At 44.9% G+C, this 1153433-nt stretch overlaps 3 protein-coding genes and 1 pseudogene across 6 annotated transcripts; 2 read left to right on the forward strand and 2 right to left on the reverse strand.

Annotated features, from left to right (window-relative positions):
* Positions 1-24058: 24058 nt before the first annotated feature.
* GJA3 (gap junction protein alpha 3) lies at positions 24059-678724 on the reverse strand. 2 transcript variants are annotated; one of them, XM_085621555.1, is made up of 5 exons: positions 678591-678724; positions 327816-327857; positions 168439-168554; positions 132533-132646; positions 24059-29627 (listed from the first exon to the last, which is right to left on the reverse strand). In XM_085621555.1, exon 5 carries the CDS (start codon positions 29608-29610, stop codon positions 28309-28311), a length of 1302 nt encoding a protein of 433 aa, XP_085477681.1. In that variant the 5' UTR covers positions 29611-29627; positions 132533-132646; positions 168439-168554; positions 327816-327857; positions 678591-678724; the 3' UTR covers positions 24059-28308. The 2 variants fall into 2 exon arrangements, with proteins under 2 accessions (XP_085477681.1, XP_085477682.1); XM_085621556.1 differs by lacking the exons at positions 327816-327857; positions 678591-678724 and adding an exon at positions 327760-327805.
* On the forward strand, positions 466417-865807 carry LOC146802009 (gap junction beta-2 protein-like). 3 transcript variants are annotated; one of them, XM_085621559.1, is made up of 3 exons: positions 466417-466736; positions 551696-551863; positions 864293-865807. In XM_085621559.1, the coding sequence occupies exon 3, from the start codon at positions 864311-864313 to the stop codon at positions 865049-865051; it is 741 nt and encodes a 246-aa protein (XP_085477685.1). In that variant the 5' UTR covers positions 466417-466736; positions 551696-551863; positions 864293-864310; the 3' UTR covers positions 865052-865807. The 3 variants fall into 3 exon arrangements, with proteins under 3 accessions (XP_085477685.1, XP_085477684.1, XP_085477683.1); XM_085621558.1 differs by lacking the exons at positions 466417-466736; positions 551696-551863 and adding an exon at positions 829506-829720; XM_085621557.1 differs by lacking the exons at positions 466417-466736; positions 551696-551863 and adding an exon at positions 847798-847890.
* Positions 865808-902355: 36548 nt separating this feature from the next.
* On the forward strand, positions 902356-913308 carry LOC146802010 (uncharacterized). The gene is made up of 4 exons (XM_085623725.1): positions 902356-902848; positions 908265-910215; positions 912569-912660; positions 913177-913308. The coding sequence occupies exons 1-4, from the start codon at positions 902816-902818 to the stop codon at positions 913306-913308; spliced, it is 2208 nt and encodes a 735-aa protein (XP_085479851.1). The 5' UTR covers positions 902356-902815.
* Positions 913309-962400: 49092 nt separating this feature from the next.
* Positions 962401-1037281, reverse strand: LOC146802011 (uncharacterized; annotated as a pseudogene).
* Between the last annotated feature and the right edge of the window lie 116152 nt (positions 1037282-1153433).

Consider the following 1153433-nt stretch of genomic DNA (forward strand, 5'->3'; position numbering starts at 1 on the left):
GGAGCTGGTCCTGGAACTCCCTGTGTAGTCTGGGAAGACCATGATCCAGTTGTTCTGAAACTGCAGTGGGCCCTTTGCCCTGGCCGCCCCGAGGATGGCATCTCTGTCCTGGAAATGAAGGACCCTCAGGACAATGGGTCGGGCAGGGGCCTCAGGTGGGGATCTGGGAGCCAAGGAGTGGTGAGCCCGTTCAACAGCAAACCAGGGCGATAAGGCCTCCTTGGGCATCCAGGAGCGCACCCAAGTTTCCACAAATGTGTTGACATGTCCTTGCTCCACTCCCTCGGGAAATCCTAAAAGGCGTAAGTTGTTTCTCCTCGACCTGTTTTCGGTGTCCTCAGCCCTTTGGTGAAGCTCTGAGGTCCGGGTCAGAAGTTGGGCCACTTGGGTCTTAATTTGGCCGATGGCATCTTCTGCCGTGGAGATGCGGGATTCCGCCTCTGTGATGCACGCCGTGGCATTGCGCAGGTCCTAGCCACATCCACCCACACCTGGCCAATTTTGTTTTCCACAGAGGCCTGTGATGTGCTGATCGCCTGAAAAATGGTGGAGAGATCACCTCTGGCGGCGCCAGGTGCTTTAGGTGTCCCATTTCCAGGATCCCGGTCTAATGTGGTGAATTGGCCCATTTTGGTTTGGGTTGGGGGGGCAAGGTTCTGCGGGGCGCGATTTCTGCTCATCGCCGCCAGGAGTATATCCTGTCCAGCACCAGCAGGGGGTGAGCAACGGTCTTGCAGAGGAAGGGGGAGGGGGTCTCAGACACCCAGGCAGTCAATGCTCAGGTCCGGGCACCCAAGACCACCCCAGAGGCCCCCAGGAGAAGCAAGACCCAGTCGGTGCCCCGGGTCCACCCCCAAGGCCGGGTGGAGTGTTCCAGCGGGGGGCGACCTGTCCATGCCAATTGCCAGCCCCCAAAACAGTCCCCCAGCGCGCCCCCAAGTCCGGCTGAGATGACCTCACTCCCTAGAGAGTGATTTAAGGCAATTGGGGGGGTCAGGAAGGAGCCGAGGTCCATGTTGGGTTCCGCCTCTGACATGGGCCGATCGGAGCAGATGGGGCCTCCACCTATTCTTCCGCCGAATCCAAGGAAGCACCCCCTGGCAGGGAGCGGGGCGTGGAAGGGAGCAGATTTGATGCAACCAAGAAGGAAGGAAGGGGGTGGAGATGCTGAAATTTAACCTCCGCGCTGCCACCCGACGTGATGGCCAATCACAACCCCCGGGCCCCACCAACCAGGGTTGTCACTGGGGGGCAACAAGGGAATCATGCACGTCTTTGGGCCCAAACCTCCTGGTAGTGATAGTTGGGCTGTCACTCCCACGTGGATTATAGCGGCGTGTGGGATCAGGCCCAGGGCAGCTCAGACAATTGAGCCAAGGGAGGCTCCACACGGGGCACCCGGCAGCCCAGGAGACAGGTCAGTGGCCGGCAGGAACTTGGAGGAGCAGGCCCAGCATTAGTAGGGGGGAGAGCTCGGGGGGATGGTGAAGGAAGGGGGGGCAGGGGCACCAGGTCACCCCATCGCCCCACCACCCAACATGGTGGCCGATCCCCCCAAGCCCCACTCCGGGGAGGTTAGGGGGTCCACCCCCATGATCACACCACAAGCAGGGGTCTCTCTCCCACAGCAGCCAAAGTCCCAGGGGCACAACCGGGGCCCCAGATAAGCCCCGGGTCCACTCACCGCCACCCGATCCAGTAGCCGGGATCAACACGGCCCCAGGTCGCCGGGTCCCACCAGCCGCATCCAGGCACAGGGTGTAGATTGAAGAGAAGCTGGGCCAAAGAAGGCATTTTGCCCCAGACACACCAGCCCCAGCCAGTCCGGAGGTCATCCCCGCTCGTGCAGCAGCAGTAATCAGGGGGCAGGCCCCTCAGGGCTATGTCTGTGGGCCTACGTATGCCCCACCAGGAGACGGCGGCCCACACTCCCAGCAGGCCCAATCACTCCCAGGAGGAGGGCGGAAGGAGTCCAAGCCTCGGCGGTCCAGACGCCCAGCGGAGAGCCCCAGGTCCCCTGAGACCGCCCCACCGCTGCCCGAGCACGGCAGCTGGCTCGGCCGAGCAAGGCGGGACAGGGGCCAAGCCACAGCACCGCCGCGGTCCACAGCTACAATAGGGTCCGAGTCCGGGGCAGAGGGAAGCCGGAGATGGCGACAAGGTCTCCCGGGAGGGTGCCGCTCCACAGGGTCTAAGGCGGGTCTCAGCAGGCCGGGCCGCGGTCCATCGATTAGTGCCGTCTGGAAGGCCAAGCCGGCCCAGCACTCTGGGTCAGAGGGACCCTGGATCTCCAGGGGAGGGGGATGATGCCCAATAGCAGTGCACAGCTACCCGACAATGGCAGCCGAGTACGGTGGCCCCCCAGGTGCCGCGGGCACCCCACTGAGCAGCCGATGTATGCAGGCCGCCAGGCGGAGTCAGCATGCAGCTGGGCCCCTCCCGGCACCCCGCACGTGGGAGGCAGGCCCCATGCCACCGTCAGAGCACCACGGCAGCGCCGCCACCCCGGTGAGGTGCGTGCCAGGTCACAAGCCATGCTGGGAAGCAGGTGGGTGCACTCACTGCTCCGAGGTGGCCCGGGGAACCCAGGAGGATTACCGGGTCTCGGACCGTCCGATGTCCCACCAGGGTGCCACAATCTTAGCTGGGCCGGGCCTGGGGATGAAGAAGGCCAGAACACGCCAGCAGGGGCCCCAAGCAGCTGACGAGTGGGACCGGAGCACAGCCAGAGGGCCGCAGAGTCGCTACTGGTCAAAGGAGAGTTTCAGAAACAGCAGGTAATGGGCGGATGGAGGTGGATGACGGAGGGAGGTCTGGAGCATTCTTAGAGTGCGACCGCCATCTTGACGCCTCAAGCCACGTCCCCCAGAACTATTGTTTTTATTACATATGTTTGCGTACCAGTACCTAGACAGGTAGGATGTTAGAATTAGATTGTCGCCCAGTCGGATGAGGAGTGGGTGTTATATTCCATATAGGTACCCCAATATAGGCCCAGGTAACATCACAACCTTTCACCTATATTCGTCTCTACATTACGTACATAACGGCTGCTAGGACTGACCCTATACCTAGTTACAGTACTCCTTACAGAACTTGGGGTTTTCCCTGAACAATAGCCTCATAAATTATGCATGAGAATTCTGGATTCTCAGAAGCTCAGCAGGACTATCATCTCCTGCATAATAACTATGTACAAGGTTCATTCCAGACATTATCCTAAGTCCAACAGTGGCACAGCAAAGTAGAACCCCTGGGGATTGCTTCAGGTATATAAACATCACATCTTGCTGAGATAGAGAGAGGACACAACTTCCATGCCGACACAGTGACGCGTGACGGTGAGATTCCTGAATGCAGACACTCCAGCTCGCAGTGGTCTGAAAATCCCTTGCAGGGTGTCCAACTTGAGACCAAGACGGGGTCCCACAGTCTTTCACTTCAGGTCAGGGGGTTAACATTATCCTAGAGGGATTATTGGTGTTAACACCTACACACATGCTAGGGACACTTAGGTAAATATAGTTAGGATTGCATCGTAGGAGTACGCTTTTTATTGTCATGTATTTTATATACTTGCCTGTATTCATGATTATAGCAAAATGGTAGAGATCTACCATCCTTTCACATTTCTAGTGCTTCTATACATTTATAAGTGTTAGTGTCTGATGATTGTTTCAGCACACCGATTTTACACTAGAATGACGAATGTTCAATAAATACCTATTGAAAACATCCATATTGTTTATTCTGTGTACATCTCTGAGACTAAGTGAGCATGAGTGACTGAGCGAAACGCATTGCACTGTTTCCACGATTCTGAGGGATCAGGGTTGTCATGTTCGATAGTTGCCAACAACTATTCTCTCATTGATAAGAGGAGATTCTAGTGGCACTGTGAGCTAGCTGGTATACAGGCCAACATACTCTGTGGGGGTGTCTGGAATCAGTTCAGACACTAAGGGGCCTATTAGGATGGTGGGTGGTTTGCCCCCACCGGGTCGGTGGTAGCCACCGCCGGCCCGGAAGGGGCGAACCACATGCAATCCACACCAGAAAGACCCCCCGCCATATTAGGATGGCTGGGGGTCCGCGGCGGACGGAAAGACCGTCCGCTGCTTTTCCGCCATGTATAATATGGTGGCAGTGTCTGCATGACACCCCCATCCATAATATGATGCGGGCGGAGATCAGTCTTTCCATGGCGGTGTTGCTGCCATGGAAAGGCTTGCGGTCTTTGCTGTTGGGGGCCCGTAGTGGGCCCCCAGGGTGTTGGGCGGGTAGGGGGTACACATAGGGGGTATCTATGATTACCCCCTGCAATTGCATGCACAAGGTGGCAGGCACTGCGCGGTGCCTGTCACGTTGTGCATGCAAATGCACAACATGCATTTTTAACATTGCGGCCGGTTCCTTTTACAGCACCGCCCGCCGCATTGTTAAAAATGCGGGATGTGCCCGCCAGTGTGGCGGGCGCATCCTAATTGGAATGGCAGGACTGCCGCGACATGGGCGGGGGGTCCCGTGCCCCGATGCGGTGCCCGCCATCGTAATAGGCCCCTAAGCCTGCAGTGTATGTTGTCTAAATGCACCGACCTTTATAGATTTATAAGAACTACATGACAGCATTAAACTCTTATAAAATTAGAATACTTTCTACTATAGTTGATAAATTAGCCACCAGTACATCTGGAGGATTTTCTATTGTAGATATTGATATGATTTCATTAAGATCGATGGTGATGCAAAATCAATTTGCCCTTGACAATCCTTCTAACGAAGGAGGGCGGCGTATGTAAGTTGTTAAAGATCCAATAATGTTGCACCTACATACTGGATAAGAGCAGAAATTTACAAAACTACATCAAACACAGGACTGACTAAGACAAAGACTTGAAAGGGTAAAAATCTGATAGTGCCTGGGAAATAATAGGAAAGGGATTGTCAACTGTTAGCAGCTTTTTGGGTAACTTAAGTAATGGTCTAGTGATTTCTATCTTGAGGGCATTCGTGGCGATTTGTTTGTGCATAATATTGATGATATTGTCTAACAAACTCTTTAGGTATAAAAAGAATACAAAAACAAAAGTTGATGGACAGAATGCAGAACAATGTCATACATTCACCCTAGTACAGAGATCTGGGCCTAAATCCATAGTTTTTTTGCTCACAATGCCATTACAGTTTGAACCCAGCCATATGCAAATCAGTCTTGACTCTGTCCCTCATGGGAACAGTCCAGCCCGAACTGCCAAGCCAGGTCCTCTCTGGACTGAAAACAAGCATCCTAGGACCGGTTTTGGGGTTTCACCCCTCATCAGCCAGGATAGCTTGATTGAGTGGCATGGAGAGCATGGGACCCAAGTCTGGGCATACCCGTCCCACTCAGGGTGCCAAATGCAAACACAAAAGATGATGGACAGAATGTAGAACAATGACATACATAAAAAGAATATACAGGGAGTGAAAAGAACTAGATCTGATCCTGAACTAGAAGACAAACAATGTAAATACTTTGATGAAATGAAAGTTCTGGAAGAGTCCAAAAGAAAAAGGCTGAAGACAACAAAACTGTAATTTGTGAGGATCTGATGTGGATAACTGTGATGGCTTGATTCGCCATCAGAAGGGGGCTTGGTACAGCGTAAAAGCTGATTATTCTTTACACGATACAAAAACTGATTTGACAACAAAACTCTAATATGCACTTTGCACACGTTCAGAAAAAGTCAGCATTGAAACTGAGAAAAGTTGAAGTACCAGCACTGTAAAAGTGAGCTTGGATATGTAGAAATAGCAGGATTATTAAAATAGTGAATTTAGCATGTTTATTAACTGATTACCTTATATTAGTAACAAAGTCGTTATGAAAAACTTAATGATGAAACTTTGTATCTTTATCATCTTCATTGTAATATCCCATAACCAAATGAAAAGCGGTGCAAATGATTTATGCAATGTGCTTTATGACTTAAACCTTCAGTATAAGTGCTTGACATTATTAGGGTATTAGATTTCTAAAACCTTTTTTTCTAATGACTATCCTACCACACACTGATCAACAGACACCACCAGATTGGAATCCAAGGACAGCCCTCACATGGCTTGTATCCTAACTCACAGGAAAAATTCAGATGGCAATCCTCCGTCCCTACTACTCGTTACCTAAAACCATCACCTGCGGTGTACCTCAAGGGTCATGCCTCAGACCAACCCTCTTCAGCATGTACATGACACCCCTGGCCAACATCGTCAAAAGCCACAGACTCAACATCATCTCCTATGCCAATGACATCCAACTCGTCCTCTCCCTGGTAAAGAACCCAACAACCACCAAGCACAAGTTCTAAAGATGCATGAAAGACATGGTCATCTGAATGAACAACAACTGTCTCAAACTCAACACCGACAAGACAGAAGTACTCATCTTGGGGAAAGACAAGGGCACCCTCAGGATCATGGAATGGTTGCCACCTGAGTTGGGCCCAAACCCCAAACCCACTGAACACGCCAGCAACCTCAGCATCCCTGACAGCCAGCTATCTATGAAGAAGTAGGTCAGCACTATCTCCTCCGCTTGCTTTCTCACCCTCCGTATGCTCAGGAAGGTCTTCAGATGGCTCCCACCCAACACCAGGTGAAAAGTCACACAGGCACTCGTCACCAGCAGACTCGACCATGGCAGCTCCCTCTATGTAAGAATCACCATCCAACTCAGGAGGAAGCTCCAGACTATTCAAAAGACAGCAGCCAGACTTATCCTTGACATCCCCAGATGGATGCACATCACCCCTCACCTTAAGAAACTCCACTGGCTTCCAGTCACAAAAAATATGCCAATCCAAGCAGCTCACCCACACTTACAAGGCACTGAATAACGAAGGACTGGCATACCTCAACAAACAAGGGAATATCCACCAACCTACCTGGAAATTCTGTTCCAAATCCCTCTCCCTAGCAGCCACCTGGTGCATCAGCTGGATGAACAGTGTAGGCTGTGCCTAATCCCAACTGGCGGCTAATGCCTGGAACAACCTCCCCCTGCACCATCGCTCCAGCAGTTCAGGAAAAACCTCAAGATCTGGATGTTCAACCAGTAGGAAAGCAAGCAGCATGTTCTCCCAGCGCCTCGATACCCTCACTGGTAATGCAGCCGCGCTCTAGAAATCATGATTGATTGATTGACTTTTATGAATAGTTTGCATGTAGGTACTTTTAATAGTTTTGGTAGTAGGCCATAATTAGAGTTGAACATTTATGTGTAATAATCACTGACAAACGTTACAAAAATTTCCATATATGATATGTTTGATTTATTTAGTTATGCTTGGACCTAATTATAAGTTTATTTTACTAAATAAGTAATGTTAACTATACAATGCATTGAATTGCATTTTTCTTAGGCTGCATTATTTCCTAGCCTGGTGTAATGGACTTTTGTTACATTTCCTCAAATGTTGCTTTATCTGTTCTGTTTATGCAATGCTCTTTAATCAATAAAACACTTTTTCCAGTACTTCATTGTATGTGAATTGGTGAGAACTTGATCTCTCTACAGTCTATAAAGAGAAAAAAAATAAATAAGCTCTCTGTCAACTAACCTGTGAGGACAGAATTGGCATGAGCAACATAGGAAAATATGTTGGAGTATCAATCTTGTACCTGGTGAACAGATACGTGGTCACATGATGGTCAGACCACAACTGATGTCCCAAATGGACGATTTGGAGTACAAAAAGTAGACTTTCCATTTTTCCTTCTCTTCCATTGCCGACTGTTTGCCAGACCATCCTTCCATGCTCTTGTCTTTTTCATTATGCTGATGAACTTGCCTGCTGGACTATTTGAGCTGTCTGGTGAGAGACCAGACCTGAACTTTCCTGATTATTGCTCCATTCCCCGTTACCATGCCAATGGAATTTTCCTCAGTGTACTCTAAATTGATCACTTTGCCCATGCTAAGAGAATTCTTTTGAACCATCCTCCTGCCTTTGCTGGTGGTAGTAAACCCTAACCTTAACAATAGATTTACTTTGACTTCATCTGTGGTTTTATTCTATGTGCTGTAAGACTCATAACTGAATTGCTTGAAATGTTGCTTATATTAATTGATTTTGGATCTTTAATACAATAACCAAAGTATCTAAAATTGTCTGAGTCTTTAGTTGTGTCGTAATGTTCTTTCTGCTAAAACTGTGCTTACAACTATCTGATTTCAAATGCATGATAGGGAGAGTTATAAATTATTTTCAGAACATCAGGATCTTTGCTCTTGTTCTGAGTAGCCACAGCGAAGCTTCTGGTTTGTATAATTCTTGTCAGATGGAACTTCTTTAGAAGGTTGGGTTTTCCAATTGCAATATTCACATTTTATAGCATGATTCTGAGAGTAATGTACTCAAACATAATCTCTAATTTGTGAGTTGGCTACCAATTATTGGCACTCATTGGGTGACCAACAGTTCACCACCCTGATTTTTCACCCCTCACTACGATGAAGAAAGGTCCTTTTGAGGACCAATGCCTCTGTAATTAAAGTATAGAATATGAGAGAAGTTAGTATATTAATTGTGTCAGCCTAGTGATTGAAAACTAAAGAAGATTCCGCTGCAACAGCGTCTTCCATATCAGAAGGGGGAGCCTGCAAGTTATAGAGCAATTGATGCGGCAGTGAATATCGCAAAAGGGGATGCAGTCCGCATCCAGGCTCACCACTTCTGCAGGTAAGCAGGAGCCCAGACGAGAAAATCCACCATCTTGGCTCTCTCAGCCATGCCCCCAGCTACATTCTGATTTAGAGGAAGATTGAGGTGTACACATCAGATTCATGTTAAAATGTAAGGAACAAGAAATCTTATACTTCAACTTTTAATTTTGAATTTTTCTGCAAGCAACAATGTTTGCTATTGTTTGTGTAGTTCAGCACACTGAACTGGGTTAATTTGGCTTATTTAGTTGCAGAGGGAGAAATTCTTTGGACTGAATGTCTATTGAGGTTAGATTCAACAGCTGTGATATTGATTGAAAATGCTTCATTATGTCATCGTGATTTAGAATATTGTGTCAACCTTGAGATCAGTATTCTGGGGAAAAAGAGTTTGTTTTTTTCCTTCCCATCCCTTGCACCTTGTCGAATCAAAAACTACTCCTTGATCCTTAAGCTTAAAAAGTATATTGGAATTTTGTAAATTAGAATGGTCCTATGTTTCCGTTAAATGACTGTGTTGTGGGTAATGCTGTGTTATTTAACGGATGAGGCAGCAACTCACTTATACAACAAGGGCAGTAACTTGTTATAGTTGATGAAGTTTCACAGTGCTCTCAACGCCTCTATTGAGTTCCATTTGTTTGTCTAACTGTGAGTTATAATGATTGTGTCGCTTGGGGGCCTATTACCTATTTCCGAGTTGGACGTGCAAGAGTTTGTGATGACTAACACTGGTGACACAATCTTTTCCTGGATTATTCCTCAATATCCTTTTAGTCCTGAGCAAGTTTTGCTGTCGCTAACTTGTTTTTGAAAATCAGACACGGTTTATGTTGAGTCTGGTTTCTTGCGCTCAGAATAACCTTCATATTCATTGCCTTCCTTTGCTTTTTCCCTTGTCTTTTTGACATAGCCTTTAGAAACTAGATTGAGAGTCATGTGGCTCAGTGTTGTTAAGTGTACTGTTAGGGGTTGTCAAATCTGGGAAGTCATCCCCTTTTCCCTGCGGTGCATTACCATTTGTAGGTGTTGTCTAATTGGGAGTCATGCTACAATCTGTAGTGACAGCGTTTGTCTCTTTTAGTTGCTGGAACCATGTCGCTTAGCTAGGTTCTTCATACCTTACAGTTGTTGTGTTATTTGTATTGACGTTGATAATTTCATGGTTCAAATTATGTGACCAACTATCTTTACAAACATAGCAAGGTTCACTAAGATTGTTTTTTATTTCAGTTAATTGAAAGTTGAGATGGTTGGAAGAGTACTTACCTTATTAATCACAGGCGAGCACCAGCACTGGATTTCATGCACTTCTGTCTCTTTCTGTACACACTTTATAAGGTTGTTTAGATCAGCCAGATATGTGTCTGTTTCAGAGATGAATACTGCTCACATATCTACTAGGTGGTCCAGTTTTGACAAATAATTCAAGGCATCAACTGCTGATTGAAAAGATGTTTGCAGTACTACCGATGTATCAGATACGGGGCTCATTTCATTTTTTATATTACTATTGTTGGTGAAGCTGTTTTTGTAAGCCCAATTGCTACTATGGACTTCTAAGTCAGTTGTATCTGTGGGTACCTCAGGGTTTGATTTTATTTGCATGGCCTCTGATCTGCAGGATTGTTACTGAATAAAACACTTTAGATATATCTGTTTGCATTTTGTAAGTATTGGGACATTTGAAGAACGGGCAGTTTATCAATAATGTGGTCAAGTCATCTTTAGCCATTGCATGACATAGGGCTTTTTGCTCCCTTGACTCATTTGACTTGATAATTAAATGTAGATTTGACTGTGAGGGTGTACTACAATGTTTGAATGATTTCCTAAGGAACTCCCCAGGTGGGCTGCAGCTGTTTGATTGTACGACATTTCCCCAAATTTTGTTTGCACTGTTTGACTCATGTTGTTTTGTTTCTTGCTGAAGATTGTGAGGGACTGATCCCCACTCCATTCCTTCTCAGCTAGCTCCATAAATGCTAAGTCTCTGAGGTCAAGAACACCAACATTTTTTGCACAGATGTTGGACTCTCCAAATCAATTGTTGGGCTTGCTAGGGGTAGCAGATTATTTTCCTTTAACGTACATGAGTCAACGCTCCTTCCTGGTGAGTTGATGTTTTTGCCCTCATTGTTGATGAAGGGCTTATCTTTTATTGTTGGTGTCATTGGAGGGGGCAGCCATGTAATTAATTTATTTTTGAGGTAAGGGAGGGCCAGAGTCAATAAAAAAGCTAAACTGTTGGTGGGCCTTCAATGTTTCTTTGGAACATGTGCCCAGGGGGGATATTAACATCCGCCCTTCCTGAACAGCTTTTATTTTGTTGTATTTTGATGGGTTGTCCTTTGATTTGTCTGAGGAAGGACACTAGTTTGCCCAGATCTCAATATTCCTTAGTTTTATTTTTCTTATTGGGATGGTTTAGCTGGCCTCTATTAGTGTGCATGTGTGACTGTCTGCTAGATTCGTCTTATTACCGGCCCTAAACGCCCTGTGGCCGGTGGAAGCTCGGTGCCTCCTAACATCCCTTCCAATATCCTCTGTGTCTCTAAGAGGGCTCTTCAACCTCCTTCTTATGTAAGTCAGATATGTGAGCTAATTGGGCTAATGAAGCCAATACTAGCTCGAATTTCAGTGCCCAGGCAGATTTTAGTCGGCGGGCTCAAAGCTTAAGCTAAGAAAGGCCCCTTCCTCCTCTTGGAAATGGCAGACACAGGGACACCAAGTGAGCTCCAACTAGCAGATCTCGGTGTGTATCTTAATGGGCACAGTGGTGTGAGGTGGTCAGAAGCAATCTGCCATGCCTCCTGGGAGTTGTGCTAGGTGGAGAAGCCAAGAGCACAAGCTTCACCAGAACCTGGTGCCACCCTGACTGCTTCCATGCAACACTGCCTGCACTCCCTCCAAGCGCTACTCAACTCACCTCCGCATCTAGTTCCCCCTTCTTGCTCCTCTGTTGGTTGAAAATGCTGCAAACCAGACCGCCAGTGCAGTGCTGCTTTTTTACAGAGACAAAGGCACATGTACTGCCACTGGCTATGACACAGGCTTAAGGTTCATGAAACTAGAGCTGACCTGAGACCCCTGACCCTGCCAACAAGTGTCCATGGCACAGCACTCCTTTCCTGCCCTCTCCTCTCCTCTTCGAGTGTCTTTCTGCATCTACGTTGGTGCTTACTGCATGGTAATCTCGAGAATTGATGCAATGGAACCTGTATGGATGGAAGCATCCAAGTGCTTTCAGGTATGAACCAGGAATATTGGCATTGTCAGTCCAGCTTGATACAATGGCCTCTGCCACTAAGCTTAGATTTTCTTTTTCAGACACCAGTGATCATCTTATGAGTGTGGCTCTTTCTAAGTTCTAAAAAAACTTTCTTAACATTATGATTTTTGATTTATGTTCTTTTTTTTCATGTTTCTTGAAAAATACAAAATACTAGATAAAATAAGATAGGATGTTTTACATGTACGACACCATGTTTTGAAGTGAGCATACCGAGCTGTTGTATTACAGAATTAGAAGGTGGACCTTGAAAAGCCCCTGTGTTTAACAGCAGCAATATGGTGCTTCTTTTTTTTTCCAAATACTTTATTCAGACAATCAAGTCCATTAAAGGGCGAAGGCCATAAAAAGGGACTAAAAAGTAAATTAATTACATACATTTAGCTGTATTATGTTAAAAAAGTGATCGCCAAGTAGCAGCTTCTCAATCGTACAGATTCAAACAATTTATGTACGAGAGATGGTGTAGAACACATTTTATTTTTGATTAAAAAAACATATATTTAAAATGTATCTTTTCGATAGCGTATAAAATAGAAAGTTTTCACTCTTAAGGATAGATTACATTGCCTCTTTTCCCGTGCGATGGAAACAGGCCAAACTGGTACCCCTTCTCAAGAAACCCTCGCTGGACCCTTTGGTTCCAGCCAATTATCGGCCTATTTCTCTTTTACCAGCCCTGGCCAAGGTTTGTGAGAAGGTGGTTTTTCGGCAGCTTGAGACCTTTGCTGAAACATCGGGTGCTTTACACCCGGCCCAATCTGGGTTTAGAACTGCCTATAGCACACAGACCGCTCTGGTGGAGATGTCGGAAGCATTCAGGAAGTGCCTGGATGGGGCGGCAGGGCGGCCTTGATTTTACTGGACCTCTCTGCCGCCTTCGATACGGTGCCACACCAGCTTCTCCTTGCCCGGCTACCATCTATCGGCGTTGCCGGTCCGGCATGGGTGTGGGTCAAATCCTTCCTGGATGGTCGCATGCAGCAGGTCTGCATGGCTCCTTTTTCATCCTCTGTCAGGAAACGCTCTACGGGGGTTCCTCAGGGCTCTACTCTGAGCCCTCTTCTTTTTAATATATATCTGACCCCTTTGATTTATCTGGCAGAGGAGCTGGGAGCAAAAATAATAGCGTATGCGGACGATACCCAGTTGCTATTTACCTGGAGGGGCTTGGATCTGGACACTAACATCGCCCAGATGTGCCTAGCGTCCGTATTTCACTGGCTTGCACAGGATTGATTGATTGATTGATTGATAAAAATTTATATTGCGCAAAACAATAACCCGCAGATATCAAGGCGCCTAAGAATACGATCAAAAATTGAAGCAAAGGAGGAGGAGCCTAGCGCGCAACCAAGATGGCCGCGTAGGTGCGAGGCTCCCGAGGACCTCCGTGACCTCCTACATAAATCCTGAAAATATCCTGTCCTAGATAAGGGGACTGTGTTGGTGAGCCCGAGCTGAGGTGTCACCCGTTTTCCGCTTCCAAATTGGACCTCGGACACCGGCGGGAGCACCGATTGAGGTTTGCGGCCTTCTCCACGCCGGCCCCCCGGACTGGAGTTGCGGGGCGATCCGGAGACAAAGTGATCAACAGCGGCGGGCAGGACTGGGCGACTCGCGTGCCCCGCACTTTCACTTTCGCTTTTGCACCCTCCTTGCTGTGTAGGCGAGGTTGGGTTGCGGGGCGGTGTGCGGTGGTGTGGCCTCGTTGGGGTGCCCTGCTGGCCCGCCGGCTGTGATCCGTCCTGCGGACCTGTGGCTGCCCCCCCCCGGAGCCCGTGAACTGGTTTGTCGGCCTTTTCCGAGGTGATTGGCACGATTTGGGGACTGAAACCATGTCCACAAAGCAAGATGGCGACCGGGCAAAGGTGAAATCTACCCGCCGTGGCGCAGCCCATCAGTCCAACAGCATGGACCGCTACACCCTCCAGAAGGGATCTCCCGAGGTGCCGCGTAGGTCCCCTGAGGACCCGACTGATGCTCCTGCGCTGCCCGCGGATCTGACCCTGCGAGATGTCATGGGCGCTATCGCCGAGATGAAGGCCTCGGTGGACCAGCGCTTTGACACACTGGCGCAAAAGATTGACTCGGTCCACGTGGATGTTGGCCTGGTGAGGGCTGATTTATCCAAGACCAATGACCGGGTCGATTCTTTGGCCCACACCACCTCGGGCCTTACAGCGGACGTGGCGGCCCTCCAAAAGGAGGTGCGCCGGCTTGGTCAGGCGAGCGCCCTGATGGATCGTCGACTGGAGGATTCCGAGGGTCGGGCCCGGAGGAACAACGTTCGCATTGTCGGGGTGCCGGAGGGACGTGAGGAGGCGGCGGCGGACCTGTTTGTGGAGGACCTGATTCTCACCCATCTCCAGCCCCGGGGGCTGAGTAAATTCTTTGCGGTGGAACGTGCCCACAGGGTTCCCGGAGGAAGACCTAAGGCCGGAGCCCCTCCGAGGCCTCTCATTGCCCGGATTTTCAACTTTCGGGACAGAGACGCTATCCTTCAGACTTCTAGGCAACAAGGACCGGTCAGACTTGGCAATATGGACGTAAACTTCTATCCTGATTTCACCCCAGCGGTCCAGAAGCAGAGACTGAGCTTTCTCGGAGTCAAACGTCGTCTACGGGACTTGAACCTCAAGTATGCGATGCTTTTTCCAGCTAAGTTGCGGGTGGAGGTGGATGGCCGCACGCACTTTTTTGATCGTCCCGAGGCGGCCGGGGACTGGTTGGACTCCTTGCCCGGGGATCGGGGCCGGGGGGGTGGGGGGGGGCGCGGTTGGAGGGGAGGGCTCGCCGGATCAGGACTGAGGGATTAATAGTAGGCCTCGCTCTGGACAACATTGCCGTCATTTTTGACTGTTCGTTAAGTCTCCCTCCTGTGGAGGTGGTACGGGGTCTCTCGGGGGCTCTCCCTCCTCCTCTGGGGGACTAGTTAGTTTAATCATTCATGGGGCGACAGGCACACTGCACTTTGGGGGGGCTGTTTGGGCTCATGCAGGGGTGCAGGGAGAGGGGAGTTCTGTTGGGATGGGTGGGTTGGGGTGGGGTGTTGTTCGTTTTTACCGCAAGGCAAACCCTTTATTGTATTGGTGTTTTTAAGGTGCTCTCGGGGGGGACGAATGATGGCTTCTGTATGTGATGGGGGGTAGGGACCTGACTTTATTGTCCTGGAACGTTAACGGACTGGGGGATAGGATTAAGCGAGGTGTGGTCCTGCAGTATCTGAAACGACTTTCGCCAGATGTGGTCTTTCTGCAGGAGACACACCTTATTGGTAATTCCTTTTGTGCCATGAATCGGCGTGGCTATCGCTTGGTGGCCCACTCGGGCTTCACGTCGGGCTCACGGGGGGTGGGCATCATGGTGAAGAACTCGCTCCCGTTGGAAATAGACGAGGTGCGCCATGATGAGAGGGGACGCTACACTGTCTTAGTGGGGAGAATGGAGGGTAAAGTAGTTGTCTTTGTATCAGTGTACGTCCCACCGGGGTTACAGTCTACGACTTTTGCAGACTTAGGGCGCCTCCTCCTTGACCTTCCGGGGGGGCTTCTGGTGGTTGGGGGGGACTTCAATGCGGTGGTTTCTGGGACCGTGGATCGTCACCCCCCTAGGGACCTCCCCCGGGCGCAGGCGTGGCTGTCCGGCTTCTTAGATACACTGGGATTGGTGGACTGCTGGCGCTTAAAACATCCCACGCAGCTGCAGTACACTTTCCACTCGGGTGCCCATGGTAGCCTCTCACGGCTTGATTATGTCCTTGTCCCTGCGGCCTATGTTGGGAGGGTAGGAGAGGTGCGCCATTTGGCGCGGGGTATTTCAGATCACTCCCCGCTCCTGTTGCAGGTTGATGTCTTCCCGAGGGGGGAGGGCAGGGTAGCTCCAATCAATGCCTGGTACCTGCGCGACCCCACTATTCGCGCTGATTTAATTAAATCCTTGCAGCGGTATTTCGATGAGAATGTGGGGTCCGTCCCTTCGGCTATCTCCCTGTGGGAAGCCTTCAAAACAGTTCTTAGAGGGGAGGCCCTCTCCTTTATTTCCCATGCCCGGAGGCGCGAGCAGGAGGAGGTGACCCGGGTGGAGGCCGAAATCGCTGAATTGGAAGGTGATCTAGAGGGTGGGGTTACGGACGCTGCACTACATGTCCTACAACTTAAGCAGGCGGCCTACAGGGCCCTCGTCACGGAGGCGGCCAGGGGCCTCTATAGAGAGCAACAGGGGCGACTGTATGATGTGGGTGATAAGGCTGGTAAATTGCTTGCATGGTTGGATAAAAAGGAGAGAGCGAGTCGTGTGGTCCCGCTGATTGAGAGGATGGATGGTGTGCGTGTCACCGAGCCAGAAGACATTGTCTCTTGTTTCGCGGATTATTTCCGCGAGGTGTATTCCCCGGTTTCTCCCTGCTCGGAGGAGGATTCCCATGCCCTGCTTAGGGATATCGCGCTGCCTTCCCTTTCGGTGGAAGACAGGGTGTCGTTAGATGCCGCTCCTACTTCCGACGAAATTGCCCTCGCCATACGCTCGGTCGCATCCGGCAAGGCCATGGGCCCGAACGGCATCCCTATCGAGTTGTATAAGCTGCGACCGGATGTACTGGCACCCCACCTCCGTGCGATGTTCCTGGCGGCCCATTCGCTGGGCTCCCTCCCGCCGGACCAACGTCTGGCTACAATCCTGGTGATCCACAAGGAAGGGAGACCTCGAGACCGGGTTACATCCTACCGGCCTATCTCGCTCTTGAATGCGGAGCCCAAAATCCTCGCCAAGGTGCTAGCCAACCGGCTGGTCGGCGTGGTGGGCAATTTGGTCCACCAAGACCAGTCCGGCTTTATTCCCCATCGCAACACGGCCCTTAATCTGCGGCGCTTGCACGGGGTGCTCGCGCGTGTCCCGTTTGTGCGGGAGCCGGCCATATTGGCGTCCTTAGACGCCACCATGGCGTTCGACACGCTCGAGTGGCCATACATCTGGGCTATGCCGGCGAAGTTTGGATTTGGCCCGGGGTTCATCAGCTGGGTCAAATTGTTGTACTCGGGCCCATTGGCGCAGGTGGTGGTGAATGGCAGAGTATCGGTCCCATTCGAGCTGGGACGGGGCACGCGACAGGGCTGTCCCTTGTCGCCGCTCCTGTTCGCGCTGGCCTTGGAACCCCTGGCGGAGTGGCTGCGGTGGCACCCTTCCATCCGTGGTCTCCGTTGGACCCCCGAGTATGAGGACCGTGTGTCCCTATACGCTGATGATATCCTTTTGTACCTAGCCTCCCCGCGTAAATCACTGATTGTCCTGGTTGATGTTTTGCGCTCATTCGGCCGCAACTCAGGCCTTGTCATCAACTGGGCTAAATCGTGTGTGTATGTGCTTTCCGGGGAGGCTCCCGTCCTCCCGCGGGGCTGTCCGATCCAGATTGCCTCACAGGGGTTTCGGTACCTGGGGGTTTACATTACTCTGGACCCGGAGGCCCGCTACGAGCGGAATTTGCTTCCCCCCCTCCAGCGCTTGAAGGAGGACGTCGAGCGCTGGCGGCGCCTGCCGCTTTCGCCGCTCGGCCGGGCGGCATTGTTTAAGATGATGTCGTTGCCACGCTTCCTGTACGCTCTCCAGAATACTATGGATTTAGTCCCGGCGCGCTACTTCCGTGAGGTGGAGAGTCTACAGCGCCGCCTGTTCTGGGACGGGAGGCCGCGTATTGCCCTGGCGAAGTTGACGCTCCCATGGTACGACGGGGGGATTGCCCTCCCGGATATTAAACGGTATTACTGGGCCTCCCAGCTAGCTGCAATTAATCATGGCCTTTACGGGCCCGCCTTAAACCCGGCATTTGAAATGGACAAGATGCTCCTGCCTGGTGGCGACTATAATCGAGCGCTCTACTCTGGCGCGCCCGGACCCCGCCTGACGGGACCTACGCGTGTCATGGTACGAGTATGGCACGCGGCTAACGCAGCTATGGGGTGGAAGGACCGTTTGACCCGGGCATCACCGTTGTACGCGTCTGAGAGATTGGGCTCCCTGTGGACCTCGAAGGGCTTCGAGAAGTGGGACACGATCGGCATCAGTAAAGTGGGGGACCTCTGGACGAGGGGGGGATTTAAAACATTCGAGACGCTGCAGACGGAGTTTCAGCTGCAGGGCAGCGAATTCTTTCGGTACTTGCAGGTCCGTCACGCGCTGGGCTCAGTCTTCCCAGACGTCGCCTCCATCCCGGAGTCTTCCCCCCTGGAGGATAGAGTGCTGGATGGCCACGTTCCGGACAGCACGATCTCCCTTATTTACAAAAAATTGATTAATGATCGCTCGGGCTTGCTGACTGGCCTCCGCGAGGCTTGGGTTGCCGACGGGCTGGAGTTGGACGACGAGGACTGGATTTCCGCGGTGGCCTCTCCGAAGGAGGTGGCCATACCGGCTCGTCTTCGCTTCGTCCAGCTTAAGATACTCCATCGGGTTTACATGACGGGGCCAAGGCTTCTGCGTGTGGGCTATGCTGAGGATGGGTTGTGTAAGCGTGGGTGTGGTGCTTTGGCGACTTTTTTGCATATTTTGTGGGAATGCCCGAAGGTGGAGCGATTCTGGCGTGGTGTGCATGAGGTCCTGCGAGTGGTTACGCATGTCGCGCTGCTGCCTGAAGTGAGGAGATGCCTGCTGAATGTGTGGGAACCAACTGACTACTCGGTTCCGCAGACGCGATGGGTGACTCTGGGATATATGATAGCTAAGCGTGACATTGCTCAACTGTGGGGATCCCAGAGGCCCCCGGCGGTGTCGGCCTGGAAAGAACACATGGATTGGTGCATGTTCCGAGAAAAGGTGGTGTATGTGGCGAGGGGTAAGCCTGGGGCATGGGTGAAAGTATGGGGCCCCTGGAACGCCTACCGCGGGGGTATCTGCGCGCCACCACTGCTGCCTGCGGCCTCACCAGCCCCGTCCCCTTAGTTGACTCCTTTCCATGGCCCCGAGCACGGAGTTCCCCCAGTCCTCGATCTGTTCCCCTTCCCCTCTTTAGACTCCTGTGGATGGCTTGGGTCCCCCATTCGGGGAGCACGTGCTGTTACTTTCGATTGCGGGTTGCCTTGCGGGTGTGGTTTTTGTGTTGTTTGTATAAAATGAAACCGGATTGTGGGGTCAGAGTGATGTGGCCCACGACGCTGATACCTCCTGATTTTGCTTCTCTGCAACGCCAAGTGTTTTTGTACGTATGTCATATGCTCCTGTCATTCTAGCGGCCGGCCGGAAGGTTGTAGGCCCATACTTGTATATTCTTGAGATTGCAATAAACGGTTTCAACAAAAAAAAAAAAAAAATTTAAGCAAACATCCTTACATATAGGCCTGCCGAAAGAGGCAAGTTTTAAGGGCACTACGGAACTTCTGCAGGGAGGGCAAGGATCTGAGGTCAAGAGGTAGATCATTCCACCATTTGGGGGCCAGAGTGGAAAAGGCCCTGCCACCCCATTTAGCTCTTCGTATACGGGGAGCTATAAGAAGCAATTTCCCGGCGGAACGCAAGTTCCTTCCAGGAGTGTAAAGGGAAATGATAGATCCGACTCCTGAATCGCTATTTTTGGCAAAGGCTCTATATGTCATACATAGGATTTTGAACCGTATTCGGAGTTCTACCGGTAACCAATGCAGCGTTTTCCTAGCCTCCATGGCCGAAGAGCGTCTGGGGATATCCAGAACAAATCTGGCTGTGGCATTTTGAACTACCTGTAAGCGTTGCAGGAGGCTCCTGTTTAGCCCCGCATACAGCGCATTACAGTAGTCCAAACGTGAACCAATGAGTGCGACAGCAATTTGCTTTCTGGCCTGCAAGGAAAGGTATTTCCTAATCCTTCGAAGAATGTGGATCAGACCCCAGCAGGTGGAGATGGTCCTACTCACCTGTTTGTTCATATCAAGGGCAGGGTCTATCAGCACCCCGAGATTCTTAGCAGATGTAGTGGGGGAAGGACACATTCCCAACGAGTCAGGCCACCAATTGGCTGACCAGATGTTTTCTTTCCCTCCAAACACCATCACCTCAGTCTTCTCCCCATTCAGTTTAAGGGAGTTCTGAATCATCCAATGGCCAACCGCCTCCATACAAGATCTAAACTTGGAGGCGGTTTGCACATCTGAATGGGAGAGAGAGACGAGTATTTGGGTGTCATCTGCATAAGAGACTACCTCCATCCCGAACGTTCTTATTAGTCTGGCTAGAGGGGTTACGTAGATGTTAAATAGGGTCGGGCTAAGCGCCGACCCTTGGGGGACCCCACATAGCACAGGACGGGATGGAGATAAGAACTCCCCCAGCTTGACTCTTTGTTCCCTCCCATCAAGGAAAGAAGTCAATAGATCTAGAGCTGCGTCCTTCACCCCTACATCCCTCAGGCGTGATGTAAGAACTGAGGGGGAGAGGGTATCGAAGGCCGCAGTTAGGTCAAGTAGGACCAGGAGGGTGGTCTGGCCCCCATCGACTGTCGTGCGGATTTTATCAAGCACGATGGTAAGGGCTGACTCGGTACTGTGTTCCCTCCTGAATCCATGTTGGGAGGGGTCCAGGGAGCCCGAACTCTCCACAAAGACAGCGAGATGCTTGTTAAGGTGTGCCTCAAGCATCTTCGCTGGAGCCGGGAGCAGCGAAATTGGACGGAAATTTTTTAAGACTTCCGGATCGAGAGAGGCCTTCTTTAACAGGGGTTTCACCACTGCCTTCTTCCACTCCAGAGGGAAGATGCCATCTCTGATGGCAAGATTCATTATTTCTAGCAGCGGTGGTAGAAGGGTCTCCCTACACTGCTTGATGATTTTCAGAGGGCATGTATCCAGGGGCGAGCCGGACTTGGTCTTATCAAGCAAGATCTCCAGATCATGCAAGGCCAGCGGGGGAAAGGAATCCAGGGTGCACAGTGGGGAGATGTCATATTCAGTAAAGGTCATATTCATCTCAGCCCAAGCGGTGGGCACACTGATAGACGCTCTTTGTTCCTCAAGACCCAAATGGATATCGTGTATTTTGGTATGGAAAAAAGAGGCAATCTTATCACATAGGTCTTGGGATGGAGTAACAGGATCAGGGGTTTGCAGGTTGACTAAAGAGTCAACGATTTTAAAGAGCTCCTTCGGCGAAGAGAGCGAGGTTGTCAGGGCTACAAAGTAGTCTTGTTTGGCATGCATGATCGCCGTCTTATATTTCCTGACGAGGAGTTTGTGAACTTCCTTGTTCTTAAGGTCCCAGCTAGCATGCCAAAGCCTCTCCTTCCTCCTCACTTCTTGGCGGAGGAGTCTAAGGGAGTCAGAGAACCATGGGGCAGATGGTCTCTTTCTGGCTCGGCGGCGGGTCTGTACTGGGGCCAATTCATTCAGGGCCTCCCTGGTAACCTGTTCGAAATGGCCAACTGCGGACTGTACACTACCCGACCCTATGTTGGAAAGGCTAGCAGCCCAGGGCGCAAAGGAGTCGCTGCTAATGTTTCTAAAGTTTCTAGCAGTTTCCATTACGTGATTCTCTGTTTTACAAACACTCACCCTATGGTATTCCAAGCAAAAAGGAACTGCAAGATGATCCGACCAGGAAAGATACACCGGGTCTTTGATGGTCAAACGAAGATCATTTGAAAAAATGCCATCTAATGTGTGGCCTGCGCGATGGGTGGCCCTGCTGACTCGCTGCGTGAGTCCACAGGACGCCAGGGTCTCAATAAGGCTTGATGTATCAGGTAGGTCAAGCCGTTCTAAATGAAAATTAAAATCACCCAGAATGGAAAGATTTTCTTGACCAAAGTAGGGTTCCAAGGACTGAAAAAGGTTGTGCGTAAAATCGGCCCTCGAGCCTGGAGGTCGATATATTAGGATTCCATTAAGAACGGGACATTGCGCTTCCTTTATAGTAAAATAAAGAGCTTGAAAGCAATCCGGGAAATCAGATATAGGTACAGTATGACATTGAAGGCCCATTTGAAGTGCAATGAGGACAAGTCGGAGGTTCTCCTGTACGGCCAGTTTCCTCCGCCCTTCAGACAATCTCTGTGGCCCCCAGATTCCCCTTGTCCTAACTCTGAGGGAGGCCCGGCAAAAAACTTAGGGGTGTGGTTCGGCGAGGATCTCCGGTTCGCTGATCATGTTAAAAAGCTCACCGGAGTCTGCTTTGGCACACTCAAGGCCTTAAGAAGGTTCTTTCCTTTACTCCCTAGAGAGGCTAAAGAGACTGTAGCCCGTGCCTTGATTCTCTCCCACCTCGACTATGCCAATGCATTGTTCATTGGCATTCCTGGGTATTTGCAGAAAAAACTGCAAACTATACAGAATGCCGTAGCCAGACTCCTGTTCAACATCTCTAGGAGATCTAGTGTTCGGCAGCATTTACGGGATCTGCAATGGCTGCCTGTAGCCCAGCGGGTACAATGTAAGGCCCTTACCCTTTTGCACAGGGCCCTCCATGGCCAAGGCCCTGTGTATCTCAGGAGACGTTTTGCCCAATTGATCCCTGCGGTCTGCCTCTCTACGTCGGATGACTATTCCGCTATTTCGCAGATCACGTTTGGGGGGCCAGTCTCTTTCTGTAAAAACAGCAGTTGCCTGGAATGCTCGCCCCTCGGATCTACAGCACATTCAAGACTGCTGTCTTTTTAAAAAACTTTTAAAGACGCATCTGTTCAGTCAGCTCTTCTAAATGGCTCTTGCTTGCTCCACCCCCAGCTCACTCTCGCGCCAGGACACTCTAGAGTATTTGTGCACGCTACAAGCTCTTTATAACATTCCTTAAGGTGATCATGACGTGAGAGTCAATGCACTTTCCTGAAGCAGCCATATAATTTAAGCACATCATTAATAAACTGAGAATAAAAATATTTTGCAGTATGAAAATATAAATGGCCAGAGCAGCAATATAGTCTAAAATTGGTTTGTATCCTGTGTACAGAATCCAAAAGAAAGGATGACTTATTATGTTGAATGCCTTTATGTCTATTATTGTGTCTGGCCTTTTGTAAAGCCAGCTGAATTCAAGTACCCTATGCGTGCTACATAGTATCCCATTGCTTATTTGGGTAAGAGTATGTACATTTCGATAATCAAGTCACCCTTGCTTTAGCTTGAACTATTTGTTGCCCGCATTATTAGGATTAGATTTTTTCATCAAGATTCACTTTTTCCAGCAGAGTGGGCAGCAAGGTACTTGATTTTCATTTTACTTTCTCTCCAAGAATGCAGGAAACATGTACCTCATGCAGCACAAGCTTGATGGACTAACTACTGCTATTTAGTGCCTCATGCCACTTCCCCAGTATCAGTGGGTTGCAGGTGCCTTAGCAGCCTTTACAGCTGATACACAAGTGTCTCTCACATGCAGCTATGCTGTTGAGAACGGTGAGATGTACATTGTCGAGATAAGGACTCACATGTGCACTGTGATGCCAGTGAACATTTTTAGGTTTGAGTGAGTCTATGGTACATTGTGTGCAAGCAGCAAAATTTAGGTTGTAGACCATGCAATAAAAGAACTCCCATTCAGTGGTAAAATATTTCACACATTAAATGGCCACTTTCACTCCGATATAAATTTCTATTTACATTATGTTCAATTCATTAAGTGTTTTATGCACAACTGCATCTTGCAACAATCTTGGAAATATTCTTCAATAACTCTAAAAAAATACTTTGTTCCGAGCAATCACGGTGAAACATTTATTTTACATTGTAGCTCTTCTGGTGTGTTGTATTCATTAAAAAACAAAATTGTGCTTTTCTGTACATGTAGATTCTAAAGCACAATATACAAATATTTTATAATTAATTGATGCATCATTTTATTTATTTTATCATTAATATACTGTGCTATCCCTTCACAATTTCAGTTGTACTTTCGGGACATTGTTGATTATGGTTTTACCCTATTTCCTCCTAATAATAGTTATACATAGATTTTGTTTGGGATGAGCAGCGTATGCTAACATTTGTGCCAAACTCACCATTAAATGTAAGAGGCAAAAATACAGTACAAAAATTTTATTCAGTAACAGTTTGTAAACATTTGAGGTAAATTAACATTTACATCAACTTGTCCTTACAGAATTTTTAAACACAAGGCACTTAGTTGAAGACAGTATGCTGATGTTTGTGTATATACATCACTGGCTAACCAGAACTCTCAACTTCTATTGTTAAAATATGCAATGGGAGAATAGCAACCCTCTGTGTAACACAAACCTCTGAGTTATGATTAGCTTTAATACAAGTTTTTTGATTGTGAGAATTTCTGTAAATGAGAAACATTTATCTCAGGAACATTTTAATTAACTAACTTTTTCATCTAAACACAACTAGCTTAGCTGCTTATGTAATCATTTTTTTCAAAAAATGTAAAATTTTCTCAGTTCATTTAACACTTAGTGTTCTTTACACGCATTCCATTTGACGTTTAACCTTAATAACTATATCTCAGCTAATTACCAACATAACATCCAAACACAAAAAAATAAAAAGTGTGATAAAATGGTGCCTGGTTTGTGATCAGTTCATAAAAATAGGCCTTTTCGTATTGTATTCTGTAAGCATGTGTGCAATCTAAGCCCTTCATTTTAGCTTCTGTTACCCTACATCTAAAATCCAATCAAAGTAAAAAGTTTTCTAGTGGTACAGCACTAGATGTGAAACAAACCAGTATTTTATTAAAAATCATTTTGGTGTCATCAGTCTGTTAAGGATTTGTTTTGTCATTTGCTTTTAAAAGTGAATGTAAACTGGAAAATATCAGTTACACTATGCCATGACATTCCACAAAAAGATCTGCAGCAAATGAAACATATTTGAAGGAAAACAACCCATTTATTTTTCTATGCTAAAGGATTGCGTAAATATGAATAATTAGTTAATGAGAAAAGACTTAACACCTGATAAAGAAGATGTCTTCATTTTCGTCCCTGGTTCATTTCTTGTTCGAAAAATAAACATGGCATTGTAAAATTACTGTCAAGTCCTGTTTTAAAACAATGCCACATTAAAATGTTGTGCTAAAACTTAGAACTATTTCAACATACATCAATTATTGGAAGAACTGTTTGCAATTGTAAAAATGATTGGAAAATAGTGTCATTATAAAGAAATTATTCAAAGTGCATCTCTTTCACAATTTGTTTTAGATAGTTATCATTTTGCCTAGGTGAACAAGTCATTTAAAGATTCAAACTAAAATAATTTTTTCAATATTGTCCAAATGTTTTAAAATAGTAACTTTCAAATGCAAATTTAGTGGTTTGCATTTTCTGACGATTGTGCAAAACAACTAAGTGAAACTTTAATATCTGTCATTGCATATAGTCAATGTTTTTACCCTGACAAATATTGGTTCTTTGTTAACCAGAATTATTTATACTGGGTTTAGTGCCCATTGAAGTGAATAGTTGTTGTTTCTCCACTTTGCGACAGCCGATCAAGTCAAAAATATATGATTATGGCTTCTAAGATCTGAAACCATGAATATATGATAATTGTGCTACGCAACCAACTATTAGAATGTGTTGGATGTGTTCATGACTGGTTGACAAGTAAAAGGTGAACTAAGAAACAACTAGGAAACTGGATTGTTCTTGGCTTGAACTTGACACTTTCAAATATAATTTGGTCCTGGATGCAGGAGTAAACAGTGGGTTTTGTTTGCTTCTGAAAGAGCAGTTGGTTTGATTGTGATATCAAGGATAGATCATGTACATTCTAGAGGTAAGGACAAGGGCCATTGTACCCCAAGTGATCTGGCCTAAGTTTCAGCTGTGTGAACTTTGATTATAGGATTTTGTTTGTTTAACTGTTGGATTAAGGTTTGTGGAGTGGATAATGGGGCCAACTTGGGTCCAACTCCTTACTGAAAAAACCTTGTGTCTTTAGACAATCTTCCTTTGCTGAACCAGGGGTCAAATGAATGTTTTCAGGGTGGGTTTGACATAGTTCTTGTTTTTCATCTTAGTTCATAGTCTCATCAGCTAGTTTTCCACTTGTGTAGCCTATAAATTCAGGGGAGCCATATATTTGTATATATTTTATTCAGCTGTACTCAGTGATTTTCATGTGGTATGAGAAGGACATCAGTGTGAATTAACATTTAGGAATAAATAACCTTAATCACTGAATTTATTGTGGAGATCAAATTAGGTTAGACTCTAAAAAAGGACATCACAATTCTTTATTTTGGTGCTTTTCAGAGGATATGAAACAGCTAATCAGTACTGAACCATATTGAAGTAGAGAAAATCCACAACTAGCCCTCCAGGAAATCCTTATTGCCAACCTTTTCAATTTATGTTATTTCAATTGGACCACATTAAACAAACTCTTATTTGTTCCTGCAAGCTCATCCTGGAATTGCTTGGACCTTTCTCTTTCTCAGGTAACACATTCACGAGCAAAGATGGACATAGATGTACTTACATGATATTATTTATGTGGAATTTATATTTTTTTATTTATGTTTTGTTATGTGTTTATTGCCTAAGCCTTCTTCAGTTGAACCATGCAGCTTGATATACATACTTCAGTGAGCCCCGATCTGGAGAATGCAAAATATTGACAAAACATGTTTGACAATTAAAGGCAATTGTTGTGCTGGGACAGAAACTTCAACATGTTTCTTTCCTATATGACAATAATGGTGCAGACAGACCCACATTTCATCTCTAAACCCATTTTATATTTGGGAATTTCATTTTATGCAGATTTACGATGCATTAGTAATTGTTTTTTTAGAATCACAGTATTGAAGACTATTCCTTGTGTTGTTATCTGCTATAGACTTCATTATGAAAATGGTATTGCTGTTAAACTGGTCATGTGGTAAAATAATGATTACCAAGATATACAGACTCTGAATTTTTTCGCTGGACTTTGTCGACTGGCAATAACTTTGTCTTTACTATTTTGCATTTACAAAATGCAATGTACAAATTAGCTGATAAAATAATAAATAGTCACTATTCACTTCTTAAGGCATGGTCTAAAGTTCGAAAACATGTATTTTTGTATAATATTGCAGTTTAGACTGTGAATTGCATTCACTGATAGAATTCCAAAGTACTGTTATCATAACTACATTATTGCTGCTTCTAAATCTGCTTAACATGTTTAATATTTGGATTTGGATTTGGCATGTATCATTTATAATTCATTAGATGACTACTTTCCAGAAGCAGCATATCTGGAAAATTGGTATTCCATTACAGTTAATGTCTGAATACAGTATATGATATTGTGTCATTTGATTGATACAACAGTAACTTCCACTGCACATTCCTTTTCTTACATTTCATTATGAGATTAAGAACATGAGTAAACTGTGTAGTTTTAAGTAGTTTTATATTGATGAATTACAATCATCTTAGGAGTGGTGTAACAAAAATTGAGGAGGCCCCACTTGCAAAGTACATGAAAGGGGCTCACCACTCTCCGAACCTAGTCAGGATCTCTCAGGCTAGAGGCCCGCCACTTGTGCACAGTACCGCACTTGGGCCCCCTGGTTCTCTGGGGCCCCCCGCACCTCTGCGGATGCAGGGGCCAGTGGTATACCACTGCATCTAGGAATCTGATATTGCAGTAGGAAATGCAGTCTACAGTACATTTCTACTTGTGGTACTATAATCTATCTGTAAAACTATCTGGCTATTGCATACTCCTTGTTTGAGTAATATTTCTGCTTAAAATCATAATTGCCTTAATCCAACATGTTTCCTCCTGTGTAATTAGGCTTCTGAAAAATAATGAGGGAATTCCTTTTTTGACCCCCGTGCAATTTCAGTGGTCATTAAAAAAATTAATGTTCTTTTAAAGGTGGAAACATATTCAATGTAATTGGATTAAGGTGTTTGTTTAAAGGTCAGGAAAATAACCACTTTACTTCAGTGAGAAAGCCTTCTTCAATATCTCAAGACACAGTATGCACCATTGCTTAACTTTAAATGAATAACTAACTCCTTTTTTATCTTATTAGATTATGCCACATGTTGCCTGCCACAACTATTCAGTTGTGCCACACTGTCAACAAGCGAACATTTTTTAAACACTAGTGGTACATTTCTTTGTATGACACTTTATTTATTGCAATAGTACTTACATGCTGGTAGCCCTCTGAGTAAGTGCCCCTGAATGGTCAAATCAGTCTGAATAGTGTGCTGTCCGATAGAACTCTCTAGGTGTTTGAACAGCAAAGGTAACATATCTAAAACTGATCTCCCACATATTTCCTGGCATGACATCTTCTTTTCAATTTTCTGTTTATATTGTGTTTTCCAGTATTCCCATTGTGTTTTTTATTTTAATATATCTGGCCGCAACAGGATCATAAGCTATACTGCCAAGTCATCTGACCGTGCTCTACTGCCACCGGATTTGCTAACTCTGCTTAATCGCCGTGTATCTAAGATCACCGGCGGCTCATGCATCTCCACCTTAGTGGTCACTGGTCCATTTTCCATCTCTAACTTCCCACTCAGACTGCTGCTGCTCCCACTGCTGACAATCCCCATGGTCAGGCCACTGCTTTCTTTTCGCAAGCTGCTGAAGGCATTAGTAGAGGCACTGACTGAAGAGGTGCTTGTGGTGTATGTAGAACCAGGTTTTCTCTCCCGTGTTTGTTTCTCAGCTGCCATGTTAACCCAGTTCTGCTCATCTTCCAGTGCTTGGTGGTGACCACAGCCACCATAGTAAGAAGTATGGAGATGCTTCTCCACAAGTGGTGACATTTTGAAATCTGGTGGAGGGGCTCTGGAGAATGCTGGGTGTATCATAGCAGAAGGCACAGCTGCAGGGGAGCAAGAGGCCTCAGTATAGTAGGGTGGATATCCCATGGCCAGATGAGCAACTCGAGGGGGTGGTGACACTGGTGCGCTATTATTAAAGGCCTGGTCAGGGATGTACTGGTTAGTCATGCCCTGCTTGAGTTTTTTCCACCCTAGGTGATAAATCTCTAACATGTTGAGCAAAAGAGACACACAAGCCACTACAAGCATAAATATAATAAATATTGTCTTTTCAGTAGGCCTGGAAATGAAACAGTCCACAATATTTGGGCATGGCCACCTGTTACACCTATACAGGGGCTTTAACTCAAAACCATAAAGGAAGTACTGTCCTACAATAAACCCAACTTCAAACAAAGTTTTGAAAATTATATTAAAAACATAAGTGCGTAAGAGGGCTCCTCCTATCCTGATTTTTCCTCTTTCATCTCTGATAGGAGGCTTTTCTTTCTTTTCACCTCCCTTTTTGGAGAGGAGCTCTTTTTCCTCACTGTCTTTCATGCATTTCCTGAGTTCTTCCTCCTTCTCTTTTTTCTTCTCTTCCATTCGAACAATGTGTAGAACATGGCCCAAGTAAATAAGAGTGGGAGTGGATACAAAGATAATCTGAAGTACCCAAAAACGGATATGGGAGATGGGAAAGGCTTTGTCATAACAAACATTTTCACAACCAGGTTGTTGGGTGTTGCAAGTAAAGTCCGACTGTTCATCTCCCCAGACTTCTTCTGCTGCAGCTCCTAGGACCAGAATCCTGAATATAAAAAGTACGGTCAGCCAAACCTTGCCAATAACTGTAGAGTGTTCTTGTGCATTCTCCAATAGCCTCCCCAGAAAGCTCCAGTCACCCATTATTCCTGGAGACTAGTCTAAAATATAAATAAGGACACAAGAAAGAGTGAGAAATGAATACATAACACAATACATTTAGACTCTTACAATCATTGTTTGGTTGCTCTGTAAACATGCATCACATTATCTTCAAACAGAAATGTAAAACTGTTAATTTATGCTTAGCATATGTGGTGTCAATAATATCCCATTGTTAAACTCAGTACACAGGCATTTCATTACAGTGTAGTTATAAGTGTGAGGGGTAAGTAATACTGTGCTCCTCTAGTGACACTGGATATTTTTGTAGATAGGCTTTCTGTGCAACATGACACTGCCATGAGCTGTGCCCAAGGAAAGAGGGTCCCTCATTTTGAGATTTGACTTGAAGCACTTGCCTAGCATATATACTACAGAAGGTCTACTGAACGACTAAACCCCAGATAATCCAGATTGAATTGATCACAAAACCATCCACTATAGGAATACCGATGTTCTGAGCTCTATGTATCTTCAAACCCTCTCTTAAATTAAACAAACACAAATCTCCAGCAGACCATTAACAAACCTGTCAAAAACAATCTCCCTTGGAACTGCTAAGTGTCCATCTACGTTTTGGTTGAAAACCGTGTGTTGGGTATTAAACCTATCAGAAACAGCACAAACAACAATAAGGGTGAAAAGCCATAAACATTCCAAACCATTGTACTGACAATATTTAACCACTAGTAAAGGATTAAGGGTTTGGAGAAAAATGTTAGGCTCTCACAAAAGCGTGATGGTATGAACAGACTGGAAGTCCACAAAATAAAATGAGTATCTGCTATAAACACAAATCCTAACTACTTCATTGCCCAGTGGTCCCTAGAGACAAATAACCCAGGCCCCATCTTTGGTGGTACACTCAGACCATTATCAATTTCCCTCCCACCTTCCCATTGTTTACATTCTTAGGAAACAGCTTCTGATGCAAAATTACCAACATCAAATCTTAATTTATAGCTAACAGATTAACCTCATCTCATAATCTCTTCATGGTATGTTGATTTGTTCTTCTTTCAGAGAAATTGATACATTTACGGTAATCAGTATCATATCCTCATCTAACATTCGGCATTTCATGAGGATTCCATATCAAGCAAGTTCACATCAAAATGTGCGGTAATTCTTGTCAAAACAGTACAAGCATAACCAATGCCTCTCTGTGTACATACAGAGTTGTATCACAACACAAGAAGGCTCAAGCTACATTTTTATTGTAAAATCAAAGCTAAAACACAATAAACATGGTACTCATCTAAGTACAAAAGGACATTAGCAAACATAACCTTCTTCAAAGCTTCCAGTCTGGGTTTTGGTTGAAGAGTAGAATGGAGGAAGCAACCTTGGTTATCTGATAGAGGCTTCTACCCAAGGATTCCTTACCTTAGAATTATCCTCAGGCGTCAGACTGAATCTGGAAACTTTTCAAGAAGTACCTTTGCCTGTCGATACGTGTCGCCGCTCGGCTCAGCGTCTGTGACATGCGTGCCGTAAATGATATGTGTGGTACATTTATAGGTGCCACCCCTGTGTGCTGACATCAGCTCTTTTCTTTCCGTGCCAGTCAGCGTAGATCCAGAGAGAACTACCTCTAGTTACTTTTTGACTGACTTTGTCTCAGCATTTTGTAGAACCCTTTTTGAGACAATGTCTCCTGGTGTACTAGTGATGTCCCCTAAAATAACAGCAGGTTTCAACCCCTGTTGTGCCTGTCACAGGCAGATGTCTGGGACAGACCCACACTTGGTTTGGCTGTGGTGCATGGTTCCAAGGACTGCAAGGACTGCTGCACCATGCACCCAAAGGCGGTGAAGGAGCGCTCCCTCAAACTCCTTGCCACCCAACGTCAGATGATCCTGCGACAATCAAGATGCCAGTCATGTCGAAGGTCCTAGGACTGCTGAGGGTGCCGCTGTTGACGCTTGTCATTATGGTCATAGTCTTCGCTAGGTAAGTCTCACAAAAATAAGAACTACAAGAAGTTGAAGTGGTCTTCACCTTCAACATGCTGATCCAAGTCCTAGGACTAGGCACGGGAACGACAACACAAGTTGAGGCCTCACTTCCACATTTCCACTTGGGAGCCTGTACCTGGGTCTTCCCCACACCCCCCAGAGCTGGAAAACCCCACCCAACTCACAGAGTTCTATGAGACCATGCATCTCATATTTGGACAACTCTACTCCTCCGGATCGCCAACGGGCCTCATGGGTTTGGAGGTAGTCCCCAATGGGTTTACTCTAGGTGCAAGTTGGGCCCCTTGGATCTGGTGTCAGATACAGAGCGGCTCTGCCCATGAGGCTGGGACCTTCTACGGTATGGAGCCGGATCAACGTAACACAATGATGACTTCAGCTGGCACCAGACTCTCCGAGTCAGAGCCAGTGCCTTTTTCTTTTGATAGACCTGGAGAGGGAGACTACAGGAGGGATCTCAAGACCCTTTTGGCTACCCTAACCCCCTTGATGAACCTGAGAACAACAAGTACGAGCAACTGGCAGACACCAGTGGTTTGGGCAACACCAGACACTGGCTTGGTTTTGATCCCACGGTGGCTATGGAGGAAAGGGCCTCTTTTGTGATGATTGAGGGTATGTGCGACTGTGGTCCAGGACCTTCAGCTGCCCTCAGTGGCGGTCAAGACTAATGTCTTGGCAAAGGTGCTTCTACATGGAGTCTTCCCCCTTTAACCACTCCTCCCATTCAATAAAGCCTTATAGACATCATGCTTATGATCTGGTCCAAGCCCTTTACAGGGGCTCCTATGCACAGGACTATTGCACACTACCATCACCCTACTCTTTGGAATCCCAGTTTCCTCACCACCACCCCACTGTGGAGAACTTGGTGGCCCAAGTCTCTACCTCTGTGGTCAACCCTGTCACATTGCCTTCCATTCCACTGGATAGGGAATCCAAAAGTCTGGGCACCTATGACAAGAGGATGTTCTCTTCCGCCAACCTAGCACTGAGGTTGGTGAACGCTGTCTTTTGGACCAATACACCCACACTGTTTGTTATTCGGTGTGCTGCCCATGGTCTTTGAGGAGGCCCAGTTCATACTGTCACAGGCAATTGCAGATGGCAGAGACACAGCAAAGTTCACCATCTGCTGTGGACGGTACATGGTTGACTCACTAGGTAGAGCAATTGTGTTGTCAGTGGGACTAAGACACCATGCCTGGTTGAAAACCACTGACGTGTAGTGGATGTCCAAGCTTCCCTTATGTACATGCCCTTCGATGGCTCCCGCCTATTTGGTGAAAAGGCAGACTCAGTGCTGGAGCGCGTTAAGGGCAGCTGGGCCACTGCCAGGTCCTTGGACCTCTCTACCACCCCCAGCTGACCCCACTCTGTCTTTTGCGCCTTCTGTCGCAATGGTAGGGGCTATCAACTTCGACCTTTTATTGTCAGCCACCAATGCCAACATGCTTCCCAGACTTTTCGTAGCCATGAACGTGTGACCACCAGCCAGAGGTCTGCGTAGTCCACCACTCTCCTAGCAGCCACAGCCTCCAAACCCCTTTAGCTTTCCCTCATATCATCACGGGCACCCAGCCGGTGGCAGGATCCTCCATCACCTGTCTCACTGGTAGTCCTTTACATGGGACAAGTTGGTACTCCAAATCATCCAGCAGGGTTACTCTATTCATTTTTTGGAAACACCGACAACTATGCCACCTTGTTATGACCAGCTGATGGAGGACCACTTCTCCTTATGATGTTAGGAAGTACAGGCTCTTATGACTAAAGGAGCCATCATAGGATCCTGGCATCAGAAGTAGGCCATGGATGCTATTCCCAACTTTCTAGGGCCCAAAAAGGGTGGTGAACACTACCACATTTTAAAACTACAACTTCTCAACTTCTTCCTGAAGAAGGAGAAGATCAAAATGCTCACAGTAGCTCAGGTCCTGTCTGCCAATAATACGGGTGATTGCATGGTAGTACTTACACGTCCCTGTCCTGCCTGCCTACAGGTGTTGCCAGCAGTTGACAGGGAATCACACGCATTATCAGTTTTCTGTGCTCCCTTTCCGCTTTACCAGTATCTTTCAGGCGTTCACCAAGGTGATAGCGGTAGCTGCAGTACATCTGCGGATATGAGGGGTTCCAGTCTTACCTTACTTCGATAACTGGCTGTTAAAGGCGGGCTCGCCCTAAGCAGTCATCTCCCACCTCCAGACTGCGGTAAACCTCCTATAGTAGCTGGGGTTCACTATCACAGTTTCAAAGTCACACCTGGCTCCCTCCCAGATGCTCCTTTTCATCAGAGCTGTTCTGGACACAGTGCAGCTTGGGGCCTATCATCCCGAACTGCAAGTCCAGAATGTTCATGTTAAGATTCTGATATTTCAGCCTCTATCCTGGATTTCGGTGAGAGGTCTGAGGTTGTTGGGCCTCATGGCTTCCTGCTGCCTCTTGCTGGTGACACATGCCCATTGGCATATGCGGGCTCAGCAGTGGGACCTAAAACCCAGTGAGCACAGCATCAGGGAAATCTCTCCAGCCTGGCCCAGATCTCGAAGCAAAGTGCAAAAGATCTGCAGTGGTGGCGGACGAATCTCGATTGGGTGAGAAGCAGATTCCTCTTCCGTCCCCAGCTAACTATAGTGGTGGGCGCGTCACTTCTGGGCTGGATTGGCCATCTGGGAGAGGTGAAGATCAGAGGCCTCTGATCTCTGGCAGATTTTCAGCTTCACATCAACTTGGAGTTGCGAGCGATCCAACTAGCGTTGAAAGCCTTTCTTCCTTCTGTCAAGGGAAGGCTCGTTCAGTGTTCACAGACAACACCACAGCCATGTGATATGGCAACAAATAGGGAAGGGTGGGAATGTGAACCCTATGTCAAGAGGCCCTGCATCTCTGGAAATGGCTGGAACGTACGGGCATTTTCCTGATGGTTTAACACCTGGCGGGCTCTCTGAAAACTAGAGCATACAAACTCAGCTGTCGATGCCTAGCTGATCAGGATCAGTGTCTCCATCCATAGGTGGTGCAAGGTCTCTTCCATGACTAGGGAGAACCTTGGTTAGATCTGTTCATCACCACAGAGGACATGCAATGTCAGCAATTCTGTGCACTGAAGTTTCCAAGGCGACTCTTGTTCAGAGACGCTTTTTGTCTCGAGTGGAACTCAGGCCTCCGACACTCCTTTACTCCAATACCACCTTGCCGAAAGTTCTCAAGAAGATCAGGCAGGACCTGTCTTAAGTTATTCTTGTGGCACCTGATTGGGCACAAAGAGTTTGGTATCACAAACTCTTTAGCATGAGCATAAGTCCTCCCATCAAGCTGCTTCTTTAAGAGGATCTTCTGTTGTAGCAGTATCACAGGGTATTGCATGCGCGACCTTCATGCTTGGAGATTGAGCAGTGACAGTTGACATCTGTTGACCTTCCTCCCAAAGTCTGCAATGTTATTTCTCGCAGCCAGGCGCCCCTCCATCAATACACCTGCATTTGGACACATTTGTGACATGGTGTGTATCCGAGAATATTGACCTTTTGTCAGCACCATTATCTCAGGTTTTACTGTTCATTTTTCTCTGGCCCAGCAGGGATCTGATTTGGGCACTGTTCAAGGTTAGTTGTCAGCCATTTTGGCTTTCTTGCGGTTGCAGGACCGAACTTCTTTGTTTAAGTAACCCATTTCCTAAGGGGACTCCAACATCTGTTTCCACCATGACCATTTATTATGCCCCAATGGGACCACATTGTTTACTCACCATCAAAATGGCTTTTCTGGTGGTGATAACTTCAGCCATGAGCGCTAGCGAGCTACAAGCACTTTCCTTGCACCCATCGTACATGACATTCTACCCAGACAAACTGCTTCTGACAAACTTTTTCTCATGAAAGTGGTGACACCTTTTCATGTTGGTCAACATATCACCTTGCCTACCTTGTTTGCCCCCACTCACCCTTCCAAAGAAGAGAAGAGACTCCACCAACTGGACCCAAAAAAAACATTGTCATTCAACATTGGTCATACCAGAGTTCCGGATGGATGATCAACTTTTCATTGGGTATGTCGGGCGCAGAAAGGAAAAGCTGCACAGAAATGGACAATCGAATTGGCCAAGAAGAAACACCCTGAGGGCTTGTGTGCTCATTTCACTAGTGCCAGAGCTGTAACCACTGCATTAGCTCATGGAGTCCCTGTTCTGGACATGTCAGACAGCAACATGGGCATCCCTGCACATGTTTACCAAACACTACTGCCTGGACAGTCAAGGCTGTCATTACGTCCATGTTGCCCGTCTTGTCCTCAGGGACTACTAGGTCTAAATCTGTTCTCAGACCCACCCCCGGAGAGTTATTACTTACCTTGATAATGCCTCACCTGGTAGAGACATTATCTAGCCGCAGATTCCTTACTGGCCCTTCCATCCTCCCCGCTCTGCAACCAGATTTCTCCACACAGGGCACCCTTATCAGCTCTTTAGTGCTCTACACAAGTACATCATCAACCTTTGTGGCTCTGCGGTTCTGGCGTAAGAAGGTCACGAAAGCTAACTGATGGCTGGGGTGGTGTCTATGTAGGCACTGCGCATTTAACTTTCTGCACAGATGACGCCGGTGTGAAGCCGAACAAAGCCACCTACTGGCACCCATAGTTACTGCTCGAAATTTTTCCAGATTCTGTCTGACGCTTGGGGATAATTATAAGGTAAGGAATCTGCAGCTAGATAGAGTGTCTACCAAATAAGACGTTACCGAAGGTAAGTAACTTGTTCAATAATACCCTACTTCTGAATTAGCTCAACAAAGTCAATAAGTGGTAGGGTCAATGAATCACCCCCCCCCTTATTTGTCATGTAGCCCCACAAATATATACATACATGGTGCACACTCTATTAGTATCTGCCACGCCTGGATACCTCTGCCATGCAGACCCGAAAACTATATAAAGGTAATGGTGCATCCAGAATTGGACCAATATCGAAAAGAAAAAAGTCCAATTAAATCATCCAATTTGCTGTGTTTATTTTTTATTTTTATATTCGAAAATACGTGTGTGTTTTCATATTCCAAATGTTATAGCTTCAGCCAATGCATTTTGTCCACAACAGTGCACTTCTTCAGGGCTTTCAGATTCTATTGACAAAGATCAATTAAGTTTCTCAAGGACAGCGATTCAAGCCCCTTTTGTAGTTTCAATCCGAGAGTCCAATTCCTCAGTGGGAAATTTCAAGATAAAAGTCATATGCCTAGACCTCATATCCAGGATATGAGGTCTAGGCATGCCGCTTTTGTCTTGAAATCGCTGCCCTTGAGAAATAAAATGCATTGGCTGAGGCTGTAACATTTGGAATATAAAAACACAAGAGTATATTGGAATTAAAACATAAGGAAGAAACACAGCAAATTGGATGATCTGATTGGACTTTTTTCTTTTCGATATTGTTCTAAATTTGGGTGCACCACTACATTTGTATAATACCTTGCTTCAGATTCAGCCTGACCTCTGAGCAATATTTGGTACTGTTAATCATTAGATGCTTCTACAGGGACTCAGCATGCACATAGAATAGGTAGGATGTTCTGCAGTGTTTCTTTTCCTTCCTTAAATGAAGAGTTTAATATATTCTGATGGATTGTTTGAGACCCTCTTCACTTCTATTCATGTGGAGAATTATCGTGTTGGTCAACACTGTCTTTCTCAATTGTCAATCTGCCTGTGTAAACACATGGAATGTTTTTGAAGATCCTGATTTGTGAAATGTTTAAATAAATTCTTTGTAAGGTTATTTTCATATTTTTTCATCATCCGGTTGTTTGGTTGTTTTTAAAGCAAATTCTATTGAATTTTATAACAAGATTAATATTTGTTTTAAGAATCTACTTTTTTCCTTCAAAGCAGATGCTGTTGAATATTATAACAAGTTTTAACACTTGCAACACATGTGGTAATGCAAGTAGTTATTATTCAGAACTCCATCACTCATCTACAGGTGAAGTGCACTTCAACACCAACCAGTCACAGCTAGGTTGACCACATAAGATGAACTCACATCCCAAATAATGTTTTTGGCTGTGACTATGTTGGTGAACATTTTTGTTGTTTTGCCCCTCATTTTGTGGAATAAATATTTGAGGAGGGAGAGGAGGAAGAGAGAGAGTTTACAGACAAAGCGTCAACATCTTTGGCATGTCCAGGGAAGCAGTCATTGCCAGATACCGCTTCTCACCTGACGTAATCCTAGACATAATTGCATACTGAGAGCAGGAGCTTGATTCACCCACAGCCCGCTCTTACACTATCCCTGCCTATGTCAGAATACTGGCTGTACTCTATTTCATGACCACTTGATCTTTCCAGAGTGTCACTTCTGACAAAGTTGAAATCTCACAGGCAAGCCAATCTCGATGCTTACATCTTGTACTGAGATATATCAGCAGAAGAGTGGACAATCTCCATATCACACTCGCGGGTGACAAAACAAAGGGTGGTAAGGGAATTTTATGTCTTTGTCCACTTCCCTTGTATGCTAGGTGCCATTGACTGCACCCACGTGGCACATAAGCAACCTGACCAGACAGCACACCTTTTTCACAACAGACACCACAGGCACTCTATCAATGTGCAAGCTGTCTTTAATGCCGTGGACTGCTCCACTGATGTCTACACTTCCTTTCTGGAAGCACAGACAACATTTACATCTTCTGGCAGTCACATCTCGCGAATCACTTGGGTGCTGGGGTTTTCTTTGACGTGTAACAACACCTCATACTAAGGCTATGGTTGTATGATGGAACAATACAGGGAAATACTCTGCATGCCTTTTTTTAGATCGCATATGCTTTTACAACGTATGCCTTTACCACAATTGTTATATATATATATATATATATATATATATATATATATATATATATATATATATATTACCTACTGGCGGTCGCCAGTAGGTAGTTATAGTTAGGACCCTGTTTCCATAGGAAATCCGCAACATTCTATTTGGAATAACTTTGGCGCCGGTCGACGAATCCTCGCGAAATTTTCAAAACTAATGGGGCGCTACGCTCCGCTCCTACCCTGAAAGTCTCGGGGGGATTCGTCAAGCGAGGGCTGAGAAAAAAGGGGGGTCCCAAAACGCGTTTTCCCCATGCATTTTTCCATAGGACCTTTAGACACAGCTACAGCCCGAACGGCTGAACAGAATTACTTGTAATTTGGCAGAGAGGTAGTCCTCAGGTCAAGGAAGTGCCTTTTGTAGGTCTGGTGTAAATCTGTTCAGTAGTTCCTGAGAAAATAGCATTTAAATCAATATATATATCTGTAAGCGCGCTCCGTGCGCTTACCGTAAGCTTACCGTACGCGAGCTCAAATCTGATTGGTTGTCACATGACTGTAAACATTCGAATCGGACGAAATCAGGAAGTGTCGGCCGCCATTTCGTGTGTTTCACACAGAAAAAAAAAGGGAGATAACGTGAAAAGGGGGCAAGGAAGAGAGTTACAGACCCCCTAACATTTGAAAGGGGGTCAAAGAAGGACACAAAAGTACGAAAAAAACATTTATTAATTTTAAAAAAAAATCGCGGGGTACGCGTACGGTAAGCTTACCGTACGCGTACGGTAGAAAAAAAAAATAAAAAAAGAAATAAAATTCAGATTTAAGTGTTTAGATATTAGGGGGCTCTAAAAAGAGCAGTTGTGTTTTTGAAGTGATTTTTTAGTGGTACCTATAAGTAAGTACCGACGCAGAGTCTAAGGTTCAAGAGGAAGACTCTGTTCCCTTCATCAGTGAAGTGTACACCATCTCCTCTATAAATGTCTTGCATGTCGTAACGCAAGTTGTTGTGGTAAATGGAACCCATACCATAGTCTCGGAGGAAAGCAGAAACAGATTTGTTGACGTGCTTTCTTGCTTTGTCAATCTGCGGACAAAAATGATTGGACCAGTTCCATTTTTGCCTTTGGCATATGTTAGAATACGCAAAGGCAGTTTTAGGGAAAAGTGAAAACAGTTGTGCAAAGGTCTCCTTCATAAGCATTTCCAGACCTACCCCAGTCAAAGTGCCTAGGTCATTGCCACCACAGTGCACTATTATGAGGTCAGGGTGTTGGATTTGCATGAAGGATTTCACCAATGGCATCAATTGGTGCCACTTTAACCCTCTCTGACCAATCCATTTAATGTCTACATTTGGCAAAGCAAGGTCTCTCACCATACCTGTTTTCTCTGCATACTTTTCACTCCAGAAGACATAGCTGTGCCCTACAATCCACACTGTGAACATCTTCAAAGGAGATCTGGATGCACTCAGGAGGTGTATTTCAGTAGAATGGGAAAAAGAAATTAAAGACAGTTTGGAAATGGAGGCATACATATTTTTTTTAAATAAAAAGAACTCATTGGCTGTTTCATACCATTCTACACTAAAAACTAGGCTGTATGTGTCAATTTATAGAAGCATGTTTTGTATTGGTACAGAAAAATGTGTTACCAAAGAACATTACTATGGATTTGCTGTTAGGTTAGAAAAGTCAAGCACTCTTGCTCTTTGGAAATGAAACATTGTGTGGTGAACTTCTGACCTGACTTCACACAGCAGTGTTCCATGAGCTGTTGCTATGGTAGCAGGCAGAAGTCAAGTTGGGGGAAGGGTACTAGGCAGAAGTCAAGTTGGGGGAAGGGTACTTTTGGAAAAGGGTTGGTTTTCAACCAATAGAAATGTGTGATTACATTTGAAAAAAAGGGGGAAGCACTGAGATTTGAAATTAACATGTATATGTGTGGAAAAAGAGAGGGAAACATTGCCATTATCTGGTTCTGCTGAGAGGAGAGAGGTGTACAGAACAGAGATCCTGGCTCTGATAATCTGCTGTTTGAGTGCCACATTTCTTTCACAACTAACTAATTTTAAAGGTCAGTTATGAGTTTGAGAGGGGATGTATGTGGTAAATTAAGAAATGAATAATAGAATTGGAATTCCTTTTGTTGAAGTTGTGTTTATCATTTTGTGTTTTGGGAGAAATTTAAATGTAAGGAACATGTAAAATATTATGGACTATGTTTTTACCATAAATTAAGGTGTACTGGTATAAATGAGGAATACTTTTAGGGTTTGAGGTTGCAGTCAGTAATGCAAATACATTCAGCATCACTAAGGCTGGTTGCCCTTGCTGGAGTGTAGTCATTCACCCAGGTTACACATGTTCCTGGTCTCAAAAAGCTGTTTGGACATGTGCTGTTTTCAGAATCTGAAAAGTGGATTGAAAATGTGTTAGACTGTAAAAGTACTTATCACTTGTCAAAAAAAGAGTAGTAAGTGTGCTTTCAAATTGGCAAAGAAATTTCGTTTTCTGACTAATATCAAACCATGACTCTGTGTGCAAAGAGGAATTATAGACAGAGATTTATTGCGTATTACTCTGGTAATTTTACATTTGCATTAGTAGGAAAGGGGCAGCTATTTTTCTGCAGAAGCAGACTCTTAGCACACACCCAGCTGCTTATCTTGTAGAATCATGCAAAGTATTCACAACCGAGTGGGGTTTGAGGTTGCAGTCAGAAATGCAAATACATTCAGCATCACTAAGGCTGGTTGCCCTTGCTGGAGTGTAGTCATTCACCCAGGTTACACATGTTCCTGGTCTCAAAAAGCTGTTTGGACATGTGCTGTTTTCAGAATCTGAAAAGTGGATTGAAAATGTGTCAGACTGTAAAAGTACTTATCATTTGTCAAAAAAAGAGTAGTAAGTGTGCTTTCAAATTGGCAAAGAAATTTCGTTTTCTGACTAATATCAAACCATGACTCTGTGTGCAAAGAGGAATTATAGACAGAGATTTATTGCGTATTACTCTGGTAATTTTACATTTGCATTAGTAGGAAAGGGGCAGCTATTTTTCTTCAGAAGCAGACTCTTAGCACACACCCAGCTGCTTATCTTGTAGAATCATGCATAGTATTCACAACCGAGTGGGGTTTGAGGTTGCAGTCAGTAATGCAAATACATTCAGCATCACTAAGGCTGGTTGCCCTTGCTGGAGTGTAGTCATTCACCCAGGTTACACATGTTCCTGGTCTCAAAAAGCTGTTTGGACATGTGCTGTTTTCAGAATCAGAAAAGTGGATTGAAAATGTGTCAGACTGTAAAAGTACTTATCACTTGTCAAAAAAAGAGTAGTAAGTGTGCTTTCAAATTGGCAAAGAAATTTCGTTTTCTGACTAATATCAAACCATGACTCTGGGGCCGATTACGATCTTGGAAAAACCCGGTACAAACCGTGGGTCGGAGCTTTTTCTCCGTCCGACTCGTACCGGGTTGTAAAACTTTACAAACATGCAATTACGATTCGTTCGGAAACACCATTCCCGTACGATTCGGAAAAAAGACCAACCGACAGAAAAATACATACAAATGTGATCTGGGACACCGCGGACGTGACGTCCGGACGGAGTTAGGCATGTTTTTACGTACCAGCAATTACGATTCGCACCGACTGCAGTCTGGATGGGAAAATTTTTACGGCACCTAAAAAGTGCCGGAAAAGCTAAGTACGCAGCGATGAGAGCTGATTAGGGGGCCCGGTACGCGCCGTACCCCCCCGCCCCCCGTATGTACAGAGCGTACCCCCACCCCCATATGTACGGAGCGTACCCCCACCCCCATATGTACGGAGCGTACCCCCCAGCCCCCCGTATGTATGGAGCGTACCCCCGTACCCCCCGTATGTACGGAGCGTACCCCCCAGCCCCCCGTATGTACGGAGCGTACCCCCGTACCCCCCAGCCCCCCGTATGTACGGAGCGTACCCCCACTCCCGTGTACGGAGCGTACCCCCACATGTACGGAGCGTACCCCCCAGCCCCCCGTATGTACGGAGCGTACCCCCGTACCCCCCGTATGTACGGAGCGTACCCCCGTACCCCCCAGCCCCCCGTATGTACGGAGCGTACCCCCACCCCCGTATGTACGGTGCGGACGTAGCGCTGGGGGTCCGCACCGTACATATGGGGGTGGGGGTACGCTCCGTACATACGGGGGGCTGGGGGGTACGCTCCGTACATATGGGGGTGGGGGTACGCTCCGTACATACGGGGGGCTGGGGGTACGGCGCGCCCATCCGCGGGGGGGCTGGGGGTACGGCGCGAACATACGGGGGGCGGGAGGGGGGGGGTACGGCGCGTACCAGGCACTTGTTTGGACATCTCCATGGTTGCTATGGGAGTTCGCTCCGGACGGTCTTTTTTCCATACAGTTGTACAATGGGACGGATGGGATGGATCGTAATTGCGCATTGGGACTTCAGTTTTCCCATTTGTACGTAAAAATGTCCGGGGACGTGTCGGAGACTTTTCCCGACCCGAGGACGTGTGGGGGAATTTTCCCAATGCGATTTGTATGGACTTTTTCCCATACGAATCGTAATGGCAGTTTGTACGGCGCTTTTACCATTTGTACGGAAAAAATTCCAGATTCAATTCGGTTGGGGACATTTTTTCCAGGATCCTAATCGGCACCTCTGTGTGCAAAGAGGAATTATAGACAGAGATTTATTGCGTATTACTCTGGTAATTTTACATTGGCATTAGTAGGAAAGAGGCAGCTATTTGTCTGCAGAAGCAGACTCTTAGCACACACCCAGCTGCTTATCTTGTAGAATCATGCATAGTATTCACAACCGTGTGGGGTTTGAGGTTGCAGTCAGTAATGCAAATACATTCAGCATCACTAAGGCTGGTTGCCCTTGCTGGAGTGTAGTCATTCACCCAGGTTACACATGTTCCTGGTCTCAAAAAGCTGTTTGGACATGTGCTGTTTTCAGAATCTGAAAAGTGGATTGAAAATGTGTCAGACTGTAAAAGTACTTATCACTTGTCAAAAAAAGAGTAGTAAGTGTGCTTTCAAATTGGCAAAGAAATTTCGTTTTCTGACTAATATCAAACCATGACTCTGTGTGCAAAGAGGAATTATAGACAGAGATTTATTGCGTATTACTCTGGTAATTTTACATTTGCATTAGTAGGAAAGGGACAGCTATTTTTCTGCAGAAGCAGACTCTTAGCACACACCCAGCTGCTTATCTTGTAGAATCATGCACAGTATTCACAACCGAGTGGGGTTTGAGGTTGCAGTCAGTAATGCAAATACATTCAGCATCACTAAGGCTGGTTGCCCTTGCTGGAGTGTAGTCATTCACCCAGGTTACACATGTTCCTGGTCTCAAAAAGCTGTTTGGACATGTGCTGTTTTCAGAATCTGAAAAGTGGATTGAAAATGTGTCAGACTGTAAAAGTACTTATCACTTGTCAAAAAAAGAGTAGTAAGTGTGCTTTCAAATTGGCAAAGAAATTTCGTTTTCTGACTAATATCAAACCATGACTCTGTGTGCAAAGAGGAATTATAGACAGAGATTTATTGCGTATTACTCTGGTAATTTTACATTTGCATTAGTAGGAAGGGGGCAGCTATTTTTCTGCAGAAGCAGACTCTTAGCACACACCCAGCTGCTTATCCTGTAGAATCATGCATAGTATTTACAACCGAGTGGGGTTTGAGGTTGCAGTCAGTAATGCAAATACATTCAGCATCACTAAGGCTGGTTGCCCTTGCTGGAGTGTAGTCAGTCACCCAGGTTACACATGTTCCTGGTCTCAAAAAGCTGTTAGGACATGTGCTGTTTTCAGAATCTGAAAAGTGGATTGAAAATGTGTCAGACTGTAAAAGTACTTATCACTTGTCAAAAAAAGAGTAGTAAGTGTGCATTCAAATTGGCAAAGAAATTTCGTTTTCTGACTAATATCAAACCATGACTCTGTGTGCACACAGGAATTGTTTTTAGATATTTAATTTGTGATGGTGTTATTGTGATTTTCACTTGTAGGAAAGGGGTACATAGTATTTTAAGATTTGAAAAGATCATAAAAAATATAGTAATATATTTAAATAAAATAAAGGATTTTTTTTTAGTTTTTTTCAGATATTGATGAAGAGCAGTGAACAAAATTTAAGATGCCTACAAAATCCAGACTAAGGAAAAACCACAAAAAAAATCTATATTTGAAGACAACTGGAGGACCTAAGTTAGTTGGAGATGCTCATGTTGGGAAAAAGAGAAAGTCTTCTGGTAAGCAGACAAAAGATTTTTTAAACAATATCTTCAAAAAAAGGAAAAATGTACAAAATGTCTGTACTGGAAAGAATGTTTTAAATAGAAAACAACAGGAAAACATTGAGCATTTAGTTAATGCAAATATACCTTCAGAAACAATAAAGATTAACTTAAAAAGAAAAACAGCGTTTAAAGAGATTCGTAGAAAAATGTTTCAGAGAAGAGTTATGTCCAATTTAATAAAGGATGTGAAGAAATATAAGAAAAAAGCTAAATTTTATAAGAGAAAAAAAGAAATTGAAGCCATTGTAGCAAAGGCATTAGAATTAAAAAGGAAACTATTCATTTTAATTTTGAACAGGATGCGTACATTAGCTAAAATGGTCAATGTACTGAAATCACAAAGCAAAAGGAAAAGACTAGTGAAAAGAACAAACTTTTGAAAAATGTTTTTAGGAGAATGGATGCATAGTTCAAGTAGTGAACCTTTTTTTAATGAAGAGAGTTATCTTCAAAGTAATAGTTTGCTGCATGCAGTTGACACCAGAGGTCGTGCTTATGAAGTGAAAAATGGTTGTATAATGGAGAAGGAGAAAATGGTTCCAAGAGATGAGGAACAAGTGATGGCGGATGAGGCTATGGGGAGACGTCCTAAAGCCCCAGTTTATACTTGGAATTGTAGTAGTATTTGCACTGTGTGTCAGGAATCTATTGATAAATTTCGTGAGTTTCTAAGAGAATATAGTAAAAAAAGTGTTAAACAGAAGATTAAGGTGCTTCAAAGTCTAGATCCATGCAGAGTTAGAGAGAATACTGGTTTGCAGGGACATTCTCTGGCTTGTCTATCTAGAAAAGTGTGTAAAAGTGTTTTTCATCATTTTAGGATGCTGGCTGTTCATCATACTGAAATGAGAAAGTTTGTGAGACGATTGTATTTTGCTAAAAGTCCAGCAATAAAGTTAGATGAATTGAATAGGGCGCTGTTCCGTGGATCGGTATCAGATGTAGAGAAGGTTACTGATGAAATTCAGTTTTGGTACTTTGGTCCAGAACAAGAAAGTGCAGAAAAGGACACAGTAAATGAGGAAGAAGTGGAAGAGAATGTAGAACCCTCTGTAAGTAAGGAATTTATTGATCACATTACAAAATTTGCAATAATCTCTAATGAAAGACCAAATAATACTTGTATTTGTTGCCGCAGAACTCATTATAAAAAACAAACCAGGAATGTTGATCTCTACAGAAAAAGTGAAAATGAAGATAATTATAAGTGGAAGGATTTTGCCACATATATATTTCTTGAAAATTGTTTTGATTTGGGTGAAGATCAGCGTATTTGTCAATACTGTTATAATAAGTTAGAAGAAAATAGAATGCCGACCAGAGCTGTACATAATAATTTAGAATTGTATGCTATTCCTGCCGAACTTTCTGAATTAAATACATATGAGTCTATACTTATTCAATGTGTTCATCCGTTCCAGACCATAGTACGTATGGACCCCAAAACTGGTAAATTACCTCCTTCAGATTTACTGAGAGGTTTAAAAGGTAGAGTGGTGTATTTGCCCTTGGATTTGAAAAACAATATGGAAACTATTGATGCAGATACTTTGGAAACTGAACCATTAGTTATTCTGGTTAATGGTGTACCTACAAAGAATAAGAAGATTTGGCAGGAGCTGGTAGATGTACGGAAAGTACAAAGAGCAAATTTGTATTTGAAAAGGAATAACAAATGGTATGAATCAATTTATATAGAAGAAGAAGAAGAAGATTTACAAGAAGACACAGAAACACCAACTGGACAAATTGAAAAAGTGGACAAGTCAAAGGAAAAAGAAATTTATGAACATTTTAGCATACATCCTCTTCATTCAAAAGAAGTTATGGGAGACACTATTGATCTGTTTCAGATGAAGAAAGCAAAAGGAACTCCCGTGAGTGTATGGGAGGAGAGCTTGGAAGCTCGATGTTTTCCCCAGCTGTTTCCTACAGGAAAAGGAGGATGATACGATGAACGTCCAGAACAGATTCCAGCTTCTGAGTATCGGACTACAAGACTATATGCAGAAGATCCAAGATTTCGACAAAGTATTCCTTATTTGTTCCATCTTTTATTTGAAAGCGACTTGTCTGCATTGTCTTATGCAGTAAATCACATTTTAAAAAGTGGAGTACATTTACAAAATGTGTCTGCTAAGGATTTTATGGAGAAAGTGCAGCACCGAGATGATCATTTGGAAACACAACTGATCAATCTGATGGCTTGTCAGCGTGGGACAAATGAATATTGGTACCGACGCCATGGTGAATTAAAATGCATGTTACGGAATTTAGGAACACCAACATGGTTCCTTACCCTAAGCTGTGCTGAGTACGCTTGGGATGATTTACTGGATTTTCTACGAGAGGCAAATTCAAACATTAAAAACATCGAATACAAGACAGCAGGAGAACTGTGCTCTTTGGATCCGGTTAATGTTTGCAGATATTTCAATCATAGATTTGAGGCTATGATGTCCTTCATCTGCAGTAAAAAAAATCCACCTCTTGGAGAAGTTGTGGATTTCTTTTGGAGAAAAGAGTACCAGGCAAGAGGTGCTCCTCATATTCATATGCTGTTGTGGATCAAGGATGCCCCAAAGTTTGGAACAGATACTGATGAAGCAGTGTATCTTTCATTGAAGAATATGCAACATGTGCTATACCAAAATGCACAGAAGAGAAAAAGTTAAAAGAGCAAGTTTTACATTTCCAAAGTCATCGGTGTGGAAAATACTGTCGACGGAAGTACAAGACAAAAGATAAATTCTACACTAAATGTCGATTTGGATTTCCTAGACCTGTTCTTTCAAAAGGAAGAGTAAATAGTTTTATGTCAGCTGTGAGACATACTATTACAAGAAAATCACCTAAGAATACCTACAACCTACAAAGAAAAGAAGAATCAAAAAATATAAATGACTACAACCCAGTCATTTTATCCATGTGGAATGCTAACATGGATATACAGTATGTAGCTGACAATTCCATTGCTGTTGCTCGATATGTAACGTCTTACATTACTAAATCAAAAAAAACTGAATTGAAAGAAATGTGGGAAGAGATTTCTCACGAGAAGACTGTCAGTAAGAAGCTGTACAGTTTCAGTTTAAAGATGTTATCGCATCGAGAAATTGGATCCTACGAATGTTCAGATAGGTTATCTTCTGCAAGTCTCTACTCAAAATCAAGAAGAATAATTTGGGCAAGTTTATGCCTTGCAGCAATGAGAAATCGGGTACTGAAATCTGTTGGAGAAATTGAATATTTGGCCGAGAATGACCCAGAAAGTACAGATATTTTGAAATCAAACATGTTGGACACATATTACCCAAAGAGAAGTGTTCATCTAGAGAACATGTGTCTCTATGAAGTGCTGCAGAACTACATTTATTCACGGAAAGCCGCAGAAGACATCAACAATGGAAAATATAAAGTCATTGGTGAGGAAGGATGTTTGGTGAAGCAAACAAAAGGAAGTTTGATTAATCACAGGAAGCTCAGTGGCGAAACTACTGACAAAAAGGAATTTTACTACTTGGCTCTTTTACAGCTGTTTAAACCATGGCGTTCAGAGGACGAACTACTGGGAGAATTTCAAAGCTATGAAGATTCCTTTAATGCTTGCAAAGACAGCATAGAATGCAGTACTTTCACAAATTATGTGCAAATGTTAAATGAAAAAATTGAACAGGAAACTACAATTGCAGCTGAAGTAGCTAGAGACAGTTCTCAAGACAGCCAAAGTTCTGGAAGACTCAGTCAAGATCCCCTAGGACAACCAATCGTTGAAAATGAAGCTGCAATAGCAATGACTGAAGTGGAAACGGCTATGAATCAAGCTCAAGAAGAATTTATAGACTTACCAAATTTGGAAAGACAACTGAATGAAGAGCGGCAACAAATTTATGAAGAGATCAGAAACAAAATTGATCACGGATTACTACATGAAAAAAAAGAGTGCTCATGCACATCATTTCAACCAATCAGGATGTATGTAAGCGGACAAGAATTGCGAATATCTATAATGAGGATGTAGAGAGGAGAAAAAATAAGAGGAGGGATGTAATTGCAAGCAAAAAGAAAAAGGAAAATGTTGAAGAGGTTGTAGGTTGTCATTTTGAAAATAGCTCTGGTGTCAACTGCTACGCTAATGTAGTGCTGAATGTTGTATTTTATCTGGAAAGTTTGCAAGAGCAGATAATAGTAAATCAGAGAAAAAGATTCTGTTCTGAGTTGAGTCTCCTTTTTGAAAAGCTGAGTAATGATAAAACTAAAATAGAAAGTGCTACTGAAATTAGAAAACTTTTAGATGTATGTTCAGGACGAACACAGTTTTCTCAAAATGTACAGCAAGACGCACAGGAATTCTTGATGTATTTTCTTCAGGTACTGGAAGAAGAAGGGGTACACATTGAAAATATGTTTGGTCTCTCTTATAAATGGGAACATAGTTGTGAAAACTGTTTCAATACATGTGGCTCTAATGTTGATTCTGAAAGGTTTATTTATTTAACATTGCCAGAGAGTAAAACAGTCACTTTTGCTAAATTAGTTAAAGATGCTAATCATAGCATGGAATGCAGTGAGTGTAAATCTGATATGTTTTCAACGTTAATTTTAAAGGAATACGGACAGTATGTAATTTTAATGATGCAACGATGTAGAGCTGATGGTTCAAAATTGGATACTTTAATAAAGAAGTTTATAGGACAGCAATTATCAATTTCAGGAAAAACTTTTGTAACAGTTGCAATAATTTTCCATGAAGGACCTACTGTAACTTCAGGACATTACACAGTTTATCTTAAATGTGAAAAAGGCTGGACACTGTGTAATGATTCCCAATTGATTTTCAAGCAACGTTTGCCTTTTGATTTAGCAAATTCCTATCTAATCTTCCTGAAACCTAAATTTTAGAGAGAATTTGCAAGATCTGTACAAAACAATTTTACCATTTTATTGGATTACCATTGGAATTTTCAAATAAAAAGATTTTTCAAATTACCATTTGGCCTAAAGGAAAGGTAACCAATTGTATTGTGGACTTATTTAATTCCTAATGAATCTTTCGGAAACCAAAAATTTAGAGAGAATCGGTAACATCTGTACAATTTAAATTTTGGAATTTTATTGGATTACCATTGGAAATTTAATCCAAAAAGATTTTTAAAATTACCATTTGGCCTAAAGGAAAGGTAACCAATTGTATTGTGGACTTATTTAATTACTAATTAATCTTTTGGAAACCAACATTTTAGAGAAAATCGGTAACATCTGTACAATTTAAATTTTGGAATTTTATTGGATTACCATTGGAAATTTAATCAAAAAAGAATTTTAAAATTACCATTTGGCCTAAAGGAAAGGTAACCAGATGTATTGTGGAGTTATTTGAGATGTATTATTTTTGTGATTATGCTTCTGTAACAAAATTGTCAGACGGTATTTTAAAGAAAAAGTTTTTGTTATTAGATGATATTTTTTTTGAATATTTTGCATTTCTATAATGTTATGTTTAAGTGAAAAGAGATTCTGGGCTTTTTTAAAACAATCTTTGAGATTGTTATTTTTTTTTTGCCCGCTGTTAAGTGATGAATGCAATTGCTTTCACGATTTATAGTGAGATGCAATATATTCTGAAAACAGCAAAAAAATGGCAAAAAATTGTTTTTGGAAAATATGTAAATACGTGTACTGTATTATATAATGTTTTATTAAATATTAATACTTTTTTCTTTTTTTTCAGATTGAGAAAGAAAATTATCGAAAAAAAAACATTTTTACAAGCAATTTCAATTAAATATAAATTGATAATAAAATTGTTGGGTTGGTCAGGTAAGTCAGAAATTAGATGGTCCCTTTCTTCCACTTCTCCTCAAACAGATTTTCTGTATTTCGTTATTAATCCCTCAAAGACCTTGTAATGTGGTAATTGTTTTTTAGTGTTTTTTAAAAAAAAAAAAAAAAATACGCTTACCGTACGCGTACGGTAAAAAAAAAAAAGTTTTTAAGAAAAAATTAAAAAAAGTTGAGAGGTAAGGTTGGCTCTTAAAAGAGCCGTTGTGTTCATGCAGGGACAGAGGAAAGGAAGAATGGGAATATTAGCTGGTAGGACAAATGTGCTGGTCTATTTTGTTGTTAATTAGGGGAACACTGGTCTCCCTATGAACAATTAGACCATGGCAATTTGAGCACCGCATTGTAACCCTCACAAATCGATGGTTAGTTTCCACAGGATCAGAAAAAGGTGAATCTGCCCCCACAGATGAAGGGCTCAGCTGAGCTGCCGAAGATGGACTCGGCTGAGCTGCTGTGGATGTGCTTGGTCGACTTACTGAAGGGTTTCCTCCAGTATGTCGAGCATGTGTCCTAGGGTGTACATCCTCAAGGTGTCGTAACATAGTGTGATTCCCGAAGGAATACTTCTTGTTAGGATTACCTCTAGAAAGTACACGCTGGCACAACTTGCAAGTCACTAAAGCAGCATTCACTTTTTTCTCACCCTCAGGAAAAGTATAATACTCCCATATAAAAGAGCTCTTCTGTTTCCTCCTTCTCTGCCTGATGGTGGTGCTGCTAGCCTCACTCTCAGAAGTGGAGTGCTGGTCTGCCATCGTATCCCAAAGACAACTCAGCTCCTTCTCCTAAGGGATCACAGGCAGAAATGAGGGGAATGAGTGTGGTGTAGGAGAGTTCTAGAACTGAAACTACTTTAAACCAATCAAAAGTTTTGTTTCTTGATCACATGACCCACCGTGCACGTACGTTACGCTTACGGAGCGCTTACGGAGCGCTTACGGTAAAAGTACGCATGCGCGTATAAAAGACACGCGCACGTGCGCATGCGCATAACAAGCACGCCGCAACACTTCCGCGTAACGTGCGCGTGTAGCGTATGCGCTTACGCGCCGCGTACGCAGTACGCACGGCTACGTAAATTGCGTAACCATACGCAAAAAGAGTAGAAATATTATGTACATTACGCAAACCGTACGCTTACCGTAAGCTTACCGTACGCGCACGTAAAAAAAAAAAAAAAAAAAAATTGGAAAAAAAGAATCACTATGTTATAGTAATATATCTTTCCTGTTTGGTAAAAAAAAAATGAGAAAAAATAATATATTGCAGAATTTTTTAAAATTAAGCATAGTGTTTTTAGAGAATATAAAGTAAAAAAAAACAATTTAAAAAACCTTGCAAATAAAAAAAAAAAATCACACGTTTAAAATAAGAATTTGTATTAAAAAAACCATACAAAATCACTGAAAAAAACATGTGTTTCACACACGTTATAGGTAAGAATTAGCATTTAAAAAACCATACAAATTCACTGAAAAAACCATGGGTTTCACACACGTTATAGTTAGGAATTAGCATTTAAAAAACCTTGCAAATTCAGTGAAAAAACCATGGGTTTCACACACGTTATAGTTAGGAATTAGCATTTAAAAAACCTTGCAAATTCAGTGAAAAAACCATAGGTTTCACACACGTTATAGTTAGCTGGACATTTCACTCGTAAAAAACCAATGAAATTCCCCCGTTATAGTTAGTTAAGCTAACTATAACTCGCGCATCCGCAATCCACTGCTGATGACGTCACATATTACATCACTCATGACATGGTCAGTGACATCACTCATGACATCACTGATGACATCTCAAATGACATCACTGATGTCATGCACAGGGGTATGTCGGGTGCATACAACGTTATGCAAGGCGTGATCCGCATCGTTAGGCGATAGCACTCCTATGCCACCCAAAAGGGCTGTTAGTAGTCGCCTGCAATGTCAAACAGGGAAGGAACAATTGCTGAACCGACTGATTGCTCCTGTCTGCAACTCCGAGCTCGGTTGCGTTAAGTTGCACCCAGCACCCCTTCGTTGGCCGTTGCAGTTTGGACAGGGTCATCCTTTGTATTCTTTTGTTCTACACTAGGCCCCCTAACATTGCATTCAGCATCTGGAATCTGCAGCAGGGGATATAGATTGGCACATTTGTGAAGAACTATAGGAGCTGTAGCAGCATCACCATTTTGGAGGGGGCCAACCGGCCCTGCCCTTTGAGGGAGAGGAAGCACCAGAAGGCAATCTGGGTTTGCAAGAAATAAATTGCCATCAATTAGATCTTGCGTTGTATGGTAAATATTTATGGCCAAATATTTGAAAATGTACAGTTCCTACCTTATGGTATGAGTGCCTACCACAGCAGTATGTGGGGGACTGTCTGGGTGCAAGGGGGACAGGCAAGTCTTAGACTAGTTGGCCCTAAGGCGGCTTTTAACTCATCCAGGATCTTGGCGATCTCGCCCACACCGTCCCTAACATCCTTTATATTCATGAGGATGTCATCGCGTACAGGAAGACTGCATGGATCTCACCATCAAACAGCATGCACCATTGGGTACAAAACTGCTGAAGGAGCTGCAGCAGGGGCTCCATTGCCAAAAAGAATAGCAAAGGAGAGAGGAGACATCCCTGGCACATGCCTCTGCTAATTGGGAAGGGGCTGGAAATTACGCTGCTGATTTTTACCCTTACTGATGGTTCAGTGCAAAGAAGTTTGATCAACCAGAATAGCCTATCCCGAATGCCCACCGTCTGCAAGACTGCAAACATAAAGTTCCAATCAAGTGTGTGAACCACTTTTTTGAGGCCGAGGACTAGGCAAACTGGGTCTGGCCAGTGCACTGGGGTGTCCTCTAATATTCTATGCAGCCGACAGATGTTGAGGGTCGTAGACTGGCCCAGTATGAACCATCTGGTCAGGGTGGACCAAAGCTGGCAGGTGCTCTAGCACTCGTACTGCCGGTGCCTTACTAAGGATTTTATAATTACTACCCATCATAGACAGCGGCCTGTAGGAAGAAACATCTGATGGATCCCGCCCTGACTTTGGAATCGACACCAGCAGGACCTCCAACATGGATGAAGGGAGCTGACAATCAGAAAGAGTGGGGGTGTACAATTCGCCAGTTCAGCAGGTTGTCAAATGTTTTATAGAATTCTATATTCAAGCCATCTAAGCCTGAGGTTTTGCAAGTGGGGGAGTCCGGTATGGCATCCCAAATTCCTTGCTTCAATATCAAGCTGTTCAGGGCTTCTCATTGGTTCAAGGGTGTAGTGAAGACAGGGTTCTGCTTGCACACATTGCTATGTTAGCATAAGCGTATTAGAAGTTAAACGCCATCTTTCCACTTTGCCGCTTTTTGCAGACAACACTACATGTAACTGTTATTGTAAGTTAAACTGCTTGCTTTACTTCACATGAGAACGGTCTTGTTTTTCACATCCCTAGACTTACACCGCGACCTCAGTCTGCACACTGTGTGCAGAAGCCTTCAAGGTCAAATAACAATGTATGCTGTTGATTCAGGTTGATCGGCCCACGCTCTAGACACAACACACACACAGCTGCAAATATCTGAAACTCGGGTGCCTTTAATATTGCATTGCATGCATGATTCTGGCACTTGGAGAAAACCTTTCCATCTACAGAGAGTGTTGCTGATCTTGTGATGTGGTTCACCTCAACTGATCTTGGAGGTATGGGGTTCCCCGTTCAAACCTAGAGACCTTCTATTATTATAAAACCTAGCTCCTAGCCAGGGGAGGGTGGTACACAAGGCGCTATAAGACCTGTTTCCACTATCACTATAACATGTTTTCTCCCTTTGTGTTTTCTGGAATTGTAACAATGCTGATTGTATTATTTCTAATCATCTGCCTGCTTATGTTAGCCTAAATACTGCATCTTAGAGCACGTAGTTAAAAATAAACATTTTAAACTTTTCCGTGTTTCTGATTACTCATGTTGTGGACTGGTATGAGACTACAAACGAAAGAGTGTTCTTGATTCCCACCATTCCTGAGAGTACCCCAAGTTGCTTGTTCTGGGTTGTCTAATCATTGGTAGCTTCGCTGTAGTACGGAGAACGAATGAGACACTGATGCTAGTCAGATAGGGATTCTGGGTACTCGGGTGAGTTTTTTGGCGATAGGATGTGTGGCTGTAGAGGGCCTGGTAGTGTGCACAGAAGACTCTGTCTAACGCTTCTGGGTGGTAGCCAACGTGCCAAGGCAATCTGGGACTGTGATCACCGACGCTGTGTCTGATGCTCCCCTTAGCAACCACACCAGTAGGTGCCCTGGCTTTTCTCCCGACATCTGCCTTTTGGCTTGGTGAGTCTTGTGGTCAAGGCATCTCAACAACTCAATCACTTGGGCATTGCGTGTTCTGATTTCAACCAAATCAGCCCAGGCATTGTTGATCCACATCACGCCCTACTCAAGACCTTGTGAGTTCCTGAGTGAGCGTGCCCCTCACCCCTATTAGTGTGTGTATTCAGTGTCCCTGGACCATGGTTTTTAATGCACCCCACTCCGCCATGCATGTGGAGGCTGTGTCACTGTTTTCCACTGTAAAGTTAATTAGTATTTCATGGACGGAATCGCGGAACACAGGGGCCTCGAGAGCCACAGGTTGTGAGCACTAGGTGGGCACTGGTATGGTGAGATCCCCCCCCCACTTGACTTGCCACAACATTGGGTTATGATCAGACTGAGAGCCTTATTATGAGTTTGGCGGTCCGGCCACCAAAAGACCAGGCCCGCGACTGCTGGGAGACTGCCACATTACGAGTTTCCCGAGGGTCCGGCAGTGTGGCTTCAGCAGTGGCAAATGTATTTACCTATATATTGATGCCTGTGTGTACATTCCGACACCATATGTGGCAAATGCATACATATGCATGATATATGTGGAAAAATACCACCTACCCATTGACAGAGACCGAACCATATGTAGGCAGTCCTGGTAATGGGTACATGGTATCAAAGCACTTATCTGTATTTCGCGGAAGATGGGGTCATATTCCTTGGGGTGAAGATGCTCCTCAGTAAGGGGGAACTGGAGAAAGGAGACCACGATGAAATCTCCTGGGAAGGACTGGAAAGGGGTGAGTATGCACCCCAAATCCCTTGTCTCCTCCGACAATAAGGTGGCGGTCTGACCACTGTGATCTGCTTGTTGGGAAGCCAACTTGTAATACTAATGGCAGTGTTGCACCTCTGTACTGCGACCCCGGCGGTCAGCGGGGTACCGGCGAGCCAACTGCGGTCTTTGGAAAGGCAATCTGCACAACTCCTAATATGGGGGATGTCTCACTGCTGTCAGACTGCCTAGCTTGTCATAAGCGCCTGAGTCTTCCCCAAGTACTCCGCCTTCACCATCTTGAGATGGGTGGCAGGGTGACAGAGGAAGGGATCTAATTGAACATTAAGGTTGTGCGGTGGAAAATAAAAGGAGTACTCCCTGGTGGCTGGGTGCAGGGCTCACCAACTATCCACTAAGACCAGTGTGTAAGCCATTGTGACAAGTATGATGCAGCATGCACGGTGGAGGACTGGGGAAGAGAAGAATCCAGGGTAGGGCATTTAAAGAACAAAGTCGCTATTTCTCGCTATGAATATCTCCTAAATCTTTTTTAGGACTGAACCTCTTCAATATGGATAATGAACACTAAAGTCTCTCGCCAAACACAGGCAATAAGCGCAATATCTATTTTGTAAAGAACAACAGTAACAAACATGAGAAGGTAATAAAAATACATTATTGCACCCCTTGACGTTTGAAAAACATTAGCGTTAAATTATAACTACTGCCTCTAGTTTTAACATCAATTTCCTGCATCTGATTCCTCAGGCACAGTATGGTGGAACGAGGATTATAACTGGTATTTCGGAGTAGGACATATTTAGTATCTGTGCCTCCAGCAAGAATAAGATTTTAGAAAGTAATCAACTTCATCCAATAGTGGGTGGATATAGAGGTATGCGATCACTATGGGAACTAGACTGCATACATGCACTATCGCTAAAGCATGACATTGGCATGCTACACATTTATTTTTGTGCCTGTTCACATCTGATGGGATATAAGGTGAATCACAGTACGCAACCATCTTGTCCAACACTTTTTGAATGCTTCTTCCTCTTTTTGTCTATTCTGACATAATTTCCATTCCTTAGATTTCATTGAAGAAGGTCATTTCTGTTGCACAGTAACAAAATTAGTGTGGCTATCTTGAATTTTGTGAATATGATCAGCCTGGCCAACTATAAAAAAAAATTACATTGTTAACAGATATCCCCATAGCAGTTCATGTGATACCATCGCAGTTGGTCCTGAGTAAGGTGGGGTTTATACATCTTATCCACCAAAACGATCGTAGAGCGAACTCCATAACTCTAACTTACAACATGGCAATGGTTGAACAGATAAATACTTTCCAGTTGTTATTTTAAAAAGTGATTGAAAAAAATGGTTGGAAAAAATCATGAATGCCATAAGTGTGGGAACGAATGTGGGTGCATATGAAGAATGAGTGGTTTGGCTCATGTGGGGGCAGATCCTGGTTATGATTTACTATAAAAAATCTTTTTATGAGATAATTAACATAGAGATCAAATTGCTTGTATCTTAAAGATTGAAAAGATGGTATACGTACATAAATTGAAATATATTGTTGTATAGCACTGTATATATTGTATCTAATTTTCTATGGTTTCAATTATAGTATAATATATAAAAGAAAATATAATTTCAAAAGAAAAAGAAATTCATAGTATAAACAAAATGGGGAACAAATAAATTTAAATTAAAATGATACAAGGAACAAAACGTGTAATTGAATAAATCTTGTATATTGTGGCCAGTGTAGGGAGCCAATCTAGGCCCCAAGGAAAGTAACACAGGTCAGGTGGGACAGTTTTCTCCAAACAAATGTATTAAACAGGGCAGGTGAAACCATTGGGTCAAAAGTGAGGATATGTGTGCCCAACAGTCACCAAATATAGACATTCCCAATAGTATTTCCATCCCGTCCATCCCCCCTCCACATAACGCCCCTCCGGGTCCCTCTCAATTGTAGTGCTCTCAAATGGCAATGACGGTCGCATCCCCTAACATAGCCCAAGTTGGCGTGCAAAAACATTTCTCCCACCAGCGTTTTTGAAATTTCAGGTCTTTCCCTAACGCTAGGTGAGTTTCTTGCAAGAAGGCCACATGTGTCCCACTCCTCATGAGGTATTGATGAATAGAGTGATGCCTTCCCGATTGTTCCCAATCCCCGGATACTCTTTGTGAGAAATGTTAGTTTTGGCATCTTGTAGCCAAGAACAGGGGGAAAATAAGGGCCGCAAGTCCACTCTCCCCAGGCATGCTGCAAGAAAGTTACGATGAGGGGCTCAATTATAACAACAAAATAGTTCCCAAAATCCCAACCCCAGAGCAACATCTGGCTGCCCAAACAGTTAACGTTATTCTGAAACTTCAAAGCAACAGTCATAGGGCCAGATCTACGGCGTGATTTTGCATGCACAAACGGCTTTACGAACCCGTTTGGCATTCTTAATCCCTGTTGGCCATGTACAGTTCCTAAATAGCGAGTAGCAATTTATTTGTGACTCACTATTTAGGAATTGCAAGTTGCAATTAGGAAGGGGCATTCCTTTCCTAGTTACGCCCGCAATGTTTTGTGTGAATGTTTTGTGGGGGTGTGGCTTGAAAGCTGATGATGGCGGACACGTGAGCCCGGAGCTCTGCGCTAGCCCCGCCAGTCCTCCGTTTCAAAGCGGGAATCCGGCCCGAGCCCTGGGCCCCATGAGCGGGGGCTGGTCCCTTTGAGCGCTGGGGGCTTTTGATACCCCCCTAGTCACCTGCATACGATCGCTGATTGGGGGACCCAGAAGACGAGGCGGGCCGGCTGCGGCGACCCCAAGATGGCGGCAAGTGCTGGAGCGAAGCTCCGTGGGGTGACTGGAGGAGGCATCGCAGCACTGCTCCCTGCTGGGCGGCTGTGGTGTCAACTGAGAGTGGTCGGCTCCCGCGGACCCCCGTACGGTCGGCTTGTGGCTAAGACGGAGACGGCGCTGCCACCGGTGAGTAGGAGTGCTGGGTGCGTGGCATCGGCCCCCGGACCGGCTGAGACCGCCATGCTGTGCGAACAGCGGACGCTCTGAGGGGCTGTGCGGAGAGCGGATGGTGCACAGTCTGGCTGCAGCATGGAGCCGGCGCCTGGGAAGTGGCGGCGTGTGCGATGACCATGGACTGCGTTGGAGGTTGTGGTTCCGTCTCTGGAAATTACTCACCACGTTGACTGGTACTCCTGTGGCTGTGCTGTGGGCAGGACGATGAGGCCCCCGCGATGGCCGTGTGAGTTGGGAGGACACCGCTGAAGACAGTGTGGTGAGGGAGCCCGAAGCCTGCTGGTTCCCGCCCTGCACCAGGAAGAGGTGGTGAGACGCCCCCGGGAGCTGCCTCGGTGTATTTCTGTGGCTGCGCGCAGCGGAGTTGGTGCTGGTACCAGGCAGTGCAGAGAAAGCGCTGGGGTGACGCTTGTGGTGTTTCCGCCGGTCCTGAGGTGGCCGGGATGGCTTGATCCGTTGCAGACGCCGGAGAGTCCGCAGGGGGACACCTGCCAGTGGGGGCCTGTCAGGGCCGACCAGACTCTGGAGTGGTGGATACCTCCGACACTGGCGGAGGCACCGTGCCCGCCCAGAGAGAGAAGGACCCGGTCGAGGGTGGCCACGCCTGGGTTCCCCGACATGGGCAAGCCGAAGCGGAGGCAAGCTGGACCCCCGCTGGACCTGGAGTCCACTGTACCGGAGACTGCTGTGAAGGATCTGGGGGAAAGTCCAGTGGAGGTCCCAGTCCAACAACAATTGGCCACAATCCTGTAGGCCATTGTAGACACTAAGGCGACATTGCACCAGGACATTAGTACTGTGGCGGTGGGCTTGGGCCTGCTGTGTGCCGAACATGCCAAGCTTGCAGACAGAGTGACTCAGTCAGAGGCGGACCTTGCAGTACTGGCCCCTGCCCACCACAAGTTATCAGCTCAGGTTGGCAAGCTGGCGAGTAAGGTCTCTACCCTGGAGAAGAGGGCTGAAGATGCGGAAGGGCGTAATAGACTGAACAATGTGAGGGTGGTGGGCCTTCCGGAAGGAGTGGAGGGGCAGGATATGGTCACCCACTTAGAGTCCTGTCTGAGAGATGTTGTGGCGCCCCTGGGCCTCTCTCCTTTTTACACCTTGGAGAGGGTCCACCGGGTGCCTACCCGCCCGCTGGCACCAGGCCATCCTCTGCGAGCGGTGGTGGCTAGGCAGCTTCATTTTCGAGATTGGGACCTGTTATTGAGGAAGGCCCGCTCCAATGGTCCCTTTACAGTTGAGAACAGTAAAGTCTCCCTCTTTCCCGACTACACCCTGGAGGTGCAACGTTGTCGCTCTTCCTTTCTGGAGGTGAAAAAGGCATTGCGTGAGGAAGGCATCCAGTACTCTTTGGTGTTTCCTGCCCGGCTCAAGATCATGCTGGACGGGAAAACATTCTTCTGTGAGTACCCGCAACATGCCTGGGACTGGATTGAGTCGTATAAAACAGGAGGTGCCCCCAAGCTGCGTACTGCACGTCAGGTGTCCGGATCGGAACATCCGGGGAAGAGACTGAGACGCCGGAAGAACCGAAGGGAGTCCAAACGTCCAAGTCTGCCTCAGACGTCAATGGTGAGGGTGGAGGCGCTGGCGGCCGAGGCACACATGCTGCGGGGAGCGGGCTCTTCCTCGGAGAAGGACCCAGAGGCAAAATATGCAGTGGAAGGAATTGACTCTGATGCGTCACGGGGCATGAATGACGCTATGCCGATAGTGACTGCACAGACGGCGGACAAACTGGTGAACTGAAGTGACCCGGGGGGATCTCTCTGTCTCCCTTCTTCTGTCCTCCTCCCCTACCCATCTCGATACTCGCCTCAGTCTTCTCAGGTTCTCTGGATAGGATTGCCTATGATGTTGTTTTCCCTCATTATAGATGTTTGAGGGGGGGGTTCTTGGGTGGATGCACCAGGGGGAGGGCTGGAGCGGCCCTTCGAGGCTGCAATGGTGGGAAGACTGACCTCTTATATAACCGCCTTTTCTTTATTTTGGGCACACTGCGCCCCTCTGTAGGTCCTAGGGCCGTTTGCCTTGGACCTTTCCGCTTTGGTATAGGATACCACCAGGCACGTAGCTATTGACATAGTGTGTAAGTTTGGGCAGCAGACAGTTGTCAGGCCGCTCGATGGGGAGTTCGTTTGTTGGGGTTGTTGTTTCATGCCGGGGGGTCCGGGGGAGTTCTGTGTCAGGTGCTGGGATGGTGGGGACACACTTTGACTTCTCGTGGCAGGGTCTGATGGTCGCCTTGGTGTGTTTAAATTCATGACTTGGAACATCAGGGGGATGGGGTAGCCCTCTAAGCGATACAATATCTTGAATTACTTAAAGCGGCGAGGGGTACATGTGGTCTTGCTGCAGGAAACCCATCTGACACAGACGGAGGTTGATCGCTTGAGGCGTAGATGGGGGGGGTCAACTCTTTGCCACTGAATACTCGGCGTTCTCACGAGGAACCTTGATGTGGGTTAGACCGGGGGTGCCCTTTTGGCTCATCCGGAAGGTGATTGATCCAGAGGGGAGGTATGTGGTCCTTAATGGCGTTTTGAAGGGCAAGGAGGTTACCATAGGTAGTATATATGCCCCGAATCGGGACTAGTTATTCTTTCTGGAATGGCTTTCCGGTGTGCTGGCGAGCTTCTCCCATGAGAATCTAATTTTGGGAGGTGACTTCATTTGTGTGTGTGAAGTACAGTGGGATAGATCTACACTCCCGCTGCGGGTAACCACGGCAGCCTCTATGGCTAGAGGGCTTCGGGCTGGGCCTCCAGCTGGGATAGTCATGATGTCTGGTGTCTCCACCATGCCGACAGCAGGGAGTACTCTTATTACTCTCATCTTTACGATCTACACACGCGCATTGACATGTTCTTCTGTTCTTCCGCTTTGTTCCCCCTGTTATCCGGAGCTGAATACCTCGGCAGGGCCCTTTCAGACCACAGTCCCCAGCTCCTGGGTTTCTCCCCGGTCCCCGAGAAGGCCCCGATACCGCGGTGGCGACTGGACTCTTCTCTGTTAGAGGATGATGGGTTCTGTCAAGTGCTCTCTGCGGCTTTGAGTGACTATTTCTTAAATAATTAGGACACCACCAGTTCGCCTCTGGTGGAGTGGGAGGCATTTCAGGTGGTGACTAGGGGCCACTGCCTAGGTCAGACTGTGGGCACTCGGCGTTTGGTGACCCGGGAGTTGGAGGATTTGGGATCACGAATTTTGGCCAAAGACAGGAAAGCTGCTGAGCAGGTTGGAGTCCACGGGCAGTTAGCTAAAGTGAAAAGCCTGTATAGCGCCACATGGGACAGACTGAGAGTGATGGATCTTAACACGTACCAGGCTTCACAACACACAGGGGGGGGGGGCAGGGCTGGGAAGCTTTAGGCCTGGTTAATTAACTCCAATAGCAGAGGTGCGCCAATTATGAGCGTTACGTATTTACATGGTCGCACGCTTTCCTCCCCGAGGGCTATTAATGACGCATTTAGGGAATATTACAGAATGCTTTATGATTTCCCTGGGTTGCCCCACGAAGAAGCATTGCGGATGTATTTGGCTGACCAACCTTTGACACAACTGGATCGGGCCTCCAGGAACCCGCTAGGCCTTCCCTTTCGTGCAGGCGAAATTAGAGCAGCGATCCGGGATATAGCCCGTGGGAGGATGCCTGGGCCCGACGGTCTACCGGCTGAGTTTTACAGCACCTATATAGACATATTGGCTCCACAGTTTGAACGCGTCTATGCCTCTGCATTTCAGGCCAAGCAGTTACCGCCCACGCTGCGTGAGGCGTTAGTTATTCCTTTGCCCAAGACTACGACTGTGCACGCTCCCTTGACCGAATTACGACCTCTCTCCATGTTAAACATGGATTTCAAAATTATGAGTAAGGCACTGGCCCTGAGACTCCTCCCCCACGTGCGGCGGCTGGTCTACGTTGATCAAAACGGTGTATTCCCTTGTACTCAACGTCCAATAACCTCAGGAGGTTGTAACATGTCATGTTTCACCCGGACTTGCGGGGTTACCCTGAGGCAGTGGTGGTGACGATTGATATTGAGAAAGCGTTTGACTCCCTCCGCTGGGACTTTTTATTGGCTGTCATGGGTGCGATGCAATTGGGAGAGGACTGGTTGCAGTGGGTCCGTCTCCTCTATGGTAAACCCACTGCCAGGGTGCGCACAGGAACAACGGTTTCGGCTTCCTATCCTATATACAGAGGGACCAGGCAGGGGTGTCCCCTGTCGCCATTGCTCTTTGCTCTGGCAATAGAGCCTCTGGCGGTGTGGATCTGCAGAGAGGAAGCAGATCTGGGGATACCCCTAGACGGGGCGCACCACATTGTCTCGCTATACGCGGATGATGTATTGATCTACCTCCTAGATGGAACGCAGGGGGTCTGCCCTTACTTAGCCATTCTGGATGAGTTTGCCTCCTATTCGGGCCTCAGAGTGAATGGGAGGAAAATCTTTTTGTTCCCGCTGCACCCCACTATGGACCGACCCTTGCCGACCACCTTAGAATGGGCACCTGTGTCGGTCAAATATTTGGGGATACAGGTATACCATACCCAGGTTGACTTGTTCGAGGGCAAGCTCGGATGTGCTCTGCGGGCGATTCGGGGGCACGTGGCCTTTTGGCGCACTCTTAAGTTGCCGATTAGGCCGAGAGTGGCGTTATCCAAAATGGCGTTCCTGCCCAGTCTATTGTATTATTTCGTCAACCTCCCAGTACTGATACTGGGATCGTGGTTTAAACTGCTGGACGGACTCTTGAGAGACTTGGTATGGGATGGCGGCTGCAATAGGGTGTCATTGCAGACCTTGCGGCTTCCGCTTGTGGATGGAGGACTGGGGGCCCCCGATTATGAAGCCTACTACCTCGCGGCACAGCTACAGTGGCTAGCCAGATGGCTGCATGGCAGCAATTTGGGTACGTGGCCTCTTCCCGCGGGTGCTGTACGGACTACGCTTCTTCCCAGGATTCTCAACAGGCGTCAGACGCTTCAACGCATGGGTACGCTGCTCTCGGTGGCAGTAAAATGCTGGTATAGGTGCACGGCGCGCTCCCGATATAGATTGCTCTATGCCCCTCGCCTCCTGCTCATATGTATCCCCCAGGCAGGAATGGGCCCACCTCTGTCGCGGAGTCAGTTGGTCGGTTGGGAGGAGGCAGGTGTGCTGACGATTGGTGATTGCTACAGGGACAAATAACTACTCCCCCTGGACGACTTTTTAGATTATCATGAGCTCCCGGCGGGGTAGTTCTTAAACTACCACAAAGTGAGAGGAGCGGTGCGGGAACTGTGGGGGGATGGCACAGAGGAACCTGAGACCCACCCGGCCTTGGATCATCTTGACCTACACCTCAAGATCACTTCACACCAATACAATAGGTATTCAAACTTAAACAAAACCGAACAAACAATAAAAAGGATGCATCTTTTTTTCAACTAAATTGGTGGTCCACATTCCACAAGCATCCAAGGGCTCTTGGAGATTAGTCCCACTCATTGTCATCTTGAGCATCAAGGAGAGTGTGGCTTGACAAATGTTGCAGACTACAGGCACATTGACAATGAAACCATCTGAACAGTGGGTGATTGGGACAGAAGACTCTATCCTGATCCACCATCTGTGCACTTGCATTGCGATTGCTTCACCAAAAGTGGAGGGGGCACACCATCCTTTTCCTCCACACTGCGGGGTGGTTAGTGAAACGAAACTTACCACCTCTATACGTACGGTCAGTTCTTCCAATACTTTGTCGGCATACACTGTGTGGAATGTACTCCCTGTGATTGCATAGCTGTTGTGCTAAATAGAATTTTGAAACATAGATTTCTGTGTATTACTGTACTATTGTTTTATATATATGTACGACAAAGTATTTAGCAATGTATTTTATAGACTAATATCGATGTTGTTTTATTAGTTGGAAGTAGCCATTAGCCTCCATTATGCTTGCTAAATTTTATGGCTCTAGTAGGCCTAGAAACCATTGTTTTTGTGGTTGTACATTTGCACATTTCGGTAAAACATACTTTGTTTCCAGTCCTGGCAGTTGGTAGCAGGTTTTTGGGAGCAAAATGAGCTCCGAATTATATTCATTAATGAAATCTTCTACTCAAGGATGTCTTGCACTTCCTTTGAGAGAAAATCCTTCAATCAGCTCATTAAATATGTTTTTGCTGAAAGTGACAAGTTTCTGACATGTGATTAGGTTCCAAATACTTGTATTGAGAGAAAACCTATATAAACTGTCCTAAATGTTATGTATTTTGGCATTGTGCTCCCACTGTCCCTTTTCTAATGAATGCTCTGGTCATTTGAAATGACAAGTGTCGTTTAATTATTTTGGTTTGCTGCTTGCTCTTTGTATTACACGCTAGTTAGATTTTGGGATTCCTGATGAGTTGTGTTTTATCTTGCCTTAATGCACAACCATATGTATCGCTAGTGACATATTCTGGCATTGTGTGCAACAAGACCACACCAAAAAAATTATGGGGGGGGGGGGTCTTTTTCAGACAAGCTGTAAGTCCAGCACCTGTTTCCGCAGCCATAAGAGCATCTTCCGCAACACTCCTGTTTCTAGTAGCCTGTTTACCTGCGGGCTTCCTCATCATGAATGCCACACACAGCAGCTACACTGTTGATGACTCTTGTCAGTGCAATAATTCCCAGCAATTTATTTTTTTAATAAATATATTTATTTTTATTATTTTATGCAACTCCCGCCTTCAAAGTCATACAGGCCAGTCGGAGGGAAGTCAGTACATAACGTGCCCAACAGTACAGCCTTAACCAAAACAAGTAATACAAGAAAGACCTCGACATGGAACCCACCAGGGCATTAGCTATCACCTTGGTCAGTGAGCTATGAACCATACATGCTGTTATGTTTTGTAGCACAGAGTCTCCACTTTTACACCATCTTCTCAGCTGCAGCGCAATTTCCCATGCCATGTCTTCAATCTATCAATTGGGGAAGAGAAGCCTCTCGCCATGAGTGGGCAATGTCTCTTTTGGTGATTAAGAACCTAAGGCCCAGAAGTATCTTCTGGTTTCTGGAGTCTACCCATCCACCCATTTTTCCAAATAGGGCCACTTTAGGGCCTGGCACTGTAGGATGTTCAAACACCTATGCTGGCATTATAAATTATCTGCCAACATCCCCAAATCAAATGACAGCCCTAAACGTACATTGCTGTGGTGCGCAGCAGGAACGATAGGAAGTTTTGGACTTGCCCATCTTCCACAGTGTCCTAGGGCCATAGTAGACCCTACGGAAAATATCATAGTATAAGGTTGAGGTTAGCGGCGATAGCCGGAACTCTAACTGCCATTTTGCCTTCCTTCCACTCACCGTCATCTAGTTCTCCTACGTTGCTAGTGCCAGCGGCTTTGAGTTTTATAAGTGGATCAGGAATATTCACCATTAGGGACCGGTACATCCTGGAGGTCAGCGTGCACCTCAGGGGTTTTACCAGTAATTTTGCCTCAAGGGGATTAAACTCCGGGGCCTACTCCAATTCCACAGTATGCATCGCCAGGGCATCGCAAAGTTGAAAATACCGGTAAAATTGGGAATTATATCATTAGAATTCATCACTTAGTTGCTGGTAGGATTTTATGTGACCCAGAAGAATATATACTGTTAGTTCGCATGCGTTACATCGCATGCTTTTACAACAGCAATAGCCTTACCCAACAAATCTTATATTTCTCTTGAAACTAGGAGAACCTTTTTCTTGTGAAAAATTGTAATTCAACATGATAATGTTTGGTATAGACCCTGGGGGGGAGTTAATAAGGAGTTTCAAACAAGTTACACAAATTTGACTTGGCAAGTAGCTTTTTACAGAAGTCTACTCACATAGAAACGAGGTCTTGGAAATGACAGGGGTATTATGGTGTAGCACACTTACATGGAGTTAGCTAATGAGATGTGGGTACAATCAAATAAAGGTTCCTACATTTAAGATTATATGGTTTATGAAATTAAAACAACCACTAAAAGTCATAGAATGTACGCATATATAGTGAGAGGTTGCACATTTTGGGGCCGATGGCGATGGTGGGCCTGAAAGCCTCCAACCTCTAGGAGGAAACTTTCCGTCTGCGGTCGGAGGCTTTCCGACTCACATGGTCGGTTTGTGGTCCGACCATCCGAATACGATGTCGGAGGTCTGAATGTAAACTAGCCGGTCATTCCGACTCAGTTCCCGGAGTCTTCCTGCTGGTCAGAAGTGCACTGCAATCCCCTATGGATGGCCTTTCTGCTGTCGGAATTACAATCTCTGTTTCCCACGGCCTTTCCATGCCGGCCTGTCCGCCACATAAAGGTTGTCGGAAAGCAACTTTGGAGGCCACTAGCAGGGCCCCCTTGCCACTGTGGCCTGGTGGTTGAGGGGGTACCTAGGGTATCCCCATGTAAAACCCTGAACTGTGTGAGAGGCACCATGAGGTGCCTGCCACAGGGTTCAAGGTTTTACACACACAATCATTTCTCTATAAGAGCCTGTATTACAGCTGGTTTACGGCCGTAACACAAGCTCCTATAGAGAAAAGTGAATATGCGACCGAACAGTGTTTGGTCGCATCGTAATCAGGTGGTCGGAATCACCGACCAGAGGTCGGACAGTCCCGAGACCGAGACAGTGTCGGTCAGAGGCAACTCTGTCCAACATCGTAATAAGCCCCTCAGTGTTACTTCAAGAAACCCACGTAACCACAGGAGAAGCCCTTAAACTACACACAAGATGTAAGGGCACCTGTTCTCAACATCTTGTCCTTATATCGAAGGAGCCCCTAATATGGGTGAGGTCTTATTTGTTGCATAGGGAGCACATATATTTGAAGAGTAGATGTATAGTGATGGAATGTTGATTACATGATTACATGTTTAACTACTGGCAAGTGTATGAATATGTACACCTCACAAATATTTTCTGGATGGGGTCTCGGCAAGTATGATCAAGTCCCTTTGATATGGGTCAGGCACTTTAACTGTGTGTTGAGGGCATCATTTGATTGATCACACCTACCAGGTCAGGAAACGCTGTAAGCTAAAACAGCTTGGAGATGTGTCAGATGGGCGTGGGGTTAGACCACACCAGACGCTTGGAGGGTGGCTAGTCCTCTTAGTCCGGTCTCAAGGGAATTATCATTCTGTTTCCATATACATGACAGATACATTGGATTGGACATTTATTTCACATGCAACAGCTAGCTGGTCTGTTCATGTATCGTAAATACCTGGCAAGAACAATCTGTGACAACAGCCCAGTGAGACTGGTTTTGCAAGGGAAAGGGGCTTCACACATATATACTAACATGGAGGCTGCTGCTAACAGTGCTGAAAGAGATGCCATTTATGAGTAGAGTGAATAATGCAATAGTAAATTATTTCAGGGAAGACACCAACACCATGAGAGATGACTCGGTGGAGTGGGGAACCTTTATAATGTGTATCAGACGTACATGAATGCAAACTTCCTTTCAGGTGCTTTAAATGCTCACTAGAATTAGAAAATAAAATGCAGAAGCCTGAAACCAGTGGGGTACCAAATGCCACAATGAGAAAGGAATTGCTTGAAATCAAGTCCACTTCAAAGGCTGAACTAGAGATATTGAGAGTCTATTTGACATAAGGGAGTACTCAGCTGGCCAACATATTGAAGGAGATAAAATAGGTCATCAGATTGTCTTGGACAACTAGTCAAGGTTGAGGACAAAATGTTTACCATTGCAATAAGAGGCTACAGAGAGTGATTGTCCCCTCAAAGAATGACCTCAACTTAGTATTGCTAAAATATTATTAATTTTAAAATAAAACACAACATGTAGGTCTAACGTATGTTTAATGTACAAATAGCCAACACACAAGCAAGTTAATAAGTGACAATTATCATTTCAACAGTCCAGAGCACCCACTCAAATCAAGGTAGAGCATACAATGCTAAAATGTACACATTTCTAGTACATTTTACCCTTTTATATCAATACAAGTAAATGGAAACAAGAACATGTAATAGAAACAGTTATTCAACAAAATAAACTAATGAGAAGGAAGCAGGGTCTTCTCATGAGAAAAACATGAGAATTCATTGAAAGGCAGATAGTGATATATAAAAAACTGCTGAACACACTACTTTCTGAAAATCACAGTGTTCAATGCCAACATTCAAAATAACACATTCATCACTGCAAGTGAATCCTTATATGATAGCTGTGTGAATACAGAGGCAAATCTAGGCTTCAGAAATGCTGCTGTGACTAAAAAGAGGCACTGAAAATACCTACAAATGTGAATGGTATAGAAATGCAATTAAAGACTATTCTGATGGAAAAGAACTGGATAGTGACCGCTATGGACTGTATTTTATGACATGCGTAGCGCTATGCTAGCTCCGCAATTACTGAAACTTTATAATGAAGCCAAAGAAAGAAAAATACCGAATGCAAAGTAGTACTAGTGGTACACCCAAAAAATTATAAAAGTCTGCTAAATTATACTTTGTTTAGCTCACTGTATTTGCTTGGTTTAGATGATAAAATACTGGGGAAAATATTGGCGCCTCAATTGCAACTTGTTTTACTGAACCACATCTACATAACAATTTTGTGGTGGTCCCAAGTAGTTGCAAAAAACCTGTTCAACTCCTTGAGTTTGAATTTTCTATATATGGTATTAGAAGTGCAATGCAGTCTCAAGCTACCCCAGGAAATGTGAAACAGTGAGCACAACTATACCTGAGCTCTTATAACCCCTTCAGTGGCGGTGCATCCATGAGGGCGCTGGGCCGTTGACCCACAAGCCGCGCCCGCAGCTCCCTCAGCCAATCCTGGTGCTGCTGGAGCAGCGTCAGTATTGGCTTAGAGGGGTTGCCGCCAGTGACGCAGCTGTTCCTGTTTAGAAGAAGTTGAAGGCGCCAACGCGGGACCCCGGCCCAGGAGCAGAGGCGGTGCAGACTCGGTCAGGTAAGTTTTCAGTTTTCTTTTTATTTAATTTTAAAGTCCCCTGTTTGAGTAACTGTTGGCTGATCACAGTATCAGATGAAAGGCTAATTGCCATCAATTTCTTCCTAGTAAACTCAAAAATTTACTTCGGTCCACTCCACGCCTGTGAGCCTGTTAGTGGAATCGTGCTTTACAGCGTGAGCCACTTTATTCATAGCCTTACGTTTTTAATCCTATTTCTCTGAGCCTCTATTACATCAAAAGGTCAAATGGTGCTAGACTTGCCAATTTCAACAGTACCCTTTACTGGAAGATAGGCAGAGGTGAAAGAGGGAAATTATTGAATAACAAGGCAAAACAGCGGTGCAGATTTCTTTATTTCTTTCCTTTGTTCGTCCAATGCTTGATCTGTGTCGATTCATTGTCACTTTTGTAGTTTTTCAATGAAGCGTGTGAATCGCTTGCACTACCAGTGCCAGTAAGTAAACGCACTGACTTTCTGTATGTTGAACAATGTTGTAGGTGGGCTGCAACCCAAATACTGGAAGCGTATTATGTAATTTATATAACAAAATGTTCAGTAAATGCTGCTTTTGTGCCAAGGGCCTTGCGTGTCACAACATTCAAGTATGACTTGCGCAGTATTCAGAGCTCTGTGTTTACTGTCTGCTTACGTAGTTGTGATTTAAGCAAACATCAGCGGTGCAGGCGTGGGTGACCCCTGGCTGGGGAGACAGACACAGAATTAATGCTTCTGCCGCTTTAGTTACCATGTTGTGTTTGTCTGCTACAGATGAAAGCATCTCTCCGTTCACAGGGCATCTGAAAGGAGTTTTCATTGCAAAAGGCTGTTAGGTGGTTGGGTGTGGGTTCGACACCACCTTCTTCCTACACACTGCATGTGCCTCTTGGTAGAGAATTGTACCCAGCCCTGCAGTGGCGTCAAAATGCACTTTATCATGAAGAGTTAGCTGCCGAATCTTCAGATTGCTTATGTGCAACATATTCATAGTGTCATTTCCACAGTACTTGCGTCAAATCATACAAGTGGCTCACTACAGTAACTGTTTAACATATTTAAGGCAGTAAGCTATGGGGCAGGTTTTGATGTGTTTAAATATTTCATCACTGGACTTTCACAATTGCTTTATAAACCTTTCTTTCTCAAATGTGGCTTAAAATGTACCATTTGCCACTGGTTTCTTGAACGTTTTCTCCCCAACACAAAATAACACTTATACCCAACCTTTACGCTTACCACTTTCAAATGTCACCAGCCGCCACTGAACCCCTTAACTACTGATGATTTTCCACCGTCAGTGCTGGGCCCTTTTTTGATATTTACAGTACTTCACGCTTATGTCTCTATAACTTTTTTGCCACATAAGGTATCCATGCCAAGTTTGCATTCTTTTTCCAACATCCTGGGGATTCTAAAGGTACCCATGGTTTGAAGGTTTCCCTAGAGAGTGCCAAGAATATAGCCAAAATATAATTATCTTTTATGATTGTTGGAAAAAAGTACTGTACGCGAATTTGGGTCCGGAATCTGCTGCCACACAGAGAAACCTATCAGACCTAGTAATTTCTGAAAATTAGACATCCATGATGTGGAAATGACAGTAATAATTTTACTAGGTAAGGAATTTTTTGTGATACTTTTATATAATTAGTGTTGTTTAGGTACTATTGGCCTGATTATGATGGCGATCGGACTTTCGTCCAACCGTCATTATGTTGGGAATGGGACCGCCCGACTAGATGCAGTCCTGCCATATGGATTACGATGCGACTGCCTTCAAGACGGTCGCAATGTGTATGTTTTGTATTGTGGCGTATGCTGAGGGCTTCAAGCACATGCCACAGTACAAAAAATATACAATTTGCATATCCCTGCACCGTATGGCAAGCACCATATGTAGGGGGCACCCAGGACCTAAGACTAAGAGCAAGGGGAAAGAGGCACACGCTAGCAGCCCCCAAAGTCCCTTTCTGCCTGCCTTTTCATGGCGGGTTAACTGCCATGAAATGGCTGGCGGAAAGGGACAGTGTAATCCCTACGACGGTGCCTCATCAATCACCACCACTGTTGTAGGTATTCAAGTCCATCAGACGCACTGACGGGCTCCTTGAGCCAGTCAGATTCAAAGCGGTCGGTCTCTCAGATCATCAACCATCCGCTGCCATTGTAATATGGCAGGCGGATCTCAATGGTCTGATGACGGTGGGACCGCCACTGACGAGCTGACAGTGGCGGTCCCGAAGGCATCTTAATCAGGCCCTTAGTTTTATTTTTTATTGTTATAATAGCGATATTTTGTTGTTGTTATTATAGTTATCCATATTTCTGTTTTGTGTACTGTGTTTTATCGGGGTGGTGATATTTATTGTTTCTTTATTTTTGATTTCAATTTTTGGGTATTTTAGATATTTCTGTTGGTGATATTTTTGTAGTTGATATTGTTTTCTCTTTTTAAGAATAGGATCACAATATTCAGATGATATTTGTGGAGTTTGACATTGGTTTCTTCTGTATTATGCCATACAACCTCACAGTGCAGGGGACATGAACAGTTTGTCTACCACACTGTGCAGCAAATCCCTCAGGTGTCTTTTAAAAATAATTTCACAACACGAGAGAAGAGACGATCAAGATGCACCATGTCCTGGATATTCCAAGAACAGTGTCAAAAATACTGATTGACTCAAATATTGTGCCATAAATATCATGCTGTCAAAAAATGTTTAGGACAGAATATTGAAGGTAAGAATATCACTTTTTTTTTTTTTGTAAACATATTTTATTCGTCAAATACACATTTAGCGAAGCTCTATGACCCAGAGACTTCCGCAACAGCAAAATTACGCATACCTTCTTTGACATTTTTCTCATGAAATAACTAATAAAAAATACAGAAGAGAAATGCAGAACAAAGGCAGTCCCCCCACTTAAAGGAACATAAAACCATCCCCACCCTCCCACCCATCGCACCGCCCAGTTAGTCAAGGCTGCAAATCCGTACACAGCTACAATTCTGTCTTCACCATACACCATGTCTCTAAGGCCCTGCGGCGCCCGGCAATCAAGTGTTACATGTTCCCCACCAATAGGGAGGAGATGGTCCGCCCATACAGAAATCCAGTCCAGCCTTCCAAACAGGTATTGAGGGTGCGGCCGTCGCCTTCCATGCCGTTGCTACATCCCTCTTAGCAAGAGTAAAACCCAGAAGCATCAGATGGCGCTTATAGACATTGCCCCCTATATCATCCAGCACATATAGGAGCACCAATTTAGGGGACCGTGGAAGATCCCAACCCAGAACCTCCGAAAGACATGACAATACCCCCCGCCAGAACCTAGTTAAGGCTGGGCAGTCCCACACCGTGTGTAGCTTCGTCACGCAGACAGCGGAGGCAGTGTGGAGAAGCCACTAGGCCCGCCTTATACAATCGGGCTCTGGTAAAATACGCTCTGTGGAGGTATTTAAACTGGATGAGTCGAAGGCTCACGGCGATAGCCGCCACACGCGGAGAGGCCAGGGCCTCCGTCCAGTCCTCCTCCTCTAGCTGACCTACATCTTCCTCCCATGCCGCACGGAGACGCTGCAGAGACGGGGAGCAGTGGGTCAGCAAGGATTGGTATATTTGCGAAATTTTATGGTCTCGCAAGTCCCCCATGAACACCTTCGCCTCAAGCGGGCTAACATCGTCCAACTCCTCCAGACCCACCAGCTTGGGAGAGAGGGCATGTCGGAACTGCAAGTATTTAAAGAATTGGGTGCGCGGCATGTGAAAGTCCGCCTGTAGCTCCTGGAAGGATTTCAAAATAGGCCCCCTCATGACACCCCCCAACGTTGAGATTCCTATCGCATCCCAGTCCTGGAAGCCCGACAAGGTCGCCAATTGTGGCAGGCCACCATTTCTCCACAAGGGCGTCTCCCCAGTGAGGCTATTCCACCAACCCATCCTCCGCAGTGCCTGTCGCCAGATCTGAAAGACCACTTGCGTCACGCTCGGTAAAGAGCGCCGCAAAGGCGCAGAGTAGAGGAGTGTATGCAGAGAGTGATCTCCCATTAAGCGGCGCTCAAGGCTATACGCTGGATCCGCCCTGTCGCCGTACCACCATTCATTCAGGACCAGCAGGTGGGAGGCCATATAGTACGAGAGAATGTCGGAGGTGGCGAGTCCCCCGCAATACGAGGTTTTAAAACATGTATGAAGAGCCACCCTCAACACCCCTCCGTCCCAGAGAAACTGGCCCAGTATGGCATTGACTTGGCAAAACCAACCCGAGGGAATAGGATATGGATGATTTTGTAGCTGATAAAGCAGTCGAGGAAGGGCAACCATCTTGAAGATGGCCGAACGACCATGTATGGATAGAGGCATGTGAGACCAAGTCCGAATATCATCCCGCACCCTGTTCCACACCGGCACCAGGTTTTGTTCCCAAGAGGTCGACCGAGCGTCTGACAGGAACACCCCCAAATATTTCAGCCCCCCACTTGCCACCTGCACCGCGGAGGCCCCAGCACCCGGATCTGCCCCAGGACCCAGAGGGTAGACTTACGCTCGTTCATATACAAGCCCGTAGTCTCCCCAAATACCTGCGGGCCAGTTCTATCCAGTTGCGTAAGAAAGAATAGCACGTCGTCTGCGTATAAGGCAATTCGGTCGGCCAGGCCAGTGGCCCATTCAAACCCTGACACCTGCACGTCGACACGCACCCACGCAGCAAAGAATATCACTTTTGTAAGTATTTTTATATATTTTTTTAAAATACAGTTGTACATATCTTTTTATAATTATTTTGTTGAATTTCATTAGTTTATAAGTATGTTTAATTATTTTGTAGTCCAGTTTCTTTTTTTTTTTTTTACAAGATCTGTAAAGATTTATTTTTTTGCTACTTTTATTGGCGGGCATTTGTGTTTGTCAGGAAATAGGGTGGGAAGAGTTATAGTGTTTATTTTATAATTGATTATAAACAGATTATGTATTTTATATCTTTTTATTTGCTAATATAATTAATATTTAGGTACATTGTTGTTATTTTTTATTTCATAAATGTAGATAAATGAGTTTGTAAATTATTTATTTGCTTAACATTTTTTGTATATTCGGTGTGTTTTGCATCTAATTAATTTTATAGTTTTATGATTTTTTTCAAGTGTGTGTTATTAATTCTTTACTACAAATGTTTTAAGTTGTTTTAAGTTGTTTTTGCAGAGGCTGGAATCTTAGGGTAATAGGGTGCATTTGCTTTTTAATTAATTATTATATAATTATAAAATGTTCAAAATATTATATGTTTCTTTTTTATATTATATATATTTTTTCTTTTTAAACGTATGAGTGGGAATAGTAAATCTAAGCTTTACATAGTAGAACACTTTCTCTACTGTTTCTTACTCTGCAGTGGAAATAGTACTTCTGTCCCTCCCAAGTCCAGCACTTCAAGCATTGTGTTTGCGCTGGAGAGGCTAATATGAAGTTTGAACCCTCTAAAGTCTACCACTTTGCCTAGTGTTGCTCAGGTTTGACTATGTATGGCCTCATCAAAATCCCATAATTTCTCTACTGTTGCTTATTTTGGAGTAAGAACAGTAAATCCGGCACCTCCAAAGTCCAACATTGTTCCTACTATTGTTTTCGTTGTAGTGGGAATAGTAAATCTGACCTCATTAAAGTCCAACACTTTCCCTACTGTTGCTTATGGTAGAGTTGGAATAGTGCTTCTGGCCTTCCAAAGTCATATGAAAAGAAGACATACAAACTTAGGGCCTGAGTACGATTGTGGCAGTCCGACTGCCGGATCACCGCAGTAGCAGTCGGGAGAACGCCGCTAGGCCAGCAGTATCGCGACTACTGGATTTCGATTATACTGCCGGGCCGATAGTTTGCTGGCGGTGGTCTTGAGGCGGTGGCATACTTTGGCTTAAAGTGAGCCCAAAGGCAATGCCGCCATACTGCAGCACCGTGTGCTCACTATTGGCAGGCACCATGTCATGTATGATACACACTGTGCGCATGACAGTGCAGGCATAGGGGGGCACAATTAGGTTTTTAAAATGTTTTTGTAAACATGCATTATTTGCTGAGGAAAATTATTTTATATCCCTCTTATTATTTAGTACTGTGTACTTAACTATTTGGCAAGTTTCTTTATATTTGAGAATGTAGATTTTATGATCATGTCGTTGCACTCATGAAAAAGCAACAGAAGTCACAACACACGTGTTGGCTATGCCACTATTAGGAGACTGTGCGACTATTCATATTTGCTTTGCTGTTCTACTTTTGTAACTGATATGTTGTCATATTAGTTTTTATTTGTCTTCTTACAAGATTAATATTGTTTGTCATGTGTATGTCAATTAGAAATGTAAACAAACGTTTGATATGAATACATTTGTATACATTGAACTCAAAAAGTAATCACATTATGGATTTTTATTTTGGTGCCTTCCATACTTGTTAGTGATATCGTATTTTTTATAATATTGATATCATATGTATATTTTTTATGTATTATTTATTTTAATGTCAACATAGTAATGGTTATAATTCAATATAATTACCTATTTAACCCCTTCCATGCTCATGACGGAACGATTCCGTCATGAGCATCGGTTGAGCTGTGCTCATGACGGAACCGTTCCGTCATGGCCCCGCCCGCGCTCGAACCCTTCAGCACCGCGGGGGAATCCGCGCAGCGCTGAAGGGGTTAATGATGATATTGTTGTTTTCTTTACTTTTGTAGTTGACAATGTTGTACTTTACATAGAAAATATGTAAAGCCAATATTTTTGTCCTCAATATTTTTTTCACCAATACTTTTGTCTGTGGCAATCTGTCATACTACTGCATGTTGGTCTGCATTTTGTCAACACTTCCCACCCCTTAGGCCCCAACAATCTTTCTCACCCCCTTCCAGGGGAAAGATTGAAGAATGTTCCCACAATATCCCCCAGAGGGCAGAGAACCCTCTGGATGCCAGTGATTTTTTTTTTAAAACATGGTTGTGGACAATACATTCCCCACCCCTAAAGCTCCTACATTGTTTCAGGCCCCATGGGGCCAGGAGCATTCTAATGGCAAGCAAGAGGAGATTTGAATTTTCTGGGGCGTAGTTTTGATATATGGGCAAAGTTCCGCAATATGCAGGGATCAACACCCTGCACCCTCATGTGTGAATGTTTTAACAGAATAGTGCTTTGTAGCTTTTGCTTTCTTAAACATAACTTTTTTGTTGTTTTATATAGTGTGTAATTGGCCCAAGTGCATTGGAGTTATTTACATGAGCACTAGATTTTATTAAAAACGTCAGATTCTTTTTTGGGGGAAAGGGGTGTTTTTTTGGGCACAAAGGTATTAGTTGGCTTATTTACAAACTGCATTTTGCAGTATATTTAGCAGTTTTAGAACAGTATTACTAAAGTACTGCAACACGTTGTTCACAAATATACAAGTGTAAATTTCCACCTCCATCTCTCCTGTCTTTTGTATGGGGACATTCTCAGGAATGTACGTTTTCTATTTGGGGTCTAATTACGAGTTCCTTGTAATTTTCCGACCCATCTAAACACCTGTATATGCATGGGTTGCAATTGCAAGTGTGAAGGAATTTAACATCTAATAAATATCGGATGTGTTAAAAAAATGACCCTTCATTAAATTTCGGCAGGTCAAATCTGCTTAAATTTAACAGGCGGAAAAATACGGCATTTACCGTTGCATGTGGATTTTGGTGAATTAAATATAAAAATCCACATGTTTTCCCCCATAGGGTCATAATAGCTGCTATTTATCGCACCCGATGAATAACAAACCCATAGTATTGTTATTTATCGGGAGCGATAAATAACACCTAACTTCGTAATCAGAGCTTAGTAGTAAATGTGGGGCGGACTGGGGAAGTGGCTGGAAAAGGGGGCATATTTACTATTAAGGGGCCGATTCCGATACGGGTCGGAAAGCACTCTGACCGAGTCGGATCCAGAGTGTTTTCCGACCGAGCCGGACCCCTACAGTCCGACTGAGCGAGTACGATGCGCACGTATGCTGTCGGACTCGGTTCGGTCGGACTCCCATAGAAGTCAATGGGAGCCAGTTGTACGACGCGTACATGTGCTCCCATTGACTGAATGGGTATGTCTCGAACAGTTGGTACGCGTCGGTGCCATTCGCACCGTACATGCCTGTGTTGGGGAGACCCATAGGTCTTCCACTGTGTCCGAGTCGTAGGGCTGCAGGTGTTAGGGGGTCCGACTGGACCCCCGAAGTCCGACTCCAGGAGCTTTTGCAAGCCGGACACTCCGGCTCGCACAGGCTGTCCGCGTGCATTGTACTGGCTCGGTTGTAAATCGCATCCATTGCACGCCATGGTTAGCTTCCGACCGAGACGTATGGAGCGGTTTGGACCCGGAAACGACTCGGTCGGTGAATCTCACGTAGCTCGCATCGTACTTGCTCGCTCGTACAGCTGTACGAGTCGGCCGGAAAACACGCGTACGGCTCGTATTTTTCCGGCCGGATCGCGTTCGGTGCCCTTCCGACCCGGATCGGAATCAGCCCCTAAATGGGACGGGCTTAATAAGGAGTAAGGTGGGGTTAAGGGAGGATTACGGAGGGGCTTAGGGAGAGACATGCACTCACCCACAAAAAAGAAGCCTATTGCCATTCACAAACTGCACTTCTAAAGTTACTACAGACAAAATGGGACCCAAAACAGTAGTAAATTACTATAGCACAGAACTGGAGTAAGTCCAGCACCATACGTGGTCAGTCGCTGGTACTGCAACGTCTCCCATGGAAAATAATGGAGGTAGGGGCTTAAAACAAAACTCGATAGGAAATAATGTTAAATTCAATCACATTATTTGAAACAGTTAGACATTTTAATAAATATAATTTGAGGTTAGAAAGATCTATAAATAATAGATATTTGTTAATTAATTATATAATAGTTTAGTAACTTTTTAATGTAAAAATCAACATAACATAAAAGTTTATTGAATATTTTTAGGTATTTCATCTATTTACATTAATTAAAGATTTGATTCAACTGAATAATTCTGTAGCATTTTGTTTTTGTTCCATATGTGAAATATATTAAATGAATTGACATGAAGATGTAACATAAAAATATTCTTACTATTTTTTCAGAATTAAATAAACTAGTTTACTTTTCCCTCCGTATATATACCATTGGAAGACTACAAAATGCAATCAGAGATCTCCATATTAAAAAGGATAGGGAAAAGTAAAAAAACATTTTAGAATCTTGGAAAAAAGTTTTACAAATATTTTGTTTAATATTATTGTAAATTTTATATATTTGTTTTAAATGTATAACACAAGCAAGAAATGATGCAGAACTATTATCTTAATTTTGAACAAAATCTTTCATGAATTTAAATGCATAAAAGTTTGGGCTGCTGAGCTTGGCCGCGCAGCGAAATGGCTGCTCGCTAGAGAGACTCCGCCAGCTAAGCACATAATCCGGCAATCGTCCTAAACCCACTGGACTTTAACACCATCAAAAGTGGGTGCCCACATGCTAGAAGAGACCGTGCACCCGCAAATCTTTGGCGGAGTATACGGAAGCTGATCCCGCAGGAATCGCGGCGAGTGGTGCGCTGGATCTCTGGAGCTGAGAGGTGTCATCTTGCTCTACAGAGTGTCGCCGTGAAGAGGCGCCCTGACCCCCAGCCTAACTGTGGTCAAAGAAACCCTGTGAGTCCCAACTGGGCCATCCTGTGGCGACGCTGAACTGCGGCCCTGGGAAGGGAAAGGAACTGCTGAGGCCTGATGGCCGACCTGAGCAATGCCTGGCCAACCCACGATGTGAGGAGGCCGGGACGAAGATACGGGGACAGGCCTCTGCCCTGGGCCTCCGCTCCTTCTGCGTTGCTGGCGGGGGGCTCGCTCTCGGCCTCCTACCCCCTTCACCAGAAAAGAAAGACTACGACAGCCCCCATCCATCGGACCAGTAGCCAGTGGGGTGGGTTAGGGCTGCACTCGGCCTTGCCTGTGGGCGTGGGGGAGATTACAGAGACCCTCTGCAACAGACGCATTGATTGCCATTGGGAGGTCGAAACAAAGAAAACACTGTTGCAGGTGCTTACAACACGCCACTTGTGAGGACTTGGCAAGTTAATAGTGAGTGGCCCGGTGACAATGAGAGGGAAGTCGGCCTGTTAAGCAGCTCCCTACTAGTAACAACACACTACCATTTGTGCACCTCCTTTGCAATGATAAAGGGGTCCCAGCCCCCAACTCTCTCCTGCCTTTAGCTCTCCTGACTTTTAAGGCTGTAAAAATATGACACACAAGCAGGCCCCAAGTAAACATGAAAGAACTCATGACAATATACAGAGGAAGAGCATCAGAAAATTAGCACTATGTGGCTAGCTGAACTGAAACCCGACAGGCCCCAACCTAGACCCGCTGATTCAACGCCTTCGTGTTATCTCGCATACAGTTGAAAGTAGACCTGGCATAGACATTGAAGTGGTACGGCAGATTATTATAAATTGCAACAGAGCGACCAATCATTATAGATGCACCTGGCATCTGGAGCATTATAAAACACTCTGGTCGCAGCTGCCCAGCACCGGGAAGCACCCCTGGGACATAATGGGCAAGCACGACATGCACCAATCAAAAATCTGATTTGAAAGTAAATCAACGCGCTTAATAGGAACAGACCAATCACAGGGACAAACTATGGACCCCCTCAAAGAAGAACAGAATCAAGAGCAAGACCTCAATCAATGCTTGCGGATGTCAAATCAAGCAGTTTAGATCAGCTAGAAACTCGAGTCTCAGACATGGATGACAACTAAGCAACAACCAAAGAGCAACTATTGAAAATGGACAGGGTCCTAGCTGTTATCAAGCCCAAAAATGAAGAGCTTAATGCTCGCTCTAGGCAGAACAACCTTCGCATCCTAGATGTACCAGAATCCACCGCCATTGATAACATGGAGAACTTTATTAGCAACATGCTCAAAGACCTATTTGACGAGCATCTGTCCCCGGTATATCTGAAAGAAACACGTTAGTTAGATTCCTTACCTTAGAATATCCCCAGGCGTCAGGCTGGATCCGGAAAGACTTTTTGACTAAACTTTTTGAACTTTTTTGGTTCCTCTTTCGAGTCGACCTCGACTCCTAGTGCCAGTAGGGATCCCCGGTTTCAAGCCGTGCGACGCCTGTCACCGCCTGATGTCAGTCACGGATCACCACCGTTGGGGTGTCTACTGCCTTGGGGCCGACCATGATGCCGAGTCGTGCCTTGACTGCTGGGCCTTGACCTCGAAGGCTAGGCGGGAGCGGTCCCGCAAGCTGCTCGAGATCCGGCAGTCGGCTTCGCGCCGCTCAAGGTCCCAGTCGAGGAGGAGGTTGAGGGACCGGTCGCGGAGCCGCAGCCATCACCGCTCGTCGGGATCGAAGTCCTCGCATTCCGGTAAGTCGAGGCACAGTAAGAAAAAGTCAGAGGCGACATTGCTCTTCTCCCATCTCCCCTCGCCGGTCACACAACTCGGCTGAGGGTTTGGGTGGCACCACCCGCACGGCTCCGTTGGAGCCGCAGGTTGTCGCATCCAGCCCCATACCCTCCGGTCCCTGGGCCTAATGCGACTCCGGGCGAGATCCGAGACTTCCTCGTGGCTATGAGGAGTCTCGCTCTGCCGGCGAGGCCTGCCGGCACGCCTGCGGGCCCCGCAGGTTCAACTGGGAGGCCTAGCAAGCCGGCGGGTCCGGCCCCGGCGCCGTCGTCGACTTTGGTCCCAACGCCGCAGGCCCCCGTGGGATCCAGACCTGGATCCCGGTCGACACCGGTTGACCTTACGACCCCTCCGCCGGCGCCGACACCTTTGGTGCCGCCCCCGGCGCCCCCGTGGGATCCAGGCCTGGATCCCGGTCGACACCGGTTGACCTTACGACCCCTCCGCCGGCGCCGACACCTTTGGTGCCGCCCCCGGCGCCGTCTTCGGACGATGTCGTCCCCAGGTTCAGCCCCGGTCCGGGTCCGGCGTCGGCGCGGCGCCGATGGATGAGCAATTCATCTACCGCCCGGCTCCGACCTTTCAGCCTGTCTACCAGTAGTCGGATGATGGGGACCACTGGGAGGGGTCTGAGAACCCTCCGGCACAGCAGTGCCAGTTATCTCAGGACTGGGCAGAAGAGCTGGGGGATGCCAGTGGTCTCGACACCTCCCCTGACACTGGCTTCATCTCTCCTCCCTCTGTGGCTACGGAGGAGGGTGCTACCTATTGTGTGGTGCTGCGCAGGGGTGCCGAAGCCCTTCATCTGGAGCTCCCTGCAGTGGCCGTGAGGACTAACCTCCTCACTGAAGTGCTTCAACCGCCAGTTAACTCCTTGGAGCCTCTACTGCAGTTCAGTGAAGCACTGACTGACGTTCTGATGGGCACCTGGTCCAAGCCCTCCACTGTCACTCCTGTGGACCGGCGCCACCGCCCTGCACCGGGCGACCCCAGCTTTTTGTCGGTGCACCCCACCCCTGAGAGCCTGGTTATCCAGGCCTCTACATCCCAGACCGCCTTACCATCTGCTCCCCCGGATCGGGAATCCAAAAGATTGGTTACAGTTTGGAAAGAAGCTGTTTTCCTCCCTCAGTTTGGGGTTGCGGTCTATCAACACCGCATGCCTTTTGGACCGTTACACCCAATCCTTGTGGGATACGGTGGCGGACGTGCTGCCCCAGTGTCCGGAGGAGGCCAGGACACGGCTCGCCCAGGCTCTTGCTGAGGGCCGGGATGCAGCACGGTACTCGATTCGATGTGGGCTTGACACCATGGTCTCGCTAGGTAGGGCGATTGCGACGACGGTGGCGATTCATCGCCACGCCTGGCTGAGATCCACAAATTTCTCCGGGGATGTCCAGAGCACCCTCATGGACATGCCCTTCGATGGCCGCCGCCTCTTTGGCGACAAAGCGGATAGTGCGCTAGAGCGCTTTAAGGACTCCAGGGCTACGGCCAAGTCCTTGGGCCTCTCGGCCCCACGCCCGCAAACTTCCGCTTTTCGCCCCTTTCGTGACCAAGGAAGAGGCGCCCCCACACGTCCGTCTAGCCACAGGCCGCAGAAGCAGTCTCAACATGGTCGCGGACGTGGATTCCGCCGAGGCGGAGCAGGGAGACAGAGAGCCGGTCAGCCCACATCTGCCCCAGCAGCATCTGCTTCAAAGCCTTCCTAGTCCAACCTTTCAGGTCCATTCCACGTCAGTGGGAGGCAGGGTTCGCCATCACCTGCTCCACTGGCGTAACACCACGTCGGACAGGTGGGTGCTGCAAATTGTCCGAAGGGGCTACTCCCTCCCCTTCGAGGCGACCCCTCCAGCCATGCTACTTCTGCAGGAGGAAGTTGCGGCCCTCTTGGCCAAGGGGGCCATCGAGCACGTTCCTGGCCCAAAAGTAGGTCGGGGTTGTTATTCCCACTACTTTCTGGTTCCCAAGAACGGCAAAGGGGGCCTACGCCCTATCTTGGACCTCAGGAGCGTCAACGCCTTCCTCCGGAAGGAGAACTTCAAGATGCTCACCTTAGCTCCGGTTCTGGCTGCCCTAGACCCTGGAGACTGGATGGTAGCGTTGGACTTGCAGGATGCATATTTCCACATCCCCATCCTGCCGGCCCACTGGCGTTACCTGCAGTTCACGGTAGGCCACGAGCACTTTCAGTTTACCGTGCTCCCCTTCGGCCTCACCAGTGCCCCTCGGGTGTTCACAAAAGTGATGGCGGTGGTCGCAGCTCATCTGCACAGATTAGGGGTTCCAGTCTTCCCCTATCTCGACGACTGGTTGTTGAAGGCGGGCTCGCCCCAGGCAGTCTTCTCCCACCTCTAGACTATGGCCGACCTCCTGCATTTGCTGGGGTTCTCCATCAACGTGCCAAAGTCGCATCTGAGTCCCTCCCAGAAGATTCCTTTTCATCAGAGCGCTTCTGGACACGGCGCAGTTTCGAGTCTATCCTCCGGAACAGCGGGTTCTGGATATTCAGGCTCTGATTCCGATCTTTCAGCCCTTATCCCGAGTTTCGGTTAGGTTGGTGGTGCGGCTGGTGGGTCTGATGGCCTTCTGCATCCTGCTGGTACATGATGCCATGTGGCGGATGCGGACTCTGCAGTGGGACCTGAAGTTCCAGTGGGCTCAACATCGGGGCAACCTGTCCGACCACGTCCTGATCTCGGAGGGCACTGCAAGGCAGTTGCAGTGGTGGCTCACGGACGGCAATTGGGTCAGTGGCAGATCCCTCTCCCTACACCAACCGGAGCACGTAGTGGTGACGGATGCGTCCCTCCTGGGATGGGGGGCCAAATAGGAGAGGCGGAGATCCGAGGCCTCTGGTCTTCGGCGGAGTCCGGGCTCCATATCAACCTATTGGAGCTGCGGGCGATCCAGCTTGCACTGAAGGCATTCCTTCCCTCTGTTCGGGGAAGTGTAGTGCAGGTGTTCACAGACAACACCACCTCTATATGGTATTGCAACAAACAGGGCGGGGTGGGTCATGGACCCTTTGTCAGGAGGCTTAGTGCCTCTGGACATGGCTGGAACATCAGGGCATCACCCTGGTGGTTCAACACCTGGCGGGCTCTCTGAACGCCAGGGCGGACAAACTCAGCCGCCGGTGTATGATGGATCACGAATGGCATCTGAACTCGGACGTGGCACAAGGCCTCTTTCGGCAGTGGGGAGAGCCTTGGTTAGATCTATTCGCCACCGAAGAGAACGCGCATTGTCATCAGTTCTGCGCGTTGGAATTTCCAAGGCGGCACTCGCTCGGAGACGCTTTTCGTCGCGAGTGGAGTTGCGGTCTGTTGTATGCCTTTCCGCCTATACCACTTCTGCCCAGAGTGCTAAAGAAGATCAGGCGCGACCGGGCCCAAGTCATCCTTGTGGCTCCGGATTGGGCATGAAGATACTGGTATCCCGAGCTACTCAGTCTGTCAATCAATCCCCCGATTCGACTGCCTCTTCAGGAGGACCTTCTGTCGCAGCAGCATGGGGACGGTCCTCCACCCGAACTTGTCCAGCCTCCACCTCCATGCGTGGAGATTGAGCGGCGACAGTTGATGCCATTTGACTTGCTTCCTGAAGTCTGTGATGTCATTCTGGCAGCCAGGCGTCCCTCCACTAAAACGGTATATGCCTGCCGGTGGAACAAATTTGTGGCATGGTGCACAGCAAAGGCTGTGGATCCCCTTCCCACCCCTCTTTCAGAAGTTCTCTTCTTTCTTCTTTCCCTGACCCCGCGGGGCTCTGCTCTGGGCACCCTCAAGGGATATCTTTCAGCTGTTTCTGCTTTCTAACGGCTTCCGGATCAGCCTTCTCTTTTCAAGTCCCCTGTTGTTGCTAGATTCTTTAAAGGCATTACTCATATGTTTCCTCCTGTCTCTTTCGTAATGCCTCAGTGGGACTTGAACCTGGTGTTAACCTATCTGATGTGCGCTCCTTTTGAGCCACTTCATAATTGTCCTCTTTGTCTTGTGACTCTTAAGACTGCTTTCCTGGTTGCCATCACCTCTGCTTGACGGGTGAGTGAGCTCCAGGCTCTTTCTTCTAAGCCTCCTTTCCTCTCTGTTCATCCGGACATGGTTGTTCTCAGGACTCGTCCTTCCTTTCTTCCTAAGGTGGTAACTGCCTTTTACATCGGCCAGTCTGTCACATTGCCCACCTTCTTTCCGCCTCCGCATCCCCCGAAAGAGGAAGAGAGGCTCCACCGTCTGGACCCAAAACGTGCGCTCTCCTTCTATCTGGACTGCAGTTCCGGGTGGACGACCAACTCTTCGTTGGCTATGAGGGCGCTAAGAAGGTGCGGGCGGTGCACAAGCGGACCATCTCTCGGTGGGTCATTTTGTGCATTGAGGCTTGTTACTCCTTGGCTAAGAAAGAACCTCCTGTGGGGCTGAGGGCCCATTCCACTCGGGCCACAGCGGCTACTACTGCCCTGGGACGGGGGAGTCCCTCTGCAGGAAATTTGTCAGGCAGCAACGTGGGCCTCACTGCACATGTTTGCCAAGCATTACTGCCTGGACAGCCAAGTCCGGAGAGATGGCTTCTTTGGCCGTTCCGTTCTCCAGGACTTCCTGGTGTGATCTTAGTTCGCAGACCCACCACCGGGGTTGGTATTGCTGGGGTAGCTATTCTAAGGTAAGGAATCTAACTAACGTGTTTCTTTCAGATGAAGAAGTTACTTACCTTTGGTAACGATATATCTGTAAGAAACGTTAGTTAGATTCCTTACCGCCCCACCCATCACCCCCGCTCTGCGAACTGACATCTAGGGTTAAGATCATCCCTTTCAGGACCCTAGATTCTTGGCACCAGTGTCGGTTTCTTGCATGGCTCTGCGTTCCTGGCGCTGAAAGCTGTGTACAAGAACTGACGTCAGCGCGCGAGGGCGGCGTCTAAGTACTCTGACGACGTCATCCCGGCGATCATGACGCCGACGACGGACGCGGAGCCGCAGACGACGCCTAGCGACACGCAAGGTTATTACTGACGAAAAATCTTTCCGGATCCAGCCTGACACCTGGGGATATTCTAAGCTAAGGAATCTAACTAACTAATGTTTCTTACAGATATATCGTTACCGAAGGTAAGTAACTTGTTCTTATAGTCAAGTGGGCGCATAGATGCCTCGCACGCAGACCGCCTGCGGGCGCACCAGCTCAGCCAATTATTGCACGCCTAGACACAGTGCTGCGCCAGGCGAGAGAAAGAGGAAACATGCAATATGGAGGCAATATTGTCTCCTTCTACCCGGAATTTACCATCGCAGTCCAGGCAGCCCAAAAGGACTCCCAACTTGTCAAAAAACTCCTGCAACAAGCTAATGTCAACTATGCCCTCCTGTATCCAGTGAAAATGCACGTGATGTATGATGGCAAAACCCATCACTTTACAACTGAAAAACCTGTACTCAGTTTCGCCAAAAGTATCCTTGAAGGGACCCGGAAAAACCCCCCAGGATCATCTGGAGGATCGCAAATGGATGGCAACGATTAGGAATATTTTCTCTTGATTTCCCAAAACAAAACATGGGAGTCCTCCTTCGATACACAGAAGCAGATGGAGACCTCCCTATGCCTCAAGACCAGCTCTGCTACAGACTAAGAACTTGTTACATTGAACTTTGACTAACTGGCCAGATCACCTTGGCGTCAATTACTGCTTCAGTCACCCAGCCTTACCCAGTCTGGGGTGTACGCCGGCTCACCTCTGCCCTCTGGGATGAGTCCCAGACGATGGACACTACATGTTTTTGATGAGGGGAAGGGAGGGGGAGGGAAGGGGATACGCAACCAAGTTTGGGGGCTGGAGTGGGTGGGGGTAAGTTTTGGGTTTGTTATATGTTTCCGTTTCCTCTATTAGGATGCACTCACACCTTAGAGCAGGCCCCTATTCTGCTTTTCCCTGTATCTTTTCCAGCTGCTAAATCAGTGCGAGCACAGAGCATAGACATCTGCTCCCTAGACATTAGAACCTTCATACGTCACTACTGGACAGGGATATCTGGATCATACGTCGCCATTGCTTGGCTAACAACATTAATATATCTTCCCCCAACACAGTCCCCTGACTACAAATATTAGATGCTTAATATGGAATGTTAGAGGGCTTAATCACGCACAAAAAGCCCGTAAAATAAAACAAAAATATATATATTAAATTTAACAAATTTATTTTTGGAATTTTAAATGTAAAAAATACATTTTCACGTAAAGTATTGTTTAGAATGCACTATTACTCATGATGTATAGAATTAATTAAAATATTTTAATCATATTTTAGTATCAATTTCTATTATGTTAATTTTTAACTCAAAAAGTGTATTAAAATATTTTATAATTAAATAATAAATATGTATTACTTAGTTACTCAAAAGTGTAAGAGTAAATTATGTATGTAAATTAACGATAAGAATAATTTACCTTTGTGAATAGCCATCAGTGATTTTAAACTTGGTGCCCTAGTTCCAAAGTCAGCAAATCTGGCCATTTGCCCACATTTCCTGTGCTCATGTAATTCCTAAGTGCTTTTGAAAAGAATGTTTCCAACACTCTGGAGTTTAAACTCCACAAAAAGCTGCAGACCATTCAGAACTCGGTGGCCAGAATCACTCTGAACCTTGATTGCCGTACTCATATCACACACACCTGAAGGAGCTCTTCTTGCTCCCCATACACAAATGAGCACATTTCAAACTCCTCACCCACACTCTCAAGGCCCTACTTAACACTAGACAAGCATACCTCAACAATAGCATCCGCTTTAACAAACCTTCCAGATCCCTCTGCTTGTCTAGACCCCTACCCTTGCATACGGAAAACCAAATCCAGCAGTTGAGCCTTCTTCTACGTTGCTACTAAAGCGTGCAGAGACCTGCAGCTATATATAAGAGCCTCGACAATTCTTGAAATGCGCTAGAAGCTGAACACCTGACTTTTTGAGTAGTCCCACTAGGTCCTCGATTTGGTTAAAATCACACCTACTGAGCACCAGGATACCATCCCAGGTGATAATGCTTTCTACAAAACCGCTTACCATGCCATACCATAGCATAACATAACATAACCCAGCGTATTTCATTGTCAAGTGCACAATTATCCTGCCAGAGTTGCCTCACTTTTTATTATGCACAGAAAAACACAAAGATTCATGTACCTAGTTTAACTAATACCTCAACCCCATTCTTCAGACCACAAGTTTTCTTTCACTACTGCAAATGTCACATTTTTGCAATTAAAAGATGCACTTATATTGCTTCATGCTTCATTTTCCACTCACCATGGACTGATTGAAGATTTGTGTTACTCGCCCTGCCGTTCTCCTTCCCTCACAGGTTTGTTACCCCAGGTGACGGTTTTGTAGCCGACAACCAAGCATTGTTGTAATGCCAACATCGTGTCGTGGGTATTAAAAGCCCGCCTTCCATTTCCACCTGCTGCCTGACAATGAATGAGGGATGGGAATATTTAAAACACAGACGATAGTGACTATTTGCAATGAGGCATTGAAAAAGGCGATAATCGCTGAAACGCGTCTGCCTGAATAAAATGAAGATTTGAAAAAACGCTGTGTGCTCCATGTTCCTCTCTGAGTAGGGGATTTGGTGGATACAATTTTCGTGATAGCCACACACATGAAGGAGGCACCCGCCCGCAAGTTGTTCAGCAGTGGTGTGACATTTGATGGAAAAGTAATTTAATGCTGCTAGAACTGCCGCCGACCGCCGGGAATGTAAAATACCCACGACACGAAGTCGGCATTACAACAATGCTTGGTTTTCGGCTACAAAACCGTCACCTGGGGTAACAAACCTGTGAGGGAAGGAGAATGGCAGGGCGAGTAACACACATTTTCAATCGGTCCAGGGTGAGTGGAAAGGTTCTCACTTCAGGAGGTCTGAAACCTGTCTATGGTGGTTGGATGGTCGAGACCAGTCAGTCATCACATTAGTAATCTAGTAGTCAATTGGTTTTCCAGGGACCCCACAAAGGTACCCTCTGTGTGCATTTATTAATAAATCCAGCACTGACATCAGCGTGGGTTTATTTAGACAAGGTGGTACCAAACAACTTGGGGTGCGGAGAAGCCGTCATGTAGCTGGGGAAGTCATAATCACGAGTGTCCAGCCCATGCACTTGTCATGGCTGCCCTGTGCACTGTGATATCTGAGGGTGAATTTAGATACCACGGGAGCACATCCAATCAGGCAGATATCCCAACATATGGGTATAGTGACCCCTGCCTTTGGGCTTTAAAGCCTGCCATAGGGGTGACTTACCTATACCACATGCAGTGTTTTTCTGGTATGGCACACAGGGATGTGTGCCATGTCGGCTCTTTGGTTTTCTCCACACCAAGGCACGCAGGCTGCGATGGTAGTTTTCAGGAGCTTGGTGAGGAGACCCTTATGGTGGCACAATCTGTGCGGTAGCCCTTAGGGACCTTCTTTAGCTCCAATACCCTAGGTACCAGGGGTACCATCTACTAGGGGCTTGCCAACTGTGTAACAATCATACAATTTAGGGAAAGAACACTGGTGCTGGGGACCTGGTTAGCAGTCAGAGTTGCACCAGATACTAGGCAAAAAGTGGGGGTAACCATATCAAAAGGAGCACTTTCCTACAAGGTTTTAATGCAGAGGATGATCCACATTGAAAGAGTTCTTTTCTGCACTGCTTTGCCTTTCTTGGCACCACAGTACCCTATGAAGAGATGGCCGTCGAGTGTCCTTGGTGCAGTCTAGGTAATACCTACCCTCCTAGGATCCCTTCCGACTGACTGGGAGAGGGAGTCCAGTCTAAATGGCAGCTTGAGTGTGGGATATGTGGATAAGCGCAGAAGGTCTGCATACCACACCTTTCATGTCCAATGTAGGGGAATGAGAATGACTAGGTCCTGGTCTTGGCATACTTTTCTCAGAAACCGTGGATTCCAGAATATGAGAGGGAATTCATAGGGCAGCAGAAAAATCCATTGCAACTGAAGATCGTATACCAGTGTTCCACTCAACTGAACAGAAACACTGGCATGAAACATTGCCCAAGGAGGTGAACAGGTCCCCGGGAGGAGTTACCACGAGGCATAGATATGCTGGACTACCTCTGGTAGAATTTGCCACGCATGATTGGAAAGATAATGCTGATATAAGCTGTTGGCTGGAATATTCAGAGACCCCAGTAGGTGAATTTGGAGGTTTATCAGATGCCTTGGCAATGTGCATAAGATTACAGTCTCAACGTGTCCAAAGATGAGGACCTACCCCCCTTGCGTGTTGACATGCCACATTTACTATCATGTTCTCCATCAAGATCTGGACAGACCGACCTTGGATGGATGCGACGAAGGCCTTGAGCGCCTGCCAAATTTCCCACAGTTCCAACATATTGATGTGAAGAACATCATCTTCTGAAGGCCCAAGACCTCTAATCTCCAGTTACTGGAGGCATCTGTCACTACCATTGGAGGGGAAGTGAAGGCCCTTCAGAAGCTGATGTGTGCCTCATTCCCTCACGGAACCACTTCCCCGCAGCGCTGGAAGATCATGATCAAGTGCTAAGGGACTTCCCTGTACTGTAGCCACTGCCTGTAGATGCAGCACTGCAGGGCCCTCATATGCCAGCATGCATGTGTTTATAGGAGAATTAAGGAAGCTAGCAGCCTGAGAGATCTCAGGATCCTCAGGACGGGAACCATCCTGCCTTCCTGGATGTCGACAGTCCTCTGAGATGGAAGAACACCACCTCTGGTCACCCAGCTTTGATCAAACAGTTGCCCAAGTATGGAAACACAGAGATGCCCAAACTTCTGATGTGGGCCGCAATCACTGCCATCACCTTCCTGAAGACTAGAGGTGCTGATTTTACGCCAAAAGGGAGTACTGCAAACTAGTAATGTGCAGAGCCCACCACAAACTACAAATCCTTCAGATGCTACCATAGGATGGGATGTGGAAACATGCCTCCTGCAAGTTGAGTGACACCATACAGTCTCCAGCTTCCGACGCCAGTAACACTTGGGCTAGGATCAGCATCTTTAACTTCTCCTTTGTGAAGAAGTTCAACTGCCTGAGGACCAGGATTGTACACAGCTCTCCATTCTTTTTGGGCAAAAAGGAAATAACGAAAATAACATCCTGGTTCTTTATCCTGCTCTGGTACCAACTCCACAGCACCTTTCTGCAGGAGTGCTTCCATTTTTTGCTGAAGGATGGCAAGATGGCCCAGGGAGGGGGAGGAAACTGATGATAAGATGAAGGGTGTAACCTCTTCCCACTATTTGAAGGACCCACTGGTCCAAAGTAATGACTTTTAAGGCCAGCAGAGAGGAGGACACTCGCCCACTCACAGGCTCCATGTGGGTCTGGGGTAGAGAGCTAAGGCTGGTTTCCAGGGATAACATGAGAGGAGGATGAGGAGGCATCTTCCTGGATGGATCCATGGCCTTTCCCTTTGGTTCTACCCCTGTACTGGTGGATCAGTAGTTTTTTAAATTGCTGTGACTGCGGCTAGTTAGAGTGTCCTTTTCAAAAGGAGAACCCCCTATAGAATCCCAGGAAGCAATGCCTCTGTGGTTCAGTTTGTCGAGGTTGAGAATCTGGCCCTTTCCTTGCTGACTTTAAAGTGTTTGAGGTCCGCATTGGCTTTGTCTCCAAATATTCAAGCACAGTTGAATGGTAGATCCATTAGATTGGACTGCGCGTCACTGAAGAATCCTAACATCTTGAGCAACAAATGGAGATCAAAGAGGCCATTGCTGTATCCACAGAGTTTGCTGTGTCGAGTCCTGATTTAATGATGTTTCTGGAGGCATTCTGTACATCCCTTATAGCCTTCTGAAATTGTTCCCTCATTGCTTTCAGGACTTGTGGTGTAATGAGCTGGGCTATGTCCCATAGAGCATGTGAATAGCGTACCAGCAGACAGCTATCATTTAAAGATTTTAGCACCACACTGGCACAGGAGATCTTTTCTCTCTATCTTTCCATGGACTCCCTGTCCAACGGGATGGTCGGGAATATGCCTTGCATCTGGCCCAAGATACAGGGTGCCTGGACCACTAGACCCTCTGGTGAAGGATGAGCCAAGAGAAAAAACGGGTCTCCTGGATCTGGGCAATACCGTCTGGTAACTGGCTGATTAGCCACTGGTGCAGATGAAGGCTTCTCCCAGGCCGCCAGGGCTGGCTCCATCAAGGTCTGATTGCAGAGATGTAGAGTTTTCAAAGTCAAGCTGAGGGGATCAGCGCCTACATGAGGATCTTAGTTTTGATGTCCACTGACTGCAATTGTAGTTTCAGCACCTCTACTGCCTTTCTGACCACTGAGTGGAATGAGGCAACTTCCACAGCGGGAGGTCCTTTTGGAAACTTCATCTCTATCTCTGGAGACGTATCCAGACCACTAGCTGATGACAATCCTGGAACTTCATAGGGATTTGCTCCCTCGCCATCTTCTTGAGCGTAAAGATTCAGGTGATCGGAGTCCAAACCAAACAGGTTGTGGATCCGTTGCCTGTATTCCTCTTCTTCCAGTAGTCTTTGAGGCTCCCTTGCAGACCTTTTATGAAGGGGGTTTCATAGGTGGAGGAGGTAGTGCTAACAGCCCTGGCTGTGAGTCCGGATATGGCTCTGATGATGGTGGTGGTGGTATCAGTGGTGGCCATAGTATTGTAGATGAACAGAGTAGTTGTGCACTAGGGTGGTGGCTGGAGCCGGCACCAGAGCACCTGTTCTTGTGCCAAATGGTACCATTGGCATAAACATGGGAAATTCATACAGTGTTCTAGGTCCCAAGGGTACTCCAAATGGGTTTGAGGCCCTAGCAAAGATGCCAAATATTGCAAAGATGAATGCTCTGAGGTCTGTAGCTGATGTCAGAAACTCCTGGAAAGAAAGCTGTGAAGTCAGACAACCTGGAAAACACACAGACAACGCCGATTGCACCAACACTGCTGGTGTGGGTGACTCGAGGGCCAGTTCCTGCTGCAGGATGATACATTATTCAATAGGAAGATTGTTACTACAGGTAAGTATTTTTTTCTGTTCCCTCCCCCCCCCAAAAAGTCTTCTGTCCAGGGAGAAATAGGGACTGTGAGAGATTGTGTTGTTGGTTGACTAGAGTGTTAGCCTTGGTCAAGCAAAAGCCACAGTCCCTCACATTGTGAACCACAAAAAGTCACTAAATTAGCCTGTGCTTAGCCTTGGCTAGCTTGGCACAAAAAGCAGTCAGGCTTAACTTAAAGGCAATGTGTAAAGTATTTAGGCAGCACACAAAAAGTAATAAGGTGAAACCACAAGAAACATCACTCACAAATTCAGAAAAATATGTGAATTTTAATAAATTATTTGACATCAAAACAACAAAAATCCAATCAGTAGAACGAGAGTTATACATTTGTAAGTTTTTTTCATAAAAACTAGTGCCTAGAAGATCAAAGCGCCAACCGCAGACATTCAGTCGTGCGAAACCTGGTCAAAGTGGAGAAATATTGCCAACAGCAATGGAGCGTGGGTCAGATACAAGAAATTGATTGGGCCCGTTCAGGGCTGAACTTCGGACGTAGAAGAAATTCTTGAAAAATGTTTTCTGAGAAGGTAAAGATCAGCAGGGCAAGGATGCAGTCGGTGTCTAAGGAGGGATTGTCATAATTGGGGGGAGGGGCACTGGACGAAATCACAGTGAATATTTATCTTTTTGGGAATTTGTAAATCTCCAGTGGGACGAGGCAGGAGGCTATAGTTGAAGAGAGTTTCAGGAGGCCAAATACCCTTTTGGTGAAGGACTGCTGAACAGGATTTGCTGCTGTGGAGAAGGTGGTGGAAACTACTAGTTTCCTGAAAGCTCCATGTTGTAATGGGAGGCAAGGGTTTCTCTATGTTAGGGATGATGTAAAGGGCTTGGGGTCTGAAATGGATCTGCCTAGGTAATCAGACAAGGAGAACCTTGGGCAAAGGTGTACTGAACATACAATTCAATCAAAGCGTATATATAAATCATGTGGATAGGTTTGGTAAGCATATAGCGTAAGCCCATGGTTATGCTGTCTCCAGGCGTCTATCAATGTCCAGTACGGGAGTCCGTCAGTGACTTAGCATTGCCTACCATGGGGCGTGAGGAAGTGGACAGTGGGAACTATTGGGTGTGGTGTCTGCATTGAAGTCTCCTCCCATTACCCATGGGAGGTGTGTGCATGCTACAGTATGCCCCGATACGTGGGCCAGGAAAGCAGGTTGAAAACTATTTGGGGCATAGATACTACCAATATCAGCTTGCATGCCCTCAACCAGAACAAACCTATTCTCCGGGTCTAAGACTGGCTTCACCTAGAACAAGACTCCAGCTGGCACCTAAATCAATGCCACTCTGACAAATGCAGAGTAAGTAGTGGAAAAGATTTGCCTCTGTCATCTTTTCAGGAGTTGAGAACCCTCTGTGTCCTTGGTGTGTGTCTCATGGAGAAACGCTTGATGAGTCCTCTACGCTTGAAAACAGAGTGTATCGCATAGCACTGGCACACACCATGCAAAATGGTTGACCACTTTATCTTGTACAGTAAGGTAGGCCTGCTATTCAAGGAGATTATGTAGGCACTTAACATATTTTAATATCCTTTTGATATCTTTTTTTGATTTCTTCCTTGGTCACTAACTTAATTTTTACTTTTATTAATCATCAACCTTAAGTATAAACCACATTGGCATAAAGGATATCAAGGCCGCCAGTTAGCTATACAGAAGAATCAAAATTTCAGGGTACACTAACCTTTGTACTTGAAATCCAATGTAGCGCTGCTCTCTTCCGTCTCTCACCACCTCCACCAGTGACCACATACATAGGGATATGAGGGCCAGCAGTAGAAACGGGGAAAGGGGAATGATACAAGAGAGAATGCAGAGACTCAGTACACCACCACTCTGACTCATCACTTCTGCTGTTGACAGATGTTTGCAGGATGTAGTGGATATCTACAAGACAGGAGATATCTTATGTAACTTGCCTTACTGTAATATTTAATAGACATACCTTAGAAGTATCTCTGTGTAACTAACTCTCTGTGCTTTTACTCAAAACCTATAAGGCCTGAAAACTAAACACTCATTAGTAGCTCAAATATACGTACCCTAGCACTTCTTCCTATGACTTTCCTAATGACCTCAATCTTTGTCACTGTACGCTCTCTTGTGGAAGGTGAGTCATAGTTTCTACTTGATTTCTGTGGAACTGTAAAGTAACCAGCAATGTTAATATTCTATTGTTCTCTAGTAGTAGAAATTAGGTGTGATATTCATAAATAAATGTGCAATATAGTTAAGCTTAAGAATCTATTGTGTTCCATCACAGGAATATATACTATATTAAAGTATCTCAAAACAGAGTAGGGGTCCAAGGGATGAAGTTTAAAGACTCTAATAGTTTTGAAATCCCCAAATCAATAATATAATACACAAAGAAAACTATGAGTCTAGTAACGTTAGAGACCTACAATGGTGTAATGGTAATGCTAAATGAGGTGAAAAAGTGAGTTCATATATATATGTGAATATGGTTCCCATCATCCACATAACGTGGTTGGCTTCATCATCTGGGACACCGGGACTTATTTGAGAACCATCTTCTACTTGACAAATGTAGATATTGGTCTCGTAAGTGTCCCAGACCTCTTGGTGGTATCGTGTTTGAATGGTGATGAAGAAAAAGGTGTTTCAATAGTAGTTGTTGAGGATGATGACTGCAGTGCAAAAGAAAGTGCTAGTGAGCAAGTGCTGTTTAAAAATTGTCTATCAAGGCACAAGAGAAACTTTAATAGGACGCTACCTTGATGGCAATGATTAAAAACAGTGCTACAACAGTTTCAACAAATAACTGTGATGGAAATGGTCTACATGTTTCAGCTGTCGGATATGAGTAATCCTAGCTTTCGTCAGGACCAATTAAGCTACTGCATAAGTAATTAGTGCCAGAGTAACCAGAAATAATTAGTGCCAGAGTAACTAAAAAAGTATGAAATACAACCTGAACCCAATTTGTGGGACAAGAAGATCCGTGGGGAGTGGTTTTATTTCATTGACCTACACGGATAAAGACAAAAATAAACACACAACAACAAAGCATAACCATTGATATCATGATTATGTGAGGTCAAAAACAATGCATCCAGAGAGAAATATCAAGTATGCTAATACTCTTGATGTATCCTGGACAACTATAAGTTTGTCCTAGTTAGTACAATTGTTTAATGAAGTTCTCAGCACTTACCCAATTAGTAGTGGGTGTGCGCCTCACCTCACCTGGCAACTGCTCAGGTTATGGAGGCACCGCTCTGTAAAGATAATAAGAGGGTTCAACATTATCTACCCCTTTTGGTGGGTTATTGCATAAAAAACTATCATAAGCACCGCGTGAAGTTAAAACCATGCCGGAAAATCACTGTAAACCTTCCGATTACGAAACAGTAAGTACGGAGTAACATTCGTTTAACCTCCTGTTATGTCAGATGGGTGTTTATTAGAGTGAGCTACACATACTGTTAGATGATTGTGTTCCAATGCGTTAGAAAAGCTCATTATCTCACCCGTTTGTAGTCAGACTAATGGACATATAATGATACAGGCTGTTGACATACATGAATATAAAGGGTGAAATCATGTAGTTTTTAAATAGAAGACCACGACATATCGTCATTTAGTCCATAGCAGTCACTTTTGAGTTGGAACACCCATTTCTGTTCTTTAAGATTTCACCCTTTATATTCATGTATGTCAACAGCCTGTATCATTATATGTCCATTTACTGTCATTCACTAGTTACGATTTCTATTTCACACGCAACAACGTGATGAACAATGACAAAACCGCCAGTCTATTAAGGACATTGTATACTGGGGCTAAGAACAAGATACAGCGTAAACCCCTCTCGCTGCAAACCCCATAAACGAGGATCAAGACTGCCTCTTTTCCAAGCAGATCTAGGTATGATAGATTGCGCAACCCGTTCTGTAGTCCTCTTTCTCCCTAAGGAGACTACAGTTCCCAGAGTCCTTAAGGTTACGGCGTGACGCGATCCATCTGAGCCCGAAAACCGACGCACACTTGGTTTCCCGGGCAACCCAGACCATTCTTCATTTATACTAGGAGCTCTCAACACGCCGGTTACCTCTCCCTCGAGCTCAGCATTGGCAAGAGGTACCGACGGATAGGTGAGCGCAATCACCATCATTCTACTTTACTATTTTGTCTAGTTCGGAGTATGAAATATTTTTCGTTTTTCTGTCTGACTACAAACGGGTGAGATAATGAGCTTTTCTAACGCATTGGAACACAATCATCTAACAGTATGTGTAGCTCACTCTAATAGACAGTTCACCCATCTGACATAACAGGAGGTTATACGAATGTTACTCCGTACTTACTGTTTCGTAATCGGAAGGCTTACGGTGATTTTCCGGCATGGTTTTAACTTCACGCGGTGCTTATGATAGTTTTTTATGCAATAACCCACCAAAAGGGGTAGATAATGTTGAACCCTCTTATTATCTTTACAGAGCGGTGCCTCCATAACCTGAGCAGTTGCCAGGTGAGGTGAGGCGCACACCCACTACTAATTGGGTAAGTGCTGCGAACTTCATTTAACAATTGTACTAACTAGGACAAACTTATAGTTGTCCAGGATACATCAAGAGTATTAGCATACTTGATATTTCTCTCTGGATGCATTGTTTTTGACCTCACATAATCATGATATCAATGGTTATGCTTTGTTGTTGTGTGTTTATTTTTGTCTTTATCTGTGTAGGTCAATGAAATAAAACCACTCCCCACGGATCTTCTTGTCCCACAAATTGGGTTCAGGTTGTATTTCATACTTTTTTAGTTACTCTGGCACTAATTATTTCTGGTTACTCTGGCACTAATTACTTATGCAGTAGCTTAATTGGTCCTGACGAAAGCTAGGATTACTCATATCCGACAGCTGAAACATGTAGACCATTTCCATCACAGTTATTTGTTGAAACTGTTGTAGCACTGTTTTTAATCATTGCCATCAAGGTAGCGTCCTATTAAAGTTTCTCTTGTGCCTTGATAGACAATTTTTAAACAGCACTTGCTCACTAGCACTTTCTTTTGCACTGCAGTCATCATCCTCAACAACTACTATTGAAACACCTTTTTCTTCATCACCATTCAAACACGATACCACCAAGAGGTCTGGGACACTTACGAGACCAATATCTACATTTGTCAAGTAGAAGATGGTTCTCAAATAAGTCCCGGTTTCCCAGATGATGAAGCCAACCACGTTATGTGGATGATGGGAACCATATTCATATATATATGAACTCACTTTTTCACCTCATTTAGCATTACCATTACACCATTGTAGGCCATCACAGGAATAACCTTAGTAAAAGGTAACAACCACCAGTCGTAGAAGAGTTCATATAAATGTTAAAAAAATAGTTCTGAGCTCGATTTTATCAACAACATGACCTTTTCAATACTTCTTAGTGTTCCCAAAATCCATCAACATAAATGCATAGGCAGCTGTGTGTCTTAGCAAGGAAATCTGAGATGCATGTTGCGAGATCCAGGCTGTAGCAGCATTGTATCACCATTGCCTACTACAGATGCCATGGGCCACAAGGCGAAGTTGCACCCAGATGCCCAAGATGGCCCCCATCTCTACAGAAGTTGTTATAGGTTAATGGCCTACTGGGAATTTGTAGTTCCTTTGTGTTCTGGGTACATATTCAGCATCAGTCAAACCAGCCTGACACTTTGTGATGACTGACAGCCTTTTCTTCCCTGAAAGAAAGAAGCATGAGTGGGTAGGAGGTATCGCTACTCTGTGCTCTAACCATAAAATGCAGTTATTAGTTTCTCCGTCCCAGTTCCTGACACAATATTATCTTCAATTGTTTATTTTTCATTACACACAAATATTCTAAACAATTTTTGGTATACAAAAAATTGGGATTTGTGTATATATTTTATTGGATTTCACTTTTTAAATGTATGTAAATACATAACACATTTAAACTTATTCTACAAGATACCACTTCAACTAGCAGTTTTCTTGCTCAATGCAAGGCCAGTTCCTATTTTGTTTGGCATCAACCTTGTCTACAGTTTTTGGGCAGGATACACTTATCGTCTTCATCAGTTGGTCTGTCAAAACTGACTATCATTAGAATCAATTATCAGTTATTTTATGTAGTCTCCTATCAATTTTGATGCCTCTTCCTTTGCTAGCATAAATCTGTTTTACAAAACCGAAATACAAAGTTTCATGGTTTACATTTTTTTTTTCTTCTCATGCATCAATTTTGATTGTTCATTTCAGTTATTTTCTATTTTCCTAATTTTACAATGCACTTCCTCAAAATCATATTCTTTAAATCACCCCCTTTATAGTCTAAGGACTGCATTGGGCTTCATCATATTTTTGCTATTTTTAAGGTCCTTGTAGCTCCACAAAATTTGACCTCTTCCCAATTTCTCAACAGGACAATCCACACTCCGGTTTGTATTGGCTTGTTTAACAAAGTGGGGCACTTTACATCCAGCCTCTCTATTCTCAAAGGTGGACCTTTAACCAATTATTGATAAAGTGTTTTTTAAGTTTTGTATCGGCCCAAAAGTGTTTCATCTTTCTTGCATTAAGGCATTTCATTGTGCATTATGTACATCAATTGTTCCCAACCTGTGATCTGGGGATCCCTGGGGTGAGCTGGGTGGTCACAAAGCCTCCTCGGGGGGTCCCCTGACTACATAGAAAATTTAAAAATATTAACATATTAATAGTGTATATAAATAAAGAAGTTAAATGTAAAATAATTTTTTTTATACATACTGTATATGTGACGGAATTTAAAATTGGAGGTAAAAAACGTTATTAGTATCCTCAGATTGATTCGTGGGAGCAGTGCAGGTGCATCAAACAGAATATAGTATAGCCAATGAGTGGCCTCAATTGAATTGAATAAATCTCCAACCATTCTATATTAAAATGCCTTTTTTTAAATGTATATTTTTATTTATTTTATTTAAAAGGTTTGTGCAGCGCAAACAAGACGTACACGGGTATCAGAGCTCTTCACATTTAGGATAATAAGGATACAGTTGAGGGAAAAGAACATTCATTACAAATATGAGTATAGAATGGCAACGCTGGCTACCCAGGTGTACAGCAATGTATTAAACAATCATGGCATCATAAGAGCGGACATGGAAATGAGCAGTAGAGCCAAGGCTCTTTAGGGCAGAAACTTGTTCATTAGTATTTTTTTCATTTCCTTTTTGAAAGAAGCAGTGGATGAGATTCGACGGACTTCCAATGGAAGCAAATTCTAGATCAACGGGGCAATGCCTGAGAAAGCTCTGTGACTCGTTCTTTTCTTGTGGAAGAGCTGTGGTTTCAGAAGCAATAAACTTGCACTTCGCTATGATCTGCAACCCCTGATAATTCTAGCTTTTTATCCAAATTAATGGGGGTCTTGAAATGTGTTTGTGAATTCAATAAAATGTATCATCATTTGTGTATTTGTTTGATAAATGCTTTTTTTCTGTATATTTTGTGTATTGTTTTCCTTTTAAATCATCGACAATGCTTAGGCCAGGGTCCACGGCTTCCAGTAATGACTCAGTGGGGGGGTCCCTAGATTCCAATAATGATTCAGTGGGGGTTGCTTGCTTCCAGTAATGATGAAGTGGGGTCCCCAGAAGTCAAAAGGTTGGGAACCACTGAGGTACATGATTCACCTATTGAGTGCTTCCATTGCACTGCACGGACTGTCAAGAACCTTTTCACTGCAATGGAGGCACATATTTGACTTCAATATTGTTGCACCACACCGAGCCCTGCTCCACCTGCAGCCTAGCCACCTGCAACTATCTTTGCGAGGGTTTTGATTGTTGCTTTTGCCATGGACTCCTGTAAATTTAAAAGCAGGCATGCTGTGGGACATGGCTTGCCAAGCATGGTAATACAAGTTAAACATCAGTGTCTTGTGGGGGTAAGGGTTGGTGTCCTAGGCATGTTTGAAATCATTCAGCATGCATCTATTCTCACTTCCTACACAAATGTATCCATATGCAAACCCAAAGATAGGCAGTCGTAGCTCTGCTGACCGTGTTTGATGTGAGCATTTTCCACAAATAAGGTGTATACAGCAAATATTTAAGATTTCTTTAATCCTAAAAAGAGTGTAGTCTGAATTTGTGAATGTGAAGCAAGTCGTATGACAGTAATATTTATTTTAACTGAAATATATAATGTATATTTCTTGTGGAAGTTGTGAATGCATCTCATAGCATTGTTTGTAGTTGAAAAGGGTATGGCGGTTAGGCAGTGGCACAGTAGCGTAGCCAATTGAAATTAATCCAATCCCACTGCCATTGGGCCTGTGCAGTGGCTCCGTGTGAGTGGAGAATAGGCCTCTCGCTCTCTCTCGCTCTCTCTCCCTCTCGCTCTCTCTCTCTCTCTCTCTCTCTCTCTCTCTCTCTCTCTCTCTCTCTCTCTCTCTCTCTCTCTCTCTCGATGCAGTAGTACCAGTGAGTGGCAGGCACCACCTCGCTGCTGCAGTAGCTTTCAAGATACAGAGAACCGTAGTGCCTTGTGGAGGGCTAGCTTAAGTCCATCCCTCACTCCCAGATACAGCACTGAATGCTCTGTTAGACCACAATGACATGCCACTTTTCGGCCATGGTCTCTCATACACCAGCCCGCCATGAAGTAGATTATCTAGGACAGTGCACCTTGTCGAAGGGGTGCTGATGAAACTGCGCGTTGCTCCCAGCCCTACAGGTTAGATGGGTGAATACTCTGAACCAAGGTGAGAAAAAGGTTGAAAAGATGCTGTGTTTCTGTCGTTCCTACTAACAACTGACCTTGCTGTTTAATTTGGGTAAAATACCAGCAGAATGAGCAATTTTAGTCAAATAATATAATTAATCTGGTCACCCTGTAAAGTTAGCAGGAAACCTCTCTAATCCTTTGTTGATGTGTTTCAGAATTGTTTCTGTGATGATTTGTTAACAGCTTAAATCTCTGCTGCAATCGATCACTGAGACCTTACTTGGTGATAAGAAATTTAGTTTACTCTCAGGGGATCTCCATTGAAAATCATAAGCACTGAATTGTCCCGCCCTCCTGCAGTTCTTTCAAAGTCACATCCACTTCACCTGAAAGGCCAAGATACATACATGTTACATTTTGCAGCCCTAAAACAGGCTATGTTGCCAATCTTGGTGAATTACTTTAAAACCTAGAAGGAAAAAAGGGTCATACCCTTAAAAATTACTTAAGTAAAATGAAAAGTGAGCTTTTAAAAACACTTTTTTTTCTTCTTTATAAATGTAGATATTGGGTAAAAAAAAAAAGCAATGAAGCTGTATAGGCTACTGCTATGAAAACAATGAGACTAGGACACTGCATCTTTAAGAGCCTCTTGACCTCCAGTGTCCCATCATTCCCTGCGGGTGGCAGTATGCTGCAGGTCTTTTTTCTGGCTCCTGCTGATAGGATCCTGGAGCAGAGCTCTGCCTTTAAATCTTTTTTTTACCAAAATGTTTCATCTGTAAGTGAAAGTGGTTTGGCTCTGAGTCCCTCCTGCCGCCATCGTTTTTGTGGATCTTTCTGTTTTTGACCATCTTTCTCCTGCTTTCCCCTCGGGGAACCTGTCCTCCCTTCTTACGATCATGCCCCTGGTGCTGATTGGAATCCCGGGTTCTCAACCACTCATCAGCTATCTCCCACGCTCTCTGGGGCTTAGAGTCCACTAGGTACTGGTGTAAGTTCTCTTGTGAACAATGAGTCAGGATGTGCTCTTTCAACAATAAATTGTACAGCCACTCAAAAGTGCTCACTTGGTTACCACTAATCCAGCCCTATAGTGGCTTAACTGAGATGTCCACAAAGACCACCCAGGACGGCGTGTTAACTTTCTGGGTGTCCCTGAGCCTCTGGAGTCAGTCCAAATTTCTTGAATAAACATCGCTTCATATGGGAGTAACATTTTGCCTAACCCCCTTTAGGGTCAGAAGCCTATCCCTATCCTGGCTACTGGGATCAGTTCCCACAGGAGTGAACCCCAATACTTAGAGCAGACTTCTCTCATCTCAAGGGCCCTCTCAAATGGGGTAAGCCATTCGTCCAAATCATCTCCCTCGGTGCACATGGGAACTATGCCTATGGAAAGCCTGGAATTAAACCCAGCACCCTTGGGCATCTCAGCATTTTCTTCATTATTGCTACCACCATTTCTTTTCATTTTCGCATCCTCCCACTTATCTCTAGCTAGTTCTAACTTCTTCTCTTTCAGGGCTATAGAAGCTAACTGATCTTCAAGCTCCCACTCTCTAATAGACATCGGGGGGGGGGGCTTTTACAGGGAAACTTGCCTGCTCCCCATTAGCTGGAAGTATGATCCCAGGGCTAGAAGAAATGGAAATGTTATCATCATCCACCTCCTGGAGGTGGTTGGAGGGGTCACCCTCCCCTTCCTTCTCTGAAGCTGTCTGTGCCCAGGCCTTATTAGGTAGCCCCTCGGACCTACACTGAATCCTTAGCTCAGGCACAGGTTTGTTCAGTTTAGCCAGCTCCATGGTATCCCCAGTTTTGGGTCACAAAAGCTTTACAATTCTGATGGATACATCTGCCAGTGGATTCCTCACCTTGTGAATATCCCCTGCGCCAGCAACATTCGGAAACTTTTGAAGCACTCCACGCCGACGAGGACGACGTCACAGAGGCATCGCTCCGCTTGTGGCTCCGCTGACGTCACTGGATCCATAAGAAGACCTCGTCGGCGTGATGACATCAGTTCCCTTTTTTCCGCGCCGTCGACGCTAAGGGTTTTCTGAGACTCTCCGTAGCTTTGGCTAGTTACTTTGTTTTTCTGCTGGTGTCTCTCTTTCTTCTTGCTTCCTGTTAGAAAATGTCGACTAAGAAGTCCGGATTCAAGCCGTGCAGGGAGTGCGGTAAGCACATGTCCATCATGGATCCGCACGAGGACTGTCTCTGGTGCCTGCCGTCGGATCATGACGTCGAGGGATGCTCTTGCTGCCGCAAGATGAGTACAATAGCTTTGAAGGAAAGAGAGGCCAAGTTGTTTATTGCCAGAATGAAAAAGGAGAAGAGAGGTCGCAGAAGATCCAGATCCAGATCGAGGTCAAGGTCGACATCGGCGTCGACGTCGGGGCATGCTTCGAAGTCCAAGAAGCACAAAAAGAAGAAGAGGCATGGTTCTTGACATCGTTCGGCTAGAGAAGCGGCTCCGAGATCGACCTCACCTTCTCGACGTCGTAAGGACTTTGTGTCTCCTTCTCCTGTCTCTGTTCCTGCCTCTCCTGTTGGCCTGACCTCGCCTGCGGCTTCACCGGAGCACTCTCCGGCTCTGGCTCCATCTCCGACGCCGGCTCATTCTCCGGCTCCAGTTGAGGAAGATCCGGCTCCTGATGAGTTTTCGACTCCGCTGGCTCCACCGTACCGAGTCTGGTTATGCCACAGTCTGAGCCATATCCTCCCTTTCCAGGCCCGGGTCAAGATCCAACGCATTATTTAAATGCGATGTATGGGGTCTTCACTAGAGCGATGTACCCCTCTGTTGCGCCTTCGGGTCCCATGGGTCCAATGGCTTTCAACTTGGAAATTCCTCAAGCCTACGCTCAGGCTCCTTTTATGCCTTTTTTCCCGGCGACGCCGTCTTGGCATTTCCCGGCGCCGAGGACATCGACGCCGCTTCCATCTTCACCGGCTCCGGCTCGACCTCGTTCGACTCCGGCTGCTCCTCTGGGTCCGGGTTCGACACCGGCTCCGGTGCCGTCGGAGTTGATTTTGGCGCTACCGATGCCTGTTTTGAGGGTTTGATCCAGTAGAGAAGCTCAAAGAGTCCTTTGGGTTCTAGATCTTGTAGGAAATGGGTACGCCCTTCCCTTTCGGGAATTTCCTCTGAATTACCCTCCTTGCCAAGGTGCTTGCTCGGAAGACCATCTTCTTCTCCTGCAGGAGGACGTGCTAACGTTAATAAAAAAAGGTGCGATACTGGTCGTTCCAGAGCAGGAAAGGGGTCAGGGATGCTACTCCCGGTATTTCCTGATTCGAAAGAAGGATGGCAGGCTGTGTCCAATCCTGGACCTCAGAATCTTGAATCTTTTTCTGAAGCAAGACAAGTTCAAGATGCTTACCCTTGCGCAGGTTCTTCAAGCGCTGCAACAGGAGGACTGGATGGTGTCGATCGACTTTCAGGATGCGTATTTCCACATTCCCATCCTGAAGTCGCACAGGAAGTATCTCCGTTTTACGGTAGGGTCACAACATTATCAGTTTGCGGTCCTTCCGTTGGGTCTTACTACTGCACCTCGAGTCTTCACCAAGGTGATGGCAGTGGTGGCAGCCCATCTCAGAAGGTCGGGGATTCCAGTTTTCCCCTATCTGGACGACTGGCTGATCAAAGCGAAGTCGCCAGACAAGGTGCTTCATCATCTGCAAGTTACAACCCATCTGTTGTACAAATTGGGTTGCTCGATAAATGTGCCCAAATCTCACCTGGTGCCCTCTCAGTGCAACTTGTTCGGGCATTCCCACCTCCACAAAGGATTCTCGACATACAGGAAATGATTCCCTTGTTTTACAATGGTGCGGTCGTTCCAGTCCTGAAGGTCCTTCGTCTGCTCGGTCTGTTTGCTTCCTGCATTCTGTTGGTCAGCCATGCACGCTGGCACATGAGGGCCCTCCAGTGTGCCTCCACAGGCAGTGGTATCCGCACAAGGGAGATATCAGGGAGTCTGTGAGGATCTCCAGAGAAGCTGCGGCAGATCTGTCTTGGTGGAGTGTGGAGGGCAATCTGTCTCAAGGAAAGCCTTTCCATCTTCCTCCATCGGTGGCCACGGTGATAACGGATGCATCCACTTTAGGGTGGGGTGCTCATCTGGGGGATCTGGTGATCAAGGGTCTTTGGTCTCCAGGGGAAAGGTTATTTCACATCAACCTTTTGGAGTTGTGGGCGATACGTTTGGCACTCAAGGCCTTCCTCCCTTCCCTTCGCGGTCAGTCGGTTCAAGTCTTGACAGACAACACTACCGCGATGTGGTATGTCAACAAGCAGGGAGGAGTGGGATCGCATTGTCTCTGCAGAGAGGCTCTGCGTCTCTGGTCCTGGGCTCAGGAGCAACAGATTTGTCTGATGGCAAATCATCTGGCCGGAGTTCTGAACGTGCGTGTAGACAGTCTCAGTCGGCAGTTCTCCGCCGACCACGAGTGGAGGCTCCATCCAGAGTTGGTTCGTCACATCTTTTGGACGTGGGGAACTCCTCGGGTGGACCTGTTTGCCTCTCACGAACGCTCACTGCCCGTCATTCTGCAGTCTCCAGTTTCCGACGCAGGTAGCGTTGGGGGACGCGTTTCAGTTGAGTTGGAGCTCACAACTCCTTTACGCGTTTCCTCCCATACCCTTGATTCCTCGGGTTCTGAGGAAGATTCGCCAAGACCGGGCCCAAGTCATATTGATCACCCCGGATTGGCCAAGAAGGGTGTGGTACACAGATCTTCTCCACCTCTCCTCGTGCCCACCGCTCCGTCTCCCTCTGAGGGCAGATCTCCTCTCGCAGTCGGAAGGGGCAGGTTCTACACCCCCACCTCCAGAGCTTACACCTCCATGCCTGGAGATTGAATGGGGAAAACTGAATTCTTTTTCTGTCCCGCCTGACGTTATTTTGTCTGCCAGACGTCATTCCACCAAATCTGTCTATTCTTATAGGTGGTCTAAATTTTGTTATTTGGTGTGGAGAGAAGTCTATTGATCCTTTTGAGGGCTCGTTTATCCAACATCCTTCAGTTTGCTCTTTCTCTTGCTCAGCAAGGCTTTGCTGTAGCTACTGTGAAGGGATATCTATCGGCTTTGTCGGCTTTCCTTTGCTTACCAGATCAGCCGTCATTGTTTAAGTCACCTATTGTTTTACGATTCCTTAAGGGCCTTACTAATAAGTTTCCGCCTACTCCTTTTATTGTGCCTCAATGAGACTTAAATCTTGTCTTAACTTACCTGATGGGTTCTCCTTTTGAGCCTTTGCACAAGTGTCCCTTAAGGCTGTTATTTTTTAAAACTGTCTTTCTCGTTGCCATTACCTCGGCAAGGAGGGTAAGTGAGCTTCAAGCTCTGAGTTCAAAACCCCTGTTTTTGACCATTCATGCTGATAGAATGGTACTCAGGACCAGGGCTGCTTTGCTGCCTAAGGTGGTAACTCCTTTCCATCTGGGGCAATCCATTACCCTTCCTACCTTCTATCCTCCCCCTTCCAAGGAGGAGGAGCAGCTTCACCGCTTGGACCCTAAGAGGGCGGTGAGCTTCTACCTCGATAGGACTAAGGACTTTCGAGTGGATGACCAGCTCTTTGTGGGCTTTGTTGACTGCAGGAAAGGCAGAGCGGTGCACAAGCGCACCCTTTCCAGATGGATTGTCTTGTGCATCAAGATATGTTACTCTTTGGCTAGTAAGGAACCTCCAGAGGGCTCATTCTCTTAGGGCTAAGTCTTCTACTTCTGCCTTGTCTAGAGGTGTTCCTGTGGAGGACATTTGTAGGGCGGCAACTTGGGCCTCCCTCCACACTTTCGCGAAGCATTACTGTTTGGATTCCGAGGTGAGGAGGGACGGACACTTTGCTCATTCCGTCCTTCAGGACTTTCTGGTATAGAAAGGTGGACACCCTCTTCCGGGAGTGGGACTGCTGTGGGAATCTTTTCACAAGGTGAAGAATCTACTGGCAGATGTATTCATCAGAAGTACAAGTTACTTACCTTCGGTAACGCTTTTTCTGGTGGATACAGTATCTGCCTGTGGATTCCTCACTTACCCACCCGCCTCCTCGTTGTCCACACTTGTATACCTACAATACTGTTGATGTTTCAAAATTGTATTTGTTACTGTCAAAGGCAGTGTGTTATTTCTTTGCCTTCCTATATTATCTTCACACTGTGTGTGTTGTTTTGTATATTATGTACTGTGTATACTGTATATATATTGCTGTCAGTCCGTCCGTGTGCCTCGAAGGCACGGAAAAAAGGGCAGAACTGACGTCATCACGCCGACAAGGTCTTCTTATGGATCCAGTGACATCAGCGGAGACGCGAGCGGACCCATGCCTTTGTGACGTCGTTCTCGTCCTCTTCGGCGTGGAGAGCTACAAAAGTTTCCGAATTTTGCTGGCTATTCACAAGGTGAGGAATCCACAGGCAGATACTGTATCCACCAGAAAAAGCGTTACTGAAGGTAAGTAACTTTTTGATCAGCAATAGAACACATTTTGAAAAATCTGAAAGATGGAATTAAAAAAAAGTGCAAATTACAAAAATTCTAAACTCAACAGTTTTTTAAGACAATTTAGCTGATTTCTATAGTTCGTAACCTACTTTACTGTGTGGTGTAATTTAAACACAAGCCTGTATCCACAGCCTGTATCCACACCGCTGAACACCAGTTATGTTGGAGGATGGATAATTGGTAGGGGTAAGAATATCACCTACCACTAGCAATAAGGCAACGCCACAATATAAGGTCCAAACAAGGTCTCAATACATTAGCTCCTGGCTCAACCCTTGGTAGCCACCTACGAACAGGCAGGCTTAACTCTGGAGAGAGGTCTGTAAAGCATTTAAATACACCAACAGATTAAATAAGTAAGAAACAATGCAAAATAAAAATCCCACACCGATTTATAAAAATAGTAAATATTTGTATTGTTAAAATGACACCAACATGACAAAAACCCAATATAGGGAACCAAAGATATGAATTTTCAAACATTAACCATTTTATAGTGCTAAAACCATATAGCACCAACCTTGGACATCTGGTCGTGGTTGACCGGGGCAAAGTCAAAGTTTGAGGCTGACCTCAGTGGAGCCCTGGTCATATACACTATGCGGGAGGCCCTGGTCAAAAGTTTGCCTCAGACTTAGAAACTTTGCTGGAGGATTTTCTCTCAACGTGGTGTGGGCCCCTCCAGCTGACCAATTTCGATGCAATGTCATTAGATTGCTTTTCTACGAGGCACAGTTCAAATCCTGGAAGTGTGGAGCTCCAGAGCTTTCAGCCGGATATGCATGAAATCCGTCGCGGTTGAAGGTAGTCGGCTGCACTCTCAACATCGGGCTGGTCCACGTATGAACCTTTTTCAAAAAGTGCTCCAAACTTCTCTAAATTTCTAGAACTTCTTCATGAAGTTTCTCTTGAGTATTCAAAGTGTCCCAAACATAAATCCAAGGGTCTAGAAGCTCTGAGATCGTCCTCGGAAGTTCGGGCTACAGTTCCCACAATGCACCTGGCCAAATCCTTAAAAGTCCATGGGATGAAATCCTGACTGGGGACTTCTTGAGGGAGATAGTTCAGGGAAGCTCTGTTAACCTGCTGCTTTCAGGGAGACCACTCCTTAATCCTTTTTGAAGCAAGGCAAAGTCTCAGAACTGTAGTTCCAAGAGTGCAACAGTAGCAGTCCTTCCAGGAGAAATCCTGTGTGATGCAGACAAAGGTTCCTGCAGGGCAATACTTAATCTTGTAGTTTCAGTCAGCAAATTTGAGTTGCTATGCACATATTTATTCAATGATCTAGGGGCGACAATCAGGGGGAAATCCCTGTCCAATGATGTGCCCGGTGCCAGCCAAAAGAATGACAGCCTCCTCCAAAGTGTGGCATATTCTTGTCCCACAAAACACTGCACCATAACATTCAAGATGGAGGTTTTCTCTGCTGTGTAGTAGGAGCTGGCTAAACCAACGTACTAATGAGGACCATTTTCATTAACATCCCCCCCCCCCCCCCACCTCACCTCCTGTAAATTCCATTCTATGGCCTGCTATGTGGCTTGGGTTACAAGAAGAGGGAGTAGGCCTGGCTGGCATTCCTTACTGTCCTTCTCTCTTTGAAGCTCAGTTTGATTTACCCAGGCGTCGACCAGGCCTGTACTTTGCAGCTGCAGAGCACTCCCCATTAGATAACCTCTGCTCTATGCTGCCTCTTATCACCTCATCAAAGCAGCTGGGTAAGACTGCAGGAAAGGCTGCTTAATGGCTGGATTTGGGCTCACAAAAAAGAAAGTCCTATAACTTCTTTTCTATACAAGTTATGATAACGTCCACAGTGGCAAGTTGTTGGATTTATCATTGCCCATCTTTTAAGCCTTTGAATGACAATTTGAGCCCTATACTTATATCAAATATTCCAATGTTAGCCTATGGAGCTAATAATCTACAATAAGGGAAAACAAAATTGGCAGTTATCCCCCCACCAGGGCATATAAAAAAAATTATAATGTCCCTGCCCCTGGGGCTCCTAGGGGTGACCTTAGGGGTGACTTATATGTAAAAATAAAGTAGATTACAACTTTGGAAGTACCTTTAATTCCAAAGTCGAAATTGCATGTAATTTACTTTTTAAAGACAGTCTGTAAAGCAGAGCTGCCTTTGAAAATGACAGTAGGCACATAGTGATGCACACTACAATGCAGGAAATCTATTAGGCCTCTAAACCCCCCTGCTCTATTATATACTAGGGATTGATAGGTAGTTTGAAGTCCCCCCTGCCCAATTATTTTTTACCCTGGGGCTAATAGGGTCTGTCATTGCCAATAATAATTATACCTAATTATCTTATACATTGTTCATCAGAGCACTGGCCCTGGGCCTGGTTAGCAGAGCCCAGGGCACAGTCAGACTCAGTTAACATCAGTATCAGTAAAAACATGGGGATAAACGGGGCCAAAAAGGATGACTTTCTCACACCGCCTTCAGAAGAAATACAAGTCTCTGGATCAGAATCCATCTTTTCTATGTGCGGATCCTGTTCCAGAATCAGTTATAGTCTCTGTAGCCCATATTGCATGCTACAGCCCCTTCATCCACTATTCCTACTTTCAAGGAGAGTAAAAAATTGGATAAGGTTGAAAGAAAGGTATGTGGTACTTCCACTCTCACAATGAAAGTGGATATGTCTTCTGTAAAAATATGAAAGATCTTTATGGGATTCGGTCCAACAATTCATAGAGCATCTACCAAGAGACAGATGTCAAAACTTCCAGGAGGCTTGATGGTGTCAAATCAAATCATCAGTGCTGCAGCTTCAGATCACCTGGAACTTATGGATATTGTCATGGCTTAGCTTTCCATCATTCATTGTAGCTTAGGCTTACAGGAAGAACAGCACCGTATTTTAAACCTCTCTTTTTCAGGAAATGCATTGTGTGGCTCTCATGCTGATTATGAGATTTCTCGCATGAAGATGGACCTGGAAACCCTTTGAGCTGTTGGACTGGAGAAAAGAAGGGATTATAGATGGCACTTCCATAGACTTTATGACCGCTGGTACTACTATCAAAGAGTTCAAGCCTCTCATTGGCTTCAAGAGCATCAACAACAACAGCAACAGCAGAAGCAGTCACACAGACCTCAACAGCACAGATATCAGTCAAGAGCCAGAGATCAAGGTCAGTAACTATCTGCCCAAACCAGCAAGCCAACTACTGGAGGCAACCAAAGTGTCCAATCTACCCCCTCTTCTGTTATCTACTCCAGTAAGTGAAAGCTTGACATCTTTCCTACAAGAGTGGCAAAGAATAACCACCGACAAATGGGTTCTGAATATTTTTGAGCATGAATATTGTCTTGGATTCAAGTGTCCAGCACCATCTATTCCAGTGAAGAAACCATCTCTATTCTGGTGGGAAAAACTGAAACAAGAAGTTTCCAATCTCTTGCAAAAACATGTGGTGGAAAAGGTACCTTCTCACTTGAAAGGAATGGGAATTTATTCTTGTTACTTTCTTGTGAAAAAAAGAATACAGACCCATTTCAGGCCTCAAGAAAGCAAAAAAGTGGGTTTGTTATGTTTCATATAGGTACCCCAATATGGGCTTGGGTATTCACCTAACCTTTCACCTATTTTCTCCCCTACCATTACACTACATACCGGTTCTTGGGACTGACCATTTACCTAGTTACAGTACTGCTTTCAGGACGTAGGCTTTTCCCTGGAAACTAGCCTCATCCCTTATGCATGATGACTCATGGAAACTCAGCAGGACTACCATCTCCTGCATAATAACTATGTATAAGGGTCATTCCTTCCGTCATCCTAAATCTTACATGACACAGAAAGGTAGAACCCCTGAGGGTACCATTTTGGGTATATAAACACCATATCTTACTAGGGTAAAGCAGAGGAGAAAAGGACTTCCATGCTGACATATTGATGCGAGATGCTGAGGCTCCTGAACGCAGACACTCCAGTTCGCAGTGGTCTCATATCCCTCGCGGATTGTCCATCTCGAGACCAAGATGGGATCCCACAGTCTCTCGCTTCAGGTAATGGGGTTGATTTTATTCTAGAGGGATTCTTGTCTCTACACCGACATACATGCTAGGTACACTTAGATACATCTAGTTAGGGTTGCATCGTAGGAGTACGCATTTTTTTTAGTCATGTATTTTTATACCTGCCTGTATTCATTGTTTTAGCACTATGGTAGAAATCTACCATCCTTTTACTCTGTTGGTGCTTATAATCATTTATATCAGTTTCTGTCTAATGGGTGTTTCAGCACACCTATTTTACATTAAAATGACACTGGTTCAATAAATGCTTATTGAAAAACGTCCCTACCGTTTATTCTGTGTATCTCTCTGAGACAAAGTCAGCATGAGTGACTGAGTGAAAGGTATCGCACTGTTTCCACGATCCTGAGGGATCAGGGTTGTCATGTTCGATAGTTACCAAGAACTATTCTCTCCTTGGTAAGAGAGGTTTCTACTGGCACTGTGGGGTAGCTGGTTTACAGGCGAAATACTTGGTGGGAATCTCTCGAATCAGTCTAAACACCAATCCCACAGTCTATATTGTCTAAACACACTGATCCTATATAGGTTCATAGGAACTACACAACATGGTGCCCAATGTGGTACCACCATCGTTGGTTTGGTACTTATTGAGCGGTCAAATCTGAGTAGTTCAGTTGTGCTGTTCTCAGAGACCCCTACTCACATTTTCCCAGAGACGTCTGGAGTGGGAAGGGAACTATCCGCCACAGCGGAGTAGGCATATCCTACGTATTGGCTGTAGGTTTATCAAGCTTGATGGATAAACCGTTCCTATTGTGCATAAAACCTTATCTCAGTGTCCTTGAAACTTTTTCTTTCTTCAAAATAAGGGCTGATGAAGACGCCTTAGCTCCTGCACAACGTGCTGCAGCTAGGGAGGAAAAACAGGAAGGGGAAATAAACATTTCAGAAAATGTTATAACTGCCCTTACTCTAAAACTAGCAAACTATGGAGTCACAGCTAGGGGTGGTACAGTAACATTTGTGATTGAGGCACACAAATCATATAGAACAGAGGTATTCTATTCATAGATTAAATTTCCACAAGCAGACGCACAATCACATACATTTCATTCTTACTTTGAAGATGAAACACCAAATGAATACTGTCCATATGAGGACATTGAAGTTCCTCTCACCTACCAGGATCACATAAACTGGTTTAAAGGCGCCCTCCCACACACAAAAAAAAAGTGAGACTCGGTCCGCTTAGAAGAGATGGAGCTGCTTGGCCAACCTTGCGGCTTACACATTGCATCCAGACATTGACACAATACCAGTAGCAGACTTATGTCCACTTCATAAAGAAATAATAAAACTTTATAGAAACCTGACAGTTCGCAATGAGAACACTCACACTTCAGCCCACAAGGGTGACACAAACAGGACAAATTCAGGGATCTAGAACTAAAATAACACCACAAACGCTACATGCAGTTATGGGTAAAATGCCCACTAGGTGTGAGCAAAAGTCATTCTGCATAGCTCAGAAAATAACACATCTAGAGGCAGTATTTCCACACAAAAGCCCTCCAGAAAAAACACAGAATTCTAACAATCTGTTTGCCAATGGGAATAGCTCCCCAGATAGAGAATTGTACCACTTGGGGTACAGTGTTTGCTACTATATATACCAGGACTCATGGGATCCCTTCATTAGCAGTAAGGCCAGATGTATTAAGACAAATACAGAATGAGTATGGAGCAGAGCCTGCTTTGAATTTAGGCATGAAATGATTAGGAAATTATGCCAAGTATCAGCTATCATATTAGCTAACATTAAAGGGGATGCTGCAGCAGTGGCAATATGCCAACACCTGACACATTTCACTCCTTTACAACAGTAACATGAATTACCTAAGATTATTGTAGACACCTATGCCGAATTAGGTAGAAATAGTCTGGGAGCTAGAGCAACAAAACCTCAAATAATGGGTGGTCCTGAAAATGATAACACGAAGCAAGCACCCAATTCTCCCAAGAAGAAATGGGATAATAACAATTAAAAACAAAAGAATAGAGAGAATAGATCTCAATCCAGGGGTGGGCCTCCTCAACAGGAGCTCTCCGAAAGGAGGTACAAATTTAGGAATAGAGATAACATTAAAAAAACCTGATAGGTATCAGGATACTGATACACATTCCTCGCGTTCCTTTCAGGGTTCATCAAAAAACTCTGAGAGGGAAAGGACAGTCAGAACACAAATGAGAAGAGCATACAAAGTCCAGAGACACGCAACACTCTTCAGACTACTGCTCCAAAAAAGAAGAAAAACAAAAATCAAATGTCCAATTTAAAAAGAAGAAAGTAGCAGGTCTTCAAGTTAGACATGCCCAGAATTCTGAGGACTCAACTTCTGAATGGGGAATGAGCTCTAATGATGCTAGACAGCGCAGCAGAAGTAACAATAGCTCGCCAGAACCTGATGGAATTTCTGTTGACAGCGGAGGTGAATGAGCATATCACAGTGGAAACACCTGATACAAGTGTCCAACATAGGTTGCATGAAATATCACTTGAGATGGAGGGGGACAAATACAGAGAAGTTAAAGGTCTCTTTTGGAAGACACTGACTCACGTATATGACATCCTTTCTGCTGAAAAAGATTGGCCGCCTGAAATTGTTATGGATGTTACTGTCTTTTTCTGACTTTGTTCCAATATACTTAAAACACACACATGCGCAGAAGTGGGCGGTAGCCCTTGCTCCGGCCTTGTATCGCAATCATGTTGGGTGGGATGCCGAGTCACCTCACCATATCATTCCAGTAAAAACTACTCCAACTCCACAGAGAAAGTACTCAATAAAACAAGAAGCAAAAAAACAGGCCAAGGTGATCTTAGATCAACTTGAATACCAGGGTGTAGTTGAAAGTTGCACCTCTTCAATGAATAATCCTTTGTTTCCTGTAATGAAACACGATAATTCATACCGTTTAGTTTTAGACTACAGACATCTGAACACATGCACTAAAATGTTTGCAGTACAGAATGCACACAGTGCCGCATTAATGAATAACATTGTGCGGAAAAAATACAAAACAACATTAGATATTTCAAATGGATTTTTCTGCCAAAATATAGTGCTTGGAAGCAGATATTTGACAGCATTCTCAGTGCTAAGTTCTCAGCATCAATTTTGTTGACTCCCCCAAGGGTATGAGAATAGCCCTGGGTTGTTCTCCGCTAGGGTAACGGAATTATTTCAGAATTTGAAGAGGCATTGTCCTATGTAGAAGATATTTATCTGACAGATGATGACTTGAAGGATCACTTGACGAGGGTGAGTAACATCATTTTGTGGTTCGCATCTGAGGGCTTTAACTTTAACTTAAAAAAATCAAAAATAGCCCACCTCATTGTCCTATTCTTGGGATATGAATTATCAAATGAAGGTAAAAGTCTAGCAGCTAACTTTTTAGAAAAGTGTGCTCTGCTCCAACCTCCTAAATCTTTGAAGAACTTACAATCGATATTGGGTTTTAAAATTTTGGCTGTACATACATTTTAGATTATGTAGAAAAAGTAAAACCTTTCTACAACTTAATACAACCTGATTTTTCAGTTAGGCATTGGACACAGGAACACACAGATATCCTTTGTACCCTACAAACTGACATGATAGCTTAAAAATACTTGCAGACACTCGTGAATGTCTGCAACCTGGTGATCTATGTTATAGCTGGTCAGTCTGGGTACACTATCCTAACCTTCAATGAAGGAGAAACAGTACCCATAGCATACAAATTACACTTGTACACAGACGCTAAAATGCGTTTTGCTTCAACAGAAAACATTCTGACAGCCATACAGGCTGCTGAAGTGCGAGAAAGAACACTGGCTCAGGAGAAGCAAATTATTGTTGTGACTCCGGTACCAGCCTTAGAGGCTACTACAAAGACAAGCGTTCCGAATGCGAACGCCTTACATCCGAGATGGATACAATGGGATAATTCTCTCACTGCATCAAATGTAGAATACAGATACGAGCCAAGTCTAAAAACGCAAGCATTCCTGCAATATGAACAAGAATATCCCCTACCAAATGAAATTATGCCTCTAGATCAATATGAATACATAATTTGCACTGACGGATCTGCACGACCGGCCATAGGAAGTAAACAACAATACAGAGCCACATGTGCGATTGTTAAGGATCGGATGGAGGATGGCAAGTTCCATCCAAGCTGTACAAAGACTCAGTCTCTAGGAGACTGCACAACTCTTCTACTGGCACTGATGAATACGGATCAAGAATTCCTTTCAGTCATACAATGAATATCTTCACTATTGGGGACAAAATGGGTTCAAAGACTCAAAAGGTGGCACAATTAAGCACAAAATGCTATGAGAACAGGGCGCTGAGTTGAAAAACGAACTACCAAGACCTCATGTGATACACACGCTGAGTCATCAACGTGAAGGGGTTCACGTTGAAGGGAATTCATTGGCTGATGAAGAAGAGAAGGGGGTAGTACGAACTGCATCCGTAGCTGCAATCACTCATTCTAAAACGAGAATAGACGGACAGATAATGGTAGCTGTCATTGTTTCACGCAAAGACAATAAAGCATTGCCGAAAGGTTTTCCACTCAAGTACTCCTACAAGATATATGCAAATAACGTTCGATTTGCTCAGATTCCTGGAGTGGGATATAGAGTAATACCAAACATGGATAGCAGATTAGGCATAATTTTAGCTGCACACGAAGGACTTGGTACTGCGCACGCAGGAGTGTCTGCAACAGTTTCTTTATTGAAACAACGCTATTAGTGGCCAGGGTTAACAAAGCAGACCAAAGACTATGTCTTAAAGTGCGACATCTGTCAACAGATGAAGGGCTCCACCACAATACTTCCAGCCCAGATACCATTATTGATATCAGACAGACCTCTTGCATGTGTCTATTTGGACCGCTGCGGCCCCTTATAATCTGATGGGGCTTACAAGTACATAATGGTGGCAGTGGATTCCTGCTTGAGATTCCTATGGGTATGGCCAGATTTGCAAGTCTTTATAGGGACATACACAGTTGGCACATTACATTCTGACTGGGACAGGTACAGACTAATTTGCATGTAGCCTGGTTCTGAGCTGGGATGGTGCAGTGAGCTAAAAAACGGTGATGGATTAAAACCATGATCTCTTGACTTGGTAAGAGTATTCGCCATCATTCAGAAACTCTGTCCATCACCACCCCCTTTTTCCCAAATCGATTTTATCCACACTCAGTGTGGGAGGGTATGCTCAGACGTGAGTCCCTTGCTCATTGCACCATCAGGATTCAGGCAAGCTGGGCCGACGAAGGCTGTGATGCCAGAAACCGGTCCCCGGAAGCTTGTTTCCTTCCCAGTATAAGAATTGGCTTGGTAGTTTGGTTTGCCCTGTTCCCATCATGCACTGGGACAGGTACAGACTAATTTGCATGTAGCCTGGTTCTGAGCTGGGATGGTGCAGTGAGCTAAAAAACGGTGATGGATTAAAACCATGATCTCTTGACTTGGTAAGAGTATTCTGCATCATTCAGAAACTCTGTCCATCACCACCCCCTTTTTCCCAAATCGATTCCTATGGGTAGGCCAGATTTTCAAGTCTTTATAGGGACATACACAGTTGGCACATTACATTCTGACTGTGGGCCAGCATTTAGCTCTAGGGCTTACAAGGAGGCCATGGGAAATTTAGGTGTAGCATTGCGGTACTCCTCTCCGTGCCATCCCGAGGGAAATTCAGTTTTGGAGAGGAAAAACCTGGACTTAAAGCAATCATTAACAGCTAGAGAATTAGGCGCGGGTGGAAGTTGGGTCAGTCACTTATATGGGGTAGAGAGGGCCTTAAATAACATGCCAAGAAGCTCTCTAGAGGTTTCACTCCTTATGAGGTCCCATTTGGGACTAGAATGTGGGCACCTGATCTCGATTGTGAAGGCACAGTGGCAGATGTAAAACCTTTTGACATTAATAAACGTTTGGCTGTTTTACAGGAACTGAATGAATCAAGGGCACTAAAAAGCAATGTCCAAGTGAAAAGGTCTGCCACTGAGGAAGTCAAGTCAGTCACGGTAAGACCTGTCTTGATTCCAAAAGTCAGGGATCTGGTCAGGGAAAAGATAACGGACAAAAAATTATTTGGGCCATCATACAGAAAGCCTGTACTTGTCCTGGCTGTTGAAAGAACAGGAACTGTTGCCTCTTGCCGGAAAAAATGAGGAATATTCTTCTCCATTGATCTGATAAAACCACACTATGTGGCCAGTACTGAATAGTAGGCCTTGTGGGCTCCTGGGTAGCTGACGCCATCCAATCACAGGAAGTTCAGACGGAAAGGCTCATAACGTTTAAACAGTCTCCCATACAGAATGATGGACTATGCAACAATGCCATGGAACTCGTTCCCCTTTAAAAAGGAACACAAAATCAAAATGAAAGACAAATTTCAATTCAACCTAACACTGATGTCTAAATAAACATGCCTCAACAAGAGCCATCTACAAGTTCAACAAAACCTGCTGAGCTATCAAAAATAGATTAAACTGTATCTGGCTATTTTATCGACTTTTATACTTTTTTGTTGGATATAAGTGAACCTGAAACAACGCCAGCCCCAATATCTCGTAAACAACAAATCAAAGACTTCTTTACATTTCTTAAAAAGACTTACCAGGTGTCACCTTGGATGGAACTTTGGATAAGCACAGGTATACTTTTTTTTTCTTTTCTAGATAAGCTTAGTAACTGTCTTATGCCTATTTGTTAATGGAACTTATCTCCGCCAAAGCTCTGCAGCATCAAAAGTATACTTGATCCTGAAACCTCATGTCTCGCTACATTGTGAACAAATAGACTTGTCATCAGTGAACATTACAGCAGTGCCTATACCTGATGGTATAGTATGGGGGCAAGGTTGATAATGATATATTTGGCCCGACCGAACTTTAAAAAATACCTCATTTATTTAAAATTTCCTTAAATGATGCCATTACCTCCAGTACATTTTCCGATGATCGGGATTTTGAAACTATAAATAACATGTTGTCTGATTTAGAACAATCCGCTGCATTTTCTAGCAATGAAATGTTAGAAGACACATCAGACTTTAACACAATGTATTGTTATCAACATTATGGTCATCATTTTCTACACAAATTGAGCACCCCAGGAATGTTTTCACATATCACCAATGGGAACATTGCCCTACACCACCGAAATTTTCATATTTTTCAGGGTTCAATGTTTCAGACCCGTCCTCATATTACTATAAGGTTACACCTACATCCGCACAGAAAAATATGCTAACCAACACCAAACATATTTACTCGGCTTCCTTTATTATCCAAATGTCTGAACAGGGTTTTGACTTATGGAAGGAAACTATAGACTTAAAGTCAGTCTGGGGTTCTAGGAATTGGCAAGTCCAGGGAACAGAAGCACTATTTAGACCATGCCTCATTCCTCAGCAGATGATATTTCTAAATGAAACTGTGCAACAGACTTCCTGTCTTGGCATAGCCAAGAATAAGGACTTGAACACACCTCGGATTCCTACACCAGCACATACCGAGGGAAATATTACATCAGATGAAGGGGCAACAATAGATTACATTTTACAATACAATAGATCAGACCCCAGTTGGAAGGGATGGTTGGTTTGGCCCACAGACACTAAAAGATGTTAAGAAAGATACAGGGGTATCACTGAAGGGTTCAGTATCCATAGGCCAGACCCACGCTATGTAGAAAGAGAACACCTGGGGTGGTGACATCATACAGTATTGGGAAGTTATGCCTCAATTGGCTAAAGACCTCAACACTGCCACAGGTGAAACAACACTTATCCTTACTGACAGAGGATGTGGACCTACTGGATTTTTTACTAGGTCCAAGACAGCCTTGTCAAAAACATTTCTATCCATTGGGTCTGGAACTACTGCTACGCTGTTTGTGACCTGAGAGTCTACTATATTTTGTAGGGACGGGTTTGCTTTTCTACACAGTCCGGCCTCTGTATCTGGTGGGTTGATTTTATATTGATGATTCAATTTACAGCTTGGTCACTGATATTATCTCACTGCTTTTCTTATTGAGACATGTGCCTTCTATTTCCTTGGCCTCTGTTTCTCTTCTTGCTTTGTTTTCAATAAACAGACGTTACAACAAAAACATTTCTATTATGCTGTCTGTAATAAAATGTGGAAAATCTTCCAACAGGAAGCAGCTGAGAGATTACAAGATCTAGATAGGATTAACCTAGAAAAGGTGTTAGCCATAGTTGACGATGACATGACTACATTAACTTCCAGGATTCATTCATTGGGCAACATTGTATCTTCTGCAATTTACGTACTAGAACAAGATTTGTCCATACTACAGCACGGGCAATAGCAATTATGTTCTATTATGTTATTAAGCTGGATGCTGCAATCATTGCGCGCAGGTGATGTGCCTTGCCGTTTTATCAACAGTACGTCATTGTTTTCTGCATGCAATGTAACAGAAAAACAGATGAAAATGGCACAAAGGGGAGCAAAATAAACAATGCTGGGTATTGAAAAACTGGACAGTTGACCTTTTACTGTGGCAGAATCACCATCCACAAAATGGTTAATCCATGGCCATATAACATTACCGGTCGCAACTTTCCAGTTTCAGTATTGCCTAGAACAACAACAGGCCGGCAGATATGAAGAAATGGGTAGGTAATTCAGCAAGGAATCTTGAGAATTACCTTACAGATTTTGATGCAGGAGTGAGGGTCTTGAAGTGCTTCTAAGAGGTACAAACTGTGAGAACACTTTAAGTGGCTCTCTCAAATGCCAGGATATTCTGATACTCGGGGCCTGCAACAGTTCAGTTGTGAACCAATCCTGTCATTTGAGGGGTACCCCAGCAGCCATGATTACCCTGGTATTCAAGCTACTTTCAAATGGGAGTTACTTGGTGCTTAACAATTAAGGTTGTTGTGGGATGCTTCCGGGTATCGCATATCTAGTCACAGTGAGCTCCAGGGTTCCTTGCTGTATGCAAGTATTGTTTCCACAGACACACATAGTCAGGGAGGCGCTGCTATGGCCTTCGTTGAATGTTTCCTTTATACGGTTTGATACTCTGAGCAGAATGAAAGCCATGCTTTTACAGAAAACCGTGCCCTTAACCTTCGCCCGGGAGACTTTTGATCTCCAAGTAGCAAGGTCCTTGGCAGATATACAGGCACTCATACGTACAAACTGCCCCTTTGATTTCGCAGAAATGGTAAATCGTATCTTTAACATGTCTGATACGACGGGTATAGTACACCTATTTAAGACCATAGGTTCGGGACTATTAAGCACCTTTCAGACAGTCCTCGGAGTTATAGCAAACTTTATAAATTCTGTATTCCAAAGCATTTTTGGAAGACTTCCGCTGATCCTGTTCTAATAGCAGGTATCCTGATTGTAATTTTGCTGCTACGCAATGGACGTCCCAGTCACCAAGGAGATGGAAACAGTTTTCCTGGGGCGTAAATACCGTGATCGCATGGTATAACATCTGGGCACACCTTGCCTACCAGAACTGAGCGCCTCTTGGTTCCTGTCATTTAGACCAGTCTGGATGGACTGCATCCTACCTGTTCTCCGATGCCTTATCTGCGGAGACGAATGCGTGTTGAATCTGTCTGACACTTCCATCAGTTGCACAACCGGACGTTGGTCCCGATAACGGCCCATGTTCTGCAGTGTCCCCAGCGTATTCCAATGTTGAGGGCGGCATTCTTAGAGCCTCCACAGGAACTCTGCTCATGTTGGAATGGATACCTGCTCCTCCACTGACACCCAGGCCTTGGATGGCGCACAGGCTGCCCAAGCATCGGCTGCAGGCAGTACGGAAGATCATCTGTGCTCAATTGATGTGATCGGTGAGGTGTTACAAGGGTCGTTGTCTGCGAAGGCAGGCAACAGTGATGTTGCATCTACAAGCCAGGACACATAAACATGGACTCATCTTGTGCTGGGAAAAATTTGGCTTTTTCTTTTTTGAAAATAAACTCAAATTGGAACTCCAAAACTAATTGATACTTTTTGTGACCTGCATGGCTTTCCGATGCTTGTAGTGGTTTCGAAATATATATATGGACACATTAGAGTTATTGCTTGAGTGATAATTTTCCTTTTTTAACATCTTTTTGAATTCTTAATGTTTTTAGCAAAACTATTGTTTTACTATAGTTGCTTGCGTACCAGTGCCTGGACAGCCTAGTAGTCTGTTAGAATTTAATTATGTCATCCGTTTGGATAAGGAGTGGGTGTTATATTCCATGTAGGTACCCCTATATAGGCTCAGGTAACATCATAACCTTTCACCTATACTCTCCCCTACATTACACACAGAACGGTTCTTGGGGACTTACCTTTTACCTAGATACGACACTGCACACCGAACGCAGGATTTTACCTTGGAAGTTCAGCAGGACTACCATCTCCTGTATAATAACTATGTATAAAGTTAATTCCTGATGTCATCCTAAGTTCGATAAGTGGCAGAGCATGGTAGAACCCCTGGGAGACCCTTGAGTATATAAACATCACATCTTGCTGAGACAGCCAGAGGAGACCAGGATTTCCCTGCCAACACACACTGACGTGAGATGCTGAGGTTCCTGCATGCAGATAATCCAGCTCGCAGTGGTCTAACATCCCTTGCTGGGTGTCCAGCTCGAGACCAAGACGGGGTCCCACAGTCTCACTTCAAGTAATGGAGTTGACTTTATCCTAGAAGGATTCTTGGCTTAACACCTACATACATGCTAGGTACACTTGGGTAGATCTAGTTAGGGTAGCATCATAGGAGTAAGCATTTTATTGTAATGTATTTTATATACTTGCCTGTATTAATGATTATAGCAAAATGGTAGAAATCTACCATCCTTTTACTTTTCTAGTGCTTTTAATCATCTGTTACTGTCTAATGATTGGTTCAGCACACCTCTTTTGCACTAGAATAACAATTGTTCAATAAATACTTATTGGAAAAACGTCCATACCGTTTATTCTGTGTATCTCCCTAAGACTGAGCACGAGTGACTGAGCGAAAAGTAGTACACTGTTTCCACGGTCCTGTGAGATCAGGGTTGTCATGTTCGATAGTTGCCAAGGACTATTCTCACCTTGGTAAGAGGAGTTTCTAGTGGCACTGTGAGCTAGCTGGTATACAGGACAACATATCCAGTGGGGGTGTCTTGAATCAGTCTGGACACCAAACCCGCAGTGTATGTTGTCCAAATGTGCAGATCCTGTATAGGTTTGATAGCAACTACACGACAGTTCCATAGTTGCCAAGAACTATTCTCTCCTTGGTAAGATGGGTTTCTAGTGCCACCGTGAGCTAGCTGGAATACAAGTGAACATAGTCGGTGGGGGTGTCTGGAATCAGTTTAAACACCAATCCCACAGTCTATGTTGTCTAAAGAAGCAGATCCTATATAGGTGTATACGAACTACACAACAGGTTAGCAAAGAAGAATTTAGGATGTTGGCTCTTCATCAGATCTACCCTCAATTCCAGGGGGATTTGTTATGCTTGGATGCCTATTTTCACATCTTGATAGCCAAGAAACATGGAAAACTCCTAAGCTTTATTGCAGAAAAGACCACAAGTGTGCATCACAAACTTTCTCCAAATGTATGGCCGTCGTAGCAGCCCACCACAGGAAAATGAAAATCTTAGTCTATCCATATTCAGACGATTGGCTCATCAAGGCATCTTCCTTTTAGCAAGCCAGTCATCATTATCATCTAGCCGTCATGTCTCTCAATCGACTGGGTTTACACGTGAATCACAATAAATCTATCTCAAATCCTGTGCAATCCCCTAACTACCTGGGTGCGATTCCATACTCAGTACACACAAAAAAGCTTCATTTGGAGGAGAGATTATTATCCTTCAGAAATGTTGTAATCTGAAGAAAAAATCCCATCCAACAGCGAGGCACGTCTCTTTCCTCCTGGGTTCAATGGCGTCAGGCATCGTTCTGGTCCCAAATACATGCCTCTATATGCTGCATCTCCAACAATGTCTGGAAGATCATTGGGATCAGCTCTCGGGAAGATGGAAAGACACAATGACATTAGCCACTCATGCAATACACTCACAAAAATGGTGGTGTCGCTCAGAGTTTTTACTCAGAGGAATGAATTTTCACCACGACACCCTGACCCAAATAATAGTGGCTGATGACTCCCTAACAGGTTGGGGTGCTCACATGGACCATCTACAGATAAAAGGCATGTGGTCTCAAAAGGAAGAGTCTTACCACATCAACCTTTAAAAGCTGAGGGCAGTTCATCTAGCCTTGAAGGCTTTTCTCATGCCATTCAGACTAACTTGTTCCTTGTTCAGACGGATATTACAACTACCATGCATTATTTGAACAAGCGGGTGGAATGCGATCCAAACCTCTGCCCCTGGATGCAAGAGCAGTCTGGAAGTAGCTCATTCCCAGAGATCTCAAAATTACAGCGGTCTATCTACCAGGAACCCAGAATGCTCAAGCAGACACACTCAGCAGAATCATTCAATAAAATCACAAATGGGTAATACATTACTCCATTCTTCACAGCATCTTTTCCGATTGGGTATTTCCCCAAATAGATCTTTTTGCAGGTGGAGAAATCAAGAAATGCCCAAGCTTCGCCTCGCGGTTCTACTAACCAGTCACACTGTGGAATGCCCCATGGATTGACTGTTCAGGCAAATTTCTTTACGCCTTACCTCAGATCCCTATTCTGCAAACAGTGAGCATCAAGCTGTCACACTTGAAGGCCAGGATTATCCTCATTGCTCCAGAGTGACCCTGACAGTGGGATATCTCCTTTAGTGTCCACACAGGAAGCTGGTGTGTAGACCGGATCTTCTTCAGAAGCCAGATTCAACACTCCAACTTTCACTTGGTGAACTTGACTGCATGACTGCTGAACTCATACTATATAGTCACCAAAACCTCCCTCAGCAATGCATGGTTGTGCTGAGAGAAGCCAAAAGACCATACACTAAAGATTCTTATTCTTTCATGTGGAAGACTATCTGCATCTGGCGTTCTCAGAACAATTTCAATCCTCTTACGTGTCAAGAAGAGACTGTTCTTCCAAGCTCCTACATCTGGTTAAAGCAAAACTGCAATTCTCCTCTATTCATTGCCCAGCAAACACTGACCGAAAATGCCCTTCACAATGTCCTTTTTCAGAATGCCTGTAGTTAAGGAAGTAAAAAGCAATATCCTCCTCTCAGGAGACCCTTTCCTCCATAGGAGTTGAATATTGTAATTTCTTTCTTTATGAGTCCTTCCTTTCATAAGGCTTCTCTCAAACACTTACTGTAGAAAGCTTCCTTCTAGGTAGCCATCACTTCCACTCATAGAATTAGTGAGATAGAGGCCCTACTTTCACATGAGCCATACACAGTATTCCATAGCAACAGGGCAATGATGAAGCCCCATTCCCAATTCCTTCCCGAAGTAGTCTAGGATTTCCATTTCAATGAGACTATTAAGGGCCAGATGTGGGTGGCTAAATACCGGTCGGTAACGTCGAAATTCGCAGAATTTCAGCGTTACGACTGGTATTTAGCCATGTGCAATGTAGGTAACACCGAACGCTATTGCAAATAAGGAATCGGTAAAAATAAGGGAAACCAGTTACCGATTCCTTAATTTGCGATTAGCAGACACCGAAACCTCTAAATACCGAATCGGTAAATAAGAAATCCTTAAATAATCGCAAATCCGATGTACCAAAAATCGCTAATACCGAATTTTCGAATTTTCGGTATTGAGGAGTCGCTAATTACCACTGACTCAAAGCAGGTGGTAATCAGGTGCACTGCATTTAAACAGCCCCAAAATGCAACAGTGTGAACACAATGGCGGCCCTCTACGTCATTGCAAGGCGGCTACGTTTGCAAGCAGCAGGACTGAGGATCGGGAGACGGAAGGAGCGTGTGTATAGACTGCGCGTTAAACTCTTCCAACTGACTGAGGCATAAATCCATGAGAGGTACAGGCTAGACCCCCAAACCATCCTAGATACGGGACCTGCACCCCCTCCTGGAGCATCAGACACCAAGGGCGCACGCTATACCAACACATGTGCAGGTGGTCTGTAGCCTGCACCTACTTGCATCAGGAAGTTACAAGGGGGTGATAGCTGTGGCAGGTGGTGTGTCACAGAGTTGCCTGTCCCGTTTCTTCAACTCTTTCTTGAATGCCATGATGCAAAGAATGCGTCACTACATATGCTTCACCAGCACACATGTGGAACTGCAGAAGACAAAGCTAGATTTCTATCAAAAGACACAGTTCCCACATGTAATAGGGTGCATTGATGGGACACACATACCAATCTGCCCACCTGCAGCCACAGAGTATATATACCTGAACCGCAAATCTACGCATTCCATCAACCTGCAGGTGATATGCGATGCGGCCCACATCATCACTGACATTGTGGCCAAATTTCCAGGGAGTACCCATGACTCCTACATATTCAGGAACAGTGGGATCTACACACGTCTGGCTGGGGGTGAATTTGGAGAAGGATACCTGCTAGGTAAATCAACGTAACACACCCTGATGTATACCTTGGATGAATGTGTTGGTGGCTCATATTAATGGCACTTCCTTTCTCACTTAGGTGACAGCGCATATGCCATGCGGGCATTTATCCTGACTCCATACCTCAACCCATCCACACCAAGTGAGAGAAGATACAATGTGGCACATAAAAGCACGCGCAACGTTGTGGAGCGCACCTTCGGACTCTTAAAAAGCAGGTTCCGCTGCCTCCACAAAAGTGGAGGTGCAAGTCAGTACCGCCCCATCATCTGCTGTAAAATAATAGCAACATGTGCCATGCTGCATAACCTTGCCACAAAGAAAGGAACAGCAGTGGAACTAACTGACTCTGAGGACGAGGATGAGGACTGTGCACAGCCAGAGCACAGCGCAGCAGGTGTGGCAGCAGCACCAGATGGGAGACACAGACGGGCAGAGATAACACGCAACTATTTCTGAGTAAGTAAGGAGAGACAGCCAGTTACTGTAAGTGAGTGACGGTGTTTAATTGTCATAGCACACCACCACAACATGAAGGGCTTCACATGCCTGGCCTAGTTTCAATTCAGATTACAAAACCAAAAAGGATTACATCACTCATTTTGGTAAACAATGTGATGGCTGGCATTTCTTCCTGCGCCCACACACAGCACTGCTGCATTCCTTGGGCACACTGTCCTGAATGGCACTGTGTCCTGTGGCAGCGCTGTGATGTTCGCTGCGCCTCCTGGACTCCGTTATAGGGGGCGTGATGCTACTGCGGCTAGTAGCCTCTTCACTATCCCCCCATCACCTGTAGTGGCAACCTGGTTTGTCTGTAGCACTTCTAGTGCACTGGTCACTGTGACCAGCCCCCTTGCCACGTCACGGCTGCAGTGGGCCATCTCCTCCTGCATGGCCACCGAGCGCCTGCAGAGCAGAGAGGTGGCAGTGGGGAGGCGGTTCACTGCCTTGGTGTAGTTGTCAAGTTTTTGCCTCTCCCTGCGCCTGGCCAAACGGTCCTCATCCAATTTGCTGCACAGCAGCCTCACTGCCTCGAACATGTCCCTCATGCCCCTAGCCACAGTATTGTTCATGCTACTGATGCCCTTCTCGATTTGCAGCATGTGCCCATTCATTTGTACCATCTGCCGCTGGACTGACCTTATCGCTTTGCCTTGCAGGTGCTGCACCATGAGCATGTTCCCCTCAAGACTGGCAAACACACTCTGATCCTCGCCCTGTGAACCTGAACTGGCTGCCCTTGCCCAGCGGTGTCTGGCACCTGTGTGGGGGCGCTCGGTGGGGGACTGTGAGCCTGCACTGTTGGCATCCTCAGCCACCGTGTACTGTTGGACACCTCCATCTGCTAGAGGCTGGCCACTGCATGCCTCCTGGCTCTCGGTGCTAGTGGCGTTGATGGTGGCAGTGGTGGTGGTGGTGGTGGTGGTGGTGGTGGTGGTGGTGGTGGGGTGGTGGGGTGGTGGGGTGGTGGGCCCTGCAGGCGACAGGACCTCCTCCTCCTGTGCCCTCTTTCTCCTGGGTGCCTTTCCTGTGCTCCCCTCCGCAGCCCTGCGCGATGGCTCGCCTGTGGAGACAGAATGTACATTTGCTCACTTATCTGGCAGCATTTGTGTAATAATAAATGTCATGCCTGCCAATCAAACTGCCTGTCCTCTGCTTGCTAATTGCTGATGTGTGTCACATGCCTTTGTGTTCTGTGGACTGACTGTTCTGACATGTGTTAGTTCTGACTACATCTCGCATAATGCATTGCTGGTTTTTAGTAACACATGTACTGGAGTGGGATTCACAATGCCTCATTGGGGATTGGGGTTAGGGAGTGGTGGCACAGCATGCAGTGCATGCATCTTACCTTGTTTGTTGCCAGCTCTGGCTGAGCTGTCTGCTTCCCCAATCCCACTCACACTCTCCGGCTGGAGGGTGGACTCGACCAGGAGATCCAGGGCAGTTGGTGCAGGTGCTGTGTTCATCCCTCCACCTGTCAGGTTGGTTTGTTTCTTCCTCTCTGCCAGCCTCTCTATTGCACGCTTCCTCAGGTCATACCAGCGTTTTTTGAGTTCCTCAATGGAGTGCTGGGTTACTCCAATGGCATTGATCTTTTCTTGGATGACCAGCCATATCTGCCTCTTCTGGGATTCAGGCACGTGCAGAGACTGTTTCCCAAAAAGTTTGTCGTGGTCCTTTGTGACATCTTCAATAAGGACCTCCAGCTCCCTCTCACTGAATTTATGTTTTCACTTGCGTTCAGCTGCCTCCTTCTCCCTCTCTTGGTTGTATATATTTGCTCAGTGTTGTGAGCAAAAAGTTGTAAGAGTTGCTCCAGGCTTGTTTGCTGTGCTCCCTGCCTCTCAAACAGCTTCATGATCAGTACAGCTGCATGGGTGTGGCCACTCCCCGGTTGTGAGGTGATGAGGAAGCACAGGATTGGCTGATTCGACAATTACCGATTTTTTTTTTTTTAAATTAACGATTCGCTAATTACCGAATCGGTATTAAGGAATTGGTGATACCGATTCGGTAATGGGGAATCGGTAATTATTTTTACCGATTCATTCTAAATTACTTATTTTTTCGGATTGTTACTGATTCGGTAATTTTTACCGATTTTTAACAGACATCTGAAATACCGAGTTCTTAATAGCGAATCGGTAAAATTTGCTATTAAGGACTCGATATTTCAGAATTACCTACATCTGGCCCATAATTACTTAATTTTTTTCAGAATTCTTCTTCTCCTGGTGAGAGATCTCTCAATACTCTTGAGGTTAGGAGGGTTTTAAAGTTCTCTCTTGATAGAACAAAGTCTTTAAGAAAGTTGAAACTACTTTTTGTATACAATGGTACTTTACAGACTATATATGCCACTTCTAAACAGTCCTTGTCTAAATGGATTGTCTCCTACATAATCCTTTCTTATCAGAAGGCTAACAAAACCTTGCCTGGTAAATCTAGAACCCATTCCACCAGGGGCCAGACAGCTATTGCAGCATTAATTAGAAAAATCCCACTTGCCGAGATTTGCAAAGATGCAACTTGGAGATCAGTTCACACATTTACAAGACATTATTGACTTGATTTGGATGCTAAGGCTGATACTCAAGTAGGAAAAGCCTTTCCAAGGAACTTATTTGCCTGATTGTAATATTCCTTTTTCATTTCCTCCCTTGCAGACTTATTGGGAATGAGCTTGCTAATCTATTCAGTGTTTATGGTTATCAATGGAGATCCCCTGAGAGAGAAGGGATTGTTTCTTATCTGTAATCTGAGTCTCTCTCAGGGGACTCTCCATTAAAATCATAAGCAACCATGCCTCCTCCCCGAAGAAAGAGCAAAAAGTATGAATTATTCTATACTGCTCATTCGCTCATCAAAAATAACTGAGCGAACTGCCACCTTCAACGCATGATGGGACACTGAGGGTCAAGAGGCCCATTAAGGAAGAGTGCCCTGTTTTCATTTTTTACAATGCTCCAGCCTATACAGTTACATTGCTTTGTATTACCTGATCTCTTACTTTAAAGAAGTAAAAACATTTGTGAAGGATGTTTTCAGAGATCGCTTTTAATTTTACTTAAGTGACTTTTAAGGATATGCTTCATTTTGTCTTCTATATTTTAAAGCAATTCATTAAAATTGGCAATATAGACTGTTTTATGGATGCAAAAATGAACATGGATGTCACATATGTCTTTCTGAAGTAAGATGAAGTGGATGTGACTTTGAAAGAACTGCTCCGGGGACTCCGCACGTGGGGAGGACTATTCAGTGCATATTATTTTAATGGAGATTCTCCTTAGAGTGAACTAGGATTACGAGTAAGAAACCATTTCTTCCTAGGTATGGTTGAACTGTTAAAAGTGTGTGTTGTCAAATACTTCTAGTATACTCTGTATGAAAAAAATACCTTACCTCGTGATAATATTTGTTGTTTTCTTTAACCTAGTATGACATGGTATGACTATTATAACTTCAATATATATGCTTGATTGAAAAAACTGGAGCTTCTTAAGATCACATTGGTGAATTAGTTTCCTTCCTTAGTCCTGCCGCTTTCTGTGGCATTAACACTCTAAGCTAAAAGATCTGACCAATAACCAAAAGTGGCTCTTCATTGATTGGTGAGTTTGTGTGTGTGCGCTCATGTGGCTGGTTCAGCAAGTGAACACAATATTGGTCAATGGGTGGAATCATGGATAATTCCTTCCAAACCTGTCACTTATTCATCTGTACATGTACTCAGTCAGTCACACTTGTATTTATGTATCCATTCACCCACCCATTGACTCATTCATGCATTCACCCACTTGTCTCTTCACAATACCATCTACACAAACTTGCCAATCAACGGAGAAGCACAATTAGTTAGAAGCCAGACCTTTTGGCATTGTCAATGCTTGTGTTAGGATTGAAAGAAGAGGCACGTGAAAAACCTCTTTCCTCCATGATTTTTTAATGCTGTTCAGCTGGTGGCTGTCTACACTTTTTTTTAAATTTCTAGTTCCATTGAACTCCCTTTCCCATTATCCTGTTCTTCCAAACTTCAGCAGCACGCTACTTTTTTGTTTTACTTTTGAACTAAAGCGATTTTTAGGTCAGCAAACCCATCACAGCCAGCACCCTTGCTTATCATGCAGACAAGCTCACCATCTCTGGTGGTTCTTGGGGCATCCGTAGCCTGGACACCATCAGACTGCAGACTAAGACATGTAAAAAAGAAAATAATGACAACGGACCTTTTCCATCTATGCACTCAGGATCTAGAACAACATCACTGTATCCATCAGAACCGCCCCAACGCTGCTCTAAATTATGAACCTTTAAAATGCTCACCTCTTTAAAAAGCACTACATTACAATGCATTAACTTTCCACAGCTCAATCTCTGCTCTGATTACTCACGAACCTTAATGCCCTTGAGTACGTACAGTATTCTGCTTCTTTTCGGCTAGGTTTGCGCTATATAAATACCATAGACATACATACATACAAAATGCAATTTTTATATGAATGTTCTTTAAGTTGAAATATTTTCAGTGTAAAAGCCTCCATTCTGGGACAAGCATTTCAACAATCACAACTGGGAATGTTTTGCTTTCTCTTCGTTATTATACATTTACAGAGTAACAATAGTGGTATGTTAGCAGCGTATGACGTTGCCAATAACACACACAGGCCTGACTCTTTCCCCACTCCCAACACTTCACTATGTCCAACGGTTCTGTCTCTGCTTTTTTTTTAAAGCTAGACACACTAGAAGCTAGAATGTTATGCATGGTGCTGACACACAGAGATTACAGACTGGTATCTGAATTACCAATGCCAGCATCACTTTTGTTCAGGAACCATGTATCAGTTACCTGTGTCTCTGGTTGGCCGTGGATACCGTTTTCATTGATTTACGTTGCACGACCTTTTTTGGATGAAGTCCATTCCTTCCTTTCCTCCTTTTCTGATCCTTGATCCAGACTAGCCTATGGTGAAAAAAGGAAGTTCATTGTTTATTGAGGAGGTGATATGTGGGATCTAATGTGTAAGAAATTCACTATGGCGTTAGCTACTAAAGTGTTACCTGGAATAGTCTTGCTACCTATGCCTGAGCAACATCCTAATATGTTCAGATTATTGGAGGGACACCTTTTGAGAAAATACAGACATGCCAACAGTCCTTTGTCATATTCTATACTCCAATAAAGACAAGATTCAACAAATGTTGCCATCACAAAGAAGCATTTGATATTTATTTTTCAAAGGAAATTAGTACTGTCCCTCCAAAATGATGATTTTGAGTCTGCTACTTATATAACCAAAATGATATATAGTTAAATGGTTGAAATAACAACAAAGCACTTGCTAGGAACTCAGTGTGAAACAAAGGTTGTTTTGAGGCCTAGAATATTTTAAAAAAGGGCCTTTAAAGAATTACAAACTTTGATGTTAAGAGGGAGTGCTGAGAATGCAACTTCAGGGCGCCGTCCTCGCTTAAAACGAACGTTTCATTCATGATCATTGAGTAGTGAGTATGATATTTCCGAAACCTAGCAGCGAATCTAACTAGCAGCGAATCTCCTATTTTCGGAACAGTTACTGATTCCCTTCTCTTTTGTCCACTTTGTATGACCTTGAGAGTTCACCTGACTCTATGGGCCCAATTTATATATTGGCGGCATGCCAATACAAATGTCCGCCTAGCCACGGCAGAGACTACTATGTCTGCTGTGGCCAAACTTCTCCCACGACCCTAGGTAATAATGGCCATCTTAGAATTGGCTACATATTCGCCTACCCAATTTGGATGGACAGATATAGAGAAGTTTTTTACTGTTCCTTCCCGCCAGGTTTTACAGTAAAATCTTTATAATGCTACCCCTGCCATGAGAAAACGCCCCCATGGCAAGGAGAGCATCATATATTTACTTTTCAAAAGGAAAATCCTATTTCGGGAATTTCTTCTTAAAAAGACAAAACAATTACTCTGTGCTACAGGGCTGAGTCCTGCTGCTGCAGAATCGTAGCTCCTAATATGCATTTGGCAGGAACCGCTAACACAGAGGTTCCTGGCAATGCATGCTTGGTGACCATTTATAAATTAGGTGGGCGGACTACCCTCCATGGGGATGGAGTAATTTACTCCGTCCCAATGGCACGGAGTAATTTACTCCATCTCCATGGCAGAATGGCTGGCTGCTCGCCTAAATTTAAATCAGATTCTAAAACATAGTTCATGGCCCTTAACAATACGTGCCCCCACGGATGATGAAATACTGAAAAAGATCAATTGGAATTGGCAGGTGGGTTTACTATAGTTGGTGTGTGCTATTATAAGATCCTGCACAATGCACCTTCTCCTTAAGGGTTGATTGGCAGTGGTTTTTTCAGATCCAAGTGAAGGATACAAATGAATGAGTACTAAGGACACCATCTCTATGGCTCACATACAATGTCACAAAACAGGTATCTAAATATTTTCTTCAATGCAGGACTCCAATAGTGCAAGTGTGTAGCCAACATTGCCTGAATAGGCAAGAAAGGCTAATTATAATAAATGTCCTGGTGCTGTTGTGCTTTTAGAAGGTACCAGTGCCTGGCAGGCATGATTTATTGGACAAATCATTGTAGACTATTAAGGTGTCATGGTGCAGTACGGGATTTTGTTGTTAATTATCCACTTCATCAATTTGTGGTTAAAAATATAACCATATAAACTTTGAGACATCCATAAAAATCAATTGACCGCTGACAAAGGTTGTCAGTACCCTTTAATATAACAAGAATAATCAGATGATCTATACTGTTAATTAGATAACACCTGATATTCTTTAAAAAGGTTATAATGATTGGTATTTTGCCACAACCATAAGCTCTTGTAAAATAGTATGATCATATAACACATAGCTTAAATAATGGAACTGTCTGATGCTGGTTTGGACTGTCGAATACATTTGCTATGTTGTTAGTCCCACAATGTTTGATGCACACATTGCAAATACTCTTCAGCCTGCACAAATACCCTTGAGATACACAGTACCCAAGTAACAGACCAAATCACCAGATGTCTTACATTTTCTCTATCCCTCGCAGGGAGTATCCGCCTTATCAAAACGATAATTATTCCTTGCTTACTCTATCTCTGTCTCAACGTTCCATTATACCTCAACAAAACGTTCTTCCACACAGCAAAAACACAATTGAAGCACTTGACACCAGACATATATGGGACCCGTTCAGGTGCTACCTCGCACTGCAATCTGAGAAACCTGTAGCAACGCCAGCGATTCTGGATGAACCCTACCACAAGTAGGCAAAACAAGCACAAAATATGAGTTGCAAAGGCAATAAGCATCTATCTTTAGCTGTTAATTCCCCCAGTCATGGTTAAAAACACAGTGCCTTGTTTAGACCATATTAAGTAGAACGGCCAAAATTCTACTTAATATGGTCTAAACATGGCACTGTGTTTTTAACCATGAGTGCAGGCATTGATCATAAAAGACAAGTGCTGATTGTCTTTGCAAATCAGTTTGGGCCAGATGTATGATGGTTTTTGCATGCTCAAACGGGTTTGCGAACCCGTTTGCGCATGCAAAAGCCATTAGGGGTATGTAAATAGCGATCCGCAATTTATTTGTGACTCGCTATTTTGTTATTGCGAGTCACAATTAGGAAGGGGGCGTTCCCTTCCTAATAGCAAGTGCAACCCCATGTACAAATGTTTTGTGGCCGTATTTGATGGCGCAAAACTCTTGCAAATTACCACCCTCTTCAAGAAGGTGATAATGGGGTCGCAAAAGGTAAGGGGTCCCCAGGGGACCCTTTCTCCTTTGCAAACGCAGGGGGAAACATTTTTTAAGGGCAGGCTGTGGTCCCAGGGACCACTGCCTGCCCTTAAAAAATGAAACAAAAATGTTTCATTTCTTTTTTTTAAATGCATCCCGTTTTCCTTTATTTAAAAGCAGTCCCAGACATGGTGGTCTGTTGAGCCCAGCAGGCCACCATACCTGGGAGTGCATGCCATTCCGAATGGGGTCGCAAATTGCAAGAGGTTCATTAATATTCATGAGCTTCTGATAAGAAGTAGGACGGACACAGTAGAAGGTTCCAAGAAGTAGTCTTTATTGTAGGGGTACAGAGAGCCGGCCCAGCTGGCACAGCCAAGGCACAAGCGGAACTGCCACACAGAGAACACTCAGAGCAGGATGCTTGACAACACTCCAGGTGACATCACTAAGTTCTCACTTAGCTCTGCCAGCATCACATCACCACACCTCCCCCCTTTTAACAAAATAATTCTAAAATAACGAGAAAGGGGGAAGGGGTACAGAAAGGAAAAAAGGGTGTAGAAATAGAGAAGCAATGTGATGAACAAACATAGGAGCTTACACAAAATCTCGTAATCTGCTTGGTCTAACAAGGACCCTGGTGCTCTTCCTTACACCATCCCCCCAAAACATTTTTGTCAGCTTTGACAGTTTCAGAGGGAACACATGGGTCTTTAGCAACAGAAGAGGTGCTCCACCAGTTTCCATTCGACAATTTTACAGCATTCTTGCGCATCTCTACAATCTACTGAGAATCCAAAAACTTAGAGAGGCCTTTTCTGACCGAGATTTTTTATTCTAAGCCAGTCCCCGACCCAGAGTCTGTGGGTTTCCATCCTGACAGAAGGTTCATGAGAATCCCACATACACCTCATGTCAAAACCTTGGTGGAAGGACTTAACCATCCAAAAAGGGTAAACTTGTGAAGATGCTTTTCTGCCCCTCATAAGTTCGAAAGACCAAACTAGGTCTTTCACAGCTTGAAAAATACAAGACCTGGACCTGAAAGCTGCCTGGACGCACTCTACCACAACTCTATTGAATCTTCCTGCCTTGCCATTCCTTTGTGGGTGGTAACGAGAGGTTCTGGTGTGCTTGATGCTGCAGGAGCGCAGAAACAAATCCATCTCCTGCGAGATGAATTGGACACCGTTGTCTGTAAGAATCTCCTCAGGATAACCCTCCCTGAGGAAAATCTTATTCAAGCAATTGATGACACTCTTGGAGTTTGGGACACTGATGGGCTCAAGTTCAACCCACCTGGACAGATGATCGATGAGGACTAGAAAGTATCTTGAGTTAGCAGGAAGAACATGGAAAAGTCCAAGAAAATCCATACCCAACTTCTGCCAGGCTCTTCCAGGTGGGGGCACGGGAGATTCAACAACACCTTCAAGGACCAGAACCTTGTCACTGGCATTGCAACGTGGACACTTTTTACCAATTCATCAATTTGGGTGTCCATTCTAGGCCACCAGAAATCGGTTCTGACATTTGTTTTAGTAATTGTAGCACTAAGATGACCTGAATGAGCAGCTAAGACAAATTTCTCTCTGTAACACATGGGAGGTAGAAGTTTGTCGACTACTTTTCCGTCCTCCACCGAAAGCTCATTGCTGACTTTCCAGAACATCTGTAGTTCAGGGGACAGGCACTTCTCTTTCGGCCAGCCTTTCTTGATCAGCAAAGCAAGTTCTTTGAGTACAGCATCCTTATCAACTTCCATCACCCAATCTTCCTCTGCAAAGGACAAGCAATCTTGATTGATGCATGCTAGAAACATGCCTCTACTTCATTCTCCCAGTCCTGCTCTTCTGTGTCAGAAATGGGGACTCTAGACAAGCAGTCTGCTCTGCTATTCTTTGCCACAGGAATGTATTTCATACTAAAAGTGTATTCCAGGAGTTTTGTAGACAACCTGGCCAAGCGAACAGTGGTTCGTTTACCATTTTTCCCAGATAAGATGTCAATTAAGGGCCGATGGTCAGTCTTGAGAACAAAGGATCTGCCCCACAAGTATGATTTAAATTTTTAAACACTCCAGATGCAAGCCAGGAGCTCTTTTTCGACGACGGAGTATTTCGGTTCAACAGGACGAAGAGTCCCTGAGGCAAAACCCACTGTGTGCTCTCTTCCCTCAGCATACTGCGATAGGACAGCTCCCACACCATACTCACAGGCATCAACTGTGACAACAGTTTGCTTTCCCTCCACAAAGGCTTGCAGAGCGTGAGCTTTAACAGTGTGGTCATCAATGGACTGGAAACCTTTATCACATTCTTCTGACCATGTATAAGTTGCCCCTTTCTTAAGTAGTGCTCTGAAACACTGGTAGGTTTAGCAAAGTCCTTCATGAACTTGGCATAAAACTCACAAAGGCCAAGGAAGGACATAAGTTGTTCCTTGTTTTGAGGAGCGGGCGCCTCTACAATACTCTTGATTAAGCCTGGTCGGGGTTTTATGCCATGTTCTGAGATGATGTGACCTAAATATTCAATTTCTTTTACTTTGAAGGTGCACTTGCTTTTCTGTAAAGTAACTCCTCTGCTCTCTAGCACACTAAAAACTTGATCAATGACTAAATCATGTTTGACTTCAGTTTCGGTGAAGATGAGAATGTCGTCTTGAAAGACCACAACATGGGGGTTATGATGAAACATTTCGGTCATGAGTCTCTGAAAGACAGCGGCCACCAAGGCCAGACCAAAGGGTAGCCGGCAGAACTGGAAAACACCATCAGGGGTAACAAAGGCTGCAAGGTGTCTGGACTGAGGATACAGCTCGACTTGATGGTAGGCGGCCTTGAGGTCCAGTTTGCTATACCATGAAGAGGACCCTACTTTTGCGATGAGATCCTCAATGCGTGCAAGGGGAAAACCATCAACCCAGATGGCTTTGTTGAGGCTCCTCAAGTTGACACACATCCTCAAGTCCCCAGACCTTTTCTTGGCCAAAACAATGGGGAAAGCCAGAGGGTGGACTCAACTCTTTCAATTATACCTTGGTCGCACAATGTTTGTAAATGTTTGGAAAGATCACCTCTAATGCTTAAAGGAACATTGCGTAACCTATGTTTGACGGGATTAGCATGTTCTTTAACTTTGATGAAGTGTTGAAAATTAGTGATCTTGCCAAGACAGTCCTCAAATATTTTGCTGAACTTGTGCTCCCAACGATTGGTCATTTGAGTACTAGACAGAGAGTTGATGTCTTTAGTGGAAGTGATGTGACTTTGACCAGGTTGTTTGTCAATGAAAACAGGGTTAGCCAGACCAGGTTTTATGGTCAACCCAAACTTGGCCTGATGGAGAAGACCGAGGACATTGATCCCCCTTTTTGCCACATACACCTCTCCTTTGATAGCTTCCCCTAGGACGCTGATGCTAGCCCAGAAATAGCCCAACAATTCAATCCTACTACCTTCGAAGGCCACAGTGAGTACATCAGGTGGTAACAAGTTCTTATCACCCCAAAACCTGAGATACTTATCTTGGGACACAATAGTAATGCGTGCTTCCGTATCGACAAGAAGTTGAATGGGATTGGTTTCGATGATGACATCAATTTCAGGGTCAGGAATATGTGGCGTGTCCTGCCTCTCATTGCAGTCCTTGACCACTATGACATATTCCTGAGACGTGACATCGTCATCATATAGACCGCCGATCTCATTGAGGACACACCTTACACTTCTTCTTCCGCCACCCATGCAAACTCTGGCAAAATGGCCCATTTTGCCACATTGACCACATTGATGGTTAATAGCCGGACAGTTTTTAAAAGATGAAACATGCAGAGATGAACCACACCTATAACAGCTGATTCTAGAATTGGACGGTCTACTTTGCATGAAACTTCTCCCACCTCTAGGCATAGTAGGTCTTCTGGTATTGTCTCGTGTGACAACTGGAGGTTTGGCGGAGACAGCGCCTGAAATAGAAGTGTTAGACAAAGCAGTTTCAAGTTGCTTGGCATCGTCTATTAAACTTTCAATACATCTGTCAATATCAACTGCTTTGTCTAAAGTGGGATCCTTACAGGTAAGTAGTTTCTCTTGTATTGTCTTACAATAGCGTCTAGCGACAAGTTGATCTCGCACGAGTTGAGAGGTGAAGTTGTAAAATTCACATTTTGAGGCTAAGACTTTTAATGCCGTGATGAAAGTATCTATGTTTTCAGTAGATTTCTGCATCCTTGTGAAGAACTTGTATCTGTGCACTACAATGTTCTTAGTTTTAGTAAAATACTTGTCCAATTGAGCTACTGCTACATCAAATTCGTCAGGGTCCTCACCTTCGGGTGGATCATAGGGAGGTAAGTGGTCAAAAATATTTTGAGCCTCGATCCCTAAATGATAATACATGAGGTTCTTTTTACTTTCAGGTCTGAACCTTTGGCCATCTATGGCACCTAAGAACGCCTTAAAAGATCTGATCCGTAGCTTCCATTCCAGCGGTGGTTCTCCTGGTTCCTGTAGAAAAGGCGCTCGGCGGTAATGTTCTGCATTGCGGCTGAATACCTGTGGAATAAAACGGTTACAAGCAGAGAGAGATTGCAGGAAAAGGTCAGCAAAGCAAGGAAAGAAAAAGAAAAGTAGTAGAAGACAGAACAATGAGAAAGAAAAAAGAATGAAAAAGAAAATAAATCTGGCGTCTTGCAGTTCACCAACTTTTAAGTAAGAGTGACTTTGTCTTGCGCAGAATAAGAAAACTTCTTTCTCCTGTAGTAATAATTGGAAACAGGAAGAAGGTGTGTGTGTGTATCACAGGTGTGACACACAAGAAAAATTCCACATTGAATGTTCTCTTCGTCCAATAGGTGGCAGGTTTGGTGAATAGCATTGGAGTTTAAGAAGATTCCACCCAGCCAATCAAAAAGAGTCAGCAATGTCCTTTCTGCCTGCTCGGTATGTAATGGCGTGGGGCCAAGTGGTTGAAGAATAATGAGCAGGCTTGACAAGCAAAGATGAGTGCTGTGCGTATCAGCGTGATGTACGAAGTAGGAGGTATGCGAATATGAGAGGACTTGCTGTGTGTGTCAGCACGTGTAAACAATGCCTTGTCAGGAATACGGAGTTTCGTAGTAGAAATCGGTTGCTTAGCAACGGAATGCTCAGGGTGCATGCTGGCGGCTTGAGGGAGTAGGTGCGCGAGTCGATGAAGCCAAAAATGCAAATTGATAAAGGTTGGAACACACAGGCAGCTCGTGAGGGTGCGCATGAAAGAAATTTGATGCCGGCAAAGCTGCGCGAGGGAGATTTAATGTCAGTAATACTCCAGTTGAAGTCAAAGTTTATATTGCTTCCCGCTCTCCTTCCAGAGTACATGGAGCTCAAAGGCAGCGCAGGTAGAGCAGAATAGCAGTGTTGTAAAGAGCCCCAGCAGGCTTGAATGGGGAGCGAGCAAAGGGCAGGAAGCTGAGCGCAGCACAGGCACTTAAAGTATGTAATAGAAACGGGCACGGCTCTCTGTACATGTACGCGCAAATGTGCCACAGTTGAGCTGGAGTAGCGAAGGGTACCTGATGCTCAGAGCACTCACAACAGGAAACAAAGGCAGCCGTGGGTTGGCAGCAGAGTGGCATCTCGTCTTCTGTGACCACTGATAAAAAGTAGGACGGACGCAGCAGAAGGTTCCCGGAAGTAGTCTTTATTGTAGGGGTACAGACAGCCGTCCCAGCTGGCACAGCCAACGCACAAGCAGTAACTGCCACACAAAGAAGACTCAGAGCAGGATGCTTGCCAACACTCCAGGTGACATCACTAAGTTCTCACTGAGCTCTGCCAGCATCACATCACCACAGCCTCTCTATTTGCGACCCCATTGGGAATCGCTAACAGTGTGTTATACACTGTTGCACATCTAAAATAGCGCCTCGCAAGTTGCGAGTCGCAAAAGACTTGCAATTTGCAAGCCGTTATTTTGGTTGTCGTACATCTGGCCCTTTTAACTTTTTCTTGTAAGGAAGAAGCTTCTCATCCCTCTTTGGGGACCTCATGGGGGGAGTGTTAAGATGTGTTGTGTACACAATACAGGTAGATTGATTACAACACACACACAACATTCTTCTAAAATTGTTTGGGTGTTGGTTCCTTCCCATACATACAAGAGGTGCCGATAATGATATAGTGAGCAAATTGGCGAGAACCTGCCAGTCGCTCCCTGGTGGTTGCTTACGTGAGGCACTCCCTATGTTTTCTTCTGAGGGTGTTCTATAACTGCACTCTGTATACCCCTCGGCGCCGGCCCTTTCGCATTTAGACTAATCCTCCACTTTGATAGCCTGAGGGAGATGGTTGCTTTCTTTTCTATTCATTATTTCAAAGAGACAGAGGCGGTTCGCAGTGTGTAGCCAATTAGATTTCCCTTTGAGGCCACAAAGTGTGATGGATTTGAGTGAATGTTAAGGAGTATATGGTTGTTCAAATTAACTACTGGTATCCTAAATAGCCTATGCCATAGATTAGAAAAATTACCGAAAATGACTACTTTTGTTTTTTGAGCATTTATAATAAGCTCATTTCTTTCGTTATAATTATTGAGGGCATCTAGGCCCCTTTGTAGCCCGATTTGTGTGTGGTCCATTACCACTAAGTCATCTGTGTATTGTAATATTTGCAGTTTGTTGGTTCCAATTTTAGGAGTTACCAAACTGGCATTGTGAAGATTCTTCCCCAGGCCAGCGGTGTATAGGTTAAACAATGTGGGGGCAAGTACACATCCCTGTTTTAGTCCGCGGTTTGTCAAGCACTTCTTCGTTGTGGTATTGTCTACTAACTTCACTTTAATCTAGGTATTACTGTATAATGAGATAATGGCATTGAGGAGACCTACTGGGATATGCCAGTTACGCAATTTGACCCAAAGCTTATGTTGGGGCACCCCATCGAAGGCAGCTGAATAGTCAACAAAGCATGCAAAGACTGGTTTATTGTTTTTGCCGTTTGCTTGCTGGCTTAGATACGACATGGCCACAATGTTATCAGTTGTGGAGTAACCTTTACGAAATCCGTTCTGGTAGGGGTGGAGGATTTCGTTCTCTTTAATCCATCTATTTAATTCATTCAGTAAGTTGCTGGCATAGGCTTTTCCTTCAATGTCCAAGAGGGCGATTAATCTGTAGTTTTTTGGGTCTGTGTTGTCTCCTCTCTTGAAAATTGGGTGTAAAAATGACCCTCGCCATGAATGAGGCACCTTTGCTTTCAGTCGACATTCGATGAAAAGTTCTGATAAAACTTTTCCCCAATATACTGCATCTTCTCTAAAGATAGCTCCTGGAAGACCATTGAGCCCGGCGCCCCGTCTTTCTTATATTTTTTATTACTTGTTTGACTGCGGTACAGTCTTGTTCTTTACCCAGGCATTCCACTGGGGTCTCCTCGTCTCTATTTGCACTAGTTGACGGACAAATCTCAGAGCTTTCAGGGTCTGTGGAGCCTGCTTTTTCGATATAGATTATCGCGACGTGTCTCAACCATGCATCTGCGTGTACAGAGTTACGCCTGTCTACTTTACCTTTCTCCAGGCTGGCTATGAATTGCCAAAGCTGACGTTGTCATGCCATAGATTATGATACAACCGGCCATTAGACTTAAAATTAGATTCCATAGGAGGTATGCTCCATAAGTTTGGTGAATCCTTCATTGGATCTGGTAATAATAACCCGTAGTCTAGAACACTGTACCAGTCATGTGTTAACAATAACTCAACATCTGTTTTTAATGGTATTTGAGTTTTGAGATGTTTTAGTAGGGCACTTTGAAGAGAGAGCTTCTGAAGGGTATCAGGCGGGATATAGATGTTGGATACCAGAAGTGATTTGAAGTTTACGTGTCCAATAAATTGGAGTTCAGTTAAGTGCTTATTGCCTTTACAACTCATTTTTACCTTTTTCTTGTAAGAAGGAAGCTTCTCCTCCCTCTTTGGGGACCTCAAGGAGGGAGTGTTGAGATGTGTTGTATACACAATACCAGTAGATAGATTACAACATGCACGCAACATACTTCCAAACTTGTTTTGGTGTTGGTTCTTTCACATACATAGGAGGGGTACAGATGATGATATAGTGAGGACATTGGCGGGAACCTGCCAGTCGCTCCCTGGTGGTTTGTTAGGTGAGGCAATCCCTATGTTTTCTTCCAAGGGTGTTCTATAACTGTACTCTATATACCCCTCGGCACCGGCCCTTTCTCAGTTCTCTTTTTTACTCTTTTTTTACAATACAAACACACACACACACACACACACACACACACACACACACACACACACACACACACACACACACACACACACACACACACACACACACACACACACACACACACACACACACACACACACACACACACACACACACACACACACACACACACACACACACACACACACACACACACACACACACACACACACACACGGATGTCTTTTTAGATGTGCACTCGAGGCAGCCCTATCTTAGATATACCTGAAAGCCATATAAAAAGGATTTGATGTGTGTGTGTCATAGTGTACAATATAATATTGCATATGTGGCAAGGAGTGGCGGGAACAGAGGCTTAGTGGTAGGAGGAGGAAGATGTTAAAACTACTAAAACTATCTCATAATGATGTTATAACACTGCAGGAGGAGGAGCTTAGCGCGCATCCAAGATGGTCGCATGAGCACAGGGCTCCCCGGACCCTCGCCACTCCTCGCAGTTTATCCTGATGATATCCTGATTTCTTGGACGGGCTTTTGAAGGTGAACCTAGACTGAGTCCATAATTCTTTCCAGAATTTGAATCGGACTTGGGCGACCGAAATTACAGCACTTTGAACTTTTGAGGCCCATCTCGAGGCCGTGCCGGGGCGTAGTTGAACAACAACGGCATTGGGACCTCACCAGTGGCCGTATCCCCACTTTCGGGTTCGCTTTCGGTTTCTGGCATGGTCTGATTGAGGGTCTGTTTCGCTCGGCCGGGGACCAATCCAGCCTCCTTCTGGTGTCATCGCTGCCTTCTCCTTACGGCGTACTGGGTCAATTCGCGACTCTCTCCGGACCCCACGAGCCAGCTTCTTGGCCGGTTGGTGCCCGACCGGCCGGCGGCCATTTTCACTTGGTCCTGTGGGCCCCTCCGGGGTGCATCTTCCACCATGACGGGCAGGGGTGAACCCGAGAAGCGGAAGACCAAGACGTCTCTTCGTGGGGGACAGTTCCAGACAAATGTTATGGACCGCTATACTCAAGCAAAAGGATCCCCCGGGCCCTCCAGCAGTACCCCGGAGGATGCCAGAGAAGGCCCATCTACCCCTGCTGACTTGTCCCTGCAGGACATTATGGGCGCCATCACCAGCATGAAAGAGACCATCGGCCAGCAGTATGAGGCCCTGGCTCTTAAAATTGACACGGTCGCCATCGATGTCACTTTAATCAGGGCTGACCTGTCTAAAACTAACAAGAAGGTGAAGTCACTGGATTTGAAGACCTCCAGCCTCACGGCCGATGTGTCGGAACTTCGAACAGACCTTGGCGCTTTGAAATCGGCCAACGACTTGATGTCCCATCGGTTGGATGATTTTGAGAATAGGGCAAGACGCAACAACATCCGCGTCATAGGTGTTCCGGAGAATCCCGAGATTCGTTCTGTTGACCTCCTGGTCGAAGATTTAATCCTTACCCATCTTGCCCCTTCTGGACTCAGCAAGTTCTTCGCTGTGGAGCGTGCACATCGTGTCCCGGGCGGTAAGCCCAAGCCTGGCGCTCCCCCGAGGCCTATCATCGCCAAACTTTTCCATTCCAGGGACCGTGATGCGATTTTGCAGGCCTCGAGGGTGCACGGCCCGGTGAAATTCGAAAACTCCTCTGTCAATTTTTTCCCGGACTTCACTCAACTTGTTCAGAGACAGAGGATGGGCTTTCAGGGGTTTAGCGACGTCTTCGGGACCTGGGCTTGAAGTATGCGATGCTTTTCCCTACCAGGCTTCGAGTGGAACATGAGGAACGGACCTTCTTTTTCGAACGACCGGATAATGTGAGTGACTGGTTGGATTCCATGCCTGGTCGGGGCGATCGAACGGGGCACCCTGGCGGTGCCGAGGGTGGTGAGCCTCCACAGAAGTGACTCTTCGGTCCCTAACCTTGATAATCGGACATTGCTCAGTTGGGTTCTTCCTCTCTTGTATATTTTGTCCTATAGTAGATCGCGTCTGGGTGGCGGGTGGAGACGGGCCTCTCTCCTCCTCCGGGGTCTTTTTGTAGAATGGGATTGTTAGGGCGACAGGCACACTGCATTTTGGGGTGGTTTTATAGTTTGCAGGGGTGCAGGGTGGGGGGAGTTGTAACGGGTTTTGGTTGGGGTGTTTGTGTTTGTGTTTTCTTTTCTCAAGGCGGCATATTGGTTCTTTCTTTGTTTCAGGTGTCCTGCTCTCTGTGGGGAGACTCCTGCTACTTTTGTGGGGATGGGGGGTAGTGGGTTGAGGTTGATAACTTGGAACGTCAATGGATTGGGGGATCGTATCAAACGGGGTGTTGTACTGCAATATTTGTGTCGTTTGACTCCTGATGTTGTACTCCTGCAGGAGACGCATTTGGTCGGCAATGTGTGTCATGCGATGAATAGGTGGGGATACCGATTGGTTGCACACTCCGGGTTCACCACCGGTTCCAGGGGGGTCGGTATTCCTGTCCGGTCATCCCTCCCACTAGAGATTGATAATGTCATCCTTGACGACAGAGGACGTTATGCCGCCCTAACTGGAAGGTGGGAGGGTAAGACCCTTTCCTTAGTCACGATATATGTTCCCCCAGGCCTCCAGACTTCCACTGTCTCTGATGTTGGTCGGATGTTGCTGGAACTCCCCGATAGTCTTCTCTTCATGGGTGGGGACTTTCACTCTGTGCTATCCGGCGATCTGGATCGTCACCCCCCCCCCCAGGGCCCTTCCCGTTTCCCAATCATGGCTCGTGGGTTCTTGGACACCTTTGGTCTGGTGGATTGCTGGAGGTTGATGCACCCGACGTAATGTCAATACACCTTCCACTCCAGGGCACATGGGAGTCTCTCCAGGCTTGATTATTTCCTCATGCCCGCGGCCCAGTCCACCCACGTTGGGGAGGTTCGACACTTGGCCCGGGGCATTTCAGATCACTCCCCTGTGTGGCTGCTTTTCGATACGGGGACGCAAGCCACGGGGCGGATCGCCCCTATTAACCCTTGGCATCTCCGCAACCCCAAGACTCGCGACAGCCTCATTAAGTCGCTCGACTACTACTTCCTGGAGAACGAGGGGTCTGTCTTGTCCTCAGTGTCCCTGTGGGAAGCCTTTAAAACTGTTATTCGTGGACAGGCCCTCTCTTTAATAGCTGAGACCAAGAAAGCTAGGAATGGGGAGGTCGTGAGGCTGGAGGCTGAAATACTGGAGTTGGAGGCTGAACTAGACTCGGGTGTCACTCAGGATGGGCTCCATGCCCTTGGCTTGAAACAGTTTGAATACAAATCCCTTGTCACTGATGCCGCCAAGACACTGTACAGGGAACAGCAAGGTAGACTGTATGATGTTGGAGATAAGGCGGGTAAACTGATTGCTTGGCTTGATAAGAAGGAGCGAGTGAAACGCGTGGTCCCTGTGCTTCAGAATTCCGACGGTGTGCGTGTGACTGACCCTGGCGAGATTGTGGAGTGTTTTGCTGACTATTTTCGTGTGATCTACTCCCCGGTGTCCGACAGAGATGAGGCTGACTCTTGTTCCTTGTTGAGGGATATTGCGCTGCCTTGCCTGTCTGAAGAGGATCGAGAGTGCATGGAGGCGTCGTTGTCAGCCGACGAGATTGCCGCCGCGATTCGTTCCCTTCGCACTGGTAAGGCTATGGGCCCCAATGGATTGCCCATTGAATTGTACAAATTGTGCCCGGATAAAGTCGCGCCGTTTCTCCGTGATATGTTTTTGGAGTCGCGTGAGCTTGGTTCCCTCCCTAGTGACCAGCGTCTGGCCACCATAGTTGTGATTCCCAAGGAGGGCAAGCCTCGTGATCGTTGTGCCTCATACAGGCCCATTTCCCTACTCAACGCTGAACCGAAGATTCTCGCCAAGGTCCTTGCTAATCGCTTACTCGCTGTTATCTGTGACTTGATTCATCCGGATCAGTCCGGTTTCATTTCGCACCGGAACACTGCTCTCAACCTGCGGCGTTTGCATGGCGTTCTCGCCAGGGCGGAGTTTCTTTCCGAGCCGGCCATCTTGGCTTCCTTGGACGCCACGATGGCCTTTGATACGATAGAATGGCCATACCTCTGGGCCACACTGGCGAAGTTCGGTTTCGGGGCGGGATTTATTAGTTGGGTGAGACTTTTATATACGGATCCGCTAGTTCAGGTTGTTGTCAATGGGAGGGTGTCCCAGCCCTTCGCTCTCGGGAGGGGTACTAGGCAGGGGTGTCCGCTGTCCCCCTGCTCTTTGCTCTTGCTTTAGAACCGCTCGCAGCCTGGCTCCGATGGGAACCGTCGATAAGGGGCATTCAGTGGGCCCCTGGCTTTGAGGACCGAGTCTCGTTGTACGCCGACGATATTCTTTTGAACCTCACCTCCCCGCGTGAATCCCTTAATGTCCTTTTTGACGTCCTCACTTCTTTCGGGAAAAACTCTGGGCTGACCATTAATTGGTCCAAATCTTGTGTGTATGTTATTTCCGGTGGCCTTCCCCCCCCTGCCGAATAGGTTTCCCATTCAAATTTCGCAATCCGGTTTCAAGTACTTGGGTCTACGTATCGGTGGACCCGGCGGTCCGCCATGAGCATAATCTCCTTCCTCCTCTCCGGCGATTGAAGTTGGATGTGGCTCGCTGGCGTAGGTTGCCGTTGTCGCCACTCTGTCGAGCGGCGCTTTTTAAAATGATGTCCCTGCCCCGATTTCTCTACGCACTCCAGAACTCCTTTGATATTATTCCGGCGGCCTACTTCCGGGAGGTGGAGGGTTTACAGAGGAGACTTATTTGGGATGGTCGCGCTCGTATTGCTCTCGCAAAACTGACTCTCCCCTGGTATGACGGGGGCATTGCGCTCCCCGACATCAGGAGGTACTATTGGGCCTCCCAGCTGTCCGCTATCAACCATGCTACGTATGCACCTGGTCCAAATCCGGCTTTCGAGATGGATAAATATCAGTTGCCTGGTGGCAACTTCAACATAGCGCTCTATTCTCGGGCGGCAGGGAGGAACCTAATGGGACCCACTAAGATTGCAGTACGTGTGTGGATGGATGCCAATGTGGCCATGCGTTGGAATGATCGCCTGACACGAGCGACCCCCTTGTTTGCGTCGGACGGATTGGGATGCCTCTGGACAACGAAAGGTTTTGAGAACTGGGATATGATTGGCATTAGCAGAGTGGGTGATCTCTGGGTGAAAGGTGCGGTCAAATCCTTTGCGGTGCTTCAGAGTGAGTATGAGTTGAGTGAGAGGGAGTTCTTCAGGTATGTACAGGTTCGCCACGCTTTGCTGTCGGTCTTTGGGGCTGGTACCACGATCCCCGCAGCTTCCCCACTCGAGGACCGTATGCTTGATGGTCATCTGCCCGATAGTACGATTTCTTTAATTTATAAGAAGTTAATCAATAATCGGGCAGACCTCCTTGTGCATCTTCGGGAGGCCTGGACCGGATACGGGTTGGAGTTGGACGACGAGGACTGGCAGTCTGCACTGTCCTCCCCGAAAGAGGTCGCTATTCCGGCCCGTCTCCGTCTTGTCCAGCTTAAAATTCTTCACCGTGTTTATGTGACGGGTCCTCGTTTGGTTGTGATGGGTTTTTCTTCAGATGGGCTGTGTAAGCGCGGCTGTGGATTGAGCGCCACCTTCCTTCATATCCTTTGGGAGTGTCGCGAGGTTGCGGTTTATTGGCGCCGTGTGCATGCGGTAATGGAAGATGTCACTGGGGTCGCTCTGTTGCCTGAGGCTCGTCGATGTTTGCTGAATGTATGGGAGCCTACTGATTACAACGTTGCCCAGGCCCGGTGGGCGGCACTTGGGAACATGATTGCAAAGAGGGATATCGCGCAGCTTTGGGGTTCCCGACGGCCTCCCACCGTGTCAGTGTGGAAGGAGAACATGGACTCGTGTATGTTTAGAGAGAAGACGGTATATCTGGTTCGGGGCAAGCCTGGGGCGTGGGGTAAAATTTGGGGTCAGTGGAACGCCTACCGAGGTAACATTTGTACGCCCCCTTTTGAAGATACTTCTGACATTTCTCTGTCCCCCTGATCCTGGGGTTCCCGGAATACTGTACTCATTATGCTGATGGTTCTGACTTCCCCGCTGCCTCCCCCCGGGTTATCTTTATTGACCTCCTGATTCTTTACCTGGTATGGTGGGGTCCCCCCGTCGGCGCTTGACACCGTCTAGACTGTTTCTCGCCTTGAGTTTTGTTTTTTGTTCGTTCTTTCTTTTTTGTTTCTTTTTAAATTAAAAAATATCTGTATCCTGCCTAACTTCTGAGTTGCCGAGAATAACCTTTGTACTCCTGCTGCGCCTTTGGGGATCAGTCGCTGCTCTGTGACGCTACGTAATTGACATGCATATACTATCGGCCGGACCTGGTGGTTGTAGGCCCATGTTTGTACTGCTGATTTTCCGCACAATAAAGTTTTTCAAAAACAAAAAAAAAAAAAAAAAACACTGCAGGAGACAGATTTATGGCGTGAAGAATGGGATGGGGTTCTCAAAAGAAAAGTGGATCACCCATTTTTCATGCACCAACCAAACTTGCAATGTAAAATGTGTGGCAGTTATATTTAAATGCTCTGCACAAATCAGGCTGGAAAGCACCATTGCAGACCCAGGGGGTAGATGGCTAATTTGCAGCGTGAAGATGCATAATACAGGTTACGCATTTGTAGGATATTTTGGGCACAATATTGATGATCCATCTCCAAACTTGGATATATATCTCCATAGCCTCGAAATAAAGTACCATATAATAATAGGGAGAGATTTTAATATGCTACTAGACCTAAATAAATCCACATCTAGACCAACAGTGAAATCAATAAAAATGAGAGGGAGTACACATCAATTAATGACGAACTTGGGTCCGGTGGACATCTGGAGGTTAAAGGTGAGTCAGAAAAGCGAGTATACTTTTCAGAATAAAAAATATTCTCTCTCCTGTAGAATTGATTTCTTCTTAACAGATGTTAAACTAAATAAAAATATTAGCTGGGTATCACATCAACCAATACATTTATCTGACCATGCTGCTGTAAAACTAGGGATCTCCCTCAAAAACTCCCACTCCCAGACCAGCTGGACCCTAGATAGAACCTCTAGTAGGGGGGGTCATTATGATAGCGGATGGCCCGCCACCACCAGCCGTGCGGTGGCGGGCCTTCCGCCATCGAACCGTGATTTTCCCCCACCACATTATGATGGCGGGGGATCCAGACTGCCACCGTGGCGGACGCAAAGACCATCCGCCACGGAATCGTTCCAATTGCCTGGCGGAGCGGTCTGCACCCATAAAATGGTGGCGGTGCTTAGCAGATACCGTCTGCCTAATTAGGATGCTGTCTTCAGCCAGCCTTTCCGTGGTGGGTAAACTGCCATTGAAAGGCTGGCGAGGATTGGCTTTGAGGGCCCATTGTGGGCCCCCCTTGCGTTTGGGGGTGGTGTTTGTGTACGAGGAGGGTACCCATGGTAACCCCCTACATTTCACTGCACCAAGTGGCAGGCACCGTGTGGTGCCTGCCACATGGCGCAGTGAAATACAGAACATGCACTTTTAAAATTGCGGCGGGTGATGCATTCAGCAGCACCCGCTGCAATGTTAAAGTGCAAAATGTGACTGCCATGGTGGCGGTCGCATCCTAATTGGATGTGAGGAGCCGCCGCATGCATGGCAGGCGGTCTGGATTCCCACCACGATGGCGGGCAGACTCAGGTCCGCCCGCCATCGTAATGATCCCCAAGGTGAGCTGGATGTTATGAATGCCCTGAAGGCCAACAAGGTAGAGTTTTTAAAGTTAAATGAACCGTCAACCCCCATACATATTGTCTGGGATGCATATAAAGCCTACATTCGTGAAAGATTAATTAGTCTTGCAGCGCACAAAGGAAAAGAGGGCAAGAACAAACTTATACAATATGAATTGAGAATGAAGGAAATCCAGGAGGATCTAACAAAGTGTCTGCAGGCCACTACAATTGCAGCACATCATAGTAAACTAAGGGAGGCTAAATAAACTTTATTAGAATATTTTGAGGGGAATGTGCAGAATAGGTAGAATGCTAGCAAGTTAGCACACTATGAATATGAAGAAGGGTGTGGGAAATTGTTAGCCTGAAAAACGAGGCAAGATAATATCAGGAACGAAATTAAGAGGTAGTAAATAGTGTGACCAAAGGGCGATGTACTGAAGATCTGACGATTGGAGAGGCCTTCCTGGGCTTCTTCCAAGATTTATACACCAATGATACAACAGAAATCAGGGAGTGGATTCAACAAGATAATCTGCCTAGCTTGGGAATAGATCAGCAAGCATCTCTTAATCAGGAAATCACCATAATGGATACTGATAAGATCATTAAAACCTTACAAAACAGGAAAGCTCCTAGCTCGGATGGTTTGCCCAACAAGTTGTACAAGGTCTTAAGGGAAGAACTCACAACTTTCCTTATAAAGCGACTGAATACATCTTCCCCTCCCCCCCTCATGGAATGAGGCAATTATAACACTAATACTCAAACCTGACACAGATCCTTAAACATGTGAGGCATATAGACCAATATCCCTGCTTAATTCATATTATAAAATATATACCCAATTACTTGCCAAAAGACTAGATAAGGTTCTAGGTGATATTATACACGAGAATCAAAAAGGCTTCATGAAGCGAAGACAGCTCTCAGAGCTAACTCACGATTTGGTTTGTGCGATTGATGTGGCGATGGCCTCTGGAAGTTAGTTGGCCCTACTTATATGAAGTTATGGACCAAAATCAGGGGGAATTTTATTAGGGCAATTAAAAGTATCTATCACGCACCTATGGCAAGGATATTGGTCAATGGCTCACTAACTCCATGCTTTTCCATAAGTAGAGGTACAAGGCAAGGTTGCCCTATTTTGCCCCTGTTATTTAACTAATACTTGGAGCCACTGGCTAAAAGAATAAGAGCAGAACAAAGAATTTTACCCTTCCACTATTTAGACTGGACTAAAAAAAGAAGCACTGTATGCGGACGTTTCGATAATCTACACAAGCGATTTCAAAACCTCACTGGCTGTAATAATGGAAGTAGCAGATCATTTTGGGATGCTTAGTTAATGAGGAGAAGACCGAGATTATGTCATGGAATCTTTTGGGAAAATCAGAAATTAGGGTGCCGATTCCAATCCTGGAAAAACCGGGTACGAACCGTCGGTCGGAGGGTTTTCTCCGTCCGACTCGTACCCGGTTGTAACACTTTACAAATATGCAAGTACGATTCGCACGGAAATACTATTTCCGTACGAATCGTACAAAACACCGACCGACGAAAATAAACATACAAATGTGATCCGGGAAAGCGCCGACGGGACGCATGCAGCCTGCGTTTCACGAACCAGGAAGTACGAATCAAACCCACAGCAGTCCGGACGGCAATATTTTTACGGCACCCAAAAAGTGCCGGGAAAGCGAAGTACGCGCGAAACGACCAGATTAGGGGGCCCGGTACGCGCCAAACCCTCCCCCAGCCCCCGTAAGTACGCGCTGTACCCCCCCAGCCCCCGTAAGTACGCGCCGAACCCCCCCAGCCCCCGTAAGTACGCGCCGAACCCCCACCTGTGTATGTACACCAGTGTACGTACGAGTCGTACCCCCACCTGTGTATGTACACCAGTGTGCGTACTTACCGTACCCCCATCTGTGTATGTACACCAGTGTACGTACGCACCGTACCCCCACCCGTGTATGTACGGTGCCGTACGCGCTGGGGGTTCGCGCCGTACATACACGGGTGGAGGTACGGTGCGTACGTACACTGGTGTACATACACAGGTGGGGGTACGGTGCGTATGTACACTGGTGTACATACACAGGTGGGGGTACGACTCGTACGTCCACTGGTGTACATACACAGGTGGGGGTACGGTACGTTCGTACACTGGTGTACATACACAGGTGGGGGTACGACTCGTACGTACACTGGTGTACATACACAGGTGGGGGTACGGTGCGTACGTACACTGGTGTACATACACAGGTGGGGGTACGACTCGTACGTACACTGGTGTACATACACAGGTGGGGGTACGGTGCGTACGTGCACTGGTGTACATACACAGGTGGGGGTACGGTGCGTACACAGGTGGGGGTACGGTGCGTACTTACGGGGGCTGGGGGGGTTCGGCGCGTACTTACGGGGCTGGGGGGGGGTTTGGCGCGTATGCGGGCACATGTCTCCATGGTTGCAATGGGAGTTTGGTCCGTACGGTGCTTTTTCCATACGGTTGTAACATCGGACGCACGGGACGGATCGTACTTGCGCGCTCGGACTTCACTTTTCACATTTGTACGTAAAATCGTCCGGGGATGTGTCGGACACTTTTTCTGACCCGAGGACGTGTGGGGAAATTTTCCCAATGCGATTCGTATGGACTTTTTCCGATACGAATCGTACTTGGCAGATTGTACGCTACTTGTACGATTCGTACGGTAAAAAGACCGGATACGAGTCGTACGGGGAGAATTTTTCCAGGATCCGAATCGGCACCTAGATATTTGGGAATTCAAGTGGTTATGGACCTGGACGAAATGGCATACATCAATTTTAATAGACTTAGGATAAAAACCAAAAGACTTTTACTTTTAGGAAGAACCAACATAGTAAAAATTACGATTCTTCCAAAATTCACTTTAACTTTTAACACCCTTCCTCTACACTTTAAACCAGAATGGTTTAAAAATTTACAGGGAGAACTCAGTAGCTTTATTTGGAGGAATAAGAGTGTAAGAAATGCATGGAAAAACTCCGGGAAAAAAAGTAGATGGTGGAATAGCGCTCCCGGATTTCCAGCACTGCAAGTGGGCCTTCGCCTTGAAAAATGTAAGGAGATTGTTGATGGACATCCATGTCACCTCAGCACACCTCTAGGGTACCTAGGGTGCCCCCCCATGGGGTGCCTGCCACTGGGTGCAGGGTTTTAGACACCCCCACATTTCTTCATGGGAGCCTGTATTGCAGCTGGTTTACAGCCGCAACACAAGCTCCCATAGAGAAATGGGAGTATCGTAATCAGGCGGTCAGAACTGCCGTCTTGAGGTCGGTGTAGTCTTGAGTGCGAGATAGTGTCGTTCGGAGACATCGTAATAAGCACCAGAGCATTTAAAGAACAAAATATTTTAATTAAAAATGAAAAACTCAAACAAAGTAAAAATGGTGAATTTGCTAAAAATAAATAAAATATTAAAAACGTTAATAATTATAAATATTATAATTTAAATAACAAAAACATATGAATTAGTTTAAACAATATAAAGTAATCTACAATTTTTTTTAAATTCATACATATACTATACCCACTTCAAATTATAAATAGTAGACAAAGTTTCAAACTCAGGAGGTGTCAAATTTACAAATCCCACTTCAGTCAATGGAACAGTGAGTAAAGTGTTGGATGTCGGAGGAGAAACATGTACTATTCCCACTGCAATGAGTGGATCAGTAGGGAACGTGTTGGATTGCGGAGGGGAACCATTTATTGTTCCCACTCCAGTCAGTGCAACGGTAGGGAAAGTAATGGATTATGGGTGGGGGAAATGTAGTATTCCCACTCCAGTCATATTATAAATTAATACAAATATTATTTTTATCAAAATATCAAAATCTATTATCAAAATATTGAGAACTAATAAATACAATATTATTTACAATTAAAGGCATAACACAATTAACACATACATTAATAATAAATTACAATAAACATTTCTTTTACTCTTTTTAATTTCGTAATTACTGACATAACTTTCTACTCTAAACCGCTATAAGCTACACACCATGCATCTAAAATGTATATTTAAATGTACAATATTTGCACATTTTATATAATTATCAATTACATTTTATTGCTAATTAGCTACTAATAAAACTATTACATTTAATTACCTTTCCACCCTTTATCCATACAAAACAAATGACCCACACCTAATAAATAAATTACACAAATATAATTAAATAAGTTACATAATTAATAATCAATTAAACAATTAAATTTACAAATCAACTAAGAATAAATTAATTATAATTAATTAACTTTCTACTCTTAAGCCCTGCAAATACAACTCACACATGTAACCTAAACAATATTTGCATTACATATTTACATAATTATCATTTAAACAATTATTACAAATGAATAATATTCATTAATTATTATAATGTCCTACATATCCTCTACCATACAAAAACTACAAAACACCCCAAACAAAAATATATTAGACAATTTACATAATTTACTATCAATTAAATATTTATTTATAATAATAAATATTCTAATTACTTTCTACCCTACACCCATAAAACAAAAAAATGACAACCTGCACGTTAAATTAAAAAATATATTTACACAGTTAACATAAATATTTATCAATTAAATGATTATAAATACATGAAAATCAATTAATATTACATTACAGCTAATTATTTCCCACCCTATACTTCTACAAAACACAGAACCCACACCTCAAACTTAAAAAAAAAATATATATATATATACTTTGTACATAAATAAGTATCATTGAAATAATTAATAATTGAAAATGAATTATGAATTAATTATAATGAATTTACTTCCCACCCCATCCCCCTACAAAACCCACAACCCCTATCTTAAACTTAAAAACAAAAAAAATTAATTATGCAATTAACATAAATAATTATCAATTAAATAATCTATAATAATTTCAAAATATTTATTAAATATTTATAATTAATTTACTTCCCACCCTATACCCCTACAAAACCCACAACCCACACATAAGTAAAAATATATAACTGTACAATTAACAAATAATTATCAATTAAATAATTAATGTTAATTAAAAATGCATTAATTATTTTTAATGTATTTACTTCCCACCCTATTCTTCTATAAAACCTACAACCCAAAAATAACAAAAAATGATTACATTAAATTAAAAAAAAATATTATTAATTTACAAACCATTGAGGGTAAGAGACCACATTGATTGATTGTTACAAAACATATTGGTTAATGTTAATTAAAAATGCATTAATTATTTTTAATGTATTTACTTCCCACCCTATTCTCCTATAAAACCTACAACCCAAAAATAACAAAAAATGATTACATTAAATTAAAAAAAACTATTATTAATTTACAAACCATTGAGGGTAAGAGACCACATTGATTGATTGTTACAAAACATATTGGTGGGTACTCCATTGAGCTCAGGCCTTGTTCTTTTGCTTGGAGCAATTTGTCTCTTCTACTTTTTCAGCTATAAATTCTTTATCTGGCCCGGACTCTTGGACATAGTACTTTTCAGTTTGGTCGCCAAATGGCTCTCAGGACAATTATTATTGTCATGCAAAGCAGAAAAGTGCTGAAATCATTCTACAGCTCCCACTCTGTGGTCTAGGTTCATAGGCAGGCCAGTGTGTCCCCATTTAACTGTCTTCTAGCATTTCCTGGAGCAATTTTCCCTCCGTGCTTGTAGCATCTATTCAAATACATTATACTGGAGCTGCTGCTTCTTTTATTTAGTTAAGCTTTTGTAAGACATTGGTGTATTCGTTGATGGAAGCGAGAACCCACCTCAAATAATAAACACAATCCTTGTCAGTGTGAACCACAAAAGTCACTAATAAACCGGTGCTTAACCCTTTGGTAGCTTAGTACAGAGCAGTTAGGCTTAACTTAGAGTCAAAGTAGAAAGTAGTCATGCAGTACTCAATCAGTAATAAAGTAAAAACACAACGAAAGAAAAATCCCAAACCCATTTAGAAAATGCAGTACATTTTAATACACAAACCACACAAAAATTCAATCAGTAGAACTGGAGTTAGGAATTTTTAAAGTTTAAAGATCAAAATAGCACCAAAAAGCATTCAGTGCCAACTGCAGTTGCAGACGGACACTTTTCGTGCTTTCACCCTGTAAAGACGTCTGCCTTCAAACTCAGTCATTTGTTTGGAGCTCTGCTTGTTCCAGCAGGGCAAGGCTTCAGGCTGTAGCTGAAGTGGGCTCCACGAGGCCAGGCAATAGATCTGGGAGGTACCACTGGATCGGATTTGCTGCTGTGAACAGCCAAGCTACCCGGGCCTTTGGGGATGGCACACCAGCAGAGGTCAGAGTAGGGTCCTGGGCAGGTCCAGTTGAAACTAGTCAGCTGGGAATGTGAGAAAGAGCATGTTGTTGTGAGCCTCTTACAGCTTGGAGCTGGGGGCAAATGAGAGGTCAGTCTTATGACCCTTGGCGTCCACTTCTTTGTCCTGGGTGCAAGAAGAACAGGTCCAGTGTTCAAGATTTTTCTAAGGTCACAAACAGAAGGTCCAGACCACTTCTGTTCGTCTACAGGCCTGGAAGTGACCTGAAGAGGGTACTACTGGTGGCTCATTTATACCGAGTGTCAGCCTGTAGGTGGGGGAAACTCCTGGCCACTCAATCTGTGGGACAAAAGTTCCCAGAGGTCACCCTTCCCACTTTTGCAGTACTTCCTGTGTATTTTACTGTAAACTATTCTACAATAGCCTACCACCTAAATCCAACATGGCAGAATATTTCTACTGATGGTAAGAGCTCCCTATGCACACTCAGATGTGTGGCTATGACAATGGGCTATCCTTCCTTGTGGCCCCTCCAAACAAGTTCAGAGTCATCCGTCTACCTGAACACTGGGTTTGGAGCCAACGGACTTGGAAGAGAATGGGAGGCAGGCCTGGGCGTGAGCTACATTTGCCTGTGGCAGGGTAGGCACTGTTTGAGGCTCAGGAAGGGGCTGGCACAACCCCAAAGGCCATCCCGCTGAAGGAAGAAAAACACCTTGTCACACCCAAGCATTTTGTCTACTGTCTGTGAGCAATACACATCACACCATGGGGGGAGCCATTTACCAGTCAGGTGATACTGGCCACAGGCAGAAAGGCACCTTTGGACTTGGGCAGGAAAATGACAACTTTCTAATAGTGTAATTTTATAAATATTAATATAAAATCTGACTTTACATTGAGGGCCTCATCATGATGTCTGTCGGACTCCTATTGATTTTAATGGGAGCCTCTGTTCCGACCGAAAACACTGGCTCCCATTGAAATAAGGGGTGGGTGCGGAAAACCTTGCACCCAGTGGCAGGCACCCCATGCTGCCTGCCACACTGTGCATGGTTGTATAAAGAGGACCCATGGGTCCAACTGGAAGCCTCCGGGTGAAGGGGGGGGCTTGCTACGGGCCCCCAATGTCAATTTCCAACAGCTGTTTTGTGTCGGACAGACCGATTCAGAACGGCTGTTGGAATTCGACATCGTAATCGACGGTCGGAAATGTGGTCCATTGAGCTATACGATTCAGCTCCAACCGACTCGGACTCTCCGAATGACAGTCAGAACCGATTCGTAATGACTAACCGGTTACCTTGTATCGTAATCGGTCAGTCAGATATGTTTCTGAGTCTGTCGGAAACATGGGTTCCGACACAGGTTTGGGCAAACTGAGTGCCATTCGGAGCCATTTCCGACCACATCGTAATCAGCCCCTGAGTTGTATTTACCACTAAAATTGTAACAACTTTGGAGGTTTTTCATTGTTATAAGATGTAAAACATTAAATATGCATGTCCTTCTTTTAAAATACCATGCACCCTGCCTGGTGAAGTATACGGGTTCCATTACGTTTGTCTGCCCGCCACCGTAAGGGAGTCAGGGACCGACCGCCAAAGTCGTTTCGGTCCCGCCATGTAAATTAGAATGCGCCCGCCACACTGGCGGGCGCATCCTGACCCCTTTACATTGCGGGTGGATCTGCAGACCCACTCGCAGTGTAAATGGACTGTGCACCGCATTGCCATGCACTACATGGCAAGCACCACGTGGTGCCTGCCACACAGTGCATGGCAATGAGGGGGGTACCATAGGTACCCCCATGTGCACCCCCCAACATTCTGGGGGTCGCTACAGGCCCCCAACAGCAAAGACCGCCAGCCTTTCCATGGCGGCAACACCGCCATGGAAAGGCTCATTACCGCACTTATCATAATATGGATGGCGGTGTCTCACAGACACCGCCTCCATGTTATGGCCTTTTTCCGCCCGGCGGACGGTCTTTCCGTCTGCCGGACGGTCTTTCCGTCCACGGAGGGCCCCCCGCCATTGTAATGTGGCGGGGGCGGATGGGAGGCGGGCGGTGTATTCCGGCGGGCGGATCGCCACGGCCATGTGGGCGGTGGCGATCCGCCCGCCATTATAATCGACCCCTAAGTGCCTACCTTAGAGGTGATTTACAGATATTGGCAGAAACTTTGTTTTGCTAGCTCAAAATGGCAAAACTACACATGCAGGCTGCGGGGCCGGATTGGAGAAATTGTTTACAGAGCTACAGGGGTGGGTTGCATAATGAGTGTTGCAGCTCACTGGTAGCATTTATTTTACAGGCCCTGGGTGCATGTAGTACCATATGCTAGGGGCTTATAAGTAAATAAATTGTGCCAATAAGATGTATGCCAATTTACCTATGTATGGAAGTGGGACCACAAGCAGTTTGTCTCTGGTTTGCAGAGGTAAAGATGGTCCTCTCCACAAGCTGTTATATTCTGTCCCCAGTTGTTTAAAATTCATGTCCCTATGGAGGATTAATGCCTCAGTCTTAGAGCTGATAAACGTGATTTTTTTTATCTCATGACAGTCCTCGCTCTTAGATCCATAAGCATTCAGTGAAGGAGCATTTATTGAGTTTATGTTTGGAGTTCCATTTTTGTATCTGAAGTCGGGATTGACTGGCTTCCATCCGATTGCTCTCCAGCTAGGCCTCAGCGCTAGATAGTTATCCAGTTATCCAGATAATAATCATGACTATTAGGCATGGGCTCAAAGTGGGTGATAGCAATGTAGCATGGAGCATGGAGATGGTCATGATTGCTTTCCACTCTTGGGTGACTGTACTTGTTTTATAAACAGTTCGAAGAATCCAGCCAATAAAGATATTAATATCATAAATAAGGCTACTCCAATGACTTGTCCTGTACGTGTTATTGGCTGGGATGTCAGAAGATGTACACCCTATCAGGCTCCTTAGACCACAGGATGCCAACCATGTGGTAAGATGTACCCTTTCAGTAGTGGCCTCCTTGATTAGTTCTGGGATTTCCCAGGCAGAATTCCTGACAATTCCCCAAACTTCGATTATATATGCTAATTAGCAGGAGGGACTTAGGGAAAGAAGTACTGTCCTTTGGATATCTACCGATCCTGTTTGAAGTTCTTCTACAGATCACAAAAGCATGGTGCTCACCCACGCAAATAAACCACCCAATGGATGCCCGGCTGCGTGCCTAATTGCAGGAACAGTAAAACTCTTGAACCCACACCTAAATGCATACTCAGTCGCCCATGTTTCCTGGAAATGGAAAGTACATGGTTATCAATAAATTGGCCCCATACAGGGTCAATAAGTTTTGACTTGATCCTGGCAATGTTCCAGCTGACGATAGAGGCAGTGTGCTGGTATTAGCTGACATGGGGAGTAAAAGTCCCTAGTGCAGCCAATGGCTGGTGAACAATGCAGGTGGCAAGTCTGCGTCCCCAGATTGATTCGCTTCGAGGAGCGTGTCTGCTTACTTCCCCCATCTGTGAAAAGGGCTGCTTTTCCCATGCTCTTCCTGTCTCTGCTTGCCCTATCCCAGAGAAGGAGCGAGTTGTGAGCCAGGAGATGGATGGAGGATCCAGGAGCTACTCTGTTGTTATCCCCTCTTTTCCCGTCATCAAGCGCCTCTGCCCCCTGCCAGTCACCCGGTGTGTGTGGGCGGGTCTGGCATGGATTACCCCCACAAGGCCTCAACACCCCTTTTCCCCTAACACACTGATGCCAGCACAGGGGCAGGAAGCCCGTAGCATGTTGGGCAAGAACTACAAGAGGACTGAGGTTAGCTGCTGCATTATAATTTTAATCTTCGGCTTTAATGTCATTTTCTGCGTAAGTTCGGTTTTTTGTGTGTTTACGCCCTGTGGTGTTGCAAGCATTCTATTTGGACTTGTGAGTACCCAGGGGTTCCCGACCAGATCCCTTCTCGGATGTTCAGCAGCTGTCCATAAATCAGAAGCACTTCCCATCCTTTCCCTAATCCCACTTGCCTCCTTTGGGTTTCAGTGGCCCCCTGCAATGCAAATTGATTGTTTGCTGCTGAGCAGCTTAGTTTTCGAAAAGGTGACTCTAATCATCATCTTGGGGGTCTGTGGATGATGATGTGCTGGTACCCCCCTGGGAACGCCAAAGAACCGCCCGTCAGACAAGGAGAATACTCCTGATCTGGTAGGCGGTTCGTATATGGGTTTGGCAGTGCTGGGCGGTTCCACTCCAGCACGACTAAACTCATAATAAGTCCCTTAGGCTAACATTTATTCTCTGAGCCATAGAAGACTCTTGACCAAGGATAAGAAATGCTGACCCCTTCCTACGGGTTTTTCTCTTGCCTTGTTCTAATTTCCTTTATTTTTTAGATTCTTTAGATTTTTAGAACCATCCTTTAGCTAGAACTCTACTTTAGGTGATGCAGATTTATCCATGTATAGACAACAAAACTTGTGACTCTTTTCTAAGCATCAAATTCTTCTTTTGGTCTTTTGTATTACTGGGATTGAATTGCTTGTTTGCCTAATATTGGTCTGTCTCAATTTTGTCCATAGGTTTGGCCTGCCTGTTGCTGTTTTGTACTTATATAGCTTGATGTTGAGTCATGTATTTGAATTTCTAATAAACTTTTTTAACCCTAGCTACCAATTCCTGGTCATCATCGTGTAGCCAAATGGGTTGCACTGTTAATTGAATATTATTTATGTCAATGCTAACTCCCATCAACTCTCATTCAGACAAAAAGGTCCATTGGAGGACCAATGTTAAGCAAGTGGGCCCAGAAAATGCTGTATCATATACAATGTACTTTAGGAAGGGCATACTTTTCCTATAGCTTTTAGTCCGCTAAATAGTGTCACAGCATTTGCTTTCCCCCTGAACTATGCACTGTACAGTGGCTTCATCTAATTGGCTTATTTAACTTTCCAATAGAGTCATGGTGGTTAGTGGGGAAAATACACAAGAAGAATAGAAGTAAAATATTATATGTGGATTGCATTGGGTACTTATATTAAACACTTGCACAACTGAAGTGTATGGCTCCAAAGAGCACAATCGTGCTCTGGCTGGATTACAGCTTAAACGTATTGCAGTATAGCATGGCAAGGAAAATCGTTTTTGCCATGTAGAAGAACCTGCTTTTATAAGTTAACTAAGTCATTCCTAAAGTGTGCCTTTTAAGCCCACATGACTGAATGCTTAACATATAAAACTGGGACATTCAAGATATTATGGAAAAGTATCTCTCGGCAGCGACCAGTTGTAAAAAGTTGTTTGTCTCTGGGTAAGTAGAGCTACATATTCCACAAACAGGCCTAATTACCAGTAAAAGCCTCTGTATTTCATCTTCACCTGGGACAAAGCTAAAACTTTCTTTCAAGTTTATTTTCCAAATCTAGTTTATTGGTCAACATATATTTTTTGATAACTGTAGTGGAAAAGCAATTCTACAAAAACCCTCATTTTCCTGCCTTAGAATAATACTGGTTTAGAACTAAATTGCTAAGAGGCCCTGCTCCAGAGACTGAATACATATTGCTGGTTGGCTGTTGTCAACTCTCCACCTGCAGGTAATGATGCAGACTCCAGCAGCAGGAAGACTTGAGTGGTATTAACTGACTTCTCAGCAGGGATTAGACCTCTGAGAAGGGGACACTAGTTGGCACTTTCACAGTTCTTCTTTTTGAAGTGAAGATCTCAAATGAGGATGTTAGGAGCTGAAACCATTCCTGTTATTCTGGCACCTGCCTCAATTCTAGAAGAAAAAAGCCCCAAAGACTCATGATCCTTGCTAGTACTCAGGGACTGGAACTGCTTTCCTGGAGGCAAGTGGTTGTCCTTCTGTTTCTGTTACAGGGACACAAAAGGCAGAATGCTCCTTGGCATCAAGAAGGGGCAACTGACCACTGTGGACAGATCCCTGAGTGTAGAGAGACCTGGTACCTCAAAGGCTGCCCTGGGAACTTTTTCAGTAATATCTTTAAAAAAAAAATCTTTATTTGATTTTCTTTGTTTCATACACAATGCATCAAACACTGCAAAAAGGCACACACATGCACCCAACGGTAACTATTAAACCCGTTCAGATAAAGCAGGCAGCAGCATGACATTTCCATGGATAGGAGGTAATTACAACAGTGGTTACAGCAACGCCCCTACATATAATGCAACATTCTTTTTGTCAAGGCAGTCACAACTCTCGATGGGAGGTGTATGTTGTAATGTCTCTACACCTCCCCCCAAACCTTGTGAAATTTGCGTAGGCACCCCCTGCTCTCGTATGTGACCATCATGACTGACATATATAGATCCATCCCTCTGTTCCATTCCTGCAATATTGAGGCTTCAGGTGCACCAGTACCATGCCACGTCTCACTTGGACAACACCAGACACATTTTTAAGCAAAAGCAGACATATTGGACTTAATATTTGTTCTACCTCCAGTGGTTTGAGACATTATTTGGAGGCTTACCTATGGAGGGTGCACGCTTGGCCGGCAAAATATCTGGGTTTCTCCTGCTCAAAGCTTTTGTTCCACAGAAAAAGAAAAGGCTTCAGCTGAACCTCACACTAAAGGAATCTCTGGCCTTGTGGAGCCCTGTCTGGCTATAGCTTCCAGCCTTGTGCTGTTGAATGATTTAAAAAACACAATAAGGGGCTTATTCTAGAGGGAAAACCTTGGAGCAGCGAACAGGCATCTGCATCAACAAAATTCTACTTAATCCTGCTCAAAGATTTTTCAACAAAGCTCAAAGATTCACTGTAATCTTGACTATGATAAATTAGACTTAGAGGAACCCTTGCTGTCTTCCACATTCTGCTTTGCCCTGTTAGAGGACTTGAGAAATGGTCCTAAGATAAAAACTTTGAGCAAAGTGACATTTGCCCTATCATGGTGGACCTTAAATCGTGAATAAATCATTATCAACTTTGACCTGTTACTTTTAAATGATACTTCAAGTTTTTATGGTGTGTTTTGTATTCAAACTCAAAAATATCATATATCCAGTTTCCATTACTTAGCATGCATTTCTCTAGGCAATTACCCTCTGCTTGTGCTACATTTTCTGGGGGTTGAGCAGAGATTCTCTAAAATCTGTGTGGGGACCTAACGAGCTATGGAGCTCATTATGATAGCGGAAGGACCGTCCCTGCCATCAGTTTGTCTAATCTGCTGACACCTCTTGAAGCAGCCGTCTTAAAAGTGTCACTGGTGCGGTGCCGGCCTCATCTCTGCTATAAGACAGAGCAGTTAATGTGCCTTAATTGTGTATCATCAAAATATTAATTTCATGTTCTGCCAATTAAATGTCCCTCTTTAGTGTTACGTGGCGGGGCCTTGGGCCTGGCAGTGCATTCGTCCTCTAAGAGTACGACGGAAGGTTTGTTGGGGCAAGAGCAGGGGTGGGTGTGTTCACTCAAGCCACATGTTGTATTTGTAGCCATTCTGCGTGCAAAATACATACAGGAGCAAAACCGTTCCCTTTCTTTCAAATTCAAGGGCTTCTCCGAGCATTGGAGCTTGTATGTGTGATATCGAAAAGACTTTTTACAGCAATCCATTTTATTCATTAAAAGAAAACTGCAGGAACTTAGGGGCATATCGGCAACAACCAGCGATAATTATCGCTAAGCGCACTTAGCGCTAGGATAATTATCGTCAGCTAACGTGGATTTTTATCGCTGAGATAGCGTGCTATTAGCAACGCTTATCTCAAAAGCGATAAAAATCCTAGCGCTAACTGCCTAACGTGAGATTATCGCTGGAAACCCAGCGATAATGTCACGAAATGTGGCGTTAGCTTGTTGAAAGGGCCCCACAAACTTAGCCATGATATCCACCTTCTATTGGCTATCATTGCTAAGTCAGTCCTGAAGCAGGTGTAAGGAAAGTAGCGATAACAGGGGTTATCGCTACTTTTCTTGCCGCTATGTTTCATAGCGTGGGGCTTGATAGGAGAAATGTCGCTTAGCGACATTTCTCCTGTCATGTCAGGTCAGGAACGCCCACTTTGCATCTCATTAGAGATGCAAAGCTGGGCGTTAAGAATTCGTGCACTAAGGCAAGGTTTCACGTGTTAGCGTGACCTTGCTAATTAGGCGATAAAATTATAGCCGCAAAAGCGGCGATAATTTTCTATCGCCGCCTTGTAAATATGCCCCTTAGTTTACAAAGTCATGAGTATGCATCGCTTGTTAGTAAAGATACTTGGATGTATGACAAGCAGCCGAATATATTTGCATGATTAGCGTTCAGTTGACTCCTTTAATCTGTCGGAAATGTTCAATTAAGGAACCGGGATAATCAAAGTTAGGTATTGCAACGTAAAAAGAGAGGAACAGTGAGGAATGCTATGAAATAAGCAATGAAAAAGTCAAAAGGTCTGGCTTTCTGTAAAGAAATATACTTGTTACTAAGCTTGCATCTAATTTAAATCATTTCTGGCATTTCGCTTAATTCTTTTTATGTGAAATTCCATGCAAATCATGCCATTACGCCACACAGCATCATCGGGGGTCACATGTGTAACAAGCATTTGCAATGCAATAGGTCTCGCATTTGCGAGAGTTTAAGCTATTAGCATTGTAAATGAAAATGCCTTTTATTTATGTTTTAAAGACCAAAACATAAATAAAAGGCATTGACATTTACAATGCCAATAGCTCAAACTCACGTAAATGCGAGACCTATTGCATTGCAAATGCTTGTTGCCAAGTGTAAGCCTTACCTGTACATGCCTTTATTTACCACAGAAATGTAAGTATTATGCAGATAAGTATGAACCATTTTATGTAAAGAGAAAGGGTTTATACTTACCTGTGAAATACTACCATTTGCGTAGTAAAGGCATGCGTGACAAAGGCATAAGCATGCTAAAAAATTGTGTTGTAATAAAAATGAGTAGTAATGGCACTTGCTTTGTAATTCCCGTGTTGTAATGACACGCGTGGTATTGGAATTCATTGCATCGCCATACATCCCTCACAGAAACCTGCTTTTACTTTCTATGCGCTGGATTATTCAACTTGGAGAATGCTCAGCCAAACTGCATATCAAGACTGAGACCTCGCGCCTCCTAGCTATCAATTCAGCTTCCTTATGCAATATTGAAAGCAACTGCTAAATTCACAGCAGTGACCTCTGAGTGATTTAATCTTAACACATATGTGTGGCCATGTTACAAATGCCATGTTTCACGAAGATGTATGTGCCATGCTTCCACTTTACGGGTAAAGCACAGCAATGATCACGACATGGTGTAAAGGGCACGAATGAGTGTAGCAGAATCAGCATACCGGAGTTTCATAGCAGTGTGTCAACAGTAAGAGCGCATGTGTGTGCACTAGTGAAAGATAGTTGCGTCTCAAGTGATGTTCTTTCTAAACATTTAGTAATATTGATATTGAATATAAGTGCAAAGAAACTGCGGAAGTCACCCCACATAATTTAAAAGCCCAAACTACTGCAGCTCCATTAGTCTGGGCAGGTTTCGGGTAAGCAGCGGCGGCTCCTCCGCTAAGGTGGAGGCGCAACGCCCCACTGCTTCAACTGCAAGCTGAATACAAAAAGCAAAATGATAATAACGTTCCGTTATTATCATTCTGTTTTTTGTATTCAGTTAGAAGTTGAAGCCAGGGTAGGGTTCCCCACGTCACTGGAAGGAGGAGTGGTGGCTACACCTTAAGTGCGCATGACAGTTTGGCTGGCCGGCCAAACTGCCTTGCGCACTTTGCATGTTCTCCACCCAGGCTGTATTACAGCTTGGGTGGAGAAGATGCCAAGCCTCCCAGTCCCTGTCTGAGTGCTGTGGGCAGTGTCATGATTGGCCAGAGGATTCTGAGAGGCTGTGTGCTTCCTGGTGCAGAGAGGAGGACGGAGAAGGGGTGGCGGCGGTCGGCAGTACTAAGGTAAGTGCTTTTAAAAAATAGGACGTTTTTTACTCCTCTCACTCCTCGTCCCACCACCCCATTTGCTACTGGGTAAGTGTGCTGCCGGTGCATGGGAGGTTGGGGTCAGAAAATGCCTTCACAAAGGCAAACATGATGATGCATAAGTGCAGAGTAACGTCAAAAACCAGTAGAAGAGCCAGTTCATCGTATTCTAAAATCAACTGCATGTGGGTGAGAGGATTTGGTTGCCTACTTGCAATGGAGAATGGTCAAGTCATGTTAGCATGTAGATTGTGGCTTTGTTCAGAATGGAAGGCACTGGTGAGAGATTGAGTATCAAATGAATACACATGGTACCACAAATAGACAACGGAAGCTCTCCATCTGAAGCAAAAACAAATCATATGTAAAACAATACAAAATTCATGCTCACATGAATATAGTTAGGTTTCAGCAAAGCATAGGCCTACTGCCTGCACCATAAGTTAGTGGGACTGGTCCAGTAAATGTAGTGTCTGTATTCCGAACCACTGGATTAACCTTGCAATGGGCACAGCATGCTCTACATTCTAGCCTCCCCTTTGTGGGGTAGTGGTTTGCCCCCCGGATGGGAACCTGGACTGCTGTCCCCTGTCTAGGCTAGAGTGTAATATGTGAATGTGGCCAAAAATATATTTGACAGAGATGGGACTAGTGGGGAGGGAGTGATAAGTGACACTGACAGACACAGGCCAGTAAAGATCATACCTAGTTAGGCTGGCTTGAGAGCTGTCAATTTTCTGTGAAATTCACCAGCTTGCCCTCATCGTCAATCGCGTGACAGGGATCTGAGAAGACAGCTTGAACATTGCTCTTGAACCTTCCTGAATGTGCAGTGATGGAGACAAAAAAAATGGACACAGCTCATGAGTGACAGAGTATCATTTTAATGCTGTTCAAATTGCAGTTCAAATGTAGGCAATCTCAAAATACATTAGCGTGGCCTCCTATTTGTCCAGACTTTGGGGACACCACAGTTTACGTTGCAGAATAATTGTTTTAGGGCATGTGCTTGGGTGTGTAGTAAGTTTTGACAAACTTTCAGAACATGGATGAATGCGTTGGACGAGTGACCTTCAATTATACATGAAAAATGACCAGTGGATTCTAAATGGGTACATTCCAGCTCTTTGGTAGGACCACAGTGTTCATATCAGAAAGGAGGCCAGGTTTGCCTTGGGAGGTTCAGCAGACCAACATAGGATTATGGTAGTTAAAAATCACAAAATGTTTACGTTCTTTAGCTCCTTGCCACATTGTAAAGGCTGGGTTGCCTTGAAGCAACAACGCTCAAAGAAACAACTGTCGTTTCTTGCATTATGTTACTATTTTCTTGCATTGTGATTTTATTTCATGGCATTTTGTGGGCGGAGCCCGTGTTATAGCAGTTCCATGAATTCCCTTTCCAAAAATGTTTTTGCGCTACAAACCCCTAAGATTGCAGTGGCGGCATTTATAAGTATGTGAAGTGGTGCTACAGGACTACTTCTTCATGTGCGCCTAACTTACTTCATCAACTGGTCCAGAAATGTTGAACTCTCTGCTAATAAAAGAGCACAGAGGGAGCAGTTGCTTCTATTCTCTTCACATCCCATTTTAGATATGAGGGGTCCAGTTCGCAAAGGCATTTAAAAGGCTGCGTGAAGTAGGACTGGTAATACTTACATTCCGTCACATACTCGTACTCATGCATGTCTTTGGGAATTGGACCAATACATTGGCAGCCCTGCTCATTCATGATCTGAAAGGGCCACTGGAAGAGCAGACTGGACTACATTCTGACGGGGAGGATGAATTTGGGGAGAAGGATTAGTTCCCAGTTTGCAGAATGGCCTATCATCTAAGGAGTTCTTTGGGCCGAACTGGGGAAGTGTATGAAGCAAACTATAGATGCAGGATTAAATGGGATGACTGATTTATTCAAAGTGACTATCAGAGGTTTATTAAAGCAATTTATTCTTCATTAGAAATGTCTATGTTTAGTGACAACACTCTTACTCTGCTCTCTATGATGCAGTGTTCTCCTGTCTGAAGGAGTTATCTAAACCCTTTAGCACTACTTAAGTGGTGTTAAAGGGATGCAACAATGAAGACTGCCGTGCCACTGAAACCAGGTTCATTCAAATAGCAAAGTCGACTGTTCCATAAGGAAAATAAATCTTTGAGGTCCTACAATAGGAAAAGCTGTTGAACCTAGTAAGTAATTGTAATTGTTGGGGAGTCTGACATTCTGTTTCTTGAATTACAAGGCTGATTCTCATGTCACACCCAGCGACGACTCCTCCGCAATGGTGAAGGAGCGTTGCCCCACTCCCTGGTCAGAGCCAGTAAATGAAAAATAAAACGATACACTAGCATCATTTTATTATTAATTTGCCGGCTCTGAGCCAGCGCTTTAGGGAGGGCCAGGCCGAGGCATGGGAGAGGGGACGAGGAGTGCTATGTGCTTGGTGCACATATGTGTTTGGCCAGCCGTCTCAGGCCGGTCAAACACACATGCACACTTAGGTTTATCTAACGCAGATGCATTGAACAGCCGGGCCAGAGAAACCCCACAGACTCCCTGGTCTGAGCGGAGTGTCTTTCCAGCCTGCTCAGGCCAATTCCTCTACTGCTCTGCAGCACAGGGATTGGATGGGAGTCTGTTCCAGAGGCTGACCAGTTAGAGGACAGGAGACGCGGTGCAATGCAAGAGGTGGCCGGCGGCTTCCAGTAAATGTCTTATTTTATATATATTATTACTAACACCCCCGGATGACCCCCCTGTGATCCCCCTCCCACTATCCCCATCCTTGCGCTCCCCCTATCACGTTGCCTCCAACCGCCGCACCAACATTTGTTTGTAGCAGCCGCCTCTGGTCACACCAACAACAATAATTGTTTGGTCATTTTCTTAGGTGGTACTAGCGCATACATTAAGTCAAACAAATCTCAGAGTTAGTGCATGTCCTGCAGAGAGCAGACCTTCAAAACATAGGGCAGTAATTGTCTCTTCTAGTTTCCAAGCATTGCTTCTAGCAGATTTTTCGATTTAGTGTGAGTGCTATGAACATAGAAAAGAAATGTGCAAATGTCTTCTATCAGCTCAGCTCAAAGAATGGGATCATGATGTGTCTCATGGTTAATGATCTTTACTCGGTTGAAATAATAGCATTGAAGAAAGTGAGGGTCGCCCTAACAATGTGCAAATGCAAGCAAACTGTATTTGTGAATGCTTTTTTCCTTGAATTACAACATTAAAACCAGATCTAGTAGCTTTGATAAAGCATGTTATATTTTAAATCAGCTTGGTTGTTTGCTCTTGTTTATATGTATACACATGTTTAAAACCGTATGTGTACACCTGCGTACGACTTGCAGACTAAGGGCCTGATTATGAGTACGGTGGTCTTCGGACAGCCAGACTGTCGTTGGCGGTCCAAATGCTGCCTGCTCGGCAGTCTGACCACCTGATTACGAGGAGTGCAGTCGGACTGCTACAAGACCATTGCCACTGCCAAGAACTCGGGATGCCATGGCGTTGCGGAAAGCAGCGATCTATGAAGGCGGTGCCAATGCTGGCACTGCTGTGGTGATCATGACCTGCCTTTACACTGACCTTTTCATGGCGGGGACCCCGCCATGATAAGGTCAGTGGAAAGGCAGGAAATAGGGCCCCAGGGCATTTTAGCCCATTGGGAAGTGGCTGTGGCATATGTTGTGCCCCCCTATGCCAGCACTGTTGTGCCCGCACTGTGTGCCATGCATGACATGGTGCATGGCAACAATGAGCCCGACATGGAAGTGGCTCTGCATTGTGGCGCCATGTGCTTCAGGCTCTCTTTCTGAGCTGCAGCATGACGCCCCCACAACACACTGCCGGCCCGGCAGTAGCGTCCTAATACAGTCGTCGGGTTGCCAAACTCATAATCAGGGCCTAAGACATTAAAAAACCCTGCTTCATTGAAAAAACAAAGCAACATGGATTAATTTCTGAATACAAGGCAAATATGAGATAAATAATTTAAAACATGATTATTCGGTGGTCTTTGAGATGTAAAATAGCCCTTCGTGAATTACAATGCAAATACTTCCTAGAAGGCATAATGATACATATGATAGCCAGAAGGATGAGGTGAGACACAATTTCTCCTTTGGCTGCATCCAAAGCATATTCTATGCATGTTTTAAAGATTGGTAAATATACGCCTAGTAAACACCTGCCCTGTCAACCCACACCTTAAAAGGGAACTCTACTGTGATGGATTAAGCGGGGAAAATATTGCTACAGTATTGCTTGCTGAGCTCCAAATTAAACAGATCCTTGTTCTTTGTCAGGCTGAGTCTGGCATAGGTTTAAGAAGTGTAGAAACAGCCTTGTGTCTAACAGTGTTAATTATAAATACTTATTTCTTGGGGTGTATTTAATACCTATCTGAATCAGACAACTGATTATGCTATCTTACGCCGGTACATTTGTGCACGTCTCTGATTGCGAGAAGTAGCACATTTAAACTCGGTCTATTGAATATTTGCATGTTTATCTCATTGAGCCACCCTAAGTGCAAAGGGCATGCCTAGAGTCCAAGGATTTCTGTTTCAGTGTACTCTAGTTCTACCTCAATGATGAAGCACACAAGATTGGTTTACCTCTGTTCCTTTTCTGAGGAAAAACGGTTGTTGCAGGGCTAAGGTTTCTTTTCACATGGATGACCCCAGTCTCTATTGCCAGCTTGAGCTAAGGAGACAATGGACGATAGTGTGGCACGAAAATGTGGTTGACATTACTTTAATATTCCACTAAACCCTTTTTTGTTTTTCTAAAATGGTAATAACTGTGGTCACTGTTGTTTTCCCTGCCATGGTGGGACTTGTTGTAGCAGTTGTTGTACTTACTGTGATGCTAGCTGTTGTTGCTGCTGTGTTTTTCTGTTGTGGCATCACAGCTCCTCTCCATCACAGATCACAAGCTATTCCACGGGAATTAAAAACCTGGCTATTTGATCATCTATAACGGTCTTTCATCTGACCTTCAGCTCCAGAGGTGGAGAGGTGTGGCTCACTGGTTAGAGGCGGCAGACCCGTAAGCAGAGAATCGGCCAGGGACCAGGGTTCAATTCCCAACGCGGCAGGGTCGTGGACCAGGGTCAAAACGGACTCGATAATTCTCGCCTCGGTACCTACTCTAACCAGGAACACACTCGGCAACTCTGGGCATTAAGCTTGCCTCATCTCTACAACGGCCCCCCACAGATGCCGGGGATGCCTGGTTTCACCTTGGAGATACCCAGAAAGGGACCATCTCACAGGGATAGCCAGGACGGGTTCCCCAGCGGTCTACAGCGCCGGGACGCCCCATTGCTGGGGCAGCTGTGCGCTTTACAAGTCTACAACAACAACAACAACAGTGGAGTTTTACGCTAGTGCCATGAGACCTCCGGGTGATATGTGGCTCAATAAATCTCTCTGACTTGACTTGGCTGCTGTTGTTGCCCTAGCTGTGGTTGCAGTTGTGGTCAATACTGTTGTCACTGCCTTTCTCGTATCAGTTGCTGTCTGTCTTATGGTCATAGCTGTGGTTACTACTGTGGTACCTTCTGTGGTTAGTGCTGTTATGATAGCTGTTGTTTCTGCGGTGGTCCCTGTTGTTATGGCAGCTGTTGTCTCTGCAGTAGTTCCTGATGTGGTTACATGTGTCTTCTCTGTTGGGGCCTTGCTTTTGTGGCAGCTGTGTTGTTGATGTTGTCCCTGTCATGGTAGCACTGTGGTCTTTTTTGTGAATACAGTGTGATTAATATTGTTTTTTCTACCTAAGTGGCAGCTCTTGTTGCCGCTGTTGTCTTTGAAATGGTTGCAGCAGTAGACTTTTCTGTAGTTCCTGCATTGATTACAGTTGTGGTTACTGCTGTTGTCCTTGATGTGGTGAAACTACTTTAGCTGCTGTTATCAGTGCCGCGGTGGAAAACTGTGGTCACAATTTTAGTCCCTGCTGTGGTGGAAGCTATTGTAACTGCTGTGAAAAAAGAAAAGAACATTGTAGCATGAAAGGGCTGTTCCTCTACCTAAATGGCTCACTTGGATACAGCCACGCCTGCTTAGGTAAACAAGCTTTTGTTGGAGGACTATATTTTGTTGACATTAGCTTGACATTATCCATTTAAACTTCTTAAAAATCTTTAGAATCTTTGTTTATCTCAAAGAGACCATTCATTTTGTTTTTTTAGAACGTGATATACGTTTTCACATTTAGTCTGTTCGTGCTCAAATAGGCTAAGGATTTATCATGCCTCCAAACCTATTTTTGAAAAGTTCCACATTTATTAATTTTTTCTGAACACATTCAGGCATATTCATAGAGGCCTGTTGAAGAACCTAATGAAGTACTTGTGTAGTACGCTTTTAGCCTACTCTTTACCTACTCTTACATGCTTTTGAATTGGCCGTAAAACTTAAAAAAATCTTAATGGAAATAAAGTAGACATTTTCAGAGAACATTCCTATAGAATTATTACAAATACAAAGGACTTTGCCATCTTTGCACTTTTACTAGTTGGAGTTTGACGTTCTGGTACAATTTACTTAGGCATGAAGTAGTCAATAAAAAAGTACTCCAATAGCTCAGCTTCGAATACTCATAAATGCTTTGTGCATCAGCTCCAGTACGTTTACCAACAGCTGATGCAGCCTTTTGCTGCTTGGAACATGGCTTGTTTACACATGTAGCATCGAGAACTGTCCACAGGGATAAAGATTTTCTTCTATGTTGTGAAGCAAAAACAGCAATAAAGCCTAACTTCAGCAGAGTAGCAATGAAGGACAGCTGCTCCTATTCGGTCTGCCCGACATGAAACGGCTGTCCCCATTCACCCTGAGGTGTCCGGTTGGGGTCAGTGGGGGTACCCAAGAGACCCCCTGTTACACCATGCAAAGTGTGGCAGGCACCATGGGGTGGCCGCCACAGGCTGCAAGGTTTTCCACAACCACCCCTTTTTTCAATGAGAGCCTGTGTTCTCGTTCTGAACACAGGCTCTCATTGAAGTCAATGCGAGTCTGAACAAATGATGTTGGGAAGCATCGTAATCTGTCGGTCGGATTCGCAGAACCCAATTTGGTCGGAAATGATTCTGAAACTGATTGGGTCGAAAGAGTTTCCAAACGACACCGTAATCGGCCCCCAAGAAGGAAAAGTACATTCCTACTGGCATCATCTTTATTCAATTTCCCCAAAGTCCCAGCAATGCACAGAGTGTATGGATTGTAAGGGTACTTGGAGTACCACAATTACACAGCAGCAGCAGCAGCATCGATGGTGAGTGATCAGTGCAAGCGAATGCATATTTGTGCACTGACCCTGTAGTATTTTCATTCAGTTGCGTGACCTCAGAAGCGAGTACTTTAATTTTGAAATGTTCCGTTCAGATGTGGGCTGCCCTCTTCTATGTGGGTTATAGCGGTCTACTACCACAGTTGATGGTGCAAGTTTGACATTATCTAAAGTAAGTGTTAACATGAGCAGTTTGATTTTAGTTTGTGATGGAGCCATAATGTGTCTGGCAATTGGTTCCTCTTTTGGAGTTAGTAGTTTACCTGGACGCATCTCAATAGCACATATAGTGACGTGCACAGTGGAATTTCAGTAAAACTGCACCCTGCGGTGCACTTCAAATATGCAGATTGTTAATTATTTAATCAGGAATCAGGCATATCAATTCTCGAACTAATAAATATAGATAAGATGAGCAAATTCATATGAAGTGTCTAATTTAGAGTTTGCCCTATCCCATTTGCCCTGTCACAGCTGCCATAGGATATATTGAAGTTGAAAGAAGGAGAATGGGATATCCATCATGTTTGAGACAAAGTCACCCAAATGCCAGACTCTAAATCATGCCTTTAGTTTCCTATAAGAGCAACAAAAACACTACCTTACCCAGCTGCCACAGCAGTGCTAGAAGTAAGATAAAATCAAATGTAGAGAGGTGTCTCTAAAAGAGGCATGGCCTAATTATGAATATTTTCCAAGAAGCGTGGTCTATGTAATTCGGGGTGTGCCTTTAAAACTTGCAAATTCAGTCAAGTACTTCGAACAGTGTGCCACCTGAGCAGTATTTGGTTTCCTCTCTGAGGTTTCTGTTATTTCATCTAGACATGTATACAAGAATGGACATAAGCCTGAAGCAAGACAGACGATTAACTTTGCAAATGTTTGTTAGAACTATCAAATTAAAGAGTGACAGCAATGACTTTGATGTGAATAATTGATTGATTCGACAAAGTTTTCTAGAAGGGGCAGTGCTCTTCAAAGGAGCTTAATCAGCCCTGTTCACCCATTCACTCCACCTTCTTCTGAAATATCTCACTCTTTTGATCACCCTTTGGTTCCTCACTTCATGCTGAAATCTTTTTGTGCATATCTTGTACATCATCTCGTTCCTTTTTGGCATTGTTTTTTTACTCTCTGCTTCTGCACATGCCTATTTTCATCTCCTCCCACCAACCCCCCCACACACACACCCTACCACGCACCTGTGAGCACAACATTTCCTTTTCTTTTGGTGCTGTAACTATTTCGACATCTGTCTACCGTCTTCATAACCTTTCTCATAACCCCAAAATTACAAGTGGCACAAATGTGACGATCAATTTCTGCTCTCTGTATAGAGGCCAAGCATTGGATGTGCATGTAGTATGAACATCTTCATGGCCCACTGACAGACACTGAACAACTCACATTTCCTTCTGCCTCAGCTCCAAAGCAATCAAGCGCAATCATGAATACCCACCCACAACCTGAACTCACCAGACACCTAGGGATGTCTCTATTCACTATATATACTATATAAGAGTTGTATGTTGCACGTTTCATGAAAAATGTTACCAAGAAGCAACATTTGGAAAAACTAACATTTTTTTACGAACTGAAAAATAAATTGACACAAGTAAATGGTAAAAGGGACTGCTTCACAGAGATTAGTTGCCTGAAGTGGTTTTGCATTCATTGTTGAGAAATCTCTCCTTGTTTTTGTCTGTAACTTTAAGGACATGCATGTAGGACCCTATACCATGGGCCCCTAATGTTGGTTACAAGGACTAACCAGGTTACCTAAAAGCAAAGCTTTTTTCTAAACTTCTTTTTATTGGTTTTTGAAACACAAAAGTAAGCATACCAGACTCAGCACCAGAAAGGGCACAGGGCAATATAACACACATGCACAAATGATAACAGACTTTAAAATTCAATCAATCGATCAGAGGTCTTCTGGAGCGCTGCTTGTCACCCTCGGGGTCTCCAGCCTTGGTCATTTAAATCGACCTTGACAACAAACACTAGAGCACATTAAAGAGCAAGATTTCATATGACGTAAATAATCTCTGGAAGTAAGCCTTCGATTTGCCCCATATTCTGTTTTACTTTCCTGGACATCCTTGGCTTGCATGTATAGTCTTGTCAGCCAGAGCAAAATAGCCTAAACCATCAAGCCATTCAGCACTTGAAGGGGGCGGACCGCCTTCCAGTATCTAGCAATATCACATTTGACAATTCAATAACCCACATGTAATATCAATTTGTTTCCTCCTGACCGGTCCCAGCCATCAGTTAAATCAGGATAGTTCATTTGGGGTCCAAAAGAAAGCAGAAGCTCATCATCTCCTGCATTGTGGAGTGGACCTGTGCCCAGTACTGCTGAATCTGAGGGCATGTCCAAACCATGTGAAAGAAGGACCACCTCTCCCCATGGCACCTGGTGCAGATGTCTTCAGGGGGTGCAACAGAACATAAGCAGCAGCACGAGCAGCTGCACGTGCTTCCTAAATGTCCTCTTGCTGTAGGGTTTCCCCCCCTAAATTAGTCTTAATTAATCAATCGGGTGTAATCACGTGATTGTTGGTAATTCCAAAGAATTCCGTAGAAGTACTGGGATTACTCCAGTAAGAATAAAATAACCTCCATGCCTATAAATAACGACGAGCACCTAGAATTAACTATTCCTTTTTCTAATATTTATGATTCGTGTTCATTTCTGCTCATATGCCACTTGATATGGATAGGTGATAAATCTGATTGGAGATGCCATGGGGTTTTTTTTGTGGGGGATGGGTTTGAGGAAGCCATCAGGGGGGCAGGGCAGTTCATGCAATGCTTGGGTGCATATCATAAGCAACACTTTCTCTCTGGTTAAGAGTGGGTTCTTTAGGGTGGGGATCTCCACAAAGTTTGGTAGAACCCACAGAGGTGAGAAGGGTTATGTTCACTCACAGTACTCTCCCTTGCCCATTCCCCCCCTTGAACCAGTCTGATATCACCACTTGTTAAGGTCAGGAGTATTTCTATTTCCAATGTCGGAGTGGTAAGGGTACAGCCCAGAAGTTGGTGGAGGGAGCAGATCGGGTTGTTCAATGGCAAAAATGTATGATAAATATAGTTCTGTCAATTTAGTACCACTTGCCTCCCCTTTACACAATTAAGAGGTGTGGCAGAGGCAGGAATCCTGCCAAACCCATGGCACAATCCCCATTTTCTCCCCTCATTTTTTGTTAAATAATAAACTTCAGGTACTTTTGGATTATTTAGCTAGCCTCATTTCAATTATTTATCAGGTATTGTGGGTAGTTCATACATTTGCAGGGTAAGAACATTGCCGTACATTTCAGGTACTGCAATACATGTGATGCCCAGACGATCTAAGGCTCTTTGTTGTATTCCCAAGTTAGGCACAAATAACATTTTCAGCTGCGACCTTTGCACATATTTGCATGAACAACAGTGTTGGATTAGTTTCCCTGAAAACTAAACTTGTTTTCACATCTAGCTTCACACAACAATACCACAACGCCCTAAACATCATGTACAAGGTCTCATTTCTCACTATGTACAAATGCCATCTCTATCTTCATCTATGGGGTGATAGGGCTATTTACATATTCCTAACATCCCTAATCTATACGCACATCGCAAGGCTGCTTTCCATTATAAAAGATGAGCATCCCGAACAGATAAGCAAAGAAGGCACTTCTGCTGACACCAAGAGTCCTTTCATGCTGAGAACTCACCACGCTGCGGTCTGACATCTCGTGAGGGGTGTCCAGTTCATGACCAAGATGGGGTCCTCCATTCTATCCCATAAGGTCATGGGGCTGGATCGTCCCTTGGGGGAATTCTTGGCATTACACCTACACACACTCCAAGTTCACTTAGAGTAGGGTTCTCTTCATAGGAGAACACTCGTTTACTGCCTTGTTTTATATGCCTGCATATATACAGTGCTTTAGCACCATGGTAGAACTATATCGACTATTTACGCTGTTGATGCTTGTAATCACGTTTATCTGCGTCTGTCTAATAATCATTGCAGCACAAGTATTTTATGCAAGAATAACACTGGTTCTATAAATTTATTGAAAACTTTCCACCGTGTATTCTCTGTATATTTCTCTGAGAAGAAGTGAGCACGGGTGGCTGAGCGAAAGGATCTATACTGTTTCCACGATCCCTGAGGAGTCAGGGTTGTCATGTTCAGTAGTTGCCAGAAACCATTCACTCCCTGGTAGATCAGGGGGGCTTACAGTGGTACTGTGAGCTAGCTGGTCTATAGGCCAACATATCCTACGGGGCGGGGGTGCCCGGAATCGGTTTTGGCACCAAGCCCCTAGTTTATGTTGTCCACACAATGCACAGATCCTACGGATTAGTAGGAACTACACAACACTTGAATAGTGTTGGACTTTTCCTTTAGATTGATTGCTAAGGATGTTGCACGCAGCTTTAACTCTTGCCTTTCATGGTTCAATCCATTGTTCTATGGATGATAACTGATCAGTATCAAGATATCAAAAAGCAATACTGTGATATATGAGTATTGTGTCAAAATCATCATCAGCTCAAAAAAATAGTGGGACAGAATATAGGTAAGAATATTGTTTTTTATGTATTCATAATTTTTTTATAATAGCGTTTATAATAATGTTTTCTTTAATATAGTTTTATAAAATATAATTTTGAAATGAACTTAATATTTTAGTTATTTCTTATTATAAGGTATTCATATTCATATAATATTTTTTTTGTATCATTTGTAATTTTAAACTATTTATTACAAAAATAATGAGTACATTTAAATTTAGTAAGGTTAGGTGTGGATTAACGGGTGTGTAGGGGATTAAGATGGGAAGCTATTTTAAATATAATTTGTTTTTTAAATTACTTCTTTATGCTATGTTATTAATTGATAATTAATTATATAATGTATTTATTTGATTGGTTGTTATTTTAATTGTTTTAGTATACCTTGTAATTTCTAAGGGAATTGTTTTTTAATTTCTTTTATATTTCTTAATTTATTAGTGGGTTGTTGAGTTTATAGTAGATAAGGATAGGAAGTTATTTTAAAAATGAGTTTATAAATTATTTTATTCTAATTAGATTATTAGTGGATAAGTAAGTAGGTAAATCATTTAACTGATTGTTATTTTAATTATTAATTATTTATTGTTTTGTCCCTAATAAATTGTTCAATTCATTTAAATATACAGTGTTCAAAAATAGTTTTATATTTATTATTTTAATAATTAATTTCATAATAATGTTTAGTTTTTAACAACTATTTTTCATTAACTTTAAGTTATCTTTTGGTAACAAGCAGGGAAGTGTATTTATTTTAGATTTTTTTAAATCTATTTTTATTTATTTGTTAAAATTAATTTAAAATCTTTTTTTATTTTAGTCACGTTTAAATATTTTTCTTTTGTTTTATATTTAAATGTATTTTTTAAATAAAGTTTAGGAGTTGGAATACTAAAGCTAACCCCTCTCTAGTCCAACACTTTCTCGACAGTTTATCAGATTGGAGTCTCTCTCCAGTGCACAACATTTTCCCTGCTTTTGCTTAAATTGGAGTGGGAATCTTATAGTTCACCCCTCCAAAGTCCAATACTGTCTCTATTGTTTCCACAATTAAGTGGGTATAGTAAATCTAACCCCTACAAGATCCAAAACTTGTCCTTCCTTTGTTTACATTGAACAAGTAATTTCGATTTGACCCCTCCAAAGTCCAATACTTTCCCTAGTGTTGCTAAGATTGGAGTAGGAGTAGTAAATCTAACCTCTTCAAATTCTAACCCTTCCCCTCCTGTTGCTTAGATTGGGGTAGGAATAGTAAATAAAATCCATCCATAGTACAACACTTCCCCTACTGTTATTCAGATTGGAGTGGGGAAACAATGTAACCCCTACAGGGTCCAACATTTTACCTACTTTTACGTATGCTTTAGTGAGATTAGTAAAACAAATCGCTTTTATTTCAAACCTGTTGTCCAGATTGGAGTGGGAATAGTACATTTAACCCCTCAAAAGTCCAACACTTTCCCTACTGTTGCTCAGATTGGAGTGGGAAAAGTAAATCTAACCCCTTCAAAGTCCAACACTTTCGCTACTTTTGCTCAGATTGGATTGAGATTCTGAGTGTAACTCCTTCAAACTCCAATCCTTACTTTGTTTTTGCCTAGGTTTGTTTGGGAATCGTAGATCTAACTCCTCCAAAGTCCAAATGTATTTTATAATTGTTTTTATTTTTAAGATATATATATATATATATATATATATAAAAAGTTAAATATTTTCAGATTCCGCATATTCCGTTAATTATAAAATGTTAACTATATTACATACAACTTTTTACACCTTGTACCACCCCATTTTATTACAATTCTTATCAGACCATAGCCAAGCAGTCTGGATGGCACCCCATTCCTCAGAACCAAAGCCTCTTGAGTTTGGAGTCCCCCAGGGTTCGGCGCTGAGCCCCACATTGTTTAGTGTTTATATGGCACCTCTTGCTGGGCTAATTGAATCTGATGGCATGTAGGTTGTGTCCTATGCTAATGAAACACATATTATCCTCACCCTGGATAAAGTACGCCAAATTCTCTGAATAATTTCAAGACTTTTATTTCAGTTGTGTTTCTCTGCATGCGCCTGAGTAATCTTCAGTGTAATTCCAGCAGAACTGAGATTTAGTTATTTAGTTCTCCTCTCCGCTGTGGAATGTTAAATGCTGGCCCAGTCAGGTCCCTCCTCCTCCAGCCCCTTCCTCTATAGTGAGGAATCTTGGGTGTGAAATTTGATAACATGACTGCATTTGGGCTCAGGTTGATAGCATAATTGGCATTTGCAACAACCTTTTAAGTTCTCTTAAGAAACGTTTGTATCTATTACCCAAGCAGTTTCAGAAAATGGTAGTTCATGTGCTGATCACGTCCTGTCTGGACTATGCAAATATTCTGCTTTGAGGCCTGCCGGCTTACCAACTGAGAAGACTGCAGTTAGTGCAGAACATCTCAGCTTAGCTTTTATTGAAAATTTTGAAAATGAGTGACATCCAGTGGCATCTGAAAGAGCTTCACTGGCTTCCCATTAAAGAGAGAGAGTCCGGTTTAAAGGGCTCATGCTGACACACAGAGCCTTTTTCACCATAAAGGGACATGCCATCGGAGGAACAGGATCAGACCGTACATTCTGGTTCGATCTCTACGCTCCTCTGATGCTCTGTTGGCAGTGGTTCTGAGATCTAAGAGGAAAAAACGGGGTGGCTCCTCTTTCTTGTTTCTCATTGACTCTGCCTGGAATCCACTCCCTCTGCACCTTCAGGAGTTGAAGAAAGAACAGACCTTCAAATGCCTCCTTAAGACCCGGCTACTTGAAAGAGCTTTTGAATAATTATGTGTCGTTATGGATAATCAGTGAGCCATGTAGCGTGGGGGCACTCTCTGAGTAGCCGTGCGCGCTACAAACTCTATGATTGATTGATGATTAATTGATAATAATAAATGAACAAAACCACAGGAGTGCGAGTTATAGTTACTTGGGATAACTATGCAGACACACACACGAAGAGGAAGAGCACCCAAGCACATCCTCCTAAAACATCATCACCTGAAGGGATCCAGAAGATATTAGAGAGGTCACCTCACCCACAACTTACCCTAACATGTTTCATCATTAGCAACATCTCTATACTAGAGAGGGTAGGTACCACCACAGAGGCTCAACCTTTACAGGAGTTCTTAGATAAATTTTATGTGTCTACAGCAGGGATTCAGGTATAAAATAGAAATATCTAAGGGGATACCTTGGGAGTTCCCCTTACCAGTGGTTACCCTTGATATGATTAGAAAATGGTTTCAATGGATATCTGATGAGATTCAATGATTTATCAATTCACTCTTTATTGCCGACATGTTTAGACTGATATCCAAGCCCCAATGGCCTTCTTTAAGGCCTTAAAAGTCCCTACCTGGCTATTGCATATGTTCCATTCCTATTAATGAGGCATAAAGCTTTCATACCTGTCGTGGGTGATCCGATTTGGACACCTTCAGGTAACATAAACATAATGTGAAAAAGATTTGAAAAATGAATGACTTTTATAAACGCAATAAAGTTCTTTCACAACCTTGTAAATTCAGTCAATTATGATTGATGACGTATTCTCCCAAAATCACTTTCAGCATTCTTACCCCCACTCGTGGGGACTGCAAACTGGAAACCAAAGTGCATGTCTCTTGTGTCTCAGATCATACGGCAAAATACAAAATCCATGCAAGTGCATGCAAGTGAACAACTTAACTCATAACTTACTTCAGCACTGCTTACCCTCTTCATGAGTATTTTTAAACATCATGGTCATGATCGGAGGCACCTCCCCTGTAGTCACACACAATTTTTAGGGAGAATGGTATGTTAATGTCATCTTACTTCCAAATCATATGGTCTGATTGTGGAATCCCTGTTTTTGCAGTAAAAAGCATTAAGTGCCTCCTATTTATATTGCCACGTATGTTGTCAGAGGTCTAATATGTTGTAAGTATCTTTAAAACGTAACATGCAAATGGACAGAGACACAAGACAGTCATTTTAATTTTTTTTTTACATCTTTAGGTCTTTTAAAAAAAAAATTTCAGGCCATAAATTGCCATAGAACCAACCACAAGAGGTCCCTGCATGGAAGCAGTCTTCCGACCGCCCTTTTACAACTAAGGGGCTGATTACAATGTCGGTCGGAAAGCCTTCTCTTAGACTGCAACGGAACCCATCCACCTGACTTGGTCAGAAACAATTTCGATCGACCGATTACAATGCTCATGGTCGGAAGGGGAACCGTTCGGTCACTTCGAATCTATTCCAACCGGCACTTGGAGAATCTGAGTCGGTCGGAGACAATTTGTACAGCTTTATGGACAGCGTTTCCAACCGACCGATTACAATATCGGATTCTGACAGACTTTCTGAGTTGGTCTGTCCGACACGAAAAGGCTGTCGGAAACTGACTTTAGGGGCACCTAGCAGGCCCCCTTCATCCTGAGGCCTCTGGTTGGGGGCCATGGGGGTACCTAAGGGACCCCCTGTAAAACCATGCACTGTGTGGCAGGCACCATGGGGTGCCTGCAACAGGTTGCAAGGTTTTCCGCAGACACCCATTTTCCCCATAAGAGCCTGTGTTGTCGTTCGAAACACAGGCTCCCATTGGAGTCAATGGGAATCCGACTGAACAGTGTTCGGTCGCATCGTAATCGGTGGGGGGGAATCGGCCACCACGAGTCGGTTGGTCCTGATTCCGAGTCGGTGTCAGGAGGAGGAAACTCTGACCGACATCGTAATGAGGCCCTGAGGCGGTCGGACCACCATTGCACCGTCGCAACTGCCAAATATCAGAGAACCTTGGTGTTGGCGCAGTGGTCTGAGAGCTGCAATATGCTTGGTGGTGCCCTGAGGCAAGCATAATATGACTTTCCTCACTGCCAGTGGTTTCATGGAGAGCCTTCCTCCATGAAACTGCTGGCAGAGAGGAAGAAAGGGGGCCTCTGAGTTGTCTGTAGGAATATTGCACAACCTTAGAAAAACCTTGTGCATGACAAGACCTGTCTTCTCCACACATGTTCAACAGTTCTGCATGAGCCTGGCAGGGCTGCTATGTGTCAGTGATTAAAACATCTTTGGAAAAAATGTGAGACAGTTAATGGTTTATATAAAACATCTTGGATCACCCTTGTTAAATTCCAATTTCCAAGCCTTACCACTCTGGTAACCGACCCTAGTAAACCATATAAAGTGCCAATCAAAGCACAAACCCTAGTGGACGAGTTGGGGGAGGCAACTTTCAGCATGTACAGTAAACACTAGATAAGTGTAAGGCTGTGGCTGCAATATCTACAAACTCTAGCTTGTAAATAAATACAAATTCCCAAGCATTGCCCACCACCTGTGGGTACAGCAGAGAAGGTAAATAAGCATATAAAATGCATGTTTTTTTAATTTCACATTGCTTGCCTTAATTTAATATGGGCTGCGGGTTGTCCTTGGCAATTAGGTATTTTAATAACCAAATAAATAAAAAATTAGGATCCTGATTTGGACTTATTTGTCAGTGGAAGGCAACTACCTCATTTTGTCAATATTATACCAACAGTTTGACTATTACTTAATTAAATGGTGGGACCTACGCAGGAGTCCTGCCAAACTCATGGCAAAATCCCCATCATAGCTCCTATTAGCATATAGTCAGACACCTATCAGAATCACAGAGTAATTCAGAAAGTTTGTATCTGATATGGTGGGTGGTGGACAGGTGACAGTGACCCCACCAGCTCAGAGCTGATGGTAGCCTCCCTGGATTTCCATCTCTGAGCCTTGAGGAGTATGCTTTGTTCCCATGTTACCAGTTGCACATGTTTGGCAGGCTATTTAGAGTTCATCCTTATCAGAGCCATGGAGATGAATATCATATAGTATCATCTGCAAAAACACCATCACACATAGTGCTAGAGTTAGAGATGTAAAGATAACATAGTCAGCATAATCCTCTCTGACGATATCCACATCCTCTCCTTCGCTGAAGACTCGCAATTCATTCTCTCTCTCATGGAAAAGTCATCTAGTAACTGGATCAAGTCTCAACCTGCATGACAAAAATTACCCACTGGATGAAGACCAACTGTCTAAATCTGAACACTAACAAGATTTAAATTGTGATCTTCTGGAAGAACACATCACCGTGGGGCCCCACCTTGTGGCCAATTTAGCTAGGACCGATTCCCTCCCCACCACCTGTGCCAAGAACCTCAGGATCATGATCAACAGCAACACAACATAACCACCTGAAGTCAACACCATCACTGCTTCATGCTGCCATAACCTGAAGATGCTGAGTAAGATTTTCAAGTGGCTCCCACTCAGCACCAGGAAAACCATCATGCACGCCATGGTCACAAGCAAGCTGGACTACGGAAACAATCTCTATGTTGGGATTAACAAAAACTCACCAGAATGCTATAGACCATTCAGACCGCAGCAGCCAGAATCACTCTTAATCTCCCATGCTGCACTCACATCACATCAAACCTGAAAGAGCACAATCCAAACTCCTCACCCACAATCACACTATCAAGGGACTACATAATACCCTGCATATCTTAACAATGACATGCCTTAGGGAAAGCGGTGTTGGACTTCGAAGTCCAACGCTTTCCCTACTTTCGAGTAGACTGGAGTACGAAGAGTATATTATACCTCTCCAAAGTCCAACACCATGTTGTTGTAACAATATGAGTGGTAAAGGAATGCATGGTAATGACGCATTTGTGCCCGCGATGTAATGGCAAGCAGAGTATAGGCATGTGTGGTTCTGACATACAATTGTTTTCTACTTGCTCATGACAGTTGAGCTTAGTTATTATAATCAGGCGTGGTCATGTAGATCAATTTACAGGCAAAGATATTTATGTACCATAAAGTAATGGTAACAGAAAGATGTGCATGCAGACTTACAAAAATTAGAACTAATGTCTGCAATCAGAGGCAGACACCTAGAAAAGTGGAAGCATGAATGAAATATTTGTTGCTTTGCTTGCCAGATCATGGCACAAAATGCATTATGAATCTTTCTGTTCGGCAGCACAATAGAGTGAGTACTTTGAATGAATATAGGGTAGGCAGACCACAGCACCATGTAGGATAACTTCTAAGCATAAAATTAGTAATCCTAACTGCCCCCTACAACTTAGAATGTTCTACTTGTTTCATTGTGTAACTGGAGCTATCTGATAGAGACAGCTAGCTGCAGATTCCTTACTTTTGAACTTCCAGGCGTAAGGTTGGATCCAGAAGATTTTTCTTAGCAGTAGCCCTGCACGCCGGTAGGTGGCGCCAGTTGACTTTGCTTGATGTCGTCGGCGTCGTGTTAGATGTCGTCGTGACGTCCGCGTCGTCAATGTAACCACCACTCTGGCGCGCTGACGTCAGTTCATTTCAATACAGCGCTTCGAAGAGAGCTACCCCCTGACATTTTTTGTCATGTCAAGCAAGAAAACTTTGGGGTTCAAGCCGTGCGGTGCCTGTCACCACGCCAGGTTATCCACAGACCCTTATTTAGTTTGTCTTTGGTGCCTGGAGCTCGGCCACGACTCCAAGTCCTGCTCCGACTGTCAGGCCATGGCGCGCCGAAGGCTTTGAGGGAGCAGTCCCTAAAACTTCTCGCGGCCCGGCATCCTGCACCATGGAGGTTGTCTCGTCAGTCTCGATCCTGGTACAGGTCTCGGTTGAGAGGAAGGTCCAAGCACCACTCCGGTGAATCAAAGTCCTCTTTGTCAAAGTCGTCTAAGTCAGGTAAGAGGCACCACAAGAAGCCCAAGAAGTCGAGGCGTGCTTCGACTTCGCCCCACCCATCTTGTGACACGGCGGGGAAACTACAGGGTTTGAGGCCCTGCTCCATGGTTCTGGTGCCTTGGTCAGCTCCGCGTTTCCCTCCCTTTCTGGGGCCGGGAGTGATCCCCGCCCCGCTGAAAGAATTTTATGATGCCTTGTGTGACATATTTGGGTGGCCTGACCGTGAAGATGCGCCTTTGGGCCCCATAGGCTCAGATGACTGAGGGGCCCCCTTGGTTCCCATGTTGGTGGCTCCGGCTCCATGCCCTCCGAGTGGACCCGTTCCTGGGTCCTGACCGATGCTGGTCACAACTCCACAGCGACCTTCTCCGGCATTGCGTTCGGCACTGAGTGCCTCAGCGGTGCCTCCCTGATCGTCATTCCCATGACACGGAGCCGTACAGCTCCATGCCGTTCACCCTGCCCTATTCTGAAGGCTTAGGGATGGGGAAGAGGATGGGGGGGCAGGATACCTTAGAAATCCAGCACCAACAAGATGTGGAAAGGTACGAGGAACTGGGTGATGCCAGTGGTCTTGCCACCTCCCCAGACTCTGGCATGCTTTCCCCTCCTACCCAGGCTACGGAGGAAGGAGCATCTTTTGCAATGGTGGTGCGTAGGGTTGCGGAGGTCCTCGACCTACAGATTCCCCCGTGGCAGTCAAGAATAATGTCTTGACAGAGGTCCTGCAGCCTGGGGACTATACCTTGGAACCCCTACTGCCTTTCAATGAGGCCTTAACAGACGTCCCTCTGGGAACCTTGTCCAAACCCAGCACAGGGGCACCCGTGAATAAAACGATCACCCGTCTCCATCGCCCTGCACCAGCCGACCCATTTTTCCTCACCACCCACCCCTCAAAGCTTGGTGGTCCAGGCTTCCACTTCCCGTGGGACTTTCCCTTCCGTACCCCCGGACAGAGAATCCAAGAGACTGGAGAACTTCGGAAAGAGATCTCTTTCTTCTGCCAGTCTGGCATTGTGGTTGGTGAACAGTGCATGCCTTCTGGCCCGTTACTCCCATTTGATATGGGATACAGTTGCGCAGGTGCTGCCCAGAGTCTAGGAGGAGGACCAGGCTCTACTCTCCTAGGCTATCTCAGAAGGTCGAGACGCAGCTAAGTTCACCATCAGATGTGGCTTGGACACGACAGACTTGCTGGTGGTCGTTTGTCGCCATGTCTGGTTGAGAACGTCTGGTTTTTCAGTGGATGTCCAAGCTTACCTCATGGACATGCTCTTTGTTGGCTCCGTCTCTTCTGAGACAAGGCAGATGCTGTTCTTGAGCGCTTCAAAGACTGGCGGGCCATGGGCAATTCTGTAGGCCTAAATACCCTCCTCCACCGCAAAACCTTCCTAGTCCGGTCCCTCAGGATCCCTCTCGGACAGTTGGTGGCAGAGTAGGCCATCATATCCACAACTGATGAGAGATAACATCGGACAGGTGGGTATTGCAAATAGTCCTCCATCCATGCCTCCAGTATACAATCGGCTGACGGAGGATCACCTTGCCCTACACCATGAGGAAGTCAAGACTCTCTTGGCCAAGGAAGCTATAGAGAGGGTTCCCGGGCCAGACGTAGGCTGTGGCTGTTATTCCCACTACTTTCTGCTACCAAAGAAGGACAGAGGCCTTCGTCCTATCCTAGACCAGGTCCTGTCTGCTTCGGACCCAGTTGGACTTGCAGGAAGTCTGTTTTCACATCCCTGTCCTGCCTGCCCATCAGCGCAACCTGTGGTTTACGGTGAGCCATGAGCACTTTCAATTTGCAGTGCTACCTTTCGGCCTCGCATGCGCCCCTCGGGTGTTCAAAAAGGTGATGGCTTTAGTTGCAGCCCATCTGCAGAGATCTGGGTTTCCAGTCTTCCCCTATCTTGACGATTGGTTGTTGAAAGCGGGCTCGCCCCCAACAGTTGTCTCCTACCTCCATACTACGGCAAACCTCCTGCATTCACTGGGGTTCACGATCAATGTGCTGACGTCACACCTTACTCCCTCTCAGATGCTCCTTTTCATTGGAGCGGTTCTGGACACTGTGCAGTTTCAGGCCTATCTTCCCAAATGGCGAGTCCAGGATATTCAGGCTATGATACCGATGTTTCAGCCTCAATCCTGGATTTCGGTGAGAATGACTCCAAGGCTGTTGGGCCTCATGACCTCCTGCATCCTGCTAGTAACCCATGCACGGTGGCACATGCGAGCTCTGCAGTAGAACCTGAAGTTACAATGCGCCCAGCATCAAGGAAATCTCCCCAACCTAGTTCAGATTTCAGAGGGCACTGCGAGAGACCTCCAGTGGTGGCTAACAGACTGCAATTGGTTCAAGGGCAGACCCCTCTCCCTTGCCCACCCAGAACTCAGAGTAGTGATGGATGCATCTCTTCTGGAATGGGGCGGCCATCTGGGGGAGGTGGAGATCAAAGGACTCTGGTCTCCGGCAGAAGCCAAGCTCCATATCAATCTGTTGGAGCTTTGGGCGATCCGACTGGCACTGAAAGTCTTTTTGCCGTCAATAAAGGGAAGGCTTGAACAGGTGTTCATGGACAGCACTACTGCCATGTGGTACTGCAACAAACAGGGCGTAGTGGGGTTGTGGACTCTTTGTCAAAAGGCCCTGCATCTCTGGACATGGCTGGAACAACAGGGCATTTCCCTGGTGGTTCAACGCCTGGCCGGTTCTCTGAACACCAGGGCGGACGAGGTAAGACGAAGGTGTCTTGTGGATCGCGAATAGACTCCACCCAGAGGTTGCACAGGGTCTCCTTCTGCGGTGGGGAGAGCCTTGGGTTGATCTGTCTGCCTCCGAAGAGAACGGGCAATGTCAGCAGTTTGGAGTTTGCAAGACGGCTCTCGCTCGGCTACGCTTTTTGCTGTGAGTGGAGCTCAGGCCTCCTATACCCCATACCACTCCTGCCCAGGTGCTCAAGAAGATCAGGAGCGACAGGGCACAAGTTATTCTTGTGGCTCCCGACTGGGCATGGAGAGTTTGGTATCCCGAGCTTCTAGACATGAGCATCGATCCTCCGATCAGGCTGCCCCTTTGGGAGGATCTTCTGTTGCAGCAGCAGGGGAGGGTTCTCCACCCGAACCTGTTCACTCTCCTCCTCCTTGCGTGGAGATTGAATGACGACAGTTGACAGCTTTTGACCTCCCTCCCGAAGTCTGTGAGGTTATCTTGTCAGCCAGGCATCCTTCCACTAAATCGGTATATGCCTCCCGTTGGAACAAATTTTGTAAATATTGTACAGACCGGTCTATTGACCGCTTATCTGCTCCCTTATTTGAAGTCCTTCTGTTTATACTTTTTTTGGCCCAGCAGGGCTCTGCTCTGGGCACATTGAAGGGCTATCTTTCGGCCCTTTCTTCGGCTACCTGATCAGCCCTCTCTTTTTAAATCTCCTTTGGTGCAGAGATTCTTGAGGGGATTAACCCATTTGTTTCCTCCTTCACCTTTCATCATGTGACAGTGGGACCTTAGTTTGGTTCTCACCTTTCTGATGTATGCACCGTTTGAGCTGCTGCATAACTGCCCTCTATGGTTGCTCACCATCAAGACAGCTTTTTTATTGCAATAACCTCTGCCAGGAGTGTTTGTGAACTGCAGGCACTGTCTTCACAGCCTCCTTACCTGACGGACTTTCAGGACAAAGTGGTATTCCTGATTAGGGCATCTTTTCTGCCTAAAGTGGTAACACCCTTCCATCTGGGACAGTCGGTTACCCTGCTCAGCTTCTATGTACCCCTGCAACCTTCCAAGGAAGAGGAGCGTATCCTTCGTCTGGACCCAAAAAGAGCGTTATCGTTCTACCTTGATCGAACCAGAAAGTTCCGGGTGGATGACCAACTCTTTATAGGATACATGGGTGTAAAGAAAGGCCGTGCTGTGCAGAAGAGGACTATCGGGCACATGCATCAAGGAAGGCTTTTGCGATTCTTTAATTGTGATTATTAAGGAATCTCAATTAGGGAATCGCAAAAGCCTATGCATGTAGGAATCGCTATAAAAATTCCTATGTGCCTACAGGCCCATAGTAATGAATGGGAATTGCATGCGCAATTTGCTAGTACCAAATAGATACTCGCAAATTGCGCATGCAATTTCAAGGGTGCAAGGGTGCCAAAAGGACACCCTGTTGCACTCCAGAAATTGCATTGTGCACCCATGTTGCGCACACACATGCCCCAATGGCATGTGTGTGTAACCTGGAACTTTGAAAAATGCACTTTAGTGCATTTTTCAAAGTTTCCGCTAAATAACACTAGGTATATTTTTTCTGTAATTAGCGGCCCCTAATAGCGAAATCGCTATTTTAAGGGGCATCTTGTATTGCATTCAAGGCATCACAATTTGCGATTCCTTAGATGCAATTGCAATTTGCGATTTTTGCATTTGGGATGATGCATCCCAAATGCAAAAATACCGGTCGAAAGGGGCAGATTCTTCGAATCTGCGCGTTTGCGACCGTTCTTTTTGTTTGATGCATGGAGCCCTATATCCCGATGGGTTATCCTCTGTATAAAAATCTGTTAAACCTTGGCGAAGAAGGATCCCCCTGAAGGGCTTAGGGCCCATTCCACCAGGGCAAAAGCAGCCACCACGGCTCTCCAGTGTGGTGTTCCCGTTTCCGATATCTGCCAAGCCGCCATGTGCAACATTCCGTCCATCAATGGAGTCAAGCTATCCTGGCTGAAGAGGGGTGAAACCCCGAAATCGGTCCTAGGATGCTTGATTCCGGTCCAGGGAAGACATGGCTTGGCAGTTCGGGCTGGACTGTTCCCATGAGGCACAGGGTCAAGACTGATTTGCATATGACCATGTCTGAACTGGGGTGGCGTGGTGAGCAAAATAACGATGGATTAATCACAGATCTATGACTGGGGGTGAATGTTTTGCCAATGTGCAACATTCCGTCCATCATCTTGTGTGTTTTGCTGTCCGCCCTAAGTGGGAAGGGTATGCCCAGACGTGGGTCCCGTGCTCACTACGCCACTGGAGTCAAGCTATCCTGGCTGAAGAGGGGTGAAACCCCGAAACCGGTCCTAGGATGCTTGATTCCGGTCCAGGGAGACATGGCTTGGCAGTTCGGGCTGGAATGTTCCCATGAGGCACAGGGTCAAGACTGATTTGCATATGACCATGTCTGAACTGGGGTGGCGTGGTGAGCAAAATAACGATGGATTAAACCCAGATCTGTGACTGGGGGTGAATGTTTTGCCAATGTGCAACATTCCGTCCATCATCTTGTGTGTTTTGCCAAGTGGGCATCTCTGCACACGTTCGCCAGACACTACTGCCTGGATTCTCAGGTTCGCAGAGAAGGCCTGTTCAGTCTGTCTGTTTTGCAGGACTTTCTAGTCTAAGTCATTCCGCAGTCTCACCTCCGGGGATAGTATTGCTTGGGTATCTGTTCAAAGGTAAGGAATCTGCAGCTAGATGTCTCTATCAGATGGACAAGTTACTTACCTTTGTTTGCGCCTTATCTGGTATCGACATGATCTAGCTGCAGATTCCTTACCAACTCACCCATCCTCCCCGCACTGCAGAATTGGTTTTAGTGTCAGGGCTTTTCCCCTTCAGGGCCCTATCTGTTGATTTTTTACACCCCATGGCCAGTCATTTCATGGCTTCGCGCTTCTGGCATGGAAAGTCCTGAAAAGTACTGACGTCAGTGCGCCGGAGTGGCGGTTATATTGGCGACGCGTACGTCACAATGATGACGAACACGTCGCCAACAATGTCACGTGGATTCGACTGATGCCACCTACCGGTGCGCAGAGGTACTGCAAAGAAGAATCTTCCAGATCCAACCTGATGCCTGGAAGTTCAAAAGTAAGGAACCTGCAGCTAGATCATATCTCTACCGGATAAGGAGTTACCAAAGGTAAATAACTTGTCCAACGCTGCTATGAAGACATACATTTGTGTGATTTTCTGTTCAACAGTATACCTGCGAATGTCTAGATTACTTACAGGTAATCTTCATTACTCTGATTCTTCCTTCCTCGTCCCAGTACTTAAGTGATCAACAGAAACCCCATACAAAAGCTTTCTTTTAACGTAAAGCCATTAAAAAGAGAGCTTACCCCTCCTGCCTTAACATGCCGTACATGGTTGCTGAAAAGGACCGTTTCAGCAAGCACATAATTTTTACACCAAGTCAAAAGGCTAAGATCGCAATGGGAACCTCACGGTCGTAAGTACGGGGACGCAGAATAAAAACTGGAGCAATGAAGACTACTGGTAAGTAATCTAGACATCACCCCCTCATCTCCTTCCTCGTCCCATTCCTTCCTTGAAGAGGGTCTACCCAAGCAGCATGCCTTCGTTGTGACCAACACACCTCATAATAATACATACAAAAATCAACAAGCATTGGCATAGCCAATAGGTCTCACCTTTGGGACCTTATAAGTGTTTAGCCATGCAACAGTTGCATAACTAAATACTTATAAGGTCCCAAAAGCGAGACCTATTGGCTATGCCAAGCGGCTGTGCGGCCGCGAAAGTGATCGCGATCAAACATCAACGCGGCCGCGAAAGTGAAAGTACTTGCGTCAAGCGTGGCACGCGCGGCTGCGCACATACACTGTAGGTCTAGGCTGGCCTGGTAGCACTTTTTGGAGCCCTCTCAAAAAGTCTCGCCAGACCAGCGCATGTGCTGGGTCAGGCGAGACCTAAAAACCAGCCCTGCGTCCTGTTTTTATTACAGCATTAAACAATGAAGGATGTTCCAGTTAAAAAAACGCCTCAGTAGAGCCACTAGTGACAATGATACTCCCATAGCCGCAAGAGCTGCAAGTCTCATCAACAGGTAAGTGGAAAATAAACTTGAAGGCAGTATCAATAAGTCTATGATGTTGCTAATTTGTTTGTGAATCTGACCACCAGAATGAATTTATTTATTTTATTTTATAGAACTTATAATGCGCAACAGCTACCCGCAGTGGGTTTCCCGGCGCCAGGGATAGACTCAAGAAGAAAAGAAAACGCAATACTATGTCAGGACCAACTAAAACAGTAAAAAGGCTATAAAAAAAGCAGAGTCTTCAGTTTTTTCCGGAAACCAAACAAGTTGGCTTCCAGCTTAAGGGCAGTAGGCAGTGTGTTCCAAAATTTGGGGCCCAGATGGGAAAAGGACCGACCACCCGTTTTTACAAGTTTAAATCTTGGGACGACAAAATCGCAATTTGCCGAGGATCGCAGCAAACGGTTAGGTTTATAGGTTTGAACAAGACTCTTTAAATATTTTGGGGCCACGCCATGTTTGATCTTAAAAAGATAGCAGAGGGCCTTAAATTTTATGCGGCTAGGGATTCTCAACCAATGCAAATCGCGAAGAGCTTGTGCAGCCGAGGAACTCCGCGGTAGATTGCAGAGAAGTCGTGCCGCCGAGTTTTGTACCACCTGGAGTTTATTCAAGGTAGAAATGTCGGCACCAAGATAGAGAACATTACCGTAATCAAGGCGAGATATAACTAACGCCTGTACGACGGTTCTCTGAGTAGAGTGAGGAAGCATCCACAAAATTTTCTGAAGCCATCTTAAGATGGCAAAACAAGTAGAGGCAACCTTGGTGGCTTGCTGTCTCATGGATAACTTATCATCTATAAGAAAGCCAAGGTTACGAACTACAGAGACCGGTTGTGGAAGGGGTCCCATATCACTTGGCCAGTGCTGAGGGCCCCATAACTCTTTATTCTTTCCCAAAATGACGACCTCCGTCTTGTCGCCATTCAACTTAAGTAGATGCATTTGCATCCACTCGGCGACACGTGATAATCCGTTCTTCAGGACAGATTCACAATTGCCTTCGTTGCTGGAAAGGGAAAAAACAATCTGGGTGTCATCGGCGTATGAAAAGATTGTCAGCCCAGCGTCCTCTACGATGGTGGCCAGGGGTCTAACATAGATGTTGAATAGCAGAGGGCTAAGTATAGACCCCTGGGGAACGCCATGTGCCGATGAACAGATGGCCGAGGAGGCTTTCGCCGAAAAAACCTGAAAAGTGTGCTCACTCAAAAATGAGGCAATCCAGGCAAGTGCAGGGCCATCTACTTCTAGGGACCGGAGAGAGTTTAAAAGGATGGAATGGGACACGGTATCGAAGGCCGCACTCAAATCCAATAGGATGAGTGCGGATGTTTCCCCACGATCAATACCGTGCCGCAGCCTCTCCGTAACCCCAAGGAGAGCGGTCTCAGTAGAATAGTGAGCTCGGAAGCCAGATTGAGAAGGATGCAGAAATTCCGAACTTTCCACTAATTGGTTTAACTGAGAATTAACATGTCTTTCCAGCACCTTTGAAAAAAAAGGCAACAAGGATATGGGTCTAAAATTGGACAAGTTAGAAGTGTCCGCATCGGCCTTCTTTAAGAGGGGGACAACCATTGCGTGCTTCCATTCTGGTAACACATGAGACTCAGACAGGGAAGCATTAAGAAGTCTCATTAGAACCCGACGGGGTTCAAGATCCAATGACTTTAAAACTCTTGCTGGTATTAGATCAAGGGGGGATCCGGATCTGACACTGTTCAAACAAGTGAGGAAGGAGATATCATCAAACGGTTGCCAGTTGGTAACCTTCACCTGAGGGGAAGGTAATTCAGGCACAGCCAATTGCACCGGGTGAGGGTCCATTGCTTTCAAGGGGGAACCCATAGAATCATATATGCGTTCAATCTTGGCAATAAAATACTCGGCAATGGCTATACATTGATCTTCCTCCAAAGCTGGAGGGATCGGGACAGTGTCTGCTCCTGTTAGCTTTTTTACAACAGAAAAAAGAGTACGTGGGCAATTCTGTGCCTGCGTCACTGTACTCACAGTGTAAGTGGCACTGGCTTTTTTACATTGGGAATGATACCCCTTCAGGGCTTCTTTATATTCAGCCTTACAAGAAGCAGAGTAGGAATGCCTCCATTTCCTTTCAAGTGCCTTGCACTTGGCTCTTAAGATCTTCAGGTCTTCCGAGAACCAAGGTGCAGGGGGATGATGTAATCTAGTGCGCTTAGGTGTTAAAGGCAGTAAAGTAGTTATAGCACTAGTGAGCCAGCGAGATATTGCCATATTAAGCTCTGAAACAGAAGCATTGGTGTCGGGACAAGTATTGGAGAGGTACTGATTGAACTCTACAATATCAAGTTTTCCCCACTGATGAATCAAGCTGGGATCACTTCAAGACGCGCATGATTTTAAAAATCAGTTGCTTGAAAGTGATCTAACAAATGCCTAGTACATGTCTGAGATATCTGAGGCAAGAGCACCTGTCACTGAACCAGTTTACCAAAGAGCAATTCTCAAGTCATCTTCGAACGGTGCAAAAAACACTATCGAAAAGGGACATTGAAAATAAAAACACAGACGCTCGTTCACCATACATAGTTGTCAACAGCAATAAACACCCTACCTTTATTGAATGTTTCAGAATGATGTGCAGGTGTCATACAGATTTTTTGGAGCTTATCATTTGCCAAACTGGCTGTAAGGTGTGGGTGAGAAAAGGCAGTGAAGCCGGATAGTAGCAGTTTGCTGTCGCAAGTGAAACCACCGATAGTGTGTACAAGAAGAAAAGGTTTGTGATGATTGTTGTTGATATTAAAGGATAGGCATGGCGCGTGTGGGCCAGGGTTGACACACGTGGCTGCTCTGTGCATGAAGAAGTACTGCACTGAGCAGTGCGCGTGGGTCAGGCAAAGAATCATGAATATGTAATGTTTGTAAAGATTTGCAAACTTACAACAATTAGAGCCAATGCTTGGACTGGGAGACAGACATGCTTAGAAAAGCGGCAGCACAATGAAGCGTTTGTTCTATGTTTACTTTATAGGAAGCCAGATACTTTCAATTACAGAATACCAAAGTGGGCATCTCACTGAGCCAAAATCTACACAGAAGGCCCCTCTTCTGCAGCTCTGGGATGAGGGGTTGGTGGGAAGGATGAGGTGGAGCCCACCTGAAGAAGGACACGCTGCTTGCCTATTACTGAGGGCCTCGTTATGACTTTGGCAGTCTCGCAGCGGGCCGCCACGCCAGCGCCCAGCTGCGAGACCGCCAAAACCATCCACACACCACCCGCCAGATTATGAGTTTATTCGAGGTCTGGTGGGTTGTGCTTTGGCGGTCCCATGGAAGAGCCAAAGCACGTTCCTGCACGGCATGGACTGTGCAGCCCATGACGTGCAGGAACAGGGAGTGCATACATACAGGGGGGCACACCATGTGCCCCCTACATGCAACCCACGGCCCAGAGGCAACAGGGGGCCCTGTATGGCCCCCTTAGTTTCCTCACTGCCATCCTTTTCATGGCGGGCTCACCGCCAAAAAAGGAGGGTGGGGAGGAAACTTGTAATATGCTTGGCAGTGCCGCAGCAGCACCATCAGCATATTGCAGCTGGATCACCAGCGGCTGCGGTGGCCCAGTGGCGGACCGACTACCAAAGTTGTAATATGGCAGTCCGAACGCCAGTGCGGCATTGTCCGCATCACCACCGCCGCTGCACCGGTCCAATTGACTGCCGTAGTCGTAATTGGGCCTTATGTAACTTTGAGAATTATTTTAAAAAACACAAGTGGAAAGTGTGATTGATTGCATACATACATACATTTTTTTTTTTAAATGAAACTAAGGGTCTGATTTGCAAAATATTAGTAATTTGCAAACCTTTCGCTAAATGAATTGCGACCATTAAACTGACCTATTATGTGTTTGTGATCATTGGTTCGCTAACATTACATAGCATACCGAATATTTACAGATTTCTTATTTTGCTAATGGATTGTCCTATTCCCAAAAAGCGATTTGAAATTACAGATTTGCAAATTAAATATACAAAGTTTCGGATACTTCGAATAGTTGCTAAAACAGCAAATAGTATGTGTAAATGATCATTGAAACAGGTGATGACTAATGACAAGGTATTCACGTTTAGTTTATATTCATTGCGAACTTCCACAATGGCAGCATTTACATCATTAGAAATGGGATTTCTGAGTTGGAGCCTGCTTTTTTACAAAGATCAATCCATTACAGTGGGCCTATCCCTAGCCATATTTAAGTTTTACGTAGCCTTCACTTCTTTGCACCTGGTAGTTACCAGCACACAGTAGCAGTGTCTGTGGGATAGCTCAGTGTGCTCTAGCTAGAATAGTGCAGAACTTTCTAGTTGCCATGCTTTAAAACTTTCATGTGCATGTGATTTTCCAAATACCCACGCTGATTTACAAGCCACATAGGTAGCATTCTATTTTATTGCACATTTCCATAATGTAATTGGATGTGCAGATGAAACACATATCATCATGTGCCCACCGTCAGAGATAGGAATTGTAAATGTCTCAAGACTTATCACAGACATTGTAGGATGCTTTCAGCAAAGCACACCATTTATACATGTTAGACATTGTGCTTTATAAATATGGCTAGCTGAAGAAGAGTTTTGAAATTGCTGGTTGCTTGGTAAGTTCACACGTGTAACTAAAATATAAATAATTCTATGTAATTTAAAGTATGTTCGTACAGATGATTAAATATCTTAATTATTCTTACCGCTGGCAGTGCACATTTGGATACTAACATCTTACTTCAAATCAAGAGAGGAGTTACAATAATCCACACAAACACGCCCAATCTGTTATTGAAAGGACATTTGGATTACATAATGGATAGTTTTGATGTTTACAAAGAGCATAGGAGCACTGGAGTATGACCCGACAACATGTTGAAAAAATTGCAACAAGGAAAGGATCCATCAGGAATACTTTTAGATGATTCAGAAATGAGAGTCCAACTATGGGGACCTCCTAATCCAGGACATGATGCTTTCAGGGCTGCTGAAAGCCATGCATGCAGGACCGAGGTGCCGAACAATTAGTTTAGAGTTTAAAAAAAGGCAAAAACATTTTTGATATTTTAAATGTTTATTTATGTATTATCATTACATGTACACATACCATTTTTATACCGTACAAGAAAACAATATGTAATTTCTTGGGCTATCAAAATATTATTCTAAATGTTTTTCAACATACATGAATGTGGAACATTGTAAAACGTGGTTTCCTTTTTGAACTTCTAACATTTGACTTTTCAATTGGAAATGATGTTACAGATAACTCTCATTTTGAACTTTCATTTCTAGTTGTTCTACTAAGGCAAGGCTCAGGTGTAACACTTTCTTGTTGACCAATGTTAGATTTGTTAGAGTCTTTACTGTCTGAATTTCCTACAAAGTATGTGTGATTTGTGCTATAGCTCGGTCTACATGTATTCTTTGACGCACCATTTCTACATTCATATTAGAGCTATGTCTGCACATTGTAGTAATAGCAAATGTAGGCGCATGTCTTAGTGTTTTTGTCTGAACCTGTTTACCTGTGACTCTGCAGATATTGCCTGACATAAGTCTATCACTGCCTATTGTCTGACATAATAGCCTTTAATATATATTTGACAAGAATATGGTTTTCTGAACCTCCTTGAACCTCATTAATCTATCAGCTTTGCTCACAAGTGGTCCTGTATTGTTTTTTGTATTGTAAACAGATGTCGTGTGTACCAAGCGCTATATATCAATCAATCAATCAGGGGAATTGCAAGCGCACTGCTCACCTGTGAGGGTCTCTAGGCGCTGGGGGGGGGGATGGTAAGCAGCCCCGTTCAGTCAAAGAGCCAGGTCTTGAGCATCTTCCTGAAGATGTTCAGGGAGGGGGAGCATCTAATGTTGAGCGGGAGCTCGTTCCAGGTCTTGGCTGCGATGTAGGAGAAGGTTCTTCCACCTGTTCTGGCTCTGCGGATGCACAGGATTTCGGCGAGGTCGGTGGATCAGAAGTTTCTCTCGGGTATTTGGAGGGAGATTCTCTTGTTGAGGTATTGGGGTCCGGTGTTGTGGATGTAATTGTAGGCATGGATGAGTATCTTGAAAGTGACTCTCTTCTCTACGGGGAGCCAGTGGAGGTTCCGTAGGTGTTGGGTGGTGTGCTCATGTCGAGGAATGTCGAGGATGAGTCTGGCTGCGGTGTTCTGTATGGTCTGGAGCTTGTGGATCAGAGACTTGTTGATACCGGCGTAGAGGAATTTTTCTCTAGTCCAATCTGTTGAAGATGAGCGCGTGGGTGACGGCCTTCCTTGATTCATGGGGGATACACTTGAAGGTCTTTTGGAGGATTTGCAGGGTGTTGAAGCAGCTGGAGGCAACGGCATTGACCTGTCGGGTTATGGAGAGGGAGGAGATGAGTACGATGCCGAGTTTTCGGGCATGAGTCGTGGGTGTGGGGGGGCTGCCGAGTGCATTAGGCCACCAGGTCTTCTCCGAGTTGAGCTTCAGGCAGTTTCTGCTCATCCAGGATGCGACATCCTTCATTAGTTCCTGGAAGTTGAGTCTGGTGGTGATTGGGTCCTTGGTGAGGGAGAGGATGAGCTGGGTGTTGTCGGCGTAGGATACTATGCTGAGTCAGTGCTGTCTGACAATGGCGGCGAGGGGGGCCATGGAGATGTTGAAGAGCATGGGGCTGAGCGATGATCCTTGGGGCACTCTGCAGTTGATTTCCGTGGGTTCGGAGAGGAAGGGTGGAAGTCTCATTCTTTGGGTTTTGCCGGTGAGGAACGAGCGGATCCAGTCGAGGGCGATTCCTTGTATACCAGTGCTTTGGAGTCTGTCGTTGAGTGTGCAGTGGGACCGGTGTCTTGGAGTCTGTCGGTGAGTGTGCAGTGGGAGACGGTGTCTAATACTACAGAGAGGTCCAGTAGGATCAGGCCGCGGTGTGTCTTTGGTCGAGGAGGATGTGGATGTCATCTGTGGCGGCGAGTAGGGCGTTTTTAGCGGCTGTGGTTGCTGCGGAATCCGGATTGGGAGGGGTCGAGGATGGAGTTTTTTTCGATTAATTTGGTTAGTTGTGCATTGACGGTCTTCTCTTTGACTTTGGCCGTGAAGGGGAGGAGGGAGATTGGTCGGTAGTTCTTGAGGTCGGTGTAATAATGCATAACTGTTGTCTAGATCAGTTTGTAGCAGTTGTTGTTTTATGAATCTTGTGACAACACCAGTTACAATTGACAACACCAGTTACAATTGAAGTTGTAATAGGGACATTAGTAACTGGCAGCACTGCATCCATGTCTTACTGATTGCCATTTTCTCTGGTGCCGGGGCAAGTATCTAAGGGTCACAGGTTCTTCCCCATTAAGTCCTTTTATGTCTGTTGTTTCTTCAACTGTGTCTGTGTTTGCTAGGACGTTGGATCTGTTTGGGGAAACATGAGTGTCAGAAGTGTGTTGTTTCACAATGAATGTTAATACTTTTATCTAGATACTTAAAGTGTTAACATTTTAAAATGTAATGTTCAAAACAACTAAAATAATTTATTTTTGTCAGATGCCTCCGAAATTTTCATTGTGGCATAAAAAAACAAGTGGACTATATTACTCTGATTTTAAGATTCATGCAAATCCTGACGTAGATTATTTTATTGAATGTTTGTGATAATTTGAAAAATATCGAAGACTATTTTTGCTTTTCAATTTAAATAAACAAGTGATAAATACATACCTGTAGTTTTCTTTCTTGCAGCAGATGAGTCTATAGCTGAGTCTCCTGCTACTGTCTCAGGACGGAGAGTAGATTCAATCAGTTGCTCGAACGGTGAAGCAGTTTCCTCAAAGATGGGTCCAAACACAGTGGACTCCTTCCTTCTGGAGGCTAGTTTTTCTTTTTTTTCTCGGCCCAAGGTTGTACAACTTTTTTGTGATTTCTCCCACACTTCTGTCTGTCACCTCCACAACACTGATAAAAGTTTGGATTCTTCTTCTGATTTGTTTTTATGGTTTCAGGCACTATTAAAGACACATTTTTAGCCTTGCACTCTTCTAACAAGATGTCTTTGTCATTAAATGTTTTCTTCCTCTTCCTGGATAGCTGCTCCTGTGGCACTTGTGTTTTCATATTGTTGCCTTTAAACTAGGAATGTCTCATTCTTCCAGGCCCCCATTTCTGGTATTCTCCTAGGCTTTCCAACAATCTTTTTTAAACACTATCTGGATGTGTGATGTCATCATTCACTGCCATTGTTGTCGAATAGCAGGATTTTCTAATTCCGAGGAATCTCAAATTGCTGTTGGGTATTCATTATTTAGAAAGACTGAGCAATAAGAAATCGCTATTTTGAAATGGTTAACTTTCGTGCATACTATTCTGCAATTTAGAAATAACCATTCATTAAAACCGCAATTTCTCATTGCAAAGCATAATTCTGTACCTCAGACCTAAGATGTAGGTAGCAGTCCCACTCCAAGAAGTTGTTTGACATAATGTATTGTCAGCTTTCCCTTTAAAAAATATATTTTAGCTAAATCTTTCTGCTTCGTTAAGTGCTTTTGTCTTCAACTTCATCAGGACATAATTCATGAATTTGCCAGTGCACCAAGTGAAAAGGTAAGACGTATGCTGACATAAAGGGAGCACATGTTTCAAGTTAATCATTTGCATACTTTCCTATGTAAGCATTGATGTATGCTGGTCTTTGTAGTTTACAGTTTTGTTTGTATAACACTAGTTTTCTATCCACTTGGTTCACTGGTAGAATCAGGAGCTCTGCCCTGAAAAAGCCGAAGACTAAAGGGTGGCAGCTTCAAAAGGACTAGTGAAATGAGTAATAATGCTAATATATGAGAAGCTAGAAGGTCTGGCTTTTACACAGGTTGCAGTTCTGTTTCTTCCCTGGTGGTGACGAACTGAGAATCTTATGAAAAGGGGGAGTACGCGCGGCCACCAGACAAGATGGCTGTCTAGCCCGGGAGCTTCTCACGTCAGCAGATGATCGGAGCCATTTGGAGCCTGTTTTTTCACACATTTTACCACGAAAACAGGTGTTTTACACATCGGAAAGCAGGGTGAGTCTATAGAGCTGCTTCAATGGTATTTCAGTGATTTCCGTGACCTTTTTCAGGTTCTTTTTATTTTTCTCACTACAGTGGCCATTTTGTGCCTCTGGCTTCCTACTGAGGAGATTATCTGCTCCTGCCTTTCTTCTGATGTATTGACACAGGAGATTTTGCCATTTCATTCTGCTACCTTTAAGGATCTTTTTGGATGCTGTGTACTCCTTTGGCTTCCATGCTGTGACCTACATAACCTACATGTGGCTCACTAGGCTGAGGTAATTTTTTCTTCCATTCTTAATTCATCTGCGACGCTGTGCCTTTTCTGACATTGGAGGCTGGGATCTGTTGTTTTTGACCATTTTTCCTTCAATTTTTGGGGAGTAAAACTTCCATTTACGCTTTATGGGCAGACTAAAGAAACATAAGGCGTCACCTCTTCACCCGACCTCCTCTTCACAGAAATGAACGTCGTTCGTAAAATCTGCCAAACCAAAAATGTCATCCTCATCCTCTTATTCAGTTAAAAGCTCTTCAATAGCGGCCTCATTACTCACAAGAGAGTTAAGCAGGACCCCCCTCTCCTGAAAAATCTTCTTCTCCTATTTCTCTTGACCTGGTTCTTGAAGAAATTCAAGCACTCCGTCCCTTGTGGAGGAAACCAAAAGGGGCATTTAAACGTTGCATGACAACTGGTCTCAAATGGAATCCAGAGTCTCGGTTTTAGAATAACGTGGTAGTGTTGTGAACGATGAATCTTTGAAAATTGCAATACTGGAGAAGGAGGTGGCGGTATTAAAGGCTCATTCTGAAGACTTGGAAAATAGAAATAGAAGGAATAACCTCCGCCTTTATGGTCTTCAAGATAGATTGAAGGGAGCAGACCCTGTATCCTTTTTCACTTCTTTTTTGCTTCAGCTGGTGAACTTGCTTCCCTCGACACACTAGAATGTTGAGAGAGCGCATCATCTAGGTCCACGCCCTATCTCATTCCCCTCGTCATACAGACCCAGAGGTGTAATGTTTTTCCTGGAGTTTACTGATCTACTGAAAGTTCTCAACGCAGCGAAGGCCAAAAAGCAACTTCTATGGCAAGGTTGTAAAAAATTTATTTCCCAGGATGTTTCAAGAGCTACAGCTACCAGGTGGAAGGAGTTCCTAGATCTTCGTCCACAACTACGTTCTTTGGGAGCCCACTTTGATTTGTTTCATCCTTGCCTCTTTAAAGTAACATTCCAGAATAAAACCTCCTCCTTCGCTGCTCCTGCAGGGCTACGACAATTTCTTCATTTACATTCTCCCAGCTCAATGGAGACTTCAGCCGCTTCATCAAAATAATTGCTTATTCTGTCAAAAGGTCCTCCTCCTGCATAGTATCCTAGTTTTTTAATGCAGTGTCTCCTATGTATTAATAGGCTTGCTCTTTATGTTTCTTTATGACCATAGTGGTCTTCGCGATGATTGACTAACCTTCTTTTTCTTTTCAGGTTCCTTGATGTTCTATATCCAAGACTTTTACCTTGTTATGTTCTGTTTGTCTGTTGACTCATCTCCCTTGCTCTGCTGTCTTGCCTGGTGCTGTCGTCGACTCTTCCCCATTTGTTCATCTTCATCAGGTATGTGTTTACAGTCGTCATTGTTGACATGTACTGTCTCTCTTTTTCTGATCTTCTCTATTTTCGACCTCCCTTGTCTTCCCTCTGCCCTTATTTTTCTACCTTTTCTTCCTGATACCTCTTTTGATACCTTCATGTTTGATGTACCTTTTTCTCTTAAAAGACTGATACTGTTTATATATTAGTACTTGTTGTATTATTAAGAGTTGTTTCTTGGAACGTTAAAGGAGTAATTAATCCTATAAAGCGGCAGAGAATTTGATCTCATTTAGCTAAATATTCCCCTGACCTCGTTCTTCTTCAAGAAGTTCACTTTTCTGAACCAGAGGCCTTGAAGTTTAAATGAGGTTGGGTGGGTTCTGTTTTTGTTTCTCCTTCTTCAAGTAAGAAAAATTGTGTTATTCTTCTTTGTCATAAGAAATTAAAGTTGGTAACTGTTTTTCAAGACGTCGATCCTGAAGGCAGATGGCTTTTTGTAAAATTAATTATTAACAATGTTCCCTTAACTATTTGTAATATTTATGGTCCTACCCAAGCTGTCAATTCCTTTTGGCCCAATATTTCCCAAAAATGTACTCAATATGCTGATGATTTTTTTTCTGGGTGGTGATTGTAATCACACAATGGACCCCTTTATTGATCGCCAATCTACAGTTAAATGTATTCACCACAAAATGCATAAACATTTCCTTTACTTTATATCCCAGTGTCTTCTGGTGGACGCATGGAGAATCTGCAACCCTTGTAATAAAGAAATTTCTTTCTTTTCCCCTCCACATGGTTCTCTTTCTAGGTTGGACCATATCTTTCGTTCTAAATTACTCTCCCAAAATCGTATCGCTTCTTCTATCGAACCAATTGTAATCTCTGACCATACCCCTGTCATTACTGACCTCGATCTTCTCCCAGTGCATTCCAAATCCAATAGATGGAGATTCAACAATTCTCTCTTGCTCAATCCTGACTTTACATCTTTTTGACTTTCTCTGAGGATTTTTTTGAGGTTCATGTAGATCATACTATTTCTCCACAATTACTTTGGGACAGCTTCTGCTCGAGGTTATATCCTTGACTTAGTTTATCAGAGAAAGAGATTTCATCTTAAACAACATCAATCCCTTTTACTTGTTATCAAACGATTGGAACATCAATATTATTATTTTTCTGCCCCAGCTAATTTAAAAGATCTTGTTCATGCAAAATTAAAGTTTAACGAAATTTCCACAGACAATGCCTCTTCAATTCTACTTCGAAGTAGTGCCTGCTATTACGGTGGCCACAATAAAATGGGTAAGATCTTAGCTAATTATCTGAAAATCCATAAACAGTCCCATATTTTAGATTTTGTCAAAAATTATAAAGATCTTCCTTTTTTTAAAGACTCTGAAATTCAGGCAGAATTTTTTAAGTATCACCAATCTCTCTATACCCTGAATCGCCACCCCACCCTCTTTGATAAAAACGTATTTACAAAACTCTAAGATCTCCCTTAATACTCATAGAGACCTTTCATTTTGGAGGCTGACATTTCTAGATCTGATATCCTTCAGGCCCTTCAATCTCTTAAGAAAAATAAGTCCCCTGGCCTAGACGGATTCACGGTGGAATTTTTTCTCCATTTTTCCGAATCTTATTCTCCCTAAGCTGTTACATCTTATTCAAATTTAGTTCTACTGGTGGTTCCTTCCAAGAAGCTAGTATCTGTCTCATTCATAAATATGGGAAGGACCCGACTCCTTGTAAAAATTGCAGGCCTATTTCATTAGTCAATGTCGATGATAAAATGTTTGCCAAATTGCTTGCTTTAAGTCTCAACCCCCCCCCCCCCCCTTCCTTTAATGATTGGGAAGAAACAGTCGGGGAAGAACTACCTTGGACAATTCTAGATTATTCCTTAATGTTTTAAATAAGGCTTCTTCCCTTTCGCACCCTCTAGCAGCTTTAGCTATTGATGCCAAGAAAGCATTTGATCAAATTGTTTGGGCCCTCATGCTCATATGCCTAGCATGGCATGGGTTGGGTCCTCACTTTATCTCGTACGTTTTCTTACTCTATCAATCTCCCATGGCCTCCGTTTTACTTAATGGGAAGATTTCTAACTATTTTCTGTTGGCCCGTGGGGTCTGTCAGGGATGCCCTTTATCCTCTTTAATTATTTATATTAGCTTTGGAGCCTTTCCTCTCTCGTATTAGAAATAATGCTGATATCTGTGAATTTCAGTATGGAACTGATCATCTAAAGTTTTCTGCTTATGCTGATGACATACTTCTTTTCATCTCCTCGCCTGAATAGTCCATTCAAGCTCTTCTTCAGCAACTTGCTTCATTTTCATCAGTTTCGGATTATAGGATTAACTCTGGCAAAACCGAAGTTATGCCCCTTAATACGCTTACTTTTAGTAATTCTTTAGTTAACACAGAGTTTTATTGGAATACTTACAAAATGTAATATTTGGGCATCTGGTTTATCTCTTCCATTATTGCTTCGGTTTCAGCCAATGTTAAAATATGTCTAGATAAAGTTGACAAGCTCTTCTCTTCCTGGGATCCCCTATTCATCTCCTCGTGGGGTCGTTTGGACTCTATCAAAATGATGGTGTCACCCATAATTTTATTTACACTTTCAATGATCCCAGTTAATATGCCTGCTTTGTTCTTCAAGAAATTGGATTCTAAACTTTCTAGTTTCCTTTGTAATAACAAAAAAGCCAGAATCTCCCTAGCTTCTCTTATAAAGGGTAAACAAGATGGTGGAGTTAATTTTACCGACTTTCGGTTATACCAAAGAGCCTTCTGCCTCCGACAAGCCTCTGGATGGCTTTCTTTGACGCGATCCTCGTTCACTCCCTTATGGGTGGACATTGAATGTTCTTTTCTTTCTCCTTTTATCCCTCGTGAATTTATAGCCTTCTCAGCTAAAACCTCCATAACTTCCTCTTTCCTTTTTAAACGTAATTGTAATATTCTAAAATGAATTTACCACTCGCAGCCTGCAACTCGCGATTCATTTCATCATTCACCTCTCTGGTACAAAAAATGTATCCTTATTAACAACAAACCAATTTTTGGGAAAACTTGGAGACAAAGAGATATCATTTGGGTCAATGATCTATAAACTAATAATGATCCTCTACCCTTTTCACAATTCCAGCTGTTATTAAAATGTCCTCGCTCCTTTTTACCTAAATTTCTTCTTCTTATAAATATTCTTCTCGATGTTCAATTTTCTTTACCTGACACTCTCCCTTCTCCCTCTTCTCATTCCTCCCTTTCTTCAGTTCTCACCTCTGTTCCTAATGCTTCACCTATTTATTAACCTCTACGCTCTTTATCTTGATCCAAATCTAAGCTAGAATTGCAGTGGAACTGGATTTGGGATGTACCTGGACTTTCCCATTTTGGAATAAAACTAGGGACAAACTCTTTAAAACCTCAAGAACTGCCTCCACTTCCCAATCTTTATTTTTCCTCTATCACAGACTTTACTTCACCCGTCTCTGTTAGCACGATTCTTAATGAAATCCCCTCCCGATGGTTGGTCCTGTGATCACCAATCTGGCGACCTAATGCATATGTTGTTCCGTTGTTCTCCTATAACTTCCTTCCTTTACAAGACACATACATTTACATTTACATTTATAACTTCCTTCTGGGAAAATGTTTGGTCTCAATTATCCCTATTATTCCATCTAAATTGTCCTTTATCCCCCTTGACTCTCTTTTTGGGTAGTCTCCCTTAAGATATCCACTCACCACACAGTAATTTACGTTTGTTAGATCCTATGCTAGCTCTTGCCTGTCAACAGATTGTTATTAATTGGAAATGGGCTTCAAATAATTCTTATGTAGCCTGGTGGAATAATGTTGCTCATTATCATAGATTAGATACTGCCTGCTCCTCTATATTTTTTCCTTCTGCTAATAGAGTTTTATATTGGTTACCCTTGACCTCTTTTCTGGATGAGGTTGCTCATAAATCTCCCAGTTGTACTTCATCTGAACATTTTAAACCACTTTGCTTTTCTTTTTCTCTGTCATGAGTTCTAAATGTTGTTACTCCTCATTCAGATTTTTTTTATATTACACAATATTATGATGTCCTTTTTCTTATAGTTTTTAACTGCTGTTAACTTGGTCTTTCTGTCATGTATTCCCCTCCTTCCCCTTCCTCCCTCTACTCAGTATAGTTTCAAAATTGTTAAACAGCTTCAATTCTTATGCTTCTTATGATTCTTAGCTTATTGTTTTATCTATTTCTTGTAACTGTTTCTGGTTATGTCATTTTATTGTCTGCCTAATAAAGCTGCTTTACCTTTAAAAAAGAATCTTGTTTTTGTTGCAGGCTGCATTCTGTACAGCTAGCAGCTGTCGGACCTTGATGAGCTTGTTACTAGATCATGACGATGCTCCTATGTTGTTTTGAATAGCATGTTGTACGCTACCGGAGACGGTAGGAATTGATCTCAGTCATGCCACACTTTGGTCATTCTTGTTATTGCTTTCCTTGTTTTGGGGGGCCAAGTGGTGTGCTGCATATTACATACTTTGACAATGTTGACCACTGCTGTATACACTGTATTTTTGCATGACTAATGCTGCCTATTGCCTGGTGTTGTTGCTCTTTTCTCTTAGTTTTCAAATTAATAAAAGAGATCTAAGCAAAAAAAAGAATCTTATGAAGAGAATCCCATTGCTAGTGCTCCCACCTTGTCCATCCTTACTGTTGTCTCGCCTGCTTCTGCTCCAGAGACTAGAAGTCCCACTGCTTTTCAAATGGCTTTGGTTAACATTTCTCCCTCTGACCTCCTGGTTCTGGCCAATCACACTGGCTATGGCTTTTTACCTCCATATGTATGTTTTCAACTCTTCCGCTTTCCTCACTTTGAGGGGCATCTTCTGAGGGGTCTAAGGGGAGCTGTGGATGTTTGGTTCTCTGATCCCAAAATAACTCTTTGACTGCAAGACTTTGTGGGTGAAGCAGGTCATGATTGTGCTCCTGCTTCCAGACCTGCCAACCGGTCCAGAGTTTCAGCATCCTAGCTCATGGACCGGTGCTGTCACTGCAGTGTCTGCGCCGTAGTTCCTGAAAAACACCTGAAAGAAAAAAAAGACTTAGAAGGTCAGACAGGTACTGCACATGTGCTTGCTCTTGTTACCTACTTTGCACCCTGCTTTTGGTGACTTTAAGAATTGATCTTGAGCTCCAGCAATAACCTATGAACATGCGCACTTTTGGTGAGACGACCAGAGCAGATTTTGAGTAATCCTTAGTGCAGATTATTAAACATTCTGGTTGTAACACAGCCGTATCTGGGTTCAGCAAAAGGCAAGAATATAACCAAACTGAAGTAAAAGAGTGGAGAGTGAAGGCAGTGACAATGGCTGTGTTCCATTGCCTTACACAGAGTAAAGAAGGGGGACACAGAGGTCAACAGAGAATCTCTGTTTTTCAGTCATTTTGTGTCTGCTTCCACCCATGTGCATGTACCAATCACCACACTGTCACGGGGTGGCAACAGGTTCAGACTGGAGAGGGTACAGAAGATATGCATCACTCCTGTGGGACTTCAGGCGCTCTCCAGATTAGTACCCAGATCGACAAACAGGTTCCCTTCACAAGTACATTCTAACTCAAACCTGTGTGACAGATGCTTACCTTCTGGGATGAGGTGTGCCCTGTATCATCTTCAAACACAAGGAACATGACCAAGGAAAGAGAAGATTTGTCGGATCCACCCGCGACAACAAAATGCCATCCACCTCAATTTCAAGTCTCTACAACACTACAACTGTGCTTTATCTGAATAGCCAGATATAGGCAGGATCCAGAGCTCTGACTCTCGAAGAGAAGTGTATATGGAAATGTCTGAATGCCAAGAATTTGCATGTCACAGCACTTCACCTTCTTGCTGTTCAAAATGTAGAAATTCCCTTTCAATAGGTTCTTTCAAGGAAACCATGAATGGCTATGAAATGTGGCCCTGCTGCAAAACATCTTTTGTGAATGGGGTTCCCATAGATATGCTTATTAGCAAATATTGAAAATAAAATGACCAAACTGTGTCTCAATAATTTACTAATCATGGGTAATTGTGAACATGCATTTTAAAGACTGGTCCCGAATGTTTATTTATGCGCTTCCTCTGATACTTAATTTCAGCTGGTGTTATCAAATTTACCTACTCCAAGGTTCTGAAAATTATGAGCACTAGAATGGCCATGTCAATAGAGAGTCAATGAGCTTCTTCACATTTCAGAACATCCACACAGGAAATAGTTTGTTTGACAGATTTTACCAGCTTGTCAGTGAGTCTAATGCAGGACAACATGGAGATTTTGTAAAGAAGCCACACGCCCTTTAACCAAATCCTCATATGCTTTCAACTGGAAGAACTTCTGGATCTGTTCTAGTCAGATAGACAAAGAAACTTTACTTGAATGCTGCCTTTATTTCGTTAAAGTGGGACTACAGATCCTCCATAAATGTACCTCTCACAGCCATTAGCGCATATATAATGTGTCCCTTAGGCTCTTTCCTAAGAGAATGGTGAAGGGTGGTCAGACAAGATGGCCGACTAGACAAGTTTTCTGTCTGCTCCCGCTGTGGAGGTTTATATCCTTTATCATCCTATACCCACTAATGCTGATGCGGCACTGCTTTTGTCCTGACAACCTCCCCTGATGTTGGCATCCTTGTGGCGGCTCTGTTAATATCTACATTGAAGCTGCTGAGTGCTGCATGATGGAGCGCCTAAGCGGGCTGCGATTCTGGGTGGCAAAGAAGCCTGATCATTAGAAGACTGTGAATTGATGGGCTCAGTGTCGATCGACTTTGACAGAGGCCTGTGCGGGAGGAGGACTAGTCCTAAGGGAGAGGTGAGCAGGCAAGAGCAGGTGAGTGGGGCCAAGTTGGAGGCCTGCCCTGTGCCTACGGTATCCTAGCAATGAGGATGGGGGGCGCATTTTCTGTCCCCCCTGAGAGCTGGACACAGGCGGGAGGGTCCCCCAGAATCCCCTGCATTTGATATTTTTGAGGTGGCCTGCACAGAGAGTAACTGCGGGGATGCATTGGCCTGAAGATGAGCTGTGAGCTTAGACATTGCTGAGGAGCCTGAACTTGTTCCGTGTGCAGCAGCCGATTAAAGCAGCGGCCTGGAGGCCACACTGTGTGCAAAACTGATTCTGGGCCAAAAGATTGAAAAAATGTGTTGCTATCCCAAGGATTTGGGTGCTGTGGGGGTTGGAACTAGGGCATAGATGCTGTAAATGATGAGAGGAGACCCGCTGCCTCGTACGCGGCCTCAGGCTGGGGAGACTCTGGGGGCCTATGTGGACTACTGGATGCCCACTGAACGGATAGTCATCATACATGGCGCTAGAGGCAGTTTGGACCGGCTTTGGGCCCTTAAAGGGGGACCAGTGGCCCTCGGCTGGGTGCAACAATCTTTGGTGGCTGGGCCTCCTTTACTAGCCCAAGAAAGGAGGTAAGTATGGTGTTTTAAGCCAGACAAAATCAATCAAATTCTTGTAGAGCACAACTACTTACCCATAAGGGTCTCAAGGCACTGGGGGGGATAGCAGATCTGCGATTCAGTTGAAGAGCCCGGTCTTGAGGTCTTTCCTGAATTGAGGCAGTGATGGTGATTGCCTGAGGTGGAGAGGCAGGGTGTTCCAGGTCTTTGCAGCGAAGTAGGAAAAGGGTCGTCCTCCAGCTGTGGTCTTACGGATGGGTGGGACGGTGGCCCGAGCCAGCTGGGCAGAGCAGCGGTTTCTGGTCGGAATGTGGAGTGTGAGGTGTTGGTTAAGGTATGCAGGTTCTTCATCGTATAGAGCTTTGTAGGTTTGGATGAAGAGCTTGAAAGTGATCCTTTTGGTGACTGGGAGCCAGTGGAGGTCTTTCAGGTGATCAGTCATGTGGCTGCAGTGGAGGATGTTGAGGATGAGTCTGGTGGAGGCATTCCGAATGTTCTGAAGTTTTTCTAGGAGGTTCTGGCTGATGCCGGCGTAGAGTGCATTGCCATAGTGTAGTCTGCTGCTGATGAGAGCGTGGGTGATTGTCTTTCTGGATTCTGTGGGGATTCACTTGAAAGTTTTCTGGAGTAGGCATAGCATTTGGAAGCAGAATGATGAGAAGACATTGAATTGGCGGTTCATGGTGAGCGAGGATTCCAGGATGGTGCCGATGTTTTGTGCGTGGTCTGTGGGTGTGGGGGGAAGAGGCCACCAGAACTTGTAACAGGTGGAGTGGCTGGAGTCCAGGTTAAGGACTTCGGTCTTCTTCAAGTTGAACTTGAGGCAGCTGTCCTTCATCCAGGTGGCAACGACCTTCATCCTGTTCTGGAAGTTGCTCCTGGCGACAGTGGGTTCATTTGTGAGGGAGAAGATTAGCTGGGCGTCGTCCGCGTAGGAGATGATGTTGAGTCTGTGGTTCCTGACGATGACTGTGAGTGGGGCCATGTAGATGTTGAAGAAAATGGAGCTATGGATAGAGCCCTAGGGTACTCCGCATCTGATCTCTTTGGTTTCAGAGTAGAACGGTGGTAGTCTGACTACTGACAAGTTCATACATGGAGGGTTCTGTTCCCCGCTGGCAAGCTGAGAACATTGAGGCAACAGTGGCCCACTTGACCTTTAGGAAGTGTATTGCTACACACCAAAGCTGAGTAGAGAGGTGCTTCCCTCATCCAGCATTACTTATGCAGGACCTATCAAGTAAACAATACACAGGTTTCATATACTTCATTTAGTATCTTTTAACAGATTTTGCCTGCGAAACAAATACAGGTTGTCTTGGAGTTCAACGAAGGTTAACATATACAGCAAATTTTACCTTCATCCTTTGAATATTCAGACTCCAATTTTATCTACATATGAGCCTTTGCTCTAAAGGAATTAAGATTGAAAATCCTGACTGGGAGATATCGTTTTTCCTGATGAAGGTGGTTGTGAAATCCTAGAATCCACTGAAACGTGTTGATGCTTTATAATTAGACACACTAGATCTTTGGAACATTTGTTAAAACTAGAGAATTAAACCTAAAAGCATTCTGGAGTGGTGTCCTTTTAATGACATGATAAATTATCTAATGTATTCTCCCGCTATTTTTTTTGTCTGTTAACGATGTTAAAAAAAATCTTTGATTATCTTAATTTTATGTATGTATTGAATGATTTTTATGCTTTTTTTAAATGCTGAATATGTCTGTATTCTAATGATTTTTATATACATTGTGATTTTAATGAATTCACATTAAATTTTCTAGAGAAATTTAGTTGGTTCTGTGTATATATTTATACATTTTTATATTTGTATTTGTATTTTGTTGATATTGGTTTATCTTTAGTTTGTATGTATGATAGTTGAATTGCTAAGTTGCCCAAAAGGGGTTCTAGTTTTTGACTCTTGGTCTTATTGGTGCCCTACCCCTTTGGTCCAAAGGACTCCTCTCCTTTTTTGAGATATGCTTTTAATGTAGATCAAAAAATACTCGACCAAATTATAGCCAAACATTTATGCCGTCACCATCCAAAGCTGGTCCATTCTGACCAATCAGGATTTATCCCCCATAGAAACACTCTTTGTAATCTACGATAGATGGAACATGAATTTCTCTACTCTGTGTGGACCAGGATCCTTTTGCCCTTGTATTCCTACGTATAGAGCAGGCATCAACTTGGTGCGATGGGTGTATATGTGGCAGGTGTTTCATAGACAGGGACCCAAATTTGTTGCCTGGACAAAATTATTCTATGCTCAGATGTTAGTGCGTTTGTGTATGCGATGCCTGGTGTTTGAGATGTTCCAGCAACAGCAGGAAATCCGACAGGGGTACCCCTTTTCCCACTTATTGTTTGCCCTGACAGTAAAACCGGTGGCATGCAGGTTGAGACAGGTGTTACATGGCTGGAATATATATGTAGGGCAGACAACTCATGTCATACCATTTTGTACAGACGATGGCATGATATATTTAGGCCAACCATACATCTCGGCCCTAATCATGCTAAACGTGATGAAGGAATTTGGAGGGCTCTTGGGTTTACACGTTAATCGATTGAAATCAGTTTTGTTCCCACTGGGGCAGCTGAAGGGGATTGAGGCCGCTCATCTACCTGAATTGGGATTACCCTGAACAATTGGCAGTGTATGTCACCTCGGCTTACATGTGGAAAACAGATTGCAGCAGTGTCATGCTTCAAATATGGGACGCATTGTGGCTAATCATAGTCCATTCATTAAATTCTGGAATACCCTCAGGTTCTCCTTAATGGGAAAAATTGCCCAAATTGTGATGGTGGTGCTTCCCCATACCTTTTTGTACTGCAGGGCACCATGTAGAAGATGCCCCAGAGTGACATTCGGGAATTGGATAAGCTCTTAGTAGATCTACTATGGGCAGGGAAAAGATGCTGGGTGGAGTTCATCACACTGAAACTAGAATGGGATTAAGGTAGTATGGAAGTGCCAGTCCTAGAACCTTATTTTCTTGCTTCACACTTACAGCATGCAGTATGTTAGTTTGATGAACCCAATCAGAGAAAATCCTGTTGGCCAGCTGTGTGTGGGCCGGTTTGTAACTCTCCAGGAGGCCACAGAGATCTTTGGTCTGGGTACCTGCAGTATGCCAAAATAGCAGCCATGACGTGAGAATTATGGCTGAGTTTCCCTGATGCCCCTGAACCCACCCTGATGCTAGTTGCATTACTGTCACTGAAGGGTGATCAGAGACTCAAAACTCATTTATACACCGCGCTCCACAGGCAGATAGGCCCAAAACTCCCTTTAAGTTTGAGGGTACACAGCACTGGGTCTTTGAGTTCCCAATTACGGCCCTGGAGGGGGTTAGGATCCATGGGAGAGTGTAGGAAATCTCTACCAAGGCACAGTTTAAGCTCACTCAATATAATGTAGTGCATATCACATATCTCTCACCTGGACCGCTGCACACAACCTACCCTAACAGGAGTGTGAGCTGCACATGTTGCGGACACACAATTGTGGACTTCTTTAATGTCATGATGAACTGCCCCCAGATTGTTTGTTACTGGGACAAGGTACTGAGATACTTACAAAGAGCTGCGGGCTAGTCGATACCTAGGGAACTAAAACACTGCTTACTGTGTTTGGTGCCTGCTAGGGAAAATAGGAGCCTTAGCAGGAAATTTGCTTTCCTTGGACGGACTCTGGCCAAAAGAAGTATAGACATTCGGTGGCTGAGCTGGAATCCCCCCTGGACACAGACTGGCTGTGAGGCATAATTTAATGGGCTGGGTGGAGGAAGCACACATGAAGAAAGTCAGGTGTGACGTTAAGCTGACAACCTGCAGGCGTTGGATATCATGATCCATGACCTTGATAATGGAGACCCCACTGCCTCTGCGGTGATGGAGGTTGTGATTGCTATAGATACAGACTAGGTATAGCGCTCCAGTACTGGTGTTGGGTATAGCTGGCATATATGGGAGTTTGGATACTGTCGACCACAATGGTTAGCATGGAGGCTGAACAGCTGGGGATAATCTAAACTGTGTGATACATTCAGACAAGAGACTATGGAAAGAGCAGAGCATGGGGGAGGTGCAGGGCTTTTTTAATTTATTTTGTATGTACTTTGGTTTACTGGTTATATTATCTCCAAGGTATTTCATATTGTACGTTATAGGGGGCAAATGTTCAGGAACTCCACACAGCGATGCTGTATTTACTATGCAAACTATGTTGATAGATTTGGCTATGGTGGACAGTGTTTCTGTGCACACTCTGTATATGGTTACTACTAAATACCAATTAAAACAACCCAAAAAAAAACCTGTCCCTCAGAAATATATTTTTCCAAAAAGAGTGTTGTGTTTTCATGGCAATCAAACCATTTCTTTCAAAAGCCTTCCTCAGCAGAGAACTCTCTGTACATTAGTTATTAAAGCAGTTTTGAAGTTGTACCTAGACAAAACTAGGCAAATTAGGCACGTCTGATCATCTTTTAGTAAACAATAGACTTCCACAATTTTTGCGCTGTGGAAAGGTAAACAAAAGATCACCTCACAGGCATAATGTGCCTTCTACTAGAAGCAAACCAGCTACCACTAGGTTCCAGTCTTAAAACTTACAAAAACAGAAGGGGCTCCACATAGTTAGCTGGGATGTGAGGGGCATTCTGGACAAGTTAAAACGAGGTGCCATACTCCGCCAGGCCAAGCGATACACAAAGCAGATGTCCTACTGTTGCAGGAAACTCATTTGTAAGGCACTAAAACACCTTGTCTCTCTCTCTCTTTGGATATGCTCAGATCTTTCACTCGGTGTTTACTAGGGGTTCTCACGCGGTAACGATTTTAATCCATTGCAGAATCCCATTTGCCCATGCCAAGTCACGGCTAGATCCCCAGGGGAGGTACACAAAAGTGTCAGGCACAATATATGGGGAACAAAATATTCTTGGTAGTGTGTACTCCCCCCCCACCCCTCGCCTGAACCATTGTGGAGCGCCCAATGTCTGTCTGGGCAGAGATGCCCTATGGACTGACGGTGGTTGGGGGTGACTGGAATTATGTATTATGCCCAACCCGGGACAGGTGACACATGACTGGGAAACCAACGGCAATGTGAGAATCACAATTGCAGTTCTTGGTACATGGGATCGGTAGACACCTGGAGGAGGTTTCACCCGACTGACCAAGAATTCAAAACTACTTGACAGTTCATGATTCATTCTCCCGCTTGGACTGTTAGTGCCTTGGGCTGTCTCTATAGAATAACGAGAGGAGATATTGCCCATGGGCCTCTCAGATCACTCCCCTGTAGCGCTTGGGCTGTGGATAGGCCCTGAGCGCCCCTCATTCCGGTGGCGACTTTCAACATGGCACTTGCATGATAACCAAAATAGATCACATATGTAACAAGCTATCACAGACTATTTCGCATATAATACCGGAACGGTGCAACCTCCGGAGTCATTATGGGAAGCCATGACGCGAAACCTACGGTGAGTAGATATTTCCTTCTGTACAGCACAGCGTAAAAAGTGTTGGGAGAAGTTGATTCAGACTGAGGTCCAACTTATAAATCTAGAACAGAAGAGTAGGGAAAAGGAAAGGACCATGGCATGCTGTCAATTGTTCCTCATGCAGCAACTGTATGCTGGAGAGTTGTTGGATGAGACCAGATTGGTGTGGCTGGCCACCCGCAGCAGAATATATCAATGGGGAGATAAATCAAGTGCATTACTGCATTGTCTCTGTCAGCAGGCCTTACACCCACATACCATTCCTGGTGTCCATGGCCCAGAAGGCGGGATACTCTTTGACCCAGCTCAAATCGCAGCGAGCTTTGCCGAATACTTTGCAGAACTATATGCCCCTGTGGAGATCTTACCGGAAGCCACTATCCATTGTTTCTTAGATGGCCCCTGCAAGCTCTTTCTGCCATGGCGAGAGATGAACTGGACACCCCACTAACAACCGAAGAACTTGGGATTGCATTGACAGACCTACACTCTGGTAAAGCACCAGGTCCTAATGGTTTCCCGAGCAAGTTTTACAAAATATAATAATCCCATCTCGGGCCCACTCCCTTGCAGGGATCAATGCTGCCGTGGATACAGGGTGTCTTCCGCAGGACTGGAGACATGCCGAGGTAGTTGTATTCTTAAAACCGGGCAGACCTCCTGAGTATCATACATCATACCGCCAAATATCCCTACTAAACGTGGAGGCTAAATTATTTGCTAAATCCATTGCGAACCGCATTGTGACGTTTATAACTAACCCAGTACACCCCGATCAGGCAGGCTTCTTGCCTGGCCATGCTACGACACATAATATCTGTCACATACCCCAACACCATTGCGGCAGTGGGCCATCTTCTGCTCGCGGACATGGATAAAGCTTTTGACTCGCTTAGCTGGTCCTACCTCTTTGCGCTCCTGAGTTGACTGAACATCGGCCCACGTCTCCTTTCCTATATACAACTTCTATATACTGACCTCACAGCCTCGGATCGGGTGGCGAATTCTACCTCGGAGACCTTCTCCATTGGATGAGGGACCCGCCAGAGTTGTCCTCTTTCCCCGTACTTGTTCGTGCTCATGATGGAGCCGCTTGCGGCATTTGACAGGATCGATACTCAGGTCCATGGCTTCAAGTGGTCCAGGGAAAATTCTGACTGCATTGCACTATATGCGGACTGTTGGACTTGGCCCTTTTTGCAGGGTCATCCCTGAACTATTTTTTAGGACCTGTTGTTGGTGGTTTTATGACTCTGGGCACTTTACCACTGCTGATCCGTGCTAAAGTGCATATGCTCTCTTTTGTAAATTGTTGTAATGGATTAGTGACTCCATGGTTGGCTTATTTGATTTCCTTGTTATACCCTAGTACAGTGCACCATGTGTACCCAGGACCTGTAAATAAAATGCTGCTGGTGGGCTTGCAGCAATGGTTGTGCCACCCACAGAAGCAACTTGTAAAATATAGCTCAGGGCTGCCAGTCTGGGACTGCCATGTCGACTTGGCAAGTGCCCCCACTTGCCAGTCCCTAAACCTTCCCTTTTCTACATGTCAGTCACCCCTAAGGTAGGCCCAAGGGCAGGGTGCGTTGTATGTGAAAGGTAAGACATGCCCTGATGTGCGTGGCATGTCCTGATAGTGAATTACTGCCAATTTCGTTTTTCACTATTGCAAGGCTATCTGTTCCGATAGGCCGGAATGGGCAGTTTGATTATAACTCCTTATAATCATAACTGACCCTAGGAACAAGATAGGAAAATAAAGTTTAGTATGCCTGAACTAAGAATGTTAAAATACATCTTTTAGTGTGGGTGATATTTACATTCTGTGTTTGAAATACCAATTTTAGAAAGTAGGTATTTTCTTGCCTAACCATCCAGTATGCTTCTGCTAGGTTTGGGTATTCCATGCCTGGTTTGTGAGTGACAGGAGGCTTGAGAGGGTCTTTGCTCCAGCAGTCTGAGGGGTCAGGGTGGGGCTGAATAGGCCCTGCATTGAATAGAGAGTAGGGGGAGGATATTTCCCTTCACTTGCCTGAGCCCTCATAGAATAGAGAGTAGGGGAAGGAGCTTTCCTTTCAGCTACCTGGGCCAGGTCTGCTTGTAACAATGCTGTCTCCAAATCCTGCCAGGAAGCTGCACCAGGGAGGACATAACTGGTTTTGGCTAGGCACAGACACTCTCTGCCTTCAGAGAACAAAATATTTTGCAGTATGAATATTGGGGCCCAGACCCCAGAACTTTAGAGCACTTCTGGGAACCAAGACAAACCTTTGCCAAGGAGAGAAACCAAAGAAGCTGAAGGAGGAGACTGCCCCTGTGCTGTTTGCTGTTTGGGGTTGGCTGGCAGTGGTTACTTATTGCCAAGGAAAGAAGACAAGGTACTTTGTGTGTACTTTTACTATCTTGAGGAAGATCTCCAAGGGCTTGAAGCTGAGCTTGCCTCCTGTTCTGAAGTCTCAGGGACACAAAGACTTCACCACCAGCTCCCCCTGAATTTCCTTGCTGGGAATACCGGCAGTGAGGTGCCTGCTGTTGCTTTGGGGCCTCTGGAAACTGCGTGTCGCTGGGAGCTCGAAGCGCGAGGCGACGAAGAAGAAGCATGTCGCCACCATCGCAGTTGCCGTTGCATCGCCGAGGAAGCGTTTTGCATCACCGGAGAAGCATGCCGCGGGGCTTGTCGCGGCTCCAAGGTTCATCGACTTCACCGCACCAAATCGCATCAAAGATGCCATTTTGTCACATTGCACCGGATCATCGCATCACATCGAGGCACCATCTTGTCGCATCGTAACCGGAACGCAGTAAGAAACCGACACATCCCCTCCTCTCGGATGCATCACCTGTCCAAAGCAAGGAACCGACGCATCACCTTCCCTGCGACCCTTTTGTTTGTTTTGCGTGACGCATCCAAGGTACTTTGAGAGTAAAGTGTCGCATTTACCATCTACATTGAACTAAGCTATTTCTACCATCTAAAAGTCATATTTTTATTATTGTATTGTGGATTTTTGTCGTTTGGTCTTGTGTTAAGTCTATAAAGATTACTAATTTTTCTAAACTGGTGTGGTGTCAATTTGTAGTGTTTTCAATGTATTACTGTATTTGTTCACAAATGCTTTACACACTGCCTCTGAGATAAGCCTGCCTGCTCATGCCAAGCTACCAAGGGGGTGAGCAGGGGTTATTTTAGGAGTGTAGCCCCCTGACCCTGACTAGAAGCAAGGGCCCCTACTTGGTCAAAGGTACCTACCTCTGCCAACTAGAGACCTCCATTTCTAACACGAACGATGTATTGCTTTTTCTTACGTACCCCAACCAGACAGGACCGAGGTTACTTTGAATAATGCAGATCTTCGGCAAAACTTCGGGTTTATTTATGAACGCCCATAAGTTGCTCCTTTGGCTCTTACGAGGAGGAAGCAAACTGGGTGCTTGGTCTAGAGATGTGACGGTAGTTACAGAAGAATTTAAATATCTGAGGGTGTTCCTGTCGCCCCCCCAACCCGCTTTGTGGGACAAAAATCTGGCTCCGTTGTGTGTGCAGACAAAAGAACAGGTATGATCCTGGACTTATTTACCGTTATCCCATTTGGCCGATCAGCTATTTTTAAGATGGTATCTCTACCCGTCTATTGTACCAGCTGCAGAACCACCCATTTCCAATTTCAAACCACATGGTTCTGACAAATGAACATGATCATAGGTCAATATCTCGGGGGTGGGGGGGTCCGCCATGGTCACCCTGAGAACCTGCTTTCAACCACATATTGTGGGGTATGGATAACCTGGATATCCAGGCATACCATGTGCCATTGCACCTCCTTGTCCTTAACGACTGGTGGTACGGGGATAGACGAGGCCTGGCATACATAGCGGAGCGTTGGTTAATGGACGATACAACACTTCATACTTACCTGTGCTCAGGGCGGCACTATGAGCCCTACCGCCGGCGACGAGGGCGGTATTTGTGACATGGAGGCAGTCTCTGCGCCGGATAGGGTGGTGGGTCTGACTGACTAGAGAGACTCCCTTGTGGCATAATGGCCTCCTACCCCAGCTATCATTACTGACCAGTTTTAGAGGACGGGAAGACATTGATATATATCTACGCTGGGGGTGGTCCTGCAGGGTCAGACATTGAGATCATTTCAGGAGCTCCAGAGAGAATTCAACATGCCCCACACGCAGTCCTAGTCCGTTAAACGATGATGACTGGGCCGAGGCGCTGGCCTCCCTGCATGGCACGGCCATTGCTTCACACTTGCGGCTCATAAAATTTAAACAGCTCCATTGGGTTTACTTCACCAGGTGTAAGTTGCGGAGGACCGGCCTGGTAGAATCCCCATTATGCTTGCACTGTGGTACTACTGAGGGCAACTTAGTGAATACAATCTGGAAATGTACTGAACTTCTGACGTTCGGGAGAGGGGTAATGGTATGTCTCTTGGAGGTGCTGGGATGGGCAATTCCATTCTCGCCAAAACTAGCCCTACTACATGTCACAGGGGGAGTAGGGGGCAATAGCTATAAGCACCACCTACTATTCCTGGGTCTCACATTGGCGAAACATGATATAGATAAGGCGTGGAAGGCCTCATCTCCCCTGGTGGAGGTTTGGAGGAAAGGATTAGAATTCTGTATGGGTTTAGAGATACCTGTTTTCAAAGTGAGGGGATGCCCTCAGAAGCACCCCAAAATATGGAAGAGATCGGTGGAATATCGCGGTCTGTATCTCGAGCCCTTTACTCCTATCACAATAGATACAGAAGTATTGGGACAGTAGGGCTGTGGAAAGTCCTATTGTTGCATGAGTTCATGATAATTTGGTCGGGGTGGCAGGGGGCTGCTGACATCCGAGAATGTAATGTAGACATGGCACTATTTCTTCATCGTTTAACTGTCAGACTTTTTCTAATCATATTTTGTTTATTTTAGACACTATAAATGTCAATATCAGTGATGTAATTTTGGATTATACTGTTTCAACCAGAAACGCTGGCTATACCAGGATATTTACAGCTGTTGACACAATAAATTCTGTTTTGAAAAAATAAAATTACAAAAACGGGTACCTGGATGCCTGGGCATTCATTTAAAATGGATTACAAAGCAGTCTCCAAGTTGGCCAACCTTCTTTACAGAACCTATTGGGATTAGACTACTTTTTCTCATCCACCTTTATGAGGGATAGGCTTGCTAATTCAGTCACTGCTTATGACTCTTAAGGAAGATTCCCTTATGGGACAGGAGAAAGTTATGTCCCTTTAATCCTAGTTCTTATCCAAGGCAATCTTCATTAAAGTCAGATACTAGTTGAGCGTGCTTTCTTAAAGGAGCAGTGTCCGTTTTTCAGAACTGAAGGGTGCAACCAACTTACCTAAATGTCCCTGATTTTGTATCACCCTTTTGGTTTCAGGTTTGTGAAATAGCTTTTATTTAGTCACTATTTCCATTTAGGGATTTTTAATATAACGTATGTAAGGCTTTGTCCCTTTCTAGCTCGGCGTGGACTACACTGTGCTAATCCTATGCTTAAAAACTTTGCTAGAAAAATAGACATTTGAGGTGAGCAGGAATGTCACTGTTGTTGCAGGGTGCTCTATATTGGAGTTGCTCTCCACCTAAATTTGGGAACTAACCAGAGTTCTCTGCTTCCTATTTTGCATATATATATATATATATATATATATATATATATATACATGTATATATATATCATATTACTCCGTGTTGATCCTGGAATTCAACCTCCCAATACGGACATGGACCAATGATTCGGTTGCTAGATTAGTTTATTGCAATGCCGCCATAACATTTCGGCTCGTCCGAGCCTTGATCACATGACATCGTACAATCATTTGTGAACCATATTTAAAGTGACAGTTTCTTTCAAATTTGTTTCACGTGATTAGTGCATTCATAGACATAGACAAGTTGTTTCTAATATATAAAGTCTTGCAAGTGCTTAACTGCCTTATTTTGATTTTGCCATGATTTTGATTGACAATTTTCTGAACTCATTGTTGCCATATACAACCATCCTTCCTTAAACATTGTTGTAATTAATCTCTATTACATCATCATAGTTTACATTGTTTCTACAGATAATAGTTAGTGTTTTGGATGTCCTCCTAAGTACCCTGGTAGAGTTCCGTTCTCCTTAGTGTTTCAGTATGGATATATCTATTGCGTTCATTTCATGGATTTATGTGGTTGAATCCACTTTGTCCACTTCTGCTGATGGATATATATCAAATTTGTCAATTACTGTAGTGTCTATGTGTATTATTCTTAATGTTGTTATAAAATCATCGTGCTATGTATAAAAAATGTGATAATATAAAATAATCGGTTAAAATGTACTTGTGTAAGTTTCGATGGTTCACTTATATCGTGTCTTGTTACATATGGTCATTTTCATGTTATATGGTGAGTGCCCTACAATCCATCTTTGGTACAATCAATCAATATTATCTGGTTGCATATTCTTGTTTCCATGCTGTGGTTTGTGTAGTATGCATAATCCCATCAACTACAATATATTGCCAGTTAGTAAATACTAATATAAATATTTAAATACATCAATATATAAATACAGAGATATACACATAAATACATAAATAACTATAAATATATGTAAAAAACCTAACACCTGTCAACATTGTCTGTGTTGTTAAAATATTGTTTCAGAAGCAATTCACGAACAGAGTTTGATTTAATCTGTAGAGAGTAGGCTTCTGTGTTGCATCTCATTTCCATTAAAACCATGAAATCAGTGCTGTCGAATGTAAGTAGATCTCCTAGATCATATTATAACTCATCCTAAACAGGTGTGTAGATCTTCCATGGCATTTAGTCCTCCGGGGTTTTTGGAATCTAATTGTAGAATATATCTAGTTTCTAACTCACACAATTTAGATTCCCTGTCGCCACCTCGTCTGTTAGGTGATATTGCATCAACAACATAGTATCTTAATCCTCCATTGTTAGAGTTATGTTCCTCCCTAAAATGCCACGCAACCAGATATGTATTGTCCTGGTTGGTAATGGCGCGGAGATGTTGTAATATGCGCTTGTGTACTTGCAGTTTTGTACTGCCTACGCACTGGAGGCCGCAAGGGCACTCCAGCACGTATACCGCATATTCTGTTTTACAGGTGAGGAGTTTCATGATTTTGTATTCTCTATTGCTGAACGGGGTCTGGTAAGTCTTAGTATTGACCCGTGGTGACAGGCCCTATATGTAGTACATTTGTGAAACCCTTTATTGGTCGATAGCCAGTTGGTATTTGCTATGACTTCCGGGCTAGTGTTTACAAGTAGATCCCTCATAGAAGGTGGTCTGCTGTAGGTGATGGACACCCTCTGTGGTAACAGGGGTCCTGTCACCGGATTGTTCAGTACAAGTGGGCAATTTCTTTGGACAATTTTACTTAGACAATTGTTTTGTCTACTGTATCTCATATTGACCCTAAATTGGTCGGTCTCATCTTTTGTCTTCACTTTCTCTGATGTTGCTCGTGATTTCTGTACTTTCTCGCTTAACAACTCTTCTCTACTATGCAACTGTGACTTAGTAATTGCTTTATCGATGACTGATTCAGAGTATCCTCTCTCTTGGAATCTCAGTTTGCTGCTTTTTTGTGCCCTTCTCAGATCTTGTTCATTACTACAGATACGTCTGAGACACAGCATCTCGCTATATGGTATGCTATTTATGAGATGTTTTGGGTGTGAGCTGCACGCGTGTAGAGTCGAATAGCCTGATGTTTCCTTCCTATAGAGTCTAGTTTCTATTTTGTTGTGTATGTAAACCTGTGTATCCAAGAAATTCACTGATACTTGACTCATAGTGACCTTAAAGTGTAAGTTAATGTTATTATGGTTGATTTGTTTCACCAATTCCTCTGCATGTTCTTTACTGCCTTTCCATATAACAAACAAATCATCAATATAGCGCCGCCATACTATTACATTCTCTGCAAATATTTGTTCATAATCTCATTTGAGGACCAGCTACTCACAGCGGCCATATGTAAGCAGGCATAGCTGGGAGAAAAGCTGGCCCCCATGGCCAGACCTCGAACATTTCAATAAGCATCACATTATGATCACTATACTGTGATGGTCTTGTAGACAGATAATGTGACACCGTCTGAATTCCATCACAATGCCTGATGCTGGTATATAGTGCAGTTACATCAAGTATATACATATATATATTCACTGAAAAAACCAAAGGTTTCAGGGGCATTATAGTTAGGAATTGGTATTTAAAAAACCTTAGAAATTCACTGAAAAAACCATAGGTTTCAGGGGTGTTATAGTTAGCTCGACATTTCCCTCGTACAAAACCCTAGAAATTCCCCTGTTATAGTTAGTTCAGCTAACTATAACTCGCGCCCCCGCAATGCACTGCTGATGACGTCACATATTACATCACTCATGACATGGTCAGTGACATCACTGATGACACCTCAAATGACATCACTGATGACATCACTGATGACATCATCCATTGAGTATGTGTTTCTGAACAGTTTTATTATGTTAAATATATATAGGGAAAGGCCTGTTGAAAAATAAGTGGGTGTACAAGTGTGTGAATGGATGATTTTCTAGGTGCGTAACTGAGTCTATAAGTGAGTCATTAAATGTATCTTACTGCAGACTAGTGACTAAACTGTGTGAATGTCTGTATATGTCTGTGTGTTGGTGTATAAGTGGCTGCATGGTTTTGTGAATAGCTATATGAGTGTCTATATGGGTTATTGATTGGTTGTCTGAGTGTCTGTATGGGTGCCTGAGTGTTTGTGTGGGTAGGGTGTGTGTGACTCTGTGACTAGATGTGTGAGTGGGTGATTCAGTGGGTGCATGTTTTTAAGAGTGCATCTGTGATGGACTGTATGGTTGGGTGAGTGTATGTATGGGTTTGTTAGTGATTGAATGTATATCTCAGTTGTACATGTGTCAGTAACTACATATGTGAAACGCAGTGTATATGTGTGTAAGAGTATATAACTATCTATATGTGAGAGTGTGTGATTTGGGAGTGGCTGTATGCGCCATAGAGCAAGGATATCTGTGTCATGTGCTGTTTGTTTTTCTGCAGGAAGACACAGAATTTGTTAGTATTTTTATGAGTAAGTGAACTTGAGTGTTTTTAACTGTGTTGGTGAGTAGATTTTACTGTGATTAATTATTTGCATGACTGACTAGATGTGTCAGTATCTCAATGGATGATTGGCGGTGTGTGAGTGTCTATGTAGGTGTATAAATGCACAGAGTGACTGTAAGTATGAGTGACTGTACAGGTGAGTGAGTGGAGATGTATGTAGACCTAAAAGTCAATGAGTGGGTGAGTAGTTATTGGTATTGGAGTATCTATGGTTGTCAAAATGGCCGTCTGAAATTTTGAGTCGGTGTATCAAAGGTTAAATTAGGGTGTGAGAAGATGCACTAATTTATCAAATGGATGACGTCATGAGTGATGTCATTTGAGATGTCATCAGTGATGTCATCAGTGATGTCACTGACCATGTCATGAGTGATGTAATATGTGACGTCATCAGCAGGGATGTATGACGTTACAACGCACACTTTTACAACGCATGCACTTACAACGCATTTTTTACAACGCATAATCCATTACAACGCATGACATTACAACGCATGACACTACAACGCATTTTTAAAAAATACCTTTACAACGCATTGCCATTACAATGCATACTACCTTTACAACGCATACCATTACAACGCATTATATTAAATTACATTTAAGGTAAGTATTAGATAGTATAGGGGTAAAAATTACTATTCTAACTCCAGGGGGTGCAACAGTAGGGTAAGTGTTGGATAGTATAGGGGTAAAAATTACTAATCTAACTCCAGGGGGTGCAACAGTAGGGTAAGTGTTGGATAGTGTAGGGGTAAAAATTACTATTCTAACTCCAGGGGGTGCAACAGTAGGGTAAGTGTTGGATAGTATAGGGGTAAAAATTACTATTCTAACTCCAGGGGGTGCATCAGTAGGGTAAGTGTTGGATAGTATAGGGGTAAAAATTACTATTCTAACTCCAGGGGGTGCATCAGTAGGGTAAGTGTTGGATAGTATAGGGGTAAAAATTACTATTCTAACTCCAGGGGGTGCATCAGTAGGGTAAGTGTTGGATAGTATAAGGGTAAAAATTACTATTCTAACTCCAGGGGGTGCATCAGTAGGGTAAGTGTTGGATAGTATAGGGGTAAAAATTACTATTCTAACTCCAGGGGGTGCAACAGTAGGGTAAGTGTTGGATAGTGTAGTGTAATATTATGCGTTGTAATGGTATGCGTTGTAATGGTAGTATGCGTTGTAATGGAATGCGTTGTAAAGGTAGTTTTTAAAAATGCGTTGTAATGGTATGCGTTGTAATGTCATGCGTTGTAATGGATTATGCGTTGTAAAAAATGCGTTGTAAAGGTAGTGCGTTGTAAAAGTTGCGTTGTAAAGGTTGTTCCCCCATCAGCAGTGCATTGCGGGGGCGCGAGTTATAGTTAGCTGAACTAAGTATAACAGGGGAATTTCTAGGGTTTTGTACGAGGGAAATGTCCAGCTAACTATAACACCCCTGAAACCTATGGTTTTTTCAGTGAATTTCTAAGGTTTTTTTAAATGCCAATTCCTAACTATAACGCCCCTGAAACCTTTGGTTTTTTCAGTGAATTTCAAAGGTTTTTTAAATGTCAATTCCTAACTATAACGTGCATGAAACCTATGGTTTTTTCAGTGAATTTCAAAGGTTTTTTAAATGCTAATTCCTATCTATAACTTATATCTGAAGATATCATGAAAAGCATTCTTTTTTAAAAGTAGGGTGCACATTAGTTTTGTGGAAAAGCATCTTTGTGATTGGTTAAGAAAAAGCAGTTTCAACGTGGAGTGCATATCATAGGATAAAATTTGCTACTTGCATTTGGAAGGCACTGTTCGAACTTAAAACAATCGTCAACTTTTAACCTGCACGTGTCGTTAAATGTTCAAGAAAATGCTACAAAAAAATATTGTAAAGTTTTAAAAAATTTATGAACTTTTAACCTGCACGTATTGTAGAATGTTCTAGAAAGTGTGTTAAAAAAAACGGTTCATATGGAAAATTAAAAAGAAACCAATAGAGAAGTTTTGAAACCTAAAAGAATCAAGGAACTATTCTAATTTATTCTTTACATGTATTTATGTGTGCAGCAACAAAATTATAGACACAACAGCACTAGGAAAAGGAAGAAGCAGTGAGTGGGGCGAGGGGAGAGATGGGCAGAATGGCACACATGCACAATTAAGTACAACACACATATAGACTAACAATGCCCAAAATGAAACACGCCAACAAGGAGCACGAGGCACACAACCTGCCAACATCACACCACTGAACGAGCATAGAAGTGAAAACCACGCTGCATTCATACAGGATGTGTACAAAGGCCAGTCGTTGGTGTTGTGGGATGTCTGCGACCGTGGTCATCATGGATGAGATGCCCAGCATGTGGCACATGGTCGAGTTCACTGTGTGTTATGTTGCCAAACGGCTGCTCCTCCCTCCCACAAGCCCCCACACTTTTGTACGGTGAGCTGTTGTATCTCGTGCACTCGTACGGCACGCCATTGTAATGCCTATTTGTGCATGTCCTGCTACATTCCAACTACAACATCACAGTGCCGTTTGGACGTGGTGCATGCCACTTTACAACATCGACTGCTGCGGCTCTTGTAACAGGCCACACCAGAACGCAGAGACACACTTACCGCACTTCCTGTACACGGACATGTCCGAGACACCCCGTTCCCCTTGCCGGATAGGCACACCCCTGCACTGACCTGTGAACGACAGACCAGCACACGCCAGTTGTGCATGCAGGAGGATGTGTACATCCAGGCTCACTGCCAACGCTGCGGTGACAGCACACTATGATGCTGCAGGGCTCGTGCCTATCATGCTAAGACAATGACCACAGGGACACACATACTAAGATGTAGGTTTGGGGGGCATTGGCGGTCCTGGAGTTGTTGAGATGAGTCTTCTGGCCCTCATGGGTATCCCTGTATCATGCTCATAGACTCTATGGCACCTGTGGGTGTTCTGGTGTGGCTCTTGGCTGTGTTCCCTTTCATGGTGCAGGTAGTTGTCCTGGTTAACACCAGCAAAAAGCAGGTGTAAAATCCCTGGTGCTAACGTGTCTTATCGCCGGAATTTGTTTCGCATTGCAATTGGTGTGAAAGTTGTGATGTGATTTTTTTCGTGTGCACAACAATATACGAACTGAGCAGTGTATCTCGTCAAGATCCAGCACCTGACGCACTATTCCCAATCAATATAAATACAATGAGATTTCTTAATAGATTTTGTGTGTACACTGTAAGTGCAGCCAATACCTCAGTGCAATACAATACAGGATTTTAGTATTTAGAATAAATCGCAAAGGTGCACCTCGTGTCTTTTTGCACGGGAACGGCTACTCTCCATTTCATTTTCAGCACTTTAACGAAAGTAAAGTTGAGATAAATCTAACACACTATTCAGAAGTTGGTGCAAACTGCAGATATCACCAGTATTCCAGCGATAAGTGCCCCAAAATGTATCACCATGGTGGACTCCATCAAATAACAGTAATAAGAACAAGAAAGAGTCACACAGCAGTTAAGAGAACAGCCAAAAACATTATTAATTTTTTTTCCAAACTTTATTTTTTATAATAATACATATATAAACGATAAACTATTTCCAAACTTTATTTTTTATTAACATAAATATAAACAATAAACTAATAAACAAAATGTAACAACAATAATACAAAACAACAAGGCGGAACACTCCAGTGGGAACCACGGATGTCGACGACAGACCTGGAAAATCAGAAAGATTGTTAAAAAAAAAACAACATGGTATTATCAACAAAATACCACAAGAAACAAATCACAGATATATAAAATGTATACAGCTAACAAAATTTTATAAGTTTAACTTACAAAAACTGTAAATGTTGCTGATTTAAAATATTTACCGAATCTGAGGAATTTTTTTTGCAGAAGGCACCACGCCCACAAGGTTTTTCTTCAGTGGTGAAGAAATTTTTAACTTTTTCCAAGGGGCAAACAAAGACCAATGCCACCTTCTTAATTCGCAAGATTTGCCAAAGAGTTCTGTTATGAGGGGATCCTAACAAAAAATACTTGTGCGGCACAGCAAGTATGATGAAACACCTAAGGACCCTTCATCCAAACAATCTTGCACGAGAAGAGTGCAAACAGATGAGAAACACTCCTGTTCTGTATCTGTATAAAAGAATCACAAATAAATGTATATTAATAACTTTCAAATGTATACTATTCCATTACTGTAAAAACACATTTTATATAAAAACTGACTAAAACTATAGCCCTGAACCACAAGTGTGACGATCATTAAAACACTACATGCATAGTGCATACTACTTTGAAGCAGTTCATGCCCTAAAGCCTACCTCACTAAAAGTCTACATGCTAACTGACTAAATGATTACAGTACTATAAGGAGACGCACTGGGTGAGTGACAGGGTGTTTGCTAGAAGAGTATGAATACTAACTAGGGAATTGAAGGTGTGAAACACAACTGTGTAGGTGATTAGAGGACTGCATCCATACTGCATAGGCATTTAAAGCAGTCCATGTGCTAAGGCCTGGCTCACTGCATGACTACTTGGGTACTGACTGAATGATTAGAGTACAGCAAGGAGAGGCTTTTCGCACAGGGAATGGATTAGTACTTGGTACTGAATGGGTCACTAGAGGAGTGCAAAGGCAGTCACAAGTGCTGGACTGTATGGATACTGACTAGGAAATTGAAAGTGTGATAGACAAGTGTCTAGGTGGTTAGAAGACTGCATGCATAGTGCATAGGGGTTTGAAGCAGTCCATGTTCTAAGGCCTGGCTCAGTGTATGAATAGTTAGGCACTGACTGAATGATTAGAGTACTGCAAAGATAGTATCTTGGTGAATTTATAAGTGTTTGGGTTTTAGCTCAGGGAATGGATTAGTACATGGTGCTGAATGGGTCGCTAGAGGACTGCAAAGGGAGTGACAGGGTATTTCCTGGAAGTGTATGGATACTGACTAGGGAATTGAAGGTGTAAAAGACAAGTGTATAGTATGTTAGAACACTACATGCATACTGCATAGACATTTGAAGCAGTCTATTTGGTACTTAGAAACTGACTAAATAATCAGACTACTTCTATGACAGTGCTTAGGTAAAACTTTTAAATTTTCAGTTCTGCCACAGTGAACAGAATAGTACATGGTACTGCACCTTAATGTCAAACCCTGGCTCATTTTATCAATGCATAAGCAAAAACTAGCTTCTAATGCTACTAAAACTTGACAACATGAGAGGTTTTAAATTAGTTATCTGTCAGCAAATACACGATCTTACCAAATGCTTCTCTCACAGTGGTTCTCAAATGCACACAAACTCACAGTGTAATTCTAGATAACAACCACTATACCTAGGAGTTTACCAAAAATCATTCACTACTGTGGAAGTGGTAAGCGAACTGCACACAATCTTCATATTTCAGGACTGCACTTTTATGTCAAAGCCTGACTCATATAATCAAAGCATAAGCAAAGACTGGCTTCTAATGCTACTAAAACTTCACAACATGACCGGTTTTAAAACGGGTATATGTCAGCAAATACACGATGTTACCAAATGCTTCTCTCACAATCCTTACCCAAATGCACACAGACTCACAGTGTGATTTTAGACAAGCAACACTATCCTAGGAGTTTACCAAAACTCATTCACTACTCTGGAAGAGTTAATGGTACTGCACACAATCTACATATTTAAGTACACCACATCAGTGTCAAAGCATGACTCATTTAATCAACGCATAAGCAAAGACTGGATTCTAATCCTACTAAAATTCACAACATGACAGGTTTTAAAACAGTTATCTGTCAGCAAATACATGATGTTACCAAATGCTTCTCTCACAGTGATCCCAAATACACACTAACTCACAGTGTGATTCTAGACAAGCACCACTATCCCTATGAGTTTACCAAAACTCATTCACTACAGTGCAAGTGGTAAGGGAACTGCACACAATCTACATATTTCACAACTGCAATTTACTGTCAATGCCTGACTCATATAATGAAAGCATAAGCCATAACTGTCTTCTAATGCTACTAAAACTTGACAACATGACATGTTTTACAACACTTATCTGTCAGCAAATACACAATGTTACCAAACACTTCTCTCACAGTGGTTCCCAAATGCACACAGACTCACAGTGTGATTCTAGACAAACAACACTATCCCTAGGAGTTTACCAAAACTAATTCACTACAGTGGAAGTGGTAAAGGAACTGCACACAATCTACATATTTCACGACTACACTTTAATGTCAATGCCTGACTAATTTAATCAACGCATAAGCAAAGACTGGCTTCTAATGCTACTAAAACTTGACAACATGACAGGTTTTAAAACAGTTATCTGTCAGTAAATACATGATGTTACCAAATGCTTCTCTCACAATCCTTACCCAAAAACTCATTCACTAGTCTGGAAGAGTTAATGGTACTGATCACAGTCTACATATTTAAGTATAGCACATCAGTGTCAAAGCATGACTCATTTAATCAACGCATAACCAAAGACTGGATTCTAATGCTACTAAAACTTCACAACATGACAGGTTTTAAAAAAGTTATCTGTAAGCAAATACATGATATCACCAAATGCTTCTCTCACACTGATCCCAAATACAAACTAACTCACACTGTGATTCTAGACATGCACCACTATCCCTAGGAGTTTACCAAAACTCATTCACTACAGTGCAACTGGTAAGGGAACTGCACACAATCTACATATTTCATGACTGCACTTTTCTGTCAAAGCCTGACTCATTTAATCAAATCATAAGCCATAACTGTCTTCTAATGCTACTAAAACTTCACAACATGACAAGTTAAAACAGTTATCTGTCAGCAAATACACAATGTTACCAAATGCTTCTCTCACAGTGGTTCCCAAATGCACACAGACTCACTGTGGGATTCTAGACAAACAACACTATCCCTTGCACTATACCAAAACACATTTCTTCATCTAGAAGAAGTACTACATTTTAGTATAGAAACATAACATAACTCATTTCACAATTTCATAAACAATGACTGGTTTCTAATTCTACCAAAATATAAAAACTGCACAGTTATCTGTTTACAAACACATGAAAAACACAAATGCTTATCACAGAATGGTTTCTACATGCACACACATTGTAGAGAAAAAAAGTACTCCCTACACTTTAGCAGGAAAAATACATTAGTCTGATTAAAATCAAAATAGTCTACATACATCCCCTCACAATTAAATAACTCATCTTTCAAGTTCTTTTGTAGATTAAGAAGTATATCAATCACTCACCATATTTTCTTTTACAGAATCTCTGCACTGTGCACCTCTCAGCAAAAGCAAAGAATGAAAAAGTTTCCCTTTCATTTTCCACACATATACATGTAAACATCAAATCACAATCCTTCGCAAATAAACTCAAAAGCAAACACACATTTCTATTGGTTAAACACTTCAACCCTTTCCAACTGAAATACATTTCAACCCTTCCCCCAATCTGCCTTCTGCCTGTTACCATAGAAACAGGTCATGGAACACTGCACTGAGCTCACAGGTCACAAGTACAGCACACAATGTTCCTACACAAGACTGGAAGTGTGCTTGACTTTTCAACATATCAGCTTATCATATATAATGTTCCTTACAATCTGTTTTTGTTAACCAATAACAATCATACCTTTAATAAACAGAAATATACACCCTACCTTTCAGTGTAGAAAGTTGTCATACAACCAATGATTTCTTGTCGTTTTTAAAAAAACTTTGCCGTGGATCCGCGCACCCACCGCGAGAGAATCCGTGCATCCAACGCGATAGGATGCGCGCACCGTGCGCGCATTTCCCTGTGTTTTTTTTTTTTAAAAAGGGGGCCCCAGGGGGTCCTTCTGGGACCCCCTAAGCACCTCTAGAGGGTCAGAGTATTTCCACTCTGCCCCCTTTATATGTTTTACACACTTATTCCCCTTCAATCTTCAGCCTCGCTTCTACCGAGGCAGAAAATGGCCGCCAACAGTTCCTGGTTTCGAATGTAGAGAGACACTCGACAGCCAATTAGCATTCAGCGCGCGATCGGGAAGGTGCGTGCTCGGTTCGGGGAGGGTGCGCTTACGGTCCGCGGATCCTCCGCGGCCATAGATTTCACTAACTTTTTTACCCTAATTTTCTCAGGAACTACTGAACAGATTCACAGCATATATGCAAAAGGCATGAGTCCGAACTGAGGACTACCTCTTTGCCAAATTTGGTGTCATTCCGTTCAGCGGTTCGGGCTGTAGTTGCGACAACAGATCCTATGGGAAATTGCATGGGGAAAATGCGTTTTGGGACGCCCCTTTTTTCTCGGCCCCTGCTTGACGGATCACCGCAAAACTTTCAGGATAGGAGCGGAGCAGAGCTGGCCAAAAGTTTGGAAAATTTTGCGAGGATTCGTCAACCGGCGCCAACGTTATTCCAAATAGAATTTTGCGGATTTCCTATGGAAAATAGGTCCTAACTATAACTATCTACTGGCGACCGCCAGTAGATTATATATATATATATATATATATATATATATATCCAATCGAAAGCTGCACCAAAATTGAGGCACCACACATGTGCGTATTTTCAACCTTTTAATCCGGCAAGTTGCAGGGAAATCAGGCTCACCATCGCAGCGTTAGTCACCAAACATGTTTCGGGCTACCTTAGCCCTTGCTCACTGGTATCACTCTGGAGGCACAGCACGAAAGTTTTTCGCCGCGCTTGCAGCATTTGAAGTTAAGTCCCGCCCAGTGGGCGTGCCTCACAACGGCATGATGGTCTCTGTAGTTTTGTGCTGGTTAACATCCGTAGTGGGTATCACTGTGTCTCCCAATTGTTTCTTACAACCTCTAGTGGGTAACTGTGTATGTCGAGGCTGGGTCCCTGCTTGTAATCTCACCAGACATGGATACGCCATTCCATTGTGCGCTGATACAATTGTAGCGCACTGGAGCTGCTCGTCCGCAGCGGGGTGTCTCGCGACCTGGGCAAGGCCGCTATACATCCAATCGAAAGCTGCACCAAAATTGAGGCACCACACATGTGCGTATTTTCAACCTTTTAATCCGGCAAGTTGCAGGGAAATCAGGCTCACCATCGCAGCGTTAGTCACCAAACATGTTTCGGGCTACCTTAGCCCTTGCTCACTGGTATCACTCTGGAGGCACAGCACGAAAGTTTTTCGCCGCGCTTGCAGCATTTGAAGTTAAGTCCCGCCCAGTGGGCGTGCCTCACAACGGCATGATGGTCTCTGTAGTTTTGTGCTGGTTAACATCCGTAGTGGGTATCACTGTGTCTCCCAATTGTTTCTTACAACCTCTAGTGGGTAACTGTGTATGTCGAGGCTGGGTCCCTGCTTGTAATCTCACCAGACATGGATACGCCATTCCATTGTGCGCTGATACAATTGTAGCGCACTGGAGCTGCTCGTCCGCAGCGGGGTGTCTCGCGACCTGGGCAAGGCCGCTATACATCCAATCGAAAGCTGCACCAAAATTGAGGCACCACACATGTGCGTATTTTCAACCTTTTAATCCGGCAAGTTGCAGGGAAATCAGGCTCACCATCGCAGCGTTAGTCACCAAACATGTTTCGGGCTACCTTAGCCCTTGCTCACTGGTATCACTCTGGAGGCACAGCACGAAAGTTTTTCGCCGCGCTTGCAGCATTTGAAGTTAAGTCCCGCCCAGTGGGCGTGCCTCACAACGGCATGATGGTCTCTGTAGTTTTGTGCTGGTTAACATCCGTAGTGGGTATCACTGTGTCTCCCAATTGTTTCTTACAACCTCTAGTGGGTAACTGTGTATGTCGAGGCTGGGTCCCTGCTTGTAATCTCACCAGACATGGATACGCCATTCCATTGTGCGCTGATACAATTGTAGCGCACTGGAGCTGCTCGTCCGCAGCGGGGTGTCTCGCGACCTGGGCAAGGCCGCTATACATCCAATCGAAAGCTGCACCAAAATTGAGGCACCACACATGTGCGTATTTTCAACCTTTTAATCCGGTAAGTTGCAGGGAAATCAGGCTCACCATCGCAGCGTTAGTCACCAAACATGTTTCGGGCTACCTTAGCCCTTGCTCACTGGTATCACTCTGGAGGCACAGCACGAAAGTTTTTCGCCGCGCTTGCAGCATTTGAAGTTAAGTCCCGCCCAGTGGGCGTGCCTCACAACGGCATGATGGTCTCTGTAGTTTTGTGCTGGTTAACATCCGTAGTGGGTATCACTGTGTCTCCCAATTGTTTCTTACAACCTCTAGTGGGTAACTGTGTATGTCGAGGCTGGGTCCCTGCTTGTAATCTCACCAGACATGGATACGCCATTCCATTGTGCGCTGATACAATTGTAGCGCACTGGAGCTGCTCGTCCGCAGCGGGGTGTCTCGCGACCTGGGCAAGGCCGCTATACATCCAATCGAAAGCTGCACCAAAATTGAGGCACCACACATGTGCGTATTTTCAACCTTTTAATCCGGCAAGTTGCAGGGAAATCAGGCTCACCATCGCAGCGTTAGTCACCAAACATGTTTCGGGCTACCTTAGCCCTTGCTCACTGGTATCACTCTGGAGGCACAGCACGAAAGTTTTTCGCCGCGCTTGCAGCATTTGAAGTTAAGTCCCGCCCAGTGGGCGTGCCTCACAACGGCATGATGGTCTCTGTAGTTTTGTGCTGGTTAACATCCGTAGTGGGTATCACTGTGTCTCCCAATTGTTTCTTACAACCTCTAGTGGGTAACTGTGTATGTCGAGGCTGGGTCCCTGCTTGTAATCTCACCAGACATGGATACGCCATTCCATTGTGCGCTGATACAATTGTAGCGCACTGGAGCTGCTCGTCCGCAGCGGGGTGTCTCGCGACCTGGGCAAGGCCGCTATACATCCAATCGAAAGCTGCACCAAAATTGAGGCACCACACATGTGCGTATTTTCAACCTTTTAATCCGGCAAGTTGCAGGGAAATCAGGCTCACCATCGCAGCGTTAGTCACCAAACATGTTTCGGGCTACCTTAGCCCTTGCTCACTGGTATCACTCTGGAGGCACAGCACGAAAGTTTTTCGCCGCGCTTGCAGCATTTGAAGTTAAGTCCCGCCCAGTGGGCGTGCCTCACAACGGCATGATGGTCTCTGTAGTTTTGTGCTGGTTAACATCCGTAGTGGGTATCACTGTGTCTCCCAATTGTTTCTTACAACCTCTAGTGGGTAACTGTGTATGTCGAGGCTGGGTCCCTGCTTGTAATCTCACCAGACATGGATACGCCATTCCATTGTGCGCTGATACAATTGTAGCGCACTGGAGCTGCTCGTCCGCAGCGGGGTGTCTCGCGACCTGGGCAAGGCCGCTATACATCCAATCGAAAGCTGCACCAAAATTGAGGCACCACACATGTGCGTATTTTCAACCTTTTAATCCGGCAAGTTGCAGGGAAATCAGGCTCACCATCGCAGCGTTAGTCACCAAACATGTTTCGGGCTACCTTAGCCCTTGCTCACTGGTATCACTCTGGAGGCACAGCACGAAAGTTTTTCGCCGCGCTTGCAGCATTTGAAGTTAAGTCCCGCCCAGTGGGCGTGCCTCACAACGGCATGATGGTCTCTGTAGTTTTGTGCTGGTTAACATCCGTAGTGGGTATCACTGTGTCTCCCAATTGTTTCTTACAACCTCTAGTGGGTAACTGTGTATGTCGAGGCTGGGTCCCTGCTTGTAATCTCACCAGACATGGATACGCCATTCCATTGTGCGCTGATACAATTGTAGCGCACTGGAGCTGCTCGTCCGCAGCGGGGTGTCTCGCGACCTGGGCAAGGCCGCTATACATCCAATCGAAAGCTGCACCAAAATTGAGGCACCACACATGTGCGTATTTTCAACCTTTTAATCCGGCAAGTTGCAGGGAAATCAGGCTCACCATCGCAGCGTTAGTCACCAAACATGTTTCGGGCTACCTTAGCCCTTGCTCACTGGTATCACTCTGGAGGCACAGCACGAAAGTTTTTCGCCGCGCTTGCAGCATTTGAAGTTAAGTCCCGCCCAGTGGGCGTGCCTCACAACGGCATGATGGTCTCTGTAGTTTTGTGCTGGTTAACATCCGTAGTGGGTATCACTGTGTCTCCCAATTGTTTCTTACAACCTCTAGTGGGTAACTGTGTATGTCGAGGCTGGGTCCCTGCTTGTAATCTCACCAGACATGGATACGCCATTCCATTGTGCGCTGATACAATTGTAGCGCACTGGAGCTGCTCGTCCGCAGCGGGGTGTCTCGCGACCTGGGCAAGGCCGCTATACATCCAATCGAAAGCTGCACCAAAATTGAGGCACCACACATGTGCGTATTTTCAACCTTTTAATCCGGCAAGTTGCAGGGAAATCAGGCTCACCATCGCAGCGTTAGTCACCAAACATGTTTCGGGCTACCTTAGCCCTTGCTTTCTGTCAGGGAATTACTCGCTACATGGCAGCTAAGTGCACTGTGCTTCTTAAATGTTTTTACCGGAATGCAGCACAAGAAATTAAGATAAAGATTGGACTTTGACAATAATATAAGGATACTAATGCCAAATAAGATACTATGTCAAGCCAAGGTTGAAATTTGCATACAAGTGCATTCTTGGAATAGTGGTCTAAAGGAAAGGCCACGTGACCACTGGGGATTTAAAATCAACTCACCTGTGATCAAGGCGCGAGGCGCTGAAACGCGTAAGGACGTAAATGAGTTGTTAAGCTGCCATGTATTTCAGACACAATAAAGCTGTCAGCCTGAAAGGACGCCGAAGCTGTGGGTTCTTCTTTTTTCTTGTGTTGAACTAAACAGGATTCTCCATTCCTGCTTCGAACCTGCCCTGCAGAGTTGGGGGCCCTTCAAAGTGGAGATTTGTATATGCAACAAACGGAGGGGGCATGACTCGCTCTTTCACCACAGCAGTCGAAAAATGGACTTCCGTGACTATTTGCGTGGTTGAAGAGAAAGGGAGGAAGGAGGTTTTTACCTCTATCCAGCAGTCTTCGTGTCTTTCTGTCAGGGAATTACTCGCTACATGGCAGCTAAGTGCACTGTGCTTCTTAAATGTTTTTACCAGAATGCAGCACAAGAAATTAAGATAAAGATTGGACTTTGACAATAATATAAGGATACTAATGCCAAATAAGATACTATGTCAAGCCAAGGTTGAAATTTGCATACGAGTGCATTCTGGGAATAGTGGTCTAAAGGAAAGGCCACGTGACCACTGGGGATTTAAAATCAACTCACCTGTGATCAAGGCGCGAGGCGCTGAAACGCGTAAGGACGTAAATGAGTTGTTAAGCTGCCATGTATTTCAGACACAATAAAGCTGTCAGCCTGAAAGGACGCCGAAGCTGTGGGTTCTTCTTTTTATATATATATATATATATATATATATATATATATATATATATAGTTTTTTTTACACACTGCAAAAATTGTACAATATAACCTGCACGTAGGCTGTCTATTTTTTATAGAAAAGGGAACAAAAATATTTTCCTTGAGTGCTTAGAGTCCTTGTCAGAGTGTTTGTTCTCGGTCTCCTGCTCCAAGCTCATTGGTTTTCCTTTAAGCTCTTGGACAAGAAAACAAGAAGCATACTATACTGCTTTCTAAATTCCTGCTCCCTCTCCTGGTCCATCATACTTCTTTTGTTGCTAGCAGCATCCATCTAGAGTCAAGGATATACTCTGCCTCTGAGGGGCATCCCAGAAATATAACTTCAGACCGGCTGCCAAATTAGACTTCATTGCCTACAAGTGTGTGATGTGTGGGCGGAACCACAGCAATATCAAGATAGTCCAGAACACACAGTAAAAGTCGAAAAACATCACAACCAGATACAAGTTTCCTAGCAGTAGTGGACCTCCACAGGAATTGGAAGCTGGAACCTGGAACTCTCTTGATCAATCAGGGCTCTGCTCTCATGCTGTGAGAACAGTGCCCTGATAGGAGGGAGCAGCCTCACTTGGTGATCCACACTGCCCTGGAGGCCTGCACTGACTCTAACCCAGCTGTCCTAAGACAGCTGGGTTAGAGATGTTTAAAGTGCACATGTGTGGCTGGCCATCTCAAGACGGCCGTCCAAAAAGAAATGCACTCTTTAAACAGAAGTGCATAGACAGCCCACCCTCCTCCCTGCTGCTGTCACTCAGCAGCAACCCCACCCCCATCCTAAAGCTTGGTGCGGGGCGGGGATGAAAAATAAAATGGTAATAAATTACCATTTTATTTCTCAGGATATTTTGGGGGGATTTTAAGTGGGGTGACGCTCTTCTGCTCCAACGGAGGAGCCACTACTATTTCCTAGTATTTAATGCTATTCTCAATATCAACATCAACAACTGTCTGTTTTTTGTTGGCACACTTTAAAACTCAAAACTATAGTTTCATGGTGTTCCTGTGAGTATGTGTAAAGCATGCATCTTTTAATGACATTGGTAACAGTGGTGGCAAAAGCTTTTCACTGCTTCACAATAAAAAACGTTAAGTACTGCGGCCTTGCTATCCACACTTGAGTTAAAGCCAAAAAATGTTATATTTGTTTATTTGTTTTTCTCATGGATGACAATCCAAGCCATCTAGTGCCTCTAAATAATTTTCCAATGTTTCAGTATTCTCTTTTCATTTAATATAAGGTTCTACTAGTGCAGGAGGGAAATATCTCTTACACATTTGTATTCTTCTTCTCATTACTCAAAATATGGTTGTTTAAATAGACTTAAATGCAATTAATGCACTACACCTTAGCTTGGAATCCCATTGACTTTTGATCCTCCAAGTGACCTTCCATTGTCAGCTGATGTAAGGACATGCAGACATTCAGATATGATTGATCATATGGTTCACCCTCTGATGCCAAAACAGTTTTTCTGCTTCGGTTACTGTAAGTGCCTCTTTTTTACATGGTCAATTCCATTTTTTGCTGACTGGTATTGCAGGTTTTTTAACTCTGCACACACTTGGAACTGCTCTCCAGGACCCAGTGTATGTGATCTGACCCTTAAAATATTATAACATTTGATAACTCTTAATGAGCCTACTTGACTTTCTAATAAGTGCATAGTATATGCTGTAGGAAGATACACACATGGCATGGAAAAGGTAAATGCCATCTGTGGACTTCAGCACATGTTGGCAAAGAAAACATGACTTCAGGCCTACCTGGGTAGCCTGATTTCTGTAGCTGGTAAACCTGCAGGGAACCCTTTTGGACAGGAAAGAACCTTTTTTTTTTTAAATTAAATAAGTTACATCTAAGGAAGTCTTGTTTGCCCACATAGTAGGGTGTCCAGTATTTAAAAGTGGTTCATGTAAGAATTTAATGCTGGCATGTACCTTCAGTGACCAGCCCCCAAACACCCTTTCTACTATAAAGGGCTGTAGCTGGCCCACAAGAAAAAGTAAAGTTCAGATTAATATAACAAATCTGCTAACTTTGGTTTGGAGCAATCACTGGAATAATTCAAACACTATAGGCCAGATTCACAAAGGTAAATTTACACTTTTGTGTAAGTTTACTACATTTTGGTATTCACAAAGGTAAACTAAGACCAAAAGTCTAACTGTACTACTTTTCGGTGTTCACAAAGGTGTACTTAGACGAATTATCTAACTTTACTACTTTTCGGTATTCACAAAGGTTAGTTACTACTAGTAAAGTATAGGTCCAATTCACAAAAGTAAACTTAGATGTTTGGTCTAAATGGCTACATTTACGACTTTGCCAATTCACAAAGGGCATTTATGAGTACTATTATTATGCCCGCACTCGAGGTGGAGATCACTACGTTTAGACCAATTGTCTGAGTTTACCTTTGTGAATCTGGCCCTTAGGCTTTTGGTCTAAGTTTACATTTGTGAATACCGAAAAGTTGTAAAGTTAGACTTTTGGCCTAAGTTTGCCTTTGTGAATACCGAAAAGTAGTAAAATTAGACTTTTGGTCTAAGTTTAGCTTTGGTTTCTTTAAATACTGCTCCAGATATAAGGGCTCTACTATTAATGCCCTGTTTTTTTGTGAGATCCTTCTTTTTCCTGTGTTAGAATGTTGACCTGTTTTTGGATCCTTCATAGATTCACATGCTGGAATCATTCCCCGTTGCCGAAGTGGGAGTCCTACGGTACCATTATAAAGCAGTACATTGTCAAAAATGGCAATGAACAATCACTTTAATAGGGTATCCATATCCTTAGATTTTCTACCGCACTTTGTGTGAAGGGAGTCTCCCTGAGCTATACTCAGTTTACTTTCAAACCAGTATTGAAAAACCTATGTACTTCTACTGCCATATTTGAGCCATCTAAGAAAGGGCTTTTCAGTCCCTGTGCTACATGTAGGAAGAAAAGACTTCATGCTGAAGACCCCCACAAGGCCTGTATTTACTGCCTTTACTCTCAGCATAGGGTCAAAGACTATAAAATATGTAACACCTTTTCAACTAAATCCTTGAAGGATAGAGAAGAGAGGCTTCTTCTGTGGTTGCAAAAAACTAAATCTAAAAGCTCTCCCAGTTCTGAGGAAGACAGTGACACGTCTTCAACATCTCAAAGAAGGTCACATAAGAGGGAAAGGTCCCGTGATCAGGGTAATCCAGGGGAGTCCAGGAAGGTCCTAAAGAAGACGCACCATGAGTCTGTCAAGGACAGTTCTAAAAAGGAGAAAAAGGAGAAAATCTTCTCAAAAACTGCCATGAGTGAGCCCTCTTCACCATCTGTGAAGTCTGGAGCTCATCCTCCAAAGTCCTCATAAGAACCATCGACGACAAAGCCTAAAACCGATGTAAAAATCTCAACAACTACCATCTCACTGTTGAGAACACCATCCTCGACAACAATTACAATGTCGGCGTTGATAAAAGCAACATCAACAATACCTTCCATCTCACCGACTTAAAGGGGATGTTGAAAGATTACCATAAGAGGTTTCTAAGTGCACAAGAGCACCAGCACCAGCACAGGCAAGTGCTTCACCACTGTGTCCAAAAGACACCAAGGCCTACCCTCCACCCTTGACACCCAGGATGACTCCTGCATCAAACATCAGTCAAAGTCAAAGAGGATCCTGTAAGAAGGGGATAGAACATCTTCTGATATAATCGATTCCGCTATGAACATAACCTCAACTAGATTTTGGCAGCTAGCAGGGGACACAGTTTTAAGGCGGTAAGGTTGGCTGAAAGCAACATCTTTCCGGTTTGAGGTACAATCACAAATTCTTGACATGCCTTATAACAGAGAAGCCCTCTTTGGTAAACACATGTACTATGCCTTACAGGCCCTCGAGGAAGACACTGACACTGCAAAATCATTGTACACACTGCAGTTTCAGAAAGTGGCCTTTCTGGAAGCACATGGATGAGATTTTGCTTCATATTTGGGAGGATATCAATGCCTTTTGCAGTATCAGCTCTACCAGCAACAGTATAGGCCATCCAACCACGAGCAGCTCTATCGACCACCACCAGCAGTGGCCTATAATATGCAAGAAGACAGAGCCCCCCTGTGTTGAGACATCAGTCGCTAACAGTCACCTCCCTCTGGTGCCGGTTACCCCCAGTACTTCACAAGCTGTGAGTGCAAATATTTCCAAATTCTCCCACCAATGGTGGCAAGTAACATCAGACAGATGGGTATTGGACCTTACCACCCTGGAATATATCAACATTTAAAAATTAAACAAGTATCTATGAAAGCAATCCTTTCTCATGGTAACCCTTCCAGACATCCTGCATCTCCTCAACAATGGAGACTACATGAAAACCCTGGATAAACAGGATGCATACTTAAACATGCCCAAACATCCCAAACATTGCAAATTTCATTGTTTCACTGTAGTCGGCACTCACTAGCAGTTCAAGGTCCTCCCATTCAGCCTCAAGTCAGCTCCCCCTATTTTTACAAAATGCCTGCCTCCTGTGACAGCCTATCTGAGAAAAGATGGTTATCAGGTATTCCAGTACCTAAATTACTGGATAATTAAAGCATGTCAAGCATCAAAGGCCATGGAAGCTTGCCTAACATTGTTCCACAGATTAGGCCTCACTGTCAACCACCAAAAATCATCAACTCTTCCTTCCAAGAGAATAATATTCCTGGGAGCAGCTTTGGATACCAAGACAAAGCCTTTCTATCCCAGGACTGACAATGAGGACTCAAGGAGCTAGCTCTCAAACTATCGAGAAAAAAGTCAGTTTCAGTGGTTCTGTTCAATCACTCCTAGCTATGATGTCCTCGGTGATCAATCTGGTCCCTTTTGCATGCCTGAAAATGAGACCACTCCAGGAGGAGCTAGACAAACAATGGCTTCAAAGAGAAGGATCTTTCATTGAACTAGTGAAGATCACACCTACAACCATCTCTCAGATGTCCTCACGTACGTACATCAAATACCTTATTTTGTAATAACCACGGATGCCTCATTAGAGGGCTGGTGTTGGTCATCTGCAAGAACTACAAATCCAAGGAAAATGGTCTCCAGATCAGAAGAGTATGCGTCAGTGTTTGTTTTCACAGGCAATATTATCAGCATGCACTATGTGACAAACAAGGGGGCACAAGATTGCTAGCTCTCTCCAGGGACGCTCAGGAAATCTGGAGCTGGATAATGACGCACAGGATAACACTTCGGGCAGAACATGTTCCTGGAACAAGCAATCTCTTAGCAGGCACACTAAGCAGAACTCTGAACAGCTGTCACGAATGGGAGCTGGATCAGTTGGCGCTCAAGAGGACCTTCTCTCCATGGGAAAAGCCAGCACTAGATCTCTTTGGCAACAAGCAAGAAACACAAATGCCAGTTCTATGGAAGTTGGCATCCACATCAAGGGTCATGGGGTAATGTGCTTTCGATCAGATGTTAAGGGATCTATGCATGCGCTTTTCCCCCATACATTTTATCTTAAGGGTTCTCAGCAATATGAAAGCAGAGTGGTGTTGCATCATCCTGATAGTACCCAGATGGCACAGACAGCATTTGTTCATGGAGCTGCTCCTACAGTCAGAATAAACCACATTCACCTGGAGCCATCCTGAACATAGGCCAGGCCCTTCACCCAGACCCGACTTCTCTTCTCTTATGCGCATGGCTCCAGAATTCAATTAATTCACAGATGTGAATATTCCCCAGGACTGCAGAGACATTCTCTCAAAGGCAAGGACTGAGGCCACTATAAAAACATATAGATTGAAGTGGAAACGGTCTGTGGTGCCAGAAATTGAATGTACACCCCATTCAGACACCGCCTGAGCAAATACCTCCCGATGTCTAGCTCAGTCAGAATTAATACATGCGTCTAGTAAGGTACATCTCGCTACAGTATTGATATAGATGCTCATCAAATTCTCTGTCTTTGTGGTCAAACAGAATTATTAAACAATTTATTAAAGGAGTGTTCAGAGGTTTCTCTTCAGTGAGGGCTACTCCCCCTGAGTGGCAGCTAAATGTAGTGCTATCACAAGAAGCTATCAAATCATGAAGAGTCCATTTGAACCCATACACAGAGCAGACCTCAAGCTCCAGTCATGGAAGGACGCACTGCTATTGGTGTTAACATTAGCCAGAAGGGTGAGCTATATACAGGTTTTTAGAACTAAAGAACCTTTCTTATGCTGAACCTTTCTTATGCTTTACAGATGATTCAATAATTCTCAGGACTAATGAAACATTTATCTCCAAGGTCCCTCTGGATTTTCACCCTAATGAACCTATAATACTAAGAACTTTCTTTCCAAATACGCATTCACCAGCAGAAAGAACCTTACATACACTAGATGTCAAAAGATGTCTGAAATTCTATTTACATTGCACCAAGCATGTAAGGACTACAGACCAACTGTTGGTTTCATAGGGTAAGCCAGTAACAAGAGCAACCACCCTCGATGGATCACAGCTGCAATCCAGTTCTGTCATTACAAAGCTGGCAAGTCACTGGCTACCAAAATCAAGGCGCACTCAACCAGAGCAGTCTCCACCTCGGCTGCTTTGCTTGCTAGTGTCTAGAGAAGATATGTTGTGCTGTGAAATGGAAGAAAGTACATATATTCCCACAGCGTTATTGCCTAGAATCAGCGCACCGCAGTGATGCAGCTGTTGGACAAGTGGTGCTGAGCCATTTATTTCAATAGGGTATGCCACTTTTGGTTACATCTGTTTGCTTATGTACTTATACAGGTAATAATATATGGTTATATGTTTATTCACCTACATATGTATATTTCTCTGTATTTACATTTTATCCCAACCATCCGCTATTTGTACTATTGGCATACAAAGTGTACAAATACAATAACTGCTTGCTATTCTGATTCAAGCATGTGAATCTATGCAAAAATCCGATATTGGAGAAGAAAATGAGTTACTTATTTGTAACTGTAGTTCTCCAGTATTGGTATCTTTCATAGATTCATGTGCGACTCACCCACCTCCCTTTAGAGGTGCCCCTTATTGCTACGGGGTTTTCGTTCCCACTAGTGTTTGAAAATCTAAGGGACTCAGCCTCTCTTGGGAATGTTCTTAAGGGCGCTGTCACCTGATTGACTGGAGTTTGGTTCTTTTTTTTAAGGATATAGATAGGCTATTAAAGTGATTATTCATTCCCATTATGGCCTGTGATAATGTAAGGTACTACTTTATTGTGGTAAAGTGGGACTCCCACTTCGGCGATGGGGAATGATTCTAGTCTGTGAATCTATGAAAGAAACCAGTACTGGAGAACTACAGTTACAGGTAAGTAACTCATTTTCTTGCATTAAACAATTCATAGCCCCAGAATCGATTAAGGCACAAAGTTCGAACAAACTTTATGTGTAGAAAGGACAACCTTCATATAAAGTGTGATATTTTGTTATGCTAACGGAGGAGTTATAAATGATTCAGCCCAACCACAATAAAGGCACAGTTCCTCTTTGGGATTTTGTTTTTGAAAATTAAAAAAGATATTGAAAGCTTGCCAGACGGCACCATCATGTTGACAGAGATGTGGAGAACACTTCCAATACATTGACAGGAACCGCGATGGCAGTTCCTGCCAATGGTCAAAGATGTATGCTGGGCTAGCAGACAACTCTAAATTTGGAGCGCTGTTACTTCAAAATTTAAATCAGCCCCTTTGTTTCGTTAGTTCACAACAGCAAAATAATAGTTTCAAAGGCTCTGCAGCACTGAGGTGACTATAAACAATGTGAGTGAAGAGTATCTTGTACTGTGTGTACCTCAATGCACTGACTGGTGAGAATTTGTTGAAAGAGTGCAACTCTACTTTCTGAAACTGCTTATATAACCTCTTAGCCTCTTGAGGAGCAGGTGGCTGGCATCTGGGGCCTGGATGAAGCACCTGTAAGATGTTAGGGGCTTGCCCCTCCTGGCAGAAATTTTGCCTATTGAAATACTAGTGTCAAAGTCTATAAAGTAGTGGCTTCTCATCAAGACTCATGCAAAAACAAAAATTGTGAGTCAAGGCTACCTTGTCCTTTGTATATGATAATGCATTTCTTGGTGAGAACTGGAAGATGCCTGTGAACAGTGTGCAACTCCACCTCTCAAAATAGTTCTGGAATTCTAAAATTTGCTTTCGGCTGGAGACTTTTGCTGCTGTAAGTGAGAAAAACAGTTTTCTGACAGAAGGCATTTACCTAAAAAACTGAACTGTTTTAAGACCTTTTTTGGAGCCTTAGTTCGTTTCAGTGCAAAAGGAATGCACTGATGTACCCTAGTGCCCATTTTGAAAAACACTCCGAAAAGTTTGAGACCTCCATTGTTTTCTATAAACACTTTTTGGCTTTTCTTTGAAAATCCTTAACTGCTATACTACCTTAAAAATGCTTGCTGTTAGATTTAAGTGTAATCATTACTTTTATTTGTATTCCTTTTTTCTAAAATGATTTGGTAATTGTAGCTGGCAAAATGTTTGGCTTCATTGTGGTTTTGAAACTAATAAATAATTTAAACATATTTTCTGACGGGAAACTTTTGCTTTAAGCCAGATACCTGGGAAAAGGTCAGAATACTGCTTTAAACCCTTAATTTTTCTTCTTGGACCCTGAGTAATTCTTATTCTTTAAATTCGTCCACTGCTAACCCCACAATTAATAACCCAGTTTATCAGAGCAGCCAGTGGTGCACCAATTCTGCGTCTCCCCCTATTAAAGTGAGTCCAACGGAACCCACAATATACATCTTTGAGAAGCTATCATGGTGTGACAACATGGTGTTTCAGACCTGAATGGAACACCAGCAGACTAGTGCAGTTATGTGGTTATAATGTTCTTGGTGGCTATATCTGAGTAATGATCTCTCACAAGTGATACGCAGAGCTCTACAAATCCACCTTACATTGCATTACATATCTAGCTTTGGCCTCTGAAATCAAATGTCGTGCCCGCTTCAATGGCCAACTGCCTTTTCAACTTGTCGGCAACCAACATATGTGTAAATAATTGTGTTATTGGTTGAAGGCTGTTGAAGTCCAAGTCAGGCAGCAACCACAATCCTTGTTAGGGTGAACCATAAAAGTCACACAAAAACCTGTGCTTAACACCTCAGGTAGCTTGGCACAAAGCAGTCAGGCTTAACTAAGGGGCAAAGTAATTTTGCAATACACAAACATGAATACAGTGAAAATACAACACAAGAACAACTCAAACCCAATTTAGAAAAATAGAGTACATTTTAATGAATAAAATGAGACCAGAATGGCAATAATCCAATCAGTAGAACCAGAGATATTCAGTATATACTAATCAAACCATGTTCAGGGGAGTGAGCACAAACAATTTAGCACTGGTTAGCAGTGACAAAGTGTACAGAGTCCCAAGGCCAACAAAAAGCAAATTCAGCAGAAATTGGAGGTAAGTAGACAAAATGTTTGGGGGAAAACCACCCTAAGGCTGACATGTCGTTGCAAGAGCTTCATGGTAGCGGTCACTGCTGGCTGTTGCACGAAGTGCAGATCTCACGTTGCCATTCTTCACTGGTGGTCGCTTATCTGTAAATTAAATGTTCCAATTGGGTATAATTCAATTTTACCATGTTTTAGGGAGACTGCACTAGCACTTTAGCACGGTTAGCTGTGCTAGAGTTCACAGAGTCCTAAAGCTAATAAAAACGAGTTCAGAAAACAAGAGGTGTGAAGACAAAAGGTTTCGGGGAATACCAAGCCAAGGATGTCAGGTCTAACAATATGTATCACAGAATTGCTGTTGCTACTCTATATAACACTCCCTGTAAGAAATGCTTTATAAAAAATGTTTTAAACATTTTGGTGCCTCCTGTCGAACTGTATCACCCTGGATTCAAGTTTGAACCTGAGCACACACACAAGGTTTACAGCGAAGGGCGCCTTCAATAACCTGAAACTCCTCAACACAATTTAGACCTTCCTGCAAAAGCACACATAGAAAGAGGAACACCCAAAGAAAAAGGAAAAACAAGAAAGAAATTAAAACATTTCTTCTCATTACTCCAGCTGTGGGGAGGCATAAGGGTTTGGCAATGCCCCAAGTTTACATGGTTTTACAAATCTGGGGCAACGTCAAAATCTATGGGTGTTGCGGGAGAACTCCCAATGCAATGCTTATAGAACGTCTAGTTGACATAGTGTAAGGCAACGCAGCGACTTGTGCTGCTTTGTGTTACTCCTTATTTATGAGGCCATGCAAAGCCACGCGGGGTGACTTTGCGTTGCCTCATAGATATGATTGAGACGCGTGTGCCGCCAAAGCTTCCAAAAAGTGACGCTCCAGCAGCGCAAGCCTCTCATAGATCAGCCCCAAAATATTTTGTTAGTTTTTTAGGTCTTTCACCATTAGGTAGCTACATATAAAATAATGGGTAGCTTAAATGAAATATAAATTTAATCAATGGGAAATGCACTGTAGTACATTATGAAACCGCTTTTATTTAATGCACTGCAGAGGTCTGTGTGTAACCAGACAGACACAGAATTACATTTGGTTGAAGCAGTGGAGAATAGTGACTTGTGTTTTTTCAGTGCTATGAGGTCACAGCCTGTGACAGAAAGCACAGTGAATGTGTAAGTCGTTATTTTATACTTTCATTACATACATTATAATATAGACTGCTACAAACTGTGCAAATATTTCTAGGATAAAATGGAGCTTCCAAAATGTAGATTTGAGTAATATAAGACCATAAGTAATGTTTTTTATTTTTTTTGCATTCCTGTCTATTTAACACCTCCCCAGCGGTACTAAGCACTGTGCAAATACAGTTATGGTTAAAAGCATGCACTTCACAGCCAAGATGTTAACTTTTTGTGAGACGCCAGCATTCTCACTTAATACTTAAGAGAGCTTTTCAGTCATAATCTTAGGAGCAGTTTCTGTTGTGTACTCATACCTGTGGCTGTGACAGAAATGGTCAATTGACATGGCAAGGAGAGTGGGTGATACCATCACCCTTGAATTGTTCCAAGATGCAAGATTGTGCTCTCTGGTCGCTCCCCTTTAAACCCCGACTGATAATTCAGGTGATACGTAGTTAGCCAGGATCCAACACATCATTTTTGGTACAACTGCCATCCCTGATAGGGTGCTTGCCAAAAGACTCTAGCTGACTCTGTGTAATGCTTTTTCAGCATCCTGGTCAGAGCACGCTGCTTACTTGTGTTTCTTACATATCTTCTTTATCAGATGGGATATGCCTCACATTCTGTCATGTCCTTGCTCAGTTTTAGAAAAAACATCATAGCCGCTTCTTGAATGGACTCTGTGACTTCTCTGTCTTGAGCGAAGATGCTGCAAAGAGCAATCAAATGAGGTATAGAATGGAAACAGAGAGTATAATTTAGAGCAAGGTGGACAAATTACTAGGTGGTTAGAGAGCTGGAGGTACTGAATCTCACAAGCCAACCACATCCTACCTACCAAATCTAGAGTTTACCACCAGGTAGGAGGCCTCATTTTGCCAAAACAGCTCCCACAAGGCAGTAACCATTTCTGTAAAAACAAACAATGCCAGCAGGTCCACCACACCATGGCAAAAGAGGTTTCCTTTGGTAAAACATGGCAGGATTGTCACTGATGTATTGTGAGTTTATCCCAGCACTTATTTTATCGGATGAAAACCCTGAATAGATAATAACTGTTTCGAAGTCTTACAACTATGTCCGGGTGCTGGCTGAGCGACTCGGGTAAAGCAACTTTGCATATACACAAAATGAAATGTCAAGTAGAGTCTACAATCTACTCCCTGTGCAAATTACATGAGAAAATGCAAAGCTCAACGACCATCCCAATCAGAAAGGTGTTACAATCTAACATAAGGGTAATTGCGGGGTATGCACAGCAGGCATTCCCAGGCAAAATTAACACAGTGATGGAAAAAGCGCAATGCCGGGCGTACAAAAGCATATTTAAACTACCAAAATACACCCACAATAGCTGGATTCGCCTGGAGTTTGGCCTGGTGCAACAGAGCAAAGAATGCTTGTGTGTGCATGCAAAATATTATTATCAAGTACTCAAAGCTCCGGATGGAAGCCTGAAGAACATGCTAAAATCCATCTATGGAGGGCCATCTAACCCATGGCAGGTCTATATGCAGGAAGCAGCAGAAATGTTAGATTTGGCAACACAGAATTGGGGTCAAGAGGACTTAAACTACCCGGCTATCAAAAATGCAGTCAATAAACAATGCTCTCAATCGGCAAGAAAAATTGATCTAGCACTTTTTGAAAGTGGAGGTGGTCAATCTTGGCTGATTGCTACAAATCCCAGCCTTTCCTTCTCCAAGCATTGGTGAGAAAGGCCCTAAAAAACATTCAATGGGCCAGACTAGTGCCCCTCCCCATTAAAGAACTAAGAGGCCCTTTTCCCATTTGCAAATGGGCCGCTTCTCAGAATCGGCCCATTTGCGAACGGGAAAAGGCCTTATGGGATGTATCATCCCAAAAGGGCATCGCAAATTAGAGAATCTCAAAATTTCTCTATTTTGTGATTGCTTTTAAGCTGAGATTCCTTAAATGCGATGTAGAAAGCACCTAAGTTGTGCGAATTTGGCATAAGAAATTGCAAATTACCACCAACTGACAGTTGGTGGTAATTTGCTAATTCCTTGAAAAAAGCACTTTTTTGCTTTTTTCAAAGTGCCATGTGGCACACATACATGCCCTTGGGGCATGTATGTGCTCCACATGTGCACACATGCTCATTTCAGGGGTGCATCTGGGTGTCCTTATGACACCCTTGCAACCTTGAAATTGCATTCTCAATTTGCGATTCTCTAATTGGTAATCGCAAATAAAGAATGTCTTCCCATTCTTTCCTAAGGGCCTCTACACCTATAGGAATGAATGGGAAAGTATTCCTTAATTGCGAATCGCGATTTGCAAATTGCAAATTAAGGAATATTAAGGAATTGCAATTATTATTGTGATTCCTACATACATAGCATTTTGCGATTCCTTAATAGCAATTCGCTAAAAATCGCTATTAAGGAATCGCAAAAGGACTTGTTCATACATATGCCCCTTTATCCGGGGTGGAAATCCCTTGATCACTAAATCAGCTGTAGAATCTGCAATTTTTAAACAGACTCATTTCTACATTTGATATGCTGCTGTCCCGGCCTGTTACAGTCTTGTCAGAAGCTATTAAAGCCAATATGGCCACGCAATAGTGTTCGGACAGTGAAAGAAGCAGTCACGGTTCTATTTTCTTGCATTCTACCGAGCGATTTGGCTAGAGTCGGGAGATATATGGAGGATGTGCGTTCCAGACTTGTTAAAGAATAATATGCCGACAACCGTGAGAAAATAGACGTGTTGTGGACCGATTAAGGCACACTTCCGTCATAATGCTTCATACGCAATTATTCGCTTTTTAGCTTTTAACTTTAATCGTATTTTCCATGAAATGAAATTGGTTATAATCTTAAATGAATTCTTTTTAACGTTCTGATTTTAAATTCTTTTGTTACACTGCAAATGGTTTTAAGTAACTGTGCAATAAATAAATACACAGACTGCCCTGAATAGGGCTGCCCAGCTTGCTCCAGTCTTACAAGTGGATGTCCGTGGCTGTCAAAAGCTCCACTGTCAGAAGCATAGTATTCCCTCACCTCTAAATAAGGTGAGAGAACCAAGGGGTGTGTTGACGGGGCACTTCCCAATTTTTTGACAGATATCTTGGTTAGGTCAGACTCTAAATGATTTGTAGAGAATTGACATAATACATGTTTCTCTGTCTCTCAAAGCTTTAGAAGTGTAAATCCAGCATCTTTGCCCTATGGTTTATCTTGGGCCATTCCTAATACCTTGTTATTTCTTATTAAGAACAGTTTGTAAATGTTCACATAATTAGCAATTTTCCTTCTGCAGTGTCAGTCAGTCAGTCAGTCAGTCAGTCAATTGCTTTTATTCGATTAATAAAAATCAGAAAAAGACATAACAAACAGATGATCACATAAAATACAGGACAAAAGTTCATCAATTACAATAGTGATTATAAATAACATTATCGAGATTTAAGAGAGATTAAAATGAACATATTTCATAAGTTCAATTCAGAGTTAAAAAATCTAATAAAAATAAAAACACCAGAAGAAGAAACCACCAGTCCTTCACATCAAATCAATCATAATGGGACTTGGCCGTACGCTGACACGCTTCTTGTTTATGCGAACAGCCGCAACTAGAAAGCTTGCTACATAAAATGCAATGGTAATGCTGGGTAAAAGTTGCAAGAACAGGAGCGCTGGCCGCACTTGTAAGAAACCAGCCTCTTTTAGGATAGGTAACAGGTATTTTTTCCTAATCTGTGCATAGTGCTCGCAGAACATAATAAAATGTAGTGTGTCCTGAGTGGAGAAATTGTCACAATCACATGGGGTTGCATTTTCAGGGGTTGCCCATGTGGGAAAAAAACCAAGCACAAGATGTATCAGATTAAAACGGAATTTGATTAGGAGAGACCTGTGAAATGGACTGGATACAAAGGCCAAGTAGGGTTCAAGACCAGGAACAGTTATAAGTGCGTAATTCCTTCTAACTAATGGCTTTTTTAGTTCCAAGTCCTCCCGCCATAAATAGTGTGACTAATGCAGTCTTAATCCCCATAACATCCTTCTTATTAATACAATCAGGGGAATTAAATAGCTCTGGTCTGCCCACTGTTACCAGCGTCCGCTTAACGTATGCCAGCCAGGGAATTCTGTGGGCTCTATCCAAAGCAAGGCAATCCTTAAGTATCAGGTGGGTTAAAGAGATTTCCTGATTAAGCCAAGTTTTTAACCAACAAATAACAGGGGCCACTTTAATTAGGTCTGCAACATACCCCACGCCCAACTCTGAGTGTATCGTAAAGGTGGGTGTGGACTGAGGGACGGACAACAGAGATCTTAAAAACATATTCTCCACCCTCTGAATGGAGTCGATATTAGTATAACCCCAAATGGCAGAACCATAGGCGGCTATGGCCAAAGATTTAGCTTTATATACTTTCAAAATAGCCTCCATGGGGCGAGCTCCCAACCGTTTGGCAAAACCAAGTATAGCTGCGGCCGATCTTGCCACAGAGTTGCCTTTTAGTTTATGTTGCGGGCCCCATGTTCCTTTCTCATCAAAGATAACCCCTAAATAAGTAAAAATGGGGACCCTTTTTACCTCGTGTCCAAGGCAAAAGAAAGATTTGGATTTCTTTTTCCTACTGGCCTGACCAGTGATCATGACCTGAGACTTTTGGGTATTCATTTTCAGATCTAAAGAGGTCATGAAATCGCCAACAGAGGCCAGTAATCTATCGAGGGCCACACCTGAACGTGCCAGAAGCACGGCGTCGTCAGCGTATAGGAGAACTGGGATCCTAGTCTCTCCTACATGCGGAACGTCCGCCGCTAAATTGGCCAAAGCTGGGTCCAGAGCATTAATATACAGTGTGAAAAGGAGGGGTGCCAATATGCACCCCTGCCTAACACCCCTCTCTGACTTAAAGCAGCTGGTACACCTTCCTCCTTGGGTGACTCTCACCGAGGCTAATAAGCCGCGATGCAGGTCAGCCAAGAAACCAACCAGAGGGGGATCAACCCCCATATCCAGTAGGATTCTCCACAGCTTTGACCTGTTAACCAGATCAAAAGCTGAGGAGAGGTCCATAAAAGCCATGTACAAGGACCCCTCCTTTGCGATGGTGTATTTGCAAATAAGTAAATGAAGGTTTAAGCATTGATCCAGCGTGCTCCTGTTAGCCCTGAAGCCATATTGAGCATTGGATAATATGCCACTGCCCTCAAGCCACGTAGTCAACCTACCCAAGATGACTCTGCCCAAGATTTTAACAGCGGAGTCGATTAAAGAAATAGGCCTATAACAGGCCGGGGCACCCCTCTGTCCTTTTTTAAAAATTGGAATAATAATGGACTTAGCCCAAGACTCAGGGATGTTTTTATCTCTAGCGGCATTAAAAACATTTGTTAGTATTTTGGCCCAAAATTTAGGGGCAGACTTATATAAGTCTGCAGGGACACCATCTGGACCCGGAGCCTTGTTTTTGGATGTCTTGTGACTAGCTTTTTCCACCTCCTCCTCCCTAAAGGCCAAAACTAGGCCAACCTGGTTAAGAGGTAACATCCCATCTGAGTATCCAGGTGAGTATAGACTGTAAATTTTTTCAAAATGAGCTAACCACTGCTCGTCAGGAATACTACATTCCATAGCCTGGTTCTCACTACCGGAAAAGTATGGGTGATTAACCACTCCCTAGAATTTAGAGCTATCCCGCAGGGTTTCGGGTGACTGTAAGTTATTCCAAGCATCTTCCTTAATCTCATTTTTACGAGCTGTGATGGCCTGTTTATATTGTTTCCTCAAGGATACAATCAATGGTCTGTTTCTAGGTGTTTCGTTTAATGCCTTTAAAAGGGCAGAATGAGCCTTAGTACAATTAGTGTCAAACCATTTTTTGCCTATTTGAGCGCCCGAGTTGGTTTTTACCAAAAGGGCGTTATTTACTTGTAGGCAAATAGTGTTAAAGGCCTCAACTATCCTTGAGTTGGCATTAGCGTGGTCTAAACATATACCCACCTCCGTTTCAACCTTGGTCAGAACCTCTTGTAGGAAGGTGACCGGAGTCACTTTAGCCCATTTCAGTCTCCTACCCTGGTCTTTTAAGGTAAGGTCTGTGGTTCCTAAAATTTTTATATCTTTAAAAACCAGTGACCCTCCCGGGACAGCCTCTACTATCACGGGATTATGGTCACTGAAAACAGAGTCTTCTACCCTGTAATTTAAAACCGAAGACAAAATCAAAGAAGATAAAAATATGTAATCGATGACTGATCCTGAATCTATTCCTTTAAATGTAAAAGACCTCTGCCCTTCCATACAGCAGCCGGATTCAAAGAGGTTTGAGGAGGCCAAGAGGGTCTCCAAAGCCTCGCCTTGTTTAGTGTGTTCAAAGTGTGTGGGTGATGAATAGGGAGGTCCCCCATCATCTACCACAATACATCCCAGACTGCAAGGACGCTCTGAATTTATCCAGAACCACCCCTAAAGATTCTAGATGCTGGTTTGGACTGACACTATCTGAAGAATTATAAAAATTAATAAGTAGCAGAGTTGGAGAATTTACAACCGCTAGTTCTACGACTAGACAGTGATGGGAGCCTGATTCTAGCTGTTTTGCAGATCCTTTCAGATTCAGTGAGACCAAAAGTGCAAGGCCCCCTCTCGCCCTGCCCGCCAGGCTGGGTGTGGCTGGGATATAAAAATGGACATAACCGTCCAAAAAGAAGCTATTCGATGTATCCCAGGTTTCTTGTAATGCTATAATATCATGGGATATAGCATAGCCAGCCCATATCTCGTCCTTGCTTTTAGATCTAATGCCCGCGATATTCCAACTTAAGATTTTACATGTAGTCTTCATGCAAGACTTATGCGCCACTATGTCTACCTCCCCTCTACCCTTAAACCCACCTATAGGGATATTTGGTATGGGAGACTTAGTTGAAGACAACCCTTCTGGCGCCGGTCAAGCTAAGGCTACAGGAAAGCACAAGTTGTTGATAGAATCTGGGGAAAATGTGGCGGGCACTGGGTTGATTCCCAGTCTCGCCTGGTCTTGACCGGATCTTACAGATGTATTGGGAATAAAATTATAAAAATACCCCAAATCATGTACCCTTATTTTAAACCTATCACATACAAATGAGTGATCGCAAATATAACGCACTACGCGTCTATCCTCAAAGTTGATAATAATAGAGTCCCCTAGGACATCTTTGGGTCTAAGTTCCACCCAACTAACTCTTCTGGCAAAGAGAATCTTCCCGTCCAAATAGTTCGGTATCGGTATGTTTTTGTTTAGCCAGAAAACAACTTTGTTTTTGAGTTGTTGGTAAGATTCCACTGTGCCATCTTTAAGTACGGGGACACCGGTCAGAACAACAACGTAAGGGGTGGAGTCTGGAGGAAGATGAATGTGGACCTTGGTGAATTTGTTGGTTCTATCCCCAGAGTCCATTTTTGCTCCTTTATGCACACCCTTGCTTACGGTGTTAGTACTAGATATACCCCTTGGACTAGCCCTTTCCTGAGCAGCACCTTGATTGGTGGCATTGTCTTTGACCAGAATCCTGGGTGGGGCAACCCCAGAATTGGCCTTAGATGACGCCTCAGGGTCAGAAGGAGAAGGTGGCAGGACAGGAAAAGTGGAATTAGCCCTAATGGGGTTCTCACTGTCTTTAGTAACTAGTTTGATAACATTTTTCAGTGAACAAAAGTTATCCAAAATAGTTTGCTCAAGTCGTTCGACCTTTTCATTAACCACTTTTACCCTTTCCAGGAGTGGCAATAGTAGAGAACGGACCATTTGCTCGATCTGAGAGATCAGGTCGCTATAATGGGGCTGGTCCGAGGGCCTATTGGCAATCTTGCCCAAGGATGGATTATCAACAGCCTGAGCCTCACTCGTCACAGATGATAACTCTGTTGTAATGTTAGAATGCTTTGCCTGTCGCCCTCCCTGGGTCAGCCCATCTCTTTTCCTCTTAAGGTTAGCAGATTTAGCAACTTTTCTACTAGCCCTTGTCTGGGGGTAAGTGGAAGCAGGTTTAAGAATATTAGGAGCACTGCCTATTATAGGGGCAGCTACTCCCACAATAACGGTCGAGTCATCACGGGCCAATGATGTGATAGTGCTGTCCCCAGTATTCCCCCGCTGCACTAGATCACCTGAAACCTGCACTGCTAAGCTCTTAGGAGATTTCACTAATGCAAGTGTTCCCAAAGATGAGCGTCTAGCTTGAATCAATTCTGAGGATAGACGACGCTCAGTAATAGCTAATTCGTGTTCTAAAACTGAAACTGCTCAGGTAATAAAATGGTCAAGAGTACCAGACACAGACCCACCCCCACCGGTGCGCTTCCCCTTGCCCGCCATCATGTGCTGGGAGCACGCCAGTGGCAATGAAAACTCAAAGCAGTATCAGCAATGCAGGGAAACAAGGATACACGTATAGGTTAATAATTAACCTTTAAATTAATGGAAATTATAAGGCCACAGGCCTGCAGTGACTACACTACGTTTGTTCACATTCACTACCTTGGTAGGGTGAGAGGCTCTGATAACCAAAAATACATTCTTACGGTGTTTTTAAGAGACAAAATGTCCATGTGATGTAGGTGACCCTTCCTGATAATTGTTGGCTTTAAATCTTCTGTTGGTACGTGGTTGCCATTTCTCATTGCCAATGTTCTGTCAACACTTAACTCACTTGACCAAAGAACCAGTGGCTACCCTCTTTTATGGAAAGCCAACCATCTTGCAAGACAATCTTTACTAGATGTCATTTTTCATCTTGCTGGTCAGATCCTGCTAATTCCTTCTAAGACATCTCCCAAATGTCTGGATTTACTCACTAATGGATAGAAGATAATGACAATAATCTCTTTTTTATTGGGAACCTCACAGTGTGAAAAGGGCACTGGAAGTCTTGAGAGACTGCCAGCAGGACAATTATTTCTTTGGGGAACACATTTTACATCAAAGGTGTATCCTTGCTGCTTTAAGCATTAACAATTAGGGGCCGATTATTAGTCTGGCAGTCCTTGGACTGCCAGACTTGTGGTGGGGCGGGTGTGGTGGCTTTGCGACCACTGCATTATGACCCTAGTAGTCGCACTGCCCTGGGACTGCTGACACTGGCAGGGAACCGCCGTTTCTTGGTGGTGGTGCGGTGGTCCAGAGGCATCTATATGCTTGGCGGGACCGCCTTGGTCCCTGTTTTCATGGCGATTCCTCCTCCACAACATGTGCCCCCTGTTTGCATGCACAGAAGTTTCAGCATGGCATGGACTTTTCAGTCCATGCCGTGCTGGAACTTTTTTTGACGTTCCCATGGCGGTGCCTATAAAATAGAATGCCACAGGAATTGCCCACCAGTGATTAAAACAGTCATAATGCAACGGCCGGTTCTCACACAGGTTTGGCGGTGCGGCAGCAGGGCAGTCTCGCCGCTGCACCGTCAAACTCGTAATCAGCCCATTAGTGTGAGCCATGAATGATAGCTCACTACCTGGAGAAAGAATGTCTAACAAGTTATGGTCAGTTCTTAGAACAAATCTTCTACCCCAAAAATAATATTTAAAGTAGTTAGTGTCCCAACACATGCAAGAAGCTCCTTCTCAATAAAGGCATATCTACATTCTGTGGTGATTAGACTTATGAATACAATCCACCCATGATTACAAGTGATTATTGGGACAAAACTGCTCCGATACTAGAGGCACTAGCATCCACTCAAATGATGTATGATTTCCCAGATTCGGAAGGCTTAAAGTAAGCTGGATGTATTAATTATTTCACATTTGCAAATGCTTTCTGCACCACATTTATGAGTCTTGTGATGTACCTCTATTGGAGGGTTCATAATCTCAGCATTTTTTCAAATTCCCTACAGCATTCAAGTAATCATGCAAAGACAGTAATTACTTTTTGATATCAGGAGCCAGTGCAATCTTTATGGTTTGTACAAGAGATTTATTTGGTACAATACCTTCCTTCGAGATTGAATGACTCGAAGAGTCTACTTTAATTTGAAATGTAGAACATTTGTTAGCACACAGAACAAAACCATTTTCCAGTATGTAGAAATACACTTCTTTCAGTGCTTCAAAATGTGACTCAGAATCTTTGGTAATAACTTGAATGTGATTTTCGAGGAATCTGACGGAAGCATCAATATCTATGAAAATGTGGGACATAGGCTTTTGGAAGACCAAGGTAGATGGGACAAAGCTGAAAGGCATCCTTTTGAAACTAAATTTGCTAAGGGAGATAGTCAAGATAGTAGCGCTCTCTAGCATAGAAATTATTTTTATACCACCACACACAGCTATAATTTCTGGCACTTTTCTCTACAGAACTAATGGGCAATACTCAGTTTGAGGACCGAACATCTTTTGTGGTATGTCATGAAACTATGTCTTCAAACATCTGCTGAAGATCCTTCTTAACCCTTATAGGTCTTGGTTTTTGTTTTTGGCTTACTGGAAGAGAGCTATCTTCTAAGATGATCTTATATTAAAAACCTTGTTACTTTCCAAATTTGTTATTACAATTCTCAGCACACAATTCAACAATTGTGCTATGTTTAACAGTTTTGCATTTTAGTAAACCTTTTTCTGGAGAGATCAGGTTCAGCATTATTTGACGCCTGCATTGCCCCCTCCAACCTAGTAAACATACTTCTTTGAGGTCCACATATGTTACATATTTAACTGTATTTCAATTTCACCTCTGAAGCAAAATACTTGATAAACTCAATTATGACTTCCTGGAAAGAGACTGAAATTCAACCAGGGAATTACAATTCCTTTACATCTCCTAGCATCCTATAAAAAAGCTCTTCAGCTTTATGGTGTAGGCGGATCTAGATTTTACCTTGAACCCCAAATCTTTCCCTAATTTCAATATAATACACATGGATTTGCATGGATCATCTTCTTTTAAAATTATAGCCACACATCTTACAACTAAAATGGCATTTGTCAATTTACTATATTCCTCCTGAGTCTGCCGTTCACTGATCTGTGCTACCCTGGTTTTTTACTACTGTTATCCATGTTTCAATGGTCTGATGAAATAACCTTTGTTGCCACATGCCTTGTATTCCGCACAGTCTTGTTGTGCAGCCCAAAAACCCTTGAATGAGATGGCATCATAGAGAACATATTATTTTATTTTAATTTTCCTTATGTTTGCTAAGATCAAATTAAACACTATTAGTATTAATCTTACATACTTTGCAAGACTTTTTAACTTTTCTTTCTTATGCGGGAGACATTTTTTATACTTGTAAAAGAGAGGACAACTTTGCCTAAAGTAGAGTTTTACATTACTATTGATTTGGTGTTTATCTTCAACTGGAGTTACACTGACACAGCAAATCCGCTTTAGAACCAATGAATAGCTTCATCATAATTGTTCCAGTCTCCCACCCCCACTGTAGCGCTGAGTGAAAGTATCGCTGGGTGAAGTTCTGAAAATACATTGACCCTCTGAGCCCAGGCAGTGCAATTGAATTTTGGTATCCTCTTTGCATTATAACAGTTTCTGGGGAGCTTTAAACTGCTTGGTAATGTGTGCTACAGTAACAATGTTAAAGTACAGATAGACTGCATAAGGTAGTTGAAAATGTGTTGTGTCAAAAATAAATAATTTACAGTAAAATAGGTGTACTTTGCTGAAGACACAAAGGGCCTGATTCACAAAGGTAGACATATACTTTTGTGTAAGTTCACTATTTTTTTGGGAATTCACAAACTACGAGTTTAATTTTAGTAATAGTATTTTTATGATCGTATTTAAGGTGAAGACTCCACACATAAAATGATAGTCCTCTTTATAAGTCTCCACTGCAGTCCTAAAATTACTGTGGTTTATGAGTTTGTTGTCATTGCTGAGTTTGCAGAGCCTGGGGGAAGGGGTGATGGATGCACCACTGGCATACATAAAGAATCAGGGGCACAGTTAGTGCTGTTGGGGATCTGGAGTGAGACAAATGCTTCCTTTTACCAGAGACTCCTATTCAGCCATGCTTTCTTCTGGCTTAGAGGGAACTGGCCCACAAATGGGGCTCCACTGAGGTACGAGCGGTAAGAGATTAGGAAAGTGAAATTAATTTGTGTTATGCACAGAAGAAGGTAAACTATAAATGGAGAGGCTGCCTCAAAAAAGCTGGTAAAATATGGACTTGATAGGCAGGAGAGGACTAGTGCAGGTTGGCAAGAAACAGAAGACTTGGTGGAGTAGAGGGGCCAGGCACATGGTCATTCTGGGATAGTACATGGTATACATGAACCGTGGTTGAATATGGGGAGATGTAAACTCACCTCTGCCGTTAGGGGATTAGGGGCACAGGTAGAAGGATGGTGACCTCAGAGGGCGGGGAAGGAAACTATTTATTGGTGGAAAACATTGTCATGCTGTTTTTGAAAATCAATAAAATACGTAAAAAAGATGGCTGCTGAGAGTTCAAAATCTCACTCAGCACTGGAATCACACAAGATTTGGAACTCTGAGTCTGCTTCCATCACTGAACTACTCAAGACTCCTCATCAAAGTTGTACACTGATGTACTGTATACTTCTCTAAGTGCCTTAACCATGCCATAGGATCATTATACCCATGCCAAGCTTTGGTTTTAAGCTCAAAACTTGGTTTCTTGCACCATAAACAAGCCTGTGTCTGTTTAGCATCAAAACTAGCTTTATTTTGAATCTACATCCCCAACACACAGGCTCGGGTTCCATTTTGGATAATTAGTAGCGTGTCAACTCCTTCTCAACATGATAAGACAAACAAAGAGGTTTCTTTTGACTTTTGACTATGGCAGAAGCTCATGGGTGCAACACCCATCCCTGTGCCCTAAGAATCACTTAATAACCAGGGGCAATACACATCAATGTTCCCTGAAAATGACTTAGTAACTAGGTGCAACACCCATCCCTGTGCCCTAAAAACGAATCACTAACCGGGTGCAATACCCACCCATGGGCCCGAATAACCAATTAGTAACCTGGTGCAATACCAATACCTGTGTCCTAAACAGTCATTAGTAAACCGGTGCATCACTCATCACATACGCAAAAAAAATGGATTACCGGATTGAGGACCTAGCTAAGGTGGCGATTGACCCCAAGACAATTTTGAATTGGAAGGTCAAGTATTTCTGGAAAGAAAAAGCAAATGCTTTCTTGAGTCCCCTCACTCACCGGGGACATGCTTCATCATTGGGGTCCTCTCAATCCGCTGCGGATTGAGGCATGCTTCGACTTGCGAAATTACGTAGGAGCACTAAAAAACGACTATGTGTGGTGCAGTGTTTGGTGGAGTGGATAGGTAATCTAAAAATACCTGGCTAGTGGGCGAAATACTTTATTCCAGCTCCTAGTCGGTATGATAAAAACAGAGGCACTAGATAACAATGTAACCATAATGAGTTAAAAGTCTCTAGTGTTGGTCAACATGTTTCGAGCCTCCCCACGGCTCTTCGTCAGGACCACACAGGGGCCAGCCCTGTGCATTCCACTCCTAAGTGACCTAAAAAGTGAGGTAAATAAACAGTTAAGTGAGAAATGATGAGTGCACACCTACTGTGTATTCAATTTAATACATACGAATTTAATCAATTGATCGTAGTATCTGTAGGAGATAAAACAGAACAATGTTAGCCATACATCTCCCTGCCAGGGCACTGGCAGGTTTTTAACTTCATGCAACACACAGCGTCTAGAACACATTTTATACGAGTGAACTAACATCATAGTCGTCTGTTCCAAGGTGCCTTATTGGTTGAGAAAAACCAAACTTCTGTCATCACCTAAGGCGATTCTAAATATATGTATATAAGTGTATTTTAAAAGACAAAGACAAAGACATAGACACCACGTGACAGCACACATATAAACCACAAAAAGTTGCATTTTGCGCAATATACATACTTTAAATGAGATTAGCCCCATGGTCTGGAGGGGCTGAGGGGCTCGTATTCATACTCTGAAATGATGTTAGGGTATGATTAGAAAGGAAGACAGCAGAGATTCTCCATTCCATGATGGTTTGCCGCCAAACATTATATGTAGTGGCTGCCCTGTTCAGGGAGGAAAAGGGACACTTACTTGAGATCGAGCTTGCCTCAGCAGTTAATCACCCACTCGTGCCCCAGGAGACCGCATCTTAATGCGCCTCTCCTCAGGTACCGGGTTAAGTACTGTAACTTCCGCCTAGTCATCCGATGGATGCTAGAGCGGAAACCGGTAACAGGAAATGGCTGCCTGAGGGTGCAAGGGTGGCGTCCATACTGGAGTTGGTCCGTTCTAGAGATTCTTATAGGGAAAAAGCCTCTTTAGTGATTGTCCATAAGGGAAACGTTTGTCATAAATTATAAAGTTATATAGAGACTAATGTACCAAATCGTTTTGAAGTTTGGTACATTAGTCTCTTTATAACTTTATAATAATTGGCACAATTTTAGAGGCTGCCTCGTGAAATGTACCCCCTCCTCTCTACAGAGAGTGGATAGCCCAATAGAAGTAAAATGACTGGTTGACTTCAGCAATATGATGTGTGTTAGTTTTGAGGTTGTCACAAAGGCATGGGTGATAGGTGGCAAAGAAGTCAAATAATAGATCTTCATCTCAAAATGTAAGCAGTAATTACCATATTGAGACCCTCTTTTGTGTTTTTTGTTGAAAATGCCATATGAAATAAAGCCCAAGAGTCAGACGTATATTGATTAATTCCAGAGCTCACCTATAATATATGATCACCAGGTGCAAATAGTCTTCTTCACTATACATCTTTGCCTTATCACAACCCACTCAGAATAGATCTATCCACAAGCTGTTGAAGGTCCAGTATTTGAGTATGCTACAAGAAAAGCTTCAGTTTTCTTAAGGGCACCATATTCTTTGTTGCATAGTTTTACAACATACATTAGGATTTATGTAGCCTGCTTCGGCTTCTCACTGGAGTCACAAGTGTCAACTGGGCCAACTAGGCCAGGAGACTAACATTCAGCAATGTTGATTGTCTGACAGAGTCAGTGTAATGTAGCTCCTCTTGCACACATTGCTGCAGCTTAAGCTACAAGGGCCATCCCATATGTGGTCTCCTGTAGTTGTATTCTAACAATGTTGGTTGTGTCTTTCCAGTCTTTTCACATTCCCATATTCAAATGTATCACTCACGGTTTGCTGAACAGTACACAATGTGTGCTACCAGATGGTGGTGAAATGTCTTAATTAAAAGCATGCATCATGTTTTTAAGCCCAAGGAGTACTTTAATGTTTGACAATTACACAACTCTTATCAATTAATACAAATGATATGTTTACCCTGTGAAGTGGTATGGTAAATATGAAGGTAGACTGCCAGATGGACCCCATGCTACAGCTACATACTCAGAGGGTAGCAAGTACCAGCAGTTAAGAATTACCCTTTCAAGGTGAAGTAATGTACTGAGCCAAATTCTTGTAGCACTGCCGTACACATAAGAAATGTTTTGTCCTATCAGTACATTGAGAAACATTCTGAAATATGACTTTATGACAGTAGTGTGGTGCAATATTTACCACAGTGCTGTTGGTCACAGTGCAATTACTGCCTGCCACATATGAGGAACATCTCATTGTTACGCATAGCTTCCGTGAAAGCCAACAAAATCAAGAATACCAGATTCCAAAATGTGTTATTCAGTGCTTTTATGTCACCTCCATAGAGTCAAGCAGTGCCTCCTAGACTGGTATTCCAGTGAGTTTTCCATACTGGCATTCCCAATTTAGGAAGCAACAAAAAACTACATTGCAGTACCTAGATGAAGCAAGCATTGGCAATGCCAATAGGTCTGGCTTATGAATGAAAGTCATCAAAACACAAAGGGCTCGATTACAAGCCTGGCGGTCCGAGGACCACCTGACTCGTGGTGGCACAGTGGATCTAGCCACTGCCGTACTGGTGATCCGACCACCCCATTAGGAGTTGGCCAGTCAGAGTGCCCTGGGGCCACCGGCTCTGCCAGGGAACCGCCGTTCAGTGGTGTTGGCATGGTGGTCAGAGGCTCCCCTGTGCCTCAACCGCATTTGGATGCACATGGGGGGCATAAAATGTGCCCTCCTGTGTGCATTCTCGTATGTTATTGTGCGGCATGGACTTCCGAGTCCATTCCGGGCAGGAACCTTGTTATTGCGGTCCCATTGCAGTGCCTTTTTGAAAGGCACCGCAGATTTTAAAAGAGGCATCGCCATAGGACCGCCACCCTGCTGGACTAGTAAAATGTCATAATCTGGCGAGCGGGCGGTGGTGACCTTTGGCGGAGCAGTGGCACTGTGGTTTGCAGCGCCACACCACTGTTCCGCTAAAAAGTCATAATTGGGGCCAAAGAGGGCCAGAGGAGGTTTATAGACCTGCAGGGGTTGACTCCCAAACTTAGAACCAAAACCACAAAAGAAACGTCTTGGTCTACAAAGTGCGGATGAGTGCTAAGCGAGTGACCCTTTTAAAGGACGGTTTCCCTCACCCACCCAGAGGTGGCATGCTTCATCAAAGGGTAACTTCCACACATTATAATCCTAGTGATAAAGGGGGCTACAACTACCCTCTCTGAGAGGGAGGAGCTCAAAACTGTTTTCCTTGGTGAACAGAGGTATACTTAATACCTAAGGTGAGCGTGGTGTGATGAGGGGTGCAAAATAAAAATGGGTATGAAGTAAAACTAGTTCGAGGGTACGCAACAGACTTTATTAGGGAGTCCTTAGACAGCATTAAAACCAAGTTATAACAGGAGGGGGTTAAACCTGTCATAGAGTCAAGAACAGGTTGACATGTTTCAGCCTAGTAGCCTCATAAGAGGTGTGGCGTCCTTCTTCAGGACCTCATGAATGCTACTACAAAAGTGTGTGTAACCAGAGAATAATGTAAAACAAAAAAAATGTCTATATACAAAACCAGTGGTTGAAGTGTTAATCCACTCAATCAGGAGTCCTCTGGTAGGTATTGCCTGCAAATGTCAAGTAACATACCCCAAATTTACCTTGGCACAAAACTCAAGGTGGCATCAAGTCCTGTATGACCAGATTGGGGGGGGCGTGGATCACGCCAAGGCAGGTGTTTTTTTTTAATGAATGACAGTGCCTTTTGTGTGACTGATGAGTGTAGATAAATAAATCATCATACACACACTGTCACTCATCTTTGCACTCATTCATCAATACTCTGACTCGTCTTTTCATTCACCCTCTGGCACAGCCACAATAAAGCACATAAAGACTCAACAACATATGCAAAATAAATTAAAAGAAAACAAGAAGAAAAAAGAAAACATGCTGCTTACTAAACATGGCGGGCATATATTTGAAAAAACTAAACTAAACATATCAGTGGATGTCCAGCTTGTAAAGGTACTGTAAATAGTCTATTGTTGCTTTACAGTTCAAGCATGGTCGCCACATATAGAACCAAGGTGTTGGCCATCTTGGAATGGTAAAACAATGATATACTATGGATGAAAGCATTCTATAATGATCTCCTCGTTTAGAGGAAGTGGCCACATGGGATGTGGCTCATTGCAGGTGAAATCAGAAGGTGAAATCAGAAGCAAGCAACCCATAAGCACTACCATGAAAAGAGCGGTTGACAGGCAGCTCCTAATATGCTTGGAGATGCCTCAGCGGCACCGCCAGTATTAGTGCTCCTGACCACTGCGCGACCGCCACAGGATCGATGATCCCCGACGGTCACATTGGTCCTGTGTCAGTCCGACCTGGGCCCGCAGTGTGGCAGTGTAAGTAAAAGAGTACGTTTTAGTTTTAAATGTTGGACGGACAAGAGAGAGTGGTAGAAAATAGAGAATAATTTATACAAAATTGGAGGGATGAAGTGAAATTGAATGAGAGGTTTAGAGAGTGACATTCTAATACAAAACACACACACTTATAAAAGCAATACAATTGCAATTCACAAAATAAACATTTAAATCTAGAACAGTACTACAGCTGACAAACAAGGCTCACATGTACTTCATCTCACCCTTGGAGTAAATCAAGCACCACACATGGCCAACATCTGGTATTACAACACAACCTGAATAGAAATCAAGAGACAGAAATAGCACTAACACGCAGGTTAACATTTGAAATAAAACAAATTAAATACAATTATAAACAAAACTCTATTTACATTTTATTTTATTGTCATTGATAAATATTTTTATTTTAAACAATACAAAAAGTTATTATTTAAGATACATAACAATATTGATTTTTTTCATAGTTTGTTGCCATGATTGTGACACAGTACACACAAATTGTACTGTAGTGGGTAAGGTTGGGTAACTAACATTTCACATTAAAAATATTTAAATAGTTAAGAATGACAATGCATTAATATGTTAATTTGTAGTGTAGGCATGTTGTCCCTTGTTACTGTGGTAGTACTAGGTGAACAGAAGTTGGGGAAACATGTTTTGATTATTTTTAATTAACAATAATAATATTGATGATTATTAATATAAAATAAATATTTGTAACATTTCTGATTACTTTCTATAGGAATAGCTCCATCCTAGTGGCAGGCTCCTCAAGCAGATGGAAAGTTACCAATAGTAACTTTACACTTGTAAATTCAGTTGAAAGAACCTCCCCACCCCCTTCCCCCAATTTGAGGAGGAGGAGACTCGTAAATCTCCATTTAGATGTACATTTGGGTGAATTCCATCTATGAGGCTATTTACACCTAGTTGCAGGATCTACATGTACCTCTGTAAATAGGGTCCTTGTGTATAAGACCTACAGTTTTTGTGACTAGGAGGTAGACACAATTTTAGATTCATGCGATGTCATATTGTTAAGTATGCAAGTTATTAAGCTTGCAAGTATATCTCTGCGAATTTTGCCCAGGAAAGTTAGTAGAATACACTACCAGAGTTTAGAAAAGAACAGTTTGTGCCTAACTCACACAGGTGACTTTGCATATGTAGATCTACTTATGTATAGATCTACTCTGTTTTAGACCTGACACTATTGGGTGGTAATCCCCCAAACATTTAGCCTTCACCCCTCTTTTTTTGCTGAACTCATTTTGTTGGTTTTAGGACTCTGTGCACTTTACCATTGCAAAACAGTGCTAAAGTGCGTATGCTTTCCTCTTTAAACATGGTAAAATAGGCTTCGACCCAATAGGCAAATCTAATTTACTTATAAGTCCCTAATAAAGTGGTACTACAGGTACCAAGGGTCTGAATATTAAATGCTACTAGTGGGCATGCAGCACTTATTGTGCCACTCACTTAAGTAGCCCTTTAATCTTTTAACTGGCCTGCACCTCCATTTTTTTAATGCATGTACATCACACATAGGGTAGGCCCTGAACTGACCATAGTACAGCTTGCAGTGTATTTAAAAGTTGGACATATAATGTAACTTTTACGTGTCCTAGTAGTGAAATACTCCTAACTACTATGAGGCCTACCTATCCCATAGGATAACACTGGGTTACTTTATGACATTTTATAATTGATCATTTTTGTTTAGGAGCAGGTAGAAATATCATGTTTGGTGTCTGAGGAATTGTAATTTAAAATCCTCTTTAATGGTAAACGTCAGATTTTAAGTCACAATTCTAAAAATGCCACTTTTAGAAAGTAGGCATTTTCTTGTCCTAGGCATTTGGTGCCTACAACCTGTTTCCTGGGTCACATGGATAGGTGCAGTTGGCAGTTGGCCTTTGTGTATAGTCCCAGACAGTATCATAAAAAGAGGGTCTGGGTGTTTGCAGGATGAGCTATCCTGATTGAAGGAGGGTACCAAGGCTATCACCTGTCACTCTTGCATTTTAAAGACAGTGACTCAGCTCACACACAAAACACTTCACACTAGCCTGCTGTGCCCCAAACAGACTGGGATCAGGGCAGGTAAGTAGGACATTCCAGACACTTCTGTGAGGGGAAAACTCCAGAAGCTTTTCCCACTTCAAAGGGGCACTAGGTATAAAAATAGGGCCCTCAGTACAACTGTTCAAGACACTCCAGGACGTGGATATTACAGAAGAAACACTGCCCTGCTGCCCAAGGCCTGCCCTACTCTCAGAGAAGGACGATTGGGCCTGCACCCTTCATCCCAGGCTGATGTGACTGCAAGCATCAGCTGACTGATCTCCTGTACTGAACTACAGGGACACAACAAGCTCCAGATGTCTTCCTGCAACTGCCTAGCTGACCTGCTGCACTGGACCTGCCTGGACCTGCAACTGGACCTTCATGAGCCCTGCTGGTCTCTGCTGGAGTGAGTTCCTGATCCTCAAGAGGTGCCTCCCAGGTCCTGAATCCTTTGTGTGGCATCAGTTAAATGCCTCCTTGAAGAAAGTTTTTGACAGTTCTCAACCTAAGACAGCCTGTGTGCACCAAAGTCTTGCTGCCCATGCCGATCGCCAACTCTGAGCTCCAGTGAACCCGACTCTTCATGCTACAGCGGCAGGCAGCTATGACCAGTAACACGAAATTTGCACTTTGGGCTACAGCATTGACAGCCCACAGTGACTGCCAATGTAAAACTGCAGCAACAACCATCTGTGATGCACAATAGGAACTCCACACTACAGCAGTGACTATTTGCAACACCCAGCCTTAGGTTAACACTACAGCGATGACCATCCACAATGCTTCTCCCTGCTCCTCACGGCCTTCTTCACTTCAAACGGAACTCTTCTCACTGGTCTTTAGAAGGTAACTTCTTCAGCTGGACTTACCTGGTCCCTGTATCCGGCATCATGGTCGACCTGAACTTGTGACTTTCACGAGGTCACATGCATCTAGATAACATGAGAGGTGCTTTGTGCTTACCTTAAATATTCAAAATTGCATATCTCCTATTCTACTGGTTGGATTTTGTTGTTTTAGTGTCAAATAATATATTCGATCTTACTCTATGTTTCGATGTTGGTGTGGGATTTTTCTTGTATTTTCACTTTATTGTTGTTTGAGTGCTGCATAAATACTTTACATATTGCCTCGAAGTTAAGCCTGAATTGTTTTGTGCCAAGCGACCAGAGGGTTAAGCAGAGGTTAATTTAGTGACTTTTGTGGTTTACCCTGCCAAGGATTGTGGTTGTTACTTGAGAAAGGCTAATGCCCCCCTGAGCCAATAACATAATTTCTCACATACTCTTGCTGCTACATCTATGTCTACATCTCCATGCTTTCGCTATTGTCTGATTGGACATTTGCATGTAGATGTTGACTTAATAGTCTCCACTCCTCAAGTGGGTAAAAATCATATGACTAAATTTATGAGTGTAAAGGTCCTACTATTAGTTTGTAAGGATCTCTTTACCGGGCTGGAGATCTATATAGGAAAATATAGGAAAGCTTTTAATAGGCACCACCGTGGGAACGCCAAAGGACTGCCCCACCAGACCACGAGATTACTCGTAATCTGGCAGGCGGGTGGGGATTGAATTTAGTGGTCCAGGAGTGGGATGCTGGCATGGCGGCCCACTCAAGGACCAAGAAACTCGTAATCAGGCCCTTAATCCTATACTTACTTGTACATTGATCCCTAGGCGATGGTTTCCCTAGAGTGGGGTTGGGTCTCTGGTCTTAAGTGGCTGTGAGCGCCCAGCCATGCCTCTTGACTGTCTGCTTGGGAACAACATGAAGAATAGTATCTGGAAGGAGTTAGAGCTCTAGGCCTAAGCTGAAATGCTGGAATTACCTGAATTTGTACTAATGATCACACAGTCTGTCACAGCTTGTAAGGGGAGTCAAAAGGACCCAGAGCCTGAAAGAGTGGCCCAAGTACCTGCCAAGAAGAGAGGGGGCATGGGAAACAGCCTCTAAACTTCCCATGGTCTAGGAGGCTTCAAACTCTGAGGAGCTGGACCTAGTATCTACAGCGGAGGAGATATCTGCCCTGGGAGAACTGCCTGAGCTGATGGTGTTTGAACATAATATTGAGTTAAAAATATCAGAACTCAAAAAATTCAGAAAAAAATATTGTGGTGCAAAATCTCATGGTCCAAAATATTTTTTCATAATTAATATCGTTTTAAGAATATTATTTTTAATATAGTTTTCAGTAATGTAGTTGTAAAAAAAAATCAGATTATTGTAATTAGTTTTAGTTATATTATTTGTAGTTGTTAGTATTGTTGCTTGATTATTAATTGTTAATTAATTATGTAACTTATTGGTAATTATGTACATAGACTATTACCTATTTTTTTTTTAACTCTTTTTTATTAAAATTGTCAGTATAGCATGTATCAATAAAGACATTAATATAGACAATGAAGGCAATTAAAAGACACTGCTGCTCACAGCAAATAAAACAGTTGGGCATATTGTTCCCATTGGTAAACCCTCTATCTCTCTCCCCCATCTCTATTCATCAGTAATTGGATCTGAAGAAAGTCTTAACCATGGTGGGCCCGTTTCCGGAGCGGAGGGGGAAACACAAATATTACCCCTGTGTGTGTTCCATTTTCCCCATACTCGATCCCACTTCTTGGGACAGCCTCTATTCATGTAGACCTCTTTTTCTGCGACCATATACCAATCCATATCCCGCTCCCATTCCTCAAGGGCTGGCGGCTCAGGGACACCCCACCTACGGACAATGTTTCGTTTGGTAATTATAAAACCCATGGTAATCCGTGCTGGTAATGTCGGTGGCCTCCCACACATTGAGCAAACACAATTTGGGTGATGGGGTCATGGGGCCGACACTCACCTCGCACACTCCTGCAGTTACTGTGTTCCAGTATGTCTGGGTGATCGGGCATTCCCAGATTGTGTGGTAAAAGGTGCCAATCCCCCCACATCTCCTTCGACACTCTGCATCGCTACTTTGACCCCTCTTGACCAGTGAAATGTATGTTTTGTGGAGGACCTTTATTTGGATAAGCCTCAATGGTGATGATATGGCAACTTCTTGGGGAAGGCTAGGGCGTCTCGCCAATCCTCCTCCTCTAGGTCCAGACCAGCCTGCCAGCCCTCGAATAGGCGCCTCGGCGGATAAGGCGAATTGTTGGTTATTTTCGATAGGTGAGTGATATTATCTTTCAGTTTATGTGTTCCGCGAACAACCTGTCTTCCAGAGGTGAAGCCTCCGGTAAGTCACCTTCTCTCCGGAAAACTGCCTGCAAGGCATGATGTATTTGCAAATATCTGAATGCTTCCCCCGCGGACAACTCATATTCCTGTTGTAAGTCAGCAAATGCTAATATTTACCTCTTTTTACAAGGTCCCCTACTATTGACAGGCCAATAGTATCCCATTTTTCAAATCCTTTATATCTGCTTAACTTACCCAACATCTCCGCATGCCACAGGGGTCTATTCAGTGTCACTTCATTGTACCAGCCTAATTTTCTCATAACGGTGTGGCATAGAGCTACTGTGAGGGCCGTTTGGCCAGTGAGCTGTTGCTTATTCGGCTTCGTGTACAATGCCTCTCTGAATCCCCCATTACCCATCAGCCATTTATCCATGCGGCAAGCCAGCTCCTGCTGCACACCGTATATCAATTTCTTGATAATCGACAGGTGGGCAGCCCAGTAGTATACCCGCACATTTGGTAGGCCTATCCACCCATCATACCACCCCTAACCAGCTTAAGGGCTGCAATGCGGGGCAGTTTACCGTACCAGAGTAATGTTCTAACTTTACCATCTATCGCTTTAAAATATGTTTCAGGGACTCTATATGGCGTATTTTGTAGGATATATAGGAAACGGAGCAGAGCCATCATCTTGTATAAGGCCGCTTGCCCCAACAGGGATATCGGTAGTGCACGTCAGTGCTGGACATCGCCTTGTAGACGAGCCAGGGGGGCACAGAGATTTTGTTCATAGAAAGGTTTTGGATTGGCCGTCACGTATATTCCTAAATATTGAAAACCATCAGTCACAATGATTGCTCCACATTCTATTGGTAGAACCGGGGCGGGCGCGTGGAGCAGACATATCACCGATTTAGACCAATTAATGGTGTAGCCTGAGTACCTACCAAAATTGGAACAGATCTAGAGGACTCAGTTAATCGAGGATCGAGGGGACACCATGTACAACAAAATGTCGTCGGCGAAGAGTGAGATTCTATCTTCCCACCCGTTTGTCCACTTTAGTCCACTCATCAGGGGGATCCCTCATATCCAGCACGCGAGGGGCTCAAGAATCAACACAAATTTTATTGGAAAGGTCTTTGAAGTGTGCCCATTCACCACCACTTGTGCGAGTGGTTCTGTATATAAAAGTTGGATCCACTCAATATAGGTTTTCCCCAGACCCAAGAACACGAACATGTAGAGCCAATCTACAGTATCAAAGTCCATGCAGGCGTCCAAGGACAGTATGGCTGCATCTTCCTGAATCGTATCCTTCCTGGCGAGCACTCCGTTCAGTCGCCGCAGATTCAGTGCAGTATTTTGAACTGGCATAAATGCGCACTGATCTGGGTGTACAAGCCCAGCCACAACTGGGAGGAGTCGAGCCGCTAATATTTTGGCCAGAATTTTCACTTCTACATTGAGTAAGGATATGGGGCAGTATGAGGTGAGATCCTCAATCGGCTTTCCTTTTTTATGAAACACAGCTGTGGAGGCCACACATTGGTCTCTGCACAATATTCCCTCTTGTTTACTTTCAAGATACATGTTGAGCAGGTGGGGTGCCACTTTAGTGGCCATCATTTAAGGAGTTCTATTGGAAGGCCATTTGGCCCCATGGCCTTCCCAGCTTGTATGCTGAGTATAGCCGCTGTTATTTCCTCAGTCGTGAGGTCTGCGTCAAGTGCTTGTCGTTCTTCCGAGGTTAGTACTGGGACCCGTATGTCGGTCAGCAGTTCCCTTGACTCATCTACTGTGGCTGAGGCCATAGGGTTATATAGTTGTGTAAAATAGTCTGCAAAGCCCTCAGCTATGTCCTGCAGATCCCTCTTCCATACCCCATCCACATATCGCTGTAACCCAACGGTCAGCCCTATCTCGCCTGTCCAACCATGCGAGTTGTTTCCTCGCATGATCTACCAGTTTGTATTTTCTGTGAAGTTGCTCCCGATGTTTTTCTCTAGCTGCCTCAGTTGTTAACTCTCTGTATTCCTGTCTCTTGAGCTCCAATATATGATCAGCTGCCATGTCCTGGGTATGCGTGACTGCTTGCTCCCTAATTAGAATATCACGCTCTGATTCTGCTAGTTGTTTGCAGTTTTCATTCTTGTATCCCACAGTAAGGGATAGGGCCTGACCCTTTATCACTGCCTTGTAGGCCTCCCAGATGACTCGAGACGATTGGACCAACCCCATATTTTTGGAGAAATAGTGATCTGTGGCTTTCAAAAGGTTTGTTTTAATATGTGGGTTTTTAAGGCACCAGGGATTGATCGAGATTGTTCTACTAGTGGGGGTGGTACCAACCACATATAGGGCCAGTCTGGGGGCATGATCCAAAATGCCCCCAGCTAAGTTCCTAATCTCCTTGAAATAATGTGTCTTGTCAGCCAGTGTCAGGATATGGTCGATTTGAGATCTGCTGTTGTGTGCTGCTGTGTAGAAAGTTTATTGTCGTATTTGCGGATATGCCTCGCGCCATACATCGCCAAGCCCAGAGATGTCAGAAAATCTGCCATAGTGTTCCTAGGTCGTGGATTGTTCTTTGGTGGGTGTCTATCTAGTTTTTCGTTCAGAGTCATGTGGAGGTTCCCGCCAAACCCCAACTCACCCTCCAGCAGGTCTAATATCATCTTGTTCATATCTGGCAGGACCACGGTATGCAGTGCCGGCGGTATGTATACCGAGATGATATTTATGCGCCTGCCCTCCCAGGTGCCAGACAAAGCTGCAAAGTAGCCATATTCAGTCAGTGTGTGAGTGTGTCACAATGAATGGAAAACGTTTCCACATTAGTAGCCCCTCACCTCTGGACCAGAGTGTACTACTAATTTATATCCACATCTGTCAAGTGCCTTGCACGCATTTCTGACTAGATGGGTTTCCTGCAACAGAACACTATCTAGTGCCTGCCTCTTAAAGTATTGGAGCACCACCCCCCTTTTGAGTCCATCACCCAACCCGTTGACATTCCAAGAGAGCAGGTTAAATGCTGTCTCTGCACTTCCCACGACAGGAGTGTCAAACCAACACTGACGCTGTTTGGATCACTGGCATTGAGGCAATATTGTCAGAGACGGAGGGTGGTTGTGACATGACTGTGTTTGTAGTAGTTGCTGTGTTTGTGAGCTGCATTATCGTTGGTCCCAATGGGAAAGATCAGATACATATAAAAACGTGAACTGCAAGCTGATACCCGCACGGAGCATATAACAAAAACTAATAAAAACCCCAGTAACTTGCAAACTCTCCCACCCTGCCTCCCTGCAAGACAGACTTTGAATTACCCGTCACCTCAACATTGCCCTTCGCCCTCCCTTCCATGATTTGGGGGACCCTTTGTTCCACCCTCCCAGGCCCATTGTCAATGATTAACCATATTGCCTGGTGTCTGTGTGAAAGGTTCATTGTACATATACTCTGCCACACCTGCTGCCGGGCCTCCTGCCCTGTCACACCTCGCCCAGTATAAATCCATATCTTCAGTCGGGCCCAGTCTCAATCCGCCAGGCCATTCAGTCACTCTGTGTGACTGTAGAAAGAGTGGATCTGCGCCATGGTGGGTCCGTGGAGAGGCCATCCAAGTGCTACAATTTGCGGTGGGCAGACTATGTACCCAGCAATGGGTCTTTATCGATGAGATCCTCTGCTGCCTGACCAGGCACCATCTGTTTCTGAGTCTCTCCCCATTTGTCTCCTGTGCCTCACAGAATCTTACTCGCTGCCATCTGTCCAGCCACTCCCAGGCCACTTCTGGCTCTGTGAAGAGCCACTTTTTGCCCTCAAATATGAGGAGAGGGGCACAGAGTGCAGTTTGCAAAATCACATTTCTATCTCGGAAGTTAAAAGACATGTGCTAGTATTGGCCGGGGTGGCTGCCCAGGTTTAGGTCTCCCACCTGGTACTCAATGTGCCCTTTCATTGGAAAAATATTGGGAGAGGTTTTTAGGCTGCAGATGCTGTGTGATTAACTACTCCACAAATAAATTATTGGCAGGGCCCTCGGCTCTCTCAGGAACCTCCAGAATTCTGACATTGTTCCTTCGGGCCCTGCCTTCATAGTCATCCAGTGGTCTGCCAGGACCTTACTGGTAGGTTGCGGCTCACAAATCTGTAGTTCAAGGACCTTAGTGTTGGTGGTCAGGCCCTGAGTTACCTCCTCCACCTCTGTTACTTAGCCATCCATTTTCCGGAAGGTCAGCTCAGAGGAGGGAGATTTCCGTGGACACAGTGTCTATATGGGATTCAAGTGATGTACGCACAGCGGTGACCGCTTCTAGTATGTCTTGCAGTGTGGGGGTGCGCTGTTCTGCCGGCGCCCATTGCTATTCCTGCACCGTGTCAAGTTGAGCATTTGCCCCCTCTTGATTCTTGTGCCAGGAAAACTTGTCAAGCTTGGGCTGGTGCGAGCCACTGCCTCCCTTGCTCCCCAACATGGCCCAGAGTGTTGTGGTGGTTCCGGACCATGCCGCTATCCGGAGGGAGGGACCCAGGGGTCCCACCACCACCTGCCCAGGAAAACGTCCCACCGCCCTATCGGCTTACCCCCTCCGACTACCCCTGAGTCTTCACTAGTACTTTTGCCATTTAGGGAGCAACAGTTGTTTCAGGGCTAGCCAGTGATTGAGTGTCTGTATGGCTAATGTTGGAGCGTAATGACTGTCACTCACCGTTGGTTAGGGGAACTCTCCTGCTGGCCCCCTTTGGTTATACATAGTGCGGCCACATGAAGTCAGCACTGGGCCGCTCCATCGTTCAGAGCCGCCGCCATTGACACCCGCATTAGTGTCGCCACGAGGCGGCCGGCGGTTCCTTTTGCCTTCCTTCTTCACGCTTCCCTTTACTCCCAGAGCTGACGCTGCAGCACCACAGGGCAGGTTCCGGCCACGAGGTCCTGGCAGCAGCCACAGGTCCACAGGGATCAACAGGCATGATCCGGCAGCAGCAGTTCAGTACCCGCCGCTACTGCTCCCACGCCCGGTCGCTCTCCCCAGTCCGCGGCTCGTCAACCTGAACAGGCTGCACATCTCTGCGTGATCTGGGCATCTATACGGCTTACACTTCCTTGGTGATCCCGGCCACCGATATCCTCCTTCCCTGTTACGGCCAGGTATTGTCTCCGAGGCACGCATTATGTGACGGATTTTCGGGGCTAAAGAGATTGGAGCCGGAGCCGCATTAGTGCGTGGCCATCTTCTCCGGCAGTTGGCCATGCCCCCCATTACCTATTTATTTAAGCTATACATTAGTAGTGGGTTGTTGGGTTTGTAGGGGTATAGGGTGTGAATTTTATTAATTTTAAAAACACCTGGAAAATATTATTCATTCGTTTTTTTCAATTCTTAAACAATTATTCAATTTAGTGTTAATTATGCAAATACCTTAATACTGATTTACTTAAGTTATATTTTAGTTGTGGATTGCTGGGTTTGTAGGAGATTATGATGAGTAGTTAAATTAAATTAAATGTTTAAAATCTAAGTTTATACTTTGTAAAAATTATAAAAGCCTGTTTACCACTCCAGGCACAGTATTACAAAGCTGTAATACTGTGCCTGGAGTGGTTAAAGGCTTTTATCATTTTACAGCTCGGCGTGAATGGCACTATGCTAATCCTATGATTAAAGATTTTACTCTTGAAATGGCAGAAGACCATTTCTATCTCAGCATGGATTGCATTGTGCTAATCCTAAGCTTAAAAACCTTGATAGAAAAGCAGACATTTGAGGTGAGCAAATTGAGAGTGTCGCTGGTGGTATAGGGTGTTCTATACAGGAGCTGCTCTCCACCTAAACCTGAAAACTGCCCAGACGTCTCTGCTTCTTTTTTGCATATATATATATATATATATATATATATATATATATATATATATATATATATATATATTCACTGAAAAAACCATAGGTTTCACACATGTTATAGTTAGCTGGACATTTTACTGATAAAAAACCAATGAAATTCCCCCGTTATAGTTAGTGCAGGCAACTATAACTCACGCGACCGCAATCCTCTGCTGATGCTAATACTGTATTTAGACACTTATTTGCCCATGTCTTCTTCCATTAAATTTTAGCTATACATATATTACAAATATTTTTTTTTCATAAAGACACATATGTCATCAGCAGAGGATTGCGGTCGCGTGAGTTATAGTTGCCTGCACTAACTATAACGGGGGAATTTCATTGGTTTTTTATCAGTAAAATGTCCAGCTAACTATAACATGTGTGAAACCTATGGTTTTTTCAGTGAATTTGCAAGGTTTTTTAAATGCTAATTCCTAACTATAACGTGTGTGAAACCTATGGTTTTTTCAGTGAATTTGTACGTTTTTTAAAATGCTAAGTTACTTTACGCCATTCGTGGCGTGCGCGCCGAGTTAACGCAGTTCGTTCCGTGCGCGCACGGTGCGCTTCGCGCACCGTGCGCACACAGTGAGCACGCGGTGCGCTTCGCGCACCGCGCGCCCACTTTACGCAGTTAGTGCCGTGCACGCGCGGTGGTCACGCGGTGCGCTGTGCGCACCGCGTGTCCACGTTACGCGGGATGGGCCATGTACGCACGATGCGCTTCGCGCACCGTGCGCACATGGAGGACATATTATGCGCTTCGTTGTGAAAGGTAATCTTTTATATTTTCTGTTGTTAGATGTGCCTTCGGGCACCATTTGCAAACGGGGTGGGGATAGTGTGGATAGTTTTTTTTTTTTTATTCATTTTTACCGTACGCGTACGGTAAGCGTAATCGGCGATTTTTCGAAAAAAAATAAAATTGAATTTTTGGCCTTGGGGGTTCTTTGGGGACACCTTCATCAATGCTAGGTGGTTAGGAACTGAATACACTGCCCCTTTAGATGTTTTTTGCCTTTGTTTTTGCTGCCCCACTCAGAGTGCGAGAGAGAAAATGGCGGCCGCCGCTTCCTGGTTTCGACCGATTCGAATGTTTACTTAGATCTAACAGCCAATCAGAATCGCGCTTGCGCACGGCACCGTACGCGTACGGTAAGCTTATCGTAAGCGCACGGTAAGCGCACCGTAAGCTGCCACAGATATATATATTGATTTAAATGCTATTTTCTCAGGATCTACTGAACAGATTTACACCAAACCTACAAAAGGCACTTCCTTGACCTGAGGACTACCTCTCTGCCAAATTTCAAGTAACTCTGTTCAGCCGTTCGGGCTGTAGCTGTGTCTAAAGGTCCTATGGAAAAATGCATGGGAAAAACGTGTTTTGGGACCCCCCTATTTTCTCAGCCCCCGCTTGACGAATCCCCCCGAAACTTTCAGGGTAGGAGCGGAGCGTAGCGCCCCACCTATTTTGAAAATTTCGCGAGGATTCGTCGACCGGCGCCAAAGTTATTCCAAATAGAATGTTGCGGATTTCCTATGGAAACAGGGTCCTAACTATAAGTATCTACTGGCGACCGCCAGTAGATAATATATATATATATATATATATATATATATATATATCAACACAAAGCAAAAACACCCAACTTGGAGAGGCACGTACGTGAGTACTTCCTTTATTCTGTCAGGCAGCCTGGTCACAACCTCAATAAGCACAGAAATTCTGCATGCCATGCTTTCTCTTACGCGTTTCGGGAGTCTGCGCTCCCTTGCCCACAGGTGATGGCAATTGGGGGCACACAGCATACCGCAACTCTTAAATACACAGTAACATAAATCCCGCCTACATAGGTGTGTCAGCAAAGTGCATCCTGGTATAGAGAGTTCATTCAAATGCGGCCGTCTTGCTTCCCAATACAATACATTACCCTAATGGGTTGCTGTACCACACAGGGGCTGTTTTCAGGCTGTAATAACCCGTGACAGAAGACTCAGCATTCCGATTGCACTGTCCCAATGAACGTACCGGACCCGCTCATCTGCGGGAGGGCTCCTCCACGACCTGGGCAGGCCGCAATTAGTCTCAACACAAAGCAAATACACCCAACTTGGAGAGCCATGTACGTGAGTACTTCCTTTATTCTGTCAGGCAGCCTGGTCACAACCTCCATAAGCACAGAAATTCTGCATGCCATGCTTTCTCTTACGCGTTTTGGGAGTCTGCGCTTCCTTGCTCACAGGTGATGGCAATTGGGGGCACACAGCATACCGCAACTCTTAAATACACAGTTCTTGCAACATCTAAATCCAGGTCGGGCAGTGGTGCCCCCTCTCTCTCCTTCTGTGACATGATTGTGGCTAAGCTCATCTCTCAATGAGCGGCTTTTTCTAAAAGTAATCTGTGGATTACTCCCAAGATTTTTCTTCCGATTATCATCTGTCAGCAATACATGCAAATTTTTGTTGAAAATTCTACTCACTTCACTGGCCTGACCTGAAAACGTAGTTATAAATCGCATACATTCACTATTCTCGTCCTCTCTCCTGGGATGTAGAAGTTTGTTTCTTGTTACACTCTCTAACCTGGATATAGCCTCAGAGATGGTCTTCTCACTGTACCCCCGTTCCTTAAACCGTTTGCACATGATTTCCTCCTCACAATTATAAGCATCCCCTGTGCTGCAGTTTATTTTAGCGCGTAACAGTTCCCCATAGGGGATACTCTACGCAAGATTGCGTGGGTGTGAGCTATTGGTACTAAGAATGCTATTCCCAGCGGTCTTCTTACGAAACAATCTAGTTTCTAAGGTGTCACCTTTTACCTCTTGGTATACATCCAAAAATTCCATGGAGCTTTTACTGATATGTTCCGTGAAAAAAAGATTAAACATGTTCACATTCAGCTTGTCAATAAAACATCTAGCTGACTTTTCATCCCCACTCCAAATGAAAAAAATGTCATCAATGTATCACAGCCACAGAACTACACTGCTTTCAAATTCCGCCATTCACGAGGCCACCTGCTCCTCCTACCAGCCCATGAATAAATTTGCATAGCTGGGGGCGAAGCAGGTGCCCATCGCAGTGCCCTGTGACTGCCTGTAGATGGTATTATTGAAGATAAAAAAGTTATTGGTCAAACAAAATTCAATCATATTTGAAATCATCTGTGAGTGGTAAAGCAATGAGATAGAACGTGTTTTAAAAAACAATTGGAATTGCCTGGAGGCCTAACTCGTGTTGAGTACTTGTATACAAGCTACTGACATCGAGAGTAACTAAGGTGTAGTTGTTCTCCCAATGAATCCCATCAATGATGGTAAGAAAATGTGTAGTGTCCCTAAGGTAGGCAGGCAGTGCTACCATATACGGTCTAAGGTAGTGATCAATGAGCCTGGAAGTATTCTCCAGTATTAAACCTATAGAAGAAACTATGGGTCTCCCCGGGGGGTTCTGGGCATCTTTATGTAGTTTTGGGAGTAGGTAAAGGGGGTGTGCACATTGGAGGTAGTTGTACTCTTCCCAATCTAACAGTCCTTTGTCTCTCCATTCTACCAATTATTCCCTGTAAGTGGTGTTAGATCTTAATATTTCTGCCATGTTGGATTCTCTATAACATTTCCCATCACTCATTTGTCTTTCACCTTCCACAAAGTACTTGTGGTTGTCTAAAACCACCACATTACCACCCTTGTCCGACTGGCGGATTTCAATGCTATTGTCGGCTTTCAGGTTGTCTATGGCAGTTAACTGTTCTACGGTCAGGTTCTTTTTATTACATGGGATTTTTCTGTTTCTGATTTTGTTTAAATCTGTTAAAACTCCCTTTTCAAACACATCAATGGCTTCACATTGTACATTGGGAAGAAATACAGATTTCAGTTTAAACTCACTGCCCGGGTTAACCCCTAACTCTTCCCCACAAATCTAAGAATTAGGTAATACACTATCATCAGGTAGCTCATTGCCCCCCAGTGAACTCAACTGGCAGCAATATGCACTGGATTGATTGTGTATATTTGATACACGACACACTAGTGCTATATGCATTTAATGAACTTTGCACGTTATAAAATGGCCACCACAGTTTTTAACCTTGTACATACACTTGAGGGGGTTAGTCCATCTTCTAATGATTCATAGGAAGTGGATTTAACCATGTGTGTTGTTTGGCTTCTACGAGCGTGAGCAAGGTGTAAGCCGAAATGCGTTGTTTCTAGTCAGCCATTAAAAGACTTTGCAGTACGCTGAGGAGTCTGAGTGTTTCCTGTTATACACAGTGACTTTTGGAGAGAATATTAGGGATCTCCAATATCCCGACTCGGACCGCCCGTGACAGCCTGTTCTATTCCTACCGGAAATGGTGAAACGAGCTAATGCTGCGGCACCGATGTTTAAGACTTTTTTTTTTTTAATAAACTTTTTATTAACATTAAACCGCAGCAGTTACAGCAGTCACGACCACAGAGCAGTCTGTAAGTATACAAGGTACATGTAAGGGCACCGGGCAAAATCAACATCTCCTCAAGGGCAAATTCACACAGAGACCAGCCCACCCTAAAGCGCCATACAGACCACCCACCAACCCGCCCAATTCCCCGGGGCTCAAATCCACATAGTACATGATTAGGTGTTATCCAAGGCTCTGGGTTGTCCCTCCATTTCCAAGTTATCCAGTAGAGCCTGTCTCTCTCGCCGGAGTTCTACCGTGGGAGATATACAGATGCCCCCCGATACTTATTCCACCGTCCCCATTTATGGTCCCATTTTTGGGGGCACCCTCTACCTTTATAGACCGTTTTCTCCGCCACCATCGTGAAATCCATATCTTTGGCCCAAGCGCTCAAGGACGGCAAAGCGGCCACCCCCCATTTCTGGGCAATGTTTCTCTTAGCTAGGGCCCAACCCAGCGCCGCCCACTCCTGCTCCGCTTGGGTAAGGTCCGTGTCCTCCCACACGTTCAGGAGACAGAGCTGAAGGGAGGGGACTACCGACTTCCCGGTGGCCCGTGCCATCTGGCGGGTGACTTCCATCCAATAGTGTTGTATGGAGGGGCAGGCCCATAAAATATGTGTAAACGTGCCCACCTGAGAACAGTTACGGATGCATAGCTCGTTAGGACGTCGACCTAGTTTGCACAAGAGGACCGCATCAAAATATACACGGTGTAGAACCTTGAGTTGGACCAGGTGGATCCGCATCGACATCGCCACCTCCCGAGGGGAGGCCAGCGCATCTCGCCAAACCTCGTCAGACATCTCGCCCGCGTCTACCTCCCACCTAGCCCGTAGTTTCTCCATCGGGTCATCTCGGTTATTGATTAACTTTTTATAGGTTAGGAAGATCGCCCTGCAGTCCATGGGGTCGAGCAACAATCTATCTTCCAGGGGCGAGTAAGCAGGAAGGGGAGTCCCGGCGGGCAGGACACCGTCAATCGCATGGCTTATTTGTAAGTAACGGAACTGCTCTGAGGGAGCAAGTTGGTATTTGAGCTGTAGCTCAGTGAATGTCGCCTTCCTGCCCTTGGCCCACATGTCCCCCACTGTGGAGATGCCAATAAGGTCCCATTTATCAAACCCCGCGTAGGTGCTCAGCCGTCCCAGACAGTCCGGTTCCCATAACGGAGTGGCCTTAGTCAACCGCCCATGCCACCCCATTCGCTTCTGGAGAAGATGTCAAATCTCCACCGTTCTGGCCGTGGGTCCCGTCAGATCTAAGTTCTTCGGATTCGAGTATAGTGCCCTGTTATAGCCACCCTTACCCATGAGCCAGCGATCGGTTCGGAAGCTAGGGTCCTCCTGCGCCCCGAACACCCACTGATTGATTGCGATCAATTGAGTGGCCTGGTAATAGAGACGGAGGTCCGGCAGACCAATCCCACCATCGTACCAGCCCATTGTTAGTTTCTGCATTGCTATACGCGGCGTTCCGGTGTCCCATAGCAATCCCCGCAGCGCTGCATCGATTTTTAGGAAATAGGCCTCCGGGATCGGGGTGGGAGTATTCTGGAGGGCGTAGAGGAAACGGGGGAGCGCTAACATTTTGAAGAGGGCTGCCCGGCCGAGGAGTGTAAGGGGCAATGTTTTCCAATGGACCACATCAGATTTGAACCTCTGTAAAGGGCCCTCTAAATTGCGCTCATAGAATACTGCGGCGTCTAAGGTTATGAAGACTCCTAGATATTGGAAGCCCTGTAGCGCCACCGGTATGGCATACCCCCTGGGGCTAAGCGGTGGATCACCCCGGAGTGGGTACATCTGGGATTTGGACCAGTTGATCTGGTATCCCGAGTGGGCCCCAAATATATTAAAGATATGTAGTACCCTACGAAGCGAGCGCGCGGGGGAGGCCAAGTATAGTAAGACATCGTCCGCGTACAGCGAAATGCGGTCTTCATGATCAGCTATCCATTTGAGGCCCCGGATTTCGGGGTCATTTCGGATCCAGACCGCTAGGGGCTCCAACGCCAGGGCAAACAGGAGCGGTGACAGGGGGCAGCCCTGCCGTGTCCCACGACCCAGGGGGAAGGCGGCCGAGCAGTGGTTATTGACCTATACACAGGCCGTAGGCCTGGTGTATAGTAGTCGGATCCATCTCATCAACCGAGGGCCCACCCCCACCCGGGCCAAAACAGCGAATAGGTACTTCCATGCCACTGTGTCAAACGCCAACTTGGCATCCAGCGCTAGTAGCGTCGCATCTTCTTGAATTGTCGCCGCTCGACCCAGGGCGCCATGGACCCGGCGTAGATTGCGGGCGGTGTTGCGGCCCTGCATGAAGCCTGACTGGTCAGGATGGATCAAGGCCACGAGGTACGGAAGCAACCGGTTGGCCAGTACCTTAGCCAGAATTTTGGCCTCCACTGCGAACAAGGAAATGGGCCTGTATGATGTACAGTCGTCCGCTGGTTTGCCGGGTTTGCGGATTACCACAATCGTGGCCATACGGATTTCAGCCGGAAGAGTGCCGGTCTCATAGCACTCCTTATATAGATTGAGCAGATGGGGAGCCACCATCAGCGACATGCTTTTCATGAGTTCTATCGGGAGTCCATTGGGACCCATAGCCTTCCCAGAGCGCGTATCTCGGATGGCTAGCAGGACTTCTTCTAGCGAGATGTCCGACTCCAGCGTCTCCCGGTCTTGCTGGGAGAGACATTGTAGCTCAATGGTGGCCAGGAGGTCTGGCACCCAACCGGCCTGCGAGTCCTGCGGCGGGGTATAGATTCGTTCGTAGTACGTAGCAAAGGTCTCGGCTATGGTTTGGGGGTCGGTGATCACCGTCGCGTCCGGCCCTTTGATCGCACCCACCCAACGCGTCGCCATTTCTTTCCGCTCCAACCATGCCAGCAATTTACCCGTGCGTTCTCCCATCTCATAAATTCTGTGTTGGGCGGCGAGGGATCGGCAACTGGCCTCCTCATAGAGCAATTGTTTATAATCTCGTCTTTTCACTTCGAGTAAGTGTGGGGCGTCATGGGCCGGGGTGTGTGTGTTTCCTTGTTCGAGCTGAAGTATCTCCGCCTCGAGCTCACTAACCCTGCGCCGCCGTTCATTTTTGTGTCCCACCATCAACGACAGTGCCCTCCCTTTGATAACTGCCCCATAGGCCCCCCATAGTGTCACCGCCGAAGCTACCGACCCCTTGTTTTCTTTAAAATAGCACTCCGTATCGTGGCGCAGGGAGTCCCTAATGTGCGGGATTTTCAGCAACCATGGCTGAATCCGGATGGGGCCCGGTTGACGATCCAGGCTGGCCCCAAAAGAGGCTACGACCGGAGAATGATGGGAAATCCCCCGCGCCAGACCCGAGGAGTCAACAAAATGATGAATATCGTGCGCGAGCGTAAACAGGTAGTCCAACCGTGAGTGACTTCCGTGCACTCCGGAGTGAAAAGTGTAAAGCGTGTCTCGGGGGTGAGACCACCTCCAAACGTCCACCAAACCGAATGCAGCCGCGAACTTGCTCAGTTGCGTGCCCCTTTGTTCTCCCGCCCGGGGTGGGGTACGGTCCACCGTATCGTCCATCGTCAGGTAAAAGTCGCCGCCCATAATCACCGCGCCCTCCGGCAGGGTCAGCAGGATCTGCCCAACGTCCGCCAAGGTCTGGCGCTGCAGACCTGGCGGTGCATAAACCGAGATCAGGTTAAGGACCCTCCCTTCCCAGCTTCCCGAACAGATTACATATCTTCCCTGAGGCTCAGTGTAAGTGGTTCGTATCACAAATGGGCAGCCCTTTCTCAGGAGAATTCCCACCCCTCTAGAACCCGATGTGAAGCCAGAGTGGGCAACCATACGATATCCTTTTCGGTCTAGGGCACGACAGGCGTTGCCTATAAGGTGTGTCTCTTGGAGCAACCCGACGTCAATACGCTGGCGATGTATGTAGTGCTGCACTATGCTTCGCTTAATTTTATCGCCCAGTCCATTAACGTTCCAGGTCATTAGACTAAGTCTCTGAGCCATTACTGGTTGACCTTAGTATCTTCATTCCTGAGCAGCCGAAGTGAGCCCCGTATATGAGTACCATAGCAGTCACCCACAGTGACAACCCTCGCAGTCCCCCGCCCTTTCTCAGTGTGACTGAAATGAGACCTGACAACAATCGCTGAGCCGGCAGTGCCCTATGCTGGCCAAAGGTATCGTGCATAACTACTGTAGAAGAACAGTGCAAAACATCCCCCCTGTAAATACAATCCCACAACATACCCCACCCTCCCTGCTACCCTGCCGAACGGGGCTAGAACCCCCCGCAACCCCCAACTCGCAGAGTGCCTGTCGCCCCCCCAGAAACATTGAGAGGAAACGTGTGCTGCCCCACTCCCATCATGGTGGCTTAACTCTCACAGAGCCCCTTCTCGTGTCCCCAAACCCTACTCTCGCTAGGCCAAAAGGAGTCCCTGGGAGTTTATCCGGCTAGCCCTGGCCCTCCTCCACCCAGAAGTCCAGTGGCGTCTCGAGCGGAGCGGCTCACACCCCTCGGGCGTCCACCATGAAGGGCCCGCTGGCAGTCAGATCAGGGGAGTAGCCCAATTCCCACCACTCCAGCTCCTATACAAGGCCACCCGCCACCCCCAAGATAGCACACCGCCCCCTACACAGCCAATGTGGGAGCTGTGAGCTGTCCGTTAGGGTCCCAGTCCAGCTTACCAGGGTTCACAGTCAATGTTCCTCTACCTGGCCCATGGCCCCAGAATCAGAGCGTGAAGTGGAGCGCCTCTGCTGGCGCCAGTACGCAGCCGCATCCGCTGCCGAAGGTTTCTTCTTTCTCCTATTGTCTACGGTGCGCCACCCCTCCAGCCAGTCCCATGCATCCTCCGGGGGCAGGAAGAACCATGACTTGCCATCAGCCTCCACCCGGAGCTTGGCTGGGAACAACATGGCGTATTTGATATCGCTCTCGCGGAGTGCCTTCTTCACTTCGAGGAAGCTGCGACGTTGTTTCTGGACTTGCAAGGTAAAGTCTGGAAAGAACGTGATGTTACTATTCTCCACGGTGACAGGTGGCGCCGCCCTCGCCGTCTGAAGGATCACATCCCGATCCCGGTAGTTAAACACTCTGGCCAAGATAGGTCTGGGAGGGGCCCCGGGCCGCGGGCGACCCACCGGCACCCGATGGGCCCTCTCAATAGTAAAGCACTTGGAGAGTCCACGCGGCTGTAGGTGATTGAGGATCAAGTCTTCGACATAAAGGTCGACCGCCGGCCCCTCCACCCATTCCGGAACACCAATAATGCGTACATTGTTCCATCGCATTCTGCCTTCGTAGTCATCCAACTGTCGGGCAAGGCCTTCCTGGGAGGCGCGCAGGTCACTGACCTCTTGTTTGAGGCGGTCGGTTTTGCTTGACAGTTCCTTGGTAATAGTTTCTACTGTCCCCACCCGGTCGGCGATCTTCCGCACGTCCTCTCGAATCAGACCCACGTCAGTGGCCACGGTGTCGATTCGCTGCTCGAGGGACGTCTTGACTGCCGTTATTGCATCCAGCAGGTCTTTGTTAGATGGGCCAGGTTTCCCGTCCGAGGCCGGCATCTCAGCCCTGTCGCCGCTCGGCTGCTGGTGCCAGGCAAACTTCTCCAGCTTAGTCTGCGTCGTCGGTTTACTGTTCCGCCCAGGTGGCATGGCTACCCCGAGGTGGGCACACCCCCGCTAGAAGGCCCAGCCGCTATTCCCCCCCGCCTGCGGTGGACGCCTCCACCCGGCCTGTCGGTTTTCGCTGACTGTGCCCCCGTCGCCAGTGCACACCACCCGCGCCCGGGACCCCACTGGCGAACGTAGGGAGGGCCGGTCGCAACTCACACTGATCTCCGCTGCATCACGGTGGGACGAGCACGCTTCCGTCAGACCCGGCTTGTGCGGCTGTATCAATCCGGCCCAAGAACCCCCGCTGGGCCCACTGCCCGATATGTCCTGTGCTTTGGACGGACCTCCAGTCCCAGCAACTCTCACTCCACCAGATCCGGGGGCGTCAACTTCCAGCACCACCGCTTCAAGCGCCATACGCCATCATCGCCACTCTCCCCACCATGCCGACAGCAAGGCTTCTCTCTTACCGGCCACTCGGCGCTCAGCCCGTCGTCGCCAGAATCAGCTGCACCCGGGTCGTCGGGGCGTCGCCGCGTCCTCGTCCCCCCTGCTGGGGAGACCACCTGGCTCCACCGATCAAGCCCACTTCCCCGGGGAGGCGCCGCATCCAGAGCGGAATCGTAACAGGTGCCACCACAGTCTCACGTTAAAGGCGTCCCGCCCGGGTCTCACTCCTCACTCGGCAATGCCCCCGGAGCCGTCGGCTCCGGGGCCCGGAGCCGACGTGCAGAGAACGTCTTTTTCCCCACGCTGCAGGCTCGAATCTGGGCTCCACTGTCGCCGCCGCAACCGCCCTGCGCGGGACCCACCGCTATCACACCACTCCGCGAGCGTCCCCAGGTGTAGCGCCGGTCCTCAGACCTCACCTCCTCCGGGAGCTCCACAGTAGCCGGTCAGCAGGAGGGCACCTCAAAACCAGCCCCTTAGATGGTCCAGATGCCGCGTCTCAGTCCGCTCCGCCTCTCGCACCCCTAGGTCGCAGCCGCGGCCTCTCATACATGTCGTGACCGGGCGGGTCGAGGCAGTCAGCCGCGCGGCAGCACACCAGCCCACAGTGAGCGGAGCCCGGAGACCGCCCCACCTCCGATCGTCTCCAAACTTTGCCAGCAGGTCCGCGGGGGCCTCAGGGCCACCAACACCCTATTATCGCACGGGTTGGGGCTGCGGGGGACAAGTTATCCGGATATTTTCGGGAGTGGCGCTGCAGAGCTTCGCTACTGCGCGGCCATTCCCGTCAGCAGCAAGCCACGCCCCCCTCTGTTTAAGACTTTTGAACAGAACGCCTGAGGGTTACCAAGAGCGCTCATTGGTTGTTTAATAAGTGCGCGGCTCAACAACCGGTGTTCGGACGAAATATACGGGACACTGTGAGTGGGGAAGGAGGCTGGGGGATTCAATCTATGTCCTTTGGGGATAAAGTGCGCACGTCGTCGGAGGACGCAGAGGTGCTTTTGACTCCCTGAGTGCAAGTCCATCCCGGGTTTCCCTGCCGCTGGCAGTGCATCATGCAAGCTCAGGGGCTGGGAGCAGGGTACAAAGGAAGAGAACGAGATCTTCTTACCGGCATCAGCGTGATGCAGAGACGATCCTATTGACCAATGGCAACTGCTCTAGAAGCACGTAGAAAAGAAACTGCTGATAAATTATTTTTTGCACAGATAGGAGCCAGTGGAAGCGCTCTTACTCCTTCATCAAGTATTACTAATGAAATCAAATTACAAACTCTGTATAACACCTTGGAAAAATTGCATAAAAAAGAACTTTCCAAGTGGTGGGAGGCTGAATCACTTCAACGTTATATTGAGGTGAACTGAGTTCCTCGGGCCTTCGAATTTTTACCATCCCTACCTATGAGGAATCGTATCCAGATAATGACATGCTGGAGGAATGGTCAAATAACTCCTCAGCATGTTCTATAACTATGATGCGTATATTGGTAAAGTACGTACTCAAAGACAGAGCCAAATTGCTACTGGAAATTGAGAAGGTTCTCCTGGAGATCAGTCAAATGGTCTCTAAAGATGTATTGGAAGAACACATGAAGAACCTAATGATACGAATGGGGAAACTTGAGGATGAGATAACTGCCAAAAACAACGTAAATTCCTGCGTGATTTTAAGGATTATCAATCAGGTCGTACACTTACATTTCATAAAAAATATGACCATCTGTTTGCGAGTAAGACAGGAATGGCGGCTGCCGTACCAAGCATACCTGTAGCTGTAAGAGAAATCAGTGAGAGTGATATCTCCGATGGAAGTCTATTAGATGCATCAACTACGGCAGTTAATGGTTTGTTACTCGACCATACTGGCACATGGCTGAGACCACTTCGGTTGGAGTGAGTAACTTGAATATTGCTGACATTGAGATGCTACATGTTTTGAATTCACTGGGGGACAATGTGCTACCTGATGATAGTGTATTACCTAATTCTGAGATTTGTGGGGAAGAGTTAGGGGTCAACCCGGGCAGTGAGTTTAAACCGAAATCTGTGTTTCTTCCGAATGTACAATGTGAAGCCATTGATGTGTTTGAAAAGGGAGTTTTAACAGATTTAAACAAAATCAGATACAGAAAAATCCCATGTAATAAAAAGAACCTGACTGTAGAACAGTTAGCTTCCATAGACATCCTGAAAGCTGACAATAGCATTGTAATCCGCCAGTCAGGCAAGGGTGGGAATGTGGTGGTTTTAGACAAACACAAGTACTTGGCGGAAGGGAAAAGACAGATGAGTGATGGGAAATGTTATAGTGAATCCAAAATGGCGGAAATATTAAGATCTAACACCGCTTACAGGGAATTATTGGCAGAATGGAGGGACAAGGGACTGTTAGAGTGGGAAGATTACAACTACCCCCAATGTGCACACCCAAGGATCCCCATTTTTTACCTACTCCTGCAACTACATAAAGATACCCAGAACCCCCGGGGAGACCCATATTTCTTCTATAGGTTCATTACAGGAGAATACTTTCAGGTTCATTGACCACTACCTTAGACCATATGTGGTAGCCTTGCCTGCCTACCGTAGAGACACTACAAATTTTCTCACCATCATTGATGGGATTCATTGGGAGAACAATTACACCTTAGTTACTCTTGATGTCAGTAGCTTGTATAGCAAGTATTCAACACGAGTTAGGCGTCCAGGCAATTCGATTTTTTTTAAAACACGTTCTATTTCATTGCTTCACCACTCACAGATGATTTCTAAAATGATTGAATTTTATTTGACCAATAACTTTTTTATCTTCGATGATACCATCTACAGGGGACTGGGATGGGCACCTGCTTCGCCCCCAGCTCTGCAAAATTATTCATGGGCTGGTGGGAGGAGCAGGGGGCCTCGCAAATGGCGGAATTTGAAAGCAGTGTAGTCCTGTGGCTGCGATACATTGATGATATTTTTTTCATTTGGAGTAGGGATGAAAAGTCGGCTAAATATTTTATTGACAAGCTGAATGTGAACACGTTTAATCTTTTTTTCACGGAACATATCAGTAAAAGCTCCATGGAATTTTTGGATGTATACCAAGTAAAAGGTGACACCTTAGAAACTAGATTGTTTCGTAAAAAGACCGCTGGGAATAGCATCCTTAGTGCCAATAGCTCACACCCACGCAATCTTGTGTACAGTATCCCCTATGGGGAACTGTTACGCGCTAAAGGAAATTGCAGCACAGGGGATGCTTATAAATGTGAGGAGAATATCATGTGCAAACGGTTTAAGGAACGGGGGTACAGTGAGAAGACCATCTCTGAGGCTGTATCCAGGGTAGAGAATGTAACAAGAAATAAACTTCTACATCCCAGTAGAGAGGAAGAGAATAGTGAATGTATACGATTTATAACTACATTTTCAGGTCAGGCCAGTGAAGTGCGTAGAATTTTCAACAAACATTGGCATGTATTGCTGACAGATGATAATCTTAAGAAAAATCTTGGGAGTAATCCACAGATTTCCTTTCGAAAAAGCTGTTCATTGAGAGATGAGCTTAGACACAATCAAGTCACAGAAAGAGAGAGAGAGGGGGCACCACGGGCCGACCTGGATTTAGATGTTGCAAGAACTGTAAAGCATGCAAAGGAAGCATTGAGTGTGACAGACTGTTGCTACCTAACTCCAAGAGGAAGTTTGTGATTAGAAAAACATTAACGTGCAATACGGCATATTATATGTATGTTTTGAGTTGTCCGTGCAATAAATGGTATGTGGGGAGCACAATACATCGGGCTAAGAAACGGGAACTGGAGCACAAACGTGCAATAAGGAATAACAATAGGCAATACCCCGTAGCTCGTCATTTTCATGCCTGTCACCTCCAAGATGCAAATGCTGTCCGTATGGTTGTCATTGACTCTGACCATGGGAGTTAGAGGGGGCAAAAGGGAACTCTCACTAAGAAAGCTTGAATCACAGTATATTATCGACCTTGAAAGTATGTCACCTAAAGGTTTAAATTCAAGTGAGGAGCTGGCAATCCATCTGTATGACTAATAATATTGAACTAAATTTGTATATATTGTAGCAGTTTCCAATTTTAGTAATTTTAAATTATTTCATTTTTTAGGTGCGGGCACTTCACCTATCAACTGTTTAAAGAACCATGTGTGGCTAAATTAGTTTTGTGCATATGATGATGAATTCACTGGGACACTTTGGTTTGCAATAATCAAGATGTGATGTACATTAATGCCCACATCGGCTATACTGTTGGGTTATTATTCTAGCATATTATGTCTTAAAAGGTGTATCATGCATTGGCCCACTTGGGTGAGACTGTTATGATTGTGCTTTGTTGCAGAGTATAGATTGTTTTCTGTAATGCATTGCGTAGTTCCAGGAATTTGCACTGGACTTTTTTTCAATTATGGATTGTCACATCATGCCCACTGGGGCGAGACCGCCATAATTATGATGTTCTGCCAATGACAGATGGGTGTCTTAACCTGCAGCAATATGCACTGGATTGATTGTGTATATTTGATATACGACACACTAGTGCTATATGCATTTAATGAACTTTTAACGTTACAAAATGGCCACCACAGTTGTTAACCTTGTACATACACTTGAGGGGGTTATTTCATCTTCTAATGATTTGTAGGAAGTGGATTTAATCATGTGTGTTGTTTGGCTTCTACGAGTGTGAGCAAGGCGTAAGCTGAAACGCATCGTTTTTAGTCTGCCACTAAAAAAACTTTGCAGTACGCTGAGGAGTCCGAGGGTTCCCTGTTATACACAGTGACTTTTGGAGAGAATATTAGGGATCTCCGATATCCCAACTCGGACCGCCCTTGACAGCCTGTTCTATTCCTACCTGAAATGGTGAAACGAATATATATACAGCCGTGAGCAAGGTATTTTGAAATACCGAAACGCGTTGGTTGGTCTGTGCTTGCTGTCTAAAATTATTTAGGAAAAAATTAACCACTCAGATTATTACTGCTGGAGTGTGACCCTTGCATCTTCTTTACGAAGGACTTGTTGAATATATATATATATATACACACACACACACATATATATATAAGCAAAATATATAAATTATTATATATGTATATGTACAGATGTATTAATTTATATGTTTTTATAGTAATAAATACAAAATATATAATGTAAAATATTTTCATTTATTATGCTACACTATATATATATATATAAACATATATATATACAATTATAACACAAACACATATGTGTGTGTTTATATATATTTATGTAAATTACTAAATATTTGAGAAATGTATTTAAAAATTACATTGTTTTAAATTTATATTTTACATTTAAGATTCACTATTTTAAACTCTATATAAAAAAATCTATATTTTTATATTTTTGGACGATATTAGTGTCAACTACATTTTTTTCCAATATTGTGGTACTTACCATTATAAGCATAGAAACACAATATAATACAATATTTTTATCAACAATTTTGATACGACAATTTTACCATGATATTGTGTCATTGATCCAAGCTGACTGGGTGGCAAGCTGCAGGAAGACCATCTCAGGCAGAATTCTGCAAGCCACAGAGAGAGTTTCTTACTCTTGAGGGTCTTCAGCAACAGGCTGTAGCCCAGAAAGACGGAGATACCTCTAGTGATCATGACATTTATTCAGAGGATGGCCTCTTCAATAGGAAGGTTAAGCTGCCTGTGCTTGGGCTATCCACAGTGCTGATAATCCTACAATGCTTTTGGGTCTTCCTACTAGAGAGGCTCATAGGATTCACCTGGCAGGGCATCTGAGGCAGAACAATACATTTGAATACCTGGTCAACCCCTTCTATTGGCCCCAGATGAGGCTTAAGGTAGAAAAATTCTGCTTGTGTTGTGTGACTTGTCAGGCCAATTCAGGATAGAAATGCAAGGCTCCCCTCAGAAATGTTCCCACTAGTAAGAAACCCCTCTGAAATGGTAGGGTGGATATTGTCAGCCTCCTTGACGCTAAGACAGCCTTAGGGAACAGGTTTGTCCTGGTGTTGGTGAGGCAATCCACCTGACACCCTGAGGTCATACCCCTTAGGGCTATGAGTGTGTCCATGATAGCTAAAGCACTGATGGGAATATTTACTCGAGTGGGTATTCCCAAAGAGATAGTGTCAGACCTGGGGACATATTTCATGGAAGCTTACATGAAGTCCTTGTGGAATGAGTGTCGGGTTACCTGCAATTCCACCACATCCTACCATCCGCAGGCTAATGAGCTTGTTGAGAGGTTTAACAAGACCCTTATAGGTATGATAATGGGCCTTTCTGAGCATTTGAGTCGTAAGTAGGATGTCTCAAAACCATCCCTCTTTTTTACCTACAGCTATGTGCCAAAGTACGGAGTGGGCTCTAGCGCCTTTGAGCTTCTGTTCGGGCAGCTTGTTCTTCAGCCTTGTAGCAGTAGGGGAAATCACTGAAGAAACTTTGACGGGACACTGTAGATTACATGCTAGTCTTAAGGTGCAAGATGGGGCAATACATGACCAACATAAATTTGGAGGCAGGTCATTAAGTTATTAATTAGTGCTCTCCAACCCAAAATCCAGATTATGGTGGCCTGGAAGCCTCCGAAGACCCAGACCAGGTGAGAGTCTATTTGTCCAACTTTTTTCTATTACATTTTTCTGGGTACAATATCATAGAGACAACATACAAAGGATGTAACTAAACATGATAGCTAAGTGCTAATAATGGATACAGCTGCTAGAGCCATGGCTTAGGAAACAGCTCACAGAAAGTCTAATGTAACATTGACAACTGATTAGGTGAATAAATCATGTCCAGTACTCTATAGTTTTCTCCCAGCTCCCAACGAACAGTAAACAATAATTGATGCAGGAAGACATAACAAAAGAGGACTCATATAATGTGCCATGTAGAAGGGGTATTGGCTGGGCTAATGAAATAGGGACAAGCCAGTGGGCTGGGGAAGTGATCCCCAGGTTCACGGGGAGGATCAGAACTTAAAGAGATTTAGTGCTCTCATGCAGGTTGGGCAGGCAGTGAGCAGTAGGCCCTCTGAGCGAAAAGTGACCGGTGGCCCCCATTTATATTCAACATTTTTAGATGTATCTTGCAGAATGTCTGTCATCCGTTCCATCATTAATGCTTGCCAAATCCAGGTGAGCCATTGTGTAAGGGAGGGGCCTTCTCCCAGACAGCCGCCAAAGTTGTCTTGGCAGCTCCCAAGCAAAGCCACATAATGAAGCACTCACTTGAGGTTTGGCCTTTTAAGGAGTCGTCATGCAGCCCTTAAAGTGCAAAGCTGGGGGAAGATCGAATGGGATAGCCCAGTATAGTTTTAATTTGTGCCAAGATTTCAACTCAGAATGGTTGTATGATCTGGCAGTCCCACCATATGTGTCAGAAGTCTCCTAGTAGGAAAGTGGCTTGTGACGAGTTTGGGGTGTAGATCAAGCCAATTGTACACAGCCTACCAGTTATTGCCCCCTTCACCATCAATATTCGCCCCTGTTTGTTGGTTTTGCTGGGTAGAGGGTGGAAATTGAGGGAGGATTGAAATAAAAGGGCTACCCCGCAATGTTTAGTGGGTGCAGAGGACTGGTAAATGGCTGGATAGAGCTTGTGACAAAGCTGTGTTTCGGCACTATGTTTCATATGAGTTGTTTTAAGCCACTCTATAGCGTAACACCTATCAATAAGGTATTTCCATAGTTTTTGTCTTTTTGCCAGGGAATGAAGGCCCTTGAAATTCCAGGTTAATGTGTTCAATACCATTGTTGCGTTAAGTGTAAAGGTTGGAGGAATGGCACCGCCCCCTGACCTCCCTCATAGGTGTGTTAGTTGTCCCCATTAAAGCTCCGGCACCTCATCCCCCCCTGCATGTTACAAAAAGTCTCCAACATGGAACAGTAAATATGAAACAAAACAAACTGAGATGGGAACTGTGTTCCCCAACAGTCAAAAATGTGTCTAAATAACTGTAGGTGTGTGTGTGTGTGTGTGTGTGTGTGTGTGTGTGTGTGTGTGTGTGTGTGTGTGTGTGTGTGTGTGTGTGTGTGTGTGTGTGTGTGTGTGTGTGTGTGTGTGTGTGTGTGTGTGTGTGTGTGTGTGTGTGTGTGTGTGTGTGTGTGTGTGTGTGTGTGTGTGTGTGTGTGTGTGTGTGTGTGTGTGTGTGTGTGTGTGTGTGTGTGTGTGTGTGTGTGTGTGTGTAAGTCATGAACCACAGAAACCCTCATATTAAAGTAGCTAATGGTCTAGGTAACCAGCATAGGAGGGAGCATTAGTGAGATACTTAAGATACATTGAGCATCAGAGGTAATCCTCCGGAGAGTCCAGAATCGTATATCACAGTAACGAGCTTCCCCCATGATGGGGCCTACAGTACAAACTGGCAGTATACATCGTTAGTGACTAAGAGATACAACAATTACGAAACTCAAAGGTCCTCAAGTGTCTTTGCAAAGGTGAGTAGAAAATGACTACTTCAGCCGAGGGCGATTTTCTTACCCTGTCTCCAGGAATACCGCTGCTGGAGCCAAATTCCGTAGTCAATACCAGCTGGGAAGCTTGTGGACGAGGCTTCCGTTTGATCTGTTGAGTGCTCAAGAGCTGAGATCTTCAGTCTGAGCTGGGCCACCGCCTCTGGTAGATCAGTGAAGTGATGGAATTTTTTTATGGCAAGCCAGGCCAAATAGCTATGTCCAACTTTATTTAATGTTGTCTTGACATAGTTTATCGGTGATTGGCATGAACTGTTTTCTCAGAGCTAGGGTCGCTGGGGCTACATCTGGAAATACAAGACAAGACAAGACGCTCCCTTAAAAATCACCTCATTCAGTTACTTTGCTGCCTAGAAGATGGCCATCTTCATTTAGAAAGAGTGTAATTTCGCCAAGACATCTCGGGGTCCCTTCTTCTCACCCTGGGTCAGTAAACCTACTTTGTGGACCCATTCTAGCTTGACCTTAGTGTTCCCAGTCTCTAATAGTTCTGAAAACAGATGTGTCTAAGTCCGGACCCTTCGCTCCCTCCTCTAGGCCTCTCAGCCTGATGTTATTGCTTCGAGAGCGATTTACAAGGTACTCACATTTCAGAAGCGTAGCATGTAGATGTGCTTTAAGATGGCTGGTGGAGTTCTCCAGATGGTCTACCCGCTGGGTGAGCGTTTGGCAGGTAGTGTCCAGGTGAAGTGTCTGCATGCCGATGTAGTCCACGTCCTGTTGAAGAACAACTAATTTGGAGTTAATTTCAGATCAGAGGATGTCCAAAGAGGAGGTCAGATTGCTTTTTAGTTCTTCATACAATTCTTATTTGAAGTCCCAAAGGGAATACAGGAGATCCACTTTAGTCAAGGCCATGTCATCTTCTCTGTGCGGGGGTAAGCGAAAGGTCCGTGAGTCAGCTGGCTGAAAATAACTTGAGACCCTGTTTGTTTGAGATTTTTTGGGAGACATGTAGAGTGTGGTTGTTGATTGATAGACCCTGGCCTGGCACTCTGCTGGCAAGTCTATACCTATTACCTAGCAAGGGGGTGAGTAGTTGATGGGCCATGCGAACCCCCCAAGTCAGGTAAGAGTTTCAACAGCACGTATTCTCTTCAGTACCCACAGTATGATCTGAGTCACAGCTAGAAATAGTATTCAGTTTGAGCCAGTGGCTGGAGATACCTCTTGAAAGGTACTTGTAGCGCTCCAGGGCCATCTGTTCTACGAAAAGAGTGGAGGAGCCAACAGGGCCCGAAGGAAAGCCATCCCCTTGAAGAAGATATTATTTGCTGGTAGGCATTACTTTGTGGGGCAACATTCAGGATTCAGAAATTCATTTTGCCAGGACTTAATCGTGAGCTCAGGGGTGGCATAAAGCAGTAATAGTCGGATAAATCCAGCACCTTGATGGTGTCATGAGGTTGCTGCAATCTTGGAGGAGCACGGTAGGCCTAGTCTTTGCAGTTCCCAAGAAGCTCCAATGGGTGTCTCCAGGGCTCATCAGTCTCCCGCCAGTCTTGCCAGAAGCAGAAGCAAGCCCATAGAGGAATCAGCAGGCAGGAGCCAATGCAGTGGCTGATATGGGGAATTCAGGGCAGCTGGGCACTCCGCTGCAAAATCAGAGCTTCGATCACACTAGTATGCCTACTGGCCCGTCACTTCAAGGCTTGGCGAGACAGGCTGCCTCATTAATCTCTGGCCCCCTGGTAGGTTTGTGCTCACCGGTCTGCTTGGGTCACGTACTGAGTAAGGCCGCACAACAGTGTTTACAGGTCATGCCGCAGGCTATAGCTGGAACACGGGAAAGTTATTATACACTTTAGTCTATAACGTTTGACAAATATCGGCTACAGACTCCATTCGAAAACCTATTATATTTCATAAAAAATCCAATTTAATGGTAAAGTCAGATTTGTATTAAATCTACAGGAAATGTAACTTTTAGAGAGTTACTTTTACCCTGCCTGAAGCTGCTGGAGGCTAATTTGGAATAGCTCTCTAACAACTACTCAGCCTGTACTTGGCTTGAATTAGACGTGAAAGAGTTGTAAAAACTGATTCTAGAGCAAAGACAATGACCTGTGTATGGGGAGGTATTTACATTACTTCAAATTGGCCTGCCCTGTCAAAGCAAATGTTAGGTGACACCTGGAAAGGTCCTGGCATTTTTCCACGTAGTCAGACTGGCACCAAACCCAGTGGGAGCGAATATACCTAGAACTGTCCTTCCCAGAAGCATAGCCTGAGGAGTCCTAAAGCTGCGTAACACGGCACGGCACCTGAACTGGGCCCACTGCAATCCTCCACACCTGTGGGCTCGCGGATTTGCCTTTCTTGGTTTCCTTCGGAGTGGGCGCCCCTCCCGCTGCAGCACCTCTTGTTGTGAACCAGGGGTGGTGTCCTGCGGGGGAGGCTCTTGGGTGAATGCAAGCTGGAGGAGTCGTGGAGGGCCCCATGGATTGATTGGGATTCATGCAGCGCTTCTGGCCTCCTAAAGGGGTCAGTCTGCTTTATTACAAGCCTTAATTGAGAACGCTGGTGGGACTACTGATGCCAGGAAACACCAAGCCACTGCAGCCGAAGCGGGGGAGCAGCCAAAGTGGGAGAGCACCCCCTCTCTCCACCCGACCGACTGGCAGAGGAGTTGTTTGCTGTTTGTTGAATTTGACAGATGATTTTCCTCTGCTGGACAGATGGTGTTATGAGGGGGAGAAGCACAGCTGGATACCGGTTGATTGTTAGGCAATATGTGCCCGCAGCTGTAATCAGTGGCTGGTAGGAGACTTGTTACCTATTCTTAACTGTATCGTTTGCCATTTATTTCCAGTTGTATGTCTGTCTCATTGATCTACAATGTAGTGTTTGGATTAAGGCACTTATCATTTGCGGGCCTGGTATGGGGAAGCAGGGCCGCCGATATCCTTGATAAAGAGACTGAACTGGCGTAGGTTATCTCGCTCCTCCACATTGACCTACCCTTCTGAGCTGCTGGGTAGTGGTAACTGTTTCGTTTCTTTTGATGATAGTTCCATCGATCTGCCACTGATTTGGTAATGAATCCCTCCTCTAGTATATCACCTCCTGTGCTTCACTGCAAGAGAGCTCTCCTCAGCGCTCCTAAGGGTAGACCCCAGGGGGGAGTTTGTAAAAGGAGAAAATAGGAGGGAAAAGAAAGTCAGCTGCACTTGGTCAAAGTGCCCTAACAAATGAGGAAGCTTCACGCTCACCTTTTGTTACCTCAATAAAAAACTTTGTTCTTAAACATTTTAATAACGGAGCTCATCCATCATCGGAGGTGGGGATTAAGATACCCCATGAGTCACCAAGTACTTCGGATTTAGCAATAGACGTACTGTGCTCAGCAATGGAATAAATGCAAACAGTCAATAGAACTGAGTCTTCTATACAGGCTACAAGTGTGATTTCAAGTCGGGACCCAAGACTGTCTTCCTCACTTTGTTCAGATATCTCCTTATCATCATCAAGTTCCGAGGATTTTGATCTTTCGCAGAGGAACTGTAGAGAAGACTACCCGCACCGAACTATTCTTGCACCCTGCATGGCTCCTCTAGTAGGGGAGCCAAATTCAACTTTTGGATTCCAGGGAAGGTCAATACCAATCCAGCCTACCACCTCATCATCTTTGTTGGAAGTGATGCTATGTATGAAAACTACTCTACAAGGCATCCTGGAAGCATTGGTGTCGATAAGGACAAACCACATGGGCCAATCAAAAGTTCTGAAAGACATCACACATAAACTTCAACATTTAAAAAATAATACAGGCAAAATTATGATTATTAAACCACCGGCTGTAGTAAGGGTCGCCGAGCCTCGGGAGGCATTGGTACCTTTACAGGGGAAATTGAAGGTAAATTAGTTTTGAAAGGATCTGTTTATATTTCCAAATGACCTATGCTTGTAAGGAAAAAGTATCACTGTCTACATCCTTTTAAATTTACCTCAGGGTATAGCCATATACAGAGGGCAAGTACCCGGAAAAGATTATCTGGGTCTTATGCCCCACGTGCAGGTTACAAGAAGGTGCTGAGTATGAAGGGAATAGCAAGTAACAGTGCCTGCTATCAAGATCAATACTCGAGGCCCTTCGGTGGTAGAGTTATAGATGCATCCTCCTATAATAAGGCAAAACCAATTGTTCAATCTCGTCTTAAAGTTAGTCCGGATCCTATTGTTTCACCTTCGGCTGCTTGTCCCACCCCAAGAAATAAAGGCTCCACTCTAGCTCATAGTAAGGTGCCTAAGTTTCAGATTCAGAATAAAGCCTATAAAGAACTCCCTTCTGCGTTTGAATCTTTTCCCAGTTCACAACCAGGGTCTTCAGAGCTATTGTTGAATATTACTCACCGGGGGACAAAAGCAAAGAAACTTCGTACTTTGAACCGCTCACAAATGCTCCATATATTCCATCAAATTCCCTCCCTTTCAGGGATATCTTTGTTAGACTTCACTTCAGTTGGGTTTCAATATAGTGAACAAGGTAGAGAAGTGTCTACAGTTCCCTTTATCTCGCATTGTATTGCGCAGCTAGTGCTTAAGTCTGAGGATGACCTAGCTAAAGCAGGTCTGCAAGCTTTTTGTCCATTAAAAAGAGCCCTCCCCTACTTGTCCCCCAGTCGGCCGTACTTCCCTGCCACTTTAAATATACATGGCGGATTAACAGCCACCCAATGTGAGCGGTTTATCACTGGGAATACGCATGAAAGGCCCAACCGTATTCTGCAAAGCAGCCAGCCCCCCAATGATCTAAGAGTGGTTATAGTGAATAACAGACCACCTAAGCAACCTGAGCAATTAGTATGGGGTCAGGGTAATGGGTTCTCTCCCCTACAGAATTTCGTGGAGGATTGCGACTGGAACATTAGGCCCATTTCCCCCTAGAATGAGGAGTCCTCTCTAAACCTGAGAATCCTGAGCTGAAATATCCACGGGTTTAAACGTCTTAGGAACAGTGGTGAACTGGATGAAAAGCTAAAACCCTAAGATCTGATATTCCTTCAGGAGTCCTGACTGAGAGAGGACCAGACAGTAGAAGGTTCTATGGTACTGAATGCCAAAAGCCGGAATCAGGGTAAGGGGAGAGCATCTGCAGGTGTCCTGACACTAGTTTTCACTAAGGTAATTAAGAGATCAGTGGAGGTTATAAATGTGTCAAGTGGCATGCAATTCTCAGTGGTTGAATTGAGCTTGAGTAATACAATTCTTAGACACTTCCTTCTTATAAATGTATATATACATAAAGAAGATCATCTACAAATGAAAGGGTGGCTGGAAATATTTGAAGTTTCTTAGCAGCACCTCTTAGCAAAATACCGGGAAGCAGTCATTATAATGGCCAGAGATGTCAATGCTCGTCTTTTCCCAGAACAGCTGGACCTGCAGCTGGAGGAAGTCTTGAAATCTTATAACATTCTCCCAGCGCAGTTTCCTCCTGGTGTCTTCAAAAAGGAGTCCAAAGTTCTGAGTCAAAGGTTGGCAAATCATGGTCTGATTCATTTAAACTTACAATTTAAAAATTATTATCGCCAGCAGCAGCAACTTTCTAGCAGGACCAGTCCTCTGGCCCTATTGACTATATTTTTATGTCCTTTTGGCATTTCAATCTTTTTCAGATTTTTGAGGTGGCAAAGTATAAGGGTAGTGACCATTGGGCAACTACTGCAGTTCTTGACTTGTGCAAGCCAAGGTCCCCTGACAGGGTATCGCCTCTAGGAATGTCCTACCGCGTAGGCTCTCAACACGCTTGGAATCTAATCATCTCCAACAGTTAGCTACCCTCCAACTAGAGGAGAAGATTAATATCCCCCAAACTATGTTGATGATATCATTGTGTGGTACAATAAAATTGTATGCCAAACGTTGGGTTACATCACAGTAAACATAAGGGAGAAGGGTATGCGCACAAACCCTCGTCCCAATACGGGGACTAGGTTTGAGTCCACCTACCAAGAGCTGAAGCGATTGGTGAAACGGAAAGCCAGGAGCGGTAGGCGCCAGCCAGACTCTCTAGCCTCCCAGGAGCTGACTAAGGTTAAACTCCAATATAAATCTCTTGTGCAGGAGGAAAAAACTGCCTTCTACCACAATAAGTGGGAGGAGATGTAGGGAATTATCCTCTCCAAAAAATAGCAAACGTTTTGGGCTAAATTTAACAAGTTTAGTGCCCCAAATAAGGGTACTCTTGTTTGTGTGATCCCAGAAGAGCAATGGGCTACTTATTTGACAGACCTGTATAGGGGTTGGTCTGGTTCAGATAGATTCCAGAGATTTCCTAGGCTAAAACTCCCCATCACTTGGTTTTCAGTTAAGGAGGTGAAAGCTGTCATTGAGAGAGTAAAGCTCTTCCATGCTGCTGGACCCGATAATATCGCAGCAGTCATAATAAAGACAAATAATGTTTGGTGGGCCACAGTTTATTCCTCCCTGTTTAGCTGGATTGCCACGCCTGGCTTTTACCCTTCTGCTTGGAAGTGGGGCTACAGTAAAACCTAATTTTAAAAAAGGGAGTGGCAAAGACCCCAAACATAATAGCTTATTAGCCTCCTGGATATTTCACTGAAGATCTTCTCTAAGATTATTTTATCCAAACTAGAAGACTAGGCCCTTGAATCTAAGAAAATACCAAAAGAACATGGGGGTTTTCAGGAGGGTCACTCAACTATAGACCATTGTTTTGCATTATGGGCCATTATACGGAAGTCATTGAAGGTAAATCAAAGGCTGTGCTGTTGTTTTGTAGACTTCAGGACAGCTTTTCACTCTGTAGATAGAGATATCCTTTGGGGGAACCTTGTTGCCTGGGAGCTTCTGTTAAACCTCCTGAGTGTACTAATAATAAGATCTTTATTGCTTGATTACCAAAAATCAATGCAATTAAAACATATTCACAATCGAACAGTATATAAAAACCGTACCACAAATATTATTAACAATTTACCAATACATTCATAATTATACTATAAAACCAATCAAGTTCATCAAGCATCATACAACAAATTATAAAATCCGTCCGACATGGGCAAGATCATTGCATATTAAAGTGCAAACGTGCAATAGACATAGTTCCATTGTGCAAACCCATTTTAAAAGTGCATTTACTATAGCAGGATAGATCATTGCATTTTAAAGTGCAAACGTGTAGTTCCATTGTGCAAACTGTTTATGAAAGTGCATCAATAATTACTATAGCAGGATAACTTCAATTATTACAGTTCTAATTATTACCCTAGCAGCATAACCACTAAGTTCAAAAGAATACTAAACCGTGCAAATGGGCAGAATAAGAATACATTCAGAAATTCTCTTGAGGCCAAGGGATATAAATATAAAACATCTCAAACAGTCAATACCAAACATTTTCTGGCAGCAGCTAAAAATGTGATCAATTGGCAAAGCAACGGAAACCCAATCTTCAAAATAGGGGTTTAAAAAAGATACACCGCATTTTAAGCAATTTAGGACACACGCATACTATATGCAATAAAGATTCAAGTGGCCATCCGCAATGTCTACAATTGGTATCCGGCCACTGCTGAATCCAAGGCGGCGTGCCCTCTTTTGTTGTGTTTATTCCCATTCGTAAGTTTAAAATTGCATTTCTTATTTTTGCAGAGAAATGAATAGTCAGGTAAGGCTGAATGTGTAAAGACTGGTGTGAATTAATCACATACCATGCATGATTTTTTGCGGCAAGTGCATTCTTATCCATCATGAGAGATTCAGTTTTTTCAGGATTCATTTGTAATTGGGCATTTAAATTCATGAAGCGCAATTTGCAGGCCAATATTCCTTAGGCAAATTGAAATATAGAATCTCCAATTGGCAGCATAAGCAGATTTTGTGATTTCTAGCCAGGAGTTATTCGCTAGTGAAGTAGGGAGTGCATACATTTAAAAATAGCTCCTTGTGACACCAAACACTGCCTTTGGAGACCAAACTCCAGTCTTATTTCAGCTTGACCTACTGACCTGGGAATCCCAAAAGTTGATTATTAAGCCTTGACTACTAATAAATCCAGTAGCTTAGCATCTTTCCCTCTGGTAATGGGTGAGCCATATGAAAGGGATGCCTGTAGCTTGGCTTTCACGACTTTAAGAATATGTTCATAGGATTGACAATTTAATGATTTTTGCAAACATTTAAAAGCGTGAATTAAAGTCACAGTTTTCGCCCTTAGATCTTTAAAATGGTACTTAAAAGAGACTCTATTATCAAACACGACACCTAAATATCTATATGTTTTGACGGCTTCAAATGGCCCTGCTCTGGCCCTCCATGAATTAGACTTCTGTTTTGCTGGTCTAATTTTCATAATTTTAGTTTTTTAGCATTCAGTTCAAGGCCATTTATTTGTATGTAATCATCAAAGGAATTTATGAGTCTTTGTAGGCCAATAGGGGTTTGCTCAGAAGGATAGTATTATCAGCATATTGAAGGTAGCTAATTTGTACCTCTTCCACCTTTGGAGAATGGACGTTAGCAGAGTCCAAGTGCTGCAAAAGATCTGATAAAAATAAATAAAAAAGACAAGGAGCAAGAACACGATCTTGCTTTAATCCATTATATGTTCTAATTTTCTTTGATAGAGAGCTACCATCACCCAGCCTGACTTGAACCCAGGTATCTGTGTACAAAAGAGTTATAACCATTAACAGTTTCCCTGGAATATCCCAACCAACCAGTGTTTTCCATTATACATTTCGAGACACAAAATCAAAAGCTGCCTTTAGATCTGTAAACACAATATATACATTTTGTTTTTTAAGGACAGCTAGCTCTGCAAGTAAAGTAAGTGCCAATAGGTTGGTAGTGATAGATTGGCCCTTCCGAAAACCAGTTTGATTAAGCGGAATTATGCCTTGCAGCGTTGCCCATTTTTCCAATTCTCTCAGCAGACTTGAGGCAAACACCTTCGCATCAACATCAATTAACGGAATTAACCGATAATTAGCAGGATTGTCAACCGGACCACATTTATAAATAGGTTGCAGTATACTACCTTACCATGATGCCGGCACAGTTTTCAATGTCAATACTTCATTAAACAATTTGTTTAGATTCCAGCCCACATGTTGGGAAGCTTGTTAAATCTAGGGTTACACTTCACTAAAGAATTCAATGTTACTATCTGAAGATTATGGTCACTTTTGAGTCGAGGGATTTCCGTATATTCAGCCAATTTTGAGTTTAAGTTTTCTGGAATAAACGTGCAGTCAATAATTGACCTTTGTTTAGAATTTTTAAACGATGGAATAGACCTAGATTTTTCTTTTAACAAATTAAACCCAGCCGGGAACATTATATCACAACACTCTTTTGCATTTCCATTAGTCCTACCATTTACAGATTGAAAGGAAATCAGGTGCTGATTAAAATCACCAGAGACTATAAAACCGGCTTCAGGATGCCGGAATATTAATGTACTTAGGATATCCCACAAAAAAACAGCTGCGTAGTTTTATTTTTCATGGCACTTAGATATACATTAAGTATAACTAGGCTAAATTCTGTGTTACGTAACACAAGGCATTGTAACCAGTCCAGATCGAAGTCCAACACTTCAACTACTAAGTTTAGGTCAGCCGCAATGTAGCACGAGAGCCCACACTTTGCACGACCTGATTTATTGGTACGCACTGCCGGGAGACTATACTCATTAAACCCAAGCAGAGGTGCCGCTTGTTCTTGGCATGTTTCTTGAAATAATAGAATTGTAAAATAATTTGGAAGTAATATTGTATCTGGGTCAGACAGTAGATGGATCAGCCCATGCACATTCCATGAGCATAGTCTTAATTGCACAGCTTTATCAGCTGGAGCTAATAACATTCAATTTCCATCTCCTCGATGAGCATTCGCAAGAGTAGCTGGAAGCCAGGACTAATCCTTCACTCGCATGTTATTTTTAGGTAACTATTTGCAAATACGACCCCCTGATTGAGAATCAGTAATCAACATGCCTGTACGGCAAGATTGATTATCTGTCAGACCTGTTGTACTTCTACTGTACTGGATTTTGCTCATTACTTTCAGCCTTTATTCTTTCCACCCTAGGAGCCAAAACCTCTTAGTTCGTGGGATATTCTAAGGGGGTCCAATTCTCAACCTTCATACCACGTTGCATAAAATACACACTTGAACCTAAGATTTTATTCACAATTTCATTAGAGATCCAAGTTGTTATAGTGGACTCATGAAGAGAGTTGTATTGTATTTGTTTGAACTGCACAGACAACAGAGCAACGGTTTTAATAAATGATAAATCAGCAATTGTTTAGATTATTTTCAATATTAAACTTCGATTAAAACTCTCATGAGTACCCCGAGATTCATACAAGGGATGCAGTACTAATTTTACCCGGTTATTGGTACTATTGTTCATAAAGAGCTTAATGGGCCTGATTTGCTATCTTAAGCTAGATTGATATTTTTTTAATCTTTTAAGGATGTTAAACTCTGGGGGGCACTGGGCTTTATCATATCGACTGGACTTTCTTGTGTGGTATATGGACTACCTGGTCTTGGGATGGGAGCATAGTCTCTTTGTATAGTTGCAATTTAATCTCTGGTTGAGGATGACAATTTATTTCTCTACCTGCAGACCCCAGGGTCGGCTTATACTCACTCGAAATCTGGGGCTTGCTGTCATACCTATTTACTTCTTCATTTTTAATGCCTACAGTATCAGTCATCATAGTACTGGTGGCAGCAAGAACTTCTTTTTTTTCTACCATTTACAGATGCCTGACCCTCACTCCTCAAATCGGGGTTCAAATGCTTCAATAAATCAGAAGGAAATTCCATAGCTTCTTGTGCGGAGCCTTATCTGGGCATCCCTGATTAGCTTAATTAAAAATGGGATAACAACCCCTGGATTTTACTACTGTGGCTGCTGGAACAACTGACTTCTTGGCCTTATTCCGAGCCTTCCGCAACCTTTTTCTTGCCCTTTTAGATAGTGGAGGAGCATCAATGAAGCTATCTCCAGAGTTTAAACATAAGGAATTAACAACCTGGATTGTCTCGGTTTTCTAATTTCTTTGAGGAGCATGACATTCATCCATTCTTGTAGCTAAGCCCAGACAAACCTCTGGCTCCCCACCAGACTCCACTGGCACTCTAATATTATCGCGGGTCGCATCTCCCTGGGGTGGTTGCTGATTCATGTTCACACTAGGTACACCTACTCCCGGGTTGTTATAACAAATGGGGGTTTGTTCCCAATACGAATTCCCAACATTTTTTTTACTTTATCAACAAGTGATCCTACTATTGTCGAGAGGTCGTATACCTTATCTAAAATGGGAGAACTTGTGCATCTAATTACATGATTGTTAACCTCAATCTGAGCCTTTACCACCAAATTTGTCAACTTTTGCAATTTTTTATCAATTCCCGCCACATAAACTGCTAAAGTATTTAGAAGTGCCACCTGTATATCAAGCTTCTTTGATTGAAAGTTCAGTGCAGTTGTTATCGCATTCATTGTATTTAACAAATTGTGCAGCACTCCATCTGCTCTTTTATGTATAGCAGAACACTCATCAGGTATAGGTGAAACAATATATTTATCTAGGAACGAAAGGTCTGCAAAGTTCAGCAAATTATTTACTTGGGCAATATTCTGTAAACCATGTTCACTATTTATGGGTGTACTCTCTAAAGGGACTAAAATTGGATGTGCATCCAGTACCTGTTCACCAACACATAACCGTGAACTAAAAAGATTCAGACCAGTCTTATTGTTTGATAGTTCTGCTATAGATGATCCTAGACTCTCACATACTCTCTAGGTCCTGTTCTTAGGCGACCGAGATATAAAGGAGCTTTGGTTAGCTTGTAGTTCACCCAAACAGATAACAGAGGCATCGCTGTCATTTGAGAGCTTATTACATTCGGATATGACCCAAGGATTGTCTTCCATCTGGATTGCACAGTTCATTCTGGGCTGCAATGTAGTTTGGGTAGACAGCAAATTTACCTGACCAGCCTGACCAGCTTTTAAGGCATTGTGAACTTGAGCTTTAACTACAACTACATGGGAGTCCCCCCCTTCACATGGGGAATTTGTTACCACAGATGCATTTGAGGTGAAAGGCATAAAGGCAGCAAACTGTTTTCCACTTTCTCTCAGTTCATCCCTGTGAGATATAACGTCTTCATAAATTTCCTGGACTATAGATAGACATGTTTTTGAGTGCAGGCTTAGATGAAGGCACTGCGGTATCACATTGATCTTCACGTTGGGCATTGTCTTTCTTTTTAAAATAGTCCAATATGCAAGGCTGAGAAAAAATGGGTCAGACAGCCCCACCTCCCCCGACGGAAGTTTGATTGTAGATTTGACCCACAGCACTTAAAGCACCCCCCTGACTTGATGCTGGCCCATTTACTGCCCCAAAACCGGTCCTAGGATGTTTGTTTCCAGTCCAGGGAGGACCTAACCTGGCAGTTCGGGCTGGACTGTTCCCATTGAGCACAGGGTCAAGACTGATTTACAGATGGCTGGGTCCAAACTGGAATGGCATGGTGAGCAAAAAAATGATGAATTTAGGCCCAGATCTCTGTACTGGGGTGAATGAAAGAAATTGTTCTGCATTCTGTCCATCAATAGTTCTTTTTGCATTTGTCACCCCAAGTGGGACGGGTATGCTCAGACGTGAGTCCCGTGCTCTCCATGCCACTGGAATCAAGCTATCCTGGCTGAAGAGGGGTGAAACTCCAAAACCGGTCCTAGGATGCTTGTTTCCAGTCCAGGGAGGACCTGGCGTGGCAGTTCGGGCTGGACTGTTCCCATTGGGCACAGGGTCAAGACTGATTTGCATATGGCTGGGTCCAAACTGGAATGGCATGGTGAGCAAAAAAACGATGGATTTAGGCCCAGATCTCTGTACTGGGGTGAATGTATGACATTGTACTGCATTCTGTCCATCAATAGTTCTTTTTGCATTTGTCACCCCGAGTGGGACGGCTATGCTCAGACGTGAGTCCCATGCTCTCCATGCCACTGGAATCATGCTATCCTGGCTGAAGAGGGGTGAAACCCCGAAAAAGGTCCGAGGATGTTTATTTCCAGTCCAGGGAGGACCTGGCCTGGCAGTTCGGGCTGGACTGTTCCCATTGGACACAGAGTCAAGACTGATTTGCATATGGCTGGGTCCAAACTGGAATGGCATGGTGAACAAAAAAACGATGGATTTAGGCCCAGATCTCTGAACTGGGGTGAATGTATGACATTGTTCTGCATTCTGTCCATCAATAGTTCTTTTTGCATTTGTCACCCCGAGTGGGACGGGTATGCTCAGACGTGAGTCCCGTGCTCTCCATGCCACTGGAATCAAGCTATCCTGGCTGAAGAGGGGTGAAACCCCGAAACCGGTCCTAGGATGTTTGTTTCCAGTCCAGGGAGGACCTGGCCTGGCACTTCGGGCTCGACTGTTCCCATTGGGCACAGGGTCAAGACTGATTTGCATATGGCTGGGTCCAAACTGGAATGGCATGGTGAGCAAAAAAACGATGGATTTAGGCCCAGATCTCTGTACTGGGATGAATGTATGACATTGTTCTGCATTCTGTCCATCAATAGTTATTTTTCCATTTACTGCCCACAGATCCTCATGGTCCAATCATTTACCTGTGAGGTATCCTTTTGGGAACGAGTTAGAATTTTCGTTGCGGCTTTACGCCTCTTTTGTAGTTGATCTTGGATCAAAAGTTGCACTGGCCCCCTTGTGCGTCCTGACCTCATGATGTGAGCCTAAATACTCCGACGATAGCAACAGGGAGGCAGATATCTCAACAAATTCTTAGGGAACAACACCTCACATTTAGGTTTTTCTTAGAGCCCCTTTGCATCCTTTTTCTTTTCCCAAGAGTGTATGAATCCTGTGGACTGCTTACTAACAATCTGGCTGGCTGATTAGCTGCCCGGTCGACTTGCTGGTTGTTCCACTTGCTGCAGGTTTTTGCAGGTTATCTTTAACAAGTGGGGAACAGGACACACCCGCAGGCTACACCCAAAACCTAGTCGAGGCGCCTCCGCAGGATGCCTGTAGCTCACACTCAGCGACCGCCGACTATCAGCGGCCGCACTCGTCCACACACCCACACCCACACCCGGACCAGGAAATTGGTTATTGCGATGTGGTGTAGGCCATGGTAACCTCAGTCTCTCCTGGTCTCCCTCGGTCTGGTACCGGTCTGGTCCCAGATGGATAGATTACTATTGGTCTGTCCGAGGCCTGAGTCCGGATGCAGGGACAGATGAGTAGTGGACACGGGACACAGCCAACTTGCGTCACATCAGGGAGATCCAAGCAGGACCTTGAGGTTGTCGCAGATGTGTGCAGCTTTGGCGAGGGCTTTGAGTGGCGCTCACCCATCATACCCTCAAGGCGCACCCGTGTCTCCACGGGCCACTTCCGCAGGCAGCCTAGGACACACTTGTGCGGCCAACTACGGCCCACCACACTCACTCCCCCACCGTCACTGCCGATCCTGGACACTTCTGGCCGGCAATCATGGCCGGCTTCTGGCTGGTTTCTGGCCATTTGCCGGTTGTGCTGGCCATAAGGCCTGAAGAGCGTTGGCCTTATGGGGCCTTAAAGGCGCTCTCTAGGCTCTCGGTTTCTCAGGGGAGGACCAGACCCCACCGGAGCCTACCGCTCCTACCGAAATGCTGAATTGCTGAATTATCGAATTACAGCTGCGGCTTCCCTCCGGCTCCGGCTCTTTCCGCATCAAGACTGCGAGATGGCGTGACTCAGAAACAGGAAATGAGTGGTCTTGATTAACCCCGGGCAGAGTACTCCGCTCCGCCCGCGGAGTGTGCAAAGATTTGCCTTCTCCACATTCTGCGAAGAACGCGGAGAAGGCAAATTTCTGCACACTCCGCAGCGGAGCGGAGTTGGCCAGCCCCCACCTCCAGCCCCCCCTTATAACAAGTAATTGAACATTAATAAAAAATTTATTTTAAATCACTAACCTGTACTGCGGCGTCCCGGGCTGCCCTCCTCCTCTTCTTCGCCGTCTCGCTAATCCTTGTGAAAACTGCGCCCGTGCGCTTCTCACAAGAAATGCGCCTGCGTGCGCGCATGCACAGTTTTCACAAGGATTAACGAGACAACAGGGAAGAGGAGGAGGCCAGCCCGGGGACGCCGATGTATAGGTAAGTGGTTCTAAATGTATTTTTTATTAATGATTAATTGCTTGTTATAATAGGGAGAGGGGTGGCGTAGCGGATCGGATCGGAGGAGTTCCAGGGAATTTGTTTGCAACTCCGTGGACATCCGAGTAGCCCCCCTATGTACACTACGCCAAGGGTTAGTCTTGATGTATGTGAGTGAGTGGTTCAAAACTGAATGAATTAATCTTGAGTGTACTCCAATCCTTGCATTCTGATAATTGGGCTTAAGTGAAGCTAGACAAGTGTGGTCGATTATCCCAGAGAATCTCCATCAAGAATGGCCTTTGGCAAGAGTGCATTTTAGCTCCCATGCCTTTTAGTTTATTTTTAGCTGACCTTCCCGCCTTTATCTCCCAATCCAAGTCTTTTTCCCTCAAAGTTGGGAAACATCATGTTGACTGCTTGCTGTACGTAGATGATTTGGTTTTTCTGGACTGTACTCCGATTGGTCTGCAGAGGAAATTAGATGCTTTAGCAACTTATAGTAAGCAGAACCAGCTTTGGTTTTTGGAAAAAAAGTCAAGAAATTCAGTTGCCACTTAGATACACGGGAGGTGGAGCAAGTTGACCAATATAAATATCTGGGTCTGACTTTTAGGAGGAACCCGAACTCGGACTCGCATCAGGATGATATTAAGCCGAAGGCCCTATTGCAACTAAGTTGCCTATCAAGATTTTTTTTTTTTTTTTTTAAACCTTTACTACAATTTCGAAAAGAAACAAGTATGGGCCTACAACCAACAGGCCGGCCGCTAAACGCAGTGTAAACCTAGGCATGACTTAATATGTACATCAATGAGGCAACATAAGAGTTACTAAAGTGCTAATCATCGCAGTCAGCCAAAGCCGCAGTCCATAAACAAACAGGAAAGGTTTCATATTTTTTGGAAAACAGAAAACATCAAACACACAAGGCAGAGAAGGTTAATGGTAGGAACATGTGCTCCTCGTATCGAGGGAGTAAACCAACCCGGGTAGACAGAGGGGGGGGGGGAGGGGGGCAAGGCAAAAGCGACAAATTCGCATGTCGCAGGAGCATACAGGAATGCGGGGGCTAGGGAGACAGAGCGGGATCCATCTCACGCGTCAGGGGCGGGGCGCAAATACCTCCACGATAGGAGTTCCAGGGACCCCACACCTTAATCCACTTCCCAGGCTTGCCTCTCGCCACATACACCGTTTTCTCTCTAAACATACACCAGTCCATGTGTTCCTTCCACTCGGAGACCGTTGGCGGCCTCTGTGAGCCCCACAATTGTGCGATGTCACGCTTCGCTATCATATAGCCTAGAATCACCCATTGCGTCTGCGTCACATTATAATCAGTCGGTTCCCAGACATTCAGCAAGCATCTACGTGCCTCCGGCAACAAGGCAACATGCGTGACTTCCTCCAACACTGCATGCACTCTGCACCAAAACCGAGTCACCTCCGGACACTCCCACAAGATATGGAGAAAAGTCCCCAATAGCCCACAGCCTCGCTTACACAAACCATCCACCGAATACCCCATACGCATCAAACCAGGCCCCGTGACGTACACTCTATGCAGTATCTTAAGCTGGACGAACCGCAATCGGGCCGGGATAGGCACCTCTTTCGGGGAGGCCACCGCTGACACCCAATCCTCGTCGTCCAGCTCTATACCGTCGGCAATCCATGCCTCCCGCAACGAGGCCAGCAAACCCATTCGATCATTGATAAGCTTTTTATAAATCAACGAAATGGTGCTATCCAGCACATAGCCGTCCAATACTCTGTCTTCCAACGGGGAATGCTCCGGAATAGACGCCACGTCTGAAAACACGGAACACAAGGCATGATGAACTTGAACATACCGATAGTATTCCCTATCATTCAACTGGTATTCCGTTTTCAGCATCTCGAACGTCTTAAATTTCCCTTTCTTCCAGAGATCCCCTACTGTGCTGATACCAACCGTATCCCACTTCTCGTAGCCTTTCGTAGTATACAGACAGCCCAAACGCTGGGACGCATACAATGGCGTAGCCCGGGTCAAGCGATCCCTCCACCCCATCGCCGCATTTGCTGCATGCCACACCTGCACCGCGACCCGCGTCGGGCCCGTCAACCGCGCATCAAGGGATCTCGAGTATAGTGCTCGATTATAGTCTCCGCCTGGCAGTAGCAATTTGTCCATCTCAAAAGCCGGGTTCAAAGCAGGGCCATACATCCCGTGATTAACGGCAGCCAACTGGGAGGCCCAGTAATATCGCTTAATGTCAGGGAGGGCGACCCCCCCGTCATACCACGGTAGAGTCTGTTTGGCAAGAGCAATCCGCGGCCGCCCATCCCAAAACAATCGACGCTGGAGACACTCCACCTCCCGAAAATAACGGGCCGGCACTACGTCCATAGTGTTCTGCAGGGCGTACAAAAAGCGTGGTAGCGACATCATTTTGAACAATGCTGCCCGGCCAAGCGGCGAGAGCGGCAGCCGCCGCCAACCCGCCACATCCGCCCGTAGGCGCTGAAGGGGGGGGAGAAGATTCCGTTCATACCGGGCCACCGGATCCAGAGTTATAAAGATACCCAAATACGTGAACCCCGACTCCGCAATCCGGATAGGGCACCCCCGCGGAAGGGGGGGGCCTCCCTGGAGAGAACGTAGACACAAGACTTAGCCCAGTTAATTACCAATCCGGAATTGCGCCCAAAGGAGCTCAACACATCCACCAATACAATGAGCGATTTGCGCGGAGATGCAAGATACAAGAGGATATCGTCCGCATATAGGGAAACACGATCCTCGTATTCCGGCGTCCATCTAAGGCCACGTATCGAGGGGTGCCACCGCAACCATTCCGCAAGGGGCTCCAAACAAAGCGCAAAGAGAAGGGGCGACAGTGGACATCCCTGTCGGGTGCCCCTACCCAAAACAAAGGGAGCCGACACCCGTCCGTTGACCACTACCTGTGCCAGTGGGTTATCATAAACAAATTTCACCCAACCGATAAACCCCGGGCCAAACCCAAACTTCGCCAACGCCGCCCAGATGTATGGCCATTCCAAGGTGTCGAACGCCATGGTAGCGTCCAAGGACGCCAAGATGGCCGGTTCTCGAATGAATGGGGCGCGAGCAAGGACGCCATGCAATCGCCGCAGGTTCAAAGCGGTATTGCGATGGGGTATAAAACCGGATTGATCCTGATGAATCAGGTCGCCCACCACCCGGATCAGACGATTGGCCAGTACCTTGGCGAGGATTTTGGGCTCCGCGTTTAACAGAGAGATAGGCCTGTAAGAAGTACACCAATCCCGCGGCTTCCCTTCCTTATAGATAACAACAATAGTAGCAAGACGTTGGTCAGAAGGGAGGGAGCCCGCCGCCTGAGCCTCAAGGAACATGTCCCGGAGATACGGGGCGATCGCATCTGGACGCAGCTTATACAATTCAATAGGAAGTCCGTTAGGACCCATGGCCTTACCCGAGGCAATGGAGCGAATGGCCAAAGCAATCTCATCTGGCGATAGGGCCGCATCCATCAATACTTTATCCTCATCAGAGAGGGAAGGCAGAGTGATATCTCGAAGCAGCAGTCGAGAGTCTTCCTCTGATCGCTCTGAGACCGAAGAGTAGACCCCGTGAAAATACTCCGCAAAGCAATCAACAATGTCACCGGGGTCCGTCACACGCACACCATCCACCCTCTCAATCTCCGGCACCACTCGACTCGCTCTCTCCTTCTTATCCAACCAGGCAATCAACTTCCCGGCCTTATCACCCATATTGTACAACCGCCCCTGTTGCTCCCTGCTCATACTCTTAGCAGATTCAGTAACCAGCGCCTTATAGTCGGCCTGCTTAAGCTCCAGCACATGCAATCTGTCATCCGTAACACCTTGCTCCAAATCACTCTCCAACTCGGTGATCTCATTTTCTAGCCGAACAACCTCCTGCGCCTCGCATTTTTTGGTGTGGGAAATGAGAGATAGGGCCTGGCCCCGGAGCACCGTCTTAAAGGCCTCCCAAAGGGAGATGGCGGAAGACACCGACCCCACGTTATCATCAAAATAGTGTTCCAAAGACTTAACCAGGTCTGCACGAATCGTGGGGTTCCGGAGGTACCAGGGGTTGATCGGGGCCACCCTCCCCTCCGCCCCCAGGGATATATCTAGGTGTAGCAAAAGGGGGGAGTGATCAGATATACCGCGCGCCAAGTGTCGCACCTCTCCGATCATCCCCGCCTGGGCCGCAGGCACTAGCATATAGTCAAGCCTCGAAAGACTACCGTGGGCCCCGGAGTGGAAGGTATATTGCGCTTGTCCAGGGTGTTTCAACCGCCAGCAATCTATCAGTCCTAGAGTATCCAGAAAGCCCCCCAGCCAGTTCTGGGCCCGAGGGAGGTCCCTAGGGGGGTAACAATCCTCAACACCGGAAACCACCGCATTAAAGTCCCCCCCCCCAGTACCAACACCCCCCCCCGGGAGCCCAAGCAGCAGGCGCCTCAAATCAGCCAAATCAGCGTAGGTGGCCGTCTGCAGGCCTGGCGGCACGTAGACCGTGACCAGCGAAATCAATCTACCCCCCCACCTCCCCACCAGCGCGGTGTAGCGCCCTCTGTCGTCATGGAGCACCTCATCCACCACCAGCGGGAGAGAGGTCCTGACTAAGATGCCCACTCCCCTCGAGCCAGAGGTGAAACCAGAATGGGCCAGGAGGCGATATCCTCGTCTGTTCATGGCATGAAATGAGTTCCCTATGAGGTGCGTTTCCTGCAAGAACACTATGTCAGGCGAGATACGTTTCAGGAACTGCAGGACTACCCCCCGCTTAATCCTGTCCCCCAGCCCGTTCACATTCCAGGAAAGAAGTCTCAGTCCCCTACCCCCATCCCTCCCAGCACAAAATATCCCCCTCCCGGGGAGCACAATCATAATAGCATCGCATACTTGAACTCCATGTCTCTCAAGCGCCGTTTGATGGCCGAGAACCCCATCCGTTGCCTTTGAACCGCTTGTGTAAAGTCTGGGTAAAAGCTAACATTAGAGTTCTCAAATCGGAGTGGCCCAGCCACCCTCGACGCCTGCAGGATAGCGTCTCTATCCCGAAAATTAAAAAGTCGGGCAATGATAGGCCGCGGGGGGGGCACCCACCTTGGGCCCCCCCCCCCCGGAATCCTGTGGGCCCGTTCCACAGCGAAGAACTTGCTCAGCCCTTTGGGTGCTAGATGAGTCACCACCAGATCCTCCACAAAAAGATCCACAGCAGACTCCTCCGACCGTTCGGGCACGCCGATAATGCGGACGTTGTTCCGTCTGGCCCTGCCTTCGGAGTCCTCAAGGCGACGATCGGTCAGGTCACTGGCGAGCTGCAACCGCCGCACCGTTGTCTGCAAGGCGGCCACATCTACCGTTAGGCTCGACGCTGCTTGGGTCAATGAGTCGACCCGGTCATTGGTTTTCGACAGGTCCGCTCTGACCAAGGTGACATCGATCAGCACCGAGTCCAATTTGTTAGCCAGAGTGTCCAATTGCTGGTTCACAGTCACCTTCATCTCCTCAATGGCCCCCATGACATCCAACAGGGTCAATTCGGATGAGGCGCCCGAGGCCTCCTTGGGCGGCTCAGGCAACTTGCGCGATCCACTGGGGGATCCCTTTGGCTGTGCATAGCGGTCCATATTGTTGGCCTGGGAATAGGCTCCCCTCCGGGTAGATTTGGATTTCGATTTGTCGCCGTCTACTCTCGTCGTCATCGTCAGCGATCAGCAACGTCACCACCCTCCAGCACCCGGAGGAAGGCCAGGAGATCCGGTCCGCTAACTGAGAGAGGTCCGTTTACAGCTCAAGACTAGGCCTTGCACTCCGTACCCCGCGCAGCTCTCCCAATGTCCCACGCATCAGTTTCAGTGGCTCAACTCGAAACCGAAAGTGAAAGCACGGGGCCCGGGGCAAGCCCAGCCTGGCATGCTGCTGTTGTTCAATTCGCAGCCGGGCACCTCACCAACCCGAGTTCGGCACCAAGGCCGGAGAAGGTCACAAACTTCGGATCGCCAAAAAAACACGTTCCCGGAGTCCAATTTCGATTCGGAAAACGAGTGGCACCTTAGCGCAAGATCATAAACAGAAGCCCATCGAAAAAATCAGGATTATGACAGGATAGACGTGGGAGGTTGCGGAGGCCCTCGGGAGCCACAAGCCTACGCGGCCATCTTGGTTGCGCGCTAGGCTCCTCCTTCCCGCCTATCAAGATTTGATATTAGTTTTGGGGGTGCTTTCTCTTATTCCACTATTAAAAGCTTATGAAGGGAAGATTCCCCCGTTGGGTCTGTATGGGAGACAGTTCTTTTCCCTTGATCCAACATGTAAATGGGATAGATAAGAAGGGCACTTTGGAACATGCCTTAAGGAAAGAGTGTAAATTGCCGTCCTGGAACCTGATGGTCTTTACTCTGGCCCTAAGATATTTTGACACACTCTCTGATGATGATGAAGTGTACAAAGTTTCCAAATTGTGTTGGGTAGTGATCCAAGGTAGCGAAAGAAGGTGAGCAAAGGATGAAAGAACCAGATTAATTGCCCTTAGAAACCTGCATACAGATAGTGGTACAATTACATCCTGGTACCCCATCCCAGGCAAGCAGGTATTAAAAGAGTATGTTGCCTTGGCGTCGGAATCCAAAGACTTATTTTGCTGAGCAAGAAACAATCTATCAGCTTTTCACTTCCTACTGTGGGTCAGAATACTGTCTTTCCCTATTTGTTGCAGCTACCAGATCCAGGGTTGCGAAATGTAATATTAAGGGTAAGGGTGGGATGTACCCCAATCTACTCATCCCACCCAAACAGGGTCTGGGTCCAGGATAATAGTGGCCTCTGTCTCTGCCCCTTGAATGTAAAATGTTCCTTGCTGCATATATTAATGTACTGTATTTTTTATTCTGCAAATCGAATTAAGTTTTTAAGATGGGACTTCTTATTGATTTTAATTGTTAACTGTGTTTTTAAAATGTTTTATGGACAATTGTCTAAATAAACTTATTTTCTACCTACCTACCTAGAATCGGGTTTAAGTAACCACAGAGGTGGGAACTGCTCATTACCCTTGGGGTGGGCACAAAGGCTTTGCAGAAGGGGAGAAGGGTTTCCTCGGCTTGGATTTTGAAAGAAAAAGTCATGGTGGTACTGTTTCCAGTAGGGCAAACAGAAACACTGCAAAAGTTGGTAGGGTTGCCCCCAGGAACGTCATTGGTTAGAGAGTGCCCAGGAGTCACACCCATCCAATAGCTGGTTACAGACATAAATGTGGTACCTCAAGGCACCTCATCAGAACACATGTTTTTCCATTAGAGTATCAGAAGAGGACTGGACCTGCTGTCTGTGACCTGAGACAAAACGCTGAAAGACTGGACCTGCTCCCTCTTGCACCCCGGACAGTTGGCTGACCTCCGGTGTGCCTACAGGGACACAAGCTGCACGAGGTCTTTTTCCGAAAGTGTCCAGTTGACCAGTAGCATTTGGACCTGGACTGGACTTTGCTGTTGTCCTCTGCCTGACACCCTAAGAGCCTCTAAGTGCCTTCCCCATAGGTACTGGGGTCTTAGAAGTGTACCCAAAATCAACAGCATCCATCCTGTTCAAAGTCACAAAGAAAATAGGTTTAAACTTAAAGTTTAAAGAAAACTGTACATCCACTGGTAAAGTCTACTTGGACTCATAAGGAAATATTGTCAGGTTGCATGGAAAAGGTACATTAGGATTTAAACATAGGAAAAGCAGAAAACTCAGTAAAATACTGGTAGGCCAAAATTTAGGATCTACATGTGACATCACCTGTGGGATAAAAACATTGTGTACCCCCAGAAACGACTTAACGATTTGGTGGGTTGTTTACTGGTGCTGGCACTCGTCTGGCGCTAAGAACTTTTGTGCTATGCAGACAGGCTTTTTTAATGGTAAGTAAATCCATGCAATGCTTTATAGTGTTTTACACCACACTAGGGCACTGACAAAACTTTGATAAATAACCCCCATCATGTCTTCAACTAAGGACGGGGTGATATTGAGTGATGTGAGAGGATTTACCTAGGAAGGTCCAAAAATATTAGTTAAAGAAAGAGCAGGGAGATGAAGTTTCTTTTCGTCTAAATTCAATCAGAGGTATTGTTGGGACATATCAAATTGCATTTCATTCATAGAGGCAAAATTATGAAAGACTAATTCATCTGATATTTTAAGATAAAGCTGTGTGCTATTAGGCTATTAATGGTACATGATGCCATAATTCCACAATGGTTCACCTAGTGGAACTGTATAGGTATCACTAGGTAAAGTGGCACTACAAATGTTTTGAACTAGTTACCGCTCAAGGGTTTTTGCTTCATACCATGCTAGGCATAGCAACATAAATAATACAAGCGTTTTGACAAACCACAATAGAAAAAGTAGCGCAAATGTATAATTTCTAAGTGAGAAAGCTCATTCTGTGTGTAAAGAAAACATACTTGTTTTGTTTTTGTTTAGTTTTGACTTTGATGATAGAAGAGCAATGCTAGTAGGTACTAATGAATATGATTAACAATATTTAAAGCAAGAAAAACCAATGGGTCATCTTTAATATGCTAGCACACGCATACACAGGCATTCACTAATACTATTGCATGTTAACGCCAGGCCCATTGGCTTTACCAATGCTGGAGAAAAAGTAACAAAACTTTATTTTCTGTAAAGAGTGATTATAGGAGACAAAAAACTGAATGTGAAAAACAGGGTGATGATTGGGTACACTTTTCAGGTGTAATATAGTCCCTCATGCATTCCAATGGAAGCACTTCCTAGAGAGAGGAATGGTACACCAAACACCCAATAGTATGAGTTGAGATAGAACTAGGTTTTTTGTTGGCCCTCAAAGCCCACTGCAGGGGTCCTAATCAGAAAGGTAAATATAACTGTAGATATTTACTCACATGCATATTTACTACTACACCTATGTGCAACTCTACTCTTCTTTGCTTTTCACCATTTTGGAGTGTAAATTTACATCAATTTTTGCTCTGGGCCCCCAATCAAATTTTTTTAAGGTGCTCTCCCTCTACAGATTTATGGCAAGGATTGTGTAGCCTTTCTGAGATCATTTCAAGGGTACCTTTTCTTTAGCACATAATCCACACAAAATGGAAGAGTTATACAAGAACAAACGCATAAAACAATTACCAGAAAACACTGCTTCTCATAAATAGAGTTTTGTGAGCTCCTTTCACTTGCCGGTCTCAATGGAACTGCACATGGTGCACTAATCATAGTTGTGGTCCTGAGTAGAAGTCTGTCTCCTCTGCCTCCTTCACTCCTTCCCCTACATACCTAGCAATATTTCCAACCTTGAAACAGGCTTTATGTGCCTTTAAGAAAAAATAGTTCCTAAGTGTTGTCCCTCTCTTTGTAGCAATCAATGAATATGAGCCTAGATGCCTTATTTATAAAGGAAGACAGTCATAATTTTGATGATGTGGGCCCGTTACATCCATGGGCCCTGGTGCGAATGTACCTGCTTCGCTAATGATAGCTACTATGTGTAGCTATTCGCCACTTCTTTGCCAGCAGGCTGCCTCAACTGCCCTTTGTAAAAACGTGGGCACCCATCCTTCCTCAACATTCCTCTGATGCCCAAGCTAAGGTGTCTCCTCTGCTTCAAGTATATCCCTCACATTACTGAGAGGCTCGAATTAACACTGGCACAGCAAGGGTGCTCTGGGCCCCTAAACAAGCAAGGAAGGATAGAAAAACAGCTTTAATGGGGGTTTAGTTCACCACTGAAACCCATGGGCCCAAGTGCCACTGCACTAGCAGCACCTGCAGCACCATTGTAATCTACAGGTTGTCTCCTCTGCCCACTCCACAGGGCCATCACTCCTAAGCCTACGGCCCAAAACATGCTGCCTGTCCTTTACACATCTTGCACGTCTTTTGCTTTGTCCTTGTGCCCAGCTCAGAAAGGGTGACCTGGGCCCTTGTGCTAGGAGGAAAACTCTGTGTGTAACAGAGGTTGAAGTGGACAGGATCTACGGAGACTGACCTACCTGTGCTTTCTTCATTTGAAAAAAAGAGTTCCCGTACTTTTTGTTAAAAAAACAACCACCTCTGAACAGTTAATGAGTCTCTCGATAAAAGTTAAAGGGCTGAGGACTTTGGTCTCCTGTGCTGTTAAGCCTAGGGTGGGACAGAAACCTAAGGAAGAAATAGGCCTGCTCACCAGAGTGCCTGCTACCTGAAATAAAAGTAAATGTGTGCAATTGGTTAATCACCAAATGTAAAGGGTGCTAGGGAGTCAGTACAGGCTTTAATTGATGCAGCCACTTGACGTTGCACAGTAATAAAGATTTATTGTTTCTGGGAGGAAATGTAAGGGTGTTATCAGCTGAATTCCAAAATGGTTCCTTTTAATGGACATTTATCAAAATGTTGATGCTAGGCACAGTCTGATTACGAATTACTAAAACATATACTTTGAAAGCACTTGTTTTATCCTAAATGCAAAGGACCTTATTACAAGTTTGGCAGTGGCGGTCTGAGCGTGGAGAGCTTGGCGATTCAACTGCTGTGTTATGAGTTGGGCAGATTGGCTTTGCGAAAACTGCAGCTAGACTGCCGAGACCACCAGCCGACTGCCGGGCTCGTGGTCAGGGAAAGGCAGCAATACAGGGGAACTGCACCGCTATCCGTATTACAGGTTGCCTGTTCGACAAGCAGACCGTGGCAGTCTGACCGCCTGCTTCAAGGTGGCGGTGACGAAGGGTTCGGGGTGCGTACTCACCCCTTTCTTGTTTTTCCAGGCAGATTCCGACATGGATCCTTTACTCCAGAACCCCCCTTCACAGCAGGATCTTCACCCCTAGGATTATGACCCTGTTTGTGGCGATCTACAGGTGAACCCTGGTAATGGGTATATGGTATTTTTCCACATAAATCATGCATATGTGTTCATCCAACACATATTCAGACGAAAATGCATTCACAGGCATAGATATATGTAGTAAAAATATTCACCACCATTGCAAGATCTCTGTATCCACACCGCTGACACTGTGTCAACTCATAATATAGCGGTCTTAGGGACCACCAGCACTGTGGGCTACTGGCGGGGCCGAACGCTGTTCACTGGCGGTTGGACCGCCCAACTCGTAAAAAGTCCCTATATCATTTTGCTGCAGATTGTCTTATACTGTATTTAGTACAACTTTAAAATGATGACACATATTCACATTGCTTTGTGTCACAGGCTGGAACCTTGTAGCACTGTAAATACAGAAATCACTATTCCCCTTTGCACCAACTAGGATTCAATTCAGTGGCTATCTGATCGCACAAACAGACATCTGCAGTGATTGCATTAACCAATTTAGGTTTCATAATGTAAAAGTGAGCATTTCCCTCCAGTTAGCTCAATTTGCATTTCTTCTTCATCTATGGTGTGTTAATTGTTTTTTATGGAATTTCGAGAAATAAAATATACATATATATGACTGCACCACATCTTGATTCCCAACAAACTAATGCCCTTATGTACCAACACACTTCCCTATAGACAAAGAGGGGCTCATTAGGATGTCTGTCGGAGTCATTCTGACCGACATTCATAGTTTAAAGTCTGACCACCTAATTACAATGTAGGCGGTCGGAGTTTAAACTGGTCGGTCATTCCAGCTGGCTTCCGACAGGCTCATGGAGCCCGTCCGCCAGTTGGAAACTGCCACATAATCCCTTATGTACGGCGTTTCTGCTGAAGGGATTATGATACTGGTTTCCGACAGGCTTTCCATGTTGGGCTTTCCGACATGGAAAGCCCATCGGAAAGTGACTTAGGGGGCCCTTAGCAGGGTCCCCATCGCTCAGTGGCCTCGATTAGGGAATCCAGCTGCAGCACAATCTCCCATAGAAAAATGAGAGTTTGCGACCGTACCATGTGCGTTTGCATATTAATACAATGCTTGAAACTGCCGACCTACCATCAGTTGCCACACTGAAATGGTGATGCGCGGACTCAAGTCTGCCCAACATCGTAATTATTCATAAATCCATTTGTGTAAATCCATTTGAAGCTTTGGGTTCCAAACTCGATTCTCACACAATGTTTGTGGAAGATCACAAGCTTAAATCCAGGAAGCTAATCTGACCCCAATTACAACTGAGGTTGGTGCTATGTAAAATATGCAGAAATCGAGATAAGGCTAACAATGTGCTTGTTTATATTTTGCAAATCATCAAGAAATAGCCTGACCTTGTGGTATGTTCTTGCAATGAAAAGTAAATAAAAACCACAGCAATGCTGGCATGTACAGACAGAGACCAATAACTCAGAAAAAATTTAATTACTTGTCACAGAATAATTAGAACACATTCATGCCCTGGCACAGAGGATTCTAATGTAGCTTTATGCTCTTACTATCCTAAAAAAGAAAAGGAACATTAAAGAAAAATGATGGGTCACCGATTTTTTAAAATGGGACTTTTGAAGTGATGTTGATTTAAAATCACAACTTGTTTGAGGAACATTTCACAGAGATAAACGAGTTTTATCAAAAAGAAAGCGAGAATAAGAAAATGCAGTTATCAATGATTCTGAATGGGAAAACACAGACAAGACCAACTCCAGAAGCAACAAACAAGATACCAAAATATTAATGGAGATGGCAGAAAGTGCCTAGATTTCCGTGAGTTATTGATGCACAAACATAGACAGAGGATCGTTTAACCTAGTACAGTTGAAAGCGAAATAGAAAATATGCTTCAAGAGAAGACAGACGGCATGAATCCAAAAGGGCTGACTGCCTTTGCCAGCCTTACAGCCTATAGTATCCAAGTCAAATACTAAGACTATAGTTGAAGTACAAAAAAATTCAAAACAATGGAATAATTATTTAGCTAAATATTAGATTTTTCAATGTTCTCATAAAAATTGGATAATTGCCTTAATATAAGGAATTCATTTTTTAAATGTGTTCAAAAGGAAGCGTGACAGGCCTATTCCATTTCTATTGGCATTTAAATTACATAATTAATCTTTGCAATGCTTTATTTCATATTTCTATGCAAGCAACTGTTATCGCCGTGTGTTCTGTAGCTTAACATTCACATCATTTATTTCCAGAGAAGATACCTGTGAACAACTTTAGGGAGTGCCATTTAGTCTTATCTATGTCCCTAATCTCTATGTCTAGGGATCAGAGGCAATTTACTCATGGTCACATCACAGTTTCTCCTAGTACATGTGATCCACACATTATTTTTAACGTGGAGTTACTTTTTTTTGCAATTTTGGAAACTAGTTGGGTGATATTTCATGTTCTCTCTTTACGATGCACCATGCGCTAAATTTGAAATTATCTTTCTGAGAATGAGTTCACAATTTACACAAACCTTTCTGTTTCATAACTGAACAACTATTACATATTAACAAGCAGAAAACTCAAAGTTTCTCAAGTATACTTACACATTAACATTTCAAGTACAATTGCAATTTGTTTGATTGACGGTAATGTTACTTACTGCTCCTCCCATAAGGATACAGTGGTGTTCTTTCCTCTGGTGCTAGTGACAGAAAAAAATTATAATTACTTCCCCTTCAAATGTCTCACATAATCAGTTCAGCTATATTTACAGAACTTACAAGTGCATTAGCCATAAACAAGCAGTCTATGTGCATAGACGTAAATTAACCCAAATACCAGGGGTAGCGGAAGTGACATCACGCACACTTTGACAGCCGATGACTTCAAATGAAGTGATGTCACATGACCTTTGACCCAGATGACATCATACGAAGTGAGAACACTAGTGTTGTTTTAAAAAATATACAATAAGCTGAATATTTATAAAATAGCAAGAAAGGTACTAACAATGATAAAATGTAGTTATTTACCACCCATTATAATAACTAGGGAGCTGCTTTATGTTTTGGTGTATGCATATGTGTGTGTGTGTATTTGTGGAAATAAACAAAGGTCACAGGGGCATTATAGTTAGGCTCAGATTTAACTCGTACAAAACCAGAGAAATTCAGTTAGCTGAGTTACCTATAACTTATGCCCCCGCCATGCACTGCTTACAACCTCACATATTACTTCACTTATGACATGGTCAGTGACCTCACTGATGACACCTCAAATGCTATCACAGATGACATCACTGGTGACATCTCAAATAACATCACTGATGACATACTCCACAGAACCACTCACAAACCCACTCACACCCCATACAACCTCTCATATGCCCACTCACACACCCACACAACCACTCACATATGCATTCACAGACTCATAGCAGTATGCACATACCCACTCAATCCTCCATAGAGCCACCCACATACCCACTCACTCGTACAGTCAATCATACAACCATTCACTCACCCACACAGCCACTCATACAACCAGTCACTCATCCATACAGCCAGACACAGCCACACACTGACCCATACAACTACTCACACACCCACTTATTTACCTACACAGTCACTCACACACCCACTCACTCACCCATACAGCCTTTCAAACACAGCCACTCACTCATCCATGCAAGTACTCACACACCCACTCGCATACCCACACAACCACGTGCATATTCATTCACACTTCCAGACAAGCACTCTCATGTCTGCTGACTCACCCATATAGTCCTTCACAGAGACACTCACTCTCCAATACAACCACTCACACACCAACACACTTAACTAAACACTGACTGAAACAGCCACTCAGTCATCCACACAGCCATTTACATACCCAGTCAGCCATTCATAAATTCATACAGACACCCACTCACTCAACCAGTCACTCACACAGCCACTCTCTCACCCATAAAGCCACTGACACACCTACTCACTCAACACCATAGTCACTCACACGCCCACTCACCCACCCACCCACACAGCTACTCACATGTCTATGTTTACACCCATACAGCCACTTACACACCCATACAACCATTCACACACCCAAAATACCACTCACATACTCACTCACACACCCAAAACACCACTCAGATACCCACGCACACACCCATACAAACACTGATACAACCACTCAATCACCTACAGACCTAGTCAGAAATCCATGCACTCATGCCTACAGCCACTCACACACCCATACAGCCACTAACACACCCACCCACACAGAGATACAGTCACACACCCACTCAGATCACACATATTAGATATAGTATCACTCATTAATAGTACAACTAGTATACTAATCAAAATGTTGTAGTAGGTTAGTATATATGTTTAGTTCTCATAAACTCTTCAAAACACTCATTTGATGATGTCATCCATGATGCCATTTGAGATGTCATCAGTGATGTCATTGAGCATGACCACTGACCGCCTCTTGTGGGTTCCGGCATTGCTATGACAGATAGGAGGCTGCTGAAAGGCAGCTCACTGTCTGTCAAAGCAATGTTTCCATCAGCTTCTCTGCACGCATATTTGCGTGCAGAGAAACAGATGAAAACTCTGCTTTCTGCAAGCCGGTGCTGTCGACAGCACCAGTATGGTGGGAGCAGTCATCTGCGTGGACCAACTGCAGCGTTTGTTTTACCCCTGGGGAGGTGGTGGGCTGCGGGGAAAAGCACGGGCCCTCGCATTCATTTACATATGCCCTGGGGAGTTGGCAGTCCCTCGAGCTGCGTAAGGGCCCTATGGGGCCACCAGCATACATAATAAGAAGTGCCCTCAGGAGGTCATTACCCACAAATACAAAGGTGGAAATGCCTATTTGCGAATTCACATCTTAGCAGTTATTCAGCTGGAAAGTAATAATGGTGTATAGTACAATGTGGTGCTCTCAAAGCAATAAGTCTCCCTCCACCCTTCAAGAGACAAGAAAGAAACTCTAAGGAAAAAGATCTCCGTAGAGTTTACAAATGTTATGCACATATGCCGAAGCACACCAAATTTAGTCCATATTGTAATATAAGTAAGTGTCCAATATAATGAGCAGAGGAAGTCCGTAAGAAACTATTTTCTCTTTATTTTCTTCTCAAAATCCAATTACAAAACACACTGGCAGCTGACACGTGTTTCGTCCAAAGGACTTTTCTAGGCAAGTTGTTATATTAAGGGACTCCCGGTACCTTCAGAGGCAAAATATCGGTGGTAATAGTGTCAATGCCACGGTTTCTATGTGCTGAAAGGACCTGGGTATATGTGGGTAGAAGACCAATTCCTAGCACCTATCATATAGCCATTCCTCTGGCCATTCCTCGGACTTCCTCGACTCATTATATTGGACACTACCTATATTACAGTATGGACTAAATTTGGTGTGCCTCGGCATATGTGCATAGCCCTCAGGAGGTGACAGTCCCCGGGGCTTTCATAAGCCATAGGAGAGGGGCCATGTGCCTCCTCCTATTTTTATGATATGCCCCCGGGACATGGCCCACACTGGGTTATTTAAAAGCAAGTGCAGGAGCACCTGCATGCTTTTTAAAACGTTTTTGCCATGAATATTGCAATTTCACTGAAAGTTTTTATTATATTTCTTTTTTGGCCATGTTGGTGTCCCTCGGGGATCCCTGGACCAACTTTATGGGGTCAGGGTATTCCTACCCTGCCCCTTTTTCTTTTCTTGCTTTACATTTTTGTTTTAAGACTTTGTTGAAGCCGAGTCCCTATATGGCTGCCAACACTTTCTGGTAGAACTGTTAGCAGCCAATCAGAGCTCTGCATTTCCCTGCACGGGCTCGTCTTTTTTCGCGAAGTTGTCGCGGCTAGAGATATCACTAACTGTATTTTTTCACATTTCTCAAAAACTACTGAACGGATTTATACCAAGTAACAAATAGAACAATCTGCGTAACCAAATCTACCTTTCTAACAATTTTTGTGGAATTCCATCATGCAGGTCAGGCTGAAGTCATTTTGACCGGTCCTATTGGAATTAACATGGGAAACACACCCTTTTTTTAAGAGCATTTATCTCAGCCCCCACTTCACGAATTGCCCAGAGACTGTCCAACGATTCCAAAGTTATAGGTAAATCAAAAAGCGCTTTTCCTACTGGAAATATGGCCTTAACTATAACTACATACTGGCGACCATCAGTAGGTCAGCACGGGGTCTGCATTTCCCCAGCAAGAAATGCCTTGTCCAGGAGACTGGCTCCCTCTGGTGACTTGTTCATCGGTCCCCCCTCACCCCGAATATGTGCCTGGTTAGTAATCATTTTTATGTGTTGCCAGTCATTTAAGACATTATAAATTTAACCGTCAAGAGACTATCTACGCAATGATTTTCCCCAATGGTTTTATGTTTGGCCCATGCACCGTATTCATGACTGACAATGCGTATAAGTTGTCAACTTCCGCTAGTAGATGTTCGTCAGGATGCAATATGGGATTGGTAGTCCCGATGGGATTGGAGCACACTCTGGGAGCTTGACACTGAAGTCAATAGTCATTCACTGTATGTAATTGGCTCCCAAGGTGCCGTGGCCATTATCTTGTCCCTCTGCTACTGATGAACTGAACTGGGATCTCTGCATTTGCAGCATGGAAAGAGCGAACATTATTCCAACAGCAGAGGTCAGAGATCAAATACCGGCGGACTTTTTTTTAGCAGTTTGGAGGCATACTTTGCGTCTGAGGTTATATCTAATTGACATTTTAAAAGACATATATCAGCATGGTTTTTAATTAATGAACTAGATGTGGATTTTAATTTTCAGGAGATTCATTACGAGAGTATCGTGGTGCACATTTTATGTTATGTGTATTCCCAGTAAGGCGTGTGAGATGAAAGAATTTGTTTGCAAATCCATATACCCAAGCAATTAATACAATTGTAATTCATAGAAGTTGTTTATTTACATTATGCAATTTACATACCACTATTTGTTTTTATCTATGATTTCGTTGGTATTTATGTTTAGAGCGCTTTCAAATTCTGCATAGGGTTTATATTGGTAGTGCATGCTTGATAGTATGTTGTCTATGTCTACCAGTGCCTTAAGTGGGATAGACACTATATACACTGCCATTTGCAATGGCGCCAACCTGATTGACAAAGGCTTCCAGTAAGCTGAAACGCGTCACTCTCTTACCTCGAGGTTGAGGGTGACTTGAGACAATAAATGTTGCCGTATCCTGAGCAGCCTCGAGTCCGTGCCTTCTTCTGTAGTTTTCTATGTGGAAGCTGTTTATATATATATATATATATATATATATATATATATATATATATATATACACATACATATACATTTACATAGATAGATAGATAGATAGATAGATAGATAGATAGATAGATAGATAGATAGATAGATAGATAGATAGATAGATAGATTCACTGAAAAAAAAATAGGTTTCAGGCACGTTATATTTAGTTGGACATTTCACTCGTACAAAACCAAAGAAATTCGTCCGTTATAGTTAGTTCAGCTAACTATAACTCGCGCCTCCGCAATGCGCTGCTGATGACGTCACATATACATCATTCATGACATGGTCAGTGACATCACTGATGACATCTCAAATGACATCACTGATGACATCACTGATGACATCATCCAGTGACTGTGTGTTTCTATAAAGTTTAAATATATTTTATATATATATGTTAAGGTGTTTTGAAGAATGAGTGGGTGTATAAGTGTCTGGATGGAGAATTTAGTAGGAGAGTGACTGACTGTATAAGTGAGTGAATGAATGTGTCTTACTGAATGCATGGGTTAGTGACTAAACGGTGTGAATGTCTGTATCAGTCTGTCTGTCTGTTGTTGTGTAAGCTGCTGCAAGGGTTGGTGAGTAGCTACATGAGTGTCTATATAGGTTGATTGGTTGCCTGAGTGTTTGTATGGCTGCCTGAGTGTGGGTGGTGTGTGACTCTCTGCATAGATGTGTGAGTGGTTGATTCACTGGTTTTATGGGTGCAAGAGTGCATGTGAAAATAGTTGTATGGGTGGGTGAGTGTGTGTATGGGTGTGTTGGTGAGTGAATGGATGTCTCAGTGGTACATGTGCGAGTAACTACATATGTAAAAGGCAGTTTATGCGAGTAATGGTATATATAAATAACTATATGTAAGAGTCAGTGATTGTGAGAGTGGCTGCATGGATGAGTGTGTACTTGTATCAGTGATTCTATAAGAGAGTAATTATGTGTTAGTATCTGTATGAATAAGTGAGGTGGTGTCTGTATAAGTGAGTAAATGGAAGTATGATTGATTGTTTGCATGACTGACTAGGCGTGTGAGTAACTCTGGATGTGTGGTGGTGTGTGAGTGTCTGTGTAGGTGTACGAGTGCATAAGATAGTGTTGTATTGATGAGTGACTGCATGTATGAGTGACTGTATGGGTGAATGAGTGGATGTGTGTGTACACCTAGGAATCAGTCAGTGCGGATTTAGTAACTGTTATTGGTGTGTCTATTGTTTTGAAAATGGTAGTCTGTATTTTAGAGTGGGTGTATCAAAGGTTATATTAGGGTGTGAGGAGGTGCATCATATTTTCACGTGGATGATATCATCAGTGATGTCATTTGAGATGTCATCAGTAAAGCCATCAGTGATGTCACTGACCATGACATGAATGATGTAATATGTGACGTCATCAGCAGTGCATCGTGGGGGCGCGAGTTATAGTTTTCTGAACTAACTATAACGGCTGAATTTCTTTGGTTTTGTACGAGTGAAATGTTTAACTAACTATATCGTGCCTGAAACCTATGGTTTTTTCAGTGAATTTCAAAGGTTTTTTAAATGCTAATTTCTAACTATAACATATCAGTTTCATTTCCAGAGTGGTGGAGAAAGGTGAGCGTGGCCTTCTAAACACCTCTTAGCAATCCCACTGTGTGGAATTTACTGGAGGTAACAGGAGGAGTAGTTAGTCCCCAACGTCAACCTTGGGGGCCAACTACCCCTTTTATTACCACCAGTATGTCCCACACAGCAGGATTGCTAACTTCTTATGTCAGGCCCCGCCCCCTCCCTGCACCACTGTGCAAACACGCCCCCTAGCACATTGTAAATTGGGGGATTAAGTCCCCTTGAATCCTGAGGGTCCCTGGGGTCCAACTAGCCCACCAGATACTTCCAGTAAGCGCCACAGAGCTGCTTTACAGAGAGGTGGTCCGAGGCCATGCCCCTTTTTACACCTCTCTGCAACCCAGCTCTGTGGCGCTTACTGGAAGTATCTGGTGGGCTAGTTGGACCCCAGGGACCCTCAGGATTCAAGGGGAGTTAATTCCCCAACTTGCAACACGCCAGAGGGCTTCAGGAGGGGGGCCGCTCGGCCCCCCTCCCAACATGTGTGAAGCCCCGCGGAGGTGGTGGTACCCGGGGCCGGGGGTCCGCTATGGAACCCATATTTCAATATTAGGTGCCCCGGGGAGGTGGTGGTCCCCGGTGCAGTGTGAGGGGGGCTTGAGCCCCCCACACTAATTATTTTTTTTAGCTCTGGGGAGGTGGCGGTCCTCGGGGCTCAGGGGGGGGCCCCACCCATTTAGATAAATGCTCCGGGGAGGTGGCGCTCCCCGGAGAAGCGTGGGGGGGTTGGGACCCCCCACACATTTCTTTAGAAAGCCCTGGGGAGGTGGCGGTCCCCGGGGCTACGGGGGGGCTGTGTACCCCCCACATTTAATTTAATAAGGTGGTGGTCCCCGGGGCTGCGGGGCCCCCGCAACATAATTTATAAGTGCCCCCGGGACCTGGCCAACTCGGGGGCTTTTTGAAATTGAAGCACAGGCTCGTTTTTTTTATTTTTGGTCCGGATTCGTGCACCCAGCGCCAATTCGGCAGATTTTTTTTTTTTAAATGGTTTTTTTTGGCTGGCCTGAGCAGGCCCAGGGGGTCAGGGTATTTTTACCCGGCCCACTTTTCTTGTTTTTCATGCTTAATTCTCTGTTTTCTTGTGACTCGTTTTTATCGAGTCTCAAGATGGCTGCCAACACTTCCTGGTTTGGAGTGTTGCCAGCCAATTAAAATGAAGCGCGTGGTCGGGAGGAGTCGCAAACCCACCGAAGCCATAGATATGGATATTTCTATTTTTGATTTTCACAGCAACTACTGAACGGATTTGCACCATTTTACAAAAGGTGGCTTTCTGACCCAAGCACTACCTTTTTGCCAAATTTGAAGTCATTCCGTTCAGCAATTTGGGCTGTAGCCTTGCCTAAACTTTCCTATGGGAAAATGATTTTTTGACTCTTATTTTTTGCATTTCTCTGCAACTACTGAACGGATTTACACCATTTTAAAAAAAGGTCGCTTTCTGAACCAAGAGCTACTTTTCTACCAAATTTGGTGTGATTCCGTTCAGCAGTTCGGTCTGTAGCATGTCTCAAAATTTCCTATAGAAATGAACACACGAAAAACGCGTTTTGGGACCCCCTTTTTTTCTCAGCCCCCGCTTGACGAATCCCCCCCAAACGTTTAGGATAGGAGCTGACCTGGATAGAATTTTTTGGGGAGAATTTCCCGAAGATTCGTCAAACGACACCAAAGTTTTTAGCAAATCAAAAAATGCTTTTCCTATGGAAACTAGGTTCTAACTATAACTACCTACTGGTGACCGCCAGTAGGTAATATATATATATATATATATCACCTACTGGCAGTCGCCAGTAGGTAGTTATAGTTAGGACCTATTTTCCATAGGAAATCCGCAACATTCTATTTGGAATAACGTTGGCGTCGATTGATGAATCTTCGCGAAATTTTCCAAACTTTTGTCCAGCTCCGATCCGCTCCTGAAAATTTCACGATGATTCATCAAGCGGGGGCCGAGAAAAAAGGGGGGTCCCAAAACGCGTTTTTCCCATGCATTTTCCCAAAGGACCTGTTGACGCAGCTACAGCCCGAAGTGCTGAACGGAATTACACCAAATTTGGCAAAGAGGTAGTCCTCAGTTCAGACTTGTGCCTTTTGCTTAAATGGTGTAAATCCGTTCAGTAGTTCCTGAGAAAATCAAAAGTAAAATCACATATGTATCTGGGCGGAGCCTAACCACACATCTCATTGTGAGATCTGATTGGCTGTCAGCACTTCATCCAAGAAGTGTTGGCAGCCATCTTGGGTCCAATATACATGATAGCACCTCTTTAAAAAGCATTGCAGTTAATAGAAGGTTTTAAGACTTTAGTTACATTATAAATCATTTGTTGATGGTACCATACTCATTTTAGGAATTGTGGTGTGTTCTAAGGTGATTTTACCATGTAAAAAAGCCTTCTGCTGTGATATCATGAATCATGTTTGAGAGGTTTGGAAGGTGATCTATAAGCTAAACTGAGAGCATATTTTCTGTAAATTCACATTATCTTTCTCAGTCATGTGAGAATGAAGTCTGACATTCTCAGTAAAACATGTACATCCAACAAGGACAGAGACTGTCAGTTGATTCCTTTGTGTTCAACTGCAGCTTCCCAGAGTGTTCTAAAGAACAACTAGAGCGCTAACAGTCCTACTTATGACAAACGTATGGCACACCTGAAGCCATCTTGGTTGGAATAAAGTGGTAACTCTTAAAACATTTAATTTAAAAAGGAACAACATGAGGGGGTTCATTTTGCCATAGAATGTATGATTAGTGCTGCAGAATGAAAAATTAGGGCACATTTTGAGTGACTTTTCAAATCCTCTTCTATTTCATTAAAACAATTCTGAAATGCAGACTGAAACATGCACTTTCAATACCAGCAGCAGACTTCCCTGGTGAGCAGTAGTTTTACTGCAGTTATCTATTAAGCAACTAGAGTGCTAACATTCTGAATTTATGACAAAGGTGTGACACATCTGAATGCCTTCTTGATGGAATCAAAGTAAAAAACTGAAGGTATTTCCTACTGAGGAGACTGTAGTAAATGAGGAAATTAGGAAACTTGATAACAAATAAATCTCCCAAGATGGCCACCAGAGACAAAAGAGCCCAAGTGCACAAATATCACCCAGATGTAGCCCACATGTCGCCCAATGACAGAAGTGTGCAAAACACTTATTTTTTGTGTATTTGCAGTTTTATATAGTGCAGACTTGTCAGGTATTGGAGTGCTTTACATGAGCATTGCTGACATCACACAAGATTAAATTCATTTTGGTTGTAGACATGGGGAGATTAAGTGATTTGACCAGAATCGCAGAATGTTGAGCTGAAGCAGAAACTCCAACCTGGTTCCCCAGTTGCAAAGTCTGCAGCTCTGGAAGTAACACCACATCCTCTCCCCTAGGTGCAACATTTAATCAAGTGGTCAATTGGATCAAAAAACATAAAGATTACAAATAATTTAAAAGTTCTTTGTCGCTATTTGAAAACTCAGAAAATATGTCATCATTTTAGTTTTTTAGAGCACTAACCATAATTTTGATGCAAATAAGACCCTCTCATATATGTAATTTCTAAAGGAAATAGTCTAGGTATTACAGTTCTGATTACATCAAGATGACGTCAGGTGTTCCACACTTTTGTAATAAATATAGAATGTTAGCAATCTAGTTGTTCATTCAATCAACATTCATTGGGATACTGTTGAGAGGCAGAGGCCAGGGGCACGGACTCTGAAAATTTAAGGCAGGTAGGAGAATGCAGAGGCAACAATTTGACCACACTGGGCAGGCAGGAAGGGCAGTGGCACCACAACAGACTATGGAGGGCAGTGGAAAGGGGGGCAGGGGCAACAAACCAACAGTACAGGACTGGCAAGAGAGGCTGCGGCAATATAATAGACCATTGTGGGCAGAAGGAAGAGGCAGTGGTAGTACAACCATACATGCCAACAGACCCGTTTCAGCCAGGAAACGTCCAATGTTTTTAAGCTCAAATGGGCTTTATTTGATCTGTCTCCTGTCTACAATCTCCTCTTTTTCAAAGTAACTCAAAGGGGAAAATCAATACCCCAGTTTTTTTTCAAAATCTCCCTCTTACCAAGTTCAAAATGTTCGCAAGTATGGTACATTGGATCATGGTAGGCAGGAGGAATTGGGGTAGGGACATGGACTCGGATAACAGAGGACAGGAGGGACATGGAGAGGTGCACCAAACTGACCCTACAGAGCAGGCATCAGGGTTTGCAGCAGCACAATACACCACACAGCGCATGCGGGACGGGAGTGCAGCACAACAATACATAGAAAGCAATAGGGAGGGGACAGGACCATGCACATGGACAACAGAGAACAGAGGGGAAAGAGGCAATGGTAGCTAACTGACCATAATGTACAGACAGGAGAGAAAGCTGCAGCATAACAGACCATAAAGGGCAGGAGGGACGGATCATGGGCATTACAATGGAACAGACAAGATAGGAGGGAGGGAATAGGGGTCTGCACATGGAAACAGAGGGCTGGGGGCAAGGGGGCAGGGCAGGAGCAGCAAGATGACCATGGAGGTCAGGCAGGATGGGCACTAGAAACAAGACACACCATGGAGAGCAACAATGAAACTATGATGGCATACACACAGGCCATGGAGGGAAGGTGGGAGGGGGTCAGGGGCAGCTAGCTGACCACACAGGGAAGGTGGGAGGGGCCATGGCAGCACAGAAGACCATGTATGGCAAGCGGGAGGGTTAGTGGCAGCACAATGGCTATGATGGGCAAGAAGGAGGGTGCAGGGGCATGCACAAAGGACCATGGAGGATAGAAGGGAGGGTCAGGACCTGGGCACAGACAAGAGAGTTCAGGGGAAGGGGCCTCACAACAGACCGCGCGGGGCAGGCAGGAGAAGCAGTTGCAGCACAACAGACCAGGGAGGGCAGAAGGGTGTGGCAGTAAAATGGACCATGGAGGACAGGAGGAAGGGGATAGGGGCATGGCATGTGGACAGGCAGGGTGGAGGTGGCAGGGACAGGTTACAGTCATCTGACAATGCTAGGCAGGTGGGAGGAGAGCGGCAGCTCAACAGAACACTCAGAGTAGATAGGAGTGGCAGGTCCATGGAACATGGTGGGCAAAAAGGATGGAGCAGGGGCATGCACAAAGACATCGGATGGCAGGGGGAAGGAGAATAGGGGCAGAAAGCTATGCACAGAGGCTAAGCAGGAAGTCAATGATGGGCCATAGATTTGGGCAATGGAGGGCAGGAGGAGTGGACTGGTACATCATGCTAAATGGAGGGCAGTGGCAGCACATCAGACCATGCATGGCAGGAGGGAGTAGGCTAGTCCATGGATTCAGACAACAGAGGATAGGGAGGAGGTGGATGGGGCAGCAAGCTAACTGGTCAGAGAAGGTGGGTATTAGGGACTTTATTGTTTTTAAAATGTTTTTCTGTGCGAACTACTTAAAATATGAACAAGTATGCAGCATAATCTCACTTTTATTCAGGAAGTTGAGGATGTTTGTGACTGTGACTCTGGGCTCACTTGGCAGAAACACCCCCTGGCCCACCACCCCTTTCGCAAAATGTAATGCCCGTGAAAAGGGTAGGTGGACGCAGTGTTATATAGAACATAGTCCTGAGAGAACGATTGAAAATGAAAACTAGATATAGTATATGGTATAAACTATGCACCAAAAAGTGTGATATAAAATGAACCGGGGCGTGAAATATAATATGCAATACATTGTGCGCAATGACAGATTCATTGGAGAGCGCGAGATAGCACAGGCACTAGCGCGTGCTATGCGATATGCGCCTTGGAGTGTAATATGCACAGGGCAGTGTTGTGTAACCTAACTAGTCTCTAAAGTTTTAATATAAAATATGTGCTGGGGAGTGTAACGTTGCATATGCACTGTGACAAAGATATGGATCCCAGATTGTAATATGTATGGCATAGCGCTGTGCGTTATAACATAGGCATCGAGGAAGGCACGTTAGATGGGGCAATATAACCCATGCGATGGCAAGTGTGGCATGACATATTCACGGGGTGGTGTTACAGTGCACATGGGCTAGAGAGTGTCATAGCATACGCACTAGCTGGTGGAATACAACACAGAGGTGTGAGGCAATCGGCGGGCACTGGTGGGTGTAACACAGCATTGGGCTCAGCCAGGAGCACGCTGTGACTCTCAAGTGAGGTTCGTCTCCTCTCCAGAGAGTAAAATAAAAAGTATTACACTTCCGGTGGTGGATGTGTGTTTTATTAACCGTGAGGGGGGTTTCTTGCATAGTTTGCTCGAATCCCCTTTGAATGGCTTGGTGTGCCTGTATATTAAATGTGCCCGTCAATAGCTACCCATGTTTGTATAAATAAACGACAAGGGTGTCTACTTGGAGAGTATCCACCGACGGGGGCGCCGGGATTAGGCACGGTAGGGCGTCAGACACGTCAGAGCTTTACTAGCGGTGTAAATACATTCCATGTGGATTCATTCTATGCATAGTCGCCTTTTAATGAATATCACGCAAATCGTCATGGTGATAGGTACATACGGTTTGTCCAGCATGTCCTAGGTGTTTCTATAAATATATATTTTTTTAAAATAATAAAAAACAAAGGCCGGCCCCGAGGGATGGGGTCCCCGGGGCCATAAGTGGCCTGAGGAGGGGGGCAACGCAGCCCCCTCCTAAAGAATAAAAAAAAAAAAGACCATTACCCGGGGGTTGGGGTCCCCGGGGCCGATTAAGGCCTTGGGAGAGCCAAATATATTTTTTTCAACAACACAAATTAGGGTGCAGGCCCTAGGGGATGGGGTCCCCAGAGCCAGTAAATTAGAAAAAGAAGGGGGGCCACAACAGCCCTCCTCCTTAAAAAAATAAAATAAATAAAAGACCGGCATCGCGCTAGAGGCCACGCCCCCTCCTTGCAGCACTCTGCAAACGTGCCCCCTGGCCAGTTGTAAGTTGGGGAATTAATTCCGCTTCAATACTGAGGGTTCCTGAGGGCCAACTAGCCCAACAGGTATCTCCAGTATGTGCCAGGGAGCTGCGTTGCAGACAGGTGTTCTGAGGCCACGCCCCTTTTTACACCTCTATGCAACGCAGCTCTGTGGCGCTTACTTGGAGGTACCTAGTGGGCTAGTTTGACCCTAGGGACCCTTAGGATTCAAGGGGACTTAATCTCTCAACTTAGAACGGCCACAGGGCACGTTTACACAGTGGTGAAGGGAGAGGACGGGGCCTGAGGTGACGTGTGCAAACACGCCCTGTGGCGCGTTTTAAGTTGGGGAAATAATTCCCTTTCAATCCTGAGGGACCCTGGGGGCCAACTAGCCCACCAGGTGCTTTCAGTAAGCGCCACTGCTCTGCATGGCAGCGAGGTGGTGCAGGCCGTTCCCCCTTTTTTACACCTCTCTGCAATGGCACTTACTGGACGTACCTAGTGGGCTATTTTGCCCCTAGGGATCCTCAGGATTCAAGGGGACTTAATCTCCCAACTTAAAAAACAGCCACAGGGCGTGTTTACACAGTGGGGAAGGGAGGGGACGGGGCCTGAGTTGACGTGTGCAAACACGCCCTATGGTGCGTTTTAAGTTGGGGAAATAATTCCCCTTCAATCCTGAGGGCCCCTGGGGGCCAACTAGCCCACCAGGTGCTTCCAGTAAGCACCACTGCGCTGCGTTGCAGAGAGGTGGTCTAGGCCGTGCCCCTTTTTACATCTCTCTGCAACGCAGCTCTGTGGGTCTTACTGGAGGTACCTAGTGGTCTAGTTGGACCCTAGGGACCCTCAGGATTCAAGGGGACTTAATCTCCCAACTTAAAACGCCCACAGGGCGTGTTTACACAGTGGGGAAGTGAGGGGACGGGGCCTGAGGTGACGTGTGCAAACATGCCCTGTGGCGCGTTTTAAGAGGTCGTTTTAATCCCCTGCCCTATTATATACTAGGGGCTTACAGAGGAGGTCATGCTGATCACAGGGGGACCCCAACGCATAGTGTTCCCTAGTGTATGTAGGTGTTTTCACTATATTCTGAGTGTCTTTTAACATAGCACTGGCTCTAGGACTGGTTAGTCAGACTCAGTTACCACCAGTATCCGTCTGAAAAAGTTGAGGGTACAGGATGATTTTGCAACAAGGCTTCTTTCTGCTCTTCTGTTTGTTCTTTCTGCACGTTATCCTTCTTCCTGCCCTTTTCTTCGTCTTTGAGGACTTCTGTTGCTTCTTTGTGCATTTCTTTTTTTTCTTTCTGTGCGTTTTTTCTTCTTTCTTCACATATCCTATCTCTGTAGGCATAGTTAGAAATTAGCATTTAAAAAACCTTTGAAATTCACTGAAAAAACCATAGGTTTCAGGGGCGTTATAGTTAGCTGGACTTTTCACTCGTACAAAACCATTGAAATTCCACCGTTATAGTTAGTTCAGCTAACTATAACTCGCGCGCCCGCAATGCACTGCTGATGACGTCACATATTACTCATGACATGGTCAGTGACATCACTCATGACATCACTGATGACATCTCAAATGACATCACTGATGACATCATCCTTGTGATAGAGTGGCAGACCTCCTCTCCCCCTGATATAACCTTTGATAAACACATTAAAAAATAGAAACTAACATTTTCAAAACAATGGACATACCAATATCAGTTACAACAACCTATTCAGTAATTCTAAGATCCACATACACATCCACTCATTCACCAACAGTCCTATATAGTCACTCATACATGTACTCACTCATCATATGTACTCATACACCTATGCATCCTGTTACACAATGCCCCTCATCCATAGAGTTACTCACGCACATAGTCACTCATGCTAATAAAGAATCAAACATCCATTTACTTGCATATACAGTTATACACACACCACCACACTTCTACAGAAACCTACACATGCTTAGTCTTTTAAACAATCACTTATAGAAACACATACTTATTCATACAGCAACTCTTTCAATCTCTCACTCTCACATATACTCACTTATATACACCAATAGAAGTCACAGTAGTTTAAAACATATGTAGTTACTCATAAAGACACTATTGAGACAGTCATTCACTCACTAACACACCCATGCACACACTCATCCACCCATACAGTCCTGCACACATGCTGTCTTCAACACATACAAACAGTGAGTCACTCATTCATGCACCTATGCACTACGTAATACCCCCCACCGAACCATACAGACACTCAGACACTCATACTGATACTTAAAAAAACAACTAATAACCTATATAGACACTCACCAACCCATGCAGCCACTTATACACAAAGTGAGAGACTGATACAGATATTTCCATATTTAAACATTACTCACTAAGCCATGTATTCACTAAGATACACTTAATCAGTCAGTTATACAATCAATTTTTCAAAAACAAATCATCCATTTAGACACTTATATACCCATTTATTCTTCCATCGACCTTGACATATACATATATAAAACATATGTAATTTTCAGAAAAACACACATTCACTGGATGATGTCATCAGTGATGTCATGAGTGATGTCATGAGTGATGTCATGAGTGATGTCACTGACCATGTCATGAGTGATGTAATATGTGACGTCATCAGCAGTGCATTGCGGGTGCGCGAGTTATAGTTAGCTGAACTAACTATAACGGGGGAATTTCAAAGGTTTTGTACGAGTGAAAAGTCCAGCTAACTATAACGCCCCTGAAACCTATGGTTTTTTCTGTGAATTTCTAAGGTTTTTTAAATGCTAATTCCTAACTATAACGTGCCTGAAACCTATGGTTTTTTCAGTGAATATATATATACACACACACAAGAAAAATGCAAATAACCTTAACAATAAGGTCCAACATCTTTCCTACATAAAATAAAATACCGTTGGGTCTGATTCACAAAGATAAACTTACACTTTTGGTCTAACTTTACCTTCTTGAATTGGGCTCATTGTGCATAGATGTCCATGGTATTTAGAACTGTAGTGCATAGCTGCCTAAGTACTATTACATTGTTTGAGATTGTGTTCCACACTAAAAGTCAATATTTTTCAGATTTTTGCTTTTCTACAAGTTACTTAAAAGGACCTCTACTATATAGCCCTGACTGAATAGTACCTTTCAATGAGTGTTATTTCTTTGTGCTTTACTGAATCAGATTAAAAGCCCCATCTCCTTCTGATAGGGTTGTCACTTGACTGTTTTTCATGCCCAAGCCGGTCCATAAATTAGGATAAAAATTACTTAAAGTCTGTATTTGTTCTCTTTACCAATACATATTTAAAACAGTGGTAAATATATAGAAGAAAACACTTTAAAATGTGCTCAAGAATTTCCCTAATTATCCCAGACTGATATTTAAAGTAAACAACAAAAGAAAGGCCATGTTAAAACTAAAAAAAACATGATTTATAAAGATCGAGTTGAGTATCATGTCCGGGCCTTTGCAGGCTCTAAAAACATTAACATTTTGCCAGTATTTTTCTCTTGGAAAGGTGGAAACTCTATCTTCTAGACCTTGGGTACTTGCGAACATTTTCTTGGGGACAAACAGTTTGGTCTATGATGTAACTGGTGACCACATTGATGACAGCAAGGTGGAGGTTGGGCAGGGAGCTGCAGGGAGGGGACAGGGGGTTAGCGGTGAGTTGTGTGTAGGGGAAGCAAAACATATACATCTGGAGGCTAAATTGAACAATGTGAATGCAGAAAACCTGGAATTAATCCTGGCTTCCCCACTTTACCAAATTGTGTGATCAGAGAAATTGTTTTATTTTACTTTCCCTCTGCTTTTCTCATTATCACATATAAGAGGCCCTCAAATTCGAATGAATTCTTCTCAATGCACTGATATAATATGACGTACTAAGGTGAAGAGGTTCTGCATGTTAATTAAATACATTCTTTGAATTCTGAGAATACTTCGTCCTATTTTTACATGTCTGCTACAAGATGTCTTTAAAATTAAGGTGTTCCTTAAGTTAAGCGGTGCAAAACTCCCTAGCTACTTCCTTTCGTTAACACAAAATAAAGGTTTTCACCAATTTAACCTGTTTTTGTAACATATGTTTATTGTTAGTGCTGAATCGAGTAAACAGCAGCCCAGTGCTGATGTTGACCAGGGGGGCGCATGTAAAGGTCAAGAGGGACCAAAAAACACTGCACGACTACTGGGCATTGATGCCAACGAAATTTTGCCTCAAAAATAGCTCCTATCAAAAACTTTGAGCAGACCAAGCATCTTCCGCGCTGACATCATTGTAAATACAGCTATATCGATTTGTACACTCTGTTTAGGTCATACTCTGTTTGCACTGGTGGGCTGATGTATTCTTTGCCTTTCTTGGGACTACTGAATCTGAGGTGGGGCTTCTATGTATTCACAGAGATTTGTCTTCATTTACTTCATTTTTTTCTTTTCTTTCTTTTTCTATTGAAACATGTGTAACACAAATGCTAAATACAGACAAAACGCCCTTGTAATTATGATCACTCTTGTTCAGTCCACAGTTAGCATAAAAAGGACCTGAATACAATAGTGTCTGAAAATTCCTACTACTGTCCAAACCTCTGTATGAATTGTGCGGAGTTTATAGCAGCATGTAATTACTGGGTGCAGTAAAGTTGTCATTTTCCAATACATTTCGGCAAGTGAAAGCTGTCAGAATTTAATGAAGAGATAAGGCCCATCACTTACTGGGACACATGGATTTTGGTGTACTAGCACCAAAATCAGCATGATATTCCCCATTTGGGATTTATTTCACCCAACAAATTCCTAGCACAAGAGTACTGGATTTTACTGGATGTAATAAATTCTGACTACCCCATGAGGTAATTGTAATCAGGCCCAAAGAGTGCACCACAGGGACAGCCCCAATTGCTATTGGCTTTTTTTTTGTATCATTCACATATTTTGCCATCACACTGGGAAGTTATTGGGTGCATTGTGAGTTGCAATATTATTTATAACTTGTTTACGTGTGAGTGCACATTCAGATGGACCAGCACACGAGAGGGAAAGTAGTCCCGCATTTATTTGCCCAATTACATGAAAAGATGTATTGTTATCCTGTACGTGGTTCTTTTTAGGTACGGCTCTAGTTGTCAAGCAAGATATAATGCTAACACCACATTCTACACAACACTCACTATACAGCATGCAATACACAAAAAGGGGATTTGTGGGCATTTTTATTCAGCCATTGGCTGTAGCACAAGAGTTTGTGAATGTGTACATGTTTCAGCATTTAGAGCTTGCAGCATTGGCTGGACAAAAGTAGCTACTTTTTTCATTTAATTTGTATTTAAACTATGTAGTTTAAAAGGGCAGAAACCAACTCTTTTTTGGGGAACCTCCCTGTATGCAAACAGAAGGCATTGCAGGAGAATAGACCATCTCCTTCTGAGTTTCTCATGTAAACTCATAATCGTGACTTTCATGGTCTTGTTAAATCTTTGAACAAGGCCTTTTCTTGGGGAAGGTAGGAGGTAGTGAAATTATAAGTCACACCACAGTCATCCCGCATTGCTTTCAGATAGGCTGACATGAAGTGAGTGCCCCTATCTGAAATGTCCTGATTAGGGAACCCCACGCTGGTACAAATGCCAAGTAGAACTTTAGAAACTGCAGGGGCAGTGGCTGTGCTAAGGGTAGTGGCTTCTGGGTACCTGGTGGCATGGTCCACTACCACCAGGATAAACCTATGCCCAGAGGTAGTAAGTGGATCTAGGGGACCAACAACAACATTCCACATCCTCACCATAGTTAGTAGTATCAAGGGTGTCTTTGGCTTGTTACCTGCTTTGCTTGGCAAGTAACACAGGAACAACAGAACTCCTTAAAGGTTTCTGACATCTGGGGCCAGTACAAGTGGTTGACAAACCTCTACCAGGTTTTACTCTGCCCTGGATATCCAGTCAAGAGGATGTCATAGGCTAGGTTAAGGAGGAATTCTCTGTACTGCTGGGGGACCACCATTCTTCTGGTTGCCCCTGCTTTGGGGTCTCTTGCCTCACTGTACAGGATTCCATTCTCCCAGTCTACCTTATGGGTGCCACTGACATCATCTTTTTCTTGTTTGACAGCTAGGTGGGTCGAGTCTTTTGTCTCTGGCTTAAGTCCTCTCTGGAGGGACCACCTGCTCCTTGAAATTCTTCCTGGTCAGACCAGTCTTTCAAGTGAGCACCCTCTTGCTCAGAGACCAGGCCTTCCCCCTGGGGATTAGTCTTCTTCTGGTCCTGTGGGCTGGCGAAATTGGCCTTCTCAGGATTCCTACCTCTCCTCTTGGTACTAGGGAGTTGGGCCTTACTTTCAGGCTCCCCTACTCCCCGACTCTCTCTTAAGACCTTCTATGCTCTAAAGGAGATACAAAACCACTCAGAGTCTTTTTCTACTCTTCCGTCCAGGCAGAGGTTTCTAAGTCATTGCCATGCAGACACTCCACTGGGCTGGCAGGAGACACAGCTACTTTCATAGTGCCAGTAGTCCCTCCCCACTTAAAGTCTACCACAGCTATGATATGTCAGAGTAGACTATCTGATGCACTTCATCAGGAAAGATGTGACCTGGGGAAATCAGCTTGGCTATAACCATGGTGATGCTGGCACCTGTATCCCTCAAGGCCCATTGATTTTGGCCATTATCTGTACTTTACCAAACTGGCAGGCCAGTGAGCCAAAGGTTCAATTTCCTCCCCACCCAGAGAAACTAGTGTGGCTGCAGTATAACCACTGCAACTCCCAGGAACAACTTCCGCCCCAATCCGTACACTGGCAATTCCCTTGAAACTATCACCAGTGGGTGATTTCTTTGTGCATGCAGGATACGCTTTCTTGTGCCCTGGCTGTCTAAATCAGGTGTTTGTTATCAAATCAAATCAAATCAAATCAAATCAAATCAAATCAAATCAGGTGTTTGTTAAGCACGACTACTCACCTGTAAGGGTCTCAAGGGGCTGGGGGGTGGGGGTGGGGGGATTTGCAGGTTCCAGTCCATCAGGGGAGGGTCTGTCGAAGAGCCAGGTTTTGAGGTTTCTTGCGAAGATGGGGAGCGATGTTATCTGTCTGAGGTGGAGCGGAAGGTCGTTCCAGGCTCTGGCTGCGCAGAAGGAGCGGCCTCCCTATCTAGTCTTTTTGGTGTGGGGGACCACGGCGTAGGAGAGCTGGGCTGATCGTAGGGTCCTTTGGGGTGCGTGGAATTTGAGTCGGCTGTTCAGGTATGCTGGTCCGGTGTCGTGGAGGGCCTTGTGAGCGTGGGTTAGCATCTTGAAGGTGACTCTAGCTTCGATGGGGAGCTAGTGTAGTGTGCGCAGTGTCTTGGCAGGTTGAGGACCAGTCTTGCACCGGCGTTTTTGATGTTCTGTAGCTTGCGGGTGAGGTTTTTGTTTATTCCTCCATAGAGTGTGTTGCTATAGTCGAGCCTGCTGGTGACCAGTGCGTGAGTGACTGTCTTTCTGTGTTTGAGGGGGATCCATTTGAAGGTCTTACGCAGGAGGCAGAGGGTGTGGAAGCAGGAGGACGAGACGGAGTTGATCTGGCGGTCCATTTTGAGCTCTGAGTCTAGGATGATTCCCAGGTTGCGTGCGTGGTCTGTGGGGGTGGGTGGGCTTCCGAGGGTGGGGGGCCACCAGGTGTCGTTCCAGGCATCTGGGTTTGGGCCCATGATGAGTACGTCCGTTTTGTTGGTGTTTAGTTGTAGGCAGCTGTTTTTCATCCATTTGGCGACGGCTTCCATGCCTTCTCGAAAGTTGTGTCTGGCGGTGTTGGGTTCGTTGGATAGGGAGAGGATGAGTTGGGTGTCATCTGCGTATGACACAATACTGAGTCCGTAGGTTCTGACGATGGCGGCGAGCAGAGCCATGTAGACGTTGAAGAGCGTAGGGCTGAGGGAGGACTCCTGGGGGACTCCGCAGGTGGTAGGTGTAGGGTCCGAGAGGAAAGGGGGGAGTCTGACCCGCTGCGTTCTGCGGGAGAGGAAGGAGCGGATCCAGTCGAGGGCCTTATCTTGGATCCCTGCGTCATGGAGTCTGCGTATTAGGGTGCGGTGAGAGACTGTGTCGAACGCTGCTGAGAGGTCGAGGAGGATGAGGGCTGCTGTTTCTCCTTTGTCCAGTAAGGTACGGATTTCGTCTGTTGCGGCAAGGAGGGCGGTTTCCATACTGTGGTTTTTTCTGAATCCGGATTGGGAGGAGTCGAGGATATTGTGCTCTTCGATGAATGTGGCGAGTTGGCTGTTGATGGCTTTCTCGATGACTTTTGCTGGGAACGGGAGCAGGGAGATGGGTCTGTAGTTTTTGAGGTCGGTGGTGTCTGCCGAGGGTGTCTTCAGGAGGGGGTTGATCTCATCGTGTTTCCAGTTGTCAGGGAACGAGGCGGTTTCCAGGGAGCGGCTGATGGTGTGGCAGAGCATGGGTGCGATGGAGTCGGTGGCTCTGTTGAAAATGTGGTGGGGGCAGGGGTCCGTGGGGGCCCCGGAGTGGATTGACTTCATTGTCTTCATTGTGTCTTTGGTGGTGAGGGCTGTCCAGTTGTCGATCGCTGGCTTCAGGGTGTCGGGGTGGTTGATGAGAGTTCAGTGTGTTGGTTGTCTTCGTCGAAGTTGTCGTAGATGCTCTTGATTTTGTGGTGCAAAAAGGTGCTGAGTTTGTCGCAGAGGTCTTGTGAGGGAGGGATGTCGGTGGACTCACTGGTGGGTTGAACAAACTCCTTGATGATGTTGAAGAGTTCTTTGCTGTTGTGTGCATGAGTGGAGATTCTATCTTCAATCGCTTATTTTCTCATTTTTCTGATGAGTTGGTGGTGTGCGTTGGTGGCGGCTCTGAAGTTGTTGTGGGCTTCTGTGGATTTGGTGTTCCTCCAGGCCATTTCGAGGCAGCGGCAAGTGCGTTTGGACTCTCGAAGTTCAGTGGTGAACCATCTAGCTTTCTTGGCGTGGGTGTTGCTGTTTTTCTTGAGGGGGGCTATGGTGTTGGCGCTGTCGGAGATCCATCTGTGCAGGGTTCGGGCTGCGGTGTTGGCGTCGTCGTTTTCCGCGATGGTTGGGGTGGAGTTGCTGAGTGATGAGGTTAGCTGGTTGTCGGTCATTCTGGTCCAGTTTCTTTGTGGGAGCAGGTGCTGGTGTCTGTGGATGGTGGGTGTTCTGAAGGTGAAGTGGGTGCATCGATGGTCAGTCCATGGGAGTTCTGTGGTGTGGCTGAAGGTGATGGAGTTTCCTGTTGTGAAGAGGGGGTCGAGGGTGTGTCCTGCTGTGTGCATGGGTTCGGTCACGATCTGGCAGAGTCCAATGTTGTGGAGGTTGTCCAGGAGGGATGTGGTGCTGTGGTCCAGTTGGTTGTCGAGGTGGAAGTTGAGGTCTCCCAGTAGGGTGTAGTTGGTGGGCACGATGGCATGCGGGGAGATGATGTCCGTGATGGAGTTTGCGAAACATCCGCGGGGTCCAGGGGTTCGGTAGATGAGGGTTCCTTGGAGGGTGGAGGTAGGGCTGGCCAGTATCTTGAAGTGAAGGTTTTCCATCAGGTCTGTGGGCTCGTCGGGGAGTGTGCTCAGGCGGAGGGTGGATTTGTGGATGTTGGCGATTCCTCCTCCCTGGCGGGTGGGGTGGTCCTTCCTGGAAATCTTGTAACCTTGGGGAATGGCGATGGCGATGTCCGGTCCCGAGGTGGTGTTGGTCCAGGTTTCGGTAAAGAATGCTACGTAGTGCTGTCAAGGAGGTCCCAGATTTCGGTGGCGTGTTTGTGGAGGGATCGGACATTGAGGAGGATGCATTGCAGGGTCTTTGGTTCGGTTGTGTTCTTGCGGGCGGATTGCGCTGGGTCAGTGGTCTTGGCGGTGCTGCAAGTGTGCCGGCAGCGGTGACAGCTGAAGGGTCCATGGGTGTCGGCTGGTGATGCTAGCTTGCAGTTGTTGTTGCAGCCTGGGTTGAGAGCATGGAGTGCCGCTGGGTCGTAGCATTGGCAGTGCAGAGATCCAGGGTTCCTGGCGCTTGTTGCAGTCGGGTCATGGACGGGCACAGACGGGCTTGCCTTTGGCGCCCCGGCGGCACGGGCTCCACTAAATAGGGGTCGGGGAGGGCTGGATAGCTGTGAGGTGGGAGCTGGATTGGACTGGTCGTGCTGGGGGGAGGGGCCGCGGGGGCGGCAGCGGCAGGGAAAAACGGACTGAAAAAGGCAAAAGGAAAAAGGCAAAAAGAGAGAGAAAAGTGCAAATAAGGCAGCAAAAGTGCAGGAAAGAGTGAGGAAAGACACAGAGGACACAGGAGAGTGAAAGGGGGAGATTATGATGAGGGTAAAAAACGAGTGAAAACGGAGGAAAGACACAGAAGGAGAGTGAAGGGGGAGCTTGAAATGAGGGGAAAACAACAGAAAATGGAGGAAAGACCCAGAAGGAGTGTGAAGGGGGTAGACAGAAGTGAGGGAAAAAAGAGTGAAAAAGAGAGAGAAAGCAGAGCGAGAGAATGGAGACAGAGGTCTACTGGACCACGAGGGATGAGGCGCAGGAGAAACCTGTGGGTGGAGGAGGGCCTCGAACACCAACACTCGAGAGTGCAGGGGCTCGGGGCAGGCCTCACTTAATGGTGGAGCTGCGAGGGAGGGAGAGCAATTTCACTGACAATGAGTCAGTGGTCTTGCTCGCCTGTCCCCGCTGCGGCCGCCATTAAGTAGGGGTCGGGGAGGGCTGGACAGCTGGGAGACGGGAGCAGGGAGGGGAGCTGGATTGGACTGGTCGTGCTGGGGGGGAGGGGCTGCGGGGACAGCAGCAGCGGGGAAAAACGAGCTGAAGAAGGCAAAAGAAAAAAGGCAAAAAGAGAGAGAAAAGTGCAAATAAGGCAGCAAATGTGCAAGAAATAGTGGAGGACACAAGAGAGTGAACGGGGAGATTGAGATGAGGGTAAAAAACAAGTGAAAACCAGAGGAAAGATACAGAAGGAGAGTGAAGGGGGTGCTTGAAATGAGGAAAAACGACAGAAAATGGAGGAAAGACCCAGAAGGAGAGCGAAGAGGGGAGATAGAAGTGAGGGGAAAAATCGAGTGAAAAAGGAGAGAAAAAGCGGTGCGAGAGAATGGAGACAGAGGTCCACTGGACCACGAGGGATGAGACGCAGGTGAAACCTGCGGGTGGAGGAGGGTCTCGAACACCAACACTCGAGAGTGCAGGGGCTGGGGGAAGGCCTCACTTAATGGTGGAGCTGCGAGGGAGGGAGAGAAATTTCTCTGACAATGAGTCAGTGGTCTACAGTCTACAGTCATAGCACACTACAGCCTTTGTTATGTCATAGTTCGTTCCCTGACACCCTCTCCCCTTACATTGGGATGTGGCTCTGGGCTCGCTACCTTGGGCATCTTTAGAGTCTCTTTGAGGTTCTATGACTTTTTTAATTGGACCCATCTTTCCCCTGGGCGGGGGCCTGTCCCACCTTTTTGTGTTCACCACCTTGAGACTTCTTGTGCACCCTAGTGTGTACCCAATCATCAGCTATCTTCCCCAGTTCTCTAGGGCTTGATAGCGTAGAGTCTACCAGATGATGGTGTAACTTCTCTGTGGTACAAATTGTAAGTATGTGTTCTTTCACCACTAAATTGCAAACCCCCCCTTGTTACCCTTAATCCAGCATTCCAGTGACTTCACAGAGGCCTCTACAAAATCCACCCATGTCTGTGTTGCCCCATTCTGTATGCTCCCTAATCAGGCCTCGAAAAATCCTAAAAATGTTACTAGACCTGCAGTTCTTGTGACTTAAATAATTTACTCAACTTAATTATAATTGCTTTTGACCCATAAACTGGGCTCGAATGATGTGATCCTGGGCAAGTATATCAAATTCACTAGGACACCATTTTCTTCTTTATCACCTATGAGAGCACCTTCAAATACGCGAGTTCAGCATGTGTGTTGTATAGAAAACTTGTTTGTTTGATCTAATAGACTAAACGTTTGCTCCATATATAATACAAATCTTGCCACATATAGGATACATCTGACCGCTAACTTGCCTCAGTTCATTAATATCATTGTAATCAGTGCGGGGGCAGGAACGTTTCTCAAATCATGTTTAAAAACTATTGCTTTTAATAAAAACATAACTAAGGCATAAAGTAGCAGCACACTATAATTTGCAATCAGCAGATTTTACATTGAAATGGCCACAGAATTTCCTATTGAAGTGGTTTTAAAACTATATAGTGGACAATGTCTGGAAATCGAGTTTCTGTAAACATGTCATTTGCACATCACCAAGTAAAGTGTTCCGATTTGTTTTGCTCCTATGTATATCTTAGTTTGCATCACACTTCTGAATTACAATTTTTTTTTTCATAAATCCTGATATATTTTTCAATAGTTACACTGTTCATTTACAAGCTTTTTAAATGTTGTGTTTAAAAAAACTGACATTTTACAGCCTTTTGTTTCACAATTATTGTCAGATAACTCACTTGACAAAAAGCACTAACTGTAAAAAGAGAAAGAAAATTAAACACCATTTTCCAGGAACAGATAAGCAACAATTAGTAAGAAGAAAAACTGATATTTGACCTCTGTCCTTGAACAGACAGCAAATGTGTCAAGACCAAAAACAATATTTAAAGGTTTTTCTTAGTGCTCATTCACTTTTTAAATGAACAGAACACATGTTCCTTTTAGCTTAAGTTAACTCACCAGCACAGATGAGTAAATGCTGAAAATAGCTCTACCTGATAAAATCTCACTCGCAATTGTGAGTGGGTGAGTGGATTTTTTTAGGCCAGCCTTAACTTTTGTCTATACTCTTCTGGGGTAAGACCAAAGATCTCTGAGTGTCTCTGTCATGTAGGTGTAAGACTCTGCCACCTCATCCTCAAGTGTCAGTAGCCTATCTCTCCCTACTGTTTGTATGGAGTTCCCAAAGTAAGGAACACGAGTGTTGTGCACTCACCCTTCTCATCCTAAGAGCTCTCTCATAGTATGCAAGCCACTTGGCTATGTCACCCCCGTGTATTTTGGAACAAAATACCCTTGAGTAACCTGGGATCATAGGCACCTCCCGTAATTACCTCTCCTTCTCTGTTGCTGCCACCATGTTCCTGGAGTTTCATCCCCAGCTTGACCCCTCTCTCTTCCAGGGCCAACGTCTTTTCTTCCAGGGCCAGCTTTATTTCCTGGATCTCTAGGAGGTTAAGCTGGGCTGTAAGGTTCTAAAGCCTCCTTACTGAGGATGAGCTTCTTTCACTCCCAGGCAGGAAGTTGACTCTTGATCGAATTATGGAGACTCCACCTTCACTGGCCCCATCTATTTCCACATTATCTCCATCCTCTTCCTGTTCCCCACTGTCAGATCTCCTCTTCCAGTTAAACTTGGGCCCTCCTGGATTCTTCTGCAGCTTTGAGGCCCTTTCGATATCCTCTTTGGATGCAGTATTTCCTGCACAGTGACCTCAGGGTATTAACATTGATTGTGGGCAGGGCAGCCAAGTTGATTTCTCTGCTCTCCGTCCTTGAAGTCTTTTTTAACACAAACCTTTTGCTACTTGTGACTTTTCTTCTGAAAAACAGGTGCCTTTGGAATTTTAGAACTTGGCAACTTGTTAAACTTATTCTTGATGATGACTTGGCAATCTATTTTAGTGGTTATTAACATATTAGTTGTATGGTACACGTAAACACAAGTAGTGCAGTAGTGAATCCCACCGCTAGGCACCAATGTGAGGATTTGGATGTGTTATATGATACAGCTGTGGGGTCTTAACGTGGAATACACTCGTAAAACCTATCTGGGGTCCAGTCAGGCTCGTTTGTATCACCTTTGCCCAACCCTGGGTAGCTGTGCCTTCAAGCAGCACAGCTTGACAAAGGCACTGAGTGTATCACACAACAAAATAAGAAAGTCCTACAACAATAAAGAGACAAGACAACAATTTATAATAATAGTGTGTATTCTTATGAAATTTTTAAGACCTTGATCATTGAAATCCACCGGAGGGTTCTGAAGATACAGATTTTTGTGCCTAGTCACACTAAGGGTGGCACAACCAGTGCTGCAGACCTGTGTGGACACTCTGTCTTACATGCCCTGGGTACCATATACTAGGGACTTATAAGTGAGTTAGTACACGCCAATTGGGTATAGCCAATTCTATTTTATACTGTTGAGATCCAAAGAGCGCATGACTACCTAAAGGCTTCCCATCGCCAGCATCCACAGCACAGTCGAACAATCAACACTCATCAGGACATCCTCAAGACTAAGAACTACTTAGAGCCAGGCTTTAAGTGCTTCTAGAATGTTGGTTCGTTCTTCATGAGGTGTAGGCTGATAGGCAACGAAATCCAAAACCTGGAAAAAAGGTAGCAAAAAGAGCACCTGCCACATCTCATCCTGCGTATTTGGGTAACTACAATGAGTCAGGCATTGGTCTACCCGAGGGTCCTACTTGGAGAGTATGGCAGCATAAGAGCTCGTAATAGAGGAGGGCCTTTCATATGAAGAGCTCTATGTGCAATGCAAAGAGCCTTAAACTTCACCGCGAGAAGGCAAGCAGAGGCATTTTGGACGACTTAAAAAATTCTGGTCACATATAGAAAGGTCCCCAGTTAGATAGAGTGAGTTCCCATGGTCCAAGCATGAGTGTATCAGGGCTTGTACAATAATACTTCTAGAAAGAAGGGGGACCAGATCTAAACTTTTTCGAAGCATTCTAAGAAGACCATAGCAGCTGGCTGAGAGTTTCTTCACTTGGGCTTCCATTAAAAGAAAGTTATCTAACCACATCCCCAAACATTATATGGGGATTTTAGGATGGGTGCAATACCTAGACATTCACACCATCTTAATAGAGACTGAAAATGTGGATTGTTGCCCAGCATCATGATCTCAGTCTTGTCTTCATTGAGCATAAGGCTGCAGCTGGTCATCCAGCTAGAAACCTTAACCAGAGGAGGGTCCAGTTTTGAATGTGGACCATGCTTTGGTCAAATAGAGAACACTATTTGAGTGTCATATGCGTAGGAAATGATTAACAACCCAAATTCAAGAACAGTCTTGGGAAGAGGGCGCTTTTAAAGAATAAAGAGTGTAGTACTAAGACAGAGCCCTAAGGTACTCCGCATTTCAGGGGAAGAGTGTCATAATAACAGGTTTGGTCACATACCTGAAAAGTCCTATCCTCCGCAAATGATGTAAGCCATTTAAATGCATTTACTTTTATTCCAGCATTATGAATTCTTTAAGTAAGGATTCAATGATTTACGGGGGGCGCTAGAGGGCGCGCGAGCAGAATGGCCGCACTCCTGTGAGGCTCCTGCAGCCTGGATCAGGAATCCTACATTTATCCTGTTGTTCCCGACTGACGGACCGATACTGACCACTGGGCTGAACTCCTGCTGGCCCCCTGCGGCTCCGGTCTGAGTCTGGTGGCCGTGGAGCCACTTGCGGCGAAGATAGAGGCAGCAGGAGCGAGACCGCGACACGTGCGCTAGCTGAGCGCGGCCGCGGCTGGGCGGCTGGTTCTACGCGAGTCTGCGGCGCGCCACGAGGAAGGTGGGCCCCGCGGCGACATTCCTTGGTGCACCTCCCCCCTCTGCCCTCGGAGAGCGGATCGACCCTCCTGCCTGAGGATTGCTGTGCCGCCGGAGTAAGTGTCCTGTGCCGGGGCCCCCCCCCCCTTGATCCTGGGTCCTGCGAGGTCCGGAGCTCCTGCCGAGCGCTGCAGACGGCTGGAGCACCCTCCCCCATCGACTTGAGGTGACCCCGTCTGGCCCCCCCCCCACCCCTTCGCCTCGGACGGCCCGGAGGAAGACTCGGATCCCTGCTTGTGACGATGAGGCGCGGGGTGGCGACTTCGGCGGATCTGGGTGTCCCCCTATCGCTTGCTGACCTGTGAGTACCGGCGTGGGGGCTATTGGTGGAGCCCTGGTCCCAGTGGAGTACAATTGAGGCCATCTGCCGCCCTGGACCTTCAACAGGGCCGTGATACGTCTGTCAAGTGCGTGAGGCGGCTGCCTGGCAAGCCCTGGGCGACACACCCGTGTGGTCCCTATCGTGTGAGGCGTCCAAATACCTGTGTCTGTCCCTAGCGTGTACGGCGACGAAGGGACTGCGGACTGCGGCGGTGACTGCCCTCTCGTTGTTGCTGGGCGTTGAGGACGGCGGCTGTCCGTTTCGATGGCCTTGAGGTGCTATCTCCCTGCCGGTCCTTGCCTTGGGTGATCTGCTGGGCCCTGTAACAGTCGGCTGCTTATCGAGAGATGTTTGCTGGCGGACTGTGACTGACCGGTGTGCTCCGCGTCTCCCCCCCCCTTCCTTTGGCTCTACATCGCCTCTGCCCAGAGGACCAGTAATGGGGAAACAGGACAGCAGGCAACCTAAGCTCTCATTCGAGGCCCCGGGGGCCAAGAAGGGACTGCGGGGCGCGCCTGACGCTGGGGGCCCGGCCGACCCCCCAGCGACTGCCGCTGGGCCGGGCTCACGGCCGCTGGACATGCAGCAGCTGATGCAGGAGATGAGACAGGGCTTCGCTACTGTAGTCGACAAAGTAGATCGCATCTCTTCCCGAATGGATGCTTTTGCACAGAAACTGGACGTTCATGAAGAACGTATCACCGAGGCTGAAAGACGGATCTCCGACAATGATGATGCCGTTGCTTCACATACCTCACAACTCTCAAGAATGGATAATGTATTGAGAGTTATCGCAGCTAAAAACGAGGAGTTGGAGGCTCGTGGCCGACGTAATAACATTCGCGTGGTGGGGGTTCCGGAGTCCACCAACACGGGGCGCATGGAAGATTATGTGGAGAAGATTCTCCTGGCCTCCGTGGGTTCTGAGGCACTCTCCAAGCAGTTCATAGTCGAGAGAGCGCATCGTTCGCTTGGGCCGCGTCCAAAACCTGGGGCTCCACCTCGGCCCATCATTGCGAGGCTGCTGAATTATAGGGACCGAGACGCGGCGCTGCGGGCTGCGCGCCAAAATCAGCACCTCACCTGTGATGGTGTCAACTTCACCCTCTATCCGGACTTCACTCCTGTCGTTCAGGAACAGCGGCGCAAGTTCATCGATGTGAAGAAGAAACTTAGGGCCCTTCAAATTGACTATGCGTTGCTGTACCCAGCGAAGCTAAGAATCACCCATCAGGCGAAGCAACATTTCTTTACAAGCCCACAGCAAGTGGACGATTTTCTGAGATCCCTGAAACATGCACGTAATGGGCAGCGCGGAGAGGATAGTACTGAACAAGATGACGAACAGTGACGAACAGTGACTGTCTTTCCCTCTGTCTTCTGGGACTCGCAGCGGGGCCCGGGGAAGGGCTTCATGACGCTTTTCTGGAGATCCTCTACACATGCCCGGTTGGATGTTATCCTCAAAGCGACATTGCGCTGTACTGGATGACTGATGGCTGTCGGTTGGTAAGATATTCCAGGCACCACCCCCCCTCGTTCCTCTGTCTGTGCTGGGGAGCTTGGCGCACAGGGTGGCTACGCGTGTCCTCTGGATGTCCCCCGAAGGGTGTTCCCCTATGGATAAACTGACTAAGTTGCTCCTGTTGAGCTGTGTAGTGGCAATTTGGGGAGGGGGGTGGGATGTACTTTCTGGCAAGTTGGGGCTGCTTCAGTGGGTGGGGGAGGGGGTTACAGGGTATGTACCTGCTTGGATATATAGCGGCTCGTCTCTTTTTCTCACCTCTTCCCGATTCTTATACTATGTACTATCTACGTACATCTCGATAGCTGAGACCATAACTGTGACAGGTTACAGATCCAAGGTTGGGCTGCGGGTTAGGGGGGGTGTGGGTGTAGTTTTTTGTTATGTTGGTACGTTTTGGTGCGCAGATGATGTCAGGATGTTGCTATTCACGGAATGGTGGTGCTGTTACCTCCGAGGACTGCATTTAGGTACATTTGTGCGACACGAGGCATACTCCGCTGCTAGTGGTGCTGTGAGGTGTGTGAAATTGACATGTGTTCATTGGGTAGATGTCCGGGCACTAGCTCCTTGGCCACTGCGCCTTGTTCCTTCTTCTCATCCAATGGGGGACACTGACTTGAACATACTGACTTGGAACGTTAGAGGCTTGGGGGACCCGAGGAAACGCAGACAGATCCTCTCCTACCTAGACCGCCATACCGTCCACATAGCGTTCCTACAGGAGACTCACTTTAGCACCCAGGCTGCTCCGACTTTCGCTTGCCGATGGGCTAAGTACGTGGCGTTTTCCTCCTACTCCTCCTACTCACGAGGCGTAGCGATATTAGTGAAAAAAGGTACCCCCTTCGTTCTGGCTGGCTGTAAGAATGACACCCAGGGCAGGTACAGTCTGATGTGGGGTAGGCTTGGCCAGCTTGCGGTGACCCTCGTCTGCTGTTATGGCCCCAATGTAGATGACCCGCAATTCTTCACAGACCTTGAGGCGTCCATACTAGGTGCTGGCCCGCAGCACCTCATATGGGGGGGTGATTTCAACACCACTCTTGACCCGCAGATGGATAGATCCCACCCTGCTCCCCATCACTTTACCAAATCCCGCAGAGCGCTGCTGGAGATACTTGCGGAGCACCACTTGATTGATGCATGGCGGCACCTCCACATTACTTCACAGGAGGGTACACACACCACGGCTCAGGCGAAATCGTGGGCGCGGCTCGACTACATCCTCTTGGCGCCGCGTTTTCTGACGGCGCTCGACCGGGCGGCTCACCTCCCTCGCACCTTCTCTGACCACGCGCCGGTCAGAGTCACTCTGCGGGCTCCTGACCTTGGCCCTCCGAAAACGGCCTGGCGTCTACAGCCCACGATGCTGTTGGACGAACTGTTTCAGGAAGAACTGCGCGAAGAATGTCTTGACTTCTTCCGTCGCAATAAAGATTCGGCGGCAGATGTCGCGACCATCTGGGATGCATTTAAGGTAACGTTACGGGGCATGTGCATAGCCAAAGGGTCGGGTGTACTGAAGAGCTTGCTGGCGCATCTTCGCCTATTGGAGGCGGACTTGGGAACGCTTGAGACATCGCTGGCTGCCAATCCCGATGATGCCACGCTTGCGAGCATCCGCGAAAAGATTACTGAGTACACGGAGGAAGCCGCTAGAGAGGTGAAATTCAGAGGCAAGCATTGGGTTGCTCGCCGCTATGGCGAAGGTGAGAGGCCGGGTAAGGCTTTGGCGGCGACAGTGCGCCTGATGCGCCCTTCTAGTACCATCGTGGAGCTCTTGGGGGAGGATGGCGTGCTGTACAGAGACACCACACAGATCCTTAATAGGTTCGTCGCGCACTACCACCGGCTTTACTCGTCTGCCCGAGCCGGAGCCCTCCACTTGCAGGACTACTTGGGGGACGTCTCGCTTGGCTGGCTTGGCCCTACGCAACAGGAGTTTCTTAGCACCCCTTTCCAGCTGGACGAGGTGCGGGAGGCTATCATGCACATGCGGTCGGGTAAGACTGCAGGGCTTGACGGGATACCCATTGAATTTTATAAGACCTATATCGACTTTATGGCGCCTGTCCTGAGAGAAGTTTATGAAGATGCTCTGGAGGTCGGCTCCCTGCCCCCATCCATGCGTATGGCCCTCATCACGTCCCTGCTTAAACCAGGTAAAGCAGCTGACGACGTTGATCCTTACCGGCCTCTCTCTCTGCTAAATTGTGATGTGAAAATATTAGCTAAGCTCATAGCAACTCGCATTAATCTCTTGCTCCCCAACTTGATCTTGCCTGACCAAGCTGGTTTCGTGCCCGGCCGGGCGACGTCCCATAACCTGCGCACGTTCTTTTCCATTCTGAACTCGGTGCATGATGACCTTCCTATGGCCGCGGTCTTCCTTGATGCCACCAAGGCCTTCGACTCCCTGGAATGGGATTATACGTTCCAAGTACTAGAGCGAATGGGGTTCCCCAGTATATTCATTTCCTGGATTAAACTACTATACACTGGCCCTAGAGCCAAAGTGTTGGTGAATGGTCGGCTATCTGCGCCTTTTTCCATATCCAGAGGCACCAGGCAGGGGTGCCCACTATCGCCTCTGCTGTTTGCTCTTGCTATGGAGCCCCTGGCAGCGAGATTGCGGCAACATCATAAAGACAAGGGGTTAAGATGCTTTCAGAGACAGATATTGGTGTCTATGTATGCGGACGATATCACCCTCTATCTACGGGACCCTGTGGCCAATCTCAATACGATCCTCAGGGAGTTTATCCATTTTGGTGGGATTTCTGGGGTCAAGATAAATTGGGGCAAGTCTTGTCTGTTCTCCTTTGACACCTTCAACCGAGCGTTTCGAAATGGATTCCCCCCTCACCTGGTGTGAGGGCGACTTTAAATACCTGGGCATACGGTTGAAAAAAGCAGGAAGGAACTCATGCGGGCTAACTACGGTACGGCGATTATGCGCATTACGGAGCATGTGACGCGCTGGAACTCTCTTCCTCTTTCTATGGCGGGCAGATCGTCCCTGATCAAAATGGTGATACTGCCACAATTGCTGTATCTATTCCTTAATATTCCCTTCCATCCGGGCGCCTTTTTTTTTCGGCAGTTGCGCACTGAGCTTATTAGACTCGTGTGGGGTGGCAGGGCGCCTCGGTTGAGATGGGAGACTCTAATAAAGCCGTACAATCAGGGTGGTTTTGGCATCCCCGACTTCGAACTGTACTATTATGCTGCTCAGGCGCATTTCGCTTTCTTTTGGATAAGACAGCCCAGATATATGCCCCAACTTGCGGCTGAACATTGGCTGGCACACCCGGTCCCCGTAGAGGGCGCATTGTTTATCCCGGTGACAGGTAGAGATAAAACGCCCTCAGCTTTGCTCAGTACGGTGTCCGCGTGGACGCACTTGACTGCTAAGGTGGGCCTGGATTTCCTATACGCGCCTCTCTTGCCCCTGGCTTATCACCCCAGTATGCCCTTACTGCAGGAGGCGGGGTTCCACAAGTTACTGCACAACATTCACGTCTCGACATGGGGGGAGCTGTTCCATAACGGCACTTTTCGATCGATGGACGATTTGTATGCAGGCATACAGCCCTCTCCACTCGACGTCTTCCTGTACCTCCGGCTCCGACATGGGATGAGGGCGCTCATGCCTGACTTTCCACAGGAACCTTCGCCCATGGAGCCGTTGAACCGCATCCTGCGTGACGACGTCCCGACCAAACTCGTTTCTAAAATATACCGTTCCGTGCACTCCTCCATGCCGGCGCCTTCACTGGCAGCGCGTGTTAAATGGGACCAAGAGTTACCTGCCCCGCTCACGGACAAACAGTGGGAATTCTGTCTGTTGCAGACGGAACGCATCTCCGCTAGCAGTCGTTTCAGGATAATACATTACAAGTATGTCCACAGACTGTACTGTACCCCTGCGCGACTTTGCCGCTTTCAGCTTCGGGATAATGACCGATGTGACAGATGCCAGGCCCCCGGGGCGGATTTTTTGCACCTTGCATGGGAATGCGCAGCAGTACACCGTTTCTGGTGTCAAGTATGCGAAGCACTTTCCAAAATGATCGACTCTGTGGTGGCGCCCTCTCCCCTCCTTGCTCTGCTGGGGTATGTAGAGCCCATACACGCAGGGTACCGCAGGTTTGTCGCGCTGGCCTTCCTCATTGCTAAAAGACGGGTTGCTTGTCGATGGGGTAGGGGTAGAGCCCCGAAGTTCAAGGACTGGATTCGTGACCTTACCTACTGTCAAGAACAGATTAGCACTTATTCTGAACTGTTGCCAACGACGTCCCGTCCCGCGGACATATGGGCTCCGCTGCGGTGCTACCTAGCGGCTACATCGCCTGCTGCCCCCGATGGGGCGCCGGAGTAGGATGGACTGCACAGTGTTGCCCCCCCCCCCCTTCGCATTTGCCTACGGGGAAGCCCGTCGGGCTGTTGACTGCGGCGTATAGGTGTGTTCCCCCCCCCCCTTGCAAAGCGAGTCCTGTCTGAATGAGAAAGAGAGTGGGGTGGACGGGCGGATGGAGAGCGGAGTGGTCCCGCTCGACGTGTATTTCCTTGATGCCTCGTTTATTTTTTGAGCAACTGTTGCTTTACTTCTTTGATTGGTCCCTAATGGTCGCGATGTCGGTGACGGACTACCCATTTGTTTTTCTTTGCTCTTCCCTCCTCAGCTGCACAATGTACGTTGTGATAATGTTCCATTATAAAGACCTCGCACACAACTAGGTACTGTAACACATATATACTATGACGCGGCCGGCCCTTTAGGGTTGTTGGCGAACCGCTGTGTATACCTCCACTCTTTTGAACTAACATACTACGCTGCCGGCCCGACGAGGTTGTAGGCACCAAGCCGTGTTTTGACACTATCTGCTGAATAAAGGTTTTTGAAAACTTAAAAAAAAAAAAGGATTCAATGATTTACTGTTTCAACGCAGCACTGAGGTTGAGCAGTATGACTGAGGCAGAACCTCCCCAATCCAGAACCACTATGAGCTCCACAAGTACCGCTAATAGTGGAGATTCAGTGCTGTGTTGAGGATGAAACTCCATGAGATTTGAATGCAAGATGGGATTCTCCTCCAAATACAGGGACAGATGATGATTTGCATGTGTCTCCAGTATCTTGTCTGCTACAGGAAGCAGCAAACTAGTTCTGTAATTCCCTAGACAGAGTGGGTCCAGATTAGGCTTTTTTAACAAAGGTTTTACTACTGCATGTTTTCAAGGTGGAGGAATTGAACCACTGGATAACAAAAGGTTAAGAAGGTTTAGCAGGACTGGAAAAATACATTCCGCACCTTGTAAGAGGACATGTGGAGGGGCAGGATCGAGAAGGGAACCTTACTAATTTGGCATACACTTTTTAAGGGTCAGAACACTGGCATTGAGGTCTGGTTAGCAGGCCTCAGTGCACTTTTAGGGTTGAAAACCCAGCAGCACCAGTCCAAAAATGTGCGGGTAAACATTCAAAAAGAGGCCTTTACTTACAGTGTGTGTCCGATTGCTTGAGGTACTGTACTCCTTGGTCATATGGGAAGAGTAGAACTTTAGTAGGTAACATCTCATGCATTTGGTGAGAATGTGTGAATAATGTATGGTGTAACTGTTGTGCTAGGGCTTGTTTTTGCACTAGATCCTTATAGCTATGTTCTCTCTTTTCAAACATTCTATGAATTTGTTTTAGGGTAGGGTGAATTCTTCCAAGAGTCACTTAGAAGGAACTATCCTACCCATCCACCGCATTCTAAAAACATTTTCAGGCTCTTGTGGCTTTTAAATTGTAGTCATTAGTCTATTTAAATATAGTGTGGCTGGTCACTGTCCTGTTACTTCCAAAAGAATGTTAGGAATATCGGGCCTATTCACAAAAGTAAACTTGAACATGAGTAAATCTACACTTGTGAGTTTATTCTTAAATTTTTGAGTAGCTTTACTACTTTGGCTTTACAGGTGGAAAGTTACTCAATAGTGTAGTTTTAGAAGTCTTCACCCCCTGCAACTGGGGTGAAGCCACATTTACAAGTGTAAAGTGCTACTGTTAAACAGCAGTAGTGGTAAGTACAACCCACTGATTCTGCAACCCACTCCTATAGAAAAGGAGGCAGAGACTTAAAATAGAACCCCTTGGGAAATATTGTTATGTTAATTTTTTCATTACATGGTTAAAATATAACTAAATAATGAGCCCTTTTAAAGCCCACCTTCAAACATTCAGGAAGCTGACTTCCTTTTTGGAGTGAAGTGCTCTGGAAGACAGCTAGCAGTGCCCAGCAATATCAAGGAGCTATCCATTCATATCCCCACTAATTTTCCTTCCGAGCAATAAAGGGAGTATGTATTTTTAAAATCTGTATTGTTTATATACACACTGTTATGATTAGGTTATGCATAAAATGGCTGGAAATATGTAACAGGAGACCTAGAAGTTACTTTGCCTAACTAAACGCTTATTGCATTCAACACCTATCCAATCAGTAACTGACATTGTAATAGATATTAAATTGCACATTTATCTGCAGTAGCCATAAAAATATGTTTTAAAAAAAAAGAAGCTGTAAAGCTCAGATAGCGCCAACCAGGAAATTAGTTACCGCAGTCCGGGAACGGCAGCGATAAATCACATTTACAACAGTATACTTCCTTCCCAAAGCCCCAGACTTATCTGGAAAAGTAGAGAAAATTGCCAGCTCAATATAAGGGTGTTGGCAGAGGAAGCAGGAACCCAGACCATTCACTAGCATGATACCCTTTAAATGGACATTGAACTGCAATTGACTTCTAAAAATCCAGGAGGCACAGATCTCACTTACTTTTAATTCAAGCTCCCCATTAACTATCGCTAGAGGAGGAACAGGATTTCTTTTGACTGGATCAAGCAAGTGTGATCTCTGTTTTAGTAAGAAATGGGATGAAACTTCCAGGAGCTAGACAGGCATAGTCTAAAGGCTGCAGGTTATATCTGCATAATAAAAGGACCTAAATAATGAGGACAAAACCTCACAGGAAACACCCTATCTCCTAGCTTATTATAAGAAGTTGGGGCCATATTATCAAGGAACGGCGATAACGTTATCGCCGCTTTAGCGGCAGGAAATGAACCTGGGCTTCTATGGTAATTCACAAGGGCATATTATCAAGCCCATTATGGCCCATTATTGCTGCTTTAGCGGCAGTTTCCTGCCGCTAAAGCGGCGATAATGTTATCGCCGTTCTTTGATAATATGGCCCTTGGTCTTCTAATTTTAGCACTTTTGGCCTTCATAGTAGTCTTGGAATCCTGAAAATTCTTGGCAAAACAGTTGTCTCTCTGAATTTAAAATATCAAGAAAGTCACCAGCTGGGGACACTTAGGGTATAGAAAGAGGAGTTGTGTGGAAAGGAATGTGGGCAAAAGCCCTGAATGCCACAAAAGGAAGCGGTCTTGGAATTAGCATATTTAGAGTTGTGCGAGAATTCTGCCAATAGTACAAACTTTGGGGCATATTATCAAGGAAGGGCGTTAAAAATTATCGCCGGTTTAGAGAAAACTACCTCTAAAGCGTCGATAATGGGCTTGATAATATGCCCTGGAGAATTCCAATGGAAGCCCATGTTCACACCAGAACATGGACTTCTATTGGAATTCTCAAGTCAACGCCGTCCTTGATAATATGCCCCCAAGTCCGGTTATTCTGAGAGGCATTACATAAACCCCTCAGGTATTGGTCCAGTCTCTATCAGAAACCGTGTTATCAGGTAGTCAGTGTATGCCCTGCCGAGTGTGTGGCTGCTTCAACTCTTTGATGAAGCCCAAAACTCCCCATGATGTCTGTTAAATAAATACTGTAATTGTCCTCCGTATTTTATAAATGGAAATTAAAATCACCCAACACTGAGAAGTCCACCAATATAGGACTATGTTCTATCAGTAAGATGAGGTTTGGGGCAAAGGATGTTCTGGCTCCAGGGGGATGGTAAAGTAATATCCCCTAAATGAATAGCGGTTTGTCTGTTCAATTTGAAAGGAGACACTTTCACAAATTGAACTATTTGATACCGGGAGATACTTTGTAACAAACTGATCACGAGTGACAATTGGCAGCCCTCCCCCTCTTTTTATTAGCCGGCCTAGCCATTGTGTAGCCTGGCAATAATGCTTGGACCAGGTCTAGACCAAATGCCCATCAACACCCACAGAAGAAGTCCAACCACTGGATTATTATGCGGCGGTATTGGGCAGAGGGACCGACCGCTGCTTTTCGGGCAGGTTCAAGGAACTCATTGGGACAGCTGTGGGACCGAATCCCTATAATAGGGGCAATACATGCTCAGGTGTTTGATGTGGGGCAGGACTGGACTCACGAGAGAACGGCAAAGGTAAGCCGAAGTGAACAGAATAACGGGCTGGTGTGTGTGCAGCACAATAAGGGCTCTAGCTATTTAGCCAACGTGACTGGTTCTGTGGTGATGTCTTTAGCACGTTTGAAAGATTGCAAATGAGTGAAGAAGGGAGTTGAGTGAAACCCAAATCACTCTGAGTATACTCCTGGGGTTGCTGGGTTAAGGGACATGGCTAGAAAGCTGTTAGACAAGAAATTGTAATGTTATAGTTTTGAGAGAATTTTATCTATGGAATGTATGCATACATGCAAATATCAAGTCAATTCCATCTACGCTTTAGCATGGACGTGTAAAGAACAGAAACATAAAAAAACACGCACATATGCTCATTATCCTAATGTAATATTCTAATCATTACCAGTTATGAGTAACAATGTAATATGGTAAGTCCAAGGTAGAAATAAATGTGTCGATTTGTGTTGATTAAGGACATTAAGGTTGACAGGGTGTCAAGAGTAGCTTCAACAAGAAATCTGGGAGCTCATTGCGTTGCTGGTCGGACAAGCGTCTGTCCAACATTGCAGTGGGAGTGGAACCGCCCAACTAGTATTCTGCGGTTCCACCCCCGTATTACAATGCGACCGCCAGCACAGCAGTTGAAATGATGCTTTTTTAAATTGCAGCTTGTGCTACGGCCCAGAAAAGGGCCGCAACACAAGTTACAATTTAAAAAGGTATATTTTTAAACATCTATGCACCAGGTGCCTGGCACATGGTGCTTGGATGTTTGAGGGGCATCACATGTGCCCCCTAGGTCCCATAGCAGATGCCCAGGGGGAACAGGGGCCCTGTTGGAGGCCCCCAAAGTTTCTTTCCGTCTGTCTGTACATGGCGGTTGGTTCTCCATGTACTGGCTGAGGTAAATGGACAATCTCAACGTCGGTGCCCGAGGAGGCACCGCCCTATTGTAGGGATTATGGTCCCACCGCTGCCCCAACGGGCTCCTTGAGCTTGACGAAAAAGCAGCGGTCGGTTCCTCCGCCCAATGCCTCCGACCGCCGGATAGTAATCCGGCGGTCGGACAGCTTCTGTGGATGGATGGCCTGTCGATGGTGGGCCAACCGACATCAGAATAAGGCCCCTAGTGTGGTGCTTGAATATTGATTATAGAATACTGTTAGAGCAAAATATCTTTGGCAAGATATTTTGACTGCAAAAATATTGAGGAACTTAATATTCGGGTAATTATATTGCTTAATATTATTTTTTGCAATTATATAAATATGTATAATATTGTTCACTGTGGTATTCAAGATAATATTGAATATAGTAATTTTAAATGTTCCCTCTTCAGAACTGTCGGCAGCAAGTCAAGTCCAAGCTTATGTAGGCATCTGAGTCCCTATAGCTTGTTAACTGGCAAGCAGCGTGGTGCGGCCAAAGGTTGATTTGACTTTCAATTCTACCTAGGCTTGGGCATGACTTGCTAACAACAGTTCTGAAGAGGGAACTGTTGAATGCTGACATGTAAATATAAGGTATTCCTATATTATTAGGACTAGACACAGATCATACAAGAGGACCTGGTATTTTGATATGGTTAAAGAATGCTACGAATCTTGCTAACCTTGCTGTGAGTTTTTTGTCTCTTTGGCTGATACATATGCCAGTATTATACTAAGTATAATGTTGATGTGTAAATATGAGATACAATGAGACAGATTGTAAAATATCTACTGATGGTTAGTGTCAATTGACTCAATATCTTGCCTCTTCAATGGTCAAAACTTCCACTGGTATGGCTGTAGAGGCGGTTGGAAATTAGACCTGTTCTTGAGACCTGTGATGGCCTTGGTCTCTGGTAGTTCGGTGATGTCCTGAAAGGAAGCTTTCAAACTTATTTATCTGAAAACAATTGTGCCGGCTCACATTATAGCTTAAGTCTGTCCAGACATGGCGTGGTCACAAAGCCCAAACCTTTATTAAGTACCTACATCACAATGTCTGCTCCATGTTAACATTTGTGGTTCTTGGGTCCCCGAAACTCTCATACTGTCTTTCTCCGCCCCTGCCTCTTCCTAAAAAACAAGGCCTGCATTGAGTATGGGGAATCTAGCTGGGAACAGCTGATACATCTAATCCAGAACCCAAATGGAAATCCTGCTTGAGCTCCTATCATGGGCGCTGAATGACCAATTTTACAGTATTTGTCTCCTTCTGCCTCCTACTCTCTGTGTCTGAGATTGGCTACGGTTTGTTGTGTATTATTTCTCTGTAGCATAGCGAAAGTAGTTTCATGCCTCAAATGCGGACATCTTTTTGTAATTTAATAATGTTTGACTTGGTTATGAATTTGCTATGTTATGCCATCTCTTTATTGATCTCCTCCAGTCTTTTCTTATATGTCATTACCTAGACTATTTTTTTAAGATGAGTCTCACTGGTCTGTACTGAGATGAGCACTGTATCTGAGATTCTTTTGGCCATGGTAATTATTAGCACAAGTCAATCCATGATGCTTTTACAAGTGGTGTATGACCATTCCTTCCAGAGGTCATATCATCAAGAAAAATGCATGGCTCATTAAGTGCAATCCTATTTAAAAAGGAGCTGTTAACACATGGGCCCACTTGACATTAAAACTTTCTCTGGTGAGTGTGATGACCAGTGATGAAGCATGACACCCAGGGGTGTATGTGAGATCTCGTCTTACAATGTAGAGAATATACTTGGGGGTATATTCACAAGAACGTGTGATAACTACCGCAAGAGTAGCGTAACGCAACTTTCAATATCGCAGCCCATTGTGGGAAAATAACCCCGTGACAACGTGGGATTCACAACAAGGCGGTAGCATGCTATAGTCACCAGACAACACGCCAAATGTCAGCGTCAAAATCAACGCCACGCAGCATAAATGCGATACACTAATGCAAAAAAACATGCGATGAAGCCAACCGCAGTACAAAAAGTAGCGAAAACCAGCCACAGGCCTGCAAATCCCACGCGTCTGGCGGAACTATGCCCTATAAAAACCACCGAAAAAATACACCAATCCAAAGTGTGGAGCAACATGGATGCACCCTGACACAGCGCAGGGGCCAACCCGAACCCCACAACTCCCACAGACTACCAGCAAGGAACAACGGGGTCGGGGAAGGCCAAGGAGAAGAGGGAGAGGAAGACGGGGTGCAGACTGCAGGAAAACTAGACCAGCGCCACGGAGGCGACAGAACACCACCAGCAACTGAACCACAAGCAGACCACCTGGATAGCAGTCTGAGTACCCAGGAGGCCAATCCAGGAGGCCAATAGGCACCGGCATGACGCGACTACCTAAACCAGGCACAAACCAGCTGCCAACAGGAAGGCAGCAACAGCGACAGGAGGTGGCAGGCCAGTGCCACCGGAGGAGCTGAAGGAAACCCAGGCAACAGTCATCAGTGTGGAGATGGTGCAAGGAGTAGGGAGTACAGACACAGCTCGAGAGGACCTGACACAACGTTAACAGGGAATGGGGGCATGGGGGGAGTGGGCTCAATGGCATACAGGCACAACGAGGTGTAGCACACTGCACACCCACAATCACCCAGGTCCATGTGCCCAATCCCCTTGGCACACTGCAGCACACACACATTGCACGAACAGCACACTAACATTGACGACAACGAGAAACAACGCGCATAGCCGACACTGCAGAACAGAGGACACAACTGGCTCAGCAAATGCACAGAAACATGCCTACTACATCCGAAGGAGCAGGAAACTGTGAAATGGAAATGTACGCATACAACCTCACATCCGTCATGTAGACCAAATGTACACTGTCCTGCAGAAGAATCCAGCACCCCCCAAACAGTCACAATGTACATTGCCATACAGTAAGCATGCAAACCTGCACAATGCGCCAACATATATGTCAACGCAAAGTCAATACGCACGTCCCTTAACATCGCAGAGGGGCACACAACACCTTCAGCAGAGCACAGAAAACAACACATCAGTGATGCCGGAGAGGACTACCACACCGTCGACACCGACGCCCTACAACAGCCCATGGCTATCCCACGCAAGCCCCCACCAGGACCCGGACAGCCAAGCTACTCAGAGGAGAACACCCAGCCTGCAACAGACCACACAGCAGGAAGCACCCGCAAGCACAGCTGGCTCACGACACTTCACCCACCCACACATCGCATCCCAATGCCATGTTCCTGCATGCCAAAAGCAGGTGGCCCAACAGGTGTGGGTAGGGGCTGAACCCATGGAATGCGAACCAGGACACATAAGTAGGTGTCCACCACCCTTCAGGGGCCACCAACACCCCACTAAAGAGACCCACACTGCCATAGAGACACATGCAGTTGCACATTCACAGTACAGAACCACGGGCAGGGGCGCTCAAATTCCAGTCACACACCCATTTTGGCTCTGCGTACGATGGCCCTGGCCACTCCCCTTGCAAACTGAGTGGGGGACGACAAAGCTACATGTCCAAGCTCCAACCTGCTGCCTGCGGTGACACGTCTGCATCCGATGTATGCAGCACAATGTAATGGCGTCGGGCCCAGGGCCCACATGCATACAACAAGACCACAGGGACACACGCAGATACCATGTTGAACTGGCTACGGGCACATGCGCCCGGCCCCTTTATTGGCAGGGCCACATGTACAGTGACGCCTGTGCTGGTTGTGTGTGGGGTGGGTGTAAGCCATTCCGCACGGAATGCCTGGTGCTGGCAACCACTTGAACATTAGACACCAGTGCAACGGAAACAGAAAACACATGCATAAAAGAGTCAACTGCTGAGCAACATAGAGGAAGCCGGAGAAAGTCCAGAGGACAGCCAACATGCAAACAGAAGTGTCCGTGAGTTGTAGTGCACTCGGGATAGGACACTAGAGATGAGCGCGCCCATGTGAAGAAAAAGTCTCGGATCGTGTCCCTCAGACAGACACCTGATGCAGATGCAGTGGGGTGTGTCATACCTGCATCATCTTCCCCATCAACGTCTCAGGACCCCTACACTTTGTGAGGTGACATAGCTACGCAACCTCTCCACAGCTCATAACTCAATCAGTAACGGACAATGGCCTGCGGTGCACTGAGTCACTGGCACCTGGAGTGCTGAGCAGGGTATCAGGCCGATGATGGCATCCACGACAGGTCGGAGCAACTCCGCAAGTCTGTCAGAACCACCGTTTCGACTCTGCCAGATGGCTGTTGGAGGTGGTCCTTGCAGTGGTGGCATGTGCCTCCTGCGGTGATGCCACGTCCGGGCCGGTCAGGACTCGATTTGGTGAGTGAGCCCTGGTGGTACGCTGTTGGGCCCGGAGGCTGCGTACAGTGCAGGGCCACAGAGAAATGGCATTGATGTCCAATTGAGGACATAGGGGTATCACATATGGCAGGTCAGAGTGGAAACTATGTCCTCAATTGGGGCGCTAAAAACCAGGCAAATGTTATAAATTTAGTCCTGAAGATGATCCCGTTAATCAATGAGCTTGGGATCGAAACGTCGACTTTTTAAAAAATAGTGCCACAAATATCCATTGTGCTTACTCGTTGTGGTCTCTATTTTGTCAAACTTGCTACAACTCCATTTATGCCTGCAAGTTGCTACAGCTCTCAGTCTTTGCCTGTAACTGTTGTTTGTCCTAAACTGTCTGCATTGTTATCTCCTTTTTCCCCCCCGCACGTTCCCCATGTTGTAGGGTGCAGGATTGTGCCCCACGATAAATGTAGTGTTTTCATTATCCTTGACCATATCCTTGAGTATCTGAAAAATAAAAAATACCCTCTCCGGCTGGACATCGGATGTGTCTAGTAACCCATTGTGGTCTATATTTAATTTTATGTAAAATTTAGTGTCTGCTCAGGACCATTGTGTTCTACATATATAATTGATACCCGTGGTCCTTAGCCATTTTTCGGGTTCCCTTGTTTGTATAAAATACGTACACTTAATTGCAGCAGCCGTGTGTTTCAGAGGAGAGCTTTGGGCACCGGCACTTTTTTATTTACAAATTAAGCATTGTATATACTGCGATATTATAAAAGCACTTTGTCCTTCTAAACCAAATCACAAATCTTACCAGACATTCACATCTATATTGCATTTACAATGTCATCTTCTGCTAAACCCTGACTCAACCCTACTTCGCTTTCCCTAAATTAAAACTTGATTGGTCATTCATGTCTACCTGAAAGGTCAAGACCACACTAAGCAAGCTCTGGGAGCCCAGGATGTATCTGTTAGTCAAAACACAGCCTAGTTTCTTTAGGTATCCATTACACATGCATGTGATTGCTGAAAGTGACACTGTAGCCCTCCAAGTACTATTAATGTATATGACAATATGTAGCTCAGACAAGTGCATTGACCATGTAAAGCATCTCTGCTGTCTTTTGAGTTAGTGTTCGCTATAGAAATACCACATATATTTAAACCACCATCTCCTCCTCTTGCAGCATCTTCTAAGCCTACAGTTAGAGAGAAATCAGTGGCAAATGTTTTTTTATAAAGAAACCCATAAAGCCTTGCAACTCTTTTGTTTGTCATATTAACCATCCAACACTGCCACTACAAATGGGTGTGTCTTTTGTGGAGCCTCCTCAAATAGAGATAGCCTACTCCTGTGTCAGTGGCATATGAAGTCTCAAAACCATGTGAGAACTGCTTCTACGTCCTTTCTGAGCAGGAGCTGACCATTCCCAGAGGTTTGGATTACTGTCACACAATCTCAGATAGTTCTTTGCTGTGAGTTCCTATGAAGTGGGACATGTTACAGATGATGAATGCTCCTAAATAGTGGATCTTAGGGATCAAGTGAGGCAATTAACATCCCAGTTGGTGTCAAGCATTCCCTCTCTACAGCTTCTAATTAGAATCCCTTGTTCTGTGCAACTTCAGCCCCCACAGATGGCCGCTGCCCCTTACCCTTGGAGGGAAGTAACCATCTATTTTCTACAACTACTATAGCACCCTCTGTTGCCTTGAATAGAGGAACTTCTGTGACGGGAGATGAACTGGATTTTTCCAGAATCTGCTGGCCTACTATGCACACTAGTTCCTCCTTGTTTGCTAGGAGTTATAGGCGCCCTGACATGCCTTGATTGGTTCCCTGAACAATTCCAGTAAAGGAGTGCCCGACTAAATAAGCACTCAGCTTTCTTTTACTCCTAAGAACATGACATTGAATGCTGCCAGGGGTCAAGTATGACGTGGGGGGATTTGCATATATTCCCAGACTCTTTCAGGAGATAAGAGAAGGAAACAACTTACTAACCAGCAAAGTGATTCATTGGTTTCGGACCGTACGGAAGTGCTCCTTAATAATATGTTCAGATATCCTGAGAGTCTCTCAGTGTAAGGCACCTGGAGACAATTCTGACTATGTGGACATTTTTCTGGGATCTCGGGAGTTGGCTGATGGACTAGTTGCTGGGGAGGTCTGGACTTTATGTATGGTGTCCTTTAGAGGACTGAATGTCAGCTTAAAGTATAATCCCCCCATGGCTGGGGTGGACTGCTGCCCAATTACATCCAATAACTCCCTGAACCAACAAGAACACCCCCTCAGCGTGACTATAGTGGAGTCTGACTTGTTAATGATGACTGTAACCATTGGTCTCCCAAACGTTCGCTCTCTCCCAACCAAGAGTGTACTGATCAATGCTGGGCTCAATTAAAAAGTGGTGGACCCAGCCTTGGACTCTTTTGGTGGCTCATTAGACGTTTGTATATTCCAAGAGACATGGAGTGCGAGCTCGGCCTAAAGGTCGGGATTCTTAAGTTTTTGGTGTGAGGCAATATCCTGGGGGAAAGGGTGCCCTGTGAGTGGTCTTATAGTATGTGTGAAAACCTCCCTAAATTGCAAGATTAAAAGGTTAACCTTAGACTCCCCAGATATAATTGGTCTGGTGATTTCATCTATTGATGACAAGTATCTTTATATTTTTAATGTGTATAACAGGACAGGCGGCCAGAATCAGGAGTCCCATATTCTTACTAGTCTTGAGGAATTTATCGATCAACTATTGCCTGTTATACTTGCTGGCTACTTTAATGTCACTTTTGAGCCTCTCAACAGCTCAGGCATGGTCATTACCAAGGAGGAAGATGCTGCTTGGGGGATACCTCAATTAGATCTTACACTAGTAAAAAGGCAGTAGCTCTAGCCATTCAGCTGTTGGGACTAATACTGAACCTTGGATGCAGAGCATGTTGTGGTGGATCCCCTTCAGACTCATTGGGCGCCCAAACGTTTGAGAGGTCTACCCAATCTAGTAGAAGAGATTGTGTAATGTTGTCCCTCCAAGTGTGGCCATTCATGGTGAATATGATATCTTAGATAGAAGCGATAGCGACCACAATGCTCTACATCTAATAAAGAAAGGGCTTTTGTCACCCAATTGTAATGCACACCTCTCTGGGTATCATGGGGAATTATGCCTTTCAAATAATAAGAAGGCTCTGAAATGGTCTTTTGTTTCACAACAGCCTAGTCTCATGGCCCAAGTTTATGATGGAGTAGCAGGGGCTCTTGAGTGGATGGGCAAAGTAGAGCCCTCTGGGAAAGGTGCAAATCTGACAAGGATTTATGTGTCCATCTGGATGAACTTTTCTCTAGGGAACCTAAAAGTGCACCCAACAATTCTACGAAACACCTGTGGTATAATAGGAAGTGCACACTAGACAGGATGGCCCTAATTCAATCTACTAAAATTAATAACCGCAAGAAAATTGCAAGAGCCAATTGGGAGGAGGGAAAGTGGAGTGATCTGCTGTCCACAGTAAAAGCAGGTGATAATCAAACCTTTTGAAACATTCTTGCATAGGGAGGCCGATTTGCTACAACTCAGGTGGATTTCTATCTTCTGCCTCAGACTTGGGTTCAGCTTTTTAAAAGGATTATACTCTGATAGGGAAATTACTCGAGGTGGGCCAACAGAGTCGGGGTCATCTAGATCCACCAAACCTCTACCCCCAGGAATTGTCACACAAAGAATGTTATGTTATGTTATGTTATTTTAATTTATACAGCGCGTGGCTACTCGAAAGTGTCCCAGCGCTTGCTTCAGAAAGAGAAAAATGCACACAAATCAGAGACTAAAAAAGCAATGTTTTGATTTTTTTCTTAGACAACAGTGGATCCTGGGTGCCCGAAGAGCCAAGGGCAGCATGTACCAGGCTAGAGCAGCTTTCCGCACAAAGGAATTCCCACCAAGTCTTTGGCGATTGAACCTCGGGGTCCGTATCAGCAGATGAGCAGACGAGCGCAGCTGTCTTCCTGGTATGAAGAAGGCAAATCTCTTCTGCAAATATATAGGGCCTAGGCCATAAAGGGCCCGATGCACGATAGACAGCATTTTGAATTTCAGACGAGATTCAACTGGGAGCCAGTGCAAAGAGCGCAGGTGGGTACGAACACTCTACCTTGATAACAAACCCAAAAGAAGTCTGGCCACCGAGTTTTGGACAACTTGCAGTTTCTTGGCAAGAAAACCCAGGCTACCAACCAGGAGTGCGTTGGCATAGTCCAAGCGGAATAATATCAGGGCACGGACCACAGTTTCTTTGGCACTACCTGGGAGAAGGGGAAGAAACTTCCTCAGGGTTTTCAAGGTGCCAAAGCAGGTACCGGCCAACTTCTTCACTTGTGTGGAAAAGTTCAGATTTTCGTCGAACCAGACGCCAAGATTTTTTGCGGCGCCTTTGCTAGCAGTTGGTCGTGGAAAACCTGGAGGCCATAGCCTTTCTCTGAAGTCCGTCGCAAAAGGGCCATACAGAAGCACTTCAGTTTTTCCTTCATTACATTTCAGCTGTGCATTCGCCAGCCAGTGAAAAACCGAAGTCAAACAATGTTGCGCAGCCACAACCGAGTCATCCTCTTTGCTCCAGAAAAACAGGAGCTGGGTATCATCAGCATATGCCATCACTTTAGCCCCTAATGACTCCGCAAGATAGACCAGTGGAGTCACATAGATGTTAAAAAGCAGGGGGCTAAGTGATGATCCCTGCGGCACACCAGTAGTTACCTGCATCTATTAATGCATTCTCTGCTGATGTTCCTAGGAAAGCTCCAGAAACGGATAGTATTCCATGCAATTTGTTCACTGCTGAACCTTCAATATGGGGCCCCTACCTGAACTTGCTTATGAATTCAATTCTGAGGGGTGGTCCTCTCCCTAATTCTTGCCACTAGGCTGAGATTGCTCCGATCTACAGCCAAGATGATTCACACAATTATAAGCCCATTACTTTGGTTGAAGGGCTACAAAAGCTCTTCTGCTGTTAACCTTTGGGGAGAATCACTGATTGGGTTACAGAGAATAATATTTCATCTGACCTTCAAGCAGACTTCAGGAAGAAGATTAGCACAATGGATCAAATCTTCTGCTTCTGTACCATATACTGGAAAACAGTTATCTTAGAGAAGGGCCAGTTATTTGTGGATTTAAAATCCGTTTTCTAATTAATTTGGCGCCAGAAACTTTCAGACGTTTTAGAAAACACGGAGGTTCCAGATAATATACTATTCCCTTTGATTAGATTACATGAGCTTAATTATGCTCTTGTTAGATTTGGGAAAAGGGGTTGTCCAATTCTTTTAGGATTGAGAGGGGTGTCTGCCAGGGCTAAGTGTTGGTCCCAACTCTTTTTGCATTATATAATAATGAGATAGAGCAATATCTGGATTTTCCTGGTAATGATGCATCAACAATAGGGGCTTTTAAAATGTTAACACTGTGGTTTCCGGACGACATGCTTCTTATTTCTAAAACAAACTCCAGATGATTTACAAGCTTTGGTGGATTGTTTTTTAAATTTCTGCACTAAGAGGGGATTGGAATTGAACACTAAGAAGACCAAATTCATGGTCTTCAATCCTTATAGATCTGTGAAATGCTGCATCAGGGTGCATAATGAAGTACTCTAGCAAGTCAACGATTTGCTTATTTTGGTGTCAGATTGACTGATAAATTACCATCATCCTTGCTGATAAGCAAGAGTTTGTTAAAGCTCCAGCAGGAATCCAGGGCTATCTTAAATTGGTAAAAAGCACTAAGTAGAGGTCTCCCTTCCCTGCAGTGGAAATGTACAATGTTAAAGCTAAAGGGCTTGCTCTCTATGGTTCAGAGCTTTGGGGCTACACAAAGGATATGGGATTTATAGTGGCAGAAAACACATTTTTGAGGTCACTTTTAAATCTCCCACAGAGTACCCCTTGCTCACCTCAATTACTTGATACATATGTGTACCCAATCTCCTCAGGGAATAAACTCAGACCATTATCATTTTGGCACTGACTGGTCTAATAAGAGATTAGCACCTCAAAGGTTATTCCTCACAGAAATGATGTGCTCCAGTTGCTACTGGAAAATTCCCTGGTTAGTGTATGCCAAGGAATTGTTATTCAGATTAGACCTTGCAGCTTTATGGGAATCTTCTTCTGAAGCTAGCTTTGTGTCTAAGTCAGTGATTAAAGAGAGAGGAAAGTCTAACTTGTGTGATGAAGGAACTATGCAACTGTGAGCTGGGCAGGTAGACGACTAGTTTTTTTCATCACAAAGCTATGCCATCTTTTGAACCCTTTCTTGATAAGATTCTATGTCTCTTGGCTAAACAGCTATAATTAAAGTTTAGACATGGTATTTTACCAATTTACAGTGTTTGTATTTACTGGGGTGACAAATATTGCATGAGCACTGTATGTCCATCATGTCATCAGGAGTCTGAATCCTTGCACCATTTCTTCTTCTTTTGCAATGCTTCCAAAATACCTTGCAAGAAGTGGATTAATCTGTTTTGTCTTGTTTTTGACTCAGACAGTAAGAAATAGCACTGGGGATTCTGAGGACTAATATAAATGAATTTTTATTTGTGTTGCTAAATATTTATTTGCTGCTTGGATTATTCTTAAGAAAATGTTCGATTCTAATCCTAGTCAGCTAACTATTGCATTAGATACCTAGTTGAGGCTCTCATCTGCACTTATCACTTTATTCTTATCACATTATAACACTTTATTATCCACGTGCAATATTATTGTTGTTCCATGATGTTTTCAAAGGGGCAGATACTCTCTGTCTTACCTCCTTTCTTTGTGAAGTTAAGATTGCATTTACAATGTTCTAGCACTCTTATTGACTGTTCTGCTGAAGTGTATTTTTTGCCATTCCTACTTTTTTATGATCCCCCAAGCTGTTTTTATTGATTGGACTGTATCACTGGCTTGTAAATTTTATTCTCTTTTCAAAGTTGTCTTTGTACAGTGTTGATTGTGATAATTTCTAACTTGTATGTATGTTTTATGGATCTGCAATCAACTAATTATATAGCAATTCCACATGCATGCAAATTACATCAACAGAGATTTTATCTATACCATAACTGAAGCCACAAACAATAACTCTGTCTCCTAATGGAGTAGCTTTCCATATACATATACTGAAAAAACCATAGGTTTCAGAGACGTTATAGTTAGTTGAACATTTCACTTGTACAAAACCAGAGAAATTTGGCCGTTATAGTTAGTTGAGCTAACTATAACTCGCGTTCCCACAATGCAATGCTGATGACATCACATATTACATCACTCATGATATGGTCAGTGACATCACTGATGACATCTCAAATGACATCACTGATTACATCATCCAGTGACTGTGTGTTTCTGTAAAGTTTAAATATGTTATATATATATATATATATATATATATATATATATTCGACGATCCAATTCAAACAATATTGAAAAGGCGCTGACTCCGTGGGAGATTTCGTCAAGAAAAATGTTTATTCACACCAAAAGCCAAACGCGTTTCGACGGACTTGCCGCCTTGGTCACTGAACACAGGTAAGACGTAATTGTCACGTTTAAATACACCATTGGCTTGACTGCCCAAAGAAGTTGTTCATAAACATAGAAAGAGTCACAATTGCGAGTGCGAGTCTAAGAGAAACAATAATCAAATAAATGTTATCTCCCATCGTGAAACACCAAGTACATAATATAAACATCAATGTTGTTGAATTGACTCGCTTTTTTCAAAAAGGAAGCAGTTGAACCCTAGTGGGTAGTGACTGCATGTGACTCCAACATTAAGAACCAAAACATGTATAGGGAAAAACAAGCCAAAAATAAAATGTGCTTACCAAAGTGTCAAACCTGTGTTTTTAAAGAGTGGGCAAAACTCAAAAAAGAAGTCTTTAAAGTAAATATTGATGCTACAGTGCTATGTGTGCTGAATTCATTGCAGATGCACACTGAGGGCCTCATCAGCATTTAATCCTTTCGGAATCTTGCTATCTAGTAACAAAATGTATCAAGTTTTCGTAGAGACAGTAGTCTGTTTCCTCCTCGGATGTTCTTAGGGACACTGTCTATCACGAAATATGAGAGATCTTCACTTCTACCCCTGGGTACAGTGTTTATGTGACGTGCCACGGGATATGAAGTATCATCACTGCTAATAGCACGAAGGTGCTGCAAAATTCGTATGTGTACCTGGTGGATGGTGCTACCTACATACAATTTATTGCAGGTACACTTTAAAACATACACTGCAAAATCTGTCTTGCATGTAAAGTTGCTGCGGATTTCAAATGGAATATGTTTAAATGGTAAACTGAGGCTGCGGGTGTTAATCCCATGCTTGCATGCCTTACATTTGGCACATTTGTAAAATCCGTTTCGTGCTTTAAGCCATTCTGCTTTTGTGTCTGATCTAGGGGAGTTGCAAACGAGCTCCTGCCGCATGGATTTTGCTCGTCTAAATGTGATTTGTGGGGGTATTTTGCATATCTCTCCTATTGTTGGATCACTACGCACTGATGGCCAATGTTTAATAAGTATTTTGCGTATGTTGTTGTGATAGATGTTATAGCCAGTGATGAGTCTTGGTGGTGTGCTAGTTTGGGAATCTTGTGTCGAAGTGGAAATGGTTTTGTCTACTTTGAGTAGCTTGGCTCTTTCTATTTTGGCACATTTGTTCTCTGCCTTGTGTAAGATCTCTGGATTGTACCCTCTGTTACTTAGTCTATCAAAGAGTCCATTCTTTGCTTGGTTGAAACTGGAAACAGAGCTGCAGTTTCGTTTCATCCTCAAGCATTCACCGTAGGGGATACTTTCGATAAGCTTGCTTGGATGGAAACTGCTCGCGTGTAAGATAGAGTTTCCTGAGGTACTCTTTCTATAGGATCTTGACTCTATATTGCCATCGTGGATGTACAATTCTAGATCTAAGAAATGAATTTCTCTTTGCTGGTAGTACAAGTGAATTTCAAATTCAACTCATTGTTGTTGAGATCTTTGGAAAATGTTATGGCAGTTTCCTCTGTGCCTTTCCACAAGATAAAGATATCATCTATATATCTTGTGTAAAGTTTTATGTTCTCTAGCATTTGTGATGGGTAATCAGCCATGAGTACCCGCTCCTCCCACCAGCCCATATGCAAATTAGCATAGCTGGGGGCGAAGCAAGTACCCATGGCCGTACCTTGAATTTGCTGATAGTGTAGCCTGTCAAACAGAAAGAAATTATTATGCAAACACCATTTTGCCATGTCTGTATGTTGTAGAAAAAAATTCATGGCATTGAGACCATATTGATGCTTGTATAAAGACTCTGTACATCAAGTGTCAGAAAAACATAATTGTCATTCCATTGATGATTCTGTATTTTTCTCAAAAAGTCCCCAGTGTCTCCAATATACGAAGGTAGACTCCGGACAAAGGGTTGAAGAAAGAAATCAATGTATCTACTGGTATTTTCTAAAAGACCCCCAATTGCTGAAATGATAGGTCTTCCAGGGGGACACAGAGGATTTTTGTGAATCTTAGGGATAAGATACAATTGTGGTGTGACAGGATAGTCGTTCTTAAGAAAGTCCATCTCTTCTTTTGATAATAGTCCAGTTCCCTTCCATTCATACAGGGCTCTATGAAATCGTTCTTTCACCCCTGTGGAGTGTGTGGAGCTGATACGGCAATAGCAATTAGCATCTTGAAGTTGTGCCATTGCTTCCTTGTGATACATGTCCGTTGGCCACAGGACAATGTTGCCCCCCTTATCGGACCATCTAACCATTATGTCTTTCCTTGATTTGATTTTTCTGATTAAATTGTTATATTCAAGGGATCTGTTATTATGATTTGTGATGAAGTTCTTGTTGCTGGTGAGGGCCAATTCTTTAAGGTCTTTGATAACATTTTCTGAAAATGTATCTATGCCATCCCTCGGCATCACTGGTGAAAAGATGGATTTGGGTTTAAAGGGACTTTGTGACCGTTGAAATATGTTGATGTCTGAACTAATAGCTGCATCCGCTGGAGATATCTGGCTTACTTCCTGATCCAATTCTTGTAAGTTCTGTAGAAGAGACATATCTGCTACTCTTAGGTTGCTTGTAGTGGTATTTGTGTTGTCAGTTAATGGCATAGTTATTGACTTTTTATTGACATTGTAGAAGTATTTACATAGTTTTAGCTTCCGAATATATTGAAAAAAGTCTATTCTAGTCTGTGTATAGTCGAAATTAGTAACTGTACAGAAAGAAAGTCCCAATGATAGAATCTTTTTCTCTTTATCTGTTAACTCCATTTGTGATAAGTTGATTACTGTGTTGTCTTCTTCATCATTTGGGTTTAATTGCGCTTGTTCTTTCTGTATATCGGTCTGCCCGCCTTTTGTTGCACATTTGCCCCACCTCCTGTTTTTCCTGCGCCTTCTTTTTGTTGATTTGTTGATTTTTGGTCTGGCTTTGACGTTCGTGGTCTCAGGCTCATTATCCTTTCTAAACGTAAAAAACCAAACTCCTGGATGGGTGTAGGGGCGCTGCAGCTCGGTTCTTGTGGAATTGCTCCTTCTAGATCTGATTCAAGTTCTGAGCTGAGTTCTGACTCGCTCGGGTCGCTGACTCTAGGGATGTGCCCAGCGGATGACGATAGTTGCTGCCTCCTGATGCTATCAAATTTCTTTGAAAACGTGTAAATACGTCCTTGGAGATAATCGTTTCTATCTCTTTGAAACTTCGTCGCTTTCCTTTGTTTGATAATCTGTTCATGTTTTAATACTTTGTTTTCAATGTCCGTTAAATGTTTGGAGACTTCATCCTGATTGGTCAACTCTTGTAGTTGTTTAAGAATTAGATAGATTTTTTCCATAATCTTAGTACGGTCGCTTGCCGCAAACTTGATTAGAATTTGTAGCATATTCTTTGATGACTGTGCGCTGTTTTCCACCCACATTTGTAGCATGTATATATATATATAGATTATCTACTGGCGGTCGCCAGTAGATAATTCTATTTTGAATAACTTTGGCGCCGGTTGACGAATCCTCGCGAAATTTTCAAAACTAATGGGGCGCTCCATTCAGCTCCTACCCTCAAAGTCTCGGGGTGATTCAACAAGCGGGCGCCAAGAAAAAGGGGGGGTCCCAAAACGCATTTTCCCCATGCATTTTTCCATAGGACCTTTAGTCGCAGATACAGCCCGAACGGCTGAACAGAATTACGTGGAATTTGGCAGAGAGGTAGCCATAAGGTCAAGGAAGTGCCTTTTGCAGGTCTGGTGTAAATCTGTTCAGTATTTCCTGAGAAAATAGCATTTAAAAGCATATCAATATCTATACGCGCGCACGGTGCGTGCACTGTGCGCGCACCCTGCCGTGCGCGAGCGCAATTCTGATTGGTTGTTAGATGTCGGTAAACATTCGAATCGGTCGAAACCAGGAAGTGTCGGCCGCCATTTTGTCTCTCGCAGTCTGAGGGGGTGAAAAACAAAGGTGGAGAACGTGAAAAGGGGGCAGAGTGGACCGTTCCTGACCCCCTAGCCTTGGTCAGGGGGTCACAGAAGGACCCCCAAGGGAGAAAAAAACAATTTTTTTTAAAAAAATCGCGAGGTGCGCGCACCCTGCGCGCACTGCGCTCCGTGGGTGCTCAGTGCGCGAAGCGCACCGAGTGCCCACAGAGCGCGCACGGTGCGCAAAGCAAAACAAAACGTAATACCTGACGTCATCAGCAGAGGATTGCGGTCGCGTGAGTTATAGTTGCCTGCACTAACTATAACGGGGGAATTTCATTGCTTTTTTACGAGTGAAATGTCCAGCTAACTATAACATGTGTGAAACCTATGGTTTTTAAAGTGAATATATATATATATATATATATATATATATATATATATATCGCCACTCGACCACTTTGGTGCAAAGAAGTCCTAGGACACAGCGGGGTAAGTTTCAGGAGCCTTTTATTCACTGCAGTGTAACAGCATAATGCATTTCGGCGACTGCCTTCCTCAGATGTTGCAAACCGCCGAGTGACACCTTCTCCCACTTTTGAAACTCCTTAGGCCCTCCAATAGGTTGGAAGTCAGCTGATCCAGCTGTAGTTTTAGGCAGAGGCGGCATGATGTCCAACTACCTCCCCCATGATGCACCAGAAAAAAGTTCTCCGTGTGACAGCCGGATCTTGCTCATGTGAGCGCTGTATTTGCCATGCAAAAGTGGGACCATGTTGTGGCAGGCAAACTCGTTCTTGTGCTAAGGGCCCCCTCCAGTCCCCAACGTCTCAGCCGCAAGAGTAAGAACAAGCCGGGCTGTGAAGCGGGAGGGAATCAACCCGCCTCCCCGTGCAGTCACGGTCGGCATTGACAGCGGCCTCTGAGCAAGCCCGTTCCTGGGGCGTTCCTGGGAAATATCGATCCCTCGATTCACAACAGTTTCTTTGCCAGCAAACTCCCTGGACACTTGTGAGACTGGTCCTAGTACCGCGTTCCTGGCAGACGCGGAAAATATCGCCACTCGACCACTTTGGTGCAAAGAAGTCCTAGGACACAGCGGGGTAAGTTTCAGGAGCCTTTTATTCACTGCAGTGTAACAGCATAATGCATTTCGGCGACTGCCTTCCTCAGATGCTGCAAACCGCCGAGTGACACCTTCACCCACTTTTGAAACTCCTTAGGCCCTCCAATAGGTTGGAAGTCAGCTGATCCAGCTGTAGTTTTAGGCAGAGGCGGCATGATGTCCAACTACCTCCCCCATGATGCACCAGAAAAAAGTTCTCCGTGTGACAGCCGGATCTTGCTCATGTGAGCGCTGTATTTGCCATGCAAAAGTGGGACCATGTTGTGGCAGGCAAACTCGTTCTTGTGCTAAGGGCCCCCTCCAGTCCCCAACGTCTCAGCCGCAAGAGTAAGAACAAGCCGGGCCGTGAAGCGGGAGGAAATCAACCCGCCTCCCCGTGCAGTCACGGTCTGCATTGACAGCGGCCTCTGAGCAAGCCCGTTCCTGGGAAATATCGATCCTTCGATTCACAACAGTTTCTTTGCCAGCAAACTCCCTGGACACTTGTGAGACTGGTCCTAGTACCGCGTTCCTGGCAGACGCGGAAAATATCGCCACTCGACCACTTTGGTGCAATATTTATGCCAAGGTGTATTGAATTATGAGTGGGTGTATGAGTGTCTGAATAGATGATTTAGTAGGTGCGTGACTAACTATAAGTGAGTGATTAAACGTGTCTTACTGAATGCATGGGTTAGTGAGTAAACTGTGTAAATGTCTGTCTCAGTCTGTCAGTTGGTGTGCAAGCGGCTGCATGGGTTGGTGAGTAGATACATGAGTGTCTATATGGGTTATTGATTGGTTGTCTAAGTGTCTGTATGGGTGCCTGAGTGTCTGTGTGGGTGGGTGGGGGGTGTGTGACTCTCTGCATAGATGTGTGAGTGGGTAATTTACTGGGTGTATGGGTTCATGAAAGCATCTGTGAAGGGCTGTATGGGTGGGTGAGTGTGTGTGTGGGTGTGTTGGTGAGTGAATGGATGTCTCAGTGGTACATGTGTGAGTAACTACATATGTGAAAGGCAGTATATGTGAGTGTTTGAGTATATAAATCACTATGGGGCATATCAACAAGGGCTTTATCTCTGCTTTTATGGCTTTAAAAGCCAAATAAGCAGAGATAAAACTAGCGCCCTATCAACAACAGGGTGCTAAAACGCAAATTTGCATGTTAGCACCCTTTTACTCTACGCTTCCCCTTGCATCTCTAATGAGATGCAAAGGGGGCGTTCCAGAGTAAAATAATAGGAGAAATGTCGCTAAGCGACATTTCTCTTATTATCAAGAATGTCGCTAACCCTGTTAGAGACAAAAAAAGCAGCGCTAACCGCGGTTAACGCTGCTTTTTTACGTCTGCTAATTTTCAGACTTAGCCATGATATCCTATGGAAGGAGGATATCATGGCTAAGTTTGCCTGTCCCTATCAACAAGGTAACGTGTGATTATCGCTGGGTTTCCAGCGATAATCTCACGTTAGCCTGTTAGCGTGTAGATTTTTATCGCTATTGAGATAAGCGTTGCTAATAGCACGCTATCTCAGCGATAAAAATTCACGCTAGCCGGCGATAATTATCCTCACGCTAAGAGCGCTGAGCGATAATTATCGCCGGTTGTTGTTGATATGCCCCCATATGTGGGAGGGAGTGATTGTGAGAGTGGCTGTATGGATGAGTGATTGTTTAAGAGAGTAAGTATGTGTTAGTATTTGTATAAATAAGTGAGGTGATGTGTGTATAACTGTATAGGTGAGTAAATGGGAGTGTGAATGATTCTTTGCATGATTGACTAGGTGTGTGAGTAACCCTATGGATGATTGGCAATGTGTGAATATTTGTATAGGTGTATGAGTGCAAATGATAGTGCTGTATTGATAAGTGACTGCATGTATGAGTGACTGTATGGGTGAATGAGTGGACGTGTGTGTATACCAAGGAATCAGTGAGTGGATATGTAGTAACTGGTATTGGTGTGTCTATGGTTTTGAAAATGGTAGTTTGTATTTTAGAATGGGTGTATCAAAGGTTATATTAGGGTGTGAGGAGATGCATCAGATTTTCACATGGATGATGTCATGAGTGATGTCATGAGTGATGTCATTTGAGATGTCATCGGTGATGTCATCAGTGATGTCACTGACCATGTCATGAGTGATGTAATATGTGATGTCATCAGCAGTGCATTGTGGGGACGCGAGTTATAGTTAGCTCAACTAACTATAATGGCCGAATTTCTCTGTTTTGGACGAGTGAAATGTTCAACTAACTATAACGTCCCTGAAACCTATGTTTTTTTCAATAAATTTCTATGGTTTTTTTAATGCTAATTTCTAACTATAACGTCCCTGAAACCAATGTTTTTTTCAGTGAATTTCAAAGGTTTTTTTAAATGATAATTTTTAACTATAACATCCCTGAAACCTATGGCTTTTTCAGTGAATTTCAAAGGTTTTTAAATGCTAATTTCTAACTATGCCTACAGAGGTAGGGCATGTGAAGAAAGAGGAAGAAAGGCACAGAAAGAATCATGAGAAATGCAGAAAGAGGCAACAGAAGTCCGGAAAGGCGAAGAAAAGTGCAGCAAGAAGTAAGAGATATGCAGAAAGAACCAACAGAGGTGGAGAAAGAGGCGTTGTTTCAAAATCATCCTGTGCCCCCAACTTTTTACTTATTGTACTGGTGGTAACTGACTCTGACTAACCAGGCCTGGAACCAGTGCTACGTTGAAAGACACTTAGAATACAGTGAAAATACCTATATACACTAGGGTACACTATGGGGTGGGGTACCCCTGTGATTGGCATGAACTCCCCTGTAAGGCTCTAGTACATAATAGGGCAGGGGGATGGATTAAAACTACCTCTAACTCAGAGGTGCAGAAAGAGGCGAGAGGTGCATAAACAGGCAGGAAATGTGCAGAACCAGGGAACAGGGGTGCTGAAAGAGGCAAGTGAGGTGCAGAAAGAAGTAAGTGCAGAAAGAACCAACAGAGGTGCAAAAAGAGGCAAGAGGGGATGAATGGATGGATGGATGGATGGATGGATAGAATGAATGAATGGATGGATGGATGGATGGATGGATGGATGGATGGATGGATGGATGGATGATTAAGGAAGGTCACAAGGATGGGTGGGTGGATGGATTGATGGATGGATGGACGGATGGACGATTGAGGGACAGAAGGATGAACAGATGGATGAATGAATGGATGGACGGATGAATGAATAGATGGATGGATGGATGGCAGGATGAATGGAGGGATGGATGAACTGATGGATGAATGTGCACTATTCAAGTTGGTCATCGAACCAATGGCCAAGTAGGCAGGAACCCTGGAAGTAGGGAGCCTTGGGTTGTACAAATGATCTGATCGTTGCCCTGCTTAGTTTGCTGTCACAGCAGAGCGTCATGCCTCATTTTGCTCCATGCTGCGGTATTATTGACATGTGGGAGGGCGATGCACAAAAAGCCTTGCACTGAAAGGTTACATCCTCTAACCTACGCCAACCATGCGTGATAGAAGAGCTCTTTAGGCAGCGTTCCCGGTATTTAAAGGAGTAATTTATAATTAGGTATTTTGAAAGGCACTGCAGCCACTTAGCGCATGCCACAGCTGGGCTAGTAGGACGCCAGAGATCAATAGTGGATCAATACAGAAGGCCAATCAATCACAGGGGTTAGCTTTTCAAAACATTTAATTAAATGTGGTAGCAAATAACTTGAGTATTTATTGTTTGATGCTAAGAACATCACTGATTTTTCTTTTTTAAATTTCCACACAGGGACTGCCTGGGTCCCGGTCAGCGGATTATAACAGTCTGGGAATTTGAGCAGAATCTTTTCGATACATACAAACCTGTGTATAAAAACATGATTATAGACTGCAGTCTGCTCTGCATAATCCACTCAGTAGAAACGCCGCAAAATTTTACTGCTCCCTACTTGCTCTGGGCCACTGTTGAAAACTCTGCTGCACCTTGTTGGGACCCTTGAAGCGACCTGCACGCTGCATAATTTTGAGAGGACTACACTTCCCAGGGCACCAAGCGCGCAGCGGCAGGAGCCGCCCGCGTCACGGCAACAGCGAGATTACACCACCATGCCCATAAAGCGGGGGTTTTGCCATCGCTCTGCGGGAAACGCCGCCAAATGTTACTGCTCGCAACTTGCTCTGGGCCACTGTTGAAAACTCTGCTGCACCCTGTTGGGGCCCTTGAAGCGACCTGCACCCTGCATCATTTTGTGAGGACTACACTTCCCAGGGCAGCGAGCGAGCAGCGGCAGGAGTCGCCCGCATCATGGCAACAGCGAGATCATGCAACCATGCCCATAAAGTGAGCTCTACCCACCGCTGCGCAGGATGCGAGCGTGCTGGGCGAAGCCCGGGCCAAGGGTGGGCCCGTCTGATCCCGTCTGATCCCGTCTGATCCCGTCAGAGCCCGGAAGAGGCTGGGCTGGGCCAAGGTATTGACATTTTGATTTTAATATATTTATTATTGGCATAAGCATAACCAGATATATGAAAATGGACGTTGAGAGACTTGTATTATAATTTACTATATACGTGTGCTAACAGGGGGAGTAGTATGAGTAAGCAAAAATCATTAAATGGGCAGGGGGTGCTGGGGACTCTAGACGCATTCCTTCTGAGGGCGGAATCAGCCTTGATACATGAAATCGCTGTAACTGAGCACGGGCTGTCCCTCCAGCCACTAGCGGAAATGCCCCGATCACAAAATTACACCTCATATCTGCCAGTTTCTAGACTTGTAGAAATAGCTAAAACCCCTCCATTGGAAAAAGGCTGTTCACCGCCTACGACTCCACAAGTAGAAGCCTCACCAGCTTTATTGGTAGCAACATCAGATCCAACGGAGCCATCAAATTCAAATATAAAATCGAACGTCTTGACGAGGGGTCAAAAAGTAAAGATTAGTCATAGGAAAGGACCAGCCCCTCCACCTAAAAAAAGGAGGGGACAGGGAACAGGGAACAACTGTTCATAAATTAGTCCCCCCTAGGCATAAAGGCTTTGGAGACGAGAGCTGGGACGCCGATTGCCACAACATTGACTTCACAACAGTATCATCATGTCCCTACAGCTCATGGACAATATGGTAACAGAGGGGAGGAGCACTCTGTACGTGCTCCTATACAGGCAAACCAGGCTAGGGAGTTACATGAATTAAAAAATGGGAGACAGGTTGATAACAATTTAATAAGACCAAGTATGGAGGGAGGTAACTTATCAGAGCCAAGGCAGTTGCACCTCCCAGCCCTGATGCGTGGCCCAAAGGTACAAGTCTCTTCACTCAAAAGAAAAGAGGGACTGTGACCCCCAGGAAAGTACCAAGTGCATCTGATTCTTGGGGGGAGGAGGGGAGTGGAAAGTGAGGTGTGCTAGCCTTACTCAGGTGATGTCTCATAGCACAGGGACCTGGTGTAGAGGTTATACTGGCTCACCTCACAAAACATTGTGCGCATCTAAATTGCACATGGCCGCCAAAAGGCGCCCCTGCCCGCGTGACGGACCAGCTTTAGGCTCAGAGACGTACCAGTGTGCAAGAGCCATGAGTATGGCGGGCAGGGTTGGGACCCCTGGGGGGTAGAAAGATGGATGATGCAGTGATGGAAAGGACATGTACACACTGGGGAAATGATAAAAATCCAATGGATATTCATAAACCTTCACAATATCGCTTTACAGCCAATCAAATCTTTTTATCGCCAGTGCTGAAAAGTTACCCGTGAGAGCACAAATTTGGGGTGAAAATTATGAAACATCTTCCTATTGTCTGAGTGTTACAGGAAAGAAATGTCCAGTGCTTTCCTGGATGCATCAGTACCATCGTTCTAGCTCCAAACCGGCGCATTACCAATGTGCAGACCATATGCCAGCAGCCAATTCATGTGTATTATGACGATGGCTGGAGGTCGGCCCTCATTTTCTTGACTACGTATTCAATCCATAAAGAGCATACAGTATGCATCCATCATACAGTATGCATCTATTTATGTATACAGACAGTAGAATTCCTATTTTTGTTTTAAACTGCACTGCATTTTAAGGGCTTATTCTCTGTGACTCCTGGTAACACCAACTTTTTGCCCTAGGTGAAGGTTTGAACATTCGATAAAATCTTAATTTTTAGGTAAAAAAATTAAGCATCACCATATAAGTTTTCGAAAAATGAAGATATTTTTAAGTTTAGTCATAACAAGAGAAATAAATGAATTCAGTCAAGAGACATAATACATGTCACATTTAAACATTAGAAATGGTGCACAAAGGTAAAGTGACAAGTGCATGGGAAGGGTTGTGAAAGTGATGTGGGAGGGAAAGGTAGTGTCAGTTGTACAAATCAGCATAGAATTATTTCAACCTATCCGGCCAGATGTCTGGCAAAAAATCATAACATAGAACATTTAGACGCAGATATACATTCTCTGTCATTTATGTTTGACCCATTAAAGAAGCTGTCGACGTTTCGACCCCCATAGACCAAGGGAACTTGTGCCTTAACGTGGGGTCTTCATCAGGACCAACGTGATAGAAAGGGAGGGGGATGTGGTGGCACCTAAGGACAATGATGGGAATTAGTCTGGTGATGTGCGAAAAATAGAACTCATCAAGGATATTGGAAAACAAGGTTATATTTACTAATAGGGTACAGCTAGAAACTTCAGGCTGTAGTTGGAGTGAAAAAAGGGCCCAATGGGCTCCTAGGGAGACAAAAATAGAGATGACAACGCTTGAGAACAATCTGCACCCTGACGGGCGAAATGATTGGGGAAAACTGAGGGGACTTACTTGTGATAATTTGAAATTGCTACTTAGTTGATTAGTTTTCAGAGCCAAGGTTGAGCAGTAACCATAGGCTAGAGATAAAAAGGCAAGAAACCTAAGGTCAAGGAACTGTTCGCGAACCCTCCTTGGCCATAGATATTGAAACTTTTATTTTTTGATTTTCTCAGCAACTACTGAACGGATTTACACCATTTGAAAAAAAGGTCGCATTCTGAACCAAGCACTATTTTTTTGCCAAATTTGGGGTCATTCCATTCAGCAGTTCGGACTGTAGCCTTGCCTAAAGTTTCCTATGGGAAATTGATTTTTTGACTCTTATTTTTTTTAATTTCTCAGCAACTACTGAACGGATTTACACCATTTAAAAAAAAAAGGTCGCTTTCTGAACCAAGCACTATCTGTTTGCTAAATTTGGGGTAATTCTGTTCAACAGTTCGGGCTGTGGCCTGTCTCAAAATTTCCTATGGAAATTAACACATGAAAAACTCGTTTTGGGACCCCCCTTTTTTCTCAGCCCCCGCTTGATGAATCACCCCCAAACTTTCAGCATAGGAGCTGACCTGGATAGACTTTTTTGGGGGAGAATTTCGCAAAGATTCATCAAACGACGCCAAAGTTATTAGCAAATCCAAAAATGCTTTTCCTATGGAAACTAGGTTGTAACTATAACTACCTACTGGCGATATATATATCCAAAACAAAAGTTGCCTGTTGAAGAAGGGCCCACAACAGGTGAGTATTCGCTACCTCATCTTTATTGGAGGTTGCCGTGACAGATGAACAAAGTGCTGCCTCGCAGAATAACAACCAGCCTGACGCGTTTCATGCGTGAGCCCTTCCTCATGGGCTGCTGGCTTACACTGGTGAAAGGCAACAGTCTCTTTTCAAACACCACATTTCACAATTGATAGTCACCGCCCATGTGGGCGTTGCTCCTCTCAGGGCATTCTGTTCTTTGTGGTTATTGAGTATTACCCACGTGGGTCGCCGTGTCATCTCAACAGTAATTATTTACAATTGTTCCCAAGTGGGTGGCGTTGCAACTGTCAGACATCACCCAGCATCGTCTTCCCTCCAACAATAGCTCCTGCTCCATACGCCGCCTCGTCGTTTGATGCTGCAGCCGGACTGAGAACAGCGGGGACTCCTTGTGCGACTCAGGCCAGCCACTAAACATCCAAAACAAAAGTTGCCCGTTGAAGAAGGGCCCACAGCAGGTGAGTATTCGCAAACCCATCTTTATTGGAGGCTGCCGTGACAGATGAACAAAGTTATTGTTGGAGGGAAGATGATGCTGGGCGATGTCTGAGAGTTGCACCGCGACCCACTTGGGAACAATTGTTTTGTCTTTGTGAGGTAGTATTATCTGGCATGTTGGTAGTGATTTGAGAGTAAGATTTAAGAGTGAGGGTCTGGTAAATTTCAGTATGTTGAAGGAGAAAGGGGTGTTTTATTTTATTTTATTGGAAAGCTATCAAAACATTTAATTGAAGCTCTTACAATACAGCAATATTGATATCTAGAAAATATCATAAGATAAATATCACAAATATTGCACGATAAGTCATACGTAGGATAAAATCTTCAAGCAAAATTAATTGATCCTAAAAGGAAGAATACCAATTAATAAACTCAACAGCAATATCTCCAATGCATTTTCTAGGTGTGAAGTTAGAAAATCTCTTATGAACCGGCTCTCAGATTTTCCTTAGATATCTCCACTTAGGGTTGTTTTGTATGACTGCCAAGTCCAGCCCACAAAGAAATACAAATTCCTGCCGCCAGGATAAAGGATCCGGGACCTCCTTCTGATGCCATGCCCAAGCAATCAACAACCTTGATGTTTTTATAGCCAAATAAAGACCCCCTTAGTACATCGGTTAAAAAACTAGAAAGAATATTCACAAAGGGGTTGCGCCACAGGAAAATCACTTTTACTGACGTTCCTGTGGCATAGTGCCCTGCTCCATATTTGCAAAGTGGTGTTAAGCCAATTTTCGTGGCTTAATGCTGCTTTGTAAATATGGTACCCTTTCACGCAGTTGTCTGAATGAAAGGGGGCGTGCAATGGGTGCTGCTGTGCGAGTTCCACCACAACACCCATTGCTTCTTGATGCTGCCCTAGATTTACAAAAATGTGTAACTCTGAGGAAGCGCCAAAAACAGCAGGCGTTAGAATGGCGCAACGAGGAAAAATACTTTTATTTCTCCTGGTTTTTGCTTTTTCTATGTATGCCTCACTCTGCAGCACACATAGAAAGAGCAAAACACCATTAATGATTATTTATGTGCAGGAAGGTGTCCATTCCTGCACATATACAATCATAAAATTATGACAAATTGCTACTTCTATGCGTGCGGCAGAATGCAGCATATACAGAAGTAACAAATTGCCATTATTGATTGTTTATCTGCAGGAAGGCACACTTACCTACACATAAACAATCATTCCTTGCAACGCAGACAATCTTGCACTATGGCACAAGGGTGTCTGTGTTGGTGCTAGGCAGCTATTTTTAGCGCCAGTGCTAGGGAAAACACAGTGGTGCACCGTATTGTTGTAAATATGGTGCAATCCTGAGTTTTGAAAATGGCAGAACGCGGTTTTGCAAAATTTGCCGCAGCTCCGCGCTCTGCCATTTCTTTGTAAATATGCCCCTAGGTGAATAACCCAATAAAACAGTTTTAGGGTCAGGTTGAGCATCTGTCTTCAGAAATTGATTAATTAGATCAAAAACGTTATGCCAGTATGAGGTAATAATATCACAGGTAGCAAAAATATGTGCTGTGTCTGCAGGACGGTTGCAACAACGAAAACAATTCAATGTTCCCCTTAGACCCCATTTATGTGGTTTATATTGTGTATAATATAGATCATGAAAGATTTTTGAAAAAAATGGGTCTTAAGCCAGGAAATATTTATAATATTCTGAGGGGTCTGATTGGTACACATTATATAAGAAACAAAGACTCTAGAGTCAAGATTACATAATCAACTAGAAGACAAAGCCTCTAATGTACTTGTCATACCCCTATGGTGTGCCAGAATTGAATAAATAGCTTGTATGTATCCACATATCTATACTTTAACAAAGTTCTATAGAAAGTCTTTGCTTGCCAAGTTGATCTCATTGTGTAAGAGATCGAAGAGAAATTCTGATGATGATAAATAGTGAAAAAAATAAATTTTTCGTCAGTCCATATTCATTACTTATCTCTTGAACTGACAAAAGGATTCCATTCTTGTGAAGCTGTCCCAGGGTCAGACATCGAAACCCCTTCAGGCAGCTTAAATAGCTGGGGAAGGCTGGGACTGTACCCAAGAAAGGTATATTGATAGAGCATCGGTATGTGACAAAGAGACCAAAGAGCCTGCCAGACCTTGTGATATACCAAAAGAGTTTTGGACCACATATGTGTAAAATAGGCAGTGCCTAGCAGGCCTTTGGTGGATAGGACTATTTAGGGAAATATCTGATACTCTGGGAATAAGCCGGCCATGTCCCCTTCACTTGACACAACCATTGCAGAAAATCTTATAATAAATGAGGAGATATAATAGTTCCAGAGTGTAGGAAGTGCCAACCCAGCCTCACTACGGGAGATCTGTAAGTAACGTATGGCACATCAGAGTTTTTTTAAATTGCAAAATAAATGTCTTCTAACTGCTTTCCACTTTTCTGAAGACGCTCCTACAAAGATATTAGGGAACAGACCTAAATACTTAGGTAGAAGTGCGGTGGCAAGTTAACCATTTTAATAGCGTTACATCTGCCTATTTGGCCTAAAGGTAATCTATGCCATTTTCTGAATGTGGAGTGGGATTCCATACATAAATCATCGTAGTTAAGGGAGATCTTGCTTTCCATATTAAGAGAAATATGACTGCAAGGTATCTGGCCGAGGTCATATATTGAGCATCAGGATTTTCCGGAAATACATTAGCGAGAATTTCCGGATTTCATTTATAGCCAGAGTGATGCCCAAATACCATAGCAGTATTTTCAGTTACTGGGAGGGCCTTTGTTAGTGATGATTTTAAAATTGAAATATTATCTGCATATACTAGGAGCTTAATTTCCCAGTTATGCAGCCTTAAGGATGGAATTTAAGCATATGATTTCAATACCCAAATAAATGGATCTAGATAAAGGCCAATTAGAAATGGGGTTGGGGATATCCCTGTCTAGTGCCGCGACTGATCTGAATAGCTTCAGAAAGGCCTTCCATAAAAGTGATCTTGGCAGTTAGAGGGGGGTACAGGATCCTACTCCATGTTATATAACCTAGCCCAAACCCCATCAAAGACATAACAGTCCATAGATACCACTGGAAGACCCTGTAAAATGGTTTTTCAGCACCCATCACGATCATCCTGGCGGGCCTTTTCAACTCACATGCGAAATCAAGCACTAATATGGCTACATTTATATGGGGAGTGGAATCCCATGAGGGGACAAATCCATGCGGCATTGGATTAATTAATGGTGCAATAACCACTGATAATCGAAAGCAGAGGAATGAACAAGTACAAACAAAATTGCTTGTAAAATTCCTGTGGGATAGAACCAGGACCTGTCGCTTTACCCAATGCTGATTGTACTATGGCCATTTCAATCCCCTCCCTAGTGATTAAAGTATGCAACCCTGCCCTCTGCTCAGCTGTAAGTTGATTAAAACCTACTGCCTGAAGATAACTGTCGACCTGGATCTTGTCATGCACCACTGGATTGATTTGTGCCATGCCGTAAAATCCACCCCTGGGTGAATAGTCAGGTTAAAATCCTCACACATGAGAATTGTGTCCTGCCACATTCTGAGCTCACCAAGAAGGAAATTAAACATTGCAGGAGGATCAGTATTTGACGCATGGATTACGTACACTGTTAGTTGTAAATTACCTTTCCCTATATGAGTAATCAGTCGTCTCCTCGAGCTATCGGCAGATAAGTAACCCTCTCCTCACCCCTGGAGAGTAGTGCCACCCCCCCCCCCTTTGAGACTTCAATTCCAGCTACATACAGCAAGGGTTTGATAACCTAGACTACTCAATTTATTAGGTTTGCCAATGGTGAGATGAGCCTCCTGGATACAAAGAAGATTGGGGTTCAAGGTACTTAATTCCTCTCTAATATATCTAATCTTAGCAGTGGGGCACATCCCATTGATGTTCCACTGAAGTATGTGAACAACATCCGGGTTACGATTATTAGAAGTATTATCCATAAGTGAACAAAAAAATTCCTACACGTCATCAAGTTTTACCTTGGTTAAAGCTTAATCCTTTCTCTTTAACCCATTATACCCTTACAGCCTCCCCAGATGTGCTACATTTTGGCAAAATGCCCAGTGTAACTCTTCGTGTCCCTTTCCCTCTTCAACCCTCCACCCCAAAAAGCCCATCCCAACTATCTCCCACCTGCTAAAACCTTTTGCATTCCAGTCCTACTCTCCCACATAGCACTTTGGTGTGAGCCCACACCACTACCACTGATTTTGTCGGATTGCAACAAGAGTGATGACAAAGCACACTCCAAGTGTCTACCACAGTACAAATAGGAATAACATACCCAGCCTGTTCTCCCAAATTCAATTGATTACAAAGGAAAAGAAAGAAATAGACAAAGGAAAGACAAAAATAAATAAATAAAAAAACCCGAACAAGCCAAAAAGAATAACATGCACCCTTAAACCACACTATGTACAGCATATCACAAGTGAAAAAGGACAGGCATTGATTTGAAGAAAATAAATCCTATTTTCCCAGTTGCAGTCCATAATAGTCTAGGCACAAAGAGTAAAAAAATAAGAAAAATCATTTAGGGTTAAGTTCCGCCTATTGTTTTAACAGGTCCTGTGCTTTCTCTTGGTCCTGGCAGTAAATCGATTGGGCGGCTTCAAATTAGCTGGCTCAGATAGGGAGATAAGGAGAAGATTGCTCTGAGTTTCTGAAATGATGTAATTGTCTCACATAGAAGCAATCTGTGTTCTACTGTCTCATGAAAGACGTTGCCCTAACAAAGAACTCCACTTCACAGGCTTTAACAGGTTTGTGTGAATGAACCAACTGAAATATGCCTGAAAATTTAATTTCCCACAAAAATCAAGATAGCATCAGGGTACTGAACTGTCCTACCCTTGCTTGGCTTGTGAAAGGTAAATCTAAGCACCCGCTTTATCTGGCAGGCTATATCACAGTCACTGAGTTGAGGGAATGATTTCTGAAATAAATGAACAATATAACTTCTAGGGTCATCCCACTCATTCCCTTCTGGAAATCCCAGCACACGAAGATTGTTTCACCTCATGTGATTTTCAATGTCTTCCATCTTTTGGGACATGTCCTGCAATTTACCTTTGTGTTGACCAATTTGACTTTCAATGTCTTGTGTTGACTCCACAAGACTAGCAGATTTAGACTCAATATAATTCATGTGGCTATATAGTATGTCCATTATTCTTAGGCATTTTGAGCAGTAGCACCTGGGATTTTAGGTGGGAAACGCTCTCTGTATATGAGAATAAATCTACCAATTAATCTACACGGACTACTCTTCATTTCAAAACCTTTAAAGCCAACCTTTTTATAAATTGAAGAAAGGGAGGGGGGATCTCTTCCACCAGACACAGGCTGCCCGGGTTTAACTGCAGTGGGAGAATCCAAGGACCATTCCACAAAGGAGTTATTCTCACTTTCGGCTAGGCCTGCCTGAGATATTATTGATTGTGCCTACGGCTAGGTTTCATTTTTTGGGGTTATCTCAACTCCCTCAGGATCTCATAATAGCTCATCCTCGGTGATCTTGCCAATAGCCCTCATATTATCAAGGCGACTTTCGGGGTTATCGGAGTGATCCCCCCCCTGAAATCCACCATTTTGATAGAGCACTCAGGGGCTAGCCCATTACACTTTCCCATTGTTTGTGCGCTTAAGTGCTTCAGTTCCCTCCTCCAGATCTCCCTTGAAGTCTGAGCTTGATGGCTAGACTGCCAGAGAAGTCTGATAATTATAAAAAAGATTCCTGGGCTTCCTGATTCTTTTGAGACTCATTTTCTCTGATAGCGTAGGCCCAGGGCATGCCATGCCCTCTGCCTGGGTCCCAATCTGAGATATATACTTCTTTTGGAGTCTTCCTCTATGGCAAGCAAAGAGGACAATCTGCCATTATGATTCACAATTATTGCTTTAGAGATAAGCCCAGCATTAACCCCACGTTTAGATACAGAAGGGCCCAGTAAAGGGATAGTAGGAGGATACAAGCCCAAGCCCTTGAGGCCAAAAAGGTCCACCACAGTTTTCTTCACAGGAGTCTGCTGAGAGTCATTATGAGATATTGCAGCCGAAGGATCTAATTGGATGCCTATCTGAAGTACCTTCATCACCAGAAACAACACCATCCCGAAGATCCACCTCCATGACCTCCATCGGCAATAGCTCCTGCCTTGCCAACTGTTTCCCTAGCTGGGCCATTCTCATATATTGGACATCTCAAGAGGTTTGGGCATCTCAAGAGGATTAGCGGCGCCATTGTGCTTCGTGTGTTCCATTTTGCGCTCTTTTGGGGTTTTGATAATCTTTTTGGGTGCTTTTCTTGATGCAATAATTGAAGATGCAGCCACTGCCGTATCTGGCCTCTTGTCGGCAATCCCAGCCTCTCTCAACGCCTGAACATGCCATGCAGACTGATGGATGCCTCCGCCTGCAACACGGCCCCAGCGTGCCCCAACATCTTTGTCCTCTCACCCTCCATGATCTGGAACCAAACCAGCATGCCACTGGTGGCAGCCGATGCAGCAGCATGAATCAATCTAATAAACAGTGAGGCGGGAAGCACCCCCACACCACTGCTGCTGTTAAGTCGACTGGTAATTCTCACCGAGCTGACCAGCCAGTTATGTTCAGCACAAAAAACAGTCGGACGGAAGTTCTTCAAGTTCAAGTTCCTTAAGCTGCTTGCCTTCATGGACCCCATCAGTTTGTCAGGCAGGCAGTCTCCAGATTTTTCATTAAGCCGCTCAGAGAAGTCAAGAAGCTGTGTGAGCCCCGCACCTACATGAAACCTTGAGCCGATTGATTGGGGATTGTTTTGAGAGTAGAGTTTCTGTGTTGTGCGAGAGTGGAAAATATTTGTTTTGAGAGACGGTTGTAGGCTGGGTAGGGGGATGAAGGTGCCTTATTGGTGGAGGAGAGTGTTAAAAGAGTGTTGTCATTTGTTGTGTTTGAGAAGAAGAGGATGGCTCTCTGGTAATGTGCTATGATAGATGGATGAATAAAGGGTTTAGAGGGGTGGCAAGGGGAATCATAGTCAATGAATGCCCACTGTTATAAGGATGCACCATTGAGCGACAATAGGGCTTAGAGAATTAAAAGCCACTTAGGACTTGATCAAATCATTCAGGCTATAATCAACTGCATCAAAAGGTAACATAACTGTATATGCACAGTTACAAAAAAAGAAAGACATTGGATTCTACAAATTAAGGGAACTTCAACTGTAAAACTGTATACTATCCCTGCTTACCCTTGTTGCTGATCCCACTCAATGAATGCCCTTACTTCTGATCTGTCTTGGTGTAGCACCTGTGCATCTGTGACTTTAAACAAATATTAAATTGAATATGTACAGATGTGTTAGGATCTACAATTAGTATTTACGTTTTCAGGCCTGATAATACATAAAAATCAAATGTGATTTTACAGAGCAATTTATGAGATGTTCTAATATATATTTTTGCATGCAGCTTGCTTGACTGACAAAGGGATATTTTTATTGTGTATTACAATACAGCCTTTGTAGGGATAGTAGTATCATGAATATGTATTTTACATAGGAGTGTAACACGACTGTGGATTGGTAGTTTTATGGTATGGCATTAGTTGTACTTTAGGAGGAGCAAGCCCAACAAGGCCTCTATTGGAACTTCTATTTTCTATATTTAGAGGTTTTCATTTCGGTTTAATTGTAACCAGGTTTTACAAAACCTTATTGCTTTTAATAGTTGCCATTATTTTTCAACACATTTAAGTTTTTACAAAAGTCATACAATATAGTTCCATTCGCTTTCTGTAAACATTTTCTTAAATTTCACATAGATTTCAGTAAAGAGTGATGTTCCCATGCCAACATAAACATTTTAGAAATTGTTTTCATATTTTGCAATGCCAATAATATTTTGAAGTGCTTTTATGATACTGTTCTTATGTTACTTGACATTATAATATGACAGCCGTAGCCTTGTTTTAACAAAATAAACTTTAAAATCAATAACAAATCATTTACATTGAGTGAATGTTGCACTGATAAATTGTCCATGACTCAAACTTGCTCTTTGATTTCGTTTGGTCATAAACAGAGATGATGCACTTTCAGAAAACTCAACATTTAAAAACAAATTGCACTCAAAATCATGCATCAGCAAAGCTGATAGGTCTTGCCCTGGCAGGCTGGGGCGATGGTTGTTTTTATTGGAAGCATAGGCCACGCGACAAAAAAGGAATAAAGAAAATATGCTACCATCTCACGCTGCCACCATATGCTTGAAAGAAGTGGAATGAAGCTGTTTTAATAGTGTTTTTTTTATAGCAAACTTTCCAGCTGCTACATATTTTATATATACATAAATATTTTAGTATTGTTGTTTGTGACAGAGATAAGAATAAACCATAACTAACCAAGGACTCAAATCGCAGACAGCTGTTATGTTACACTATCACTTAACCACTTTATAACAACAACGTAAAAAGCAGATGGAAAATAAATCCCTATCCAACTGGGCATGCAAAGGTATAGACAAATTAAATATAAGTAAAAAAACATAAATAAATAAAGCACACTTTGAAACAGCTTTGTCACTGAAGAGAAAGTAACTATTTTTGGGTGTGAACATTGTTCACAGACATTGAGCAGTCACTCAGAGTGAAGGGAGTAAGGGCATACTGAGCTGAGGCGTTGACTTATGCAGTATGCTGTGGTGGTCGGGAGCAAAATGTGAATGACAGTTTATCCAGTCAATGGGCGAAGCCTGCTGACCAAAATCTCCTCTATGTTTGTATGTTATATATTAATGTTTTTGGAAAACCAACAGTCTAATCAACCAGCTAAACCTGTCTAAAAGGCCAGACATAAAAATGAAGGTGACAATAACATTTTAAAAAGCGACAGAATTCCGGCTTTCAAAAATGCATTATGACTATATATATTTTTTTATGTTTAGAAATGCTTTATTGAGATAATAAACAAAGTAAAACATCAGTAAAAACTCATGTAGCATGAAAATAGAAGTAAAATATATATATGACTACAAGGCTAATAAAACCCTCTGAAGGAAAAACCTGTACATAGAGTAAATGCATTTTAACATTTTTAAATTTTAAGAGAAACGAAAAGAAGAGGAAGAAAAGTGAGGAGGGGGGAGAAAACGGGGGGAGGAGAATGCACCAGAAGTTAAAACAATTAAGCAGAACAATTAGAAACAATTAGCATTGTGAATTATTTTTTTAAAAGGAGAAAAATTGGTGCCATAGATACAAATGAAATCAAGTAGCCAACCTAGAAAGAAAAGAGGTTAGTGGTGACCACAACAAGTCTTTTTTGATCAACAGAGGCAGTGAAGTGGCATGGGCACGATCAAGCCTGTGATGGTGACAAAGCAGGTTCCACCAAGCTTGATACGAAATTTTAGACGTATCCTTCCAATTAGTGGTGATAATCTGAAAGGAAATAGCTAAAAACAAATCAATAAATTTACCCACATTACTGTGGGCATCCCAGATAGGCGAAGAACTTCCCAAAAAACATGTACAATATTAAAAGAAACGTTGATAGATAATATTTCATTCAATTTCAACCGTATACGAGACCAGAAAGATTTAACCGAAGGGCAGTGGAAGAACATATGAAGAAAGTCACAGCTGTCGTGGGAACAAGACCATCATCTTTTGGAATCTAACAGTTAGAATTTGTGCAGGTCAGTAGGGGTGAAAGAAAGTCTATTATAAAAGTAATATAAAGTCTGCGTTGTACTAGCTGAGCGTGAGGAAGTATGCATTTTTGACCAGATGGAGTCCCATGTTTGCAATGAAAAATCCTTGGCCAAGTCCTTCTCCAATAGAAGTTCTAAGTTGGATTTGGTTCTAGCATCAACAAAATGGGATAATATCTTGTATATGGCAGCTGCTTTAAATTGGGTAGAAAAATCAAGTGGGGGGAGGAGCCCTGGTCAGGTGTATCAAAGGAACAACCCTGGGAAAAGAGACGAGTCAGAGACTCCCTAAGCAAGGGATAATGAAGGGCATGTGTGGAGGTCATACCATAAGACTTTTGGATATCCGAAAATTCCATAACGGACCCGTCCTTCAACAAATGGTCAAGTGAAATGATGCCTTTGTCAATCCATTCCTGACAGAATAGAGGTCTGTTGTTAATATTTAAATGTTTATTATACCAGACTGGAGTGCGTGAAAATTGGTCTGCAGAGGAGAGATGAGTTCTAAGTAGAGAGGTTGCGAGTGCTTTGGAATGAGTAAAGGTAGGTGAAGAGAAACACTTAGGGGGTTGGGATAAGTGCGTAGCTGTGATAAAGGAAAAAGTTGTGTATTGAGCTTGTTCTAACGAGCTCCAGGCCGTTATAGGTGTATGTATGGATTCGGTTAAAAAGGTCCATATTTGTTTCAGGGTGAATGCAGAGTGGTAATATCTGAGATTGGAAAAATTGATTCCTCCTAACTCTCTGGGTTGTTGGAGACGAGAAAGTGAAATCCTGGCCTTGCAATTGTACAAAAGAAATTTGGTCAAGGAGCGATTGATGGTACTAAAAAAGGAAAGTGGGAGGGAGACCGGAAGCATTGAAAGATAAAAATTGATAATTGGAAGAAGCATCATTATAATTGTAGCTAATCTACCCCACCAGGATAAGAAAAGTGGGGACCAGCTTTCGGTGAGAGCAGATAGATTTTTAAGTATGTCAGCAAGGTTAATTTTAATGGTTTCCCTAATGTTATTAGCATTATTACAATATTTTGACATTGATACAATGAAACCTAGTAGAACATTACTGTAAAACTACTAAGAGTAGTAAAAATATAGAACTTGAAGATGTCATTGTTTATGACTCAAGCAACCAATAGGAGGGACCAAGTGACCTTGAGACTTTATTATTAGTTCCATTTAAAAATGATAGATGGCATATCTTCCGTTGTTCATTTATGGTTTTCTTCATTATATTACAGAGCATAGGGCACATGAAGACACTAGTCATTCTGGTTTGAACTGATTTTTCGTATGTCTCTAAAATGCAATCTATGTTGTTATTTTTTGTTTGCTTTGTGCTCGCTTCACACTTTGTTTGTATATATATATATATTCACTTAAAAAACCATAGGTTTCACACATGTTATAGTTAGCTGTACATTTCACTTGTAAAAAACCAATGAAATTCCACGTTATAGTTAGATCAGGTAACTATAACTTGCGCGCCCACAATAAACTGCTGATGACGTCACATAGTACATCACTCATGACATGGTCAGTGACATCACTCATGACATCAATGATGACATCTGAAATTACACATTGTGGATTGCGGTCGCGCAAGTTATAGTTACCTGATCTAACTATAACGTGGAATTTCATTGGTTTTTTACGAGTGAAATGTACAGCTAACTATAACATGTGTGAAACCTATGGTTTTTTAAGTGAATTTGCAAGGTTTTGTAAATGATAATTCCTAACTATAACGTGTGTGAAACCTTTGGTTTTTTCAGTGAATTTGTACGGTTTTTTAAATGCTAAGTTATGTATTTATTTTTTATTTTTTTTTCTGGTTTTTCACTATGCGCACACGGAGCGCGCTTACAGATATATATATTGATTTAAATGCTATTTTCTCAGGACCTACTGAACAGATTTACACCAGACCTACAAAAGGCACATCCTTGACCTGAGGACTACCTCTCTGCCAAATTTCAAGTAATTCTGTTCAGCCGTTCGGGCTGTAGCTGTGTCTAAAGGTCCTATGGAAAAATGCATGGGGAAAACGCGTTTTGGGACCCCCCTTTTTTCTCAGCCCCTGCTTGACGAATCCCCCCGAGACTTTCAGGGTAGGAGCTGAGCATAGCGCCCCATTAGTTTTGAAAATTTCGCGAGGATTCGTTGACCGGCGCCAAAGTTATTCCAAATAGAATGTTGCGGATTTCCTATGGAAACACGGTCCTAACTATAACTATCTACTGGCGACCGCCAGTAGATAATATATATATATATATATATTCTCCAGTAAGTGCGCATGGATGGCATGCAGCCTAAACATCAGCAGTGCTCGTTGAACGCCCGTGTGTGCATAAATCCAAGGTTCTTCTGCAAACAATTAATCACAAAACGGCACTCCAAGTAGTGCAGTTCTGTTATTTATGTTTGCAGAAGTACCTTGGAGATATATATATATTCCACACAAAGATGGCGACGCCGTGTGCAATTTTTATATATTTTTTTCCGCCGCTACCAAACGCATTTCGACTGACAAGCAGTCTTGCTCACTGGTAAATTAAATTCAGAACGCGGCCATTTTTTAAAGTGCATGACGTGCAATTGATTAAAACTACAACTGTGATTAGCATGAAAACAGACTCATAGTTTTTGCCATATCGACAAAGCTGCAAATTTGGAAATTACATTCTTAATACATCCAATCACTCACCGTGTTACAACATTAAATTCTTTTGCTGTAAACATATTTTATACATTTAATGCCACATTATCATGTTTCCCTGGTGTCCTATTTTTCGCTCCAGTGAGCTTTATTAACACCATTGTGATCTTCGTATTCTCAAGCACGTTGAGGTTTCATACTCGAGTGAGCTTTATTTACACACCTCCCCAACAATAATGACACAGTGTCACTTATTTCACAAACATGGCGTTATCTTATAACTACCCAAGTGGGCCAAGCGATTAGAAAAATTAATAATTTAATATCCCCATTGTGCAGCCTCTTCTAATCTGCCATTATCATTGACTGTTCTAATACATGTGCCTAATTGAAAATATTACAGATTTCTTTTACATAAGCGACAATTGACTTTCAAATACATTACAAGCGTGTGTGCAGGTCCTCTTCCACATTTAGGCCCCCTGGCTGCTTTGAATTGAGTTCTATGATATAGCGAGACTCTAGTCTTCTCAACTTTTTTACCCTATTGCCTCCTCTCACATTTGCTCTCACAGAATCAATTACATAGTAAGTCAAGCCTTTCGTGTTTTTGTTGTGGATTTTTTCAAAATGCCGGGCCACTGGATAAGATCTATCTCCATTTTTAATCGCCCTTAAATGTTGTAAGATGCGCTTATGTGCTTCAAGGATAGTGCTGCCCACGTACCGCAGGCCACACGGGCACTGCTGTACGTAGACTGCAAAATCTGTCTTACACGTATATCTCCCCTTGATCTTGGTCATCTTGTTGGTTAAGCCTAATCTATATTGATCAGTATTAATTCCATGTGCACACGCCTTACATTTTGGGCATTTGACAAATCCTTGCTTCTTATTCAACCACATGGTTTTTACTTGTGTTTTTTTTATGGCACTGCTCACTAAAGCTTGTTTGAAGGACCTAACCTTTCGAAAAGTGATTTGCGGTCTTTTAGTAACCTGTTTGCCTAGCACTGGATCATTCTTAATGATGTGCCAATGTTTATTGAGTATTCATCTCACCTCATCATGTTGTCTGCTGAATGTAGTGATGAACCTGCATTGATTCTCACTTCCTTTGTCTTTTTTCTTTTTATCATCAAACAGAATCTCTTCTCTCTTCCTCTTTGAGCTGGTTGTTCTAAAGAGGCGATTCAGGAGTAGAGGCTATCCAGCAGAATGGGTTGACATTGGTATTGAGAAAGCATCAAAGAGGAAGAGAGAAGAGATTCTGTTCGATGATAAAAAGAAAAAAGACAAAGGAAGTGAGAATCAATGCAGGTTCATCATATGTTTTCAGCAAAATAATTTAATGTTGTAACACAGTGAGTGATTGGATGTATTAAGAATGTAATTTCCAGATTTGTAGCTTTGTCAATATGGCAAAAACTACGAGTCTGTTTTCATGCTAATCACATTTAATCAATTGCACGTCATGCACTTTAAAAAATGGCCGCGTTCTGAATTTCATTTACCAGTGAGCAAGACTGCTTGTCAGTCAAAACACGTTTGGTAGCGGCGGAAAATAAAAGATAAAAATTGCACACGGAGTCGTCATCTTTGTGTGGAATATTGAAAGACTCGACTCGAGGAGTCTGTTAGACGACGCAACTCTCGTTCTGGTGGGGCAAGGAATGCTCGAGGAGTGTGAGAAATATATATATATATATATATATATATATATATATATATATATATATTTATTCAAAATGATCCACTTCCGTAAAAGAGATGAGGGGACACGGCGGGACTTAAAACACCATTTATTTAAAATGTGGCATTACGCGTTTCGGCGGTTGCCTCTTCAGATGCCTCGGGTGCTGGAGGTCCGTTAGTTTTCTCCTTTTAAAGGTCGGACCATCCCCCTAAAGTAGTGTCGGACACACCTGAACTGCATCACACCCGGAAACACTCACGCTGTTCAGTGTTCAAGGACTGCAGGATCCAGCATGCAGTTTGTTCGTATGCGCAAGTGAGTGTCTCCATCAGTCTTGATTTTTGATTACTTCCAGTAAGATACTGAATTGGAATGCAATATAGGTTGAACCCCTGCACTGTGCTGGACCATAAGTAGTGTTCAAGTCCTCACTTCCAGCCGCTTGGTCCCCATTGGCAGCACGTCTGGAGACGTAAGTTCTAGTGACCACGTCTGTCCATATGTAATGGATTGTCGTCCATATGTAATGGATTGTCGGTTGACAACAGATCCACCGCTTCTTGGGGATTAACGGCGGTCCAGGTAAACGCCACTTAACCTTGGAGTACTTCAGGAAGGATCCCCTTTGCGCGATAATGGCTACGCGCTAAACATTCAAAATGATCCACTTCCGTAAAAGAGATGAGGGGACACTTAAAAAACCATAGGTTTCACACATTATAGTTAGGTGGACATTTCACTCGTAAAAAAACAATGAAATTCCCCCGTTATAGTTAGTTGAGATAACTATAACTCGCGCGCCCGCAATCCTCTGCTCATGACGTCACATATTACATCACTCATGACATGGTCAGTGGCATCACTCATGACATCACTGATGACATCATCCTTGTGATAGAGTGGCGGTCGCGCGAGTTATAGTTATCTCAACTAAGTATAACGGGGGAATTTCATTGGTTTTTTACGAGTGAAATGTCCACCTAACTATAACATGTGTGAAACCTATGGTTTTTTAAGTGAATTTGCAAGGTTTTTTAAATGCTAATTCCTAACTATAACGTGTGTGAAACCTATGGTTTTTTCAGTGAATTTGTACGGTTTTTTAAATGCTAAGTTATGTATTTATTATTATATTTTTTATATATTTATTTTACAATAAACTACGTCTTAAAAATGTTTTTTTCTGCCTTAGGGGTCCTTCAGGGACCCCCTGACAAAGGCTAGGGGGTCAGGAACTCTCTACCCTGCCCCCTTTTCACGTTCGCCCCCTTCCTTTTTCACTCTCGCACTCAAAACAAACAAAATGGCGGCCGACACTTCCTGATTTCGACCGATTCGAACGTTGACTGACATGTAACCACCAATCAGAATTACGCTCGCGCACGTTAGGGTGCGCGCACCGTGCGCGGCTATAGATATTTATGTACTTTAACTGCAATTTTCTCAGGAACTACTGAACATATATGCAAAAGGCACATCCCTGACCTGAGGACTACCTCTTTGCCAAATTTCAAGTAATTCTGTTCAGCCGTTCGGGCTGTACCTTCGACTAAAGGTCCTATGGGAAAATGCATGGGGAAAACGTGTTTTGGGACCCCCCTTTTTTCTCGGCCCCCGCTTGACGAATCGCCCCGAGACTTTCAGGGTAGGAGCTGAGCGGAGCGCCCCATTAGTTTTGAAAATTTCGCGAGGATTCGTCAACCGGCGCCAAAGTTATTCAAAATAGAAATTTGAGATTTCCTATGGAAACACGGTCCTAACTATAACTATCTACTGGCGACCGTCAGTAGATAATATATCTCTCTCGAAAGAAAAAGGTTGCCCTCTGTGAAGCCATCACACATGAAGGGGTAAGCACACATATGCCTCAGGTGGTTGCAGACACAGCACTACTGCCGCACTATTCTTTAAGGCCAAACGCGTTTTGAGTAACAGATACCCTTGATCACTGGCAGGCATTCATTTGTGCAAGGACTCAGCAAGACGTTTTCAGGGACACCATTTTATTTGATAAACAAGCTCCGCCGCCATAGGCGACCCATGGTTTGCACCAAGGCTTTATGGTTAAGATAGTCCATCTGTATTTTGCCAAGCTCATAATCCCAATCAAAACCCAGGTGGGTATGCTGTATATTCCTTAGATATTCAAGGCACAGTTCACTTAATCTAAAATAGATAAATGCAGCAGCCTGAAACGTTGTGGTACATCCAATATGCACCTGAGGCTCAGGTCCCCTTCATTCTATCTCAAGCTCATTTAAAAAAAATTAAAATAAAAAAGGATGGGGTGCTGCACGTCACCCTCCCGTGCCATTTTCGACTCCGGAGACCCCATCCCCCGGGGCCAGGCCATTTCTTTTTTTAAATTATTTTATTTTATTTTAAGGGAGGGGGCAGCACGGCCCCATCCTACCCAGGGCGATTTCTTCCCCGGAGACCCCATCCCCCAGGGCATGGCCATCTCCTTTGGGACAACAGGGAGAGCCTGAAGACACCCACGGTCCCGGCCGCTCCCGACCTCCTGCGGGAACTGGCATTGCTTTTTACTCCCAGGGAGCTGCTAAGATGCAGCTCCTTGGGGGTAAAAAGCAAAGTGTGCTCACTTTGACCAAGCAAGAGCAAAGTGCTCTTGCTTGGTTAAAGCGAGCACACTTGTTTGCTATGGGATGGTGAGAGCTTTGCTCCGGCCATCCCATAGCAAACTGCAATGTCCCGGGGGTGGGCACCCCAGGACAGTGCTTGAGCCAGCCCTGGGGGGGGGGATTCAGAGGGCCATTTGGAAAATAGCCCCAGCAGAGGTGGTGGTCCCTGGGGCTGTGAGGGGGCTGGAGCCCCCTACACATTATTTTTCCATATAGCCCCGGGGAAGTGGTGGTCCCTGGGTCTGCATGGGGGGGTGGAGCCCCCTCCACGCAATATTGTTAATATAGCCCCATGGAGGTTGCGGGACCCACGCGGGCCACTTCATCTCTATTTCTTATTGCCCCAGCACCTGGCCCACAGGGGCCTAGAGTAAATGAAGGGCGCTTTGCTTTATTTGTTTCCTGCCGTATTCGTGGATTCACTGTGAATACAGCCGAATTCTTTTTTTGTAAAAAAATCTTTTTGTGGGCCCTGGGTGTCCCTGTGGGACCCCCTGAACACCTAGGGGTCAGGGTGTTTCTACCCTGCCCCCTTTTCTTGTTTTTTAACGTTTTTGCTTGTGACTCGGTTTAACCAAGTCACAAGATGGCTACCAACACTTTCTGGTTTGAAGTGTTGGCAGCCAATCAGATCTCAGGCACAAGATCGGGTGGGTTTGTGGATCCACCGCGGCCACAGTTGTATATCTGAGATATCTTCAAATTTCTCAGGAACTACTGAATGGATTTACACCATTTAACAACATGAGTGCACTCTGGACTAAGAGCTACCTTTCTGCCAAATTTGGTGTAATTCCATTCAGCAGTTCAGGCTGTAGCTGAGTCAACATTTTCCTTTTTTAAATATCTTTATTCAGTTTTTGCCAACAATTATCACCCCCCCAGACCCACCCCCCACCCTCCCTGGTCAGACAAGTATACATACAGCTTTGTTATTCACTTTGTATTGTAGCCTTCATTAACAATTTGTTCCATAATACATTTAATTAAATAGGAGGGAAACACCCACAAAAAAATCCCCATTATACATTAGCATTAGCATTCACATTCAGCTATATATGGCCTTGGGATTGACACCATTCTAATAGAGGGGTCCAGATCTTCAGCCCTCTTTTACGCCTTTTCATGCCCTTCCGTTTGTAAATGGCAACCTCCATATTAGAAATTGCTAATGGCCTAGCTAGCCACTGTTGGAAGGACGGTGCGTTATGGTCCAGCCAAGCTGAGGCTCTGCACATTCTAAAGACTGCCATAGCAATAAAAATAAGTTCATGGCCTACTCTAGCATTACTAGGATCAGCCGCCCCTAATAAAATGACATCGCTAGACAATGCTATATCGCTTTGAAGTAATATGGTCAAAAATGCCTCTATCTCTAGCTTTAACGATGTTAATCCTTCACATGTAGAGAAGATATGTACACAATCAGCATTATGTAACATACATCTTGGGCAACAAGTTCCCTTGCCGCTCCCCAACTTAGCAATTTTATCAGGCGTATAATTTAAAAAGGACAAGTTTTGAAGAACTGTGCTTGTAATTTCGTGGACATGAGGATTGTTTGTGACATTAGGTAAGCATAGTTAAATTCATCGATGCACATTCCGACTTTTTCCTGCCATTTCTGTGAGATTTTCTCCATATCATTCGGAGACAGCGCATTAATAAGGGAATATATTCCCCCAATAGTGCTGTTTTTTATGTGAATTGGTGTTTCTACTATAGTAACTTTTTCAAGCAATACCCTCCCCCCCACCTTTCATGACAGAAAGTCTCTATATTGGAGATATTTAAAAAAATCCCACCATTCCAATTGGAAATCTCTTTCAAGTTTTTCAAAGGATTGTATCCCTGTAGAGGAGAGGAGGCAGCCTATCTGAACAATTCCCGCCTGATTCTATTTATGTATACAGCTATCCCTAAAGATTTCCGGGAGAGTTGGGTTATCCCTTAGGGGGGTGTAGAACGAAATTCGCCCTATACCAAGCATTTTTCTAACAGCCTTCCATACCTTAAACCCACTATAGTGCGTTTTAAATTTAACTTCTTTATGATAGCTGTCATGCAAGTGTCGTCAGAAGTATCCTCTACTCTTGCTAGCGAGAACTAGTTGAAAGATAGATGGCATGCTGTCCCCAAGTGCCTCAGTTTCCCCGTTGTTCTGTATTAGCTCTCTACTATATAATAACACGGATGTCCAGTAATAGGCCTTTAAATTTGGGAGAGCTAATCTGCCTCTATCCTTCGAAAGAGTAAGGAATTTGTAAGCCCGCCGGGGTTGCGAGTACGCCCAAACAAAGTTTGAAAACATACGTTCGATTGATTTAAGCCAATAAGTTGAAAATTCTAGGCACATTGCTCTGAATAAATATAAAATTTTAGGGAAAAAGACAATTTTCACAGCATTAACCTATAATTGAAAGGTGTAAATTGTCTAAGCGTTGGAGATCTTTCCGCATTAAGTCCGTCATTGGCTTTAGATTTAGATTAACCATATTTCCAAGATTAGATGATATACAAACTCCTAAGTATATAGCCTTTTCTACTACTCGAGAATCACTCATTTTGCTTTTATTATTCAGTACAATCTGAGTTTTCCCTTGGTTAAGTGCATATCCGGATACTAGTCCGAAGTTGTTAGCCTCATTTTCAATAGCAGTCATGGCTGTGTTAGGATCAGGTGTTACAATAGCGATGTCATCTGCATAAGCCAATGATTTGGTAGAGTAATCTTGTGACCAAATAGATTCTATTTCTCTATTTCCTTCTAATCTGCGAATGAAGGGGTCGATGTATATTGCGAAAAGCAACGGTGAACAAGGGCAGCCTTGCTGTGTTCCATGGGATATTATAAATTCTTTCGTTAAGCTGCTTTTCACCATTACTGCCGCCCTGGGGTTGACATACAATTTTTGCACTGCCTGAATATAGCCTTCCATTATTCCAACTCTGGACATAGCTGCCCACAGAAATTGCCAGGAGACCCTATCAAAGGCATTCTCCGCATCAAGAAGAACCAATGCCATAGGGTCTCCTGCAACATCCATGCTATCAAATAAGATTATCACTCTCTGAATGTGATTAATAGTGGATCTCCCTGGCACGAAACCATGTTGACATTTATCAATTACTTTATAAATATTAGGAGCGAATCTATTAGCCAAAACTTTCGAATATTTCTTTGAATCCGCATTAATAAGAGTAATGGGACGGTATGAACCTAGCTGTTCTGGAGGTTTGCTCTTTTTAGGAAAAATTACTTTCTTTGCCTTGGACCAAGAGTTTGGAGGTTGGCCACCTTCAAAAATATGAATAATAAGGTCAGTTAAACGCTTTTAATTTGATCTAGAAAGGATAGATAGAATTTCGAGGGGATACTATCCAATCCGGTTGCTTTTCCTTTTGGCAAGTTTTTAATTGTAGTTAAGATTTCTTCAGAATTGGGGGTCTCCTCTAGAGTAGCCAAATCTTCATCATCAAATTTATCATTAACTACCTTATCTAAGTACCTTTCAATATTTACAGGGTCACCCCCCTCCTCCGCATACAAGTCACGATAAAGCCGATAGAAGGCTTCTCTTATATGTTCTGGGTCAGATATTTAGCCTACAAGAGGATCACATATCTCGCGAATCAAATTTGATGAGGCCTGTTGCCTCATACGTATGGCAAGCTGGTGTCCGATTTGCTCGTTCACTTCATAAAGCATTTCTTTCTGTGAAAGTGCTTTTTTTTACAACTTTGTCAGTAAAAATATTTGTAATTGCGGCCTTTGCAATTGCCACCTGGCTTTGATTTTTATTAATTCGTCTACCCCGTGGTTCCCTATTGTCACCCTTAACAAATCTTCCTCGGCCAACCTTAAATTTTCCTGAAGTTCCTTCATAGATTCCCTAACCCATTTGTTGGCATTTAACGAGTATTGCAACGTCTCTCCTCGAACCCCTGCTTTTAGGGCACCCCACACTACTTCAATTGAAGTGCTCCCTATATTATCTGTTAGAAAGTTTGAATCCACTCTCTCATGTGAGCACAATCTTTGTCGTCTAAAGGCAAGGATTTCTCAAAAGTCCAGGGTCTAGGTGTTATGTTTCCTAATCCTATTTCTATGGTACAGATTAGAGTGTTATGATCCGATAGGAGTCGAGGCAATTTCTCCATTTGGCAATTAGATTTAAGTGAATTAGACAACAGTATATTCTTACATGGGTAAGATGTGGTTTGGAAAAAAAAGTATACCCTGGATTGTAAGGTTTTAAAGTCTGCCAGCCATCCACTAACCCATGTGTATAACACATATGTCTCAATGCCTTAAACACTTTAGGTTTGTGACCAACATATTGCCAGCCATCCTTCATGGACCAATCATTGGGAAGATTGATGTTGAAGTCCCCGCAAATCATTAAAGGTAGTGGCCAGTGCGTGAGTTTATTTGAGATCTCGTCAAAGACCGACGGATCATCACTATTACTTCCATATATGGCACAAAGTGTTATCTTTTGCCCATTTCCATAATGGCATTCTGTGATCGCCCAGCGGCAAATTTGAGTGACTAAAAACATACCCACTGCCCTTGGCTAAAATAGCAACCCCCCACACCCTAGCTCCCTGTGTTGTTGCGCAAATCAGCCTATATCCCAGTGTTTTTAAAATATGTGTTTCTGACCCACTATGTGTGTTTCTTGTAAACAGATAATATTAGTGCCCAACGCCTGTAATCCTACCGCTACGGTTTGCTTTAATATCGTTTAAACCACAAATATTCATAGATAGAACTCTAAGCACTCCCATCTAGTTAAATTGTATATTCCGGATGTTTGTTCGAAATTTTGCATGGCCCCTTCATTGCACCGTATCCTGATATTAACATCATACCAGTTTAGCCTGATGACTTTCCTTTTACATATTTTCACAGCCTGTCTGACCCTCCACCCCCCTCCCTCTCCCGCCCCCCCACCCTCCACCACCTTTGGAGGTTACCTGGCCACAGCCGGGCCAGGGGTTTGACCTCCGACGTGCAGAGCCCCGCGTGCCCACTGTCTCAGACAAACAAACATCCGGAATATACAATTCCCCCCTGACATATGACCTTCTGTAGAAAATGCGCCAAAAATATGCAATCATTATCATCAAAAAAGAAAAAACAGATGAAAGAAGACCCTAAGATTATTAAAAAATCTGTTTCCTGACACAATACTACTGCCTAGCTGCCAAGTTGCAAAGAAGTTACTAATACTATATAGATTGCATACACTACTTGTGTCCCTGTAAAATATAGGAATGATATCCAAATGCAGGCTTGTGATGAAGAAGTAGGAAGTTTATTGTAGAGGAAATGAGATCCCATCCACCATGACCAGTCTGTCAGATGCTACTGACTCATCCCCACACCAGTGTATTCCATCGCCATGGAGCTTCTTCAATAACAACAACTACTCAGTACATTTTCCTTAAAGAGGTACTACAAGTATTTACAAAGTACAGATCCATAAATAATATGTACATTACTACACATCTTCCTTCGACTAAACGAAGAAAGTAACAGATATAAGCAATACAGAAGGAAAACAAAAGTTAATCTCTTACGTAATCATTGAATTTCGATGAAAGTTTTATAATCCTTTTACTCTTTTCTCTCAAAGCGCTAAAAGAAGAATTACTACCTGACGCAACAGTGGTTTCATCCACATTTTTGTTCTCACCATTCTTTTTAATCACAACCACCCTATTAAGATTCCAGATCCTAGAATCTTCAGTCTTGATAGCATTGGAAAAAACTTTTTTTACTTTGTGAATCATTTTGAATGTTTCAGAAGATTGCCGTCCTGGAGGTGCCCTAATCATTACTAAGTCACCTACGTTAACAAGAATCCTCCAATTCTTGCGATCAATGATTTTGTCTGACTCTCGCTTTCTCCACGAACCAGGACAAAGCACACTTCTATCACTCTTTCTTACCTTTTCATTTACCCAGAAAGGCGTGACGAAGGTATTGGGATGTCTATTTTTTAGAAGTAGGAAAGGTGTGCATCCAGTGGTTGCATGAGGTGTAACCCTATACATTTCTATACTTTATGCACCCCCTCCTTCCAATCCAGATTATTTTATTTGGATAAAGAAATGGACTCTTTAAGAACTCGCACAAGCCTTTCTACCATTCCATTACTCTCGGGATGGTATAGCGAACAACGTTTATGTTTGATAGCACACTTCTCTAGAAAATCCCCCATTTCTTTGGAAACAAATTGGACTTCATTATCTGTAAGGAGATAACCCGGGAGACCCTCTCTAGTGAAAACCTCTTTGAGGAAACTTATGACATGTTTGGAGTCAATGCTTTTTGTGATTTTTATTACAGGCCACCTTGAAAATAAATCAATGAGAACAAACAAATAAACCTCACCATCTTTACTTTTGACAGGACCCAGTATATCAAGAGCTAATTCCTTCCAAGGTGCATTCGGTCTATCCCTTATGACCATGGGTTGCACCCTTGGTTTGAAACATTTCTCGCTGAGCGTGCAAGGAATGCATTCTCGCACTAATCTCTCAATGTCTAGGTCCATCCCAGCCCACCAATAGTTGGCCCTAATGCTTTCTTCGGTCTTAGAAATGCCTTGGTGCCCTTGATAAGCTAAAGAGATTAACTCTTCACGCAAACATTTAGGGGGAATCAATCTGGTGCCACGGAACAAAAATCCGTGGATAACTCATCCCTCACGTTCCAGTACTTCTCAGAAACACCTTGACCTTTCTTGCCCCATCCATTTTTAACCAAGGAGGACAACTCTATAAGTTCCTTGTCTACCCTACATTCTTCTCTCCACTTATCCTCTTTAATACTACCACAATCCATTCCAACTCCTCCTCTTCTTCCAGTTCATCACAACCATCATCTTGTTTAACCAATCTGGACAACGCATCAGCAGTATAATTACCTACTCCTGGTAAATATTCTACCTTAAAATTGTATCCTTGCAAGTCAACAACCCATCTCGAAATCCTGCTAGAAATAGCATCAGTCCCTTTTCTATTGAAGACTTCAACCAAAGGCTTGTGATCAGTACGAACCACAAACTCAATCCCCCACAATAAATTCTTTAGTTTCTTCATGGACCAATGAACAGCTAGCGCGTTTTTCTCTATCACTGAGTAGCGAGATTCATAACCCCTGAGACTCCTTGACAAGAACAGAATGACCTCTGTTCTACCCCCACTTTCTTGTTGTAGAACAGCACCCAAACCTTTCATACTAGCATCTGTAACTAAGACTGATTTAGCTGCAGGATCAAAACTCCCTAATCTAGGTGTCTCTTTTAGGTACCCCTTAATCCTGGTAAATTCTCCTTGCTCCAAACAAATTCCACGCCTTTGCAAAGAAGGGTACGCATGTGAACACACTTTTCAGCAAAATTTTTTACAAACTTGCTGTAATACTCAGCCATCCCTAAAAATGTAATTAGGTCTTCTTTATTCTTAGGTGAAGCCAAATTTTCTATAGATTTTACTAAGTCACTCTTGGGTTGTATAACCTTACCAGATATGGTGTGTCCCAAGTAATCGATAGACGACTTCTTAAACTTGCATTTGTCAATCCTAACGGTGAGATTGTGTAAGCTAAACTTCTGGAAAACCTCCATAACTCTCAGATCATGCTCCACCTCATCTTTCCCATAGATCAAAACATTATCTTGATAAATCTTTACACCTTTCTGACCTTTTAAAACCCGCTCCAGAGCCCTCTGAAAAACCGAAGCTGCGGAAACAAGCCCAAACGGTAGCCGCCTGAACCTGAATGTCCCAAAAGGAGTAATAAAAGAGGTGTAATCCTTGGAACCCTCTTCTAATTTAATCTGGTGGTAAGCCGATTTGACGTCGACTGTGGAAAACACCTTTGCTCCTTTTAGTAGCATGGGCATGTCTGAAATCTTTGGAAGAAGGTACCTGTCAACCACCACTTGTTTATTATGTTCTCTGAGGTCAATGCATAGACGGAGACTTCCGGCCGATTTCCGGGCAGCCACGTCCGGAGCTAACCACTGTGTTCCTTCTACCTCCTCTATTATACCTTCTGATTTTAATTTCTCTAGTTGATTTTTCATCTCTTCTCTGACTGACAATGGAACCCCCCGCACCTTGCTGGCAAAAGGAACAGCACCAGGTTTAATTTTTATTTTATGACTGTAATCATTTAGACAGCCTAATTCATCCTTGAAAACGTTCGGAAAAGAGTTTTTTAATTTCATTACATATTCGTCACCACATGATTGTAAATCAACCTTATTTATGTTGAAATTCTTTTTTAATAGGATGGGTGGATCACTATTAGGATCCAACATCACCCCAAGAGCTTTTTGGTGTAACCAACTCAATAAACTATCTCCTTTATATGAAACATAGACTTTCCCAGATATGTACCTCCCTTTATATTCAATTAGACCATTAAAGTAGCCCATTCATTTTATTGGCTCCCCTCCATACGAATAGGGATATATGTCAGCTTTCAATAATCTTATCTTACCCATTAAATGGTGCTCATAGAATCTTTTGGAAACATAGTTATCTTTGCACCGGAATCAAACAGGACACCTGTTTTACAATCCTCTACGACAATTTCATCTATGGGACCTTTCTTTTTATCATCAGAAACTTGGGAGACAATTTGACCACAATGAATGTCTGAGTTAGATTCACTGTCGCTTCCATCATTCTTGCATATCATGTTAACTTTTGATTTGCCTTTTTTGAATTTACAAGAGGACGAAAAATGCCCGATCTTTTGACATTTATTACACTTGGCCTTGAACGCCGGACTTCTCTTGTCGTTGGCTAGGTGATTGGGACTCCCACACCTATAACATTTAAAGTTGCCATCATGCTCCTTAAAAGCAAACAAAGACTTATTTTCAGAACTGAAACTTTTAGATTTCTTATCATTCTTTTCTTTGTTACTTACATTTTCCTTTCCTTGTACCTTTACTACTTGAACCTTTTCACTTTTACATTCACTCTTGGTTATCACTTCTACACATTTAACAGAATGTTCAATCTGTTTAGCAATGACTAGAACTTCGTAAAGGGTAGGGTCATCCTTCTGCCATATTTCATCACTCACTTTTTATACATTGCACCCTAGCATAAATTGGTCTCTTATTCTTTCCTCTAAAAGCCTCCGAATTTGCAAGATGATCCTAATTTCCTGAGGGAAGTGACGTAATTCTCTACAGATTCTCCCTCATTTTGTGTACGTCTACCAAAATAATAACACTCAAGAATGGTGCTGACTTTAGGTAAGTAATGACGATCTAATTTGAGAATGCAAATTTCATATTCGGTCAGACTAGAGTCATCTATAGCCGGTAAATGATCAAAGACTTCTTGACCTTCTGACCCTAGGCAGTGAAGAAGTAAAGCTGTTCTTCTTTCTGCGCTTAAATTGGTTCCGCACACCTTAGCATACCTCTCGAAAACTTTCTTCCATTTCTGCCACTTAATTGGTGGATCACCAGGATTAGAACGGGAGAAAGGAGGGGTAGCAAAGTTTTGCATAGTGGATGAACTGAAGTTAAGTTAAACTCACAGGACAGTTAGTCAATTTAAACATCAAAACTTATGAGAGTGTATAAATAAATAAAAAAGTTTCCCTGTTTTAAGACAATATAATTACAAATTTGTAAAAACACAAGAAATGTCAGAGCTTAAAATTGGCATTAGTTGAGTATGTACCTTTAAAGAAAAGAAAAAAAACACATTTTATATAGTAGTTTCAAGAAGTCGAGTCACCTCGAATGATTAGGTAAAAATGAAAATAACAGTTGTTTTCACCGTAGTAGGTTTACAATGAAAATCGTATTTTTAGATGTTCCATAAGAAACCACAAGATGGCATCGTTGTACAAAGTCTTGTTGATGAGTTATAAAAAATAAAAAATAACAGTACCTTTGTTATGAAGTAGCATGTGGTTAATTCTTTTAGTAATCACAAAGTCTAAGATAATTAATTGTTGACTTTTATAAAGATTCAGTTCATCCTTGTTCTCAGTTTTTCAGGACGTTCTCTGTAACACAGTCCTTCTCCGTGTTAAGCAAGATGGCCGTCGCTTAACGTGAGGACGACGTGAAGACGTCAAATCCAACTACGGGAGCCAGTGCTGAACAAACTAAGGGGAGATTCCAAAGAGGATGAGGCTGCAAAGAAGATCGGAGCGTGCCAAGGGTTCTCACCGTCACCTGGCAAGAACGATCACTCCAGCGCGTCGTTCGTATCCACGCGAGGTATGCTTTGAACCACAACACATTCAAATGATGCTGAGTGATGAAATCAGGTCGCCTCTGTTGCTGCTTTAATATGCCTCCAACGTTACCAAAACCACCTTACGACTTGGCAAAAAAACAGAGCGCCACACTTCAGGCTTTGAAAAAAAAACACCAAAGCTCCTCTGCGCAAATTTTCACAAAAGCCACAGCCTACAAAGTTGTGTCATTAGAAACACAGAACAGCAAGCAAGCATGCAAAAACACAATTGCGCCCAATGTCACAGATTAAAATGGATTTTTTCCTCTTCTTTTTTACTCTTTACCAATTAGAGTTTTACTCAAATTAAAGTTTAAATAAGCAAATCCTTACTTTGGTAGCACAAAAGATGGTCAAAGTATCCAGGATAAACTTGAGTCTACACCAACTTTTTTTTTCCAACCCTGTATTAAATTATTTTTTAAGGTCAAGGGTGGAAAATGTGGTAAGATATTTGGTAGAGTAAAAATGAGGTGGTCTCACAAAAGATTATGAAACACTTACGAGAAAGGAGTCCATTCCAGGAAGCAAAATAGATGTTGGGATCTCTATTAAGAATTTAAATTCTTCATGAATTGAGAAGAAGAAAAGTTGAGTAGAGGCTTCACTTCTCAGCTGCATGGATGCGTCCCATGTTCGTCGCCAGTGTAAAATATAGGAATGATATCCAAATGCAGGCTTGTGATGAAGAAGTAGGAAGTTTATTGTAGACGAAATTAGATCCCATCCACCATGACCAGTCTGTCAGATGCAACTGACTCATCCCCACACCAGTGTATTCCATCGCCATGGAGCTTCTTCAATACCAACAACTACTCAGTACATTTTCCTTAAAGAGGTGCTACAAGTATTTACAAAGTACAGATCTATAAATAATATGTACATTACTACAGTCCCGAGACTTCCTCTAAATACTTTTTGGCCTGAATTTCTGATATAAAGCTGCGTGTGGCCCCTTTATATACAATTTTTAGTCTGGCCGGATTTTGAAAGTACACCTCCGCTCCTAGTTTCTTAAATGGGTCAAAGAGCTGTTTGAGTCTCCACCTGCGTTCAACCGTGGCGTGCGCAAAATCAGGTCTGGTGAAAAAGGTTATTCCGTCAAAGGTCCGCTTATTTGTAGGTCTGGCCAAGTCATAGAGAGTTTGACGGAGTAGGAAATTACCGAAAAACAGAAGCATGGCACGAGGATATTGCAGTGCTGGGGTGCGTTTAGCGAGAGACAGAGGGAATCTATGAGCTCGCTGAATTTCTTTATCCAGGTCCCAGGATTGTAGCTCTGGAAAAGCCCCTTTGAGAAGCGTAATCATGAATTTCCTGGGGTAATCTTTTTCGACACCTTCCGAGATCCTTAGGAAATGGAGATTTTTGCGCCTCTGCCGGTTTTCCTGCTCCTCCATCTTCCACATAAGATCTTTAACCACCCCTCATGCTCATCATTCTGTGTCTGAAGCGTGGCAACATCTTTTTCCAGTTGCTACGTCCTTTCCTCCACCGAAGCTATTCGATCTGCAATTTCGACGCAGGTTTTGCCGACCTTCCTGACTGCCCCTTGCAGTTTTTTTGCAGCCAGGCGTGATCAACGACTATCTGCCTTGACCTCCTCCTGCAAGCTCTTGATAGATTGCAGAATATCTGCCAGAGCTGTTTCGCTTCTTAGATCTCCGTGGTCTCCCCCTTTGTCACTACCAATGATTGTTTGATTACCACCAGAGGCTGCCATGGAATTAGAAAATATCGTAAGCGGGGTATCATTGTAGTCACACTTTAGGTCTGTAACATCTTCTTTGTCGGATATATCACAATTCTTTTTGTAGCGACCCCTGCTTTTCTTCTTTTGTACTTTTTTTAAGCCTTGTTTATTTTTCTGAGAGTCCGTATTAGAGCTGCTACACCACTTATACCTTCCTCCCCGCTTGACAAAGAGATGCTTATGTCTGATAGCTCTGATTCGTCTGTTAGGGAGTAGAACTTGTCTTGATTATCAGGCGTTTTCAGTATGTGATCTGGCAGCACATAATTAGCAGCTTGCAATGTTAGTGAAGGACTTGCAATTTTTTTAATGGTATTTGTGCTGCTGCTTGGAGTGCAGATGTTGTTACTAAGACTGGCAGTATTATCCACTAGCACACCTTCTATCAACTGGATCGGAGGTGCTGCGACATTTACTTGTTCTGCAGGGGAGGGGGTGTCTGAAAGCCGTGATTCACACAGTACCACTGGTGAGGTGTAAAGTCACTCCTTCTTCAATCTCTTTTACTGCACCAGGAATCTCTACTGAAAGATCGTTTTCCACCCCTCTCGCAGCACCGAAACTGCTGGTGATTACAGGCTGAGAGTAGCCGGTTTCCATGGGTAATCGAGCAGGACCTTTTTTGGCAGTTACTGTGATCGCAGTGTCATTTTCCCCAGAGTTATTATCAAGGCTCTCCCCTTTCTCTCCCCTGCCTTTACTTTTTGCGCTGAGAGTGTCTAGCCTTTTCTGCCGAGTAATCGCTAGCGATGTGCCGGACTGTGAAGGTACAAGCACATTTTTCACTTTCCCAGCTCTCACCCCTTTGCCTGTCATTCTTACTCGTTTGTTGCGGTTGCAGACACAAAGTATCGCTGAAGTTATGCCGGTCTGCACGAAATCCCCCGTAGCGACTACAGCGCTGTACAATCTGGCTGATTTTCTTTTTGGCAAGGAGCGTGTGACGACTCCTAGCTGCACTCCTGTGATTCTGCTGTGCTGGTGGAAGCTCACGCATGAATCTGGCGTCCTCGTGGCAGGGGAGATGTGAGAACTCGAGCCTTTGCATACAGATAATAGTTACTTGATAACCCCAGGTAGGGTTTCTCTGCCGCATTCCTTTCAGTTTAGTGTATTCCTAGTGGCTTTTTAGAACTTCATGCTTGGTTCAGAAGGATTTTCAAAGCGAGTTAAGCAATCATTAGGGAGATGCTCAGCGGAGCATCGCAGTGGAGATGTCAGTCAGACACCATCTTGCCTCCCATCTAGTCAACATTTTCCTATAGAAAGTAGCATAGAGAAAACGTGCTTTGGGCCCTCCTTTTTCTCGGCCCCAGCTTGACAGATTACTCCGAAATTTTCAAGACAGAAACTGACGTGACTGCCCCATTGGTTTTGACAATTTTATGAAGATTCGTCAAACGGCACCAAAGTTATTGGCAAAACAAAAAACACTTTTCCTATGGAAACTAGGTCCTAACTATAACTAACTGTTGCAATCTTATTCTTTTGAATTCAACACTAACCTACTTGATTATGAAAATTGTTGAAATCAGAACAGTTTCTCCTTAGCATCTGGAGCTATCCTACCGGGAGGTTTTCACATATGGACTGTTAGTGGAAACTCTTAAACGTCAGTAAAGAATTCAGCTCAAGTGGCTTGGTAAAGTAGGAAGTGTGCAGTTGTTCTTCAGCAGCTTTGATTTTAAGATCTAAGAATGTTCATGATCGCCATCTGCATTGCATATTTCAGGGGGGGATCATAAAAACTAAGCCAGGTCGGAATGTATACATTATTTGTCCTCTTCCAAATAACTAGAATGTCACCTATATACTTACATCACAGTTTGATGTTTCTATTGAAGGTGTTGGAGGTATTGTAAACTGTGACATTCTCAAAGTTGTACACATAAAGATTGCCCATACTTAGGGAGCAGGCACATTCCCATACTATTCACACCTATTAGCAATAGGAAATCTTCTAAGAACTAGTCAGGCACATTTTACGACTTTTTGCCCTCACCATGCCTGTGTTGCTACTAATTATTTAACTTGAGATGTTATCAGTGGTGTCATCAAATTATGTAATTGAACATGTTCTGAGTGATGCAATCTGTGATGTCACAAGCAGAGCAGGGTGTGGGCACAAGTCCCAGTTAGCTCAGTAAATTATAACTGGGAAATTTCAGCAGTTTTTTTTTTGTTTAAAATATTACATTTTAACTAACATTTTCACCTAACTATAACATCACTTTACCCTTTGTTTTTTATGGTGAATTATTGTGCACAGCAGGGGGTTTGTCACTGGGCATGGCCTGCAACAAGGCCCCATACCCAACTTCCTCTGCGTGGCCAACCCCCATAGACACCCACCCCTAATATGCCCCAAGGGACTCCCGATGGATCGTGGCAACCTCCCACCCCCAAATATTTTTTTTTTTTAAATTGAGCCCAGTGTATGATATTTGTTTTAACATTTTCAGGACACTGGTACCAAGCTGGCCACAACATTTGTTCTGATGTGGTCCGCCAATCAGAGAGCTCACCGAAATGACCGATGGGAGACAGAGCCTGTTCAACAATTTAAAAAAGAAAAATCCTGTCAGTGGGAAGCCTGAGGGACCACCATCAAGATGTCTCCTTTTGTGGACCTTGATTTCTCAAAAACAGATTAAAAGTTTGACGAATCTTCACTAAACTTTACAAAAAAAAGTTAATTCACTGCTGCTCCTTACTGGAAAGTTTTGGCCGTGGTTTATCAAATTGGGGCCAAGAAAAAGGGGGGTCCCAAAACTCAAAAATCTCATGCATTTTTCATAGAATTATTTACACAAGGGTACAGCAAAAACTGCTTAACGGAATTACACCAAATTTGGCAGGAAGCTAGATCTTGATTCGCAGAGTTTGCTTTTTGTGATTTGGTGTAAATCTGTTCAGTAGTTTTTCAGCAAATTAGATTTAAATATATTGTATATTTTGTCAGTTGGGTCCGTGAAAGTCTTGTGAGTGTCCTGCAAGAGCCCGTATTAAAAAATGGAACCCTGTGATTGGTCGAGAGGCCAGTTTTTCCCTTGAGCCTTCACGCTTTCATGAAGTGAGAGCCTCCCACGAGTCCCCAGAGAGCAAGTGCTCTGGTTGTCTGGCTGTTGGAGTTTTGGAAATGAAATGCCAGCCATTGCTGTTTACTGTTAAAAATTGAAGGTGTTGTGGAAATTAAGTAAAAAAGCAATATAAGGGGGAAGCAGAGAGGCATGCTGTCCCCCTGTATTTGGAGAGGAGGTCTCTAAGGCATAACTGCTTTGATATAAATAAATGAGTATTGTTTTTTTTTTTAAATTATGATCTCGTGCCACTCTCGGGGATTATGAATTGTAAAAAGGAGTAGGTGAGTCCTGAATGCACTCTACTAGTAGAAATTCATATTGTGGTAGTTGTTATTGAGAGGCAGTGTGTAAGACATAAGTACTGTGATGAGTGGAAGGTTAATTCTTTTTTTTTTAATGTTACTATCTCGCAAGACTCTTTTGGGATCTTGAAAAATAGGAAGGAGTAGGTGATCTTTGTAAACACTTTGGTATGCACACTTGTTACTGTAAGAAGGAGTCTTAGTGGAGATGGTGCTTATCAGTCTACTATTTATGCCCATCGGCTTGGGTAGAGTTATGAGTAGAGTTAAAGCATCCAGGAAAAGGCTCTCAGCATTGAGGCCAGTCACTTCCCACCCCAAACTGTGCACACCTGTCATCTGAGTGAGGGGTCTAAAAGGAGAGGCAAGTCTCTCCCCACAACAAACACACAACTATCATCTGTGAGAGGGGTCTGAAAGGAGAGCCCAGTCCCTCCCCATACACTACTATGCACACTCCTCTTCTGAGAGAGGGGTCTGAAAGGAGAGGTCAGTCCCTGCCCACTCCATACTATGCACACCCGTCATCTGAGAGAGGGGTCTGAAAGGAAAGAACTGTCCCTCCCCTCACTCTACTACACAAATGCGTCATCTGAGAGAGAGGTCTGAATGGAGAGCCCAATTCCTCCCCATACCCTACTATGCACACCTGTCATCTGAGAGAGGGGTCTGAAAGGTGAGGCAAGTCCCTGCCCACTCCCTACTATGCACACCTGTCATCTGAGTGAGGGGTCTAAAAGGAGAGGCAAGTCTCTCCCCACAACAAACACACAACTATCATCTGAGAGAGAGGTCTGAATGGAGAGCCCAGTTCCTCCCCATACCCTACTATGCACACCTGTCATCTGAGAGAGGGGTCTGAACGGTGAGGCAAGTCCCTGCCCACTCCCTACTACGCACACCCGTCATCTGAGAGAGGGGTCTGAAAGGAAAGAACTGTCCCTCCCCTCACTCTACTACACACATGCGTCATCTGAGAGAGAGGTCTGAATGGAGAGCCCAGTTCCTCCCCATACCCTACTATGCACACCTGTCATCTGAGAGAAGGGTCTGAAAGGAGAGGCAAGTCCTTCCCCACACCCTACTATGCACACACGTCATCTGAGAGAGGGCTCTGAAAAGAGAGGTCTGTCCCTCCCTACTTCCTACTATGCACACTCATCATCTGAGAGAGGGGTCTGATAGGAGAAGCCAGTTCCTCCCCACTGCCTTCTACGCACACCCATTATCCGAGAGAGAGGTTTGAAAAGAGAGCACAGTTCCTATCCACATCCTACTATGCAAATCCGTCATTACAGAGAGAGGTCTTAGTAGAGAAGTCAGTCCCTCCACACACCCTACTACGCACACGCGTCATCTGAGAAAGAGGTCTGAAAGGAGAGGGCAGTCCCTCCCCATACCTTACTTAACACACCCGTCATCAAAGACAGAGGTCTAAAAGGGGAGCAGAGTCCCTCCCCACACCCTACTTCCCACACCCGTCATATGAGAGAGGGGTCTGAAAGGAGAGGGCAGTCCCTCCACACTCCCAACTATGCACACCCTTCAACTGAGAGAGGGGTCTGAAAGGAGAGGCCTGTCTCCCAACTCCCTACTGCACACAGCTTTCATCTGAACAAGGGGTCAGAAAGGATAGGCCAGTCCCTCCCCACACTCTACTGCATACACCCGTCATCTGAGAGAGGGGTCTGAAATGGGAGGCCAGTCCCACCCCACACCCTACTACACACACCCATAATTGAGAGAGATGTCAGTGGAGTGGCAGTCTCTCCACTGACCATACTATACACACTCATCATTACAGAGAGAGGCCAGTCCCATAACACACCCTACTATGCATATTTGTCATTAGACAGAGAAGTTTCATTGCAGAGGCCAGTACCTCCACACACCCTACTATGCAAACCTGAGAGCGAGGTCATAGCGAATAGGCCAGTTTCTTCATATAGCCTAGTATGTATACTTCTTATTTGACAGAGAGGGTTTGAAAGGAGAGGGCAGTCCCTCCTTACACCCTAGTATGCACACACAGTATCCAAGAGAGTAAGAGGCTGCATCGTTAATCAGCAGCTAACCAGCCCTTTCTCTTTTTATCTAAATCCCTATTTTAAAAAATAATGACACTATACAGCAAACATTTTTTTTAAAGTATCATTTTTTATTTGGTGGGGAATTGGTTTTGGGTGGTTGGGAAAGGCAATTTTAAAGGGGAATCGTATTGCTCTTTAGTACCACAGAGTCAACCTTCGAGTCACTAGCACTGGTCAGTCCTCTAGTGGCTGACTCTGTAGGGACAAAAACATGGTGGGACAGTGGACGCACAGCGGATGCATGCAGTGGGTGCACCGATGGTGTGCCAAACTTGTGTCAAAGGCAAGCCCATCTGCGCCCATCCACGCCCAAACAGGATCAGAGGCCAGGCACCCTGCCTCCTATACAAGATTCTATTCCAGAGACTCCTTGCTTAAATTAAGAGACGTACCTAGAGAGGGCTGCAGGCATGGTATGGATTTGTATGAGAAAGACAAAATGTGTAAGTACTGTGACTGCAATTTGTCTGTAGAAGTGCCAGCCTGTAAATCCTCACTTAAACTGGGAGGGAATATGTATTTGTTAAACTGCAGGTCTCTTCATGCCATAAACTGGATATTTTTTCCTTTTTGGAAGATGCTAAAACAGATGCTCTCTTCCTTACAGAGACTTGGCTTCATGGGGAATTGGGCCTGGACATTGTTCAAGTACTGCTCCCAAATTATCACACAGTACATAAGGAAAGAGAAAACAAAGACGGTGGAGGTTTGGCCATTATTTTGAAGACTAGTGTGATTTCTCGAACCAACTCCCTTGCAATCCCTGAGCATGAAAGTCTTGAGTTCGCTGTCTTAATGTCTTGCACATCTACATTTGCAGGAGTGCTAATCTATCTGCCCATAGGCTCTCCCGGTCAATTTACTCAACCTTTTCCAGAAGTGGTATCAAATCTAGCTACTAAGTATAGCGACTTCGCAATAGTGGGGACTTGAAACTTGCATTTAAAGGAAGCGAGTGATACCTGAGCAGTAAGTCTTAGATGTGACCTAGCAGTGATCCAACTGGGACAAAAGGTCCGAAGCCCTACGTACATCGGAGGTCATCTTATGGATCCCATATTTACTGATAATCCCTTGCTACAGTTCCTTGACCCGGTACCACTTCCTTGGACAGATCATTTTCTAATCCCTATAATCTTAAAGTTACCTGATCCCACCCCTCCCCAGAGATGTAAGGGAGTTAAACATCGGTTATGATCTAAGTTAAATCTGGATAGTTGTAGAGGCATCTTAACTATGTCTGCACCGTGTCTGGATTCAGACCTTCAAACTGCTAATAACATGATTACGAATTGGTTGATAGAATCTCTAGTCCAAACTATATCTAAGAAGACCATGATTCAAAAAACAAAAAATAAATTAGCCCCATGGTATTCCTCACACCTCAAAAACTCCCTCCTACATTTGCCCATAAGCCCCCCTAGTGTGGTATCCGGTCCTCTCCAATATCCTCTCCTCCGCACATTTAACACCTTACCCCTTCCTAACACAAACTCCCGGCCTAGAAGGACGAAGTCTGATCTTGCATATAAAGACATCAAGGACCTACTCTCCTTTTACTCCCTTAATCTGGCCACCGACAAGACTCCTCCGGGTCGAATTCAAGCCAAACACCCTAACCCGAACAGAGAACCCCTGCTCAACCTCAGAGTCGTAAATAACAACAACCTCAAAACATCACGCAGTCGCCTAACCCCATTCACAGGGACAACTCAACTGCACACTTCTCAACTGCAGTTCAGCAAGTAAACAAGCCTCGGATATCTTCGACCTCATTCAATACCAGGAGATAGACATCATCATCTTTACCGAAACTTGGTTGAATTCCGCCTCCTCTCCAATCATAGACCTCCTAGTTCCTCCTTCCCATGACATATTTCGTCTCGACAGAGCGGAAAAGCAAGGCGGTGGCCTAGCTTGTATTTATCGGCGCACTCTCTCGGTCTCTCACTCTGAGACTTCTACGCCCTCCTCCAGTGAATACCTCTGTCTCAACATTTTAAGTAATCACATCCCGATATGTCGAGTGACTCAGTTCACATTTCTGCCACAGAAAGCAAGAGTGCTTCCTGATCCGGCGGAAGTCAGGCATGTCGGACAGTCCGGAGCGGAGCGATCAGCAGCTGAGAGGCAGCGCGGTGCACAGAGCACGGGGACAGGGACCCGCTATCACCGCCAGCACCACCACCACCGTAACGCGACTGCAACGCGATCAGGTGGGATTGGGAGTCTGAGCGCCAGACCCAGATCCCCGGCAGTAAGTTGGCAGTGAGTTGGGAGCGAGTGCGGCTGCCATTAGGAGCGGCCGAGGAGTGCAAGCTCGAGGGGGAACCGCGGAGGCAGCCCGACTAGGTCAGGTGAAGCTTCCGGCACCCTCGTGTGCCCTGCTCGGCTCAGCACCAGAGCACCAGCACCAACGCTCCAGAGCTTCTGCGCACCAGCTTACAGCAGAACGCTATTGCCAGTAAGAGTTGCAAAGAGCTCAGAGAGACGCATTTAAGAAATTTTGCTTCCTTTTTGCTGGGCTTCCGCTGGGCTTTGACCTACAATAGTGCTACAATAATGCTCTATACTGCTTCATATTCTGCTCCATATTCTGCTCTATATTGAACTCAATACTCAATACTCAGCTCCATATTGAGCGCAGCTTGTTCTATCAGCAGGGCTGCATTGATCACAACCCGCATTATCGAAGATAATCAAGCAAGCAAGCAACTAAGCCACTAAGCTAACCAGGACCACGATCAGTATTACGACCAGCATCTTGACCTTGATTTGGAACCACCTTCAAGCAGGGCCCTCAGTGGGGGCGTCAGTCCAGATAAATCTACCAGAGTACTGAACTAATAGCGCCAACTATCAATTATCAACTATTAACTGCCAACAGTACCAACCGAATCAATAGTACTAACAGTACTACAGTACCAACGATAATCAACGGCAACTATAACAATAACTATAACAATAACAATAATACCATATTTCAGCAAACAGACGAACATGAGATCTGGCAGAGAAAGGAGGTCTGTTACAAATGTTATTAATAACAAGAAAAGGAAAAATAAGATTTTAGGAGAACCAACTAAAAACCAGGCTATTACATCTATTAAATCTAAAAAGCAGGCCTCAGCGGACTCAGCTGACCCAGCATTCAGTAGAATTTGAAACGTTTAAACATCTGTCGAAGCAAGAGGTAACAAAAACAGCATGGGCAACAAGGGAAATATTGTAGAAAATTCTTAAGGAGGACCACCAATTAGAAGCCTGGGGGATGCGATTAATGTTTCACTACGCAGTCTGTTATCTAGAACCATTACTTTGACTCCAATGAGAGCCTAATGACAGCAGGCCAAGTAATAAGAGAAATTCCAGTTCCACTAATTTGGTGCTAAGGGGGGCAGGAAGTACCTCAGTAGAGGCAATGGAGAGTAACATCTCTAACACCCTGAGTCCACAGGACAACAGTGGAAAAGATACTTCAAACGATTGGACCTGGATAGCAAAAGCTATAAACACCAGACCAGAAAACCCATGACAGAGAGCAGATCAGGGAAAAAATATTCCAAACTTAAAACTATGCTCCTGGAATATAAATGGCCTGGGAACCAAAACCTGAGATAAGACCCTACTGACGTACCTCCAACAATTTGATCTAATACTCCTTCAAGAAACGTGGTTGGAAAACCGATTTCACCTACAAGGTTATAAAGCATATCATCTCCCGGCGACCAGAAGCTCGAAATTTGGCCATCTGAAAGGGGCCTCACAACATACGCCTTGATCAAAACAATAACGGCCGTTAAGGAACTAACAAGTAAAAACACCCCCAACAAACTGAATAAAGACAATACAGATGGAAATAGAAGGACTTAAAGACAATCAACAGTTAATACTTGTCAATATCTATCTACACCCTCGTAGTAAAAAAACTGGTGCAAAGTTTTTGGTTGCCGAATTAACAAAACTAATTACCGAAGAGGCAACTTTAAACTACATCGTCTTGGGAGACTTTAATATGTTCCTTTTAGGGTGCGCCGACTTGGCAGATGACCGACAATCAGCATGGGGGTCCCACTTCAAGACGAGTGCAAGTGGGGCAAGCAAACTAAGATCTCTAAAGACCTGTTGAACGATCTAGAAAGTCTGTCGCTGGTAGCATTACACGGACGATTTGCAGGGGACCATCCCCAAGCTGCAACTTTCCATAACCCCTTCACAAATACTGCAATAGACTATACCTTTTCATCTCTACCACTCTTTAGTTCAATAAAAGATTCCAGGATTGGAACACAGGATTACAGTGATCATCAACCACAAGAGCTCACACTCGCCACACACGGAACGGCACTCACTCATCCAACTGTTGTTGCAACTTCAAAGGTTACATTAAATCACAGGAGAATCAAATGCAAAACAAGCGATCCTGGAAAACTTTTCGCTGTATTAAAAAAACGGTGGGAGGAAAGCAAACTAACGTGTGGTAACAGCATAACAGCGTGGGAAAAATTTACCAAAAGCTTTGATCCATCTAATGCCAAAACAGAGGCAACAAAAGAAAAAACAGGGTAGAAAAGCAAACAAGAAGCATCTTGCAGGTCGGCAAACAATCAAATAATCAATCTTTCGACAACTCTAAATGCCGACCTAAAAAAATAGAGAGCGCACTAAACAGAACATTGCGCAGCCTCCGGCAAAATGGTCCAGCCGATAATGTACAGTTTGCATTAGGGAGGCTAAGGGCACGAAAAAACAAAATCATCTGTCAAGCGAAAAAAGAAAACGCTGATACAAAATGGGCAAAACTGCTACACGACGCAAAAACTAACAACAGTGGTAGGTTTTGGCACACAGTCAATAATATAGAGAACCCAATGTCACCAGGAATAAATTCCCATATAACGGAGGACGCCTGGGCAAAGTATCTACAGCATCATTTTAACACCGAAGCAGGCGAAATCAAACAAGATACATCAGTGCGCCAATGCGACCAGCAGCCTTCAGAACACCAAGGTTTGGTACTTCCCTCTTCTCAAATAAACAGATTGTGAACATAATCTCGAAAAGCCGAAAGGAGGGAGCGCCCGGGCCCAACGGTTTATCATCAATTATTTATAAGTAGGATCCAAATTACTGGGCTGAAGCTCTACTACCCCTTTTTAATAATATCATGGAAGCTGAAAGAATTCCAGATTCTTGGAAGGGATCCATTATTTCACCGATCCACAATAAAGGCAGCAAGACTGATCCGAAGAATTCCAGGCTCATCACAATAATGGACATCGAGGCCAAATACTACGCAGGCCTCCTATTGGACGAATTTACGGCGTGGGCATTGGAAAAAGCCCTAATTCCCATCAATCAAACAGGCTTTCAAAAAAGCATGGGGACATCGACAAATATTCTTGCCCTTTCGCTTTTAATAGATGCAACTAAAACCATCAACAAGCCACTATATGTCTGCTTCGTCGATTACAAAGCTGCTTTAGACAGTTTTGACAGGGGAAAGCTCTGGGCTAAGCTATCAGGGTGGGAAATAGCACCAAAACTCCTGAATCAGGTAATTCTACTCCACTCTAAGACATGGGTCCAAATTAAGCTGGGCGTTGGGGACTGTTTGTCAAGAAGAATACCAGCCACTAAAGGGCTGAAGCAGGGCTGCGTCCTTGCCCCGACCCTGTTCAACCTCTTTGTGTCTGATCTCTCTACTGAGCAGGATAACTGCAACCACCATGCTCTGAATCTGGGTGGCTTAATACTTTCAAACTTACTGTATGCCGACGATCTTATATTGATCAGCCGTACTCCAGTCGGCCTGCAGCATTTGATAAACAGATAACTTTGCAGGCAAGAACGGGTTAAGCATAAACCTTGAAAAATGTAAAGTCATGGTATTAAACCAGCGGAGCAAAAAACACCAACCCTGATGGATGATGGGGGGCCGGCTGCTGGAGACGGTCGATGAATACAAATATCTGGGAATAATCTTCAACAGGAAAGGCTCATACCTCAAATAAAAGGTGGCTATCAAAGGCAGAGGGACCTTATTGGCAGTTTCACTAAAAAACATCAAGCATAAGATAACCAGTCCTAATCGTATCCCTCTACTAGAAGTGCTTCAAGCTAGGCTTCTACCTACAATCACTTATGGCAGTGAATCGATGATAGGCGATCTGAAATCACCTTGGATAAGGTGGTCGTCAAGGCCGTGAGAATAATATTCAATATCCCACAATATACGTCACCAGCACAAATAAAGCTAGAGTTCGGGCTCCAAAAGCAGGAAATAGCACGGAAAGGTGCCTACGCCAAATGCTGGCACAAAATAAAGGGAGCCGAGCCCGACACCTTGAACTCATGTTTATGGAAGGAGATGATAAGAAAAAAAGACAGTCTTGCCATGGCCTACCTTCAATCAGCAATTAGGCCTTTGAAGAACACAAAGCAGCACTAAGCAGGAAGGCTCATGGATGGATTGTAATCCAGAGTTACTCGATGTGCAAACCACAAACATACCTAGGAACAGGCTTCTCGAGACACATGAAGGAAAGTTTCTTGTTTCTGCGGTTGGGAATCTTACCCGTTAGGCGGCACCTCCCTCCGTGGAAACGTACAGACAGAACTAATCATTGTAGACAATGTGGCGAGACTGGAGAGGATGTTTTACACCTACTGTGCATCCGCAAAGGCTTAGACGAGGAACGAAGACACCTACTAAAGCCGTGCCTGCTCAAAAGTCAGATACGAACATGCAGACAGGCGGTGAAAGCCTGCTTCGAGGGAAGCGACGTGCGGTTGGCCTGCAGCTTCGTCCGCTTCATGAGTGCATCGATCTCTGAGTTACTTGCTGGAATTTTCCATAAAAGAGATCTACTGTGGTTTTTACTTTTACAACTACTATTTCTTGGGATTTTAAATAGCTTTTTATCTGGGGATTGTTAATTGTGTCACACAAACTGCTGATTGTAACTGGCAAACATGCACTTTTGGATGTGCATCTTTAGACTTCCATGCTAGTTCAGTCATGACTCTTAAAGCTAATTTTATAAAAATACGGACTTCCCTAAGAACTCTTTAGGAGAATGGTCACTAAATCTGACTCCTTGCACTTTTTCATGACACCCATCGAACTTTGTGATAATACTGTATTCCAGTTTTTATATTCTTCCTGTAATTTTATGTATATATCGCATTTCAAAATGAATTTTAACTATCCTTTCTATTACAAAAAGTGTCATTTTACACATTTCTGCATATGTGTTTTACTATGTAGTTGATTGCAAAGGTTTTTATTAATTATGCAATAAAGAGTCTTACTTACTTACTTACTTACTTATATCCCGATATGCAAATTACACACTTTCTATCACCCCCTGGGGGACAATCTCTCCTTCATCGAACAATTACTTGAAATCATCTCCGGTAACGTCGATTCCGCAGTTCCCCAAATCTTCCTCGGGGATTTTAACCTTCATTGGTCTAACCCCAACGACCAAGCTGCTACATGCCTTAAATCCTTCTTAGATGATCATGAGCTGACTCAATACTGCGACAGGCCAACACATAATAAAGGAGAAATCCTGGATATCATCTCCAAAGGAAACACCTTATCTCTGGATAACATCTCCCCTTGCGACTGGTCTGACCATCTTATCATCCTCTTTTACATTAACTGGGAGGTGTCCGCGAGGAAGCCTCAATCGAAGAAGCTAAAGGTATGGAAAAGGGACCTCAGACATATCAATACAGCTGAGCTAGCAACCCACTGTAAACTTGCCCTTTCCGCCCAAGTTGTCAAGCCTGAGGTTCACTTACTCACGAACTCTACTATTTCAAGTATCAAGGACTCCATTGCACCGGTCCAACAAAAAAATGCATCAACAAAAATCTCGAAACTATGTTTTAATGACAACTTAAACTACGAACGACGTAACCTAAGGGCAACTGAATGATCCTGGAATTCTAACCCTTCCTCGGAACTGCTAAAAGTCCTCAGAATAGTAAGGAGCTCCTATAACAAACAAATTAAGAGCACCAAGGCCGACTACCTCAGATCTCAACTAAACCAACCCTCTAATCGTCCCAGGAAACTTTTTGAAATTGTTAAACAACAATCGTGTGATGCACCCACTTGGTCTGACCCAGGTCACAGCCCACCCTCTTGTGACGCTTTGGCTCTGTTTTTCTCTAAGAAATCGAGACTCATCAATATCGAACTGGAGTCTAAAAAAGCCTCTTTACCAAACGTTTGCCTTGCGACCCCCTCATCCCCCGCTGAACAACCTGATCCAGTTAGTTTGAGGACCAAAAACAATGCCTCTTGGGACACTTTCGCCCCTTTAAACGAAAGTGACATCAACAAAATTCTACAGAATATCAACCCATCCAATCACTTCAATGAGCCGCTACCACCCTCCGTCTTCAAAGAAATCACCTCCCTCTGGACAAAGATTGTTAATGCCTCGCTGTCTCAAGGTATGATCCCTGACTGCCTAAAAGCAGCTCAGGTTTCCCCTATCTTAAAAAAACCTAATGCTGATAGTGCAGACCGTAACAACTTCCGCCCTATCTCCAACATCACTAGTCTGGCCAAACTCCTTGAAAAATGTGTCCAATCTCAACTTTGTGCTCACATTGAAAATTTCCAACTCCTAGACCATCACCAATCTGGCTTTCGGAGCAGACACAGCACTTAATCAGCTCTTATTCATGTTTTTGATGACATTCTAAAAATGCTCGACCACAACGAATCCTGCCTCCTGATCCTCCTTGACCTCTCTTCTGCATTTCACACTGTAAATCACGACAATCTACTATCAGTTCTGGAACACAGGATGAGCTTCTCTGGTCTGGTGCTGCAATGGTTCTCGTATTTCCTCCACCACAGATCCCAAAGAATAAAGGCAAACCACTCCCTATCCCAGCCCTGGCTTGTATCCATGGGTGTCCTACAAGGCTCCGCCTTATCCCCGAGACTATTTCCTATTCTTGGAACCACTTGCAAATGCACTAAACTCAATGAACATTCTCTTTTATATGTACGCAGATGACACACAGCTTTACATGAAAATCTCCTCCACTGACAATCTCACATCACTCAACACTACCCTCATGAACACTCAAAACTGGCTAACGGAGAACCACCTCCTACTCAACACTTCCAAAACCGAATTCTTGCTCATTTCTCCTCCTAATCATACGCCCAAGGTAGACCTCTGGTTGAACCATCTCATTGCTTTCAACTTTCCTCCGTCATCATTGATTCAGCCAAATTGCTCGTAATCACCCTGGACAAACACTTAAATTTGAAGAACCACATTAGTAAGGTTTGCAAGGGAGCGAATCACCAGATCAGACTACTCAGGAATCTCAAACATTTACTCCCACAAGCTGACTTCAAGCAGGTTGTTCAAGCGCTGATTCTGCCGAGGCTAGATCATGGCAGTGCTACCCTATGTGGCCTCCCGAAATATACCTTGGCCCCACTTAAAGCGGTATTGAATGTGGCGTCCAGACTGATCACGGGTACTAAAAGATCTGCGCACATCTCCCCAGTCCTAAAATCTCTAAATTGGCTGCCTTTTTAAGCAAGAATACATTTAAGATTGCTTGCCTGACTCACAAAGCTCTCCATCTCAAAACCCCCAAGTACCTATGCCAAAAGCTGGAACTATCTGGAGGTGGTAGACCATCAAGAAGCACTAACACCTTCCTTCTGAACCACAGATATTTCGGAAAAAAAAGAACTTGCCGAAGAGCTTTCTCCGGCTCAGCTCCATGGATCTGGAACTCTCCCCCCCTGAAATTCGCAGTCTCACCTCCACGGTTGCCTTCAAAATTGATGTAAAACGATTTCTTATGTGCAAGTTCTTACCTTAATGGGGCTCCAATCTGTTGCTTAAAGTTACTGGACTTACTCCCTCATTCACTGTACTTAATCTGATTATGTGTTTGCACCCTTTGTAATTGTTTCCGGTGGTATGTATTTGACGTCTGCCTAACCTTGACCAACCGTAATTGTGAAGCGCTCTGATATCCCTCGGAATCATGGTCGCGCTATATAAAACGTTATAATTATATATATATATATATATATATATATATATATATATATCACAGTTCCATCGGGTAATCGTACCCGTAACAGACGACAGCACTCAAGGGGGAGAGTTCAAAAAGGATTTATTTTCTTGAACTCCGGGCAAACAAGACGCGTTTCGGCACTTAGCCTTTGTCAATTTCTGCACGAAAACGCTGCGGCCATATTTTGTTTATAAAGAGTGCTTACATGATATACGGTATGAAGACAGAAAAAAGACTATTCTTGAGATGGCCACAAATCTTGTCATTCCGCCATCTTGGAATGTCTAAAGAGGAACGTAATGCAGTGAATATATAGCATTGCTTCCATAATGTCACATGGATTAATCAATCCTTATTTACAATATATACAAACCTAAATAGGAAAATCGTACATAAGCTAAATCTTGCCCACAGATGGGCCAATGTTCTGCCTCCTACCAAAGATACCATGGCACCACAATTGGGCAAAACATGATCAGTCAACACCCGATATACATTTTACATATTGTAAATTTTTTGTGCTAAAAAAAAAAGAGAGAAACCACAGAATGCAAAATTTACAAAAGAATTGGAAGAAAAAGATCCACATAGTCCACAATGTAAGCCTAATCATCCTAAATGTACAGCAAGTTCTTCGCTACTATTCAGACCCAGTGGGTTCTTGCTTTGCAAATCTATAATATAGCGCGATTCTAAACGCCTTAATCTCTGTATCCTATCACCACCCCTAGGGTTTTGTGGTACATGATCTAGACAAAAATATGATAGGAGATCCCTATTACGGCAATGCATTTTATTGTAATGCCTCGCTACTGGGTATGATTCATCAACATTGTTGATCGCCCTCATGTGTTCAATAATCCGTATCTTAACCGGATGTATCGTGCTCCCGATGTAACGGAGCCCACATGGGCACACCAAACAATAAATGGCATAAGGAGTGGTGCACGTGAGGAACTTGGTGATCTTTCTAGGTGTACTGAGGCCAGGGACATCATATGTCAAAGTGCGTTTGCTTTTCTTACAGGCTTTGCACTTGCCACATGGATAGAAACCATTTAGTGCTTTAAAAGATGCCCTACTAGGTTCTACATTATGGTAGCTGTGGACCAAATGATCTCTCAATGACCTTGCTTTTCTGAACGTGACCAAAGGATTCGATGGTAAATCTTCTTTTATTATGTGGTCAGTAAGGAGGATATGCCAGTTTTTGCGCAATATCCTCTTAAGTTGGTTAGCATTTTCAGAAAAGGTAGTGATCATACGAAAGGTCCCATTATTAGACTTTTTTATAGCTTTCTCCGTAAGTAGATCTCTCCTAGGGATCTTATTCACTCTATCTAGGGCTCGTGACAGGACTGCTTCGCTATAGCCTCTCACTCTAAAGCGTTGCATGCTCGATTCTGCTGCCTTTTGGAATTCCTTATTGCTAGTAAGATTTAGCTTATGTACGATTTTCCTATTTAGGTTTGTATATATTGTAAATAAGGATTGATTAATCCATGTGACATTATGGAAGCAATGCTATATATTCACTGCATTACGTTCCTCTTTAGACATTCCAAGATGGCGGAATGACAAGATTTGTGGCCGTCTCAAGAATAGTCTTTTTTCTGTCTTTATACCGGATATCATGTAAGCACTCTTTATAAACAAAATATGGCCGCAGCGTTTTCGTGCAGAAATTGACAAAGGCTACGTGCCGAAACTCGTCTTGTTTGCCCGGAGTTCAAGAAAATAAATCCTTTTTGAACTCTCCCCCGTGAGTGCTGTCGTCTGTTACGGGTACGATTACCCGATGGAACTGTGAGCTGTATATTTAAAGCGGGAACACCCCCGCTTGGCATGCACCCGTTCGAGAGTGCAACTGGCTGGTGTTGCGGAGCAATAATTGTTATTTTCCAGCTGCACCGTGGTTTCTGGATTACTGGAGATTGAGTGTCGAGGTATCCTGGATGTACTGGGTTAATATCGCCGTGACCAAGGACAGACGGCAGATACTACGTGAATCCCGGTAAGGTGCCGTAGGCACGGAACACTCCATATACTATCCGCATTTTCACTGAACGAGGGGGAGAAGGGCACGAACACTATAGTTGTGTATACAACTATTAAACAATCTGTATGATGTTCTGTGAAACAGAACGCAGGGAAGCGGCTGAAAGCATCTTTAAAAAACAGAATGGAACCAACAGAACTGAAAAAAATAAAAACTGGACTTTTGTGATGTCTAATTTGGCCTCCAAATTTTCCAACCTGGAACGCCTCTATGAGCGAGAGATTAGGAAATGGTGGGAGGACACCTCTCTGCAAAATTACATAGAGGTAGGCAGAGTTCCGAGGGGCCTTCGAATATATACAGTACCGGCTTACGAGAATCCGGACCCCTTACTGTTGGATGCATGGGCGGAACACACGGCCCAGTCCTGTAAGGGAATGCTGGAAATACTTGTGAGGTTCGCATGGAGCGACCGTGAAAAGGCCTTGATACTAATAAAAGAATTGGAGGATGATTTAATCAAGGAAGATGATCAAGCCAATGTGGATGTTAAACGTGAACAAATGAAAAAAAGACTGAAAACGTATGAACAAAAAATCAAACAATGTAAAGAAGAGAAATTTGACCGGGATGAAAAAGATTACAGCCAGGGCAGAATACTAACTTTTGCCAAAAAATACGACAATCCCAGGAAAGAATTAAGGCAAAAACCAACTCAACCATTAGCAGTGGCCCCAGATACATCAGAATCCGAAATTACGGGTGATGAATCCTCCAATGAAGATGGAGGTATTGGGGTACTGACGGATGCACCTCCTTTTTATGAGGAATTCAGGCTAATCAGGAAACAGCAATTGCAAGGAGGCAGAGGCAAGCCCCCAGAGAAGGCAGCAAGAGGAAAAGGAGGCGGGGGGGCAGGGGCCAGAAAATTCGAAGGCTCGCCACCCATGACCCGCAGCAGGAAGTTTTTCAACAAACGGAAATGAAGCAACAAAACTTGACGATAATCAATCTGACTCCATGAGTTTTAACCATAGAAGAAGAATCGGTTTTACAACTCAGTCTCTCATTTTGTCCACACAAAAGTATCGAATTTACACAGACAAGAATAGATTTGTTTAAATTTACACGTAAGCTGAAGTTGCATAAATACTTTAAGTTAAAACCATCTACCAGCAAAAATGTGAATCCTAGAATTGAAACAGATACGTTAACTGGCAAAGACATTGCAACTTTGAAAGTACTAGAGGGTTTAAGAACTGAAACCACTGTGACAGAAGATACCAATATTGGCTCCACACAACTTATGGCCCAACTTGAAATTCAACAAAGCGGAGGCTTGAGTCTATTTAAACCTGTGTCGGTATTTCTTCCACAAATGGCTACTGACGCTATTGACACATTTTCAGATGCTGTGATTAAAGATTAACAAATACAGGAAGAGAATCACGAACTTCTCAAAACAACAACAAAAGGTGTTAGACAATCTATCCAAGGACACCTCTCTTGTTTGCAAACCTTCGGATAAAGGGGGGAATATTGTTTTGCTCACGAAGGATCAGTATGAAACTGAAGCCTATCGTCAATTGAATGACATTGTGTGCTATGAAAAGACCAATGAACAGATGTACAATCAAAGCATCACTGACTATCATTTGTTGATTTCTTCCTGGTACAAAAAGAATAAATTAAACTCAGATGAATATTTATTCCTGAGATGTTTGAATCCAACTATCCCTACCTTCTATTATTTGCCCAAGGTCCATAAAGACATTAAGAACCCTCCAGGGAGACCTATCATTGCCTCTCAGGGTAGCCTTACTGAACATCTATCTATGTATGTTGACTTTTTCATTTCTCAACATGTGGTTACATTGAAATCTTACTTGAGAGATACAAAAGATTTTCTAACACATATAGACAAAATTGTATGGCAAGCCAGTTACTGTCTTATGGTACTTGACATCACGAGCCTTTATACATGCATTGCGCATACTGACGGCCTAAAAGCCATACGTTTTTTCTTAGAATCCCGTGACTTGAGGTTCTGTGAACACAACAATATGATTTTGGAATTTGTCAACTTTTGCCTGACTCATAATATATTCTTGTTTCAGAAACATCTGTTTAGACAGATGTCGGGGACTGCTATGGGTACCTGCTTCACCCCCAGCTATGCGAACCTGTTCGTTGGCTGGTGGGAGGAGCAGGTGGCCTGGGCGGAGCCTAATACATTTTGGAACATGAGGATAAAGGCATGGCATCGTTACATCGATGATTTGTTTATTGTGTTTGATGGTCCACCAGATCTGGGCAAATCATATATTGATGTCTTGAACTGTAACAATGTAAACCTAAAATTCTCAGGTGAAGTAAGTACTGAGGAAGTTAACTATTTGGACTTGACAGTGTATGTAATAGATGGGCAGTTACATACCAGACTCTATCGGAAAACCACCGAAGGGAATTCTACCCTTTTTGCCACTAGCAGTCATCCTAAGAAGCTTGTAGATAGCATCCCATATGGAGAGCTACTCAGGCTAAAAAGGAACAATACTAGCAATAAGGAATTCCAAAAGGCAGCAGAATCGAGCATGCAACGCTTTAGAGTGAGAGGCTATAGCGAAGCAGTCCTGTCACGAGCCCTAGATAGAGTGAATAAGATCCCTAGGAGAGATCTACTTACGGAGAAAGCTATAAAAAAGTCTAATAATGGGACCTTTCGTATGATCACTACCTTTTCTGAAAATGCTAACCAACTTAAGAGGATATTGCGCAAAAACTGGCATATCCTCCTTACTGACCACATTATAAAAGAAGATTTACCATCGAATCCTTTGGTCACGTTCAGAAAAGCAAGGTCATTGAGAGATCATTTGGTCCACAGCTACCATAATGTAGAACCTAGTAGGGCATCTTTTAAAGCACTAAATGGTTTCTATCCATGTGGCAAGTGCAAAGCCTGTAAGAAAAGCAAACGCACTTTGACATATGATGTCCCTGGCCTCAGTACACCTAGAAAGATCACCAAGTTCCTCACGTGCACCACTCCTTATGCCATTTATTGTTTGGTGTGCCCATGTGGGCTCCGTTACATCGGGAGCACGATACATCCGGTTAAGATACGGATTCTTGAACACATGAGGGCGATCAACAATGTTGATGAATCATACCCAGTAGCGAGGCATTACAATAAAATGCATTGCCGTAATAGGGATCTCCTATCATATTTTTGTCTAGATCATGTACCACAAAACCCTAGGGGTGGTGATAGGATACAGAGATTAAGGCGTTTAGAATCTCGCTATATTATAGATTTGCAAAGCAAGAATCCACTGGGTCTGAATAGTAGCGAAGAACTTGCTGTACATTTAGGATGATTAGGCTTACATTGTGGACTATGTGGATCTTTTTCTTCCAATTCTTTTGTAAATTTTGCATTCTGTGGTTTCTCTCTTTTTTTTTAGCACAAAAAATGTACAATATGTAAAATGTATATCGGGTGTTGACTGATCATGTTTTGCCCAATTGTGGTGCCATGGTATCTTTGGTAGGAGGCAGAACATTGGCCCATCTGTGGGCAAGATGTAGCTTATGTACGATATTCCTATTTAGGTTTGTATATATTGTAAATAAGGATTGATTAATCCATGTGACATTATGGAAGCAATGCTATATATTCACTGCATTACGTTCCTCTTTAGACGTTCCAAGATGGTGGAATGACAAGATTTGTGGCCGTCTCAAGAATAGTCTTTTTTCTGTCTTTATACCGGATATCATGTCAGCACTCTTTATAAACAAAATATGGCCGCAGCGTTTTCATGCAGAAATTGACAAAGGCTAAGTGCCGAAACGCGTCTTGTTTGCCCGGAGTTCAAGAAAATAAATCCTTTTTGAACTCTCCCCCGTGAGTGCTGTCGTCTGTTACGGGTACGATTACCCGATGGAACTGTGAGCTGTATATTTAAAGCGGGAACACCCCCGCTTGGCATGCACCCGTTCGAGAGTGCAACTGGCTGGTGTTGCGGAGCAATAATATATATATATATATATATATATATATATATATAACCTAGTAGTTATAGTTAGGACCTATTTTCCATAGGAACTCCGCAACATTCTATTTGGAATAACTTTGGCACCCGTTGACGAATCTTTGTGAAAAATTTTCAAAACTTTTGGCCAGCTCCAGTCCGCTCCTATCCTGAAAGTCTCGGGAGGATTCGTGTAGCGGGGGCTGAGAAAAAAGGGGGTCCTAAAACGTGTTTTCCCCATGCAATTTCCCATAGGACCTTTAGCCGCAGCCACAGCCCGAACTGCTGAACGGAATTACACCAAATTTGGCAGAAAGGTAGACCTTGGTTCAGAGTCATGCCTTTTGCTTAAATGGTGTAAATCCGTTCAGTAGTTCCATATATATCTGGGCGGAGCCTAACCACACATCTCATCGTGAGATCTGATTGGCTGTCAGCACTTCATCCAAGAAGTGTTGGCAGCCATCTTGGGACCAATATACATGATAGCACCTCATTAAAAAGCATTGTAGTTAATAGAAGGTTTAAAGACTTTAGTTATAAATCATTTGTTGATGGTACCATACTCATTTTAGGAATTGTGGTATGTTCTAAGGTGATTTTACCATGTGAAAAAGCCTTCTGCTGGGATATCATGAATCATGTTTGAGAGAAAACAATTTTCTCATGCTTTTTCTACAGAGGTTTGGAAGGTGATCTATAAGCTAAACTGAGAGCATATTTTCTGTAAATTCACATTATCTTTCTCAGTCATGTGATAATTAAGTCTGACATTCTCAATAAAACATGTACATCCAACAAGGGCAGAGACTGTCATTTGATTCCTTTGTGTTCTACTGCAGCTTCCCTGAGTGTTCCAAAGAACAACTAGAGCGCTAACAGTCCTACTTATGATAAACATATGGCACACCTGAAGCCATCTTGATTGAAATAAAGTGGTAACTCTTAAAACAATTTAAGAAGGAACAAAATGAGGGGGTTCATTTTGCCATAGAAAGTATGATTAGTGCTGCAGAAAGAAAAATTAGGGCACATTTTGAGTGACTTCTCAAATCCTCTTCTATTTCATAAAAAAATTCTGACATGCAGACTGAAACATGCACTTTCAATACCAGCAGCAGACTTCCCTGGTGAGCAGTAGCTTTACTACAGCGATCTAATGAGCAACCAGAGTGCCAACATTCTGAATTTATGGCAACTGTGTGACACATCTGAATGCCTTCTTGATGGAATCAAAGTAAAAAACTGAAAGTATTCCTACTGAGGAGACTGTAGTAAATGAGGAAATTAGGAAACTTCATAAGAAATAAGTCTCCCAAGATGGCAACCAGAGACAAAAGAGCCCAAATGTAGCACAAATATCACCCAGATGTAGCCCAAGTATAGCCCAATGACAGACTGTCCCAGAGTGTTTTAAAGAACAACTAGAGCGCTATTGATGGAGCGGGTAAAATATTTTCTTTTATATACCCAATCCATTTATATATGTTTATATTAAAATGATTAATAAATAATTATAATAATTAATAGCTTGATGTGAAGGTACTAAACCAACCTTATTAACAGAAAGAACACACGTGGGAATGTGTTGCATGGCAAAATTAATAAGTGAACTAAGATTGTATGCATATTAAAACGATAAATGTTGCTTGAAGTAATGTTATTGTGATTTGCGCTTAAATAAACCAGCATTAACGGCTTTGAATGTTGCATATGGCTAGATAAATGCATACACATAAGGGTATTAGCAAGGGAATAACACTGTTTTTATCATTTCCATGCATTAATTACGATTTTTGTGTTTCTTTGCTTAAGTTGACTATTCTGGCCTACCAAAAGATGGCCGCCGACTGAAACCTAACTAAAGTACATTACTTCATCATTTGAACAATGGAGAAAGGTGCCTGCACTGACTTCGTTTGTGTCCCTTGGGTGACCTGTCAGACCATGCCCATGAAGACTACCCTGGGCGAGGTGCCAATGCCCCTGAACGTGAAGCAAATGTTGCTATTGGAAATATGAACTGTCGAACCCAACCTGTTTCCAACGAACTGATACATTTAGGACTACGGATTATTCTTTCCCATACATTTGCTTTGAGACTTCTTCCACATGGGAAAATTTGAAAATGTTTCCTAATGTATTGAGATGTATTTGAATTCAGCCAATCATTGGCCTGGGAAATGAGAAAATGTAACTTTAATATGTAAATTTTAGTATAAATATTAGTAGACTAGAGAGAGAATAGGCTAACGCTAGATGCCACTTCATCCAGAAGCTATTGACGGAGAATTGATGATCGGAGATCTTTATGCTGACGGAGAGGACGAAGACTTTATAACTCTAATGAATTTACTGAGGACCAGTTCTGACTTAGAAAACGACAAATAGCCAGAATAGGTAAATATGACAAAAGATGTTATTGCATTATTAGGATTTAACCTGCATATAAATTAAATAAAGAAAATCATTATTTGAATTACTGTGTCGGGTGATTATTTCCATTGAAATGTTTATTGATTAATTTGAGAGTTAAAGTGTCATTGAACTAAATAACAACTAAATGATTCAATCGACCTCTTGATGGAGGAATTGTTAGGGTGATTCAGGAGAAGTGGTTTCCTCTATCAAAGAGAACAGTTGTGGTTCGGATCTGATGACCCTTTGTAGGCACGGATAGTTTGAGAGAATGAATGTTGGTGTTATGGGCCCCACCAGCGTATGATGTGTGTATGTGCGTGTGACTGAGAAATCATTCTGTCCGTGGAAGTAAGGGGAAATTGAGTAACCCGAACTGCACCACTAACAGTCTTACTTATGACAAAAGTATAGCACACCTGAAGCCATCTTTATTGGAATAAAGTGGTAACACTTAAAACATTTAATTTGCAAATGAAAAAAATGAGGGGGTTCATTTTGCCATAGAAATTATGATTAGTGCTGCAGAAAGAAAAATTAGGGCACGTTTTGACTTCTCAAATCCTCTTTTATTTCATTAAAAAATTCTGACATGCAGACTGAAACTTGCACTTTGAATACCAGCAGCAGACTTCCCTGGTGAGCAGTAGCTTTACTACAGTGATCTAATGAGGAACTAGAGTGCTACCATTCAGAATTTATGGCAAATGTGTGACACATCTGAATGCCTTCTTGATGGAACCAAAGTAAAAAACTGAAAGTATTTCCTACTGAGGAGACTGCAGTAAAAAAGGAAATTAGGAAACTTCATAACAAATAAGTCTCCCAAGATGGCCACCAGAGATGTAGCCCAAGTATAGCCCAATTACAGAATGTCCCAGAGTGTTCTTAAGAACAACTAGAGCGCTTACTGTCTTACTTATGACAAAAGTATGGCACACCTGAAGCCATCTTGTTTGGAATAAACTGGTAACACTTAAAACATTTAATTTAAAAAGGAACACAATGAGGGGGTTCATTTTACCATAGAAATTATGATTAGTGCTGAAGAAAGAAAAATTAGGGCACATTTTGAGTGACTTCTCAAATCCTCTTCTATTTCATTAAAAAATTCGAACATGCAGACTGAAACATGCACTGTTAAAACCAGCAGCATACTTCCATAGTGAGCAGTAGCTTTACTACAGTGATCTAATGAGCAACTAGAGTGCTAACATTCAGAATTTATGGCAAATGTGTGACATATCTGAATACCTTCTTGATGGAATCAAAGTAAAAAAACTGAAAGCATTTCCTACTGAGGAGACTGCAGTAAATGAGGAAATTAGGAAACTTCATAACAAATAAATCTCCCAAGATGGCCACCAGAGACAAAAGATCCCAAATGTAGCCCAAATATCACCCAGAAGTAGCCCAAGTATAGCCCAATGACAGAAGTGTGCAAAACACTTATTTTTTGTGTTTTTGAAGTTTTATATAGTGCAGACTTGTCAGGTATTGGAGTGCTTTACATGAAGCAGAAACTCCAACCTAGTTCCCCAGTTGCAAAGTCTGCAGCTCTGGAAGTAACACCACATCCTCTCCCCTAAGTGCAACATTTAATCAAGTGGTCAACTGGATAAAAAAACATAAAGATAACAAATAATTTAAAAGTGCTTTGTCGCTATTTGAAAACTCAGAAAATATGTCCTCATTTTAGTTTTTTAGAGCACTAACCATAATTTTGATGCAAATAAGACCCTCTCATACATGTAATTTCCAAAGGAAATGCTCTAGGTATTACAGTTTTGATTACATCAAGATGACGTCAGGCAGGTAGGAGGGGGCAGAGGCAACAATTTGACCACACTGGGCAGGCAGGAAGGGCCGTGGCAGCACAACAGACTATAGAGGGCTGTGGAAAGGGGGGCAGGGGCAACAAACCAACAATACAGGACTAGCAAGAGAGGCTGTGGCAATATAATAGACAATTGTGGGCAGAAGGAAGAGGCATTGGTAGTACAACCATACATGCCAACTGACCCGATTCAGCCAGGAAACGTCCAATGTTTTTAAGCTCAAATTGGCTTTATTTGATCTGTCTCCTGTCTATAATCTCCTCTTTTTCAATGTAACTCAAAGGGGAAAATCAATACCCCAGTTTTTTTTTCAAAATCTCCCTCTTACCAAGTTCTAAATGTTCGCAAGTATGGTACATTAGATCATGGAAGGCAGGAGGAATTGGGGTAGGGACATGGACTTGGATAACAGAGGACAGGAGGGACATGGAGAGGTGCACCAAACTGACACTGCAGGGCAGGCATCAGGGTTTGCAGCAGCACAATACACCACACAGGGCATGCGGGAAGGAAGTGTAGCACAACAATCCATAGAAAGCAATAGGGAGGGGACAGGACCATGCACATGGACAACAGAGAGCTGAGGGGAAAGAGGCAATGGTAGCTAGCTAACCATAATGGACAGAGAGGAGAGAAAGCTGCAGCATAACAGACCATAAAGGGCAGGAGGGACGGATCAGGCGCATTACAATGGAACAGACAAGCCAAGAGAGAGGGAATAGGGGTCTGCACATGGAAACAGATGGCTGGGGCAAGGGGGCAGGGCAGGAGCAGCAAGATGACCATGGAGGTCAGGCAGGATGGGCACTAGAAGCAAGACACACCATGGAGAGCAACAGTGAGACAATGACGTCATACACACAGACCATGGAGGGAAGGTGGGAGGGGGTCAGGGGCAGCTAGCTGACCACACAGGGAAGGTGGGAGGGGCCGTGGCAGCACAGAAGACCATGCATGGCAAGCGGGAGAGTTAGTGGCAGCACAATGGCTATGATGGGCAAGAAGGAGGGTGCAGGGGCATGCACAAAGGACCATGGAGGATAGAAGGGAGGGTCAGGACCTGGGCACAGACAAGAGAGTTCAGGGGACCGCGCGGGGCAGGCAGGAGGAGCAGTTGCAGCACAACAGACCAGGGAGGGCAGCAGAGTGTGGCAGTAAAATGGACTATCGAGGACAGGATGAAGGGGATAGGGGCATGGCATGTGGATGTGGACAGGCAAGGTGGAGGTGGCAGGACAGGTTACAGTCATCTGACAATGCTAGGCAGGTGGGAGGGGAGTGGCAGCTCAACAGAACACTCAGAGTAGATGGGAGTGGCAGGTCCATGGAACATGGTGGGCAAAAAGGATGGAGCAGGGGCATGCACAAAGACATCGGAGGGCAGGGGGAAGAAGAATAGGGGCAGCAAGCTAAGCACAGAGGCTAAGCAGGAGGTCAATGATGGGGCATAGAATTGGGAAATGGAGGGCAGGAGGAGTGGACTGGTACATAATGCTAAATGGAGGGAAGTGGCAGCACATCAGACCATACATGGCAGGAGGGAGGAGGCTAGTCCATGGATTCAGACAACAGAGGATAGGGAGGAGGGGGATGGGGCAGCAAGCTAACTGTGGTATTAGGAACGTTATTGTTTTCAAAATGTGTGTCTGTGCGAACTACTTAAAATATGAACAAGTATGCAGCATAATCTCACTTTTATTCAGGAAGAAGAGGACGTTTGTGACTGTGACTCCGGGCTCACTTGGCAGAAACACCCCCTGACCCTCCACCCCCCATTGCAAAATGTAATGCCCGTGAAAAGGGTGGGTGAATGCAGTTTTATATAGAACATAGTCCTGAGAGCACGATTGAAAATGAAAACTAGATATAGTGTATGGTATAAACTATGTACTAAAAAGTGTGATATAAGACTGGGCGTGAAATATAATATGCAATACATTGTGCGCAATGACAGATACATTGGAGAGCGCAAGATAGCACAGGCACTAGCGCGTGCTATGCGATATGAGCCTTGGAGTGTAATATGCACAGGGCAGTGTTGTGTAACCTAACTAGTCTCTAAAGTTGTAATATAAAATATGTGCTGGGGAGTGTAACGTTGCATATGCACTGTGACAACGATATTGATCCCAGATTGTAATATGTATGGCATAGCGCTGTGCGTTATAACATAGGCATCAAGGAAGGCACATTAGATGGGGCAATATAACCCGTGCGAAGGCATGTGTGGCATGACATATTCACGGGGTGGTGTTACAGTGCACATGGTCTAGAGAGTGTCATAGCATACGCACTAGCTGGTGGAATACAACACAGAGGTGTGTGGCACTCGGCGGGCACTGGTGGGTGTAACACAGCATTGGGCTCCGCCAGGAGCGTGCTGTGACTCTCAAGTGAGGTTCGTCTCCTTTCCAGAGAGTAAAATAAAAAGTATTACACATCCGGCGGTGTATGTGTGTTTTATTAACCGTGAGGGGGGTTTCTTGCATAGTTTTTGTCGAATATTTGTCGAATCCCCTTTGAATGGCTTGGTGTGCGTGTGTATTAAATGTGCCCGTCAATAGCTACCCATGTTTGTATAAATAAACGACAAGGGTGTCTACTTGGAGAGTACCCACCGGCGGAGGCCCCGGGATTAGGCACGGTAGGGCGTCAGACACGTCAGAACTTCACTAGCGGTGTAAATACATTCCATGTGGATTCATTGAATGCATAGTCGCCTTTTAATGAATATCACGCAAATCGTCATGGTGATAGGTACGTACAGTTTGTCCAGCATGTCCTAGGTGTTTCTATAAATATATATTTTTTTTTAAATAATAACAAACAATGGCCGGCCCCGGGGGATGGGGTCCCCGGGGCCATAAGTGGCCTGAGGAGGGGGGCAATGCAGCCCCCTCCTAAAGAATAAAAAAAAAAAAAGGCTATGCCCCGGGGGTTGGGGTCCCTGGAGCGGATTAAGGCCTTGGGAGGGGGGACACGCGGCCCCCTTCAAAATAAAAAAAATAAAAATAAAAAAAATTAGGAGGCAGGCCCTGGGGTCCCCAGGGCCAATAAATTAGAAAGGAAGGGGGGGCACACAGCCCCCCTTCTTAAAAAAATAAAATAAATAAAAGACCGGCATCGCGCCGGAGGCCACACCCCCTCCTTGCAGCACTCTGCAAACACGCCCCCTGGCCAGTTGCAAGTCGGGGAATTAATTCCCCTTCAAGACTGAGGGTCCCTGAGGGCCAACTAGCCCAACAGGTATCACCAGTATGCGCCAGGGAGCTGCGTTGCAGACAGGTGTTCTGAGGCCTCACCCCTTTTTACACCTCTCTGCAACGCAGCTCTGTGGCGCTTACTGGAGGTACCTAGCGGGCTAGTTTGACCCTAGGGACCCTTAGGATTCAAGGGGACTTAATCTCTCAATTTAGAACGGCCACAGGGCGCGTTTACACAGTGGTGAAGGGAGGGGACGGGGCCTGAGTTGACGTGTGCAAACACGCACTGTGGCGCATTTTAAGTTGGGTTAATAATTCCCTTTCAATCCTGAGGGACCCTGGGGGCCAACTAGCACACCAGGTGGTTCCAGTAAGCACCACTGCGCTGCGTTGCAGAGAGGTGGTCCAGGCCGTGCCACTTTTTACACCTCTCGGCAACGCAGCTCTGTGGCGCTTACTGGAGGTACCTAGTGGGCTATTGTGCCCCTAGGGACCCTCAGGATTCAAGGGGACTTAATCTCCCAACTTAAAACGGCCAAAGGGCGTGTTTACACAGTGGTTAAAGGAGGGGACGGGGCCTGAGGTGACGTGTGTAAACACACCCTATGGCACGTTTTCAGTTGGGGATATAATTCCCCTTCAATCCTGAGGGCCCCTGGGGGCTAACTAGCCCACCAGGTGCTTCCAGTAAGCACCACTGAGCTGCATTGCAGAGAGGTGGTCCAGGCTGTGCCCCTTTTTACACCTCTCTGCTACGCAGCTCTGTGGCGCTTACTGGAGGTACCTAGTGGGCTAGTTGGGCCCTAGGGACCCTCAGGATTCAAATGAACTTAATCTACCAACTAAAAATGGTCACAGGGTGTGTTTACACAGTGGTGAAGGGAGGGGGCGGGGCCTGAGTTAATGTGTGCAAACACGCCCTGTGGCGCGTTTTAAGTAGGGGAAATAATTCACCTTCAATCCTGAGGGACCCCGGGGGCCAACTAGCCCACCAGGTGCTTCCAGTAAGCGCCACTGCGCTGCATTGCAGAGAGGTGGTCTAGGCCATGCCCCTTTTTACATCTCTCTACAACGCAGCTCTGTGGCGCTTACTGGAGGTACCTAGTGGTCTAGTTGGACCCTAGGGACCCTCAGGATTTAAGGGGACTTAATCTCCCAACTTCAAACGGCCACAGGACGTGTTTACACGGTGGGGAAGGGAGGGGACGGGACCTGAGGTGACGTGTGCAAACGCCCTGTGGAGCGTTTTAAGAGGTAGTTTTAATCCCCCTGTCCTATTATATACTAGGGGCTTACAGAGGAGGTCATGTTAATCACAGGGGGACCCCAACGCATAGTGTTCCCTAGTGTATGTAGGTGTTTTCACTGTATTCTAAGTGTCTTTTAACATAGCACTGGCTCTAGGACTGGTTAGTAAGACTCAGTTACCACCAGTATCCGTCTGAAAAAGTTGAGGGTACAGGATGATTTTGCAACAAGGCTTCTTTCTGCTCTTCTGTTTGTTCTTTCTGCACGTTATCCTTCTTCCTGCACTTTTCTTCGTCTTTGAGGACTTCTGTTGCTTCTTTCTGCATTTCATTTTTTTCTTTCTGTGCATTTTTTCTTCTTTCTTCACATGTCCTATCTCTGTAGGCATAGTTAGAAATTACCATGGATTTCAGGCACATTATAGTTAGGAATTAGCATTTAAAAAACCTTAGAAATTCACTGAAAAAACCATAGGTTTCAGGGGCGTTACAGTTAGCTGGACTTTTCACTCGTACAAAACCATTGAAATTCCCCCGTTATAGTTAGTTCAGCTAACTATAACTAGCGCGCCCGCAATGCACTGCTGATGACATCACATATTACATCACTCATGACATGGTCAGTGACATCACTCATGACATCACTGATGACATCTCAAATGACATCATAAAATAAATAAAAAATCAATGTTCTCTACTCAACAAAGGCCTGACTTTCTGTCCTGAAACTCATCATGATATAGTGGAAACTAAAATTGAAACTTATAAATTTGTTCGAAAGTTGAAATTGGCAAAATACTTTGCAAAATTTCCAAAGGCTGCAATGCCAATGCAAACAAGCAACTTAATCAACTCATCACCCAACATTGCAATAGACCAAATATCTGAAATAAAAACAGTATATGACCTTACACATAACTTACGGGACGAAGAACTACAAGAATTGGAGATTATAAAACAATTGGGCTTTGAAACATCTGGAAGAGAAAAAACATCCTTTAAACCCAAATCTAAATTGTGTCCAATCCTCACACAAGGCAACAAGATTGACCTTTACTATGATCTCGTAATAGCAGATCTAGAAAATCTACCAAACAAACAAAGAAAGAAAAATGAAAATCTGACAAAAATAGAGAGAGAAGCTTTGAAAGAATTGATGGAAAATGAAAATCTGGAAATAAAACCTGCAGACAAAGGGGGAAATATTGTGGTGATGGATAAAATTCAATACAAAAAAGAGGCCACAAGACAACTTAATGAGACCAAAAACTATAAAAAGCTAAAAACAAATCCTACAAATCAGTTGACAATTGAACTACAATCCAAATTGAAAATATGGTAAGAAAATGGTCTATTGACCATTGACGAACTGCGATATTTGACAAAGGACAATCCTACAACACCAACGATGTACTTCCTACCAAAAATTCATAAAACCTTAATAGATCCACCTGGAAGACCTATAATATCGAGTTGTGATAGTCTCTATGAACCCCTCTCAAAATATGTTGACTCATTTTTGGCACCCATGGTAACTACACTAAGCTCTTATATCAAAGATACAGGTGACTTTCTAAGTATTTTGAATGAAATCCATTGGCAAGAAGACTACCTGTTAGCAACAATAGATGTAGTCTCACTCTACACATCGATAAATCACGGTACACGACTCAGAGCATTGAAATACTTTCTAAGCCAAAGAGACATCAAATATCTTGAACATTCTAAAATGCTTTTGGAGATGGTGGAAATGTGCTTAAGGAATAATATATTCATATTTGATCAACAGATTTACTGCCAAATGTGCGGTACTGCCATGGGCGTTTCATTTTCGCCGAGCTACGCAAATCTCACCATGGGATGGTGGGAAAAATCAATTGCATGGAATGAATACATGGAAATGTACACGGAAAAAATTGTGTTGTGGCTCAGATTTATAGACGATCTGTTTATTATCTGGAATGGAACATCAGAAGAATTCAGCACATATGTAAAAATGTTAAACATCAACAAGGAGGGCTTACAGTTTACATTTAATGTAAATAAAACAAAAATCTAATTCTTGGACATTGAAGTATACCAGGAAATCGGTCAATTAAAAACTACAACGTATCGTAAGCCTACAGCCACAAACAGCCTACTCCATGGAACCAGCTTCCATCCAAAATCACTAATAAAAAGCATACCCTTTGGAGAATTTCTACGTATGAAACGTAACTGCTCAGATGAAGATGAACTCAAACAAAAAATGGATAGAACAACTAAAACATTCTTGGAAAGAGGTTACAAACCTATAGATATAAGACTAGAAAGAACAAAGAGAGAACAGATTGCAAGAGAATCCACCTTACAGGCTAAGCATGAACAACAAAAAATTGAAACATCAGACATTAGAATGATCCTGTCATACAGCAAAGAAAATTATGCAATTTCAGAAATCATGAACAAACACTGGCATATTCTATTGAGAGATCCAGACATGAAAAAAATGTTGAATGAAAAACCAAATATAGCTTATAAAAAAGCACCATTAATTCAAGACAAGATTGTGCATAGTCACTTCACAGGAATAAAAAAGAAAACCTGTCTCTCGGATCATCAAAGAGGTTTCAAAAAGTGTGAAAAATGCAAAGCCTGTAAAATTCGAATAAATAAAAAAGAGATCATGGGTCCAAAAGGAAACAAATACATAATCAAATAAAAAATCAATTGCAAAAGCACGTATGCTGTATACATGTTGGAATGCAATTGCGGAAGCAGATATATTGGGAGCACAATATGTCAACTAAAAAAACGAATATTAGAACATATCCGCGCAATCCACAACGATGACCAGACCTATGCAGTGACTAAACATATGAAACTACATCATAAATATGGATGGCAGCAAATTAACTATTGGGGACTTGCAACGATCCCCATAAATGAGAGAGGAGGTGACAGAACTAAAAAACTGAGACAATTGGAATCAAAATTAATAATTAGATTTCAAACCAAACAACAGAGAGGTCTGAACTCCATGTTCATCTGTAAATAACCTATTCATGCATAAGACAACATAAGAGACCTTGTATAAAAAATTGAAAAGAAAAAACCATATACTGATTGGCAAAGATGTATGATACATAAATATATGTGGTAGTATACCATATAATCAGGGCATTAAGCCACTAATGAACTGCCAAATTTACATATATATATAAAATAGTCATATACATATTATACACAACAAAAAAGTTGGTTCATCAATCGAAATTGTATAATATTCAGATGAATTACACTGTAAATATTAATCACTTTTTCACAATGAGCACTACATATCCCATGATGCATTTCAATGGCTATATGGACAATTGGATATATAAAGACATTACTTGTAGCACACAGCTAACCGTGATCAAGACCAGAGGGTCGAAACGCGTTGGTTAGCTAAGGGAATCTGATGGTGTTTAGGCTGTTTAAAATTGAAAGTAAAGAAGCTTTTGAACTGATCTCCTGGAGTGCGAGTATTTCTTCTTTTTGGTGAAAAAAAAATATATATATATATATATATCACCACACCAACACTCCAATCTAAACGGAAAGAATTCCAGGACACCCAAGAGTGCTGCTTTGAACTTAAAAAATGGTTTCATACAAAAGTTTCACCTGGCAGAGAATTAAGGCTCAACTAGGAGGGAGAGACACTTTGTATTTCTGATGTTGACATGCTACACACCATGGCAGAACTTAATGAAAATATAGTTCACCATGAGGATCCACTCATTAACCTGGATGTACTGCAATTACCAGTTGACTCATCAGAGTCTAGTAATTTTAAACCTAAATCCTCATGCACACCGAATATTCACTGTGATGCAATAGAAGTGTTTGAAAGGAGTGTTGTACAAGATCTTTAAAAAAAGAGGTACAAAATGGACGGCAAAAAAAGAAGAAATTTAAATGATGAACAATTTAAAGCAATCCAAGATTTGAAGAATGATCAGTCTATTGTTATTAGATGTTCTGATAAAGGAGGAAATGTTGTGGTTTGGAGTAAGAAAGAGTATCTTAGTGAAGGAGTACACCAGCTGAGCGACCCGTTGTGCTATACAATGAGCAATAAATCAGAGGTTTTGGCATCATATTCTAAATACAACGAAATGCTTGTAATTTGGAAAGATCAGGGTCTGCTAGAATGGGAGGAATTTCGCAGTTTATATTGTAAACATCAGAAATTGCCCATTATGTACTTACTTCCCAAACTGCACACAAAGACCTCCAGGGAGGCCCATAGTGTCTTCAATGGGCTCCCAATTGGAAATGACATCCAAGTTTATTGATCATTATTTGAGACCGTTTGTGTTTGCCTTGCCAGCTTACTTAAAGGATACAATGCACTTTTTAACACTCATTGATGGGGTAGTCTGGGAAGATGATTTCCTACTGGTTACGCTGGACGTAACCAGTTTGTATACCAGTATCTCGCATGACCTGGGGATCCAGGTCATAAGAAATTTTTTGAGAGCAAGACAAATTTCCCTATTGTTACACACAGAATGGTGTTAGAAATGACGAGGTATTGTCTAATGAACAACTATTTTCTTTTCAACCAAAGCATATACAAACAAATACAAGGAACGGCAATGGGCACCTGCTTCGCCCCCAGCTATGTGAATTTGTTCATGGGCTGGTGGGAGGAGCAGGTGTCCCAAAGCTGGGAAATGCAAGGTGACAACATTGTTACATGGGCGAGATTTATAGACGATATCTTCCTGATTTGGAGGGGTGATGAGTTATCGGCTAATCAATTCATTGAAACGCTTAACGTCAACAATATGAATTTACAATTTACCTCGCACATAAGTAAAATGCAGATTGTGTTCTTGGACATTGAGATTCAAGTACAAGACAGAACACTAGTCACGAAGCTACAGAGAAAGAAAACAGCTGGCAATAGCCTCCTTAATGCCAATAGCGTGCATCCATCTAGCTTAATTCAAAGCATCTAGTATGGAGAGCTATTAAGGGCAAAGCGGAATTGCAGTACTCAATGTGAATATGAGGAAGAAACACTAATAATGAGTGACAGATTTAGAGAACGTGGATATAGTTATAAAAACATCAAACAAGCGATGTCAAAAGTTGATGCTCTTCAAAGGTCAGATTTATTGCAGTCTAAATCCACAACAGAAGAGCAAAATGATAATGCGAGATTCATTACCACTTTTTCTAATAGTGCTTTTAAGATCAGGGAGTTGTTCAATCACAATTGGCATATTTTAAGGAGTGATTTTATTTTGCAGAAATATTTGAATGATACACCGCAAATAACATTTTGGAGAAGTAAGTCACTTAAAGACGAACTGTGCAATTATGCCGTTTCGAATGCAGAGAGTGGTAGCCCTAAATCCAATGCAGGCTTTAGGAGCTGCAAACACTGTAAAGCATGTGCCAATAGCAGTGACTGTAAGATACTCAAATTACCCAATCCCAAAAAAGAATTTGTTATGAAGGGAAATTTTACATGTGAAACAGATTATTGTATTTAGTGCTTAATCTGCCCTTGTGGTAAATGTTATATAGGTAGTATAGTCTATCGGGACAAAAAACGAGTTATGAAACACTTACGTGCAATTAAACGTGCTGATGTACAATATCCAGTGGCTCGTCACTTTCACAAAGTGCATAATCAAAATTAATTTTTTTTATAGTTTGTAGTAATATATGCAGTAGCACATCAGGAGAGGGGAGGTAACAGAGAGCGCCAATTGAGACGTATGAAGTCTAGGTTCATTATTGACTTTGACACTTTGATACCGAATGGTTTAAATTCAATTGAGGAGATTGCTGCACACTTGTAATTGAATTGGTTATTTTGTACTCTATTTTGGAAGTTTCTGATATATATCTGATGATTTGACTTTAGAAAACAGTCTTGTTGAGGACCGTTGTGTATGGGATGTTACATTGAATATTGGTATGAGAAGCAGTTGTTTCTTTTTCTCTTTTGGTCACCCTTTTTTGTTAATCGTTACATAGATTAGGAAAGGCGTATGCAAGAACTGCAAGTAGAAGGCGTCTAGTGACTAAAAATGTGGAGCTGGAACTATATATCTATTGAGTTGATATGTTTATGCTGGTTCTTTTATCTGTTGGTGGAACAGGTGTAAAAAATGCCCGCTTGGGCAAGACTTCAGTCATATACATGTTTGATTGATAAAACCAAATGTTGAATTATGTATTTAACATGAATGGGAAATTTTCAACGAAAGTAAGAACTATAAAATTGTATTTGACAGATATACTGTAATTGCCCACTTGGGCTAAATGTAGCCGGCATGCATAATGTTTCAACAAGTGATAGCATTATTATTATTTTATTTTCATGATTAGTTTGCAGTTTAAGTCATAAAATATTTAAAATATCTAATTTATGTACTTTATCCACATGCAACCTGTTGATAAAACATTTTAATATTTTGATTTTGAAAACCACACTAAAATGGCACCTGGGTCAGTCATTGAATGTACTAGTCTGACCTAGTCCTATTTCTGTGTCACCTACAAATCATATGTTAAAAAGGGTGCAATGAAGTGTTCGCCATACCATGAAAAAGCGATTAGCGTTGGGGAGGCGTCACATTGCCTGAATAAACTTCAAAGCAGCACCCTGGGGGGGCCTGGAATTCTTTCCATTTAGATTGGAGAGTTGGCGTGGTGATACATAGGGCAGCCGGAACCCGTTCAGGACCGATGTGAAAGAAGCTCCGTGCTTCCGGGTTTTGTTTGTTTAATATATATATATGAATAAACAATCCTGCTTCCATAGAAGAAGGCACGTCTATGAGGCTGTTAGGGATACAACACTCTTTATTTTCTTAAGTCACCCTCGATCCCGAGACCAAAGAGACGCGTTTCGGCTTCGCAGAAACCTTTGTCAATCTGATGGGCACCATAACTATGTGAGTATAAATAGCCCTTCCAATTAAAGGCATGCATTGACATAGAAAGAATACTAAAGCGTTATTGAAATGCACAGATGTGAATCCATTAAAGTGTTTAAATGTAATTCATCCTTGAACCCAGACGACGTGGCTGGTACATCATCTAATTGTACAATATATACCTTATAAGTGCACAGTGCAGCTAATGAAATTACAGCCCAATGCTGAACCAGCCTACGTAATACGTCTTTTGAACTACATGGGCATATAAACGTGCGTGCATAAACAATTTGAATATAATCTGCCTAAATCGGAACTTCTCAAGCATTAATAGTGCTCCGCCAATCACTCAAAGTGTGTCGCCTGAATATAATAGGAAAATAGACACATAATGTATTGAATTAAGAACGTGCTGCTTAAAGTCCTCTTGTTGTTGAGACAAAACAGTCTCTGACCCCAAATATGAGATACGCTGGGAAAACGGGTCTATCGAAGTTCGACCTTCTACGAAAACAGCAGAAGCAATGTCCACTTAAGCCCAATTGAATTACCATCATACTCAGTTAAACCTCAAGAAGCAAAGGGCCAAAGTATTAGAACCGGCACCCCGGGGCCTAAATAAACACATTTCCGAATTTCCCTTATGTGTGGTAGCCACCAGGTGCATGCTTGAATCCCCACAGGACTACCTTTCCCACAATGCAACTTGGGTGAGCATATAAACAACAGTAGTTCATGAGCAAGTGAACTGTATCGAAGTTGATGTCATTAATCCAATTTGTCTGGGGAAAGAGACCGAAACATAAACAATAGACAGTAAAATAAAGTCTCTTGAAAGAAAAGGTCTCAATGTCAATGGTAATAGGCAGCACTGAATATAGATTCCACCAGGCACACTATATATATATAGTCAACTTCCATCAGCCAAAACTGAAAAACAGGCAGGCAATCCAGGTACTGTGTAAAAGAACAGCAGATTATAATGCACTGACGTGTTTCGGCTACAGCCTTTCTCAAAGTGCATGTGCCCCACCACCTCACGATATTACTTGTACAATCATGACCCTAAACATAGAGGAGATACTATTCCATATATCTTTCCCCGTGAAAACTACTTTAAAAACAATTTGGAATGAAGAATCATCATAATACACACATTTAAAAATAATTTTCATTTGGGACTAATCATGAGAGATCCAGTATTTAAATCTGCATTCAAGCAATTGAACCTGGTATGCTTCACATGAAAGAGATTCATTATGAGACTGGTCAAATGTCTTCCCAATGTTACGGGGAAGGAGTCAGATTCTTTTATATCCACTGTAGAGATATAAAATCTAGATTATATTTGATTCAACATTTGTATCTCAATTGTGGATCCCAATGGCAGTCTTCTATGTTACGTAGCAATTGTCATGCTAATACAATTTTGTCTATTAACTAAAGGGTTCTTGCAATACTTAGTGTGGTGTATGTAGAATCTTTACCCTATTGCAAACTTTTTCTACAGAGTGTAAAAACTTGTATTGACATAATGGACTCAAGTTGTCAACTGTCACCTGCACACGGATACTCTTCGATGCAAACATAGATAACGTCTTTAATACCTGAGCACACCTATGGTGCATTAGTAGTACAGGCTTTTTGTAAATGATTACACCCATTAGCTGAACCCCGGCTGTACAAATATAGGTAGAAAGGTAATATGGGAGTTGCATGCCACTTTGTAAACTAAAAACCAAACTAGCACACTCATTGGATGATGTAATTGATAATGTCATGAGTGATGTCATCAATGATGTGATTGGAGATGTCATCAGTGATGTCATACATGATGTCATGGAATATGACATGAGTGATGTCATATGTGAGATCATAAGCAGTGCTTTGCGGGAGCGCAAGTTATAGTTAGTGCTGCTAACTATAACTGGTGAATATTATATATATCTATCTATATCTATCTATCTGTGTGTATATATATATATATAATATATAATATATATATGTATATATATATATATATATATATTTAGGACCCAGTTTCCATAGGACTTGGCTATAACTTTGGCGTCATTTGACCAATCTGCATGAAATTTTGCCAAAAAAGTGTCACAGTGGGTACTACTGGTATGCAAAGTTTGGTGGTGAGCCATGCAGTGGGGAACTAGAATTAGGGGTGCAAAATAAGGTTGCGTATTAATGTTAATTCCCATAGGAATCTTTAGCCACCTCTACAGCCTAATCCGCTAAACGAGCTTACACAAAATTTGGTTGGGAGGTAGATGTAGGTTCAAGGAAGTGCCTTTTGCTTATTTGGTGTAAATCTGTTCAGTAGTTTTTGAGAAAGGTAAGTTTACAATTATGGTGCTATCTCTGGCCATGGATATTTCGGAAGGTTTCTCAGTGAATCGCGGATGTACGCACCAACACTAATGCTATGATTGGCTGGACGCAACCTGAATAGAAAGATGCGGCCACCATTTTATCTATCGGGAATGGTTCCCGGGGCTGAAAATGTGTATGAAAGCCCAAATAAAGGGTCAGGGTGGAGATACTCTGACCCCATGGTTGAGAAATGGTGTTAGTGACACAAGTTATGTTTCCAAAATAGATGTTTTTAATCATGCGCGATATTCGCAATGACGCCGTGACTGTCAGCGCGACCCCCACGTATTATCATGGGGACATCGCAACTATCGACGTCATTGTGCATTGTTATAGACATATTGAGATATTGATAACTTTTTTATAGAGTTATTTATTTAGTGAGTTATCTATTGTGATGGTTGGAATTCATTATATAGTTATAATTTTTGAATGTGGTAGTGGCTATTGAAAACCTGCTTTTGCTTTCTGCTTTTGTGACGTAACCATGGGCGTCACTGTGATCGCCGTAGTCACAGTGAGAACGGAAATAGGTTTCAGATATGGTTGTTCTAGAAATACACTAGAAAAACATAAGTTTGAAGTGTACAGTAAAAATCCTCTGGTGTGTAAAATACTGTAATGTGTGTGCATGTATATGTTTTCACTTTATGGAAAAGGCACGATCGTCGCAATTAACGACGTCATCGCAACGTCCTGAATAACCGTGAAAATGGAAAATAGGTCTGAAAGATTGTTTATAAAGAAACTTAGTACAAAAATAACAGTTTAAACATGCTTTGAAAGAAGTATGTATATAGTAATATATGTAGGGCAATGTTCAGAATGGATTTTTTGACATTATTTTTGGATGTGTTGGTGGTCATTGAATGTCTGCTTTTGGTTTCCGTTTTTGCAACGTGTCTGCAGGGATTACGATGTCGTTGCAAAGATTGTTAAACACTAAAGGAAAAAAACCTTCAGAAAAAAACATCACAATATTTCGGCTTCTAGTTCTAGGGTGGCTCTCAGCTGCGGTCTGTGCAGGTTGCAGCGGTGGGGCAGAGGGGCCGGGTTTGGGGGGGGGGGGATTTCGAGGGACGATGCTGAAGGAAAATTAAATAATTAATTTTCCCTCAGCATCATCCCTTGAAATCCCCCCCATGCGGCCCCACCACCCCACCGATGTTACCTACACAGACGCGGCTGGTGGCTCTGATAAGAGCCATTGTGTTGGTAGTGTGTATATGGCTGCTATACATAAGTCCGGATGCAGAGTTTCACGTTACTTAGAAACACCCTGTTGCCTTCATCTGTAAAGTACACACCATCATTTCTATAAATGCCATGCAGTCAAAGGGCAGATTGTTGTTATAGATACAGCCCAAGCGATGGTCTCTGAGGAATGCAGAAACAGTTTTATCAACTTGTTTCCTGCCTTTGTCAATCTGTGGACAGAATGATTTGACCACTTCCATTTATGTCTTTGGCATATATTAGAGTACTCCAAGACAGTGTGAGGGAAAATTGACATCAGTTCTGCAAAGGTATCCTTCATTAGAATGTCTAGCCCTACCCCACTTAGTGTGCCTAGATAGTTTCCACCAGAGTGCACAATCATGAGGTGAGGAGCTCTGCAATCCACAATGGTTTTAACAAAATTCATTGTTAAAATAAAGTTAAACCAATATGTTATTAAACTGCTAGACTCAAACTTTATGTAAAATATGTCTATGTATGTGTTTTACACTTTGTCATTAGTATTTGCGACTACCGACGTCATTGCGATCTCCGGTGTCACCATGAACAAGGAAAATGCGTTTTTGATGTCATTTTTTCGACAAATGAATAAGTTAAATTATCCAGTATTAGGGTATCTTTCATAGATTCACATGCCTGAATCATTCCCCGTTGTCGGGATGGGAGTCCCTGGTACATAAGATAAGTAATGTCTCACTGGACATATAGAGAGATAGGCCAAAGGCCTCACATTAGTAACATATCCAGGTCCTTTTGTAATGAGGACCAAACTCTAGAGAACAACCAATCAGCTATCACCACCCTCTGAACCTTCCTGGAAGGAGCTCTAGTCCCTCAGATTTTCTACCGCACGTCGTGCTAAGGGAGTCTCCACTGAGCTCTGCTCAGCTTTTCCTTGTTTTTGGAATTCAAGTGGTTTTGTTCTTTAGAATTACTTCTTCTGAGTGAAGTCTTCTCTGTCTTCATGTCAGACGCTCCTAAGAAAGGCCTTTTTAGGCCCTGTGCTTCCTGCAATAAGAAGAGTCTACATGTCGACTACCAGCATAAAGACTGCCTCTACTGTCTTTATCTGGACCATTCCTCCAAGGACTGTAAGGTATGTCGTACCTTTTCATCAAAGACTTTTAAAGACTGCGAGGGATGGCTTTTAATTTGGCTGCAAAGGCTTAAGCACAAAGAATACCCCTTGTCCTCTGAGGAGAGTGAGGGCTCAACAAAGTCTTCAAAAAACCTCACAGAAAAGGTCCACAGATGCTTCTCCAGGTCCTTCTTCGCAGCCCCCTCAAAAGAAGACGCAGAAAAAGTCTTCAGATACAAAACTTCAGACTTTACCAACCAAGGATCCTCCGCCAAGGATTTTACACACCTTTAAAATGCCTGCTTCAGCCCTGTCGACAACCACCTTGTCGACGGTGGCCTCGAAGCCGCCGAAATCACCTTCTGCAGCTGTGGGAGTAATCTCGTCGACGACGACAGTCTCTACACTCTTGGCGTCTTCAGCATCAAACTCGTCGACGACATCGATGTCATTGTCGATGGCTGTTATGCCATTGTCGTCGACGATCAAGATTAAAAAATCGTCGTCGACGTCCAAGACAGTTTCGACGCCACGCTCGACGATGAGCGCATCGACGAATACGTTGACGAGGAGTGTTCCATCGACGTCTCTCCCATCGTCGACGAAGGCTCCGTGGACGTGGGCTTCGTCGACATTACCATCGGTTGTGTCCGTTGGTGTTTCCTCATCGACGACGACTACACTGACGACGGCCTCGTCGACGACACCAAAGTCAAAAGTGGACAGTGCATATGTTCACCTCAAGATCACTAAACGCACGCTGACGCCTTCCCTTACCTCACCTAGCAGGGTCCAGCCATTGCCTCCGTCTCACCTTTTGGACGAGGAGGAGGATTCAGACGAGGACAGCATGTTCAGGACTGCAACAAGTCCCTCTGAACTTCATGTCAAGTACCAGGAGGATTCAGACTGACGAATAAGACACAGAAGATCAGGCATATTATCCAGACGACAGCTATCTGCGCCAACCACCCATGGTTTGTCTCCCTGCGTCTTTGGTTTCTGACCTCCAGTTTTTACTTTCCGACTACAAGCATAGATTCCCTACTTCTGCTTCGCCTTCTGCCCCAGTTCTCTCTCCGCCACCAAGGTTACAGGTTCCGCCTCCGCCTCCACAGTCTGTGCCTGTCACAATTCCAACTCCCCCTTCCACAGATAATGAGGAGGATGAACAACAGGAAGACGGAGAGGTTCATGATTCCCAATCAACTCATGATGAGTGGAACGACTACGTTATCCCTTTTCCAGCGTCTCCAGTGCCTCCTCAAGCAGATTCGCCTCCTGAGGATATTGGAGGTTTCCATAATGTTTTAGAAAGGGCTGCACAGCGTTTCCAAATTCCTATGCCTTCTCACCAGCAAGACTGTTTCCTTTACGACTTCAAGGAACTTTTTAAGACATCAGTGAGATCTGTGCCTATCATAGACTACATCTGGGATCAAGGCATTAAAGCCATGCAGAATCCTTCTATGGTTCCCCCAGTGTTGCCTCGTCTGGACAAGAAGTACAGAGCTCCAGACACCGCTCCAGCCTGTCTTACCGGACATCCCAAGCCTGATTCCGTCATCACTCAGGCAGCTCAGCGGAGATCTAAAAACCCTTCTGCTCCGCTTTCAGCCCCTCAGATAGGGTGGGCAGATGCCTAGACAATATTGGGAATCATTTTTCTTCCATGTCGGCATTAACGGTGCGTGCGTCTAATTCTTTAGCATTATTGGGGCGCTACAACAGGCAGATGTGGGCCGACATTGCACCATACTTGGAGGCCCTGCCGGACGACTCGAAAGAGGAGGCAAAGAAAATTTTGTTAGAGGGCGAACGTTCGGCTTCAGAAATCATAGATTGTGCGATGGACATCGCCTCTACTGGTTTCCGCCAACTGGCTGGGGCTGCGGTCCTCCGACGCCAAGATTGGCTTAAGGCAACAGCATTCCGGCCGGAAATCCAGACGAAGATTCTAGACATGCCTTATGATGGTCAACTTCTTTTTGGCACTCATATTGATGAAGCCCTTCAAGGCATAAATAAGGATACAGGCATGGCCAGGGCTTTGGGTACCCTTCAATTTAAAAAACGCCCTTTTCGAGGCTCACGGGGTAGAGGACAATCTTCCACTAGAGGAAACTACCAACAATATCGGTCTTCCTATTCCTCCTCCAACCAGCAATATCGGCCACAATTTCAACAGCGCCAACAGCAGCAATCTCCATACAATAAGTCCTCCTTTCGCGGAAAGGGCGGACGACAGATGGATTCCGCCTGGCGTCAATGACTTTTCTCTACCGCCGGTCTCCATTTCCTCTCCGCCCTCCAAAGTAGGAGGAAAAATGTCCCACTTTTTACACAATCGGAAACAAATAACAACGGACCGTTGGGTTCTTCAACTGGTACAATTGGACACTCACTGGAGTTCGTTCAGACTCCTCCGCAGACCCCTCCGCAGACCCCTCCGCAGACCCCTCCGCAGACCCCTCCTTGACCTATGCTTCACAAGAATCTGCGCCTTTTACTCCTGGAAATCTCAATAATGATCCAGAAAGGTGCTATAGAGTGGGTTCCTCTTCGTCAGCGGGGGAAAGGTTTTTACTCCCGTTTTTTCTTGGTGCGCAAAAAGGAGAAGAAATGGAGACCAATCCTAGATTTGAGAAGTCTCAACAAGTTCTTAAAGAAACAGTCGTTTCGAATGGTCACCATTCGAGAAATACTGCAACTTCTCAATGCAAACAACTACATGTTTGCAGTTTAAGTCATAAAATATTTAAAATATCTAATTTATGTACTTTATCCACATGCAACCTGTTGATAAAACATTTTAATATTTTGATTTTGAAAACCACACTAAAATGGCACCTGGGTCAGTCATTGAATGTACTAGTCTGACCTAGTCCTATTTCTGTGTCACCTACAAATCATATGTTAAAAAGGGTGCAATGAAGTGTTCGCCATACCATGAAAAAGCGATTAGCGTTGGGGAGGCGTCACATTGCCTGAATAAACTTCAAAGCAGCACCCTGGGGGGGCCTGGAATTCTTTCCATTTAGATTGGAGAGTTGGCGTGGTGATACATAGGGCAGCCGGAACCCGTTCAGGACCGATGTGAAAGAAGCTCCGTGCTTCCGGGTTTTGTTTGTTTAATATATATATATGAATAAACAATCCTGCTTCCATAGAAGAAGGCACGTCTATGAGGCTGTTAGGGATACAACACTCTTTATTTTCTTAAGTCACCCTCGATCCCGAGACCAAAGAGACGCGTTTCGGCTTCGCAGAAACCTTTGTCAATCTGATGGGCACCATAACTATGTGAGTATATAGCCCTTCCAATTAAAGGCATGCATTGACATAGAAAGAATACTAAAGCGTTATTGAAATGCACAGATGTGAATCCATTAAAGTGTTTAAATGTAATTCATCCTTGAACCCAGACGACGTGGCTGGTACATCATCTAATTGTACAATATATACCTTATAAGTGCACAGTGCAGCTAATGAAATTACAGCCCAATGCTGAACCAGCCTACGTAATACGTCTTTTGAACTACATGGGCATATAAACGTGCGTGCATAAACAATTTGAATATAATCTGCCTAAATCGGAACTTCTCAAGCATTAATAGTGCTCCGCCAATCACTCAAAGTGTGTCGCCTGAATATAATAGGAAAATAGACACATAATGTATTGAATTAAGAACGTGCTGCTTAAAGTCCTCTTGTTGTTGAGACAAAACAGTCTCTGACCCCAAATATGAGATACGCTGGGAAAACGGGTCTATCGAAGTTCGACCTTCTACGAAAACAGCAGAAGCAATGTCCACTTAAGCCCAATTGAATTACCATCATACTCAGTTAAACCTCAAGAAGCAAAGGGCCAAAGTATTAGAACCGGCACCCCGGGGCCTAAATAAACACATTTCCGAATTTCCCTTATGTGTGGTAGCCACCAGGTGCATGCTTGAATCCCCACAGGACTACCTTTCCCACAATGCAACTTGGGTGAGCATATAAACAACAGTAGTTCATGAGCAAGTGAACTGTATCGAAGTTGATGTCATTAATCCAATTTGTCTGGGGAAAGAGACCGAAACATAAACAATAGACAGTAAAATAAAGTCTCTTGAAAGAAAAGGTCTCAATGTCAATGGTAATAGGCAGCACTGAATATAGATTCCACCAGGCACACTATATATATATAGTCAACTTCCATCAGCCAAAACTGAAAAACAGGCAGGCAATCCAGGTACTGTGTAAAAGAACAGCAGATTATAATGCACTGACGTGTTTCGGCTACAGCCTTTCTCAAAGTGCATGTGCCCCACCACCTCACGATATTACTTGTACAATCATGACCCTAAACATAGAGGAGATACTATTCCATATATCTTTCCCCGTGAAAACTACTTTAAAAACAATTTGGAATGAAGAATCATCATAATACACACATTTAAAAATAATTTTCATTTGGGACTAATCATGAGAGATCCAGTATTTAAATCTGCATTCAAGCAATTGAACCTGGTATGCTTCACATGAAAGAGATTCATTATGAGACTGGTCAAATGTCTTCCCAATGTTACGGGGAAGGAGTCAGATTCTTTTATATCCACTGTAGAGATATAAAATCTAGATTATATTTGATTCAACATTTGTATCTCAATTGTGGATCCCAATGGCAGTCTTCTATGTTACGTAGCAATTGTCATGCTAATACAATTTTGTCTATTAACTAAAGGGTTCTTGCAATACTTAGTGTGGTGTATGTAGAATCTTTACCCTATTGCAAACTTTTTCTACAGAGTGTAAAAACTTGTATTGACATAATGGACTCAAGTTGTCAACTGTCACCTGCACACGGATACTCTTCGATGCAAACATAGATAACGTCTTTAATACCTGAGCACACCTATGGTGCATTAGTAGTACAGGCTTTTTGTAAATGATTACACCCATTAGCTGAACCCCGGCTGTACAAATATAGGTAGAAAGGTAATATGGGAGTTGCATGCCACTTTGTAAACTAAAAACCAAACTAGCACACTCATTGGATGATGTAATTGATAATGTCATGAGTGATGTCATCAATGATGTGATTGGAGATGTCATCAGTGATGTCATACATGATGTCATGGAATATGACATGAGTGATGTCATATGTGAGATCATAAGCAGTGCTTTGCGGGAGCGCAAGTTATAGTTAGTGCTGCTAACTATAACTGGTGAATATTATATATATCTATCTATATCTATCTATCTGTGTGTATATATATATATATATAATATATAATATATATATGTATATATATATATATATATATATTTAGGACCCAGTTTCCATAGGACTTGGCTATAACTTTGGCGTCATTTGACCAATCTGCATGAAATTTTGCCAAAAAAGTGTCACAGTGGGTACTACTGGTATGCAAAGTTTGGTGGTGAGCCATGCAGTGGGGAACTAGAATTAGGGGTGCAAAATAAGGTTGCGTATTAATGTTAATTCCCATAGGAATCTTTAGCCACCTCTACAGCCTAATCCGCTAAACGAGCTTACACAAAATTTGGTTGGGAGGTAGATGTAGGTTCAAGGAAGTGCCTTTTGCTTATTTGGTGTAAATCTGTTCAGTAGTTTTTGAGAAAGGTAAGTTTACAATTATGGTGCTATCTCTGGCCATGGATATTTCGGAAGGTTTCTCAGTGAATCGCGGATGTACGCACCAACACTAATGCTATGATTGGCTGGACGCAACCTGAATAGAAAGATGCGGCCACCATTTTATCTATCGGGAATGGTTCCCGGGGCTGAAAATGTGTATGAAAGCCCAAATAAAGGGTCAGGGTGGAGATACTCTGACCCCATGGTTGAGAAATGGTGTTAGTGACACAAGTTATGTTTCCAAAATAGATGTTTTTAATCATGCGCGATATTCGCAATGACGCCGTGACTGTCAGCGCGACCCCCACGTATTATCATGGGGACATCGCAACTATCGACGTCATTGTGCATTGTTATAGACATATTGAGATATTGATAACTTTTTTATAGAGTTATTTATTTAGTGAGTTATCTATTGTGATGGTTGGAATTCATTATATAGTTATAATTTTTGAATGTGGTAGTGGCTATTGAAAACCTGCTTTTGCTTTCTGCTTTTGTGACGTAACCATGGGCGTCACTGTGATCGCCGTAGTCACAGTGAGAACGGAAATAGGTTTCAGATATGGTTGTTCTAGAAATACACTAGAAAAACATAAGTTTGAAGTGTACAGTAAAAATCCTCTGGTGTGTAAAATACTGTAATGTGTGTGCATGTATATGTTTTCACTTTATGGAAAAGGCACGATCGTCGCAATTAACGACGTCATCGCAACGTCCTGAATAACCGTGAAAATGGAAAATAGGTCTGAAAGATTGTTTATAAAGAAACTTAGTACAAAAATAACAGTTTAAACATGCTTTGAAAGAAGTATGTATATAGTAATATATGTAGGGCAATGTTCAGAATGGATTTTTTGACATTATTTTTGGATGTGTTGGTGGTCATTGAATGTCTGCTTTTGGTTTCCGTTTTTGCAACGTGTCTGCAGGGATTACGATGTCGTTGCAAAGATTGTTAAACACTAAAGGAAAAAAACCTTCAGAAAAAAACATCACAATATTTCGGCTTCTAGTTCTAGGGTGGCTCTCAGCTGCGGTCTGTGCAGGTTGCAGCGGTGGGGCAGAGGGGCCGGGTTTGGGGGGGGGGGGATTTCGAGGGACGATGCTGAAGGAAAATTAAATAATTAATTTTCCCTCAGCATCATCCCTTGAAATCCCCCCCATGCGGCCCCACCACCCCGCCGATGTTACCTACACAGACGCGGCTGGTGGCTCTGATAAGAGCCATTGTGTTGGTAGTGTGTATATGGCTGCTATACATAAGTCCGGATGCAGAGTTTCACGTTACTTAGAAACACCCTGTTGCCTTCATCTGTAAAGTACACACCATCATTTCTATAAATGCCATGCAGTCAAAGGGCAGATTGTTGTTATAGATACAGCCCAAGCGATGGTCTCTGAGGAATGCAGAAACAGTTTTATCAACTTGTTTCCTGCCTTTGTCAATCTGTGGACAGAATGATTTGACCACTTCCATTTCTGTCTTTGGCATATATTAGAGTACTCCAAGACAGTGTGAGGGAAAATTGACATCAGTTCTGCAAAGGTATCCTTCATTAGAATGTCTAGCCCTACCCCACTTAGTGTGCCTAGATAGTTTCCACCAGAGTGCACAATCATGAGGTGAGGAGCTCTGCAATCCACAATGGTTTTAACAAAATTCATTGTTAAAATAAAGTTAAACCAATATGTTATTAAACTGCTAGACTCAAACTTTATGTAAAATATGTCTATGTATGTGTTTTACACTTTGTCATTAGTATTTGCGACTACCGACGTCATTGCGATCTCCGGTGTCACCATGAACAAGGAAAATGCGTTTTTGATGTCATTTTTTCGACAAATGAATAAGTTAAATTATCCAGTATTAGGGTATCTTTCATAGATTCGCATGCCTGAATCATTCCCCGTTGTCGGGATGGGAGTCCCTGGTACATAAGATAAGTAATGTCTCACTGGACATATAGAGAGATAGGCCAAAGGCCTCACATTAGTAACATATCCAGGTCCTTTTGTAATGAGGACCAAACTCTAGAGAACAACCAATCAGCTATCACCACCCTCTGAACCTTCCTGGAAGGAGCTCTAGTCCCTCAGATTTTCTACCGCACGTCGTGCTAAGGGAGTCTCCACTGAGCTCTGCTCAGCTTTTCCTTGTTTTTGGAATTCAAGTGGTTTTGTTCTTTAGAATTACTTCTTCTGAGTGAAGTCTTCTCTGTCTTCATGTCAGACGCTCCTAAGAAAGGCCTTTTTAGGCCCTGTGCTTCCTGCAATAAGAAGAGTCTACATGTCGACTACCAGCATAAAGACTGCCTCTACTGTCTTTATCTGGACCATTCCTCCAAGGACTGTAAGGTATGTCGTACCTTTTCATCAAAGACTTTTAAAGACTGCGAGGGATGGCTTTTAATTTGGCTGCAAAGGCTTAAGCACAAAGAATACCCCTTGTCCTCTGAGGAGAGTGAGGGCTCAACAAAGTCTTCAAAAAACCTCACAGAAAAGGTCCACAGATGCTTCTCCAGGTCCTTCTTCGCAGCCCCCTCAAAAGAAGACGCAGAAAAAGTCTTCAGATACAAAACTTCAGACTTTACCAACCAAGGATCCTCCGCCAAGGATTTTACACACCTTTAAAATGCCTGCTTCAGCCCTGTCGACAACCACCTTGTCGACGGTGGCCTCGAAGCCGCCGAAATCACCTTCTGCAGCTGTGGGAGTAATCTCGTCGACGACGACAGTCTCTACACTCTTGGCGTCTTCAGCATCAAACTCGTCGACGACATCGATGTCATTGTCGATGGCTGTTATGCCATTGTCGTCGACGATCAAGATTAAAAAATCGTCGTCGACGTCCAAGACAGTGTCGACGCCACGCTCGACGATGAGCGCATCGACGAATACGTTGACGAGGAGTGTTCCATCGACGTCTCTCCCATCGTCGACGAAGGCTCCGTGGACGTGGGCTTCGTCGACATTACCATCGGTTGTGTCCGTTGGTGTTTCCTCATCGACGACGACTACACTGACGACGGCCTCGTCGACGACACCAAAGTCAAAAGTGGACAGTGCATATGTTCACCTCAAGATCACTAAACGCACGCTGACGCCTTCCCTTACCTCACCTAGCAGGGTCCAGCCATTGCCTCCGTCTCACCTTTTGGACGAGGAGGAGGATTCAGACGAGGACAGCATGTTCAGGACTGCAACAAGTCCCTCTGAACTTCATGTCAAGTACCAGGAGGATTCAGACTGACGAATAAGACACAGAAGATCAGGCATATTATCCAGACGACAGCTATCTGCGCCAACCACCCATGGTTTGTCTCCCTGCGTCTTTGGTTTCTGACCTCCAGTTTTTACTTTCCGACTACAAGCATAGATTCCCTACTTCTGCTTCGCCTTCTGCCCCAGTTCTCTCTCCGCCACCAAGGTTACAGGTTCCGCCTCCGCCTCCACAGTCTGTGCCTGTCACAATTCCAACTCCCCCTTCCACAGATAATGAGGAGGATGAACAACAGGAAGACGGAGAGGTTCATGATTCCCAATCAACTCATGATGAGTGGAACGACTACGTTATCCCTTTTCCAGCGTCTCCAGTGCCTCCTCAAGCAGATTCGCCTCCTGAGGATATTGGAGGTTTCCATAATGTTTTAGAAAGGGCTGCACAGCGTTTCCAAATTCCTATGCCTTCTCACCAGCAAGACTGTTTCCTTTACGACTTCAAGGAACTTTTTAAGACATCAGTGAGATCTGTGCCTATCATAGACTACATCTGGGATCAAGGCATTAAAGCCATGCAGAATCCTTCTATGGTTCCCCCAGTGTTGCCTCGTCTGGACAAGAAGTACAGAGCTCCAGACACCGCTCCAGCCTGTCTTACCGGACATCCCAAGCCTGATTCCGTCATCACTCAGGCAGCTCAGCGGAGATCTAAAAACCCTTCTGCTCCGCTTTCAGCCCCTCAGATAGGGTGGGCAGATGCCTAGACAATATTGGGAATCATTTTTCTTCCATGTCGGCATTAACGGTGCGTGCGTCTAATTCTTTAGCATTATTGGGGCGCTACAACAGGCAGATGTGGGCCGACATTGCACCATACTTGGAGGCCCTGCCGGACGACTCGAAAGAGGAGGCAAAGAAAATTTTGTTAGAGGGCGAACGTTCGGCTTCAGAAATCATAGATTGTGCGATGGACATCGCCTCTACTGGTTTCCGCCAACTGGCTGGGGCTGCGGTCCTCCGACGCCAAGATTGGCTTAAGGCAACAGCATTCCGGCCGGAAATCCAGACGAAGATTCTAGACATGCCTTATGATGGTCAACTTCTTTTTGGCACTCATATTGATGAAGCCCTTCAAGGCATAAATAAGGATACAGGCATGGCCAGGGCTTTGGGTACCCTTCAATTTAAAAAACGCCCTTTTCGAGGCTCACGGGGTAGAGGACAATCTTCCACTAGAGGAAACTACCAACAATATCGGTCTTCCTATTCCTCCTCCAACCAGCAATATCGGCCACAATTTCAACAGCGCCAACAGCAGCAATCTCCATACAATAAGTCCTCCTTTCGCGGAAAGGGCGGACGACAGATGGATTCCGCCTGGCGTCAATGACTTTTCTCTACCGCCGGTCTCCATTTCCTCTCCGCCCTCCAAAGTAGGAGGAAAAATGTCCCACTTTTTACACAATCGGAAACAAATAACAACGGACCGTTGGGTTCTTCAACTGGTACAATTGGACACTCACTGGAGTTCGTTCAGACTCCTCCGCAGACCCCTCCGCAGACCCCTCCGCAGACCCCTCCTTGACCTATGCTTCACAAGAATCTGCGCCTTTTACTCCTGGAAATCTCAATAATGATCCAGAAAGGTGCTATAGAGTGGGTTCCTCTTCGTCAGCGGGGGAAAGGTTTTTACTCCCGTTTTTTCTTGGTGCGCAAAAAGGAGAAGAAATGGAGACCAATCCTAGATTTGAGAAGTCTCAACAAGTTCTTAAAGAAACAGTCGTTTCGAATGGTCACCATTCGAGAAATACTGCAACTTCTCAATGCAAACAACTACATGGTATCTTTGGATCTTCAAGATGCCTACTTTCATATCCCTATCCACAGGAATCACAAAAAATGTCTGAGGTTAGCTGTGGCAGGCAGACATTACCAATTCCGAGTCCTGCCTTTTGGACTCAAGTCAGCTCCTCGCATTTTCACAAAATGCCTTTCTCCAGTGGCTGCATACATCAGGCAGCAACGTCACCAAGTTTTTCCCTATCTCGACGACTGGCTTGTCAAGGCACCTTCTCTAGGCGGCGCGAACAGATCTTCCAACGCCTGTCTACAGCTTTTCAGTCGCCTGGGGCTCACTCTCAATCCAAACAAATCCTTCCTACAACCTTCTCAACGGATAACTTTTCTGGGTGCTATTCTCGATACAAAGCAGAAGAAAGCTTTGCCGTCACAAGAGCGACAGTGCAAACTTCTTCACTTGGCGAACCGCATAAGATCCAGGAAGTTTCTCTCAGGGCCCTGTTCAAATCTCTTCTCGGGATGATGTCATCCTGTATTCTGCTGGTTCCCTACTGTCGCCTCCACATGCGTCCTCTCCAGGAATCACTCTCCACTCAGTGGATTCAAGCCGAAGGATCCTTCGACAATGTCGTTCAGGTGACCCCTCAGATGGTCACTGCTCTACAGTGGTGGACTCGTCCACGGAATCTTTCTCAAGGCCTGCCCTTCTTACTTCAAGCCTCTCCACACATAATCACAACGGATGCGTCCCTGGAGGGTTGAGGAACTTTCCTCCAGGAACTCCGGATCAGCGGAAAGTGGTCTCCTTCCGAACTGAAGCTTCACATAAACCTCCTTGAACTACGAATTGTTTATCTGGCCCTCCTGCCGTTCTTTCCCAGGATCAAAGGTTCTCTGGTGCTTGTCTGGACGGACAATACTACGACAATGCACTACCTAAACAAGCAGGGGGTTACTCGTTCACTGCCACTCTCTCACGAATCTCAACAGATCTGGAACTGGTTACTTCAACACAACATTTCCCTAAGAGTGGAATATGTTCCAGGAACAGTCAATGTGCTGGCCGATTCACTAAGCAGGCAACAAACAACATGTCACGAATGGGAGTTGAACCAGCAGACTCTCAACAGCATATTCTCTCAATCGGGCACACCTGTCTTGGATCTATTTGCCACCCAGCACAACGCCAAATGCCAAAACTTCACAAACTGGCATCCCCAACGGGGATCTCTAGGGAATGCATTTTCGATAGCATGGTTCAACGTCTTTGCTTACGCTTTTCCCCCGATTCCCCTGATTCCCAGGGTCCTCAAGAAGTTGAAGGCAGAACCCTGCACACTGATCCTGATTGCGCCAGTGTGGCCTCGCCAGCATTGGTTCATGGAGCTCCATCTTCTCTACCTGGAACCGCCAATTCCGTTGAAACCTTTTCCCTCTCTCCTCACAATGGACCGGTAGCAAGTCCGACATCCGGATCCAGCATCTCTCAAATTATCAGCTTGGCTCCTGAGTCCCGAGAGTTCCATGGCCTAGACATTCCTCCAGACTGCAGGACAGTTCTGGCTCGGGCTTGAGCCGACAGTACACACAAGACATATTCCTTGAAATGGAAAAGATTCTGCATCTGGTGTAAGTCTGCGAATGTACACCCTTTCACTTCTTCTCCAGAGCAAATATTGCCTTACCTTCTCCATCTGGTGACTTCAGGTCTTGCTCATGCCTCTATTAAAGTTCACCTGGCAGCGATATCCTGTTTCAGGAGATCTTCTACAGGCCCTTCACTTTGGTCAAATAGACTGATTAATCAATTTCTCAAGGGTCTGTTTAGGACTTTCCCTCCTGTGAAGTCTCCACCTCCAACTTGACGACTCAACATCGTTCTTGCTCAGCTTATGAAACACCCTTTTGAGCCGATACACAGAGCCGACCTCAAGTTTCTCTCTTGGAAGACAGCACTCCTTCTAGCCCTTACATCTGCAAGGCGAGTAAGCGAGCTTCATGCATTCTCAATTCAAGACCCTTTTCTTCAATTCAAACATGATAGGGTTATACTTCAGAATAATCCCTAGTTTGTACTTAAAGTCCCGTCGGACTTTCACCTTAATGAGCCTATAGTCTTACGAACCTTTTTTCCAAATCTTCAAACAGCAGCAGAAAGAGCTCTGCATTCACTGGATCTTAAGCGCTGCCTTAAATTCTTCCTTGATAGGACAAAGACGTTCCGCAAATCCAACCAACTCTTTGTGGCTTACAGTCTACCTAGGAAAGGTTTTCCACTTACTAAACAGAGTATTTCTCGGTGGATCTCTGGCGCTATTACTTTCTGTCACCAGCAAGCGGGCCAACCCTTGCACTCGACGGTTCATGCCCATTCCACTAGGGCGATTTCTACCTCCATGGCACTCTTTGCAGGTGTGCCTATCACAGACATTTGCAGAGCGGCAACATGGAAGACGCTGCATACATTTAACAAGCATTCCTGCTTGGATACGGAACTCATGAAGGATGCTGCAGTGGGACAGGTGGTGTTACGTCATCTATTTCACTAGAGGTGAGCCTTCTTTTCATCCCACCATCCTTTCTTTTTACACGCACATTTCTCCATTGTGTTCTCTACTGTTTTCCTTTTATTGCAATTTGTTAGTTTCTATTTTCACATTGATATGTTATTATCTGGTGAACTTGTACATTCTGTTCCATCCGTGTGCCTATCATTGCTTACTACTCTGATTCAGGCATGTGAATCTATGAAAGACACCCTATTACTGGATAAGAAATGCGTTACTTACCTGTAACTGCAGTTATCCAGTATTAGTATCTTTCATAGATTCACATGCAACCCACCCACCTCCCCTGGAAGGGCTCACCTAATTCTCTCAGTGATACATCTACTTAGCACTGTGCTTACGGAAATCTGAGGGACTAGAGCTCCTTCCAGGAAGGTTCCAGAGGGTGGTGATAGCTGATTGGTTGGTCTCTAGAGTTTGGTCCTCATTACAAAAGGACCTGGATATTTTACTAATGTGAGGTCTTTGGCCTAACTCTCTATATGTCTAGTGAGACATTACTTTTCTTATATACCGGGGACTCCCATCCCGACGACGGGGAATGATTCAGGCATGTGAATCTATGAAAGATACCAATACTGGATAACTGCAGTTACAGGTAAGTAACGCATTTCTTAATGTCTTACTAAACAGCTAGACTGAAACTTTTGGTTAAGTATGTCTATAAATGAGGAGGAGCCTAGCGCGCATCCAAGATGGTCGCGTGAGCACAGGGCTCCCCGGACCCTCGCTGCTCCTCGGAATTTATCCTGAGATTATCCTGATATAGTTTACGGAATCTGGAAGATGAAGGCTGGCTGAACACGGATCTCCTTTCAGAAATCGAATCGGACCTGGGAATCCTGATTTATCGTGGTCTTAACTTTTGGGACCCACCCGACGGCGGTGCCCGGTGCGAGGGCGAACTGTGGAGCCGGGGCGTAATTGAACAACAGCGGCTACAGCGCTGTGCCAGGGACCGCTCCATCACTTTCGGTTTCACTTTTGGACTTTAAAGGGGCTGGACGGCGGAATCGCTTGGTGTGGCTGGGTGTTTCCTAGGCCTCTGCGTGAGGCCTTTGTCTCCGCCTGCTACTAGTGTGCCCATTGCCTTGGGTCCCCTCACACCGCTATATTCCGGACTCTGGTAAGGCACCCGTCTGCGGTGCCGGTGCCCATTCGACCCTTGATCGACGGTCCCCTTCGGTGAGCGTGGCCCAAATGGGGGGCAAGGGGGGCCCCGAGGGGCGTAAGACTAAAGCTTCCCTCCGCGGGGGGGCGGTCCAGGCGAACAACATGGACCGCTACACTCATGGCAGAGGGTCCCCTGGAGCTGCCGGCGCCCCCCCAGACGCTGCCGGTGGTGGCACGTCCGTCTCTCCGGAGCTGTCCCTGCAGGACATCATGGGCGCCATTGATGGCATCAGGGAGACCATCGCCACGCAGTACGAGGCCTTGGCCCGTAAAATCGACACGGTGGCAATCGATGTCACATTAATTCGGGCGGATCTCTCTAAAACCAACGAGAGGGTTCAAGCGCTCGATGTGCGGACTTCCACCCTTGGTGCGGATGTATTGGACCTGCAGACCACTCTTGGCGACATCAAGATGGCCAACGATCAGATGGCCCGGCGGCTGGAGGACTTCGAGGAACGAGCCCGACGCAATAACATCCGTGTCATAGGCGTACCGGAGTCCTCCGACAACCGCCCGGTTGACCTCCTGGTTGAGGAACTCATCCTCCAACAGCTGGCCCCCGCTGGCCTAAGTAAGTTCTTTGCCGTGGAGCGGGCCCATCGAGTTCCGGGCGGTCGACCGCGGCCAGGGGCCCCCCCGAGGCCTATTGTAGCCAAACTTTTCCACTATAGAGACCGAGATGCGATTCTGCAGGCCTCACGGGTCCACGGCCCGGTTCGTCATGAGAACTCGTCAATTAACTTTTATCCGGACTTCACCCAACTTGTCCAGAAACAGCGGATGGGTTTCCAGGGAGTGAAGCGTCGTCTCCGTGACCTGGGCCTTAAGTACTCTATGCTTTATCCCGCAAAACTTCGAGTGGAACACGAGGGTCGGACTGCCTTTTTTGACTCTCCCGCGACTGTGAGTGACTGGCTGGACTCGCTGCCGGACAGGGGTAACCGGCCTGGGCCCTCTGCCGGTACCGAAGGTGACGGGTCCCCTTTGGAGTGACTTTTGGTCCTTGACTTTGCCATTTTGCACTGTTCGGCTGGGTTTTACTTCCTTTGTTCATTTTGTCTTACTATGACCTGTGTGGGGGGCGGGCGGGGACGGGTCCCTTTCCTCCTCCGGGGTCTTTTCGTAGAATGGGGTTAGTAGGGCGACAGGCACACTGCAAGTTGGGGGGGTTTTTTGGACCGCAGGGGTGCAGGGTGGGGGGAGTTGGATTTGGGGGGGGGTTGGGGGGTGGGGGGAGTTGTTTTGATGTGTGTTTTTTGTTTTCAGGGCGAGGTATTGACTTTTGTCCAGTTTCCGGGGCTGTGCTACTGGCTGGGGGACCTTTGATCTACTGGAGGGGATGGGGGGGGACGGGTTGAGGTTGATGTCATGGAACGTCAATGGGTTGGGTGACCGTATCAAGCGGGGTGTTGTGCTGCAGTATTTGCGTCGTCTGGCTCCTGATGTGGTGTTTTTACAGGAGACGCATCTGGTTGGTAATGTTTGTCATGCAATGAATAGGGGGGGATACCGCCTCGTGGCTCATTCTGGTTTCACCACAGGTTCTAGAGGGGTGGGCATTCTCCTGCGATCCTCACTTCCGTTGGAGATCACCAGGGTAGTCTCGGATGATAGAGGGCGCTATGTGGGTCTGACTGGGAGGTGGGAGGGGCAGTCCCTTTCCTTGGTCTCAGTTTACGTCCCCCCGGGCCTCCAGAACTCCACCTTTTCGGACTTGGGTCGAATGCTGCTGGAACTTCCCGACAGTCTTTTGCTTATGGGCGGGGACTTCAATTCGGTGCTTTCGGGTGACCTGGATCGTCACCCGCCCAGGGCCCTCCCCGCTGCCCAGGCATGGCTCGGCGGACTATTGGAGACCTTCGGTCTGGTAGATAGTTGGAGATTGATGCATCCGACACAATGTCAGTACACCTTTCACTCTGGGGCGCATGGGAGTCTTTCCAGATTAGACTATTTCCTTATGCCCGCGGCCCAGACTGCTCGAATTCGAGAGGTTAGGCACCTGGCGCGGGGTATCTCTGATCATTCCCCGCTGTGGCTGCTCTTTGACACCGGGTCGCGGTCTGTAGGGCGGATCGCTCCCATTAACCCTTGGTACCTGCGAGACCCTACGACTCGCGACAGCTTGGTCAAGTCGATTGACCAATACTTCCTTGAAAACGAGGGGTCGGTGTCGTCCGCAATGTCCCTGTGGGAAGCCTTTAAAACCGTGCTCCGCGGACACGCCCTCGCCCAGATAGTGGTGGCTAAGAAGATCAAGAGTGAGGCAGTGGTGAAGCTGGAGACTGACATCTCGGGGCTGGAGTCGGCCTTGGAGGCGGGTGTCACTCCGGACGGGCTCCATGCCCTCAGCTTGAAGCAGTTTGAATACAGGTCTCTTGTTACTGATGCTGCCAAGACTATGTATAGGGAGCAGCAGGGTAGATTGTATGACGCCGGGGACAAGGCGGGTAAATTGATTGCTTGGCTGGACAAGAAGGAGAGAGTGAATCGTGTGGTCCCGGAGCTTCGGGCCTCGGATGGAGCGTGTGTGACTGAGCCTGGTGAGATTGTGGAGTGTTTCGCTGACCACCTCCGGGCCGTGTACTCCCCGGTGACGGATAGGGATGAGGAAGATTCTCGCCTTCTGCTGCGGGATATTGCTTTGCCCGGCCTGTCCGTCGAGGACCGTGAACAGCTGGACACCCCCTTGTCTGTTGACGAGATTGCCACTGCGATTCGGTCCCTTCGCTCTGGCAAGGCTATGGGTCCCAACGGCCTGCCTATTGAGTTGTATAAGTTGCGCCCGGATAAAATCGCGCCTTTCCTCCGTCGTATGTTCCAGGAGTCCCTCGAGACGGGTTCCCTTCCCGCCGACCAGCGTCTGGCTACCATAGTCGTGATCCCCAAGGAAGGTAAGCCACGAGACCGCTGTGCCTCCTACAGGCCTATTTCTCTATTAAACGCCGAGCCTAAGATACTGGCTAAAGTCCTCGCCAATCGTTTGCTGAGCGTTATCTGTGATCTGATCCATCCTGATCAATGCGGCTTCATCCCTCATCGTAACACCGCTCTTAACCTGCGGCGGCTCCACGGCGCCCTCGCTAGGGCAGAGTACCTCTCCGAACCAGCCGTACTGGTTTCTTTGGATGCCACGATGGCCTTTGATACCATCGAGTGGCCATTCCTCTGGGCTGTCTTGACCAAACTCGGCTTTGGGGAGGGATTTCTTGGCTGGGTGAAGCTTCTTTACACTGGACCAATGGCTCAGGTGGTTGTCAATGGGCGGGTCTCTCGGCCTTTCGCTCTCGGTAGGGGTACGAGGCAGGGGTGCCCGTTGTCCCCTCTGCTCTTTGCTCTCGCCTTGGAACCGCTCGCTGCCTGGCTCCGCTGGGAGCCCTCGATTAGAGGGATCCGGTGGGCCCCGGGCTTCGAAGATCGGGTCTCGTTGTACGCGGATGATATTCTTTTGTATCTCACCTCGCCGCAACAGTCGCTTAATGTTCTCTTTGATGTTCTTACTTCCTTTGGGAGAAACTCGGGTTTGACGATTAACTGGTCTAAATCCTGTGTCTATCCTATCTCTGGTGGCCCTCCCCTCTTGCCGCCTCGGCTTCCGATCCAACTATCTCTGTCCGGCTTTAAATACCTGGGGGTGTACGTCTCGTTGGACCCGGCCGTTCGCTATGAGCAGAACCTCCTGCTTCCGCTTCGGCGTTTGAGGGAGGATACGGCTCGGTGGTGTAAGCTGCCCTTGTCCCCGCTTGGTCGCGCAGCGCTGTTTAAAATGATGTCCCTTCCCAGATTCCTTTATGCACTACAAAACTCCTTCGACGTTATTCCGGTGGCCTACTTTCGCGAGGTGGAGAGCCTGCAGAGGAGACTGGTATGGGATGGGCGGGCGCGCATCGCTCTGGCAAAGCTTACTCTCCCCTGGTACGACGGGGGCATTGCGCTTCCCGACATTAGAAGGTACTATTGGGCCTCACAGCTATCGGCCATTAACCATGCCACGTATGCGCCTGGCTTGAATCCGGCGTATGAGATGGATAAATTCCTGCTTCCCGGCGGTAACTATAATAGGGCGCTTTACTCCCGCTCGGCTGGAAGGACCCTTACGGGCCCTACTAAGATTGCGGTAAGGATCTGGAAGGCAGCTAATGTAGCCATGGGCTGGAGTGAGCGCTTAACATGTGCCACTCCTTTATTTGCCTCCGACCGACTGGGAAGCCTCTGGAAAACGAAAGGCTTTGAGCGTTGGGACACGATCGGTATTAGCAGAGTGGGAGACCTATGGATTAAGGGCGCGGTTAAAACCTTCGCGGCGCTCCAGAGTGAATACGAGCTTACTGAAAGGGAGTTCTTCCGCTACGCCCAGGTTCGGCACGCCCTGTTATCGGTCTTTGGGGTAGGGACCAAGGTCCCGGCTTCTTCGCCCCTCGAGGACCGCATACTCGATGGTCACGTGCCTGACAGCACTATCTCTCTAATTTATAAAAAACTTATTAATAATCGGGCTGACCTCTTGGTGCGTCTTCGGGAGGCATGGACGGGAGATGGGGTGGAGCTGGACGACGAGGACTGGCAGTCCGCACTGTCGTCCCCTAAGGAGGTGGCCATCCCGGCCCGTCTCCGTCTGGTCCAGCTTAAGATTCTCCACCGGGTGTACGTGACGGGTCCCCGTTTGGTTTCGATGGGATTTTCTGAAGACGGGCTCTGTAAGCGGGGCTGTGGGCTTAGTGCCACCTTTCTCCACATCCTTTGGGAGTGCCGCGAGGTGGCGGAATACTGGCGCCGGGTGCATGTGGTAATGGGACAAGTCACCGGGGTCGCCCTGTTGCCGGAGGTGCGTCGCTGTGTTCTGAATGTGTGGGAGCCCAATGATTATAACGCGGCCCAGGCTCGGTGGGCGGCCCTGGGGAACATGATTGCCAAGAGAGATATAGCGCAGCTTTGGGGTTCCCAGCGGCCGCCCACTGTGTCTGTATGGAAGGAGAACATGGACTGGTGCATGTTCAGGGAGAAGACTGTGTATGTGGCTCGTGGTAAACCGGGGGCATGGGGTAGAATCTGGGGGCAATGGAATCAGTATCGGGAAATATCTGTGCTCCCCCCCTGGTGGACACTTCCGAGGTTGCCTTGTCCCCCTGACCCTTGATGGTTCCTTGCGTATTTGGAATATCCGAGTGTAGACCTGGCTCTCCCGTGACCCCCCCTGACCTCTTAGTCCTCCTTTCCCTTGACCGCCATCTGGTGGTCGGATGTAGGGTCCCCCTGCTGTAGTCTGACGCCCACTTCATGTCACTACGCCTCGCCTTTTGTTTTTAGTTGTTATTTATGGTAAACGTATGTATCCTGATTCCCTTAGGAGTATCCGAAGCTTCTGTAACGGGCTGGGGACCTTGGGTCGGTTGATGACTTTAACACTGTGTGAGCCTTTTTGATTCTAGCGGCCGGCCCTGGTGGTTGTAGGCCCATGCTTGTATCCTTTTTTCTGTTTAATAAAAACCTTTTAAAAAAAAAAAAAAAGTATGTCTATAAATGTGTTTTACTCTTTGTCAAAAACATGCGGTATTTGCTGTGTTTTCTTGGCAATTGCACTCATAGAATCATACACGCACTACCTCTGCAATCATACAATCACAAGGCACTACTCATGCTTATGTACTTACCAAGACATTACGCACTTGATGGATCGATATTAACTTTATTCCAGTTTGATGAACCATAAAAGTGCACAGTGTCAAGAACTTTTTTGAATACATTAACCAATCCAATCACATTTCATGCCAGTGAACATATATTAATCGATCTCCAACATAGTACAGCATTTTGTAAAATGCAGCTCTATAACTAGTCAGACCCAGGGAGACAAAAACCTCAAAGTGAGAACCCTTGCGTGTGGGCTCCTAAGGGTTCGTCCTATGACCTGGGTTATATATATTGGGCCCGATTCACAGAACTGACTTAAGACAAAATCCTAAACTTACTACTTTTGGTATTCACAGAAGTTAGGATTTTGTCTTAAGTTTGTCTTAAGACAAACTTAAGACAGACTTAAGACAGACTTAAGACAAACTTAAGACAGACTTAAGACAGACTTAAGACAGACTTAAGACAGACTTAAGACAGGATTTTGTCTTAAGTTTGTCTTAAGTCTGTCTTAAGTCTGTCTTAAGTTTGTCTTAAGTCTGTCTTAAGTCTGTCTTAAGTCTGTCTTAAGTGTGTCTTAAGTCTGTCTTAAGTCTGTCTTAAGTCTGTCTTAAGTTTGTCTTAAGACAAACTTAAGACAAAATCCTAACTTCTGTGAATACCAAAAGTAGTAAGTTTAGGATTTTGTCTTAAGTTAGTTCTGTGACTCGGCCCCATTATTTCCAAATGAGGGCAGCTCAGGTACACACTCACTCATAGACCCATACAGACACTCATACACCCAGTCACCAATTTAATTTTAAAAAACCTTAGAAATTCACTGAAAAACCAGAGCTTACGGAGACGTTGTAGTTAGGCTATACTCGTACAAAACCAAAGAAATTCAGCAGTTATAGTTAACTAAGCTAACTCTAACTCGCGCCCTGCAATGCATTGCTTATGACCTCACATGTTACATCACTCATTACATGGTCAATGACATCACTGATGACATCTCAAATGAATTCACTGATGATATCACGGATTCCCAAAATCCCCAGGCATTTTCTATGGAATATATTTAGACAGCGCTATTGCAAAAACTCCTGAACAGAATTACACCAAATTTGACAGGCACATCGCAAAACAAGCCCAGCAATATATTTGGTAATGTAGGCCATGAAAGCGGGAGCACCGGAACTGTCTATCGCTTTATTGGCCAGACATAAAGCTTTAAAAAGTACCTTTTACTTAACTGGAAGCCAGGGCAACACACACCTGGCTTTGGTGATGTGCTTGAATTTTCGAATTCAAAGAACTAGCCCTATTGCTATGGTGTAGATCAGTGAAGCCTGAGCAAAAATTGTTCAAGCAAGCCCAAATAGCCATTGACATAGTAAATCCTGAAAAGGATGGATGATGCAGCTGCTATTGCCCGAAACTCAGTTGGGATGACTGCCGGTTGCAGTGGTCCCAGTGCTCCCCCACCGCCATGGTTAAAATAGGACGGTTTGAAAACCGCTACTTCCGCACCCCCGCAAGTCTGGCGGTCCGTGGACCTCCAGACTTGTTTTACGGCCCAAAGAATTTTTCTCAGGAAGATGCAGACACTATAGCATTAATTTGTGTCCGCAAGGACAAGTCTTTGTTAATTTTAAGGCCTACATTTTTTTTACCACATTGGCCGGGTTAGGTGGAGGCTCCAGATTTACAGACCAGAGCCTTCATTTCATAAAGAGTCAGGGCAGCACATTCAAATTTCATTTATATTTCAAATTTCTGCTTTGTCTGCATTCAATTTTAACATGTTTTACTCATCCAGGTTCGGATAGCAACAAGGGAGAGACTTGTTAAGCAACAATTGCTGAATCTCTTCAGAATGACGGTCGAAGTGAAACAGAAGCTGAGAGTCATCAGGGTATGCCACACAGTCCAGGCCAAAGGAATAAATAAGAAGAATCATAGGTTAATTATAAATGTTAACCAAAATTGGAGAGAATGGACTCCACATTCCACCTAAGTTACATTAGATCTGAAAGGCGTCATTGATAACGTGTAACTTTTACTTGTCCAGTAGATTATTTTGTTCTAAGTACTTTAAAAACCACTTAGCAAGATATTATCCCCTCTGTTTGTTAGATCAAAGGGATGAGAGATATAGGCTTGCAATTAGACATAAAAAACTGTTTTGTGATGGATACATCTAACCGCAGATTCCTCACTGTGTGAATTTCCTAGATGCCAGATTGCATTTGACAACTTGTGCAATTGGTCCAGCACACTGCTCCAGTGCTGTCAGGTGGCGCCATCAATCTATGTTGTGGCTCCAGTCTGTCTCAGACATGACGACATAGAGCCACATAAAGGCACCACAACCTGAGTGCTAATGTCACTTTCTCTTTTTGCATATACAAAGATAAACATTTGGAACTCCGCTCCTACCAATTTTGGTTTTTTACCAAATTTGAAAATACTTAATCTTTGGCAGAGTGCAGGTATGTCACCCCCCTGAAGACAACAGGTTTCAATTCATGCAAAATGTCTAAAAAGCAGATATTGGTGCTCAACTCACATGGCATCTGCTTATTGTGCCATGGCACCAAGCATAACCCTAAGTCATGTGACAGGTGTTGTTTGATGCACCTGAAGACAGTGACACAGTGGCCAAGCTTGACATCACATAACACAAGAAGCGAGGTCAGCCTTGGCTGAAATCCCCCTCATTAGGTGAGTCTAAAGTTAAGTAGAAAGAACAGCTGAAAGACAATTTGAGGAAGAAACACAAGCAGTGTGATTGATCCTTGGGGAGATTACATTGTTGACAGGTGCAGCACCTGACTCTATCCTCGCTGTATGACTCCAGTCCATTGGTAAACTTTGATGCTATATGCCCAGAAGTCCCATGCTGCAGATATTTAAGTTAATTTAATATATAAGCAGCCCCCTCGCAGCGCCTTGAAACCCTTACTGTGAGTAGTTGCGCTCTATAAATCCTTGATTGATTAATTGAAGTTCATCACATCTCTATCTGGCGCCACTACTGGCCCCATGAACCTGTCAGAACCTCCAGCTGGACTTCCACCAGTTGAACCTCCCCCAGTGGCAAAAGACCCCAGACAAAGGCAGTCTGCTTCAACGGTGCTGGGAAGGACCGCCACCATTATGCCACAGTCCCTTTCTTCTGCCCTTGCAGCAGTGCAGGCTATGATTCCAGTGGCATGAGCTCCCGATCTGCCCACTGGCCCCTGACTAGGATCCAGTACTATTTTCAGCTACTGTCTGAACCATTCAGTGTTGAGGTACAAAATTACCTTAGCAAATACTGGATACACAGAAGGATGTCCTTCAGTCCCTCTGTTTCAGCAACAGTACTTCTGGAGGATGGAGCACATATTTTGGGTTGGATTTGGATGTTGCTCACAACCTACAACATGTGCTTGATGAGGGTGATGTAAGAAGGCAGATAATTTACTTTTAACCCATATAGATCCTGGCCTGTATCTGGATGTGCAAAGCCTTGCCAGCGTCCACCCTCTTTTAACCTTATGGCCTCCTATGGTGAAAGTGCCTAATCTACAGAAGTGATTTTTAGTGCAGAGGAAGTCCTGGAATTACCACTCCAGACAGAAGAAATTTAGGCTGACATCCTCATGGACATTTTGCAACCTAGGCCATCCACCTCTGAGACCTATTACCATTCAATGATGCCCTGGCTGAATCAGTCCTGGATGCTTGATGAAAACCATTTTCAGATGCAGCCAAGAGTTGGTCCGATTTGAGACATCACAGACTAGTGCCAGATGATCCAGGTGATTCAAACCTTTTGATGCAACATCCAGCCCCAGAAAGCCTTATTTTACAGCTCTCCACGACCAAAGTAACCCAAACTACTTGCCCACTGGACAAAGAGTCAAACAGATTCAATGCTGTGGGTAAGAACGTTTTTTCTTCTGCCAGTTTTGATTCATGCACCTTAAGTTTGTCTGCTCGGTCGTTTCATGCAAACACTTTGGGAAACAGGATGCGGGCATTTGCTAGCTTTTCCAAAGCGCGTGCACAATGCCTTTGCTCAGTCAGTGCATGATGATCAAAATGTATTCTACGTTCCGGCCTGGACACTACTATGGGTTATTTTGCCCATGGTATGAGTACGAGCATTGTTCTAAGACAGCGTGTCTGAATGTCTTTCACTATATTCTAAGGAGATTTTAAGGCTTCCATAAAAGACATGCCATTTGATGGAGCTAAGCTCTTTGTTGAGAAGGCTGATTTACAAGACAGCAAGACCTCTCATTGGGGATACTTATGCTTGTTCTCCTGTTTCATCAACAATGTTGGAATCTCCTTCAACAATGTTAGAAGCTTAGAGGATGCTGGAGGGGTCTCATGTAGCAATAGCGACAAAGCTCTCAGCCTCCACATCAAGCCACACAAACTTTTTGTCATGCCTGAGGTAGAGGAGATTCTAAGGGACGAGGCCATCAACAGCAACAACACTCTTTATCCTCCTGTTCCTCGGACACCACAGCCAATCCTAGTAGTTTGCCATTCAAACTCATGTTGAGATTAATACACAGCAGACTCCTACATTGCCTGCCTTACTGAAATTCCCTCAAATTGAACTAATGTGTCTTTCAAATTATCTAAGTTAGTTATGCCCTTCCATTCCTGGGTGCACTTTCCACATTCCTCCATTTTCCTCTCAGGCGGCGACAGATTACACCATAGTTCTGTCAATGGAAATGATGATGATGCTCACTGAAGGCTTGATAGAACTGGCACTGGAGGCAAAGAGAGGACTGGGGTGCTACTCCTAATACTTTCTGGTCTCAAAGAAGGGTGGGGGAAATAAAACCAATTCTAGACTCTTGAACTCCTTCCTCAAAATGGAGAAGTTCAAAATGAAGGCAGCTACTGAGGTTCAGCAGGCATAGAAACCCGAGGACTGGATAGTTTCTCTTGACTTGCAGGATGCGTTCTTTCATGTGTTTTATAGCAGTCCAACAGAAAGCTTCTTTGTGGTAGAGTCAGACCAATACCAAGATACCGTACTGTCCTTCTGTCTTATGTGGGCTCCTTGGGTCTTTACAACTGTCATGTCTATTGTTGAAGTTCATCTCCGCATTTTGGGAGTGCACATGATCACATACCTTGACAATTGGCTGCTGAAGGTAGGCTAGCAGTAGCTAGTCTAGGACAACATAAAGGCAGCAGTGCCATGAATGTCCACCTTGGAGTTTTTCATCAAAGAGCCCAGCTTCCATCCCCAGTCTGCACAGAGTATTCCCTCTCTCAGGCGCAGTCTGGATACTGCCACTCTGAAGGCCTACCTGCCCACACATTGAGTCCGGAACATTCAGACTATTATACTGATGTTTTGGACAAGAACTTTGGTTCCAGCCTTGAAGGTTCTGGTACTGCTTGGGCTTCTTTCAGACAGAATACACATCTCCCTTAAGGCATCTCAAGACTTTAAATGGTGGATGACGATGCAAATCTGATATGCATCATCATTTTCCTTGTCCTATCTTGAGCTTACTGCAATAAGAGATGGGTCATTGCAGGCCTCAGGTGGAGCAGTGTCACCACATAAATCTTCTGGGACTGAGAGCCATCTAACTGGCCTTAAAGGCCTTCTTACCTTCCATCAAGGACAGGGTGACCCAGGTGATGATGGACAATATATCCACCAGGTGGTACTACAACAAGCAAACACCATAAGATGATGGACGGAGCGCTGCAACTTTTCAAATACTCGCCCCCAGTCACTATTAGATCTTGGTTGATTCCATCATCGTTCTTTTGCTCACTTCGCCACACCAGTTTAGACCCAGCCATATGCAAATCAGTCTTGACCATGTTCCTCACAGGAACAGTCCAGTCCAAACACCCAAGCCAGGTCTTCTCTGGACCGAAAACAAGCATCCTGGGACCGGTTTTAGGGTAACAACCCTCATCAGCCAGGCTAGCTTGAATCCAGTGGCAAAGTGAGCAAGGAACCCACATCTGGGCACACCTTGACAACTTAGGGCGAAAAAGCAAACACTATAAGATGATGGACGGAGGGCTGAAACTTTTCAGACACTCAACCCCAGTATTGTGTTTGTTGGTTTGACCTAAGACGTGCCCAGATGTGATGTGGTGGGCTCCACCTGCCAGCACTCCGAGCTGAATGACCACCACATACAGATCAGTCAATGGGCGATCAGAACGACTCTGAGAACAACATGCATCCTTTGCCCTCCTGCCTAAAAACCTCCCTGGCCCCACGGACAGATTCGGACCTGTTCCGTAGTCCAATACTTAGTCCGGCCTCATACCCGGAGCACGCCTCCTGAAATGAGCACTGCAGACCTCCGATGTCCGCTGGGTTGCAACTGACCCCTTGACTTGCTGCCTTGATTGGACTCTAAACCAACTCGACAACGGCAGCTGACATTAAAATATCCGGACCCTACATTGGCTCACACCAACCCATATTGTAGACTCGTCAAATAACTTATGTTGACATTCTTGTTCCGTTTTTCTTTGGTGACAGACGCTTCTGGGGTAGAAGTATGGAGATGAATGGGAATTGGGGTGGTGGTTTTAATTATGCATATTTGTTGTCTCTTTACGATACTTTCCTTCCCTTAGGTACAGGCGCATTCAGTATTCTCTCCGGCAACCGCGATCAAGTAGCTCTAGGCATCCTTGGAGCTTCCGGAGATCCGCCACATCAACATGCTTGTACCCTGTGGCCCCTCATCTGCCTGCCTCCGGCATGTACTTGTGACAGATGCTTCTGGGGTAGAAGTATGGAGAGGAATGGGAGTTGGGGGGGTGGTTTTAATTATGCATATTTGTTGTCTCTTTACGATACTTTCCTTCCCTTAGGTACAGGCGCATTCAGTATTCTCCCTGGCAACTGCGATCAAGTAGCTCTAGGCATCCTTGGAGCCTCCCTGAGACCCGCCACATCAACATGCTTGTACCCCGTGGCCCCTCATCCGCCTGCTTCCGGCATGTACTTGACCCCACTTACCACATTCAAAGTGCTATCATGGAATGTTAACGGTCTTCTAGACTAGATCAACAGCTCCGCGGTCTTCGCATTTATCTATCGGCACTCAGCAGAAGTCCTCCTCTAACAGGGAACCCACATGCAAGGCAAGCGCTGCCCCTTTCTGTCCAGCAAAGGCTACGCTAGGTCTTCCAAATGGGGTTCACACGAGGAGCAAGGGAGGACGCCATTCTCCTGCCCAGTTCATTCACCCTGGTATTTGTCTCGAATTTCCCATGACCCTGATACCACTTGAGGGATGGGTGATCGTTCTTTTGTCCATTTATGGCCACCCTAGGAGGCTGCCTGAAAGCCTTGTCGTCACTTCTCGCCCGCCTCCCTCAGTGCCTCACAGTGCTGGGTGGCGACTTTAACGCTGTTCCTAGACCGGTACTCGCTTGCACCGGGCCCACTGCTTCCAAAGGCCCCAGGACCAAACTCATGGCACCCAACACTCCAGCAATACACACACACCTTGGCTTCGCATCACACACACTCATGTATCGACCTGGTTCTGCTTCCATCCCCTGACTGCCAATACCTGAGCCATATTGACATATTGCCCAGAGGGGTCTCAGACCATTCCCCCGGGCTCCAAGGCCCCACAACACTGCGACCCATGTGGCGCATTAACACCTGGTATTTCCAGGACCCGACCTAGGTCCATGCACTGAGAGACAAGCTCCAATCCTACTTCCTCCACAACTTCGGTTCAGTGGCCCGAGACAAGGGAACATGAGCGTTTTTCCCTTATTACGCAGCTAGAAGGCCAAGCCACCCACCCGGAAGGGCGCCTTCTCTCTGATCAGGAGAAAGCCACTTCTCGCCAGCTGCATCTCGTCTGGGAAGACATATGCCTTTAATCTCTAGAAGCAGACAAACTCCTCTGGTGCGCAATGTCTACGGCTGGGGTGACAAGAATGGGAAAATGCTGTACTGGTTGGCCTCTAATCAGCAGGCCACTAGAATAGTCCCAATGATCAGAGACGAAAAGGGATAGATGCATCAGGCTCTACCAGACATTGCCTGGACCTTTGCCCGTTACTATGAGGAACTGTATTCCGTGCCGAGTAACAGAGTCCGGGAAGCCGGTGACTGCCTCCTAGGCGCGATTGACCTACCACCCCTGTCCTGGGGAGAGTCACAACTCCTGGATGACCCCATCACGATGGAGGAGGTCGTAGTGGCTCTCTCTGGGCTACACCCCGGGAAGACTCCAGGCTCTGATGGGTTCCCCATGGAGTACCTGCTGAAAAACTGAGACTTACTGCTCCCCCACCTCCTCGCCCTTTTTAAAGAGGCGTGTCGCCTTTGCTCCTTCCCCAAGGACTTGGACTCTGCCACCATATTAGGGATCCCCAGAACACCGCCCCCCTCACCCTCATGCGCGCATTACCGCCCCATCTCCCTACTCAATTGCAAAGTTAACATTTTTGTCACCATTCTAGCAAATAGGCTGAGAAGGATGCTACCAACGCTCGTCCACCCGGACCAGTGCGACTTCATGCCGGGGAGAATCTCAGGACACTGTATTCGACAGCTCCATGTGGCCCTAGCCCACATCACTCCTTACCACACAACCCAGTCTTACTCCTCATCGATTTCGAAAAGGCGTTTGATACAGTGGACTGGAATTACCTTCTCAAGGTGCTGGTTGGTGCCGGTCTCAGCCCACGTTCTGCAGTATGGTTGATTTGCTCTACTTCAATCCCTCGGCCCGAGTACGGGTAAATAGGGTCCTCTCGGACCCCTTTCCTATTAGACGAGGCACGAGACAGGGCTGCCCCTTGTCCCCTCTTGTGAGATACTGGCCTGGTATATAATGTCCACTAATGTAAGTGGGCACCATGCACCAGTCCAGACAACCCTTATGGTGATTTAAGAGGGGTCTTAGACAACCTTAGAATGCTCTCTAAGTTGTAGCTGTGGAGAGCAGCTTTCAGGCTTAGTCTAGAAGGAGTGTAAAGCAGCTTATTTTACTAGAATGCAATATTATAGTATAGATTAAGTGAAAAAGAACCACACCAAGTATTTATAAAAATATGTATTTATTATATAATACTCTCTATGTTCCAATATCTCCTACACGGAGATAAACACAATGCACACAATACTTTAGCAAAGAAACACCATAAGTAGCATGAAATACACAATGGCCGCGGGGGGGGGACCAAACCATAAACTAAGAAAGTGGTATTAGAACCACGACTTGAGTCAAGAAGGTGTCGAGAGGACGTAGAAGTGCTGGGACCCCAAGGACCCACCTGAGGTGAATAGATAGGGACCCCACGGAGAGCGTGTGCAGTGTGGAAACACGACCGCGTGCTCTGTACAACTCTATGTGAAAGCTGCGGTTGGATTTTTAAAGAATAAGGACCCTTCCCAGTAAACCCTGGAGGAACCCCTTGGAAGACAGAAGGTTGGAGAGCCACCCCACCGGTGGATTCCCTAGAACCCACATTACCTACACCAGGGAAGCCAGGTGCATATGTGTGAAGTGGTGTCGGAAACCGCAGTCAAAACCAATGGAGGACTTCAGGATAGTGCCACTGCTGGAAGAGGAGAAAGTGTCTGTGGGAATACAAACATGGATTCTTGAAGAGGAGTACATGAAAGCAGAGAGGACAGAGTCTATGCCACTCAGGAGTGACCAGGGAACTTGGAAGACGAATGCCCTCCGATGTCCGGTGCTTCAGGGGAGATGACGATGACCTTGACTGTGCAGCTGTGAGGACCAGGCGATGCTGAGGAAGAAGAGAACCTGGGTACAAGCTGTCCCACGAAGGATGTCGACTGCTGAGGGGTCGGTGTCCGGCGGGAGCACCAACAAGCCTTGGCAAAGGCAAGCCACGCAGAAATCAAAGAAGGAGCAACAACGGGACCAGCAAGGTCCAGGGGACTCACCAAAGACAGGGGGGTCAGGGCAGGCCCGAGCAATCAGGGGAGCCCAAAATTAACAAGTCTGACCCTCAAGTGGACCCACAAGCCAGAGGCACCAAAAGAGGTAGGCTATGATGCACACGATGCGGTGTGGCTGAAGATTCTAGTCGCTGGAGGTGCTCGAGGTTGGGGGTAATTGGAGCCCGAAGATCTTCTTCAAAAGAAAAGAACAAGCCTTTGCAAATTCAAGTTGGACGCGGAGCACAGGGGTTCAGTTATTGCAACCCCTACAAGGGATTCTGGCCTCAAACTTGGTGACAGGGCAGGGCAAGCCTTAGGAGCTGTGGAAAACCACCACCTGTGTTGCAGAACCCACAGAGTCCGGAGGAGCTCAGGATCTGCAGACCGGTCGACTTAGTTTCGGTGCCTGCAAACGCAGGGGAGTGACTCCTTCACTCCAAGGGAGATTACTTTGGTTGTCTTTGATGCTTCACAGGCCTTGGAAGGTTCCTGTATGATGCACAGGCACAGACGATGCAGCGGACTGGAAGGGAGATGAAGTCAGGCCAATCGAAGTCCAGCGAAGTCCAGAGTGCCCAGACGGTAGAAGTGCAGTGGTTTCTGATCTGAATCTTATCCCATGACGAATCTAGGGACCTACACCCAGGTAAGCCCTTAAGTACCCTAGGGAAAGGGTTGGGAAGAATTAGGGGACTCTCCCAGGGAAGGGTCTGTATTGGGGGGAGGTTAATCCCATGTCCTTTGTCCAGTTTCGTGCCCCAGCTGGAGCCAACAGCTCCCAGAACTGATTTGAACTGGACTATTCACAGGGACACCAAGTGTGCCCCTCATGCAGACTTCCTGGCTCTGGCAAGCGCACTCACCTGGTCCCAATATACTGGTCACACCTCCCTGTGACAGAATGCCTATTGTTCCACCTTCCTCTGCTCGAGTTTGGCAACCATTTTGTGCTGTCCGGGTCTGGAAGACTGGTACCAGGAACACTGAGAGCCTAACGGAGGGCTCTTCCACTGCTTGGAATCATACCTCTCACACCATTTATGGTGTGGGGGTATGGTTCCAACATGTTTGATACCAAACATGATAGGATTTGTTGCATCTGTTTTCGAGATGGTCATCGTGTAATTACGCGGTGCTTCTCTATATGGTATACGGCTGCTTCATTGACAACCTGGAAGAATGGACTTTGTAGGCTGCAGGGGTGTCCTGCTGATGCAGGGGCACCCTCTCACTTAGAACCAAGTACCCTGCCTTCAGGATTGCAAAGGCCTGATATAGGGGTGACTTATAGGTTTTAAGTGCAGTGACCCTTAGATATAGTAAACCTAAATCTTATGTAAGTTGTGCAAGCACCAACTTACACAGGCTCCATTTTGCATGGTCTCCTGTGGGTGGCATAATGCATGCTTCAGCCCATGGGAGACCTCTGGGGCACCTATGCCCTGGGTACCTTAGTACCATATACTAGGGACTGATAAGGGTACCCCAGTATCCAATATGTAGTGTACCTAAGTTCTCAACACAACAATTTAGGGAGAAAGTATATAGACTGGTGTCCTGATTATCAGGATCCCAGTCAGACTCGTCAAAATACAGCTTAGCACCAGGCAAAAAGTGGGGGTAACAATACAAGTAGATCCTACTTTCCTACACCCCTTCTCTTTGCTTTAGCGATGGAGCCTCTAGCATGGCTCATTTGCAACAACCCAAAATGTGGGGGGTGCAAGTGGGACACCAATCAGGAGGACCACATCGCACTCTATGCGGATGATGTCTTTTTGTACTTGGCAGACCCAGCGCAGAGCGGGCCCCGCTGTCTGCGCCTACTGGAAGCCTTCGGATGGGCCTCTGGGCCGAAGATCAACCCAGCCAAATCAGTGCTGGTTTCCCTGGCCCAGTCATGGGACTACTTCGACTGGCAGTCGAACATTCCTCTCCGCAGATTAAGCTTCAAATACTTGGGCATATGGGTGGTGCCACACCTGAACTCACCTGGGCCCTGAACATACAACCGGTGACCCAGAAAACTAGGGAGGACCTGACTAAATGGCAGAGTCTCCCTCTTAATGTGATGGGCCGTATTGCCTTATATAAAATGATGATCTTGCCCCGCTTTCTCCATGTCCTCCTTAACATCCCCCTTCAGATTCCAAGGTACTGGTTCCGCAAGCTGGAGAGCGAAGCACGCAGGGCCGGACTAGCTACCGGGCGTTTTAGCATGCTGCCGAGCTGGGGTCTGATTTCGTTGATGGGGACCTGCGTGTGCTAAACGAAATTCGTTTTGCTTTGTTTATTTCAAAGCACACGCAGGTCTCCATCAACGAAATTAGCCCCCACCGCAGTGACATCAGCCCCTAGCTCGGCAGCATGCCAAAACGCCCGGTAGCCAGTCCGGCCTTGGAAGCACGTACCTTTTTATGGCAGGCGCCAGGCCACGTCTTGCGCTAGGCCACTGCCAGCGAGGCCCATATGATGGCAGACTGGGCATGTCTAACCTACATCTCTACTATCTCGCCTCCCAGCTCCTAGTAGCACACAATTGGTATGACGGGGGTGGTTGACCCGGCCTATAACCTAAAGCTTGTATGGCTCGGTTTCCCTGCTTTACAGGCAATACTATACGGCGCCCGATCCCCTCCCACCTGCCCACAGTCACATGGGTGGAGCCCCTAGCCTGGCGGGCAGCCCTGTGTCATGTGCAGTGGGACTGTAAGCTCACAAAGCAAACCCTGCTATGGCACTACACCTGGCTGAAGGAAGTGACAACACTTACAGGCTTCAGAGCATTAAATACCATTGGGATCTCTCAACTAGATGACATATGGTCAGGAACGCACATACGCTCCTTTGTTAACCTCCAAGAATCGTCCGTTCCCAGTTCTACAAATACCTCCAGATCAGACACGCCCTCCATGCCCACATGCGTGACACAGAACCCATCCTGGAGTTTAACCCCCTTGAAACCAAAATCCTAATGGGTAAGCTGGGGCACGTTGGTTTATCGCAAATCTACAGCACTCTCGTAATTAATTCACCTAGCTCCCTCCACCATCTATGGACCTGGTGGAAGGGTTGGGTAGACCCCCTAGATGAAGCAGATAGGCACGATGCCCCGATGGCCCCCCACAAGCTCACTATCTCCTCCAAGCTGAGGCTAATACAAACCTACTATCTTCATGTTGCATATCTAACCCCTGCACGTCTACACAGGGCCAGTCTCCGACCTGACGTCTCCTGTCCAAGATGAACAGCTACGCCTGCAGATTTCTTCCACATGTTTGGGTCCTGTGCTTCAATACAAACATACTGGGCTGCGATAACGAACAAACTGCCAGTGGTACTGGGGTGGACGGTACCTCTCTCGCCCAACCTGATCCATTTGGGTACAATGGAGGGCGTGGGGGGCACCAGGGCTGAGAAAGCTTTCCTCGGTATGGCTTTCCTTGTTGCCAAGCGCGACATCGTGGTACGGTGGATGAATCCCACTCCCCCCCACTGTCACATGGTGGCCCCGTGGAGTCGATTGGTGTGCCCACCAGGAGAGAGTAGTGTTTGAGGCAAGGGGCTGTCCCCATAAACATGGCCGTGTGTGGGGGAAGTGGTTGCACCTTTGATTTGCTATCTCCATGCCCCAACTCCTGGGAGGTTCAAAGATCACCGAACTACTTATTTATGTATATGCCCTGATTCGCTGGTTGTATTTTGAATATGCAATGCTGAATATCGTACATGTGCCTACTCTTCTAAAACCCAATAAAAGTTGTTCTAAAAAAAAAGTTATGTTAGTAAGCACAAGTGTGTGGTTTTCATCACTGCCCACGTGGCTTGCATCATCATCATCATCCACCGTGGGCTTCCAAGCACTTCAGTGTCTGAGAGATGGTTTGTGTACGTGCCACGGGGGTGTTTTGCATTGTGTCGGCTGACTTCGTTTTAAACTGGAGCCTGGCCACACCAAAATAACTTGGTTCATTCTAAAACATTATTTCTATCAAAATAAACTACCCGCAGTCAATTTTTCCCTAAAGAAAATATTTTAAGAAGCTGACTCTTGTTAATAATTCTTTGCAAAGCTGGGCAGTGTTTCACAAACACAAGATGTGGGTGGGAAAAAAGCTTCATTGGGGCTTCCAGGCTGAAACTCTTTGAGTGCTCAACACTCTCATTCCAAAAATGCCTTTTCCTGCTGGGAGGCAAGTTTTGCATTTTAAAAGAAATATCTTTCGTTATCCAGGTCAGTATTTTGACAGTAAAACATGTTGACATAAACATACCACTGGTTCCAGAGCTTATTTATTTGAAGTAAGTGTTCATGGCTTGAACTCAATCACACAGCAGGGTCCCTCCAGCTGATTTCGTTTACTGAGGTGCTCTTGGACAGTTCAGAAGCCATAAGCTTTCTCAGTCCATGACTATGCAATGTTAGGCAGGCCTCAATTTGTGAATCGTGTGATTGGTTACAAATACAGGGATGGTGACCTGCAAAGAACAGCAGACCACCCGCACTGCGTATGCACTCCCAAAGAGAAACTTAAAAAACAAGCATTTGCAATGCAACAGGTCTCGCATTTACCTGAGCATGAGCTATTGGCATTGTAAATAAAAAGGCCTTTTATTTATGTTTTGTTTTTTGAAATATAAATAAAACGCATTGTCATTTACAATGCTAATAGCTTAAACTCGCGTAAATGTGAGACATATTGCATTGCAAATGCTTGTTGTTACCAGTCATTGGTACATGCTTTTTCATCCTTGCCTCATCTGTCGACGTTCCATTTATAACCAAAAATTATTCCACCAGTTTATCTACTCATGTTCTGTATTTTCTGTTAACTTAGCTATCTGACACATGCTGGTGATCCAACATCCTTAAAATTATTAGCTGATTTTGCTTCAACCACAACCATAAATGTTTTCTTTTTTTTTTTTTTTTTTTTTTTTTAAAAACCTTTATTTGTGCATAGTAAAAGAACAAATACGGGCCTACAACCATCAGGCCGGCCACAATACGGTTGAGCACAGAGACAAACAGTACATCCCCTGTGCGTCAAGGTCAAGATTAGCAATGATTCAGGATTCATACACTGGAGGGATCCTTGACACCAGGGGAAGGAGAAGTGAAGGTTAATTTTAAGGTTTTCTAAAAAAAAAAATTTTTTTATCGAGAAAGAAATCAGAAAAGGATAGAAACAAGGAGATTCGAGTCCGCGAGTCGGCTTCATACACTGGAGAGCAGCAGCATCATTAAAACAGCCATAGAAAATCTCGTACAGTAAGGCGATGCAGTTAGATAACAGGATCATCACAGTAGTAAATACGCACCCCCTAAAAGCCGCCCCCACTCAATCCACCCCACACCCGGATCCCGAATCGAAACAAGTATAGCGCAGAGACATGAAAGAAAGAGGCCCATAGAACTAAAAGAAACAGTAAATTACCCCCCCACCCTACACCAATGCGGAGGCTATGGCCTGCCCCCCCCCCAGCATAGTGCCTGTCGCCCAATGAACCCGAAATATAGACGAGAGAGAAAGTAGGAATAGAGTAAAGAAACTAAGAGAAGAAAGAAGAAAGGAGGCGGGGAGGAGCCCACGTATCCTCGGAGCGCCCGACACCACCGGCCAACCAAGCCTCCACACACTGAAACCCCACTACACCCAAAGGCGGTCGTGGGAAGATAGCATGTAACAACAAGGAAATGAAGGCAGACAGATCGCGACGAGTGCGCACAACATATGCAAACAATTCCAGTCCCAGTCCAGCCCGTCCGTGAAACTATGATGATAGAAAGTAATCTAGCCCTGGCCCGATCGCGGGCTTACGATTAGACCCGCCCCCTCGTGAATGCCCCGCATCCCGAACAGACAAAGACAATATGGCCGCTTGGAAGGAGATGGAGAAGTAGAGTCACAAAATGGCCGCCGATCATCTGTTGAGGTCCCCTTGCACACCATATAAAATCCAGACCTGGCTTGTAAAGTACATGAGTTCCACATAAAAGGAGCCGTAGGCCACCGTGAACGGTTCCTCGGGGTCGTCAGGTGTAGTTCAGCTGGAAGGTCCTGCGGGCACGGTGAGGCAGGCAACAACAAAGCGGGCAGCAATGACCGGGGAAACAAAGTATCCGCCATTGAGCGGGAGAGCGATTGATCCTGAGCGCCGGGAAAGCCAAACGCAGACACCAGTGGAGCACCGCTACACCCAGTCGTTACTTCCCCGCAGGAGGACCACAGCACTGGCAGACTCACGTCTTGTTGATCACAAACGGGGCGCTCACGACCCGCAGCAGACAGTGTAGAGTCGAACCGCTCACTCAGCGTTTGCAAGCCGACACACAATTGCAGACGAAAGTCCCGCAGGGCAGCCAGAACGGAGCCGTATGTCAGCGGAAGCTGCGCCCCCACAGCGGCAGCAATCCGGGACGGCACTGGGGAGCCGGAGTCTGGTAGAGGGAGGGCGAAGCGGGCAGCGGGCGAGACCGGAACATCACCCCCCAGCAGCGAGCAGGCAATCAGCGCCATGTTTTACCGCTGAACGGTACCGTGGCCAGGGGGGGGATCGTGACAAGGAGGCAATTCCCAACAGGTCTGCGCCGCAAAAGGTGAAAGCCAACAGTCGCTTCCCCTCCCTCGGGCTCTCTTGCGGCCGACTAGACCATAGAAGAAGGGGGTCTGCAGCCTTCCACAGCGTGGTCCACAGAGCGGGGCAGGAGACCCGTCACGCCGGGGCTTACCCTCTAGCTCCAGCCCGTCAGGTGCAGGGTGCAGGAGGTGTCCGGGCGTCTCTCCCCCGGCTCCCCCGGCGGCCGTCCGTGGCGTGAGGCGGGATCGGGACCTCGGGGCTCAGATTTGCACCAGCGGGTCCGGTGACTGCGACGCTTCCAGGGGGCCGGCCGAGGCCACAGTAGAGCAGGGGTCCAGTGCGGGGAACAAAGGCACCAAGAACTCCGGCATCCGGGCGGGCTAAGACTTCGGGAAAGCGGCGGCGCAGTCAGCGCATCGTCGCACGCGTTGGACCTCGAAAATCGGCAAGGATAGGAATCAGGATGATAGTCCGAGGCCAAGGGCCGACGGAGCCGGGCGCTCAAGCGACTGCTCCGGTCGCCATCTTGGCTCCTCCCTCCATAAATGTTTTCTTAATGAGCATTACTAACCCTAATGCTGCCTAGGCGAGACCTAAAAAAAATATGTTTTGTGGTGCTAAGAAAGCAGTTTATATTCACTTTATGCTGTGTAAAAAGCATATTTGAGGAAGGTTGTTAGCAATGTATGGTTTACCACATTTTGGAAATCAAGCATTGGTTTTGTAGCCATGAATACAAATTAGAGACTGAATATTTTTTACATTTTGCATTTTTTCCATCAGGGAGCAATCACAAGGAGGCAGTGCCACCTATCGCACCACCATAAGTTTAAGATGTGGTTATAAATATATGGATCTCGGGAAAAAGAGTGTGTGTGTGTGTGTGCGAGAGAGAGAGAAAGAGCGAAAGAAAGAGAGAGGGGGAGGGAGAGAGAGAGGGACAGAAAAAGTGAGAGGGATAGAAAGAGATGGAGAGAAAGAGAGAGGGAGAGAGAGAGAGGGGAGAGAGATAGAGAAAGAAAGAAAGAGAGAGAGGGGGAGAGAGAGAGAGAGAGTAGAGCGAGAGGGAACGAAAGAGAGAGAAAGAGAGAGGGAGAGAGATAGAGGGGGAGAGAGAAAGGGAAAGAGAGAGGGAAAGAGAGAGGGGGGAACAAAGCTAGAGTGGGAGAGAGAAATAGAGAGAGAAAAAGAGAAACAGAATGAGAGAGGGAATGAAAGGGAGGGGAGAGAGAGGGAGAGAAAGAGAGGGAGAGAGAGGGAGAGAGAGAGAGAGGGGGACAGAGAAAGAGAAAAAGAGAGGGCGAGGGAGAAAGGGAGAGAGAGGGAGAGAAAGAGAAAGAGAGAGAGTGAAAGAAAGAAAGAGAGAGGGAGGGAGAGGGGAGGAGAGAGACAAAGCACAGTGGGACAGCAAGAAAGATGGAGAAAAGTCATCATGGAAGAAGCGAGGGGGGAGAGAGAGAAAGAGAGTGGGAGAGAGAAAGAAAGAGAGTGGGAGAGAGAAAGAGCGAGAGAGAGGGAAGGAAAGCGAGAGAGAGGGGGGAGAGAGAGAGAGGGGGGAGAGAGGGGGGAGAGAGAGAGAGGGGGGAGAGAGAGAGAAGGAAAGAGAGAGAGAGGGGGGAGAGAGAGAGAGGGGGGAGAGAGAGAGAGGGGGGAGAGAGACAGAGGGGGGAGAGAGAGAGAGGGGGGAGAGCGAGAGAGAGAGAGAGAGCGAGAGAGCGAGCGAGAGAGCGAGAGAGCGAGAGAGCGAGAGAGAGCGCGCGCGAGAGAGAGAGAGAGAGAGAGAGAGAGAGAGAGAGAGACACTGACAGGGAAAGAAGAGGGAGAGAGAGAGGGGTAGAGAGAGTGACAGGGAAAGAAGAGGGAGAGAGAGAGGGGTAGAGAGAGTGACAGGGAAAGAAGAGGGAGAGAGAGAGGGGTAGAGAGAGTGACAGGGAAAGACGAGGGAGAGAGAGAGGGGTAGAGAGAGAGCGAGAGAGAGAGGAGAGCTAGAGGGAAAGAAAGAGAGAGAAATGAAGGGAGAGAGAGAAAGAGAGTGAGAGAGAGAGAGGGGGAGAGAGAAAGAGAGAGGGAAAGAAAGAGAGAGGGAGCGGGAAAGAAAGAGAGAGGGAGCGAGAGAGAGAGACAGAGACAAAGGGAGAGAGAGACAGAGAGAGAGAGAGAGCGCAGTGGGACTGCAAGAAAGAAGGGGAAAAGTTATCATGGAAGAAGAGGCTGAGATAGGCAAAGAGAATGAAAGGTAATAAAAGTGGAGAGAGAGAATGGCGGGAAAAAAATTCCATCTAATCCCGCGTGAGCCGTTTGTGTGCCTGTCTGGCTGATCGTATGCGTGTGTCTGTGTGAGCGAGAGAGACGATTGAGACACTTCGAGGACGAGATATTTTTTAGAAAAAATTTGGGATGCTTTCTGTGCGCATTTCTGCTTGTGTCTCTGTGTGAGTATATCTGCCCAATGTAAACAAACAAAAGAGGAATGGCCTCGAGAAGCTGCGACATCACCAAAACAGGAAAATGTAACATAACCTCGTGTTTGGCCTTCAGTTTTTTGTAACGAGTTAATAATCCCTTTGTTTATATAATACATCGATCACGTGTTTTGATCTGTGCCGCCGTTGCTGTAGACGTCATGATTAATGTTCCTATTCCAAAGTGTGTTTCAGCAGATGCTGGTCGCAGACTGACCACTGGCCCAATGGTGCTAACAGTGCTGTTGCCAGGCAGGCTTGGTACTTTAAAGGCTTCTTTCTTCCCCTGTGTGACCCCTCTCTCCCCTGCACGTCTTCGCACCGCTCTTCATTAGAATAATTAAAGGTTACTGTCTTCTCCATGTCACCTTGTAGAGAAAGGCTGGCCTCTCAAAGACACCCCTTCCACACCATACTCCCAGTGTGCAGCTGCCTCCAGCCTGGGCCTCTTCGTGTGTTTTGGTCCTCTGCTGCTGTCGGCTTTGAAATTCAGCAGCCAGAGAGAGAGGAAAACTGGAGATGCACTTTCAGTTTATTTAATAAACCGACTCAGTATTATGCCAGTTGCAGTGTAACGTCATAACAATCACATATGCATTCTTTACATCTGGCTAACTGTGAAAAGTTTTCTGTCTTGTCATCAAGACATACATGCCTCTACATCTGATGCCATCACATTTAGTGATCAGCGAGGCTGGTAAATACTTAATGAGACGTGCACTCAATTCCCCGTACATAATGTTGGTGCAGTAGAAGCCCTTGTCTCTTCATATAGTTTTTCTTAACAAAAGTGATCAGCAATCACTATTTATTCTTTTACAGAAATTATTGTACATTCCAGAAGTTAACCGCGAAGTGACAGAATCTTGCCAAATTGCATAACGGGAGCTTGTTAAAGTGCGGCCGCGAAAGTGAAAGTGATCAAACATCAAAGCGGCCGAGCGGCCGCGAAAGTGAAAGACAACGAGTGCTTTCAGGCTGCCAAATGGTGCGCGCGCCCGGAGCACATGCACTGTAGTTGGCGGCCTGAAAGCACTCGTTTGCACTTCCAAAAGTGCTTACTATAAGTCTCGCCAGAGCAGCGCTAAAGCGCTGTCTCAGGCGAGACCTAAAAAGCAGGCCATGTTCCTTAAAAGTATCAGTACAGCTTTAAAAGAAATGCTCACTGTCTGAGGAAGACATCAATGGGGGCAGGCAGTGTCCCTCTCGACTACCTGCTGCTAGCAAGGTGTCCCAACACAATTCCCAAATGGGAAGCTGTCCAACAGGGAATTGGAGGGAGTTAGTAAATGTATTTTGTGATTTTGAAAGGCTTAAGGCCATGTTTCACTAACCTTTCACGCAAGGCAGTGCAGCAAGGCAACTTGCTGTGCTGTGTTGCCTGAAAGGGAGAGAGCAGATATGCTCCATATCTACTAAGATACGGCACACTTCTGCTTTCTCATAGTGCCTGCCCACTTCAGGTAGCCTAACACCAATGCAAGCACCCCTGCACCATGGTGCAAGGGTGCCTACGTTACAAGGAGAATAGTTTTTGTGCAGGAAGGAGCACCTTCCTGCACAAAAACAATCCCTTGAGGCATTTGCCTCTTCTTATGTGTGTCGCAGAGTGCAGGATACATAAAAGAGGAAACAAGAAGAAGAAAAAAAAATATTTTTCCTTGTTACACCATCCTCTGGGAACACCCATACTCCACCCATGGAACGCCTTCCAGAACATAATCTAATGCAAGGCAGGGAAGCCACTGTGTCATGTTACATTTCTTTACAAAGCCATGTAAGGTGGCACAAATCACCCTTTACGCAGCTTTGTAAATATCTACTAGTATTTTGCGCCATGGCTGCCCCACAAATATGATATAACATTTATTAGCTCCATAAATTATATATCATAATTTATATACTAGTTCCAGTGCTCAACATAGAAGTGTATAGTGCGTGGTGACAAGGTGATAGTGAAATTAAAAGAAAACATCGCATTGACAACGTTGTAAAAATTCCATAGGTAAATTCAAACAATTTAGGGCAGTTTTTTGTTGTAAGCTGGTTGACGACATTTAGATCTCTACTAGTTGAGATCATCATCAGGACGTAAAAGTGAGCACTCGGAATTATGCCCTATCACTTGGGTAGGCTCTTGTTGAGCAATTCAATGCGGTGGGGGGGGGGTTCCATACACTCCAATTGCACAATTGCAAGGATCGTGGGGGTCGGTCCACACAGCTTGTAGCAGCACTCAATGCTGAGTTTGGTGTTTCTCCGTGTGGCAGCTACCACAGGCCTTCCTGCGGCACTGCCCTATGTCAATAGAAAAGGGCAGGAATTTGCTGTATCTATCAGATATGGTGCATTCCTGTCCCTTTCCCCTGCACCGGCGAACAATGTGCTGACTTGCGCCAACGCAGGCACCTTTGCACCATGACGGGAGGGTGGTTGTGTTGTGGGGTGATTACTTTTGTTCAGAAAGGGAAACCTTCCTAGAAAAAAACAGTCACAAGAGGCTCATCTCCTCTTTCTATGTGTGCTGCAAAATGCAGCACACATAGAAAAAGAAAAATAAAGATATTTCTCCTCGCTGTGCCTCGCTTATGCCTCCCCTGGGAGGCGTAAGTGTTTGGCGCTGCCTCAGAGTTACGATTTCACGTAAATCTGGGGCAGTATTAAAAAGCCTGGTATTTTTCTGGTAACACCCCCAGCAACACCCATTGCACGCCCCTATCACGCAGAAAACTGTGTTAACCCCTTCGGTGCTCATGACGGAATGGTTCCGTCATGACCCACGGTTGAGCTGTGCTCATGACGGAACCATTCCGTCATGACCACGCCCGCGCAAGATTCCGCCAGCACAGCGGCGGAATCTGCGCAGCATCGAAGGGGTTAAAGGAAACATATAATTACGGGCAGCATTAAGCCAAAAAAGTGGCTTAGTGCTACCTCATAAATATGGAGCAGGCTACTGCACCACGGAACGTCACAAGAAGTGACCTTCCGGCTGTTATGAAACCCCAAATGCGGGGCCTAGAAATGCATCCTGAAAGCAGAACCAAATTTCAAGGAGCCACATTTCATATGTCCCTGACACGCTTGGAGTCACCATTTAGTTTTATAGCTGTTAATGCGGTATTCCCCATGGAGGAGCTAGAGGCGACTTTGCCATCAGAAATCCAGCTTTCCTCTATCCTCTAAATCCGGCAGGAAAAACAGAAGTGCATAGATAGGACAGCCACCATTATTGGTTCATTTCCCATAACCACCCATCTATAAATTAGGCACTGTCATATGCAGATAGTAAACAAAGCATGTGCAGCTCTAAGCAAAGCAATTACCAAAGCCACTCTAGTTTTTTTTCTGTCAAAATGACATAGATATTAAATAAAAAAGGATGATATGATGCCCAATTCATTCAGACGTCATGGACCTGAGACAATGCTATATACACAGGTGCATACAATGCGTTCATATACTCTCTGTCAAGTGCGCCTTTACCCATAGACACAGGTCTATCATTTCTCATTAAGGGGCTGATTCACAAAGGTAAACTCACACTTTTTGTGTACGTTTATTATTTTTTGGGTATTAATAAACAAAGAGTTTAAATTTACTAATAGTAATATCACACCTGCATCGACTCTGCAGTAAGGGCAGAGCATTCTATACATAAAAAGGTGGGAGAGGTTAATCTTTTTATGTGCAGTCAATGCTATTAGTAAAATTAAACTCATAGTTTGTGAAAACCAAAAGTAGTAAACTTACACAACAGTGTGAGTTTATCTTTGTGAATCAGTCCCTTAATGAGAAATGATTGACCTGTGTCTGTAGGCAAAGGGGCACTTGGCAGAGAGTGTATGAATGCATTGTATGCACCTGTCTATATTCGTATTGCCTCAGTAGTCTGCAAGGGGTATCTTCAGGAAGTGGGGTTTGTTGGGTTGTTAACTGGATCTGTAGCCATCAGCTTGGACAGAGTGAGTCCACAAGCAGGGTCATACATGGAGTCTGTCTATGAAGAGTAGCACCCAAGCAGGCAAGATACTGCGGAGACTGAACAGAGCTTCCCAACCCCCCAGCGCCTTGAGACCCTCACGGGTGAGTAGTGCCCTCACAATTCCACTGATTGATTGACTGAGCCATCGGGGGGTGTTATACACCATCTACCCAAGAACCATAGAAGCCCAACTTGTTTGAGGCACTGGTTTTTTTTTTAATGTTTTTATTTGTATTTTGCCAGAAGCAAAAACGAAAAGAAACCAGAACAAAATCGGTTACAGTCGTGTAGAGACACATATACAATCCATACCTCATATAATTCTGAAACACACCCCTTAGGGCATCGTGAACCTGCAAGTCCCACCCATTCACATCTTTCTGTTGTAGTATTCCATGTTTCCTCACCACCTGGAATGCTGTTGTGCTAGAGAGCTGGGTCTTATTTTTAGAGTTAGAGGCAGGGCCCCTAAGAGGCCCGCTAACCATCCCTCAGGCCCCCATCTAGGCCATAATAAGCCCTTCATTTGCCCCACACTCTGCGGAATTTCCATGACCACCCTCTTGTCTTATAGGTGATCCTTTCTGCCGCTATGTACAGATCCATCCCTGCCTTCCGCTCGCAGAGTTGAGGCGTGTTGCAGCCCCCCAAGTTGGTGCTACATTCCATTTTGCCACCACCAGGGCCAACTGAGCGATAATGAGATGAGGTCGGCCAAAATTTACATCTCCAGGTATACCCAATAATGTGAATTTAGGGTCCAGTGGTAGTGTCATGTCTAGGATCTTGCTCAGTTCCCCCAATACCCCCTCCCAATAGGTCTGTATTTCGGTGCAATCCCACTGGACATGATAGAAATCTCCCAGTTCATAGCCACATCTCTGGCAACTAGGGTCGCTAGCACGGCCCATCCGGTGGAGTCGAACACTATAATAATAGACTCTGTGGAGTATTTTATATTGGATGAGGCAGAGACAGGATTTAATAACCACCTCACGATGATGCATCAGGGTTGCTTCTCAGTCTATGTTCTCAAGTGCGCCCAAGTTCATCTCCCAGGTCTCCCTCAGCTTACCCAGTCTGTCAGGTGTGTTATTATTCAGAGTCCGGTATGTGAGTGATACTGAAAAAGGGCATACGTTAGATCAGATTTTTTCATCTACAGTGATCGAAATAGATGCTCCCCTTCCTTTAGTTTGGTCGGGCCACTGCCTGATAGGTTTTAGAGTCTCTAAGGAGCAAGTCAGGCCCCATTCCCTAGGCCAGGCCCGTGCAAATAGCTATAGGCCCTTCCACTTGATCTCCCCAGAGGCTATGCAGAGTGCACTGAGTCATCACTCTATTCCCCTGAGTGGGAACCTCGAGAGGGATGTGCTCGCCCTCGAGCACTGTCTCCAACTCTGCGCCTTAGAAATTGCTACCCCGACCGTGAGGCCAATTAAAACTAACCGATCTTCCGCCCCATGGTTTACGGTGGCCCTTAAGACAAGCAACAGTGCGTGCAAACGCCTCGAAAGAGAATGGCGGGTGAACTACCATCCTACTGATAAAGGCATTTATAAGCGGGCTTTGAAAGAGCACTATAGGAAAGTTCACGGGGGGGAAAGAAAGTTTTCTTTTCCACCAAAATCGATTGGGCTAGTAATAAAAGCAGAGAACTTTTTAACATTGTAAAAAATGTTGTATCCCCAAAGGCCACTGACAGCCTGTTCACTCCTACTAGCGAATGGACTAACCTGTTGGCATGTTTCTTCCACGCCAAAATCAAAATCATTCAGGATTCCTTTAGGGCTTTAGGGCTAACTTCAGCACGGAAACGGCTTTATTAGAAGTTGCTGAAGCCATTAAAGCCACATTGGACAAAGGAGGCAATGCGGTTCTGGTGTTGTTGGCCTCTCTGCAGCCTTCGACACCGTGCCTCATAACAGACTCCTGCACAGACTAGAGGAGAGCGGTGTTGGAGGAACCGTATTGAGATGGTTCGCCTCCTTCTTAAAGAACCGTATACAAACTATTTGGTCTCCTCCTTTCACCGCGGATATACCTCCCATGAATGTCGGAGTTCCACAGGGCTCAATTTTGAGCCCTACTCTGTTTAATTTGTATATAGCCCCTCCCGCTCTTCTCGCTGAGAAGCACAGTGCTAAAATAATATCCTATGCGGATGACACCCAACTGTTGCTCACATGCGAGAAGGGGGCTGAGTTCAATGGCGATCCTATTAAGAACTGTCTATCCGAGGTATTCTCCTGGCTCAGAGAAAACCAATTGAAGTGCAACTCTGATAAGTCAGAGATTATCTTCTTTGGCTCCAGCCCTTGTGAATCATGGCACAATTGGTGGCCGCAAGATATGTCTTCCCCCTTAGCACCAGTTACCACGGTAAAAAATCTAGGGGTCAAACTGGATGCTACCCTCTCGATGAAGGCCCAGATTCAATCAGTGGCTGGGATCTGTTTCGGGGTTTTGAGAATGTTGCGTAACTTTCTCCCCCTGCTCCCAGTCCCTCACAGAAAGATGGTTGTTCAGGCTTTGGTGCTCTCAAGACTGGACTACGTTAACTCTCTGTACTTGGGCCTCCCGGAGTTCCTGGTTAGCTGTCTGCAAATGATTCAGAACGCGGCAGCCAGAGCCATTTTTCTGGCGGGCACTAGGACACATACGACTCATCTGCTGTCTACCTTACACTGGCTCCCGGTTCAGAAACAAATCCATTTTAAGGCATTGGTTTTGGTTTTCAAAGCCTTTCACAAGATAGGGGCCCCCTACTTAAGGGAAAGATTCCAACATTATACACCCCAACGCACCTTGAGGTCATCTGCTCAGCTTCTGACCTCCACACCTAAGGTCCTGTTGTCTCGGATTGGGGGAAGATCCTTTCAAGTGGTAGCCTCTCGCTTATGGAACACTCTACCTCTCTCTCTCAGACAGGAACAGGATCTACTCACGCTTAGGAGAAAACTAAAGACCTGGCTTCTCCAACTGTAGGTTTCGGCCAGTTTTTTTTGCATGGAGGTGTTTCTTTCTGTTAGCTGTTATGCAGTCTTTTTGTTTCAGCACCGGGACACTCCTGGGAGTAGCCGCGCGCTTTATAAGTGCCATATAACATAACATAACAACAACTGCCATAGTAAGCACATGCTCCTGTAGCAGGCGCCCCTCCAGTGCAGCATATTCTGGTAACGGTGAGGAGAGCGAGGTCTCCGCCCTCCAGGTGTGTAGAAATTGCGCATACTTAAAAAACTGTGAGGTATGTAGCGCAAACTCCGTCTGAAGTGAGCTGAAGCTCTTGAGCTTACCCTTGGCCGTTATATCACCTATAGTAGAGATACCTATGACATCCCACCCCTCGAGGCTCCACAGTTTTTGGAGCTCTTTTAACCAGGGACAATGCCAAAGGGGCGTCTGCTTAGTGGGTTTGCAATCCCATCCCATAGCTCTCGTTGCTCTCTCCCACGCTACTATCGAGGTTTGGGTGGCCGGGAGAAATTGCCCTCTGCCCCGTCCCCCATAGAGATAATGAAGGCAGGTACGACGCGCCATGGTTTCCCTTTCCAACCTGTAGGTGGGATGATCTGCTGTCACATGTATCCAGTCAGTCAGTCAGTCAGTCAAAAGATACTTTATTCGGTTCATAGCAAAAAGCATAATACATCAAAGATAAAACCATTTATAGAAAACATACATTATAAATATCATTTTTAAAAAAAGACGATACATACATACTAAAAATAGAGGCAAAAACACTCGATCATAATTCATGAGTTTCCCATTCTCTGCACTATAGCCAAATGATTTTTTTCCTCAATCTCATTGATATTGCCAGAAAATTAGCTACATTAAATATCTCCCAGGTGGTACCCAACAACTGGAGATACAAGAGAGCAGGTTTAACTTGTCTGAAGCCTTTATCTTTAATAAGAGGGATGATGAACTTTTTACGAATAGGACACAGATGTTTACAAAAGAAGATAAAGTGCACAGTGTCTTTAATGGAGAATCTATCGCAAGAGCAAATCTCCAAATCCATCTCCTTCGTCCACCCTGGGCGTTCGGTGAGCAGGAGATGGAATTTATTCAATCTAAACTTAGTCAATAAATAACGATGATTCATATTATTGACAATACCCAGGTAGGGTTCAATACCGCTAGAAGTAATTAGCAACTGGTGAGCCCTTACTGTTGGTTTAAGTAATTCCTTTTCTTCTCTTGCTAAATTTACCAACTGCTTGTATGTGTCTTTCACCCATTTCACATCCCCCTTTGATAAATTATTTGGGTGATCAAACAATTCAGGGCGACCTCTCTGGTTAATTTCTTAACATAGTACAACCAGGGGATAGCATTACCATACTCAAGGGATAAACAATCCCTAAGAATCTCATGATTCAACTCTAGTTCAGGGTTTAACCATATTGAGATCCATTTCAATAGCGGAGCTAGAGCTATGCGATCTGCTAGATATACTATCCCACATTCTTGATGAACAATATATCCAGAGGTTGACTGAGGAACAGCTAAAATAGATTTTAAAAACTTGTCCTCTGCCACCTGCAGAGCCTTTACATTTTTAAACCCCCACAGGTCAGCTCCATACATGGCTATTGAGGTACATTTAGCAGCATAAATTTCCAACACGGCCTGTAAGGGCTTCACCCCCAGTTTACTCGCAAAGTCCAAAACAGCCAAAATGGACCTAGCGAAGGCATTGCGTTTAGCAACTAGTTGGGGCAACCAGGTGGACTTGTCATCGAAAATAACCCCCAGATATGGAAATCTAGTGACTCTGGATAAAACATTCCCTTCACAGTGCATAGTCTTAACTCTTTTGGGCTTACTGCCCACAATCATTACATGCGATTTTGAGAAATTCACACTTAAATCCAGTGTTTTCATAAAATTGGCAAATGAATTTAAAAGACATTGCAGCCCCACTGCTGTACGTGCTATCAAGGTGGCATCATCTGCATATAATAATGCCGGGATGGAATACTTACCCGCCCTTATAATATCCTTACACGCATCAGTTAGAGCAGCACCCAAGTCATTAATATAGAGGGTAAAAAGCAAGGGGGCTAAAATGCACCCCTGCCTAACCCCATAAGTGATCCCAATCTTGCCCGTACAGTTACCTAAGCGATCATATCTAACTGTAGCGGTGAGGTCCCTATGTAAATCAGCAAGAAAATACACAATATTTTCAATGATGCCAAGCTTAAGGAGCAATCCCCACAGTTTCGACCTATTCACTCGGTCAAAAGCTGAGGAAAGGTCCATAAAAGCTAAATATAGCGTACCCTTTTTGGCAATAGTGTATTTCCCAATTAGTAGGTGAAGGTTGAGGCTTTGATCTATAGTACCTCGTCCCCTAAACCCATATTGTAGACATGAAAGGGTATCAGTGTCCTCCAGCCAAGCTGTTATTTTACCTAAAACCACTCGCCCCAACACTTTCACTGCAGAATCAATGAGGGAGATAGGGCGATAACAACTGGGATCCCCCTGTTACCTTTCTTAAAAATGGGTACGATAACAGATTCAGACCAAGTGTCCGGAATACCTGCTGTACATACCCTATTAAAAACATTTGTTAGAACTATGGACCAGGTCTCAAGATCTGATTTAAAGAGGTCTGCTGGAACGCCATCGGGCTCCAGATATTTACCGGGGTTAGGTGTTCTGCCCAATAGTAGGCCTCTATAGCTGGCAGCGAAATCCCCCCATTATATTGATTACGGTGCAACGTAGTCAGAGCGGTCCTCTGGTGTTTCCCAAGCCACAGAAGGGAAGGTAGTTCCTTGTCGATCGCTCAAAGTCTGTCTGGAGAGGGGAAAATACGCATTCTGCAATGCATTAAGGAAACGGGGCAAAGTGATCATTATAAACATGTCCACCCAGCCAAGAATTGTGAGAGGAAGGGACTTCCACCTCTTTGCATCTGCTGCATAGTTAGTTATTACCCGTTTGATATTTCTCTGGTAAGAGAGGCTCTTGTCTGTGGTGAGATAAATCCCTAGATAGGTTAATCCAGTATGTGCTATCTGGCGAGCCCCAGGGAGGGTAGGGCAGACGGACAGGACACTTGGACTATAGATAACCGACTTATGCCAATTGTTGGGGCCTGGGATCTCTCCGGGGCGTAGTCGGGTTATGGCCAGTTTAATTTCGTCCTTTGTTAGATCTGCATCCAGTCCCTCTCTATCCCCCTCCTCTAGTAACGGGGTATGAATGTCCGCTAGGTATTCTGTTATGTCTGATAGCTCCCTCAGACTCTGGGCTTCATAGAAGGTTTGATAGTAGAACGCAGACGTCTGTACTATCTGCTTACTATGCGTCTGTGGAATTCCCTGGGTGTCCATAACACTTTCCACTCATCGAGCTTCCTTCTCCCTACTACAGCTAAGCCATGCCAAAAGCTTGCCCGACTTGTCTCCCGCATCATAAAGCCTATGTAGGGTCGCCAGCGCTTTTGCCTTAGCCTCTTGTGTGACCAGATCCCTGTATTGATGCTGAATGTCCGCTAGTTGTCTCAGAACTTGAGGGTCTCTCTATGTAAGGTTCTTGTTTTCCAGGGTAACAGTTTGGGTCTCTAGTGTGGTGAGTTCTTCCTGGGCCTACCTCTTGTCCCAGGCTATCCGGTTCTGAGCCCTCACCCTTAAGACAGTTTCATACGCCTCCCAGAGCACCACTCCGGATTGTACTGAACCCTAATTTTCTGCAAAGAAGAGTTTCATGTCAGCTCGAATGCCCTGGAGTACCTCCTTAGTCTGTAGGTCCCATGCCGTCAGTCGCCAGCCCCCCCATCCCACCGGGCCCTCTCACCCACCCAAACATATAGAGGTGAGTGGTCAGATAATCCCCTAGCCATGTATACTGCCTCGTAGATGTCCTGTAGTGCACCATACGGGAGGAATACATAGTCTAGTCTTGAGTAGACCCTGTGTGCCCCAGAATAGTACGAGTATTGTTGAACCCCTGGGTGCAAGTGTCTCCACACATCCACCAAGCCCAAAGTGTCCGCAAGATGGGCCAATTGCGTGGCCGGGGGCAGATGTACATGCTCTCCGGAGCTATCTGTAGGGACATACATGACGTCATTAAAGTCACCCCAATTATGTGTGTCGAGCCCGGTGTCTCCAGCAATATGTCCATCACCCCGTGTAGTGTCCTAGTCTGCAATTTCGGTGAGGCATACACTGATATGATGGTAACATTTCTCCTACCCCATGAGCCCGTCACTCCCAGTGTGGGTTCCCTGGGGATCTATCCATATACGCTTCACATTAAAGGGAGGTGACTTTTTAATCAGGATGGCGACTCCTCTAGAGCCGGAGGTGTACCCCACATGCGCCAGAACGGTATTTGCCCCCCGCGCCAATAACCCACATTTCGTGCCTTTAAGATGAGTGTATTGTAGCAGCACCACATCTGGGTGGGTGCGTTTTATGAACAATGATACCAGCCCTTGTTTAATGTTTTCCCCCAGACCGTTGACATTCCAAGTGAGGGCCGTGAAGGGGCTATCCTCCGAACCCATCATAACAGGCTGTACTGAAGTGGTGGGACGCAAATAAGTGTACAGTAGGGTGACGCCCTGTAATCGGAATTCAGCTGCTTGTGTACATTCTGCTAACACTGTGACAGTACCTTAACAAAAAAACAATAAACCAGAACAACAAAACAGAAGAATGAAAACCCTTGCCCTCCTCCCCCGGCCCCTCCCCCATTACCACATCCCCTGCGAACCAGCGAAGAAAGCAGAATACAAAGTGAAGACTAAGAACAGAGGATTTCAGAAGGAGGGAGGAGAAGACAGCACGGGGAGGAGGAAAGTCAGAAGAAGAGAGAAAAGGGGTAGTCTAATGCCCGAGTCTTTGGCTAGTCTTAGCCTTTCGCCTGCAGTGGAGTGGAGCTCTTCAGTCGCTCTGCAGGGCCTGTGGATGGTGTGTCGGGGGGAATGTCCATTCAACCGACTCTGCCATTGTATTCTGATTCCACGGCAAGTCTCTAAGTCTCTTACTCAGTAGTGTGAGTCAGGGAGCTCCCCCTGTGATGCTAGAGTTTCTGTTGCTGTGTCTTGCTCCATTGCCACTATTTCAGTGACCTAGAGATGTTGAGAGGGCCCTTCCTCTCCTTTATCTACGAACCCTTGTGTCTGTCTCTGTGCCAGGTTCACGGCGGCTAGGGAGGCAGATGGTGTGCGAACCCGCTGACAGGTGTGAGTCCAATGAAAGTTCACTTCTCCTTCTGTCCCTGCCACTACCTCTCGTCACATACGGTGTTGCTTCCTGCAGGCGCTCTCTCCGGCTCCCCCTAGATTGCAGTCTTCTTTGAAAACCGGGAAGTTTCGGGTCATTCCTCGCCGCTGTCTGGCTGCGGCGTGACGGGGCTTCCATCTGCTTCAGAACAGGCCGCTCCTTGATCCACTGCAATGCTCCCTCTGGTGTTTGGAAGAAATGGGTCTTTCCCATGAACAGCACCTTCAGTTTCGCCGGAAGTAGAAGCATATATTGAATCTTGTGATCACTGGGTTTCGCCTTCACAGAATCAAAGGAGCGCCTTTACTTTTGCACCTCCCTGCTATAGTACGGGAAAATCATTATACATGTGTTCTCATGCCTTATATCTCCAAGTTTCCTGGCCTCTCGAAGGATCACGTCCCTGTCTAGGAAGTTCAAGAAACGGGCTATGATGGGGTGTGGTTGCATGCCCGGGGGATGCCGTGCCATCAGCACCCTGTGCGCCTGTTCTATCACGAAACAAGTGGAAAATATATCCTTCGGGAAGGTGCGCTGGAGCCAAGAGTAGAGGAAGTCCGATGTGTTTGTCCCTTCAATGCCCTCTCTAAATTCTACAAAGCAGAAGTTGTTACGCCTGGCCCTGTTTTCTACATCGTCGACGCGCCATAGGAGGACTTTGTTAGAGGCCTGGATATCCACCCTTCCTTTGCTAAGATCTTGAAGCGAATCCTCTGCCTCTCCCAACCTGGTTTCCGATTCCGTGACTCTGGCTGCCAGGTTGCATAGATCTTGTCTCAGGAGCGTCACCTCTGTGCCCAACTGTCCTATCTTCCCCTCCAGTGCCGTCCTGGAGGACTGGATTGCCTGAAGAAGAGTGTCCGTGTCCGAGCGGCTGGTCGATCTCTTCTCCAGAGGGGGGTGGTGATAACTTTTGTTTAGCTGTCCATTTTCCCCGGCGCTGCAGCTTTGGGTCCTTGTCCTTACCCATATTCGGGGATACAGCGATGGGGGGGACCTCCCTACACACCCCTGATGGACAGCCGCCCTGCGTTGTTCCTAACGGCAGAATGTCAAGCTGCCCACACTGCATCCAACCTCGTCCAGGCTGCAAAAAAGTGTCGGCACGGACAGCACCGTCCAGGCCCTGCCGGGACTCCAGCACCGATCACACTCAGGTAAGGGGGGGCAAGAGGGAGATCCCACTTCTTCAGGGCACTGTCTCCCCAGCCAGGTTGCTACAATCCTCCCCCGCTAGGGCAGGGTGGAGGGGGACGGTTACTCTTTTGCCTACACAGGCCTCAGGGCCTCACCGGTCCCCGCCGATGCAGCAATCAGGCCCCAGTCAGCAGCACTATAGACCATCAGGCTACCGAGGCGCAGGGCGGTCACTCCTTCAGGTCCAGGCCCAGTCAAGCTCCGTCACCCTCTCAAAGGGGAGCGAGGGCGGATCCACCAAGAGCGGGGTATCCCGTTGTGAAGGCTATTGCCACCTTGGACATTATTGCAGCCTGCCTCATAGGGCAGATCCGCGGACCGCCGCCCTCTCGCGTCACGGTCCCCAGGCAATCCCACCAGGCGGCGCGGCGTCCCGCAACCACCCGGCTCACCTGAGGTCTCTGTGCGGGGCGCCGGCAGTCGATCATCTCCGGTGTTTGCAGGTTCCTAGGCCGCAGGGCAGGACCACCGCGTCTGCCCGGGAACAGGGGGCCCATGTCCAGGACACGCCGTGATCCAGCAGGGTCGAGCTGGCCATCGGGTGAAGGTGTCTGCGCAGCCCCCCATCCTACCGCAAGGCCTGGAGGCCGATCGTCCCCCCGAACACCTGCCAGCCGAAGGATCCTTGCCCCGAGGGGGTGCGCCTCAGACCCGTCTGGTCCTCCGGGCCTGTTCAGCAGCGAGCAGGCGCCATTTCACTGCAGCGGCTGCGGAGGGCTCCAGGGCCTATAACAGCTATACGGAGGCCGATCGTCCTCCCGATTTTCTTCTTTTGTGTGGCCGGGGTGCATGCATCACCTGGTGAGTAAGTGTATATATCGTCCGAGCCTTCGGACTGCCGGATTCCTTGATGGATGGCGCTTTCGGCCGGAGCTCCGCGAAAGCACGTCCTAAGCGGCCATGTTGCTGGCCACGCCCCCTGTTTGAGGCACTGTGAAACTACCCTGTTTGTAGACAGTATGCGGCACGACACAGCAGCAATCAACAGCACACTGCATGCATATGTGTCCTTCTGAACCTTTCAAGAACGCCTGTCACACATCCCAGAGCCGAGGAAAGAAAGAGAGTGCTAATATGCATTGACACCTGGTGGCTCTTTTCACAAGCTGATCCCAAGGAAACATTCACATTTCAAAAGTATGCTTCTCGTCCATCCCCTAAGCAGAGAAGTTAATATCACATGTTTATTCTTCATAAGCCAGAGTCAGATACACGGACCCAAACTCTAGTTATTAGGTCTCGTCTGAGACAGCGCTTTAGCGCTGCTCTGGCGAGACTTATAGTAAGCGAGTTTTGGAAGTGCAAACAGTGGCTTTTCAGGCCTCCAAATACAGTGCATGTGCGTCGGCCGGGCGCGCGCACCATTTGGCAGCCTGAAAAGCACTGCCTGATCACTTTCGCTTTGATGTCTGCCTGATCACTTTCGCTTTGATGTCCTCAGTGAGCCGCGCGGCCACTGAGGACATCAAAGTGCACACCATTTGCCACCCCCTTCTTGCTTGTTTCTGTAAGTGAATGCGATTGGCTCACAACATTGGTGTAAATAACACCCGAATTTCCACTAGTAAATCAATATTACAAAACAACGCATTGTGTAAGTCAAACCTTCCGTTGTCAAGTGTGCATTCAATTTACACGGTTTGTAATCCAGTCTGGCCTGCCTACCACTGCACTGTGTGATCCTGGACTCATCGCTTCTTGTCCCTGTGCCCTGTTCCCCGTCTGGTAACTCTAGGGACGCTGAGACCAGGCAGTGCTCCAGTGTTAAAGGTGGGATGAACATGTATGAGGTGGTATGCTCGGAGGCGTTGCACTACCCTTACATCCTCGCTTGCTCTGAGGCAGACGGCATCTGCCGCCTCTTTTGAATGCCGAGAGGCGCGAGCACCAGTTGACGATGCCACAGGAAGGGAACTGTTCGCTGAGACCAGCAAAGAAAAGCAGTCCCCGATAAGCTGTCTCGCATCACTGCAAAGCCTCTTTAGAAGGAAAAAAGCGTTCTTGAATGAGGGGTCTGCATCACATCATTCAATCCTTACAGGAAATATTTGTATTTTCTAGCTTCTGCTATCCTTTTTGCAGTTTCTTCCTTTACTGTAGTTAAAGGCCCTTCGACACGTCGCGTGTTGTTACTACACACTGTCAGACCCTTGAAAGAAATTAGCGCCTCGGTTCGCCAAAGAAGCCATGTTAGCGCTATATAAAGCCAATGAAAAGTCTAAAATGCTCCCAGGAGGCGCAGAGCGCATGACTCAGCAGTCAGACGCTGCTACAGCCACGGCAGACAGTGAGTTATAGCAGCACTGGAGGTGTGATAGGCAGAGCTGCCCTCGGGAAACGTCTGGACGAGGCCTTCCCGGCAACGACACGGGGCACCTGGGACTTCGAGGCGGTTCAATGACTTTCTCACAGTCCCGCCGCACCTCCTTTGCCGAAAATCAGATGTTCAGGAACACCCAGTATAGCATTCAAAGAAATGGCAGACACCACAACCACAGACAATTTCCTAAAATTCCATTACAATTCTAAGAAGAATAGAACCGTTTGAAGCTCGGAAAATGAGACGATTTACTCTGCCTGCCAATTTTTAACATTCACCAGAGAGCCTTAGATTCCAAACCTCGCCTCCCGGTTTAAATAAATGATGTGATCTTGAAAAAAATGACTTCAAACCTCTGTACCACGGTCCCGCTGTCTACAACACGTTGGAAGTGAGTAAAATGCTAGCAATAAGTGCTATGCATATACAGTTTGGATATTCGAGTTTTCTAAATTCTGCATGTTCTTTATTTGTAGGTCTAGGGTCATATTTATGAGGGGATTTGCGTCACTTTTGCACCACGCAATGTGGTACATGTTTGACGCTTACCGCAAATGCAATTTATGTATCCACGCAAGACCACTTTGTGTGGCCCTGAGCGGCTTCATAAATCTGGAGTAACACAACACAGTGTAAATTGCTGCGTTCGTTATTCTGCCTTGAGCGGTTTTCCATGGGCGTTGCACGTGTGTTTCCACACCACTTCCATGGATTTACCAGAACTGGTAAACCTGGGAATGCGTCAAGATGCTACACCTTCCCTGGGGAGGCAAAATGAGGAGAAATATGTTTATTTCTCTTCGTTGCTTCCCCTTTCTATGTGAGATCACTGACTGAATATCGGAACCAAAAATATTGTGTGGGCAGAATATCAGGTCAAAAATATCGAGGGCCAAAATATCGAGAAGGTAAGTGCGATTAGGTAAGCATAGATCAATTTTTCTTAACTCCATGGCTACATACTGTGAATATATATATATATCATCAAGGTACATTATATAGTAAAACTTTGCTTACCTATAGAAACATACCTTCCCAATATTTTTGTCCTTGATATATTCTTGGCGCTATATTTTGTCCACACAATATTCTTTTCTCTGATATTTTTCTAAACACCTTCTATGTGTGCTGCAAGAGGACAATGCCTCAGTGGTTTGTTTTTCTGCAAGAAGGGGTACCTTCCTGCACAAAAACAATCCTGCATGCAAAGGAGGCACCCTTGCACTATGGTGCAAGGGTGCCTGCATTGGCACTTGGCTGCCAAAAGGACGCCAGCTAGGTGATAACAAGCATTTGCAATGCAATAGGTCTCGCAGTTACTTGAGTTTAAGCTATTGGTATTGTAAAGACAATGCCCTTTATTTAAGTTTTTAAAACAAAAATAAAAGGCATTGTTATTTGCAATGGTAATAGCTCAAGCTTGCGTAAATGCGAGACCTATTGCATTGCAAATGCTTGTTTTTAATGATTCTACAAGGGGAGAGGAGGAAAAAACAATGGTCCCCGGGTTTGTAGCTTTTTTGCCTTTGTGGTGGGGGGGGGAGGGGGGAATACGTGGAATGGTAGCGCAAGACAAACATGCACACCTCATGCCTCCATGAATTGTACTGCGGTGTTTTGGTATTTGTATAACCCTTTTATACAGAAAGAGAGTCCCAAAGCACTTTTTGGTGCTGAGATTTGCATCACATTCCTGTCATTCTGTGGCCTGTGGAGCACATGGGTAAACTGGTGTTAGTTGTGTGGTCTCAATGAGGCATGTTAGGGGAGGCGCCTGATGTTTGAAAATGAGGAATAACCATGGTGCAGCAAAATGTCACTGCACATAAGTGTGAGGTGTCAGTAAGAGCGTGAGAATGGGCGCAATTACTCACACAGGCGCTTACCATATTTAGGAGCTTTTACTAGAAGCCGTCAATGATCTGGTTCCGTGGGCTCCATCTTGGTTTTATACTGTATTGGGCCACAGAAGTCCAACCCTCAGGGGCCACAGCTGTTACCAGGAGAGTACAGCAGGGAGTCTGATCAGGAGCAGCAGGGCCCATACCCATTGGGCACTTTTAAGTAACAAGGAAGTCCTCCACGCAGGTGTGGCAGATGCCCACTCTGCTTGAGTCACTGTAGACCCCTCCGGGAGTTCTCCATGGAATCTTAGAAGTGGTAGGACGGAATCCCACAGAGACGTTGCTAAGCAACCAAAGGCTGCTATATGGTTTTCATCCAGGAGCAGCAGAAGCCCACATGCTCGGACATGGTTAAGCTACAAGGTAACACTATATGGAGCCCACCCAGTGGCTACAGAGACCCTGGGCCCGATTCACAAAGGTAAACGGAGGTGAAAGTCTAACTCTGCGACTTTCGGTATTCACAAAGGGCATTTATGAGTGGTAAAGTTAGACTTTTGTCTCAGTTAAACTTATGCTTTGGTCTTAAGTTTAACTGAGACCAAAACTGAGACAAAAGTCTAACTTTACTACTCGTAAATACCGTTTGTGAATACCGAAAGTCGTAAAGTTAGATTTTTATCTCAGTCTTCCTTTGTGAAACGGGCCCACTGATGGTACGCTTCAGCTAAATAAAAAAAGTCTGAATCCTCATTAATTCACTTCAGAAAATTACTAAAATCTTTTCTATTCACTCATTAGTTACCCCATCAGCTTGCTGCCTTAGATTGGTTACCTCAGTGCCATGAAACTACGCTGTATGTGCACTTTACAAGCATAACATAAAATAACATAACATAACATAACTGCTACATGATGTTCACTCAGGAGTGATAGAAGCCCATCCCCTGATGGCACAGTTAAACTTCTAGAAAATACTATTTGGAAGTCACCCAGGAACTAGAGAACAAAGCAGTGGAGTTATAGTTAAGCTACCAGCCCACTCAGGAGTAAGAGAACCTAATGCCATTGCTGCATGGTTAAGCTACCACAGATTAAGATATGGAGTCCACCCAGGAGTGACAGTGGCTTAAACTCTGTGCTGTTAGCCCATGAGTGGTGCATGTATAACCCGTGGCACTGGTGACAAGTAAACCAAGTGGAATAGTGTGAGATATTGGGTTGTAGGTTGCAGAGGGTGGAAGCCCCACTCAGGCAACCACCGCAATCACTGTCAGAGAGACCCACAGAAGTCACTAAATTGACCTGTGCTTGACCTTCAGATAGATTGGAGCAAAAGCAGTCAGGCTTAACTTACAAGCAAAGTGTAAAATAAACATGCAGCAAACAAACAGTAACAAAGTGAAATCACAACACAATAAAAATCCCAAACCAATTTAGTAAGATGAGTACATTGTAATACAGAAAATGCCACCAAAACAAATTAAATCCAATCAGTAGAACCAGAGTTATGAGTTTTGTAAATTGTTAGTGTAAAGTAGCACCTAAAAGATCAAAGTGCCAACCACAGGTATCTGATTGAGCGAGACTGGGGTAAAGTCAAAAGTTAAGGCTTACCATGATAGAGAGCAGTTCGAAACCTCAAGGTGGATTGGGCCCGATCTCAACTTACCTTTGGGTTAAGAAGAAATTCTGAAGAAAAGTTCTCGAGAAGATAGAGTTCAGCAGGGCAAAGCAGTCTGCAGTGTCAGAGGAGGAGGTGTCATCAATGGGGAACAGCTGGTCCAGTTGCGGGGAAGATTTGTACCTTTGGAGTTTTTAAAAAGCGGAAAATCTCCAGCCGGACAAAGCTGCAGGCTGTAGCAAAAAAGAGACACCACGAGGCCGGATACATTCGCCTAGGGGTCCCGCTGAACAGGATTTGCTGTTGCAGAGAAGAACATATCAGGAGCTATGGTGAAGTCAGGCTATACTGCAATGCACCTTGGTTGGCAGGTAGATCCCAGTCATCTGTCGGTTTTCAGGCCACTCTTAGGTTAAAACTTTTCAAAGTCCCAAGTTTTAGGGTTAGGCAGGAGCAAAGCCTGTAATACCACTTCCAAGGGCACCTGGGGAGCACCACGAAGCAGATTAGGACTCACTCAAGCAGAGGTCAGGTGTGGGGTTCAAAGTCTCTAGAGCTTGAAATGTCCCCGTTGCTGATACAGGAGGCCAACCGACTAGTCCTTGGTGTCACTTCTGGTGGTACTGGGTTTAAGGAGATGGTCCAGTTCTCCTTCAAGCAGCATGGCAGTCCTCTGGGGAGAAAAGTAGGCCTCAAGAAGCAGGGCAGTCCTTTGTTAGCAGCAGGGCAGTCCTCTGCGGAGCAAGTTGGGCATCAAACAGTGGAATAGTCCTCTGAAGTCTTCCACAGATCCAGGAGTGTACTGATGAGTGGATCTGGTTGTCCAATATTTATACCTGGTGCCAGCCTATGTTTGTGGGGGAACGCCCTGTTCTACCCCCACATCTGGTTCAGGAAAGCTCTTCCCTTCCCCAGTCAAGGCTTCAAGCTGTCTGGGGTGTCAATAGGTTGGTGTCAGAGCCCTTTGGCTGTACTGGAGGCAAGTCCTTTGAGGTGTAAGTGGGGCAAGGCACAGCTCTACCCCAGCCATCCTGGGAGGACGGCCAATCCTGCTGACATCTAGTCACCTTTGTGCACCTGTTTGGGAAGAATACACAAACCCCAACCAGAGAGCCATCCACAGTCGTGACCCATGATACCGGCAAAAGGCCAAATGTTTGGGACAAGAAAATGTTATAATCAAAAAGAGAGGAGAACTAGAGAGGCTAGTCCATTTCCCCAGTTTATGTGTTAGTAATCAATGAGAACTAGCTCTGGTTTAAATTGTTTGTATGTCTGCGGGTGGAAAAAAAAACCATTAGGTTTTTTATGAAGGTCCTCACCCACCAACCTTGTTGGTGGCATGCTTCATCATTGGGCCCCACCCGAGGTACTGAGTGTACCTCAAGTGTGCTTCGACGCCAGATTACTGCGGAGCAGGTTTTTTGGGTTCATGAGGGTGCTGTGAGTGTGCTCTGAGTGAGGTTTAAAATACTGTCCTGGGTGTCCCAAAGACTGTTTTAATGGTGGGCCCCAGGCAGTCGATAAAAACAAAGGCTGTGGGACGTGCACGGTAGGCTTATGGCCTCCGACGTCCTGTGCGGTCAACTAGTTTCAGCCAGGCCTTTTCTTCTACTGGCTTTCGTCAGGACCTTATATGTGTGGGGTATTACAGGGGTAGTTATGAGTTTGTCAGTGCCCTGTGTGTAAAGCACACGCTACGGTGCTTATATGTGCAAGAGGTGTTTCCTCTCGGGTTGTACCTGTAGGGAGTAAAAAAAGGGGGAGGGACAGACATAAGATTTAAGTAAAGGCTCCTAGTAGTGAGCTAAAAGCTTTTAGTGAGGCGGTGCTAGGTGCCTAAAGGTGACCACGGACAAGGCGGTAGTGTTAGCGTCAGTGAAGGGTAGTGAAAAAGTGGCCGGTTTTCACAATATGCGTTATTGTGTGTGAAATTAGGCCTATATACTGTAACCAATGTTGGTGAAAACAGTAAAGTGGAGTTGCTTACACCTGATTGTAGCGAACAACTCAGCATGGAGCTCAGCCGGGTGCACATGCAATTGCTCTGCAGTGGCGCAACCCAAAATGATGGGGCCCACCCTGCAGAATGTGAAGTGGGTCCCGATCCTCCAACGTCTCATGAATATCATTGGCTTGGGCTAAATGGGGCCCACTTCAAAGGTTGGGGTCCTCTTGGAGGGTTGCCAGCCCCCACCCTGCTCTGCAGGGGGTGCAGGGGCCTGCGTTATGCCCCTGTCGCTTGGGCATCATTCCAACCCATCATTCTTTTGCCCACTATCCATCTGTAGATTATCTCCATCCACACTGAAATGATTCTTGGTTTCGGCTGCCAGCCTGAAATGACATGCCAGATCCTCTCTGAGACAAAACACAAGCAACCCTATGCCGATTCAGTCTAGCTGGGCCTCTTCAGTTGGGTGCTGATTGGCTCCAGTGGCACAGTGAGCACAGGACTCACATCTGGCATACTCTTGGCCACCCAGGGTTTTACCTCAAATACACAAAAAAGTGGTGGGATGAACGCATTCCAACCCAGTGTTTTTTGTCCACTATCCCACCTCAGATTGTCCAGGTTGTTGTTCAGGTCGATAACAATGTTGACAGGGAGGTTAGCTTCCCACACCCATAATAATAACTAACCATACGCTCCTGCTTCTTATCTCTCAGTTCAAAAAACAACCTTTCATTGCTATTATTGTTATTTATACATTGAAACCTGTAAATCTGGGTTATAATCCCATTTTCGCCACATAACCAAAATTTAAGTGATTGACCCTTTATAATGTAAAATCCAACATTATATTGTGCTGTCTAGTAATATTATGAAACTATCACACATAAAATGATTGCACTCCCTCAAATCAGCCTTAATAATTTTCAGATGTATTCTTTAGCTTTATTAGCACTTTCTCTCTTTCTGATCTCTCATGGCAATGTTAAGGTTGTAGTTCTTTTTTATACATTCTACTTCAAAATTACTTCTAGTCCTTAACTTAACAGCCCTTATACTTAAGTCTCATTGGATTATGAATATTGTATTGGTTGATGTAGCACTGTATTTCCACATACTTTGTTTACATTAATCTCTTTGTTATCATTGTAATCACTCATATAGCATTTTCTTTATTCATTGCCATCTTCTCTCTTAGCTTTTTTTATACAGCATGCTAATACCTTAACGCCTGGATATATTATACAGATTTCAAGACTATATTTACATTTTCAGAATATCTTCCACCCTCCCACTGACAGCCCAAGACCACTTTTGTGCTCTAGCACCTTTCTTTTTGGTTGGGAAATCTCAGACTCACCCCCGCTTATTAACACTGTCAAAGATACACCCCTGTCAGTCAGTCAGTTAGTCAATTATTCAGTCAGCCAATGACTCAGTCAGTCCACCACTCACTCACTCCTAACCTTCCTCAGCCATATGGATCCAGTAAAGAACAGCCACAAAAAAACCATGTCATCATTAAACAGAACTAAAGCCTTCATGTGCCTTTGTGTTCCCAATGTTGCTCTCTTTCAGAGGTAGATGGCAAGAGCAGCAACATGTAGGGCTATTTACCAGAGCCAGTGCTTAAATTGTGATGAAGTATGTGCCAGGTCCCTCGCCAGTAGACCACTGCAGCTTTAACCACCCATTGTCTTGCCAGCGCTGCCAACGACAATACCTATGCAACTACCAACCATAACACTACTACAAGTGTGATTATGCAACACACATAGAAACAGCAAATCGCCATGAGTGATTGTTCATGTGCAGGAAGGTTTCCCTTTCTGCACATAAACAACCATTTAAAAATGAAGAGTTGCAACTTCGTGTGATCTGCACAAAGCGGCACACTGAGGAGTTACAAATCGCCATTATGGATTGTTTATGTGCAGGAAGGGACACCTACCTGCACATGAACAATCATTCCCTGCAACCAAGACACCCTTGCACTATGGTGTATGGTGCAAGGATGCCTGCGTTGGCGCTAGGCAACTAGATTTGGTGCCAGCGCTAGTGGAAACACAGGGGGGCGCCATATTCTTGTGAATACGGCGCATCCCTGCGTTTTTAAACTGACGGAGCGTGCATGGCGTTAGCAATTTTGGAGCCAAACCGCCCTCTTCCAGTTTATTGTAAATATGCCCCAAAGTCCCACTAGAGGTAGCGCACTCCACCAATCATCGGAATTCAGGACCAGCACTCCGATGTATGTGACAGCAAGGGGACATAGTGTTCTCTACAAAATACAAATATTTAAACCCATTAACTGTAATTAATGCATATTCAGACAAACACATGCAGATTCATTATGCAGTAGACGAGGATGGATTTCTCTGCTGAGTGTGCATCCTTGTGCATCCGTTCATATTAGCTTGGTGCTAGTGCTTGTGGTTGTAATTTCGTATTTTTATGCAATGGAGATGGCTTCTATTAGGGTCTACTCGGTTGTATATGAATCGTTGACTCCTGTGAATGCAACATGGTGTGGGTTCTGTATGACTGCACATGTTTCTGTGATATTGCATTAACTCTTCTGGATGGATATTCTGTTGTACATGCGCCGGACGAAATGCAGTTTATTGGAGCTAATGTACTTTGTTTAGAATTTTACAAGCTACTACATTTAGTTCTCTTAAAACTGAGTTTCTCATAAGAGTCAGGGGTCCAATAAATTTAAGATTCAAAAGTTAAAAGGCTTTCTCAAAAGCACCAATAACACCTTGTTGGTAAAAGATAGCCCAGAACTGGATAAAACATACCTTCCTGCCTTATCTGCCTTATATAAAATCTAGAAGCAGCAACCATCACAGCGCTGCTCGCCACATTTTTGCAAGTTCTCCTCGCCGATATATTGGAGTATCAAACACGATATGCCATTGCCGCATCTTGCCACTAGATGGCAGTTGCAGGATGTGCCATGGCACAGAAAACTGAGCAGAGGAATTTCTTAAGAGCAGGGACCTTTTGTAAGCAATGGGCAACATTTGTGAGTCAGTACCAATGTTGAACAACGTCTGAATCCGCAATGCCACATTGCTATATGGATGAGCGATAAAAGGATTAAAACATGAATTAGTATGGTAATGAACACAGTACGCATAAATAAGGCACATTGTGCATGTAAAGCATAATATTGTGCCCAATATAATATTGGGGATAAAGACCAAAGACGTGGGTTGTTTTAGAAGAAATATTTGGGGGAAAAAAGCAAATGTTTAATTGTTAGAGAATTGTGTCGGTACACCAGTCAAAACTGGAGTGACTTTAAGACTACACTGCAAGGTAGCTGGCTGCTCTCCCAAGTGGATCTCTGGGATATCAGTGACAAAATATACCATTCTTTTTTTTTAAAAACATCTTTTTATTAACTATTTGCTCAATTGACCACAGATGACAGTTTTTACAGTATTGTGTACCCAGTTGACAATTCAGTCTTACCACTTGTGGCTCCTGGGTGGACATAAGGACATCAATAGTATTCATTTCAGGAGACACAGCCACTACTAGTATATACATATAATCTGAAAGGCCACCCCTTCGACCTAAACCAGAGCTGCACTTTCTCCTAGCCATGTCTCTATTGGTGATGGTCCTCCACGCCAAATCCCAGTCTATACATTTGCCATGACGACCATATTCTCTCCCACTTTTTGGCGCACCCTCTTCCGTTATAGACCATTTCTTCTGCCCTTTGGCACCAACCCAGGTCTCATTCCCACTGCCTTAGTGTTGGCGGTGAGGGCGACCCCCACCTCCTTGCAATGTTCCTTTTGGCTCTCCGAGCTGCCAGAGCCAGCCAGATTCCTGTGTCCCTGGACCAGTCAAAGTCACCATTAATCATCCGAAGGAGCCATTTTGCATTCATAGGGACCAGCACACCTGAGACGTTAGACAGGACCTCCGTAACCTCCCGCCAGTAACTAGCTATCCTCAGGCATTCCCACAAGATATGGAAAAAGGTGCCTTCTTGCTGACACCCTCTGACGCAGAGCACTGTGTGCGTTTTACCCCAAGTGTAGATGTGCGTGCGCGGGTAGTATGTGCGGTGTAGTATTTTAAGTTGCACTAACCTAAATCGCATCCGTACTGCAACCTCTCTTGGACTTTGCAACGCCTCCTGCCAATCTGTGTCATCTATGTTTCCCAGATCATCAGTCCATGCTGCCCTAAGCGTCACTAGGGGGTCCGGCATGTTATTTACCAACTTACGGTATATTGTGGAAGTGGGCTTGTCCATAATAGGGTCAAGGAGTAGTCTGTCTTCCAGAGGCGTGTACTCCGGAACAGAGGTGCCATGCTGGATGTGTCGCCGCAGAGCGTGCGTTAGCCTAAGATAGTGGTGTTTTTGCGTGTGGTGCAAAGCATACTCCTGTTGCAACATTTCAAAGGTGAGTGGCGCTTCTCCCCTCCATACATCACCTAGGTGTTCAATCCCTATCAACTTCCACTTTCCGAAGCCTGTTAGTGTGGCCACCTCCTTGAGGAGATCCCCCTCCCATAGCGGGGTTTGACAAGTCAACTCCCTGGTCGTTCCCAGTTGTTTATTCCCCTCCCTCCAGCAGTCCACTACTACCTTTGTATGCGGTGGACACTCCAGCTTTCTTGTCCTTGAGTATAGGAGTGAAGCATAACGGCCCCTGGCATGCCGGCCCTGTCAGCCCTATAGGCTGGTTTACTCTCGTCGGTATATACCCAATCATTGATAACCATAAGCTGAGAGGCCCAATAGTAAACTCTGATATACTGGACCGCCAACCCCATCATACACTCCCCATTGCAACTTGGTGAGCGCAATTCTAGGTGAGCCGCCTTGCCACAGAAAATGGACCATTCTGAAGCTCATTAGGCCAGCAACATTAGTACAAAGATTTGAGGATCGAAATGCAATTTAGCAAAGAGGTTTTGTGGAACTTTACCACTATAGTAAATATAAATATAAAAAAACCTTTTAGGCGTTTAGGCCTTCACTATGAGAGGCCAGGATAATTCGTTCCATTTCGCAAATCCATGTTTTCACAGGGATAAGAATTACAAGTTATTGCAAATGTAATTCTGTAATTAACTGGGATGCCATTAAGTTTTCATACCCTGTTAAATTGTGGCTGGTCTAAGCTACCTGATTCTAGCAGGGCAAAAGTCTGGTTATTATTGGAACATAGTATTCTGCTGTTGTAAACATCACAGTCTGCATGTTATTTGACAAAAACTTGTAATAGGTGCTAGTTATCAAACACGATGAGTTCTGTCATAATTCATTAGGTGTGATAAATATGGCATATCTCATGCGGACCGTGGCAGTAAATTGTAATTTAAAGCATATAATGCCACACACATTGATCAGAACTTGGTAGGATTGAAAATCATTTCACCTGGAAAGGGTTCTCCTCATGGACCTTCTAGTAAATATAGATAAAAACAGCCTATAAACATTGGTTAAAATAGGGTAGGATACAAAAAACGCTTTATTGAGGGTTTGTTTCTCACCCAATGCTGTCTGAGGAGGTGCCGTGCAAATAGTGCATTTTATAGCAACATAATCCTTTATCTTTGTGACAAATTGGTAAAATACAAGGCCAGTTCACACTGGGATCTTACCACACTTCACAGAGTAGCCCGGTTACCACACTGAGGCATGTATCCTTCAGCGCACTCTGCTCAGAAGCTTCCACGCCACCCTGCTAGTCAGACCCTCCCAGCTACATGAAGGACCTGGGGCAATTCTGCTGGCACAGTAAGAAGTCATTTCATATTACTCTTCAGTGTCCGTGTGAGGCCCCTGTGGGCACTGAGGCCAGTCTGCCACACTTCTTCAGCAGCCACATCACACTGTCTATGGCAAAGCCCAGCGAGCACATTGTGGTGTATTTTCAAATATCACAGCTATCCCTTTACATTGCCCATAATCCTGCTGGCAGTTTAGTTTGCAATCTTTCACAATGTGATGAGGATGCACACTTTGCTAATTCTATAACGTCCCAGTTATGACACTTTTGCAGTTTTCTAAATTGCCCCCATAAAGCACACTTCACAGTATTGCATAAAGATACTAGTTTATCATGCTCAGTCCTTTCCTGGCTGTGGATAGTGGCTCACTGGGTAAAATCACTTCATGGGGTCAGCCTTCCTGTGGTATTCCCCTTCCCCCCTTCATTCCACTGCTGCCCGGCTCACAAAGGGGCAGACTCCAGCTCTGGCAAAACAGAGGAAGTGTGGCAGGTCCAGTGCCTACAAATGGAAGGAGGAGCAGTCTCTGACTTTCTTTGTTTCACCCTCTCCCAGAATGGTCTGCTGATCAATGGCACCTGCTCTTGACTCTAATGGGGGCATCAGCAAAGCTTACAGCTCCGCTTTATAGATGCCAATCCACAGTGCTTAATTTGAGCTGGTGGTTTCAGGTGCTCAGCACCCTTAATTGCCAACACAGGTACTTATGACAGTCTGCCACAAGGGGGCGCTGTTTGTCTAAATTAAAGATGAGCACACAACAGTTGTTTATTAATTAACTTGACATTTATTATGTTTCTCATAGCTTTGGGGGCCTGGAATAGTCTGAATGGCACTCTTCTATGAGTGCAAAGGTTAGTAGTTGTGTTGGTGCTGTCACTGGCAGGGCTGGCAGGGGCAATGCTTGGTGCAAGCTGCAGAGGCCTCCTGTGGAGGTCCCTGCCATTAAAGAAGTGGGTGTGATGCCTCAGACACAGGGATCCTATAATCCTTGTGTTCCTTCCAGACAATCACCCCCGAAACAAGTATTGGGGGATTAGTTGAAGAGTAAACCAATCAGGACCAGCCTCATGCCATACACTGTGCCATGCTGGTGTTTACTGTCTCCTTACATCTCATCTATGGTTCCGTTATGGTGCTTTAGGCAGTTATATTGGCATAAGTCACTATCCGTATTAGTTGTGTTATAAAATCCCTCTGTATAGTAGTTGTGAATGTGGCACATCTGTCACTATATATGGGTCTGGTGGCTCCGTGGACTAATGCGTCCACTGTAGGGATCTTTGTTTGACCACATGTTCACAGGTTCAAATCCCAGTGGGTTTACTCAGCCTTTCATCTTCCTGAAGTCGAGAAAATGAGTACTCTTATGTAACAATAAACATCTGTTATTCAGCTCCAAGAAGCCCACGGGTGAATGTGCCCTTCACAAATGCTTATGTCATGGCACAAACAATTGTCATCTTTCCAGTCAGTGTTGGTACAGCTTCACCACTGCTTGTACGGCTCATAGCGCTATGTGGAGACCCTGCACATTGTTCTCAAGTGTTGCTTTGCTGTTCTGCATTATATTTCCTCCCTTTTAGTTATGAAGGGTGTGTATTACATTCATACAAATGAATCACAGTGTACGATGCTTTGACCTTGTGCATTACTGTGCAACAGCTCATCGTGTTGTGTGAAAGCTGTGTTGGCTTTCGTCCTGGTGAATCTGATCACTGTTCGCGGGCATCATTGGCATTCTCTTTGTAAACTTGGCAGGGGTGATTTGGTGGTGCCTGGTGGCGTGCGGACCACCACACTCATTTCTGTGTGTTTCTGAATGTGAGTTGTGCCTGTTTTAGACGCGTTGTTCGCTCGTTAGTACACTGCCGCGTGTCCACCTCCACAATCTTCTGACTGTACTTGCTGTTTTTCACACTTTAATATGAACATAGCCCTGCTTGGTAGGGTGCCTGTTTATATATTTTTTCAGTCAAGTAAGGTTTTGGGTTTTGCTTGTCAAATCTATGTTTTTCAATTTAATTAGCAGGCATTATTTAATTTGGCAATCTCAGATTATTATTCTGGTAAAATGATAAGTCTAACATTGAGTAGCTTGGCTTCATTCGGGGGTCATCCCAGGGTGCAACTGCTAGAGCTTGTGTGTTGTTACTGAAACTCCTATGACGTTGTTTATGTGGAAATTTCCTGTGATGATCAGTGAACGTGTCCAAGACAAAACCTGCATGCTTAACTGGCTGAGGAGATGTTTCATTATCACTCTTTGTTTACTTCCTGTAAATCAACTTGAGAACACAGTTGCGTTCTGAGCTTCTTTGGGTGTTATAATCAACAGCGCAGCTCTGAGAAATTGCACTTTGCAGCCCTTGTTTTCGAGGCCACGAACGTTAATGTGCCTGGAACCCACGTGACCCTCCTGTAATACTGAATGCATGGGTCACCATGAAGAGTGCATTCGTTCAAAGGTGGCAAGACACTATTTCGCCAGAGGGCTGCTCCCGATGCCCTGGGATTGGGCCTTCTGCAGGCGTTCTTCAGTACAACGGACTGCAGGTCATGAGACTCAGGCTATCCAGCCCCCGTGCAGTGACAGATATTATGCGGCTCCCCCTAGAAGGAGGTGTTGAGAGCAGCATGGAATATACCACGAGGCATTACCATGGGGTGACATACTGACAGGAAAGATGGAATATTTACTGTCCGCTAGCATCCCACGGCTTTTTATCTGATTAACAGATTCAAAAAGACAATAGTGTAAATAAACCATATATCAATCGCTAAAGTGGGCATGGTTTCCATTATATGACACATGCCCATGATCCTTTTCGCATTTATGCCATGTCGAGAAGGTCTCACACTGGAAATGATGTCACCTATGGACTCCCCCTCGGAATTACCTGCCCAGAAGTAAAGTCACTCCATGATCGGAAGTGATGTCACCCTTGGACCCTGATGCGGAAGTAGATTCATCCATGGAGCCTGACCTAGAAGTGTTGTCTCCTATGGAGCCTGACCCAGGAATCACAACATAGGAATAACCTGATGCAAGAATCCTTCTTTGGAATAGCGATTTACCATAAGGAAGACTTTCTCTATTCCATGTGGGTTTGCTGCATAATTACCACCTGCTCTAACCGGGTGGTAACTGTATGCGAGAGGGCCTGTTCGTGGGGTGGGAGGTGAGGAAGAAGGGTTGGGAGAGTATGGGTCGGAATTAGAAGCTTCTTTGCAGGAGGAAGCATTGCATGCGCCCTCCTAAAAAACACAAAAGGGAATGAGACTTGCTTGCCGGCTGGAGAAATCAGGTCAGGTTCTTCCACACCAGGTGAATCCGGGTGAGAATAAAGCTAACAACTAATAGGAAGGTGGAGTGAAGTTAGCCAATGCAAGCATGCATTTATTTTGTTCCACCAGAGATGTTATGAGGTCGTATGAGTTAATGGATCTGAAAAAATCTATAAATTAAGAACCGGATGGGAACAAAGTGCATGCTCTATCTATCTATCTATCTATCTATCTATCTATCTATCTATCTATCTATCTATCTATCTATCTATCTATCTATCTATCTATCTATCTATCTATCTATCTATCTATCTATCTATCTATCTATCTATCTATCTATCTATCTATCTATCCTCATACATATGTGTATGTATGCATATATGTTTGCATGTATATGTCTATCTATATCACACACACATATATATATATAAATATATATATATTCATATATATATATACATATATATATGTCGGCAGACAAGCGTGACTTTAGTAAACTAGAGGCAGCCCCATCGACCCCATGACATCTGATCTCTGGCATACCATCTGGGGCCAAGCCACCAGCCCTACTGCCTGCTGTATTAGCTGCCACCTTGGGCTTGGGCCCCTTCTGAGCCATTCTGAAGCCACGCCATTGCAGCCCAAAATGACTCCTGTTCAGTAGCGGTCCGTGGAGGGAGTTCAGTGGGGCAGTGAGGCGGGGTGGGGAAATGTAAACACCGGAATATGGATGAACGGAGATAAGTACACATTTAAATAAATAAAACGAATTCCTTTGCGCGCGTTGCATCGGAAAATGCGATGGAGCGCACGCAACGAAATTAGTTTTATTTATTTAAATGTGTACTTACCTCCGTTCATCCATATTCCGGTGTTTACATTTCCCCACCCTGCCCCTCCCCCCGCTCCGCCTCACTGCCCCACCGAACTCCCTCCACGGACCGCTACTGCTCCTGTTGAACCACGTTCCTGTGAGAAGGAGCAGCCACAAAAATAAGAAAGCTTGGAAGCTGCAGAACAGGTAAAGTGTCTTCGTCCTCCGAGGTATTGCCTGATAAAATTATCTCATGTCAGTAATCAGGCCCATGACAAAAAAAAATACTCATCAAAACTTGTCTGAGCTCACAGCAGGAGAGGAGCAACCAGGAAGGGCCGAGTCAAGCAGCCTCCATCTTGTTTCCCATTCACCACCATTACTTTTCATGCATGCACTATTTTTACATTCCAGGCACCCTACCTTGTTGGTTATAGGGCCTAATTAGGGGATTAAATATTTTATATTTAAAAGTAGGGTTTTTCTTGTCAAGAAGGGTTATTTTGACTGCAGGTTCAAAAGCTGCAACAGACAGCCTGCACAGGTAGGCCTGAAGCCATTTTTCTATGTCAGCCTACAACATGTGCTGCAGTCCATAGGAGATTTTTATCTTTCCATGCCACTATAGTTCCTGCACTGTGATGTTACCAGAAAGTTAAATAAGCCAATTGAAGATTATCCAATTTTACTATATTTAAGGGTCAAAGCACATACATTGAGGAGTGGACAGCAGTGCTACAGTGTGCAGAATAAAAAAAAATAGCAATACCAGTAAGCAAATATTGGGGGAGCTGATCACGTACAAAAAAGAGGGATTTTCATGCCTATCTCATTCTAGATGATCAGTGCATTATTAGTCCATTCAACCCCCATGACTTAAGTTCTTACTCTCCTAAGATATGGCATGACCCTGTGAGCTATACATCAGGTTTACAGTTTTCCCAACAGGTTACTCGTGTACAGTTATGTTACATCATGCCACAGTGGGTTGAGTCTTCATCAAACGCATGCACAATCCCATTCATACATTGTCCATTTTCATCAGCCATACTTGCATCGAATCACGTGCTCCTATCCATTTCTTCACAATCTATTTTTGCTATAGTCATCTTTACACAATGGAATTCTCTCTAAGGGGGTGATTACAATGGCGTAACAATCACCACCGCCGACGCCATCGTAACATGATTTACCCTCCGCCACATTACGATGGCACCGCACAGTGCCTGCCACGTTGTGCATGGAAATGCACAACATGGCAATTTACCATTGCGGCGGGTGCTGCAGCCAGCAGCACCTGCCGCAATGTGAAAATGCCAGATGCCACCACCGCGGTGGCGGTCGCATCATAATAAGGGATGCGGGACCACCGCCTGGCAGGCGGCGGTCCCGTTCCCGCTAGGATGGCAGGCGGACCTAGGTCCGCCCGCCATCCTAATAGGCCCCCAAGTATTTTACCAGCTGAAATGTATTTATCTTAAATGGATGTTCATTTACTCTTCCATATTAAGAGCTTGTAAGGCTTTCCTCTCTAGGTCAATTATGTACTTCGACTCCAGCCTCCGCAACTGCAATTCCCTGTTGCCTCCCCCAAAATCCCTGTTTACCTTATTAATTGAAAAGTACTGAAACAATTTACTCTTGCCTTCATGTTTCTCATGGAAATTTCACGCCACAGGGTAATATTTGTTGTTATACCACATTGCCCTTATGAGTTCTAAGATATGTTTTGTAACTGGACGTATAGGGCTTCCAACATATCTCTTTTTGCATAGCCGCACTAGTAAATATTATTATTATTATTATTATTATTTATTTTTGTAGAGCGCATAGTCACCAAGCAGTATCCCAGCGCTAGGAACCCCAATTCAACAGTTCGGCGGACCCGGGGCAGAGCAAAGGAGGGGGGGGGGGAGGGAAGCAAAGGCTCCGAATAAAGGGAGGACTTAAGACCTTAGGGAAAGAGATGAGTCTTTAGCTGCTTCCTGAAGAGCAGGTATTGTGATTCGAGTCTCAGGTAGCGGGGGAGCGAATTCCAGAGGCGTGCAGCTTGGACCGAGAAACGTCTTCCTCCTGATCGGGCTTTCTTGAATCTGGGAGTGTTGATGAGGTTTTCTGAGTCTGAACGGAGGGGTCTTGTAGTTTTATAGCGGGTGATGAATTTGCTAAGAATCGGGGGGCCTTGATTTTGTAGTGATTTATGGACTAGGCATAGGGCCTTGAATTTGACTCGCTCCCTTATGGGGAGCCAATGAAGAAGTTTGAGAGCAGGTTTAGCAGAGGTTCTGGCAGGGGTATTTGTGATAATCCGGGCAGCGGTGTTCTGGATTCTCTGAAGCTTGTTGAGGGTCGCTTCCGGAGCGCCCAGATAGATCACGTTGCTGTAATCAAGCCTCGATACTATTAGGCCTTGGATTAACAGTTTTTGGGAGTTGAAGGGTAGGAGGGGCAGGACTTTCCTCAGAGATTTCAGGAGACCAAAGCAGGTCCCGGCAACCTTCTTTGCCTGTATAGTAAATGAGAGGTCAGTATCAATCCACACGCCCAAACTTTTTACCTCTGTTTTTGGGTCAGGGGGGGGACCCAGACAAGCTGGCCAGATGTTCGGGGAGAGTGAGATTCCTTTTGGGCCAAGAAGAAGAACCTCAGTTTTCGTCCCATTTAGCTTTAGGGCTGACCTATTCATCCAGTGGTGGACCTGCGTGAGGCAGTTGTATAGGTCAGCTGAGTGTTGTCTGGGGTGGGACAGAGACACCACTAGTTGTGTGTCGTCAGCATAGCTGATAACGCGCACTCCGAATGGGGTGATAACCTCCTCCAATGTGGACATATAGATATTAAATAATGTAGGACTCAGAGAGGAGCCCTGAGGCACACCACAATGGAGGGGCATTTCGGAGGAGCGGGCGTTCTTCTCCCAGATCTGGTAGGTCCGTTGGGCCAAGAAGGATGAAAGCCAGGACAGGGCTGTGCCTTCCACACCAACTCTTTTGAGTCTATTGATGAGGAGTAGGTGGTTCACGGTGTCGAACGCCGCACTTAGGTCGAGGAGGATCACTGCCACTGATCCTCCTCCATCCAATAGCGCTCTGGCCTCCTCCACCGCTGCCAGGAGGGCGATGTCCGTGCCCTGCCCTGGTCGGAAGCCCGTCTGGGAACTTTTTAGCTTGTTGTTGGCCTCCAGAAACTGCGAGAGTTTCCTATTGATCAGTTTTTCAGCGATTTTGCTGACTCCTGGGAGTAAGGAAATGGGCCTGTAATTAGCCAGATTTTCAGGGTCGAGGGATGGTTTCTTCAGTAGGGCTTTTACGACGGCCATCTTCCAACTCGGGGGTACAACTCCTTGTTGGAGTGAGGTGTTGATCAGATGAGTAAGAGGGGGGATGATTGTGGGGGCTACCTCCTTGAGGATTCGGAGTGGAGCAGGGTCCCTAGGGGATCCGCTCTTCATAGATTTAAGCGTGTTTCTTACTTCTTCTGTTGTAACTTGGCCCCACGAGGTGAGACAGGTAGGTAGTGTAGGGCAGGGGAGAACGTTATCTTCACACGGACTCGCAGGGGGAATTGAATCCAGAATTGTTTGGATTTTCTCGTGAAAGAAATTAGCCAGCAGTTGGCATTTCTCCTGATCGGCTTTAGGATCGGACGGGTATCCTGGTCTCTGTTCTGGGGTTTTTATAAGCTCTCTAAGGATGACATATGATTCCTTGCTAGAGCATCCCGCTTTCTCTATTCTCTCCTGGAAGAACGTGCTTTTAGTTTTCCGGATAGCGATTTTATAGGATAGAAGAGAAGAAGAGTAGATGTTTTTATTAATTACCGATTTGTCTCTTCTCCAGGAGCGTTCTGTTCTCTTGCACTCCTGGCGCAGAGCTTTAAGCTCTGGGGTGTACCATAGAGCAGAAGATAGTCTTTTAGGATGTTTGAGGGTCGCAGTTTTTGGGAGCAGAGTATCTAGGGATGAGGTGATCCACTCATTAAACTGCTTGTCCACCATGGTAGGGTCGGAGGAGAACTCGGGGATGGAGTCTGTAAGGGTGGCGGCCCATTCTTCAGGTGACAGTTTGCGCCATCGACGGTCAGTTACCTGAATTTTAGAGGTTCGGGGGTACGAAGTGGGAATTTCCCAGGCGAAAGGGACCAAAAAATGGTCCGTCCATGGGAGGGTCACGGGTGATTTGGTGGTGATGGTTGCTATATTAGTGAGGATGGGGTCCAGTAGGTGTCCCTTCTCATGGGTGGGCTCGTTGTTCACCAGCCGGATATTTAGTGATGTTAGGTCTTGCCGGAGGTCACATTGCCTGTGTTACAAGTGATGCATTTGTTTATTTTTCATGGTTTATCTGAATATGGACTCTCCTATTCGTCTATGTTTGTGCTGCATTGCATAGTTTGGGTTACTGCAGATGAAGAAGCCATCTAGGCCTCATTTGCAGTAACTGCAAAGCATGGGGGTAGTTGGGTGCAGGGCCTAGCCTTCTTAGAGCCAACAAACACTGCACACAGATGTGCTCCTCGGGAGTTGGCTGTCATGCGGGGAAACTTAATTAAAAAAAATATAAACACACAAACATAATAATTTATACATATACATATATTTACTTAAAATAATGTATTAACAATTATCCTTATTTAAAAATAACCATTTAATAAGTAATACAAAATTTGACTATTATAAAAAAATTACAACTTACATTTCACAGTACAATAAATACAACAGTAGGGAAAAGGTTGGATAGCGGAGGGGTAAAAATTACTATTCCCTCTCCAGTGATTGCAACAGTAGGGAAAGTATTGAATAGCGGAGTGGTAAAAATGACTATTCCCACGCCAGTGAGTGAAACAGTAGGGAAAGTATTGGATGGCGGAGGGGTAAAAATTACTATTCCCACTCCAGTGAGTGCAACAGTAGGGAAAGTATTGGATAGCGGAGGGGTAAAAATTACTATTCCCACTCCAGAGAGTGCAACAGTAGGGAAATTGTTGAATAGCGTAGAGGTTCAAATTACTATTCCCACTCCAGAGAGTGCAACAGTAGGGAAAGTGTTGGATAGCGTAGAAGTAAAAATTACTATTCCCACTCCAGAGAATGCAACAGTAGGGAAAGTGTTGGATAGGGTAGGGGAAAAAATTACTATTCCCACTCCAGAGAGTGCAACAGTAGGGAAAGTGTTGGATAACAGAGGGTTAAAATTAACATGCTTATCAATTAAATATTTTTTACATTAAATAACCAATTAATAGTTAATTAACAATAAATTAATTATGAATACCATTAAATAAAAATTAATAAGTACTTTATTAAAATTAAATTACTTCCCACCCTATTCCCCTATGAACCCACAACCCGCTCCTAAAATACATTAACACAATTAATATAATTATCAATTCATAAAAATGAATTACCAATTAATAAAAAAAATATAATTATCCGTACCAATAAATACAAATTAATAATTACATTATTATAATTACATTACTGCGCCCCCTATTCCCCTATAAACCCACAACCCACTCCGAAAATAAATTAGCACAATTAATATAAATATCAATTAATCAATTAATAAAAAATAATTACCAATCAATAATCAATTAACAATAAATTATTTATCAATACAAATAAATAAAATTTAATAATTACTTTATTATAATTAATTTACTTCCCACCCTATTCCCCTATAAACCCATATCCTGCTCCTAACATTAATTAACACAATGAATATAATTATCAATTAATCAATTAATAAAAATTCATTACCAACTATAAATGAATTAACAATAAATTATTTATCAATACCAATAAATAAAAATGTATCATTACTTTATTATAATTAAATTACTTCCCACCCGTTTCCTCCACGGCACACCTGACACCTAACTTCCTTATAACAGGCGACCTAAACATCCATCTAGAGGATCCCCTTGACACTGGGGCAACCGACTTTATATACGACCTAGCGGCCTTGGGTCTGCTTCTCGCCAACTCTGAACCAACTCACACGAAAGGGCACCTTCTCGACCCGGTGTTTTCCAACATCCCTTCCCTCCTTTTCATTAACTCCCAACCCCTCCCGTGGACGGACCACTTTCTAGTCACGACCCATCTCCCTGGAGCTTTCAAAAAGCCTCAAAAACCCCCCACCTTCACCAGAGACAGAGCGTGGGCCAGACTCTCGGTGGAGGATTGGTCCACAGCCCTGGACGCTTCAACCCCCAGTCTTTCTGAGGACCCCTCCACCGCCGACTCCCAAGTCAGAGACTGGATATCCTCCACTCTCGACAATCTTATCCCCATAAAAAATCGGGAGATCAAAAACAGGATAAAAGGCCAGGCCCCCTGGTATACTCCTGACCTCAGGGATTTACGCAAAGAGTGCAAAAAGGCCGAGAGGCAGTGGAGAAAGGACTGGCTCCACAGTAACAAAGACCTCTACAATAGTGCAGTTAGACGCTACAAATCAGCTCTCAAACTTGCTAAGGCAGGATTCTATGACAACAGAATACAAAACGCCACCAATTCCACAAAAGAAGCGTACCTGATTGTCAAAGAACTCCTCAACATCCCATCAGCACCCACCGTTTCCCATGCCCCTCCAGACAGAAGTAATGACTTTGCCTCCTTCTTCGACTCTAAAATCTCGCGAATATTGGACTCTCTCCCCAGCATCACCCCCCACATCTCCACTGATACTGAGGTCGGTATCAACAGCCCGCGGCTGTCCTCCTTTAGAGCAACCTCCCTCATTGAGGTCTCCGCCACGTTAGCCAAAATGAAAAGCGGCTCTCCTCTTGACCCAGCCCCGGCCAGACTATTAAAAGCTGCCGCCCCCAGTATAGCCTCCACCATCAGGGATCTCATTAACATCTCCTTGCGCCAAGGCACAGTGCCGCCCAACTGGAAAAATGCGGTTGTCAAAGCCCTGCTAAAGAAACCCCATCTGAATCCTGACGATATGTCTAATTATAGACCCATATCACTCCTTCCCTGCATCAGCAAGATGGCGGAGAAGCTAGTTAATTCCCAACTCTCCCAATTCCTTGAGACCAACAAAATCCTGCGCCCATCTCAAACTGGCTTTAGGCCCGGCCAGGGCACGGACACAGCCCTCCTCTCCGTCATTGAGGAATCAAGGCGCATTCTGGATTCAGGAGGATCAGTGGCAGTGATCCTCCTGGACCTCAGTGCCGCCTTTGACACGGTGGATCACCGTGTCCTTTTACATCGCCTGGCTAGGGCAGGAATTGTGGGCTCAGCACACGCCTGGATTAACTCCTTCCTATCAGGCCGTTCATTTCAGGTGTGGGACGGCAACTCTCGCTCAGACCCCCTTCCACTGACTCGTGGAGTCCCGCAGGGGTCCTCGCTTAGTCCCACCCTGTTTAATGTTTACATGGCCCCCCTGGAAGACGTCGTGACCCCCTATGGGTTCAAAATTGTCAACTACGCTGACGACACCCAACTTGTCGTCTCCCTCTCCCAGCTGGACAAACACCCAGACAGCCTGCGGAACTGCCTCCAAGACATCTACTCCTGGATGTGCGAATCCTCCCTAAAATTGAACGGTTCTAAAACCGAAATTATGCTCCTGGGCAACAAATGGTCATCAATCCCCGCTTCGGTGTGGCCAGACACCTTTGGTGAGATACCCACTCCAAAGTCAGAAGTCAAAACGCTAGGCGTTTGGCTGGAACCAAGCCTCACCATGAAGACCCAGGCAACCAAGACCGCTGGATCATGCTTTGGCCTCCTGCGGTCAACCCGGAAAATTCTCCCTCTCCTTCCTCCAATATCCAGGAAACTGCTGGTTCAAGGGCTCATCCTAGCCAGACTCGACTATAGCAACGCCGTCTACCTCGGTGCACCGGAGTTTACCTTAGCCAAACTCCAACGGGCACAAAACGCCGCGGCAAGGACTATAATGGACCTCCCCCCCAGAGCCTCTGCCAAATCAGCCCTCAAGGCCCTGCACTGGCTCCCTGTCCGCCAACGAGTTGAGTTTAAGGCAATGTGCACCAGTCACAAACTCATTAATGGTGCCGGCCCTGCCGCCCTGAAAGACCTTGTCGCCCCCTACAAAGCCCCTAGGGCACTGCGCTCGGACGACGAGCATTTGGCCATCGTCCCTAAATTTAAGAAGGCTCGGACCGGTGGCCGTCGCTTTTCGGTCAAAGCCTCCTTAGGCTGGAACGCACTGCCTCGCCACTTGCGCCTGGAACCCTGCCACGCCCTCTTCCGGAAAAAACGAAAAACTTTCTTATTCCCCACATAATCCTCCGGTCGCCCCTCCTCGTGGGATATCACAGCTCTATAGCGCGGGGATGCCTCCGGGTCACCAGGCGCTTTATAAATTTATAAATAAATAATAAATAAATAAATAAATAATAAATAAATAAACCCACAACCCGCTACGGAACTAAAACGCAAAATTTAATAAAAAATAATTAATCATTTCTAAAAATTATTATTAAATTTACTATCATTAAATTACTTCCCACCCTATTCCCCTATAAACCCACAACCCGCTACATAACTAAAACACAAAGGGGCTGATTCCGATCCGGGTCGGAAAGCACTCCGACCGAGTCGGATCCGGAGTGTTTTCCGACTGAGCCGGACCCCTACAGTCCGACCGAGTGAGTAGGATGCGCACGTATGCTGTCGGACTCGGTTTGGTCGTACTCCCATAGTAGTCAACGGGAGCTGGTCGTACAACGCGTACATGGGTTTCCATTGACTGAATGGGTACGTCTCGAACAAGTGCGCCCCCTACAGTGGGTACGCGTCAGTGCCACCCGCACCGTACATGCCTGTGTTGGGGAGACCCATAGGTCTCCCCCTGTGTCTGAGTCGTAGGGCTGCGGGTGTCAGGGGGTCTGACACGGACCCCCAAAGTCTGACTCCGGGAGCTTTTGCGAGCCGGACACTCCAGCTCGCACAGGCTGTCCGACACGTGCATCGTACTGGCTCGGTTGTAAATCGCATCCCTTGCACGCCATGGTTAGCTTCCGACCGGGACGTACGGAGCGGTTCGGACCCGGAAACGACTCGGTCGGTGAATTTCATGTAGCTCGCATCGTACTTGCTCGCTCGTACAACTGTATGAGTCAGCCGGAAAACACACGTACGGCTCGTAGTTTTTCCGGCCGAACCCGATTCGGTGCCCTTCTGACCGAGATCGGAATCGGCCCCAAAATGTACTTTAAAAAAAAAAAAACTTCTAAAAAAAGTACAATACTTAGCAAAAAATATATCACACATACATATAAAATACATACTAAAATACATAACACTAATATAAACATCGATATTATTAACAACGATATTTTTGCAAACGATATTTCTTACCTTTAGGTCGATATTCTAGTCACCGATATTCTTGATGTCGATATTCTGTCCCTTCGATATTTCAAACTCGATATTTCTGTAGGTCGAAATAAAAAACTCGATATTATGTCTGTGCACCGGGCTTAACAGATACTGATGCCTTGAAGTGCCACAGAACTGGTTTCTAAACCCAAATAATCCTTAATAACAACTGACTGAACAACTGGCAACTGTTTTGTGTATACAGAACTATTGTTGCTTGAAAAGACAGATGCCTCTGAATCTTGGGTACCCATGTTCAGTAACATTGTTTGTAGCACTGTGCACTCAGCTAGAATGTGTTTATTTGCAGATGAAGCTATATAGGCAGAATGTGCACTTTTTATCTTAATAGTTAATCATAGTTTTCAGGGTTGTTCTCATTATCTGCCTGAAGTTGTACATTAGAAATACAGCAATTTAAATTTTCATACCATGAGACTGTACAAAGCATATATACTGCTGGGAATTAAAAAGTATTTTTTTTGTTTCTTTAGTGCTGTTTGATCTCTGAGGTACACCCCACTCGTGCCTGTCCCTGGTGGCTCCCAGATGCGGGCTTAGGGGCCGATTCCGATCTCGTTGGGAAAGTCCTCCAACTGAGTCGGATCCAGAGTGCTTTCTGACCGACTCGCACTCCGGGGCTCTGAACGCCCGAGTACGATGCGAACACGTGCTTACGGACACGGGTCACTCGGAGCCCCATTGAAGTCAATGGGAGCCTGTTGTACGACTCGTACATAGGCTCCCATAGACGAAAAAGGTACGTTGTGCAAAAGGGTGCCCCCTGTAGTGGGGATGCGTCTGTGCCACCCGCACCGTACATGCACATGTTGGGAGGACCCTTGGGTCCCCCCCTGTGACCGACTCGTTAGGCTAAGGGTGAAGGGGGGTCCGGTGCAGACCCCCAAAGTTCGCTTCCCGGAGCTTTTACAAGTCGGAAACTCCATCTTGATCCGACTGTCCGAATCGTGCGTCGTACTGGCTTGGTCGGAAATCGCCTCTATTGCACGACACGGATGGCTTACGGCTGACAGTTACGGAGTGATTCAGGCCCAGAAACGACTCGGTCGGCGATTTCACGTGTATCTGGATTTACACTTTTCAGCCACAGTAATAAAGTTAATATACTTCCGCTGTATGGAAAAGTTGTGTTCACCCTTCATTTTGTGTCATTCCACAACCAGGGGCCTCCAAAATGGATCCATCTTTGCTTTCATAATTAATACGGTAAGCTAAACTTGAGGGTGAACATCACCAGACATCCACTCCAGCATTTGTACAATCTCCTTCTCAATATTTGCATTATTTATCCATACGTTGTTTAACATTGCTGTGATCGTAAGATTACTGGTCCGTCGAGCACAGCCTAAAGCTCTTCATAACTCCCTATATTTGCATACAGTCATTATTTTATGCTTCCAATCTCTGAGCTGATCAGCTGAGCATGCTGGACCAGTGGTCTAGTGGCATCCTTTCAGTTGACAGACTGTTCGTCTCCTTTCAGTGCCTGTCAAAACTATCTACTAAGGTGCCGATTCCGATCCGTTAAAAAATATTTCCGTACGACTCGAATCCCTATTTTTTTCCGTACGAATCGTACAAGTCACGTCTGACCCGTGAAGTACGATTCGTACGGGAAAAAGTACGTACGGATCGGCCCGCTTCGTACGAATCGTAGCGGGAAAAGTTGTACGAGACGTACCCGGACACTTTTCCGTACAATTCGTAAAAAGACAGTCCAAGCGTGCAAGTACGATCCGGACCGGCTATCCGATTTACGAATCGTACGGAAAACGGCCCGTACACGGGGAATGACTCGACCCGCTACGAAGCGAAGTTTGTACGACTCATAGCCCGGGAAAAGTTGTTCCCGGGGTACGAGTCGTACAGGCCCCCCCGTATATGCACCGTACCCCCACCCCAGTATGTATGCACCGTACCCCCACCCCCGTATGTACGCACCGTACCCCCACCTCCCGTATGTACGCACCGTACCCCCAGCACGTACATGCTGGGGGTACGGTGCGTACATACGGGGGGTGGTGGGGGTACGGTGCGTACATACAGGGGGTACGGTGCGTACATACGGGGGGTGGGTGGGGGGGCCTGTACGACTCGTACCCCTGGGGAATCAGCTTTTACGGCTGTTTTTGGCTCCCGTAAAAAAAGAGCCGTACGGAGTGCTGTAGGGACGGATCGTACTTGCTGGGCCGTAAAAAGCTGCTTACATCCATACGGACGGCGCGTACAGGCTGTTCGGGATCTGATTTGTAGGGATTTTGTACCCGTACGGTCTTTTGTATGATTCGTACGGAAATAGGCTTTCTGTATGAATCGTACTTCCTGGGTTGTACGGACAGTTTGCCGGGTACGAGTCGTATGGAGAAAACGCTCCGTACGACGATTCGTAGGGCCTTTTTTCCGGATCGGAATCGGCACCTATATGTCTTCCCATGCAACTAATGTATTTTTTTTACTGTTTTACATCCTCAAATTGCATGCTATCTCAAAAAGCATCCGCTACATTTTTTAATCCGGCATGAAAAACTGAAGTTTACTTAAAAGTTCTGATTTTCACCTCTTCTTTTTACTGTCAAATGACCCTCTCCTTATCTCCCATCCTATGCATGCCTGCTGCCTCTAAACACAGCCTTTTAAAAGTCACATGCATGTTTGTCTTAATCTACATGATTGCATTCCTGTTATTGCCCATAACTCATATCAAAGATCACAACCCATCCATCTTTAAAAGGCATACTCCTGCAACCTGACAATACCTAATGACTTCAAGCTCATCTGCTAAACCCACCAACCATATACAGGAACTCACATAACTTTCCCCCCTAAAGATCACACCTAACTCTTATTATTTTACGTATTAAGTGAATGCATAAAATGGAGTGCCAACACTATTCCCAATAACTGACAATAACCGTTACCAGCATAGGACTAATCAATCCCCGTCTTCTCCTCACGCTCCCACGTCTCCTTCAGCCACACCACTGAACTCCTCTGGACCGACCACCACTGCATCCACTGCACCTACCAGAAACCCACCACTCACCACCACATCCAACAGATCCCTCGCCGCAGCTGGAGCAAGATCACCGAAGACCAACTACACGTAAACCTCGCTCTCAACCCACACACCGAGCCCTCCAACGCCAAAGACGCTGCCCACAGCCTCAGACGCTGGATCGATGACTGCGCCAACACCCTCACCCGCTGAAGAAACCCTCCTACAGAGACACCAGCAAGAGGGCCAGCTGGTTCACCCCAGAACTCCTAGCCTCCAAGCGAGCCTGCCGGAAACTAGAGAAGAAATGGCACAGTGAGCAAACTCCGGACAGCCACGCAGCCCACAACCACTATCACCTCATCAGGACTGCCAAGAGGACCTCCTTCAAAGACCGCCTCGACAACAACGCACACAATAACAAGGAGCTCTTCAACATGGTGAAGGAGCTTTCCAACCCCAGCTCCAACACCAACGACATCCCGCCGTCGCAAGACCTGTGCGACTCCCTCACCACTTTTTTCCACCGCAAGATAGCAGACATCCACGACAGCTTCAACACCCAGACAGCCCCAACAGACATCAACACAATTGACTTTCCACACACCATCAACAACGACCCCCTGCTAGCCTGGGCCAACGTGAGTATCGATGACACCATCAAGACCATGAGCACAATCCACTCCGGCTCCCCGTCAGACCCATTCCCGCACCACATCTTCAACAAAGCCAGCAGCTCCATCACACCCCATCTGCGCAATGTCATCAATCTCTCCCTCGAGACCGCGACCTTCCCAGAGAGCTGGAAACACGCCGAGATCAACTCCCTACTCAAAAAACCCAGGCGGACCCAAGAGACCTCAAGAACTTCCGGCCCATCTCTCTGCTTCCGTTCCCAGCAAAAGTCATCGAGAAGATTGTCAACAGACAGCTAACCCAATACCTTGAAGAAAACAGAATCCTGGACCCTTCCCAGTCAGGGTTCCTGAGCAACCACAGCACCGAGCCTGCCCTCATCGCCGCCACCAACGACATCAGGACCCTGCTGGACAACTGTGAAACCGCGGCCCTCATCCTCCTGGACCTCTCCACCGCCTTCAATACCGTCTGCCACCGCACACTACACGCACGCCTCCACGCTGTAGGGATCAGAGACAAGGCTCTGGAATGAACCACCTCCTTCCTCTCCGGCAGAACCCAGAGCGTCCGCCTCTCCCCATTCCGATCCGAAGCCTCCGAGATCATCTGCGGCGTACCCCAAGGATATTCCCTCAGCCCGACACTGTTCAACATCTACATGGCCTCGCTCGCACACGTCGCCCGACAGCATGACCTCAACATAAACTCCTACGCCGACGACACTCAACTGATCCTCTCCCTCACCAAGGACCCCATCACTGCCAAATCCAACCTCCACGAAGGAATGAAGGCCGTCGCCGACTGGATGAAGATCAGCCGACTGAAGTTGAACACGAACAAGACGGAGGTCCGCATCCTCAGCTCCAACCCTTCAGCCTGGGACGACTCCTGGTGGCCGACGGCACTGGGGGCAGCCCGACACCCACCGACCACGCACGCAACCTGGGAATCATCCTCGACTCAACGCTCTCCATGACCAAGCAAGTCAACGCCGTCTCCTCCTCCTGCTTCAACATCCTCTGCATGCTCCGTAACATCTACAGGTGGATCCCGACAGATACAAGAAGATCAGTCACCCAGGCCCTCGTTGGCAGCAGACTCGACTACGGAAACGCCCTCTACGCGGGAGCCCCGACCAAGCTCATCAAACGACTCCAACGTATCCAAAACGCATCTGCATGACTGATCCTCGACGTACCTCGCCACAGCCACATCACCACCCACCTGAGAAACCTGCACTGGCTCCCCGTCAACCAGAGGATATCTTTCAAGCTCCTCATCCACGCACACAAGGCACACCACAAGACCGGCCCAGTCTACCTTAACAGACGACTTTCCTTCTACATTCCCAACTGCCAGCTCCTCTCCGCCGACCTCGCCGCCGTCCCAAGCATCCGAAGAACAACCACCGGCGGGAGATCCTTCTCCCACCTCGCAGCCAAGACCTGAAACACCCTGAAACACCCTCCCACTGAGCATACGACAGACCCAAGACCTGCTGACCTTCAGGAGGCTACTCAAGACCTGGCTGTTGATCAGTAGCGGCCCCCCCTCCCAGCACCTTGAGACCCTTGCAGGTATGTAGTGCGCTCTACAAAGGATTGATTGATTGATTGATTGATCAATCACTAACCTTCAGTTCCGGAGCAGCGTACAGCCTGGTGTGAAGCGCTTCAGTGCCTCACCACGGGGATTATTACAATTATTTCTTTAAACTATAATGCTTAGTGGTTGAGAAAATGCCAGATAATTACTAGCTAAAAACAATGAATAAATACTTGAGTACATTTTCCCTGAACCTATATATGTTTTCTCACATTCACAACTATTGTTAAAAAAAAACATTGGTAAGCATACCATTATCAGTAGAGGTACAAGAATTCACCAAATGAGTCAAGAGATGAGATAAGAGAAACATAAAGAGAGAATAACAAACTTCTTTAGTTAATAATAGCCAGTTCTGTTTTTAATATACAATGTTTACGTAACTCTAAAACACAAAGGGCTAATTGACAAAGCATTATGCACCCTTGTGCATCAAATAACCACTTTGTTTGTGCCAATTCCCAATTGCAATTCGGGTTTGAATTTTATGAATTCAAATTACATTTTTGAATGTGATTGTTGAATCACCACATTCACAAATATATGGTTATGGTCTGTAGATGTTCCTGCATGTGCCTAACAGATTGTCAGTAGTCACGTGCAGTGGCAGCTCCTCCGCTAAGGCGGAGGAGCGACGCCCCACTGCTCTTAGAGCAGTGAGAAAGGGAAAAATATAATGATAATAACAACGTTTTTTTCATTTTATTTTTCATTACTGCGGGGCTGGGTTAGGGTAGGGTGGGGCTGGTGGCTCAGGGAGGAGGAGTGGTTTGTGCACACTTAAGTGGGCATGACTGCTTGGCCGGCTGTCTTGGTCCGGCCGAACAGTCTTGCACACTTTGCATATTCCCCACCAGGCTGCAATGCACAGCCTGGTGGGGAATATGCACAGGCTTCCTGTCCCCATCTGAGCGCCGATCCAGGGCGCTCAGACCAATCACAACGCTGCATTGCAGCATTATGATTGGCTCAGGGGAGCCTGTGTGCCCGGGTGCTTCCTGCAGCTTCTACCAGACTGGAGTCAAGAAGAGAAGTGAGAGGTGGCTGAAAAGGTAATTGGGTTTTTATTTTATATTATTTAACACTTCCGCATCCCCCTGCCCCGCCACCCCAGTCGCCTCGGTTCACATACCTGTTGCATGTAGTTTTCAAAAACTGGAAAACACCCACAAATTGGAAGCTATCCAGCTCAGAACTATGAGTTTTTTTCAAGTTGAATGAATAAATGAATGCTATACATATACAATGTGCTGTTACACAGGTAAGGTGTCTTGGTACAAGTTAGGAACAAATGTTAAATGCTCACATTTCTTATTCTGAAGATACTAATGAACTGCATTTTCTATGCAAGTGCATTCACTGCACAGCCTTTCCTTGTGGGGGACTCGACAATTGTGAGGGAAAGATATGCCAAATTACAATCTCATCCAAAGTGGGTAAAATTGTTTTATGTGATAATTAAATTACTGCAAAAGTCAGATTTTTACTCACAACTCTAATTGCATATAACCTAGCATATCTTTAATAAATGTGTGAGGGTTGCGAAAAAAAGACTTGCATCCTCACACACTTATACTCAATTCTAAAACTAGTTTAGTCATTGCCAGGACCCCGTCCCTCTACCCTTGTTTTGAACAAGGATGAGGATTTTCAGTGTGGTTATGTGGTACTCATGGGTTCCTACTAGTATCTTCTGTTGGTACAATAGTCTGACACTGGTGTCTCAGGGTTACAACACCAATGCATTCTAATTGAAAAGACAAGTGACTCCTGTTCGTAATTGACTCTGAGGATGAGTAGTCAAAGCTTACTCATGAAGGTGCAGTGGGTTATAAACTCAGGTTCGGTATGACACAGTCAAGAATAATAACATCAATGCCCAGTCAGTGTGTCACTTTAGATAAAGGAAATTGCTTTATAAGTAAAACTGAGCTATTAGATGTAAGATATACACAAAACAGAAGGTGGCATCCCAGTAGGGCTGAGATTTTTATCCTGGTGTTATTATTGTCAGGTGCTAGATTTCCTCTAACATTTGCCCAATGTTCTAGGGGGCTCCTCTCAGGCTGTCTAAGGGGAACTTTGCAAGTTCTAGTGCCTCTAATTCTTAGTGAGTGCTAAACTCCCGCTAAAGGGCTCTGCAGGTGGGCAGCAAGCAAAACAAATGCAAGACATATTAACCCAACTATGGTCCTTGGGTTTCACAGGGATAGAATATAGCATTAGAGGTGGCCGTAGCAGGCTCTACCGGCCATTAAAAGCCCGCTCCAGCACTAAAGACCCGAGCCGAAGGAAAGGGCCTTTAACAAGGGAGTGGGCCTTTAATGGCTGGTAGAGCCCGCTATGGATGGTATTAAAACATTCTGCCCCTAGAGGGCAGAATGCTCTAATTTGTAAAACAAAGGCTTCACAGATCCCGAGGAGGTTGAATTCCCCTCGGGCTCCATGAGGCCTCTGTTAAACATTGGAATGTTGATGATCCAGGCTTCTACCGGTTGTTAGAAGCCTGGAGCACTCCATTATTTTCAATGGAGCACTCACCATTTCAATGTTCTAATAAATGTTTTTGACCCTAAAAACATTCTTAGGACAGAATATACATTGTCACCTACAAAAATCTACTTTTACAGAACACACCATAAGGAATAAAGGTTTCACTCACAAAATTTGTCTTGTGCCAGAACATAAGCTGGCACCCCAAAAATTGTAGATCCCGAAATGTATAACCAACCACTCAAGCATGTGGGATACCACCCTAAATCAACTTTAACAGAATTCTGAGATATTCTGATGAATTAGTGTCCAGTTACTGCTCACCAGTCAATTGGTGTCTAACAACAACTTAATGACCCTACTGGTCTCTATGACTTTATCTGAACTGATAGCAATAGCACACCAGATCCCACGATAGACTTGCAAAGTGCCTTTAGAAACCTGTGGGGCTTATTTATGAGAGCTCTGCATCACGTTTCCACTACGTAAAGTTGTACATGCGTGGCACAAGCTCTCATAAAGATTTATGAAGCCATGCAAAGCCACCCTGCATGGCTTGGAGTGGCCTCATAAATCACGAGTAAGGCGATGCAAGGCAAATCACTGCATCGCCTTACTCTGTGACCAGGACGTGTTCTATGGGCATTGCGGTGAGTCTTCCACGCAACACCTATGGAATTTGACGCTGCCCCAGATTTACAAAGTGATGGAAACCTGGGAAAGTGTCAAATCTGTATGCCTCCTGAGGTGAGGAGTAACGAGGAGAAATGTGTTAATTTCGTCCACGTTTTTAACTCTTTCCATGTGTGCTGCATTCTGCAATCCTGTGGGGGGCGATGCTTCACCTGACACTGGATAAGCCACCCCAAGTATTTCAACAGTACTTAACTGTATAAAGAACTCTTATTTAGTTATCTGATAATCATTGCCTTTTGTTTTCTCTCTTAACAATGAGTTGTATTGTACCTCTGTAAAGCTGCCCCATACTGTATCATGGATAGTCTAGTCTAGGTGTTCTATCAACCATCCAACGAGTATCCTCTCTATGTCAAAACTCACACCCTCTCTTCTCTTTTTTAGAATAAGAAGTTTCACTACTTCCCTGGAGTGTGATACAGAAAGTAGGACCACCTAGAAGAGGGAAGGCAGGATGAGCCTTACTATCTGTGGGCTTGAGTTGAACTGGTCTTGAGAGGTGGACCTACAGAGACTCATTCCATTTGTGGTTTGCATTAAGTCCAAAGCAGGGTGAGTACTAATGTATATATTACCTTAGATGGGCACTGCAAAAATGTCCTAATATTATTCTGAGTTATTTTTGGGATTTTCTTTCCTATACAGTAGCCCATCGGAATCTGTATTCCACTTAAGAAGGACTCCATGTTTGATCCCCCACATCTCTTGTTTTGTTCCAACATTTCACGTTTCTTCTGGTGTGTTGGATCAAGTTAGTCTTTACTGACCCCATACCTGATAGGGGAGGAAACAGGTCTTTCAGCGGGTTAGGTTTATATCTCAATTACTTTGCATTGTGCAACCTGACAAACATGTATTACAGCTCTCCATTGGTGATTGCAACCCATAATTACAGGCCAACATTGTTGGCATCAGGTGAAACTAGAAATTCCTGCAAATATGGTCATTTAGTAACCTTAGAAATCAACCTCCATACAGACATGTATACTTTTATATATGTTTAGCTGGCTTCATTTTGTTTTTTAGTTCGGAAGTTCGAGAACACACAGATTTTAACTTCTAACAAGAAGTGATTCCCACAAAGTTATGTTATCAATAAATAAATACAATACATTCAGCAATACAAATGCAAATTGTTTGCAATACATATTGTGTTGAATGGAACTAATAATATTTGTTTTGTACCTGCTGGCTGGCACTGTTAGTGGCTGAGTATGTGATGCTTCTAGTGTCCTGCCAGCAGTTATTATTGAATCCAATCCCTATACACCATATTAGGCTAGGGAGTGTAGGGCTTATCTCCAAGCAAGGAGGCGCTTATATTCAGCTAGCAGTTTGCACCCCATACAACGCACTTGTGTCAGAGACATTTTTTGTCATTTTGTAAATGAAAGTGGAACTAAGAGCCTCCTGTACAAAGGTTTTTTGACGGTAAATCAGAGGGTTTGTGAAAACTTAAATCCTTTTTTAAATGTGCTAAACCCATTTAATGATTCGGAAACATAAAGGAATAGCTATTTGGAATGGGCATTTTAAGGGTGTCCCGTCCAAATACAGATTCCCTAAGGTATGAACATTATTATTTTACATCCAACTCAAAGGAGGTAGTAACCCATTTGCAAACTGCACATGGTCCCCAAGTGAATGGTGAAAAAATATTTTTTTAAGAGTAGATAGTGGTCGGACTTCTGCCTAACCTTAACAAAAGTTTGTAAATATTTTCATTTCCTTTTTTAAATGCATCTCATCTTCTTTTTTATAAAACGGGGTGCATTTTCTGTTATAAAATAAAAAACGACTGCTTTTATTAAAAGCAATCAAGCAGGCCACCCACCATGCATGTGATTGTAGCCAATCATATTGGGTCGCAATTTATTAAATTTTATGAGGTAGGTCGAATTGCAACCCGCTTTGATTTGGTATTTTTTTAACCAACTTATTAATACATGGGTTAGTTTGCAAAATGTCAGTGAATTCGGTACAAGTCAGTGCCAAATTGCGACCACTTCTACCGAATCCATGTTAAAACATTCCAAATAAGAAATAGCAAATTGCGGTTTGTTATTGTTCTCAAGTTACGATTTCTTATTTGGCATATTAATGCGCGAGGCCTTTTTTTTCTCTTTCTCCTTGTGACATTATGTAATGACTTCCTGCAACTCATTTTACGGTTTGCATAAGTCATCAAATTGTGCGTGACAAATACACCGAGATTGGTTTTTTTTCTAAGTGTAATCACTTCCTGTTGTCAATTTTCTGCACGGCATGTGTCATTGATTTATTTATGGATCAGAAATACAGACAAGCTGTATTTATAGAATGGCGTGAATGCAGTCTGTACGAAAATGTTTTGCAAACTGGCAATGATAATATCACACAGACACAAAAACACATACACAAATGCATGCACTTGAGCAATTTAACTTTTCAAACACATATACTCAGGCATACACATATGGGCAAAAGCGTTTCAATTTATCACAATCACACCTACTTACATACATGCATGCATGCGCAGAGTATTTTAGTCTTTTCTTTTCCTTTCCTTTCCTTTCCTTGTGTAGGCCAGAAAAACATGTCTGGGCATATTGTTCTTTGTTTTAAAACTTGCCACTAAAATATGCCACAAGGATCACTTCTTACGACGTCACTTTCATGGGTGATGACAATTCTAGGTCAGTCTATAGTTGAAGTCACTTCCTGGTAAGTATCATTAGGTGATAACTATTTTGGGTCAGGGTCCTTACGTTTCTCCACTTCCATGTAAGGCTATACGGGGGAGGTCACTTCCAGGGCAGGAGAGGTCACTTCCAGGGCAGGGCTACTGGTGCCTGTTACATTATGCAAATCTCACCCACTTGAGAGTTTGACAGAAGGTATACCTTGTAACGGAGACTAAGGAACCATTTTGGATCTAGTTCATTGTATTTGATTCTGAATCATGAAACATCATGATCTGGCTTTCAGAAAGACTCACCTTTAGGGGCACAGATTCATGGTGAAGAGGTTTCTCTAGAGTTTTACTTGCATTTAACAAGCTGTAAAGGATTTTGTGTAATGGGGATGTCAAACTACAAGTATCTGCCTTCCGGCTGTTGAAATTCATGCCTTTATCAGTGGTGGTATTAAGACACACTCAGATTCCTACTGATTTTGACTGTAAGTACTACTCAGTCTGTAAATGGTCTGGCTAAGGGCAAACTAGGGGTTACTCCTTTAATATTTCGTTTAGCATCTCAAAGTCAAACCAATCACAAAGCAAAGATGTGAATAGCGTATGCACACTCTTTGTGCACCTTCCAATGGGGATACCATGTGCTGTTGCTGCATTAATCAAACTCGATTTGTCGAGTGCTGCTAATCACCCCTGATGGTGTTCATGCACTGAGAGTGCTGCTGCCGTGCTCAGCCGAACAGCCAGTTCTTGAGTCCTTTTTTGAATTGGAGCAGAGAGGATGAGATCTGTAGGTGAAGTGGGAGGTTGTTCCAAGACTTTGAGGCAAAGTGGGAGAAGGAGCGTCTTCCACTGTTGCTGTGGTAGATGCGGGGCTTGTGGGCGAGGCAGATGGAGACAGAGTGCAGGTGTCTCAAAGGTAGGTGGAAGTTGAGTCGGTGGTTGATGTACGCTGGTCCTTTGTTGTGGAGGGCTTTGAAGGTGTGGATCAGGATCGTGAACTGGCATCTTTTCTGGATTGGGAGCCAGTGGGGCTTCTTGAGGCGGGTGTTGATGTGGGTAGGCACTTGAAGATCTTGTGAAGCATGCGGACGGTGAGGAAGCAAGCAGATGAGACTGTGTTGATATGTTTTCTCATGGTGAGTTTACTGTCCAGGATAATGCCAAGGTTGCGGGTGTGGTCAGTCGGAGTTGGTGGGGATCCTAGTTTGGGCTGCCACCAGGCGTCGTTTTCATGAGGAGGTGTTTCCAAAAATCAGCACTTCCGTCTTGTATGTGTTAAGATGTAAGTAGCTGTTTCTCATCCAGCTGGCGATGTTCGTCATGCACCTGCAGAAGTGTCTCAGTGTGGCGGAGGAGTCTTTCGATAGTGAGAATATGAGCTGTGTATCATCGGCGTAGGATATGATGTTTAGTCCATGCAATCTTACGACATTGGCCAAGGGAGTCAGGTAGGCGTTGAACAAGGCAGGGCTGAGGAATGAACCTTGAGGGAAACCGCATTGTTGAGGAAGGAGGCGTTCCACTTGAGGGCGTTTCCTCGGATTCCGATGTTGTGCAGCCTTTTGATCAGGGTTTGGTGTGATACTGTGTCTAACGCTGCTGAGAGATCAAGAAGGATTATCCCCTATTCAGATATGTGTAAATCGAAAAGAGGTCCAAAGTTCACATCCTATAAATACCAAAAAACAACATAATTGGTATTTACCTAGTGTCCAAATTTCACCAAGGCCGGAAAGTTTTCTTCACTTGCATAATTTGGGCCTTAGTGGATTAGTACAAGTGCTGATGCCAAGTGTTGATGCCCTGTGATGTGGTATATGTGGGTAGGATGGCTCATTGAGCTGAATGCTCACTACTAAAGAATGCATTGCTCTACACGTCACAAGTACAACACCTGTTATGTGTAGCACTTAGCCTTATAAGCACAAGTATACATGATCACAGTCTCTTCAGTAATGGACTTCTTTCAGAACAGAGGGATTATGGTCAGAGCATCAATTTGGCTTAATGAACAGTAATAATAGAACAAAGCAAGACCATCACTTTTCCAGTGTCATATGGCTGCCAACTTTGAAAATGGCCATGAGATATTTCAGTACTGATAACCAGTGTTTAGTTTGTAAAATAATATGTGCTGGGGCCCAAAATTGTGCTCAGAAGCCAGTGGGCCAGTGCTATCAGAGGTACAGGTGCCAAATAATAAGGCGTTTAGTCTTGATTCCTTATCCTTGCCTCCTTATCTCACTCTTGCAGGTTCTCTGTCACCGTGCTTTCTACCTTTGTTGTTCTTTTTTCCACCTTTCTCTTTTTCCTTCTTTCCTCTAGCATGTTCTTCACTCTATTGCTCTGGATCAAAGCCTGTGGAGGAAAAATAAGTGTTGGCCCCCCAAAATGAGTCCCGGTGGGACCCACCTGCAGCCACCAGCTCAAATTAAGCACTGCTGATGCCATTTCACTGCAATAATTTCACTACTCATACTCAATGCCAAGTATAACAATTGGAAGGATAAGAAAGCATCTAATGTGACTTTTCATTTTTTACTCAGGCATTTTACTTGAAGCATTTTTCTATACCTATTGGCAGTTATGCATTTATGCTGAAAACCATAGGCCTTATCACTCCCCTATTTCTTTATTTAGTTACTTAGTGAAAGATTTTGTAAAGTATTGTTTGTTTCCTTTTGGTAACTTTAGATTGCTGGTAAATTGAAAGAACTGCTTGATTGTTGGTCGAGCAACTGAGTGCCCTTACCAACTAGTGACTCTTGATCCTAGAAAATCTCTATTTAAAGCAAACCTGAAAAAACAGTTTTAGGAGTTTACTGAGCTTCATGAATTTAGGTACGGCACTTAGGTTGTGGTTAAGGGAATTCCAGAATCTCCCTCCTTTTACACCCAGAGATTTGTGTATGTGTTTCATCCTCTTGAAAGATTGGATTTTGATTTGATGGGTAGACATTGATCATGGGCTTTTGGTAGAGATACAGTGATTCATCAGTTTCTGCAGGTGTGCGGATATTGGACCCAAGTGACAGAGATTTTGCTAAGAGTTTTTAGCAGTAATTCTCGTGGCTTATTCCTGGAACAAAGAGGAAGTCAGGAATACTATATGAGTAAATCACTGTACACTCTTCATGAATTGGGTCCCTTGAGTGGGAGCGTGGGCAGAACTTTAAAAGTGGGTTTGATGTGTTCCCATTTTCAGAGATTAGGACACATTCTGACTGTTTGGTTTTGAAATCCATGAAGCCCTGCAATGAGGTTGTTGGGTAGGCAAGAACACGTGATGTTACAGTGGTCTAGACATACCAGTATGAAGGATATTGTAAATTAGATTCTGTGTTCAATGTGAAAGAGTGTCAAATTCACAGAGGAATAATGGACATACACTTGTTGAATAATTGTAATGCCTTCTGTTTGCTTGTCGGGACTGGGACATTGAGGTGGGGTAGGTACTTGGGGGCATATTTATGAAGAAGTCACGCAACACAACACAGCAAGCCACCTTGCTGCACTGTGCTGTTTGACAGGGAAAGGGCAGCAATGCACCGTATTTAACATCATACGGGACATTCCTGCCGTTTACAAGAGCTGGCGCACAATGTGCTGCCTAGTGCTAAAGCAGACACTCTGGTACCATGGTGTAAGGGTACATGTGTTGTGAGCAGAATTGTGGGCCATATTTATGTAGAAGTAATGCAACGTAGTGCAGCAAGTCACCTTGCTGTGCTGCTTGACTGAGAAAGAGTAGGAATGCACCATATTTAACACAATGTGGCCCATTCCTGTCTTTTCCCTGAGCTTTCGCACAATCCAGGCACTCTTGTGCCATGGTGCAAGGGTGCCTGCGTTGTAAGCAGGTTTGTTTTTGTGCAGGAAGGGACGTCTTCCTGCACAAAAACATTCCACTGAGGCATTTTCCTCTTTCTATGTGTGCTGCAGAACACCATCCATCTCCGTGGGGCAGAGTAAAGCAATGCAGCGATTTGCGCTGTGTTGCGTTACTCTGGATTTATCAAGCCACTCAGGTTCACGCAAGGGGGCCTTGCGTGGCTTGAAAAATCGCACCTAAGGGGTTACATCGCTTTTGCACCATGCTGCGTGGTGCAAAAGCGACACAGCCCCTTGACCTTGTGAGGTCACTGAGGCAGTTGGGTACTGCCAGGTCTGGGATTGCGGGTGATATACAGGGTGAAGTTCCTCTGGTGAAGTTCGAAGTTGTGAATAACATTCTTAGATATGAATTCTTGGCTGTGGTTCAACGCCCACCTAATACCCCAGAGGGAAGGGCAATTAAAAAATCTAGAGAGAGGAGAAACACAGCTGTCTGACATATGGAGGCCGCACAAATGTAAATGTAACCTCATGTAAAGTCTGGGGATTCAATAGTTCCATATAGAGATATGCCCTTGTGTACTTTTGGAATAAAGTACAGAATGGGAGTAGTGGGGTGGTCATTTTTCAAGAAAAGAAACTCATTTTTAGACAAAAAGCCTAGTCTTTTCCAATGATATATATATAAATAAATAGTTCCATATATGTATATATATATGGACCACGACAGCACTCCGCAAGATGATTCGCAGATTTGTATTTCTTCATAATTTCATCATGACACCACAAAGTGTATCGGACCAGTGTCCGCCCAGACGTGTTTCGATCGCTAACAGCTATCTTGCTCACATGAGGCGCTGTTGACAAATCACACTAGAAATACTGTGTGTAACCAATCAAAAAAACATGTGATTGGTCAGGTGATAATGGGGACATAAAAAACAGACTACAGTGTGAAAGACAATTTCACAAACAATGGCCATTAGTCCAAATATATACATAAATAAAGTGCATTATAAACAGCAGTACATAAAATTCTCACATATGATTCCTGATATAAAAAACACCAATAGATCTAATTAAAACAGTTTCGCCCATAAAAACTATTAGAACACAAATACTCAAGTAGAATAAAATATAGAGGGATGTGTGAAACTTGCATGTATAAGATAAAATATCCTTATTCAACAAATGTCAATTGATTACACTGTGCAAAATATCATTGAACAGGTAAAGTGCAAGTGCACCTTGAGCAGCTGTTTGCATCCAATTTACAAAAATACTCACCTAATCACGGAAATGTAGTATCCAAAATGTAAAATGGGCCAAATGTCGGAAAATGATGATCATATAATTATGATAGCTATGCACTCTATAAGTACAAAAAACCGGTGGACCAATTGATATGTGCAAAGTACATCCAAGCTGTGTGCACAATGTGCAAGTGCAAAAAGCTAACCCAAAACCTACAAGTGTACACAAAATGAAAAGGAGACTGGATGAGGACACCTACAACCAAACAGTTGTACTCAATGTGCAAGTGCTAGATAATAAAAAAGCCAGAGCAGAAATGTAAATGACTAAAACTTATAGTCAAATAACTAGACACAGCTGGTAGGGAGAACCCAGAGAGTAGCAATGCTGGATAGCAGTAAAATCCAGATAAAAATAGATGAGTATAAATATAGAATTAAACATATACAGCAAATATCAGACTAGAGGAAGAGACAGCTAGATCTCCAAGTAGCCTGGGCAATAACACATGGTATAAGATGCAGGAGAGACCTACCAAAGCTAAAAGTGCTTTAAAAAGTTATGTAGGTCTTCACTGGTGTTAAGCCCGTTAGGCATCTTTGTGTCGAGAGTCATGATGAAAAAAGACTCAAGCTGTCGCAACTTCCTCTCTCTGTGGCCACCCCGAATAGAAATGGGGACTGACCCAAGTACTGAATATTTCAAGTCATCAATTCTGTTAGAATGCACAGCTTTAAAATGGCGCGCCATGGGATAATTAGAATCCGAATTAATGATGGCCCGCAAGTGCTGCAGAATTCTGTTGTACACAGCCAGTTTAGTACTGCCAATATACTTCAGATGGCAGGTACATTCTAACATGTACACAGCAAATTCAGTCCGACAGGTGTAGTGCTCTTTAATGGGGACGGGAATATTGCTGAAAGCTGTCATATATTCAGTACAATTAACACCAAATTTGCAGGCTCTGCCTGATGTGCATTTAAAAACACCTGATTTAGACAGCCAAGTAGTTTTAAGTGTTAATTCCTGGCTAGATTTAACAAAAGCATCCCTCATAGAGGGTGCTCTTCTGAATGTTATAGTAGGAGCAGGTGGCAACAAAGTTTTTAAAGTCAAATCAGTTAGGACAAGAGGCAATTGGGCATTAATGATCCTACGGATTTGTAGTTGTTGCTTGCTGTATGTTGTAATAAGTCTGATAGGTGGGTTATCTGCATTATTCTCATCAATGGTGGGTTGAATAAGTGAGTTCAGAGTCAAAGTTTTCTTGGGTGCCAGACATATGTCACAAGTCTGACTATTAGCCTTATTCAAAGCCACTTTTAGATCATTATGTTTATAGCCACGCCTGAGAAAACGAGTGAAGGCAATCAACCAAATCTGATTAGAGACTACATATACACCTAATGCGAAGGAATTCACCATATGGTATGCTACGAATCAGATGTTGAGGGTGATGGCTGGTGGCATGGAGGGTTGAGTTCCCTGCTGTACTTTTTCAGTGTAATTTAGTTTGTATGCAATTGTTACAAACAAACACTTCCACATCTAGGAATTCAACCCTATGATCACTAATGGACGCTGTAAAGTTAAGATTGTGCCTGTTATCATTGATGGATGTCACAAATTGCAACGCTTGTTCTCGGGAACCATCCCATACTAAAAAAACGTCATTGCTGTATCTGCAGTAGTATCTAATATGGGTGTCCCAAATTACTTTGTGCTGTGCCCTGAGGACGTGCTCCTCCCACCAGCAAACCAACAGACAGGCATAGCTGGGAGAGAAGCACTCCCCCATGGCCACTCCCCTCAATTGATGATATAAAACGTCGTTGAAGAGTAACAAATTGTTGTTTAAACACAATTCAATCATACTAAGAAGCATTCAATTATGAACATGTAAACATAGCGCTCAATCATTTAAAAAATGCTGAACAGCCACAAATCCATCAGTGTAGTGAATACTAGTATACAATGAGGCTATGTCCATGGATATTAACAAATAACTGGACTGCCACTTAACTTCCTTAATTTTTCTCAGGGAATCTCCTGTATCCTGAATGAAGGAGGGCAAACGCATCATGTGCTCTTGTACAAAAAAATCCACGTATTTGGACGTAACCTCCAAGACGTTGTTCCTCGCTGAAATAATAGGTCTACCCAGGCCCTTGTGTACTTTTGGAATAAAGTACAGAATGGGAGTAGTGGGGTGGTCATTTTTCAAGAAAAGAAACTCATTTTTAGACAAAAGGCCTAGTCTTTTCTATATATACATATATATACATATATATATATATATATATATATATATATATATATATATATATATATATATATATATATATATATATATATATATATATATATATATATATATATATATATATATATATTTTTTTTAGGTTAGTGAGTAAGCCTGCTGGACAGGCGAAACGCGTCTAACGTTAACAGCTGACATTAAAGCGGATTAACTGAACGACACGGCGTCGACTCTCCTTATTGGGAATTTTGTGGCATATTGGGACCTAGTCTCGGAGGTCCGTAACGTCGACGCGCCCTTCGTTTTGGAGGCGGTGGGTTTACTGTGGCACCTGTGGAATTTATATATATATATCTATATATCTTCATATATATGCCAACAAAACAGTCCATATTACGAAGGGTGCACTTGTCAGCTGGTGAGTGCGGCAAGGCTGGACTCTCCTTGAAAATATATTTTTCACCAAAATCACATATAATGCCGCACTCTTCTTGGGGTTCTCTTTACTTGTTTATTTATCAATCCATCGTGCTCCACCTACGCGTTTCAACCACACAGGTCTTGGTCATGGTACATTACGATATTCCATTTTCGCTTTTTATACCAGTCTCCCACTTATCCCATTATGAGGCGTTGTAGGAGTGGTGGTCATATACACAAAAAGTTATCAATAAAGCATCATAATACAATTTCTCGAGAGGACTTACATTTGGATACACATATTATCATGGCATATGATCTTATATGCCTCGACATGGTATGGAAAAATAGTACTTTTATTACTCCCAACACCCGTGATTAGTTCAATTTCATGCCATTGTGTTGTTTCTCTGCCAGCAACCACGTCACTTTCAGCCACACCACCGAACTCCAACTCACCGACCACCGCTGCGTCCAATTCATCTTCGAGAAGACTACCACGCACCACCGCACACAACGGGCCCCCCACCGCAGCTGGAGCAAAGTCACCGAAGACCAGCTAATCACCACCCTCGCCCGAAACCCACCAACGGACACTACCGACACCAACTCCGCCACCCTCAACCTCAGGCTATGGATCAACGACTGCGCCAACACTCTCGCCCCGATCAAGAAACCCTAAAACAGAAGCACCAACAGAAAAGCCATCTGGTTCACCGCCGACCTCCAGGCATCCAAGCAGGCCTGCCGTAGGCTCGAGAAGAAGTGGCACCACGAACAGATACCGGACAGCAACACAGCCTACAAGAGCGCCATCCGCAGACACCACCAACTCATCGAACCGCCAAAAGGACCTCCTTCCAAAGAGCGCATTGACAACAACGCACAACAGCAAAGAGCTCTTCAACATCGTGAAGGAACTCTCCAACCCCAGCTCCAACTCCAACGACATCCCGCCATCGCAAGACCTCTGCGACTCCCTAGCCAACTTCTTCCACCGCAAGATTGCAGACATCCACGACAGCTTCAGCAACCAGGCCCCCCCGACAGACACAGATACCTCAGACTCACCGCCCCCCTGCTTTCCTGGACCCATGTCAACGATGAAGACATCATCAAAATCATGAACACCATCCACTCCGGTTCACCATCCGACCCCTGCCCGCACCACATCTTCAACATAGCAAGTTCAACCATCGCACCCCATCTCTGCAAGATCATCAACAGCTCCTTCCAGACCACCACCTTCCCGGAGAGCTGGAAGCACGCCGAGATCAACACCCTACTCAAGAAACCTAAGGCATACCCCAAGGACCTCAAGAACTTCCGGCCCATCTCCCTCCTCCCGTTCCCGGCGAAAGTCATCGAGAAGATTGTGAACAGGCAACTGACTTCCTTCCTCGAAAAGACCATCATCCTGGACCCATCCCAATCCGGGTTCCGCAGCAACCACAGCACCGAAACAGACCTCATCGCCGCCACCGACGGTATCAGGGCCATGATGGACAACGGAGAAACCGCGGCCCTCATCCTCCTGGACCTTTCGGCTGCCTTCGACACTGTCTGCCACCACACCCTCCGCACACGCCTCCACAAAGTAGGGATCCGCGACAAGGCACTTGACTGGACCACCTCCTTCCTCACTGGCAGAACCCAGAGTGTACGCCTCCCCTCATTCTGCTCTAAAGACACCAAGATCATCTGCGGCGTACCTCAAGGATCGTTCCTCAGCCTGACACTCTTCAACATCTACCAACATCGCCCGATCGCACGACCTCAACATCGTCTCATACGCCGACGACACCCAGCTGATCCTCTCTCTCACCAAGGCGTCCACCACTGCCAAATCCAACGTCCACGAAGGTATGAAGACCATCGTCGAATGGATGACGCACAGCTACCTGAAACTGAACTCGGACAAGACGGAGGTCCTCATCATCGGATCCACCCCCTCCGCCTGGGATGACTCATGGTGGCCGGCCGCACTGGGAGCTGCACCGACGCCCACTAACCACGCACACAACCTGGGAGTCATCCTGGACTCCGCATTGTCAATGACCCAGCAAGTGAACGCCATCTCCTCCTCCTGCTTCAACACCCTCCACATCCTTCGCAAGATCTACAGATGGATCCCCACCAGTACCAGAAGGACAGTCACCCAGGCCTTCATCAGCAGCAGACTGGGCTACAGAAACGCTCTCTACAAAGGAACCTCAGCCAAACTGCAGAAACGACTACAACGCATACAGAATGCCTCCGCGCGCCTCATCTTCGACATCCCCCGCCACAGCCACATCACATCCCACCTGAAAGACCTGCACTGGCTCCCCGTCAACAAGAGGATCACCTTCAAGCTTTTCACCCACACTCACACAGCTCTCCACAACACCGGACCAGCGTACCTCAACGAATGACTCACCTTCTACACCCCGAACCAACAGCTTTGCTCTGCCGACCTCGCCCTCGCCACCGTCCCCCGCATCCGTCGAGCGACCGCCGGTGGCAGACCTGCTGGCCTTCAGGAGATTCCTCAAGACCTGGCTGTTCGAGCAGTAGCAGCACCCCCCCCCCCCCAAGCGCCTTGAGACCCTCACGGGTAAGTAGTGTGCTCTACAAATGTACTGATTGATTGATTGATTAGTGAGACTTAAAGGTTCAACACCAATCTGGCATGTGTAAAATAGCAACTACTATAGATCATGCTATATCAGGGTTCGTAGACAAAGTGTCTTATTTACGGTTTCTGTTTTTTGGGGCTACGTGCCCCTGTTGTGCACATGGAGTTATAGAACAGTGTATTGTCCATACCCAAGGACATCGTGATCATTGCTCACTACTCAAATTTCCTATAGAGCCCACATTTGACATAGTTATAGCCAGGTTAAAAGTCTCTCAACTATTCAAGAAACAGAAATATATACACAAAGTGTGTTCTCCTTGACTGATGGTAAATGAAGTGCTATGAACAGAGTTACAGATGTATATACATCTCTTTGTACCCATTCAACTCTATGGGGTTCTTTGTTTTAAACCTTATAATGAGTCGTGACTCCAAATGTCTCAGGTTCAGTGCCCTGTTCCCTTTCCTCTCATATATCAGAACAGTTGCAATTCCTGAGTATGTCATATTTTGCCAGTTTTTCCCTTCATGTGTCATCATGTGCTTAGCCACCGCATATGTGATATCTTTATCCTGCGTTGCCCTGATGTGCTCTAATATTCGTTTTTTTAGTGAGCATATTGTACTGCCTATGTAGCGTTTCCCACATAGACATTCAGTCAGATATACTACATAGGTAGATTCGCAAGTGATTGTTTCATTGATGTTAAATACTTTTCCTCATGGATCATTGATGGTCTTCCTGTTCTTACCAATTTTACAAGCTTTGCAGCTACTACATTTGCTGAATCCCTTTTGCATATTTTGTAGCTAAGTTTCTGATTTCCTCATCACAAAGGGACTGTTCACCAAGTTGTCAGATAGTGATGGCACTTTTCTAAATGTTATTTGTGGTTGTGTACCCAACTTTTCTCCAATATCCGGATCTTTGGTTAGTACATTCCAATATTTATTCAATATTTTTTGAATTTTGAAACTTTCCTTGCTAGAAGTTAGGATCATCCTGATTGTATCAACTTTTTGATCTTCCTTCCTTTTTTCTTTTTTACTCACCAAGGTTTGAACTCGTGTTACACATCTCACTTTGTCTTCTCCTCTGTGAATATCATTGAATTTGTACCCTCTTTGTAGGAATCTTTGTTTGGTTTCCTTGAATTTTGATTCCATTTCTTTTACCTCAGAACAGTTTCTTTTCATTCTTATGAACTCTCCGTAGGGTATGTTCTTCTTTAATGATTTTGGTTGGAAGGTCGAACCATGGAGCATACTGTTAGTGGCTGTGCTTTTACGAAAGACTGTAGTTTGTATTTTGTTGGATTTCACATATACTTTGGTGTCCAGGAATACTATTTCAGTTGCACTGATATTGTGAGTGAACTTTAGGCCAACTTCGTTGTCATTGAGAATCGCAAAGTATTCCATGAATTCCGTTTCTGTCCCATTCCATAGAAGAAACAAGTCATCTATAAAACGTAGCCAAAGTGCCACTTTGGCTGTGTATTGCTCGTCCTCCTCTCTCCAAGCTACGTTTTTTTTCCCACCAACCCATCATAAGGTTGGCATACCTTGGAGAAAAGGAAACTCCCATGGCGGTCCCGCAACTTAGGGAGTAGAATGTTTTGTTGAACACAAAGACATTGTTATTGAGACAGAACTCGATCATTTCTATGCGTACCTGAGTATGTTGTAGTTCCTCTATGGGCCTCTGTTTTAGAAAGTACATAACAGCCTGTACCCCAATCTTGTGGCTTATTGATGTGTATAGGGATATTACATCAATAGTTACGAGTAGATAATCTCTTTGCCATCCGGTTTCCATTAGAGTTCTTAGAAAGTCCCCAGTGTCTTTGATATGCGAGTTCAGGGTGGTTACTTGGCGCCAAAAAGTGGTCCACATAGGAGGCGATATTTTCATATAATGACCCACAGCTAGAGATTATGGGTCTTCCAGGTGGCCTTGTAAGTGTTTTGTCATTGTTCAAGAATGAAACATTTCTGCCAGTATTTGAGAGTCGGATAGACTTGCATCATCCATGTCACTAGACAATACGCTGTTCTAAGGTCTTTCACTTCTGAAATTGTGAATCTTTTGGAGGATTCTGAATTTGCAGCTTCTCCACTTACAGATTCTACTGTGTTTTATTTACGGTTTCTGTACACTTGGGGTCGATTAGGATGGCGGAAGGACCGCCATCGCACAGGATTTTTTCACCACCCAATAAGGATGGCAGTGGGTACCGCGGTGGTCTCAAAGTCCGTCCGCCACTTCACCGCCAAAGGCAATCTATCCGTTTGCCTGGGGTACAGTGCCCAAAATGGTGGTGGTGCCTAGCAGGGAGCGTCCACCAAATTAGGATGTTTGTTTAAACCGGCCTTTCCATGGCGGCAGTGCCACCATGGAGAGGCTGGCGGGGATTAGGTTTGGGGGCTCGTTATGTGCTCCCCTTGTGTCGGAGGGAGGTGGGGAGCACTTGGAGGGTACCTATGGTACCCCCTACATTTGTAAGTACGGTCCGTACATACGCGAGGATTGGGGTACGCCTAGGGTACGGTGCAGACATACGCGGGTGGGGGGGAGGCTGGGGGGGCCGTACGACTCGTACTCCGGGCACAAGTGTACCCGGGGTAGGGGTCGTACAAAGTTCGTTCCGTACGGGACGTTTTCCATACGCTTGTGTATTCGGAACGCCAGTACGGATCAGACTTGTGCGCTCGGTCTTCAGTTTTACGACTCGTACGTAAAACTGTCCGGGGACGTCTCGTAGACCTTTTCCCGATACGATTCGTATGTATTTCTTAACGTACGAATCGTACTTCACCGGTTGTACGGGACTTGTACGATTCGTACGTAAAAAAATAGGGATACGAGTCGTACAGTAATTTTTTTTATGGATCGGAATCGGCACCATTATAGTTAAACATATATATATATATATATATAAAATGCATGCACCATAAAGCATAACAAATTAATAAATATATTTTTCCTTTTTCAATGTAGAGAATAAAATAATTACAATTTGAAACATCTAAAAAACACATCCTAAAAATACTATAAATATTCAAATAAATAAAAAAAAAATAAAAACAGTATAAAATATTTTAAAAAATAATGCTGTAACATCTATTTAACCAATGTTATGAAAACTAATGGTGTCTAAGAATATTAAATACACTATTACCACTTTAGCTTATGCAACAGTAGGGAAAGTGTTCCACTTCATAGCAGTTAGATTTACTATTCCTACTCCAGTCAGTGCAAAAGTAAGGAAAACGTTGGACTTCAGAGGGGTGAACTTTACTATTCCCACTCCAATCTCTGCAACTGTAGGGAAAGCGTTCGACTTCGGAGGGGTGAGATTTTATTAGTTTCACTCCAAACAACTCAACAGTAGAGTAAGTGTTTGGAAAGATTAATTTTACTATTCTCACTGCAAACAGGGCAACAGTAATGAAAGCATTGGATTTCGGAGGGGTAAAATTTACTATTCCCATTCCAGTATCTGCAACAGTAGGGAACATGTTGAAACTGTGAAGAGGTTAATTTTACAATTCCTACTACAGTCTAAGCCAGAGTCGTGAAAATGCTTCACTTCAAACACATTACATTTATGAGTAACCCCATGAATGTAGAAAAAAAGATTAAGCTCTTAATAAAAAAAATAATAAACAGTATATATATACATATACATACGTATATGCATTAAACAACTAAAAACAATGAATCAATTTATATAATTACTATTCAATAAAAAAATAATAGCAAGTAATAAATAACTGTTATCCAATTATTAATTAAGTAACTTCTCACCCTGTAAAAGTACAAACCTAGCAGCCCGCACCTAAAATATAACTAAGCAAATAAACCTTTCCCTAACTTACATATTTAAAATAATTAAATAATTAATTAAACAATTAATAATAAATTGTTCATTAATTATTACTTTATTAACTTCCCACCATAGACTTACAAACCTAGTATCCTGCAACTAAAATAAAATTGAAATAAATAAGTAATCTACAATTTACATATTTTAAATTCTATTAAATAATTATTCTACAAATAATCATCATTAGTTAATTCACTATTACTTCATTAACTTTCCTCCCTATACCCCTCCAAACATAGCATCCCACAACTAAAATATAAGTAAAATAAATCTGTATTCAATATTTAACATAATTAAAAATTAATTAAATAAATGATTAACAATGAATAATAAAAATGTTATTATTTATTAATTAATTAACTTACAACCCTACACCCCCAAAAACCAAGCACCAGCCACTAAAGATATATGTAAAATAAATAAGTATTCCATAAATTATTATTCAAAATCAATTAAATAACTTACTAACAATTAATGATTAATTGTTAATTAATTATTACTTGATTAACTTCCCATAGTATACCCTTACAAACCTAACAGCCTGCTAATAACATAGAACAAAAATAAGTCAGTATTTCATAAATCACATAGTAAATATTAATCGTATAATAAAATAAAATGTATTAAATAATTCACACTTAATTATTACCCAATTAACTTCCAACCCTAACCCTCTACAAACCCAATAACCTGCTACAACACAATAATTTACTATTAAAAAATAATAGATAATCTAAATTAATTAAAAGTACAAGCTATATTTTAAAAACAAATATTAACATTTATATAAACAGTAGTAATACACAATTAATATATCAACTAAAACACATTAAAAAAAATCCCAACCACTACATCAGTGAAAAAACATCAATATTATTTAAAACAATATTACTTTATCTCAAAAAACGATATTCTTGTCAACAATATTTATGCAGCACAATATTTCTGTGTCATTATATTTAATTTCTGATATATCTTTCTCTCGTTATTTTGTCCAAACACCACACAACATACCTATGTACGATTCGACCAACTATTCGCAGATAAGCAGCTTTTATACAATGTATTGGAGGTAAGTCAGGGATGGTTGAAAAAAAGCCCACTCACAACATCTGTACAGTTGAGGAGGGGAACTCGCCTACCAATAGAGGTCAGCGAAGGGTTAAATAATCAATACTCAGGGACCCGCTCATTTTTAGGATAATTTCTAGGGGGATCTGGGACTACTTGATCAATAATGACAGAGGTAACATGACCACATCCATCCTTTGAGATGCTCTCATAGTAGTGGTCATCTGAATGCAAAAGGAACTAAAGTCACAAAATCAACTGGGATCACAGCTAGTTCCCAGTGCAGGACCCACTGACAGCAGAGGCTAAACAAAAGGCAAAACAATCACAGCATGTGTAGAAGAATATCATGACCTGTTATGTACTAACCAGCTTGGGTGCCTGATGCTGGGTAGATAGTAATGAAGCTAATGATTATTGGAGATTAAGGCCAACCTGGGTCTATATCGTGGAGGTTTGTGACAAAGCCTTTGCATGTACCACACTGGAGAAGTCGCATAGTTTTCAGTCATATTTTACGGAGCTGTATGCAGCTCAAAACATTACCGAAGCTACTAGAACACACTACTTTGCTGGCAAACGTGATACCTGTGGGGTAGTCCTCTCCCAAACCTTTTGCTTTCACTCTCCTATTTTTCTGAATTTGTTTTTGTTGGCCTTAGGACTCTGTGCACTTTACCACTGCTAACCAGTGCTAAAGTGCTTGTGCACACTCTCTAAAACATGGTAGAAGTAGAATTGGCATACACCTGTTTGGCATATTTAATTTACTTTTAAGTTCCTAGTAAAGTGGTGTACTATATGCTCAGGGCTGGTAAGTTAAATGCTACTACTGGGTCTGCAGTACTTATTGTGCAACCTACTTAAGTAGCCCCTTAAAACATCTCTGGCTGGCCATTGCAGTTTGATGGCACCTTAAAACCACCAATTTCACTTGGCAAAATAACCTCCTTGGCAAGCCTTAAACTCTACTTTTATTACATTTAGGTCACCCCTAATGTAGGCCCAGGGCAACCCACAGAGTATGGTGCATTGTAGTTAAAAAGCAGGACATGTACTTCTACGTTTTACACATACCAGTAGTAATAAACTTGTAAATTTGTTTTGCACTACTGTGAGACCTACCCCACTGATAGACGAAAATTTGGTTGCCTTATTACATTTAATAACTGCCAACTTTTGATTGGGAACAAATAAGAAACTCATGTTTGATATCTGAGAAATTGTCATTTAAAATCCTCTTTAATGGTAAAGTCGGATTTTAAGTCACAATTATGAAAATGCCCCTTTTAGACAGTTGGCAATTTGCTGTCCTTACTATGCGGTGCCTGCAGCCTGTCCCTTGGTCACATGACTGGGTGAAGTTGGCAGTTGAAGTTTGTATATTCCCCCCAGATAGCCACACAATAGAAGGAGCATGGATAGGTCATCACCGGCAGGATGTGAGTGGGGGGAGTGGGTCACAACCCCACTTGCATGTCCTGCATTCACACAAAGGACTTCACATTAGTCCATTATGCCTACAACCAGGCTGGAGCTAGGGCAGGAAGGCATGAAATTCCAAGCACCTCAAAGAGGCACCAGGTATAAAAATAGGACCCCCAGGCCCACACTTCAGTTCACTCAGTTCACTTTCTGGACCTGCAGAAGTGTGCTTTGCTGACCCTGGATAGACTGCTCTGCTGCCTGAAGCCTGCCTTGAACCTTAGAGGCCTGCCTGCTGCTTGAGCCCTGTTTCACTTCTTGAACTCAGGACTACCAGAGTACACCAAGAGCTTGTTGGCTGACTCCCGATTAGATCCTCAAGGACAAAATGGCTCCAACCATCTTGAACCTGCACATGGACCCGGACTGAGTAAGTCAATCAATCAGGGTTTGTAATGCATGGATGCTTACCTGTGAGGGTCTCAAGGCACAGTGGAGAGTGGGGGCGGAGGGCGCAGCAGATCGAACTATGTGCTGAGTTCATCCGAAGAGCCAGGTCTTGAGGTCCATCCTAAATTGCGTCAGCGAGGGTGATTTCCTGGGGTGGATGGGCAGGGTGTTCTATGTCTTGGCAGCGAGGTAGGAGAAGGACATTCCTCTGGTTTTGGTCTTGCGGATTCGTGGGATGGTAGGCAGGAAAAGCTGGGTGGAGCAGAGGTGTCTGTTGGGTACGTGAAATGTGAGGAAGTGATTCAGGTATGTGGGTCCAGTGTTGTAAAGGGCCTTGTATGTGTGCGCAAGGAGTTTGAAGGTTGTTCTCCTGTCTGCTGGGAGCCAGTGGGGGTCGCGAAGGTGTTTAGTCTTGTGGCTGTGACGGGGATGTTGAGGATTTGTCCTGCTGCGGCGTTATGGACATTCTGAAATCTTCGGAGGAGTTTCTGGGTGACGCTGGCGTAGAGTGCGGTGCCATAGCCGAGTCTGCTGCTGATAAGGGCATGGGTGACTGTCTACCTTTCAGTGGGGATTCATCTGAAGGTCTTTCAAAGCAGGCGGAGTTTGTTGAAGTAGGCCGAGAAGACGTTGTTTATCTGGAAGTCCATTGTGAGCGAGGAGTCCAGTACGATGCCGAGGTTTAATGCGTGGTTCTTGGCGGTAGGGGACTTCCTAGAGCTGAGGGCCACCAGGAGTCATTCCAAGCTGAGGGTGAGGCTCCCAGGATGAGGACTTCTGCATTGTCTGAGTTGAGCTTCAGGCAGCTGTCCTTCCTCAAGGAGGCAACGGCTTTCATTCCTTCATGGAAGTTATTCCTGGCTACAGTGGGTTCTTTGGTGAGGGAGAAGATCAGCTGGGTGTCGTAGGCATAGAAGACGATGTTGAGCCCGTGGTTCCTGACGATGGCTGCGAGGGGGATTATGTAGACGTTGAAGAGGGTGGGGCTGAGGGAGGAACCCTGGGGTACTCCGCAGCTGATCTTTTTTCAGAGGCACGGTAGGAGTCTAACCCGTTGTGTTCTGCGGGTGAGGAAGTAGCGAATCCAGTTGAGGGCCTTGTCTTGGATACCAGCATTGTAGAATCTTGTGACGAGGGTGCGGTCGGAGACATTGTAGAAGGCCGCCAAGATGTCCCGTAGGACGAGGGCTGTGGTTTCGCCCTGGTCGAGGAGGGAGCGAATGTCGTCGGTGGTGGCTAGGAGGGTGGTCTCAGTGCTATGATTGCTTTGGAATCCAGAATGGGATATGTCCAGGATGTGGTTGGTTTCAATAAAGTTGGCAAGCTGGGCGTTGATGACTTTGGCTGGGAAGGGGAGCAGGGAGATGGGCCTGAACTTCTTTTTTTTTTTTTTTTTTTTTTTGAAACCGTTTATTGCAATCTCAAATATATACAAGTATGGGCCTACAACCTTCCGGCCGGCCGCTAAAGTGACAGAAGCACATGACATACAGACTAATAAGGCACTTGGCTTTGCATAGACGATAAAGCAGGAGGTATCAACAACGTGGGCCACATAACTCTGAACCCACAATACGGTTTCGTTTTCTACAACACAACAACATAAAACCACACCCGCAAGGCAACCCACGATCAAAAATGACGACATGTGCTCCTCAAGTGGGGAACCCCAACCATCTAAAGAAAGCCAGAGGGGGGGAGGGAAACTGATCCAGGACTGGGAGAACAATGTGCCCAGGGCTGAGGGAGGGGGTCAACTATGGGGATGGAGCTGGTGACGCAGGAGGCAACAACGGCGGCTCGCAAATACCCCCGCGGTAAGCGTTCCAGGGGCCCCATATCTTCACCCATGCCCCAGGCTTACCCCGCGCCACATATACCACCTTTTCTCGGAACATGCACCAATCCATATGTTCTTTCCAAGCCGACACCGCCGGGGGCCTCTGAGATCCCCACAGCTGAGCAATGTCACGTTTAGCTATCATATATCCCAGAGTCACCCATCGCGTCTGCGGAACCGAGTAATCAGTCGGTTCCCACACATTCAGCAGGCATCTCCTCGCTTCAGGCAACAGCGCGACATGTGTAACCGCTCGCAGGACCTCATGCACACCACGCCAGAAGCGCTCCACCCTCGGACACTCCCACAGAATATGTAAAAAAGTCGCCAAAGCACCACACCCACGCTTACACAATCCATCCTCGGCATAGCCCATACGCTGAAGCCTTGGCCCCGTCATATACACCCGGTGGAGTATCTTAAGCTGGACGAAGCGAAGGCGAGCCGGGATGGCCACCTCCTTCGGAGAGGCCACCGCGGAAATCCAGTCCTCGTCGTCCAACTCCAGCCCATCGGCAACCCAAGCCTCGCGGAGGCCAGTCAGTAAGCCCGAGCGGTCATTTATCAATTTCTTATAAATGAGGGAGATCGTGCTGTCCGGAACGTGGCCATCTAGCACTCTATCCTCCAGGGGGGAGGACTCCGGGATGGAGGCCACGTCTGGGAAGACGGAACCCAGTGCATGACGGACCTGCAGGTAGCGAAAGTATTCACTGCCCTGCAGCTGAAACTCCGCCTGCAGCGTCTCGAATGTCTTGAATCCTCCCCTCGTCCAGAGATCTCCCACTGTACTGATGCCTATCATGTCCCACCTCTCGAAGCCCTTCGAGGTCCACAAAGAGCCAAGCCTCTCCGACGCATACAACGGTGACGCCCGGGTCAAACGGTCCTTCCATCCCATAGCTGCATTAGCCGCGTGCCATACTCGCACCATGACACGCGTGGGTCCCGTCAAGCGGGAATCGGGCACGCTAGTGTAGAGCGCTCGATTATAGTCGCCACCGGGCAGGAGCATTTTGTCCATTTCAAATGCCGGGTTTAGGGCGGGCCCATAGAAGCCGTGATTAATTGCAGCTAACTGGGAGGCCCAGTAATACCGCTTAATATCCGGGAGGGCAATCCCTCCGTCGTACCACGGGAGCGTCAATTTTGCCAGGGCTATACGCGGCCTCCCGTCCCAAAACAGACGGCGCTGTAAGCTTTCCACCTCACGGAAGTAGCGCGCCGGGACCAAGTCCATAGTGTTCTGGAGAGCGTACAAAAAGCGCGGCAATGACATCATCTTGAACAATGCCGCCCGGCCGAGCGGCGAAAGCGGCAAGCGCCGCCAGCGCGCGACGTCCTCCTTCAAGCGCTGGAGGGGGGGAAGCAAGTTTCGCTCGTAGCGGGCCACCGGGTCCAGCGTGATATAGACCCCCAGGTATCGAAATCCCTGCGAGGCAATCTGGATCGGACAGCCCCGAGGGAGAACAGGAGCCTCCCCGGAAAGCACATAGACACAGGATTTAGCCCAGTTGATGACAAGGCCAGAATTTCGGCCAAAGGAGCGCAGAACATCGACCAGGACAATCAGTGATTTGCGCGGGGAGGCTAGGTACAAAAGGATATCGTCGGCGTAGAGGGACACGCGGTCCTCATACTCGGGGGTCCAACGGAGACCTCGGATAGAAGGGTGCCACCGCAGCCACTCCGCCAGGGGTTCCAGGGCCAATGCAAAAAGGAGCGGCGACAGGGGACAACCCTGTCGTGTGCCCCGTCCCAGCACGAATGGGGCCGAGACTCGACCATTCACCACCACCTGTGCCAATGGGTCCGAGTACAACAATTTGACCCAACTGATGAATCCTGGGCCAAATCCGAATTTCGCCAACATCGCCCAGATGTAGGGCCACTCGAGCGTGTCGAACGCCATGGTGGCGTCCAGGGATGCCAAGATGGCCGGCTCCCGCACGAACGGAACACGCGCGAGCACCCCGTGCAAGCGCCGCAGATTAAGGGCCGTATTGCGATGGGGAATGAAGCCGGACTGGTCCTGGTGGACCAAATCTCCCACCACGCCGACCAGCCGGTTAGCGAGCACCTTGGCGAGGATTTTAGGCTCCGCGTTTAAAAGCGAGATAGGCCGGTAGGATGTAACCCGGTCCCGCGGTCTACCCTCCTTGTGGAGAACCACGATGGTAGCCAGACGCTGGTCCGGCGGGAGGGAGCCCCGCGAGTGAGCTGCAAGGAACATAGCGCGGAGGTGAGGTGCCAGTACGTCCGGTCGCAATTTATACAGCTCGATAGGAATGCCGTTCGGGCCCATGGCCTTGCCAGAAGCGACCGAGCGGATGGCGAGGGCAATTTCGTCCGAGGTGGGGGCGGCATCCATCAATTCCCTGTCCTCCATTGAGAGGGAGGGCAGCGCGATGTCACGCAGCAGGGCATGGGAATCCTCCTCCGGGCAGGGAGAAACCGGGGAATATACCTCGCGGAAATAATCCGCGAAGCAGGAGACAATGCCTTCCGGCTCAGTGACACGTACACCATCCATTCTTTCAATCAGCGGGACCACACGACTAGCTCTCTCCCTCTTATCCAACCACGCAATCAACTTACCAGCCTTATCACCCACATCATACAATCGCCCCTGTTGCTCTCTGCTGAGGCCCCTGGCCGCCTCCGTGACGAGGGACCTATAGGCCGCCTGCTTAAGGTGTAAAACGTGCAGCGCAGCGTCAGTCACCCCACTCCCCAGACCACCCTCCAGTTCAGTGATTTCAGCCTCCATTCGGGTCACTTCCTCCTGTGCGCGCCTCCGGGCATGGGAAATAAGTGAGAGGGCCTCCCCTCTAAGCACAGTCTTGAAAGCCTCCCACAGGGAAATGGCAGACGGGACAGACCCCACATTCTCCTCAAAGTACCGTTGCAAGGATTTAATCAAATCAGCACGAATAGTGGGATCGCGCAGGTACCAGGCATTGATTGGAGCTACCCTGCCCTCCCCCCTCGGGAAGACATCAAAGTGCAACAGGAGTGGGGAGTGATCTGAGATACCCCGCGCCAGGTGGCGCACCTCCCCCACTCTCCCGGCATAGGCCGCAGGAACAAGGACATAATCAAGCCGCGAAAGGCTACCATGGGCCCCCGAATGGAAGGTGTACTGCAGCTGAGCGGGGTGCTTTAGACGCCAGCAGTCCACCAATCCCAGCGTGTCCAAAAGGCCAGACAGCCACGCTTGTGCCCGGGGGAGGTCCCTAGGGGGATAACGATCCAGAGTCCCAGAAGCCACCGCATTGAAGTCCCCCCCAACCACCAGAAGCCCCCCCGGAAGGTCAAGCAGGAGGCGTCCCAGGTCCGCAAAGGTGGTGGACTGTAACCCCGGTGGGACGTACACTGAGACAAAGACGACTACCCTACCCTCCATTCTCCCCACCACGACAGTGTAGCGTCCCCTCTCATCATGGCGCACCTCGTCTATTTCTAGCGGGAGCGAGGTCTTGACCATAATGCCCACCCCTCGCGAGCCCGATGTGAAGCCCGAGTGGGCCACCAAACGATAACCACGTCTATTCATGGCACAATAGGAGTTACCAATGAGGTGTGTCTCCTGCAAAAAGACCACATCAGGCGAAATCCGTTTCAGATATTGCAGGACCACACCCCGCTTAATCCTATCACCCAGTCCGTTAACGTTCCAGGACAGCAAAGTCAGGTCCCTACCCCCCATCACGTACAGAAGCCATCATTAGTCCCCCCGAGAGCATCTCAAAAAAACCAATACAATAAAGGGTTTGCCTTGCGGTAGAAACGAACCACACCCCACCCCAACCCACCCATCCCAACAGAACTCCCCCCACCCTGCACCCCTGCATGAGCCCAAACAGCCCCCCCAAAGTGCAGTGTGCCTGTCGCCCCATGGAAAGAAACTAACTAGTCCCCCAGAGGAGGAGGGAGATCCCCCAAGAGACTCCACACGACCTCCGCAGGAGGGGAACTTACCCTAACAGTCAATGGTGACAATAACACAGTCCAGAGCAAGGCCTACCATTAGTCCCTCAGTCCTGATCCGGCGGGCCCTCCCCACCAACCGCTCCCCCCCCACCTCCCCGGCCCCGATCTCCGGGCAGAGTGTCCAGCCAGTCCTCGGCCGCCTCGGGACGATCAAAAAAGTGCGTGCGGCCATCCACCTCCACCCTCAGCTTAGCCGGAAAAAGCATCGCATATTTGATATTCAGGTCCCGTAGGCGACGTTTGACACCGAGAAAACTCAGTCGCTGCTTTTGGACCGCCGGAGTAAAGTCAGGATAGAAATTGATATCCATATTGTCCAGTCTGACCGGCCCTTGTAGCCTGGAGGTCTGCAGGATAGCGTCCCTGTCCCGAAAATTGAAAATCCGGGCGATGAGAGGCCTCGGAGGGGCTCCGACCTTAGGCCTACCCCCGGGGACCCTGTGGGCACGTTCCACTGCAAAAAATTTACTCAGCCCCCGAGGCTGGAGATGGGTGAGGACTAATTCCTCCACGAACAGATCCGCTGCCTCTGCCTCGCGTCCCTCCGGCACCCCGATAATGCGGACATTATTCCTCCGGGCCCGACCCTCAGAATCCTCCAGTCTACGATGCATCATGGTGCTCGCCTGGCCAAGCCTGCGCACCTCCTGTTGGAGGGCCGCCACGTCGGATGTGAGGCCCGAAGTAGAGTGGGCCAAAGAATCGACCCGGTCATTTGTTTTGGAGAGATCGGCTCTCACGAGGCCCACGTCCACGAGGACCGAGTCGATCTTCTGCGCCAGAGTGTCAAAGCGCTGGTCCACCGAGGCCTTCATCTCGGCGATGGCGCCCATGACATCTCGGAGGGTCAGGTCCGTGGGTAGAGCCGGAGCGTCAGTCGGGCCCGTAGGGGATCTACGCAGCGCCTCTGGAGATCCCTTCTGGAGGGTGTAGCGGTCCATATTGTTGGATTGATGGGCCGCGCCACGACGGGTCGACTTCACCTTAGCCCGGTCGCCATCTTGTTTTGTGGCCATGGTCGCGGTCCCAAATCGAGCCAAGCTCCTCAAGAAGGGGGTAGACAATCCCGTTCAAGGGCTCCGGGGGGGGGCGACCACCGCTCCACAGGACGGACCGCAGCCGGCGGGCCGGCCGGGCACCCCAACCAGGCCACACCACCGCACACCGCCTCGCGACCCTACCTCGCCTGGCAGCAAGGAGGGCGCAAAAGCGAAAGTGAAAGTGCGGGGTGCGCGAGTCGCCCAGCCTTGCCCGCCGCTGTTATTCACTTTGTCGCCGGATCGCCCCACAACTCCAGTACGGGGGGCCGGCGTGGAGAAGGCCGCAAACCTTAATCGGTGCTCCCGCCGGTGTCCGAGGTCCGAATTGAAAACGGAAAACGGGCGTCACCTCAGCTCGAGTTCAGAAACACAGTCCCCTCATCTAGGACAGGATTCGGTCAGGATTTATGCAGGAGGTCGCGGAGGTCCTCGGGAGCCTCGCACCTACGCGGCCATCTTGGGTGCGCGCTAGGCTCCTCCGGGCCTGAACTTCTTGAGGTCTGTCGGGTCCATGGAGTTTTTCTTCAGGAGGGGGTTGATCTCTGTGTGTTTCCAGTCATCGGGAAGGTAGCTCTCTCAAGGGAGCAGTTCATGGTTTGGCATTGCTCTAGTGTGATGGCGGTGGCAGCTCTGTGGAAGATGCGGTTCGGGCAGGGGTCTGAAGGTGCTCTGGAGTGGATGCTTTTCATGGTCTTTATGGTGTCGTCTGTGGTGAGTGGGGAACAGCTGTGCAGAGTCCGTCTGGGGGGGGTCAGCGTCAGTTGTGGTGTTTGCTGGCATGGTGGGGTGGTCCTGGGTGTCAAAGTTGTTGTAGATAGTCTTCATCTTGTGGTAGAAGAAGGTGCTGAGTCTGTTGCAGAGGTCTTGGGAGAGTGGGACGATTGTGCCCTCGCTGTTGGATTTGGCAAACTCCTTGATGATGCTGAAAATTTCTTTGCTATTGTATGCATTTTTGGTGATTCTCTCTTGGAGGGCCTTCTTCCTTTTGGCTTTGATGAGGCGGTGGTGTTGTTGAGGAAGGTGGTGAGTTCATCTTCTGTGACTCTGTTCCAGCTTCTGCAGGGTAAATGGTGGCTGTGCTGGTGTGCAGTGGGTTTGTTGAAAGAGAAGTGGATGCAGTGGTGGTCGGTTCAGAGGAGTTCGGTGGTGTGTCTGTAGGAGATGCTGTTTCCTGCAGTAAATATCGGGTTGAGTGTGTGTCCTGCAGTGTGCGTGGGAGTCCTGACCCTCCAAGTGGTGCCTCTCCAGTCCAGGACCCTTGTAATTGGTTGTAAATGTGCCCAGATAGCCAAAATCCAACACTTGGGACTTGGACATTTTTTAGCTAAAACTGTTCTGAGAACCGAGAGGAGACCAGGGCCTACTGTAGATCTGGCCAAGGTGCACTGTGGATCAGCCTGACTTTGCAGCAGCTCCTGCTGCCTTCTTCTCTGCAACAACAAATCCTGTTCAACAGCTCCTCCGTGAAGGGGTATCTGGCCTTGTGGAGCTGTCGCTTGCTACAGTCTGCAGCTTTGTCCTGCAGGAGATTCTCGACTTCCAAAAAAGAGACTAAGGGCCTAATTACAATGGTGGTTGGACAAGAGGAAAAGGGGATGTTTTGAAAAATCCATGCCCGTGTGCTTTGCACAAGAGCAGATGTGACAGGCTCCTTGATCCTGTCGGAAAAGCTGCAGTCAGTCCAATGCCTCGGACCGCCCACTTCTGTAAATGTCAGTGGGGGCACCACCGATGGCCTGTCTGTGGCACCCAAGCCCGATTAGGCACCCAAAACCCTAGTACGCACAGCTTTCATCCTGTGCAAAACTGTTTATGGTGAACCCACTCCCTTGAGGCACCTAAGCTCCATTAGGTGGTCAAACTCCTACCATGTACAGCCCTCACTCTGAGCTGAGCTCTTTATGGAGAGCTCACTCCCTCTAGGTACTATTAGGTGGTCAAGACCCTACTATGCACAGCCTTGCCCTTTGCACAGCTCTACACAGAGAGCTTCACTTACTACAAACCACCAACCGTAATTGGGTCACCAAGCCTCTACTCTGCACAGCCGTCGCCCTGTGCACAACGTTTCACGACGAGCCCACTAGCTACACACTCTCAAACTCAGTTAAAAGGTGACACTCAACTGTGTGCAGCATTTATTCCGCCTTCTTCAGAATATCAGGTTTCACTAGATCATTGTTTCAATATTAATCTATTTTTCAGCTATGCTTAGCAAACAAGCTGTCATACAAACTGAATATGAAATTTAAAATCATAAACAAGAGCAAGGGCAGTTTAACATTATACAGATTTTCACAAATATAGTTGAAATCACAGTGAACAGAAGGACCACCATATACCACTGCATATATGGCATATATGAGTTTCCATTGGAAAACCATGCCCAGCTGTCCAGCTAACACCCCTCTCTAAGAATGGTAGTAGTGATGCAGTTTCACTAAGTTTCATTTTGCATTTAAATGACATATTAATTCTTAACATGTGCAGTCATTGCTCACATATATGCCCATACATTGTTGTATTTAGGTTGATTATAACGAGTGAATTTTGCATTAATAGTTAAGTATATTAAATTATATTCACATTAGTTTGAGAGGAGTCAGTGTAGGTCATTAGATGTGAGACTCCATTTTAAAGGTATTTCTGCTTGCTGTGCATAACTGTTCCTGTTCCAGGCACCAAGGGTTGCAGTGATCTTGTTAATTGTTTTAGTGTGATCCTACTGGTTAAAGGGCATTATTGCTGCATTTTAATGAGTTAGATGATGACTCTCACTACTTGCTAGTTATGGGAGACAGGGGAAGAGAATACTCCCTTGTGTGATATCTACGAAGGCCACAGTTGTGGAACATTACATTGCACATTGCACTAACCATGGGAATGAGCCGGACACCAAGCGCATTGTGAATGTCTTCATTGAAACCCTTATTTGGTTCTATTTGCTGACAACTGCTGGTTATAAATTAGCTATTGTCTGTTGCTGATTAAAAAAAGGTGATGAGGTTGATGTGATAGAATTGTGTACCATGCCAAGACTCGATATTCAATATGTCCCTCTGGAAGAGCCTGACTATATTTTATTTGTGGACGGCTTTTGCTTGAAAGATTGATGAGGGATATTGAAAACAGCTTATGCATTTTGCCCCTTAGAAGGTCCAGTGAAAGCCTCCTTTTTGTGTAATGTAACCTCTACACAGGTGGCTGAACTGATAACTCTTACCAGAGCCTGTTGTGTCTCAGAAAATGTAAGAGTCACCATCTATACTGATAGCTAGTACAATGTTAGCGTAGTTCACCACTTCGAACAGTTGTGGGCCTAGCAGGGTTTCATCATCTCCTATTGCTCAACAATTCGGACTGGACAGTATGTCATAAGTGTCCTTGATGCATTGCAAATGCCTGCTGAAATAGCTGTTTTGAAGTGTGCAGCGCACAAGAGTGGAATTGATTTTGTCATCTCTGGCAACAGCTACGAGGATGAACTGGCCAGATATTGTGCTCTTGTGTCTTGTACCTTAAATGGACATTATTCAAATGAAACTGAGAGTTACACTTCTATGAGCCTTTTGGTGACTATTGCTAACCGTGGGAAGAGGTGAAGAGATTGCAGGTAGAGGCACCAGAGTGTGAGCAGGAGAAGTGGATCAGGGCAGGATGTACTAAGTATGAGAATGAGGTGTGGGTTTCTGTAGATGACTGTCCTGTGTTGCCTGACACTAGGTTGCCACCCACTTAGTTTGAGATGCAACAGTTCATCTCTTTTGCAATTACTGGTTTAACCCCAGGTTCCATATGGTTGCAGCAGAGCTATGTCACAGGTGTACCACGTGCCAACAGATAAATGCACGAAGGAGAAATGTAGCCCTCGCAAGTCACATAAGATCAGGTGGTGCTTTTAAACCTATGCATCTTGATGTTGTCAAGATGTTTGTGTGTAACAGTCTCTGCTGCATTTTGTTAGTAGTTTTCCTCTTTTCTTAATGGTTTGAGGCTTACCCTACTAGGAGAAATGACAGTCTTACTGTGGCAAAACTGTTGCTAAGGGAATTGATCCCTCGTTTTGGGATCCCGGTTTCTATGGAATCAGATCATGGAAGTCACTTCAAGTATGAGGTGATGAAACCTCTGTGTGCAGCTTTACAGGTTGATCAGAGGTTTTACTGTAATTACAGACCTGAGGCATCAGGCATAGCGGAACAGGTAAATAGCAGGCTGAAGTCCAGTCTTGCTAAAGTGAGTGCATCCATGTCTTTGAAACGGCCTGACGCCTTATGAGTCTGAGAAACATCCAAGTCAAGTCAATGAAACTTTATTCGGATCAGAATCAATCCATAAAAGCACAATAAAATGAAAGAAAACATACAATTATACAATAAGGTACTGTTTACACATAAGAAATAGTCCATATAAATTTTAAGACATTGTTAACCGAGCACGAACCACAGTTTTTAAAAAAGAGCTCACACGAAAGACAAGTTCATGGTCATCCAGGGACAAAATCATTGAAAATGCAAGTTCCAGGCTAATTGGTTTTAGTTTTTTAAAATACGGAATTAAAAACCATTTGATATACTTCATATAAAATTTGCAAAAGAATAAAAAGTGTAAAATTGTTTGCCTACTCTGAAAATCACAAGGACATGGCTCAACACAATGGTCATTAAAATTCCATAAAGGGAAACTAAGTGCATATTTAATAGTGCCTGCCCTAAGACGAAATATAAGGCCACGCTCCCAATGGCTCAATGGGAGAGTTAAATAACTGGGTGTCGGATAAATTGTGAAATTACGGGCTAGATATCTAGAAACACTAGGTTTCAAGGACTCCCTCGCTACCCTTTCAGCGTTAAATGACATATAAAGTTCCTTTTTTAGTTCACATTTTGTGGGGAGCGTAGTGGTAGTGGGTCTTAGGAAAATATTTTCAGAGTTCACGCTGCGGAATACGCTCAACACCCCAGATAACCAGGGGATATCCATACCCTTGTCGCAGCGTAAGCAGTCCTCAATAATGTCCCTAGTCAAATTGGCGGCAGGGTTTTTCCAAATCGCCAGCCAAAAAAGGGCCGGACGAGCACGAATAAAATCCCCTATAAAATGCAACCCCAATTCCCTGTGACATATAAAGTGTGGGGAATTGATAGGGACACAGAGGAGCTCCCTACAGAATCTATATTCCTCAACAATTATGTCAGAACATCTGGCAATTCCCCAGACCTTTGCACCATATGTGGCGACCGGGACGCATTGGGTTTTGTATATTTTAAAAATAGCAGGCAATGCCCCGGTCAATTTGGGGCGGGGAAGGCTCAGAATTGAGTTAATGGACTTTGAGAACTTACTCCTGGCGTGGGCAATATGCCCACTCCAGGAGTTGTTCGCAGCAAAGACCACACCCAAATACGGGAAACTGCTAGTTGACCCCAGTCTCTCTGTCCCCACAGCAATGCTGCCAATGTGACGCCTCTTCGGACCACATGACATTACAAAAGATTTTTTTAAATTAGTCTTCAAGTCTAGAGAATCCATATGGGCAACAAAGCCATTCACTAAAGTGCGTAGTGCATTTGGGGTGCGGCCCATAAGGACCGCATCATCTGCATATAGCAGGGCGGGGAGATGGTTACCTTTTATTGTCGGGACATCGCCAGATCTGAAGAAAGGCCTATCGCCTCATGATATTCTCATGGGCAGAGCTACAAGACTTCCTGCTGTGCCTGCAACTGCCACTTCTGAATATTGCAGATGATCTGCTTGCTGTTGTCCATAGTGTATCATTGCTTCACCATTCCAAGATGGCCAACACGGTTCTAAATGTGGTGGCCTTGCATGAGCTTTAAAACAATGATAGACTATTTACAATACCTTTGCATGACGGACACCTGCTGATATGGTTCTGTTATTGCAAGCACATACCTGACATGTATAGGCAATAGCATGTTCTCTTTTTTCTACTTGTATTCTTTTAATTTAGCCTGCATATGTTGTTGAGTTTCTGCGTTTTATTGCGGTTGTGTCAGAGAGTGACTGCAAGAATGAGTCAGTGGATGGATGGATGAATGGATGCATGTATGCAAGATGAGTGATAGAGTGCATGTATGATTACTTTTTGAGTGCCTAAACCTATCAATGGCACAAAAAAGCACGTTCATTCATAAGCCAGACCTATTGTCATTGCTTGTTTGAGAAAGTTGCCAAAAAGTTAGGTGAAAAAATGTATCTATATATGTGCAGGCAAGTTCCAAAAATGTGCAGATGTCCAGAGACCTCGGATTTTGAATCTGAATCTAGGTTTGGATTGGCTGTGAAGAGTGGAGCATTCTGAGGTCTGAAACGTTCAAGTAAGATCCAGTTTCTCTGGCTCCAATGTGTTCACCACACCCGTAGGAAGGATGGAGCGATAACATGCCATTGGCATGCGAAAGAATAGCTTCAGTTGGTCACGGTATGCACAAACGTATCTTTACATATGCAAATCAATATGCAATAATTTCATTCCAAACCAAACATGTGGTGTAATGGCATTCTTGTTCTACTTCCTTGTAACCGTAACTGTAAGCCTAAGACTTTACCTAACCTACTTACTCAACCAATAAGATCTCTCCACTGACAAACAAATGTAGCACAGGTCATTTATTATTCCTGGTATTATTTCTCCAGCAACCAATCGTACTGTTTTATAATGTACTTATATGCCATTGTATTTTACGAAAAATGTCAAAGTTTCATCTTAGAAAGGCGTGTAAAAACTGATCAACAGGGAGAAAGGTATAGAGTCCCTAAAAAACATAAAATTATCATTAACATTTGTTAAAGCTGTGTCCAGTGGGAGCTGACCATACACTCCAGGCACATCTTGGTGCCAATTACGATCCGGTAAAAAAAATTCCCGTATGACTCGTATCCGGTCTTTTTACCGTACGAATCGTACAAGTGCCGTACAAACTGGCAATCACGATTCGCACGGTAAAAAGCCCATACGAGTCGCATTGGGAATAATTCCCCACACGTCCTCGGGTCGGAAAAAGTGTCCGACACGTCCTCGGACGAGTTACCGTACAAACGTGAAAAGCGAAGTCCGACCGGGGAATCACGATCCGACCCGGGCGTCCGATAGTACAACCGTAAGGTTAAAAGACCGTCCGCACCGAACTCCAATAGCAACCATGGAGACGTCCAAACAGCTGCCCGGTACGCGCCGTACCCCCCCCAGCCCCCGCATGTACGCGCCGTACCCCCCCCAGCCCCCGCATGTACGCGTCGTACCCCCCCAGCCCCCGCATGTACGCGCCGTACCCCCCCAGCCCCCGCATATACGCGCCGTACCCCCCCCAGCCCCCGCATGTACGCGCCGTACCCCCCCAGCCCCCGCATTTACACGCCGTACCCCCCCCAGCCCCCGCATGTACGCGCTGTACCCCCCCAGCCCCCGCATGTACACGCCGTACCCCCCGTGTACGTACACCCGAGTACGTGTCGAACCCCCCCTGTGTACGTACACCCGAGTACGTGTCGAACCCCCCCGTGTATGTACACCCGAGTATGTGTCGAACCCCCCGTGTATGTACACCCGAGTACGTGTCGAACCCCCCCCGTGTATGTACACCCGTGTACGTTCGAGTCGTACCCCCACCCGTGTATGTACGGTGCGTACCCCCAGCGCGACGCGCGTACATGCGGGGGCTGGGGGGGGGTACGGCGCGTACATGCGGGGGCTGGGGGGGGTACGGCGCGTACATGCGGGGGCTGGGGGGGTACGGCGCGTACATGCGGGGGCTGGGGGGGGTACGGCGCGTACATGCGGGGGCTGGGGGGGTATGGCGCATACATGCAGGGGCTGGGGGGGGTACGGCGCGTACATGCGGGGGCTGGGGGGAGTACGGCGCGTACATGCGGGGGCTGGGGGGGGTACGGCGCGTACATGCGGGGGCTGGGGGGGGGTACGGCGCTTACCGGGCCACCTACTCTGGTCGTTTCGCGCCGTACTTCGCATTTCCGACACTTTTTGGGTGCCATAAAAATATTGCCGTCCGGACTGCTGTCGGTTCAAATCGTAATTCCTGGGTCGTGAAACGCTGCCTGGAAGCGTCCCGACGTCACGTCGCAGCATTCCCGGATCACATTCGTATGCATATTTTCGTCGGTCGGTGTTTTTTACGATTCGTACGGAAATGGTGTTTCCGTGCGAATCGTAATTCCATGTTTGTACTGTTTTACGACCGGGTACGAGTCGGACGGAGAATACGCTCCGACCGACGGTTCGTACCCGGTTTTTACCGGATCGTAATCGGCACCCTTGTGTCCAGTACCACTGTTTGCAGTTGTGTCCATTGTGTACTGAGAACAGGGCGTGGCAGAAGGTCATCTAAAAGCAGGAAGGCCCACTTCCGGAAGCCCATTTGGGTATAGCGGGGCGAGGTAATGGGCACAAAACATGGCTGAAGGTAATGCTATGAATCCTTTGTTTGGTGGGCATGGCCTGTGACCATTTCCAGTGGACAATGAAGCGGGGGAGTTGCCAAAGGGCCTGGTGACATGCCGTGTCATGCAATCAATAATTGATAGGCATTCCTACTACCACTAGAAAACTGAGTAACTGGGAATAGTGTGACCAAAGACCATGCCCAGGTCTAGACAGGGCTATTTCATGTGCTCACCATGCACTATGGGCATGGTAAGTAGCAAAAGGGCCACACCCTGTGCTCAGTGCCCTCTCAGTACGCCAAAAAGCTGAGGTAGCCAGGTTTCACACAGAGCGCAGCAAAATGTCAATTCCATATTTCCTTTTTAGGAAAAATTTCCTCTCACAAGGAGAAGGTGCCTATGGAAGACTTAGGTTGTGTACTCAGAACTCGGTTATGAACAAATGTGGTTAAGCTGTTTATGAAGAAATGGAGGAGCATTGCTCAACAGTTTCATTAATACAACTGCTTCAATTAGCGTACTGCCAAATGATAAGCCCCCCTGAAAAAAATAGTGAGGGATCCCCTAAAATGTCACTTGTGCTAGTGCCAACAGAAAAATGCACACACAAATACGCTTTTGCTTGACTAGGGGCCTCCTGAGGTGTGTGTGGGGGGGGGCCTGCTAGGGTTGTACGAGTCTAGTTATACCCCTGGCGACCTCATTGCTCTTTCTACACCACAGAAAACACCCATCTGGATGCATGCCAACAACATGACCTGCCACAACACTGGCCAACCTATTCACAATTGTGTTCTAGTAAATTCATCATTATTGTGAACAGGGATGAGCCCCTCTTAACTTTGTTATTGTGTGTGCACGAGGCTTTTTGAAATCATGGGGCGAGTTACTACATGGATTTGAAAGACTGGCTCCGAAATGTCAGAATCAGATAATGAAGGTTTCTAGAAACACAAATTCAGTTTTAAAGTTCTCAATCCGTAAAAATATTGGACTGAATACTTGGGGATCCGTCTCCATTTATATGATTTTAAAGCAAAGCTTTCTAGGAAAATTGAGATGTTATACCGCAGCCTGCATGAACCTGGATTCTATATCCCAAACACTTTTTAATCACCTTGTATAGTTTGCCAAATGCATCTACTAAATATTACTACCTTCTGTCCTCTGTAAAACACCAAAAGGTTTGGAAATGCAAGCACTATCGGCTGCAGTTTTAGAAGCAGTGTTCGTCTGATTTCTGCTCAAAACTTGAACTGTACTCTAGAGGCCATGCTCAGTTATGTACTTGTGTGCCCTGCACTATGAAGTCGTTATTGACATAATGCTTCAGATGCATGATTACTGTATCTTTTTTTCATCCCTGGTTCCAAGGGAAAAAGGGATTATTTTGTCACAAAATCCCAGTTGAAAAATTCCAACGCCTACAGTTTGTTTCAGACATCCATGCATAACTGAAACCTGGGGCACTTTCACCTATGGTGATACCACTAGATGTCTTTCTCTTTTTTAATTAAAAGTACCTAATTAAATTAAGTTATTTGACCATTAGTCGCGCATAACATAACATAACACGTGTATTTGTAAAGCGCACGTTCACCACTACAGGTATCTTGGCGCTGAATAACAGATGTTTATTGTTACCCAACTCAATGGTACTCATTTTATCGACCTCAGATGGATGAAAGGCTGAGTGGACCCGCCTGGATTTGAACCTGTGACCATGAGGTCGAACACAGGTCCCTGCAGCAGACGCATTAGTCCACTGAGCCACCAGGCGCATTAATCCAGTCACATCTTTTCCATCAATTTTCTGGGTGATTTTGAAAGGTTGTCTCTAATGTTGCACATATGGCTTATTGTGCACAGTATCAACCTTAAAATAGTGTTGGCTTCCTCTTTGGAAAGATTTTGAATTTATTATCCCAAAAATTAACACCAATTTCAAAACTTCTATATGCGGATGATGTCATACTAATCATTACCAGCGTTAACATATGGCAGTGAAACACTCCGCGGGCGAGATGCACCTGTTCTTGACATAGTCATTTAAAAAATCTATAGGCATCTTTTTAGCTTATCAGGCAATGCCTCCCCAGGCCAAATTCGTTTAGAATGTGAGCTGAAAAATCAGGCTATTGCAAGGAGGGGGGCTTCTCTTAAATCGTGGCACAAACTAAGAGCATCACCTGATAATATGTTAAGCGAAACCTTATGGTCAGAGCTTTCAAGAAATGAAAGTTCTTCTGCTCAGCCTTATCTAGAATCTACAATTACTACTCTTGGAGTAGGATCACTATGGTATCTTAACAGCGCACCTGCAGCCTTTAAAAAAACTATAAATCGCCTCATGAGGAAACAATCAGCAACTTAGGATAAAGATCTACTAGGAAAAGGTCACTTGGTTGTATGATTTTAAATGACTATAAAACCCTATGAACATATAGATATTTATACGCGGGCTGGAGCCAGCATTTGAAGAGAAAATGTATGGGGTTCTTTTTTGGCCATCTAGCTGCACACTTTACCCTGGCTTCGTCATGAGGTCACTAATTCCTGTTGTCTATGTGGGATAGGTGTCAAAGACTTGATCCACCTTTTATGTATTTGTCCTAAACTTTTAATCAAAAGTGCCAGGACCCCATGTCCTCCCGCCATCCATTGATACCTGCCAAAGAGCTCCAGGACCTGGACGCCGAAACAACAGCTGCTGCACTTCCTACCGGCGATCAACCAAATCAACCTTCACCTGCCCCCATTGCCACTTCTCCTGCAACACAGGACACCAGCCAGCAATTGAGTCAGTGCTGCGTCTGCCCAGAAGACCACGAACAACCCGGAATCGCTCCAATACATACTGCTCAATGCGCAATCCCTCTGCAAAAACTGGCCGAAATATGGGACACCATCACCGACCTCTCCTGTGACGTGACCTTTATCACCAAAACATGGCTCAGCCCTACCTTGAACCCCAACATCGCAACTGGAACACCCGACGGCTCCAAGATGATACACTGAGACCGCACCAACAAACACCGTGGGGGCATCTCTATCATTTTCAAGGAATCCATCCAATGCACCACCACCAATAACGACCAGAACACCTTCCAACTATGGACCGACGCTCAGACCACAATAGGAGGCACCCTTGTTTACAGGCCCCAGGACCCAGACCAACGTTCTGCGACCCCCATCTCCAACGTCATCTCCCCCCTAGCCATCGACTCCTACCACTACGTCCTACTCGGTGATCTCAATATCCACATCAACGATCCCAATGACGCCAACTCCACCACTCTCATGGAGAACCTGAACAACATTGACCTTACCCAACTGGTCACCGAACCGATTCACAAAGTTGGACACAACCGCCACACCATCTTCACATCCAGTGACAGAATCAAATTCAGCCACGTCACAGAACTCACCTGGACCCACCACACCATTGTTTACTTCACGTTCTCTAACACCCAGCACACCTTCACCAAGCATCACAGCTCCTCCCAACCGCAAGGTAATAGAGACTCAGTGGACACAGGCCCTCAGCACCACCCAACTTCATCAGACATCGACCAGGCCATTTAGAACTTCTCGCCATGGATCACCAATTGCCCCAACAGAGTTGCCAAGATGTAACCAGCAAAAATCAACAAAACCTCAAAACAAGCCAGCTGGTACACCCCAGATCTCAGAATCACCAAGCGCAAATGCTACCGACTCGAGAAACAATGGTGCACCACAAAGAACCCCTCCGACAGAGTTGCTCACAAGGCAGCCCTCAACAACTATCATCTGCACATCAAGGAAGCCAAGAGAGCTGCCATTACAGCCTGCATCGATACAGCAGCCAACCACATGTAAGAACTCTTCAAAATAGTCAAGGAATTCATCAATCTGGCTGCCACAGAGAACACAATCCACCCCTCCCAAGAACTCTGTGACACCCTCTCGGACTATTTCCACAGAAGGATTGCCACAATTGCCCCCATCTACCCCAACTTCAACCCCCAACCCACCACTCTCAACCTCAACTGTCTCAATCCACCAGGGCACACCAGACGAATGATCACTACCTGGTCTTCAACTCCCCCCCCAGACCACCGCGTCCATCATGTCATCCATGCACTCTGTGGCACCCACTGACCCCTGCCCCCACCGCATCTTCAACCTCAGAACCAACTCCATCAGCGTAGAACTCACCACCATCATCAACACCTCCATCTCCACATCAGTTTTCCTGGACAGATGGAAATACGCAGACCCCTCCTAAAGAACCCCACCACTGACTCCAGAAAACTAAAAAATTATTGATCAATCTCCCTGCTCCCTTACCCAACCAAAGTACGCAAGAAAACCATCAACCAACAGCTCACTAAATACCTGGAACACAACCACCTACTAGATGGCTCCGAGTCTGGGTTCTGCAACAACCACAGCACCAAGACGGCGCTGGCCACTGCCACAGATGACAGCAGAACCCTCCCTGGCTATGGCGAGACTGTGGCCCTGATCCTCCTCGATCTCTCAGCTGCGTTCAACACCGTCTCCCACCACACTCTCAGACTCTACAATATCGCAATACAGCAAAATGCCCTAAAGTGAATCACCTCCTTCCTTACAGGATGCACTCAGAGCATCCGGCTGCCTCCCTTCACCTCTGACCTCAAGGACATCATATGCTGTGTACCCAAAGGATCATCCCCCCACCCCAACCTTGTTCAACACCTAAATTACCCCCCTCACAGACATCATTAGATCCCATGGCCTCAACATAATTTGCTACACAGATGACCCTCAACTGATCCTCTCTTTCACTGAAGACTCCTCCTATGCGAAAACCAACTTCTACTATGCCATGACCAATGTAGCCAGCTGGATGAGAGACAACTGCCTTAAACTCAAATCCAACAAGACTGAAGTGCTGATCTTCGGGAAGAACACCTCCGTCTGGGACCGCAGATTGTGGCCAGTAGAGCTAGGATCAAATCCCACACCAACTGATCAGGCATGCAACCTAGGCATCATCCTTGACAGCGAACTAACTATGAAATGACAAGTCAATGCAGTTGCCTCCTCCTGCTTCCATACCCTTCTCATGTTTTGCACACTCTTCAGATGGATCCCAGTGAACACCAGAAAGACTGTCACTCAAACCTTCATCACCAGCAACCTTGACTACGGCAACACCCTCTACACCGGCATCTCCAACCAGCTCCTCCGAAGACTCCAGACCATACAGAATGCTGCAGCCAGACTCATCCTTTGACCTCCCCAAACAGATGTAGATCACCCCCCACCTCAAAAACCTCCACTGACTCCCCATCGAGAAGAGATGGCAGTTCAACATCCTCACGCACGTCTACAAAGCTCTACATGATCAAGGACCGTCCGACATCAACCATCAGATGAAGTTCTATATACCCGCAAGGCACCTCCAATCCTCCTCAATTGCCCATGCACACCCCCCCAACGCATTAGTCACAGCTGAAGTGGAGGCCTCCCCTTCTCCTACATCACCACCAAGACCTGGAATGACCTGCCACTCCTACTTCGAGCAGTACCCTCCCAGGCAGACATCGCACCACAGCCCCCCGGATACCCTTGGGGGTGACAGTGCTGAACTATACAAATGCTGATTGATTGATTGGTTGAAAGGACGGCCTTTCTAAGAATGCATTTTAACATCCGGGGCATAGAATCATGTAGACAAGTAGTTTTAGCCTGCTTCAATTCCCTGGATACATTGTTAAACTGTTAATTTACCAAGGGCCAGATGTACAACCATTTCATTTGGCAGGTTGCAAATTGTGACGTCTTGCGAATCGCAATTTGCGACTCGCAAAATAGAACGTACCACAGTGCCTCAGACACTGTTTGTGATTCTTAATGGGGTCGCAAATGACCTGCCTCATCAATATTCATGAGGCAGGTCGCAATTTGTGACCCATTAGGAATGGCCAGCACTCGCAGGGATGGTGGCCTTCTGGGGTCAGCAGGCCACCATGCCTGTGACTGCTTTTTAAATAATGTAGAATAATCACAGGAGTTATACCCATAGACCCAACTGAGATTGGGTAAATACTTGTAAATGCGACAATATCTCAGCAGGATGTACTGAATTATTTAGAAAGGTATGTACAAGACATTACAAGGAACACAAGAGAGGAAACTCAAAGTTGTTCTTTCAAAGCGCCAATAGGCGTCATATATTTGGCAGATCAAAAGAATTGCAGTAATAAGAGCACAACAGGGTATAAATACTCTGGCAACCCTAGTGAAAAAAGTGTACAAAGTGCTCGTGCTAGTGAAACAACGGCGCAAGTGACAACGTGAAAAAACCACAACAGACGGCGCAAAAGGGCAATATATACAATACAAGGTCCATATAACAATTTACTCGATAGTATAATTGGTATTTTTCTTTGTTTCAATGAACCAGGTTTGTGTGCGCCAAGAACGTTTAGGCTGGTGGATAATGGTCGACGGCGTTTCGATCCTGTCAATTAAGGATCATCATCAGGACCTGGGTCGCCTAAATTGGGAGTACTCTTGTGCATGGGGAGAAGGCTGGGTGTTCAGCAATGGGTGAATGCTAGAATAAAGGGCAAGGGGAGAAATACCTCCCTCGGAGTTCGAAGTAAAGGATTAAGGAACTTTGCAGGAAGGGCAACCGATGCAGGGGGAGGAACGGTATGCAGCCCAAAGCTTAATGGAGCAGCAGTCAAGGTTCTGGTCGCGCAGTAAGTTGGCGATCAGCAGCAGAACAGGAATCAATCCAGAGCGGGAGAAATTAACGCGGGGTCAAGAGGAGCCAACTACGTGCAACCCTAGTTGGCTCCTCTTGACCCCGCGTTAATTTCTCCCGCTCTGGATTGATTCCTGTTCTGCTGCTGATCGCCAACTTACTGCGCGACCAGAACCTTGACTGCTGCTCCATTAAGCTTTGGGCTGCATACCGTTCCTCCCCCTGCATCGGTTGCCCTTCCTGCGAAGTTCCTTAATCCTTTACTTCGAACTCCGAGGGAGGTATTTCTCCCCTTGCCCTTTATTCTAGCATTCACCCATTGCTGAACACCCAGCCTTCTCCCCATGCACAAGAGCACTCCCAATTTAGGCGACCCAGGTCCTGATGATGATCCTTAATTGACAGGATCGAAACGCCGTCGACCATTATCCACCAGCCTAAACGTTCTTGGCGCACACAAACCTGGTTCATTGAAACAAAGAAAAATACCAATTATACTATCGAGTAAATTGTTATATGGACCTTGTATTGTATATATTGCCCTTTTGCGCCGTCTGTTGTGGTTTTTTCACGTTGTCACTAGCGCCATTGTTTCACTAGCACGAGCACTTTGTACACTTTTTTCACTAGGGTTGCCAGAGTATTTATACCCTGTTGTGCTCTTATTACTGCAATTCTTTTGATCTGCCAAATATATGACGCCTATTGGCGCTTTGAAAGAACAACTTTGAGTTTCCTCTCTTGTGTTCCTTGTAATGTCTTGTACATACCTTTCTAAATAATTCAGTACATCCTGCTGAGATATTGTCGCATTTACATGCTTTTTAAATAAAGCATTTTTTTTTTAAATGCAGCCCGTTTTCCTTAAAGGAAAATGAGATGCATTTAAAAAAGAAAAATGAATGTGACCGCAAAACACAGGTGAACATTCGCCCCCAATATTTTTTTAAAAGCGGACCTTAAACTTAAGGTGGAAGTGAAATCCCCTTCCACAAGACCTAATGATTAAAGACGCAATACCTTAATCTGTCTAATGAAAGTGCATTTTACTCTGTTGCCTGACTAATCAATTTTTTTAATTTTTTTACCGATATCAGTCTCATTATTCAATATACTCTCTTATACTTTACAGATATTTGCAAGACAAACATTTTTTTTTATCTTCTAGCTTTGTAAAGATTTTAATTTAATTGTTGCCTGACTAATCAATATATTTTTCAATATTTTACTGATTCTGTCTGACTAATCAATATAGTTTTCCACATTTTACAGATATTTTAAAGCAAACGTTTTTCTTTTTAATTTTCAACTTGGTAAAGTTTTAAACTTAATTGTGTAAAATGTTAAACGCCACAGAAAGTTTTTCTTAACCATGGGTATCTAATGTTTATGCTTCAGGCTGATTTATATCATTAGGTTTTTCAGAATGGTCATGTGCAATAAGGGAATAGTGCAATAAGGAAACTGTGTAACCTTAATCTTATGTTTTGATGGATAATGAACTCAAAGGGGAATTATGTGTAAAGGGAATTATGTGTGACAAGGGAAATGCTCGAATAGATTCTGATTAGGACTGATCCATTACAACCAAGGACTCTGAGGTCACCTGTTGGACAGAAATGGAGTCGCAAATGTCATAAGAATGAGTTTAGCAATCAACTGGGGGGAGAGTTTGAAGGTGTTTGTTTTTTATTATATGTTATGATTTTAATTAAACAAACATTAATAAACAGTCATTTATTCATTCAGCTAATGCAAGCCTTTGTTATCCAAACAACATTGGAATGTATAATGTAAGAAAGCTGCTCGGCATCTGCCAGTCAAACAATGCCAAAATAAAGCATTAGCAAGTTTTGATAAGCAAATAATGTTTTTGTCGTGCAACAAGTAAGGGTGACATGGTGGGTCTGAGGGACATCGAAGCATCTTTCTGAAGTATGCACATAGCACCTAATCTAATGTACATTGGGGCTATCTTCAAATATGATGTATGACTTGAGAGCCGCTGACTTGTATCAATATCATCTCTTCTCTCGTACTGTATTGTTGGGTGTCAATTGTATTACCATTGCCACTTTCGGTGGCACCCAAAAAACATAAACCTTGCTTATCAAAGAAAATATGTTCAACAGTTACTGTAGCGTGCACATTGTACAGTGAGACAACTTCAGGCCCTTTAAAGTGTGTGCTTGCCCAGTGTCTTGCAATGTGTACAGCATCACCTTCGGAAGAAAATGCTCTACCAGACTTGGGGAAGCACGCACAGCTTCTTGTTGCAATTAGTCATATAGAAATATGTGCAGACAGAGCTTTAAGTAGGATGAAAAAGTGGCTCTCCAAAAGGGGTGTGGCTTAAACATGTAAACTAAATTTCTGTAACTTCCATAGTGTGCCACGAGATCGGTATTTTGTTTTCTCTCTATATCATACAACAACTGACATACACTTCAAACCAATTAGGACTATTGGCTTTGCCAATGGCTGTTTGCTGTTTAAGATAAATGAGTATCAACAATGATTTTTTTGTAAATAATATTGAAAATATTCTAATTCTGAAATTGTGAGACTGTGAATTAAATATTAGTGATTTCTGTGAAAAGAGTATTGTTCTTCAGCTATGTGCACTTTATGTTAGACATGTATGCCCTTTTTCTCTCTCCCCACTTCATCCATCTGCATTTGTTTAACCTCATCTCATTTCTCTTCAGCACCTTCTTTTCACTCTGTCTTGAATGCACTTCCTCGCACCTCCTTGCCTTCACCGACCCCAAACATACACTGCACTCACTCACATGTAAGCACTGTATTTTCTTTTTCTTTTTTATTTTGACAACTGTGTAACCCCTCCACACACATTTACACAGAATTTCAATTGCAAACAGAATATGTGACCATTGCCCGGTGTGCTGTGACAGGTACTGTGAGAAACTCGCACTGCCTTAGGCCTCAGTGCCAGAGCCCTCAATCGCTAACTGTCTAAACAAATCGATTTATTTAATAATTTTAGCAGGAAAGATCTAGGATTTTCAGAGAGGAGCAGGCCTAGAGCTTCAAAGCAGAGATCACTGGGTATGGAGAAAAAAGAAGTGAAGTAAAGAGAAAGAGATAAGGTAGAGACAAGAAATAAGAGAGGATGTGGCCTTACGGCTAGAGCAGTCAACTTCGAAGCTGGGAATCGGGTTCGAGCCTCGGCAATGACACTTAACATCCTGTAATTCTGTCAAATCACTTAATCTACTTGTGCCTAACAAACATGAACATGTTGTCTGTAACGAAACTTGTGCTCATGTAAAGTGCTCTGACTCATCAAAAAAAGGGGTTGAGGTTGAAACAGAGGTAGAGAGAAAGTTGTGAGGAAGAGAGAGAGATACATGGTGGTGATGAGAGAATGATTGAATGGTTTCGTACAGAAATAGCTCAAGTCCTGTGAGAATGAGTGAGAGGTGTGGTAGAGACGGAGGAGGTAGTGAGAGAGTTATGAGGTAGAGAAATTGGGTAGCAAGAGAGGTGAATTAGAGAGAGGTGAAGATAGAGAGGGCTGAGAGAGGAGGTAGAGAGATGGAGGTAAATACATTGAGGTGAGGTGAGAGGAGATAAAGAGAGGGATGCAGTTGAGAGCGAGGTGCAGCAGATGAAGGAGATATACAGTAAGGTGAAAAGGAAACAGAGCAGTGAATTGTAAAGGAAGGAGTGAAGTAGAGAGAGCGTATGGTGCAATATAGCGGTAAGCTCAGAGAGTGCTAGTGAGAATGAGGTAGCTAAAGGTGGGGTAGAGAGTGGTGTGGTAGAAATAGGTGAGGTGGAGAGTACAGAATAGAGAGAGTGTTAGATGCATTTATATTTAGAGAGAGGTAGAGAAAAGTAAAGAGAAAGGGTGTGGTACAAAAGGTGAAGTGATGTAAGGTGAGAGACATGAGGCAGAAAGAATATTTTTTTAACATAAATGCCACCAACTGCCTGAGATCACAAGGGTTAAGGTTTGATACTAAGCTTCTGTGAAAAAATGCATGTCCCGTTGTCAAATTTAAAAAAAACGCAATTTTATGTACTGGTTTTTACAACAGGAATTCGAGCATTTTGGCTGACTCAGTAACTTTACCATGGGTCCCTTGAAGTGTGGGGCCCAATGCAATTGCCCACTTTGTCCATGCTTTAAAACAGATCTATCTATCTATCTATCTATCTATCTATCTATCTATCTATCTATCTATCTATCTATCTATCTATCTATCTATCTATCTATCTATCTATCTATCTATCTATCTATCTATCTATCTATCTATCTATCTATCTATCTATCTATCTATCTATCTATCTATCTATCTATCTATCTATCTATCTACCAGAGCCAGCAGCCGAGGTAAAAGGCAGGTAAGATTACGGAGAATAATTGAAGAAGCTGTTTACTGCAACAAAAATGTTGCTTTTCTTTTTTCTGCTCTAATTTAATAGCTTACAATGACAAGCAGAGAGAATTTGCTTATTTTTTGCACTCCTTAGAGAGAGGGAAGCTATAATCTTTCTGCATGTTTCTACACATTCCGAACTACCACTTACCTGAAGGACACGAAGAGTCTCTTGAATCTTCTCAAAGAAATCAATGTGGAGGGGGACTCCACTTTTCTTGTGAGTCTTGAAATCGAGAGTTTGTACTCGAGACTCCCCCAGGATGAAACAATTGAGGTCATCAGCAGGGCTCTCACTGAGGCCACTCGGAAGCATCGGAAACCTAAATCATTTATTATTGAATGTATTAAACAGGCCCTCAAAGAAAAAAAATCAAATTTGAAGGGGACCTACGCCTACAAATTAACAAGACTTCGATGGGCAGCACTTTGGCCCCTAGTGTGGCAGGACAGTATGTCTATGACTTTGAGAAGAAGTTTATCCTCCATGCTAAGAACCCTTACGGTAGCCTTCTGGAGAAGGTATATTGACGATGTCCTTTTGATCTGGCAAGGACCGAGAGATGAGCTCCAAGATTTTCTGGAGTGGCTCAATGGACTAGACAGGAACCTTAAATTCACCCACTCCATTGACAAAAAAGAGATGGTCTTCCTGGATATAACCATCACTAAATAGCATGGCAGAATAGAGACCAGAACATATCATAAACCTACCTCTAAAAACAATTTGCTGAAATTCAATAGCTTCCACCATAGGGCTTTAGGGGAAAACCTACCTTTTGGCCAATTCCTCCGGCGGAGGAGGAATTGTAGCAAACCGGAAGAATACCAGACCCAAGCTACTGATCTCTCAAAAAAATTGAAGACCCAGATAAAATACTCAAGACCTGCCAAAAACGGGCTCGGAACCAACCACGGGATGTACTCCTTGAAGACGACCCAAGGTCCACAAATTAAGTCCCACTCACTTGCGTGACAACTTTCAATACTATTTCCAACCAGGTTACAAAGTCCATTAACAAACACTGGGGAATACTACAGACAGGCTACATGAAATGGGAAAAAACTTTATTCTCAATTAAAAGAGCAAGGAGCCTTAAAGACTCTGTCGTCTCCAATCGCCCGAGGAAAGAGATCAAGGCTCAACCAGCCACAGTGCTTAACTCCTGGGGCTTCCCAAAAGTGACTGGACACTTTCCCTTTGGAAATTGTAGTGTATGTCATCTGACGTCCCCGAACAAGAGTCTGGATTTGGAAACCAACAAGATCTGGGTACTATGAAGACACAATAATTGTAACTCAACAAATGTGGTTTACCTAATAACATACCCCATGTGAATCGAGATACATAGGGATGACAAGCAGAAAGGTCAAACAACGCATCTGCAAACACCACAGTAATATTTGGTGTAAGAGAAACACCACCAAAATTACGGATCATTTCCTACAGATAGGACATACTGCAAATGACATCAGATGGACAGTCATTGAACACATCAGGACCACAGGGAATGCACAAAAGACATTATGGAAAAAGAACAGAGATGGATATATAGACTCTCTACCCATAAGCAGGGTCTCAACTACAACATTCGGAGGAACACACCGAACCAAAAGTGATCCACCTTTATGGGGTATTCAAACCGTATATGAACCTAGGACCTGACCACACTGAACATGTGTTAGTGGTCCTTTATCTACACACGGCATTATCATTGGTCCGACATCACCATAGTAGACAATGATCCCTTGATGATTGTGTTTGAGGAAACAAAAGATTATCTGTTAGTGATGTTCTGCGTACATTACTTTTCATAGACACAGCTAGTGGTTCTTAGTCTACACACATCATTAACATCTGTCCTACTTCACCTTGAAAAAGAATGGTCCTTGGATTAATATGTTAGAGGGAACCTTAGATACTCTGTTAGTATTGTGCCGCATTGTTGCAAAGTCATCCTGTGCACTTGGCATTTATTAAGTACAATTATTCACAATTGGGAGCTTAGGGGGTAGAAGAGAACAGGTCGCCCCCCCCACTCATTAACTGCACCTCAACAATAGACCTGTTCCCTCTATTTGTGTGAGCAAGTATCAATGTTCACCATATATTTTTGAAGACAACACACAGCTTTGTGTATCACAGCTTTGTGTATCACAGCAGAAGAACCAAATCTTACTCCTGCCACACAGTGACAAAAATCACTACATATAACTGTGGTGTGTGCTGTCTACTTGTGCATAGTCTCCCACCAATGTGCGGGTGAACAAGAAGGAGAAACAAGGTTAGGAAAAAAGGTTAGGAAAAAAGTGAGTAAAAGTAGGCAGTGCCTCACAGGAGTAACACCAAGGGAGGTTACAGGCTGGTACTCGCCTGTGTCCTCAGGTTCTCATCATTAGCATCTGCCAACTTAAAAAATTATAAGATAGTGAGGAAAAAGAACCAAAAAATTGTGATATGAATGCTCCAAGTGACCCTTTAAGGAAGACCGGGATCTAGCATAGCAACCTGATGTGCCTGAATATTAAAAACGAGCTAGACACACTGGCTGTATTGATTTATTCATTGCTGTGTGTCTGCTCAAACCAACATGTTTCATTGCCTTACAGACTTTATGGCAATTTCGTCAGGGTTAGGGTTAACGTCCTCACTGCACCTCTTTTCTCCGTTTATTGTATCGGTTGGTTGCCCCTCTTCGGCATACCTGCAACATCGGTTTTTAAACTGTAATTCATTCACAGATACCGTATCTATCACTGCAATAAGTCAGTTGATATGTTGGGGGTGTCCAGCCAGCGCTCAGTCCCTCACACCCCCAACATATCGACTGACATTGGTGGGAGACTATGCACAAGTAGACAGCACACACCACAGTTATAAGTAGTGATTTTTGTCACTGCGTGGCAGAAGTAAGATTTGGTTCTTCTGCTGTGATACACAAAGCTGTGATACACAAAGCTGTGTGTTGTCTTCAAAAATATATGGTGAACATTGATACTTGTTCACACACATAGAGGGAACAGGTCTATTGTTGAGGTGCAGTTAATGAGTGGGGGGCGACCTGTTCTCTTCTACCCCCTAAGCTCCCAATTGTGAATAGAGGGAACAGGTCTATTGTTGAGGTGCATTTATTGAGTGCACCCTGATAAAATGAGTTTTTATATGCCTGGGTAAAGTGAAATTTCGCATTTCACTCCCCGCATTGTGGTAAAGTGCTGCTCAAATTCGACTTTGATGCTAGGAGCACTGTAGAGGGATAATCTGCAATATTTCTACAGATTCAGAGACCCTAAAGTCTCCCCTAGTTGCACATGGGGTGGGGTTCCTGTATAAATAAGACAAGTACTTATAAAATATGTTTTTGTAAGTCCTGGTGCTGGAAAAATGGCCCAAGTCATTTTTCCCATTGCAAATCCCCTGTTACATAGGTTAGCATGGTAGGAAGTTATTGATTAATAACTATGGATAGGAGAGGGATAGAAATGCCATTCAAAGACTTCACAGGATGGTATTATTAATTCCAACAATATCATATTGTTGAATTTCTCCTAAAGTGTACATACAAGAAGTTATAAGACTTTCTTGTTTGTAAGTCCAAATTCAGCCTTCCAGTGGTTTGTCCTCGTTGGTCAGAGTTAAGTGGATTAGCCAGGCTGCCTTGAAGAGGTGATGAAGAGCCCCTGGGGTTAACCAGCTCTGCTGGCAGAGGGGTGTGCTGTTCCATAGGAATGCCAGGCCAGTGGGAGGAGTCGTAAACTATGCTCTTCAAAGGGGAGAGTAGAGACCATTGTCATTTCCAGCTCTGGACTGACCACCTCAGGCAGATGGTAGTATTAAGGAAGGTATGCGCAGATGCAGGGGGGAGAGTCTAAGTAAATTAGCCATCCTAGGGGTGTGTTTAGCCAACTCTTACCGTCTTGCTGGAAAATCAGCCATTATGGATTTGGAAGATTTGATGCACTCTGGGACAAAATAATGGCACACTCTACAGGTTGTGGTCATAACTTTGAGGAGTTACCCTGCTCCCATTGGTCAGAAGTGGCCTCCTGCATGACCCAGAGAACTTGGAATAAGTATCTGAGAGGGGCAGAGCCCTCCAGAAATGCTGCTTGAAATGTACTGAAGCAAGAAGTGCCCTGCTGAGAAGTTTTGCTGTGCAAAGATTTCTAAGGCCTGACCTCTGAAGACTGCACCATCTGAAACTACAGCCATGTGGATTATTTTGCTGAAAAAGAACTAAAGAGTGGGCTTCCTGAAAGCTACAGGTTAAAAGACCTCAACTGGAACGTCACCAACTAAATCAACCCCTTGGAGAACCATCAGTGGATTTGTAAGGGTTTTGTACCAGTGGATTGTGGGAACTGACGTCCTCAACTTTCAAGGACCATCTTGGAGCTTCCAGACCCTTGGAGTAAGTTTGAGACACTTTGGGACCCCTTGGGAAACTTCAGGAAGAAGTTCAAGAAGTTTGGAGAACTTTGGAGCAGCTTTGAAAAAATGCTCCATAGAGGGACTGACTCAAGCCATCCAGGTTCGTCCCGCTAAAAGCTCCATGGGTCCAACTTCCAGAGATTGACCGGGACTAGAAGAAATCTGAAGCCAGCGAACCCTCACCGGATCCGGCTACATGGGGAGCATCAAGAGACCCCACGAGAAAAAGCTCCAGAAAAGTTTCTAAGTCCGCTCATAGAAAAGGTGACTGGGAGCAACCGCGAGAGCCAAGCCGCCTGCCTTACATCGCGTGTTGGCCTGGATTCCTGGGTTGTCCTGCTGAAGCAATCTTGAAATATTTTCTAAGTTCACTCCAGGGAAGTTGACCGGGACCTTGTCACAAGTCAAGCCAGCGAACCCTCACCGGATCCGGACTGGCTGGGAGCTTTGAGGACCCTCGGGAAGAAAAGCTCCAGAAAAGTTTTTAAGTGTGAAGGTAGAAACTGAGACCGGGACCTGCCGGGAGCTGTAGCCGCTCAGGGCTCCATCACGCCCACCTGAAACTTTGTCTTTGGTCCAGTCTATCGTGAGCAGGTATCACAATATGGTGCTATAATTTATTAATTCTTTGAAGATTCATATCTCCGGTTCCCTGTATTGGATTTTTGTCGTTTTGGTGTCATTTTAAAGATAAAAATAGTTCCTATTTGTATGAATTGGGGTTGGATTTTTATTATGTGGTGCATCTTAATTATTTATTGAAATGGTGTTTTTAAATGCTTTACATACCTGTCTTTGAAGTTAAGCTTGTCTGCTCCCAGCCACGTTACCATGGGTTGAGCATGGGAATACTTTTCTAAGACCTATGCTGAGTCCTACTATGTGTTAGTGGCCTTATTGCCAGTGGCAGACCTACATTTGCCCCTACCAATAACCCACTTTCCAACATTCATACACTATTAATCAAAAACATCTTAGTTTTGTATTAACACCCATTATTTCGTGAGTACAATCAAATGGGCAATATGAAGAAATCTGTTGGAGGAACTGGTTGTCCGCCGTAGTTCACTTTTATACCGGAGGAATTATTAAAATAATTTTTAAGTGAAATAAGTGTCCCATCGCTCGAGCTGTGATCATATTTTTATGCGCAGCAATTCAATTACACACTGGTCCTTTATATTTTGGTTTTATCGTAAATCACAGGAGACTAGTTCACATCTCCCTAGGAATGTAAGAGTTAGCTTGTCCGAGAACGAGTTAGACGTGTTGATGCCAAAACGCCTCCGTGTGATGACGTACGCGGAAGCAAGCCCAAGATACCGGCTGTTAAAAACGCCCAGGCTGGCAGCCTCTTTATCCTGGGGATCCTGAGCCGAGGCTAAGTAGGTGCCAGTGGCGGGTTTTTAACCTTGACGAAGTGAGTAGACTACCTGATTGGACTTTACGCTAATCTACAAACGGTTAGGGTTGTTGCTAAAAACTCTCGATTTATTCATTTCCAGGGTTTGACTATAGGCAACGCCCCCCGGCAGGGTTCAAGGGCTATCGCTATCTTGCGATTTACATAAGGTTTGAGATTCTTTCTCCGCCATTGCTTGTAAGAAAGTTTTAAATTTAAATTTACCACTGCACGAATAAGGTTATATTCCACTGCTAGTGGTCATTTTTGGATCATTTTCTCCGTGATCATAGACGAGGTACAGATTTCGCCGCAACTTGCTTCTCTCCTTGACAAGGAGGATTAGGCAGTTGGCACTAGTACTCCGGATGAATAAATCACACATTGATTGTCACGAGTGTGAGCATGCGCGGGAGTCAGATTTGGATTCTCGGCTGCCCGCAACACACGTTAGATAATGCGGGTGGAATAAAGGATTGCAGATCCTGGCATGTGGATCTTTTTTATCGCACCTGATGAACCTAACAACATGTTTACTACTGTGGAATACATGATTTGCCTGAATGAAAGATGCTTTATAACATGTTGTTTTGTTTTTCAGAACAAATAGTTGATGACAGAACCTTAGGTTTAGCGGTTTAAAAAAAAAACACTTCATGAGCGCACCTTAGCGTGTGAACTCTATTTCACCATTCCTGAAGAAAGCCTTGCCACCACGCACGAAGAGGCTGAATCATTTAGACCTTGCCACTATTTTATAACGGATGTCTGTGACCAAGAAAGCCACAGAAGACATCCACCAACTCTGTTTTTAATCTTGTCCTATAACCCCACCATTAAAGACTTTCAGGAGTTATAGAGCAATCTTAAAAATCACTTTCACGTTTCACTCACATTGCCCAAAAAATCCAGCTCTGCTGTAATTCAGGCATTGCAGCACACCCGAGAGGCACTCGGCCCCTTGGGTGGGAACCCTATGATGAAGCATGTCACCAACTAGGTCTTAAAAAAGGAATTGCTTTCATTTTGTCTTTTTGACCACAGTCAGCAGTAATCCTCCCTAGGAATTACTCCTACTTTGTTGTTGTTGTATACTCCAGTTACTAAACATAAAAATGGCTTTTCTAGTGGCCAAAACATCGGCCATGACGGTCAGCTAACTTCAAGCAATCTTTGTGACTCCTCCCAGCACAACATTCTATCCAGATAAACTGGTTCTGCAAAGCTGTACTTCCTTCCTTCTGAAGGTTGTGATACCTTTTTATGGAGGTTAAAATATCCCTTTGCCTACATTCTTTGTTCAGCCTCACGTTTCTCAAAAAGAAGAGAGACTCCACCGTCTGGGCCTGAAAAGAGCATTGTTGTTCTACATTGATCATACTAGAGAGCTCAGGGTGGACAATCAATTGCTTGTTGGGTATGTCAGGCGAAGTAAAGGAAGTTTGTGCAGAGGCGTACCATCTCAAATGGAGAGTGTTCTGCAAAAAGATCTGCTGCACACTGGCTAGAAAGCAACCCTCTCAGGGTTTGCATGCTCATCCCACTGCATCCATGGCTAGAACCACTGAGTTAGCTTGCGTAGTCCCAGTACTGGACATCTGTCAGGCAGAAATATGGGCATCTTTGCACACATTTACTTAGCACTATATCCTGGACAGTAAGGTCTTTCATGATGGGCATTTTGCCCATTTAATCCTGCAGGACTTTTTGGTCTAATCTGTTCAAATCTAAAGGTAAGGAATATGTTGCTAGAAATCTTTATCAGATGAACAAGTTACTTACCTTCGGTGACACCTTATCTGCTGATCATGTCTGCGTGCAACCTGCTTTAACGTTTGTCCTCCCACAACAATAATATTCGTCATATTGAGTGTAGCTCTATTATTAATTATGTTTACGAGTTCCTGGGGACAACTGTCTTAACCATAAATTGATTCTATAACCTACAATTCACATATAAATCTGTGTAAGCGATCGTTTCCAACCGAACTATTCTAAAATACTCTATTGCTAATTTAAAATTCAATTTAATTTATTGCATCTACTCAGTGCAGCTTGTCAGATCAAGTGACCACAATCTGATTTACAAGCCATGACACAAGCATGTTTTATTTTCAAAGAAATGTTCATGGCAGAAACTCCTGTGATCGTCTGCTCATTTGCATTTCAGGAGCCTCTTGCAGCCTTCAACTGTCACATACGTTTTTAAATTTCTTGTGTAGGCGCCCGCACCATTCATAGCACACATTCCATGTCCTGTATTTTCTTTAATGGGCTTTCATTCAGCCTTCTTCAACCATTGGCTTCTTTTGCTCTGGCTCTTTCAGCCATTGGCATAAGACATTGTCAATCTCATCTTAATTCAGCCCCCAGGAGCTTGTCAGTCTCACTGTTTTTGTATTGGCTGTCTAGGTGTGGTCTTCCACCTGAACTGGTATGCACAAGGGTCTATTTTTGAAGCTGACATCAATCTGGGAGTGTCCAGGTAGCACTGGGGCCAGAGCACTGACAAAAGCATTTGAAAAATGGTTGCGACAGAAAAGAAAGCAATTCGTTTTTGCTGCAATATCTATTTTTTCCAGATTCTTTTGTCTGTGTCTATGCCACAGTACTAGAGTTGCCACCTTTTCAAGAGAAAAATACCTAACATTTGTTGTTGTTTTAAGAATCTGCAAAGGCCCCGGCATGATACTAGATAGGATTTTAAGCAACATCGTATGGATTCAGTGGTAATATTTTGCTTAATGTAATCACTTATCGGGGAGCACCAGCTCTAGAACACATTTAAAAGTGTTTTCTATGTATATTTGCTGTTTGAAGTATGTACAGATAGGAGATTAAAATGCTGGCTTTAGGTGGTTCTGATTAGTTTTGTACCAGCAGGCAGTGGTGTAACGATACTTCAGGGGGCACCTCTGAAAAATTACATGGAGGGGACCCCCCCAAGCTCCGGGCCAAGTCAGGATCTCTCAGGCCAGGGGCCCGCCGCCATTGGACAGTGCCGGAGTGGGCCCCCTGGAGCTTGGGCCTCCCCCACACCACGGGGGCTAATGTTACGCCACTGCCAGCCGGGACATTAACATACCGGTGGTGCCTGTAAATAACAGGTCCGGTGGCAACCTTACTCAGTACACAAAAAATCTGTGGCAAAGCCAGTAGGCTTGATGTTTGAATAGGATTCTCATTTACGATAGAAACATCAAACCTATTTTCTTTGACAATCATTGTTGGTTATTCCTCCAAACATATGAAGTTCACTCTTCCAAGAATTTCATAAAAATTTAGGAACTTTGGAGTTTGGAGTTTGCCTTAAAAAGTTCAGCTAGGCATAGAGATTATTATAAATTAGTTCAAAATTGTTGAACAATAACACAAAAAATGAATGCATACTCTCACAAGATGCAAAATAACTTTAATATTAAAGTGGCCTAGGCAAGCTTTCAAAGAATTTTCAGAACTTAAATTTAGCAATTGCTTGCCACCCTCTCCTTAATAACTACACTGTGGTGATCTGTAGATATTCAGTTTAAAATAAAATCAACAAGATAAGGCATCCATCTCTTTCGTTCCCACCTCAAACGCCACTGTAAGTATCTAGAGAGACAATGGTGCTCCAGCAACCTCGTCACCTTCAGATCTTCCCTCAAAAGCTACCATCACCGTCTCTGGGAGGCCAAGATGAACCCTCGCCAACCGTCTCAGGGCGAGCGCCAATCACACCAAGGAATTCTTCAACATCGTCAGGGAATTCTCCTGCACCTCAGCCACCGAGAACAAGATCCACCCCTCCCAAGCCCTCTGCGACACTCTGGCAGACTACTTTCACCACAAGATCACCGACATCTACAGCAACTTCGACCCTCAACCTACTGAACTCAACCACCTCCGTACTCTAACCTATGCCTCCCACCCGCACCAGATCACTGAATGGAAGCACCTATGACCAAAGGCACCATCTCTATCATGAAATCCATCACCCCTGCCAGCACCACATCTACAACCTAGGAAGGGAAATAATCAGCAGCTTCCTCGCAGAAATCCTCAACACTTCCATCACCTCAACCAGTGTTTCTATGCATGGAAGCACTCAGAAGTCAAGCTCCTCCTGAAGAAACATTCGAATAACCCCAACCAACTATCGCCCCATCTCACTACTCCCCTTCCCCTGCTAAAGTCTTGGAAAAAGCCATCAACTGCCAACTTACAGACTACCTCCAAGAAAACAACCTGCTCGACCCCTCCCACTCTGGCTTCGACCCAACCACAGCACTGAGACCACCCTGATCACTGCAACAGACGCCATCAGACGCCTCCTCGACTCAGGTGTAACAGCCACCCTTATCCTCCTCGACCTCTCACAGTCTTCCGCCACACCCTCGCCACCAGACTCCACCAGATTGGCATCCAAGGCAACACACTCAGCTGGATCTCCTCCTTCCTCTCTAGCCATACTCAGAGGATCCACCTACCACCCTTCTCCTCCTCACCCAAAGACACCATCTGCGGCGTCCCCCAGGGCTACTCCCTCAGCCCACCCTCTTCAATACCTGCATGACACCAGTCACAGACATCGCACGCACCAAAAGACCCAACATCATCTCATATGCCGACGACACTCAGCTTGTCCGTTCCATCACAGAGGACGCTGAGACCACCAAAGCCAACTTCCAAGACACCATGACCGTCATCGCCACCGGGATAAAGGCCAACTACCTAAAACTAAACTCAGAAAAAACATCTTTGGAAACAAGCTCTCCCCTTGGGACGACACATGGTGGTCCACCGCACTTGGCCCCTTGCCCCTCCCCACCTGCCATGCATGCAACCTCGGAATCGTCTTGGACAGCCAACTGACCATGAAGCAGCAGATCAACGCTGTCTCCTTCACACTCTACGCTTGCTCCTCAAGCTCACCTGATGGATCCCCTTCTCGACTAGGCAGACAGTCAGCCAGACCCTCGTCTCTAACCGACTCGACTACGGCGACACACTCCAGGCCAGAACCAGCAAACAGCTACTAAACTGCCTCCAGACCATCCAGAACTCAGCAGCAAGGCTCATCTTCAACCTCCCCAGGGCTCTCCACTGGCTCCCCGTCCAGGAAAGCAGCCTCTTCAAGCTCCTCACTCATGTCTACAAAGCTCTCCACAAATCCTGACCAACCAAACAGGGAGCTCTGCTCCTCCACCCTCGCCCTGGTCCACATCCCCCGCATCCACTTAAGCCGCGGCGGAGATTGCTCCTTCTCCTACCTCACCACCAAGTCCTGGAAAGACCACCCCCTCCACTTACGCACATCTCTTTAACTGGAGAACATCAGGAAGAAGCTCAAGACCTGGATCTTTGACCGTAACAGGCTCACAGGATCCCAGCACCTGGAGACCCCGCGGAGTGATAAGTTGCGCTCTACAAGACCTATTGATTTATTGACCTCTTTAAAACACTCAATCCAATGATATCCAATGATAGCATACTCTTTTTAATTCTTCATTGTCAACAGCCCCAGAGGAAATTAGAAACCTCATATGGGTCTCTTGCTCACTGCTGCATTGGAAACATTCTTGATAAGACTCTGGGTACTCCAGATTAAGAGCAGTTGTTGTGTGGGCCAGCTGTTTTAGCTCCACCATCAGAGTGGAGATGCTTGTTTGGCCATCAGAATTTCATGGTCACTGACAAAAGGTGCAAAAGGTACACAAGGATCTACAACTACCATCTTTGCCCTCTTCCTGGAAATCGTAAACTGTTCCCTAGCTTGAGAAGAGCTATCTCAAGGCTTCTGTGAAGTTAGGGTTGGGCCCAAAATGTAACAGTACAGGCAATAGGCTCAAGCATGGATAGGTGGAGGCGTATGATTTCTCATTCTTCCTCGATGGCCTGAAATGAAGCCCTTACACAACATATGCTACAGTCCCAACCTTGCCAAATGTACACATTAACGAAATATCAGATCTAAATAGCCTTGTCTCCAGACTCGAGATGATTTAGGATTCTAATTTCAGGTAACCAAAAGTGAAAAGAGAGAGTTATTGAATATATTTGCAATGCACCAATGGAGGAATTGACCAGTGCATAAGACATCATTGAGATAAGAAACAGAAATAATTGTACAACACAAGTGACACAATTGAGAAGCATTATGTGCATAACTGAGCAGCACAACTGGCTAAATAAAGTATACCTCATGAAATTCCCTATCATTTTATTTCTTTATTTAAGAGTTTTATATAGCGCTGGCAAGACTTGAGGGTGTCAGAGCGCTTTACATCAGTACATATTTACATCAAAATAACGATTATCATCTGAACAGCTGAGTTGAATCAGATCAAATCAATGGTTGAGCACGATGGAGAAAATCAGCTATGAAGGGTTGCAGTGAGAACTAGGGGTAGAGGTCTTGTCTTGTTGGGCGATTGCAGTCTCACTGGTTGAGAGGCCGGTAGAGGAGATCTCTTAGCAGTCTAGGAAGCTCAAGAAGGAGGAGTTTGTCCTGATATGTACCGGTATGGAGTTCCACATTTTTGGGGCAATGCTCTGGAAGGAGTGTGCCAGTGTTTTTTGTTTATGGGCTTTAGGCGGAACAAGGAATAGGGTGTTTGAGCTTTTTAGGTCTTCACATCTGACCTGCCTTTTAGAGTTTTGAGTTGAGGTAAGCTAATTTGCCAGTATGAAGGGCTTTGTGAGTAAGGCAGGCAGTTCTGAAGCTGCAGTGAGCTTCAATTTGTAGCCAATTCAGTTATTTCAGGGCAGGGGAGATATGGTCATATTGTTTGATTCCTGGGACCATTCTGGCTGCTGCATTGAGAGTGGTTCTAAGAGGTGCAAGGTGGACTTTGGCAGTGCTTGTGAGGGTGGCGTTCCCATAGTCCTGTCTAGACAGCACCAGCACTTGTGTGGCAGATAAGCATGATGAAGAAATGCAACTTGCACAAATGAGCAGCACTCTGGGATAACTGAGCATCCAACTGGCATAAATGAGCTGCAGCAGTGACATTATTAAAAAGTGCCATTTGCATGATGGAAAAGGCCCACTGCAGACGTTTGGCACACCTGTCTGGAGGCATATTTATACAGTACTCTGGCACAACCCTGATATTACTGAAAGCAATACTGAATATTTGTATAGCACTCAAATGTACACAATAACAGCATCTCTATATATGGCATGTTATAAAAATCATTTGTGAAGTAATAATTTTTTAGCACATCATTCACTGATGAAAAGTTTACTGGTGTAGGAGTTATGAATGACGCTTCATCCCCAAAACATATAATATCTTCTATCTTGTTTTCTGCTAGTAAACCACATCCCAGAAAACAGTTTTCCTGTACCATAAATATTTTTCTGTTGTGCATCTAATATCTTTTGAAGACACACATTTTTATGGGAAAATAAATATAATTGCTGTTGTCGAGGAATAATGCTTGTGTAAAAATAAAACTATTGAAAGAATTCCATAATCTTCTTAACAATTGCTTTGGCCAAAATATTTGGTAAAAAGTGATGCGAAAAACATGGGGGCCTGTTCACAAACTGCATTTTGTAGCATGTTTTGTAGTTCTACAATCGTACTACAAAATCTCAATCAAATGCTATTCATAAACCTATGTGCAGAATTCACGCTTCCACCTCTCCTATCTTTTTCTGAGTGGAGATTTCTTCCCCATCTGCGTCTTATTAGCAGTAAATGTGTAGGAGGGGCAGCGGGGAGTGGCTGAAAAATGGGAAATACTACTAAAGGGGAAGGGTGTAGGGAGGAGTAGGGTGGGATTAGGGATGGGCCAAGGAGGGGTTTGAGGAGGGACGTGTACCCACTAACAAAAGATAAAGCCATTGATATTCACAAACTGCCCTTCTAAAGTTACTACAGCCAAAAAGGGACCCCAAACAAGAGTAAATTACTCAAGCTCTGACCTGAAGTATATGCAACACAACACATAGCTACGACTAGTATTGCGAAAGCCTCCCAGAGAAATCAATGAAGGTAGGGCTTTAAGCTAAAACCCCATTTTAATTTAAATGAATTTAAATCAATGAAGGTAGGGCTTTAAGATAAAACCCCATTTTAATTTAAAATGGTAAAATGTAGAAATAAATATGATTGAATGTTAATAAATAAACAAATAGCACACATTTATTAGTTAATTTAAACAAACGGCAAATATATATTTATTAATTATTGTAATTGTATAGCACTTAATTCCACTGACAAGAAATCAAAGCGCCTTTCAGCGAGTAGCACCCTACTACGGAACCCAAAAAAGTATTAGTTGTGAATTAGTATAGGGAAATATGAATTCATTTGTGTGGTGGACATGAGAGTCTGTTAGTTGGATTGAAAACGATAATGGAGGGATAGAAGAGGGAAGAGTCTAGATAGTGTTTATTGGGAGATCATAGTAGTAGGAGGAGTTTTGGGATAAGTAAATGAGAGATGGAGCAGTGAAGAGTCTCTAGAAATGGATTAGGGAGATCATAGTAGTAAGAAGAGGTCTCGGATGAGTCTAAGCAGGGATACATGATGCAAAAATATTGAAAGGGTTGCTTGGGAAATCCTAGTAGTAAAATGAGGTTTGGGGTGACACAAGGCGGGAAGAGTCTAAAAAGGGTTAGTTTGGACATCATAGCAGTGGAATGAGGTTTGGAATGAGTCGGAAAGTGGAGGTAGAGAATATATTGAGAGAGGTATGTGTGTGTTTTTTTTTACAGTAGGTTTAACGTAATAAATATATTGCATAAGTACATCAAAGGTATACATATTTAAGGAAGGTAATAGAGCAAGATTTAAGTTGTTTTTAATTAACTCAGATTTTCAAGTGTTACTGTGCTAAGTTATTTATTTATTTTCTTTTAAATAATTCAACTGTGAAGCAATTGTAATTAAACAGTTATGATAAACTGTGCATATTGTGATAGATAAATAAAGGGAGAACCATAAGCATCTAATCAAATAACATATAAAAACTGTGCATTGACCTATATACACGTATATACATGTTAAACAATTAGTAATATGTACATTGGTAAGCAGACCTATAGAATATCTATATATTTATAAACATATTTATTATACATATTTATGCAATATCTAGACATATCTAGATACATAGATATAATCAAAATAATGCGTAAATACACATGGATATGCTGTGCATTCATGTTTGAGTATGGTGGCTGTGTAGGGAAGAGCCAACTTTTGAGTAGTCTTCTATAGATAAGATAGTTATCCGTGGATCTTATGTTTGGGGTAATGAGTTCCATAGTTTGCTGCTTAAACAGAAGTGGGATTTTGAGGTGAGGTGCCAATCTGGAGCGGAGGTTCCTTGGTTGAATGTATTTGGTGATTTTATTCCTGATGAAAAGCAACCCTGTTCCATATATTGCTTTGTGGGTGATACAAAGCAGCTTGAATGTGGATCTTCTGGCAACTGGTAACCAATGTAGGGCCCTCAAGGCAGGGGAGATGTGGGCTTGTGGTTTACATGTAGGAGAAGTCTGGTAGCAGGGTTCTGAATTCGTTGTAATCTTTTCATAGTTGATGATCCATGGTCGCGGTCATTGATAAAGTTTGTCTGTGGTAGAGGCCATTGGCGTAATCAAGTTTAGACAGTACAAGAGAGATAGTTGCCTGGACCTTGTGTGGAAATCGCAGGTGAGGGAAAATGTGTTGCAGGGTTTTCATATTTATGAAGCTATATCTTGCTAAGTTGTCCAATTGGCCATTCATTGATAGCTGGGAGTCCATGGTAATGCCAAGGTTTCTTACTTCCTTAGGCAGTCTTAGGAGGTGGTCCCAGATCGTAAGTCCAGGCGGGGAGCAGGTCATAATTTTTCCAATCGCCACATGTGAGTATTTCTGTTTGGAAAGCATTCAATTTGAGATGGCTCCATGTCATTCACCGATCAACGGCTGTGAGGAAACTGAACATTTGTGAGTTTCAAATCTTTTTGGCATCTGTCAGTTTAAGGAATATTTGTGTGTCATTCACAAAGATATAGCATGTGAGCTGAAATTCATTGATCATTGCAGGTGATCATTTCAATTAGATGTTGAAAAGCATGGGTGAGACGATAGAGGCTTCAGGGACCCCTACTTTTGTGAAGTATGGTTTGGATGAGAAAGGAGAAGTATGGAGGACATTTGTTCTGTTTTGAAGGTAGGATGTGATCCAATCAAGAGAAGTCCCCTCTAAGCCAGCTTCGTAGAGGCTTTTTATTAGATGCCATGGTCAACTGTGTCAAAGGCAGCTGAGAGTTCCCAGAGAAGTAGTGCAGCAACCCCGTTCCAGTCTACGTGTTTTTATGTTCATCTCAGATGGCGATGAGGGCAGTTTCTGCGCCTCTTCCTGGGCAGAATCCTGTATGGAAGTCGGAAAGTATGGATTATCTTCAATGAATTGACACATCTGGGCGAATGCTGCTCTTTCCATTTGTTATTGCTATGTAGGTGTCAGTGTCAAGTGGATTCAGGTTAGATTTCTTTCATAATGGGTGTATGTATGCCTTTTTTACATCTTCTGGAACGATTCCTGCAGTTAACGAATTATTGATGATTCTTCCTACTGGTGTGGTAGCAGACGTAGTTAGAACGATGTTCTTGAAGATTTGTGGTGGACAAGGGTCAGAAGGCCTGCCAGCTTTGACCAGATCCATTAATTCACTTTGTAATATTTGTTTGAAGGAATGCAGAGACTGAGTTAGCCTACTCTTGGAAGGGATTTTTAGAAATGGGTGGGTGCTGGTGGTTTTCCTTTGTTTTAAATAGGAATCCAGCATGTCTGTTTTGATTGTATAGTAATTTGCCAGTTTGTCAATGAATACTTGAGTAATGAGATGAGTTCCTTCTATGCATTTAGATATATAAAATTATGTGAGAGTTTTATAAAATTATTTATTTGCAGATTTAGCATTTTGAATTCTGCCTGAATAGTACCTTTTTTGATTGCTGACTTGTATAATCTGCTACGTTTCTGTTGGTGAAGTTTGTACTGATTGCTGTTTTGAGCCAGGTGTGCTGCAGCTTTCTAATTTGCTTTTTTATCTTTTTTAGTTCTGTATTTCTTCAAGGTGCCTGTTTTCGTTTGTCCTGTTTTGTTGTTCTAAGTGGCATTAAGAAATCAAAAGCTTACTGTAGCCACTCATATAGCTTTTTTAACAGAATGTATTGTGTCTAGATCTATGTTGGATGTTAGTTGTGTTTCGAAGTATTCAAATGTGAGTTTGTTCCATGGTTGATAGGGTGGATGCATGTAAGGTGGTTTTAGGTGTATTGCTGTCTGGTGTTTTATGTTAGAAAGTTAGTAAATGGTGGTCTGACCTTGTAACTGGAGAAATTGTTTGAAAGGTAACTAGTTTTGGATGTGCAAAAATGACACCTAGGATGTGTCCAGCGATGTGTGTGGGTTTGTGGGCGATCTGATGTAGAGTCAGTGTGTCTAGGCAAGTGATGATGGGTTTTGGATGGGGCATATTACGTTTGTGAAACAAGGGGGCTTATTTCCAAGCCCCTTGTGGCACATTTGCACCCCTGGAGCATTGCTTTGTGATGCTCCGGAGGTGCAGTGCACAGACCCTTATCTAAGAGATCTTGAAAAGTCAATTTGTGTGGCTTTTCATGGCCTCGTAGTTATGCAGTAAGGCAAAGCAGCTCAAGTCGCTGCTTTACCTTACTCTGAGTCAAAGAGGCGTTTTATGGACATTGCACAGGGTGTTCCCACACAACGCCTATAGATTTTGACACATTCCCAGATTTACAACATGGCATGAATTTGAAAATGCATCAAAACCGTGCACCTCTCTAGGGCATGTGTGATGAGGAGAAATGTTTTAATTTCTCCTTATTTTTTACTCTTTCTATGTGTGCTGCATTCTGCAGCACACATAGAAAAAGGAACACACCTCTTAAGATTGTTTTTGTGCAAGGAGGTGCCCATTCCTGCACAATCAATAAATCAATCAATCAATACATTTGTAGAGCGCACTACTCACCTGTGAGGGTCTCAAGGTGCTAAGGGGGGGGGGGGGGGGAGAGGGGCGGCAGCTACTGGTCGAACAGCCATGTCTTGAGGTGTCTCCTGAAGTTCAGCAGATCCTGGGTCTTGCGTAGATGGGAGGGTATTCCATGTCTTTGCGGCGAGGTAGGAAAAGGATCTGCCGCCGGTGGTCGTTCGACGGATGCGTGGGACGGTGGCAAGGGCGAGGTCAGCAGAGCCCAGTTGGCGGTTCGGAGTGTAGAAGGACAGTTGTTCGTTGAGGTATGCTGGTCCGACGTTGTGGAGAGCTTTGTGCTCGTGGGTGAGGAGCCTGAAGGTGATCCTTTTGTTGACCGGGAGCCAATGCAGGTCACGCAGGTGGGTGGTGATGTGGCTGTGGTGGGGGAGTCCGAGGACGAGGTGTGCGGTGGCGTTCTGTATGCGCTGGAGTCTCTTCTGGAGTGTAGCCATGGTTCCTGCGTAGAGTGCGTTGCTGTAGTCTAGCCTGCTGCTGACGAGCGCCTGGGGGACCGTTCTGGTTTCAGTGGGGATTCATCTGTAGATTTTCCGGAGCATTCGGAGGGTGTTGAAGCAGGATGAGGAGATGGTGTTGACTTGCTGGGTCATGGCGAGCGTTGAGTCCAGGATGAACCCCAGATTACGTATGTGGTTTGTGGGTGTCAGGGGAGCTCCCAGCGCGGTAGGCCACCAGGAGTCGTCCCATGCAGAGGGAGGTGGATCCAAGAATGAGGACCTCTGTCTTGTCTGAGTTCAGTTTCAGGCAGCTGGTCTTCATCCATTCTGCGACAACCTTCATTCCCACTTGGAGGTTGGATTTGGAGACGGCTGGTTCTTTGGTGATGGAGAGGATCAGCTGCGTGTCGTCGACGTACGAGACGATGTTAAGGTGGTGTTGTCTGACGATGTCGGCGAGCGGAGCTATGTAGATGTTAAAGAGGGTTGGGCTGAGGGATGATCCTTGGGGTACGCCGCAGGTGAACGTGGTGGCTTCGGAACGGTACGGGGGGAGGCGGGCTCTCTGGGTTCTGCCAGTGAGGAAGGAGATGATCCAGTCCAGGGTTTTGTCCCGGATCCCCGCGTCGTGGAGGCATGTGCGAAGGGTGTGGTGGCAGACGGTGTCGAAAGCAGCCGAGAGGTCCAGGAGGATGAAGGCCGTGGTCTCGCCCTTGTCTAGTATGGTCCTGATGTCGACAGTGGCGGCGATGAGGGCAGTCTCGGTGCTGTAGTCGCTGCGGAAGCCGGATTGGGTGGAGTCCAGTACGTTGTTCTTCTCCAGGAGGGTCAGTTGTCTGTTGGCGGTCTTTTCAATGACTTTAGCCGGGAACGGGAGGAGGGAGATGGATCGGAAGATCTTGAGGTCCTTAGGGTCTGCCCTGGGTTTCTTGAGGAGGGCGTTGATTTCGGCGTGTTTCCAGCTCTCTGGGAAGTCGGAGGTCTCGAAGGAGCTGTTGATGATCTTTGGAAGTTGGGGTGCGATGATGGTGCTTGCCTTGTTGAAGATGTGGTGGGTGCAGGGATCGGAAGGTGAGCCAGAGTGATGGTGTTCATGATTTAGGCAGTTTCTTCGTCATTGCCATTGTTCCAGGAGAGCAGAAGGTCGGTGCGTTCGGTGGGTGTAGATTCTGGGGTGTCGAAGCAGTTATAGATGTCTGCGATCTTGCGGTGGACGAAGGTAGCCAGGGAGTCGCAGAGTTCTTGTGACAGTGGGGTGTCGTTGGAGCTGGAGCTGGAGGTGGCGAGTTCTTTCACGATGTTGATGAGCTCTTTACTGTTGTGTGCGTTGTTGTCTATGCGTTCCTTGAAGGAGGTTCTTTTGGTGGATCTGATGAGCTGGTGGTGTCTGTGTCTGGCATTCATGAGGGCTGCTTGGTTGTCTGGTGTCTGGTCCTTGCGCCATTGCTTCTCGAGCTTTCTGCAGGTATGTTTGGAGTTCTGGAGGTCGTCATTGAAATAGATGGCTCTGGTGTTGGTGTGTCTGTTGGAGGGTTTCCTGATTGGGGAGAGGGTGTTGGCGCAGTCGTCCGTCCATACTCTGAAGTTGATGGCTGCTGTGTTGGTGTTGGAGGACTCGGGGGGAGGGTCTAGGGCAAGAGCGGTGGTGAGCTAGTCTTCGGTGACATTTTTCCAGCTGCGGTGTGGGATGCATTGCGGTTTGTTGTGTGCGGTGTGTTTCTCGAAGGAGAAGTGGATGCAGTGGTGGTTGGTCCAGTGGAGTTCTGTGGTGTGGCTGAAGGTGACATGGTCACTGGCAGAGAAGATGGGGTCGAGCGTGTGTCCAGCGGAGTGAGTGGGTGTCGTGACGAGTTGTTTGAGTCCGAGGTTGGCGAGGTTGTCGATCAGTGTTATGGAGTTGTTGTCGTTGGTGTTCTCAAGGTGGAAGTTCAGGTCTCCGAGGAGGATGTGTTCTGTGGAGGCGATGGTGGGCGTGCTGATGAGGTCAGCGATGGATTCGCTGAACTGTGGTCGGGTTGCCCGGGGGTCTGTAGACTAGGGTTCTTTTGAGGGTGGTGTTGTTGTTGACGTGGATCTGGAAGTGTAGGTGTTCGGCCATGTTGAGGGCGTCTTCAGTGCTGGTTGAGACTCTGATGGTGTCCCTGTGGATGATGGCGATTCCTCCTCCAGGTTTGTTGTTATTCCGGTCTCTGTGCGTGATCTTGTAGCCGTTGGGTATGGCTATGGCTATGTCCGGTGCCGAGGAGGTGTTCATCCAGGTTTCTGTCAGGAAGGCGAGCAGATCCCTAAGTTCAACGGCGTGCTTGTGGACTGAGCGGGTGTTGAGCAGTATGCAGCTGAGATGCTTTTGGCCTGCAGTGTTGGGATGGGCAGGGCGTGCTGGTGTGCGCTGGCTGGAGAAGCTGCAGCAACAGCAGGTGAAGGGTCCGTGTGTGCTCTTCGGGGAGGTCTGGAAGCAGGTAGAGTTTCGGCCGTCATTGAGTGTGTGGAGGGTGTTTGCGTCGTAGTGGCGTCGGGTCCTGTAGAGCTCGCGGGGGCCAGGGGGTCTGGTGCTGGGCGCGGTCCAGATGTGGACGGGTGCAGACGGTCTTGCCTTAGGCGTGCCTTCAGCATGCCAGCGGTGCGACCGCACAGCGGTCTGCATTTGTAGGGCAGGGGGGAGGGAGGAGCAGCTGCGAGGCGGGAGCGGGGTGGAAGGGGAGGGCTATCGTCGGGTGGCAACAGTGGGAAAAAGACTGGGGTACAGCGGAGCATGAATGGAAGCAAGAACGGGTAAAAATACAGTAAAAACGAAAAACACTGTGGTCAGAGCGATAAGAGAACAGTCAGGGCAGGGAAGTGAGAAAACAACAGAAAAACACTTCTACCAGAAATGGGATAGAGGGCGGCCTCAAAGCCTGCATGGAGGTGCTGGCTGGTTTCAAGGCGAAGCTGAGCACCACGGAGCTGCCGGGGAGAGTGATGTCCTGGGACCGAGGTCTTGGACTCACGCTCGCTCCCCCACAGCGGTCTGCATTTGTAGGGAGGGGGGAGGGAGGAGCAGCTGGGAGGCAGGAGCGGGGTGGAGGGGAGGGTTATCGTCAGGTGGCAACGGCAGGAAAAAGACTGGGGTACAGCAGAGCAGGAATGGGAGCAAGAACGGGTAAAAATACAGTAAAAAAGAAAAACACAGTGGTCAGAGCAATAAGAGAACAGTCAGGGCAGAGAAGCCAATCAGAGAAAACAATCCTGCCAACAACGCAGACACCCTTGCAACATGGTGCACTGTTGCAAAATGGCTGAAAGAACAGGAATGCACGGTATATTGAAAATACGGTGCATTCCGTCCCTTTCAAATTGGCATAGCATAGCACAGCAAGAAGACTTGCATTGCTGCCCTACGTCAATTTCTTGTGAATGGCTCCCAAATGTTTAGGTCAACAAGAATGCATAGGTTGGAGTGTATTGTTATCAGGTTTCAAGATGCGTCTAGAAATGTGTCTGGGAATGTTGCATTGCTGAGTGGAGGTCTGTAAAGGAGAAGGAAGTTTCCGGAGGAAGTTGGTGTAGGGTTGCATCTGGTGTAGAGGGCCACACAACCTTGTATGGAATTGTCAGCTTTAATGAGATGTATTGTTTGCTTGAACTTAAACAGTTAGTCCACCTCCTCTTTTGTCTATACAATTTTGTGTGATAGTTTGATAGCCTAGAGGAACGGCTTCCTGCAACACCGGAGCCATATCATCTCCCAACCAAGATTCAGTTATGAAGAGTGTCTCAGTTTGTTTGTCAGTGAGTAGGTCATAGATGTGATACTTGATTTTAGAGAGTGATCAAGCTATTATCAGTAGGCAGTTTAGAGATTGTGTTTTGGTGAACTTATGGCAGGTGTGTCATTGATGTTAATTAATTCTACACATCACTTTTGATAATTATTAATACATACTAAAAATGTATTTAGGTGATAATTTATTTTTTAATTTAAACTTAGGAACAATAAGTTTAATTTAATATATTTAAATTAATGGTGGAGGTGCGGGCAGACTGGCTAAGGAACAGCACAGGAGCAGAGGAGGGAGGGAGGAAAGGAGTGCAAGTAAAAGTTTTAAAAGTACCTCTGAAAGCGGTGAGCAGTCAAAGGAATCTGGGCAAGGGAAACAGTACTTGGGCCATGCTGCAGGCTAGGGACAAACACTTGAAGAGTGAAGCCGCTCTCACTGACTAAAGAAAAGCAAGGAAATGAAAGTGACACTGAAGCCAACCAGTGATTAGCAATGTGTGGCCTTTAAAGCCCCTGTAACTAAACAAAATGTCTCACAAGCAGCCACACATGCATTGTCTCAGGCTAGACCTAAAGTATAGGGTGTGTGGGGAGTTAATGAGGGGGAAGGCAAACGGTCAAAGAAGCCAAGGTGCCCGGCAAATATTCGGGCCAGTATAAAACAACCAACAGTGACCCCAAAACGTTTAGGGGTGCAAGGGTGAAGGCAGGAAAGTGTTTAATGAAGGAGTTCAGATGTGTCCTGCCTCAGGGGAAATCGCCTTTACCATGTATCTTTTACAGGACCCTTACCACGCAGGTAAGTAACCACACAGGTAATTTATTATAACTTTACCATGTAGATAAGTTTTTTTTTTTAAATAACATACTTTTATTTATTTTTTTAAGTGATTTGAGGGTGAATTGAGGCCTCGGGTGGGAAGAGGTAAAGAAAGGTGACAGTGACTTGAGGGTTTGGAGTGGGTTGAGGTAAAGAGAAGTACTAGGGAATAGGTAGAGGAAATAGGTAAGGAAAAGTGGCCTAGGGTATAGGTAAATGTAGAGGTACTAAGGTAGGGTGAGATAAAGGAAGCAGGGGGAGATGGGGTAGAGTTACTAGGGAATTTTAAGGAGCAATTGTGCCTGGGCAGCGATAAAGGGTCAGGTTAAAGCAATAGCAATTGATGGAGAATTAGGATATAAGGATTTGGATGTAGGGAGAAGGGTGAAGGGTTAAGAGAGGAGGCAGGGAAATGCCTCCCAGTCAAGGCAATAAAGCATAGCTATGGAGTAGGACAATGCTGGTCTTGAGGATTTCTCCAAGCATACAGGAAAGAAGTTCTATGTGATGTTGGATAAATCAATCAATCAAGGCTTTATTTCGATATAAAATATCATAAAAGCATTACATTAAAAAGAGAACTATTCATCTCAGTTTAAAATCATCATCATTTTTGCATTAAGAAGTGAAAAATATCATAAATAAGTTGTAAAAACGTATTAAACAATTATTTTCAGCCTATTGGTTCTGATACGCCATGCCCAAGATAAATATTTAGAAAGGGCACAGGCGTATAATGGCCGGCAATCAGACCTTAAAATGCGCAATGCCTCAGCATGCTGTCTAGTCCCTAGTAAGCGGCAAAAATGTTTAAGCCATCTGCTTCTTGGGAGTGCATACACTGGACATTCAAATAAGAAATGTGCTACAGTCTCAGTTCTAGATATACAAAACGGACAGAATTCTGTTGTCTGTGCAGGGAAATTCCAACCAGAAGTGAAAGCATAAAGTGGGAGAGTCCCAGACCTGAATTTAAAATAAAGGGTTCTGTCAAAAGGTTTCTCTATGATATCTAGGTATAGTTCCCGGAAAGGCAGGTCTTTAAAAGTCAGGAAGACCTCCGTAAGTTTACCCAGCCTATAGTTAGAGCTCTGCTGGGATGTAATCCATTTCCAATATAGACTTTTAAGTATGGCTTTCGGTGGGGAAGACCTACTTTCCCATGCAGAACTTAGACCTAGGTTGCAAAGGAGGGTTTTCATGTCTTTCAGCCATTTAATCTTGTGCCACCCGGGAAGCGACATAACTTCAGAGAGACCATTGGCATATTTTGCTAGTTCCGGAACATACCACAGCCGGGCCCATAACAATAGAGGGCGAAATTTCGCCAACTCGTCAATTGGACGACAACCCAAATCAAGCAACAATGGGGTCGTAGGGGTACCCTGAGGAAGTGACATGATAGCCCTGCAGAACTTTCTCTCGAATCTTGCCAACTCACTAGAGTTACATGAGCCCCACAACTCCGCACCATAGAGTGCAGAGCTGACTCCTCTTGCTGTGTAGATCTCCATGACAGGGGCTATGGGTCTAATTGCGATGTTGGATAAAACACAGCAGGGGTTTTCTTTTATGTTTTTTTTTTACACGAAGCATGTTCCCCGGAATGGATTTTACACAGTGGGAATCCAGAATCCACACCAAATTTTGATACAAGTAAGTATTTCTCCATAATCAGAAACAATTGTGTTCTGCAGTGACTGAAGTTTCAATATTTCAGAGTTAAAGAAATTACATCTCACTATATGGCACAATAATAGGTATAATCTTTTGAGACAAATGTTTCACACATGTGACAAAACGAGAAGCAATCTATGATACTTGTGCAGACCAGCATAGCAATTTATATCAGGATTGCGTGAATAACAACGATTTCATATCAGATATATGTAATAGAACAGTGTTTTAAATTGCAAAAAATAAAATAATAAAAAGAAGTCGTAGACATAAACTATGCCATACATCTACTTTTTGAGTCTAACTCAAATTTCAAGATTCAACTCTCATGAGCAAACTCAATAAATACCTAATTGGCGTAACAATGGTTTATTTGCACCCCTCCCCCCATCCCCATATGAGTTTGTTTTGGGGCATCTGTTAGACCATTGATAACTCCGTTCCTGACATACTAGGTGCCAATGGAGAATACTGTGTAATAGGAATGCAGCAACAATATTTCGGCAAATGAAAGGACAGTGCAGGATGAACTATGCTAGTTTCCTCTATATAAACCCAAGTGGCACGTATAATTTTGCATCTCATTTACAGAATGCACTCAGGCATTGTAAGTGACATTATTTCTGATGTGCCACTGTAAAATACTTTCAGATATTTTGCATCAAAATACATAATTCTTGATATGTAGATCTTCATTCTATGACCATAGTTACACTTTGATAATGAATTTACAAAAGAGGGTCTATTGAGTTCTACTCGCGGGTTTTTACTGTTGAGAAAAAATGGCCATGTTGAAAAATTCCCTTCATAGATATAAGTGCCCAAAAACATAATTCTAATGATTGAAGGAGTTGTGAAAGGGAGTATATTCTATCCTTATTTGCACTGTGGCCACAGACTAGCTCTACCATTAAATTAGTCACAGATCAGCAGTCCACCTCACTACAGTCGGCTAGTCCCACTGGGCAAGTGGCAGGCTGGCCAACCCTAGAAAGTAAAATATAATTTTTTTCACCTGCATTATCATAGGAAAGATCAGCATGGCAATAGTCATTGCCTTAAATTCCCCCAAAATGACGAATGCATATTTACATTTCCATATAAAACACAAATAATCAATACACTCATTCTCTTTATATTTATATTGTAACTTAGCATAGGTATTACAGAGCACAAGACTGCATTCATAGAAACAATAATATATAATTTCCAAAAATGTTGTACTAGGGAACTCTGTTTCGTCAAAGCTTGTCATGGAAATATAATTTTTGGGATCGAAGGGCTGTAAATTATTAAGTTGTGTGACACGTGTAACAGTTGCTCACAATGTCAAGATAATAATTGTTTGTCCGATCCCCCAGGACTTCATAAACAGTCCGGGGGAGCTAGTTGTATTAACAAAGTGTCAATGGTAGTACATAATGAACCTTACAACTCTTTTCCTGTTCTTACTGATTAAAACTTCAGCACAATTTCCAGGCATGTCGGCCCTGCACGAATGTAAATACAACATCATAGTAAGAAATGTTCCCTGGTTTCACATGGATCTGCAGCATGGGGCGTTTAAGTAGCCCCACACAGACGTGCTGCTGTCAGAAACGCATTCCTTAATGCCAAAAACAACAAGCACTGGCATAGCCAATCGGTCTTGGCAATGGGAGTGTCTAATTACAGAGACAGTGAAAGGGGCCTTTGCAGGGAATCAACCAATTAGCATTTAGGCTGCTGGACAAAGGCTAGCAAATAGGTTACAATAATTAAAATAAATGTGCATGCCACCAGGGATGAGTCCTGTTTTTTTTGTACTTGGGAAGCGTAAGAAGGGAGAGGAGCAATTACAGGGAAGAGTAGGTATGTTAACACAGGGAAATTCCAAATACAGGAAGAGTGAAGTACAAAGGGGAAGAAAGTACATTAGCAGAGGGCATATATGCCATGGTTACAGAATATGTAACCATGTCCACGTGAGAAAATAAAAGAAAGATAGATGGATAGATAGATAGATAGATAGATAGATAGATAGATAGATAGATAGATAGATAGATAGATAGATAGATAGATAGATAGATAGATAGATAGATAGATAGATAGATAGATAGATGTGAAAGAAGGTTAAAATAAACAGATAAGTAAAGATGAGATAAAGGAGAAAGCAAAGAAAGGCAACAAAGTGAAAGCGAAGCGAAAGCTCATGGAGCAAAAGTAGGAGGAGAACGAAAGAACAGCGGGAAGGATGTCAGGCACTCGGTGAGGGAAGGCTGGCTGTTGATAAAACCCATCTCCATCTCAAATTCAAAATTCATTGCGCCTCCAAGCTGGCATAGCCAGGAAGATGAGTTAATATGGACAGAAGGGTAACTCGTGCTAATAAACTAGGCAAACAATATTTTTAAGAAGTTAAAGATGTAATGATGCACCCCACATGAGGGGCACTAGGACCTGCCCGAGGGAGGACGAGGGCGGGTGGAAAGGGAGGAGCCGGGGGCCAGGAACGGCAGTTAGCCGATACCCGAGATATAGCGAGGTCGCAAATAAAGAACCTCAACAAGAACCATGAGTGTCCGTGTTCCTTTTGTCCACGCAGGACACTACATCTGGTGACGAGGGTGACACACCCAACACGCGAGGGAAGGCTAACTCGGTGTGGCCCCTGGGAAAGGGAAGCACCTAGCTGCGTGGGGCCGGAAACCGCGTGGCAAGTGAGCAACGGCGCAAGCGTCCTCGCGCGCTGGGAGCCCACCTCAGCCATCCGGGAGTGTGCCACCTGCCCGGAGCTCGCCCCGCCACACCGCGTGTGCCTGTGGCATGTACTGAGGGCTAGAGCCTGCCACCTGCCTACTCGCCGGGAGCCCACCCCGGCGGTGACTTCATTTGCAACAAACTACGAGATGACGGAGTCCGCTCCGGCTCCCATGGGTGTGCTGGGAGTCTCGTTCCTACGCCCTCCAGAGCCCCTCACTCTTGAATCGGGCGGGGGCATGGGCCTGCGGTGGCAAGAATGGCTAGAAGATTTCACGAACTTCATGAAAGGGTCTCAGGTAACGGACTTGGAACAGAAACTGATTGCCCTCAAGAATCTGGTCGGCAAGGAAGTTGGGCAGATCATAAAAGAGCTGCCTATTGAGTCCGCTGGCTCATATGATAAAGTCTGTGAAGCACTAAACCGCAAGTTCCTGCACAAAAAGAATGTGACTATGAGCGATACACCTTCAACCTAGCTTCACAGGAAAGAGGTGAACAAATGGGTGTATTTGTCACACGTCTGAGACGTTTGGCAAGATACTGTGAGTTTGATAATTTCTCCACCGAAGATGCCCTCCGACTAAGGATCATAGAAGGCTGCCTATCAGAGCCCCTGAGGCGCAAACTGCTAAAGAAAAGCTACCCGCTAGAAGAGATTGAAGAAATGACAAGAGTTGAGGATCAAGCCGATGAACATGCAAAGAAGATGGAAGCCGGGAGAAGTGAAAAACGTGAACAGTCATTCAGAATGCAGTCTCGACAAGCGCATGGACGGTCCTCACCTCAAGTGCGCTCCTCCAGATCCAAGAAACAATATCACTCGTCAAGCAACTCACGCCGAAGCGCGAGCCACAATCAGAAACGATCGGAAAGACAATTGAAATGCTACAGATGCGGCTACGACTTCCCGCATGCAGACGCATGCCCGGCACTAGGACAACAATGTCGGAAATGTGGCAGAAGCAACCACTTCGAAAGCATGTGCGTTACATCACACAAGGATGACCAACGAAGACAGCCCCGGCAACACCATCCCTCGGGCAGTCGTCACCACGTCAGAGCAGTTCAGGATAGACGAGATTCATCCACAGGGTCGTCACAATCCAGCTGTCACTTCTGCCGGACCTGTCAATCTCGACGGTCGTCATCGAGAGAATCCAGCTCCCTCTCACCCATCCCACAAGACCGAAACGAATATATCCACTTCGTGGCTGATCCTGACCGGCTAAAAGAATACCCACGGCTAGACATCAGAGTTGGCTCTCATTACACCAAGTTCGTACTGGACAGTGGGGCGTCACTAAACTACCTACCTGTAGCGGAATATCAAAGAATGAGCCGCCTACCAAACTGGTCGACGCCCATGTGCAAGTGTACACATGGATGTCAAGGAAACCACTGCCGTGTCTTGGGAAGTTCGCAACCGATCTATCGTATGGCGATCGCACGATACAAGCCTACATTCACGTTATTGAAGGGCCTGAGGCAGACAGCTTGTTAAGCCTGCCCACTGCAGAAAGACTAAAACTGATAGACATACTATACAAAGTGGATGACAAACCAGATGTCATTCAAAAGTTTCCCAAACTTTTCCAAGGTCTCAGAAAAATGAAAAACTGCCAAGTCAGACTGCACATCAACGAACAAATCACACCGGTGGCCCAACACCACCGAAAAATCCCATTTCACCTGCAAGAAGCAGTAGAGAAGGAGTTACAAGACCTACTAGAGGCTGACATTATAGAGAGAACCGATGGGCCCACACCATGGGTCTCCCCGGTCGTAGTAGTCCCAAAGAAAGGAGAGACAAGCCTAGTCCACCTGTGTGTGGACATGAGAGCACCTAACACAGCGATAGAGAGAGAGAGACACCCGGGCTCCCACATCAGCGACATGATCACGTCACTCAACGGAGCAAAAATATTTTCAAAACTAGACCTCAACAGAGGATATCACCAATTAGAGCTGCATGAGCGGTCCAGATACATCACGACGTTCTCAACGCACCTAGGGTTATTCCGGTACAAAAGACTCAGTTTTGGGGTGTCCTCGGCAGCAGAAATATTTCAAGAAGCAATTAGAAGAACAATTCATCATGTGCCTCATGTACTAAATTATAGCGATGACTTCCTGGTATACGGAGCAACCACTCAAGAACATGACAGAGCGCTAGATCGGGTTTGTCATGCACTGACAGAGGCAAACTTCACACTCAACAAGGACAAGTGTGAATTCCACAAGCCAACGCTGAAATTTTTTGGACACATATTCTCCGGAAATGGCATGAAGCCAGATCCTGAAAAGGTAGCAGCGCTAAATGACACACCGAGCCCAGAGGACGTTGGCGACGTACGTTCGTTCCTAGGCATGGCCAGCTACTGCTCCAGATATATACGACTACGCCACAATAAGTCACTCCCTGAGAACGCTCACCAAACAAGGGCAGCCGTTCCTGTGGTCCACTCATTGTGAAGAGGCGTTCAGAGAGATCAAGAAAGCGGTAGAGTCGGCTAACAACTTGGCCTACTTCAATCCAAAAAAGAAGACAGAAATCACAGTGGACGCCAGCCCAGTGGGGCTAGGAGCCATCTTAGCGCAATATGACAGAGAGGAAGACCGACGGCACATTGAAGCATATGCCAGCAGGAGTCTAACAGACACAGAGAGAGCATACTCCCAGCCAGAAAAGGAAAGTTTGGCTGTCGTATGGGCGTGTGAACATTTCCACATATTCATCTTCGGAAAACACTTCACCCTGGTCACTGACCATCAGGCTCTGATCACAATCTTTGGAAACCCTCGAGCAAAAATGCCGCCACGGATAGAGAGATGGGGCCTCAGGCTACAAGAATACACGTACACCATCATACACAAGCCCGGAAAAGCTGACAACCCTGCCGACTATATGTCCAGACATCCGACCAAGACCAGCCGATGCGAGCAATCGATTGCGGACGAATACATTCACTTCGTGATAGATCAGGCTAGACCCCCTGCAGTTCCGCTGGAAGCCATCTGCGAAGCGACACAATCTGACGTCACCCTACAAGAAGTAAAGAGCAGGATACAAACAAACAGCTGGTGACAGGCGCACACAAAGGGACAAAATGACCAAGAGATGGCAGCGTTCAAGCACGTCCACGAAGAACTGTCCATAGCGACCAATGGTCTCATCCTAAGGGACACGCGAATTGTTATCCCACGACAACTAAGACAAGGGGTCATAAACCTGGCACATGAAGGACACCGGGGTATAGTAGCAACGAAAAGAGCACTCCGCGAAAGAGTCTGGTTTCCAACACTGGACCAAATGGTGGAAACAACACTGAAGGACTGCCCACAATGTCAACTGGTGAGCCGTCCAGATTACCCTGCACCACTACAAATGTCTCCACTACCGGAGGGCGTCTGGCAACACGTTGCCATTGATTTCTTTGGGCCATTCAAGTCAGGCCAATATGTGTTGGTCATCATGGACGAATATTCCAGATTCCCCATTGCACAACTATGCACATCCACGAAAGCATCCAGCGCCATATCAATACTAGAGGAAGTCTTTGCTGCATGGGGCATTCCTCAAGTGGTGAAATCCGACAACGGGCCCACATTCAACAGCCACGACTTCGCCGACTTTGCCCAACATCTCAACTTTAAACACTGGAAGATCACACCACTATGGCCTCAGGCGAACGGAATGATTGAACGTTTCATGTCCACGATCAAGAAAGCAATACAACAGGCGGAACTCACTCGAAAGAGCATCCAGACAGCACTGAACGAGGTACTAAGAGCCTATCGAAAACACCCCACTCCACCACGGGCAAGTGTCCGGCCACCCTCATGCTAGGACGGCCTGCGCGCACTAGACTACCAATGATAGGTGTCCCCGCGAGTGAACAATACCCCGACTCTGACCATGAGGAGATTGCAGCCACAGACAGGCTGAAGAAAGAGAAAATGAAGGACTACGCGGATGAACGGCGACATGCCTCTCCCGCTGAGATCCGAGAAGGAGATTGGGTGTTAGCGCGACAAGAGCAACACCGAAAGACTGACTGCAGATATCGCGAAACTCCACTGAAAGTGGTGCAACAGAAAGGAACTATGATCACTGCGGAAACTGACGGACGACTAGTTACCAGGAATGTGACATACTTCAAGAAGTGCAGCCCGAATGTCAAGGAACTACTGACTGAACTGCGAGTTGAGAAAAGAGAACCAGAGACACCGCCTCGCTTCAGTCAGGCACTGATGGAAATCACTGGCGAACATGAGCGAGGCAGTACTGATCATCAATCACACCCCAAGCGGACCATAAAGAAACCATCTCGCCTTATTGAAGAACTGTAAAGTTGAAACTGTCTTTTCTTTGTTGTTTCTATTTTGTTTGTTTACAGGGGGGGAGATGTAATGATGCACCCCACATGAGGGACACTAGGACCTGCCCGAGGGAGGACGAGGGCGGGCGGAAAGGGAGGAGCCGGGGGCCAGGAACGGCAGTTAGCCAATACCCGAGATATAGCGAGGTCGCAAATAAAGAACCTCCACAAGAACCACTAGTGTCCGTGTTCCTTTTGTCCACGCAGGACACTACAAAAGAGATGAACTGGAGAGGCAAAAAACAGACCCAGAGGAAGCAAACGGAGGTGGGCAATCAATCTCCAGGCAACACGGCTGTCTAACATCTCGCCCTCACAGCACACTAAAGAATGTGAACCATAATGAGGTCAGAGCAAAAGGCAGCAGATAGCGCCAAACCTTCTGTGGAACACGAAAACACCAAACCTTCTGCAAAAAACGAAAAACACAAGTTCACTCGCCGTTATAATAGGAAGGAATGTGACTGAGAGTATCCAATCCAGAGTAGAAAAATCCATAAAGACGTCACCCAGGAGTGTGTGCGACTGTCTGATCCTTTTGAAGCTTTTCCCTTTTTCGGCTCTAGTCAGGGTTAGTGGGGCATGGGAGAAGAAGCTTGCAGCTAAGAAACAACTGTCAGTGGAATTTGTGTGAGGGCAAGCCGACTCAGCCTGGCCTGCACCTATGAAACAGACAGCAGCAGTTTACAAAATAAGGCTGCGAGTAAAACCCAATCTTATTTACTTGCCAGCACCCATGCATCGGTCCAACTTTACTTGTGCACCGGTGCTTAGCACAGGATCTGTACCTAATGTTTTACTTTGGAGAATTCAAGCAATCGTCAAATTTTATTTGGAATATGGCGCAATGAAATAATTGCTTGCAGAAGCGGACAACTCCTTTCATCCTAAACAAAAAACATCTTTGTGGACCAAGAGGCAGAGGATAAACTCAAGAATCAGACTCGAGGAAGGTGTGTGGGCACAGGTGAGCTCTGTTTAAAGCTCTGATTTATGGCCCCACTGGTACCCTCCTGCCCGGTGTAAAGAGACAGCAACAAGTTGTGCCCGGGACAGGACCACAGTGCTGTAGAAGCAAGTACGGACTGACACTGTGGGCTAGGCACCCTTGGAAAACAGTTTACAAGTGTGACTAGAAAACAACAATATTTACTGGCCTGTTTACGGAGGATGCCTGGATCAGGTAATGAGCTCCTGAATTGTTGGTGATCCGGACGCTGCATTCCTCAGTGTGTAATGGGAGCTCTAGCTGAACACGCACCCATGGAATACAGGCAAGCAGTAACATGAGCAGGAAACAAAGAAGAAAATAGTCCCACAAACAACCACATATACAACCAAAGTGTAAAGATACAGTACTTGGGCGGTGCTCCATGGGAGGAAACAAAACACACAAAAAAGAGATAAAGAAGAAGGATTCACCACTAGCAAGTAAGCATTTTTAAAGGACAATGGAAGGAACAAATAAAAAGCCAATGGGTAGGCTCTAATGCCACAATGTATATACAACATGTTTCGAAGAAGAGTCTGACCTAAAAAGGTACCTCAATCCAGGTGCAAGAAAAAACAAGCTGTGTTAGAAGTTGATAAAATAGCTCAGTTGGTTGAGCTCCAAGAGTAGAGATTTCGATAAGCAATAGGGCAGGTGTTTTATTCAGACAAGGTCAACTCAACCTACAATGCTTCCACACCAAGTAGAGTAATAATCACTTCACGTAATACTGAAGTCTCAAGAGGCAGTCTGCCTTGTAGAATGCAGCATGTGGATGGCCATAATTATTATAAACACCAAGTCACAAATACAAAGAATAGCCCATGATTATTTTCAAAAACTATGGGGCCCGATTCACAAAAGTAGTCTTAGACAAAATCCTAACTTTACGACTTTCGGTATTCACAAAGGGCATTTAGTAGTAAAGTTAGGATTTTGTCTCAGTTAAACTTAAGTGGGGGGAGGGGCAGGGGAGAGAGAGGAAGACCGGGGGAATTCAGGGGAAAAATAATTTTTTTATATGTACCTTCCGCTGCCCCGACACAGCCACCTCGTTGCTTGACTCCCGGCAGTCTCTGGGAAGGCACAGGCTCCTCACCCAATCCAGACGCTGATCTCATGCTATAGAAGCACAAGGATTGGTCTGAGTGGCCTGCTCTGCCACTCAGACACTGTCTGGGAGCCTGCGGCTTTTCTCCAACCTGACTGTGAACACAGCTAGGTTGGAGAAATAAGAAGTGCACTTGTCTATTTGGCCATGAGCACTTCTACGTGCCCACCACTCCCGTGTGTTATAGCCTGGTCCCACACATGCACTGTCAGCCAGAGCCCCTCACAGAAAAATGTAATTATATTTTTGTTTTAATATCATTTTATTTGTGTGCAACTGACTCTGACGAGTGGGGCAACGCTCCTCTGCCATTACAGAGGAGCCTCTCTTTGTCTCAGGGTTATAGTTGTATGTTTTGAATACTTGACTCGAGAAAATCATTTGATTCTTGCAGAATGCACTGCAGCTAATTAAAATATAATTTTGTTACCTTTGTATTAAATGCATCAAATAATTTTTTTTTACTTACACTAGGGGATATATTCACAAGAATGTGTGATAACTACCTCAAGAGTAGCGTAATGCAACTTTCAATATTGCAGCCCATCGCGGGAAAATAACCCTGTGTTAATGTGGAATTTACAAGGCGGTAGCATGCGATAGACACCAGATAATGAGGACAATCTCCGCGATACAACCACCCCGACCGAGATAAAAACACAAACCACAACACCAGAAAACCTGCGATGAGCCCTTCCGCGATGAGGAAAGCAGGGATAAGAAGCTCGAGGGCAGCAATACTCACGCACAATGCGGGAACAAGCACAAGAACAGCATACAGAAAATGCCACTGAACAAAATACAGCAACAGCGTAGTACCACGGATGCACCCTGGCCAACTGTAGAGGACAACATGCACACCACAACATCTAAGCACCATGGAAGGACATAACCGACAGGCACACGGCATGAAAGAGACCATTGGCAGACAAATCTGATCCGCTGGAGCGACACACCCACCGTGCAGCATATGCACATAAGCAGAAGTGCACCTCGACATTGGCAACATCTCGGAACAAACAGCAACCCCTCCACAACTAAAAACAGGACACACCTGGACCTGCAAATGTGCACAACCAGGCAAATCACATCCGTAACCCCAGGGATATGTAACATAACAATGCACAATTCCAAACGTCAACCTGAAAAAATGTTTAATTCACACATGCAGTGCAATTGGACATCTACTACAGTCCCATGATTGCCACGGACCGACACAATGTGATGTGCTCATGAGAAGTAGGTGTCAATGATGTAATTCCTATGGGCCATTCCTACCGCAGCTGCAGTGGGATGTGGCCCACCTTCCCCATCACCATCTTCATTGTTCGGTACCTCTGGTACTGGGATCCATGGGGCCCTGGGGCGAACACAGATGTTGTGCAACACACAACATGCAACGATCATCTTGCATACGACGTCGGGGCTGTACAGGAGCTTCCCACCTGTGCCCTCAAAGGCACCAGAAACGTGACTTCAACAGGCAAAATGTGCATTCAACGATGCCCCTGGTGCGTATGTGGGCCGCATTGTACTGCCTCTGGGCGGGTGTGTTCGGGTCTCGGAGGGGTGTCATCATCGAAGGGCAGAGTGCATATCCTTGATCACCTGTGACAGTGCAGGGAAAAAAGATTCAATACTTGGTTCGGCAGGATGTGATGGCAGGCCCACCAACTCAGTGCCGCCTGTGCTGGCTGTGTCTGGGGTGAGTGTAAGCCAGCCCTCAGGGAGTAGCCTCGGATGACCATGAAGTGGTGTATTCGTGTCTGGTAGGTGGTCGTGTATTTGCAGATTTAGCATTTTGAATTCTGCCTGAATAGTACCTTTTTTGATTGCTGACTTGTATAATCTGCTACGTTTCTGTTGGTGAAGTTTGTACTGATTGCTGTTTTGAGCCAGGTGTGCTGCAGCTTTCTAATTTGCTTTTTTATCTTTTTTAGTTCTGTATTTCTTCAAGGTGCCTGTTTTCGTTTGTCCTGTTTTGTTGTTCTAAGTGGCATTAAGAAATCAAAAGCTTACTGTAGCCACTCATATAGCTTTTTTAACAGAATGTATTGTGTCTAGATCTATGTTGGATGTTAGTTGTGTTTCGAAGTATTCAAATGTGAGTTTGTTCCATGGTTGATAGGGTGGATGCATGTAAGGTGGTTTTAGGTGTATTGCTGTCTGGTGTTTTATGTTAGAAAGTTAGTAAATGGTGGTCTGACCTTGTAACTGGAGAAATTGTTTGAAAGGTAACTAGTTTTGGATGTGCAAAAATGACACCTAGGATGTGTCCAGCGATGTGTGTGGGTTTGTGGGCGATCTGATGTAGAGTCAGTGTGTCTAGGCAAGTGATGATGGGTTTTGGATGGGGCATATTACGTTTGTGAAACAAGGGGGCTTATTTCCAAGCCCCTTGTGGCACATTTGCACCCCTGGAGCATTGCTTTGTGATGCTCCGGAGGTGCAGTGCACAGACCCTTATCTAAGAGATCTTGAAAAGTCAATTTGTGTGGCTTTTCATGGCCTCGTAGTTATGCAGTAAGGCAAAGCAGCTCAAGTCGCTGCTTTACCTTACTCTGAGTCAAAGAGGCGTTTTATGGACATTGCACAGGGTGTTCCCACACAACGCCTATAGATTTTGACACATTCCCAGATTTACAACATGGCATGAATTTGAAAATGCATCAAAACCGTGCACCTCTCTAGGGCATGTGTGATGAGGAGAAATGTTTTAATTTCTCCTTATTTTTTACTCTTTCTATGTGTGCTGCATTCTGCAGCACACATAGAAAAAGGAACACACCTCTTAAGATTGTTTTTGTGCAAGGAGGTGCCCATTCCTGCACAATCAATAAATCAATCAATCAATACATTTGTAGAGCGCACTACTCACCTGTGAGGGTCTCAAGGTGCTAAGGGGGGGGGGGGGGAGAGGGGCGGCAGCTACTGGTCGAACAGCCATGTCTTGAGGTGTCTCCTGAAGTTCAGCAGATCCTGGGTCTTGCGTAGATGGGAGGGTATTCCATGTCTTTGCGGCGAGGTAGGAAAAGGATCTGCCGCCGGTGGTCGTTCGACGGATGCGTGGGACGGTGGCAAGGGCGAGGTCAGCAGAGCCCAGTTGGCGGTTCGGAGTGTAGAAGGACAGTTGTTCGTTGAGGTATGCTGGTCCGACGTTGTGGAGAGCTTTGTGCTCGTGGGTGAGGAACCTGAAGGTGATCCTTTTGTTGACCGGGAGCCAATGCAGGTCACGCAGGTGGGTGGTGATGTGGCTGTGGTGGGGGAGTCCGAGGACGAGGTGTGCGGTGGCGTTCTGTATGCGCTGGAGTCTCTTCTGGAGTGTAGCCATGGTTCCTGCGTAGAGTGCGTTGCTGTAGTCTAGCCTGCTGCTGACGAGCGCCTGGGGGACCGTTCTGGTTTCAGTGGGGATTCATCTGTAGATTTTCCGGAGCATTCGGAGGGTGTTGAAGCAGGATGAGGAGATGGTGTTGACTTGCTGGGTCATGGCGAGCGTTGAGTCCAGGATGAACCCCAGATTACGTATGTGGTTTGTGGGTGTCAGGGGAGCTCCCAGCGCGGTAGGCCACCAGGAGTCGTCCCATGCAGAGGGAGGTGGATCCAAGAATGAGGACCTCTGTCTTGTCTGAGTTCAGTTTCAGGCAGCTGGTCTTCATCCATTCTGCGACAACCTTCATTCCCACTTGGAGGTTGGATTTGGAGACGGCTGGTTCTTTGGTGATGGAGAGGATCAGCTGCGTGTCGTCGACGTACGAGACGATGTTAAGGTGGTGTTGTCTGACGATGTCGGCGAGCGGAGCTATGTAGATGTTAAAGAGGGTTGGGCTGAGGGATGATCCTTGGGGTACGCCGCAGGTGAACGTGGTGGCTTCGGAACGGTACGGGGGGAGGCGGGCTCTCTGGGTTCTGCCAGTGAGGAAGGAGATGATCCAGTCCAGGGTTTTGTCCCGGATCCCCGCGTCGTGGAGGCATGTGCGAAGGGTGTGGTGGCAGACGGTGTCGAAAGCAGCCGAGAGGTCCAGGAGGATGAAGGCCGTGGTCTCGCCCTTGTCTAGTATGGTCCTGATGTCGACAGTGGCGGCGATGAGGGCAGTCTCGGTGCTGTAGTCGCTGCGGAAGCCGGATTGGGTGGAGTCCAGTACGTTGTTCTTCTCCAGGAGGGTCAGTTGTCTGTTGGCGGTCTTTTCAATGACTTTAGCCGGGAACGGGAGGAGGGAGATGGATCGGAAGATCTTGAGGTCCTTAGGGTCTGCCCTGGGTTTCTTGAGGAGGGCGTTGATTTCGGCGTGTTTCCAGCTCTCTGGGAAGTCGGAGGTCTCGAAGGAGCTGTTGATGATCTTTGGAAGTTGGGGTGCGATGATGGTGCTTGCCTTGTTGAAGATGTGGTGGGTGCAGGGATCGGAAGGTGAGCCAGAGTGATGGTGTTCATGATTTAGGCAGTTTCTTCGTCATTGCCATTGTTCCAGGAGAGCAGAAGGTCGGTGCGTTCGGTGGGTGTAGATTCTGGGGTGTCGAAGCAGTTATAGATGTCTGCGATCTTGCGGTGGACGAAGGTAGCCAGGGAGTCGCAGAGTTCTTGTGACAGTGGGGTGTCGTTGGAGCTGGAGCTGGAGGTGGCGAGTTCTTTCACGATGTTGATGAGCTCTTTACTGTTGTGTGCGTTGTTGTCTATGCGTTCCTTGAAGGAGGTTCTTTTGGTGGATCTGATGAGCTGGTGGTGTCTGTGTCTGGCATTCATGAGGGCTGCTTGGTTGTCTGGTGTCTGGTCCTTGCGCCATTGCTTCTCGAGCTTTCTGCAGGTATGTTTGGAGTTCTGGAGGTCGTCATTGAAATAGATGGCTCTGGTGTTGGTGTGTCTGTTGGAGGGTTTCCTGATTGGGGAGAGGGTGTTGGCGCAGTCGTCCGTCCATACTCTGAAGTTGATGGCTGCTGTGTTGGTGTTGGAGGACTCGGGGGGAGGGTCTAGGGCAAGAGCGGTGGTGAGCTAGTCTTCGGTGACATTTTTCCAGCTGCGGTGTGGGATGCATTGCGGTTTGTTGTGTGCGGTGTGTTTCTCGAAGGAGAAGTGGATGCAGTGGTGGTTGGTCCAGTGGAGTTCTGTGGTGTGGCTGAAGGTGACATGGTCACTGGCAGAGAAGATGGGGTCGAGCGTGTGTCCAGCGGAGTGAGTGGGTGTCGTGACGAGTTGTTTGAGTCCGAGGTTGGCGAGGTTGTCGATCAGTGTTATGGAGTTGTTGTCGTTGGTGTTCTCAAGGTGGAAGTTCAGGTCTCCGAGGAGGATGTGTTCTGTGGAGGCGATGGTGGGCGTGCTGATGAGGTCAGCGATGGATTCGCTGAACTGTGGTCGGGTTGCCCGGGGGTCTGTAGACTAGGGTTCCTTTGAGGGTGGTGTTGTTGTTGACGTGGATCTGGAAGTGTAGGTGTTCGGCCATGTTGAGGGCGTCTTCAGTGCTGGTTGAGACTCTGATGGTGTCCCTGTGGATGATGGCGATTCCTCCTCCAGGTTTGTTGTTATTCCGGTCTCTGTGCGTGATCTTGTAGCCGTTGGGTATGGCTATGGCTATGTCCGGTGCCGAGGAGGTGTTCATCCAGGTTTCTGTCAGGAAGGCGAGCAGATCCCTAAGTTCAACGGCGTGCTTGTGGACTGAGCGGGTGTTGAGCAGTATGCAGCTGAGATGCTTTTGGCCTGCAGTGTTGGGATGGGCAGGGCGTGCTGGTGTGCGCTGGCTGGAGAAGCTGCAGCAACAGCAGGTGAAGGGTCCGTGTGTGCTCTTCGGGGAGGTCTGGAAGCAGGTAGAGTTTCGGCCGTCATTGAGTGTGTGGAGGGTGTTTGCGTCGTAGTGGCGTCGGGTCCTGTAGAGCTCGCGGGGGCCAGGGGGTCTGGTGCTGGGCGCGGTCCAGATGTGGACGGGTGCAGACGGTCTTGCCTTAGGCGTGCCTTCAGCATGCCAGCGGTGCGACCGCACAGCGGTCTGCATTTGTAGGGCAGGGGGGAGGGAGGAGCAGCTGCGAGGCGGGAGCGGGGTGGAAGGGGAGGGCTATCGTCGGGTGGCAACAGTGGGAAAAAGACTGGGGTACAGCGGAGCATGAATGGAAGCAAGAACGGGTAAAAATACAGTAAAAACGAAAAACACTGTGGTCAGAGCGATAAGAGAACAGTCAGGGCAGGGAAGTGAGAAAACAACAGAAAAACACTTCTACCAGAAATGGGATAGAGGGCGGCCTCAAAGCCTGCATGGAGGTGCTGGCTGGTTTCAAGGCGAAGCTGAGCACCACGGAGCTGCCGGGGAGAGTGATGTCCTGGGACCGAGGTCTTGGACTCACGCTCGCTCCCCCACAGCGGTCTGCATTTGTAGGGAGGGGGGAGGGAGGAGCAGCTGGGAGGCAGGAGCGGGGTGGAGGGGAGGGTTATCGTCAGGTGGCAACGGCAGGAAAAAGACTGGGGTACAGCAGAGCAGGAATGGGAGCAAGAACGGGTAAAAATACAGTAAAAAAGAAAAACACAGTGGTCAGAGCAATAAGAGAACAGTCAGGGCAGAGAAGCCAATCAGAGAAAACAATCCTGCCAACAACGCAGACACCCTTGCAACATGGTGCACGGTTGCAAAATGGCTGAAAGAACAGGAATGCACGGTATATTGAAAATACGGTGCATTCCGTCCCTTTCAAATTGGCATAGCATAGCACAGCAAGAAGACTTGCATTGCTGCCCTACGTCAATTTCTTGTGAATGGCTCCCAAATGTTTAGGTCAACAAGAATGCATAGGTTGGAGTGTATTGTTATCAGGTTTCAAGATGCGTCTAGAAATGTGTCTGGGAATGTTGCATTGCTGAGTGGAGGTCTGTAAAGGAGAAGGAAGTTTCCGGAGGAAGTTGGTGTAGGGTTGCATCTGGTGTAGAGGGCCACACAACCTTGTATGGAATTGTCAGCTTTAATGAGATGTATTGTTTGCTTGAACTTAAACAGTTAGTCCACCTCCTCTTTTGTCTATACAATTTTGTGTGATAGTTTGATAGCCTAGAGGAACGGCTTCCTGCAACACCGGAGCCATATCATCTCCCAACCAAGATTCAGTTATGAAGAGTGTCTCAGTTTGTTTGTCAGTGAGTAGGTCATAGATGTGATACTTGATTTTAGAGAGTGATCAAGCTATTATCAGTAGGCAGTTTAGAGATTGTGTTTTGGTGAACTTATGGCAGGTGTGTCATTGATGTTAATTAATTCTACACATCACTTTTGATAATTATTAATACATACTAAAAATGTATTTAGGTGATAATTTATTTTTTAATTTAAACTTAGGAACAATAAGTTTAATTTAATATATTTAAATTAATGGTGGAGGTGCGGGCAGACTGGATAAGGAACAGCACAGGAGCAGAGGAGGGAGGGAGGAAAGGAGTGCAAGTAAAAGTTTTAAAAGTACCTCTGAAAGCGGTGAGCAGTCAAAGGAATCTGGGCAAGGGAAACAGTACTTGGGCCATGCTGCAGGCTAGGGACAAACACTTGAAGAGTGAAGCCGCTCTCACTGACTAAAGAAAAGCAAGGAAATGAAAGTGACACTGAAGCCAACCAGTGATTAGCAATGTGTGGCCTTTAAAGCCCCTGTAACTAAACAAAATGTCTCACAAGCAGCCACACATGCATTGTCTCAGGCTAGACCTAAAGTATAGGGTGTGTGGGGAGTTAATGAGGGGGAAGGCAAACGGTCAAAGAAGCCAAGGTGCCCGGCAAATATTCGGGCCAGTATAAAACAACCAACAGTGACCCCAAAACGTTTAGGGGTGCAAGGGTGAAGGCAGGAAAGTGTTTAATGAAGGAGTTCAGATGTGTCCTGCCTCAGGGGAAATCGCCTTTACCATGTATCTTTTACAGGACCCTTACCACGCAGGTAAGTAACCACACAGGTAATTTATTATAACTTTACCATGTAGATAAGTTTTTTTTTTTAAATAACATACTTTTATTTATTTTTTTAAGTGATTTGAGGGTGAATTGAGGCCTCGGGTGGGAAGAGGTAAAGAAAGGTGACAGTGACTTGAGGGTTTGGAGTGGGTTGAGGTAAAGAGAAGTACTAGGGAATAGGTAGAGGAAATAGGTAAGGAAAAGTGGCCTAGGGTATAGGTAAATGTAGAGGTACTAAGGTAGGGTGAGATAAAGGAAGCAGGGGGAGATGGGGTAGAGTTACTAGGGAATTTTAAGGAGCAATTGTGCCTGGGCAGCGATAAAGGGTCAGGTTAAAGCAATAGCAATTGATGGAGAATTAGGATATAAGGATTTGGATGTAGGGAGAAGGGTGAAGGGTTAAGAGAGGAGGCAGGGAAATGCCTCCCAGTCAAGGCAATAAAGCATAGCTATGGAGTAGGACAATGCTGGTCTTGAGGATTTCTCCAAGCATACAGGAAAGAAGTTCTATGTGATGTTGGATAAATCAATCAATCAAGGCTTTATTTCGATATAAAATATCATAAAAGCATTACATTAAAAAGAGAACTATTCATCTCAGTTTAAAATCATCATCATTTTTGCATTAAGAAGTGAAAAATATCATAAATAAGTTGTAAAAACGTATTAAACAATTATTTTCAGCCTATTGGTTCTGATACGCCATGCCCAAGATAAATATTTAGAAAGGGCACAGGCGTATAATGGCCGGCAATCAGACCTTAAAATGCGCAATGCCTCAGCATGCTGTCTAGTCCCTAGTAAGCGGCAAAAATGTTTAAGCCATCTGCTTCTTGGGAGTGCATACACTGGACATTCAAATAAGAAATGTGCTACAGTCTCAGTTCTAGATATACAAAACGGACAGAATTCTGTTGTCTGTGCAGGGAAATTCCAACCAGAAGTGAAAGCATAAAGTGGGAGAGTCCCAGACCTGAATTTAAAATAAAGGGTTCTGTCAAAAGGTTTCTCTATGATATCTAGGTATAGTTCCCGGAAAGGCAGGTCTTTAAAAGTCAGGAAGACCTCCGTAAGTTTACCCAGCCTACAGTTAGAGCTCTGCTGGGATGTAATCCATTTCCAATATAGACTTTTAAGTATGGCTTTCGGTGGGGAAGACCTACTTTCCCATGCAGAACTTAGACCTAGGTTGCAAAGGAGGGTTTTCATGTCTTTCAGCCATTTAATCTTGTGCCACCCGGGAAGCGACATAACTTCAGAGAGACCATTGGCATATTTTGCTAGTTCCGGAACATACCACAGCCGGGCCCATAACAATAGAGGGCGAAATTTCGCCAACTCGTCAATTGGACGACAACCCAAATCAAGCAACAATGGGGTCGTAGGGGTACCCTGAGGAAGTGACATGATAGCCCTGCAGAACTTTCTCTCGAATCTTGCCAACTCACTAGAGTTACATGAGCCCCACAACTCCGCACCATAGAGTGCAGAGCTGACTCCTCTTGCTGTGTAGATCTCCATGACAGGGGCTATGGGTCTAATTGCGATGTTGGATAAAACACAGCAGGGGTTTTCTTTTATGTTTTTTTTTTACACGAAGCATGTTCCCCGGAATGGATTTTACACAGTGGGAATCCAGAATCCACACCAAATTTTGATACAAGTAAGTATTTCTCCATAATCAGAAACAATTGTGTTCTGCAGTGACTGAAGTTTCAATATTTCAGAGTTAAAGAAATTACATCTCACTATATGGCACAATAATAGGTATAATCTTTTGAGACAAATGTTTCACACATGTGACAAAACGAGAAGCAATCTATGATACTTGTGCAGACCAGCATAGCAATTTATATCAGGATTGCGTGAATAACAACGATTTCATATCAGATATATGTAATAGAACAGTGTTTTAAATTGCAAAAAATAAAATAATAAAAAGAAGTCGTAGACATAAACTATGCCATACATCTACTTTTTGAGTCTAACTCAAATTTCAAGATTCAACTCTCATGAGCAAACTCAATAAATACCTAATTGGCGTAACAATGGTTTATTTGCACCCCTCCCCCCATCCCCATATGAGTTTGTTTTGGGGCATCTGTTAGACCATTGATAACTCCGTTCCTGACATACTAGGTGCCAATGGAGAATACTGTGTAATAGGAATGCAGCAACAATATTTCGGCAAATGAAAGGACAGTGCAGGATGAACTATGCTAGTTTCCTCTATATAAACCCAAGTGGCACGTATAATTTTGCATCTCATTTACAGAATGCACTCAGGCATTGTAAGTGACATTATTTCTGATGTGCCACTGTAAAATACTTTCAGATATTTTGCATCAAAATACATAATTCTTGATATGTAGATCTTCATTCTATGACCATAGTTACACTTTGATAATGAATTTACAAAAGAGGGTCTATTGAGTTCTACTCGCGGGTTTTTACTGTTGAGAAAAAATGGCCATGTTGAAAAATTCCCTTCATAGATATAAGTGCCCAAAAACATAATTCTAATGATTGAAGGAGTTGTGAAAGGGAGTATATTCTATCCTTATTTGCACTGTGGCCACAGACTAGCTCTACCATTAAATTAGTCACAGATCAGCAGTCCACCTCACTACAGTCGGCTAGTCCCACTGGGCAAGTGGCAGGCTGGCCAACCCTAGAAAGTAAAATATAATTTTTTTCACCTGCATTATCATAGGAAAGATCAGCATGGCAATAGTCATTGCCTTAAATTCCCCCAAAATGACGAATGCATATTTACATTTCCATATAAAACACAAATAATCAATACACTCATTCTCTTTATATTTATATTGTAACTTAGCATAGGTATTACAGAGCACAAGACTGCATTCATAGAAACAATAATATATAATTTCCAAAAATGTTGTACTAGGGAACTCTGTTTCGTCAAAGCTTGTCATGGAAATATAATTTTTGGGATCGAAGGGCTGTAAATTATTAAGTTGTGTGACACGTGTAACAGTTGCTCACAATGTCAAGATAATAATTGTTTGTCCGATCCCCCAGGACTTCATAAACAGTCCGGGGGAGCTAGTTGTATTAACAAAGTGTCAATGGTAGTACATAATGAACCTTACAACTCTTTTCCTGTTCTTACTGATTAAAACTTCAGCACAATTTCCAGGCATGTCGGCCCTGCACGAATGTAAATACAACATCATAGTAAGAAATGTTCCCTGGTTTCACATGGATCTGCAGCATGGGGCGTTTAAGTAGCCCCACACAGACGTGCTGCTGTCAGAAACGCATTCCTTAATGCCAAAAACAACAAGCACTGGCATAGCCAATCGGTCTTGGCAATGGGAGTGTCTAATTACAGAGACAGTGAAAGGGGCCTTTGCAGGGAATCAACCAATTAGCATTTAGGCTGCTGGACAAAGGCTAGCAAATAGGTTACAATAATTAAAATAAATGTGCATGCCACCAGGGATGAGTCCTGTTTTTTTTGTACTTGGGAAGCGTAAGAAGGGAGAGGAGCAATTACAGGGAAGAGTAGGTATGTTAACACAGGGAAATTCCAAATACAGGAAGAGTGAAGTACAAAGGGGAAGAAAGTACATTAGCAGAGGGCATATATGCCATGGTTACAGAATATGTAACCATGTCCACGTGAGAAAATAAAAGAAAGATAGATGGATAGATAGATAGATAGATAGATAGATAGATAGATAGATAGATAGATAGATAGATAGATAGATAGATAGATAGATAGATAGATAGATAGATAGATAGATGTGAAAGAAGGTTAAAATAAACAGATAAGTAAAGATGAGATAAAGGAGAAAGCAAAGAAAGGCAACAAAGTGAAAGCGAAGCGAAAGCTCATGGAGCAAAAGTAGGAGGAGAACGAAAGAACAGCGGGAAGGATGTCAGGCACTCGGTGAGGGAAGGCTGGCTGTTGATAAAACCCATCTCCATCTCAAATTCAAAATTCATTGCGCCTCCAAGCTGGCATAGCCAGGAAGATGAGTTAATATGGACAGAAGGGTAACTCGTGCTAATAAACTAGGCAAACAATATTTTTAAGAAGTTAAAGATGTAATGATGCACCCCACATGAGGGGCACTAGGACCTGCCCGAGGGAGGACGAGGGCGGGTGGAAAGGGAGGAGCCGGGGGCCAGGAACGGCAGTTAGCCGATACCCGAGATATAGCGAGGTCGCAAATAAAGAACCTCAACAAGAACCATGAGTGTCCGTGTTCCTTTTGTCCACGCAGGACACTACATCTGGTGACGAGGGTGACACACCCAACACGCGAGGGAAGGCTAACTCGGTGTGGCCCCTGGGAAAGGGAAGCACCTAGCTGCGTGGGGCCGGAAACCGCGTGGCAAGTGAGCAACGGCGCAAGCGTCCTCGCGCGCTGGGAGCCCACCTCAGCCATCCGGGAGTGTGCCACCTGCCCGGAGCTCGCCCCGCCACACCGCGTGTGCCTGTGGCATGTACTGAGGGCTAGAGCCTGCCACCTGCCTACTCGCCGGGAGCCCACCCCGGCGGTGACTTCATTTGCAACAAACTACGAGATGACGGAGTCCGCTCCGGCTCCCATGGGTGTGCTGGGAGTCTCGTTCCTACGCCCTCCAGAGCCCCTCACTCTTGAATCGGGCGGGGGCATGGGCCTGCGGTGGCAAGAATGGCTAGAAGATTTCACGAACTTCATGAAAGGGTCTCAGGTAACGGACTTGGAACAGAAACTGATTGCCCTCAAGAATCTGGTCGGCAAGGAAGTTGGGCAGATCATAAAAGAGCTGCCTATTGAGTCTGCTGGCTCATATGATAAAGTCTGTGAAGCACTAAACCGCAAGTTCCTGCACAAAAAGAATGTGACTATGAGCGATACACCTTCAACCTAGCTTCACAGGAAAGAGGTGAACAAATGGGTGTATTTGTCACACGTCTGAGACGTTTGGCAAGATACTGTGAGTTTGATAATTTCTCCACCGAAGATGCCCTCCGACTAAGGATCATAGAAGGCTGCCTATCAGAGCCCCTGAGGCGCAAACTGCTAAAGAAAAGCTACCCGCTAGAAGAGATTGAAGAAATGACAAGAGTTGAGGATCAAGCCGATGAACATGCAAAGAAGATGGAAGCCGGGAGAAGTGAAAAACGTGAACAGTCATTCAGAATGCAGTCTCGACAAGCGCATGGACGGTCCTCACCTCAAGTGCGCTCCTCCAGATCCAAGAAACAATATCACTCGTCAAGCAACTCACGCCGAAGCGCGAGCCACAATCAGAAACGATCGGAAAGACAATTGAAATGCTACAGATGCGGCTACGACTTCCCGCATGCAGACGCATGCCCGGCACTAGGACAACAATGTCGGAAATGTGGCAGAAGCAACCACTTCGAAAGCATGTGCGTTACATCACACAAGGATGACCAACGAAGACAGCCCCGGCAACACCATCCCTCGGGCAGTCGTCACCACGTCAGAGCAGTTCAGGATAGACGAGATTCATCCACAGGGTCGTCACAATCCAGCTGTCACTTCTGCCGGACCTGTCAATCTCGACGGTCGTCATCGAGAGAATCCAGCTCCCTCTCACCCATCCCACAAGACCGAAACGAATATATCCACTTCGTGGCTGATCCTGACCGGCTAAAAGAATACCCACGGCTAGACATCAGAGTTGGCTCTCATTACACCAAGTTCGTACTGGACAGTGGGGCGTCACTAAACTACCTACCTGTAGCGGAATATCAAAGAATGAGCCGCCTACCAAACTGGTCGACGCCCATGTGCAAGTGTACACATGGATGTCAAGGAAACCACTGCCGTGTCTTGGGAAGTTCGCAACCGATCTATCGTATGGCGATCGCACGATACAAGCCTACATTCACGTTATTGAAGGGCCTGAGGCAGACAGCTTGTTAAGCCTGCCCACTGCAGAAAGACTAAAACTGATAGACATACTATACAAAGTGGATGACAAACCAGATGTCATTCAAAAGTTTCCCAAACTTTTCCAAGGTCTCAGAAAAATGAAAAACTGCCAAGTCAGACTGCACATCAACGAACAAATCACACCGGTGGCCCAACACCACCGAAAAATCCCATTTCACCTGCAAGAAGCAGTAGAGAAGGAGTTACAAGACCTACTAGAGGCTGACATTATAGAGAGAACCGATGGGCCCACACCATGGGTCTCCCCGGTCGTAGTAGTCCCAAAGAAAGGAGAGACAAGCCTAGTCCACCTGTGTGTGGACATGAGAGCACCTAACACAGCGATAGAGAGAGAGAGACACCCGGGCTCCCACATCAGCGACATGATCACGTCACTCAACGGAGCAAAAATATTTTCAAAACTAGACCTCAACAGAGGATATCACCAATTAGAGCTGCATGAGCGGTCCAGATACATCACGACGTTCTCAACGCACCTAGGGTTATTCCGGTACAAAAGACTCAGTTTTGGGGTGTCCTCGGCAGCAGAAATATTTCAAGAAGCAATTAGAAGAACAATTCATCATGTGCCTCATGTACTAAATTATAGCGATGACTTCCTGGTATACGGAGCAACCACTCAAGAACATGACAGAGCGCTAGATCGGGTTTGTCATGCACTGACAGAGGCAAACTTCACACTCAACAAGGACAAGTGTGAATTCCACAAGCCAACGCTGAAATTTTTTGGACACATATTCTCCGGAAATGGCATGAAGCCAGATCCTGAAAAGGTAGCAGCGCTAAATGACACACCGAGCCCAGAGGACGTTGGCGACGTACGTTCGTTCCTAGGCATGGCCAGCTACTGCTCCAGATATATACGACTACGCCACAATAAGTCACTCCCTGAGAACGCTCACCAAACAAGGGCAGCCGTTCCTGTGGTCCACTCATTGTGAAGAGGCGTTCAGAGAGATCAAGAAAGCGGTAGAGTCGGCTAACAACTTGGCCTACTTCAATCCAAAAAAGAAGACAGAAATCACAGTGGACGCCAGCCCAGTGGGGCTAGGAGCCATCTTAGCGCAATATGACAGAGAGGAAGACCGACGGCACATTGAAGCATATGCCAGCAGGAGTCTAACAGACACAGAGAGAGCATACTCCCAGCCAGAAAAGGAAAGTTTGGCTGTCGTATGGGCGTGTGAACATTTCCACATATTCATCTTCGGAAAACACTTCACCCTGGTCACTGACCATCAGGCTCTGATCACAATCTTTGGAAACCCTCGAGCAAAAATGCCGCCACGGATAGAGAGATGGGGCCTCAGGCTACAAGAATACACGTACACCATCATACACAAGCCCGGAAAAGCTGACAACCCTGCCGACTATATGTCCAGACATCCGACCAAGACCAGCCGATGCGAGCAATCGATTGCGGACGAATACATTCACTTCGTGATAGATCAGGCTAGACCCCCTGCAGTTCCGCTGGAAGCCATCTGCGAAGCGACACAATCTGACGTCACCCTACAAGAAGTAAAGAGCAGGATACAAACAAACAGCTGGTGACAGGCGCACACAAAGGGACAAAATGACCAAGAGATGGCAGCGTTCAAGCACGTCCACGAAGAACTGTCCATAGCGACCAATGGTCTCATCCTAAGGGACACGCGAATTGTTATCCCACGACAACTAAGACAAGGGGTCATAAACCTGGCACATGAAGGACACCGGGGTATAGTAGCAACGAAAAGAGCACTCCGCGAAAGAGTCTGGTTTCCAACACTGGACCAAATGGTGGAAACAACACTGAAGGACTGCCCACAATGTCAACTGGTGAGCCGTCCAGATTACCCTGCACCACTACAAATGTCTCCACTACCGGAGGGCGTCTGGCAACACGTTGCCATTGATTTCTTTGGGCCATTCAAGTCAGGCCAATATGTGTTGGTCATCATGGACGAATATTCCAGATTCCCCATTGCACAACTATGCACATCCACGAAAGCATCCAGCGCCATATCAATACTAGAGGAAGTCTTTGCTGCATGGGGCATTCCTCAAGTGGTGAAATCCGACAACGGGCCCACATTCAACAGCCACGACTTCGCCGACTTTGCCCAACATCTCAACTTTAAACACTGGAAGATCACACCACTATGGCCTCAGGCGAACGGAATGATTGAACGTTTCATGTCCACGATCAAGAAAGCAATACAACAGGCGGAACTCACTCGAAAGAGCATCCAGACAGCACTGAACGAGGTACTAAGAGCCTATCGAAAACACCCCACTCCACCACGGGCAAGTGTCCGGCCACCCTCATGCTAGGACGGCCCGCGCGCACTAGACTACCAATGATAGGTGTCCCCGCGAGTGAACAATACCCCGACTCTGACCATGAGGAGATTGCAGCCACAGACAGGCTGAAGAAAGAGAAAATGAAGGACTACGCGGATGAACGGCGACATGCCTCTCCCGCTGAGATCCGAGAAGGAGATTGGGTGTTAGCGCGACAAGAGCAACACCGAAAGACTGACTGCAGATATCGCGAAACTCCACTGAAAGTGGTGCAACAGAAAGGAACTATGATCACTGCGGAAACTGACGGACGACTAGTTACCAGGAATGTGACATACTTCAAGAAGTGCAGCCCGAATGTCAAGGAACTACTGACTGAACTGCGAGTTGAGAAAAGAGAACCAGAGACACCGCCTCGCTTCAGTCAGGCACTGATGGAAATCACTGGCGAACATGAGCGAGGCAGTACTGATCATCAATCACACCCCAAGCGGACCATAAAGAAACCATCTCGCCTTATTGAAGAACTGTAAAGTTGAAACTGTCTTTTCTTTGTTGTTTCTATTTTGTTTGTTTACAGGGGGGGAGATGTAATGATGCACCCCACATGAGGGACACTAGGACCTGCCCGAGGGAGGACGAGGGCGGGCGGAAAGGGAGGAGCCGGGGGCCAGGAACGGCAGTTAGCCAATACCCGAGATATAGCGAGGTCGCAAATAAAGAACCTCCACAAGAACCACTAGTGTCCGTGTTCCTTTTGTCCACGCAGGACACTACAAAAGAGATGAACTGGAGAGGCAAAAAACAGACCCAGAGGAAGCAAACGGAGGTGGGCAATCAATCTCCAGGCAACACGGCTGTCTAACATCTCGCCCTCACAGCACACTAAAGAATGTGAACCATAATGAGGTCAGAGCAAAAGGCAGCAGATAGCGCCAAACCTTCTGTGGAACACGAAAACACCAAACCTTCTGCAAAAAACGAAAAACACAAGTTCACTCGCCGTTATAATAGGAAGGAATGTGACTGAGAGTATCCAATCCAGAGTAGAAAAATCCATAAAGACGTCACCCAGGAGTGTGTGCGACTGTCTGATCCTTTTGAAGCTTTTCCCTTTTTCGGCTCTAGTCAGGGTTAGTGGGGCATGGGAGAAGAAGCTTGCAGCTAAGAAACAACTGTCAGTGGAATTTGTGTGAGGGCAAGCCGACTCAGCCTGGCCTGCACCTATGAAACAGACAGCAGCAGTTTACAAAATAAGGCTGCGAGTAAAACCCAATCTTATTTACTTGCCAGCACCCATGCATCGGTCCAACTTTACTTGTGCACCGGTGCTTAGCACAGGATCTGTACCTAATGTTTTACTTTGGAGAATTCAAGCAATCGTCAAATTTTATTTGGAATATGGCGCAATGAAATAATTGCTTGCAGAAGCGGACAACTCCTTTCATCCTAAACAAAAAACATCTTTGTGGACCAAGAGGCAGAGGATAAACTCAAGAATCAGACTCGAGGAAGGTGTGTGGGCACAGGTGAGCTCTGTTTAAAGCTCTGATTTATGGCCCCACTGGTACCCTCCTGCCCGGTGTAAAGAGACAGCAACAAGTTGTGCCCGGGACAGGACCACAGTGCTGTAGAAGCAAGTACGGACTGACACTGTGGGCTAGGCACCCTTGGAAAACAGTTTACAAGTGTGACTAGAAAACAACAATATTTACTGGCCTGTTTACGGAGGATGCCTGGATCAGGTAATGAGCTCCTGAATTGTTGGTGATCCGGACGCTGCATTCCTCAGTGTGTAATGGGAGCTCTAGCTGAACACGCACCCATGGAATACAGGCAAGCAGTAACATGAGCAGGAAACAAAGAAGAAAATAGTCCCACAAACAACCACATATACAACCAAAGTGTAAAGATACAGTACTTGGGCGGTGCTCCATGGGAGGAAACAAAACACACAAAAAAGAGATAAAGAAGAAGGATTCACCACTAGCAAGTAAGCATTTTTAAAGGACAATGGAAGGAACAAATAAAAAGCCAATGGGTAGGCTCTAATGCCACAATGTATATACAACATGTTTCGAAGAAGAGTCTGACCTAAAAAGGTACCTCAATCCAGGTGCAAGAAAAAACAAGCTGTGTTAGAAGTTGATAAAATAGCTCAGTTGGTTGAGCTCCAAGAGTAGAGATTTCGATAAGCAATAGGGCAGGTGTTTTATTCAGACAAGGTCAACTCAACCTACAATGCTTCCACACCAAGTAGAGTAATAATCACTTCACGTAATACTGAAGTCTCAAGAGGCAGTCTGCCTTGTAGAATGCAGCATGTGGATGGCCATAATTATTATAAACACCAAGTCACAAATACAAAGAATAGCCCATGATTATTTTCAAAAACTATGGGGCCCGATTCACAAAAGTAGTCTTAGACAAAATCCTAACTTTACGACTTTCGGTATTCACAAAGGGCATTTAGTAGTAAAGTTAGGATTTTGTCTCAGTTAAACTTAAGTGGGGGGAGGGGCAGGGGAGAGAGAGGAAGACCGGGGGAATTCAGGGGAAAAATAATTTTTTTATATGTACCTTCCGCTGCCCCGACACAGCCACCTCGTTGCTTGACTCCCGGCAGTCTCTGGGAAGGCACAGGCTCCTCACCCAATCCAGACGCTGATCTCATGCTATAGAAGCACAAGGATTGGTCTGAGTGGCCTGCTCTGCCACTCAGACACTGTCTGGGAGCCTGCGGCTTTTCTCCAACCTGACTGTGAACACAGCTAGGTTGGAGAAATAAGAAGTGCACTTGTCTATTTGGCCATGAGCACTTCTACGTGCCCACCACTCCCGTGTGTTATAGCCTGGTCCCACACATGCACTGTCAGCCAGAGCCCCTCACAGAAAAATGTAATTATATTTTTGTTTTAATATCATTTTATTTGTGTGCAACTGACTCTGACGAGTGGGGCAACGCTCCTCTGCCATTACAGAGGAGCCTCTCTTTGTCTCAGGGTTATAGTTGTATGTTTTGAATACTTGACTCGAGAAAATCATTTGATTCTTGCAGAATGCACTGCAGCTAATTAAAATATAATTTTGTTACCTTTGTATTAAATGCATCAAATAATTTTTTTTTACTTACACTAGGGGATATATTCACAAGAATGTGTGATAACTACCTCAAGAGTAGCGTAATGCAACTTTCAATATTGCAGCCCATCGCGGGAAAATAACCCTGTGTTAATGTGGAATTTACAAGGCGGTAGCATGCGATAGACACCAGATAATGAGGACAATCTCCGCGATACAACCACCCCGACCGAGATAAAAACACAAACCACAACACCAGAAAACCTGCGATGAGCCCTTCCGCGATGAGGAAAGCAGGGATAAGAAGCTCGAGGGCAGCAATACTCACGCACAATGCGGGAACAAGCACAAGAACAGCATACAGAAAATGCCACTGAACAAAATACAGCAACAGCGTAGTACCACGGATGCACCCTGGCCAACTGTAGAGGACAACATGCACACCACAACATCTAAGCACCATGGAAGGACATAACCGACAGGCACACGGCATGAAAGAGACCATTGGCAGACAAATCTGATCCGCTGGAGCGACACACCCACCGTGCAGCATATGCACATAAGCAGAAGTGCACCTCGACATTGGCAACATCTCGGAACAAACAGCAACCCCTCCACAACTAAAAACAGGACACACCTGGACCTGCAAATGTGCACAACCAGGCAAATCACATCCGTAACCCCAGGGATATGTAACATAACAATGCACAATTCCAAACGTCAACCTGAAAAAATGTTTAATTCACACATGCAGTGCAATTGGACATCTACTACAGTCCCATGATTGCCACGGACCGACACAATGTGATGTGCTCATGAGAAGTAGGTGTCAATGATGTAATTCCTATGGGCCATTCCTACCGCAGCTGCAATGGGATGTGGCCCACCTTCCCCATCACCATCTTCATTGTTCGGTACCTCTGGTACTGGGATCCATGGGGCCCTGGGGCGAACACAGATGTTGTGCAACACACAACATGCAACGATCATCTTGCATACGACGTCGGGGCTGTACAGGAGCTTCCCACCTGTGCCCTCAAAGGCACCAGAAACGTGACTTCAACAGGCAAAATGTGCATTCAACGATGCCCCTGGTGCGTATGTGGGCCGCATTGTACTGCCTCTGGGCGGGTGTGTTCGGGTCTCGGAGGGGTGTCATCATCGAAGGGCAGAGTGCATATCCTTGATCACCTGTGACAGTGCAGGGAAAAAAGATTCAATACTTGGTTCGGCAGGATGTGATGGCAGGCCCACCAACTCAGTGCCGCCTGTGCTGGCTGTGTCTGGGGTGAGTGTAAGCCAGCCCTCAGGGAGTAGCCTCGGATGACCATGAAGTGGTGTATTCGTGTCTGGTAGGTGGTCGTGTAGTCTGACATGTCAAATGTGGCTTGGTCACGTGTGCATTTCCACTGATGTGTTTTGTGCGTTCTTGGCTGTGGGATGTGTGGTGTGTTGATTTGGTGCTTACCAACGAGCAGTCCAGTTCCATATGTGCTATCCTGGAAGCAATGGTTGATGATGGACTGCCGGAAGATGAAGGAATCGTGCACACTGCCTGGGTAGTTGGCGACGACATTGGTGAAGAGTCCCCGGTGGTCGTCGTTTGTTCTTCGGGTATGGCTGTGTGCGGGGCTCCGTTGCCTACTGCAGGTAGGCGTCCGTCTTTACACCTGCTTCAGGCAGGTGTTAAATACCTGCGGCCACCACGGCTTATCGCCAGTTTTTGGTTCGCTTCGCAGTTCTGCCAGTTCGTTGTGAAAGTGGTGTTGTTGTTTTTTCATGCGTTTTTGCACCGGTACGCCTACTCTGTATCTCATTAAAGTTAGTTGGTGTTGTTCGCCGTTGTGCTAGATTTTGGGGCAGTTATCGGGGGAATACTGGCGATGTCTGCGGTTTGCACCTGCTTGTGAATGGGGTGTTAAATTTGTCTTCACTTTTGTTGCGTTAAGGTGAAGATAAATCGGAGATACGTCTTTGTGAATATGCCCCTAGGTGTTACGAGGGTTCCATGTGAAACTAGCCCGCAGAAACATTTTTTTCAAAAATGTAAACTTTAAAGTACATACATCCAATATCTCAACCATATATAAACATCTTCCTACAAAAACGTTAACCTTCATTTAATTCCCGAATCCAGAGAAAATGACTTTCCGCATCTTTCGCAGTTGGTTACTTTACTATCCTCACGCTACGTATATGGTACCAAGTGTTGGGTATTTGATTTAGATGCAGGTTCACATTTTTATGGGCAGATATTAATGATGGTCTGTGTTTTGGAGTGTATGTTTTTTAGAAAAGATATTTTTGCAGTCTATGTTTTTCTCTACTTTGAATATGAATCTGTTAACAGCAGGTTGTGTAAATAATAATTAATAATTCTTGGTAACCTAAGGAGGTCATATAGAAATGAATCCTCCCAAAATGTGTGGGAGCTTGAAACCCCCCTCCCCCAAACACACACAAATAAAGAAGTATTAAACTTCAGGAAATTGCCCTGAAATTACCCCTCAGTCATTCAGTCATAAGTAGTGCTGTTTACTGGAGCTCTTAAAAAGTTAGCATCTTTTGTCAAGAATTCTAGCATATTTTTTACTTTTGTTTTGTTTCAGACTTCTGATCTCTAAATATCTTGTATAACGTTTTAGCAAGCAGTTGCATTTCATAAGTGCGATAACTAAATATAGGTTCTTATAACGTTGTGAACAACTCGAAGAGGCTTTAAAAAAATAAACAGTAAATAACTTTTTGACATACAATGCTGCATTTTTTAAAAGACAAACAGTTATTTATGAACAATTGGACAGATTAAAAAATACATTAAAAAAACGTTTCAAAAGTTATACATATTGCGTACAACTATTATCAAGCCATAGTAAACATGTTCTGCTGGCACTTACATCCTCAGTACGTTTTGTAAGGCCATATTTCATGGCTGCCTCGTGTGTTGGGAGCAGTACGCGCATTATCAGCACATTCCTGGCACAAAGGCCCTGCTCACAGATATCTATTACGCAACGCCTATAGTATTTCAGCTAAAAACGTATGCAGAAGTGTTACCCAACGTTCTCAGATTTTTAGTACTCTGAACAGAAGAGACTACAGGGGGGCACAATGATGCAAACTTGGGACTCTTTTCAAACATGAAGGTTAGGGACCTTCTGAAAGTGACCGCAGCACTCTAGGGATGACAGACCCTTTCAGCTGCTGCTGCATAAACAGAATGAGGCACTGTCTTTCAATCAAACATCCAAGGATGGATTGCATACAATCTTCCCTCTTTCAGACAACCAAGACTGTTACACAATTCATAGTTGAAAAGGTGCTTTAACTTTCCATGGCAGACCATTACTTTCTTCTGAGGAATTTGCGGCCAATTCAATAGTTTAGATGCCAATATCTAAATATCTAATGTCTATGTTTAATGGAAGCACTAGTTCTGGTTTGTCGCCTAGCGTGATCTGAATTGCACATATTTTGCAGGGCCCTTACTGCAGAGCATTGATTACGGTCCTATGGAGGAAATAAAGGTATCCACCAGGCAGTAATACCTGGGTGAGGAGGAGTAACATATTGTAATACCCCTCTGCCTGAGCAGAGAGAGAAAGGATCATTTGCACCCCTGCATGACCATTCTTGCTTGGCGGGCTACTGGACAGATAGGTGGAAATGTCTCCACTGGGGCTTGTAGTGCTGCATTGATGGCCTGAGGGATGGGGCTTTGGAAGGGTGTGAATGGCATGCCCTGGGACCTCCCCGCTTTCTCTTGGGCCCCAGTAAGACGCACCCCATACACCACCCTGAACTAAATAGGCAAGCATTTTTCTTTTCAGTTTTCTATAGCCCAAACTCGACCCAGAAATATCGGAGAGCTTCACACGAGGTCACATTCATTTTTTAGGCCTAGAATCACAGTATATTGAGCCAATGGCGAGACTCAAACCTGGTTCCCCAGTTCCAAAGTCGGCAGCTCCGGCCAAAACGCCACATCCTCTCCCCTCATTCTGATCCTCTCCAGATAAACTAACTCTAGGCAATGTATGCACAAACACAGCCAGGCATCTTTTGGAAAATCATCATTAGCAGTTACAAAGGGCAGGATATATTTTGCCTGAGAACACAAGCAAATGATGTCAAGGTCTTCCTGTCTACTGCAGCATCACACTGAAGGAAACTAAACATCTGGCCCACCTAATTAGGAACATCTGTGCCAACACCACAGAAAAGGTGTTCTTCATCTTGGGAGGGCATTTAACTAAGAATTTCTCAAGACAAATAGAGTTAACCAGGGGTGCCTGCTTCCATCCCTGCCTTTTAACTGCTCATCCATGCCTTGCCCAAACAGTCATTGAAAGCATGTTGAGGCGTTCCTGAGATCAGACAGGTATGGGCAGGGATATGCAACTGTACGTTCATCCAGCAAAACAAAGCAATAGAAAGTCCCCACCCATTCAGTTACCCTGTGTGACACTTTCATCAACCTCAGGCCCCTGCATTCATACTTAAACTGTATGGAAGAAGGAAGATAAGGCTGCAGGGGACATTGCAAAATGTATTTTTTTTAATTTTTTTTTTATAAAAGTCCTTTATTGAGTATTCCACGATACACAGCTTTTAGCCTACAACCCCTCGGGCCGGCCGCTCAGTATGTAACACATGCTTTGCTTCGTATAAAACACAGCCCAGTGCCGTCAACCCGGGGGTACGGCGGCGCTATAAAGTGCAAGTGTCTCACAGTTTAAAGGGATAGTGAAGGACTCATTTTCTCTTTTTTATAACCATAAACCAGAACATGTTGCGGGAATATCGCAAGTGAGCACCACAACCGAACAGCCCCCTACCCCCCCCCCCAACCTAACTATGCAAGCTCACCACGTTAAGCACGGTAAGTCCACCTAGGTAGCGGTGATGGCAAAATGTATTTTAAAAAGTGTATATACTTATACTATCTTGAGAGCCAAAGCTGACAATATCTCATATACGGAGAAGGCTTGAGGGGGCTCCAAAGAAAATGAAAAAATAGAAAAACCTTGGTGTAATCCGGAGAAAGGTATGGAAAATCGTTTGCAAATTCCACAGGTAGGTCCAAGATTTCTATTGGAAACAGATGATAGTTACTATCTACTCAGAATAATAGTTCCAAGGCTTTAATGCGGTATGTAGCAAAGAAGGGCATTTCTAAGAGAACTCGGTGAAAATTAGGCTGCATGTGTTACTCCGACATGCAGGCACAAAAAATAGACATAAACAAGCATTGAAAATGCAATAGGTCTCGCCTTTTATTACGTTAAAGCCATTGGCTTTGCTATACAATACCATTAGCAAAGCAAATTTCATTTACAATTTAGGTCCGTGTACAAGGCAAGAATCGTATGAAAAGTGGCCTACAGTGCTGTCAGAATTTGTCATGAAACAAAACTGTAGATATGTCACATATACGAAATTTAAACACGAAATATATGTTCCAATCAATGCAATATTTAATAATGGAAATAGCTCATGAAATTAGAATTTGTAACTTTTATTTCGACAAAAAAAAAATGTCATCTACAAAAAATAACTGTATATTGCATTTTATTAAGGAACTTTGTTGTTTGTAAACTTTGTGAACTCTATTTGATCGAATAAAGATTCTACTACTGACTGTGGTCAAATGCAGCATGGCTGGCTGGCTGGCTTTCACAATGGACATGAACTTGTCCTGTGGCTCATTCAATGCAACCCATTTGCTAAAGAGACAAATACATTTAGAATAATATAGGTGCAAGTGACAACTTGTAGCATAGATTCAGGCAAACTTAGCGACTTACTCTGGAAGCAAATCTGTGTATAGGCTGAATTTCATGCAACCTTTCATCGGCCACTTTGGGTGAGTATGGGAAGATGATGTGCAATAGAAACCTCACACTTAACCGCTGTGAGCAAACATATTGAGCCTACTCAGTGCCCCTATGATCAAGAAGAACCCATCCAGGAGCTCTTCATTCCAACAGGTTATTGAGATTTACGAAAAACCATCTTCTTTGGATCAATGATAGTATCATACATTAATTACTGTCAAAAAATAGTGACGTAGCTACTGAAAATATAATATGAGGATCTACCCAAAAGAACATAAGCTTTCTCAAAAGAACAGCCTGCCTGAGGAGATTGCAGAGAAAAATCGACTAGGAAAAACATAATAGGGGAACAGAGCTTATGAGACTGTACGTTTTTATGGATGAAGTTACCCCCACCTTGGGCTTCCAGACGCAAAAGACGGATATAAAATAACTATCTAGACCATGAGTAAATTATCCAGTAGATCCAATAGAGGGCCCACATCTAGAGCATTGTACCATATTATCCAATGGTTCCTGAAGAGGCTGTGTTTTGGAAATGACCTTGTTTTGCTTGGTATTCCACCCGATTTTTGGCTTCTGTTTCTGAACCTGGTTTTGTTGGCCCCAGGACTTTGTGCACTTTAAATCTGTTGATCAGAGGTAAAGAGCTTGAGCTCTCTCTTTCAAACCTGTTAACATTGGTATACAACTGATTGGCACATTTAATTTGTTGTACGCCCCTAGTATATGGTACCACCCATAACCAGGAACTACAACTTAAATGCTGCTAGTGGGCCACAGCACTCATTGTCCCACGCACTACAGTAGCATTGTAAAACATGTTTCCAGGTCTGCCACAGCTTGGGCGTGCAGTTTTAAACTGTCATTTTGGACCTGGCAATAAACCTTTTGCCAGGCCTAAACCTTCCTAATGTAGGCCTTACAATGCCATAGGGCATGGTGCATGGTATTTAAAAAGTAGGACAGGTATATTTAATGTTTTCCATGTCCTTGAAGTGAAAAACATCCAAATCATTTTTCACTGTGGCAAGGCCGGCTCTCCAACAGGCTAACACTGGTTTAAACGATCACATTTAATAAGTGCTAGATTCAGTGTGGGAGTAGCTAGGAAAATGGCTCAAGGACTCATTTTAGAAGTCATTTTAAATGTAATTTAATGCTAAGTTGGATTTATATTACTATTTTGGAAATTAAACTTTTAGAAAGTTGCCATTTTCTTACCTACAGCCAAAAGGATTTCCTGCCAGTGTCCAGCTGTCATCTGACCCCTGATGGTTCTTCTACGGTGAGATGTGTGTTGCTCCCAGACAGTGGACAAGGGGCTCTGGATGTGGGGAGGGGACGCCTTCCTTGACAAGATGATTTGGGGGCTGTGCCTAGCCCCTTCGTGCGCTTCAAAGGATTTTTACCTTGTCACTGGCAGATGACGCTCACACCTAGGCATCCCTCCCTTTTGTCTTCCTAGTCAGAACGGCTCCACACCTAGTGGGAAGGAAATAGCTGAACAGAGCAGGTTTAGCGGGTTGACAAAGGCTTGCCCTGCACCTGCAGGCTTGCACTGGGCATAAAGGTGGACCCCACAGACCTCTCCTCAGAACACTCCTAGACCTGTGAAGAATCAGAATAAGGAATGCCCCTGTTGTTTGAAGAACCCGAAGGAAGACTACACTGTCTTGCCAGAACCCCTGAAGTGACTCTAAGCGTCAGTTGGCTCACCTCTGCTTTGCACTACAGGGACATAATCTTCTAGATGGCTCTCTCCCTGCAACTTCCAATCTTACCAGTTCCAACTGAACCTTCCCTGGACCCTGTTACAGGCCTCTGTTGGAGTGAGTCCTAACCCCCAAGGTGGTGCCCTCCAGGTCCTGGACCCTTGGCTGGTGTTAGAGTGTAGTACTCCTGTCCCCAAACTGTCAGAAGTGGCACATGGAAACTATTTGCCAACTTTCTGCCTGGAGAACTGACGGAGCCAACCGTTGCCATCGAAGCTGCAGTCATCAATGTAGAATCAATGATCGGCTCAACGTACTGGTTTGGCCCACTGAAAGACATCTGACTTTCAGAAAAAGTTTGTAAGTCCTACTATAGGGACCTTTAGTGCGACCGACATGGAGCAGCATCTGATTGATGTCAAGACGTTCCTGGGCATGTACTTCAGACTTTGCCCACTCAGAGCTTTCGTTCCTTTGTCGTTGACCAGCCCGGAAACCCGCTCTTCAGTTACCCGCTGTCACCGAGCTCCTCTTCAGATCCAGCTTACCGCTCACCCCGCCAATGACTCATTGGCGACCATTTTTTTTCCTTAAATTTTTCTAAGTTTGAAGGTACATTTTCCACCAGGACTAACCTGGTACCTGTATTCAACCCATGCTCTATCCCGATCTTTTGACTTTAACCTGGTCTAGTGAGTGTGCTTTTTGTTGCTGTTTTCAAATTTTAAAAGTTACATATCTTGGTTTCTACTTATTGGATCTTTGCTGTTTTTGGATCATTCTATTTATTAAAGTATACTCTATTTTTCCAAATTAGTTTGGGATTTTTCTTGTGTTGTATTTTCACTTCATCACTGTTTGAGTGCTGCATAAATACTTTAAACATTGTCTCCAAGAGAAGCCTGACTGTTTTGTGCCAACCTACGAGAGGGTTAGAGTTTTTTTGAGTCAATTCATTTGTTCACCCTGACACAGATGGTGATGACAATTTTAGATGTTTCACACTCCCCTCAACTAAAAAATCCTATAACAAATCGAACCTCAGAGGCTTCCACAAGCAGAATTTTCTTGTCTGCTTAAGTCTATTCCCATCATAACCAGACTTCCATGTGGGACAGTCCATTCATCCTGGTTCATCCCGGTTGAAGGCAGACATACTGTTTGGTAGTGTAGACCTACCATTTGCATAATAGGGCAATTCCTTTTTCCAAGAGGTACATGTATTAGTACGCCATAAACGAGAAGTCCCAGATTTTTGGTAATATAACAAGGACAACTAGTATGAGGTGGAATGCAAGACGGTTAGCAGATTTTTAACTCCTATAAGCATTTTTTGTTTTGGGGCAGTTCAGCTTTGATTTACTCCTTTAAATTTACTACGCTAGCAGATTAAGACCTCAGAACACTTTGGAACATGGGTCTTGTGGATCATTAACCTTCAAATAATTATCAATGTCATGCCTGCTGAAATTAAAGTATATGAACAATGGTTCCGTAGGGAAAACAATTATTTACAATTAAGATAGATCAATTAAACATAAACACAGCATTCGATGATCTAGCAAGCAATTAATCTTAGAAGAATGAATAATAGTTCAAAAAACGTAACAATTTATTTGTTTGTATTTCATATGAATTTCAAATCATTCATCAACTCCTTTTAATATGTACAAGAAATGAAACAGGCTGTATATACAATAATATTTACAAAACAACGACGCAGTGACAAAGTGAATAAGGTGACTCGGTGTGATAGTGAAAAAGTGAATATATACAATGTTATGTTCGTGATTGTCAATAAAATACACAGAAAGTTTTTTACACAAAAAGTCCTCAGCTGAATTATGGATAGGTAATAACCCTTGTATGGCACAAATCCTGATTTATCTGTATATACAAGGAATTCCAAATAGTACGGGACTGTGGAACCGTCAACGTTTCGACCCTATATCGACCAGTTGTTCTATACAGTCATATCGGGTCTTCTTCAGGACACGGGGGGTGTATAACAGCCTAATTGTAGGTGATAGGTCAATTGTCCAACAGTATGACGTGGTTGCCGCTCAATGCCGGTCAAAAGAGAATACCAGTGTTATAGAAGGTCTAGATTCGTCTTCGTCTGTTTATTTACTCTTATTCTTCTTTTGCCATTCAGGTTAACGTGCCCGCTGTGAGTCACTGACTTCAGGTTAGATACTTTGTACTGCCGGAGACACGGTCATCAGGATAAAACTTCGACTGATGTATTAAGTATATTTTCTTGGTCTCGGGGAGTCCGTCCGAAGCACGCCGTGTTATACAAAGTATCTAACCTGAAGTCAGTGACTCACAGCGGGCACGTTAACCTGAATGGCAAAAGAAGAATAAGAGTAAATAAACAGACGAAGACGAATCTAGACCTTCTATAACACTGGTATTCTCTTTTGACCGGCATTGAGCGGCAACCACGTCATACTGTTGGACAATTGACCTATCACCTACAATTAGGCTGTTATACACCCCCCGTGTCCTGAAGAAGACCCGATATGACTGTATAGAACAACTGGTCGATATAGGGTCGAAACGTTGACGGTTCCACAGTCCCGTACTATTTGGAATTCCTTGTATATACAGATAAATCAGGATTTGTGCCATACAAGGGTTATTACCTATCCATAATTCAGCTGAGGACTTTTTGTGTAAAAAACTTTCTGTGTATTTTATTGACAATCACGAACATAACATTGTATATATTCACTTTTTCACTATCACACCGAGTCACCTTATTCACTTTGTCACTGCGTCGTTGTTTTGTAAATATTATTGTATATACAGCCTGTTTCATTTCTTGTACATATTTAAAGGAGTTGATGAATGATTTGAAATTCATATGAAATACAAACAAATAAATTGTTACGTTTTTTGAACTATTATTCATTCTTCTAAGATTAATTGCTTGCTAGATCATCGAATGCTGTGTTTATGTTTAATTGATCTATCTTAATTGTAAATAATTGTTTTCCCTACGGAACCATTGTTCATATATATTGATGAGGCCCAGGTTCCTTGGGTTATAGGGTTACCCCTGTGTGCTTAACTTTTGCTGAAATTAAAGAACATACGAAGAACACTCAGTAAACTTATTTGAGGCAGTTTTTGTAGATGTCACAAGTGAGTGGGATGGAATCATATAAGGAGGACATCCAGCCAGACACTTAGGGGCTCATTTGGATAGCGGGCGGATCGCCACCGCCCGTATGGCGGTGGCGATCCGCCTGCTAAAAAACACCGCCCGCTTCCAAATTCCCCCGCCACATTACCATGGCGGGGGGGGACCCCGGCGGATGGAAAGACCGTCCTCCGGTTTTCCGCCCGGTCGCAGAGTCGACCGGGCGGAAAAGCAGCTAACATGGTGGCGGTGTCAGGGAAACACCGCCGTCCATATTACCATAAATGCGCTGATGTGCCTTTCCGTGGTGGCGTAAAGGTAGGCGGTTTTTGGCATTGGGGGGCCCGTAGCAGGCCCCCAGGGATTCTGGGGGATGCATATGGGGGGTACCTATGGTACCTCCCTGCAGTTCCATGCAAACCTGTTCCATGCAAACCTTGAGTCGGCTAAGTATTGGCACAAAAACCTGTAATTAGTGAGATGATGGTTGAAATTTATTTAAAACAATATGTTTTTCAAGACATTACACAATAAAAACAATTCCAAGTTGTGTGAAGGTCAGAAAATGCCCCCAACGTTTTTACCTTGATGGGTAATGCAACCTGCAGTACATGCTTTTTCGCTATGACAGCAATACAGAAATGAGTTCATCAAATATATCAATGGTTCTGTATCAAAAATAAACACATTGCCAATCAATCTGTATAGACATAAAGGAAGTGTAAATGCGTAAAAGTCAAAATGGCACAAAGAAGAAGTGTAAACTAACACACTGGCTTCCCAAAACAAAGATTTGTCCAACTAAGAGCTGTTCTTCATGGTGCTGACAGGTTTCTCACCAACACAAGAAAATGGAACCCTATTACCCCCTCTCTTGTTTACCTTAAATGGCTCCTGGTTGAGGCAAGATGCTCTCTTGGCATCCTTACTGATGATTCATGCAACGCAGGGCAGCAAGCAAAGTTTCAGAGCTGCACTGCATGAAAGGTAGAGAGCAGACTGAGCTATATCTAGCAAGATATGGTACACTTATGCTCTCGCCTGTGCTGGCAAACTGTGTGCTGCCTAGAGCCGATGCAGGAACCATTGCATAATACTGCAACTGTGCCTTCATTGCAGGAATGCATTCTTGCACAAAAATAATCCAAAGGGGCATTTTCCTTTTTCTGTGCGTGATGCACAAAGCATCTTGCATAGAAAGAGGAAATAACAAGAAGAAAAAATGATTTTTCTCCTCATTACGCTGTCCTCTGTGAGAGTACCAATTTGATGCAATCCCAGGTTTACAAACCTTTGTAATCCTGAAATTGCATCAAATTCACAGGAGGATGCACAGGAACACCCATGTTCCACCCATGGAACACCTACCAGCAGGGTCGGACTGGCCATAGCGGGCACCGGCAAATCCCCGGTGAGCCACGAGTGTGGGGGCCGGTTTTGGGCTCCTGCAGGACGTTTTTTGTTACTGGGAGCCGGCCATATCGGCTCCCTGTAACAAAATCGGCTGAAACCGGCCCTAGTAAACAGCTCGGCCGCACCCCCACACACTGCAGCACCAGTCTTTGCTTGTTTTTGTTGTCTAATGCTTTGCATGGCTGATTTGCTGCTTTTCCACGAACTAGCTGAAATACAATTATGCCCGCTCCTTGCCGTGACAGTTGAGCACCTTGTTGCACTATTGCACTCTCAGCTAATTGCTGAATAACTGGGAATCTGCATTGCCAGTTTTGCACCCTATATCTCTACCTTTTCGTGTTGATTATGGATGTGCATTTCTGCTTGCTGCTCTTACAAAATCAATAAATCCTCTTTAGCTAGTTCAAAATGCAGCAGCATGACTACTTTGCAACGTACCTAGGGACCAATACATCACACTGATATTTAAGCAACTACATTAGCGTCCTGAGCCCCAAATGATCATCTTTAAAGCCAGGACGATTGGACAGTGTGCCCTAAATCTAAAATGTCACTACTTCATGACTGCCAAATGCAAATAGCATAACCCCAGTCGTAACCTAAGGGCAAATAAGCTATTTCTCTTGAATATACCCTGAAGAAGCCTTCAGACGGGTAGAGAGGGGTAGGTCACGAGCAAAACTCTGCATCGGAATATTTTTGAACCGCAAGTTACAGGGAGTTCTCAGTCCTGATCTAAGGTGCAATGACCAATACACTAGCAGGGTTGGAAATAGAAATCTCATTAGGGACATCACATGCAGGTACAAATGACCTGAGGTATCCCCTAAGATCATCACATTATTTTCAAGTATACACATCCTGCTCAGGTGTATGGTAGGGAGTACTCACTAACTTAAATCGGTCCTGGAGAGACACCACAGATCCCTCCTGGACAACACAGGCGTGAAACATGTCAACCTTTTAATCACACACTGCAAAATTGTCACGGCCCATAATACCCCATCAACAATCTTCGCACTCTTGTTTTTAACCCTGCCAAGGGGATCATAGTTCAAAGAACATGATGGTACCCCTTAGGTAGTTTTAAGACACAATTTCTCACTAAATAAACTACCCTAGCTCCACAGACCCTCACTTATCATTACGGCTTAAATAGAAGATCCCCACCGAAGAGCCCTGTCGCGGGGCTTGTGGGGCCAGTGGGGTATTCGAGTGCTGTCCCCAAGACGAGCTAAGCCCTATGATGAAGCATGACACCCAATTGGATGTGTGAGGGCTCAATCTTCCAATAAGGAAGATCCCCCAATCACTAGATTTTCCAACTACACCCTACTCTATCTCTCTTTTGATAGGAACATCTACCCTCCACTTAGGACCAGCTACCCTCCACTTGCATAAGTATATTTCTAGATGGGAGAATGGGTGCTGGACCTTTAATTTGCTACTAGTCCCTATCCTTTTTGATTGACTAAACCCAGAAGAAAAACAGTTAAGGTCAGGGACAGTTCTTTCTCTCTTGCCCCACGCATGTGTAACTCTCTTCCATGCTGAATCATCTTTGTTATAATTTAGGCAAAGGTTTAAGTCTAACACGTTGCAGTCGGGCAAATTGGTCCTCCAGGAAACTTCTTAGCCAACTCCACCCCCCTGTCCTTCCATAAGAAACCAAATAAATTGGTGGAGATAAAGGCCACAGTTCATTACCTTCGTCAACACAACATTCGGGTCATAAATCATCACAACATGAATCATCGTAAATATGCACCACAAATCAAGTCTCAAGCAGACCCAAGAATGGGGTCTGATGGTATATAATATGTCACATCATGTGGTATAATGATATATGATTATGGTGCTATTTCTATTTTGTGTTCTCTCTGATTGGTGTTAATTTAGTAATTGATTCCTATATTTTTTAGGGTGGCTGGAGGGAAATAGAGGAGCGGTGGGGATGGGATTACTTCAGATGACATCATCCTGGCTCTGGTTGAGCCAGGTTGCCTTAGTTACTGGTGGTGGGTGGCGGGCGGAGAGGTCCAGGGGTGTGGGGGGTTGCAGGCTGGTGGGAGAAGTGTGTTATATGATTTTTTTTCCCTTTTCTCTTTCTTTGTTCTTTCTCAGCACATATGGTACAAGGAAGCACTTAGACACCCTTATCTTTTAAGGGATGGGTAAAATATGCATAGCCACTATTAATTTCAATGGCCTTAATGACCTTAAAAAAAGTCAGAATACTGCAGCAGGATTACGTTTGCTGGTATTTTATGTATCCAGGAGACTCATATAGAGGGTGCCCAAGTATATCTTTTGAATGCACTGGGATATAGGCTGGTTGGGGGAACAACTCAGAACACCCGGACACAAGGGATAGCTATCCTGGCACACAACACTAATTTACAATTCACTCGTACGTTAGCCAAAAAATTCGGTTGATGGGTCATAACTGAATGTTCGAGATTTACTATATGTGCAATCTATGATAGCATTTTGGATGATCCAGGAGTATTTGAGCAGATAACCAGTGAACTCACAGCTTGGCCTCTCCGAGTCGTTCTCTGCGGCGATTTTAATATTAATATACCATCTAACAAGACGCTGAGCTCAGAAATAGATTGGATATATACTGGGAGGAAACCAATGTGTTTTGTGCACTGAGGGTGTTTTGTAAGTATCATGGGTTAAGTGAGGTATGGAATTGGCAAAAGCCATTGGATCCTGGATATACCTTTTTTTCTAAACCACATAATGTTCATTCCCGACTTGATTTTGTGCTTGTCTCCTATTCTATGCTTCATGAGTGTTCAATAGAGAAAGCTTCGCATTTACTTTCAGACCATAATCCATTAGTGGTTGAGATTAAAGGGGATGGTTTTAAGCCCAAGGAAAAATCCTGGAGTTTTGAGCGAGCGTTTTTAATTAATGTGGAATACTGCAACTATATGCGGAGATGGATCCCGATTTTCTTGAAAGAAAATTTAGGGAGTGCGGAAATAGATATTGTTTGGGATGCATTGAAAGCTGGTATACCAGGGGAAACTCTAAGATATTCTTTGAATCTTAATAAGAAAAGCTGACAGCTAGTTAGCGATCTACAAGCTGGGTTGGCTCAAGCAGAAGAGGACTTGGCTAAGGTCATACAACAGGGTGGGGATTTGGAGGAAGCCCAGGCAAAGGTGGCATTGTCTAAGTCCTCTATTTTGTGGAATTATAGCCAAAGGTGCTGAAGATAAACTTACTGTTTGGAAAGAGAAATCATATGAATGCAGCGAGCAGATTGGGCACCAATTGGAGATGCAAGCCAGGCAAAGGATGCACCCAAAATCTAATCCGTGAGATTCGGGATCCAACTATGGGGCTAATTACAGACTCAGATAATCTCAGACAGTCATTCCATCAATACTATCAAAACCTATATCGGGATGATTTAAAGGAGAACCTTATAGAGATTAAGGAGTATCTGGATTTAAACCCTGGAGAACAATTTTCTTTGGCAGAACAGCAGCAGCTAGGGGATTCCCCACAATGGATAGAGCTTTTATGAAGCATGAATAGTCTCTCTAGTGGTAAAGCTACTGGCATGGATAGTATACCTGCTGAATTTTATAGAAAATGTTCTCAACAACTTAAAGAGACCAAGGGACAGAGGGGGATGGGCTTTGCCAAATCTGAGACTTTATTACTCGGCCACCTCCCTACAGCATAGTTTAGTTTTGTTACAAGAGCAACCGGTGGAGAGGAGTATTGAAGAGGACCCTTTGAACACATAATGGGGAAAGATGCTTGGGAATGCTTATGGCGATATTTAAATGATAGCTACGTTTGTTTCAAGACACTATATGGGATTTTCAATATATGGAAGACAGCTCGGAGGTAAATTGGAATAGTTAGGCTTAGTTTTTTTTTCTCCAACTTGTTTTTATTGAGTTTACACAGACAAAAATTGTCATAACATATGGCAATACAGATAGTCGTTCCTCCCGTATACAGCTGTCATAAAGCTGTATCCGTGTACAGAGTATTGCGGTTGTTACGGGCATAATTATCTCAAGTATTCGTATACTGATTAACAGAACAGTACGGACAACATATTCTTCTTAAACTAATCCCTACCGTGTACCCCTAACCCTCCCCCTCCCCAAAGCCCAGCCCCTTTGCCATATAGTCATTCCTGCTACCGCTTATGTAGTCATCAGTAGGCCAAAGGCGAAGTAATTGACCAAGGGACCCCAAGCGTATTCAAAGTTTTTAAAAGCGTCTTTGTAAATGTCACTCATGCGTTCCATGATCAATACTCTCCAGAGGCGTGCCTGCCATTGCATCATGGCCAGGGCCTCCTTCCTCTTCCAGGCTGAGGCCAAAGCCTTTTTGGCTGCGCCTAGACAAAGCCACATGAGGGCCTGACCTGCTGTAGTTTGATATTTCAGACCCGGGTCCCTAAGCCCCAGGAGTACAAATTCAGGGGAGACCGGTATGGAATACCCTAATATGTCTTTGATATGGGTGAGAATTTCATTCCAAAACGGACGAATGACCAGACAGTCCCACCAAATGTGACGAAAATCACCGAGGATGCCGCAACCCCTCCAACATAAGTCTGTTGTATTGGGGAAAATCTTCTTGAGTTTGGTGGGGTATACGTACCAATCATAGAGTACTTTCTAATGTGCCTCTCATTGTGTCAATGAGTGATTGTGGCACCGAATGTCCCTCCATAAAGCCTTCCATTGAACTTTCATAATATCTTAACCGAGTGTTCTTTCCCAAAAGTCAAGGTAGCGGGGACGAGGGGATGGTAAGGTGTGTAATAATAGTGAGTAGAGGAAGGAGCTAGCCCCTTTCATCATACCCATTCCCTTTAAATATCGCTCTAGTGATGTAAGGTCTCTCGTCACTCCCTCTCTGATCTCGGGTTGCAAGGCCCACTGGCGTAATTGGAGATAGTGAAAGTATTCTGACTTGTGCAGATTAAATTCTCGCTGACAGCTTGCAAATGTGAGGATATCCCAATTATGGAATAGGTGTGCATGAGTAAGGCAACCCCCCTCCCTCCATGCGTCGAAAGGGCCCAGCTCTAGTGCAGGAGGAAATGCTGGGTTGTAGTGTATGGGAGTGAATAGGGATGGGAACGTCGTCCAGTCAGTCTGTTTCAGCACATCGTCCCATGTGTGAAGAGTCGTTTTGGTAGGAATGCTAATGTACGCATTTGCTGGTCCTTCTTTTTTCGGTTTCCAAAGGAGGTCCCAGATCACCCGACCCGCCATATGTAGCCAGTGTTTGGCCGACTCTTGGTGGGACCATTCAACTATAACCCCCGAGTTGTGCTGCTGTATAATAGAGTGTCAAGTCAGGCATCGCTAGGCCTCCCTCGTCTGTGGGTTTTCTGAGGAGATGAAATGGTAGCCTCGGTCTCTTATTTTGCCACACAAATTTTTGAAAGCATTACACGTGCTCTATGCAAGAAGTGATCACCATATTAATGGTGGCGTGTGGGTTAGCCTCTCACGATCATGCCTTAGTCTGCTTCCCTTCTCACACTCCCCTTTTCTTATTTTCCCTTCTCCCGTCCATTCGGGTCGCTGCGTTTTGTTTCTCCTGCCCCCCTCCCTCCCCTCAGAGCTCTCTGTGTTGTCCCCATCTCCCAGGGTCATAAAGAAGAAAAAAAATCAAGAAATATTAACAAAGGAACTTGAACAGTGTTAACTCTGGGACTGTATGTCCCCAGTCCAGCGCACCTCTATGGTGTCCGTCCGACACTGTGAGGCGACTAGGACCAAAGTCTGCTGCCAAAAGTTCTACGTTGCTGCTAACTATAAAGACACCAACCATCCCTCTGTGACCAGAGTAGAGCGCTCTTGACCTCAGGGCTCGGTCGGAGGAAGGGGGTAAGTAGTGTCGACGTCGCAAGTGTCTGAGTCCCCATTAATCCAAATACTGAAGAGAGAGTGGGGCTCGGTCGTCACTGTCCGCTTCTTGCTGTTGATGGTCCTCCGCCCTCCCGAGCCATATCAGTTCAGCGCTTACAATCCGGTCAATCGCCCCTCATGTCTGGAGCACTCTGTGTAGCCTCTCAGTTTGGTTCAGGAGCTTCTTGAGTCTTCTTTGATCTGGGAAGTCAGAGGGTGCGCCACGAGCTTGTCTCACCCCCATCAGTCACGGTGTTGACCTTGAGAAGCCGTGGTATTCTTCCCAGAGTTGTTGGTTGACAGTGGGATTCCCAGGACTCTACAAGTCTCCTGGACCTCGGTAACATGGCATGCCCTGTTTTTGTATTCGAAGCTGAGACCGAAAGGGTAGGACCATCAATATCAGATATTGTCCTGCCTTAGTTTGTCTGTGACAAGCCTGAATTGCTGACATCGTGCCACGGTTGCCGGGGCAATGTCTAGGAACAGCTCGCATGGGTACCCCTGAATTTCATCACATCCCTTTTTCTGGCCGCCTGTGGTATAGCTTCTTTGGTTTTGAAGGAGTGTAGTTTGGCGAGAATGTCTCTTGGTCACCGTTTCTCACCCTGTAGCAGTCTTCCTACTCTGTGGACTCTCTCCATTTTCACTTTGACTGTTGCGCCTCCCAGTATTTCAGAGAACAGACCCATATGAAGGCCTCGAGGTCTGGGCCTTCTGCTCCTTCTTCCAGGTTGCGGATTGGTATATTATCCCGCCAGGAGCAGTTTTCCAGATATTCTTGTTTTAATTGCGTTGCTGTAAGCTGGGTCTGGAGTTCCCTCGCCATGGCTGAGATTCGTTCCGATCTCTGTTCGAGTTCCACATTTTTAGTCCCCAAGCCAAGCACTCTCGTGCCCTCCGAATCTATATCTTGTTGGAGCGAGGTAAGTCTACCACTGAGGTCTGCCTTCAGTGTGTCTAGAGATTGGGTCCAGTCCGCCTTCAGTTTGTCCCTCAGTTCCAGTTTGAAGGCTCTCAAAGAGGTGAGTAGGTCCTCCTTAGAAAGCGCCATTCCGGTCTCCTCGCGCGTGCCCAGTTGTGGTTCCGTATTGGAGGTAGTCATGTAGTAGGTAGATACCCTGTTGCTCTGAGGCTCTTTTTTTGGGCGACATAGAGCTTTAAGCGGTGTTATCCGTGGGGATGACTTGAGTCCGGGTCTCCTGATTCTCAGAGCCTGGAATGTCCTCGGCCCCCCCACCTGCACTATTTCCCTCTATAATTGGTCAGAATGTAGGGGTACCGCAGGTTCCAAAATGGTGCCTGTTTTCAATGCTTATCCGTGTGTGGGCTTAAGAACGCTTCCTGCTCTGTCCTCAATGTGGATCTCGTTGTATACTGCCCCTCTGCACCGACGGTCTCTCTGACCTGTGAGCGTCTCCACCCCTTTCACGCCTGCACATCCCGCATGGTGCCACTGTGGTCAGGTCTGGGTGTTGTTGCCTGGTTTGTCTTGTATTTGCTAATGCTGCGGTCTATGAAGTGCTCCCAATGAGTGCCCACCGAGGACGGTAATTTGCGCTCTGCTGCTAGCGTGGGAGAGTTGCCTGAGGAGAGGTCCCAGAATCAGTATGAGGCATGTCATCCGCCACGGGCGCCATTTTGGGGTCAGGCATCGCCGATTCCTACTTCGCCTGAGACATTAATGGTGAATTGCTGCCCTAAAGAGGAGAAAATCCTCACCAGTTGTCCACACTCGCTGCAGCTATTGCGGTCTCCACTCAGCCGGCGCCTCAAGTCTCCTCCGGGCGCACTGCTCGTCTCTCCCTTCTGCGCTGTGAGGAAATGGCGGCCGTCGTGTCTCCCGACTCGCGCTGCGGTGACTCACCGGGCCACTGAGGATCGCTCACTGTACACGATCTTGCACAAGCGGGGTGCTTCCGATTGAGCGCTCTTGCAGTTGGCCCCAATAGACCCGCTCTCCTCCCCTTGCAGTTCACTATCGTCAACACAGGGATAACTCCGGCCGGAGTGGCTGCCTCCCACTCTGACCTCGATCACTCCCCATCCACCGATCCACAGACCAGTCTGGGCGTTTCAAATTGCACCGAAGTTGTCTCTACGATATTCCAGGTGTCTTTCTCTTCTTTTGGTGGCTTAATCGCGGTGGTGTCTTCTATTAAGATACATTTGGCAGAAGAGCCGTCGTGGATCACGTCCAGAAGGCCATCTTGGCTGACCACGCCCCGTAGACTTAATTTTTATATGCCTTTAGCAAATAATCCAAATCTGCCCGGGCTCTTTGGTGATCAACCAATTAAAAGATGGGTGGAGTCCGGTTTGGCTAGACTGGGGTCCTTCTTTTCTTCACGGGGCTTTGTCTCCTTTGATGATCTTAAGAAGATGTTTGGGTTAGATTGGAGGGATTTATTTAAAAATCTTCAAATTAGGGACTTTTTATCCAAGTAAGGAGGTGAAACAATTGGATTCTCTAAAAATGTCATAGTTGACAAACTGGTTGAGAACAGGGATTTGTCAATACGGGTCATCTATAATCTCCTTAACTCAATGATGAAAGACAATTTGGAGCAATGGTCACTGAAATTGATAGAAAAAATTGGAATTTCAGATACGTTTTCCCACCAGTCTTATAGAATGGCACAGAATGTTTTAATACCCGCTCGATTGCAAGCACAATATTATAAGACCTGTTTTTCCCTTTATTATACCCCACATAAGATTGCTAAATGGGGGAAGGGTAAGGGGACATATTGTCCTCGCTGTGCATTGTATCGGGCAGACCTTGTCCATATTTTTGCTTCATTTAATATGCTTATGAATTTAAAACAGGATATCACCAATTTTTTTATGAAGCATTAGGATTGGAATGCGCCCTTTCTCCAGGCCTGATTTTGTTAGGTGTGGAAGATGAGGGGGTGGGGATTGCAGGGCAGGATCTAAGATCTAATTTTTATTGATATGGCGGTTTTGCCGCTGTGCATTGCATCTGCTTGACTGGATTCCAACCCCCCAGGATTTCAGCAGTGGCTTGTCCGCTTTTTAGCAGTCTATAATTTTAGAAAAGGCTTTTTATGCGAGAAGGGGAGTTCGTAAGCGAATGAAAGGTTTGAGAATTTGGGCGCCATGAAAGGTTTGAGAATTTGGGCAACACTTACGGATTGGGTAGAGGGGAGTCGTTAAACAGGCAAAGTTAGACAGACTGCTGCTATGGCACACTGCACTTTACAGGCTCCTTTATGGAGATTTTAGGGGGGAATTGATATATATGGCTGCTGGATATTTAAGATCTATATTTATATATGAGAAAGTGTTTTTTATGAAAAGTGTTAATGAGTCTTAAGAATGAATTACATATATGTTGTTTAGATCCCTCATCAGCTGCTGGGGGGGTATTAGGGTGGTTAAAAAAATGATAAAATGCACAATGTCATAGGGATGATTCTGTTTTTCTTTGTTTCTAATTGTTAAATTTTCTGGTGTATTTATGTATATGAAATAATGTGCAATAAAAGAAAAAATAATCAAGTCTCAAGACAGCCATAAATCAATCACGTAGTCATAAATCATCATGTGCAGTCCTAATTTCACTTGTCATAGCGTAGTTTGTCTCTGAACACACCATTCGGTGCAGTTCTGTCCTGTGTGCCGAATGGAAAGGCCCTTTGGTTAGCGAGTTGCAGTTTCTAGCCTTCCTTTGCCACTGTTACGTGGCAACTGAGGCCGTGCCCAGGCTGCAAGTGCTGTCTCTGCTTTTCGTCAATCCCTTTGGCACTTATAGTTGCCCCTCAGTGCCGCTGCCGTCAGGCATCCCAAAGACCCCAGTTCTGGCAACTCTTTCTTCATCTGTGCCGGTTAAAGCTGCTCAGTGTGGGTGGGTGGGCAACGATTACGATCAACAATGACGGTTGACCAGGCAGCCCTTCCTTAACCAGCAGGGGAAGCCAGGCCCACCCGCAGGCATCCTTTAAATGAAGACAGGCAATCCAGGCTGGGGTTTTTCCTGCGATGCTTGTTCTTCAGGAACCCAAAGGGGGGAAGCCCCTTCCCTGTGCATCACGGCCCTCTGTGACGGATTAGCTGCGGTCCCTTCAGGGTCCAGCCATGTCTCCTGGACCACTCTTTTTCTTGTTCCCCAAGTAACTTAACAGGTGTGTATCAATAGTGCCAAGAAACTTTGGTGTGTGCACTGTATAAATAATTATAACACAGCTATTTTTTTCTACTCCTAATTGTAAAGCTCGCTAATATCCTTTCATCACATTAGCAATTCAACCAATTGTGACTGTTTCCGTTTTATACACATATCTGTTTGTTGTCCATCACTGCATATCACAGGCTTGCTGTTGTACAGCACTCTAAAACCCATTCCCGATGGGGTTTTTGCCATGTAAGACAATATAATATTAAATACATAAATAAACAAGCATTGTTAAAGCCAATATGTCTCGCTTATGCAAGAGCTATTGGCTTTGCCAATGTGTTTTAGCCATGTTGTACACCAGCGTGGCAGCTGTTCAGCATGGCTAAAAGTTAGTGAGATAGAGGAGGGTTGTGTGGAGTGTGATAGAGTGAAATGGCGAAGAAACTGAGTAGAGTGTTGCAGATTGGAGTAGCAGAGAGTGTTGTGTATTGGAGTCGCATAGTGTGGAGTCGCATAGAATAGCATACATTGCAGTGGCATAGAGTAGAGTGGACTGGTGTAGAGTGCATTGGTGTAGAGTGTTGCAGAGTATAGTGGCAGAGAATGGTGAAGAGTAGAGTAGCCTAGAGTGGTGAAGAGTATAGTGCTGTAGAGTGCAGTGGCATAGAGTGCAGTGGAGTGGAGTAACGTAGAGTGGAGTAGTGCAGAGTGCAGTGGCGGAGAGTTCAGTGGCGGAGAGTGCCGTGTTGAGTAGAGTGTCAGAGTGCAGTGGTGTATAATGTAGTAGAGTGGCATGGAGAGCAGTGGCATAGAGTACAGTGATGCAGAGTAGAGTGCACTGACATAGAGTGCAGTTGTGTAGGGTGCAGTGATTAAGAGCAGAGTGGCGCAGAGTGGAGTAGTGCGGGGTAGAGTGCAGTGGAGTAGAGTAGATTATTTCAGAGTAGAGTGAAGTGGCGTGGCGTGGCGTAGCGTGGAGTGGTGCAGGGCACAGTGCATTCGCATAGAGTGGCATAGATTGTAATGGTGTCGAGTAAAGTGATGTAGAGTGCAGAGACATAGAGTGCAGTGGTTCAGAATAAACTAGAGTGGCATGCAGTGGAATTGGCGTAGAGTGCAGGGGCATAGAGTTGAGTGTTGCAGAGTAAAATGCATTGGCATAGAGTGTATTGGCATAGAGTGCAGTGGTGTGGCATGCAGTGTTGCAGAGTGGCGTAGAGTACCATGGCGTAGAGTGGAGTTGTGCAGAGTAGATTGGTGTGGCCTAGACTGGAGTAGTGTAGAGTGCAGTGACGAAGAGTGTAGTGGTGTACAGTAGAGTGGCGAAGAGTCCATTGTCATAGAGTAGAGTGGTACAGGATAGAGAAGAGAGGTGTAGCGTGAAGTGACATAGAGTACAGTGGCATAGAGTGGAGTGGTGCAGAGTGCAGTGGCGTAGAGTGGTGTAAAGCAGAGTGGTGCAGAGTAGAGTGCAGTGGTGTGGAGTGGTGCAGAAAAGAGGGGAGTGATGTAGAGCAGAGTATGCATGGTATGGTAGCGCACTGCCATTACAGACAACACACTTTCAATTGAAATGACCATTAAATTTGCACAGACATACAGTTTTACTAATAAAACTATACAGTGCACAAACGAAAATGTGTGGAAATTGCACCACCTCGTGTTTTGATCATGTTAAAGTATTTGTTTCCAACACACTTTAGAAATAACAAAAAATGTGCTTCTTTTGTGTTCCTAATTCTGATATATTCTAAAATATACTTACAGTTTATTTAAATGTTGTTGTGTGCTACAACAAAATGATTTCCTACCACCAGTATCCAGCAAGATTGTCACATGAATCCTCTCACTTTGAAGTCAGAGAAAGAAAAGTAAATATGCGCCTGAGATTTTACCTCGGTTTTTGTATGCACAGCAAATTTGACAAGATCAGATCAAGATTTAAAGGCCTGTTTACAGAAAGGGAGTTTGTGGGAGAATACAGTAAACACGCTTTAGACAACAGGAGGGACGGACTGAACCTGGAGAGCATAAAGCAAATAAAGCTAAAAAATAGAAAGCCAGAAAATGTGAGTTACAAACCACAAAGCCAGTGGTAATCAATGGGCGGAATGCATTCCTAGATCAACTTTCTGAAAGTCCCCAAGAAGTCTTTAGTAAACCAGACAGCTGTGCTGACCTAAAAAAGGACATGCCTTGTACATTGAAGCACAGATAAAATTACATTTGTGGAAAATGACAACGTTGTGACTGATCTTTATCTGTCCTCCAATTAAAATTATAAGACAGGCTCAAACAATCAATAGATTTAACATGCTGGCGTTAATTGCTGTTGTGTGACTAATGTCGAATTCCATTGATTGTCTGAAGCAGCAACCTAAACAGAGACCATTGGCTTGTCTGCCTGCCGACAGCGAATTTGAGAGGATGGGTGTTAGCAGAGTTTCATCTTACCAGGCTTTAAAAGCTGCTGATTCTACTTAACCTCCTTAGATGCCTTCTGCATTGACTAAAGGTGGCTGAGACTAAATATCCTTTTCAGTTGGAAGGCCAGTACAGAAAAGGAATTCCTTCTGAGACTTATATGTCCTAGCAATAATTATGTAAATGTATTGCTTTCATTATTTCTTTTATTTATTCTTTTAATTGTTCTTTAAAGCACTGCCTCGTGCAGATTGCCACTTCGAAGTCCTTACGACAATGCAGGCAGCAGCTCGATTTGTTTACTTGCCGCTGTCTTTGATGGAAGGGATCCTGGGGCAAATTCCAAATGTCCAGCAACAGATGGTTTCTAATGAGTCCAGCTGATGGCATTTGCGTTTTGGGCATCAGCTGAAGTGGCATGGAGAAAATGCCAATTGTTTCCAGTTGCATGGTGGAACCTCCTCATTGGGGTTTATTGGTGCCAATTGGTATTTTTTATTTAATCAATATGATCTCCCTCCTTGGTTCGCAGATGTGGTCCAGTCTCCAAAAAGCTGTGTGTCACAAGTAGAGCAACCACATGCAATCTGCAGTCGGAATCTGGACGCCCGTTACAATACTGGGATTTCCATTGACCGGAGTCAAAGCGATCTATTGAGGTTGTGTTTTGTTGTAATCTGCAATGTTTAGGGGTGTCGCTTGCAAGGTTGGTTTTGAACAGTGTATTGTCTAGTGATGGATTATATTTGCTAGTAGCCGACTACATCCTGCTTTGGATCTGTGTGGGACATTCTGTGCATGGATGTGTGTGCCAAAGGTTACTACTGTTTCTTTTGTTCTGCTGTGGTTCACTACTGTGGTCCATTACTTGCCTTCGGGGAGACATCACCTTGCAAGGCATCTGATTGCTGCTTTGATGCCATTCTATGTGTGAGTAAGGGAGGTGGGTGGGTGTGCTGGGTTTAAGTTAAGATCATTGGAATTAATATGTGTGCTGTGGAGGTGGCATACACTCAGCTGGCTATGCAGCAGAGGGTGACAGGGAGGTGAATGCACATTGGCAACAGATGTTAGATGAATGATCCTCATCTTTTAAGCCTCCTGCTTTCCAGCAGGGTGTGAAATGCTATCCAGTGAGGGCAAGACTTCAACAAGAAGAAGAATATTTAACATTGCACATATTGGCTTTAAGTCAATAGTACCCGTTTGGTGTGGCCTAAACATTTTAAAGACCAATGTCCTGGACGAATGCACAAAACTGCCCTTAGAAGATGACATCAGAGCCTGAGTGGGCCTTTGGACAATACAGGGCCTCTTACACAAGGGCCAGCATAGCTCACGTCCTATGATAGCTGGAAGCCAGAACAGTGTACATCAAGGGCGAATTTAAACAAACAATCCCAAATGTATGTGCAAAGCCCCCGCATTAGGCGATTGTCTGCACCGCCCTCTGTGTGCTGGACTCAGCAGAAAACAAACTGCTGAGCGGGGGAAATACTTGCCGGATCAACTGATGCTCACAGTGGACGTGCGGCGGCCGCTCTCATTGTAGGGCCGCTGCTGTTTGTCTTTGCTCGGCGCAGCACAGAATAGGTGGAATATTTGAGGCTCGCACTGGTGCAGACAGGAATTCACACGATAATGCAACTTCTCTCCTGAGAGCATGGCTCTTGTCCATCAGTGGATCCTATGGCTATGGCCCTCTTAGAAATGTACCCCAATATGTGGTTCCAGACCAGAATCGATATGCTAGTGTGACCAGCAGGCTTAGAGCACATGCCTGTTTGCGGCGATCTATACATTGCAGGAGAAGTAATCCTGTGTATTTCCAAGCATGTCTCTATTATCGACCCATCCACACTTCTCTCAGCTAGGACTACCGCTGATCTGTGCTTATAAGTTCTTATATATCTATACATACCTATATCAGCAAATACTCACAAGTATACTTTAGATTTGAAATTATCTATCTAGCTATCTATCTGTCTGTCTGTCTGTCTATCTCTCTCTCTCTGTCTGTCTGTCTGTCTGTCTATCTCTCTCTTTCTCTGTCTGTCTGCCTGTCTGTCTGTCTGCCTGCCTGCCTGCCTGCCTGTCTGCCTGTCTGTCTGTCTGTCTGTCTGTCTGTCTATCTATCCATCTATCTATCTCTGTCCATCTATTTCTATCTATATGTACATGTACATGTATGTCTTTCTGTATATCCACTCACCCAACATCAATCCATGCATGCATCAATCAATCTTTCAGTCTATCTATCTATCTATCTATCTATCTATCTATCTATCTATCTATCTATCTATCTATCCATCCATCTATCCATCCATCTATCTGTCGCTGACTGTCCAACTCTTTATTTCTATCTATTTGTACACATACATGTCTGCCTCTCTTTGTATCCACTCATCCAACATTAATCCATTTATCAATCAATCAATCTATATGTCTGTCTGTCTATCTATCTATCTATCTATCTATCTATCTATCTATCTATCTATCTATCTATCTATCTATCTATCTATCTATATTTTATCTATCATACTTTTAATCCGTCGACTTGTCTTTGATCTGTCATCTTTGCTAACTCGTTATCCATTTAAAAATCAGTGTGCACGCTTTAAAAGGATCAATGAAACTTGAAGTCATGTGTTTGTCATCCACATATTTACCGTACATCAGTCTGCACAAGAATCGCTGCACAGTAATCACGTAATTCTGCAAGCACATATTGCCTGTTTTTTGTTAAAAGCCTCAGCCTGCCTGCGCGGGTCACATGCATGTTGACAGTCACTATGAGCTAGCATATGGGATGAGCTGCTGTACAACTGGATATCACCTCGACCGTCACCGCGCTCCTATCCGTGAATTCGTTAACTAAAACACAAATACAACCAGCCACGCGGTCATATCACAGGCGGGAGCCAGGTTGAAGTTCTTAGTTTCGACCAAAGCGTTTTTTTTTTTTTATCAAACACATTGCAAGCGCGTGATGATCATTACTAAAGCGGCGCTGTTATTCCTATAAAACATAGCACCGGCCTCGCGTTCGGGTCCTGCCGGTCACGGCGGGTGACGCTTTGTAGCCTGTGCAGCGCTGGAGCCACCTTTGGAGAGGCTTCAGTGAGCAGGCGTCGCCCTGCCCTGCCCAGCCCCTGCTTCACGTGCACGCAGGGCTCACGGGCGCAGCCTGCTCCCCTGGAACGCCCGCATCTTCCTAATGTCTCCTCTCACACAGCTCAGAAGTCGCAGTGTGCATGAACATTCACAGCGGTGACCTAACACACCACGAAGCGATTTGAAATGGAAGCTAATGCAATTAAGAGCCAAAACACAGTCCATACACTTCCCTTCCCTTACCAGGCAATCCTGTCCGCAGCCAGACAACTTCCCTCTCAGATGTTCCCTCCCGTGCACGTGGATCCAGGCCCCACTCTGGCGTCAAGCGGGGAGCACGAGCCTGGGGAGGCCTCGGGGTATCTTGAACTTCAGCCTCAAAGGCCCACAGATGTCACCAGGGTCTCCACTTGAGCCATCGCTGCTGTCACATTCTATGGCCATGCATGGCTGAACCCAGCACTGAGCGAGCAACAGGCTGGGCAATGCCACGCCCCTGCTGTCCCCTTCCCAGCCCAGCACCCTCACATCCACGGGTGCTCGGTACACACAGACAATTACAATATCCCTACCAAACTCATCACTTTTTCTCTTTCGGCTGCTGCGCGCGCACACACACAATACACGCATGCCTTTCTCAAAGGACTCGCTGAGATTTACACAGTCCTGTGAACAGCAGCACCCCAGGGTTTCTTTCATATGACACTTACTTATTTTATGTTACACAGTTTTTTTATCCCCTCTTCTTATACTATGTCAACTGTGAATCCTTCTATCAATGCTATGTCTTATAAAGCGCTCTGATACCCGCGGGTCTGACCAGCGCTGTCTAAAACTCTAACATACATAAATTCACTGCTCCTGCAATGTGCCTCTCACCCATCGCTCTCTTACTTCAGTAACCTGCTGGTCACTGAGGGAATTCTTGCCATATTTATTCTACGCACACTTGCAATACTTACACGAGCAGAAATACTTAGACAACACACATACACTGCTAAACACCCACACACAAGCCAAACACATGCACTCAGAAAATGCGAACATGTGCACATTAGAAACGCGTATAGGCACGCCCAACACACATGTAACCTCAGAGAACACACATGCATGCCGAGACTGTGAGGTCGGGTTCATCCAACTGGGTTTTCAGACAGGGGTCACCCAGCTATAGAAATAAGAAAACGTTCAAGGTTAATCAGCACTGGTACTCAGTCCATAATAGAAAGTGAGGGTCGGTCATTTAAGTGTTCTTTCTATACGCACATACTAAACATACCCTAACAGAAAGAAATACCCAAGCAACTCACACACACCCACTGTAAGAAACTGGAGCATTAGTTACGGGGGCAGGGGTGAGAACCCGCCTCAAAGAATAATTACAAACCTTGTCAGGGTGAACCACTAAAGTCACTGGATCAACCTGCCCTCAACCCTCTGGTAGCTTGGCACAAAGCAGTCAGGTGTAACTTAGAGGCAATGTGTGAAGTATTTATACAGCACTCAAACTGTAATAAAGTGACAACACAACAAAAATTCCAAACCGATTTAGAAAAACAGAGAATGTTTTAATACAAAAAATGACACCAATATGACAGAAATCTAATAAGTAGAACCAGAGATAGGAAGTTTCAGAGTTTGAATAAAAAATAGTGGCAAAATGTACAAAGCTGCCAATTTGAGGGTATCTGGTTATGCTAAACCGAGTCACAGTCAAAAGTTTAGGCCAACCACGATGGAGCATGAGTCGGACACAGGGACCAGGTTCATCCCAGGGAAAAGTTTACCTTGTGACTGAGGAACTTTTATGGAGATAAAGTGATCACTGATGAGTCAGCAGCGGGGTAAGCTGCTGGCTGGATCTGAAAGCTGTGAGTGGGTGAAGCGTGAAGTCTGTGCCCAGAAAGGTCTCAACATCAATCGGCTGTGGTCGGCATCGGTCCCAGCAAATCCCTCTACATTCAGACGTAGAAACGTTTCTGAAAGTCTGATCTCCTTCAGCGGGGTAAGCTCAGGCCAACTCGCGGTTCAACAGTGATGGCTGCGGCTTCAGCAGCGGTTCCGGGCTCCATCGGTTCTCAAGGCAGAACATTGGCAAAAAGTTTCTAAGTCCCACTTCCTGCAGTTTGGGGGACAGGAGGAGGATGCTCTAAACACCAGCCAACGATCCAGGGCCTGTAGGGCACCACATGGGGGTTATGACTCAGACCAACAAAGCTCAGCAGCAGGGTCCAGGGCAGATCCAGGTGGAACTGGCCAGCTCTGGCAGATGTAGGGAGGAAGCCCTCTAGAAGCTTGGTATGTCTCTGTAGCTCAAGCAGGAGGTCAACCATCTGACCTTTGGAGTCAGTGCTGGAATACTGGATTCAAGGGAAAAAGGTCCAGTCTTCCTTCAGGTTCTTTATACAACAGGACAGTCCTTCTTCTGATTCTTCAGAAGTCCAGGAGTGTGCTGATGAGAGGTCTATGGGGCCCAGTGCCAGCCTGTGGGTGGAAGGCAAGCCTCCTCCCCCCTAAAACTTTTGTGATCAATTCTTCTTCCACTGGGTTTGGAGTCAGCCTGGCTACAGAACCAAAACTGAGGCAGGTCTAGATGTGAGCTTCATCTGTCACTGACAAGGTAGGCACGCTTTAAAGTTAAGGAAGGTACTGGGCACATCCACCAGGCCATCCTGTCAAGGGACAAGCTACCCTCCCCACACCCAGAGAACGTTGTCCACTGTCTGGGAGCAATACAAATCTCATCAAAGGGGAGCCATCATTAGTCAGGTAATAGCTGGACAATGGCAGAAAACCCTTTTGGTTTTGGGCAGGAGAATGACAACCTCCTAAAAGTGTAATTTGCAAACTAATATCCGACTTGACCGTTAAGTTGGATTTTAAATCACCTTTAAGTGAGTCCTTGAACCACTTTTCTTGCGATTCTCAAACGGAATGTAGCACTTATTAAAGGTAACAGTGTAAACTAGTGTTAAACTATGGGAGGGCCAGCCCTGCCATCATGGAAAATGACTTTAGAGGTTTTTCACTGCCAGGATTTTGTAAAGCATTAAATGTACATGTCCTACTTTTTAAATACCATGCACCCTGCCCTATGGAGCTTAAAGGCTAACCCAAGTGGCAACTTTTAAGTATTAGAAAGCAAGGTTTAAGCACGGCAACAGATTCCTTTTGCCAGGTTGAAATTTGAGTTTAAAACAGCACACCGAGGTGGCAGTTGCAGATCTGAAAAATAAATGTCAGTGCTACTGTAGTGGGTGGCACAATGAGTGCTACAGCCCACTAGTAGAATTTAGTGTGCTGGCCCTGGGCACAAGAGGTAGAATATACAAGGGATTTACTGGCAAATCAAAGGTTTCAATCCCATGTTTACCAATTTTAACAGTTTTGAAAGGTATGGCACAAGCACTTTTTCACTGGTAGCACCGGGTAAAGAGCACAGAGTCCTATGGCTGCTAAAAATGGTTTTGGTAACAAAACGTAAACATCTGGGGAAATCCAAGCAAAAGATGTTCATTTCCACCACACACTGTAACACACTCTCACACACAGAACAAGGACATGCATATACACTCAGAAAATGCAAATACATTGGCCCACCACAAACATTCATATGCATTCTGAACATGTACAACGCACACATATAACCTCAGAAAACACATACATGAACACACATGCATAGATTGTCAGTCTGGGTTCCTCCAAGTGGATCACTGGTCAGGGTCCAATTTGTTACTTAGATTAGAAAAAGCTCAATGACCACCATTTAGCACTAGTTGTCAGTCCACAATAAAATGCGATTGTCACTTAAGTATCTTTGATTTTCTTGTTTAATGTGAGCAAGAAGTTCAAGGTTTAAATCAATCGAGGGTGCATAGGGTCAGTCTAGTTAACACCCAAAACAGAAACAGTAAATCCAAACAGCAATAAAGTATAAATGCCCAGCCACATGTTGTGTCAATCATATTTATAGGGAATCTTTCTGCACTGTAAACATTTCAAATGAAACAGAAAGTGCACAAAACACAATATTGACCACTCCTAAACACACTATCAAATGCAACACAATAAGGTACAACGATCTAGGGATCCTGCTTCATTTCCATAGCGGTCACTGAATATAATCTGAGTTAATATAAAAATAAATGCAATACTAGGGGCAGGGACACTAAATGAACGCTACATAAATTGTTCAAACGATTGCAAACTTTTACTGTACTCAAACCTCAGATCTGAAAAAAAGAGAACACAGACACAATGCAAGCAATCCAAATATGGTATGAAAAGTCTGTCAAAAGCTCATTTTATGGAGCCTCACAACTACAGACACTGTTAAACCAAATGGACGATCATAACCTTTTTTATGCAAAGTAGGATACTTTCTATGTCTTTGCCCATGCCAAATTGTGTTTTCAAACCAAGATGTTAGCCAATACTTAAATAAAATTGCAAAAACATAACAGGACAGAATCAACCGTGTCAAGGGTACTCGCATTTCAAGGGGACAGTCCCTCAAATATTGTGTCTGCACATACCGGTGGGTTCAGTGGAGGCTCAATTACCTTGGGGCCAAAGAGCACATGGGGCTTAGAGTGAACCACAAGGCCCCTGGATCTAGCTAGTTGGCTAGCTTACCAAGGGCCAGACAGCCATGCTAGACAAGGTCAAGTGAGCTAAAAGATATTGACAACAACAATAAAAGTTGGTATAGAAAGGGGAATCCTTGTTAGACTGTGTCACCGCTATCTTAAATGCGCTTGCAGAGTTTGTTTTTTGGGCCAGTCTAGCACCATTGCTGGTGTTTGGTTCAAGGGTTTCAGGTGATGTCTGCTAACATTGGTGTCCGATGAAGTTGAATCCTCACAGACAGGCCTGCCCTCAAATCCTTGCCTGCTCCCCTCATTGTTAGGGGTACAGAAGGCTTGGACTGTCTTCAGTCTCTCTTGTGGGCATGCAGGAAGGGGTTACAACTTGTCTCCTGATTGAGCTTTCTGGTTGGCGGAGAGGCAAAAGGGAGACTACATTCAAATAAACTATTTAAAGTTTGTGAAACCCAGTTGGCCACACAATAAGGACTAGGAATTGGTAATTGAAGTTAAGTGGGTTTGTTGCAAGTTAATAATCATTCCAGTAAATGCAAAAATCAAAAACATGTTATAAACGTAAAGAATTATGACAAGCAAAGTAAGGCGTCAAAGCACATTCTGACTCTGCAGCACAAAGCATACAATTTGGATGGTTAGAACAATACAGATGCCAAGATTTAGGAGCTGGGGTTTCCTTTAAGAAACTCTGCTCCTCCTGCCTAAACATTAATGGGTCTCTAAATCTAAATTGTAATCGGGTCATAAGGAAAAAGTTTCAAAGAATTCAGGAAAATGGGAAGGTGTCAGCAGAGTGAAGATTTCAGTAAAAATACTCTAAAAATAGAACACGTGTTTAGCATAAAGCCACACTTGAAAGTAGAAAAGAAGGAACAAGGTCTGCAAATCTCTAAATCCAAAGAGATCTGCTCAAACTCCAATAGTAAATACATTAATTGAAACACACAAAAACTCCACATAAGCCATATCTCTCTCCACCTCTCCAGGGACCAATGGCGTTAAACTTCACATTATGCAATCGCATCGTCTCCAGACTTTACCATCCCACAGGACTTGGATAGCCACGCTACCCTTGGGTATCCCTCTGTTCTTGATATGCAATGAATAGGAGGCTCCTTCTGCTCATTAAATCCTCCCATTCTTGCCAAGATTTCTCTTCTCAGGCCACACTATCTCTAATACAGAATGCTCCTTTCTAGTGCTATGAAATCACGTAAACGCACCTGCAAAGGAAGGAACATGGACAGGAAGGGAAAATAAATTTCATGTCCAGGAATAAAGTCCTAGTCATGCTCACTTTAGTAAGGCGTTTTCGATGTGCACTTCCAATTAATGACTATACATGCATGTATAACTTCAAAATACCTGCAACATGAATAATGCGTTCCTGGTTACATATGCAATATGCTTCAAATACATGCAATAAGACTTAAGACATAAGTATACATATTAGGGAGAACTACATGTTTTCATGATTAAGCTAAACATTAATGTGCACACGCTCAGGAGTCTCTAGTTTTCTACAGTGAATACACTTCAGGAGTACCTTTGAATGCATCACTCTATGATAACAAAGTTAGTCACAGAGTATAGATATGGTCGAGTATATGTAAAAACAATGTTTCTGTGACATGCAATGGTGGAGCAAAAACAACGCAGCTCGGCTGCCTAGTTGTGTAGGAGTGCTTGGGCTGGCTGTGGACTTCCAAGCTGGGCACGGGCAGCAGTAGCAACAGGGTATACAAGCAAAGCTTTACCAGGCTCTTGGATTAGCCCAGAAAGGAGGAAGTCTGCAGCATACCAGCTCCATCCTGTGGCTAGAGTTCTGCAACAAGGGATCCCTGCAGTTCCCTATCCAGAAAAGTTAAGTGGGCAGCTCCAGCTTACATTTACAAAGGTGGACAGTTGGCAGATGCTCAAACGCATGTCTACAATTTAAAAATACAAGCCAATACGGCTGAGCTCACATTTCCCTCCTAGAGCGATGTCTGGGTTATATAAGACCACAAAAAAAGGTAGAGGAGGCACTCCTTAGTGTTTTCCTGTAGTAAACTTCAATTCAATTTTTTCAAAAAGCGTGCTGCTGAGAAGGCAAGTAACAGTCAATGCTTGCTAATCTATGCACAACAAATCAAGGGTCATTGGGACCCAATCTCAGCGCACTGTCGCTGCTGGATGTTCCAGGATTTCTTTCACATCTATAAAGTTTATAGATGTGAAAGAAATCCTGGAACATCCAGCAGCGACAGTGCGCTGAGATTGGGTCCCAATGACCCTTGATTTGTTATATAAGACCACGCCATCTGTGCAGAGGCTGCAGGTGAACACCCCAGGGGCATCTCTGGAGGGAAGCTATGCACATTTCCTGAGGACAACCTAAAACTAAAGAAGAGTTGAAATAATGTGCTGGTGAAGGTGTTACCATACACACTAATGTTCATGACGGGTGACACTGAAAATGACAATGGATAAGGATCACAAACATAACATGTTCATGTTTGAAGGTGAGGCCAGTAGGCAGCTCTGCTGTGTACTACTCCTTAATCACCTGGAACCAACGATGTGCTTCCCGCGTGAGGCTAGAAAGGGTTACCCCCACAGGATGAATGAGGGGAACCAATGTAGTGGGATATCCTCTTAGGGTTCAAGCTAGGAGTGAACTTGCAGGCACCAATCATCAGTTTGCAGGGTCCCTAGGGAATGGGGTCTGCCAGGCTGGAAGCAACAATCATCATCTCACACATGCACGTTTTATGGAACCAATTCCCACAACATTTGTTTCTTTATTATTCACATAGCGTGTGCAGTTCCTTTCCACAAATCAGCATTCTCGTTTCAACAGACCACAAGTGACAAACAATTTGAAGGAAACAGAGGTATTTTAGTCACAGGTGAATTGTAGTTGCTTCTTTTTCACCAAGATAAAAGTGCAATCTACTATGTGGTTTGGTATCAATACCAGAAATATGTAAAATATTTTACACTTAGTTAGACATAGCACTAGTAAACAGCCAACAAGCAAACAGTCCAAAAGAGATGCAATAAGGCATTTCATACTACATTTAGCACCAAATGACGGTTTTGAATTTTGAGTAATTTTGCACATTATTTTCCAAATTTCGTGCTATTATCCACAGGCAAATTACATGACTTTTTGTACACAACATATCTGACTTTGGACTTCGAGGGACTCATTGTGAGAATTAAGGCATGAAGAAAACATTGGGTGGGATATGTTAGCAGTGCACGTATACAAAGAAGGAGGCATGAACCTTTAAGAACTACGGGCCAAATGTAAGAAGCATTTTACCACTCGCAAACGGCCCACTGGACTGTTTGCGACTGGTGAAATACTTTTTGTATGTACCAACCCTATTTTGCGAGTCAGTTACCTATTACTGACTCACAAAATAGGGTTTGCGAGTCGCTATTAGGGAGTGGCGTGTTTAGGGTGTCCCTTCCTAATAGCGAGTCAGACTGGTATGTAGGAATGTTTTGCGACTGGGAATGTGGTCACGAAATTTTCACAGTTACCACCAACTTCAAGCTGGTGGTAACCCATTTGCAAATGGGAAGGGGTCTCCAAGGGACCCCTTCCCCTTTGTGAATGTGGGCTCCAACATTTTTTGAGAGCAGGCAGTGGTCCAACGAACCAATGCCTGCTCTTAAAAAATGAAGAGGAAACTTTTAATTATTCTTTTATAAATGCATCCCGTTTTCCTTTAAGGAAAACGGACTGCATTAAAAAAAAACTGCTTTATTTCAAAAGCAGTCACAAAAATGGTGGTCTGTTGACCTCAGCAGACCACCATCCCTGTGAGTGCTAGTCAGTCCCAATGGGTCGCCAATTGCGACCTGCCCCATGAATATTAATGAGGGAGGTCCCTTTCCGACCCATTGGGAAACGCAAACAGTCTAAAACACACTGTTGTACATCGCAGTTTGCCATTTCCTAATAGCAAATCACTACAATTCGCTATTAGGAAATTGAAAACACGCAATTTCATACATCTGGCCCTAAGATGGATAGAAATGGCTCAAGACTATGGAGGACAGGTAATTGGGGACTAGGGCTGAAAAGGAGACTTCCAGGGTCATATGAGGAAGACAAATAATCACAGACCACCTGGATTGTAGCCCTCACAGCTCTGCTGGTATTTTATTCTTGGTCAAATAAGTAGCAGCAACAACATACAACTAAAGACCTCACAACGTCTTCCTTTATAGCGTTTCCGCTCCTGTATTGTCACACACCTTGTATGTCCTTCCAGCCACGGTCCGTGCAGGTAACAGCGGTGGGGCAGTGGGGCCGCGTTGTTTTTTTTTTTCGAAGGGATGATACTGAGGGAAAATTAATTATTTATTTAATTTTTCCTCTGCATCGTCCCTCGAAATCCCCTCCACGCGGCCCCACCGCCCCGCCGCTGTTACCTGCACGGACGTCGGCTGTGTCCTTCTCCCTTCGTCGTATTCCTCTTCCCGGTTTTGTGTTCGTTTATAGGTTTATCTCTTTCGATGCCGCATGAGAGTCTTATGGATGTTTACAGGGTATGTGTCACTGAAGCTAGAAATCTTGCTGATGTTCACAAATCTGAGATGGGCATCCAGGTACTTCTTGTGACCATTCACTGTTTGTCTGTTTTGAACACTAAGGCCATCATTATTGCCAATATTTACCGACCTAATTTGCTATCTCCGTTCACTTAAAGTAAATATGAGAGACCAATGTATACCCGAGGATCATACCATCTTGTATTGTTTTTTCTTTCCCATATCCCACATCCTATTTCCCCCTTGGGAAAGTCACAACAATGGGATTCATTCTAGAGTTCAGTGGTTCTGGCTGCACAGAGTGAAGAATTTATGGACAAGTATTAAAGTCTTTACCTCTCCCAAAACCACACCATCACAGACACCCTCGTAAAGTTTAGCGTCTTGCCTACCTTACTGGAGGATTTTGAGAACCAAAAAGGTAACAAAGTGCCATGTGCAGAAATCAATCTTGGGGTTGGGCGGGTCCTGGACATCCAAAAAAAGCGGAAGGTGTCAGCATCAGTTGAACCAAAATAAGGCTCAGTGGAAAATGGACATAGGTGTTTAAGAGAAAAGCTCAAGAACCAGAAATAAGTGAACCAGCAGATTTCTGAAAATATCTTCTCTTGGTGAAGTCAGGACAGGATCTGCTAAACTATTTGTAAAACAAACCAAAACGACTCATTGCATTCTTGTCGGAACATTTTCCTATTCACTCATCAATTCTTGGAGCCCATCAGGTTTCAACGTCTTCTGGGAGCAGGTAGACTCCCTACTGTCCCATCCCTGGACAGAGGCTCACACCATGGAGATATTATCAGCAGTCCGGTCTGCCTGGTACAGAAGGCTCTTTCCCATCCCAACACACCTTGAAAACACAAGTATCCAGTTCACTTTCAAACTGACATTTCTAAAACAAACAATAAACAACTCTTCTAACTAACGAGGTGATTAGGCACATACAAGGGAAAGGAAACATTTGAAAGCACATTGAAACTAACAATACATTTCATAAAGCAATACTTTGAGAGGCTCTGGCCTACCCCAGTCAGGCTAGCGTTTAGAAAATCTCAGTTAAATGGATTCAACTATGTCATAAGTACTTCATTGATTGTACTTTGATGATATAAATGTGGCTGGGTTACAGCGATGTACTGCCACATATTAACACACAAACTGATATATTAGCATATTGATTAACATATAATCAGTAATATCAAGGATCTCTAAAGTATGCTGCGCTGCTCCACTCTTTTCTCCTCTTCTTTTAATTGTCACTTTATCTAATCTACTTTTTAGCAAATTTTTATGTGAGTAATTGTTATTCTTGTAATTGATATGGCGCAATAAAGATGATTGATGATTGACTGCAGTCAGGTAGTTTACCTCGAGGCAATAAAACATCATCTTGCCTTTGCACGTTTGCAAAACAAATAGATGTTCTGAATTTTTGCAACAAACCGCTGCTTATCTCAAGTGCCCTCACAGGACCGAGTGTGTTCACAGTAAACATCTTTCGTTTCTGCACGGTCACCTATTCCATAGTTCTTTGGACACAAATAGGAATATGTTGTTTCAAAACTTATTTTCTCTTGATTTAAGAACAGTCGATGAAACACAATTGTATGGCGCAATGCCATAGACTTAAATGAGGGTAAGTAACACTCAAAGGGTGGGTAGGGGGCATTACGAGGTGTGGCTAGACTAGCGAGTTTTTAAAGCATACCTTTGTTGGCCCGCTATTTGTTTCACAGGATATTCATCTTTTTGTTAAGAAACATTTTCAGACTCCAAATTGGCATAAGGGCAGGTTTCACTGACAACCTTAAGACATTTGACTTTGGTGCATTATCACTAGTAGGCAGGTTCACAACGATGAGAAGAGTAACTGACAATCAAATATTGAAACAAAATTAGAGTTCATCCCAAAAAACACACTAAGGCAGAATTAAGCAAGATAGTGTTGGCGGAGCGAGGTCCTTGAATCTCAATCTGTTAATAAAGTCATTAAAGATGAACCCCAACTGGTCGTATTGACCTTTGATTGTCTGTTTTAAGCATAAGAAAGGAGCAAACATCAGCAATACATACAAGTGAAGCAAAACTATTGTGGTTCCACAGAAACGATAGAGAGGATGGTGTCCAAACCTTAAGAGTTATAATAACGAATTAGTTCAGGTTGCAATTTGTATCAATCAGCAAAATTGTAGAAAATGTATTGTAAGAGGTACATATTAGACTGATAATGCAATCAGTATTTGTATAGTATGAAGAAAAAGATGCAAAATAGAATTACATATCTCAAGCAAAATATCATGAAGGTAGATTCCATAAAGGAGCTTCCTTATTCTGAATAAAGCATCACAAGTGGAATGGGGATTTCCATGAGGGAGGTGTCACCATCAGATGAACCAGGTTTAAGGTTCACGGGAAAACGTGTGAGTGCTCAGGCATGAAGCTGAACACTCTAGCAGAGGAAATCAGCAGAGTTGAGAAGAAACTATTCACAGAACACATAATGAAAAGCAGGAAGGAAACCTCTGGCAGACTATATCAAACGGACCAATTGAGGATGACGATTCTCTGGGAACAGGTAAACTCCCCAGTTTCCCAGCGTTGAACAAAGGAACAACCATCAGAGTGACCTTGGATGTAACATCTTCCGGTCTGCCTGGTACAGGAGGATTTCTCGTCTCAGTCCCCATGTCAGAAACCAATTTTTCATTAAGTTCCAGCTGCCTATCAGTCTAATACAGTAATAATAAGCCTATTCTAGCTAACGAGGCACACAATAAGACACCTGCAGAGGAGAGAAAATAAAAAAAAATGGCAAAGCATCTTAATAAAAGGAAATTCATATTACTCAGGCATAGTTACACTGTAGGCTAACTTTGAATCAAAATGACGTCCAAGTGAGCACAGTTAGCATGAGTAAATATAATGATTACATTTTGAATATATGAGTGGCTCTTACTGAAAATAAATGTAGTCACATACTGGTAATTAATTAATTAATACAATGCACACAGATTCATATGTTTATCTTGTAACATGTATAAATGACGAGCAAGTGCATAAAACACTAAGGGCCTCATGTAGGTAGCCAAATACCGGTCGGTAACGGCCGATTTCCGGTAAATATGTCGTTACCGACCGGTATTCAGACAAGTGAGATGTAGGAGTCCAAAAACCACTTTTCGGTAAATATGAGGCGGTAAATACCGATTCATAGTTACCGAATTCTAAAATACCCATTCATATTTACCGAATACATTATTAACGAATCGGTAAATATGAAGTGGTAAATATGAAGTGGTAAAAATTGAAAATGACATGTAGGAGCAGTCGGTAATTAAGAAATCCAGGAAAATCGGTAAATAAGAGTCGGTAATTAACACGGATGGAAAGCAGGTGGTAACCATCAACAATGCACATAAGCAATCCCAAAATGCAACAGCGTGGACAACATGGCCGCCATGTACGTCATTGCAAGGCGCCTACGTCTACAGGCAGCAGGACTGAGGGTGTGGCGACGGGAGGAACAAATCTACAGACAGCGCATCACACTATTCCAGCTGACTGATGCAGAGATACATGAGAGGTACAGGCTACACCCCGAAACCATCATGGACTTAATCAGGGACCTTCACCCACTCCTGGACCAGCCAATAAGAAGGGCGCACGCCATACCCCCACATGTGCAGGTGCTCTGCAGCCTACATCTGTTGGCATCCGGCAGTTATCAGGTGGTGATAGCTGCGGTGGGTGGGGTATCCCAGAGTTGCCTGTCACGTTTCTTCAGGAAGTTCCTGGATGCCATGATGCAGAGAATGCACCACTACATCAGCTTCCCAAACACACAGGCTGCACTGCAGAAAACAAAAACAGACTTTTATCACATGGCACAGTTCCCCCATGTCATCGGCTGTATTGATGGTACACACATCCCAATCTGTCCTCCAGCTGACACAGAGCACATCTACAGGAACAGGAAGTCCACCCACTCCATCAATGTGCAGGTGATCTGTGATGCAGGGAACATCATCACAGATATTGTTGCAAAGTTTCCTGGGAGCACCCACGACTCTTACATCTTCCAGAATAGTGGGATCTACACACGACTGAGAGCCGGAGAATTCGGAGAGGGATACCTGCTGGGTAAGTAACAGTGACGCCCCTTGAAACCTGCAAATCAGAGTGTATAGAGGCATGTAACTGATGGTTCCCTTTTACTCATCCAGGCGACAGTGCATATGCATGCCGTTCATTCATCCTCACTCCCTACCTACACCCAGCAACCCAGAGTGAGAGACGATACAACGTGGCCCACAAATCTACACGCAATGTGGTGGAGCGCACGTTTGGACTGCTGAAGAGCAGGTTCCGCTGCCTCCACAAGAGCGGAGGCGCACGCCAGTACAAACCCATCACCTGCTGCAAGATAATTGCCACTTGTGCAATGCTGCACAACCTTGCCACGAAAAAAGGTACAGATGTGGAACTAACATATTTTGAGGACAACGAGGATGAGTCAGGCCAGCCAGAGGGCAGCGCAGCTAGAGTGCCAACTGCAATCGATGGGAGAGAGAGACGGGCAGAGATCACATGCAACTATTTCTGAGTAAGTGAGGGGACACAGCGAGTCGTGAGAAGTCATGACGTAGTTTAATGTGGCACCACGCCATGAACACATGAACAGGCCAATCTGGCAATATGCCATCTATACAATGAGTATGTCCAGGGTTACGTCACCCAATGGCAAGTGGATAAGCAGGGCCACATCAATGTTTGCGCATACGCGCTGCAGTGGTGGATTGCACGGCCTGTGCATCCTCACTAGAGCCAACCCCAAGCCGCCTGCTGCTCCTGCGTGCTTCGGGGACGGGGGGTGTGATGCTGCTGCTGGTGTCGATGCTCTCCGCAGCATCCCCTGCAGCAGTTGTCGACGCCTGACTTGTCAATAGCACCCCTAGTGCACTTGTCACCTGCACCATCCCCCGTGACAGGTCGCTGCAGCACTGTGTTAGGCCCTCCTGCATCGTCACAGAGCGCCGGCAAAGTAGGGAAGTCGCAGTTGCCAGACGGTTGAGTGCCCTGCTGGTAGTGTCCCTTCTCTGGCGTTCCCGGCGCCGTGCTTCGATGTCAGCATCTAATTTGCTGCACAACTGCTGGATTGACTGGGACATGTCCCGAATGCCCGCAGCCATGCCGCCAATGTTTGTGTCCATGTTGACTAAGCTTGTCCTCATCACCCGCATGTGCCTCTGGACTGACATTACTGCCTTTGATTGCAGGCGCTGTTGCTTCAACATTTGGCCCTCGAGCCCCAAGAAGACACCATGGCCGTCAGTGGGTGCTGGTGGACTCTGGACACGCGACCTGCGGCGCCCTCTTGCTCCCGTCTGTGCTGCCTGTGATGTTTGGGGCACAGTGGGATGGCTCCCTTCCTGGGGCCCGGTGCGGTCTTCTGGGCCCATGCTGTCGTCTGACGAGGTGTCTAAGGCTCGTAGCCTGGCTGCTGGACGCCTCCTCATTCTCACACCTGCAAGCGGAGATGTGGCCGGTGAATCGAACATGAGTGGCGATGCTGGCTCTGGTGGTGGTGATGCTGGCTCTCGGTGAGGTGATGCTGGCTCTGTGTGCGGCGAGGCTGGCTGCGTAGGTGGTGCGGCTGCAAGTGGGCCTGCTCCCTGGTCTGCACTCGTGCTGGCTAGAGGTGATTTTTGTGGCCGGTGTGCCGTCTCCCCTGCAGCATGCCCTGTACTGCATGATGTCACATCTGTGGACAGAAAAACAACATTGGCTCAGTGTCCCCGAAGGGCTGCATTGCAAGCGTCACAATAAATCATTTCACATTCCAATCTGTCCTCTGTCTCCTTGTGCCTCGAGTGCGTGACATGCCTTGTTGCCCTGTGACATTTACGTCATGGTTAGTGTTGCCCTGACTACATCTCCCGGAATGCATTGCCTGTCTGCACTGACACGTGTGGACTGCAGTGTGATTCTCGTGTCACAATGGGGGATGTGGGATAGGGGTAGGGGCGGCTACATTGCTGTGCTTTCGTCTTACCTTGGTGTGTTGCGGCTCTGGCAGAGCTGTCGGCGTCCCCAAGACCCACGACGCTCTCTTGCTCGAGTGTGGCCGCCACCAGCTCCTCCAGTTCGGTGAGGGCAGGTGCCCTGTTGGTTCCACCTCCGGTCTGGCTGGCCTCCTTCTGGATGTCGCCCATCTTCCTCTTGGTCACAATCCTCAGGTCATACCAGCGCTTTTTGAGGACCTCAATTTCCCTGTGGGTCACTCCCACAGCATTGACCTGCGCCTGGATGGCCAGCCATATGTTGCGCTTTTCGGCCTCAGGCACTTGCAGGGATTGCCTCCCAAACAGCTTCTGGTGCTGCTTCACCACCTCCTCCACCAGCACCTGGAGTTCCTTGGGGCTGAATTTGAGCTTCCTCCTCCTTTCCCCTCCGTCTTTCTGTGTGCTCTGGCTGGACATGCTGTTCGTTTCCCGCTCGCACATGCAACTGCTCCCTGCCTCTCCTCTGCACTCCGAGCCTCTCCAGGGTCGGCTAATTATGTACACCTGCCTGGGTGTGGCCACTTCGGCTAATTGTGTACACCTGCCTGGGTGTGGGCAGTTCCTGGTTGGGTGGGCTGTCGTTGCACAGGATTAGCTGTTTCGTCAAGTCATGTGATGTTATTTACCGAATCCGTACGTACCGATTCGGTATTTTCCGATTCGGTAGATACCACCTCGGTATTTTCCGATTCGGTAGATACCACCTCGGTATTTTCCGATTCGGTAATTATCACCTCGGTATTTACCGAATCGGTGAATTCCGATTCGTATTTACCGACTGTTACCGAATCGGTAACTGTTACCGAATTTTTACCTACATGTAACTTACCGATTCTAATTTACCGATTCGGTACGGCTCGGTATTTAAGAACCGGTAAAATTTATTTACCTACATGAGGCCCTAAGGGCCTTATGTAGGTGGGCTGGCAGTTACCACTTCATAAATACCGAATCATACCGATTCGGTATTTATGAAGTGGTAAATGCTATGTAGGTAATTGGTCGGTAAATATTACCGATTCGGAAGAATTCGGTAATTACCGAATCGGTATTTACCGATTCGGTAATGAGGCATACCTTCCCATTGATGGGAAGGTATGCCTCATTACCGAATCGGTAAATACCGATTCGGTAATGGGGGAGCACATGCAAGGGTGGCAGGGTGTCACATTGACACCCTGTTGCACCCCTGATTCGGCCATGTGTGCACATGTGGCACACATACATGCCCTGAGGGCATGTGTGTCTGCCACATTGCACACATCTACGGGCAAAATATTGCATTTACACACATATTCGTCATTTACCACCAACTATTAGTTGGTGGTAAATAACGAATCCCCACACACACCACACAGTCCCCCTACATCTCATTTCTGTATTCGGAATTTACCGAATCGGTAAAATTACCGAATCGGTAATTTTTTACCGATTCGGTAATTTTACCGATTCGGTAAATTCCGAATACAGAAATTCTCCCCCTACATCTCAAAAGCCAAAATACCGGTCGGTAACGGTATAATTACCGAAAATCGGCCTTTACCGACCGGTATTTGGCTACCTACATGAGGCCCTAAATGTGGGCCGGACCAAACCACCCTCTGATCGTTAGAATGCTTCGCCGAGAGTCCTACCTGGCGTGGAGGTGTTGCTTTCTTCCGTTGTTGCCCTAGGAGGGGCTGTCTCTCATCGCTGCTGTGTCTGGAGGCGCCGCAGAGGGGTGAAGGCACGACTCGGGACTCCGTATCCCAGGAGCCCGTGGTCAGTTGCACCTGTGCTCTTTCCCCGCCCACCCGCCTAAGACTTGCAATGCCCTATATAACAGGTGACGATAACCGCTACGCGGTACGCGAGCGGGACGCGCCGGACGAAGCCCGGACAAAGGGCGGGCCGTCTGTGGCCGTCCGGGGCTGGCCAAGGCTGGGCTGGGCCATCCCTCTTCCAGTGAGTGTTTGAAGTAAGGCGACGGTGAACTGTTAACCGACCCGTGTCTCTCGTGTGGCTCATTTAACAATAACACACGCTAGGAATTTATTAGACCTGCAATACATGGCTGGGAAGGGGAAGCGTGCCACAGCTCACACAACAGTGTCTGGCACCATGGACCAATTTATAACCAGAGCAGTCTCGGTAATAGAGCATGAAATCGCCATCACTGAGAGGCGTCTTTCTACTGATCCCATGCTGGCAAGACGCTCCTCACTAGGAATATTGGCTCAATCTAAATCACCAATTAAATTAAGGGAGCAGTTTCGGAGGGACACACCTCCGTCGGCTGAGTCTAAAACGCATCCTAATGTATCAACATCTTCGGATAGGTCGCTTCTAGCTATAGCTTTGACTGATGGAGCACCTGCAGCGCCAGCAATGGCCTCACCTAACGCCAATCCTACTCCCCCACAGACAAGAGCTGCGACCAAATTTTCAAGACCTGTCAATTCTAAAAGGAAAAGGGGTGGAACCATGGAACGCACCAGGCAGGCGAAAATGCCAAAAACATGCAAAAACCTCGCAACCCCCGACACTTCACGTATCCAGGAACGTTTTAATGGGGAGGACGCCAGTACAAGTACCCCTTTTTTGCTAGATAGTAGAGACATGATCTCCCAGCTTGAACAGGCTGTTCGATCCTTAATTTTGCCAATTCTAGAAAGGGTCAAAACAGTTATTGAAAAAGTTGATAGGCTGGAACAAACTATTTTGGACAATTTTTGCTCACTAAAGAACGTTGTCAAAATGTCTACTAGAGACACTGCCAAAACTAGTTGCCCCCACATTGCAAACTCTTCGAATTGTGCACCGCTCCCATTTGAAAAACACACCCAACCAACCAATACAGGCTTAGGCACTAGCTCTCTTAATTCCGTGACTAATACCCATCAGTTGCCAGGGCGGGAGGGAGGGACATGTAAGGAACCTATGAGTAATAACCCAAAGCATATTGTGGAAGGGAGAGAAGTTGTTAACCTTGTTACCCCCCCAAAATCTTCAAGTCAACCCTTAGCCCAAATTCAATTACCACCAGAGTCTCTCCCATATGTAGTAGTTTTAACTGGGGTCCCAGAATTATCTGTAGGCAAAACTGAATCTTTCCAGGAGCTAAAGAACAAAGTGAGTCATTGGCTAAATATAAATAGGCCAATTCCTAACAACCTGAATGGGAGAATTTTATTCGTAAGAAGAGTAAATTGGGTAGGCTCAAGTATCAAAAATGTACCGGGTGATTGCATTATTGTTAACTTCGAAGATACTCGAATTCCGAGGTTCATTACGGACCACACACCACATGGGCTCAGTACTGGGATAGAGGCACACACCCTACACCATTTTTACGATACAGGTCCTCGATATTGACACCCACACCGCAAGACGAACTATACACTTTCCAAAGTCCAAAGGGCAATCGAATGTGACGTTACTGGCGGCCACGATGCAGTCACCCCTGGTCCATCAGGGGTGCCTACTCCATCTAAGGTTTGTTCAACAGGCCCCCGCACCGTGAGTGGGAAGTCGAGCGAGCCCAGTCAGGCTGTCGCATACCAGGGCCCATTGTTGGGGAAAAGACCAGGCACTTTGTTATCTTGGAATTTAGCAGGCATGAAGACCAAACTAGATTCCCCTGATTGGGTGGGATTCGTCAACAATTATGATGTCTGCATTCTGCAGGAAATATGGACCTGCGAGCCCCAGTTTCTGCTGGGCTACCTGAATTTTTATGTCCCAGCGATTAAGGGCCCAAAAGGCCGACCTATGGGCGGACTAACCATCTGGGCTCGACAGGATTTATTCTCTAGGGCAGTTACGATTGATACGGGCTCCCCAGACATCCAATTAGTGAGACTAACCTTCGGTTCAATGCACACGATAGACATTTATAATTTATACCTTCGCGGGACGAAAGGGAAAAGGTCACAGGTATTGGACACTCTGACTAGTCTTATTGAAACCAACTCGAGCAATAGGGATATGATTGTCGCGGGTGATTTTAATGTCACATTTGAACCCCTTCTAGATTCGGACTCCGAATGGGGCCTTGACCCCGAAGAAGATCGGCTATGGGGAATACCTGTCCTGCGGCTTTGCACAATTAAAAGGTGGTCAACGATAGCAGTGCAGGTAAATGCACTATGCTACGAGAAAGGCCTAAAGGCCTTGAACGGAAGGACCCCTGGAGACAAGAATGGTGCATTCACCTTTGACAATGGACGTTCAGCTAGTAGAATCGACTACGTTCTTTGTTGCATGAGGTTGTGGCAGCACATTGTCGATATGGTGGTTGTATCAAGAGCCGAGAGCGACCACAATCCTATTTGTGCTACCCATAGTTGGTGGGGGGATCGCAGTATGGCGAGAGAGGAACATCAATCGGGCCACCCTGACCGTGTTCCTACTAATGACATGAGAAGACTTAAGTGGCCCCAGGTCAAGATTAATGTCGAGGTCATTGCTAGTATCGATGACGAGCTTGCCAAGACTATTGTAAAATTGGAAGATGTCCTGGTGACCAACCAAGCCAGTGACCAAGTCACCAGACTACACGAGTCCTTCTTCGAGGGACTACGTAGTTTTTTCTATAAACCAATAAGCAAGGGTACCAAGCCACTCTTTAAACGTTTAAGATGGTATGATGAGGAGTGCAGACGAGCCAGAGGCAATCTGGCGCAAGCTCTTTCTAGCAGGAGCAAGACTACTATTCAAACAGCTAGACACCATTATAAGAAGTGTCTCGCTCAAGCCAAAAAAAGATGGGATGAATCGTATTGGTCTGACCTGAAGGAGGCTTGCTACGCCAGGGACTCCAGATTGTTCTGGAATGTGATTAAATGGAACAGAGGGGGCACGCCTGTTAGCCCATCTAATCATGTCACCCAGGAGGACTGGATAGGGTATTTCAAACCACAATACGCATGTAATCCCCTATACAAATCTCCAGGGTTGACTTCGTATGTATTTTATTCGCACGGTCCCTTTAGCCCAAACGATGTTCTAGTAGCCCTGGCCTGTGTAGCTGCAGGGAGGGCACCGGGTTTGGACGGTGTCCCATCAGACCTCTTCCTTAACAACAAGCCCAGATGGAGTAAATACATCTCACTAGTGGCCAACGCTGTGGCTGAAGGGGCTCCCGTGCCCAAATCATGGGGGGGCGCAATTATAATACCCATTTTCAAAAAGGGAGATAAATCCCTTCCAGGGAACTATAGACCTATTAGTCTAATAGACACAATCCAGAAGGTCATCGGGAGGATGGCCCTGAACGTGCTAATGGATTGGATCAACGACAACAGGATACTCTCCTCCTTTCAAGCGGGTTTCCGTAAATTCACCAGTACGGTGGACCAGGTGTTCCGCTTTGTACAACTGCACTGGAAAGTAGTAACATTAGGCAAAGGCAGTCTCTACGTCGCTTTTGTGGACCTAAGAGCTGCCTTTGACCTTGTCCCTCGAGAGCAGTTGTGGAGGGTTCTCGAAAAGTTAGGACTTTCCTTGGAACTTTTGACCTTAATTAGGCGGCTACACGAGCCGAATTTTGCAAGAATCCAGTGGGGAGGCCCGGGGGACATCACCCCGGAGTTTCCGGTGGAGCGTGGTGTGCGCCAAGGTTGCGCCATGGCACCCACGCTCTTCTCCCTGTACATCAATGGAATAGTCGACTATATGGCTCGAGTTAACACTGATGCTCCTAAGTTGGCTGGTGTGAGCACTCCAATATTGATGTTTGCTGACGATACTCTTATTGTATCTAAAACTCCGAGCGGCATGCAAAGGGCATTGTTAGTTTATGAAGATTTTTGCAGAAATCACGGCCTAGAGGTCAATGTGACCAAAACCAAACTTATGACCTTTAACCCTCACCCAAGTCACAGAGCAGGAAAGTTTGTCATGAGTGGACAGAAACTTGAGGAAGTAAAAAACTTTGTCTATTTGGGCATGCATGTGACACATGATAACAAGTGGAATAGACACTTGGAAATGTCCACACTGAAACTCAGGCAGATAACTGGAACCCTGATTGGCGAACACAAAAAATCTTACACTAGGCCTATCAAACCGTTGCTTCAAGTATATGAGGCAAAGGCTCTAAGCTCAGTGTTGTATGGGGCCGAGTTATGGGGTTTCAACGCATTGTCATCTCTAACAGTCGTTGAAAACAAATTTTACCGTAACATAGTCGGCCTCCCGCAGAGCACGCCCTTGGTCCCATTACGGTACGACTTAGGTAGGAAGGCAATTAAGGACATAGCCAAACTACGCCCGGTCCTTTACTGGAGGAGACTCTGGACTACTCCAGAGCTCCACTTATATGCTATGGGCCCTATGGATGTAATACAGGCCGACACGTTCCATAAGATTGGGTGGTTAAGGAACCTCCGAGAAACTTTGATAGACCTGGGTATGGAGGGGCTATGGAGTGATCCGGTGGCCACCGGGTTCCCTTCAAAGAGATCCCTGAAAATGCTATATTGGGAATGGGTAAATCATCGGGTCTGGAATGATTTTGCTTCACCTACAATGACCAGCCGTTTTTTGGAGGCGAAGGTTTCCCCACTTTTTGAACCTTACTGGGATTTGATCACCCAACCCAGAGACCGGAAACTTTATTTCCAATTAAGAGCTGGCTTGCTTCCACTTAGGGTTCTAACTAACGGGTGGGCTGGAGTAAGTGTAGGGACCTGTCCCGTTTTTTGCCTCCATGAGGAAACAATTGCCCATTTTCTGTTTGTTTGCCCCGTATACGCCAACCCTAGAAGGACATGGCTGTCCCCTCTGTGTAAAATTCTTGCCACAAGGAGTTCTGTTGTCGCTTTAAGACTCCTGTGCACAAGTACTTTTCCAGTACTATCAATTGCCTTAGCCAAATACTTGGGATGGGCTTGGTCTTTAAGGCATAGGGCTCTCAAGCAATCTGCGGGAGCATCCACCGAAGGGTCTCATGGGTAGTTAGTAGTAAATCCCTTTCTATGAATAGAAGCATTAATTTGAACTGCAATTTTAAAATGTCTCCATCTTTAGTCTTTTGCCATGTTTAATTCTTGTCTTAAATTGTAATATTTTAGCTCGTTGATATGTTTGATTTTTTGTCTTAATTGGAACTTTTAGATATTTAAAGGATGATTTTATCTATTTTATAAGGATTTGATCATTGTTAATTGTGTTTTTTGTATATGTTTGTGTCTTCTATGAATTTTTAAAAAAATTCGAATAAAGACTATGATGATGATGAGAATGCCCATCACATAAATCAAATGAACCTTCTGAGACATTTCAAAGTTTTGTTGTCCTCAATGTCTTACGCCTTGAGTTCTCCAACTCCTTCATCACATAGGTCTTACACTGCTTCTCTTCTAACTCAACTTTGTCTCTCTTTCTCTTTATTCCCTTTCCTTCAACCAACCACTTTCTTTGATCTCATTTTTTTAAGGCCTTGATCATATCAAATGAACTAATTAAGCAAACGCCAATAATCAAAATAGGCCCAAATGTAGCAACCGCGCCACTACCAATATCCTACCTGCAATGGCAGCAAGTACCTTTCCAATTATTTACCAGGCACCTGTTTTTTCTAGGATCCTCATATTCAGTTTTCAGTCCAGTGATATTCTTCAAAACCCCTCTTATCTCTTTGCTCTTATCTGGGATAAAGGTACACCATTGTTGAACCTTCAGCTTCCTGCAAACTCTGCCCTCTTTCACTAACACAATGTCTAATACAAGTCAATTTTACCGAACCATAGTCCTAATAGTTACAAGCTCTGCATCTGCAGCTAGCAGTGCACCAGCTGTAATAGTGGCAAGTTTGTCTACTACCTTGAAAACCTTTCTAATCTTTAAATCATTTAAGACAACACCTACTGAAGGAATCATTATTAGCAAAGAAGCCATAAATATAATAGCAATGATGAGTTCTCCAGTTATCGCTAACCTACCCTGGTCTTTGGTAAGGATACCTTTAATTTCCCTGCAGTCAGACCTTTGCAGTGGAGTAGCAGCAAGCAGACCTATGAATGTTGCGACGTTTCTACTTGTCCAAATGGCAAAACTGATTTTGATATTACATGAGATTAGCTTTCTGTACTGCAGTCTTCTTGAGTTGTCCGAAGCCCTGTTCCATCTTCTTCTTGAATGACAACCCTGCCCTTCTGCTGGAGCCTTGGCCCTAGGAAATCTTCAGAGCTCAAAAAATAAAAGAAAGTTCATTGAAGTTCAGTTCATAGACACATGATGGTTGCAATCAATCCAGAAAATCAAATACTTTGTGGGTATAAATCACAGGGGTTCAGTTGGAACAGTTCTTTGATCACCTAAATCGTAAATTATTTGATCAAGTTCACTGTTGGTTCAGTAAGTCCACTCAGGGGCTGAGTACCTTTGGCAGTGCATACTCACTCTTTTCAATCTCCTGAGTACAGACTGTTCATCCTCTCTGTCACTCAACCATTTGACTCTGTCTCCTCAGTGACAGTTTCCGGGATGCATTCGACAGATAGTCTTGATATCAGTCTTTCTCTGCCCCTTGGCCACTCTTGTGTCCCACAGTCTAGCCTGGTCACATTACTCAGCCCTTTGCCAGGGTCAGCATTGTCAACCACCTGCTTGTGAGGCTGTTTCACTGTGGTTACTCCTGATTTACACACCACAGGCTCAGAACTTGTCTCAATTCGACGTTGCGCTACTTCTGGAACTTTGACCACCTGTTGACTCTGAGGCTGTTTCGTTTTAGCTCAACTCCCTTCTGCTCCTTCAGGTTGAACCCAGGGTGGTGATTACGGACCACTGGAAGGTGTCTCTACTTCCTCGACTGGACTTTTCACTCACTGGGCATGGGAGGCATTCACCCAGTTCTGCAGTTTCCCACAGTTGTCTTCGTGAGCTGGATAACATGGTAGAACCTTTACAATGGGGCTTCAGGCATGACTTCTGCATGCGCTTTTTGACAATAACCAAAGTTGTGGTACTGTCCCTGATGAGGGAGGCCAGTGGCAGCTTCATCCTGGTGAGAAACAGAACACAACACATGACCCAGTCCCTTGCAATAGTTGAGGACCATATAATCTGTGATGGAATATCTCTGATATTCACAAGAGCATTTACAGGCACAGTAGGCAATCTCATAGCCCTTCCTATGAGGATCTCATGAGGACACAGTCCTGCTCACCGATCAGGAGTACATCGGAGACTCATCAACATCAAAGGCAAGAAATCTGGCCACTTCAAAGAGGTAGACACATACACTTTTGCCAGTTGGGACTTCAGCGTCCCATTTATCTGTTACACTGGGGCAGAAGATTCGGGATGGTAACTACAGTGCAGGCTTTTTTTCACCTGCAGGGCTACACACAACATTTTCAGGAGTCCCTCGTCTGGCTTCAGGGAAACCCGGAATCCAAACCTAGGTATCAGTTCACCTGACAGCAGTTTAGCTACAGTAAGACTGTCGTTCCACCTATTTGGGTACACTTCAAACAAACGTGAGAAAATATACACTATCACCAGGACATATCTCAGCCCGTTACACACAGACATTTCAATAAAATCCAACTGCAATCTGTTGAAGGGACCTCTTGCTCTCCTAATGTGTCTCATGGTAACTGGGGGTTTTCTCCCTACATTTATCTGCTGGCAGAAAATACATCTGTGACAAAGATTCTCAGCCTTAATCCTTAATCAGGGTTAAACCAGTTCTGTATTAGCTACCTCAACATCACATCCCTCCCTATATGTGCGGGACAATGAAAGTGTCTAGCCATCGGGAACAACAAACTGTCTCACAACACAGGTCTTCCATCAGCTGAAACACAGATCTCATCATCATTCTTCACACAACCTGCTCTGACTGAGCCCTGCTGTTTGACCTCGAGCATGTCCTCTTGCAATCTCTTGACTTCCTCCCAGGTATAAGCAACAGACAATAAGAAATTTAAATTAGCTTCGTATTCAGATTAATTTGACTATTCCCCATTAAATGCACACAAACCATGAGCGCAGGACTGGGCTTCTCCAGTATACAAAGTCATTCCTGCTCCTGTGTGCTGCGCATTTTTATTTCTCAGAGCATCTGCAACACCTCAAGAAGATTCATTACATATTCCCCATTTCTAATCAGGAATCCTCCTGGCATCATAAATCGCCTTTGTGACCCCAACTGTCAGAAATCCCTACTGACTATCAGTGAAGATGATAACTTTCAATTGGTCTGAGACGCAGTAAGCTGTAGTAAAAGCGACCAATTCAGCTACTTTGTCTGAAGTTACTTCAGAGCCAGGAGGCTTCCAATCCCCTTTGAATGGTACAGACTGCATAGACAGCTGTTAAATTTCTCCCATCGTCTTCCAAGCCAGAACTATCCAGAAACAGTACATAATCGGGTTCCTCAAGGGGTTCATCTTGGCTTGGCAATTCCGTGACTTCGAGAAAGTCATGCTCAACCTCCTCCCCCTCAGTTTCTGATTCAGGCAAGGGTTAAGGCTCAAACAGCTTTTCAAAGTGACATTTTCAGCAGCAAGTATGCCCTACTCATAACGCGTTCACTGGCTGTTGGTCAGGTGTTGGATTTAAGCATGTGTAAAGAGCATTTCTATAGAGTGATGGGCCATCACTATAAGAGGATAGTCCATGACTATGGGGCCTATGCATCAACAATGCCATTTGCGATTCCTTATTAGCGAAAAATAAGGAATCGCTAATAAGGAATAGCAAAAGGCTATGCATGTAGGAATCGCTATTCAAATAGCGATTCCTTAATATTCCTTATTACCGAATCGGTAATACCGAATCGGTAATAAGGAATACCTACCCATTCATTCCTATGGGCTTGGAGGCCCATAGGAATGAATGTAAAGCCAGTCTGTATTAGCGATTCGGTATTACCGAATCGCTAATAGCGGGAGCACTTTCAAGGGTGCCAGGGTGTCAAAAGGACACCCTGTTGCACCCCTGAAAATGATATGTGCACATATGTTGCACACACACATGCTCTAAGGGCATGTGTGTGCGCAACATGAAACTTTGAAAAATGCACAAAAGTGCTTTTTTCAAAGTTTTTGCAAATTACCATGCAGTTCATCTTCATGGTAATTTGCTCCCCCTATTAGCGAAATCGCTAATTTTTTAACTTTGATGCATTGCATTTAAGGAATCTCACTTTGGGATTCCTTAAATGCAATCGCTATTTAAGGAATCGGTATTTAAGGAATCCCTATTTAAAGAATCGCTATTTAAGGATTCCTTAAATAGCGATTTCTGCTTTTGGGTTGATGCATTGGGATTGGGTATTTTTTACTTAATACCGGGAGCTATTACCGAATCGGTATTTTACCGACTGGATTTTGGGTTGATGCATGAGGCTGTATATTCTTACTGTGCTCGATGCTGACACTTACCGTTGCAACCCCTTTGAGAATATCTAGCAGTCCTGCAGCTACGGAGACAAGTGTTGCAGAGAAGTGTGCAACAGGCCTTCGGGCTTCACCATGCATTTGATTAAGCACTGTGGGAGCGCAGCCCTCCCTCTCACTGCAAAAAAACATGAACTCGTTACTGTAGTCTGGCTGTTCCAGAGTTAGGGGTCAACAGAGATTTTCTCTCAACTCTAAAAATGCATTAATGCTGTAATTGCCACATGGTATCAGATCAGGCACATTCTTTTGTATCAACCTCTGTAGGGGTTTAGCCACTCGGAAGAAGGTGGGTATCTTCTGGCGACAGTAGCCCACCATTCCCAGAAACATCCTAACTTCTCTCTATGTGGTTGAAAGGTTAATTATTTAAATGGCAGAGATTCTCTTCTGTAATACCTTGCTTGCTCCCTTCCCAATGCGATGTCATAAGTACAGGACTACTTTTTTTTGACTTTCCATTCTCAGCCAAATGATTCAACAGGGCAATGGTGTCTTGTGTGCATGCTTCTTACGACATCATTGCTATTAACATGTCGTCAATGTACTGCACAATGATTGAGATACATGGCAATTTTAGAGTCTACAGATTCTTTTTCAAGGTCTGATTACCGATTGAAGGGCTATCTGTATACCCTTGTGAAACTCAGCACCATGCCAATATTCTATTTTGGAACCAAAATGCAAATAGAAACTGATTGTTTTTGTGCAATGTTATGGAAAAGAATGCTTTTGGCATTTCAACCACTGTGAACCATTCCATTCCGATTCACAGGGTATCCGAAACAAGATCACTGCAGGATTCTGCACCGCAGGACAACATGTAACAGTGATGTTATTAATCTTTCACAGGTCTTCCACAGTGTGGTACTTGCCGCTATGTTTCTACAATTACCAAATTGGGAGAGTGACATGGACTCCCCATGATCTCTTTCAATATCCCCCATTGCATCATGGACTCCATCACTGAGGCAATTCCAGCTATTGTGTCTGTTGTGATGTTATACTGTGGTGTTCATGGATATTCAAGATTGGGTTTGAAAGTTATCCAGGCAGGTTCTACACCTTTTATAAGTCCGATATCCTTTACTGTGAAGTCCCAGACTTTGGGCTTAACAGTGTCTTTCAGATCGGGGGTAATTCATCTATTGTCATAAAGGGAAACAGCCCAATGGCCGTTCCTTGCTTGGCTAATTTGAAATCAAAGTCTTCATCATGAGTCTGAAACTCGACACCATTCGGTGTACAATAAATTGTGCAATTTAACTTGCACAAAACATCACATCCTAATAAGATGACAGGACTGGAATCACTTATCACAAATTGGTGGTTTTCTTCTAAAGATCTGATCTTGCTGGGATCTTCACTGACACAAAATTGGTAATTTGCATATTTACAACACCTACAACAACTTGGATCTGTTTTCCAGAGATGGGTAGGTTTGGGACTTTCGCTGTTCCAACAATGCAATGGTTAACACCATTGCGAATTGAAAATGACACTTGGTAGCCATTCGCCTTACCTCGAATGAATGGACTACTCTGGTCTATCTCTAAGAGTGTGCTAAGCACACAGACTTCTTACCCCATCAGGCACTATCATTGTGATTGATCCGAACCGTACCCATCAGAAGCACCAAATACAGGTAACTGTTGGAAAGTGGCTTGATTTGCAAAAGGGTTCTGAATAACTCACTGAACCTGCTTTGCTTTGAACCTTGGGTTCCCTGTATGCTGGTGTGGTATCAGTGCTTAAAGATCCTGCATCATTGAGGTTTGAGGCATGTAAGGATTCTGCAGTCCTGCATGGGTGAATTTTGCATTTGCCAAGGATTAACTTTTTGCATCTGGCCATCACTGTACATTCGGTTAGGCTTCAGTCGACACTCCAACTTCTAGTGGACCAACTTGTTACCATAATGACATAGATTAGACTATTTCAACGTCACCACATCTATCCCTGTATTAGGATGTATCAGAACATCGTGACTTCTACCATGTGGAACACCATTTCCACCCTACATCATCTGTCCTCCACCTTGAAATGCTCCACCTTGCATTCCACCACCATTTCCCCTTTCCCACATATGGTCCATTCTAATATCCTCACTTCTTTAAATCTCTTTTGTTTTATCTCCTGTTCATTACTGCAATACTTTGCATACCAAAGTATCTCATCCAACAGCTTACATTGGCAAAAAATCATATTCTGCTGAATGTGCAAGCTAATATCCAGATATAACTCAAGAACAAACTGTTAAACGAAATTGCTCATCACACCCCTTTCTGGATTATCGACACTGTTATGTTGTCTAAACATCTGCAATAACTGTTCATGGTAGTCATGTACCGACTCCTTGGCCTCCTGAGTAATTTGATTAATTTGAAACCAGTCAATCTCCTTTTGCAGGACTTTTCCCTTCAAAAACACAATCACACTTCCAATTTTTTTCAAATTTCCTAGTGGTCCCCACTCGTCTAGCATAAGCTTCTTCAAATTTACGGGTTCTTTTCATTTTATTGAACCATTTCAAGTGAGAGGGAGCTTCACTAGATTTCCAATTATGCAGAATTAAAGAACGAGCTACCATACAAGAAATAAATACAAAGGCTTTTTCGGCCTCGGATAGGATCGTACCTTCTCTGCAAAATTCAAACATGGCTGCCTCAGCCTCGAACAAGACATTCTTTCGAATTGCTCACCTAATATCAAAAAAGACTGCATCCCAAAAGAGCCGCAGCCCTGGACATACATAAAAAGTATGGAGCCATCCACCTTCCCTATCTATCTGACAGCGAAAGCACTTGTTCTCTACTCCAGGGAATCTTTTTTTTAAAGCCGCCGGAGTTAGATAAGAGAGCCATCGCGATAGGGAGGCCATCCTTTTGAAATTTGCGGCACGTAATGATTTACTGCCTAGATAACAGATGGCCTCCCACTCCTTTAAAACCAGCCTGCATCCTGTTTCCTGGGTTATTTTATCCAAATGGCTCTCTATCATAGGAGCTTGACCCTGTTTATGTAGCAGCCTATACCAGTTTCCCACCCCTTTAAAATTGGCCCCATAAAGGGCTATCACAAGTTGGTTAGGGGCATCCAATATACCACCGGTATTTTTTAGCAGATGAACAATGCGTAAATATTCAAAAAAGGCCGGTTTCCGATGGCTCTCTGCCCTTGCCATTACTTCTAGCCAGGAGATCGGCCAATTTAGAATTTATAAAGTGTTGTAGATCGGATAATCCACAACCTTCCCAAAGGTTTATATGTCTTGATTGCAGCTGGAAACCAAGACAAGTACATTCGCTCAATTTTAGGTACTGAAGGCCCGAAGAGCCTGTCTTTTTAAAAAAGGACAGAAGTCTCAAAAAGGAATCTTTTAGTGTCTTGTATCATGGTTTTTTTGAAAGTTTGGAAGTTTTTAAAAACACTTGTGTTAGTGATCCAATTTCTTGCGTCATTATGTCTATAAAAATGCTGTCGCTGGTACATTTAGATCCCATCAAGCCAGACACCAAATCTAAAAAAGCGGCCTCATAATATGTTCTCAAATGCGACAACGCCAGACCCCCTTGTTCTATAGGCAGTTGCACCACAGGAAACTTGACCCTAGGGGCTTTCTTACCCCAAACAAATCCCTTAGGTAGGGTGTCAATTTCCCTAAAATAAAACTGATTTATCTTGATGGGGACATTAGTGAACAAAAAAAATCAGCAATGGTAATATGGACATTTTAATCAATGAAACTCTACCCACTAATCTTGTTCATCATTCGTAACTAATTCAATTCAAATAGCTGTTGGTACTAGTTGGATACAAATATCCCAAGATATCTTATGGGGTCAGACTTAGTCGCTTGTGTCTTCAAGCAAGGTGGAAAAGAATTCAGATCTGCGTTAAGGACTAGAACCTCAGTTTTATTGGCGTTTATTTTATACCCACCTATTTGTTCAAATTTCGAGAATTCCCTCAAAACTGTTTCGAAATTCTCTTTATCGGGGGTCAGGTTTAAAATAATGTCGTCAGCAAATAATTTAAGTTTAGCCATGCCAGGGATCGGTGATTGAATAGCGGCATTGTTTTGCATTTTAATTACCAGAGGTTCTATGAAAAAAGTAAAAAGCAATGGCGAAAGCGGACAGCCCTGTCTAGTTCCACGATTTATTTTTATGGTTCCTGCATGACTTGAGTTTATAACTACCAGAGCCGTGGCTCCCTGGTAGATATTACGCAGAATATTAACTACCTCGGCAGGAAATCCAAACCGACCAAGGGTAAAAAACAGGGTTTTCCAATTCACGAGGTCGAAAGCTTTCTCTGCATCGACCATTACGATACTTGCCGGAATTAAATTTGTGTTAAAATAGTCCAAGGCATGTATTAAAAACGGAGTATTAGCCGCCATAGATCTTGGAAGTTTTTTTAGTGAATTAGAAAAGCTTAAAGAGGGATCTTAACACTCGGTTGGTAAACGGATGTAGCAGTTTTTATTATAAGGCATTTGCACTTTAGAAGCACCTATACTTTGTTAGTTGTTGCATTTTATAGAATGACGTATTTTGCATTCTGTTTTATTAGCCAACGAGGTTATTAGTCATCATAGACATAGTTTTTTTTTCTTCTTTTTAATAATATGTTGTAGTTATGACGGCTTTTTTGACAATAAGCAGGCACTAGCACTTTATAGGTATTGCACTTTAGAAGGACGAGAACGTTTTCTCAATATTGCTGCTCTTCAAGATAAAATTTGCACTTTTCTTTATGACACTTTAGAAGCACTAATACTTTGTTAGTTGTTGCATTTTATAGAATGACGTATTTTGCATTCTGTTTTATTAGTCAACGATGTTATCAGCCGTCATAGCCATAGTTTTTTTTTCTTTTTAATAATAACATGTTGTAGTTATGACGGCTCCTTTGACGATAATTAGGCACTAGCACTTTATAGGTATTGCACTTTAGAAGGATGAGAGAACGTTTTTTTTCAATATTGCTGCTCTTTAAGAAAAAATTGCACATTGTTAACTTGTGAATGAGTATATGATTAGCTGCTCTTTATTATCGTGTATCGAGAGGCTGTCGCTTGAGTTTTCTGTATCAACTGGTTTCATATGATGATTCTAAACATACTATATATTGTAAGAACTGAATGCTCTGCTCAATAAAAAAACAATATATAAAAAAAAAAAAAAAACACAATGACACGATTATACTTTTCCATCATGGCAGGGGATGATGCATTTGTCCCAGCCACTCTCAGAGTGGGCCATTGTATCAACACCTTACATTCAGCCCACTGATTACTTGAGCCACAATTTTGAAGAAGGTGTTCCCACAAAACCTTTGATATCTTGACAAACTGATCAGCCTGAGTGTAGCAAAAGTTAGGACTCTCCCTTAACTTTGGGAACTGATTTGAAAATGTCACGAGATCACTTTGACTCCAGGCAGATGCACATATTTCCTTACATGATCTTCTCTCAAAGGGTAAGTTGGTGCCGTAACACCATCTAGGGTGTCGGGAGTGTGTTACCTTTTGTTCCCCCCCCCAAATTATCTCCCTTTTTTTTCTTCCGCTCCTTCCGGACCCTCTTGTCTCTTAGCTCTAGTCCTGAATCAATCCATTTCTGTATACAACTAACCAGTTCTTTAACTTGTTTCTTTATCCCAGAAGTCCTCATGTTCTCATTTGCTTTGTCGTTTAGCTAAGCTCAAAAACTCCCTCTACAAAGTGTGGTTTCAAAAAATGTCCACATTATACTCATTTGCCAATTCTGCTAATTTGTCATGTGCTTGTACTGTACAGTGAGAGACTTCTTTGCTCAAATATATAAACTCATTCTTCTGATACTGATCTACATATTTTGAGGTCCAGATTTTCCCTAATAAGTTCATCTAACTCCACTCTCAGTCTGGAAATATCTAGTGATTTCAAACTTGACTGAACCACTGATTCGTTTTTCACCTCTTCTGTTTCTTCACTCCCTGGAGGCTCCCCAAGAAATCGAGGTATTACTCCAAAGTCTAAGAGTCCAGTGTCACTTTGAGCAAATGGGGTTGTAAACCTTAGGGTTCTGCCAGATCATACAGTCTTGTAAATTGATACGGGTTCCAAACGACTATCTGTGATGTCTGCGTCATGGGGACAATAGTGACAGTGGAAACTCCCTCTGTGGCTACTGAGGCCACTGGCATCGGAGCAATGGAGATCGGGGCAGTTGTAACAGAACAGTCATTGTCTGGGTTGTTTTAACGCTAAGTTGTAAGTTAAATTATCCTGCTAAACAACATTATAAGGTGGTGGTCGGGAGAACAGTAAGTCTTCTAGGAAACCATCACTTAATTTACTGTCAGTGCCAGACTTATCCTGCATCTCATTATCTTTCTCATAGAAATTTCTACGTAATACATAGCATTACTAATATCCAATCTGAGATCAGCACCTTTTACACAGACATATCACAGTGTGACAACTGTGGATGCAACAACCAATGCCAGCGTGGTACCTACATCAACCGACCTATACCAGCATGGTACCTTGTGGCATTGATAACAGCACCTTGCAGCGTCTCTCCCTTCTTCCTGCCTGTGGCAGTAACTTAACTCCAACATGATATACCACTGTATTAGTGTAAAATTAGGTGTGAGTAAATTGATTGAAAAATCTACATTCACCTTTAGTATATTGTAAATGTAATTCATCCCATTTGTTCAACTAAGTTAGACTTAGATAAACAAACGGCTTCGTGAATGGGGTTCTGAGATGGCAGTGGACAATTCCTAAGACTAAGGACTGATAGGTGAAATCTCCAATGCATCCTGCTCTGTGTAGTCCCAAATGTTAAAGTGTACAACATTTATAGTGTGCCCTGCTTAGCAGTCATGAGAGTAAAGGCATAGGTCCAGAAAAAGGAAGAAACATCCAAAATGGATGATAGACAGGAGCCTATAGCTTGATGCTGAAGATCTCCTCCCAGAAACAATATTGTTCTTGCAAGTTTTACAAAGTCCATATGGCTTCTAAGCCTGGGGACGGAGGAGCACACAATGGGTTAAAAGTGTCTCCAGTTGCATGCGCTATCACTCGATGTGACTTAGGGGTATTTAGCTGGGCTAGCAAGCCATTGGATGTGGGCACCATGCTACAGCCTCATATACAAGGGAAACAACCCCACAGGCACGTCCTTCTTGAAATTGAATCTAGAGGAGTGTATTTGTTTGTCCCTTGACTTCAGAATACAGTTCAGACTTCGTGGTCCCTGTAGAGTAGCCATCACTGTTATTATGAATGTTTTGGAAGGGTTTTGTAGGTCTATGACCAAGTCTACAACTGACCTTTGAAAACACAGGGCCCGATTCACAGAACTAACTTAAGACAAAATTCTAAACTTACTACCATTTTGGTTTTCACAAAAGGCACTTACTCATTTTGGTATTCACAGAAGGCACTTACTCATTTCGGTATTCACAGAAGTTAGGAGTCCTAACTTTAGGACTCCTAAATGCCTTCTGTGAATACTGAAAGTCTTAAAGTTAGGATTTTTCTCAGTTTAGGAGTAGTAAAGTTAGGACTCCTAAATGCCTTCTGTGAATACCGAAAGTATTAAAGTTAGGATTTTTCACAGTTTAGGAGTAGTAAAGTTAGGACTCCTAACTTTAGGACTCCTAAATGCCTTCTGTGAATACCGAAAGTCTTAAAGTTAGGATTTTTCTCAGTTTAGGAGTAGACTTTGACATATTTCTGAAGACTCTCTTAACTGAACATATGGAGCAGGGTCCTAAATTTGCAAAATATACAAAGAGAACAATTGTAACATTACCTTATATTGGTGTCTGTGTCCGATCTGTTTATCCACTGTGTTTGGATCCCCTGACATGTTGGAGGGGGCGTGGGGAAAGAGGAACTATGATGTATGTGTGGTGGTGAGGCAGATCCGTCCAAATATTTTAGAAAGAGTTGTAAAGCAAATCAAAACTATAACTATCATCAACATATCTTATCACTTTTTCTTGTATCAATGCAATATTTCATGATTACTTATATGAAGCAATATCTGAAAGAAACACGTTAGTTAGATTCCTCTCCTTAGAATATCCCCAGGAGTCAGGCTGGATCCGGAAAGATTTTTCGTCAGCAATACCCTTGCGCGTCGCTAGGCGTCGTCTGCGGCTCCGCATCCGTCTTCGGCGTCGTGATCGCCGGGATGACGTCCTCGGAGTACTTAGACGCCGCCCTCGCGCGCTGACGTCAGTTCTTCATTATTCCGCGCCAGTAAGCACCGATCCGGGAAGAGCATACCCTTTTAGTCACTTTTTGACTAAACTTTTTTGAACTTCTTTGGTTCTATTCTTGTCGACATCGACTCTGGTGCCGGTGGGGATGCCTGGCTTTAAGGCTTGTGACTCCTGTCACCGACTGATGTCGGTCACGGACCACCACCACCGATGCCTCTATTGCCTTGGACCCGACCGTGCCTCGACTGCCGGGCCTTGACTTCAAAAGCTAGGCGGGAGCGGTCCCGCAAGCTACTCGAGTACCGGCAGTCGGCTCTGCGCTGCTCAAGGTCCCGGTCGAGGAGGAGGTCAAAGGGACCGGTCGCGGAGCCGCAGCCACCACCGCTCGTCGGGGTCCAAGTCTTCAAAATCTGGTAAGTCGAAGCACAGCAAGAAGTTGAAGAAGCGACATCGCTCTTCTGACTCCCCTCGCGTGACTCGGCTGATGGTTCGGGTGGCACCACCCGCGCGGCTCCGTCGGAGCCGCAGGGGTCCCGTCTGTCCCCATACCCTCCGGTCCCTGGGACTGACGCGACTCCAGAGGAGGTCAGTGCCTTCCTCATGGCCATGAGGAACCTGGCTCTGTCGTCGATGCCTGCCGGCGCGCCTTCGGGCCCCACAGGCTCGACAGGGAGGCCCCGGCGCCGTCGTCGACTCCGGTCTCGACGCCGCAGGTCCCCGGGGGATCCAGGCCTGGCTGGATCCCAGTCGGCGCCGGTCGATCTCACGACCCCTCCGCCGGCGCCGACTCCTCTGGTGCCACCCCCAGCGCCGTCCCCGAATGACGCCGTTCCCCAGTTTAGTCCCGGCCCGGCGTCGGAGCAGTGCCGATGGGTGGCAATTTCATCTTCCACCTGGCTCCGATCATTCCACCTGTATACCAAGAATCGGATGACAGTGACGACTGGGAGGAGTCTGAGGACCCTCTGGCCTGGCAGGACCAGTTATCTCAGGACTTGGCAGACGAGCTGGGGGATGCCAGTGGTCTTGACACCTCCCCTGACACTGGCTTCATCTCTCCTCCGACTGTGGCTTCGGAGGAAGGTGCTGCATTTTCTGTGGTGCTGCGCAAGGCGGCCGAAGCCCTTGGGCTAGAACTGCCTGCTGTGACCGTGAGGACGAACCTCCTCACCGAAGTGCTTCAACCGTCAGCAAGCTCTTTGGAGCCTCTGCTGCAGTTCAGTGAAGCACTCATTGAGGTTCTGAAGGGCACCTGGTCCAAGCCCTCCACAGTTCCTCCTGTGGACCGGAACGTGGCCCGGCGCCACCCCCCTGCACCGGGCGACCCCAGTTTTCTGTCCCAACACCCCACGCCCGAGAGTCTGGTTATCCAGGCCTCTACCTCTCAGACCTCCTTCCCGTCTGCTCCCCCGGATCGGGAATCCAAAAGACTAGAACAGTTTGGGAAGAAGCTGTTCTCCTCTCTTAGTTTGGGGTTGCGGTCTATCAACACCGCGTGTCTTTTGGACCATTACTCCCACTCCCTGTGGGATATGGTGGAGGACGTGCTGTCCCAGTGCCTGGAGGAGGCCCGGACACGACTCGCCCAGGCTCTTGCCGAGGAGCGGGATGCGGCACGGCATGCAATTCGATGTGGACTGGACACAACAGACTGGCTGGGCAGGGCAATGTCGACCACGGGGGCGCTTTGTCGCCACGCCTGTCTGCGGTCCACGAGTTTTTCCGGGGAAGTCCAGAGCACCCTCATGGACATGCCCTTCGATGGCGACAAAGCGGATAGTGCGCTGGAGCGCTTTAAGGACTCCAGGGCTACGGCCAAGTCCTTGGGCCTTTTCGCCCCGTGCCTACAAGCTTCCGCTTATCGTCCCTTTCGTGGCCAAGGAAGGGGCGCCCTCTCACGTCCATTTAGCTACAGACTGCAAAATCTACCTCCACGTGGTCGCGGACGTGGATTCTGCCGAGACGGTACAGGGGGACAACGTGCCGGTCCGTCCACATCTACCCCAGCAGCATCCGCCTGAAAGCCCTCCTAGTCCGAGCTTTCAGGCCCATTCCACGCCAGTGGGAGGCAGAGTTCGCCATCACCGGCTCCACTGGCGCACCATCACATCGGACAGGTGGGTGCTGCAAATCGTCCGAAGGGGCTACTCCCTCCCCTTCGAGGCGACCCCTCCAGCCATGCCACCGCAGTACCACCGCATGTCGGGGGATCACTTGCAACTTCTGCAGGAGGAAGTTATGGCCCTCTTGGCCAAGGGGGCCATCAAGCGCGTTCCTGGTCCAGAAGTAGGTTGTGGTTGTTATTCCCACTACTTTCTGGTTCCCAAGAAGGGCAAAGGGGGCCTACGCTCTATCTTGAACCTCGGTTCACAGTGGGCCAGGAGCATTTTCAGTTTACCGTGCTCCCCTTCGGCCTCACCAGTGCCCCTCGGGTGTTCACGAAAGTAATGGCGGTGGTCGCAGCTCATCTGCGCAGATTAGGGGTTCCAGTCTTCCCCTATCTAGACGACGGCTCGCCCCAGGCGGTCGTCTCCCACCTGCAGACTACGGCCGACCTCTTGCATTTGCTGGGGTTCTCCATCAATGTGCCGAAGTCGCATCTGAGTCCCTCCCAGCAGCTCATCTTCATCGTAGCGGTTCTGGACTCTGCGCAGTTCCGGGCCTATCCTCCGGGACAGCGGGTCCGGGATATTCAGGCTCTGATTCCCATCTTTCGGCCTCTATCCCGGGTTTCGGTCAAGTTGGTGCTGCGGCTTCTGGGTCTGATAGCCTCCTGCATCCTGTTGGTGCATCACGCCAGATGGCGAATGCGAGCTCTGCAGTGGGACCTGAAGTTTCAGTGGGCCCAGCATCGGGGCAACCTGTCCGACCACGTCCTGATCTCAGAGGGCACTGCGAGACAGTTGCAGTGGTGACTCACGGACCGCGATTGGGTCAGTGGTAGATCCCTCTCCCTACCCCAACCAGAGCACGTAGTGGTGACGGATGCGTCCCTCCTGGGATGGGGGGGCCACATGGGAGAGGCGGAGATCAGAGGCCTCTGGTCTCCGGCAGAATCCCGGCTCCATATCAACCTTCTGGAGCTTAGGGCGATCCGACTTGCACTGAAGGCATTCCTTCCCTCTGTCCAGGGAAGTGTAGTGCAGGTGTTCACGGACAACACCACCGCCATGTGGTATTGCAACAAACAAGGCAGGGTGGGGTCGTGGACCCTTTGTCAGGAGGCTCTGCGCCTCTGGACATGGCTGGAACGCCAGAGCAGACAAACTTAGCCGCCGGTGTATGATGGATCACGAATGGCGTCTAAACTCGGACGTGGCGCAAGGCCTCTTTCGGCAGTGGGGAGAGCCTTGGTTAGATCTATTCGCCACCGAAGAGAACGCGCAATGTCAGCAGTTCTGCACGTTGGAGTTTCCAAGGCGGCGCTCGCTCGGGGACGCCTTTCGTCGTGAGTGGAGTTGCGGTCTGTTGTACGCCTTTCCGCCTATACTACTTCTGCCCAGAGTGCTGAAGAAGATCAGGCACAACCGGGCCCAAGTCATCTTGGTGGCTCCAGATTGGGCACGAAGGTACTGGTATCCCGAGCTACTCAGTCTGTCGATCGATCCCCCGTTACGACTGCCTCTTCAGGAGGAGCATTCTGTCGCAGCAGCAGGGGACGGTCCTCCACCCGAACCTGTCCAGCCTCCACCTCCATGCGTGGAGATTGAGCGGCGGCAGTTGATGCCATTTGACTTGCCTTCTGAAGTCTGTAATGTTATTCTGGCAGCCAGGCGTCCCTCCACAAAATCGGTATATGCCTGCAGGTGGAACAAATTTGTGGCATGGTGCACAGCAAAGGCTGTGGATCTCATCTCTGCCCCTCTTTCTGAGGTTCTCCTCTTTCTTCTTTCCCTAGCCCAGCAGGGTTCTGCTCTGGGCACTCTCAAGGGAAACCTTTCAGCTATTTCTGCTTTTCTACGGCTTCCTGATCAGCCTTCTCTTTTCAAATCCCCTGTTGTTTCCCGATTCTTTAAGGGCATTACTCACATGTTTCCTCCTGTCCCTTTCGTAATGCCTCAGTGGGATTTGAACCTTGCTTTGACCTTTCTGATGTGCGGTCCCTTTGAGCCACTTCATAATTGTCCCCTTTGTCTTCTCAGTCTTAAGACTGCTTTCCTGGTTGCCATCACCTCTGCTAGACGGGTGAGTGAGCTCCAGGCTCTCTCTTCTAAGCCTCCTTTCCTTTCTGTCCATCACAACAAAGTTGTTCTCAGGACTCGTCCTTCCTTTCTCCCTAGTAACTGCCTTTCACATCGGCCAGTCTGTTACACTGCCCACCTTCTTTCCGCCTCCGCATCCCTCGAAAGAGGAAGAGAGGCTCCACCGTCTGGACCCAAAACGGGTGCTGTCCTTCTATCTGGACCGCACCAAACAGTTCCGGGTGGACGACCAACTCTTTGTTGGCTACGTGGGCGCTAAGAAGGGGCGGGAGGTGCACAAGCGAACCATCTCTCGGTGGGTCGTTTTGTGTATCAAGGCCTGTTATTCCTTAGCTAAAAAGGAACCTCCTGTAGGGCTGAGGGACCATTCCACTCGGGCCACAGCGGCGACCACTGCCCTGGGCCGGGGAGTCCCCTTGGAGGACATCTGTCAGGCTGCAACGTGGGCCTCGCTGCACACTTTTGCCAAACACTATTGCCTGGACAGCCAAGTCCGGAGAGACGGCTTCTTTGCCGTTCTGTTCTCCAGGACTTTCTGGTGTGATCTTGGTTCGCAGACCCACCACCGGGGTTGGTATTGCTGGGGTATCTATTCTAAGGTGAGGAATCTAACTAATGTGTTTCTTTCAGATGAAAAAGTTACTTACCTTCGGTAACAATGTATCTGTAAGAAACATTAGTTAGTTAGATTCCTCACCGACCCACCCATCCTCCCCGTTCTGCGAACCGATATCTAGGATTGAGGTCATCCCTTTCAGGGCCCTAGAATTTTTTGGCAGCAGTGTCGGTCTCTTGCATGGCTCTGCGTTCCTGGCGTGGAAAACTATGTACAAGAACTGACGTCAGCGCGCGAGGACGGCATCTAAGTACTCCGACGACGTCATCCCGGCGATCACGACGCCAACGACGGACGCGGAGCCGCAGACGACACCTAGCGACGCGCAAGGGTATTGCTGACGAAAATCTTTCCGGATCCAGCCTGACGCCTGGGGATATTCTAAGGTGAGGAATCTAACTAACTAATGTTTCTTACAGATACATCGTTACCGAAGGTAAGTAACTTGTTCGTTACTATTATCTTATTGAATTTCTTAAATAAACGTATTCATGAATCTTAAAAACTATAACTATCATTGAGATAAAGCTAAAACTGCCTACAATACTACTGGTTGACACAGGAGATGATGCAGAATACCCAATGACTACTCAAACTGACAAACTAGTTACCCATATGCTTTTAGCTGCACAACTCACTATTGCATTTTCTTGAAAGCTCCCTACCCTCTCCACAACATGTGGTGGGCCAAATCATTGTCGATTTATGCGATGGGAAAACTGTTGTCATAAAAAATTAAATGAATACATTTGAAAAGACCTGGGCCCGAATTGTTCCTTGAACTTGAAATATCTTGAAAAACATGAGACAAGAGACGTTTGGCCAAACAGGAACATTTTGTTTAATTAAACAGTGCTGCCAGGAGAATAGCCACAGGCATAGGGGCTGAGGACTGTCTCAACTTACAATCGATCTGACTAGGGTTTTTTTTATACAATACATTGAATGCCATAAAATAGTTCAGGTGATCCTTTCTTGGTAAGGAACGAGAATCCCTGTCTCTGGAGTCATACATTAATATATCTGATGAGGAATCCAGGTAGACCTCGACTTCGTGTACTGTGTGCTGTGTTCTGAATGGCTATGTGTTCCTAACTTCATGTGGCGTCTGACTTTATGGTGTTTTGGGAAAGTGCATACCCTTTCCAGCCATGTGTGCTTTAATGGGTGCCAATCTCTCCAGACCACTGTGGTACTGCTGTGCCTATCTGCCCGACTAATCTCGGGTTTCCTCTTCGCACGCTTGTCTGCCGGGTAGGTGCCACCCCACCTGTGACCTGTCAATCAGTGACCTCAGGCCTGGGTCTCAGAGCCTGTCTGACTATGTATTTCTGAGTCAGGGTTGATGTGGAGTTCATAACAGGACAAATTTGTCAATAAAGATGCAACTTCCTTTTTGTACATGAATGTATCGTTATTCATATTGACATTGACTTTCTCAATCTTAGCATAGACAAAACATATATAAAAGGTAGGTCACCCCAAGGAATGACCTTGGCATATGTTGATGATCTTACATAGATCAGGCTTTTGCCGCTTAAGGTCTACATAAAATTAGAAGGTCCCAATAATAAAACCAATGAACAAAATACTTCTGAATGAAAAATACTGACTGTAACTAAAGTATAGGAAAGGTGAAGTAAAAGAGTTATACATCTACTTTATATTGCAAGCAATAGTATCCTGTCTACCAATTCCAGTAAATGTTCATACCTTTACCTAAATATTTAATTTGTAAGTATCAGTGCTAATATGTCTGATGGTGTAACCCTCCACTTTTCTAAAAAATATTCAAAGAAATGTTCAAAAAAGGAACATTATGGCTGTGGCAGCAAAGCTTGCATTACACCTGCTCTTCAGTATTTACATGCTACAACTGAAACATATATAAGAACAACCTCTGGGGTTCTTCCAGGTGTATTCCAATGACTTCAAAATTTACACTGAATTACAAATTAGGGAGCCACGCAAAATAACTCATGTGTAGCGTTAACATAGTACGGGATGAAAGAAAACTGCATCTATAAATGAAGCAAACAGGGGGACTCTGAAACTGGGCAATAGTTGCTATCATTTTAACTGACCTCTATGCTTGGTAACAACCCAGTAACAACACAGAAAGTTAGAAAAACTTAAGCATTGCCTTTGATAAATAGCTATTGTTCACCCCACAAAATAATACAGTCATGAATGGTGTAAATCGCTTCCATGACTTTCTGTTATCTAAAACAAAGACAATTGGGTACAGAAATAAAAATGCGATGATAATACAAAATCTACAATTTTGTTTTGCAGCCACATGAAAATTACTATATAAAATAAAGTATTTAATACCAATATTGACCTCAAATAGATAACACTACAGATAAACAAAGACGCACCAATCAAAGAGAAATACGAACAGAAACAAGACAAAGTGATGAAACCAACATATAAAACCAGAGAAAAGTGGCGAAAGTGACATGCTTAATCACTGAATAATACAAGTTTGTGTTTGTAATTCCAAGAAGAAGCTCAAGACCTTATTGTGCTTGCAAAAACAACCAATTCTTTTACACATGGAGTTTGTTTTTAAAAGAAATGCAAGTGAACTTGGGACAATTTACCAAGTATTGGTATTAGGATAACATGTAGATTTCCAAAATGTAAGAGTATATCATTTTGCCAGTAATAATGTGTTTTCAAAGAAGTCATTTGAAAGAGGAGTACACCATAGTGCCTTCACTGTGTTGTATACTTATTGTGTCGCCCTTAGTGGGACGGGTATGCCAAGACGTGGGTCCATGCACACTGTGTCACTTGAAACAAGCTGCGCCCAGCTGATGAGCCCATAACTAGGGCAAAACTGGTCCTGGGTTGCTTGTGTGCTGGTTCAGTGAGGACCTGGCTAGGAAGATTGGGCTGGACTGTTCCTATTGGAGCAGGGTCAAGACTAATTTGCATTTAGCTGGGGCCAAAACGAGGTGGCATGTTGTGCAAAATAATGATAGATTGGGATGCAGCCCAAGTGATCACTGGTGGCTGAGATTAATTCAAGCATTCCATCCATAACTGTTTTGTGTACTTATTGTGTTGCCCTAAGTGGAACAGGTATACCCAGATGTGGTTCCCGTGCACACTGTGTCATTGGAACCAAGCTGTACATGGCTAATGAGTCTATAATTAGGGCAAAACCGGTCCTAGGTTGCTTGTGTTCCGGTTCAGGGAGGACCTGTCTTGATAGTTCAGAGTGGAGTGTTCCTGTTGGAGCAGGGTCAAAACTGCTTTGTATATAGCTGGGTCCAAACTAAGGTGGCATGGTGTGCAAAATAAAGATGGATTGGAATGCGGGCCCCAGTGATTACCAGTGGCTGAGATTAATTAAAGCATTCCATTCAACACTGTTTTGTATACTTAACGTTCTAAAAATGGCATTTTTAAAATTGTAAGTTACTATCCAACTTCACCATTAAAGAGGTTTTTAAATGACATTTCATTTGTGTGTAAATATAATTTCTCTATCTGCTCCCAATCTAAAGTTAGACTTGTAATACATGTGTGCAAGTCTATGGGAGAGATAGCCTCACGATTTAAGGGGCGGCTATCTTGAAAAGGATAAAAAACACTGAACATGAGTACTGATTGAGAAGTCTTGTCACAGGGCGGTAGTTACATAATTACATATTGGTGAGCTTGACAATTTTAGTAATTGTTTTTTGCCTATATTGATTTCGGTAACACAAGGACTATGTGAATAGTAATTATCATAGAACACTAAATCACGATATATCGGTTGATACAAAGTGTAAACTCCAATTGCTTGAAATACCTTTTGTCATGTTTTGTAAGTACGAACCTTCACTGATACCCCATTACTGATTCATATCTATTCTTCATATGGTAGTGTTTTATTCATGCCTAGTGGTGGTTTTGTGATTATACTGAAATGTTTGGCTTGAGGCCTGAACACGCATGAGAGGCAACTCTTCTCCATAAACCAGTTTCTTAACATACTCTGGAGACTTAAAAAAGAAACCTTTAGGAATTTAGAAATGGGTAAAGTGGCGTTAGCATAGATTCTTACCCATCATTTTTACTGCTGGTGCAGTAGCACCAGGCCCAGCGGTGTAAGAGGCTCAATGTAACCAATTTAGGACTATTTTTTAATATCCACTAGGAATGAGGGGGGTACATTTTCTTGCTTGTCTTAAACACCATGTAACTCTTTGCGTTGCTATGAGGTGCTATATGGGGAAATTCCCACAATAGGTAATTTTAAAAAGAAGTCCTCATATGTGGCAAAAATGTAAATGTAATATTAAAAAAAATAAAAAAAATAGGAACCTTATGTTGGCAAATGTGTCAGTTTCTACTTAAGATATAAACTAGCTGCTTCAGAAAGGCTGGGCTGTTTGTGGAAAACTAAAGGATTTGAGAAATGGGATATGATTGGCATATGTAAGGTGAGTGATCTTTGGGTGAAAGGGAAGTTTAAAACATTTGAAATGCTGAAAGCGGAATATAAGCTGAACGATAGGGAGTACTTCCGGTATGCTCAGGTCCGTCATGCGTTGTGCTCGGTTTTCCCTGATGCTACTGCTATCCCGGAAAATTCCCCACTGGAGGACAGGGTGCTCGATGGCTACGTGCCTGACAGCACAATCTCCTTGATCTATAAAAAGCTTATCAACGACCGGGCGGACCTGTTGACCCACTTGAGGGAGATCTGGGTGGCTGACGGTTTGGAATTAGATGATGAGGACTGGGTCTCGGCAATAGCCTCCCCGAGGGAGGTGGCAATTCCGGCCCGCCTTCGGTTCGTACAACTAAAGATACTCCATAGAGTGTATGTCACTGGTCCCCGCCTGATGCGCATGGGTTTCTCCGTGGATGGGATGTGTAAGCGTGGGTGCGGTTCGCTGGGTACTTTCCTTCACGTCATATGGGAATGCCCTGAGGTGGCTCGCTTTTGGCGTCGGGTGCATGCTGTAATGGAAGAGGTCACTCATGTTGCTCTGTTATCAGAAGCTAGGAGATGTCTGCTGAACGTGTGGGAGCCAAACGATTATAATGTGGCACAGACGCAGTGGGCGACTTTGGGAAATATGGTGGCTAAACGCAACATAGCACAGTTATGGGGTTCCCAGAGGTCGCCCACGGTCTCGGTGTGGAAGGAGAATATGGATTGGTGCATGTTTAGAGAAAAGACGGTGTATGTAGCGAGAGGCAAGCCTAGGAAATGGACTGGGGTGTAGGGTCCGTGGAATTCTTATCGCGGAGACATCTGTGCCCCTCCTCTGGCTATTGTATTGGATGTTCCTTTGTCCCCCTAGCTGAACATTCCTCATCTGTTAGGTTATGAGTAGGTTACAGTTTGATTTTTCCTCTGTTCCCGTGCCCCCCCTCCCTTCTCTGCCGCAGGTCATTGATTTCCTACCCCGGGGAGCGCGTCCTGATATTCACAATGCCTATTGCCTTGTTTGTGTGTACTGTTTATTAGTTTTAAATTGAAAGATGAAACCGTATTTCATACTGTCACTCAACTACTGCTTCTACCTTCACTGGGAGTGTTGATGGATTGACGGGATCCTTTGATTGACAAATCTGTCTAACGGTGAAATGACACGTCTCATACTAATTAGCGGCCGGCCCAAGGGGTTGTAGGCCCATGTCTGTAACTCTTTGAAGTCAAATAAAGGTTTCTTTAAAAAAAAAAAAAAAAGATATAAAGTAGCTGCCATTTCTTTGTAAGCCATGAATAAACTGATATCAAATAAATACATATGTATATACCAAAAGACATAGGCCAGTAACTAATTCGATCGAATTTATTGGCTCTTAGCACTTGGATGGCAGTCAATATAGTCAGCGCGCAAACCTATACATAAATTTCCTTATTGCACACTGACACTGGACCAGGAGGGGTGTAGTCCATACCAGACTTCAGGGCTCCCCGTCAGACCCGTCTCTTTTAGTCAGTAAGGTGGAAAAAGAACTGAAGGCAAATGCAAAGCATTTTTGGTAAAGAACAACAAACAAGGATGTTTGTTTTAAGATTTACTTAAAGAATAAGAATGCAGAGATATGCAAGCTGGGCCATCAAAGTTAAATCAAAAGGCATTAGATTCAATGAAATGAAATGAAATGAAATGAAATATTCTTGTATAGCGCATGGCTACCCGGAGGCATCCCAGCGCTGCGGTGGCGAGTAGAGGAGCAGGTGGAATTATGGGAATAGCCATGTCTTCAGATATTTGTGGAATGTTAAGTGATTCGCTTCCTTGCGGATAGAAACGGATTGCGGACTCAATAAGAAGTAAGCAAACCTCAGTGGAGTACAAGTCATCTTCTAGCATAAATTTGCCTTCAGAGAGTGGGGAAGGGTCTACTTCTAACATAGAGAAATTGCATCCTTCTATATGGCTTTAGACAAAAGCTTCATACATTTACTACATTAGAATATGGTTCACAAGCTCACAACCAATAGAAATAAGGCAAAGAGCAACAACTGATAATGCAATACATTCAAAGATGTTCTCGCTATTCTAATACATGGAGTTCGAGTGTTCACAGCATCTGTACTTGGTACATTAAATATTGCATAGTATGTTATTCAGGCTGGAATAGATGCTCTAGCCTTGAGAAGATACACCAGGCACAGGTAACATCGGCGGGGCGGGGCAGGTGGGGTGGGGACAAAGTGGACAGACAATGGAATAGGGAAAAGTAAAATAAAAAAATAATTAAAACCACTTACCTTCCGCTCACCACATCGTCTCACGCATGTTGCGGTAGTAGACTAGGATTGCGTGTTACCAAAAATTATTGCGGACACCTATTCGAGATATTTAGGGGGCCAGACCAAATAAACTACAGCTTAAAGGTAGTTCTGAAAATGACAATACCAAACAAGCACCAGAGTCTTCTAAAAAAGGCTGGGACAGACAAAAAAAATGTAAAAGCAAAATCACAGGGTGGATCTCCGCAATGGGAGACCTCTGATAGATGTTAAAAATCTCTTAGCCCTGATACAATAAAAGAGCCTGATAGGTATCAGTACACTGATAGACGTTACGCTCGTTCCTTTCAGGACTCATCGGAGAAATTATCTGAGGGTGGCGAAGAGCAGACAAGAAGACTATGTGAAACTGAGAAAGGAGTCACAATTCTCATCTGACGTGATCATAAACAAGCATTTGCAATGCAATAGGTCTCGCATTACTTAAAGTTTGAGCTATTGGCGTTGCATTATTATTTGCAACGCCACTAGATCAAAGTTTCAGTGATGCGAAACCTATTGCATTGCAAATCATTGTTTTTACAGCAGGCAAGTCTTCTACTTCAAGTTTTTAATATACTTTGAGGGCCAGAATATTTCAAAGCTGCACGCAAATACATTCTGTGGATGCTTTGAGCATTAAAGAGAGCTCAGCAGCTGACCTTACTGGGAGAACCGGGCTCATCTACTCTTCCCTATAAAGCTTTTCTCTATCCATGTCACCTTCTTGCCTTCATACAGTCATGAGGACATGGCCACAATGCCTAGTACTTTATCAGTAAGTACAAATATTATAATTGTAATTGTATTTATATAGCACATACTACTCCTGACAAGGTGTCAAAACGCTTTTTTGGCGGGTAGGACGCAACTCCGAAACCCAAAAAGGGTTAGTGGTAAATTAATATAGGGAGATATTAAATGAATATGTTCTTTTTTTATTTGGATTGATAAATGATAATGGAGGGATAGAAGAGGGAAAGGTTTGCATTTATATAGCACTTGCTACCCCTGGTGAGGTGCTGAAGTGCTTTTCGGCGGGTAGCACTCTATTCCAAAACCCAAACAGGATTAGTGGGGACTTAGAATAGGGAAATATTACATTAATTTGAGTGGTGGACATGTTAGCCTGTTAGGTGGATTGAAAAGGATAGTGGAGGGATAGAAGAGGGAGGGGGTCTAGAAAGTGCTTTTATTAATTGTTTTTTGGAGCTCATAGAGGCAGGAGGTGGTTTTGGATGAGTAAAATGAGGTGGAGGACTCCCAAGCATGACAAGGTATCAGGTCCTGGAGCATTTAGAGGCAGCAAAGAGCCCTAGAGTATTTGGAGACAGTGAAAGGAACGCTCAAGCCTGCTCTCCCGCCACAGAAGTTTACAGGCCCAACATGACTTGATTTGGCTCTGCATGTGCCCTATAAACATGCCAGACATTGTAGAGCATTACAAACAATCCCAGCCTTGTACAATTACCAGAGACGCACATGGGACAACACCTGGACCATGCACACCCAAAGGCGCAGGAGCAAAAGAAAAGTACATGGCACTGAACGAGCATCACAGAATCAACTAGTACTGTAAAATCATCAGAAAAGCACCTTAAACTGCATACACACAAGTTGGATCTTCCTGCAAGTGTCCCATGTGCCGCAAATACACTACTAGTGTAACCTGTGCTACAAATGCACAACTTATTCAACGTATGCAGCTAAAATACCACTCATGGGCAGAACCAGATATGGACCATTGGTGATAAAGCACTACACTGGCAATAATTATGCACTTGCCATTCCAAAGATCTGCAGCAGTGTACCAGTGCTGTATGACATCACTCACACACTGTTTAGTTTACATATCCGAGAACTGCACCTGGCACTGAACATGGACCACTTCCTCTTTTGCTGCACACACTCACAAGGCACTGCACACACAACCCATACCCCTGCAGCTGCACAAGCACCATAATGCACCAAGGCTGCACATGCTCTACTCAGTCACCAGATGCTAAATAAGTTCTACTAAGCACTGGGCGCTTTACATGCTCCACTCATACACCCGCAGCACTCAAACATCCAGTCCAGCTCATGTGCCTGATGCTGCACAGATAATGTTCCTCAAGTTGTACATGCGTACATAGGAAGTAGCTGTGGAAGAGGCACTGCATCAAAATCACTCACACCACAGTGCTGCGGTCACCAATCATGTCCCTATCTTTCGCACATGGACATGCATAATTCACGCACACCTTGTGCTAAAAGCACATGCATATCTCACTGCGGAACATGCCTCACATGTAGACAGTACTGCATGTGCAGCAGACATCACATGTATTACGCACAACCAGTACTTGAGCTGTGCATAAAGTACCTAAATATGCAATTGTGCACACATATTCATATTGCACATGCACTTCGTGTATACCCGGTGCTGTACAACACTATCCTGTACTTACTTCTTGTTGTATACCCGGTGCTGTACAACACTATCCTGTACTTACTTCTTGTTGTACATGTCCCAGAACCCCACTAAGGACCGAACATGAACCACTTATGCATCCACTGGTGCACACACATATACCAAAGCACAATGCACTGCAAATGTACAGTTCATGCACAGTGTTCTTTACATACTATGTATGGTGCGATTTCTCGCATGCAATTTCAGATGCTCCACACCAGCCACTCATGCACACATGGTAAATAAACACACAGCCTACCTTGAAATGTACATCATAAAGTAGCTGCTGGTACACATGGTTCACTGATTAACCTAACACTATCCATGTAGCATTCTTTCAAGAAGCACTGAGCATGAACGATTGTTGCACCCGGAACAGCGTATATACCAGTGCTGCTCACTTGGTTCAAAAGCATCTCATTTATCGGCAACACTCATACTCCCCATGCTGCAGACAAACACACACATCTCATTGTTTTGCACTGCACACCCTACTCATCCTCAATGTTTGGGCCACACAGTGCGGCACATAAAACACTTTTTTGAAACTCATGCGATGGGTACTACATCAGACGCTGCATTCACCTCTCACCCCTTGTACTGGAGCTACAATTCAAATTAACTAATATGCCTATGGTGCACGTGAACTTATGCACCCCGTAACAGACATACATTCTATACTTAATACTGCGTGCGGAAAAAGTGAGACCTTGTGCTACACATGCCCAACATGTACACAATTGTACATGTAATCCTATAAATAGAAACGCACCATTTATATATCCAATGGCAACTATTGCGCATATACTTTGCATGCACTACGTGGTACATATACATTCAGTTCTTTGTACACCCAGAACTGCATCAAGTGCTGAACATAGACCACATATGCATGCACCAGGGATGCGTGCCACATGCACCACTCATGCATTCAGGTTTGCATACACAACTGTTCCTGCACTTTTGGCATGCAACGCACCAGTGCATGTTCATTCTACAGACCATGTGCTGTGCATAAAGCAAATAATCACTAGGCACTGCACATGCACGACTGCTAGATCCAGTGCTCGGTACATATACTCGTAGAGGATAAATGCAAGTAGTGCTGCACGTGCAACACGCATACACCTATACTGGGCAAACACTGTAAATTCCAAAGTAGCACATGCACCCACTGCTGCTCAAGCAGCGAGACGTATTAAACAAGCGTTTGTTTAAAAACTGCTTTCTACCCAAATGTTTGATATGCCCACTAACTTGCATTCGTATTCCGGCAGCTAATAACTCCCGGATCTAGACACAAGTATTTAAACAAAGACAGCCTTTCCCCCCATCTATAGTAATTATATTGGGTACTGCTTTCCTTACCTGCTGCCTGAGGAAGCTCCGGATTCTGCCTCTGCCTCCTCTGCTTCATCCATGGCCTGCCTGCGAGGCTCAAAGTGGAAGAAGGGGTTCTTGGGCAGCAGCAGAGCACTGACTGCAACCGGGGGAGAGGCAGAGGCGTGTGTGCTGCAGTGGAGGGGGACGGAGTAACAGAGGGTGAGGGTTATCCCAATATGAAAAAAACCCCAAAAAACGCAAACACCGTGAATCAGAAACAGGGCGCTGCCAGCGTGAGGAGAGACTCCCGCACCCCCATCAATGGAGAGCTACTGCCGCCCACAACAAAAACGAGTGGTGCGCGCACGCGCGACACAGCGAAGCGATCGCCAAAGTGAAAGCGATCGCTTTTGTAAAACATAGAAGCCTGCGAGTGGTGCGCCCCACAAAAGTCATATGGTTTCAATTATCGTGCCCGTTTCTGGGCACGATAATTGAAACCACATGATGGCCGGTGCGCGTAATATACACCAATAGGCCATGGCCGGAGCAATGCGCCCGCCTTTGGCCTATTGCGTACTCTGTTTGTGAAAAACACGCCGCACAAGCCAATCGCAGGGATCAAAAGAAAAAGCACACGCACGAGCGTGTGCGATTTCTAGGTACATTTTGAAACCCCCTACAAGAGGTCTCTCGCTGCGCGAGTAGTGCTACGCACTGCAACGCTAGGCACAAGACCTAAAAAGGAAGAGAAACTTCTACAACAAACACCCTCTCAAAAAGAAGGTTGCTGGAATTATGGCTAAATATGCCACACATATTGAGAACTCTCCTTCAGAACAAGACATGGGCAGTGACTCTGCTAGACAGCGCAGCAGAGGTCACAATAGCTTGCCAGAATCTTCAAGAGTTTCTGGATCAGAAAACAACTAACAACTTTATTGAAGTCGAAACCTGAGATCAGTGCTCCAGCCCTCCAGACAGACTATATAAATAGAACATACAGATTGAGGGCAACATAATGCAGACTATTAGGATAATATTCTGGGAAAATGTAACACTTAGTTATGACATTCTTTTAGCAGAGGTTGATTGGCTACAGGAGTTTGTAAGAACAGCCCCACAAAGAGAAGAGGTCATTTTATCGTTTTTCTCTGTGCTTGTCCCTGAAGAGGTTAAACAAGTGTATGCTGCAGAACAGGCTCTTGCACAACTTCCGTCATTATACCACAACCATGTAGGCTGAGATAAGGGATCTCTTTATAACATTATACTCATAAGGTCCAGCCCGTAAGTGCAACTATAGTACCCCATTAAACATGAAGTGAAAGCTCCTGTGAGATAAACTGTCTCACAGCTAGAGTACCAGGGAATTGTTGAACCCTGTGTATCTCCTATGAAGAATCCCTTATTTACTGTAGCTAAATCAGATCATCCCTATCACTTAGTCTTACTGAACAACATAGTCCCTAAAAAATACAAAACAGCATTGAATATTTCTGGGTTTTTTTCTGCCAATACATAGCTTCTGAAAGCAGACATCTGCCAGCGTCCTCCTATCAAGGCTCACAACACCGCTTCTGTCGGCTCCATCAGGGGTTAGAGAAAAGATCTGAATTGTTTGCTGCACAAGTAACGTTAATTATACCTGATATTGACCTAAAAGCATTGTCCTATGTTGATGATATATATCTAACGGATGATGACTTAAACACACATGTAGCCAGGGTAGATCGTGTTGTATTGAGATTTGCTGAACAAGGCTAAACATTCAATTAAAAAAAATTGCCTTTCTCAGGGTTCTATTTTTAGGATATGAGTTATCAAATGAGGGCAAGAGCCTGGCGCCACATTTCCTAGAGAAATGTGCTCATTTTCAACCACCTAAAGGCATTAAAAATTGCAATTCTTGTTAGGATTCTTCAATTTTGGCAGAACATACTAACTAGATTGTGCACAATGCATAACAAATGTATACAATTTAATTTGCTCTGATTTTTCCGGTACACATTGGACATCAGAATAGACACAGATACTTAGATCACTGCAGACAGACATGCTTGCATCAAGACACATACATGTGTCCACAAAACAAACTTCGTAATTTTTATAATTGCGGGTGTTATTGGCTAATGCTGAAATGCGTTTTGCATCCAATGAAAAAATACTAACTGCAGTACAGATGGCTGTCATAAAGGAAAGACCATTGGCTCAAGGGAAATACATCATTGTTGTTATTCCCATCCCAGCCTTAGAGGCCAGTGTTCCCAAAGCAAAAGCTTTGCATCCTGGATGGATAAAATGGGCCACTTCCCTGACGGCTACTGATGTAAACTATGTCTTTAACCCTACTTTACAAACTCAGGAATTTCTCCAGTTTGAACATGAATGCCCTATGCCCAGTAATTTATTGCCTCTTGAACAATATAAACACATAATATATACTTATGGTTCAGCCCAGCCTGCTATAGGCACCAAACAATGATATTCGGTGGCTTGCGCCGCAGTACACGGTGTCATGTTGGATGAAAAATTCCATCCACATAAATAGTCCCTTGGGGATTTACTGAGCAGCTGGCTCAATTAAAAGCCTTGATTCTTGCACTCAAAAACACAGATCCTGAATTCCCCACACTAATAGTGATTTGCATTATTGTGCCCAGTCATTTAATGAAAATATACATTACTTGTGCCTGAATGGATTCAGAGACGCAAAGGGAAAGATTATAAAGCATAAGCTGCTTTGAGGAAAGGTGGTATGACTTAAAGACAGTTTAACACGTGCTCATGTACATTGAGTCATCAACCTGTTGGAATGCACATTGGAGGGAATTAATTGGCTGATGAGGCTGCCAAATCTGCAGTTAAGACTGCTATAGTAGCCGCGATCACTCATTCTGACATGAGGTTGGATGAAGATATCTTGGCTGCTGTCAATGCTTCATGCAACGGCACCCCTTTACCTAAAAAATATCCAGCAAAATATTTGTATCGCTTAAGTGCCCAAAATATTCCTTTTGCTACTATCCCTGAGGTGGGTGATCGTGTGGTTCCCAACAAATACCGCAGGCTATATTTAATAATAGCTGCCCATGAGGGTGTAGCTTCTGCTCATGCTGTTGTGGCAGACACAGTTTCTTTAATACAGAATCGCAGTTGGTGGCATTGTCTGTACAAGCAGACAAAACAGCTTGTCCTTAGTTGTGACATTTTCTAACAAATGAAAAGCTCTACGATTGCACGCCCACCACAGACACCCCTCTTAGTTTTAAAAAAACAGCTCCAATGCATGTGTACCTCAATCATTGCAGTCCCTTAAATTTGAATGGTGAATTTAATTCAATGAATTAATCAAGACATTTGAAAAGCGCGCTACTCACCCGTGAGGGTCTCAAGGCGCGGGGGTGCTCTTACTGCTCGAACAGCCAGGTCTTGAGTAGCCTCCTGAAGGTTAGTAGGTCTTCGGTTTGCCGTAGGAGGATGGGGCGGGTGTTCCAGGACTTGGCGGCAAGGTAGGAGAATGATCTGCCGCCGGTGGTCGCTCTCCTGGTGTGGGGGACGGTGGCGAGGGCGAGGCTGGTGGAGCGGAGCTGGCGGTTCGGGGTGTAGAAGCTGATTCGTTTGTTGAGTTATGCTGGTCCGGTGTTGTGGAGAGGTTTGTGTGCGTGGGTAAGGAGCTTGAAGGTGATCCTCTTGTTGACGGGAAGCCAGTGCAGGTCTCTCAGGTGGGGTGTGATGTGGCTGTGGCGAGGGATGTCGAGGATCAGGCAGGCGGAGGCGTTCTGAATGCGTTGCAGTCGTTTCAGCAGTTTGGCCGGGGCTCCCGCATAGAGGGTATTTCCGTAGTCCAGTCTGCTGCTGACGAGGGCCTGGCTGACCGTCCTTCTGGTGTCGGTGGGGATCCACTTGTAGATCTTTCAGAGCATGCGGAGGGTGATGAAGCAGGATGGCGTTGACATGCTTGGTCATGGAGAGTGTAGAGTCGAGGATGAATCCCAGTTGCGTGCGTGGTCGGTGGGTGTTGGAGCTGCTCCAAGGGCGGTCGGCCACCAGGAGTCGTCCCAGGCCGAAGGCGTGGAGCCGAGGATAAGGACCTCCGTCTTGTCCGAGTTCAGCTTCAGACGGCTGATCTTCATCCATTCGGCGACGGCTTTCATACCTTCGTGGAGGTCGGTTCTGGCGGTGAAAGGGTCTTTGGTGAGTGAGAGGATCAGTTGTGTGTCGTCTGCGTAGGAGATGATGTTGAGGTCGTGCAGTCTGGCGACGTGGGACCATGTAGATGTTGAACAGCGTCGGGCTGAGGGAGGATCCTTGGGGTACACCGCAGATGATCTTGGTGGCTTCGGATCAGAAGGGAGGGAGGCGGACTCTCTGTGTTCTGCCGGAGAGGAAGGAGGTGGTCCAGTCCAGTGCTTTGCCTCGGATTCCTGCGTCGTGGAGGCGCGTGCGTAGGGTGCTGTGGCAGACAGTGACAAAGGCGGCCGACAGGTCCAGCAGGATGAGGGCCACGGTCTTGCCGTTGTCCAGCAGGACCCTGATGTCGTCGGTGGTGGCGATGAGGGCCGTTTCAGTGCTGTAGTTGCTGCGGAACCCGGACTGGGACGGCTCCAGGATGTTGTTCTCCTCTAGGTAGCGGGTTAGCTGTTTGTTGACAGTTTTCTCGATGACCTTCACCGGGAACGGGAGCAGGGAGATGGGCCGGAGGTTCTTGAGGTCCTTGGGGTCTGCTTTGGGCTTCTAGAGCAGGTCGTGGATCTCGGCGTGCTTCCATCTCTCTGCGAAGGTCGCGGTCTCAAAGGAGATGTTGATGGCTTTGCGTAGGTGGGGTGCGATGGTGGTGCTGGCTTTGTTGAAGATGTGGTGGGGGCACGGGTCTGAAGGGGAGCCGGAGTGGATGGTGCTCATGATTTTGATCATGTCGTTGTCGCTGATGGTGGTCCAGGTGAGAAGGGGGTTGCCGTGGGTGGAGGCCGTGGGGTCAGAGGTGTTGTTGGCTGTAGTGGAGGCCTGGTTGTCGAAGCTGTCGTGGATGTCTGCGATTTTGCTGTGGAAGAAGGGGGCCAGGGAGTCGTACAGGTCTCGCGAGGGTGGGATGTCATTGGTACTGGCGCTGGGGTTCACAATGTTGAAGAGCTCTTTGCTGTTGTGTGCGTTGTTGTGTAGGCAGTCCTTGAAGGAGGTCTTCAAGGCGGATCTGATGAGGTGGTGATGTTGGCGCATGGCATTCTTGTGGACTGCTTAGTTCTCTGGTGTCTGTTCATGGCGCCATTTCTTCTCCAGCTTTCGGCAGTTTTCCTTGGAGGTCTGGAGGTCTGCGGTGAACCAGCTGGCAGTCTAGTTGGTGCGGCTGTTGGGGGGATTCTTGATCAGGGTGAGGGTGTTGGCGCAGTCTTCGATCCAGCGTCGGAAGTTGCTGCCGTCGGGGTCGGTGGGGTCTGTGGGTGGTCTTCGGGCGAGGGCGGTGTGTAGCTGGTCTTCGGTGATTTTGCTCCAGCAATGGCGGGGGATATGTTGGGTGCGGTGGTGCGTGGTGGGCTTCTCGAAGGTGAAGTGGACGCAGCGATGGTTGGTCCAGTGAAGTTCGGTGGTGTGGCTGAAGGAGACATGGGAGCTTGCGGGGAAGATGGGATCGAGCGTGTGTCCGGCAGAGTGGGTGGGAGTCGTGACGAGCTGTTTGAGTCCGAGGTTGGTGAGCAGGGTGGTGGAGTTGGTGGTGTTGTTTTTCTCGAGGTGGAAGTTCAGGTCCCCGAGGAGGATGTAGTCCGTGGATGCGAGGGCGTGCGTGCTGACGAAGTCGGCGATGGAGTCGCTGAACTGTGGCCGGGGTCCCGGGGGCCTGTAGACCAGAGTTCCTCGGAGGGTGGTGTTGGGATCAATGTGGATCTGGAAGTGCAGGTGTTCGGCGGTGTTGAGGGTGTCGTCGGAGTTGGTCGAGACCTTGAGGGTGGACTTGTGGATGATGGCGATTCCACCTCCTACTCCGTTGGTGCGGTCTCTGCGGGTGATCTTGAAGCCGTCCGGGATGGCTATGGCGATGTCGGGTGCCTAGGAGTCGTTCATCCAGGTCTCTGTCAGGAAGACGACGTCCGGGGAGGACGCGTCGAGCAGGTCCCTGAGTTCGACGGTGTGTTTGCGTGTGGAGCGGGTGTTCAGGAGTATGCATCTGAGGTGGTTGCGTCCTGTCCTGGTGGGTAGATTGGTGGGTCTGGTGCTGGTGAGGCTGCAGTTCCGGCAGGTGAAGGGTCCATGGGTGCGCTTCAGGCGGCCTGGAAGCAGGAGTGTGCTTGTCCGATGTTGAGTGCGTGGAGGGTGCTGGCATCGTAGCAGTTTCGGGCGTCGTGGTGTTTGCGGGTTCAGGGGTTCTGGCGCTGGCCGCGGTCCAGGCGCGGACGGTTGCAGACGGACTTGCCTTAGGTGTGCTTTCGGCATGCCAGTGGTGCGGCCGCCATAAAAGGGGCGGTGGGAGGGAGGAGCAGCTGGGAGGGGGGGAGCCGACGAATGGGAGCAGGGGGGCGGGGCCGCAGAGGACACAGCGGCTGGAAGCGGGACCGGCAAAGGAAGGGAAGGCAAAACAGGCACAACAATCGGCGGGAATGAAGGGAGGAGGAATAAAGTACAAAAGATACAGTACAAAACGGGCACACCAATCAGGGGCAATGAAAGGAGGAGGAAACAAGCAAGACTGTACAGGCAAAAACAGTAAAGGCAGAAACAGTCAAAACAACAGTGAAACAGGCAGAAGCCTACCTAAGGCCTACCACTGGCCACCAGGGATGAGGTTCAGGTGGTAGCCAGCGGGTGGAGGTGGGCCTCGAACTCGCAGCAGCAGCTGGGCTCAAGACACAGGTGCAGTCAGGTGGAGCTGCGCAGCGTGGGGAGCGACCTGCCTGGAAACAGGATCAAGGGTCGCTCCCTTCACTGAACAGCGGCCGCCATAAGAGGGGAGGTGGGATGGTGGAGCAGCTGGGAGGGGGGAGCTGATGAATGGGAGCGGGGGCAGGGCAGCAGGGGACGCAGCAGTGGGAAGCGGGACCCGCGAAGGAACGGAAGTCAAAACGGGCACAACAATCAGGGGGAATGAAGGGAGGAGGAAAAAAGCACAAAATATACAGTACAAAACGGACACAACAATCAGGGGCAATGTAAGGAGGAGGAAACAAGCAATACAGTACAGGCATAAACAGTATAGGCAGAAACAGTCAAAACAACAGTGAAACTTGCTGTAGATTCTTGTCTTGCTCCAGATTCCTATGGATGTGGCCACAATGATCAGCTGATACTCACACTGTTATTAAAGATTTGCAAGTCTTTATCTGGACATATGCAGGAGCTGCAATCCACTTGAACCAGGGCCCTGCTTTTGTATCTAAGGCTTACAGGGATACTATGGGAACCCTGAATGTTGTTGTTCAGTATTCCTTACCATATCATCCTGAGGGAAATTCGATTGTGGAGAGGAAAAGCCCTGACTTAAAGCAATCCTTAACAGCTAGAGTATTAGGTTAAGGTCGTAGTTGGAGCCATCACTTGTATGGTGTCCAGAGAGCATTAAAGAATCTGCTTAGACAATCTTTAGGTGGCCGGACCCCATCCGAAGACCTGTTTGCCTTCCAGATGTACATTCCAGATCTTGACACTACTGACACAGTGGTGGCAGATACACCTTTAAATATAAATGAACATTTTGCTGTCTTACAGGAACTAGAAGACTTACGGAAATAGCAATTTAATTAACTTTTTAAACGTTCTACCACTGATGAAGTGAAGGAGCAACCAGCACCTTCCAGCTGGATTCCAAAGATGGGGGATTAAGTTTGAGGGAAGATTGCAGTAATGAAGGAGTTTGGCCCATCATATCATGCACCGGTTACATTCTCTGGTTCTCTTTGGCCAACTGAGGCCCCTGTTTTTCAACAGACTGCTTCTAGTTAGTTTGGTGATGACTTATCTTCTGATTTTTCACACACTTCACTACATGGTGTACATGACTTTCTTCTTTGGTTGAAATGCCCTTATCTGATCCTTCTATGGCTTTACTCTTGTATTGCTATCTGATTACTTTTCTTGCTTCTTTGAATTAGATTTGTGACAGTTTTCTTCTTGCTAATAAATGGACATTATCTCCTGGAGCATTCTTCTGCAGAACTGATAGTCGAGGTGTTGAAGCCTCATTCGTCTTTACACAAAGTGTGGTAAGACCTGTCCCTTGTTTCTGCTTTTTCAGTTCTTGATGGAATTGCTTGGAATAAGTTCCCATGTTATATTTCTTGTTCTACAGAGACTCTGCAGATTCCTTATGTTTTTAAGGTTTTGATGAATGATGTGATTACCCCTGGTTTTATTTCTGATGATTGGGATGTGAAAACAGTTACCTCAATTCTCTCACAGCTTGAATATTATAGTGTATTTGAAAGTGAAGATCAGCACATTAACGCTGCTAATTATGGAGAAATGTTTTGCTATCATCACTATGCGCATCATTATTTACACAGAGCTACTGTTCCACAGACAGTTTTCAATTTTGCACAATGGGAACATTGCCCGACTCCTCCAGTGAATAGCTTCAAAACATACATGGACAAGTTTACATATTTTTCTGGGCATAATCCTTTAGATTCAGCCTCTTTTTTTTTTAAATGTACCCCCTGACAAGCAAAGAAAATATGCTGACCCAAATAAAATTGCTTTATTCGGATTCATTAATTTTCCAACTGGCCCCAATAGGCTATAACTATTGGAAAGACACTATTGATTTGAAAACAGTTTGGGGAACAAAGCACCCGCTTGTGAGGATACTGGGAGGGGGTGGTACAGCTGGTGAGTGAGGTAGTCGATAGAGAGTTCCCCTGCTCACCTGCACGCTACCTTTTGGGATGATTTTCCCACACAGCTAAAACTAAAGTTACTAGTAAGTGCCAGGACCAGGCCTTCGTGCTGGAAAAGAGCGAAATAATTAGAAACTGGAACGAGAGGCCCTAATCTGATTGCTTGGAGAAAAGAACTCCTAAAATGGGTGGGATGTGAAGGAGAAATACTGATGAGGGAGGCCAAAAGGGGCTTGTGACATATAGAGGTGGCCAGAGCCTTGGAGACCATCATGCACGACCTAGAGCACCTGGGGGAGGGGGTCCAGGAGTATGAGGAGGGGGCAAATCAGTAGGGCCCGGTACCTGACATGGGAGAGCAGCCAGAACCAATATTGCCCGGATGGTTATCATGTCAAACAGGTCTCACAGCCATATACATTATCTTAGTGGGACGACCACTGGGAACACGCCCAAACTGGCCATGGCTGCATCATTACACCCAATATACAATCATTACACTAACGACTGGCAGGGGAGGGAGGAGGCAAATAGGGGATACAGATCCAACATAAGCTATGACTATAAAGCACTTGGATGAGTAATTACAAAATAAGCTGTCAAACGAGTACATAATGAATACTATGCTGGACACTGATGAACTGCTCTGATCTTTTTGAAAACATGATCAATAAAATCTGTTAAAAAAAATGCAGGGCACAGCCACTTTATTTTGAGCATGCTTGATTCCAAAACAGATGATTTTCCTAAGTAAGACAGTGCGCCAGGCAACTTGCTTGGGTCTAGCCAAAATTAAAGAAATTTGGGTGCGATTCACAAAAGTAATCTGAGACAAAATCCTAACTTTACGGCTTTCAGTATTCACAAAGGGCATTTAGGAGTAGTAAAGTTAGGATTCTAGACTTTACTACTCCTAAATGCCCTTTGTGAATACCGAAAGTCGTAAAGTTAGGATTTTGTCTCAGATTATTTTTGTGAAGCAGGCCCTACATTTGCCCAGCATTCCTTCAATTGCCTGTTTTGATAATTGGCAACATTTGGTAAATTACACTGCAGAACAGCTCAATAGTGCAAAGTGGTATATGCAATTCAACACTTTCAGGTCCTGACGGGTGTTTATTGTGACCAGTGGACACAAATGGTTGTCATGCACGTTTTTTTAAAACTCTACACAGGGTTTTAAAACTAGCAGACATGACAGATATGACCCTCATTACACTCAGTCTCAAAGGTCAAGAATTATTACTACCTATTCCATGGGACAGCTCTGCCAGCAATGGTTGCACCATCCCATTTTGTCCGCAGTAAAAGAACATCTTTCTCTCCTTTTGGATGACATGGATTTGCAAGATTTCTTTTTAGGGCCTAGTTCTCCATGTTCTAAAAGATTCATGTATGCTGCCTTTAACGGAAGCTACTGCACGTTTAAAGCAAATTGATCAAGGAAATTTAGAATTAGTTTTATACCTGTGAAGATGGCTATCTATTTTGGAAATGTATGCACACTATTCCCTTGCATGGGTTACTTTGCAAACTCTACCTTCCATTGCTAAAAGCATGTCAAGCGCAAGGCAATTCTGTAGGATCATAGCTCTCATTGCAAGCAGTTCTTTAAAAACTATTGTGTGGTAAAGCTGCAGGAAAACTAAGGCAGTATAGCAGCTTCCTACCCAATTATAGTGCTGCTGAAAGTAAGCTGACCTACCACATATTTAATATATACCGTTAATGCTCACTTCTAATTCAGGAAATATTGTTCCTCTGGATGAGTAACTGTGGTCACGCTTTGTCCATCCTACATCTTCTACTGTCTCTATTACAAAATAGCAGCAGTAGGGCAACACAAACCGGACTGAACACCCTCCCCCCCCAGATTGTGGTCAGTAAATGGACATCTCATGTGCTACAACCAATGGCTCTCCTGCTGCAAATAAGTGCAATCGTGGACATAGCCCAAAGACAACGCCATATATAACATCCAATACATGTCTGGGGCACAAAACAAATTGAATTACAACATTGTAACTTTCCATAGTAAATATTTCTGTTGGAAACACTATTCTATATGATTTTAAATGTATAAGATTGGCAGTACAAATACAATCTTAACAATATCCAATGTGTTCTACATGTAGAAGATAGAGGTGTTCACAGTATGTCATTCAGTCTAAGCACAGCCTTCACAATATGTAGTTAAATCTAAGCCCAGCCAACATGTCTTTTGTCTTTATCCAAGACTTTCTCAGGGCTACTGATGCATTTTTGGAAAGTAATAACCATATAGCTATGGTACTAGTCAGATAGCGATGCATGCATCTATAAAATGTGAAAGAGTTTTCTTTTGGGTGCTCAAGAACAAACTGTTTCAATGCGATGCCTGATAACGATCATCCACGGCGTGTAGAATAAGTTATGTCAACAAGTATGGAGAGTGTACAAGACCCCCTTGATAAGGTATAATCCCTGGTATCAGAGTAAGCTGTTAAGATTGTATTTATACTTCCAATCCTGTAACTTTTTATGTCTAATAAAATAGTGTTTCCAATAGAAATTTTGACTACGGAAAGTTACGATTTCGTAATTCAAATTGTTTTGTGCTCCAGTCTTGTACTGGATCTTTTACTGTCTATCCTTTCTTGCCTAAGGACAATACATAGTGTCCATCTCTTTTCCATATCTCGACTCAACTAGGGATGTGCATCCTTCCATCCTTCTCTTCCTTCACTTTCCCTTACCCTGCTTTCCTTACTTACTTTTTCGTTCTCCTTCCTACTCCTGTCATTTAGCTCATCTACAAAGGTTCTCTCATTTTGACTGATTTTTCAAAATAGTTCCTGCGTATCGGAGTTAGTAATGTTAGCTTTCATTGATAGGGTAAAAATGGCATTATATATTCATGCTTGTCTGCTTTCTTAAATACTTTATAAAAATGGTATGCGTGCCTCGTTGCCCCAAGATACATATTAGAATCTCTAGTAAATGGTACATTTTCTAACAGACATTCATAATTTGTGGAAAACAATTTAATGGAACTCTGGTTATAGAACAAATTCAAAAAGGCACTACAAGAGAAGTCAAAAGAAAGGGGTAGATGGAAGTAGACCGCATCTTCAACTGCAGAGGCTGGAAGATAGGAGCATACAAAGCAATCGTTAATGTTTATAATTGTAGTATTTTCAGACAACATCAAATAATATACATTATAATAAAAAATGCTCTGGGCTTGGGGCACAAAAGGTTCGCTTCCGTTGTGCATCTTCTTCCATTAGATAGATGTCCAACATCCATCCAGCGACCATTACAGCCATGGCAATGACAAAGATAACCAAAATAATTTTGCAGAGTTCCTGTGCAATTCTCGTCTCACACCAGATCAAATTAATATAAATACTTGTACTAAAATGTGTTCCTCTTCCTATTTCTTCGACAGTTCTCCGATTGGTTACAAGCAGATTCACGTCAGTCGGTATTCTGGCTAAAGCCACCACTGCCATCTTTGTCCTGCAAATTACCACGAGGTAGCATTCATTACATGCACTTTAACAATTTTCATGGCAGCCTTAAGTGCCGAATATCTTAATAATTATGCGAAATTCGAATATTTGATAGCAGCAATTAGGCTCAACTATTTATGGAGCTATAGCTAGGATAATTTCTCTCTATCCTCAAAGACCCTGCATTGAACCTCTGCTTTTTCACGTTAGCTCCGTTATCTGAAGGGAGAGTTAATATTCGCAATAAATCCATGAAGCTCGACAAGGCACCTGCACATTAGTAGGAATCGCGTGGTCTCATAGGATTAAGGAAAGAACAGTGACTAATAGCTCTTCCTGTGCAAGACAGCAATTAAGAAATGCCAGATCATAAAGGAATGCATGAGTAACGCGTCATAAGTATGCACATTAAGGCTTCTGCAAAATAGTCTAATAAAAACGCATGCATTATATAATTGAGGAGATTCTCTTAATAACTGCAATAAATGCAACATAGCATTATTGCTTTCTAAAGAGGTCGACAAGAGCCGGAAACCTATTCTCACAGACACAGTTAGGAACTGTGAACCGAGGTGTCAGGGCGCGGCAAGGGCTGGTTGTGGGAGGGGGTATCTGTTGTTCAGAGAAAGTTCAGCTCAGACACTTAACCGCTTACCAGTACACCTGCATAAAACATATCAACAAAAAATAGCAAACCCAACTGCCCAATTGATAAAACCAATAGGTGTGTTTTAAATACATAAAAAGAAAAGTAAGCAATAGGTGGAAATGGCTGTGAAATATAGTTAGATCATACAAAAACAGAAGATGTGGAACTCATTTCCCATTAATTCTTGCTCACATCTCTGGGTCATATCCTGTGCCGTCAAAGTCTATCTGCCAGGGCCATGCCCAATCGAGGCAGGTTCCTTACTGCCAAATATAAGTGCCAGGTAGAGTGCTGACAGACTCCTTCACTGGAGCAAGGTCCTGACAACACAAACGAGTGCCCTGCGTCACTCCCTCACCTTCATTATGCGTCTCTGGTCAAGGTTGGTTCAAGGTCTACTTGGAGCCTGTGAGGACCTTTGTCCTGAAGAGTCTCTAGGGGGACCAAACAGGAGGTGGACTTCTGAGGTACTGGTGAACCCTGAGTATATGACGTCCTGAATCACAAAACTATTCTTGGGATCTTACTCTTCTCTTATGCCCTTGCGCTGGGTCTGTGTTGATACTTCAGTCTCGCCCACAATCTGAGGGATTGACTTTGTTTTTCTGGCACTTCCTGGAATGGGAATGATTGTAGCAATATATACCCAGCAATGACATCAGCACTGGACACCTCATCACACTACAAGTTACACCCAACAAAAATATTCTTCACACAGCGACCACAGTGGCAAAGTTGCAACATGCACTACAACGCTATGTCAGTGGGTCCATAAAGTAGGCTAACAGAGGAACAATTGTCATCTCTGAACCTTCTTTCGTCAAGGCCCCATAGCAAGTAACGGATACACCAAAACCACACGTGGCATACCATGCCACCATCCCATGGGCATCACAACCAATGCGATGAGCACAAAGGAACTTCTATTCCATCAGTAGAATCCTAATCACACTAGGCATCAAGAAGCCGAAGTAAAGGGGAAGTATTTGCACACTGTCATGTAAACAACCAAATCAACAACGGCCGGTGTTGCATACTAACTTATGCTTCACCAAATACTCAAAACACTTCCTGGGTTCGTGGCATGATGTTGGTAACCTGAGTGCCAGGGAGTTTCAGAAAGAATGCAAAGACAAATATACACAACTATGTCCCACTAGCTGAGAGGCTCAAACAGTAAATCACCACAACCGTGCCTTTATATTATACTCCAACCTTACCCTACACTGGATACCTCCTGACAACATTGCAGATTACGTCTTACCACAACCCAGCAGACAAGGAAAAAGGATGATAAAAGACAAATGTTCACACATGATCAAAAATTGAAAGACTGAAGGGTGCTCAAAGAATGTATAAGCTTGCACACTGACGTGCAGGACCCAAATAACAACACTCAAGCCAGGGAGCTGCTGCAGGCCTGGCTCAAGCTCCCAACCATGTCATGAGCAGATGTCTATCAATGCTGGATGTCTGTTGACCTCCTCTGCCAGGGTCAATGCCACACTTCTCTGGCAGGGGAGTCTTAGGCAAAGGCTGAAACAGCAAAGTGATGGAACAGCTGATGGGCATCCGAGTCCAGAGTCTGCATTTCCATTGGCATAGGTAAGGGCTGCTCAATCAGGTAGGACCTGTTACAGAGTTACAAGGAATAGCGGGAATCCATGCAGGTCTTCTAGCGATTACCACCTGATGTTCACCATGGCTGTTGTGCCTCCTTCGACAAACTCTGAGTACCACAGCTACCTCAGGAAAACACACCGCAGCCTACCTAAGGATGATATGGAGGGGAGGATCTATATATTAGGAGGAAATGGGAAAGGGAATTAAACGACGAACTATCAGATGCCCAATGGTTGTTCTGATGTCAGCAGATGAAAGAGGTGTCATCAAATGCTAAATGTAGACAGATTAATTACACATATTTGCATTGGGTGTACACACTGGTTACTATGGTGCTCTTTGGCATCCTCTGCAGACTGCTGGGGCTGTGCTGAATGCAAGGGCATGGCTTGGTCCGTAAGATTGAGAGGGGGGGTGAGCTTCAAATTTCAATCGGGCCTATCATGGTAAAATACATTATTTGAGAAGCAGAGCATGAGGGGGATTATGGGGCAGAGGGAAGGGATAGCAGGGTGCATTGTTAGGGTTATGTAAAGGACAATATGCTGTAAAATCACCAACAGTTTTAAGAGTTTCAAGAGTGTGTGTGTCAGAGAGAGTGTGTGTGCATGTTTTTGCTGTGCTTGTAGGTAAAAATCCCAGGTGAAATCTGACAGCCCCCCTCACCATACCCCAGTACTCAACTATTTACTAGAGAATACATTTTTTAGGGGGTGTAAAGCCCCAACCCTCCCTGAAGCTACACCCTTGACTGAACCAGATGATGATATACTACACTTGGCATGGATTTGCGCTCGAATATTTTCACATTGGCAGGAGATTGCTGATGCATTGAAAGAAATGATTCCTTCTGACCTGATGGTGACACCATTGATGGCCCTATTGGGGTATGTCACGGAGGTACCCAGATATAGTCGGAAATGTGTTGCATTGGCAATACTTCTAGGTCAACGCAGTGATGCTATGGCCTTGGGGCGTGGTCAACTGCCTAGAAGAGACAATTGCATCACTGACTTATCGACTTGCCAGGAGCATTCAGAGGGGCAAGATTCCACGCTGCCCAGCTCCTCACGTCCTAGAGACATTTGGGTTTCATTATGAGCCTACTTGGCTTGGGTAAAGGAGGAACCATAGCAGTCGCCTGCGGACAATAGTCAAAGACACTCATTGCATATTTGGATGTAGACCTCTGCTGTCTTGTTACTTGATCATTGCTACACTGTACTTAATACAATGGTGTGCTCTGTATATATGTGTTTAAGACCTGTACATACTCCATAATAGGCCACATTCTGATGGGTTAAAGGAATTAAATGGTGACGTTTGCAAATCGATGTGACTAGGGTTCATGAAGCGTCATTAGAGATAGAGGGATAGCAGGTGCACTGGCAAAAGTACTGTGTTGACCAATTGAACGCTGTGCAGTAGCTGAAGTCTGGAGTGTGAGGGCCACACAAACAAAAATGGCCTGAACAAGGACCCTGAAACATCCCATGCAGCATGCATACTGTCATCCTGCAAAGTCCTGGTGGTGTTTACATGCACAGGCAGAGGATGAAAAGGGACACAATCGCCAACATTCAAACCACTATTAGCTCTTTTACTATCACTAACTACATTACAAGCCTGATACAATGAGACCTGCCGATGCCAGTGCTTAATTTTAGCTGGTCATTTCAGTTGCTGGGCACCGGCACTTAATTGTCAACACGAGTGCTTGTGACAGTTGACACAAGATGGCACTGTCTGGCTAATTTAGAGATGACCATAACAACAGATATTAATTCAATATACATTTACATGATTTTTACCTGCCATCCAAGTCATTCTTCTAGTTGTGGGGTCCTGGCATTGTCCAAATTGTCACACTTTTAGGAGTGTGATGGTTCGCAGTTGTGTTGTTACTATCATTGGCAGCATGTCAGGGGCATTGTGTGGTGCAAGCTGCAGTGGCCTCCTGACAAGAGCCCTTGCACTTATTGTATTACAAATTAATCACTGGCCAATACCCGCTTCTCACTAACCTGCTTGTTGCATTCTGCTGTCACAGAGCATTGTGCATTTCCTCCAAATGGTCAGATGTTTCCATTCCTCTGTCAAGTGCTTGTCCATCGCCCATGTGTGTTCAGCCACTGTCTTGAAAATCTCCTTGATTCCTCTCTCCATAGCACATTGTGATTGATTCATCCAAAATAATCCCCTGAAGAGAGATCTTTCCTCTGACATCTCCTTCTGGTCCAATAACTCTTGTTGCCAGATTATTACAGTGTTCAGGCAGTGGTTAACAAGCTGTGACACAGCTTTCACTAAGTGTTATTGATTTATTATGTTTTTATGCAGGGGTGTAGCTTGGTCAGTAATTTTGGGGGGTGGGGAGGGTTGTGAGCTTCAGATTTTCCCAAAAATCACGCTGGCATATAATGTTAAAATACAATTTTAGGACAAGCAGAGTGCATGAGAGGGGCCTAAGTGGCAGTGGAAAGGGAGAGGAACGTAGATTGGTAAGAGTACTAAGTGAGCGAAAACACAATATTTTGTAAAGTACCAAACAGTGCGAGGACTTTCAAAATAGGGGTGAGAGAGTGTGTGTGTTTTTGTCAGTGTGTGCATGCAGAAATCCAAGGTGAAATCGGACAGACACCTCACCCTATCCGACTGAAACCTCCTGTACCAAACTATTAAAAATAATTCATTTACTAGCACCTCAAACACCCCCCCCCGAGCTAGGCCCCTGTTACTTATGATTACTCATAGCACATTTATTCGAGGTGTTTTACATAGCAGAAGCTACTTTTTGAGACCCAAAGAGCAAAAAGATACTGATCGTATTGTCTGCATAACCACTTCTTGCACCCAAACCAATAATGTGAGTAAAAATATCAAAAGGAACTGGCCTCTTTTAACCTCAATATGTCTTACTAGAAAAACTCTTATGCTCTCCTTCCGCAAGAGAAACATTTATGCCACCACCTGGTTCATGCTAGCATCAAGCAATCACAAACACAATCTGACATAAGAACTTTCCTTGGCCATAATCCCATTGTGGTAGTTGCATTATGTGCAAATACACCCATAATTGCAAGGAATTCATACACTGTCAAATCAGACATATTTTAAGACAACACGTACGGGTGGCTGCGGAGACTCCGGCCTCGGCCAGCCACAGGTAATCGATGCTCCTCCCCCCTGGCAATGGAGACCGCTGAGGGATGTACGCCTGCTGAGCTGAACGCTGAGCTGAATGCCGAGCGCTGAATGCACGAGCGCTGAATGCACTGAGTCCTCAGTGCTGACGCGAACGCGAACCGGGCAAATCTCAATCTATAGCTATATCTGAGCGGAAAAACCTCATTATACTACGGGCGGCTCTAAGTGGTTCCAGAGCACAGGAGGCAAGGCGGTCTGGAATCTTCGAAGGCAGCTACTGATGCTGCCCAGAGAAGCTGGTAGGACTGGAATCGGTGCTGCGAGGTGAGGTGTAGAGGGAATGTGCTGTTTGAAGCTTTGAAGCTCAGTGCTGGGCTGAATTCTGCAATTGAGGAACTGGCATTTGCTTAAAAACTACGGCAGTTGATAGTGGAAATGCTTTGAAAACTGGAAAAAAAAACATTTAAAAACTGTGAACTGGAAGTTTAACGCTGGTTGGTGTACAACAACTTAATAATTAACTCTTAATCAAATCCAAATATTGCTAGCAGAGGAAGTTTGTGCCTAGACCTATCCGCATATTTTCCCCATGGTGGGTGGCTAAGACTCAGGACACCTGACACGCAGCCCCAGTATTCAGAGAATTCAAAGAAAGATGGGGAGACATTTAAAACAAGCAAACGCAGTAGCTAAAGTAGATGCTGCTACTGGGCTGAAAGCAAAAAAAAAGTTTAATGCAAGCAAAGGGGACATTAGCATCAGCTAAAGCCGCGAACACAGTAAATCTGTCAGGTCTGAACTCAAGCTTTGAGAGCTCCGCAGAAGATCTGGCGGAGCCCCAGTCCGAGTTACACCAAGTGGGAGAGGACCCCACTGGTTCAATCTTAATGGAGGGTCCCTATGTTGGGGAGAAGGGACAGACTAGTGAGACGAGTGAGCTTGTACCTGGGATGAAAAAAGCAGAGTTGAAGAACTCTAAAAATTTTCCACAATTCACGAAAAAAAACCATTCAGTCTACAGACGTTCAAAGTTCGTCACACCTTAATACAGCCACTGCAGCAACACCAGAAGAAACAGCAATTAAGTCCTTGCAAATGCTACACATATCTCCACCTCCCCGGAGTTCTTTTCCGGCATCCTCACCACCCATTTTGTTAAAGGAAGAACGAACGGCGCAAAGCCAGGCTCCAACAGTTCAGCTTCCCTGATCAATCCTTTGCTCTTGAAAATATTATACAACAACAGCTAGAAAGCTGTCCTCAGTTTCAGGGACTACTTGGAGCTCCAATGAAGAGTGGCCCGGAACCACCAGGTCAAATAGCTAGTCTGGAGAATAAAAGTTCACAAGATGAGTCCAAAATTCCAACTAGGGGAGCCAATATGCAACAACTTGAACTTAAAACTTGACTTAATCTCAGGGATATGAAAAAATCTCAGGAGAATGAGATAGCCGCTGTTCTTCTTCGTCTTAAAAAGATTGAAGAATCAGTCGCAGGTATCCCCGTAAGATTCCAAGAAGCTGAATCAAGGAGAGCTCACCTGGAGGATCAGATGAGCTCTATGATCCAGAAAATTAACTCGGTGACGAAAGACAAAACTGTCCTTGAGAACAAGCTTGAAGAATTGGAAAATCATTCACGCCACTCTAATCTTCGGATTGTTGGAGTGCCCGAGGGGAGTGAGGGAGCTAATACTCTCCTATGGGTTGAATCATTCATCAAGCAAAACGTGCTTCCCGATTTTACTGGAGACTTAACACTAACTAGGGTACATTGGGTTCCTGCTCATCCTATACCTAATTCCAAGTTCCCTCGTACAATTTTGACTAACTTTGCCAATTAAAGAGTGAAAGAGAATATTTTACCTAAAGCGATTCAGCAGAGACAGTTCTATCAATGAGGGGACTAAATGTTGGATTTTTCCAGATATGTCTGCGGTGGCGGCTCCAGGCGTAAAGAGTTTGTGAAGCTCTTATATCTATTTAAAGCACAGGGGGCTCAGGCATCTATTGCGCAGCAATCCAAGCTCAGGGTGTTGGCTAGAGGGAAGTTTCATATGTTTTCGCGCATTGAGGAAGCCCAGGATCTATTGAAAGAGATTTCCACTGCAAAATGAATTTGCGGGTGCTACTGATTATTTGATTTATGATATGGTCTTCACTGTCGTGCGGGGGGTAGATCATCTAGGGTTCAGGGACAGGGCACCCCATAGTGAAAGAAGGGGAGGGAGAGAGATGTGGTTTGCAGGGTCAGAGGGGATGACCACATTTCTGGGGGGGGCGGTGTGGGGTTTGGGGTTGGGGTGTGTTGGGTGGAATGCTAGAAGGGGTAGGTATAGCAAAAAATGAACAGGAAAAATATTACGTTTGTAGAATCAGTTGGCAGGGGATGAGGAAATTCCAAGGTTTGATCACAAGGCAAAATAATGGGAAATGCAAGTTTGAAAGCTTGGAGGGAAAACATTTGGAAGGCCAAACTAGATGAAACTAGAAATGCAGATTATAAAACTTGTTACATGTAATGTTAACAGATTACTTAACCCGCAGAAAAGCGCTGCTCTTTTGAATTGGATAACTTCCCTCTCTCCCAAGATTATATTTTTACAAGAAACACATCTCAGGACTGATACCCCAAAAATATTACTTCCCAAGAAGTATCTGCAGGCATATTTTTCATCTGCTAATTTAGCTGTCAGAGGGGTAGGGATATTAATATCTAACACCCTTGACAGGCAGGTTACGGACCTTCAACGAGATGGGAAAGGTAGATGGTTCTGGGTGAGAGTAAAGCTGCAGGAAACAGTCCTGAACCTGGTTAATTATTACGGTCCTATTGAGGATGATACTGCAGCACTCGGTCAAATCTATCAATTAGCAGTACGAATGGAAGGCATATTAATTTTGGGGGGCGATTTTAATTTTATTCAGACCTTGGCACTTGATACATCAAATAAGGCGAAGCGCCAACTACAGCCTATCACCACAAAATTAATACGCAGACTTCTCATTAATAGACCCTTTGGAGACTAGGTCATCCTAGTCTCTTGCAATTTACCTGTTACTCGGCAAGATTTAGATCAGCTTCACGATTGGATTATTTTTTAGTGGATAAACTGGTTGCCAATGGCCCGGCAGAATTACTGGCCAATTCTTTTTCAGATCACTCTCTAGTTTCATTTACATTAAAGTTAGGTAGCACTACAAAAAAGAGGTCTGGATGGCAGTTTGATAAATCCTTACTACAAGATATGACTATGTTCACAGAAACCAGAGGGTTTATCAAGGAGTTTTTTCAGCTTAATTTAAATACGGACCCTCTGTTTATGGTTTGGGAGGTTTTCAAAGCTACTTTCAGAGGCCACACTATATCATATAAGGCAAGAATAAATAATGTACGGAAACACAAGATTCTGGTACTACAGACTGCCGTGGAAAAGGCCAGACTAAAGGTAACCCTAACAGATACACCAGAGCCTATTATAAAAGCACAACAGCAAGAACTAGTTAGAGCTAAAGAGAAATTGAAGTTTTTTTTCTTAATAGGGAAAATTACAGGGAGTAAGGCCTATCAACAAAATCTTTATGAGGAAAAGCAGCATATTGGTAGATTTCTGGTGTGGTCCGCGAAATGTCAAAAGCTGCTCAATTAATAAATCAAATTAAAAATCCATCAACAGGTGCACTAGAAGATGATAAATTGGCAATCGCTGAGGTGTTCCTTGGACATTTTAATCAAATCTACGCAGAAACACAGGTGATAGATGAGGTAGAATTGATTAGTTATTTTGGAACACTAGAGTTACCTCTGTTATCACAGCAGCTTTCAGAGACATTGAATGATAAAATAGGAATTCCAGAAGTTCAATCAGTATTAAATAGTATGCCCAAGGCCAAGGCCAGTGGAGTGGACGGGATCCCCGTTGAAGTATACAAGGCATTTCAAGAAGAATTACTTCCCTTTTTAGCAAAATTGTTCAATCAAATAAAAGAAGGTATAGATATCCCCAAAGGTTTTAAGGAATCAGTGTTAATAGTTTTTCTTAAAAAAGATTAAGATCCCTGCGACCCCAGCTCTTATCGTCCTATTAGTCTGCTAAATATAGATTAAGAAATTGCTTATGAAAATCTGGGCAAAAAGGATAGCTCCCTCTGCACAACAAGTGGTACATAGCGATCAAAATGGTTTTATCCTAGGACGTTTGATGGCATCTAATTAGTATTTTTTAATACAAACCATCAATTATTTTTCCATTAATAAGACTAATGCAGTGATTATGATGATGGATGCCAAAAAGGCTTTTGATTTAGTAGATTGGAGTGCTTTATTTTTTTTGTTTGCAAAAGTTTGGTTTCCCGCCACAATTCGTACAGATGCTAAAAGAAGTATATAGTTATGCAGAAGCCAAAATCATTATCAATGGATCAGAAGCCGACAAGGTTAATATGAAACGTGGCACACGTCAGGGATGCCCGCTATCCCCCCTTCTGTTTTCATTGTTTATTGGACCCCTAGCTGTGAGGATTCGGAAAAGCTTAATGATCTCGCCTCCCATTGAGGGGATGGCAAAAATTAAGCTTTATTCGGATGACATTATTTTGCATCTGAAAGCAGGGGCAGTAAATGTACAGAATGCTCTTGATGAAATCCAGAAGTTTTCACAGGTGGGCGGATGCAAAGTAAATAAAGCGAAAACTGAAATTTTAACATTCAATGTGACTCCTTCGGATATTCCAGCTTCCATTCAGTTAAAACCACTGCATCCAGTTAGATATTTGGGGATACACGTTACAAATGATTTTGGGCAATTATTCGCCTTGAATTATACTAGTATGCTCACGAAAGTGAAAAAGTTATTAGATAAATGGTCTTTGCTTCAATTATCCTTCATAGGGAGGATCTCGATGGTCAAAATGTCGGTGCTTCCACTGTTTTTGTTTCTTTTTATCAACCTTCCTTTGAAAATCCCAAATTATTATTTTAAGGAGTTGGATCAAACAATTAGGAAGTTTGTATAGAATAATAAATACCCCCGGGGTAAGATAACTACATTACAATTGGATGTAGCATCAGGAGGATTGGCACTCCCAAATTTTTCAACTTAATTATCAGGCTTCTTTAGTTAACTTACTTTCCCAACTGGGTGAGGAAAATTCAGTTTTTAACATTTTTTTATTGAAAAATATGCTGAAGGAAAGTGCCATAGGACTCCCCGTTTTTTTAGGTCTGGCGAAACTCCCTAAAAAAACAAAATATAAGGTGATACTGACACGAGCTGAGAGAACTCAGTTATTTTTTAAATCACGAGATATCCCAGCATTTCATGCATACACCCCTAAACAGGATTGTGTAGTAGGAGGTTTCATATTGTCTAGAGAGCTTTATCAGATATGGCAAGAACTGGTTTATGCCCAGCTCGGGGATTTTTATAATTATGAAACATTAACTACCTGGGAAACGGTTTGTTTGCAAGCCACTACACTGATCACTGCCCTCTCTCTGAGTTTTCTACAAATAGTCAATTTTCTTAAAACAAATTATTCAATTATGGGTGAGACGGTACATCAAATCACTAAGCAGATGGCAAAAAAATGGTGGGGGTTGGTTGTTGGTATCGGTTACTTAATCAAAAGGCCCATTCTGAAGAGATTTTGACAAAAGAGCTCCAAAAAATGAATTCAGAGACGGGTTGCAAGTTCAGTGTCAAAGAATGGAAACAGCTTAGCGAGTTTGCGAATAAAGCACTCAGAGACGCTAATTACAAAAGAATGAACTTCTTATCCAGATGGTTATTATATTATACACCCCAGAGATTGTCTAAAATGTTTCAAACGAGCCGAATCAATGTTTTCGATGTAATGGAAAGGGTGATGATGGTGGATGGGTGTATATATTTTATGAATGTAATAATCTACAGCAATTCTGGGAAGGGTTTTTTTGCCGAGATCTCTCTGATTTTGTCTTTGACAATTGAGCCATCAGCTATGTTGGTGCTATTTTATTCTCCAGGTGAAGTTAAATGTTTAATAAAATACCAGCAGTACTTTATATTAATCGCTATTGCAGTGGTCAAGGGGCATATGTATCAACATCTCCATTTGCGATTCTCAAATAGCGATTTGTAAAGAATCGCTATTTGAGAATTGCAAAACGGGATGTATGTAAAAAATCGCTAAACTTTTGCGATTTCTTAAAATTCCTTAATTGCGATTAGCAAATTGCGAAATCGCAATTAAGGAATACCTTCCCATTCATTTCTATGGGCCAGGAGACCCATAGGAATGAATGGGAAGTAATTCTCAAATTGCGAATCGCAATTTGCTAATCGCAATTTGAGAATAATTTCAAAGGTGCAAGGGTGTCATGATGACACCCTGATGCACCCCTGAAATGAGCATGTGTGCGCATATGGCGCACATACATGCCCTAAGGGCATGTATGTGCGCCACGTGGCACTTTGTATGATTAAAAAAAGTGTTTTTTTTAAAAGAAATCGCAAATTACCACCAACTAGAAGTTGGTGGTAATTAGCGATTTCTTAAGGATAATTCGCACCACTTGGGTGCGTGTTACATATCATTTAAGAAATTGCAATTTGCGATTTCTTAAATGCTTACGCAAAATTAAGAAAACGCTAAATTAGCAATTCCTTAATTTTGTGATGAGATATTGGCTCATACATCCCGATTAGCGATTTTTCAATCGCAAACGCTGTTATTTTGCGAATCGCAGCGTTTGCGATTAAAAAATCGTTTGATACATATGCCCCCAGGTCACTTATCCTTCAAAACTGGAGAACCAATATACAACCCAGTATCAAGCACTGGTTTAATAAAATGTCCAGGACCTGTAGATTAGAGTAGGTCTATGCTAAACGTATAGGAGCAATTGCAAGATTCAGAGGTATTTGGAAAAAAAAATATTTTAATGGGGTTGTAGAGGAAAGGTGATTATATGATCTAGGTGCTTTTCTCTAGGAAACTTTTTATTTGTTTGTTAATAAATTCTTGTAATTAGCAAAACGCACTTTAAATAATATATGATACTCTTGTATCCGTTAAAAAACACCTGCACATTGCACTTTTTAAATGGTTAGAGGTATCTCTGCGGCTAGACATGTATGCACTTTAAACAAGAATGTTTTTCATTGAGATCTCGTTATTTTTCGACCAGAGAGTATGTAATAGATACATTTCAGGGAGTATGATTGAGTATCAGCCATACTATAATTGGGGACCACTGAGAATTATGTTTTATATTCCAAAGATAAGACTTATCATGAATATATTACGTAATGGGTTCTATAGTTGCCGTTAATCATGATCTATCAATTTCTTTGTCCTGCTATTGTTTTGTAGTTATCTATTACCTGTGCTTTTTATTTGATGTCATATAGCTTGTCGGTTTCCTCTTGTTCTGTTTATTTTTCCTGTTCAAATAAAAATATTTAAAAATAAAAACATTTTAAGACAACACTCCGTTTGCAATTCTACCAACACTGTTTGTACCAATTGGTGTCAATGTAAACTTATTTACACTGGACAAACCACCAAAACGTTACTACTCATCTTTGCCAGCATTAGAGCAGAATTAAGTGTATGGTCATGACAGCTCCCATGGTTGGTCACTTTCCTGAGATGAACTACACTGAAAACAATTTGGAATGGTAAATGGTGGAAGTGATTAAATGACTTCCCCGTGGTGGCGAGATTTAATTCCTGTTTAATAAATCCAAATATAATTGGATTCTTCAAATGCAACAGCACAGCATGGTCACAGGGTTCAACATGATGGAGGAATGTAATTCTGCCATAACACTGTATTGCCAGTATTCATATACCATGTTTCTGTACTTCTTTTTGAATGGACATGCAACTGCTGTACCTCATACAATTTTCTCTACATCCTGCTTCAGATTCGAATAATGTCAGCTAGTTTTCCCGTTTGGACATGCAGATATGTTTATATTTGCACACATTTAAGCAGTTTTTTAATATACACATCTTGCAGACATGCACTGTAATAATTTAGTGTATGATTAGGGACAATGATCAATCTTCAATTATCTTCTTCAGACGTACTGTATCATCATACTGCATCATTGGTAATCATGTCATAATTGTTACCATATTTCACATTTGAAAGACAATAAGAATTGTGTTTCCTTTCTGTGTTAATGTACAATTTTATCACACTAATGGTATGAAATGTATAAAGTTTCCATTATCGGATATTTTTGTAATTTTTAGTATTACTATCAGGACCTGAGTCCTCCCCCCCCCCGGTTGTCCACAGGTTAGTTTCTAGATTTTTATCTTTTAAAAAATATATAATTCTTCTCAGCCTTATTTTGTAATGCGGCAATATTATTGCTCTTTCTTCTATTTCCATTGCCCCACATCAGGGTGGCGGCCGTCTTGGCCATTAAGGATTGCCTTTTGCGTGCGCGCACCCTCTCGCTCAGTACGGCAGACACGACTCCGCATTTGAGAACAGTACACTGTGCTGACTGCTTAGGCACATGAACCTCAACTATCAGCCTTGGCCCCTTCCCCCCATTATTTTTTTATAACCCGTTGTGATTGTAACGGGCACTTTTGCCAAGTTAGGGCATATCACTCACCAGTTAATTTGTTTCTCCCATTTTCTGGACCTGTCAGTGTTTCAGCATTCTTGTTTTCCAAATTCCTGGTATTTACCTGTTTTTTCCAATACAATATCATTTTGTTTTCTCTCGATTGTATTTTTTCACTTAACTCTGGATCCCATTCCTGTTTCCCAATAGTAAGCAATGGTTTTACACTTGTGATGGTCTCCACTTATTAATGTCGATCCTTCCATGGTTAGTCACATACCTCATTCTTTAATTATTTATCTTTCAGGTTCATTCTGCCATCTACGACTGAATGAGTAGCCCTTGCGGCACACACATTTTAGCAAGTTTTTGACAAACGTGGCTGATAGTTGTGGCGAACTGTTTCAACAAGGATCAAAACATCATCAATGAATGGGCAATTGTAACACTTTGAGATTGACACTTGAGATAAAGTGTATGTAATCTTAAACTGACATGTTCAAAACAGCAGAAATGTTCTTGCCCATTTCCCAGAAACTGAGCAAAAGGCTTAATGCTTAAAATGTGCATTAAAGGGTCACCTACACTCAATTTTCGTTTGGTAAAAATTGTGATGCAAGCTTTGTACTTTTCCACTGTGTGTGATGACTTTAAAAGTTATGAGTTTCATGAAGACAGTGTTCTCTCTGACTGCAGTCGGAGGCACCCTGCAGCTGTGTGAAATAAACAGACTTGGAAGACTCCATAGCCCCAGTGCCTTATTGATGATGCAATATAGCGCAAACGCTTTCTGTGGACAGCCATTTGCAGTGTTTGGATGTGAGATATCCTAGGTATGTAACTCCTTTCTGACAAAACTGTAATTCTTAGGTGAGGCTTGGTGCCAATGCTCAAAAACAACAGTTGATGGACAGAATGCAGAGCAATGTCTTACATTCACCCCAGTACAGAGATCTGGGCCTCAATCCATCGTTTTTTTGCTCACCATGCCATTCCAGTTTGAACCCAGCCATATGCAAATCAGTCTTGACCCTGTGCCTCATGGGAACAGTCCAGCCCGAACTGCCAAGCCAGGTCCTCCCTGGACCGGAAACAAGCATCCTAGGACCGGTCCTAGGATGCTTGATTCCGGTCCAGGGAAGACATGGCTTGGCAGTTCGGGCTGGACTGTTCCCATGAGGCACAGGGTCAAGGCTGATTTGCATATGGCCATGTCTGAACTGGAGTGGCGTGGTGAGCAAAATAACAATGGATTAAACCCAGATCTGTGACTGGGGGTGAATGTTTTGCCAATGTGCAACATTCCGTCCATCATCTTGTGTGTTTTGCTGTTCGCCCTATGTGGGAAGGATATGCCCAGACGTGGGCCCCGTGCTCACTACGCGACTGGAGTCAAGCTATCCTGGCTGAAGAGGGGTGAAACCCCGAAACCGGTCCTAGGATGCTTGATTCCGGTCCAGGGAAGACATGGCTTGGCAGTTCGGGCTGGACTGTTCCATGAGGCACAGGGTCAAGACTGATTTGCATATGGCCATGTCTGAACTGGGGTGGTGTGGTGAGCAAAATAACGATGGATTAAACCCAGATCTGTGACTGGGGGTGAATGTTTTGCCAATGTGCAACATTCCGTCCATCATCTTGTGTGTTTTGCTGTTCGCCCTATGTGGGAAGGGTATGCCCAGACGTGGGTCCCGTGCTCACTACACCACTGGAGTCAAGCTATCCTGGCTCAAGAGGGGTGAAACCCCGAAACCGGTCCTAGGATGCTTGATTCCGGTCCAGGGAAGACATGGCTTGGCAGTTCGGGCTGGACTGTTCCCATGAGGCACAGGGTCAAGACTGATTTGCATATGGCCATGTCTAAACTGGGGTGGCGTGGTGAGCAAAATAACGATGGATTAAACCCAGATCTGTGACTGGGGGCGAATGTTTTGCCAATGTGCAACATTCCGTCCATCATCTTGTGTGTTTTGCTTGGTGCCAATGCTCACCAACAAAATTATATAAAGTGTTGGATGGAATGCTTGACTTAATCTTAGCCACTCAGGCCGCTTCCCAGTCCATCGTTATTTTGTACACCATGACACCTCAGTCTGGACCCAGCCATATACAACTCAGTCTTAAACCTGCTCTATTGGGAACAGTCCAGCCCAAAATGCCAGACCCGTTCCTCCCTGGTTTTGCCTTAGTTTGAGCTCATCAGCCAGGTATCGCTTGGTTCCAGTGACACAGTGTGCATGGGACCCACATCTGGGTATACCTGCCCCACTAAAGATGACACAATAAAGTCTACAAAAAAACGATGGTTGGAAATCATGAATTAATCTCTGCCACTGATAATTACTCAGGCTTCATCCCATGCCATCATTATTTTGACCACCGTGCCACCTCGGTTTGGACCCAGCTATATGTAAGTCAGTCTTGACCCTGCTTCATTGAGGAACAGTCCAGCCTGAAGTGCTAGACCAGGTTCTCCCTGAACCAGAACACAAGCAACCTGGGACTGGTTTCGCCCTAGTTAAGGCTTTTCATCTAGGTACAGCTTGGTCCCAGTGACACAATTTGTGCGGGACCCATGTCTGGGTATACACATCCCACTTCCAGTAACATAATAAAGTATACAAAAAAGTGATGGATGGAATGCTTAACTTAATTTCAGCTACTGGTAATTACTCGGACTGCATCACTGTTCATCATTATTTTGCACACCATCCCATCTCAGTTTGGACCCAGCCATATGCAAACCAGTCTTGTCCCTACTCCAATGGAAACATTCCAGCCCAAACTGCCAGACCAGGAAACTCAGCAAGTTTTTGGGGCCACTTACATGGGTCTTCTGTCTGGAAGGCAATCAATAAGTCGTCCACATATTGTAACAACATCAACACACTTCCAGGTTCCATTTGGTGCTCATCTAAGTCGCTTTTCAATGCCTGAGAATATATGGAGGGAGTTCAGTATACCCTTGTGACAGTCATGTCCAAGAATAATTTTCCCTTGGAATACGAATGAAAATAGGTTTTGACTGTCTTTATGTAGGGCAATAGAGAAAAATGCATTTGACAGGTCAATCACTGAGAAATGTTTGGCTGTGGTGGAATGGACGTCATTATAGAAACAGGATTAGGAACCTCCAGAAACTGTGTTTGCATTATTTTTTGTGCTTGTCGCAGGTCCTGTATTATTCTCCATTGGTCAGACTGTCCAAACTCCTTGGCCCATTTCGAGACCAGAAGTATCTGAGTATTTTATATCCTCCCCCTCATTTCTTTCACTACTTCCTCCTTTACTAAATCTGCTATTAATTGTTTTAACCCATCCTCGCCTTCCTTTGAAATCTTGTACAAAGGTAACCTGAAAAGGTGCAATACTGATCTCCGATGAGGTGCCCTACCCCTTCTTTGACAGCCAGCACATAGTCCATGGCTACCCTGTTTTGTAGTGCTACTAACATTATTACCTGGAAATGTTTTCCAAGGAATTCAAATACTTGTATGGCGAGATTTGCTAATTCTTCTAGTTCTAGAGAAATGTTATCAATGTAGTCTACATTGTTTACTACACCCACCAGGGGAAACGTTTGCTACCCCCTTCTTCTAATGCTGGGATCCTTGTACCCATTGGCAGCAGTACCTACATACCTTTAGTTAATGTGTGGGGTGGGATTTTAGGAACATGTTTCAGGCATTACAATAAAAGGGCTTATCATGTTCGCCAAGTAACAACAGTCAGAAGATTTACATGCTAAATAAGTACAAGCATTGGTGTCACAAATCCAGTAATGATCTTTATTGCCCCAATCCTATTCCTTCCTGACACAAATAGGGAAGATGTAACAGCCAGATGCATTTGGACTATTGTTTGTAAGAACAGTGATGTTATAAGGTAACAATTTGTACTTGGGATCTGTGAAACACTCCATGCATGCTGTGTATCCTTCTCATATGGATGTGTTTGACTGCGATGCACAATGTGCACAGGATACTATATTATTTATCCTCAGCCCACCAAAGGAACAGATGCCATTTCTGTGTGACCATCTACTATTCTGAGGCATGAAGAAAAGGGTAGGCATGTATCTTCATAACATGAATTGTTTCTTAGGCTGCCGTTAAAAATCCCCCGTTGTCTTCCTCAGGCTCTTCAGCCTTATCGAATTGTAGCGTACTTTTCCCCACATTCTTTGTAGATAGCATTTCCTTCTTTCACTCTCCTAGCATTACATAAGACTAGCAATGTCAAAACAGCTTCTTCTTTTGTTAAATGTTGTTAAATGTTAGGAGGTTAATGAAAAATGGTTTACTGATTAATGAGGCGTATGACCCCTGCGGAGTTCATAGAAATATTTAACATCTGCCACCACATATTGCATAGTTGTCTCATTCCATATTCTATCGTGAGACCAGTACTGTTCCCCATCAAGTTCTATTTTCCACCAATGGCTATTGGACACCTCTTTCAAATGTAACCCTTCCGTTTATATAGCCTTTGTCTCTGCTCTACTTACTGTTGTTAATTTAAACCATACGATTACTCTTGTTAGTATAACCACCACCATATACAACATTTTTGCACATGGCGATCCCATTTATCAGTTCACAGTCATTGTTGTCTGTACCATATAGTGCTCCAGAGGTTACTAGCATGTAGGCACCCTGGACCCGGACTCAACTTGCCAAGACCGTTGATTGGGTCTAAGGAGGTACTCTTGGTCGCAGATTATACCTGGGTGTTTCAGTATGCACTGGTTGCGGAGGAGTAGTATATACTTCAGTCTGCTCTGGTAGTAGTTTCATATCATTACTTGTGATGGGAGTCCAGTCCTTTTAGTGTGGTGTGAGTTCAGCTACTGTGCCCTGCACACTTCATGACAGTGTTTGCAGTTAGAAGTACTTTAAAAGGGCTTTCCACCTTGGCTATAGACAATGACTCCAGCCAAAAGTCTTGGTGTAGACCCAATCTTGATGCTGCAAATCGTGGACAGGCTCCGTCAAGGGTTGGGGCAGTGAGTCTTTGGCCTGGCTGTGAACAACATGAAATTCCTATGTCAGCTGAATACAATAGTTTTTGATCACTTTATCAGTTTTGTGGAGCAACACTGTTTTGTTGAGTATATTCCATGCTGCATGGGTCACCCTGTCATTATCTCATGGTGGCTCACACTGTACCGTTTTTAACTTCTCACTGTGCCATCACTTGAGCACTTTATAAAGCAGTTAATACTTTGCACCAGCTTATGTATGTCTTATTGTGTTCTTCTTCATTAATGATATGTTTATATGTCACAATCATTCATTGATGGTTTGAAGTATTTTTTTTCACATGGAACCCCGGTTTCTTTTATATGTTTTCTGACCCCTGGTTCAAAGTGTTCCTTACGGAAGTAGCCCATGGTCATGTTCAATTACCTCTGAGGTTTGAGGCCTATCTCAAATTCACTGGGAAGGATGTTTATGCTTCCTGGTGAGATGAGTGGGCATGTGACTACTGTTTCATGGGCCTTAGCAACACAAGCTGGAGATAGGTCTGTAGCTGGGAACTTGTCAGGGTCCAAAATAGGTGTTTGCAGGATAGGTGTAATGATGGCATGCGTGAGTGTTTGAGGGATTGAAGCCTCCAGAAAGAGTCGCGTTTATTATCAATTAGTGAAAGCAGTGAAGGGAGGTATATTTGAATGACTGACTGACTGAATTATTTATTAAGCGGACTATTGCCGAGGCGTCTTGGCGCTGTATGAGGGTAGAGATTAGCTACATCCAGTCTAGGATTTAGTAAATAGCCAGATTTTTAAGGCCTTTCTAAACAGAGTCTTATTTGTTCCTAGTCGTAGCTCTGTGGGTAGAGAATTCCACAGTTTTGCTGCTTGAAATGAAAAGGCCTTACCACCCCATCGGGCCCTCTTGATCTTAGGTAGGCAAACCAGACCTAGACTGCCTGATCTTAATGTACGAGGTGGTACATAACGAGGAAAAAGAGATTCCATGTCCTCTGCACCTCCTCCGTTTACAGCTTTATGTACTAGGTATAGAGCCTTAAACTGCACCCTTCGACGTACAGGGAGCCAGTGTAGTAGCCTTATGCCAGTTGACGTCGGATGGTGTTTCGGAAGATCTAACAATACTCTTACAGCAGCGTTCTGCAACGACTGGAGTTTGGAGAGCTGTCTCTCTCCAATTCCAGCGTACAATGCGTTGCAATAATCGATACGAGATAAGTCTAAGGCTCCTACTACTGTCTTTCTTAATGAAAAAGGTATGAAAGGCAATATTTTTTGGAGGACCTTAATCGTAAAGAAACAAGCCGAAGTGACCTGATTTACTTGAGAAGTGAGTGTTAGTCTTTGTCAACCAGGAAACCTAAATTTTTAACTTTTTCTGCCGGTACTGGACAAGTACCGGCTTCTGGAGGCCAACACGTGTGATTCCAGATAGAGGGTTTTTGGCCAAATTCAATCACCTCAGTTTTCTCTGTACTGAGCTTTAGAAAATTCATGTTCATCCAGCCCATAACACTAGAGAGGCAATTTCGAAATCGCTCCGCTGTAAATTCAACACTCTGTGTAAGAGACACCACTAGCTGGGTGTCGTCAGCATACGACACAAATTTTAAACCTTTTTCTTTTATTAGTTTTGCCAGTGGCGTCACATACAGATTGAACAATGTAGGGGATAACGCGGATCCCCGAGGGACTCCACATGGGAGGAAAAACTCTTCAGATTGAATTCCTTCCCAATGAATTTGTTGTACTCTGGAGTCCAAAAAGGACCGGAGTAGAGTTAGTGCGGTGTCTCTAATTCCCACTACTTTAAGTCTTTCCAATAGGACCCTATGGTTTACGGTGTCAAAAGCTGCAGTTAAATAGAGTAAGATTAAGACAGCTCTACCGCCCCTGTCCATTGCCCTGCGAATTTCCTCCGTCGCCATTATTAACGCAGATTCTGTAGAGTGTCGTGATCAAAAACCGTGCTGCGTAGAATCCAGGGAACTATTTAGATCCACAAATTCCATTAACTCCTGATTCATGGCCTTCTCCAGTATTTTAGATGGCAAATGGAGACAGGATATAGGACGGTAGTGTTTGATATACTGAGGGTCCAATGAGTCTTTTTCCATCTCATAGGAAAGACTCCAGATCTTATCACCTCATTTAAAAGGGGAGCCAGAGAGGCTCTTATCTCTTTAGGAGCCAAATGGAATATATGAGGGGGGGCAAGGGTCAAGAGGTGAACCTGACTTAATTTGAATTAATAGGTCGCTGACCTGTTTTTCGCTTAGGGGAGAAAATTGGGATAGACAACTCAGGTTTGCAGAGATCTCAGTTAATTTCCTTTTATCTTTTTTCTGATTTTCCAGTAAATTTTGAAGTTCGTTATAGACTGCTTGAACCTTTTGTTGAAAAAAAAGAGCCCGTTTGTCGATAAAGTATTGATCTGGAAGAAACATTGTGTCATAAGGACTCTTAGTTAGGGTAGATACTATTTTAAATAGTTCCTTAGAGGAATTTGTGGCCTCTGCTATATTCCTTCCTGTGCTCAGCACTATAGTCAGATCTCCAGGTCCGTTCCTGGCGTCGACATTTGTTGACTTTAGTGGTACAAGCGACACAGAATGGACAGGTTTCTTGAAATATTTAAGGATATTATAAACTTTATTCTCAGTGGCTGGAGTGAAGTCATCAAGAATGTGAACAGAAATGAGATGACAAGGTGCAGATTGGAGTAGCACCTTGGGTTGCAGGGCAGAGATGGTAATGCACTCCTGGAAAGCTTTTATTTTGTTAATGAAGGACAGAGCGTTGTTGTTAAGATTGTTACAGGGTTACCAGTGGCTTAACACATGGTTAGAGGTCACAGCTTCACTGCAGACAAGGAATAGTTATGTGGATGAGTTGTTGGCTGATAATGCAAGCTTGCAAGTATTCCTTTTGTGCCATTGTGCAAGCTAGTTTGTAGCTTCTGGAGTATACTCTGCAAGCAATCTGATCGGAAATCAGTTTTGATTTGTTCCAAAATGTAAATGTATTTATTTCTAACGTCATAGAAATATAAAACAATAAATAGTACAAAAGATCAAAAGATATGTTTACCAATGCCAAATCACCATTCAATCTATACAATAAACCATATGTGTTGGAAAATGAGTTACTGGTTGAAGGGTGAAACCCTACTCAAGCAGCAATCACAAGTTATGTCAGGGTGCAGTCACAAGAAAACCCCAAATTAACCTGTGCTTAACCCTCTGGGAGCTCAGTGAAAGCAACCAGCCTTAACTTAGAGGCAATGTGTATAGTATTTATGCAGCACTTCAAACAGTAATAATGTGAAATCACAACACAAGAACCAATTAGGACACACATTAAACAAAGAACAACATTTAATGAATTATTTGACACCAAAACAACAAAAATCCAATCAGTAGAACCGAAGATATGCAATTATATAATATTAAGTAAAAATAGTGCCTAGAAGTACAAAGCTCCAACTGTGTTTATCTGGTCACACCAGACCGGGACAAAGTCACAAGTTCAGGCCAATCGCGTTGGAGTGGGGGCTGGATACAGGGACAGAGTAAGGCCTGCTGAACAAAGTACCTTAAATCCTAGTTGCTGAGAGTTGTGGGATCCCGCATAGAGGATGTGTCACGCAATGGCTTTCCAAGGGGCTGTGAGGCTGTGACGGGAAGTCCTGCATCATCGTTAAGGATGCTGTTGTCAAGGGGCTTGCGATTCGAAGTCCTGCGACAAAGATTCATCATACACTGGTGGTTCCAAAGAAGCTGCGGGGCTGCGATGTGGAGTCCTGCATCATCATCGAGGTTGCCGTTGATGTGGGGCTTGTGATGTGAAGGCCTGGTACGAGCAGTCATATAGCACAGCGGTGGTACCAAAGTGGAGCTACGAGGAGATGCATAACACTGCATTGGCTCTGCACACAGGACCACAGCTGGGTTGGTAGAGCACCTTCAGGTTCACCTCCAAGAGTCCAGGACTGGGGTGGCACTACGTGGAGGGCAGGTCCAGTATAGTCCAGGTGCCGGTTTCAAGATGGTTGGAGCCTTTTCTGTCCCTCAGGCTGTGATCAGAAGACCAGCCAACTAGCCCTTGGAGTCGCTCTTGTGGGAGGACCCGGCTTTACAGTTCAGGCTGGACTGTTCCCATGAGGAGCAGGGTCCAGACTGATTGCATATGGCTGGGTCCAAACTGGGATGGCGTAGCGAGCAAAAGAACAATGGATTTAACCCAGATCTCTTGAGTGTGGGTGAACATTTGATTTATTCAGCATTCTGTCCATCATTTGTTGCTGCAGCATTTTTCACCCTAAGTGGGAAGGGTCTGCCCAGATGTGGGTCCCTTGCTCGCTATGCCACTGGATTCAAGCTAGCCTGGCTGATGAGGGGTGATACTCCAAACCGGTCCCAAGATGCTTGTTCCCAGTCCAAGGGAGATGCGGCTTGGCAGTTTGGGCTGAACTGTTCCCATGAGGAGCAGGATCAAGACTGATTTGCAGATGATTTCCAAACTGAGCTGGCGTAGTGAGCAAAAGAACGATGGATTTAACTCAGATCTCTTGACTGGGGGTGAATGTATGATTTATTCAGCATTCCATCCATCATTTGTTGCAGCAGCATTTTTTTCCCTAGGTGGGATGAGTATCCCGAGATGTGGGTCTCTTGCTTGCTGTGCCACTGTATTCAAGCTAGCCTGGCTGATGAGGGGTGATACCCTGAAACCGGTCACAGAATGCTGGTTTCTGGTCCAGGGAGGACCCAGCTTGGCAGTTGGGGCTGGACTGTCCCATGAGGAGCAGGGTCAAGACTGATTTGCATATGGCTGGGTCTCAACTTGCATGGCGTAGTGAGCAAAAGAACACCGGATCTTACACAGATCTCTTGACTGGGGGTGAATGTTTGTTTTACTCAGTATTCCATCCACCATTTGTTGCTGAATCAGTAATTAGGGCACAAGAGCATTAACTTATTCATCTTTTAGCTACAACAGAAGAAATTGGGGGTCTACCTAGATTGGCATAAGCTTGATGTATACAATAGCAGCAAATCAACTGCCAAGTTGTTCTATGTCAATGTGAGTGGTATTTTTAATTGCATTCTGCCACTTGGCTAGTTTTGCATGAGTCATTATGAATGGAAGACTGCATGGACGTATTTTATGGGTCGCCATGGGTTGCACCCGTGACCCCTGGCTTGCCCGTTCTGACCCGTGGGACTTTCTTTGTGACACCTCACCTTAGAGGCTGCAAAGGAAGCCACAGTAATACAGGAACAGGCATTTTGTGTTTAACTCTCTTTATAATAGCTGCTTCTGTAGGCACCTGGGCATTTAAATGTTTCAACTTGTCCAAGCACCTAAGTGGTTGCCTAGCTACACCTTTTGAGGACTCCAGGCCTCAGCCTCCACCAAGTGCGAGTCTGCTTGGCCTGCAGGCTGCGGATTTTGGTGTGTTTCTAGACTGTATATATATAAAATAGAAAGGGAGTGGCCCCACGCACCAATAGATGAGGTGCCAAAAACAGTCAATGTAGAAAGAGAAGTGTCTCTTGGGTAATAACTTATAGAATATCAACCATGCGCTCCAACAAGCTCAAAGCATACAACAAATGCTAATCCACTAAGGATTAAAGGACTCATACAGCAATTATAAACATAGAGCAAAACAATTTATATTTGATATCATAAGAAATTCTTTTATTAAAATCACAATTAATAAAACTATAAGGTAAACAGAATATAAAACTGTGCGTCCACAGATTTATACAAATAAACAGAGTAAAAATTATAACAATGTATATGAGAGACAAAAAGCAAGTGAAACGTTAAAAATCATCGTGGCTATGTTAATTCGACTGAATCAATTTTAGTTTGAGTCTGTCAGTTCTCATTAGATCAGGCTCAAATGTTCCTCGAATTTAACCATGTAAATAGAGGCGTCAACGCGTTTCGGTGGAGTTAAAGGTTCTTTGTAAGCCACCTTCTTCAGGACATTGATTTTTTATATTTACGCTTCTAAAATACGCACAATATCATATATGCCTGTTTAAAAAGACAAAAAATAACGAATTTATATATTAAACAGCACATTCGTATATAATGTAAAAGACATTTCGAACAAACGTATAACATAACTATAGGGTAGGCACTATTAGATCCTATATATGGATAGCTACTTCTGTCAGAAGGGTCCTTCAAAAGGTAACAAAGTCTTCATGAGATTTTATAATTGTCATAAGGGTCCAAAAAAGACTTTCATCCACACATTCATTCTACCATTCACTCTATATCCTTTTTTATTTAATCTCTATTTATTGCATTTTATTTGTGTCGGGAGAGTAAATATTATATCTTCCCAACTAGAGTCATTCATTCTTGAAATGCACAAATTGTATCATTTTATCCCCTGATTTTCATATTGTCATGTGTCCGGGTGATCAACCTGAATGATTTCTAAAAAAAACATTTTAAGCTAATGGTATAAATAAGACAATGGATACCTTTATCCGACTCAATGTACTATAAGGATGCTAATTGGATTTACATTTTAGTAAAAGCTTGCAAATGGCGATAATAAAATGTTCATCCTTATCCGTGAACTTAAATGACGTATCTTCTTGTCTGATTCTAATGTAAGGGAAAATTTCATAACACATTTATATTCGAAAATCACCCTATTTGGTAAAAACCGCATTGCTGTTGGATAAATGCACCTTTAGTTTTTATGAATAAAACTGTAATGGGCGGGTGGAGTGATACAAGTAGGATTAAAACTCCAATGATTTTGGGAAGTAGTGGGATATGGTGATCCTAAAAGCAACATTTCAAATGGAATCATCAGTATAAGGTACCATGGTGTATACTAAATAATATATCTTAAAATATTCTTATAGAAGTCAAACCAAGGGGCTAGTGAACATACTTCTGGTGTGGTGCTCTTCTCATAAACGGTTAATAAATCACCCGCTTTTCTTTGCGGAGAGAGGGGAAGGGCGATAATCTCATTCAATCACCTAACCGATATCCTCGTATTGTGTTTAACAATCGTGGCTGGTAGGGAAAATATGAAAAATGTATGGGAAATTTTTACTGATAGCACACCCGTCGTTCTACATTATGGGGCAAAGTACAAACAGTGTCTAATATTGACACTGCTCTCACTAGTATGGGGCCTTATTTATGTTTAAAATTTATTTTGAAAAAAGGTACTAAAGGTAGTACTGCAGTGAAAAATAAATATAAAGAACACTGCAGTCAGCAAAACAGTATATATTTATCTAAAGGAAAAATGGACGTAGACATCCTGTAATTCCGCTTGGTCCCAAAAAGTATACTCAAAGTCCCTAGTGCTTACCTTTTGGAGGACGTTTTCCTCACAGTCGTCACCCGCGCAATTCCACTTCACGATAGGAAGACGGAAAGGCAGGGAACACGCCATCTTTTATAACCGTGTCTTTCCAATACGTTATCCCGATCACCTGTGTGTGTGAGGGTACGTCATCACGTTCCGCCTGGTGCCGCTTACGTCGGTTTAACAATTAAAGGTATAGCTACAAGTAAATGGCTATATTTGGCGGGCATAGTCACGCTGCGTCTTGCACCGCGTATATTAGGTAGACAATTAAAGGAATAGTTGTATTTTAATGGCTGTTTTTAATACTAGCCATTAGTTTAGGAACACAGATTAAATACTTGAAGGGTATGCTTCAAATCGAATTTAAGGGAGTTTTTTTTTTTTAAACAAAAAGCCTCCCTGGTCTGTCCAAAGCAAATTGTTATACTACGAAGTCTAATAAGGATAAATGTAAATTAACCAATGATAAACTTAATATGGAATTCATCTATTCTCAGTAAAAAATTTCCATACAGATGATATATATATATATATATTGTATTCTAATAATTTAATAAAGTGCCATATCAACTGAATTACACAATTGGAATCGCATACTCCAGTTGTCGCAAACCTGCCAAAAAATGAGATCATAGGATGTGTGATAGGTCTTGGCCGGTACAGGAGACTAGCACTACAACCCCTAGACCTCAGAATGGTAAATCTTAACACTTGTAACAGATTGAAATATCAATCTTGGTGATAAGAGTGTATATGTATATCCAATAATCCTTCTTGAGCATTTAAAAAAATAAATAAATGATATATTCTGTGGGCCAAACAACCATATTTAAAGGCTCAAAGGAAGTAAACATTCTATTTGAAGGCTCAAAGGATATAAACATTCAGAGGCGGTCAGAAAATGGTCTCCACTAAAATACCCGAAGGAAAATGGATTAGCCAATCAATTTCATCCAATCCTCTTTCGAGTTGAGGCCTGTTCTGACCCTGTCAAGAATCGAGATGTACCACTGCTCACGATTTTTACGTTTCACTGTAAGATTACCTCCTCTTTTGTTCCCTTTGATCTTTTCTATAATGAACCATTTAAAATAAATGATTGGCCTGCCTTTAATCTGTAGTGAATTCGCATTTTTTGTATGCTTTGAGCTTGTTGAAGCGCATGTTTGATATTCCATAAATTATTACCCAAGAGACACTTCTCTTTTTACATTGAGTGTTTCTAGACTGGCCTGTCATGCTTCCCAGTGTTTCTGGATCCCAGCTTTATGGCAAGCTTGCAGCTTGTGACCTACACTTTTGCAGAATGAAGCATATTTGCAACCTGCCAGGAATCGCTGCATTGCAGTCTCAGTAAGTGGTTTAATCTTACTTTTTGCATTTAAACCAACGTGTGCTTATGTTGCTCCAGCAGCATTGAATATCTGTCAAGTGATAAATTAGCTTGTGTACATGTGTGACATTTCAATGTCTTATTTCTGACACTTTAGTCCCAACTCTGAGTTACATGATATTGGTAGGGCGCAGACTCTGCACTGTATCCTATGGTAGCACCCCACCAGCATAAAATTATCGGTTACACCCCTGGAATGTAAAATAATTGTGCACACCCGGCATTACTAGGCAGAATTCTGCATAGTCTATCCTATTCAGAGGGGTTAAACACACACCTGTCCTGAGCAGCTGGTAAACATGTGCAGGGGCGTCAGTGTGGGATGGTGAACTGATGGGAAGGGCGGGGGGGGGGTAAAGTAAGATGCTGGTTGGTGGGAGACCATTACATGCTTCCCCCACACGTTGCGGTCCTTTCCTAATGCGGTTTTACCAGCAGGATTATCCATCAGGTAAAATATGGTCTGTTGTCCCAGCACGTGATAAGTTTGAATGCGGCAATAACAGCTTACTCATAATTGACCACACAGGAAATCTGCTCAACTCAACCTAATCAGGACCTTTGAGTGACACTTTATTACTTGGGTCAGGTTGAGGTTCTAAAAACTTCAAAGAATGTTTTTTAAAACTGTGACAGCATCATGGATTGAAAAACGGGTAATAGTTGTTTATGTAATGAAAGGGGAAGAAAAACAGAATCTCCACAACAGCGGAAGGCTTTCTTATGGCCTCAGCCTGCAGTCTTATATAGCACAAAACGTATGCCCTAAGACTTCATGTTGCTAAAACAATGCTCAAGTGTTCCTGCACCTGGAAATCCCACCCTTGCGAGTCAGGCCTTTTGGTGACAGGGATAGCAATTGAGCAACTTTTGAGCAGATTTTCTTTAAATTTCTTAAGATTTTATTTCACTTTTAGAACTTAATTGTGAGTATAAAATATAGATGACAAAACAATATGGGAGACTACTCTGAGGTCAGGAAGGCTTTGCTTGGATATCATCAAAGGTCCCCAGTGACAGCCATTTCTATCCCTATCCAGTACCTTGCGACCCCCTAGCATTCCCTTTGTATCCCGAGATGTATAAGTAGTGCCAGGAACTAAAAAGAAAACGGGGCGCTAATGAGTCATGTTTGCTTTCTACTGCCCTACCCAAACTAGAACATTTTGATTTGTTAAACTGTGCAACAGACTTCCAAAATTATTATGTTGCAAAGTAGACATTCTGAAACGCAATATACAAGCTAATGAATTAAAATGATGCTATCATGCAGAGGTGTAACAAACATCTCCACATCTCCTCCAAGGTGCTGGTTACACTGTTTTGTGTTTCCCTTTTGATGCAAAAGCAAAGGACACTTTCAAAAGCAGGAGGCAGGGAGGGTTGGATCGACCACCATGCTCCTCATGGCTTTCAAGGAAGGTATAGAGTCCTTCTGAGGTACATGAAACATACTGGACATTGTATATAACTGTGTACCTTACTATGATGTATGAGTAACCGTCTTACCGTGCTTTGTCACTACAATTACGCCAGAAACCCATAAACTGTGATTTCTACTGTAATACCTGTGTATATATATATATTTTTGTGATTCCAAATGACCCATGTAAAATTGGAAGAGAAACATAAAAAAAGTAACAATGCAATAAAGATATTAAAAAAATAGTCATTCTGAGATGTGGCCAATAACCCACCTACATGGACAGTGCTTTTTCACTTTCTCTGCTGCATGGAGATGGAAGAAATTCCAGCAAGACTAATCTCTGAGGGCCTCATTGCAAGACCCACGTAGGGGCGCAACACAGGCCTCCGCAGCCCCCGCGGTGTGGGGGGGCCCCCAAGCTCCAAGGGGCCCCCTCAGACCTTCACTTCGGCAGGAGAGCACCTGATAGAGTCCAGAGGGGGGCCTCCATGTACCTTGCAGGGGGGCCCCCTCAAGTTTCGTTACACCCCTGGACCCACGGTAATCCTTAAGGGGCCTATATTAGCAGCATAACTGGGGTTACAAGATCCATCGTAACTGCACAGAACCGGTGCATTTGGCCCAGAAATTTCAGCCACTGATAATAGCGGAAATTACCTGGTGAAACTTCAAATAGAAGCGTGGAATTACCAGGGGAATTGGGTGTGATATTCCTGATTTCCTGCCTAAATCCTCATTTCTGAAGGTACCATCAGTCTCCACCGTGTAATGCCCTGTTATTACCCCTAACCAGTAGTGTTACACAGGCCCCCGCAGCCCTCGCGGTGAGAGTGGGGGCTCGAGCTGCAGGGGGCCCCTTAAGCACAGTACTCTGGCCCAAGAGCTCCTGATTTAACACTGAGCGGGGGGTGCACCTCAAGTTTTGTTACACCATTGCACCTAACCAACTGAGTTAACCATGCCTCTGTAATTATGAGGTGCAGGGAGCCATCGTCACAATGCTCTGAGTCTATGACTTGCCCTGAGATGGTGAGGCATGCCGGCTGGCACCTTTACTCAGACCACAGTGCCTTCTGTGGATATCAAACTTTTGTTTTTTTTAGCAAATTGAGGGATGAAACAGGAGCAAGAGTGACCTGAGATAAAAACTGGGAAAGGTGGAGGTAAGAGGAGAGATATTGAAGAAACAGAGGAAGACGGAATCTGGAAGACTGATGTCAGAGACTTAGAGGCAGGTGGGCGGTGGGGGAGATATAGCATATAATTAGAGAGAGGGCAAACCAAGAATTGGCTACATTTAGTTGTCAAAGATAAGGGTGAAGATTGTATGGATGCAAACTCATAGGACTCAAGACCTGCTGGTCTGACTGAAATGAGGATGGTGCTGATGATGAGAGAGGTGGAGTTGAGTCGAAAACTGGGAAAGATGTAGGTGAACATGAGATAGAGAGACAGAAATGTGAACAAAATTAGAGAGATAAAGTTGAAAGCAAGAGGCAAATTCTGAACCCAAATGAGAGTGAAGGGCGAGCAGAGAAAGGAAAAAAAAGAAAGAGAACTCATCTGATACGGAGATGAGCGAATGAGAGGGAGCTATGATATGAAATATGTGAACAAAAGTAATTAGAAGTGGTAGTGGGAGGGAACAGGGAATGAAACTGAGAATAAGAGAGAGAGTTGGTTCTAACAAAGGTGTTTCAAAGGTGTGGTGAAGATCTGTGAGAGTTTGAGGTGATTAATGGACGATACATGGGATGATATGATAAAAGTATGAAAGATGTCTCTGTTTTATTAATTTTGCACTAACTGTAGAGTTGATACCTTTAGAGATGTACTTTCTGTGACATCACCAGGGTCAATGGTCACATGGCATCACTGCTGGGAAGACATCAAAGATTATATGATGTCACTTCTTGTGATGTCACTGGCTGTCAAAGAGGATGTGGAGTGACTTCTTCTACTCCTGGCATTCTGGTGAATCGACGTCCATGGAGTACTGGGGGCAGCTTGAAATCCCTAAACTTTGTATTGGTGGAAGTCTTTTAACAAATTAAGTATCGTAGAATAGGAAGCTGGAAACACTTGCGTTCACCAAACGTGTAATTAATGATGTTGACAAGATCAGATTCCCTTTCCATTGGTTTTATATTCAGAGGACACAACACAAAAAAGTTATATCTTTTCTAGAAAAGTGAACATCTCAAATGTTGAAGACAGACAGGCATTCGCTCTGGTCCCTGACTGTTAGGGAGCAGGGCAGTACAAGTGGGAACTGTGCTCATACCTGTCCAGTCACCTGCAACTTGCAGGCTTTACCCGCAATCAGGGTTGCTCAACATGCACACACCTGCAAAATGTGCCTTTCACCAGCAGAAGCATGCACTGATGCCCGCTTGTCGTTCGAGGAGGGACTCTCCTTCTGTAAGGGCTAGCTGAGGTGAGAGGAAACTTCTTCCAATTCCAGAAGAGTTATTACTTTATATGGCATTTCGGCAGCCTGACTGTTGCTTTAGTGTCATTTGATTTCTGGAATCACCTGTCACATAGTTACAGGAAAGGCCAGCGATCATATTGAAGCATAGCGCTCCGGATTTCAGCCCCAGGTATCTCTCTATGAGGATGTTTCGGTTGCAGCAATACACCCATATTCTTCTGCAGAAAACCTGCAAGAAAGATCAGTTAGTTCACTCTCTTCAGGGATGTGTGTGCAATCTCAGGACCAGCGGTTCAAATTCTAGTAATAAAATGTAAAACTATCAACAACAGCGGCTCCACCGCTAAAGTGGAGGAGCGTCCCCCCACTACATTTAGAGCAGTGGATAAAGGGAAAATAAAATGATAACAACACTATGTTATTATCAATTTATTTTTTTAGTTTATAGGGCTGGCGGGGCTTGGCTTTGTCACAGCCAGCAACGGTAGGAGTGGTAGGCACTTAAGTCTTCGGCCGGCCAAACTGTCATGCGCACTTTACATGTTCCCCACCAGCACCTGACAAAGTGCTCGGCCGCCTCCCCCGAGCTCTTTATCAGGGCCGGTTTTCGGCCGAATTTATTACAGGGCCGATTTTGCAGCTATGCTGCAAAAACGGCCCTGTAACAAAAACCGGCCCCCACCCGTGCGGCGCACCGGGGGATTGCCCGGTGCCTGCTACGGCCAGTCCGGCCCTGTTCCCCACTAGGCTGTAATACACAGCCCGGTGGAGAACATGCACAGGCTCCCACTGCCTGTCTGAGCACCGAACCACAGCGCTCAGGCCAATCACAACGATGCATTGCAGCGTTGTTATTGGCTAAGGGAGCCTGTTTGTGCTTGCTGCTTTAATCAGGAGGAGAAGACATCGACGCGAGGCGAGGTGGCTATCCGGCAGCAAGGTAAGTAATATTTTTTTATTTAGTTTTCTGTCTCTGCCCCCGCTGCACCAGTGCTACTCGGTGCAGCCGCCACTGACTATCAAGCTTGTAAACTGTAATGAAATATCATCTTTAAAACATGAAAGGTTCTCCAGTTGGTGCATGAGTCCTGGATAAGAAAAATTACACAATATCTTCGAATTTTAATCCTGAGGACTAATATTACTTACGTGCTTACGTTTACTAAACACCTAGAGTGAGATTTGCTGAAAAAAAGGAATATTATTTGTCCATTATTTACAAAGAAATCCCATAGACAATTCATTGTAAAGAGGCTTTAAACTATATCCAGTTCTGTCGATTCTATCAATTTTATTTCAGTTGATCATAAAAGTGCACATAAAAAAATCACACAAATAAAAAGCATGATTACATTTCTACACATTTCCAGATTCGCAATGATGTCTATATACAACACAAAAGTCACATAAAACTCCTTCCGGTCTCCAAAAACCTCATAAATGGGTCCACTATGATTGCCTAAAATAACAAGGAATCTTCAGTGCTAATGTCGTAAAATACCATACATCGTCCATACAAAAATTTAGAATAAAAGTCCACCTCTAGTAATTCACTAATTTTTAAAATACATTATGTTTAAAAATCATATTCTAACAATAACATATTTTCTGAATTAGCTCTAAAGTGGCAGGTTAAGTTCTAGAATTTCTAGAGCTTAACACACAGTATATATATATATACATATTTAACATCTTTTATACATCTCATTAAAAACTGGACAAAAAAGCAGTGTGATTTTATACAAATCTAAAACATCATATTTTGCCATACTTGACCTTTCTGTGTTGTCCCTAGAATGCCATGTTAATTGCAATGCAGTACATCATGGGTATCCAATAATCTTTAATTCTAATAATGTAAAATGCTGATCGATTATATGGGAGATAGTCCATTTGAAGATACAATATTGTTCAAAGTGCAACATCTGTGCAATATCTGTTCAGATTAAATCTAGAGGCATGTGCAGCAGAATCAACCTTGTGCTTTTATTCTGTGAAGCCAAATTGATTCTAAGAAGACTGAAACAGAAAACACAACACTACTTCTTATTTCAATCTAGCATACCCTCAAGGCATGATGTCGGTCTTTGAGATGCAGAATGCCTCAAAAGGGGGCAATCCAATGGGCAGTTGTCTCCTATATGCTTTACAAATAAATAGCAAGTGCTCTTCCTTTTCTTCACTCAAGCACCCCATTGGACATAATTTGATCATGTTGTGCCATTGGACCGAGGAGCCTCGTGCCCTTTTTTTGTGGGTAGATTGAGTATTGGACCCCTAATCATACCCCCACCTTTGCACTGCTACAGGTTGCCCTTTTCACCTTTTGCTACTGTCCTGATGAAGACCCGCATACAAAGTTTTAAAGCACACTTTATGCAGGAGTCGGGGTGAAACGTCGACATTTACGTCTGGCCTTGATTGAATTTCTAGACCCTTATGGATGGTGTGTTGGAATTCCTTGACCACCTAACCTGAGTAATGGAATTAAGTTAAACATATAGACAACGTTTTTCAAACAGGCCTACTACATTGGATATCTCAAGCAACATTAGCCACTGTTTTACTGTAGAAATATAAAGGATTTCTTTGACAATCTTTTTTCTTCTATGCCACTTTGCACATAGCCACTACTGCATACACTTCTCTATGCACTCTTTGAAGCAACCGTGAAAACATTTTCTCAATGTATGTATATTTTACTGGACTATTTTAAAATGTGAATTGAATTTATTTGTGCAAAACCCAAGTGTATTTTTTCTTGTCTCTCTCTCGCAAAGATCAATTTGGTTGATCATAGATACGGGAATCAATATTATACTTTTCTCTTTAAAGAATTGCTATTAGGACCACACGTTGCATGTATCACACTATACTCGGGTCCTGTAACTTACCTCAGGTTACCACATTAGATTGTAATGGGAGAGCTGTGTTTGAGTATCTGGTTTAGTGCTTTATCTTGAATATGGGATTGTTTAGCTTTAATTCCTCCAGTAGGATTTGTTTATGTAGGTAATTTTAGTGAGCATTAAAAATTTCCTCCAGGAGATTCAGGTTTGTCGGAATGTTTTTCTGGGAATTTCTGAGGTTTTCAGTGGAGTTATTGTGAGATTTCTAACATACTATGTCCCTGTCTGATCATTTTGCATGACTAGAACTGGTTTCTAACTTGTTCTGGGTGGACACTATAGATCTCTCAGGGGTTATTGTTGGCTGCTAATTTGGGATGGTTTGTGGCCTTGTTTTGTTCTTCCTTATTGTTGATTTGTATTCCATGAATGTGCTTAAGTATTCTGAGCCTAACTCTGTTTCCAAGATCCTTGTGCTTTACCTTAGACAGATTTCAAAATGTTTGCTTTTTTCATTCATCTCCTAAACAAGTACCTAGTTGATAATTCAATTTCACATTATTGTTATTTAAAAAAAATCTTTAGTAGTTCTGTTGATGTCCTGTGGAGAGTTTATTTCACTAATGATGGAGCAGGGCTTCCCTTAACCCCTTCCCCGCTCATGACGGAACCGTTCCGTCATGAGCCACGGTTGCCGTGTGCTCATGACGGAACGGTTCCGTCATGACAATCCTGTTGGCGGCCGCTCCGCCTGCGCGGCGCTGTTTCCCCGCCTGTGCGGGGCGACAACGCAAATGGGCGGAGTCATGACGGAACCGTTCCGTCATGAGCACAGCTCAACTGTGGCTCATGACGGAGCGGCTCCGTCATGAGCACAGGCCCACCGCGCTGCCCCCCTGCCCCCCCCAGCGCTGCAGCGGAATGTCCGCAGCAGCGAAGGGGTTAAATAAACTTACACGGATTAAACCTCCCATTGTGTGAAAAGTATCAACTAAGATTTTGAAATTAACTATGAAAATATTATTAACCTTTTGTTTTGGAAAGGAAATAAGAAAGGTGTGGGAAAATGACAATTGGTTTATGTAGGCCACAAAGCAAAGAAGGAGAATTCTTTTTTTAGGAGCAAATGTGAATGAAAACATGTTTACTTAAGCAGTATTAATTACATAGAAAATAGTTAAAATGATTGCGTTTATGTTAGATTACTGAAAGATTGAAATGGAACTTTTATTTTGAACACATAACTGAATCTGTTTATTACTCCTAGAGAAAACTGTACACTTTACAAAGAAGGCCTCAAAACTACCATTAGGGTTAATTTGCCTATAAATGTAGGAATGTAGAAAAATGTGTTTTATTCTTCATAGTGACTATTGTGTTATTTCTTGTCGATAGCTATGTGTTCGGAGTATCAAAGGAACTTACTACTGTCCGAGGAAATGTTTAGTTTTGTGGATAACAGTGCTAGTAAATTGTAACAAAAACTCTCCGAATGTGCACGAGTCAAGGAAGAAGATTTTGATTCCCTTTGCTGAAGGACGATGATGACAGCATGAGTCTAAACAAGGAAGGGGGCATGGCTAAGGAGCCGACGTGGATGACAGCGTGAGCTGAGAGCTCCGCGTCAATCCTGTCATTTATCCTGTTTGGGGGCTGATTTGGCCGCTAAAGAAAGCATCTGATGGCATGCCATACTTCTCTGCAGGTGCCGGTGCCGCTTATTTGCAAAAGCGACACCACCACCGAAGATCGGGAGCAGAAATGCGACGAGACCACGGTCGCTAAAAATGGAGCTGGGTCCGGCCACAGTAAGCAGATTCGTGGAGGAGCGGGGCTGAGGCTCTCAACGGGATAGCAGAGCGGGTGACTGGACCGCTACCGCTGATTGCCTGGAGTGGAAGAAATCCTGGTGTGGGCCAAGAGCAGTGCGGCGGCGGTGATTCTGGCGCGTCGGCGGCCGCAGGGAGAAACGGAGCTTCCCCCCCTCCTGCCCCTCCTCCTCCTCCTGGTGGTGCGTGAGGCGCCCGAGGTGACAGCAGCAGAGAAAGGAGACACGGCGCAGAGCCCCGGCACGCTGTGGGAGTGTATTGGGGATGTTGAGGAGAAGATCTCCCCTGCCTGAGACTGCGGGATGAGCATGAAAAGGACGGCTCGCGGTCCCTACACAACCGACATTTTGAGACCACGGTGGAGGGAGCGGCTCTCGGGCGGTCACCCATTGACCTGGAGGTTGGTCTTCTGGGGGAGAGGCCCTTGTGAGTGTGGATCTTGAGGACAGGACTGGGCACTGGCTACGCAGCAGCCCCTGGGACAGCTATCCAGGGACTTGGGGGACTGACTGGATCACTGCCAGTGCGGCACGGGGAGGCGGCGAAGGGTCGGGAGCTGAGGCTCAGGGGTATGAAGAGGACTGCCTGGAGCAGGCCCCTGAGCTAACCACAGGCTGTAGAGTGACACGTACGGCCTTTCTCACCGGCGGCCTAGAGATAACAAACTCCACCTGGTAGACCGCGGGAACATACATCCAGTGGGGCACCAGGGCAGGGAGCAGGAGCTGCAATCCACATGTTCAAGCCAGAACGCAGGGATTAGGGGGCTCTGGAGGGCAGCGTACGGCTGGGTGACATAGCGAAAGTACTACATACTCTTCACCGGGAGCATTAATATTGGGATAAGGCTGGTTGTGTCCATTGACTCAAGGCCCAGCGGTGAGGAGTGACCCTGAGAGTGAACCTGCCTAGGGAACCAGGGGACTGGTTGAGCACTTCACCGGACAGAGTCACGACTGGCAAAAGGAGCACGGGGGATTGCCCTGAGAGCCTTGAGGGCTGCGGGGTGGCCAACCTCTACTGTGAAGTGGGGAGGACGCCTCGCAACGAGGAACATCGAGCTGCATCGCTGGTGGGAGCTGGGGACTAGAGGAGAACCGGCAGGAAGCCGTCATGGACACTGGACCTGGGAAGTGGTCGATAATGGGAAAGCCGCAGGGCAAGCAGGGGGGCGTACCCCCGGAACAAGGGGAGGAGGCGACGGATAGTTGGAAGACGGAGGCGTTGGAGTCCCAACCCGAGGGGATGGCGCAGCAGCAAGTGGAAGTGATACTTAAAGCCATCGCAGATACTAGAGATGCCCTTCAGCAGGACATAGCACAGGTATCAGTGGGGCTGGGCCTTCTCCGAGCAGATCACGCAAAGCTGGCGGACCGGGTAAAACAAACTGAAGCTACTTTGGAAGTATTGGATCCAGCACATAAGGCGCTTGAGACACAGATGGGAGAAGTGCACTGTCGCTTGCAAGTCTTGGAAAGGAGAGCTGAGGATGCTGAAGGGCGGAATAGAAGGAACAACATACGGGTGGTTGGACTGCCTGAAGGAGTGGAAGGGTCCAGTATGGTGGACTAGCTGGAGACCTGGTTGAAGTCAGAAGTAGCCCCAGAGGAATTGTCCCCTTTCTATACCTTGGAGAGGGCGCATAGGGCGCCGGCGCGCCCGTTGACTCCGGGGAGGCCACCCAGGCCTGTGGTGGCACGCTTACTCTACTACAAGGACAGTGATCTGATTTTGCATAAGGCACGCTCCGTAGGCCCCTTCAAGGTAGATAATAGTAGTGTAACGTTGTTTCCCGACTATACCTTCGATGTGCAGCGACAGCGATCCTCCTTCTTGGAAGTCAAGAAAGCATTCCGCACGGAAGGTTTACAATACTCACTGATGTTTCCGGCACGTTTAAGAGTGGCCATGGACGGTAAAACCTTTTTCTTCAGCACCTCTGAGGAAGCATGGAACTGACTGGAGACCTACAGGGTGGGACAAGGAGAAGCTGGTCGAAGCCTAGGGGCCGCTGAGGGGGTGTAGCTCCCTCATCGGCCATGGCATTCAGAGAGGCGGCGGTTCCGTTCCCAGAAACTGACAATGTCATCCAACAATTCGCCCGAAAGCTTGGCGGCGAACACACCAGCAGGGGAACCATATGGTTTTCACACAGGTGGTTTGCATCGCACACAAGCAACTTGCTTCACCATTCCGGATAAATCTTCCCTAGACCTGACGAATTGTTGTATACCATATTACTGCTCGGCTGCCCTGCTGTGGGGGGCAGAACCATCCGAGGATCTGCGAAGATATGTTTTAATTTTTGTGATGTGCGCAGGACTTACTCAAAGTGAATTAATTGTTCTCAACGGGACTCTATATCCCAGCATACACCAGTTATGACTCGCGCCAAGTGGGACCCACTCAGGGTAGTATAAAGGGAGGAGCATGCCGAGAACCCCCTGCGAGTTCATCATCTACAGCGACCTCTGAAGAAAGGGTGTGAGCCCTGAAACGCGTCAGGTCTAGGGAAGATTTATCCGGAATGGCTTTCGTCAGTGTATATATATATTTTAATTCAAACGCCCGAAAGCTTTTCAGGCAGCACACGACAGTTAATTCACCTTCCGGTGCATTAAAAAAGGAAAGACCAGCCTCTGCATTCCAGGTTATTCTTCTTTTATTATGCCTACCCATTTCAAGGCAACAGCCTCTTACTCATGGCAGCTGAGGAATCTTACACGCAGTTCCTCACAGCTTACATCTATTTGCACTGCCCCCAGTGGACCCGCTTTGAATGCGATCAACTTCGCGATGTATGCTGGGACATGCGGTCCAGGAAATACATTAATTACCCTCAGTGGGTTCTCTGTCTTATTCAAAATTGGTCAGCATAGTCTCTTTATTCACAGCCCTTCAGTGGACCCCACAATGCCAGGTAGGTTGCAGTAATTCCAATATTAACTGTGCTGTTCGCAATTCGGCCAAGTTTCATATCGCGCAGCCTCTCACCTTTGGAGATGGTGCCGACCTGCACGGCAGGGCAGCCGTGAAGAAAATATATTAATTCAAACGCCCAAAAGCTTTTCAGGCAGCACTCGACAGTTAATTCACCTCCCGGTGCATTAAAAAGGAAAGACCAGCCTCTGCATTCCAGGTTATTCTTCTTTTAATATGCCTACGCGTTTCAAAGCAACAGCCTCTTACTCATGGCAGCTGATGAATCTTACACGGAGTTCCTCATAGCTTACATCTATTTGTACTGCCCCCAGTGGACCCGCTTTGAAAGCGATCAACTTCGCGATGTATGCTGGGACATGTGGTCCAGGAAATACATTAATTACGCTCAGTGGGTTCCATATCTTATTCAAAATTGGTCAGCATAGTCTCTTTATTCACAGCCCTTCAGTGGGCCCCACAATGCTGGGTAGGTTGCAGTAATTCCAATATTAACTGTGCTGTTCGCAATATATATATATATATATATATATATATATATATATATATATATATATATATATATATATATATATATATATATATATATTTTCACTCCACCAACTCCGGTAAGGAACCAAGGGCTGTCACGGGCGGTCCGAGTAAGGATGCCAGAACTCCTTATACAATCTCCACACCGTCCCCTTACTACCAAGGAAACACTTGGACACTCCGTAGAAAGTAAATCCTTTAATCAGGCAAGTGGAACGACGCGTTTCACCATTACGGCTTTATCACGCTCGTGAAATCGACATTGCGCCAAGTTTAAATACAACATGATAGTAAATACTGAAAAGAAAAAGCGGACTTCTCATACAAACATAGCACAGTATAGGTACCAATGAAGTGGCCATTTTGAAATGTCGCATATGTATCAGAATGCAAGCACGTTAATGCCATGTCAATGCGTAAAACAAATAGTAGTTCTACTGAACGGATAGAACATAATTATGCCTAATCTTATCCTGCAAATACATCGTGATTTGATTATTTTGAAAATCTGCAATAGTATGATATGCACTCTAAAATAAATTACGAATGCAGAAAACAAATGCAAAAAACATGGCACTCGCGTTACCCTTCGATAATAAATGATCCTTCAATAGACCCACAAGTAAGAGAAGTACCTGAAATAAAACAAAATCTGATTAAAATCATAAGACATCTAATACAGACAATACATATTCAGTTAATTGTGCAAATGCACTGCCAGTTCTTCACTTAGATTCAACCCCATAGGGGCCAGACTGCCCAAATCAATAATGTAGCGAGATTCCAGTTTCCTTAATGACAATTCTCTATTGCCACCCCTCACAGCCAAATCTACTGTATCTATTACCACCATGCGAACAAGTGTATTATCTTGCAGATGTTTGTCATAAAAGTGACGCGCTATGGGGTAATGTTTATTGTTATTTCGTATCGCACGAAAATGTTCCAAAACTCTTTTTACTTCCTAAGACCTTATGTATTGGCACTACCCTCCTATTTGAAAGATACTACCCATTTCCTGACTACCATTGAAGGTATACACTGGGAGAATGATTACATCTTGGTCTCCCTTGATGTCAGCAGTCTGTATACCAGTATCCAACATGATCTGGGTATGCAGGCTGTTAGACACTTCTTCAAGTCTAGATCTATTTCATTGACCCACCATTCACAGATGATTTTGACGATGATTGAGATCTGCCTCAAAAATATTTTTTTTATTTTTGATGACACCATATATATGCAGTCACAGAGCCATGGGAACCTGCTTCGCCCCCAGCTATGCGAATCTTTTCATGGGCTGGTGGGAGGAGCAGGTTGTCACTGAAATGGCGGAATTTAACAATGTGGCCCTGTGGTTGCGTTATATTGATGACATTTTCTTTATATGGTGTGGTGATGAGGATTCTGTCAGAAACTTTATTGACAAACTTAATGACAACAAACTGAATCTTCAGCTCACTGAACATGTCAGTAATAAGTCATTGGAATTTCTAGATGTACTATTGGTAGTGGAAGACAATCAACTCACTACCAAACATTTTCACAAAAAAAACAGCAGGAAATAGTATACTGAGTGCTACTAGTAGTCATCCACGCAACCTGGTATACAGTATCCCCTATGGAGAGCTATTGAGAGCCAAAAGAAATTGTAGCTCTGTTGAGGCTTATAAAGACGAAGAAAAAACTATGTGCCAGAGGTTCAAAGAACGGGGTTACAGTAATAAGACCATCCAGGAAGCTATTTCTAGAGTCAAATTGAAATCTAGGTATGAACTACTGTACCCCAACTTAAGGATGAAAAGGAAGAATGTCCCAGATTTATTACCACATTTTCAGGGCAGGCAACTGAAGTACGAAATATTTTCAGAAAACATTGGCATGTGTTACTCACCGATGACCATCTTAAAAAGAACTTGGCGAGTAATCCACAAATTACCTTCAAAAGAGGACGATCATTGAGAGATGCACTCAGTCATAACCATATCACAGAACGGGAGAGCAATACATCCAAGGGTACACCTGGTTTTAGATGCTGCCGCAAATGCAAAGCATGTAAAAACAGTGGTGATTGCAACACGTTACCAGTACCTAACTCTAAGAGGGAGTTTATAATTAAGAAAAGACTCACATGTAATACCACGTACTGTGTTTATGTTTTAATCTGTCCCTGCAATATGTGGTATATTGGTAGCACGAAACATGAGGCGAAAAAAAGAGTTTTGGAACATTTTCGTGCGATACGAAATAACAATAAACATTACCCCATAGCGCGTCACTTTTATGACAAACATCTGCAAGATAATACACTTGTTCGCATGGTGGTAATAGATACAGTAGATTTGGGTGTGAGGGGTGGCAATAGAGAATTGTCATTAAGGAAACTGGAATCTCGCTACATTATTGATTTGGGCAGTCTGGCCCCTATGGGGTTGAATCTAAGTGAAGAACTGGCAGTGCATTTGCACAATTAACGGAATATGTATTGTCTGTATTAGATGTCTCATGATTTTAATCAGATTTTGTTTTATTTCAGGTACTTCTCTTACTTGTGGGTCTATTGAAGGATCATTTATTATCGAAGATTGTCAAAGATTTATGTTCAGATTTTTCTGTGTATTGGAGGAGTGTCAACATGCTCTTGTTGAAATATCAAGCCCACTTGGGCTGTATTTGTTTGTAACATACTGTATTGTGATGGCAGACATTTCCGAGAGATTTTCTTATCCATTTTTTCAAATGCATTGACAGGTATTTCCTAGATACTTTTTGTCAATTTTTTGATATGGAGATAAGCCTATGATGGCCGTTTGTTCGTCGCATATATTATTTAGCATGTACCACTATGATGTTAGCTCACTCGAACCACGGATAGGATGTGGTTTCAATGACCTGTTATTCGGTTATTAGACATGTCAATATCTGTCCACTTGGACGATAACTACGGGGGAATTTTTCCGTTTTTTTTTTTTTTTAATGGTTTAACATTCAATACAGGGTAACGCGAGTGCCATGTTTTTTGCATTTGTTTTCTGCATTCGTAATTTATTTTAGAGTGCATATCATACTATTGCAGATTTTCAAAATAATCAAATCACGATGTATTTGCAGGATAAGATTAGGCATAATTATGTTCTATCCGTTCAGTAGAACTACTATTTGTTTTACGCATTGACATGGCATTAACGTGCTTGCATTCTGATACATATGCGACATTTCAAAATGGCCACTTCATTGGTACCTATACTGTGCTATGTTTGTATGAGAAGTCCGCTTTTTCTTTTCAGTATTTACTATCATGTTGTATTTAAACTTGGCGCAATGTCGATTTCACGAGTGTGATAAAGCCGTAATGGTGAAACGCGTCGTTCTACTTGCCTGATTAAAGGATTTACTTTCTACGGAGTGTCCGAGTGTTTCCCTGGTAGTAAGGGGACAGTGTGGATAATATATATATATATATATATATATATATATATATATATATATATATATATATATATATATATATATATTTCGAGAAATCCTTACAAAGCAGGAGAGTCGACGCCGTGTCAAATGCGCAAAATATCCTTTATTGCTTGTCAGCTACAACGTTAGACGCGTTTCGCTTGTCCCGCAAGCTTGTTCACTAACGGTCTCCATAAAGCTTTACCGCCATTTTAAACTTTACATGTGGGCGTAATTCAGACTGAACTACTAAACCATAAAGAGTGACAACAGACTCGTAGTTCATAGTGAATCGCGGACTTCTTGGCGGCACATTAGAATTACACAATTCATATTCTAATAACAGTCAATTTGCTCTCATCTATACAATGATTTAGCAATTCAAATTTAAATAGCATCTAATACAATTTGCATTTTTCAAAGCTCATTGTGAGTGTATTGGTGAAAGTAAATATAAATATAAATTGCAAATATGAATTACTCGCAAACGTACTGCCCCAGTGGGCTCAAATACAATAGCATTGATACCATCACCCCAAAACTTCACAACAATTCTGCCCTAGTGGGCTGTAAGCCACCTTACCAAGTCCATCCAATAAACTTTCTGTTGCAAAAAATATATATAAACAGTGAAAGTGAATAAATCATATATCATAACTTTAAAAGAGATACAATTAAAACCAATCTTCATTACATTCTTTTTCAGGCATAGGGAATGAAACACAGTCATTTTACAAGTGTGTATGAAAGTCTTCTTCCATGTTCAAACCTTCGAGGATCTTAGTGTTGAGCCTAATGATGTAGCTAGACTCCAACCTTCTCAATTTCTTAACTCTATCTCCCCCTCTCTCGCTCACTGGGACTGCATCAATGACATAGTACTCAAATCCTTGAGTGTTTCTATGGTGGACTTGATCAAAGTGTCTTGCAACGGGGTATGTTTTGTCCCCATTCTTAATGGCCCTTAGATGCTGCAATATTCGTTTATGTACTGGGAGTATTGTGCTGCCCACATAGTACAAGTTACATGGACAGCGAAGGACATACACAGCGAAATCTGATTTACAGGAGAAGAACCCTTTAATTTTATTCACTTCGGTCGTAAGGCCTCCCACAAAAGTAGAGGTATTCTTACCATGCGCGCACGCTTTACATTTCGCGCACTTGATGAAACCCTCTTTTCTTCTCAACCAATTTTGAGTTGTTTTACTCTGTGCTACTGGAAGTAAATTACTAACCAGGGATTGTTTTAATGACTTGGCTTTTCTGAACGTTATTAAAGGTTTACGACCTACCGATTTCCTGAGAATGGGATCATTTGCAATAATATGCCAATGTTTTTGTAAAATTTTACGTAAGCTTCCTTCCTGCTTATTAAAACCAGTAATCAATCGGCATTTATTATCACAATCACTGTCCTGTCCTCCTGTTTTGTCTTTACCATGAAATAAAATTTCTTCCCTCGATTTCCTACGGGCTTTCCAGATGGCTGTTTCCACCCACACCCTTGGGTACCCTCTAGCTGCAAAGCGTCCTTTCAAACACTCTAATTCTGCATCTAGATCTTTCGTGCTGCTACAATTTCTCATAGCTCCTAGGCATTCCCCATATGGAATACTCCTCACTAGATTGTTAGGGTGAAAGCTTGTTGCGTGAAGAAGGGTGTTACCATCCGTGGCCTTCCGATAAAGTTTAGTTTTTAGTTTATCGTCTTCAACATACACAGTCACATCCAAGAAATTAACACTGCTTTCACTGATCTCATAGGTTAATTTCAGATTCAGATCATTGACTTGCAAACCATCAACAAAGTCCCGTGCACTCGCCTGGGAGCCCTTCCAAACAACAAACAAGTCGTCAATAAAGCGACACCAAAATAGTACATTTTCCTGCCAAGCCATAGGGAACCGCGTCTGGACCACCTGCTCCTCCCACCAGCCCATATGCAAATTCGCATAACTGGGGGCGAAGCAGGTGCCCATCGCAGTCCCACACACCTGGTGGAACAGTTCTCCATTAAAGAGAAAGTAGTTACTACTCAGGCAAGTTGCAGTCATAGTCACTAACATCTGAGTATGGTGCCATAGCTGTAAAGGCCTAACCTCCAGAAAGTGTTTAATGGCATTGAGCCCATCCACATGTCTTATGCTAGTATAAAGCGTTGTTGCATCTATAGTCATCAATAACAAATCTTGCTCCCATGGGATGTCATAAATTCTCCTTAGAAAATCACCCGTATCTTCTATAAAGGACGGTAGTTTTCTGACTAAGGGATTGAGAAAAAAATCCGTCTAACGTTGTAGCTGACAAGCAATAAAGTATATTTTGCGCATTTGACACGGCGTCGACTCTCCTGCTTTGTAAGGATTTCTCGAAATATTATCGGACCGAGCCTGGGAGGTCCGTCCGTCGACGCGCCCTCTGTTCTCGAGGTGGTGGGCATATATTACATCACTCATGACATGGTCAGTGACATCACTCATGACATCACTGATGACATCTCAAATGACATCACTGATGACATCACTGATGACATCATCCAGTGAATGTGTGTTTTCCTGAAAATTAAATATGTTTTATATATGTATATCTCAAGGTCGATGGAAGAATAAATGGGTATATAAGTGTCTAAATGGATGATTTGTTTTTGAAAAATTGATTGTGTAACTGACTGATTAAGTGTATCATAGTGAATACATGGCTTAGTGAGTAATGTTTAAATATGTAAATATCTGTATCAGTCTCTCACTTTGTGTATAAGTGGCTGCATGGGTTGGTGAGTAGCTACATGGGTGTCTACATAGGTTATTAGTTGGTTTTTTGAGTATCAGTCTGAGTGTCTGCATGGTTCGGTGGGGGGTATTACGTAGTGCATAGGTGCATGAATGAGTGACACACTGTTTGTATGTGTTGAAGACAGCATGTGTGCAGGACTGTATGGGTGGATGAGTGTGTGTATGGGTGTGTTAGTGAGTGAATGACTGTCTCAATAGTGTCTTTATGAGTAACTACATATGTTTTAAAATAGTATATGTGACTATTGGTGTATATAAGTGAGTATATGTGAGAGTGAGAGATTGAAAGAGTTCCTGTATGAATAAGTATGTGTTTCTATAAGTGATTGTTTAAAAGACTAAGTATGTGTAAGTTTCCGTAGAAGTAAGTGTGGTGGTGTGTGTATAACTGTATATGCAAGTAAATGTATGTTTGATTCTTTATTAGCATGAGTGACTATGTGTGTGAGTAACTCTATGGATGAGTGGCATTGTGTAACAGGATGTATAGGTGTATGAGTACATATGATGAGTGAGTACATGCATGAGTGACTGTATAGGACTGTTGGTGAATGAGTGGATGTGTATGTGGATCTTAGAATTACTGAAGAGGTTGTTGTAACTGGTATTGGTATGTCCATTGTTTTGAAAATTTTAGTCTCTATTTTTGAATGTGTGTATCAAAGGTTATATTAGGGTGAGAGGAGGTCTGCCACTCTATCACAAGGATGATGTCAACAGTGATGTCATTTGAGATGTCATCAGTGATGTTATGAGTGATGTCACTGACCATGTCATGAGTGATGTAATATGTGACGTCATCAGCAGTGCATTGCGGGCGCGCGAGTTATAGTTAGCTGAACTAACTATAACGGGGGAATTTAAATGGTTTTGTACAAGTGAAAAGTCCAGCTAACTATAACACCCCTGAAACCTATGGTTTTTTCTGTGAATTTCAAAGGTTTTTTAAATGCTAATTTCTAACTATGCCTACAGAGATAGGACATGTGAAGAAAGAAGAAAAAATGCACAGAAAGAAAAAAAAGAAGTGCAGAAAGAAGCAACAGAAGGCCTCAAAGACGAAGAAAAGTGCAGGAAGAAGGATAACGTGCAGAAAGAACAAAAAGAAGAGCAGAAAGAAGCCTTGTTGCAAAATCATCCTGTACCCTCAACTTTTTCAGACGGATACTGGTGGTAACTGAGTCTGACTAACCAGTCCTAGAGCCAGTACTATGTTAAAAGACACTTAGAATTCATTGAAAACACCTACATACACTAGGGAACATTATGCGGTGGGGTCCCCCTGTGATTAGCATGACCTCCTCTGTAAGCCCCTAGTATATAATAGGGCAGGGGGATTAAACCTACCTCTTAAAACAGGCAACAGGGCGTTTTTGCACACGTTAACTCAGGCCCCGTCCCCTCCCTTCACCACTGTGTAAACACTCCCTGTGTCCGTTTTTAGTTGGGAGATTAAGTTCATTTGAATCCTGAGGGTCCCTAGGGTCCAACTCGCCCACTAGGTACCTCCAGTAAGTGCCACAGAGCTGCGTTGCAGAGAGGTGTAAAAAGTGGCACGGCCTGGACCACCTCTCTGCAATGCAGCTCAGTGGCGCTTACTGGAAGCACTTGGTGGGCTAGTTAGCCCCCAGGGACCCTCAGTATTGAAGGGAAATTATATCCCCAATTTAAAACGTGCCATAGTGCGTGTTTGCACACGTCACCTCAGGCCCCGTCTCCTCCCTTCACCGCTGTGTAAACGCGCCCTGTGGCTTTTCTAAGTTGAGAGATTAAGTCCCCTTGAATCCTAAGGGTCCCTAGGGTCCAACTAGCCCACTAGGTACCTCCAGTAAGTGCCACAGAGCTGCGTTGCATAGAGGTGTAAAAAGGGGCTTGGCCTCAGAACACCTGTCTGCAGCGCTGCTCCCTGGCGCATACTGGAGATGCCTGTTGGGCTAGTTGGCCCTCAGGGACCCTCAGTATTGAAGAGGAATTAATTCCCCAACTATCAACTCGCCAGGGGGCGCGTTTGCAGAGTGCTGCAAGGAGGGGGCGTGGCCTCCGGCACGATGCCAGTCTTTTATTTATTTTAATTTTTTAAGAAGGGGGCTGTGTGGTTTCCCTTCTTATTCTAATTTATTGGCCCTGATGACCCCATCCCCCAGGGCCTGTCTCCTAATTATATTTTTTTGACCCCAATCCCCAGGGCCGGCCACTGTTTTTTATTATTTTAAAAAAATATATATTTATAGACACACCTAGGACATGCTGGACAAACCGTACGTACCTCTCACCATGACGATTTGCGTGATATTCATTAAAAGGCGACTATGCATACAATGAATCCACGTGGAATGTATCTACACCGCTAGTGAAGCTCTGACGTGTCTGACGCCCTACCGTGCCTAATCCCGGTAGACACCCTTGTCGTTTATTTATACAAACATGGGTAGCTATTGACGGGCACATTTAATACACATGCACACCAAGCCATTCAAAGGGGATTCGACAAAAATTCGACAAACTATGCAAGAAACCCCCCTCACGGTTAATAAAACACACATCCACTGCCGGATGTGTAATACTTTTTATTTTACTCTCTGGAAAGGGGACGAACATCACTTGAGAGTCACAGCGCGCTCCTGGCAGAGCCCAATGCTGTGTTACACCCACCATTGCCTGCTGAGTGCCACACACCTCTGTGTTGTATTCCACTAGCTAGTGCATATGATATGCTATGACACTCTCTAGCCCATGTGCACTGTAACACCACCCCGTGAATATGTCATGCCACACTTGTTTTCGCACGGGTTATATTGCCCCATCTAACGTGCCTTCCTCGATGCCTATGTTATAACGCACAGTGCTATTCCATACATATTACAATCTGGGATCCATATCTTTGTCACAGTGCATATGCAACATTACACTCCCCAGCACATATTTTATATTACAACTTTAGAGACTAGTTAGGTTACACAACACTGCCCTGTGCATTTTACACTCCAAGGCGCATATCGCATAGCACGCGCTAGTGCCTGTGCTATCTCGCGCTCTCCAATGAATCTGTCATTGCGCACAATGTATTGCATATTATATTTCACGCCCGGTTCATCTTATATCACACTTTTTGGTGCATAGTTTATACCATACACTATATCTAGTTTTCATTTTCAATCGTGCTCTCAGGACTATGTTCTATATAACACTGTGTTCACCTACCCTTTTCACGGGCATTACATTTTGCGATAGGGGGTGGAGGGTCAGGGGGTGTTTCTGCCAAGTGAGCCCGGAGTCACAGTCACAAACGTCCTCTTCTTCCTGAATAAAAGTGAGATCATGCTGCATACTTGTTCATATGTTAAGTAGTTCGCACAGACACACGTTTTAAAAACAATAAAGTTCCTAATACCTGCCTTCTCTGAACAGTTAGCTTGCTGCCCCATCCCCCTAATCCCTAGCCTCTAATGTGTGAATCCATGGACTAGCCTCCTCCCTCCTGCCATACATGGTCTGATGTGCTGCCACTGCCCTCAATTTAGTATGATGTACCAGTCCACTCCTCCTGCCCTCCATTGCCCAATTCTATGCCCCATCATTGACCTCCTGCTTAAACTCTGTGCTTAGCTTGCTGCCCCTATTTTCCTTCCCCCTGCCCTCCGATGTCTTTGTGCATGCCCCTGCTCCATCCTTTTTGCCCACCATGTTCCATGGACCTGCCACTCCTATCTACTCTGAGTGTTCTGTTGAGCTGCCACTCCCCTCCCACCTGCCTAGCATTGTCAGATGACTGTAACCTGTCCCTGCCACCTCCACCCTGCCTGTCCACATGCCATGCCCCTATCCTCTTCCTCCTGTCCTACATGGTCCATTGTACTGCCACACCCTTCTGCCCTCCCTGGTCTGTTGTGCTGCAACTGCTCCTCCTGCATGACCCATGCGGTCTGTTGTGAGGCCCCTTCCCATGAACTTTCTTGTCTGTGCACAGGTCCTGACCCTCCCTTCTATCCTCCATCGTCCTTTGTGCATGCCCCTGCACCCTCCTTCTTGCCCATCATAGCCATTGTGCTGCCACTAACCCTCCCACTTGCCATGCATGGTCTTCTGTGCTGCCATGGCCCCTCCCACCTTCCCTGTGTGGTCAGTTAGCTGCCCCTGACCCCCTCCCACCTTCCCTCCATGGTCTGTGTGTATGCCATCACAGTCTCACTGTTGCTCTTCATGGTGTGTCTTGCTTCTAGTGCCCATCCTGCCTGACCTCCATGGCTATCTTGCTGCTCCTGCCCTGCCCCCTTGCCCCCAGCCCTCTGTTTACATGTGCAGACCCCTACTCCCTCCCTCCTGGCTTGTCTGTTCCATTGTAATGCCCCTGATCCGTCCCTCTTGCCCTTTATGGTCTGTTATGCTGCAGCTTTCTCTCCTGTCTGTCCATTATGGTCAGCTAGCTACCATTGCCTCTTGCCCCTCTGTTCTCTGTTGTCCATGTGCATGGTCCTGTCCCCTCCCTCTTGCTTTCTATGGATTGTTGTGCTGCACTCCCGTCCCGCATGCCCTGTGTGGTGTATTGTGCTGCTGCAAACCCTGATGCCTGCCCTGCAGGGTCAGTTTGGTGCACCTCTCCATGTCCCTCCTGTCCTCTGTTATCCAAGTCCATGTCCCTACCCCATTTCCTTCCATGATCCAATGTACCATACTTGCGAACATTTTGAACTTGGTAAGAGGGAGGTTTTGAAAAAAAACTGGGGTATTGATTTTCCCCTTTGAGTTACATTGAAAAAGAGGAGATTGTAGACAGGAGACAGATCAAATAAAGCCCATTTGAGCTGAAAAACATTGGACGTTTCCTGGCTGAATCGGGTCTGTTGGCATGTATGGTTGTACTACCATTGCCTCTTCCTTCTGCCCACAATGGTCTATTACATTGCCACAGCCTCTCTTGCAAGTCCTGTATTGTTGGTTTGTTGCCCCTGCCCCCCTTTCCACTGCCCTCCATAGTCTGTTGTGCTGCCATGGCCCTTCCTGCCTGCTCAGTGTGGTTAAATTGTTGCCTTTGCACCCTCCTACCTGCCTTCAATTTTCAGAGTCCGTGCCCCTGGCCTCTGCCTCTCAACAGTATCCTAATGAACAACTAGATTGCTAACATTCTATATTTATTACAAAAGTGTGGAACGCCTGACGTCATCTTGATGTAATCAAAACTGTAATACCTAGAGCATTTTCTTTAGAAATTACATATATGAGAGGGTCTTATTGGCATCAAAATTATGGTTAGTGCTCTAAAAGACTAAAATAAGGACATATTTTCTGAGTTTTCAAATAGCAACAAAGCACTTTTAAATTATTTGTTATCTTTATGTTTTTTTATCCGGTTGACCACTTGATTAAATGTTGCACTTAGGGGAGAGGATGTGGTGTTACTTCCAGAACTGCAGACTTTGCAACTGGGGAACCAGGTTGGAGTTTCTGCTTCAGCTCGACATTCTGTGATTCTGGTCAAATCACTTAGTCTCCCCATGTCTACAACCAAAATGAATTTGTTCTTGTGTGATGTAACCAATGCTCATGTAAAGCACTCCAATACCTGACAAGTCTGCACTATATAACACTACAAAAACACAAAATAATAAGTGTTTTGCACACTTCTGTCATTGGGCTATATTTGGGCTACATCTGGGTGATTTTGGGCTACATTGGGCTCTTTTGTCTCCGGTGGCCATCTTGGGAGATTTATTTGTTATGAAGTTTCCTAATTTCCTCATTTACTGCAGTCTCCTCAGTAGGAAATGCTTTCAGTTTTTTACTTTGATTCCATCATGAAGGTATTCAGATATGTCACACATTTGCCATAAATTCTGAATGTTAGCACTCTAGTTGCTCATTAGATCACTGTAGTAAAACTACTCTTCACCATGGAAGTCTGCTCCTGGTATTAAAAGTGCATGTTTCAGTCTGCATGTCAGAATTTTTTAATGAAATAGAAGAGGATTTGAGAAGTCACTCAAAATGTGCCCTCATTTTCTTTCTTCAGCATTACTCATAATTTCTATGGCAAAATGAACCCCCTCATTGTGTTCCTTTTTAAATTAAATGTTTTAAGTGTTACCAGTTTATTCCAATCAAGATGGCTTCAGGTGTGCCATACTTTTGTCATAATGAAGACAGTAAGCGCTCTAGTTGTTTTTAAGAACACTCTGGGACATTCTGTCATTGGGCTATACTTGGGCTACATCTGGGTGATATTTGGGCTACATTTGGGCTCTTTTGTCTCTGGTGCCATCTTGGGAGACTTATTTGTTATGAAGTTTCCTAATTTCCTCATTTACTGCAGTCTCCTCAGTAGGAAATACTTTCAGTTTTTTACTTTGATTCCATCAAGAAGGCATTCAGATGTCACACATTTGCCATAAATTCAGAATGTTAGCACTCTTTTTGCTCATTAGATCACTGTAGTAAAGCTACTGCTCACCAGGGAAAACTGCTGCTGGTAATGAAAGTGCATGTTTCAGTCTGCATGTCAGAATTTTTTAATGAAATAGAAGAGGATTTGAGAAGTCACTCAAAATGTGCCCTAATTTTTCTTTCTGCAGCACTAATCATACTTTTTATGGAAAATGAACCCCCTCATTTTGTTCCTTTTTAAATTAAATGTTTTAAGAGTTACCACTTTAATCCAAGCAAGATGGCTTTAGGTGTGCCATACGTTTATCATAAGTAGGACTGTTAGCGCTCTAGTTGTTCTTTGGAACACTCTGGGAAGCTGCAGTAGAACACAAAGGAATCAACTGACAGTCTCTGCCCTTGTTGGATGTACATGTTTTACTGAGAATGTCAGACTTCATTCTCACATGACTGAGAAAGATAATGTGAATTTACAGAAAATAAGCTCTCAGTTTAGCTTATAGATCACCTTCCAAACCTCTGTGGGAAAAGCATGAGAAAATATTTTTCTCTCAATCATGATATCCTAGCAGAAGGCTTTTTCACATGGTGAAATCACCTTAGAACATACCACAATTCCTAAAATGAGTATGGTACCATCAACAAATGATTTATAATGTAACTAAAGTCTTAAAACCTTCTATTAACTGCAATGCTTTTTAATGAGGCGCTATCATGTATATTGGTCCCAAGATGGGTGCCAACACTTCTTGGATGAAGTGCTGACAGCCAATCAGATCTCAGGATGAGATGTGTGGTTAGGCTCCGCCCACATATATATATGATTTTACTTTTGATTTTCTCAGGAACTACTGAACAGATTGACTCCAGATATGCAAAAGGCACATCCCTGACCTGAGGACTACCTCTTTGCCAAATTTAAAGTAATTCTGTTCAGCCGTTTGGGCTGTACCTTGGACTAAAGGTCCCTATGGAAAATTGCATGGGAAAAACGTGTTTTGGGACCCCCCTTTTTTCTCAGCCCCCGCTTGACGAATCCCCCCGAGACTTTCAGGGTAGGAGCGGAGCGGAGCGCCCCACCTATTTTGAAATTTTCGCGAGGATTCATCAATCGGCGCCAAAGTTATTCCAAATAGAATGTTGCGGATTTCCTATGGAAACACGGTCCTAACTATAACTATCTACTGGCGACCGCCAGTAGATAATATATATATATATATATATATATATATACGATACGGTCGTTGAAACGCGTTAGGTATTCATTTGGCTTTTTGCACACTGAATTAAATCTTTGGATTCATCAAAGACGCTGTCTTTTTATCATTGGGGAAGGAGTGCATACGTGTATGTTATACACTTGGTGAAACTTGAATTTATACAGGACTCTCTCGGACCCTGCATTGCACCGCCGCTTTTGTGTCCCGGTACCCGAGGATGTGAAAATTATATATATATATATATATATATATATATATATATATATATTTTTTCACCAAAGATGCCCAACGAGCAAAGACGCACTCACTTGCAGATGAAAACCAAGGGTTTATTTGCATGGAGAACCGGCATAGGCATCCCGAGCTGCTTCTTGCCTGACGCGTTTCGAGGTACAACCTCTTCCTCATAGGCAGTGCGACGCGCAGGAAACTCCAATTGTGTTTAAATACATGCCTCGCCCTTAGTGGGCGTATATTTAAACACAATTGGAGTTTCCTTGGTTTTCATCTGCAAGTGAGTGCGTCTTTGCTCGTTGGGCATCTTTGGTGAAAAAATATAACACGGCAAGCCCTGCCGTGAAAGACAGCACCATCTTCAATGTAAATAAGAGGCTGTGACTGGGAACTGTTCCGAAATGTCAGACAGCTTTGCGGATGAGGAGAATTACAACCGGAGACAAACTGGGACCCACGAGGGTGAATAAAGAATCATTTAATGTGTGTGACTACGCAGAACTTGCAAAGATGAAAGCAAGACTTCAATTGAGGACTACAAAGCCCGACATGCACTATTAATTTAAATATACGCCCACTAAGGGCGAGGCATGTATTTAAACACAATTGGAGTTTCCTGCGCGTCGCACTGCCTATGAGGAAGAGGTTGTACCTCGAAACGCGTCAGGCAAGAAGCAGCTCGGGATGCCTATGCCGGTTCTCCATGCAAATAAACCCTTGGTTTTCATCTGCAAGTGAGTGCGTCTTTGCTCGTTGGGCATCTTTGGTGAAAAAAAATAATATATATATATATATATATATATATATATATATATATATATATATATATATATATATATATATATATATATATATATATATATATATATATATATATATATATATATATATATATATATATATATATATATATATATATATATATATATCCCCATATATATCCCCTACTGGCGGTTGCCAGTAGGTAGTTATAGTTAGGACCTAGTTACTATAGGAAAATGGCAACATTCTATTCGCAATAACTTTGGCGCCGATTGATGAATCTTCGTGAAATGTTCAAAACTAATTCTTTGTTGAGATCAGCTCCTATGTTGAAAGTTTGGGGGTGATTCATGAAGGGGGGGCCGAGAAAAAAGGGGGGTCCCAAAACGTGTTTTTTCAATGTTAATTTCCATAGGAAACTTTAGACAAGGCCACAGGTCGAACAGGTGAACAGAATTACCTCAAATTTGGAAGGGAGAAGGGTCTTGGTCTAGAAAGCACGCTTCTGTTTATTTGGTGTAAATCCGTTCAGTAGTTTTTGAGAAATATCGAAATTTACAGATATCGATATTTGGGAATTCTGCCATCTGATTGGCTGAGGCGTTATGAGCACGAGCTTGCGGGTGATTGGCTGCGAGCGGTGCGAGCGGTTGCAACTAGGAAGTGTTGGCCGCCATTTTGTGATTCCGTTGAAGCGAGTAAGGAGAAAAAAGGGAGTAAAAAGTGGGAAAGCGGAGGGTAGGAGCGCTGTGAGGTTTGTAGGGTGGGTAGGGTGTGCTATAGAGGGAGTGTGAAGCGAATTATTTATCCCTACAGGTGTGAAAGTGCTGTTTTGCCCACTGTGAGATGGTGCTGTGGTGAGGTGCCGGTACACTCTGAGATGAAACCGTGCGTCTAAACTGTGAGCTGAGTGCTGTAAAGTGATGTGCTCTGGGCGCTGTAGGATAGTGGGCGCTGTAGCATATCTATGCAGGTGGTGTTGGTATGCGTTTAGAGTATAGCGGGAGTGGTAAGCAAAGTACTTAGTGGTATAGGTATGAAGACTCGGGGATGAAACTGTGAGTGCAAGTCGTGAGTTTATTGCTGTGAAGTGATGTGCTGTGGGCGCTGTAGGATACTGGTCGCTGCAGCCTACCTGTGTAAGTAGTGTTAGTGTGCGTTTATTTTATACAGGGAGTGTGAAACAAACTACTCAGCCCTATTGGTCTGAAGAGTCGAATGTAGTGTTTTAGGAAGCAGGAATAAAGGAATAATCGTGAAGAATATAATGCAGAAGGTTGCAATGCCAGAGAAGGAAAATGGTAAAATGAGTTAAATGAGTTGTGTCTACGAAAGTGGTTGTGTGTAATAAAGGGATGGAGTTTGAACATTATGTAGAAAGTGTCTTTATTTAAGTGCCATAATTGGACCCACTTGGGCAAGAGCTAGGGTATCCAGCTGATGCAAAGTTGACCCACTTCTGCTGTATTCAAACGTAAGCTCCGGCATCGGTGAATTGTATATTACATGTTACAGTTGCATGTGAAATAAACAATAGCTATTACACTTGAATGACTCTACATTTTATAAAGAAAATAAAGGTAGGCTACGATTACCACATGTATCATTTAAGAAAAGAAAGAAATAAAAAAGAAATTGCAAAATTTAGTCATCAAACTTTTTATGTACCTTGGCAGTGCTTTTTTATAACAGAAAATTAACAACAGTAGAATAGTTAGCAATCTGTTGTACAGTAGATTCAATGTGGTGCGTTTCAGAATTGGTACTAGTTCTACCCACATTGGAACTTTGAGGATGAATACAAACATTTCGCTTCTGAGGAGCACATTCGGTACCTTTGTAGTCAAACCGTACATTATTGTCTTCAGCTATTTCAAAAAAACATTCTTGTGTAGAGAGCTAATGCATCGAGCTTAGACAAACTCCAATTGCTTCTGCTGTAGTCAAATCGCAGCTCCTGCATCAGTGAATTGCACATTTTATGTTACAGTTCTATGTGACCCACAGAATAGCTATTAGACATGAATAAATACATTGTATAATGAAAATAAAGGTAGTTTACGATTACCCCACTGTGCCAACCAGTTCCTAAACAAAGACGTCTTTTTACATTTTTATCGTGAGGTTCTGAGCAGAGGCTGACTTTGAGTAAAATTGTGTGAAAGGGCTTTGTGAATAACAGGCAGGCAGAGAGGTGTGTGCATAAAGAATAGACGTGGTTTCTAAATGGGTGTCGGGTTTTGGTTAATTTTGGAAGTAAATAGCGTATTTGCATAGGCCATACATCACCGATTCCTGGTTAGACTGGAGACGTAAGGGGGAATAATGAGGATAGAGTTCAAATGTCTGAGTATACTTAGAAAGTTGTTATATCAAAGTAGTAGGATTGAAGTGTATTATAAAAAATTTAAAGCAAAAAGTAAAAAAAGATGGAAAAAAATCCATTCAAGAATAATGTGAGTTTCTTACAAGTTTTGGAGATTCCAGTCCAGAAGTTCTTCAGCTGCTTGAGATGCGTAATGTTCCAAGTGGCTATTGTTGCCATCGTGTGAGAAAAGCAAAGCGATCCAATTCATATCCTCGAAGGGACAGAAATGTTCCTCAAATGTTGGAGCGGTAATTTGAATGGGCAGGCAATCTGCGATGTTGTGAAAGGTCGCATGTTGCAGGAGATCTTTCGCGGCTGCGCAGAAATCCCATTGCGCTGCTATTCCTTTTTGCATTGCATTTGCCATTGCTCCGCTGCCAGTACAATCACGTTCATGGTTTTCAATATACTCCATTACCTGCTGGATATCTGGAGAGATTGTTGACATGTTGGCAAGGCATACATCCATTCGCCAGTCGAATGGGCAAGTTTTGCAATCAAACGATGGTTGTACGCATATTGCATAAGTGTAGATAAATGTTATGTTGTAGCTAGCTCCGATAATATATAGAGGCAGGCAGCCGAAAAGCTTTTCTGTTTTTTTACAGTATTGATGTAGCTTGGCGTAGAGGCGTAATCTGTCGGACATAGTTGTTACCATAGAGAGCGTGGCCATTTCTAGAAGTAGAATTAGTAGTAGGATGGCCGCAAAGAGGGTGAGAATTATGGGCACTGTTCCTGCTATTCCAGAGATGATCAAAAGAATGTCTGAATGCAGTCTGGTATTAAAAGAAGAACAGTTTGAAAGCGTGTTAGAAGGCTGTAGGAGACCGTGTTAGAAAAGTGTGCCAGACCTTGAGTGTGACGTGTTGAAAATTGTGTAACAATTCACAAAGTTCGTATTTAAAAGGGAGCGTATTTTATTTGAAGTTCGTGGTATCTGCAGTTGATCATTTGTTTTTGCAGAAGTGAGGATGACTTCTGTTCTGAACAAAGGAGCTTTTAGTTTGGTTTGTTTCTTGAAATGTGTTTTCAAACAAGGAATTGAAGGCCAAGTTGAGGTTTGGGAGTTAGTTTGTGTGGGTGGGAATAGATATTGCCACAGGAAGTTACTGTGTTTGAAACAGTAAGGACATGCGGTATGCCAGCTCATATTCCGTAGGAGTCTATGTTATTGAGAAGCAGATAACTGTCGTTAGAAAGCTGTGTGAATGTTGGTGTGATTGTGGGAGTTGGCGTCCTTTTAAGAAAGGACGCAAGATTGGTGGCTGTAAGCTTAGAAGCGCCGTGTAGTTGGACATTCTTGGATAGTAATGAATGACTGCCGTAGTGGTCGCACTATTCACCTGTGAGAAAAACTTTTGTATGCTCTTTAAGACAGCGATATGTAAATGGAATAAGCCACTGCTCGTTAATAAACGCGCTATCTTATATAATGACATTCAACATGACAAACAACATGTGCACGTAGCAGACTCAATGACACTACATTCTGTGGGAACCGTGGCTAGCCATGTATACAAACTAAACCTGGCATGACACCTCTGCCTCACTATGCAGAATGCGGGGAGAGATGAGAGCAAAAGTATGTGCGAAGGTGGCAAGTAATTCTCGATTATAAAGGTATACAATGCAAAGTCTTGAGGGGATGTGCCGGACAGACTTGAGTATGCAGAGCACAGATATGTACATGTCAACATACACTGATGGTCTATTGAGTGAAGTGGACAATGGACACAACCATGATAGTACAGTCAGTAGGGAAGATTACGGAATGGTAGCACGTACATGCCCCCCCTCAAATTTTTAGGGAAGTGGGCTGGCTCACCGTACGCATGGCTAGCGTAGGGGTATGAATAAAAGGCACGTTTCTTTGGGTGCGGTTCTCTTCCGGATTGGCGAACGTGTCTGCCAGGTCTGCGCAACTTACACTGCCACGAGGCTGACGCTGTGAGCGAAGGTGGGTGCATGAATGATGCTCTCAGCCTGCTGGTACTCAGAAACCGTCATGGCCGCTGTGACGCATATATGCCCCACAGTTCACCTTTCGACACCACTGTATGCGAAAGAGAGCTGACCACGTGCCGGCGGAAGGTCCTGGGCCGAGGTCTGCGAGCTCGGAAGGTTTCTGAGATTAACGCTGGCTACCGCGACACAAGCACACAGAGCCCAGCCTGAGGCCCAGGAGCGTGGAGTGCTCTGTATAATAGTAACACAGTAGTCCGACAGGTACCGACAGTGGAACGGTGTTTTTTTGATACCATAGTGGACGATGTTAGAACTGTATCTGAGAGTGGAGATGAAGGTACTCCCTTCGACGAGCTTCAACCAACTCTGGGTCCCAACAGTGGAACGGTGTCTTGATCCCATAATGGATGATGTCCGATATTACCTGCTGCTGAGTTTTCAGAGAACTCCCTCCGTTGAGGTGCATCAGACTCTGTGCTTCTGTAGCTAATTGCTGCACATGATTATTGGGCTTGGTTGACTGCAATCGGTGGAGTACACCGTGGTACAGCAGGTCGGAACAGTGAAACGGGGTCTTGATTCTATGATTGAGGATGTCAGAAGTTAAAGTCTGTGATGATTTAGATGTACCCCCTCCGATCAGGTGCAACCAACTCTAGGTCCGAACAGTGGAACGGTGTCTTGATCCCACAATAGACGATGTTAGAACTGCATCTGAGAGTGGAGATGGAGGTACTCCCTTTGACCAGCTGCAACCAACTCTGGGTCCCAACAGTGGAACGGTGTCTTGATCCCATAATGGTTGATGTCCGATATTTCTGTAAGTTTGTCTGGGCAAGGTTTATATTTCTTATTCTTGATGGAAAAAATTCCAATTCAATACAGATTGATCCAAAGGTGAGTAATCATTTATTTGCACTCTCAACATAGGAGTGGGTATGAAGGATAAAGAAAGAGGTGGCACAGCCAACACGTGTTTCGCCCCCTACATGGCCTATCGGCCTGGGGCTTCTTCAGGGCTGTACATTTTAGGGTAAAATAGAGCAATTGAAAAATATATATGCAGTGAGATATATGAGTGTGTAGCAAGGGAATGAGGAAAGAGAGTGCGTCGGGGTTTGGATCGCGTCAGGAGGAGAGAGTAAAAGGAAGGAAGGGAGCAGAAGAGAGAAGGAGTAATAGGTTTTACCGGACAGAGGGTAAATAGTTAGAATCATAGAATTGGTGAGTACATAAGCGATGTATAGAAGATGAGAAAAGTTATACAGTAGTCGTCACGGAATATATGAGTTTAAATGTATAAGGCACATATCATTTGTTCAATGCAAAAATAGTAATTATATCATATGTACAGAGAGAAAGAAGAGCATGATAATGCACACTACAGAATTACAGCCGACCATACAGGTAGTATGAAGGTATGCGTACGTCATGGTCATTTATAAATTAGAGGAGAAAGACATTGTTTTTAACATTATGATTTTCCAAAATAGGTCATTAAAGGAAATTGTGCGCGTGGTTATTACGATTTTTTGGTGATTCGAATGTGATCCACGTATACGAACCGGAGAAGGTACGAAGTTTAGGCAAATGATGTAATATAAGAACAAGGTAACGGTAATGGCAGTGCGTACAAGATGGCAATAATTGTTAGGCATTTATCATTTCAACAGGAATGTAAAATAGAAGAAGATGTATATTTACAGAGGTATTTCCGTAACAGGGCCAGCCGGGTGATGGGTTTGTATTGGTTTCCACGAGAGAAAAAGTCACAGTTAGTAATATTTATAGATCTGGATGTCGAATCAAGCAGTATAAAAAGGCGATATCATGGTGGTCGAAGGTTAAGTGACTAGCTCGTTTGGCATGTTGAGGTGATCTATAGTCGTGTAGAGGCGACTATCGTAGTTGATGAGCGGTAACATGCGTGATATCAATGGTGGTAGTGGTTTCAGTCTTCGGTATATCAGATGGCAGGCGTGATCTCTAATTTAGCATCCAAAGAGGTGCTGTCCGGGTTTGTGTAAGACGATAAGGATAATCGGTGATAAAGTGCTCATGAACGTATCAGGCGTGAAGATATTTAAAGTGGTGGTGATTCCAGCTGAGGTCGGCATTAAGGCAAAAACGATCGCGAAACAGAATTGGTGTATTGCTATACGTGTAGCGCGGTAGTGAAAAAGATGAACGTGCTCATAACGATAAAAGCGCAATTAAGAGGAAGTGTTGGAGCGAGCAGTGTTCTATACAGAATTATTATGAATAAACGTGCTCGTAACAAAAGGAAGCGCAATTAAAGTGTTGGAGCAAGCAGTGCTCTATACAGAATTAATAGGTCATTTTAACAGTAGTAGCAACATTTAGTCAGAATGGGGCTTACCGGGTGTCTCTGTAATGAATGATCTCAAACGAAGTAACTGGTAATAATACCGAGGCATTCTAAGTGGAGGGGATCAAAAGAAAAAGAAAGACTACCTTAGTGCATGGGTGAGGGGAGATCAGGACGGTAGTATGGGGTTCGTAGCAGCGCTTACCTCAGGTCGTAGCTAATGCCTAATGCGACTGTTCTGGTCTGTTTGGAGTTCTGTGTATGTCCTGAGCAACTAGCGTTTAAGAAGGGGGCTCAGGGGTGCGGACATCCGGGTTATGACCCGGAAGATACTAGTTTAGCGCGAATAGGCGCCATCTTGGAATGGGAAGGAACCTGGAATATCCCTTTTCAAGGGGAGGCTCAGGTACGGGATATAAAGGATGAATTCAATTGTGGCACGATGGGGTTATGCATCGATTAGGAAGGAGCATGATATGTGGTGGGGGGATAATAAATGAAGAGCAGTTAGTTGGAATATGTGGAATAAGATTGGAACATGCGTAGGTTGGTCAAAAAAGTAGCGAGGACCTCATAGCGGGTTCGAACCCGGAATATGATCTTGGCGTTCTGGTAAAAAGTTTTTAAGAGGGGCAGCATTTGCTGGTTCCTAGGTGAATAAAAAGGGGTAGGGATGTATTTGTGGATGCATTACTAGAACAGAGAAGACAAATTGATATACAATAGGGGACAATTGTGATGGAGTTAGTCTTCTCCCAGCCATACATGCATTTCTGCATCTTTGTTAAGTCCCAGTTCAGTTGTTTTAAATTTCATGATCAGCTCACTTTCGCGTCTTCGTAGTCTTAGTTCCCTGTTGCCCCCTCTTTTGGTTTGATGTACAATCTCTAGACCAAAAAAGAGGAAATCCTTTTTGTGTTGATGTTTGTCCTCGAAGTGCTCTGTCAAGGGGTGGCCAGAGGTGTGTTTGTGGATATTGCGATAGTGTTCTTGTATCCGGATACGCAAAGGTCGGATCGTGCTGCCAATGTACGGTAGATTGCATGGGCAGGGGATTACATAAATACAGAATTTACTGTTGCAATCAATCCATTCTTTTATGATGAATTCTTTCCCTTGTGTTATTGGTATTTTCTTCGTTTTGTTGTGGCTCAGTTTGCAAATACTGCAATTTTTGCATGTGTGGTACCCAGGTGGTCTGTCCAGAAATGTAGTAGGTTGGTTGCGTTTGTCTTCAAATTCGGATTTGCACAGGATGTCTTTCAAGTTGGGGGCACGTCTGCATGTTATCTCAGGGTATGTTTTGATGTCTTCTACTAGATTCGGCGTTTGTTGTAACAGGTGCCAGTGTCTTCTTAGGCATTGTCTTATTTGGTGATGGTCATTGCTGTAGTCTGTGATGAATCGCATCGCTGAGTTATTCCTTTTTTCATCCCCTCCATTATGTCGGAACATCTGTTTGCGTTCTATTTTGGCCACTGTAGTCATGGTGTTTTTTAGTGTAGATTGCTCATATCCTCTTTGGGATAGTCTTGATATGATCTCTTTTCCTTTTGCTTCAAATACTTCATCTTCGCTGCAGTTCCTGCGAGTTCTCAGGAATTCCCCTCTTGGGATATTCCTAATATTGTGACGTGGGTGGAAGCTGTCAGCTCGCAAGATGGAATTGGCTGCTGTATACTTCCTGTATAATTTGCTTTGTAAGGTGTTATCCTTGACATAGAGGGTAACGTCAATGAAATTGACTTCCTTCTTGGAGAAGGTATGAGTCGTTTTAATTCCCCATGGGTTTTTGTCAAGTTTATCCAGGAATCTTTTTAGGAGTGTTTCATCACCTTGCCAGATGCACAAAATGTCATCAATATATCGTCGCCATAGTATTATGTGGGTGGTGAAATCAGCAAAGTCATGGTCCCATAGCCAGAATTTTTCTACATGGCTCATAAAGATGCATGCGTACTGCGGCGCGAATTTGGCTCCCATAGCGGTACCACGTCTCTGTCTGTATATCTTCCCATTGAAACTAAAGACGTTATTTTCCAAACAGAAATTCAGCATTTCAAGAGTCATTTTATTGCATTCCAATAGGTTGGCTGATTGTGTCCATAATGAGAGTTGTGCTGCAGTTAATCCGTCGCGGTGTTCAATAGATGTATACAGGCTGACAATGTCAATGCAGACTAGTATAAAATCTGGTTCCCAAGTTATATCTTGGAGTTTCTCAAGGACGTCTTTTGTATCTTGGATGAAAGACGGTATTTCTTTCATAAGTCCCTGTAGTTTCCTGTCCACGTATTCCCCTATCCGTGAGCAAGGTGAGTTGATACCTGCTATGATAGGTCTTCCAGGTGGAGGGTAGATGCCTTTATGTATTTTGGGAAGGAGGTAGAGGGTGGGCATGGTGGGGTATGGGATGTATAGAAATGATTTCTCTGATTGGGATATGGGTCCCAGGGTGTACCACTTGTCAAGTCTGGTTTTGATGGATTTGAGGATATCTTTGGTGGGGTCGCTGGTGAGGAGTTCATAGCAGGTGTCATCCCCAAGTTGTCGATTTGCTTCTAGTATGTAATCATCTATGTGTATTGTCACCGGGTTTCCTCCCTTGTCTGCCTCTTTCACAATCAGGTCTTTTCTGTTTTTGAGTTGTATTATTGCCTTCCTTTCTTCTGTTGTAGTGTTATGTGGGAGAAATTTGGATTTGCGTTGGTATTTGGTGTATTCATGTTCCAGATCACGTGTGACTGCTAGGTGAAAGGCATCTATACTATTACCTGCAGGTAATTGTGGTAGGAAAGTAGATTTTTTGGTTAGTTTGCTGTCTATGGAGATGTTGGTTTCTATTCCTAGTTCAAGTGCTGTTGTAGTTAGTGTGTCTGCGTCGTTTTCTTCCTCGCTCAGGTGAGTTGATAAATCCACATTTTCAAGTTCTTGAATAGATAGTCCAGAGGTTGATGTCCGATATAACCTGCTGCTGAGTTTTCAGAGAACTCCCTCCGTTGAGGTGCATCAGACTCTGTGCTTCCGTAGCTAATTGCTGCACATGATTATTGGGCTTGGTTGACTGCAGTTGATGGAGTACACCGTGGTACAGCATGTCGGAACAGTGAAACAGGGTCTTGATTCTATGATTGAGGATGTCAGAAGTTAAAGTCTGTGATGATTTCGGTGTACCCCCTCCGATCAGGTGAACCAACTCTAGGTCCGAACGGTGGATCGGTGTCTCGATCCCACAATGGACAAAGTTAGAACTACATCTGCGAGTGGAGATACTCCCTTTGACCAGCTGCAACCAACTCTGGGTCCCAACAGTGGAACGATGTCTTGATGCCATAATGGATGATGTTAGAACTGCATCTAAGAGTGGAGATGAAGGTACTCCCGTTGACCAGGTGGAACCAACTCTAGGTTGCAACAGTGGAACGTTGTCTTGATTCCACAATGGAAGATGTCCAATATTACATTCTGCTTAATTTTTACAGAACTCCATCCGTTGAGGTGGATTAGACTCTGTGCTTCTGTAGTTAATTGCTGCACATGATTATTAGGCATGGTTTATTGCAGTTGCTGGAGTACACAGCGGTACAGCATGTTCGAACAGTGAAACGATGTCTTAATTCTATGATTGAGGATGTCAGAAGTTAAAGTGTGTGATGATTTTTGAGTATAGCTTCTGATGAGGCGCAACCATCTCTAGGTATCAACAGTGGAATGGTGCCTTGATCACACAATGGACGATGACCAATATTACCTGTTGCTGGTTTTTCACAGAACTCTGTCTGTTGAGGTGCATCAGGTCCTGTGCTTCTGTAGTTAAGTGCTGCACATGGTTATTGGGCTTAGTTGACTGGTATTGCTGGAATACACCGCGGTCGAGCAGGTCCAAACAGTGAAATGGGGTCTTAATTATATGATTGAGGATGTTAGAAGTTACAGTTTGTGATGATTTCTGTATACCCCCTCCGATGAGGTGCAAGCAACTCTAGGTCCCAACAGTGGAATGGTGTGTTGATCCCACAATGGATGATGATAGAACTGTATCTGAGAGTGGAGATGGAGGTATTCCCTTCTACCAGCTGCAACCAACTCTAGGTTCCAAAAGTAGAACGGTGTGTTGACTCCACAATGGACAATATTAGAACTGCATTTGAGAGTGGAGATGAGGTTCATCCAACTTTAGGTCCCAACTGTGGAACGGTGTCTAGATCCCACAATGGATGATGTCCGATAATACCAGCTGCTTGCTTTTTTCAGAAGTTTGTGTGTTGAGGTGCATCACAGTCTGTGATTCCATAGCTAACTGCTGCACATGATTATTGGGCTTGGTTGACAGTAGTCGGTGGAGTATACTGTGGTACAGCAGGTGCAAACAGTGAAATGGGGACTTGATTCTATGATTGAGGATGTCATAAGTTAAAGTCTGTGATGATTTTTGTGTACCCCCTCTGATCAGGTGCAACCAACTCCGTGCTTCCGAATCCAACAGTATGTGACTGTGAGTTGTGAATGACCACTGGATTTGGTGTAGACTGCAGTTCGCAGGGGTCACAATTTAGATTGCGTGGTGATTGTTTAAATACAGAATCCAGTAGTTAAGTAATTAGAATGTCTATTGAAACATACACAATATTGTTTTAGTATACTTGCTTCAAGAAGTTTTTTTTATATCAGTTATAGGTTTAGTGAAATGACCAAATATATCTTGGAAGTCCAAAGGAACAGTGAATAGTGTAGACTGTGGAGAGATGAAATCCCAATTCGAATTGTTTTGATTTATTCATTGTAGAGTTCTCTGTAATTTATGTTGTTTTATTTTGTAAAGAGGGAGTGAGAAAAAGTATTGATTGTTGTGTGTGTGAGTACTGCTTTTAATTAACAGTAGTGTTCACAATTCAGATCGAGTTGCTATTGTAGATGATGCAGTCCTGTAAGAGAAGAGATTGCTGTAGTGTGCTCTGTCTGCACCACTCATCTGCATCATTGCAGGCTCCGCACAAGTTTTCCTTGCTTCGTATATTGCAAACTGTAGAGCTCAAGTCAATGCTACGGGACTGTGGGCCCTTGCTGAACACTCTCTCTGGCCTATACTGCAGACTTCAGTGTTCACATTTGACATTGAGTCGGTATTGTAGATGACGCAGTCCTGTAGGAAAAGACATTGCTTCGGTGTGCTCTGTCTGCACTACTCATACGCATCATTGCGGGCTCTGCACACGTTTTTTTTGCTTCGTGTATTGCAAACTGTAGAGCTCACGTCAATGCCACGTGGCTGTGGGCCCTTACTGAACGCTCTCTCTGGCCTATACTGAAGACTTGAGGGTCCACATTTGACATTGAGTCGGCATTATAGATGATGTAGTCCTGTAGGAAAAGACATTGCTCCAGTGCGCTCTGTCTGCACCACTGATATGCATCATTGCAGGATCTGCACACGTTTTTTTTCTTCATGTATTGAAAATTGTAGAGCTCAAGTGAATGCCAGGTGTCTGTGGGCTCTTGCTGACTGCTCTCTCTGGCCTACACCTCAGACAGCAGTGTTCACAATTCAGATGGAGTCGCTATGGTAGATTAGGTAGTTCTGTAGGAAAAGACATTGCTCCAGTGTGCTCTGTCTGCAGCACTCATACGCATCATTGTAGGTAGGGGTGGGCGGAATTTGCGAAATTCACTTTTGCAAATTATCGCGAAAATGTTAAAAATCTCTGCAAACACACAGAAATATCGCGAAGATGCGGACGTTTTTTTCCTGCCCGTTCGCAGTATTTTCTGTGTGGTCGCGGCTCGCCAACTTACCCATGCGGTTGCTCGCGGGCGCGGACATCTTGTTTTGACTTGTCTCGCAGTGCATGATCGCGAGAAGAAAGACGTGATCGCGCGACGAATGACGTTACTGCGGGCACGAACTGTCGGGAGACAGCGCAAATGGCTACCAACAATCCAACATCTCGTGGAGAACGCGACCGGATCGGGAAAACTTGTCGGCGAACGCAGGGATTCAGGTAAGGCGATCGCGCGCACGCGAGAATGTATTATTTTAAAGCGCGAGCAAGCAAAAAATGTCCGGAAAAATACGGATTGCGGAAATTTTGACATTTTACACGCTTTCCGCGGAACGCGAAAATGTCAAATTATCGCAATTTCGGCGAGCGGAACGGGATTTTAGCCCAGGCCTAATTGTAGGCTCTGTACATGTTTTGTTTGCTTTGTGTATTGCAAACTGTAGAGGTTAAGTCAATGCCACGTGGCTGTGGGCCCTTGCTGACCGCTCTCTCTGTACAATTAAGAGGAAGAAGAGAGTACCTGCCGCGAATAAATCACATGAAGGCCCTAGAGGAGGGTCCAAATATTTCAAAAACAACCAGAGGCAAACCAGCGAAAGTAGAGCAATTAGAATCTGGAGGAAGGAACGTATTTTTAGAAAAGATCTTTTTTATTTATTTTATAGTGATGATTATTATAAATACGACATTCATTTTCAGTGCATATGATGAAAGGTTAGACAGACTAAATCAAAGAGGGTGGTCAGACAAGCTTCAAAATAATGCAGTTTCAATACAATAGTAACTAATGGTCCCAAGGGTGCTCCTTCAGACAAGACACACATTCATACCGACAGTCACATAGGGAAACATATAATTACAATGCAATTTTATAAAAACATATAGCAATGTGAAATAATTATTTAGCAACAAAATTCTAGACCAATTAAAGGACTGAACTCAGTCCAGGCGGCTAAAAGGGCATATAACAAAATTCCACGTTGGTGGTGGCCGGGGTTGTAATAACACAGTGCCAACGCGCGTTTCGGTGATCAAGCCCCCACCGGGGCTGCACCTTCTTCAGGGCGAAGGAGAACACAGATGAAGGGACAGGTACACCTAAAAGCAAAACAGATATAAACGATAGCAAACAGGCAGAAACAATTTATGTAATAACCAAGCCTAGTTAGTCGATAGCATCAATATAGATAATCACACTTCCGACAGAACAAGAAGGTACTCAATGCGATCTCGTTAGTTTAAAGATGATATTTTTTTATATATGGACATGGTTTGCCAGAGGTAGAAGCTAAGATATACAGTTATTGCAAATCAGCTTAAAAGTTGGAATAGAGTGCAACAAGAGAAAACCACCACCAGATACACCGGGTACTTTGTAGAAATGGGAGAGACAAAGTGAACACAAGATGTATAGACTCCTCAACATATATAATATAGATGGAGAAAAAACAGTTGATATTCTAAGGGCATGTATATACAGTATAAATATAGCTAACAATGTAAATAGAGTGTGAAATGATAATCCTATATAAGGAAGTCCTATATTCATTAGAAATGATCAGTGTAACCACGGGATAATAAACAGGGGGGGACAGGGTGCGCTCCAAGATGGATGAGTAAATAAAGATAACGTGGTAAAAGATGATATAAGATATGCAGATGTGCCAACACCAAGCCCAAAGCGAATCAAAAATAAGGGTAATAACCTTATGGCCCTCCAGAGGAAAAGGAAAGGGGATACAGGTAATAGGGGAAAGAGCAAACGAATCGGGCCAATACCATAATAGACAGAAAGCGTCAAAGCGCTGCTCACTGAGTTCGGCGTTCTTCGTAACGAGAAACAGAACCACGCGTAGGTTCTCAGGAGGGATAGGAAACCGCCCCCAACGCTGGTGATCGTTATCACAAGAAGAGGCAAATTAGTGGAGGAATATGAGCCTCACTGGATCCAAAGCCTGTATGGGTATTACGAAGTCATTAGAAATGGATAACAAGTCCGCAATTAATAAGTGCTGAGCCCAGCGTGGTAGAGACACGCGAGGGGGAGGAAAATTCCCTACCTATAGTCAGGTCATCTCTTGTAGTAGACAAAAGTCCTTTCTTTTGGTGAGACAGCGAATAGATCAAACGCCTCACACTCGGGTATATATATGCGCGGTTTTTTTTATATAAAAAAGAGGACAATACTCGGGGATATACCTGGAATAGTAAAAAATAAAACGAGGTCAGAAACATCCTTAAGGAGTGGCACTAGAGTAGGAGAAATAAATGCCTGAGGGAGAGCGCTTACCGTATTAAGTATTGATGGATCGGCAATCGGGAGGCTTCACACGCAGCTCTCAGCGGAGTCGATAGCAATCAGGGACTTCCGGGGACGGACAGCTGGCTGGGAAATGAGAGCCGTCTTTTATGTCAATTTCAGATAATCTAGCGACCAATGGCCCGCAAAGGCGGGGCGATTGGGAAAGGAGGTACTAGAGGTAAAGAAGGGACCATACAGCAATAAATGGAACAGCCATCTTTGAGTGGTCGACAGAAACAGTCGAATATCACTTAAGGTGACCAACTGGCAGGAAAACAAGGGCAAAGTACCCCAACCTCACAAGGTGAAGGAGATAAAAAGTGTTTTTTTGAAAATAAAAAAACCGAAAAATGATATTTTTATTTTTTTAAAAAATTTTTTGCTATGGAGATGGCTTATAGTTAATCAGAAAGGGTCAAGAAAGAAGATTTACTCAGGGGGAGAAAATTAGATGATGGCATTCTCCCAGGGACAATGTTCATTGAGTCCTTTTTTGACCGAATTCAGGAGGTAAATCCAGAATACCTCTCGTTTTTTGCGGATCTGAGTTGGGTCCTTTCCTGGACGGGTCACGATTTTCTCTAAGATCGACCATTTGAGGTCCAGGACCGAATGGTTAGAGTCCTGCCAGTGTTGGACCAGGGGGGCCGATGTTTTTCCATTCCTGATGTTGGACTTATGTTCCCCTATCCTGGTTCTGCATTCTCGTCCAGTTTCTCCAACATAAATCATCCGACAGGGACACATGATGAGATATACAATGTTGGATGTACGGCAATTTGTCATGGTAGTAAGTTTGATTTGGCGTTCAGAGGTGTCTATGCTGTCTCCCACCATGGCGTTGGGACATGCCTGACAGTTGCCGCAACGGTGGTTGCCTAGAACAGGTCCGGCACTAGTAATGCCGGTTTGATGGGGTACAGGGAGTTCTTGAAGTTTCCCTTTGACTAGGTGGTTCTTGAGATTCCTGTTCCTTCTAAATGCGAAGATGGGTTTAGGGAAATTATTATCCTCATTACCCATGTTGAGGAGAAACCAACATGAATTGATCGTTTGTCTCAGTTTGTGATTGATATTGGAATGTCTGGTTACATAGACAAGTTTATCAGTCGGAGACTGCTCTCTCTGGCCTATACTGCAGACTTCTGTGTCCACATTTGACATTGAGTCGGTATTGTAGATGATGCAGTCCTGTAGGAAAAGATATTGCTCCAGTGCGCTCTGTGTGCACCATGCATATGTATCATTGCAGGCTTTGCACACTCTTTTTTGTTGCTTCACTGACGACAAACTGGGTAGGTGAAGTCACTTTACGTATCTGTGGGTCCTTTGTGACCGCTCTCTATGGCCTACACTGCAGACAGCAGTGTTCATAATTCAGATTGAGTCTTTATTGCAGATGATGCAGTGTTGATGGCAACAGATATTGCTCCTAGTACGGCCTGTCTACAGCACTCATTATCGGTGGCTGTGCACATGCTGAATGCTTTTGATGTGGTTATGTGAGTGCACTAGAACTGATGGAGCGTTTATGATATAATGTTTTTGTGTATTATTTCAGATCTATTGATTGTGTGTCAGTATACCACAAGTTGTTGTTCTTTTACGATGGAATTATTTCTGTATTATTTCACATCTACTGTCCCTACCTTACTGCAGCATAAATTATTGATTCTTTAACTATTGAATATCTGTGTGTGATCCAATGATTACTGTTGTAGTTGATGCTAGCAGCATCCATTGTCTGAAGGCTGGTTTAGACTTACCGCACACACATCCGGCACAGACGTCACTGGATATGTCACCATGGTAAGAAAAAGGAGTCGAGCGTACATGCCCGTATCCACTTCCACTTTCTATCTGTGTCCGTGTGTTCATTATCTATGCATGATACTGTCTCTGGGCCTTACTATATTACGTTGTGTTGTGGACAGCGTATGCAACCATGTTACCTGTGGTATTTGAGAAAATGTCGGTAATGTAACTTTTAGGTGTATGGGTATCATAGGTGGAAGGCTACTTTACAGAGCATGAATATTGATGAAAATGATGGTTGCATGTTGTGTGTAGTGTAAGATATGTGTATATTGCAAAACGTTTTGAACAAAGCTCTCTAAGCAGAAGAGGTGTGTCTCATGAAATGCAGTACAGATATTGACTAAAATGGGTGGCGTTTTTGAACTGTTACAATGGGAAATGTTATGAACTAACAAAATGCTTTTTTTTTTATGGTTACATGGCAATCGCGCAGCCAGTGCTCAATGAGACCGCACTCAATGTGATTTTGAGAAAATATATTTATTATAATATAAGTTTATTAGAGTTAGAAATATATAACTGTTTAAAATATTTTTAATTATCGCTTGCTCTCATATATATTAAAGTTTTTTAGATATAGTTTTGAGACTAAAAGAAATGAGGGAATTGCATATGCGGCGCGACATCGTACGTTTATGACATAACACAGGGTGTGGCAGCGCGCACTCGTCGCATACGCAACACGCAGCGGGCGCGACCCTATACGTACATGACATAACGCGCGGCTTGGTAGTGCGTACCCGTTGCATACCAAAGTAGCAGCTGGCGCAACCTCATATGTACATGTTGTTACGTGGGACGCGGTGCCACAAACCCGTCGGATACGAAATGCGCATCATTTAAATGTGGTGGATAAGATTCGCGTGTTGATTGAGCTTGGTAGACTACCGGTACGGGACTGTAGTTTTCTAAAAAAAAATGGAAAAAAAAGAATCATATTTTGTGGGGAAGATATAAAAGATTATATAATTTGTAAAGTTTAAAAAAAGGATGATAGAGTTGCAAAATATTAAAAAACCATTTGAAAAAATATAGGTTTTATAAATATTAAAAAATGAAATTAACATTTAAAAAACCTTTGAAATTCACTGAAAAAGCCATAGGTTTTACAGATGTTATAGTTAGGAATTAGCTTTTAAAAAAACCTTAGAAATTCACTGAGATAACCATAGGTTTCAGGGACGTTATAGTTAGTTGGACATTTGACTCATAAAACCAGAGAAATTCACCTGTTATAGTTAGTTGAGCTAACTATAACTCGCGCGCCTGCAATGCACTGCTGATGACGTCACATATTACATCACTCATGACATGGTCAGTGACATCCCTCATGATATCACTGATGACATCTCAAATGACATCACTGATGACATCATCCACGTGATAGTCTGACACACCTCTTCACTCTGTAATATAACCTTTGATAGACGCACTCTAAAATACAGACCACCGTTTTGAAAAGCATAGATACACCAATACCAGATACTAGATATCCATCCACTGATTCCTATCTATATATTGTGAGCCAGATATACACTGATACAGTCACTTATACATGGTGTCACTCATCATTACATCAGTATAATATCCACTCATACACGTATATATGCATCTACACAGTGCTACTGATCCATAGAGTTACTCACACATCTATTCAGTCATGCCAAAAATCAATCATACACCCATGTACTCACCTATGCAGATATATATACAACACCTGCCTTATTTATTCACACATCACTTTCCTTATTTATATAGATACTATCACATACTTACTCTCTTATACAATCACTAATACGTGTACACATTCGTGTATGTAGACACTCTTTAAATCACTGTCTTTCACGTAGTGAATTATACACCCCAACACTCACATATAGTGTGTAAAAACATATATAGTTGCTCACATATATACAACTGAGACATCAATTCACTAATGAACACACTTGTTCACACAGTCAGCTATCTATACAGCCCTTCAGAGATGCACTTTTGAATCTATAGAACCAGTGAATCGGCCATTCAGACATGTATGCACAGAGTCAGACAGCACCCACACACCCACATAGACAGTCAGATCCCATACAGATACTCATACAATCAATGAAAAACACATAGACACACTGATTTTTTTTTTTGTTTAAAATATTTTTATTGCAGGAATCAGTAAATCGTTACATAATCGGCCAACATTATATTTCACGCCCGCTCAATGAGATGCAACCCTCCGTTCCCCCACCGTAAGTTACTTACACAGCCATTCAGCCCACAACCCTAGGGTCGGGCGGCGAAATTCAATGGGGGCTCAGGAGGATGTCGAAGCTGGCCCGGAGAACCCGCTGTCCGTCATCTGCTTTTCCAAACAAACCCATAAACCCAAAATAACACCCCACTCTTAAAACACCCCAAACCCAAGTAAACCCTCCCCCCCCCCCGCCATCAGCGCGCGGCACCAACCGCCACAGGATCTCCAAAAGGACCCACAGGGAAAGCAATTGATCTGAAAAATGCAATCGTCTATCGGGACTCAGGGCGAGCCTCTTCCTCAAGCTCAGGGTCGCTGGGGGCGCCATAATCCCTAAGGGCCTGCACTAACATCTCCCATTCCAGCGCTGCCTCCTGTGCCTTCTCATTACGCTGCCTCCAAGCTAGCTGGTATCTGAGCGTACTCTCCCCCGCCGCCCACTTCAAAAATTCGCTGCGCCACCGGCTTCCCGTCGGACCAGCTCGTGCCTTCCAGTTCCTGGTCACCTCCCGTTTAGCAAGGAGCAGCCCCAGATCAATGAACTTGCTAGAAATTTTATTTTTGGGGGTATGAGGGAACCAGTGCAGGAGACCCACCGCTGCGTCAAGCGATAAAGATCTCCCCGTCGTCTCCTCCAGGGTCTTCCCCACTTCCTCCCAATAGGATGACAATCCCGGGCAGGTCCACAGCATATGGAGGAGGTCCGCCTCCTGGGCCGGGCACCTGGGCATTCCGCCGAAGTCGTACCAAAATATCGCCTGATTTTCACCGGGGTCAAATAGGCTCTATGGAGCACGTAGTAGTGGACCAATTGAAAGCGGGCGTGGCGTGTGCCCTTCCAGGCCCTCCGCACTAGCTGGGCCCAGGTCGTCTCCGGGATCTCCCTGCCAATGTCCTCCTCCCAGCGGTTTCTCAAAGTGGTGAGGGGAGCTATCCCCTCAGTGATCAGTCTGCCGTAAAGGCAAGTGACCGCCTTCACCGTGCCCGCAGACATCATCACGTATTGGCATACTGGGGATAAAGGAGGTTCCTCCTGCCCGCGTCTCCAGTGCGCCTGGATCGCTCGAACAAGGGCCGAGTGCAGCAAAAAGTCGCCGCGGGGAATCCCGAAGCGCTCGATGAGCTCCTGAAAGGGCAAGAGCGACCCGTCCTCGTATAGATCCCCGAGTAGCTGCAAACCGGCATCCTCCCAGATCGCCAGCCGCGACCAATCACCCCCATGGGGCAGAGCCGTTAGCATCCCCAGCGGTATTTCGGCGCATACGGTGCTCGCAGGTGGCCCCGGGCGTGAGCTCGGTTCCAGCACAGGCGGAGAGTCCGCTCCTCCATTGACAAGTCCTGCAAGGCCAACCATTGTCTCATCGCTATGAAGGAGAGAACATGCCTGGCCATGCCCGTTCCCCTCTTTTCTTCGGGGCCCCGGAACTCCCGGGCGATCTCCTGGGTGAAGGCCTGGAGCTGCGCCGCTAAATAATACTTTTCGAAGTCCGGCACCGCAAGCCCACCCTCCTCCTTCGGCCTCAGTAGGGTCTTGAGGGCCACCCGCCGGCGGCCCGACCCCCAAAGGAATCCGACAATCATGGATCGTAAAAGTCGAAACGTGGTCGGTGGGACCCAGATCGGTAGTGTCCGGAAATAATATAGCAACCGGGGGAGCGCCACCATTTTAAGCAAAGCAATCCTCCCAGCCACCGAGAGCGGTAGTGTGGCCCAAAAGCCCATACTGCCTCGAAGTGCTCGAATGCCCCGGGCAATGTTCCCATCCAGGAGGCCAGAAGGTTCATGATAGACATACACCCCTAGATACTTAAAGCAGTCGGGTTCCCATCTAATCTCCCTACTCAGAGTAGGGGTAGGGGTGCCCCTGCGGACCGGGAAAAGACAGGTCTTAGTCCAATTCACTCGGAGGCCCGAGACCTCCCCAAACTCCGTGAGCGCCGTCGCAGCCCCATGTAGGGCATCCAGTGGGTCTTCTAGGAAGAGCAACAGGTCGTCTGCATACAGTGAGATGTAATGCGGGCCCGGAGGAGTCCACAGGCCCGTGTAATAGGCTCCCGACCGGAGATGCAGCGCAAGAGGTTCCACCGCCAGCGCAAAGAGCAATGGGGATAACGAGCATCCCTGCCTCGTGCCCCGTTCCACCGGATATTGTGAGGAAATCAGCGGTCCCGCCCGAACCCTGGCCGACGCCGAGGCGTACAGAACCCTGGTCCACCTGATGAAGCCCTCCCCGAGGCCGAACCTCCGCAACACAGTACAAAGGTAGTCCCATTCCAGGCTATCAAAAGCCTTCTCTAAATCCACTGAGAGGACAACCGGGCACGGGGCGTCCACAAGCGGTTCCCCTAGCAAGCGGAACAACCGGCGAATGTTCATGGTCGTGTTACGCCTGGGGATAAAGCCAGCCTGGTCCTCATGTACCAAGGAGCTCATGTGGCCGAGCAGCCTCGAGGCCAGGATGCTGCTCAGTATTTTATAATCCACCGTCAGCATCGATAAGGGACGGTACGACCCCGGATCGGAGGAATCCCTTCCAGGCTTGAGGAGCGGGACCACCAATGCCTCACACATCGAGCCTGGGAGACGCCCAAGCCTCTTCGCCTCCCTGTATACTACCAACAATCTAGGGGCTAGGAGATCTGCATAGGCCGCATAGAACTCCACAGGAAGACCGTCCAGGCCCGGGGTCTTATTTCTCGCCATCTTTTTGATGGCGCTACGGATCTCTCCCAATTCTATGTCGGACCCCAAGGCTTTCGCCACGTCCCGCTCCATTGTTCGGATCTCTAAAGGCCGCAAATAGTGATCGAGCAGGTCAGGGTCTCGGACCGAGCGACTGCGGTATAAGCGCTCGTAATATTGCCGGTAGCAGCTCAGAATCGCAGGCTGGGTGTACACCTGGGTTCCGTCTGCCCTGCGCATGGACGTCGTCAGTGAGGACTGCCGCGTAGGGTTGGCCAGCCATGCCAACAGCGCGCTCGACCTATCCCCCTCTGCGATGGACCGAACCGTATAGGCCTTATAGTCAAAACAGCGAAGCCGTTCGACCTCCGCCGCCACCGCCTCCTTCGCCTCCGCCGTGCGCGCCTGCAGCTCGGGGCGCCCGGGGCGGCGTAACTCCAACTCGCGGAGTTTTCGATCCGCTGCCTCTAGGTCGGCGAGGATACTTCGCCTCACGCCGACCTGTTTAGAGATGCAGTACCCCCTCACCACCACCTTAAAAGCGTCCCACTCCAGCGCTCTCGAGCTCGCGGTGCCACGGTTGGACGCAAAGTACTCTGAAATCGTATCACCTAGGTCCGCCTTGAAGACACTGTCCTCAAGGATCTCGGGCCGTAATTTCCAGGTGGGCACCGCCGGTACCCCGGGAAACCAGCCAAGGTCCAACAGGAGGGGGTTATGGTCAGAAATGGTCCTGGTCAAATATTCAGATCGGACCGCTGCTGAAACCAGTTCGGGCGAGCCAAGAAATCCGTCCAGTCGAACGTGCAGTTCATGGAGGCTCGAGAAGTAGGAGTAATCCCTGGTTGTGGGGTGTTGCGCCCTCCAAATATCCGTTAGACCCCAGTGAGTCTGCCAGTCCCGACGATCCCTAGCCAATCGACGAACCGGAGAATCGGGGAGGGGTGGATGCGAGCGGTCCATATCTACATCCACTACTGAGTTGAAATCTCCACCGAGCAGGAGGGGTCCGGAGAGGCAATGGGCCAACGAGCCCGATAACCTGGAAAGGAAGGCAGACTGGTCTACATTAGGAGCATACACACAGCAAACGTTTAGGTCTCTCCCTCCCAATGTCCCCGAAATAGCCACATAACGCCCCTCTGGATCTATCACTGTGTTCGTGACCTGGAAGGGAACCCCAGCCCTAACCCAGATCAGCGCCCCTCTGGCATACGCAGAGTATGAAGTGCAAAAGACCTGCCCCCTCCACCTACGCTGTAAGGCCGCTACTTCCGCCTTGTTCAGATGAGTCTCCTGCAGCAGCGCCATTTGTATTCCCCTACGCACTAAGTAAGCATGGACCTTGTGGCGCCTGGACATAGTGTGAAGCCCCCGTACGTTCCAAGTAACACATTTCAGATTAGCTATCTCAGCCATTGTCCCATATTGTTCTCGCAAAGTCTCCCCATCCGGATCCCAACAATAACAGGACATCGATCCTCATAGCACTGATGGCGGCCATTTTCCCCAACCATAACTTAGCAACCCAAATATGAATCAACTCCCCATCCACCCTCCCCAGAACAGGACCCAAATAGCACCATCTAGTTCCCATCCAAACCATATTCTACAACTGTACCCTACTAATCTTGCAGTCGCCACCGCAGGAAGGCCTTAAGGGCCAGGTGCAGGCCGGGCGGAGGCAGTGGGCCCTCGACGCTCAGGCCACCAGGACTAACCGAAGCCCGAGACAGTGTCACAAATAAACCCCCTCGGGGCAAATCCAGGGCACCCCACCCTCCCTACCCCGATAGTCAGCATCTCTGTTCGACACCCACCACCCCCTCGCCGGGCCCCCACCCAAAGTGAAGAAGCGTACCCCGTTACCCCTGCCCATCCAGAAGGTCCTCCGCCGATTGCGGTGTGATCACCGGCGTATGGTCACTGTCAGGCACGGATTCCTCGGAGTCCGTTGGACCCCCCTCGTCCTCAGGGACCGCTTCCTCCGCAATGGTAGCGTCCCGTGAACCAGACAGCGCTGATAGCACCTCTAGTACTCCCTTCCGCTCCGTCGATGTCTCTACAGTTGAGGGACCCCCCGAGCGGCCACGGCGACCCCGAATCCTCCTGGATCTCCGTCTCTGCTCCGGCTCCGCCACCTGTCGAGGCGAAGAGCCGGATCCACCTTTCCCCGCTCTATATAGTTCGAGCCAGTGACAAACATCCTCTGGGGTATCGAAGAACTGAGTTTTGTCATCGACAATTATGCGGAGCCTCGCAGGATAGAAGAGCGAGTATTGGATACCCTCGCTCCGGAGCTCGCGCTTGACCGCCAGGAAGGAGAACCGTCTGCGTTGAGTTTCATAGGTGTAATCCGGGAAGATGTTCACCTGGCTGTTTGCCACTTTAAATGGCCCATTATGTCTGGCTACATTGAGGATGAAGTCTCTGTCCCTGAAGTGCAATAATCGCGCCACCACCGGCCGTGGGGCACGTCCCTGCTGCGGTGGCCTCGCCGGGACCCGATGGGCCCGCTCCAGGGTGTAGAAGGAGGATAGACCCTCCGGGGCCACCGTGTCTCGGAGCCAGGCCTCCAGATATGCCACCATGTCGCCATCCTCAATCTTTTCTGGCAGGCCGACCACGCGGATGTTGTTCCTCCTGTTACGGCCTTCTGCGTCCTCCGCCCTCTGCTCCAGGACCGTAATCCGGGATAAGGCATCCTTCATATCCGCGGCCAAGGTCCGCTGTGCCGGCTCCAAGGTTTTCACCGAGCCCTCCACTTCCCTGACCCGGTCCGAAAGTTTGTTGTGGTCCGCTCTAAGGAGACCCAGGCTCGTCGCTACCTGGGCAATGTCCTGCTGGAGGGCCGAGCGCGTGGTCGCTATTGCCTCTAGGACTCGGTCAAATTGCTGCTGCAGTGGTGCACCGCCGGCACCCTCGGGGCCCCCGCACTCCTCCCTGTCCTGGGTCTCCGAGTCCGAGACAGCCGGGGCAGTCCCCCTGGCTCCTCTAGGTTTCCCCATGTCGCCGGCCGCTCTCCGTGCAGGTCTCGGAGCAGGCGCCTCCGAGTTCAGGCCCCGGCTGTGACTCCCTCGAGTGCCAGGCCTCAGGTCGAATGCCGGAGATCCCCGTCTCCAGGGCCCGTTGGATCGTCTCAACCTTGGCTCACGCCACCAACACGGAGTCCGGGGGCACCGAGGAGGAGGCGGAGGCAGCCGTCGCCAGGTCGGGCAGGCCCACACTGCCGATAGAGTCCCGGAGTGGATGTCACCCGCTCCACCGGACGATTCGCGGCCCCAGAAGGTTGCGCCTCCCATGGAAGTGGGTCGGCCCGGAGAAAGTGGCCAAGTGCGGTGTAGGGAGTGGGGCCACCGACGGGGCCTCCTGCCGTCCCCGCGTGGGATCCGCTAGGGTGTGGGCCTCCGTTCATTCGAGTGCGATCCCCGTTAAAAGAGACCGCTCTGACCGATGTCCAGCTCCGACCCCCACCGGGAGCCGGCAGAGCAGGGGATGCACCGCCGCCAACAACGTTCCTCCAGTCTAATGGATCTGGCCAGGGGGACAAAGAGGTCCGGGCGCCATGTTGGGTCGCACTGCGTGGTACCCCGGACTGCGATTGTCGCCGGGTCACCGCTCGTGCCGATCACGCCAGGGGCCCCGGCAGGTTTCCGTCGGGCCGGTCCTCAAAATGCGGGGGCTGGGGTGCCCCGCAGCCGCCGAATTACAGGATAATCACGGGCTCAGTCCCGGAGCCGAGCTCTCAGGCGACCATCACCATCGGCGCCCAAGCCACACCCCCAACACATAGACACACTGATGTAGCTACTCACCAAGCCATGCACCTGCTTACACACCAAGTGAGAGACTAAGAGAGACATTCACACAGTCTAGTCACTAATTCATGCATTCACTAACATACATTCAATCAGTGACTTATAGAGTCAGTCATGCATCTACTAAATAATGTATTCAGGCACTTTTACATCGACTTATTCTTGAATAGACCTTGGCATTGATATATATGAAAAATATTTAAACTTTACAGAAACCCACATTCACTGGATGATGTCATCAGTGATGTCATCAGTGATGTCATTTGAAATGTCATCAATGATGTCATGAGTGATGTCACTGACCATGTCATGAGTGATGTAATATGTGACGTCATCAGCAGTGCATTGCAGGCGCGCGAGTTATAGTTAGCTCAACTAACTATAACAGGTGAAGATCTCTGGTTTTATATGAGTCAAATGTCCAACTAACTATAACGTCCCTGAAACCTATGGTTTTTCAGTGATTTTCTAAGGTTTTTTAAATGCTAATTCTTTACTAAAACGTCTGCAAAACCTATGGTTTTTTCAGTGAATATATATATATACATATATCAGCAAGCAGTCCCGTAGGGATTTTCAGCCTTTCGCAAGGAACACACGGGCACAGACCACAACAGCAGGTGAAATCCAGGGATTATTTACAAGCCAAGAGTGGTATACACACACACACACAATGTTTCTTCGGTCTCTCCTTGCAATCATCCATGCTGAGACAGGAGCACGGACACCAATTTGAAGTGCAAAATTTCTTTATTTTCGTCAGCAGCTATCGGCCATAACGCGTTTTAGCCCCGGAAGGCCTTAATCATATATATATATATATATATATATAGCAAAAGGAAAATCAAGCTTTATTCGCAGCAGGATTGACAAGCCTATCCAGTCGAGAGGTAAGTAAACTCGATTTTATTTTAGCAGGCAGCCCAAGAAAATGAGAGCATTACACGTTTCAGCCCACACTGGATCTTAATCATATGCAGCTGTGAAGATCAGTTGTGATTGGATTTAAATACCCTTCGATAGCAAACAGTGAAAAAGGACGCTGTATGCAAATGCCTGGTTTTAAAAGCGTCAGTCACTTGTATTTGCTTCTTATAATTGTAATCTGGGACCAAAGGAATTTTTCATAAACAGTACACTTATTCATTTTATTGGTAGTGCATTGTTTAAAAGCAATGTCCGAGTTTGTGAAATTCTATATATATATATACATATTTAGTTTAGCACAGATTCAAAATTTTATTTTGCTCGTTCAAACAACAGCAGCCATGACGCGTTTCGACCCCGGAGGGCCTTGATCACATGACATGCATCCCTGTAGGTGGTTTGCTTATATGCCATGTTTTAGAATTTTTTCGTAAAATGACATGTGCCACCCCTTCGTGAGGTAATCATAGAAATAAACAACAGATTCCTGGTCTGAATGGATCTCGGTTACTGATCTACAAATAAATTCAGGTACAAATACCGGAACAATACATTGGAGGATAAACCTTAAAACCATAAATCCTTAAAACCATAAAACCACAAAGATACTGTTGAATATAAAAAGCAATAAAAACCTTTTATATAATTTTCAAGATTTCATTGCTAATGCTGCCTGACAACAACATCCAGGTTTGAATACCAGAACTTTACTTTACATAATTGTCAATAGCATTGGCAGGTCTAAAGTGCTAGTACATGTTACAGTACTTATTATGTAAACATCAAACTTAAAAACCTTACGACTGTAGAAAACATGTGCCAGTGCAAATTAGATTACAAGAAAGTGCTATGTGCAAGTTTCACCTCAAGTGTACAAATGCTAAAACATATCTAAATCTGTGTAAAAATTTAAAGCAAGTGGGGCTTCTGGCGGTTTCTGTTTAAAGCCCGTGATTTCATAATAGGCGTCTAATGATGTATTACTCTCTTCTACTTATACATTTCCTGACCCCAAATGTCGGTCTGAAGGCATGTATACAATTCCTCCGTGGCATTGAGGCCCCCCGGATACTTGGAATCGAGGTCTAAAATGTAGCGCGTCTCCAAACGTCTAAGGGCTTTTTCCCTATCCCCTCCTCTTTTGCTGGGTGAAATGGTGTCAATCAGGAAGTACTTCAGATCCTTTGGATCTGCATTATGTTCTTCTCCGAAATGCCGGGCCACCTGGTAAGTATGGTTCTTGATTGCCCTGATGTGCTGGAGTACCCTCTTGTGCCCTTACAGTATTATACTGCCTACAAAACACAGGCCACAAGGGCACTCCAGCACATAGACCACATAATCCGATGATGTTTAGCTGACTCCGTATTGGCATGCCTTGCATACCTTGCATCTGTGGAATCCCGTTCTCTGGGAAAGCCACGTGCCCTTAGACAGGCTGCCAGCATCCTTCTGGACTAGAGTGTCCTTCATCGAGGGTGCCCTACAGTAGGTTGTAGCTCCTCTATGAGGTAGTAGGTGGCCTATGACTGGGTCGCATAGGATCAAAGGCCAGTTCTGCCTAATGATGTTTTTGATGGGCTTTCCTGTCTGTTGTATCCCAGGATGAACCTGGAGGTTTCAGTATTCTCTCCCTGAGTTTTCTCAGCCTCCGTGGGTTTGTTTAAGAGGGTCTCCCTCCTGACTGCGTTACTTTTCTTAATGGCAGTATTGATACATTCCATGGAGAAGCCCCTTGCTACAAACCTGTTCTTGCTAGTTAATTGGGCTGTCTTCAAGTCATCATCAAAGCTGCATATATGTTTAAGTCGGAGCATCCCCCCATAGGGAATGCTTTGGATTAAATGATGGGGATGCAACACTGAGTTGCCAGCAGTTGGTTTGTCTCCAGTTGGCCATTTCTGATATAGACCTGAACATCGAGGAAATTAACAGTCTCCGAGCTTACAGAGGCTGTAAAGTGCAGGTTGAGGCTGTTGAAATTGAGACCTTCTATCAATTTTTCAGCTTCTGACCTTGTACCCTGCCAAATTAGAAAAAGGTCATCTATAAACCTCAACCAAATTTTGATGTTGTTTGCGACATGTGTTGCATGTTCTTTGTGTAGGACCAGCTCCTCCCACCATCCCATGTGCAGGCAGGCATAGCTGGGGGAGAAGCTGGCCCCCATAGCTACGCCTCATTGTTGTTGATAAAGAGCATTGTGGAATATGAAAATGTTATTACATAGAAAAATAGAAAAAACTCAACCATATTAATAAGCTTTTTGCTATGCTGCACATATCCTGATGATCTCCTCACTAAATAATGTTGAAGCGCCTATAGTCCATCTTGGTGGTTGATAGACGTATATAATGACATACGTCTAAAGTAATAGTGAATAGTCATCCTGCCACTCAAAATTCTGCATTTTTGATCAAAAGTCCCCAGTGTCCCTGATATAGGAAGGGAGCTTCCGCACATGTTCTTTCAGATAAAAGTCTACATACTGAGATGTTTGTTCAAGTAGACTGTTGTGTGCCGAAATATTTGGCCTCCCTGGGGGTTTTAGTTTTTTTAATGTATTTTAGGTATGAAGTGCAGAAATGGTGTCACCGGATTGTCGTTCTGCAAGAATTTGTACTCTTGAAGAGTCAATAGTCCTGCATTCTTCCATGCCACTAATTTCATTTTATGATCATTGTCGATGGTCTTTAGAGCTAATTGGTCACTTCGGTGGTAACATTCTCTGACTATTAGTTGGCTCATTGCTTTCTCGATGTATTCAGCTTTACTCCATAAAACCAAATTGCCCCCTTTGTCTGAGTTGCGGATGACTATTTCCTTATTGGCCTTAAGTTTGGTCATCAACAGATGGTACTGGAGTTCTTGTCTATCAGTTTTATGCCTTGTAGTGTTTTGCATACATATACATACACACACACACACACACACACTTTTCACCTTATTTGATAGGGTCAAATCAATAATGTCTTCATCACAAAAGTACTTCAAATGAAAGTATTTACATGTACGTTTAATATTTAGGTGCTTTGTTTAGAGATGGCATGTCACCTTGCAGCCACGTTGCAGTACTGTGAACATCATAAGATGTAAACTGGTAGGAAGGATGTTCCTCAAGAATGTGAAGGCAGCCCAGTGATACAATCTTGCAGTGCTCCTCTAAACTCAATCTCCTCTCTTCCCCTTTTTCTTCCGTGCCTTCCCCATTGGATTCCTTCGATCCCCTCCTTTGTTTCTCTTTTATTTTCTTTTGTTACCATTTTCTCTTATTTCCCCAATTCTTATCTTTCTTTCTGTCTCTCTCTGACTCTCTCTGTCTCTCTCTGTCTCTCTCTCTCTCTGACCTCCTCATTCTCTTTTCACTCCTTCTCCTCACTCTATTTTTTTATTGCAATTTGCTAGTATAATCGCCTTTAATTGTAGTGCTCCCTCATTAAAGGGTGCTTGTTTGGCACACCTTCAAAGTACATGAAGTTAGCAGCATATTTTGATGACGACTCAATTTTCTATGGCCTTTGTTTTCTCCTCACCATTCTGCGCTGCACTAATTTTAAACTCTGTTATCTAGATGTTTTATTTTTTATGTTTTTATGATTCATGCCACCTAACTAATTTACCAATCGATGCTGCTCTGAAAATCAGTATACCTTTCCCAATTTAAGCCATGGGTATGTGCCATGTGTATATCTGTGGAGCAGCAAACTTCGACTCGCAGGTTGCATCTTACCTAGGTGGAGACGAAGCAATTATGGGTTGCATAATCATGTGCAAGCTGGCCTCATACCAAGAGTATGCCCAATACACAGAGGGAGCTCCTAACTTGTGACACCTAATTTGACTTGTGAGCACGCACACACACACACACACACATACATTTCTATGATCGGTCTGGGCGTTGCCCCCGGTGGCAAGGCCCTTCCCGGGATTTTATGCAATCTTCCCACTGAGAAGAAACGTGACGGATGTCCCTTTAGCATTGTTCCAAGTAACGAATCTTCAACAAACAGATCTATGTGGGGACCTCTGCCTTTTCGAGCATAACCACCAGTCGCACGTTGTGCCTCCATGGCCTCCCCTTAGCATCCTCCAAGCGGTCCACCAATATCTTGATCTCCTGTGCCATGTTGCTTCATTTCTGTGTGAGGTCCTTAACTGTGGGGTAGAATGTCCGCAACTGCATCCTTGTCTTTTTCACCTGTGCTGACAGTTTTCTCTGGTCATCTCTAAATACCCACCTCATGGCCATTGTCGCAATTTTGGTCTCCCAAGACACCTTAGTGCCCTTGATTGCAGCCAGTTTCATTGCAGTGTGAGCCGACAATGAGGTCTCTGGCTCTTCTACTACCAGTGCACCTTCCATTTCCTCGGCTACCCTCGTTCCCTGCGGTTTCAGCCTAGCAGCACAGGTTTTCCCCATTCCCTCTCCTGGGTACCTGGCAAGCTGGTCACCGGTGATTCAGGCATCCGCCCTTCAGCCACAGCTCATCCTTCACCCAAATCTCTCATCCCTGGGGAGGGTGGTCGGGGGCCCAGAAGGCAGGAACACTGTATGACAGAGAGGAAGGGGTGTTGCAACATCTGTCCCTGACCCAGGTACAGTTGTCACATCTCTCGGGGTTTCTCCACGCATTCACAATTAAGGGCCCTGTTCTTCTGTACAGGGATCCCCTACATTCAGTGAGTCACAACGAGCCGGTACTCATGGGCCAAAATTCAATTTGGTGGGCCACACCATTGCAGTACCTCAATGCTCCCACCGTTCCCCCAGCCGGTCTCCTCCTCCAGCCAGAGGATCATGGGTCAGCTTGTCTCTGATTCGCTACCTCTCTGTGGGTCCTGAGGTGAAGATTCCAGGAGCCCACAAGGCAGAAAGAGAAAGGAGGGTGAGAGGGTTGTAGGGGGGTTCTACCCTTAGATTTTTTAACCTTCTAGGTCCCTCTAGATCTCCCCTATTTTAGCTGCTTCTCCCCCTGGTCCAGAGCACCGATGAGCACAGCTTCTCCAACAGTCACAGGCGGCTCCGCCCTTGGTGCCATGCCTGCTCGTCAGCCGCGCCCCACATATCATGGCTGTCCAAAGGTGGTGCTCCACTGATGTAATGCCCGGTCTCCCCCTGCTCTGCAACTATGCACCGCACCCCTCTGCTACAGCCACTCCTGCCCCCACAGATCACGGTGCCTCCATCACCGCTCACTCGATTAGAGAGCTGTGGCCGCCATCTTGGCCTCATGATGTCCTTGCGTCCACCTGCTGTGGGAGCCTCTTGTGTCCACACATCTGAGCCTCCTCAGATCATCAGACATCCAGCGTGAATGCCTCTCGTTGGTTGAGATCCGGAGGTCTATTATGCAGGATTACTGGCTTTGGGCGGCCTGTTTTTGTAGGAGCGCAACCCCACATGTCCTACTCCATGGCCTTCCAAGCCACGCCCCATTCCACACACATATCTCTGCGATAGCTGCCTCCTCCACAGAGATGTTTGTCCCACTTGCTGAGAGGAATACTCCTGCTTTTTAGATTCATGCCTAGCATGCTAGAGTTGGTGTTTCAGCTACTAAAGTACATCTCCAAGGTACAAAATGGACTGCCCTACTACCCATCTACATGACCAGGGTGCAAAGTGGACAACCTAGGTTGATCCAGATGAATGTTCGGGTGGTAATGTGGCCTACCTCAGCATCCCAGGTACATGTTCAGAGTGTTGAGGGAGGTTTTCCAGTTACAAATAGACATGTCCAATGTGCCAAGAAGGCCACTTCCTCAAACCAGGTTGTCACATCCAGTTTGTATGAATGAAGTAGGTTGCTATGGACACAGATCCATCTGGAAGAAAACTGAAAGGAGCCTTTCTATCCAAGGGATTTCTAGGTTACATGAAAACCTTTGGAGAAATATTGCAGCACCGATGTGTCATCTTTATGTGTCCAGGTTGATTAAAGGCTAGCTCCAGGTAAGTCCAAAGTCTGAAGAGACATGTTGCTCTAGTCTCTCCTGGTGGAGGAGCTGTTGTTGTTGCTCATCAGATCCCTCCTTTACAGCTGCTAGAACAGAACAGTAGGCTTAAGTAAGTTCTCATTGTGACCATTGCAATTGCCTATTCAGTCACTTGTGTACTAAATGTAAGCAAGGCCGGTGTTCCCCAGGAGGCTGGAAGAGTGGGGCCGCTTTTGTTACTGGGGGCCTGTATCAGTACAGTAGTTTGAAGAGCACTGAAGAGTTCTTTGTATATCCAGCAGTTTTCAAGCAACAATAAAAGTGCCATGATAACTCTGGTGATTAATGTACTTGCTGGAGAGAGATCAGAGTTTTGCCTAGTGGCAGTTTTGAATCATCTAAGGTAGCACAAATGGTTAATGTGCCTGCTGCAAAGAGGGTGTACTATGCAGATCCCAGAACAGTATTTTATGTGCATGGCTCAGTGGTTTACCTCTTTTGTCACAGAGATCCTTTTTGTTACTGTGCAGTTCATAAGTTACAATCATCATCGAGGTTAGAAAGTCATGTTTTTTCCCCAGTCTTTCATTATCCTAATTTTGCTAAACAAAACTGGCTTGTTTGGGTGGAAATGTATTCATATTAGTAAAGTCAACCCTAACCACTGTGTTACGTTCTGGATCCTGAGTTTGTGCTTCCCCAGACCAAGGACCCTTAAAAAATGCCTACCAGTATGGATGACGTGAATCCTACAGCTTGTAGTCCTCTTTGTCTTATGTAACATTTTCTATACACTGATTTACACATGTATGATTCATTGTCTCTGTATGTGTATGTGATGCAAAATGCTCCTACACTGGTATGAGAGGCACTATAAAATAAACAAAATACATGTGACAGAGGAGCTATGGAGAGATAAGAAGCCCAGGTGGACGATGACAGGGAGGGAATCATTGAAGAGCCCCAAAAAAGATTGCCAGACCCTGGTGTACTGTAAGGTCATCATTTACGATGTTTAAAAAGGAATACAATTGAATATATATTGAAAAATGGGTTGTGGAATGCACCATGTATGCCATTTTCCCCAGGTTTTCATGCGGGGAGACCCCTCCACCCCGAGCCCCCCTTGTAGTGGTCAGGCTTGCATCGCATGGGGGCTGGTCTTACACAATTTGCCAAAGCTGCTTTGGGTTCCCAGTCCGACCCTGAATGTAGGTGGGATTAAAGTGCCACTTCAGGCTTCCAAGGCTTACTGTGTCATGGTCTGGCTGAGACCACCTCTGCCTCTTCTCCAACAAGAACAACGAGGTGGTGCATTCATGTCATTACAACCTGTCAGTTCAAACATTCGGACAGATGCACGTGTGTGTCTGCAGCACGTCTGACACACCCCAGCAACAATCGATGTTTCACAGAGTGGTTCTAATCACTATTGTATCCACCCCCGATATCTTCCGGTATTTCTGAGGACACCCTCTTGCTTGGTATATAGGTATTAACGTTGTAGGTCTTTTCACCAGTCAATTCACCTTTCCTGCAACGTAAATGCCAATTCTGGACAACGAAACAGACCTTCCAAGAAACGAATTGTGGTTCTCTGAAAGGGTTATGCGCCATACCAACCTCAAGAGGTGCATAGTTTATAACTTCACAATCCACCAATGTTAGTGTGCGCGGCGTGCGGCTCAATAAACTGCTTTGAAGGTAATTTAATCATTATGATTGTCCATCGTGTGCCAACCTGTGTGGTAAGTGTGACACCACCCATCCTGCCGCTTATAATCATAAAGAAGTCAGGCAGGAAAAGGGCGTGTTTGCCACCCTGGGAGGTGACCAAGGAACAACAGTGACTGTGCTTGCATCTGGGACACAAAGGTCCGATAGAAACAAGGCACAAAGAGACTCCTGACAAAGGATGTAGAGACAAACTGGGGTAGGGGCAAGAAAGGCTTGGGATCAAGGACAGAAGTTGGAAAAAAACAAGGTCTACTCACTGTTCCGTCCCATCTGCCTCCCAAAACAGCTCTCTGTGCCCAAGCACCTCCTCCAGTCTCCCCAGAGCTCTGAACACCTGACAGAGCTCCTCCCCAGGTAAGAGCCACCGGTGGGCAGCATGCGCACACGCGTCTTTTTGATGAATAATAGTGATCTGAGCAGTGTGTCGGTTGTGTCAGTTGCACATGCACAAACACATTTGTGTTTTAACTTGTAATGCTTCATTTATCAACTGCTGTACATTTAACATGCAACCTCTTGAAATACTTCCAAAATATATGACAAATTTGGACCAGTTTAGTGGTCATAGCTAAAGCCTTCTAGTTCTTCCATGCCTTCATAAATATCAAGAAAAGCTTGACCAAACCACAGTTACCGTGCTTAGAAATGAGTTCTTACACAAATGTTATGACATGTTTACTTGTGTTTGTAAAGAAACAGCCATCATCCTGTTTGCCTTGTTGATTTATATTTCATCAAAACTGAACATACTGTAGTAGGTAAATCTGCACCTAAGTTTCTCAGAGGTAAACAATGTGGAATATGTGTAAGGCAAGTGGAAACCAGTGTATAAAAACTGTTTTTACAGGCTTTCTGAATTTCAATCTCGTTTGGGATTCTGCTTCACATTGGGTCCCACCTCAGTGTTGTTCATGCATTCTTAATGTCTGTTTCAGTTGTAAGCGATTTGTTATATGAAATAGCTTTTCTTCAAAACAGTCTCCATGCAACGCTCACTGACCTTGAGAGAAAGTGTTGTGTCTTTTTCTTTAATAGCCAGGATCCACGGAATTGAAAACGTTTAAAAAGGATTTCTTCCTAAACTTGAACTTTCAAATTTAAGTTAAAGATGTCCGCTCAAACTTCCTGTCCTTGGTCCAAGACCTTGAATGAGCCCTGATGCCCCCGCCTTGCATGTCCTTTGTGCTGAGAGAATCCTCGAGTGTTCTACTGAGCTCACGGTGGAGATAGAAGTCTCTATTTGCTTAGAGTCGTGACATTCTGAATAGTAAGGCTGGAAGTCTCCCATGAGTGATATTGTATTTGTCACTGTGGTTGTAGGTTACTATAGTGGTTGACAATATCGAACTGCAACAAAAGTGCATTCAGTATATCACCTATCACTGCATCAAATGGCCAGTGTATTATTACTGGTTTTAACTTCACATCTACATACCTCGTTTTATCATGTAATGTAAAGGTTAGGTCTGTAGATTGGCTGCAATGTTTTCATCATGTTCAATAAAACACATGCACTATGGCGAGGGCTTGCCATCGCTGCTGGCATACTCAAGAAGAACTCTCACCTTGAGGCATTAAGGCACACTTCATATGAACAGAATCTTTATGAAATATCTCTTTCTCTTTGGGAAAAATACAACTGGGCTACCTTTTCTGTGTTCTCTGCACCTTACTCTTTGGATGCTAGCACCAAATCAAACTCCCTTTTGTTTGGCATGCCACAATCGTTTCTGATTCAAGTCCTGCTGGTTAAGGATTAGTTAAAGCTTTCCAAGTTTGCTTTTTATAGGTTTTTTTTATATAGCTCGAACTTGACCCAAAGGTATCAGGTATCTGAGTGCTTAACATGCGCACCAGTTGCGTTACACAAGGACACATTGGAGCATATTATCAAGCACGGTGTTAAAATTATCGCCGCTTTAGCGGCAGAAAACTGCAGCTAAAGTGGCGATAATGGGCTTAATAATATGCCGCAGAGAATTTCCATAGAAGCCCATGTTGACACCAGAACATGGGCTTCTATGGGAATTCTCCAGGGCATATTATCAAGCCCATTATCGCCGCTTTAGCGGCAGTTTTCTGCCGCCAAAGCGGCGATAATTTTAACGCAGTTTCTTGATAATATGCCCCATTCGTTTTTGTTAGGCACGGGGAGATTAAGCGATTTGCCCAGAATCACAAGATGTTGAGCGTCCATGGCAAGACTCAAATCCGGTTCCCCAGATTTGAAATCAACGACCCTAGCTGTTAGGCCACAACCTCTCTTGCTTGGTAATTCATTCTTTTTAAATGTACTGAATTAGTACACTTCAAACTAATTAATTTAAATACAATGCATCATATTGTTAAATGCGGCAATCGGTGTGCCTCTCGGGTTCCAGCCTACTTGTGGCTATGTTCCACACTAAGGAGAATTATTCAAGTATAGACATGGGCCCCTTAATCTGCACAGCATTAAGCCTCTTGTGGCACGTCATTGTTTGTTTCTGGGGGAGGAGAGGGTCTGAAGTAACATAACATTGAACTCCTTTACATTAATTTATAGAGTGAAAACAGGAGTTAAATATAGTCATGAGGCCGACGGCGTTTCGATCTCAAGCATTTGAGATGATCTTCAAGACAGGCGTGTGAGTTCAATGTTATGGTTTTTTAAGAGAGCATGATTTTACTTCGCTTTCACTCTCCAAAGCACCTTTTTCACTTACCTGTGAGCACCGGTTCATATACATATATTATTTAAAAAAAAAAAAGACGAGGCTAAAAAATCTCTTCATATACTGCAATGAATAAATTAGTACTATACACTAAACTGTCTGGATGTTGTTTTACTTTAGAAAGTGTTGCCTTTTCATTACATTGCATATTATAGAGTCCAGATAAAAAACACACAGAACCTATTTCCATTTGTTTTTTCTTTTATGGAAAAGGAACATATACATTAACTCTGTCTCGTTTTGAACCACTGATCACAAAACATAAAGACCTTCAAAGCCAGGCTGACCGGATTCCTGAAAGCCTATCAGGCAGCTCTGCTTCTCTGCTTTGACTGAAAGGGATGTTTTTGACATTTGGGACAGGGATACATAACAGAGCGCATGTTATGTAAGGCTCGCCCATTACTCATCTGGTACTGCATAGCAGTTTAAAGCAGGGGCAGATGATTTTGGGGGCCATACTTAAAATAAAATTATAGATAGCTAAAAATTGAATTACGGGGATGTTTTTCACCTCTGGGCTCTGAGGGACATCATAGACAACTTGAGCTTCGTTCTCGTTGTCTATTTGACATCACTCAGAACCCCTCAGTGAAAAATATCCCCGTAACTCACTGTCACCCATCTACAATTCTACATATTTTTTTACAGTGAATACCTCCATCATCCAAACCATATGGCTGGTTAAATGAATGGTGGTACACAAGCAATGCTATTACACTAGATTGTATTCTACTTTTTATACTTTCTCTGTCATTGCTGCTGGTTACTATTTAAAAGCAACATTATCTTGGGGCGGGGGAGGGGGCGGGCATTTCCAGTTAGGTATTGACTAGGGTGGAGCTGGAGGGTCCTTAAAATTTGAGTTGAAATTTACAAAATTGTTTGCTAGATGGTTTGTTTTTCATGGGACTAATTCCGCAGAAGGGGACAAGAAGCACAGCTGTTTTTTTTGTTGGGGATAAGGCTGTATGTATGTATATATTCTGAAAAGTCCAAAGGTTAAAGTAACGTTATAGTTAGGTGAATATGTAAATAACAACATTAATGTTTGAACAAAACAAAAGCACAGAAATTCACCAGTTATAGTTATCAGAGCTAACTATAATGTGTGCCCCCGCCATGCACTGTTTATGACCTCACATAATACATCACTCAATACATGTTCTATGACATCATTTATGACATCATCCAGTGAGTGTGAGTGTTTTGCAAACATTTCTGACACTGAAAGAAATAGAATGAGCTACTGAATAAGTTAAATTGCTATTCTTTCTGTACAACTGAGTGTTAGTATGTCTAACATAAAATGGTTGTACTATTTATGAGTAAAGTAGCCTTTAATCTGACACATGTCCATTGCTGAAGTATGTGCGTGGTATCTGAGATTTCATGAGTGATGTCACTGACCATGTCATGAGTGCTGTAATTTGTGAGGTCATAAGCAGTGCATTGCGGGGGGTTATAAGTTATAGTTAGCTCAGGTAACTATAACTACTGAATCTCTATGGTTTTGTGGTTGAAATATTTGAACCTAATTATAACGTCCCTGTAACCTTTGGGTTTTTTCTGTGAATATATATATACTGCACATTGGCGGTCGCCACCTTGTAGTTTACGTAAGTCAGAGTTTCCATAGGAAGAGAGTCTTTCTTAGCTGCTTCCTGGAACGTTTTGGGGTTATCTGTCAAGCAGGGGCTGTGAAAAAGGAACAGTCCATAAAGGCTTTTTCTTGATTAAATTTCCAACAGGAATTTTAGACAACAACACACAGAAAACACTCTTTACTGGTATTTGGTGTAAATCTGTTAATCTATTTTCAAAACAGGTTACAAAATAGAGATATCTGGACAGTTGAGATAGCGGAATTCCCGACCGCAAAAGAGCATAAAGAATGGCCATGCTGGCATTTTTGTTCTTGTTGTCCTTCAGTAGACCACTGGACCTAACAGTCCCACTGTACCAAGAATGTGTGTTATTGAAAAATGTTGCGACCACCATTACAGGACACAAGAACTCATTCCCCATGTCTTGAAGTTGTTTTTAAAAAAACATATAAGGGGCAAGGTACAGTTACCCGGACCCCCTGAGGCACACCCATAGCCCTAAATTTAAGAAAACAATGTTGGGGTGTGCCTGTCCAGTGGCACTTTCCGGCACTATCCCGCAATAGTCCTGTGTGACCCAGCATGGCCCCCATATGTTCAGTCCCTTTGGCTGTTTTCAGAAGGGGGTTAGATGTAGTCCTGTCCACAGGCCAGACCCTGGGGCCAACCCCACAGCTATGTATGGCCTAAGGCCATGTGGCCCTGGGGCTTGGACGCAGACGTATGGTTATAAGATCTTACTTAACACAAACCACAGAAATGCACTGAAAAAAACAAAGGTTAAAGTGGAGTTAAAGGTAAGTGAGGTAGTAACATTTTAACTTGTGTACAAAAAAAGTTCACATTCACTAAAACAATCCAAAGGTTAAAATGGAGTTAGATGTAGGTCTTCTAATAATAAAGAACCTAATGTTTACAGAGCAAGAAAATACTGAAATTCACCAGTTATTCATAACTGACCTAAGAATAACTTGCATCACTATGATGCACTGTTTGTGACTTCACATATTACATCACTGATGACATCTGACATTTATCGCAATGCAAGTTATACTTAGGTCAGTTATGTATAACTGTTGTATTTCAGTGGTTTTCCTTCTGTTTTTAAATGTTAGTGTTTTTATTATTGGGAAGCTTACGTATAACTCCACTTTAACCTTTAAGCCATGCACTGCTTATTTTCATCTAACTATAACATCATGTTAACCTTTTTTTTCAACAAATTTCTCAGGTATGTAATGTAGATATAATAACCATACCTAACTATAATGTCAATCTAACCTTTGTTTTTTTCAGTGACCATTTATAGATAGATATATTGTCCCTTTTTCCTACTCCCCTCCTTCCCATTTGGCTCTATCCAGATAGAATGCCAATATATTTGCAAAGTCTATCTGGTAGTTGTCAGTATTTGTGAGGATTTCAATCAGACCCCTGTTATTTAATGCACTCTTTCTAGAGATTCAATTTCACTGAGCTTACCAAGATAGCTTTTCTGATCCCCTTGCGTTCTTGCAGTGCATAGAGAAAGGATGATACCTACTTCCTCCAACAGCAGTGTCAATCTGTCAATGTATTCCTTAGCTTTCCACTATAGATTCAACACAGAGTTCTAATGAACAACTAGAATGTTAATATTCTACAAGCGAGGCACACCTGAACATACTGTTGCTGGACTAGGAGCACTAGAATTGAAATATTTTTTTTTTTATAACCTTTATTCGTGCATATTAAAAGAACAAATACGGGCCTACAACCTTCAGGCCGGCCACGATACGGTTAAGCACTGATACAAACATTACGGCCCCTGTGCTTCAACGGTCAAGGTTAGCAACGATTTATGAAACATACACTAGAGAGATCCTTGACCCCAGGGAAAGGAGAAGTGAAGGTTAATTTTAAAGTTTTCAAAATAATTTTATCAGGGAAATAGTCAGTGAAGAATAAGAACCAAGGAGATTCGAGTCCGCACGATATCTTCACCACACGGGAGAGCAGCAGCATCATTAAAACAGCAGTGGAAGTAAAATCTCAGGCAGTGAGGCAATGCAGTTATATAACAGGATAGTCACATGAGCAATTACGCACCCCTCCAGTGCCGCCCCCACTCAGTCAACCCCACACCCGGACCCCGAATCGAAACAAGTATAGCGCAGAAACATAAAGAGAAAAAAAGGCCCATAGAATTAATTAGAAACAGTAAATTACCCCCCCACCCTACACCAATGCGGAGGCTACGGCCTTCCCCCCCCCCCAGCATAGTGCCTGTCGCCCAATAAACCCGAAATATAGACAAGAAGGAGAGTAAGAATAAAGTAAAGAAAGATAAGAAAACAATACACCTATGATAAAGGGGGTGAGAAAAGAACAGAACTATTCTAATCTAAACTCCCAAAAAGAAGAAAGTGAGGAGGAGCCTACGTATCATCAGAGCGCCCTAAACCATCGGCCATCTTTGGCTTCCACACACTGAGAACCCACTACCCCAAAAACGGTCGTGTGAAAATGAATTGTCACAACAATTTAAATGAAGGAAGACAAATCGCGATGAATGCGCACAAAGTACACATACAGTTCCAGTCCCAGTCCAGCCCCTCCGTGAAACCATGGCGATATTAATCAGTCTAGCCCTGGCCCGATCGCGGGCTTGAGATTAAGCCAGCCCCTACATGAAGGCCCCGCATCCCGTGCAGACAAAGACAATATGGCCGTTTGGGAGAAGATGGTGAAGTAGAATCCCAAAATGGCCACCGACCATCTGTAGAGGTCCCTTTGTGCACCACATAAAGTCCAGCCATGGCCTGTAGAGTACAGGAGTTCCACAGAAAAGAAGCAGTAGGCCACCGTGAACGAGTCCTCGAGGATGTTAGATGTTGCTCAGCTGGATACTCTTGCAGACGCGGTGAGGCAGGTAACAATGAAGCAGGCAGCAATGAACGGGGAAACAAAGTATCCGCTGTTAAGCTGGAGAGCAATTGATCCTGGGTGCCGGGAAAGCCAGATGCAGGCACCAGTGTAGCACGATCACACACAGCCGTTGCGTCCCCGCAAGAGGACAAAAGCACTGGCAGACCCACGCCGTGTTGATGACAGACGGAGCGCTCACGGCCCGCAGCCGACAGCATGGAGTCAAACTGCTCACTCAGCGCCTGAAAGCGAGCACACATTTGTAGACGAAAGTCCCGCAGGACGGCCAGTACGGAGCCGCATGTCAGCGGAAGCTGCACCCCCACATCGGCAGCAATCCGGGACGGCACTGTGGAGCTGGTGTCTGGTGGAGGGAGGGCGAAGCGGGCAGCGGGCAAGACCGGAGTATCACCCCCCGGCCGCGAGCAGGCAAACAACGCCATGTTTTACCGCCGGACGGTACAATGGCCAGGGGGGGGGGTCGTAGCAAGGAGTCAGTTCCCCTCAGGTCTGCGCCGCAACTGGGAAAGCCAACAGTCGCCTCCCTTCCCTCGGGTTCTCTTTGCAGCCGACTAGGCAATAGAAGAAGGGGGTCGGCAGCCTCCCACAGCGCGGTCCACAGATCGGGGCAGGAGACCCGCCTCACCGGGGCTTACCTTACAGCCCCAGCCCTTCAGGCGCAGGGTGCAGGAGGTGTCTGGCCGTCCCTCCCCAGGCTCATCTGGCGACAGTCCGTGGTGTTAGGTGAGGTCGGGACCGCGGGGATCGGATTTGCGCTAGCGGGTCCGGGGACTGCGGAGCTTCCAGGGGGCCGGCAAAGGCCACAATGGAGCAGGGGTCCAGGGCGGAGAACAAAAGCACCAAGAACTCTGGCATCCGTGCGGGTTGAGACTTCGGGGAAGCGGCGGCGTGGACAGCGCGTCGTCGCACACGTTTCACCTCGAGAATCGGCAAGGATAGGAATCAGGATAATAGTCCGGGGCCAAGGGCCGACGGAGCCGGGCGCTCAAGCGTCTGCTCCGGTCGCCATCTTGGCTCCTCCCCTAGAATTGAAATATTGTCTCTGAAATAATTTGTTATGAAAGAGACTGCAGCACATGAACAAAATGAGGGGTTTCATTTTGTAATTAAAATTGTGGTTGTGCTGTAGAACAGTAAAACTGAATTATTTTTGGTAAATTCTCAAATATCTTTCTCATCCGTATCAGAAAAAAGTCTGACATTCTGGGTGCACATTCAATAGCAACAGGAATCTGTTAGCTGATTTTCCACTGTACTAATTATTGCCTAAAATGATCATTTACTGTATTCATAACAAAACGGATGCCAAGTTGCTGCGTAGGAGCTGTTGAATTTGAAGTATTTCTTATGGGGAAGGCCCACATAAATGAACCTTGAGACCATTTGAAGCAGATATGAAAAGAGCTGTTTAAAAATGTGAAGGGAAGTACATAATTTTAGTCATTTATGGCATGCTATATTTTTAGGGGGAAAATTGTTGTCCAGAGCTATCCCTATCTAAGTCCAGCAACCCATTCCATACATTTTGTATCATACTTTTATGTGCTTTCTTCCATTATACCTTCTTAAATTCAAAATAGTAACAATTTAGCAGATATTGAGGAATTTTTAGCCTTCCATTTAAATATTTGGCTTAGACATTTTAGTGGTGCTGGGAGCTATTTGTAGACATAAATCTTATTTAAATAAATATATTTGCGTTCCAATGGATAATGACAGCCTTCGATTAAACTACTGTTTTCACAGTTAATTTTGCTTCAATTAATTCTCATTGCGAATTAAAATATAAGGAAAAATTAAAACACATTAAAAAATATATATTTATTGTCTGTAAAATAAGTTGCAAAGTATACCTTATAAAGAACTGTATTAAAAAAAGAATTCATTAAAATGTATTTTAAAATAAGTAACATTGCAAACCAGACAGAACAATGAAGCTGCTATTTAAAAAAATGGTCAAAACTGTCATGGACTGTGCAAGAATTGGAACACTTTAAATACATAATGCAAACAAATGGAAAATAATGTTTTCAAAAGATTGTAGAAGCAATGATAAGCAAATCTTGTACATTTTCGGGCTTCTCCACAGAAGCATGTTTCCTAGTGGAGGCACATTCTATGAGTAGGGTTAAGATTCGAGTTCTTTACCACACCTCTGTGATTTTCACGAGCAGCTGTTCTGGGAAGAATGCGTCGATATTTTGGTTGATGCTGAAACAAGGCTTTCTCAGGTACTAGCAATGTGTCTCCTGAGTAGATGATTTGGCTTTCGTTACCTAAACCTGGGCTGACGAGATGTCAGTCCCCGGGATGACAATTGTGGTTCCCTATGGATATACCATTTTCAGGCTGGACAGACCTCACAAAAAGGGTGGTGGAATTGTGTTTATTTATCGGAACTCCTTCTCTGCCATCTTTTCACCAGCTTCCTCATCGAAGTATGTAGCCCTCATGTGCAATTTTGAACTAACCAAAACGCAGTCCTTCAACTGAGTCCTTTGATACTGTCCGCCGGGATCAAGGATCCCTTTCTTTCATGTATTTGAATCACTTTTGGAATCTTCTCTGACCAAGTCAGACTTTACGTTATTAGGTGACTTCAATTTCCATCTAGAGAATCAAACAGAGCCTGATACAGACCTTTTGGTCGACATTCTGTCCTGTTTAAGTTTCACTCAGTTAGTAGGTGGTCCTATGCACCAGGTGGGACATACACTTGATGGAATATTCACTAACAATCCTTACTTCTCTACCCCATTACACTTCCCATAATCTGGGCAGACCACATGGCAGAATCTTGGGATATCAAACTTTCAGATACATTTCCGGTCGCCATGACCACTGGAAAATCTTTTGTCTCTCATGCCTGGCATAGGGTTCAAGCCTAGGAGCTGAGCGCTCCTCTTGCTGGTTCTTAGCCAGGAGAAATAAGGGGACATTGATCCTATGTCGGCAAGTCTTTCAGTCTGGCTGAAAGCTGCAGTTAATGAATTAGCCCCTGAGATCATCAAAATATCTAGGAGAAGCAAGCCCTTAGCACCATGGTTTATTCACACTTTGAGGGCTGCTAAACAAGGGTGCCGCAGACAGGAACGAAATTGGAGGAAAGCCTATGACTCGAAAGAAAAAGAAAAGCAAAATATTGCACAGTACAAAAAACTTGTATTGATTGAAAAATCGGCCCTTTTACTAAACAAATTAAATCTACCACAAATTCCTCTAAGGCACTGTTTGAAACTATCACTAACTTTTCTACGCCAGCCACCAGGAAATCAGCAGGCAGTAGTCAGGCTTTCTGCAATGAGTTAGCGAATTTGTTTAAACAGAAAGTGGAAGTCATCTTTAGTAGATTTTCCTCCAGTGTTTGTAATGACCAGAACAGTATCGCGATCAGGCCAGTGGACCCTGGTAGGATCTCCTTTAGTGAATTTGCTCTACTGACTAAAGATCAAGTCAAGTTGTCCATTCCTAGTATAAAATCTGGATCTTTCCATGCCTGCCTAAGATTATTCACCTGGTACCTGACTCAGTGACCCCTTTCTTGGTCAAAATCTTAAATGCCATGTTTAGTTCGGGAGTGTTTCCTAAACAGTGGGGAAATGCTTCAGTTCTTCCACTGCTGAAGAGACCCAACTTAAATGTGTTGGACCCGAATAGTTATCGGCCCATTTCCAGGCTCGTCTTCCCAGCCAAATTGGTAGAAAAGGCAATGAACTTGCAGCTAGCCATGTTCTTGGAAAATATTCACTTGCTGGATGATACACAGTTTGGCTTCTGAAGTGGTCACAGCACAGAGTTGGCGCTTTTTTTGTTCACTGGGGAAATTATGGCTTCAGTGGATAAGGGCGGCAATGCTGCCCTTATCCTGCTTGACCTGTCTGCCGCATTTGAAACGATCAATCATGACCTTCTGATTGACCAGTTACACAGCCTAGAGATTGAGAGTGCAGCTCTGGCCTTGCTATGTTCTTTTCTTACATAGCGCAGTCAATCTGTTTCCTGTGAGGATTATACATCTAAGCTCTTTTGGTTACCATGCGGGGTCTCACACGGATCCTCGCTGAGCCCGACTTTGTTTAACTTGAATGTTACACCTCTGGCAACCCTGATGAAGTCCTTTGGGTTGTCATTAGTTTCCTATGCTGCTGACATCTAGATTGTGGTTTCGCTTTCTAAAAGGAGCCCAGATATGAATAACACCTTTCAGAATTGTATGAGCACAGTCAGCCAATGGATGTAAAAACACTGTCCAAAATTAAACTATTCTAAGACAGAGGTCATCTTATTTGGCAACAACATCTTTTTCTGGACCCCTTCTTGGTGGCCAGATGGGTGCGGCTCTCTTCTGACACTAGCTAAGAAGGTCAAAAACCTTGGTGTCTCGATCGATGATACATTAACATTTAAAGAGCAAGTAAACAGAGCCATCTCAACATCCTTTAACACCCTATGCGTTATTAAAATATTTTTTAAAAAATCTCAATTTTTGCAATTTGACTTGTTAAAGACAGTTGTTACTGCATTAGTCCTGTACAGAGAAGAATATTGTAATGTCTTTTACCAAAATCTTCAGAAAAAGTCACTGAACAAACTACAAATTCATCAAAACCAGGCAGCCTGGATGCTGATTAAGCTCCCTAGATTCCATTTGGCCACACAAGCCATTAGTAGGCTACATTGCCATCCTGTAAAGAATTGAATAGTTTTCAAGGGCCTTTGTATTGCTATCAAAGCTCTCCATGGACTCGGTTCAACATATTTGAAGGAAAGGTTTAGATGGTACCAGCCTGGCCTAGGATGCTTGATTCCGGTCCAGGGAAGACATGGCTTGGCAGTTTGGGCTGGACTGTTCCCATGAGGCACAGGGTCAAGACTGATTTGCATATGGCCATGTCTGAACTGGGGTGGCGTGGTGAGCAAAATAACGATGGATTTAGGCCCAGATCTCTGTACTGGGGTGAATGTATGACATTGTTCTGCATTCTGTCCATCAACTGTTGTTTTTGCATTTGTCACTCCGAGTGGGACGGGTATGCTCAGACGTGAGTCCTGTGCTCTCCATGCCACTGGAATCAAGCTATCCTAGCTGAAGCGGGGTGAAACCCCGAAACCGGTCCTAGGATGCTTGATTCAGGTCCAGGGAAGACATGGCTTGGCAGTTCGGACTGGACTGTTCCCATGAGGCACAGGGTCAAGACTGATTTGCATATGGCCATGTCTGAACTGGGGTGGTGTGGTGAGCAAAATAACGATGGATTTAGGCCCAGATCGCTGTACTGGGGTGACTGTATGACATTGTTCTGCATTCTGTCGGTCAACTGTTGTTTATGCATTTTTCCCCCCGAGTGGGACGGGTATGCTCAGACGTGAGTCCCGTGCTCTCCATGCCACTGGAACCAAGCTATCCTGGCTGAAGAGGGGGGGTGAAACCTCAAAAACGGTCCTAGGATGCTTGATTCCGGTCCAGGGAAGACATGGCTTGGCAGTTTGGGCTGGACTGTTCCCATGAGGCACAGGGTCAAGACTGATTTGCATATGGCCATGTCTGAACTGGGGTGGCGTGGTGGGCAAAATAACGATGGATTTAGGCCCAGATCTATGTACTAGGGTGAATGTATGACATTGTTCTGCATTCTGTCCATCAACTGTTGTTTTTGCACCAGCCTGGCAGGCCTCTTTGCTCTAGCTCTGCAAGAAACCTGGTAGTCCCCCCCCCCCCCCAGCAAACTGTCCTGGGGAGGCGGGAGCATCGTCATTTGCACGGCTCATAATTGGAACTGTCTCCCTTAGGATTTGAAAGCAGCCACCTCTCTTTCAAGTTTAAGGACATCTCTGAAAACTTGGCTGTTTAGTCCTAACTTGTTTTATTTTGGTGGTCTAGTTCCTGGTCACTGGTAAGCGCGGAGGAGCCCTCGGGCATAAGTTGCTTTCTACACAAATTTAAAATCAAATCAAAATCAAATGTTGATGAGGAATGTGCCAATCAAAATGCCACATTTTGGAACTGGACATCTGTCTGATTTACAATTGAATCAGAATCGCAGCCGAATAAAGAGAATTCTGATTTGCAATTGGCCGGAGGCATGATATGGTCTATAGTTACACAGTATGCATACGACAAGTCAATACACATGAAATTCATTTCAACTCCCTTTACAATCAGCACTAGTGATTGTGCACCTGCTGTCAGCCTCTCTAGAGAGGCCAAGAATTGTATGGGGTGTGTGTATGGTTTTCCCCTAGACAAGTGTCCCATTTAAGTACACAGCAGAGTGACAGTGACACTGCATCACGGGTAATGTCGGATTGCCACTGCCCATGCACTGCCTGTTGCAGGGGCTCGTGTGCTTTCATTGGTCGCTGTTTCTAGAGATGTAGGTGCACATGCATCAACATTGTGAAAAGCGATTCCTTAATAGCAAAAAATAAGGAATCGGTATTAAGGAATCGCATTTCAGAATGCATCAACAGATTCGGTAAAAATGAGCGAATCCTTAAAATTCGCTAATATTTACCGAATCCACATTAGCGAGTAGAGCAAACACCGATTAGCAAAAAGCGAATTCGGTTTTTGCGAAATCGGTAATAGCGATTTCGGTAATACCGAAATCGGTATTAGCTAAATCGGTAATTGCGAAATCGCAAAAAACGGGTGGCTCTGGGAACGGGCTTATGACATCACTACCAGGAAGTACAGCTGCCCCACCCTCATTCACTCGCCAGAGGAGCTCACAGGAGGAGGAACAGGACACAGCCTGAGGCTACAGAATCCTCACTAACAAGACAAGACTTCCACCCTACCCTCACCAGGATGGACAAGGATGCATCAGGCAGCGCTGAAACAGCCAGGAAGAGGAAGCGAAAGTTCTCAGACCGGGAACTGGAGCACCTTATCGAGGGGGTGAGCAGCAAACATGATAGGATATTCGGAAAGCTGTCTCTCAAGGTGCCAGAGGCAGAAAAACGACGCATATGGCTGCGCATCAGGGAGAGGGTCGATGCCGTGGGAGTTACGCCCCGCAGCATAGACGAACTAAAGAAGAGGTGGTACAACCTCAGGAAGAGGGCCAAGGAGAGGATCGCAGAAAGGGTCAGGGAGGCAACTGGCACAGGAGGGGGCCATCCACTGTGCCTGCAAACACTGCCCTGGAGGAGCTAGTGGAGAGGACCATCGAGCCAGAGGCGGTCGTGGGAGTCACGCAGATGGACACCTCCGGCGCAGCCACAACTGAACAAGGTAAGATGCATGCCTGCGCCCATACTCTGCATATCGTATACCCATTCCCATCCCCACCAGCTCGATCACAGTGTGCAGGCAGAAGTGCACCACACATCTTCCCTCATATCAGTAGTGCATCATGGGAGTCGTAGTCATGTCATCCCGGTGTGCAAGTATAGTCATAAAAGCAAAAATATTTCCCAACAGCAGTAGAAGCCAAACATAGACTCAAATATTGTAATGAATAGAAGGACATGTATGAAAATTTACAAACTGATGTCGTAATAATCCCACTAACCATGCACTGTTTCACACACAGATGCATCTCCTGGCGATTCAGATGACAGCGGCCGCCTCGTCATCTCGGAGACACCAGCTGATTCTGATGGCGACACTCCGCAGGAGGGTCAATCCCCACCTCCACCAGCAACCATACCACCACCACCACCACCTGCTGCGCTAACTGCAACCAAACCGCGAAGACGCAGGGCACAAGTCCCCTCCATGCAGGTGATGGATGCATGCCCGAGTCCTGCAACACCATCTCCCCAAAGTCCAACTGTTGTCACACCGCCAGCACCACCACCAGCACGTGGCCGAGTCACGCAGCGGCGCAGGTCCCTGCGCAGTACTTCGGATGTAGCCAACCAGGCAAGCTCCCCTTATGGTGGCATCGAGGCACAGATGCTGCATGTCCAGGGCCTGCAGGGGAGACACATGGCGACCATTAGCATACACATGTCGCGCCTTGCAAAGCAAATGTGTACCCTGACAGAGGCAGTGCGGGACATGACCACTGTAGTGGCAGAGGGGAACGGAAAACTGAGTGAGGACCTCCAGGAACTCACCCGTGCCATCAGAGCATGGCATCACAGTGAGCGACGGAGGCACAGACAGAACTTGCTCCGTTCCACTGCATCAACCAAGGCCATCACTAGGCTGTGCAACAGCACTGCTGTATTGTCCCGACGCTCCGTGTCACTGCAGGTGGACCTCGGCCATTATTGTGGTGACGTCGCAAAGGCCCTAGGCCAGGTGACCACTGCAGTGGAACACTTGCAGAGCGGAACTTTCAGTGGCAGCACCTTGGGAGGGGAGGACGGCAGTGAGGCTGCCTCAAGTGTCAGCAGCATATCCGTGGTGGAGACCAGTATCAGGAGGCGCAGTTCGCGCTGCTCCACAGCCACAGGGACAGGCCGTGGTGCGGTGGAGGAGACAGGTGATAGGAGGCTGGGCGTTCGTGGCAAGCGCCACTAGACATACAGTACGCCATCCCTGACCATGGTGGGGTAACCATGGTCAGCTCCAATTGTACAATTGCACACCCGTGACTACAACGGGCATGTTTAGTTCCTCATTGTGTGTGCGAGCTCTAAATCGCATTATTGTGTGCCCGCACATACATCAGTGCTCCTGTGCATTAAACAGTAGCACCACAAATGATTTCGTCATGGATCATTCTTACCTGGATCAGAAATGATGTTGCGTGATGTATGTCCGCCTCCTTTGGCCCTCAGCTGTGTTAGGAACGTGTGCCTGTCGGTGTTGTGCGGGTGGTTGGTCATCCCGGTAGTCGTCATTCCTGTCCACCTCTATGGGTATCCCCCTTCTGGTTGCGATGTGGTGCAGCATGGCACATACTGCTACAATCCTGCAGCAGGTGTCTGGTTTGTATTGCAAGGCACCACCAGTCTTATGTAAGATTCTGAAGCGACTCTTCAGAATCCCAAAGGTCCTCTCAATCACATTTCTGGTGCTTATGTGGGCCGCGTTGTAGCTTTGCTCCTGTGGTGTTGCTGGATTGATGTAGGGGGTGCGGATATATTCACGCAGGGCGTATTCACTGTCACCTACAAGATGGAACCAAAGGCTTAGCAACAGTTATGAATATACATGTGTGATGCTCATGTTTTGAAGAGGTATGTATACGTACCAAGCAGAAGTCCCTCTCCAAATTCTCCATTGAGTAGGCGCCTGTGGATGCCACTGTGTCTGAATATGTAGGAGTCGTGTGTGCTCCCTGGAAATTGGGCCACTAGGTCCGTGATGATGTGCTTGGCATCGCACACGACCTGCACATTGATGGAGTGGTAGGACTTCCAGTTGCGGAAAATGTACTCATTGGCTGAGGGTGGACAGATGGGGACATGCGTGCAGTCGATGCATCCTATGACATGGGGGAATTGGGCCACCTGGTAGAATGCCTGTTTGGTGTGGTCCAACTGCTGTGGGGTTGTGGGGAAGCTGATGTGAGTATGTATCATTGTCAGCATGGCATCAATGAATTTCTTGAAGAAGCGTGAAAGTGCGCTTTGGGATACGCTTCCCGCAATGGCGATGACCCCCTGAAAACTTCCAGAGGCCAGTAGATGCAGGCTGCATAGGACCTGGACGTGCGCAGGAATTGCATTGGTCCGACGTGTCTGGTACTGCAGTAGTGGTTCAAGGTCTGCAATTAGGCGCATGATCATGGCACGATTGAGACGATACTTGTCGTAAACCTCATCTTCATTTTGTCCTAGCAATGTGATGCGCACTCTGAAGACTCTCTCCTGGACCCTTCTCCTGCGCTGTCCTGCTGCATTAATTCGCATCCTCCTTGCAAGCACGTAGAGGGCTGCCATTTTGTGCAAGGGAACAGGGTCTCCTGGCCCTATTTGAATGGCTTACTGATTGGTAGCATCTGTGGCACATGTAGTATTGTTTTTGTAAATTTTTTTTTTAAATAAACTTTACCTCTAGGTTCTGTTTCCCCTTAATCTGCTCATGCTAAATTGCGATTTTTGGGATTTTCGGTTTTGCGATTGTTGATGCATTCATTAGCGATTAGTCATTTGCGATTGCCACTTGCCGGGCGCTATTAGTGATTTCGGTATTTGCGATTTTTGTGTTTTGCGATTCGTTATTTTGACGGGGCTTCTTTTAGCGATTCTTTATTTTAGCGGGGAATTATTTTGCGATTCTTTATTTTTTACCGATTTGTGTTGATGCATTGGGATTCGTCTTTTGCCACTCGCTAACGGATGATTTTAGCGATTCGGTATTTTTCAACTTCATTTTTGGTTGATGCATGTGCCAGTTACAGAGGCAATGTAAACCAGGCGTGTATTATTTAACCTTGGAGCCGGTAATGCCTGTGAAAGCGGAAAGTTACACCCATCAAGCATGTATGTTTCATATTATTCTTGGTTGTTTTAACACCTTCTTTGGTATTTTCCTGTGGTCTTTGATGATACACCTTTAAATGCTTTATTTGTAAAATGACCCTTGAGTGAGTGTGCCCGAGCGGATGGAAACGTGCCTTCACGTGTGAGAGCATCCAGGCACATGCCTTATGTCATGCTGCCCTCATGCGAGTCACCGTACACACACCTGAGTCACTGCACACACGCACGAGTCACCCTGCCTCAGTGGCTTCTGAGCTGTTTATTTTCATAAAATGCTCCGTTCCTCGTCTTGACACTTCAGACCTGGAGTAGAGCGTCTGCTCTACGCTCTTCTTCGTTGTGACTTCTGCTGCTCCCGGTTTTTAGCCGAAAGCCTTTGAAGCGTTTTTCCGCGGTAGCTTATTGGAAACAGTCCACGGACATCAGTTCATTCTGAACGAGAGGCTGAACTGGTTTCACTACAAAACAATCTTTCATAGATCATTGGATATTTACTTATATTGCCACAACTTGCACATGTGGAGCACGCTTCAAGGACCCTCGCTGAGACATTAAGGTGTTCAAGCACCAGCATCTACATCGAGGCGCTACAGCGCTCAAGCGCAATCAGCTGGGAGTTACCTCAATATTACCTCAGAGCCGCTGACAAGGCCCGGCTGCTGGATATTACCCTGTAAGTGTGGGCTAAGGTCTGGTTCATTTCTGCGCCCTTGAGGATTTTACAGGAACACCCACCACTGCCACTTGGTGCCCAGGTGGGAGCCCTGAGGGGAAAATGCGGATCTCAGTGAGACTGTGAGAGCAGCAGTGAGCAGGGAGAGCGCCCTCTTCCGCCCGCCAGTGGCCATCTGATGAAATGAACAAGAAGGCTCGCGCACCCATGGAAGAGGTAAGACCGGGTGAGGAGGCCAGGTCTTTTCCATTGATGGTGGAGGTGTTGGGTCGCCAGCAGTTGGGAGGGGACTGGCAGCACTTCCGTGTTTGGGATGTAGTGTCTGGTGTGACTGCTGTGTGAGGGAGGAGTGAACTCTGAGTCCAAGGGCCAGTTACTGGGGTTATGGAGGGCAAAGAGGGGTAAACTCTTCGCTGAAGGAGCAGCACTCTGTTAAAGCGGGGGTCTGCTGAGGCAGAGAGGGCCATGGATTGGAGGGGTTTGAAAGTAAGAGGCCCTGACTTGCGGGGTTCTTGTCAGCAGTGGTGGCCTGAGGGCGAGCGGTAGAGATCCTGTTCCACAATGTAGAGGGAATGATTCCCATATTATTTAATTGCTATTTCCATGGGCTTGAGCTGCCACAACTGTGTCATGTCCGCATTGGAGACATTTCCGAACAAAGGGTGATCACAACTTACAACCAGTGTCTAATCACAGGGCACCGCGTGGCTGCATCTGTAGCCACAACCAGTCTTCCAGCCCCACCAGCAATCCAGACTCCTGATGTCAACCCCCCAGATCTGCTAAGCCAATACAATCGATTCCTCAAAAGATCCCTCCGTACCAGGGCTTAACCCTCGTGAAGGCCTTCCTTGCACTGTGCACCCAACATAGACGTCAGTTCTCACACGAAAGTCCTCTGAAAGCCTCAATTTCGGTGCATGCTGTTGTTATCGTCAGAGTAATTTTGGGTGAACCATTTATTCTGTTATTATTTTCAAAGCAACATATGGAATGCATTCGAAAGTAGGGACTGGTCCCCTAGCTCTTCCTCTGTAAGGGCGATCCCACCTAGAAAAAGTCACGGGTAACACATGTATTAATGAGCAATTCAAAACGCTACATCACACACGTGTTGGTTTCATTTATATGAGCGTAATGTATTCAATTTAAATGTAAATTATGCACTTGAACATCCAAATGGATTGTAGAGTCGAGCATTGCCAGAGAAGGGTTAGACGAGTGGTCAGGGACACACGTTACACATTAGAGCACAGAGAATGTCCATTTGCGGTTATTCAGACATTCATTTACTACCTTTATTGAGCACCAGACTTAACCCCAAATGAACGGGTGTCAGTGGATAGGATGGCGCAGCAAAGTTCACAAATATGTGTAGGTTTTTCTGGAGATATGTCCGAATCCGAGGCCTATTTAGATAATCACAGGCAGAAAAAGCCATCTGGCTCTGCAGATGTACCTCCTCTCACGGGCCGATTACTGACTTTTTCCAATTTTCAAACTGCTTCCAGGGTACGTCTGCAAACCTGTGCTAGTTATAGCTTTCCAAGTTTTGAGAGTTTCATTTGTAGAAATATACACACATATATTTTCAGTTGAAGAAAAAGCCCGTGCCAGGGAACTTGTAGGATATTTTCCGTTCTTCCATGGAGAAAAAAAACCTTCACACCTTCCCCCCCCCCCCCCCCACACAATTAAGAGCACTGAAAACCTGTTGTGTGCTCAACACACGTGCTTACCATCTTTGTTAAAAACATCCAAATAAGAACTAGCTGGTGGGGAACCTAAAACCTGGAAGAAGCAACAGTAATAGTGAACGCAACAGAAAGGCTGGAGAGAGCCAGGAAGTGTTGCATGTTACATAATACATGTGCCATGTCTCGTCCGGATTAAAGTGAGTCTATGATGCGAAGGTTAACAAGGGGTGGATACTTCCATGTTATGGTGGCTGGTCAGTCATTACATCAGTTGGTAAAAATGTAAGCAAGTGACTGCATGATACATCTGGAAATAGCGGCTGGTACCTGATTACCGATTCCATTGGACATGTTATGTCACCACCAGAGAACATCAAAACGTCACTGAGTGAGCTGTGTGATGACACAAACACTACTCACAGACAAAAGATGCCAATTGGTTTAAAAGGTGGATTCCACAATGATGACATCAATATCATTGGGGCCACTTCCTCAATACCCAGTTATATGTGCTAACTGAAACTCCATTGATATGACATAGGGGGGAAAGGGCTCCAAGATGCAACAAAGATACAAGATGCAGGGCGGTGGCCCCCAAGAGCTTAGAATCAAAAGCTTTTTATGTATATGTGCGTGTGTGTGCACGTGTGTACTCACATACATGTGCATGTGTGTGTGTGTGTGTGTGCACTAGAAAGGGAAAAAAGAACCCTGGGTAGTTCACGTTTTAGGTGAAGAGCTGTTCCTTTATATGGAACATTCTACATTACTGGCACTTCGAATCTGCTCACCTCAAAGGCCTGTTTTTCTAGAAGAGTTTTTAAGCATAGTGTTCTGCCAGTGCCATCCACACTGAGCTAGAAAAGTGTCAAAGACATTTGACAATTTTGCTTTTTTGTAGCAAGTCTTTAAGCATTGTATTAGGTAGTGCCATCAGCGCCAGGATGATAAATGACAATAGCTTTTTACCATTACAAGCACAGTATCACAGCCTTGGATTGGTAAAATACCTTTCAAGGCAACTTTAAATCAATAAAGGCAGCCCTTGACACATTTGTTTTACTCTTACTAGAACTAGTCAGAGAGGCATAGCTTTGTTCAGACTCAAGATAGCACCCAATTTAAATTAAAGCAATACTCTTTCTGGCTTTGAGTTCCACATACATTATGCTAAAAGGGAAGCAGGGAACCCTGGGTCATTCCCAAGTTTTATGAGGAGAGAGCTCTTTTGTATAGAACACATTAGCACCAACACGCCAAACCGGCTCGCTACATTTGTCTGTTTTTTCAGCAGCGTATTTAAGAATATGAATAGTACAAATCCATCTACCCCGAGCTAGGAAAGTGGCAAAGCTGTTTGCCATTTTTGCAGCGAATTCTTTAAGCACTGGACCAATGAGTGCCATCTATGCCAAGCTAAACAAGCATTTGCAATGCAATACGTCTCGCATTTATAGGAGTTTGAGCTATTGGCATTGTAAATGACAATGCTTTTTATTTAAGTTTGGTTTTTTTAAAACATAAATAAAAGGCACTGTCATTTATAATGCCAATAGCTCAAACTGGTATAACTGCGAGACCTATCGCATTGCAAATGCTTGTTTAACTAGGTTATTGTAACACCCGCTTTTTACAGGGCCAAAAAGCCACGGAACCGTATAACATGGCTGTGTTATCACTCTATTGTTATATATGTCTAATTTAAGGCGATAGATGCTTTATTTAGGTAAATGTTAGTATAATCTAAACATTGCATGTATCCACTTATGAAAGCTAATCACGTGTAGTAAAGACCATGTGTCACTGTGCATCACTTTACAAAAATAAAAAATACAATATTCCATCTGCAAGTGAAAAGCCGACACATTTTCCTTTAGATGTATTTTTCGATAGCAGGCAAACTGTGTTTTCTTTTTGAAGTCTTTTACCGCAGACTAAGAAAAGCATCTTACATTCCCTAATATAAATAGTGTCTGGTAATTCCCTCATAAACAGGGCTGTAAAATATTTCAGAAAGGAAAGAATAAAAAAACGTATTTTTGTTCTTCGAGAACTCAAACCAGAGACCTGCCTTATCAGAGCGGAGAGAGTTATATGGTACTAGCCCTAATCCAGAGATAACAGACAAGTGGGGGAGGGTGGGGGGGGGGAGCGGGGCTTCGGTTTAAGCAAAGAGACACGGAGGTGCAGAGACGGCTGCACGGGAAGGCCTGCCCCTAGAGCGTGCTGGTGCCGGTGAGGCCTTCAAGCCTCAGTATGGGCCCCTGGGGCCCACACCTGAGCACACCATTCATGCCTTCTGCACGAGTTGGGCCCCGAAGAAGGTTTGGTTGCGTTATAAGGGGCTTCTGCGGAAATATTGTACTGTAACTGGATTTATATAGCGCTTATTGCCTCTGACGAGGCGCTGAAGCGCTTTGAGGCGTGTAACTCCGATTACTACTGCAATATAGAATTTATAAAGCGCTTCGTGCCACTAATACGACTACGAAGAGCGCCACTGGCCTGGTAGGCATGAAGAGCCACCCTCCCCCGTGTAATGCCAGCTGCTGCAACAGGGGGAGGGACAGACTCTGAGGAGAGGGAGCAGAGGAGGAAAGAGCAACAGAGAACCTGCCAAGTAGGTGCGGACTTTAAAGTGAAAGTAATCATTTCTCGGGCGCTTTGATGTTCGCAGTGGCCGCGCGGCTCACTGAGAACATCAAAGCGCCCGCGAAATGTACACGCAGGCTGCCAACTGGTGCGCGCGCCTGGCGCACATGCACTGTAGTTGGGGGCCTGAAAAGCACTCGTTTGCACTTCCAAATCCCCGTTTTCTATAGCTCTCGCCAGTGCAGCGCTAAAGCGCTGGCTCAGGCGAGACCTAAAAACGACTAAAGCCTTTTATCATTCCACACCCACTTTTACAGCTTTGGCTTAGTAAAATACTTTCCAAGCCAACCTGGAACAAATAAATTCAGCCTCTAACACAAGTTTTTCTCTTATTTTTTTAGAAACTGTGAAATTGAAATTGTGATTTTAAACTGTGAAATTGAAATTGTGATTTTCCTGTATTTCCGCAAAGCCCACTCACCCGCACTATAAAACATAACGCTCAAGCACTCGCCTTTTGCGAGATTCACTCACCTTAGAGACACCGGTGGACGCCATTGCTGTTAGCGTTCTAGTAGCCTGCACTATATAAATGCAGGACACGCAAGCGCGCAGCGCGCGCGCGCAGCGGGCGCGCCGGCGGCGCGCCGGAGGCGCGCCAGAGGCAAGCCCGTCTGCGCCCGTCCGCGCTCGGTCGCGCCTTGCGCCAGAAACGCTGCTCAAAATTGCACCGACAGACTATGCTACTCCAGAGATACCCTTCTTGAACTAGGGAACAGGTCACGGGAGGGACAGCGACAGGCATTATCTTGTGGCTTAATCAACAGCAGGTCACTTATTAAACATCATCAAGACATCTATAACCTGCTGGAAGATTTAGACCTTGACTTGCTGTTCGTTACTGAGACTTGGATTCATGTTGACTCCTCAGTAGAACTCGGGCTAGCTTGCCCCACTGGATATAAGATCATCCAAAAACCTCGTATATCAGGGAGAGGAGGAGGGGTAGGACTAATCTTTAAGGAACAGTGGGATTGTGCTATGCTACCGATTGAAGCCATACCAGGCTATGAAATTATGGGCTTCTTTATACAGGAGGCTAAGGGGAGAGTGCTATCGGGTATGGTTTGCTACAGACCTCCGGGTGTGGACGCTAATCATCAGGCACTGTTGGATACTATTGTCGCCTTGGCTTCCACACACTCCAGAATGCTGCTCTTGGGAGACTTCAATCTCTGGGAAACAGGGAGCTCTGGAAATCATCTACAAGCCCTGATTTACACCGGTGAGAACTGTGGCCTCCATCAGTTGGTCCAACAACCTACACATGTGGGAGGCCACATACTCGATCTAGTCTTCGCCAAACCCTCTGAAACCGAAGTAATTAGTATTACTCCACTAACCTGGACTGACCACTATTTAATACAGTTCAGGATTAGCATACAAGAGGATAAACGGGTTGTGGACAAACAAGCACGTTTTAGGTGGGGAAGGGATTGGGCTAAACTCTCCAGGAGAGGAGCATCCTCCTTATTCCCACATTCCAACCTGTTCGACCCAAAGGCTACACCGGAAGAAAACTATACTAGTTATAGTACTTCCATCAACTCAGTACTAGAAGGCCACATATCTAAAAAAAAACTGAGAATGCGTTGTACTCCTTCGGCCCCCTGGTTCAGTGAGGAGCTAAAAGCGTTACGTCTTGTACGCAGACAGACGGAAAGAAGCTGGCGCAAACAGTACCGGGAAGCAGACAGAACAGCCTTAAAAATCATACAACTCCAATACAAGGCAGCCATTAGGGAAGCTAAGGCGAAATTCTATGCCAACTCCATTCTGCAGGCACCCAATGGAACTAGGGCACTCTTCAACATCGTTAGAGACCTTAGTAACCCGGGCTGTATGGCCAGTACTATCCAGCCATCACAAAACTTGTGCAACAAAATTGCTACTTTTTTTGTTGAGAAGGTCAACAATATCGTGGGTGGGTTCGATCAGAATGTTATAGAGCCCTCCACGATTAGCGTAGACATCGGAAGAGAAACTACTCTGAGCCATTTCATCCCCCCTACGGAGGACTCTTTTCATGAGATAGCGCAGGAGATTTCCTCAGGATCACCCTTGGACCCCCTTCCGCACAAGATCTGGAAGGAGCTCGGACCCGCCCTATTTTCAGATCTGTGGCAAATTTGCTGCCAATCTTTGAGTGAAGGCACGGTGCCAAGCAGGTGGAAACAGGCAATGGTCACCCCATTACTGAAAAAACCTTCTCTTGATCCCTCTGTGCCGGCTAATTTCCGCCCAATTTCCCTGTTGCCATTTCCAATTAAGATCTTGGAAAAATTAGTCAGCAAATCCCTGTCCAATTTTTTTGAAGAACATCTGATCTTGGACAGGGACCAGTTTGGCTTCCGGCCTGGGCATGGGACGGAAACTGCATTGATTACCGTTCTGGACAAACTTCGAATGCGTGCCGACAGTGGATGTTCCTCTGGGTTGGTATTGTTGGACATGTCGGCAGCATTCGACACGGTTAATCACTCAGTGTTGCTGGCAAGGTTAGAATATATGGGGGTGACAGGTCACGCCTTGGAATGGCTACGGTCTTATTTGACGGATCGTCAACAGGCAGTGACATTAACACCTTTTGTTTCCTCCTGGACCCCGGTCCGCCATGGAGTACCCCAGGGCTCAGCTATCAGCCCTATACTCTTTAACGCCTATCTGAGACCCCTGATCCCTCTAATAAAATCCTACAGGATCGAGGTGGTTAACTATGCTGACGACATCCAGCTGATGTTCTCCCTGGAGGGAGAACATGCAGTGCCCATGAATACCTTCCAGGCCTGCATGCAAAAAGTCTCAGAATGGCTGAGAGCCAATTCATTGCAGCTGAATGCCGGGAAAACGGAGGTACTACACTGCTGCGAAGCGAGACTGCCTAAACATCTCTCGGGTGAGTTCCGACTTTTGCCGGAAGACGCCCCGATACTGCCAGTAAAAACAGTCCGTAACCTGGGGGTTATGATGGATGAAGATCTCCAGCTGCAATCCCAGGCGAACAAGACCATAGGCACCTGTATTGCCCTACTCAGAGCTTTGCGCCAAATCCTCCCGCTCCTCCCTATTGAGACCAGATCTCTGGTGGTTCAGAGCGTGATCCTAAGTAGGCTCGATTACTGTAATTCACTGTTCTTGGGTGCCTCTCGGTACACTGTACAGGGACTGCAAAGAATACAGTCCGCCGCAGCCAAACTGGCCTTGGGAAGACAACGTGACTCCTCAACAACACTGGCATTGAGGGACCTTCACTGGCTCCCGATCAATAAAAGGATCGAGTTTAAATCATTGGTCATGGTGTATAGAGCCCTCCATAAAATTGGTCCTCCTCCGCTGTGCGATAGATTCTCATGGTATGAACCAAAGAGACTTCTTCGGTCCACCAGCCAAAGTCTGGCAGTGGTTACCAGAGTTAAACGCACTAAGACGGGAGGCAGGGCCTTCAGTACGGCGGCAGCCCGCCTCTGGAATCAAATCCCCCAAGATCTACGCCAAGCTACATCATTGCTGAGCTTTAGGAAGAATCTTAAAACATGGCTCTTTGGCAGAGATTAGAGTGTAACATTCTTGGCACAACGGCAAACGTTCCTACTGTCTCAGGTTTTCTTCTATAGTCTCTTAGCGCCAGGATGCCCGTAGGGCGACAGAAAGCGCTTTAGAAGAACGTTATACAATACAATACAATACAATACAATTAAAGCTCATCAGAGAGGCATAGCTTTGTCCAGACTCAAAGGAGCACCCAGTATAAGTCAAAATAATGCCCTTTCAGGTGTAGAATACCCTAACAAGTATTCTAAAAAGAAATCAGGGATCCCTGGATAGTTCCCACGTTTTAGGTGGAGTGCAGTTCCTTTTTATGGAACACTCTACAACACTGACACTCCAAATTTGGTCACCTTAAATGTTTATTTTTTCAGCAAATTTCTGTAAGCATAGTATCATCCCATAATGATGCGAATCCCATAATGATGCCACCTGGCCGCAATAGGTTCCAGAGGTATTTCTGGTTGAGTGGCTCACAAATGGTTGCTCCAAGCAGCCAGGGCGGTTGAAGGTATACATGTATCCTCCACCGAAAAGTGATCTTAGTCCACTTTGGTGACTAATAGGACAGCAGACAAATGAACTCACTGCAGTATTCCTTTCCTGCATTCCAATTCCATGAAGTCCTGGGTGGGCTTTTTTACTGTGCATGATGCTAGACAACAACAGGAAGAGTGGCTGCAGCAGGAACATTGGTATCACAGTATCACAATCCATCAGCAAAAGACAGGAGAACATCAAGGCAACAACTGTGGATGCTAGAGAGACAAGCATTCTATGTTGTCATTCAGTCCTTGTATGTCAGTGCATGACGTACATAGCCTGTGTTGTTCCTTTACAACCTGTACATCAGTAACTTTATAGTGAAGCGTCAGAATTGCGCAATTAGTTAATTACTGCCCACCTCCTGTCATCTTCACTCTGTCTTTTCTCTACACATTGAGCACTCATTTTTCATTGTCCGATGATGTGTGTCTGCACCTAATGTTGGGCAGTGTACATTGATGCATAACTTAATGTTCCTGTTTGTTTTTTTTAAAACCAAATTTGTATTAGTTTTTGCATACTTAGACAGATGTGTTTCCGGTACAAACGCATATAAGTAGCAATACCATAGCAACCCCTCCCCAAATAATAGGAGGGACTGAGCATACTGAGACAGGAATATTACACAGCTGGAGGCATTGGTTCAAACATTTGCTGAGGTGTATAATACATTAAAACAACTTTAACTGCCTGGTAATAACAGACATGAAAATGCTGTTTGTGAGATAGTAAGATCATTGGCCTGTCTAGGGAGATCCTAACATAGTTTTCATCCGAACTAATAGTGTGGCGACGCGACGATAGGCATGCATTACATAATTACCAGTATCATCTTTTATAGGCAATAAAGCTAATAAAGACAGGGGGTGGGCAGGTTGGGGGCGCATTTATAATGCATGAGTTCAGCAGCTGTCAAGTGTTGCCAGAAGGTTAGGGCTCGTCTAAAAGCGCCTGGACCTCGTTTAAGAGAGCGTCCCACTCCTGTGCTATTGGGACCCTGCATAGGCCTCGGGATTCTTCCCGTTGAAGAGCCACCGATTCAGCCTTGCCCCGCTTGAGTGTAGCTGTGCACCACTGAGTAAGCCCTGGTAGTCTACTAGCCTTCCAATGCATTGCAATGGTATTACGGACCATCAATAAAGCCAAGTCAAGAAAGCGGCTGATGGCACTTCCTGATTTTTTGTGCTTGAATATTACCAGGATACTGTTTGTCATGGAAAAGAATCCCTCCCTCCCCATGATATTCATCAGTATGTCTGTGATTTCCTTCCATAACGTCATAACTACTGGGCAACGCCGAAACATGTAGGCTATATCAGCGTTACGATTGCCACATCTAACTCAGTTCGAGGTTGTAGCAATTATCTTGTGTAAATGCGTTGGTGTGAGGTATGTCCTATGAAGTATGCTCAGATGAATATATTAGAGTTTTGCATTGCGGGAGATTTTGCGTGGGCGCACTAGAGCCCTTTCCCATTCCTTCTGCGTTAGGGAATGTCCAATGTTGCATTCCCATGCATGTCGGGTGGAGTGCAGTGGGGCTTGAGGTGTGTAGGCTAGGGCTTGTGTGAAACATGTAATTCATCTACACCCACTTCCCATGATGTGGAATGCGTGCACAAGGGATGTGAGTCTGGTTCAGTGTCCGTGATGTGCCAGCGACATTGTATTTCAGCTGTTAGTGTGCTATATGCCTGAAAGTGGCTCATCGGTAAGTTGTGAGTCACCTGCAGTTGCGCAAATGGGATAAGGGCAGTGTTCTGGAACAGGGCGCCAAGTGTATCCATCAGAGCTTCCTCCCATGTCTCCACATCCTCTCTCCCAATTAGTTCTTTAAAGGGGCGGATAAATTGAAGGCTTATCTCTGGTGCATACAGCTTGAGGGCTGGGTATGGCCGCAGACTTCTGATATAGCCGGTGTGCGCTATCTTTAATAGATTGTTAGGGCATTCTGGGAGCCTGCATTAAGGTAGTAATATTCAAAATTGGGGGCCCCTAGCACCCCTTATCTACAGGTAGCTGGAGCTTATATAATGCAACGCAATGCCTGCCCTTGTCCCAAATTAAATTCCCCAGCATGCCATGGAGATTACAAAATGTGGAACAAGCTATATGCACCAGGTGTTTGTAAAAGTAATAAAGGAGACGAGGGAGCATCACCACCTTGGATTGTGATACTCGGCCCTGAACTGTGAGCAGGAGCGTGCTCCAGAATGATAGTTGCGGACAAAGGGAGGCGATGGCTCTCTTGAGGTTGCAATGAATCATGCCCTGCAAATTGTGATACATTGTAAATGCCAAGGATACTGAAATGCGCACGGCTGCTGGCATATAAGATAACGGTCCACCATCAAGCAGTGCGTTGGGCAGTCCGGACTGAGGGGAACAGGCAAAATTTAACCCAGTTCACTCCCAATCCTGAGGCAACACGAAATTCATCCAGGGCCACCTGAATCTCCCCAATTCCCTGTCAGATATCATAGATGTAAATGGGCACACTGTCCACATAAAGAGAGACATTATGCAGTTTTTCCCCCATAGGAATGCCCCATGTACATCCATCACATCGCAGTTGTCGGCTAAGTGACTCCATGGCTAGGGCAAAGAGGAGTGGGGACAAAGGGCACCCATGGCATGTACCCTACCAATTATAATCGGGTCTGAAATGAGTTGTCCTATCTTAACTCGGGCCATAGGGTTTGTGCAGAAGAGTTGTATGAGGCGTGAGAGGGGGCCAGTGATGGCCATCTTAAAGAGCGTGGCGAATATGAACTCTCAGTCCAGGATATCAAAGGCCTTTTCTAGTTCTAATACTAAGCAAGCCGTATATGGCCAGTGGGCTGGGGCGTTTTCTATCACTATGCGGAGTCTACGGATGTTTAAGGTGGTTGAGAGGTTAGGAATGAAGCCGTTTTGGTCCCCATGTACCAACTGGTGCAGGTGTTATAGGAGGCATCCATCCATCAATGACTTTACTAATTTTTGTGTAATCTGTTTCTAAACATAATGTTCCTTTTTGTCATGCCAATGTAACTGCACTTACAAGGATACTCAATCATATGAATAACATTAGCCTCTTTGCAATTATTATGGTGTGGTCAAACCCACGTCAAGAGTAACTCTGTGTTCTGTGAAATGAAAGATACTGCAGTTGCCACAGGGATAGTGTCCACTATTGAGAGCAAGTCCCACAGTATGTGTCATTGGTTCTCTTACCATCTTCATGGCCTGCACCAAAATGTCTTTCAAATTCTGTCTCCTGTTAAAAGCATAAGGGGGAAGGGGTCAAGAGTGTGGTTCCCAAAAGTTCAGACTATGTCAGTGTCTACCTCTGAACCTTTTAAAGCGTTAGGTGGCATGAGAAGGGTGGTAACACATGCCATAGAATTGGCCTGTTATTTCTGCACTGCCTCAAGGTGTGCTTCTTCTGGATTTCCTGTCTGGCATGCAATTTCATTTTAGTCTAGGGACCTGGATGAAAGGTAATCTCTCTATTAGTGCACTTGGATGCTGGCTATCAAAACGAAGACGGCATTGGGTTTGTTGGCTTTGAATTGATTCCCATTGTCAAATTTCCTCCAGAGGGAATGATGAAAAAGTCTGTAAAATGTAGATTTTCATAATCATCAGGGCTGGTACAGTGCAGATGAGGATTTAGTGTGGTGACCCATTTGGTGAAGTTGCTGGCGATCCATATAAACACACTTTGACAATATACTGTTTCCATAGCAGATATGCTTGCTGAACGGATTATCAGGATTGTAAATATGTCAGATTTCGAACATGAGCATGTATAGATCAGCCAGACTGAATGCACAGGTACTGCCCATGCAAGTACCCCCTATTTGTTTGGAAAGCAACTCCTCACATTAATATACCTTTTCCTTCATGGCCAGCGTGGCACATTCCATGACAAAAGTTATTGGAGTCGTATGATTCATTTTAATTAGGCTGATAGATCCCTCAACAGTGCTTAAAGTAGCCTTCTGTGGGATGCTCTTGTAGAGGCTGCCATATCAAGCCCTATAAGAATTTTTGTGGATGGTTAACAAGCTAGGTCATTCAAAAATGATGGCATTATTTGTACCAAGGGAAGTAAAAGGAAATAAGAGAATTGTTCGGAGGTCCCCAACCAGAACCTATCCCAGAAACGACTAGTCTGTCTGCTGTTAGTGGCATGCCTTATGTGTCTTAGTCGGACAATGGTGAAATGGAATCTGTCTTTTGCTTTTTTTGCTACCAAGAATGCTGCTTCATGCTTTGTGATCCAACCAAAGACTTCCGCTTCAGGGACCAAGCTCATGATCTTGGGATGCAATCTTTTTGTTAGGCCTTCCGTAAGCTTTTTGCTAATTCTAGTATCTGATCAATATTCCGCCCAGTAGTCATCAGCAGCAAAGACCACTCTGGTGCCACCTGTATCAGCTGGTTTAATCACTAGAGTTGTCATTTGCAAACTGAGGCTGCCATTCTCTCCTCATTAGACATATTGCAGAAACATTTCTCTTGGTTGGCCATCAATATTCATAGACCTGATCACAACGTTTCCGAATGTTGCTACTTCAGGGGGAATAGACTGAGGTGGAAGATATAAAATCAAATTATTCCTAAAGTTTCAGTACTGTCAATAATGGGACCGTGAAACATCAGACACATATAAATAAGAACAGATCACGTACCTTCTGCCTAGCAGCAAAATGATACACAAATCACACGTCGATCCAGGATCATGTAAGAGGTCAACATTTTTACAGCTATAATGAGACTGTAAACATACTACAATACACGCTAACATGTTAAATCCTATATCACAATTATGGGAGTCTCTCGGAATTTTCTGTCTTTCTTATTATTATTTTTTAAGGCCTGACTGGAGAGCTGTGGTGCATTTTGGACTCGTAGCAAACACTAACACTAGTAAATGGGTTTTCTATACAAAAGATGCAAACATTGCCCTATTTGACTCTTGCCAGTAAAGATAGGTCTCTTCTGATGCAACGGGAAGAAAGGGGCACACTGCATGGAAGCCAGGACCTGGAACTTATTTCTGAGATTATGAAGTCAGATGACCCCCAGAGTTCAGTGAGGTTATTGGCAAAAAATTTAATTTCTTAGACAACCTGAAAAATTCCAGAACTGCTTGTGAACCGTTTACACAGGATATTCTGGAGTGGATCTGAATAATTTAGCATCGACTTTGCCAGGCGGGGCTGGCTTTTTAATGTATTATGATAAAATAATGTAGCCATAAATCAGTCTTTTCTTTACTGTTTTCCCATATTAATGTAATAGTATCGCTGTTTATAGTGAGTCACTTGAGTCACACATTAGTTCCTGTATTCTGTACTTGCATTTCATTGGATGGAAGCAAACTTCCAATGCCATCCCGAGGCAAACAGAGGATCACAGAGTTTAAGAAAGCCCTGAAGCCCATCTGTTCCTCAACGCCTGCTCAGACTGCCCCCGTTACCCATAGTAATGTCAACAGATACAGCTCCCAGATGCTCTCTAATGCACAGTACAGCGCTCCACAAATTACTAAACAGCATAAGATCACTGACATTACCATTATAGACATGTTGAATCTATGAAAACACAAGCTTACCCTCTGGCTTTTGAATTTCGGGGGCCAGATTTATCAATATTTGGTGCAGTGCAATGCGGCAAGACAACTTGCTGCACAGCGTCAAATGGAGAGTGCTGGAATACGCCACATTTACCAAGATGTGGCATTTTCCTGATCTTTTACTTCGCTGGCGCACTTTCTGCTGCCAAGCGCCAATGCAGTCATCCTTGCACCATGGAGCTAGGGTGCTTGCGTTGCAGGTAGAATTGTGCTTGTCCAGGAAGGGACAACCTTTTGCTCAAAAGCAATCCTTAGAGGCTTGTTTCTCTTTCTATCCTGTAGATATTTCTCTTCATTGAGCCTCTATCTGGAAGGCGTACAATTTTTACTCCGTCCCAGGTTTACTACTCATGGTAAATCTGGGAATGCACCAAAAAGCATGGGTAGATGCATGTGAACACCCATTCGACACCTATGTATCACCTTCCCGGCACATTGTAATGCAAGGCTGCAACTTACACCGCCTTGCATTACTCCAGATTTACCAAGCAACTCAGGGCACTCCGGGGCCTTCCTTTCCCCCTGGAGTTATCCGGTAGCCTGCTGTACACCCTCCGAGTTTCCTGAGGGAGCACCCACGGAGCCTTAGCCATCATGGCTGCTGGCTCGGCAGAGATGCCTCGCTGCTGTGGAGTTTGAGCTGGCGGCTCTCCCCCTCCGACCGCCACCCTCCTCCAGGATTTGACCTCTTGTTCCACTCACTGCGGACCCCAGGAATGATCCGGGTGGCCTGCTTCACACCCTCTGAGTTTCTTGAGGGAGGGCCCACGAAGCCTTTGCCATAATGGCCGCTGGCTCGACAGAGATGCCTCGCTGCTGTGTGAATGTGAGCTAGCGGCTCTCCCCCCTCCGACGGCCTCCCCCCTCCAGGACTCGACCTCTTGTTTTGCTTTCTGCAGACCCTGCCCGGAATGCCCCGCGACGCCTTCCAGTTTTGCAACCCGACACCCACCATCAGGACTCAGCTTTCATGCTTCGTCTACTGAGGACCCATCCCAAATCATGCCGCGACGTCCTCTCGATCCGCCTTTGGGACAAGCAGTAGCGTTGTTGATTTCCACTTTCGGTTCCACCGACGCATCCCCGTTGATGGCAGATTCCCGGGTGTGTCTGACTGCGGTGCTTGCAGCCTGAATGAGCTCCGGTTTCCCTCCCGAGTGGCTGCTCCACTTGAAGAGGGCCTCACAATGTCTCTTAGGCCAATCTTCGCTCAAGGTACCCTTTTTGTTTTTATTTCCTACCCTCAATGACTTATTGTCATCGATGGGACAGTCAATCCCCTGACTGTAGAATGGCGTCTAGGCTTGTAACGCTCGCACATCTCCTGATTGTTTTTCATATGTATCCTCGCCTACGTGAGTTGGCGCCTTGCCTCACTTGTACCTGATCTGCAACTCACTGCTTGCCAGCTGCCCATGTGTTCTCTGGGTACAATTGACTATCATCATTGTTGAATCTGCTCTCCCGGCATATGGGATGGCGCCTGCTTGGTGGCAGCTTGACTCTCCACATCATAGGTGACTGTACACCCAGCAACCCTGCACTTCTGTCCCACATGGTACTGAGGCCTGCTTGACCTCTCCTCATTACATTGATGGTCCAATCCGGAGTGCAGGAACTGCTGAGGGAGACATAAGACATGACGCGGCACAGTTGCCCCACACTGCTGAGATGTCCTTGCGCGTTGCCCCAACTTGACTCTGAACTTAATGACTATGAGACCCTATCTAAGCGTTGGGCCTATTTACTCTATCTTCTTGACCCCCACAAGGTTTTTCACTCCCACTGCTGATCTGCCAGATCTTATTCGCCTCCCAGTCCCCCCCACCTTCCCTCCTTCGTCCCCTGGGGACTTGTTTCTTCTGTATTGGACTCTAAAACTGTAACTAGTGTAACCATGATAAACTGTTTTTCTTTTCCCTGACCACTGGGACCTGAGCACCATGGCTGATGCCCGGTGGAGCTGCTAGACCGCTATAGAGGTGATCCGCCCTGGCTCACCACCTCGGCCGTCACCTACCCAGCCGGACATTGGGCACAGTTCTTCCCATCTCCCTGCCGTTGTCTAGTCTCTCCCCCTCCCTTCTTCTAATTACTATTATATTGCTTTTCTTCCCATGTTCTACTCTGCTCTGGTAACGTATGTAATTTGTAATCTGTAACATAACGTTCCTCATGTAAAGCGCTCTGATACCTACGGGTCTAGCCAGCGCTATATAAAACTCAAATAAATAAAATAAAATAAATAAATAAAAGGGCCGCACAAGGTGGCTTTGCGTGGCTTGGTAAATTTGACTTAAGTATTGCAATGCAAAGGCAACACATTCCTTTGAGAAATCTGACCCCAGATATTGTTTTCTCTGTTCTTGGTTAAAGTTCATTTTTAGGAATGAGGATATTTGTTTTTGTAAACCGTTGACAAATCACATGTTATTTAGGTACATTATAAAAACAGTCAGCTGTCTATGTAATGGAAATAAAGCTGTCTTCCTTTTTTGATTGTTAACATTGCCATCTAAATACATTCTTTTTATTTTATGTTCTCTCGAAGGAAGAGCCAGCGAGGAGTATGGACTGGGGAACACTGTATGAGGTAATCGGAGGGGTGAACCAACATTCCACCAGCATTGGCAAAATCTGGCTGTCCGTCCTGTTCATTTTCCGCATTTTAATCCTTGTCGTGGCTGCTGAAAAGGTCTGGGGAGACGACCAATCGGACTTTGAATGCAACACTCTACAGCCTGGGTGCAAGAATGTCTGCTTCGATCACACCTTTCCAGTATCTCATGTCAGACTATGGAGCCTGCAGCTTGTGCTGGTAGCCACGCCTGCCCTTTTAGTGGCAATGCACGTGGCCTACCAGAGGCGAAAACAGAAAAAGCAACTGTCCAAGCAAAAGAAGGGCTGCCTCGATGCCAATGACATAGAAAAAATCAAACTCCGAAAGGTCCGCATCGTGGGCAGTTTGTGGTGGACCTACGCCATCAGTATTTTTTTCAGGATCCTCTTCGAGAGTGTTTTCATGTATATGTTCTACTTCATGTACACTGGTTTTCAGATGCCTCGTGTGGTGAGGTGTGATAGTTGGCCATGCCCCAATGTGGTGGACTGTTTCATTTCCAGACCTACTGAGAAGACTGTGTTCACCTATTTTATGGTGGTTGTATCCACGGTGTGCCTGGTGCTCAACATGACAGAATTGTTCTACTTGGTGTTTCAAGCTGCTACCAGAAGGGCAAAGAAAATTTCCAAGCATTACTTTCAACAACATGAGAATGACAACACCAACAGAATGAATTTAATCAGCTAATAGAACAGTCTAGGCAACCTCAGGTGACATTATAGTAAACCACAGGACTGGCCCAAAGTCTCCCATCAGTTCTGAAAAGTATTAAGTCATTCAATTTCCGCAGTTTGATATTTCGTCAATTATCATTTTTCTACAGGAACAGTATGTTAAATTGACCAAGAAATACTGTGGAGATTGGATAAGTCAACAGATGTATGTATGTATATATATATATGTATTTATGTGTGAGAACTAGTCGTTAAATGTTGATGAACAAAACTCTAGAGGTATCTAGTAATCTCGAAGACTCCCCCCTATAACAACTCTATTCTATCCATGAAAACTAGTGCACTTTGTTCTGTTTTGGTCCCATTTTGTTATATTTGCAATAATACTGAAAGTACACAATAGCATAGACATATGTGTGTTCTCCTTCTCAGCAAATCTCAACATGTTCTGGTTGTTAAATATTTGGGAGAACTGCAATAGGTTCCACTTTAGAGGAGTTGTCACCGTCAGGCAGTATTGAAAAATGTATGTTGTTATTTTAAGCAACTCAGTGTGTCCTGGAATAGTGTGGATCACTGTACAAATAGTGCACTTAAGGGGTAAATGATGTAAATATTCAAAGCACTAGTCTCATATACTAGTCTCTCTAAATATTAAACTGACAGATTTTCTAAATAGTTTGCAATGATGAAATGAAAACAGTTCCGCGTCATTATGTCAGATCCATGTGAATTGTCTTTTTTATTATTAAAAGTGATCATAAATGCATTTAAAATCCAAGTGCATTCTTCTAGACTGTATCAAACCATCACACACATTGGGACATGGATGAGCATGCTTGACAGTGGCGGCTGGTGACATTTGAAAGTGGTGTGGCGTAAAGTTATCGAGCTACTGCACTGAGGCCCGCGAGCGTAGCAAGCGAGCCCAAACAACCTACCGGGGTTTTTTTGAAAAAAGAGTGGATAAATGGAGCATTTTCAAGCAAATTTGAGGAAGCAGGAAGGTTGATAAAGCACTTGCGAAAGTGTCATGACATCAATAGTAGAGATTTCATATGATAATGACGTAGGAAGCCGCTTGTTCAGTATAATCAGAGAACTTCACTTTACAACCCCCAAAAACACAACGGACTGACTCACCAGTAAGCACTGTATTTTCCTTTACAATTGCCTTCTCAATATTTTGGCAACTATGTACCTCCTTCACACACAGTTGCACAGAATCACAATCGCAACTTAAATAAGTGATATTTGCTTTCATTGTTCAGCAGAGGCCAGGGGTTGGATGGCCAAGTTTTCTAAACACCTTTTTGACCCACTGACAGGCACTGTGAGAAATTGACACAGCCTTCAGCCTTTGCTCTAAAGTGCTCAATGGTGGCCCGTTAAAAATGCCTGAATGCAACTCACTTCAAAGTATGCACTGTACAAGAAATATGCTACACAACAAAATACAGATATACAGCATCCTGGAAATAGTGGGCACTCTTAAGGGATGCAAGATTAAGTAAAAGATGTGAAACATAAACAAAAACTATATCACTGACATGGAATACCTTAATGTTTAATACATTAATTGTTCAGAAATCAGTAATTTCCCAGTTGTGGATGGGTGGATGCATGCATGCAGGTATGTATGTATGTATGGATGGATAATTGTTGATGTGGATGGATGGGTGGGGGAGTGAATAAATGTGTTTGAGGATGATGGATGGATCATGGATGAATGGGCAAATATGCTTATGGGTGAATGAATGGATGTGTAGGCTGTGGGTCAATGGATGACAAATGTACAGACTTCTTGGAGCACACAGCTTATACAATGCTTTTGGCAATTCAACTAAAACAACAATCCAAACATGATTCAATTAATGCAACTAGAACATTAGTCAAAACAGAATTCAATTAGATTCCAATAATCATCTTCCTTTAATTTCATAAATTCCAATCCCTTATGCCAACGCGTTTTGCCGTGGTCGGGATAATACCAACAGCTTCTTCAGGGCTTAATATTTCTCAAACGCTTGTCTCAAAAAGTATCCGTTCATATAGTATCCTCTCTTCGCGTTCTCATACCCGAGTGCAGGCAAGGAACCTTGCCTGCACTCGGGTATGAGAACGCGAAGACACGAGGAGATAATTTGTCACTACGATGGGATTATAATAGGCAATGGAACGTTACGAGTGGGACGCCACATTATAAATTACAGAGGGAGTCTGGAAGGATATATTCGGGGTATTTGCTTGGAAAGAAACGCAGTCACTTCAGGAAGAGAGTGTAATGATAAATGCCACACAGAAGGATATTGAATGGTCGGTTAAGAGTCTTGATGTAAATGATACTATATGAACGGATAGAGACCGAGAGAGGTCCACCGTCCGGAATGGCATTCACAGATTAAGCAACGTTTAAGCTTCCACTAAACTGCCAACTTCCCTTTCCTCATGCGGACCCCCAAACTCCTCCCTAACAAGCCCATTGCACCCCTTCTGCTCTTTCCAGCCTGCTCTCTCACCTCTCCGACCGGTACTGTGGAAACTGGCAATGTTCAGATGAAATACCCTTAAATAAAACTTCCCTAAATTAAAAACTCACCTTTCCCGGGTCCCACATTTTTTGAGCTCCAGCTCCGGCTCCTGCTGCTCGTGCCTCCCGGCCGGGCCTGTGTTAAACCTAGACAGCCTCCCTCCCCTAAGTCAAGCCAATCACAACGCTGCAGTGGCACCATTGTGATTGGTGAGGCACAGCAGAAAGCGCCCCAGCCGGGCCATTTTCTCTATGTAGGCTGCATGCAGCAGCCTGCATAGAGAAAAAGGTGGAGTGCGCATGACTGCTTTGTTCGGCCTTGGGGCCAACCAAACAGTCAGTTCCACAACGGTGGGTAAGCCACTCCCCCCTGCTCTCAAGCAGAACCGCCGTCCCTCAACCAGGCAACCGGCACTTCTGCTTTCTCACAGTGCGAGAAGCAGAAATATAAAATGGTAGTTTTACCATTTTATGTTTCTGCCTTCTCGCACTGCAGGAGCCTAGGGAATAGAAGGGAGTTAACATCATCCACAAGTTCAATTTACAGTGTAACCAAAATTGGCAAAACACTGAGTAGCCACAATGCGGTAAAGGGGATTAAGTATAGATTTATTAAAAATTCAAAGCCAAGCTAATGTACACTAATCTCAAAAATACATTGTTAAAATACAGAATCGCTACTGGTAGACCAAATCATCTAACAAAGTTAAAGTCTCAGCAACATGAAACATACGAGAACTTCAGTAATGGCAATGCAGAACATGAGGAACAGGATTTGATGATCAGAATATGATTTTCGTTCCCCTTGCCTAGGCATAAGTAAATCTAGGTTAAATAAACGAAGCCTTCTCTAGATAGCCCTAATTATTTCCAGCAAAGCAAAAGGGTGTCAGCATTTCAGAGCCTTTTGTAGAAGTTCTCCAAAATCAGTAATATTGCATAGCATAAAGCCACACAACAGAGAAAAGCAAAGAGGTCTGTACCCCACTGAGTCTAAAGGGAATCTGACTAAAACTAAAGTGTGATCACCAATGAAACCTACAAAAGTACATTTGAGAATCCCATATCACGTGTCATTACTTTCCACGTTCACACGGTAAAACTTGGCTACTACACTTGAAACTCCTTTGATTTGGTCCGCACATCAGAACATCCTTGGATTCCTTCCATCTCCGAATACAGTACAGACAGTAGTCCTCCCTATGTTCATTTTAGCCTCTCATCCTCGCCAAAAGTACTCCTCCTGAACCTCACTATCTCTCATACACAATGTGCTTTTCTCTAACTATGCGATCATAAAAATGCACCTGCAAAGGAGAGGAAAACATCGCAACCCCAGCAAACTTTCACATTGCTGATTAAACACTAAAATTCAAATGCCAAGGCCTTTGGTCAAATTAACTTGGCAAGCGTCTCAGTACACGTTTAAATGCATTGCTATAGATACATATACATATAAAATGAATGCAGAATACTATTTGAATGAGTACATGATTATATAACAATTAACAATATTATTCAAACCACACAAGTGCAGATATTGATGGGAAGAGCGATCTGATGACATTGTGAGGAAAGCCTTATAAAGCGCACCCATATAAATGTTGGGACCATACAGTAAATGCACTTTCTGTATGTGTTGAAGTGTACTACATTACGTTAATGATATTAAATCACACAAATACATGAGACCGTGTGTACGTATATATATCACATGGTCAAAACATAAAAGGGTGAAGCCAAAATTATGCTGCTCCAGTCCCCCCTCTGATGGTGAATCAAGCCATCACAGATTACTAGCTGATCTTATCAGACGGACCAGCTAACACCTTGTGGTTTTTAACTATTTTCTTCTAGATTCCTCCAAACATTTCATAGTATTTACTCTAACTCTCCTTTAACTCTACATCTGCTCTCTTTCTCTTCACTTCTGATTTGACTTTCATGCACTTATATCCCTTAAAGACCACAACTAGGAATATTACACAAAGGGCAATTATCACAAGGGATTTCAAGAGAGCACCCAAAATTCCACTTGCTAGGTTTCCAAACCATTTGCCTACAGCAGAAGCTCAATTTCCAGTGGCTTCCAAATCCTGCAAATCCTTGTGCAAGTCAACAATATTCTTGATAAGCTTCTTCAAATCCTTACTTTTGTCAGGAATATAGGTGCAGCATTGCTGGACCTTTAACATCCGACAGACTCCACCCTCTTTTGCAAGCAGGATGTCTAACACAAGATGGTTTTGCAAACCATGGACCTGATAGCCATCATTTCTGTACCTATAACCAATAAAGCTCCAGCTGTAATAGTAGCCAACTTATTCACTATGGTGGGTAATTTTCTAATTTTGAAGTCATTCAAAATCATGCCCACAGATGGAATCATTGCACCAAAAATATCTCCCACTACTTTTTTTAGCACTAACAAGTCATTTAGGCCTGGAATTCTGTTCCCACACAGGGTCGGGATGGTCCAGATGATAAATCTTAGGGAAAACTATTCCTAGGTATCAATTATAATACGAGCCTCTGGGTAACATGAAATAAGTGTGTCCTCCACACTTATAACAGACTCCAGGAATGACAGGATCATCACACATCAAAAATAAATTCCAATTTCATCTAACTTCAAATGATCACACCAACTCTTTCCCACAAAATGATTTTCAAATGAAGACCTATCCAGAAATGTACATAATTTCCAATCTAGAGTCAATGCTGTCTGCTTTCCTGCCACTAAATGCTCTATTTCCTCCTTAGTCAACTTATGTTCATTCCTAATATTTTTGTCTGTTTTTGACGCAGATTCAAAATTTCACCTCCTGTCTTCGACCAAATGTAAATATTTCTTCTCCGCATCTGTTAAAAGGCAAGTCACATTGGGGCATATATATCAAAGGATACATTTATGATTCTCAAATAGTGATTTTTAGAGAATCGCTATTTGAGAATCACAAAACGCTATGTATGTGGGATTTACAAATAATTTTGCGAATCCTACATATTCCTTAATTGCAAATCACAAATTGCAATTCGCAATTAAGGACTACCTCACCATTCATTCCTATGGGCCAAGAGGCCCTTAGGAATGAATGGGAAGACATTCTCAATTTGTGATTCGCAAAAAATCTCTTTTCCATCTCTTTATATGAGCTGCATACTCCCATGCATTGAGCACTTCAAACTGTGTAGGTCTTGGCTGTTGTTTCAGCTCATACAATATTCTCCTTAAATTTTCAAAAATTCTCACTTTAAATGTACCATAGCATGGAAATGCCAGTGCACCTTCATTCTCAGTGATCTTGTGCCATTGTTGAAGTGAAATACAAGTGCGGAGCACAACGTTTATCGCCATATAATGACCCGCAGTCTCCTCGGGTAGTGCCTCTTCTCCTTCTCTAATGGATATTGTCACATCTCTCCTAATCAAATCTCGTATGACTTTAAACAAATTTCATTTTCATGTAAGTATGCCAATATTCACAATTAGAATTTTGTTTCAGAGCAGGAAATAATAGTTTACTCACAATCCTTCTTCAAGAATCAATGACCAGCACGGTACTCTATGATGTAGACAACCAATAACAGCGCGGTTTTACACCAACCAACCAATATCAGCAAGGCACACTGTGATGTCAATCTCACACACTGCAGCAGTTCACCCTCCTTTCAAATTTTCACAAATGCACTATCTTCAGCAATACAGTTGCAAGCAAATACAAAGCAATTGCAACAAATAACTTTGTCGCATCAGTAAAGAAATCACCAATAGTCGATCATACAAGAAATGGTTTAGAATAACACTTTCTGACCTGCTCAAACATCCTGGACTCACCCCTATTAGTACAGCTTCCTCCTGCATACAGGGTCCACCACACCAATCACACCTCACTTCCACACACAAAAATAAATGTTCCAATCTCAATTGTGCTGTCGATGATGTCTCACGATAGGCACCACAAAACTTTAGCAATTACAATACAGTGTCTTCTACACTTTTTAATATCATCCCGGGATCTTAGGCCACGTCAGACTCAATAACAACTTCAACTTCTCCACAATAAGCGCCACATTCACACGACATTCAAAACATCTCCATCAAACATTGTAGAATCTCTCTGAACACTGCAAGCTAAGCACAAATTATTACAACTCTACACATCTGCAGTTTCAACTCTTTGTCAATTTACTGTAACTCCGCTTGCTGATCCTCCAAACCAAAACAGGGGTTCTTAGACTAGGATTGGGTCTGAACTACTCTAGCAAATTATCCTAACTACCCCTATTCCAGGAACTAACTAGCCTCGTTTTGCTACCTTCTGCTAAAGCACTGATCCCTTTGTCCAATTTTCCCAGCAACTGACCTTTTTAGGAGCCTAAGGAATAAAAGGGAATTAACATCATCCACAAGTTCAATTTACAGTGTAACCAAGTTGGCCACACAGTCTCCAAAATCAGTAATATTGCATAGCATAAAGCCACACAACAGAGTAAAGCAAAGAGGTCTGTACCCCTCTGAGTCTAAAGGGAATCTGACTAAAACTAAAGTGTGATCACCAATTAAGCCCTCATGGTACTCCCATATCACGCATCTCATTACTTTCCACCTTCACATGTTAAAACATGGGGACTTCACTTGAAACTCCTTTCCTTTGGTCCACACATCAAAACATACTTGGATTCCCCCCGTCTCCTGATACTGTACGGGCAGCAGTCCTCCCTTTGAGGCATATTTACAAGCCCCTATCACCACCACAACGTCACTTTTTCTGACGTTGTGGTGGCAATAGGGGCTTTGCGTTATTTACAAGGCAGTGTTCTTTTTAAGAGTTTTATATAGCGCGAACTTGACCCGGTATCGGGTATCAGAGCGCTTTACATAGCACCAGTTGCGTTACATGAGGACACATTCATTTTTGTTAGGTGTGGGGAGATTAAGTGATTTGCCCAGAATCACAGGATGTTCAGCGTCATTTCCGAGACTCAAACCGGGTTCCCCAGATTTGAAGTCGACCGTTAGGCCAACTCCTCTCCACTAAGACACTTAACATGGCTTAACTCTGCCTTGTACATACGCTGTACTTAGCGTGAAAGGGGAGGGCAATGGGTGTTGTGGTGGGTCTTCCGACCCAACACTCATTGATTTTTTACACTGCCCCATATTTACAAGGGTGGCATAAATATGGGGCAATGCCAAAATTAAGACCAGGGAAAACCTGGTTTTACCTTGGTACAACAAGGAGAAATGTTTAATTTCTCCTTATTTTTGCTGTTTCCATGTGTGCTGGTTTGTGCAGCACACATAGAAACAGCAAAAGGCCATTGATTGGTTATGTGCAGGAAGGTGAAAAAATGAAGTTTTGCAACTTCTATGTGTGTTGCATTAAGCAGCACACATTGAAGTTACAAAACAGCATTTCAGATTGTTTATGTGCAGGAAGGGACACCTTCCTGAACATAAACAGTCTTCCCCTACATCGCAGGCACCCTTGCACAGTGGTGCAAGGGTGTCTACATTGGCGCTAGGCGACTAGGTGGCTAAATGAATGCCAGCGCAGGGGGAAACGGAGGGCTGCATCGTATCCTAGTAAATACTGTAAAGCCCTGCGTTTCAGAAGTGGCGAAGTCAAGGAGGCTAACGCCGCGCTCCACCACTTCCTTGTAAATATGCCCCTTTGTTTATTAGCACCTCTCGTCCTCACCAAAAGTACTCTTCCCAAACCTCACTATCTCTCATACATAATGTGCCTTTCTCTAACTATGAGATCACAGGAATGTACCTGCAGAGGAGAGGAAAACCTTGCAAACTGAGCAAACTTTCACGCTGAAGGTTAAACATCAAAATTTAAATGCTAAGGCCTTTGGTCAAATTAACATGAAAAGCATCTCAGTACACATTTAAATGCATGTTTATAGATTCATATACATGGATGAAATGAATGCAGAATACTATTCAAATTAGTACTCGATTATATAAGAATTAACAGTATTATTCAAACTACACAAGTTCAGATATATATGGAAACTGCAATCTGATGACATTGCAAGGAAAACACTCATATAAATGTTGAGATTATACAATAAATGCTATTTCTGTATCTGTTCAAGTGCACTACATTAGGTTAATGATATTTAATCACACAAATACATGAGAACATGTGTACGTATGTTAACCCTGGGCACAATACTCCGCTATGCCAGTGGAGTATGCGGAGATTTGCCAACACCATGCTCCGCTGGGAACACAAAGTTTAGCGAAATACTCCGACTCCGCGTCGTAGCGGAGTTTGCCCTGCCACCCACCCCGCTTTCTGGCTTACCTGGTCATGCCGGTGCTTCCTTGCCCTGCCCGGGCTGTCCTCCTCCTCCTGGTCACCAGTTCTCTCCACTTCAGGCTCTGACTCCCTGGACGCTCTACATCACTCTTGGGACGGATGCGCGTGCATGCGGGTGCGGAAGACTGCACATGCGCGTGCATGCGCAGTCCTCCCAGGAGTGATGTTCAGCATAGGGGTTTTGTTTTGCCTGAGGAGTGGAGAGAGGAGACAGCCATGAGAACAGCCCGGGCAGGGCACGGAAACACCGGCGTGACCAGGTAAGTCTGTGGCAGCCTCGGGTGGGTGGCAGCAGGGGGTGGTGCGGAGCGGAATTCTACGAAGTTTTTAGCCAACTCCGTGGAATTCCGCGAAGTGGCACTCCTCCAACTCCGCCCACCCTTAACGTATATATGGCATGGTAAAACATAAAAGGGTGGAGCAAATATTACGCTGCTCCACCTTCCATATGGACAAGCTTTTAAATTCAGATTCTGTTTTTTTATTTATCTAAATGTTTAAGTTTTTGGAAAAGACATAAATGATTAAAAGTTTGAGTCATCTCAAGTTTGTTCATGTGAGTGTTTGGAGTCCCATTGTTCTCAATGCACCTTAATATCATTGATACTGCTCATGTCTGTTTGCAATATTACTCTTACTCAGTTGCGGCTCGCATAGGGAGTGCTGCGGGGTGGTGAGGTGGGGAGGGGCAGGGGGGTAGTAAACTTGGAAATACGACGGAACAGAGGAAAGTAATTATTTCATTCCACCGTTCCGTTGTATGTCCAAGTTTACTATCCCCCCCACCCTGCCCCTCCCCCATCCCACCGCCCGCAGCACACTCTATGCGAGCCGCCACTGCTCTTACTTAATTGACTTCTATTGTTTCTTGGGTTGTAGGAATTTGTTGCCCCATGTATTTCAGAATCTGCATCTAAATCCACTGTCCAGTACTTGCCCACAAGTAGCGTGTTTTGCCGAATTCAGGAATGAAATAAGGTTTAATTTTCAAGACGTTGGTAATCTACAGTTTGAAGACTTTGTTTTTGCAAAATATGCTCCTGCAATGTATGCTATCACGTGGAAGCATTCACTGGTGCTTAACGAACTGACATCCTCCTGATGTGTTAAGAAATCAGGCTTACAGACAGTTTAAGACTCCCCTGTCACAGTCACAACACCATGAGCATTGCCTCCTCCCACCACAATGATCACCAAGCAGATGTCAGGTCCGACCATATTCTCCATAATTCTGTGCTAAGGTGTCCCGATCATAAGTTTGGGAAGGTTTCTAGACTTGCCCTTTCACCCTATTCTTGAAGAGAATTGGTGGCTAGACGCTTGTTTCGCAGAGTACATTCAACATGGAGGGCGGGTGCAGACAGTTAGCGTTCTAGTGTTTCCCTCTCTTTAGCCTGACAGCCACTCTGTTATTGTTCGCGCGCTGCAGCTGCTCTGCGCACTTCAACCGTCAAAACTTCAGAGGAGGCAGGTTCTGTACTGCGCTCCTCAGTGACTAGATTTTCTCTTCAGAGACTTGAATATTTTGGGAGTTTCTGAAGCAGCGAGGAGTGTGAGGACTTTAAGGCTGTGTCTGAGACGTGATACTGCTGGTGAGGTTATTTATTTCTTGAAGCAGCGCCTATTCCTGCGCTGAGTATTCCATTTGTGAGGAAGTCTTCGTCTTCAGAAGGAACTCAGTATTTAGAACAGCGCTCAGACTGAGTTTATGAATTTTCCTGCAATAGACTGTTGTTTGTTCTTCACTTGAGGACTGAACCTCCAATTATTAATAGAGACATATTACTAAAGATTTGCTCACTGTGCTCCAGAACAAAGGAGAAGACTGAGATATGAAAAAAGACTTTGAAGTTGTTTAGAATCCTACTTGCTCGTGATTCTTCTAAGTTAGTTTCTAGCCTTAGCATTAGAATAGAATACTACTTAGTTCTGGCGTCAAGTGACCTTCAAAAACACATCAGCAAGCAAAGTAAAGTCTACAATCATCATAACTCGATAGTATGTATTAAATAAATATATATATATATATATATATATATCATGCCAAGGTGCCTCTGAACATAAGGACGCCACTCCGCTGGTGAAAGTTTGCAAAACCATTTATTTTCAGAAGCTGCACATTATGTCCGGTTTCTTAAAGCCTCCCGCGACGCGTTTCAAAGCTCCTGCTTCTTCCTCATGGGGCAATAGGCAGCACGTGACGGATTTAACCACAGCTGTCATTTATAGTCCATTAATTGCGTACTCTCTCCGGTGAGGTATGCTGGGGGCTGTAGTCCAATTTTCACCCTTCAGTGGGGTCCGTGCATGTGCCTTAATTGGTGCCTTTAAACTCTTTTTGCAGCCCTCCAGTGGGCTCCAGGCATCATCTGCAGCAACCCAATTTAAAATTCACCAGCGCTGTAAACAGGCAGAGCAATCCCCGCCATACAGTCCCGTTGCGGTAATTCCTGCCGGGTGGTGCATCCTCCGCGGCTGAGGCCGCCGCGTCAAACATCATGCCAAGGTGCCTCTGAACATAAGGACGCCACTCCGCTGGTGAAAGTTTGCAAAACCATTTATTTTCAGAAGCTGCACATTATGTCCGGTTTCTTAAAGCCTCCCCCGACGCGTTTCAAAGCTCCTGCTTCTTCCTCATGGGGCAATAGGCAGCACGTGACGGATTTAACCACAGCTGTCATTTATAGTCCATTAATTGCGTACTCTCTCCGGTGAGGTATGCTGGGGGCTGTAGTCCAATTTTCACCCTTCAGTGGGGTCCGTGCATGTGCCTTAATTGGTGCCTTTAAACACTTTTTGCAGCCCTCCAGTGGGCTCCAGGCATCATCTGCAGCAACCCAATTTAAAATTCACCAGCGCTGTAAACAGGCAGAGCAATCCCCGCCATACAGTCCCGTTGCGGTAATTCCTGCCGGGTGGTGCATCCTCCGCGGCTGAGGCCGCCGCGTCAAACATCATGCCAAGGTGCCTCTGAACATAAGGACGCCACTCCGCTGGTGAAAGTTTGCAAAACCATTTATTTTCAGAAGCTGCACATTATGTCCGGTTTCTTAAAGCCTCCCCCGACGCGTTTCAAAGCTCCTGCTTCTTCCTCATGGGGCAATAGGCAGCACGTGACGGATTTAACCACAGCTGTCATTTATAGTCCATTAATTGCGTACTCTCTCCGGTGAGGTATGCTGGGGGCTGTAGTCCAATTTTCACCCTTCAGTGGGGTCCGTGCATGTGCCTTAATTGGTGCCTTTAAACTCTTTTTGCAGCCCTCCAGTGGGCTCCAGGCATCACAGCGCTGGTGAATTTTAAATTGGGTTGCTGCAGATGATGCCTGGAGCCCACTGGAGGGCTGCAAAAAGAGTTTAAAGGCACCAATTAAGGCACATGCACGGACCCCACTGAAGGGTGAAAATTGGACTACAGCCCCCAGCATACCTCACCGGAGAGAGTACGCAATTAATGGACTATAAATGACAGCTGTGGTTAAATCCGTCACGTGCTGCCTATTGCCCCATGAGGAAGAAGCAGGAGCTTTGAAACGCGTCGGGGGAGGCTTTAAGAAACCGGACATAATGTGCAGCTTCTGAAAATAAATGGTTTTGCAAACTTTCACCAGCGGAGTGGCGTCCTTATGTTCAGAGGCACCTTGGCATGATATATATATATATATATATATATATATATATATATATATATATATATATATATATATATATATATATATATATATATATATAACTTACCAACCACCAAGTCAGCATTCTTTCAGGAAGAATACTTAAAAGAGAAGGAGAAAGACAGTTAATTCATTTGGATTGTTTCAACTGGTCAATTCTAGTGCTTATTTACTAAACTCCAGTAAGAAAGGTTGCATAGGATTTTCTAACAGTATAGAGGGAGGCAAAATCCACTATCAGACAGGTAAAGAAAAGTTAAATGTGATGTTAAATTGTTAGATTCTCAAAAGGGTTTTCTGGACGTAGTAATTCTGTGCTTGTCATTGCAGGTGCAGATACTCCCCTGAGGGATACAGCGAAGGCACCAGAGTGGCAGTCTCTCTTGTTATTTTTCCATTCCCCTTTCTCCCCCATTTCTGAGTCCAGAGTGTATTCTGGTTCAGAGGTGTAGGGGAGTTGGGAACTATACCCCATTAGGACTTCGGCCTTCTGCTCCCGTGGACTTCAACAGGTTCAGGTATCGATTCTTGACAGATTGAAGTGCCTTCCATTTGGTTTCCACTTGAGCAGAATGGCTGAAGGATTTGATGTCAAGGCTTTGGCTTCAATATTAGAAGAGTTGCAGAAACAATTAAGTGAAACTAGGGAAGAGGTTCGTAAGTCAAATCAGGAAACTAGTTATCTGCGTCAAAGGATAGATGAGCTCACAGTTAGTCCCAGCCCTAGTTTTAGGGATCAAAAGACACAGGCTTTCTCCCCTTCATCTACTGAACTAACCACCCAAGTTGTCCTGTTACAGACACTCCTGAGGCGGAAGCCGGGAGGTACCATCGCCGTTTTTAAAGCACTGTAATGGAAAATCTGTTTTAAAATTACCTGTTGTTGCACATTTCCTCGAGCACTCCCCCCTCCTTAGAGCTGCTCTCCTTCACCGCGCAGCCGATCTGAACGCTGCCGCGGGCCTGTCAACAATTTGCCGCCATCAATCAGGGAAGTGAGGCCACGCCCACCGCCCTGAGGCCACGCCCCCCCTGCAGACTACATAAGACGCACGACTTCACAAACCCACATTAGCCTGTTACAGACACTCCTGAGGCGGAAGCCGGGAGGTACCATCGCCGTGTTTAAAGCACTGTAATGGAAAATCTGTTTTAAAATTACCTGTTGTTGCACATTTCCTCGAGCACTCCCCCCTCCTTAGAGCTGCTCTCATTCACCGCGCAGCCTATCTGAACGCTGCCGCGGGCCTGTCAACAATTTGCCGCCATCAATCAGGGAAGTGAGGCCACGCCCACCGCCCTGAGGCCACGCCCCTCCCACTGTCCTCAAAAGGATGTGCCTCAGCCAGACGTGCAGCGGACGTGCGCTGCGGGCGCGCCGCCAGCACGCCGAAGGCGCACCAAAGGTAAGCCCGTCTGCGCCCGTCCGCGCCAGTACGAGCCCAGGGCCCAGCCTCCCTGTTTCTCTCGTTTCTACCCCCATTACCTATTTATCAGACCCTCTTCGGAAACTGGCAACAAGCACCCCGGCCCTCTGTCTTCAGTCAATTTCTCCTGATGAGCATCACAATAAATGCAATCACTGTGTATACAAACTCACTCCGCAGTCACTCCCCAAAAAGAGAACAATCAAAATGGCTCTGCTCAACTGCAGATCACTCCCCAAGCACAGCACCGAAATAAATCTACTAATTCTGAACAACGACATTGAAGTGCTGTTCCTCACGGAAACATGGATAAATTCCGCATCCGACCCAGACATAGTCCAATCCCTTCCTCAGGGCTATAACATTAAACATCTGGACAGACCGCAAGGATCAGGAGGCGGATTAGCAATAATCACAAAAGCCCACCTCACCTGCCAGCTTAAGGGCAGTCCAGTCCTTAACTGTGAAAACGCTAATTTTTCCCTACATCTCTCCCCGGAAAAAACTTTGTCGGGTTTACTCATATACCGACCCCCGGGGCCACTTGGACAGTTCCCGAACTCTCTGGTAGAGACTGCCCCCTCCCTGGCCTGTTCATCTTCCAACTTTACAGTGCTAGGAGACCTTAACATCCACTTCGATGACCCAGGGAACAAAATAGCAGGAGACCTCAAAGAAGATCTCTCAGCACTCATCCTCTCCCTGAAAAATCTCCTGCCCACTCATAATAAGGGCCACCTTTTGGACCCTATCTTTTCAAATATTCAAGAACTCTCCACATCCTCTTCCCTACCCATCCCCTGGACAGACCACCACCTTATCCTCCTCAAAATCCCAATCGCCAGTCAAATCAGCCCCAGCCTTCCACTTCAAGCGCCTTTGCGCCCGTGGAACAAACTAAACACGGATGCCTGGACTCACCAGCTCACAGCCTCTACCCCTACCTTGAATCCGGACCCCTCACTAGCAGACATCCAATTCCGTGACTGGATTGAATCGTCTCTGGACACGGTTCTCCATCAAACAACTCCCTAGTAAGAGGAATTCCTACAAATCCCCCTGGTTCACTTCGGAACTACGAGATCTCCGAAAAAAATGCAAAAAACTGGAACGTCGCTGGAGAAAAGATTGGAACCTTAACAACAAAGAAACCTATAAATCGGCCATGAAGCAATATAAAACCTTCATCAAAAACACACAAGCCTCATATTACGAAGGAAAAATCATGGCTGCCTCCAACTCCTCCAGGGAGACTTACCGCATAGTAAAAAGTCTCATGAAAGTCCCTGAACCGCAGCCGGCCGCCGATCCCACCGGTGCCAGGTGTACCCAACTCGCCGAGTTTTTCTCAGCCAAAATTTTAAAAATCATCAGGACTTTCCCCAATACCTATCCCCCAACTAACCTCCCAGCTGGGTCCATTGACCCAGACGCACCAACTCTGAAAGCTTTCCTCCCCGTCACCATCGAAAGGCTGTTGGACACTCTCAATCGTGTGAAGAGTGGCTCCCCGGATGACCCAGCCCCCATGAGCAAACTCAAACTAGTAGCCCCCACCATTTCCCCCCATCTCATGAGGCTGATAAATGCCTCTCTCTCAAGTGGGATAGTTCCCGCCAGCTGGAAAAGCGCGACGGTGCGTGCACTCATAAAGAAACCTCAATTAGACCCCTTGGACCCTTTTTAGACCCATCTCCCTCCTCCCAGGCATCAGCAAAGTGGCAGAGAGAATTGTGAATGAACAGCTCTCAACATTCCTAGAGACTAACAACCTCCTTCGCCACTCGCAGACAGGGTTCAGACCTGGACAGGGAACTGACACCGCCCTCCTGTCCGTAACAGAGGAGACAAGGTCCATTCTGGATGCAGGAGGATCAGTGGCAGTGATCCTCCTGGACCTGAGTGTCGCCTTCGACACGGTGGACCATACCATCCTTCTCCACCGTCTCCAAAAAACGGGCATTTCGGAGACCGCCCTGGCATGGCTAAAATCATTCTTGGAACACAGGACCTTCCAAGTGGCCGACAGCCACGGTCACTCTAAATCTCTCCCCCTGAACTGTGGAGTCCCTCAGGGCTCCTCCCTGAGCCCCACACTTTTTAATGTCTACATGGCCCCTTTAGACGACATCGCCTCTCCATTCGGCATAAAGGTGGTCATGTACGCCGGCGACACACAACTAGTCGTCTCCATCAACCAGGCCGATCAATCAATGGAGAACTTAGTCTCCTGCCTGCACAATATATCTATATGGATGGGAGACTCCAGGCTCAAACTCAACGGAGAGAAATCCGAAATCATGCTTCTAGGCGACCCAAACAAACTCCCCAAAACCCTTGCCTGGCCAGCTAGCATGGGCACCCCCCCACACCAAAACAAGAAATCAAAAGCCTAGGCTTCTGGCTAGACCAGGACCTCAGTTTCAGAGCCCAAGCGAGAAAGACAGCCGGCACCTGCTTTGGACTCATGCGAGCAGCTCGTAAGATCCTTCCGCTTATCCTCCCCCAGTCTAGGAAAATTCTGATTCAGGGCCTCATCATATCAAGATTAGTCTACGGAAACGCCCTATACCTAGGCGCACCTGTAGCTGTCATAAAAAAACTTCAGCACACCCAGAACGCTGCAGCAAGATTACTGACGGGAACGAAATCTAGATGCTCAGCCAAACCCTCCCTTAAGGCGCTTCACTGGTTTCCCATCCAAGAACGCATCTCCTTCAAAGCCTTGTGCATCTCCCATAAAATCTTACAAGGCAAAGGCCCACCAATATTGAGACCTCTCATCATGCCGCACAAATCTACCCGACAGCTCAGGTCAGTCACCCTGTTTCTGGCGAGCGTCCCCAGAATAAGGAAAGCTCGCACTGGCGGCCGCCGCTTTTCTTATAACGCTCATAAGCTATGGAACAGCCTCCCCCTTAACATACGCAAAGAAAACAATTTACTATCATTCCGCAGACTGCTGAAAACCTGGTTGTTCCCCCAATAATCCATCCCTAGGAGTACTGTCAAGCTGTTACGTTAGCGCTGGGACGCCCGAGGGTAGCTATGCGCTCTAGAAATCCTTAATCAAATCAAATCAAATCAAATCATGCAATGTCACCTACTATTCCTCTTGCGCCCCCAGAAAGGTTTCAGGGAGATCCACACAAGGCCCAGATATTCCTCACGCAGTGTACCTTACATTTTTTATGTAAGCCCATTATTTTTAAGGAAGACCAGTCTAAGGTGGCTTTCGTACTGTCTTACCTGAGCGGAGATGCTGCAGCCTGGTCCATGCCTTTAGTTGCTACCAACGATCCTGTTTTATCCAACTTTGAAGAGTTCAAGGCTGAGTTTTTATGAATTTTTGATCGCAGAACAGTTTCACAGACCACTGATAATGAATTGTTAGACTTGAAGCAGGGTAATCGGGAGCTTGTGGCGTATTTAGCACATTTTAATAAATTGATTGTGGAAACCAACTGGCCAGAGGCAAAAAGAGCAGCAATATTTTATCGAGGCCTTAGGGATGAATTAAAAGATGGGTTGGCTCAGATTCCGAAGAGGCCCACTGAAGTTTCGGAATTGATAGATCTAGTATTGCAAATTGATCAACGTCAATCGGAGAGATGAAATGAAAGGCGGAAGGAAACCCGGTCAATTCCACCCAGATTTGATAGAATCAGAACGGAGGTGACAAAAACTTCAGAGGCTGGAACTAGTGAGGAACCAATGCAAACTGGTACTGTTCGAGGTCCTCTCACTAAGGAAGAAAGAGAGAAGAGACGATTGGGCAAGTTGTGTATGTATTGTGGCGGAGCAGGCCATTTCGTGAAGGAGTGCCCGAAGAAACCCAAGAATAACGCATGGGTAAAAGACAGGCTCCACCAGTAGAAGGAGTTGCTCTGGTGGAAGCGGAAAAGGAGTCAACTCCGAGTGCTCAGCTTTTAGTGAACACACTGCAATCGTCAGCCCCTCATTTAATTATTTCTAGTCGGATTTTGTTCCGGGATGTAGAGGTGGATGAAGTGTCTGTCATGATTGATTCAGGGGCTACTGGAAATTTTTGCGATTTAAAATTTGCTAAGACATTGGGAATTTGTTTCGTCAAAAAGGATAAGCCGGAACCAGTCAGAGCCGTGGACGACACCAACCTTTCCTCTGGTCCCATCACCTATGATACCGAAGAGATAACCCTGATTGGTCCAGGAAGACATCGAAGCTGGTTAAGTTTTAACCTCATTGATGCCCCTCAATTCCAGTTGATCTTGGGTCTTCCTTGGCTGACGGAAGATAATCTGAAAATTGATTGGGCCAAAAGAACCATAGAATTGAACTCGGAATACTGCTCAGAACATTGTTTTCGCTCTGAGATGATTGAGCCTCGACCAACTCCGTCATCTTGTCTGGCTGAACAAGCGCGGATGATTTGTACAGTAGAAGTGCAGAGTATTCCAGAAGAGTATAATTAAACAAAAGAAGAGTGTATCCGTCAAAGACTGAGAAGTAACAGAGAAGTGAAGAGGAAGTGAATCACTGTGTTTAAAAAGAACCCTCACTCACCAACCTAGTTGGTGACATGCTTCATCATCGGGTTCCCACCGGAGAGACCGAGTGCCTCTCCGGTGTGCTACAACGCCTGATTTACAGCGGAGCTGGTTTGGGTGAAGACAGTGCAAATTGTGAAGGTGCAGGTTTTAAAAAGGTGTCACAATTTTAACCAAAAATAACTTTAATAATGGCAAGCTGGACACGGTTAAAAGAGATGAGGTGGACGTGTGTGCTCTGGTGACTATTTGAACCAGCTACGTCCTAATCAAAAGTGAAAATTGGTCAACATGTTTCTGCTTCTGGAGATAATACGTGAAGCATTCGTCAGGACCTTTTGTGGACTACCACGGTGGTATGCGCTCGCTAAGGCGCACCCTAACCAGTGGTGTCTGGAACCGCTAAAACTTACGGTTTGAATGTGGCCTGCAGGATTTCTGAAAGCTGTTTTTGAAATTGTGTGGTGAAATTGTCCATCACACCATGAGTCCTGGTAGGGAGGCGAGACTTGTAGTAACACTTACGCCAAAGCCTTCAACCCGCGGGACACCTACTTCATCCCTCCGAAGGACTCGAATGTTCAGAAGAGTACCAAGATCTGGATGCAGTTTTCAATGAAAAGGAAATTACCCCCACATCGTGAATATGATTGCAGGATTGAATTGGAGCCTGGAGCGTCCTTACCTTGTAGTCTTATTTATGCCTTATCAGAGTCTGAAAACAAGCATTTAAAGGAATATTTGGATCAATATTTGGCCAATGGCTTCATCCGGCCTTCACAGTCTCCAGTCTCCTCTCCTCTTTTTTTTATTCCTAAGAAGGACGGGAGTTTGAGAACGTGTATCGATTATCGCGCATTGAACCTAGTCACCAAGAAGAATAGGTACCCACTTCCTTTGATTTCTGAACTTTTGGATCAAGTCAAAGATGCTCATGTCTATACCAAATTGGGTCGTTTTGGCCTGTTTGAGTATCAAGTCATGCACTTCGGTTTGTGCAATGCCCCGGCGGCATTCCAGCATTTCGTAAATGATATCTTGCGAGAATTTTTGGATAGATTCGCCGTGGTCTATATTGATGACATACTAATTTTTTCTGAGAATATGGAAGAACACGTTCAGCATGTACGGGCTATTTTGGAACGTTTACTGGAATACTAACTGTATGTAGAATTGGAGAAGTGTGTGTTTCATGCTTCCCGGGTTGAGTTTTTGGGATTCATCTTGTCTCCTGAAGGGGTATCCATGGATGATGCACAGGTGAGAGCGATTAAGGAATCGCCATCTCCACGGTCTGTGAAAGAAATCCAAAGATTTTTGGGCTTCGCAAATTTTTATCAAAGATTTATTCACAACTTCTCTGAGAAAGTTAGTCCTATCATGCGATTGCTCAGGAAGAAAGAAAGGTTTAATTGGACACAGGAAACTGAGGAGGCGTTTCAGTCATTAAAAGAAACCTTCATCACAGCACCAGTGTTGCAACATCCTAATTTGAAGGAACCCTTCTTTGTAGAAGCAGATGCTTCAAATCTTGCTATTGGGGGAATTTTGTCCCAAAGAAATAAGGATACTGGTCAACTTCACACGGTTGCCTACCGCTCTCGTAAGTTGTCAGCTGCAGAAGTTAATTACTCCATTGCTGATAAAGAATTATTGGCGGTAAAAGACGCTTTTCAAGAATGGAGGCATTACCTCCTGGGTGCAAAACATGAAGTAACCATCGAAATTTACAGTTTTTGAAATCCGCCAGAACTCTTACCCCAAGACAATTCAAATGGTCGCTCTTTTTCGCGGATTATAACATTGTTCTGACTTACAAGCCTGGTTCAGTAAATGGTTAAGCGGACGCCTTATCCCGTTTGAATACTGGTGATGGAGAAGAAAAGAAAGAAGAAGGTCATATAATTCCTGAAGAAAAGATTGTGAGTACAACTGTTTACCCAGAACTGGAGTGCAAAATAAGAGCAAATCTTCCTGATGTAGATTTAGCAAGTTGGAGACTGGAAGGTCCAGATCGAGAGGTCAAGAATGGAAAACCATATTTTCAAGGGAAACTGTTTGTGCCAAATGATGATTTAAGGAAGGAAATCATTCAATTGTTTCATGACAGTCCATTAGCAGGTCACAAGGGAGTTAAGAAGACACTGGAACTTTCGAAACGATCATTTAGTTGGCCAGGCATGGAAGCTCAGGTGAGGCAGTATGTAGCATCTTGTGAACAATGCGTGAAAGGTAAGGTGGCTCGACAGGCCCCTCAAGGTCTTTTAATGCCCCTCCCGGTAGCCCCTTATCCCTGGCATACCGTGTCCATGGATTTTATAGTAGATTTACCTTCCAGTCAAGGCTATTCTGTAATTTGGGTGGTAGTGGATCATTTTTCAAAGATGAGTCATTTTATTCCCTTAGAGGCCCTTCCAAACGCTTCTCAATTGGCCACCTTGTTCACTCAACATATAGTAAAACTGCACGGAATTCCAAAGATCGTGATTACCGACCAAGGATCGCAATTTCCCGATTTTGGAAATCTTTCCTGAAAGGATTAGGTGTAGATTCTCATTTGTCCACCAGTTTTCATCCAGAATCTGATGGACAGACTGAGAGAGTAAACCAAGACTTGGAACAGTACCTGCATCTGTATTTGATGGATCAGGAGGGTGATTGTCCCATGATGCTAGGAACAGCAGAATTTGCTTACAACAATTCAGTCCATTCAGCTACTGGTTACTGCCCCTTCTATTTGAATTCTGGGAGGCATCCTAATATGCTATTTGGAAAAGTTGAGGAAGATGTCCCGGCAGCAGGGGAGGTAATTCGGAAATTGCAAGGGGCATATCAGAAGGCATCATAGAATTTAATTAAGGCCAAAGAATCTTATAAGAAACAGGCAGACAAGAGTTGAAAAGAAAATCCAATTTTTGAACCTGGTGATCAGGTCTGGATTTCCACTCGACATATGCGGTTGAGAGGAAATCGGAAGTTTCAACCAAAATTTGTGGGTCCATTTCCAGTAGTTAAGATAGTGAACCCTGTAAGTGTCCAAGTTAAACTTCCCAGTAAGTTTAAGGTGCACCCTACATTTCATGTTTCTCTAATTAAGCGAAGCCCCCCAAATCTTAGATTGGTTGGTCCTCCAGTTCCTATTCAGGTGCAATCAGAAGAAGAGTTTGAGGTCAAAAGAATAATTGATTCCAAGATAAAGAAAGGGAAACTATTCTCTTTGATCGATTGGAAGGGATTTGGTCCTGAAGAAAGATCCTGGGAACCCAGTACTAATGTCCACGCACCTAGATTAGTGAAAGAGGTCCATAAAACTTACCCACAGAAGCCCAGGGAGGGGTTTTGGTTGGGGGTACTGTCAGGTCTGACCAGATTCTCCATAATTCTGTGCTAAGGTGTCCCGATCATAAGTTTGGGAAAGTTTCTAGACTTGACCTTTCACCCTATTCTTGGAGAGAGTTGGTGGCTAGACGCTTGTTTGGCAGAGTACATTCAACATGGAGGGCGGGTTCAGACAGTTAGCGTTCTAGTGTTTCCCTCTCTTTAGCCTGACAGCCACTCTGTTATTGTTCGCGCGCTGCAGCTGCTCTGCGCACTTCAACCATCAAACCTTTACAGGAGGCAGGTTCTGTACTGCGCTCCTCAGTGACTAGATTTTCTCTTCAGAGACTTGAATATTTTGGGAGTTCCTGAAGCACCGAGGAGTGTGAGGAGTTTAAGGCTGTGTCTGAGACGTGATACTGCTGGTGAGGTTATTTATTTCTTGAAGCTCTTCTAGCCAGCGCCTATTCCTGCGCTGAGTATTCCATTTGTGAGGCAGGCTTCATCTTCAGAAGGAACTCAGTATTTAGAATAGCGCTCAGACTGAGTTCATGAATTTTCCTGCAATAGACTGTTGTTTGTTCTTCACTTGAGGACTGAATCTCCAATTATTAATAGAGACATATTACTAAAGATTTGCTCACTGTGCTCCAGAACAAAGGAGAAGACTGAGATAAGAAAAAAGACTTTAAAGTTGTTTAGAATCCTACTTGCTCGTTATTCTTCTAAGTTAGTTTCTAGCCTTAGCATTAGAATAGAATACTACTTAGTTCTGGCGTCAAGTGACCTTCAAAAACACATCAGCAAGCAGAGTAAAGTCTACAATCATCATAACTCGACAGTATGTATTAAACATATATAATATATTATACTTACCAACCACCAAGTCAGCATCCATTCAGGAAGAATACCTAAAAGAGAAGGAGAAAGACAGTTAATTCATTTGGATTGTTTCAACTGGTCAATTCAAGTGCTTATTTACTAAACTCCAGTAAGAAAGGTTGCATAAGATTTTCTAACAGTATAGAGAGAGGCAAAATCCACTATCAGACAGGTAAAGAAAAGTTAAATGTGATGTTAAATTGTTAGATTCTCAAAAGGGTTTTCTGGACGTAGTAATTCTGTGATTGTCATTGCAGGTGCAGATACTCCCCTGAGGGATACAGCGAAGGCACCAGAGTGGCAGTCTCTCTTGTTATTTTCCCATTCCCCTTTCCCCCCGTTTCTGAGTCCAGAGTGTATTCTGGTTCAGAGGTATAGGGGAGTTGGGAACTATACCCCATTAGGACTTCGGTCTTCTGCTCCCGTGGACTTCAACAGGTTCAGGTATCGATTCTTGACAGCAGAATGTAAGTGTTTCCCATATCTTCACAATGGCAACCAATTACTTCCTGTTAAGCTTATATCAACACTAATCATACTAACATCACATCCTGTATTTCCAAGCTTATTATCTAAACCTATTGTTGGGGAGAGTTGGGAAATGGACTGTGTTCTCTATTCTCCTTCCTCTTTCTTCACAAGAAAAATAATCAAATATGTTTCTTTCTTTCTCTGCTGAATAGAAACCCTTACCATTGCTCTTCTTTTCCAGGAGCTCCCGGTCCCATTTAACAGTGCTTCCCTCTTTCCCAGACTTGATGACAGGGGGGTTACACCTAAAACTTCAAAAGGAAAGTCTTGAAACTTTATTTGATAGCCTTTTTAGGTTTTGCCTACGTAGCGCGCATGCGCTACATAGGAGAGAACTTTAGTAATCAGTTCCCTTTTTTGCCCCAAAACATGCACGCGTTGCATTGCTTTCAATGGCAATGCATGCACGTTTGTTGATTCCCGCAAGGGAAACCGGCGCAGGCCCTCTCCTCTCTCCCCTCCCCCTGCTGCCTCCTCTCAGCACGAGGCGCGTGCGCTTGTTTGTTTTTCTCCCTGCTGGCTGTTTTCTCATATAACTTATTTTTTTTGTATTTTGTTTCCATTTCCCTTTTCTCCCTTCAGTATATTTAAATTTTTATTGTTCGGAATTTTGCTGCAAGAGGCCCCTTTAATTCCAACAATCCCCCCACTCCCGTGGGTGCGAAAGGCAAATATTTCTGTGTTTATCGAGCGTCGTTTTAAATCTTACTGGTCCGTCCTCGGCGTACCGTCTGTAAACCACCATTCCTGGCGTGTGTCACTGCTGCCCTCGGTGTGGAGGGACCCCCATCCGTGGCATGTGTGTCACTGTTGTCCCGAGACCCCTCCTGTCCTGGCCTTGTGTCTCTGTGTGCACACGTCAGTCCTCGCAGAGACCTGCCACTTGCGAGTGTCTTCCTTCATGTTACCCGGGGAATTAGCATCTAGAAAGGGGCTGGTCTCCCCCTACCGGCCAGAGTAAGGATCCCTCTCTCCACCGGGCGTCGAGCCGCCAATCCAGGGTATCGACCCCCTCACACTCTCGCGCCCCCTTCCAGGCTCTCTCTCTTCTTGTTTCCCCCCTGCTCCCCTCTCTGCCATGCTCTCTTTCCCTCGTTCTCTTTCGCGTCCCTGTTAACCACTTGGATGCCCATGACGAGCTGGACTCGTCATGGAGCACAGTAGCACTGTGCCCATGACGAGTCCAGCTCGTCATGAGGCATACCCTAGGGAATCCCTCTGGTGCGGTCACCAGAGGGATTCCCTTTCTGCAAGAACAGCCTCGGGAGCTGGGGAAGAGCTTCCGCAGCACCCGAGGCCCCCCTCCTTTCACTGTAATGACGATCGGCGCGCACGTCGCGCCGACGTCATTACAGTGAAAGTGAAACTGAAATGAGCCAAGAGGCTCATTTCAGGTTTCACTTTGTACGTGCTCAGGGGGCTATCTCAGCCCCCTGAGCGCGTAGAAAGATGAGAGAGGTATTGTTGGAAAGGGGAGTCTTTCCAATGGTACCCCTCCCCAGTGGATCCCTGCTTGGGGATCGCCACAGGAGGGCGATCCCCAAGCAGGGATCCACCCACTAGACACCAGGGAGGGGGGAGCGGCCACTTGGGCAAGGGCCTTTGCTCCCCCCTGTTTATTTTTGGGAAATTTAGTCTTTTTGCCCCCCCTGGGGGGCAGATGGAGGCATTAGCCCCCAATCTGCCCCCCGGGGGGGGGGGGGTAAAAAGCCCACTAGACACCAGGGAAGTTCTGTATAAAAAAAATAGGGGTGGGGGCTGCCCAAAACGGGCAGGCCCATGCCCCCACCCCCCCAATTACTACAGTCTTTCTGCCCCCCCAGGGGGCATATGGGGCAGAAAGCCCACTAAACACCAGGGATTAGTTTTTAGTTTTATTTTTAGGGTGGGGGCTGCCCGCAACGGGCACGCCAATGCCCCCACCCACCCGCCACCATTACAGCCTTTCTGCCCTCCCTGGGGGGCAGATGGGGCATCGGCCCCCAATCTGCCCCCCCGGGGGGGCAAAAAGCCCACTAGACACCAGGGAATTGTAAAAAAAAAAAAATAGGGGTGGGGGCTGCCCAAAACGGGCAGGCCCATACCCCCACCCCACCCCACCCCCCAATTATTAGAGTCTTTCTGCCCCCCCGGGGGGGGCAGATGGGGCATTGGCCCCTAATCTGCCCCTTCGGGGGGGCAGAAAGCCCACTAAACACCAGGGATTTTTTTTGTGCAATTGTTTTTAGGGTGTGGGCTGCCCGAAACGGGAACGCCAATGCCCCCACTCTCCCCCCCACAAAAACGTCAGATGGGAGCTGTAGCCCCCAATCTGCCCCCCCCCCCTGGGGGCGCAGAATGCCCACTAGAAACCATGGATTTTTTTGTTTTATTAGTGTAGGGGTAGGGGCTCCCCAAAATGGGCATGACAATACCCCACCCCCAGAGAAATTCCAGTCTTCTGCCCCCCCGGGAGGGCAGATGGTGGCAGTGGCCCCTGATCTGCCCCCTGAGGGGGCAGAAAGCCCAGTAGGAGCCAGCGAGTATGCAGGCTTTTTTATGCGTGGGGGTGGGGGCTGCCCAAAATGGTCATACCAATGCCCCCACCCCCACAAAAAATAGCCACAGTCTTTCTGCCCCTTTAGGGGCATATCAGGATGAAACCCCCTTCCCCGATTCTCCCCCAGGGCGGCAGAAAGCCCACTGGGCTCCGATGTTTTTTTAGCAATGTGCATACCTGTGGATTTTGGGCCCTAGCGCAGTTGGCACGTAGGCAAACCTAGCAAAGCTGTACATTCTTTAAAACTAGACACCGAGGGGAATCCTGGATGGGGTGACTTCACTGGCTCTCACCAGTTTCTGTTACCCAGAATCCATTGCAAACCTAAAAATGTGTTCAAAATAACACATTTTCCTCACATTTCTTTGTCGGAAAGTTCTGGAATCTGCGTGGGTCCACAAAATTCCACCCACCCTGCGTCCCCCAAAGTCTTCAGAGAAAAATGGTACCTCACTTGCGTGGGTAGGCATAGTGCCCGCGTCAGGAAAGGGCCCAAAACCTATTGAGGAGACATCAAAATGACCTATCACAAAACAACCTGGTTTTGCAAAGGGGGTCCTATGAGTTTTTGGCCCCGGGCTTGGCGGCCACCTAGGGAAACCTACCAAACCCACACATTTCTGTAAAACTAGACACCCGGGGGATTCCAGGGAGGTATGGCTTGCGTGGATCCCCCAACGTTTCCTTACCCAGAATGCCCTGCAAACCTCAAATTTAGCTGAAAAAATCACCTTTTTCACACATTTTTGTGTAGGAAAGTTGTGACATCACCGGGCTGACACAAATTTCCTACCACCCAGCGTTACCCCGGGTCTCCCGATAAAAACGGTGCCTCACTCGTGTGGGAGGCCCAAGTACCCGCGACAGGCAAGGCCCCAAAACGTATTGAGGCGACATGAAAATTGCCTACCTCAAAACGACCTGGTTTTGCAAGGGGGGTCACCTGGATTTTTGGCCCGGTGCTCGGCGGCCACCTAGGGGAACCTACCAAACCCACACATTTCTGAAAACTAGACACCTGAGGGATTCCAGGGAGGTATGGCTTGCGTGGCTCACCTAACGTTTCCTTACCCAGAATGCCCTGCAAACCTCAAATTTAGCTGAAAAAATCACCTTTTTCACACATTTTTGTGTGGGAAAGTTGTGGCAATACCGGGCTGACACAAATTTCCTAACACCCAGTGTTCCCCCGGTTCTCCCAATAAAAACGGTGCCTCACTCGTGTGGGAGGCCCAAGTACGCGCCACAGGCAAGGCCCCAAAACGTATTGAGGCAACATGAAAATTGCCTACCTCAAAACAACCTGGTTTTGCAAGGGGGGTCACCTGGGTTTTTGGCCGGTGCTCGGCGGCCACCTAGGGGAACCTACCAAACCCACACATTTCGGAAAACTAGATACCCGGGGGATTCCAGGGAGGTATGGCTTGCGTGGATCCCCCAACGTTTCCTTACCCAGAATGCCCTGCAAACCTCAAATTTAGCTGAAAAAATCACCTTTTTCACAGATTTTTGTGTGGGAAAGTTGTGGCATCACCGGGCTGACACAAATTTCCTAACACCCAGTGTTCCCCCGGTTCTCCCAATAAAAACGGTGCCTCACTCGTGTGGGAGGCCCAAGTACCCGCGACAGGCAAGGCCCCAAAACGTATTGAGGCGACATGCAAATTGCCTACCTCAAAACGACCTGGTTTTGCAAGGGGGGTCACCTGGGTTTTTGGCCCGGTGCTCGGCGGCCACCTAGGGGAACCTACCAAACCCACACATTTATGAAAACTAGACACCCGGGGGATTCCAGGGAGGTATGGCTGGCGTGGATCCCCCAACGTTTCCTTACCCAGAATGCCCTGCAAACCTCAAATTTAGCTGAAAAAATCGCCTTTTTCACACATTTTTGTGTGGGAAAGTTAGGCCATCACCGGGCTGACACAAATTTCCTACCACCCAGCGTTCCCCCGGGTCTCCCGATAAAATCGGTGCCTCACTCGTGTGGGAGGCCCAAGTACCCGCGAAAGGCAAGGGCCCAAAACGTATTGAGGCGACATGAAAATTGCCTACCTCAGCACGACCTGGTTGTGCAAGGGGGGTCACCTGGGTTTTTGGCCCGGTGCTCAATGTCCACCTAGGGGAACCTACCAAACCCACACATTTCTGAAAACTAGACACCCAAAGGATTCCAGGGAGGTATGGCTTGCGTGGCTCACCTAAAGTTTCCTTACCCAGAATGCCCTGCAAGCCTCAAATTTAGCTGAAAAAATCATCTTTTTCACACATTTTTGTGTGGGAAAGTTGTGGCAATACCGGGCTGACACAAATTTCCTACCACCCAGCGTTCCCCCGGGTCTCCTGATAAAAACGGTGCCTCACTCGTGTGGGAGGCCCAAGTACGCGCCACAGGCAAGGCCCCAAAACGTATTGAGGCAACATGAAAATTGCCTACCTCAAAACAACCTGGTTTTGCAAGGGGGGTCACCTGTGTATTTGGCCGGTGCTCGGCGGCTACCTAGGGGAACCTACCAAACCCACACATTTCTGAAAACTAGATACGCGGGGGATTCCAGGGAGGTATGGCTTGCGTGGATCCCCCAACGTTTCCTTACCCAGAATGCCCTGCAAACCTCAAATTTAGCTGAAAAAATCACCTTTTTCACAGATTTTTGTGTGGGAAAGTTGTGGCATCACCGGGCTGACACAAATTTCCTAACACCCAGTGTTCCCCCGGTTCTCCCAATAAAAACGGTGCCTCACTCGTGTGGGAGGCCCAAGTACCCGCGACAGGCAAGGCCCCAAAACGTATTGAGGCGACATGCAAATTGCCTACCTCAAAACGACCTGGTTTTGCAAGGGGGGTCACCTGGGTTTTTGGCCCGGTGCTCGGCGGCCACCTAGGGGAACCTACCAAACCCACACATTTATGAAAACTAGACACCCGGGGGATTCCAGGGAGGTATGGCTGGCGTGGATCCCCCAACGTTTCCTTACCCAGAATGCCCTGCAAACCTCAAATTTAGCTGAAAAAATCGCCTTTTTCACACATTTTTGTGTGGGAAAGTTAGGCCATCACTGGGCTGACACAAATTTCCTACCACCCAGCGTTCCCCCGGGTCTCCCGATAAAAACGGTGCCTCACTCGTGTGGGAGGCCCAAGTACCCGCAACAGGCAAGGCCCCAAAACGTATTGAGGCGACATGAAAATTGCCTGCCTCAAAACGACCTGGTTTTGCAAGGGGGGTCACCTGTGTTTTTGGCCCGGTGCTCGGCGGCCACCTAGGGGAACCTACCAAACCCACACATTTCTGAAAACTAGACACCCGGGGGATTCCATGGAGGTATGGCTTGCGTGGATCCTCCAACGTTTCCTTACCCAGAATGCCCTGCAAACCTCAAATTTAGCTGAAAAAATCAACTTTTTCACACATTTTTGTGTAGGAAAGTTGTGACATCACCGGGCTGACACAAATTTCCTACCACCCAGCGTTCCCCCGGGTCTCCCGATAAAAACGGTGCCTCACTCGTGTGGGAGGCCCAAGTACCCGCGACAGGCAAGGCCCAAAAACGTATTGAGGCGACATGAAAATTGCCTACCTCAAAACGACCTGGTTTTGCAAGGGGGGTCACCTGGGTTTTTGTCCCGGTGCTCGGCGGCCACCTAGGGGAACCTACCAAACCCACACATTTCTGAAAACTAGACACCCGAGGGACTCCAGGGAGGTATGGCTTGCGTGGCTCTCCTAACGTTTCCTTACCCAGAATGCCCTGCAAACCTCAAATTTAGCTGAAACAAATCACCTTTTTCACACATTTTTGTGTGGGAAAGTTGTGGCAATACCGGGCTGACACAAATTTCCTACCACCCAGCGTTCCCCCGGGTCTCAAAATAAAAACGGTGCCTCACTCGTGTGGGAGGCCCAAGTACCCGCGACAGGCAAGGCCCCAAAACGTGTTGAGGCGACATGAAAATTGCCTACCTCAAAACGACCTGATTTTGCAAGGGGGGTCACCTGGGTTTTTGGCCCGGTGCTCGGCGGCCACCTAGGGGAACCTACAAAACCCACACATTTCTGAAAACTAGACATCCGGGGGATTCCAGGGAGGTATGGCTTGCATGGATCCCCCAACGTTTCCTTACCCAGAATGCCCTGCAAACCTCAAATTATGCTGACAAAATCGCCTTTTTCACACATTTTTGTGTGGGAAAGTTAATGCATCACCGGACTGACACAAATTTCCTACCACCCAGCGTTCGCCCGGGTCTCCCGATAAAATCGGTGCCTCACTCGTGTGGGAGGCCCATGTACCCGCGAAAGGCAAGGGCCCAAAACGTATTGAGGCAACATGCAAATTGCCTACCTCAAAACGACCTGGTTTTGCAAGGGGGGTCACCTGGGTTTTTGGCCCGGTGCTCGGCGGCCACCTAGGGGAACCTACCAAACCCACACATTTATGAAAACTAGACACCCGGGGGATTCCAGGGAGGTATGGCTGGCGTGGATCCCCCAACGTTTCCTTACCCAGAATGCCCTGCAAACCTCAAATTTAGCTGAAAAAATCGCCTTTTTCACACATTTTTGTGTGGGAAAGTTAGGCCATCACAGGGCTGACACAAATTTCCTACCACCCAGCGTTCCCCCGGGTCTCCCGATAAAATCGGTGCCTCACTCGTGTGGGAGGCCCAAGTACCCGCGAAAGGCAAGGGCCCAAAACTTATTGAGGCGACATGAAAATTGCCTACCTCAAAACGACCTGGTTGTGCAAGGGGGGTCACCTGGGTTTTTGGCCCGGTGCTCAGCGTCCACCTAGGGGAACCTACCAAACCCACACATTCCTGAAAACTAGACACCCGGGGGATTCCAGGGAGGTATGGCTTGCGTGGATCCCCCAATGTTTCCTTACCCAGAATGCCCTGCAAACCTCAAATTTAGCTGAAAACATCAACTTTTTCACACATTTTTGTGTGGGAAAGTTGAGGCATCACCGGGCTGACACAAATTTCCTACCACCCAGCGTTCCCCCGGGTCTCCCGATAAAAACGGTGCCTCACTCGTGTGGGAGGCCCAAGTACCCGCAACAGGCAAGGCCCCAAAACGTATTGAGGCGACATGAAAATTGCCTGCCTCAAAACGACCTGGTTTTGCAAGGGGGGTCACCTGTGTTTTTGGCCCGGTGCTCGGCGGCCACCTAGGGGAACCTACCAAACCCACACATTTCTGAAAACTAGGCACCCGGGGGATTCCATGGAGGTATGGCTTGCGTGGATCCTCCAACGTTTCCTTACCCAGAATGCCCTGCAAACCTCAAATTTAGCTGAAAAAAATCAACTTTTTCACACATTTTTGTATAGGAAAGTTGTGACATCACCGGGCTGACACAAATTTCCTACCACCCAGCGTTCCCCCGGGTCTCCCGATAAAAACGGTGCCTCACTCGTGTGGGAGGCCCAAGTACCCGCGACAGGCAAGGCCCAAAAACGTATTGAGGCGACATGAAAATTGCCTACCTCAAAACGACCTGGTTTTGCAAGGGGGGTCACCTGGGTTTTTGGCCCGGTGCTCGGCGGCCACCTAGGGGAACCTACCAAACCCACACATTTCTGAAAACTAGACACCCGAGGGACTCCAGGGAGGTATGGCTTGCGTGGCTCACCTAACGTTTCCTTACCCAGAATGCCCTGCAAACCTCAAATTTAGCTGAAAAAAATCACCTTTTTCACACATTTTTGTGTGGGAAAGCTGTGGCAATACCGGGCTGACACAAATTTCCTACCACCCAGCGTTCCCCCGGGTCTCAAAATAAAAACGGTGCCTCACTCGTGTGGGAGGCCCAAGTACCCGCGACAGGCAAGGCCCCAAAACGTGTTGAGGCGACATGAAAATTGCCTACCTCAAAACGACCTGGTTTTGCAAGGGGGGTCACCTGGGTTTTTGGCCCGGTGCTCGGCGGCCACCTAGGGGAACCTACCAAACCCACACATTTCTGAAAACTAGACACCCGGGGGATTCCAGGGAGGTATGGCTTGCATGGATCCCCCAGCGTTTCCTTACCCAGAATGCCCTGCAAACCTCAAATTATCCTCAAAAAATCGCCTTTTTCACACATTTTTGTGTGGGAAAGTTAATGCATCACCGGACTGACACAAATTTCCTACCACCCAGCGTTCGCTCGGGTCTCCCGATAAAATCGGTGCCTCACTCGTGTGGGAGGCCCATGTACCCGCGAAAGGCAAGGGCCCAAAACGTATTGAGGCGACATGAAAATTGCCTACCTCAAAACGACCTGGTTTTGCAAGGGGGGTCACCTGGGTTTTTGGCCCGGTGCTCAGCGTCCACCTAGGGGAACCTACCAAACCCACACATTTCTGAAAACTAGACACCCGGGGGATTCCAGGGAGGTATGGCTTGCGTGGATCCCCCAATGTTTCCTTACCCAGAATGCCCTGCAAACCTCAAATTTAGGTTTGAGGTGTGACCACGTTGCGTTTTGCGCCGTTTCCTGTCGCGGGCACTATGCCTACCCACACAAGTGAGGTACCAGTTTTTATCGGGAGACTTAGGGTAATTCAGTTTTGTAAAGAAACTGTAATCATCTATTGACTTTCGATGCATTTCTGCCTTCCAAATGCAAGATATTGTGTAAAAAAGAAGTCATTCTAAAAAATGACTGACAATTCTCATGCTAGTATGAGTATTCCCAATTTCAGAAATCTGCAAATATCTACTGTTTCTAAACTCTATAGTTTGTTCCCATTTCAGAAATACATAGGTGTCTTTCATACCGATTTTTCCATGTACACATTTTTACAGAATAATTACTATATACCCGGTACATAATAAAAAACCATTGCAAGTTGCTGCTCAGTTTTTGGCTCTGGGTTCGTCGGGTTCTTGGTGAACCTACAAGTCCTATATATCCCCACAACCAGTAACGTCCAGCGGATGTAATGGTATATTGCTTTCAAAGAGCTGTCATAATTAGAAGAAGTTACAGGTGAAAACGTTGACGCAGAAGGGTTTTTTTTCAACTAATTTTCAATTTATCCTATATTCAACTGTTAGTTTCTATAAAAAAACCTTGATGGATCTACACAAATGACCCCTTGCTGAATTCAGAATTTTGTCTTCTTCTCGAAAATGTATAGCTTTCCAGGATCCATTATTGCTTTTGTACCCATTTCTGTCATTAACTGGAAGGAGGTCCAAAGCACAAAAAATAGCAAAATGAGGCTATGTCCCAGAAAAATGCCAAAACTGTGTAAAAAATGTTGGGTTTCTGACAAAAGTCTGGTATCCCCGAAAAGCTGGGAAAATGGTGATTTCAACCCCACAAACCCTTTTTTGATAACATTTGCAGGGAAAAACGCAGATGCTTTCATATGCAGCCCGTTTTTCCAATTTTTCCCAAAAAAACCAAAATGTTGCTGTATTTTGGCTAATTTCTGTGACCCCTCTAGGAGAATCCACAAACTCTGAGTACCTTTAGAATCCCCATGATGTTGGAAGAAAAGGATGCAAATTTGGCGTGGATACCTTATGTGGTCAAAAAGTTACAGGGGCCTCAGCGCGCACTACCCCAAATAGCCAAAAAAGGGCGTGGCACAGGAGGGGAAAAGGCCTGGCAGCGAAGGGGTTAATGGCTGCAAACGCCGGACGTTATTTTGGGTTTCTTGGTAGCATGAAGTTCATGGCATCGGGACGCTATCAGCTGAAACCCCATTTGTGAAGAAGGTCCCAGGTTAGAAGGGGGCGTCAGATATATTTCTGTGTTTCTGGTCCAGGAACAAGACTAGCGTTCACACCGCGGATGAACGTTGGCCTCTGTGCACCCCAGGGATGAGTCTGTACCAGATATTACTACTGTTGAATGGAGTGGTGGGCATGACTCACAGGAACATGCTCCGCATATTATCTGGTTTAAGCCATGGCATATTTTTATGTACATTTCTTTTATTGAGATACTTTAAAAAAAACTCAGGATGCAGGGGTTACACGTCTGCAGTGAGATGCACGTGAGATTGCAAATACCTAACCCCTGGCTTTCGGGAGAGTTGTCTCCCTATATAAAGTTGAGCCCCGAGGCAGTAAAAAGTTTCTGACTACTGTGGCAATAAACTGAAATCTGACCTTTGTACTTTAAGTATATTAGTACGGTGGACTAAATCACCGGCGTTACCCTACAAGTTGGTTACAGGATTATTGTAACTGACACAATCCTGTCTACGTCTATAAATATGACTGCTTCCGCATTTTCCGGAAGTTACCATATGGACCTTCTTAGGTCACTGAATCTGCTACCACCCGAGGGCTGAGACGAGGGGGACCACCCGCCCGAAGACCACTCATACCATTAACCCTTTGCACACCCCACATTCACCCAAACATTCAGCCCCAGACAGCACTAGGAGCTGAGCGGTAGTTTTCGCGGATTCCATATAGCGCTGCGACGCTGCATGCATTTGCAAATGCTGACCCGACAAGGGGACATATTTCAAAAGTCTGAATTATTAATCGGCCCAGTGTCGCCATGCCATGTCATTCTTCTGTGCAGATAAGAATAGTTTCTAACCAGCACTCCTAGGCGGGAACCACACACTTTAAACTGACTTTATATGCCCCCCACCATAATTATTTTAAATGCCAGCCCCATTTTGACATCAGCAAGGGTTCCCCCTCAGGGCTAGTGGCACAGCAAGGATGCCTTGCGTCCTTATGCACAAATGAAACTGGCCCTGCCTGCTCCAGAGCAGGTACTAAATGCCGTCTTATTTCGGGTGCAATGGGTCTCGGTGCCACTGCACCTGCTGCACCAGTAGTAGCTACACCCGTCTAGGAGGGTATGCGGAGGTTCTCTGTCAAATACATATATTTGGGAAATGTGGTAACGGAGCCATCCGGCCCGTTCCGCTACGCAGGACACGCATCCACGCACCCGGAGGCATAAATAAATGGGCGCAAGACCGCTCGTGGTCTTTGGCCCACACCAGTAACCCTGACTGCTGTGTCCCTTATTGTTTGTGGCGCCTACCCCCACTAGGCCTGCCCCCTCACACATATTCTACATTGGCGACGAGAGCGGAGCCCACCCGCGCATCGCCCCTCCTGAGTACCTGCAGCGAGGCGAACCTGCTGGCGGTGTTCCGGGCAGTCCGCGGAGGCGAAGCAGTCCGAGCTTCTGCACGCGCACCCTCGCGCTGGCTGTCTGGGCCGCTCGTGACGCTCCGGAGCCCTGAGGGAAGAACCTCGTCCCGCCCACTGCCGGTAAGCTCGCCCCGGAGGGGGAATTCGACCCTCGCGAGCCCGGGCTGTGTCTGGGTGGGGTGGGGAGTGCCCTTCGATGGTCTGCTGTGCAAGGCCCCCACCTGCCCTGGGAAAGTGTGCGCGAGGGAGGAAAGCTGCAGGGGCGTCCTCGGCAGTGCCTGCCTGGAAGCTGAATCTGCCTTGAAGGAAGCAGCCAGTGGTCTCGCCTGCGCGCAGCAACAGCCAGGCAGCTGCGATCATCCCAAGCGGGGGAGGAGAGAGACAGTGGTCTCGCCCGGAGAGCGGACCTGCAGCCACGGCCAGTGAGGTGGGTGGTGACGGAGAGGTGCAGCGAGCATGACCACCCCTACCACCAGCGGAGGAGGCACCACACAACCGCCACAGCAGCGGGCCGCGCAGCCAGCGCCCGCCGCGCCCGGACATAGCGCGGTAGCCCCGCTGCCCCCGTTTAGCGAGCTTTCGGACCCCTCTACGGCGGCAGTGCGATGGCGCTCATAGATCGGACGGTTGGAGCACTACTTTGTCGGGGTGCGGGAGACGGATGAAACAGTCAAGAGGTCTCTCCTCATGTGCTACGGTGGCGAAGAGCTGTACGACCTCTTTGAGACCCTACCAGACAGAGGGAACGCCAACGACTATGCGGGCGCCATAAGGGCCCTCAATCGCCACTTTGACCCCCAGACTAACCCCGACTTCGAGTGGTTCAAGCTCCGCCAGGTGCGACAAGAGGAAACGGAAAGCATCGACGTCTTCTATGCCCGCCTTCGAAAACTCTCGCTATCATGCACGCTACCGGACCAGAGAGCAGAGATTCGGGCGCAGCTTATCCAGGGTTGCCGGTCGGTCCCACTGCGGCGCCTCATCCTACGGCAGCCAGGCATCTTCCTGGATGAGTATCTCGGGTTATTACCTCTTAACCGACCTATCTTACTTTTGCTGGTGGAAACTCTCAAGAATCAATATAACAACACATCAGTATTCCCCATAAATACAATGTCTGTACCAAAATTATTGCTTTTTTCTTTTTTTGTTTTTTTATTTAGTAAGAAAGCGAAAGGATTTTTTTGGATCAAAAATATACATACATATTACATTTTCTTATTTACTTTGTTTGTGCTTTACAAAAGTTCTAGAAAAGAGTAAGTTTACATAGTCAATAATATAAACAACAAGTAAGTGAATATCAGAAGCATAACACCACTTGAATAATTAATATTGCCCCTCAACATATAACAAGAATATCTACATACACATCTTGCTAGCTATTCTTGCATACCAACATTCATACCACACACAAAAAATATTTTTATACAGACAAAGGAATTATAAAAATATATACAACTGGATAGATCTCCTACAAATTACTTTTGTCAAATTTAACTGTGATAATATTGACATCAGATCGGATTTCTTTTTTCATTGGATTTAAATTGATCCATTGGAGTTCGTTTTCCAGTTGTGAGATAGCTGGTCTACGTACGTTTCAGTGATAGTATAACTTGGATCACCTTCCTCAGGACCATCAAAGAGTAAAAAGAATGGAGGGGGGGGCTTTATTCTGAAAATGCAAGCACATTGTATATAAGATATAGGGAATTTTGATGTACTTAATGTTTACTTCAAAGCATCTATTATTGTCTATTTCTTTCTATTTGCTTATACATGCGAGTCTCAGAAAGAGTAAAAATAGGGGAACATTCAAAGAGGAGAAAATTAGATTATCACCCATTCAGTAAGATAAAGAACTTTATATATCATTTAGAACAAGAAGCCATACATGTCTTAGAAATGTGCCCATTAGTTAGAAAGGAAAAAGGAGAAAAACACTGATAACCTTGTGCTGAGATAGAAAACGAGTGTAGCTTAGGAGTACCTGTTCGAAGATGATACGTATACATTGTATACGTGGTTAAAACATCTGTGCCATTATTTCTAGGTTGGCTATCTGGTAGGACTTAGTCTGTTGTGGATACAGTCTCTTTGTGACTAGAAATAAATTTAAATCTGATTACAAGAGAAGTCCTATTTCAACAAAAGAGGATTGTAACTCTAAGAACCTGATGTTTTCTCTTACCCTTGCAGTAAGGAAATCTTCAGTGTCAGAAAGTCTTGTATCGATGGTGTAACGTCCTGTTTGGCATAAGTTAGCACCGCAAGTAGGTAAGCCTGCAGTGAAGGGACATATGGAAAGGTGGTTCAGTTTATACAAAGACATTTTTCTAGATGTATCCAAAGTGTCTAAAGTTGATCTTACCTTCCAGGAAGGTGCGGAAGACAATAAAGGGGGTTTTCTTTTTTATCTTTTAAGGCATCTTTTATAGGGGTTCACCACATAGGCTTGAGAGGCTGGATTTGTTGGTGACTTCTAAAAGATAAATTTGACCATGTTGCAATTATAATCTGGTCGGATTTCAGGGCTTATATAAGCAAACAGCACATTAGAAAATTTAAAAGTGATTATCTCGGGTATATCTATTTGTTACTAGAAGGTCTATCTAGGACTAGTTGGAGTTTTGTATCGGTACAAAGTGACTAGTACAGATATTGGCTCGGTAGAGCCATGATTAAGATTTTATTAAGGTTTCTAAGTTTCTTTCGCTGTTTATAACAAGAATGAATGGATAATTGTTTTACTAGAACTCTAAGTTCTTGTGTGTGAGCGAGTTACTGATGGCATAATTATAAGAGCCTGTTTCCTCGGTTAAATAGAGGAAAAAATATTTCGAACAATGTTATCATAAGAAATTCATTGCTAAAATGACTATATGCAGACTTTATCGAGGTACAAGTCTATCGAGGTACAGATACTTGATAATGCTAAATATATAGAACGTATCTTGTCATCTTGTAGATTGTATGCTGTATACGACAGGCAAAGGCATTAACATTCATAAGAGACAAATAGAATTTAGAATTGTACTATTGTTAGTACTGAAAGGGGGAATTTGGTCTAAAAGGGAAATGTCCGCTCGACATTCGGTTAATTCAGTCGCTGGTTAGCATCGAAAAGAAACGAGAGATCTGTGTCTAAAAATATAGACTAAGCTAAAATATATAATTCTCTTGCTGTGGGGCACAGTATCGATAAAACGGACAGGATGAGACTAAGTCCGAAAAAATAGAGAAATGAAAAAACTAAGTCGTGGTGTCTGCTTGGGTAGAAGCTGCTTACCTTCCGTGATTCTGTAAAGAGTAACCTTCTTTCTGTCCGATACGAAGTTTGTAACGATCGAAGTTTTAGCGCGTTTAAATGTCCAACAATTCAATGCGTGGTCTCGCGGTATTTTCTACATATCCGGTTCTATGCGTCCCAAATGATTGTAACTTTGGGCGACATTTTGGAACGGGTATCTCACAATCTAAGAGAGACATAGAATGCAGAGAACTCTTAAAATATACGCTAAATCTAACACGGAGAGTCAGTGTGTTCTGCGTCTGATAGCACGCTCTCACTATATTAACGATTCTGTGTGCTTATGGTGCATAAGATGACATCTAAGAAATGGCATTTGACTATGTGCTACGTATCATAGCGTGATCTCGCGATATTTACGATTCTGTGTGATTGTGATTATTGTAACACAAGGTGACATTTTGGAGAAGGTATTTCACACAGAAAGAGATAGAGCGAGAACAACCCTTGGGATGTATGCTAGATCTAATGCACAAAACCGTAGTGTCTTAAATTACGAAATTTTGAATTGCATAAAATACTAATCAAATTATCATCTTTAACAAAAAAGATGTCTATAAATGTGGTGTTACATCGGACTGCAAAGAAGGGCAGATAATGGTAGGCGGCATCTATACAAATAGGTCAAAGATCCTACCTGCTAATTTGATTTAAAGAACTCGTAAGCATGGGGACAATATATTAGTGCTTACTATTTGATGATCTCTCAGGCTAGAAGGTGCGACTATTTGGTAGTGGAACATAAAGACGCCATCTTGAAGAGGTTGAATATAAACAAAGGTACTGAAAAAACAAATTAGAGTGGAACCTAAATTGAACAATAGTTGTCTTTTGAATGTGAATTGAACAATAGTTGTCTTTTGAATGTGCGAGACATATCAGCTTCAATAGTGGAGGATTCAGATGCATAGATTCACGAGGTCACTAACCATGTAATGTCTTTATTTAGACCTTGATTAACTGTGTCTAAAGAGAAAATCCAAAAGGTTTCTCGTTGTTTACAAGTTTTAGTTGGATCTTTACCTGGTATGCATCTCACTCGTTCCAAAATTAACCAACGAAAGTCTGTTTCTTTATGTTGGTTGTCTGCATAGTGTCTGACTAAAGGTGCTTGTGTTTTGCCTGTTCTTATGGCAGATTTATGTTCAGACAATCGTATGCGAAATTCTCTGGATGTTTCACCTACATACCCTAGGTCACAAGGGCATAGTATCAAATAGATTACATTGGAGCTTCTACAATTAGTCATAGTTTTTAAATTCCCTGTTCTTGCCTTATAGGTCCAAGTCTTTGTGCTGATGGCTGAGGCACATGCATGGCAATTACCGCAGCTATAATTGTCTATTGGGGGAGGTAGGCCATCTATAGTAGTTTGTTTTACTAACGCCTGGGGTTTGTCTCTGCTGTGCACTAGTTTGTCTCTGAGATTAGGGTTTCTTCTGAACGCTACCAACGGTTTCTGTGTGGGTTCTTCATCATTTACATTCAGAATTTTCCAATTTTTATCTAGAACCTGTTTGATCTTATAGTTCAGATTGGAGTGATCTATGACACAAACCAACTTGTCTTGTTTGGGTTTGGGTTCATTATTGAAAAAGGTGTCTCTGTTATAGTATTTGACTCTTTTGAGTGATTGTTTTATGAGTCTTTTTGGGTATCCCCGAAGGAGGAGACGCTCTTGTAGCTGTTCTGCATGTATCATGTAATCTTTTATACTAGTGCAGTTCCTCCTAATTCTCAGAAATTCCCCAAATGGAATCAAATCTTTTTGACATGGTGGATGGTAACTGCTGTGTTCTAAAATAGTATTTTTCGCAGTAGGTTTTCTATAGAGGCTAACTGATAGCTGTCCTTCTCTGCCCATAATCCATATATCCAGGAATTCCACTTTGTCTGATGAATAATGATAAGTGAATTTGAGATTGTTGTCGCTTAAATTGAGCCAAGAAATGAATTCTGATAGCTCTGGTTCTGTGCCTGACCAGATAAAGAAGATGTCATCTATGAACCTACGCCATTGTGTGACATTTTCATAAAAAGGCGCTGCTTCATTGTAGATATGTTTCCTCTCGTATTCCCCCATGTAGATGTTAGCTACACTGGGGGCACAAGATGCCCCCATACTAGTTCCTTTGATTTGATGGAAAATGTCCTCTTTGAATTCAAAATAGCTATGTTGTAAGACTATTTGTAAACACTCTAAAATGAATGCGTCTGGTCTGTCCCCAGGAACTCTAGCCAAGAGGGCTGCCACTGCCTCTATGGCTAGGTCCTGGGGAATGTTGGTATACAAAGACTCTATGTCAAGAGTGACTAGGAATTGTGTTTGCTGGTCAAAAGGTATGTTTTCTAGAGTAGATATCATATGCCCTGTATCGTTAATATATGAAGCATACTGTGTAGTCAGGGGGCAAAGAAAGATGTCTACATATTGTGATAGGGGCTCTGTGCATGAGTTTATTGAGGAGACTATTGGTCTTAACGGAGGGTCCAAGATGTTTTTGTGAGTTTTGGGTATTCCATATAGGGCAGGTGTAACTGTATTGGTTTTGTTAAGGAAGTCAAGTTCTTTTTGGCAAATGTAGCCATCTATGAAGGCTTTGGTAGTAATTTTGTTAATAGTGTCCTTGAGACAGTTGATCGCTCTCATATTGGATGGTTGGTAATGTTCAGATATTTGTAACATGGATTTGACTTTATCTGTATAATAGGAAGTATCCATTACAACGATACCTCCTGCTTTGTCACATGGTTTGATTGTAATTAGCAAGTTGTTCTGTAAAGATTTAAAGGCCTCTCTTTCTTTATTAGTTAGATTGGGTGTCGGTTTAGGGATAAATTTTGTTATTCTCTGTATCTCTTTTACAACTGTTTTTTCAAATATAGCTACTTCCGGGCCAACCATGTCCAGAGTTGGTGTAAAATTGGATGGAGGTTTACAACCTGAGTAGTTAGTGTCTTGTTCTCCTAGGTCTACAGTGGAGAAGTATTTTTTTAATCTAATTTTTCGAAAAAACGAGAAAATGTCTTTGTTCAATCTAAACGAGTTAAGCTGCGTACTAGGTACAAACGAGAGACCTTTGCTGAGAAGTTTGGTTTCTTCTATGGACAACTCATGTTTGGACAAGTTGAAAATGGGGATTTGCTCATGTGTGGAGTGTGTCATCATTTCCAATACTGATGGTTCCTTGTCCTCATATATGGCTGCTGATGTGGAGGGTCTGTTGGTTGGTAATAATTTCTCGCTGGTCTCGAGAATCTTGCTCTTATTCTGCCCCTGCCTCTCGATAAAAAAGGAGAAGATTGTTGGCCTCTTTGATGCTGTTCTGCAAACTGACCTCTTTAGTTTCTATCGTTGTAGTTTAGATCTTCTCCTACATTGTGTCCCTCAAAGTCAGAGTCAGACGAGTTAGTGTCTGAAAAAGTCACAATTTTATTTCTTCTATCTGACCGTTGGTTGTATTGTCCTTGTTGTGGCGGACCTTCTTGATAGTAACTGCTCGAGAGATAAGGGTATATTTTCTCTTGTGAGAACCATCTAATGTCTTTTTTCAGTTTATTGGTTTTTTTCTTTATAAGATAATCATCAAATTCTTGCATTTCTTGGATGATGTTATCCAGTTTGATTTTTGCATCCTCCAAGGCTGAACTAGCTTTCAATTTATCTTCTAATTCTGAGATTTCTTGGTTTAGTGTGCCTATCATTTCTCGTACGGTCTCAATGATAAGGAGCATCCAATCTCTGGAGCACCGGTTAGCAATAAGTGACCAACGCTCCAGAAATTGGCGTACTTCAATGAAAAGTGCAGGTACATTTCTAACCCTCAATCCTGAGGGAATTACTCCAGATTTTAAGTATTCCAACAGACCCTCCACATCAGCAGCCAAAGCAAATCAAAGGAACTAGTATGGGGCATCTTGTGCCCCCAGTGTAGCTAACATCTACATGGGGGAATACGAGAGGAAACATATCTACAATGAAGCAGCGCCTTTTTATGAAAATGTCACACAATGGCGTAGGTTCATAGATGACATCTTCTTTATCTGGTCAGGCACAGAACCAGAGCTATCAGAATTCATTTCTTGGCTCAATTTAAGCGACAACAATCTCAAATTCACTTATCATTATTCATCAGACAAAGTGGAATTCCTGGATATATGGATTATGGGCAGAGAAGGACAGCTATCAGTTAGCCTCTATAGAAAACCTACTGCGAAAAATACTATTTTAGAACACAGCAGTTACCATCCACCATGTCAAAAAGATTTGATTCCATTTGGGGAATTTCTGAGAATTAGGAGGAACTGCACTAGTATAAAAGATTACATGATACATGCAGAACAGCTACAAGAGCGTCTCCTCCTTCGGGGATACCCAAAAAGACTCATAAAACAATCACTCAAAAGAGTCAAATACTATAACAGAGACACCCTTTTCAATAATGAACCCAAACCCAAACAAGACAAGTTGGTTTGTGTCATAGATCACTCCAATCTGAACTATAAGATCAAACAGGTTCTAGATAAAAATTGGAAAATTCTGAATGTAAATGATGAAGAACCCACACAGAAACCGTTGGTAGCGTTCAGAAGAAACCCTAATCTCAGAGACAAACTAGTGCACAGCAGAGACAAACCCCAGGCGTTAGTAAAACAAACTACTATAGATGGCCTACCTCCCCCAATAGACAATTATAGCTGCGGTAATTGCCATGCATGTGCCTCAGCCATCAGCACAAAGACGTGGACCTATAAGGCAAGAACAGGGAATTTAAAAACTATGACTAATTGTAGAAGCTCCAATGTAATCTATTTGATACGCCACAACAAGGACAATACAACCAACGGTCAGATAGAAGAAATAAAATTGTGACTTTTTCAGACACTAACTCGTCTGACTCTGACTTTGAGGGACACAATGTAGGAGAAGATCTAAACTACAACGATAGAAACCAAAGAGGTCAGTTTGCAGAACAGCATCAAAGAGGCCAACAATCTTCTCCTTTTTTATCGAGAGGCAGGGGCAGAATAAGAGCAAGATTCTCGAGACCAGCGAGAAATTATTACCAACCAACAGACCCTCCACATCAGCAGCCATATATGAGGACAAGGAACCATCAGTATTGGAAATGATGACACACTCCACACATGAGCAAATCCCCATTTTCAACTTGTCCAAACATGAGTTGTCCATAGAAGAAACCAAACTTCTCAGCAAAGGTCTCTCGTTTGTACCTAGTACGCAGCTTAACTCGTTTAGATTGAACAAAGACATTTTCTCGTTTTTTCGAAAAATTAGATTAAAAAAATACTTCTCCACTGTAGACCTAGGAGAACAAGACACTAACTACTCAGGTTGTAAACCTCCATCCAATTTTACACCAACTCTGGACATGGTTGGCCCGGAAGTAGCTATATTTGAAAAAACAGTTGTAAAAGAGATACAGAGAATAACAAAATTTATCCCTAAACCGACACCCAATCTAACTAATAAAGAAAGAGAGGCCTTTAAATCTTTACAGAACAACTTGCTAATTACAATCAAACCATGTGACAAAGCAGGAGGTATCGTTGTAATGGATACTTCCTATTATACAGATAAAGTCAAATCCATGTTACAAATATCTGAACATTACCAACCATCCAATATGAGAGCGATCAACTGTCTCAAGGACACTATTAACAAAATTACTACCAAAGCCTTCATAGATGGCTACATTTGCCAAAAAGAACTTGACTTCCTTAACAAAACCAATACAGTTACACCTGCCCTATATGGAATACCCAAAACTCACAAAAACATCTTGGACCCTCCGTTAAGACCAATAGTCTCCTCAATAAACTCATGCACAGAGCCCCTATCACAATATGTAGACATCTTTCTTTGCCCCCTGACTACACAGTATGCTTCATATATTAAAGATACAGGGCATATGATATCTACTCTAGAAAACATACCTTTTGACCAGCAAACACAATTCCTAGTCACTCTTGACATAGAGTCTTTGTATACCAACATTCCCCAGGACCTAGCCATAGAGGCAGTGGCAGCCCTCTTGGCTAGAGTTCCTGGGGACAGACCAGACGCATTCATTTTAGAGTGTTTACAAATAGTCTTACAACATAGCTATTTTGAATTCAAAGAGGACATTTTCCATCAAATCAAAGGAACTAGTATGGGGGCATCTTGTGCCCCCAGTGTAGCTAACATCTACATGGGGGAATACGAGAGGAAACATATCTACAATGAAGCAGCGCCTTTTTATGAAAATGTCACACAATGGCGTAGGTTCATAGATGACATCTTCTTTATCTGGTCAGGCACAGAACCAGAGCTATCAGAATTCATTTCTTGGCTCAATTTAAGCGACAACAATCTCAAATTCACTTATCATTATTCATCAGACAAAGTGGAATTCCTGGATATATGGATTATGGGCAGAGAAGGACAGCTATCAGTTAGCCTCTATAGAAAACCTACTGCGAAAAATACTATTTTAGAACACAGCAGTTACCATCCACCATGTCAAAAAGATTTGATTCCATTTGGGGAATTTCTGAGAATTAGGAGGAACTGCACTAGTATAAAAGATTACATGATACATGCAGAACAGCTACAAGAGCGTCTCCTCCTTCGGGGATACCCAAAAAGACTCATAAAACAATCACTCAAAAGAGTCAAATACTATAACAGAGACACCTTTTTCAATAATGAACCCAAACCCAAACAAGACAAGTTGGTTTGTGTCATAGATCACTCCAATCTGAACTATAAGATCAAACAGGTTCTAGATAAAAATTGGAAAATTCTGAATGTAAATGATGAAGAACCCACACAGAAACCGTTGGTAGCGTTCAGAAGAAACCCTAATCTCAGAGACAAACTAGTGCACAGCAGAGACAAACCCCAGGCGTTAGTAAAACAAACTACTATAGATGGCCTACCTCCCCCAATAGACAATTATAGCTGCGGTAATTGCCATGCATGTGCCTCAGCCATCAGCACAAAGACTTGGACCTATAAGGCAAGAACAGGGAATTTAAAAACTATGACTAATTGTAGAAGCTCCAATGTAATCTATTTGATACTATGCCCTTGTGACCTAGGGTATGTAGGTGAAACATCCAGAGAATTTCGCATACGATTGTCTGAACATAAATCTGCCATAAGAACAGGCAAAACACAAGCACCTTTAGTCAGACACTATGCAGACAACCAACATAAAGAAACAGACTTTCGTTGGTTAATTTTGGAACGAGTGAGATGCATACCAGGTAAAGATCCAACTAAAACTTGTAAACAACGAGAAACCTTTTGGATTTTCTCTTTAGACACAGTTAATCAAGGTCTAAATAAAGACATTACATGGTTAGTGACCTCGTGAATCTATGCATCTGAATCCTCCACTATTGAAGCTGATATGTCTCGCACATTCAAAAGACAACTATTGTTCAATTCACATTCAAAAGACAACTATTGTTCAATTTAGGTTCCACTCTAATTTGTTTTTTCAGTACCTTTGTTTATATTCAACCTCTTCAAGATGGCGTCTTTATGTTCCACTACCAAATAGTCGCACCTTCTAGCCTGAGAGATCATCAAATAGTAAGCACTAATATATTGTCCCCATGCTTACGAGTTCTTTAAATCAAATTAGCAGGTAGGATCTTTGACCTATTTGTATAGATGCCGCCTACCATTATCTGCCCTTCTTTGCAGTCCGATGTAACACCACATTTATAGACATCTTTTTTGTTAAAGATGATAATTTGATTAGTATTTTATGCAATTCAAAATTTCGTAATTTAAGACACTACGGTTTTGTGCATTAGATCTAGCATACATCCCAAGGGTTGTTCTCGCTCTATCTCTTTCTGTGTGAAATACCTTCTCCAAAATGTCACCTTGTGTTACAATAATCACAATCACACAGAATCGTAAATATCGCGAGATCACGCTATGATACGTAGCACATAGTCAAATGCCATTTCTTAGATGTCATCTTATGCACCATAAGCACACAGAATCGTTAATATAGTGAGAGCGTGCTATGAGACGCAGAACACACTGACTCTCCGTGTTAGATTTAGCGTATATTTTAAGAGTTCTCTGCATTCTATGTCTCTCTTAGATTGTGAGATACCTGTTCCAAAATGTCGCCCAAAGTTACAATCATTTGGGACGCATAGAACCGGATATGTAGAAAATACCGCGAGACCACGCATTGAATTGTTGGACATTTAAACGCGCTAAAACTTCGATCGTTACAAACTTCGTATCGGACAGAAAGAAGGTTACTCTTTACAGAATCACGGAAGGTAAGCAGCTTCTACCCAATCAGACACCACGACTTAGTTTTTTCATTTCTCTATTTTTTCGGACTTAGTCTCATCCTGTCCGTTTTATCGATACTGTGCCCCACAGCAAGAGAATTATATATTTTTGCTTAGTCTATATTTTTAGACACAGATCTCTCGTTTCTTTTCGATGCTAGCCAGCGACTGAATTAACCGAATGTCGAGCGGACATTTCCCTTTTAGACCAAATTCCCCCTTTCAGTACTAACAATAGTACAATTCTAAATTCTATTTGTCTCTTATGAATGTTAATGCCTTTGCCTGTCGTATACAGCATACAATCTACAAGATGACAAGATACGTTCTATATATTTAGCATTATCAAGTATCTGTACCTCGATAGACTTGTACCTCGATAAAGTCTGCATATAGTCATTTTAGCAATGAATTTCTTATGATAACATTGTTCGAAATATTTTTTCCTCTATTTAACCGAGGAAACGGGCTCTTATAATTATGCCATCAGTAACTCGCTCACACACAAGAACTTAGAGTTCTAGTAAAACAATTATCCATTCATTCTTGTTATAAACAGCGAAAGAAACTTAGAAACCTTAATAAAATCTTAATCATGGCTCTACCGAGCCAATATCTGTACTAGTCACTTTGTACCGATACAAAACTCCAACTAGTCCTAGATAGACCTTCTAGTAACAAATAGATATACCCGAGATAATCACTTTTAAATTTTCTAATGTGCTGTTTGCTTATATAAGCCCTGAAATCCGACCAGATTATAATTGCAACATGGTCAAATTTATCTTTTAGAAGTCACCAACAAATCCAGCCTCTCAAGCCTATGTGGTGAACCCCTATAAAAGATGCCTTAAAAGATAAAAAAGAAAACCCCATTTATTGTCTTCCGCACCTTTTTGGAAGGTAAGATCAACTTTAGACACTTTGGATACATCTAGAAAAATGTCTTTGTATAAACTGAACCACCTTTCCATATGTCCCTTCACTGCAGGCTTACCTACTTGCGGTGCTAACATATGCCAAACAGGACGTTACACCATCGATACAAGACTTTCTGACACTGAAGATTTCCTTACTGCAAGGGTAAGAGAAAACATCAGGTTCTTAGAGTTACAATCCTATTTTGTTGAAATAGGACTTCTCTTGTAATCAGATTTAAATTTATTTCTAGTCAGAAAGAGACTGTATCCACAACAGACTAAGTCCAACCAGATAGCCAACCTAGAAATAATGGCACAGATGTTTTAACCACGTATACAATGTATACGTATCATCTTCGAACAGGTACTCCTAAGCTACACTCGTTTTCTATCTCAGCACAAGGTTATCAGTGTTTTTCTCCTTTTTCCTTTCTAACTAATGGGCACATTTCTAAGACATGTATGGCTTCTTGTTCTAAATGATATATAAAGTTCTTTATCTTACTGAATGGGTGATAATCTAATTTTCTCCTCTTTGAATGTTCCCCTATTTTTACTCTTTCTGAGACTCGCATGTATAAGCAAATAGAAAGAAATAGACAATAATAGATGCTTTGAAGTAAACATTAAGTACATCAAAATTCCCTATATCTTATATACAATGTGCTTGCATTTTCAGAATAAAGCCCCCCCTCCATTCTTTTTACTCTTTGATGGTCCTGAGGAAGGTGATCCAAGTTATACTATCACCGAAACGTACGTAGACCAGCTATCTCACAACTGGAAAACGAACTCCAATGGATCAATTTAAATCCAATGAAAAAAGAAATCCGATCTGATGTCAATATTATCACAGTTAAATTTGACAAAAGTAATTTGTAGGAGATCTATCCAGTTGTATATATTTTTATAATTCCTTTGTCTGTATAAAAATATTTTTTGTGTGTGGTATGAATGTTGGTATGCAAGAATAGCTAGCAAGATGTGTATGTAGATATTCTTGTTATATGTTGAGGGGCAATATTAATTATTCAAGTGGTGTTATGCTTCTGATATTCACTTACTTGTTGTTTATATTATTGACTATGTAAACTTACTCTTTTCTAGAACTTTTGTAAAGCACAAACAAAGTAAATAAGAAAATGTAATATGTATGTATATTTTTGATCCAAAAAAATCCTTTCGCTTTCTTACTAAATAAAAAAACAAAAAAAGAAAAAAAGCAATAATTTTGGTACAGACATTGTATTTATGGGGAATATTGATGTGTTGTTATATTGATTCTTGAGAGTTTCCACCAGCAAAAGTAAGATAGGTCGGTTAAGAGGTAATAACCCGAGATATTTGTTCCTTTTTCCCCCCTCTTGGACCTAAAAGTAACTGGGGAATACCTTTTTCCACAATCAATCTCCCTGGATGAGATCTTGACCCTGGGCCAGTCCCACGAGCTATCCAATGCACGCGCGGACGCGATGGAAGCAGCCCTCAACCGGCCGGCTGCGGCCCCGAAAGCGCCTGCAGTCAAGGAGGAGAGAGTGGATGTACTGCAGAGGTGACCAACCCAGCAGCGCGGAGCCACGAGGGCTCCCCAGAGGGACGCCTGCGGCAACTGCGGCCTAGATCACCCTCCTGGCGGAAGGTGCATCGCGAGAGGACAGACGTGTCTGAAGTGTGGACGGGCAAACCATTTCGCGAAGGTCTGCAGAGGCGGAAGAGTGCGCAGCAGTGCTGGGGGCACGCGAGGTGCAGCGGCGAGTGTGCGCCAACTGACGTTGGAAGAATCCGCCGCCCAGAGAGACAACACCAAGATGGAATTCGAGGGCGAGGCGGAGGATGACGAGGTGTTCTTCGTCTCGTTTGTTGGCAGGGAAGGCACGAGGCGGAGGCCGCCGCCCATGTGTGACATCACGGTGGCCGGGTCTCCGGTGAGCGCTCTCATCGACACTGGGGCGTCGGTGAACGTAATGGATAGCTGCCAGTATGAGAGACTGTCGCCACGACCACCCCTGAGACCCTCCAAGGCCCAAATCTTCACATATGACAGTGACAAGCCGCTGTCCCTGCGAGGGGTGATCGAAGTTGAAGTCGTTAGTGACGGCAGGAAATTGGCCACGACGTTCCACGTGGCGGAAGGAAAGCGGGGCACCCTGCTGAGCTGTCACACCGCCGAAGATCTGGCGCTGGTGTTTTTCGCGAACCAGGTGCATGACCTGCACGCCAGGGAGATGTTGAAGGACTTTCCCATGCTGTTCCGAGGTCTAGGATGCCTGCGCGGGAAACAGTTCAAACTGCACGTGGACCCGACGGTCCGGCCCATGGCGCTCCGGCACCGGAGAATACCATTCCTCCCGAGACCACGAGTGGAGGAGGAGTTGAAGAAGTTGGAGGACCTGGGGGTGATCGAAAAGGTATCGGGCCCCACCCCGTGGGTGTCCCACCCTAGTTGTGGCGCCCAAACCCAAGCAGCCAGGCGCCATCCGCTTGTGCGTCGACATGCGCCTCCCGAACAAGGCAGTGAAACGCGAAAGACACCTCACACCCACCATGGACGATATTGTGGCCGACCTCAACGGCGCACAGTGGTTCACAAAACTGGATCTCAACGCAGGATACCATCAGCTAGAACTCCACCCGGACAGCTGCAACATCACCACTTTCTCCACCCACGTTGGCCTACGGAGATATAAGCGGCTGAGTTTCGGGATCTCGTCAGCTGCGGAGGTGTTCCAAAATGCCATACGGGAAACTCTCTCTGGACTCCAGGGAGTCATCAACTTGAGCGACGATATATTGGTGTTCTCGAAGACTTTGGAAGAGCATCATCGGCATCTTCGAGACACGCTGCAGCGGCTGGCGGACAGTGGCCTCACCCTGCACGAGGCCAAGTGCTCCTTCTACCAGGAGTCGGTCGAGTTCTTTGGTTACGTCTTCTCCAGGGAAGGTTTGAGAGTCGATCCGAAGAAGGCGGAAGCGATCCGAGCTGCCCCGAGGCCCACATCCGCCACCGAGGTCAGGAGTTTTCTAGGGATGGCAACATACTGTGGACGCTTTATCTCCAACCTCGCGTCCTTGTCGGAGCCGCTCCGGCTCCTCACGAAGAGCGGCCAGCCCTGGACCTGGGCAGCGAAGGAAGATCTAGCATTCCAGGCGGTCAAGGACGCGCTCATCGACGACAAGGTCATGGCGTATTTCAGACCACAAAGGCGAACAGAGGTGGTGGTGGATGCGAGCCCCGTCGGGCTGGGTGCAGTCCTGATGCAGGAGACGGAAGCGCGGGAGTGGGTCCCCACCGCATATGCCAGCAGGGCCCTGACGGCCACCGAAATGCGGTATGCGCAAATCGAGCGAGAGGCGCTGGCCATCAAGTGGGCCTGCCAGCATTTTCATCTCTACCTGTATGGTCACGACTTCCGGGTGGTCACCGACCACAAGCCCCTTGTCCCGCTCTTCGCCGGCACTGCACGCGGATCGAGAGATGGGCAGTCCAGCTGCAAGCCTACAGGTTCGAGGTTGTCTTCTGACCCGGGCCAATAACCCGGCGGACTTTCTGTCAAGACACCCGGGGCCAGCCCAATCGGGTCCCGATCCGTCAGATGCGAGCTGCACGGAAGAGTTCGTCCGGATGGTGTCGCAAGCGGCGTGCCCGGTGGCACTCACGCTGGAGGACATTGGCAAAGCCACGGAGCTGGACGAGTGCCTCGTCAAGGTGAAGCGCACGCTGGTGAACCGCAATTGGCAGAACTTCCTGGATGGGGTGCAAGCCCTCACTGAAGACGAGAGAGTTTTTCGGCAACAGGTGTGGAAGGCGCAGAGTGAGCTCAGCGAGGGGCCACAGGGAGTGGTCATGAGAGGGGCCTCACTCGTCATTCCGAGGAGTCTCCAAGGAGAGGTGGTTCGCTTGGCTCACCAAGGGCATCAAGGCGTCTCCAAGACCAAGTCCAGGCTGCAGAGCAAAGTGTGGTTCCCTCGGATGGATGCCATGGTTGAGGAAGTCGTCCGCAACTGTCACTCGTGCAACATCACCGAGGGCGAGCCGGCACCACATCCGGTGATCACGGAAGACCCGTGTCTAGAACCCTGGTCTAAGCTGTGTGTGGACTTTGGATCTTTCCCAGATGGGCGACACACCTTGGTGGTAGTGGATTCGCACTCCAAATTCCCGGTGGTGGAAGTGGTATCCTCCACAGCGTTCAGCCAGGTGAGAGCGGCACTGGACCGCATATTCGCCATGATGGGCCTGCCTGAGGAAGTCCGGTCGGACAATGGGCCGCCTTTTCAGGGAAGAGAGTTTCAAGAATACCTGGCAGCCCGAGGAGTCCGGCACAGGAAGATCACCCCGCAATGGCCCCAGGCCAACGGAGAGGTAGAACGGTTTATGCGCACGATGAACCGGGCGCTGAGGATAGGAGTGGACCAAGGGGAAGATGCGGATCAATGCCTCTCACAGTTTCTCAGCGCGTACCGCCGGACACCCCACTGTACCACTCGGTGCGCGCCTGCGCACCTCTTATTCAGGAAGGCCCCCAGAGACAACATCCCGGCGAGTCAGGTGTGGCAGCCTCGACCGCTGGACCAAGGTGCGGCTCAAGACAGAAGGCGGACCTCCAATGAGAACGCCAGTCGGGCTAGGAGGGCCCAGGCGAGGAGTCTCCAGGTGGGGGACAAGGTCATCATGAAGGACCGTTATCCAAACTGGAAGTATCGCACCCCGTTTGAACCGGAAGTGTGGGAGGTAGTCAGGGTACAGGGCACCATGGTGTCGGTCCAGAGAGGAACACGGGCAGTGACCCGAAACACATCCTGGTTCAAGCAGGTCACCACGGCCCCACCAGAGACTGACCCGCAGGAGGAGGAACTGGAGGCCGGAGAAGGGGGTAGCTCACCAGGAGGGCAGGCGAGCCCACAGCGGAGCACGCCCCCACCGTCTGGCGTGGAAGAACGGGAGAACCGGTCCTCCGAAGGTGCGGGGGTACCCAGTAGAAATGGAACCTGTGGGACCGGACGAGGAGACGTCCCCCGGAGCCAGCAGTATGGCCTCCGGCCGAATCCGGCCCCTAATCAGAGACTGAGGGACTTTGCGTGGTGTGCGCAAGAGCCGAACTGTTCCGTAGCGAGTGATCTCTATATCTGAAAGATTGGAGGGATGTGGTAACGGAGCCATCCGGCCCGTTCCGCTACGCAGGACACGCATCCACGCACCCGGAGGGCGGGCACGCCCGAAGGCATAAATAAACGGGCGCAAGACCGCTCGTGGTCTTTGGCCCACACCAGTAACCCTGACTGCTGTGTCCCTTATTGTTTGTGGCGCCTACCCCCACTAGGCCTGCCCCCTCACACATATTCTACAGGAAATAGGGCCAAACAAATTTCAAATATTTCAGTTATGAAAGTTGTACAATTTTCATCTCTTTATCCACTCCCCTATTGTTCCATAAATTTTAATCAACCACCAATAACCCTAATCGCTTTGTTCTTTCCAGATCATGCAGCTGAAAATCAATAATAACCCGTTCGCAAAGGGGTTCAGGGACACGGGCAATGGCAGAAGAGAGAAGAGGTAGGTAGGTTTGTGGTTTTTACTATTGGACTATTTTGTTTCAGAAAAGGCCACGTGTTCCAAACCCCCCTTCCATAAAGTTGATGCTTTTATGGTAGAAATAAACACACATAGATTTACAGAGGGAAACCCCAATTTTGGTCACAGTGAGCACTTTGTAGCTTTATGTTTCATTTAATATTTAGCGTAGGCGGTTTAGCAATTGTATTGGTGTGTGGTTCTCCCTGTGGTTTAAAGCTTTAAGAATTGCGTTTCTTTGTACATATTTGTGTGTTTAATGATGTGCTTGCGGGAAAGAATGTTTTGTTTGTGGTAGACATGTGCATTTGGGTAATAGAGGCTGATGCGCTGATTGCGGTAGATTATTTTTTAGTTATTAAAAGAAGGCGTTTGCAGTTAATGGGTCTGGTAGAAGTGGTTGTGTGTGGTGGGATATTACTAAGCACAGGTACAAAGTGGGTAGTTGCGTGCCGTTTAAGCGTGAGGCCTGTTTGTGGCTAGCACAATGTGGAAGATGGCTGCGTGTAAAGATGGGTTTTGTGGTGGGAGCTGCAGAGTGAGGGTTGAATATGTGGGTTTGATGCATTTGTGTATGTGGTGGCATTGTGCATGTTTGTGGCTTAGTGTGGGTGAAGTAGTTGTGTGTGAGTGAGGGCTGTTTGTGGGTACTTATGTGTGGAGAGTAGTTGCATGTGGTACCAGGAGTGTAAGGGATGTGTGGGTAGTTGCTGTGGTGAAGTTGATGTTCTAGTGTGGCGGAAAGGTCTGTGTGAGGGGCTGATGGGTGGGGACTGTGTGCGGTCACCTGGTATATGTTTGCTTGAGTCTGTTTGTAGTATTCATGCCTTACTTGGCGGTCATTGCCCCCCCTCAGAAAGCAGTTGACTCTGGCTTCCCTGCAGATGTTTGAAGACCACTGCAGACCCGACCGAGATGGGGCTGAATCGGATGCCTCCTTCTGTGAGCCTGCCCTAGACAGAGATATCTTGAACTCCCCCTTGAGCGCGGAGCCCAGCCCCCTGAGACCCACACGCAGCATAAGAGGTAAGACCACTGCCCATCTCCCCTCCACTGCCCTCCTGCATGAAGTGTCATGCTCAGTTCACACTCCAGGCACAGTGGCATGCTGCTAGCATGCTGTAAGTTCAGTCTGTGGTTGGCACAGTAGTGCAGGTTCGAGCAGTGTCCCCTAATTCAGGAAGACATTCAAAGATTCTTCTTTTGTTTAGGTCTACATAATGAGAAACAGTCAACCCAATTGCGCAGACATTTAGCCCAAAGTAAACATGTTCACCGTGGCCACCACTGTAAAGCCCCTTTTATACAATTTCACAGCCCTGTTTGGGAATATGAATGTTAAAGTGATTTCCTGTACATTCTAACTCAAATTTGCATATTGGTCCCCAAGAAAGCTATACAATAACAGTGGGTCCTTATATCTGCATCTTAAAGCATCTACAGGCAGTTTGTGTTAAAGATTTTAAGGCCTCCTTGAGTGTACCGTTTTTACATTTTTGGACTCTTGTACTCTTCGTAGTATTTGCCTGGGCCCTATAAAGTAGAAAGTATATGCAGCAAGGTGGCTCCCCTCTATACTATTAAATACAGTTGTGCCTCCGGACAGCGATGCACCATGAGGGTTTAACCGGTACATCCATTTTATTGGAGTGGTTACAGAACATGAAATAAACGTCTCTCTTTCATTTCAGGCCGGTTCTTCCCTTGCCATTACCTACAAACCCACGGGCACGCAGGCACCTACACCACAGCAGTACCTTTCCACACACCATATCTCCAGGTGCACTAACACGCCCACTCCAACACACTGGGACCGCACACACGGTTACACCAGCAAGCAGTCACTCCTACACACGTGTACGATACAGACACACACAGACTCTGTTGCTGCATCAGAGACACAGACTTAAAGTATACACACTGCATAGAACGCTTTGCAAATTTGCAAAAACACATACATTAGAATACATGCACAAGTAGGTTTTTGCACAGCTATGCCTCACACAGACACTTTAACATGTGCACACTCACGTAATCTTTGTACAATTAAACACTTGCACCTGCAAAAACTTACATTGTTACACTACCTCTTTACACTGACACTTACACACTGCTACATAGAAACAAAGAGCTTTGCACAGGCAAATGTGCCTCAGACAAATACACACACTCTTAAACGTTCACACACTACCACACACTGTCAACTTGCCAACACTGAACAAGCATTGCCATAGCCAATAGGTCTCACCTTTGGGACCTTATAATTGTTTAGTTATCCAGCACAATATCCTTGGTGCAACAACATCAACTGTTGTATGGCTAAACACTTATAAGGTCCCAAAGGCGAGACCTATTGGCTATGCCAATGCTTGTTTCAGTTGTAGCGCGCATTTGTCTTGAAGTCTTTCCACATCTTTAAGAAATATTTCAGTTAATTCCCAACTGGTAATGACATCAGGGCAGGGGCATAGTCAGGACTTGGCTGATGATTGTCTCTGACCTGTAGAAGTTGGTTACTGCAACCAGGATGTCTCTGAGGTAGAAACTCCCCGGCCATATTCTCTTCCTCAAAAGAGCTGACCTCCCATTCTTGCCTCAAATGCCAGCCCAAACGCACTTCATGACCCAAAGTACCTTCCCTTTGTAGACTGAACCTGAGCTGGAAGTTTTATATCCTCTACTGACTTATTTATCTAGTTAGTTCCCAAGTAACCTGGATCTTGAAAAGGAAATCTTCATCAGCAGATCTGTTTGAGATGCTTCTACCTTCCAGGGTCTCACACACAATTGTCTCATGGAGGCCACTGAAGACCCTGTCACAGATGAAGCAGCACTAAGAGAATCAAAGGATAAGTTCAACAGGAAGCGAACAGGAAGTGAACCTACTGCTCCATCATTGCCAGTCTTGCAGTGATGTCTGAACTTTGTTCCATCATCTTTGCCACAGATCAAAAGTCCTTTTTACTGAGGATGATCGACTCCTGTGTGGATCAGCCCATCTTCAATTAGTTTACTTTCCCCATGGTTGGGAACTCATTGACAAATCCTTGCCAAGGGACACCTTTTAATTACACAATATCGGGAAGGAATGTTGATCAATATCTTTCCATTCCTCCTATTTAACTCTTTGAAGGTTCAATGACAATATCAATGCACACAATATAAACATAAAAAAATCAGAAATTAAATATTGTTACCAAAAATGTTGTCTTTTGATACTTAACTAATAAAACCACAAATATCGAGAACACAGATATCGCTGTTAAAAATATCCTTTTTTATTATAGCAAAAACCTGAAATATCATAATCAAAAATATTGTTACTTTTAAATAAACATATGAATTGTCAAAAATATAACCTCACACAGTACCAACTACAATAATTTCACCAAAATATTTACATTATCATTAATAAACATAGAATAACTACTTTTTGCATTAAATATATATATTATTAAAATAAACATTAAACAACACATACACATTTTAACAATAAAACAAATATATTACATCACCCCAAATAATTATAAATCACCCCAATAAAAATATAACTAAATACATTACAAAATGACTCAAATAAAAATGTACATACGCTGCAAATAATTCTACAGCAATCTAAATATTTATAAAATATATCAATCAAAAAATAAAATTCAAAAGTTTCTAACTGCTTATTAAACATTATAAATAAAACATTAATTAGAATTTCCAATAGAAAGACATAACTGAAAAAAATAATTCAAACCAAAACAGAACTAATAAATAAAATTAAACTATAAGCAAACTTAAGCAATAAAATCACACTAACAATCAAATCAAGAATTAAAAAGGCACTCATATTTTATCAACTTAATACTCCAAAAACAAAAAAAGCTGCAAGAAGAGGAAACACAAATATATCTCTATTTCTATCTCTATATATCTATAGATACACATATATATATATATATATATATATTCACTTAAAAAAACCATAGGTTTCACACACATTATAGTTAGGAATTAGCATTTAAAAAACCTTGCAAATTCACTTAAAAAACCATAGGTTTCACACATGTTTTAGTTAGCTGGACATTTCACTCGTAAAAAACCAATGACATTCCCCCGTTATAGTTAGTTCAGATAACTATAACTCGCACGCCCGCAATCCACTGCTCATGACGTCACATATTAAATCACTCATGACATGGTCAGTGGCATCACTCATGACATCACTGATGACATCATCCTTGTGATAGAGTGGCGGTCACGCGAGTTATAGTAGATATATATATATATATAATGGCAGCAGTCGGCGCTGCATTTCCGATGCGCCTCTCGTTCTGGAGCTCCGCTGAAAGCCGGCATCTCTTCTGGTGTGACGTGCTGAAGGCACACAGCAGCGCCCCCCTGCCCAAGACAATGCTCATGGTATCGGGGAGAGAGCAGCAGATTCCTGCTGATTGGGACATCTTCAGAGGACGATTACCGCCATATGTTCACGCGGCAGAGAGTGGGTGGACTCGCAAGCTGACATTGTCAGGGCATTACTTAATGCACGAACCGGTTACTGAACCTGAGCTCGCGACGTGGGACTGCCTACATGCTCTCTATGAGTGTAAACTTCTCGGACTGCAAAGCATTGTGGGGACTACATCTACCAGCAACCTTAGCGCATGCTGCATACAGAGGTAGAAACATCGAGCCTCTGATTGGATTATCTATGCTCCAATGGGAACACATCTAGCAGTTTGTTAAAGCCCCGTGCAAAACAACAAAAACTAAACACATAGCTGGCAATGATTAAGGCATTCGCCGAAACGCGTCTGCCAGGTGTTTCCTGTTTTTATCCGGATGGTGGCGAATAAATTTCCCCTGAGGATATCCCAAGCATGTGTCGGACCCGTTTTATAATGAAAGGCGGGATTGGTGTTTGATGTTAAAATGGCAGCAGTCGGCGCTGCATTTCCGATGCGCCTCTCGTTCTGGAGCTCCGCTGAAAGCCGGCATCTCTTCTGGTGTGACGTGCTGTAGGCACACAGCGGCGCCCCCCTGCCCAAGACAATGCTCATGGTATCGGGGAGAGAGCAGCAGATTCCTGCTGATTGGGACATCTTCAGAGGACGATTACCGCCATATGTTCACACGGCAGGGAGTGGGTGGGCTCGCAAGCTGACATTGTCAGGGCATTACTTAATGCACGAACCGGTTACTGAACCTGAGCTCGCGACGTGGGACTGCCCACATGCTCTCTGTGAGTGTAAACTTCTCGGACTGCAAAGCATTGTGGGGACTACATCTACCAGCAACCTTAGCGCATGCTGCATACAGAGGTAGAAACATCGAGCCTCTGATTGGATTATCTATGCTCCAATGGGAACACATCTAGCAGTTTGTTAAAGCCCCGTGCAAAACAACAAAAACTAAACACATAGCTGGCAATGATTAAGGCATTCGCCGAAACGTGTCTGCCAGGTGTTTCCTGTTTTTATCCGGATGGTGGCTAATAAATTTCCCCTGAGGATATCCCAAGCATGTGTCGGACCCGTTTTATAATGAAAGGCGGGATTGGTGTTTGATATATATATATATATATATATATATATAATATATATATATATATACACATATATGTATACATATGGTGTGATTAAGGCAGTAGTAGCTGCAGAGACGTGTTACAGCCAAGAATAAACTTGCGTTGGATTTACCTTGCTGTGTTGGTGTCCGGTTTGTGAATAAAGACTGGAATTGTCATGTATATATTTATATATATTATATTTTTACCAGATGCCCAGAGATGAAGCCGCACTCCGTTGCAGGTGAGTGTTTACACTTTATTAAAGATAAACATGCGGCTTCTCATCCCGCATTCAGTCTCACGGTCTTACACGTTTCAAAGCATTTTCCATGTATCGGATGTATAGAACACGCGGGGGAAGATGTGGCAGCAAGAAATATGGGTCCTGACACGGTCTCTGAAGAAGAAGCAAAAATGCTTCGAAATGCGTCAGACCGTGAGACTGAATGCGGGATGGGAAGCCGCACGTTTATCTTTAATAAAGTGTGAACACTGAAATGCAGCGGAGTGCGGCTTCATCTCTGGGCATCCTTGAATAAATACAATATCACGGTGGTTCCAGGCCGTAGAAGCGACGCACCACCTGAAAATCATTCAAGGACCTGCAAGATTGGAAAAGCTCGGTTTTGCTTGGGCGTAGCAGGAGATTCAATTTAACATGCGGAATTCCATCCTGGAGCCCACTGGAGGGCAGTGAAAAAGATGTCTCTAAATATGTGCCGGAAACCAAACCCACTGGAGGATATAAAGTGTATAAATAGACTACATTTCCCAGCGTGCTTTGTTAATGAGAAATGTATTTAAATCGGCCCACTGGAAGCCAACAGATGTATAGAACACGCGGTGGAAGATGTGGCAGCAAGAAATATGAGTCCTGACACGGTCTCTGAAGAAGAAGCAAAAATACTTTGAAACGCGTCAGACCATGAGACTGAATGCGGGATGGGAAGCTGCATGTTTATCTTTAATAAAGTGTGAACGCTCATCTGCAGCTGAGTGCAGCTTCATCTCTGGGCATCTTGGAATAAATACAATATCGCGGCGGTTCCAGGCTGCAGAAGCGACGCACCACCTGAAAATCATTGAAGGACCTGGAAGATTGGAAAAGCTCGGTTTTGCTTGGGCGTAGCAGGAGTTTCAATTTAACATGCGGAAATCCATCCTGGAGCCCACTGGAGGGCAGTGAAAAAGATGTCTCTAAATATGTGCCGGAAACCAAACCCACTGGAGGATATAAAGTGTGGAAATAGACTATATGTCCCAGCGTGCTTTGTTAATGAGAAATGTATTCAAATATGCGCACCGGAAGCCAACGGATGTATAGAACACACGGTGGAAGATGTGGCACCAAGAAATATGGGTCCTGACATGGTCTCTGAAGAAGAAACAAAAATGCTTCGAAACGCTTCAGACCGTGAGATTGAATGCGGGATGGGAAGCCGCATGTTTATCTTTAATAAAGTGTGAACGCTCACCTGCAGCGGAGTGCGGCTTCGTCTCTGGACATCTTAGAATAAATACAGTATCGCAGTGGTTCCAGGCCGCGGAAGCGACGCACCACCTGAAAATCATTGAACGACTTGCAAGATTGGAAAAGCTCGATTTTGCTTGGGCGTAGCAGGAGTTTCAATTTAACAAGCGGAATTCCATCCTGGAGCTCACTGGAGGGCAGTGAAAAAGATGTCTCTAAATATGTGCCGGAACCCAAACCCACTGGATGGTGTAAAGTGTGTAAATAGACTACATGTCCCAGCGTGCTTTGTTAATGAGAAATGTATTCAAATCGGCGCACCGGAAGCCAACAGATGTATTGAACACGCCGTGGAAGATATGGCAGCAAGAAATATGGGTCATGACACGGTCTCTGAAGAAGAAGCAAAAATGCTTCCAAACGCGTCAGATCATCAGACTGAATGCGGGATAGGAAGCCGCATATTTATCTTTAAAAAAAATTCAGCGGAGTGCGGCTTCATCTCCAGGCATCTTGGAATAAAAACAATATTGCAGCGGTTCCAGGCCACGGAAGCGACGCACCACCTGAAAATCAATGAAGGACCTGCAAGATTGGCAAAAGCTCGGTTTTGCTTGGGCGTAGCAGGAGATTCAATTTAACATGCGGAATTCCATCCTGAGCCCACTGGAGGGCAGTGAAAAAGATGTCTTTAAATATACGCTGAAACCCAAACCCACTGGAGGGTATAAAGTGTGTAAATAGACTACATTTGCCAGCGTGCTTTGTTAATGAGAAATTATTTCAAATTGGTGCACCGGAAGCCAACGGATGTATTGAACACGCGGGGAAGGTGTGGCAGCAAGAAATATGGGTCCTGACACGGTCTCTGAAGAAGAAGCAAAAATGCTTCGAAACGCGTCAGACCGTGAGACTGAATGCGGGATGGGAAGCTGCATGTTTATCTTTAATAAAGTGTGAATGCTCACCTGCAACCGGAGTGCAGCTTCATCTGTGAGCATCTTGAAATAAATGCAATATTGCTGCGGTTCCAGGCTGCGTAAGAGACATACCACCTGAAAATCATTGAAGGACCTGCAGGATTGGAAAAGCTCGGTTTTGCTTAGGCGTAGCCGAAGATTCAATTTAACATATCGAATTCCATCCTGGAGCCCACTTGAGGGCAGTGAAAAAGATGTCGCTAAATATGTGCTGGAACCCAAACCCACTGGAGGGTATAAAGTGTGTAAATAGACTACATGTCCCAGAGTGCTTTGTAAATTAAAATGTATTCAAATCGGGGCACCGGAAGCCAACAGATGTATAGAACATGCGGTGGAAGATGTGGCAGCAAGAAATATGGGTCCTGACACGGTCTCTGAAGAAGAAGCAAAAATGCTTCGAAACGCGTCTGACCATGAGACTGAATGCGGGTTGGGAAGCCACATGTTTATCTTTAATAAAGTGTGAACACTCACCTGCAGCGGAGCGCGGCTTTATCTCTGGGCATCTTGGAATAAATATATTTATATATATATTCACTTAAAAAACCATAGGTTTCACACATGTTATAGTTAGGTGGATATTTCACTCGTAAAAAACCAATGAAATTCCCCCGTTATAGTTAGTTCAGATAACTATAACTCGCGCACCCGCAATGCACTGCTGATGACGTCACATATTACATCACTCATGACATGGTCAGTGACATCACTGATGACATCATCCTTGTGATAGAGTGGCGGTCGCGCGAGTTATAGTTATCTGAACTAACTATAACGGGGGAATTTCATTGGTTTTTTACGAGTGAAATATCCACCTAACTATAACATGTCTGAAACCTATGGTTTTTTCAGTGAATTTGTACGGTTTTTTAAATGCTAAGTTATGTATGTATTATTATTTTTTTTATATATTTATTTTACAATAAACTACGTATTAAAAAATGTTTCTTTTTGGATTTTCACCATGCGCGCCGGTGCGCTCACCCCCGCGATTTAAAAAAATAAAAAATCTGTGTTGAAAGGATGATTCCTTGAGGTGAAGAAGGACGCTGAAGCTTGAAGTAGTTGAGGCTTGAGTTTATTTCTAGTAGTAGGTATAAACAACTCATCCACCCAACTGTCAGTAAGATAATGATCTCACTGCCCACTAACATTCCACAGCTGGCTTAGTCCTGACATTCCAGAACACCAGGCAACATCAGACTGAAGTACATAGACATATGTAATTACATGAAAAGAAAGCCATTACAACATATCTCCCTCCTTTACACCTATACAGATAATACATAACAATAAACACAATAACATCATGTGGCAATAATCAAGTGACATAGTCCTTCAAATGAGAGGGAAGACAAGAATTTCTCTTGGGCCTTATATAGACCTCCGGAGCTCCTTCCCCTTCCGTCACAGTGTGAGGAAAGCTTGATGTTACATCAGTATTGCATATAGCAACACGACCTAGATTCCATACCCTGTGATCACTAGTTCTTATAGCATTCTTGAACACCTTAACCACCTTTAACGGTTTGGTGAATTTAGATCCAGACACAGCAAAGCCTGGTCTTTTGATCCGAACCCAATCACCCACCTTAACCTTTGTGGACTTAACAGCATGACGAACATCATAGTTTTCTTTACTCTTAGAGCATTTCAAATCTTCCTGTTCCTGCCATGATGTAGAGTCAACCTCACGAGATCTGCCAGAAAGAAATTTGTTTACCCATGGTGGATCTAAGAAAGTAACAGGGTCCCTTCCACGGAACAAAAGAAAAGGAGACTTCCCTGTAGTGGTATGTGGGGTAAATCGATACACACACACTCTTTTCAAAACCTCCTCCTGCCAATTAAGACCATTGGATTTTGCTAAAGACACCGTTTCCTTCAAGACTCTGTTGAATCTTTCCACTGTACCATTGGATTCTGGGTGATACAAAGAACATTTCTTGTGAATAATGCCACAATCACCAAGAAAAGTCTCCATCTCTCTCGACACAAGTTGCACACCATTGTCTGTAAGTAAGGTCTCGGGAATTCCTTCCCTGGCAATAATGTCTTTTAAACATTGAATAACCGTGTTAGAATTAATATTCCTCACAAAAAATACTTCTGGCCACCTTGAAAACAAATCCATGACTACTACAACAAACGTGTCAGAACCATCTCCATGAATGGGCCCTAAAATATCAAGAGCAGTATCCTTCCAGGGACCACATGGACGAACTCTCTTTTCCATGGGCTGTGTCCTGGTTTTCAAAATCTTTTCACTGAGAGCACATTGGACACATTCTCTGACTAAATGTTCAATCTGTGTGTCCAAACCTGGCCACCAATAGCTAGCACGCACTCTCTCCTTAGTTTTAGAAATACCTAAGTGTGCCTCATGCGCCAAATCCAAGACCTCTTTCCTTAAAGAGGCTGGGGGTACCAATTTGTGACCTCTCAACAACAATCCCTCACAACTTGACAGTTGATCTTTAACCAACCAGAAATCTCTCACTGAGTCACTGCCTTGATCTTTATGGTGCCATCCCTCACAGATCAATTTGGAGACTTCTTGAATAGTATCATCACACTTACAAGCATCTAACCACCTCTCACGAGAAATCACCTTATAATCCACTCCACAGACAAAGTCCTGAGGAAGATTAAAAGATGGATCTGAATTCTGAGCCAACTTGTCTTGTTGCTCGTCAGGAACTAACCTTGAAAGAGTATCAGCAACAACATTCTCTGACCCCGGAACATGTTTGACAATGAAATTAAACCCTTGTAATCCAACCACCCATTTTGAGATTCTGGGAGATATAGAGTCAATTCCTTTTTTAGTTAGTACCTCACAAAGAGGCTTGTGATCCGTTCTTATAACAAATGAAGTGCCCCACAAAAACTTTTTTAATTTCTTAATAGCCCAGTGTACCGCAAGGGCTTCACGTTCAATCACAGAATAGCGGCATTCGGCCCCTTTCAAACACCTAGATATGAACATGATGGTATTCTCAGGCAGGACACCCCCTTGATACAAGACTGCACCAATACCTTTAAGGCTTGCATCTGTAGATATAATAGAGCTCTTGCTGGGGTCAAAATTCTTTAAGTTAGGAGCATTCTGTAATTTCATTTTTATGTCATTAAATTCTCTATCACACAAACTATTCCAACTAAATTTCTCCCCTTTCCTTAACAAGTTTCTCATGTTGAACGTGACCTCAGCAAAATTCTTTATGAATTTATTATAGTATTCAGCCATACCTAAAAATCTCATGAGTTCCTCCTTGGAAGAAGGAACAACAAGGTTTTTAATGGTGTTTACTAGATCAGCTTTTGGAACTACCCCTTCCGCACTTATAGTATGGCCCAGATAGTCAATTTTGCTGAGACCAAACCTACACTTTTCCTTCTTTACAGTCAAATTGTGAGAGGTAAGTTTGTCCAACACTTGCCTAACCCTTCTTTCATGCTCAGCAACAGTAGATCCATATACCAAAATGTCGTCTTGGTACACACAAACCCCAGGGATGTTAACTAAGACCTTTTCCATGACACGTTGAAAAACTGAGGCAGCCGACACCAGCCCAAATGGGAGTCTAATAAATCTAAATGTCCCAAACGGAGTGATAAAGGCGGTTAGATCTCTGGAGGACTCATCAAGTAAGATTTGATGGTACGCTGATGTTAGATCAATGGTACTAAATATCTTTGCTCCACCCACCATACTCAACAGCTCAGATATGTTAGGTAAAGGATATTTATCTACCTGAACACATTTATTGAGTTGTCTGAGGTCAACACAGAGCCTCAAAGAATTGTCCGGTTTTCTTGCGGCCACCACCGGAGCAAGCCAAGATGTTCCCTCAACCTCCTCAATTATACCCTGGGACTTCAGTTTATTTAATTCCTTAAGCATGTCTTCCTTGACAGTGAAAGGAACATTCCTGACTTTACAGGAAACAGGAGCAGAGCCAGGAAAAAGTTTAATCTTATGACAGTAACCCTTAAGGCAGCCTAGTTTGTCACCAAAAACCAGTGGATATTGACTTATCAAAAGAGTTTGTAGTGAAGCACTGTCCACCACAGACTCAACACTTTTCCTTTCTTTGAGAATGATAGGAGGACTGCTGTTGGGGTCTAACATGACGCCAAGATCTTTTTGGTGCCACCAGCTGATGATGCTATCACCTTTTTTTGAAACATAAACTTTCCCACTAGCAAAACGTTCACCGTATTCGATTAGACCATTAAAGTAACCCCTTAACTCAATGGGATCGCCTCCATATGCAGTTGGACGAATGTCTGGTTTCATTAGTTTAACTTTCTTGCACAAATTATCTTCAAAAAATTTGCTAGAAATGATAGTAATCTTGGCTCCTGAGTCAAACAAAACCTTAGTTCTGTGACCCTCCACCAAAATGAAATCAAGAGGTCCCTCAGCCCCAACTTGGACCACAATTTGTCCACACTCAAAATCATGTTGATCCGATGTGTTGCCATCAGAGACCTCGCTAACTTTCTTCTTTAAATTTTTGAATCTCCAGGCACTCACAAAATGACCCTTCTTCTTACAATGAGAACATGTAACATTTAGTGCAGGACACGACTTATCATTTGCCCAATGTGAAGTGCTATTGCATCTGTAGCACTTCCCACCCTTATTAGGATTCTCACTGGGTTTATTTGTACTCATTTCTTTAAGTCGTGTCTTTACGTGAGAGTCACCCTTGTCTGTTTCTTTCCTTGACGCCGAATGTGTGTTAACCACTGACACCTCTTTGTTAAGATCCTTCTTGATCACCTTTACACATTGTAGAGAATGTTCTATTCTCTTAGCGACTACAAGAACTTCATCCAAAGAAGGTTCATCTTTCATCCAGAGTTCATCACGTACTTTCTCAGATACGCAACCAAGCATAAACTGGTCTCGTATCCTTTCATCCGTTAGAGCGTCAAACTTACAACTGGAAGCTAAGCGTCTAAGTTCTGTTATATAATTTTCTATGTTTTCTTCCTCTTTTTGCATACGCTTGCCAAAATGATATCTTTCTAAGATAGTGCTGACTTTTGGCAAGTAATGAGCATCAAGTTTATAGATACATTGCTCATACTCATTAAGACCAGAACTAGAACTACTAGGGACATCAGGTAAATGGTCAAAGACATCTTGACCTTCAGACCCAAGACAATGCATTAATAAAGCTGTCTTCCTCTCCACACTTAAAGAGGTACCACAGACACGAGCATAGCGCTCGAAAACCTTCTTCCACTTGGACCATTTAATGGGAGGGTCACCCGGAGATTGCAGAAAAAACGGGGCTGCAGTGACGTTTTGCATGTTACAAAAAAACGTTGAAGAGAAGTGCAAAAATTAAACAAACCTTATGAAACTAGTAGAGGTAATTAAACTAGTACTAAATAACAGACATACTGCACAAACTACCTAAGGAAATTGTGTTGATTGAGCTGTGCGTATCAGCGCCGTTAAACTATAGACAGATGACACACCAAACATTAAGATGAAGACTGTGGATGACGGCGTTAGGCTGTGTGTGTCAGCGCTGTTAAGTAAAGACAATTGACACATTAAAAGTTGAGAAGAAGGTGCTGTGCGTGTCAGCGCAGCTGTTAAACTATGAATAGATGACACACCAGACGTTGAGCTGAAGGCTGTGGATGACGGCGTTAGGCTGTGCGTGTCAGCGCTGTTAAAATAAGGACCATTGACACGCCAGAATGAAAGCAATGGATGACAAGGTTAAGCTGTGCGTGTCAGCGCCGTTAAAATAAAGACAAATGACACGCTAATAGTTTAGATGAAGGTGCTGTGCGTGTCAGCGCAGTAAAATGAATATGAACACCTCATGGGAGTTCGTGAGTATGTCCGCGTTATGTGCGTTCAGGAATAAAGTTAAGAACATTCAGCGTTGACTCTCCTTTGAAAAAAAAACTACGTGAAATGTTCGTGACGATGATTGCTAAGCAACGGCCTCCTTGCGTTTCAGCGAATAGGATTTTGTTAATCCATCTAGCAGCCAATCAGGATTCAGCTTCATCAGCAACCAATCCAGGAGAAGTAGAGAAAGTTGTGTACTACGCGTTTCATTGCGTTCCAGATAGTGACGAGAGGCATATCGAACTTCAAGATGTCATGGCAACTTTATCCTGATAACGACAAGAGCGCGTGTAGCAGCGCGAGGGCTAACGTAAGTTGATTGATTTCGCCCAAATGCCAAAGTTAATGCCAAAGTTAATGTGCAGAAATATGCTATTTAAACACTCTTACTTTCGTGGGAGAGAAACTACCACCGCTATCTGGTTATCTCTCGAATGTAGAGACATTGGGTGTTAATAAAGTTTAGTGGAGTTTTTTTTTTTAGAGTCGCGCGATGCAGAGCAGAGGCAGGATTGATAATGTAAGCCTTAGTAGCGTAATTTGAAATAAGGAGCGTTCTTACTTGATATCAAAGTCCTCTTGAAACGAACAGATGAATGTTTGTAGGTTTCGCCAGAGAGAAGATGAGAGTTGGAGTTGAGTTGAGTTCCCAGTCGTCGCCAGTGTTGAAAGGATGATTCCTTGAGGTGAAGAAGGACGCTGAAGCTTGAAGTAGTTGAGGCTTGAGTTTATTTCTAGTAGTAGGTATAAACAACTCATCCACCCAACTGTCAGTAAGATAATGATCTCACTGCCCACTAACATTCCACAGCTGGCTTAGTCCTGACATTCCAGAACACCAGGCAACATCAGACTGAAGTACATAGACATATGTAATTACATGAAAAGAAAGCCATTACAACAATCTGCCTTTGGGGTCCTTCAGGGACCCCCTGACAAAGGCTAGGAGGTCAGGAACTCTCTACCCTGCCCCCTTTTCACGTTCGGCACGTTCCTTTTTCACTCTCGCACTGAAAACAAACAAAATGGCGGCCGACACTTCCTGATTTCGACCGATTCGAACGTTGACTAACATGTAACCACCAATCAGAATTACGCTCGCGCGCGTTAGGGTGCTCGCACGGTGTGCGCACGGTGCGCGCACGGTAAGCGCTTATAGATCTTTATATGCTTTTAAATGCTATTTTCTCAGGAACTACTGAACAGATTGACACCAGACCTGCAAAAGGCACTTCCCTGACATGACGACTACCGCTCTGCCAAATTTCAAGTAATTCTGTTCAGCCGTTCGGGCTGTACCTTCGACTAAAGGTCCTATGGGAAAATGCATGGGGAAAACGCGTTTTGGGACCCCCTTTTTTCTCGGCCCCCACTTGACTAATCGCCCCGAGTCTTTCAGGGTAGGAGCTGAGCGGAGCGCCCCATTAGTTTTGAAAATTTCCAGTGGATTCATCAACCGGCGCCAAAGTTATTCAAAATAGAATTTTCAGATTTCCTATGGAAACACGGTCCTAACTATAACTATCTACTAGCGACCGCCAGAAGATAATATATGTACATATACAATATATATATATATATATATTCACTTAAAAAACCATAGGTTTCACACATGTTATATTTAGGTGGACATTTCACTCGTAAAAAACCAATGAAATTCCCCCGTTATAGTTAGTTCAGATAACTATAACTCGCGCGCCCGCAATCCACTGCTGATGACGTCACATATTACATCACTCATAACATGGTCAGTGGCATCACTCATGACATCACTGATGACATCATCCTTGTGATAGAGTGGCGGTCGCGCGAGTTATAGTTATCTGAACTAACTATAACGGGGGAATTTCATTGGTTTTTTACGAGTGAAATGTCCACCTAACTATAACATGTGTGAAACCTATGGTTTTTAAAGTGAATTTGCAAGGTTTTTTAAATGCTAATTCCTAACTATAACGTGTGTGAAACCTATGGTTTTTTAAGTGAATTTGTACGTTTTTTTAAATGCTAAGTTATGTATATATTATTTTTATTTTTTAAGGTTTTTCACCGTGTGCGCACCGTGCGCGCACCGTGCGCGCACCCCGTGATTTAAAAAAAAAATGTTTTTTTCACCCTTCGGGTGACAAAGGCTAGGAGGTCAGGATCTCTCTACCCTGCCCCCTTTTCACGTTCGCCACCTCTCTTTTTCAGTGTCGCACCCAAAACAAACAAAATGGCGGCCGACACTTCCTGATTTCGACCGATTCGAACGTTGACTGTCATGTAACCACCAATCAGAATTACGCTCGCGCACGTAAGATATGTCTGTACTTTTAACTGCAATTTTCTCAGGAACTACTGAACAGATTGACTCCATATATGCAAAAGGCACATGCCTAACCTGAGGACTACCTCTCTGCCAAATTTCAAGTAATTCTGTTCAGCCGTTCGGGCTGTACATTCGACTAAAGGTCCTATGGGAAAATGCATGGAGAAAACGCGTTTTGGGACCCCCCTCTTTTCTCGGCCCCCGCTTGACGAATCACCCCGAGACTTTCAGGGTAGGAGCTGAGCGGCGCACCCCATTAGTTTTGAAAATTTCGCGAGGATTCATCAACCGGCGCCAAAGTTATTCAAAATAGAATTTTGAGATCTACTGGCGGTCTCCAGTAGATAGTTATAGTTAGGACCGAGTTCCCATAGGAAATCTGAAAATTCTATTTTGAATAGCTTTGGCGCCGGTTGACTTATCTTCGTGAAATTTTCAAAACTAATGGGGCGCTCCGCTCAGCTCCTACCCTGAAAGTCTCGGGGTGATTCGTCAAGCGGGGGCTGAGAAAAAAGGGGGTTCCCAAAACGCGTTTTCCCCATGCATTTTCCCATAGGTCCTTTAGTCGAAGGTACAGCCCGAATGGCTGAACAGAATTACTTGAAATTTGGCAAAGAGGTAGTCCTCAGGTCAGGCATGTACATTTTGCTTAAATGGTGTAAATCCGTTCAGTAGTTCCTGAGAAAATCAAAAGTAAAATCACATATATATCTGGGCGGAGCCTAACCACACATCTCATCGTGAGATCTGATTGGCTGTCAGCACTTCATCCAAGAAGTGTTGGCAGCCATCTTGGGACCAATATACATGATAGCACCTCATTAAAAAGCATTGCAGTTAATATAAGTTTACATTATAAATCGTTTGTTGATGGTACCATACTCATTTTAGGAATTGTGGTGTGTTCTAAGGTGATTTTACCACGTGAAAAAGCCTTCTGCTGTGATATCATAAATCATTTTTGAGAGAAAACTATTTTCTCATGCTTTTCCCACAGAGGTTTGGAAGGTGATCTATAAGCTAACTGAGAGCATATTTTCTGTAAATTCACATTATCTTTCTCAGTCATGTGAGAATGAAGTCTGACATTCTCAGTAAAACATGTACATCCAACAAGGGCAGAGACTGTCAGTTGATGCCTTTGTGTTCTACTGCAGCTTCCCAGAGTGTTCTAAAGAACAACTAGAGCGCCAACAGTCCTACTTCTTGGTTGGAATAAAGTGGTAATTCTTAAAACATTTCATTTAAAAAGGAACAAAATGAGGGGGTTCATTTTGCCATAGAAAGTATGATTAGTGCTGCAGAAAGAAAAATTAGGGCACATTTTGAGTGACTTCTCAAATCCTCTTCTATTTCATCAGAAAATTCTGACATGCAGACTGAAACAAGCACTTTCAATACCAGCAGCAGACTTCCCTGGTGAGCAGTAGCTTTACTACAGTGATCTAATAAGCAACTAGAGTGCTAACATTCTGAATTTATGGCAAATTTGTGACACATCTGAATGCCTTCTTGATGGAATCAAAGTAAAAAACTGAAAGTATTTCCTACTGAGGAGACTGTAAACATCATAACAAATAAGTCTCCCAAAATGGCCACCAGAGACAAAAGAGCCCAAATGTAGCCCAAATATCACCCAGATGTAGCCCAAGTATCGCCCAATGACAGAATGTCCCAGAGTGTTCTAACGAACAACTAGAGCGCTAACAGTCTTACTTATGACAAAAGTATGGCACACCTGAAGCCATCTTGATTGGAATAAAGTGGTAACACTTAAAACATTTAATTTACAAAGGAACAAAATGAGGGGGTTCATTTTGCCATAGAAATTATGATTCGTGCTGTAGAAAGAAAAATTAGGGCACATTTTGACTTCTCAAATCCTCTTCTATTTCATAAACAAATTCTGACATGCAGACTGAAACATGCACTTTGAATACCAGCAGCAGACTTCCCTGGTGAGCAGTAGCTTTACTACAGTGATCTAATGAGCAACTAGAGTGCTAACATTCAGAATTTATAGCAAATGTGTGACACATCTGAATGCCTTCTTGATGGAACCAAAGTAAAAAACTGAAAGTATTTCCTACTAAGGAGACTGCAGGAAATTAGGAAACTTCATAACAAATAAATCTCCCAAGATGGCCACCAGAGACAAAAGAGCCCAAATGTAGCCCAAATATCACCCAGATGTAGCCCAAGTATAGCCCAATGACAGAATGTCCCAGAGTGTTCTAACGAACAACTAGAGCGCTAACAGTCTTACTTATGACAAAAGTATGGCACACCTGAAGCCATCTTGAATGGAATAAAGTGGTAACACTTAAAACATTTAATTTACAAAGGAACACAATGAGGGGATTCATTTTGCCATAGAAATTATGATTAGTGCTGCAGAAAGAAAAATTAGGGCACATTTTGACTTCTCAAATCCTCTTCTATGTCATAAAAAAATTCTGACATGGAGACTGAAACATGCACTTTGAGTACCAGCAGCAGACTTCCCTGGTGTGCAGTAGCTTTACTACAGTGATCTAATGAGCAACTAGAGTGCTAACATTCAGAATTTATGGCAAATGTGTGACACATCTGAATGCCTTCTTGATGGAACCAAGTAAAAAACTGAAAGTATTTCCTACTGAGGAGACTGCAGTAAATGAGGAAATTAGGAAACTTCATAACAAATAAATCTCCCAAGATGGCCACCAGAGACAAAAGAGCCTAAATGCAGCACAAATATCACCCAGATGTAGCCCACATGTAGCCCAATGACAGAAGTGTGCAAAACACTTATTTTTTGTGTATTTGCAGTTTTATATAGTGCAGACTTGTCAGGTATTGGAATGCTTTACATGAGCATTGGTTACATCACACAAGATCAAATTCATTTTGGTTGTAGACATGGGGAGATTAAGTGATTTGACCACAATCACAGAATGTTGAGCTGAAGCAGAAACTCCAACCTGGTTCCCCAGTTGCAAAGTCTGCAGCTCTGGAAGTAACACCACATCCTCTAGCCAAGGTGCAACATTTAATCAAGTGGTCAACGGGATAAAAAAACATAAAGATTACAAATCATTTCAAAGTTCTTTGTCGCTATTTGAAAACTCAGAAAATATGTCCTCATTTTAGTTTTTGAGCACTAACCATAATTTTGATGCAAATAAGACCCTCTCATATATGTAATTTCTAAAGGAAATACTCTAGGTATTACAGTTTTGATTACATCAAGATGACATCAGGCGTTCCACACTTTTTTAATAAATATAGAATGTTAGCAATCTAGTTGTTCATTGGGATACTGTTGAGAGGCAGAGGCCAGGGGCACGGACTCTGAAAATTGAAGGCAGGTAGGAGAGTGCAGAGGCAACAATTTGACCACACTGGGCAGGCAGGAAGGGCAGTGGCAGCATAACAGACTATGGAGGGCAGTGGAAAGGGGGCAGGGGCAACAAACCAACAATACAGGACTGGCAAGAGAGGCTGTGGCAATATAATAGACCATTGTGGGCAGAAGGAAGAGGCAGTGGTAGTACAACCATATATGCCATCAGACCCGTTTCAGCCAGGAAATGTCCAATGCTTTTAAGCTCAAATGGGCTTTATTTGATCTGTCTCCTGTCTACAATCTCCTCTAACTCAAAGGGGAAAATCAATACCCCAGTTTTTTTTTCAAAATCTCCCTCTTACCAAGTTCAAAATGTTCGCAAGTATGGTACATTGAATCATGGTAGGCAGGAGGAATTGGGGTAGGGACATGGACTCGGATAACAGAGGACAGGAGGGACATGGAGAGGTGCACCAAACTGACCCTACAGGGCAGGCATCAGGGTTTGCAGCAGCACAATACACCACACAGCGCATGCGGGACGGGAGTGCAGCACAACAATCCATAGAAAGCAATAGGGAGGGGACAGGACCATGCACATGGACAACAGAGAACAGATGGGAAAGAGGCAATGGTAGCTAGCTGACCATAATGGACAGACAGGAGAGAAAGCTGCAGCATAACAGACCATAAAGGGTAGGAGGGATGGATCAGGGGCATTACAATGGAACAGACAAGCCAGGAGGGAGGGAATAGGGGGTCTGCACATGGAAACAGAGGGCTGGGGGCAAGGTGGCAGGGCAGGAGCAGCAAGATGACCATGGAGGTCAGGCAGGATGGGCACTAGAAACAAGACACACCATGGAGAGCAACAATGAGACTATGGTGGCATACACACAGACCATGGAGGGAAGGTGGGAGGGGGTCAGGTGCAGCTAGCTGACCACACAGGGAAGGTGGGAGGGGCCATGGCAGCACAGAAGACCCTGCATGGCAAGCGGGAGGGTTAGTGGCAGCACAATGGCTATGATGGGCAAGAAGGAGGGTGCAGGGGCATGCACAAAGGACCATGGAGGATAGAAGGGAGGGTCAGGACCTAGGCACAGACAAGAGAGTTCAGAGGAAGGAGCCTCACAACAGACCGCGCGGGGCAGGCAGGAGGAGCAGTTGCAGCACAACAGATCAGGGAGGGCAGAAGGGTGAGGCAGTAAAATGGACCATGGAGGACAGGAGGAAGGGAATAGGGGCATGGCATGTGGACAGGCAGGGTGGAGGTGGCAGGGACAGGTTACAGTCATCTGACAATGCTAGGCAGGTGGGAGGGGAGTGGCAGCTCAACAGAACACTCAGAGTAGATAGGAGGGGCAGGTCCATGGAACATAGTGGGCAAAAAGGGTGGAGCAGGGGCATGCACAAAGACATCGGAGGGCAGGGGAAAGGAGAATAGGGGCAGCAAGCTAAGCACAGAGGCTAAGCAGGAGGTCAATGATGGGCCATAGAATTGGGCAATGGAGGGCAGGAGGAGTGGACTGGTACATCATTCTAAATGGAGGGCAGTGGCAGCACATCAGACCATGCATGGCAGGAGGGAGGAGGCTAGTCCATGGATTCAGACAACAGAGGATAGGGAGGAGGTGGATGGGGCAGCAAGCTAACTGTTCAGAGAAGGTGGGTATTAGGAACTTTATTGTTTTTAAAATGTGTGTCTGTGCGAACTACTTAAAATATGAACAAGTATGCAGCATAATCTCACTTTTATTCAGGAAGAAGAGGACGTTTGTGACTGTGACTCCGGGCTCACTTGGCAGAAATACCCCCTGACCCTCCACCCCCATCGCAAAATGTAATGCCCGTGAAAAGGGTAGGTGGACGCAGTGTTATATAGAACATAGTCCTGAGAGCACGATTGAAAATGAAAACTAGATGTAGTATATGGTATAAACTCTGCACCAAAAAGTGTGATATAAGATGAACCGGGGCGTGAAATATAATATGCAATACATTGTGCGCAATGACAGATTGATTGGAGAGCGCGAGATAGCACAGGCACTAGCGCGTGCTATGCGATATGCGCCTTGGAGTGTAATATGCACAGGGAAGTGTTGTGTAACATAACTAGTCTCTAAAGTTGTAATATAAAATATGTGCTGGGGAGTGTAACGTTGCATATGCACTGTGACAAAGATATGGATCCCAGATTGTAATATGTATGGCATAGCGCTGTGCGTTATAACATACACATCGAGGAAGGCACGTTAGATGGGGCAATATAACCCGTGCGAAGGCAAGTGTGGCATGACATATTCACGGGGTGGTGTTACAGTGCACATGGGCTAGAGAGTGTCATAGCATACGCACTAGCTGGTGGAATACAACACAGAGGTGTGAGGCAATCGGCGGGCACTGGTGGGTGTAACACAGCATTGGGCTCAGCCAGGAGCACGCTGTGACTCTCAAGTGAGGTTCGTCTCCTTTCCAGAGAGTAAAATAAAAAGTATTACACATCCGGCGGTGGATGTGTTTTTTATTAACCGTGAGGGGGGGTTTCTTGCATAGTTTGGTCGAATTTTTGTCGAATCCCCTTTGAATGGCTTGGTGTGCGTGTATATTAAATGTGCCCATCAATAGCTACACATGTTTGTATAAATAAACAACAAGGGTGTCTACTTGGAGAGTACCCACCGGCGGGGGCGCCGGGATTAGGCACGGTAGGGCGTCAGACACATCAGAGCTTCACTAGCGGTGTAAATACATTCCATGTGGATTCATTCTATGCATAGTCGCCTTTTAATGAATATCACGCAAATCGTCATGGTGATAGGTACATACGGTTTGTCCAGCATGTCCTAGGTGTTTCTATAAATATATATATTTTTAAAATAATAAAAAACAAAGGCCGGCCCCGGGGGATGGCGTCCCGGAGCCATAAGTGGCCTGAGGAGGGGGGCAACGCAGCCTCCTCCTAAAGAATTTAAATTAGGAAAAGGCCATGACCCGGGGGTTGGGGTCCCCGGGGCCGATTAAGGCCTTGGGAGGGCCAAATTTATTTTTTTCAACAAAAAAATTAGGGTGTAGGCCCCGGGAGATGGGGTCCCCAGGGCCAGTAAATTAGAAAAAGAAGGGGGGCCCGCCTTCTTAAAAAAATAAAATAAATAAAAGACCGGCATCGCGCTGGAGGCCACGCCCCCTCCTTGCAGCACTCTGCAAACGCGCCAGTTGTAAGTTGGGGAATTAATTCCCCTTCAATACTGAGGGTCCCTGAGGGCCAACTAGCCCAACAGGTATCTCCAGTGTGCGCCAGGGAGCTGCGTTGCAGACAGGTGTTCCGAGGCAACGCCCCTTTTTCCACCTCTATGCAACGCAGCTCTGTGGCGCTTACTGGAGGTACCTAGTGGGCTGAGGTCTGAGGGACCCTGGGGGCCAACTAGCCCACCAGGTGCTTCCAGTAAGTGCCACTGCTCTGCGTTGCAGAGAGGTGGTGCAGGCCGTGCCCCTTTTTACACCTCTCTGCAATGGCGCTTACTGGACATACCTAGTGGGCTATTTTGCCCCTAGGGATCCTCAGGATTCAAGGGGACTTAATCTCCCAACTTAAAAAACGGCCACAGGGCATGTTTACACAGTGGGGAAGGAAGGTGACGTGTGCAAACTCGCCCTATGGCGCGTTTTAAGTTGGGGAAATAATTCTCCTTCAATCCTGAGGGCCCCTGGGGGCTAACCAGGTGCTTTCAGTAAGCGCCACTGAGCTGCGTTGCAGAGAGGTGGTCCGGGCCGTGCCACTTTTTACACCTCTCTGCAACGCAGCTTTGTGGCACATACTGGAGGTACCTAGTGGGCTAGTTGGACCCTAGGGACCCTCAGGATTCAAATTAACTTAATCTCCCAACTAAAAACGGCCACAGGGCGTGCTTACACAGTGGTGAAGGGAGGTGACGGGGCCTGAGTTAACGTGTGCAAACAAGCCCTGTGGCGCGTTTTAAGTCGGGGAAATAATTCCCCTTCAATCCTGAGGGCCCCTGGGGGCTAACTAGCCCACCAGGTGCTTCCAGTAAGCACCACTCCACTGCGTTGCAGAGAGGTGGTCTAGGCCGTGCCCCTTTTTACATCTCTCTGCAACGCAGCTCTGTGGCGCTTACTGGAGGTACCTAGTGGTCTAGTTGGACCCTAGGGACCCTCAGGATTCAAGGGGACTTAATCTCCTAACTTAAAATGGCCACAGGGCGTGTTTACACAGTGGGGAAGTGAGGGGACGGGGCCTGAGGTGACGTGTGCAAACACGCCCTGTGGCGTGTTTTAAGAGGTAGTTTTAATCCCCTGCCCTATTATATACTAGGGGCTTACAGAGGAGGTCATGCTGATCACAGGGGGACCCCAACGCATAGTGTTCCCTAGTGTATGTAGGTGTTTTCACTGTATTCTGAGTGTCTTTTAACATAGCACTGGCTCTAGGACTGGTTAGTCAGACTCAGTTACCACCAGTATCCGTCTGAAAAAGTTGAGGGTACAGGATGATTTTGCAACAAGGCTTCTTTCTGCTCTTCTGTTTGTTCTTTCTGCACGTTAGCCTTCTTCCTGCACTTTTCTTCGTCTTTGAGGACTTCTGTTGCTTCTTTCTGCATTTCTTTTTTTTCTTTCTGTGCGTTTTTTCTTCTTTCTTCACATGTCCTATCTCTGTAGGCATAGTTAGAAATTAGCATTTAAAAAACCTTTGAAATTCACTGAAAAAACCATAGGTTTCAGGCACGTTATAGTTAGGAATTAGCATTTAAAAAACCTTAGAAATTCACTGAAAAAACCATAGGTTTCGGGGGCGTTATAGTTAGCTGGACTTTTCACTCATACAAAACCATTGAAATTCCCCCGTTATAGTTAGTTCAGCTAACTATAACTCGCGCGCCCGCAATGCACTGCTGATGATGTCACATATTACATCACTCATGACATGGTCAGTGACATCACTCATGACATCACTGACATCACTGATGACATCATACATGTAAGTAGAAATAAGAAAGCTAGTTGCATACTTTTCTATATAAATTACAAATGTATAAACATTTTTAAATTGTAATTCTTCATACTATTTTCAGATATAATGACAGAAAGAGTAAGGTATAAAACATCTCAAAAGGGAAAGCAATTGTTAATTCACGTGGGCTACACCTACAACCAAGAAAGTACATTGATGGAAACTCTGAATTGGAAATGTACTAAATATTACTCAAATGCATGCTATGAGAGGGACTCTACAAAAGAGGGTATTGTAGTTAATGTAAGGGACCACAACCACCCCCCAAATGTGACAGAAATAGAAGTAATGGAGGTATTACAGGATATAACAGAGGCAAGCACTAGCTCCCAGGACCCCACAACAAAAATCCTAAAAGATATACCCCCTAAAGTCTCTGAACACATCACAGGCAAACTACCACCTATACCTACTTTCAAACATTTAGGGGCCGATTCCGATAGCCGGTCGAACAGCTGTCCGTAGAGGTACCGTGCGACCGACACGTACCCGGAGACGGTCCGTCCTGTAGAGTAAGTACGATGCGCATAACTGCCAAAAACCCGACCGACACGTAGGCTCTGATTCAAGCTCCATTCTCTGTCCGAGCCGTAACCCCTAACGCTGAACAGAGTCGCCCGGAAGCAGTATCCATAGCAGTTTCCGGCATGACAAGTACGATGCGTACTTCCTACACGCCGGACGGGTCGCCACGTACGGCACGTCAGAGCATCTGGAAAACAAGCATATCAGCTACGATTCTCGCCACAAATCAATACACGGCTATGAGACAGACCAGCACGCAGCGGGTACGAGACGGAGCAACATGCAGCGTGTACGACACGAACACATCATGAATCCTATCGCGCAGGTCATACCAGTACTCTACATCTATGACCGGCTCAGGAACCGACGCCTCAGGCGGTAAGTCAGACACCTACCACATAAACAAACGACACGTAACTGCAAAATGGCACACACACACACAGGGGATCCACATCCTGGCCACTAACAACAGCCCACCATAGAGGTTGCATGGCCAGCACCACTAACACCCCCAGCCATAGGGCTGATGTTGCCCATCACCCCTGCCATCCCCACTCACAGGGGACCTGTTGCCCATCACCCCTGCCACCCCCACTCACAGGGGACCTGTTGCCCATCACCCCTGCCACCCCCACCCATAGGGCTTATGTTGCCTATCACTACTGCCGACCCCACTCACAGGGGACCTATTGCCCATCACCCTGCCACCCCCACTCACAGGGGACCTGTTGGCCATCACCCCTGCCACTCCCACTCACAGGGGACCTGTTGGCCATCACCCCTGCCACCCCCACCCATAGGGCTTATGTTGCCCATCACTACTGCCACCCCCACTCACAGGGGACCTGTTGCCCATCACCTCTGCCACCCTCAGCCATAGGGCTGATGTTGCCCATCACCCATGCCACCCCCACTCACAGGGGACCTGTTGCCCATCACCCCTGCCACCCCCACTCACAGAGGACCTGTTGCCCATCACCCCTGCCACCCCCACCCATAGGGCTTATGTTGACCGTCACTACTGCCACCACCACTCACAGGGGACCTGTTGCCCATCACCCCTGCCACCCCCAGCCATAGGATGGGTGATGCGCAACACATCCAGCATACTCCAACATCAGGTATGTCTGCAAAATACATCCCCCCTAACATCATGTCAACAGTGTGTAGTCTGTGACAAATGCCCACAACAGTGATTATGGCCACGAACATACCATGTTCATACAACAGCACATGTGTGACCAGCACATGAGTGTGATATACACAAGGCAAGCATCACCATAGCACTGTGGCAATGTAAAAAGAACACCCCTTCACCGTGTAGAACAGAAGTTAAGTGAGGGCTTCCAAAATGCAACAGATGTTGAGCATTGTGGTGATGGGGACTAAACCCCCCTCATCACAGTGACCAAAAGGTAAGTGTCATCATGGTCAAAGCTGCAAATAACAAACAGCATGTATGATCCCTGCTCCCAACACATTAAACACTTATGGGGCAAACTAGTGGTTGAGTCCCATACACACAGAGATGTGGTGAGGCTAACAGTGCTGTGAAAACATAACACACTCACGGCCATGTGCAGACAAGCACCACACATGGGGGCTGACTATGCATACAGTGTACAATGACACAAGAGCAGAAGTGACCATCACCAAGCATGCACACATCTCGAAAATAGACACACCAATCAAAAAAACATGTGTAGTCTGTAGGTGTCAGCTCACAAACTCACATTCCATGCCAGCAATGGCACCTAACAACCAGGATGAATGTGCACAATGATGTGATATGACTCACAGGGACAGCATGCAAAATCACAGAAACAGCATCCAGACAAAGGCCCACAACAGCAATACCAATGCAGTGGTGCAGATTCACAAACACAAACAGGCAAACTCACACTGCACATCTGACACAGCATGTGTGTGTGTGTGTTACAGTATCCCCAGGCAACTACATAACACATGAGGGGGGCAGAACCACAGTGACACAGATGTGGACACAGTGCCATACAAAAGTAAACATCATTGGGACACCCTCAGTGGGCAATCAGGCATTGGGAGATGTGAGGGAGCACAACAGACACATGTGACACAAGCTGGAATGAACACCAACTAACACAGCAAGAGACTGACACACAACAGCACTACCCCCAGGGACCAGACATTGGGGTGGCACAAGCATTCATGACACCTCCACTGTGATGACACAGGCAGATGCCGTACAAACTGGGAGACCCAGACATGTGTCCTGTTCCACAAACGTACATCACACATACACAAACAAATCACTCAGCATGGCCCCTCATCCATGGACAAACGAGAGCTAGGGGACCATCCATGAAACCATTCACATCAGTCCACCCTCAACACCACACACCCTGAACTGTAACAATTTGTATCTGTGAAGCCCACATGCACAGGTGACATTGCACATGCATCCATGACAAACACAGGAATGTTGGGAGGAACTAAGGTGCACAGACACATCACACAAGGACAGTTTACAACCCTGGGGAATGACAGACATACTGCACAGTATGCGGTACATGGCCATGACCTCAAAGCTCACGTAACCTCCAGAATCCCTGCCACAGTCCCAGGACAATGCAGAAGCCAAGGAGAACCACAAGGCACACATGCTGACACCTGCCAGCATCGCAGCCATGAACCCGACAAGTGGGAGCAGTCACACACACATACAAATGTCTCAATCACTGAAAACTACCACCTAGGGACAACTACATGATTTAGCAAATAAACAGGTGCCTTGAGGAACCCTGACTGTGTCCCATCTGTATATGACAACATCATCACCACTCAGAACTGACAAATCCCAATGATGACTCACTAATTAACAGTAGTGTGTCAAGCACCCACACATCTGGTAGCCCATTGGAAAAGTAGTGGGATGAACCCAGTACCACTCACCAAGCATCAAAAACAGGAACATATCAAGGGAACACTGTCTGTGTATTAACAGGGATGTGGACACACACACATGCTCATACAACACACACCATGGGCCCAGGCCATGTCACTGGACAACACACTTACTTGAGGGGACCCAACTCCTGTGGAAGCCCAGCTGTGCCAAACATATTCACCGCAATTCTCACTCATGTCTGCAGAACACTTGGTCAGTCAGCCATCAGTTACCACACAATGAAGGCTCTGGTCACAACAGCCTGGATACGTGAGTCTCCCCTAAGTCATCTGCACATACCCAAAACATATGTCTAGCAAGTTGCACAGAGGACCCAGTTGCTCCTATTACAATGATGCCCACACCTGTAGGTCCAGTGTTGATGAGCTCAAAGTATGTGGCAAATTGGACATTGGGAAGCACATCATATGTGCATGGGTGCAAGCCAGAGATGTGACCATGCAATGAAATGCTCACAGAGAGATGTCCACAAATAGTTGATCCTGACACACCCAGGTAGCTGCAAAGGATGACATGGATACCCACCAGAATAGTATATATATCTCATGCACCACAGGGAGTACCTCACAGCAACACATCAGTATGTAACATTGTAAACAAAGCATCACAGGTGCAAGGGCATGCTAAACATCATCAACATAATGTACAGCTAAATCTAGTTCAAAGGGAGAAAGAAAAAAGCTTTATTCAGTATTTTATAAGTTAAACGTCTGTGCAAACAAAAGGCCAATGGCCAGTCCATGTCCAAATGCCAAGGAGTGAAGTAGAGTGACAACTGTCACACCTTGCTTGCCTGCACTGCTAAGGACCGGGGTCATCCCCTCGGAGGGGCATACATGGGGGCAGGCCAGGCACCGCAGGGACAGCATCAGGGCGCAGCAGAAGGAGGCAGTGAAGAGGTGGTAGATGCAGGCGAGACACTTGCAACTGCAGTGGAGCTGACTGAAGTGGTGGGTGCTGTCACAACTGTGGGGCACAAGTCAGATGGTGTGGGTGCCGGCACAACTCCAGTGGGCAGGTCAGATGGAGTGGATTGGCTCACCACTGCAGTGCCCAAGTCAGACGGGGTGGTCGTGGACTCCAAAGCAGTGCCTACATCCATGGGAGCGGAATGGGGGACAGGTGAGGTCGGCAGGGCAGGGGGGGGACACGGTCCCCACATCAGTGGCACTAACTGTCTGACCAGGTGTGGAGGAGCAAGTGCTAGGGGGGGTGGCCTTAGCATTTTGGGGATGGTGTATCTGTGGGTGGGGGAACCCGGGGCAGGGAGTGGCAGGGGAACGTCTGGAGTGGTGACCTGGGGGATGGAGGACGGAGACTTTGCCTTGGAGCTGCGTGGTGGCGGGGGTGTTTTGCTCTTCTAGCGCCGGGGGGACTTGCGGGTAGGGGTCTCTGTCTGACTGCGCCTGGGGGAGGGTGTCCAGGTGTGAGGGGCACTCCCCTCTGTGTGTGGGGACTTCCTCTCCCCCTTGTAATCAGGATCAGCAAGGTCAGTGGGGAAGAGGCCAAGGTCACAGAGGAAGAGCTTCTGGGGGATGGGGTTGCAGGTGAGGCAAGGGAAGGGGGCTGGGAGGGAGAGGTCTCGGAGGACTGTGGAGTGGTTGTAGTTGACTGTGTGTGTGTCTGCAAACCAGCCCCTGTGAGTGTGGAATAAGTCCCCTGCGCTTGCTTGTGTGCACGTCTAGACCTTGGTTTGGGGGTTTCTGTGCTTGGGACAGGTAGGGTGCTAGGAATCGTGGGTGGTGCAGGGGTAGGAGGGATGCAGGACTTTTGGAGGAGGGAAACTGCTGCCATCAGGGAGGAGGCCACGGACTGATTGGTCCTCTGTAGGGCAGACATGCCCGAGGAAATGCCCTCCATGAATGACACCAGTTGTGTCAACAGACCTGTGTGTGCATGGAGGACCTTCAGCATCGATGTCTGCCCTACATGGATCTGTCGAAGTAAGTCCACAGACTCCTCACTCAGGGCAGCAGAGGATACAGGGGCAGGGGGTGCGGTGCCTGGCATAAAGGAGACATGCTCATGAACAAGGGAGCCCACAGGGACCTCTGGGATGGGAGCCAATGGGACGGTGGTGGTGGTGGCAGTGGCTCACTTGTTGGGGTTTGGTGGCTGCTGACACCCACCTCCACAAGGGAGTCATCCTCAGAACTTCTGTGGCCCTCAGCTGGGGGTGATGGTGCTGACGACTCCTCTGTGTGGCTCCACTCGCCCTCCGTGCCATTGGGTCCACCCGACTCCTCTCCTTCTGTCCCTGTCAGGCTCTGTGACTCCTCCTGGTCCGTGGAGCTGTCCCCTCCTGTGGCCGTGGATGTATCTGGATAGGAATAGGAAGTAAGAGAACAACATCAGTCACCTGCACCGACTGCACACACCACAGTGAGTACATCACATCACAGGGCAAGCCCTGGCATCATCAGCTGAACACAGCTCAAAGTGCCAACACTGTTTAGAATAAGACAATTGTCATTCTCAACCTCAACCATGGCAAACATATCCCTTCTTGACTTTCACACATATGTCCATTGCATGTTGGATGCTAACACCCCAATGTGCCAACATGCACCACCCACACATTAGTTGTACATGCAAGTGAACATGTAGGAGTATGTCACTATACACACAGCACATCTCTTGCTACTGACTCAGTACAGGTGTCCGGATGAAGGGTTGGGCAGAGACTCATTTCACATGCTTGTGATGCATGCCAGCAACACACACTATGATGTACCCATGTCCTGATGGGCAATGCCACAATGGGGTGCATGGTGCACACTTGAAGACAATTCAGGATCACTCATAGCAAGTTCAATGCCATGGCACTGGGATGCCCTGAAAGTCAGTCAACACTGTCTCCTGTCACAGGGGCATGGCATCCAGACAACAACAATATGCACTGACTCACAATCCTAGCTCAGGGGTAAAGCTAGCTCTGCAGATGACCGGCGCACTTGCCCATCCCATGCAAACAACATATCCATGACCCAGAAGACCCCACATCATGCAAATCATACATATGAGTCTCTGCAAACACAAATCCCTGTACACTAACACATCACAGTCTGCCATGCATGTAACCCAGCTACATGAAGAACATAGTTGCATACACCATTGTGCGCTGTCAGATGATCACACACCTATATGTCACACAGGTCTTATCTCTCACAGTCACATCTCAGATGTCATGCTGATACTCTGAATCATGGACACCCCAGTTGTACATAGCAACAAGCCACACCCTAATGACACAGAGGCAGACACCTGAGGGCACACGTCACTAAACACAACCTGCAATTTCATACACAGGAGTGGGATTACAGAGTGTTTCTAAATGCCCTTGAGGAGCCATGATTGGCCAGGTCTACATGAAACAGTGTTTGACCCTGGACAGTAGTCAGGTGGCTAAGCAAGTGTGACATACTTGATATACATACTCCTGAGGCCCCAAAATTGGAGTCCCCTGTTGCATGGGTTTGTTTAGAATACCCCAGCCACATGTTGCGAGTCAGACCAGCAATTGGTACACATCTAAAGGGCACACACAGATCACATGTCAGATCTCAGGCATTGGGTAAACAATTGACCCACCCATGTAACACACAACAGAGTCACGGGACTAGATGCTGACCGGTAGCTGAAGCATAGCTGACTGCAGGGACACAGTGCCCTAGTGACACAAGCAACAGACTGTAGGGGCCACACCTGTGGAACAGATGAGGAGGGTGCATCACACAATTGATGGACCTGAGTATTGGACTACAAGACCTATGTAAGGTGGAAGTGTGACCAGGCCAAAAGCAATTAGCATGTCAGACATAGTACACAGATTAGGCATGGACTTACCTTCTTCCTGTTGCTGTCTGGCCTTCAGCTGCCTATCCAGGTCCGGGAAGACCACCACCAGTATCTGGAGCATGTGGGGAGTCAGGGTCCGGTGTCCGCCCCTCCTGCGTGGAGGTGACAGCTTCAGCTGGACTCTAGCTATCCTCCAGGTCCAGCCCAAAGGTCCTGCCACCTCTTCTGGCAGTTGCGGATCCAGCGCTTGTAGACACAGAACGAACAGCCCGGGCGATGGTCAGCCAGATCTCCTGCTTCTGGTGGGCATCAACCTGTGAGGATGACAAAGTGAAAAGTACATTAACACACATGCCCCAGATTGGTGCAGCACACATTTGGATATACATGTCATCATCACAAAGGGAAATGAATTACACAGGTTGTGCAACCATGGGGAAGGAAAAATCACCTGCATGTCTGACATGTTAACAATGCCTGGAAGGTTTAAGCTTGCAATAATGCACTTTAGCAGGAAACCTAGTCATTACATGTGCCCACACACTTTGGGGGATGAAAGTAGTCATTGAGAATGCTTGCCACTGGTGTACACACTGCTAGTACTGCTAGTCAGCCAACATGCATTATTATGATGTCAGTGGACTGCACACTCATCTGCTCCCCTGGTTTCCCATAGAGCTTGCTGTACTGTGGACGGGGCTTGTCCAGCAGGGCCTGGTTCTCCTCCTCAGTGAAGGCTGGGGCCCTCTCCAGAGTACGTGCCATAGCAGGAGCTAGGGGATGCAGAGACAGCAGCAGTGGTAGCAGGGATGTGGTCCAGTAGCATGTAGTTCAGGCAAGTGAGCTCCCTGGGGGCCAGTCAGCCTTATATCTGTGCTGCAGAGGCAGACTCTGTGCCATGTGTCCAAAGTGATAGGTCCAACACGGTTGCATTCTATGAATCTGGCCAATCCATTTAAAAGTATGACTCGTACACGCCTTCCGCATCGTTCAAATCTTCACCTTCATGGAACACTTGAAATCGCAACATTGTTGTAGGCATCCAACTGAATTTCCAGTGCACAACTTGTACAAGTTTTGAATCCGCATCCGTCTTCATGACAGTCCGGAGCCAATGGGTGCGCCCGGCTCGTTCAACTGACTGTACAATGTGTATTTTGAATATACACATGCACCCGTCTCCATACGATTCAATGGCCAAGGCGTACGCCTGTCTCGGACCATGCCTGTCCGACGCGTATGTATGATAGTCACCCGCATCGGACCTCATTGCATTCAATGACAGAGCGTACGCACGGCTCGGACATGACCTGTGCAATGCGTACGCATTGTCACCCGCGTCGGACCTCATTACATTCAATGACAAAGCGTACGCACAGCTCGGACATGACCCGTGCAATGTGTACGCATTGTCACCCGCGTTGGACCTCGTTGCATTCAATGACAAAGCGTACGCATGGCTCGGACATGACCCGTGCAATGCGTACGCATTGTCACCCGCGTCGGACATCATTGCATTCAATGACAAAGCGTACGCATGGCTCAGACATGACCCGTGCAATGCGTACGCATTGTCACCTGCGTCGGACCTCATTAGTGTGACTATTATACGGATGCAACACACATATACCGGTCAGGGACACCTGTGCACACCTACCACACTACATCATTGGCCACACAGTGTCCCATGGCATGTAATGCTGCATTCCCTGGGTGTTTGGGGGCCACGTCTGTTTTTTTGGCTGGCACTTTGTGCAGCCACTCCCGGGCTGTGCACGTGTACATGGGGGCAAAATCCTCTGTGTGTTGTGCACATTACCACTGTGATGTGCAATTGGACAGTAATGGGCATGAGTCACGGACACAGTGTCAGGTTGGATATGTTTAGGACAGGTCACATACACCCTGAGTCCTGGGGGTGATGGCATGTATGTCACAGTGATACCTGTAGCCACAATACTGATGTGCACCCACAGTCTGTGTGCATGTTGTGTCTCAGATGTGTCTGATCAAATGTTCCCAATGGGTGACAGTCTCCACATCCATGTGGTATATGCATCAACCTTGATGGGGTGTGTGTCTAAGAGACGTACATGTTGTGCCGCCAGGAACAAAAGTGGCCACTACCTGTGGGACTTACGCTTGCCTTGTGGTGTGTACGTGCTACGCCATGTCCATTGCTGTGTTGATGTAGCAATACAGGGAGCCTGGGTTTCTGCATGGCAAAGATCTGTGATGCCTGGGAGACATGAGGCCTCAATTGTCACTGTGGTGTGTGTTTGGAATGTTGCAGCAGCACATAGGTTGGGTGACACAGCCAGATGATTGGCCATTGCACTACATGGGACTCATGTGGATATGTGGAATTGAGATGGGAGGTGGTGGTCTTGTAGGTGACATACGTGTCCATGACCAACAGCACACACCTCAGTACAATGTGTAATGTCATGAACTAGCATGTGATATTGATCGTGGTCATGGCCACATGGGTGGATGAACTGACAATCTTCTTTTGTGCATCTCTGTACTGCAGGGCACCAGCAGTCCATCGGCCGTTCCCAGATCTTGCAACAATGCAGGAACGTGACTGCATCAGACGGTACCGCTTCACCAGGCCACTGATTGCGGAGTTGGCGGAGCAGTTGGCGCCACATCTGCTACCTGGCCGGACATACCCTACAGCACTGACCCCAGAGGTGAAGGTGATGGCAGCCCTGCACTTCTTTGCTACTGGTACCTTCCAGTACACTGTGGCTACTGCTGGTGGGATGTCGCAAACGATGTTTAGTCGGGTGCTACGCGATGTCTTGGAGGGGATGTTGCAATTCCTCGACCTGTATATCAAGTTCCCAAGCCCAGCTGAACTTCCTGAAATAAAGGATGCCTTTTATACACTGGGGAGGATGCCGAAAGTCATCGAATCTATTGATGGGACACATGTTGCCCTGATACCACCACAGGCACATGAGCAGGCATACCGTAACAGGAAGCACTACCATTCGATCAATGCTCTGGTGGTCTGTCTTGCTGACATGTCAATCAGACATGTGTGTGCATGGTTCCCTGGTTCTGAGCACGATGCCTACATTATGAGTAGTATAGAGAAAAGTGGTCCCAGCATACAATTCATTCAAAGCAAAACATTAAAGGGACACAATTAGACGAACAACTCAAAAGAGTTCGAATGCCATTTAATCACATCGAACATGTTAGGATGTTTCAAATGGAATCAGCAAATTTAAGCAACAATTTGAAGAAGTAAAACAAGTGCCCAAGGAAAGGAAGGGGGAGTGAGTGAAATGGTGCGGAATTTGGAAAAAAGTGAACACAGTGGTAAAATTACTATATTGCACTCAAATTGGACGGCATACATAAGTCTCTGCCGTATTTAGAACACAGATCCAATCAAAATCACAATATCTACAATTCTCAGTAATGCCATATAGAAACAATCACAGTGCATCATGTACTGTTGACGGTATTGGCCAAAAACGTTGAGTCGACGTTTCGACCCCTTGAGTGTTGTAGGTGTTGGATGCAACCTTACGAAGTGGGGTCTTCATCAGGACTGGGATAAACACAAAGGGAGGGTGGGCACCTGAAGAAACAAAAGTATAAATGAGTTTAAACTCATCAATCCTTTAATCAGGGGAGCTAAAGTATATTGAAGTGTCAACAAAAGTTACCATTTCTGTCGGAGGACAGGCCTCTAAGACGTCCGAAGGTCGTCAAAGAGAGAGGGATTCAAAACTCCTCGGCGGTAACGAACGGTCGTAGAGAGTGGTAAACACCTAAAATAAAGTTAGGTGAATCAAAATACTGAACCAGAGTAGTTAGTTCAATGAATGGTCGCTCCCAAAGTAAGCGAAAAGTAATTTACCATAGACCGCAACTCTTGGGGGTTGTGTCTTATATTTCGTGAAAGAACATTGCCTGGAGATCAAGCCAGGTAATCTGGATGGTCGAACTGCTGGAAATAAATCACCGCTAGTTCACCAACAGGGAACGAATCTAAACAGAGGAAAAGACAAATCGGTTGGTTGGGAGGGGGGACCTGCAGGTGAAAAATCACAAAGGGCGCTGGAGATTGCACCATTCTAGGAAGGTATACGGTAAAAAATCACAGTTTAGTGAGTGAATCCCGTAGGATCATGAGGACCATGGAGTTAATATTGGAGCATGGTTGGTACTAAAAATAGTATATTACGCACTAAGTTGGGACAAAGTGTCGGGCGCCGACACAGCATGTCATGTACTACATGCGGACATATCATACCAAGATAAACAGGGCAGGGTGTCTAAGACAGTGAACAGAGCCCCAAGGCCAGCATGAAAGGGGAGATAGCTTACCCTACGTCTCAGCGTCTGCTGCATCAGTTAATGGAGAGTGCACAAATGGGGCACATCATTAAATAGGGAGACGCGCGGTGAACGCGTGATCTCCGTTACCGTGCTGGCGCTAGATGCCGGTTGGTAACCGTAATGGAGAAAAGACTATAGTTGGAAGAGTCACGGAGTAAACAACATCTTAAAATTGTGCAGCCACGGAAGTATGTAACGTGTGAGTCTAACAAATCACAGAGATGGCAAAGATTGCTCAACTAGAAACATTGTAATCAGTATATACATTGTATACCCAGACGATTTAACATTTCTCATTGGTGCAAATTACAGAACAACAAAACTTTACATGAGGAAAAATCTGTTGGGAAGAGAGACAGATATAATGTAAAATGTCCACACAATCAATGAGTTTAGCAGATCTTGAGCACGACAAGCATGTAAACATTATAGCGTAAAGAGCAATATATGTAGTCATTTGCGAACATGTAGATTAAGAGAGATAACGGATTCTCATCATATTAGTGAAAGAGATAATAACTTCTTAACCTTGGGGGAGGAGAAAAACAGACCTATCGAAAACAGATATAGCTCACACTAATTACACGCGGAGGACTGCTAATTGGGCATTACTGCCATCAAGTTCATTAAGCCCATTGACCACCGTGTCCATCATAGACATCCATTTGGATTCTCTCACATTGAGGATGGCTGACAGGTTACCGCCTCTGGGGCCCAGCTTAACCTTCTCGAGAACTAGCCATTTGAGATCATCCGGTTTATGATTTTTAGAGGTACAGTGTTCAACGAGGGGGGCACCCACCACGTTGCACCGGATTCTGCTGTGGTGCTGCAGAATTCTAGCTTTCACCTTTTGTTGTGTCTGACCAATATAGAGTAAGTCGCAGGGGCAACTGATACCATAAATTACATTGGAGGAGTTACAATTCGTAAAAGAACTGAGAGTGATCGAATGTCCTCTATAAGCAAAGATCTTCGTTGTGTCAGTGGAATCGCAGGCCTTGCAGTGGCCACACTTAAAATGTCCGATCACTGGTGGTAAGCTCCACAGTTCTTGGATAGTCTGTGTTGTTGCTGTTTCTAGAAAGGAGTGGACTACGTAGTCCTTCACATTCCTCGCTTTCTTGAAGGTGTGCATCGGCGGGTTCGGTTGGTCGATGTCATCAGCTACTAATTTCCAATGCTTGTTAATCACTTTCTTGATTTCGTTACTCCGTGTCGAGAAAGTGGTGACACAAATCATTCTCTGTAATGCTGAATCTTGTTTAGCCTTAGGTGTTAGGAGGGTTTCACGGGGATTGAACCATGCCCTCTTGCGTGCCTTCTTAACCAGTCTTCTGGGGTATCCCCTAACTAATAGACGATTGCTCAGATCCTCAGATTCAACAAGGTAATCCTCCTTTTTGGTACAGTTTCTGCGGATCCTCAGAAACTGTCCAAAAGGTAAGTTATCCCTAAGACCACGTGGGTGGTGGCTACTGTATCTAAGTAGCGAGTTACGTTCTGCAGGTTTCCGATACAATGTTGTGTGCAATTTTTTGTCCTCACAGTAGATTTTGACGTCCAGGAAAGCAAGTTCTTTGGCATCCGAGTGTATCGTAAACTGGATGTTGTCGTTGCGTACATTGAGCCATTCATGGAAGACCGCCAACTCAGTGGCGTCTCCATTCCAAATCAGGAGAATATCGTCAATGTAGCGTCTCCATAAATTGATCTTGCCAGAGAAAGGATTGTTGGTAAAGATGAATTGGCGTTCAAAGTGATCCATGAAGAGTATTGCTAGATCTGGAGCAAAGGCTGCTCCCATGGCAACACCTTTAGTTTGAATGTAGAAATCTCCTTGGAAAATGAAAAATGTTTTTTGCATAGCAATCGTCAAAAGTAGAATTATGAACTCTGTTGGAACTCTCATAGGTGCTGGTCTGGTGTTGAGGACTTCGGTCATCACCTCCAGTGCCGGTATCTGGGGAATGCTGGTATACAGGGACACGATGTCGCAGGTCACCAGTAACTGGGTACTCGGATCGAAGGGTAGTTGGTCAACCAGGTTGATTGTCTGCATCGTATCCCTAAGATAGGCCTCAGTTTTCTCCGCCAGTGGTTTCAGGAAGAAATCCACATATTTACATAATGGTTCCAATAGGGAGCCGCATCCTGAGACAATCGGGCGTCCAGGTGGTTTTTGGAGATCCTTATGAATTTTGGGTAGGGTGTATATAGTGGGCAAAACGAGGGTATTTCTGATTGAGATACTCAAACTCGAGTTTGCTCAGTATACCATGTCCGTAAGCTTCGGAGGTAATTTGCAGAATTTCTTCCGCCAGATCTTTAGTTGGATCAGATCGTAATTTGGAGTAGCTCACACCATCTTGGAGTTGCCTCAAGATCTCATCCTTGTATGCAGTTGTATCTTGAATGACGATCGCACCCCCCTTGTCGGCAGCCTTTATTACAATATCTCTATTGTTCTTCAATTTGGTTAACGCTGTTCGTTCCAATTTCCTGGTGTTGGGGATGGTATGTTTGTAGTTACCCAATAGTTTATTCACGTCGGTTAGTACCATGTTCTCATAAGCCAAAATCTTGCTGGACATCGCACTAGTGGGTGGGACAAAGGTGGAGGGGGCCCTGAGCCCAGTGGCCGACTGTATTGCATCAGAGGCAGAATGTTTGAAAAAATATCTCAAACGAATCTTTCTAAAGAAGGCATGTAATTCGACCTTAGTATCAAAGCTGTTAGGATGAGACGTTGGTATGAAGGAGAGCCCCTTTGAAAGAATACGTTCTTCATCTTCAGTCAATGCGTACGATGAAATATTCACCAATGGGTTATCCTTTTCTACCATCTGTAGACCTTGCGTCTGGTTGATATTTCTCCATGGTTCTCCGTCTGAAAACGCACCTGCTTGCCTGCCGATGCCCTGCCTCTCTCCCAGTTGGTTGTATTGGATTGTCGACCTCTTTGTGGGCCCCTTTGCCACGGGCCTCGTCCTCTGGGGGGTCTCCATTGACCCTCGTCTAAAAAAGAGGGAGGGTAATAGCCTTGTGGGGATACCAATTTTCACGGTAACCTTGGTCAGAGCTGGTAGATGGTTGCTCGTTGTCACTTCCAGAACTACCTGACGATTCAGAGAAGTTGGTAAAGTTCCTTCTGCCTCTGTAAGGGCCTCTTCCCCTGCCTGTGAATCTGCCTTGGTTATCCTGCTTGTAGTAATCCTCTGTTAGGTAGGGATAGGTGTTCTTTTTCTCATAGAAGCGGATGTCTTTCGCAAGTTTGTCCAATTTTTTGTTCTGAGTTGTGAGCTCAAAGTCTTTTAAAGATTTAGCCAAATTTGCCAAGGCCTCCTTGGCGTTAGCTAGGGTAGAATCACCGGCAATTTCCTGTTTGAGGGAGGAAATTTCTCTGGACAGTGATTGTACTTGTTCCGCTGCAGTCTCGACTCCCAACACCATCCAGTGTCGTGAGGCGTTGTTAGCCACAAAACTGAAACCTTCTTTGAATTTTGGTATATCGACAAAAATGGCTGGTTCGTTCTTAATCTGTAGACCGACTGGTATTACATTGGCCTGTAGATATTTAGTGAGTAGGTGACCATGAAGGCGGGTACGTATTAACTTCTTCTCAAGGCGTTCTAAACGTGCCACTTTGTCGTTCAGCGTAAAGTCAATATTGGGGGTATCTGACGATAAAAATTGATTAGCAGGGTCCTGTAACAACCGATTAATATAATCCTCTGTGTATGAAAGAGTCTCACTCTCTGCCATCTTCTGAAGAGTGATTAATCACAGAAAGACCTCGCAGGTGTGCACCTGCTCTGAAGTAGTAAATATAAAGGGTCAACCCATATGTAGTCACTGGGACCTGGGTAGGGAACAGTATAGAGAAAAGTGGTCCCAGCATACAATTCATTCAAAGCAAAACATTAAAGGGACACAATTAGACGAACAACTCAAAAGAGTTCGAATGCCATTTAATCACATCGAACATGTTAGGATGTTTCAAATGGAATCAGCAAATTTAAGCAACAATTTGAAGAAGTAAAACAAGTGCCCAAGGAAAGGAAGGGGGAGTGAGTGAAATGGTGCGGAATTTGGAAAAAAGTGAACACAGTGGTAAAATTACTATATTGCACTCAAATTGGACGGCATACATAAGTCTCTGCCGTATTTAGAACACAGATCCAATCAAAATCACAATATCTACAATTCTCAGTAATGCCATATAGAAACAATCACAGTGCATCATGTACTGTTGACGGTATTGGCCAAAAACGTTGAGTCGACGTTTCGACCCCTTGAGTGTTGTAGGTGTTGGATGCAACCTTACGAAGTGGGGTCTTCATCAGGACTGGGATAAACACAAAGGGAGGGTGGGCACCTGAAGAAACAAAAGTATAAATGAGTTTAAACTCATCAATCCTTTAATCAGGGGAGCTAAAGTATATTGAAGTGTCAACAAAAGTTACCATTTCTGTCGGAGGACAGGCCTCTAAGACGTCCGAAGGTCGTCAAAGAGAGAGGGATTCAAAACTCCTCGGCGGTAACGAACGGTCGTAGAGAGTGGTAAACACCTAAAATAAAGTTAGGTGAATCAAAATACTGAACCAGAGTAGTTAGTTCAATGAATGGTCGCTCCCAAAGTAAGCGAAAAGTAATTTACCATAGACCGCAACTCTTGGGGGTTGTGTCTTATATTTCGTGAAAGAACATTGCCTGGAGATCAAGCCAGGTAATCTGGATGGTCGAACTGCTGGAAATAAATCACCGCTAGTTCACCAACAGGGAACGAATCTAAACAGAGGAAAAGACAAATCGGTTGGTTGGGAGGGGGGACCTGCAGGTGAAAAATCACAAAGGGCGCTGGAGGTTGCACCATTCTAGGAAGGTATACGGTAAAAAATCACAGTTTAGTGAGTGAATCCCGTAGGATCATGAGGACCATGGAGTTAATATTGGAGCATGGTTGGTACTACTTTCCTGGACGTCAAAATCTACTGTGAGGACAACAAATTGCACACAACATTGTATCGGAAACCTGCCGAACGTAACTCGCTACTTAGATACAGTAGCCACCACCCACGTGGTCTTAGGGATAACTTACCTTTTGGACAGTTTCTGAGGATCCGCAGAAACTGTACCAAAAAGGAGGATTACCTTGTTGAATCTGAGGATCTGAGCAATCGTCTATTAGTTAGGGGATACCCCAGAAGACTGGTTAAGAAGGCACGCAAGAGGGCATGGTTCAATCCCCGTGAAACCCTCCTAACACCTAAGGCTAAACAAGATTCAGCATTACAGAGAATGATTTGTGTCACCACTTTCTCGACACGGAGTAACGAAATCAAGAAAGTGATTAACAAGCATTGGAAATTAGTAGCTGATGACATCGACCAACCGAACCCGCCGATGCACTCCTTCAAGAAAGCGAGGAATGTGAAGGACTACGTAGTCCACTCCTTTCTAGAAACAGCAACAACACAGACTATCCAAGAACTGTGGAGCTTACCACCAGTGATCGGACATTTTAAGTGTGGCCACTGCAAGGCCTGCGATTCCACTGACACAACGAAGATCTTTGCTTATAGAGGACATTCGATCACTCTCAGTTCTTTTACGAATTGTAACTCCTCCAATGTAATTTATGGTATCAGTTGCCCCTGCGACTTACTCTATATTGGTCAGACACAACAAAAGGTGAAAGCTAGAATTCTGCAGCACCACAGCAGAATCCGGTGCAACGTGGTGGGTGCCCCCCTCGTTGAACACTGTACCTCTAAAAATCATAAACCGGATGATCTCAAATGGCTAGTTCTCGAGAAGGTTAAGCTGGGCCCCAGAGGCGGTAACCTGTCAGCCATCCTCAATGTGAGAGAATCCAAATGGATGTCTATGATGGACACGGTGGTCAATGGGCTTAATGAACTTGATGGCAGTAATGCCCAATTAGCAGTCCTCCGCGTGTAATTAGTGTGAGCTATATCTGTTTTCGATAGGTCTGTTTTTCTCCTCCCCCAAGGTTAAGAAGTTATTATCTCTTTCACTAATATGATGAGAATCCGTTATCTCTCTTAATCTACATGTTCGCAAATGACTACATATATTGCTCTTTACGCTATAATGTTTACATGCTTGTCGTGCTCAAGATCTGCTAAACTCATTGATTGTGTGGACATTTTACATTATATCTGTCTCTCTTCCCAACAGATTTTTCCTCATGTAAAGTTTTGTTGTTCTGTAATTTGCACCAATGAGAAATGTTAAATCGTCTGGGTATACAATGTATATACTGATTACAATGTTTCTAGTTGAGCAATCTTTGCCATCTCTGTGATTTGTTAGACTCACACGTTACATACTTCCATGGCTGCACAATTTTAAGATGTTGTTTACTCCGTGACTCTTCCAACTATAGTCTTTTCTCCATTACGGTTACCAACCGGCATCTAGCGCCAGCACGGTAACGGAGATCACGCGTTCACCGCGCGTCTCCCTATTTAATGATGTGCCCCATTCGCGCACTCTCCATTAACTGATGCAGCAGACGCTGAGACGTAGGGTAAGCTATCTCCCCCTTTCATGCTGGCCTTGGGGCTCTGTTCACTGTCTTAGACACCCTGCCCTGTTTATCTTGGTATGATATGTCCGCATGTAGTACATGACATGCTGTGTCGGCGCCCGACACTTTGTCCCAACTTAGTGCGTAATATACTATTTTTAGTACCAACCATGCTCCAATATTAACTCCATGGTCCTCATGATCCTACGGGATTCACTCACTAAACTGTGATTTTTTACCGTATACCTTCCTAGAATGGTGCAATCTCCAGCGCCCTTTGTGATTTTTCACATGCAGGTCCCCCCTCCCAACCAACCGATTTGTCTTTTCCTCTGTTTAGATTCGTTCCCTGTTGGTGAACTAGCGGTGATTTATTTCCAGCAGTTCGACCATCCAGATTACCTGGCTTGATCTCCAGGCAATGTTCTTTCACGAAATATAAGACACAACCCCCAAGAGTTGCGGTCTATGGTAAATTACTTTTCGCTTACTTTGGGAGCGACCATTCATTGAACTAACTACTCTGGTTCAGTATTTTGATTCACCTAACTTTATTTTAGGTGTTTACCACTCTCTACGACCGTTCGTTACCGCCGAGGAGTTTTGAATCCCTCTCTCTTTGACGACCTTCGGACGTCTTAGAGGCCTGTCCTCCGACAGAAATGGTAACTTTTGTTGACACTTCAATATACTTTAGCTCCCCTGATTAAAGGATTGATGAGTTTAAACTCATTTATACTTTTGTTTCTTCAGGTGCCCACCCTCCCTTTGTGTTTATCCCAGTCCTGATGAAGACCCCACTTCGTAAGGTTGCATCCAACACCTACAACACTCAAGGGGTCGAAACGTCGACTCAACGTTTTTGGCCAATACCGTCAACAGTACATGATGCACTGTGATTGTTTCTATATGGCATTACTGAGAATTGTAGATATTGTGATTTTGATTGGATCTGTGTTCTAAATACGGCAGAGACTTATGTATGCCGTCCAATTTGAGTGCAATATAGTAATTTTACCACTGTGTTCACTTTTTTCCAAATTCCGCACCATTTCACTCACTCCCCCTTCCTTTCCTTGGGCACTTGTTTTACTTCTTCAAATTGTTGCTTAAATTTGCTGATTCCATTTGAAACATCCTAACATGTTCGATGTGATTAAATGGCATTCGAACTCTTTTGAGTTGTTCGTCTAATTGTGTCCCTTTAATGTTTTGCTTTGAATGAATTGTATGCTGGGACCACTTTTCTCTATACTGTTCCCTACCCAGGTCCCAGTGACTACATATGGGTTGACCCTTTATATTTACTACATTATGAGTAGGCTTTCCTGTTTTCAGTTTCTATTTTTTGTAAATTCTGGTGGTGCTTTTTCAGTGTTTTCCAGTGATTTCAATACCTCAAAAAAACAGTGCTTTTCAGTGGTTACTCATTTCCGCGCCAGAAAAAACAACTGAAACTGTGTTTTACCGGTGTTTATGGAACGCTTTGCTTTTATTATTGCTTGCTTTCTTAATTGGTGCATGGTATATAGACTGTCTATGTACAGTGTATAGGAGGTTAAAATAAATTTTTACAAGTCGAATTTATTGTAGTACACCATACAATATTTCTTCAGTGAATCTTTGGTCATTCGCGCTCTCTCTTTCCTACCCATGTACACTTTTATTTGGGAAAAGGCCCTCTCGACATTGGCACTTGAGACTGGCAACGCCAAAACAGACAGTACACAATTTGCCAACTCTGGCCACTGACGTAGCTTTCCATGCCAATACTGGTCCACCTCAAGGTTGACATTGTCTGGGCCAGGTTCTGAAACATAGGAGTTGTACTGGGTGCATATGCCCTCAGAGGTGTTAAAGCGGTCAAAAATAAAGCTCTACTTCGCAAAGTCTGGAGAAAATTCCCCTTTACGGAAGGGATCTAACACTTGCGCAGAGTACCAAAGTGAGGCTTCATTGGCTTCAAACGCCATGGTTGGCGAAGGGACATTTCTATGCATCATAGCTAGCCATTTCTCATGCATTGTAAAATAAAATTTCCTGAATTGGTCCTCAACACTTCTTTGCTTACCAAGTGGCAAGCATTCTAACAGGGAACATGTTGCAGTGCCAAAGTCACTAAAAGTGTCGCCTAGCCTACTCTCGAGGAGATGTTTGACATCTACACCAATTATGCTGAACACTTGGTAGACAAGGGTGTTTTCTGACTCGAGTTTTTTTATTATGTCCTCTACAGCAGTCATGTTATCCTGTAGAAATCTAAGAAAGCAGTACAATGTACTTTTTTTGACATCACTATCAATATGCACCCGAAGATCCTCACATTTCTTGCCTTTTGCATCATCACCAAGCAAAAAATCAGTAAACGGTCGCCACATAGATAATATTGCATTCACGGCCTCTAGGACTGAGAATCACCGACTAAATGACACAGTTGGGATTACTTTTTCTTTGCTGCCACACAAAACACAAATTGAGAAATATTTGCGTTTTAGTTGCCGCGCATAATGAAACAGTGCAACTGAATGGACTACAAAATCAATAGCATTCTTCATTAGCTCAGAAGATTGTAGAGATGCTTTCAGCATACCATCTAGCAAGTGGCATGGATCTCTTACAGGGAAACACTTCAGCTCAGGTATTGCTTTTGACAGGTCATCACATAACTTTTTCATATACGTAGCTGAATCGCTGCAAATACAAACAATATCACTCCAATCTTTGTTAAACTTGGTAAGAACTCTCTGCAGCAGCATTCCAAGTGACACTGCGTTGCATGTTTCCAGTACATCTAGATCTGCCATGATGGTACGTCTGCACCATCCATTTTTTGCATCACAAAATGTGATTAGCACTGTCACTGCTGGGTCGCCACGCATCTCTGGGGTTTCATCAAGGGTAACAGAGATCTTTACATTACCTTGGAGTAACTCTGAAATATGTTCAATATCTGCAAGGAACACCTCTGGTAGGTATTTGTCATACATTTGTGTTGCTCTTGGTAATGTTTTGCATGCTGGTGCACGCTTGCGGAACAGATTCCCAATCGGTCCATCGGCTTGGTGTAAGCTGGTTCCAGATTGCACTAGGGCACGTATAAATTCATGTGCCACATCCATTTCTTCCTCACGTTTTCTTTTGAAGCGTGTCATTGTCTCAGCAAGAGACATCTGGCATAGGCTGGCGCTATTAGGTGGCTCTTTCAATTTCAAGTGGGTCTTGGTGACAAGGGGCCCGATTCACAGAACTAACTTAAGACAAAATCCTAAACTTACTACCATTTTGGTATTCACAGAAGGCACTTACTCATTTTGGTATTCACAGAAGGCACTTACTCATTTCGGTATTCACAGAAGTTAGGAGTCCTAACTTTAGGACTCCTAAATGCCTTCTGTGAATACCGAAAGTCTTAAAATTAGGATTTTTCTCAGTTTAGTAGTAGTATAGTTAGGACTCCAAAACTTTAGGACTCCTAAATGCCTTCTGTGAATACCGAAAGTCTTAAAATTAGGATTTTTCTCAATTTAGTAGTCCTAAGTTTAGGACTCCTAACTTTAGGACTCCTAAATGCCTTCTGTGAATACCGAAAGTCTTAAAATTAGGATTTTTCTCAATTTAGTAGTCCTAAGTTTAGATTTAGGACTACTAAATTGAGAAAAATCCTAATTTTAAGACTTTCGGTATTCACAGAAGGCATTTAGGAGTCCTAAAGTTAGGAGTCCTAACTATACTACTACTAAACTGAGAAAAATCCTAATTTTAAGACTTTCGGTATTCACAGAAGGCATTTAGGAGTCCTAAAGTTAGGACTCCTAGCTTCTGTGAATACCGAAATGAGTAAGTGCCTTCTGTGAATACCAAAATGAGTAAGTGCCTTCTGTGAATACCAAAATGGTAGTAAGTTTAGGATTTTGTCTTAAGTTAGTTCTGTGAATCGGGCCCAAGATGTTCACCAATTCGGCTTGCAGTCTTCCCAGTTACTATTGGGACAGTCACTCTGCAAAACCTGCAAATTAACATCTTTTGCCCACGCACTTCTTCAACCATGAAATCTTTGTTTTCCAGCACATAATCTTCTGCCATATTTATTCTGCGGGGCATGTTGTTCTGCACAAACTAGATCATAAAAGAAACACTTAGAAACCGGTTGTGTACTGTGGAAAAAATAATGATGCCACTAAACAGGCTGCCAACCAATTGGTGAAATTGACGAACACATATTTGAGGCATAGCATAAGAATCCCTTTAATTTTTAAAGCCTGATGACACCAAACAAAAAGTCACCCTAATGAGACTCAGTCCAATCTCACATGAAAAATTAGTTTCAACGATGGGCACAATGTGGCTCAGATTCCTCGCTCTGGGACTCTCTCCCTTGTCCTCCTGGCCTTGAATTGACTAAGGATTGGAAAGTCCTCAAAATGTGTTTGTTCCAATAGCTGACCTTGAAGCAAAACCTTCCGCCATCAGGGCTCTAACAGGAACATTCATGAAAACTGGCAAAATTGCAGTTTCTAAGTGGTTTTGATTTAAAACATTAACCATCTGTATCCTTGGTACCCTAAATGCTTTTTAACCATCATTCTTTAAAAAAAGAATTCGGTTCTGGATGTATGCAAATTAGCTAACCTCCAGCTTGCCTAAAAGTGATTAATACTTGGTGGTCGAAAGCCCTTAGGCCAATTTCACGCTTTATAAAATTCCAAAGAAATGCGATGTATATACAGATGCAGGTCAGGTAACCTATTGTCAGGAGAATGTTCAGCTTAATGAAAGGGGAATGTTGAATCCATGTGTACAGTATGAAACATTCATATACAGTTCGACAGTAATAAGGACCAGCGGCGTAAATATACTTACATAGCTCCCAGATGCGCAACTACAGTCAAATTTCGGGGGGGGGGGGATCCTTCCAGCAATCGGCAGAATGGAGATGCAGGGGCTCTAAGAAGGGGTGAAAAACAAGAAAGCCTCGTTAAGTAAAATGGTCTTTTACAGTCCTGTGAAGTACTCAGGTGCGGCTGCAGGAAGACAGATGCCAGAACACAATAGCTCCTCTCCCCCCACGTGGTGTCTGTCTTCGCGCCCTGCACTCTGTGTTGCACTAAACAGTGGGACACTCAGTTACTTCTCAGAGAGACGAGCCATATATATCTTAAATTATTCACATAGTGAAGACAGACAAATGATTCAGCTGTAAAGAACTGGCGGAAAGGGAGCAGAACGTCTCCCGAATCCCCCGAGGTCGGGGGTCTTCTTCCTTTACTCCTAACAACTGACCCATAAAATGCAGGAATGGCTTCCCTTGCCTGCCACCATTGCTGTTTTGTCATGGGCATGGTTCCCCATCTTGCTGGGGCAGTGAAAGTGAAGGACATAGAATGAGAGAGAGCACTGCATGTACTTATCACTGGCTTCTGGTCACTGCCTAACCATTCGGTCCCCTGCATACTTTACTAATATAGACTTTAGAATGGGTAGACGTGAGCCGGGCGCATCTTTTATATGAACTCTAGCAGAGACATATGGCATCATTCGTCTAGGGGTGGTATACTAGCAAATGCTCAGTTTTCATGAGTGTCCAAGGGCACTCCTAAGCACTAAGTGCAACCTTGACGTTAGAGTGTTGTAGAATGTCCCTTCTTACTTGGTTTTTAAATATATATATTCTTATGGGAATGTCTATATACTGGAATTACGTAATTGTGAATATGCTTGGGACAACTGCAGTCAGATCAGTGTTACATTGTGCGATCCTGCCTTCCATCTCATGCTACTGTGGCCATCCCCATAATAACAATGGCCAATTGACTATCTACACAAAAAAAAATAATCCCATCCATTTTATGGCAGCGTTCTTGGTTACGTTATGCCACAGAGAAACGATCTGGAGTCATTACTGGGAAACCTTAAGGACAAGACACTTCTAGTTTTCACCACTGATCACCAAGTTAACTGCTCTATTAACATCATTGCAAGTTTTAACTGTGCAAAACCGACTCTGTCCGGTGGCACTAAGCTCCCCACTCTAAAAAGGGGTGAAAAACAAGACAGCCTCGTTAACTAAAATGGTCTTTTACAGACCTGTGAAGTACTCAGGTGAGGCTGCAGTAAGACAGACGCCAGAACACAATAGCTCCTCTCCCCCCCCCATGTGAGCCAGGCAGGGGGCCTGGTGTTGCTCTGGCCCTTTGGCCATTTACACCTCGGCTCCCCATTCTCTTGTCTGTCTTCGCGCCCTGCACTCTGTGTTGAACTAAACAATGTCAGAAGAGGATGTACCGCAACTGGTGCTCATGTAAAGCACTCTGATACCTCCGGGTTTTTGTGTGCGCTATATAAAACCCTCCCCCCTGAAAAATTAATAATTATTCGCCACTGATTTATTTGACTTGTTTTATAAGAACGTGCTGACAATCTGCAAGTGCTGTGAAACGCTGAGACTGAAGCGTTAAGCAATAAATCAAAAACCTCTTTAGAGCGTGTCATGGCAGCAATCATAGCGTCCCTTTAATAAATACACACCAGTCTGTCTCCACATGCAGGCAATCACAGAATAGCTTTAAATGCACCCAGAATGCGTGATCTGAGGCCCTCGGTATTGTGTAAGGGGATACTTCGATCCACTCAAGCGTGGCACTCGCTTTCCGAAATGGTGCATTTTTCGCCTACTGGGTGCGTGTCGGACTGCTCGTCCTGACTTGAGCAGGTGTGCGGGGCAGCAAGGAGATTCCGGACTGTCACAACGGTAGAGACCAGCTACCAGTCGCGACTGAGGACTACACATGGCACTGATCTACACTACTGGATCTGAGGCAGCCTGCGGCATGGGGGGTCCTGGGCACCAATGCTGGTGGAAGGTGAGCTGGCTGTGGGGACTCGCGGGGGGCTGCAGGGCTCTGCCTGGTGCTCGGAGGCCTACCTGGGGCAAACTGTTGCTGACTCGCTGGTGTGGCGCTGGTGACTGCTGTATCGGCGCGTGGTTTGGTATGCTAAAGCAGTGGATCTGCAGCATGTGGTGAGAGGGGTGGCAGGGCGCTGCTGATCAGATAAAATAAAAATGAAAAAAACGAGTTGGTGAGGCCTGCAGAGGCGCTGTGATTTTCATCTTTGCGCAAAGATCAACTGCCCTGGAAGTGTTGTATACACCCACAGAGCTGTGGTGCAGTTGCTGTTTACTGTTGTGGCTCCGTGTGAATGGCTCTATACACGCTGCTGAGGCCAAGAACTAGTGCGCCGGAGGATTGCATGCAGGCAATCAGAATCGTAATAAATGCACCCCAGAATGCGTGATCTGAGGCCCTCGCAATTGTATAAGGGGATACTTCGGCATCGGCGCATGGTTTGGTATGCTGAAGCAGCGGACCTGCAGCGTGTGGTGAGAGGGGCAGCAGGGCCCTGCTGATCCGATAAAATAAAAATGAAAAAAACGAGGCGGTGCGCCGGAGCATTGCAGTTAGTTAACTCCTTGCCCTCCACACACACTATGACAAATAGGCCAACCCTGTCCTCCCTCTGCTCTTCAACCCCTGCTCGCAAGGTATGGGGCATGAAAACACACACTTTCCACTTACCTGCTGGGCCTTGGAGCACTTGGAGCACTGGCGGTCGTCGTCTCGTCGTCGTCTCGTCGTCGTGGGGGTCTGAAGTGTGCTGCGATGTGTGGGGCCAGACAAAGTCCGGACAGCATTTTCAATGGGACCTAGCCCCACCCACCAACCTTCCACACGTTCCAAACTGCTCTGTTCTCGGGCCAAAATTGGAGCTTTGTATCTAACGCTTTGGCTCCATCAAGTGGCCAAGTGGTGCAACAGCAATGAAAATCAGTGACACTCGGTTTAAACCGAGTGAGCTGATTTTCATCCGGTAGGGTACTGTCGGGCAGAGTCGGTTTTAACCGAATTCCTGACAGCCTAATTATGAGGAGTAGTCGCATTGCAACGCTGATGTCACAGATGCCAGCTCAGCATGCCTGGCTTGTCGGTGTGTACTGACTGTTTCTCATTGTGTGTGTTTGTCAATGTTGTATTCCGCACTCCTACAAAACTCAGCTACTTGTCCATTTTTGTGTGTGTAGGTGACTCTGGATACCCCAACATGCCGTGGTTGCTGACACCCCTCAGGAACCCTGTGACACCAGCCGAGCTACGCTACAATGAGGCACATGGTCGGAATAGGAGAGTGATTGAGCGGAGATTCGGCCTCCTGAAAATCCGCTTTCGCTGGCTGGACAAGACCGGAGGGACCCTCCCATATGAGCCTGCAAAGGTGTGCAAAATAATCCTTGTCTGCTGTATGCTACACAACATGGCGGTGCGGAAGGAGGTGCCTCTCATCCAGGAAGATGATGACCAACGTCCGGCACCTGTGGAGGATCCCGGCCTGGGCCAAGATGCCAGTGATGATGAAGATGATGGTGACGTCCGCTCACAGCTCATCAACAACTTCTTCACCTGAATGTGAGTTTCCATGGTTGTTATGTGAATGTATGAAGGTAGCCTGGAATGTGTTGTGCCAGCTCTGTTGCTGTCTGAGTGTGTCTGTGTGCCACTTGACTGGATGCGTGCTGTGATGTGTCCATTCAGGTGGTGTGTATTCCACAATAGGGTAGTACTGCTAATTAGTGTTTGTGTAGGTGTCTTGCAACATGTTTTGTGCATGTGTATTGCATTTCTCTCCTGTTCTTCTGTGCTTTTGACTGTATCTTGTCTGTCCTTCCCAGGGTACTTTGCCTGTTGTGTGGTCAACACTGACCCCCAACACCCAGAAGCCAACACCAGTGTGGAAGTTGACAATTCCCATCAACTGATGTACCACACATCCCTGGACTTCCATTCTCCAACACATTGGGAGCGTGTGTCCACTGTTACGTAGAATTACCGTGCAACTAGTGTGGAATAAACGTGTTGCTGATGTGTAATGAACCTGTGATATGCTTTGTTATGTGCGTTGTCTGTCTTCCCACATCTGAGTGACATCTGCTTACCTCACTTGTGGACTTGTTACCACTGACTGGGGTTGGTGTTGTGTCTGTGCATGCCAATGCATTTCAGGTCAACATCCTTATGTGTTATGAGTAACATGGCCATGGTGAATATGTTTTGTGTTGCCATAGTCGTGTATTTCACTCACATGTGTCACATCCCCATGACTCACCTTACGTTGGTCACATTGTTGCAGTATTTGGCATGCACTGTGTTGTGTAGCAGATCAACATCTCCCTGAACATGATAAGTTGGAATCACAACAGAGGTAAGTATGGTGTACTAGTGAGTTTATTTACAAACATGTGTGAGGGAAGTGCACAGGATGGTGGGTGCTGTACAGTGGTTTGGGAATCCAAAGTTCACATTGGAGTTGGAAGTGCTGGTAGATGAAATGTCCAGAGTAAAGTCCACAGTCATTTGATACATTGGCCCAACATGAACCCTCCATGTCATATGGGCGACTTGTGTGCGATTGGACAAGGTGAATGGTTTGCACACAAAGAACATTGTCAAGAACAGGTTTAGAGGCCCTGGGGGATGTGCTAGGGGATCTGCCTCTCACATGTCCTTCTTCGGACGACTCCTCTTCTTCCGGGGGGGGGGGGGATCCTCATGTGCTGGCCTCTGCGGAGGGGGGGACTCTCCGCCAGAGTCCTCCTCCCTCCCTGTGGCGCTGGCAGATGGTGTTGCGACAGATGTTGTGGGCACACTGGGGGGTGTGGACAGGTTGGTGTTGATCTGGCAGAGGCATTGTAGTATGTCACGATGCACCGCAGTAATGTCATCCCACTTGGCCTCCATGCGGACATGGTGGGCGACCTGCTCGTGTTGCATGTCCTTGAGGATCCCCACTACCTGGCCAAATCCTCCGGTGCTATCCTGGTACGCATCTAAGATGCGTGCCAGGTGGGGGTCATCATGCAGTCCAGACCCCTCTGCAAGGCGCGCCCTGTGCCTCCCACCCCTCCCAGCACCCCTCTCCACACGGGCAGGACCAGTGGCGGGACGCACAGGTGACACTGGGACCCCTTGGGTGGTGTTGCTGGTGGTGTTTGCTGTAGCTTCCAGGGGGTCCTGTGTCCCTGTGCTGTGGGTGTTGATTGGCTTTGGTCTGTCTGTGTTGGCAGGGGTGCCCTTTCGGTGTCCAGATGCTGGAGGCGTGGGTACAGGGGGGGCAGATGTTGATGCTGCTGGTGGTGCATGATGGCTCACACCGGAGGGGCCAGGTTGGTCATCGTCATCCGAAGAGGACAGTGAGAGAGTCAGACCAGAGAGCTCAGCGTCCACCAGAGTCTGGGACTGGGTATCCTCATCATTTGGTGCTGGGTGCCCAGCACCACCTGTGTTTGGAAGAGACACACAATGTGATTTATGTTTCTACATGCATCATTTGTTCACAAACATGACATTTTCTACTTTTCGAACAGATGCCTGCCTGTACACTGCTTTTTCCCAGCTTGTCACGGACGGAGTTTGATATTGTTGTTGGCCATTTCCCAGCATGGCCTTGTGCTCCCCACGACAGAGCCCAGTGTCAGACATCTTGTCAGTCCCTTCCCACTCCCTGTGAGGCGAGTATGGTTCAGTTTGATCTTGCTGGGCCATGTGGGTGGGTGTAGGTTGTCTGTGACTGCGAGTCCCATCATACTCTTGCCTACACCCCCCTTCCCAGCATGTCCATAGTTCCTCCCTCTTGACTCTGCTTCCCTGTGAGTGAGTGTGACAGCAATGGCAAGATGGCTGACTGTGAAGTCCTGATGTTTGTTGTTGGCCATTTCCCAGCATGGCCTTGTGCTCCCCACAACAGAGCCTAGTGTCAGACATCTTGTCAGTCCCTTCCCACTCCCTGTGAGGCGAGTATGGTTCAGTTTGATCTTGCTGGGCCATGTGGGTGGGTGTAGGTTGTCTGTGACTGCGAGTCCCATCATGCTCTTGGCTACACCCCCCTTCCCAGCATGCTCATACTTCCTCCCTCTTGACTCTGCTTCCCTGTGAGGGGGTGTGACAGCAATGGCAAGATGGCTGACTGTGAAATCCTGGTATTTGTTTGGCTACAAGTCCAAAGTGAGCCCCTGTGCTTCACACAGCAGCACCCAGTACGAGGTATCTTTTGCTGATATTTCAATGAAGTGTGTGTCAATGCATAGTACCCGGTGAGTTGAGTGGAGTTTGTGTTGAGGGGGGGTGTCTTCCCATGCTGATAAGTATGGTCAGGACTGTCAGTCCTCCTTCCCATCATGAAACGTGCTTCCATTGTAGGGCGTGCAAGTTGTCTTTCAGGATGTCAGTCAGTGGTGTCCTGCTTCTGATTTGCACACAAGCCCTAGCAGGGCCTTGTGCTCCCCACAGCAGGAGCCAGTGTCAGCCATCTTGTCAGTCTTTTTCCACTCCCTGTGATGTGGGCATGTTTCTGAGAGGTCTTGATGGGCCAATCAGGAGGGGGAGCATTATCTGTGACTACAGGCCCCATCATGCTTTTGGCTACACTCACTTCCCCTGCATCCCCACTATTCCTTCCTAAAAGTCAGCTGCACTGTGAGGTGGTGTGTTTGTGGCAAACTGTCTGGCAGGGTCTATTTGGCTTAGTGCCACTGGCTTGCTCTATTTGTTTTTAGGTTGGTGCAAGTCATGACACAGTTTCCAGTCACTCTGAGATGGCAGGTATTGTGTTTGTCTGACTGGCATACACATCTTGGGCTGATTATCTAGTGGTTAGTGTAGCTTTGCTTGCGGTGCATGGTTTCACTGTCCCCTTGCCACACAATCTTGGGTATGTTGTTTGTGTACTCACCAGGCTCTGGGATGTCTGTTAGGCCATGGACGCTCTCTGGTGGTAGGATGTCCCGCACCTTCTCCTCCCAGGTCCTGAAGTAGACTGGTTTGGCAGGAGGGCCACCACAGGTGTACTGACTCAGGGCGTGATCTTTTTCAATGAGTTTCTTGACCCTCCTGCGCACGTCATACCACCTGTTCTGGATATCGTCCTTTGTGTGCCTTGCTGGTGCTTGGGCGTTCACCTTGTCCACAATCCTCGCCCACATCTTGGTTTTATGTGAGATGGGGTTCCTTTGGACCAATGTACCAAACAAATGTGGCTCTACTCTGATGATCTCATCTACCACCACTTCTAACTCCCTATCTGTGAACTTTGGATTCTTCTTTGGGGGCATGGGGATGGGTGGTGGTGGTGAGGGATGTGTGTGTGAGGGTGCAAGTGATGGTGGGTTGGTGTTGGTTTTGCTGGGTGTATGTGTGTGTGCTTTTGTATGAGGTGTTGATGGTGGGTGAGTTGTGTGATGGGTGAGTTGTGAGTGTGTCTGTGGTTGCTGTGTACTGGTGTTTGCTGCTGGCTGTGTCTCCTGTTTGCAAGGGATGATGGTAGTGATTGTAGTCCTTTATATAGTTGGAGTGGTGGGTGTGTCCTTGTCCCATGTTTTTTTTGTGGTATTCATTGCTTATTTTTTCCTTTTTTGTATTTTTTCCTTTGTGTTTTGTAGGCATGAAGGAGACGTTCATGTGACCGAAACGGACGCTGCTGTTGTCTCGTGCGGGCTTCTCCGCCTTGTTCACGCTGCCTATCTTCTGTGTTTGGTACGCGGCGGTCACGGCGGTCTCTATTGCTTGTGTGCCGGGTTGTCTGTGCGTGTCGGTCGTGCGGCTTGGTCTCCGTGCGAGTCGGTCTGGTTTACACGCATTGCATCGGACTGCGCAAATGGTACATTCCGGGTTCGTGTCAGTCGGTCGGTCGGTGATAATCGCGTCGGTTTTCTGGCCAGATCACTATTTTCCCTACGGCTCGGTCGTACGGCTTGTATTCCGTACGTGTCGGTTGTAATTCACACGCGTTGCATCGTACTGCACAGGTCGTATGGCGCTGGTCCGTGTCAGTCGGTATTCGGTCCGGGTCCGTGTCGGTCGGTTCGTTTTGCGGCCGGAATCAGAATCGGACCCTTAATTGCGCAAACTAAAAAGCAACCAGTGATACACATCCTGCCCTTAAAAGATGACAAGATATCAAAATACTTGAACACTTAAAAATCACACATGGGCCCTAATTACGATGGCGGTTGCACGAGCACCCGACCACCATCGCTACGGGATGGAGACCTCCCGATATGTGGCGGTACCACCTGCCATATTATGATGCAACTGCCGTGTAGGCAGTCGGAAACATGCAGTTTTCTATTGTGGTTTGTGCTGCAGCCCGGAAAGGGGCTGCAGCAGAAACGCAGTACAGAAAGGCATGTTTGTAAACATCCATGCACCTTGTGCCAGCCACCATGTGGTTCCTGGTACATTGTGACTGGATGTTTGGGGGGCACCGTATGTGCCCCCAGTGGCCACATAGTGAAGGCCCTGCTAGGGTCCGCCAAAGTCCCTTTCTAAAAGCCTTTCCAATGGCTGTGGGATTGCCATGAAAAGGATGTTGGAAATGGACATCATAATCCCTATGGCAGTGCAAGCTCAGGCATCGTCTACATTGTAGGGATTACTGTCCGTCTGCCGCCCTGATGGGCTCCTTGAGCCTGTTGTAGGTGGTGGTTTTTCCCCCATTCGACTGCCGGTTTCTTAATCCCGCGGCCGGACCGCTGCCCTAGATGTCGGGCGAACCATCAGTGGCCGTCCGCCTGACATCATAATGAGGGCCATAATGAGGAACTCTTCCTGCTATATAACAACCTAAACAATGATAGATGAATCAGAATATCTTCTACAGCAGATAACTTACTAAAACTAAGCCATTGTCAAACCTGGCTGATGGATGGGACCTTTAAAATGTGACCCAAACCATTAACTCAGATGTACAACACACATGGTGAATATCACAAGTCAAATATCCCTTTTGATGTATGCCCTACTACCAAATCAACAAGGTAGCACTTACTACAATCTCTTAAACCACATTAAACATAAAACAAATAAATATTGCCCACAAAAAATAATCCTAGACTTTAAACAAGCCATGGTTCAAACCATTTTAAAAGGTTACCCACACACAGCATTACAAGGCTGTTACTACTATTTCAATCAAAACATATGGAGACATCTCCAGCAATCTGCACTAAGGGCCTGATTACGAGTACGACGGTCTCAAGACCGCCGTACCATTGGTGGCAGTCTGAGCACCCTATTACAAGCATGGTGGTTAGACCACCACGAGACAGCCCCTTGTATCCCGGGGTGGTGGGGAAAGTGGCGGGCTATGGAGGCAGTACCAAAACCAGCACCACCGTGCTGATTCTGACCTGCCTTTCCACCGACCTTTTCATGGCAGGGACCCCATCATGAAAAGGTCGGTGGAAAGGGCCCCAGGGTGAATTTGCCCATTGGGAAATGTGCATGGGGGCACATGTGTGCCCCCCTCTGTGTGCACTGTTGTGCGTGCACTGTGTTCCATGCATAACATGGTGCATGGTACAGAGTGCACCCGATGTGCACTGCCAGCCCGGTGGTAAGGTCATAATAAATAAGGTGGTTGGAATGCAGCCAGCTTGGTGGCGTTCTCCTGAATGTTGCAACAGCAGTCCGGCGGTCGGACCACCAAACTCATAATCGGGTCCTAAATGTGGAATATCCTATAAATAGTCAATTTGCCTGTGAAATAAACAAAAAATGATAGCAGTGGCCTATGTCTCTGTCACTGAGGTAGCTAGCCACTACAATGTACTGATAGAAAGCACTTTCTATCAACTAAATAAAACAAAGTAAGCCCCCTAATAGATTATTTTGAAGTTACTTACGTTGGCAGGCTACATCGCCCCGGGCACAGATGCCAATCCAAATTCCAAATGCCAAGGTGAAATGTCTATCTCAGCACCTTGGCACAGGAAGCCAAAACAAACAATGCAGTGGAAGGATGGCACAAAGCCTTCCAATTCACACTAGGCAGAACCCAACCTACTCTCTATAAATTTATAGAAGCCCTACAAAAAGAGAAAAGCTACCAACAACTACGAATGGAGCAGTCCCTAACCCAAATTGCACTTAAATTAAGCAAACAAACCAAAAAAATTTACAACATGCTACAATTTACTTAAAAATAATAGCAAACATCATTTTAAAATAAATACTAATCTTTTCCCAAAAAGGTATAGCATAATCCTGACTAACATTACAAATAATAAACATATTTTTTTAGTACATCAGTCAAAACATTAAATAAAACTCCAATTTTAAGTAAAGCTGATAAAATAAAATAATATATATGGTATTTACATAAAAACCTAAACCTCATCAACCAAAAAAATCAATATCACATTTTTCAAATGAGGAGCACACAAAATGGAGCAACGATGGTGGAAACCAATGGCAAGCCTGTGGGCTAGCAGAAGCCCACAATGTAGATACAGCATGTCTCTCTTCGAGACAGTGCATGTACGCCGTCTAGAGCTGAGACCTAAAAAAAGAAACCATAAATAAAAAATGCAAACATACTTTGGGAGCCCTCTTAATTTATTGGACTATCAAACTGTTGTTTACATTTTGCTTCCACCCACCACAGCATACTGCATGGGGCAATGGGTCCGCCTGCTTCAGCCATCGGCTCTAATACACTGTGATAACCTTTTACCTCATAATGTGCACAATTGCCTAAAATGAATTGCACTTCACCACTGGCAATGGTAGCCCAATACTTTACTTTGCCAATGCTTTTATTTTATTTTCAGTCTTTATTTATATGTAATTTCTATTCAGATTTGAATTATCCTTATGTGTTAAAACTAGGGGCCTGATTCTGAGTATGGCAATCCGGGAGCTGCTGTGCACATGGTGGCGGTCCAACTACCATAACCTCGGAGGTCCGACTGCCGTATTACGAGACATACGGTAACATGAAAGAAACACTGTCGCGGCCCTGTTGACACCGCCAGCCAAATCTGAGATCGGCAGCTGCGGAATAGGCCAATGAGCCTGTGGGAGGATCAAACCGCCAGTGAAATCACCAGCCCAATTACGGGGCTCTACAGCTGGCTTTAATGATGGCGGTCCAACCACCACATCTGAGCAGGTGGAAAGGGAGGGATGAAAGGGCGAATCTCACCTCTACTCACTTCTATAGGTCTTGTGCCACTGTGGAGCCAATCGTACGCATCCTGCTGCTGCTGTACCTGCTTGGTCACGTCCAAAACCCACTCCGTTGCAGACAAAATCAGCGGTAAGCCATAAAACTACCAGTTTCCATAGACTCCTTAGCAAAACGACACCCTGCCATGGACCAGGCAAGGGTGTTGGGGTCCCTAAGTAAAACTTATTTACTGGGACCCTGCCTTGGATTTTTTCATATGCACATCAAAAATACATTTGTAGGATGCCTTCCTAGACCAAAACACTGACACTGCACAGGCACACTTGTACAGTGGACATGTGTTTCCAAACCATATTGAGTGATAGTGATATGTGCATTTATTTGTATTTCACAGCAGCACCTCCTCATCAATATCACACCTATTAATGTCTGTGACACATTCCTTTTGCCCCTTCTCACTTGTCTGCCATGTCACAACTGATGTCCACTTATCATGCAGGTTATCATGTGTCAAGTATTGGTAAGTCCACATAGAAATCACTCCAACTACCATGAGTCCCTGTGACTGCTACTCAAATCACGATGCAACACGGAATGTGACACACTCACATTGCACACATCTCAGGTCCTGTTTTGATGTCAGAGAAATATCTGTATGGATGTGTCATTAAAGTGTAACACACCTTATCTGCTACAACTCTGTATTGGACTCTCACCCATCAACCACATGAAAAGGCAATGTCAGTCAATGGGATTACATAGAATCAGTGTGAGAAGCATTTTAATGGCACAATGGATACACTCTCGGCAGGATAAGAACACCTCTATCAGGAGGAACCCTGTAAGGTTGAGGCTCTGGGGGACAGCACATTTTGCACACGCCTGACAAACTCAATGTTCACTGGACCTGTGAATTTAAGTATATCAGCCAATAGAGTAACCAAGTGTCATGCATGTGTAGGTAATATGTAGGTGCAACTCATGAAAGCATGTGTACACATCTAGATAAAGTAGGTGTTAAGTACACACAGGAAAATGGACACGTCCATCCACAAAGATATGACAAGTTAGCACCCTCTGTATGTGGATATACAAATATCTAACTTGAACACACCTAACACATATCCAACATACATCATAGAGACAACTGCAACCTAAATGTAGTGGAAAGTGATCAGGACAAGCCAAAATACTTACCATATCATATAACACCCAATGCAATCTCTGCATCAAAATTCATCCCACATACGCATCCATCTTTTCCGTGTTCCTACTGAGGGGCCGATTCTGATCCAGGTCGTAAGGGCACCCAACGCGATCCGGCCGGAAAAACTACCAGCCCTACGCATGTTTTCCGCCCGACTCGTACAGCTGTATGAGCGAGCAAGTACGATGCGAGCTACATGAAATTTACCGACCGAGTCATTTCCGGGTCCAAACCGCTCCCTACGTCTCGGTCGTAAGCTAAGCGTGGTGTGCAATCGATGCGATTCACGACCGAACCAGTACGATGCAGGCATCGGACAGCCTGTGCGAGCCGGAGTGTCCTGCTCGCAAATCGTCCGGTTGGTTGCCTTTAGGGGTTCGAGTTGGATCCCCTGTCACCCGCAGCCCTATGACTTGGACACAGGGGAAGACCCAAGGGTCCCCCCAACACAGGCATGTACGGTGCGGATGATACCGATGCGTACTCACTGTAGGGGGCGCACTGGTCCGCGACGTACCCATTCAGTGAATGGGAGCCCATGTACGCGTCGTACGACCAGCTCCCATTGACTTCTATGGGCGTCCGACCAAATCGGACAGTATACGGCCGCATCGTACTCGCTCGGGCGGACTGCAGGACTCCGGCTCGGTCGGAAAACACTCCGGATCCGGCCTCAGTCAACCGTGAATTCTTGTGGCCAGGCATGATTAAAAAAAATCTGAGTGACTTTTTGAAAGCAAAAAAAACAAGTAATATAGGTGAAAATGTGCAAAAATAAACTTACAGGTGTTGGAGAGTGCTAACTGGTGAGTTGAAAGAAAACAGAGGGCTGCCTTGGGTCACAACGTAGGTGCACAGACAGAATAATGAGCTTTAAATGTCGACATATACAAATATCGAGTTGGAAATATCGTAATTATAGAAATATCGACAGCAAGAATATTGTGGTCAAGAATATCGACTTGAAGGAAAGAAATATCGTTTTTGAAAATATCGAAGTCATGAATATCGTTTGTAAATATATATTTGTTTAAATATCAATGTTTCAATTAGCGTTATGTATTTTAGTATGTATTTTAAAAACTATATTTTTGTATAAGTAATGCTTTTGTTTTTTAATATATGTGTTATTATTTTTATTTTTATTACATTTTGCATTTTTTTGTTCTGTAGCGGGTTGTGGGTTTATAGGGGAATAGGGTGGGGAGTAATTTAATTATAATAAATTAATTATTCTTTTTTATTCATTAGTATTTATTAAATTTCGATTTTTTTTAGGGCTAATTGTGGGAATAATGTATTAATAATTAAATATTAATAGGTTGTTTATTATTAATTAATTAATTGGTAAATATGTTAATTGTGTCATATTTTAGGAGTTGGTTGTGGGTTTATGAGGTAATAGGGTGAAAAGTAATGTAATTATATCACATTTATTAATATTTTTTATTTATTAATATTTATTTAATTTATATTTTATAGTGTTAATTGTGGGAATAAATGTATTATAAATGATTTATTAATTGCTTGTTAATTATTATTAATTAATTAATTGGTAATTAATTATATTAATTGTGTCATTTTTTTTAGGAGCGGGTGGTGGGGTTTATAGGGCAATAGCGAGGGAAGTAATTTATAATTAATTAATAATTATTTGTTAATTAATGCCAATTAATTAACCAAAATGTAAATATGGCAATTGTGTAATTAATTTTAGATGTGAGTTGTGGGGTTTATAGGGTAAAGAGAGGGAAGTAACATCTTTTAGATTCATTAATTGCTATTAATTTATTACTGTTAAATTAGTTATGGAAATTGTGTAATGATTTTTAGGTGTGGGTTGTGGTGTTTATAAGGGTAGAGAGTGGAATGTTATTTATGTTTGATTAATTAAGAATTAGTTGAACATTAATATTAATTAATCAATTCTTAAATATTTATGTTAATTGTTTATTTTTATTTTGTGTGTGGGTTTTTAGTTTTATAAGGTTAACGTTTGGGGAGTAAATACATTTTTATCTGTTTTAATTTGTTTTTTAATTAATTATATTTCTTTAATTGATAATTAATTATCTCAATTATGGAGGTAAAAAAAATATTTAGATGTGTGTTGTGAATTGTTTGGTGTTATAGGGTAGGAAATAAAAAGGATAACATTTATGTAATATTTAATTTATTTGATTATAAATAATTTCTATTAAAAATAGTTATTTGTTTGAAAATTATTTTTAAATTTAAAAAACAATATTTCTAGGTATTTGTTAGATCTTTTTAACATTATAACATGTTTTATCTTTTGTACATTTTGAATATTTTTATATATGTTTTCTTTTTTTGTTTTTTAAAATTCTTTTGTGTTGTAGTTGATATTTTTTTGTTTTTAATTTTGAACTGACTCCAAAGGGAATATTAATTTTTACTTCTCTGCTATCCAACACTTTCCCTACTGTTGCACTCACTGGTGAGGGAATAGTAATTTTTACTCATCCGCTATCCAACACTTTCCCTACTGTTGCACTCAATAGATCACAATATTTGAGTTTAAAGACTATTAAATATTTTAATGTATGTTTACATTTTAGCAAAATACATTTTTCTTATATTTGTTAAAATGTATATTAAAACAAGAGAATTTTTTAAACTTAATTTTAATATTAAATATATTTAACATTATTTTTTACATATCTTAAAGAAACAATATTTTGTACATCGATATTTTTTACATTGTTTTTTTGTTGTTGATATTTTTATACTTAGCAAACACAAGGAGATGATGGACGGAGCGCTGAAACTTTTCAGACACTCGCCCCAGTCCCAGATCTGGGTTGAATCCATCATCGTTCTTTAGCTTACTTTGCCACCCCAGTTCAGACACAGCTATATGCAAATCAGTCTTGATCCTGTGCCTCATAGGAACAGTGCAGCCCGACCTGCCAAGCCATGTTTTCCCTGGACTGGAAACAAGCATCCTGGCACCGGTTTCAGGCTAACAGCCCTCATCAGCCAGGCTGCTTGAATCCAGTGGTAAAGTGAGCAAGGGACCCACGTCTGGGCATACCCTGCCAACTTAGGGCGAACAAAGCAAACACAAGGAGATGATGGACGGAGCGCTGAAACTTTTCAGACACTCGCCCCCAGTCACAGATCTGGGTTGAATCGATCATCGTTCTTTAGCTCACTTTGCCACCCAAGTTCAGACACAGCTATATGCAAATCAGTCTTGACCCTGTGTCTCAGGGGAACAGTCCAGCCCGAACTGACAAGCCATGTCTTCCCTGGACTGGAAACAAGCTTCCTGGGACCGGTTTCAGGCTAACAGCCCTCATCAGCCAGGTTGCTTGAATCCAGTGGCAAAGTGAGCAAGGGACCCACGTCTGGACCAGTGAGAGCCGGCGTTAAAGGGTAGTTATTTCTTTCTTAACAACTTGGGCGGAATTGACCATAGTGACAATATTTAAAAAGGGGGATCGCCAGGACTCTGGCTGTTATAGGCCAATTTAATTGTTGGACTCTTTGATAAAAGTGGTTGGTCGAATTATCCTAGAAAGTCCACGAGACTGAGCAGAGGATAACAAGGTGTTGTCTGACATCCAATACGGTTTCCGTGAGGGCCTAGGGACCGTTGAATGGAGCTTAAATTTAACTATTATTATAGGGAAGTATACATGGGTGAAGAAGGGTAGGCTGTTTTTAGCTTTCGTGGATCTCATCGCAGCTTTTGACTGTGTCAGGCACAGCAAGCTCTGGGAGATCCTCGAAGGTATGGGAGTGGAAATGCAAATTATCCACTTTCTTAGACAGATATACAGTGATGCAAAGGCGTGAGTGCGGTATGGTATTAACGGCGAGTGATCTGCCCTGTTTTCACTTAGGAGGAGGGTTAGGTAAGGTTGCGTGCTAGCCCCCTTTCTTTTTAACCTTTACATTAATGGCCTGGGCGAAGCACTGACTAAAGACTGCCAAGACCTCCCTCAAATAGCTGGATGCCCAATACCTGCTCTTTTATATGTGGATGACGCAGTTCTGATGTCACACACTCAAGTAGGACTGCAAAAGGTTTTAAACAGCTTCTCAGCCTTTATGCGCCATCTTGGCCTTAGGGTGAACACCTCGAAAACCTTCATAATGAGTTGTGGTCATGGCAGTCAGAAATGTAGGGCTATTTATATAGATGAGCCGAAGATAGCGTTCACTGAGAGATTTCCATATCTCTGTATACTTTTCGATCAGAATGACCGGTGGCCCAAGCAGTGCTGGCAAAAAAGTTGGCGTTTTTAAAGACCACCGGCGCTCTGGCTAATTTCTCAAGAAATTTGGATAGGAGGCCACCGGTATAGCTCATTCAGATCTATAAGGCAAAATGCACCTCCACGGCCATGTATGGGGCAGGGGTCTGGGGTTTTGTTGATGTATACCCCTTACAAATAGTGGAAAACTTGTTTTACATTATATCTTAGCAGTTCCGAGTAGTACATCATCCTATGTCTCCCATTCCGAGTTGGGTTTACCATACATTGCTGAACTCATAAAAATGGAGCCCATTCTTTTATGGCATAGGATCTGGACACCAACAAAAACAATACTTAACCAGGACATTTTACTGGACAGTCTAAAACTGGAAGGGGCTTTAACTTTCCCTAGGCTAAGGTATGTCCGAGACTTTATGTGCGATCTAGGCCATTTAGAATATTTTACCGACCCTAGTACTATGTTGATGATCACGAGAAAAGAACTAAAAAAAGAGTGCCTCTTGCTACTAGATACACTCAGAATATCGGCAGAGATCATAAAGCCCAGTGTGCAGTACAATCAAATGATTTTAACAACTTTTAGTATACAACCTTATTTGATAATGATACCTGGTGGCTATGACAGGCTTTTGTTGACCAGATTCAGACTTGGGATCTTCCATAAACTTGTAAGTTTCCCAAAAATGAATGACTGGGCACAAGAAATGCAACTGTGTCCCTGTGATAACCACACCGAACAATCCACCATACATGTTGTTTTATTTTGTCGATTTTATAATGAATTAAGGAAAACGTGAATTGTTACAATTTTAAAATCTTTTTGGATCAGACAATGTCGCCCTGTATTTACTGTACTACAGTTTATGGAAAATGAACACATAGGGGTCTATTATGATGGTGGGCGGACTTTGTCCACCCGCCATCGCTCCGGGAAATGGGACCGCCCGCTAAGGGTGTGGCGGTCCCGCATGGGCAATTAGGATGCGCCCGCCACACTGGCGGGCGCATTCCGCATTTTTTGCATTGCGGCGGGCGGTGCTGTCAGCAGCACCCGCCGCAATACAAAAAAGGCATGTGCGTATTTGCATGCACAACGTGGCATGCACTGCGCAGTGTCTGCCACGTCGTCCATGCAAATTCAGGGGGGGTACCATAGGTACCACACATGTGCTCCCTCCACCCCCCAATATCCTGCGGGCCCGCAACGGGCCAACTGAGGAAACCGCATGCCTTTCCGTGGCGCCAACGCCGCCACAGAAAGGCTGCTTCCAGCTGCTATCATAATATGGATGGCGGTGTCTAGCAGACACCACCACCATATCAGACCCCTTTTCAGCCCGGTCACCAGTGTGACCGGTGGAAAACCGGTGGACGGTCTTTCCGTCCGCCGGGGTCTCCCCGCCATACTAATATGGCGGGGGGTAAATGGCATGTGGGCGTAGGATAATGTTGTGTGGATCGCCACCGCTATGCAATCCACAACTGATTCTTAGGCCACCTACCTGCTCAGAGAGGAAGCACAGCTCATAACAGGTCAGAGAGCAAGGTGCCATTTTTATTTTTCACTGAGAAAGCCAAGAATGAGGAAGCAGTGTTAGAACACATGCTTTGGGATTTTTGGGGAATTCCATGTGTAAATAAAGATAACAGCATGTTTACATAGGGCTCATACCACAGGTGCGTCTTTTGTAAGTGCTTTAGATGACATGTGTTACTCTATTCCAATCTGATTAGCGATATTTTACTCACCTTGGAAGAGTGATCTAGCGCTGTAAGGGTTCCTGACCAGCAGATAATTTGTCTGCAGGGACCATTAACTCGCTGAGCCATCTTGCCAGTGATACAGATCAGGGTATCAGAAATATGCCCACTACCACGGATAGAGTAATTTCACAGTTACACGCACATACATTCATCATACACTAGGGCCCATTTCACTAACATACGCTCCAATACTCTACCAGCAGCAAACCTGTGGGAAGAAAACTCCTAAAGCACCCTGCATCTATATCTAGGCGATAGGACCAGTTTAGTGGCTGTCTAACATAATATAAACAATCTATAAACAATGATCAAAAATACTCAATAATTGACAAGGAAAGAAATATTCAACACCATGTTTAAAAGTTATATTGCTTTATCTAAAATTAGTCAAAGTCAAATCAGAATAAATCATTTCTCATAATTACCTATTCTAACTAGTGTCAGAACGGGTCAGGACCAGTCTCTTAGAAAAGTCTTTCCAGGATAAGGTCCTCAGCATCAGTCCTCAGCAACGCAAGTTCACGCAGCAAGGCGACGAAAGAAAGTGTGGGGAGAGCCCTCCCTAAGCTAACATTTTATAATGCAAAATACAATGAAAACCCACATGAATTTGACAAGTAAAACTGTATCACTGAGCAGAACGAGAAGGAAGGGATGTAACTTTGCAACATCTTGAAATCTCCGCTCAGGAAAAGTCATAATACACAAATCACGGAACAGGAACCAAGAACTAGAAACTATTAAAGTATCCATCTCGCTCATTTCCCTCGGCAAACCGGCTTTAGCACAATGTTCTTTCTGAGGTTCATTGTTCACCAAGGACACATCATTTCTTTTGGAGATCCTCCAAGCTTGCTGATGTCCTCCCGGAAATTTCCATATAAGGACTACCGTCAGTTTTTCTGTCAACTGAACTCCAGCAGGGGTCTCCCTTGTCACATCACAGATTTTGCCGGCACCACAGCTCAGCCAAGCTTCAAATTATTCTCAGTTATTTCATGAAGGCCTCCATAGGCCACAATAAACCATCTTTAATTAAAGAGACAAAATAAAGATTACTACATCATAATGATTAAACAGTGTTAACCCCACTAACACCCTTATGTGTATGCATTTATCTAGCTTTGCAACATATAAAGCATTAATTCAGACAGCATTTTGTGCTCAAAATAAATAGCACACAGCAACGTTTAAACATGAAAACTTGCACGTTATTGTGAATACAACAACAGCACACACATGCTAACCCTCGTGTAACCTTCTCTTGTATTAGGACAAACAGGTTGATTAGTATAACGCACTTGAACAAGACAAATAATTAGTTGTTAATTATTAATTAACTAATAAGACGCATAGACATGCCAGAGCTTCAAAAAGCCCCAGAATTTTCTAACAGAAAACTCTGCTCCAGCAATCCCCCCTTTGGTGATTTTATCACCAAATAAACCCAAAAAAAAAATTAGTGAAAATTTAGTCCCATTTTTAGGAGAAATCAGAAATGTCTTTTCCCCTTACACAACATTAAACACCAGTCACTCTTTCATCATCTCTCTTAGTCTCTAAATAAACACTCTCCCTCAATTCTTCTAATTCAATCTCTTCTGGTTCTCTTTTCGAAAATTTCGAATTCTTATTTTTCTTTTCATTTTTCAATTTCTCTTTCCCTCTCCTGTTTTTATAACACACACACATTAATCTCAGTATCAGCAAAGCAACAATTATACAAGACAAGGGAAACAATATTCTACCTACGATAGTACTACCTATTTTTACAATAAAATCCTTAACAGCTATCATCTTATTAGCTAGTTTAGTCCATAAACTCCCAGTTTCAAGTGGTACTAAATCTTCATGCAAATCAGTAATATTTTTGATATAGACCTTCAGGTCTCTGCTTTCATCAGGAATGTAAGTGCAACAATGTTGAACTTTCAAAATTCCACAAACTCCACCCTCCTTAGCCAAAAGAATATCAAGGGCAAGTCGATTTTGCATAGACATGGCACGTACGGCACTTAACTCCGTATTTACCAAAAGAAATCCTCCTGCGGTATTTGTCGATAAACGATCAACCACTGTGGACAATTTCCGAATTCCATAAGCATTTAAAGAAATTCCCACTGCTGGAATCAAAACCCCAAAAATATCACCCACAATTTCAGACCAAGTTTCTCTCTTAAAACGTTTTAATAGGTTAATATCTTCTACATCACTTATTTTATCTGTATGAAAAATCTTAGGAAAAACCAAACCCACATAACATGTGCCATACCAATGGTCAGGCAACTTGTAATAAGCCTTGTTCCCACACACATAGTACACTCCTGGAAAAATAGTATCTTCTCCACCTCTGAAACCCCAACCAGTCGCAACGAAGTATGTATCATGGCACTCACTAGTCCCTACAAAATATGTATCATATTGGGATTTCCTTCTGGTAATGCATAGTTTACCCTTCTGCGGTGCATCTAGAGCTAAAGTTGGACTAGCCCCATTTCTCAACTCTTTTCCCATTTCAATATCCCAAATTGTCTCACTCACTTCATATTTCCCTGCTTTCTCATGCATGTTCACTCTCCTTTCCTCTACCATATCCAGGAAAGCTTTCTCTTCTTCTTTCAAACTGCAAGTTAAATTATTCTTAAAAATGTAATCTAATGTTAGTCCTTTTTCTTCAATAAAAATCTCACCAAAAGTGTTAGCTTCTTTAGCTGGATTCAGCTCTTTATTCATTGGCAAGTGCCCAAAAATACTATCCCTGTTAGACATATTATAATCTATTTTCCCTAACAAATAGAAAACACTACTTAAAATACTACAAGAAATACCATATGTAGCTGGTAAATGATGATAAGTAACACCCTCTGAAACGGATGCAGGTAATTGCATGCAAACATAGCAATCCCTCACTTCCATCGTCTTCACATATTCATATAACAGTTTAGAAAAAACATTACTAGAAAAATTGTTAATTGACCTATCCTTGTGTATGTAACTATTTCTGATTGGAACTACTTTTTGTGAATTCTTCTCTATATTAGCCATGTTTTCTGTATCCATTCCAAATTCAACCTTAAATGTAACCAATAAAACTAAAACACCCCATAGAAGCATTAATATTCCAGTACAACAGCAGCACATCCTGCACCACCTTCTAAAGAAGGCACATCTATTTGGGTTATTCTCTATGTTAGCCATTCTGCTTTAACTTCTACTCCACTACAGTAATTAGAACTTCAAATCTCCAACGTTTGTTCCAAACTCTTCAGCTTCTTCAAAGATCCTTCCGTTCACTTAGTCCAAGTGAATCCTTTTTACTCAGTTTGGATACTCATCATTTTTCACTCCAATTTCTTCAACATCAAATTGTATCAAATCTCCAACGTCAGAATCCTCAGTATCTGACTTTTCTCTGATGTCAGTCAAGAGTACTTTCAGAATTTCACCAGTATTTTCCTCAACCACTTCTCTCAAGACCACTTCCGGATTATCTTGAGTCACTGTTTCTTCTTTTCCTTCTTCAGACAGTGTCACATAAGACCATTCCGGTGATCTGTACTTTTGGTTGGGTCTTTTAACTCTTTTTACTTCTACTGGTTCTTTTGTTCTCTTTGATTCTTCTTCTTCAGCCTTTGAAGTTTGACTGGATACCTCATTCACTTGTTCAGCTCCCGATGTATTTGCTCTTATTATCCTGTATCTCAGTCTTTTCACTCTGTTGTTAGGCCAACGATCTCCTTTCACAACCTTTTTCCGTTTTTCCTTAACACTCCTTTCTCCAATCGAAGTTCTCTTTCTCAGAACTCGACCTTCTGTTTGTTCATTCTCATCATCCGATTCTGTTTCAATTGCCCTTTGCTTTCGTTTCTTAGCAGTTTTCTTTTCTTTCACAGATTCTTTCACCACTATTTGAGACTTCCCTACTTCTGTCCCTCCTCGGGTCTCCGACACGCAATCTTCTTGCTGTCTATTTGTCCCTTTACCTAGCTCCTCATCAATGTTCCCTACACCTCCTCGGGGGTCTTCCGCAATCTGTCCCTCTCTATCTTCTTCTAACCCTGTTTCTTCAAGAATAATCTCAAGTGGCTCTTCAATCTCCTCCTCTTCTGATTCAGGAGTAGTCTCAATGTGTTTCCTCTTTTCTTTTCTTTTTCCTCCACTGCTACTCGAAACTTCAGGCTCTTCTACAGAATCTGATCTTCCCTCTGATACTCGCAGTGAATCTCTTGAAGCTCTCTCTGCTTCTTTTCTCACTGATTCCGTATCTTCAGGATCTTCACCATCACTGGAATCTGACTCTTCATAATACTCTTCACCAGTTCCCTCTCTCGGGCTTGGAATTCTCAGAGTATGACTTGCATGTACCCAGTGTCTCACTCCAGCACACTTTACTGCAGTCGTTGTAGTCAGAATAACTTGTCTTGGCCTTCCCCACCTTGGAATCAAGCAATTTCTTCTTCTGTGCACCTTAATCCTCACCCAGTCACCTGGACTTAGATCATGGGCTTGCTTCTTCTCAAGTGTGGTAGCTTCTTCTCCAACCTGGTGAAACACAGAATGAACTGCGTCAGCCAGGCCTTTACAGTAATCCAAAATCATGTCATCAGTTATTGTCATCAACTTATTCACAGGCACAAATGCATGGCGCATTGCACGTCCCATAATGATTTCATGCGGACTCAATCCTGTAGTTCTGTCTGGAGTAGATCTCATAGTCATCAAGACTAGAGGCAGAACATCTGGCCATTTCATGCCAGTGGCTAAGCACATCTTTCCAATTCTGTTTTTGATTGTGCCATTAATCTGCTCAACCACACCAGAAGCCTCTGGTCGGTATGCACAATGTAGCTTCTGCTGTATTTTTAATGCTTCACAAATCAAACTAATGAGTTCATTTTGAAAGTGTCTACCTCTGTCAGATTCAACTGTAACTGGAAACCCAAACCTAGGAATCAACTCCCTCAACAGTAATTTTGCCACTGTTAATCCATCATTCCTCCTTGTCGGGTAAGCTTCCACCCACCTTGAAAACAAACAGACTACCACTAGGACATACCTCAGTCTGTTCACTTGGGGCATTTCAATGAAATCAATTTGCATCCTTGTGAAGGGACCTCCTTCTCTGCCAATTGTCCCTAAACTCACCACTGTCTTTTTCCCAGTGTTAAACTGCTGACAAATTAAACACCTTTGACAGATGCTTTCCGCAATTGTCCTAAACTTTGCATTATACCAGGTCTGTTTAAAGGACCTAATCATCGCGTCCCTCCCCAGATGTCCCTGGCCATGATACATCCTTGCCATTGACGACAAAATTGAGTTTGGCATCACTGGTCTGCCATCTCTGTAGACCCAAACATGGTCTGTTTCCCTTGGAGCACATCCTGCCTTAACCCAATCTCGTTTCTCTTCTTCTCCTGCCTCATCCTGTAACTGTTTCACTTCATCCCACGTTTCTAGGACATTAGTAAACATCACAGAAGGGAAAGACATTTCTTTCTTTTCTCTCTCCCTGTTAATTGATTGATTCAGTTTTGCACAATACTGTGCCACATCGTTAGCATACCTGTTGCCAACAGTGATAAAATCCTCTCCTGAAACATGTGCAGCACATTTTACAACCGCTAACTCCTTAGGCAGCTGTATCGCCTCAAGCAATTTTCCAATCAGCTCAGCATTCTTTATCGGAGTTCCACCCGATGTCAAGAAACCTCTTTGTAGCCACAGTTGGCCAAAATCATGCACCACTCCAAACCCATACTGACTATCAGTCAACACAGTTGTTCTCAAATCTTTCCCAATCTCACAAGCTCTTGTCAATGCCACTAATTCAGCAACTTGCGCAGATTTTACTCCTTTCAATGGTGATGCTTCCATAACTTCTGAAACTTTGCACACTGCATATGCTGCACATAGCACACCATTATCATTCCTCAGGCATGATCCATCCACAAACAACACATGATCATTCTCAGGCAAGGGAACATCCTTGATATCTGGTCTTGGTTTCGTACAGTACTCAAGCACATCCAAACAATCATGATCATCTTCCATCTTTATACCCACATTCTCAATATCCGGCAAAAGTGTTGCTGGATTCACATTCGTACATCTTTCAAGAGTCACATTTGATGCTCCCAAAATCACTTTCTCATACTTAGTCAACCGACTATTTGACATATGCTGAGTTCTGCTTCTTGTCAAAAGAATCGCCACATTGTGAGGTACGAATACCCTTACAGGATACCCCATTATAATTCCCTCACTCTGTTCCAGGCTTCTGCATGTTGCAGCCACAGATTTTAGACAACCTGGTAAACCCACAGCTACAGGGTCAAGTGTCGATGAGAAGTACGCAATAGGCCTTCTCAATTGTCCATGTTTCTGGATTAACACTGAAAGTGCACATCCATTTCTCTCACTGCAGTATAGTTCAAACTCTTTTTCATAGTCTGGCATACCCAGAGCTGGAGCTTCACACATTTTTGTTTTGAGCTCTTCAAATGCTGCCAATTGTTCGGCATCTAGATCCAATGGATCTGTCATGTCACTTTTTGTCAATTTAATCAATGGCTTTGCTATCAGGGAAAAATTAATTATCCACTGACGACAATATCCCACCATACCCAGGAACATTCTCACTTCTCTCTGAGTTTTTGGAGCTTTCATTTCTCTGATTATTTTGATCCTGTCAGTAGTCACTTTTCTCAGACCTTTCTCAATATTATGTCCAAGATAATGCACCTCTTTTTTACAAAACTGTAATTTGGCTGGGGATACCTTTAACCCTCCATCTGCCAGATGATTCAGTAAAGCTATGGTATCCACTTCACAAGCTTCACGTGTCTTTGATGCCACAAGCAGATCATCAATGTATTGCACTAGCACTGAGCTTTCAGGCATGATCAGACTTTCCAACGATCTTTTCAATAACTGATTGAATATCGAAGGACTCTCCGTATACCCCTGTGGGATACGACACCATGCTAAAATACGCTGGCCAAATCTAAATGCAAAAATTGGCTGGCTGTCATGATGTAATGGAATTGAAAAGAATGCATGACACAAATCAATCACTGTATACCACTCAGCATCATGTGGAATTTGATACAGAATCACCGATGGATTTGGCACGATGGGACAACATGCCACCACAATCTGATTAACCTTTCTCAGGTCCTGCACGATCCTGAACTTGCCATTAGGCTTTTTCAGTCCCATTATCGGTGAATTACACGGACTACTCAGTAGTTCTCTTAGGACTCCTTGCTGAATCATTTTCTCAATTATAGGAGTTATCCCTTCAATTATCTCTGGTGTCATTTTGTACTGAGGAATGTTAGGATATGCAATTCCCTCTTTCACTGCAATTTTCACTGGATCTACATTATTCATCAATCCCACATCCTCTCCTGTAAAATCCCAAACTACTTTTTTCACTGTGTCTCTCAGTACTTGAGGCAGATCCTCCGGATTGAACACTGGAAATGCACCAATTAATTCATTTTCTCTATTTTCTAAAGTCATCCGGTAGAAAACATCATCATCTGGTGTCTCAAAAGCTATTCCATCTGGTGTACAGAAAATTGTGCAGTTCATCTTGCATAATAAGTCCCTACCTAACAGGTTCACTGGACTCGTGTCACAGACAATAAATCTGTGCATGTCTGAAAATTTCCCTATCTGTACTTTCACTGGTTCAGTAAGACGTGTTCTGATTTGTGTATTGGCTACACCAACTACTTGGATTGCTTCATCCGAGAGAGGAAGATTTCTAACATCTGTTGACCTGACAGTTGATCTTGTCGCACCTGTGTCTACTAAAAAAGTAACACTCTCTTCATTTATTTTCCCATCCACAAATGGTCCTGCCTGGTCTATTTCTAGAGTTGCACCAAGTATGCACTCTTCTTCCTCTCCTCGGCACCGTCAATAATCACCTTCAGACTCATTCCCTTCACTCTTTAACAAGTACTGTTGTACCTTGTTAGTACGTCTTGGTTTGTTTACCTGCTCATCATTGAAGAATCCCGAATCCTGACTGTACTTTTGTACCCCTCTATTCTGCGGTAAAGGTGGTTTTGGCTCTTGACTCTGCTGCTGTCTCACAACTTTCTGCTGTTGTTGCTGTTGCTGCTGATTATTCCCTTCATTCTGCACCTGTTGATTTAAGGATTTACCCTCATTTAATGGTGGATTAGGACATTCCGACCTCCAATGTCCCAATTGGCCACAGTTGTGACACGGGAACTTTTTCTTTGCTTCCTCAAGACTTCCTCTTCCTTTTCCTGCAAACCTTGATCTATTCCCTGTATTATTTCCTGGATTATTTGCCTGTTCCACCAACTTTGCTTCTTGTCTTTCTGCAACTTTCACCTGTGCCCACATTGCTTTTTCTTTTAGCTTTCTTTGTTTTGCTTCAATTTCATCACTGAAATATTTTGCATGTCTCAGAATCTCATCTACTTTCTTACTCTGCCAATCCACTGTGTGTTCACGAATTCTCTCACTAATTTCAGGTCTAAGACCATATACAAATCTGTATACAAAATGACTCAAATCTTTGTCACCCAGGTGTTCATCTCCACTGAATTGTTTAAAAGCCAGTATCAGCCTTTCGTAAAAAGCATGAACTGATTCTTTTGCTTCCTGTTGTGTCCGATCTATCTTAACCCAGTCTGTCTCTTTTGGAGGAACTTTACTCTTCAGGTATACCATCACCTGATCATACTTCCTCATCACTTCTGGATCTGGTGCCCCTGTTCTTGGATCTCTTGGATATTCCTCACTAGGCCAACTCACAACTATTTTACACTCAGTCCACAAGTCTGCTGGAACAATTATATCAAACAGACTATTCAGGTCAACCCACAGCACTTTTGACAATTTCACAAACCTGTCTACCTGCCTATACCACTCAACGGGCTTTTCTCTCAATCGAGGGAAATCATTCGTAAATGATAAAATATCCTGTCTGGTCCATGGAACATGTACATATCCTCCTCCAGGTATTTCTCTCATAGGAAACTGCTCCACTGGTTTCTCTTTTTCTCTCACTGGAAATGCTGAGTAAGTTGTTCTATCTTCAGATTCATCCCTTTTCTTATACCACCTATCCTTCCACTTTTCTACATCACCCCATCTACGCAATAATGCCACCATTTCTTTAATCTGTCCTGTTCTACCAGAATTATTCAAATTCTCTATGTCTTTCTCAGTGAAATCCATCCTGTACGTTTTCTGTAAAGCCTTTACTTTATCAATGTCAACTCCTTGCTCATTTGCTATCGCTCTCAGTCTATCATGTGTATTTCTTGCCCTCCAAGTTATGCTCTTACACATGAACAATAATTCACCATCATGATGACTTTTCAGGATTTCTGTCGGAACCGTTCCTGTCACAAGCTCCTCTAATTCTATACGTAATTTAACCACATCAACAACTTGTGAATCTTTATCCTTTTTCTGTAGAACTTTCATCCAGTCATTTAAGTCGTCAACTGTTATTTCCGCAGTTTTTCTCGCTGAAACTATTTTTCTCTGCGGTTCTAAAATTGGCATCCCTAAACTACTAGAATCACTAACATTCATGAATTCATTACCTGTCTCATGTCTTGTTTGTCTCAGGTCATTTCTCCCTGTTCCTTTACCTGAATCTCCTGAAGGACCAGCTGAATTATTTGCAATATATGGAACTACCAGCCCATTTTCACTTACTCTCTGTCCATCAAACATAGGAATTACCGGACCTATAGTAACAGGTACTGTAACAGCTTCCATATTCATCGTTAACTCTCTAATTTTCTCGGTCAGTTCTGTTGTCGTCTTTGCTAATTGTCTGGCATTCCTGGCATTTTCCTCTCTGAAAGAACTATTATTTCTTGATTCAGATGTCATTTTTTCTTTCTCAACTGTATCTCTTATCGGAGAAACAACTGGTGTACTCTCTTCCGATTCTGATCTATATGGAGGTGGTCTCTTGTACATCATATCATTCAAGACCTCATCTTCAAACTCTCCATATCTTCTCCTATCTGTCTCAGAAACCCCTTCTTCTGAAGGAGCCGAAGCTTCAACTGTTCTCATAGGATATAATCCATCTGACATGGTAGCATCTCGCCATCTTTTCATTCGATCCTGATGTGTCTCACGATCATGTCTCCTCCCCAACATATACCTGTACTGACCTCCACTTCTCTGTCTTTCTCGATTTAATACTTCTTCTTCCCATTCCACTAAAGCCTCAAACTGTGTAGGTCTCGGCTTCGGGTCTAGATGTGCCATCTTTTCCCGTAAATTTCTTAACACGGCCAGATTAAATGAACCATGTTCTGGGAATGCTAAAACACCATCTTCTTTAGTATAGCCAACCCAATTCTGCAACCATATACAGGTATGTAATCCATATTTCGCAACCATAAAAGATGCAGGTGTTTTCGCTGGAGGTAGCAACTCACCCTCTCTTGTCTTAACCTCTTTATCCTTGCTAAACCACTTCTTAACCTTTCCAAAGAACGTCTTTTTCTTTTTCTCTTCTTGATAATACATCTTAACAAGCACTTATTAAACTCTTTACTTTTCTAGGTTGAAGACTCAATTCTCGCTAACGCACCAGTCCTGGAGCGTCTACGTCACTAAGCAGCTCTTCCAATCCCTGCGCGACTCACACTAACGCACCAATCCTAGCGCGAACCCTATTCTGAGTCACTATCCAATCAGTGCGCGAACCTTCTGACGTCAGTAACCGCTGCAGTCTCTGTCTCCTGTCTCTGTCACTCGTCTACCCCTCCTTTACAAAAACTCTCAGTAGACTTCGTGTGTCACAATTTTTACAAAATCTATTAGTTACAACATGGAAACATCTCCATTGTCTGCTTCGCTAACCACAGAATAGTAAAAAGAGAGTCTATTTCTCAAGAGTCAACAACTTTACATACATCTCATAACTGTTTCCTCTAGGACGTATCCAAAAGAGTCTTACAATCAATAAATGTATATGCATTCACGCACATTCATACGAGAAAAATATAGTACATGCACACAGAATCCTGCTTCTTGAGAACAGCGCACAATCTGCCTCTGTACAGAATTATAACTCACAACAACTAAGCAGCTTATCTCCGCCCAGTTCTGCTAACAAGCTCAGAGAATACCTACTACTCCTCCCGCAATAAGCTTTAACGGCAATCCTTACGGATCCCTGGGACTTAAGACCAGAGTTTCACAGATAACCTTCACTACGATTCACACTCCTTATATACTAGAAATGTCTAATAGTAACATTCAATGTCACTGATTCCGAACCCAGACAATGTGAACGCGCAACTTCTATTGTTACACGTAATTCCTTACAATCCCGTCTTTCCCGAGAGCAGCATATACACCTTCCTCTGCCCTACTACGGAATTGCTTCCACAGCTTCCAAGTTCCAGAAGCACTACATATAACTCAACATTACGACTCCAACATTTAGTATTAGTACATATACCAAAAACATCAAAATAGATCAATAATCAATAAGCCAATTTACAAGCAATCTTATCTTATCAGATCAAGACAACCATCTAAACCATCCTCTGCTACCAGAGAAATTGATACAGATCAGGGTATCAGAAATATGCCCACTACCACGGATAGAGTAATTTCACAGTTACACGCACATACATTCATCATACACTAGGGCCCATTTCACTAACATACGCTCCAATACTCTACCAGCAGCAAACCTGTGGGAAGAAAACTCCTAAAGCACCCTGCATCTATATCTAGGCGATAGGACCAGTTTAGTGGCTGTCTAACATAATATAAACAATCTATAAACAATGATCAAAAATACTCAATAATTGACAAGGAAAGAAATATTCAACACCATGTTTAAAAGTTATATTGCTTTATCTAAAATTAGTCAAAGTCAAATCAGAATAAATCATTTCTCATAATTACCTATTCTAACTAGTGTCAGAACGGGTCAGGACCAGTCTCTTAGAAAAGTCTTTCCAGGATAAGGTCCTCAGCATCAGTCCTCAGCAACGCAAGTTCACGCAGCAAGGCGACGAAAGAAAGTGTGGGGAGAGCCCTCCCTAAGCTAACATTTTATAATGCAAAATACAATGAAAACCCACATGAATTTGACAAGTAAAACTGTATCACTGAGCAGAACGAGAAGGAAGGGATGTAACTTTGCAACATCTTGAAATCTCCGCTCAGGAAAAGTCATAATACACAAATCACGGAACAGGAACCAAGAACTAGAAACTATTAAAGTATCCATCTCGCTCATTTCCCTCGGCAAACCGGCTTTAGCACAATGTTCTTTCTGAGGTTCATTGTTCACCAAGGACACATCATTTCTTTTGGAGATCCTCCAAGCTTGCTGATGTCCTCCCGGAAATTTCCATATAAGGACTACCGTCAGTTTTTCTGTCAACTGAACTCCAGCAGGGGTCTCCCTTGTCACATCACAGATTTTGCCGGCACCACAGCTCAGCCAAGCTTCAAATTATTCTCAGTTATTTCATGAAGGCCTCCATAGGCCACAATAAACCATCTTTAATTAAAGAGACAAAATAAAGATTACTACATCATAATGATTAAACAGTGTTAACCCCACTAACACCCTTATGTGTATGCATTTATCTAGCTTTGCAACATATAAAGCATTAATTCAGACAGCATTTTGTGCTCAAAATAAATAGCACACAGCAACGTTTAAACATGAAAACTTGCACGTTATTGTGAATACAACAACAGCACACACATGCTAACCCTCGTGTAACCTTCTCTTGTATTAGGACAAACAGGTTGATTAGTATAACGCACTTGAACAAGACAAATAATTAGTTGTTAATTATTAATTAACTAATAAGACGCATAGACATGCCAGAGCTTCAAAAAGCCCCAGAATTTTCTAACAGAAAACTCTGCTCCAGCACCAGCTCAAACGAGTTGTGTTTGATGATAAGAATAGACCATGGTTTCTCAATATTAGTGAATGTAATAAATTCCAGAATTATTTTGCCTGAGTTTTCAGACATGCGATTTTATTGTGTGAGAGATTAGAGAACAAAGAAGCAAAATGTAAATTGTCTTTCCAATAAGGGGGATCCATGGTGTATATACATATGATCTGCACCAGAAAACAGAACCAAATGAGTGAATGACTGAATAAATGAATGAGTGTGTGTGTGATTTGTATAGTGAGTACAGCTAAAGAGTTAGCTGAGGGAATTTAGAGAAATGTTCCAGGAGGGAAGCTAGGGTTCCAGACTTAGGGCCTGATTGCAATCTCACTAGGAAAGCCCTCCGTACTACTTGGATCCGGAGGGCTTTCTGAGCGAGACGTGCTCCGGGAGTCCAAACGAGCGAGTACGATGCTGCCATATACTTACGGACTTGGTTCGCCCAGACTACCATTGAACTCTATGGGAGCCGGTGTACAGACGCGTACACAGGCTCCCAGAGAAGAAAAGGGGTGGGTGGGGAAAAGCATACACCCTGTGGCAGGCACCCCATGGTTCCCGCCACATTGTGCATTCCTGGATCAGGGAAACCCAAGTGCACACCCCAGTGACAGATTCGGAGGGCCTCGGGTGAAGGTGGGCCTGCCACGGCCCCCTGAAGTATGCTTCCGACAGCCGTTTCGTCTCGCTGATTGGCTACGGAAGAGTTGTACGGACAGGTTTGGGTCCCGGAAACAGTTCGGTTGGCGCATACGCGATCTTTGCATTGTACTTGGTCGTTCGGACCTGTGTACGATTCAGTTGTAAACAAGGGCTCCAAATCGGATCTGGAAAAGCCAAATCCGATTCAGAGGCCTTCCGAACGACATCAGAATCGTGCCCTTAGTGGAAAAAAACATTATGATAGGGACAATAGGGCAGCAGAGGATGGGAACATTGTAAGAGAAAGATACAGTGACAGAGAGATTGTGACAGAGATGTAAAGGCTGACGAACAGAAGAGAAAAGTGAAAGGCAATAAGTCAAATCAGTGGAAAGTGCCTTGAAAGTCAGGACGGTAATTCTAGAGGAAAAGAGTAAAAACAAAAAAGTGAGAGGGAAGAAATAAATATACTATATTCACTAACAGTGAGAACGAGACAATGAGAGTGCAAAAGACTGAAAGGCAGAGAGTGAAATAAAGCAATTGATCAGACCCAGAGTGGGCTTAAGCAGTACTCAGTAGCTTTTCACAGCCCACTGATCATTCCAAAGGAAAGGACGTAAAAACTAATAATGCAATGTGGAGGGGGAGGGTGCACAAGCTTGATCATGTTTAGTTTTAGCTCATGTTACTAGTAAAGAGATGGAGCTGGTTGTTTTCACCCCCTGCCAAGGGGAAAAGTTTTCTTTTGCCCAGGACACCCAGTAGCAATGATAGTGCCTATCCTGACCCCAGCTGCTGTTGTTCTTATGGGCTCACTTTCACTTTGCCATGACTAGTGCTTGTCTCTCTGGTGCTGGACTTAAGTACTATGCTGCTAATTCACGTGGGCAGAACTGAAATGTAGGCAGATCAAATCTGTTGCTCTGCCTTGAACTATTTCAGGTCACACTCTTGTGAACCTGTGCCAGTCTGCCGGGCTGGGCCATGGCAATGCCGGTCCAGGACGGAGGATGAAACATGGGGCATTAACCCACTTGCCCACCTGGAATGACACGGTTGACAGAGCCTATCACTGCAGAAAATTGTGTCGCTTGTAACGCACTATAATAAGACAAGTTAAAAAGCACTATGGAGCAGCCTCATGCAATGCTTGACAACCAGTGAAATAGTGTCAATGTTGTCAATTAAAAAACCTGCAAAAGCATTGCACTTCTCCTTAGAAACCTTGAGATTCTGAGCTTTTCTTAGAAACTGCAGCTTTATTGGCATAATTCAACCTCTCTCCACACTGCCCAATATTTGTAAGGTTCCCTTTGCAACCCTTGTTGCACGCTTTCATGGGGTGATTGAATGAAATAGACCTGTTGTACAAAAATATGCAGCTGCTTGAGAGTAGTTACGTGCAGTACATAGCCGGGCTATCAAAATACCACCTTACTGGTACTGGTGCATTGCTGGGCTCTCAGAAAGCTACTTACCTGGTTATTACAAACATCGACTGCCACAGAAGAGAAAGGGAAACATTTGCTGCATTCTCTGCAATACCTGGGCAAAGTTCTCACTTGTGGCATAGACCCAAGAGCCTCTTCTTGCGTCGCAGCTTAGGTGGTCCTGGGACACAGTAACTCTGGAACCGCTGACTCTATGCTATCTCATCTTCTGTTTGCATTCTGCAGATAAAATAATGTTTTCTAGCCAGGGCTTTGGGCAGGCGCTGGGGAGTGGGGCTCTGTGGTTTGCAGAAGGAAAAATGTGGTGCATATCAACATAGGTTTACGAATGCAGTTTCATGAAATGCATTTTAAAATCAAAAAAGACTTGCATGAACATAATAAAACTACACTTTAGAGTGCATTTAAAATTGTGCTATGAACTGCATAATTAAATTCAACATAGGGAAAATGTGCTTGCTTTAAATGTGTAGTAAAATTAACAAGAAGTGCAAAATTCAGTAGGCTGTCATTTTTAATGTGCTTCTGTAACTAGGCCCAAACTATCTACTTTCAACTCTTGTTCACACTAAAAAGACGTTTCTTTAGAATATTTTGACTAGCACAGGCATCCTACTACAGAATGTGCTGACTTTCAGAATATGTTATTTTGCTTCATCACACCACATTAGCTCACCCTTCTTTAACAACATATTTTGCTGTGGATTCATATTGAATAGACTGTTAGAACAAATTAAATATGTGATGTGTATGCTTAACCAGAATATTGTCAATATATTTGTTTAATTACATTTTATTAGCCCTTGGTCTTCACAATGGGAAATTAAAAGCAGCTAACAGCTTAGATATGAAGGTTCTCCTGAGAACTTTCTTGCATGTGTCTAACATTGCAACATTAGTTATCAGCATGAATGTTTACCATGGGAATCAGGAGGAGAAGCAACAGATGTTGATGACACCATCAGACGAGTGGTTTCCATTGGCTGAAGACGACATACACCCACTAATTTCCGTTACATTATTTGTGCATTTCATATTATAATCAAGTGTTCCTAGCTAGAGAGGGAAGGTGATGCTTATTATTGAGAAGACTCTATACCTTACTCCTCGTTACTGAAAGCTACTGCTGACAGGGCCTTTACTCTCCTTTACCCTGACCCTTTTTGATCAATGCTACTGCTGCAATCATTCTTCTATGATTGATTTATTTTACGATTGCTACTGCAACTGTGGGCAAATCAGCTGAGTTTCCAGAATGACCCTTTATGGGACGATCAAGACTTTATTTATGCTCCGAAAATCTTGAAGAGACTCTTCATGGGTTCTCTATGGGTAGGTTAGGCTCTTTTAGATAGATTAGTGAGAAATTCCTTTTTGGAAGCAAACCTTTTCTTATTTATTTCTGTGATTTAGACTACTCTGAATAAAACCCTTAAAGCCTCCAGTTATTGGCCCTCTCTCTATCAAACGTGGTTTTAAGAGAGCAAGGACTGCCAATGATGAAGCATGACACCTGGTGGTGTGTGAGGACAGTCCTTAACATTGTTAGAGATGTCCTGCACTTTGCTGACTTAGTGCTTTGTAGGGATATGGTTACATCATGTCAATGACCAGTTTTTCAGGGTAACTTCTATTCTGTGTGCATTTGAAGATGAGATCTACCAGCCAGTGATCTTGAAATGCTTCAATATGGAACATGTGCTGGCGGTTAGCCATGCCAAGAATGAGGAACTAGAGGAGCACTCCTGTCGCAACAACCTGCGTATCATTGGGGTCCCAGAGTCTACAAATACCGACAAAATAGAAACTTATGTGGAGGGCATGCTGACAGCAATCTTTGGAGGCGAAAATCTGTCCCAACTTCTGGTGGTGGAGCAGGCTCCCTTATGGCGTGGCCCCCGCCTGGTATGCCTCCATGTCCAATCATAGCAAAGCTCTTAAACTATCGAGATAGGGATACAGTCCTTCTCTTGGCGAGAGAAAAGGGAGAAATCCAGTACCAGAGTTATCAGATCGCCTTTTATCCTGACTGGCCACCTAGGTACACCTGAAGGAGCCTGCATAATAGGGCAAACATATGTGGATGATGCCCTTGGATTCCGTTTACGGGCATTACATTTTGCTCTTTACGCAGATGATATGGTGCTACACATTAGAGATCTATCCGAGGATCTATCCTCGGTAATCAGTGAGTACATTAAATTTGAATACTACTCCGGATTATGTATAAATTGTACAAAATCTGTAGTCTTCCTGCTTACACCTGCTGCACAATGCTGTGACTTGGAGTTCCCCTTAGAGTGGCTGACAGACCCGGTTAAATATCTTGGGGTGTGGATACATAGGGATCCAGACACAGTCATACACAAGAATTATGGAAGGACCATGTCCAGGTTGGAAGATCTGGTCACGGGGTGGACGGCTCTCCAGCTATCTCTGGCAGATAGGCTGGCAGTTATTAAAATGATAGTCTTGCCAAAATGTTTATACTTATCCATTAATATTCCTATTGTGCTGCCAGAACCCTTCTTTAGACAGCTGTGCTCACTTTTGGTCACACTAGCATGGGCGGACAAGAAACCAAGAATTAGTTGGGACGTTCTTACACTTCCTTATGCAGATGGGGGTTCTGTGCCCCAGACTTCCAATTGTGTTATCTATGTGCATAGGCGCACTTGGCTCATTTCTGGTACACAGCGCATGACTTCACACCGCATGCAGCGATCGAACATGACGATGCTGCTCCGGTCCCACTCAGGGCTATATTACCCCATTCGAGGGTTGGGATCTCACGTGCCGAGGTAAATACATTACCACCACATTGGCAGCCTGGCGCAGACTGGCAAGGTGAGTTGAGAAACTTATGTTGTACGCTCCAGCGTTGCCTTTACTAGATCATTCTGATATATCTCTAGCTCATGAGGAAAGGTCACTTTTTATGTTACAAGCAGCAGGTCTGAAGACTATTAGAGATTTTCATCCTAATGGTACTTTTCTGATGCTGGCAGATGTACCAGCATCGCAGGCAAATGCCCCATTATTCATCTTTCTGTACTACCGTCTCCTGGTGGTTCTGCTCACATTTATCCCACACTTCCCTAGCCAGCCCCCTACACTAGCTGCATTACAAGTAATCCATGCAAGCACGGCACGCCAACACCTCATCACTAAACTTCATGCCACAGCACAAATGGATGGGAAACATGGAGATGAGAGGGCGCTTGCAAAATGGAATTCTGTTCTTCCTCAGCCCATAACGGAAGATGATTGGATGTTTTGTTGTATGCAACTCAGTACACTTACTTCAAACTGCAACCTGAGAATAATTCATTGAACTTTTTTACATCAAATGTATTATACTCCTCTGCAGCTATATAAATATGGGCTAAAAGGGGTAATAAATTGTGGGCGCTACGGAGCTAGGGTTTATGACTTCATGCACCTGGCCTGGTCGTGCCCACTGGTAATGCAATATTGGACACAAGTTACAAATACGCTGTCGGATATGGTCCTGGGGCGGGTGGAATGTAAGTCAGTGATTTGCCTTCTAGGCCTACTGCAGATTTTTCAGTTGCTGGATCGGAGATTTTTGTCAGGGAACCTATTATTAGCAAAACGGAGGGTAGCACTGCATTGGGGGAGCAGGGCTCAACCTACAAAATCAACTTGGCTATCTGATTGGTATACTGTAGATCACAATTGGAGCTGTACGCAGAGGAGTTACCTGTTTTTTCACGACCTAAAGATTATTGGGGACCTTTGATGGCTTATTTGTTACCCAACTCGGGGAATGGTGTGTAAGGTATCAAATGACAAAAGATTATGAATTTATTTGCTTTTAGACATGTAAGACCAATGCGTTTATCTAATGCAGTCTTCTCTTTTTTCTCATTGGTTCTCCTCTATGTGTGGCAGCGGTATAGTACTGGACGCTATTGCAGTTGGTTGTTAAGCCTCACCTGTGAGTAAGACATGTTCATTTTATGTCGTGTGGAGCAATATAAAAATGCAATAAAAAAATAAACAAAGAGAAATAAGGGTTTTAGAATCTTCTTCAACTTCACGTCATTAACTGAAAATAAAGAACCTGACAGTTAATGATATAAATGACTTGTACTTTTGTTTTAGCCCTATTCCAAAACAGTGGCAAAGGTCTAGCGACCTGATAAGCGCCACAGGATTTCGAGGATCCAAGCTGTAAGTTTGGGGTGATTGATTCAAAATTCGATTTGACGAGTCCTTAGGTGTTAAAAAACAGTATAGAAATGGAAACAATGTTTCGGTTGCCATCGATGAGGAGTATTGGATGCCGGTGCGAGACAAGCATTCAGTCAGATTATGATACTGCTTAGCCGAGGCAGGGTGGACTGTGCTGCCAGCTACCCTTATGGATCTGTTGTTCATGGGGGTCTTGAGAGAGAAGGAAACAGTTGTCCCAAAACCAGGCAGGATAATGGCTGCTGCGTATGTTTAGTGGTGCTTGCCTGGTGCTCCTGGGAGGTTCTATACAACAGAAGAGGCATGACGTATGCATGCCCTTGACAAATAGTGAGCGCGCAAAATGGAGCGACGATGGTGCCAGTGTTCTCTGGGAAAGGGCAAATTTACATATCCTCCCTGCGTCACAGACCCGTCATCACTCTTACTCATTCACGCATACATTCATTGGTGGGGCCCATAACACCAACACTCATACGTCTCACTCGAATCTGCACACAGGAGGAAGAGGAGCGCTGGACATGTGGGGGTACCTTATTACCTATAGGAAAGGAAATTCATTACAGTATGTACATAGTTACATCAGTACCTATAGAATCCCAACCCTAGCATCAGGGCACTCTACCACTTGGTCGACGGACTAATTAGTTGGACTGGTTGATGGTGTTTTAGAACCAGCTAAAACACATTAAAGCTTCGGAATCTTTAATCAATACCTTCCCTAAAGAATCACAAACTCATTTTCTGTTAATCAATGTTTAGTTTATCTAATTAATTTGCTTTCATTGGTATAATCAGCATTTTGGTCAACACAGTTCAAATTTGATTATTCAGTACAATTTAGCATGACAATCATATTTACCTAAATCTTGATTTTTAGCGACCATTAGCCCTTCATAAATTAAAGCTCTTCCAATATAACCCTCCAATCGAATGCAGGCTAAGACCCGATCAGTCCGGAGAAAAGTTATTTTTCCCCGCACGACACAGTCCCAAAGATCTCCGGGGACCTGACCCTCGTGCAAGCAAATCGATCAACGGGATTCGGATCACACTCCTGGAATGCAACAACACAACACCCATTACTAACCCCCCTTTTATAATAAATCTGGAAAATCCGACTACATTTGCTACTTTGGAGACGGTTCTGATTGGTCGAGCCATCAAATTTGCAAATTCCAATGGCTTTTCGAAAAGTTCCTTGGTTCCCATACTCTACTGAAGATGTCATTCTATGGCTGGGACAGTTCTCATGCGAAAGGGTCCGAAGTATCCATATCACGGCTACTTGGAATAGGTGTCCTTTGTTTTCCTTTCAGTCATACTAGTTGAACTTTGGCAGTCCTCCACATTCCTATCCTTGACGAGGGACACTGTGACTTGGTCAAAAGGACACCTGGAGATCTTCAGTGCCATCCGATTCTGTGCAGTAGACATCGCGCTCACACGAAGGTGGCCACTTCCGAACTCCATTTTGGATATTGCGGCCTAATAGGCCCGAATGCCAACTTAAGCGAAACAAACAAAGAATAATTAATATACGGAAATGACGATTCTAATGTTTAAACCCACAATAATCCCTTTATATATTAGTATTTTCCTAGCTTATAGCAACATTTAAAGCAATATTACTCACCATTTCATCCTAGCAGGAACGCAAGACATCACAAAAAGCAATATAACCATGCATTTTTTTATATCAATACAATCTACCATTAATATGCATACTACAGTTATTCATTAGGGTTATTTGCCATGCAATTTGCATTTAGTCCCGCGTGTAATTTGTGTTTCTTAAGTTGTAAGGTTGGTTAATTAAACCACGGCACACAATTAATATACTTTAGTAATTAGAAAGTTACATAATTAGTATTTTCATGCAAAATAGAGAAGGTATACAAAATGTTGTTTTACCTGCACCACCAATCCCCCTTTGGTGATTTTTTAATATCACCACAAATTCCCCTAAATTTCAATTTACATTTTTATGGAAATTATGTCTCAGTTCCCTTACAACATGTTAGGTTACATCACTGTTTCTCCCATCTCATCCTCTTTTGCCTTCTTATACATACTTTCTTTCCATTCATCCAGTTCTATATCTCCCCTTTCTCTTTCCTTTCTGTCTTTTTCTCTCCTTCTGGTTACTTCTCTTTTTATTTTATTTTGTAATTTTCTTCTTTTTATACATACGCAACCTAATCTTAATATTAATACTAATATTACCACACAAGTTACTGGAATTAGAATCTTGCCTATAAATGTACTGCCTAATTTAACTAAGAAGTTCTTAATAGTAGAAAACCCTTTACCAATTTTCTCCCAAACACTTTCAACTTCCAATGGAACAATCTCCTCATGCAAGTCGGTTATATTCTTAATATATGTTTTTAAATCTTGACTTTCGTCAGGAAAGTAAGTACAACAATGTTGCACCTTCAGCATTCCACAAACTCCTCCCTCTTTGGCCAAAATAATATCAAGGGCAAGTCGATTTTGCATCACCATGGCACTCATGGCAACCATTTCGGTATTTACCAATAAAAACCCTCCAGCAGTGCTTGTCGATAAACGATCCACTACTGTAGATAACTTTCTGATTTTATGTGCATTCAGAGATATTCCAACAGCTGGTATCAGTGCTCCAAAAATATCTCCTACAATTTCTGACCAACTTTCCCTCCGTCTACGTATTATTTGTCTACCTATCTCATGCGCACCATCTTTTTCCCTTCCGACATGAAATATCTTTGGGAAGACCGGGCCTAGGTAACATGTGCCATACCAATGGTCCGGTAACCAATAATATGCTTTGTTCCCACAGATGAAATATAACCCAGGGAATACCAGATCGTTTCCTCCTTTAAATCCCCATCCTCCCATGATTCTATATGTATCATGGCATTCACTCGCACCTATAAAATAGTTATCATACACAGTTTCATTTCTTCTAATACACAATTTCCCTTTCTGAGGCCAATCTAAAGCCACAGCTGGACTAGTTTCTCCCTTCAAATGTTTTTGTCTTTCTACATCCCAAACTGTCTTCTCTCCTTTTCCCTCAGGTATCTTTCTTTGCATCTTAATTCTCCTCTCTTCCACCATGTCCAAAAAGGTCTTTTCTTCCTTCCTTAAACTACAAGTAAGATTATTTTTAAACACTGCCTCTAAAGTCAATTCTCTAGTTTCTAAGAAATATTCACCTAAAACTTTACCAGGTTTTATCTTATTCAATTCAGGAACGACAGGTACTTGTGAAAAAATGTTATCTACGTCGGAAAAATAATACTCTAGTTTCCCTGTCTTATAAAACAGACTTGCTAACACACTACATGTTATAAGTCTAAGGAAGGTGGTGATATGTAACACCTTCTGACACTGATGCAGGTAACTGCATACAGACATAACAGTCCCTAACGTCCATAGTTTTTACATATTCATATAATAATTTTGAAAAAACGTTGTTAGAAAAATCAGTTATGGACCTATCCTTATGTAAATCAGTTCTATCTATAAATCTAGTTGTGTGAGTATAATGAATCTTTTCTACATTAGTCTTATTCTTGGTATGACCCTCTATAGTTTCGAATGTTACTTTAAATGAAATTATTAAGGCTAATACACTCCATAGAAGCATTAGTAATCCTGTACAACAACAACACACTTTGCACCATCTTCGAAGGAACACACATGTAGATTTTCTACCTTCTGTGTTTGCCATTTCGGAAAGGATTAGTGTCTTTTGACTTGGCCTCATCCACTCACAACTAGTTTTGTCTAAACCCAATGCTCTGAGCGCCTACTTGGTTCTTTCAGTCATATGTCTTTATCCAGTAATTCAATCTCTCCGCAGCCTTTTCTTCTCGCTTCAATCTGACATTTGATCATATTTCACTTTGTCTTCACAATCTTGATTCAGAATTTCCTGAACATCCCCTTCTTCTCCGATATTGGACAAGATAACTCTCAGGATCTCCGAATCTTCTTCCTCTTCAACCACTTCCGGTACAGTCACTCCTAGACCTTCCTGGCTATCTGCTTCCTCTGGTACTTCAGGAAGTGCCACGTTGGTCCATTCCGGCGACTTATAGCTCTGGTTGGGTTTCTTAATTCGTATTCCCTTTTCAAGGTGTGTCTGATCAGTGTCATTTGAGTTTTCTTGGCTAGACACCTTATTCACTTGTTCTGCTTTGGATGACTCAACTCGTGTCAATTGATATCTCAGTCTTTTTACTTTGTTTGGCCAAATTTCCTCCTTTGCTGGCCTTTTCAACTTATTTCCCTTTTCACCTCTTTTAGTTTTCCAGGCTCTCTTTCTCAGGACTCGTCCTTCTTGTACTTCTCCTTCACTATCCTCAGATTCAGTCTCAACTTGACCTTCACCTTCGGTAGAATCTCCTTCCACAACTTCCTGTTCTCTATCTAATTTTGTTCCTCCTCGTGTTTCTTCCATGCAATCTTCCTGCTGACTAACTGTCCCTTCTTCTTCCTGGATGTGTGGTTTCCCTACACCTCCTCGGGGTTCTTCCGCAACAATCTTACCCTCACTCTCTGTATCTATTTCCTCACCTTCTACTTCTACGATCTCAGGTAGAATTTCTCTTGTACTTGCACTTGGAGCTTCCTTTTCAAGAATTTCCTTAACAGTTTCTTCAATGTTCTCCTTTACGCTTTTTGATATTTTCTCTTGTTCAGGATCTGACTCTGAACTGGTATCAGAAATCTCCAATCACCTTCTTAATGGTAAATTCTCTGGACTTGGTTCAAACTCTTCCCTTCTTGGGGTTGGTCTTGCTCTGGCTTCTTCTGAGTCCGACTCGGAACTGGTATCGGGTTCTCCAAAATATTCTTCTTCAGGTCTATTCACGGGACTAGGAATTCGCAGAGTATGACTCGCATGAATCCAATTCTTTACTCTGGCACATTTCACAGCCCTTGTCGTGGTCAAAATTACTTGACGCGGTTTTCCCCAACGTGGGACCAGGCAATTTCTTCTCTTATGTACTTTAATCCTTACCCAGTCTCCTGGACTTAAATCATGAGCTGGCTTCTTTTCAAGGGTGGTGGCATCCGATCCAACCTGATGAAACACAGAATGAACAGAATCAGCCAACCCCTTGCAATAATCCAACACAAAGTCATCAGTTATAGGCAGTAGTTTGTTGACAGGAATGAAAGCATGTCTCATTGCCCTACTCTTAATGGTTTCATGAGGACTCAGTCCCGTGTTCCTATCAGGGATAGATCTAATAGTCATGAGCACTAGAGGCAAGACATCAGGCCATTTCAATCCTGCGGCCAAACACATTTTTCCCAATCTGTTCTTAACCCCTTCGCTGCTGCGGACATTCCGCTGCAGCGCTGGGGGGGGGCAGGGGGGCAGCGCGGTGGGCCTGTGCTCATGACGGAGCCGTTCCGTCATGAGCCACGGTTGAGCTGTGCTCATGACGGAACGGTTCCGTCATGACTCCGCCCATTTGCGTTGTCCCCCCGCACAGGCGGGGAAACAGTGCCGCGTAGGCGGAACGGTTCCGTCATGAGCACACGGCAACCGTGGCTCATGACGGAACGGTTCCGTCATGAGCGGGGAAGGGGTTAATGGTGCCATTCACTTGTTCCACCACTCCAGAAGCCTCTGGACGGTAAGCACAGTGCATTTTTTGTTGTACATTCAATGATTCACAAATCAATTTTATAAATTCATTCTTAAAATGCTTTCCTCTCTCTGACTCGATCGCAACTGGGAAACCGAATCTAGGAATGAATTCTCTCAATAGGAACTTGGCTACTGTAACCCCATCACTCCTTCTGGTTGGGTACGCCTCTACCCATTGTGAAAAAAGACAAACCACTACTTAGACATATCTTAGTCTATTACATGGGGGCATTTCAATGAAATCAATCTGCATTTTGGTGAAAGGACCTCCTTCCCGTCCTATTGTTCCCAAACTCACCACTGTCTTTCTTCCTGGATTGCATTGTTGACATGTCAGACATCTTTGACAAAGGCTCTCCGCTACAAGCCGAAACGTAGCATTGTACCATGTCTGTTTGAAAAGTCTGATCATAGCATCTCTTCCTACATGTGCTTGCCCGTGGTACCTCCGTGCCATGGTAGAGACCATGCTATCAGGCATGACTGGTCTTCCATTCCGATAAACCCAAACTCTGTCTGACTCTCTGGGTGCGCATCCTGATTGTATCCACTGTCTCTTTTCCTCATCTCCTGCCTCATCCTGCAATTGTCTCACTTCGTCCCACGTATTTACGGTGTTAGTAAAAAGTAAGGGACATGAGTTCATTTCCTTTTCCCTATTTCTGTTTACCGAATTCTGATTACGCGCACAATACTGTGCTATGTCGTTTGCGAACTCGTTTCCTCCCGACACATAGTCAGCGGTCTTCGAGTGGGCAGCACACTTTACCACTGCTAATTGCTTAGGCAGCTGTATCACCTCAAGCAACTTTCCGACCACTTCAGCATTTCCTATAGGGGTCCCACTTGATGTCAAGAACCCCCTTTGGGACCATATTTGCCCAAAGTCATGCACCACTCCGAAGCCGTACTGGCTATCGGTAATCACAGTGACTCTCAGATTCTTTCCCAACTTGCACGCTCTTGTTAATGCAAACAATTCAGCAACTGGAGCTGATCTCACTCCTTTCAAACAAGACGCTTCCAATACAGCTGCTACAGTACACACTGCATATGCGGCACTCAAAATCCCTTCATCTGTTCGCAAACATGACCCATCCACAAACATCTCATAATCACTTTCTTTCAGAGGCACATCCTTTATGTCCGGACGTGGCTTCGTGCAATAGTCAAGCACTTCCAAACATTCATGATCCACATCGTCTTTTACTTCCACATTTTCAGCATCGGGCAACAACGTTGAGGGGTTTACATTGAGACACCTCACAAGGCTCACATTTGTTGCTCCCAAAATGACTTTCTCATATTTAGTCAGACGACTATGCGTCATAAATTGGGTGTAGTTCCTGGTTAAAAGGATTGCCACATCATACGGTACAAACACTCTTACAGGTTATCCCATCACAATTCCTTCACTCTGTTCCAAGCTCTTACAGGTAGCAGCCACTGCTTTCAAACAGCCAGGCAATGACACAGCTACAGGATCAAACACAGCCGAAAAATATGCAACAGGCCGTCTTAATTTTCCATGTTTCTGTACTAACACAGAAAGTGCACATCCATCTCTCTCACTACAACAGAGCTCAAACTCATTTTCATAGTCAGGCATTCCAAGAGCTGGGGATTCACACAAACTGTCTCTTAATTGTTTAAAATCCTTCAACTCTTCTTTGTTCAGTTCAAGAGGGTCTTTCACATCACTTTTCGTCAATCGCACCAAGGGTTTTGCAATCGGTGAAAAGTTGCTGATTCACCGACGACAATATCCAACCATTCCAAGGAACATTCTCACTTCTCTTTGAGTCATTGGTGCTCTCATTCCTTTTATTATTCTGAACCCTTCTCAATTTTATGGCCTAAGTATTGTACTTCCTTTTTACAAAACTGTTATTTTGATGGGGATACTTTAAGTCCTCCATCTGCCAAATGATTTAACAATGCAACTGTATCTACTACACAGGCTTCTCAGGATTTAGATGCCACCAGTAGGTCATCGATGTACTGAACTAGCACTGAGCTTTCAGGCCTTTTTAAATCTTCAAAGGATTTCTTTAGAATCTGATTAAATATTGATGGACGTTCTGTATACCCCTGTGGGATTCAGCAACATGCCAAGGTACGTTCGCCGAACCGGAACGCAAAAATCTGTTGGCTGTCAGGGTGCAATGGGATGGAAAAGAAAGCATAACACAGATCAATGACCGTGTCTCATTCTGCATCGTGAGGAATCTGGTACAGAATCACTGAAGGATTTGGTACTATGGGACGACATGGTACAACAGTTTTATTTACTTTGCTCAGGGCTTGCACTATTCTGAAGGTTCCGTTAGGTTTCTTCAGACCCATGATTGGTGAATTACATGGGCTACTCATTATCTCTCTCAAAATACCCTGTTCAATCATCTTGTCTATTATAGGCGTAACTTCTGCAATTATTTCGGGTGTCAATTTATACTGAGGAATATTTGGGTAACTTATTCCTTCCTTTACAGTAATCTTTACAGGGCCTACATTTCTCATTAACCCCATATCTTCTCCTGTGAAATCCCATACCTCGGGTTTCACAGTTTTCTTCACTTCCTGAGGCAATTCTTCTGCATCAAATACCGCAAAGGCTCCAGTAACCTCGGGTTCCAGATTGGCCATGGGCATTTTGTACAGTACATCCTCATCAGGAGTCTCAAAAGCTATGCCATCAGGAGTACAGAAAATCGTGCAATTCATTTTACACAACAAATCCCTCCCTAACAAATTTATAGGACTGGTATCGCACACAACAAAGCGGTGCATATCTGAAAATGTTCCTAATTTAACTTTAACTGGTTCAGTAAGATATGTTTTTATCTGTCTGTTTGAGACTCTGACTACTTGCATTGTGTCATCCGAGAGAGGAAGATTTTTAACATCAGCTGATCTAACAGTAGAACGAGTAGCACCAGTATCTACCAGGAAAGTAATATTTTCATCATTTATCTTTCCATCTGCAAAAGGGTCTGTCTGGTCTACTTCTAGAGTTGCACCAAGTACGCACTCTTCTTCCTCTCCTCGGCACCGTCAATAACTCTCTTCTGACTCACTGTCATAGCGCTGCAGCCAATACTGCAAAATAGCACTAGCGCGCAGTAGCTTGGTTACCTGTTCTTCGGTGTAGAATCCTGTCTCATTACTGTATCTCTGAGGGTTTACGCTCTGTGGAAAAGGTGGCTTTGGCACCTGACACTGTTGGGAAACAACCTGCTGCTGTCACTGTGGTTGACAACTCACCTCATTCTGCACCTGTGGATTCAATGAGGCATTATCGCCATTAGCACTTGAGGGTAATTTACACTCAGTTTTCCAATGCCCTACCTTTCCGCAATTATGACATGGCCACTTCTTCTTGGCTTCTTCTAAACTAATCTGTCCCTTTCCTTTTCCAATATTAGGTTTTAATTTTACATGGCCCATGCCATTTGCTTGTTCAATCAGTTGGGCTTCTTGTCTTTCCACTACCTTAACCTGAGCCCACATGGCCTTTTCTTTTAAATTGCGTTGCTTTGCTTCAATTTCGTCAGTAAAATATTTTGCATGTCTCAGTACTTCATCTATCTTTTTATTTTGCCAATCCACTGTATGTTGCTTAATCATCTCACTTACCTCAGGTCTTAACCCATACACAAACCGCTATAAAAAATGACTTAAATCCTTCTCACTTAGTTTTTCATCACCACTGTATTGCTTAAATGCCAACAGTAATCTCTCATAATAGGCATGTACAGATTCCTTTACTTCCTGATGAGCTCTATCAATCTTTACCCAATCCGTTTCTCTCTGAGGCACTTTATTCTTCAAAAAGGTGATTACCTGTTCATACTTTCTCATTAATTCTGGGTCAGGGCACCTGTTTTTTTTTAGGGTCCCTAGGATACTCCTGAGTGGGCCAACCAATTGTAATTTTACATTCTGCCCATAAATCTGCTGGTACAATTATATTAAACAGGCCATTCAAATCTACCCACAGTACCTTTGCTAATTTTACAAATATTTCTACTCGTCGGTACCACTCCACGGGTTTCTCGCGAAGTCGGGGGGAAATCATTTGTAAATGACAAAATGTCCTGTCTAGTCCAGGGAATATGCACATACCCTCCTCCTGGGATCTCCCTCATGGGGCTTTCTGTTACCACTGTTTCCTTTTCTCTTACTGGAAACGCTGAAAAAGTCTTATCTGTATTCTCATCTCTTTTCCGAAACCACCTACTTTTCCACCTATCCACATCACCTCATTTCCTTAGTAAGGCAATCAGTAATTTTATTTGAGTTAGTCTTCCTGCAGTATTAAAGTTTTCGATATACTTTTCGGAGAAATCTACTCTATATGGTTTCTGTAAGGTTCTTATTTTTTCAAAATCAATACCCATTTCGCTTGCTGTCTCTTCTAATTTCTCATACAAGCTTCCAGCTCTCCAAGTTATACTTTTACATAGAAACATTAACTCTTCGTCCTGATATGCTTTTAATTTTTCAGTTGGAATCGTCCCTGCTATCAATTCTTCCAGTGTTATTTTTAGTTTTGCCACATCTAAAGGTTGAGGTTCTGTATCTTTTCGCTGTAAGCTTCTTAACCAATCACTTAATTCTTCAGAAGTGGGACCTACAGGATTCGTTTCATTCCTTATTCGCTCTACTCTTCTCTCTGGGGTCTCTGGGGCTGATTCTGTAGTCATTAGCGTTTTACTTGCTGGGCTTTGATTCAGTGTCAGATTTTTAGGAGTACTTAATCCTGAGGTTCCTACTAATTTTCCCGATGGATTTTCTCCTGAACTTCTTGCTTCTGTCTCAATTGGTTTATTACTATGGTATGGAACGGTCAAACAATGCTCGCTATCTTTCTGTTTATCAAAGACAGGCATCACTGGTCCTATAGTTACAGGCACAGTTACAGCTTCCATGTTTTTATTCAATTCCCTAATTTTCTCAGTTAGTTCCAAAGTATTCCTAGCCAATTCTGCTGAATTTTCATTTACCATCCTAACGGGTTGGGATATCTTAGACTCTCTAAAGGGATTATTTTTCCCTACATCAGGGTCTGTTTGTTCAAAAGGTTTACTTCGTGTAACTTCTTTTACTGGCGCACTCGGCATGAACAACGTTGAATTTGGTTGGTACGGGGGAGGATTTTTATAAAACATGTCTTTAAGCACATCATCCTCCGATTCATTCACACCATACTTGTAGCCTTCTGACCCTGTATTGTTTCTCTTCGCTTCTCTGTACATTTTCTACCACTGGTCTCTTCTGCATTTCTTAACGGAAACATCCCATCAGCCATATTCGCACTCCGCCATCTCCTCATCCTATCAACATGATTTTCCTGTCCATACGGTCTACCAAACATATAACTATACCTTCCGCCACTCCGCTGTCGTTCTCTTTCGTACATCTCATCTTCCCATTCCGTTAAAGCTTCAAACTGAGTAGGTCTAGGTCTCGGTTCTAATCTCATCATTTTTTCTTTTAAGTTCCTCAATACAGCTAAATTAAATGAACCATTTTCTGGAAAGGCTAAAACTCCATCATCTTTTGTGTTCTTTGCCCAATTATCTAGCCAGATACATGTGTGGTACCCATATTTTGCAACCATGAAGGATGCGGGTGATTTCGGTGGAGGAAGCAACTGTCCTTCTCTAGTCACAATCGGCTTATCCTTTTTAAATAAATTCTTGATCTTCCCAAACCATTACTTTTTCTCCCTCTCGGGTGGATCATAATACAGAATTTTCTCTTAAATCTGTAGTCTCGATTTACTAGGCCTCTGTAATCGGTCTATTACAACTATTATGGTTGCTGTCCAGTCGCAGTATGTCTTACACTAACGCACCAATCGGGAGCGTTCTCTTTACTCCGAAATTCTCCAACTGCAGCATGACTCACACTAACGCACCAATCGGGAGCGTTCATGTCACACTGGAAATTCTCCACTCCTAGCGCGGCACTCACCAGCGCACCAATCCTGTGCGTCTACGTCACTCCACAGCTGGCCAATCCCAGCGCGGCCTTACTGACATCAGCTTTTCCTCGCTACTCCTGCTTCTGCTGACCCCTCCTTTACAAAATCTATCGGCAAACTTTTCTTACGTTCTTTTCAATCAAACATCGGTTAGTAACGACATAAAAACACCACCATTGCCTGTTTCTCTAAACCAAAAGGATAGTTTTGTCCAATTACACAAGAATTCAGTATTTCTGGAGAGCAGAGCTTACCTCTGCCCTTCCACGGAATTATTCAGTTTCACCGATAAAGTAGCACTTCCCTCTACCTTACCCTTCTAATAAGCAAAAAGGCTAACCGTTTCTCTGGGGATAAAACACATGTGGAGACTAAACTGCTCCTGAGAATTAAGGCCAGAGTTTCACGAGAGAACCTGATGCTATTTCACCCACTCACTTACACACAGAAATGTCCCTAACGATAACACACAACGATGTTCCCAATTTGAACCCAGACAATGCGTTGTGCAACTCCAATCGCCACACGTTTTCTCCATGTACCTACAGGGCAACAAGACAATACACCGTGCGACTTCACTTGCCACACGTTTTCCCCGTGTACCTACAGGGCATCCAACTTCCTACATCCCGGAAGTCTTCAAAAACAACATAAAACGCGACGCAACTCAACATAGGGTGTTAGAACATAAACCAAAAATCAATCAATCAATCACTCATCAATAATCACCAAACCAATACAATAAAACCATAACTCTGCTACCAGAAAAACTGCTCCAGCGGCAAAGGGCAAATTTACATATCCTCCCTGCGTCACAGACCCGTCATCACTCTTACTCATTCACGCATACATTCATTGGTGGGGTCCATAACACCAACACTCATATGTCTCACTCGAATCTGCACACAGGAGGAAAAGGAGCGCTGGACATGTGGGGGTACCTTATTACCTATAGGAAAGGAAATTCATTACAGTATGTCTATATTGACATCAGAACCTATAGAATCCTAACCCTAGCATCAAGGCACTCCACCACTTGGTCGACGGACCAATTAGTTGGACTGCTTGATGGTGATTTAGAACCAGTTAAAACACATTAAAGCTTCGGAATCTTTAATCAATACCTTACCTAAAGAATCACAAACTCATTTTCTGTTAATCAATGTTTAGTTTATCTAATTAATTTGCTTTCATTGGTATAATCAGCATTTTGGTCAACACAGAGTTTAAATTTGATTATTCAGCACAATTTAGCATGACAATTATATTTACCTAAATCTTGATTTTTAGCAACCATTAGCCCTGCATAAATCAAAGCTCTTCCGATATAACCCTCCAATCGAATGCAGGCTAAGACCCGATCAGTCCGGAGAAAAGTTATTTTGCCCCGCACGACACAGTCCCAAAGATCTCCGGGGACCTGACCCTCGTGCAAGCAAATCGATCAACGGGATTCGGATCACACTCCTGGAACGCAGCAACCCAAAACCCATCTACTAACCCCTCTTTTATAATAAATTTGGATAATCCTACTACATTTGCTACTTTGGAGACGGTTCTGATTGGAAGAGCCATCAAATTTGCAAATTCCGACGGCGTTTTCGAAAAGTTCCTTGGTTCCCATACTCTACTGAAGATGTCATTCTATGGCTGGTACAGTTCTCATGCGAAAGGGTCCGAAGTTTCCATATCACGGCTACTTGGAGTAGGTGTCCTTTGTTTTCCTTTCAGTCATTCTAGTTGAACTTTGGCAGTCCTCCACGTTCCTATCCTTGACGAGGAACACTGTGACTTGGTCAAAAGGACGCCTGGAGATCTTCAGTGCCATCCGATTCTGCACAGTAGACATCGCGCTCACACGACGGTGGCCACTTCCGAACTTATTTTGGATACTGCGTCCTAGTAGGCCCGAATGCCAACTTAAGCGAAACAAACATAAAGAATAATTAATATACGGAAATGACGATTCTAATGTTTAAACCCACAATAATCCCTTTATATATTAGTATTTTCCGAGCTTATAGCAACATTTAAAGCAATATTACTTACCATTTCGTCCTAGCAGGAACGCAAGACATCACAAAAAGCAATATAACCATGCATTTTTCTATATCAACACAATCTACCGTTAATATGCGTACTACAGTTATTCATTAGCGTTATTTGCCATGCAATTTGCATTTAGTCCCGTGTGTAATTTGTGTTTATTAAGTTGTAAGGTTGGTTAATTAAACCACGGCACACAATTAATATACTTTAGTAATTAGAAAGTTACATAATTCGTTTTTTCATGCAAAATAGAGAAGGTATACAACATTTTGTTTTACCTGCTCCACCACCAGCCAATGTCAAGCCTTTGGTCAGGCAGCAGCCTACAATGTAGTTACAGCATGTCTCAGTTTGAGACAGTGTGCTCACGCTGTCTAGAGCCAAGACCTAAAATGGTTTTGGACTCTACGATTGAAGCTCTAACACGTTACAGCGGCAATTTGCTTGGTTCTCTTAGCAGAACCTCTCAAGCGTGGCTACATATATGGGGTCACTCAAGCAGACCCCCTTAATAAATGTAATTACTTCTTTTAAAAATGTATAATAAATGTACTTACCTCATGCCCGGTGACCAACCTGGAGCAGAAAGAAAAAAGAGGAAGTGAGGTCAGTATGATTACTGATAATACAAGCCTAACAGGACGTGATTGGATGCCGTATTGGAGGAAAACACTTTATTTCTACTTGGTGATCATTCTAGTAGGAGGAGCTGATGCTCATAGTGCAATGACGGTGACAGGGAAGTTGCACATGGAGATAATAATGTTTGGATTTTTCTGGTGTAATCAGGTATCATTCCAAATAATTTTCTTAGAAAATGCTGGGGAATATTGATGCAGTCGAAGGATGCTTAGCACAGTAAAGGTATATATTCTTGCACTGGATTTGTGTGTTTTGTAGCATGGTGTATTTTACAAAAAAGTAATTAGCTGTTATCACAGCAATTTAATGTTCTAGAGGGATGGAATAGTCTTACAATGTGGTAGGATATTTGGGACAAACTGATGATAAATTTGGATACCTGGCACAGTGATCTAACAGTTCTGAAAAGTGATTTTATCTTAGAACATTGGAATGTTGAGAGCACCCTTGAAAACAATGGAGTAACTCAGGAACAATAATGGCTGGCAGAGGCCTTCTGCTCCAACATTCCTATGTTTGCCTTTTAATGTGCCCTGTTCATATTAAAACATAGTGGATGAATTGTTCTAAAAGCCTTACAGCCCTTATATGGCCATTTTTTAACCTTTTGTTCCCACTGCAGGAGCGGATCAAACTGAGGTCCCTTTGACCTCGGTTTGATCCCTTCCTGTAACGTGCACTAGGCCCCTCCACACAAGTGGGGCAGCGATTTTATCGGCATGAGTAGGGTAATGCTAGGTGGTAGGAACTTTCTGTATTCCTGTAGGTTCCATCATCGAAATGTAATGAAAATGTTTGATTTCAAGCAAAGTTTGAGGTTTGCATGGCAATGTGGGTAAAAAAATCTCATGGGATCCGCACAAGTCACACCACCCTGGACTCCCGTAGTTATCTATTTTTCAAAAATCTGCAGGCTTGCTACGTTTCCCTAGCCTGAGTTAGGGCAAAATATCCACGCTACCCACTTCGCAAGAAATGGGTCAGCTTTTGGTGGACAAATGCGACGTATCCGTGTTCTGTTTTGGGTCGTTTTCTGTCACGGGCGCTGGGCTTCCCCACACAAGAGAGGTACCATTTTTATTAGTAGTCTTAGGAGCATTATTGGTGGGAGTAAGTTTGTGGCTCCTTGCAGCTTCCAAAACTTTCCATCACAGAAATGTGAGGAAAATGTGTTTTTTAGTCAGTCAATCAATACAACTTTATTTGAAGGCATTATAGCATCCATAAAAGCACCTCACAATGCAAACAATTATAGAGAATATACAATTCATAACATGCACAACTAAATATACACATACAAATACAATAAAACATGATCAGAATAGCAATAATAGCAGGGGTAAATTTAGGACAGCATGGACCTATGCGCTCGTACAGAGGATTTTAGGAAAGACCCAACGTGCAAAATAGCTTCCTTATTAATTAAAAGTAATACAAATCTGGAGATGCAGTCCTATATTAAAGATATTGCTATGCCCAAACTTGCGCCGGAGGTGGCCCTTGTACTCGAGGCTGATCTTACGATTGCAGAGCTGCAATTGGCGATCGGTTCGCTGCAATCTGGGAAGGCAATGGGGCCTAATGGTATACCTGTAGAATTATACAAAAAAACAGCCGGAACAATTGCCCCACACCTGCTAAATATGTATTGTGATAGCCTACAAAGCGGTGAGCTCCCATTAGATCTACGATTAGTCACTATAGTGGCGATCCCAAAACCTGGAGAGCCCCCCGAGGAGTGTACCTCGTACCGTCCCATATCTTTAATCAATGTGGAGGCAAAAATTCTACCAAAACTCGCACTGCAACTTACACCACACCTAGGGATGCTGATACATCCAGACCAGTCTGGCTTCATGCCGGGCAGAAGTACGGCATTAAACTTACGACGCCTACATGGAGTGATGGCCCGCATAAAATATATGCAAGACCCTGCAGTTTTCCTTTCCCTGGACGCTCGAATGGCGTTCGATATGGTGGAGTGGCACTTCCTTTTTGCTGTGCTTACTCATTTGGGCTTTGGTCCTAAATTTTGTGCATGGATACGCTTGCTGTACACTAACCCGGTGGCACATGTGATGGCTAATGGTCACATTTCTAGGGACTTTCCACTCTCACGTGGCACACGCCAAGGCTGCCCGCTGTCACCGCTGCTGTTTGCTCTTGTACTGGAGCCGCTGGCGGCGTGGATCAGATGGGAACCGATGATTCGGGGACTCAGATGGACGGTGGAGTGGGAGGACCGCGTCTTCCTATAAGCGGATGATGAGCTATTATATATACATTAACAAAATGGGGTGACCCTGTGTCCCTAGGAACCTGGGTATTTGATATATAAAGAACAATGGTTCCCTTGGGTAGAAACAATGCGTATTGCAGTTAGCCGTAGTTACTTCAGCATAACATATGATACATTTCTGAAAGCCAGAACATTTCTTAAGCAAAGGGGGAAGGAACAAGAACATAGAAAAAGGGGTTTTCATTAATTTATGTATCAGAATTGATAGCATTCGTTATGCGAACCAAATTACATACAACAAAAATACAGTGCAGAATTTTTACACTTCAAAATTCATACAGTGATACACAATGGTGAGATAGTAGTGCTCAGTGGTGATATAGATACACAGTGCAGTGAGGTGGTAGTGGGGGGATGCGGTTTGTTTTGGAGGCCCAAATTCAAGAAGCAGTGACAAGTACGTTAAACAAATTGGTTTATTCTAGCAACATGTCAACTGTAAGCAGTGTTTCGTGAGGACTCCGTTTTACCAGAAGACAATCATTTTTTGATCTTCTGTGCAATTCATATCACAGTTGACATGTTGCTAGAATAAACCAACCCCTTCAATCAATTGCCTTGACCGCCCTTGAAATTCTAGGGCGGCCTCTCCTCCTCCACAGTCCTGATGAAGACCCGCTTGTGACACTCCACCAAGCGCCCATAGGGTTGAAGCGTCGACGATCTATTTTGGCACAGATTGCAGGACATAGTCGCTATCAACTATATAATTTGTTTAACGTACTTGTCACTGCTTCTTGAATTTGGCCCTCCAAATCAAACCGCACCCCCCACTACCACGACACTGCACTGTGTATCTATATCACCACTGAGCACTACTATCTCACCATTGTGTATCACTGTATGAATTTTGAAGTGTAAAAATTCTGCAATGTATTTTTGTTGTATGTAATTTGGTTCGCTTAACGAATGCTATCAATTCTGATACATAAATCAATGAAAAACCCTTTTTCTGTGTTCTTGTTCCTTCCCCCATCTGCTTAAGAAATGTTCTGGCTTTCAGAAATGTATCATATGTTATGCTGAAGTAACTACGGCTAACCGCAATACGCATTGTTTCTACCCAAGGGAACCATTGTTCTTTGTGCTATTATATATGGCCTCCCCCAGTCGCTCTATTGAGGCACTCCTCAATATATGTGAGCCTTTTGGTCGGGCGTCTGGGTACGCCATAAATTGGTCCAAGTCTGTCCTATTTATATTGTGTGGACCGCCACCTTAGCTCCCCAAGGATTGCCTACTACAGGTCGCAGATGGCGCATTTAAGTATTTGGGAATCTACATAACTGCAAGCTCGGATGAATTCTATAAATGGAATCTCATGCCTCCTCTGGAGCGTCTCAAACGAGAGGTGATACATTGGGGCACATTACCGTTGACACTCCTAGGAAAGGCGGCGCTTTTTAAAATGATGGCGCTTCCTCGATTCTTGTACGCACTGGAGAATGCACCATTCCCGGTACCACCAAGCTACTTCAAAGCGATAGAGGCACAGGTTTCCAGTTTGCTATGGGGGAACAAACCGGCACGTATTGCACAGGGCAAATTGGTTAAAGGGTGGTATGACGGGGGAATATACAGTTATACTATTGGGCAGCACAATTAAAGATTATCAATCAGTGGATACACACCCTGCAAACAGACCCCGCCTTTAAAGCTGATAGACATGAACTAGGGGCAGAAGGTATGATGTCAGCGCTGTACAACGAGAAACGACCCCCCTCTTTGCTTGGACCCACAAAACACACAATCACTCTATGGCACAAGGCACACGCTAAATTAGGCTGGCAGGGAGTTATAAACCAACTTACTCCATTATGGGATACCAAACGGTTGGGACGGCTCAAGAACAGTAAGGGATTTGCTCAATAGGATGCAATTGGCATCTCCACGGTAGGTGACACGGGAACAATATGAACTGGCGCCCTCGGAAATATTTCGCTATCTGCAGGTAAAACACGCACTACAAGCCACCCTGCCAGCAGGTACCGGAGTCCCAGAAGCCACCCCCTTAGAAGATAGATTACTTACAGACCATATGCAAAGGTGAGCCACTTCTTTCACCTACCGAAAGCTAGTCAACAACTTACCGGACCTCACTACAGCACTCAGGGGAAAATGGTCCCGAGATGTCGGGGAACTTGATGACACCGACTGGTAAGATGCAACGGCATCTCCGCGGGAGGTGGGTATATCCTCGAGGCTAAGGTTGGTACAGCTTAAAATATTGCACCGTACTTATTATACCAGAGTCACCCTCTGCAGAATAGGGAAAGCTTCCCATCCGTATTGCTTGAGGCACTGTGGGAATGAGAGGACCTTTTTTCATACACTATGGCAATGTTTGCAAATTGCGGAATACTGGATCAGGGTTATGAGGACAATATCACAAGTGGAGGAGGTGTCACTTATGCCGGAGCCCAAGAGTTACCTGTTAAATGTTTGGGGACCAAATGGTCTTATGCTTCAGGCACAGGAATGGGTTACATTAGGAATAATGGTTGCAAAGCGGAACATCGCGCAAAGATGGGGTTCGGAGGAGATACCGACAATCAAAGCTTGGTGTAAAGACATGGACGCAGCCATGCTAACTGAAAAAACAGTGTACATTAACCAAGGGTGTCCGCGTAAATGGAATAAAATGTGGGGAGCCTGGAATAAATTTCGGGGATACATCTGTGAACCTCCCAGGGTGCAGTCGGGGGAGACATCCGAAGAAGAGATTGATGGGGACGTACATGATTAATGTGTGTAACGTTACTGAAGGTTATGGTTCTCACGCTGATTTCAGACGAAATTATGTAGTAATATTTATCGTTGGAATGCACTTTTACTGTATCTTTTCGGAACGGAATGTGCTTAATTTGACTGTAACAATAAAAAATAAAAAAAATGCTAAAAAAAAAAAAAGTCATAAAAATCTAAAAGCGGGTCTACATTAGCCAATATTACAGCAATAGTTTTTTTTTTTTGAAAATTTGATTAAAAAGAGTCTTGTGCTCACATTAAATTTACAGAAAAACATCAAATTGAGCATGGAATCCCCAGATAAATCATGAAACGAAAAAGCAAAGAATGTTCGCAGCGACTACAGGCACACCAAATATAGTCAGTGGTACAATCTGATTCTCTCAAGTTAAGATATCTAATCACACTAGTCTTCCCCTACAAGTCCCTTAGTTGCGGAGTTTCCTCAGAGTTATAAAATGCATTGTTAGTCAAAGTTGAGGTTTGAAAGGGATTCTGGGTAAAACAACCTGGTGAGAGCCGCACAAGTCACCCCATTCTGCATTTCCCCAAGTATCTAGGGGCATATTATCAAGAAACGGCGTTAAACTTATCGCCGCTTTAGCGGCAGAAAACTGCTGCTAAAGCAGCAATAATGGGCTTGATAATATGCTCTTGAGAATTCCAATAGAAGCCCATGTTCTGGAGTCAACATAGGCTTTTATTGGAATTCTCAAGGGCATATTATCAAGCCCATTATTGCCGCTTTAGCGGCAGTTTTCTGCCGCTAAAGCGGCGATAATTTTAACGCCGTGCTTGATAATATGCCCCTTTGTTTTTTAAAATATGCAGGTGTGCTCGGTTTCCCTAGGTGCCCTTGAGTTAGGGTCCAAAACCTAAAACTACCCTCTTTACAAAAAACAGGTCAGTGTTGAGTGGAAAATTGTGATGTATCCATGTTGCATTTTGGGTTGTTTCCTGTCGTGGGCACTAGGCCTACCCACATAAGTGAGGGACCATTTTCATCTAAAGACTTAGGGGAATGCTGGGTGGAAGGAAGTTTATGGCTCCCAACATATTCCAGAACTTTCCATAATAGAAATGTGAAGAAAATGTATTTTTAGTGAAAGTTTGAGTTTTTTTATTCAGCACTGCATATTCCTGAAAACTGAGAATATGGTGACTTTAGCACAGCAAACCGTTCGTTGATGGCATTTTTAGGAAAAACCGACACTTTTATCCAGAGCACATTTTTCCTATTTTCCCCCCAAAACTCAAAATTTAGGGCGTGATTATGAGTTAGGCAGTCTTACCGCCATAACGCTGTGGTGGTGGTCCCACGTAGACCACGTGGCGGTGGTCTCCTGCCCTCCGTATTAAGATGTCAACGCTGGGCCAGCTACACTGAATATTTTTTCATATGTGTTGATGCAGGTGTGTATAATTGGAATGCATAAGTGTTCATTGTACATATATGATTGACACATGTGAAAAAAATTCCTACTACGAGTACTCTCCCATTGCTGGAGTCCGGACCATATGTGCCCAGTCCAGTCAATGGGTAAATAGTGCAAAACAGACTGACCTGGATTTCTGCGCCAACAAAGTCATTTTCTTCAGGGCCAAAAATGCTGCTGTGTAGGAGGGCCCTGGAAGAAGGATCTACATAGGAGAATGAAGGGAAGAAAAGCAAATGGGTGAGTATTCACTCCTATTCCTTCGATTCCACCGAGTCAATGCAGGCGGTCTTCATGCCACTGTCGGCTCGGCGGAAAGTGAACTTGTAATTTCGGCAGTGGTGAACTTATCTGTACCTCCCTCTGACAGCTGCTTGACGCCTAACCCTGTTGTGGCGGTCTGCGAATGGATGGCGGCGGCAGCCAGACTCCCAAAATCGTAATTCGGCAGACAGACCGCCAACTATGTGCACTTTTAGAATCCTCAGGATGTTTAGGAAAAAGGACACATGTTTGGGTGGGTACCTTATGTGGAAAAAAAGTTATGGAGCTTGAGCAGGAACTGCCCAAAATAGCCAAAAAGGGGCTCAGCACTAGGGAGGAAAAGGCGACAACCAGTGCAGCCCTTGGCAGTGGGCTGTACTGCTATATTCTCTCACAGTGATGGAATAATCTGATACCTTGCAGTGGAACATTCTCTGAGCAATAATAGGATGTTCTAGAAACATGAAGAAATAGTATGGTATAAATATGGAATATTTTTGCACAGTGATGGAGAATTCTGTAATATGGCTTGCATATTTTGGCACATCAACTTGAAATTCTGGCAAGAGGATAGGATATTATTAGATAGTTTCGATAAGCAGTCAGGAGAAATTATGAAAACTATAGCCACATGGAATATTTGATTGTGTCTTAATTGATATATTATATTTACTGCACACTGTGCACTAGGTTGTCTTTTATTGCTAGTTGTAGCATCCTCCCAAGCCTGGTAGCATGAAAATGACCATGTCACACATGAAGCTCTGTAGTGCACGTCTTTATTCTTCAGAGTGCAACTATTAACTGCCCGTACTGTGTCATAAACTTTATTAACCACACCCGAACGCACCCAAACCAATTATGTCATTCTCCTAAGGGGTCCATAAGGCACAAGAAGGGTCCTGCTTTTCATATTCACAAGACACTACATCTCCCCCTTTGTTAAATAAAAATTAAAATATTACATATATACATTATAGTTCCTCAAGGATTCGTCCAGGTGCCCAAACCAATCTTCCAGACCTTGTGTGAGGTTGTTGAGGCATATGAGGGAGGCCTACCTCAGGTACAGGAGATGCGGAGGCATGTGTATGAGTTGGGTTTTCCAGACTCTCAGGTGGACATGTCTCACTACGAACATCTGGAGTCGGTGAAAATTGAAGCAGGTGCTTGAAATGTGATGAGGCTCTTGTGATGGGCTTTCCGGTATTTTGAGAGGTCACCATATGTCCTTTGCTCATAACAACATTAAGTGGGTCAGCATCAAACAGAGCATCAAACAGAGCATCAGATTTGTGTTTCCATTTTTTGTTTGAACAGGACCCTGTCTCCTTCCTTGAAAACCATGTCCCAAGCACATGGTCGTTTTTCAGCATAAGTCTTCATTCTGGACTTGTGAAAGGAATCCATTGCTAGGATCTCGTTGAAATCTGTAGACCTATCAGTGGTCAATTGTGGTAATTTTGTTCCCATGGTTCTTAAAAACATCAAGGTGGCAGGGCATTCACCTGTTGTAGAATGGGGAGTTGACCTATAGGCACAAAGGGCTGAACAGAAACTGACTTGAGGTCACTTTCTTCTAGCGCAGTGCACTGAACTACTCTCTTTAGGGTCCCCATGAATCGTTCAACAACACCATTTGCCTGTGGCCAAAGAGGTGTACTCTTCTGATGTTTAACATTCATATTAGTGAGAAAGTCCTTAAACTCTCGGCTATTGAAAGGTGGGCCGTTGTCAGACCTAAGAATGGAAGGAACACCCAATGTTGCAAACATGTAATTTAATGTCCCAATGGCTTTGTCATGTGTGGTTGATCATAGGTCTTCCACAGGGGGAAACCGTGAGTGCTCATCAATGACTACCATGAGATGATGTCCATTGTTGAGGGGTCCAAACAAATCAACTGCAATCTTCTCCCACACTTGCTTTGGAAGATGAAACATGACTAATGGATGCTGCGTTCTTTTGGGAGATAAGCAGTTGCAAAAATTACAGACCTTTAATTCTCTTTCAACTCTTTCATCAAGGCAACAAAACCACACTCAGTCTCGAAGAGCTCTCTTGGTGGCAACAATGCCACAATGACCCTTGTGTGCTTGTTCATTGTCGTGTTGTCTCAGACTCTCTGGAATGACAATTCTGGAATCTCATAATATAATGCCTTCTTGAGTAACAGAAAGTTTCTCTCTAACATTTTTGAACTTATGATATTCCCAGTCATCCACAAGCAGTTGAGTATGTTTCTTCCATGGTTACTGTGCAATGATGTCCTAGAGCGCAAGCATATTGGGACGGTGTTCATAGCAGCAAGAATTTGTTCCACAGATATAGCTGCAGGCGTGCTGGACTTTACTATGAAGTTAATATATGCCTCAGCCGCTTTAAATGTTGTACTGTGACACTGCAATGGTGCTTGTGAAAAATAGTCAGCAGGATTAGTGTTTAGCAGCACAATAGTGTTATCATACTCTTGCAGTGGCAACCCCCACCTCTCAATGCGAAGGGGAATCTTGGCTTTCAGATTTCTGAAAATGGTAACGCTTGGTGATCAGTGACAAGCGTGAAGTGCTTTCCGTATAGAAACACATTAAAGTGTTCACAAGCCCACAGTACAGCTAGGCTTTCTTTCTCAGGTTGGAAATAAGCACATTCGGTCTGCGACAGACTCCTGCTCACATAAGCCACAATGTGGCTCGGTGCATTGTCGTGCCCATTGTGCTGGACAAAGATCGCACCCAAACCCACCATGCTTGCATCTACCATAATCTCTGTATGTAAATTTGGATCAAAATAGCTCCACGAAATTGGGAGAGGTGCCCTTTTAATTAAAAGGGATAGGGTCTCAAAGTTAATTAAACACCAGAAAAGACTCCCTTTTGTATGACATACTCAACAATTCACATCATTCATAACTATATATCTTATATAATTATAGAGAAAATTACCCTACCTAATGGGATTTATCAACACTCTCTGAACACTGACCACTGTATTATGGAACACTATCTGATTTATGACAGATTAATATATATAAAATAAAAAATACTGTAAACAAAATTCCATTATATTAGATTAAAAATTCACAATTTAAAATTGCATACTTTCTATTATATGTCAAAATAAATTCACAAATCTATCTCAAAATAGTTTTCCTCTTCTAATGGCTATGGGTGACAGGGACCCTCAATTCATCAAATACACATAAAATTACAACTAAATCACATAAGAATAAAAATCTTTGTTTCAAGTTGTCAATGTAGGCTATTTTAGTCACATTTTCAATTCGATGTTTGATTTTCTTGACGCTCTGATCATACTCATGTGACCACTTGAACAGAAATGTTGTTAAATTTTCCAATAGGGCACTGATTGTAGCAAATTCACAAATGTACCTGGAACAATAACTGGTCATGCAGTGGAAAGATCGCAGCATGGTTACATCCTGTGGGGGACAAGAGGATGATAAGGCTTGAACTTTAGTCAGATCTGGTGTCATCCCCTTTTCAGAGAAAATATGGCAGAAGAATTTGAGTTTTGTTTTGTGAAACTCACTTTTCTGCGTTCAAAGCAAGTATTTGGCATACTTGTGTAAGGGCTTTGTCATGTTTCTTTCGAGTGGCCCCAAATACCAGTATATCATCATTGTAATTTAAAGCATGTGTGACAGGCTGTAAAATGCAGCGATTGACATCCTGAAAAGGTTCTGCAGCTGACAACACCCCAAATCTTTCAGCCTGTGCATTCAAGTTATAGTTGATAGAGATCAGCCCCATGTCAGCAGCAGTACTGAAACTGAGTAAACATGCACTTGATGAAGTACCTTTAAGAACTTGAATTGGCTCTTGTACTTTTGTCTTTTTGTGTTGCATGGTTGCTACGAATGTTCCTTGACTTTGCAATAGCACAAAGGCAGCCTATGCGCATATCTTTGCCTTTGTCGGTATGAGATGGGCGCCAGAGACAGTTCGTTGTATGTTTCTAACAGAATGATTGCACCACTGTCAATAATAAAAGTTATGGGGCAACCATTCACCCATAGTGTTATCTTAGGGCACTGTCCAAATGAATTTGGTGGTTTCACATGGCGATCTCTCTTGGACTTGGGCTCATCTCCTCAGCCCCCGACATCGCCATAGCCATCCCGGACGGCTACAAGATCATCAGGAAGGATCGCGTCAACCAGACCGGAGGAGGTATCGCCATCGTACACAAGAGCACCATTCGCATCTCGACTGACTCCATCGACGTTTTCAACGCCGCCGAATTCCTGCACTTCCAGATCCACACCGACCCCAAGACTACCCTCAGAGGCACCCTCATCTACAGACCCCCGGGACCACGTGCACAATTCTGCGAGGACATCACGGACTTCATCAGCCCTCACGCCCTCCCCTCTACCGACTACATCCTCCTCGGGGACCTCAACTTCCACCTGGAGAACAACAATGACCGCAATACCACCGCCCTGCTGGACAACCTCGCCAACCTCGGACTCCAGCAACTGGTCAACACCCCCACCCACTACGCCGGCCACACGCTCGACCCCCTCTTCTCATCCAGCAAACACGTCACCTTCAGCCACTCCACCGGACTTCACTGGACTGACCACAGCTGCGTCCACTTCAGCTTCAGAAAGAACACGGTCCACCATCACCTGAAGCAGGTTCCCCACAGAAACTGGAGCAAGATCACCGCCGACCAGCTCGCCATCTCCCTCAGCCAGAGCCCACCTGTCAGGACTACGGACCCTAACACAGCAGCCCTCGACCTCACGCAGTGGCTGACCTCCTGTGCCGACGACCTCGCCCCACTGAAGAACCCACTCACCAGGCTCAAAAGCAAGAAGGCCCCCTGGTTCACCGATGAACTTAAGGACTCCAAGAAGGCCTGCCGCACCTTCGAGAAGGCCTGGCTCCTCAACAAGACCGCCGACAACATGACCGCACTCAAACACGCCACTCGCAGACATCACCAGCTCATCCGCACCACCAAGAAGAAATCTCTGAAGGAACGACTAGACAAGAATGCCCATGACAGCAAGGAGCTCTTCAACATCGTCAAGGAGTTCTCCAACCCCAGCACTGGCAACAACGACATCTCTCCCTCACAGGACCTCTGCGACTCCCTCGCCTCGTACTTCCACCGCAAGATCGCCGACATCCACAACAGCTTCGGCATTCCACCCCCGCACCCATCGGTCGAACCTACGCACCCCGCCGCCACCCTCCAGACATGGACCGAGGTGACCCCCGAAGACACGTCACGCATGATGAACACCATCCAATCCGGATCTCCGACCGACCCGTGCCCCCATCATGTCTTCAACAAGGCCGCCTCTACCATCATCAACACCTCCTTCAACACAGCCACCTTCCCGGAGAGCTGGAAGCACGCCGAGCTCAGCGCTCTGCTGAAGTAACCAACAGCGGACCCGATCGACCTCAAGAACTTCCGCCCCATCTCGCTCCTTCCTTTCCCTGCCAAAGTCATCGAGAAGGTCGTCAACAAGCAACTGGCAGCCTTCCTCGAGACGAACGGATCCCTCGACCCATCGCAGTCCGGATTCAGAGCCAACCACAGCACCGAGACCGCCCTCATCGCAGCCACCGACGACATCCGAGCCCTGCTCGACAACGGTGAAACAGCGGCACTCATCCTCCTAGACCTCTCCGCAGCATTTGACACTGTCTGCCACCGCACACTAGTCCAACGCCTCAACGACACCGGCATCCAAGGGAAGGCTCTGGAATGGATCATCTCATACCTCTCCGGCAGAACACAGAGAGTACGCCTCCCTCCGTTCCGCTCCGAGGCCACCGAAGTCATCTGCGGCGTCCCGCAAGGATCGTCGCTCAGCCCCACTCTCTTCAACATCTACATGAAACCCCTCGCTGCCATCGCACGCCAACACAACCTCAACATCATTTCCTACGCCGATGACACCCAGCTGATTCTCTCCCTCTCCAGAGACCCCGACACCGCCAAAGCCAGCCTACACGAAGGGATGACAGACGTCGCTGAATGGATGAACATCAGCCGCCTGAAATTGAACACGGACAAGACAGAAGTCCTCATCCTGGGACCATCGCCCTCCGCATGGGACAACTCCTGGTGGCCTCCGGCACTAGGCACCGCACCCAAACCAACGGACCACGCACGCAACTTGGGCGTCATCCTGGACTCCTCCCTATCGATGGCCAGACAAGTCAACGCCGTCTCCTCAGCTTGCTTCCACAACCTCCGCATGCTCCGGAAGATCTTCCGATGGATCCCGACCGAGACCAGGAAGACGGTCACCCAGGCTCTCGTCACCAGCAGACTAGACTACGGAAACACCCTCTACGCCGGTACAACAGCCAAGCTTCAGAAAAGACTTCAGCGTATCCAGAACGCCTCCGCCCGACTCATCCTGGACGTCCCCCGACGCAGCCACATCTCGTGCCACCTGAGAGACCTGCACTGGCTCCCTGTCAACAAGAGGATCACGTTCAGACTCCTCACCCACGCACACAAATCCCTCCACGACCTGGGCCCAGGGTACCTCAACGACCGCCTCACCTTCTACACGCCCACCCGCCAGCTACGTTCCGCGAACCTCGCCCTCGCCGTCGTCCCTCGCATCCAGAGAGCCACCGCCGGAGGAAGATCCTTCTCCTACCTGGCGGCTAAGACTTGGAACTCCCTACCCGTCCACCTGCGGCTGACCCAGGACCACCTGGCCTTCAGGAAACAGCTCAAGACCTGGCTGTTCGAGCAGTAGCAGACCCCCTTCCCCAAGCGCCTTGAGACCCTTCCGGGTGAGTAGTGCGCGATATAAATTCCATGATTGATTGATTGATTGATTGATCTCTGCATACAGCCAAACGAACATGTGCACGTCGTTCAGTGGTTGACAACATCATTGCACAGCCATCTTCTTAAGTGTCACTCAACAATGACATTGAAGAGCCTTTAGAACATGACTTTGATGACGATCAACTTAATTTAGTTTCTACTTGCCTCAATTGATATCACCGTTTGGCCTTGGTGGCGTGGCTAGAGTGCTTCTGGAATTTTCTGGCATTCACTTTCTCTTCTCGACGTGACACATTTGGTTTCTCTTTCACTTTGCAAACTCTTTACCACAGCCTTTGCATATGCATACTTGTGCAATGTCTGGACATTTACCTTCGTGTGGGAAGGAGAATCCACACTGGAAACAAACCGTCTTTTTCCTTGCAGACATCACTTTATGCCCTCAACCTTGTGTTTCTGTTTACTTTTCATGTTTAATGCTGATCTGCTCAGGGTTATTCCAGCTTCCATATTAGCAATTTATCGATCTGCATGTTTCTGTACTCTCGTAGCCTTGAGTACCTTCTCCGGACTAAGCGTCCCTCTCAGCATACATCATATGAACGAGTTGTAGAGGCAACCATTGATGACTCTGAGACGTATGGCTTCTTCATCATTAAATTGCTTGAACTTGCAATGCATGCTGAGGGTTTCAAGTCTTTCAGTAAACTCATCCATCGTTTCTCCAGCTTGCTGACCTGCTTGTTTGAAAATGTACTTTTCATAGTTAACATTTGGCATTGGATTGAACTTTGATTCTAATTCCCCCTTAAATTGACGGTAAGATATTTAATCAGCTTGTGGTATTTTCTTGATCAATAATTTCACTCCGTCACCTGCACGGTTCTTTAAGTATTTGATGACCTTTTTGTCATGTACTTCTTCTAGCACATCAATGAAATCACTGAATGTTTTAATCCATGCATTCCATCTGGTGCCAATGTTCTGATTTTTGGCGGTATCGAATAGAACCTGTGTTTTCAGGAAGGCGGCGGCTTTATATTTGGTACTCATCTCGGCGGCCACTGGGACCCTTCAAAATCATGACGACTTTTTGAGTTGTACTGAGCGCAACCAGCGACCTCAGTGATTGCCACTTCAAGTACTACCAGCTCTGTACGCACAACCCCCGTGCATTCCCTTGAAATATTATGGATGCTACCTGCCACTCTGCATTCACTTGTCTTCGACCAGGGCTCAAGTCAATGTCAGACGACTCTTTCTTCATTCTTGCCGGTGAGTACAGTTGTCACACCTATTTGTCACTCCCTTTAGCATTTCTTTGCACTTGGATATTTCTGCTTTTGATGTGCATTTGCACCTGGCCGTTGCTGACTTCAGTGCTTCTCTGTTCCTGGTTGTTGCTGCCTTTAGTGCTATCATTCTGCACATATGATGGCTCTGTGATTTGTTGTGGTGCAGTACCTCTTCTTTTGGCCTTACCAACAGGTTCCTGGCCCACTGTGAATAGGCTTCTCCGTAAGGCATTCGCCTTCATTGAAAACCTTGCACTGGTTGGGGTGGTGCTTTCACTCCACATACGCCAACCATAGACTACTTCACTTCTACTGAGGTACAGGTGGCATGCATGATCAGTTAGCTGGACCTTGACAAACTGTCAAAGAGAGCAATCTTGTTTCTTAGGGGCACGTATCCCCTACTCATTGCTAGTTGTGGTGTCATTCACAGCCTGATAGCAGGCAAATGACCATGCCACTCATGGATCTCTGTAGGGCATGTCTTTATTCTTCAGAGTGCAACCGTTAACCATTCGCACTATATCATAAACATTATTAACCCCAGACACACCCAACCAACTATGTCATTCTACTTCACGGTTCATCAGGGACCAGAAGGGCCCTGCTATTCATATTCACAAGACTCTACACTAATGACCTTAATATTCTGTTACTAGCAAAAACAGAAAGACATCTATCCAGGTGGGCAAGACACAGTGGCACAGAGGACAAGCAGGCAGACTGTTAATCTCTAAACAAGCCATCAGGTTTTTCCTGAATTGCAACAAAGTAAGCAGTCTCCAAATCTGAGCAGGGATAAACATTCACAAGGATAGGGCCTGGATGGTGAACATGGGAAAAGTTTTTAAATATGTCACGCAGTGTAACATAGCAACCAAAAAGGGAGAGAGCAGGAAAGTTCCATACTTTAGCTCTCTTCCTAGCGCTGGGGTACAAACAGGCTGCTTAGTGGCATGCATACACCTTTGCACAATAGTGCAAAGATGGGTGTCCTTAGTCCATTCAGGAGATCCAGGGGCAATCCATATTGGCGCCAACCTGCTATAATAGGTAAGTATTATCTCCTTTCTGACCAAAGTTAAGGCATACTCTGTAGAGTCTTAAGAAAATCCCTTTTAAAGTATTTTGGATCTCCAAACTTATACATAAATCCTTGCTCTCCTCCTTTAATATCTAATAACATTGACCTGAACATTTTACCGATATGCGAATTGTCTGGTTGGCATAATAACATCTTCCCATTCCTTAAAAGAAAAGCCCAAACATAGTAACCCAAGTCCAGCAGGCATAAGCCCCTTTTATCTTTCTTCCTTCGTAGTTTTTTCCAGGCAATTCAGGGGCCTTTTGATGCCCATTTGAAACTGTTGATCTTAGCCTGTAGTTTTACTACCCACTTAAACAGTAGTGGGGTCGCTTGGAATAGGAAAGTAAACTTCGGGAGGATTGGCATTTTCATAAAATGTACTTTCCCTGTAATAGTCAATGATAGATGACACCAACTTAGCATCAGGTTGCAGGCTTCTTTCATTCCCATGGGGAAATTTGCCTCCGGGAGATCCTTAATGTTCTGAGTAATCTTTATGCCTAAGTACTCTCATCTCTTTTCTGCAGGTGTTTGGATTAATCTCCAAGTTCCAAGCCATAACCTCTGTTTTGCCCTGTTTACTGAGTACCCTGCAATGTGGCCAAATGATAGGGTTAGGTCATTTAGTAGTGGGACCGTCGCCTCCAGGTCTGATGTATATACCATCGAGTCATCTGCTAATAGAGCTAACTTTTTCTCCCAACCCTTATATCTAAAAGGGAGTATATGACTCTCTTTCCTAATCTTTATTGCCAACAGTTCAATATATAAATTAAAAAGAAGAGGTGATAAAGGGCAACCCTGTCTTTCTCCCCTTGATGTACTAAAGGGCATGGAGAGATTACCCTTTACCAATACTCTAACCCGCGGTTTTTTATATATCATGGCCATGGTCCTACAGAACGTTTCTCCTAGATTATACAGCTCTAACATCGTCTGCAAGTAGGCCCAGTTTACCCGATCAAAGGCCTTGGTGGTGACTAGTGTAATAACCGCTGGAGGGACTTCATAAGTAGAAGCTATATCGGCTTCCCCTATTAAATTATATATCAGTTTATGTATCCCTCTTCCTCTTACAAACCCTTTCTGATCTACATGCAGGAGACCCCCCACCATGCCATTCAGCCAGTCTGCCAAAATGTTTGCAAAAATCTTGTAGTCACAATTGAATAAAGAGATGGGTCTATAAGAGTCACATACATTTAAGGGATTTCCTGGTTTCTGAATTATCCTTACTGTGGTCTCATCTCAGGATGCTGACAATTCTGCTCCATTCCCGAAAAAATTCCCAAATCACTTTGTCATAAATGGCAAGAGGACCTCCTCCAATAGTTTATATATTTTTAATGGCAATTCATCCAGTCCTGCTGCTTTGCCCGACTTACCCGCCCTAATTGCATTCTACATCTCAGTGGTGGTGATATTGCTGTTTATCACTGTGCTGCTACTTTTGCAAATACTCTGGGGAACATCCTGATTCAGCCATGCCTTTAACTCTCTCTCAGTAACTACCAGCTCTTCCTGATATAGCTCCCCAAAGTGTTTTTGAAAAGCTTCCTCGATTTCCTTGCCACCAGTGAGAGTTCTACCTGAAAGCTCACACCTGACTTCTTTCATAAAAGACCTTGATTGTTCCGTCTTAGCTTTCCATGCAAGCAGTTTTCCACAGCCCTCTCCATACTTGAAATGGGTGATATTGCTCGCTTGCCACCTTTTTCTTAACCTGCCTTCTACTAGACCTGACAGATCCACTTTTAAAGCTTGCAGAGAAGCTTGTAGGGTTAGTTTATCACTTTCCCCCACAACACCTAGTAACTCCTGCTACTTCTGCTGAATACTACTTTCTAGCTTACTTACTTCAGCTATAACCTTTTTTCTCCTGATTATTTTCAGACTGGTTATTCTTCCCCTCAAAAAGGCCTTATATGCATCCCATACTATTCCTGCTGGGGCACTATATACATTTGAGGAAAACAATTCCTTGGACTCTATTTTAAGCACCTCCATAGCTGCAGAGTACGGTCCATAGTCCACCTACTTTGTGTTAGACCAGTAGACACAGACAGGACTAATGAAACTGCAGAAAGATCTGACAGATTGGCTCCCACATGCATCATTTTTTCCACATACTCTCTAAGCCCTTGGTCCACTAAGAAAAAAATCAATTCACGATTGATGTCTATATTTTTTGTTGTTGTACGTAAAGCCCTTCCTGACTCCCATCCTCTCTCTCCATATATCGCATAATCTCAGTTGTATAATGGAAACTTTAATTAGGGACAACATCTTACTGTTTGTTACTGACCTATTGTTGACGGAGTGATCCAATGGGTTGTCTATAATCACATTAAAGTCGCCCGCCAAGATGACGGGATCCGTGAAATTCAACAATTCCGTCAACAAACCCCGAAATGGCCTTGCATTATCAATATTGGGTCCGTAATACCCAAACAATGTATAACTTTGATGATATATTTTTAGCATCACTTTAACCCATCTGCCTGCTCTGTCTACTATGCTGTGTTCTATAATGATATAGGGATTTTTCTTAATCCGAATTGCCACCTCCTTTATCGTTAACGGTTGAGTCGTACACAGAACCTTTTGAACCCAACCTCTGACTTTAAATAGTTCCCTCATTTTACCCTCTGTTAAATGCGTTTCTTGTAGGATGACAATCTGAGCTGGAGCATCTTTGAAATACTGCAGGATCCTCTCACTTCTTCCTTTCACTCTTAGGCCATTGACATTCCATGATAGCATTTCTAGTTGAATTCTCTGATCACCAGCCATTCTCTATTCAATGTTATACCAGAAGTGGAAGCACCATAGCCTATTTCGAATAGATGAGGATTTTTTTATTTTTACCCCTGAATGCTTCCCACCCAGTGCCCCTATCCCTAACTCTACCAAAAATCTCCCCCCCCCCTTCCTCATCCTGGAGAACTCTCCTTCCTTTCTCATGGCCTAAGCTTATGGGGCTGCTGAGTCGGGATTGCCCTTCAAGAAATATCCACTTCAATTTTGCCTTGAGGGACACATAATTTTTTTCTAGTAACTAACACCTATAAATAAACAATAACTAAAGACGTGTGATGCAGAATTAACCGACAAGTGGCTCTCTAGTCCACCTAACACAAAACAGAGAAAAAGTGCAGTGAAGAAGAAAAGAAACACAGTGGTAGGACCCCCCTGACCATCATATATAGTGACCTGTCATCTACTCTGGAGATAGTTCTAATGAATTCTTCACGTTCCTCAGTTCTACTGAAATTCTGCATTTTATTCTTATGCATCACTCACAATGTAGCAGGAAATTTTAACTGTGCCCTAACACCTAATTTCCTCAATGGTTACAACATTTTCCCTAATTCCCATTGTTTGTTTGCACTAATTATCTGACCTTGTCTCAAAGCTTATCCCATCCCCCTTGAGAGACTTCAAATTGAATGCCTTGAAGAGAATTTCTTCTTTCATTTTATATGTTTGAAAAGTTGCTAGAATTTTCCTGGCCTTTGACCGATTGAGATTTAAACTGAAAGGATCTCTATGTTTCCTTTGGTTCTCATTAATCATATCCTGCTCCAAGCAGTCAACTTGTGTCCCAACTTTAACTTTAACTTTAATCAATTTTACCACATTTTTTAAGTTGTCCTCTTCAGCCCCTTTCGGATTTTTCAACATAAGCAAATTATTTCTTCTTTGATTATTCTCTAAAGATTTTTCCTGAATGCTAGCCCCACTTTCTTTCAGGAGTCTAATGCTTTCCTTATTTGCCCCAGTCTGCACTGCTAAATTCTTAACTGCAGATTCCAACACTCGGGTCCCAACAGCTAGGTCGTCAAACTTTTTTTTCCAAATTGTCACAGGCCATTCTTATATCTTTTTGATTTGTCTCTGACGTCTCAAAGCTACTTCTTATTTCCATTGTTAGCATCTGGATCAGCTCTGTGACTAACTGTGGTGAGGAGTGCGTTTGAGATACTTCTGCTGCCTCCGTCGCTGTAATTGTGGTATCTCGGTCTGGCGATCCATACCCCTGTACTGAAAAACCTGTTACAGCTGCCAACGGGTCAGCTTTTCCTGATGCTGCATTTTGTATATAAGGGTCGTCCTCCTCTAAATTCATGCACTGTATTTCATCTACATTCAGGGCCTGAAATCTATTCGGACTTAACAAGTCCGACCCCCCTAAATTTTCCATATCTCTATTTAATACAGGACTATGTTCTGGAGCACGTGGATTGACGCGGACGAGGAGGCACTGATGTCACACGCCGAATCACTGGCAGGATCAGCAGGAGTGACCGGGGCAGCGGCAAGCTGTAACCGGTGAAGAGCGAAAGCCGCAGAGAGCTGCTGAGGAAGTTGAGGAGCCAGAGAAGCTGGATCGGCCGCCCCTCACTACATCGCGGCCGGTGGCCGGTGGTAGGTGCAAGGCGCCACTCAAGAGACAGCGGTGGATGAGAGAAACAGGGAAATACCCCCAGCAAGAGGTGCGGTAAGGCAAGGCGAGCCAAGGTTATGGCCTGAGGTGGACCAAGCGCATGGCCTCTAGTGAGCCCTGTAAGAAGTGGGCCTCCTTACCCATGGAAGCGGCCCGGTCTGGGTGAGGGCTGCGGGTTGGGCTGGCAAGTCCCCATTAGGTCTGCTAGGTCTGCTGGGTCCCCCAAGGCTACACATAAGGCTACCATTTTCCATCTACCTCTACCCCTACCTCTACTAGGCCTCCACTATGCAACTGGCAATTGGCAGCTAACAGCGTGTACATTCTACCAAACTCTAATGCAATTGAGCGAATCAACAGCAGTCTCTCAGCTCAGCTCTGCGACAGTGGGGTGCTCGGTTAAGTGGCTCCAGGGTAGTAATACTCCAGTAACTCAGCAGGCTCAACAGCCCGCTGTGAGGTAAAACTAAAGGCAACTATTTTCGACACAAGATAATAAGCTAAACAAAATACAGGGAAACTAATCAATCGCGTCACGAGAGAAGCAAAACATTAAACAACCATCTATACTGTTCTAAATACTGCTACATAATCGCTGAACCAACAAGGGCTAGGGACAAAAAAGTAGGCGGCCTCTGAGGGAAAGGCAATGAGACAATGAGACCCAGTAAAACTAGGACCAGAAGCTCATAGCAAGGCATTACAAAACAAAGTACAAAAAACAAACCAATAAAGGAAACCCTGGTAATATACAAGGGAGCCCTCTGATCTCCTCAATATTAACAATGTTCAGGAGTGTAGACAAAAGCAGCAATAGGAATTTAAGCTCAAGACTCACTTTCCTCAAGGACCCCAGGGCAATACTTTATTCAGTACCAGGCCTCTTGACACCGCACAGCCCAACTACAAAATGGGATGCTAAAGGACCTTATGGGCTCGAATGGCCAGGCAACTGCCCACAGTAGAAACCTGGAAAAAACAAACTCTGCAACTCCAGAGTCCACAATAAAGAACAAGGACATAGACAGTGGAAGTCTACCATAAAAATAGAACCAGGGACAGAGGAAATAGCAAGGGGCACAAATAATAGCACAGAGGAAAATATAGGATCATCTCAGCATAGGCAAGAAGTGAGCAACTGCAGAAAAAATTAAAATACAAAATTACCGTCAATGAATGCAATAATAAGCCATGAAATTCCAATTTTCTCTACCCCTAAGATTTCAAGTTCCTCGGGGACAACACAAAGTCTAAAAACAGTAGCACAGGTCCACCAGACAAATCAAGAGGACTTAGAAGTATTGGACTTTTCATGACTGAGTTCAACAAGGATCACATCGAACAAGGAATCCCTAGACGTTACAGACATCAAATTAGGGCCAACTAACGGAGAAACACACAATGCTGTTCCACAAAGCAACCCAGACATAAAGAGCACAATAATCAAACAAAACAGAAACAACCTATTTTTCTCTCCTCAGGAAATTAGTCATTTAGACAAGCAAAATAAACAAACCAACTTGGAATCAATAACTAACCTGACACAAGGAGAACCTCCATGTGACCACAACAGTTATCTGGATCTTTTTAGAACTTTATTACACACACTACAGGCATCGACAAAAGCACTTAGCATGAAATCAGACAAATTGGACATCCAAATAGAATTAATGAACATCATTTATCTTCAAATTGTTGATATAAACACCAAATTAGACAATCTGAACAATTTATTAATAAAAGCTCGATCTCAATATTCACCTCAGCCACGACCATGTGCTTGCTGCCCTATAATAGACAAACTAAGCCTTCTTCCAACATTGCTAGAGCAGATAATAACACTAAAAAAATCAACCCTGGCCCCAACTGACCAAACAATTGCGAAGCGCAAGGAATAAATTGTAACTCCTCCACAAGTCTCATCAAAAAAGACATAAAGCAAGTAAAAACATCAGCTGATGCACAAACATTCGATCTTCAAAGGCGTGTGGTTACAAAGGAAGCATCCCCAAAGACCAGGCAAATAAAGCCATGCCCAGTAAACCTAGAAGAGAATAAAGAATCCAAGCAAACTAGAAGACAAATAAAGCGTGAAAGAAAAGCAAGAAATAAAAGAGCTCAGCAAATAAAACAGCAAGCGGCCAAGGTATTTCCAATATTCAGCACAATGAGGGCGACCGGAGTAAAGATAGACCTGACCACAGTCTCTACAAGCACGAACGATAATTCTAGTGGAAATGAAAAAGATTGGAATGAGGAGCGTGAGAGCCAAGTAGAAGTTAATCAGAGCACACTTAGGGAAATGGAAACAACGACCGCAATTGGCTCAAAAGGTGGGGAAAAAATGCCTACCAATGTAATGGGTGATATGGAGACTATAGTGAGAAGAGAAGCAATATCAACTGTCCATGGGCAGGAAGTGACACAGGATGATAGGGACTCAAAACTGCCGAATATAACCACTCAAAGCTTTTGGCCATATGAAACAAACAAGAAATAAAAAGATCGGCTGGAAAAATCAATTCAGAAGACACAAGGCCCTAACACCCTAAATCAAAAGAACTCAGTGAATAAGGACGTCACCCAACAAGGCTGGCAAACACACTCCCAAGGCATGATCGAAGAGAATGTCCAGGGGACTCGGTGGCATAATATAACAACAATAAAAGTAAATCGTAATGAGCATCCACTCATACCCCGCATTTTTCTGCCTAACCCAAGAGAAGGTGATGCATTACAACAAGAGCAACCTAGAATTCACACTCAAAATTGCAACAAAGCAGGTATAACAGAAGGTGACCAAGAGAAACCTTCATGGGCAAACACCCAAGAGACCGAGTTACGACACTTAGAGCCAGACAACACAAGCAATCAAAAAGAGCTCAACAAGTAAATCTAACTTTCTCAAGCAACCAACCACATAATATTAGGAAGCATAACCTAACCTGGTAATCTTAGACTTCACATAATAAATGATAACAAGTCAATAACAATTGAGCACAAACACGAGAAGTCATTTCAGGATAAAAACAAAGAGCATGAACTACTCAAACAGCAAATAATATTAACCCCTGAATATGAATCACAGGGGCGTCACAATATACTAAACAGGGGTAATATACTGAAACTGCTAGCAGAAATTCAGGCCTAAAACATATAAATTCAAAAAAACTTCTGGCTATAGAATTCCGAGGTATTCAATACAGCAAAGAACAAACACTGACCACATAGCAACCATAGCACAAAGGCAGCCTATGCGCATATCTTTGCCTTTGTCGGTATGAGATGGGCGCCAGAGACAGTTCGTTGTATGTTTCTAACAGAATGATGTTTATCATTGCACCACTGTCAATGATAAAAGTTATGGGGCAACCATTCACCCATAGTGTTATCTTAGGGCACTGTCCAAATGAATTTGGTTGTTTCACATGGCGATCTCTATTGGACTTGGGCTCATCTCTGCATACAGCCAAACCTACATGTGCACGTCGTTCAGTAGTTGACAACATCATTGCACTGCCATCTTCTTAACTGTCACTCACCAATGACATTGAAGAACCTTTAGAACATGACTTTGATGACGATCAACTTAATTTAGTTTCTACTTGCCTCAATTGATATCACCGTTTGGCCTTGGTGGCGTGGCTAGAGTGCTTCTGGAATTTTCTGGCATTCACTTTCTCTTCTCGACGTGACGCAGTTGGTTTCTCTTTCACTTTGCAAACTCTTTACCACAGCCTTTGCATATGCATACTTGTGCAATGTCTGGACATTTACCTTCGTGTGGGAAAGAGAATCCACACTGGAAACAAAACGTCTTTTTCCTTGCAGACATCACTTTATGCCCTCAACCTTGTGTTTCTGTTTACTTTTCATGTTTAATGCTGATCTGCTCAGGGCTATTCCAGCTTCCATATTAGCAACTTATTGATCTGCATGTTTCTGTACTCTCGTAGCCTTGAGTACCTTCTCCGGACTAAGCGTCCCTCTCAGCATACATCATATGAACGAGTTGTAGAGGCAACCATTGATGACTCTGAGACGTATGGCTTCTTCATCATTAAATTGCTTGAACTTGCAATGCATGCTGAGGGTTTCAAGTCTTTCAGCAAACTCATCCATCGTTTCTCCAGCTTGCTGACTTGCTTGTTTGAAAATGTACTTTTTATAGTTGACATTTGGCATTGGATTGAACTTTGATTCTAATTCCCCCTTAAATTGACGGTAAGATATTTAATCAGCTTGTGGTATTTTCTTGATCAATTCTTTCACTCCATCACCTGCTAGGTTCTTTAAGTATTTGATGATCTGTTTGTCATGTACTTCTTCTAGCACATCAATGAAATCACTGAATGTTTTAATCCATGCATTCCATCTGGTGCCAATGTTCTGCTTTTTGGCGGTATCGAATAGAAGCTGTGGTTTCAGGAAGGCGGCGGCTCTATATTTGGCACTCACCTCGGCGGCCACTGGGACCCTTCAAAATCATGACGACTTTTTGAGTTGTACTGAGCGCAACCAGCGACCTCAGTGCTTGCCACTTCAAGTACTACCAGCTCTGTACGCACAACCCCCGTGCATTCCCTTGAAATATTATGCATGCTACCTGCCACTCTGCGTTCACTGGTCTTCGACCAGGGCTCAAGTTAATGTCAAACGACTCTTTCTTCATTCTTGCCGGTGAGTACAGTTGTCACACCTATTTGTCACTCCCTTTAGCATTTCTTTGCACTTGGATATTTCTGCTTTTGATGTGCATTTGCACCTGGCCGTTGCCGACTTCAGTGCTTCTCTGTTCCTGGTTGTTGCTGCCTTTAGTGCTATCATTCTGCACATATGATGGCTCTGTGATTTGTTGTGGTGCAGTACCTCTTCTTTCGGCCTTACCAACAGGTTCCTGGCCCACTGTGAATAGGCTTCTCCGTAAGGCATTCGCCTTCATTGAAAACCTTGCACTGGTTGGGGTGGTGCTTTCACTCCACATAAGCCAACCATAGACTACTTCACTTCTATTGAGGTACAGGTGGCATGCATGATCAGTTAGCTGGACCTTGACAAACTGTCAAAGAGAGCAATCTTGTTTCTTAGGGGCACATATCCCCTACTCATTGCTAGTTGTGGTGTCATTCACAGCCTGATAGCAGGCAAATGGCCATGCCACACATGGATCTCTGTAGGGCATGTCTTTATTCTTCAGAGTGCAACCGTTAACCATTCGCACTATATCATAAACATTATTAACCCCAGACACACCCAACCAACTATGTCATTCTACTTCACGGTTCATCAGGGACCAGAAGGGCCCTGCTATTCATATTCACAAGACTCTACACTAATGACCTTAATATTCTGTTACTAGCAAAAACAGAAAGACATCTATCCAGGTGGGCAAGACACAGTGGCACAGAGGACAAGCAGGCAGACTGTTAATCTCTAAACAAGCCATCAGGTTGTTCCTGAATTGCAACAAAGTAAGCAATCTCCAAATCTGAGCAGGGATAAACATTCACAAGGATGGGGCCTGGATGGTGAACATGGGAAAAGTTTTTAAATATGTCACGCAGTGTAACATAGCAACCAAAAAGGGAGAGAGCAGGAAAGTTCCATACTTTAGCTCTCTTCGTAGCGCTGGGTTACAAACGGGCTGCTTAGTGGCATGCATACACCTTTGCACAATAGTGCAAAGATGGGTGTCCTTAGTCCATTCAGGAGATCCAGGGGCAATCCATATTGGCGCCAACCTGCTATAATAGGTAAGTATTATCTCCTTTCTGACCAAAGTTAAGCCATACTCTGTAGAGTCTTAAGACAATCCCTTTTAAAGTATTTTGGATCTCCAAACGTATACAAAATCCTTGCTCTCCTCCTTTAATATCTAATAACATTGACCTGAACATTTTACCGATATGCGAATTGTCTGGTTGACATAATAACATCTTCCCATTCCTTAAAAGAAAAGCCCAAGCATAGTAACCCAAGTCCAGCAGGCATAAGCCCCTTTTATTTTTCTTCCTTCGTAGTTTTTCCAGGCAATTCAAGGGCCTTTTGATGCCCATTTGAAACTGTTGATCTTAGCCTGTAGTTTTACTACCCACTTAAACAGTAGTGGGGTCACCTGGAATAGGAAAGTAAACTTCGGGAGGATTGGCATTTTCATAAAATGTACTTTCCCTGTAATAGTCAACGATAGATGACACCAACTTAGCATCAGGTTGCAGGCTTCTTTCATTCGCTTGGAGAAATTTGCCTCCGGGAGATCCTTAATGTTCTGAGTAATCTTTATGCCTAAGTACTCTCATCTCTTTTCTGCAGGTGTTTGGATTAATCTCCAAGTTCCAAGCCATAACCTCTGTTTTGCCCTGTTTACTGAGTACCCTGCAATGTGGCCAAATGATAGGGTTAGGTCATTTAGTAGTGGGACCGTCGCCTGCAGGTCTGATGTATATACCATTGAGTCATCTGCTAATAGAGCTAACTTTTTCTCCCAACCCTTATATCTAAAAGGGAGTATATGACTCTCTTTCCTAATCTTTATTGCCAACGGTTCAATATATAAATAAAAAAGAAGAGGTGATAAAGGGCAACCCTGTCTTTCTCCCCTTGATGTACTAAAGGGCATGGAGAGATTACCCTTTACCAATTCTCTAACCCGCGGTTTTTTATATATCATGGCCATGGTCCTACAGAACGTTTCTCCTAGATTATACAGCTCTAACATCGTCTGCAAGTAGGCCCAGTTTACCCGATCAAAGGCCTTGGTGGTGACTAGTGTAATAACCGCTAGAGGGACTTCATAAGTAGAAGCTATATCGGCTTCCCCTATTAAATTATATGTCAGTTTATGTATCCCTCTTCCTCTAACAAACCCTTTCTGATCTACATGCAGGAGACCCCCCACCACGCCATTCAGTCTGTCTGCCAAAATGTTTGCAAAAATCTTGTAGTCACAATTGAATAAAGAGATGGGTCTATAAGAGTCACATGCATTTAAGGGATTTCCTGGTTTCTGAATTATCCTTACTGTGGTCTCATCTCAGGATGCTGACAATTCTGCTCCATTCCCGAAAAATTCCCAAATCACTTTGTCATAAATGGCAAGAGGATCTCCTCCAATAGTTTATATATTTTTAATGGCAACTCATCCGGTCCTGCTGCTTTGCCCGACTTACCCGCCCTAATTGCATTCTACATCTCAGTGGTGGTGATATTGCTGTTTATCACTGTGCTGCTACTTTCGCAAATACTCTGGGGAACATCCTGATTCAGCCATGCCTTTAACTCTCTCTCAGTAACTACCAGCTCTTCCTGATATAGCTCCCCAAAGTATTTTTGAAAAGCTTCCTCGATTTCCTTGCCACCAGTGAGAGTTCTACCTGAAAGCTCACACCTGACTTCTTTCATAAAAGACCTTGATTGTTCCGTCTTAGCTTTCCATGCTAGCAGTTTTCCACAGCCCTCTCCATACTTGAAATGGGTGATGTTGCTCGCTTGCCACCTTTTTCTAAACCTGCCTTCTACTAGACCTGACAGATCCACTTTTAAATCTTGAAGAGAAGCTTGTAGGGTTAATTTATCACTTTCCCCCACAACACCTAGTAACTCCTGCTACTTCTGCTGAATACTACTTTCTAGCTTACTTACTTCAGCTATAACCTTTTTTCTCCTGACTATTTTCAGACTGGTTATTCTTCCCCTCAAAAAGGCCTTATATGCATCCCATACTATTCCCGCTGGGGCACTATATACATTTGAGGAAAACAATTCCTTGGACTCTATTTTAAGCACCTCCATAGCTGCAGAGTACGGTCCATAGTCCACCTACTTTGTGTTAGACCAGTAGATACAGACAGGACTAATGAAACTGCAGAAAGATCTGACAGATTAGCTCCCACATGCATCATTTTTTCCACATACTCTCTAAGCCCTTGGTCCACTAAGAAAAAAATAAATTCTCGATTGATGTCTATATTTTTTGTTGTTGTATTAAAGCCCTTCCTGACTCCCATCCTCTCTCTCCATATATCGCATAATCTCAGTTGTATAATGGAAAATTTAATTAGGGACAATATCTTACTGTTTGTTACTGACCTATTGTTGACGGAGTGGTCCAATGGGTTGTCTAAAATCACATTAAAGTCGCCCGCCAAGATGACGGGATCCGTGAAATTCAACAATTCTGTCAACAAACCCCGAAATGGCCTTGCATTATCAATATTGGGGCCGTAATACCCAAACAATGTATAACTTTGATGATATATTTTTAGCATCACTTTAACCCATCTGCCTGCTCTGTCTACTATGCTGTGTTCTATACTGATATAGGAATTTTTCTTAATCCGAATTGCTACCTCCTTTATCGTTAACGGTTGAGTCGTACACACAACCTTTTGAACCCAACCTCTGGCTTTAAATAGTTCCCTCATTTTACCCTCTGTTAAATGCGTTTCTTGTAGGATGACAATCTGAGCTGGAGCATCTTTGAAATACTGCAGGATCCTCTCACTTCTTCCTTTCACTCTTAGGCCATTGACATTCCATGATAGCAATTCTAGTTGAATTCTCTGATCACCAGCCATTCTCAATTCAATGTTATACCAGAAGTGGAAGCACCTTAGCCAATTTCGAATAGATGAGTATTTTCTTATTTTTACCCCTGAATGCTTCCCACCCAGTGCCCCTATCCCTAACTCTACCAAAAATCTCCCCCCTTCCTCATCCTGGAGAACTCTCCTTCCTTCCTCATGGCCTAAGCTTATGGGGCTGCTGAGTCGGGATTGCCCTTCAAGAAATATCCACTTCAATTTTGCCTTGAGGGACACATAATTTTTTTCTAGTAACTAACACCTATAAATAAACAATAACTAAAGAGGTGTGATGCAGAATTAACCGACAAGTGGCTCTCTATTCCACCTAACACAAAACAGAGAAAAAGTGCAGTGAAGAAGAAAAGAAATACAGGACCCCCTTGACCATCATATATAGTGACCTGCCATCTACTCTGGAGATAGTTCTAATGAATTCTTCACGTTCCTCAGTTCTACTGAAATTTTGCATTTTATTCTTTTGCATCACTCACAATGTAGCAGGGAATTTTAACTGTGCCCTAGCACCTAATTTTCTCAATGGTTCCAACATTTTCCCTAATTCCCATTGCTTGTTTGCACTAATCTGAGAAATATCTGACCTTGTCTCAAAGCTTATCCCATCCCCCTTGAGAGACTTCAATTTTAATGCCTTGAACAGAATTTCTTCTTTCATTTTATATGTTTGAAAGTTCGCTAGAATTTTCCTGGCCTTCGACCGATTGGGATTTAACCTGAAAGGATCTCTATGTTTCCTTTGGTTGTCATTAATCATATCCTGCTCCAAGCAGTCAACTTGTGTCCCAACTTTAACTTTAACTTTAACTTTAATCAATTTTGCCACATTTTTTAAGTTGTCCTCTTCAGCCCCTTTCGGATTTTTCAACATAAGCAAATTATTTCTTCTTTGATTATTCTCTAAAGACTTCTATTTTTCCTGAATCCTATCCCCACTTTCTTTCAGGAGTCTAATGCTTTCCTTATTTGCCCCGGTCTGCAGTGCTAAATTCTTAACTGCAGATTCCAACACTCTGGTCCCAACAGCTAGGTCATCAAACTTTTTTGCCAAATTGTCACAGGCCATTCACGTCTCAAAGCTACTCCTTATTTCCATAGTGAGCATCTGGATCAGCTCTGTGACTAACTGTGGTGAGGAGAGCGTTTGAGATACTTCTGCTGCCTCCGTCGCTGTAATTTTGGTATCTCGGTCTGTCGACCCATACCCCTGTACTGAAAAACCTGTTATGGCTGCCAACGGGTCAGCTTTTCCTGATGCTGCATTTTGTATATAAGGGTCGCCCTCCTCTAAATTCATGCACTGTATTTCATCTACAGTCAGGGCCTGAAATCTATTCAGACTTAACAAGTCCGACCCCCCTAAATTTTCCATATCTCTATATAATACAGGACTATGTTCTGGAGCACGTGGATTGACACGGACGAGGAGGCACTGATGTCACACGCCGATTCGCTGGGAGGATCAGCAGGAGTGTCGTGCACAGGACCGGGGCAGCGGCAAGCCGTAACCGGTGAAGAGCTAAAGCTGCACAGAGCTGCTGAGGAAGTTGAGGAGCCGGAGAAGCTGGATCGGCCGGCCCTCACTACATCGCGGCCGGTGGCCGGTGGTAGGTGCAAGGCGCCGCTCAAGAGACAGCGGTGGATGGGAGAAACTGGGAAATACCCCCAGCAAGAGGTGCGGTAAGGCAAGGCGAGGCAAGGTTGTGGCCTGAGGTGGACTAAGCGCTGGGCCTCAAGTGAGCCCTGTAAAAGCGGCCCGGTCTGGGTGCGGGCTGCGGGTTGGGCTGGCAAGTCCCCATTAAGTCTGCTAGGTCTGCTGGGTCCCCCAAGGCTACAAGTAAGGCTACCATTTTCCATCTATCTCTACCCCTACCTCTACCAGGCCTCCACTATGCAACTGGCAATTGGCAGCTAACAGTGTGTACAGTCCACCAAACTCTAATGCAATAGAGCGAATCAACTGCAGTCTCTCAGCTCAGCTCTGCGACAGTGGGGTGCTCGGTTAAGTGGCTCCAGGGTAGTAATTATCCAGTAACTCAGCAGCCTCAACAGCCCGCTGTGAGGTAAAATTAAAGGCAATTATTTTGGACACAAGATAATAAGCTAAACAAAATACAGGGAAACGAATCAATCGCGTCGCAAGAGAAGTAAAACATTAAACAACCATCTATACTGTTCTAAATACTGCTACATACTGCTACACAATCGCTGAACCAACAAGGGCTAGGGACAAAAAAGTAGGCGGCCTCTGAGGGAGAGACAATGAGACAATGAGATCTGGTAAAACTAGGCAGACGCCGGACCAGAAGACTAAAAGCTCATAGCAAGGCATTAAAAAACAAAGTCCAAAAAAACAAACCAAGAAAGGAAACCCTGGTAATATACAAGGGAGCCCTCTGATCTCCTCAATATTAACAATGTTCAGGAGTGTAGACAAAAGCAGCAATAGGAATTTAAGCTCAAGACTCACTTTCCTCAAGGACCCCGGGGCAATACTTTATTCAGTAACAGGCTTCTTGACACCGCACAGCCCAACTACAAAAGGGATGCTAAATGACCTTATGGGCTCGAATGGCCAGGCAACTGCCCACAGTAGAAACCTGGAAAAACAAACTCTGCAACTCCAGAGTCCACAATAAAGAACAAGGACATACACAGTGGAAAGTCTACCATAAAAATGGAACCAGGTACAGAGCGCCTGTTAAAAACCACCAGAATAAAAAGGGCCAGATGGGGCCCAAGCTATGGAATTCACTGCAGTGGGAGATCAGATTTACAGCATCAGACCAGGTTGAAGTCACCCCAAGAATGATCCTTTCCTCTGAGGAGCACAACAACTCACCCAGGAGTGACCTCAAAAAGGTGTCCTGTGCTTGATTGGGTGCGTAAATTTTGAGAAGGGCCAGGGGTTGGGTGCCAAGATATGTTTGGATCTTGAAGTAGCGACCTTCAACGTTTTGGACCACTCGGGGTTAGCCTTTCCCAGCAGGGGTTTTGTTAGTGTGGCCGCAACCCATGCAGATTTAAAGTGGAACAAGCCCAGTAATGACAGGGATATTTTGGATATGTCATGAGGTGCGTGTCAGGAGAAGTCAGATGAGTTTCCTGTCAGAAGATAATGTCAGGGTCGTGTTAGAGTAAATAGCGCCAGACTTGTCACCTCTTATTAGGGGAATTGAGTCCCTTTACATTGAGGGAGAGAAATTTAACAGTTGGGGCCACGGTCGTCATCGTGTGAGTTATGATAGGAAGTATTAGTGTGCCTAGGCAGGAGGGGTCAGCGCTACATGCAGGGCACTGATGTGGCAGGTAAGCTTGTAGGAACATGCCCCATATATCTGGCTAGTTGAGGTGTCTCCAGGATATGTAAAGGTGCAAGAGAGTTATGAGGGATATCCTAAGACAGACTCGCTCCCGGGTACATGTGAGGGAGGGGGAAGGGAGAGGGGGCAACAGTAATACCAACAAAAAGTGGCTAACAGGTCCTACATAGTTCAATGTTATCTAGAAATAGCACAGACGTTGAAACAAGAGCCATTCAGAAGACGTCACTCTTCCAGAAGAAACCGAAAGTGTGGGGGGCATATCAATCTACAGTGGCCAATGGTCGGTCTACGTCTCCAGTGGCCAGACTTTCTGGAATCGACGAGTGTCACCAGCTCCCAAACCGCCTACATATCATAGAGGACGGCATTTCCTGTGTAGTGGGTTGCGAGGTAGAGCTACAATGATTGGGGGGATCTCCAGGAGGGTGAAAGTGCGCAGAGCAAAGAGGATGCTGTGGATCAATATGACCCTGGATTTGCTATATGGGTAAGCTTCCAAGGGCTTCAGGAGTCAGGTCTCATGGGCAGGGAAGGTAATGCAGAGACATCACCAGGCCCTGTAAGGTTCAATCTGAGTCCACAGGGGAACAGGCCAGCGAATGAAGATCATTCATGTTGCGAAGATGTTTGATGATGTCTTGTTTTGCCTGGGAAGAGTCCAGTTCTTTAGCCCAAGGTCTGTGTTTGGGGGGGGGGGGGACAGTGGACCATTCCGGTCGAATTGCCTGCCTAGGCGGGGTCCGCGTGGAAGGGGGCTCTGCATCCTCAGATTCACAAGAGCTGCTTTGCGTACCTCTGTGAGCGGAGAACCTGACGTATGCCTTCCCACATAAAGATCATTGAAAAGGGGAGACCCCATTTGTGTTTAATTTGAAGTGTGCGCAATTTATCAGTGACTGGCTTGAACACTCAGCGCCTTCCAAGGGTAACTGGGGAGATGTTCTGAAATACCTGCATTAGGTAGCTCTTGTATGTTAAATCTGTGACTCCGTGTACCTTCTGTAAGACTTGTGTGAGAATGTCCGGATTAAAGTTTGGCTTCTTGATGGGACTCGATGGGCTCTATCCAAAGCAAGAGGAGAAGCGTCGTCATCCGCCCTGATCGTCTGCAAGAGATCCTCTGTGAAGGACATGATATCTTGCCCCTCCGCCCCGAGAGGGACCCCCCCGGTATGGTTTCTGTTTTCGAGGTCCTCCTGCTTCAGTTGGAGGTTGATATGTTGGTCTTCGAGCTCAGTCATCCTCCACCAGAGGTTCTAGTGGTCTTACGCTCGCGAGTCCATTATGCGCTCCAGATCGTCGACACGGCCCCCGATCTCTGTGTTGTCTCAGAGGATTTCCCGCAGGCAGGCCTTGAATTTGTTTTTGAGAGATCCAATTTCTGACTTGATTTCCTGCAAGAATGAGTAGATAAAAGCCTGTGTGAACGGGTCGATGCTAGGTCTTCAGCCCCCATAGCTCCAGGGGGTCATATGTAAATGGTGAAGGGTTGTATTTCATCCATAGAGAGGTCACAGGGTTATCCTTGGCTGAAGTATGAACAGGATCCTTGCTGATCTAAGAGCGCGGCATGACTACTGGTACGGTCACAGCAATCCAAAGGGCTGGGTGGGGGAGGTTCAGGGCATTGGGAGGGTTGTGCAGGTAGAAAGAGAGCCTGGATGGCGCTTGCAGGACCAGTGCCAAATAGTGATGAGTGGATGGTAGATCCCGGGGAAGCCCGCACATAGTTGGCGAATTCGTAGCAGAGTAGGAGCGTGTCTAGCAGAGCCTTACAGGCATCATCAGGTGGCAGTAGTCAGGGCCAGAGCTGCCAAATGACTGAGATAAGGTGGCCCCTGCTGAGACCCACAGCTAGTGCAGTTAAAGTCCTAGGCTGGCTCTCCACTCCGGCCTGTTGATACTACGAGGATCATTCCTCCAGTGACAGTGATCGGGTCAGTGCGGTTTTCAATGACATAGCCTAAATCACCGTCCCGCCCCTAGCTTTCTATATCTCCTCAGGGCCAGAGCTCAGGGGGCTGCTTCACGACCGCATCCCTCAGTCCCCCTCATGCAGCCGTGATGTATTCAGGGTCCAATGGCTCTATGGGAGGGTCACTAGGACCTCTGGGGGTGGCACATGCCAGTCGCTCCCAGGGGCCCAGAGTCAAGTCTGGCCCAGGCTGTCTTCCAGGTATGTCACGCAGACCAACTCAGTGTGATGTAGAACCTCTCCTGGTCCCCCTCAGCAGCAGGGAGGCCAGGCCTCAGCCTTCAAGGAGAGCCGAGCCGACAGGCATCCAGGTCAAGCGGGGGGGGAGACTCGGCTGGGGGGGACATTCCTAATGCTCGGCCTTGTAACAGTGGGTGTTTGTGCAGCGGGGGGGAGACTCTGCCCCTGCTGCGCAAACACCCCCGGTTACAAGGCCGGGCATTAGGATTGTCACACCACATCCTAGAGGTCTCATAGGTGATGGGCCCAGCAGTGTCCCAGCACAGCAGAAGAGCCCCACCAGTCCCCTTGTGACCTTCGTAGCAGGGAGGGGGAACAAGCCCCAGAAAACCAGACTGGGTGCTGTGGAGACCCACCAGAAAGGGGGAGGGGAGGCAGGGGACCCCGCTGCGTGACCCCTCACAGCCTAACCCTCTCACCTCTCTCACTGGAGGCCAATGATCGCAGTCAGGGCGTCAGAAAACTCAGGAAGGACAGAAGGCAGTAATGCTCTGAGCCAATGAGATTTTCAGTTCCGCTCCGGAAGCACCTTCCGCCGGTGTCGTCTCTTACTATTAGGGTCAGAGCGTGTCAGAGGTTTCAGGAAGGTGGGCCCGCTCTCAAAGCCGCAGCTTGAACGATGCATCCGCGGTAGGCAATGCAGCTGAGCCTGCCAGCATGGAATTGGTGTGCCTCCGGCCCCCAGGTGGGCCACGGAAGCAGCTTAGCAATGGACCCGGAGGGGCCCTCAGAGTCAGCGACGGCTCCCCAGGCCAGAGGAGCCCTGATGTGGCAAGACGCAGGCTGGAGGAAGACCGCTCCCCCTAGATGGCCTCACCCTCGAGGCTTACAATGGCAGCCACGGGTGACGCTGCAGTCGACCCTTCAGGCACAGAAATTAAATCAGGAGGCTCTGTGTTGTGTCCAACAGAGCACGACAATAACACCGGACACAAGTAAGCTGTCTGTTAAGCTTTATTCGTGGGATCAACGAGCCACCGCACCTCTCACGGTAGAAGAGAGGTCCCAACTGACATTACATGGAATCTACTCACAGAGTATTCCCATGAAAACTCAAAGGAATTCTCAGTGAGAATAAACAAGCACAGCTAAGCATAACATATTACCTCTTTTTGTAAAAACAAGATACATTAAAATAAAATTTTAAAAAATAAAACAAATAAGAAAGACAGAAATAAGTGTGCAGAGAACTAGAAAGATACTAACATACATTAACAGTACACAGCAAACTACAATTAATGCATAAACCTGGAAAATAACAGAAAGACAATCCTAAATACAATGACGATGGCAATGTTCAGAGTCAGAAAATTCAACGCAACTTCCAAGGGAGTAGCCTAACACACGTAGACTTCCTTGGCACAGAATTTGTTCCATTGCTTTCACAAGCATAGTTTTGTGACACATTGATAGAACCGGCAGAAGAAGGAAGCAATTTTGATGACTTCATAGAAATATTTGAATATTCTACACCTACATTGGACAAAACAGGAGGTGTATATCTTGCAGATTGAACTTTGACAACTTTACTCAAGTTCCACCAATGACCACCCTTTACCATTACAGCACCACCACAAACTTTTTCCACACAAACTGGTTCACCAAAGTTCATTCCACCTTTTCTAACATATTGCGTGTTTTTGATATGAACAAGATCCCCAGGATACAAATCAACCATTTTAGCAGACTTTTTCAGATTATATCTGTCAGACATCTTCTTCTGAGCATCTTTCACCCGAGACTCCAAGGCGGCATTGTCTATGCTACACGAAACCTTGTTAGCTACGGTTCTCAACAACCAAGCTGGTACTCTGCTTTTTAATGAAATGAAAGGTGCAACTTTTGTAAGTGAGTGTGGTGTTGTGCGGTAAAACCACAACATGGATCTGATTGCACCTTCCACATCAAAACTGTTTTGTTTAGCCCACTTGATACATTCCACTACCACTCTATTCATTCTCTCAACTAAACCATTAGTTTGGGGATGTCCAACTGAACTTCTCAAATGTTTCACTCCCGATTCATTTAAAAACTCATTCATTTCCTGATTTACAAATTGAACACCATTGTCTGAAACTATGGCCTCTGGAAACCCTTCCCTCATGAATATCTCTTTTAGAAAGAGAATGACGTTGTTAGCAGTGGGTGAGGCACAGAATTTAACTTCAGGCCACTTACTATGAAAATCCATTAATACAAATGCAAAGCGTAGAATGTGAGGGAGGAAATTGAATGGACCAACTAAATCAATACCCACCTTAAACCAAGGTTTCGTGGGATAGGAAATAGGTTGAAGCGGAGGAGTAACAACCTTCAAACCTTTTTCCGCACCGCTACACACAACACACTGCTTAACTCTCTCTTCTATGTCTTTATTCATAGAAGGTCACCAATAGTGTAATCTAAGACGTTTCTTAGTCATGGTTGCCCCCAGATGGCCATCATGTGCACAATCAACTAATTTGGTGCGAATCCCAATGGGAGGCACACATCTACCATCCCTCATAACAACTCCATCCTCAATAGATAGTTCCTCAGAAATCTTCCAAAAGGGTTGAATATCAGGAGGCACACACTTCTCTCGAGGCCATCCTTTCACAATGTATTCTTTTACTTTAAACAGACACCGATCTCCATTCACAGCTTCTCTCCACTCAATTTCACTGCACGCTTTGTTCTCAAATGCATCCACCACAGCAATAAAACAATCCTCCTTGTCCTCATCCAAATCTACGGGATCATCCTCACACAGAGGAAGTCTGGACAACATATCAGCCCTGACATTTTGTTTTCCAGGTATATGTTTCGTTACAAAGTCGTATTGTAAACGTTTTGTGGTCAACCGTGCAATACGAGGTGTAGCGTATTTGCGACGTTCACCTCCCAGGATATAGACCAGATGTTTGTGATCCGTTTGAATATGGAATTTCCTACCCCATATATAGGTTCTAAATTTCTTACATGCCCAATAACATGCTAACAACTCTTTCTCAATCACAGAGTAATTGACTTCAGGATCTCTTAGTACTCTGGAATCATAACTAATGGTGACCTCATTGTCACCAGAAAATTGAGTAAGAACCGCCCCCAGCCCATAATTGCTGGCATCAACTGTGATAGTACAAGGCACCATCGGATCATAGGCTCTTAGAGATTTTGCATTAAGCATTTCAGATTTAACCAACTCAAATGTTTCTTGACATAAGTTATCCCACTTGAACGTGACATTCGACCTCAGCATATTGGATAAAACTTTCATTTTGCTAGCATAGCAAGGTATAAAACGTGAGTAAAACTCACACAATCCCGAGAAAGAGCGTAGCTCTTCCTTGTTCTTGGGACAAGGACACTCCACTACTGCTTTTACCAACCCAGGTCTAGGGCTCACACCATCACCGGAAACCAGATGTCCCAGGAATTCTATCTCCCTCTTCCAGAACTCACATTTGTTCTTCTTCACAACAATCCCTTTCTCCTCAAAAATCCTAAGGACAGATCTAAGAACCTTATCATGTTCTTCCAAGTGTTTGCTAAAGATGAGCACATCATCTTGAAAAATAACAACCCCTTTTATATCCTGAAGCACTGACTGCATGAGCATTTGAAATACAGACGCTGCAGAAGCTAGCCCAAAAGGCATTCTACAGAATTGAAATGACCCAAAGGGAGAATTGAAAGCCGTGTAATGGCGTGAATCAACATCTGACAAGATCTGATGGTACGCCGAAGCTAGGTCAATCTTCGAAAACCATTGAGCACCCCTAAGTTCTTCTAGTAAATCACCAATTTTAGGAAGAGGGTGTGAATCTACCCACATTTCCTTATTAAGACTACTCAAATCTATGCATAAGCGAATCTCTCCGTTTCGTTTACGCGTGACAACCAATGGACTAAGCCACAAACTGGATTCCACAGGCTCTATAATCCCAGATTTTTCCAATCTGTCCAGCTCTGCCTTAAGATCTGCTCTAAGACTAAATGGTACTGACCTCACCTTGTGCTTCACTGGCACAGCATTATTCTTTACCTTAATCATGTGCCTAAAACCTTTAATTTTCCCGAGTGAGTCAGAAAATACACCTGGAAAATCACGCTCTAAACAATCTGAATCAGAAACATCTTGCACGACCAATACTTGTTCACTTGTTCCTGGTCTCAATACCATACCAAACAAGCCTTGATGGTACCAACCAAGAATATTGATCCACGAACAGCCGCATAAATTTTTCCCTGGATTTTACGACCTTTGAACTCCAGCACATCTTCTATGTACCCTTCCAAATCTATCTTGCGTCCTTCATATGAAACAGGGGCTCTATCTGGAGGAAAAAGTGGTCTCTCACCCCAAGATTCTTTAAAAAGCTCATACGTAATCATTGTAATACGCGCTCCAGAATCCACCAACAACTTCAAAGTAACATCACCCACAGTTATATCAACATAGGGATCAACACAATCAGCCGGGTTTCCCTGGACAAAATCTGTGGTCCTTACCATGTGGGGGATAACCACATCTATAACAAAAATTGTTTTGTTTTAAAAACCCCTTCTCTATAGTTTTCACTTTTCGTGATGAATTACTATTAGAGTTTGCAGAAGCCACTACATTGACAGATTCTTTTGATATAGAGCTCATATTTAGCTCCTTAATTGAATTTTGCGCCAACTCGACACTTTTAGCCACTTTTATAATTTCCTCAAGACTAGGATTACCCATAGTGAGTAACTTTTGCTGAATCTATTTATCAAGACAATGTGCAATAAATTGGTCCCTAACTAATTGGTCTCGATATTCACCAAATTCACACTCAGCACATAATTTACGTAATGCACTAAGGTATGTGTCCACATTTTCACTTTGCAATTGTGCACGCTTAAAAAACTTGTGCCTTAATACTACCAAACTTGGCTGGACATCAAATTTAATCACTAATTTCTTAACGGCTTCCTGATATTCATCGATAACTTCACCTTCTGCTAACGCAATATCAGGAAGGTGCTTAAAAACTTCCCTCCCTTCAAATCCAAGTGAATTTAAAAGAAGGTACTTCTTTCTTTCTGCCCTATATCGTGATGCACCGATTGCGCCAATGTAAGTTTCAAATGCGTCAAACCATTGTCTCCACTGAATCTGCGGTGTACCTGGACTCTCCAGAAATGGAGGTGGTGGGTTTACGGATTGCATAATGTTACTACAAATTTACCAGATAACCTATGCTGTATCAGAACAATTTTAACTACAAAAATACAGTACAAACAATATTTTTTTCCCAAGCCAGACAGGGTGATACAGATCATAAATTGAGAAAAAAAATTTAGAATTTTTCTACTTGGGCACCAAAATGGTTAAAAAAAAAACAAAATGTGATAGTATAAATGTGATATTACACACACATAAAAGGGAAAGTTCAATATGCCCTTTAGAATATTCATGTTTCATCACCTTAAAGTCAGCCACTTGTAATACTGCCCAACATGTAAAATATTGTCTTCGCCTTGCTCTAAAATGCGCTTGACGTTGAAGAAAAAGAATATCAAACAAAAACAAAAAATTGTTGTCTCTGCTTCGCTCCAGCAACGTTAAAGTTCACTCGACACTGGCGAAAAATAAACTGAATAGTCAGATAAGCCTCCGCTTACTGCTTTGAAGTCGGAACACACGCAGTCCTGCAGAGGTCTAAGACAGATTTGCAGACACGCACAGTCAGGTAAACCTCCACTTTGAAGTATAATTTCCGCTTTTATGTCGGTTATGCAGACACGCACTTCCGTATTTCACTGCCACAATGCCAATAGTACTGACGCTCGCTTCACGCACGCATACACAACGTGCTGACGCTGGGCGTATTCCTGATAGGCTGATGCAATGAGTCTATCTGCGATCCACTTTCGGATTGGTGTAGATCCCCGGTGGGCTCCAGCAATCAAATCCCAGTACACATGTCCACCGTCGCGCTCCATAGCCGGCGGGCAAGCTGTAGCAGGTCACAGTGGAGCGGAGAATCGACAAGACACGTCGTACTTCATTCGCGGCCTGACCACGCCCCACGCGAGGGGGTAATCTTAAACTTCTGTCCTTGGATCTCTGTCCCTTTTTTTTATCTTACCCCCTTCCCATTGTACCTTCGCCTTTCAATGCCTGAACTGCTAAGGGCTCCTTCGTAGACTTTACTGTGCTTTCTTGCAGTGGTTTAATATCAGCGGTAAACAGAGCCTTAGTGTACCCCCCAGCTGTTGCACTTCTCAGAGCACATCTGTTGTATTTTTCTAACTTTTCTAGTTTTTCATTCATGCCAAGCTGGTGTTGGTGCTGTAAGCTTTATTTACCCCCTCCAGGTTAGCCACTGGTTGTTCCCCATCTCTTCTCCATACCCTTGCTCTCCCTTTAAGGGAAGCAGAAATTCAGAGATTGAGTGACTTGGTGGAGGAAGGAGAATTGGTGTCTTGGGATAAAGTGGCGGAGGTATCCAACAACAAAATCTCATGCCAAAGAAGAAGGAAGTTGCCAGATGGTACTGGTCACTTGTGGAATTAACGGATGGTGTCTTCAGACTCCGAAGTGACCTGTGGAAAAAGTACTTGCTGGGGATGCAACTGGAAGACTAATGGCAAGTATCTTTTAACATTTTTTATTCCACTGTACATCCCGCCAATTTAAGAAGCAACCACATCTTCTGTCTACAGAGGGTATACTGGACGCCTCTTAGACTATCGAAGCTGGGGAAGGGAAGAACTTCAAGGTGTGTAAAATGCACACAAGAGAAAGCAGATGATATTCACTTGTTTCTGGAGTGTCCTGTGATTAAAAAATTCTGGGGCGATGTAAGTAGATGTATTTCATCTATTTTGGACCCAGAACTCCAGGTAAGTCTGCCTCTCGTATTTTTTGGGATACCAGTGCTGCATGATGATATCTCTAAAAAGCTGGTTTTCTATCTGATTCTCCTGGCTCGAAGAGAGAGCTGTAAAAACTGGATCAGGAACCTACCAACAAATGAAGTAGACTGGGTAAAATCTGTAACGCATACAATCAGTCTGAATAGGGCACTAGTGAGAAAAAGAAACCAATTCTGGTCTCCAGCTCTAAATTGGTTAGATCTTAAGTAAAAGGAGCAGGTTAAGGGAAGGGACAGGTCCAATGATTATGCCTGCTCTCTTTTTGGTCTCCTACTCCTCTTGTGTGATCTGCAGTTCAGCTAGTTGGCAAAGACAGAAAACTGAGGGAGAAGTTTATGGGACATTATGATCCTTGGTATAAACAAATAGCTCTGGTAGGTGCTAGTTTAGGGGGGGCCACAAAGCTCAATTCCAAGACGAATAAGGACTTTTTTAAAAAGTGCAAAGATGTCTATGTCATGTCTAGCATAGATTTTGTACTAGAAGGGTACCATTCGATCATAAAATATTATGTTAAGACAACCTTTGAAACTTTTTGGACTTTGGATGCGTGCTGTACAGTGAAGCACATGCAAAGTCTGAAAAGGTTGGAGAAATAAAATGATTTCTCCAAGTTAATCTCAACCTCAAATAGGTGCTATCTTAGTTGCAGAACCTTGTGTGCTATTGCTAATAAATCAAAGACCATGGGGTTTGCATGGGGATGCCCTTGTACCAGCCATAGAATAGTCCCATGACGTGAATTAATGCAAGGCAGCGCAAAGCACTACTGTGCATTACTTTCCAGGAAAATAAATTACAAAGAAACATTTTGTACTGGTTTTCACCACTTTTTTAACTCAAATCCTGAATGTTAGTAAATCTGCCTCATCCTGTCGAACAATTATTTTGGAACCATTGGGAGCCTATTGCACTGGTTGTAAGTAAAAGCCCACGTAGGTAGGGACTGATTTAATTTCTGAGGTACTATAGGGAAGGGTATATAGCGCAATGTACAAATTGTAATGTCAGGTGAAGTATTCACTGGGGTCAAATGTGCTGCTGGAGCTGATTACCTTGATAGACTGGAATACCCAATTAGATGACATTTGCAGAGTCACCACCACCATTGCATGCAGTTACATGGGGAACAATAGGAGCACCCACTTCCATTGACGAAATATGTAGAAATATCTGTTTTCTTTCTTTTGTTTTTTTAGATTTTTTTATAGCGCGAACTAGATCCAAAGATATAGGGTATCAGAGTGCTTTACATAGCACCAGTTTCGTTACACAAGGACATATTCATTTTTGTTAGACGCGGGGAGATTTAGGTGCCGATTACGATCCGGTAAAAAATTTCCCCGTGCGACTCGTTTCCGGTCTTTTTACCGTACGAATCGTACAAGTGCCGTACGAACTGGCAATCACGATTCGCATGGTAAAAAGTCCATACGAACCGCATTGGGAATCATTCCCCACACGTCCTCGTGTCGGAAAATGTGTCCGACACGTCCTCGTACGATTTACCGTACAAATGTGAAAGGTGAAGTCCGACCGAGGAATCACGATCCATCCCGTGCGTCCGAGGTTACAACCGGATGGAAAAAACACCGTCCGCACCGAACTCCCATAGCAACCATGGAGATGTGCCCGCATACGCGCCGACCCCCCCAGCCCCCATACGTACGCACCGTACCCCCCCCCAGCCCCCGTACGTATGCGCCGACCCCCCCCCAGCCCCCGTACGTACGCACCGTACCCCCCCAGCCCCCGTACGTACGCACCGTACCCCCCCCAGCCCCCGTACATACGCGCCGACCCCCCCCAGCCCCCGTACGTACGCGCCGACCCCCCGTGTATGTACACCCGTGTACGTTCGAGTCGTACCCCCCGTGTACGTTCGAGTCGTACCCCCCGTGTACGTTCGAGTCGAACCCCCCCGTGTACGTTCGAGTCGAACCCCCCCGTGTACGTTCGAGTCGAACCCCCCTGTATGTACACCCGTGTACGTTCGAGTCGTACCCCCACCCGTGTATGTACGGTGCGTACCCCCAGCGCGTAGCGTAGCGCTGGGGGTACGCACCGTACATACACGGGTGGGGGTACGACTCGAACGTACACGGGTGTACATACAGGGGGGTTCGACTCGAACGTACACGGGGGGGTTCGACTCGAACGTACACGGGGGGGTCGACTCGAACGTACACGGGTGTACATACAGGGGGGTTCGACTCGAACGTACACGGGGGGTTTGACTCGAACGTACACGGGGGGTTCGACTCGAACGTACACGGGTGTACATACAGGGGGGTTCGACTCGAACGTACACGGGGGGGTTCGACTCGAACGTACACGGGGGGGTTCGACTCGAACGTCCACGCGCGTACATATGGGGGCTGGGGGGGGTCGGCGCGTACGTACGGGGGCTGGGGGGGGTACGGTGCGTACCGGGCCACCTACTCTGGTCGATTCGCGCCGTACTTCGCTTTTCCGGCACTTTTTGGGTGCCGTGAAAATATTGCCGTCCGGACTGCTGTCGGTTGGAATCGTAATTCCTGGGTCGTGAAACGCTGCCTGAAAGCGTCCCGACGTCACGTCTCAGCATTCCCGGATCACATTCGTATGTATGTTTTCGTCGGTCGGTGTTTTTTACGATTCGTACGGAAATGGTGTTTCCGTGCGAATCGTAATTCCATGTTTGTAAAGTTTTACGACCGGGTACGAGTCGGACGGGGAAAACGCTCCGACCGACGGTTCGTACCCGGTTTTTACCGGATCGTAATCGGCACCTAAGTGATTTGTCCAGAATCGCAGGATGTTGAGCGTCGTTGCCGAGACTCAAACCCGGTTCCCCAGCTTCGACTTCGACCGCTCTAGCCGTAAGCCGTGAGGCTACATCGTCTCTGTCTTTTGAGACATAAGTAGATACTAGACCCTTGAAAGGAACACCAGCCTCTTGCCCCAATTAAGCAAAGACCACTTCATCCATTTACCTTCAGTTCACAAAGCCTCCAGCTAACCAAAAAAATATCCTTTATTCCACTGACACACAGATATCTCTGGGAGTTTAGTGAAAATATTGGCAACAGAAACTAAAAGGCAGCAAGTCACGTGGCACACTACAGCCCACCACTGAAAGGCTGACATGTAATGATACTGTTTCAGCAGTTGACTACATTTTGATAGGAATGATGATACAATCTCAAAGACCCCCTCAGTGTCCTAAATACAAGATAAGGCAGTATAACAGAGGGAGTGAGTCATAGGTTTAAAGCTACTGACATTTTATGACAAGAAGGTACAATCCTACCTCATCAGAGCTGGCTATGGAGGCCAGTGATGAATATCCAGGATGTTGGTCTAAATAGAGGGTTTCATTAACAAATGAGTTAATATAGAGTCTTTCCAGCGGTGGTGACAGACTCCTATACATGAAGGATATTCTGATGAATTTGGTCAAATGGGCAAATTTCATTACAGCAAGGGTTCAAGGGTGAGTAGACAACCCACCCCCATTACACATGAGGTACAAAAATTATACTGATCAAACAATATAAGAGTTTTCTACTTCCAGAAGTAGAATCACTTCCTCTTTACCTCTAAGTGGCTTAATGAAAAGCTCTCCTTCATTAGTGGAAGGTTTGCCATGGAAATATTATTTTTTAAACGTGTTGTTATTATTTTCCCTGATACAAAAAACAACACAGTAGCATCACGATCAACGGCAATACAGTCATAACAGATCATACTGTCAACACTTCCCACTTGACTGGAGAGCCATGCCTTCCTCCCACTTACCCCCCCCCCCCCAAAGCAAAGACTACATACATGCAAGTCATGGCCACAGTACCTGGGATCGCCCGATAACTCCTCAGAATCTCATCTCCCATCATGATTGACCGCTTGACCCCTTCTGAGCAACTGACCCTTATGTTTCCCTACTCCTTTACACCCCTTCCCCTTGCGCATCCTGCATATTCACCTCCCTCACCTGGCCAGTCCCAGTGTGCACTCCTCTGCTTCCTGAAATCATTTCAGCAACGCTGCCCCAAATGCCCTAAACATTTAGGGGCATATTATCAAGACAGGCGATAAAATTATTGCCGCTTTAAAAACGGCGATAATGGGCTTGATAATATGCTGGTAAATAGACATAATATCAAAAAAAAAATATCGAGTGGACAGAATATCGAGTTTTAAATATAGAATGGACAGAATATCGAATTGCCAAAATATAGTGGTGAAGAATATCCAAAAACAGGTAAGAAATATCGATTGCAATAATATAGAAGTAAGTAATATCGACAGTCATAATATAGTTGTTAAAAATATCGAATTTTTTATAGTGTTTTATTGTAATTGTAATTGTAAAAATCACTTGTATAGCGCATGGCTACCCGTAGGCATCCCAGCGCTTATGGTACAGAAGTGAGCCTAGGGTTAGTTCACATCACATTATTTTACTGCATTAAATTCTGGGGAATAAAAAGGTTTTAAGTTGCTTCCTAAACTTAAGGAAGATATGTTCCAGTCTCAAATAACCCGGGAGGGAATTCCATTCTCTTGCTGCTTGCAGAGAGAAGAGTCGGCCGCCTGAACGGACTCGTTTTATCCTAGGGATAATTACCAGATTATGTTCGCTCGAGCGAAGATTGCGTTGGGGCCTGTAGGAACTTATCATGTTTTCCAATATGGAAGGACCTTCTCTATGTAGGATCTTATGTGTGATGCAGAGCGATTTAAATCGCACCCGCTCCTTCACCGGGAGCCAGTGGAGCGATCTTAAGGCTGGCTTCGCCGACATATACCTACTAGTGCCCGTTAAAATCCTGGCAGCATGATTCTGGGCCACTTGCAAGGTTTTAAGAGTGGAAGTAGGGGCCCCAAGATATATAGCATTCCCATAATCAATTCGTGATAAGACCAACGCCTGGACAATGGTCTTCCTTGCTGTTTCTGGAAGCTGGGGCAGGATTTTGCGCAGGGATTTCAGTATCCCATGACAAACTGCAGACGTCTTTCTAGCTTGATTCTCAAAACATAAGACATTATCAAGCCAAAAGCCTAGGCTCTTTATATTTCTGTCTTAGGCGATGGTATGGCACCCATACTGGCAGGCCAGGCAAGATGGTCGGGAATATCCTGTCTGCCTAAGAGCATCAGCTCCGTTTTTCCTCCGTTGAGTCTCAATTGAGATAGATTCATCCAATTTACCACCGTCTCCAGACAATTAGCCAGGTTGTTCGGCGGGGACTCTATTTGTTGCAGAGAAAACACCAGCTGGGTATCATCTGCATAACTTATTAGCTGGATGCCAAACGGGGCAACCAGTTCTGCCAACGGGGCCATGTATACATTGAACAGTGTGGGGCTAAGGGATGAGCCCTGTGGTACCCCACACTGTAACGGTAGCAAGCGAGAGCAGCAATTGCCCTCAAACACCTGGAAGTATCTATCTTCCAGAAAGGATCTAAGCCACTTCAAGGCTTTTCCGGTTATCCCAAGATTCCGGAGTCGAATCAGCAGCAGATGGTGGTTAACTGTGTCGAAGGCGGCGCTGAGGTCCAGAAGGATAATGGCCGCGCTGCCACCTGCGTCCAAAATCCTTCTGGCCTCTTCCACCACCTTCAACAATGCTGTTTCAGTGCCTTGTCCCCTTCTGAATCCTGTCTGGGATGGGTGGAGGAGATTATGCTTCTCCAAAAATGCAGCTAATTGGACGTTTGTCAATTTCTCGATTAACTTCCCCATCTCAGGTAACAAAGATACCGGGCGATAATTAGCCAAGTCTTCCGGGTCGAGGTTCGGTTTTTTAATCAGAGATCTGACCATGGCCACTTTCCATGCCTTGGGAACCGTAGCCGAGTCCAGAGAGGTGTTAACCATCTTGGTTACCGGTTCACTAATGGCAGGGAGTGCCTGATTGAGAATTTTCATAGGAGCTGGATCTCGTGGCGATCCACTTTTTATGCTCCCCATCAAAGAGGGAAGAAGCTCTTCCGTAAGGGGGGCAAACTCTGAGAGTGTTGGACATTCCCTTCTTTCCTCCCAGGGAGGCACCCTGTGGCATACAATAGAATCTACCACCGGGATCGTCTCCAGAATTTTATCTATTTTAGTCTGAAAATAGTTTGCCATATCCTCGCATCTTGTATTCAGCTCACCTGCTCTTACAGGAGGATCCGGGATTTTATTAAGGAGCTTCATGATCTTAAACATTTCCCTGGGGGCATTAGCGGCGGATTCAATCTTGTTCGCAAAGAAAGCCGTTTTAGTAGTGATAAGAGCATTTTTGTATTTCTTAAGTAGGATTTTATAACTGAACTTCCTATCAGTACTAAAGTCCTTCCTCCAATGACGTTCTGCCCTTTGCATTCTTGTTTTAGCAGCCTTAATTCTGAGGTGAACCATGGGTGTTTCAGCTCTCCCTTCCTGATAGTTGAGGGTTTTTTAGGTATAAGTTTGTCCAGGGATTGGGTAATCCATTGATTAAAGTTGTTGGCAGCCACCTCCACATTGGGGTTGTCCGGAGGCTTGCTGCTTTCTAATAGTCCCCTCCAGTTGTCCACATCAAGTTTAGACCACGGTCTTATTAACACTCTATCTGAGGAAGTAGAGGTACTTATTCTGGGTATTCTCCAGTAGAAAGGAATCACCGAATGATCCGACCAAGGGACACGATAAGGCTCCGTGACCGTTATGGTCTCGACATTAGTAAAAATGGGATCAAGAGTGTTTCCTGACTTGTGCGTGGAACTCCGCACCCTCAGATTGAGGTCATAACTCTCTAGGTCATTTTCTAGATCTTTCGCTGATCTATCCTCAGGCTTGTTAAAGTGGATATTGAAATCTCCCAATAGCAGGAAATTCGTAGCCGTACAGACCCCACCTATCACTGCCTCCAACAGGCTTTCCTGAAACGAACCAAGAGGGCCTGGTGGTCGGTAGATCAGTAGCCCTGTTAGTGAGCTCTCATCTGAGGGGTGGAGAGTGAAATGAGTGCTCTCACATCCCTGAATATTCGTATTCTGTAGACGGCAGCTTATGTTCTCCCTATAAATAATTGCAATCCCTCCTCCTATTCTTCCTGGTCGATCTTTATGCTGTACTCTGTATCCTGGGGGTAGTGCCTCGACCAGGTCTGGGTCAGAGTGTTCTCCCAGCCAGGTCTCCACCAGAAACAAGACATCAAGATCACTAAAAGTAATTAGGAGTGAGATTTCCTCCTTGTGTCCAGGCAGGGATCGGCAGTTAAGTAGAGCCATCCTCAGGTTTTTCGACGGTATGCTTTCGTCGGGTACCTGTTCCGACATGAGGAAAGGGCACCGATTGCATGCATGGTGGCCTTTCGTCAAATCTAGCGAATGTAAACATCGGGGAGAGGTCGTTCCCTTATATCCTAGCAGCTCGGTACGAGAGTATACTCTTACCTGCCCAGAGCATCCAGGCCCAAGGCTCGATCGTGCGCGAACGGGCGCAAACGGGCTTTCCTCTGGCGCTCCTCCGGCGCTCATCAGGCGCTCCCGCTGCGCGTGACCGCTGCGCGTCCTCATGGTCTGATTATGAAGGCTCTCCTTCCAAGCGTCAGAGTGCTAGAGCGCTACAACAAAGATGGCGCCGACAAACGGCGCTTCCTCCCCAGATCCTCACCAATTATGGCGTCCTAAATGACCCGGGGCCCGCTCTAGAAGCGGTGAGTGACTCGCCTATGCGGTATTTTACAGTGCAAGTGGGGGGCAGCGTGTGCGCTCGCGGCGCGATTAAAATCCAGGGGAAAATAAACTATATTCAACCTAGATAAAAAATAGGGGTTATTATTTTAAAAAGTATGCTTCGCTAGCGCAGTGCGCTTCTGTCCTGCAATGATCAAAAGATAGCGCAGTGTAGCAATTTAGCGCGTCAATACCACAGAGGGCTCCTTGTTCCAGACTGCACCCACCTGAGTCCTCAGCTTATGAAGGCTCTCCTTCCAAGCGTCAGAGTGCTAGAGCGCTACAACAAAGATGGCGCCGACAAACGGCGCTTCCTCCCCAGATCCTCACCAATTATGGCGTCCTAAATGACCCGGGGCCCGCTCTAGAAGCGGTGAGTGACTCGCCTATGCGGTATTTTACAGTGCAAGTGGGGGGCAGCGTGTGCGCTCGCGGCGCGATTAAAATCCAGGGTAAAATAAACTATATTCAACCTAGATAAAAAATAGGGGTTATTATTTTAAAAAGTATGCTTCGCTAGCGCAGTGCGCTTCTGTCCTGCAATGATCAAAAGATAGCGCAGTATAGCAATGTAGCGCGTCAATACCACAGAGGGCTCCTTGTTCCAGACTGCACCCACCTGAGTCCTCAGCTTATGAAGGCTCTCCTTCCAAGCGTCAGAGTGCTAGAGCGCTACAACAAAGATGGCGCCGACAAACGGCGCTTCCTCCCCAGATCCTCACCAATTATGGCGTCCTAAATGACCCGGGGCCCGCTCTAGAAGCGGTGAGTGACTCGCCTATGCGGTATTTTACAGTGCAAGTGGGGGGCAGCGTGTGCGCTCGCGGCGCGATTAAAATCCAGGGGAAAATAAGTGTTAGTATATGTGTTAAAAGTATGTATTAATATTGTAATGTATGTTAGTATATTTTTAAAGTAATGAATTTTATGTTATTTTATTTTTGTGTAATTTAATTCCGTAGCGGGTTGTGGGTTTATAGGGGAGTAGGGTGGGAAGTAATTTAATTATAGTACATTAAATAATAATTTATAGGAATTATTAATTATTTTTAATTTAATTTTGCGTTTTACTTCTGTAGCGGGTTGTGGGTTTATAGGGGAATAGGGTGGGAAGTAATTTAATTGTTATTAGTTAATTATTAATTGGTATTGAAAATTAATTGGTTGTTGATTAATTATTGATTGGTAAATAATTTGTATTAATTGGTAATTAATTTGTATTAATTGTTTAATTGATAATTATGTAAATTGTATTCATTTAATATTTGTAGTGGGTAGTGTTTATAGGGGAATATGGTGGGAAGTAATATAATTGTAAATAATTAATTATTTAATTGATGTGTGTATATTGTTAATTAATATATCTTTAATTTAATTTAGCGTTTTACTTCTGTAGCGGGTTGTGGGTTTATAGGGGAATAGGGTGGGAAGTAATTTAATTGTTATTAGTTCATTATTAATTGGTATTGAAAATTAATTGGTTGTTGATTAATTATTAATTGGTAAATAATTTGTATTAATTGGTAATTAATTTGTATTAATTGTTTAATTGATAATTATGTTAATTGTATTCATTTAATATTTGTAGCGGGTAGTGTGTTTATAGGGGAATATGGTGGGAAGTAATATAATTGTAAAAAAATAATTATTTAAATAATTTGTGTATATCGTTAATCAATATATTATTAATGAATGATTAATTGGTATTATTAGCATTTATTAATGTTTGTTATTGAAAAACAATTGGTTGTTAATTAATTATTAATAGGTAATTAATTAAACAAAAATATATTGGTATTTATAAATAATCAATTATTAAATCTTGTGTGATTGGTAATTAATTGTAATACTTGTTTTGGTATTAATAATTATTAATTTTTAACAAAATATTAATTTATTATTTTCCCTACTTTTGCACTTACTTGAGTGGGAATAGTAATTTTTACCCCTACGCTATCCAATGCTTTCCCTATTATTGCACTCTCTGGAGTGGGAATAGTAATTTTTACCCTACCGCTATCCAACGCTTTCCCTACTGTTGCGCTCTCTGGAGTGGGAATAGTAATTTTTACCCTACCGCTATCCAACGCTTTCCCTACTGTTGCACTCTCTGGAGTGGGAATAGTAATTTGTATCCCTACGCTATCCAATGCTTTCCCTACTGTTGCACTCTCTGGAGTGGGAATAGTAATTTTTACCCCTACGCTATCCAACGCTTTCCCTACTGTTGCACTCACTGGAGTGGGAATAGTAAATTTTACCCTCCCGCTATCCAACGCTTTCCCTACTGTTGCACTCTCTGGAGTGGGAATAGTAATTTTTATCCCTACGCTACCCAACGCTTTCCCTACTGTTGCACTCTTTGGAGTGGGAATAGTAATTTTTACCCCTACGCCATTAGACGTTTTCTCTACTGTTGTAATCACTGGAGTGGGAATAGTAAATTTTGAACTCCCGCTATCCAACGCTTTCCCTACTGTTGCACTCTCTGGAGTGGGAATAGTAATTTTTATCCCTACGCTATCCAACGCTTTCCCTACTGTTGCACTCTCTGGAGTGGGAATAGTAATTTTTACCCCTACGCTATCCAACGCTTTCCCTACTGTTGCACTCACTGGAGTGGGAATAGTAAATTTTACTCTCCCGCTATCCAACACTTTCCCTACTGTTGCACTCTCTGGAGTGGGAATAGTAATTTTTACCCCTACGCTATCCAATACTTTCCCTATTATTGCACTCTCTGGAGTGGAAATAGTAATTTTTTCCCTCCCGCTATCCAACGCTTTCCGTACTGTTGCATTCTCTGGAGTGGGAATAGTAATTTTTACCCTCCCGCTATCCAACACTTTCCCTACTGTTGCATTCTCTGGAGTGGGAATAGTACATTTTTACCCTACCGCTATCCAACGCTTTCCCTACTGTTGCACTCACTGGAGTGGGAATAGTAAATTTGACTCTCCCGCTATCCAACGCTTTCCCTACTGTTGCACTCTCTGGAGTGGGAATAGTCATTTTTATCCCTACGCTATCCAATGCTTTCCCTACTGTTGCACTCTCTGGAGTGGGAATAGTAATTTTTACCCCTACACTATCCAACGCTTTCCCTACTGTTGCACTCACTGGAGTGGGAATAGTAAATTTTACCCTCCCGCTATCCAACGCTTTCCCTACTGTTGCACTCTCTGGAGTGGGAATAGTAATTTTTACCCTCCCGCTATCCAACGCTTTCCCTACTATTGCACTTACTGGAGTGGTAATAGTAAATTTTACCCGCCCGCTATCCTACGCAGAAAATGTTGAATATTTTTAATAAATATTACGTTAATATATATGTATTAATTATTTTTTTTACTTACATTAATTATTTATTAATTTTAATGTTATTTAAGTATTTTTAAGTATGTGTCAGTTAATTATATGTATTATTTCATTAATTTTAGATTACTTTTAAAACATTTAAAAAATTCGATATTTTGACTAACTATATTATTTACAACGATATTTTGGATTCTATATTTTTGTACTTTCCTGTTTGGAGATAGGGAGTCGATATTTTGGTATTCTATATTTTGGCATCGATATTTTTGTAAGTCTATATTTTTGTAGTCGATATTATGTCAGTGATCCAATATGCTCTATGGAATTCCAATTGAAGCTCAGGTTAGATGTCCTTCACATCTAACATGGGTTTCAATTGGAATTCCATAGAGCATATTATCAAGCCCATTATCGCCGTTTTAGCGGCAGTTTTCTGCCGCTAAAGTGGCGATAATTTTATCGCCTGTCTTAATAATATGCTGCCTAGGTTGTTAAAAGGGATTAAACATCTAAGGGTGCATTTTGAGGTCTCCCATGTGGGATGAAGAAACAGCTGTACCACCTAGAAATAAACTCCAAGCTTAGTTATTTAATTCAACGTGGATTGTATTTCTTGGTAGTTTGCTTGATTTTCTTTTTCGAGATCAATCAATGTGTTATTGAGGACGACCAGACTTCTGTTTGATTTCCTCAATCCAGTGTTACTTCAGGTAAAAATAAGCACTCTTTTTGATGATGAGGGAATTACTAAACCAATGAGAGGTCACTGACCCTCCTTCCCTGCTGGTAATAGAACAATCCTTTCAGAAACAGTCTCAGAACCTCCAGATAGTGAGGGTCCCTCACAGCACACAAGGTCAGCCATATTCTAATACATGCAGCTGGCATCAGATCGACTCAAATCCTCTTGTAGGTTCCAGTGAGAGTTAGAATCTAAAATCCCAAAAAATAGTCACTTTAAGACCCTAGGAAGGAGGCTCTAGTATGTGCCAACATAAGTTAATATAAACTAGTGTAGAGTCAGAACATTTGTAATTTAGCAAAGTATTTTAGGATCCTAAACCTTCCTATCTGATGACGAATTAACAATTTACCAAACATTAAAAGAGGTTTTTTAGACCTTCACTGGCGACCCGGCAACCTCTCAGGTCAAGAGAGGCAAAGATCTCTGCTTCCCTGGTGGTGGAGTGTCCACCATTTTATAGGATTCCAACCTGCTTTGCTGGAAGTTTATTATCTACTGTGCAACTGCTTGTACAGCAGTCACTTAGAAGCCAGCGATGTATGCCGAGTGGCTGCCATGTTGTTTTCGCCCTGCTCAGCGAACAATGGCCCTGATGTATTAAGAGTTTACTTCCAGCACCTGGGAGTTATTTGTAATGTGTTTTGCTCGGGACAGCTAGTTTTTACTTGGCAGTCCTGAACAAGAGATATACACATCACAAGGAACCTCTAAATAAAGTGAGTCTTCAGATGTACATACATACTCAGGGCCTGATTTAGACCTTGGCAGTATTACCTTCGTCCAGCGGCAATGGCGGTTCCAAGTACTCCCTCAAGCTGATGGCGGTCTGTCAGTCCTATTTAGATGTATGTTGGGTGACTCTACGTCTGCTTTGACAGAGTGTTTACTACAGCATACGTGGCTCACTGCTGCCGATGCGGCAGACTCCTCAGCTGATTTAGATTTCACAGTTGTGCTGGTGGTGTTCTCGCAGCAGAGTGCCGACTGAGTAATTCCGTTGCAGGAAGCGGTTAACATTTGACTATTCCTGTGGCTGTAGGCTGGATGCTAGCATCACACACCTGATGTGTATTGGGTAATTGTTTGCACCTGCATACCACACTATAAAACACACTCCATATCAGACCATGATCTTTTGCCACTCCACAGCAGCACAAAATTGTTCCACAGCGATTTCTCAGTCAAGTCAGGTTTTCTTTTTGCTTTTCCAGTTGTTCATTTTCTGTCTTTTGTAAATTATTTTTGGATGGGTAATTACAATCACTTAAGTTTATCATTTCATAATGTCAGGGCACAAAAATCCACGTTTTACTGAGGGAGAATTGTCAATCATGGTGGATGAAATCATGAAAGTAGAGCCATAATTGTTTGGTGCCCAAGTCCAAAATACACCCCTATCTCAGAAAAGGCAAATGTTGGCCAGAATATCGAGTGAATGATGTAACAAACAACCTGCGCACACAGGAGGAAATTCGGAAGAGGTGGAATGACTTGCGGGAGAGAGTTTGTTCCCTGGCATCCAAGCATCATCTGGGGGCCCAGAGGACTGGTGGTGGTTCTCCCAAACCCCTTACAACTATACCCCTCAGAGGAGAAGGTGATGCAGATCCTACATCTTGAAGGCTTGACAGGAATGCCTGGTGGAGTGGAGAGTGGTGAGTTAAACTTTGAAATCTGTCAACAAACCTAAATGTCCTGTTTGCTTTGACGTTAGCTGTTGCTAATGTGTTTAGTGAAATTTATTTTACATAGAAACCTAAATATATCAGTAACATATTGTTTGGTTTGTCTTTTTTAATTTCTTGAGTTGTATTTAACATAACAGGTTTCAATAGCCATCACAGTTCACATGATGTTATGGTGCCTGTAAATGAACTCCAAATAACAAATAATATATATATGTGTTTCACATACCTGATGTCTGTTCTTTTTTAACTGAAGGTTTACACAAGGTATGTTCAAGTTACAATTTTGCAAGTGGTATGAATGTATCATTGAAATAACTACAATGATACATTCATATTCATACTATGATGCCTTGTTTCTGTTTTACGAAAATCATATTGCTCTGTATTTTGCTAATTCTCCCTTTCCAAACTTTATTTCACATATGGTAATGTGTCATTTATTGATCAATCTCTATTTAATGTTTTATTCGAAAATTGTTTGTGTTTAAGTTAGGTATGTTGTGCTTTTCTTTTCATGCAATTGAATCGATGTCATGAGTTGCACAAATTAAAGTTTGCTGACATAAAAAATGTTATTATTGTGTATGTGTATGCTGAATATAAGTGGTTTATGTGATAAATTTACTGTGCCCTGTTAATATGATGATAAATGCTAAACATCCATCTAAGTTGCGTAAATGTCTGCTTTTTAGCCTGACCATACCTTCATACAGAAGGCCATAGAAGCTGAATTATTTCTGATCAGCGTTATCTGCTCCGTGGATCTCTAGCTGCAGTCAAGGTTTCTAGGGTGTTGTTTGTAGAAGGTTATTTGTCGTCTGTATGTTTCTTTCACTTATGTAAACCTGTTTTTCAGAAAGCTGTACGTGATATTTTCAGAAATGCATGCAACAAATCATTTTGGCCGCGGCTCTAAAAACATATCTATTGGTGCATTCTGTGAAAAAAAGAGTTGGAAACATGCGCTTCCTACAAAGACCTGCATGACACCTTTTCAGCGGAGGCACAGAGAAATGAAGGGCCGATTCACATCGATTCCGCATCTAAGAAGAAATTAGTTTTGTGCAAAAATAACAATTTTGAATTATATTTCCCGGTTCAGCTGTACCTAGAATTTGAAGAACATATAGGCCTGATGTATTAAAGACTGTAAAAGATGGTTTCAAATTGTGCACTGACTTTTTGAGACCAGTTTTTTAATTTTGCAGTGTAACACCAATGTACTAACTACTCGGTCGGGAATTACAGAGTGCTTGGATTGTATTATCGCTGCACACAAGAGGTCCACTGGGGTTGGGCAGGACCACAGAGACCAGGGTGCATCACGGCAGGAGCCGCGTCAGTTTCCTGTGCCATCCGGCGCCTTAAAGGCCTGCACGGACTCCCGCAGCACGGGAGTTACAGAGTGCTTGGATTGTGTTTTCGCTGCACACAAGAGGTCCACAGGAGCGGACAGGACCACAGAGACCAGGGCGCATCGCGGCAGGAGCCGTGGCAGTTTCCCCGTGCCAGCCGCCGCTTTAAAGGCTTGCACGGACTCCCGCAGGTGTAGCTAATAGAAGGCAGTAATAGAAGGAGTTACTGGTTAAATAACCTGGTCTTGAGTGATCTGCGGAAGCGTGTGCAAACAGTCTCTTTGCGTATGGCGAGAGGAAGGGTGTTCCACAGTGATGGACCTAGGTAAGTGAAAGATCTTCCCCCCATCCTGGATAGTTTGAACCTAAGTACTGTGAAATATCCGAGAGTGGTAGATCGTAGATGGCGAGTGGGGGCATAGGGACGGACAAGAGAGTTAAACTAATTTCACGAGCAGCCTTTACATCCGGGGTTACATATTTGTTAATCTTGCACACATTCTGCTGTGACACTATATTGGTTCCACAATAGTTCTAGACTTATGGGGAGGCGGAAGTTACAAACAGCCTCTGCAGGGGCAAAGGTTAGCTCTAATGCTACTGCCACGACTATGGACTCTTTTCTGCTGAGGGCGACAGCTGTAATTGATAAAGAGATCGAGCTAGTGAATAGATGCCTTTCAAGGTCGCCATCCAACAGCTTGTATCCAACATGTGTCGGCCCTAGTGTACCCTTGGTAGAGGCTGTCACTGAACCCTCAAGTTTATCCATCTGTTCTGGGTCGTGTGACGGCTCTCTGGCTAACGTTGGGTTATTTTCCTTGCCAGAAGCCCCTCTTAATGCTACGCACAGGCCTCTTTCTCCAGTTATCATAATAGAAAACAAGGAGAGCAGTGATTCTTACTCATCACAAGGGAAAGATGGTAATTTAACAAAAAAACAGGCTGATATACATCTAGCACCCAGTAGTGAGCGTACTCAACTGCTCGCAAAGGGGACTGTTAGGCCTGGTGTGGGCACAAAAAGGAAACTTCAAGCTATTGGGGGCAAAGCAAAGAAACCTAAATTAAACCCCGTTACTAAGCCCATGACATCTGTGCCGGCTGCTACGAAGATATATCCCTCTGTGGTATTAGAAGCTTTCCAAACAATAATGAATAGCTTGCTGGACACTAAGCTGGGACCCATCTATGGAGCGACCCTTGATCTTCTGGTAGGTCGCCCCGCCCCCCGCTACAGCGCCGCCTGCACCCCCACTGTCTCTGCTGCCGCTGGTGGAATCGAGGCACTCCACCACCCGCAGGCTTCCACCTGCGCCTCATCCCTGGTGGCCAGTGGTGGCCTTAGGTACGTTTCACTTGCTGCCTTTGTGCCTCCGTGCCCCTTGATTTTGTGCCTGTAACTGTCTGTGCTCCCTGCTCGCCGCTCTGCTTCTGTGCCCCCTTTTTATTTCTGTACCCCTCGCCGTCCACTGTACCCCTGTGTTGACTTTGTGCCTCTGTGACCCTGATTTTGTACCCCTTTTTTCTTCTGTGCCCGGCGTCGGTCTCCTGTCCCCCGTCCCCGCCGCTGCCTCCCCTGTGGCCCCGCGCCCATTTGTCACATCCCTGCCGCCTCCCAGCTGCTCCTCCCTCCCCACCTCCCCATATATGGCGGCCGCTGCGCGGTGAGGAGAGCGACCCTTGACCTTCTGGTAGGTCGCTCCCCCCCGCTTCAGCGCCGCCTGCACCCCCGCTGTCTCTGCTGCCGCCGTTGGAATCGAGGCCCTCCACCACCCGCAGGCTTCCACCTGCGCCTCATCCCTGGTGGCCAGTGGTGGCCTTAGGTTCGTTTCACTTGCTGCCTTTGTGCCTCCGTGCCCCTTGATTTTGTGCCTGTAACTGTCTGTGCCGCCAGCTCGCCACTCTGCTTCTGTGCCCCCTTTTTATTTCTGAACCCCTCGCCGTCCACTGTACCCCTGTGTTGACTTTGTGCCTCTGTGACCCTGATTTTGTACCCATTTTCTCTTCTGTGCCCCGCGCCGGACTCCTGTACCCCGTCTCCGCCGCTGCCTCCCCTGCGGCCCGCCCCCTCCGCGCCCATTCGTCACACCTGTCTCTTGCCTCCCGCCTCCCAGCTGCTCCTCCCTCCCCACCTCCCCATATATGGCAGCCGCGCGCAGCGGGCGCGACGCTGGCACACCAAAGGCGCGCCTAAGGCAAGCCCGTCTGCGCCCGTCCATGCCTGGACCGCGCCCAGCGCCAGTACCCTTGGCCCCTGCAGCAGCCATGAGGACGCCTCCGCTACAACGCCAAAACCCTCGTCGCTCTTAACCCAGGAAGGACCCACACCTGCTGCAAGGCCAACCAGAGGCGCACCCACGGCCCCTTCACCTGCCGGAACTGCAGGTTCTCCTGCCTCGGAAACCTCAAGACACCTGCCACAACGAAACCCAACCAGCTTAGATGCATCCTGCTCAACACCCGCTCCGCACACAAACACGACGTTGAACTCTGGGACCTCCTCGACACCACATCACCGGACGTCGCCTTTCTGGCCGAAACGTGGATGAACGAAACCTCCTCACCAGACATCGCCATAGCCATCCCAGTCGGGTACAAGATCACCCGCAGAGACCGCACCAACAGGGCCGGAGGAGGAATCGCCATCGTCCACAAAAACACCATCAAGGTCTCAACTAACACCAACGACGCCCTCAGCACCGCCGAACACATGCACTTCCAGATCCACACGGACCCCAAAACCACCCTAAGAGGCACCCTCGTCTACAGACCGCCAGGACCTCGGCGTCAATTCTGCGACTCCATCGCCGACCTCTTCTGCACGCACGCGCTGACCTCCACTGACTACATCCTCCTCGGAGACCTGAACTATCACCTGGAGAACAACAACGACAGCAACTCCTCCACCCTGATCGACAATCTCGCCAACCTCGGACTAAAACAGCTCGTCACGACGCCGACCCACATCGCCGGCCACACGCTAGATGCCATCTTCTCCTCAAGCCCTCACGTCACCTTCAGCCACACCACTGAACTCACCTGGACAGACCACCACTGCATCCACTTCTCCTTCCGGAAACCCCTCACACACCACCACACCCTACAAACCCCCCGCCGCTGCTGGAGCAAAGTCTCCCAAGAACAACTACAGACAAATCTCGCACTCAACCCTCTGATGAACCCCAACAACCCCGATGAAGGCGCACTCACCCTCGAACGCTGGATGAACGACTGCGCCAACACCGTCGCCCCACTGAAAAACCCCACCAGCAGAAGAGTCAGCTGGTTCACCCCGGAACTTCTCGACTCAAAACGCACCTGCCGGAAACTGGAAAACATATGGCACAGCGACAAGACGCCAGACAGCCACGCTGCCCACAAAGACGCCATCCGCAACCACCACTACCTCATCAGGATAGCAAAAAGGACCTCCTTCTCAGACCGCCTTGACAACAACGCACACAACAGCAAGGAGCTCTTCAAAATCATGAAGGAACTCTCCAACCCCAGCTCCAACGCCAACGACATCCCACCCTCCCAAGCCCTGTGCAACTCCCTCGCCTCCTTCTTCCACCGGAGAATCACCGACATCCATGACAGCTTCGGATCCCGGACGGCCCCCACCGTCCACACCGCACCAAACCCACCGCACCCCACCATCCACGACACCCTGACAACCTGGGTCAACGTAAGCATCGAGGACACAATCAAGACCATGGGAACAATCCACTCCGGATCCCCGTCCGACCCTCTCCCGCACCACATCTTCAACAAAGCCAGCAATTCCATTGCACCCCACCTGAACAAAATCATCAACCTCTCCTTCGATACCGCCACGTTCCCTGAGAACTGGAGGCACGCAGAGATCAACGCTCTACTGAAGAAACCCAAGGCGGATCCGAGCGACATCAAGAACTTCCGGCCCATCTCTCTGCTTCCGTTCCCAGCAAAGGTCATCGAGAAGATAGTAAACACCCAGCTCACCCGTCACCTCGAAGACAACAACATCCTGGACCCGTCCCAATCAGGATTCCACAGCAACCACAGCACCGAGACCGCCCTCATCCCCGCCACAGACGACAACAGGATCCAGCTGGACAACGGTGAGACGGCGGCCCTCATCCTCCTGGACCTCTCCGCCGCCTTCGACACCGTCTGCCACAGCACTCTACGCACACGGCTCCACGATGCCGGGATCCAAGAGAAGGCCCTGGACTGGACCTCCTCCTTCCTCTCCGGCAGAACTCAGAGAGTCCGCCTCCCCCCATTCCGATCCAATGCCTCAAAGATCATCTGCGGCGTCCCTCAAGGATCCTCCCTCAGCCCGACGCTGTTCAACGTCTACATGGCCCCACTAGCACGCATCGCCCGACAACACGACCTCAACATAATCTCCTACGCCGACCACACTCAGCTGATCCTCTCCCTCACCAAGGGCTCCCTCACCGCCAAATCCAACCTCCACTTGGGAATGAAGGCCGTCGCCGACTGGATGGAGGACAGCTGCCTCAAACTGAACACAGACAAGACGGAAATCCTCATCCTCGGGTCCAACCCCTCCGCTTGGGACGACTCCTGGTGGCCCACGTCACTGGGATCCCCCCGGCACCCACCGACCACGCATGCAACCTGGGAGTCATCCTTGACACGAAACTCTCCATGACCAAACAAGTCAACGCAGTCTCCTCCACATGCTTCAACACCCTCCGCATGCTCCGCAAGATCTACAGATGGATCCCGACAAACACGAGGAAAACAGTCACCCAGGCCCTAGTCAGCAGCAGACTCGACTACAGAAACGCCCTCTACGCCGGAGCCTCGTCCAAGCTCATCAACAGACTACAGAGAATCCAGAACGTCTCCGCACCCCTGATCCTCGACAACCCTCCACCTGAGGAACCTGCACTGGCTCCCAGTAGACAAAAGAATCTCCTTCAAGCTCCTGATCCCCGTACACAAGGCTCTCCACAAAACCGGCCCAGCCTATCTCAACAGTCGGCCCTCCTTCTACATACCCAATAGGAAACTCCGCTCCACTGACCACGCCCTGGCCACGATCCCACGCATCCGGAGAACTACGTCTGGAGGCAGATCCTTCTCCCACCAAGCCGCCAGGACCTGGAACACCCTCCCCCTCAACCTGCGACAGACCAAAGACCTGCTGACCTTCCGGAGACAACTCAAGACCTGGCCCTTCGACCAATAGCAGCAGCATCCCTCCCCCCAGCGCCTTGAAACCCTCACGGGTATGTAGTGCGCTTTACAAATTATTGATTGATTGATTGAGAGGTTAACCTTGATTGAGGAATGTTTAGCAGTGCGTAATCGGTCTGATCAACTCGCAATCCCAGGTGTGCTTAGTGATAACTTGGGACTCAGTACTGTAATTGATTCAGGTTTACCAACACATCCACCGATTAACAACAGGGAACAGCCACGTACCCAGAGTCAGATGAATCACTTAGCTCGGGGGGAGGCAGATACAGCGAGTGAAAGTCAGGTATCCAGTAGGGTTCTGCCTGCACACCATCATGGGCTGGAAGATCCCCAATTTATTGGTGGTCGGCAGCAGGGCCTGCAGGGGCACTCAGTGGTGGAATCACAGCGCTTACCAGTTATTCATCTTCCACCGGAATCTACACCCTATGTAGTGATCCTGGGGAATGTGCCACTGCTCCCACTGGGTACCAAGGAGGATTTTAGCCAGCTAAAATATAAAGTACTTCATCTAATAATACCACCGGGGGTTTCAGGGCGTAACAAAACATTATCATGGTGCGCCGAGTTAGTTGGATAGGCAGCTCGCGGAAAACTGGTGGGGGTGACTGTGTTATTGGGAATTTTAACAGATCATATCTCGCTGAAAGAATTCTGTCCAGGGATTTTTATTTTTGCCACCTGAATTTTGGGTCCGCAGTACAGGTTCTACCGTTAGGCTTCTTTTATAAAGCAGATACACAAAGGTACACTTGAGGGACCAGCAATATGGATGCCCCCCGAGATAGGTGGACACATAAACCTCCTGCGGTAAAAGATCATTGGCTCCCACCAGTAGCACGCAGTCTAAATCAGTCAGTTCGGCACCACTTTGCCCTTCCCCTAGAGTTATCAAATAGATATTCTACACTATCAAGGTTTGAGGAGTGTGATTGACTGCATAACCCTGGAGAGTCCGCTGTAGAGTCAAAGTCCCAGCAGAAGGCTCCAATTGTGCAAAGTGTGGTGGTCCCTTGCGTATATAATAATAACGTTCTGTCGTGGAACATTTCAGGCATGACAGATACGTTTCAGGATCCCATTTGGGTGCAGTTTGTCAAACTATTCTCTGTGATCTGCTTCCAAGAGACTTGGTTGGTGGACTGCAATTTATTCCTGGAGGGATTCAAGGCCTTCTTTGTTCCAGCTTCCCTGTCGGCATGTGGCAGAGCCAAGGGTGGTCTGGTCATTTACATATCTTTGGCAGTGGACTGCTGGATTCAGATGCTCCCATCTTCAAGTTTGGGTCTTCAGGCTTTGGTATTAAAGAGGGGGACTACTAGTATGGGCCTGATTAATTTTTACAACGCAATGACAAGTACCTAGGGGGAATATAACTTCACTCTGCTGGGTTTCTACATAAGGCAGTCTTGTGGTTCTATATCACATAACCTAATGGTGCTGGGCGATTTTAACATCCACCCTTGTGGAGATCCGAGGCATAATAGTATGGCTGATCTGGGCTGCCCTCGAATGCGGGGGTTTCATTTCGAGCACCTTTCTCAGGGGGAATTATTAAATACCGCAACCCTTGATACAGATTCAAGAAAGTTGCCACTTAGCAATTGCTCCAACAGTAAATTTAAGAAGTAAGCATGTAAAGGAACAGATACACAAGAGTGAAGACAAAAAAGAGGTAAGAGAAAAAGGAACTTGATCTAAGGATAATCAGCATCCCATCATTACACTCTGAAAGTGCCCAGTGTCATCATCTGGGGTACCAAACAACTCTTCTCAACAACCTCCTATGACATCGAGGTGTTATGGATGAGTTGTATCCTCTTACCAAGCATTAATCAAAGAGAAGAGGAAAAAAAAAATATTTAGAGTGCAATGCAAAACATTTTTAGGAATTTTTTTTTGTATTATATAAAGTGTTTTTTAAAATAGAATAAGCAATTGACGAACACCGAGTATATAATTCTAACTTGTGTCCCATCAATCGTGTTCCTATCTAAAAGCAGTGTATGAAAAAGAAAAAGAAGAAGCAGTTAGAGACGTTTACTGCTCCTATGTACTGGTCGACATGTTTCAGCCTTCGGGAAGACTATCCCTGGCTTTCTTCAGGACCTCATAATCAAAGCTTCTAGTCGTAGGCTTCGCAAAGAAAAATGGGTTATTACTATACCCTTATAGCTGTTTCCAATTCCTCACTGTGATTATTGATCTATTGTGACATCTAAAAACAACAAAAAGATGTACGTTAAGGTTTTGATTTATACACATAATCACATAGTATTTAGTGCTTACATCTTATGTCCCCATGTAAGCACTAAATACTATGATTGGAAACAGCTATAAGGGTATAGTAATAACCCATTTTTCTTTGCGAAGCCTACGACTAGAAGCTTTGATTATGAGGTCCTGAAGAAAGCCAGGGATAGTCTTCCCGAAGGCTGAAACATGTCGACCAGTACATAGGAGCAGTAAATGTCTCTAACTGCTTCTTCTTCTTCTTTTTCTTTTTCATACACTGCTTTTAGATAGGAACACGATTGATGGGACACAAGTTAGAATTATATACTCGGTGTTCGTCAATTGCTTATTCTATTTTAAAAAACACTTTATATAATACAAAAAAAAATTCCTAAAAATTTTTTGCATTGCACTCTAAATATTTTTTTTTTCCTCTTCTCTTTGATTAATGCTTGGTAAGAGGATACAACTCATTCATATCACCTCGATGTCATAGGAGGTTGTTGAGAAGAGTTGTTTGGTACCCCAGATGATGACACTGGGCACTTTCAGAGTGTAATGATGGGATGCTGATTATCCTTAGATCAAGTTCCTTTTTCTCTTACCTCTTTTTTGTCTTCACTCTTGTGTATCTGTTCCTTTACATGCTTACTTCTTAAATTTACAGTTGGAGCAATTGCTAAGTGGCAACTTTCTTGAATCTGTATCAAAGGTTGCGGTGTAGACCTTGGATTTCATTCTGTATTTGAATATTTGGAAAGGGGGATTAGGAATCCTGGAAGGTCTCTAAATATTTTCCCTCAGACCCTACTTGTATTTGTTTGGAATTATTAAATAACCTACTCAATGAATTTGATCTAATGTCACTAATGTCTCTAGCTGCTCCACATAACAAAGCCCTTGTTCCCTCTTTTAAAGGGAGAGGTAGCGGTTCTTTTATAGACTACATTTTAATTTCATCTACCCTCCAGTCTTTATTTTGTGGGTTTACTATCATAGAAAGTGTTTACAGTGACCACAATCCGCTCTGTGTGCAACTGAGTGGCCCACTTTTATTTAAAATCTCTAGGGTGGTGATACCGGGCACGCCAAGACCAACGGACGGTAGGCGCCGTCTTAAATGGTCACAGGTCTCCCCCGATGCCTTTCATGGTGAGGTAAGAGATTCTTGTGCTGCTGAATTAGCACTCTGTATCTCGCCGGGTACTTCTTCGAGGGATAACCCTAGCGCCTTTAATGTTATCACCATCAAGGTAGGGGAGCTCTTAAGTGCTCCGGCGCGTAAGGTAGTTATTCCAACTCCCAGATGGTTTGATTCATCTTGCTCTCAGGCGGTGCGGAAGCTGAGGGAGGCTTTGAATGTTACTCCGAGAAATCAACTACTGATACACGCCTGCCGTAGTGAATATAAACAGGCACTGGCCATACGCAAGGGTGCCTTGAAAGAGGAGGCATGTAAGGAGTTGTTAGAGACGAGCGCCCTTGGGAACAGTTCACGGTTCTGGAGTATTGTCAATAGACTGCTTTTTTGAGCATGAGGCAGGGGGCGATTTAGGTTCCCACATCACTGAGGAAGAATGGGTGTCCCATTTTAAATTTATGTTTAAGGGCCCTACGGAGTAATCTCACCAGATAGATAGGGTTGTCAATATCCCTGCTGTGGTTTTTGAACAGAAGGAGGTTGAGGCAGGGATTGCCGGGTTGACATGTAACAAAGCACCAGGCCCGGATGGCATCCCACAGGACCTTTTTAAATCAAATCCACTTTTTTGGGCACCGGTTCTTATGGCTGTGCTTAATGCAGCAGCCAGGGACGGTTGTCCCGAGTCCTGGGCCACTTCAACTATCGTGCCAGTGTTTAAAAAGGGGGGCCGTAATAGCACATTTTGCTATAGGCCGATCTTCCTTCTTGACTCAGTGGTAAAGGTTGTGGGTGGGGTGTTATTAGAAAGATTATCTTCCTGGGCAGACGAGCACAAGATCATTTCTGATATTCAATATGGATTTCACCCAGGGCGGTCACCTGTGGCCCAATGCCTCAATCTATACATGATCCTTGGCAAGTACACGATTGCTTGCCCAGGTACGATCTATTTGGCCTTCATGGACCTTTCGTCCTCGTTTGACTTTGTCAACTGGGTGAAACTGTGGCAGTCCATGAGGGCCATGGGGGTGGAGAGCTATATTGTCAACTTCCTAGAGGATCTGCACAGGGCCAGTAAGGCCAACGTTAGATTCTCTCAGGATCTTCGTGTCTCTAGGGATTTTGACATTGGGAGGGGGGTACAGCAAGGCTGTATTTTGGCCCCTTTTTTGTTCAACCTCTATATAAACGACCTGGATAGAGTTTTGGCAGACACAGGGGCAGATTTTCCGTATGTAGGGTGACAGGGGCTTCCCGTCCTACTATATGCGGATGATGCAGTCCTTATAGCCAGAACTGCTAGGGGTCTTCAATCCCTGCTTGACGCCTTCTTAAAATTCATAGGGGCTTGAGATTTAGCAATTAATAACGCTAAGTCCTATATATTGCAGGTAGGGATGCGGCCCAAGAAAAAGTTTCTCTTCACAGTAGGTCCAGAGAAGGTTGCTCTGTTGACTGTCTTTTCATACTTGGGGGTTTTATTGGATGACTGTTTGAAGTGGGGGCCTCTTATTCAGAAGCAAAAGGAGGAGCTTGCAAGGGTGAACGCTGCTATTTTTAACTTTGCTGCAAAGATAGGCAAGCGCCCAATTGCAGCCATGCCGAAAGTCTATCAGGCCAAAAGTGTAGCTACAGCTTGCTATGGTAGTGAAATTTGGGGGCATATTGCCATAGAGCCTTTGCAGGTGGTTGAGAACACTTTTCTGAAGCGCTTGCTGGGCGCGCGAAGCGGTCTGTCGAACTTGGTGGCTCATGAGGAATTGGGGGTGCCTTTTCTATGTGATACCCTGGCTTTGGGCCCCCTAGTGTTCTGGCTCAAGTGTTGGCTGAATAAGGATTTAGCCCTCAGTCACCAGACCATAAATGAATGCATGAGCCTTGACAATATGTCTCGTATACCATAGCTAAAATATATTAAACGATGTTTTGGTGAGTTGGGGCACCCCAAACTTTTCTCAAAGCCTGATTCCATTGTACAAAAGGACATGGAGTTGGTTAAGAAAGCTTTTAGTAGCTTAAGGAAACTAGAAAGAGCCGAGCGAGAAGTGCGAAAACCTAGTGTCCACAAATTCCTAATGCTAAAAACAAACCCATCCACTGAGCCTTATCTCCTGGGGTCACTGTCTACATACGAGCGGTGTTTATTGTCTAGGTTCCGCTTGGATCTTTTTCACTCGCTGTTCCAAAAGGATGCAGTTGAGGTCATGTGTTAGCAACCTGTGGCTGCGATGGAGTGTCTCCACAGGATCTGCTACACTTCATGTTTTTTTGTAAATATTACGAGGTACCGCGGAGATATTTTTTATTCCCCCTTTTAAAGAAGTTGAATTTTAACCAGGTCCGCCCAGAGTTTCTGCATTTGCAATTGCTGATGGCTGATTGTATATTTTTCATCGTGGGTTATTTGAAATCTACGGTGAGAACCAGGGCCTGTCTGCGCAATTAGCAACCCTTCCTGTTAGAGGGCACACTCTGTTTTATTGTTTAGTATGTGAGGTACTCCAACGGGGCCCTTTTTTGTCTTTTATTGATATGTACTGTATTTTATATGTAATTTTATTGTATCATGTTTTAAATGATATTCGGATGTTGTGAAACTTTTAGGGTTTTCTGCACGTGAAACCGAATAAAGTTGATTTTGATTTGATTTACTCGGTCGCATAGCAAAATATCAAGGCAGAGGGTGTTTCATAATGACGTACTTAATGAACCTTTAACTAGGCGGGTCGCTGTTTGTGACCCCTTGTGGCTGGAGGAAACACAGGGATGTTGGCCTGCAAGGAACAACGTTTGTTCAGTGTTTGCATACCAAAACAGGATATTTTTCAAAGAAGCCTATGTTCAACTAAAAGAAACTGGTACTTCTTAAAAAAAAAAAATCTAAGCTGGGACGTTTTCAGGGGAGAATATAATGGTCCTGCCCTCCTGGCGGTCACCCAACACGATACCTCAAGGGGAAGTTGTCTAAAGAGGACAGCTTCCTCTTTGCGAATTAGTTATTACCTCCTTTGAGGAGTAGGAAACTGTTGCATGTGTTACAATTGCAATTGTGGTCACAAACCAGTGCTTAATTTGAAGCAGTGGTTTCCGGTGCTCGGCGCCCGCACTTAATTGTCAGCACCGCCGCTTGTGACAGCGTTCCACAAGGTGGCACTGTGTAGCTAATTTAGAGAGGACCACAACAACAGTTAATCAATGCTATATTCATGAAAAATGACTATTACCTGCCACCCGAGCCGTTCCTATAGTTTTGGGGGCCTGAAATAGTCAGGATTGACATATCTGTAGGAGTGTGATGGTTAGTGTGAGAAGTTGGCCTGATGTATGATGTCACTAGTTATAGTGTACACCTTATATCAGTCCAAATACCCTTATGGTGATTGGTTGTAAAGTCAACCTTATAGACCAGCTATCCTAGTGGTAGCATGGACAAGAGCAGTCTTAGGCTAAACTCTGAATGGCATGTGAAGCCAGCTGTGATACCATATATAATCCCTTGAATACCAAATGAAAGGACACCACAACAGATATATATATAAAATAAAGTGTATTTATTCTAAGCAAACCCTCAGCACTCTTTATGAGTTTAGAGGTAAGTACAACACAGTCTTATTAATGCATACAGTAAGTCACACAGGTAAGTAATACAGTTAGGCCCTAGGGGCCACGCAAACCATATACTAAATAAGTGGTATAAGAACCACTGTCACGGAAATAGAATAGGCCTAGGCCTAGGGAATCGCTGGGGCTACACTACACCAGCGTTAGTTAGGAAGTGGGAGGCCCACGGGATTCGTGTGCAGAGTGGAAACACTCACGCGTAATGCGTAAAAGTCAATAGCAATGTTACAGTTTAGAAATAGATAGATTTAGGACACTTCCGGAGTAGCTAGGAAGTTGAGACTTGAAAACTAGACACTAGGATAGTCACTATCCTGATGAGCACCGGAGTACCCAAGTTACCTAGCCCACAGGCTGCGGGTGCATAGGGGTGAAGATGCGTCGTTTTCGTCGTCGACTCCTATGGTTGCCTGAAGAAAGATGCTGACAGGCAGTCAGGGGAGAGTGTCCGGTGGATCCCAAGGCTGGGATCAAGAAGAGAAGAAACCTGCAAGCAGAGGGGACAGAGTCAAGGTCACTAGCCAGTGACCACGTGGAACCAGGAAGGAACCAGGCGATGTCGTGAAGAGTTGCAGGTGAAGGTGAAGCTTGTCGCTGCAGCCAGGAGGACCAGGAAGCGTCGAGGACGACCAGGACCAGGAGGCGAGCTGTCCCACGAAGGCTCTTGCTGTCGGCGGCGTCGAAGTTGGACTAGGACTCACCAAGCCTTGGCAAGCGGAACCCACGAAGAACAAAGGACTTGCTTCTGGTGCAGACCAGGAAGGTCTGGGGTGCTTCTTCTTTGCAGAGAAACGGGAGCCAGTCTGGAGGAGCCAAACCAGCGCAGAAGATTTCAGGGAGCGTCGTCACAAAGGCCACTAGCCAGCGGGCAAGCAACCGGACAGACGCGGCAAGCAGGAAAATGCTGAAGGGCCCCACGCAGGACTCGTGGAGTGTGGGGGGCTGGTCTTCGGTGCAGATGGTGCTTGGGGTTGGGGCTTCTCAATCCCCGGTGCACAACTTCGAGGGTACCTCAGAAGCTGCGCTGTAAGTTACTAGCCACTTTTCCCAGGTAGCCGGTCCCACGTCGCTCGTCGCCTCCACGGATCTCAGCTCTGCTGCAGATGTGGATGAGGGTCGGAGAAGTCTGGAAATCAAGGCTCTGGTCGGGCTCTGCAGTCGGTTCCTCGTCGAACGTTTCACAAAGTAAAGGGTAGTCTCTTGATGGTGCCTGTTTGCACAGGGTAGCCACTCCTTGGCTACAAGGGAGATTCTTCAGTCTTCTTCTTTCGTCGAATGTCGAAGGTCCAGAGTTTCTGTTCAGTTTTGCAGGTTCAGGATAATCTAAAGTCTTGAGGCCCAACTCCCACTCTTATACTAATCTGGGGGGCTGGGATACCTGCTAGGTCACGCCTTATGGGTGGGACCTGGGAGGGGGTGGTTACACCCACTTCCCTTTGTCCAGTTTCGCGCCAGAGCTGGGGCTGGAGTGCCCCAGCGCCGGTTTGAACTGGACTATGCAAGGAACACCTTGTGTGCCCCAGGCATGTCTCATTCCTTTCAGCCCACCCTGCCCCAATACACTAAAGGCTGTCTGGGGAGGTGCTAGCACCTCCCCAAGCAGGAAACCTATTGTCCAGGCCTCCCTGGCTGGGATCACTCCCAGCTGCAGGAGGTCAGACTTGTGTCGTGGCAGCAGCATCCATTTTGTGATGCTGAGGCTTTGGTCAGAGGCTAACGGTTGAAGTATGATTTTAACATGTCTTTCCCTCTAGAAGGGGGGAATAATATTCTCATGTCCAGAAATGGCATGGGGGTATTATTCCCGAGTGTTAGACACCTTACACGACATGTTTTGATAAAGCCAAACCATAGTTACCATAACCGTCTAAGATTATAAGGCACTTTAAGAGTATATGGTAGGCTATATCATAGAACAGCTATAAGGACAAGGTTCCGAAAGCTGCAGACAGGCTCAGCTCATGCTAGAGCACCATCTCACATGTTACCAAGCACTCTGCCTCCAGGATTGTCAAGGCCTGCCATAGGAGTGACTGATAGGTACACATGTGTCTATATGTAAGTTAGGTATAGGAATACTACACCTAAGCAAGGGGTGATTACACGACCTTGCCCCAGCTGAGTGATCAGCCAGTTGTGTCAAAATGGAAGGCCAGGCCAGGGGTGGCACAATACATGCTGCAGCCCCTGGTAGGCCTAGGGTACACCTATGCCCTGGGTACCTAGGGTACACTGTACAGGGGCCAATAAGGTGATCCTATCCAAATGGGTTATGCACCTAAAGTACATAGTATTAATTTAGAGAGAGAACAGCAGGACTGTGGGTCTGATTAGCAGGCCCACAGCCACATCTAAGTCGAAAACCAGTAAAGCAAAAGCAAAAAGTGGGGGTGAACATAGAAAGCAGACCCTACTCTCCTACACAACCCCCCCCCAAACTTAGGGACATTAAACTAACCTTGACCAGTTGAGTCTTCATGTTCTAAGTGGAAATATCTGGAGAGTCCATCTGCATTGGCATGGTCAGTCCCAGGTCTATGTTCCACTGTGAAGTCCATCCCCTGTAGGGAAATGGACCACCTAAGAAGTTTGGGATTTTCACCCTTCATCTGATTTAGCCACAAGAGGGGCTTATGGTCTGTCTGAATCTTGAAGTGAGTGCCAAACAAGTATGGCCTCAGCTTCTTCAGGGCCCAAACCACAGCAAAGGCCTCCCTCTCAATAGCTGACCAACGTTTCTCTCTAGGGGTCAGCCTTCTACTTATAAAAGCAATGGGCTGGTCTTGACCATCTACATTCAGTTGTGAAAGAACAGCTCCCACACCTAACTCAGAAGCATCTGTCTGGACAATGAACTCTTTGGAGTAGTCTGGACTTTTCAGAATAGGTGCACTGCACATGGCCTGCTTCAGGTCATCAAATGCTTTTTGACAGCTTACTGTCCACTGAACTTTCTTTGGCATCTTCTTGGAGGTCAAGTCATTAAGTGGTGTCACTATGGACCCATAGTTCTTAACAAACTTTCTGTAGTACCCAGGCAGGCCCAAGAAAGCTCTGACCTGAGTCTGGGTAGTTGGAGGAGCCCAGTCCTTTATGGTCTGGATCTTGCTCTCCAGTGGTTGAACCTGACCCCCACCAACTAGGTGGCCCAGGTATACAACCTTGCTCTGCCCTATCTGGCACTTAGTGGCCTTGATAGTGAGGCCTGCCTTTTGCAGGGCCTCTAAAACATTCCTCAGGTGGACCAGGTGATCCTCCCAGGTGGAGCTAAAGACAGCAATATCATCAAGATAAGCTGCACAATAATCATCCAACCCAGTAAGGACTTGATTCACCAGCCTTTGGAAAGTGGCAGGTGCATTCTTCAGACCAAAGGGCATTACCACAAATTGATAATGTCCTCCTGGGGTCGAGAAAGCAGTTTTGGCCTTTGCACTCTCAGCTAGTCTGATTTGCCAGTAGCCTGCTGTTAGGTCAAATGTGCTCAAAAACTTAGCAGCTGCCAGTCTGTCAATGAGCTCATCTGCCCTAGGTATTGGGTGGGCATCTGTCCTAGTGACAGCATTGAGACCTCTGTAATCCACGCAAAACCTCATCTCTCTCTTACCATCTTGGGTGTGAGGTTTTGGCACAAGGACTACAGGACTAGCCCAAGGGCTCTCTGAAGGTTCAATGACTCCCAGTTCCAACATCTTTTGTACCTCAACTTTTATGCAGTCCCTGACATGGTCAGGTTGCCTGTAGATTTTACTCTTCACAGGCAGACTGTCACCAGTGTCCACCTCATGGGTGCACCAGTTTGTCTGACTTGGGGTCAGAGAGAACATATGTCTGTAGGCCTGCAGAACTTGTCTGCAGTCCTGTTGCTGATGGACAGTGAGGCTGTCAGAAAAGACCACACCATCAACTGAGCCATCATCAGGGTTCTGAGTCAACAGGTCTGGGAGAGGGTCACTCTCTTCCTCCTGCCCCTCATCTGTAGCCATGAGTAGCCCCATGTCTGCCCTGTCAACATATGCCTTCAATCTGTTGACATGAAGCACCCTGTGGGGGCTTCTGGGAGTCCCAAGGTCCACCAAGTAGGTGACTTCTCCCTTTTTCTCAACAATAGTGTGGGGTCCAGACCATTTGTCTTGGAGTGCTGCTGGGGCCACTGGCTCCAACACCCACACTTTCTGTCCTGGCTGGTAAACAGTCAGTACAGCCTTTTGGTCATGCCAAGCTTTTTGGAGTTCTTGGCTTGCCTCAAGGTTTTTAGAAGCCTTCTTCATATACTCTGCCATCCTGGAGCGGAGACCAAGTACATAATCCACTATGTCTAGTTTGGGTTGTCTGAGAGGTCTCTCCCATCCTTCCTTCACCAAACACAGGGGTCCTCTTACAGGATGCCCAAACAAAAGCTCAAAAGGGCTGTAGCCAACCCCCTTTTGTGGGACCTCTCTGTAAGCAAACAGAAGGCAGGGTAAAAGGATGTCCCATCTTCGCCTAAGCTTGTCTGGTAATCCTTTTATCATTCCCTTTAGGGTCTTGTTGAATCTCTCAACAAGCCCATTGCACTGTGGGTGATAGGGTGTGGTGAACTTATAGTTAACACCACACTCCTTCCACATTGCAGTCAAGTATCCTGACATACAGTTGGCACCTCTGTCAGAAATGACCTCCTTTGGAAAGCCCACTCTGGAGAATACTCCAAGCAGGGCCCTTGCCACAACAGGAGCTGTTGTGGTCCTCAGGGGAATTGCTTCTGGGTACCTGGTGGCATGGTCCACTATCACCAGTATGAATCTGTGCCCAGATGCTGTTTGTGGGTCCATTGGTCCTACAATATCTATGCCCACTCTTTCAAAGGGGACCCCCACCACAGGTAGTGGTATGAGGGGGGCCTTTGTGGTGCCACCTGATTTGCCACTGGCTTGGCAGGTGACACAGGAGCGACAAAACTCCTTAGTATCTTCTGACATATGGGGCCAGTGAAAGTGAGGGACAAGCCTGTCCCAAGTCTTGTTCTGGCCTAAATGTCCTGCAAGGGGAATATCATGGGCCAAGGTTAGAAGGAAGCCTCTGAACTTCAGTGGTATGACCAACCTCCTGGATGCACCAGGCTTGGGGTCTCTAGCCTCTGAGTACAGTAGCCCTTCATCCCAATACACTCTATGGGTACCTTGAGCATTCCCTGCAGCCTCAGCAGCAGCCAGCTGTCTGAGGGGTTCAAGAGAGGGGCAGTCTAATTGAGCCTGCCTCAGATCTGCCCTGGAAGGTCCCCCTGTCCCAAGAAACTCAACCTGATCAGGTTCAAGTTCTTCTAGGACAGTTCCTTCAGGGCTCTCAGAATCATCCTCCTGGGAGGGCTGATCCACCACCTGAGGCAGGGGGGAAGGCACAGCCTTAACCCTACTGCTCTTTCTCTTGGATTGTGACTGGTCCATAGTTTCAGGATCCAGCACTTGTTCAGTGTTGCACTTTTTGGCCTGTGACCTGGTCACAGCAAGGACATGTGCATCTATCCCCAGCATTTCTGCATGGGTCCTATACTCCACTTCTGACCAAACTGAAGTTTCAAGATCATTGCCCAGTAAACACTCTACAGGAAGGTCTGAACTAACAACAACTTTCTTGAGGCCAGTTACCCCTCCCCAGGAGAAGTTAACAATAGCCACACTATGTGAGGTAGTGGCATTGCTAGCGTTGGTCACTAGGTAATTCTCACCTAGTATGATCTGTCCAGGGTCCACAAAAGCAGGTGTCACCATTGTGACACTAGCCCCAGTGTCCCTGTAGGCCTGAGCCATTCTTTGGTTGATAAAAGGTGTCTGTCTGTACTTGCCCAGGTTACTGGGGCCTACAGTAGAGGACAAAGCTAAGTCCCCATCACAGATCAGGACAGCCTGAGTAGGTACTCTGACTAGGCCAGAATCCTCCTCAGTTCCCAGGGTTAACCCTACTACACCCTTTTGCTGGGAACCACCACTTACAGCTGAACTAGGGGGTACAGTTGCCTTAGGGGCAATGGTGGCTGGGGGCTTATCCTTTTTGGTGCACTCACTAAACCAATGTGAGGTAGACTTACAATAGTTGCACCATGGTTTCTTTTGGCCTTCTTTCTTCTTATCCTTTTTGGAACCACCCTCCCCCTGAGCCTTTTGGGGGCCTGGTGAAGACTTCTGGTCTTTTTGTTTCTGCTCATTACCCTTCTGGTCTGCCTTTTTCTGATCACCGCCCTGGTTCTGGTTTTTCTGCTTAACTCTAGTCCTGACCCATCTATCTGCCTTCTTTCCCAATTCTTGGGGAGAAGTCAGATCAGAATCAATCAGGTGTTGATGCAATAGCTGGTTTTGACAGTTGTTAAGTATTTGTTCTCTCATGATCAAATTATACAATCCTGTATAGTCCTTAACCTTACTTCCCATTAGCCAGCCTTCCAGAGCCTTAGTGGCACAATCTACAAAGTCAGTCCAGTCCTGAGTCTGTGTCTTCTGGGTATCCCTGAACAACAACCTGTACTGTTCAGTGGTTAGGCCAAACCCATCAATCAGAGCACTCTTCAGGACAGTGTAATTATCTGCATCCTCATCACTAACTGTGAGGAGCTTGTCTCTTCCTTTCTCAGAGAAGGAGAGCCACAAGATAGCTGCCCACTGACTTTGGGGTACCTGCTGTACTTTGCAAGCTCTCTCCAAAGCAGTTATCCATTTGTGGATGTCATCCCCACACTTGTAGGGAGGGACAATCTTGCTCAGGTTTCTATTATCATAGTGCCTGTCTCTATCTCTAGGAATGTTGCTGCCACCAGTGGGTTCTAACCCACTTAACTTTTGTTCTCTAGCCAGAGCAAGCTTCTCTTTGGCAAGGGCAAGTTCTTCCCTCTGAATCCTCAGATTAGCCTCCCTCATTCTGGCTGCATGCTCCTTTCTCTCAGGTGAAGTCATTCCCCTGTGAGAGGAAGCATTAGAGATGTTAGAGACATGGGAGTGGATGGATTCCCTTGAAGGGGATCTGTCCCTCCTGCTTCTCTGTGAATGTCTACTTGTGGGTCTGTATGGGGGGACCCCATGCAAACTCCCATGTAAACTTAAGTTAGCCTGGCTAAGTCTCCTTACTTGGCTCTGGCTGTCTACCTCCCCATCTGAAGCCCCATCTGACTCCTCTGTGGTGGGTAGACCCTCCTCTGCGCCTAGGGCACCTTCCTGAGATGCCCTCTGAGCATCATACTCCTCTAGGAGTTGTCTTAACTGAAGGAGGGTAGGGTTTGCACCCTGTTTTATTCCTCTGGAGGTACACAATTGTCTCATCTCCTGGAATGTTAAGGTATCATACCTAGAGGGGGTCTTCTGCAGACCTGCCCCTCCTGAGAGAGCATCTACTTGATCTCCTCCCAGAGGCATGATCTAGTGAGGGTGTGGTGTGTGCACCTACCTACACTAGTTGTTTCTACTAAACCTCTCTAGTAGTTGTAGTCAGGGTGTGTTACTCCCTTCAACCTACAACCACTAAGTCCAGTAGGACTTAAGTATTATAAACTATGTTATATGTACCTAGACAATATCTGTGTGATCTTTCAATTTAGTATCTCAAGATTACAATGGTATTACAACAGCAAGCTCAGATCCCAACCGCTGCTCACCAATGTGAGAAGTTGGCCTGATGTATGATGTCACTAGTTATAGTGTACACCTTATATCAGTCCAAATACCCTTATGGTGATTGGTTGTAAAGTCAACCTTATAGACCAGCTATCCTAGTGGTAGCATGGACAAGAGCAGTCTTAGGCTAAACTCTGAATGGCATGTGAAGCCAGCTGTGATACCATATATAATCCCTTGAATACCAAATGAAAGGACACCACAACAGATATATATATAAAATAAAGTGTATTTATTCTAAGCAAACCCTCAGCACTCTTTATGAGTTTAGAGGTAAGTACAACACAGTCTTATTAATGCATACAGTAAGTCACACAGGTAAGTAATACAGTTAGGCCCTAGGGGCCACGCAAACATATACTAAATAAGTGGTATAAGAACACTGTCACGGAAATAGAATAGGCCTAGGCCTAGGGAATCGCTGGGGCTACACTACACTAGCGTTAGTTAGGAAGTGGGAGGCCCACGGGATTCGTGTGCAGAGTGGAAACACTCACGCGTAATGCGTAAAAGTCAATAGCAATGTTACAGTTTAGAAATAGATAGATTTAGGACACTTCCGGAGTAGCTAGGAAGTTGAGACTTGAAAACTAGACACTAGGATAGTCACTATCCTGATGAGCACCGGAGTAGCCAAGTTACCTAGCCCACAGGCTGCGGGTGCATAGGGGTGAAGATGCGTCGTTTTCGTCGTCGACTCCTATGGATGCCTGAAGAAAGATGCTGACAGGCAGTCAGGGGAGAGTGTCCGGTGGATCCCAAGGCTGGGATCAAGAAGAGAAGAAACCTGCAAGCAGAGGGGACAGAGTCAAGGTCACTAGCCAGTGACCACGTGGAACCAGGAAGGAACCAGGCGATGTCGTGAAGAGTTGCAGGTGAAGGTGAAGCTTGTCGCTGCAGCCAGGAGGACCAGGAAGCGTCGAGGACGACCAGGACCAGGAGGCGAGCTGTCCCACGAAGGCTCTTGCTGTCGGCGGCGTCGAAGTTGGACTAGGACTCACCAAGCCTTGGCAAGCGGAACCCACGAAGAACAAAGGACTTGCTTCTGGTGCAGACCAGGAAGGTCTGGGGTGCTTCTTCTTTGCAGAGAAGCGGGAGCCAGTCTGGAGGAGCCAAACCAGCGCAGAAGATTTCAGGGAGCGTCGTCACAAAGGCCACTAGCCAGCGGGCAAGCAACCGGACAGACGCGGCAAGCAGGAAAATGCTGAAGGGCCCCACGCAGGACTCGTGGAGTGTGGGGGGCTGGTCTTCGGTGCAGATGGTGCTTGGGGTTGGGGCTTCTCAATCCCCGGTGCACAACTTCGAGGGTACCTCAGAAGCTGCGCTGTAAGTTACTAGCCACTTTTCCCAGGTAGCCGGTCCCACGTCGCTCGTCGCCTCCACGGATCTCAGCTCTGCTGCAGATGTGGATGAGGGTCGGAGAAGTCTGGAAATCAAGGCTCTGGTCGGGCTCTGCAGTCGGTTCCTCGTCGAACGTTTCACAAAGCAAAGGGTAGTCTCTTGATGGTGCCTGTTTGCACAGGGTAGCCACTCCTTGGCTACAAGGGAGATTCTTCAGTCTTCTTCTTTCGTCGAATGTCGAAGGTCCAGAGTTTCTGTTCAGTTTTGCAGGTTCAGGATAATCTAAAGTCTTGAGGCCCAACTCCCACTCTTATACTAATCTGGGGGGCTGGGATACCTGCTAGGTCACGCCTTATGGGTGGGACCTGGGAGGGGGTGGTTACACCCACTTCCCTTTGTCCAGTTTCGCGCCAGAGCTGGGGCTGGAGTGCCCCAGCGCCGGTTTGAACTGGACTATGCAAGGAACACCTTGTGTGCCCCAGGCATGTCTCATTCCTTTCAGCCCACCCTGCCCCAATACACTAAAGGCTGTCTGGGGAGGTGCTAGCACCTCCCCAAGCAGGAAACCTATTGTCCAGGCCTCCCTGGCTGGGATCACTCCCAGCTGCAGGAGGTCAGACTTGTGTCGTGGCAGCAGCATCCATTTTGTGATGCTGAGGCTTTGGTCAGAGGCTAACGGTTGAAGTATGATTTTAACATGTCTTTCCCTCTAGAAGGGGGGAATAATATTCTCATGTCCAGAAATGGCATGGGGGTATTATTCCCGAGTGTTAGACACCTTACATGACATGTTTTGATAAAGCCAAACCATAGTTACCATAACCGTCTAAGATTATAAGGCACTTTAAGAGTATATGGTAGGCTATATCATAGAACAGCTATAAGGACAAGGTTCCGAAAGCTGCAGACAGGCTCAGCTCATGCTAGAGCACCATCTCACATGTTACCAAGCACTCTGCCTCCAGGATTGTCAAGGCCTGCCATAGGAGTGACTGATAGGTACACATGTGTCTATATGTAAGTTAGGTATAGGAATACTACACCTAAGCAAGGGGTGATTACACGACCTTGCCCCAGCTGAGTGATCAGCCAGTTGTGTCAAAATGGAAGGCCAGGCCAGGGGTGGCACAATACATGCTGCAGCCCCTGGTAGGCCTAGGGTACACCTATGCCCTGGGTACCTAGGGTACACTGTATAGGGGCCAATAAGGTGATCCTATCCAAATGGGTTATGCACCTAAAGTACATAGTATTAATTTAGAGAGAGAACAGCAGGGCTGTGGGTCTGATTAGCAGGCCCACAGCCACATCTAAGTCGAAAACCAGTAAAGCAAAAGCAAAAAGTGGGGGTGAACATAGAAAGCAGACCCTACTCTCCTACAGTTAGTAGTTGTGTTGTTACTATCATTGGAAGCTTAGCAGGGCAATGTGTGATGGAAGTTGCAGTGGCCTCTTGACGAGAGCCCTGGCACTTATGTTTTTTATTTTTTACAAATTAAGCATTGTCGTAAACCATTAATACATACTATAGAAATCACAATTAGGAGGTATCACCTCCATGCCTAAGACGGTAAACTCATTTTGCACATCAGAAATGCTTTTGACTCAAAACCTACCAAAAATAAATGTTGAGTTTGCAAACCCTATGATTTTGTGAATTGATGGGGGCTGCAAAATTACGTGGTGCATGAAGCTCACTATTTGTCCCCAGTATGGCAGATTTTCTAATGCCGTAGGTTTAGAGTTATAAGTGGGACAGTAGAAGTGTCAAATCTATTGTTCACCTATGGCTCGGGAGATTCTTAATATTCTCCAACATTTTGCGGGCTGGAAACGTGTAAACACACCCCAGAAGAGCTCTGAGTAATCGTGCTTCCAGGGTGAAAATGTCAATCTGCATCCTACGCCAGCCTCCCCGGGTTTTTGTGACACTCTAAACACGCAGCAGCATGGGCTAAAACTGTAGTAGTGAGGTCTCGCGATGGCTGTTCTCCTTGGAGGTGCACAGCACAGAAAAGCACCGATAATACAGTCGTCAGAGTGAATCGCATAACCTATATCCGACCAGTAATAAACCGGATAGACCTGGTGACTTACCCCGGTGTTATTTTACTACAAATTGCAAGTTCCTTAATAATAGATCTTGAAACTCTTGATTACAAATTCCTTACTATCTCCGTCTTGGTGGCATGCGTATTACCCGGGAGTAAGCAGTTTTCCTTCGTTGACATTTGCACTGCTCGACCAGATATTGTCTGCACTGATCAAACAGTGCAAGAACGACACATGCATTGACTGAAAAGAAAGTTTTGCACTTCCAAAATGGGCCGGTCACTGGTGCACAGCGTTACAACAAACAAATGATGGACGGAATGCTGACAATGCAGACATTCTCCCCCAGTCAAGAGATCTGGGTTAAATCCATCGTTCTTTTGCCCACTACGCCACCCCAGTTCAGACATGGCCATATGCAAATCAGTCTTGACCCTGTGCCTCATGGGAACAGTCCAGCCCGAACTGCCAAGCCATGTCTTCCCTGGACCGGAATCAAGCATCCTAGGACCGGTTTCTGGCTATCAGCCGTCATCAGCCAGGATAGCTTGACTCCAGTGGCGTAGTGAGCACGGGTCCCACGTCTGGGAATACCCATCCCACTTAGGGCGAAAAGCGTTACAACAAACAAATGATGGACGGAATGCTGACAATGCAGACATTCTCCCCCAGTCAAGAGATCTGGGTTAAATCCATCGTTCTTTTGCCCACTACGCCACCCCAGTTCAGACATGGCCATATGCAAATCAGTCTTGACCCTGTGCCTCATGGGAACAGTCCAGCCCGAACTGCCAAGCCATGTCTTCCCTGGACCGGAATCAAGCATCCTAGGACCGGTTTCTGGCTATCAGCCGTCATCAGCCAGGATAGCTTGACTCCAGTGGCGTAGTGAGCACGGGTCCCACGTCTGGGAATACCCATCCCACTTAGGGCGAAAAGCGTTACAACAAACAAATGATGGACGGAATGCTGACAATGCAGACATTCTCCCCCAGTCAAGAGATCTGGGTTAAATCCATCGTTCTTTTGCCCACTACGCCACCCCAGTTCAGACATGGCCATATGCAAATCAGTCTTGACCCTGTGCCTCATGGGAACAGTCCAGCCCGAACTGCCAAGCCATGTCTTCCCTGGACCGGAATCAAGCATCCTAGGACCGGTTTCTGGCTATCAGCCGTCATCAGCCAGGATAGCTTGACTCCAGTGGCGTAGTGAGCACGGGTCCCACGTCTGGGAATACCCATCCCACTTAGGGCGAAAAGCGTTACAACAAACAAATGATGGACGGAATGCTGACAATGCAGACATTCTCCCCCAGTCAAGAGATCTGGGTTAAATCCATCGTTCTTTTGCCCACTACGCCACCCCAGTTCAGACATGGCCATATGCAAATCAGTCTTGACCCTGTGCCTCATGGGAACAGTCCAGCCCGAACTGCCAAGCCATGTCTTCCCTGGACCGGAATCAAGCATCCTAGGACCGGTTTCTGGCTATCAGCCGTCATCTATCCTGGCTGATGACGGCTGATAGCCAGAAACCGGTCCTAGGATGCTTGACCCAGATCTCTTGACTGGGGGAGAATGTCTGCATTGTCAGCATTCCGTCCATCATTTTGTTTGTTGTAACGCTTTTCGCCCTAAGTGGGATGGGTATTCCCAGACGTGGGACCCATGCTCACTGCGCCACTGGAGTCAAGCTATCCTGGCTGATGACGGCTGATAGCCAGAAACCGGTCCTAGGATGCTTGATTCCGGTCCAGGGAAGACATGGCTTGGCAGTTCGGGCTGGACTGTTCCCATGAGGCACAGGGTCAAGACTGATTTGCATATGGCCATGTCTGAACTGGGGTGGCGTAGTGGGCAAAAGAACGATGGATTTAACCCAGATCTCTTGACTGGGGGAGAATGTCTGCATTGTCAGCATTCCGTCCATCATTTGTTTGTTGTAACGCTTTTCGCCCTAAGTGGGATGGGTATTCCCAGACGTGGGACCCATGCTCACTGCGCCACTGGAGTCAAGCTATCCTGGCTGATGACGGCTGATAGCCAGAAACCGGTCCTAGGATGCTTGATTCCGGTCCAGGGAAGACATGGCTTGGCAGTTCGGGCTGGACTGTTCCCATGAGGCACAGGGTCAAGACTGATTTGCATATGGCCATGTCTGAACTGGGGTGGCGTAGTGGGCAAAAGAACGATGGATTTAACCCAGATCTCTTGACTGGGGGAGAATGTCTGCATTGTCAGCATTCCGTCCATCATTTGTTTGTTGTAACGGTCACTGGTGCACGGCATGCAACCTGTGCTTTGTGGCAAAACTCCAGCCTTATTCCGACCCCTCCCGTTGGCATTAACACGTTTTAATGTCAGCAGTTTGGCAGATCGCAGTTTGACGTCATGAATATTTAAAAAGAAAAACATGCAGGGCGTTGGGAATTAATTATAGTGTTAGTCAATGCAAAGTTTTGATTTGATGCCAGGACTGGGAATCAACAGGTAATTTATGACCAACTAAATAATGATGCTACTTACAGTGCGTGAGGACACCTTTTAGGTGTATGTTTTTCACTTTTTAAGGGGCATATCAGCACTTAGCGCTAGGATAATTATCGCCAGCTGGCGTGGATTTTTATCGCTGAGATAGCGTGCTATTCGCAACGCTTATCTCAAAAGCGATAAAAATCCTAGCGCTAACTGCCAAACATGAGATTATCGCTGGAAACCCAGCGATAATACCACAAAGTTTGGCGATAGCTTGCTGATAGGGCCTCACATACTTAGCCATGATATTCACCTTCAATAGGATATCATGGCTAAGTCAGTTTCAAAGCAGGCGTAAGGAAAGTAGAGATAACTTTATCGCTACATTTCTTGTCGCTATGCTGCTTTGTGTGAGGCTTGATAATTTCTCCCATTATCCTGGGGAGGAACGCCCACTTTGCATCTCATTAGAGATGCAAAGATGGACGTTAGGAATCCAGGCGCTAAGGCAAGGTTTCACGCGATAGCGTGACCTTGCTGATATAGCGATAAAATTATCACCGCTTTTCAGCCAAAAACGGTCGCAAAAGCGGCGATCATTTTATAACGCCGCCTTGTAGATATGCCCATATCAGCAACAACCGGCGATAATTATCGCTAAGGGCACTTAGCGCTAGGATAATTATCGCCAGCTAGCGTGGATTTTTATCGCTGAGATAGCGTGCTATTAGCGACGCTTATCTCAAAAGCGATAAAAATCCTAGAGCTAACTGCCAAACGTGAGATTATCGCTGGAAAGCCAGCGATAATCCCACAAAGTTTGGCGATAGCTTGCTGATAGGGCCTCACATACTTAGCCATGATATCCACCTTCCATAGGATATCATAGCAGGCGAAAGGAAAGTAGCGATAACAGAGGTTATCGCTACTTTTCTTCTCACTATGCTGCTTTGCGTGAGGCTTGATAATAGGAGAAATGTCGCTTAGCGACATTTCTCCCATTATCCTGGGGAGGAACGCCCACTTTGCATCTCATTAGAGATGCAAAGATGGGCGTTAGGAATTCAGGTGCTAAGGCAAGGTTTCACGCGATAGCGTGACCTTGCTGATATAGCGATAAAATTATCGCCGCTTTTCGACTGAAAACAGCCGCAAAAGCGGCGATAATTTTATATCGCCGCCTTGTAGATATGCCCCTATGTTTTTTCAGAATATTACACATCACAAGAAAACACTACGACTAGTGATACTGTGGATAGCAGCCGTGGCCCGTGGAGGGAGTTCCGTGGAGCGGTAAGGCGGGGCGGGTGGAGGGTTCTAAAACCCGGAATATGGATAATTACAGGTAAGTAAACAATTAAATAAATAAAACGAATTTCGTAGCGCGCGCACAAATGCGATGCAGCGCGCGCACAAATGCGATGCAGCGCGCGCTACGAAATTCGTTTTATTTATTAAATTGTTTACTTACCTGTAATTAGCCATATTCCGGTTTTTAGAACCCCCCCCACCCTGCCCCTCCCCCGCCCCGCCTTACCGCCCCACGGAACTCCCTCCACGGGCCGCGGCTGGTGGATAGAATAATGACTTTGGGGGAGCGAAATGGCAATGTAACAGAGAATTGTATGCAGCCGGTGCTAAACTCCGAATATGGCGGCTCTTTCTCTCGTGCCGAAGGTGTAAGGGGACGGGGATGTGGAAGTGATTGAGGGTGCTTGGCTATCTTTTATGAAGGTTTCCTGTACTTTATGCAAACATATACATTCCGAAACAACTATGACAAGTGAATGTAATAACTACACCGTTCATTTAAAGTATTCTTTCAATGAACACTAGAGGGCGCGCGCGATCTGTTTGGTTGAGAAGATGAATCTCGTTTCCAATGCAGCTTGTGTCGGGCTGTCTGACATGCGCGGCGCCCTCCTAGGGGCGTGATAGGTCCCATCAACCACGTCCCCCCCATGTCCAATTCACCGTTACCCCTAGGTCCCCTCCACAAGCAGAAGGAGAGCGTGTCTACTCTTCACCGTAAAACATAATAAAAATCAATCTAAAACGCTTGATCGAGCAGTTTAAACAATAAAATCGTTCAATAGAAACACCGCTGCCACTGTTGATATCATACAATTCTGGGTCTTGTAGTCCTATTCACCCCAGTAAAACCAAGACTACAAATCCCAGAATACTAAGAAAACAAGCATTTGCAATGCACTAGGTCTCGCATTTGCGAGAGTTGGAGCTATTGGCCTGTAAGAGGCAATTCCCTTTATTTATGTGTTTTGAAACCCTGCAAGCGATTGTAAACACGCACTTAGTACTTTTAGTTGTTGCTTACTAGAAGGAAGGCTGGCAGGTTCTGCGCCTATTTTACTGCCTGCCTTGCTTCTCGTAAGCAAGGACTGTAAGCAGAGCTTCAAGTTGGATGTAAAAAATGGGGGGTCTTTTAAAGGGGCCTGGCCAATGTAATTAAGGGCGTGGCTTAAAAACACATAAACTAAAAATCTAATCTTATCATAGTGTGCCACCCAACTTGTATTTCTTTGTTTCTGTCGTGGGAGTGCTGCGGGGCGGTGCGGCGGGGTGGGGAAGGGCAATGCAGCACGTGCAATGAAATTCGTTTTATTTATTTAATTATTAACTGAACTCCGTTTGGCCTTATGCCGGAGTTTACTAACCCCCACCTTGCCCCTCTCCTCCCCAGCTCCACCCCGCAGCACTCCCACGAGGAGCCGCCACTGATCATACCTACAACAAGTCAGGACTATTGGCTTTGTCAATGGCTGTTAGTTGCATAAGATAAATAAGCAACAACTATGGCTTGTATATAATATTGAAAAGCTTCCACTTGAAGCCCTGGTGACACCACGACAATGTTGCTGCCCCTGCGTTTCAAAAAGAGAAGGGAAATCCAGAGAGAAAATGACTTCTTTAAAGGATTGCCCTTCCCCCTACCACACTCACCTGGCGTTACTTCATGCCGTAACTTCTCCACTAGTGAGAAGTGAGCAGTGTGAGCATGCGCACATTGATGTGCCTGCTGTCACCACAGTCCAGAAAAAAATGGACCGCCTGTGCCAGGGCACCAAACAGATCCCCACAAAGACCCATCTCGAGGCCCCCTTTAAAAAAATGCCGGTGCTCAGCCCCGGTGAGACCCGACCCACTTAAAGCCCTGACTATAAGTACAGAGTGCGTGTTTACGCTCGCTTGCAGGTTTTCAAAATGCATAAATAAAAGGCATTCTCATTTACAATGCCAAAAGCTTAAACGCTCACAAATGCAAGACCTATTGCAGTGCAAATGCTTGTTTGGGTAAGGCGTGTGCTTGCTTAAAAAGTGACATAAGGTATGGACAAACTAAGGGCCAGATTTGCAAAGGTTTTGCATTGGGTTTGATTTACTTTTATGACTCAGACCTGACTGAAAATCCTGTTTGGGATTTACTAACCAACACCAATTGGTATTTGCATTGGTTTGTAGAAAAGAATATTGCAAACCAGAGCAAAGCGCTCCTTTGCATTATTCGCCTCCAAGGGAGCGTTCCATAGGTAGTACTTGGGTGCTCCTGTGCAAACACCCATAGTTTTTTACACAAAACCGTATATACTAACAGTGGACAGGGTTTTGTGTCAAAAATGAATGCCATTTGAAAGCAGGTGTTAAAAAGGAGAACTGCTTTTACTTCTCCTAGCTTTTCACACAACATGTGTGCTGCAGTGTACAGCACCAATACAAGAAAATGTCCTAAAGTTAATCTAAGCATAGTATTTTGTACTGGAAGGGTAATCTTCCTATGGTAGACTTACACAGACACCTTTGTACCATGGCGGTAAATATGGTGCTGTCCTTCTGTCTCCCTCTCACGCAACGCAGTGCCTTTGGGTGCCTTTTGGTACTGAGCTGTGTTGTGTGACAGGTTTTTAAATCTAGCCTGGCTGATGACGGCTGATTAGCCAGAAACCGGTCCCAGGATGCTTGTTTCCGGTCCAGGGAAGACCTGGTTTGGCAGTTCGGGCTGGACTGTCCCCATGAGGCACAGGGTCAGACTGATTTGCATATGGCCATGTCCGAACTGGGGTGGCGGAGTGAGCTAAAGAATGATGATGGATCAAACCCAGATCAGTTGACTGGGGGTGAGTGCTTGCAATGTTCAACACTCCGTCCATCATCCCCTTTGGTTTTGCTTTGTTCGCCCTAAGTTGGCAGGGTATGCCCAGATGTGGGTCCCTTCCTCACTTTGCCAGTGGATTCAAGCTAGCCTGGCTGATTAGCCAGAAACCGGTTCCAGAATGCTTGTTTCTGGTCCAGGGAAGACATAGCTTGGCAGTTCGGGCTGGACTGTTCCCATGAGGCACAGGGTCAGACTGATTTGCATATGGCCATGTCTGAACTGGGGTGGCGGAGTGAGTTAAAGAATGAGGATGGATTAAACCCAGATCAGTTGACTGGGTGTGAGTGCTTGCAATGTTCAACACTCCCTCCATCATCCCCTTTGGTTTTGCTTTAGGTTTTTAAATCTAGGCCTAAATGTCATTATGAAAGAGTAATTTCACTAAATTTTCATGGATTTTTCGAGATGTTTTGTGAGGAAAAAATACACAAGGGGTGGCAAGAGCAGTGAAGCCAGAAACAGTACATCACGTTGAGAGGGTAAACACTCCTAGAGGAGCAGAGGTATTTGCCAAAGCAAGAGCAGAGTTGTAAAGCTGGAGACTGTGTGGTCTGTACAGCCGAGACATGTTAAATGGATAGACTTGGTGGAGACCACAGTTAAGTGGTCTCATCTTAATGTGTTGCTTTATTGAGCTAACCTCTTCTGGGCTCCTTAATCCACCACAGCAGGCTAGCCTTTCCAGATCTCAAAGTGGCTCCGTCTTGCTGTTGCGTGTGATTGTTCTGTCAATAATCCTAAGAAACAGCAGGGTCCACTGGCCACATTCAGATTTCACAGGCCCATCCAATCTGGTGGCGTATTTATTCACTTTGTTTCTCCAGAACTTTACACCTTGATTCTGATTGCCATCTTTCCACAGAGGCGAAGAATGTCCTGTAAATGTTATCCTGTTGAGTTTGCGCTATATGGAATTGCAATAAAAAAAGCTAGATGATAACTACAGAAGAACTTGCGGAAGTGAGGGGAGAATGAGGTCTACGGAAAAGGTGTTTTGTTTTTGCATTTTGAATAGCGTGAACTCGACGCGAAGGTATTGGAGCGCTTTACAGTTGCCCTGGCTTAAAAGAGAGGCATCAGCACCTGAGGATAGACATGGTCTCCTCCATTTGGCTCTCACTGCCTCAGCATGGTCCCTTGTACACCCCCTGCAGTACACCTGGTACATTTAAGCATAGTAAGCAAAGTGAGTGACTGCATGTCTGAGCATGAAGAGGTTTTGAGAAATGGACAACCCCAACACGCCAAACACTGTAGCCACCCACATGCTCTCTGCACACCCACTCCTGATACCCCCCTGTGCCTATGTCGAGGGACTTCCACCAACACCTTGCTATTCCTCTCCGACTGCCAGGAACACCACAGGGTAGGAGGGCATAGGGAAGGAGAGCATCAGGGACCCGAAGAGACCAATGGACGCCACTGTCAGAAAAGGGATGTAAAGTGGGCATCAGGTGAGCCAAAGGGAATTTGGTGTAGGGCAGAGTCGGCTGAAGTCATCAAGACGGAGCATGGTGCCGCTGTTATAAGCATGCCTCAGGCCAGCTTTGCTGCAGTCCCTGCCATTCAGTGGCTTTCGGGCTCCATTCTAACACAGCCGTTACAACGGACAGCTCCCGGTCACAGGCATCTGCAAAGTCGTGGAGTTCCCTAGGTAGCTTAAATTAAATCATGTACTGAGAATAATACAAATTTCTACTGACAGAATTCATTGAACACATTTATTGCTCAGATTTTTTTCTCGCATGTTCACTAAATGTATCTTAATTGCGATCACTTTTTCAAATGTATACATTAATCTTCTCCACATATACAGGGAAATGCATCCAAGACTTGATACAAGATTCTTCCTTAGAAGATACAAACAATTACAGTCAAGCCAACACATGTTTCGCGAAATTAATTTGCTTCTTCAGGGCTGTCAATATGAGAATACATCATATAAGAAAGCATAAAAATTCAAAAAAAACTGAGGGCCCGATTCACAGAACTAACTTAAGACAAAATCCTAAACTTACTACCATTTTGGTATTCACAGAAGGCACTTACTCATCAATGAGTAAGTGCCTTCTGTGAATACCAAAATGGTAGTAAGTTTAGGATTTTGTCTTAAGTTAGTTCTGTGAATCGGGCCCTAAAAGTTCGAAAAAAAGAGACAAAAAAAGTTCATTTATGATTTTACCAATATTTCTAATATCCTAACTATATAAATGTGAAAATAAAAAGTAGAATAAGAAGAGAAGATAAAAGGAAAAGAAGAAAAACAGAGGGAAGCTTGTTACATGTAAAAGGACAAAAGTAGTAAACACATATTATAGGTAAGTCATCTACAATTCACAATAAGTTATGCCCATTTTAGTTCTGGACCAATACAATCTCCTATTCAAGGTAACTTATCTTTTTTTCTCTACATGACTAGGAGACACCAAATGTTATTAATCAATGTGGCTGACTTTATGTAATATTGATGTTTTGATGGACAGTTTTGTGAATGTGAATGCACCGAGGACATAAGTCAAGGAAAATAAAATGCTATATACCTATACAGACTCATGAACAGTTCTGAGTATTATATGGTCTTGTAAAAGAGATAACTTCCAATCATAAAATCTCCTTGCGGAATATGTCACAATAAATATAAAGAGAGAACATATGAGAGCCTCTCGGCAATGGGGTGCTAAAAGGTGATTCGTTTAAAAACACTATAAGTACATTATTAAATTCATGAACTACTGAAAATATGAATGCTAAAACGATCTGTTATTTTATACCCTACATATGCATCCTAGCGTAATGCTTATATAGATTTGTGCTTCCGCTGCTCTTACACAAAATGACATGCTTGCAGTGAAGTTAGTATACTGTGCCCAGAGATTATCTTCAGTGCAATTCCAATGTGTCCTTTCATGGCCCAACAACTACTGTATAGTCAGGAAATCCCTTGATCAGGACCTAATATATACTTGACGTGGCTAATATTGCAAGGCGATTGTATCTCACAGCACCAATGTGATGATGCCCACCTCCATACATATATATAGGGGAGTCCATAATAAGGAGCGATATCAGCGAAGATATTTCTGATCCAACTAATCCACAAAATCGTGATATTTACCTTACCTAAACTCGAAGTGTATCAAGTAAGTAAAAATCATTAGCTCTAAAACTACTCTAAAACTTGTGCGGCAACAAAACTTACTTGATAAGGGCTATAGCCTCCCTCCTTTACGCTGAATGTGATCGCAAACTATGGCGCTTGCCAGTTCTTCAATACCTTTGGTAACAGCGATTAATTGCCAATTATGTTCTAAATTAGCCCGGGCACGGGAGAATTAAAAAAAACGTCAGCATATCCATATCTAAATCTGCAATGGTTACCGAAACCTTTGTGATTTATTGTTACGAGAATTGGATCCTTTCTCAAGCCCCAGCTTGTTAGTTCAATTTAAAATGACTTCAATATATATACTCGCTCATTAAACACCTTTGTTACTAATAAAAATAAAATCAAAGCACCAACAAGGATTCGAACCCCTGAAAGGCATGCATGTCATAGTGTATCTTAACCCGTTCAGCTAATGCAGGACACAAGCAAATTGCTTGAGTATTGTGTACCCCATACAAGTACTACACCAAAAAAGATATCCGTCAAGGTCTATAACATCCTTGTGTATCCAATGTAAAACTCTAAACTTATCAAAAAACTTTATCCATCTCAACGGCATAATTACTCAACTTTCACCATTGATGATGCACAATTCTGAGATAATGGAGTCACTATTCGAACCCAAAATTTGACGTGCACAGGCAAATGGGAAATTATCCCGTTGAGCTAATAGAAAGTACACACAACTTATCTTGTAAGAGCTACATCAAGTATCATATGCAATTTTAATATAATATTTTCCAACAGTCCGACAGTAATTTCTTTCTAAATGTTTAGCGTCTGCATCAATGACACCCAGGAATACTCCTCAACCAGAAAAGTCCTCTTAAGGGTCTTCTTTGGCTTCAGTGGATCCCCCTGCTTACTCAGGGCTTGCTCTGACTTACCTACTCGTAGTGAATCACTTGGACCTTGCTGGTCCCGACACTGCACCTTTTTCAACTACTATGTTGGTTGCCGTTGCCAAGGCTTGTTGGTTTCTGTGCCGGACACTGACCCCTTGAATCTTGACATCCAATGTGGGACATCTCATAAATGTCTCCTGGTCTTCCACAGCGTTGCCTAGTCCGCACAGCTGAATACTCAAGGGCACCGTCAACTCTCCGACATCAGTGAGCATTCGTCCTCCATGCCTTCTGGTCACTCCTGAGTGGCATAGACTCTGTCACCTCTGCTTGCAGATACCTCTCATCTTGAATCCACCTTTATGTTCTGCTGGACTCTTTCACCTTCTTCGCCAGTGGTATCTTGACTGAAGTCCTCCATTGTGGTCTATGGTGGTTTCTGACGTCACTTCGCACCTATGCACCCGGCTTCCCTGGTGTAGGTATCCTGGTTCCTGGGGTATCCATGGGTGGGGTGAGTCTCCAATCTTCCACGGGGTATCTTCAGGGTCGGCTGGGACGGGTCCTTCTTTTTAAAAACTGCAACCGTGACTTCGTCATTGACTTGCATTGAGCATGCTATCTTGTTCCTGGGTACTTACCTTGGGTGGTTCCTTTGGTCCCCAGCCCTTCTACATCCTGTAGATCCAGTCTCGACTTAGGCCATGGTTTGCATTCCACTTTATAAGTATATGGTCTGGTCTCCCTCTGGAGACCACTGTGTAATTGTGCTACTCACGTGTTATATTATCAAACCTTTCAGAAACCTATCTGCTGATAAAGTACTCCTGCTGCCTAGAACAAGCATCTGAGGAAGCCGAGTCTTCGCCCACCCGTCTCCCGCCGCCTGACCCTTGTTCCATCTGTGGGTCGGACCGCTGAGCGGAGCGCGGTGCTGCGGCTTGCCAAAACTACATTTCCCAGCATTCCCGGCGACGCTGACCGCGTCAATCGAGCGCCAGGAGGCGCATAAAATTGTTGTCACCCCCGTCTCGCGGGACGCGAGCGGGACGCCGGGCGAAGCCCGGGCCAAGGGCGGGCCCGTTTTAGCCCGTTCTAGACTGTGAGAGACTGGACTGGGCCAGCCCTCTTTCCCCTAACCTCAAATTCACCTGTGGTAAGACGATATATATTCATATTCAAAGTGTAATTGACTTATTATATTTACCATCAGGGCATTTCTGCTCAGGCTTGACTGATCATAATGTCGAGACAAAAAACACCTGTCACCCTGGCAAACACAATGGACAATTATTTGGTCCAGGTAGTGGCAAAGATTAATAATGATCGGAGGTCTTCCCTGGGACTTATGGATTCCCCACCTTGTGCCCAAATTAACCAATCAGGGATATTCCAGTCTGCTAGAGATGAAATCACCACCATCGACCCGATTGAGGACCCCTATGATTCTTCCACAATAAATGTATCCACGGCTTCTATTGTCCAACAACTTGATCCCTTTGTTGATCTACTCATCCTAGAAGAGCCAAATAAATCTGACACAATTGTGGAGCTAGATCCAGAGAGCAACACTCCTCCCACTCCTGTCCCTGCACCAAGAGCTAAAAAAGGGATTACTAAGGTACCTCCTAGAAGAGGTGGCCTACGTTCCTGTAAAACTAAATCTGTAACCCCACCAAGAAGAGCAAAGAAAAGGGTGGAAGAAGGGATAAGGAAAGAAGAGAACGAAAGTGTAGATTGGGAGGATACCTTTTTAAATAAGCTCATGGGAACACTGGAGTCCAAATTATCAGGGTTAATGAAACCTCTTATATCAAAAGTAGACCAATTAGCTAATAAAGTTAATAAATTAGAGACCCTCCTAAGAAAAACCAATGAGGGGGTGGGGGAAATATCAAACCTAATAATAACCAAATTTGAACATATAGAGGCTGCAGGGAAAACACTTGGGGGAATTATAAATACAGGCCTACAAATTCCACCTGACCATATTCATCAAGCCTGCTCTGGACATGGTGAGACTCCTAATACCGCCTCAACATTAGAAACAGTACAACCAGTAGGCAATACTGCCTCTGAGACTCTTAATCCAGAAACTGGCCCAGTTGAATTAATCGTTGAAGCTTCCCCCTTGATTCTAGTACTTGCAAACACACCAACGCTGAAAATAGGGCAGATCGAGTCCTCGGACCCCTTACGAAATAAGGCTTTGCAGTGGCTTAGCAATAACATGCACATATCCCCCTGGGGTAAGGAAAAATTATCTGATGATCTGCTCATAGCAAGAAGGGTTAAGTGGATAGGCACTAAGGCAAAGAAATTTCAAGGGGATTGTGTGGTTTTGAATTTTAAGGGCCCTGAAGTTTTATCTGATGTCCTACGGAACATCTTCCCTCCACAACTTAGAACAGCAGAAATAATACCACTGACACTGGATTTCTTCTATAGTAGAAGAGGACTAGTAGCTAAACCTAGCATATTGAGAACAAAGTGGACAGTTGTGGGAAATAGAAGGGCCAGGACTGACCCATTATACGAGTGGGGGTTAAGGTTGGATAACCACTACTCCGCGCTATCTGACCTAAACGAGTGTGATTGACTCGCATGTGCTTTTCCTGTCGCTCCTGAAATCCAGCTGCACCAGGGACATGATAGGACTCTTATTTCTAATGAGCCTGTATTAGATAAATTGACCCCGGTCTCTAAGGCATCCCCCACTCCCTCCCCAGAGGATCTAAGTAGAGTTTGGATGGGGCAAAAAAGAACACTAGAGGTAATTGAGAATCCACCAATATTGAATGGTGACTTAGCGCCAGGTATAGAACTCGAAGATCGAATATACACTTCTGATATTGATCAGATTCAGCACCAACTGGACATATTGCCATTATCTATTATTTCTTGGAATATAGCTGGCATTACAAACAAGCTAAACATCCCAGATTGGGTCGATTTTATCGACCTTTACGATATAATAATGTTGCAAGAAACTTGGGCGCTCTCCCCAATTTTCCGGCAAGGGTATTTGAACTTTCATGTCCCAGCCATAAGAAACCGAGTGGGTCGACACTCTGGGGGCCTGTTAATTTGGGTACGTCAAACATTGAATTGCTCAGTTAAACAAAGGTCTATACCCTCTAATGATATTATAGCTCTTGACATTAGTTGGCAAAATGGTCAACAACTAGCCCTGTTCAATCTCTATTCCAGGGGAGTTGGTAGGGGTAAACCATCAGAGACCCTAACGACCCTCGAGCACTATATTGAAATGCTACCAGTGCTACCCCATGTAATAATAGGCGGGGATTTTAACACCACCTTCGAACCTTTGGGCGAAGAGGATAGGACCCTGGCCGAAGATGAGGATACCAAGTGGAGAATTCCCCAACTGGATATCCCAGCAATTAGAAAATGGAGCACAGTAGCAATCCAATTGAAGAGTCTTTGTCTATCAAGAGGGCTCAGAGCAGTAAATGGACGGGCATCCTCTGATTTAATGGGGAAAAATACATTCGATAACGGTCGAGCAGCCAGCAGAATAGATTATATACTACTGGACGTAAGGGCTTGGGATAAATTGGTGGATATGGAAGTGAAAGACAAAATAGAAAGTGATCACAATCCACTGTGCCTGACACTCCATCCCTACCATGAAATGTGCGATCTTCCAAGAGGGAACCAAATGGTGACGCAAGATCTTGTAAGCTCAAACAATCTTCGCCACCTGAAGTGGAGTATGCTCTTAGAAGATGTTGTCAATCTAGAGACTCTAAAGGAATTAGTGGTGACTGAGGTATTCAAGATTAAGTGCCATTATGGGAGGACTGATTTTACAGACTACATGATTGCTGCTCACGAGAAACTATTTTCGAAAATTCAAAGTTTCTTTGTCAAAACAGTAGCCTCAAATAAAAAGAAAAAAGTCCAAGAGAGTAAAGGGTGGTATGACAGGAGTTGCAGGATAGCACGAGATAACCTTAGCGTGGAACTGAGAACAGGAAATGCAACAGCAGTAAGGTTGGCGAGAAACCAGTATAGACAGGTCCAAAAACTGGCAAAGAAGCGTTGGGATGAGGAATGTTGGCGCGAACTCAAGGAGGCGTGTGCCTCCAAGGATTCTAAGCGCTTCTGGACCACAGTAAAATGGGAAAAGGGTGGCACAGCACTCCATCCTACGAACCATGTTTCGAAAAGCAATTGGGTGGAATACTTCCAACCACAGTATGCTTGTAATCCCATATTTATCATTGGTTGTCCGCCTCCACAAGTCTTCTACAAATCTCCAATATTTGTTGAAAAGGATGTGAGTATTGTACTGGATTGTGTGGCTGGGGGCAAAGCTCCAGGCATGGATGGAATTCCGGCTGATATATTTTTATCGGATCGTAATTCCTGGTGTACCTATTTTGCAATGCTGGCTAATGCGGTGGCAATGGGAGGGAAAGTGCCTGCCTCATGGAAGGGAGCCGAAATTATTCCCATATTCAAGAAAGGTGATAGAACCCTGGCCAAAAATTATAGACCCATTAGTCTGATTGATACAGCACAAAAACTAATGGGCCGATTAGTCCAAAATAAACTGCAGCAATGGATCAACGAAAATAATATCTTGTCATCTTATCAAGCTGGATTTCGCCCTCTAACTAGCAGCGTTGATCAAGTCCTCCACTTTTTAACCATCTACTGGAGAAACGTTACTCTAAAGAAGGGGACATTGTATGCAGTTTTTGTGGACCTAAAAGCCGCTTTCGACTTGGTCCCCAGAGAAAAACTCTGGCAGACCTTGGCGGACGTGGGCTTAAGCCAGGAATTGCTTACGCTCCTTGTTCGTCTCCACGAAAATAATTTTGCAAGAATAAGGTGGGGCAAGCAAGGAGAAGTAACTGATCCCTTTCCGGTAGAATGTGGGGTGAGGCAAGGGTGTGTCCTAGCACCGACTCTCTTCTCAATTTATATAAATGGCATCGTTGAGCATCTAGAGAAGATTGCTAGTGACGCCCCAGTAATCGCAGGCTCTCGTGTACCTGTCCTCATGTTCGCGGATGACACGCTCTTACTTTCCCGCACCCCCAGTGGGCTTCAAAAAGTGGTTGATGCCTTTGGTATATTTTGTGACGAGAGGGGCCTTGAACTGAACACCTCCAAAACAAAATTCATGTGCCTCAACCAGCAGTCCACCTTCAAAGGTGTAATAAAATATAAAGGTACACCCTTAGAAAGGGTGGACTCTTTCTCTTACCTAGGTATCACTCTACAAGGAAAAATGAGTTGGAAACCACACATAACCACAACTTTACTAAAGTTTAGGCAGCTAGCAGGCGCAATTACCCTAAAACACCGCTCCTCGCTGACAAAGCCAGTAAACTGTGTGTTGGAAATATATTCTATGAAAGTACTGGGGGCTTGCTTATATGGCTCTGAATTATGGGGGTTTTCTAATTTGAGAGAACTGGGCCGAGCAGAAAACAGGTTTTTACGAGGGATTGTGATGGTCCCCCAAAGCACACCCACAATCCCACTAAAATTGGATATGGGAAGAAAAGGAATAGAGGACATAGCGAGGCTACGCCCTCTTCTATATTGGAGACGGATTATGGTGACCCCAGAATTAAGCCATTATGCGGCGGCACTGACGGACGTTATTAAATTCGACCGTTTCCATACTATCCCATGGCTAAGGGAGCTCCGGGGACTCCTTATAAAATTGAACTTGAATCATCTATGGGACACCAAAGACGTAACCTGCTTTCCTACGAAGGCAAAGCTGAAAGATCTATATTGGGAAATGGTATATCTTACAATGTTTAGTGACGGCACAAGCACAAGCCTAACATCTCGCTTCTTAGACATAAAAATGTACCCTTCTTGCGAAATTTTTTGGGATATTATTGAAAAACCCTATGATAGAAAACTTTATTTTCAATTTAGCATAGGTACACTCCCGGTGAATGCGTTTAAGAAGCACTGGTCCCCAGCATGGGATGAACATTGCCACCACTGTAATGAACAAATTGAGCACATTTCCCATCTTTTGTTCTGTTGCCCATTGTACTCGTCCCCCAGACGTAAATGGTTAAAACCTGTGTGCTCTAGTTTGGGAACCCGCAGCCAATCCGTAGCCCTAAGGATACTTGAAACAGATTGTTCCATATTGCTTGTGGTTGGGGTAGCAAAATTTCTGGCTTGGTCATGGTTAATTCGTACTCGTTCACTTATGGCAATTGCATCGTAATGAAATTATGTATATTCCTAATCTTGCACTTGCCATATGGATTATTGTATTTTATTTATAGAAAAATCTATATTTTAAGAAATCTGATAAATTGAAGTACTTGTATTCTTATTATGTATTTATTCGACATTTCATGTTTAATATGTATTTTTAGAAGTATTTTTTATATGTAGTATTTATTGTATTAGGGATAGGGGAATGCTTTTATGACAAATGTCGAATAAAGCTTTAAAACCGTGAACCGTGATATTATCAAAGTATTGTGTGTATTGTGTTTATATCTCCTGGTAGGAGAAATTGCAATGTGTTAGTGAGTGTTTTTAATAAATACATATTTTTATAACTACACTGTGTGGTTCTTTTTCACTTAACCTACACCATAAGATTAAGTACTGGTAAAAAAGCTGCTTCACACTCCTTGTGGACTAAGCCTGAAGGCTGCTCTCCACAGCTACCACTTAGAGAGCTGTCTGAGGTTGTCAAAGACCACTAAAATCACTATAAGGGTTGTCTGGATTAGTGCAGGGTGCTACACTGAAAGAACCGGGGTCTAACCCAGCAGCGTTAGGGGCACGCCTAAGATCTTCGAGTTCACCTGTCTTGGTATACAGAGACACGGAATACTTCTGGATGGCATCAGAGACCAAGTTTATTAGCTGCAGCTAGTAACAGTGATCCTAGAAATACATCACGGTGTAAATTCTCAGGAGACTGCTCATTTTACTAAGGCGAGATGTCTCCTTTTATACCCAATATTCACATTATAAATGTACACCCACTGCACAAAATTCTAGCCAATAAGGTACATTTTCAAACAAAGTGTCACATAACAAAAACTCAATTTACAGTATCCCAACCCAAAAGTTAATTATTAGGAATGTCTCAAATTCAATCTCCACAAGCCGGACAAACCTATAATTGAAAGCATAACACATGTAATGAAGAAACATAAAAAAAAGAAACGGTAACAGATGCTGAAAAAGATAAGGCATGTACAAGGAAACTAAAAGTTAACGATGTCCTGAGCATTGATTGGCAATCTCAGACAAAGATCGATCAGGGAAATTGGCTTTGCGGGGTCAGTTTCAGGTGCAGAGGTCAGTTTCTTACAGTTCATTTCAGAGTCAAAAAGAAACCTAGTAAATGTATACATGAACTAAGAAGGCCAGGCCACTTTATTCGCCAGGCTACCTTCACAGGCCTATGTGAGGGCAACACAAAATGGTGGCACAGAACAAAATGGAGTCAGACTCGAGAATTACAGAACCTCAGACCCTCCTTTTGCCATTACGTAGGCAATAACCTAAGACTCATGTTAATCTGAATCTAGGTCTATGTCGATATTCATTAGGTCATCAAGGTGTTGCTGTAGCATCATCTTATTATTCTCTACTTCTCTTGGGACAGGTCTCCGAACACACATAGTAGCACAAAGACTACAAATGGTGGGACCACACTGGATGCAAAGACAACAAGAGAAAAGGATGGTTAAAACCATACCAAGGAATGTCAAAATCTTCCATCCCCATTTGGACAGCAATCCCCAAAACCACCCCGTCAATGACCAGTCTCATTCGTCTACATGGATAGACTCAGAGATTTTATACAACCTAGAGATGGCTTGGTACACTGTAGGGGCATTATCTGGTATGTAAACACAGCAACTGGATCCAATGAATTTACATACTCCTCCTCGATCTGCAAGTATGATGTCTAATACCATACGGTTCTGCAAAGTCATAAGGCGGTCCGCTTGAAGCTCAGCTGTAACATTACTAAGAGCACCTGCTGTCTCATTAAAAGTAGCTTCAACAACGCGGACAAGCTGTCAAATATGCCTACTATTGATCATAGGACCCCAAAAGGGCAAGAAGCCCTTGAAGAAATCTCCTACTTCGTGTGCTGCGGTATCTTCCTTATTGAAGACACCTCTACCATATCTCGTTCTATGATAGTCTGAAACAGTAGTGTATGTAGGGGGAAGTAGAAACGCCACATAACACGCTCCTGAAAAATCAGGTGGCAACCATGTGTAGGCTCTGTCATGACAAACAAAATATGTGCGTTTAGCTGGCACAAACGGTGGAGAAGTCCGAGATGAATAGACATAGGTTTGAGCACACACACTCTTACCTAGCTGAGCTTTCGGATTCCGACCATTACCTTGAAAACAAAAGTGGCCTCGGTGGGGTACAATCCAAATAGGGGGAGACCTTATTCGTCTCTCCTTCTCTGTCAAACTGGTACTATATCCAGTCACGTTCCAACCAACGTAAGCCTGCACCTCATCCTTAGGGATAGCATTATATGCATCAATATCTCGGATCATAGCTACTATTCCCCTTATTAAAGCACTATTGCTCAAGTTATCTTTAAGGGAACGTAAGGAGCGTACCTCATTTGCATAGATAAACATGGTCTGAAAAGCCCACACAGACCCATTGAAAGAAAAAGGCAAAACCAAATATGGCATACCTTTATCTGTCGTATGAAGCATAAGACCACAAACCCAACAATTAGTGGTATTTACTACTAACTGATGCTGATGCAACAACTGTATAAACGAGTTGTTGACAAATTCTGATCTCCTTGTCTGTTCATGTTCAGGCAACGTATAAAACTGGTGCAAAGAAACAGTAGTGAAAGAAAGCATAGGTTGGGAGGTGGGTGCAGATGTCTGTTGTGTAGCATAGACAGTCCAACCCACACAAGCTAATGTGATACTTAAAAACATCAAAAAGCACAATATTATAAAACATTTTCTATGTATCAATGTACAAAATCTTGTCTTAAGATCTATTCTCTCAACATCTCTTTCAGTTACAACAGACTCCATCCTCTAACGTGCTGCTCGCGGCAATTTTCCTTCTTCACTCAAGTGTGCGTCCAGGCGTCCTAGACGTCCCTAGAACCGCAGACCTTTCGTCAATACGCGGGCCACCCCTTAAGTTCTTATACCGCGACCCTGCAGCTGAACCCGGATGGTGGTTCGAAAAAGAAAAATAGTCTCTTGTCTGAGAGTGTAATTCACAAAAAAATTCAAATTTTATTTGTCCTTTTTAGACCTTAAGTTGTAGCGTTCTTTACCAGGCACAGTTTGATCCTGATAGAGTGTCTCTTGTTGCGTAGTATCAAGTCTCAAACACGGCGGCACAGCTTCTTGCAAGACTTTATCATCCGCACGTTCTGACTGAGTCCATTCCAGATGTGCATCGCTAAAAGGTACAAATCTCGGCACCCTTTCACTCTCGGAATCGGCAACCCCTTCCCGGACCCACTTATCGTACGGTGAGGGCAAAGGTATCTTCTTACAATGGGTACCATGTACCCAGTTTTTCTTGCCGAACACCTTAATAGCAGTCCGAGTTGATAACAGGACTTGGTATGGACCGGTCCATCTTGGTTCCAAGTTCTTTGACCTCTGGAAATTCTTGGTTAGAACCTAGTCGCCAGGTTGAATCGTGTGGCCTGCGTCTACAGAAACTGAAGGCAAAGTGTCATGGACCTGTTGATGAAGAACACGCAATTTAGCAGTCATATCATGTAAGTAGTCAACCAACATAGGGTACTCGATATCACTGTACTTCTTAGGCCTCGGCACACCCCAGACATTCGCCAGGCGTCCAAAACCAATCTCGTATGGGCTAAGTCCCACGCGAGAATGTACTGTCGTTCTCGTGGACAAAAGTGCCAATGGTAAGGCATCGGGCCATGTAAGACCAGAGCTCGCTTGCACCTTGGCCAACTTCAGCTTCAGAGTGCCATTATAGCACTCAACCAGGCCTGCTGACTGGGGGTGATTCGCAGCGTGAAATTTCTGTTTAATGCCCAGACCCGCACATACTTTCTTCATAATCTTTACCCACGAATTCACTTCCATTATCACTCCATACCATCCTCAGCAAGCCATATCTGGGAAATAATTCTTTAAGCAAAACCTTGGCTGTAGACAAGGCAGTATTATCCTTTAGGGGGTAGGCCTCTATCCATCTGGAAAAGGCACAAACAACCACAAGGACATACTTCAAGTTATTGCATCTTTCCATATGAATATAGTCTATCTGCAGCACCTCGAACGGATACGTTGGAGGAGCAAAATGACCCGCTGGAGTTGGGGTTCCCTTTCCAGGATTATGCATCAAGCAAATCATGCAGTGTTTAACCAAATTCTCAGCACACTTAGGAGTTCCACCATTCTGCCATACCGGAGCCAACAACTTACATATCCCTTTTGAACTAATGTGAGCCAACCCATGAGCCATAGTAACCACCGGAAGCACATATGCATCCGGCAACAACCATCGCTGGTGCTCTGACAACTCAACCCAACAGCCTGTTGAATCCAACATTCCCGTACTCTCTCTCCACATACTCAATTCTTTCTCAGTACCTTCTGCCTGAATCATCTTCACACTTTCTGTTGTATCTTCACACATTCCTCCTTCCACAACCCATCTGGCAGGACCTGCAACATACATCCGACTCGTCACATCTTTCACCGTTTCTCTCGCTACTTCATCTGCAAACGCATTCCCTTGACCCACATCATCCGTAACCTTCTTATGCGCACTACACTTCACTATCGCAATTTGGGTCAGCAAAGTAAGTGATTCAAGAAGTTCACTTACTAATTGTCCATGCTGAATTTTCGTACCATGGGAAGTAAGAAATCCTCTCTCTTTCCACAAGCGACCAAAACTGTGAGCCACGCCAAATGCGTATTGGCTATCAGTATAAACATTCACTCTCTTTCCTTTTGACAACACACATGCTCTAGTCAATGCTATCAACTTCGCTGCTTGCGCTGAATTCAACAATCGTGTGCAAAGTTGTGACAGCATATGCTGCAGTCGTCTCTCCATTCGGAAGCTTAAAGCACGAACCATCTATCCATAGGGTACCATCAGGATTCGAAAGAGGAGTATCTTTCAGATCAACTCTACCCTTCGTTTCCTCCTCTGTCCGGAGAAAACAGTCATGCTGTTCCTGAGCATCTGTCTCTTCGAAAATCGGCAACAATGTAGCTGGATTCAATGTGTTGCACCGCTTGATGTGCACATGGCTAGCCAAAAGCGTCAACTCATAACCTGACAAACGTGCACTGGTAAGATGTTGAGTCTTCGTTCTATTCCATAGGGTATCCACTGCATGTGGGACCATCACAATCAATGTATTATCCAATACCAAACCAGCAGACTGTCGGATAGAAACAGCCGCTGCCGCTGTAGCTCTTAGACAACTAGGCAACGCCCTAGCTACCGGATCTAAAGTAGCTGAAAAATACGCACATGGGCGCTGCTTATCTCCAAATTGTTGCGTCAACACTGACAACGCACAACCTTCTCTCTCGTGTACATAAAGTGTAAAAGGTTTACTGTAGTCGGGGGTACCCAACACCGGAGCAGAACACAATGCATCACGCAATTCGGAAAAACTCTTCTGACATTCATCAGACCAAGGAAGAGGGTGTGGTGTGTCCTTAAGAATAAGTGCCAACAAAGGTTTCGCTAGCAAAGAAAAATTCGGAATCCACTGTCTACAATACGAGGTAATAACTAAGAAGGCACGCACCTTTCTCTGTGTGCATGGCACAGTCATTTGGGCAATCGCTTGAATACGCTCTGGGGTCAATCGCCTTCCCTCCTTCGACAAGAGATGACCTTAGTAGGTCACTTCTTGGTGGTAATACTGCAACTTCGAAGGTGACACTTTATGATGAAGGTCAGACAGGTGTCGCAACAAAGAAAGAGTAACTTCTTTACAAATCTTTTCATCATTAGCAGCAACCAACAGATCATCAACATACTGGATAAGAGTAACACCAGAAGGCAATGCAAGAGTATCAAGCTGAGTTTTCAAAGCCTGACTTTAAATGGAGGGACCCTCACAATAACCTTGAGGAGCGCGCTTAAACCGGAAACTGCGGCCTCCTAAAGAGAAGCCAAAAATATCCCTACTTTCCTCAGCAATCGGAATACTGAAGAAAGCGTTCTTCAGATCAATAACAGAAAACCAAGCAGCTGAGGCAGGGATCATAGTCAATAAAGCAGTAATGTCCAGGACAACAGGAAACTGTGGCACAGCGATCTTATTGACCTCTCGAAGGTCGATCACAAACCGATACACAGGTGGCTGAGAAAAGTCAGTACGCTTAAGGACAGGCAGAACAGGACTGTTGCACACATTACCTCTCGTTTCTTCAACCACACCTTTCTCAACCAAATCATAAATAATCGCTAAAAGAGCTCTTTCACCATCCCTGGAAATTTTGTACTGGGGAATGCGAGGTAATTTAGCATTCAACTTAAGTGTAACAACAGAGGGTGGAATCTGCAAGAGACCAACATCATTGGGACCTGTAGCTCAAAGTGTATCAGGGAGAGAACGCAGTTCCAGTGGAAGGCGATCCTTAGACAGATACATCGGGGAAATCACTTTCTTACCCACTGTAAGATGTACTCCCGAAGGAGAACAATGTAATGTCGCATGCAATCTTTTCAACAAGTCCAAACCCAACAGATTCTCGCCACAGCCCGTCGTTAGAATAAGGGGAGCCTCCAATTCACAAGGACCAATAGAAAGGGGCAAAGGACAAGAAACCGGATTACGAACTGGGGCGCCAGAAAATCCTACTGAAACATTGGTCAAGCCAGACAAAGGTGCGCCGGGGAGTTTAGAGTGCATGATAGAACTCTTGCTGCACCAGTATCCAAAAGAAAAGGTTCTGCCACACCTGATGTAATCACCTCAACATAAGGTCCACTCTGGTCTACTGGAACTGACACTACTCCCTCCCTTTGTCCATGGCTGTCCTAACTATCATTAAAACCAGCACTCTCACTTCCAACATAATAATCATCAGTGTAGTACTGAGCGGACTGGATGGTCGGAACATTCTGTCGATCAAAATAATTCATAGAATTCTGAGGGGAAAATGAACGTTCATTCTGGGGAAACGTACCACGTCCCCTACCCCTAGGTACTTGTTGGAAACCACCACGACCTCTCAGACCAGACATACCATTCGCACGCTGTAGCAAGATCGGGCAACTATTCTTGAAGTGACCTTCTTCTTTACAATAAGCACACTGATTAGGGCCTAGCGGGAGTCGCAAAGCAAAAGACTCAGGCTTCTGCAACAGTTTCTGAAACTGTGGGGGTTGCTGAAACTGGGAAGGTTGCTGAAACTGACGCTGATTAGGACGAGGCGGATTAGCCTGCTGCAGAAGAATTTTCGTTTGTAATTCTCTAGTCTTCTTCTCTACTTTATCCTTCTCATCTTTATCTCTATTCTCATAGTATTGTGCAGTAGCCAATATCTGAGCCAAAGAAGAAACAGCCCATGAACTCTCAGAGTCCTTTAACTTATTAGAAAGTTCAGGAAGTAAATTAAAAACAAACTTATCTACAAACAACCTCTGACCACCTTCTGTACTCATATCCTGACCACTATGATCATTGAATGTTTGCTCAAACCTAGTGAAGAAATCAGACACACTCTCGTCTTTCTTTAGTTTGCATGCTGCTAACTTGTCCCAATTCACCCGCAGAGGAGGCATCATAGTTTTCATTAAATTAATAATCCTACCAGGTAGTTCTGCAACTAAGGGTTCAGGTTTGGCACCTCCTACCTGCCGACCATCTGCAGCAGTAATATTAACCCACGTATCTCCTAACTCTGGCGCGTGATCCTCGTGACGGATCTTCGCCCACAAAGGTTGAGGAACTACATTACCCATCAACATATCTATGTCAGCTAAATTCATAACACACACATCAACTGTCTGAGACAACTCCTTATAATAACCAGCAGGATTTTTACGGGGGTCAGGCAAAGTCTGCTTAAGAGCCAGGACCTCAGCTCTCTTCCAAGGGACATGCACCCACACTTGCTGAAAATGAGCCGGTGCAGCCGCAATACCATGAGCGGCATCAGCCACAACTGCCTCTCTCCATACGAGGGGAACCTCCCTCATAGGATACTGCTTCACTTTTCTCCTAATAGAAGGGTCAGGTTCGAACAATGACTGAGGTGGAAGTCGAGACCTAAAAGTAAGTAGTGTCTCTACCGCTTCCTCAACATCGGAACCCACTATCGTCCCTTTAGCAAATTCAGACTGAACATTAAGCAATTCCAGTGGCATTGAACCCAACTCATTATCTTCCCACTCCTGACGAAGGAAGGTACACATGACATCAAAAACATACCTTTGTTTTGGTGCCTCCCACTGTAGGAAGATATCCATAACTACTTGTGGACTGTACTTGGAGGTATTCAAAACCCATCTACGAGCAAGGAGATCTAACACTGCCCGCTCTTCGGGACCTGGGAGCTGACTACGTCTCTGTTCAGAAACAGGGGTCATATTCAGTGACCCAAAGAAAGGAGACAAAAGACTAGTGACAGTCTCAGTCATTCATTGCCGAGCAGAAGGAGATGAAGTTGACATGAGGACAGGAGACAAAGTGTTTTGAGGTGACAGAGACGTAGGGACAGAAATAAGAGAAGTCGAAGATAAAGGAGTGTAAGGCAAAGGAGTTTGAGGCAAGGCTGGTGGCAAGGCTGGCGGCCCTGGAGGGGGCTGCGCCGGGGGAGGAAGAACCACCTGTGAAGCAACGGGTGGCTGAACTACAACAGGGGGTTGAACGACAACAAGAGGTGCAACAACTGGAGGTAACGGAGGTGCAGTAGCACCCTGCACATAAGGGGGTGGTAATCTCAGTAAATGTGACATCAGAGGATCCTTTTCAGGGTCTACAGTCACATTTGAAAGGGGAGGTGGCAAAGCCGGGTAACATTTGTCAATGGCCATGCAATGTTGTCTATCTGACACTTCAATCGCACAATCTTCTTCATCTTCCTTAAACTGCCTAGCAGCGATATATTCCTTTCCTTCCCATCTCTCTTAGCTTGCTTAATTTCTTGCTGTTTGGCTCCCTTATGCCAAAGGCGGAAAGAGTCAAACATCGCCGGCCGGGCTTTCTTCTTAAATAGTACAACTTCTAGGTTTTTCTAAAACATCTGATTCAAAACTACCATGTTGGGGCCATCGTAAAACACCATCTTTCCTTGTATAACGGACCCATACTTCATTAAAGGTAATGGGACCTACACCATGCTTTGAATAGAGCTCATAAGTTGGAGTTCCGGAGGTATCGGACACGAGTCCTCCAATCGGGAATCCCTATTACAACTACAACAAAACCATTTCCTAAATTTGCTAAAACCAGGCATCTTTTAGCTCACTAGTTTTGCTTCAAACTTCAAGGGGTTATCAAAAAATGATACACTCGCAAATATACGAACCCCCCGGCTTCGACTATTGCAATGGCCGAATCAAAACCAAGAAACAAAACAAAGTTGTGGGAGCGACCCACTTATACTTAACCAAAATGTCTGTCACGCCACCAGAAGACCGTCTAACGTCCCGCCTTACAAATCATCACAAGATGGTCCAAGACAGGGCGACAGTCAGGGCAGCAGTCCTTCGCAGCCGTCGGAAAGGGGAAGCCTCGCAGAAAAAACCTTCGTCCACGTCGACATGCAGGGGTCGATGAAGTGGCGGCCGTCCTCCAGAATTTCCTCACGGGGCTCCTCACAATCTTCGGGCTTGGACCAGTAACGCTGAAGTCGCCCCACGCGGGGCGCCAGTTGAAGAACCGGAGTTTAACCCAGCGGCGTCAGGGGCACGCCTAAGATCTTCGAGTTCACCTGTCTTGGTATACAGAGACCAAGTTTATTAGCTGCAGCTAGTAACAGTGATCCTAGAAATACATCACGGTGTAAATTCTCAGGAGACTGCTCATTTTACTAAGGCGAGATGTCTCCTTTTATACCCAATATTCACATTATAAATGTACACCCACTGCACAAAATTCTAGCCAATAAGGTACATTTTCAAACAAAGTGTCACATAACAAAAACTCAATTTACAGTATCCCAACCCAAAAGTTAATTATTAGGAATGTCCCAAATTCAATCTCCACAAGCCGGACAAACCTATAATTGAAAGCATAACCCATGTAATGAAGAAACATAAAAAAAAGAAACGGTAACAGATGCTGAACAAGATAAGGCATGTACAAGGAAACTAAAAGTTAACGATGTCCTGAACATTGATTGGCAATCTCAGACAAAGATCGATCAGGGAAATTGGCTTTGCGGGGTCAGTTTCAGGTGCAGAGGTCAGTTTCTTACAGTTCATTTCAGAGTCAAAAAGAAACCTAGTTAATGTATACATGAACTAAGAAGGCCAGGCCACTTTATTCGCCAGGCTACCTTCACAGGCCTACGTGAGGGCAACACAAAACGGTGGCACAGAACAAAATGGAGTCAGACTGGAGAATTACAGAACCTCAACACTTGCATAAGTGTGCACCATATACTAAGCCAGCCTCCTACAAAGAGTATTTTGGTTTCTCAAATGTTTTGTTTCTGTACCTTTGCTTTTCGTGTACCACAAGAGTCTTGCATAGCACATAATTTGCACTGAGTCAGTTTAAGGTGTCTGGTGAATTACGCTTTGGACGGTGTTCATGATGGGACAATTGAGAGCTTTGGAGCTGAGACTGAAGGAAGTGGGACTATATTTATTATTGGGTTAAAAGTGCAGTGTTTTCATATGTGCCAACCAGGGACGGACTGGGAACCAAAACCGTCCCTGGCAAAGTGCTTGGCCGGCCTCCCAGGGGGTTGGGGGTACGGCTGAGCTGTTTTCCAGGGCCAGTTTCAGCTGATTTTGTTACAGGGACTGATTTTGCAGCTACGCTGCAAAAACGGCCCCTGTTACAAAGATGGCCACCAGGGGCCCAAAATCGGCCCCCAACCTGGCGGCCCACCGGGGAAACGCCCGGTGCCTGCTACGGCCAGTCCGGCTCTGGTGCCAACAGTAATTACGATTCAATAAGGAACTGTGTGAAGGAGTGACACGGCTGCTGAAATATTGACAGCCCCAAAGGAAAAAATATTATAGTGTTTACAGGTGTAGGTGGTCAGAATGTGTTTGCATTCATGTGTGTCTACGAGAGAGAAGATGGTGAAGAGCTGGAGACAAAAGTACATGAAGAAGGAGAGAGTGAAAAGACAGTGAGGAAGAGGAAACAGATGAACTTTACAAGGAGCTGGACTAGGATATACATAGCTAGAGGGAGTTTAGAAACAATATGGAGAGAAAAAGAGAATAAGTGAATAAAGCAGTGGGAGAGATTGCCGGGAAAAGAGATGCGAGTTGAAGAACTGGAGTGTCTGAGACACTCAGAAGGACACTCACCCTTGAAAAGACCTTTGTAATGTGTAATTCCCATTGTCATATATTTTTTTTAGTGTTATAGAGCGCAAACTAGACCAGAGACATCGGGTATCAGAGCGCTTTACATAAGCACCAGTTTGGTTACAGATGGACGCATTCATTTTTCTTAGACACAGGGAGATTAAGTGATATGCCCAGAATCACAGGATATTGAGCGTCGTTGCCAAGACTCGAACCCGGTTCGCCAGCTTCAAGGTCGACCGCTCTAGCCGTAAGGCTACATCCTCATATGTTCTGAGTTTTTCGGAATCTAACATTGCCAGAGTTGAAACAATGTAAAAGCTGGTCCGGTGGCAAGTTGTCTGAGACACTGAGGATTCCAGAACACACATTTAGGCCATGACGTTAGTTACATAAGTCACACCTCTTGTAAAGGATCCCTAGTTGTGCTTCATTGGCCATGCCCTCCCCCCCCCCCCCCACCTTTTTCATCTCACTTAAAAGAGTGGAACTGAGAGAAAGAAGTGGCGGGGGGGGGGTAAGTGCCTCCCTAGTAAAGCACGGAGGATGGGAGGGCCGACGGGAACTGTGTGTTGCAGGTGTTTGCTGAGATATATAGGGCTTCCGGTTTTATGGTATTTATCTTTTAGACAATTCCGTCTGTATTTAGCCATATTTTTTTTCAGCTTTATCTGTATTTATCCATATTTATTATGGGTTTTATGACAAAATAAAGCTGAAACTGGTATATTTCCATGTTTAAATAACCAATAAATATGCAGTCATGCTTGAATGCCTGCCAGGTTTCAGTGATAAGAACACCCGCGGAAGATAAATCAATGCACTCATATGAAAATATGCAGACTTCAGTATCAGCCTTGTGCATATCTACACCTTTTTTAACCCCCTTACCTATCAATCCACACAGTTTTTGGCCTGCCAGTCATTGCAAAGTTTATTTAGAATCACCCCAAAGACACTCAGGGGTATATTAGGATGTAGGGCGGATCGCCACCGCCCGCATGGCAGTGGCGATCCGCCCTACATCCTTCCCCGCTCGCCACCCATTTCCCCCCGCCACATTAGTATGGCGGGGGGGACCCCGGTGGACGGAAAGACCATCTGCCGGTTTTCCGCCAGTCGACCGGGCGGAAAAGGGGCTACATAAGGTGGCGGTGTCTGCTAGACACCGCCATCCATATTAGCATGGGCAGCGGTGCATGGCTTTCCATGGCGGAGACCCCGCCATGGAAAGCCATGCGGAGTCTGCTTCCGAGGGCCCGTTGCGGGCCCCCAGGGTATTGGGGGGTGGGGAGTGCACATGGGGGGTACCTATGGTACACCCAACATTGTCATGGACATGGTGGCAGCATACATGCCAACATTTCAGAAGATCAAAGTGGGAGATTCTTTAAAATAAATCGGGGGAATGGGGCCTTGAATCGGGTTACTGTCATGTATGGGCCTTGGGAATGTGCTGCTGCAGGATCTGACATTTGAAACGCAAATGCACGTTTTTTTAGTACCTTTCAGAAGCATGGAGCGCAATGGCAGGCAGAGAGAGGGTGATGCAAGTGTTCTACACTCACTGGCCTGGCAGGTTGCTGGCAGTGCATATACCAACACCTCCCCCCCCACCTGTGTGGCAGCCCAGGCACACACACAGCCGCCCCTGAGTACTTCACAGGTCTTTAAAAGACCATTCGCTTGTTAATGGGGCTTTGTTGTTTTTCACCCCTCCTAGAGCCCCTGCATCTCCACTCTGACTATTGCTGGAAGAATTAGCACGTTACACAATACCAAGCCCGGTCAGCTGAAACCTCGAAGAATCAGGTTTTTGCTTGCAGGAATCGGGAGGCAGGAGACTTGCCTTGAAATCGGTAGTCTCCCGCCTGAATCGGGAATGTTGGCAAGTCTGGGTGGCAGGCACCTCGCGGTGCCTGTCACCTTGTGCATGACAATGCACACAGTGCATTCCCAGCATTGTGGCAGGCGGTGCTGTGATCACCGCCCGCCACAATACTGGGAATAGATGATGCCACTGCCACGGTGGCGGTGGCATCCTAATCGCCGGTGCGGGACCGCCGCGCCACTGGCGGCCGTCCCAGCACCGCTCCGCCCGCCATCCTAATAGACCCCTCAATTTCCGTTTTTATCCACATTTATAAATACAGACAAGAAAATAAATGGTTTTCTGTCTGTATTTATCTAAAAATTAGTAAAAATGGAAAACAGGGAGCCTTAGATACGAACCAGGCTGTGATTGTAGTAGAAAGGGGGAGGGGAGAATAAACGTGAGTAGTGCAAAGACATTTTAGGTTAGTCATGGGGATCCTCTTTAGAGAAAACTGATGCCATTGCATGGGGGTGCAGATCCCAACAAACGCACGGACTCATTTGACTCAAATGACAAACAAATGAATGATTCTTCCAATGAAACTGATGTGTGGAGGGACATTGCGACTAATCATCTCCACTGCCAGAGGTGCCTACTATCGGTGGGAAGCACATGGACGGGTTTGTTGGAAAGTAGACCCTACGTTCAACACAGCGCCTAGAAGGCCTGCGTTATTCTGTACTGTATCCTCACCAATGCCTGTGGTGATGCAGACGCAATCTGCGTCTAATGCTTCTTCACCAAATTTGCCTGTTTAGGAAAAACATTCAGTGGATGTGGACATTTTACAAGGTCGTGACCCGCCTCAAAGAGGCCGGGCGACCATTCCCTGGCTCTAAAGGAGAATCCTGAATGCGTGACCCTCACCCTCCCAGTAAGACTCTTCATGACATCATTTTACAGGGTTTTCAAGCGAACCCTCGCAGGCGGCAATGATGTCTAACACGAAGAGCCGCCCTTGCTCGGATAGCGCCCTGGGCGGAAAGACACTTGGCGCCCTGGCTGCAGCTCGTGCATTAAATGAGGCAGCCCGGGCCCATTCTGTGTTCACTCTTAAGTCAAACATCAAAGCAGTGACTGCGTCTGGGCACCTTCCCCAAGCATTCCAGTTCAGTCATGCCAGGTTGGTAATGGTGCGAATGGCGGGGAGGGGGGTGACAGAGGTAGGAAGGAAGGGGGTTAATGGGGTGTAGAAGGGCGCCTGAGGGAAGTGAAAAAGGATTTAGAGCAGTTTGGTCTGTATCATTGGTGTCAAGAGGGATGCTGCTGTCTGCAGGACTTTCATACAGACAGCTCCGTGTGACTCTCTGAAGACTGGCGCCCTAGGCCTGGCCCCAGCTTGCACACGCAAAAGGCCGGGCCTGGGGACATGTCACATATGGCAGTGATTACACGTAGGAATCCAGCTGAATAGAAAGCATGCACCTGCTGGTATGCTAACAAGTTCACAGGAAGGCTCCAAACACTGCCTGCCGAGCAGGACAATGGAGACGTGTTTTACTGCTTGAAGTAAAAAAAATTTAAAAAAAAAACAGAGTGTAAAATTTCACATACACTACGAGAAAGTGAAACAAGATGCTATCAACAGTACTGGTTACAAACTTTAGAAAATTAGGCAACAAATCTCCGAAGAGCTGTAGAGTGATCCCCCCCACAACAGGAGATGCCTGCTTTCATCAGGTGGCACTCAGTGGAAACACAATACCTGAATCTGCTATTGAAAAAAATATGCAACCCACTGGGAAACTCAAGTAGAGACACAGAACACAGTGAAATGCTACAAACCTCCAAAAAGAAGTACATTCTAACAGGAAATCTATACACTGAAAAATCCTAGACACAGCCAACTAAAGTCACAGAACAGGGCTAGCGGCCATCTTAAAGATCGAATAAGGACAACAGAATCAGACCTGAAAGCAGAGCAAGAGTGAATATGTAAATAATGCAATCTGGGACTCACTGAGAGTGAAATATGCTTCCTAATGGATTGTTCCAAACAGGAGACCCTTTACCGCCTTACCCTTTTCTACAGCTTCTGTGTTAAGGTCAGAGCCAGCATTAAGGAGGTCTCCAAGATGCTGGTGTTGGGGGTTATTGAGCCCACAAACAGCCCTTAGCCCAGATCAGTGGTGTTGGTTCCCAAGGCTGCCCCTCCAGGTGTCGCACTTGAACTTAGGCACTGTGTGGACTACCGTGGGTTCAATGCAGCCACCCTAACTGATGCGCACCCAATCCCCAGAGCAGATGATCTCATAGATAGTTCCTCAGCATGTTAGACTTAACGTCTAGGTACTGGCAAGCTGCCTTGACCGAGCGTTCTAAACACCAGAAGGGAACTTCCAATTACGGGCCATGCCTTTTGGTTTAAACAACGGTCCTGCCACCTCCCAGAAGTTGGTCAATCAGGTCCTAGCTGGGTTGGAGAACTTCAGGGCCGCCTACCTAGATGACATTGCGGTCTTCGGCTCTAGTTGGGAGGACTGCTTGAATCACCTCCAAGAAATGCTTCAAGCTCTACAGAGAGCAGGTCTGACTATCAAGGACAGTAAGTGCCAGATAGGGCAGGGTTCTGTGGTCTACTTGAGACACCAAGGAGGGGGCAGCAAGATGCAGCCTCTGCAGCCCACAATTGACACCATTCAGGCTTGGAAACCCTCCCAAGACCCAGAGATAAAAGCCTTGTAAGACCTCACTGGTTATTACAGGGGATTCATCAGGGAATATGGCCCCATTGCTTCCAAGAGGCAGCCACGTTAGTGTTCTGGACAGAAGTTCCTCGCGCGGACTACAGACGCGGTGAATACTCTATGCGAGGCTGTGTCGTTGGATCAACAACCGCGAGCAAGAGAGCCCACCGTAGAGGACACGGGGATTGATTGACACTGCAATTTGTGATTGCTACACGATCGGATAATGAGTCCGATGTAGAACAAGCCTAATTGTTGTTTCAGGTTCCAATAACCCACAGAGGCCAATAATCTGGGGAAGTGCCTCAAGTTGACATTGATTTGTCTGTACCTACATATCGAGTCCTTAACCCATAAGACATGACCACTATTATTGTGGTCGTCACGTTGTGTTGTTGAGATTCGCAAGAACATACTCCAACTGAGTGCAGTTGCACCGGCAAATATAGGACCCGGCTTTTTAAATTTGAGGAGAAAAAAGTATTGTCCTGAAGAAGGTGGTTTTTATTGTCAATACACCAACGAAACGCGTCGACGCTCATACATGGTGTTAAATTCACCAAGTTGTTACAGACAGGGAATTCAGACCTATGCTTGATGCTGCCTATATAAATGTCCAAATTAACGTTTAGAAAGACATAGTGTATTGTCTTTTTTTGTATTCTCCTTTCTAATATGGTTTTAATGATTTTGGAATTGATATGTTTTAACTTTGCTAACTTTGTGCATTGTACATGAATTTTGATGAATTTTAATGTGACCAAATGTATATATGCAGTGCATATTCATATATTTGTAATATTGATTAAAAATGTATTGATATCTATACGATGTTGTAGCTGATTTATAAGTGCCCTAATCATCAATACTGGTGTGAGATGTGTGGTCTATAGGTATGATCAGTATGTATGATAAGTGCTAAATACTCAACTTACCCAAAGGGATTTTTTTTTTAACTGGACAGAGGTGTGCCAGAAAGCATTTGACAGTCTGAAGGAAGCCATGTGCACAGCACCTGTGCTCAAGGCCCCCCATTTCTCCCAAGAGTTTGTTTTGCAGACGGATACCTTAGAGCATGACATAGGGGCTGTGCTCTCACAGCTAAATGAAGAGGGCCTGGATCAGCCTGCACCTTCATCAGTAGGAGGCTACTTCCCGAGGAACAGAGGTGGAGCACAGTAGAAAGAAAGTATTTCTGTGGTCTGGGCATTGAAGAAGCTAAGGCCATACCTGTTTGGCACTCACTTCCTAGTTCAAACAGACCAAGGGCCCCTCAGATGGTTAAAGCAGATGAGGGGTGAGTATCCCAAACTGCTGAGGTGTCCATCTCCCTACAGGGAATTGACTTTACAGTGGAAGATTGTCCTGGAATAGACCACGCCAATGCTGACGGTCTCTCCAGGTTCTTCCGCCTTAATGAAGAGGACTCCCAAGGGACTGGGAAACTTTCCCCTCCTTCAGCTGCGGGGGACGCTAGTTAGACCTGGCATTCTAGGCGTGGTTTCCCCAGACTTTTTGCCTTCTGTTTTACTGACTTCATTTTCAGCTGGCTTTAGGATCCTGGGCACTTTACCCCTTATATCAAATGCTAATGTGCACTTACTTTGTACTCTAAACATGGTAACATTGGCTTAGCCACAATTGTCATATTTAGTTTACCCATAAGTCCCTAGTAAAGTGCACTACATGTGCTCAGAGCTTGTAAATTAAATGCGACATGTAGGCCTGCAGCACTGATTGTGCTACCCACTTAAGTAGCACTATAAACATGGCAGAGGTCTCCAACTGCAGAGTCTGTGTGTGCAGTTTTAACCCTTTCTCTACTTGGCCTATCCCCCGTGCTAAGCCTTTTTTTTGGCTATGTGGGGTAGTTCATGCTTAGGCCCCTGTAACGTTTTGTCCACAAAAGGTATCCACACCAAATTTCTGTACTTTACTTCCAACATCATGGGGATTTCGCAGGTACCCCGGGTTCTTGATTCCCCTTGAGGGGACACAGAAATTAGCCAAAATACAGCTAAATTATTTTTCTTGCTTTTTAAATGGGGAAAAAGTGCTACAGATTAAAGTGTCTGTTTTTCCCCCTGCAAATGGTATCAACAAAGGGTTTGTGGTGCTGAAATCATCATCTTCCCAGCTTTCAGGGACAGGCAGACTTTTGTCAGAAAACCTAAATTTTCTACACAGTTTGGGGATTTTACTGGGACATAGGCTAATTTTGCTACTTTTTGTGCTTTCAACCTCCTTCCAGTTAGTAGTAGAAATGGCTGTGAAAGCAATAATGGATCCCGGAAAGCTATACATTTCTGAGAATTAAACTAAATTGTGAATTCAGCAACGGGTAATTTGTGTAGATTCTTTAAGTTTTGTTTTATAGAAACTAACAGTTGAAAATAAGAAATATTGAAAATGAGTTGAATATACAGCCAATTTTGCCAATGTTTTCACATGTAACTTCTTCTAAGTAAGATAGATTTTTAAAAGCAATATACCGTTACATCTGCTGGACCCTTATAGTTACTGGGATATATAGGACTTGTAGGTTTACCAAGAACCAGAGGAACCCAGAGCCAATAAGTGAGCTGCTTCTTACAATGGTTTTTCATTGTGTACCGGGTATATAGCAATTAATTTGGTAAAATATAAAGAGAGAAAAATAGGTATCAAGGACTTTGCACAGCTACGAAATTGTGAGTACCCATACTAGCATGTGAATTCGAGGACATTTTTCAAAGTGACTTTTTTTTACACATTGTCTTACATTTGGAAGGCAGAAATGCATTGAAAGTCAATAGGTAACAGTTGTTCTACAATTCTGTGTTCCCCTTAGTCTCCCAATAAAAATGGTACCTCACTTGTGGGGGGGTAGGTCTAGTGCCTGAGACAGGAAACGGCCCGAAATGCAACTTGGACATATCACATTTGGGTAAACCTAGCAAACCTATATATTTTTGAAAACTAGACACCCAGGGAAATCCAGGATGGGGTGACTTGTGTGGCTCTCACTAGGTTCTGTTACCCAGAATCCCTTGCAAACCTCAAACTTTTTCAAAAACAACACATTTTCCTCATATTTCTGTGATGGAAAGTTCTGGAATCTGTATGCATCAACAAACTACCACCCATCCCACATTTCTCAAAGTCTCTCGATAAAAATGGTACCTCACTTGTGTGGGTAGGCCTAGTGCCCGCAACAGTAAACGGCCCAAAACGCAGTGTGGACACATCATATTTTTCCAGTGAAAACTGAACCTTTTTTGCAATGTGCCTAGCTGTGGATTTTGAACCCTAGCTCAGCCGGCACCAGGGTAAACCTAGCAAAACTATATATTTTTAAAAACTAGACACCCAGGGAAATCCAGGATGGGGTGACTTGTGTGGCTCTCGCCAGGTTCTGTACCCAGAATCTCTTGCAAACCTCAACATTTTTAAAAAAAAAACAAATTTTTCTCACATTTCTGTCATGGAAAGTTATTTAATCTGTGTGGAGCCACAAATTGCTACCCGCCCCACAATCCCTAAAGCTTCCTAATACAAATGGTACTTCACTTGTGTGGGTAGGCCTAGTGCCTGCGACAGGAAATAGCCCAAAACGCAACGTGGACACATCACATTTTTCCACTGAAAAGTGACCCTTTTTTGCAATTTGCTCAGCTGTGGACTGTGAATCCTAGCTCAGCCGGAACCTAGGGAAAGCTAGCAAACCCACGCATTTTTGAAAACAAGAGACCCAGTGAATCCAGGATGGGGGGACTCTCACAAGGTTCTGTTATCCAGAAGCCTTTGCAAACCTCAAACATTGTCAAAAAAACACATTTTTCTCACATTTCTGTGTTGGAAAGTTCTGGAATCCGCATGGATTCACAAGCCTCTACCACCCAGCATTCCACAAAGTCTCCCGATAAGAATGGTACCTCACTTGTGTGGGAAGGCCTAGTGCTTGTAAAAGGAAACAGCCCAAAAAGCAACGTGGGCACATCACATTTTTCCAGTGAAAACAAACCCTTTTGTTTTCAATGTGCCTAGCTGTGGGTTTTGAACCCTAGCTCAGGTGGCACCTAGTGAAACCTAAAAAACCTATACATTTTTTAAAACTAGACACCAAGGGAAATTCAGGATGTGATGACTTGTGTGGCACTCACCAGGTTCTGCTACCCAGAATTCCTTGCAAACTTCAAATCTTGAAAACAAAAACACATTTTCCTCATATTTCTGTGATGGAAAGTTCTGGAATCTGAGTGGATCTACAAACTTACACCCACCCAGCATTCCCCAAAGTCTCCCAACAAAAATGGTCCCTCACTTCTGTGGGTAGGCTTATTGCCCCCGACAGGAAACGGTCCAAACGCGACATGAACACATCACATTTTTCCAGTGAAAACTGGCCCTTTTTAGGTCTCGGCTAGCGAAGGCTGCGCTTGCGCAGTCTTGCTCACGAGATTTAACGTTTTAGGAGTGGGGCTTTAACCCGCCCCTTTTTTTCCCTCTTCTCCATTGGCTGGCCTCTTAAATGCTGGTCAGCCATTGGAGAAGAGCTTTGTCGCTCAAAACAAGCCCCGTCTTTTTGCGATTCGTGGGCGAGTTTTTCGATTCTTTCTCTCCTCTGGAATGTAAACATTCCAGCCAATGGCAAGAGGAGAGAAAGAAAAACACGCCCCCGAATCCCAAAACGCCGCTGCGTTTCTCCGAGGCATTTCTGCTTTACCTCGGAGAAACATGGTGGTGTTCATGGCGGACTCCTGCAGGATCCAGTGTCCTCGTCTCCCGGAGTTACCAGGCTGGCGGCGCGGGAGGCAGCGGCTGCAGGTGAGCCTCGGGGTGGACAACTGACAACACAGCGAGGTTGTCAAAAGGCATAGGAACCCATCACAGAAGGAGCCCATTGCAATTGTGAGACTCAATATTACAAAAACAAAATGAAAAGGACGAGCGCATTCAGAGACAGACAGCAAGGTTTGACTAAATAACAACCAAATCACACCAAAGCATTAGAGTGGATAACGGGAAGGGTTAGGTGGATGCAGATAAGTGGGCAGCGAGCGGAAGGAAGCGGGGAGGTACACTAGCTTAGCGAAAGGTCATGGGAGACAAGCAAACCAAATCATAGCAGAACGAAGTGGAGGGGCCCGCGGCAATGGGCCAACCATATCAGCTTAAACAATATGAATGGCTGGAAGATTAATGGCCTCTCCTCCTCACCTTGAACTCGCGGCTGTGCTGTGGGGTGTATTCCAGGGTCTAGAGGCTGCGCAAGAGGCTGGCCAGCTGCTCGGTGACCTCCGGCCCGCGCCCCCCGGTGCTGCCCCGATACTGGTCTAGAGACTCAGAGCCATCGAGCCCGTCCAGGCCCTCCAAGCGCACTTCGGAGCTCTCAAGCCCCCGCGCCCCCCGGAACTGTTCCAGCACCAGGTACTCAGCGAAAAGGTCGGTGTTGCTCAGGCACTGCAGCACTGCATTCATGAAGCATGTGTTTCCATGGTTCTTCAGGCCGGACAACCCCGGGGTCCGAGGGGGGTCAAGGATGCGTGGGGAACCTGGCTCAGGAGTTAGCCGGGGGGATGGCGGTCCGGGAGGTGTGGGTGGTGGAGGGCCTGGAGGGGGCTCAGAGCTTAGCCGGGAAAGGGTGGTGAGGGTGCGTACGACGCGGTCCATGAGAGAGGCAGAGCCGCGGGGCCGGGGCGGGAAGAGCCGCCGCCGCAGTGATTTCTTCTCCTTTGGGCCCGAGGGGGCGGCTGTGCATACCTCTGCCATGACAGCCCCAGCACCGCGGCACTTCCTGTCGCCACCGGAAGTAGGCATCGATATAGAGAGGGGACACACCTTTAGTGCTTAGAAGTTGGAATCATAAGTATAACTTATAACAACTGCACAAGAGAGCTAACATTTATTTCAGCTCTATAGTAAAGTTTTAAGTGCAGGTTCTTCCAGTTTCTAGGTGCTTTCAGATGAGCCGGGGTACTAAGGGGGATGTGTTCCAGCTTCCAGATGCTCTCTGATCTGTCTGAAATCTAAGGGGAGTGTCTGACATGTTCCAGATGTCTTTCTCCTCTTGTGGATGGTAAACAAAATAATGTCATGAGCAATGCCAATAGCTCTAACTTTAACAATGCCGAGACCATTGCATTGTAAATGCTTGTTTTGCAATGTGCCTAGCTGTGTATTTTGTACCCTAGCGCTGCCGGCACCTAGAGAAACCTAGGAAACCTATACATTTTTGAAAATTAAACACCTAGGGGATTCCAGGATGATGTGACATGTGTGGCTCTCACCAGGTTCTGTTACCCAGAATCCCTTGCAAACCTCAAACTTTCTAAAAAAACAAAATTTTCCTAAAATTTCTTTGGAAAGTTCTGGAATCTGTGTGCATCCACAAACTTCCACCCAAAGTCTCCAGATAAAGATGAAACCTCACTTGTGTGTGTGCGGGCCAGTGGCAGGGAATGGCCCAAAACGTATTGTGAAGACATCAAAACTACCTACCACTCGGGTACTCCATATTTTTCATATTTTTGGAGCCCATTCCGGCTACCAGATCAATTGGTCCAAATCCCAGATGTACCCCCTCTGGGGTGACCCACCACACAGTCCCAGGGGATATAACATTCCGGTGGCATTGCAGGGTTTCCAGTACTTCGGCATGTTCGTATCGTTGGACCCATCCCTGTCCCATGAACGAAACCTAATGGGCCCACTGCAACGGTTCCGAGCAGATGTGGTACACTGGAAGACTCTGCCCCTCACGCTCCTGGGTCGGGCGGCTCTGTTTAAGATGCTTGCCCTCCCCCGCTTTCTCTATGCCCTGCAGAACACCCCCAATCCGATTCCCGAGTCCTATGTTTTGCAGATTGAGACGGCGATCAGAGGTCTGCTATGGGACACTGGCCCGCCACGAATCGACATAAAGTAACTCACTATGGGCTGGTACGATGGTGGCATAGGCCTTCCGGACATACGCCTTTATTACCAGGCGGCACACCTGATCGCTATCAATCAATGGGTGTTCGGAGCTCACGATGATCCCAGTTTCCGGACTGACCGCTGGTTGTTGGGAAGGGGGGCATATAATAGAGCGTTGTACTCAAACCACAAAAGACTCAACTTGACTGGCCCTACGGCCCGGACAGTAGAGATTTGGCACGGGCTTCAAAGGCGTATGGGTTGGTATGGACGGCTAACTAAGGCCACCCCGCTCTGGGAGCCGGATTGTCTGGGGCGGCTGAGCAACTGCGCAGGTTTTGATAAATGGGACCTGATCGGTATCTCTAGAGTTGGGGATGTTTGGATAAAAGGCAAAAAGGCGTCATTTGCGGAGCTCCAACTTAAATATCAGCTGGCACCGTCAGAATATTTTAGATATCTTCAGATTAGTCACGCTATCGACAGCGCTCTCCCCGCGGACACCCGCCTCCCGGCCTCTTCTCCTTTAGAAGACAGACTGCTGTTGGACCCGATGGACCGCAAGGCTATCTCTTTGACGTACAAAAAATTAATCAATATTCGGGCCGACCCAATGCGGAAATTAAGAGCCAGATGGGAGGAGGACTTGGGAGACATGACTGACGAAGACTGGACCGAGGCGCTTGCCTCCCCTCGCGAGGTGGCAATGCCGATGCGGCTTCGCGTGGTTCAGCTCAAAATTTTGCATCGGATAGATTTTGAGGCGAAATTGTTGCATAAATTGGGAAGACGTCCTGATGCGTTTTGTTTACGACACTGTCGCCAAATAGGGACATTTCTACACGTCCTTTGGACTTGCCCCCACATCCAGAAATACTGGATAGCGGTTACCCGACAGATGACGAGGTCCATAGACAAATCCGTCGCTCCTTCTCCCCGACTCTGCCTCCTTAACGTATGGGAGGCGACGGACCTCACCCAGGTAGAGCAGGAGTGGGCGGCCATGGGGTGGGCCATTGCCAAAAGAAATATTGCGCAGAAATGAGGGATAGGTACAGTGCCGCTACTGCGCGCTTGGGCCTCGGATATGGATCTGGCCATGGTAGCGGAGAAAACTGTTTACAAACATCGAGGCTGCCCACGAAAGTGGGATTATAAGTGGGGACGATGGAACAAATACCGGGGGGGCATCTGCATTTCTCCTACAGTTGAACTTAGAAGGGAGAGGCAGGCTTTACTAGAGGCACAGGGCAACATACATTGACTCGCTAACAGAAGACCGTCAGCTATGCTCTGCCTGGGGGGAGTTTTGGATCTTGGAATGGGAAGGTGACCATCTTTAGGCGGATTTATTAATGGAATGGGGTTATCATTGAATGTCATGACTATATTATTGGTTGTCTCCAGCACCTGTATGTATATTTTGCCAGTAGAGATGTTCAATAACTGTCAAGACTGTTCCACTGCTGTGAAATTGGTTTTCAATAAAAAGTTATCTTAAAAAAAAAAAACTACCTACCACAAACCGGCCTGATTTGGCAAGGGGGGTCACCTGGGTTTTTGGCTCCGGACTTGGCAACCATCTAGGGAAACCTACCAAACCTAGACATCTGTGAAAACTAAACACCCGGGGGAGTCCACGGAGGTATGGCTTGCATGGCTCCCCCAATATTTCCCTACCCAGAATCCCCTGAAAACCTCAAATTTAGCACAAAACAAATCACATTTTCCTCACATTTCTGTGATAGAAAGATCTAAAATCTGCGTGGATCCGCAAACTTCTACCACCCAGCATTCTCCAAAGTCATCTGATAAAAAGGGTACCTCACTTGTGTGGGTTGGCTAAGTGCCCGTGGCAGGGAAGGACTCAAACATATTGGGGAGACATCAAAATTACCTATCACATAACAACCTGGTTTTGCAAGGGGGATCACCTGGGTTTTTGGCCCCGGGGGCCATCTTGGGAATTCTAACAAACCCAGACATATCTGAAAACTTGACACCTGGGAGAGTCCATGCAGGTATGGCTTGCATGGATACCCCAAAAGTTTTCCTGCATAGAATCCCCTGCAAACCTCAAATTTAGCTGAAAAAAATCACGTTCCTAACATTTCTGTGATGGAAAGTTCTGAAATCTGAGTGGATGAACAAACTTCCACCCACCCATCATTATCCAAAGTCTCCCTATAAAAATGGTACCTCACTTGTGTGGATGGGCTAAGTGCCCGCAGCAGGGAATGGCCCAAAACGTATTTTTGAGACATCATAATTAACTATCACAAAACAACCTGCTTCTGTAATGGGGGTCACCTGGGTTTTTGGCCCCAGGATCGGCAGCCATCTAAGGAAACCTAAAAACCCAGACATTTGTGAAAACTAGACACCCAGGGGAGTCCAGGGGGGTATGGCTTGCGTGGATCCCCAAAGTTTTCCAACCCAGAATCCCCTGCAAACCTCAAATTTAGCTGAAAAAAAAATCACATTTTCCTCATATTTCTGTGATGGAAAGTCATGGAATCTGCATGCATTCACAAACTTCCACCCACCCAGCATTCCCCAAAGTTTCCCAATAAAATTGGTATCTCACTTGTGTGGGTGGGCTAAATGCCCGCGGCAGGGAATGGCCCAAAACATATTGTGGACACATCAAAATGACCTATCACAAAACAACCTGGTTTGCAAGCGGGGTCACCTGGGTTTTTGGCCCCGGTCTCGGTGGCCATCTAGGGAAACCTACCAAACCCACATATTTGTAAAAACTAGACATCCGGGAGAGTCCAACGAGGTATGGCTTGCATGGATCCCCCAATGTTTTTCTACCCAGAATCCGCTGCAAAGCTCAAATTTAGCTAACCCAAAATCAAATTTTCCTCAAATTTCTGTGATGGACAGTTCTGAAATCTATGTGGATCGACAAACTTCTACCACCTGGCATTCACCAAAGTCTCCCGATAAAAATGGTACCTCACTTGTATGGATTGGCTAGGTGCACCCAGCAGAGAAGGGCCCAAAACTTATTATGGAGACATCATAATTACCTATCAGGGGCACTAGGTGGCGCACAAACAAGATGGCCGCATTGTGGTGAGGATCCTGCTGCTCGGCTCATTAATCCGCTAATTTCTCCTGACTGACTGATATTGCTCCTTCCAAGTTCACACCACGAGGAGATAACAACCTTTGGCACCCTCGCTGTAATCCTGGACTGTGTAAAGCGAACAGCGCCGGAGTTATACCCTTGGCAAGTTTCCGCCGGGGCGCCGCCTGTCCCGCCTGGAGCCGTGACTGGGCGTGTGGAACTACGTGAGTTCGGGGTGCCCACGTGGAGTGCAGGCCCCTACATGGAAACGGCGCCGGGAGACCTGTCCCTGGAAAGGAGATGAGGCTGCTGCGATAATGCCCCTGCCGGGTACAGTGCCCGAAGACGCTGCCCACAACTGAACCGCTATCATAGCGAGTGGCCGCCCTGGACACAACATGTGAATGGCTCTGCCGGCGACCGGTGACTTGGAGAGCCGCCCGCCCGGCGCCGCACTACAGCGACTTGGCTGCAACACTGGGGACATCGCGGAAAAGGTAGACGCTGCGGCCCCAGCCCTCTGGAGGGCACGCGCAACGTTCGCTCTGGCAGTGCACTACTCAGTGGGAGTCCACACTTGAAGGAAGGAGACTGGGATTGTCGCGCCCTGCCATCAGCTGACGCTGGCGTGGCACGGCAGCCCTCAGCAGTGGTTCGTGGGCTTCACGTTGCACACTGGGAGCGGTGGTGTGTACAACGCCTCGACGGTGGCCGCGCTGTGGACGCTGCCAAGCGGGCTTACCTGCAGGTGGCGGGAGCGGTGCTCTTCACACGCCGGGCACCGACACTGACAACCCGGGCGTTTGCCCAGCTGGGGCACGGAGTGATAGGTACACGTACTACATCCCCCTGGCATTGGCGAGGGACGACATTGTGAGCAGTTTGCCGGCTGAGGTGCGCCGCGGGCCCCTGCAGGGCACACATCATCAGTCCGGAGCGGCCCGCCACCGCTGTGCAGAGAGGGGGTACAATACTCCGCGGCACTGGAGGGCTGGTGCCTGGTGGATCCGTGAGGGGATACAGCCGTTGTGGCCCTTCCTGGGCTTTGAACGATTGGCACTGGGGCCTGGGTTTGGTGACGGCGTCCTGCGGATTGGTGAGCGGTTCGCTGGATCGGCGGAACTGGGAGATGTGGAGGTGCTGGCGCTGCAATGACCCTAAACCGGAGCTTCTTGTGATCGCACGCTTATTGGGCCTAACTGCGGGTTGAATATTGGTGCGTCCTGGCTGTAGCCTACGGGCGGTGCAGAGACCCCCCATCTGAGATCGGAAGGTGAGGTGTGCGGACTGGGAGGTCGTGAGGATATCTGTGAACACTTGATGCTGGGGCCTCCTTGCTGACGGGGAGTGGTGAGCGGAGAGGGGTGCGGTGGAGCCTTCCCGGCCTGAGGACTCTCGGCCTGCGGGCGAGTGGCATCTCTGATAGAGCTTGGGTCGCTGGTCCGCCGCCATGGGTAAGCCTAGGACCAAGAACGCTGACACGGGCCAGGAATCCGAGGAGGCGGCGACTGACTTGTCGAAGAGGGACGCTGGAGACCCTATACAGCGGCAGCTCCAAGAAATCCTGGCAGCCATTACACACACTAGGACATTACCACAGTGGCGGTTGGGGTGGGGCTACTGCGCGACGAACATAAGAAGTTGGCGGGGAGAGTCAAGGAGGCAGAAACCAGCATAGCGGAATTGCTCCTGGCTAACAAAGCTGCGGCCCAGCAGCTGCACACGCTCACGGCGAGGGTGAACACCTTGGAACGCAGAGCGGACGACGCGGAAGGTAGAAATCGGAGGAACAACATCCGCGTGGTGGGGCTTCCGGAAGGAGTGGAGGGAACTGACACGGTGGCGTACTTGGAGACATGGCTTAAATCTGTGGTGGCTCCGGAGGGTTTATCTGTATTCTATACGCTGGAGCAGGCCCATAGGGTCCCGGCTAGGCCACTTGAGCCGGGCAGACCGCCGAGACCAGTGATTGCTCGCCTCCTACATTACCGTGACCGGGATCTACTGCTGCAAAGGGTGAGAACGATGGGCCCTTTTACTGTGGATAACAGTAAAGTCACGCTGTTCCCGGACTATACCCTGGAGGTCCAGCGACAGAGGGCTTCTTATTTGGAGGTCAAAAAGGCGCTGAGGAAGGAGAACTTGCAGTATTCCCTCTTGTTCCCAGCACGGTTACGAGTCACTCTCGATGATGCATCTCATTTTTTTGATTCTCCTGCGGAGGCTTGGGAGTGGCTGGAGAAGTACACAGGTGGGCTGGCAGCCGCGGACAGGCGTGAGAGGTCGGCGCCCCGGGGTCGATTGACCGGCAGGCTTGGATCACGGCGGCTGCGGCGGGGGTCCCGGACGAGGCCCTCCACTGTGCAGACAGGACTGGAGAGGGCGGCTGCACTCCGAGCAGTGGAGTCTGTGTCGGGCTCTGCTAGCTCACCTCTGCTGGCTGGGGGGGGGGTCTGCTGAGGACTCTGCAGAGAGTGGAACAGACAATTCTACAGTTAGCAGTACGAAGCTCCCGGTGGTTACGCCCCAAAGTGTGGATGAGATAATCTGAATCTATGGTGGGGAGGTTGGAATATATCGGGTGCCTCGCTGAAGGAAATTGATTGTGTGCAGGATGAGAATTTAATGGGAAGGTAGCCTGTTTATCTGCGGTTGGTGTCATTTGGTTGGTTGCAGAGCCGGCCCTGGGTCAGCTGTGTTCACCCTTGCCACTGAAGTAGTCAGAGGACTTTGCTTCATTGTTAAATTGGTACTTTGTTTGGATGGGTACTAGTTTTAAGGTAACTGTCCTTGGGAGGGGGGTTTGGGAGTTGGGGAATGTTCACCGAGGTCTCTGGCATGACAATTGTGATTTATTGATGAGGCGATGGAAGTATCATGCACCATGGGGACACTGAGTGACTTAAAGTGTATAACGTGGAATGTAAGGGGACTGCACACCATAAGCCGTCGACATAAGATCCATACATACCTGGTGCGGAGGGGGATACAAGTAGCGTTCCTTCAGGAGACGCATATTACAGGTTCAGAGGGTCTGGCGCTGAGGCGTAGGTGGAGGGTCAGGTTTATCATACTTCGTATTCTGATTTGCGCGAGGAGTTTTGGTGTGGATTAGAGCTGGGGTCCCCTTTCAACTGGGGCAGCAAATTGTATATTCCAGAAGGGCGTTATGTACTAGTACAGGGTAGGCTGAATGGGAGGGATGTCACATTGGGCAGTATTCACGCCCCGAATACGGAGCAGCAGGCCTTTTTTACTTTATTGTCCCGTAAGTTGTCATCCTACCTGTCTGGCCCAATCATGCTTGGGGGTGACTTTAACTCAGTGACAGACATCGCTCTTGACAGCTCCCATCCGCTGCTCTTGACGGCGCCGACTGCTGCGGCTGCTGGGGCTCGAGGTACATGGCAACTGAATTGGGGGTTGTTGGACACTTGGAGGGAGCATCACCCGAGTGAGAGGGACTATTCCTTTTTCTCCCCACTTCATGAGCTGCATGTTAGATTAGACGCGATACTTTGTTCCCCTGATATACACACGGTGGTTCAGCACAGTGAATATTTGACCAGAACGATCTCAGATCATAACCCCCTGCTGCTGAGGCTCTGCTGGGTCCCACAGCGCCCAGAGATCCCATCATGGCGTTTAAATCCAGAACTGCTAGAGGACTCGGTCTTCCGAGAGGTAATAGGTAATGGGGTGACCCAGTACTTTCGGAAGAACGCAGGCTCTGCCTCCTCGTTGGCTGTAGAGTGGGACGCCTTTAAAGTGGTGGTGAGGGGCCTATACATTGCTCATAAGATGGGGGTGCGTAAAGTTCTCCTTCAGGACATAGATACTGCGGACCAGCGATTGCGTGTGTTGGAGCGTGCTCGCCCAGAACATCCAGAGGGGCAGGGGGACGTGTTGGCGGCTCGGGAGGCAGTAGCAGTGGGGGTCGAGAAGTTACGGTGTTACGATTACAAGCAGTATTTGATACGGGCCCACACGGAGCGCGATAAGTCTGGTGCATTGTTGGCGTGGCTCGCGAGTTCCCTGAAACAGGCGACCCCCATATTGGCAATAAGCGACCCAGTGGGGGATATGTGTTACACCCAGCAGGGCATTCATCGACTTTTTGCCGGCTACTATGAGGGGCTTTACTCCAGCAGAGTGGACTTGGATGAGGATCGACTGGGGGGATTCTTAGCTGGGGGGGACTTGCCGACCCTGGCCAAAGTGGAAGCAGATGAGTTGGGTCAAGACATCACTCTGGGGGAAGTAAGAGGTGCAATCAAACATATGGCGCGGAGGAAGACTCCAGGGGTAGATGGCCTACCGATTGAATTTTATGCATCTTACATTGAGTTGTTGGCCCCTAGGCTGGTGACCCTCTACAACGAGTCGTGGAGGGTGGGCCGGCTTCCTGCCACGACGCGTGAGGCGCTTATAATTCCACTATTGAAATCAGGGAAGTCTCCCTCTGACGTGACCTCCTACCGTCTGCTATCCATGCATACCACCGACTATAAGATCTTGAGTCGGATACTGGCCTCTCCCCTCCTGCCGTATATGACCCGACTGGTCCATGTAGACCAGGCGGGGTTTATACCTAAACGTAATACAGCTGGTAATGTTCGACGTCTGCTCCGGGTTTTGGAGGCCGATACGTACGTGTCACATGCTGCAGCCGTATTCTCGGTTGACATAGAAAAGGCTTTTGACAGCCTGGAGTGGCCTTATTTGTTCCAGGTATTGCGTACATTTGGGCTGGGGGAACGTTTCGTGACCTGGACGGCTTTGTTATACAGGGATTCCATGGCTAGAACTAAGTCAGGAGGTCGGATATCACCTCCTTGTGCGGTGGGTAGGGGGACGCGCCAGGGGTGTCCTCTATCCCCGCTGTTGTTTGCGTTGGCCATAGAGCCGCTGGTGGCCCAGGCCCGAATGGGAAGATGGTTCAGGGGATTCCAGGTGCACGACGATACCCATTATATAGCCCTTTACGCGGATGACCTCCTGTTTTTGGCCGATACCCAGGGGGAGTTCATGGGAGCTAAGCGACTGCTTGAATGCATCGAAGAATTGGCAGGACTGAAAGTGAATTGGTCAAAATCATGTCTTTTCCCCACCTCCAAGACAGCTGCGGGTCCTCGATATACGGAGGAGGTACAGTGGGAATACACTTGTATAACATATCTGGGGACACGTATTTACCACGACCGCAAAGATCTGGTGGAGGGTAATATTGGCAGAGCTGTGCGAGGTCTTCAGGGCAGTATGGACTTTTGGCAGTCATTGCCGTTGTCCCCGATTCGCACTGGGGGTCTCCCTAGTGAGGTGCAGACCTTTCGGTTGTGCTGGAATAGGAGTCAGCAAAGGGCGCAGATCACTTGCCCATACGCGCCAGAGATCCCGCTGTTAATGTGTCAGCAGTTGCCTCATGGGGGCAACTGGTCGGCGCTTGCGGGGTGGCGTGATTCAGGTTTGACAGCTGTGGGAGATCTGTACGAAGACAATGTTCTGTTGCCCTATGAGTCCATCCGCGAACGTTTTGATCTCCCTCGCGGGGACTACCTACTGCTTGGTGCCGGCTATTCAACGACGGTGGAAGGGAGGGCTATCTGAGCCTAAGACATTCATGGCTTGCCAGTATGTGGTGCTGGCGGCTGGAACCATTAAAGCTGTTGCTTGTTTATATTGACGGATGACTTGTGAAAAGCTGGCCCCCCTTATAAGGCTGAAGCAGCGCTGGGAGGAGGACATTGAAGGGGAAATACCTGATAAAATATGGGCTGAATTGCTTGAACGCCCCTGGAAATGCTCCAGGAATGCTCGTTTCCAACAGATCCAATTTTTTATTTTGCACAGGGCTTATCTTACTCCAGTCAAAATCCAACGCTATTTTCACACACTCGCGGCGCCCTGCCCCCGGTGTCGCGAAGAGGGAGCGGACCTCCGCCATATGCTGTGGAGCTGCCCTCGGATCGGGGCTTATTGGCGGGAAGTGTGGACGCTGCTTTGCGAGGTTACGGACAGGGTGATTGAATTTGGTATAGGTCCATGTTTGTTACACTGGTTTCCCCACACCTCGAAGACTAAAATAACTAGTAAATTTATAGATCTGGGGCTGGTACTGGCCAAGCGGGAAATTACTGTTAATTGGAAGGTGCAGCGTGGGCCGAGATTGCAGAAGTGGAAGGCGGAATTCATTCGGTGGGCAGAGTGCCAAACGGTTCTCCGGCTGCAGGTGGCTACCCGAGCTCATAGCGATGGGGCAATGGACTCAGCCCGAGCCTGGGGAGCACTGGCAGAACTACTGAAACCCACAGACTCTGATACTGATGTGGACTCGGAGATTAGCGAAACACAAAACCTGCCTTCCCCTGGGTCTGGGTAGAACGGTGATGGAAGAATAGACGCTATCCCAATTAGGTTGTCAGCGTTCCTGTGTTAGGAAAGTCTAAGGTGTACCTTGCAGTTGTAGGGGATGCTATTATGAGCAAAGAACTCAATGCCTTGTTATGTATCCAACCAATAAGTCATGCCGGAGGAGTTGTGGGAAGGGGGGGAGGGGGGGAGGAGGGGAGGTAGTATGGTATAGGTGTTAGGTTTTGTGCTCGTATTCTTGATTACGATATGGAGCTTCTGAATGTATTTACTGTTATTCATGTTGCCACATTAGACCTTGATAAGGAAGTATAAGGGTGAAACTGGTGGGTGGTACACGGCAAGGATTTGCAGTGAGCGTGGGTAAATCCGCTTGTAAGTCATCGGTTAAAAATGGATGCGATTGCGCAAGGATTATTGTATATCAGGACTGTCTTACATGAATGGAGGCTCCTGATTGAATTGTTTCTGAGCGGTATAAGATGTTAATCAATAAACATATTTGACAAAAAAAAATCATAATTACCTATCACAAAACAATCTGGTCTCCCGATAAAATTGATACCTCACTTGTATTGGTGGGTTTAATGCCCACGGCTGGGAATGGCCCATAACTTATTGTGGAGACATCCAAATTCCTATCACAAAACAACCTGGTTTTGTTAGGGGCCCTAGATGGCTGCTGAGCCCAGGGCCTAAAACCCGTGTGACCTCCCTTGCACAGCCAGGTCGTTTTGTGATAGGTAATTTAGATGTCTCCGCAATACATTTTGGGGTGTTTTCTATCGCGGGCACGAGGCCTACCCACATGAGAAAGGAACCATTTTTATCGGGAGAACTGGGGAAATGCTGGGTGGTAGGAAATTTGTGACGTTTCGGTGATCCTACAACTTTCCCACACAGACAAGTGAAGAAAATGTGATTTTTTTAAGCTAAATTTGAGGTTTGCAAGAGATTCTAGGTAGGAAAATGTAGGGAGATCCACGCAAGCCACACCTTCCTGGAGTCCTCTCGGTGTCTAGTTTTCATAAATGATTGGGGTTGGTAGACTATGGATTTTTGGGGGGGGAAGTGGGGGTATTGACTTGCCCATTTAGGGCAGCCCTCACCCCTATACACATAAAAATACAAAATCCCTAGTGCTTAGTGTGCTTTCTGACCCTCGGGGTGCAGATTGGGGGCTATTGCCCCATCTGCCTCCTAAGGGGGGGCAGAAAGACTGTCATTTCTGGGGGGGGGGGGCATTGCCATGGCCATTTGGGCTGCCCACACCCCTATATACATAAGAATAAAAAATCCCTGGTGCCTAGGGTGCTTTCAGCCCCCCGGGGGGCAGATTGGGGGCTATTGCCCCATCTGCCTCCCAGGGGGCAGAAAGACTGTGGAATTCAGGAGGTGGAGGCATTAGCATGCCCATTAAGGCAGCCACCACCCCTATAGATGTAAAAATAAAAAACATTGCCTCCATCTGGCGCCCAGGGAGGCATAAAGATTGAATGTTCCCAAAATAATGGAGGGAGCAAAGGCCCATGCCCAAGGGTCAGCTCACCCCTCCCTGGTGCCTAGTGTGTGGATCCCTGGTTGGGGATCGCCCTCCTGAGGCACTCCCTAAGCAGGGAGCAGTACTATTTCAAAGGCGAGAATCCCCCCTTGTCAATGATACCTCTCCCATCTGCCTTGGTGCTCAGGGGGCTGAGATAGCTCCCTGGGCCCCGAGGTAGTGAAACTGAAACTGAGTTTCAGTTTCTCTAAGAAATTATCAGAACGCTCTAGGGAGCTGGGGAAGCACTTCCCCTGCTCCCGAGGGTGTTTTGACAGAAAGGAAATCCCTCTGGATCCCAGTGAACAACAGTCAAAACACGCTGACACTCGGAAAAAGTGGGAATATCTATGCTAGAAAAATCATACTTTCCTACATAACCCCCTCCCAAAAGAAAGAAGATAATACTAACCTTGCCTAGTTGAGTCTTCATTTTCTAAGTGGAAATATCTGGAAAGTCCTTCGGCATCGAAATGGATACTCTATGTGCAACAGAAAAGTCTATTCCCTGTAGGGAAATGGAACACCTCAAAGGTTTGGGGTTTATACCCTTCGTCCGTTTTAGCCATAACAGGGACTTACAGTCTCTCCGAACAATGAAGTGAATGCCAAACAGGCATGGCCTCAGCCTATTCAAGGCCCAGACCACAGCTAAGTACCCCCTCTCAATAGCTGACCAAAATTTCTCTCTGGAGGTCAACCTTCTGCTATTAAATGCCACTGGTTGATCCTGGCTCTGTTCATTAAGTTGTAATAATACTGCTCCTGTTCCCATCTCAGATGCATCTGTCTGGACTATATATTGGATTAATCAGGACTATGAAGAATGGGAGCTGAGCACATGGTCTTCTTAAGGGCATCAAAAGCCTCTCGGCAGCTAACTGCCCAATTCACCTTATTAGGCATCTTCTTAGAGGTGAGGTTATTAAGGGGAGTCACAACGGACTCATACCCCATAACTAATCTTTGTAGTACCCAGTCAGGCCCAGAAAAGAAAGCTCTGACCTAAGTCGGGGGTAGCGCGAGTAAATCAATCTGCAATGGTTTGGATTTTGCTCTCCAATGTTGAAATTGGCCTCCACCTACCAGGTGGCCAAGTAAATAACCTTACCCTGCCCTATCTGGCACTTACTGGCCTTGATAGTGAGGCCTGCCTTCTGCAGGGTCTCAAGTACATTTCTGAGGTGAACCAGGTGATGCTCCCAGGTGGAGGTAAATCATCAAAATATGCTGCACCGAAATCTTCCGGTCCTGAGAGAACTGTATTCACCAGCCTCTGTAATGTGGCTGACGCAATCTTCAAACCAAAAGGGCAATGCAGTAAACTGAAAATGCCCTCCACTGGTTGAGAATGCTGTCTTAGGGTTTGCAGCATCTGTGAGCCTGATCTGCCAATAGCCTGCTGTCAGGTCAAAGGTGCTGAGATACTTAGCTGAAACCAAAGTATCTGTCAATTCATTTGCCCTGGAAATAGGATGGGAATCTGTCTTAGTGACTGCATTGAGGGCTCTGTAGCCTACACAAAACCGCATCTCTCTCTTTCCACCCTAGGAATGAGGTTTTTGTACAAGGTCTACTGGACTAGCCCAAGAGCTATCTGAAGGCTCAATGATCCCCAACTCCATCATCTTCTGGACCTCTGTTCCAATGCCATACCTGACATGATCAGGCTGCCTGTATATTTTCCTCTTGACAGGCATGTTGTCACCAGTGTCCACCTCATGTGCAAACCAGGTAGTCTGACTTGGTGTCAAGGAAAAGAGTTCAGGGAATTGATTAAGAACCTGTCTGCACTCAATATGTTGTTGTTAATAGAGGCTGTCTGCCAAGTCTACTCCTTCAACTGAACCATCAACAGAATTGTGTAAGAGGAGATCAGAGAGAGGGTCACTCTATTACTTCAGTCCATCATCAGTAGGCACAAGAAAGCTCATATCAGCCCTGTCAAAGTAAGGCTTTAGGTGGTTCACATGAAGCACCCTGTGGGGGATTCTAGGAATACCTAGGTCCACCATGCAGATGACCTCACCTTTCCTTTCCAGGATGGTATGGAGGCCACTCCACTTGTCTTGGAGGGCTCGTGGCACCACAGGCTCCACGACTCATACTTTCTGCCTTGGCTGGTAAACAGTCAAAACAGCCATTTGGTCATGCCATAAGTTCCGAAGTTCTTCAATGGCCTCCAGGTTTTTCCTGGCCTTCTTCGTGTACTCAGCCATGCATGAACGCAAGTCTAGCATTTAATCCACAATGGCTTGTTTAAGAGGTTTGAGAGGCTACTACCAGCCTTCCTTCACTAGAGTAAGGGGACCCGTAACTGGATGTCCAAACAGAGGTTCAAAGGGACTGTGTCCTACTCCCTTCTGTGGAACGTCCCTGTAGGCAAATAGAAGGCAAGGTAATGGGACATCCCATCTCCTCCTGAACTTGTCAGATAGTCCCATAATCATACCTTTTAGGGTTTTGTTGAACATTTCAACTAACCCATTGCACTGTGGATGGTAAGGTGTGGCAAATGTGTAATTTACTCCATACTCTTTTCACATGGCTGTCAGGTAGCCAGGCATGAAATTTGCATCTCGGTCTGGCACCACTTCCTTAGGAAAGCCGATTCTGGTAAATATTCCCACGAGGGCCTTGGCCACTGCAGGAGCTGCAGTGGACCCAAGGGGAATAGCTTCTGTGTGTCTGGTGGCATGGTCCACCACCATCATGATATAACTGTTTCCAGATGCTGTTAGGGGGTCTAAGGGGCCACAAATGGCACTCCACAGCCTTTCAAAGGGAACCCCAAACACTGGTAGTGAGATTAAGGGGGCCTTTGTAGAACCACCTGTCTTACCTTCGGCTTGACAGGTGACACAGGAGCAACACAACTCCTTTGTGTCATCAGACACATTGGGCCAGTAAAAGTGTGGGACAAGCCTGTCCCAGGTCTTACTTTGCCCAAGATACCATACAAGGGGTATGTCAAGTGCAAGGGTCAAGATAAACTCCCTACACTTCTGAGGAACAACCAACCTCCTGGTGGCACCAGGCTTGTGGTCCTCAGAGTAAAGGAGTCCATCCTCCCAATAGACCATGTGGGACCCACAGCCTGCTGCCTAAGGCTCTCAAGTGAGGCCCCTCTGCTCTACCAAGATCCTCTGAGGCAGTTCCCTCACAAGGAGCAAGATCATCTTCCTTAGAAGAACTGATCCTCACATGAAACCTGAGGTAAGGATAACTTTTTACCCTTCTTACCTCTTTTACTGATCGGAATGAAAGCCGTCGCCGACTGGATGAAGTGCAGCCGACTTAAGCTGAACAAAGACAAGACGGAGATCCTCATTCTAGGCTCCAACCCATCAGCCTGGGACGACTCCTGGTGGCCCTCGTCACCAACCAACCACGCATGCAACCTGGGAGTCCTCCTCGACTCAATGCTCACCATGACCGAGCAAGTCAACGCAGTCTCCTCCTCCTGCTTCAATACCCTCCGCATGCTCCGCAAGATCTACAGGTGGATCCTGACAGACACGAGAAGAACTGTCACCCAGGCCCTCATCAGCAGCAGACTCGACTACGGAAACGCCCTCTACGCAGGAGCCCTGACCAAGCTCATCAAACGACTGCAAAGAATCCAAAACGCCTCTGCACGCCTGATCCTCGACATTCCACGCCACAGCCACATCACCCCACACCTGAAAAACCTGTACTGGCTCCCCGACGACAAGAGAATCTCCTTCAAACTCCTGACCCACGCACACAATGTACTCCACAAGACCGGCCCAGCCCACCTCAACAGTCGACTCTCCTTCTACGTTCCCACCGTCACCTCCGCCGACCTCTCCCTGGCCACTGTCCCGTGCATCCAGAGAACCACCACCGGAGGCAGATCCTTCTCCCACCGCGCCGCCAAGATCTGGAACACCCTTCCCCTCAACCTACAACAGACCCAAGACCTGCTGATCTTCAGGAGATGACTCAAGACCTGGCTATTCGACCAGTAGCGGCACCCCCCCCCCTCCTCTCCCTCAGCACCTTGAGACCCTCGCGGGTAAGTAGTGCGCTTTACAAATCTTGTGATTGATTGATTGATTGACAGTCTGGGCCATTATCCTAGGCTCCACTGCTCCTTGATCTCCCTGCTTCTTGGCCTGTGCTTTAGTCATCATAAACACTGCCTCAGAGCTTCGAAGTATGGCTGCATGAGACCTCAATTCAATTTAAGCCCATGCTGATGTTTCCAAATCATTGCCCATAAGACACTCTACAATAAGATTAGAAGATATCGCAACCTTTTTAGGGACAGCAACCCCCTCTCAGCTGAGATTTACCACTGCAGTGGGGTAGCTGTTAGTGATATTATCTACGTTGGTTGCTTGGTAAGTTTGCCCAGGTAAGTATTGCTCAGGTGACACCAGTTTTTTAGTCACCGTGGTGACATTGGCACCTAAGTCCCTGTAATCTATTGCTTCCATACTGTTTATGAGGAGGAACTGCCTGTGTTTCCTCATATTAGGAGGCCAGCCAGCCAAAATGGCAGGATCACTGCCACCCCCTGACACCAGGACAGCCTCTGTGACTTCTCTGACTAGGCCAGAGCGTGCTGTAGTTCCCAAAGTGAACCCAGCTACACCCTGTTGAGGTTTACTGCTACTAGTGCTACTGCTAGTGGCAGTAGGGAGAGTAGGAGCAGTAGGACAAATGGGATAATTTTTCCTATGGCCTTTTTGTTGACAAACAAAGCACCAAGGGGGATTGTTGCTATTAGAGGAGGATTGTGCCCCTGAGGAAGATTGTTGTGGACCTGAAGAAGACTCCTTTTTATTATCTTTTGATTTCTCACCATCTTTCTCTGGGCATTAGATTTATCTTTCTTTTTCTGGTCACCCCTACTATGAGACTCATTGTTCATCCTGTTGCGAACCCATTTGTCTGCCTTCTTTACCAGTTATTGGGGAGAGGTCAGATCAGAGTCCACTAGGTATTTGTGCAGTTACTCAGACACACAATTATTAAGCATGTGCTCTCTCTTTATCAAATTAAACAGTCCTGTTTAGTCATGCATATTACTACCATTTGAACAGCCTTCCAGAGCCTTAACTGCACAGTCTATTAAATTAACCCAGTCTTTTGAAGAAGCTTCCTGAGTGTCCCTGAACTTAATCCTGTATTCTTCACATTTAAGTCCTAACCTATTAATAAGTGCTTCTTTCAGAACTCTATAGTCGCCTGCATCCTCTTCATTTACTGTCAAACCTTTATCACTACCTTTGTCTGAAAAAGGAAGCTATAGGATAGCTGCCCACTGTTTCTGGGGGACCTGTTCGAATTTGCAGGCCCTCTCCATAGCAGTAATCCACCTATAGTGATCATTTCCTGTCTTGAAGATGGGGACTATCCTACTAAGGTTCCGAGAATCAAAGTGTTCCTCCCCGACTCTAGTCTCTTTAGTACTCTCACCATTGGGGTCTAACCTCAAATTCTTCTTCTCCTTCTCCACTTCTAAGACTTTCCTCTCAAGGGCTAACTGTTCTCTCTTCAACTGGAGTTAGCCATCTCTACTTTGAGCATGTGGTACCCCCTACCCAGGATGGCCTCATCTAAATTAGAGTGAGTGGACCCAGCAACTGATGCTGAGGAAAGTGAGGTTTAGTTGGAAAAAGAGGAAGACCTCCTCCTAGGGATCCTGTGAACCAACCCT

This window comes from Triturus cristatus, chromosome 8 (genome assembly GCF_964204655.1).
Source record: "Triturus cristatus chromosome 8, aTriCri1.1, whole genome shotgun sequence".
NCBI lineage: Eukaryota > Metazoa > Chordata > Amphibia > Caudata > Salamandridae > Triturus > Triturus cristatus.

What these genes read in the sequence shown, in the direction of transcription:
- LOC146802009 (XM_085621557.1), top strand. Translation starts at nt 847,858, where the DNA reads ATGAACAAGAAGGCTCGCGCACCCATGGAAGAG. An exon ending in CTCGCGCACCCATGGAAGAG is followed by an intron (nt 847,891 to 864,292) that starts GTAAGACCGGGT and finishes GTTCTCTCGAAG; the next exon opens with GAAGAGCCAGCGAGGAGTAT.
- GJA3 (XM_085621555.1), bottom strand. Translation starts at nt 29,610, where the DNA reads ATGGGTGACTGGAGCTTTCTGGGGAGGCTATTGGAGAATGCACAAGAA.
- LOC146802010 (XM_085623725.1), top strand. Translation starts at nt 902,816, where the DNA reads ATGCAGACTTTATCGAGGTACAAGTCTATCGAG. An exon ending in AATAGACAATTATAGCTGCG is followed by an intron (nt 910,216 to 912,568) that starts GTAATTGCCATG and finishes CCTTCACTGCAG; the next exon opens with GCTTACCTACTTGCGGTGCT. An exon ending in AAGATTTCCTTACTGCAAGG is followed by an intron (nt 912,661 to 913,176) that starts GTAAGAGAAAAC and finishes TTGCATTTTCAG; the next exon opens with AATAAAGCCCCCCCTCCATT.